Source organism: Periplaneta americana, chromosome 4 (assembly GCF_040183065.1).
Source record: "Periplaneta americana isolate PAMFEO1 chromosome 4, P.americana_PAMFEO1_priV1, whole genome shotgun sequence".
NCBI classification, from domain to species: Eukaryota; Metazoa; Arthropoda; class Insecta; order Blattodea; family Blattidae; genus Periplaneta; species Periplaneta americana.
The window spans coordinates 188,535,627-189,458,126 of NC_091120.1; the positions used below are offsets into that span (position 1 = coordinate 188,535,627).

Sequence of the window (922,500 nt, forward strand, 5' to 3'; positions counted from 1 at the left end):
TGAAATTGAATTCCTTATATTGCCAGGGAAGCATGTAGCCAAAAGGGAAAGTATCGGCTAGGTGGGAATATCTTAAGATAACCAGATAAAAAACCTGAATTAATCTAACCAACCAATTTAACTGAAATTTTCAATTAACACATCTAAAATAACCAGTCCGCAAAAAATAGTAACCACCAAACCAAATTAAATTGAACGAACAAAATTCAATGAAAGCAACACAAACAAACCGAAAAACCGAACCAAACTAAAGAGAACACTTAAAAAACTGTGCGAAACGAGCGAGGGCAATCAAAGCAACCGAGTCAAACGAGCTAGTGCAATCAAAGCAACAGAGTCAAACGAGCGAGAGCAATCATAGCAACCGTGCCAAACGAGCGAGGGCAATCAAAGCAACAGAGCCAGACGAGCGAGAGCAGTCGAAGCAACCGAGCCAAACGAGCGAGGGTAATCAAAACAACAGAGCCAAACGAGCGAGAGCAATCATAGCAACCGTGCCAAACGAGCGAGGGCAATCAAAGCAACAGAGCCAGACGAGCGAGAGCAGTCGAAGCAACCGAGCCAAACGAGCGAGGGTAATCAAAACAACAGAGCCAAACGAGCGAGAGCAATCATAGCAACCGTGCCAAACGAGCGAGGGCAATCAAAGCAACAGAGTCAAACGAGCGAGTGCAATCAAAGCAAGAGCCAAACGAGCGAGAGCAATCAAAGCAACCGTGCCAAACGAGCGAGGGTAACCAAAGCAACCGAGTCAAACGAGCGAGGGTAACCAAAGCAACCGAGTCAAACGAGCGAGGGCAATCAAAGCAACAGAGCCAGACGAGCGAGAGCAGTCGAAGCAACCGAGCCAAACGAGCGAGGGTAATCAAAGCAACAGAGCCAAACGAGCGAGAGCAATCATAGCAACCGTGCCAAACGAGCGAGGGCAATCAAAGCAACAGAGTCAAACGAGCGAGTGCAATCAAAGCAAGAGCCAAACGAGCGAGAGCAATCAAAGCAACCGTGCCAAACGAGCGAGTGCAATCAAAGCAACAGAGCCAAACGAGCGAGGGCAATCAAAGCAACAGAGCCAAACGAGCGAGAGCAATCATAGCAACCGTGCCAAACGAGCGAGGGTAACCAAAGCAACCGAGTCAAACGAGCGAGGGCAATCAAAGCAACAGAGCCAGACGAGCGAGAGCAGTCGAAGCAACCGAGCCAAACGAGCGAGGGTAACCAAAGCAACCGAGTCAAACGAGCGAGGGCAATCAAAGCAACAGAGCCAGACGAGCGAGAGCAGTCGAAGCAACCGAGCCAAACGAGCGAGGGTAACCAAAGCAACCGAGTCAAACGAGCGAGGGCAATCAAAGCAACAGAGCCAGACGAGCGAGAGCAGTCGAAGCAACCGAGCCAAACGAGCGAGGGTAATCAAAGCAACAGAGCCAAACGAGCGAGAGCAATCATAGCAACCGTGCCAAACGAGCGAGGGCAATCAAAGCAACAGAGTCAAACGAGCGAGTGCAATCAAAGCAAGAGCCAAACGAGCGAGAGCAATCAAAGCAACCGTGCCAAACGAGCGAGTGCAATCAAAGCAACAGAGCCAAACGAGCGAGGGCAATCAAAGCAACAGAGCCAAACGAGCGAGAGCAATCATAGCAACCGTGCCAAACGAGCGAGGGTAACCAAAGCAACCGAGTCAAACGAGCGAGGGCAATCAAAGCAACAGAGCCAGACGAGCGAGAGCAGTCGAAGCAACCGAGCCAAACGAGCGAGGGTAATCAAAGCAACAGAGCCAAACGAGCGAGAGCAATCATAGCAACCGTGCCAAACGAGTGAGTGCAATCAAAGCAACAGAGCCAAACGAGCGAGTGCAATCAAAGCAACAGAGCCAAACGAACGAGGGCAATCATAGCAACCGTGCCAAACGAGTGAAAAGAGTCGAAGCAAACGAACCGAAAGAGTGCAAGCAACCGATCCAAACGAGCGAAAGCAGTCACAGTAATCGTGCCAAACGAGCGAGAGTAATGAAAAAAGCAATCCAAAAAAGCAACAGCAATCACAGCAACTAAGCCAAAAGAGAGAGTACGATGGCAGCAATCGAACAAAACCAAATCTAACCTGTTATTATATTACAGAAAACACGCTACAATGAAAGTTTGTTCCAGATAAACTGTGCTTTGAAATGGGATGCGGTCACGTTGAGGTATGCTGGAAATACGATTAGCAATCGTGACAGATAACATAGGGGCTATATGCCAGCCATTTAATTATTCTGTCAGCAGAATGAGTTAGGTTTGGAGTTCTCTGTGCGTATAGTTGAACAATGATACAAATATTTCATGAAACTCAGTTGTAGAGGCAAGCATTTTATTGACCGCCTGTCCGTCATTTCGGCCTTTAAAATGGGTCACGCGACTAAGCTGGGTTATGGTAATCTGATACATGTTTATACTCGGAGAACCTTGAGAAAAATATTACGGTCATCTGATACTTGTTTTCTTTCTAGGCTAGTTAGGCCTACATTATATGGCCTCTAATGACGATAAATTGATGTGATTTACAAATTACGTTTCTAATGAACATGCCAGAATATTCTGCAAGTGGGAAAGACGATGAGCGGATGTTTCGAGCGGTGGAACATATGCTACGCTTCTCTTTGTTCGAATGAAAGCTTGAAAGAAAGAAGTGGTCACGGTATATAGCTACAACGTTGCGTGAAAGCTGCGGTCTTGTGTTCGAATTCCGCTTGGAACATGAATGTTGCTTGTTGTCATTGTGATATACCATGGTTTCTTAGGCGAAACCCGGGCGTTGTGTTGACTCCAATCTTTTTTGGAGTCTTAACATGCCTAATATTTGGGCGGGAATATTTCAAACATTGTTTTATAAGCTACTACAATCTGGTATGAAATAAACTATAACGTTATGAATTAAAAGCAATATAAACCGGGTGCTTGCCCACTTGCAATGTAAATAAATACATACATGATGTTGCTGCTTCCTTTTACATATAAAATGTGACAATTTCACAGTTTGGGACTCTAATAAATACATAGGCAGTCAAAAATATATTAAATACAACGAATGGTGAAAGAAAATGTGAAAAAAATTTCTTTATTCAGTAGAATTGTGTCTTGTTAGCAAACAGTTAAAACCATAAAAATCACTTAATCAGATGAAAGAAAATTTTGTATGGCTACCTACTTACTTTTCGTGTAATATATCTGCAGACGTTGAAATCTGCTTGCTCCTTGCACACACAAACTGAAATCGTTGCGATAGCGTGTGTAGAATTAAGCTTGGGAAAGACCTCAACTATTTTAAGCCCATTTACAATCGGCTGTCACATCGGAAGATTTATAGTACAATCCAAGAAACGGACGTGACGTAACCGAGTAAGGGATTGATTTTCATTACGAATACAATAGTATAAGTGTGGGTTGAGGGTAATAATTTCCAACCCTATAGTAAACAACGAAAGCGCATGCGTGAAGATATACAGACTTTTGCAAAAGTTTCTATCAAAACTTCTACTTCTGTTAACATTATCACAAATTGAGTACTGACATAAATTGTCGTACTGTAAGAATATACATAGATTTGAGAGATAAACTAAATACATTTAGAATAATGTATGAAAGAATAAGACGAACCCTAAGACGTGAAACCCCAAATGAAACTCGACTAAAATTTTAATAAAGTTATTTCTGTTCCTATGCTCATCTGTAGATGCAAAAATAGGTCTAGGCTGTAAATGGAGCCTATAAAAAATAAAATCAGCAGGGATGAGATTTCTACGTTGTATAGTTGGATTCACACTTTTAGACGAACATATAAATAATATGCAGGGAGAACGGTAAGTAATGTCATTAATTTCAGAGGGTTATTATTTGGGATATTTCAAACAAGAGTTTAATAAAATTTTCGTCATTTTTGTTTTCTTTTCGATTTATTTTTTTTATTTTAGTAGGTTATTTTACGACGCTTTATCAACATCTTAGGTTATTTAGCGTGATAATGCCGGTGAAATGAGTCCGGGGATCAACACCGAAAGTTACCCAGCATTTGCTCATATTGGGTTGAGGGAAAACCCCGGAAAAAACCTCAATCAGGTAACTTGCCCCGACCGGGAATCGAACCCGGACCACCTGGTTTCGCGGCTAGACGCCCTAACCGTTACTCCACAGGTATGGAGTTTTTTTTTTTTTCGAGATAAAAGTTGTTTTATATGAAACATTTCATAGCGTGTTTTGGAAAACATATTGATTTAATTCCCAATATGCTCAGTCAATTTAAGTGAGCAGTGTATTATGATAATAAATGTTTGAAATAATTTTAGTTTTATCCCTTAAATGTGTAAAAATTTGATCCGAACAAATGTTACTTTACGTTCTGGAAAAGGATTTTACAAAAAAAAAGTCATTCTCTCTACATTTTCAAACCGGATATGCTGCTAATGGGATGCAAGTATATCTTTTGCAGAAATGAGTTATTTGGAGTGATGTTTATTAACTTTTTACATGAATCCAGGATAATTAATAATGTTATTGCCGCCATGACGCATAATCGTCTCACGGAACCCTGTACTAAATCAGTATTTTGTTTATGCAGTTAAAATACAATTTGTATCGAAAACTAAAACAGTACTAAGAGTTTTATTGTGGAACAACAAACAAGCGACCGAATGACTTCACTCGGGTAGCAATTTCCACGAAGGGAGTGCTTATTGTTGTTTTGTATTTTCTTACAACCGTGGAGACGTGCAATTTGCATCAATATTTTTTGTTTCCGTCAGCAGTAAGAAACTTTGAGAAATGTACCATAACTTTTACGAAAATAAGAAACGGCAATGAAGAAGTTTTCTTTATTTAGTACAGACTGATTTAGTCCTGACAGCTCAGCGATGCGAAAGAGGGAAAGTAATAGAAGCAGAGATAAGGGCGAGCGGTCGGTAAAGGAACGCAGAACAGCTGAATTATACTAGAAACATACTGCTCTACCGCACGCATGACATCCGATCGCTCCGAATGCAAGCGAGAGACTAACCCAAACACCCCTTGGCGTAACTAAATGGATTCGCCTGACTCAGGCGCACATCTCCGGCGACTGTCAGGACTAAATAATCGTACTGTACTCGGTATTGTCACGTAACTCAACCCTTGCATATGTTTTTTGATTTGAAAGGATGTCATAGACACTCAAATTGTTATATAAATCAAAATGTCATTTCTCCACTTCAGATACTTTTTGTCTCAAAACCAAAAACAGAACTACGAATCTTGAAACATTAAACAAGCGACTGAGCGTCTTCACTCTGGCACTAACTTCCACGAAGAGACTGATTAATTATCATTGTTCCTCTATGTTTTTGTGATCTTACTGCGGAAACATGTCATTTATATCAACCTTGTGTGTTTTTATTAATAGTAAGGAACATTGAAAAATACACTGCAGCTTTTAGGAAACAAGGAACATCAATGAAAAAGTTTAGTTCTTTTTGTTGATACGTACACACCCAGAAACAAAATTTGGGACACCTGAATTTTCAAAGTTCCAGTGCATAGAGCGCCTGCTACCAATACAGGATGATTTTAAACTGTTTGTAGTGTTAAATTTCCTGAACGAACTCAATATCTTGTTCTTTGAAGGAATTCTACCATGTCTATCAATGTTAAACTCATGGCGATATCGATGCTGTGTTTTAACAATAGCCTTAGTTTGAATATATGCAGTTATCACAAACATGTGCACATTAACAGGCCAGATACTCATGTTTAAACGTTTTTGTGCTGAAAGACGAATTGCCTAAAAAAAGTTCTATAATCAGTATTTCAATTTAGTCTTAGGTCGGACTCAAACGGAGCCACTAGCCACCGTCACCGGTGGCTACCAGAAGCTACGGTCTGTATTTTGTGTGGAGTTTCAGTATTTTAGACCAGGCCTGCACAAACGGCGCTCATTGAGCGCGGCCGCTCCTTCGGAGTGGGAGAGCCGTCTAACAGCTCGCCGAAAAGGTACGTCGGAATGACGTACGCCTGCTATAGATAGAGGATAGTCCACGCAGCTATCTGGTGTAGTGTGTATTATTCTATTTCACTTTGGCAATCTACGGCTACATAATGGAGGAATCTAAAAGATGGAAAAGTGATCATCAGGTAAATTCTTTCAATATTGCATGGGAAAATGCTAATTCTTTTCACAGCTGCTAGAGTCAATACTTATCTGCCACAAAAGTTTGAAAGAAAGAGGAAAACATAATATTGTAAATTTTATACAAAACAAGAATGTAACTTTTATTGTTACGACAATAATCACGTTCTACAATTTAATTCCACTCCCGTCAACAATGGGATTTGCTCTCCACACAGTAACAGAATATTCGTTAGTGCACTCCACAGACGACAATGACAATTTACTTGGACTATTACGAACAACAATGAGCTGTTAATCTTAACTAGTATTCACAAAGCACTATTTACAACACAGAACTGTCAGTTCTCAATTCACAGCTCGTTTGTCTTGGCTAGTTCTTCTAGCTCAGTCACTCGCGTTCACAGAATCTCGAACCCCAGACCTTCAGAGACGATCCGCTGAACTTCGAACTCAGGTCCCCCAACTGCGGTCCACTGCACTCGAACTCCGGGCTTCAGGCTCCACAGTTACGGACACAACTCAAGTCGCGCTCTGGTCTCGAAGCTGGCTTCACTGCTAACTCGCTTACTGTCCAAATCTGCCTGTAACAACACTGGCTTACTAACTGACTGACTGTCGTTCACTTGCGTCTTCTCCTTTATAACCAAACCATAGTTTCTGGAGAGTTCGCGATCTCGAATAATCGACAGGTGCCTAGAAGATTTCCACGGATGTCAGGATGGCATTCTCGAATAATCTCGCACGCTGCTGCTCCCCTCCTTCACCGCGCGTAGCACATGCCCCAGGAAGCAGATGCGCGCGCAACCCGCCCAAAACACGGCCGACTTAGCTCTTCCTCCGTTGGTTTTTTTTTTAGTATGTTATTTTACGACGCTTTATCAACAGCTTCGGTTATTTAGCGTCTGAATGAGATGAAGGTGATAATGCCGGTGAAATGAGTCCGGGGTCCAACACCGTAAATTACCCAGCATTTGCTTATATTGGGTTGAGGGAAAACCCCGGAAAAAAACTCAACCAGGTAACTTGTCCCGACCGGGAACCGAACCCGGGCCACCTGGTTTCGCGGCTAGACGTGCTAACCGTCCTCCGTTGGTCGTGAGATCGAACCTCACGTGGCCGTCACAATATAATGAGTCATTACTAGTCCACACATAGAGATATGATGGTTTTGTTGATGAAGGGCGCAGTAAAAAGGTTCAGGAGTTGAAAGTTGCGTTATTACATGAGGTGGGGTACGTTAGAATTTATTATTCTTCAACAATTTAAATATCGCTGTGGATTTGGATTGGGTGGGCCCAGGTTAAATAAAAGTGATACGGCATTCCTGAATGTTGACGGGATAACTACAAGCACCGCAGTGTGATACCTGTTTTGCTAATTTGAAAACATCGTAGCATTCGTGTGAACGAAAATGTACTGAAATCTTTGCATGCAATTTACCGTAAAGCAATATTTCTGATATTTTAAATTCTGGAAAATTCAAATTACTTTTGAAAGAATAAACATATTTCATGTTTTAAATTAATGGTAATATATGTATACATGTTCTCTAGCATTAAAGAAAGAATATCAATAAAAATGTAATTTTAATAATCTGTTACACAATTTTGCTCGTCTGGAAATTAAAAGAAATACAGAAGTAATTACATTTTTGAGCTCTTTACTCTTCATAACTTAAACATTTTTTTGTAGGCTACTGAACTATAAAAAAAATTAACTTTACTGTAAACTTGTAGCCATATGAAGGAAGAAATGTGTAGTGTGTATGACCACCTTAAGTCAAAATAATGCTAAATCTGCTGTGATTCTTTTATCTTGTGTTGGAGTGGAGTCCATCCGTCATGCTAATATCAGCTGCAGAGGTTAATGTTGGGGATAATTCAGTTATTCAAGAAACAGTGACGCAAATGCGTTCAGTCTTGCGTGAACAGTTACCATGCAAATGAGACTAAAAATATATCTCACATATGTGATAGTGGGCAGAAACGTGAAGTTACTACTTGCTTCGTATAACCTCAAGATACCGTCCCCAGGGGTTCCATCGGCGTTATCTATACGTAGCCAATAGTGACCCTGAAGAGCTTGCCTATTGCCCATATCACCTGTCATTTTCACACCAAAGAACTTATATTTTTGAGTCTGGACATATATTTTCTTACATTTCTGGTACAGAAAAGGTGCGGCTCAGATTTTCTCGAAGTCCTTCGACTACCTCGCCTAACTCTTATCCATTTAGCTGATGGGCTCTGAACAGGCAGTTTTAGTCAATTAATATTTGAGGAGAAAAATTCGCTTCGGCGCTGAGGATCGAACCCGGGTCCTTGGTTCTTTCAAGGGAAACATTGAAGGAGGAAGGTTCGGTCAGGTGCTGTGGATTGAATTCGGCGTATCTCAGTGGTCAGAGCGCTTGGTACGTAGAACCAAGGACCCGGGTTCGATCCCCGGCGCCGGAGCGAATTTTTCTCCTCAAATATTAATTGTCAATATTACAGGTATTATTCTGCAGGACAAATTAATAAATCTATAATAGGCAGTTCTAGGTTCAGTTCCATTCAGATTAATAATAATAATAATAATAATAATAATAATAAAAATAATAGGCCCTAATAATAATCCGTGACGCCACAGCCCTTGAAAGGTCCAGACCGACCAGCCGGGTGCTAGCCTCATGTTCACATGCCGAAGCAGAGGTGGACGATCATCCAACCAGAATGGAAGTATCGTGTGTAGAACTCCGTTTATAGCAACAAAACACGTTTATTATGGTATACAATGAACTGTGTAATCGATAAAATTATTTGTTTTTGTATAGTTTAATTATTTTAATACAAACTTGATGAATTTTCTTTATTTTTAATATAGTACTATACGTATAATATTGTAATTATATAGTTCTAATGTATAATAGTACTCATAAATGTTAAAACAAGGTTCTTTAATTTTTCCAAACTCAATTTTTTTGCCTGTCCGGATTAAGCGAAGTCCGCCTTATCGGGGTCCGGATTAACGAGGTTTTACTGTATTAAAGTGATAATAAACACGTGGGATATGCTTTTGAATAAACCATAGTGAAGTATTCGTTATGAACTAGGAATAATTCTGAAATATCGCTTCATACGAAAAGAAAATTCATGTCCTTCCTTAATTACTTCTCTTATCATAGACTCATATTCTCAAATTGTAAATCGAAACAAAAATAAAACATTCAAACCAACACAACTGTAGTTTAAGTCCCGAAACTGGGTGACATATTCTACATGCCGATGTAACTTTGGTATAGCGCAGAATTTTTATAATATTAAAGTAAAAAGGGCAAGTATTCATTACACCATTGCTCCACTATCACGTTATCGTGAGCTTATTGTCCCTGAACAGTCTCTGCAGTTGGATTAAATAAAGAATCAACATTACAAAGCTGAAGTCCATGTGTTCTCCCTTGTTAAATTTTAACAAGCGCTGAAAACGTGGTTTCCCTAGCAACGTGTTCAAATCCCACCCTCGTACACGCACGGGAAGGGACGGCAGCTATTTCTACAAGCCGAATAAAAGCCAGTGGCCTCCCAATAATAGGAAGTTCGCGTGCGAGGTCAGATCGAAACCTACGAGTCTCACGTGAAATATAAATCTGTAGTGTGCGTAATTCATATGTTCACAGCGTAACTTGCTTCCTTCAGTAAGAATAATACAGAAAATATAATTTGAAAGCGTGGGTGTTGGAATGGAAAGTCACACAATGGCTTGACAAATGGCATGTGTGTCCGTCAACGGGAAGTGTTATTTAGTTTCAGATATTTATTTCTATTTTTGACAAACCAGCTGCGGAAGTAATAAACACTAATAATAACAGTCAAACTAATTTAGAGAAATAGAAAATGTAACATTACTACGTTTATTGACACCTTTCCATCTTTTTGACATCGGGTTCTGACTTCAGAGCGGTGTGGATTCCGAGCCACGTTGGGATTCTTGGTAATGAGGCAGCTGATACTGCATCCAGTGATGCTGTTCTGAATATCAAACTAATACATTTACACGGGAGATCGTAAGGCATAGCAAACTATTTTCTTTTCTGACAGTACGCTAAAGAATGGTCTGCACTAGAGGAAAATAAAGTAGTAGCAGAAATATCAACAAATGGGATTCCTATGTCAAATCGCCACAATGCGAAAAGGTGGCACTACTAGATTCAAGATCTACCTTCGGCTATTTAGCTATCTCCGTTCTTTCACTATTTACCTCCATTCTTTCACTGTTTATCACTGTTCCTTTACTTTTTATCTCCATTTTTCCCTGTTTCCCCTGTTTATCCCCTCGCTTAGCTTAAGTTAAATTATGTTTTGGAATAAGGGATTTTTACTGGAATCTAGAGAGGAAATACGATACATTTTAGGGATTTTTAGTCTAAACAGGTTGGCAACGCTGCTTCTGGCTGAGCAAACATAAGGGTATATAATATATCGATTACCATTTCGACTTTCGTGTTGATGTGTGGAGTGTGGGCGTAAAAGGCGAAGTCGTCGCTGTTCCTCGACAACGCGAATGTATAGAATTTTATTGATATTGAACTGGAAGGTCAGCAAACAAGCCGGAAATACATAGACTTCACGCGAATGTTGCCAAGAGATTTTTATTTTACTTATTGATCAGCAATAATCAATATGCTGAAGATAGCTACGATTTCAGTTCAGTAAAGACTGATTATTAATATTCGGGGTTTTAGCTGTGTTATTCACTGCAAAAAAATAAATACCTACGTAGCAATAAATCAAGCGATTAAAAATTACTTGGGAACATTTACTTCTAAAGCTTCAATAATTGCCAAATATAATTTTGTACTAATCATGGAAGCAGATTGTTTTGATATTCTGAAAGACAGATCACTCGCAGAAAGATGTGCAGCTCAATGCTTAAACGATCCCAACGTAGGATGTCAGGACGACTGTATAGCCATCTGTAAGCGTTTTCAAATCAGAATTGACTATCTTAACACCCACCTTTCTTGCTGTGTCGGTAACAATAATCACTACTATACCAGACCATTTTATTCACTATTGTAATGTATGGTACTTACTTATGGCTTATAAGGAATTCGGAGGTTCATTGCCGCCCTCACATAAGCCCGCCATCGGTCCCTATCCTGAGCAAGATTAATCCAGTCTCTACCATCATATCCTACCTCCCTCAAATCCATTTTAATATTATCTTCCCATCTACGTCTCGGCCTCCCCAAAAGTCTTTTTCCCTCCGGCCTCTCAACTGACACACTATATGCATTTCTGGATTCGCTCATATGTGCTACATGCCCTGCCCATCTCAAACGTCTGGATTGAATGTCCCTAATTATGTCAAGTGAAGAATACAATGCGTGTAGTTCTGCGTTGTGTAAATTTCTCCATTCTCCTGCAACTTCATCCCTCTTAGCTCCAAATATTTTCCTAAGAACCTTATTCTCAAACACCCTTAATCTCTGTTCTTCTCTCAACGTGAGAGTCCAAGTTTCACAACCATAAAGAACAACCGGTAATATAAGTGTTTTATAAATTTTAATTTTCGGCTTTTTTAACAGCAGACTAAATGACAAAAGCTTCTAAACCGAATAATAATAAGCATTTTCCATGTATATTCTGCGTTTAATTTCCTCCATAATGTCATTTATATTTGTTACTATTGCCCTAAGATTTTTTTAATTTTTCCACCTCTTTGAAGGATAAATTTCCAATTTTTATAATTCCATTTCGTACAATATTCTGGTCGCGAGACACCACTTTACCGTGGATGATGTTGTATGTATGTATGTATGTATGTATGTATGTATGTATGTATGTATGTATGTATGTATGTATGTATGTATTTACACTGCAAGTGGGTAAGCATCCGGTGCCAGTGGTATATACAATATAAACAATACACAATAAAATTTAGAATACACAATACAATTTTACAATACATATACAATTTTATACACAATACAATAAGAATACACAATACAATTTAACACAGTAATAATAAAACATAAATAAAATACTTAATTTTACATTACAACCTACATAATTATTTATAGGCCCTACATAAGTTTCAATAGTCTTTCACTTTACTCTCATCTCATTCCCTGTAGTGGCACTATGACGTATTTCACTGATACTTTAGCACACATTTCACTGACACTGTAGAACACATTTCATTGACGCTATAAATTATCACTGATCGGAACTGTTCACTGTACTGTAAAACCATAACTTCACTGACTCACCTCGCTTCACTGATACAACAGTTCAAATAAGTCAAATAATTACTCCCTTATGCATATTTATAAACAGAACTACATTTAAACTAAACATTTCTAGTCTAAGGCCCTCTTACACGCTATTTTTAAATAATTTACAATTCAAACCAAGGAAGTAACTCGTCAGGCTAGATAAATACATGTCACCTTAAAAAATTAAATGTTGAATGTCACCTTAATTTTAATTTGCACTTTATACACAACTTTTTAAATTATTCTTGAATCTCCTTAAGGAAGGACAGCCCTCAAAGACCGCTGCAGGTAGGTCATTCCAATCATTTATAGTTCTATTTAAAAATGAGAATTTAACGATTTGCAAATGAATCATGTCCTTGTAGCCTACGTTTTGACTTTATGTTGACAAGAGGAGATAGAGAGAGAGAGAGAGAGAGAGAGAGCGAGAGCGAGAGCGAGAGCGAGAGCGAGAGCGAGAGCGAGAGAATAGATGAGAAGTCGCAGTCTGTAGTAACAGTCTGTAAAATCCTGAACTATGAAGTCATTGATAAGGATTCTGTTCTAGATGTGTAATTTTCCATCAGATTTCCCCAACGTATCCGGCTGTGACCGCTTCCTTGAACGCATCTTCCTATTTGTCATAAAAATAAGTCTCTGAATTGTAAACAATTTCAGAGTATGAATCATCGTCTATTATTTTCAGGCTTATGTTATACCCGTATTGGATTTCAAACGTCTGTGTTGGATTTCTTACTCCGTCAGTCCAGAGGGGCAAAGTTCATTAGATCAATTGATTTCGTTATCAATATATTCTTTACTGTCGTTCTCCTTCTGTCTTAGCCATCAGCACAGCGTTTGCCTGCTGATTCGAAACTGCGGGATCGATTCCCGTTTAGAATGATTCCTGTTATGTTCCTTCCTAGATTTTCCCCTGCTGTAAGGCGAATACCAGTTAATTCACAGCGAATCCTCGACTTCATCTCGTTAAGTATCATCTCACTACCACTCCGTCGATATAGGAGAAAGTCGATGTTCATCTACTTAGATGTAACCCTAGATTATATATGTAACAGATAACTCATCGCTATGTTAAAATCGGCAGCACTTTGAAGAGAACAACCGCCAGGATCGCCACCCGTCCGCCGTAAACGAACACGAGAAGACAGTACAGTCGCTAATGTAATTCAAATGGGAATTATGACGTGACTCCTTATGTAACAACTAGATGGCAGCGTAGTAAACCTGACAAAAATTGTTAACGTCAAAGCCTATAAGCCGACCTATCTGTTATATATATGATCTAGGATATAACACGCTGAGCAAGTCCCCTGCATTCGGCAAGCAGTAGAGCATGAAAGTCAAGGAATATTATGGACAGGAAAGTATCGACCATATGGAAATGGGTATTTAAGAGTTGTTTATTCATTATAAAACGTGAATCTGATACAACGTTAATACAAAGTAATTTTATTTCCTATAATATATATGTCTGTAAAATACAATAATGAGTGAGTGAGTGAAAAAATATTACCTTAAACTCTCCATCAATATCCTTAATATTTGCTCCGTTTTGTAGTCGTTCACTAATATTTACGTTGTCAAAAATACTTAGGTATGAACTTTTTGTGACATGATGGGGGGGGGGCTTAGATTCTAGTCATAACATCAGACCATGTTTTACTGTTGTTTCTGCTTTCTTTAGACTCAAACGCATTCTACTAAATGGGTGGAGCAGTGTATTGCAAATACTGTTCGTTGATGCTAAATAACGTAGTGATTGAAACAGCGCCACTAAATAAAATAGTAAAAGAATCTTCTGCTTTATTTCACGTTTTACTGCCTTAATTCTATTTTCTTCAACATTCTTATCTTGTCATTCCTCTTCTATACTATTTCCTTTGCATGTTTCATCTGCTATTTTCTTTTCCTTTTCTGCTCTTTCCTATCGTACTACTGTTTTATCAACATTTGCTTCACATTTCTCCTTTTGATTTCCTCAGAATATTTCTCTCTCTTTTCTGCATCTTCTCTCCCTTCTCTGTCTCAAGCTCCTTTTATATTCACACTCTGATTTTTGCCGTTTATCTCCGTCCTTTTGCTGTTCCCCCCATTTTTCCTGTTTATTCCAGCCATTTTTTCTTTATTCCCGTTCTTTTGGTGTTTATCTTTTTTTGCCCTACTTTATCGCTGTTCTTACCTTCTTTCATCATTTATTACCTTCTTTTCCTGAGGTTGCGGGTTCGATTCCTCAGGTCGATGGCCATTTAAGTGTGCTTAAATGCGACAGACTCATGTCAGTAGATTTACTGGCATGTAAAAGAACTCCTGCGGACAAAATTCCGGCACACGGTGGACGCTGATATAACCTCGGCAGTTGCGAGCGTCGTTAAATAAAACATTTAATTTAATTTAATTCTCTTCTTTCGTCCCTTATTTCCTTCTTTCGTCCCTTATCACCTTCTTTCGCCCCTTACCCCCTTATTTCGCCCCTTTTCCCCTTCTTTCGCTGTTTATATTCGTCCTTTAGCTGTTTATATTCGTCCTTTAGTTTTATATTCGTCTTTTCGCTGTTTATATTAGTCTTTTTGCTGTTTATATTCGCCCTTTCACTGTTTACATTCGTCCTTTCGCTGTTTATATTCGTCATTTAGTTTTATATTTGTCTTTTCGCTGTTTATATTCGTCTTTTCGCTGTTTATATTCGTCTTTTCGCTGTTTATATTCGTCTTTTCGCTGTTTATATTCGTCCTTTCACTGTTTACATTTCTCCTTTAGCTGTTGATATTCGTCATTTAGTTTTATATTTGTCTTTTCGCTGTTTATATTCGTCTTTTCGCTGTTTATATTCGTCTCTTTGCTGTTTATATTCGTCCTTTCACTGTTTACATTTGTCCTTTAGCTGTTTATATTCGTCATTTAGTTTCATATTTGTCTTTTCGCTGTTTATATTCGTCTTTTCGCTGTTTATATTCGTCTTTTCGCTGTTTATATTCGTCCTTTCACTGTTTACATTTGTCCTTTAGCTGTTTATATTCGTCATTTAGTTTTATATTCGTCTTTTCGCTGTTTATATTCGTCTCTTTGCTATTTATATTCGTCCTTTCACTGTTTACATTTGTCCTTTAGCTGTTTATATTCGTCATTTAGTTTCATATTTGTCTTTTCGCTGTTTATATTTGTCTTTTCGCTGTTTATATTCGTCTTTTCGCTGTTTATATTTGTCCTTTCACTGTTTACATTTGTCCTTTAGCTGTTTATATTCGTCATTTAGTTTTATATTTGTCTTTTCGCTGTTTACATTTGTCCTTTAGCTGTTTATATTCGTCATTTAGTTTTATATTTGTCTTTTCGCTGTTTATATTCGTCTTTTCGCTGTTTATATTCGTCCTTTCACTGTTTACATTTGTCCTTTCACTGTTTATATTCGTCATTTAATTTTATATTTGTCTTTTCGCTGTTTATATTCGTCTTTTCGCTGTTTATATTCGTCTTTTCGCTGTTTATATTCGTCTTTTCGCTGTTTATATTCGTCCTTTCACTGTTTACATTTGTCCTCTAGCTGTTTATATTCGTCATTTAGTTTTATATTTGTCTTTTCGCTGTTTATATTCGTCTTTTCGCTGTTTATATTTGTCCTTTCACTGTTTACATTTGTCCTTTAGCTGTTTATATTCGTCATTTAGTTTTATATTTGTCTTTTCGCTGTTTATATTCGTCTTTTCGCGGTTTATATTCGTCCTTTCACTGTTTACATTTGTCCTTTAGCTGTTTATATTCGTCATTTAGTTTTATATTTGTCTTTTCGCTGTTTATATTCGTCTTTTCGCTGTTTATATTCGTCCTTTCACTGTTTACATTTGTCCTTTAGCTGTTTATATTCGTCCTTTGGTTTTTAAATTTTCTTTTCGCTGTTTATATTCGTCTTTTCGCTGTTTATATTCATCCTTCCCCTGTTTACATTCGTCCTTTCGCTGTTTATATTTGTCCTTTCGCTGTTATTCTCCGTCCTTCGTCTATTTAGCTATCTCCGTTATTTCACTATTTACCTCCATTCTTTCACGGTTTATCATTGTTCCTTATATTTTTATCTCCATTTTCCCTGTTTATCTCCTCCCTTTCGCTGTTTCTCCCCGTCCTTTGCTTTACGTTTCTTCTTTCCCTTTGATTCAACTGACTTTCTTCCTTGTGTGAGTAGGTCGGATTTCCGTTGTTTACGATATTATTTAGCGGTTCATCCAGGAATCCCATGTCGATGTAGGTGGTGTTCTTAGAGTAAAACACTGTGCAGAAGTTCCTTGTACCTTCCTGTGCCGAGAACATTGTGGAGGAATGGTGATGGTGGGAAACGGATGCGGTCGGGGGAAATTTGTACCGTGATCGTAATAATTGCCATATAGGGATAGCTAGGAACTGAAATATTTCTGACATGGAAATCCATTCGGCTAAAAGCACACAACAAAATAATACTGAAATGTGTCACACCGCTGACTTTTCACGGAAACACACTAAATAATAATAATAATAATAATAATAATAATAATAATAATAATAATAATGATAGTGATGATGATAGTGATGATGATGATGATGATGTTAATGATGATGATGATGATGTAATCGCATAGTTACAAGTAGGCTATTACCACCACATCTGTCCTTTAAAGCTTCCTTAGTAACTTAATAGGTATGCAGGCAGACAGACTTGAACTGCTTCTGCGGTATACGTTGTCACATAATCTTGTAAATGATTCAGCTTAATTCAGTTTTTGAGTGCGAAAGTAGCTGCATCAGTTTTATGCTGATTATGTACAAGGTCCGGCAGAATGATCTCCCCGGTTTGTATTGGCCGTCGCACAGGTTCTTTGATAGTTGCGCTTGAGTGGTATATGTCTTTGAGTAGCACAAGCCATGCCATTTAACTTACCATGATAGCGAGGATGAACGTTGTGCATTTTGTTTTGAAGTATATTTAAAAAAAATGGAGATTCTGTGATTGCAAAGCAGCGGCAATTTCGTACCCATTTTAGAGAAGATCGACACGAAAGAATTCCTGATACGAAAACCATACTGTTATGGATGAGAAATTTCAGACGAAAAGTTCAACTTTCAAACATAAGTAGTCCGGTAGATGTTATAACGTTCGGAATATCGAAAATATCGCAGCAGTGAGGCATGTTGTTACCACATCACTACGCGAAGTTCAGCCATTAAACATGCTCTGGTATTGGAAATATCTGATCGGAGTGTCAGACGAATCTTACACCTAGACCTCAAGTTCCATCCCTACTAAGTTACGGTGGTTCAGGAACTTTCAGTTTTTGCCATACATAAACGGTTTAAAATGGATGTAGAGGTAACAGAAGTATTAGCAGATTATTATATCAATGTACATTTCACTGTTAAAGACATTGTCTATTCACAGAAACCCAGGAACATTGATGATCTGAGAGTAAAAATTACTCAAGCTTTTCAACAAACCACCCCTCTTATGTTACAACGGACATAGGCTGAATTGCATTACCGTTATGAGTTGTGCAGGGTACGCAATGGGGGTCATGTTGAGCTCTGAGGAATCTCCCATCTTTCAGTGTTGTATGCACAAAGTTTCAACAAATAAAGTTCAGTACTAAATGTTTTACGGTGTTTTTATTTTATCCATACCCAAACGGATCACTCTGTATATTTATTAAAAGTGTTATGGTTGTGACATGAACTGAACACTTCATTTCCACATTCCTTCTTTTATCAAGAAGGATGTTGGCATTCCTTCATAATATGTTGAAGCATAAGAGGACATATCAACGTAGGCCTACATATTTTACAATTGAGCCGAACAGAATATTAGCTTATTTATAAAAAATAACACCTGCTGAACTTGACTACACTTTTGAAATATTCACAACACGAAACAATTTTTAATCGTAATAATATGAAAAAAAAAACAAGCTCATAAACACGCCGGAAAAAGAGATGAACTATGGGTAATTTGACGGCCATACTAGTACAACTTTTTGGTTTCACCGTTCTAGCTTATGGCCCACGGTTGGGGTCAACCGCCAAAATACGCAAGACCATATTGAAAAAAATGTTCTAGTAGTGCTCAGTGGTGATTATGCTCATTCCCATTTGTGGGGCTGCGTCAACAAACAAAATCTTCGGTATTGGACCCCAGAAAATCCTCGAGAAATGCATCAGCGACCTCTCCACAGCAAGCGTGTTACTGTATTGGTGTGCTGTTGCACAATTTGGAATAACAGAGCCATGCTTTTTTGAGGAAGAAGGACGCACAGTCACTGTTTGAGGAGTGTATAGCTCATGAGGGCAAGCATTTGGATGATATTTCCTTTAAAACAAAGTGATGTCAAAATGGCAAGCATTCTTCTGTAAGATGGGAAAATAAACTTTTCAGTTGTTCTTTTTATTTATTTTTAAAATCGGGGAACCCATTCTACTGGACCCTTTATTTATTTATTTATTTATTTATTTATTTATTTATTTATTTATTTATTTATTTATTTATTTATTTATTTATTTTATTTCTTATTTATTTATTTATTATTTATTTATTTTACTTTTAAATATATTTATTTTTGAACTTATTAATTGCATCAACCATTTTAAAATCTTCACTGAACATCATCAATCACCATCTCTGTTCATCTTTATAATATTCAATGTGTATTATTAATTTTCAATAAATTTTTATCATTTTGATAGCCACCACATCTTGTCGCAGAATATTCTTTTTTAAAATTTCATTATGTATTTTTTTAACATTAATTTACATTTTCTTTTTTTGTTCATTGAATTGATTAGGATGCCGATATTTCAAATCCAAGATTTGGGCGGCTATCATTTCGATGATATTCTCTCTTTATTTCTAAATTTATTTATTTATTTTTAAATTTATTTACTTATTTATTCATTTATTTTTAAATTTATTCATTTATTTTTAAATTTATTCATTTATTTTTTAATTTATTTGTTTATTTATTTATTTTTAAATTTATTGTATATTTATTTTTAAGTTTATTTATTTATTTATTTATTTATTTATTTGTCTTGTGTTGTCTTGGATTGAATCGGATTCGATTCGGTTGGGTTGGTTTCGGTATTGGATTTGATTGGGACGTCGAATGTAGTACTTCAAACAACTGCACAGTACATATAACGGTCTTTAAACTTTAAAGTATACCCTACAGCAGATACAGTAAAGGAAAATGAGATGCTTTGGCACTTGTTGCTCTGATTAAAGCGTATCTTATTCAAGAGATTGAAAACAAATGGGCACTGTGGATAAAAAGTGGTTGATGAAACTTATCGTAAATTTTCACCAGCGTCTTACGAATAAGTTGTTCCTTTAGTATCTATCAGAGCGCAGAAATTGCGGATGGGTAGAAGGCCTTCGAATTCCAACCCCATGTGGAGTTATGGTAAATTTTGTCGGCTTGTAGTTGAATCCGCGGCGAGAATCTCCGCTATGTAGCTGTCAGGAAGCTAGAATACTTACGGTGAAGAGAAAAGTTTCTTTCTCAACCCGGAATCGAATTCATGTCCTTCAGTCCGTATCCAATCTCCAAGTCGGCTTCTCACAGAAATTCTAGGAATTAGTGGAGGTGTGGTGTTTAGTCACGGAGCAAGTTCACTCAGCTGCTATTATGCAAAGTGATTGAATCACGTCTGAAAGCCGATAGCTTGTCCCACCGCATTACGTAGTGATGTCATAGCTCGACTCACTGCTGTAGACAAACACGAACGTTGTAACTCGAGTGATTCAGAGCAATTTCAAAGCAAATCATGTGTAGCCGCAATTAGAGCATGTTAAGTTTACTTTAGAGGACATGTAAACATTTCGTGACACACACTCTTCTCTCTCATTGCCGGATTGACTGATTGACAAGCTAGATTTGACTTGACCACACTGGACAACCGATTCATCTGCTGAACGATCTCGCAGATTTCGCAGATTAACGAACGATCTCGCAGACTGAACGATTGACTGACCGACAGACTCATCTAGCTGACTGGCATATCGACCGGCCCATCTAGCTGACGGGCATATCGACCAGCCCATCTAGCTGACTGGCATATCGACCAGCCCATCTAGCTGACTGGCATATCGACCGGCCCATCTAGCTGACTGGCATATCGACCAGCCCATCTAGCTGACTGGCATATCGACCAGCCCATCTAGCTGACGGGCATATCGACCGGCCCATCTAGCTGACTGGCATATCGACCAGCCCATCTAGCTGACTGGCATATCGACCAGCCCATCTAACTGACGGGCATATCGACCGGCCCATCTAGCTGACTGGCATATCGACCGGCCCATCTAGCTGACTGGCATATCGACCGGCCCATCTAGCTGACGGGCATATCGACCGGCCCATCTAGCTGACGGGCATATCGACCGGCCCATCTAGCTGACTGGCATATCGACCAGCCCATTTAGCTGACTGGCATATCGACCGGCCCATTTAGCTGACTGGCATATCGACCAGCCCATCTAGCTGACGGGCATATCGATCGGCCCATCTAGCTGACGGGCATATCGACCGGCCCATCTAGCTGACTGGCATATCGACCGGCCCATCTAGCTGACGGGCATATCGACCGGCCCATCTAGCTGATTGGCATATCGACCGGCCCATCTAGCTGACTGGCATATCGACCGGCCCATCTAGCTGACTGGCATATCGACCGACCTCTCTAGCTGACTGGCTCCAGGCAAAACTTGCTCGCCATTTCTCCATCACCATGAATTTGGACGCTGAATCATATCTGCAACTGAAAGCGTAATTAAAAATACTACTAGTAGAAAAGTTTTCCGGGCTATGAGGCCGTGGTCTGTTGGTTGTGAGAAATGAAGATTGAATTTACAGTACGTAAGGTCTCTTTTATAGAGTAGGTACAGAATTATTTCAACATGAGTTACTGATACGAAGTACGAACCTGGTAATTGGAATTACGTACAAGAGTCTATAGTGCGATAATATGCACATTAGAAATGAAGCCTATAACGAAATGAACGGCCACCATTTTCAGAAATGTGTTCCAATATCCATATTATGATTATTTTTCAATTTAACTTCATTCTCTATATTGTACGCTAATGTGCTGTAGACGGTATAATATACACTGCATAATGAATACGTCCGCATAGAAAGCTAAGTTCGTGAGTCAAAACACTCATTGTTAATACTGTACTGTATTTTGATTAAACAAAAACATAATGAAAATTATCAAACTCAAAATCGCGATATTTCCTAGTTTACCTAAATGGAGGAACTACTTTTCTTCCCTCCTATACCTAGTAAATTGATTTGTTTCTATATTATGCCAGTATCATCGAACTCCAGTCGTGGAAGGGGTAGCAGACGGTGTTTCCTGTTCTTAACCGTTAATCCAAAGGTATAGCCAGGTTAATATTAGAAATGTTAGTAAAAATAAAATGATGTCCCTGTATATACAGTCACGAAGCTCAATACGTAATAAATATGCATCCATAGATAGTTGCTGATCACTAGGATCGCTACTATCGCCTTATTACAGACAATGCGAAATAATACCTGCACAGTCTAATTTTCCTAGCATCCTCAAAACTCAAGCTTCGTGATTGTATATACTAGACTGTGGTAGTATATTATACACACTGTTTAAAGGGTGTAATTGATATTTTGTTATTTGAAGTGTTGTATCAATGAGGAAGTGTGTTATGTCAGTGAAGTGTGTAGTGTCAGTGAAGTCTATTGTGTAAGTGAAGTGTGTTTGTGTCAGTGAAGTTGTATAGTTCATAGTGGCTGTGCAAAGTATTTTAACAGTGAAATGGTTTTGAAGTGTTAGTGAAATCAGGATAGAATCAGTGCAGTGAGTGAGTTGACAGTGAAATAAGTGTAGTGCTGAAAGGTACTTGTGCAGGTATGAACCTGTCACACTCGTGGGTCTTAGTTCGAACTTAGGGTTAAGATACAAATTAGATTTACTTTAAATGTTATTTTAAGTGATCGTGCTTCATTTAATTTAGGATGCTCCTTGTTGTTATCATTGCTATTATTATTATTATTATTATTATTATTATTATTATTATTATTATTATTAACCATTATTAATTATTAATGTTTTTATTAGTTGTGTTTATCATTAATTGCCATTATTGAGTGTAATTAGTTACCACTGCCACCGGGTATATACCCATTTACAGTGTGAATGAATACATACATCTATTAGAGCGAAGTAGATAGATAATATTACCGTTATAACGTCAGTTTAAAAACATGCGCTCTCCTGCATATGTTATTTCCTGTATGGAGGGATTAAAAGACCAGGAGATTAACAGTGATCTAATTTTGTAACTAGGGTAGTATAAATATGTGTGTATCAGTGTTATCGTTTGTGCTTTGAGAGTTAGCCAATGGAGATGCGTGTAATCACGTATGTGACTTATGACATAACACTCATTCATAGCATTACTCCGCTGCGTCTCATTCCCCTGAGACTTTCTTCTGGCTGGAGTACAGTACTACAGTGGAGCCTTAATTTTAGGCAGTTCGATTCTAGGAGGGAGCACATCGACTCAGAGTTCAGCCACCTTATAGGGTCCGCAAGAACAAAGTTCACTATTTCAGGTCCTCATTGTATATCTAATTTTACCAACAGAAAATCGAGGCAATTTCGTAAATTAGATCGCAATAATGTAACAAATAGGTAGCTTATATTTTAATGAAAATGAGTTTATTGCGGTTGGATTTAAACATCCGATAAATAAATGGACGATTTTTTAAAACAAGGAAAAATTTGAAACTTTTGTGACATCTTTTTTATGAAAGAACTCTGCACTCTAGAGAATTAAAAAACACTCATAAATAAAATAAAGTTAATTATTTATTGTACCACCGCATAAAATATACTTCCTTTATATATATCACAGTACATACTGATCCTTTGAGAGAGCAAAGAAAGAGGATAATCTGTCCATTGTTCATAGTTGGTCTCTTTACTGTTTTTCTGTTTTCAAGAATTGAACTGGAAATAGTATCAAAATCACTGTTGCCAGTAGTACCACAGTCTAGTATATACAGTCACGAAGCCCAATCCGTAGTAAATATGCATCCATAGACAGTTGCTAACCACTAGGATCGCTACTATCGTCTCATTACAGACAATGCGAAATAGTACCGGCACAATCTATTGTTCCTAGCACCCTCACAACTCAAGCTTCGTGACTGTATATAAAGGATGCGTCAGAAAGAACGGATGAATTTCACAGGGCAAGAAAATTGTAAGGATTCATCAAATCAAAAATTTATTGTTATCAACAGATTCACCAATACATGCAGTTTATTTACGGTATACAACATCATCCATATGATGTCCTTGGCTTTCGATACAGGCATCGAGGCGTTTTCTGAAGTTCGCCGTAACTTTCACAGTCATAGCTGGTGGGATTGCCGCAATTTCTTCACGAATCGCCGTCTTCAGTTCGTCCAGTGTATGTGGTTACTTACGCCTTCAAGTGGTCCCACAGAAAGAGCTCGCAGGGTGCGAGATCTTATCGTAACCTCGACAATCTCAGTGCAATAGCATGTTTGCGGGCTGATGGTTGAGGTGGCCGGACAACCTACTATCTGTCTCCACATTTGCAGGAGTACACGCGCTCCGTGTTCGTCCAGGTGATTTCTTCTTTAATGTTGAACCTGTGGTACGAAATGAAGCCGACTGAGTTGGAATCCTAGCGTGACGTCCGATGTCGAAATGAGTCCTGAGTGACTATCACAGACTCTTCATTCTTCAAAAATGTCTCTGCGATGAAAGCACGTTGTACACCAGACCAACACCATGTTCTCAACTGAAACTGCATTCTCTGGCTGACCCGACAGTCGTGGTCCCCCTCACTCTATCCCTCCCCTCGCTGCGTATTGATAGTTTGAAATCCATCCGTTCTTTCTGACGCACCTTGTACTAGACTGTGGTACAGCTACGACTACTCTTAGTAATACTACTACTACTACTACTACTACTACTACTACTACTACTACTACTACTACTACTACTCGGACATCACTTTATTTTTACCAACATTTTTAACATTAACCTGGCTATACTCGGAAACACTGTTACCCCCTTCCATTACAGGAGTCTGGTGTTACTAGTGCAATATGTAAACAGATCATTTTACTAGCTATAGGAGGAGAGAAAAGTAGTATATCCACTTATGTTACAGAGAAATACGATATTAGGATTTTCAGTTTGATCATTACTTTTACGGTATTTTATAAAAAAATAGTGGAGTAGTAACAATTTTTTTTCACAAGCTCAACTCTTCAGGCGGTTATATTCATTAATTAATGTCTACTTTATTCAGCATATTACTAACCTAATTTATTCCTGAGAATTTTGTGAGCACTTCCATAAGAAACCCCAATTTCTACAGCTAGCTTCTTGACCGACTTATTAGGACTTCGCTGCACCCTTTCTCTAGCATCTTCTACAGCATCTTCTGTCACCTTTGTTGGCCATCTTACACTTTTCTTCCTTTCAGTACATCCTGTTGCTTTAAATTTATCTACCAGATTAATGACACTTCTACGAAAATATTCCGTAATTATATAATCAGGAAAGCGTAAAAAAACTGTTGTTCACATTCGGTTATATTGTAATTCCAGTTACCATCATTGTCCTTCATATCTACAAACAATAAAACAGAACTCTTGTTTAAATAATGCTGTTAAGTACCGTACCATATTGTAGGGTACCGTACTTTCGGTAACTCTAATATTCACTTCTGTTCAGTCCACACAGATAAATTCAGTTATGCTGCACACCATACCTGTGTGAAAATAAACTTTAATAATACTGGGTGTTCAGTTCAAAGTGTCATGGCTCGCTGTATGCCGTCATGTGGCTAGTCGATGAGCCTAGAGAATTCAAGGTTCCTACACTTCAGCAGAGGTGTATTACCTACGAGGCAGATAAGTTGCCTAGCAAATACGGCGTTCATTCTGAAGATTACGTACCGATACGTACGGTAACGCCGGTAGTGGCAGGAATGTGAACTGTTTGGAAATACGTACTGTCGGGATATGGGGAGAGGGTTAAGACGATTACTTACGTATTTGTTGACATTAACTTCGACGGTCAACATGGACACGGAGCATTTGATTTGTGTTGTGGAATGTTACCGTACGCAACCGATGATAACAAATACCCTGGGTACGACTTGCCGGCGTAAAACACAGTTCGAAAGAGGTTATGGTAGCACACAGACCGTACAGACCGCCATCTGTTGCTACGACGTTCAAGTTATACCGTACACGTTCTCAGGTTCAGATTGAAGAACGCCTTGAATAATAGGCAAATTCTCTGACATATAAGCTGAAACTCTCTTCGAATCGGTGACTCAACAACAGTGACGTCATGACACACTTTGGAATGAACACCCAGTATAAGCTCTTTCTTCTATAGGAAATGCAACATAGCCTATTTCTGAAACACACTGTACTCTGTACTGTTTACTTCACTGCTAGCAACAGCGGCCGTAAGTTTGTGTGGCGACGGTAGCAAGGACATTAGTGAAAGGGGTGGGAGGCATGTACATTCAGAAACGCAGGTACAATAAAAATGCAAGGAAAAATAAAGTGATGTCCCGGTACTACTACTACTACTACTACTACTACTACTACTACTACTACTACTACTACTACTACTACTACTACTACTACTACTACTACTACTACTACTACTACTACTGCTACTGCTATGAATATTGCTATCACTACCACTATTGATCAACAAGCTCGTTGACTTCAAAAACATGTCTATAGTTGAAATAAATTAATGTATCACTGACGAAGTCATCCTCAACCAGTCTGTTCCTTCCGTATGATGTGCTGAAAGTCTTCAGGAGATGAGACAACGCTTCAGTTAGTAATCTGTTCCTACTGTGCTCCTGGCATTTGTACTAAAAATATTTTGAAAATACGGTTCTTCCGATGAGAGTGCGACCGTAGGGGAATCCTTATAGATGCTCCTTCATCTATTATAGTCTTGTCCGCACCTCTGACCCGATACCGGGAGCGGAGATGTCCTCCAGACTTTCTCGGGTTACCAGCTCACTTACTGTGATTGGATTGACATCCGATGGAGTGCAGAATAGCCTACTACTTTCTGCGATCTCCTTCCTGCCATGATCGCACACTTTGGTTGATTGCTTCCAGATGGAGCGCGAAGGAGAGCACGTCCCTTCCATCACATCCCCTCGGAGGGATTGGGTGGGATCCAATTCTCACCTCTTAACGTGTTTCAGCGATGGAAGTAATTGCACTGAGATGCAAATTGCCTTAACGTTTTTGCTCAATTTATCTTCACAAAAATTTACTGGCGAGGGAAGACAGTAAAGGGGGGACTATGAACAGTTTCCTCAGCTTTTCTTAGGAAGTAATTTATAACAAAGTTCACATCCTGCGAAATACGGGTCGTTTAGGCCAGCGTTTTCAAACTGTCAGCGCACAGAAAGAAAATTCATAGATTAAATTACCTTAGTACTGATTAGTTTTCTTTGATTTTGAAGAAACCGAAAAGTGAAATAAAAGGTTCTGTTTTATGTCGAATGAGTTTACAATCAGGAATAAAGTGAGAAAAAGTTACCTCTTCGGAAACTGCGCTTACAGAAAAAAGACTTGGAAAATTTTCCCTCTTTCACGAATATCTGTTGCTGACATCAAGCAAAAAGTCGTTTTAACCATTACATGTCAACATCTCGGCGCGTTGATTGAAAGTTTTAATCAGTCTTATCCCCGGGAGGAATATCCACGGCGAGGGAATCTTCAGATAATTGATTCTTTCACAGACGACGTCAACTGTCACAGGTTCTTTCTTCAGGAGAAGAGAAGTTTGGCTGAACTTTCATCTGTTATAATTCTCACTTCCAGATCCAAAATCCAGTCACCGACTCGTTTCTGGATATTTGTGAATAAGGAATATTCAGACCTGAGAAAAAAGTTAAAGAATTATTGGTAACTTTTTCAAACGTAGGATAATAATAATAATAATAATAATTATTATTATTATTATTATTGTTATTATTATTATTGTTATTATTATTTATTTATTTATACTGGCAGAGTTAAGGCCATAGGGCCTTCTCTTACACTCTACCAGGTCACAAAGTATACAAGCAGTTAAAATTTAACAAAAAGTTAAAGAACAGAATACTAACATATTACAAAAAAAAATAATAATAGTAATAGCATAATAAAATCGACACTAAACAACATGAATATAATACCATAATAAAAAAGAAAGTAAAATACATTGGAATATAGTGAAAGCAACTCGTTTAGTACAAATGGTTAATATGGAAAAACGTAAGGAAGAATATATCAAAATGGAATGTAATAAAATAATAATAAAAAAGAAAATAAATACGAAAATTAAATAAAATTCACGATAAGGAGGCTATGATAATAAATTCATCGGCTGATAAAGAGAACAAAAAGGGGAAAAGGAAAAAGAAATATATAGCCTATATATTTACAAAACTATGGCAGAGAAAAGGGCTTATAACTGAAAGGAATCTAATTTAAATAGTGCAATTTTAATTTATTTTTGAAACTAGACAATGTCCGACAGTCTCTGACATGTTGTGGTAGAGAGTTCCAGAGATGAGCTGCAGAGACCGTGAAAGATGAAGAGTAGAAGGATGTTCTGTGTTTAGGAATGGAGAGTGTGATATGGTGTTATGAGCGAGTATCTATTTCGTGATATGAGGACAAATGTTGAAAACGAGAAGCTAGGTAGCTAGGGTTAGAGGTTTGAAGAATATTGAAAAGTAAAGTGAGAGAGTGAATAGTTCTTCGCTCTTTGAGACGGACCCAGGACAGCATATTTAGTGAAGGTATGATACGGTCAGATCTACGGACGTTGCAAATAAATGGAACGCATGCATTATGAACACGCTGTAGTCTGTCTGTCAGTCTCATGTTAAGGTCAGTGTAGAGAGTGTCACAGTAATCATAATGAGGCATCAAGAGCGACTGTACTAAATTCTTTTTGAGAAGCAACGGAAGGAAAGGATACACATGCGAATAAGCTTTTTCGGCCGGCTCTCCAATTAATACAAAATGTATAGGAATCGAATGGACGTTAGTGCCACACTACGTCTCGCAGTGTAACAGTCCCCTCTAATAACACTGAACAACAAGAACTTTGCTCCGACTTAAAACAATGTGTCCCTTATGGTTTGATGTGCGCTGAATCCGAAAATGCATCTCTTTTCTTCGTATCACGTAAGGCTTTTAAGATATACTATGATTTTACTTTTCGATAAGCGCTCCCCCAGGAAACATCTGGCGCGGGTTGGGGATATAAACCAAAACAAAAGCTACTCCATTTTATGAGTTTATGGTTTATTATGGTTGTTGGCATGTTATTTAGTACTTCTAATAAATATTTCTTATATAATATAAATAAAATAGTCCTTTCTATTAAGTAAATTTCAGAACAGTTCAAAGTGAGGTCTATGCAATGAACAAACAAGAGTGTGGTTTTCAGTATTTAAACGAAACGCTTACCAGTTTGAGTGAAGGAAAATTAAGAGGGCATTTTCTTCGGTCCAAAAATTCACAAATTTATAGTTGACCCTTTGTTTGAGGAAAAACTTTCCGTTACAGAAAGAATGGCATGGCGCGGTTTCAAAAACGTTTGCTCAAATTTCCTTGGAAATTCTAGGGCAGAGAACTACATAGAACTTGTTGTGGAAACCATGTTAAGTGCATATGACAAAATGGAGTGTAATATGTCTCTCAAAATACACTTTTTACATTCTCATTTGAATTTCTTTCCTCCTAACTTTGGAGCGGTAAACGACGAGTATGGGGAAAGATTTCATCAAGAAATATCTGAAATGGAAAGGCGATATAAAGGAAGATCATCCAGCATGCTTGCAGACTATTGTTGGTTCCTTGTAAAATACAGTCCCGGGTCTAGTTATAAACAGACGTCATCCAGAAAAATATTTTAAATGTAAGTTCAAATTCAGAGATTTTTCTCATTATATGCATGAAGTATTATTATTGTTGTTGTGTTTTAAACTATGTTACATCATTTTTGTAACCAGTACACATTTTTTTCAAGTATTCTGAGGAATTTTGAATCCCTAGCGTGTTGTAATTTTATCAGTAGCAGCGAAAAATTAAAAACAAATAAGTTTTGTCATAGAAATTCAATTCATTTTCCCCGGAAAATGGTACGTGATGGGGTAATTTGGATTTTAAATTCAGATTTAGGACACACATATTAGTAATATTCACCTATTTTTATTTCGGAGCAGGACAAAAAGTAAAAATTTGTTGTTCAATGTAATACAATGCTGTTTAATGGTTAACTCACCCGACTCAAACGAGAGTCTCTTTCGACATAGAACTCCATCTTTCTCATCACCAGGTATGGAGGAGCGGTAACTTGAGAATTTGCCGGCACGTGAATATGAAACCCCTCCCATGTTATTCTTGTGTTCGCCTTGTTTTACTCTCCTTGTTGTGAGACAAAATGCTCCATTTGGTGTGTACCCCGTCTAAAGCTTTACAAAGACTCACTGTCCACTTGATCCTCCCATCGAAGTTGTGGCTACCAAGCTGCCTTATTTGGAGGAGACATGTACAGTCTTAGAAAAAAAGTTTTGTCGCATAGATACTTCACTTAAAGTCCCAGAAAGGAGAGCAGTGCGCATGATCAGAGGAGCGACCGGTTCACAAGAGAACGGCTACATGGATGAATATATAATAGGATGCGTAACTTACTGAGTTTCCCGTAACACATACTAGAGGCTCTGTTGTAGAAATTGATCTTGCTGCCACCTGTTGGGGGGAGGGGCGTTATTACATCTAGCAGCGTACCAAGTAGCGAAAAGAGTAATTACTCCATGCATTTAGCAGCGCACCTGGTGACGAAAATGTTAAACTGTGCAGAAAGTAATCCCTCTCACCCTCACCGATATTCAAAACTAACCCAATTTAAAATAAAACATTTACATTTTTATTCCTCACAGAATCTTCTACTGAAAATTCTTACCGGAGCCAACAGGAATATAAAAGAACGATCTATTTTACACTACCCAATTAAAATATAACCAGACAGAGACAAAAAATAAAGCAAAAGGTTAGATAATTGGGATTGTATTCTTTGGGTATTTATTGTACAGCGCAATGGAAAAGTCTGCAAGAACTACTTAGTTCAATTTATTATATTACTATTACTTTACAATACATTCAACAACACTATTTTTACAACATCCATAAACATCACTGTTTAACATACACTGCTTATGCACACGTAGTATCACTTTATGTTCACTTATTAGCAAGTTTCTGTCTGCCATCTTGTCTCTTCGAGCAATATCTCGAACTGATAAATAGAGAACTCTGGGTAATGTACCCAACACGTGGTTCTAATGTTCACTGCCTCTTTTCTGAGACTTATAAAGTATCTGTTCGACAAAACCTTTTTCTAAGACTGTGCGGTCTCGGCTTACCACATAACATGAACAAGCTACTGTAGTCTCCGGCTTTTCATTAGCGCCAGTATGTGAATCTTTTTAGAGAGTTTTTAATTCCCTATCTGTTTTAGAGTTCTCCATAAATAATTTTATAGAAGGGGGTCAAAAATCCTTATCAAAATCTTATTTTCGAAAGTGAAAATTAATTTTTCGAATTATTTAGTTAGAATTCAACTTTTTGTTAAAAAAAAGCTATGAATAATAATAATAATAATAATAATAATAATAATAATAATAATAATATTTATTTTAGGTGGCAGAGTTGAGGCTGTAGGGCCTTCTCTTCCACTCAACCAGCAAAAAGTATACATACATATGTGTGAACTTACATGCTACAAAGAATACAACAATTTGATTTTGATCAAAGTTACGTGTGTAAATATGTAGCCTATATATAAAATTGTTTTGTGCGAGATCGTGCGTATTTGCTTGTTTTCCGCACAGAACCAATATGCGGTAAGTGTGAAATACCACATTCAGTATTCCCAACGTAACACACATAACAATTTCCCTCTTCTTACCGCTTAAGCGCGACATTCATTTTACTGCTTTAGGCTTTTAACATATTATTTTTAGAGACGTTTAACATAGTAATAATTATAAATTGGAAACTTACCACTGCAATTTCACCTAAATTGCACTGTTAATAATTATTGTTTTTAAATATTTGCAAAAATTAAGTAAAGTCTACTACTCCACGAAAACTATTGTATTCCTGATACAAGTAACATTAAGGAAGCCGTGAAAAAATCAACAAGATTCCTGATGCCGATGTTATTACTGCAATATGTTATATAAATAATATTGTTAACATATTAAAATGAAAAATAAATCATTACATAACCTTACCGTTTGTTTTAAGTTCGCATTTATAGACTGGGGGGGGGGGGAAGTCAGACGTATATCACGGCCTGCTGGAGTATAGATATTTTTGTTTTCTAAAGTTGCCGTCATTAAACAGAAACCAAGATGGAGATTTCATTGCAACTAATTAGAAATTCGTCTTTCAGGTATGTAATAAACGATCTTCGCACAAAATAATGTACGATACACGAGCGGTATGTTTGTTTTCATGTTCGAGGAAAAGATTGAAAAAGCGAAACGTAGTTGAGCTTTTTCCGTCAACATACCGCTCTTGTAACGTATCTTACTATTGTGTTTAATGATGGCGGGTCGGAGTAATTTGAGTATGTTATTATTTATTGAATAAAACTTTACGTATTATTCAAACACATAACAATTTAATATATATTATCTATTTCACAATTGCCTATCATGGGATGTATGAAAAATTTGTGTTGATCACACTGATACTGCCTGGTAAATAAAAGCTGTTTCTTGTTTACCAGTCTCTGAAATGGCCCATCACATTCAAAGCAATATTGTTGGAAAACCAGCTAAGATACAGTAACCAAGTTCATGTATGTGTACATTAAAAAATTTGTTTAGATTTAATGTTCAGAATATGTTTGTAATGTTACTAACTAGTTTTCGTTCCAGATCATGTCACGTACATAAATTTTGGATTGGTGAAAGAGAAATAAATATTCAAGTGTTTTCTGTCCCTGATTTTAATGGGAGATATTTTAAATTTATAGAATAAACCTTGTCAAGAACTTAAGTATTGGCTGATTTTTTTTTATATCTTGTTAGATATAATTACAATAAATGCCTATCCAACCTCTACATTCTGTTCTAGGATACATACACTAACCTATGGTTGGAATAAGTTGACTTTATAAGGACTTTAAAGCATGTTTTACTTCAGTAATACACATTATTCCAAATTTCTCTATCCATGAGGTAAATTGAGTATAGTTAAACTTATAGTCATTATTATAATAAGAGGCCAACATACTTGAAAATGCAATATAAATATTCTAGAAAGTCACAGTGCTAACATATTTGTATTTGTATTTATTTTGCTAATAATTGTAACATAAAATATAATATAAAGTGATAAAACTTTAGCTCACCCTTGAAAGAGTCGAACTCATGCTCAGGGGCGAATTTCTGAATTTAAATTTGTCCTATGTCTACTACATAAAAAGAATATATAAATCCAAATTTACAATTTCTCATTATTTATAAAATCCATACATAGCTTCTTAAATTTGATACTAGAACTATTAGAATTGACAAGATTAGAATATTTAAATATAAATTTGTTATATATTTTTGGGCCTAAATTACTACTATGACTAAATACTGTAGCAGTGTTGCATTTTGGTTCAAACAATCTTAAAGAATTCATACCCTTTGTTTCATAACTATGAGAATACAATTCAAAATTATTTCGATTTTTATGTATGACTCCATGTATTGTGGGTCCCTATCACCACGGCATGGCGCGTCCTCAGGTTGCGGATAGAGGAGACGGCCTCCTGATATGGAGGGTAGCTGCGAATGTATTGAATAAGCAGTCGCGGACAGCCGATGAGGGGTGGTCCTCCAGCTTGGGGGTTGGGCGAAGGGCTAACAACCCATCACCGTAAAAAACAGCTTGTTACGAAATCCTTCAAATAAGTCTCGGAATAGGACTGATTCTCTAAAAAGGTTTTGAGATTTGGTACATGGAACGTGACTAGTCTATATAGAACAGCAGGGGTAACATTATTAGCAAAAGAACTAGCTAGATATAGAATAGACTTCGTGGGAGTACAAGAGGTTAGGTTAGATGGGAACGGCATATCACAAATAGGCGATTACTTGTTGTATTATGGGGAAGGAAACGATAATCACCAATTAGAAACAGGATTCTTTGTATATAAAAAAATAAAATCAGCAGTAAAAAAGGTCGAATTCATCAGTGACAGGTTTCGTATTTAGTACTTAAGGGTAGATGGTGCGATATCGTAGTTATAAATTCTCACGCCCCTACAGAAGAGAAAGACGACCATATAAAGGATAGCTTCTATTAGGAATTGGAACACACTTTTGATCAGTTACCTAGATATCACATGAAAGTTTTATTGGGGATTTCAACGCTAAAGTAGGACGGGAGGATATTTTTAAACCAACAATTGGCAAAGAGAAGCTACACATAAGTAGTAATGACAATGGAGTTAGGTTAGTCAACTTTGCCACATCAAAAAATTTAGTTAGTTGGGAGGCCGGAGGGAAAAAGACCTTTGGGGAGGCCGAGACGTAGGTGGGAAGATAATATTAAAATGGATTTGAGGGAGGTGGGATATGATGGTAGGGACTGGATTAATCTTGCTCAGGATAGGGACCAATGGAGGGCTCATGTGAGGGCGACAATGAACCTCCGGGTTCCTTAAAAGCCAGTAAGTAAGTAAGTAAGTATGTATGACTTTTATATAAAAAACTTGACTGGAAAATTTTATCATGGGAACAGACTATGGATCTCTTAGGCTGTTAGAGAAGGCTGTTTTGTACCCAAATTACCCCCAACCCCACCCTATTTGATAGAAAATAAATTTATTTATAGGAGAATGACTTTGAAAATTATAGGCGTCATTCTGACTCACAGACTTAAAGAACAAAGTTCTATGAAAGCTATAGCCAACTCTTGCAAGTCCTCGCAGTATTCATCATTTTTAATTATGCAAGCAATTATTTTTCTGTTAAGAAGAGCACAAGTAGATAGTTCAGTTAAATTTGCCAAGATACATTACGCAAGTTTAATATTTAAGATAACAAACATGTGGAGTTAAGATATCGGCAACAGACAGAGAAGTTAAATCAGCCAGTAGCCTTGCATAATTCATCATGGAACTTCATACGGCTCAGATCGCATGTCTGTACGGAGGCAGGGCTTGAAAACACGCTACCATTACAATGCTTCAGTTCTGCTGATAGAAAGTAACCTTATGTAACAGTAGAAACCTGATGTCTGCCCGGAATATCGACTTACCGGGAATTGAATAGTCGAGCTGAAATTCCAAGCGTTATAAAAAGAAATATCACGTGACCTCCATGAACTGACCCAATGTTCCTTTCTGACAAACTGGTTGCATCAGGTACCTTCAAGCGAGAAAAGCATCCAAAGTATTGGACACGTTATATGACGGTTCTTAGGAAGAGGGAGCTAGGTGTTCGTTCCGGAAATTGTTGTTCACATTAAATTATATTATTCATCTCATCTTTAACAAAAAAGTCCAGAATCAGTTCATCTCTGCTAAGGATTTCTCACTATAATCATACGAGAGCTTAGTCCTGAATGGATCCTGTGTCACGAACAAAGTGTTTTTTTTTTTTTTTCAGAATATTATCTGTCGATGTTCACATTTCACCAACCTAACAAGTTAAAAAGAGACGTTAAATTTAAATGAATATAACATTTTTACGTAGGAATTTAATAACGTGATTTTATATGATGTTTTGTTATCTTGAATTTGACCACACGCAAGGCCATGCATTATTTTTTTCTACACTAGTGGCAAAAAAAACCGGACCGACCCTTGTAGCTGATTTCAGAGCCTTGTTCACTCCAGAGCACGAAAGACTGGTAACTAAGACTTTCGTGGTTCGAATCCTGCCTGGGAAGGAAACTTTTTTTTTTTTGTTCCTTATTCAAATTTATTCCCAATACTTTTCGATTGCAGCGATATTTTACTATTTAATTAACTTATTATTACCATAACATGAATTTTACCAGCAATCGAAAAGTATTGGGAATAAATTTGAATAAGGAACAAAAAAAAGTTTCCTTCCCAGGTAGGATTCAAACCACGAAAGTTTTAGTTACCAGTCTATCGTGCTCTGGAGTGAACAAAGCTCTGAAATCAGCTACAAGGGTCGGTCCGGTTTTTTTTTTTTTTTGCCACTACTGTACATGCTCTCTAAAATAATTGCTTTTCGGAATAATGATGTTGTTTAGTCAACTGTCAGAAGACAGGTTTGAACCTCATAGGTAACACCAATAAGGCATCACTCATGAGGCAACTAGGCCAGGAGATAACGGGATAGGGTGACCAGTTCCTTTCCCTCTCTAATGCATACATCGCCGATTAGTTACATATTCCACTAATCAGACTTTAGATGCATACAAACGTTCTTCCTCTGACACATATCGTCAAGTGAGATGTACTGCCTGATAATAGATATACATATCAGCCAGAACCTCAATCAGAGGTAGTTCGGAATGTTATCAGTCCGAAAAATTGAACTTTAACTATCTAGGCCGCTAAAGTCGTCATGGCAACATTTAGCAGGATTTTATTATGCCAACATTGCTTCAGTATGTTTATCGGAGGGCGGTGAGAATATGACAGTTGACTATGCCTTTTATACTTACATATTTATTTACTTGTACGTTATTTTATTTCACATAATTTAGAGAGCTTTTACTAAAAACTATTACATGCACCACGCACGCAAAACCTTTAGCTAACTTATCCGGTATTTTGGATTCGGCTTACGCCTCTTCCAAAAACACTGAATTAGTCTTCTAAAGCCTTATTTTGCGTACTTGATACATAAATAGCTGCTATTGTTTTTATATTCTTATAAAAGAATACTTTATTTCTTTGGGATTTAGCTTAGTTACAAATTATTAATCTTTATTGGACGAAAATAAAACTTCGCTTTCGAGTTGATCTTAAACAAAATTTATAGCGAGTCGATTTTAATGGAAGCTTTGCAATCGAGCCAATTCCAACTAAAATTTTGTAGTTCCATTTCACAGAAAGCTTTGCAGTCCGAGACAGTCCCAGCGTAAACTTTGCAGTGCGAGTCGATCGCAAAGAAAGTTTTGCAGTCCGAGTCGATCACGGCGAAAGCTTTTCAATGAGTGTCCATTACAACCAGCGAAAGTTTTGCAGTCCGAATCGATCGCAACAAAACCTTAACAGTCAGAGTCGTACGCCACGAAAGCTCTGCGGCCAAGAGTCGATCGCCACGAAAACTCTGCGGTCTAGAGTCGATTGTCACAAAGGTTCTGCGGTCAAGAGTTGATCGTCACAAAGGCTCTGCAAACAGAGCCGATCGTCACGAAGACTCTGCGGTCAAGAGTTGATTGTCACAAAGGCTCTGCTGTCAAGAGTCTATCGCCACAAAAGTTCTGCGGTCAAGAGTCGATCGCCACGAAGGCTCCGCGGCCAAGAGTCGATCGTCACAAAGGCTCTGCGATCAAGAGTCGATCGTCACAAAAGCTCTGCGGTTAAGAGTCGATCGCCACGAAGGCTCCGCGGCCAAGTCGATCGTCACAAAGGCTCTGCGGTCAAGAGTCGATCGTCACAAAGGCTCTGCGGTCAAGAGTCGATCGTCACAAAGGCTCTGCGATCAAGAGTCGATCGTCACAAAGGCTCTGCGGTCAAGAGTCGATCGTCACAAAGGCTCTGCGGTCAAGAGTCGATCGTCACAAAGGCTCTGCGGTCAAGAGTCGATCGCCACGAAGGCTCTGCGATCAAGAGTCGATCGTCACAAAGGCTCTGCGATCACGAGTCGATCGTCACAAAGGCTCTGCGGTCAAGAGTCGATCGTCACAAAGGCTCTGCGGTTAAGAGTCGATCGCCACGAAGGCTCCGCGGCCAAGTCGATCGTCACAAAGGCTCTGCGGTCAAGAGTCGATCACCACGAAGGCTCTGCGATCAAGAGTCGATCGTCACAAAGGCTCTGCGATCAAGAGTCGATCGTCACAAAGGCTCTGCGGTCAAGAGTCGATCGCCACGAAGGCTCTGCGATCAAGAGTCGATCGTCACAAAGGCTCTGCGATCAAGAGTCGATCGTCACAAAGGCTCTGCGGTTAAGAGTCGATCGTCACAAAGGCTCTGCGATCAAGAGTCGATCGTCACAAAGGCTCTGCGATCAAGAGTCGATCGTCACAAAGGCTCTGCGATCAAGAGTCGATCGTCACAAAGGCTCTGCGATCAAGAGTCGATCGTCACAAAGGCTCTGCGGTCAAGAGTCGATCGTCACAAAGGCTCTGCGATCAAGAGTCGATCGTCACAAAGGCTCTGCGATCAAGAGTCGATCGTCACAAAAGCTCTGCGGTTAAGAGTCGATCGCCACGAAGGCTCCGCGGCCAAGTCGATCGCCACGAAGGCTCCGCGGCCAAGTCGATCGTCACAAAGGCTCTGCGGTCAAGAGTCGATCGTCACAAAGGCTCTGCGATCAAGAGTCGATCGTCACAAAGGCTCTGCGATCAAGAGTCGATCGTCACAAAGGCTCTGCGATCAAGAGTCGATCGTCACAAAGGCTCTGCGATCAATAGTCGATCGTCACAAAAGCTCTGCGGTTAAGAGTCGATCGCCACGAAGGCTCCGCGGCCAAGTCGATCGTCACAAAGGCTCTGCGGTCAAGAGTCGATCGTCACAAACGCTCTGCGGTCAAGAGTCGATCGCCACGAAGGCTCTGCGATCAAGAGTCGATCGTCACAAAGGCTCTGCGATCAAGAGTCGATCGTCACAAAGGCTCTGCGGTTAAGAATCGATCGCCACGAAGGCTCTGCGGTCAAGAGTCGATCGTCACAAAGGCTCTGCGGTCAAGAGTCGATTGTCACGAAGGCTCTGCGGTCAAGAGTCGATCGCCACGAAGACTCTGCGGTCAAGAGTTGATTGTCACAAAGGCTCTGCTGTCAAGAGTCTATCGCCACAAAAGTTCTGCGGTCAAGAGTCGATCGCCACGAAGGCTCCGCGGCCAAGAGTCGATCGTCACAAAGGCTCTGCGATCAAGAGTCGATCGTCACAAAAGCTCTGCGGTTAAGAGTCGATCGCCACGAAGGCTCCGCGGCCAAGTCGATCGTCACAAAGGCTCTGCGGTCAAGAGTCGATCGTCACAAAGGCTCTGCGGTCGAGTCGATCGTCACAAAGGCTCTGCGATCAAGAGTCGATCGTCACAAAGGCTCTGCGGTCAAGAGTCGATCGTCACAAAGGCTCTGCGGTCAAGAGTCGATCGTCACAAAGGCTCTGCGGTCAAGAGTCGATCGCCACGAAGGCTCTGCGATCAAGAGTCGATCGTCACAAAGGCTCTGCGATCAAGAGTCGATCGTCACAAAGGCTCTGCGGTCAAGAGTCGATCGTCACAAAGGCTCTGCGGTCAAGAGTCGATCGTCACAAAGGCTCTGCGGTTAAGAGTCGATCGCCACGAAGGCTCCGCGGCCAAGTCGATCGTCACAAAGGCTCTGCGGTCAAGAGTCGATCACCACGAAGGCTCTGCGATCAAGAGTCGATCGTCACAAAGGCTCTGCGATCAAGAGTCGATCGTCACAAAGGCTCTGCGGTCAAGAGTCGATCGCCACGAAGGCTCTGCGATCAAGAGTCGATCGTCACAAAGGCTCTGCGATCAAGAGTCGATCGTCACAAAGGCTCTGCGGTTAAGAGTCGATCGTCACAAAGGCTCTGCGATCAAGAGTCGATCGTCACAAAGGCTCTGCGATCAAGAGTCGATCGTCACAAAGGCTCTGCGATCAAGAGTCGATCGTCACAAAGGCTCTGCGATCAAGAGTCGATCGGCACAAAGGCTCTGCGGTCAAGAGTCTATCGTCACAAAGGCTCTGCGATCAAGAGTCGATCGTCACAAAGGCTCTGCGATCAAGAGTCGATCGTCACAAAAGCTCTGCGGTTAAGAGTCGATCGCCACGAAGGCTCCGCGGCCAAGTCGATCGTCACAAAGGCTCTGCGGTCAAGAGTCGATCGTCACAAAGGCTCTGCGATCAAGAGTCGATCGTCACAAAGGCTCTGCGATCAAGAGTCGATCGTCACAAAGGCTCTGCGATCAAGAGTCGATCGTCACAAAAGCTCTGCGGTTAAGAGTCGATCGCCACGAAGGCTCCGCGGCCAAGTCGATCGTCACAAAGGCTCTGCGGTCAAGAGTCGATCGTCACAAACGCTCTGCGGTCAAGAGTCGATCGTCACGAAGGCTCTGCGATTAAGAGTCGATCGTCACAAAGGCTCTGCGATCAAGAGTCGATCGTCACAAAGGCTCTGCGGTTAAGAATCGATCGCCACGAAGGCTCTGCGGTCAAGAGTCGATCGTCACAAAGGCTCTGCGGTCAAGAGTCGATTGTCACGAAGGCTCTGCGGTCAAGAGTCGATCGCCACGAAGGCTCTGCGGTCAAGAGTCGATCGTCACAAAGGTTCTGCGATCAAGAGTCGATCGTCACAAAAGCTCTGCGGTTAAGAGTCGATCGCCACGAAGGCTCCGCGGTCAAGAGTCGATCGTCACAAAGGCTCTGCGGTAAAGAGTCGATCGCCACGAAGGCTCTGCGATCAAGAGTCGATCGTCACAAAGGCTCTGCGGTCAAGAGTCGATAGTCACAAAGGCTCTGCAAACAGAGCCGATCGTCACGAAGGCTTGCGGTCAAGAGTTGATTGTCACAAAGGCTCTGCTGTCTAGAGTCTATCGCCACAAAGGCTCTGCGGTCAAGAATCGATCGCGACGAAGGCTCTGCGGCCAAGAGTCGATCGCCACGAAGGCTCTGCGGCCAAGAGTCGATCGTCACAAAGGCTCTGCGGTTAAGATTTGATCGCCACGAAGACTCTACGGTCAAGAGTCGTTCGCCACGAATGCTTTGCAGTAAAGAGTCGATCGTTAAGAAGGCTCTGTGATCTAGAGACGATCGCCATGAAGACGATGCGGTCAAGAAACGATCGTCACGAAAGCTTTGCAGTACAATTTGACCGCAGCCAATAGTTGGCAATAGTCGTTGCCATTAACCTACACAGCTTAAGGCAAGTTGATCGCAACCGAAATTTTTGCGACCATAGCCGAAATTCTGTGGTGTAAACTTGACCGTAATCCAAATTTGCTGTGCGAGTTGTTATTAACAAACAATTTGCAGTGCGCTTTCATGGCAAGCGTGTTAGTCGAAACGGAAACTTTGTTGTTCTGTGAAGGGAAACATATTTGTTTGTTGGCTAATCTATCAAATTCCGTTCGGAAGTTAAAATGCTTTTGCTGTGTCTTTCCTCACTATATCCTGGAAAACTGTTGGTTATGTCTCAGAACAAGGAAGGCCTATTTCCTCATACATCACTTTCCTTTTTACCACCTTATAATCGAGTTATGAAAATCCTTTGATCCTATGTAACAGTTGGGAATCGCTTTTCACATTCTTGTATGGCTTCCACGTATTTAAGTACACAGAGTGCGTGATTCTTTGCACCCTCGTTACATCAGGTAAATTGCCTGGCATACAATATCAGCGTGGTGTCGCGCCTCGTGAATGGCGGGCAGACACGTCACCTCCCAGGCTGATGATTCAGGCTGGTCACGAAGGCACACCGCGTGAAACGTGAACCTGCGAGATGAAACCTCAAATCTGTCTCTTCCATCCGATTTCTTGCGCTGAATCTAGCTAATGGCAACGGCTTGTGCATAACAAATACGAACGTCAGTGGCGGCATGCATTCCGGATCTGTTTACACTCCCGGCGTATAATTGCCGTCTTCTTACAGTCGCTAAATAATGAAACGTAAATTCTTCGCTCGCTAATTATCTTTCATAACAAGCAGTAATATCATGCTTTTCGTCTATACGTATGCATGTTGTGTGTAGTTTTCAAATAGGGCAAACTTTGATAATTATGATCAATAGTTTCATTAAACATACCAAGATCTTTCAGAATACCAAAAGAATTTTGTTTGGGTTGTGGATATGAATCTGACTGAGGAATTTAAAATTAGACTAAATATGCCTAAATACAATGTATTGTGGGGTCCCTATCACCAGGGCATGGCGCGTCCTCAGGTTGCGGATCGAGGAGACGGCCTCCAGATATGGAGGGTAGTCAGCGAATAGGGATTATAAAGAATGGACACTTCGTGTCGGTACCTTTGATGTAGCCGGACCGATTTCAATGACCTTCAAGCCAGCTAGAGCGTCAGATTCTGCTTTCTCCCTAGAGTTGGCGCTGACATCACACCAGCTAGCAGTCGACACAGCGGAAATATAATACATATAATTAATACATCTAGGTACATTATGTACTCAAAATAAATTGGATCCATAAAATAATAAATCCTTCATTAACTGTAATGTCTAGACTCTTAGAGTTCCTTTATAATGAGAGTTCAGACGTTGACCCCTACAACAATTAAAATATGTAATGATTTGATAGCGCTGAAAATGAAAAAAACAAAACTCTTACGAGAAGTAAAACCATATACCTATATTATATTATATACAAATATTAAACGAATTCGATACTTAATTTTATAATATATTGTATTATTTTATAATATAATTTATGATATCTGAAATATAAAATATTATTATTACGACTAGTTTGTTACTGAGAAATAAGGAAAAGCTGTTAACTTGAATTTATTTGAAGCAAAGCGTTACTGGATTATGCAATAAGGTGGGCGATGTTTAGATCCTGTGCCTTAATTCTATTCTCAATTATTATCTTAGCGTATACTCGATTATACTACCTCTAGCGCTTGAAAGTGGAACTAGCCGCTGGCGCACAGAGAAACAAAACACAGGAAAATTCGCTCAGTGTCCATTCTTTATAATCCCTATTCGCTGGGGTAGCTGTGAATATATTGAATAAGCAGTCGCGGACAGCCGATGAGGGGTAGGCCTCCAGCTTGGGGGGTTGGGCGAAGGGCTAACAACCCATAACCTGTAAAAAACAGCTTGTTACGAAACCTTCAAATAAGCCTCGGAATAGGACTGATTCTCTGGCACGACCACACAAAAGTTAGTTTGGAGGCCGGAGGGAAAAAGACCTTTGGGGAGGCCGAGACGTAGATGGGAAGATAATATTAAAATGGATTTGAAGGAGGTGGTCTACGGTGATAGAGACTGGATTGATCTTGCTCAGGATAGGGACCTTTGGCGGGCTTATGTGAGGGCGGCAATGAACCTCCGAGTTCCTTAAAAGCCAGTAAGTAAGTATATGCCTAAATATTTTGAATTTAAGGACTATCACGAAAATACCCTTGCACTATCACGAAATTATACCGATTCTTCTGGAGTACTAAATTTGTTGTTTTTATGTATTGCTTGTTTGTAAATACTGTATTGTATAAATTTGAGGTAAAAATGCTGACATGTAACTTCCTGAAATCTAAAAATGTACGTACATTAAAAAATACTATTTTTTTTAATTTGAACCTTATTTCTGCACCAAAACTTTAGTACCACGAAATTAGCCAAGTCTGCCCTACTTCGCGTTGATATAGTTTTAAAATTATTCCAATCATATTTTAGTAATAGAAGACAAATGACTAAAATTGAAGATCAAATCAGTGAATATAAAAATATTGATATAGGTGTACCGCAAGGAACAATTTTGGGACCTATTTTGTTTTTATTATATGTTAAAATGATTTGTTAAATATAAGTTTAGAAGAAGTGAGTGGATCTGTATAGGCCTATTCATATGCAGATGATGAGGTAGTTATTTTCAGTGGTTTGTCTTGGCAAGAAGGATATAGAAATGCTGATATATGTATTAATGTTGTTTAAAAATGACTTGATTCCAACTTCCTTTCATTAAATACATCCAAATCAACCTTAGTTACTTTTTCATCAATAACTATCGGCATTAAAAGTTTAAAATTCGTGAAGAAGATAGGCTAAGAATACATATAGCTTTATGCGGATTCTTTTGGAATCCAGTGTACATAGAGAGCAGTAATCAATTCGGTTTAACCGTTCGAAGACAACGCGGGAATCAATTCGGATACTATTTAATCTGCAAGAGACTCAACCAGTGTTACCACGACCTGCACACGAAAATCAGAAGAAAATCATCGAAAAAAAAAAACAGATTACAGTAGATTAATTAAACATGAATTTTCTCTTTGTATTATAATATTAATTACAAAACAGTGTACTGTAAGAAAGATGATACTGTTGTATTACAATATAGCATATCCCTAACCAATGAAATTGAACAATTTTGCTAAATATAATTACTGTCATCTCTACTCAGCATATGTAACTAAGTCATGCAATTTTGTTTTTACACAGTAATGTCTCATGGACAATGTTTCTCATTAATTTATTAAACGGGAATTTTTCGTGTATTCACAAAATGTTTTCGATACAACAAGATTTATTTTAAAGGTATTTGAATACAGTGTTGCACTAGCTGCGACTATAACAGACGAAACATTATCCTCTTTCTTGCTTTTACATAATTATCCTTCAAACTGTTCATCATTTTCCCACTCTGATTTATGAAATTCTAGGAGTATTTACTTTTCTTTCTTGCTGGGACACTTTCACTCATTTTAAAAGATCGCTGTGCAAGATATGGAACACAAAAATACCGTTACCTACACTTCACTCTATCACTGTTTCACGTGCACACAATCAGAAACAAACTTCACTATGAATAAGTTTCGTTCTTCCTCTGTTCCCCGGGTCCCCAAAAAAATAATGAAATAACTTCATTCTGTCGTCGATTTGCAAAAGGTGACATGTCCAAAATAACAAAGTGTTGGAAAATCGCAAAAAAAAAATCATAACAGACTTAAAATATTAAAATGTTCATGGATTCTGAATGTTTGTATGTATCCATAGTGATCTAATTAGAAAAAATATATACGAACATTTTAATTTAACTTACAGTTTTTGCGATTTTCCAACACTTCATTTTCGACTTGTTCCCTTTTGCAAATTGACGACTGTTATCACATGCTTACGTTGCATGAAGATTATATACTTAGTGTGCGTGCGGGTGCGCTTTCGTGGTAAGGTTTCAAACATTCGTTCTCTATCATTCTGTAATTATGTTTAGACTATCGAGTGGATTGGATAGACCCATAACTCTGAGCCATGTGTATAAAACACGGTCTTCATCTGCAGTGTGCTGATATCATAATCCGCCGCTGGACCCCAGGCGAGAGGCGACGCTTTGCTTCTTGTAAGCATCATTTTGGTGACGCATTATGAGCAGGGAGACAAATGAAAACATTGTTTGACGTGTGTATAAGATGCAAAAAGAAGACATGGTGACATAATATATGTGTACTAAAGTAATGAGTTGAAAATCCGGGCATAAAACTAGGTGACAGCTGCATGCCAAAAAGGCAGGAGATATTCAGACTTTTGACAAAAAAATCAGTAGAGCAGTAGAGTCAATGGAAAAACAGGAAATCTCCTGCTAAATCAGTAGGTATGGCAACACTGGACTCAACTCGAACGCACCGCTACCACCACCACCACCTTCACTAATCTGTACACATTCAAGGTCACGTTTCTACCTTAAGGAGGGAAGAAATGTGACATTGGGACCTTCAACCAATCAACAATCATAGTTTTGTTATATATCCAGAGTAACTGTGTTGTTCAACAACTCCCCCTATTTGATTTGGCGTCGTCATAAAACTGAAAATGGGTGTATCATCATCATCTTCATTTTAGGAGCGCGCTCGTCTGCGTCAGTAGCCTATGCTTAATGGAAGGATAGAGGTAGCAAGTATAACATTATTATAACTTTGAACACTAATGAAGGAAAAATTCTAATGGGCGATATACGTAACATACATTTTTTTAAATGGGTGCTAATATGCTCCCACTCCTAAAATAGGCTCTTATCTCTAAAATAGGCACTTACAGGCACCACGAAACTTGGAGAGGCGCTTATAAATTCCTAACATCCATTCTGTATTAAGTTCCTTAATTTATGTATAGTGAAAATTTGATTTTTTTTTTTCGATAATCGGATAATATTGAAATAGTATCTAGGTGCGATTTTTGGGTGTTTGCACTGTGTTGAAGATATAGAGACATCCAAAGTTTCGGAGCTAAATATTGGCTCGACTGCCTCCGTGGTCTGTTGGTCAGCATGCTGGCTTTCAGATCAAGAGGTCCCGTGTTCGATTGCCGGGCTCGGCTCTCGGTGTATTTTTCTTGAAGAAGAAGAATTCCCTGGTGTCTAGAGTCTGGAAATTTGTATGAATGTGATTGTGAGTGTGCCGAGTTAATATTAATTAACCAATCATCAAATATATAAAATACATCAGGACTGTCGCTGGGCAGTAACCTGAACACACGTTATTTTATTTATTTATTCATTTATTCATTGATTGATTGATTGATTCATTGATTGATTGATTCATTCATTCATTGATTCATTCATTCATTGATTGATTCATTGATTCATTCATTCATTGATTCATTCAGTCATTGATTCATTCATTCATTGATTCATTCATTCATTGATTGATTGATTGATTGATTGATTCATTCATTCATTCATTCATTCAATCATTCATTCAATCATTCATTCATTCAATCATTCATTCATTCATTCATTCAATCATTGATTGATTCATTCATTCATTCATTCAATCATTGATTGATTGATTCATTCATTCATTCATTGATTCATTCATTCATTCATTGATTCATTCATTCATTGATTCATTCATTGATTCATTGATTGATTGATTGATTCATTCATTGATTGATTCATTCAATCATTCATTGATTCATTCAATCATTCATTGATTCATTCATTCAATCATTCATTGATTCATTCATTGATTGATTCATTGATTGATTGATTCATTCATTCATACATTCATTTGGTGGTGTCAATAAAGACACATGCCATCACAAGTTCCAGGTCACGTGGACCCTTGCCTTAACAAGAATATTGCTTAGTATAACATGAGTACGTAAATGAAGTGTGACCATCTTCTCCATCAGAAACGAAGACTGGTAAGGTGGATATGTAGGTAAACTTTCAGAGTCAATGATTTTTGCAGAAAAGTTAACACTACTTGATTGTTCACTGAATGCTATGTATAATTATGTTGTAATAAGTGGGTTAGGATGTATTTGTAGTTTCTGAAGATAATTTTTACGTAAGTGCTGCACGTAGTCACAGAATAAAATGATTTCCAGGTCACTGTACAGTTGTGCGTTAGTAATGTAAAAATCAGCACCTGTGATGGTTCTACACAGCTCTTTGGATGGCATCGAGTTTCTTGATGTGGCGGGGATGGGTGTGAGCCCAAATTTCTGACGCGTAGGACATGTATGATCGTATAAGTGATGTGTACGGCAATAGTTTGGTTTTGAGGGGAATCAGCGTCACATTGTTGACAAGTAACTCCATCTGTTACCACAACCATAAAGCATCTAATAGATGCTGCAGAGTTACCAACAACGAAAAAAAAATAAATATTGGCTCGATCTTCAGTGCGGAAAGGGGATTTCAGATCTGGTGCATAGCTCTTGGTAACGAATTTATACAGCTTCCCTTTCCTCCTAGTGACAACTTAGGTCAGAACAATGCAATGAAGTCATCGCTATGGCAAACCATGAAGGCCGCAAGGCAGTGGGAGGTTAAATCGTCCACCTTTGCATACAATCGAAATTAGTAGAAGTAGGGATTCAGCCGAAGTGCTTTCCACCCCCCCCCCTCAGAAAAGTATCTAGTATTCATTCCCATTAGAGGCTGATAAATTCCAGAGCTCGGTCGTGTAGCCTGAAGAATTAGTTCAGATGCAAAAACCCAGGATCCCATTAGGAATCGAACCCACGATCTTCAGCTTTGTAGTGTACAACCTTAAACACTATTTCACTGCGTGCCTCCAGGATCACCTTGGTAACGGAATCTGGCTTCGTAAATCCCTTTTCCTCTCTGTTTTTTAGAACAACTTCTGCTTCGGAACAGTGTTTTCCAACAATTTGTTCTTCCCCGAAACTGCTTCATTTGCTGTAATGTTACGATATTTACGGTACAGTCGGTGTCGTTCACGTGTTGGGTGAGGACTGGCATATACACAATTTCAGAGATCTGTGCGATTACTTAAAAAAAAGCCAGTTGGCATAAGTGATATGAAGAGAGTTAGGCTCAGGAAAATAATGAAAGCAAGCAAACATTACATCAATGTGAAATTGGAGTATACTTACACAATGGATGACCTAAGTAAATGCCCAGTGTCACTACTTAAGAGAGGTCATGCCATTGAAAATATTGAGAGGTTTGACCCACCCTTAGTACCATTAAGGAATAAAATAAAAGCAGAAAAGTTGTTGGCTGTAAAAAAGTTGTTGCAATAAAGATTTGGTGAAAATTGGAAAAACAACGATCAGCTGCAGTTGTATGTCAATGTTATTGACCATGAAGAAGGACCTTCTGATCAGTATGAGGAGGATGAAATAGTGGAGTGTGAGTGTATGGAAGAAGAACCTCGCTTATCAATGATCTGAGACTGAACTGAATTGAACAATGACAGTTAAATTTAATAAATTAAATTTTCATTCTATGTTGCTTTCTAAAACAGGTAAACATAATTTAATAATTTAACAAAACAATTGTCTTCAAAGTTAACTTTGTATTTCTATAAGAGTCTTTGGAAAGGAATGTGGTCACAATTTAAAAAAATCCACTTAAATGAGTGTTTTGAATATATGTTTGTAACAAAACCATTTCAGTCCGTAATTTCGGAACAAAACGCATTAAGTCCATGATTTTCAAAACTTCGTATATAAATATTACGCTTGGATAATTTTGTTTGATTTTGCGCAATAGTGCCACCTAATTTTGCGTACAATTCTAATTATACTAGTGGCTTGTGCAGCAAATACTGCTGCAAACTAAGTTCGTTAGACGTTCAAATAAAAATTTTTCAGATTTATTTTCAATGAAGAATACTTGTCTTTTTGATAGTTATTTTCTTCCATAATAATGAAACATACTCCCTCTGAATGGATTTTTTTAGGTCAAATACTTTTCCTTGAACCTATCCAACTTCAGTTTTTGAGTTTCAACGCGAAAACGCAAGTATCAATGTCAGGACGATAGCAGTAGCTATTTCAGGTCATTGTGGATTGTAGGCAAAAGTTAACAAAATGTCAGGTTTGCTAAGCTTTCGAACAATAGCATTTTCATATAGCTGCTGCATGTAGAACTTGAAATGTAGAGCGTAAAATCATTTTATCCTACTAAGAGATGTTGCTGAAATGATCTGGAGACTACAAAATTTTCTAGGCCTCTTATTTTATCAGTAAGTAATACCTTTTGATCTTTCCTTAGGAACTGTAATTTTTGCGCTCTCTCGAGCCAGTACTGAAGACAATGACACATATCAATATCTACACTACACCGCCATTAAGTATATGAAAAAGACCTAACCCCACTGGGTTAATAAGTATAAAAATATTTGAGTTTTAATAACAATATTATTATCTTAAGTTTTGTAGTTATATATAGCAGCCACTCAGTATATTATAGAAATGAAGATCTAAATTAAGATATTCTCTACATTTACTTACATAACCACAAAACGTTTCACTTTCATGTCATCAATATAGCATCAATATTATGTACAATTAATGAAAAATAGATGCGTCATGATATTAACTATAATAATATTTAATTTCTAATGCTAATAATGTCATCAAACCTCCTCAAGTTTCGTAGATTTGAATATCCAATACACAGCTGCACTCAGAAAATTATACACTGCAGAATCAGTTTTTAATAACAAATTGAATTGAGCTCTAAATATGTCGGCAATCTGCAGGTCATGGCCTTCGTGTAATAGCCTATTGTTTATTGTAGTGTGTGTTTTGTTCTGAAATTCAATCAAGTCGGCCGTGATTGAATAAAATTAGTTCTCAAAACTGACAACAGATGGATTTTGGAAAATAGGAAAATTATGTAGGAAAATTGACATTTCACTGAAAACTACTACTTTTCCGAAAAACTTTAGGTTCCAAGCTTCAAAATGAGGGGCCATTTATTAAAATCCGTTCAGCCGTTTTCCCGTAATTTCCATTACCAGTTCAAATTATATATATAGATAATTGTTTTCAAAACTTTAAATTTTTCAGAAGTTTAGGAGCTTTTAGTTTTTCGACTCTCCTGAAAAGTTTTGATTTGTGGACATAACGCGTTTTGATTCCGAGCTCCTCAACTGTTCAGTTACTTTCCATTTTTAATGTTACGTATGTATTGCATGTGTATATACTTTCATGTAATGCATGTAGCTTTGAGAGTAATTAATTTGGTGGAAAACTAAATATTATTGTGTGATGACCTTGTCATGTCGTGCAGTGGTGCTTGCTGTTCTCCCTATGGAAATAATACAAAATACATAATAAAGAGTCCTCCAAACAAGAGTGTCCTACTTTTAACATTTAACAGCTGCCGTGTTTATGAATCTATAGCAGTTATATTTTTTCCCATGGTTACAGTTGTTGTTGACAAATAATCATGGAACGTTACATCATTCCACAACGCGTAGAAATCGTTAAAATTTATTATCGAAATGGGTCATCCGTTCGCCAAGCATTCCGTGCATTACGTGAAGGGTACGGTTTGCGTGATCGTCCCTGCGAGAGGACAATTCGACGTTTGATCGAAAAATTTGAGGCATCTGGTTCTGTCGAAAATCAAACAATGCCTGTCCGTGAACGACGCAAACGCTTCAATGAAAACATAGTCGCCGTTCGCGAGAATTCACGGAAATAAACTTTTCGGTGAGCACAAAAATTGAGTCTTTCATCGACCACAACTTGGCGGATCACTTCAACCCCAAAAGTTTACCGTCTGATATGGATTTTGATACGACGGAATCAGAATCATTGGTCCATATTTTTTCAAGATGAACGAGAAGAGACTTTGACCGTCGATGGAGAAAGATACCAGGCTGTGATAAAGGATTATTTTCAGCCTCAATTGGAAAGTATGGATCTCAAAAATATCTCGTTTCAGCAGGATGGCGCCACATGTCATACTGCTCACGAAATAGCGGATATTTTGAGGGAAAAATTCAGAGGCTTCATCATTTCGCGTGGTGGTGATGTTAACTGGCAAATTAGATCATGTGATTTACGCTGCTGGATTACTTCTTATGGGGTTATGTTAAGTCACGGGTTTATACCGACAAGCTAAAAACAATTAACGACCTAAGGAACAATATTACATGCCTTTATTCGTGAACTTTAGCCTGGTTTATGTTTAAATACAATAAATAATGTTAAAATGTTCAATCTTATGACTTATTAATTTAATATATGTTAAATATAAATAATGTATAAACGTTTTCGCCTTTTACGGCACCGTCAGATACGACTTGCTTCTACGATATATAAATTACATAGTGGAATTTTTGTTTTCTCCTATAGTAAACCATCAAATTGGTGTTATAATAATAAGTAATAATATTTAGCCTACTGTAATAATGACTCGTTGGTTTATCTATTTTACTTGTTGGAAATTTTTTTTAGATTACAAATAAGTCTACTGACGCACCATTATCACTTTTCTTTCTCTTATTAGCTTTCATCGCTTCTTTACTTGCAGCTTTTTTTTATTCTGTATACTGCCATTGTTTGTTTGTTTGTGTACTTGTTCACTTTTTTTCTTACTCTGTTATCTTACATCATCTATTTGTTCTTGTATTGTTTTGTATGCTTCGTCTAATGGCAGCCTCTAATTTGAGGAAGCTCTAGTAAATAAATAAAAATAAATAAATATATTTAACATGTATTAACAAATGTTAATATGAAATTGATAAGTTATAAGATTGAACATTTTAACATTATTTATTATATTCAATAGCTGACTTATCTGAAAATAAAAACATGAATTGTAAATGGTTTTTCACTGAAAATTCGAAGACTTGTATACGCGCAACCCATCGAAGCCGTGGCTGCCATTTAGAAACTGGCATTCTTTTCCATACGTAATAACCAAAGCTCGGAACTTGGGGACTTGTGTCTTTGAACGTGGCTAAGCGATCGGACTTCAATGTCAACAAACTCCCGCTTCCAGCACAGAGGTACTGTAAGGTCTGCTATAAAAGTGGTTCCTGGCTGGAACAACATAATGATAATATTATGGTAGGTTGATACAAGTAATTTTATAGCATATATATATATATATATATATATATATATATATAAACATGCAAAATACATCAAATTTACAGTTCTGCTCTGTACATTTTATTACAGTGTATGACTACATGCATTAGTAGATTTTCGAACCCATAACTTCTTCGTCTGTTAGTTAAACATGATTTAAAACGAAAGAAACTTATTTCCACGTCACATGAAGTGAAGGGAGCAAAATTAATTTTTTTATTTTATTTATTTTAACTAGCTACCTACTGAATACAAATTACATTTATAAAACAAAAATGTTTCTAGCCACTACCGTAAGAGCCAGGCTCGTGTACGGTGTGGTCTTAGTCAATAATATAACATAAAATTTACAAGGACACTTTACTAAATACAGTAAGTAACTTAATTCAAACCAATAAATACAACACAAGAGCAAGAATAAAGAAGAAAGAGAAAAAGAGAAAAAAATACACATTTAATATAAATTGACAATTCGACAGAAGCCAGTGATATTCAATAAAAACAAGAATATAGTAGACAGAAATAAAAGGTAAAAAAATACATTTGTTAATATTATATTATATCGTGGATAATTTTACAAATTTATTTTTTAAAAGCTTCAATTTTAAAAAATTTCAAATTTGGAAAATGGTATGTAATTGTATTATAAAGTCTTAGGCCGAAATAAAGTATTAAATGTTTTCACTGTCACTGTTTCCTGTTCGATTTTCAGTAGTTACTAGCTGATCTCGTATCTGAGAAAGATAAGTATCCTAAATTTGTCTCGAAAATAGTTTTCAATTTCTATATCACTACTAGGGAAGGTTCCACTACGACTTGATCCATGGCTATAGACAAATTTTCCACCGATTTAAGGGACTGCAATGTATTTCAATGAATGCCCGTTTCCAATCTCTAGTTTGTGAAGTTACAAAATATAAACTCTCCATTCGAAGAAAATAATGTATCTCCTCAGAATTCCTCCACGAAATTCTGTACCTAAATTTTAAGAAATATATTTTCAAAAGTATACAATACCCACTCGAATAATACGTATTTTCTTATTTTCAAACAGACCGTTTACCTCTAATTAATTATCTGAATGTCATTGGCTTCGACACGATACAGTTTCCTCGTCCGTCTTCCTGTCATTCGATGTGACCACTTTCTTAGTACACACGACTGTCCCTGAGCATTTGCAGGGTGAGCTTTGTGTACGCTGTACCTGTAACCTTACTCATGCACACGACACACAAGTCCCCAAGTTCCGAGCTTTGGTAATGACATGAAGTGTGCTTCAAAATAAAAATAATTAAATAAATAATCCTCTTTCGTTTATATAATTTGTTTCGTTTCAAAAGTATGACTATTGGAAGGTCCTTCATAATAAAATATTTATTTTATTTTCTCTTGCTTGTTTCTATTAAAATAATTGAGGTAGGCTCATGTTCTCACCACGAATGCTTCGCTGTTATAAAATTTCAGTATTTTTTATGAGGATGATGATATGGAAATCCCAAATTGACCAAGAAGAGCGACAGTTGCGTCTTTCCGTCTTACAACAGGCCACGATTATCTAGCAAAACATCTGCACCGGGTACAAATCCAGACTAATCCAGTCTGTATGCCCTGAGATTCACAAGAGGAGATGGACAGGAAACATATTGCACGCTGCATAGCTACAGGGACATCATTTTATTTTTACTTCAATTTTTATTGTACCTGAGTTTTGGAATGTACTTCACTCCCACCCCTTCTACTAGTAAACTTCCAACCGTTCACGACACAAGAGCCGAGGGCGCGTAAGCAGTACTGAGTTAGTGAGTATAGTACGTTAAGAAATATGTTCGCGTTTTCCAGTGACGAAAGAGCTTTCAATATTGAATCATATTTTCGTACGCGTACTGTCGTCCGTTTCCCTATGTCGCATCCCGGTTTCCCCCCACCTGCTTCTGTTCGCCCCTCTGTAAAGTCTAGTAGCTGGGCTATCTTAGCTCTTTTCTGAAAACATTAATTTATGTTAGGAATTTGACGTCTACGTAATATTATTCAAGTGTTTAAAATAACTTAAATAAAAGGGTCTCCTTAAGTAATTAACTGTCACGTGATTCCCCCCCCCTTTCTACAACCCTGCGACAAAACCACTTGGACGGACAGTAGATAGCATTTCTGAGTGATTTTATCTTTTCGGATCGGGCAGAAGTGAAGACTGAATTTACAGTACGTAAGGTACTATTTTATAGAGTAGGTACAGAATTATTTCAACATGAGTTACTCGTACGAAGGACGAAACTGGTAATTGGATTTAGGTACAATAGTCTATAGTGCGATAATATGCACAAAAGAACTGAAGCCTGTATCGAAATGAACGGCCACCATTTTCTAAAAAGTGTTTAAATATCCATATTATAATTATTTTTCAATTTAACTTCATTCTCTATATAGTACGCTAATGTGCTGTAACAGTACAATATACACTGCATAATTAATACTTCCGAATGGATAGCTCAATTCGTGTGTAAAACACTAAGTGTTAATACAGTACTGTATTTTGATTAAACAAAAACCTAATGAAAATTATCAAACTCAAAATTGCGATATTTCCTAGTTTACATAAATGGATGAACCACTTTTCTTCCCTCCTATACCTAGTAAAGTGATTTGTATTTTACGCCAGTATCATCGAACTCCGTCGTGGAAAGGGCTAGCAAACGGTGTTTCCTGTTTCAATCGTTAATAGAAAGGTATAGCCAGGTTAATATTAAAAATGTTAGTAAAAATAAAATGATGTCCCTGTATAAGATCATCCAGTGAATGCGACCGATACTGGGAAGCAAGAAGTCGTATGGAGTAATGGCGACTATGCCAAAATCCTGTCATTGGAGAAAAAAGAAATATAACTCACAACAGCTTCTCAAAGATTAACTTTTAGCAACCGGCGTTGGACCTCGGACTTATTTCGCCATCATTAATTCACATATCATCATCCATATAATAGCCCGGGTTAAGTCCACAGTGCGGCGTGCAAAGGTCTGCATCGGACGTTTTCGCTCGAGCGCCAAGTAGTTCATAGCATAATCCGATAGGTAGCGCACATGTATGATGGGTAAAATTGTCACGAGCGATAAATCCTCGAACGGTATAAGCCGAGCGTTAGACATTCGTTCCTGTTACAGTGATGAATTGTGTAGTAACATCATAGATGTTTATCATTTCAAAACTTTGCAGTGTTTAACTAACCTCTCCATAGTACAACTACAAAACTTGCTTTAAAATGTAATATAAATGTTGTAGGTAAATGTTTTTTTTTTTTTTTTTTTTTTTTCTTCCCACACAGGAGTGATTTTGTTTTTGTCACATCTGATAGATGTTATTGGATGTAAATGTAATTATTATAAACTGAGAACACAATCACGATAATGCAAGAACTGTATCAAGTTTTCTAGTAATAATAATAATAATAATAATAATAATATAATAATGATAATAATAATATAATAATGATAATAATAATCTCTAATAATTAGTGTATCAATCTTTGCGTCTGTAACAGTTGTGCAGCATGATTATTCGTTTTATTATACAGGGACATCACTTTATTTTTACCAACATTTTTAACATTAACCTGGCTATACTCGGAAACACTGTTGCCCCCTTCCATTACAGGAGTTTGATGTTACTAGTGCAATATCTAAACAAATCATTTTACTAGGTATAGGAGGAGAGAAAAGTAGTGTATCCATTTATGTTTTAGGGAAATACGATATTACGATTTTCAGTTTCATCATCACTCTTACGGAATTTATCAAAAATACAGTAGAGTAGTAACATTTTTTTTTTTCAAAAACTCAACTTTTCAGGCGGCTATGTTCGTTATGTAATGTCTACTTTATTTAGCATATTAATTATTGATGTTATCATACAATATAGAGAGTGCATTTAAATTGAGGGGGTCATAAGTAAAGGGCTGTAAGTGCACTTAAGTTACTTTTGAGAAAATGGGGTTTAAATATTTAAGCTTTCGTAAAATCGGTGAAATTTTTTATTTAAATTTTAATGTGTGATGCGATTAAAATATCCCTTTGCCACTAAAATTTTAGATACTTTTGCTTACACTGGATGCACTTAACTCATGTTATTACAAATGTCACTAGCATTCCTTTGCTTCTAGCCACCTCAATTAAAAAAAAAAAGCTAATCTGAATTTTTAAACAAATTGCTGAAAATGGTTGCCGTTCATTACAATTCAGGCTTCAATTCAGTACGCATATTATTAAAAACATTTTGAAGCATATTCTCTGAAATTGAATTTATCGTTTCTTGAATATAATTTTTTAGTACGATATTATTAATATAGGTTCTTTCTTCTATAGAAAACGCAATCATATTTATGAAACACACTATACACTGCAATGTTTACTTCACTGCTTGAAGACTTCGAATGCAACAGCGGCCGTAAGTTTGTGTGTCTGACGGGAGCAAGGACATTAGTGAAGGGGTGAGAGTGAAGTACATTCAGAAATGGAGGTACAATAAAAATGCAAGTAAAAATAACATGATGTCCCTGTATTTTCTGTGACGTTATCTCTGTACTAATATTGTTATTAATCTACTGCTAGCAATAATAACTGTATATCGAAGTTTTTCATACTATTTTATTTATAACTTCATGTTCCTGTTTTGGTACGTTCCATTGACTGTTCCATTAAACGTTTGTCATAAACGCAGAAAATAAAGCCTTATTTTTACCATGTGAGCAAAACATATGTGTATCTTATCTGTCTCCTTCCGTACAAGATAAGACATGTCGGTGAGATGACCTTGTACTGTGCTTCTATTTATTACGAGCGTATCACGACCAATCGTATCTCACTCGAGGGTGCGATACTCGACCGAGTTCAAGCGAGCGATTTAACTCCAATGGAGCACTCTGGCGACGTGCTGTACTTGTACGTACAAGAGCGGCTACCCAATCGTTCACAGAATAGGAGTGGTAAGCACAATAAACCTCAGACTGCAGTGCAAGCCTTCGGCTCCCTCCTCCGTACAAGGCAAAAAAAAAAAAATACTTTTAGCAACGGCCACTTCAATTCCACCATATGTGCTCATATTCTTCAAAATAGCAAAAGTATCTGTGTATATGCCATTGGGAACACATTAGACAGGAGTTTTAATATTTTCTTGGATTTTATTTGGTTATTTAACGATGCCATATCATCTACTAAATTATTGAACATCAGTGGAATTAATGATAGCGAGATGATGCCGAGGATTCGTCATGAATTACCTAACATTCCCCTTACAGTTAGAGAAATCCTCGGAAAAATCCAAGAGGGAATCGAACACACGCCTGAGCGCAACTCCGGAGCAGCAGATAAACGCGCTACCGCCTGAGTTAATATTTCCTTGAACTCGACGCTGCTATGAGGCGATGTGGCCAGGAATACGAAAGAATTGCTTTAACCAGGTCTGCATAACTCGTATATAGGGGAAATATGACGTCAGCTTCACTCCGCTTCTATTTGGGATGATTGACTTCTGCGTAGAGTTGTGACATTCTTTGCGTGTGGGAAATACTATCAGTTGCGGCACTGTAATTTTCAAAAAGGATTGTAATAATTCATTGTATTTTTAATGCGTTATGTCGTTTCAAGGTTTACGATTATGCTAGACTTTCTGTCGGTAGTTTCTTTGAGATGAATATGTTAGGAGAAAATCCGGGACTTTTACTTGAAGCATTTAAAGAGATAGGTTTGGAAGTAAATCCCGAAAAGACGAAGTATATGATTATGTCTCGTGACGAGAATATTGTAGCCTACGAAATGGAAATATAAAAATTGGAAATTTATCCTTCGAAGAGGTGAAAAAATTCAAATACCTGGGAGCAACAGTAACAAATATAAATGATACTCGGGAGGAAATTAAACACAGAATAAATATGGGAAATGCCTGTTATTATTCGGTTGAGAAGCTTTTATCATCCAGTCTGTTGTCAAATCTAAAAGTTAGAATTTATATAAAACAATTATATTACCGGTTGTTCTTTATGGTTGTGAAACTTGGACTCCCACTTTGAGAGAGGAACATAGGTTAAGGGTGTTGAGAATAAGGTGCTTAGGAAAATATTTGGGGCTAAGCGGGATGAAGTTACAGGAGAATGGAGAAAGTTACACAACACAGAACTGCACGCATTGTATTCTTCACCTGACATAATTAGGAACGTTAAATCCAGACGTTTGAGGTGGACAGAGCATGTAGCACGTATGGGCGAATCCAGAAATACGTATAGAGTGTTAGTTGGGAGGCCGGAGGGAAAAAGACCTTTGGGGAGGCCGAGACGTAGATGGGAAGATAATATAAAAATGGATTTGAGGGAGGTGGGATATGATGGAGACTGGATTAATCTTGCTCAGGATAGGGACCAATGGCGGGCTTATGTGTGGGCGGCAATGAACCTCCGGGTTCCTTAAAAGCCAGTAAGTAAATAAGTAAGTAAGCTACAGTTCTGCAGTCTGGCTTTAACCCACTCCCCTCCCAAAGAAAACCACCTGGCACTCAATATAGAAAGTTGAATGGGTCCCTTCTCCATTTCTGGGAGTTAAACAGGACATGAAAATCTCCACCTTTCTCTGGACTTGAACCCGATCCATTATTGTGGCGTCTCTCAGGCAACTCGATTCTGCTACGCGAGAAGTAGGCTATGTCTGTCATAAATTTCACAACTGTAGTTGTAACGCTGTGATTATAAAGAGTATTCTAAACTCAATGATTTCGATAAAATATCGGGTTGAATTGTTTTGGACACGTGTAATAAATACGTGTCTATGGATGAAGACTAGGGCATTGATCTTCCATCCAGATTGCCCTGATTCGATTCCCTGTCAGGTCGTGATGGAATCTCTAGTAAACAAAGCAAATTTTGCAGCAGGATTCTCTAAATTTTCTTCTGCCCTTTATTCCCTTATTACATCCAACTCCTGAGTTGCACAACGACATGAGTTCCACAATGGAATATATCATATTTTATAATAATAGCTTTCTTCTCTGTTTGTGTCTTACGTTGAACTACTGATAAGCTTTGATAAACAAGATATCAAAGACACTGTTATCTCATTGTTTGATAAGAGATTGTTACGTAGTTGTACGAAAGAATTATGGAATATTTCCTTATAGAAATGAAACTTATTTTCTTTATTTTTAAGTTGTTTGTTTGAATGTCACGTTGTCCTCGGGTGTTCAGCGGTCATCATGCTATGCACGGGGGCGTTATATTTTAAAGGACGATGAAATATTTGATATATCTTCTCCCGGGAGGGAAGTAAAGCTGTGGGGCCCTTATCGTGGGTTTAAAGCACGTGAAAGAATCCTATCCCTAGCGAAGGGGTCTATGAAAAATTAGTAGGTAATTTTTCGTCTACGTTGAATTACGACACTAGATAATTTACACTGTTGATAATTCGAGGCATGACAGTACATGAAGGACCATAACCGACCACCCGGCTGCTGGCCTCACGTCCACACGTCGAAGCAGAGGTGGATGATCATCTTGTGGTTAGCACGATGATCCCCTCCAGCCGTTATAGCTGGCTTTCATAACCGGATTTCACTACCTATCATAGCTCCCCAAGTGCATCACGACGCTGGGTGACCACCGGTCTCATACACTGGTCGAAATTTCATGAGAAAATTTCTTCCTCCATGAGGACTCGAACCAGCGCGCATTCCGTAACGCGAGTCCTAGGCAGGATGCTTTAGATCACGACGCCGGATTCTATACTGCTGATAATCATTAAAAATACTTCCACTAGTACTGCTACTGCTATTACTACAACTACTACTACATACTGTACTACTACCACTGCTACTATTGCTGTTACTGAACTTCTAATATTACTACTATTACTACTGCTGCTGCTACTTCCACTACCACTACTGCTGCTACTACTGTTACTACTACCACCACCACTGTTGCTACTAAAATGCTACTATTCCTGCTACTACTGTTAAAACTGCTACTACTACTACTACTACTACTACTACTATTACTACTGCTACTACTACTACTACTACTACTACTACTACTACTACTACATCCTGTACTACTACCACTGCTACTGTTACTGAACTTCTACTGCTACTGCTAAACTACTACTACTACTACTACTACTACTACTACTACTACTGCTACTACTACTACTGCTGCTACTGTTACTGAACTTCTGCTACTGCTAAACTACACTACTACTACTACTACTACTACTACTACTACTACTACTACTACTACTACTGCTACTACTACTACTGCTGCTACTGTTACTGAACTTCTGCTACTGCTAAACTACACTACTACTACTACTACTACTACTACTACTACTACTACTACTACTACTACTGCTCTATTTATCGAATTTTTGTAATTACGTTTATGTGACATCCCACTTTTGATCTACATTTAGCGTGATTTATTTTTATTTATTTATGGTATTTATTTTTTTGCTCGTTGAAAAGAAGCGTCTGGTTTTGATAAGTGTGGGCCTACGGTCTCATGTCTCATTCATTAAGAAAACATAAGCTTTAACTTAAGATAGCCTACAAACGTTACCGTCAAATTAAGAGATCGGAACCACTATTCACAATGGGAACATTAAACATAACAGCAAAGATACTTGGTAACTATGGAAACATAACGTCACGTTCTGTTGTATTTCTTTTATGATTGTGTGTTGTTTGTTTTAAAATCACGTAAGCATAAATATGAAAGCTTGGAGTTTGCAAAATTACATGTTATACAGGATGAATCAAAAGTCTGGAATCATATAAAAATCTTCCATATGCTTGATTTTCGATTACTATAGGTGTTACCAGTATTTGTAAGACCAAATGCTCTACCAGTGACACATTAGATTCTAGCCCTCAGCTATTTTGGATGCAACTTTGACATTCTAAATGGAAAGAGGGTGTAGGTACTCAAAATCACGTGTAATTTTCTGAAAAAAAAAACAATGGTGCAATCTGTTTTGAGATATCTCTAATCGTTTTCAAGTTATTTAAAGATAGCTGTCTTAATGACACAATAGTAATATGCGTTACAAGAGCGGTATGTTGAAGTTTTCATGTTCGAGGAAAAGTTTGAAAAAGCGAAACGTAGTTGAGCTTTTTTAATTTCCGAGAATTGAAAGAAAACATACCGCTCGTGTATCGTACATTATTTTGTGCGAAGATCGTTTATTACATACCTGAAAGAGGAATTTCTAATTAGTTGCAATGAAATCTCTATCTTGGTTTCTGTTCAATGACGGCAAATTTGCAAAACAAAAATATCTATCTTCAACATTGTTGCTATAAAATGTTTTCTGTGTTTACTATACCCCAGCTGGCAGTGATATAAGTCTGTCATTTTTTCCGCCCAGTCTATGATGCGTCTGGAATCTTGTTGATTTTTTCACGGCTTCCTTAATGTTACTTGCATCACGAATGCAGTAACTTAAGTGGAGTTGTAGAGTTTACTTAATTTCTGCAAATATTTAAAAACAATAATTAAGAGTGCAATTTAGGTGAAATTGCAATGGTAAGTTTCCAATTTATAATTATTACTATACTGAACGTCTCTAAAAATAATATGTTAAAAGCCTAAAGCAGTAAAATCAATATGTCACTTAAGCGGTAAGAAGAGGGGAAATTGTTGTGTGTTAGGTTGGGAATACTGAATGTGGAATTTTAGACTTTCCGCGGATTGGTTTTGTGCGGAAACCAAGCAAAAACGCACGATCTCGCACAAATATTAGTTACTGCATCTACAGATATTTTGTAACATGGTACAGTACTAAGGAGGCTTTGGGAAAGGTATTTTTATGCAATTCTGGTAATTAACTTTTTCTAGAGTAGTTCATATTCTGTGAACACCTGTGAACTTCAACTCTTTTCACCTGCAGTCTCCGTAAGTTTTGTGTGCAGTAACTTTCCAGAGACAAACAAGATACAATTTTATTGCAATTTATTTTTTTTTCTCGTGGGACTGGGAAAACTACACAAAGGCTTTTTCATTCCTTTATTATGTCACGTTGTAATTTTCCTACCAGCCGACGCCTGTAAGCCCTCAGACTCCGTTGAATGCGTGAGGCAACACTTGTGGCTTATGAAACATATTCGATAGACAAATATTGCTATGTCTGTGACGTCAGAATCGAATGGTGAAAGAGACTGCCAAGTGTCAAGGTGAGTGCCTTGAAGGTAGCAATCGATCGAAGAACTGTAGTTAATTCTCTTAACTTTCTTGTTGTAGGAGCAATAGGTTAGAACATTGTTTCCCAAACTGTGGTTCGCGAACCCCCTGGGAGTTCATGAAATTTTGCAAGGGATACGCCAGATTTTTCCCTAATGCTGAATGTTGAGTTTATTGTTTTTTATTTATTTCATATTAATATTTCAAGTTACACCTGAAATATCGAACTATAGCAACTATGACTCCAAGTGGATTAGACTTTTTTTTCAGTTCTTTGGAATGAAACGTGTGTTTAGATATTTAGTGACAGGGAATATCTTTCTCAGTCTGTTATAACTAGACAGTGGATGCCGGATGACTTATCGTTGAATGTAGGTGCACATTTATTATATGTTACATTTTTTTCATTCAAACCATTGGCTGAACAGGTTTTAAACGTAAACAGACGACGTCAATATGCTACTGTATCTCCGTACAGTCGGAAGGAAAAGAAAAATAACGTACTGTAGTACATACCTTGCAAGGTTCAGTCCTCGTCATCATTGATGCAATTACCAGCGTTGCAGTAAACGACGATATATTCTCGTAAGTTGTCGAAGCTGAATCGTCTTCGCCTATCGCTTAAACAGTTTTTGTATCGAGAGAATTTCTGAAGAAAACCTCTAAAATGGGAATCACTCAATTTCTTTAGAGAAATATTTGCACTGAGCATCATGTTGCACGTGTCGTTAGACCCGCATAACTAAATGATGATGATGATGATGATGATGATGATGATGATGATGAAGAAGAATATGGTTCCTCAGATTTTATTTCAACGCATTTCCTGTGCGATGTACTATTGCAATGTTTCTCTATAGCCTGAGTTGTTCTGGTTTTTATTTCAATTTTACATACATCACACACGATATTGTCTTCGTTAATAAATAAAATGTCACTCTCATACTTCTTAATTGCATTTCGTATCTCTGAGCGAATTTAACGTTTTGCCATTATGAATGGATCGGCACAACACTAATAATAACAATAATAATAATAATAATAATAATAATAATAATAATAATAATAATAATAATAATAATAATAATAATAATAATTGTTTATTTAACCTGGCAGAGTTAAGGCCATACGGCCTTCTCTAACACTCAACCAGGAGTAAAACTGGGTTACAAAAACCACTACAAATTTACAAAGTACACTACAATTTTACACACAAAACTGAATAAAATAATAATAATGTAATATAAAGAACAAGTAAGTAGAAATCAGATATAATATATAACGTACAGAAAGAAAGGAAAAATCATAATAAAATGTGAACAGTAGGTCAAAATAAATGAGACAAAGTATAAAAAATAAGACAATTATTGATAATAATAATGATAATAGTAATTATAATAATTATTATATTATATTATATTATATTATATTATATTATATTATATTATATTATATTATATTATATTATATTATATTATATTATATTACCGGTTCTTCTGTATGGTTGTGAAACTTGGACTCTCACTCTGAGAGAGGAACATAGGTTCAGGGTGTTTGAGAATAAGGTGCTTAGGAAAATATTTGGGGCTAAGCGGGATGAAGTTACAGGAGAATGGAGGAAGTTACACAACACAGAACTGCACGCATTGTATTCTTCACCTGACATAATTAGGAATATTAAATCCAGACGTTTGAGATGGGCAGGGCATGTAGCACGTATGGGCGAATCCAGAAATGCATATAGAGTGTTAGTTGGGAGACCGGAGGTAAAAAGACCTTTAGGGAGGCCGAGACGTAGATGGGAGGATTATATTAAAATGGATTTGAGGGAGGTGGGGTATGATGATAGAGACTGGATTAATCTTGCACAGGATAGGGACCACTGGCGGGCTTATGTGAGGGCGGCAATGAACCTTCGGGTTCCTTAAAAGCCATTTGTAAGTAAGTAAGTATTATATTATATTAAATCTGTGCCTCAGTGGCTGACCATGATGATATCTTTGAAAAATATTGGAGTGCAAGAGGTCAAATGACTTTATTGTTAACCACCTGGCATTAGGAAACAACAACAACATATATTATATTATATTATATTATATTATATTATATTATATTATATTATATTATATTATATTATATTATATTATATTATATTATATTATATTATATTATTACTATTAAACACGTACTAAATACTTGAGCAGGATAACACAACTGCACACATTGCGTTGCAATGTTACTATGAACGGACCGGAGTTCCTTCGTTTTGTGCGGTGCTGTACTCGCCAGGTACACAAAAGACGGACGGCGCGGCACGTGCCATATACTCTGATACGAAACAACTTCACTTTTCCTTAAGTCATCCCGCATCCACTGTCTAGTTTTAACTAAGCAGAAGACTTTAATTGTGGACATGGAGATGCATGCCAGGCGGCGGAAGGAAGGAACAGACGGGCGGGTACAAAGACACAAGCCGCTATGCTAGGGCTTTATGCGATTGAATAGTGATAGAGGACAGAATCCGCAGTCTCATAAACAATGAATGAATGAATGAATGAGAGGGGAAGTGGGAAGAGAAACTTTAAAGGTACGTGAAAACACGTCCTTGCAAAGGGGGAGTTGGGGCTGTGAAAAACTGAATATGTAAGCTCCAAGCCTCTTGGCCACTTGTCTCACTTCGGGTTTCGCCGCCCCAGTGAAGGAGCGCTAGAAATTTCGAGGGGGGAAGCCGAAAATGGACGTAACTGATTAGCTACAACATACGGGAGAGAGGGGGAGAAGTACAGCCACCTGATCCGAAGGAGTTAGAAACGCGATGGTACCAACTAGGAGGAGAAGTGATAGAAGTCTAGGCACGAAACGGTAATAGCCAATTTGGCTGTTTGAAGATTCGAACTCGTAGGGATTAATCATCTTAACGGTAATAGCCAATTGCCTCTTTGATGATTTTTCTTAGATCAGCAGACCAGGCAATTGGCTCTTTGACGACTCAATTGATCTGTACAAGAGGACGATTGAATTCTGTTAGGGCCCGAGTTCGATGTGAATAATCATTAATTTTGAGCCGTCACCAATGTCTGGGGAAGTGAATGCAGGTCCGTGGCCCATTTCTTTTAGGGCTCATCCCGACATTTGTCTTAACGGAAAAACCTTAGGTAGGATGACTGTCATAAAGAGCAGACTTACGAGTATTTATTAACTTACCTATGTAATTTCGGTTTTGATGTTTTAAATGTAAAATAAATATAATAATTTGAATGTATGTAGTTTCAATATTTTAAGCGTGTTGCGTCATTTATTTGGGGCTAAGAGGGATGAAATTACAGGAGAATGGAGACAGTTACACAACGCAGAACTGCACGCATTGTATTCTTCACCTGACATAATTAGGAACATTAAATCCAGACGTTCGAGATGGGCAGGGCATGTAGCACGCTATAGGCGAATACAGAAATGCATATAGATTGTTAGTTGGGAGGCCGGAGGGGAAAAATCTTTGGGAGGCGGAGACGTAGATGGGAGGATAATATTAAAATGGATTTCAGGGAGGTAAGATATGATGCTAGGGACTGAAATAATCTTGCTCAGGATAGGGACCGATGGCGGGTTTTGTGAGGGCGGCCATGAACCTCCGGGTTCTCTAAAAACTGTATGTATGTTATGTTATGTTATGTTATGTTATGTTATGTTATGTTATGTTATGTTATGTTATATTATGTGTGTATGTATGTATCCTAATGTAGGCTAGCGCTGTTTACCGTAACTACAGCAACTTGAAGTTAATTTAAGGTTGTTAAATAATTTTTTATTAATAATATAAATGACACTCGGGAGGAAATTAAACGCAGAATAAATATGGGAAATGCCTGTTATTATTCGGTTGAGAAGCTTTTGTCATCTAGTCTGCTGTCAAAAAATCTGAAAGTTAGAATTTATAAAACAGTTATATTACCGGTTGTTCTGTATGGTTGTAAAACTTGGACTCTCACTTTGAGTAACAGAGATTAAGGGTGTTTGAGAATAATGTTCTTAGGAAAATATTTGGGGCTAAGAGGGATGAAGTTACAGGAGAATGGAGAAAGTTACACAACACAGAACTGCACGCATTGTATTCTTCGCCTGACATAATTAGGAACATAAAAATCCAGACGTTTGAGATGGGCAGGGCATATAGCACGTATGGGCGGTTCCAAAAATGCATATAGAGTGTTAGTTGGGAGGCCGGAGGGAAAAAGACCTTTGGGGGGGGGCCGAGATGTAGATGGGAGGATAATATAAAAATAGATTTGAGGGAGGTGGAATGTGATGTTTGGGACTGGATTAATCTTGCCCAGGATAGGAACCGATGGCGGGCTTATGTGAGGGTGGCAATGAACCTCCGGGTTCTCTAAAACCCATTAATTTTGTATGTGTGTGTGTCTCTCGTCATTTTTGGAGGGGAATCCTAAGATAGATCTATTTACCGTAACTACAGCAACTTTAAGTTATATATTGTGTATTATTTCAATGTACCGAAGTACATATGATATTTCCATGCAGATATTCTGCGTCATCATACGATGGAAGAGTAATGGAACGGAGAAAAATTCTCTCCGGCGCCGGGATTTGAACCCGGGTTTTCAGCTCTACGTGCATGGAAATATCATATGTACTTCGGTACATTGAAATAATACATGATATGCGTAAATCACGAAGTGATTTAAGACGGCGCTTATTCCGTCGGATCCCGGCCAACTAGTCACTCATAACGAGTGCACCTGAGCACATGTGTGGACTTCGGTCCTATGTTCATAGACATCTATGACGTAGTGCAAAGGGCGGCCACTAGAGGGAACCCAAGAGTTGGAACTCAATCAGAGACGATTCTGTTCGGCGTCGGGGTTGTATCCGGTGTGGCTTAGTGGATAAAGCATCAGCACGTAGAGCTGAAAACCCGGGTTCAAATCCCGGCGCCGGAGAGAATTTTTCTCCGTTCCATTACTCTTCCATCGTATAACTTTAAGTTAATTTAAATTTGTTAAATAAAATTGTTATTAAGAAGAGGTTCGCTCAATTCAGATCTTTGTGAAAGAGGTTCGCGAGTCGAAAAGTTAGGGAACCACTGGTTAGAGCTCACAAGAAAATATGCCTATGGGATTAGTTTTGATGAAGGTTGTGTAAAACGAAGTCAACTATGCCAGGTGATGCAAACGTTGTAGAGTTATTGAAAGCGAAAGTCACGGCCTGTATCCATTTTAGCGAATTTCAATCATCACCAGTGACAGGCAAAATATGAAATTTAATATACTAAACCGTTCCATAATTCACGATGTGTACAATGCAATTAACGCCGAAAGTGTTCGTATTTCATGAATGTTTGGTAAAATTTTCGTAGTTCTTGAAAAAAACTTCATATTTTTTATATTTCGCACGATTTTTTCTTCTTCGTTAATATTAAAACTACCACTGAATCGGGCTTTCCAAACATTAAAAGATGTTTTACAGGAAACACTTGAAAAACACAAGCCATCCATTCGGCCATTCCACAGTCATTCTCCCAAAGGCAAGTGAAATCTCCAAATCCGCCTTTGAAGTCATTGAACTCGTAGCGTCAAGGAGTTCGAGGAGCCAAAACAAAATAAATGGTTCCTATTTCACCTTTGTTCATTCTTTAGAATACAGCGTTGCCATGTCTATCATGAGTGTAAATTAATATTTTAAATGCATTTCCCAGTCTACTTGATTTTTCTTCTTTTTGTAACTTCATGGATTTTTCATCGTACAAGACGGTTGAAGAATAAGGCGTAATACGAGGGGGATCCAGGAAATAACGACCGTTCGCGCATACCCGCCGCGCAGCTGACTCCCCTTCCTTGTTTGAAGGTCAGCTGCCTTCCTTAACATGTGTTCTCATAATGTTGTGAGTACTGGTTGCAACAAGTCGCCATTGTGCATTTTGTGTTACTTCAAAATGAACGACGTGATTGATAATCCCGCCGACTGTGAGGTGAGGAGTGTGATTCGGTTTTTGAATGCCCGACATTTGAAACCTGCAGAAATTTACCGGCAATTGAAAGAAGTGTATGGTGATACTGTAATGAACGAAAGAAATGTGAGAAAATGGTGCGAAATGTTCAACAATGGGCGAACAAATGTCTACGATGAAACTCGACCCGGACGCCCATCACTCATCACAGAAGACCTGAAGACTAAAGTGAACGACAGAATCTTGCAAGACAGGCGCACATCACTCGACGAATTGCAGATTGGCTTTCCTGACATTTCTCGTTCTTTGCTTGGTGAAATTGTGTCGCAACATCTTGGCTACCACAAAATCTGTGCACGATGGGTTCCACGGCAACTGAGTGACCAACACAAAACTCAGAGAATGGCCTCAGCATTGACATTCTTGATGCGATATCACACAGATGGAGACGCCTTTCTTGATCAAATTGTGACTGGTGATGAGACCTGGGTGTCTCACAACACCCCAGAGACAAAGCGCCAATCACGTCAGTGGCATCATCCCTCATCACCCAAGAAACCGAGAAAATTCAAACAGACTCTCTCAACACAAAAAGTCATGGCTACTGTCTTTTAGGATCGTTTTGGAAGTGATGAAGAGTTGAAGAAGACAGTGAACACCTGGCTTAATGAACTGGCGGCAGAACACGAGAATTCTAAAGCTAGTGAACAGATACGACAAATGTTTAAATGTAGGTGGTGATTATGTAGAGAAGTAAAGGAAGCTTCAGTTATGTATGTATTTATTTACACAGCAAGTGGGCAAGCACCCGGTGGCAGTGGTATATACAATATTAACAATACACAGTTAAAATGATAAGCAATACACAATAAAATTTACAATAGCCTACATAATAAAATTTACAACACATATACAATTTTATACACAATACAATAAGAATACACAATACAATTTAACACAATAATAATTAAACATAAAATAAAACACCTAATTTTACAACACAACCTACATAATTATGTATAGGTCCTACATAATTTTCAATAGTCTTTCACTTTACTCTCATCTCATTCCCTGTAGTGGCACTATGACGCATTTCACTGACACTTTAGCACACATTTCACTGACACTATAGAACACATTTCATTGACGCTATAAATTATCACTGATCGGAACTGTTCACTGCACTGTAAAACCATAACTTCACTGACTCACCTCGCTTCACTGATACAATAGTTCAAATAAGTCAAATAATTGCATTCTTATGCATACTTATAAACAGAACTACATTTAAACTAAACATTTCTAGTCTAAGGCCCTCTTACACGCTATTTTTAAATAATTTACAATTCAAACCAAGGAAGTAAACTCGTCAGGCTAGATAAATACATGACACCTTAAAAAATTAAATGTTGAATGTCACCTTAATTTTAATTTTCACTTTATACACAACTCTTTAAATTATTCTTGAATCTCCTTAAGGAAGGACAGCCCTCAAAGACCGCTGCAGGTAGGTCATTCCAATCATTTATAGTTCTATTTAAAAATGAGAATTTACCTACATCCGTTTTCTGTTTCCTACATTTGATTTTAAAATCATGATCGTTCCTACCATAGTACGTTGGCTTTCCTAACCGAGCCGTTATGTCTACCCATGCTTTCTGACCTAGATGTGCTCTATACAATGATGTTATTCTAGTTTTCCTACGTCTGTTTTCCAAAGTTTCCCATTTAAGTTCTTTTATCGTATCGTTCCCATCTTCTCTTTTACCTTTAACAAATTTAGCTGCCCTATACTGGATTCTTTCTAAGGAATTTATCTGATATATTCTATAGGGATCCCAACACGTAGTTCCGTATTCCATTAACGGTCGCACTAATGTTAGATATGCTATTTCCTTCGATTTGGGGCTAGCCTTTCTAAAGATTCTCATAATAAAGTGAAGTGCCCTCCATGCTTTGCCTGTAACATTATCAACATGCTCTCACCAAGAAAGTTTGGAGTTTAAATACACTCCTAGGTATTTACAACATTGTTCTACTCTACAACTCTACAACTTATGTAACAGACTTTGTTTTTTCAAATATATTTTTTTAATTATTACAACAAAACGGTCGTTATTTCCTGGATCCCCCTCGTATAACGCGATGAAGTAACGTGGACATTCAGAACGTTACACAATAACGACCTTCAGGAATTGCGCTGCTCAGTTACAAGATCGAAATTGATGTTATTAAACGAAGGCGGATGTATGTAGAATTATATCACAACTCTTCAGAAGAAAAACAATTGTAGATGTACCAATCGGACATCTCAAGGAAATCAAACCAAACAAAAATAACAATAGCATCTTACAAAAATAAATTTAAAATTACTTACGAAATAATAATTCTCACATTACTTTTGAATCTGTAATGTAAGTTTAGACCAGGGATGTCAAGGTCAGAGCACGCGAAAGAAGCTACGTGCTCCCAAGCGCGCACGAGTTCCAATGAATCTGTTCTACAAGCAGTAGGGGTGAACAAGAAGGGGTGAGCAAAATGAACTATATTGGCCTATCACTGCAAGACGAATTAAACTGCTCTTAAATAATAGATAATGTGTTACGCTCATACAAGAAAACAAGAAATAAAAGCATATTTTGCAACATGTACTGTACCTCTCTAATAAATGCAATTAATTATAAAATAGTAGCATGTAACAAATAATAAACATAGCTTCTCTTTAACTTAAGCAGTTTTACATAATGAGGCCTATAATTAGCCTAGGCCTACTTATTGTTATTAACTGTTACATAATCATGTTATTGAAGTGTTGTATCAGTGAAGAATTATGTTGTGTCAGTGAAGTGTGTTGTATCAGTGAAGAAGTATGTCGTGTCAGTGAAGTGTGCTGTGTAAGTGAAACGTGTTCCTGTCAGTGAAGCTGTATAGGTTATAGTGGCAGTGCAAAGTATTTGAACAGTGAAATGTTTTTGAAGTGTTAGTGAAATCAGGATAGAATCAGTGAAATGTGTCGTAGTTCCAGTGCAGTGAGTGAGTTGACAGCGAAATGAGTGTAATGTTGAAAGGTACTTGTGCAGATATGAACATATACTCGTGGGTTTTAGTTCGATCTTAGTTTTAAGATACAAATTAGAATATTTCAAATGTTATTTTAAGTGATCGTTTCATTTAATTTAGTATATTCCCTGTTGTTGTTATTATTATTATTATTATTATTATTATTATTATTATTAGTATTAATTATTAGTATTATCATTAATTGTATATTTAATTAATAAGTTTATTATTGTCATTATTGAGTGTAATTAGTTACCACTGCCACCGGGTATATACCCATTGCAGTGTGAATAAATACATACATACATACATACATACATACATACATACATACATACATACATACATACATACATACATACATACATACATACATACATACATACATACATACATACTTATATGAGCATCATCACACTTCTAGAAACAAATTTAAATTCCTGACTTCTCGCGTAATTCAGAGGTGTATTTTTCTGATTTTTGCCGACACAAATCCAACTTGAGCTGGAGTAGGTCAATATCTTTAAATCGTCTATGATAAACTCTTCCCGGAGATTTTTTAAAACATTACAGTATTTTACACTGTTGAACAGGAGGTCAATGACTGAAGGCGTTGAAATTATAAAAATTGTGCTGTGAGATCTGCGACACCCACAATGAAATCTTCATCTGAAAGCTTTTAATAATATCTGTCGACACAAATTAATTGATTCTTTCCTTGCGATCTCAAATTCAAAACGTTCAGATGCTCTAATATAATTATTCTTGAGACAGTTACGTTCCTCGATCCATGTAGAGCCAACTAGTTCTGGACTGTCTCTGTTTTTCTATTATGAATTCTGATAAATATTTACGTAATTCAAATATCTGGACAGAACAATATCGTAATAGTAAGAAACATCGTTAAACTGAGAATTTATGTACGAAAATCTGGACAGTTTATAGACAGAACTCCTAACTAATATTTAACGAATTTAGGCCATTAGCAGCACACGCTTTTGTTTGTATTTTATTCTGTAAACATAAATACAATGCTGTGAGGAAGAAGCTCTACAATATATCTTTACATTTACTACTATTTAATATCAATAAAACAAACTAATTTGAATATTATATCATTCTGTAGATGAAGTAATAATTTCAAGCGTTCGACACTGCTTGTCTTTATAAATAAATAATTTCCACAAACCAACCTCATCTCTCACTTATACAAGACGTTAAGAGTCTAGTCAGCCTGAAACTTACTGAACGACTTCTTCATTAATGTGTAATATATAGGGTGCGTCACAAAGAACGGATGGATTTCACAGGGCAAGAAAATTGTAAGGATTCATCAAATCGAAAATTTATTGTTATCAACAAATTCACCAATATATGCAGTTTACTTATGGTATACAACATCATCCATATAATGTCCTTGGCTTTCGATACAGGCATCGAGGCGTTTTCTGATGTTCGCCATCACTTTCACAGTCATAGTTGGTGGGATTGCCTCGATTTCTTCACGAATCGCCGTCTTCAGTTCATCCAGTGTATGTGGTTACTTACGCCTTCAAATGGTCCCAAAGAAAGAACTCGCAGGGCGCGAGATCTTACCGTAACCTCGGACAATCTCAGTGCAATAGCATGTTTGCGGGCTGATCGTTGAGGTGGCCGGACAACCTACTGTCTGTCTCCACATTTGCAGGTGTACACGCGCTCCGTGTTCGTCCAGGTGATTTCTTCTTCAATGTTGAACCTGTGGTACGAAATGAAGCCACCCACAGAAAAATTGTATTCCGAGTTGGAATTCTATCCTAGCGTGACGTCCGATGTCGAAATGAGTCCTGAGTAGCGATCACAGACTCTTCATTTTTCAAAAATGTCTCTGCGATGAAAGCACGTTGTACACCAGACCAACACCATGTTCTCAACTGAAACTGCATTCTCTCGCTGACCCAACAGTCGTGGTCCCCCTCACTATATCCCTCCCCTCGCTGCGTATCGATAGTTTGAAATCCATCCGTTCTTTCTGACGCACCTGTACAACCCTTGTGTTCACCAGTGACTTGTACCTGCGTGCCTTACGTGCTCTGATGAGCACATGCGGGCTATGAGCACGTATGCGCTGTCGTTGACGTCACTGGTTTAGACTAATGCATGGTGGTTCCGCAAAGTGTTAAGTCAGTTATGAAGTGGGAAAGACGTCTGAAAGAACATGCTGTGTCGCTACCAAAAATAACTAAAAATACCAGAAACATCTGACCAAAATGTTGAGTGCTTTAGACCCACTTAAATCAATTGGAACGGCCTCCATAAAACTGCAGCTTCCTCATCCCATCGTTCGTAATATGGTTCGCGAACGTTTGTGTATGCGTGCGTATAAACTCAAATTTATTGTTACATCACATTAAACCAAACGATCGTGTGCTTAGAAGATTGTATGGTGATGAAATGTTTCTGAAAATGGATGAAGATGGAAATTTCCACAATTCTGTATGCTCTACCGACGAAGCAACATTCCATCTGAATGGTTATTGTGAACAGATACAACTAGTGTTGCCAACTTTTTTTTAAGAAAATACGGGAGACTAAGGAATCGACAAAATTTCACATATGAAGTAGACAAATAAATTAAGAGTATTTTGAGACAGATTTTGTCTCGCGTAATAGTTGAAGTCGACTGAATTTGTACAGAAGTATCGAGTGTGGGTACTTTTTAAAAAGCTCTTAATGAACACTATTCAAAAATAAGAAAAATATATTGGGTGTTCCATTTAAAATAAGAGAGTTGGAGTTACTTCCGGTTAAACCGGAAGTAGAAAAAACTCGGTAATACCATTATTGAGTTCTTAGTATATGGTTATTCTCACATACCAAGTTTCACATCACTGAACTGTATGCTTCAAAAGTTATTTAGGTGGTGCGTTTATTATTTTAATATTCGATACACTTTTCTGTTACCTTGACTTAGTAATGCTGAATTTGTACAGAAGTATCAAGTGTGGGTACTTTTTAAAAAGCTGTTAATGAACACTATTCAAAAATAAGAAAAATATATTGGGTGTTCCATTTAAAATAAGAGAGTTGGAGTTACTTCCGGTTAAACCGGAAGTAGAAAAAGCTCGGTAATACCATTATTGAGTTCTTAGTATATGGTTATTCTCACATACCAAGTTTCACATCACTGAACCGTATGCTTCAAAAGTTATTTAGGTGGTGCTTTTATTATTTTAATATTCGATACACTTTTCTGTTTTCTTGACTTAGTAACACTGAATTTGTACAGAAGTATCAAGTGTGGGTAATTTTTTAAAAGCTCTTAATGAGTACTATTCAAAAATAAAATAATATATTGGGTGTTCCATTTAAAATAAGACAGTTGGAGTTACTTCCGGTTAAACCGGAAGTAGAAAAAACTCTGTAATGCCATTATTGAGTTCTTAGTATAAAGTTATCCTCACATACCAAGTTTCATGTCACTGAACCACATGCTTCAAAAGTTATTTAGGTGGTGCGGGATTTTTAACTAACCCTGTGTAATACTGTTTCGATGTGTGTCGTGCAATTAATGGAGTGCACACAGAAATTTACCAAGTACAGAAACATTATTTTCTTGTGTTACTACAAGTCAAATTTCTCACTGCAATAAATATTTTGATAGTTTTTTTTTTCTTTTATTGAACACAATTCTCGGACACAATATACAGTATAAAATACATTTCGTAGGATTTGCTGCGACCGGATTATAGTGGGATAATTGCAGTAGCTTGCATGCAAGGTGACTTCTGCAGTGTTCGAACAAGGAGTCGCCGAAGCACAAAGCCCAGTCCAGTCAGACACTGCAACGTAGAAGCACTTGATCGCAGTAATTGCAACTACGAGTATTAAGTACATTTCATTAAGTAATAGCACCCTTCATAAACATCTTGAGCAATACTTCTTGCTGGCAATAAAAGCGACTCTTAACAGACCACAAAACGACTTCTTTACATCGCCTTAACTGTTACGATGACAGTGGAGTTCAAGGAAAATCTACAGCCTACCGAGAAACATCTTTAACGAGTGTACCAGCTGTGGGTTGGTTAGTCATAGTGTGTCTTGTTATACTCGGAAGCACCGAATTCTGTTCCTGGCAGAAGTCGTTGCTCTTTAGCTACTGTGAAAGAAAGTGTAAGAGACGAATACATTTCGTGCTTTTTAAACACTGAACAATCGATAACTGACAACCACGAATATACTCGGGATTTTATGTTTTCGTAAAAATAAAAATCCCGAATATATTCGGTATTTTATGTTAAGAGGTTAAAAGCTGGTGCCAAAAATGTAAAAAATAACACATTTTGTGCTAGATCGTGCGTATTTGCTTGGTTTCCGCACAAAACCAATCCGCGGAAAGTCTAAAATTCCACATTCAGTATTCCCAACCTAACACACATAACAATTTCCCTTTTCTTACCGCTTAAGTGACATATTGATTTTACTGCTTTAGGCTTTTAACATATTACTTTTAGAGACGTTCAATATAGCAATAATTATAAATTGGAATCTTACCACTGCAATTTCACCTAAATTGCACTGTTAATTATTGTTTTTAAATATTTGCAAAAATTAAGTAAACTCTACAACTCCACTAAAGTTACTGCATTCGTGATGCAAGTAACATTAAGGAAGCCGTGAAAAAATCAACAAGATCCCATAAAAAAAAAGACAGACGTATATCACGGCCTGCTGGAGTATAGTAAACACAGAAAACATTTTAAAGCAACAATGTTGAAGATAGATATTTTTGTTTTGCAAATTTGCCGTCATTGAACAGAAACCAAGATGGAGATTTCATTGCATCTAATTAGAAATTCCTCTTTCAGGTATGCAATAAACGATCTTCGCACAAAATAATGTACGATACACGAGCGGTATGTTTTCTTTCAATTCTCGGAAATTAAAAAAGCTCAACTACGTTTCGCTTTTTCAAACTTTTCCTCGAACATGAAAACTTCAACATACCGCTCTTGTAACGCATATTACTATTCCATATCCCGATCAACTATGCTATTCGCACAAAAGCAATTGAATCATTGCAATATTATAATTAGTCTTGTATAAAAAAAACCTGTGTGTGACCATAGCCTTAATTGCTGGTCAAATTAGCTTAGCGTCATTACATTGCATAACATCATTAAGCTACTGGAATTACAAGCTGTGTTGCCAGTAGTTACCAAGAATAATGACAGATGAGAAGAGAAATGCTTAACGCATGGGGTTATCTGTAAAGCATTTATCAAACACAGGATGCTTTCTGCTGAGTATTGTTGCCGATAATAAGACTTGGTGTTGCCATGACGAACCGGAGGTGAAGAAAACCAGTCTTCAATGGAAACTTCTATCAGCGGCCAAAACATTACGTTATTTCTTACAGTGAAGGCCTGTTACTTCTTGACTTCAAAGAGCCCAATGTTGACGCATAGAATTATAGTGCCCTTCTTGATTATTGAGCATTAAAAATTAAACTCCTGAACAGTTATTATTTTTCATGATAATGCCAAAGTAATGAAATTCATTGTCGTATACAGAAATAGAAGAACAGAAGAGAACATATAATACAGAATAATACATCAGACTACAGAATATAATTACAACAGTAGAAATAGAAATAAAATAATACATCAATATAAAAAAGAAGATCCAGTAATATTAACAAAATTTGAGGACCGAATGAGCAGCGCTCGTGTTCGGTCGCAGTTCAGATATATTATTAATAGACTGTAAGAGGAATACTGTATATAAATAAAATAAAATAGGAACTAAAAGTACAATTACATCTACAGTGAAATTGCATAATATAATATTAACATAGAGAAGAATAATAATAGAACAATTTATGAAAAAATATATTCCGAAATTATAGAATACAAATATATTATACACATAGGTTATAAATTTATTCACCAAATTGAAGACATTAACACGTTTCTAATTTTCTTGTTAGGCCTATATGTTAGTGGATTACAGGTTAGAAGTTCTGGGTGTATTTTAGCTACAGAATTATACAACAGACGACCAAAATTAATGCTATGCTTTAGACCAACAGATGTGAAACATTTAGGTTCTTAATGTTGAATTATTATTTCGTCTTTTGCCATGATTATGTGCCTGTAATATAAACTTATTACGATTTTTGTGATAAAATTTTAACAGTAATTATAATTATTATTTATAAATTTTAATTATTGGTTTTTGTAGTAAATTTAATGGACTAAGATTAATGTTGTACTTGCACCATAAACAATAATGTCATATTGAATAATAGGCTGAAAAATGGCGAAATAAATATTTCGTAGAACTCTAACGGATAAGTAGCAACGAAGATTAACGAATTTATAAATTGTTTTACGAAGCCTCTTACAAAGATAAGTAATGTGATGAGGCCATTTTAAATTTTGATCATATGTGACTTCTTTTAATGGTGGACATTTACAACTTTTAGTATCTAATCAATTTTCACTGTGTATTATTAGTCTATATTCATCGCTTATTTTGTAAAATTTGAACACTGGCAGTTGTTAACGAAAAAGGAACTAAGTTTGATTTAGGTAGGTTTAAAGAAATGAACTTGAAATCAAGCCTTTTTTAACAATATTAGCACCTATATTGGCATTTCTATATGCTTCTTTCCAAGAAAAAACCACTGAAAATAACAACCGTATCTGCACATGAATATAATGTACTCGTTCCTGTACTCATGTTGCGAATATAATCCCGGGGAAACTACAAAACATAAGATGACAGGCATTGGAACAAACGTCTTACAGTCCAGATCTACTGCTTTGTACTACTTTATCTTTATTCCACTTGAAAGTGCTCTTGAAGGTCTATATTCTGTTCAGGACGCTTAAGCGATAAAAGCTATAAACCATCTCCAACAATATCCGCTGACACATCACTTAAAATTAAATGATAAATTTGTCGGAAAACTAAACCGAATGTAGACGAATATATCGGACACAGTTTTGGACAATAAATGATTGACTATCCTGTATATAATCCTAATGATATCATAATTCAGATTTAGCGTTTATTCGCTTAGATGAACTTCTTGTCTCTGTTCCCTCAACTGAAGTGCATTCTGATCGTAGCGACCTGCTCCATCCTAAATAAACGATGAACAGAGCGTTGCCAATTCGTTCGTGCAGGACAAGGACTAGACACACGAACGTCCTTGATCCTGACCTTTCACGTCCCTGGCTGCACCTCCGTTGCGGAGACTGCAATGCTGTGCATTTCACAACCGGTTGCTAAGGAAGTGGAACAGAAACCAGTCTTCGACGTGAAATATTCAAGGTTTCTTCATTTAAACACACTCTCAACTGTAAAGGATATAGGCTAATATTGTCGACGATTTAATGTATGATGACCAACTTAACGAATACAAAGGATTTGGAAGGAGGTGATTGTAGCAGACATTGAAATGCTATGTCAACGTTTGTCTGTTTTAAGTAGGAAATGAGAAAAGTTTAGAAGTTTCTCAGAACCCTTCAACAGGAACATGGACACTGTCCAAAAAGACACGGAGGTCTGATTTTATTGTTAATACGCAAGTTCAAGTTTTCAAGTTCGTAAAATAAAGGTAAAAACCTTCTCAGGTACCTGTTTCAAACATCGTACACTGGGATCACTCATCAATCCGTTCGTCCATCTACACCAGTCAGTTAAATCCACCCACCTACCCAAAGCCACTCACATTAGTTCATCCATTTACTCATCCACCCAGCTACCCATCCACATTCGTTCATCTATCCATCCACATTTGTTCATCTATCCATCCACATTTGTTCATCTATCCATCCACATTTGTTCATCCATCCATTCAACTATCCATCCACATTTGTTCATCCATCCATCAATCTATCCATCCACATTTGTTCATCCATCAATCTATCCATCCACATTTGTTCATCCATCAATCTATCCATCCACATTTGTTCATCCATCCATTCATCTATCCATCTACATTTGTTCATTCATCCATTCAACTATCCATCCACATTTGTTCATCTATCCATCCACATTTGTTCATCCATCCATTCAACTATCCATCCACATTTGTTCATCCATCCATTCAACTATCCATCCACATTTGTTCATCCATCCATTCATCTATCCATCCACATTTGTTCATCCATCCATTCATCTATCCATCCACATTTGTTCATCCATCCATTCATCTATCCATCCACATTTGTTCATCCATCCATTCATCTATCCATCCACATTTGTTCATCTATCCATTCATCTATCCATCCACATTTGTTCATCCATCCATTCATCTATCCATCCACATTTGTTCATCCATCCATTCAACTATCCATCCACATTTGTTCATCCATCCATTCATCTATCCATCCACATTTGTTCATCCATCCATTCAACTATCCATCCACATTTGTTCATCCATCCATTCAACTATACATCCACATTTGCTCATCCATCCATCCATCTATCCATCCACATTTGCTCATCCATCCATCCATCCATCTATCCATCCACATTTGCTCATCCATCCATCCATCTATCCATCCACATTTGTTCATCCATCCATCCATCTATCCATCCACATTTGTTCATCCATCCATCTATCCATCCACATTTGTTCATCCATCCATCAATCTATCCATCCACATTTGTTCACCCATCCATCCATTCTTCTATCCATCCATATTAGTCCATCCGTCCACCCACTTTCATTCATTCATTCATCCATCAATCTATCAACATTCATTCAGTCCACACCTGTGGAGTAACGGTTAGCGCGTCTGGCCGTGAAACCAGGTGGCCCGGGTTCGAATCCCGGTCGGAGCTAATTACCTGGTTGAGTTTTTTCCGGGGTTTTCCCTCAACCTAATATGAGCAAATGCTGGATAACTATCGGTGCTGGACCCCGGACTCATTTCACCGGCATTATTACCATCTCATTCAGACGCTAAATAACATAAGATGTTGATACAGCGTCGTAAAATAACGTACTAAAAAAATTCATTCATTCATTCATCCATCCATCCATCCAATTAACCACTAATCCACTTATTTATTCGTTGGTGTAGTCGATGATTCGTTTCCTCGTTTAATTTGTACAATGTATTCCATTTATCTGTCCATGAATTATTCTAATTCGTTAGTTCATCCATTCTTACTTGTTTTGTAGAAACTAATTGTTACGATATTTAATAGTAACACTATCAAACGTATCAATAGTGGAATTTTTTTGATGCGAATTCTAAGGGGAATTTGAAAGTCTAAATAATTCAAAATTCTAATTAACAGACGATAATTTTTTTAGAAAATTCAAGCAAATGGAAAGGTAGCCTGACTATTGCAAGTTCCTGTTCAGAGTTTTATGTGAACATGGTAGAAACCTACTGATTTCATTGAAGGATATCCAAGAAAAGTTTTTTATTATTATTATTATTATTATTATTATTATTATTATTATTATTATTATTATAAAATATGCTTATTACCTAGCCAGTATTGCCTATCGTAAGATTGATACAATATTGCTACATAGTCTGAGTAAGTAAGGAAAAAATGTAAGATAATTAACGATAATGAAAATTAACTAGAAACAGTACTTTGACCCTGCTGTAATATTAACAGCAACACCCTCCTGTGGAAGTGATAAGTTTGCTTGAGTTCAGAATGATATCAGTCTTCTAATATTACGGGGTCACATCTTTATCTCACATTAGTGGGGTTTCAGATAGCGGAATGGGCAAACTTCATATTTCTGGCAGATTTATGCAGTATGACGGAGTGTGGAGCATTTCAGCAACATTTGAATGCGATAGAAAAAGCAATCGGGTCTGAATCACTAGACCTACCAGTGTAGTCAGTTGGCTTGAAAGATGGCACTAAGCCACTTTCTGAACTGATGACGCAAAGGAAAGAATGTCCTGTTCCAATACAATTATGATGAATGACGGAGGTCGTCTAATAATGAGAAATTCCATTATAGTTGGTGGACTTATTTGGAGATGAGGGTGGAAAATGTGGAAAAGTTTTCAGTTGAATCATTTCTTCATGGATACGTTTCATTGTCGAGAGAATAGATAACGCAGGCCAGAAAAATACAATAGAAGAATGGATATTAAAACATGCCGAAAAAATTCACTGGCAGAATGAACGGACAGTTGACCATTGAATCTGAGGCTAGAGGGTCCAAATCCGCCCTAGGACAGTGATTTTAAAGGGCGATAAAATCTTCAGCATGAATTTCTTCGGGAGGGAAGTGAAGTTGTGAGTTCCATATTACAGACTTACGACACATTAAAGATCTCTTAGTTGGTAAAAGTTCGAGGAAAAATTTGTCTCATTTCTCTCTCACATTGAATTGCGATGTCGAATAACTTCTGGTTGAAAGCATTGTTAAATAAAATTTGCTGCTGCTGGTGGTGGAGCTGCTGCGGTTACTACTACTATTACTACTACTACTACTACTACTATTACTACTACTACTATTACTACTACTACTACTATTACTACTACTACTACTATTACTACTACTACTACTACTACTACTACTACTACTACTATTACTACTACTACTACTACTACTACTACTATTACTACTACTACTACTACTACGCATTTCGAACTAGCGGCGCAATGGACTGCATTTGCGACGTGTGCTTACCTCAATTCTGGACCATTCTCCTCAACTAAAGTCAACTTGGACAGCCGGAATTACCAGTGCTTCAGTTCACAGTTTTCAGTTCAGTGACTCGTGCGTGGTTTGTACTTTTGTACGTGACCTTGATCTGTCAGTTCAAAATGCACAGATACAGACGTGGACAAATTATTAGACTAAATTAATTATAAATGCAACAAAGCTGTATTTATTGACAGAAATAATGAACAAAAATGTATTTTGCACAGAAATAATGAACAGAAAATTGAGTCTGGAGGTTACTAATATTTTGTGAACATTCCCTTATTCTTTATTAACACGTTTTGTCAGGGGTGCTGGAAACCAAAGTTTGTTCATGTCCGGTCTTCTTGCAGGCCATGGGAGAACAGACTGTTGAATATCTTCTGCAGTATATAATTAAAACACCAGTAATACCAACACAGCGAGACAAAATATACTTAGCCATTGGAAAAATATACCAGACAATCATATTTATAACAATAGAGACTCTGTGAATTATACTGATAGTTGATATGACGAATTATATTATGTTTCCAAGAAAACGTTTTAGTCTAAAAATTTGTCCACGTCTGTACTACTACTACTACTACTACTACTACTACTACTACTACTGCTGCTGCTGCTGATGATGATGATGATGATGATGATGATGATGATGATGATGATGATGATAATAATAATGATGATCTGCAGATAGGCCCTGTATAACTTTTTCAGAATTCTTCCTAAACTTGCTACCTACACTATAATCATCAGTGATTTTAATAACTACATAGTCTACATATTAAAAGTTTGCTATTGAACTCTAGTGTGATGTGACAACCTTGGTGACAACAGTATCAGTTTTAATGTCACGATTTCCATAAATAGATTTATTCTGTGGATATTTCTGGTAGTAGTTGTGACAATAATCTGATCATCTCTGTGGAGTAGTTTGATTGACAAGTTTGTTTTTTTTCATGTGAAAGATACTGTGACTGTTCGGACGCTACATAATGATCTTAATTACAAAACTTCACAGTTTTAATCTGAGCCTAATTGATTGCTTTTATCTTCCATAGGTACCGGCTTGGCCAAACATGTGGTGCAACATTTTCCTAGAGAAAACAACGGTAAATATTACAATATAACTCTTATAACCATCATTATATAAACATGTGTGTGTATGTATGTATGTATGTATGTATGTATGTATGTATGTATGTATGTATGTATGTATGTATGTATGTATGTATCAGGGGCGAATGCTAGTCACGAAAGTTAGGCTTGCTCTTTTATTCATAGAGGAAGATCGGAGGATATAATAATTCATAATTAATAAAAATAATCAGACCCACATAAATAATTTATTTTATAATTATGAAATCATTATGAGTAATGGATCATATTCGCTTATCAGATGTAGAAGTTCGATATGTTATAACAAACATGGCCAACAAAATAGTTTATTTAGTTTTTTTTCGACCCTGCCAATCAATGCATATTGTTGTATTGAGCTGAACTGAACAGTACACATATTCGCTATAATGTCTGTCTTCTCTTGAATAGTCCTTCGGGAAAATGGATTTAATAATAAGGTTTCAATAACACACAATTCCGAACTCATTGCAATACTTCAAATTAATGTTTAAGAATTAATAATACATGCAGCAGCTAACAAATGCATTCCGCTCATACAATTACATTGCACTCGCAAATCACAGCACATTCCCGCTGTCAATACTGCTCTGTGTAACGTTAAATAGTCGTTGATGTAGCTCTCGGACCGGAGCTTCAAACAACACATAACAGAAGCATGTGCGCCTAGGACGGACTAAGAAGGAAGGCACTTGCGCGCGCATCATATTCTCGCTGTTTCTACGTCTTTTTCTGTAGCTCCGAGAAACGAGCAAGCGTTGCGATATTTGCGGTGTGCAACCTGCGGATGGTATTACGCCTATACAATATTCCAAAAATCAAAATACATTTTAATGTACGTAATCCCATTTTGAGAAATACACATTCTACGAAAATATTGGGCTTGCGCAGCAAGCATAGCATGCCCTGAGAAATCGCCCCTGGTATATAGCCTATGTATGTAATTGTCTCAGGTTATTAAAAAAAAAAACAAATTGAAAAGCTTGTCACAGAATCAGTGTTATCATGCAAACTTTGTAGCGGTGCAAAGTAATCCTGAAATCAAACCAAAACAGAATTTCAGATTAATTTTATAATATATAAGACATAGGGTTATGTAAGTCACGAGGTTATTATTGTATTTTAAAGAAGAGAGGATAAGCATTAACATTTATAGCAATTGTAATGCCAAGATAAAATTATGTACTACTTACAATATAAAGTTTAAAACCGTTCATAAACCATCTACTGTAATCAGAATGCAATATTTAACCACGTGGACCCTTAAATATTCTTCAGGGACCGGACATAATACAGACGTGGAGAAATTATTAGACCAAAATGTTTTCTTGGAAACATAATATAATTCGTCATATCAACTATCAGTATAATTCACAGTCTCTATTGTTGTAAATATGATTGTTTACATCTTCTGGTATATTTTTCCAATGGTTAAATATATTTTTTCTGACTATGTTGGTACTACTGGTGTTTTAATTATATACTGCAGAAGATATTCTCCCATGGCCTGCAAGAAAACCAGACATGAACGAAATTGAAAATCTGTGATCTATACTGAAGAAGAAAGTGAACAAAAAGAGGCTTACAACAAAACATGGACTCATTTAAGCACTGTCTGATGTCTGGCTAAATGATGCTGATATTCAAAGAAAGTGTTAAACTTTGGTTTCCAGCATCCCTGACAAAATAAACGTGTTAATAGGCTAAAGAATAAGGGAATGTTCACAAAATATTAGTAACCTCAAGACTCAATTTTCTGTTCATTATATCTGTGCAAAATAAATTTTTATTCATTATTTCTACCGATAAATACAGCTTCGTTGCACATATAAATAATTTAGTCTAATAATTTGTCCAAGTCCGTAGATAGAGAGCAAAGCATAGAGATCGTAGGTTATGGAGATGGCCTCAGTCCAAAGATATCACCACAGTCTAGTATATACAGTCGCGAAGCTCAATACGTAGTAAATATGCAAACATTAGATAGTTGCTCACCACTAGGATCGCTAATATCGCCTCATTACAGGCAATGCAAAATAGTACCGTCACAGTCTATTGTTTGTAGCACCCTCAAAACTCAAGCTTCGTGACTGTATATAGTAGACTGTGATATCACACTTAGGAAATGCGAAATTAAATCTTCAAATAAAATTGGGAACCGGTACAAAGTTACACTGACCAATACAAAGTTACCCCAAATGACTGTAGTGAAAATAAATGTAGGTTGACATTGAAGTTTATATTTCTAATATGATACTTCTTTCTCTCCCAACAGGCAATATCTCAGCATCAACAGATAGTTCAGTACAGACTCAACTGAGCAAAGATGACAGACAATTACCGCCATTAATTTTTCCTGGAGACGACATAGATAGTTCTTCTACAGAAGTACTACCAACCAGTTCAGCATTGAGCAAGGAAGACAAAAATTTGCCTCCGCTCGTTTTTCCTGGTGGCAGTTCTTCTGAAGGACATCTACCACCAGAAGTATTCCCAAAAACACCTGATTTACCTCCAAGTGTGTCTTCACGTGAAGGTATCAGCTCTGTAGCTTCAAAAAGTGAGGAAAAGGTTCTTACAGCTGAAAGGAATGAAAGCAAGCAGATTTCTGGTAAAAACACAGACAATACAACGACTGGGGCAAATAAAGAAACGTTAACAAATAAGTATGCGTCGGAAGTTCCAGATTTACTGAACGCTGATAAATACAACAGAACTGTGTATGAAGATGGAACTGAACCTCCTGTTGAGAAGGACACAGTAACAGTGCAAGGACCAAATGTTGTTAACCTCAATAAAACTCATGAAGAAGATATTACAACATCCACTGTAGAAAAGAACTCAAATGAAACTAAGATTGAAACTGTTACAGAGAATAAACAAAATGTGGTTACAAGCACTCTACCACCATTGAACAACGAAACAGCAACTGAAGACCACCAGAATGTTAATAGAACTCTCGCAGAACACACCGAAAACAATGTAACTAGCGCTAAAGACACCACGAAGAATGGTACTGGAGAGGAAGTGGTGCCAAAGGACGAGGAAAGTACCTCATCAACCACCCCAAAAACAGACGTTCCTATTCCTGATATACAGTCAAACAAAACTATGAAAAATCCTAAGGTGAAAAATGATACTCTCCCTGAAGGCAGTAAGGAAAAGAAGAAGTCTGATAACAAGACAGTTAAGGATGATGTGACGTCAGAGTCCTCAACTTCAGCTAACAAAGAATCAACTGAAGTGCCCACACCATCCAAACCTGTCACAGAAGCATCTTCTGCTGTGGTGCAAACAACTCTTAAAGCAGAGTCTACAACTTCTGTAGATATTTCGGAGAACTTAATTGACCACAAGGCTGAAGCTATGATAGGTTCGCAGGACCATGCAGACCATCAGCACGCGTCTATGGGGAAGACGTCGGCATTTCTGCAGCCCACAGAGTCAGCAGCTATACTTGCTGGTGTGTTTGTCGGCATCGCACTTATAGGATATGTGGGCCTTCTTATTTGGAGAAGAGTATTGGAGTAAGTAAAAATTTTGTTGACTGTATTTGTAAAACTAAGTCATTTCATTTTGAATCTTGCGTACACTACTTTTAACAGTTGAATATAAGTAATTGATTAACTAGCGGACTTACTCGTGTTAATTATGTAAGTCTGTGCGGCTCACAGCTGTTTCGGTGCTTTATCACACCATCCTCAGAGCCTACTAGATCTAAGTAAAAATTTTGTTGACTGTAATTTGTAAAACTAAGTCATTTCATTTTGAATCTTGCGTACACTACTTTTAACACTTGAATATAAGTAATTGATTAACTAGCGGACTTACTCGTGTTAATTATGTAAGTCTGTACGGCTTACAGCTGTTTCGGTGCTTCATCACACCATCCTCGGAGCCTACTAGATCTAAGTAAAAATTTTGTTGACTGTATTTGTAAAACTAAGTCATTCCATTTTGAATCTTGCGTACACTACTTTTAACACTTGAATATAAGTAATTGATTAACTAGCGGACTTACTCGTGTTAATTATGTAAGTCTGTGTGACTTACAGCTGTTTCGGTGCTTCATCACACCATCCTCAGAGCCTACTAGATCTAAGTAAAAATTTTGTTGACTGTATTTGTAAAACTAAGTCATTTCAGTTTGAATCTTGCGTACACTACTTTTAACACTTGAATATAAGTAATTGATTAACTAGCGGACTTACTCGTGTTAATTATGTAAGTCTGTGCGGCTTACAGCTGTTTCGGTGCTTCATCACACCATCCTCAGAGCCTACTAGATCTCGGCCTAAACTTCAGTACACACTGGAACTTGAAAACAACAACTGCATAAATTTCCTAGACATTACCATAACAAAAATTGACAACAAACACACCTTCAAAATATACAGAAAACCAACAACCACCACACGCATACACAACACATCTAACCACCCCATACAACACAAACATGCTGCATTCAGGACAATGGTACACAGATTACTTAACATACCCATGAGCCAACAACACTACAATGAAGAAGTGAACACAATCAAATACATGGCACAAGAAAACGGTTACAATCCAAACATAATAGACAACATCATAAGAAAGACAAAACAAAAACTTAAACACAAAAACACGCAAAACACAACACAAACACAAGAAATACATCACACTAACTTATGAAAACAAAAGCACACGGAAGATCGTATCTTCATTCAGAAAGCAGAAATACAACATAGCATACAGAACAGAAAACACACTACAAAGACATCTCAACACACAAAAAACACAAACAAATACGACCACATAGGTGTATACAAACTCACATGTAATAGTTGCGACAAGTTCTACATTGGACAGACAGGCAGATCATTCCAAACACGCTACAAAGAATACATTAAAGCAGTAACCAGAGGACACAATACATCTACATACGGCAATCACATAACCAATGCTAACCATACATACAATAACATAAATGCGGACATGGAAATCCTACACATACAACCCAAGAACCAAAAACTCAACACACTAGAACAATATGAAATATACCAACACACTAAAACACACCCCGATCAAATTCTCAACACACAGATCAATTTCAGTACACACACACTATTTGACTCCACTTTTCAACAATCAAACGCACCCACACAACAGGCAGAGAAGTTCGAGATGACGCCGAGATCTAGTAGGCTCTGACAAGGGAAGGTTTTCGGCTCGAACATTAATTTTTGGTTAAAAATTTGTACAGACGCTTACCTCACAATGGTGATGAAGACCGTAAAAGCATTCATTTGTGTAACTCTCAGTTTGGTTGGTATTGGTCAATACACTTCTTTAAAAAATGTACATGAGGATTCTCTATAAAATGCATGAAACAGCATGGAGCAGAGCAATAAGCACAACACGCAGAAGCAACACCTGAACAATCTTCTGAACCACACTCCAGTGCTGAAAACTCAAGTGCCACCTGAATTACATTTTTGAAGTCCGAGACTTGTTCAGGATTCACGTAACCAGCCGACTGCCAGGAATACTGAAGCATATGGCGGTATACTATAGCAGACCACTGGTTATGAATAACAGAGTGCATTTTCATTATAAACACTCGATTTCCCAAGTTAAGTTCTGGATTCTCAGCAAGAGTCCTTATGTAATCTGTTATCCTCCGAGCATATATTTTGTATTGTCTAAGGAAATAGATATTCAGAGGCTGGATATATTTAGTTTTTTTTTAGGGGAAATGATCATACATTCCATGTCCTAGCCTTGGAATGATTCATTTATTAAGGTTGCGTCCTTGTGCGCATTCAATGACTCACACAACAGTATATACTTTTGATTAGCTGCAATATTTTCAGACAGAACGTTGAAGAAAAATGTTCTTAAATGGGCTTTAGACATTTTACCACTCGCACTAGCTTCTAGGCTAGGCTAGGCTCACGGGTAAGGTGTCCCATCCCCTTAACTTGTGCAGTGCTCTCCCCACCCCTCAACTTGTACAGTGCTCTAACAGACAAACCACACATTACACAAACGAATGCTTTTGGGAGCTTTACAGAGATGTAAAGATGGGCCTGTATACAAATTTTGGATACGAAATTCCTGTTCGAGCCGAAACCCTTCCCTTGTGAGGATGGTGTGATGAAGCACCGAAGCAGCTGTAAGCCGCACAGACTTACATAATTAACACGAGTAAGTCCGCTAGTTAATCAATTACTTATAAGTCATTTGATCTAAATTTTAACACGCTTAATTATTTTCAGAAGTCTAAATATTGTATACTGTATATGCATTCAAAGAAGTCCTTTATAAATGTCAATGTGTCTCCCAACACTGCTTTCTCGTGCAAGTGAGCCGTCTGCCAGTAAATTGCAATCCACTTCTGCATTTAAAAGTGCAGTTGTACTTACATATACACGAGTACGGTGCTCCATATAGTACTAGGACTGTTGTGAACGTCTTTTGACACTGTAGCTTGTAAGATTGAAATGCTGGCAGAGGAAGTCACAATTCGAAACCACATTTTCTCAAATTCTGTAGTGTTTGTAAATAATTTCCCTGCACAATAGTTCTCAGGAAAGGACTACACAAATTTAACCATCTTATATTTTACGTACAGAATACTTGCTTACAAATGGCTTTTAAGGAACCCGCAAGTTCATTGCCACCCTCACATAAGCCCACCATCGAACCCTATCCTGTGCAAGATTAATCCAGTATCTATCATAATATCCCACCTCCCTCAAATCCATTTTAATATTATCCTCCCATCTACGACTTAGCCTCCCTAAAGATCTTTTTTCCTCCAGTCTCCCAACTAATACTCTATATGCATTTCTGGATTCGTACATACATGCTACATGCCCTGTCCATCTCAAACGTCTGGATTTAATGTTTCTAATTATGTCAGGCGAAGAATACAATGCGTGCAGCTCTGCATTGTGCAACTTTCTCCATTCTCCTGTAACTTCATCCCTCTTAGCCCCAAATATTTTCCTAAACACCTTATTCTCAAATATCCTTAATCTCTGGTCTTCTCTCAAAGTGAGAGTCCAAGTTTCATAACCATACAGACCAATCGGTAATATAACTGTTTTATAAATTCTAACTTTCAGATTTTTTGACAGCAGACTAGATGACAAAAGTTTCTCAACCGAATAATAGCAGCAATTTCCCTCATATTTATTCTGCGTTTAATTTACTCCCGAGTGTCGTTTATATTTGTTACTGTTGCTCCAAGATATTTGAATTTTTCCACCTCTTCAATGGATAAATCTCCAATTTTTATGTTTCCATTTCGTACAATATTCCGGTCACGAGACATAATCATATACTTTGTCTTTTCGGGATTTACTTCCAAAAACCAATCGCTTTACTTGCTTCAAGTAAAATTTCCGTGTTTTCCCTATTCGTTTGTGGATTTTCTCCTAACATATTCACGTCATCCACATAGACAGCAGCTGATGTAACCCGTTCAATTCCAAACCCTCTCTGTTATCTTGAACTTTCCTAATGGCCTATTCTAGAGCAAAATTAAAAAGTAATGGTGATAGTGCAGCTCCTTTTTTACGTACAGAATATGAATAGATATTCGTTAATTTGGAACATAAAACAATGATATAAACACTTGATAAAGATCTTGTTGAAGTATAATTGGTTCATAGAAGTTATATATTCTGTGTTATGCTGATGATATAATTATGAAACCATTAGCCATGATACCATTAATAATACCTATACAGAGTAAACAATAAGTATGAAATATTGGTAACTTCTTACATTTTAATTTTACAAAAAAAAAAGTTTTATACAAAAGCTGTTGGAGATAAACCGTACAATATGTTACCAGTGTTCAGAAAAGTTAGTTATTCAGGTTATATAGTGTGTGACGGTAAACTTTATTTTTTTTAAATGGCATCCTATATTAAAATTTACATATTCCGAATTTCCATTAAATTTTACGTATGAATGTGTATAAATATTACCTGTTCACTCGTTTCATGTCTTTTAACTATTTATTTAAATTGTTTTGTGAATTTCAAACAGTAAAGCACCAGTAGCCCACCTCTGTGGAGTAACAGTCAGCACGTCTGACTGTGAAATGAGCAGACCTGGGTTCAAATCCAGGTTGAGACGAGTTGTCTGCTTGTTGGGGGTTTTTCCGGGGTTTTCCTTCAACCAATTGAAGCAAAATTGTTGGGTAACTTTCAGAGTTGGACCTCAGACTCATTTCGCCATCATTTATTCACTTATCATCATCATCATCAACATCATCATCATCATCATCATCATAACATAGTCCACACCTGTGGAGTAATGGTCAGCGCGTCTGGCTGCGAAACCGGGTTCGAATCCCGGTCAGGGCTAGTTACCTGGTTGAGGTTTTTTCCGGGGTTTTCCCACAACCCAATACGAGCAAATGCTGGGTAACTTTCGGTGCTGGACCCCGGACTTATTTCACCGGCATTATCACTTTCATTTCATGTATGTATGTATGTATTGCGAGTAATTTTACGGCTGTCGCCATCTCCTGCTTCTCAACTTCCAGATACTCTGGTTTTGCCAATCGTCCACTTGTAGACCCCTGCAGACCATATCCTCCTAAACCTCCTTGCTCCATTTTTTCATTGACCTTCCTCTTCTCATTTTTTCCGGGGGAGTCCACCTTCATTTCATTCAGACGCTAAATAACCTAGATGTTGATAAAGCATCGTAAAATAACCCAATAAAAAAAAATACCATAGCCCGGGTTAAGTTCACAATGTGGTTTGCTGTACCTGCACAAGAGCGCTGCTGTTTGGCTACCCAATCATTCTCAGAATAGCAGTGATAAGCACAATAAGCCTCAGGCTGCAGTGTAAGCCTTTGGGTCCCTCTTCCGTACAAGAGAAAAAAAAATACCAGGACATATGGAAGAATTTTTATTTGTAATAATTAGTAGACATGTTACATAGTAACAGTCAGCATTATTTTGTTTCTAAATAGATAGAATAAGCCAATAAGTCCACACCTGTGGAGTAACGGTCAGCTCGTCTGGCCGCGAAACCGGGTGACCCGGGTTCGAATCCCAGTCGGGGCAAGTTACCTGGTTGAGGTTTTTTCCGAGGTTTTCCCCTCAACCTAATACGAGCAAATGCTAGGTAACTTTCAGTGGCATTATCACCTTCATCTCATTCAGATGCTAAATAACCTGAGCTGTTGATACAGCATCGTAAAATAACCTATCTCCCCCCACAATAAGCCAATAAGAGTACCTTCTTGTCCCAGAATATTGTTGTCATCATTTTGTGGACGATGTTTTCCCCCCCAGAACTTTGATTGAATCTCAAAAGGAAAAATTTAAATGATGGGATGTGTTACAAGCAGACTATAAAGATATTTAATACCAGGAGAGTATTTTTCAAGGATTTTAACAGTACAAGGAAGATCTGCTGTCTGAATAACATGTATTTATTTGCTTGGAAGATGAATGTGGAATATTATGTCACTTATATTTTCTGCTTTATTTTAGGAAGCGATATGGAAATCGAGAGATGCTTGTCAATGAAGATGATTTCTATGATACAAATGATCTGAGAAATTTTGAGGTACGTATAGAATACAAAATATTTAAGTATTTTGACTTCAGTTGAAACAGTTTCCTTTTAATTCATTCTGTTTTCTCAAAGAGCTCATATATTTGTTGACTTAAAGTGTGCTGCTGTATCTTGGTTTATGTGGATCATACGCAGAGACTAAGAGGAGGCGGAAAATAGGAAGGATTGGAAAATGTTGGGTTTGTAGTGAAAGACCTGCCCTTGTGCAAGAAAACTGTGGATGAGTGTACAGTTGTACAGTTTTCTCTTATCAGGAAAGAAAACTGATACTGATACTGCTAATACAAGAGTATCTTTAAACAATGTTACTAGTATTATTATGATGTACCGAAATACATATAATATTTCCGTGCAGATATTCTGCGTCGTCATATGATGAAAGATGAGTGGAACGGAGAAAAATTCTCTCTGGCACCGGGATTTGAACCCGGGTTTTCAGCTCTACGTGCTGATGCTCTATCCACTAAGCCACACTGGATTCCCATCCCGATGTCGGATCGAATCTCCTCAGTTTAAGTTCCACCTCTTGGGTTCCCTCTAGTAGTCTACCCTCATGCACTGCGTCATAGATGTATGACAGTGGCACAATGTCCACACATGTGCAGAGGTGCACTCGTTATGAGTGACTAAGTGGCCGGGATTCGAGGGAATAAGCGCTGTCTTAAATCACTAAGTGATTATTTGCATATTATATATTATTATCATCACAGTCTACTATATACAGTCGCGAAGCTTAAGGTGATTTTTTGCAAATCTCGTGATAAAGCGCTCCAAGCGGTTAGCAACTAGAAACAATAGACTGTCCACGGTCGACTTTGGACTGTGTCGTATTTCCATCGAGTGCTAACTCGTTGCGTATTTCACATTGATACTTGTGAAATGTTCGTTATTGGTTGTAATGAAAATGTTAAGGGCTAAAATACAATAATTGGAATAATAATATTTTATTAGAGACGTAGAAAAATTAAGTTTGTTTTAATGAAATTGATTGATCACGTTTTATTTTCAATTCTGGTAGGATTATTATTGCTTAGGCCTACTTTTTTTTTTCAAAGGATATGTTTTTAATTATAGCTGTTAATTTTGTTGTTATTTTTATTTGTTACTTTACTAGAGACATAGAAAAAGTCTGTTACAATAAAATTTATTGATCACGTTTTATTTCCAATTCTGGTGTGATTATTATTGCTTAACCTCATCCCACTTTGTTAACTACGTAAGCCTACACTACAAGTACCGGTGCACGTTAAGTTACTCCATTAATTCATATTTCCATTATTATTGTTGTAAAGGCATATGCAAATTAATATTTATTGGTTTCATAGTTAATTATCGCTATAATCTTGAATGAGTGAAGCGATTATAGTAAATTTCAGTTCGTTTTGCACAAACAAAAATAATATTAACCTATTTCTTGCAGGTATCTTCGAGTTTATGGTGGAATTTAATATACTTCATTAAAATAATAAATTAACTTTATGCATTTAATATTTAAATAATGGAAGGAAGGTGTTAATTTTTCCAAAAGAACACAACGAAAGTGTAACATATTTTGTCGTCTACTAGGAGAGAGATCTGCGATGATGAGGCGATAGTAGCGATCCTAGTGGTGGGCAACTACCCATGTTTGCATTTTTACTACATATTGAGCTTTGCGACTGTATATAGTAGACTGTGATATTATGATGTACTGAAGTACATATGATATTTCCGTGCAGATATTCTGCGTCATCATATGATGAAAGATGAGTGGAATGGAAAAAATTCTCTCCGGCACCAGGATTTGAACCTGGTGGACAGAGCATCAGCACGTAGAGCTGAAAAAATGGGTGCCGGAGAGAATTTTCTCTGTTCCACTCATCTTTCATCAAATGTTAATAGTGTTATATTAATGCAATATATGTACCGGTATTGAAAGTGTAGAAAACTATGAACACGATCTTCTCATCTTGTAGTGGAGAAATATTATAAACTACAAGTATTAACAATTTTGACTTGTCAGCAATCCTTTATAATTCGCGTTTTAAAATAGGAATAATTTGAGAAGTTTATTAAAAACTGGGGACATTCCGGGGGTATATTTTAGCTGAGAACAAAAGTATGAATTCGGGGACTGTCCCCGAGAAATGGGGACTTCTGGTAACCTTATCATAATAGGAAACTCCTATAAGTCTGTGATTCGTTCCTATTTCTAAACCTAATGTTCTGTTTTTTTAAGTTATTTTTGTTTGTTTTGCAGCTCTGACCCTGCAACAGTATTAACAGTTTTGACTTGTCAATTATCCTTTATAATTTTTAAAATAGGAATAATTTGAGAAGTTTATTAAAAACCGGGGACATTCTGGGGGGTACATTTTAGCTGGGAACAAAAGTATGAATTCGGGGGCTATCCCCGAGAAATGGGGACTTCTGGTAATCTTATCATAATAGGAAACTCTTATAAGTCTGTGATTCGTTCCTATTTCTAAACCTAATGTTCTGTTTTTTAAGTTATTTTTGTTTGTTTTGCAGCTCTGACCCTGCAACAGTATTAACAGTTTTGACTTGTCAATAATCCTTTATAATTTTTAAAATTGGAATAATTTGAGAAGTTTATTAAAAACCGGGGACATTCCGGGGGTATATTTTAGCTGGGAACAAAAGTATGAATTCGGGACTGTCCCCGAGAAATGGGGACTTCTGGTAACCTTATCATAATAGGAAACCCGTGTAAATCTGTGATTCGTCCCTATTTCTAACCTAATGTTCTGTTTTTTAAGTTATTTTTGTTTGTTTTGCAGCTCTGACCGTGCAACAGTGGGTTCCAGCAGCAATACTACTACCAGGCTACACTAGGAGAGGAGTACTAACTGGATGACGAAGAAGCTGCAACATTGTAATTGTGTTCTGTATGTAGCACTAGTAGAAGAGCATCGAAGCCTTGTTCTTTTTTATTGTTTATTTTTATCTGTGATACAAAAGAAACTGGAAGTGAAAGTGGAGATGATATTGCCAGATTAGTTAGGTTTGCTCACTTAGAAGGACATTGTGCTAAGGATGCTTCAACATTGAACATCTTACAAACTGCAACCTCAGTAATACTCTATATACATGTACATCAGGTGGCAGGTAGGAATTAGTAGAACACTATCTTTTGTTTGGACGAAACAAACAATTTTTGCCATAGAACTCAGTTTTGTGTTACAAAGTCGAGAAAGAACATTGTTATTTGAGTATTTAATAAACGTGGAAGAGTTTTATATAACGTATGAAAATACTTCAAATACATAGGTTGGATAAAAAGTAATGGCAACACTGCTGTCACGTGACGATGGTGCGTTCGAGAGTTGCCAGCTGTATGGACATGAACAAGGACTGTTAGATGAGTTAGTGTAGCCAGCGGCGACAGTACTCTGTCAATCTACTGCAATGTGTAGAACGTTGACTTTCATGGGGATAGTGCATGCGCCCTAAGATCATGTTTACAAAACTAGAGCAACGTTCCTGGATCAAAATTGAAGTGGCACGAGGTCGTAGTGCACGAGAATGTTTTCAGGGACTGCGTGAAGCATGTGGCCATGCAGCGTTGCCATACCGCAGAATGGCATGATGAGTTAAAGCGTTTCGGGAAGGCCTTGTTGGACCAGTACCAAAGGGAAGGTGACTACTTTCTTGGACGAATCGTCGCTATGGACGTTTCGGGAAGGCCTTGTTGGAAGTGCTGTGAAGGTGATGTTCATTGTGGCGTATGACATTGATGGGGTAATACTGCACCGCGCTGTACCTCCAAGGCAGATGGTAAACATGGACTACTACTGCAGGTTCCTGCAGCACCACCTTCGTTCTACCCTCAGGAGAAAACGACGACACTTGGTTGTACAGAACCCCATCATTCTTCATGATAATGCAAGGAGTCACACCGCTGCTGCTGTCAAGGACCTCTTGCGCCGCTGGCAATGGGAGATTCTGGAACATCCTCCGTACTCACCCGATATGATCCATGTGATTACGATCTTTTCACCAAAGTGAAAGAACCACTGCGAGGGACCCGGTACAATACCAGAGATGAACTTATCCGTGCTTTAGGGCGGTCAATACGGAACATCAACAAAGATGGACGCGGTGATGGTGTAAGACGCCTTCCAAACATTTGGCAAAAGGTAATAAATAAGGGGGGCGACTATATAGAAGGTACGTAAATGTTGTACCCCTGTGAATAAAGCCATGTCAGAAATATCGAACTGTTGCCATCACTTTTTATCCAACCCAAGTATCTACAATAGGTCAGGTTGTTAAAGAGACTGACAACTGAGATTTCAACTATTCACCAGGACCAATGAGAACTTTTATACTTACCAACGTTGAAAAGCTGTGGAGCTCATCCAGCCTTCAGATCCATTGGTACAAGCACTACTTTGCTTTGAGGTGAAGTTAGCCGTAAATCGAGGAAACTATGTTTTACGTCTGCCATAAGGTTTGCTATCGCTTTTAAGGTGGTTTATTCTGTAACCTAGATGCAATAATAGTCGAAGCAGTAACTCTACCATTGTATTTGTTAGCCTACAACTATAATGGTGGTTGGATTTACAGACATTCGGCGTTGCTCAGTTACAAGATATTCACTCAGATGTGTTCAGTGTGCATGGACACATGGATCACATTATTCTCTATTTCTTATGCTTGATAAATAAGAAACAGGGATGGAAAAACTATAGCACTGGAGTAGACAAGATTCTGTAGATATTTAACTTGCCAAACACCAGTAAATATTTTCTATGTTATTAAGAAATGTGCGTGATTCGAAGTACAGGGACCAGCAGTTGGTTCAGACGAATTTCATCACACTGTTCAGAAATGACTGTAAGGTTTAGAAATATCATAATAACACAGTATATGGCTTGAACAATACAATTTATTGACATGTTATTTTTTTAAAATGACTACATCTTTTAGTAGGTTATTTTACGACGCTTTATCAACATCTTAAGTTATTTAGCATCTGAATGAGATGAAGGTGATAATGCCGGTGAAATTTTTCTCATATTGGGTTGAGGGAAAACACCGGAAAAAACCTCAACCAGGTAACTTGCCCCGACCGGGAATCGAACCCGGGCCATGACACATTTCAAGTGATTCCCTCTGTATCCTGTGGTTTTATTGCAATCTTAGCCAGAAATTGTTCATGATACATTGCAATAAACCTGAAACTTCTGCCTGTATCCCGTTCTTCAGATCTTGGAGGCAGTGTGGTGTGATTTGTAATACCATTCATTCATTTATTTTATTCCATAGATCTTACATGAGCAATGAAGCTTTAAGATGTGGAACAAGTCAAAATTTTACAATATTACAATTACAATTTTTACAAATTTTTACAGTTTTACAATTTAGTAATTTTCTACAATTTTTACAATTTTGTGCCATTTTTTACAATATTTTGGCGAGATGTAGTGAGATGAGGTGAGGTCCGAGGATTCGCCAAAATATTACCGGGCATTTGCCTTTTGGTTGGGGAAAACCTCGGAAAAACCCAACCAGGTAATCAAATCAAAGGAGGGTAATCAAATCAAAGGGGTTCATACCGAGGATTCGCCATAGACCCTCCGGTTTCAGTCCCACAGCTGTGGAAAACCTATGAAGAAACCATTCAATGAGACCAAAGGGGGATCCAACCCAAGCACGAACACAGCTCTGTATCAGCAGCCCAGCGAGTCTGCCGACTGAGCTACATTTATGGCTCTACTAAAAGTGTACAATACATAGCCAATCAGATTATTTCTTTGAGGTATCTTCACAAAAAAAAAAAAAAAAAAAAAAATCGGCAGCTGAAAGGTCTGGGGATTGAGCTGGCCAGTTGATATTGCCAAATCAAGAAATTAAGCATCCAGGGAAAAGATTTCTCAACAACCTCAGTATGTCTATGGCAGTATAGGGTGTTGCTCAGTCTTGATGAAACAAAATGCCAATCCCTGTTCAGTGTGTCTCTGAATGATGTAATTTAACTTACTGATATCTTTCAGCATTTATTATAAGAACTCTCTTGTAAAAAGTAGGGACCAATAATGACTAGTAGAAACAGCATACCGTACGGTTACCTTTTCACTGTGTATTGGCCTTTCATGCAATGCCTAGACAACGTTTAGTTGCTGCTCTCATTTCATTTTACAGTTCTGCCAAATTCATCAGAACTATTTTCGGGTAAAATTGTAACAAACCACGAAATGTTTTATTTTTAAATTGCATTGTTCAAGTCATATTCTATATTATTTTGATATTTCTAAATCTTATAGTTACTTCAGAACAGCAAACTGAAATTCGTCAGAATCAACTGCCAGACCTTGTGTGATTATAGAAATTATAGGTTTCTTTGGTTAATTGATCTTCAACATAATATCACACTTTCTCATCCCTGTATTATTACACTCATTATTTCTTTTGAGGAGAAACATAATTATTATAATAATGTTATTAGAGATTGTAGTCATCTTTTAATCTACATCGTTTGACTAAATTTTGTTACGTGAACGTTGATAATTTTTAAGAATTGTAATATGACGAATAAACTTGAAATAAATGAAATTTTAAAATAATATAAAAATATATTGAAATAACACATTCACACAGAACAGTATATTCAAAGCAACACTACCACTTACATATTGAACACTGAAACCAGAAATTAACTCTTATTCACTTTTAGCAAATTCAAAGTTCTAGGATAGTGCTGGTATTTTGATGTATGTTATTCATAATTTTTGTTGTGAGAGTATTTTGTGATGTTGCACTGTGTTGAGTCTAAAGAAACTGCTAGTGGTCCACAGGATTTAATGTTACAAATGGAGTCACGTAATTATTTGAATGACATCAACTGACGTAACATACTGTCGAATTTTAAACAGACTTTCTGTGCTTTGATGTAATGAACATCTTAAAAATATTAACGTATGCTAGCAGATCTATAATGTCTTCACATAAGTGACAATATTGACGCCAAGCATGGAAAAGTATTTGTTTTTAAAATTCAGTTCTTCAACATTTTGCATGTGTTACAAATTTAATTTGCCTCTGTTTTCGTATTTAACTTCAGAAGAGACGATGTTGAACTTCCACCTTGTCTATTCTTGCAGTAAGATCCACGTTTTTACAACATTGTCTGTTTTATTTCATGATCATATTAGTATATTCAATAAAAAGTTTTTATTTTGTTTATTTTTCTTCATCTTCATCGCCATCAAGAGTCATCAATGATAATAACTGACATTTTTAATGAGAACATTTTTAAAATGGCCTATTATAACCTCACTCTCTTGTTTCTTTGGTTATGCTAATGTAAAATTACTAGATTTTTGGGGACAGATAACGAATGATGTATGAAAAAAATATATTTTTAACATTTCTGTTAATTTGTCATTCACTTGTAATATTGTTTTTACACATCTTAAAGAATTAAAATACCGGTACTCATTCTATTTACACAGTAAAATATTAATTCTACTCTATTTTTTAGAAGAGTGAATTTTTAAGCAGGTCTTCTCTAGATCCCCAGTTTTTGCAGCAAATTTTGATAGATCATGTTCAAATTAGTTAAGATAGTAAGCATGGCTCGAACAGTTTCCAAACTCATTCTGGAGTCCATTTAAGAAAACATTCTTTTCGCTGAAGAATTACTTTCAGGAAGACACGGATATAATCTCAGTCAACTTCTGGATTTGTGTATAGAAAATAATTTTCTCAGAGACAGTTCTAAAAATTTCACTCCATTTTGAGCAAGATCAGTATATTCTTCATTCCATTTTGTTGTTTTCTCAGAAGTCACATATTTATTCAAGCAAGAAATTTCATAAAATCATTTCATTCAGGTCAAATCATCTACATTGGAAGAAAAAATAATTGAACTGTCCCTTCAAATTTTTCTCTTTCTGGAGGACATCTCAGCAATATACATCCCACAGATTGCTTATCTTGTGAATCAATACCCCAGGCACTGATATATTTGAGAGCATTTTCATAAAATTATAATAAGCAACATTGAAAATCTGGGAATATCCGGGGACAAATTATTAATTTCGGGGACATACTGGGGACGAATCTTTTTCCGGGACAAAATGAAAAATTCGAGGACATCTGGTAACCTTGAGCTAATGTAAGAACATCTACAATTCCTATTACATTTGTAGTTTGTAGTTTGTAAAGAATCTCAAAATTCTTTCTTTTTTCGAAGTTGACGTCTGTTTTTTACTTTTTTTTCTGCTTTAATTTTGTTTCTAGCACAGAGAACTCTATTTAATTTCTTTTTCTTATTTTTTGTGTGCTGAATTAAATTTCTTACACTTGGCTATCATTAGCAAAAGAAAGAGACAGACTTTTGTTACCTACAGATTTAGAACATCTTTGGTACCGGTAATATTACCCTAATGAGTAGATTGCTAAGCATTGACTTAATCTACCCTAACCTAAAACAACACAGCTTAACCTAACCTGATCTAAGAGACTACCAATATTTGACAGCATGCAATAAAATGCAATATATGGACCTATGAACTATTACTATCAGCATTATTAGTACAACCGATAAACATATTTTTTTATTTCAGACATAGGCCTGTGCATTTCTATAGCATTTTTTTCTGTACTGGTAGTGATGGAACAGTTATATTAGGTTCGTTCCAACAACAGTCAGGAACTGTCCATAACTATTGTGAGCATGCGCAGTACAGAAAAAGCATTCCAACACAATCCGAACCAGTTCTGAACCGGAATCATGTACTGGTACTGCAGTCAGGCATTCCAACAAACTTTTGACACGGGTCCAGAATGGTCAGAAGTAGTCCGCGGATTGAAGCATGTACTGATGAGTATGTGAGACGCGCATGCGCATAAGCTCACCAACGTCTCCTGGATACTGAAGAAATACATGATCGTTTGTTCACATCAATGAGGTTAAGATGAAAAGTGACAGTGTAGAGATAATGTTCTTTGTCTGATATATGGAAAGCATTTAGTTACAAGGAGAAGAAATATGAAACGCCTGAAATTATTATTAATTGATGTACATAATGATGTATTGAAATTTTGTTCTCTTATTGACATTAAATAGTAATAAATATATGTTTCGATATATTCCTCACTGCTTTGCGTTTAAGTTTACAGAATAAGGTACAAAAAGAGTATGATGCTAATAGCGTAGGTTCATTACGAATTCTGTCTAAAAAATTGTCAAGATATGTCGTCCATAGATTTTCAGTTTGACTATGTTCCTTACCATTGTCATGTCCTTTGGTTAAGTCGAGGAAAAGTTCTCTCCAGGTTCTTTGAATTGAGTTAGCAGAGCCAAGTTGGAAGTTCGTATACAAAAATTAATTATACTCTGTCGTATCTGAAACTATGTAATTTAAGGAGAAGCTATGTTTATTATTTACTGTAGCCTACTATTTTATAATTCATTGCATTTATAGGAGAGATACACTCTACGAAACATGTTCTAATTTCTTGTTGCCTTGTATGAATGTAACACGTTATCTATTATTTAATAACAGCTTAATTCATCTTGCAGTGATAGGCCAAAAGAGTTCATTTTGCTCACCCCTTCGTATTCACTGCTGCTGCCTGCAGAATAGATTCATTACAACCAGTGAGCGCTTGATCGCACGCAGAACCGTCTACGTGCTCTTGACCTTGACATCGCTGGCCTGTATAAATGAATAATAAAAAAAAAAACAACTACTTTTAGATGAGAGTCCCCCAGTACACGACATCGAATTAGCGAAATTCTTGCCTTCCATATTTTTTGTTATCTTTTTATAGAAAATTATCGAAATTCTATTTTATGCAATTTGAATTAGCTCCAAAACGATAATAATTTTGCAGCCCATTCTCAGACAAAGATGATCACAGTTATAGCATCTCTGGATTTAGTACATAACCATCTGTGAAAGCATTCCAACAGCGTCCAGTCCAGTTTCAATCCCATAGTAGATGCTCAACTAGCGCATGCACATAAGATGGTACAGAAACCGTACAAGAACTGATCCATGATCCGCTTGTTGGAACGAACCTATACATTATCTCTACTGTTCTCCAACCAGGAGATTAACCGTGAAAGGAATATGCTTACTATTGCGTCATCTATTGGAGCAAAGTAGATAGGTAATATTACCGTTATAACGTCAGTTTAAAAACGTGCGCTTTCCTGCATATGTTATTTCCTGTATGGAGGGATTAAAAGACCAGGAGATTAACCGTGATCTAATTTTCTAACTAGGGTAGTATAAATATGTGTGTATCAGTGTTATCGTTTGTGCTTTGAGAGTTAGCCAATGGAGATGCGTGTACCCACGTGTGTGACTTTATGACATCAACATTCATTCACAGCATTACCCCCCTGCGTCTCATTCCCCTGAGGCTTTCTCCTGGTTGGAGTACAGTATGACTTGATTTTTATTGCTTCGTTAATAAAACCAGGAACCTGAGGTTAGGAATTAGATAGGTACCGTAAAGTGGGTATATTTCGGACGCAGGGGTAACATCAGACGGTAATTCAATTTATCATATTTTATGTTGGTAACACCAGTTCTTGTCATCTTTTCCGCGCTTTTTACTATGTTCGTATGTTTATGCACCTTTTTAAAGACCCATTGGTGAACTGGTGTTACCAACATGAAATATGATAAATTGAATTACCGTCTGATGTTACCCCAGCGTCCGAAATATCCCCACTTTACGGTACCGGTAGAAGAAACTTTCGAGACACATCACTATACTGGCAGGATACGGTACCAAACAGCTCCTATGGTACTGGTACCAGCTGAAAGGAAAGAGAAGTTTGAGTCTATCATTTGACTGAGACTTTAACAGGCCACAAGGCCTAAAACTGGAAAGAGGAGAATGAGTACCTATGTATGAACTGTACATAACGAATTATGTGATTAGTGAAAAAAGAAATGTATGTAGCTGCCAAGTAAATTAAGGACAGCATAAAATGTTACAGGTTATTGTATTTGATTTTAAAATACACCCAAATTATCCTCTGTTGTGTGTGTTGTTACAGTTATAAAGTTTCTTCTTGCTGTAATTGATCACTTCTCCTCAAAATAAATGGTGAAAATGTACACTTAATCACAACAATAATGCCAAAGCACGTAATATCTACCATGTGGGTTTCCTTTTGGTTTCCGAACAGGAAGATTGTAACTGAATCATAGGATTAGTGCATCTAAAAGGGACCAATTTCTATAAAAAGATAAGCAGGAGACTTTATCAGTCTTCGGACACAACCACATCGCCACTAGCCAAGTGGGTTCGAGCTTATGTTATCACAGTAGCAGTTTGTACGCAAGGACTATGAACTGCATTAAACACTAACGGCAATAATATTTATCTGCAAATTTCGGTAAATTTTCATATCATTTTCTTTTTATATTAAGGTTTTAATTGTGATCTCTTGCTTGCCCTTTATGATAAAACTGCTGCTGTGTAACCCGAACCCAGTTATCTATGATTCATGACAGCAAGTAACATAATGGCCCATTTGTACGACGTGAGAGGGAAATGTTAATAACCCTTTTATTGCTAGTGAAGTAGCAGCAAACAGAAATACAGCCTTCAATATAATTTCACTATGTAGGGTGTTGACTAATATGTGGGGAAACTTTTGGGTACGGATAGAAGACCTAAAAATAAGCAAAAAAATTGTTGTAAATGTAGTTAATTTCGCTTTGTTTCTTAATTATTATTTTCTACACCTTTTCCAGATGTATTTCAGAAAGTATCATTTGTATTTCAGATTCATCAATTGTGTTTCAGAAAGCATCATTTGTATTTCAGATTCATCAATTCTGTTTCAGAAAGCATCATTTGTATTTCAGATTCATCAGTTGTGTTTCAGAAAGCATCATTTGTTTTCAGATTCATCAATTGTGTTTCAGAAAGCATCATTTGTTTTCAGATTCATCAATTGTATTTCAGAAAGCATCATTTGTATTTCAGATTAATCAATCGCATTTCAGAAAGGATCATTTGTATTTCAGATTCATCAATTGTGTTTCAGAAAGTATCATTTGTATTTCAGATTCATCAATTGTGTTTCAGAAAGCATCATTTGTATTTCAGATTAATCAATTGTGTTTCAGAAAGCATCTTGTATTTCAGATTCATCAATTGTGTTTCAGAAAGTATCATTTGTATTTCAGATTCATCAATTGTGTTTCAGAAAGCATCATTTGTATTTCAGATTCATCAATTGTATTTCAGAAAGCATCATTTGTATTTCAGATTAATCAATTGTGTTTCAGAAAGCATCTTGTATTTCAGATTCATCAATTGTGTTTCAGAAAGTATCATTTGTATTTCAGATTCATCAGTTGTGTTTCAGAAAGCATCTTGTATTTCAGATTCATCAATTGTGTTTCAGAAAGCATCATTTGTATTTCAGATTAATCAATCGTATTTCAGAAAGGATCATTTGTATTTCAGATTCGTCAATTGTATTGCAGAACCCATCAATTGTATTTCAGATAATTGAACTCAGGTCCACAGGATTATGAGCCCAACGCTCTAGCCTCTGGACCGCCATGGTGGCACTAATGTAAGAACTAAATCACATAAAATAAAAAGTTACTTGCAATTAAAAAACAAGTAAACCTGACCATTATTTATATAAATTTCTTTCATTTGTTTTTAGGTCCTCTATCCATTCCCGAAATGTTTTCCATATTATATTAGTTAACACCTTGTATAACGAGGTATAACTGAAATTTTCCTTGATTGTTGTTATGATGATTCAGGTTCTGAATTTTTTTTTTTTTTTTTTTTTTTTTTTGTAATATAAATATGCAGCTTCTTACCAAACTAATAGCAGTACCAGGTATTTTTCTTTTTAGTTTGGGGTGCATTCGCATGGGCAGAACTTAGGTACTCGAGGTTGAAAAACCTCCTTTCTTGTGCCCCACGTCATTGAAATTCTTATTGCTATTAGATCATCTAGACGCGAAACGTAGCCATGGACGTGAAACAAAAATAAAAACAAGCGAAGCTATAAATTCAAAGAATTAACAAATTACAACGTAAACATTGCTAGTTTATGTACAACATAATAGAAGCTGGAAACTATAAGTGTTAAGGTACAGCGTATTACATACAATAGTAATAGTAAATTAATATTGATACTTCTTTCCCCTGAAGGGCCTCATGTACTACTTTTGCCTAAGTCCTCACGAGCCTTTGAACCGTCTGAGTACATGGTTTATTGTCTCGGAGGTTATCTTCATTTCTAACTTATATTATTTTATATTTTACGTTTATACACCTGAATATTATTTATAATGAAAAGAGGATTAGAATGTTAAACATTTGAATCGAAATAATGTTTACAGTTTTGTTATTGCTAACAGTAAAAGGGTTGAAGCAAGACCATGCATATTGTCTGAATCAATGGTTAGAAAGTATACAGAAACCAATGAGGGTCATACATTTACACTTACTTCCGAAACTGTGAACTTTCTGTGAAGAATGGTGTAAGTGCAATGAAATAAATAATTCGAGAAGGACAAAAAATACTTTTTGAAGCACATTTGAGGAACAATACCGCACACATACTGTTGGACTTGACAGAAAGTAACAGATCATTGATAATGAAATAAATTATTGATCACTACAAGAGCATTATGAAAGAAATAAAAACTAAATTTTTGACACATCATTTTTTTTTTTACAATTGAATCGGTCGGAGCTAAAAGGAATTAAGTCACTTTTGACAACTTTTCAGGAGAAGCAAAAAATATTCCACTAATAGCACAAATATTATATTTTTATGTTATAGAAGACAAAAGAATATTTAAAAGTCTTAGTTCCTTCTTCCACCGTTCGATGCGCATGACATCCGTTGTTGAAATTGTTGCATAACCCAAAACTTCATATTTTGACTTAATTCCTTTTAGCTCCGACCGACTCAATTATAAAGTCTTGTAAACTGTGAACTTGCCATCTTCTGGTACCCGAATTGTCGTATAGTGTATTTGGGTCTTGATTTGTTTGTAAATCAAATAACATATAGGCCTACTGTATTTTCTTTCATTTTTGATTCATATGATAGTTATTGTAATTTTTACGAACACTGTAAGAAAATTTCACAGTACCTCAATAACACTTTATTAAATAACATACGATATTGAGACATGACAATGCTCTTCGGTACAGGTAGTAAGTATTCCGTATTAAAAAAGAAGCAAATAAAATCTAATAAAAGCTAATAACTTCGAAACATTATTATATACCGGTAGTTGTTTAATTATTTCTGTATTAGGTACTATGTTTACTTAATTTTGATCTCTGTGTCAGAGGCGTCATTTAAAATTGTCGAGGAAGGGAGCAGTTGTGATGTACCTTCTAAGGTCTTTCCTAAAAAAAAAAAAAGTCTTGCCCCCACAAGCAAAATTTGAAATGGCGCCCTCTGTTTTGTGTTAAAAATTGAAGTAGAAATTATTTTACGTAATGAGTACCGTAGTGAAGAAAGAGAAGAGGATAAAAGGATTAGAGGGAAGAGAATAGAAGAAAAGAAGAGGTGTGGAGAAAAATTTAAAAAGTGAGGAAGAAAAGTGATTCCATCTTTCTACTACATTATGTTTGTGATTGATTGAAATTGCAGTTATTTTCCTAATAAAATGCTGAATCTGTTCACTTAACCTAACCTCAACCGAAGTTAGTGCTGAAGAAATCAAGTGAAGAAAAGAACAAGATTTCATTATGTTGATGCCTTTGCAATAATTTAAAACTTATGACCCTCATTGGCAGCTATTTCGAGACCTGTGCATAGTCTTTTTTTTTGTAATATTGCAACCTTGTTTATATTTATTCATATGTTGTTTGATATTTTAAATTAAGAGACACTGTAAAATTAATATTGCTTAATTGAAGGGAGTAAAATACAATCTGAAATCTGCATGGAGAAGATTTGTAAATGTATTAGTATAGTTACTATGTTAGGATACTTAGGTTATTTAAGATAAATCAACAAGCAGCAGACAAATGATAAACATTAAAACTCTGTAAAGCTATCAATATAATTACTGAAAACGTTATAGCATTAAGTATTTGTTTTAAGGTTTATGATACTGTATAAGATATTTGGTAGAACTGGTTCAATTTGAATTGGAGAAGTTCGTAATTCAATAAAATTATAACATGTAAGAAATTTATAACGAATGTTACTGGTACATACTGGATCTTACAAAAGCTATATAGTATGGTATTAAAAGTAAAAATACAGTATGTAACTGAAATTTAATAAAGATGGTTGGATGGTTTTCAATACTTCTAGAGATGCAACCAACAAAAACGTTCATGAATCTTGCCAAGATATATTTATAATATAGGTGCACCTAAATTAACTCCCGAATTATTATTATTATTATTATTATTATGATGTACCGAAGTACATATGATATTTCCGTGCAGGAATTCTGTGTTATCATATGATAAAGGATGGATAGAACAGAGACTGGGACCCGAAGCTGGGTTTTCAGCTCTCCGTGCTGATGCTTTATCCACTAGAGATAAAATACCCGGGCAGTACCTAAGAAGTGTTTATTTTGCTTTTTTTCATAGCATATTGAAGTATGGAATCCTGGTGTGGGGAAACAGCAATAAACTTATTGAAGTCCTACTCATTCAGAAGAAAGCAATAAGAATTATCACACAAGAACCAAGCAAAGCACATTGTAAACCACTGTTCATACAGGAGTCCATCTTAACAGTTGTTAATGAATATATTCTGGAACTCCTTCTTTACATCAAGAAAAATCTTTATGGCTTCACCAGTAGGATGGATAAACATGAGTATAATACTCGGAATAAAGAAAAACTGGACATACCATTTTGCAGACTATCCAAAGTTAAAAGTAGTCCTAACATGTTGGGCTGTAGAATGTTCAACATGTTACCACAGGAAGCACAGGAAGTGTCACTTGACATATTCAAAGTCAAAGTGAAAACGTGGCTTCTTAGAAACCCATTCTATTCTGTACAAGAATATTTTGAATCAGAAAATCAAGCTGTTGATATTTTTTAGGTTTCTTTCTCTGAATTGTATTATTATTCTGTAATATATTAGGAAATTCTCATAAATTGTTAATCAAATCAATATTTGTGATCAGTGTGTTACAATTTTCATCTAGATATTAGCCTAATTTTGATAATCTTGACTCTCAAATGTAAACTCTAAGGAGTACTTGTGATCATTTTGTTTTATGTTTAGTGTTGTAATAGAATAATTTTCATTTTTGCACGATAATTTCACACTTGTAATTTGACAATGTCATTAGCTTTTGCTATAACGACAGCTAATAAATACTATACTATACTATGCCACACCGGATTCCAGTTCCGATGCCAGCTCGAATCCCCTCAGTTTAAATTATATCTCCCAGTTTTCCCTTTGGTGGCCTACCCTCATGTACTGTGTTACAGAATATGTGACAGTGGCACAATATTTAATGCACTATGTAGAGAGGCAGGGCTGGGCAAAATACTGACATCCAAGTATTTCAAATACAAATTACTTCAAAAAATTGTATTTGAAATACAAATACAAAATACTTTTAAAAAATTAACCAAAATACATTTGTATTTCAAATACTCAAAATACATTTGTATTTCAAATACTCGATACAATGTATAGGCCTAAAGAAATAAAAATATTACTGAAAATCTAAAATATTATATTAACATTAAAAGTATTTTATCTCGAAGTTTTATATAAACACTATAACTAAACATTCTTCCTTTACCCAGTCAGCAATGAAATTATGCAACATGTGAATAATTACTGCTTCCTTAAAAAAAAAAAAAAACAGTTTCTCAAGAAGTTTATCAGATAAGGATCCCCTTGCTTGTAAATGAATAAATCCTGGAAAACAGAACAGTCTTTCTGCAGGTGCAGAAGAACACAAACTTGTATTATACTTTATAAAACCTTGTTTCACTGTTGGATAATTCTCTAGAGTGCACAGGGTTGTCCCTTTGCCATTAAAGAATTGTATGAGCTCATACTCCGCAGTAGACGAGCTCTTTTCTTTCTGCTTTTCAAAGTCTGTTGTACTTGAGTTGAAAACATAAGAATTGTTTTCATCATCTTCATCGTCTGAACTGACCAAAGGTGTAGCAGAGAACTGCTGCGCTGATTTCACACACATATTCTATATCCTCTTATCATTTGGTGAGGCAGTGTCAGGTAGCCATCCATCTTAAATGATTGGTGGAAGCAGCTGCCAAAATAGCTCAATTTACTTCTGGGGTCAGATCAAACATCGCTTTAATTCTTGATGAAAGCGAACTTATTAGGATTAGAGTTACTTGGAATAGATTCTGTAGATTGCTAGATAACAGAATATGTAATCTGTTTTTGAGGGAAATTAATGTGGACAAAAGTTGGCCGTCATAGCACGTCTTCTCATTTTGCATTAAATCAAGAGCTACGGCAATGGGTTTCACAACTGTACAATATTCTTCAAGGTACTGAAACTGAACATCTTTGAAGGTTGGCAATCCCAGTTTTTCACATAATTATACTGTTTATATCATGTTTGAATTGCAATATTTGAGAGATTGAGTCATAAAGAGGAATTCCATCGAGTTGGGCAAGGAAACTTTAATGAATATTTCAAGACATCTGATATAATTTCTGAGGATTTGGGTCTCCTAAACGCATTGCATAATGCTGAACATTCAAGTGTTGGGTGATGAATCCTTGATGCTGTTGGAGATTTCTTTATGACATTAAGGAAATCAGTTGTGGCAAGAAAACAAGTGTATGGCTAGCATATCTGAAATGGATAGGTAAATAAGACAAAAGTTCACTCTTCAAATCCAAATCCAAAACTTGAAGGACAAGAAGAAGAAGAAAATAGTATTTTAGTATTTGAAATACAAAATACATCAATGTTATGTATTTAAATACAAAATACAAAATACTTTCGAAAATCCTTACAAATTATAAAATACAAAATACAAATGTATTTCAAATACTGCCCAGCCCTGGTGCATTCATTACGGGTAACTAAGTGGCCGAGATCCGACGTTAGGATGACGAGGACAAGGAGAGAGATTTTCACACAGTTTTCACTTTATGAAAGGGTGCACAATCAGACTTATTCTGCATCTAAAAGAATTAAATGTACACAGACGATGCAAAATCCATTTTGAGAATTTTGTTTATTTTTGGTCGAATATCGTAATGGTCTTACACATGCCAGAAACTTTGCTTGATACAGGATCCTCAGCAATAATGGGGGACTCCTAAAAAATATTAAATATTTATATTTCTTATATTTTTGATAAAGACTTCCTTCAAATGAACACACAAGCCTGGAAACTTTCAGTTGATCTACTTTAATAATGTTAATATGGTGACTTCATATTTTTTTAACAGAAAACCTAGTTGAAAGTACAAGACTGTTTAAGCTAGAGTTTCATCCATCCACAATATTATGTCTAGAACTACCATTGGATTTCTTCTGTTGTAGGGAAAGCCATTCATTGTCTGGCTAGGTTTAAATCCGTGACATTTGTGTTCATCAGTACCGATCATGCTATCCGTTTTTCACGTTTCATATCCAAACTCAAAATGAACCAGTTTCTATTCATTTTAATTCATAACTTGAGGGATATATGTATGTAATAAACTGCATACAGCAGAGCTTTTTCTGCCACAAAAGTCCTAGTGTTTTTTCTCACTATAAAAATTTGATACCAGTACTAAATAGGTCAATTTATTGAAAATATAACCTGTTAAAATATCAGTTTTGATTTATTTTATTAGGCGTACATAGCACAAAAAATATATGAAAGTTTAGACTGAATATTCAAAACATAACCAGGACTTATACCACCTTCAGGAAAGGGCTCTGAAGTGCAGTGTAATTATATAAGCATATGCTTTATGCAAGAACTGTATTAGAATTTATATGAGTGGCATGAGACGATTTTCTGTGCCTGGGATTCTACCAAAGTATTCAATAAACATCTTACAATAAATTGTTTATCACCTATTTTTGCTGATCCAGCTGTGTAACAGACTGTCACACAGAGTTAGTGTGCACTCAATGTTGGTCGCTTGACGGTTGTCAGCCCGCTTTGAGGTCTGTGGATATAGAGGGAAAAATTGGGTCGGTGTCTGGTAGAGTTCCCGGGTAGCTCAGTTGGAAGAGCGTTGGTACATTTAACCAAAGGTCCCGGGTTCGATACCCGGCCCCAGAACAATTTTTCCCTCTGAAATTATTCAGACTAAGACATCATTTCTCTGTGTCATCTAAGGTGACACACAACAAAATGTTCGCTATTGAGAGATTCTAAATCACAAGGACAGTGTGCCTATGAACGAAATGCTTATAGTCATGTGACTGGATGCTCGAAATTATGCGAATGTTGATCATCCAGCAAAAATGTACTGGTACATCATCCAGCGAAAAAGTTAATTTTGAATTTCATTGATGCAGATGCATGTGAAATTCTCAGAGAGGAAATTTTTGAGTTTTGGAAAAAAAATTCCTTTCCTATTCTATGGGGGTAACCTTCTGAGTTTATCGCTGTTGGAATGGTCCAAACATAATTTTTTTCAATCATTAATTAAATAAGTAAATTTAATTGTAGCAGATTTCAGTCTGGACTTGTCTTCAGCTCTAATAATTCAACTTTCACTGGACATATAATCTAATAACACAGAACGGGCTAGAGTGTTTTATGCTTGTACTCTTTTGTATTCCATATATTTGAATGTAAATGCTAGATTTGCATTAATACACGTCACTGTTAGTTAACAGTCACACAATTTGTGAGCACTCAATGTTAGTTGCTTGACAGTTGTCAGCCCACTTTGAGGTCTGTGGATATAAAGGGAAAAATTGAGTCGGGGTCTGGTAGAGTTACTGGGTAGCTCAGTTAGTAGAGCCTTGGTGCATTTAGTCAAAGGTCCTGGGTTCGATACCTAGCCCCGGAACAATTTTTTCCTTGAAATTATTCACTACTGCAAATTGTTTTATTTTTTCTTGCATGTTTGAAAAACGCTGTAGTAATAGACAGATATACATCAACAGCATATTCTGAGTCCTCCAGAATATATGTTAAGCTCCATTTAATACCTCTCTTCTTATAAGATGTAACTTTTGTCATGATGTCATCCATGATTAATGTAAATATCAGGATTGGGTATATACATTACTGTCAGTGGCATTCGGCAGTGGCAATTTTATGTGAGAGAAACTAATACCAATTTTTGTATATATAGTACAAAAATAATAGCAGCCAACTCACCTAAATATATTTGAAGACCAAAGCAATTCTCCTCTCTTTAGCACCAAAATCATCGAATGGAAATAAACGAATCTGTATCAGCCAGAACAGGCGCCCAGAGAAAGAATTTTGTGACATTTTAAGATTAGGGAATTCATAGTTCTCACGATTAAAATATAATTTCTGCAATAAATTTCTTCTTTTTCGCTTTATATTGCTTCCTTTGCCTTCCATGTACAGCATGCTACTGATTCTTGTAGAACTCCACTGGTAACTTGCAATGGTGCCGATCTGGAGTTGCTCTCAGGTGCGGGTTCGATTCCTGCTAGGGCTGATTACCTGGTTGGGTTTTTTCCGAGGTTTTCACCAACCGTAAAACAAATGTCAGATAACCTATGGCGAATTCTCGGACTCATCGCCAAATACCATCTCGCTATCACAAATCACATCGACGCTAAATAACCTCGTAGTTGATAGGCATCGTTAAATAAACCAAGCAAAACAAAAACTTGCAATGGATTCAGGCTAGAGCTCTTCATAATTTTGTTCGTCCAGCTTCTTTTCACAACAGTTTCTTCAATCCATATCTGCCTGCAACTTCTTTCTTAAAGTTTCTTTATAAATTTCACATACTTTCATCATAAGAATCTAAGAAGTGACGAGAAACAAGAATTTTAATTACATTTCAAGCACAAGTGGCCTTTTGAGGATGGATCATTAACGACCCATTGGACAGATATGATATCTCTAATGCTAAATAATGTTATCTACTGAAGTGGGAAATTATTACAAATGAAACCGATTTATGGAGTTTCAACTGTTTAATTGAGAAATGATTTATTTAACAGACATAAAATAATTATTATTCACGTAAGCAGTGATAATTAACTAGTTGTATTTGTCTATAAAAACTAGCAATCATGCCAGTCATAAGCTGTTCTGCAAAGTACTGGTAGCAAAACATTTGTCGTAAAGAGCAACTTCACATTTCCTGCAGGTTTTTCCAGTCTTGCTTTTGCACACTTTACAACTTTTCCTTACTTGATTCAATCCTGTGACCTGTTTGGTGTCGACGAAGAGAAATCTACCAGTGGTTTAAGGGACTGATGCTAGAATTGTATGATCTTGCTAAGAGACAAGAATGTTCACAAACACACCGAACTTCTAAAATATAAAATGGGGATATATTGAATGTTGAATGTATATATTGAATGTATATATTTGTCTTTAAGCAATATACCTTTCGGTGAGGCGGCACTTCACATTATTAGTCTCACCATTTTACACGCCTCTCGTACAAGTCAATTAGGACATTACTGCAATTCTTCCACTAGTCTTTTTTTATCTGTCATCAATTCTTCCACTATTTCACTCCTAACTCATCATTATACCAAAAATACTATAACCCCCTCCTGTATGACACATTTCCCTTCACTCTACATCTCTAATTATTTGCACTTTTCACTACTCACTTTTCCACATTGCTACTTTTTAGATCTTAGTTTTATTTTCAAATGGGGATATACCATTTCTTACTTCATATTGATATCCTGTAAGCAACGATATTAGAGACTCCATCATCATCATCGACGCTACAGCCCAATTTGAACCTCGGCCTCCCTTAGAACTCTCTTCCATGCATCTCTGTGCCTGGCAACCAACCACCATCCTTTAATTCCCACTTTCTTTAGATCCTCCAACACTCCATCCATCCATCCATCCATCCATCGCAGTCTTGGTCGTCCTACAGTCCTTTTTCCTTCAGATTTATTCCCCATAACTTTCTTGGGTACCTATCTCATGATCTGCCATCCTTTGCACATGTCCTGCCCATCTTAATCTTGATATTTTAATGACTGTAATCACATAAGAGGACTTATATAGTTGGTAAAGATCAAAGTTGTATCTTATTCGCCATTCTCCATTATCACATATTGGGCCATATATCTTCCTTAGAATTTTGGTTTCAAAGGATCTCAATCTTGACATATGAGTCTTTGAGAGGGTCCACGTTTCACTGCCATATGTTAATACAGGTTTTACCAGAACATTATAAATATTGCATTTTGTTTCCCTTGTAAGGAGTCTTGACTTAAAGTGCCTCAATGATCCAAAGTATGCTTTAGTGTCATTGATTAAGGAGCCCAGATATACAAAACTAGAGACCCTCTGAAATTTATATTGATTAATTTTTAGATGGGTTGTTGTTGTCAAGTCCCTTTTTTGTTTTTTACATCCAACAATCGTGTACTTAGTCTTCTGTTCGTTAATTTTCAGCCCCATTTTTTGGGCTGCTGTTTCTAAAGCAGTATTAGAGACTAGTTTATCTATTTCTCCCATGAAAGAGTTATATCTACATACTGTATCAGGTTGAGGGATTTCTACTCTGTTGTTACACTTATGTCCAAAGAGTATGGTGTTGAACTTCCCCATAAAGTGAAACGGTACTCTGTTGCAGCCAAAGCAAGAGCCTGCAGTTACTTTGTTCAGTTCAAGTACTGGTATTTCATATATTGTCAATCCTGACCTAGCATTGTAAAATATGGAATACTGTAGGCTACATAATAAAAGAAAAATCATATGAGTGTGAAGAATGTGTTTCAGTCCAATAAATATGAGAAGAGAACAGCTGGAAATCTGACACAGAAATAATTATTTTCACGTTATAACTGAGGCAGAGCATTGCAAAACCAACTGATGATATAACTAAACTAGTAAAGAAGTGTACCCAGGTTTGCAGACAGCAGAATATTTGTATAACAACAGACTGCTGATAGCTTCATTAAATTAGTAGTGTAATATTTTGAATGTTTATATAATGTAGTGCTATGATATCTGCCCAGTGGGTAGTTAGTGACCCATCAAAATGTATGCCGTTTTGAGCTAAATCTATGAGTTTCTAATATTGGACAATTATGCATAACTGTCCATTATTCTTTCGTGATCATATTAACACTAACGTCCACACCTGTGGAGTAACGGTCAGCGCGTCTGGCTGCGAAACCAGGTGGCCCGGGTTCGAATCCCGGTCGGGGCAAGTTACCTGGTTGAGGTTTTTTTCCGGGGTTTTCCCTCAACCCAATACGAGCAAATGCTGGGTAACTTTCGGTGCTGGACCCGGACTCATTTCACCTGCATTATCACCTTCATATCATTCAGACGCTAAATAACCTAGATGTTGATACAGCGTCGTAAAATAACCCAATAAAAAAAAAAATTAACACTAACATATATATTATTACGATGTACCGAAGTACATATGATATTTCCTTGCAGAAATTCTGCGTCATCATATGATGAAAGATGATTGGAATAGAGAAAAATTCTCTCCGGCACCGGGATTTGAACCCGGGTTTTCAGCTCTGTGTGCTGACGCTTTATCCACACTGGATTCCCATACCGATGTCAGATTGAATCCTCTCAGTTTAAGTTCCACCCCTTGGGGTTCCCTCTAGTGGCCTACCCTCATGCATTGCATTCTCTGTTCCACTCGTGTTTCATCATATGATAACGCAGAATTTCTGCACGGAAATATCATATGTATTTCGGTACATCATAATAATATATGATGCGAAAAATAATAACCTTGTGATTTAAGACGGCGCTTACTCCGTCGGATCCCGGCCACTTAGTCACTCATAACGAGTGCACCTCTGCACATGTGTGGACATTGTGCCACTGTCATACATCTATGACGCAGTGCATGAGGGTAGACCACTAGAGGGAACCCAAGAGGTGGAACTTAAACTGAGAGGATTCAATCTGACATCGGGATGGGAATCCAGTGTGGTTTAGTGGATAAAGCTTTAGCATGTAGAGCTGAAAACCCGGGTTCAAATCCCGGTGCCGGAGAGAATTTTTCTGTGTTCCACTCATCTTTCATCACTAAGATATATAGTCAGTAAATAAAATTGAAAATAAAACTTTCATTTCTTCCTTACACTGCTATACTCCGTAGTACACAAAGGTACAGCAACCATTCAAACAACAATTTTGACCAAGATTGGACAACATGTCATTCAGAAGAGAATTTGTGCACAATATGTAGATGTTGTTACCAACCTTAAGAATGCATTAATTTTGTAATTTGTAACAATTTTTTTAAATTCCTTTGAGTAGGGTCGTTAATGACCCCATGGTCTGATATGGGTCAAATTTGATTTAAGGGATTGGGCCATATTCCTCAAGTACTACGTAAGCAGAGATTCTGCCTAAAAGATTTATAAGGAAGACATTAAAAAGGTATGAGAAGGAATCGCGCTTTCTGATAACCATTGTAGTTAATGGTTATGACTGAATCCTTTTTCACTGCCTTGAGACCCAGACAGCATGACGAAATACAACCTAAACCTCGTGGATTATAGTATTACTGAAAAGATTATAGAAGGCTTCTACAAGGTCAGAACTGGGTTGGTTTCCAAGGAAGCAGACAAAGCTAGAAGATTTAAGGATGAAGAAGCTTACCACCCCAAATGTACTGGTAATCTACATTTAAAATATTAACTTAATCTAAGTACTTGAAGGAAACTTACTAAGTTCAGCACAAATCTCGCAAGATCTACCTAGGATTAAAATCAGGGTTTCAGCTAGAAAATAAATAACTGTCGCAAAAATGCACAAATGAAAAATTATATTTGTGCAAATTGCGAAATGCTTGTGCAATATTATAAATAATTGTGCAGAAAGATAAAATTAATGAAGTATGAAGAAACAAAAAGTTATGTAATTTGTTTCTTGGAGTTTTATTACTTTCGATCCATCTTATCACACACTAGATATACTTATGTAAGTAAATCATTAAACGTTGGCTGAATTTACATCACACTAAAGTACAGTACGTTATTTTATGGGCACTCTAAACACTGAAATTAAACTGTAGTTCCGTCGCTCTAATTTCCGGCAGCCAATCGCGTTGCAGGTCGGCTACATTTAAACGTGTGCATCTTGTGATTCGCTGATGAAGACGTCATTCATTTCTTAAGGCTCGATAAATGCTTAATATAATCGCTCGCCATTTTGGCTCTTTCGTTGGCGTTTGCAGAAAGCACACGACGTTATTTGCCGCTCAATTATTTGCTGAATTACAGTGCGTTTGATTTATTATCATAGGAGCTATGACATGATAATGTTTAACGGTGTGGCAAATAGATTCCTCGTATGGTAGCTCGGCAACGAAAGAACAAAAATGGCGAACGATACTATCTACCTAGACTTTATAGAGCCTTCACTTTCTAAGATGTAAGCAAAGAGGAGGAGTCATGCCGGGAATAACAGCATCGCGACTATAGTAGTCCCTTCAAGATACATTGTTAGCAGAGTGCTAACTCTTTTTACTGAAAGGAGGTTTCTAATTCCAGTTTTTACAAGATTCATGCAACTAAATCCTCGCTCACAATTTACAGTATGCGATGGAATTGTATAAATCAATTAGAATAAATTGTTCACTTAACTTACATGAATTGCACCAACTCTTTGAAATAAATTCCTGGACATCTATTATTCAGTACCTTTTTGAAAATGCTCATGCCATTAACATTTCATTTAAATTCGGATTAATAACATATCTCTGATTTCATTTTCTCCATTACTACCGGTATCTTCGTTTCTGAAGTCTAATGTGGTTGTCGCATTTTTGCACATTTACATTCAAATTTTGTTGCATTTTTAGAAGTTGAGTAGCAAAATGCGACTGTATCTTAAATCCCGATTAAAACCCAGTATTCTCTGGTAAGAATATTTAAGCTAACCGAGCTACACTTGGGTCTAAATTGTATTAATTGTGAATTGTATTAGTGATGGACTGAGTATAGGAATAATGTAACAACTTCATTAAACTAGATACGAATTTTTCTAATTTCATTATAAGCTTAATGTGAATTACAGAATTGATTTCGCTCCATTTGTTTAGACTGAAAAACCAAAATGATTCTCACAGGTTGTTATGGACCCTTTCCTAGTTACAGAAGCATATGTTAAGATGATTCTGAAATGATAAAAACGCACTGATAAGTCTGTGTGGCCTTGAGTTGTATGTAACATTCTAATAATATAACTTGATACGCATGCAGTTATCTTGTTAAGAAAAGGCAAATTGTACTTCACTGATAAAATGATTAAAATTTGAAATATTAGTTTGTTTAGTATTAGGAAAAATACTTGAAACTTTTGTAATTTATTTCTAAAAGTTGTACCTTTTAGCTAAGCAATTTCTTTCAAACATGAGCACTTTTATTTTCGTATTACGATACATGAAGAATTTTAAACAAAATATACCTTCAAATATGGGATATTATTAACATCTGAAAGCCAATGATATAGTCAGAAATCGTGATGCATGCATGGGTTCAAATCCCACTGACTGTCTAATTGGATTTATTTCGAGGTTTCCCTCATTTACAAGGCATGTGCCAGGTAATCTGAAGAAATCTTGGGCTATTCTTGTCAAATTGAATAACATCTTGCTCTCACAAATTATGTTGACACTAGATAAGATCGCAGTTGATACATCACTTTAAATAACATAAAAAACAATGCCTTAAAATATCTAGGAAGGTCCTGAATTTCCCATGTCTTTTACATACAATCGAACCTTGATACAGCAATTTTTGGGTAATAGAACAATATTGTTTATTGTTACCGGTATATCAAGGTTATTGTTGTATTGAAGGGGTTATGAAATTTTGCAGAAATTTATGTTCTGAAAGATATAATAGAAATAAATATAAAACAACATTACATATTATGAAATAACATTTACTCACCTTTGATTACCCTATTTGATTATTTCTTCTATTTTAATAAAAGTAATCTCATGGTCTTTAAAACATTGTAGCCAACCATTGTTTCCTTTGAAGTTCGAAACACCAAGTATACTGGCAAAACTAAGTGCTTTTTGATGCGCACTAGGACCTGGTATAGGAATGTTGTTGTTGTTTTCTAATGCCAGGCGTTTGACAATAAAGTCATTTGACCTCTTGCACTCCAATATTTTTCAAAGATATTATCAAGGCCAGCCACTGAAGCACAGATTTTGAGGTGTTCCGAATCCATTTCTTGGTTTCAGTTGCACAATGGGCAGTTAGGGGACTGATATATTCCAATTCTATGCAGGTGTTTGGCCAAACAATCATGGCCTGTTGCCAATCTAAATGCAGCTACAGACGATTTTCGTGGTAAATCGGGAATTAACTGTGGATTATGATGCAGAGAGTTCCATTTTTTCCCTTGAGATTGTGTTATCAAATTTTGTTTGTTGAAGTCTAAGTATGTAGATTTAATAAATCTTTTCACAGAGTAATACGTAGATTTAGTAACAGGTCTGTAAGTAGCAGTGCTGCCCTTCTTTGCTAAAGCATCCGCATTCTCGTTTCCCAGGATTCCACAGTGGGATGGTATCCATTGGCTGCAAAAGGTTATCTGTCGGATACAGGGGGGAGAGCCATTAATCCTTCCCATTGAAGGCCTTAAGGAACCAACCTGGACAAATACCCAATGTCCCATCCCTACCTTCCCGTGGTGTAGCTGTTAGTAAGCATAATTTTACGAGCTGAACTAAAGGGAGGGGCTACTCATCAATTAGCACTGGTCAGTTTGATGAGTTAATGACTGAATTTGGTATAATTTTCCTCTATTCAATACCTAATTCCCTCTTTACCCTTTCCTATCCAGTCCTCTGACTGAACTCTTACTTTCTTCGACCCTGACGGCATTAGAGCATTTGAGGCCTAGGGGTTCATTTCCCTTTCCTTCCTCCTCTTTCTACTTTTCTGTTCCTAGTGCTGACCTGCTATGGCACTAAAATCGTCCTTCAGTGGCTTACGGACGGAAAGCTGGTGATCAACAAGATCTCCCAGCTAGGTCCAATGGACCCGTCGACCAACAGCAGGAGTGGTCCTCCAGACATTCTGGGGGTTGTGTGTGAATGAAGTAGCCACCAAAACGTTAAAATATGGTGTTCACTTAAATCGACTACAACTTGCTAATTTCACTCCAATATGAAATGAGTACCATTAAGGTAAAATTATCCTGGTATAGGAATGTTAAAGTGCTCTTACTTACTTCATTAAGACACTTTAAGGCAGCAATATCAATGTTTTCTGATGCCACAGTTTTGAAACGCTTACATTCAGGATTAATTTTACCACTTGTGACATTGTCCTCTATTTCCTTATGTTTCTTTATGAATATTGAGTGCGTTGATTGCACAAACCCATACCTTTTAGCCACTTCGACCTGCTTCAATCCCCTATTAAGCGTTTCTCAAACTATGGTCTGCGGACCACCTGTGGTCCTCGAGGTCTGCCCTTGTGATGTTTCTCGCCATCTTTTCCTGCACATCTGGCGCCGTGCCTGTAACCCAGCCAGGGATCACCCGAATTCATAACAGAGGACCAAAGTACCGAATATTTTCATGTATTTATGACTTTCTTAATAGTTTTGGCAACACCCAGTCTGCACATTGAAATGCTCATATACTGTACGTCGTACACCAATAATAATAGAACGTGCCAAATTGCATATTTACTTGTTTAAAATCGGGCATGTTTCTGCATTAATTTTTTTATTTCTGTTTTTCCAGATGACGATATAAGAAATTTTAGACTCCGCCTATTTTAAAATCTTGGCGAATCAGATCCAGAAATTCAAATTACAATACTTTTCTAATTATATTTATTGTAGCCAATCACAAGTAACTTATAACAGATTCTGTGCATTGTTGATTCGTAGCTTGCCTGTTAGCAGTTAGTTGAAATCTTTCTTATGTGGTACATGCTAGTAGTTGTCCATGTCTCTGTTAAATAGTGCCCATTATAAATAATGGAAAACTGTTTCGATCCAGATCTTTGAAAAGAATGGAACGTGATGATACGCTTCATTTAGGCAGTGTTAATAGTTCAGAAACTATGTATGAAGATAATATCAGTGATTCTAGTGTCATTAAATATCTAGATGTCCAAATATAGAACTGTGCAAGAATCAGCAAGCTCATCCATCTCATTAATGTGAGTACCAACATTTATTGATTTTTTTTTTATTTTGAATCTTGCATACACTACTTTTAACACTTGAATATAAGTAATTGATTAACTAGTGGACTTACTCGTGTTAATTATGTAAGTTTGTGCGGCTTACAGCTGTTTCGGTGCTTCACGCACCATCCTCAGAGCCTACTAGATCTCGGCGTCATCTCGAACTTCTCTGTCTGTTATGTGGGTGTGTTTGATTTTTTTTTTTAGTTAATACGTTAAAGATTATCCAAACTCTAATAGCTCTGAGTGAACAAGGCTCTGAAATCAGCTACAAGGGTCGGTCCAGTTTTTTTTACCACTACTATACATATGCCATCCGACAGTAATCCCTCAGGCTGTCTCATTTCTGTTAAACTTTGTCTCAAAAGTCTCTGATTAAAAAAAAAAAGAAGAATTAAGCTTAATAAAAATACCATTTGAAATCACTTCCGGTTCCACACACCCCCAGGAATCCAGAGACCAGCTTGGGAATGGCTGTCTTAATGAAAGGAGTAGAAAAGAAAATGCAGAAATATTGTGAGATTTTTATTGCATTTTTTAAACAACATAAATTCATGCATTCCAATGATTCTTTGTACCTGTTGTTCCCCACTTAACCAAACGCAAAAGTGAAAGTGGATTAACGAAAATTGTCACCATTCAGATATTTTTAAAGCTGTATCTAAATATAAACATGCAGAGACCTCGAGATCTCCAATCTAGTGTAACACAATACTGTATTACATCGTACAAAATTTAATATTCATACTTTTATTTATATAAACACTTTTTTTTTGTTATTTTTTCTTTCAACAACCCATTACCTACAAAGATAGCATCTCCCATTCCAGATGGCATGATCTGAAATATAAATTCTGTCCTACAGGAAGTGGAAAAACAATGGGAAGCAAATCCAATCTACAAATGCTGAAGTCAGAGGAAGATCTAGCTTTATTGGCAAGTGGGGCAACTATCACAAACTGTAGCACCTTTTTAATACTAATGACAAGTATAATAACAATATCTACGTTGCATGGTACTTGTCTTGGAATAGATTTCAGAATCGAGACCACTTTTCTTGGTTAAGTAGAATTGTAGACCCTGTCTCACATCTGCCCCAGTTCTAGATCCACCTCTGGCGGAAGATGATCTTCAACACACATTTTGGGAAGTAACACATTTAGTTTCGTGGCTCCTAGCTTAAGGAGTTTTCCATTACCTGAATATTAAGCAAAAACTAATGGGCGTACAATCACCTTGTTAATCTATGACATATGGGACTAATAACTGCGAACTGCAATGGCAGTCTTTTATAGTAGTTTGGCAGTGCTGTTGCTATTTTTTCCCTTATTTCTGACTGCGCTTGACGCACAGCGGTCCTACATTGTCACCAGTTTCTTCATTGTGGGCGTTGTGAGTACCATCGCAGTATGGGAACTGAAAAGAAGTTGGACAAAACATTTATTTATGATCTACGCTCTTCAGTCCTAGTGCATGACAGGTTAAATGATATGCTTGCGAGAAGAATACAGCAATTATTATTACTGTTACAGAGCGTTCCAGCGATAAGTAGCGGTTTATTCGTTGGCCGCTAGGCAGCGGAGACGGTTGAGCAACTGTCATATGGCTAGCTTCCCTTCCCTTGGCATTCAATACCTCACATAACATTTCAATAACTAGCCAGTCTGAGATTGGAATAGACAGAGAGAAGTTGTGTTGTGTCACTCATTTAGTTACCATGTGGAGATTGCACAATGTGAGATATTCTGTGCTTGAACGTACACAATTTGTGAAAACTTGGTATTTTGATAGAAGACGGGCACTTGGTTGGATGTAGTTAGCAATACCAACTTTGTAAATTTAGAGTTAGGAGAAAATACACAAACGATTAGGGAAAACACGGAAATTTTACTTGAAGCAAGTAGAGCGATCGGTTTGGAAGTAAATCCCGAAAAGACAAAGTATATGATTATGTCTCGTGACCAGAATATTGTACGAAATGGAAATATAAAAATTGGAGATTTATCCTTCGAAGAGGTGGAAAAATTCAAATATCTTGGTGCAACAGTAAGAAATATAAATGACACTCGGGAGGAAATTAAACGCAGAATAAATATGGGAAATGCGTGTTATTATTCGGTTGAGAAGCTCTTATCATCCAGTCTGCTGTCCAAAAATCTGAAAGTTAGAATTTATAAAACAGTTATATTACCGGTTCTTCTGTATGGTTGTGAAACTTGGACTCTCACTCTGAGAGAGGAACATAGGTTCAGGGTGTTTGAGAATAAGGTGCTTAGGAAAATATTTGGGGCTAAGCGGGATGAAGTTACAGGAGAATGGAGAAAGTTACACAACACAGAACTGCACGCATTGTATTCTTCACCCGACATAATTAGGAACATTAAATCCAGACGTTTGAGATGGGCAGGGCATGTAGCACGTATGGGCGAATCCAGAAATGCATATAGAGTGTTAGTTGGGAGACCGGAGGTAAAAAGACCTTTAGGGAGGCCGAGACGTAGATGGGAGGATAATATTAAAATGGATTTGAGGGAGGTGGGGTATGATGATAGAGACTGGATTAATCTTGCACAGGATAGGGACCATTGGCGGGCTTATGTGAGGGCGGCAATGAACCTTCGGGTTCCTTAAAAGCCATTTGTAAGTAAGTAAGTAAGTTGTAGGTTTTTATACTAGGTGTCGCCGTGATTTTTTTTTTTTTTTTTTATTGGTTGTAGTAGTTGTGAGTTGTAGTTGGTTTGATGGGGTTTGACATTAGAGGTTGTACGTTGTGGGGTTTGATGTTAGAGGTTGTACATTGTAAGTTGTGTCTGATGGCCGAAGGATTTGAAACTCTGTCTTTTTATGATATTTTTGAGAGATGTGTTAATATAGAAAAGAGTGTAAAGTTTTGTATTGATTTCGGTTTAATTCCGTCGTTCGAGAATAAGGATTGTGTGGATTGTGGTGAAGAAAACTCTGTTTGTGTGGTTTCGAGGAATGATCTGGTGAATTTCCCTTATAGACTAAGATGTCATAAGTATTCTAAAAGAACTTCATTTTGTGTGAATACGTGGTTCAGTTTTGCGAAATTGAATGTACGTCAAAGTATTGGTATTAAATGAGAAGGTAGACCTGGGTGCAAGAACGAAATGTACATTTTTCAATTTATTTATGTGAATTCTCTGAAGGCTCGTGGATATACCACTCCTAATGCTATTTTGCCAGTGTTTTTATGGGACATTGGAAAAGTTTATCCTGGATATGGGAAGACTGGTTTGAAGCCTGTATCGTATACTGGGAGTGAAATGAGTGTTGTTGAAGACGTCAGTGACGATTGAATTTTCTTTGGTTAGGTAAGTAATGACTGTGTTTATAACTTTTATCTTCGATTTTAGATTGTTTGGTGTGATTTAAAGGTTCATTTTGGTAGAATTTCTTTTGGTAGTTTTCGTTCGCCAGCTTGGATTTTGTCTGTCTTGATTTTAAATTGTTTGGTGTAATTTAAAGGTTCATAGTTGGCAATATGCTTTGGTAGTTTTCGTCCGCCATCTTGGATTTTGCCCGTCTTCTATCAAATTACCGAAAACTTCTTAAAGAAAAAAAAAATCGTGTGGCACAAAAGTCGTCTATCTTGTTGATTGGTTAGAGTTTCAGTTGATATCAACCCTTCCTCTTCAATTATGTAGCATATTATAATCTTTGGTTTCCGCATGATATCTAAATTCCGTCGACACGAATGCGTCCAACGGAGTATAAATTTGTTTCAACTATGGTAGGTGGCTCTGAATGAGTATAGTATAAATCTTGTGGATGTCATTTCGATGGATTGAGTTTATGCGAGTAGTTGTTTGGGTCGGCGATGTTTGTATTTCCTGTTTATATCATATCTGCCAAGAGAATTTATTAGTTTGTTGTTGTTGAGTGCTGCCTTGTGATAGAGTTTATTTGTGATTTTTTGTATATATTCGGAGAGATATTCTATTCGGAGGTCATCATGAAGTTGTCGTGTACTTGTTCCCCATCCAATGCCGTGAATGGTTCTCAATATTTTGTTTTGGATAACTTGTATCTTGTTCATGACGGATTTGCTAGCATATGCCCAAGCTGGTGCTGCGTATGTTATCATACTTCGAATTAAGGCTTTATAGACATGTAATTTAGTTTTATGTTTTAATGCTGGAGTTTTAAATAGTGGATATAATTGAAGAAATCTACCCATGGCTTTTCCTGTTAACTGAGTGACATGTTGGTTCCAAATTAGTGTTTTATCCATAGTTATTCCCAGATATCTGATTTTTGGGGTCCAGTTGATGTATGTATTGAATAATTTGAGTCGGGTCCTGGGTTGGGCTTGTCGTTTTTGAAAAATGATTGCAGAGCTTTTAAGGGGATTGATTTTAATTTTCCATCTGTAGGTCCATGTTTCATAATTATTTAAGAAGTTTTGTGGTCTATTGATTGCAAATGGTAGGTTTTCTGCGGTTGATAAAAATGCGGTGTCGTTGGCATATTGAAACGTGTGAATATATGGTTGTGTAGGGATATCTGCTGAGTAGAAGTTATAAAGTATAGGTGATAGCTTGGATCCTTGTGGCAAACCTGCGTATATGTTATACTTTGTTGATGAGGCACCTTGATGTAAAACTTGAAATTTTCTGTTGGAAAGCAGTCTTCTATCAAATTACTGAAAACTTCTTAAAGAAAAAAAAAATCGTGTGGCAAAACAAGGCGAAAATTAAGAAATTGTTTTCCAAGCCACTCAGTTCCGACCAGGAGGGCAATGAAACAATTAGTGAAAAAGTTTATTGAAACAGGTTGTGTAACTGACAGAAAAAAAAACAACCACAATCTCGTGTGCTTACAGAAGAAAAAATTGAAGCTGGAGCAAAATGGTCAACATTTCCAGCAGCTACTGTCATGAAGGTGAGTACAAAATTATGTAATTAATATTACATATTAAATACAACATATCATGGTTAGTAAGTATGCATGTGAGTTTTATTCCATGAAATGCTATGATTTTAACGGCCAGGTTGCCAGGAGTTGCTCAAGCACTGTGTCGCTCAGCAGCTGAAGAATAAACTGGTACTTATTGTTAGTCTGTACTACTTGCTCTTTCTCAAGATTCCTAGAAATGCAACTTCAGTTTTCGAAGTATTTGTTTACAAAAAACATAATTTCAGATATTCCTACACACATGTTGTTGTTTAGTCAGCTGTCCGAAGACAGGTCTCAACCTCGCAAATGACACAACAAGACATCAGAAAGTGTTTTAATTTCTTCATTCCATAACTTATAATACCATTATAACAAACGTGAGGTCCAGGCCAAAACACTAGGGAAAAGGACCATGTCCCAAATAATACGTCCTGAACTTTTCGTATTTAATTTAATAATTAGCAGAGGCGAAGGGAAATGTGCCTCCATTAGTGAAGTTCTTCTGGAGAATTACCTTTTTCATGGCCTATTTCAGTCTCCTAGACATACATTTTTAGTGCTTAAAAAACCCAGGCTTACTTATTACATTTCAAGCACTTGAATTACCGGTATTATCATCTACATGTGCTTTTTTTTAAGGATTATTTCAGTGAAATTTCTCACGTAATCGCTGCATTTCAATTGGGCTAACCTCGAGAAAAAAAAACTGTATAGTAATGAGGTTCTACTTACATCATATTTGTTTCTCAGTATTTAGGCAACATTTATCATGTGAATCTAATTCCATTTCTTTTCTAATTAACTAACATTCATATAGCGCAAAAGCTACCCATTTGGGTAATTTGCTAGGAGACGTCGTTGCATATAGACCACTTTTACACTAAACCTAATTTGTTTTTGCAAGATATACTAAAACCCTAAACTAACCTAACCTTACCTTTTCTTTAATCTGTGACAGGTTACGTTAGGTTAGGTTAGTGGTTTAGTATACGTTGTATACACTAACGTTAAGTTTAGTGTAAAAGTGGTCTATATGCAACGACGTCTCCTAGCAAATTACCCCCATATTTGTTCTGATCTTATTTTGGTTTTTACTTTGGTTACATTTAATCATCACATTTTCATGTTTTAAGATTCTTATCTGTAACAGAAGGATTGTTTTCCTTTACCTTTTTGCTTCTCCAACAGCGACAAAAGGAAGCCTTTTCTCCAATATCCTCAACATCAAAAACATCAACTACTTTTGCGACATCCTTTTGAATACCAGGATTCACTGTTGGCTTCGATTTCTGAAAAAAGAAAGGTCTGCTTAGCTCCCATTGTTATAATTTAGCTACATAGGCCTAATACAGTATTACAAAGAGCATGATTAGGCCTAATAAAAACTACTGATGCGTTGTCACTACAATAGCCACTTATAAAATCATATTACCAATCTAATATTTTCAGTTTCCTTATATAAAATAGAACTACAAAGAATTGTATATGAATTAATTAAAGAAGAATGTGTCTTCACATTGGCACTGCTACATCCTATCTTCTACAGCCCTATTACATAAAACTCGGAATCTTGAAAGGATGACTGACAAAAAAATTCACTTGCTGTAGTAGATAAAAAAAATCTGCATTTCATACCTTGGCACAGTGTCCTCTTGCCACGGGACAAAAAGCTTTATAGGACATATACGTCAATCCCGCTACCGCTGCCCCGAAAGGAATTAGTGACGCCCAATCACGAACTGAAAACAAGATAAGCATATTAAGGTCGTATTTAAAATTATTTGCATAAATTTCGGCATTTTATGTAACTTCACACATGCATCGTTTGGACGAAGCCGCTCAAAATAAAACAAAAGATCTCAATTACATATTCCAAACCAATGAATGCAGGAAATAAAGCTATAAATACCTCCTAGTTTAAACCAACCACCAATTGAATCGGGAATAGGTAAACCTGATAAATAATTAGGAATAGAAACTTTAACTAGATGTGAAATAGGCTCCATCTTGGTCTTGTACTATGTACGTCAATACACTTGAACTGTTAATATAACTGAGCTTACAGTATCTTTTGAGGAAATACTTTATTTAAAAATTAGATTAGCAATTTTAAATTACTTATAGTTACTGATAGGTTTCAGTTTAAAAATTAGTTTTAATTTAGCTCTATATTCTTTATTTCCGCTATAAACCTGGTACTGTAACACAGCGCTGCCAACAGTAATCGGTGAAGTGAGGCTGAGAGGGAACAAACAGGAGCACAGGTTAACAGGAGTTTTGCATTGGCTCCATTGGCTGATCTGAAGATTTCCATTGATTAGGAAGTGCAGCCAATTATACTCACAGTTGCAATTTCCTCTAGCCAGTTCATAGCGCTACCTAACGTCCAGGTTAAACATATATTACTGACATCTATTGAAAATCTGTTACATTATCAGTGGAAAGGTTATGCCTTCAAAACAGTTGAATATTGAATCTGTGTATCATCAAAGCAATGCGCCAGTAAGTTCAACATGGTGGAAGAAGTGAAGGTAGTTTTACGGCGAAGTGAATCTTGTGGTTTAGGATTTTCACTGCTTGGAACAGCTGGATTACCACCAATCATTTATGACATCATAGAAAATTCTCCGGCAGCCGAGAGTGGAGAGGTAACATTTTGTAATTCCAATTATTATATGAGAGACCGCTTAGCATAAGCTGGCGTTCGCATGTCTGCCGTTAAGAATGACGTTTGGTCATACCTTTTCGAAGCGGTGGAGAGCGGTGCCGATAGACTTTAATAAGGATCACTGATTTTGCCAGTGAACTGTGACACTTCTAAGCTACAGAATATTTTGTGAAAATTATTTACTTTACATTGACTGTAATGAACTTGTGTTACATTATGGCTAGGTTGAAGTGTGGAATAACCGTCACATTCGATGGATTGAATTATAGATAACAGAGGTTAGGTGTATGACACCTAATGACTTGAATGCAATGCTAATTTAATATTATTACAGTGTTAACTTTGAGATGTTCGTAATGTTTCATCATCCCAGAATTAGAAGTACAAGTAGTGTTGTCTTACAGATACTTATCCAAGCGTGCTGCCAGGTGTCAAATGCCCTTTGCGTTGACCCAGTTCTGATGTGCATTTATGTAGAGTTATCGTGATATTATACAAGATGAGCGCTTCAGATACATTTTATGAAACTGTAAGATCATTTCAGTGCATATAATTTGTTTGGAGAATTAGGTAGACGAATGTCACATAGGGTATAATATTTTCGTTAGTATTTTTCAGAGGATGTTCTATTATGTTGATGTACAAGCGGATGTAAAACCTTAAAATTACAATCACTGCACAGTAAATAATAATTGTCACTTCATAATATACATCTAGGCTATGTTTGATTTAAAAATACCAAAACCCTGACTTCATGCGTGTAATAAGTAATGATTTATGAATGTTGACTTCATTAAAAGTGATGTCATGTCACTAACAAAATCACACCGGTTTAGTACTATGGGCGTGCTTAACCTCACTGTAAGTATTTTGCCATGCTTGGGGTGGTGATGTCCCTTGAGTTGTGATTTCTACCCGACACAGGCCTAGGTATTAAAGATAGGCTATCTTCCGTACAAGCATGGTGACAGAAAGTTAAGAGTTCCCCGCTTTTATAACTTTAAAAAGAGGTAAGTGGTGGGAATTACTCTCTAGTTGCTTTGGCTCCTGAAAAGAAGTGTCGGAGGCTCGATTTAAAACTGTAGAGTTCTTAGGTCATAATGTTGAGTGGAATTTTGGCGCAAAAACATAGGCTAGATCTAGATTAGTAATGGAATTGATACTGATGCAGTAGACCCCAATGCATAGGCCTGTAATTATACCTATTTACATTTATTATTTCATTCAGGCAGTTTCGAAAGTTAGAAAGTAATATTAGTTCTGTGAAGTGTTAAACTTGTTTACTTGTGAACATTTTGAATTCCAGTTTAAACGTACCAGTAAGTTGTTGGGTTTTTTTTTGTTTTTTTGTTTTCTTCATTTTATCTACATATTGTCTGTAGGCTAGGTATAATGTCTTGAAACCTAGACATGACTTAATCAGATAAAAAAAAAACTGTTACCGGTACCAGCAAGATTTATAAGGTATAACTTAACAGTATAGTTAAAAAACTTCAGCAGTTCCAACTTTTAATATAGGTCTATAAATATTTGTTTAAGAATAATTCTATTGATTGTTATAATGGTTTTCTGATACATTATTCTAAAGATAAGTTTTTATAGACTGAAAAAAAAATTGTCAAGTAAATATTTATTGTATTAGATCGTAACTTATCTGAAAATAATTATGACATTAAAAAAGTTCTAAGTTTGTTGTACCTAGCAAAATTTGAACACTTTTAAATCAAGATTTAACAAGATTACGCCTAAATACTGCAGCAGATAGGCCTATGCTTTTTTTTTTATAAGAAAACAGCCGGTTAGGCCTACATTTATTAAATAATTCAAGAAATGAAGACATTTCACATGAATTATAAATTATATCTAGGCTAGCCTAATTGAGGAAGAGTAAGAAATTACAAGCAACATTTCATACCAATACAACATATACCTAATGAGAATGGATCAAAATAGGGTAATTAGTAAGGGACTTCCGGTCTTTTACAAGGTAAGCCTATGTGACAAGATTAGTGGGTTAGTTGAGAGTGACCTGAGCCGAGAAATAGGCCTATGTGAAAAGAGTTCAATGATTTAAGATCCTCGGCTTCACGTCACTTATATATACCCTCAAGTAACCCACTAATCCTGTCTCATATCTTGTAAAAGACTGGTGGTCCTTTGCTAATTACCCATAACGGAATCTAACATGTTACCGTAAAAATCTTTAGGCTAAAATTTGTATCTTTTATAACATTATAGCCTTTTAACTTAAGAATTAGTTACAATAGCAACTTTCTAATGTTAAAATGAAAAGTAAGTAGGCCTAGTAACCGTAAATTACTTACCTGATTGACTAGTTTCGACTTCGTGTTAGTCATTCTCAGAAGTGGGTAATGAAGTCCTTTTATTTTCTTGTCATTTCATTTCATTTATTGTATTCCATAGATTTTACACCATCATTGTAGCTTTGAGATGTGGAAAAAGAAGATAGGCTAAATAATAGTACGTACAAAAATAGCTTACAGTACAGTACATAGTAACTTACCGGTGACCATATTAATTCAATTTATAAGCATGAACAATTTAATCAGTTGAGTAGAAAGTATGAGCACAGTCTAGTATATACAGTCACGAAGCTTGAGTTTTGAGGGTACTAGGAACAATAGACTATGCAGGTACTATTTCGCATTGTCTGTAATGAGGCGATAGTAGTAATCCTAGTGGTTAGCAACTATCTATGGATGCATATTTACTACGTATTGAGCTTCGTGACTGTATATAGCTTACTAGACTGTGGTATGAGTATAGAGCAATTTTGTTAGTTTTCTATTCTAAACTTTTTCTCTTGACCTTTCAAAGCTTTAATTAATTATGCAGTGCATTGGGGACGATTGTAATAAGTGAATAGTGAACTTTTTGTACAGGACAGCTCAGACTAACAGAGGGTAGATGGAAATCTGATTTGTATTTTGTTTTAAAATGCTCCGGTTAGTACTGGAAGGCTCTCAGTTTCTAACATAAAACATCATCAGGGAAACAATGTATCTACTTAACTTGATCTCCAGAGAACAAGGTGCCGGTGCAGGTGTTACGTGCTGTCTCTTCTCACTTTATAGATTTCTTGGGTATGGAACAACAATTTTTTGATGGAGAAATCATTGCAATAAGTGAAAGTCTCAGGAATCTTCTATGCCACATCAATAAATTTAAGAATGCAGTTATATTGTCAGACTCCAAAGCAGCTATTCTATCAATAGTCTCTCAACACACACTTTCATCTCAAACAGCAGAAATAACTAAAATGCTCTCTCAATTTTTTTTTTATTTTATTGGGTTATTTTACGACGCTATATCAACATCTAGGTTATTTAGCGTCTGAATGATATGAAGGTGATAATGCCGGTGAAATGAGTCCGGGGTCCAGCACCGAAAGTTACCCAGCATTTGCTCGTATTGGGTTGAGGGAAAACCCCGGAAAAAACCTCAACCGGGTAACTTGCCCCGACCAGGATTCGAACCCGGGCCACCTGGTTTCGCGGCCAGACGCGCTGACCATTACTCCACAGGTGTGGACGCTCTCAATTAATATCACCCAATAAAAGAATTGTATTCCAATGGATGCCATCCCACTGTGGAATCCTGGAAAACGAGAATGCGGATGCTTTAGCAAAGAAGGGCAGCACTGATATTTACAGACCTGTTACTAAATCTACGTATTACTCTGTGAAGAGATTTATTAAATCTACATGCTTAGACTTCAACAAACAAAATTTGATAATATAACCTCAAGGGAAAAAAATGGAACTCTCTGCATCATAATCCACAGTTAATTCCCAATTTACCACGAAAATCGTCTGTAGCTGCATTTAGATTGGCAACAGGCCATGATTGTTTGGCCAAACATCTGCATAGAATAGGAATATATCAGTCCCCTAACCGCCCATTATGCAACTCAAACCAAGAAATGGATTCGGAACACCTCAAAATCTGTGCTTCAGTGGCTGGCCATGATAATATCTTTGAAAAATATTGGTGTGCAAGAGGTCAAATGACTTTATTGTCAAACGCCTGGCATTAGAAAACAACAACAACAACTTAATAAGGAAAGATCAATACCTGTTTTTCAAATTTTGGATTTTTTTTTTTTTTTTTTTTTTTACAAGCTGCCCTTTTATGCACATCTGTTGGTAAAATTAAGTTTCAGATTCGAGTTCAGCCATTTCAGTTGTCACAGATGTTACATTTTTACTATTTTCAAACTCTATAACCTATATTTAAAATGAAATGACTTTTGCAAACTTTTATTATTAGAATCAATTAGAAGATCAGTATCATTTTACAGAAAAAAAAAGCTGTTTGAATAAAATTTATTATTGCAGAAAATAAAGATAGGCTCTGTCACAGATGTTACAAATGACTTTATTGTCAAACGCCTGGCATTAGAAAACAACAACAACTTAACAAGGAAAGATCAATACCTGTTTTTCAAATTTTGGAAATTTTTTTTTTTTTTTTACAAGCTGCCCTTTTATGCACATCTGTTGGTAACATTAAGTTTCAGATTCGAGTTCAGCTATTTCAGTTGTCACAGATGTTACATTTTTACTATTTTCAAACTCTATAACCTATATTTAAAATGAAATGACTTTTGCAAACTTTTATTATTAGAATCAATTAGAAGATCAGTATCATTTTACAGAAAAAAAGCTGTTTGAATAAAATTTATTATTGCAGAAAATAAAGATAGCCTCTGTCACAGATGTTACAAGATTTGTGACCTCACTTCACACCTTGTTAACAAAAAGTGTAAAACACAGGTCTCTGTCTCAAGCAAAAAGAGATTCATTCTCATAGTGTCCATGTGAAAGCTATGCAAATCTCATGGCATCCAATTAGTTCACAAAAACATAATCGGTAAATATTTTATAGCGTTTATTCCATGTCACGGATGTTACAGATGAGTTAATGTCCTTCATTTTTCTAGTTTAAAAACAATTGTGATATTTCTAAGTCGAAATATTCACTTGAACTGTATGATTGCTAATTGTTATTAACCCAAACTACTTAAAATAAATGGCAGAAAGAATATAGTACAGAGTAGAAAGTTCCTTGATTCTGGAGCCCTGGAATTAACAGTGCAGGCTCTCAAAATATTTCTTCAACAATAACTCCTTGAAAAACATACATTAACACCTGATCTCTCTATGAGTAAGTGCTGTAAACTTTAGGGAAACAAAAAGTACCCATTACCTAGCCAAGACCACTTAGATTTAATTTCCATGAAACATGTAAAATATTTTCCTTTTGAAAATAAAACATTAGAATATTTAAATTTATAGCCTTATCTCTGTCTTACACCAATAATAAACAAATAGGCTATTTCTGAAAAAGATTTTTTTCATTGGAATTCCCAGTTTATCTAGAACGGCTGAGTTGCCATAGTCCAGAATATTAATCCATATTTCATTATAGGCCTAGAATGAAAGTATACAAGAATACTGCTGTTGTTTAGTCAACTCCTTCGAAGACAGGTTGGAACCTTATAAGTGACATCAATAAGGCATCACACATGACTTCATGAGGCAACTAAACCAGGAACTAATAGGATAGTGTGGCTGGTTCCTCCATTGTATTGTATTGTATTTATTAACATTCCGTGGTATTCATACATGCTTACAGCTAGAATATGGAACAAGTAAAAAAACTTAATACTATTATAAAGTCTTGATTTATAGTCACAGTCTAGATGAAATATATACAGACGAGATTTACAGTCTTACTAATAAACAGTGTATAGTTTTTATGCAGAGTTGAGACAGAAAACGTTACTAATAAACAGTGAATAAGCTATGGATGTATAAACAGTCTTTAACTATACAATGGGAATTGCTTTGCAGTAGTTACTCGTATATACACTAAACCCCTTGTTTAAGCGTTGTATACAGCGAAAAAATGGCCGCCCCTCTAACAGCTGTTCGTATCGACTGTCATTTTATGATTATGGTTACCTTGTAATCACAGAAGAACAAACCAAAGATCATAGAATTATTAGAATAATATTGCTGTAGCTTGTACTCTTTGACCAAAATGTAGTGTGGTAATCGATTAGAGCCAGTTGTACTATCGATACTTAACACGCCACACTAGAGCGCTCTACCGGATGCAATTGAGAACCTCAGATATTCTATTACCTTTCGTAACGAAGTAATGTCGAAACTATGACGTAGCTGTGTAACAGTTATACTGTTATATACGACGTATGTAGTGATTATTAGTAAGGAATTCACACACGACTTATAAACGAGCTACTCATTATATAAGTATAAGACAGTTACACGTCTGTATATAGGGTTTTTATTAGTAAGACAGTTACAATATAATCTACTAGTACAACACAAAGTTTTAGTATCAATTTCATGAAGCATGAATTCACCTACAGAATAGAAGGCGTGAGAAATTAGGTACTTCTTTAATTTGGCCCTAAATAATCTTATGTTTTGAGTTTCATTTTTTATATCGATAGGGAGGCTATTAAAATGTTTTACTGCCATATAACGCACTCCTTTTTGATAGCACGATAGACTTGCCGAAGGAGTATGAAAGTCATTTCTTTTATGTGTATTTATGCTATGAACTGTTGAATTAGCTACAAAGTTTTCACGATTACATAAGAGGAAGATTATTAATGAAAAGATATACTGACAAGCCATGGATATTATTTGTAGTTTTTTGAAAATAGTCCTACACGATTGCCTAGATTTGGCACCTACTATTATTCTAATTACTCTTTTTTGTAATATAAATATATTGTTACTATCTGTGGAATTTCCCCAGAATATTATTCCAAAACTCATTACCGAGTGGAAGTATGCAAAGTATATTGTTTTTAAGGTATTGATATTTACTATCCTTTGCATAGATCTAATAGCAAAACAAGCTGAATTTAGTTTGGGGGTAATTTCTTTAATATGATTTTTCCAATTTAACACATTATCGATTTTTAAGCCAAGAAATTTGGTTGTTTTTGTTTCTAATAGGGATCTATTATTAATTATTGCGCTAGAAATTTGCGACGTTGAATTTGGACAGGATTTAAATTGAATTATGTTAGATTTGTTACAATTTAATACTAATTTATTGACTGAGAACCAGTCACACATTTTGAAGAGAATTTCTTCTGTTGAAGATTGGAATGTGTTGGAGTTATTGGCTGTAATTACTATACTTGTGTCATCTGCAAATAATATGGGATGACCTACATCTTTTATTAGGGGGGCAAGATCATTTATAAACACTAGAAAAAGTAGGGGACCATTGCATACATCGCTGACAAAAATATATGTAACTGGGTTTTTATATTGCTAATAGGAAATAAGGATCTTAATACATAACGGTCAGAAGTCAATTTAGGAATCATAAGCCTAGGTATAGGCCTATTATATGTTTGTTTTTCCAGTTCAAGTGATTATCCAATTTCAAGCGAAGAAAGTTTATAGGCCTAGCTACTTATAGATTCTTTGAGATCAGTTCCGTTTAATTTACTAGTAGGAATACCGAGCTATTATTATCATACGTCCCAGAAAAGTGCGACCTGCTGGCCGGCCTTGCCCTACGTGATTTCCGCCGAGCGCATAACCATGTTTCCGGCGCTTCTACAATACTGGGTGTTCAGTTCAAAATGTGTCATGGCTCGCTGTATGCCGTCATGTGGCTAGCCGATGAGCCTAGAGAATTCAATCTTCCTACACTTCCGCAGAGGTGTATAACCTAAGAGGCAGAGAAGTTGCCTAGCAAGTACGGCGTTCATTCTGAAGAGTACGTACCGATACGTACGGTAACGCCGGTAGTGGCAGGAATGTGAACTGTTTGGAAATACGTACTGTCGGGATATGGGGAGAGGATTAAGACGATTACTTACGTATTTGTTGACATTAACTTCGACGGTCAACATGGACACGGAGCATTTGATTTGTGTTGTGGAATGTTACCGTACGCAACCGATGATAACAAATACCCTGCGTACGACTTGGCGGTGCAAAACACAGTTCGAAAGAGGTTATGGTAGCACACAGACCGTACAGACCGCCATCTGTTGCTACGACGTTCAAGTTATACCGAATACGTTCTCAAGTTCAGATTGAAGAACGCCTTAAATAATAGGCAACTTCTCTAACATATAAACTGAAACTCGCTTCAAATCGGTGACCCAACAACAGTGACGTCATGACACACTTTGAAATGAACACCCAGTATATAACAGTACTAACAATAAATGTTCAATAATTTGGACTTACCATGTTCATAGTCGTTGCTGAAAATGGCTCCCGTTTGCCGCTACACACAACTGACATCTTCTGATAAACGAATGAACAACACTCTGAAGTTCCACATCATTGATAGCTTGGGTTTCTTCTCGTATATAGTCTTTTAGTTCATTCATTTATTTTATTCCATAGATCTTACATGAGCAATGAAGCTTTAAGATGTGGAACAAGTAAAAATTTTACAATATTACAATTACAATTTTTACAAATTTTTATAGTTTTACAATTTAGTAATTTTCTACAATTTTTACAATTTTTTACAATATTTTGGCGAGATGTAGTGAGATGAGGTGAGGTCCGAGGATTCGCCAAAATATTACCCGGCATTTGCCTTTTGGTTTGGGGAAAACCTCGGAAAAACCCAATCAGGTAATCAAATCAAAGGGGGGTAATCTAATCAAAGGGGTTGATGCCAAGGACTCGCCATAGACCATCCGGCTTCAGTCCCACGGCTGTGGAAAACCTCGGAAGAAACCAAAGAATGAGGATTTTTCCTATAAACCCTACCTTTTAGTGTTCCCCATAAATAAAAGTCACAGGATGTTATATCTGGGCTTCGTGGAGGCCTCAAATTATTACTGATTACTCTCGTACCGAAAATACGCCTCAATTCTCACATTGACACGGCAGCTGTATGAGCAGTGGCGGAATCTTGTTGGAAATAAAATGACAATCATTCCGCATAAGAACACTTTTCTGCTTGATTTTCGATTCTTCATTGAACATGATTCTTTAAATCTTTTAGCGAGTTGTCTAATTGTTTTGGCAGAAAACACAGGTCTGTTTGGAAACTTTTCAAAATTTTCGTCATGTTTTCACACACGACCTTCCGCCTTTTATGTGCGTTTTGTACATATACACACGTTCACACAGTGAGAATTTGTTGCTAGGCATTACCTAAATACACAATAATCACTAAACTTTATGCACTAGCGTTGTACACTTGAAGAATCGAGAGTTTCATTACACGACTTTTAAGCACACTGAATGCCATATGGCTACTGGAGCTCGATTGCGCGGGAAAAACGGTTAGCGCGCGGCGGAAACCACACAGGACGCGGCTGGTCGGCCGACCGCTCTTTTCTGGGACGTATTATAATAATACCTATATATATATGTATATATATATATATATAGTTGTTTGTGTGGTTTTATTAACATTAGTTGTGTTAGTTTATTTGCACTAAACTATACATTCATCTGATTTAATAAGCGGTATTATACTAAAATTGTTTATAAAGTGATCATATTGTTTATTTGAGATAACTACACATGTATCCTCTGTAAATAAGATTACCTGGGAAGTGTCATAGAAGCATGGTATAATTAGAACAAAATAAGAGCATAATCAGATTTTATTTTCCTTGAGTAGTTCAGCCACGATTGGTTCATTCTTTCATCTTTATAATATCGGTATCAAAAGAGTGGAATATCTTAAGTAGCCCTGAAACCCCAATCCACTAAAGAAGCTGGCCCACTGTTTTTTTTTTTTTTTGCCTGTGGATTTCTGATTCTAAACTTATTTATTTTGGGAATTAATCGTATTTATAGATTATCTATCAGAGTCTTCTAGGTCACATAAGCTATATATAATTTATATTTATTTTAGGATTTCTTTTGTACACAGGGTTGTCGGATTATTCCTCACGAACTTTTTTGTATTTAAGAGAAATGTCTGATATTGCTTGTAGTTCATTGAAGGGACACCGTTTTTTTTTATCATGTAGATATAATTGTTATTGGTAATGATAAGGCAATTTCCACGTCAAAGATTAGGAAGATTACTGCAATCAAAAAGAATCGTAGTGAGAAAGGTAGTCGTGCTCTTGATTTAGGGTCAAATCCACATTCAAAGGGTGAACTTTTACTATAAAGAAAATTATCATGAAAGCATGAGCAGTAACAATTACGTACTTATTGTTCAATGATTCAACTGGTGATAAACTGAACAATGGCTATTTCCAAATTATAACACACGTATTTCAACCATCTGTAAATGCATTTGTAGAAATGATATTTTCCCAAATGACTTTAAAGTGAAACAGTAGCTAAAATAAAAAAAAAATATATTTATCGTATCCGATTTAATTAAAGCGTAATTATCAATTTAAATACATTTTTATACTCCAACGCGTAAAAATGATCTAAAATAAGGTTAAAAAGTTAAATACAGCAGTAGGCGTACCCAAATTAGGTATTGATAGCATCTGGAAGTGACAAATGTTAAATTAGATTTTGCAAATAAATATGTAAATTGAACGTTATTAATAATGAAAATTCGTTTATTAGAAACTTAGGCCTACTGTAGGCTTATACAATATTAATTTATTTTTCAATTAATGATTTAGGTTATTGGAGATTCTGTACGAGTTGGACACATGGTGATCTTGGATGAAAAATTGCTTGAAAGGCATGTTTTTTAGCGGTATGGCGTAGTTGCGCCCCGCGGTCAATTCGGAGGCCTAGGCATGGCATAGTTGCGCCCCGAAGAAATCAGGTAGCAGAATGGACATGGCATAGTTGCGCCCCGATGGGCATAGTACACACGAAAGTGATTTCCATAAAATAAATAAATTACCTAAAAATATTATAGTGGTTACTGCATTTTTTAAGAACATCCGTCTATTTTACCGCTTCTGAATTCCTCGATCACGTGGTTTAAAAAACGGAGCCTATCGATATCGATAGGCTATCGATAATCACTGCATAAACAGTAGAAAAAGAGTTAATAAAGTACTGTCAACTTCATGGTGTTCATTTTAATGGTAGGCTATCGATAATCACTGCATAAACAGTAGAAGAACAGTCAGTAAAGTACTGCCAACTTCATGGTATTCATTTTAACGGTATCGATAATGAATATTAAATCGAATAAAAAATCAATAAGGTTGGTTGATTACGAGGCTCGAGTTTCCGTAATGTTTTTTTTCTCTACTACCTATTTCATCGGGGCGCAACTATGCCATGCCCCATTTCTCTACTTGATGGGAACGGGGCGCAACTATGCCCACAAAACAGGGACCCTTCTTTATCTGCTGCATTTTACCTGACTGTGGGGCGCAACTATGCCCTGCCCGTTTTTTAGTACCTGTAGCACGATGTTTGAAATATGTGGATTAATATAGTATAAAGATATTTTTGCTTTTCTTTCTAGAATAGGTCGCAAAATAGGAAAAAGTAAAGTTGCAATATAATGTCTGTATCTCACTCAGCTATCCCCTCATCTAACCCACTTGTTACAATCCTCGGCCCCCTGCCATTTAGCTGTACCCTCATCTAACTCAGTTTAACCTCGTCACAGTCCTCGCATCCTGTTACTTTTTTGTTTTAGTTGGTTATTTTACGACGCTTTATTAATTGCTGTGGTTATCTAGCATTTAAATGAAATGAAGGTGATAATGCCGGTGAAATGAGTCCAGGGTCCAGCGCCGAAAGTTACCCAGCGTTTGCTTTTAATGGGTTGAGGGAAAAGTCAGAAAAAAACTGCAACCAGATAACTTGTCTCAACCAGGTTTTGAACCCGTGCCCGGTCGTTTCAAGGTCAGGCAGGAAAACCATTACTCGACAGTGGTGGACTCCTGTTATTTAGCTATTATCTTATGTAACCCACTCTAACCTTGTCATAGTCCTCAACCTCCTGTCACTTATAGAGCATTCCACATTAAGAAAAAAGCATTAGTTTTATGGGCCTTGTCTAGTACATTGTAGAAAATTTGTGGTATACAGAGGTGTTTCTATGGCAACTGGTCATTTGATGGAATAGCCCCTTATGTTTAATGCTTTTTTCTTAGCGTGGAATCCTCTATAGCAGGCCTGCACAAGGTTTGCGCTCTCCGAGCCGGCTCACAGCTCATGAGCGGAATGCAGATATTAGCTGCGCTTTGTATAGGGTGGACTGGAAGAAGGGGTGGATCTCGTACAAAATAAACACAAAAGGAAGTACTATCACGAGTGCTTATGAAATGAATTCCCGTTCAGTTTTTGCAAAACTATCTTGGACTATTATTAATTAATAAAGAAATATTTATTTTACAGAAGTAATAGAAATTCTATAGCTACTTAAATGTACAATATCATTTTGTTAAGTTTTTTATTTATCAGTACATCAAAACGAGGTTTTATGCTGTTGGCAGCTGAAAGGAACAGTAGCCTACTGATAGTAATGAAACATCAGTTACAGATGTTCGATGTCTGCCTTTATTAAAGTTGATTATAGAAAACAGTTGCTCACAAATATAAATGTTGAGCCAAACATAGCAGTCATTTTCACAGCCAGCCTGTGTAGTCGTGGATATTATTGCTAATGTTTAGCCTTGTAAAACTCAACCAGGCTAATAGTATTATTCAAACGATCTTTAGCCCTTAGGTCACATTGAGATCAATAAGTTTGAGCTGTAAATCGTTAAATGTTATGTTCCGTCTTTTAGATTCCTCCATACTGTACTGTAGCAGTAGGTAAGCAACGTGAAACAGTTACTGAGAATAGGCCTACACACTGCACTCCACTAGATAACAGAGTGGTAGTTTCCCTCTCCTCTACCTATAGCAAGTCTGTGTCATTCTGACGTATCTTCCTCTCCTTTTCGGCGAGCGGTAAACACCGCTCTCCCGCTCCGAAAGAGCGCGCGCGCTCGTTGAGCGCTGTTTGTGCAAGCCTGCTCTATAGATATTCCCCTCATGTAACCCACTCTAGCCTTGTTATAGTCCTCGACTTCCTGTCACTGAAGTATTTCCTCATCTAACCCATTCCAGTCTTGTCATAGTGAAATTTTCTAAAATTTAAAAATAATTACTACTTTGTGAGTAAAACTTATAAGACATAAATCAGATCTCCATCAACCCTTTCTTAGTCTCAGCTTACAAAAAAGGACTTCACTATTCATGTGTTACCTTTTTCAATGCACTGCCTAATAAATTATCTTAAAGCTTTGAAGAACCAAGAGGAAAGATTCAGAACGGAATTAGCAAAATTTCAACATACTCATATCTTCTAGTCAACCGAAGCAATGTTAGTAGCCTAAATTGAATTAATCTGTCTGCTATGTATTTATGTTTCTGTACTGTCCGTTACTCAGGAGAAGACGAGCGGAAAGAATGTGACCTTCTTGACTATCGCTGCTGATTATTATAAACATCGCTCAGATAAGCATCCCAGTAGCCAGGTTATTACTCGTGCAGGAAACATGAGTACAATGCGTATGGAAATTAAAGCTAAGTTGAACAGAAGGAGACCTAATGTTTCCACTTACTGCAGTACAAATATTGCACGTGTTGTCTTACGTTATCTGTTCACATCCCTTCCTCCTCAGTCCGCTCTCGTCTTCTCCTGAGTCACCGACAGTATTTCCTCATCTAACCCATTCCAATCTTGTCATAGTGAAATTATCTAAAATTTAAAAATAACGACCTTACCTTGTGAGTAAATTCTTTCCCTAATTGGCCTATGTTTTTTTATATTAAAAAGCAAAATAGCCACTACATTTATAGGTCTCGCAAGTACGGATTACCGACGGAAGGAATGCGAATCAAACACTGCGATAAGGAAGAGCGGGCGAGAGGAAAGGTTACGAGAAAACTTGAATGATATTCAAGAGTACATCGGAAGAGAAATGACATCGATAGAATCAGTCTTGCGTTGTGATAGTTACATTACGACTGTAATGTGAATACATGTCTTGTATCGCATGGTATTATTATTTCATTCGTAAACATATGTTGCGCGTTTAATTAACTTCGAATTTTTATCTTTGCTATGTTCTTTATTTCCACAGCGATGTCCTCATTTGTTCATGTTCTTGGAAGAGACAGTACTTCCATCGGCTCGCATCTCTCCCCCCTCGGCGTGCCTACAGACATACGTCAAAACAGACAGCAACGCCATCATTGCTTTTCGGAAATCGTTTCTTGCGCGAGCTATAGCAGCACTAATCAGAACATCCACAATTTTAATATAAGACATAAATCAGATCTCCATCAATCCTTTCTTAGTCTCAGCTTACAAAAAAAGGAGTTCACTATTCATGTGTTAACGTTTTCAGTGCACTGCCTAATAAATTATCTTAAAGCTTTGAAGAACCAACAGGAATGATTCAGAACGGAATTAACAAAATTTCAAGAACAGAGTTATGATGCAGTGCTTGAAGAAAGTAACATCACTTTCAAGTACTGGAAAACGAGACTACTAATGACTTCATTGTCACAAGCACCTCATTAAAAACCAACCAACCATTCTTGAGTGATGAATGTGGGAGAAAATTCACGACGTTTCGAAGATTGACTATACCTTCATCTTACTTCTTGGAGTCGATTGTTGTTCAAAAAATTTGCTGACTAATACAGTTCGATTTTTGTTCAAAACATTGGCTGACTAATAGATACAATTCGATTGTTGTTACTACATTGGGTTACTAATACCATTGGATTGTTTAAATCGTTGGGTGACTAATACAATTCGATTGTTGTACAAAACATTGGATGACTAATACAGCTCTATTATTCAAAACATTGGTTGACTAATACAGTTCGATTGTTGTTCAAAAATTGAGCGACTAATGCAATATGATTGTTCAAAACATTGGATGACTAATACAGTTCGATTGCCATTCAAAACATTGGCTGACTCATGCATTTGGATTGTTGTGACTACATGGGTTATTAATACCATTCGATTGTTTAAATCGTTGGATGACTAATACAATTCGATTGTTGTTCAAAACATTGGATGACTAATACAGTTCTATTGTTGTTCAAAACATTGGTTGACTAGTACAGTTCGATTGTTAAAAAATTGAGCGACTAATGCAGTGTGATTGTTCAAAACATTGGCTGACTCATGCAGTTCGATTGTTGTTACTACATTGGGTTACTAATACCATTCGATTGTTTAAATCGTTGCATGACTAATAAAATTCGATTGTTGTTCAAAACATTGGATGACCAATACAGTTATATTGTTGTTCAAAACATTGGTTGACTAATACAGTTCGATTGTTGTTAAAAATTGAGCGACTAATGCAATATGATTGTTCAAAACATTGGATGACTAATACAGTTAGATTGTCATTCAAAACATTGGTTGACTCATGCAGTTCGATTGTTGTTACTACATTGGGTTACTAATACCATTCGATTGTTTAAATCGTTGGATGACTAATACAATTAGATTGTTGTTCAAAACATTGGATGACTAATACAGTTAGATTGTCAATCAAAACATTGGCTGACTCATGCAGTTCGATAGTTGTTACTACATTGGGTTACTAATACCATTCGATTGTTTAAATCGTTGGATGACTAATACAATTAGATTGTTGTTCAAAACATTGGATGACTAATACAGTTAGATTGTCAATCGAAACATTGGCTGACTCATGCAGTTCGATTGTTGTTACTACATTGGGTTACTAATACCATTGGATTGTTTAAATCGTTGGATGACTAATACAATTCGATTGTTGTTCAAAAATTGGATGACTAATACAGTTATATTGTTGTTCAAAACATTGGTTGACTAATACAGTTCGATTGTTGTTAAAAATTGTGCGACTAATGCAATATGATTGTTCAAAACATTGGATGACTAATACAGTTAGATTGTCATTCAAAGCATTGACTGACTAATACAGTTCGATTGTTGTTACTACATTGGGTTATTAATACCATTCGATTGTTTAAATCGTTGGATGACTAATACAGTTCGATTGCCAATCAAAACGTTGGCTGACTCATGCATTTCGATTGTTGTTACTACATTGGGTTACTAATACATTCGATTGTTTAAATCGTTGGATGACTAATACAGTTCGATTGTTGTTCAAAACATTGGATGACTAATACAGTTCTATTGTTGTTCAAAACATTGAATGACTAATACAGTTCGATTGCCATTCAAAACGTTGGCTGACTCATGCATTTCGATTGTTGTTACTACATTGGGTTACTAATACGATTCGATTGTTTAAATCGTTGGATGACTAATACAGTTCGATTGTTGTTCAAAACATTAGATGACTAATACAGTTCTATTGTTGTTCAAAACATTGGTTGACTAATACAGTTCGATTGTTTTTAAAAAATTGAGCGATTAATGCAATATGATTGTTGAAAACATTGGATGACTAATACAGTTCGATTGCCATTCAAAACATTGGCTGACTCATGCATTTCGATTGTTGTTACTACATTGGGTTACTAATACCATTCGAGTGTTTAAATCGTTGGATGACTAATACAATTCGATTGTTGTTCAAAATATTGGATGACTAATACAGTTCTATTGTTGTTCAAAACATTGGTTGACTAATACAGTTCGATTGCTGTTAAAATTGAGTGACTAATGCAGTGTGATTGTTGAAATCATTGGATGACTAATACAGTCTGATTATCATTCAAAACATTGGCTTACTCATACAGTTCGATTGTTCTTCAAAACATTGAGTGAATAATAATACAATTCGATTGTTGTTCAAAACATTGGGTGACTAATAATAAAATTCGATTGTTGTTCAAAACATTGGGTGACTAATAATACAATTGGATTGTCGTTCAAAACATTGGGTGACTAATAATACAATTCGATTGTTGTTCAAAACACTGGGTGACTAATAATACCATTCGATTGTTGTTCAAAACATTGGGTGACTAATAATACAATTAGATTGTCGTTCAAAACATTGGGTGACTAATAATACAATTCGATTGTTGTTCAAAACATTGGGTGACTAATAATACCATTCGATTGTTGTTTAAAACATTGGGTGACTAATAATACCATTCGATTGTTGTTCAAAACATTGGATAACTAATAATACCATTCGATTGATGTTCAAATCGTTGGGTGACTAATGCAATTCGATTGTTGTTCAAAACATTGAATGACTAATAATACCATTCGATTGTTGTACAAAACATTGGGTGACTAATAATTCCATTCGATTGGTTTCAAATCGTTGGGTGACTAATGCAATTCGATTGTTGTTCAAAACATTGGGTGACTAATAATACCATTCGATTGTTGTACAAAACGTTGGGTGACTAATAATATCATTCGATTGTTGTTCAAAACATTGGGTGACTAATAATACCATTCGATTGTTGTTCAAAACATTGAATGACTAATAATACCATTCGATTGTTGTTCAAAACATTGGGTGACTAATAATACCATTCGATTGGTGTTCAAATCGTTGGGTGACTAATGCAATTCGATTGTTGTTCAAAACATTGAATGACTAATAATACCATTCGATTGTTGTTAAAATCATTGGGCGACTAATAGAATTCGATTGTTGTTCAAAACATTGAATGACTAATAATACCATTCGATTTTTGTTCAAAACATTGAATAACTAATAATACCATTCGATTGTTGTTCAAATCATTGGGTGACTAATACAATTCGATTGTTGTTCAAAACATTGAATGGCTAATAATACCATTCGATTGTTCAAATCATTGGGTGACTAATACAATTCGATTGTTGTTCAAAACATTAGGTGACTAATACAATTCGATTTTTGTTCAAAACATTGAATGACTAATAATACCATTCGATTGTTGTTCGAAACATTAGGTGACTAATACAATTCGATTGTTGTTCAAAACATTGAATGACTAATAATATCATGCGATTGTTGTTCAAATCATTGAGTGACTAATACAGTTCGATTGTTGCTCAAAACATTGAATTATTAATAATACCATTCGATTGTTGTTCAAATCATTGGATGAGTAATACAATTCAATTGTTGTTCAAAACATTGAATGACTAATACGAGTTTGTTGTTCAAAGCATTGGATAACTAATACAATCCGATTGTTGTTCGAAACATTGGATGATTAATACAACAACACAGTTATAGTATTCAGAACATGTAGTGACTTACAGTTCCATTGTTGTTGAAATCGTTGGTTGACTAATTCAATTCGATTGTCGTTGAAAACAGTGGATGGCTAATATAATTCGATTGTCTTTCAAAGCATTGGGCCACTAAATGCTGAGAAAAGTCTCTTGCAATCCAGCTTGATAGCAATTTATCAGCAGACAGCTGGGTTTTCATATATTTTGTGGCCAGTTATTTCAGAACTACTTAGCCTATATGTTTTATTTTGTGTATACTACGTTATTGAAATGTTTTAGGACCGCGTGTTGTTAACATTTCTTTTAGTTGGTTTGGAACTGGACCATCGCAGTATCATTTGGATGTATTAACCCTTGTCCCAAATATCATGTTAGCTATTTTATTGGGGGAACTAAAACACTCACGTCGCAACTGTCCTCATTATGATGTTTTTACTGTTAATTATTATTGACATGAATTAATAATTTAGACATGATATCTTGTGTGCTTTGACCTGTGGGATGAAATAACTAGGCTACTGTGTTAACCTACTTGTGAGTTGGGGATTAAATGGACGTTGTACCTTCGAGATGTCATTTGTGTTAGAACTTTTTTTTATACCAATAGCGAGTACTTGACTTACGTCATTCACCCATGTGAAGCCAGTTATGTAGACCAATTTACCGACAGAGTCGTTGCCCAGGGGGCGCCATAGGAGGCTGGTCTACACTACACCCGCGATGATGAGATGATGATGGAGATTTGTTGGGATGTCACAGGGGAACCGGAGCTTCCCGAAGAAAACCCCTGTGTTACCTGGACAAACACTACGAATTTAAGAATCAGCCTAATGTAGATACTACCAATAATTTCTGTATACTGTAGCGGTTACAGATGTCGTATGTCAAAATTTTCCTTTTTTTTTTTTTTTTATTGGGTTGTGATCATGGGTGTTTTGAAAATTTTTAGATCTATAATGATGCTTCTGATTTTCTTCTGAAATCTCCTACTTGCAAGAATTTGTTTTAGTCCCTTTTGTCTTCTGCAGTATGGTCTTCGTGCCGTCCAGGAGATATTAATCTAATTAGGGCGTATTTTGAAATCTAACGACTTTTCTTAGCAAAGATATTTTGATTCTATATTTAGCTAGCTCCTTCATTTATTACACAAAATGTAACGCGAATTATAACAACTATTTCGCCAATAAATCACAAATAATTATTTATATTCCCGATTATGTGTTACTGCCATAAGAATGTTCCTATACCTATGCAATAAATAAGCAAAAAAAAAACTTTATTTTTTGTTTTAGTACAGTAAAATCCCTCCTATCCGGCACCCAAATAACCGGCAATACCAAATTAACGGCACTTTTGGCTAGGCAAAAAAAAAAAAAAAGTTATGCGAAAGGGAAGAATGGGACGAAGATGTGAGTGGTTTTCCTGGATCGCACATGCCGCATATTGTGTTTACTCTTTACATTGTTCACGCGTGAAAACATAGAGAGAAAACCCCGTAATGTTCCTGGAGTAGATCGGGTAGCATCGGTAAGCTGTCACTTGGGCTTGTGAACAATGCGCAGAGACGATATGTTTAAATTTACCACTTGAACTCGCCCGTTTCGAAGGGGTGTCGGACGAATCTAAATAGGAAAGTATGAAATTCTCTGTTACGCTGTAGCGCGTAAAAGTTTCATTAGAGTTATATATAGATAGTATATATAAACAAGCAGACATTAGAGATATTTTAAAGAGGTTCAAATCATCGAGCGCTACTTCATCTTCATAGCTGCGACGTTGGCTACACTGCTTACATGGCCGCCTAAGGTTACGAAAACGTTTAGTATTTTTACTCTATTATAGGCTATGTTACTGTATTACAATAATTATGAACTGATGAATGTAGATTACCGTATTCAGTACTAAAAATAAAACTTTATTTTTAAATATCTCTACGAAAATTATTAAATTTCAACATGGAAAAAAATGTTTGTGCAATACAATATATCTTTTCATAACCTATAAACGTATTTTCCAATTATCCGACAAAATCAGTTAACCAGCACTGGCTTTGTCCCACAATTGCCGGATACGAGAAATTCTACTGCATATATAATGAGTTCATAAATGTGTCTGAATGTAACGTAAGTTACTGTGAAAGGATCTTACATTCATTTCTTCAAGGAAATAGATTACTGTACGTATTGCATAAATTTATAAATGATTTCTGAAAATACTTTCTAAGATGATTTAATTTTACTACTCGTTTTGTGTGTGTCTAAACATTGTACGTATTTCAAAACTTTATATTTAAATATCTCTACGAAAATTACTAAATTTCAATATGGAAAAAAATGTTTGTGCAATACAGTATATCTTTTCATAACCTATAAACATATTTTCCTATTATCCGACAAAATCAGTTATCCAGCACTGGCTTTGTCCCACAGTTGCCGGATACGAGGAATCCTACTGTATATCTAATGAGTTGATAAATGTGTCTGAATGTAACGTGAGTTACTGTGAAATGATCTTTTTACATTAATTTCTTCAAGGAAATAGATTACTGTACGTATTGCATAAATTCATAAATGATTCTGAAAATAGTTCCTAATATGATTTCATTTTACTACTCCTTTTGTGTGTGTCTAATTTATACTCCTCCCTACCGTAATAATGGTTTGAAATCATTGTTCTGGATTGTGTTGCTCATATCCTCATGACAGTTACAGTCGTATTTACTTGAAATACATCTCTCTCAGTCCCTCTTATGGAGATGACACATCTAGATTTCCACTATGCTGTTGCAGTCTTATGCATGCAACACATTTCTTAGTCACTCTGTCATCTGAATTATACGCCCAGTACATGATACAGTAGCACAGACGCGTTCGAATTTTTGCCACTAACTATAATAAGGATCACGTAAGTGTAGTTTCTAAAAGTTCTTTTTTTTGGCCGTCTCTTCAGTGTTGCCAACTAATACCAGTTATCACCAAAGAGGGAAAAATCACAATTCTACGTACTGAAATAATAATAATAATAATAATAATAATAATAATAATAATAATAATAATAATAATAATAATAATAATAATAATAATAATAATATAGTAATTAACAATAAGAATGTCTTACTTATTTCCACAGCTCATCTTCATATTGCGAGGTGTTTTCTAAATGGTTCAATAAATTATGAAAATAGTAGGCCTATATTTTCTTCCTGGACTTCTCGCATATTAGGTTGGTAATTCGGATTAGTATGATGTAATATTAAAATTTATTTTGTCTGGAAACATGAAATTCATTGCTTTAACTGAACAGTTTACGATTCACGAAACCTAACCTAAAAATGTAGTTTGATCACGTGAAAAGATTAGTACGAATTCCGAAAACAGAACACCGCTTTCAATGTATAGCTTACTTAAAAACGTATAAGCACTTTCTTTCTTGAAGAAGTCGCTACTGTGCTATTTTCCCTCTCGGACATTTAATAAAAATCTTAACACGAAAGAATTTAATTAAAATGCCAAATATATTTACGTGTATGTTTCATACGAAGTAGGTCTATAAGCTATTTCTAATTTAATTACACTTACCTGAATATAGAGTTGAATTGGAATCACAATTCTCCGTACTGAAATAATAATAATAATAATAATAATAATAATAATAATAATAATAATAATAATGTGTTACTTATTTACCACATCTCATCTTTATATTGCGAGGTGTTTTCTAAATGGTTCAATAAATTATGAAAATAGTAGGCCTATATTTTCTTCCTGGACTTCTCGCATATTATGTTGGTAATTAGGATTAGTAAGATCTAAAATTAAAATTTACTAGTGGCTTGTGCAGCAAATACTGCTGCAAACTAAGTTCGTTAGACGTTCAAATAAAAATGTTTCAGAATATGTCTTTTTGATAGTTATTTTCTTCCATAATAATGAAACATACTCCCTCTGAATGGATTTTTTTAGGCCAAATACTTTTTCTTGAACCTATCCAACTTCAATTTTTGAGTTTCAACGCTAAAACGCAAGTATCAATGTCAGGACGCTAGCAGTAGCTATTTCAGGTCATTGTGGATTGTAGGCAAAAGTTAAAAAAATGTTAGGTTTGCTAAGCTTTCGAACAATAGCATTTTCGTATAGCTGCTGCATGTAGAACTTGAAATGTAGAGCGTAAAATCATTTTATCCTACTAAGAGATGTTGCTGAAATGATCTGGAGACTACAAAATTTTCTAGGCCTCTTATTTTATCAGTAAGTAATACCTTTTGATCTTTCCTTAGGAACTGTAATTTTTGCGCTCTCTCGAGCCAATACTGAAGACAGTGACACATATCAATATCTACACCACACCGCCATTAAGTATATGAAAAAGACCCAACCCCACTGGGTTAATAAGTATAAAAAATATTTCATTTTTAATAACAATATTATTATCTTACTTAAGTTATGTAGTTATATATAGCAGCCACTCCGTAAATTATAGAAATGAAGATCTAAATTAAGATATTCTCTACATTTACTTACATAACCACAAAACGTTTCACTTTCATGTCATCAATATAGCATCAGTATTATGTACAATTAATGAAAAATAGATGCATCATGTTATTAACTACAATAATATTTAATTTCTAATGGTAATAATGTCATCAAACGACCTCAAGTTTCGTAGATTTGAATATCCAATACACAGCTGTACTGAGAAAATTATACACTGCAGAATCAGTTTTTAAGAACAAATTGAATTGAGCTCTAAATATTTCGGCAATCCTGCAGGTCATGGCCTTCGTGTAATAGCCTATTGTTTGTTGTAGTGTGTGTTTTGTTCTGAAATTCAATCAAGTCGGCCGTGATTCAATAAAATTAGTTCTCAAAACTGACAACAGATGGATTTTGGAAAATAGGAAAATTATGTAGGAAAATTGACATTTCACTGAAAACTACTACTTTTCCGAAAAACTTTGGATGCCAGGCATGAAAATGAGGGGTCACTCATTAAAATCCGTTCAGCCGTTTTCCCGTAATTTCCATTACCATTTCAAATTATATATATATATATATATATATATATATATATATATATATATATATATATATATATTTTGTCTGGAAACATGAAATTCATTGCTTTAAACAGTTTGCGATTGACGAGACCTAACCTAAAAATGTAGTTTGATCACGTGAAATGTTTAGTACGAATTCCGAAAACAGAACAACACTTCAAAATGTATAGCTTACTTAAAAACCTACAAACACTTTCTTTCTTGAAGTCGCTACCGTACTATTTTCTCTCTTGGACATTTTAATAAAAATCTAAACACGAAAGAATTTCATTAAAATGTCAAATATATTTACATGCATGTTTCATACGAAGTAGGTCTGTAAGCTATTTCTTATTTAATTAAAGTTAGGCTACCTGAATATAGAGTTAAATTAGAATTACAACGCAACAGAACTGAATTGTGTATTGATATTAATATTAATACCGGTATTACTAATTAATTATTAATTCACAAGTCTAGGTACTTGCATTTTCATCAGTTTACTTTACTGCAAAGCGAAGTTATTGCTGCCAACATAACAGTTAGAAAATAACTGCCAGTTGTAGTATTAGTCAGTCCCCGAAATTCGAAACGAAGTTGGTAAAAGAAAATTGAACCTGAGAGCTAGAAAATCACTATAATCCACTAGCATATGTAGTAATAGAGGAAAATGGTTAGGTTTTAAGTAAGCTGACCCGGACTATGCCTACTATCACATGCAGTGAAGTACACAGGACTTTGTCAAGGGGAGGGGTCATTATTAAAATGTTTACAATTTACTTTATCGGTATTTTAAATTTTGTGTATTATTATTATTATTATTATTATTATTATTATTATTATTATCATTATTATGTTACGGTATATTTATTGATATTATTCTAAGTTCTACCAGAACATATTCATGAATATCCTTATAAAATCTTTGAAACGTAATTTTTCTCACAGACATCCAATTTTCCTTAAACAAGTTAAATTTCATATTGTGTCGGCGTCAATTTATTACAAGGTACATTGTTATAGTTCGAATATGCCGCAGAACTAAGCACAGGCATTATATTGGAGAGGTAGGAGGACTATACCTTATGTCGATGTAGATTTTGTTACTCTGACAGTGAATAATTAGAGAAGGGAAGACGATTATGGGTAAAAATACTCAAATCTATAAAAAATAAATACATATGTAATTTTTAGTTCAAGGGATGGGGATTCAAACCCAGTCGCCCTCCCCCCCCCCCTTGCGTACGCCCCTGATCACATTCATAGTTTTTAGTTTCTAATTATACAGTGATATAATTAACCGTCGTCATCATCATCATCATCATCATCATCATCATCATTATCTGGTGCTGTTGCTTCAGAGTTCGCCCCATTTCATCAAAACTCTAAGGCCCGTTTTCAAGATAAAATTTAGAAATATACAAAAATTGTTCGTTTAATTTAACCCACTAGAGTTTTCTCATAAATCGCTTTCTCGCACCTGAAAAGGATAGATTCACCTCATTTCATAAAAATTCAGAGGTCCGTTTTTTAAGATTAAATTCAGAAATATACAAGAATTTATCATTTAATTTAATCCCATAAATAATTTTTCCCAAAACCGAGACGTAGCTAAATCGCTTTCTCACGCCAAAAACGATAGATTCACCCCACTGTATCAAATTCTTAGGCCCGTTTTCAGTATAAAATTTAGAAATGTACAAGAATTTATCCATCTTGATTACACAACTTTTAACACTATATCACTTTGGAAAACGTATTATGTATATTTCTCGTGTTAAATTTCATGTTATCTTGTTAACAAGTTTCGGCCTGTTATTGGCCATCATCAGAACTGGTCGTTGCTGGTCTTGTCGCCTTTTGTTTTGTTTCCTGTGGGGGTGTGTTTGTGTAGTGTAATGTGGAGTCAAAGAGTGTGTGTTCTGAAATTGAGTTGTGTTTTGAGAATCCATTTGGATGTGTTTTTGTGTGTCCGTATATTTTGTATTGTTCTAGCGTGTTTAGTTTCTGGCTTTTTGGTTGGTTATGTAGAATTTCCATGTCTGTGTTGATGTCTCTATATGTGTGGTTAGCATTTGAAGAGTCCACTGCAAGAATGATGGATGTCACTTTCTTGTCGAAAATGAACTAAGACCGTCAATGCATAGCTTAAGACATATAGAATGAACATACAGAGTTATATGGCATTAACACTGATATTCATTGTCCAGTAATGATCGGAAAATCACAGTTAAGCTTTGAGCGCTAAGCATTTCAAACTTTCAGTTGCTTCTCCTGCAAAATGTATTCCAAACGACATCCATCATTCTTGCAGTGGACTCTTCATTTGTGATGTGTTTTGCATATGTGGAAGTGTTTTGTAATTTTGTTATGGCTATGATGTGTTCTTTGTAACACATCACAAATGCTATCCACACTTACAGAGACGTCAACACAGACATGGAAATTCTACATATCCAACCAAAAAACCAGAAACTAAACACATTAGAATAGTACGAATTATACAGACACACAAAAACACATCCAAATGAAATCCTCAACACACAACTCAATTTCAGAACACACACACTCATTGACTCCACATTACACTACACAAACACACCCCCACAAGAAAAAAAAACAAAAGGCGCCAAGACCAACAACAGCCAGTTCTGAAGAAGGTCAATAACAGACCGAAACATGCTTACCAGGTACGATAGAATTTAACACGAGAAATACATATAATACATATTCCGAAGAATTTATCATTTAATTTAATTTCATAAATGGTTCCCCCTCCCCCCCCCCCCCAAATCTAGACGTAGCCAGATCGCTTTCTCACACCTAAAACGGTAGATTCGTCCCATTTCACCAAAATCCTTAGGTCAGATAAAATTTACAAATACAGAAGAATTGCTCGTTTAATAGTGTTGGATGAACTGCTGAATATGCTAGTGTTCAGATCTTTGGTCAACACGAGACACGCAAGTGGGACTCATTGGTTTTGTTGTTAACAGGACGCAGACAACGCAGATTGAGACACGACACAGTACATGTACAGGGACATCATTTTATTTTTACTAACATTTTTAATATTAACCTGTCTATACCTTTAGAGAACAGGAAACACCGCTTGCTAACCTCCAAGACTGGAGTTCGATGATACTGGCGTAAAACACAAACCACTCTACTCGGTATAGGAAGGAAGAAAAGTAGTTCATCCATTTACGTGAACTAGGAAATATCGCGATTTTGAGTTTGATAATTTTCATTAGTATTTTCTTTAATCAAAGTACAGTACTGTATTAAGAATAAGTGTTTTTACTCACGAAGTGAGTTATCCATGCGAACGTATTCATTATGCAGTGTATATTATACTGTCTACAGCACATTAGCGTACAATATAGAGAAAGAAGTTAAATTGAAACATAATCATAATATGAATATTTAAACACAATTTTGAAAATGGTGGCCGTTCATTTCGATACAGGCTTCAGTTCTTTTGTGCATATTATCGCACTATAGACTATTGCATCTAATTCCAATTGCCAGTTTCGTCCTTCGTACTAGTAACTCATGTTGAAATAATTCTGTACCTACTCTACGTACTGTAAATTCAATCTTCACTTCTACCCGACCCGAAAATATAAAATTACTCAGACATGCTATCTACTGTCCGTCCAAGTGGTTATGCTGCAGGATTGTAGAAAGGGAGGAAATCACGTGACAGTTAATTACTTAACAAGGCCCTTTTATTTAAGTTAAATTAAACAGCTGTATAATATTACGTAAACTTCCAATTCCTAAGAGAAATTAATGTTTTCAGAAAAGAGCTAAGACAGCCCAGCTATTACAGAGGGGCGAGGAGAAGCAGGTGGGGGAAATCGGGATGCGACGTAGGCAAACGGACAGTACCTGTGCGAAAATATGATTCAATATTGAAAGCTCTTTCGTCACTGGAAGGTGTGGGAGTGAAGTACATTCAAAAACTCAGGTACAATAAAAATTGAAGTAAAAATAAAATGATGTCCCTGTAGAAGGGCTTTGAATCTGCATTGCTATACCGGAGAACAGAAGAGATTGACGGACTATTTGTGTATGTGGACGCAGCTCTTCTTGCATCTCTGGTCATTGTTTAGTATACAACGCTGTCTTTTTGTGCGCATGAATGGGGCCGGCCAGTTAGTGAAGTGACTGAATGGCTAGCTTCTGTTCTATTGGTCATTTCTCTGTAAATTGATTGTGACCCTGAGCTCCTTTTAAGCTCCTTTACAGCGGGGTTGGTGTACTCAACAGGGATGGAAGGCTGTGAAGTCGAATGGTTACTACTGCCTACTGTTACACAGGGTGATTCACGACTGCAGACACGCGCTTTAGGAATCAGTTCTATAGGCCATCTTGAGCATAAAATGTCATATGAACATGGGTCTGATATTATCAATCATTAAGGAGTTACAGCTGATTGAATTATACGAAAGTAGCAGTGGTTTTGAGCAGAACTGAGAGTTGATCACTTAAAATACACTTACTTACAAATGGCTTTTAAGGAACCCGAAGGTTCATTGCCGCCCTCACATAAGCCCCCATCGGTCCCTATCCTGTGCAAGATTAATCCACTCTCTATCATTATATCCCACATCCCTCAAATCCATTTTAATATTATCCTCCCATCTACGTCTCGGCCTCCCCAAAGGTCTATTTCCCTCAGGTCTCCCAACTAACACTCTATATGAATTTCTGGATTCGCCCATACGTGCTACATGCCCTGCCCATCTCAAACGTCTGGATTTAATTATGTCAGGTGAAGAATACAATGAGAGCAGTTCTGCGTTGTGTAACTTTCTCCATTCTCCTGTAACTTCATCCCTCTTAGCCCCAAATATTTTCCTAAGCACCTTATTTTCAAACACCCTTAATCTCTGTTCCTCTCTCAAAGTGAGAGTCCAAGTTTCACAACCATAAAGAACAACCAGTTTATATAACTATTTCATAAATTCTAACTTTCAGATTTTTTGACAACAGACTAGATGACAAAAGCTTCTCAACCGAATAACAACAGGCATTTCCCATATTTATTCTGCGTTTAATTTCTTCCCGAGTTTCATTTATATCTGTTACTCTTGCTCCAAGATATTTGAATTTTTTCACCTCTTCGAAGGATAAATTTCCAATTTTTATATTTCCATTTCGTACAATATTCTGAGCATAATCATATACTTTGTCTTTTCGGAATTTATTTCCAAACCTGTCACTTTACTTGCTTCAAGTAAAATTTCCGTGTTTTCCCTAATTGTTTGTGGATTTTCTCCTAACATATTCACGTCATCCGCATAGACAAGCAGCTGATGTAACCCGTTCAATTCCAAATCCTGTCTGTTATCCTGAACTTTCCTAATGGCATACTCTAGAGCAAAGTTGAAAAGTAAAGGTGATGATGCATTTTCTTGCTTAGTCCGCGGTGAATTGGAAAAGTGTCGAATAGAAACTAACCTATACGGACTCTGCTGTACGTTTCACTGAGACATTTTAATTAATCGAACTAGTTTCTTGGGAATACCAAATTCAATAAGAATATTATATAATACTTCTCTCTTAACCGAGTCATAAGCCTTTTTTAAATCTATGAATAACTGATGTACTGTACCCTTATACTCCCATTTTTTTCTCCAATATCTGTCGAATACAAACAAATCTGATCAATAGTCGATCTGTTACGCTAAAACCGCACTGATGATCCTCAATAATTTCATCTACGTACGGAGTTAATCTTCTCAAAATAATATTCGACAAAATTTTGTACGACGTCAATAAAAGTGATATTCCTCAGAAGTTACCACAGTTAGTCTTGTCCCCTTCTTAAACATAGGTACAATTATGGACTCCTTCCATTGTTCTGGTACAATTTCCTTTCCCCAAATAGCAAATACAAGTTTATAAATTTCGCTAGATAATGCGCGTCCACCCTCTTGTATTAATTCTACAGGAATTACTTAAAATACACAGAATTATTAATTCGAAATATTGTATTAGTCATAAAATAAACATACCTCAGTTTGGAAGCGGATTAGCGTTCCGTATCTAGGCACGACTATCCCTGATGAGTGCAGCTGATAATCACCAGACCTGTCTTCCCCTTTACCCCCGTACTTCAACAGCGCAACCCTCCGTTTAGTTTACGTTCCAATGTATGTACAGTAGTGGCAAAAAAAAAAAAAAAACCCGGACCGACCCTTGTAGCTGATTTCAGAATCTTGTTCACTCCAGAGCACGATAGACTGGTAACTAAGACTTTCATGGTTCGAATCCTGCCTGGGAAGGAAACTTTTTTTGTTCCTTATTCAAATTTATTCCCAGTACTTTTCGATTGCAGCGATATTTTACTATCTCATTAACTTATTATTCCCAGAACATGAATTTTACCATCTATCGAAAAGTATTGGGAATAAATTTGAATAAGGAACAAAAAAGTTTCCTTCCCAGGCAGGATTCGAACCACGAAAGTCTTACTTACCAGTTTGTCGTGCTCTTGAGTGAACAAGGCTCTGAAATCAGGTACAAGGGTCTGTCCGGTTTTTTTTGCCACTACTGTACAGTAAAACCTGTTCAAGACGAAAGTGACATGGTCTTAAGTTTTTTTTTCGTTGTGGACAGGTTTCCGTGTTATTCAGGAAAAAAAATACACATACATACGAATTTCGCCGGGACCAATAAATTGTTCGGAAATAGATAGAATTCCGTATTATTCAGGTTCCGATTTGAACAGGTTTCACTGTATTACAATGCAAGCAACTCCAAAGCATGACGTTTGGATTTTTACTTATTCTGCAAAGCAAGTCCTTGAAGTGACAAATTAAATGAGCCAGAATTCAAGGCTTCTAATGGATGGCTCTTAGTCCAGTTTTACAGATTTTTCGTGATAAAAAAAAGTTGCAAAAATATGAAAAATGAGAAACGAGGCGTATGGGAAATAATGTTGAAATTCAGCTGTGGGAAACTCATGACACTTAAGTTATTGTCTCTTCCTCATTTTTCTTCTTCTTAGAATTATAAACTAATCGGTCTCGAACGTGCGACCTCCTCAGTAGCAGTCTTTCGAGCTATAGTGAGGATCACGTAAGTGTAGTTCCTAAAAGTTCCTTTTTGTCTGTCTCTTCAGTGTTGCCAACTAATACAAGTTATCACCAAAGAGGGAAAAATCGCAATGCTACGCACTGAAATAATAATAATAATAATAATAATAATAATAATAATAATAATAATAATAATAATAAATAATAATAATATAGTAATTAACAATAACAATGTCATCTTATTTACCACGTCTCATCTTTATGTTGCGTGGTGTTTTTTGAATAGTTCAATAGGTTATGAAATAATAGGCCTATATTTTTCCCCTGGACTTTTCGCATATTATGTTGGTAATCAGGATTAGTATGATCTAATATTAAAGTTTATTTTGTCTGGCAACATGAAATTCATTGGTTTAACTAAACAGTTTACGATTCACGAGACCTAACCTAAAAATGTAGTTTGATCACGTGAAATGATTAGTACGAATTCCGAAAACAGAACACCACTTTAAAATGTATAGCTTATATAAAATATGTACGAGCACTTTCTTTCTTGAAGAAGTTGTTACCATGCTATTTCCTCTCTTGGACATTTAAATAAAAGTCTGATCATGAAAAAATTTAATTAAAATGTTAAATATATTTGTGCGAGATCGTGCGTATTTGCTTGCTTTCCGCACAGAACCAATACGCGGTAAGTGTGAAATACCACATTCAGTATTCCCAACGTAATACACATAACAATTTCCCTATTCTTACCGCTTAAGCGCCATATTCATTTTACTGCTTTAGGCTTTTAACATATTATTTTTAAAGACATTCAATATAGTAATAATTATAAATTGGAAACTTACCACTGCAATTTCACCTAAATTGCACTGTTAATTATTGTTTTTAAATATTTGCAAAAATTAAGTAAATTCTACAACACCACAAAAGTTACTGCATTTGTAATGCAAGTAACATTAAGGAAGCCGTGAAAAAATCAACAATATTCCAGACTCATCATAGACTGGGGGAAAAAAAAGACAGACGTATATCACGGCCTGCTGGAGTATAGTAAACACAGAAAACATTTTATAGGAACAATGTTGAAGATAGATATATTTGTTTTCCAAAGTTGCCGTCATTGAACAGAAACCAAGATGGAGATTTCATTGCAACTAATTATAAATTCCTCTTTCAGGTATGTAATAAACGATCTTCGCACAAAATAATGTACGATACACGAGCGGTATGTTTGTTTTCATGTTCTCGGAAATTAAAAAAGCTCAACTACGTTTCCCTTTTTCAATCTTTTCCTCGAACATGAAAACGTCAACATACCGCTATTGTAACGCATATTACTATTACGTGCTTGTTTCATACGAAGTAGGTCTATAAGCTATTTCTTATTTAATTACGTTTGCCTGAATATAGAGTTGAATTGGAATTACAACGCAGCAGAACTGAATTGTGTATTGATATTAATATTAATACCGGTATTACTAATTAATTATTAATTCACAAGCCTAGGTACTTGCATTTTCATCAGTTTACTTTACTGCAAAGCGGAGTTATTGCTGCCAACATAACAGTTAGAAAATAACTGCTAGTTGCCGAAATTCGAAATGAAGTTGGTAAAAGAAAATTGAACCTGAGAGCTAGAAAATCACTATAATCCACTAGCATATGTAGTAATAGGGGAAAAATGGTTAGGTTTATATTAAGTAAGCTGACCCGGACTATACCTATACAATATTACGAAAAGTTGAGGAAGATAAGTGCATTAATTACGAAGGCAACAAACCGCAGATTTCGCAGTTCGGAGTTACGTAATTTAGCTGTGCTCTACATCGTTGTACATCATTGACTTTAATCTAAAACAGTACCATCAAAGCCGATGATCCCAAAAGCGTGCGTTCTCCATACAGCCATATCTTTGCCGAGTGCCATGTCGTAATTAATGTAATTGTTATTTATCTTCTTTGCAGTGTCTCTCCGGGACAGGGGAGCGAACGGGTGGTCTTCATGTTTGCGTAGTGTCACTTTGACTTACGACAACATATCTGCCACTGATAACTTTGTTAATTGTGGTATTGAATTTTCCCCTCGGTGCTCAGTTTGTGGGTCTATTGAATGAGGCTTGATTGAGCCATTTGGAAATTGAAGGAGGGGTAGCATAATGCACTTGATGATCTGATAGTGATAAGCATTACTCACAGCAGTTCAAGCTAATTAGTTTTAATTAGTAATGCTATGGAGCTTATTCAGTCATAAGCGAGAACAACACTTGATGTTTCAGGTTGATTTGCATGAAAGAAAGAATCGATAAGGAAATAGGCTAACGTTGTAATTATTTACAGACGTGGACAAATTATTAACAAAATTGACGATTTTTATGATAATTCCATTTACAAAATTTGATTTTTCAATTTAGAGTACAGTTGACAATTTTGCATATTTCTATCATTACAGTAGATATAATTATGCAAAAATGTAGGCTATTCTAAACTGAAGAGTCAAATTTTGTAAAAGATATATAATAAAATCTTCAATTTTGCTAATAATTTGTAAATATGCAAAAATGTCAACTGCAGTTTAAAGTGGAGAGTCAAATGTTGTAAAAATATATAATAAAATATTCAGTTTTGCTAATAATTTGGAAATTTCCAAAATGTCACCTGTAGTCCCAATTGAAGAGTCGAATTTTGTAAAAATATACAAAAACATCTTCACTTTTGCTAATAATTTGTAAATATGCAAAAATGTGAACTTCAGTTTAAAGTGGAGAGTCAAATGTTGTAAAAATATATAATAAAATATTCAGTTTTGCTAATAATTTGGAAATTTCCAAAATGTCACCTGTAGTCCCAATTGAAGAGTCGAATTTTGTAAAAATATACAAAAACATCTTCACTTTTGCTAATAATTTGTAAATATGCAATAATATCAATTGTAGTCTAAATTGAAGAGTAAAATTTTGTAAAAATATACAATACAAATCTTCAATTTTTCTAATAATTTGTAAATACGCAAAGATATCAACTGTAGTCTAAATTGAAGAATCATATTTTGTAAAAATATATAATAAAAATCTCCAATTTTGCTAATAATTTGTCCACGTCTGTATAATTAGATGGATGATTTGCATGAAAATTCATGTTTTTATTGATACGTAGCCTACTCATATACAGGGTGGCCGTGAAATAACCCTGCAGATTTTCAGAGCGAATACCTCATGTTATATATAACAAAGTGCAATACCATATGGGTGGAAAGTTCATAGTTAAATATTTAACACCTTATTCGGTAACTATTGTGATAGTGACTTTTGTCCATATCGAGAAAATCTAATATAGAATCATTTGTCCCTGTGGTGTATTTCAATAGAGTGGACGGTTTTCGTGTAAATTTAATTTAAAAAGTTCAAGGCACTGAACGTTGCGAACAGATTGCAACGTCGCATCGTAGCGAGAGAGGGAGTCTCGCGTACAGAGACAGACCTGAGATCGTTCACATCTTACAGCTTTATTACTAGAAGAAAGATCACTGTGTTATCGGTGATGTTGCTGGACTGCTGAAACTTCCAACTTAATTTTCTAATTAACAGTGCATTTAATTACAAAACGTAATATAGGGTTTCTGTTCCTTTAAGGCCCGATTGTATAAACCATTTAATCTTAGATCAGAGGTTAAATTGATCCTTGTTTCAGCTGAACTTCGAGTTTTGTGTCGTATAAAGTCTAATCTAAGATTAATTTGTCTCAAATTAAAGTCAACTTTGACTGAAGAAATTTCTCCGATTAAGTTAGATGATCCAAGTTCAGTTATTTCTTTTCTGTTTGAAATATACGAGTGACAGATTGTGCAAATAAAATATCCATTATTATTAATATCAATAAATATGATAGGTACATTTATATATATTTCTTTCAATTTCTTGCCTTAATACACAAACATTCTTATATTTTATAAGGCTCCATCGTGTTCAGCAGTATCAAATAACATAACCTATAATTATATTATATTTACAACAACCAGTAATTATTAATGGATATGATAGGTACATTAATAAATTTTCAATTTACTGTATTACTAAACGAAAATTGTCGTCGTATAAAGCTTTATTATGTTTAGCAGTATCAAACACCATAACATGATAACAACTCGGAGAACAGTCAACCTTCTTCTTATTGTCCGCAATTATTTACATTGCACAAAAAACCAGTGTCTCCAACAGAGTATACGGAAAGTCGCCAAAAAGTACTTGTAAAGTCGCTAGATTTCTCATTATCAACAAAGAAAGATAAAATTTTGTCACTATTGTGGTACTAAAAAGGTCACTAAATCCCTATTTAAGCAATATAAAAGTTAAAAGAATTTGTTGTTGAAAAAGAGTTAAAGTCGCTAGATTGGTAACACTGAACAAACCTGTATAACATGGTCCGCGCATCACGTATTTCACCTGTTTATGCGATGTTGCCAGATCCTTTTCACGTGAACTTAGATTGCATTTAAACCAAGGTAATTTGATCGCAGAAAAGTTTTATACAATAGAAGAAGTGTCTGAACTCGGTTCACTTTTCGATCTACGATCAAAGTTGATCTTTAGTCAGGGAGTTTTATACAATTGGGCCTAAGTATACTCTATCGCCTCTTTCAATCTGCAGGGTTAATCACTTCCAACCTGTATAACAAATTATGGTTTATTTAACGATATTCGCAACTGCCGAGGTTATATCAGGATCGCCGGTGTGCCGGAATTTTATCCCGCATGAGTTCTTGTATATGCCACTAAATCTAATGAAATAAGCCTGTCGTATTTAAGCATACTTAAATGCTATCGACTGGGCCGGGACCGAACCCGCAACCTCGGGCACAGAAGGCCAGCGCTATACCAACTGCGACACTCAGGGCGACTCCATCCTGTATATTTGCGTTTCAAACGAATGAAAACAATTTTATTTTGAATATAGTGCATATTTCAACAGTTTTGGTGACAAATGTATATTTTAATTTAATGTTGCGTGAAATTGTATATTTTTCCATTTTTCACGTTTTCCACACATTGCAATGATAAATCCTTAAGAAGTTCCTTGAAGTGAGATGAATGATTGTCACAATCACAAGCAAGGAATTCGTGCCTTGCTGTGGATGGCCAAACATTCCATTACATTTGGTTGTTTATGCTCTTGGTTTAAGTCAGCCCCCAAGAAAAAGAAATCAAACACCTTATTCACTGTTCGGAAATGGACGACTACGGATAGCTGGCTCTTCAGTTTCAGCGATTACTTATAGAGGGCAGGGTGCTGATCTACAGGAGAGCCTGGAATTCTAGTACCTTACTACTCGTTCCTACCTAAGGTTATTGAAAAGTGTAGACTCGGGATCTATCTCTCCGACATTGACTAAGATTTGACTCACCTGCTCAGTTGAGACACGCATAACCTCGCTAATTTCCGGCACTTTCAGTCGACACTCATTCAAAACCATATCGTGGATTTTTTCTACGACTTCTTCACTCGTTGCTGTTACTAGACATGCACTACGGATCGGGAGCGTAGTCGGTATAGCTCTGGCCTTCTGTGCTCGAGGTTGAGGGTTCGATCCGGGCCCAGGTCGATGGCATTTAAGTGTGCTTCAATGTGACAGGCTCATGTCAGTAGATTTACTGGCATGTAAAAGAACTCCTGCGGGACAAAATTACGGCACACCAGCGACGCTGATATAACCTCTGCAGTTGCGAGCGACGTTAAATAAACAATAATTTTTTTCCACTACGGAGGTCGTCTTCCACACTGTCTCGACCATGTTTAAATATTGCCGCCCATTTTTTTTTTCAGTCGAAAACGCTGGAGCGGATTCCCTCAGTGTAGCAAGTATGTCTGCCTTAATTCCTGTTGGACTTATTCCTTTTTTCACGAAACATTTAATGACAGCACGAAGTTCGATATTTTCTATTTTTGCCAATATGTTCGGCGCACTAAAATCAAAATTAAACTACAGAAAATATAGTCAACACAAAATTACGATTTTTCGTACTTAAATTAATGTAAAATGGCAGTTAACAGTGAAAGCTTTGTTTACACCTTTTCAATGTGGTAGGCGACGAACTTCTCACACGCACGTCGTAGACAATGCTTAGTGAACTTAAAAATATTATAATACGACGTTGTGCAATCCTTGAACTTTCGGGACCTGCAGGTGGCCATAAATCTGGACACAAATGAAACAGGAGAAGAAAAGAAAGAGACGGGTAACAGGAACAGAGAAAAATGAGGAAAGAAAGAAGCAAAAGAATGAGTAGGATTCGAAGGGAAAAGGGAGAGATATATATGGGTAAGGAGGACGAAGGAAATTGATGAGGAGAAAATGATAAATAAAGACAACATGAGAAAAGTAAAGATACGAAGATGTATGTATGTATGTATTTACGAAGAATATAAGAGAAAAAAGAAACGACGAGGGAAAAGAAAGAGAAAAATAAAAAGGAAGAGAAAATGAAAGAAAGTTGACAATAAGGAAAAAAAAGGAAAGAGGGGTAAAGAGTGAAAAGGCAAAGACGAAGAAAACGAGAGAAGGAAGTGAAGAATACGAAATAGAAACGAAAGTGGAAGAGGAGATGAGAAAGAAGAAGGCAGAAAGGAATAGAACGACATAACGAAAAGGAGAGAAATGAAAGAGTGAAAGAATAGGAGGGAAAAAGAAAATATGAAAGGAAGAATGTCAGATGAAAAGGAGAGGCTAAAATAAAAAGAAAGAATAAACTGAAAGGGAAGAAAAAACGAAAAATAGGGGAAAGAGCTAAAAGGAAAGGGAAGAACGTAAAGGAAAGGGGAAAATGAAGTGAGTTTTTTTATTTTAGTAGGTTATTTTACGACGCTTTATCAACATCTCTGGGTATTTAGCGTCTGAATGAGATGAAGGTGATAATGCCTGTGAAATGAATCCGGGGTCCAACACCGAAAGTACCCAGCATTTGCTCATATTGGGTTGAGGGAAAACCCCGGAAAAAACCTCAACCAGGTAACTTACCCCGACCGGGAACCGAACCTGGGCCACCTGGTTTCGCGGCCACACGCGCTAACCGTTACTCCCCAGGTGTGGACTAAAGAAAGTGAGAAATATGTAGAAATGAAAATGGAAGAGAAGATGAGAAGGAAAAAGGCAGAAAGGAAGAGTGGAATATAAGGATGCTAGAGGGAAAATTGGAAGGGAAGATGAGAAAAAAACGAGAAAAGAAGGGAAAAGAGAAGCAGCTGAAGAGAGGGGAAAAGTGAAAGGTGAAAGAAAGAATGAAGAGCGAAAGGGAAAGGGAAGAAGATGAAGTGGGGGGAAAAGGAACTAGAACCGAAAATGAAAGAGGAGATGAGAAAGGAAAAGGGAAGAAGAGGTCATGAAGAGAAGCGGAAAGGAAGGAAAAGTTGAAAAATAGAGGATAAATGGGAAAAGGAGTGAACAGTTAAGTGAAGAAAAGGGGAAAGGAAGTGAAGGAAAAAACGAAAGTGGAAAAGAAATGGGGAGGAGGAGAAGAAAATGATGAAAGGAATGGGGAAAGGAAGGTAAGACGAGGAAGAAGTAAGGGGAAAAAGAAAATTATGACTGTAAAGGAAGAAAATAAAATGAGGGGAGAGGAAATGTTATTGTAAGTGTCCAGACTTTGTGGCCACCTTGTGATATATTTTAACCTTACCCTCCAGGTTGGAGAATTGTGCTAGGAGTTGATGCCCTCTCCAGGATAGACTTGTTTACTCAAAAGTCTCGGAATGAATATACTTCGGAAGCATCATCTGGATCAAGGCTGCTTGTGAATCTAAAATACATATATTCCGCGAAGACATTCTTCACTGGTGGAAGGAGGCCATGTGCAGAAGCTGAGAGTGCTGGTTTCATTCTAAATTTAACTTGGTGCTCCTTACTGCAGATTCCAGCTAATTTCAGATGAGCTTGCATTTTCGTTGTTTGCACCTCGCGTTTGATACATAATTTAATGCTTCATGCAATATCGCAGTTGTGCACGCCATATTGTCCCAGGTGACGAAGCAATACGACATCAAGGTTACAAGAGACAAATTGTGTGTATTGTTTAAAAGATATGCTAGACGGACAGGCGCACGGTCAGTTACAAAGCTTCCAGGCTTCTGTCTGCTCTTCTTCCTGAATTCTTTCTCCAGGATATACCGGGGTTCGATTCTGGACACACTCTGCGAGATTTGTGGCGAAGTCGGCTTCGGTAGCGTAGTTGGTATAGCGCTGGCCTTCTATGCTCGAAGTTGCGGCTTCGATCCCGGCCCAGGTCGATGGCAGTTAAGTGTGTTTAATTACGACAGGCTTATGTCAGTACACAATAATCGTGTACAAAACACGGAACGTGCTTGCTTAGGCGTGTGTCAAATTCGCTTCCGCTGCCTGTACTTGAAACACGTCGACTACATTCTGTCCGGCGTCGTATGTTCACCTCAAACTAATACAAATATACCGATATCACGGCCCTATTTATTATGTGTACATGTGAGTAACGTTTTTCTACATTACTGGGTCCGACCTTTGTCCCTTTAGATCAGACGTCTCCAAAAGCGTACTCGCGAGTAAGCCCCTGAACGGAACCGAAGCCAGTACGTAATGAGCGCGCTCCGCCTGACCCATCCCCACCTGTACTGTACTCAATGTTCATGCGCAAACGAAGAGCAGTGGTGGACTGCCATTATCATTGTGTTGGTCGGAGTGTTCCACCGTTTCACAATGTCTTCTAATCATGGACGTAGTACATTCAAGGATGAAAAGGAAGAGAAATATTTTTTCGTGTTAGTGGGGAGAATACGAAATGTTTAATTTGTTCGAAAAATGTTAAGGCTGTGTTAAAATTCAACATGCGACGACACTACTCGACTCTTCACAAAAATATCATACAATTTCATATATGCTGGACATGCGAAAATAATTTATTTTGGGACGTCTGTATAATTGTTGGTTATACATAATAATCTGTATATTACGATACGTTTACACTCAGCTTCGCATGATATAGTTTTTCGTTTCATTTTAGGTGAAATACATAGAAATATTTTGATAAATTTGAAAGAAGAAAATACAAACACAAATCACACAAGTATCCTCGGTCTTAAACAAAAAAAAAAACTTCTTGCTAGCTATGTTCTAACTTGGAATATTGGAAAATCAATGAAGCCCTTTACAGAATGAGCATTTGTAAAATCGTGCATACAGAATGTCTTCTAGATGTAATGCGAAATGAATTATTACGTTATTGAATATTCCCCAATCAAAAGTAGAAGCTTCATAGTATGTCAAAATAATATACAAACGTATGATATTTCTTATCATTTTGATGTTATTATTTGTAAGCATTAGGATATCGTTGCCGCAATCCCTCACTGACCGCTCCCATCTGTTGAGGTACGAGTCTCTCCCCCTTCTCTAGCCTTAAGGCCTCCCCAAACAGACGCGATACGGAATGCGGTACGATAGCGTTACGATTTCGCGATAACGCAATATCGCACTATCGCGAAGAGGTGCCCAAACTGGCGCGTCCGCGATATACGATATTCTAACGTCCCCAGCCAATCAGATTATCGTAATGGGTAACTACATATGCGGATTTTAGTTTTCCAGCCACAGCGCAAAGACCAGTTACCTTCAGCAGGTGTATATCACTTGTGCTCACAGATTGCGATTTCGGATTACTTGTAAACGAACGTGGAATTTTTTATTGAGTTCGTAAAGGAAAATCCGTGGCAGGGAAAAGGAGAAGAAATGGAAGGAGATAGCTACAAAGTTAGATGTAAACAATAAGTGCAATTATTCATACTGGCTTGTAGACTTACGCGGGGTTCAAGCTAGAAAATAAATAACTGTCGCAAAAATGCACAAATGAAAAAAATATATTTGTGCAAATTACAAAATGCTTGTACAATATTATAAATAATTGTGCAGAAATATAAAATTAATAAAGTATGTGGAAACAAAAAGTTATGTAATTTGTTTGTCGGAGTTTTATTACTTTCAATATCTTACCACACTCTAGATATACTTATGTAAGTAAATCATTAGACGTAGTTATGTTTAGAATAAATTATTACTGAATTTACTTCACATTAAAATTCGTTATTTTATGGGTACTCTAAACATTGAAATTCTTTACTAGTAGGCTCTTCAAGGTTAGCAGAGTGCTAAGGCTAGTTGTTGAACTAAGGTATAAAATTAATCTTTTTCTTCCCTTGTGGCATTTAACTCGTGAATCCACAACCTCCTGCAACAAAAAGAGCAAATTAAAAAAAATAAAGTTTATAATCGGGTAGGCGTACTTGTTATTTATTTCACGTTCTTGGCAAAGAAAAGCTAAATCATCACTTTATACCTTTTTATATTGTTCATCTTAACCATACATGACTACCATGGACTTACCTGCGCCTGCTTTGCCTGCGACGATTCTCATCCAAGACAGAGAAGTTCCTCTTCCTTTGAAGATGAATCCATAAATGACACACTTCAACCCAGCATCAAAATAAACGCGTGGCGTTCTCGCGATCTACATCTCCGGGAGAATAGATCGCAAAATCGTCGCGTTCTACTTGCTGCGGTAATAACGCATATTGCGATAATCGCGTGTGTGTGAACACAATCATTGAACGCAATGAAAACATTTATCGCAAAATCGTAACGCTATCGTAACGCATTCCGTATCGCGTCTGTTTGGGGGAGCCTATACACTGTGTTCGGCGGGCAGCATCGGGATCACGAATGACTACGCTTTTTGGAGATCTCTGCTTTAGATGATTACAGAATCAAAAACACATAGCACACACACAAACACACACACTCCCTCCCTCTCTCTCTCTCTCTCTCTCTCTCTCTCTCTCTCCGTATTATTAGGATTTTTTCTTATCCGGATTAATTTGGCCCGTATAGTCCGGATAATCGGGACTATTCTATTTACTTTTTGCAAATAGATACTTGCGTTCGATACATTCATATATAATAATAATAATAATAATAATAATAATAATAATAATAATAATAATAATGATTTATTTTAGCTGGCAGAGTTAAGGCCGTAAGGCCTTCTCTTCCACTCAACCAGCAAAAAGTGTATATACATATGCATGAACTTACAAAGAATCCAACAATTTGATTTAGATGAGAGTTACATGTATACAAAAGTTATTTACAAATTAAACAACAAAATACTATGAACTATTAATTAAACACTGAAATAAACTGTGTAGCAGAATTAAACTAAAATACATAGAATGTTAATATATTTCAAATAATATTAGGTAATAGAAAGAGATTATTACGAGACAATTAAAATACAGCACAATCAGGATGATGTCTAAAGAAAAAAGTAACAATGTAGTCAGTGATAGTTTAAATCAGTATGATTGGAGTGAAATGCTAATAAGGTTATCTTTTAAGCTGTTCTTAAAGGTGTTTATTGTCTTGCAGCCCCTAATACTTTGTGACAAGGAATTCCATTGACGCGAGGTGGATATTGTAAAAGATGATGAATAACAAGATGTTCTATGAAGAGGTATACTTAGCGTGCCACAGATAAGTGATCTGGTATTTACGTCGTGGTTAGAGTATAGATAAGAGAAACGAGACGAAAGGTAATTTGGTGTTGAAGTGTGCAGAATTCGAAAGAGTAAAGACAAAGAGTGTAAAGTTCTACGTTCTTTAAGTCGGAGCCACGAGAGACTTGCGAAGGATGGTGATATGTGATCATACCGTCGGATGTTGCACACGTATCTGACGCACATATTCTGAGCTCGCTGTAACTTGACTGACAATTCAGAACTTAGGTCACTTAACAAAACGTCACAATAATCGAAGTGCGGCGTTACTAGGGTTTGCACTAGGGTAAGTTTTAGTTGCTGGGGCAAGAAGTTTCTCAAGCGACTCAAACAGTGAATGGAGGAACAGATTTTTTTTATCGTTTCTTTAACTTGAAAATTCCAACTTAGATTATTATAAAAAAAGAAGCCAAGATTTTTTACGACGCGACAGATGAATAAGGGATTAGCGTGTTGTTAAGGGTAACAACTGAAAGATTACTGTTATTAAGGGAGTTAACTAAACGCTTATGTCCAATAATTATGGCTTGAGTCTTACTTGGGTTAAGTGCGAGTCCGAAATTGGCCGCCCAAGTGGAGACAGTGGCTAGGTCACAATTTAACTTGTCAATCGATTCATTGATCGTATTGGGTCTGGAATGTATGTAAAGTTGTAGGTCGTCGGCATAGAGGTGATATCGGCAATACTGTAAGTTCTTTGATACGTCATTAATGTAGATAGAGAAAAGTAGTGGTCCTAATACGGAGCCCTGCGGCACTCCCGCCTTTGTGCATCTCCATTGGGAGAATTGATTATAGGCCTGTGTTAGCTTGGCGGGCTAACATATGAAATTTGATCGAAATACGTCCGCTATTGGAGGCACTAAATCTCGTAGACAAGATGGACACGCCCTCCGTTCCGCAAACTCTGTGCAAAGAACGCGTAATAACAGGGCTATTACATTTTGCATGATTGAGAGCCGGCCCCGTGATTCGGCCGATGAATTACGAGCGGCTTCATGTTTTGTGTCTAAATATAGCCGTCGGCACTTCCCGCCCAATAAATATGTAGTATGTGTTTACTACGGTATTAGGTCCACACTGCACTCTTGATTACAGCCCTCCGAGATAACAATGACAGTAATCTGCTGTGCGAGGTTCGATTCCTGATGCAGGTCTTTTCCAAACTTCCTCTTTTACAACTGCTGCTAGAATATCAGCATAGTGAAGTAATGATGGTTAGTAAATAATTGCAAAAATAGATAAATAAATACGTAAGTAAAATAAATATGTAATTAGCCCTACATAGGCTATACAGGGTTAGCCGTAAGTAATGTCATTAATTTCAGGGGTATTTCAAACAAAAAAGTTTAATACAATTTTTCTCGTGTCTGCTTCCTTTCCGATATAAAAATTGTTTATACGAAATATTTCATAGCGTGTTTTGGGAGAGCCATTGATTTAATTCCCAATATGCTCAGCCAGTTTAAGAGAGCAGTAGGCCTATATAATAATAATAATAATAATAATAATAATAATAATAATAATAATAATAATAATAATAATAAATAATTAAAAAAAATAGTTTTCTCCTTTAAATGTGCAGAATTTTGATCCGAACAAATGTAACTTTTCTTCCTGAAAAGGAATTGAGAGAGACGTTGGAGAGACCAGTTTGACGGATAAAATTCTGGAGGCGGAACAGGCCATCGGCCTAAACCTTGAAGTTATTGATGATGATGATGATGATGATGATGATGATGATGATGATGATGATGAATTGTAAGATGCTGCATTTGTTTAGATCAAATTTCTGCATATTTTAAGGACAAAACTAAAATTATTTCAATAATTTATTATCATTCAGTGATCTCTTAAATTGACTGAGCATATTGGGAATTAAATCAATGATTTTCCGTAATCATGCTATGAAATATTTCATATAAAACTATTTTTATCTCGGAAAGGAAATAAAAACGGACAAAATTTGTATGGAACTTTTTTGTTTGAAATATCTCAAAGAATAACCTCTTACGGTTCACCTTGTGTGTGTGTGTGTGTGTGTGTGTGTATAGACCTATATATATATATATATATATATATATATATATATATATATATATATTCATTCATAAAATTATCTACCCTCCAATGAGGATGACTTCTAGGATCCAGAAGATTTACACCGACAAATAATAATAATAATAATAATAATAATAATAATAATAATAATAATAATAATAATAAGCCACCGGCGTGGCTCAGTCGGTTAAGGCGCTTGCCTGCCGGTCTGAAGTTGCGCTCGGGCGCGGGTTCGATCCCAGCTTGGGCTGATTATCTGGTTGGGTTTTGTCCAAGGTTTTCCCCAACCGTAATGTGAATGCCAGGTAATCTATGGCGAATCCTCGGCCTCATCTCGCCAAATACCATCTCGCTATCACCAATCCCATCGACGCTAGATAACCTAGTAATTGATACAGCATCGTTAAATAATAATAATAATAATAATAATAATAATAATAATAATAATAATAATAATTTGGCCAACACTGTTTCTTTGACAGCTCTAAAATATTCAATCTATCTTCTGAGAAAACACATACATAACGTAAATTAATAGCACAACAATAATTATTATATTTCTCACGAAAATTGTACGTATTTACTAATATTTGTATATTTGGTATACTTTGTCCTTCAGGACAACCCCTATTTTAGGGGAAGTTTGTTTAAATAAATAAATATAAGTTACCTGAATTTCTCATTAAAAGAACATTAAAGCGTTACATAGGAATGTCATTTTTTAATTTGTACGGCATATTTAAGTGCATATTCGGTTCTATTCTTTTATGCTGTATTTTGTAAATTTGTAGTGTTCTTTCTATCGCAGTTTTACTCCTGGTTGAATGTTAGAGATGGTCGTATGGCCTTAACTCTGCCAGGATAAATAAATTATTATTATTATTATTATTATTATTATTATTATTATTATTATTATTATTATTATTATTATTGAGAAGCTTTTGTCATCTAGTCTGCTGTCAAAAAATATAAAAGTTAGAATTTATAAAACAGTTATATTACCAGTTGTTCTGTAGTCTATGGTTGTGAAACTTGGACTCTCAATTTGAGAGAGGAACAGAGATTAAGGGTGTTTGAGAATAAGGTTCTTAGGAAAATATTTTGGGCCAAGAGGGATGAAGTTACAGGAGAATGGAGAAAGTTACACAACGCAGAGCTGCACGCATTGTATACTTCACCTGACATAATTAGAAACATAAAATCCAGACGTTTGAGATGGGCAGGGCATGTAGCACGTATGGGCGAATCCAGAAATGCATATAGAGTGTTAATTTGGAGGCCGGAAGGAAAAAGACCTTTAGGGAGGCCGAGACGTAGATGGGAAGATATTATTAAAATGGATTTGAGGGAGGTGAGATATGATGATAGAGACTGGATTACTCTTGCTCAGGATAGGACCAATGGCGGGCTTATGAGAGGGCGGCAATGAACCTCCGGGTTCCTTAAAAGCCAGTAAGTAAGTAAGTAAGTAAGTAAGTATTATCATCATCATCATCATCATCATCATACAAATCCTCGATCTATTTATATGTTGCTCGAATACATTTTTTCTATCCAGGATATCGGTTCGTGTGTAGAGGAGTGGATGTTTATAGGCTAAGTGCGGGTAAACTGTCTCTCCATGTAATGCGGGCACCATTGTTTTTATTTCCCCGGCAGTGTCATTGGCACACGTTAGCGCAATGATGTGTTTAGTTGGGGGTTATTTTCATACGACCTGCGAGCTGTATACGTGTGGTCACGATCGAGCGTCTCCATGACATGTTTGTTCCTCTGGCAATGTAGCGCCGGCAGTATTCTGGCGCCTGCTTCGTCGTCGAGGAGAAAATCGAACAGTTTTCAAGTCGACAGATCCATTTTCGGACGCTCGTTACTCCGTGGATTACATCATCACGAATACGATCATGATTGGAGTGTTATTTTGTGTTCAGCGGTAACTGCTTTGAACCTCGGTCATACAGATTTTCATCCGGAATCTCTAGTCTTGTAGTAAGCTTCCTTACAGAAGTATAGTCTACTTTAAACATGTAAATGCGATTCTAGTAGACTATGCAGTGTTACTAGAAAGTTTAGGAATATCACTAGATTTCAGATTTTGGTGTATTTCTATACTTTTGAACATCTTCTTTCTCCTTGAATTCCTAAGTGGACCTTTCTTTCTTATTGTCTTCCCGTTATTCTTGTACACTCTTACCCGTTTCATTTCTCGAACCATTAACTCGTAGTTCTATGTTAAGGAGAGAGGACGATATTTTTCGTAAAATAAGAATAAATTTTCAAAAAACATTTCTTCTTTAAAATACTCTGAGATATTGAGTCTTAAAGTTCCTGGCTCACGCTTAGCAACCTTCACCTTCCATAGGAAATGCTGCCCTCTGTGGAGTAACAAATGAGTTTGGACTTTGTTTGTTATGGCAATGAATAAATCTAAGCTTTCTTCATCCGAGATTGTATTAATCTATAAACTGATCACTGGTGGACTTGATCCACTCTGGTTGTGAGCCCCTCTTATATGGAATACATTGCATAATGTTTTGTGGGTATTTGTGCTCTTATCGGATGTTGAGAAGCCATTTTTACAGTTGCTGATTTTTAAATCACACGCCCCCTTTGATTGTTGTTTCTGGTAACTTAATTTTTTTTCTACATTGCCAGACAAAAATGGATATAATTTCCGAACTATTAAAGGTACATGCATGAAATTTAGAACACACATTCTATAGACTATTAGGAAACTTTTCTCTGTAACGGAATTTTTCTAATTGATTTTTTAAAATATATCTGTCTCTTTGCAAGAAAGGGAATAAAAGAAGTGTTATTAGAAGACGGGCAAAATCCAACATGGCTGACGAAAACTACCAAAAACGTTCTGCCAACTATGTAGTTCAAATGCCACTAAACATCACAAAATCAAAGATGGAAAATCAAACATATATTCATATTTTAAAGAAGAACAAGCCCTTCAAAAAAAAAAAAAAAAAAAAAAAAAAATTGAAAATATCTTTAACTTTCCATCTTCGATTTTTTTGGAGTTTGGTTGCATTCGAACTTCATAGTTAGCAATACTTTTCTTGGTAGTTTTAGTCCGTACTTTACCCCAAATACTAAGGATATCAAAATTCTGTTACAGATAGTTTGTAGAGCATGCTTTTACAAGTAAAATAATGAAAAAAAAAACTGTTTGAATTTATGTTTAAAAATGGCTTAGATATATTGATTTTAGTAAAATCCTGTATTGGGTATATTTTTATTCAAATCTGGGCCCCAATTTTTTTTTCAAAATATTTATATTTGGTTAAGTCGCTACAGCCATGAGCTCTCGACATACAAAAAAAACTAATATTTTGCACCAAATAGGAAAAAAGTTAAAAGCCCTTCTCTCTCTTTAAGATCGTAGGATTGTAAAGCTACGCACCTGTCGATTGGTGATCGCTCCCATACGTAATTATACGTAAAGTTCTGCGGCGTAATAAAGCTATGCAGCTGTGCATCTCTGGATTTTTAATAAAAGAGAAGATTGACTAACTTGATGCCCTGGAGTTCTCTAATAGCTATTTATGTATCAAGTACGCAAAATAAGGCTTTAGCGGACGAATTCAGTGTTTTTGGACGAGGCGTAAGCCGAGTTCAAAATACGGGATGAATCCGCGAAAGGTTTTGCGTACTTGGTGCATACTATAGTTTTTAGTAAAAGCTCTGTAAATTACGAGGATCATACTGAAAGTCATGAGCAAGCCATTTTTATAAATCTTAATTTTTATTCATTTTTAGACAAACCAGGTACATTATCTCAATCTACAGACTTTTCAACATAGTCTTCATTTCTTTGCACACATTTTTCCCGCCGTTTTGTATGTTTGAAATTGCCTTGCTGTAGAAGTTCGTTTCATCTTCCCGAAGACACTGACGCACTGCTTTCCGGATGACCTCCAGCGTCTCGTAGCGTTGGCCTCGCAGCTGCTGCTTTACAGAACCGAAAGAATGTAGTCGGATGGTGCCAAGTCGGGACTGTAGGGAGATTGCGGAAGAGTTTCCCACCCAAATGTTCTCATTTTCTCCACGGTGACACGATCAGTGTTAGGCCACGCGTTATCGTGTTGCAGGGCGTTTCTTACGCAATGCACGACGGAACTTCAAAACTATCTGAATATAGCGGACAGCAGGTTCAATAAATTCAACCAAAATGTATCTCAGACCTCATAAATTCTTTCCTTGTTGCGTTCCGTGGAGGCAGTTCGAGGGCGACCGCTACGAGGCTCATCTTGGATGCTCGTATTCCATCTTCGAAATGTTTCACCCATCTCCTAACACTGCTGACGTCCATGCACACATCTCCGTATGCACTCTGAAGTCTGAGGTGAATTTCAGCAGCAGATTTTTGTTCTCTAACAAGGAATTTAATGACAGCATGCTGTCGAAACGAACCATCGTTGTCGACCATTTTGCAAACATTGCCTGTGGTCACATGATAGAAATTAATGACGTCACAATATGTCAATACATAGTGCAGCGTTTCTCAAACTATGGTCCGCGGACCACCTGTGGTCCTCGATGTCTGCCCTTGTTGTCCTTCAAAAAAGACAGAAGAAAAAATAAAATTCAAACGAATTGCGTATCACACTATAGCTGAAAATCTCAGAGTTTGTAAATGTTACATGGCAATCGCCTTTCACTTTTCTCCCAGTACTGACATTTTATGAAATTTGTTTAACCTACGCGTCTATCGCCTTCCCTCTCTTCTCTCAGGAACAAAAGAGGGATTTAAAGCACTATGAACGTAGTATTTCTCGCCATCTTTTCCCAGCACATCTGGCGCTGTGCCTGTTACCCAGCTAGGGACCACCCGAATTCATAACAGGACCAAAGTACCGAACCTTTTCATGTATTTATGACTTTATGAATAGTTTTGCTGACACCCAGTCTGCACATTCAAATGATCACGTACTGTACGTCGTACACCAATAATAGTACATGCAAAATTGCATCTTTACTTGTTGAAAATCGGTCATGTTTCTGCATTAATTTTTTGTTATTTCTGTTTTTGCAAATGACGATATAAGAAATTTTCTTCTATTAACATTAACTTAATCAGTTAATACAATATGAAATTAATTGAATTAAATTAATTTTAATTAATTATTTCTACATTAAAATACAAGTATACTGGTATCAAAATATGCTACATAAATGATAAATTTGCTTTCGAAGGGAACAAGAGTAAGGTGGTCCGCGGAATTGTTCTGACTTAAAAAAGTGGTCCCCACTTCAGAAAAGTTTGAGAAGCGCTGACATAGTGTAAAGTCTGTAGATTATGATCATACAGGGTCATCATTTTATTTTTACTTAAATTTTTATTGTACCTGAGTTTTTGAATGTACTTCACTCCCACCCCTTCTACTAATGAAGTTCAACGGTCCTCAACACAGAACCAAGGCCGCATATACAGTCATAGTAGCCTTACGGTCATAGTAAACAGTACGTTTCAAAAATATGTTCGCGTTTTCCAGTGATTAATGAAGTTCAACCGTCCTCCACACAGAACCAAGGCCGCATATACAGTCATAGTAGCCTTACGGTCATAGTAAACAGTACGTTCCAAAAATATGTTCACGTTTTCCAGTAACGAAAGAGCTTTCATTATTGAATCATTTTCGCACAGGTACTGTCGTCCATTTGCCTACGTCGTATCCCGGTTTCCCCCACCAGCTTTTATTCGCCAGTTAGTGGCTGGGCTGTCTTAGCTCTTTTCTGAGGACATTAATTTCTGTTAGGAATTGGACTTCTACGTAATATTATACAATTGTATAAAATAACTTAAATAAAAGGGCCTCGTTCAATACTTAACTGTCACGTGATTTCCTCCCTTTCTACGACCCTACTTGGACGGACAGTAGATAGTATGTCTGAGTAATTTTATCTTTTCGGATCTGGCAGAAGTGAAGATTGAATTTACAGTATGTAAATACTGTACTCTTTTAAAGAGTAGGTACAGAATTATTTCAACATGAGTTACTAGTACGAAGGACGAAACTGGTAATTGGGATTAGGTACAATAGTCTATAGTGCGATAATATGCACATTAGAACTGAAGCCTGTATCGAAATGAACGGCCACCATTTTCAAAAATGTGTTTAAATATCCATATTATGATTATTTTTCAATTTAACTTCATTCTCTATATTGTACGCTAATGTACTGTAGACAGTATAATATACACTGCATAATGAATACATCCGCATGGACAGCTCAGTTCGTGAGTAAAACACTCATTGTTAATACAGTACTGTATTTTGATTAAACAAAAACCTAATGAAAATGGTCAAACTCAAAAGCGCAATATTTCCTAGTTTACGTAAATGGTTAAACTACTTTTCTTCCCTCCTATACCTAGTAAAGTAATTTGTTTGTATATTACGCCAGTATCATCGAACTCCTGTTGTGGAAGGGGGTAGCAAACGGCGTTGATCGAGAGGTATAGGCAAATTAATATTAAAAATGTTAGTAAAAATAAAATGATGTCCCTGTATAATCGTTTTTGTTACAATGTTGAAATTGGAATTGTAGCAATGGGTTGCACATGACTTTCAGTACGACCCTCTGTATAGAAAATAAAATAAATTAAAAGTAAATATAAATATAAGTATAAAAGACATACTCAACTGTCATATTCTCACCGTAGTCTGATAAACGTAATGAAACAACGTTGACATAGTAAATCCCTGTTATAGTTGTATGCCGATTGTGACTGCTGTCTGGCTCCGAATCTCGTATAGGCTACATAGGAATACGGACATGGGCAGCAGTGCATATTCTGAGCGCTCATTTCTAAACAACAGTACATATGAACTAGTTTATTTATGAAAGGCTTTGTTTGGTTTCGTGAAATTATGAATGATAATAACTAGGAAATTTCTATTCGAGCTGGATACATTTAACGTTTGGTTATATTTGTTATATGATGAACTGTTTTGTTTAAAGCATTGGTAAAGTTTCTGACAAACATAATGAAACAATGTTGGCTTTTATTTGTTGTTATACAGAGTGATTTATATAGAACTGACACATTTCTTTCATTAATTGTTTCAAAACGAATTGTGCTAGCGACAACTTATTATACCTAAAATGTAGAGGAATTTTGGGAGATTATTTAGCTCTATAGCAAATGTTGAAAATGTCCTCCACCCTGTATAAGGCACAACTCAACACGTCGTTCCATGTTACTGGCCACTCGTTGGAGGACTCTGTTGTCAATAGCTTGAATCTCCTGTGTGATGTTGTGCTTCAGATCGTCCAATGTCTGGGGACGTGTGACGTAAACCCTGTCTTTTAAGTAACCCCATAGAAAGAAGTCCGGCGTTGTCAAATCCGGAGATCTCGGTGGCCACAGGTTCCTGGAAATTATTCGGTCGTCAAAGAAACTTGCTCTTACGCCAACAACAACCGTGGGAAGCTTAGATGAACGATGCTTGCCCTTTTCACTCACCAGAGATCCAGTTGTTTCCAATTTGTTTACCAGTCCCAGTATTGTGTTTCTTTTGGGAGGATTGCGAACTCCAAATTCTCTCTGGTATGCCCTTTGAGTAGCTGTAATTGAATTCGTAATCCAGTATTGCTTCACAAGGAAGAGTCGTTGATTTAATGTGTACTGCATTTTCATGTTGACATAAAATGTCGAAAACAGCTGCCAACAATAGGAATAAAACATAAACATCTGCGCATCTAGTGCTGCCAACAATAGGAATCAAACATGAACATCTGCGCATCTAGTGACAAGGAATCGAAACTCCAGAACATTCTGCTTAATTTGGTGCTAAAATTGGGTCAGTGCTGCCAACAATAGGAATAAAACATAAACATCTGCGCATCTAGTGACAAGGAATCGAAACTCCAGAACATTCTGCTTAATTTGGTGCTAAAATTGGGTCAGTGCTGCCAACAATAGGAATAAAACATAAACATCTGCGCATCTAGTGACAAGGAATCGAAACTCCAGAACATTCTGCTTAATTTGGTGCTAAAATTGGGTCAGTGCTGCCAACAATAGGAATAAAACATAAACATCTGCGCATCTAGTGACAAGGAATCGAAACTCCAGAACATTCTGCTTAATTTGGTGCTAAAATTGGGTCAGTGCTGCCAACAATAGGAATAAAACATAAACATCTGCGCATCTAGTGACAAGGAATCGAAACTCCAGAACATTCTGCTTAATTTGGTGCTAAAATTGGGTCAGTGAATGAATTTCCAACGGAATAATTAAAGAAAGAAATGTGTCAGTTCTATATAAATCACTCTGTATGATGAAGTATTTTGTTTAAAACTCTGTTAAAGTTGGTAAGACGATTGTCACTGCCGTTTGGATCCGAATCTCGTATAGGCTATGTACGAATACGAATTTAGACGGTTCTGCGTTCATTTTGTTTAAAAGCCTCTAAAGGTTGCCATGACAATAAGTTAATTTTTCAGTCTATGCCGCTAAAGTTCAAGCCGGCGAATAGGGATTATAAAGAATGGACACTTCTCGTCGGTACCTTTGATGTAGCCGGACTGATTTCAATGACCATCAAGCCAGCTAGAGCGTGAGATTCTGCTTTCTCCCTAGAGTTGGCGCTGACATCACACTAGCTAGCAGTCGACACAGTGGAAATATAACACATATTATAATTAATACATCTAGGTACCTTATGTACTCAAATAAAATAAATTGGATCCATAAAATAATAAATCCGTCATTAACTGTAATGTCTAGACTCTAGAGTTCCTTTATAATGAGAGTTGAGACGTTGACCCCAACAAAAATTAAAATATTTAATGATTTGATAGCGCTGAAAATGGAAAAACAAAACTCTTATGAGAAGTAAAACCATATACCTATATTATATTATATACAAATATTAAACGAATTTGATACATAATTTTATATTGTATTATATTATTTTATAATATAATTTATTATATCTGAAATATAAAAAAAAATATTATTACAACTAGTTCGTCACTGAGAAATAAGGAAAAGCTGTTAACTTGAATTTATTTGAAGCAAAGCGTTACTGGATTATGCAATAAGGTAGGCGATGTTTGAATCCTGTGTCTCAACTCTATTCTCAATTATTATCTTAGCCTATGCTCGATTACACTAACCTCTAGCGCTTGAAAGTAGAACTAAACGCTGGCGTACAGAGAAACAAAACACAGGAAAATTCGCTCAGTGTCCATTCTTTATAATCCCTATTCGCTGTTCAAGCTTTCGAACTGATAACAGTCCGAAAAGCAACTATTGTATTTTAGAGAGCATATACTAAAAAGTAATTTTCCCTGTAATAATAATAATAATAATAATAATAATAATAATAATAATAATAATAATTTATTTATACTAGCAGAGTTAAGGTCATAGGGCCTTCTCTTACACTCTACCAGGTCACAAAGTATACAAGCAGTGAAAATTTAACAAAAGTTAAAGAACAGAATACTAACATATTACAAGAAAAATAATAGCATAACAAAATCGACACTAAACAACATGAAAATAATACCATAATAGAAAAAAGAAAGTAAAATACAGATCTAAAGATTGGAATATTATAAAAGCAACTCAGTTAGTAGAAATAGACGAGTTAATAGGGAAAACGTAAACCAGAACACAACAAATGGAATGTAATAAAATAATAAAAAAGAAGAAAAATGCGAAAATTAAATAAAATCCACAATAAAAAGTGTTTCTAATAAATTCATCTGGTGATCAAGAGAACAAAAAAGATGGGGAGGGGGAAGGAAGGAAAATATATTTCTTACAAAACTATCGCAGATAAAAGGGCTTATAATTGAGAGGAATCAGAATTGAAAAAATGTAATTTATATTTGTCTTATATTTGATGCTTGATATAAGTTGCTCTAATTTCTAAGGATGTGAGTGCTCGATAATTCAGAACTTACAGCAAATACAGAAAGGATATTAAATGAAGAATTGCAAGGTATATGGGCTTGACCTCATTAGGACTCCTGTGCAAAGGAGAAAAAAATACTAGAAATAGACATTAATAGCATGTAGGCAATTGTCATTGAATACTGAGATATGAAGAGACTGCAGATTTTATGTCTGGTAATAAATTTAATGTTTATGTACTCGGAGAGAGTTGATGGTTGGTGAAGCCGTTACAGATGAAGCCGTTGTTTTGGCCATTTTGTTGCGTCCTTGGAAAGTTTAAATTAAGCAGCAGACATTTATTAAACTCCTGATATTCTGAAGTCAAGTCTTGTTTGACTGACACACAGAGTAAAACCACAGGTGGGTAAAGTCGGTTTTAAATGCAGTAGGTTTCCATTTATTTTATTATTTTTTCGTAAAGGAGAGAGTGACTAAAACTGTTTTTTGAATGACCGAGAAAACGCATAGATTATTGAAAGACTTGTGGTATACTCAATTTCTAATGACGTGTGAGAAGTCATAGTGTTTCGAAGGTTAATCATTGTCCTCAAGTAGAGGGGAGTTCGTTGTTTATTATTATTATTATTATTATTATTATTATTATTATTATCTTTACATGCGAAAGTTTTTCGCTACAAAACAATATTATGCCAGATTACTCCATCCAAACAAACATTTCTTCGATAAATTATATTATTTCTGTTGTTTACATTTTTTTTTCTGTATAGTCTATTCTAAATATCTCATTCTTCCCGGAAGTTTTTCTTCTATTACTTCTTTTCCTTTTTGGTTACGCTTTCATCACATGACCTGTCTATTAATTGCGTTGCTTTTATTTTTGAAGGTAGACGAGACCACAGAAATAACCCAAGCAGAAAGAGAATATATAGAAAATCAGATACAGGAATTGCAACCATTTACATAGGTAATATCACAGTTCAGTTTTCACCACTTTTAACTATGATACTTACTGGCTTTAAGGAACCCAGAGGTTCATTGCCGCCCTCACATAAGCCCGCCATTGGTCCCTATCCTGAGCAAGATTAATCCAGTCTGTACCATCATATCCCACCTCCCTCAAATCCATTTTAATATCTTCCCATCTACGTCTCGGCCTCCCCAAAGGTCTTTTTCCCTCCGGCCTCCCAACTAACACTCTATATGCATTTCTGGATTCACCCATACGTGCTACATGCCCTGCCCATCTCAAACGTCTGGATTTTATGTTCCTAATTATGTCAGGTGAAGTATACAATGCGTGCAGCTCTGCGTTGTTTAACTTTCTCCATTCTCCTGTAACTTCATCCCTCTTAGCCCCAAATATTTTTCTAAGAACCTTATTCTCAAACACCCTTAATCTCTGTTCCTCTCTCAAAGTATAGATGGGAAAATATGCAATGCATTAGCCAAGTCATCCAATATGAAGTGCTACATTTGTGGTGCAAAAATTTCACAAATTAATAATCTTGAATTTTTACAACAGTCAGAAGATACCTCCAATTTTGTCTTTGGATTATTAATTCTACATGCACATATAAGGTTTTTGAATGCATACTACATGTATCTTACCGACTTTTCGGACCAAGCGACAAACCTTTCACAGCGACAAAATGGAAAGTCTTGAAATTCACTGTGCGTACCATATACCGTTCAACTGTGTTTAGGTTCCTTCTAACTATGTTGCGAACGGAATTTACTGTGTGATGCAGCATGATTGACATAACTAGTTAGGCTTGAAATGGACTATTAGGACTCCGTTACTCAGAATGTATGGAAGTCTGTACAGTGTTTGTAAGATTAATCTCTGGCTTCACTGGAATGTACATTCATATAACATTAACAGTCTCTAAGTATAGACTATTGGCAGAGTCTATATTTGAAGACTGTAAATAAATAGAAAACCCCGATGTAATGATGTTATGTAAGTTATGAAAGACAGAATAGTGTGTTCATTCCGAAGGTTATAGCAGAGAAGAGGCTCTTACTAGTTGGTAGATGCGCAATTTCTCATCATTCCAGCGCGTTATAATCGTTGCGGAATTTCTCGTTTGGTTACTTTGTGATCGCCACCTATCAACCATGTCAAATGTCAACAACGATATTCGCAGGGGGAACTTCTGCACCTTTCCAAACGCGGCGGGCCAGCGGTGTGCATTGCTCTTACTGGCTTTTAAGGAACCCGCAGGTTCATTGCCGCCCTCACATAAGCCCGCCATTGGTCCCTATCCTGAGCAAGATTAATTCAGTCTTTATCATCATATCCCACCTCCCTCAAATCCATTTTAATGTTATCTTCCCACCTACGACTCGGCCTCCCCAAAGGTCTTTTTCCCTCCGGGCTCCCAACTAACACACTATATGCATTTCTGGATTCGCCTATACGTGCTACATGTCCTGCCCATCTCAAACGTCTGGATTTAATCTTCCTAATTATGTCAGGTGAAGAATACAATGCGTGCAGCTCTGCGTTATGTAAATTTCTCCATTCTCCTGTAACTTCATCCCTCTTAGCCCCAATATTTTCCTAAGAACCTTATTCTCAAAAACCCTCAATCTCTGTTCCTCTCTCAAAGTGAGAGTCCAAGTTTCACAACCATACAGAACAACCGGTAATATAACTGTTTTATAAATTCTAACTTTCAGATTTTTTTGACAGAAGACAAGATGGTAAAAGCTTCTCAACCGAATAATAATACGCATTTCCCATATTTATTCTGCGTTTAATTTCCTCCCGAGTGTCATTTATATTTGTTACTGTTGCTCCAAGATATTTGAATTTTTCCACCTCTTCAAAAGATAAATCTCCAATTTTTATAGTTCCATTTCGTACAATATTCTGGTCACGAGACATAATCATATACTTAGTCTTTTCGGGATTTACTCCCAACCCTATCGCTTTACTTGCTTCAACTAGAATTTCCGCGTTTTCCCTAATCGTTTGTGGATTTTCCCCTAGCATATCCGCATAGACAAGAAGCTGATGTAACCCATTCAACTCCAAACCCTGTCTATTATCCTGAACGTTCCTAATGGTTCCGAGGCTTACTGTTAGGTTTCGTAACAAGCTGTTTTTTACGGTGATGGGTTGTTAGCCCTTCGCCCAACCCCCAAGCTGGAGGACCACCCCTTATCGGCTGTCCTCGACTGCTTATTCAATATATTCGCAGCTACCCTCCATATCTGGAGGCTGTCTCCTCTACCCGCGACCTGAGGACGCGCCATGCCGTGGTGATAGGGACCCACAATACATGGGTGCATTGCTCTTAGCATTTTAAAACGAAGACGGTCCAATTAAAATGTAGAGTTCGCCTATTTTTAATTAAGAAATTACCTGTCCTGGAGATACAGAATTTCACACCTAATCTTGCGTTGAAATCTCCCAGAAACAGGTGCCGCAATTTGGTGAGCATGCTGTAAAGTTAAGGGTTGCATAATGATATGAGGTAGGTGACACATTCTTTCTCAAATAAATGTAATTTCTAATTCTTGGAAACAGTGATCTAACAAAGTGTATGCATTTGTTTACATAAAATATTCATCTATGCAGTTTGTAATCTTATTAATTCTTGTTTTCGAAGTATGTATGTATGTATGTATGTATGTGTGTGTGTGTATTAACACTACAATTGGGTATACACCCGGTGGCAGTGATATATAATATACAATAATTACAATTACATGAAATAAAATAAAATAAACGTAAATGAAATAAAATAAAATGAACCTAAATCTATAAATAGTAGATGCAATAAACCTAGAACCTTAAATAAAAACTATTCTATAATAACGACGATAAGCAAAAGTAAATCTAACTTATAAGTACTTCTATTTCACCCAACTATTACCAATTTAAATAATTACATATCACCTTAATTAATTACATACCAACTTAATTACATATCATCTTAATTAATTACATATCAACTTAATTAATTACATATCAACTCAATTAGTTACATGACACAACTTAAATAATTACACTGCACTTACAATTAAATTTTCAGTCTAATCTTCTCAACCTTTCCTTAAATGTATTGATTTTAAGAGGACCACCCTGAAAGATTGCCGCAGGTAAGCTGTTCCAGTCTACTATTGTGCGGTTAACAAAGGAAAATTTTGCCACGTCCGTTCTTTGTTTTCTACATTTAAATTTCCTAATATGATCAGCCCAAATTTCTTTACTATACAGCACAGGTGGAACTGCTAAGGTGTTGTTTGTTCCTTGTTTAACGTGGTTATATTTGATAATTTTTTCCAACATGTCCAATATATGTTGGTATTTAATTAGTTAAGTTTGGATATCTTCTTCATCTACGTAAGATAATTAACACCTTAGTCCTAGTCACAAAACCGGATGAAATCACTATTAAAAAAAAACTTTTAAAATTAGTGTTTACTACTATAACCCAGCCACCGGCGTAGCTCAATCGGCTGAGGCGCTTGTATGCCGATCCGGAATTGCGTTCGGGCGTGGGTTCGATTCTCACTTGGGCTGATTACGTGCTTGGGGTTTTTCGGAGGTTTTCTCTAACTGTAGGACAAATGTCAGGTAGTCACTGGCGAATCCTCGGCCTCAACTCGCCAAATACCATCTCGCTATCACCAATCCCATCGACGTTAAATAACAGCGTAGTTGATACGGCGTCTTTAAATAACCAACTAAAAAAACGCGCTTCAGTCAATTACGCAAACCCTGCAGTTTGGTATGTACTCACATTTCATTAAATTAATACGTTGTCGCATTGCTACGTCCACTCGTAAGATATCTACCACAGTAGCTCAGTGTGTAAATAGCTTTTCATAAAACGGACCTGAATTCGTCCAGTTGTAGTTTTTGTCTGGTTTGTATTGAAGTTATGGACTGGAGCATTAAAAGTCAAAAATGAATACCGATATCTGTTGTCGAACATCTAGAAATTATGGTATCGATCTGTCCATAGTTAAAACATTAATAAATGTACGGAAATTAATCTGATAAGGGGATTCTTCCACATTGTTAGATCAAAATTCCGTTTGGAAGCTTATACAAGATGGGACATTTTAAGCGAAACTGTTTAAAATGAAATAAGGCCTTATGAAGTGAATAATAGTACATTATGCAACGAGCCAATAATGGTAGTAATTAAGACGCGAGTACGTTTATGAAACGAGCGCAAGCGAGTTTCATAATTTTCATACGAGCGTCTTAATTACCGTTATAGGCAAGTTTCATACGACTTTTTATGCTCGACCATATATCTAACAAAAAATTATTCGTAAGTATTCATGTTATTCTTATCTGACTGGGGAGCGGAACTGAGCTTGTGCAATATCTCGTAAATTGTGAGATGTGCGCAGACGCGAAAGTATTGATTTTTTCCGAGAAAGAAATGTCATTGACCTTGATATAATCTAGAGAGTAAAATGAACATTAATCTTGATATAACCTTGAAATTGATTTAGACTTGAAAAACGAGGTGACAAATTGAATTTATTTGAATATTATTTACAATTAACGCTAATTATTATAGTAACAGAACATAACCTTCTGCGACAGTATTGGATTTCCAGCCTCCGTGACGTTTCGCTAGTTGTCTTTCGATTACATATCCGAGAATAATCGATACTTGCGCTTTCATATTGCTACAATGGTATTTTCTGATTGGTGGAACACCTGAACTTTAATGAATAGGTGTACTTTAATGAGGTCCATTAAAGGGCTGCTATCAGGTGTATTACTACATTTCGGTATGGTCGAGCATAAAAGTTGTATTAAAACGACTCATCGGTTTATTTAAGTTTTAGAATTTCACTTGTTTACACAATGAAAGTTACTTTTTAAAAATTACATCCGAAGTCTCTCCAGACGAATGCTGGGATAGTGCCAGATCAGATGGCCATGATCCCTTTCCAATTGTAATTGAACTTCTACCATCACTTCTCCTCATATACACTTATCGTCACTTACTGCCTACGCCTGCTATCCCCGAGGAATTATCACTCTTTTGTGGCAGGCATGACGGAGAACGATATTCTGAACAAATCAGGGAAAGATTTTTTCTCTCAGAAAAGATGTATATTAGTTTGTATTTTCATGAATTAAATGCAAATATATACACTACATCAAAATGGAAGTTCGTGGATGTTCGCCAGTTTATGGAGTTCGAATACATTTAGGCCTACTTGGATTATTATGAGCGTGAACGGTTAGCCCTTTCCCACTCCTCCCGAAGAAAGAGACTTTGCGTCACTTCGTTTCTTGACTACGCATCATTTTGATGCTCGCACTCCACAAGCCGGGCAAGTCAAGTGGATTACGTCATAGATTATTAGGGGAAGTGGGGAAGAATGACGCAACCTTAATGAAAAATTAAATTTCTTTGCGTAAAGATGATTTTTAAATTCTGAATACTGAATCTTCTACAGTAATTATTTAGGAAGTAGTTGGGAGTGGATTAATACATTTCTGATCCTAAAAGCAGTTTTTTGAATAAAAAATTGAAAAAGGCGCAGTTGAGGCAATTACCAAAAGGGTTGGAGTAATTGCATGATTATAATATATAATATAAGGTTCCAGGAAATAAATTCGCTATCATTTTATAACTTCTTCTAGAAACTATTTTAATAAACTACAGAAATTGTACGAATAACTGTCGGGAGAGTTCAATTTACAGCATTGTTACAGTTCGACAAGTAATTCTCATCAGTCACGTGAATTTAACAGTGTTACAGCTGGCGCCAGCGTTTTTGGCGTGTGTCCTAGATATATAGTGCCCAGTTTGTGAGCATGTTGCTAGTGCAGCTGAGAATGGTATCACTTCCTATACACGTCACATCTGCCATTTGCCAAACACAGTTGTCAGACTGACTGCGGCAAATGTAAAACACTCGAAATCAACGTTTCAATTACTTTTTCACACGCCAAAAACGGTGACGCGGACTGTACATTGGGAGTGTGAGAGACAATCGAATTCAATTAGCTGTTGTCTTGTAAGATATGTCTCATAAAGGCAGTGCTATATGTTGTAATAATAAATAGAAAAAATTATTTGCTTGTGTAAATCGACTCTCCATCCTTTAAATTTGCTCCAAAAAATAATTATCAAGGTTTGTCTATATAAACCTTTTGCTTACCCAACAAAATTAATTTTTCAGGAATTTGGTGTATCAAATATAGAACAAATTTGTAAACAAACATTGCTGATTTACGTCCATAAAAACCACAATAAATTTAAATTTTATCCTCACGAATACCATACGAGACAAAATTACGGTTTCTTTCTAAATACTCCGAAATGCCACACAACTGCTGGATTAAAACACAGCAGAAATTTTGGACCCAAAATATATAATGCATTAATTAGAGCTTACCCTGAGCTAAGTATACTTAACACACATAGATTTAAGAAACAAATCAGATTAATTATTTAATTGTTTAAGGTAATTGAGTTAAAAATTGATATTCTAATATTTATGTACTTCTGTATTTTCTATTTGTATATAGGCCCTATTGTTACATGCTATATTATTTTACCATTTATTAATGTTATTGTGCTTAATGAACTCTCTTAATTTTGTGATATATTTTTTATAACTGATCTGAACTGCGCCCGAGCACGAGCTTCTGCTCTTTCGGGCAGCAATGCCTAATGTAGCTCAAGTGTAAAGTATTAAATAAATAAATAAATAAAATAAATAAATTAATTAAAATTTAAAATTACTTCTGACAAACCAAAGGACTGTATCATATTTTTTTTGACATGAATACATCTAAATTCAGTCCAGGACTAAGGTGTCATTCCTGAAAGTCGACCGACACATTTTCAGGCCAGTTTTGTCGCGCCTATAATTTCTAAACTACACGACATATTCCAATGAAATAATCGGCGATCGACAGACAAAGGATCAGTGTATCCAACGTGACAACGTTCGCAGTGGTGTCAAACTGTTCGTATCGAACCAGGCTGCAATCTCAGTTGAGCAACAATCAACAATTAACAAGTTAAATTGAAAAAATTCGTGATAGAAGCTGAGTAAAGAGAGAAAATTCACAATGTCGAGGCATATGCAACATATATGCATATGCATAAGCAACGGGTAGTAAACGATAGATTACTATAGCAACCGATACTGTTAGTGCATACAAGATGACTACTCCCAGGAGTTCTAGCACAGCGAAGATGTACCGAGTTTTCAGGGTATGTGGAAAGAAATGTTGATTGCCACTGCTGACGTTTGCCTTAATAACGAAGTAAATGGTGATGGACAGAAGAAGGATAAATATATCCAACGTGACGTTGAATTGAAACGAATTATGTCATCTAGCGATAATAATAATAATCATAATAATAATAATAATAATAATAATAATAATAATAATAATAATAATAATAAAAATAATAATAATAATAAAAATAATGTTTTATTTTCGCTGGCAGAGTTAAGGCCATAAGGCCTTCTTTTCCACTCAACCAGCCTTAATCAGTACAATGCATATTTAAATTACGAATATTTACACTACACTTAAAAGGTTCTCCAGCAATATTCTTCAGTTAAGTTTTAACGACTAGTAGACTACATATTTATTTAAATTTAGATAAACCTATAAGGTAAAGTAGTAACTTAATTTATAAGTTAATTTAATTCAATCAATTATAATTAATTTAAGATTTGAGATAGCTAGTAAAATGATGCAAATTAATTTAATATAAGCTTACTAGAACTATGTTACAGAGAGAAAAAAAAAATATATATAAATCTAAAATATATTTCTATAATGAGAATATTAATGTAATTGCCATTAGAGGTTTTGTGAATCTATTTATAGAAATTAATGATAATAATAAGAATGGACAGATGTTAGTTTCATTATATGTAATAAATATTAATCAGCAATTAATTTGTTAAGTAAAAATTTATGTAATTTTGACCTAAATGAAGTTATTGTTCAACAACCCCTTACATCACTTGGTAGGAGTTCCAATTTCTAGCAACTTAAATTGTATACGATGAAGAATATAAAGATGTCTTGTGGTAGGGTATAATGAGTAAATTGTTATGATGAGATCTTGTACGTAGCTGATGATATGCGGATAAATTTTGAAAACAAGAAGCCAAATAGATTGGGATAGCGGTGCGCAGAATTTGAAATAATTGAACAAGAGAATGCAGGACTCGTCGATCTCTTAGCCTTAGCCAAGACAGAGTTTGGAAAGACGGGGAAACATGGTCATACTTACGAATATTACAAATATAACGGACGCACGCATTATGCACACGTTGTAGCCTGCTGCTCAAATTTGCATTTAGGTTACTTGATATAACATCGCAGTAGTCGAAGTGTGGCATCACGAGTGTTTGTACAAGGGTTAATTTTAATTTATCAGGAAGAAAGTGCTTCAGTCGCTTTAATGAGTGAATAATAGAAAAAATTTTTTGGAAGGGAGGAATTTTCACGAATTGGCGGTCGCGCGGCAGCCTAGACAATGTAAGGCTAGACACACAATGACGAAATGCGAGAAATTCAGACTGAAGCAACAATCGGAATGTTTATGGATGTCGAAATGAAATGAAACAATGTCGACAACCGACAAACAAAAAATACCAAGCGGTTCAAATCCGGCGCTTTTTGAACGACCCCTTATAAGAGGTAAAAAGAGTGTATTTAGGCCTGTGTCCTTTAAATACACCATAATAAACGTGTTTTGTTGTTATAAACGGAGTTTAATTACACTTTGTACTGTTATTTTAGGTTATTTAATTTAATCTGGAATTTCCTTAAACCGGTCAACTTATCCTCCCAATTAGTCCGGATTAACGAAGTTTTAGTGTACTGTATTTCCTTTTTGTATAAGCTTCAACTGGTGCGTTGGCACGAAACCTAAGGACGGCGATATTATTATTATTTTTTTTTTTTGAGAAATAACTGCCTACGTCTGTAGCCCAGATGTTTTAATATTAGAGGAGAAAAATTCGCTTCGGCGCCGGGGATCGAACCCGGGTCCTTGGTTCTACGCACGAAGTGCTCTGACCACTGAGCTACGCCGAATTCAATCCACAGCACCGGATCGAATTCTTCACCTTCAATGTTTCCCTTTGTGGCCTTACTCCAAGTTAGGCATATATGTTGACGTTTATGTCCAATGTCAACTGCCATTATACTAGGGGCGCACTCAGCTGAGTGACTTTTTTGGCCGGGATTCCGCAGTTATATGCACTGCTGGCTGTGAGAAGCACTGCTCCTTTAATATTGTCAATATTACAGATATTATTCTGTAGGACAAATTAATAAATCCATAATTCTAGATGTTTTAGTTTCCTCTTCAAACCCTAGGCCTACACATTTATACGAGTTTCATTAAAATGTCATCTCCTTTGCTATGTCTCTGCATATCACAAACAAGGAACGAAGCTACACAGACATCCTTGACCTGAGGTACTTACAGTTGAAAATCTCACACTGCTAATTAAAATGTAGCCTTTGGTACGTGGCTGTCTTGTTATGGGAGATAAAAACAATAATTTGATTTGCATTAATGCTGATTCAGAGAAACTCAAAGGAGGCGGTATGTTAATGTGGACTGTCTCATCCATTGTCTGATCGCACGTGAGCTTATTGAAAATAACTTCTTGCGATAAACGGCGAATAAAGGCCCTGATATCAAGCAGCCAAGGCTAAACTTGTCTCCTCTCGTCTGAGATATCGCTGAATGCAATTTCCAAGCATCCTTCTTCTCATCTTTGAGTAGTTGATTAGTATTCAACTGTTCAGAATGTAATTCTTTCTTTTTTGCCATGGAAACCGAAGTTTCATCACCATCGTATCGATCCCACCCACTACTCTGCTCAAGTTGACAAGTTGACAACTTGAGGGCAGACACTCTAATGCAGGAAGGAGATCTTTTTCTCTCTTACGGTCACTTTTTTTTTCGCTATACTTAGATATTTTGAAATAACACGCAGCGTTTTCACGATTGTCAAAGTAACAGAGTTTCTGTCTAAATCGAGCAGGTCCCGGGTTCGATTCCAAGCATGGAAGTAAGATTTACCTCACTGTCGTAATGTCTGAGTTAGTGATCCCTTTTCTTGTATGACACGACTAGAGACTATAACAACTTGTGAATATCTAGCATTGGTTCAGAAATATATACAGGATGTCCCGTTATAGTGTACGTCAAACATGTGCATCGTGTTATACATTTAAGAACAAACAAAAATGTTGTTTGAACTAATTGTCTGTACGGCTTAGTTACAGAGATATTACAGAGAGAAGATGCCATTCATAACCACGTAAATGTTTATTGCCGCAGTTTGTTGTATAATTGCAGGTTTTCAAAATGTCCACCATTATGAATTGATTTTGGAAGAAGAGAAGAAAGTTCCGAACCCCACATTTGATTGCCACGAAATATGATCTCGAGCAGGATGTTTTCCAGCTTACGCCATACTCTTTAGATGAGCGAATAACAAAAAAATCATAAGATGTGAGATCGTGTGCTCTTGCCGGTCACGTAACTGGTCCATTCCTCTGAATCCATCGTCCTGGAAATTTAATGTACAGTAGTGGCAAAAGAAAAACCGGACCGACCCTTGTAGCTGATTTCAGAGCCTTGTTCATTCCAGAGCACGATAGACTGGTAACTAAGACTTTCGTGGTTCGAATCCTGCCTGGGAAGGAAACTTTTTTTCTGTTCCTTTTTCAAATTTATTCCCAATGCTTTTCGATTGCAGCGATATTTTACTACTTAATTAAGTTATTATTCCCAGAACATAAATTTTACCAGCAATCGAAAAGTATTGGGAATAAATTTGAATCAGGAACAAAAAAAAAGTTCCCTTCCCAGGCAGGATTCGAACCACGAAAGTCTTAGTTACCCGTCTATCGTGCTCTGGAGTGAACAAGGCTCAGAAATCGGCTACAAGGGTCGGTCCGGTTTTTTTTTGCCACTACTGTACATTACGCACACCATACTCACGTCGAAATTCCCTTTGAACTCTTTTAACACTTTCACATTGAGCATACCAAAGAACACATTGTGCCCGCTGTTGACTTGTAGTAGCCATTTTAATCATCTACGATTTTTATTTCTACTTTCAGAGTATGTATTTTTGATTATCATATATGGAAGCTCCCATCTTTTAATCATAATATAACCAGCAAGAAATTTTTCCTGCTATCAGAATAGCTTTATAATAATAAATTATTATTATCCTTACCCAAACGGATTAGACCAGGCCTGCACAAGATTTGCGCTCTCCGAGCCGCCTCACAGCCCATGAGCGGAATGCAGATATTAGCTGCGCTCTGTATAAGGGTGGATTGGAAGAAGGGGTAATCTCGTACAAAATATACACAAAAGGAAGTACTATTACGAGTGCTTATGAAATGAATTCCCGTTCAGTGTTTGCAAAACTATCTTGGACTATTATTAATTAATAAAGAAATATTTATTTTACAGAAATAATATACATTCTATAGCTACTTAAATGTACAATATCATTTTGTTATATTTTTATTTATCAGTTCATCAAAACGAGGTTTTATGCTGTTGGCAGCTGAAAGGAACAGTAGCCTACTGATAGTAATGAAACATCAGTTACAGATGTTCGATGTCTGCCTTTATTAAAGTTGATTATAGAAAACAGTTGCTCACAAATATTAATGTTGAGCCAAACATAGCAATCATTTTCACAGCCAGCCTGTGTAGTCGTGGATATTATTGCTAAAACCTTCCGCCAAGAGCAATGATTTATATCATTTCAGGTTATGATACTGCTCTAAGTCCTCTATCACCGAATTCTTATGATGAAATGAAGAAATTGCACCGTCTTGGAGTAACAAACCTCGCTGGAAGGTGGATCAATACCGTAGAATCTAATGGCCTTTACTTTGAAAATTAGATTAATTTCTTGTGACAACGCACTCTAACTAAAATTTTGTTCCAAAACCGCCATTAGTTATAATTAGGGCTAGGATATTGATGAAATTGCATCTTTTTTCTAGTAAGCCAGAAACATAGCCGCTTTTAAGGGCATCTTTTGTGTTATTCGGACATTTTTGAGGCATTTTCTTTAATTTTGGCCACAAATCCCCTTTATTAATATAAAATAATGTTTGTTTCCTTTGATATTTTGTCTACATATTTTGTCCATTAATATCCTTTATTTTTTACTTAGTTATTTAACGACACTGTACCAACTACGAGGTTATTTAGCGTCGATGTTATTGTTTTATTTAACGACGCTCGCAACTGCCGAGGTTATACCAGCGTCGCCGGATGTGCCGAAATTTTGTCCCGCAGCAGTTCTTTTTTTACATGCCAGTAAATCTACAGACATTAGCCTGTCGCATTTAAGCACACTTAAATGCCATCGGCCTCGCCCGGGATCGAACCCGCAACCCTGGGCATAGAAGGCCAGCGCTATACCAACTCGCCAACCAGGTCGACTTTTAGCGTCGATGGAGTTGGTGATAGTGATATGATATTTGGCAAGATGAGGTCGAGGATTCGCCATAGTTTACCTGACATTTGCCTTACGGTTGGAAAAAACCTCGCAAAAAACCAGATAATCAGCCCAAACGGGAATCGAACACGCCCGAGCGCCGAGGTGCGGCAGGAAAGCACCTTAACCGACGGTGGCTAATATCCATTATTTTGTATAATATTTTAATCGTTTTTGTACACAAATATTGCCCTTTTAACGTAGTACACCCCATGTAATGGATCAGTCCAACCATCCCTTCAATATAGACTCCTCTATACTTGCTAATTCCGGATAAGAGTGGCCTTGTGATGGACTATATGGAAACTACATCAGGTAAAATAATTAAAGTGTACCACTTAGAAAAAATTATATAAAATTAAATAAATTTAAATGTTGGCACTAGAATTTAATTTAATTACTAGTGTAAATATTAAGGGGAGAGGATGGTATTTTTTTTGGTGAAAAATGAGTGAATTTTCAAAAAAAAATCTTTAAAATACTCTGTGATATGTGTGGAATGCATAGCATAACATTTTGTGGGTATTTATGCCCTTATCGGATGTTGAGTCGCCATTTTTAAACTCCCTGCGTTATGGATTTTTAAATCACTCGCCCACTTGTATTGTTGTTTCCGGTAAATTAAATGTTCAGAATAAAAAAAAAAAATTCTTTAAAATACCCTTTGATATGTGTGGAATGCATTGCATAACATTTTGTGAGTATTTGTGCCCTTATCGGATGTTGAGACCTCATTTTTAAACTTCCTGCGCTATGGATTTTTAAATCACATGCCCGCCTTTATCGGTTTCCAGTAACTTAATTTTTTTTGCTACATTGCCAGACAAAAATGGATATAATTTCTGAACTATTAAAGATACATGCATGAAATTTAGAACACACATTCTTTAGACTATTAGGAAACATTTCTCTATAACAGAATTTTGTTAACCGATTTCATTTAAAAAATACGACCGTTTGTTTGCAAGAAAGGAAATCAGAAATTTGTTATTAAATTTTAATTGTTTAATTTATAAACGTAGGGACTAATATCAAAATTGTGTTACAGACAATTTGTAGAACATGTTTCTGCAAATACATTGGAAAAAATTGTTTAAAACGGTTTAGATATATCGGTTTCAGTACAATCCTGCATTGGGTATATTTTTCTCAAATTTGGGCCCAGAACAAAATCTTTTTTTCAGAATATTTTTATTTGGTTGAGTTGTCGCAGCTATGAACTCTCTACATACAAAAAAATTAATATTTTACACAAATAGGAAAAAAGTTAAAAAAAATACCATCCTCTCCCCTTAAGTAGCACAAAACTCCTTTTCCTACTAAGCCAATTTTAGAATGTAAGATCAATTTTTAGGGCATTTTTAAGGGCATTTTTGATAGATGTTTAGGTCATAAATGCATTGTTTTTAGGACTTTTTTATGATTTATAGATCATCAAAATCCCAGCCCTAGTTATAATTTACAGTAGAACCTCGATTATCCGTGGTAATGAAGAGGGTGGGCTGAACGGTTAATCGAAAAAATCGGATAACCCGTGCCATAGAAGACTTTAATAAATTAAGTTTTGCATAATGCAGTTTCGTAATTTTCTCCGTGGGCATGTGTTTTAACACATTAGATAGTGGATAAGATATTTTAAATATAATAGCTCTATGGGAAAGAGTGGGTAAAGAAGGAATAATGCTGAAACTGATCAGGAAGAGAAAAAAGGCATTGGCTGGGTCTCTGACTGAGAAGAAACTGCCTACTGAAGGATTCACTGAAAAGAATGGTGAACGAGAGAAGATTTCGGGGCAGAAGATATCAAATAACATTAAGATATATGGATTTATTTATTTTACTAGCCGTACCCGTGCGCTCCGCTGCACCCGTTAGAAATAAATATAAAGTAATTACATAATTAAAATAGGACATTTGATCCAGGGAACATTCGTGTTTGATAGAAGGATAAATCGTTTAATGTGTTACTTAATTTAAACTGTATTAAAAAAATTAAAATGCGAACATTTTGATTCAGAGACCACTCATTTGGTCATAAAAATTATTTTAGGAAATACAGGAAACGAATGTACAGAATAGCCTATCAAGTTTTCTGTGCATAAGAAGCTATTTTAATCTTACCTCTCCTCGATTCACTCAGAAGTTACTGTAATAACATTATAGCATTATGTCCATCTAGAGAAACTACACTTTCCAATGGTGAATTAATAATTAATTATACAAATCGGTTAATTTAGCTTCTGATATTACTTCATACAAACACAGAAACATTATCTGTAGGCTATCTTTCATAGCTTTCGATTGTTGCTATCCAAGGCCCCTTATAGACGAAGTCATTTGTTTTTTAATTCTTTACACGGCCTTAGATGGCAGTTATTTTAATTTTAAAACTCATTTATCTCATTAAATATCAGTCCTATCAAAATTGTTCAAGGAATAAAACTTATCGGAAATTATTTTTAAAGAAACTTTTGTTATGTAACATTTTTCGCAAAAATCAATAATAAGCGAGATATTTCGATTTATTTAATTAAGGCCCCCTTATAACCCCCCTTTTAAATAATGTACTTTGAATGTCCTATAGCCTAAAATCTAAGTTACAACGAACTTAATTTATATTCCAATTTTCATCGAAATCCGTTCAGCCATTATCGCGTGAAAAGGTAACAAACATACAGACAGACAAACATACAAACAAAAATTTCAAAAAAGCGTTTTTCGGTTTCAGGGTGGTTAATTGTATATGTTAGGACCAATTATTTTTGGAAAATCGAAAATTACCAGAAAAATTTCGGCTACAGATTTATTATTAGTATAGATTGGTTATTTTACGACGCTGTATCAAGATTAAGATATATGTATCATATGCGTAGACTAAGAGGAAGGCAGAAAATAGGAAAAACTGGAGAATGCTGGGTTTGCAGTGACAGAACACAATGAATGAATGTCAATGACGGGTTTCTAAGAGTCAAGGAAACTTTCTATGATGGATTTTTATGGAAAGATAGGAAAAGTATAGGTCTCATGTTATAGATTTAAGTAATTTATACACTTTGCCCTTGTTTTTTATTAAATCTCGCACAGTTGTAATTCCAACCTCGTATTCCGATGTGAGATGAACCACAGTTCCTCTTTTCCTAAACCACTCAATTATATGCACATCTCTTCGATACTTAGCACAACATGTATTCTTTTGGTACTTCTGGGAAACGTTTTGCAGAGAAATTAAACAGGTCACTCGAACAGTAGATCATAATGTGTAAGGACAAAGCAGAGAATGACAGACGGATAATCCAGCAATCGGTTAATTGGGTGACGGATAATCGGGGTTCTACTGTATGAGAGAGAATCTGTAAAAGAAATAAAATAGGCTAAAACCAAAGAATGCGTGCGGGCCTTAATGATAAATGTTCATAATGCTGGTGGGGTTGGTGGTAGTGACTGCAAAAATTGGTGTCCTGATGCTGGATCGCAGTGACACTGGACCGTGTTAGATACGAAATTGCAATTACAGGAGCTCATAAAGCTGGAAACAGGACCGCTTCGGACTTCCTGTACATGTTGCACGTAGCCCACATCTGAATGAGCGAATGCATCTGCTGCTATTTCTGTAGCGAGGCTGCTCTTATACGAGCTCACGGCGGCACCCACTATCTCCCCCGGTTTGATTATGTCATCGCAAAACGGGTTACGTTGTGCATATTTATGTATGACATACGGATTTCAAGCTTAACGGGGAACAAAGAGAAACCATATAATACGATTATTTGCGGGCTGCAGTGTACACAAGGGTTAATGCGGGGGTTTAACGCCACGATAGCGGGTTCGAATCCAGATTAATAAAAGGTATGACATCCAGTATTGTAAGTGGACTCCTATGTCGTGCTAACCTTACGATGCGGGAGTCCACACCTGTGGAGTAACGGTTAGCGCGTCTGGCCGTGAAATCACGTGGCCCGGGTTCGATTCCTGCTCAGGGCAAGTTACCTGGTTGAGGTTTTTTCCGGAGTTTTCCCTCAACCCATTATATGAGAAAGTGCTGGGTAACTTTCGGTGCTGGACCCCGGACTCATTTCACCGGCATTATCACCTTCATCTCATTCAGACGCTAAATAATCTAAGCTGTTGATAAAGCGTCGTAAAATAACCTACTTAAAAAAAAGAAACTATGCGGGAGTCCTACCGTAGTGTGTCACAGGACAAGAAAAAATGGAAATGCTCAAATAATAAATCACATTATAAACATGGCCAGGATTTTAATGGCGTGTGTATTTTTATTTATTTATTTATTTATTTATTCATTTATTTATTTATTTAACCTGGTAGAGATAAGGCCATCAGGCCTTCTCTTCCCCTCTAACAGGGGATTACAACTACAATATTAAGAATACAATTACAATTATAATAACAATTAATATTGAATTTACTCATACAATAAAAATCAAAGTACTAAAAGATTAACAGACTAATAAAAGCTAGACACTTCATTGTAAAAATTAAGAAGAGAGAATTTTTTTTTAATTAACTAAGTAAAAATTAAACCTACTCTACGCAGTAAGAAAATGCTTAATAAGTTTGCTTTTGAACGCTATTAAATTCCGACAGTCTCTGATGTCACTGGGTAGGGTATTCCACAAGCGCGAGAGCGAGATTGTGTATGATGATGAATACGATGATGTCTTATGTGTTGGTATGGCTAGTATGCGGCTATTTTGCGTGCGTGTGAAGAGATTGTGATATGATGACAGGTAACTGAAACGGGAGGCAAGGTAGGTAGGTGTAGAAGTGTGAAGGACTTGGAAAAGGAGAACAAGAGAATGAAAATTTCTACGTTCGTTAATCCGTAGCCAGTTTAGAGTTTGGAAGGATGGGGTAATGTGGTCAGCGCGACGGACATCGCAGACGAAGCAAACACAAGAATTATGAACACGTAATTTTTGCGACTGGTTGACATTGAGGTCAGTCAGTAGAAAATCACAATAATCGAAGTGGGGCATTACTAGTGTTTCCACTAGTATTTTCTTGAGTGATAGCGGAAGGAATTTTCGAATGCTGTTTAAGGAATGTATGAACAAATGTTGGGTAACTTTCGGTGCTGGACCCCGGATTCATTTCACCGGCATTATCACCTTCAACTCATTCAGACGCTAATAACCTAAGCTGTTGATAAAGCGTCGTAAAATAACCTACTTAAAAAAACGATGCGGGAGTCCTACCATAGTGTGTCACAGGACAAGAAAAAATAGAAATGCTCAAATCATTAATCACATTATAAACATGGCCAGGATTTTAATGGCGTGTGTACTTTAATGTGCTTATATTTGCTTCACAATGTATAAAAGTTAAAGCCATACAGGCCAAATCGGCCCAGAAGGTTATGGCTTCCACCTTTATAGAAAGCCGGCATTAATGGCATTGTCCGCCGCTTTTATCCCCAAAGAAATGGCCCTAATACTTATTTCTGTTCGAGATCGAATAAACCTCAATGTCGTAGTGCTGCCAGAAGGATTATATCAATGGAGAAAATCCAATCGGAAATCGAATCCACGATCTTCCGTCATTGAAGCGTTACGCTTTTAGACAGGGATTCTCAGCCTTTGAAGATTGTGAGCACAGCTCAAGTGTAATATTAATTGCACGAGCTCCATGAAATGGAATATGTTTAATAGGCCTATATGAATACATAAATATAATGAATAAGCAAATAAATAAATTTTGAAACATTCACCAGGACAATGATATCCTTGAACTTAAATATTACTCAGAATTTCAGTGATATCCAAGGAGAAGTCGCTTGTAGCTACACATAATCAGTACTGCAGATGTGAATTAGTTAATCGTGATCGTGCTTTGTTCTTGAGGTATTTCATAAATGAGAAAGTTTTTTTTTACGCATAGGTAGGTTGTCTCGAACATAGCCAGACATTTTAGAGAAACACTGCGAAGTATTTGGAGCCTTTTTGTATCTTTCTCTTCCCAAGGACTATGATTTCTCCTTTTAAAACAAATATTTCAGAGCTGAGAAGAACTGGAGATCTATCAATTCACGTAGAGCCGTGTTATTCTCTTGAATAATCTCGATTTCTCTTTTAAACTAACACTGAATTGAAACCATGAAATACGAGAAGCCCTATCAGGTCTGTAAGATATGATAATGGATGGTAGGAATAGGCCTACTATTTTTCCGGCTCATACATGAAGGGTAAGTTAAAGACAGAACTATCAAGATTTTGGAAAAGGACTTCAGGAGCGTTTGTGCTCACGAGCACTTTTTTACTCTCATGACGAGAGCACTAAATGTCATTAAAAGAGCACTATGGTGCTCGCGAACACCAGGTTGAGAACGTCTGCTTTAGGGGGTTAGATACGACTTACAGCAGTAAAATTTTGGAAATACTCAACATTTTTTTCCCTCCATTACTGTAACTTGTACAATAATGAAAATTAGTAGATGTAAAACACCGTCCTTCTGCTATATGAAAAAAAAATACAATATAAAAAAATTATTTATACAGGGTGATTGACGAGGAAAGGAAAAAAATTTAGGATGTGAATTATGAAGTCATTCTGACTCAAAAAGTTCATATGAATATGGGTCGGTTTTCGAACGGTTATAGAGATATTGCTCTTTGATTTCACAAAAACTTCTGGGATTCCATTGTACTAACTCGCATTTAGAGACAGATAACGGACAAATATTTTAAAGTTTATATTCGCGTATGCATACATACCTAATATTCTAGACGTCGGGGTCGATGTTTTCGCACATTTTCAAAGGTACCTCCTTCTGCTTCAATGCACTTTTGCGCTCGGGCGTAAATCGCTCATCGCTCGGGAGAGTTGCTCGTGGCTGTTCTTTATGCGGCGTGCAGCATCCAAAATACGGTCGATTAGCGCCTCTCTCGTTTCCATCTTCCTTTGATATACCCAGTCTTTTATCCAACCCCATAGACAGTAAATACTCTTCGATATGGTACCCTTCTGTTCGGGAAGCGTCGTTCATATTCAGCGACGGTACTCAAGGAACTTCCATCGCACAAACCATAAACATACACTTATCGGTGTATTCTGCAGTCGAAAATGTATAAGGCATCTTGAAAAGAACAACTTAACACTTCCGATAATGTAATGCCCCACCACCCTGTTTGTGAGGTGAATGAACTTATCTTATCCACATCGCTCACAATGCAGATTCCAACGTTACGTCATTCATTGCGATCCGCGACCTTGTCTCACATCTTACGTCAGCAGCATGTGGTAACGTGTGATTCACATTAGGACGTGACATTTTACCAAAAAAAAAAAAATGCATCTAGCTCCACCATCGTTCGAAAACGGACCTATGTTCAAATGAACTTTTTTACTCAAAATGGCCTAAGATATCGTATCCTAATTTTTTTTTTTGCCTTTTCTCATGAATCACTCTGTATGTTTTTCATAATCCAAAATGTGGTAGTTCACTGTGCAGTGATGAAGCGTTTCCCTCATAACTCATACACCTTTCAACTTTGTCATGTTTTCTCTCTTTTCTTTTATTTGCTGAAACTGAACTACATTCCTTGATGAATAAAGGAATATAGGCCTACTGATATTTGACCATTTCTTAAATTAATTTATTTTTTATAAAAAAATCTATCCAATATAGAGAAGTGATTTTGCATCATTTAATAGATATGACATACATAAATACAAACAAAAAATTTCATCACAGAATGTTGGATAGTGTTTAGTTATCAGGAAACCGTTCTTGAAAATGTAATTTACGGGAAATGAGCGTTAAACCATTTTTAACATGCTATAACATATTGCAGCCTTCACTGCTCGTAGGAATGTCATCTCGGCCGCTGTATATGGCTTTGTTGTTTTCTAGTCAATGCCCATGACTCATCCATAAAGCAGAACAGGGACCGCCATGACCCTACACCGCTCCGCCGATATAGTAGAATGCAAAACAGAAAACATTACAACGTGGTCTGTTGTGAGGAGAAACCAAGCCCCCGCATACCGGTAAGGCTTCGTGTCGAAAAACGTTCACGCCTAAGTATTTTTGACAACGTACTGTCAATATTATTCCACGACTAGTAAACGGCATTAAGGATATTGCTGGAGAGTTTAAGGTAATATTTATTTTTTTCTTTTATCTGTTTATTATATTTACATAGTTCCGTTTTATGCGTTTGTTTATTTACATATACAGGATGTTAAAAAAAAGTATCCAATATTTTAGGAGGTGATAGTATGCATCAAAACAAGAAAATAATGTCTAATAAACATGGATCCTGCAACACATACTTTCTGAGATCTGAATACTTCTTCATAGGAGGTGCATTTATGGCAATGCATTTTTCTGTCCTACAATACAGCAACTACCAAATAATCATACCGTAGTTGACACCTCTGGCATGGAATACTGATATATAGGGACCTGATTTTTATGTAATATCAAGGTGTAAAATATGTACATATTTATGTAAGAAAAATGAGCTGAATATGTAAAAAATATGTAAGATTATAAAAATATTTAATATCAATATCTGCCATGTATAGGATAGGTAAGACTCTCCAGTTGTGATTTCATAGAGAACCCGACTTTTTTACCGCACACTTGAAACATTACTATTTTTCCATCTGTAGTGAAAGCTTCGTCCATCGTAATCCGTGATTTTATTTTTATCGTTATGGTTGAAGATACAGGAGCCATTTTAGTTAGTTAAAAGCAGTAGATAAACTCACTTGCACTTTATACTGTAAGTACTAAAACTAGAGAACTGAGTGAAATGAATGACACAGCAGTACTGCAAGCACTGTTTCGCTTTACTGGATTAGGATAAAATAAGAGATGTGGGGCATATGCATTTTAGCTGCTCCTTGTAAGAAAAAAGTACAGTACCTACTAAAACCTCAAACTCTTGTTTGAAAAGTGACATTCCTGTCTCATTCAGAAGGGTAGGATTATTCGAGCCGAGGACCATATTTTCTAATTGCTCGAAAAATGCCATTTCCTTATAGGTCTACTAAATTTGAAGTAAAGAGGTCAAGAAATAACCTGAAGAGCTATTTATTTTAATCTTTCAACATCTTTTCAGTTTGTTCCTTTATTCCAGCTTCTTTTCAAAAGTCGGCTACTTTATTGCGGCTCATGTCAGACTTGATACGGGTTTTCCCTGGAAAGATTAGGAAGAGGGTGAGTAAGGTTATAAATTGCATGGGAACGGCTTGTTCTCATGCAGAACAATATTATATCCTTTTTTTGGGTAGGTAAAAAGGTTTTTTAAATCTCTGTATTTCAAATTGTAAACTTCCCCAGCAAAAATTTCTTTTTTTTTTTTTTCCTTTTAGAGAAGTAAAAATGAATAAAACCCCTAAATATGTAGATTTATGTAATACCAATCCATAATATCTAATCTGAGATAAATATGTAAAAATATGTAGTATCACATTCTAATACATAAATGGTAATTACAAGATTCGCAAAGATTTGCTATTTATATATAGTTAGGTTGAAAGGGATATAATATGTAACTACATAAAAATCCGGTCCCTACTGATATATTGCAAGGAATACTGAAAACGAAAGTTCCAGATATGAGCGGGGGTTAAGCAGAGATGGTGTTGTGAATTTTCGTAATCAGCATGTGTGGGCTGATGAAAATTGCAATTCAATTGAAGAAACAAAGCATCAGCACCGATTCTCAATCAACTTATGGGCAGGCGTTCTTGGTGATAGATTAATAAGGCCATACGTGCTACCACAGAGATTAACTGGGACTCGTTATCGGGACTATCTTCTTAACGTATTAACAAAACATTTTAAAGAGTGTGTGATTCCTTACGCCAAAGGGCAGAGGAATGCATTGCCATGAATGGGCGTGACATTGAGCATCTCTTATGAACAAGTGTACAGATCTCAGAAAGTATGTGTTGTAGAACTCATGTTTATTAGACATTATTTTCTTGTTTTGATGCATACTAGCACCTCTTAAAATATTGGATACTTTTTTCTTAACACCCTGTATATATTTATTCATTTATTCACTCATCACCTATTTACTTATTTATATATTCATTTATTTACTTATTTACTTATGTATTTACTGATTTATTTATTTATTTATTTATATTTTTATAATGAATTAACAACTCTGAAATACTCATTCCCATATGATCGATATTTTTTTTGTCCATAATATTTCTCAACTTTCATGCTCTACCGCTTGCCGATTGCAGGGGACTTGCTCCGCGTGTTATATCTAAGTAGGTGAACATTGACTCTCTGCTATATCGACGGAACTGTGTAGGGGTGTAGTGGGTACAGTGAGACACAAAATATTAAGACATATGTATGTAAGTGAAATTTCAAGTATTTTTAAAATCAAGTGCAATAGAAATATACATTAAAACATGGAGTACAATAATACATAAACAGAAATGTTAATAGATAAAGGACATAATATACAATGCGTGTTTAAAAAAAAATGCAAATGTCTCACTGTCCCATTCAGGAGGGTACAGTGAGACACCACAGTCTATTAACGGGCATTGAAATGATTTACATTTATTTAAAAAGAAATGAACGTTTGCTGTCTCTTTATCTTGACATGTTCTGTAGGCTTATTTAGAATCATTTTGATGTCTGACTTCGAAACCATTGAAACATCTGGAACATTTCGAAAAATGAATTTCCATGACTTTTCAAACTTTTGCGAAGAAATAAAATTAATTTTTGGTGACAACAAAACTTATAGTTATAAGAATTTAATTTAATTCTTTATTATTTTTAATATTTTCTTAAATTTTGTGAATAAGTTTTAATTAATAAACCATTAAAATGTAATGTATGCATTATTTTAAGCTATAGTTCCTAAATTGGTTACTAGTATGTTCATTTTTAATGTTAGTTACCGGTAAATGTAATATTGTTACAGTTTGTTTTTGCAAATCATTGGTACATGGGAACAGTGGGACGTCTCAGTGTACCCTTCAATGGCATGTCTCACTGTTCCCTTTACGCATAGTTCGTTAAAAAATGGCACCATCACTTCAAAATCAAAACAAGAAATACTAAACTTTGCCAAACATAACGTCAAATACCATAGTATTAGGTAACAAAACATTCATATTTCTATTTCATTTGTATATCCAATATAGCCTTCATTAAACACAAACCAAAATTTTACTTCTAGAGTGAAAAATTACGAATTATTTTTTCATCACTCACCTTTATAAGTAGAATCAAATCGAGTATGAAAATACTGTTACTTTACTCATGCAACATACAACTCCACTGTTACCAACATTTCAACATCAAAATTTACCATCTAATAAAATATGTCTTACTGTTCTCCCTGTCTCACTGTACTCACTTCTCCCCTACATCTTTATTTGAATATCTCTGTTTGTCCTCTTGCCTAGGATTCGTCTGATCGTGATAAAATGATAAATGCTAAACCATATTAATAATCTAGAACTCAATGACTGGCCCATATTCGCACTGTATCGCCAAGACATAGGAACAGCTATTCAAATACAGACTGTAAATACTGCATACTTATAAATCATCTCAGTGAAAGAGCTCGGAAAGCTGCAGGGTTATGAAACGAAATGCTCGTATTAATTCAGGCCCGTCATAAGGAATTCCGGCCCCACCTTCCCGCAGACGCAGCCTAGTCACCAAGCATTGCCAAGACACGCAATATGGTCCTCAGACTTCGCTAGTTTTTCCTAATGCAGGGGATTGCGCTCAAGTACGGCCAAGATTGGGGTTTAGCGCCGGTAATGCCGGATGATTAAGCGGGACAGGAAGGCGAGCGAAGACGGACGCTGTGATTGGTAATTGTGTGCCTGTGATTGATTTGTGGACGGCAAAGATATATTCTACTCTGCACCAGGGAGAAGCAATAAAGAAGCGACACTTGGAGGGATAAAAAGCTGTTATGGAATCTCCGAGTTTGATAATTAAATTGAATGATTTTAAAAGTGCATCAATCAACAATTTAGTTATTTTTAGTTTTCTGTTTCAGAATATACATATGCAGGTTGTTAAAAAAAAAGTATTCCATATTTTGAGAAGAGGTAATATCCACCAAAACAAGAAAAAAAGTCTAACAAACATGGATCCTAGAACTCATACCTTAAGCGCTATGGACATATGTTCAACATCGCTATAGACGGTGCATAGTAATACATTCTGCTCAACGTATTAGGGAATCACGCAATCTTTGAAATACTTCTGGTTGGTCTCGGATGCGCTGGCAGTCATGATAACGCGCTCCTGTAGTGCTTGTACAGCTGTCAAAAGAAAAAGTAGCCGCTCTCTAGGAACTAAGTTCCCTTCGAGTATCTCCGCAACAATTCGGAGACAGGCGATGTTACATGTTGTTGGACCACGTTGCCTGATATCTGCAGTTATAATTAAGTGTTCTCCGTGTTACTGTGATAGTGTAATGGTAGCGTTTCCGGTTGGTATTCGTGAGGCCGTGCGTTCAAACATAACTTAGAGATTTTTATATTATTATTATTATTATTATTATTATTATTATTATCATTATTATTGTTATTTTGTTTTTAGGAGAGAGTAAATATAATTGCTCCTGTCTCTTATATGACTCTTTTAGTAATTAATGTGTTATGGCATGATTTCATCATTATTTATTATGATATTAAGGCTGCAAATAGAAAGAAAGGAAGAAAGAAAGAAATATACTCTCAACAAAAATATATTTCGTGGCATAAACGAAACAAACTTACTGGCGTCTGCTTTAGAAAATTCAAACAGTTAAAAGTTAAAAAACAAAAAGCCACGATTCAATATTTAGTCGATCTTCCTCTCATCTCGATTACATCTTGCAGTCGAGTGGGCATGAAATCAACTAGTCTTTTCAAATAGCAACTGTTCTCAATCACTGCATCCCAGGCTCCTGAACGAGTTTCACAAATCATCAGGACGTTTTGGAGGGGGACTGGGCCAATTTTTCCGCATATGCTTCTTTACTTGTGCCCCGTACCTCAGTCGGAAAAACGTTCGAATTTAGATCTCAACTTCTCAGGTTCAAATCCTGATTACTCCTTTTCATTTTATTGTGTAACAGGACAGTATAATGTAATAATATAAGAGAAAGAACGAACACTAGTATTATGTAACTGTATTGTTTCATATCGCTGAAGAACGATAACAGAATATAAATGATAACTTGAATATTATTTATATCGCAAAATAACGACAACAGAATACAAATGATAACTTGAATATTATTTATATCGCTAAAGAAAGATAACAGAATACAAATGATAACTTGAAAGAAAGATAACAATATAAATGATAACTTGAATACTATTTGTAACGCTAAAGGAAGATAACAAATATAAATAGTAACTTGAATATTATATATATCGCTAAAGGATGGTAACAATACAAATGATAACTTGAACATTATTTATAACGTTAAAGAAAGGTAACAGAATATAAATGATAACTTGAATATTATTTATAATGCTAAAAAAAAGGTAACAATATAAATGGTAACTTGAATATCATTTATATCGCTAAAGAACGGTAACAAAATAAAATGATAATTTGAACAAGGCTCGAACTCACAACTTTCGAATCATTTAGCGAACACACTACCGCTCCTCTAGGGACACAGATGTGTATGGTCCCTGCTTAAACACCTTAGTTCCGAAACTGCTTCTTTAAGCGTATGCATCATGTAACATCACTGTTATCCTAAGTGGACTTAGAAAATATTCGCTATTCAATAATAATAATAATAATAATAATAATAATAATAATAATAATAATAATAATAATAATAATAATAATAATAATTTATTTAATCTGACAGGATTAAGGCCATAAGGCCTTCTCTTCCATCCTACCAGATAGCACATATAAATACAAAAAATAAATACAAACACTGATGAAAATGATACAACTTAAGTTAAAGCCCTATAGAGGGTCAACAGAGTCAAAAGTACATTATAGTGCTCTCATCGAGCTAATACAACGAAAAGAAAGAAAACAGAGATAGCAATGATGTTATTGATAACTGACAATAATAATAATAATAATAATAATAATAATAATAATAATAATGGTAGTAGTAGTAGCAATAGTAATAATAATAATAATAATAATAATAATAATAATAATAATAATAATAGTAATAATAAATACATTACATATTAATTTTCAATTTTACAACAGCATAGTTACAATATTTACTATATGTCATGGGTTAAGGTGAAGTTGCGCAACCTGACATGTGTTCAACAAACAATTCCACGAACTAGAATGTGATTTTTTAATTTAAATTTGAATTTTGATATTGTCCGACAGTCTCTGACGTGGTCAGGGAGAGAATTCCAGAGGCGTGGAATAGATATGCTGAAAGATGATGAGTAGAAGGATGTTCTGTGCAGAGGAATAGAGAGAAGGTACATGTTCCGGGTTCGAGGTAGTGAAAGGTAAACAAAACGAGATGCTAGGTAAGAGGGTGTGGAGGTGTGGATGATTTTAAATAGTAATAAGAGAGAGTTGAAGAACCTTCTTTCTTTAAGTGGACTCCAAGACAACAATTCTAGTGACGGTGTTACATGATCGAATTTTCTAATGTTACAAACGAAACGAACGCAGATATTGTGAACACGCTGTAGTCTATGGGCAAGATCAGTATTTAGATTCGTGAATAAAGAATCGCAATAATCGAAGTGGGGCATCACTAAAGTTTGGATCAGGTTCTTTTTAAGGCTGAGAGGTAAAACATTGGTTAAGTGTTTGAGGGAGTGAATTATGGAAAAAATTTTCTTACATATGTAGGTCACTTGACTTTGAAAATTTAAATTTGAATCTAAATATACCCCTAAATTTTTTACTGTCTTACTATATGTAATTGTAGTATTATTTATTTTTGTATTTGATACAGTGGCTAGATCTATTTTGTTTAATGCTCGTTGGTGGCCCATTATTATAGCTTGTGATTTGTCTGGGTTTAGTCTAAGTCCAAATTTTTGCGCCCATTGAGCTACAGATGCTAGATCTTCATTAATTCTGGTCACAGAGTCATTGATTGTACAAGTTCGGGAATGAATGTAAAGTTGTAAGTCGTCAGCGTATAGGTGGTGTTTTGAATATTTTAAGATCTTCACGAGTGCGGCCACTTTTTTTTTTTTTTTTTGACAGCTGTACAAACGTTTTTAATAGCATTTTTTGACAGCTGTACAAACGTTTTTAATAGCAATGTTAAATCCTTATATAGTATATATTTGAGATCCAGAATTCTCAGATCAAAAGCCGTAGATTAATTTATTAATTACTTCATGAGAGCATAAAATTAATCCTAATTTCACGTTAGATACAACGTTTGTGTGCTGGTTGTCAGATTGTATTGCTGAATTCAAAAGATGGTTTGCTATTCTCTCTACACAATCTTAATTATTTTACTCTGTTACTTAACGTTGTAACATTAGCTAGTATGTTTCTATTTATCGTGAATGGAATTTGTGATAAGGAGGTGTTATTTGGATGGAAATTTCAGTTCAAAAAATGCTTGCAATTAATGGCAAAGACTATCTCTAGTGACACATGTCTTAATAACAAAATATTGTAAATTTATTTATTTATTTATTATTTTGCTAATAGTTATAACATAACATATAATATATACAGAAAAAACTGTAGCTCTCCCCTGAAAGAGGAGAACTCGTGCTCAGGGGCGGATTCCTGAATTGAAATTAATAAGTATACAATACAATTTGTCTTATGTCTACTATGCAATTATAGTATATAAATTTAAATTTACAATTTTTCAATTTTTATAAAATCCATACATAACTTTATAAATTTAATACTAGAACTATTAGAATCGACAAGATTAGGATACCTATTTAAATATAAATTTGTTGTATATTCTTGGGCCTAAATTACTACTATAATTAAATACTGTAACAGTGTTGCATTTTGGTTCAAACAATCTTAAAGAATTCATACTTTTTGTTTCATAACTATGAGAATACAATTCAAAATTATTTCGATTTTTATGTATGAATTTTATTAATAGAATATAATAAATTTGTCTTACGTTAAGTACATTAAAGTCTAAAAACAAATTTTGAGTTGGAAAATCAATAGGTTTATGAAGACATATTTTAATTATTTTCTTCTGTAATAAATAAAGTGGAATAAAATTGGATTTAAATGAGCTACCCCATCCTATAATTCCATGCATAATTACCGATTGAAATAAAGTTAAATATATTGTACGTAATAAACTTATTGACAAGTAATTCCTCAATAAAACAAAATAGTATACTATTTTACGTAATTTATTACAAAGGTAATTAATGTGTTGGTTCCATTTTAAATGATTATCGAAATAAATAATCAACTGTTTTAATTATCTTTGCTATTCCTTGTCATTTTGAATGAACCTTACCCGAATAAGAAAATTACTAAATTTGGAGAACTTCATGGAGTCTAAATTCAGTAATGAAATCCTCTGACGTTCAAAAACAGACAAGATTGAAGTTACACAGAACTCTCTCTAGGCTAATATTTTCTCTTACGGACGTGAAGCCTGGACAGTTAAGAAAAAGATGAAACACGCCTAACAGTAGCGGAAATGAGATTTCTGAGGCGTGCTGCAGGTTATACCATATGGGACCACAAGAGAAGAGACGCTGTAGTCTAATGAAAAAACTAAACATGGAACCTGTCTTCAACTACATGCGAACACAAAGAATTGAATAAACCATGGTAACAGAATGGACTGTGAGAGACGTCAAAGAGGCTCCTGCGTTACCCTCAAAGATGTAGATCATTGTTTGATGAACCGGCAAAGAGATGGATCGGGATCAAAACGGACCGTATGACCTGCGGCATGTCTGGATGAAGTTGGTGATGTGAATCATGACGTTTTTTACGATGAAAGTTAATTTTGTAAAAGTATAGTTTTTTCTTCAAAGTTAAGAGGTAATTTTATTTGATTATATTTTAATTTTCTACATACTCTTAAAAATGTTGGCTCATTACTAAAAACCGTTTTCCTAGTCCATAACATTGGAATGAGTATAAGTGTGCACGGGTTATACAGTACGACAAGTTTCCTTCAGTAACCATCCTGCTCATAAACACAAGTAACACACACTACAGGATCACTCCACAACAGGTTCCTTACTCCTAAACAAGTACAATATACTTCAGTTTAGCAATGTTTATGATACAGGGACATCATTTTATTTTTACTAACATTTTTAATATCAACCTGGCTATACCTTTGGATTAACCCTCGAGAACCGGAAACACCGTTTGCTACCCCCTTCTACGACTGCAGTTCGATGATACTGACGTAAAATACAAACAAATCACTTTACTAGGTAAGGGAAGAAAAGTAGTTCATCCATTTACGTGAACTAGGAAATATCGCAATTTTGAGATTGATAATTCCCATTATGTTTTTGTTTAATCAAAATACAGTACAGTATTAACAATAAGTGTTTTTACTCATGAACTGAGTTATCCATGCGAACGTATTCATTATGCAGAATTGAAAAATAATCATAATATGGATATTTAAACACATTTTTGAAAATGGTGGCCGTTCATTTCGATACAGACTTTTTTTCTTGCATATTATCGCACTATAGACTATTGCGTCTAATTCCAATTACCAGTTTCGTCCTTTGTACTAGTAACTCATGTTGAAATAATTCTGTACCTACTCTATAAAAGAGTACCTTACGTACTATAAATTCAATCTTCACTTCTGCCCGACCGCACAGATAAAATTACCGATATATGTTATCTGCTGTCCGTCCAAGTGGTTTTGTTACAGGATCGTAGAAAGTGAAGAAATCACGTGGCAGTTAATTACTTAACGAGGCCCTTTTATTGAATTTATTTTAAACAGTTGTATAATATTACGTAGACGTCTAATTACTAACAGAAATTAATGTTCTCAGAAAAGAGCTAAGACAGCCTAGCCACTAGCTGGCGAATAAAAGCTGGTGGGGAAAACCGGGATACGACGTAGGCAAATGGACGACAGTACCTGTGCAAAAATGATTCAATATTGAAAGCTCTTTCGTCGCTGGAAAACGCGAACGTATTTTTGGAACGTACTGTTTACTATGACCGTAAGGCTACTATGACTGTATATGCGGTCTTGGATTTGTGTGGAGGACGGTTGAACTTCATTAGTAGAAGGGTTGGGAGTGAAGTACATTAAAAAACTCAGGTACAATAAAAATTGAAGTAAACATAAAATGATGTCCCTGTATTTTAATTTTCTACATAATCTTAAAAATGTTGGCCCATTACTAAAAACCTTTTTCCTAGTCCATAACATTGGAATGAATATAAGTGTGCACGGGGTATACAGTACGGCATGTGTCCTTCAGTAGACACCTTGCTCATAAACACAAGTAACGCGCACTACAGGATCACTCTACAACAGGTTCCTTACTCCTAAACAAGTACAGTACACTTCAGTTTAGCAATGTTTATGATATTATGCAGTAGTAGGGTTGGATAGGGTAGCCATCAAACATCCATAAACGACACGGCATCATGCTACTTGAAAGGGCAGGGTATGTGTAGGCTATTTTATTTAGTGAACTGTCCGAAGACTGTAGTAGAATGAATCTAGTTTTGCTACTGTCTTAGGACATTGTGAAACATGCTGCTGCTAATGATAATGATGCTGATGATGATGATAATAATAATAATAATAATAATAATAATAATAATAATAATAATAATCATCAAAATAATAACAAATATTTCACTTTAAAGATTTTTAATCCTGAGATGTGCGGAAGAGGGGAAAATGGAGAGATGAGTGGTAAGAAGAATGTGAGTAAAGAAAATAGTGATGAGGAAAGAAGGAAAACAGAAGGGAGAAAGAGAATAAATAAAAGAAAGAGGAAAATAAAGGGAGAGAAGATTATGACAACGAAAAGAGAGAGAAAAGAAAAAATGAAGGGGTAAAAAAATGATGAAATGCAGAAAATATGAAGAAAAGAGGAAAATAAGGGTAACGGCAGAGATTGTCTTTATAAAACGAGACTTTACGTTAAAGACGTGCGAAGACCTTGGAAGTAGTAAGGGATTTATTCAGCGGCCACTTCTCTCCCGGGAAAAGTGTCTGTACCAATTAATTTATCGGACGGTGACGTGTCCGGCACATGCCTACCCAGACAATCTCTCCCCCTCACTGGGACAGACGCTGCAGTCAGTCTGTAAAGCTAACCAAACAAGCCAGCATTGTGCTAACCTTTTTTTCTTGAGATTATAGGAAAGTCTCGAATTCGATGTCCGAGTCTGCTTGCTAAAGAGGAAATTTTGTTATTAAATTAATCAGATATTGGTTAGAAAAAAAAAAGACTTTTGCTTCGTAATAGATATTATAACATCTAACGTTTCAAAACTATTCATATGTTTGTTCTATCACCAGAGAAAGAAAAAAAAACTGTATATCAGTGATGTCAAAGCAAGCGCATTTTTCTCTCCTTGACGTCGTGCGCGGGCAGCAAGCGCTAAGTATGGAAAGAGGAAGGGTTGTGTATATGAATAAGCAACCTGTTGGATTAAGAAAACAGTGGTGCACAAACTTCAAACGGAACGTGAAATTTTATGTCGTTATTTTTATATGGCTTCTTTCTGTTTAATATTATCTATATTGTCTGTAAAACAAAAGTACTAACACTAATTTCTTAATATTGCACTTGTGTTTTAAATCTTAATAACATAATAGAGAATTAAGAAGGAATATTCACTTAAATTCCATAGTAGTATAATGTTATACTGTATTAAGTGGATCAAACACATCATTCATAAAGAAAGTGATATTCCAAAGAAAGAGATTGAGTATGACATGATAAGTTGGAATTATATTTAGCCTTACAAAAGTAATCAATAAACTAATCAAAACAATATTACAGTACAAAGCAAAGTTACCTAGGTACTGTATCTGTTTTAAGTGTAACTAATATTACATAACAAAACTCTTATCGCATTATGCTTTTAAGGTGATATTTGTGAGCAACTTCCTATCATCAGAATATTAAATTATTTTCTTGAAATGTGCTGAAGCTGTAGAGCTGACATTTTTACAACACATGGGCACATATCTTTTGCTTATGATGTAACAATAGTTGCTTTGTTAATTCATTTCCTTACAAACAATTTCCATGCGAATATTTTCAAAATTTTCAATACACTATCTTCAATAATACGTAGACTATATACGGTATATTAGATTTACGAAAAAATTCTGTAAGGCTACTAAATAAATAGGCCTATACCTGAAAATTTCACTTTTCTATACGAAAAGTTGAGAAAATATTTTTTTAATAAAAAAATCAGACTTGTGAAAAATGAGCATTAAAATTAAAACTTACATTCTTGTAATGCACTTATACTTCTCAGGGAAATCTAAAAATTACCATGGATACAGTTTTAATAAGTTCTCTTCCCTTTATCTATTGAATCAGTGCTGTCCATCCCTGAATATAGCTCGACCAAGCGGCATATACCACCTCTTTAGTCTGTCTCTTTCCTTTCCGCTGTAAAGCGCTCATGCTCTCCTGGGCTCTAAAGCGTGCGCTTGCTCCTGTGAGCATCAATTGACATGCCTGGTGTATATAATGTGTATCCACTTCACGTACGTGATTGGGGTTCCGCATATTGCAGATAGATGACAGGACTGTGACCCATTTTCTAGTTGCACACCACTTCGCCGGGCCTTGCTGTACATGATGTTTATATGTGTATATTTTATAGTAGAGTGAGTGTATGTGTAAGTGTTCGTGTAGGGCAGGCATGTCAATTGATGTCCATAGGCACAAGCGCACGCTTTAAAGCTCAGTGTACCCGCAGCTCTCGTCGAGAGATTAGACAAGAACATACTAAACGAACGGGCTAGTCTAGTAATAGGGGCTAGTGAAAGCCGTAGGCCAGGGGTATGTGCAAGAGAACATACAGTAAATTTAATTCAGAATGGAGACTTATTTTTGAGTAAAAAAATGTGGGGAGACATAGTGCATAATATGCAAAAAAAAAAAAAAATCACCAAAAAATCTAACGTAGAAAGACATTACGATAGATATCACGAAAAAAAATTATAAAAAATATTCGAGGTGACCACAAACTGTTACTTAACGAATTGTATTTTCACATTATTAAGGAATGGAGATTGAAACCACATGGAAGTATACCGATAAGTCGTTTGTCCCAAATAGATACCTTATTATTTGCTGATTATATTGTGTTAAGGCAACTTCAGAAGATAATTTACAACGTTTGGTTTACAACTTTAATCAAATGGCAGAAAGTTTCAATATGGAAATTTCAACTGACAAATCTAAAGTGATGCCTTTTTTCAGGAAAGGAACCAGTCCGTAGCAAAATTTGCATCATCGAACAAGTCAAAAATGTTATCTCGGTTACCAAATTTCATATGAAGAAGAAAAGGATTTGAATGAGAAAATTATTAAATGGGGATAATTAATCAGATATTCAAACCAACCTTAGTACAAAAACACACGCGCACCAGCATTTATAAAACATTGGCCAGATCTATGCTCTGTTTTGGTAGTGAAGCTTGGATGATTCGTAATATTGATTCACAAAGATTAACGGCGGCAGAAATGAGATTTATGCGTCATACAGCGGGATACACGAGAATGGATCACATTAGAAATTTTGACATTATGAAAGAACTGCAGATTGAACCGATTACGGAATACCTACAGAAATACAGACAAAACTGGAGATCACATGTCATCAGAATGCCTCGTTCTAGAATTCCACGCCAAATTTTAAGTTACCATCCTGTGGGCAAGAGATCCTTGGGCAGACCGTTCAAGCGTTGGCAAGAGACCGTAACGGGCCACTAGGCCCAATACATGCAAGGATGATGGTGATGAATTTTTAAATATTAATCATCTCATAACAGTTTATATGCACTTTCCTTAGTTTGCAGACTACAATATCTGATGAAATCTATATGGCATTATCAGTTATCCAGAAACGATTAGGGAAAACACGGAATTTTACTGGAAGCAAGTAAAGAGATAGGTTTGGAAGTAAATCCCGAAAAGACAAAGTATATGATTATGTCTCGTGACGAGAATATTGTACGAAATGGAACTATAAAAATTGGAGATTTATCTTTTGAAGAGGTGGAGAAGTTCAAATATCTGGGAGCAACAGTAACAAATGATACTCGGGAAGAAATTAAACACAGAATAAATATGGGAAATGCCTGTTATTATTCGGTTGAGAAACTTTTATCATCCGGTCTGCTGTCAAAAAATCTGAAAGATAGAATTTATAAAACAGTTATATTACCGGTTGTTCTATATGGTTGTGAAACTTGGACTCTCACTTTGAGAGAGGAACATAGGTTAAGGGTATTTGAGAGTAAGGTGCTTAGGAAAATATTTGGGGCTAAGAGGGATGAAGTTACAAGAGAATGGAGAAAGTTACACAACACAGAACTGCACGCATTGTATTCTTCACCTGACATAATTAGGAACATTAAATCCAGACGTTTGAGATGGGCAGGGCATGTAGCACGTATGGGCGAATCCAGAAATGCATATAGAGTGTTAGTTGGGAGGCCGGAGGAAAAAGACCTTTAGGGAGGCCGAGACGTAGATGGGAAGATAATATTAAAATGGATTTGAGGGAGATGAGATATGATGATAGAGACTGGATTAATCTTGCTCAGGATGGGGACCAATGTCGGGCTTATGTGAGGGCGGCAATGAACCTCCGGGTTCCTTAAAAGCCAGTAAGTAAGTATTATCAGTTAGCTATGATATGTCCCTCAAAATTTCAAAGATGTGGCATTCTTTCTCTGATGGACCCATTTATTAAGAGTTGTATTCTAGACGCTGTAGCCAAAATATCTCCCAACAATGTTTCCGGCATCACTAAACACGAAATATTTTTTCTGTCAAGAACTTCTCAATTTAAATCCAATTTAAATCCAAACGTTTCACGAGTTTACTTCTCAAATTCTCATAGGCCAATGACATAATGGAGTTTTCACTTTTTTCACAGACCATAGAAATCTGATGTTTTTCTTTAGCAAACTAAATACACAGGCTTCATCTAGAAACTCAGTAAAGAAAGTGCAACAGAACAGCAGACTGGCCCCTATTATAATCGGGTTACAAAATTTTAGAAAGAGAAAAAGATAGTTACTGTCTCACTTGCACACAGTGTAGCCATGGCTAAGGGATGAGGAGGGCGAATTCTAGGAAAGTATATATTTCATATGCGAGGAAGACGAGCTGACAAACTTAATAAGGATTTCGCATTGTGTTTCAACTTTTAATAGGAATAGACCAGGTCATTGTCCTTATATCTTAATCTCTTTCTGAAGTGTTTGTGCAAAGATTTGTTATATTACCTGCTATGCACTTTGTAGTTACAAGATAACGATATTATCGTGTTTGAAGTAAGCAATTTTCTGAGGGATGAATATTGTCGGAATTTTTACTCTGAGCTTACATTAACAAAAATAATAATTAATATCTAGTAGAACCGATTAATTGAAGACCTCCCTCGAAAAAGGGTGTAACATCAAATTAATGAAAAATTTGACTTCGGTGGAAAAAGTAATTTTGAAGCATTAATTTATACACACAAATTCCACAATTTGGGACATCTGGCCGAAATCTACGGCTGACCACTAGGATCCAGAATACAAAGCAGAGGTTAAATTAAAAATACAATATGATTGCGGAGAGAATACGGAACAATGATAAATTTAAAAATAAAGTACAATTTGATTTCGGAGAAACATGAGATGAAAGTACATTGAAGAGTAATGAAATGAAATAAAAACAAAATTACATAATATTATACAAGTGATTGTGTAAAATGGATAATGAATCTCTCAATACCATTAGACAAATTTTGTTAATGTCCTCATTAGAAAATTCAAGAGAAAGGAGAATGGTTTTGGTTAACTTAAATGAAGTTCCCCTAGCGCCAATAAGAAGTCCTTTCACTTCCCATAATATAACCAATACCTGAATAAACTTGTATTCTTGATTAATCAAATAGTTTTGCTAATAAATATAGCCTAAAGAAATATACCCCTGAAGTTATTTTCTTTTCTCCTGAAACGTGTGTTATAGATTTGTTGGTTACACCCTTATTCGAGGGAGGTCTTCAATTTCAATCGACTCGATTAAATATTTTTGATCGATTAATCTTACAATAGAAACTAGAAATAAAGCATCAGGGATTCGGCTATTCAAGAAAGGTTTCATTTTTCATTTTATTGGGTTATTTTACGACGCTGTATCAACATCTAGGTTATTTAGCGTCTGAATGAAATGAAGGTGATAATGCCGGTGAAATGAGTCTGGGGTCCAACACCGAAAGTTACCGAGCATTTGCTCATATTGGGTTGAGGGAAAACTCCGGAAAAAACCTCAACCAGGTAACTTGCCCCGACCGGGATTCGAACCCGGGCCACCTGGTTTCGCGGCCAGACGTGCTGACCGTTACTCCACAGGTGTGGACAAGAAAGGTTTCGACATTACGGTTTTGGAGATTGGCTTATCTCATCACATTTCTTAAATATATACTAGGGATTGAACTAGGGACCTTTGGTGAGTAACTGTTAACTAACAACCACGGCTGAAGCCGTATTCACTTACAAACGATAACTTTACATTATACTGCAACTACTTCTGAAGTTAAAGGGCTGCCTTTCCTTTTCTCCTGGAAACGTCGTAGAGTATCGACTAGCCAATACGTAGGCTACATATCCGTCACATCATTAGCATGTACGCCGGCACCAGCTTTGTTCCGCCTCATAGACAGAGATATGTGTCTCTTCACTCTCCACAAGATGATGTTCCTATACTTGTTTTACGTTCCATTTCCGGTCATTCTTCCCAGTATGTAGCTGGGGTCAGCTGTATGTTAAAGTACGAATTGCCTTGGCAACTCCTTTAAAGAAACCACATGTTTTGAAATTAAAAAAAAAAAACCATGAATCGGGATTCCGGCTAGTGTATTGTGTATTGAAGAAAAATCCAGGTTTTTCAATGCTGAGACTTGTGAATCAAGTCATGGATGGAGAAATGAAGATCTCCCGATGAAATTGAAATGAAAAATGAAAGTAAAGGGTGCGTCAGAAAGAACGGATGGATTTCAAACTATCGATACGCAACGAGGAGAGAGATATAGTGAGGGGGACCACGACTGTTGGGTCAGCCAGAGAATGCAGTTTCAGTTGAGAACATGGTGTTGGTCTGGTGTACAACGTGCTTTCATCGTAGAGACATTTTTGAAAAATGAAGAGTCTGTGATCGCCACTCAGGACTCATTTCGATATCGGATGTCACGCTAGGATTCCAACTCGGAATACAATTTTGCGGTGGGAGGCTTCATTTCATATCACAGGTTCAACATTAAAGAAGAAATCACCTGGACGAAATTCTATTGCACTGAGATTGTCCGAGGCTACGGTAAGATCTCGCGCCCTGCGACTTCTTTCTTTGAGACCATTTGAAGGCGTAAGTTTGTAAACATCGATCACATACACTGGACGAACTGAAGACAGCGATTCGTGAAGAAATCGTGGCAATTGCACCAGCTATGACTGTGAAAGTGATGGCGAACATCAGAAAACGCCTCGATGCCTGTATTGAAAGCCAAGGACATCATATGGATAATGTTGTTTTACATAAATAAACTGCATGTATTGGTGAATATGTTGATAACAATAAATTTTTGATTTCATGAATCTTTACAATTTTCTTGCCATGTGAAATCCATCCGTTCTTTCTGACGCACCCTGTATATATAAGTTTAGTAATGCAAGTAAATATAAGTTTAGTGACGTGGGACCATATTGCATATATACCGGCTAGACATGGTCCCACATCACTTCATTCCCTGAAGAAGATGGCAGAACTAGCCATCGAAAGCTTGGAAGTAAATCTCTAACTCACCTGGCTGAGAACCCGAGAAGAGTTATTCTAGGTCCTACTATATTTAACAACTCTTACCTAAACCGTTCATTATATTTAAACAATGCTCCCATAAAGGAATAAATTGTTCTTTCTCGATATAGTTTTTAGCTCTTCTCACAACTTCATCACTTGAATCGTAAACACTAAACCACATATAAAAAAATAACTAGTCTGTGAACTGGTAACTACTACTTTACCCTTGTAGTTTCTAGAAACACAGACTTGTAAAATAAACTAATTTTATTACTGTGCAGACTAGTATTACTAGTCCATGAGGTTTGAGAAACAGCCCCTGGAATGATAAAAGAATTGTTGGTGTAGTTGACAAACTTGCGAGGAATATCAATCTTAAGAGCTGAACAGAACATTGGGTCTAATACTTGAACCTAGAAGAAGAATAGTTTGGATGTATGTCTAATATAATATAACGAAAAAACAGTTGAAAATGTCCCTAGGATACCAAAATTACATGGGCCATGGAATTCGCTGGCGAGTTGAAAACCCCTACATGCTAGCCGAATATTCTCGCTACATTTTATCACGTTTTCTGATTATTCCCAGGAGAACCACCTCCATCGAACTCGACATGGCAGATTGTACACCGAAAAAAAAAAGAGAAGCAAAAAAGCGCTAGTCGTTAATTTATAAGCACTTAAATCACGCACAAGAATATGACGTGGCACGAGTACAACTTTCCCCCATAATAAAGCGTAGCTGCCACCATGCAAGGAACATGGATTCGCTTCCTATTTCATGGCGAACTTTCTTAGCTTCTTGCTGTGCAAGCAGAGGGCAAAACTTAATTTAAATACAGATTCACTCCGTATCGACCTACACGCTGGAATCTACTTCTTTGTAAAACAAATTTATACGCACTGGCGCCCATGTTCGTACCCACTAAACACTATATAGGGCTACAGTGTGTTACCAAGAGCGTCTACTGCCAGGTTATGTAAACATCACTAACTGGAGTTCGTTTTTGTTCGAAGATCAGGAAATGAACTGAGTGCTATATCATTTATGTTAGCTATGTAACATTGATCTTAGATTGTGTGAACTTGTCTTACATGAAATACGAGGGACAATCTTGTATATAACAGGTTGGTTTGGAATACATTGTTTGATATTTCTCATTGATAACAAGAGTAAAAAAATAATAATAGTAATAATAATAGACCTAATAATAATAATAATAATAATAATAATAATAATAATGATAATAATGGTAATAATAATAATGATAATAATAATAATAATGATAATAATAATAATAATGATGATGCTGATAATGATGATAATGATAATGATAATAATAATAATGATAATGATAGTGATAATGATAATAATAATAAAGAGAGACTATTATGCAGCAAATGATAGAAATGAAACGAGATGTTAATTGCAATTACTCTCAAACGTAAATTAGTTAGTACCACACACTGCTAACATCGTAGAAATACATGTGAAAACACAAGAAATACTAGAGAAAAAGAGAAGGTGGTGAAGAATAAGAAGACGAATAAGATGAAGATGATGAAAAGAGGGGTAATCTGATGAAAGGAAGAATAAAGTGATCAGAAATAAGACGAGGAAGATGAGGTTGATGAAACAGAGAGTACTTACTTACTTACTTACTTACTTACTTACTTACTTACTTACTGGCTTTTAAGGAACCCGGAGGTTCACTGCCGCCCTCACATAAGCCCGCCATTGGTCCCTATCCTGAGCAAGATCAATCCAGTCTCTATCGTCGTATCCCACCTCCCTCAAATCCATCTTAATATTATCCTCCCATCTACGTCTCGGCCTCCCAACTAACACTCTATATGCATTTCTGGATTCGCCCATACGTGCTACATGCCCTGCTCATCTCAAACGTCTGGATTTCATGTTCCTAATTATGTCAGGTGAAGAATACAATGCGTGCAGTTCTGTGTTGTGTAACGTTCTCCATTCTCCTGTAACTTCATCCCTCTTAGCCCCAAATATTTTCCTAAGCACCTTATTCTCAAACACCCTTAACCTATGTTCCTCTCTCAAAGTGAGTGTCCAAGTTTCACAACCATACAGAACAACCGGTAATATAACTGTTTTATAAATTCTAACTTTCAGAATTTTTGACAGCAGACTGGATGATAAAAGGATGAAACAGAGAGTAAGTTGATGAAAGGGGAAATGGAACGATGAAGAATAAGAAGATGAAAGTAATTACGAAAATAAGTGAAACATGAAAGCACAGATGAAAAGGTCTACCAGAAGATGATCATGAAAATAAGGGAAAGATGAAAGGACGGAGATTGTGTTGAAAAATTTGATGATAATTGTGTAAAGAAGAGAAATATGAAGGGATACAGAGTGAAGAAGAAAAGGAAGACGAAGATTATGAAAAGAGAAAGTTGAAGGGACATAGAAGATGATGGTGATGATTATGGAGAGAAGAGAAAGATGAAAGAACAAAGAGGGTGATGAAAAAGAAGACGAAGATGATTATGAAAAGAAGAGAAAGATGAAAAGACAAAGAGGGCGATGAAGAAAAAGAAGACGAAGATGATTATGTAAAGAAGAGAAAGATGAAAGTATAAATAAGATGAAGAAAAATATGATGATTATGAAAAGAAGAGGAAGATGGAAGGACAAAGAGGGTGATGAGAAAGAGGATTATGTAAAGAAGAGAAAGATAAAAATTCAAAGAGGATGATGAAAAAAATGAAGGGAAGAAGATTTTTATGGAAAGAAGATAGAGATGAAAGGGCAAAGAGAGCGCTGAAAATAAAAGATTATTATAACAAGAAGATAAATATGAATGAACATAGGTCATTAAGAAAAGGAAAACGAAAAAGATGTTGAAATGAAAGAGAGAAAGATGTCCATGTAGAAAAGTAAGATGACGAAAATTAACTTAGCGAGAAGAAAAAGAAGAAGAGGACATTTTGAATTTAAATGTTATTATTGATAAGAGAGAGATGAAGATGATAATGTAGAGAAACTATGAGAGTAACGAATATGGAAGAGGATGTTAAACAGGAACAGTGTGAGCAGAAATTGAACAAGGACGACAATTACAAAGAGGAATTGAGCAGTGGAAGTCTGCCAGAATTTAAAACATGTTGTTGAATGTGTGAACTGTGACTGTTCAAATCAGTGTGACAATTAGTGCTAAATGGTGCAGTCCTAATTATTGGATTTGTTTGAAGTAAATTTATATGGAGTTTCGATTAAAAAATTAAACTTTCTTGTGTACTTTCTTTCCCTACCCTACAAATCAGTTTTTGTGTCATTTTTCTCAATCTTAATTTTAATGTATTAACTGACAAGATAGGAATGACAGCTTAACTGCAATTGACGTTGTTCAATAAGCTACTGAATTCGTTCCCCTTTTGGTGGTAATTTCCTACTGCTATCAGTACACTTTCTGATGCCCCAGAGCTTCCCGGCCATAAAGCAAATATTGCTTAAATCCAGCAGACCGCAGAAGCCCAATTTCCGTCGTTTCTATCACCCTTAGGACGTACGGTCTATGGCCACATAGAGTAATCATATTTCAACTTGTTATAGTGCACAGTGGTGTGAACGGAATTGCACCAATTTTCGTCGTATCCATTACACCAACTTCTCATTATAATCTACTTTCAAGGGTTAAGCACATTAGGGCCTTTCGACACATACTTAAGATCTGATCTATCATTATACTCGTACATTCAGAAATAGCGGAACTTCGTGTTCTTGGGGTGAGTAATGGAGTGTTTTCGAACCCTCGCCGTACGCTAAACGTTAACGCTATGTTGACGTCATTGATAAAAGAGCCAATCAGAGTCAGTCACCTGACATTACTTGAGTAGCGGAACCCGCTATCCCTAGCCGGATGACGTGGACGTGAATGAAGTTTGGCGTAGGCCTAATTCGGTGTTAAAACATATCTCGTTAGAGATTTACCACTGTGGGTGATATTCATCTACTTAGAACAGCTCAAGATGGATAATTTATTCAGGCCGGTGTACAAGAAGGCTCAGGATATAAATTTTGTATGAGATTTCAACAGATAAAGGATTGTATTGTATTGTATTTATTAACATTCCATGGTATTCGTACATTGCGTAGAATATGGAAGAAGTCAAAAAACTTAATACTATTATAAAGTCTTAATTTATAGTTACAGTCTAGATGAAATATATACAGATGAGGTTTACAATGTAGTCTACTAGTACAACACAAAGTTTTTAGTATCAATTTTATGAAGCGTTATTGAATGTCATGAATTCACCTATAGAATAGAAGGCGTGGGAAATTAGGTACTTCTTTAATTTGGCCCTAAATAATCTTATGTTTTGAGTTTCATTTTTTATATCGATAGGCAGGCTATTAAAGATTTTTACTGCCATATAATGCACTCCTTTTTGATAGCACGATAGACTTGCCGATGGAGTATGAAAATAATTTTTTGGCGTGTATTTATGCTACGAACTGTTGAATTAGTTACTAAGTTTTCACGATTAGGCCTACATACGAGGAAGATTATTAATGAAAAAAATATACTGACAAGCCATGGGCATTATTTATAGTTTTTTGAAAATAATCCTACACGATTCTCTAGATTTGGCACCTACTATTATTATAATTACTCTTTTTTTGTAGTAGGAATATACTGTTACTATCTGTGGAATTTCCCCAAAATATTATTTCAAAACTCATTACGGAGTATGCAAAGTATATTGTTTTTAACTATCTTTTTTATAGATCAAATAGCAATACATGCTGAATTTAGTTTGGGGGTAATTTTTTAATATGATTTTTCCAATTTAACACATTATCGATTTTTAAGCCAAGAAATTTGGTTGTTGTTGTTTCTAATAGGGATCTATTGTTAATTATTGCCTTGAAATTTGCGAGATTGAATTTGGACAGTATTTAAATTGAATTATGTTTTGTTACAATTTAATACCAATTTATTGACTGAGAACCATTCACATATTTTGAAGAGAATTTCCTCTGTTGAAGATTGGAATGTGTTGGAGTTATTGGCTGTTGTTACTATACTTGTGTCATCTGCAAATAATATGGGATGACCTACATCTTTTATTAGGGGGGCAAGATCATTTATGAACATTAGAAAAAGTAGGGGACCTAATATTGATCCTTGAGGAATTCCATTATTAATAGTTCCCCATGTCGAGGTAGATTTCATAGTTGTATTGATTTCGACTTTCTGTTTCCTATCTATGAAATATGAGTGAAATCATTCGTGTGCAACACCTTTAATTCCATAATAATCTAATTTGTATAGCAACATTGATTAGTGAGTACTGCGCCAAGCGAAAACACTTGTTTAACTCGCCGTAATTCGGAAACAGTAAAGATTTTTAGTAGCGACGTTATATTTTCCATTCTTTCTCAACATTTCTTCGCTTTGACCCCCGCCCCCTCAACTAACACGAAAAACAAAAGTTTACCGCTTACCAATTTTTGAAGGAGTAAATGTCTATTTTGAACAGATCACATCGAAGTTAGTGTTTTTAGGAGCTACGATATGATAAATGTTAAAGGAGTGGGAAATGTATAATAATCCTTTCCGAAGTTTTACGGACGTTAACATACGTCACCAAATACGTCATTACTGTTGTCAACATAGCGATAAAGTTTAGCGTACAACGAGGGTGCAAAAATTCTCTCATGTAAAACGTCCACAGGTAATGTGCGAAATAAAAGATATACTCAGTTATCTATACCTTATTTTATTTCAAGGAGTGCAGTTCGGTGGCTTATTTGAACACCGAACTGCACTCCTTGAAATAAAATAATCTATAGTAAAGATACAAGATAAATACAATTGAGTGGTTCAGAAGCAAAGGGATATAAGTGCACTTAAGTTATTTTTTAGAAAATGTGGTTGGAAGTACTTAAGGTTTTGTAAATTCCGTAAAGTTTTTTATTTAAATTTTAGTGTGTGATATGGTTAAAAGATATATCCCTTTACCACTAAAATTTGAGATGTTTAGGATGCCCTGGATACACTTAATTCGCGTTCTTAGAAATGTCACTTGTACCCCTTTGCTTCTGACCCCCTCAATTGTATGTTGGAAATCGAACTCGTGCATTTTAAATTTGTTGATTCACACGTTATTTGAGACACTCGATATGCTTTTTCTTATCTTCTGCACTTAACAGCACTCCATTTTTTGTTTATGTGCATTTGAAGTAGTGGCAATGTTCATGTTCATATGATTTTATCAGAAGACAGGCAACACTTGAAATTTTTTTAAATAAAAATTTATTTTATATTTCTGAATATTATCCTAGTCTTTTATGGTGAAATATTAACTGAAGCTTTTCTTTGTTTTCATAGAAATGATTTGAAGTACATGTTTTGTGCTGTGTTACTTTATTATTTTTAAATAGTATATGTTGAAGTCATAGATATGGCTATAGGATTAACATCCAATAACATAGACCCTTCCAAAAGGCTAATAATTGAGTTTTCTCATACCAGGTTTATCTATAGTAATGTCACATTTATTAGGACTATTTCGTGAATAAAATAAAAACGTAAATAATATACCCCTAAAATTCGCTCACAAAATGTTAACAATTGTATATTTATTAATACTTAACCTATTCAGACATTGTGAAGTCGAAATATATGAGTAACGATTACTTCAATAAAGAAATTGAATGTTATTCAGTAATGCCAATTGAGAAAACGAAATACAGGTTTAAAAATGTTAATTACATGTACTGTGCTTTTCTCTTGTTATGTATAACAAATATGTTTTCATTTTCTGCTGAAATCATAATTTAATTTAAACATTTCATAGTATAATTACAAATAACATTATTAATCCATTAATTAAATGAACAATATGAAGGAGTGTCATTTTCTTTAGATACAGTGGACATGGAATTAGAAGATGAAGATGTAGATATGGAAGTAGGATTTCGCATTTTATTTAGTACAAAGGATTCAGCGTTACAGTACAGTGTTCATAATATTTCGTATGACGAGAAAATAAATGACACAAACCTTAGTAATGGAATGTCTAGAAACTGTGTTACTTGTACCTTAATAATGCATTGGAAGTAGACATATATAATGGTATAAATCAAATTTTTTTGGTCATGTCGGATAAGCTGTGCTTTTTGTCTGATCCGGCTTGTACGTGTTTTGGACATTGGCCTAGTTGTACTTAAGATTCTAGGAGTGCTAACATTACATGGCAAAAAAAAAAAAAAAAAGAACAAGAAAACGCGTCACCCGAGAATTGAAGTCCGGCGTGTTGCGCTCGTATCGACATTCTTCCCCCCTCCCCTTTCCTCTCTTCAGCGGCATGGAGGTAAGTCTCGTGCATTCGACAGATGTGAGTGATCGGCTTACGGCAGGGTTGTCCAGTGATTTACGTGTCCGACTAAGGAAACAAACAACCGTGATTTTAAAATGCTCTTAGAACTATTTTTTGCGATAAATAATTAAAAAGTCAGACAAGACAGCAGTGTTTATCGCTGGAAAGAGATTAACTCCGCATAACACCCGGGATATACACAGTGTTGCCAACTCAACCTCAAATGATAGATGAGTTAAAAAAAAAAGAGCTTTTTCGTGTAAAAAATAGCTAGATTAAAAATTGGATCGAAATGAAAATGCGCCACACAAATGCGAGAATATGCCAAAATTGCATATGCAAAAATAGGCTAGATTAGTACTGAAATAAGCCAGAATTTGCAAAATTAACTTCTTAAAATACTGTGATATCACGATAAACTCACCGATTGTGCTGACTTATCACTAACCAACAAGATCGGTATTCACTCTCGCGATGGCGGTGAAGTTAAGCTTTCCTATTGGGCAGTTTAAAATATTTGTTAAATATCTGACCACACAATTTTCGAAAGTTATCTGCACACTATTAAACTATTAGCATTAGTAATATCAGATAATTAGTTTTTATTTTCAGTCAATCACTTATCATGTTAAGATGGCAGAAGTAAATTCTGTTACATCAAGTTACAAATATTAATATACATCACGAATATTTTCGACTTACTTTTCAAGTCATCTTCAGGTAATAGTTTACTAACAAACAAGTACATTTGAAAACCAGGTGGCCCGGGTTCGATTCCCGGTCGGGGCAAGTTATTGGTTGAGGTTTTTTCCGCGGTTTTCCCTCAACCCAATATGAGCAAATGCTGGGTAACTTTCGGTGTTGGACCCCGGACTCATTTCACCGGCATTATCATATTCATCTCATTCAGACGCTAAATAACCTAAGATGTTGATAAAGCGTCGTAAAATAACCTACTAAAAAAAGTACATTTGAACGTAGGTGAAAAATAAAAAGATAAAACACACTTATAAAACATAAGTAAAAAGTTTAACCTTGCTTATTTTGCTTAAAGTGTTTAAATGGCGTACATGGTATTAAAATAACATTCAGATAGAAACCTTCCAGTACATGTAGTTATAATTTATACAATATATTAAAATGGCAAGCAATGTGCCAGAGTTGTAAAATTAAAATAGTTTAAAAATTATTATTATGTAAAACTGAAGGCTAAGGCTTGTTCATTATAAAGTTCAATATATTGGAAGACTGTTTTTCTCATGAGAAGTAATTGCTAAATTACTATAAATTGGTTTAAGAGACCATTTTTTTTTTTTTTGCTTTCAGTCTTATGATTCGTTTATTTTAATGTAAAAATTTTAGACTTTTTTTTATTATTAAATTTTGTTTCTTCTTTCTCAATAGATGCGAATTTTCAACTTCCGACAAAATGAACAACGAAGTAAACATAAGAAAAGCTCAAGTTTTCAAGAACTCTTAACACTAAACTTGATTTGAAAATTCACAACAAAATTCGGCGTTACAGTCATCAGCAATACCACCAGCTTATGAAACAAACCTTGAGGTACGAAATGCGCCAAACTACAATCTTTTATACCGATTAGTTTCAGAGATATTTATATGCAATAGTGGGGGATGACACATGCTACGTATCATGTAATTAAGAGCACTTGCAATTAGGATATTTTAAGTATTTGTACAACAAATTACGCAGAAAAGTCCAAATCATTTGCGGTATGGCATAGTTGCGCCCCGGGGTCAATTGGGAGGCCTAGGCATGGCATAATTGCGCCCCGAAGAAATCAGGTAGCAGAAGGGACATGGCATAGTTGCGCCCCGAAGAAATCAGGTAGCAGAATGGATATGGCATAGTTGCGCCCCGATGGGCATAGTAGGTACACACGAAAGTGATTGTCATAAAATAAATAAATTACTTAAAAATATTACAGTGGTAGCTGCGTTGAAATCAGGTAGGCCTAGCATATGATCAATTTTGCTATTTAAAATAACACTTTTTTATCGATCACACACAATAAATGAACTGCATTTTTTGTTTGTACATCGATATCTTAACCTACGGTACAGGGTTTCGAAAATTGAAACTTAGAACCATTGTGAATTATTAACTCTTTATCCTTTTCACTAAACTTAACATTAATTTTAAATTAACCTCACTATACGCCACAGACGGTGTGAAAATCACTAATAAAATGTCAAGACTGCTAACGCCCCATATTCCACTCACTCATTTGAATATATTAATTAATAAAGTACTGCCAACTTCATGGTGTTCTTTTTAACGATAGACTATTGATAATCACTGCATAAACATTAGAAATATTAGTTAATAAAGTACTGCGAACTTCATGGTGTTCATTTTAACGATAGACTATTGATAATCACTGCATAAATATTAGAAATATTAGTTAATAAAGTACTGCCAACTTTATGATGTTCATTTTCGGTATTGATAATGAATATTAAATCGAATAAAAAATCAATAAGTTTAGTTGATTACGAGGCTCGAGTTTCCGTAATGTCTTTTTCTCTACCTATTTCATCGGGGCGCAACTATGCCATGCTCCTTCTCTCTACCTGATGGGAACGGGGCGCAACTATGCCCACAAGACAGGGACCCTTTTTTATCTGGTGCATCTTACCTGACCGTGGGGCGCAACTGTGCCCTGCCCGTCATTTTTTGGGACAAAAAAAGATTTTTGCAAAATTTGACCTGTGATCTCACCTTAAGAGCTGTTCCTTCATTTCATTGTATGACAGGTTTTTGCCATCCTCGCTACAGGTATTTATTTTTTTCACCGTCCTTTTTTAATCACTTTGTAGCTTTAAGATTGCATTGCAGTGCTGAACTTTTACCCACCACCTGTGAGGAATACAAAAACAAAATTATTGTCGTAGTCCTATACTTTGTAGAGTATAAAGGTAGGGGAAATGACGGAAATACTTCAGGTCTGTATGCAGAATCGTGAGTCAAGGTAAACTGGTGGCGTGGGTTCATATCTCGAACATACCGGCACGTTCCTCCGTCTGCTTTTTATAGGAGACGTGCCGTAAATTCAAGTCGAGATGTATTTTTTTTAGCACATTGCTTTTCAGGTGCGTTGCGCCGTACGTGCGTAGCACATTTATCTTATATCGAACGACGCGACGCTTTGTAGATTTATGGAAGTATTTCGTGCTCGAAAGGTCATCGGTTCGCTTCAGGCTAATAAACGTTCGGAAAGGGATTTTCTTTGGTATGTTTCCATTGGTATAAATACAACGTGTCATGTTTATAGGGAACATAGCAAACGAGTTCTGAGAGATTCTGTGCCGTTGTCATTCAAACATATTTAGTCCCATTTGCAACTATAAAGGAGAGATCGTCAATTGGAAACACGATAAGTTGAAAGATTTTATTTGCCCATATTCCTCATGTTGAAAGAAAAAAAGTAAATGCACAATGTGTGAACATTCCCTATTATTATTTAACAACTTTACTAACAAATCATTATTATTTATTTATTAGTAAAATTGTTAAATAATAATAAATCATGCACCACCAAGAGTCGACGGTATTTCGGAAGGCGGTCGTCTGCTAGAGTTAGCGCCGAGAGAGACAGATAGAGTGAGCGAGGGAGCGTACATTGCCATATCATAGTACACGCGCCATACAGTTACAAATAGGGCTGAAGAAAATTTAATTTCTCAAAAGATAATAATAGCATTTGATGTTGATTACTGTAAGCATGACACCAAACAAATCCTGTTTCCTTCACTAACAATTCTTTGCACGGTTCGCAAATCCATACGATATGCTTCTGCAGTCGTTTCTTGCGCGTTGCCAACGTTGCAGCCAACACCATGATGGCCGGTAGCGTTCTGCTCGTCAACGTTTATAAAATAATTACACACTTTAAACACTATTTCCCGCGTCTACCTGTGCAGTACCCGTCTTTTTACTCTCTCTCATTCCATTTATTTACTTTACACGCATAGTATTATGTTAGTTTTACTTATTCAATATATTGAAACACTCACAAGTGAACAAACGAACTCGGTAAGCGCTTGTTACTTACTGATTCCGATTGGTTCTACAATACAAGCTTGTGACGTCATATGCCAGGAATGTTATGGCGCATATAGCAGCCGACCGCCTTCCGAACTGCCGTCGACTCTAGATAGGATGGAGGAAGAGCGTTTCCCAAAGATAGCTTTCCAATATTGTCCAGAAGGCAGGAGAGATGTAGGTCGTCCGAGACTTCGATGGAGGCAACAGTTCTAATTGGGGACGGAACGGGTCGATAGGCCCATGCCGTGTTGATGATGATGATGATGATGACTAATAAATCATTAATAGTTTGTTAGTAATTTAGTTATAAGTTACGATTTGGTGAATAAAACTTTATCTAATCTTCAAATATATGTCAAATTAATATATGAATTGTTTACTTCTAAAACCCCACTAGTGACAGAAACAAAACTTTTGGGAAACCAATAAAAACTGTTTAGTTTCATTAATTTTATTTTAATTGTCAAATTGTATTTAACAAGTGATATTAGTTACTAAACATGAGGTTTATTCACCATTAGTTGTGTTTTATAATACATATAAAGTCCCAAAAAAATTAAATCAATTAGGATGTTGTGGAATTTTTCCAACAAACAAACTGAAATTGAGCAAATCATTGCCCCTTTCCAAGTATTAGAGTGAATGAAATTAAGTATGAACAAACTCTATAATCTATGAAAGAACTACATATAAAATAAAAAAAATTGAAGTTTTTTTCTAATATCAGGACTTGTTATTTTTTTAGTCATCGCTTCCACTGTCATTACTATCTTTGTTGGTGGTAGGCCATGTGTACAGTTTGTGTAGAATCCTTTCACTGCAATGTAGAATGTACTGCAGATTTTTTTTAAGGTCCTCCATTTTTTTAACAATGATTGGTAGCGTCGAGCTGTTATAAGCTAGGTCTGTTGGCAGTTCAAACGGTAAATTTTCACCACAAACACTTTCTTCAGGAATTCGAATGGTGTATATTTCTGCCGGTACAATGATGTTAATGAACTCTTTATAAAGAACTTTACCTTTTCAATCATTGCAGTGAAAAAACTCATTCACCTTCTACTAGTTTATTTGAAAAACACCATATGTGATGCTAGTTGTGGGATTTTTACAATAAATGACTATTTCTTATGTTACAGTCATGGTAGACATAGGGCTTTTATATCAAAATATGTATATTCATGCTGGCAATCAAAATCCACAAAAAACGCATTTTGTAAATGTCGGTTGTGGTAGTTTTACAGTAAACGATTCATATATTATCTATTTCAGAATTGACTATCATGGAGTCCACACCTGTGGAGTAACGGTCAGCGCGTCTGGCCGCGAAACCAGGTGGCCCGGGTTCGAATCCCGGTTGGGGCAAGTTACCTGGTTGAGGTTTTTTCCGGGGTTTTCCCTCAACCCAATACGAGCAAATGCTGGGTAACTTTCGGTGCTGGACCCCCGCACTCATTTCACCGGCATTATCACCTTCATATCATTCAGACGCTAAATAACCTAGATGTTGATACAGCGTCGTAAAATAACCCAATAAAAAAAACTGTCATGGAGTGTTAAAAATTTGTGCTGATCACACTGATACCGCCTAGTAGAAAAAAAAAACTTTTTTATTTACCAATGAAATGACACATCATCAGCTGCGATACAGTAACCAAATTCATGCTTGTGTACAAATATGGAAATAAAGTTTGGAGCTCCCTTATTGTAAAAGTTTCGCTTACATCACACTGCGCATGTGCAGTAAACAAGTGCCTGTGTATATGCTACTTGTGACATTCGTGCGAAATTGTTGCCTACATATAGATAGACTCCCATCAAGACTCGCTCCAAATTTTAATTCAGTATCTATAAGAAGGGTCCACTGCAAGAATGATGGATGTCATTTGGAATACATTTTGCAGGAGAAGCAATTGAAAGTTTGAAATGCTTAGCGCTCAAAGCTTAACTGTGATTTTCCGATCATTACTGGACAATGACTATCAGTGTTAATGCCATATAACTCTCTATGTACATTCTATATGTCTTAAGCTATGCATTGACAGTCTTGGTTCATTTTCGACAAGAAAATGACATCCATCATTCTTGCAGTGGACTCTTCATATATTACCCTAGATCATATATACCCAGATAGGCCGGCCTTATAGGCTTTGACGTTAACAACTTTTGTCAGGTTTACTACGCTGCCATCTAGTTGTTACATAAGGAGTCACGTCATAATTCCCATTTGAATTGCATTAGCGACTGTACTGCCATCTCGTGTTCGTTTACGGCGGACGGGTAGCGATCCTGGCGGTTGTTCTCTTCAAAGTGCTGCCGATTTTAACATAGGGATGAGTTATCTGTTACATATATGAGGGGCTCACAACCAGAGTGATCAAGTCCACCAGTGATCAGTTTGTGGATTAATACAATCTCGGATGAAGAAAACTTAGATTTATTCATTGCCATAACAAACAAAGTCCATAACTCTTTTGTTACTGCACAGAGCGCAGGATTTCCTATGGAAGGTGAAGGTTGCTAAGCGTGAGCCAGGAACTTCAAGACTCAATATCTCAGAACTATTCCAGATGGACTTGGTCCACTCTGGTTGTGAACCCCTCATATGACCTAGGATATTACACATGTTTAGACCATGTTTTAATAAATTTAACAATAACTTATATCATTAATAGTTTGTTAGTGAATTATAATTTACAAAAATAGGTAATTCTGGTGTAATTCTAGGTTAAAATTGGTAACTAAGTTTTCGTTCCAGATTACGCCATTTACACAAATTATGGATTGGTGAATGACAAATATCCGAACTGTTTTCTGTCCTTGATTTTAGTGAGAAATATTTTAAATTTGCAAAATAAGCCTTATCAACAACTTAAGTATTGACTGAAATTTTTTTTAACTTGTTAAGTCTAATTAAAAATTTTAAATGCCTACCTAACCTCTACATTCTGTTCTAGGATACATACACTAACCTATGGTTAGGACAATTTGATTTTATAAGGACTTTAAAAGCATGTTTTACTTCAGTAATACACACTTTACCCAAATTTCCCTATCCTTGGTGTAATTTGAGTGTTGTTAAATTTAGGGTTATTATTGTGATTAGAAGCCAACATACTTGAAAATGCAATAGATACATTCTAGAAGGTCACAGTGATAAGATATAAAAAACTGACAGGAAAATTTTATCTGTAGTAATGTCACGAGAGGTCTGAGATCTGCCATATCCCTAAAATTCGATCACAAAATGTTAATAATTGTATATTAACGAATACTTAACCTATTCAGACATTGTGAAGTTGAAATACTCGTAGATGAATATCGATTATTGCAATAAAGAAATTCGATGTTATTATTCAGTAATGCCAATTGCGAAAAGCGAAATACAGGTTTAACATTGTTAATTACATGTACTGCACTTTTCTCTTATTATTATAACAAATACATTTTCATTATCTGTTGAAATCATAATTTAATTTAACAGTAACAGTGGGGACAGCTATATACCAATGCATATGTATTCACAGTGAGACATGTTGCTACACAGTGAAGCCATCTCTGTATAGATAGGCCTAATTAAAACACGAATTTTATTACGCCATACGAAAGGCAGTTTGATCAAAGACATTATTACTATGTAATGTCTTTGAGTTTGTTATGCGATGATGTTACATAAATTTGGACGTCTATTAATTGTTTAATTTCAATACATATGTCATAGGCTACAATTTTATAGGTTACGTTAGGCCTACCTGTGGAAGCAGGACCAATGTCAGCTGTGCCTTGTTTCGACCGTTAGTTACAATGAGTGCTACACGAAAACATTTTTTATAGCTCGACAAACGCATTCTCGCTGTAGTTTGTAACGGAACTAAAGCTGCATCTACACAGTTCAATATTCCAATCGCGTATGCGTGCAATCTGGAAAGAATAGAATCAAGTTTAATAGGTACGTTCAATTAAGATGCATAAATATTTTGTGTCTACATGGTGCGCCGTTTTGAACGTGGTCTTCACTGCGTAAATGTATTAATTAATATTAAATATCAATCTTGCATTCATTGCTTTAAAGTTGAAAGAAAAGTTTAACCGTGTAGTTGTATCTTAATGTATTCATGATCATCAATATACGGGGAAACAGTTGGCGACAACGACTAAACAAAAGAACGACCATGCGATAAATTGATAGCGATAAATCTAGCTGCAGAAATTATCGCAAAGTGTGACTGTGATTGGTTAGAATTCAAAATTTCATTAGACTTCATTGGTCGAAAATGGAATGACGTCATAAAAACGAAATAGTCATGGTAACAGGCTATGGGTCTCTAAACTTAAAGAAGGCTGTTTTCGTACTCAAATTACCCCAACCCACCCTACCGAGGAAATGATTTGACAACGCCGTCTTGCTGTATATGGCGATTTCAATTCTAGCCATTGGATTGGGATCGAACCGCGGACCTCACGAATGAAAGATTGAAATGATATCAATCACAGTACAGCGCTTGGTCATTTCCCGAATTACTGTACTAAATAACGTAGTATTCGATACGGCGTCGTTAAATAACTGGCTAAAAAACTTTTAAGCGAGTGTTTATTTCACTCATCACAATACTTTATCTTTCTTTTACCGGTGATGAAAAAGTAAGAACTTGGTAAAAGAAAGTTACTTCTCGACTGTTTGCCCTAATATTAAGAAATCTTGAGGTATTTCCCTGTTTTTCTTTTTAAGTCGCGTCTTCGACGGAATCCTGTAGTTCCAGGAATGCGTGTAATATCTTTCATTTCGAGATATTCTCTTCCATCCGAGGGATTTAAATGTGTAATGCCAACCGTGAAGGAAACGGGAAGCGTGACGCAAGCAGATATCTGCTACGTGTACGACAATAATTTTCCTTGTGCTACGAATTGATATAAAATTGCTGTAAACTTAACTGAACCGTAGGCGTCAAGAGAAAAATGATGCGTGAGTTTTGTGTCCATGGCAACCTGCCGCCTACGTCTGCAGATGATGGGGATGAAAGGAGCGATGGTGTGGGAGCTTCTTCTGTGCGTACCGAATAACAAGTTAATTTTATATGAAATTGTGCACCGACGTTTCCCCTTGGTTTCACTCCCCTGCTCATATTACAAAATAGCTGGCGCTTCATTATTAAAATGTCAAATGCAACTCGCCTGTATTTTAAATGCTCTCAAAATAGATTTATTATTAGCATCGTTTCGTATTGAACAGATGTGCGAGTTTATACGTAGAAAAACATGTTAGCAAAAAGAAACGCTGCATGCAGGTACTATTGTACAATGGAATATACGTATTGTAGGAAGGTCGCCATGTACGTAACCGCTAAAATGCGTAGTTTTAAACGTATCAGCATCTTGCGCGGGTTATATACAGAGTGAGACAAAAATCTCCATACAAACGGTGTTACAGCCGCTCTGCAGCAGATACTGTGCTACAACCACGAGAAAGTCTTTGCGGAATGAAACGGAGCGGGGTAATGCCACAGTCTACTATATACAGTCGCAAAGCTTGAGGTGTTTTTTTTGCAAATCTCGCTATAAAGCGCTCCAAGCGGTTAGCAACTAGAAACAATAGACTGTCCACGGTCGACTTTGGATTTAGAGTGGACTGAGTCGCATTTCCATCGAGTGCTAGGTCGTTGCGTTTTTCACATTGATGCTCGTGAAGAAAAATCCTAACATCTATTTCTTATTTCACTTATACTGGGTGTTCAGTTCAAAGTATGTCATGGCTCGCTGTATGCCGTCGTGTGTCTAGCCGATGAGCCTAGAGAATTCAATCTTCCTACACTTCCGCAGAGGTGTATAACCTATGAGGTAGAGAAGTTGCCTACCAAGTACGGCGTTCATTCTGAAGAGTACGTACCGATACGTATGGTAACGCCGGTAGTGGCAGGAATGTGAACTGTTTGGAAATACGTACTGTCGGGATATGGGGAGAGGGTTAAGACGATTACTTACACATTTGTTGACATTAACTTCGACGGTCAACATGGACACGGAGCATTTGATTTGTGTTGTGGAATGTTACCGTACGCAACCGATGATAACAAATACCCTGCGTACGACTTGCCGGCGCAAAACACAGTTCGAAAGAGGTTATGGTAGCACACAGACCGTACAGACCGCCATCTGTTGCTACGACGTTCAAGTTATACCGTACACGTTCTCAAGTTCAGATTGAAGAACGCCTTAAATAATAGGCAACTTCTCTAACATATAAGCTGAAACTCGCTTCAAATCGGTGACCCAACAACAGTGACGTCATGACACATTTTGAAATGAACACCCAGTAGATGCAAAAAGTGGTTAATAAACAGCAGGAGGGAAGATCTAATGACAAAGAATGAAGCATATCTTTATAATAATATAAAGTTTTGCTCTCTTCATTTCGAAAACACACAATTTATGAATGAAAACAAAAATAAATTAATCTGGAATGCAGTTCCAACTTTATTTGATGTTTTAAATAAACCTGTTCTGTTATTACCTGCAGCTGAGAAACAAAAGCTTTGCACTAATTCTACGTCTGTATCAGCTGATTCCTTGAATAATTGTACATTTTCAGACAACTTAGGCAATTTTTTTTCAAAGGATATGTTTTTAATTATAGGTGTTAATTTTGTTGTTATTTTTATTTGTTACTTTACTAGAGACGTAGGAAAAGTAAGTCTGTTACAATAAAATTTATTGATCACGTTTTATTTCCAATTCTGGTGTGATTATTATTGCTTAACCTCATCCCACTTTGGTAACTACTACAAGTACCGGTACACGTAAGTTACTCCCATTAATTCATATTTCCATTATTATTGTTATTATGTTATTGTTGTAAAAGGAAATGCAAATTAATATTTATTGGTTTCATAGTTCATTATCGTTATAATCTTGAATGAGTGAAGCGATTATAGTAAATTTCAGTTCGTTTTGCACAAACAAAAATAATATTAACCTATTTCTTGCAGGTGTCTTCGAGTTTATGGTGGAATTTAATATACTTCATTAAAATAATAAATGAACTTTATCCATTTAAAATTTCAATAATGGAAGGAAGGTGCTAATTTTTCCAAAAGAACACGACAACGAAAGTGTAACATATTTTGTCATCTGCTAGGAGAGATCTGTGATGATGAGGCGATAGTAGCGATCCTAGTGGTGGGCAACTACCCATGTTTGCATTTTTACTACATATTGAGCTTCGCGACTGTATATAGTAGACTGTGGTAATGCTGTGAATGAATGTTGATGTCATAAGATGTCATAAGGTCACACACGTGGGTATAGCTCGCGCAAGAAACGATTACCGAAAAGCAATGGTGGCGTTGCTGTCTGTGTTGACGTGTGTATGTAGGCACGCCGAGGGAGGAGAGGTGCGAGCCGATGGAAGTACGTCTCTTGCAAGAAGATGAACAGATGAGAACATCGCTGTGGAAATAAAGAACGTAGCAAGAGAAAAATTCGAAGCTAATTAAACGCGCAACATATGTTTACGAATGAAATAATAATACCGTGCGATACAAGACACGTATTCACATGCAACGGAACAAACTAAAGTCGTAATGTAACTATCACAACGCAAGACTGAGTCTATCGGTGTCATTTCTCTTCCGACTGTACTCTTGAATATCATTCAAGTTATCTCGTCACCTTTCCTGTCGCCCGCTCTTCCTTATCGCAGTGTTTGATTCGCATTCCTTCCGTCGGTAATCCGTACTTGCGAGACCTATACTCGTATCTCTATTGGCTCCCTCTCACAGCACAAACAATAACATTGTTACACACATGTTTATACTACCCTAGTTACAAAATTAGATCACTGTTAATCTCCTGGCCTTTTAATCCCTCCATATAGGAAATAACATATGCAGGAGAGCGCATGGTTTTTAAATTGACGTTGTAACGATAATATTATCTATCTACTTCGCTCCAATAGATGAACGCAATAGTAAGCACATTCCTTTCACGGTTGATCTCCTGGTTGGAGAACAGTACATTACACTATATGTTGAATATGTACCCTTGCAAGTCATAACTAGAGAGCGAAATTTTAGGCGCCTAAAATAGGCTCTTAAACTCCTTTGTTTATAATCCGTGGCGCTACAACCCATGAAGGGCCAAGACCTACCAGCCGGCTGCTGGTCTCACGGCCACATGCCGAAGCAGAGGTGGACGATCATCCAACCAGAATAGAGGTATCGTGTGGTTAGCACGATGAGCCCCCCCAGCCGTTAAAGCTGGTTTGCGTAACCGGATTTCGCTACCTATCGTAGCTCTCCAAGTGCATCACGATGCTGGGTGGGCACCAGTCCCATACACTGGCCGAAATTTCATGAGAAAATTTCTTTCCCCATGAGGACTCGATTACACCACGACGCCACGGCGCGGGACAAACTCCTTTGTTTAGGATCTATAAAATAAAAATAGGCTTTTTTTGTTAAAGTATGTCACTAATATAAGATTCAACATTTATTTAATGCAAAATTCTAGGATTAAAAGAAATTTCCGCACATTTCCCTTTTACAAGGGTACACAAGTAAAGCGATCGGTTTGGAAGTAAATCCCGAAAAGACAAAGTATATGATTATGTCTCGTGACCAGAATATTGTACGAAATGGAAATATAAAAATTGGAGATTTATCCTTCGAAGAGGTGGAAAAATTCAAATATCTTGAAGCAACAGTAACAAATATAAATGACACTCGGGAGGAAATTAAACGCAGAATAAATATGGGAAATGCGTGTTATTATTCGGTTGAGAAGCTCTTATCATCCAATCTGCTGTCCAAAAATCTGAAAGTTAGAATTTATAAAACAGTTATATTACCGGTTCTTCTGTATGGTTGTGAAACTTGGACTCTCACTCTGAGAGAGGAACATAGGTTAAGGGTGTTTGAGAATAAGGTGCTTAAGAAAATATTTGGGGCTAAGCGGGATGAAGTTACAGGAGAATGAAGAAAGTTACACAACGCAGAACTGCACGCATTGTATTCTTCACCTGACATAATTAGGAACATTAAATCCAGACGTTTGAGATGGGCAGGGCATGTAGCACGTATGGGCGAATCCAGAAATGCATATAGAGTGTTAGTTGGGAGACCGGAGGGAAAAAGACCTTTAGGGAGGCCGAGACGTAGATGGGAGGATAATATTAAAATGGATTTGAGGGAGGTGGGATATGATGATAGAGACTAGATTAATCTTGCACAGGATAGGAACCGATGGGCTTATGTGAGGGTGGCAATGAACCTTCGGGTTCCTTAAAAGCCATTTGTAAGTAAGTAAGTACGCATGCATACACAAAATGAAGATATTCTGTCTTTAAGTTAGTGTTTTTCATTCACCAATCACATTTCCATAGTTTGCTTCACAGTAGATGATCAGCACTATTGTGTCTATTGTGTCTCTCACTGTTGTACTTACAAATGGTGAGAAAAAAGGAAGGGGGGGGGGTTACCTGTCTTGGAATGTAAGAGAATGCTTATTCGGGTACAACCCAGCGAGTTTGTGTTAAATTGCTGACAGACAGAGGAAGATATAATAATAATAATAATAATAATAATAATAATAATAATAATAATAATAATAATAATTTGTCCCTCAGGAGTTCCTTTACATGCCAGTAAATCTACTGACATGAGCCTGTCGCATTTAAGAACACTTAACTGCCATTGACATGTGCCGGGATCGAACCCGCAACCTCGTACAGAAGGCCAGCGCTATACCGACTACGATACCTAGGCCGACTGAAAGTTGGAATTTTAGGATTGAAAGATTGTAAGAATGAGAAAGTGTGGCCTGGAGGTACTTCTCTATTATGTTCACTGCTAGGAAGGAGTTGTTGTTATCCGTTTTGGAATGTAAACGGTACAGGATGTTAAGAAAAACAGTGAACAGTTACGAAAAATGATGCGAAAATTAAAAAAAAATACAAATTAAAAATAGGCACTAACGTCGAAATAGGCATTTTAGGCACTATAAAACCCCTTTATTTATATTTATATTTCCATGAAAAATGTAAATATGTATCAAGGGAAAAAATAGGTTTTTGCCTAAATTCCGCTCTCTAGTCTTAACAAAGTAACATGCTCTCCTGACACTCACGGCGAACATTTGATGCATTTTCTGATCTCCATTTGCGAACTTGTGAGATTCCTTTCTTCAGATGATCGACATCACGAATCTTCTTCTGATACATAAGAGTTTTCAGGTACCCTCAGAGTGAAAAATTCATGGGAGTGAGATCTGGCCACGGTGTCGTGGGTATTTTGCGTTTCGTGCGTCTCATTAAAAGTCTACGCTGAATGGCGGGTGGTACCACTCCCTGGCTAAAGGATGCCAATCCAATCTTTGTTTGTTAGGGTATTTCTCTAGTCTGGCTTAGCTACGTGAAATGCAAACAGAAAACATATATCACTGTATTACCGTTTGTATGGAGACTTTTGTCTCATCATGTATGTTTATACTGTAAATGTAATGTTTCAAGTTAGTTCCGGTGCTGGAGTGGACCCTTCAAAAATACAGAAGCAGGTAGATATATGAATTAGTGAGTACACGAATAGGTGAATACATGTTTGTTGTTCGTTTTATTTGTATTAAAGTAAAGGCTGGCATTCAAAATACTTTATTTAAAAGGGGGGGGGTTAAGGGGACCTGAATTAAATAAATCGAAATATCTCGCTTATTGTCAATATTCATGAAAAATGTTACATAACAAAAGTTTCTTTAAAATGATTTTCGATAAGTTTTATCCTCTGCAAAATTTTGATAGGACTGATATTTAACGAGACACACGAGTTTTAAAATAACAGTACTTTTATTGAATTTTTGCTAAAATACCATTTTTTAGTTTTAAGGGTAAAAGAATATTGCAGATAAGGATTTAACTATTCAGGAGTATAATTTCTTTAATTAGTTATTATTCTGAAGCTAAAAATGTGTTGTTAATTCCATAGGTGCTTCGTAAAGATTTTTGTTTCGATTTTTAACTACAAAATTACATTTTTCTTACGCATTTATCAGAAGAATTGTTACAAATCATACCACTCTTGTAAATTATTGAAGACTGTACATTAGGATGCATAATTAAACTGTAAAGAATCAAGTTCCGAAAGTCGTATGATTTGTAACAATCGTTGTGATAATTGCGTAAGAATGATGTAATGTTTAGTTAAAAATTGAAAAACAAAATCTGTACAAAGCAATTAATAGCACATTTTTAGCTTCAGAACACTAGCCAATTAAATAAATGATACTTCTGAATAGTTCATTCTGTTTGTAATATTCTTTTACCCTTAAAACTAAAGAAAAAAGGTCCACACCTGTGGAGTAACGGTTAGCGCGTCTGACCGCGAAAGCAGGTGACCTGGGTTTGATTCCCGATCGGGGCAAGTTACCTGGTTGAGTTTTTTTCCGGAGTTTTCCCTCAACCCAATATGAGGAAATTCTGGGTAACTTTCGGTGCTGGACCCCGGACTCATTTCACCGGCATTATCACCATCTCATTAAGACGCTAAATAACCTAAGATGTGGATAAAGCATCGTAAAATAACCTAAACTACTGAAGAAAAGAAGATATTTTACAAAAAACTTCAAATTAGTGTAACTCTGAAAATATTGAGATTAGACATGTTTATTTATATGACGTCTTTTGCTCAGAATATCTTCGGAAATAAGCTCCGGAAGTGACGGTATATCCTCGTGAATCACCCTGTATATCCAGCCTTAATTTAAGAATATGGTAGATCGTGCTTGCTAATGAAATATATTACTAAGTTAAAAATTATTTTACTTAACCATTGACGAAATTGTACAAATAAATACAAAACGAGGTTTTGATTTTCCTGAGATAAATATACTTACAACTCCCGTGGCATTACCTTTAAAAATGTTGAGTATTTGGCTATTCCATCTGGCAGGCTCTCAGTGGTTCAAACGTGAGGTGAAACAAACGGGTTTCAGAGCAGATGTTTTCGTACATTGAGTACAGGCTTCAAACAGTTTCACGTTTGCCGCTATGAGTGCAGAGACGGGCGTAAAAATGTAATAAAACGCTCTGTGACATAGAAAAGCCAATAACTGGGGTACTCTTTATAAACATAGAGATGAAGACTACGACTACACTTGAGCGCTATAAATTCAGATAGAATTCTTGCAGATTATTTTTAATTATCTTGATCCAACTTCATCTTTCTAGTGATATCGTTTTAATACTTCGTAAAAATTGTGATTGTTTTCATTCCTTTATAGTTTACAATAAACTTACTGTATACTGCAGTAGAGGAGAACAGTACCAAGAGGAGAAATAAAGACCTGGTCTTTCACATAACCTCAGAGAAAAAATTGACAGTGTGTTAAATCGGGACTTCATATTTTTTTTATTATTTATTTAACTAACTAGATACCGAGTGAGTACAAATTAAAATTATGAAACTAAAATGTTTCTAGCCACTACCGTAAGAGCCAGGCTCGAGTACAGTGTGGTCTTAGACAATAATATAACATAAAATTTACAAGGACAGTTTACTAAATACAGTAAGTAACTTAATTCGAACCAATAAATAACACACAAAAGGTCGAATTTATCAGTGACAGGTTATCGTATTTAGTATTTAAGGGTAGATGGTGCGGTATCGTAGTTATAAATGCTCACGCCCCTACAGAAGAGAATGACGACCATATAAAGGATAGCTTCTATGAGGAATTGGAACACACTTTTGATCAGTCCGAATCCAGAAATGCATATAGAGTGTTAGTTGGGAGGCCGGAGGGAAAACGACCTTTGGGGAGGCCGAGACGTAGATGGGAAGATATATTAAAATGGATTTGAGGGAGGTAGGATATGATGGTAGAGACTGGATTAATCTTGCTCAGGATAGGAACCAATGGCGGACTTATGTGAGGGCGGCAATGAACCTCCGAGTTCCTTAAAAGCCAGTAAGTAAGTAAATAACACACAAGACAAAAAAAAAAAAGGAGAAGGAGAAAGGGAACAAGAGAGAAAAAACACATTCAGTATAAATTGACAATCATTGATATTCAATAAAACATGAATATAGTCGGGAGAAAAAAAAATACAGACATTTGTTAATATTATGTATCATTAATAGTTTTATAAATTTCTTTTCTAAAAGTTTCAATTTTAAAATATTTCAAATTTGGAAAATGGTTTGTAATTTTATTATAAAGTCTTGGGTCGAAACTAACACCATGTTTAAGAGCTGCACTTGTATGACATTTAGGCTCAATTAATGGGAAAGTAGACTTTTGTCTTCGAGTACGATATTCATGTCGATTATATTTATGTTTTATTTGATTCTGTGGTAGGAAGTTAGTACACTATATTTATAAATTTCTTCAATGTTTAATAACTTACTTTAAAATCTGTATAAATTAAATCCCTAATCCATATTTTTGGTTAGTCAAATTTTTGTTAATCTTCTGTGTAATAAAATTAATGGATAAAGTACAGATGATGCTACTCTACCCCAATTTATTATACCATATTGTATTAATGATTGTACTAAATCTAAAAATATTATTCTCAATGCCTCCTTAATGATAAAATTTCGAAGTATTATGAATTTATAAATTGTCTTTCTTATATTTGTAACGTGAATGCTGATCTATAATAATTCCTAAATATTTCACTTGAGTGGAAGGTGTTAGATGTGGGCAATTACAATAATTATTTGTTAATTCATTACATGAAATATTATGTATTACTAAGTTATAATTATTTATATGTGTAGGTAAATCTTTCGTTGTTAAAGAAAATTGAATATAGGTAGTTTTATTAGTATTTAAGGACAGGAGATTAGAGTCAAGCCAATTTTTCACTATGTTAATTCCATTGCTAGCATTTAAATAAAGTATTATCCCAATTTTCCCCATTAAATATTAGTGCAGTATCATTTGCAAAAGAAAATATATTACCACCATATTCTTTAGATCAATTTTCAACAAATGGGTAGCTCAGTTGGTAGAGCAGCTGGCTACGAAGGTCCGGGGTTCGATCCCAGGTGGTGACAGGATTTTTTCTCGTTGCCAAACTTTCAGAACGACCCCGAGGTTCACTCAGCCTTCTATAAAATTGAGTACCGGGTCTTTCCCGGCGGGTAAAAGGCGGTCAGAGCGTGCTGCCGACCACACCACCTCATTCTAGTGCCGAGGTCATGGAAAACATGGGAATCCACCTCCATGCCCCCCAAGTGCTTTCATGGCATATTACGGAGATACCTTTACTGTTTACCTTTTATTAATATATATTATAAATAAGATTGGTCCTAATACTGTACCTTGTGGAATTCCAATATCGATCAATTTATAATTACTATTATAATTGTCATTTTTGACTTTTTGATATCTATTTTCTAAATATGAACGAAAAAGTTTGATATCATATTTTCTAAATATGAACGAAAAAGTTTGAGTAAAACTCCTCTAATACCAATGTTTTCTAATTTTGAAAAAAAAAAAAAAAAAAAAAAAGGATATCGTGATTAACTGTATCAAACGCTTTTTTCAAATCAAGAAATACACCTAAACATTTATTTCCTATATCTAATTTTCTCATAATATTCCATGTAACAGCTGGAATAGTATTACTTGTCCCTTTAGATGTACTAAATTCAAACTGAAATTCGCTCTTGGTATTTATTCTGCATTTAATTTCCTTCCGAGTAATAATAATAATAATAATAATAATAATTATTATTATTATTATTATTATTATTATTATTATTATTAATTGTTATTTGTTGGTGCATTTCAGTATATAATATTGATTGAGAATAAAACGATTACATAAACTGAACGATGTGATGTCAAAATTGAATCAATCCCCACCTTCCTCGTTTGATAACATAATATCTATGTCTACATTTCGGTTATAACGACACTCATTTACATAACAGCACATTTCTCAGGCTCATCGAAAGCTCTAACCAAGTTAATAATAAAGTTGTCTTGGTGAGAGAGTTAAGGCGGTCATTTTGATTCCAAGCTTGAATTCATAAAAAAAAAGAATCTCATTCACTGAATATTTTCCTTCCAAGGCCCATATAACGGAGTTGCTCTTCTGCCGGTTGAATAGCAGAGATCTGTTTACGCGCTTGTTTGCTGGGCTGAAAAAATTGGGTAACGGGTCAATGAGTAGGTTAGCGTGTCTGAGCTATGACGCTAGTTAATTGCGCCCATCAAGGGGCCGCTGTTGTATACGTGGCAATTTCTGTCTATCCGAAGGCGTTGTGCATCGTCATTCACGCGTAACGTTTTTGGCTTGTTCCTCAGTTGAGAGAAGACGTCAGAGATGTAGTGGTTTGCGTGTTCCATGTCCAATAAGGAACAACAGTGTCTTTTTGTTGCGAAATTTTTGGGTATGTGTACTGTGTTGAGGTAATTGGCCTTAACATTTTGTTAACATGAACTTGCTACATCTACCGGGATTTGAAGGAAAGAGCCATATGTTTTATTAAGTGATAAAGGCAAAATTATACTTACAAATGTGAGTCATGAGTGCCCTATGAATTAATTAATTTTATTAACTATGAGTAGTTTTTCACCCCCCAACCAGCGAATAGGGGTTATAAAGAATGGACACTGAGCGAATTTTCCTGTGTTTTGTTTCTCTGTGCGCCAGCGTATAGTTCCACTTTCAAGCGCTAGAGGTTAGTGTAATCGAGCATACGCTAAGATAATAATTGAGAATAGAGTTGAGACCTGAGAGGATAAAAAGAAGTTGAGACACAGGATCCAAACATCGCCTACCTTATTGCATAATCCAGTAGCGCTTTGCTTCAAATAAACTCAAGTTAACGGCTTTTCCTTATTTCTCAGTGACAAACTAGTTGTAATAATAATATTTTATATTTCAGATATCATAAATTATATTATAAAATAATATAATACATTATAAAATTAAGTATCGAATTCGTTTAATATTTGTATATAATATAATATAGGTATAGGGTTTTACTTCTCGTAAGAGTTTTGTTTTTCCATTTTCAGCGCTATCAAATCATTACATATTTTAATTGTTGTTGGGTTCAACGTCTCAACTCTAATTATAAAGAAACTCCATAGTCTAGACATTACAGTTAATGACAGATTTATTATTTTATGGATCCAATTTATTTTGAGTACATAATGTGCCTAGATATATTAATTATATGTGTTATATTTCCGCTGTGTCGATGTCAGCGCCAACTCTAGGGAGAAAGCAGAATCTCACGCTTTAGCTGGCTTGAAGGTCATTGAAATCAGTCCGGCTACATCAAAGGTACCGACGCGAAGTGTCCATTCTTTATAATCCCTATTCGCTGCCCCAACCTCTTCAAGGCACTCTGTCTCAAAGACTATCGTGCTCTGTAGTGTTACTCACGCGTTGATACTATAACACTTTTCACTTTCACTGCCACTATAACACTTTAATTTCACTGTCACAATAGTAAAAATCACTATCCGTATTTGTCATTTCTTAATTTATGAAGAACTCGGCAACAGTCTGAGCCTATTTTTAAATATTACTACATAATAAGGTAGGTGTCCCTGAAATGGCCATGCTAAGGTTTGAGAATTTTTCTAGCCGCCATTTTGAAAAAAAATGTAAACCACTTTTTTCTTACTCGTTCTCAGTCTAATGGACTTTCTTAAAACAATTTTCTTTCCCCATAAAAATAGCTTTAATTGTCCAAAAAGTCCCAAATTCCAAAAGTCTACCTAGTGGCCATATCAGGAACATGTGCACATGATATGGCCACCCTTGTTCCATGTTCTACAAATCGTGATTGTTTTCAGTTTGATAGCGCAGTTGTGTTAAAATTAAATAATTTTGGTGTAAAATGAATAAAATGACACTTAATAATCTTTTTTATAATTCAAAAGTGTAGTCAAAACAGGGTTTTCCATAAAAAAATTAAGTTGTTTTTCTTAAAATACAAAATTTTTGCGTAATCCCAGCTATAAGGCATGTAAATTTGTCAGGTGAAAAAATAAAAGTGAAATGAACTTGATATGGCCATGGTGCATTTGATATGGCCATATCGGGAGCAGGTAAGCTTTCACGAAAATCGTTTGATTATGAACAAGTCGTAAAAGATACGCAATCAACTACAACACCAATCAACAGAACATTAAAAACAGAATGGAGTACGATGGGTTTCATGAAGGAAGTCTTTGAAAAACATGCATAAAACAAAGGAGACTTACCAGAGAAAAATAAGAAGAGGTCACATGAAAACCGCAAAACAGGCAATTGACGCCATATTGCTCAACCTGACTGGATGGAAAACGATCAAGTGACATACCAGGATGCCCTTTCACTGAATGCTGCTGCAATTTAGCGGATTTTTTGGTTAACTGACTCACAATAGGAGGGTGGCCATATCAGGAACATGGCCATAACAGGAGCACCCACCTTACTACTACTACTACTACTACTACTACTACTACTACTACTACTACTACTACTACTACTACTACTACTACTACTATTACTACTACTACTACTACTACTACTACTACTACTACTGTTGAAAAGGTAAAGTTGCCTAATTTCGTGATACGTTTTTTTTTTTCGCTGAATGTCACGGGGTTGGCTATCTTGCTAGGAAGTTCACCAATGTCTCAAAAGTAGGCGAAAGATGCACTCTTTCGAGAAAGATGTCTGTGATATGGTCAAACGGCAAAGCTTTGACTGACATTCAATTTTTAAAAAGTGTCACGGGATTAGAGATATCACGGAAATAGGCAACTTTACCCTATTTATGTAATTTTCGTCATCACTGTCATTGAACATAGTTGATCTTAGAGATTTTTCCTGATTAACGTAGGCTAAGTAGGATTTTTGCCCATTCATTAAACTGTCCTGCATATCCGTCAGTCTTATGAAGCAGATGCAGGATTTAACGTCACTTGCAAACTAAATTTACTCTGCCTGGTTTTGGAGATAATTTCGCTGACTGCATGTTTGCCGTTGTGTAGTGGTATTGAGGTTTACTGATAGCTCCAAAATAGGAGAAACTTTCACAGTTTACACTTAATAGTCGCAAAGCAATCTTCTTTAACATCAGGTCGAAACTTCGCTTGCAAGTTCGTACATGGATAAATAAGTACAAAGAAAAGTCAACCTACAAAATGTAGCTACGAATACAACCTGAAAGACGCGAAGAATTGTGTTTGAAATTTATGAATGAATTTATTGCGTCTCTGACGAACCAAGTGGTCTACGCTTCAAGACACTCGTAGAGTCGAAGCGAATCATGGGAAGTTAAAGGCATTGACTTTGCATATGTGCAACTGTCAAAAGAAAAAGTGGCCACTCTCTAGAAGCTAAGTTATCTTCGGGCATCCTCGCTACATTTCGGAGACAGGCTATGTTACATATTGTTGGACTACGTGGCCTGATATCTACAGGCACATCATTTTATTTTTACTTCAATTTTTATTGTACCTGGGTTTCTGAATGTACTTGACTCCCACCCCTTTCACAAATGTCCTTGCTAACGTCAGTCACACAAACTTACGGCCGCTGTTGCTAGCAGTGAAATAAACAGTAGAGAGTACAGTGTGTTTCAGAAATATGTTGCATTTTCTATAGAAAAAAAGAGCTTACATTATTGAAGTTTATTTTCACACAGGTATCGTGTGTAGCATAACTGAATTTATCTGTGTGGACTGAGCACAAGTGAAGATTAGAGTTACCCAAAGTACGGTATCCTATAATATGGTGCAGTACTTAACAGCATTATTTAAACAAGAGTTTTGTTTTACTGTTTGTAGGTATGGAGGACGATGATGGAAACTGGAATTACAATATAACCGAATGTGAACAACAGTTTTTTCCACAATTTCCTGATTATATCATTAGGGAATATTTTCGTAGAAATGTCATTAATCTGGTAGATAAATTTAGAGCAACAGAGTGTACAGAAAGGAAGAAAAGTGTAAGATGGCCAGCAAAGGTGACAGAAGATGCTGTAGAAGATGCTAGAGAAAGGATGCAGCGAGGTCCTAATACGTCGGTCAAGAAGTTAGCTGTAGAAATTGTGGTTTCTTACGGAAGTGCTCACAAAATTCTCAGGAATAAATTAGGTTAGTAATATGCTGAATAAAGTAGACATTACATAATGAATATAACCGCCTGAAGAGTTGAGTTTGTGAAAAAAAAATTGTTACTATTCTACTGTTTTTTGATAAAATACTGTAAAAGTAATGATCAAACTGAAAATCGTAATACTGTATTTCTCTGTAACATAAATGGATACACTACGTTTCTCTCTTCCTATAGCTAGTAAAATGATTTGTTTACATATTGCACTAGTAACACCAAACTCCTGTAATGGAAGGGGGGTAACAGTGTTTCCGAGTATAGCCAGGTTAATGTTAAAAATGTTGGTAAAAATAAAGTGATGTCCCTGTACATTTATAATTTAAAGGTTCTGTGTGTCACTGTTGTAGAGTAGTGGTAACGTTCCGGGCTGGTATTCATGAGGACGTGCGTTCGAACTCAACCTAGTGTTTCTTGTATGTTTTTTTAAGAGAGAGAGAGAAAATATAATTGTTCCTGTCTCTTTTATGACTATTTTAGTAATTAAACAGCAGGTTTATGAATGCATTATGCCATGATTTTATCATTATTTATTATTATGTTATGGCTGCAAATGGAACGAAAGAAAGATTTTATTCTTAACAAAAATGTTTTATGGCATAAATAAAACAAACTTACTGGCGTCTGCCTTAGAAAATTCAAACAATTAAAAGTTAAGAAAATTAAACAAGAAGCCACGATTCAATATTTAGTCCATCTTCCTCACATCTCGATCACATCTTTCTGAATGGAGACAGTTATAATTATGAGGTTTGCACAGCTGTGTCCACCCTACCACTGTAATCCGAAGGAACGCAGCTTCCTTCAACAGTTACAGTTGAACTGACCAATAACAAACTTTCTCCATTTTTTTTTAACTTTAAACCTTAGAAACTGCTAGGACATTCACAAAGATTTTGTTTTTACAAATATTTGATCTTTAATGTTTAGGTTATGGGTTTGGACTTTTTCCATTGCTGGTTGTCACAATCAAAAAATTAAGGCACAACGTTTCGAAGGGTGGTTCTCCCTTCGTCTTCAGGTGGAAGGAAGGAGAGAAGAGAAAAAAACCTACGTACAGCTATTCTGTATGACTGATCAGTCAGGAGAGAAGAGAAAAAACCTATTGTTGGGATCTTTAGGTACAGCTATTCTGTATGGCTGATCAGTCAGGAGAGAAGAGAAAAAAACCTATTGTTGGGATCTTTACGTACAGCTATTCTGTATGACTGATCAGTCAGGAGAGAAGAGAAAAAAACCTATTGTTGGGATCTTTACGTACAGCTATTCTGTATGACTGATCAGTCAGGAGAGAAGAGAAAAAAAAACCTATTGTTGGGATCTTTACGTACAGCTATTCTGTATGACTGATCAGTCAGGAGAGAAGAGAAAAAAACCTATTGTTGGGATCTTTACGTACAGCTATTCTGTATGACTGATCAGTCAGGAGAGAAGAGAAAAACCTATTGTTGGGATCTTTACGTACAGCTATTCTGTATGACTGATCAGTCAGGAGAGAAGAGAAAAACCTATTGTTGGGATCTTTACGTACAGCTATTCTGTATGACTGATCAGTCAGGAGAGAAGAGAAAAAAACCTATTGTTGGGATCTTTACGTACAGCTATTCTGTATGACTGATCAGTCAGGAGAGAAAAGAGAAAAACCTATTGTTGGGATCTTTACGTACAGCTATTCTGTATGACTGATCAGTCAGGAGAGAAGAGAAAAAAACCTATTGTTGGGATCTTTACGTACAGCTATTCTGTATGACTGATCAGTCAGGAGAGAAGAGAAAAAAACCTATTGTTGGGATCTTTACGTACAGCTATTCTGTATGACTGATCAGTCAGGAGAGAAGAGAAAAAACCTATTGTTGGGATCGTTACGTACAGCTATTCTGTATGACTGATCAGTCAGGAGAGAAGAGAAAAAACCTATTGTTGGGATCGTTACGTACAGCTATTCTGTATGACTGATCAGTCAGGAGAGAAGAGAAAAAACCTATTGTTGGGATCGTTACGTACAGCTATTCTGTATGACTGATCAGTCAGGAGAGAAGAGAAAAAAACCTATTGTTGGGATCTTTACGTACAGCTATTCTGTATGACTGATCAGTCAGGAGAGAAGAGAAAAAAACCTATTGTTGGGATCGTTACGTACAGCTATTCTGTATGACTGATCAGTCAGGAGAGAAGAGAAAAAACCTATTGTTGGGATCGTTACGTACAGCTATTCTGTATGACTGATCAGTCAGGAGAGAAGAGAAAAAACCTATTGTTGGGATCTTTACGTACAGCTATTCTGTATGACTGATCAGTCAGGAGAGAAGAGAAAAAACCTATTGTTGTGATCGTTACGTACAGCTATTCTGTATGACTGATCAGTCAGGAGAGAAGAGAAAAAACCTATTGTTGGGATCGTTACGTACAGCTATTCTGTATGACTGATCAGTCAGGAGAGAGGAGAAAAAACCTATTGTTGGGATCTTTACGTACAGCTATTCTGTATGACTGATCAGTCATACAGAATAGCTGTACGTAACGATCCCAACAATAGGTTTTTTCTCTTCTCTCCTTCCTTCCACCTGAAGACGAAGGGAGAACCACCCTTCGAAACGTTGTCTTAATTTTTTTGATTGTGACAACCAGCAATGGAAAAAGTCCAAACCCCTCACCTAAACATTAACAATCCACCATTGCTTTCCAACCCCTCATTTAGATCAATATTTGATATTTACTAATTTAAAGAGTAATATCATATATATTATCCTACATCATCAACAACAGTTGAGAATCGTGCACTCTTAGTTACTCATTCATTTTCAACTTTAATACTGAAAATGTAAGATTTTTATTTTGTTTGAAAAACTTATAAATCCTCTATAAGGAGTAACAGTCATCGTATGAATACCGAAATTACACAGAAATTAGTCTTTCCTATTTTTAATCAACAGATAAAAACATTATTAGTTTCTCTAATAATTTAAGGCCAGGGCAGCATTTTATAAGAATTATAAGGTGTTCCTAAACTTTCTAGCAACACTGTATATAACGGGTCTTCGTAAGTAACGAGTCTATTGAAAAATCAACTATTTTCGATAATTTTTTGAAATTATGTTTATCCTTACGAGAAAGAACCCTTCCCGGTGCCGTACAGTCGATTTGGAGACAAACACCCCCTCCCCTCGTCGCCAGAGCTATTACACGAAAGAATGGTTAGTGTTTTAAGTCCTTATTAAACACACAAATGAAAAAAAAAGTTTTAATTGTTGACTAATTATGGCGTACAATTTTCAAAATGTCTTCCAATCTGTTGAATGCACAAATGTGAGCGACGTATGAACTCTTCATGGACTCTGGTGAGCATCTCAGGCGTAACCATTATTTGCATCATGTGTTCAGTTCACTAATTCAGGAATGGTGCGTGGCTTAGTTGCATAGACACAATCCTTGATGAATCCCCAGAAAAATAAGTCCAGGGGAGTCAAATCAGGTGATCGCAGAGGCCAACGGATTGGGCCTGTGCGACCGATCCATCTGCCTGGAAACAACACTTCGTCAACGGAATAAACGATTAATTTGAGCGACACTGTTTCCAAGTTCAAACCTGGCAGCAATTTTTCTCTTCTACAATAACGTTAAGCGGCTGCGTGGCATTTTATCATTCCAGTCTAACACAACAATGTGTATAGGCATGGCCGTGTGCAATTATCCTTGGCGTATAGAAGGCCATTCTCCAGGTCATTTTAAGTCCTTGGCATATAGAAGGCCATGCTCCAGTTCATTTTAAGTTGGCATCAAATGCACATTACACATGGATAAGTAGCTTCTTCTGGCAGCGGGGGGAGGGGGTCTTTTTTTCCAAATCGACTGTACGCTACCGGGAAGGGTTCTTTCTCTTGAGGCTGAATATCATTTCAAAAAATTATCCAAAATAGTTGATTTCTCGATAGACCCGTTACACTTATGAAAGACTCTGTAGTTAGTTACTTTATTAATCTTATAAATTATATTCGGGAGAAAATTGAACACAGAATAAGTATGGGAAATGCCTGTTATTATTCGGTTAAAAAGCTTTTATCATCCAGTCTGCTGTCAAAAAATCTGAAAGTTAGAATTTATAAAACAGTTATATTACCGGTTGTTCTTTATGGTTGTGAAACTTTGAGAGAGGAACATAGGTTAAGCATGTTTGAGAATAAGGTGCTTAGGAAAGTATTTGGGGCTAAGAGGGAGGAAGTTACAGGAGAATGGAGAAAGTTACACAACACAGAACTGCACGCATTGTATTCTTCACCTGGCGTAATTAGGAACATCAAATCCAGACGTTTGAGATGTGCAGGTCATGTAGTAAGTACGTATGGGCGAATTCAGAAATGCATATAGAGTGTTAGTTGGGAGGCCGGAGGGAAAAAGACCTTTGGATAGGCCGAGACGTAGATGGGGAGATAATATTAAAATGGAATTGAGGGAGGTGGGTTATGATGATATAGACTAGATTAATCTTGCTCAGGATAGGGACCAATGGCGGGCTTATGTGAGGGCGGCAATGAACCTCTGGGTTCCTTGAAAGCCAGTAAGTGTTAATATGTATCGGAACAATAATGGTCGACTTTTCAGTAATAAATTATAATTCAGTAAACATTACATATGTGAATAATAATAATAATAATAATAATAATAATAATAATAATAATAATAATAATAATAATAATAATCTAAATAAATAGGAAGGTAATACCGATTTATCATAACTCTGCTGAGAACATATTGTCCTTTGTTTGCTTGTTTATGAGAGGGAATTTTAATTAATATTTAGACCAATTCTCTGATCCTTTTCAACTGAGAGATTATCAGAGATCGGTTACGTGTTCATATTGTGGTATGGAATTTGAAACAACGATACTCGCTTTCAAGTGCTGCGAAGACTCCATCTTATCGGCGTTAGCCTTTCTCCATACTAGTTGCAGCTTCGTTAATTTTAATTGTAGTTTTTTCACCGAAGAGACCTGAGAGGTCTCCCCAGGGTACGTTCGTTCCAGTTTGCCAACGACTTGAATAAGACTGGAGGATTCCTCTTATCACCTTCACGTTTTCAACGACTCTCCAGCCTCCTATGAAACGGCCACTGCGAGTAAATGGGCTCGACAAAGAGTTTCTTCTTTGTTCTTACTTGAATATAGGTCTGCAGTCCGTCCGATCGCTAAAAATCTCCTGGGAAGGACAGTTTACTGTGTTCTCATCAAACCTCATCTTACTTCCGGATTAAGGATGCTGGAAGCAAAAGTCTTTCATGTGAAATTCGTTCTCTTTGTCAAGTGCGAAGATTATTCATTTTCTTATACCAGATGTTAGTTGTTCACGGTGACTACTTAGAAGGCATTTTTGACATAGCATTAGGTAAAGAAGATAAAATATAGGCAAAACTGTAATATTCAATAGGCTAAACTGTAATTTTCAGCAGTCCTGCTCAAGGGCAGGTCTTTCACTGCAAACCCAGATTTCTCCAGTCTTTCCTATTTTCTGCCTTCCTCTTTGTTTCCTCATATGACCCATATATCTTAATGTCTATCATCTGATATCTTCTTCTACCCCGAACTCTTCTCTCGTTCACCATTCCTTCCATTGCATCCTTTAGTAGGTAGTTTCTTCTCAGCCAGTGACCCAACCAATTTTTTTTCCTCTTCTTGATAGTTTCAGAATCATTATTTCTTTACCCACTTTTTCCAACACAACTTCATTTCTTATTCTGTCTGTCCACTTCACACATTCCATTCTTCTCGATATCCACATTTCAAATGCTTCTATTCGCTTCTCTTCACTTCGTCGTAATGTCCATGTTTCTCCCCCATACAATGCCACACTCGATACAAAGCACTTCATTAGTCTCTTCCTCAGTTATTTTTCCAGAGGTTCGCAGGAGATTGTTTTTTTTTCTATTAAAAGCTTTCTTGGCCATTGCTATCCTCCTTTTGACTTCCTGGCAGCAGCTCATATTACTGCTAACAGTACACCTCAAGTATTTGGAGTTGACCACTTACTCTACTGTCTAATTTAGAATTCGCAAGTTTATCTTTTTTATTTTTCTTCCTATGACCATGCTTTTGTCTTATTTGCATTTATCTTCATTCCATATTGCTCACAGCTGTCGTTTAGCCCCAGTAGCATATCCTTTAGTATCATTTCCTCTTCTGCTAACAACGCCATATCATCAGCAAATCTTATGCACTTTATTCTTCTTCCTCCTACTGTCACTCCTCCCATGTTCTGAAAACAGTTCTTCACTAAATCCTCCAAGTAGATGTTGAACAGGGTAGGTGGTAAAGGACATCCTTGACGTACTCCTCTCCCAATTTCACTTCCTTCTGACATTTCTCCTCCTATTCTGACTTTGACTTGTTTCATATGAAGATCACTGAACAGTCTCCTCTCTTTCCAATCCACGCTAATTTTTTTTAGGATTCCTATCAGTTTATTCCAATCTATTCTGTCAAAAGCCTTTTATAAAAACATAAATTCGGTGGCGTCACTTCACACTTTAAAAATACTCTAGTTCTGCAATAGTAATATGCGTTACAAGAGCGGTATGTTGAAGTTTTCATGTTCGAAGAAAAGTTTGAAAAAGCGAAACGTAGTTGAGCTTTTTTAATTTCCGAGAATTGAAAGAAAACATACAGCTCATGTATCGTACATTATTTTGTGCGAAGATCGTTTATTACATACCTGAAAGAGGAATTTATAATTAGTTGCAATGAAATCTCCATCTTGGTTTCTGTTCAATGATGTCAAATTAGTAAAACAAAAATATCTATCTTCAACATTGTTGCTTTAAAATGTTTTCTGTGTTTACTATACTCCAGCAGGCCGTGATATACGTCTGTCTTTTTTTTCCCCCAGTCTGTGATGAGTCTGGAATCTGTTGGTTTTTTCACGGCTTCCTTAATGTTTCTTGCATCACGAATGCAGTAACTTTAGTAGAGTTGTAGAATTTTCTTAATTTTTGCAAATATTTAAAAACAATAATTAACAGTGCAATTTAGGTGAAATTGCAGTGGTAAGTTTCCAATTTATAATTATTACTATATTAAACGTCTCTAAAAATAATATGTTAAAAGCCTAAAGCAGTAAAATCAATATGTCACTTACGCGGTAAGAAGAGGGAAATTGTTATGTGTGTTAGGTTGGGAATACTGAATGTGAAATTTTAGACTTTCCGCGGATTGGTTTTGTGCGGAAACCAAGCAAATACGCACGATCTCGTACTTTTTTTTTTCGTGATTAACTGTCTTTTCACAAACCTTACATAACAAAACTGTTCCATCGGTTGAAAACACATGGGCACCAAATTCACTAACGTAAGCATGAAGTTTACTTTTCAATGGTTTACAGAATTTAGGCATTTCACCAATCCGTAGTTTGCGATAAATATATATCTCTAGTAATATTATTTGAATCGTGAAAAAAAAAAAAAAAAAAAAAAAAAAAAAAAGAAAAAAAAAACAGTTATTGTTGGGGTTAGAGTTTTCCGAGCTTGACGCCGGCCATGAAAGCCTACATTCGAAGAATAATGTGGCTTAGTACATAATAATGATAAAGAAGGTATTTGTCAGCTTCATGACAAATTTTTAGAGCTGTTTTTTCATAAATGCGTGTTTCACTGGTAAACCAGTTCTTTTTTTCTTTTTATGAAACGAAAACTAACAAATTGAAGACGGACTCGCGTGACAAAGACACATCTAGATTTTCTACATAGCTTTATAGAATTCGTCTCCAGTATAAACCCACTAAGGGCAGCAATATAGCTTAATGTCTCGTGAACAACGGACTTAAGACACTTTTGTCCTCAGACGTCATTATTCACAAAAGTCGATAGCGTAATTACTTCCTTTTGTTATGCTGCTAATAGCTGAATCGCACCTTTTGCCTTTTGAGGTTATTGTTTTTAAGCTGTACCTACCTACATCACGCTATTTAAGTAAATTCTGCTAGGAGACGTTTTGCTTGCAGTAATCCGATAGTAATATCTGTAGGATTTCTGCCCGTTCCACGAGGCAACGTGCATAATTGTATTTCCAACCTCAAATTCATTCAATAGCAGATGTGGCTTGCGTTTTGAAATACCAACCAGTGTCAACGCTTTTGGATGCAGATTCAGAGCACTCTGGTTAGATTCTGGGCAGGCTTATGATCTAACAGTAAGCCTTTAACTAGACTCAACGTGTTCCTCATCTCGTATTGTGTTGTCGCAAAGGTCGATTTTATAGTTGAACGAGCATGTTAGACTATAAAGCCTCATTACCTATAATAATAATAATAATAATAATAATAATAATAATAATAATAATAATAATAAGTTTTTCTGTTTTTTTATATCTTATGTTACAATTTAGCAACATAAATAAATAAATAATACAGAGTGATTTATAAAGAACTGACACATTTCTTTCATTAGTCTAATTGTTTCAAAACGAATTGTGCTAGCGACAACTTATTATACCTAAAATGTAGAGGAATTTTGGGTGATTATTTACCTCTATAGCAAATGTTGAAAATGTCCTCCATCCTGCATAAGGCACAACTCAACACGTCGTTCCATGTTACTGGCGACTCGTTGGAGGACTCTGTTGTCAGTAGCTTGAATCTCCTGTGTGATGTTGTGCTTCAGATCGTCCAATGTCTGGGGACGTGTGGCGTAAACCCTGTCTTTTAAGTAACCCCATAGAAAGAAGTCCGGCGTTGTCAAATCCGGAGATCTCGGTGGCCACAGGTTGCTGGAAATTATTCGGTCGTCAAAGAAACTTGCAATTAGTTCCATGGATTCATTTGATGTATGGCATGTAGCGCCATCTTGCTGAAAATATCCTTGACTCAGCTCTACATCGTCCAGTTGCTCAACAAACTCAAAGACAAACGTCTTAATGATTTTTTGGGTGACTGCTCCAGTCGTGCTCTTACGTCAACAACAACCGTGGGAAGCCTAGATGAACGATGCTTGCCCTTTTCACTCACCAGAGATCCAGTTGTTTCCAATTTGTTTACCAGTCCCAGTATTGTGTTTCTTTTGGGAGGATTGTGAACACCAAATTCTCTCTGGTATGCCCTTTGAGTAGCTGTAATTGAATTCGTAATCCAGTATTGCTTCACAAGGAAGAGTCGTTGATTTAATGTGTACTGCATTTTCACGTTGACACAAAATGTCGAAAACAGCTGCCAACAATAGGAATAAAACATAAACATCTGCGCATCTAGTGACAAGGAATCGAAACTCCAGAACATTCTGCTTAATTTGGTGCTAAAATTGGGTCATTGAATGAATTTCCAACGGAATAATTAAAGAAAGAAATGTGTCAGTTATATATAAATCACTCTGTAGTAATAATAATAATAATAATAATAATAATAATAAAGATTATGATAATGATAACAATAATAAGAATAAGAATAGTAATAACTAGGGCTAGGATTTTGTTGAAATTGCATCTTTTTTTCTAGTAAGCCAGAAACATAGCTGCTTTAGTATTTATGTGTTATGTGATAAACTAAGTGTTTTAAGATATATTTGTTAGGGCATTTTTTTTTGCATTTTTTGCGTGTTTCAACTCATAAGAGCATTTTTTGTTTTATTCGGTCTTTTTTTTTTAGGCATTTTCATTTAATTTTGGCCATAAATCCCCATTATTAATGTAAAATAATGTTTATTTCCGTTGATATTTTCTCGACGTATTTTGTCCATTAATACCCATTATTTTGTATAATATTTTAATCGTTTTCCTACACAAATATTGTCATTTTAACGTAGTACACCCCATGTAACGGATCAGTCCAACCACCCCTTCAATATAGACTCCTCTATGCCTGCTAGTTCCGGATAAGAGTGGCCTTGTGGTGTACTACATGGAAACAACATCGGGTAAAATGTTTAATTAAATTGTATTACATAGAAAAAATATGTAAATTAAATAAACTTAAATGTTGGTACCAGAATTTAATTTAATTACTAAATATTAAATAGCACAGAACCTCTTTTTCTACTAAGCCAATTATGTAAGATCAATTTTTCGGGAATTTTTAAGGGCATTTTAAAAACAATTTATGTCATAAATGCATTGTTTTTAAGACATTTTTTCATGATTTATAGATCATCAAAATCCTAGCCCTAGTAATAATAAAATAATAGTGATAATAATAACAGTGATGATAGTGACAACAATAACAATAATAATAATAATAATAATAATAATACTTATGATAATGATAAGAATAATAACAGTAATAATAATAATAATAATAATAATAATAATAATAATAATAATAATAATAAAATAATAGAATTTACTAAAGATTATTATTTTATTGGTCCTACAGAATATATCTGATATGGTAACAATTAATATTAGAGGAGAAAAATTCGCTTCGGCGCCGGGGATCGAGCCCGGGTCCTTGGTTCTACGTACCAAGCGCTCTCACCAATTGACTTAATAAAATGTCAACACACATGCCCAATTTGAAGTCAGGCCAAAAAGGGAAAAAACACTGGAAGAAGGGAGTTCGATCCGGTGATGTGGATTGGACTTCGGCGTAGCTCAGTGGTGAGAGCGCTTGGTACGTAGAACCAAGGACCCGGGTTCGATCCCCGGCACCGGAGCTAATTTTTCTCCTCTAATATTATTCTCCTTTAATATGAAATATTAATAAAATTATGAGAATAATAATGATGATAATAATAATAATAATAATAGTAATAACAATAAATTTATTCATTCATTAATATTTGTGTGCCGGACAACAGCCAGAGGCCAATTATAGTTTAGCACGTAATAATAATAATGATAATAATAATCTTCCGTTCTGCGAGGTCATTCCATTGTAACTGTTTCATTGTAGCGTAGTCCAAAATTTGTACTATCTATATTCATTTCTTGTCTGATGATAATGATGATAATAATAATAATAATAATAATAATAATAATAATAATAATAATAATAATAATCGTCCGTTCTACGAGGTCATTCCATTGTAACTGTTTCATTGTAGTGTAGTCCAAAATTTGTACTATCTGTATTCATTTCTTGTGTGATGATGATGATGATAATAATAATAATCATCATCATCATCTTCCGTTCTACGAGGTCATTCCATTGTAACTGTTTCATTGTAGTGTAGTCCAAAATGCGTACTATCTATATTCATTTCTTGTCTGATGATGATTGATTATGATGATGATGATAATAATAATAATAATAATAATAATAATAATAATAATAATAATAAAGCAAATGATCGTGGTTTATGTAACTATTATAGCTGGGTTTGTGGTTAGTGCATTGCGAGATACAGAAGGATCGTTTTCCGTTGTAATGGATGATGTATACATTCACATGGATTTACATTCAAAATTATGCTCTCTCTGCACATTGAGGGCAGTTCTGGGAGTTACCCAACTCCCTCCTCATTATAAATATTAATTCTGGAACCATATTGACCATCTGAACGCCGGTAGCCGAGGTTAGTGACTTGTGACGAACCATCTGCTTGCAGTTCGTCTCTCGTTAATATTCAGTATTGCTGAGGTACTGCGTCTTGGTCAGCACAAACTCAGACTTGTCACTGTGTTATGTACAACACTCCGATGAATGTATGGTACCACGAGTAATCTAATTTTATAATTTCTTCCTCTCTGCTCTTGTTCAGTTTGTAGCATTTTCGTCTTCAGATGTAGGGAATCTGGGTTCCTTTTTCATAGATAAAATGGACTTCGTCGATCCGGATTTTCGTATTTTGGGAATGCTTTATACTTCTAAAAGTAAAATTGAAGGTGAATATGGCAGAGATAACAAGATAAATGTTTATAATTAATAAATTATTAATAAAAAATGCTCCATTTATCAAAACGAGCAGTTAAAGAAATGAAGTTGACACCTGGCAAAATTGTAGCTGGTGTATAACAACCCACAGATGCATAACTTTTTTATGCTGCATATCTTTACGTAGAATTACGTACAGTATCTATAAGGTGCGAGGAGAACAAGATGGAGACAAGAACAAAGGGGATACAAGGAGTACAATGGGAATACAAGGATAACAATGGGAATACAAGGATAACAATGGGAATGCAAGGATAACAATGGAAATATAAGGATAACAATGGGAATACAAGGGTAATAATGGGAATGCAGGGACAATAATGGAAATACAAGATAACAATGGAAATATAAGGATAACAATGTGAATGCAAGGATTATAATGGAAATGCAAGGATAACAATGGAAATACAAGGATAACAATGGAAATATATGGATAACAATGGGAATGCAAGGATAATAATGGAAATACAAGGATAACAATGGAAATATAAGGATAACAATGGAAATATAAGGATAACAATGGGAATGCAAGGATAACAATGGAAATATAAGGATAACAATGGGAATACAAGAGTAATAATGGAAATATAAGGATAACAATGGGAATGCAAGGATAACAATGGAAATATAAGGATAACAATGGGAATGCAAGGATAACAATGGAAATATAAGGATAACAATGGGAATACAAGGGTAATAATGGAAATGCAAGGATAACAATGGAAATATAAGGATAACAATAGGAATGCAAGAATAATAATGGAAATGTAAGGATAAAAATGGGAATACAAGGAGAATAATGGGAACAAAAAGACAAAAATGTAAAAGGAGAACAATGAAAAAGACAAGGTTAATACAAGGAGAACAAGGTGAATACAATTAGAACAAGGAGAAAAGAAGGATAACAAGGGGAATACAGGGAGAACAATGGGAATACGACGGAACAAGGAGATCAAATTGAATACAAGGATAAAAATGGGAACAGAGAGAGAAAAATATAAACACAAGGAGAACAAGGTTAATACACGTAGAACAAGGAGAAAACAAGGAGAACAAGGGGAATACAGGGATAACAAAGGGAATACGACGAAACAAGGAGAGCAAAGGAAATACAAGGAGAACAAGGGGAATATGAGGAAAACATGAGGAATACAAGAACAAAGGGAATGCAGCGAGAAAAAGAAGGGGGATAGAAGGAGAACACGAGGAATACAAGGGAAACATGAAGAATACAAGGGAAATAAAGGGACGAGAGGCAGAAAAACAAGGGGGACACAAAGAGTAGATCAAGTGGGATACAAAGAGAAAAAGGTAGAAACAAGGGAAATACAAGACGAAGAAGGGGCATATAAGGAGAAGAAGGATATAAGGATAAGAATGGGAAAACAAGGAGAGAAAAAAGGAAATACGAAGAGAACAAGGGAAATACAAGGAGAACAAGGCGAATACAAGGAGAATAAGAGGAATACAAAGAGAATAAGGTGAATACAATGAGAGCATGGGGAATAAGATTAGAGTAGAAAACACGAGGGATGTAAGGAGAACAAGGAGAATAGAAACAAAAAACAAGGGGAATACAAAGAACACAAAGGGAATACAAGAAGAACAAAGAGAAGACAAGGTGAACAAGGGGAAGACAAGATGGATAAGGAGAAAACAGAAGAGTAAGGGAAAGGCAAGGAGGACAAAGGGCATAAATGAGAACAAAAGGAACACCTGGAGGGGTTGCATTTTTATTTGACACTTAATTCCAAAGTTATTCCTTCCGTACCTAATGAGCAGAAAGAAGTAGTTCTATCCACAAAATGGAGATATCCCTTTTAGACACCATAAAGAAGCATGATGCATGTACGTATGTTTAGAGCAGTGGTCGACATTTCGTGACTCATGAGTTAACCCCTTAATACACAAGCAGGACGAAAGGGTTAAGGCATGACCTCCCTCCTCCCTGAGCAGTAACTTGTTCATTCAATTTTAAGCAATTTGGGTATCCTCCCCTCCTACTTTACCCTTTGCGAAAATCGAAAAATCGAAGGAGAATTGGGAGGAAAATTTAAAAGGTACGCAAAACGCGTCCTTGCAAGGGGTTGGGGGCTGTACAAAACTAAATATGTGAGCTCCAAGCCTGTTGGCCACTAGTCTCACTCCGGGTTACGCTGCTCCCCTGAAGGAGCTCTAGAAAATTTTGAAGGGGAAGCCGAAATTGGACGTAACCTCTTAGGTACCACATACGCGAGGGGGGCTGAGATTGATCAATTGATCACGGAACGGGGCGAGGAGGAGTTGGCTGGTGTTTGCCGTTAGGATGGCAAGACGCCGTCATCTGTTGTTCGATGACAAAGCAGGTGAAGGCCGTCGGAAGAAGCGCCGTGAAATCTAAGATGCAATTTGAGATATCCCTGTTCTTTCAATTTGCGACTTATTGAGTGACCTCATATGTTTAATAGACTATTAATATTATCTGAACTAGGGCATACATAATTTATAATAAAGGTGGAATATATATGGGGAAGGGCATATAGGTCCGTGGCCCATTTCTTATAGGGCTCATCCCAACATTTGTCTTACGCCTGAGGAAAACCACGGAATACCTTAGGCAGGATGAGTTGTCTCATATAAGAGACTAGCCAATTTGGCTATTATGTAGGAGGTCATGAGCCTTGTTGATTTGTCTCAATTTCGAGACCAGCCATTTGGCTATATGATGGCTCAATTGCGAAGAGGGGGGAGAGATGTAATTGTTAATTAGGGAGATTCATGGGGATATGAGTGCAGGTCCGTGGCCCATTTCTTTTAGGGCTCATCCCGACATTTGTCTTAGCGCCTTAGGAAAACCACGGAAAAACCTTAGGCAGGACCCTTTGCTGTGCATTGCTGCATTTTATATGACGTAATCTTTGCCGACACTGGTCTTAGAGTTTCGTGCTTTTATGACTTCAACACTAGATTAAGGTGGTGTGGTTAGCACCACGCTCTGATCCCTTTTTATTCTTGGAAATACCCGGTATTCAATTTGTCAAAAGCCTGAGTAGATCCCTTGAGATTATTGAAAGGAAGAAATTGTCTTAAACAGAAGAAGATGAAAGGAAATCGGAGAAAGAATGAATAAAAGATAACGATAAGAAGAAAACGAAAGAGCGTTTAAAGAAGAGAGAGGAGAGGAAGAAGGCGAAAGAAGAAAAATAACGCAAAGGAAAAGAAAATTCATGAGATGAAACATAACGTGATTGCAACTGAAGACAGTGTTATGTATGTAATTTGCATCTCTGTTAATTGGGAAAAGTTAATAATTCGGAGTTTTGTTAGCTTATTCCCTTGACGAGCCATGAATGTAGCTCTCGCTCTCAATGGAGAGGTGAGCTGATGCAGCGAAGAAGCTGTGCACGCTCGGTTTTGTTTCGCTGCCACCTAATGTACCCTGTAATAGCCGAGCCCACCACATGTAGGTAAGAACACAATTGCCCGCAACCGCAGCTAACGAGCAGGGTTGATTAAAGCCAGGGGGACGCGGTACATAAATACATTACACCACTTTTAAAATGCCAGCACAAGACTTAGATTTATTGGTACTAAACACCTAATGCTGCAATATTATGCTTCTCGGAAACGAACTCTCTGTAGCATACTAACAAAGTTTTTTTTTGTTCTTATTTGGGAACGTCGTCGTACTCTATTAAATATTGTGTATTCCATGAGTTTATGTAGTCATCATGTAAGCACAGTCTAGTATATACAGTCGCGTAGCTCAATACGTAGTAAATATGCAAACATTAGCTAGTTGCTCACCACTAGGATCGCTAATATCGCCTCATTACAGGCAATGCAAAATAGTACCGTCACAGTCTATTGTTTCTAGCACCCTCAAAACTCAAGCTTCGTGACTGTATATAGTAGACTGTGATGTAAGTATTATTAATGGAGTAAAAAATTCGTTCCGGCACTGACAATCGAACCTAACACTCCTCGGCTTGGCGTACTGAATGCTCTTACCAACTGAGCTATGTCGGGATCCATTCCACAGCGCCGGCCGAACTCTTCTCCTTCGTATGATCCCGGCATAGCTCAGTGGTAAGAGCACTCTGCGCACCAAGCTGAAGGATCCTGGCTTTGATTCCCAGTGCCGGAATGAATTTTTCTACATTAATAGTAAGTTTTTTTTTTTTTTGTATTAAAGATCTATAAAATGTGTTATTTAGGTTTTAATATTGTTAATTTTGAATCGCCAGCTTGCTCTCCAAATGTTAAATGTTATGTTTTATTTAACGACGCTGCAGAGGTTATATCAGCGTCGCCGAATGTGCCGGAATTTTGTCCCGCAGGAGTTCTTTTACATGCCAGTAAATCTACCGACATCTGGACATGGCAAGTTTGGTAGCTATTTCGAAAGGTTGGAGATAGAAACAGAAGATGGAAATATTTGTGCATGTGATGACTCCCTGCAAACAGTCCAACATTTGTTATTTGAGTGTCACAAATTTGAACTGCAACGTCTTGAATTAGTTTGTCGATTAGACAGGTGCGATACCAAGTACTCCCCACCAATACAAGTGTTCCGAAATAAATGCTGTTATCAAGATTTTATGAGATATGTAAATTACGTTCACAAAAGTTGTAATCTGAACACATGATAAAATTTGTATATATCCCCTGAATTATTATTATTATTTTTTCTATAGTTTTTTATATATTTTGCTATAAATATTTAAATTAACAGTTGATAGAAATAAATTAGGATAATAATTTAAAATAGATTCACGATAAATGTGTTGTATAAAATTTAGAAACTGCTTGTAACAACATTGTTTAACGGAAAACTGTGTAACGTCTTCAGAGATTTCAAACCACAGAAATTTAAACTACATTCTAGTGAATATTAGAATTAGTTATTTGCTTAGGTTATAATATAGTATACATTTCATGAAACTTGTGAATTGAAATATAAGATTGTATTTTAGTAGTAGTATTTATTTATTTAACCTGGTAGAGATAAGGCCGTCAGGCCTTCTCTGCCCCTCTACCAGGAGATTCCAACTACAATATCAACAATAAAATTACAATTAGTATTAAATTTACAATTACAATTACAAATAATATTGCAATTAGTATTAAATTTACAATTACAATAAAATCAAAGTACGAAAAGATTACCTGAATAATTAAAGCTAGATAATTTATCATAGAGAAACAAAGAATATTTTATATTTACTGAATTACAAATTAAATCTAGAATAACAAAATTGTATAGTGATGAAATTACTGAATATTTAAATATTTTGTAATAGATTAAAGAAACTATTTACAAGTAATCAATTACTGGCCAAGTGCCTAGTAAGTTTTCGTTTGAATTCAATTTTATTTCGACAGTCCCTGATGCTAGCAGGTAGCGAATTCCAGAGTCTTGGCAGGGCTATTTAGTATTTAATGTCATCTCATTGCATTTCATTCATTCATGTGTATAAATTATAAAACTTTGTAGAGATTTGCTGAATTTATAGATTTGTAAAATTGTATTAATTTCATAATTGAAACGTAAGATTAATTCAGTAAGAGACTTCATTAATCAATATAATAATAATAATAATAATAATAATAATAATAATATTATTATTATTATTATTATTATTATTATTATTACTATTATATATTTATAACCCTAACATACTTATCTCAGGTAAAATAGGGTTCTCTGTAAAATTGGAGTATAATGAATAAATCTACTGACATGAGCCTGTCGCATTTAAGCACACTTAAGTACCATCGACCTGGCCCGGGATCGAGCCCGCAATCTTGAGCATATAAGTCCAGCGTTATACCAACTCGCCAACGAGGTCGACAGCTTGCTCTCCAATTATACTGCTTTGTATTTTATTATTTATTTGTTTACAAAAACTTCCCTCATTAGAGGGCTCCCACATGGACGATTTGAAATAGGCAACTGCAAAATGTATAATTACTTTTATTTTTTTTTCAGCACATTTTCTCAGGTTCGAAGTGTAAAGGCTCTTACATTTTGATGCTAGAACAATGAAATTTCTACTGCATTTTCTATACACCGTGGTTAACGAAATAGCGCATGGGTTTTGTGATTAAATGGATACTTTTTTAAATAAAAAATTAAATATTTATAGTGACAATGAAAAATTCTATTTTTAGGTATACAGTGGTTATAAAATTCCCTTTCTCCCCCCCCCCTTTTGTAGTAAAGATATAGGAAAACTGATGCGTGATGTTTTTCTAAATATTCCACTGGTCTTGTAAAAAAATTTCAAACGCTTTACTCAAAAATTGAGCGACGGATTTAATTTTGAAATACGTATGCAAATTTTTCCGAATATTTTTATTAATAACTCAGACATTAATTCACTCACAGAAATGAAACTTCACCACATCATTATCTACCACACCGTGATTATGTGTATAAGAATCAAGGACGTAGCTTGAAAAATGTAGAAAATAGAAATTTCACCCATCACCTCCCTTAAAACTGAACTAGGTTAATTAGCCCAAGCGGGAAACGAACCCACGTCTTAGCGATCTCCGGATCAGTAGGAAAACGCGATTGCAGACTAAAGTAAGCAATGCCGGTGGAAATAATAATAATACTTACTTACAAATGGCTTTTAAGGAACCCGCAGGTTCATTGCCGCCCTCACATAAGCCCACTATCGGACCCTATCCTGTGTGAGATTAATCCAATCTCTATCATCATATCCTATCTCCCTCAAATCCATTTTAATATTATCCTCCCACCCTGCATCTCGGCCTCCCCAAAGGTCTTTTTCCCTTCGGTCTCCCAACTACACTGTACACTTATACGTGCTACATGCCCTGCCCATCTCAGACGTCTGGATTTAATGTTCCTAATTATGTCAGGTGAAGAATACAATGCGTGCAGTTCCGTGTTGTGTAACTTTCTCCATTCTCCTGTAATTTCACCCATCTTAGCCTCAAATATTTTTCTAAGAACCTTATTCTCAAACACCCTTAATCTCTGTTCCTCTCTCAAAGTGAGAGTCCTAGTCTCACAACCATACAGAACAACCAGTAACATACCGGTGACTTGACAGTAGACTATATGACAAAAGCTTCTGAACCGAATAATAACAGGCATTTCCCATATTTATTCTCCGTTTAATTTCTTCCCGAGTGTCATTTATATTAGTTACTGTTGCTCCAAGATATTTGAATTTTTCCATCTCTTCGAAGGATAAATCTCCAATTTTTATGTTTCCATTTCGTACAATATTCTGGTCACGAGACATAATCATATAGTTTGTCTTTTCGGAATGTACTTCAAAACTTATTGCTTTACTTGCTTCAAGTAACATTTCCGTGTTTTCCCTAATCGTTTGTGGATTTTCTCCTAACATATTCACGTCATCCGCATAGACAAGAAACTGATGATGATAATAATAATAATAATAATAATAATAATAATAATAATAATAATAATAATAATAATAATAATACTTACTGGCTTTTAAGGAACCCGGAGGTTCATTGCCGCCCTCACATAAGCCTGCCATTGGTCCCTATCCTGAGCAAGATTAATCCAGTCTCTATCAGTCTCCCTCAAATCCATTTTAATGTTATCTTCCCATCTACGTCTCGTCCTCCCTAAAGGTCTTTTTCCTTCCGGCCTCCCAACTAACATTCTATATGCATATCTGGATTCGCCCATACGTGCTACATGTCCTGCCCATCTCAAACGTCTGGATTTAATGTTCCTAATTATGTCAGGTGAAGAATACAATGCGTGCAGTTCTGTGTTGTATAACTTTCTCCATTCTCCTGTAACTTCATCCCTCTTAGCCCCAAATATTTTCCTAAGAACCTTATTCTCAGACATCCTTAACCTATGTTCCTCTCTCAAAGTGAGAGTCCAAGTTTCACAACCATACAGACCAACCGGTAATATAACTGTTTTATAAATTCTAACTTTCAGATTTTTCGACAGCAGACTGGATGATTAAAGTTTCTCAACCGAATAATAACAGGCATTTCCCACATTTATTCTGTATTTAATTTCCTCCCGAGTGTCATTTATATTTGTTACTGTTGATCCCAGATATTTGAACTTCTCCACCTCTTCAAAAGATAAATTTCCAATTTTTATATTTCCATTTCGTACAATATTCTTGTCACGAGACATAATCATATGCTTAGTCTTTTCGGGATTTACTTCCAACCCTATCGCTTTACTTGCTTCCAGTAAAATTTCCGTGTTTTCCCTAATCGTTTGTGGATTTTCTCCTAATATATTCACGTCATCCGCATAGACAAGAAGCTGATAATAATAATAATAATAATAATAATAATAATATTATTATTATTATTATTATTATTATTATTATTATTATTAACAGATGCCGCGAGGGAAATGTCTTAAATGTAACGTAATTAGGAACATTTTAGTGGCTTGTTGGCTTGGTGTGAGAAGAGTCAAGCAAGACGATTTGGAAGCGTCGAATGGTGGAACAGCAGGGAGGTCTTTATTTGATTAGCACTTGAGCCGTCACGATGAAAAGGGTGCTGTTAAAGTCGATGTAAAGTATGTGAGAAAGTCGACAGTATTTACTTTGGTCTGGGCGGGGTTCTTTGGCGAGTTGAAAGAGGTGATGCAGTAATGACCTATCTGCCGAGCCGAATGATTTCACCCTCTGAATGATGGCCTGGCCTACAATTCTTTAGTGTCAAAGTGTTATGTAAGCCCTGCCGTTTTACAAGATGCGCTTCAAGTTTGAATGCAGATTGTCGACGTCTAGTAGGAATCGTGAAGTGACGGCGGATCTGTGTTTACGCTCTCTTTGATAGTTTTCAAAAGGAGGAAATAAAATTTGTTGTAAAATAGCAAAATAAACATTGTCAGCATCGCCGTTAACCGAAATTGCTTTTTGACATTTTTGGTGTCTGTACATTCATATATAGGATTATTCTAGCGAAGAAGCATGTGGACAATATTCTCCCCCTCACCAAAATTTCGAGCATAAATAAAAATATAATTTTATTACATACACGAACTTAGGTTACTCAATCCTTTATCTCATTGACTATTTCAGAATTGGATTTACCTTGCGATATTTTTCTCATATACTTATTTACTTACAAATGGCGTGTAGAGAACTCGGAGATTCATTCAATTCAGTTTATTTGGCCATTAGACATAAAGTTTTAGGCTTCGTCAGAATACATTGAAAAAACATATAAATACATTTTAAGAACACTAATAACAGAAACAGTAAAATTTAAGTAATACAATGAAAACATGAAATAATTTGAAACTTTTAAATAGAAGAAAACTAACTAAATTGCAATTAAACTTATTTATTAAAATACAATTTCATTCAAATTTGTGTTGAAAACTCAGCAACAAAATAAAAAAGATTATTTAATAACCAATTGTAAAATCTAGTTTTGAAGATATTGATTGGTAATTTATAATATTGACTTGGGAGCTTATTATATAATTTCATCCCCATAATTAAAAAGTTTGTGTTGCTCTTGTGTAATCTACAATATGGAATATTAATTTGTTCATTATTTCTAATTTCATGATCATGTGTATTGGCCACTAATGAGTAATTGTCGATATTTTGTCGAGTGTAAAGTACTAGATCATATATATACACACAAATTTATGATTGTTAAAATCCGTAATTGTCTGAAAAGTGGCCGACAGTGTTCCAGATAGTTTGATTTACATAAAATTCTAATGGCCTTCTTTTGTAAAATCAAGACGCTTCCAATTTTGGTTCCATTTCCCAGAAAATTAGGGCATATCGAATTATCGACTGAAAGAAAGAAAAGTAGACACATCTTAAATAATTTTGAGAAACGCAAGTAGTTAATTTCTTTAGCAAATATAAAACTCTTGATAGCTTTGTGCATATGTACTCGATGTGCTTGTCCCATGTTAAACTGGAGTCTATAAAAAGTCCCAGAAATGTTGTGTAGTTGAGTTTGTTGTCCTTATTTATTAGATAGTTTAGGCTGAAAGTTAAATTGATAGTTTTTTCTTGATTAAGCAAGAAACCATTAGATTCAAACCATAAAGCCATCTGTGATAGAGTGTCGTTGTTGAGAGCATGTAATTGATTTAGAGCAGAGGAAGAACATAGGAAAGTAGTGTCATCTGCATACATAACTGTTATTGCTTTAATGAATTCTAGAAGGTCATTTATTGCTATTAAAAATAATAGAGGACCAATTGCCTCCTCACATCAGCCCGCCACCGGTCCTTATCCTGAGCAACATTAATCCAGTCCTTCCCATCTACGTCTCGGCCTTCCCAAAGGTCATTTTCCTTCAGTCTCCCAACTAACACTCTATACGCATGTCTGGATTCACCCATTCGTGGTACATGCCCTGCCCATCTCAAGACGTCTGGATTTAATGTTCGTAATTATAATAATAATAATAATAATAATAATAATAATAATAATAATGTTTTATTTTCGCTGGCAGAGTTAAGGCCATAAGGCCTTCTCTTCCACTCAACCAGCCTTAATCAATACAATACATAAATTTAAATTACAAATATTTTCACTACACTTAAAAGGTTCTCCAGCAATAATCTTCACTACACATTTATTTAAATTTAGATAAATCTATAAGGTAAAGTAGTAACTTAATTTATGAGCTAATTTAATTCAATGAATTATAATTAATTTAATATTTGAGATAGCTAGTAAAATGATGAAAATTAATTTAATATAAGCTTACTAGGACTATGTTACAGGGAGAATATATATATATATTTCTATTTCTATAATGAGAATATTAATGTAATTGTCATTAGAGGTTTTGTAAATCTATTTAGAGAAATTAAAGATAATAATGATAAGAATGGACAGATGTTAGTTTCATTATAAGTAACAAATATTAATCAGCAATTTATCTGTTAAGTAAGAATTTATGTAATTTTGACCTAAATGAAGCTATTGTCCAACAACCCCTTATATCACTCGGAAGCGAGTTCCAATTTCTAGCAACTGAAACTGTATAGGATGAAGAATATAAAGATGTCTTGTGGTAGGGTATAATGAGTAAATTGTTATAATGAGATCTTGTACTTAGCTGATGATATGCGGATAAATTTTGAAAACGAGAAGCCAAATATATTGGGGTAGCGGTGCGCAGAATTTGAAACAAGAGAACAAGGGAATGCAGAGCTCGTCGATCGCTTAGTCGATTTTTTTGTGTGAGGACAGTTAAAGAGTTTAGTGTATGAAACGCCAATTGTGTCAGAGGAGGACCTCGTTGCTCGGATTCCTGTAGCTGCCGATCACTTACAACAGCCCTGGCGAAAATGCCATCGTGCGCCGAGCCACGTGTAACCTGCAACGTGCATAGCACCTATGGAGGGGGACGGACACTCGAAGGGGAAGAGAAGCAACTGTCTGATTTATTAACGGATTTTCATTTTCCTTATGTCAAGCACTTAAATATAATTTTATACAGTACAAGGCTACAAACTAAAGTTTAATACGTGTACCGAAGAAAGAAATGAACAATAAAACATAGGACAAAATTATCACAACCTAAAATTAACTGTCTTCAGAATGTCTCTGCGACAAAGTTTCAAAATCAGGAATTATGTCACTTACTGCCAGTCGTGATCTAATTTTGGTTTTTACTATTTTCATTCTTGAAAATAATTTTTCACAAACGTAAGTAGTAGCGAACATGGCTTCAAAAGAGCAAGCGAAAGAACGAAGCAAAGATTTGAAAAGTTCAACATCTGTCAAGTCGTTACATTTAGCTTTCACTTAACATCACATTCTAAATATGTGAGTTTAAATTGAAGATCTAACCGCATTATTCGTACATCAGCTGAAAAAGGATCGACGTACAGAAATGATGATGATGATGATGATGATGATGATGATGATGATGATGATGATGATAATAATATTTAACCTTTTAATGTTTCATCAGTAACATGTAGTATAATGCCGTTTTATGTTATACAACCGTTTTCCTCGTAATACTTGTGAACAAATCATACATTTAATATTCTCCTCATATTGGCAGCAAAAAAATGCGTCCTCCCATCCTACTTAAAACTTTCGTTTTTGTAGCGGTTCATGGTTTCGAGAAAGACATTGCGACGATACGCCTCTCGCAGGTCAGAGACAAATACAAATGGAAAGCAGTTTGACACCAGTGAGTGAGAGGGTGGGGGTTGGGGGAAGTAGGAAGCAAGAGAAATGCACAGCTATCATTGCGAGCCACAATCTGCTCGTGAGTCACATTTTCGACACGGCTGACTTACAACATCAACATGGAGTATTTCAACGTATGAGAGACCCATTATCACGTCTTTGTACATCACGTATTGAAGCAGGAGGCCACACGTTTGAACAATACCTGTAAACAAAATGTCACCAAAACAATTTTAAATGGTTACCACACTCTCAATGTCTGTCAGCAATGTCTGCGTTCGAAGGTGATGACTGACGTAACTATTGCTTGCCGACCTTTGGTTATATAACAAAAGAAAATCTTTGTTTTGGGGCTCCTCTATCATCCCTAGAAGTTTGAGTATGGAGTTTGCAACACCCTGTACAGTAAAACAGCGGAAATAAAAGACCTAAGCAAGAGTGTGAAAGCTGTATATGCGAATAATGTGTTAATTTTTCTGTTCTTTGTAGAAAAATATGCCCATGTTCATGTGTGTTACAAGTTCAATCCTGATTGATTTATTGGAAGTTTTGTGGTTTCCAAACATTTCATAAACTGTAATAACCAGGAAATTATTTTGTGTCAGAACGAAAAAAAAAAAAAATAATTTGTTTATTAAAGGTTTAAAAAATGTTGCGGTGGATTTTTTAAAAATAAAAGTATTTTTTAAAAAGGTAAACTGGCGTTATATGTAACCCCTACAATGGAGGATACATTGAATTACAACGAAAACAAAGGTCATGTTAAAATAGACCCCACACATGAGCAAAATAGTCTTCACGATCTATGATTTTTTTTTTTTACTTGGGGATTAATTGAAGTGAATTTTTATGGCAGGCAGAGTAATTATCTCATGCCCCCATGTTTTATATTGCTACCAGTGCACTTCATTAGAACCAGATACCCAGCTTCGAAGCCGTTAGCCCTGTGAACTTACAGTATAATTATTTTCCCCTATTATCATAATACAGGTTTGTTATCTAAGAAATTAACAAGTTCTTTGTGATAGTAGAAGAGAAAGAGTGGGGGAAAGGAAGTGGTCCGTGGCCCGTTTCTTTTAGGGCTCATCCCGACATTTGTCTTATTACTCAAGGGAAACCACGGAAAAACCTTGAGCAGGATGAGGTGTCATGCTGACGACAAGCCAATTGGCTACAATGGGGTCATGAATATGTTGTTGTGGGAGGTTGTCATTTAATCATCATTTGAAGTACTCAAACATTAAAATACATATTAATTAGTTACAAAGAATACAAAGCATCTATGCAGCCAATAACGTGATGACCCTGGAACAGAGAAATAACATTATTAGTGCATTAATTGACATGTATGTCTGAGGAGTCAAATGGTTGTTCAGTGTTGAAGTTGGTATTCGTCTTGTACGTTGTCGTTCCAAACTAGAGGGTGGAGTACGCTCTTAGGTCTTTTATGTTTATCTAGTGCAGGATTGTAATTTCCTAGTGAAGAAATTAGTGGGTTTGTGCTGCTGTACGACTTGGTGTACGTGCAGAAGGCTTGATTTGAAATAAATTCTTGAATTGTCGAAATTTCTAGTTCTTCATGAATCAATCTAACAGGAGTTACTCTAGGTAGTCCTGTAATATCGTATTAAGGGTTTATATCAGGGATTCGTAACTAATGGGGTTTGTAACGTACGGATCATTTGGTGTTATTTGGTGTTACACGCCATAATTTTGACATACATCGTAGAAGTTATGCTTAAAAATCTTCACAAATACGCCGAAGTAACCATGGTTTACGGTATAATATTATTTCTTCTCTCACTCAGCGAAGATTCTTCTGGGAAAACTGAATCGGCGCGGCGTTTATATTTTAAGGTGGAAGGAGAGTTGGAAGAAGAGCAATGTAACTTCAGGAAGAGTACGAGGCATGTAATTGGACAGCTGCGAGCAATCGGCGAAAGATACCTCCAGAAGAATAAAGAAGTGTGCTCGTATATAGTATTTGTGGACCTAGGAAAGGCTTTTGACGAAGTGGATTGGAATAAACTGATTGGGAGCCTATAGACGATTTGTGTGGATTTTATGAAACGAGTCAAAGACAGGATAGGAGAAGAAATATCATAAGGAAGTGAAAAAAAGAGAGAAGTACGACAAGGATGAACTTTATCACCTGCGCTGTTCAACATCTACTTGGAGGATTTAGTAAAGAACTGTTTTCAGAACATGGGAAGAGTTGCAGTAGAACGATGAAAAATAAAGTGCATAAGATTTGCTGATGATATGGCGTTGTTAGCAGAAGAAAAGACGAAACTAAGGTTATGCTAGTGGAGCTAAATGAGCAGTGTGGGATGAAGATAAATGTAAACAAGACGAAGACCATGGTTATCGGAAGAAAAATAAAGAAGGTAAAAGTGCGAATTCGAAACGAGGCAGTAGAGCAAATGGACAGCTTCAAATACTTGGGATGTACTATAAGCAAGGAGATGCACTATCACCTTTACTTTATAACTGTCCCAGAATATGCCATTAGGAAAGTTTAGGATAAGTGACAGGGTTTGGAATTGAACGGGTTACATCAGCTTCTTGTCTGTGCGGATGACGTGAATATGTTAAGAGAAAATTCACAAATGATTAGGGAAAACACGGAAATCTTACTTGAAGCTTTGGAAGTAAATCACGAAAAGACAAAGTATATGGTTATGTCTCGTGACCAGAATATCTTACGAAATGGAAACATAAAAATCCTTCGAAGAGGTGAAAAATTCAAATATCTTGGAGCAACAGTAACAAATATAAATGACACTCGGGAGGAAATTAAACACAGAAAAATATGGGAAATACCTGTTATTATTCGGTTGAGAAGCTTTTATCATCCAGTCAGCTGTCAAAAAATATGATAGTTAGAATTTATAAAACAGTTATATTACCGGTTGTTCTTTATGGTTGTGAAACTTGGACTCTCACTTTGAGAGAGGAACAGAGATTAAGGGTGTTTGAAAATAAGGTTCTTAGAAAAATATTTGGGGCTAAGAGGGATGAAGTTACAGGAGAATGGAGAAAGTTACACAACGCAGAACTGCACGCATTGTATTCTTCACCTGACATGATTAGGAGCATTAAATCCAGATGTTTGAGATGAGCAGGGCATGTAGCACGTATGGGCGAATCCAGAAATGCATATAGAGTGTTAGTTGGGAGACCGGAGGGAAAAAGACCTTTGGGGAGGCCGAGACGTAGATGGGAGTATAATATTAAGATGGATTTTGGAGAGGTGGGATGTGGTGATAGAGACTGAATTAATCTTCCACAGGATAGGGACCGATGGCGGGCTTATGTGAGGGCGGCAATGAACCTGCGTGTTCCTTAAAAGGCATTTTGTAAGTAAGTACTATAAGCAGAAACATGAGCTACTGCCAGGATGTGAAAAGGAGGATAGCAATGGCAAAGGAAGCTTGTGGAGTGTGGCATTGTATGTTGCACAATCACGGATATTACGACGAAGTGAAGAGCAGCGACGAGAAGCGATTGAAATATGGATATGGAGAAGAATGGAGCGTGTGAAATGGACAGAAGGAAAAATGTATCTATGTTGGAAAGAGTAGGTGAAGAAAGAATGACGTTGAAACTGATCAGGAAGATAAAAAGGAATTCGTTGGGTCACTGGCTGAGAAGAAACTGCCTGCTGAAGGATACACTGGAAGGAATGGTGAACGGAAGACGAGTTCGGGGCAGAAGAAGGTATGAGATGTTAAGACATTAAGATTATGTGTCACTAGTGGCTTGTGCAGCAAATGCTGCAAACTAAGTTCATTAGATGTTCAAATAAAAATGTTTCAGATTTATTTTCAATGAAGAATACCAGACATTTTGAAAGTTATTTGCTTCCGTGATAATGAAATATTCTCCCTCTGAATGGTTCTTTTATGCCAAATACTTTTTCTTGAACCTATCCATCCACCTTCAGTTTTTTAGTTTGAACGCGAAAACGCAAGTAACAATGTCAGGACGGTCAATCGGTTTTTCATGTGAGAGTAAAGCAGTAACTATTTCAGGTCATTGCGGATTATACGTGAAAATTAAAAAAAAAAAAAAAAAATCAGGTTTGCTATGCTTTCGAACAATAGACATAGCATCTTGGTATAGCTGCATGTTTCGTAAACTACCTTGAAATGTAGAGGGTAAAATCATTTTATCCTGGTAAGAGATCTTGCTGAAATGATCGGAAAACTACAAAATCTTGTAGGCCTCTTATTTTATCAATAAGTAATACCTTTTGGCCTTTCCTTAGGAACTGTAATTTTTGCGCTCTCTCGAGCCAATACTGAAGAGAATCACGCATGTAAATATCTACACCACACCGCCATTAAGTATATGAAAAAACCCAACCCCGCTTGATTAATAACAATAAAAATATTTGATTTTTAATAACAATATTGTTATCTTACGTAAGTTTTATAGTTTTCAGTAACATATACTGTATACTATATAGCTGCCACTCAGTAAAATTATAGAAATCAAGACCTAATTTAAGATATTCTCAATATATACTTATATAACCCCAAAACGTTTCACTTTCATATTATCAATATAGCATTAATATGTATAATTAATGAAAAATAGTCACATCATGGCATTAACTATAATATTTTATTTCTAATGGAATGTTATCAAACCACCTCAAGTTTTGTAGTTTTTAATATCCAATACACAGCTGTACTCAGAAAATTATACACAACAGAATCAGACCTGTCAATTATTTTTTAGTGAGTTGAAGTTCTTAATAACCAATTTAATTTGTGCTCTAAATAATATGTCAGAATTCTTGCAGATCATGGCCTTCGTGTAATATTGTTTACTGTAGTGTGTGTTTTGTTTTATTCTGAAATGCAATTAGTTAGTGACGACAGATTGATTTTAGAAAATAGGAAAATTATGTTGAAAAATTGACATTTCACTGAAAACTACTATTTTTCTGAAAAACTTTGGGTTCCAAGCTTCAAAATGAGGGGTCATTCATTAAAATCCCTTTAGCCGTTTTCCCGTAATTTCCATTACCAGTTCAAATTATATATATATATATATATATATATATATATATATATATATAATATTTGCGGAGAAAGGCGAAAAATTAAAAAAAAAATTGGACAATACTAGGCTTGCAGTGAACGACCTGCCCTCGGGAAGAAAACTATGAATGAAATGAAGAAATTATTCCTTCCATAATTCCCTCGTGAGACACAGGATCTCTGATCGAGTTGTGCATAAACTTGTAAGTAGGATCTTCCTATTATGGTCACCAATTTATTCTCATATGACACCAGCCCACACTGACGAGTCAATAAAGCTCAAATTGTTGAAACAGAAGACACCGGCTGTTTCGTAAGAGCTGCTTGTTATTCAAGGCGGTATCCATTTCTTGAGCGCAAGCAGCGGTTTTACTGCTAATTTCTATGTAAATCCTTGCTGAAGAAAGTGACGTGTATGCTGCAACGCCAGATGTCTGCTTTCGCTGTATTGAATTAATAAAGATGTGCTTGTTTTGACCCACAATTGGAAATCTTGAAACGAAACTGGGGCAAGGAATTAATGGCAATTTCGGACCAGTCCTGCCTATAGGGGTTCCTTATATAGCAATCCTCTTGAGGCTGTTGAAACACGAGGAGCAGCCGTTCTCACTTGAAGCATTCGTAGCGACTGCTGGGTTAAAAATAAGACAGTATTTGGAAGACCGACCATTAGTCGGTAAAGAGCGACTGATGGCATTATAATTAATATATATTTTCCACTCGTGCTACGGTAGGCCTAAGTATACTACAGTAGAATCCCTCTTGTCCGGTACCAAAGGGACCAGGCTAGTTCCGGATATACGAAAAAAAAGTCCTTATTTCATGGTGCCAAATGTTGAAACTGCAGTCATGTGAAACTTATTTCTCTATCGCTTGCTCATAACTGAATAAACATGAAAACTGTGTGAATTTTTTCAATTAAAACACATCACAAAAAACAAATAATACATGAATAATATTGTAGGTTCCAATATTCACTGAAAATTAAAATTCGTGCGAACTTCCTAATGTAGCAACACTGACGGCGCGAACATAATTAAATAAGCATAAAATCTGTGTGGATTTTCTTTATTAAAACACATCATACAACACAAGTAATGCACTAATTTTAGGTTCGAATATTTACTGAAAACGAAACCTTGTGCGAACTTCTTAATGTGGCAACACTGACGGTCTGAACATAATTAAATAAACATAAAAGCTGTGTGGATTTTCTTTATTAAAACACATCATACAACACAAGTAATACACTAATTTTATGTTCGAATATTTACTGAAAACGAAACCTCGTGCAAACTTCTTAATGTGGCAACACTGACGGCGCGAACATAATTAAATAAGCATAAAATCTGTGTGGATTTTCTTTATTAAAACACATTATGCAACACAAGTAATACACTAATTTTAGGTTCGAATATTTACTGAAAATGAAACCTCGTGCGAACTTCTTAATGTGGCAACACTGACGGTCTGAACATAATTAAATAAACATAAAAGCTGTGTGGATTTTCGTCATTAAACATTACACAACACAAATTATACACTAATTTTATGTTCGAATATTTACTGAGAATGAAAGTTCGTGCGAACTTCCTAATGTGGCAACACTGACGACCCGAACATAATTAAATAAACATAAAAACTGTGTGGATTTTCTTTATTAAAACACATCACACAACACAAATAATACACTAATTTTAGGTGCGAATATTTACTGAAAACGAAAGTTCGTGCGAACTTCCTAGTGTGGCAACACTGACGGTCCGAACATAAATAAACATAAAAACTGTGTGGATTTTCGTCATTAAAATATCACACAACACAAATTATACACTCATTTTAGGTTCGAATATTTACTGAAAATGAAAGTTCGTGCGAACTTCTTAATGTGGCAACAGTGACGGTCCAAACATAATTAAATAAACATAAAAGCTGTGTGGGTCCCGCGCCGTGGCGTCGCGGTCTAAGGCATCCTGCCTAGGACTCGCGTTACGGAATGCGCGCTGGTTCAAGTCCTCATGGGGGAAGAAATTTTCTCATTAAATTTCGGCTAGTGTATGGGACCGGTGCCCACCCAGCATCGTGATGCACTTGGGGAGCTACGATAGGTAGCGAAATCCGGTTGCGAATGCCAGCTATAACGGCTGGGGGGATCATCGTGCTAACCACACGATACCTCCATTCTGGTTGGATGATCGTCCACCTCTACTTCGACATGTGGGCGTGAGGCCAGCAGCCGGCTGGTCGGTCTAGGCCCTTCACGGGCTGTAGCGCCAGGGATTGAAAAAAAAAGCTGTGTGGATTTTCTTTATTAAAACACATCACACAACACAATAATACACTAATTTTATGTTCGAATATTTACTGAAAACAAAAGGTCGTGCAAACTTCCTAATGTGGCAACACTGACGATCCGAACATAATTAAATAAACATAAAAACAGTGTGAATTTTCTTTATTAAAACGTATCACACAATACAAATAATACACAAATTTTAGGTTCGAATATTCACTGAAAATAAAAGTTCGTGCGAACTTCGTATTGTGGCAACACTGACGGCCCGATCACAATTAAATAAACATAAACGCTGTGTGGATTTTCTTTATTAAAACACATCACACAACAAATAATACATTAATTTTAGGTTCGAATATTCACTGAAAATTAAAGTTCGTGCGAACTTCCTACTGTGGCAACACTGACGGTCCGAACATAAATAAACATAAAAACTGTGTGGATATTCGTCATTAAAACATCACACAACACAAATAATACACTAATTTTAGGTTCGAATATTCACTGAAAATAAAAGTTCGTGCGAACTTCGTATTGTGGCAACACTGACGGCCCGAACACAATTAAATAAACATAAAAACTGTGTGGATTTTCTTTATTAAAACACATCGCACAACACAAATAATACATTAATTTTAGGTTCGAATATTCACTGAAAATTAAAGTTCGTGCGAACTTCCTAAAGTGGCAACACTGATGGCCCGAACATAACTAAATAAACATAAAAACTACGTGGATTTTATTTATTAAAACACATCACACAACACAAATAATACACTAATTTTAGGTTCGAATATTTACTGAAAATGAAAGTTCGTGCGAACTTCCTAATGTGACATCACTGACGGCCCGAACATAATGAAATAAACGTAAAAGCTGTGTGAATTTTCTTTATTAAATCACATCACACAACACAAATAATGCACTAATTTTAGGTTCGAATATTTACTGAAAACGAAAGTGTTGAGGTAACAACGTTGCTATTTAGAATGGAGACGGTAGAAGGGGGAACACACCCATATGTACATTCTGAAAGTAAATATATATTACACAATGACAATGTCAAAAGAATGTGAAAAGTATTTATTCTCCTGTCTTTTATAAGTATTTTTGTTTAATTATATGCAGTGTTAATGGTGGAAATAAACATGTAGAAATTTTAATTTCTTCATTTATCCTATTGGTCGTCTTTAGGAAGTGCAGTTACAGTACCGATTTGCAATGTACTACAAGATACATTTTCAGTGTCTCAAATGTAAATACTTTTCGCTTATCTGCCAAACACAGTTCGTACTGTAAAAAACTGCATTCTACGTCGCATGACGTGAAAGGAGCAAAGCGAAGAAACCTAACATCATTGCAGTCTCTAAGAGACAGTCCTTTATTCTCGGGTGACTCTATGTCCACTAATTTGCTGTTTATGTTACACAACCTTCCATATCCGTTATTTTTACATAAAATTGATTTCCACTTCTGTTTTACACGTTCAGTAACCGGTGTACTTGGTGTCTCATTAAATCTCTGTGTCATTTTCTCAACTAATTTGAGGGCTTTCGGCATCTCTTGCTCTGACTTTTCTAACCGTGTAATAGTTTCAGACTTACTTACTTACAAATGGCTTTTAAGGAACCCGAAGGTTCATTGCCGCCCTCACATAAGCCCGCCATCGGTCCCTATCCTGTGCAAGATTAATCCAGTCTCTATCATCATATCGCACCTCCCTCAAATCCATTTTTATATTATCCTCCCATCTACGTCTCGGTCTCCCCAAAGGTCTTTTTCCCTCCGGTCTCCCAACTAACACACTATATGCATTTCTTGATTCGCCCATACGTGCTACATGCCCTGCCCATCTCAAACGTCTGGATTTAATGTTCCTAATTATGTCAGGTGAAGAATACAATGCGTGCAGTTCTGTGTTGTGTAACTTTCTCCATTCTCCTGCAACTTCATCCCGCTTAGCCCCAAATATTTTCCTAAGCACAATAGTTTCAGACACAGTTTGAAAATAGGTTTGTATGAAAACCAAATTATTCATCAGAACCAGAACGTTTTCCTTTGCGTATTTGTTGGCATTCATTCTACAGTACCTCTCCCCACTGTACGCTTTACCACTATACTCAGTACGCCGTTATGCGCATTTCCCACTGAACTGCTCTATTGGGTCCGAAGTCTCGAAACCTGTAATCATCCCAAACCGACGTTGATGGTCGTGGCTATGAGTCCAGAACTGGACTTTACTGTTCTTTCAGAGTTGTGTGTTGTCTCGAAGTAGGCTAATTTAATATGCAAATGCCGTTGCTGCGTGGTATTTTTGTAACTGATGTTAATTGTTGTGTGTTGCAGGTAAGTGGCCAGGCTGGACCAGCCTCCAGAGCGTGCTTCCCACTAGTAAGTCAAGCCGGTGTCTCCCGGATCTAATTTTGGAAGCTCAGCAGAGCTTTGTCTCGCACACGCACAAGGCACTCTGATTGTCGGCCGGCCGGTCGACTGGCCGACCCCATTAAAAGAGCTTTAATCCGAACACCGGCTGCTATTTTTCGCCATATTATTGATTTTCGTACTCCGCCATAACTTGGATAGAAAATAGCACGGTTTCAAGGACACAGGTACTTCTTCTTGCAATTAAGTATCGCTGGAAAGCAAAATATTTCTTCAGACGACGTCTACAGGCGGATTACTAGGCCCCGGATTTTTGTGTAATATCAAAGTGCGAAATATGTGTTATTTTGAATAAATTTTATTCAGCTTCCTCCAAGTGAAGGCTGCCGAGAAGACAAAGCTTACCACAAAATGTTGATTTTTAGTAAATGATAGGTAACCAATTATAATGAAAAAAAAAAAAAGAAAACAATGGAGAAGGAAAAGAAAAAGAAATAACACAATTATAAGAGAGAATATCATTGAAATGATAGCCGTCCAAATCTTGGATTTAAAATATCGGCATCCTAATCAATTAAGATGAACAAAAAAGAAAATGTAAATTGAGGAGCGTTTTTGCAAAAGTCGATAGATGCAGAAATCAAGATTTTACAGAAATTACACTAAGTGACAGGATCTATCGAGTTTTGAAAAAATCTGGAAGGTTTGGTAGTCTCTACATACGGTATGAATCAAGTTTTGGTAAATCTGATTTCATAGATCGATTCCGGAGATAGAAAACATACGATATCCATATGTAACTCACTATCGAAAATTTCTGCATCTATCGACTTTTGCAAAAACGCTCCTCAATTAATGTTAAAAAAATACATAATGGAATTTTAAAAAAGAATATTCTGCGACAAGATTTGGTAGCTATCAAAACGATAAAAATGTATTGAAAATAAATAATATACATTGAATATTATAAATATGAATAGAGATGATGATTGATGATGTTCAATGAAGATTTTAAAATGGTTGATGCAATTATATGAAGAGTCTTATCAGGAACCTTTAATTTTCTGAGGATCTCCGATGTAAATTTTGGAATTGTTCCTCGCGCACCAAACATAGTCCAATGACATTCCAATCTTAAATATTACATTTATGACTGAGATCATCACAGCATGGAAGGTATATAGCGCGTTTCTCTTCATGTGCCTGGTTTGGTTGATCTTTATTAATTTCGAACCTTACAGTGGGGTCAAGAATGAGACCAGTTTTTTTTTATCTCGGTTAATTATATGTCAGCACGCCGTGTAGATCCTTCCATTGAACTTCCTCATATACTTCGTATTCACCATGTTCCCTTAATCTGTTAGCAGTTATTGAGCGGACTGTGTTATGTCTGTCAATTCGCAGTAATTCGCCCTGAGGGCAGAAACCTAGTTCGACTAAACAAAACATAATTAATTCCAGAAGAAACATAAAATTTCCTAGTAGGTTATCTATTTGCTATCGGGTGATCACAGTCGTAAATATCCGGGAAATATGTAATGAAATATGTAATATAATAAAATATGTGATATATAATTTAAAATCACTTTATTAATGCACTAAATTCACAAAAATGTCACAATTTAACTGGTCAATTGAAGTGGGAGATGCAGTTTGGAAAGCTTGCAAATACAATTTGTCTCTGCTACAATTTGTGCATTTTCTTGCGCATTAAGATATCCTAGAAAAATATTTTTGTCGCACAGGTAACAACATTTTGACTTATCTGACACCCGACCCAAACCCCCTCGCTAATAGCCTACTTTCAATTTGTAACATAGTTAAATGACCGGCGCACCTGACCATCCCAGATTCTGAGAAAGCATTAGTGCAAATGTATAGAGTTGAGGCACTCGGAAGTACTTTGTTTTACAGGCAAAGGTCGGAATCTCCAGTTTTACGTTTAGTTTTATGTTTAAAAGAACTATTCTCTTAAGCCAACTTTAGAAATTGAAGTATTTTCTATAGTTGTGAACAGAACATAGCGACGTCAGTTCCGGCCCCCCCCCCCTCTTTACCGCATCGTGTACTATAGTGAGAACAAAAGGTGGCCCTCCATGTTGTGTTATGGGACAGGGATGTTAAGATTTATCTCCAAGTATAATATGAAAGAAAATTGAATACTTTAATCTGAAAAATGGAACGAACTTAATAAAAAAATTAAAAACTCTATAATTGTCTGGATATGTACAAAAATGTTACATTGTTTACATAATATGTAATATTACTAAGAATATGTAAAAGTATGTAAAATGAAGCTCAACTATAACCACATCAGAACTACAAATCGCCGACATTTGTCATTTTAAGTGGTCTACAAAATAGGAATGCAATATGTAATTAATACGAATCAGGGCCCTACTGGTTACGAATTTTGATTGGCGTGTAAAGAACTTATTCCTAAGGCAAATGTTCCCCCTAATATACCCATATTACCGATTTGTATTTGTAATTTCGTTTAAAGCAGGCTTCTGTACCTACACCTAACACACCAAAATACAGTCTCATTACGATGTGTAAATACGTAGCTGTCAGTAATTTATGTTAGCAGCGATACGAGTCTTCGGTTATCTTCATTTAAAGAGGAAAGTTTCCGAAAATCAGGTCGAAAAACCGACAGCTGCATAGTTTTAATATGCTCCTTGTATTTACGTAGAACGAAGTGTATGTGTGTATTAAGCAAGGAGAGTACATGGATAACGGAAAGACAAGGAGAACAAGGGGATTACAAGAATAAAAAGGGCATTCAAAGAAAATGAGGGGAATACAAGAAGGTGAAATGGAATTTTATCAATATTTCTGTTTAATCCTACAGGATTATTTGATCCTGTTTGGTACTATTAAGGCTGCTATTAAAAAGAGTAAGGCAAGGAGAATATAAGGAGAACGAAAGAAATATAAAGAGAGCAATGGAAATGCAAGAATAACGGGAAGCCAAGGAGAACAAAAGGAATACAAGGATACGGAAATTCAAGGGGAACAAACGAAAAATAAGGGCAATGCAAGAACGAAGGGAACATCGGGAGAAAAAGGCGAATATAAGAAGAAGAAGAAGAAGAAAGCGGATTCAAGAACAACAGAAGGGGAACACAAGGACAAGGAGTATTTATAACAGCAATGGAATCAGAAGCAGAACAAGGGGCAGACATAGAGAACAAGGGGAATATAATGAGAGATAAGAGAATAAGGGGAAGCCAAGGAGAACAAGAGGAATACAAGAACAACAAGGAGAATTTATAAGAGCAATCTGATCAGAAGCAGAACAAGGGGAAGACATGGAGAACAAGGGGAATACATTGAGAGCTAAGAGAATAAGGGGAAGTAAAGGAGAACAAGGGGGATACAAGAACAACATGGAGAATTTATAAGAGCAATCTGATCAGAAGCAGAACAAGGGGAAGACATGGAGAACAAGGGGAAGACATGGAGAACAAGGGGAATACAATGAGAGCTAAGAGAATAAGGGGAAGTAAAGGAGAACAAGGGGAATACAAGAACAACAAGGAGAATTTATAAGAGCAATCTGATCAGAAGCAGAACAAGCGGAAGACATGGAGAACAAGGGGAATACAATGAGAGCTAAGAGAATAAGGGGAAGCCAAGGAGAACAAGGGGAATACAAGAACAACAAGGAGAATTTATAAGAGCAATCTGATCAGAAGCAGAACAAGGGGAAGATATGGAGAACAAGGGGAATACAATGAGAGCTAAGAGAATAAGGGGAAGCCAAGGAGAACAAGAGGAATACAAGAAGAAAAAGGGAGTAGGCCTGCAAAGAAAACAACGGGAGTACAATAAGAAAACCACCGGCGTGGCTCAGTTGGTTAAGGCGCTTGCCTGCCGGTCTGAAGTTGCGCTCGGGCCCGGGTTGGATCCCCGCTTGGGCTGATTACCTGGTTGGGTTTTTCCGAGGTTTTTCCCAATCGTAAGTTGAATGCCAGGTAAATCTGTGGCAAATCCTCGGCCTCATCTCGCCAAATACCATCTCACTATCACCAGTCTCATCGACGCTAAATAACCTAGTAGTTTTACAGCGTCGTTAAATAACCAACTAAAAAATATGAGATCAATAGGAATACAGGGAGTATTATGGTAAGATAGAGAAAAATGGGAATATAGACAGGAAAGGAGAATTCAAGGAGAACAAGAGGAATATGAGGAGAATAAAGTGATGTCAAGGAGAACAAGGGGAATACAAGGAGAAGAAGGGAAATACAAGCAGAGCAAGGGGAGGACAAGAACAGTGGCGGATACAAGGAGAATAATTTAGAAAAAAAAGTTTTTTTTGCGATGGTAAATTCGCAAGTTATCACCACCATACCGAGGTGAGGAGAAATATGTAGTTCTACGTCTAATCCCCTTAAAAATCTTTTATGATGAAGTAATATATCGTAAAAGGAATGCTTAAATACAAGCAACTAGATGAGAAAATCTTAATTTGAGAAGCCTTGTGGGTCTCATAGAACGCATGTGCCTGACATGGTTTTTTACACGTCTTATCACCTAGATCTGCAGACCTAGTATTGACATTTTGTCTTCTGCCTTGTGAATCATACTGGATTTCAGTTGTCTGGGAGGGTAGGGAATTCGTATGCGTTTCAGCAGGAGCACTACCGTGCAAGAAGGCTATGAAGTCTTGCCACATAGGCAAAAGCTTCCATTTCTTCCCTTTTCTTCTTGTACTCTTCTTTTTTACTCCATTTTTTCTATTTATCTTTCCATTCTTTCTTCTTCATATCATTCCCTTTCTTGTCCCTTGTCCTGATTTTTTTTCTTCGTTACTTCCTCATCTCACTCCCTTTTCTCCCAACTTTTCCTGACCTTCTATTTTTCTACCTTCCTGTATCACCTCATTTTTTTTTCTTCCCCTGTTCCTAACTTCTTCAACCGAGTTTATGTAACCTGGGAAATGCGTTTGTCTGCCACCAGTTTGCGATCATGGCGTGTGTATTTTTCGTTCTAAACGAGTATGGCGACAGATTTAGTACTTGTTTCGTTTGTAGTTATGTTGGTGTTTTTTTGGTCGGAATTCCCGGCCACCGCGTTTTCTGGTTCGCACGCGAAATACTACGGCAGCCGCGGAATCAAATAAAGCGGTATCAGGTTGTTGTGCCTTTGTTACACGTGTGACTAACGCACGGAAGTTTCGGGTTTCCCGCACCGTGTTACTGTGAATCATAAGCCCGTGCAAAAAGTAACATCCGCCCCGTCAGGAATGTTGTAGTGATCACGATCTGCCCTTGTCAGGGAGTACTAATAACGTCGTAGAGGGTGCGAATTATTTGAATACACACGCAGTGCGAGAAGCTCCAACAAATACTGTTACTAGTCTATATTTAAGAAAGAACTCCGTCCTCTATATGCATACCGCATTGCATGTTTTATTTTTTTAACGTTCGAGTGGATAAATTGAACATTCCTTTTTCCAGTCCCTTCAGATGTTTGTTGTCTTCTTTTATAGTCCTTACGTTTTCTCTCGCTTTCAATTCTTTTTTCTTTACTTCCGTCTCTCTCTCCCCCTCTCCCTCTCTCTGTCTCTCTCTCGTCTCCCTCCCTCTTTTCTTATGTTTTTTTTCTCGCTTTCTATTACTCTTCTTTCCTTTCCTTTCCTTTCCTTTCCTTTCCTTTCCTTTCCTCTCCTCTCCTCTCCTCTCCTCTCCTCTCCTTTCCTTTCCTTTCCTTTCCTCTCCTCTCCCCTCCTCTCCTCTCCTCTCCTCTCCTCTCCTCTCCTCTCCTCTCCTTACCTTTCCTCTCCTTTCCTTTCCTTTCTTTCCTTTCCTTTCCTTTCCTTTCCTTTCCTTTCCTTTCCTTTCCTTTCCTCTCCTCTCCTCTCCTCTCTCCTCTCCTTTCCTTTCCTTTCCTCTCCTTTCCTTTCCTTTTCTTTCCTTTCCTCTCCTCTCTTCTCTTTTCCTTTCCCCTCCTTTCCTCTCCTCTCCTTTCCTTTCCTTTCCTTTTCTTCCCTTTTCTCTCCTTTCCTTTCCTCTCCTTTTCCTTTTCTTCCCTTTCCTCTCATTTCCTTTCCTTTCTTTTCCTTTCCTTTCCTTTCCTCTCCTTTCCTTTCCTTTCCTTTCCTTTCCTTTTCCTTTTCTTCCCTTTCCTCTCCTTTCCTTTCCTTTACTTTTCTTCCCTTTCCTCTCCTTTCCTTTCCTCTCCTCTCCTTTCTTTTCCTTTCCTTTCTTTTCCTTTCCTTTCCTTTCCTTTCCTTCCCTTTCCTTTCCTCTCCTTTTCCTTTTCTTCCCATTCCTCTCCTTCCCTTTCCTCTCCTTTTCCTTTTCTTCCCTTTCCTCTCCTTTCCTCTCCTTTCCTTTCCTTTCTTCTCCTTTCCTTTCCTTTCCTTTCCTTTCCTTTTCTTCTCTTTCCTTTCCTTTCCTTTTCTTCCCTTTCCTCTCCTCTCCTTTCCTTTCCTCTCCTTTTCCTTTTCTTCCCTTTCCTCTCCTTTCCTCTCCTTTCCTTTCCTTTCCTTTCCTTTCCTTTCCTTTCCTTTCCTTTCCTTTCCTTTCCTTTCCTCTCCTCTCCTTTTCCTTTTCCTTTTCTTCCCTTTCCTCTCCTTTCCTCTCCTCTCCTTTCCTTTCCTTTCCTTTCCTTATCTTCCTTTCCTCTCCTTTCCTTTCCTTTCCTTTCCTTTCCTTTCCTTTCCTTTCCTTTCCTTTCCTTTCCCTCTCTCTCTCTAGTCTTCTTCCCTCTTTTCTTTCTTATGTTCTCACGCTTTCTATTCTCTCTTCTTTGGCTTTTCGTTCCTTTCCTTCCTCTTTCTCTAGTTTCCGTCCCTCTTTTATTCTCCTTATCTTTTTCTTTCACTTTCTATTCTCTCCACTTTTGTCTTTTCTTTCCTTTCCTTCCGTTTCCCTCCCTCTCTTCTTTATGTTTTTCTCTCGCTTTCTATTATCTCTTTTTTGTCTTTTTTCCTTTCGTTTCTCTCTACTCTTCTTCTCTCTTTTCTTTCTTATATTTTCTCGCTTTCTATTCTCTCTTATTTTGTCTCTCTTTTTCTAGTTTCCATCCCTCTTTTATACTTCTTAGTTTTTGTCGCTTTCAGCTCTCTCCACTTTTGTCTCTTCTTCCCTTTCCTTCCCTTCCGTTTCTCTCTCTCTCTCTCCCCCTCTTTTCTTTCTTATGTTTTTCTCGCTTTCTATTCTCTCTTCTTTTGTCTCTTCTTTCCTTCCCTTCCGTTTCTCTATCTCTCTCTTTAGTCTCCCTCCCTCTCTTCTTTCTTATTTTTTCGCTCGCTTTTTGTTGTCTCTTGTTTTTTCTTATTTACTTTCCTTTTGTTTATTCCTCCCTCTCTTTCTTTCCTCTGTCTCTTTTTTCTGCCCCTTCTTTCTTCTCCCTCCCTTCTTTCCCTTCTCTTCTTTCTTCCTTCCTTCTCTTTCCCTCCCTTTCATTCTTTTCTTCCTCTCGTCTCCTCCCTCTCTTTCTTTCCTTCCTCTCTTTCTTTCTTCCCTAAATCTCGCCATTCTTTCTTTCATTTCTTTTTCTCCTTCCTCTCCTGCTTTCTTGTCTCTCTCTCACTCTTTGTTACATCTCCCTCCTATTTATTTACCTCTTTCTTTTACACAATACTGGTATTTGAAGAACGTCAAAATAGAAAATCGTTTCATCAACGAGTATCAGTGGTTGAGGTTCTCGTGCTGTTGGTGGTGAAGTTGTTGATAGCAGTTTGGCAATTTAACAACGCTTTTAGCTACTGATGTTATTCTGTAGCGAAATTGAACGTGGGCTAGAAATGGGATACGAATTTCGTCTGGAGCCGATCAGAAACAGGGTTCTTTTAGATGTAAATCTACGACATGTCCACCGCTATGCAGTAACGGTTAGCACGTCTGACCGTGAAACGAGCAGACCCGGGTTCAAATCCTGGTTGAGACAAGTTACCTAGTTGACTTTTTTCCGAGGTTTTCCCTCAACAGATTGAAACAGAATTGCTGGGTAGCTTTGGCCGTTGGACCTCGGACTCATTTCGCCATTATTAATTCAGATATCATCAAACCCATACCAGAGCCCGGGTTAAGTTCACGGTGCGGAGTGCTGTACTTGTACAACAGCGCGGCCGTTCAGCTACCCAATCATTCACAGAATAGGAGTGTTAAGGACAATAAGCCTCAGGCTGCATTGTGAGCCTTGGGTCTCTTCACCGTACAAGAGAGAAAATAATTACATCATCGGCCTCCCAGCTTTACTTTGTTTCGAAGAAAGCTCTGCTTAGTATTTTATGGCCCTAGACCGGAATTGAGGCTTAAACCCCGAAAAGACAAAGTACATGATTATGTCTCGTGACGAGAATATTGTACGAAATGGAAATATAAGAACTGGAAATTTATCCTTTGAAGAGGTGGAAAAATTCAAATACCTGGGAGCAACAGTAACAAATATAAATGAAAATCGGGAGGAAATTAAACACAGAATAAATATGGGAAATGCCTGTTATTATTCGGTTGAGAAGCTTTTATCATCCAGTCTGCTGTCAAAAAATCTAAAAGTTAGAATTTATTAAACAGCCATATTACCTGTTGTTCTGTATGGTTGTGAAACTTGGACTCTCGCGTTGAGAGAGGAACATAGGTTAAGGGTGTTTGAGAATAAGGTGCTTAGGAAAATATTTGGGGCTAAGAGGGATGAAGTTACAGGAGAATGGAGAAAGTTACACAACACAGAACTGCACGCATTGTTTTCCTTACCTGACATAATTAGGAACATTAAATCCAGACGTTTGAGATAGGCAGGGCATGTAGCACGTATGGGCGAATCCAGAAATGCATATAGAATGTTAGTTGGGAGGCCGGAGAGAAAAAGGCCTTTGGGGAGGCCGAGACGTAGATGGGAAGATAATATTAAAATGGATTTGAGGGAGATGGGATATGATGATAGAGACTGGATTAATCTTGCTCAGGATAGGGACGAATGGCGGGCTTATGTGAGGGCGGCAATGAGCCTGCGGTTCCTTAAAAGCCAGTAAGTAAGTAAGACCGGATTTGAACTCGCGAACCTACGGTATGTTGCAACAGCCGGCTTGGTAACCGCTACATCACGGAGTACGACGGCAATGAAGAGTATGCGGAGACATTTCATAGTATAATATGGTATAGCCAGCGATAATGCACTTGAGACTGCACGCCATGTACCAAGACGCGTTCTTCCTCCTAAGGCAGCCCGTGGGACCAAAATTCACAAGGGAACACCAACGTCTAAACAAGGGAACATGGAGTACGAAGCGGATTGTAACAGAAAACTGCACTCTCTGAATCTGAATGAATGGGGAAGGGAGGAAAAGTAACTAAAATGTACAAGATAAATTTATCGCGTCCTTGGAAGAGCTCTTGGGACATAGTAACTTATATGAGGACTCCTAGCCTAAAGACCATTTGTCTCACTTGGTTTGCACCTTCCCACTAAAGGGACTTGAATTAATTTAGCATGGGAAAAGCTCTCAAACGCCTCATTTATGGACCCATCTTCACCGAGACTTTTTTTAATATTGATCAGTGTGAAATTGTCTATAGTAATGTCACAAAAAGTTCTGAGAGTTGCCGATGATTTATTTGGGAAATCTCAGATCTCGAGTGACATTTATTAGGACTATTTCGTGAATAAAATAAAAATGTAAATATATCCCTAAAATTCGCTCACAAAATGTTAATGTTAATGCGAAGAATCTTACTTACTTATTTACTGGCTTTTAAGGAACCCGGAGGTTCATTGCCGCCCTCACATAAGCCCGCCATTGGCCCCTATCCTGAGCAAGATTAATCCAGTCTCTATCATCATATCTCACCTCCCTCAAATCCATTTTAATATTATCTTCCCATCTACGTCTCGGCCTCCCTAAAGGTATTTTCCCTCCGGCCTCCCAACTACCACTCTATATGCATTTCTGGATTCGCCCATACGTGCTACATGCCCTGCCCATCTCAAACGTCTGGATTTAATGTTCCTAATTATGTCAGGTGAAGAATACAATGCGTGCAGTTCTGCTTTGTGTAACTTTCTCCATTCTCCTGTAACTTCATCCCTCTTAGCCCCAGATATTTTCCTAAGAAGCTTATTCTCAAATACTCTTAATCTCTGTTCCTCTCTCAGAGTGAGAGTCCAAGTTTCACAACCATACAGAACAACCGGTAATATAACTGTTTGATAAATTCTAACTTTCAGATTTCTTGACAGCAGACTGGATGACAAAAGCTTCTCAACCGAATAATAACAGGCATTTTCCATATTTATTCTGTGTTTAATTTCCTCCCGAGTGTCATTTATATTCGTTATTGTTGCTCCTAGATTTTTTAATTTTTCCATCTCTTCGAAAGATAAAATAATCTCCAATTTTTATAGTATTTCCATTCCGTACAATATTTTGGTCACGAGATATAATCATATACTTTAAAAGAAAACATTCTTACAAAATGGCTTTTAAAGAACCCGCAGGTTCATTGCCGCCCTCATATAAGCCCGCCATCGGTCCCTATCCTATGCAAGATTAATCCAGTCTCTATCATCATATCCCAACTTCCTCAAATCCATTGTATTACTATCCTCCCATCTAGGTCTCGGCCTCCCGAAAAGTCTTTTTCCCTCCGGCCTCCCAACTAACACTCTATATGCATTTCTGGATTCGCCCATACGTGCTACATGCCCTGCCCATCTCAAACGTCTGGATTTAACGTTCCTAATTATGTCAGGTGAAGAATACAATACGTGCAGTTCTGCGTTGTGTAACTTTCTCCATTCTCCTGTAACTTCATCCCTCTTAGCCCCAAATATTTTCCTAAGCACCTTATTCTCAAACACCCTTAACCTATGTTCAGAGTGAAAGTCCAAGTTTCACAACCATGCAGAACAACCGGTAATATAACTGTTTTATAAATTCTAACTCTCAGATTTTTTGACAGCAGACTATATGACAAAAGTTTCTCAACCGAATAATAACAGGCATTTACCTTATTTATTCTGTGTTTAATTTCTTCCCGAGTGTCATTTATATTTGTTACTGTTGCTCTATTCCGAGGCTTATTTGAAGGATTCGTAACAAGCTGTTTTTTACTGTGATGGGTTTGCGAAGAATCTACGTACGTAAATATTAACTTAATGTTTGGTCCTACAGAATATATCTGTAGATTTTTCGCCCAACAGTGCATATTTCTGTGGAATCTCGGCCACCAAGTCACTCAAGTGAGTGCAGTTGACTTAATATATATCAACATAGGCTATATGTCGAACTTGGAGTCAGTCTACAAAGGGAAAAAACACTAGAGGACAGAGATTCGTTCCGGTGCTGTGGATTGAAGTTCGGCGTAGCTCAGTGGTTAGAGAGAACACTTGGTACGTAGAACCAAGGACCCGGTTCGATCCCCGGCGCGAATTTTTTTCGTCTAATAATCATTGATTCCTTCAGCATGAAAATAAAATGGGCTGATTACCTGGTTGGGTTTTATCCGAGGTTTTCCCCAACCGTAATGTGAATGCCAGGTAATCTATGGCGAATCCTCGGCCTCATCTCGAAAATACCATCTCGCTATCACCAAACTCATCGACGCTAAATAACCTCGTAGTTGATACAGCACCGTTAAATAACCAAATAAAAAAACTGAAAAAGAAAGCAAAACAAAACTGGAATTTTAGTAGTTAATATGGATACTTGGGGTTGTTAAAAATCAGAACTCTCTGAGATAGCTAACACTGTAAAAAATATGAGTTACATAATAAAAGAATCATGAACGGTTACTTAATACAAATTGGAAATAATATAAAATTGAAATAGAAACGCCATCTTTGCTTTTCAGTCTTTAGTACTAGCCTCGAGGCTCTGTATACCATTGAGATAATACTCTACGAAATGTAGAAGCTTCTCAAGGGGTTATTGGTAAATGATCTACTTTCAGTATGTTGTTTTAGGTGTCATAAACCAGTTGTTACATTTTAAATTCTGAAGAGTTTTGAACTACTGAGTATGAAAGTATTAAATGTAACTATAATTATAGCCTCTCATCTTAAATTGTTAATAATTTTATAAATAACTTCCTCGACTATTCCAGACTAATTTGGTATTAACATAATTATAATGCACCTACTTTTTTTCATAGTGATGTAGGCTGAATTTCCTTTTCCAATTCAGCTTGTCACTTTGTGATATGATTTGGCCTTCGTTGGCATTATCCTCGGTTCCTTTCAAGATTGATTTTAGCACCACTTTCAGGCCTCCATAATTAGGAATATTGAGCCTGTTAACGTAGGTGAGGTTTTACCAACTGTAAAGCTAGGATTTATGTAAAGTTGTATCGGGAGATACATGGACTGCTTTTGAAATAGAGATGTATAATAGAGCTGCTTTGAACCAAATAGCTCGTTACATGAATCTGAAGCTTCATTGTCAGAATCGCCCACATCTGAAATGCCGCTGTTCTGCGAAACAAGAGTGGATCAATATCTGGATCGTAAGGAAATGTAGATAAATATAATTTTCTTCTAGCTCCTTGCTGTCTTCATCTTCATCCACCCACATTCTTAAGTTTTTCCTTCAGAATCAGTGTCCTATACACCTACGTAATCGTTTTCGTTCCTCTTTATGAGATATTTGGTCATTTTTTCATCTCGTTAGCATGGGAAGATTCGGAGTAAAAGCGAAAACACATTTATATAGTTATTTATTAAAAAAAACGGTGACCTATGCCGTAGCCTTGTGGCCAAAGGCGTCATATTTTGGACTGGTGATACGGAATGTGTGCTGGTTCGATTCATCATATGGAATTGTGTGTATTTGGACTACTGCAGTGATTTCACTCGTGAGGATTGGCCTGAAGATTGCATAACCTCCAGGCGCTCTTGACTTTCTTGTCTCGCAAGTCAGTGATCAACAAACATCGATTGAGTACACGCAAATCAAGCTTTCAGGTATAACTCCCTGTAAAGTTGATTTGAATAATTTCGAGGGAAAAATTGTTCCGGAGTCGGGCATCGAACCCGGGACCTTTGGTTAAACGTACCAACGCTCTACCAACTGAGCTACCCGGGAACTCTGCTAGACACCGATCCAATTTTTCCCTCTATATCCACAGACCTCAAAGTGGACTGACAACCGTCAAGCAACCAACATTGAGTGCACACTAACTCTGTGTGACTTAAATTGTGGTTTTCTGTTAACGAACAGTGACGTATTATGCAAATCAAGCTTTCAGGTATAACTCCCTGTAAAGTTGATTTGAATAATTTCAAGGGGAAAATTGTTCCGGGGCCGGGCATTGAACCCGGAACCTGAGTACTTAAAAAGCTAACTAAAGTGCATATTATGCAGTCATACTCTATATAACCCTTAAATTGGCAAAACTTCATTTCTCACACTAGTTTATTAAACCTTGTCGGACTGTAAAGAAAACAACTATCGCAATGTCCATATTTTATATGTTGTACAATATTAGCCTATAGTATTGTGAAATTTTAATAATTTTCCTACCAATTTTTTTTTATTCTGTTAAAATTTAAGCTTATAGCCTATTAACGTGTTGTATCCTATAGGACACTTTGTCAATTTAAGGGCTAAACAGAGCTTTTGTGAGTCAATTACAGTACAGTTACTGCAAGTAGTATTAAACGAGATTATTTTGGAGGTAGAAAGTGTTCAAAATTAGTCAAGAGTTTCTACGCTTTAATCGAGAAGCATTGCATAAAATACCGTCCAGCTCCGGATAGACCGATAAATCATAAACAATAGGAAAATATAATCTCTGCGAAATGTAATCAGTTTATGGAGTAGTAATTTAAAAATCACAGTATTTAACCGTGATGTCTAATAACCTTGTACCGTATTTTATTACCGGTGTCGTAAAATCTACCTTTTGCAGTAAATTGATATCGTGAATAGCTGTGTTCATATTAAGGTAGGTATAGCCTCCCGTTGCCATGGTTACAGTAATTCCTGCGGCAGAGCTAGGCCTATGTATTACGATCATTACATTCATTACAGTTAACTGTAAACAGCGTTTCTTATCTAATTATATATATATATATATATATATATATATATATATATATATATATATAATTTGAACTGGTAATGGAAATTATGGGAAAACGGCTGAACGGATTTTAATGAATGACTCTTCATTTTGAAGCTTGGAACCCAAATATTTTCAGAAAAATAGTAGTTTTCACAGAAATGTCAATTTTCCTACATAATTTTCCTATTTTCCAAAATCCATCTGTCATCAGTTTTGAGAACTACTAGATTTTCAGCATAAGGCAGATACTAAAATAAACAATATCATGGAGACCATGACTCCAGAATTGCCAACAGATTCTCTGACATAATGCCAATAGGTCGATCTTCATTTGTCTCTATATTGGTTACTAAAAACTGCAAAGGTTATTACGAAGGGTATGATTATTATCATGAATAAAATTTACACATCTGATTCTTTTTTGTGTAATTTTATTAGTACAGCTATGTAGTGGATATAGGTCATTAAAAACCATAAAACTCAAGAAGGTTTGTTGAAATTATTTCCATTAAAAATGAAATATTACAGGTGTAATATGGTGTATTTTGTCACTGATATACATTGATAACTTACTATTATTGATGATATGAAAATGAAACCTTTTGGGGTTATTTATGTAAGAAAACGTAGAGAATAACTTATATTAGACCGTCATTTCTATAATTTTCTGAGTAACGGCTATACATATATATGTTACTAAAAGCTACAAATCTTACGTAAGACATAAATATTGTTATTAAAAATGGAATACTTATCTAATACACTCCAAAATGTCATATTCTTGCCAACAATCTGCAATGACCTGAAATAGCTACTAGTTTACTCCCACATGAAAAAACCGCTGATTGTCTTCATATTGATAGTCTATTTGCGCTTCCGCATTGAAACTGAAAGAAATGAAGATGGATATGTCCAAGAAAGCATTTGGCATAAAATCCATTCTGAGGGAAGTTTATAAAAAAAAAGGTACATTTGGCAAGGTTAAACTTCATTGAGTGATTGTGTTACTTTCAATGTAACATATTTCGCGGGGCATGTTTAATTATTATGGAAGCAAGTAACTTTCAAAATATCTGATATTCTGTCTGGAAAATAAATCTGAAAAATCTGTATTTAAACTTCTAATGAACTTATGCTGGGTTGCAAGAAACCTGTTCCATAAATTGCTATTCTCTCGTTAAGTAACGGATCTTTAAACTATTCCAATCTTTAAAGTATAGGTCGTTGCAAATGCGATATTTAACGATCTGTTAGCTATTCCATCTTTAAACGGAAAAGATTCAAAACGACAGAGCCATCGTAGCCGGCGCAAATAATTCGCTTATTATACGTGCGTGTCGCTATGGTAATATTGTGTTTTTGGATAGTCATTGTTTTCAAACTTTGCACGTAGAAGACAGGCATCAAATTCTGACTTGTCAACATACAACGAGTCTTGGTACAGATTGATAGAGAAGTAACCCCTCCTGTTTCGGTGATACATCTCATTCAAGTGTCCACTAGGGCTTTGAATTTTCATATGGCTACAGTCTATGCACCAATAACGTTGCGAAAATTGCAAATTGAGAAGAAATCCTGTTTTACTGTTTGCACAGAATTTCCTCGAGGCATAGTAATGTATTGTTCTCTTATTCTTGCAATGCAGTCACACGTCTTATTATTCTACAAACTATAGATTTATAAAAGTGAATATGATCCACTATTACATTCTGAAACGCTCCTATTGCGTAATAGCGCAAGACAGTCAACAGCTGTTACTTCTTGGTACTGTCTTAATGCGTGCGATTTGTTTTCCAATATGATGTCCTATTTCATGCAAGAGAGCCATGAATGTGTCTTTCGATAATCTAAATCTAACCTTAAAATCAATATTATCGTATTCTTCTTGAGGATTCGATCTGTCTTTCAGTATTTTTGGTCTTGGTAGATGTCGTACTATACCAAACATAACCTCTACGTCAGACGATTCTATAATAGTAATAAATTTGTTTTATTCACAAAACTTTTCCTATACACACATGAATCTCGAGCTCATTGTGATATGTATATTACATTTTACTTACCTGTTTCTGATGATGACATAGCTACGAAATTACTTAATACTATCAAATACAAAAACATGCAATATACGTGCAATATGGCGGCTAACGATTCGTTAACAGTTTATAGCTCCGATTTTCGACCTATAGTTTACAGAGTGCTTTAAGAGAACCAGGTAGTGATTAGGGGTAAAGAAATCTTATCTTTTATTTTGTGTTTTAAAAAGGTCAAAACTTGCTCTTTAAAACAATATAAATATTGTTGGGGTATTTCTGCAGATAAGCCTTTTAAATGGCCTCTTTAAATTTGGCGGTGTATGTAATTTATATATTCCTCTTTATTTAATCCATAAGTTGATATTTTTCAAACTTAAATGCAGTTTTCTCTGAAACATCTTAATCAATTTACATGAAACTGTTACAGTGTTTTCTGCAGCCTGTGTTCTACATAGTAGACCTAAGGGTTTAAGAATATTACACACATAACACGAGGGAAAAAAATATATATATATATATATATATATATGCCTTGAAAAAATTGCAAATAATGTTAAACAAATTTCAATATTTTTTCTGTTTCACTAGGAGTGAAATATTTAACTAAATTTTGCTTTAGAATTTACAATATACATTACTAGATAACTTGAAAAAATACAAGGTATATGAGTGAAGGTGGTAGAAAGTAATGTGCACCTGAAGGATGAGGTACGCTTAGCGAAGAGGGAAATCAGGTTATCAGTTAGGGCCTTTCTTTTGCACTTGGATAAGGAAGTAATTAGTTGTCTTTTATACCACTGAATTCAGAATGATTGATTGTATAAGCATAGAAATTTTTATTCCATTCTGAGCACTGAGAGCCTAGAAATATTGAACTAAGCTTGTGTACTCAAATTTGTTAATTGCACAGGCATCACTACCCACTCCCCTTAACGAACCAATAGCTTTAAAGGTCGTTCTTGCAACGCTTACTGACGCTAAATGAACAGTTATAGGACCAATAGCGTTTAACGAACCTATAAATGCTTTCTTGCAACCCAGCATTAGTCTGCTGCAATTGCTGCACAAGCCACTAGTATACTCTAATTGTAAGGATATAAAAGCTGAATTGTGATTTTTTTGCCAACTTGAAAAATAGGGAAATCTTAAATCGATGTTTTCTTAGGGGTCGGAACTGGTAAGAATTTATGTACAGTTCACAGTTTACTGCTAATGCATCTCGTCTGTATTTTCAGTATTATGTTCCTTTTACGACGTCTTTGCAGTATCTTCTGGATGTTTATTGTAAATGTGTGAATCGATATCTTATAATTTGGTTACGTTTATGAAAACATAAAAAGTGAAGCGTTTTCTGGGTTGCTAGCGAGGTGTAGGATTCGTGTTTGTTGAAAAGGTTGTTAGACAAAATTGACTTGACACAAATTTAGGAATTTTAACTGTATGAATTATCTATCCATCATGTTGTGCTTATGTTTTCCATATACCGAATGAACAAAAGTTTGATTTGTCACGCGAGCCATTTTATGCTAACCTATTAAACATGAATACATCCAGGACAAACTATAACATATGTTGTACTGCATATTTCTGCCGTGGTTTGTCTTTTACGAGAACACCAATCGATAGCGTCTATACCGCGTGGCGACATAGCGAAACTTTGTCGACGGTGTATCTTGAATTGTGATCTGAAAAATGAAATATTCAGTTTAGGTAACAAATTTTAGTAACATGGATAAAAGTGGATAAGGCAAATCAGAGAAACGCTGAGTTGTTTTCAAATAAATAAATCTCGTTGCCTAAATAAAAAAAAAAAATTGCAATCAGAAGGGCGTAGGCTACAGACAAACCTTGTTGTAAAAATAAGTTTATTTCCAAGGACAGGAAATGCCAAAGTTTTAGGGAAACAGGTGCAATGATTTTGAGAGGTGGTAGATAAATTGGCTGCCTCCTTTGAGCAGGTAGTGACTAGTTTGTAGGGATATAAACCACGTCCATTCTTGGCTAAACTCAACACATTTTTCAGGGTATAAGGTTGAACGAAGTGTATAGAGCCTCATGATTGAAATAATCTGCAAGCCACTATAAGTGGTGAACTCCGGTTAGAGAAGAGCCGATTAACGGCACTTATGGGGACGTACAATATTATATTTTTGATCTTATTTTTAAATTGTACGGTTTAATTACGTATATGAAGGGTTCAGAGCCATAGTGGGCTAAGCGCCATTGATTAAAAACGGAGAAAGCTAGGGTTAAAGTTAGAGTGGATCGGGGGAAGATGCCTGACTTTTTCTTTGATTGAAAATTTAAGATAGGCCTACTGTTCATTTAGTTTTGAATTTCATATTCAAATATCAAAGTCTGGAAGGTATTTTGAAACTATATTTTTGGTACAAAACAGAAAACATTAATTACCGTGTTTATAGATACAGGTTTTCTTTTTGCCTGCAGTCCACACCTGTGGAGTAACGGTCAGTGCTTCTGGCCGTGAAACCAGGTGGCCCGGGTTCGAATCCCGGTCGGGGCAAGTTACCTGGTTGAGGTTTTTTCCGGGGTTTTCCCTCAACCCAATACGAGCAAATGCTGAGTAACTTTCGGTGCTGGACCCCGGACTCATTTCACTGGCATTATCACCTTCATTTCATTCAGACGCTAAATAACCTAGATGTTGATACAGCGTCGTAAAATAACCCAATAATAATTCTGGCTTGCACTGTAGGCGTCTTTCCTTGATAGTCGGGTAAGATGGCAAATGCAATTAACACATTTACTGATATATGAAGAGTCCACTGCAAGAATGATGGATGTCACTTTTTTTTTTGTCAAAAATGAACCAAGACTGTCAATGCATAGGTTAAGACATATAGAATGTACATAGAGAGTTATATGGCATTAACACTGATAGTCATTGTCCAGTAATGATCGGAAAATCACAGTTAAGCTTTGAGCGCTAAACATTTCAAACTTTCAATTGCTTCTCTTCCAAATGACATCCATCATTCTTGCAGTGGACTCTTCATATGTATTTTACCTGAACTTGGTTTGATACATGTTATATAACAAAATAGACTTAATCTAAAGTTCATGGACACTTTCTCACTCGTTTATCACTACTTAGGAACACAGTCATTGCACATATTTTATTGTCGTATGCAAGACTCGTGAAATCACTTCTTGCACACAATGAATTCAATCCAATAGATTTTTGTCATTATTCTTTTTTAGGAAGCGTTTAAGGGTACGGTAAGGAACCCCGTATGCTTGCGATGCTCTAAAACAGTTCATACCCTCTGTTACAACATGTTCCATCGCAAGTTGAAGACTGTCCTCAATCCACTGACTTCTATCGGAGGATCTTACGTAATGTTTACACATTCCTTGCAATAAAAGAATAAAATAAAATTCTTGCAACAACTTGCCATTTTACCCCGAAAAAGGTGATCATCTTCCTTAAGTATCGGGGTACGTCCTCTCGATTCAGCATATTCCTACTGTCTTCTCAAGTGCTCTAAAAACCAGAAACCTTCCAGGAATTTCTTTATTCCTATAACCAAACTATTAGGCCTACAGGATATTTGGACTTAAGCCACCCCATGACATTTAAGACTTTATGTTTCACTGCTACACGAAAATTAAAAAATATATACGTAAAAAGTATAAGTAGGCAATTTTAGGATCTAAAGCCTTAAAAATAGGTATCAAAGGGCAAAATAGGCATTTTAGGAATCATAAAACCGCTTTCAAACGTTCGTATTTTATATAATACTAGCCGTAACCGTGCGCTCCGCTACACCCGTTAGAAATAAATATAAAGGACTTACATAATTAAAATAGGACATTTGATCCAGGAAACATTCGTGTTTGATAGAAGGACAAATCGTTTAATATGTTACTTAATTTAAATTGCATCCAAATAATTAAAATGCGATCATTTTGGTCCAGAGACCACTCATTGGTGCAATGACAATTCCTTTAACATGTTTCTAATTTTTATTACATGCAACCATAGTTTAATGAAGATTGACATCATTTAGATTTAATGTGTATACTTTATTTTACTTGTTATAGGTTTCCATTGAATTATGGTAATAACTTAATTTTAACCCTTGTTTTCTACGTATTCAGTAAATGGCGTTTGGCCCACTATGGTTCTGAACCCTTCAAATAACTTATATAATATTTCATTACATATATTATATTATATTATATTATATTATATTATATTATATTATATTATATCATATCAGAAGTTACTGTAATAACATTATAGCATTATGTCCATCTAGAGAAACTACACTTTCCAATGGTGAAATAATAATAAATTAGCTTCCGATATTACTTCATACCAACACAGAAACATTCTCTGTAGGCTATCTTTCATAGCTTTCGACTGTTGCTGTCCAAGGCCCCTTATAGACGAAGTCATTTGTTTTTTATTTCATTATACGGCCTTAGATGGCAGTTATTTTAATTTTAAAACTCATTTATCTCATTAAATATCAGTCCTATCAAAAATTTTCAAGGAATAAAACTTATCGCAAATTAGTTTTAAAGAAACTTTTGTTATGTAACATTTTTCACAAAAATCTATAATAAGCGAGATATTTCGATTTATTTAATTCAGGCCCCCTTATAACCCCCCTTTAAATAATGTATTTTGAATGCCATATAGCCTAAAATCTAAGTTACAACGAACATAATTTATATTCCAATTTTCATCGAAATCCGTTCATCCATTATCGCGTGAAAAGGTAACAAACATACAGACAGACAGACAGACATACAAACAAAAATTTAAAAAAAGCGATTTTCGGTTTCAGGGTGGCTAATTACATATGTTAGGACCAATTATTTTTTGAAAATCGAAAATTACCAGAAAAAATTTCGGCTACAGATTTATTATTAGTATAGATGTGAAGATGTTTAACTAGTTTTAGTTTATCCCTACAAAAAAAAAAAAAAAAAAAAAAAAAAAATAGGCATTTAAACTAAAATCCGAGGTCTAGTAATAATACTGTTTAATATTACGATGTTCTACGATTAGAAACGAAATATACGAGAATCATTGCTTCCTTTTCAGAAGTGACGAAAAAAAAAAAATAGTCCAAGCCACACACATCACGATTCGCTCTCGGACATTGGAGTTGCAGCCAGTGTTGTCAACAGTTGTTCGTATAATCCCACTAGATGGCTTTCGAAAACTCGTGATTTTCTAACAAATATCTCTAGATTTTAATGTATACTTATTATTCAATAATAATAATAATAATAATAATAATAGTAATAATAATAATCATCATCATCATCTTCAAACAAGTATTAGGCCTCTCGAATGGCCTGTTACGTCTCCTCACAATTGATCTCGCCATCTCTTTCTAGGTCTTCCCAGCGATCTTCTTCCTCTAGGCATATACTGTAGAGCAGCTTTTGTTATGCGTGTTTCAGGCATAATAATAATAATAATAATAATAATAATAATAATAATAATAATGATAATAATAAGAATAATAATAATAATAATAATAATAATAATAATAATAATAATAATAATAATGGTCAAGACAGAGCATCCACCTGTCAGTGTAACGAATATTGCACACTTTTTTTCATTCCCAATGTGGCGCTGTAAACCAATTTTGAACACTTTTATCACAGACACAACATATTTAAATTCTTATTGCACGATATATGTTACCGTTAAAACCCAAAATTCGACAAAACCAGTTTCAACTAATAAAAACTAGTTTTAAAATATAGATAGGTAGAAAGCGAATTTTCGTAAGATCTAGAATCAATGACAGGTCAGGTTTGGTTTGTTTAGTTTTTTTTTCTTTTTAGGCTTTTACCAAACAAAAACCTAAACAAACCAAACCTAACCTGACACTGATTCTAGATCATACGAAAACTCACTTTCTATCTTTATTTGCTTATACTAGTTTTTACTAGCTGAAACTGAATTTGACGGATTTCGGTTTTTAACGGTAACATAAATAATATGGAATTATCACTACATTAACACATCCATTATTTCACAGAACACACACTGAACGAATTAAATGTAATTATGAAAGCTGCTTATGATGATAATATGAATTTCATTTCAGAAACTTTAAATATTAAAAACCGCTAGTATTCCCGCTAAGCGGGGTAATATAATTTTACCCGCGAGACGGTTATCCAAAAAAGCTAGATTTAGCGGGAAAACCGCTGAATTGGCAACACTGGTTGCAGCGAGCAGACCGAGTGAAATGAGACCGTGCAGAGTTTGATCCTCTCCGTCCAATCTGCGAAGGTTTTGTTTGTATAGAGATATGACGCAGTTCTAATTTCTTTGTGATGCTATTAATTGACCTTGTAATTGCTGCGACCCGTTCATCTTTTAATTGTTCAAGTGCGGAGCGAGAGGCTAACCAGGCGTCTGTTGAGAAGAGTTCCCAGCCCCGCTGTGGCTGTGGCCTTCGTTGGCTTTCACACAGATGCCATTACTGCGGAATTCAAATACCCCTATAACACTAATGCTAACAGCACTCGTCTGCACTGACCCTATTAACTCGGTCGGGGTTTTGACGTAATATACAGGGTGACTCAAAGATGTCGGTACGCTGGAAATTGAGAAGGATGATGATTTGTAACAAGAAATGCCAATTTTGTTCCTTCACTATCCTGTGATCTAAACAAACTGTAGTTTCATTACTAAATGTGTACTAATAATGGAACTGCAACCTAAGTTCTTCTGGTACCTTTTGATGTTACAAAAATAATTGGTGTTAATAAGTGTAATGACCTGTCCTGAGATCGAAAATCGTATATCTGAAAATTTTGTTTGTATGTTTATCTTTTCACGTGATAAAGATTTCAAGCGCAATAATTAATAATAGGTCCCTATTAGAAACAACAACAACAACAACCAAATTTCATGGCTTAAAAATCGATAATGTGATAAATTGGAAAAATCATATTAAAGAAATTACCCCCAAACTAAATTCAGCTTGTTTTGCTATTAGATCTATGCAAAAGATAGTAAATATCTATACTTTAAAAACAATATACTGTGCATACTTCCACTCGGTAGGCCTAATGAGATTTGGAGTAATATTCTGGAGAAAGTCTACAGTATATTCCGACTAAAAAAAAGAGTAATTAGATTAATAGTAGGTGCAAAATCTAGGGAATCGTGTAGGACTATTTTCAAAAAACTACAAATAATGCCCATGGCTTGTCAGTTAATAATCTTCCTCGTATGTAATCGTGAAAACTGTGTAACTAATTCAACAATTCATAGCATAAATACACGTCAAAAATGACTAATATACTTCATTGGCAAGTCTATCGTGCTATCAAAAAGGAGTGCGTTATATGGTAGTAAACATTTTAATAGCCTCCCTATCGATATAAAAAATGAAACTCAAAACATAAGATTATTTAGGGCCAAATTAAAGAAGTACCTATTTTCTCACGTCTTCTATTCTGTAAGTGAATTCATGACATTCAACAACGCTTCACGAAATTGATACTAAAACTTCGTGTTGTTCTAGTAGACTACAGTATATTATAAACCTCTTCTGTATATATTTGAACTAGACTGTGACTATACATTAAGACTTTATAGTAGTATTAAGTTTTTTGACTCGTTCCATATTCTAGCTGTGAAGCAATGTACGAATACCATGGAATGTTAATAAATATAATACAATACAATCGATTTAAAAAATATGGTATGTAAAATAAGTTAGATCCCACTTAGATTTTAGGCTATATTGCATCAAGAGCAAATGGACAGCTTAAAATACTTACGTGTACTATTGTATAAGCAGTAACATGAGGTGCTGCCAAGAATTCGAAAGGAGAATAATAATGGCCAAAAAGCTTTTAATAGGAAAAGGAGCATCTTTTGTGGACCTCTGGAAAAAAACTAAGGAAGAGACTAGTGAAGTTTTTTTGTGTGGAGTGTGGTATTGTATGGGGCAGAAACATAGGCATTAGGATAGAGTGAAGAGAAGCGATTAGAAGCATTTGAAATGTGGATATGGAGAACAATGAAACGTATGAAGTGGACAGACAATAAATGAAGCTGTGTTGGAAAGAGTGGGTGAAGAAAGAATGATGCTGAAACTGGTCAGAAAGAGGAAAAAGAATTGATTGGGTCGCTGGCTGAGAATAAACTGCCTATTGGAAGATATGGTGAACGGGAGAAGAGTTCGGGGCAGAAGAAGATATCAGGTAGACGACATTAAGATATATGGATCATATGAGGAGATAAAGAGGAAGCAGAAAATAGGAAAGATTGGAGAATGCTGGGTTTGCAGTGAAAGACCTGCTTTGGGCAGATCACTGAATAAACTGAATGAATGAGCGTAATCTCGAATTGTCAATATTTTAATCACCCGAGATGACATACAAAATGGTGCTATAGGCTATTCCTAAATTGTGTTTTGAGAAAGAATTGAAATTTTATATTATAAAATTTGATTCGTGCTAACTGATTTAACTGAAAATTCAGTTCTCTTTAAGAGACCATTTTTGAAACTATATTTTAATATACAAATTCTTACAGCCTTTTTTTATTTCTCAGATTTCATGTAAATGAGAAATGTATTATAGGGCCTTCTTTTGAAAAAAAATAAATAAATTCCTGTTTAAATGGTCTTCAGAAGTAATTCTTAAAAGTTTTAAGGCACAGGCTATTATATTTATTATTTAAATCTCTTCATAAAACTCATAATGTAGCCTGTACTATTTTGCTTTGAAGTTGATTTTCTGATCCGTCATACTTAACCTCACTTTCATGTTCCTCTGCAGACACCACCATTTTTATAACTCAAGATAATGAGATGAATATTTGTAGAGTTATAGATTATTAACTATGGAGAATTCATTTCTGCATTCTCCAGAAGAAGGGCCCGTAGTTCTACATGCCACCGGCTCTATTGCATTTTGTTTGTCAGCATTGTTTAAATGGATAGAAAAGTTCCAAAAAGCAACAGCAATTTTATTATATGTGGTCTGTAAGAGTCAATGGTGACAGTTATGAGCTAAAGTAATCGAGTGAGGAGGAAATGGTTGGCAAATTTTACTTGGAACCTTCTGATAATTCAGGAATAATTATTGTACTTAGCATAAATCAATGGATCGTGTATCATTAACTCCTTTCTGAAGGAGACAATGCAGATTTTTTTATCGCCTTTGAAAATCCATTGTCCTTAGCCGGTTTTGAACCCCAGTCATCCGATCCAGTGACAAGCATGCTAACCAGTTCATCAGCGAAGAAGACAGAAAAATGGTTCCCCATACTCAAAGTGGATGGAGATAAAATAAGCAGAAAAGTGTTTTGAAAAAACAAGTATAAAAATAACGGAAGAAAGAACTTACGTTAACATTACACGTAGAAGGAATGAATGACAAAAAATTGTTACTAGATGTTAGCAGAATATCAAACGGTACGGTTTGGAGCAGCAGAAAGGCCCGATGGAAGAAGGAGAGATCTGCTTTAACTGGAGATGAAACAGATTTCTGGCCTGCTTTACTTTCGTTCCAGCCGTTAACTTTTATCACTTGAAGTGAGATAATACTACAGCTGTTTGACATTTCTGTCGCGGAAACGTAATTGATTTGCCTGGATTTTCGTTGGTTAAAGAGTCAACTGTGTGCAAGCTTTCGCTCTTTAGAGATGCAGAAGGACAAATTGTTAAATTGTGTTAACTCTTGATTACGCACTTGAGAATATAGAAATTTGAGGACAGCCGTGGTTTTATATTGCGATAGTGGGTTCTTTGTAGGTTTTCTGCGATTTCTATGGTAGAAAGTTCAAGTCGTAATAGAGCATATACAGTTTCATGTACTGGTCCGTTACATTCTCGGGTTCAGAACCTGCTGAAGGCATTAAAATCCGTTATGTAGCTTCTTCCGGGAGGGAAATAAAGCTGTGGATGCCTTGTCATGTTGGTGAACCTGTCGCATATTTATTGATTTCGTTGCTAGGAGACGATATAACAGAAAAATGGCTGCAAACGAAGACAGGAGGGCATTTTGTGTGCTAGATTTTCACATCCTAGTCTGTTGTCACTGTAAAGCGCAATTTTAGAGGAATATGAGTGAGAAAGTCGACAGTCACAGGCATTTCGTACCTAGGCATGTTACAGTTAAGGCTTCTTCCACAATTTGGAACAGAACATCGAAGGTTTCATTTTTCAGCAGGATGAGGCACCACCCCATTACCACTTAGATGTCAAAAACGAACTGAATACACGACTTCCAAGGAGATGGATTGGACGTGCTGGCCGTAAAGATTTAGAATGTTTGCATTGGCCTCCACGTTCCTCCGACCTCACTCCTTGTGATTTTTTTCTGTGGGGTTTTATAAAACAACAAGTGTATCAGCCACCATTACCACCTACCATTGAGGATCTTCGTGTCCGCATCACAGAGGTCATTGCACTGGTGGATGGTCCAATGCTACAACGTGTATGGCAGGAAATTGACTATAGAGTTGATGTGTATCGTGTGACACAAGGAGCTCACATTGAGCACATGTGACTTACTTACGGTTGTGAACCAAATGTTTCTCTTTCTGTTCCATGTTTTCCAGTGAAAAAATTTAAAAATTGTTGGAGTTTCTGTTTCTGTTGATACCAATTTCATGTTTTCTAATTTTTGCTGATTTAAGAGTAGTACATGTGATTTAACCGAATGGATAACAAAAAAATATCATGTTTCTAGATAGTTATTCAAGTTTGTAATAGGAAAGATGATTTATAGTAACACTGTATTATTGTCCGCATAAGTTACCTTTGTAGTTGGGTTTCCTACTGCCCTCTGACTTCACTACAGATACCTCTTGTACCTGACTGTTACAAAACATCGCACATTTATCGCGAGAAATATTAACCTTTTAAGTGCCAATCACTATTACTTCATGATATAATTTTCGTAGAAGTGCCGCTCACGATCTAATCGTGATATACGTGGTTTCCTTTTTGCTGTTATTCTCCAGACGGCAAAAACCACTGTTTTGTTGTGCTAAGAACACAGAGGAAGGTTCAGTGGAGTCTCTTTTAACATTGGTTCTCGTTTTATAATCAATTGATGCATTTTTGTGTAAATTTACTTGGTATACTTACTTACTCACTTACTGGTTTTTAAGTAACCCGGAGGTTCATTGCCGCCCTCACATAAACCCGCCATCGGTCCCTATCCTGAGCAAGATTAATCCAGTCTTTATCATCATATCCCACCTCCCTCAAATCCATTTTAATATTGTCCTCCCATCTGCGTCTCTGCCTCCTCAAAGGTCTTTTTCCCTCCGGCCTCCCAAATGACACTCTATATGCATTTCTGGATTCGCCCACACGTGCTACTTGCCCTGCCCATCTCAACCATCTCGATTTAATGTTCCTAATTATGTCAGGTGAAGAATACAATGCGTGCAGTTCTGCGTTGTGTAACTTTCTTCATTCTCATGTGACTTCATCCCTTTTAGCCCTAAATATTTTCCTAAGAGCCTTAAAAATGTTTATCTTGGTTTGCAAACCAGTCTTCCACAGTACTACTTAGGCCTATTACTGCATCGTTAATTCGAATAAAATTTATTTAGCATGAGCATTTTTGTTTTTAGTTTAGGAAATGTTCATCGCAATCAGGGACTTGTGAGCGGGGCATTGTCATGCAAGAACAACACAGTTTACCATAAACTTCCTCCACTGTTCTTCCCAGAATCTTAGTTAATAATAAAGAATAAGAACACTTGTTACAGTTTCACGCCATTCGTTTTTGTTCCAAGAAAGCTGATGCGATAACCTTTCCTACCTGTTTTTGAGGAGTTTGTAGATTCCGGAATAAAATTAGATCGGTCATTAATGTCCTGTGTAAATTGCGGAGCAAACTGATGACGAGTGCACGTAAATTGCGGAGTAGGGGAAAGAAGCTGTCAAAATGATGGCATATTTCATCGAAGAACTGGTGTGGTTAAACTTGCTTTACTATTATTTAGCTATGATTACAGACTTAGGTTACTATTTTATTTTATTTCGTTATTTAACGACGCTTTATCAACTACTTTGTTATTTATATTCGATTAAGTTCTTGATAGCGAGATGGTATTTGGCGAGATGAGGTGAGGATTCGTCTTACGGTTGGGAAAACTCGGAAAAATCCGATCAGTAATCAACCCAAGAGGGGGAATTGAAACCACGCCCGACCGCAACACCGGATCAGAAGACAAATGTGCTACCGCCTGAGCTTCGCCGTTGGCTGGTAAGGTTATGTTACGGTAACGAAAATTTCATGGTTGTGATTTGTGTCACTTGGAGTTAATGGAGTTGTACTCCCCGTGCTGTCCCATTAAACATATGTATACAGAGTGAGCCTAGGTAAGTCCAACGAGGAATGAACGGTTCAACTCTTATAAACAGCTGATGAGCGAACGTCTGTAGGCTCTTCATTTGTTTACCCTCACTCCTTTCCCCTCGTAACTTCACCCGGTCTATTAATTCCGGAATTTACGCGTACCTTTCGCTAGCCTATGACGAGGGCAAAGATAAGAAACGTGTTTTTGTCCGGAATTTGCATACACTCAATTTTTTCAATTTTCGTATGCGAAGTTTCTTTGGGCAGGGAGAACTAGAATGTTTGCATTCTTTTGATGTGGTTCTGGATCGTAATGATGATCCATGTTTCGTCCGTAGTTGCATTACGACTTAAGAAGTTTCAAGAATCCCCTTCGAAACTGCAGCAAAGCGACTTGGAAATTGTCACTAGGAGTTGTTCGTGATCAGCGTTCAGGCATTTTATTTTATTTATTTTTTATTTTATTTATTTATTATTGCCAGTAAGTTTTAAATGAATACAAATTAATAAATACAGTGAAAGATAAACTAGCCCACTCCTGAATGAGTAGGACTCGTGCTCAGGAGGGGATTCCAATACAGACAAAAATAAAATTAAAATTGAGAGTGAATACAGATTAAATAGTGTTTAATATGTTTAAACCCAAACCTTTAAATCCAATACATTTTTTTTTATTTTTATATTAATTTGGAGAGGATTCGTGGTTGAAATATTATTGGAATAAAATTTGTTTAATAATCTGGGACCTTGACTCATGCTATGATAAAAAGCTGCATTGGTTTTACATTTTGGTTCAGACAAACGCGGATAATTCATATTTTTAGTTCTATATTTATGTATATACCTTTCAAAGTTATTAAAATTTCTATGAAAATGTTTTAATAAAATAAAATAATACATTTGTTTAATGTTGAAAACTTTGAAATGTTTAAACAACAATTCAGTTGGGTAATCTTTCTGCTTTTTAAAACAAATTTGTAATACTTTTTTCTGTAGTAAAATTAACGGATATAGGTTGGATTTATAAGTTCCACCCCAACTCCATTTAACAGATATTGTCCTCAAACCCAAATCATGATTTGCGATGTAGAAGTTACGTTCACAGGAAATTTTCGAGGACCCTGAAGCACGCTTGAACCAAATTTGTCGATCCTCCCAAATAAGTAATGCACAGCATCGATATTTTCTGGAGTGGTCACAGAAATATGTCTTCCAACACGATCTCCATCTTTGATCTTAATTTTTCCTCTCTCAAATTCCGCAACCTACTTGTTTATGATGCCGTACTAAAGGCAATGATCAATCAGTTTGTTAACCATATTCGCATAAATTGGTTTTGCGGGTAATTAGAAAATAGGTAGGCCTACTTTATCGTTCACTGATATGCAAATTCATCGAAATCGAGTTTTTTGTTTGAGATACAATCGGCTAAACTCACCAGACAAGGAGTAACTATTTATAAGCAACATATTGTTTTCCATGGTAACCGCTTTCGCTTTTATTTGTGAAAGAGGCCTGACTACATAAATACCTCTTGGTGAACTGTTCCAGCTACAATAAATCATACTGATATGTAGCAGTAGTTAACGAGTTTACAACTTTAACCTCCTTACTTGTTACTCTTAAAGACGTGATATGGTGAGTTTTGAATTTTATTACAGAATTTACTACCAGCATTGTGTCACTAATACGTGTTATTACGACATCTTGCATTCAGGACTGCTCCGCACCTTCTTGCTATTTACAACGTAACATGTGAGATTTCATTTTGGTCGATATTTTTCTGATATTGTTGGAGATGTAGAGCAGCTGATCTAGTGTTCTCAATTAAAATTCTCTATAACTGTACCCTATACGAAATCCGGGTTTCCAGTGACATTTAGATTTTGGGACTGGACAGGTCGTGCCAACACTTGAATATTGTGAGTTTTCTTTACTGCAAAGCAAAATTATTGCTTCCAACATAACAATTAGAAAATAACTGCCAGTTGTATTTGTTAGTAGGGGAGACTGTTGTACCTTTAAACACTTTTCACATTTCATTTTTTTTAATTTTGGGAAATGAAATTTTTAAAATGAAAAAAATGCTTGAAATAATTATTGAAGATTCCTTTACAACTTCCTGTATGTATTTTCCTGTTTTACAGATCTATTAAGGATGGAAAAAATAAAATGAAGGGATATGTAATGTGTTCAAAGGTACAACAGGATCATGTACCTTGGAACATACCCTCTTGTAAGTTGGAACACATGGAATATAGGTGGGAATATAGCTGTAAAAACTGACAATCATATTTAAAATGTATTTTCAATCATAAACCAGAGCAGGCTTCTCTGATTTAGATTTTATTTGCTGCAGAAGCAATAACTGCTTCAACAGCTTTCTTCAAGGCATCCGGATCAATTGGGGACCTCTTTAACTCCAGACTTACTTCGTGACATGACCTTAAAATAAAATAAAAACAAAAACCGATAGTATCGTGTAATTTGGAACATGTTCCATGGTACAAGATGTTTTGTGTTCAAAGGTACAAGAGGGTGCACGTTTAAACAAATATGGCTCTTAAAACTAGAGAATCAAATAAATCATGAAAATTAAAATATGTTATTACTCACCAGATGATAGGGAACACACCGTACTTAAAAGATATTAACAAATACAATCTGGTTTTGTGTTAGAAAACATACATCAATGAACGAAATGTTTACTTTTGGTACTAAAAAACTTTTATTGTCCACGGAACTCACACTTTGCAATAAATCAAACTGAAACTACGACCAGAGCTACTTAGCGGCTTTCTCTACAATCTACTTCATTTTGTGTCCTCTAGGTAGTAGCAAAAATTAAAAAACAAAAAATGTTCAAAGGTACACTATGCTAAAGGTACAACAGTCTCCCCTACTCGAAATTCTAAATAAATTTGGTAAAAGAAAATGCAACCTGACAACTAGAAAACCACTATAACCAACTAGCATATGTAGTAATAGGGGAAAATGGTTAGATTTCACCCTTGGACCCGGTTTCTTCAACCTTTGTTAAATTATAACAGTGTGTTATTCCATTTTAACTGTAAACTTAACAGCTGAAGCATTTCTTCAACTACTGTTAGTACTAACAGGCTGTTAAAATCTATGTTAATTTAACTGCCCAATTTCATGCAGTTAAATCATTTAACTCTCTGTTAGCATAGAAGTATCCAATAAGGCTAGTGCGTTAGATGCTGAATTTATATATCTGGATTATTTACAAAATGATATCCATGAATACTTAAACATGGGGGTTGATTCCTGTGATTTGACAGATCAGAAGTTCATACAAAGGTATAGGCTATTTTCTGCCAATCCTCACTTTTCGCTTTCAACTTAGATCCGTTTGTTTGTTTATTCCCATTAATTGGTTTATACTGCGAAATAATTTCCAGCAGAAGGTTTCTTTCGAACGAAGAGAAATTAGTCCCACGATTTCTTTTTGTTCCAGTGTTTTCCATTTCATAACAGCAATACCAATACGCCGCTCCACGCTATTGTGATACAGACGAGGAAAGAAGCAGAAATCAAACCTGAGAGAATAGAAAGACTTCTATCCTCTCTGAATCAAACAACGGAAACAAGCGAGAATCGAAATTGTCAGAGTTCAGAAAACAGAAGTGAGCCTATACTTGGTTATAGGTTATGGTTAAACTCTAGAATCTCTGATCCTAACAGAGAGTTAACAAACAGAATGTTAAAATGTGAAATGTAAAGTTGAAGAAACGCAATATTTTTAACAGCAGTTGATACTTTTAACTTACAGTTAATTAACGCTATGTTAGGTGCATTTTAACAAAGGTTGAAAAAACCGGGCCTTAGGGTATTAAGTAAGCTGATCCGGACTATATCCGTGACACTTTGGGGACGGCGTTGGACTAACCTGTTTTCAAGCGTACACTCATTATATACATGTTGAAAAGACTAGACGACGGGCTACTTTCTTGTCTGACTTCCTAACCTAACTTAGTTTCTTTAACCTTCCGTCGGTCGCTACATTATAATGGTAAGAATTGGTCGCAATGTTTCATAGTGATACATTTCGCTTTACCTAAAATAAGGGCTATAGAATTTGTGGTATATATTGAAATTTATTTTCATTATACCGGTACACTTCAATATGTTTATTTTCCCTTGGTAATAAATATATTTATTAATTTATGTATTATCATTTATTTCATATCTGAAAAGTTCACGTCAAAGCACATGAAATTGAGTAACAGAATCGGTCGCAATGTATCAAAATGATACATGGACTCTGAGAAAGTCTTATAATAGTAATATGCGTTACAAGAACGGTATGTTGATGTTTTCATGTTCGAGGAAAAGATTGAAAAAGCGAAACGTAGTTGAGCTTTTTTAATTTCCGAGAACATGAAAACAAACATACCGCTCGTGTATCGTACATTATTTTGTGCGAAGATCGTTTATTACATACCTGAAAGAGGAATTTCTAATTAGTTGCAATGAAATCACCATCTTGGTTTCTGTTCAATGACGGCAACTTTTAAAAACAAAAATATCTATCTTCAAATTGTTGCTATAAAATGTTTGCTGTGTTTACTATATTCCAGCAGGCTGTGATATACGTCTGTCTTCCCCCCCCCCCCCAGTCTATAAATGCGAACTTAAAACAAACGGTAAGGTTATGTAATGATTTATTTTTCATTTTAATATTTTAAGAATATTATTTATATAACACATTGCAGTAATAACATCGGCATCTGGAATCTTGTTGATTTTTTCACGGCTTCTTTAATGTTACTTGCATTACAAATGCAGTAACTTTTGTGGTGTTGTAGAGTTTACTTAATTTTTGCAAATATTTAAAAACAATAATTAACAGTGCAATTTAGGTGAAATTGCAGTGGTAAGTTTCCAATTTATAATTATTAAGTACTATGTTAAACGTCTCTAAAAATAATATGTTAAAAGCCTAAAGCAGTAAAATGAATATGGCGCTTAAGCGGTAAGAAGAGGGAAATTGTTTTGTGTGTTACGTTGGGAATACTGAATGTGGTATTTCACACTTACCGCGTATTGATTTTGTGCGGAAAACAAGCAAATACGCACGATGTCGCACAAATAGATTTTACAATAAGATATTCACCAAAACTTACATTACTGGTACCAATTTTATTCTAAAATTTGAGACGAATATTCAGAAATAACAAAAAGAATACAAACTACTAAATAAAGAATAAACTCAAAAGTAAACTCTAGCATACTCAGAGAAACATGAAATATGTCAGTTTTATGCTGTTCATTAAATTATCAGTCATCACAGAAGCAAGCTTATTTTTCTTGAAGTCGAGGATAACATTCTGTACAGACTGCGGCCATGTGATTGCCACAGATACATCGTTTACAATAATTCTTGCAAGTGATCTTAGTTAGCCTTGTTTTCCGAGACCTGTAACACAAGACTGTATGTCGTGATGTATCAGTATGATACAAGACGCTTGCAATCTCACACAGCCGAACGGCTAAAGCAGTTGAGCGTCACTGACTTGTAGTAAGTATGAAGATTGTAACGGTAAAGCTGCAACAATGGAAATTTAAAAATTGGCGGTAGAAAAACGTACTCTTGTATCAATCTCGTACACATGCGACCGACGGAAGGTTAAAGTTAATTGAGTCTCACTGTTTATTTATTGCGGTTGTTATTTTAAATATTTATATACTCTGGAAAGTGTTACAAATTCATGAGTGCTTCATTATTGACTATTACACTTTTACTATGTCACACTACTTTTGATCAATAAAACGGTACGAAAGGACGTATTTCAACCAATCATGGCTGCTTATCTCACAATTTTATCACGTCCCTAGCATTTGTTTAATTTTATCGCGTCCCTAGCATTTGTTTATTTTTATCACTACCCTAGCATTTGTTTCTTTGTTTGCCAACATTTAAAACTGCACTGATTTGGACGTCAAAAAACAGAAAATTGCAAGCCACTCTAGTCGATGCACAGCACTTTCAAATATGACTCGCATTGGCATTCAAGAACAAGAATTAATTAAGATCACTGGTCATAGCTATGCATCTTCCCTGAATCCCTATTTACAAATAAATGAAGAGCACCATTCGGAAATCCTGAATAATTTGAGGAATACACCATGTACATCGAGTTCCATTTCTTTTACGCACACGTCCAATATAACATCAACTGAACCACCAACCACTAAAACATTCAAATTTGAAAATCATACATTCAATAATTATTCCTTTTAAAATTATTCATGTTTATTTTTTATGTCATCGTCGTTAATTAAAACTTTTCTAACACTTGTATATATTATTTAGGTTATGTTATAGCATCTGCTATATGATATTATGTATAGTCACGTATCAGAGATTGTTTAATATTAAGATTTATTGAAAATCATCTGTCAAGTGACGTTGATTACTGGGATCCGGATAATTGAAGTGGAATGCAACTGTTTTAATAAAAATGAAACTGAATCAACAAAGCCTTCTTGACTAGTAACACTGCCATCGTGATCTAGATGGAGAAGACATTGCTAGTAATCGTCTACAGAGTTCAATGAAGATTCTATAGTTGGCACAACTGATAGCAAGATAACAGCTAATCATAACACACTACTGCCATCTAGAATGCATCTGGCGTAATATTTGTAATGTTGAGATGGTACAATAATACATTTGAAGACAGTTATATTTTCGTAAGTCAATTAATATTTTATTATATTGGAGTACGTCGTTACTTCTAATCTTTATATACTTTCTTCTAATCGTGTAATAGTCAATTAAATCCCACTCGAGTTTTGATTTTCTCTAGATAAATCTGCGCGATAAAATCAAAACCTCTAGTGAGATTACTGTTGACTATTACACTCTTACTACGTCATACTACTTTTGACCAATAAAACTGTACAGAAGGACGTATTTCAACCAATCATGGCTGCTTATCGCACAATTTTATCGCGTCCCTAGCATTTGTTTAATTTTATCGCGTCCCTAGCATTTGTTTAATTTTATCGCGTCCCTAGCATTTGTTTCTTTGTTTGCGAACATTTGAAACTGCGCTGGTCTGGACGTCAAAAAAAAATATATATATATATATATATATGTATACTGTATATAAAATTACAAACCACTCCAGTCGATGCACAGCAGTTTCAAATATGACTCGCATTGGCATTCAAGAACAAGAATTAATAAAAATCACTGATCATACCTATGCATCTTCTGAAATCCGATTTACAAATAAATGAAGAGCACCATTCGGAAATCCTGAATAAGTTGAATACACCATGTAGGCCTAAATCGACGAGTTCCACTTCTATTACGCACACGTCCAATATAACATCAATTGAACCACCAACCACATTCAAATTTGAAAATTGTACATTCAATAATTATTCCTTTTAAAATTATTCATTCGGAAATTCTGAATAAGTTGAATACACCATGTAGGCCTAAATCAACGAGTTCCACTTCTATTACGCACACGTCCAATATAACATCAATTGAACCACCAACCACATTCAAATTTGAAAATTGTACATTCAATAATTATTCCTTTTAAAATTATTCATGTTTATTTTTTATGTCATCGTCGTTAATTAAAACCTTTCTAACACTTGTGTATATTAGTTAGGTTATGTTATAGCTTCTGCTATATGATATTATGGATAGTCACGTATCAGAGATTGTTTAATATTAAGATTTATTGAAAATCATCTGTCAAGTGACGTTGATTACTGGGATTCGGATAATTGAAGTGGAATGTTGCATTTTAATAAAAATGAAACTGAATCAACAAAGCCTTCTTGACTAGTAACATTGCCATCGTGTACAATAGATCGAGAACTCGACGAGAAGGCATTGCTCACTACTGCCATCTAGCATGCATCTAGCGTAATATTTGTAATGTTGAGATGGTACAATAATACATTTGAAGACAGTTGTATTTTCGTAAGTCAATTAATATTTTATTGTATTGGAGTACTTCGTTACTTCTAATCTTTATATATTTTCTTGTAATCGTTTGATAGTCAATTAAATCCCACTCGAGTTTTGATTTTCTCTAGATAAATTGCTCGTGTTCCACTCGCAGATTTATCGATAAAATCAAAACGTCTAGTGAGATTACTGTTGATAAAATATTTTAAATTAATAAAAAAAATCAACCTCATTATTAATTGTAAACCACATGAAGAGTTCGCGGGGAAAACAATGAATGTTAGGCCTACATTTCTGTTAAGGATTACATAATGATCTAATTGAATCTATAATTGCAAGATATTGTGCTGTTTCTATAGAAAATAAAGGAAAGGATTACTGTATTCGTGGTGATAATTCTCCTTTTTACTATTTTTCATAAGAACAACATTAAATTTCGCAATGATCCATTGAATTAGATAATGACATCAACCTTAAGAAAACTGTGACATTCATCGTTTTTCCCGCGAACTCTTCACATGTCTTTATAATTGCGGGCACTTGAATGATAATGTTAAATATAGGCTACAAAGATATTTAGTTGACGCCATCTCGCCGGTGGAGCACAGATGGTCTAGTAAGAGAACCAGTCTCTGCCATCGTGGCTTGGCTAACCTACATTGGAAAGGGATTTTTACGGTACAGCTCTTGCCTCGGTTTGACAGGGAAGCATTTTGAAGGCGAATGGAACGGCAGCATTTTGCCTCTTAGTGCAACGTTCTCCGGTATAGGAAAGAAGGGGTAAAGAAAAAAAAAAAAAAAAAGAAGAAATAGAATGGGAAGGGGAGAGCGTGGTTCTTTGCATGAAATATGCATGACGTCTTTGTGCACTTGCTAGATGTTCTCAGTACATTCCCATCAAAATAACGTTAACGCTTCCCTTGTCCATCTGTCGGTCCTCATTCGCGAACTGCGTAACAGGTCGTCTTATCAATTGTGCCAGCGACTTGGTTAACATTTCTGAAACGATGAAAGTTCTTCGGATTCTTGTAAAGTTTAACAAACGATGAAGTCACAACATAATAATAATAGTGTTATTTTTTTAAATAATGTTTTTATTTTCCCTGGCAGAGCTAAGGCCATCAGGCCTTCTCTTCCACTCGACCAGGATCAAATCACATCCAGAAGAATACATACCGATATACAAATATTAACTTAAAAATAATAATAAATATAATTAAGTAAAAAAGAGAGATTGAATACATATACACAATCAGTATTAACTTTAAAATAACAATAATAAAAAATATATACAATAAAAAAAAAGAGACTGAATACATAATCACAAACAGGAAAATACATTCTAGTATACAAGTATTAACTTAAAAAAAAAGAATTGATACATATGAATATAATCTCATAACCAGGCTTCGAGACTTTGGACCTGATACAACAAGTTTACTGTGCATGCACTATAGGTTGCTGACTCGCTGCAGGTAGATAGAGATGTGTTGAGGTAACAACGTTGCTATTTAGAGTAGAGTACGGTAGTATGGGGAAACACACATATGTACATTCTGAAAGTAAATACAGGGTGCGTCAGAAAGAACGGATGGATTTCACATGGCAAGAAAATTGTAAAGATTCATCAAATCAAAAATTTATTGTTATCAACATATTCACCAATACATGCAGTTTATTTATGGAAAACAACATTATCCATATGATGTCCTTGGCTTTCAATACAGGCATCGAGGCGTTTTCTGATGTTCGCCATCACTTTCACAGTCATAGCTGGTGCAATTGCCACGATTTCTTCACGAATCGCTGTCTTCAGTTCGTCCAGTGTATGTGATCGATGTTTACAAACTTACGCCTTCAAATGGTCCCAAAGAAAGAAGTCGCAGGGCGCGAGATCTTACCGTAGCCTCGGACAATCTCAGTGCAATAGAATTTCGTCCAGGTGATTTCTTCTTTAATGTTGAACCTGTGATACGAAATGAAGCCACCCACCGCAAAATTGTATTCCGAGTTGGAATCCTAGCGTGACATCCGATGTCGAAATGAGTCCTGAGTGGCGATCACAGACTCTTCATTTTTCAAAAATGTCTCTACGATGAAAGCACGTTGTACACCAGACCAACACCATATTCTCAACTGAAACTGCATTCCCTGGCTGACCCAACAGTCGTGGTCCCCCTCACTATATCTCTCTTCTTGTTGCGTATCGATAGTTTGAAATCCATCCGTTCTTTCTGACGCATCCTTTATACATTACACAATGACAATGTCAAAGGAATGTGAAAAGCATTTATTGTCCTGTCTTTTATAAGCATTTGTGTTTAATTATACACAGTGTTAATGGTGGAAATAAGCATCAAGCAATCTTATTTTTTTCATTTATCCTATTGGTCGCCTTTAAGAAGTGCAGTTACAGTACCGATTTGCAGTGTACCTACTACAAGATACATTCTCAGTGTCTCAAACGTAAATATTTTTCGGTTATCTGCCAAAGTTTGTACTATAGAAAGCTGCGCTCTACGTCGCATGACGTGATAGGAGCAAAACGAAAAAACCTGATATCATTGCATAAGAGACAGTCTTTCGTTTTTGGGTGACTGTAGTCCACTAATTTGCTGTTTATGTTACACAATGTTCCATATCCGTTATTTTTACATGGAATTGATTTCCACTTCTGTTTTACACGTACAGTACCGGTGTACTTGATGTCTCATTAATTCTCTGAATCATTTTCTAAATTAATTTGAGGGCTTCCGGCATCTCTTGCTCTGACTTTTCTAACCGTGTAATTGTGTCAGACACAGTTTGTATGAAAACCAAATTATTCGTCAGAACCTTTAAACCCAGAGCGTTTTCCTTCGCGTATTTGTTGGCATTCATTCTACAGTACCCCCACCCACTGTACGCTTTACCACTATACTCAGTACGCCGTTATGCGGATTTCCCACTGAACTGCTCTATTGGGTCCGAAGTCTCGAAGCCTGTTCATAACTAAAGGAATAGTACAATTTTATCAGTATGATCAGCACAGCACCTGTTGCATTGAGACAATGACAATTACCTAGATATTAGTGTTAATGGAAAAATAAAGCAGTGACTGTGTAAAATAATAATAATAAGGAACAACTGGATAATACGCACGGCAGACCAATATCGATAGTCGACTCTACTCGCTGGCCACTAGTCACCGGGCCGTACCGAGCCGTATCAAACAAAATATAATCGAAATGGTGGTAGTCAAATTCGCGACTATATTCTTAAATAATTCACTCCATTAGTCAAGTTCAAGGTTTTATGTAGTACAGCGGCGGTTTTTTGAATGCATTAAATGAAAATGAAGATGTAATAAGATAATAAACTAGGTTATCACAAGGAAATTAACAGGAAAAAAGGTGTGTTTCACGGAATACAATTAAAATGACGGAAAGTAAATTTCCGGTTAATGTTCGCCAAAGCGTAAAGTACGTAATTATGACGGCGTTGCTGTTTTATTTCTGGCCTATAGAAAAATACCTAGCCTTTTACGAAAAAAAAATTTAAGGACCATGAAATTATTCACCGCTTTCATTATAGGCCTATTATTTTTTAACAATATTACGAATCAAAAACTGTCATATTATATAATTTTAACTACTACATGGACGAACCAAATCAAGCTAACCTAACCTAACCTAACCAAAGCTAACCTAACCTAACCAAAGCTAACCTAACCTAACCAAAGCTAACCTAACCTAACCTAACCAAAGCTAAGCTAACCTAACCAAAACTAATCTAACCTAACCAAAGCTAATTTAACCTAACCTAAGCTAACCTAACCTAAGCTAACCTAACCAAAGCTAACCTAACCTAACCAAAGCTAAGCTAACCTAACCAAAACTAATCTAACCTAACCAAAGCTAATTTAAGCTAACCTAACCTAATCTAAGCTAAGCTAACCTAACATAACATAACATAACCTAACCTTCGTAAATGCAAGGCCTGTAACCGGAGCAAGAAGGGATCTCAATCATTTAATCTGCAAGTACACGCAAAAATAAATTCAAGTAAGGATCACGCTCCCACTGCATGAGAGGTCCGCGCATGCGCTACAGCAAAACTGTTTCTGTCCCGAGCCTCTCATCTAAGGCACTCGTCATAATTTACTCGCAATATTTACGCAAATACACATTGTCGCTAACAGTGGTGCTATCTCTCAATAATGTTCAGAACGAAGGAGGTAGACAGAGAGAGAAAAAATTTCTCCCGCCAACTACGCCACACACCAACGTCATGTTCTTATGTTGGTGACATTGTGTATTTACTTAAATTTGGTGCTAAACGTAACGGCACGGTTCAAAGTGACCGTGCTAATTCTCCAGTATAGCGAATAATAATAATAATAATAATAATAATAATAATAATAATAATAATAATAATAATAGTAAATAAAAATTATTCCTAAAAACTAATTCTGTGCATTTAAAATATTTCTAAACAACCTAATTTTAAACAACTGAGGACTAAGACTACCCCTGATTTCCAGCGGCAGCGAATTCCATGAGCGGCCGTGGCTATTGAGAAAGAACTTGAGTACAGGGATGTCTGATGACGTGGTATTAATAACAACAGATTGTGCTGTGAACGCGTATTACGATTATGATGTGAAGCTAGGAGAGTAAACCGAGAGGCAAGGTAGTTGGGTGTGGAATCATGTATAATTCGATATAGCAGGCAAAGAGAATGTACTAAACGTCGATCTTGCACTAAACGTCGATGGTGGCAATGACGTCACAACATTTCCTACGCATAATAATATAACAAGTAGGCTAAATACAACTATCTAAAAACGAATAATTACACACAATTTCACGATAATCCAGTATAAAAAAGAACCCATCCGTTCTTAGTGACAATAGGATATCAACACAATTTCTTCAGGGATAAAAGTTCCAAGTAGTTGGAAGCGGCATTGGACTCTCAAAGTGGACTCGTCAATCATGCAAAAAGCAGACGTCAGCCAGTGCTGTCATTATGTCATTGGTACTAACTTGGTCTTCAAGCGGTCTTACATTGAGCTGTTGACATGGTATGACATTTGATCATTTGTGTCTGTTCTTACGTAGCCTAAACCTAACATTGTCTTTAGTATAGGAGAAACTACATCTTTGAGGAGAGAGGTGCTCGTTTACTTCCTCTTACTTGTGTTGCCCCTCTATTCTTTGGTCGTTCTCGGTGAAGGAGTGGTTATAACTAGGGGCCGGATTTTTATGTAATATCAAGGTGTGAAATATGTACATATTTATGTAAGAAAAATAAGCTGAATATGTACCAAAATATATAAAATCATGAAAATATTTAATATCAATATCTGGCAGGTATAGGATAGGTAAGACTCTCCAGTTGTGATTTCATAGAGCACCCGACTTTTTTACCGCACACTTGACACATTACTATTTTTCCCTCTGTAGTGAAAGCTTCGTCCATCGCAATCCATTATTTTATTTTTGTCGTTAGGGCTGAAGATCCATGTATTGTGGGTCCCCATCACCACGGCATGGCGCGTCCTCAGGCTGCGGATCGAGGAGACGGCCTCCAGATATGGAGGGTAGCTGTGAATATATTGAATAAGCAGTCGCGGACAGCCGATTAGGGGTGGTCCTCCAGCTTGGGGGTTGGGCGAAGGGCTAACAACCCATCACCGTAAAAAACAGCTTCTTACGAATCCTTCAAATAAGCCTCGGAATGGGACTGATTCTCTGGCACGACCACTGCAAAGGAATAAGGTTTTGAGACCTTTGGAAAGGCCAAAACGTAGGTGGGAGGATAATATTAAAATGGATTTGAGGGAGGTGGGATATGATGATAGAGAATGGATTAATCTTGCTCAGGATAGGGACCAATGGCGGGCTTATGTGAGGGCGGCAATGAACCTCAGGGTTCCTTAAAAGCCAGTAATTAAGTAAGTAAGTAAGGGTTGAAGATACAGGGGCCATTTTAGTTAGTTAAAAGCAGTAGATAAACTCACTTGCACTTTATATTGTAATTACTAAAACTAGAGAACTCAGTGAAATCAGTGACATAACAGTGCTGGACGTACTGTTTCGCTTTACTGGATTAGGAGAAAATAAGAGGAGATGTGGGAGATATGCATTTTAGCTGCTCCGTGTAAGAAACAAAGTACCTACTAAACTCTCAAACTATAGGCATATACAAAGTATTGTTTGAAAAGTGACACTCCTGTCTCATTCAGAAGGGTAGGACTATTCCAGCCGAGAACCATACTTAATAATTACTCGGAAAATCCCATTTCCGTATAGGTCTACTAAATTTAAAGTAAAGAGGTCAAGCAATAACCTGAAAAGCTATTTATTTTATTCGTTCAACGTCTTTGTTCCTTTACTTCAGCTTCTTTTCAAAAGTCGCCTACTTTATTGCGGCTCATACCAGACTTGACACGGGTTTTCCCTGGAAGGATTAGGAAGAGGGTAGGTAAGATTGCAAATAGCTAGGAACGGCTTGCTAAGATGTGTGCAGAACAATTATTGTTGAAGACAAATCATGTCGTCCTCGTCCCACTTCACCGCATGAAGGCAACGCTACTTTCTGAGGGTTTTTTACAATACAAGGTAGTTGTATGAGAAAGGTTGCCTTTTGTTCACTCATATTTATAGTGGGCGGTATGGGATGAGTACCTCTTTTACTTCCTGGAACTAAGAATGTTATGTTTCGTCCCGAAATATGTCCTTTCTTGCGTAGGTAAAAAGGCTTTTTAAATCTGTGTATTTCAAATTGTAAACTTTCCCAGCAGATGTTTTTTTTTTTTTGAGAAGTAAAAATGAATAAAATCCATAAATACGTATGTAGATTTATGTAATACCAAGCCATAATATGTAATGTGGGGTAAATATGTAAAAATATGTAGTATCAAATTTTAATATATTAACGGTAATTACAAGCTTGGCAAATACTTGTTATTTATGTACGGTGAGGTGGAAAGGAATATAATATGTAATTACATAAAAATCCCGTCCCTAGTTATAACCCTAGTCTTTGGCTGTGAAACATGATCAATTAAATATGTATTTCCGTCTAATGAGTTATTATCTAACAAGCAAACGTTCTCATGGGGGCGGATAAAAAAGTTATTTTTTCTTCCACCATCGGGTAGCTCAGTTGGTAGAGCAGCTGGCTACGGACTGGAAGGCCCGGGGTTCGATCCCAGGAGGTGACAGGATTTTTTCTCGTTGCCAAACTTTCAGAACGGCCCCGAGGTTCACTCAGCCTCCTATAAAATTGAGTACCGGGTCTTTCCCGGGGGTAAAAGGCGGTCAGAGAGTGGTGCGGACCACATCACCTCATTCTAGTGCCGAGGTCATGGAAAGCATGGGGCTCTACCTCCATGCCCCCAAGTGCCTTCATGGCATGTTACAGGGATACCTTTACCTTTTTTACCTTTACCATGTTAATAATGTCAAAACAAGTGCATATACAAGTTTTAGCCACTCTATCGCAATTACGAGGCCGTCCAGAAAGTAATTTTCCTTGGGGTCATTTACAGAAAGAAAACATGATTTCATGGAATGATTTATTGGAACAGATAGAGCAATTGTTGAGCTATTTTTCAATATATTCCCCACCAGAATTGAGACATTTGTCATACCACGGGATAAACAGAGAGGTGCACAACACGACACAAGGATACAAAAATTGATCTCATTGTAAGACAAATGTCTCAATTCCAGTGGGAAATATGTTCAAAAATAGCGCAACCATTGTTGTATATGTTTCAATAAATCTTTCCATGAAATTGTGTTTTCTTTCTGTAAATGGCGCCAGTTAAAATTACTTTCTGGACGGGCTCGTAATTGCGGTCGAGTGACCAAAATTTGTATAAGAACTTGTTTTGACATTATTAACATGGTGGAAGAAAAAAAAAATACTTTTTTGTATGCCCCCATAAGAATGTTTGCTTGTAAGTTTTACAAAACAAATATAACATAATAATTTTGTTGTTGTTTTCCATAATAAGTGCGAACGTTTTCGCCATTTGGCATCTTCAGGCATATACAGGGCTTTCATTTCAAAACTTCCCAGTCTAAATAACTAATTATTTAAACTTAATTCAATTTAAACAAAAAACACGTCAATGTAGATGCTGAGGGGTAAGTCTGAAACCAGGCTTAATTGCATTTTAGATTTCATTCCCACCCCCAGCCACTCCCACTTTGAAATTTCAAGTGACAGCCCTATATTTTTATACTTAAGTATGAAAGAGCATTCAGTTGTTTATAAACCTCATTCATTTGTTTTCGCATCTTTTGTTTTCTATCGTCTTCTGGCAACCTGCATTTTTATTTAGTTATTTATTTTATGTCGCTTTAACTTAGGAAGTCATATCGCGACAATACATAAACAATTTTTACAGTTTAAATAGAGTTTACTGTATTACAATAATCATTTTAGATACATTTGTAAATGTTGATAGCTCCTGTATTTTTGTTATTATTTGTAGGGTGAAAACACAGGTTATTTTGTGTAATTTCCTGAATTTAATCAATAAGGATGATTTATGTTCTCTCTTGAAGGGTGTACACCATTTTGAAATAATTTAATACACAAACACAAATATTACATTAAATTTTCAATAAGTTGTTGTAGCTTTATTCTCTTCAGCACTAATCAACAATGACAACAATCCAGGTTGCTAGGCGACGATAGAAAACAAAAGATTCGAAAACAAATGATTGAGGTGTATAAACAATTGAATGCTCTTTCATATTTAAGTATAAAAATATAGGGGTGCCATTTGAAATTTCAAAGTGGGGGTGAAATCTAAGATACAATTGAGCCTGGTTCAGACTTTCCCCTCAATATGTAAATTGAATTCAATTTAAATAATTAGTTATTTATACTGAGAAGTTTTGAAATGAAAGCCCTGTATAATAATTTGTTATTGTATTCTATATCATATATGCGAGCATGTTTTCGCATCCAATAATTATTCGGCAGGGGGTACCATTTTCGCCATTTAAGTGCGTTCGTTACTTTAGTCTATGGCGGGAAATGATGGATGATATGTTGATGCGTGGTAATGAAGAATTAAGGATTTGTGAGGAAATGGGTCGTGACCCTTATCAAATTGGTATTATCCTTTGCAGAGACCTGAGAAACTACGAAAGACCTAAGTCAGTATGGCATATTATTAATTCATCGCATGACACCCCCTTGTTCACAATTTTAGTTCTTAGATAACTGTTAGGAATAGTGTAAGTTAATAAAAATTAACGTTAAAATGTGATCGTACATCACTTCAGAATTCATAATAAACAAGTACATACTTCTAACCTCTTTCATGAATAGCTTTTTGTGCCCTCGTTAACAACGTACTCCGTTATGTCTTGTTTCATGTCATTCCACATAGAACGTGCAATGCAGGCTCAGTTATAGACGAGTTGATATTGATGGTTTAATTATTAATGGAAGAGATCACGACGTGAAGTAACAACGCGGAACGATGCGGACTCCCACGCGTTTTCTGCTTCCTGAACCATCTCCAGCTACCAGCAGTGTAGGAGACCTCTGGGTGTAGACTGTAGAAAATTTCGACGTTACGTCGAAGAATTTGTGGCTTTTGCTTCTTCCTATTTCTTGTTTTGTTTTCTTTTTTTTTTTTCTACTTCCCTAATTTGCATCTTATTACATTTTCCTCTTGTTTCCGCTTCTTTCCTAAATTATTCGCCGTCTTTTTCCTTTTTAATTTTCTTCTATGTTTTTCTTCCTACTCCTGGTTGAGTGGAAAATAAAACAGCCAGGGAAAATAGAACTATTATTATTAAAACTATTATTACTTTAATCTTTTTTCTCGTCTCATCTCCTCCAATCCTATCCTCTTCCCTTCCCCTCCGTTCTTCTCTTTTCTCTCCCCTCCCCCCTAACCACCATCTCGTTTCTCATTTTCCCTTCCCTCTTTTACACTCTCCTCTATTTTCTTCTCTTTCTTCTCATTCACTTTTCTCCTCTTCTAATATTCTCTTCTCGTCTCCTCTCTCCCCTCTCATCACCCATCCAGCACCTCTCATCGCTAACCCCACACCTCCCCTCGATCCCTTTTCATCCTCAGCCTTTTCTCATTTTCCATTCCTTACCCCTTCTCTCCTTTCCTCTGCATTGGTCTACTCTACTTCCCTTTTCTCTTACTTTTCTGTTTCCTTATTTATTTGCTTTTCTTTTCCTTCCCAGTGTTATTCCTTTTTTCTTCGTACCTCTCGACTTCGTTCTCTGCATTTACATTTTATCTTCTTTCTTCTTTACTTTCTACAAATAATTTACGTCATCTTTCTTTTTTAACCTCTACTGTGTGTTTCCAATTTTCCTTCTTGACTTATTTCCTTCTTTGAATTTGTTTGTTACTTTTCTTCTTAATTTCTGCTTGATTTTTGTGTTTTTCTTTTATTTAATTTACGTCTTTTTCCTCTGCGTTAATGAATAGGCGATTAATTACCTTTTATTCCTTCTTCATTTTTCCGTTCCGAAGATCCCCTCCACCTTCTTTCGAGAATGAATGTTTCCTCTTTATTTTCCTTTTATGTCTCGCTTCTTCTTATTTCGTGTTATCTTTTATTTTTTTGTCTTTGTACATCCCTAATCCGTCTTTTTCTTTTTGACTTGTTTTCTTCTTTCAATTTATTTGTTATTTTTCTTCTCAATTTCTGTTTGATTATTCTGTTTTTCTTTTCCTATTTGCTTTACATTTTTTCGTGCAACTTCCTTTTTAATCTTCCGTCTTTTTATTATTTCTCTTCGGCATTTCTTTATTTTTTTCTACTTTTGTCTTCCCAGCGAACTTTGTTACGCTTTCCTGTTCGGATTTACATTGCTAACTTTCTAATTTTTGATTGCAGATTTACGAAGTCCGTCAAAGTAACCGGTAGAGACGAGAAGAAAAATTATTATTATTATTATTATTATTATTATTATTATTATTATTATTACTGACCAATAAGTATGTGTTTCTATATAATTATTCTGTACTTGTCTGAATATTGATATTTTTAGATCTTCTCCCTAGAAGGATAAAATTATTAGCTTTTATCTAAATTTTAATCTTCTTAATCTTTAGATGAGGGTAACTATTTATTAGTTATTCATTTAATAATAATATTGTAGAAAAACTGATTCAATGTTATATGCCAACGAACTTGTTAAACGCCAGGAATTGACATGTCTTAAGTCCTGGTCAGGAAGAGAAAGATGAGATATATAAATGTAAGGAAGTCAGCTACCTAATGGGGTTTGAAATATCTCGTGCTGTAAAGTCTTTTAATAGAACAGAATTTCTCAAAAGAGTAATGATTAAAATAGCTTAAATAACTTGTCCATAAGAAGTTTTTAATTTTGAAAAACTACGTATTTCTCGACTAAGTATCAAGAGAAGAATTTAGAAAATTCCTGATTATATTCAAGAGGAAGGTTAAAAAAAGAAGCAAGAAAAATCGTATATTATTCACTGGCTCTTGATGACAGCAGTGACATTACTGATACAGCAAAGCTTGATATTTTTATCCGCGGGATTGATCAGGATGTTAGTACAGGAACCACCACTGGTTGTAGTTTTCATGCCAAATACCTTTCCTCCGTCTCATTACTTCATAAACTGTCTGTCGCATGTAATCACTGCAGCTCGAGTTTTGGTCACCGCTGATGTAAACGGATCTCGAAGGGCGTGAACTGAGACAAGGGATACTTGAAGTCCGTTGTCCCCCGCGAGTGGTTCGCCTTCGCGCCTATCTGATAAACCTGCTCTTCTCTCAGGGCTCGACGCTAAAAATATATTTGTGTAGCGAAGGCGTCTGGACGCTGAATTCGTCATACAGACGCTGAGGTTCAGGTCATCACACTCCAGCTCGGCGCGGGAGAAATCGGAAACTGGTGACGATTCTTTCGGAGACCTGAGTAGAACACGCTTTGCGTCCGGAAACATACTGGTAAACCTAACAGGGATGCTGTTAATGAGTTCGTGTCGAAGCCTCCCCTTAAACTGCGCACACAAATCTCTGCAATACGTAGGCAAATAAAAAATGGGAAGGTGTTAATTTTATTATGCTATTTTACTTGTAGTCACGACTTATTATCCTTAATAAATGCGGTGTGCCTTAATCCATTCTGTATACGGAAAATTCAAGTAAGGTATCGTTTAGGTGTAGGCCTACTACTGTGCATCATTGTTACTATTAGTTGTCTGTGTGTCGTTGTTCCAAAAACTATGTATGGGCTGTCACGTGCTGTCACTATGTCATTGTCGTTCCAGAAACAACGTGCTCTTTGTCACTGTCACCTTCTCTCCAATCACAATCGTCTGTTTATGTTTCAGTGTCTGAGTCTAAGTCAGCCATTTTCAACCGGTGTGCCGCGAATGATCCCCTGGTGTGCCGAGAGATAATGAATGCAGTAAAGATGTGGTAGAAAAAATTGGAAAAATAGCAGTGAAAATAGTAGTAGAGAAAGTGAGTCCACAAGAGTCAACTGTCAACGAATGCGGCACAGAAAAAAATGACGCCCAGCTAGGGTTGCCAGATCAGTAAAGTTAGAATATCATACCAAATTTTACTTGACCTTATGAAAGAATATATACAGAGTGTAACAGAAAACTCCAGTGATAGAAAACATGAAAATAAACAATTTTTCTTAAGTAAGTAGTGTCCAGAAATGTTTCGTATAAAAGACAGAGCTCATCACTCACATTATGGCAGCATTTATGTTTCAGTTGTTCTTGTTACTATGGAAATAATAATTGAAGTTAGCTTGTTGTACAGGGGCATCATTTTATTTTTACTAACATTTCTAATATTAACCTGGCTATACCTTTGGATCAACGATTAAGAACCGGAAACACCGTTTGCTACCCCCTTCCACGACTGGAGTTCGATGATACTGGCGTAATATACAAACAAATCACTTTACTAGGTATAGGAGGGAAGAAAAGTAGTTCATCCATTTACGTAAACTAGGAAATATCGCGATTTTGAGTTTGATAATTTTCATTAGGTTTTTCTTTAAACAAAATATAGTGGACGTATTCATTATGCAGTGTATATTATACTGTCTACAGCACATTAGCGTACACTATAGAGAATGAAGTTAAATTGAAAAATAATCATGATATGGATATTTAAACACGTTTTTGAAAATGGTGGCCGTTCATTTCGATACAGGCTTCAGTTCTAATGTGCATATTATGGCACTATAGACTATTGTATGTAATTCCAAATACCAGGTTCATACTTCGTATCAGTAACTCATGTTGAAATAATTCTGTACCTACTCTATAAAAGAGACCTTACGTACTGTAAATTCAATCTTGACTTTTCCCCGATCCGAAAAGATAAAATTACTCAGACATGCTTCTACTGTCCGTCCAAGTGGTTACGTCGCAGCGTCGTAGAAAGGGAGGAAATCACGTGACAGTTATTTACTTAACGAGGCCCTTTTATTTAAGTTATTTTAAACAATTTTATGGGTATAATATTACGTAGTCGTCCAATTCTTAACAGAAATTAATGTTCTCAGAAAAGAGATAAGACAGCCCAGCCACTAGAATTTACAGAGAGGTGAATTGAAGTAGGTGGGGGAAACCGGGATGCGACGTAGGCAAATGGAAAATGATGCAATATTGAAAGCTCTTTCGCCACTGGAAAACGCGAACATATTTTTGGAACGCACTGTTCACTATGACCGTAAGGCTACTATGACTGTATATGCGGTCTTGGATCTGTGTGGAGGACGGTTGAACTTCATTAGTAGAAGGGATGGGAGTGAAGTACATTCAAAAACTCAGGTACAATAAAAATTGAAGTAAAAATAAAATGATGTCCCTGTATGTCACAACAGTTACATTTGGAGTGACATGAATCCTAAAGCTGTGGAGAACCTCCGCAATCACTCTTTCGTGCGCATTGTACGAGTAGTGCAAGCTACAGGGTTTTTCTAATTGCTTAAGAACACTGAAGAGATTACTCATTCGTGTATTTGGCCGCCAACGACGAACATTTTGAACATCTAAACTAACCATGTGCTAAATTGAAGACAGTCTACATTTGTGATCAATATTTAAGTGTAAAACAAACACATAGTAAATAGTTTTCGTTCCTTAAATAGTGTATACATTTTTTTTGGCGGACTCTGTTATCGACCTTTAAATTTTACTTGCGTGTGAGACTGACCACCGTTTGGACACCCCTGACCGGGCACTGTCTTGCTGGAAAGAAAAATGCCTCAAGTGTATTCCTCGTCGTAGTGTAAGATTTATGCAATCGATTTGCGATTGTTCTTGTAGAGACATCAGCTGCCGGAGAATGTAAATTATGCCGTGCAGTTTATAATGCAGATGTGGGATTTCTGGCCTAGATATTGGTCCATGCCGTAATTGCGGATTTCGTGCGTGCCGCCGAGCTGCGTCGTGGTTTATGTCCTCGCGGGTACAGCTCGTTCATTTTCTAAGCGTCATTGGCGACACAAATTACGTCTTGTGTCTACTGACTGAACGTAAGTAATAGATCTATATTTTGATGTACCGAAGTACATATGATATTTCCATGCAGATATTCTGCGTCATCATATGATGAAAGAGTGATGGAACGGAGAAAAATTCTCTCCGGCGCCGGGATTTGAACCCGGGTTTTCAGCTCTACGTGCTGATGCTTTATCCACTAAGCCACGCCGGATACAACCCCGACGCCGGTTAGAATCGTCTCAGATTAAGCTCCATCTCTTGGGTTCCCTCTAGTGGCTGCCCTCTGCACTACGTCATAGATGTCTATGAACGCAGGACCGAAGTCCATACATGTGTTGAGGTGCACTCGAATGAGTGACTGGATGGCCGGGATCCGACGGTATAGGCGCCGTCTTAAATCACAAAGTGATTTAATTACGCATATCATCTATATTTTGATGTACCGAAGTACATATGATATTTCCATGCAGATATTCTGCGTCATCATATGATGAAAGAGTGATGGAGAATTTTTCTCCGTTCCATCACTCTTTCATCGTAAGTAATAGAGTCTTCCTTTTCTACTCTTCAGTCGCACGCTGCAAGCTTAAAGGCTTCCGCACACAGACGCGATAATAATTCGGGACGATACAGTCGGTATAGAACTCGGGACTGTACAGGGTGATTCACGAGGAAAGGTAAAAAATTCGGAAGTCATTATGAGTAAAAAAGTTCATATGAATATAGGTCCGTTTTCGAACGGTTACGGAGATATGGCTCTTTGATTTCACAAAAACTTCTAAGATTCCATTTTACTAATTCGCATTTAGAGACAGATAAGGGACAAATTTGAAGTTTATATTCATGTATGAATACATACCTAATATTCTAGAAGTCGGGGTCGATGTTTTCGCACATTTTCAAAGGTGCCTCCTTCTGCTTGTTGCGCTCGGGCGTGAATCGCGCGGGAGAGTTGCACGTAACTGTTCTCTATGCCGCATCCAAAATAGGTCGATTAGCGCCTCTCTCCCCCTTCCTTTGCTACACCAAGTCTTTCATCCAACCCCACAGACAGTAAATAGTCTTCGATATGGTACCCTTCTGTTCGGTAAGCGTCGTTCATATTCAGCGACAGCACGCAAGGAACTTCCATTGCACAAACCATAAACATACATAATATCGGCGTATTCTGCAGTCGAAAATTTATAAGGCATCTTGAAAAACATAACTTAACACTTCCGATAACTGTACCTGTATAACTACTGTACTGTAGGTAGCTGACTGAACTGCTGTGAACCGATAAGTGATAGCGTATTTGTTGTGACATTTGTAATGCCCCACCACCCGGTTTGTTTCTCTTCTCTTATCTACATCGCTCACAATGCAGATTCCAATGTTACGTCATTCATCGGTGATCTTGTCTCACGTCAGCAGGATGGTAACGTCTGATTCACATTGGGACGAGACTTTTACCAAAAAAAAAATGCATCTAGCTCCGCCATCGTTCGAAAACGGAGACCTATGTTCATATGAACTTTTTCACTCAAAATGCCCTAAGATATCGTATCCTAAATTTTTTACCTTTCCTCGTGAATCACCCTGTATATCGAAGTTTACCGAGTGGACTGCTCACACTAGCGCGATACTCGGTATTCGGGAAAACCAGCTGATAGTGACTTAGTTATTGTATCTATACTTATTAATAGGGCTTAGATTTTTAGATGCTAAAAATCGGGAAAATATAACAAAAATGAGGAAAAATATTTAATTATGTTTGAATTATTTTATATGATTATAAACAACTAGTGGCTTGTGCAGCAAATGCTGCAAACTAAGTTCATTAGACGTTCAAATAAAAATTTTTCAGATTTATGTTCAATGAAGAATACCAGACATTTGCTTCCATAATAATGAAACATACTCTCTCTGAATCGTTTTTTTAATGTCAAATACGTTTTCTTGAACCTCTCCACCTTCAGCTTTTGAGTTCAACGCGAAAACGCAAGTAACAATTTTCATGTGGGAGTAAAGAAATAGCTATTTCAGGTCATTGTGGATTGTAGGTGAAAGTTAAGAAAAAGTCAGGTTTGCTATGCTTTCGAACAATAGACATAGCATCTTGTTATAGCTGCTGCATGTAGAGCTTGAAATGTAGAGGGTAAAATCATTTTATCCTGCTAAGAGATCTTGCTGAAATGATCGAGAGACTACAAAATTTTGTAGGTTTCTTATTTTATCAGTAAGTAATACTGACATATATTAAGTCAACTGCCAAGGACCCGAGTTCGATCCCGATACCATAACAGATAAATAATTTACGACCAAAAATTAATCTTTACGTAGATTCTTCGCCCAACAGTGCATATTACTGTGGAATCCCTGCCACTAAGTCACTCAATTGAGTGCGCTCCTTGTATAATGGCAGTTGACCTAGGCCTAATATTATGTTAACATATATGTCGAACATGGAGTAAGGCCACAAAGGGAAAAATACTACAGGAGGGAGATTCGATCCGGTGCTGTGGATTGAACTAAAACACACACAAAAAAAAACAGCAAACACGTCTTGGAAATTTGAATACTGTCTGAGAGGACACACGACAGCAACAGAGAGGCAGATCAATAAAATAACTCTACACCATGAAAGTCTACATAACCATTCAGACGCTTCTGCCACAGGAAGAGGAAACTTAAAAATCACACAAAAAAAAAAATATATATGTACGTACGTACATATGTATGTATGTTTGTATGGATGTATGTATGCACAGTGTTCTGCCCAAGAACAGGTCTTTAACTGCAAACCCAGCATTTCTCATTCTTCCCAATTTCTTATTATTATTATTATTATTATTATTATTATTATTATTATTATTATTATTATTATTATTATCAGAATATTGTACGAAATGGAACCATAAAAGTTGGAGATTTATACTTCGAAGAGGTGGAAAAATTCAAATATCTTGGAGCAACAGTAACAAATATAAATGACACTCGGGAGGAAATTAAAGGCAGAATAAATATGGGAAATGCCTGTTATTATTCGGTTGAGAAGCTTTTGTCATCTAGTCTGCTGTCAAAAAATCTGAAAGTTAGAATTTATAAAACAACTATATTACCGGTTGTTCTGTATGGCTGTGAAACTTGGACTCTCACTTTGAGAGAGGAACAGAGATTGAGGGTTTGTGAGAATAAGGTTCTTAGGAAAATATTTGGGGCTAAAAGGGATGACGTTACAGGAGAATGGAGAAAGTTACACAACGCAGAGCTGCACGCATTGTATCCTTCACCTGACATAATTAGGAACATTAAATCCAGACGTTTGAGAAGGGCAGGGCATGTAGCACGTATGGGCGAATCCAGAAATGCATATAGAGTGTTAGTTGGAAGGCCAGAGGGGAAAAGACCTTTGGGGAGGCCGAGACGTAGATGGGAAGATAATATTAAAATGGATTTGAGGGAGATGGGATATGATGATAGAGACTGGATTCATCTTGCTCAGGATAGGGACCAATGGCGGGCTTATGTGAGGGCGGCAATGAACCTCCGGGTTCCTTTAAAGCCGGTAAGTAAGTAGGCCGAAGTATTATTATTATTATTTATGTACAATGGCTGGAGAGAGCATTCTGCGTGTATAAGACCCTAAAACGTCCTCTGGCTCAAAGCCAGAAATGTCAATAAATAACAACTTCGGCGTAGCTCAGTGGTTAGAGCGCTTGGTACCTAGAGCCAAGGACCCGGGTTCGATCCCCGGTGCGGGAGCGAATTTTTCTCCTCTAATAACAATTCTCCTTAGAGTTTACCTGGTTTATTTGATTGATTTTCCTATGAGCTCAGGCAGGATTCGAAATCCTGTCCGTGTACGATCCCTGGCCGTTACTCCTGAATCACTCATTTGGGTAACTCCACTGATAATATCTTATATTATGATGATGATGTGAATTGTAGCATATTTTGTGCGAGATTGTGCGTATTTGCTTGGTTTCCGCACAAAACCAATCCGCGGAAAGTCTAAAATTCCACATTCAGTATTCCCAACCTAACACACAACAATTTCCCTCTTCTTACCGCTTAAGTGACATATTGATTTTACTGCTTTAGGCTTTTAACATATTATTTTTAGAGACGTTCAATATAGTAATAATTATAAATTGGAAACTTACCACTGCAATTTCACCTAAATTGCACTGTTAATTATTGTTTTTAAATATTTACAGAAATTAAGTAAACTCTAAATCATTACATAACCTTACCGTTTGTTTTAAGTTCGCATTTATAGACTGAGTATAGTAAACACAGAAAACATTTTAAAGCAACAATGTTGAAAATAGATATTTTTGTTTTGCAAATTTGCCATCATTGAACAGAAACCAAGATGGAGATTTCATTGCAACTAATTAGAAATTCCTCTTTCATGTGTGTAATAAACGATCTTCACGCAAAATAATGTACGATACGCGAGCGGTATGTTTTCTTTCAGATCTCAGAAATTAAAAAAGCTCAACTACGTTTCGCTTTTTCAAACTTTTCCTCGAACATGAAAACGTCAACATATCGCTCTTGTAACGCATATTGCTATTAAAGCAACAATGTTGAAGATAGATATTTTTGTTTTGCAAATTTGCCGTCATTGAACAGAAACGAAGATGGAGATTTCATTGCAACTAATTAGAAATTCCTCTTTCAGGTATGTAATAAACGATCTTCGCACAAAATAATGTACGATACACGAGCGGTATGTTTTCTTTCAATTCTCGGAAATTAAAAAAGCTCAACTACGTTTCGCTTTTTCAAACTTTTCCTCGAACATGAAAACTTCAACATACCGCTCTTGTAACGCATATTACTATTGCGTCTGCACTGCGGCAGAAGTGTTGTATTGTATATGTAATTCACGAAATGCAGTGGTTTTAGAAGTGTCGGAGGGGTTTTGGGGGGGAGGGGAAAGGCTGCGTTTGCCCCATAGCCGCAACTTGAGTTTTATTTCTTGGTTATTTGCGTAGGAGCCCCCGTGTCCGGATACGAAGTAATTACAAAATATTAGTTAAACTTTACCACAGAGTTTGGGAACCGCTGACGTAATGGCCGTGTCACGCACTGATTCAGGGTAGGCAGCTTCCCTCTCCACGCATAGCGACTGCATGACTACCCTCCAACCTCTCTCACTTAGCAGAGTCCACTTCCATTCACACGACCTGTGCGCCTCCTCATCTCCATGACAACGGATGTGTTCTGAATGATTCTAGGGTCACCGTGACACCAGATATTTGTATTGGAGAAGCTGTACAAATAAAGAGAAAATTGCTATATACTTTACATAGCAACGGTACCAAACTATTACTTCTTATTCCGTAGTGATCCAAGATTCCCGGGTTCAAACCCGACTGAAAGGGATGGACTTCAAAAAGCGATAAAATCCTTAGCTTGACTTTCTGCGGGAGGGAGATAAACCGTTGAGCCCTTGATATACCTCAGTTGGCAGAGTACTCGCATACGATGACTGCGGACCCGAGTTAGAATCCCAGTGATGGCGGAGTCGTATTTGTTCTGAGGATTTCCTCGGGTTCTCTCGTTTCCCACCACCATTCTCCCGTCACTCTCCGTTCCAATATTCTTTATCATGAGTGCCAGTGTTTTTGTGAAAACTTTTAAAAAATTTCGTGAAAAAAAAAATGAAAATTGTACTTACGGTTTGAAATGTGACAATAATGTGAAAATTCCGTGATTTTTTTTCACCGTATAATGTCATAAGAGTAAGGTAGACTAATAATGCCAGAGAATTGAGTCTAGTGTCCAGCGCCGAAAGTTTCCCAGCATTTCCTTTTAAAGACTTGAGGGAAAACCCTGGATTTGAATCCGTGCCCACTCGTTTCACTGTCAGGCAGACTAACCATTACTTCACAGCGTTGGACTATTATATATTAAGTGTCGTTAGGTAAGTGTAGTGTACTACTACTACTACTACTACTACTACTACTACTATTGCTACTGCTACTGCTGCTGCTACTGCTACTGCTGCTGCTGCTACTTACTACTCTGGTGTACTTACGTATGATTATATAATTTATTTATTTGTTTATTTATTTGCTTACTTATTTATTTAGCTAGTGGGTACAAATTAAATTATAAAACAAAAATATTTCTAGCCACTACCGTAAGAGCCAGGCTCGTGTACGGCGTGGTCTTAGCCAATAATATAACATAAAATTTACAAGGACAGTTTACTAAATACAAGAATTAACATTATTATTATTATTATTATTATTATTATTACTACTACTACTACTACTATTGTTATTAATGTTAATATTATTATTTTTATTATTATTTCTAATATTATTTTTATTATTGTTGCTTACAACTATATCTTGAAGAAATAATAGTAGAAAGGGCAAAACTGCTCTACATTTGTGTACCAACTGTAAGAGTGACAGAGTGACACCTCTTATTGCTTGGCCTTGAGGGTTACTCATATATTATTATTATTATTATTATTATTATTATTATTATTATTATTAATCTAAACACAGAATAAATATGGGAAATGCCTGTTATTTTTCGGTTGAAAAGCTTTTATCATCCAGTCTGCTGTCAAAAAATCTGAAAGTTAGAATTTATAAAACAGTTATATTACCGGTTGTTCTTTATGGTTGTGAAACTTGGACTCTCATTTTGAGAGAGGAACAGAGGTTAAGGGTGTTTGAGAATAAGTTGCTTGGGAAAATATTTGAGACTAAGAGGGATGAAATTACAGGAGAATGGAGAAAGTTACATAACACAGAACTGCATGCATTGTATTCTTCACCTGACATAATTAGGAACATTAAATCCAGACGTTTGAAATGGGCAGGGCATGTAGCACGTAGGGGCGAATCCAGAAATGCATATAAAGTGTTAGTTGGGAGACCGGAAGGAAAAAGACCTGTAGGGAGGCCGAGAAGTAGATGGGAAGATAATATTAAAATGGATTTGAGGGAGGTGGGATATGATGATAGAGACTGGATTAATCTTGCTCAGGATAGGGACCGATGGCGGGCTTATGCGAGGGCGGCAATGAACCTCCGAGTTCCTTAAAAGCCATAAGTATTATTGTCAATCACCCAACTATATATTGAGGAAATAAGACGTCCTTAAGGTTTCGCTTAGGGAGTTGGCCAGTTATGTTTCAATATTTGTTTATGTGCTACGAAGATCTGCATGCGTATTTTGATGGGACTGGATAGTCTGAGCATATGGCTGGTGTGTATAAGTGTTGGCTGTTTTGTATAAGTGAAGGAATTTTTCGTATTACTCCTCAACTTTTGAATCTATCAATTTACAATTTTTACAGCATACACGCAATTTTCAAGTATATTTGGTATTTAGATTATCTTTCTACCTCTTATGTTTGTTTTTATAAGAAATTTTAAACCTAAAAATGTCAAAATTTAATTTAGGAACATGAATATTCTAGGAATATTTTTCTGAGAGACTACTGGGGCTAGAGAGCAGAACTTTTTCTTACTGCTATTTCATGTGGTAGTGAGGACGGATGGCCACTTTCACATGATTATCAAAAGTATTATGGAATTTACAGCCAGAAAAATATCATAAATATGAAAATTTAAATATAATTTTATTTAGAATGGTAAGAATTTTTGTTTATATTGAACGAATAGGCGTACTCATAATGTGATGAAAATGGCTGCAAATATAGTCAACTGCATGGGAAAATGTGCTTGAATTTTTAGGAACCTGTAGTGCAAAGAATTTCTGATAAAAATATTCCCAAAATACCTATGTTTTAAATTTAAATTTAATTATTATTTTTCACATTCAGTTATTTTTATAAAATCAAGTATATGAGTTACAGATATATTCTAAAAACAGAAATGTATCTGCTGATATAGTGTGTATGCTGTAAAAATTGTAAATTGATAGATTCAAAAGTTGAAGAGCAATATCAAAATTTCTTCACTCATACACAACAGCCACTACCCAGTCCCCTTAAAGGGAGGTTCCGACATGAACCTTATCATTAGAGCCCAAATGTTAGACAAAATGCCTTTTTTAAATTGAGTGTATGTATGAAAGACCTATTAGAGATAAACACGTTACCACACATTTGGGGATTATAGACCAAATTTTTATTTTGACTATTTTAGCTCCCGTTGCCTATCTTAAGGTTAAATGCCCTTTTTTTAGCCTTTTTACGTCGTTATTGTATATTTTATATATTTTAATGCATTTAAAATAAACCGCACATAAAGTATCAGTTATCAAAAAACAAAAAAGAACGGTTGTACAAATTAAAAATATACCTCACGCAAATATTTGGTGAGAATCTTATTCTACAGCATATATTTCCAAGAAGACGTAAACGTTTCTCCCCTACCGATTCCATCTTTTATGTCCCTTAATAAAGATGTTTGAACAGTTTAATTCTCAGTGCTCAGGTCATTTCGGGGTTTACCAGCGAATGAAAGGGGATGAGAGGAGTATTAAAAGCAAGTCTCCAGATCCCGTTACTGTTGTCGCTTGTACGCACAAGTCTCGCGTACTTTGAAGTCTCTAATCCCTTCTCGCACCCCTCTTTTTGAGACAATACACAGTCGGTTTTTCCCGATCTCTGAAAGAAAGTAGAGACAGTCCTTCTGAAGTAAGTTGTTTTAAGTTTGCTCCAATCACTTTAGTAGAAGTAGAAAAAACTTTTTCCACCATGAAAAACGTTCACTCTGACAGGCGACTCACTATGACAGTTGACAACTTATGACTTGTGACGTGTAACCAAGGAAAGTGAGGAAATCAGGAGCAGTCGGAGTCTAAAATCTTTTAAGCACACTCTACTTAGAAATGTTTTTAATGAACAGAACTAGACTCTTGCGGAAGTTCCTAAATAGTCTTAAATGACCAAGTTGTTATTTTTTTCTCCTCTCTCTTCTTATTTTTTTTTCTTTTCTTTTTTTTTTATTATCTTGAATATTAATAATCATTTGTGTTTGTATGCCATTTAGTACGACTTTGCTAATCAACATTTTATGTCTTGTAACCCACATGTATTCTCCTATTAGTATATTAACTGTATAATATATCTCAAATGAATTAATCGTCGAATTTATCTCTGGCATTTTAGGTCTTATAAATTGTGTGTTTGTGTGTGTGAGTGTGCATATTCCCCTTATGTTATGTTACTGGTTTTAATTATGTGTAATTTTCTACTTTATTTTATATATTATGTAACCGATCTTGACTATTTGTAATTTTATATTATGTAACTGATCTTGACTATTGTAATTTTCTACTATATTTTATGTAATTTCTAAGATATTTTCTTTTGTGTTGTTTTGTAATTTAATTTTCTATTTCATGTATATTATTGAAACCTGGTTGAGTGGAAGAGAAGGCCTCATGGCCTTAACTCTGCCAGGCAAAATAAAGCTACTACTACTTCTACTACTACTACTACTACTACTACTACTACTACTACTACTACTACTACTACTACTACTACTACTACCGTATGGAATAGTTTGTCTACCTTTTGTCTGTTTCCATGATTAATAAATGCCTATTTTACTGCCTATTTTTACTATATTTAGTGCCTATATGCCTGCCTATTTTAACCAAAGTAAATGCCTAAACATCCGGGCTCTACTTATCATAAAATGGGCAGGACTTCCTTCTTTCATATGCTTTGATATTTTCTGATTACATAACCTTTGCTTTACTATTACATTTGACAAACGATTTAAAACTAAGAAAGGAACTTGATGAGTGATGTTCATAAGCATAGTGCTGGCGTTTGTACGTTTTTAATTCATTTGATGACGGCATGAAGAAATTGCGACAAGTGCAAGCTTTATGAGCTATATATTGCCCTGGTGCAATTTATGTACACGCGAGGAAAGCGATTGTTTCATTCATTTTATACACACATCAACATCATGATCGCCGTTTGTGTTCACAGAGGACCTGTAACTGTTTTCCACAAACATTGTTTGACAAGTAATTACATGGCGGCCCTCTGTTGTGGCTGCTGTGAATTCACTGTTTCATTAGCGGCATTTGCTTCTTCATGAACATCATAAAGGGAGTGGGGTCTGTGCAAAATACGTGAAATTCTAAATTACGCATGGTTGAGTACTTACAGCCAGGTATGAGCAATATAAAAATCGAGTGGAGATGAATATCATGTGTCATTCCGAAATTTCGCCATCATCCATATCGTAACTAGCCATTTCACTCTTTTTCTTCTCAGGCGCGCTGGCTGTTCCTTTCCTTCTTGAGAGTTGAAGGAGAGGAAACTTATAAAAATCGTGAATTTTTAAGTTGCGCGACGGTTTATCTTTATAAATAGACGTGAAGTACTTAGTTAAAAAGAATGTGTCAATATTTTTTCTAAAATAATAATAAATAATTACTTACTTACAAATGGCTTTTAAGGAACCCGAAGGTTCATTGCCGCCCTCACATAAGCCCGCCAGCGGTCCCTATCCTGTGCAAGATTAATCCAGTCTCTATCATCATACCCCACCTCCCTCAAATCCATTTTAATATTATCCTCCCATCTACGTCTCGGCCTCCCTAAAGGTCTTTTTCCCTCCGGTCTCCCAACTAACACTTATTATAGGGATACGTAACAAGCTGTTTTTTACGGTGATGGGTTATTAGCCCTTCGCCCAGCCCCCAAGCTGGAGGACCACCCCTTATCGGCTGTCCACGACTGCTTATTCAATATATTCGCAGCTACCCTCCATATCTGGAGGCCGTCTCCTCTATCCGCAACCTGAGGACGCGCCATGCCGTGGTGATAGGGACCCACAATAATAAATAATAATAATAAACAATAATAAATAATAATAATAAACAATAATAAATAATAATATTTATTTAATACTATACACTTGAGCTACATTAGGCATTGCAGCCCGAAAGAGCAGAAGCTCGTGCTCGGGCGCAGTTCAGATCAGTTATACAAAATATATCACAAAATTAAGAGAGTTCATTGAGCACAATCACATTAATAAATGGTAAAATACATACAGCATGTAATAACAGGGTCTATATACAAATAGAAAATACAAAAGTACATGAATATTAGAGTATCAATTTTTAACTCAATTAGCTTAAACAGTTAAATAATTAATCTGATTTGGTTCTTAAATCTCTGTGTATTAAGTGTAACTTAGCTCAGGGTAAGCTCTAATTAATGTATTATATATTTTGGGTCCAAAATTTCTGCTGTGTTTTAATCCAGCAGTTGTGTGGCATTTGGGAGTATTTAGAAAGAAACTGTAGTTTTGTCTCGTATGGTATTCATGAGGATCAAATTTAAATTTATGAAAGAAATGCGTTTTGAACTTCTGGAAAGTACTTTCAACTAGCTACATTTTGATTTGTTTGCTTGGTTAATAATATATGTATATGTACAGTAAAGAAGGAAGAAATGCCGTTACTCGGTACTAACATAGTATACCCTTAAGACCATAATGAAGATTAGACTAAATGTGTAACGAAACAAATAAGTCGGCTCGAGAAAGAGAAAATTCATATGGAAGGTGTTCACCAACAGGGAAGAGTCTGAATATTCTTCACATCTTTCACCATCACTTCTTCCACCATCATCACCTCCTACAACATTACCACTTCTACCATCATCTTCATCAATTCCTTCCTGCACCATTAATTTCATCATGGTTTTCATCAACTTTATCATTACGTTTCTTTCCCATCATCTTTACTCCCTTACACCCTTACCTCTTCTAGCATCACCATCTCCTTCCTGCACACATACCTCCATCGTAATGTTCATCATCTCCACCACTACCTCCTCTGCCATTATCTTCATCATTACCTCAGTAATCTTCGTCATTACAACATCAACCATCATCATCATCTGAATCTTTACCTTCTCAACCATCATCATCTGAATCATTACCTTCTACACCATCATCTTCACCACCACCATAACCTTTACCTCTTCCATAATAATCACCTGGACTATAACCTTCATCATCATCACTTAAACTATTACCTCCATCATCACCTGAACCATTACTTTCTGTAATATCGTCACCTAAACCATTACCTCCTCTAATATCATCACCTAAACCATTACCTCTCGAATATCATCACCTGAACCATTATCTCCTACAATATCATCACCTGAACTATTACCTCTTCTAATATCGTCACCTAAACCATTACCTCCAATATCATCACTTGAACCATTACCTCCTCTAATATCGTCACCTAAACCATTACCTCCAATATCATCACTTGAACCATTACCTCCTCTAATATCGTCACCTAAACCATTACCACCTCGAATATCATCACCTGAACCATTATCTCATACAATGTCATCGCCTGAACCTTTACCTCTAATATCGTCATGTAAACCATTACCTCCTCAAATATCATCACCTGAACCATTACCTCCTCCTTCATCACTTCAATCACCATCTCTTTATCATTATCAACTGTAGCATTACTTCCTCTTCACCGACCATCACTTCCACTAACCCCACAATATCCACTTCGTGCTCTTTCATGCCCATCCCATCACCGTATCTTACTCTACAATAACTTCCTCTACAATCACATCGACCTGGTTGGCGAGTTGGTATAGCGCTGGCCTTCTATGCCCAAGGTTGCGGGTTCGATCCCGGGCCAGGTCGATGGCATTTAGGTGTGCTTAAATGGGACAGACTTATGTCAAAAGAACTCCTGCGGGACTAAATTTCGCCACATCCGACGACGCTGATATAACCCCTGTAGTTGCGAGCGTCGTTAAATACAACATAACATTTTAACATTTCTACAATCACTTCCACTACCCTCACTCTTTTTCACAATTACCTCCTCTTCCCCGATCATTACCCCTTTTTTGACTTTGATCTCTTTAAATTAGGTTTAACATAGTCCCCGTTTAAGACGAAGAGCTTCTTGTAATATGACAGGTCTGTGAAATTACAAAATTAATTCGTAATTAAATATGTACAGTTGCTTTGTTATCATTCGAATTAATATGGAAAGGAGAAACAATATTCATCCCTCCGAATGTCTGATATTTTATGGAAGTAATTTAATAAAAAATACCAGGGAAAACCGAAAACCGTTACTTTTCTCATGAGATTTTCCCAGAATCGAATAAACCAACCCGCGCTGATCAAGAACCAGCAATTGAGAGTTTGTGTACTAGAGGCAGCTGTAATTCTGTACACCCCTTCTGTCTTTCTCCATGTGTGTGGGAGAATTAAGATATCTTGCGTTAGATGGCTCCTCTGTAGCCACATTCGGTTTCTCTTGTAACATCGATCGTGACTTATGACCTCTCTGTTGGGTAGATTGGATTTTATGACTCCTTTCTTGAAACTCTTTTACCTTTTTTACGCGCCCCATGCAGTGGTCTATGTCGTCATTGGTGTCCACTGCACTGCCCCCTTCTTCCACCTCCTCCTCCTCCTCCTCCTCCTCCTCCTCCTCCTCCTCCTCCTCAGACGCTACTCTGAGTTCAGCAAACGTTTCAGTTACACGGTGAGGTCACTTCTTGATACTGGGGTGCTACAAAAATTGGTTCTTGGCATTTGATAAACGCTTTACAATCTCGCGATTCGACAATTGGATGTTGCCTGTCTCTAGTGATGATCAGAGCACGGACTTTTATGATTACACAGATAGGTAGCGAGAGTATTAGAAGCATATTACTAATAAGAGATTGTTAATGTACTTATGTCGAAATGTCCCCTCAAACTGAGCATATAATATATCTCAATAGGAGATAGACAAATACCGGAGGAATCGTAAATCATGTCATTAATTTTGGAGGATGTTTTCTTTAGTAAATAGTAACAAAAATGTCAAATACCACTTTGCTGTGTTTTCACAAACAACAGAAAACTATTCTTTTTTCTTTATCAAACTAAACACACAACCTTCATATACAAACTCAGTACAGAAACAGCAAAAGTACAGCGGTCGAAACAGAAGACTGGCCCCTACTGTAATCGAATTACCAGATTTTAGAAAGAGAAGGTAGTTACGCTCTCACTTGCACACAGTGTAGACCTGACTATTTTATAAGAAATGAGGGGGATGAATCCTAGAAAAGTATGTATTTCATATGCTAGGAAGATGAGCTGAGAACAAGGTGGAAGTTTTCTTGGAAAATCATAAAACTTAAGAGTTTCGCATTGTGTTTCAACTTTCAATAGAGGTAGACTAGGTGACTGTCCACATATTCTCTCTAAAGTGTTTGTGCAAAGATTTTCCCTACGCTACCTGGTTTACAGCTAGAAAATAATAGTACCATTGTGCTTTTAAGGAATCATTTTCCGAGAGAGAAATATTGTCGGAATTTTTAGTATGAGTTTGTATTAACAAAATAATAATATCAACTACAACCGATTCATTTTAATCGATTCGATTATTCGATTAAATATTTTTGATCGATTAATCTTACAACAGAAATTGATCGATTAATCGGTTAGATTAATCTAATCGATTAAATCCCACAACACTAGTTAAAAGGAACGAATCTTAATAATGTAAATTTAGGGAATAAAATAATATTTCAGTTTTTCATAATTTCGTAGTTCCATTCCAGTTTAGTATATCCCTTTATAGACAGCTAGGAAAACACACTGTTGTTGATGGTAATTTATAAGGAACAAAATTTTTATAAGACACTCAGTACTCGAAAAATAACAGTAGGTAGCGCTATAAGAGATATTTATTAACTTTGAGTAAGTTGTGATGAAAGGTAATTTTATGTATGGTTTTAAAGCTTATTTTTAATTTTTAGAGTCTTTTTCATAGTTATTGAGCTTATTTCAGTTATCAGAAGTCTAATACATTTTTAGAGTCTACAAATCCGAAGTCTAAGACTCCAGACCTATAGCAAAGCATCGACGCTTCCTTCAGAAGAAGACTAGAGTATTTCCGGTTTACTGTAATTCAAACTCTTATGTCAGTAGATGTCTTTGTCTTCATTACTTGATAATTAAACTGAGTTTATTCGTTACGTTTGGTAAATGGTGACATCTAGGAAGGCGGGAAGTCAAATATAATCCTTTTGTGGCTCTCAGAATTATGTGTTTGGTTTTACGTGAACTTTTAAACAAATTTCGCTGATTTCTAGATGCCCTTTCTTTTGAATAACCCTGAATTTGTACCCTAATGTGAATGGAGTGTGTCATAGGTTTGTGTCTACAGTAACTGTGGGCTAGAAAAGTTCCTTCTCTTGCTCTGTAGTCGTGATGAATGTTTGAACAGATTTTATTCGTATTTGGCAGTCCCTCCTCTTTTTGACCTGCTGCGTTTACGATAATCGCGTCGTAAAACGAAGAGTTTTATGGCAGAAATATATATTCTCCCGGCCATAACTTGAGAAATTAAGGGTATCGTTGCCGCTAAATTCTTGGACAGTATTCGAAAAAGACAAAGGATATAGACTTTTGTAGATACTAACTTCTCTGCAGCGTTCTTTAAGAACTGAATTCCAAAGTCTTCATTTTGCTGTTATTTACATTATACAAGTCAAGTCTGCCAGTTTTATATTTGCTGTTGTTCTAATACTGGTTGACTGGAAGAGAAGGCTTTATGGCCTTAACTCTGCCAGTAGAAATAAATCTACAAAATAAATATAATAATAATATGATAAACAACTACAGTCTTACTAATAAACCGTGTATAGTTTTTATATTAGACTTAAGCAGAGTTGAGACAGAAAACTTTACTAATAAACCATACATAAGCGATGGACGTATAAACAGCCTGTAACTATACAATGGGAATTGCTTTGCAGTAGTAATATACACGAAACCCCTTGTTTAAGCGTTGTATATAGAGAAAAAATGGCCGCTCCTCTAACAGCTGTTCCTATCGACTGTCATTTTGTGATGATGGTTGCCTAGTAACCAAAGAAGAACAAACCAAAGAGCACAGAATAATTAGAATAATATTACTGTAGCTTGTACTCTTTGACCAAAATATAGTATGGTAATCGATTAGAGCCAGTTGTACTATCGATACTTGACACGCTACACTAGAGCGCTCTACCGGATGCAATAGAGGACCTCAGTTATTCTATTATCTTTCGTAACGAAGTAATGACGAAACTATGACGTAGCTGTGTAACAGTTTTACTGTTATACGCGACGTATGTAGTGATTATTAGTAAGGAATTTACACACGACTTATAAACGAGCTACTCATTGTATAAGTATAAGACAGTTAAACGTCTGTATATAGAGTTTTTATTAGTAAGACCGCTAATGAGTAGCCTACTATTGTTAATGATATTATTAAAATATAACTAAACCTGTAGTTTCCAAACAAATGACATTCTAAGAGATGTCGCCACATAAAAATAGCATTGCAATGCATATATGATGGCAAATTTGTAATTAAAAAAAGAAGAGTGTGGGAGATTCGAACCTTGAGCTACTACTATTAAGTCGTTCAATAAACCAATGACGTAACGGCTCACGCTACTGAGACTGTTAAGGGGAGAGGATGGTATTTTTTACAACTTTTTTCCTACTTGGTGTAAAATATTAATTTTTTGTGTGTAGAGAGCTCATAGCCGTGGCAACTCAACCAAATAAAAAAATTATTGGGGGTCCAAATTTGAAAAAAATATACCCAACGCAGAATTGTACTAAAACCGATATATCTAAACTGTTTTTAAAGATAGATTCAAACAATTTTTTGCAATGTATTTGCAAAAGCATGTTCTACAAACTGTCTGTAACAGAATTTTGTTATTAGTCCCTACGTTTGTAAAATAAACAATTAAAATTTAATAACAATTTTCTGATTTCCTTTCTTGCAAACAAATGGACGTATTTTTAAAATGAAATCAATTAACAAAATTCTGTTACAGAGAAAAGTTTCCTAATAGTCTAAAGAATGTGTATTCTAAATTTCATGCATGTATCTTTAATAGTTCAGAAATAATGTCCATTTTTGTCTGGCAATGTAGAAAAAAAAAATGAAGTTACTGGAAACCGATAAAAGCGGGCGTGTGATTTAAAAATCCATTGCGCAGGAAGTTTAAAAATGGCGTCTCATCATCCGATAAGGGCACAAATACCCACAAAATGTTATGCAATGCATTCCACACATATCAAAGGGTATTTAATTTTTTTATTATGTAATTTACCGGGAACAACGATAAAAGTGGGCGAGTGATTTAAAAATCCATAACGCAGGAAGTTTAAAAATGGCGACTCAACATCCGATAAGGGCCCAAATACCCACAAAATGTTATGCTATGCATTCCACACATATCACAGGGTATTTTAAACATATTTTCTTTGAAAATTTACTCATTTTTTTCACCAAAAAATATCATCCTCTCCCCTTAATATCGTTTCGGCATAATACGTGCCTTCCCTGTTCATATTCTCTTCGGTTGATTTTGTATTTATAAGTTTTATTATTTCACTCTTCAGAGGCCCTACTTCACAGGGAGCTACTACCTGAAAGCCAGATTTGCATAATATATTCGTAACTATAGGTACTTTAACAGAAAGCCACAATTTAAGTCACACAGAATTGTGTGCACTCACAAGTTGGGTTTCTGGCGCCTTGTCAACCCATTTGAGTTGTGTGGATATAAAGGGAAGAATTGTGACGGTGTCGCGTGTAGTTCCTGGGGTAGCTCAATCGTTAGAGCATTCGTGCGCTAAGCGAAGGGTCCCGGGATCGATACCCGGCCCCGGAATATTTTTCCCTTGAAATTATTCAATCAGTTAATAAGTTTGTAACACATTTGGCTAATATTAAAAGATCTACTTTCAGGAATAGCTGTCTGGAAAAGCTATTACAGTACCTCTGCTTGCAGACACAAATTATAATAACTCTGTATTTGATTGTACAAGGTGCAATCAGTATGTTTCCGAATCGCACTTAGTACTTTTTAAATATGCCTGCACGAATCACTGAAGATCATTGCTTCCATACCTGTTGAGTCTCTATCAAACACCGCCAGATTTTCTTTAAGAACTGCGCTTCTATGCGTGATTTTGTGCAGACATGTCAATAACCTATTGCGATTTTTCCTTAATATCTCCATTTACGCCTTATGGCTAGTCTTTTCTGCCTTTCAAGTGATGCATTATTAATATAGATTCCAGGTGTTTCCCTGGTTCTAGATAACTTCTCCGTTTCATATGTCCTGTGTGTTGCCTACAGTTTAGGATAGTCCGGAAACTTATTGATTGCCCTTTGTAAAATTCGAATTTACAAAGACTATTTCGTTTATATGACGTAATTCCATTTTCGACCAATGAAGTGTAATGCAATTTTGAATTCCAACCAATCACAGTCACACTTTGCGATAATTTTTGCAGCTAGATTTATCGCTATCAATTTATCGCATGGTCGTTCTTTTGTTTAGTCGTTGTCGCCAACTGTTTCCCCGTAAATTGATGATCATGAATACATTAAGATGCAGCTACGCGATTAAACTGTTCTTTCAACTTTAAAGCAATGAATGCAAGATTGATATTTAATATTAATTAATATATTTACGCAGTGAAGACGACGTTCAAAACGGCGCACCATGTAGACACAAAATCTTTATGCATCTTAATTGAACGTACCTTTTAAACTTGATTCCTTCAATATTTTTCCCAGATTGCACGCATACGCGATTGGAATATTGAACTGTGTAGATGCAGCTTTAGTTCCGTTACACACTACAGCGAGAATGCGTTTGTCGAGCTATAAAAATGCTTTCGTGTAGCACTGATTGTAACGGTCGAAATAAGACACAGCTGACATTGGTCCTGCTCCCACAGGTAACATAACCTATAAGTAGCCTATAAAATTTGTATTTTGTGAATGAAATGAAACAATTAATAGAAAGTCAGACGTTCAAATTTATGTAACATATCAAACCCAATGACCTTGCATAGTAATAATAAGGTATTTTCATTAAACTGCCTTCCGTATGGCGTAATAAAATTCGTGTTTTAATTAGGTCTATCAATACAGAGATGGCTTCACTGTGTAGCAACATGTCTCGCTGTGAATACATAAGCATTGGTATATAGCTGTCCCCAATGTTACTGTTAAATTAAATTATGATTTCAGCAGATAATGAAAATGTATTTATGTTATAATAATAAGAGAAAAGTGCAGTACATGTAATTAACATTGTTAAACCTGTATTTCGCAATTGGCATTACTGAATAATAACATCGAATTTCTTTATTGCAGTAATCGATATTCATGTACGACTATTTCAACTTCACAATCTCTGAATAGGTTAAATATTCGTTAATAAACAATTATTAACATTTTGTGATCGAATTTTAGGAATATATTTTTTACATTTTTATTTTATTCACGAAATAGTCCTAATAAATGCCACTCGAGGTCTGAGATTTCCCAGATAAATCTCAGACCTCTCGTGACATTATTACAGACAGTCCTGTATAAAAAAACATAAGTCACTATAATGTCCATTTAAAAAGAAAGTTCATATCTCAGGCCATCGAAAGAAAGTTTGTCCACTATGTAATGATCCTATTTGAGGAAAGGTTAAATGCGGTAGTGATTTCTGAGCGCAATGTTCAATCAGAGTACTGTGATCAATAGGTTAATGGTCTGCGTAAACGTCACAGTATTGATGGTCCATATATGTCCAGATGCCTAAATAATGACATTATGTACGCGGTATTACCAATATCCGGTGTTTAATCAACACCTACGTTCTAAAGGATCAACAGAGTGAAAATCAAGGGCAATTTACTGCTTAGTACCGTGATGTGAAGCTCTTAAATAGAAGATATAAAATCGATGAGTCAAACTGCGCCAGATTTTCTTTAAGAACTGAGCTTCTACACGTGATTTTGTGCAGACATGTCAAGAACCTATTGCGATTTTTCCTTAATCTCTCCATTTATGCCTTATGGATACTGTGCTCCAACCACGAGAAAGTCTCCAGGGAATGAGATGGAGGGGGTGATGCTGTGAATGAATGTTGTCATAAGATGTCATAAGGTCACACACGTGGGTACTCGTATCTGTATTGGCTAAGTCTCACAGCACAAACAATAATAATAATAATAATAATAATAATAATAATAATAATAATAATAATAATAATGTTTTATTTTCGCTGGCAGAGTTAAGGCCATAAGGCCTTCTCTTCCACTCAACCAGCCTTAATCAATACAATACATATTTAAATTACAAATATTTACACTACACTTAAAAGGTTCTCGAGCAATATTCTTCAGTTTTAACGACTAGTAGACTACATATTTATTTAAATTTAGATAAGCCTATAAGGTAAAGTAGTAACTTAATTTATAAGCTAATTTAATTCAATCAATTATAATTAATTTTATATTTGAGATAGCTAGTAAAATGATGAAAATTAATTTAATGTAAGCTTACTAGGACTATGTTACAGGGAGAATATATATATATATATATATATATATATATATATATATAAATCTAAAATATATTTCTATAATGAGAATATTAATGTAATTGCCATTAGAGGTTTTGTAAATCTATTTAGAGAAATTAATGATAATAATAAGAATGGACAGATGTTAGTTTCATTATAAGTAACAAACATTAATCAGCAATTAATCTGTTAAGTAAGAATTTATGTAATTTTGACCTAAATGAAGTTATTGTCCAACAACCCCTTACATCACTCAGAAGCGAGTTCCAATTTCTAGCAACTGAAACTATATAAGGTGAAGAATATAAAGATGTCTTGTGGTAGGGTATAATGAGTAAATAATAACACTGATATACTCATTTTTATATTACCCTAGTTACAAAATTAGATCACGGTTAATCTCCTGGTCTTTTAATCCCTCCATACAGAAAATAACATATGTAGGAGAGGGCATGATTTTTAAACTGACGTTATAACTCTGATATTATCTATCTACTTCGCTCCAATAGATGACGCAATAGTAAGCACATTCCTTTCACGGTTTATCTTCTGGTTGGAGAACAGTAGTCTTCTTCTCTGCCTTTCAAGTGATGCATTTAGTATAGATTGCAGGCGTTTCCCTCAGTTTCCTATGTCCTGTGTGTTGCCTACATTTAGGGTAATCCAGAAACTTATTGATTGCCCTTTGTAAAATTCTGAATCTCAAAACTTGTAGCACACGTAAGCTTATAAGGACAATATTTACACCCGAAGATATTTAAAACTAATTTTACACCCCTGTAAACCGTATAGTAACTCGAAAGCAGTCTGCCATGAGAAAGAGACGTGGAAGAAAATTGTTGTCCTGACATGAATGTTTCCGTTTGGGTATTATTTGGATATTATATGACATTGAGATGTACCTTGTGTGTACAAAGTTTCTCAGCAGTTTTAGACGGGAAAGGCTCGTGAACGGCTCTAGCTAGGTATATGTGCTTTGCTGTGTCTTCTAGTAAACTCTTGAAGTTCTGTTATCAACCACCATAATTTATGGAATTAGTTTAGGCGTAGCGCAGTCGGCTAAGGCGCTTGCCTGTCGTTCCGGAGTTGGGCTCAGGTTCGATTTCCTCTTGGACTGAGTACCTGATTGGAATTTTTCCGAGGTTTTCCCCAAACATAAGCAAATATCAGCCAATCTGTGTCGAATCTTTGGCCTCATTTTCCCAAATATCTCGCTATCACCAATCCCATCGACGCTAAATAATCTCGTAGTTGATACAGCGTCGTTAAATAATAATCAGATAAAAAAATTACATGGAATAATTTCAAGGGAAAAATTGATCCGGGACCGGGTATCGATCCCTGGACCTCTATTTGAACGTATCAGTGCTCTACCGACTGAGCTACTCTGGAACTTTACCTGAAAACTACATAAAAATGCATCCAAATGAAATTCTCAATTTCAGAATACACACTCTCTTTGACTCCACATTACATTACACACGAAACACAAACAAGAGGCGCGAAAACCAGCACCAACCAGTTTTAAAGATGGCCCATAACAGGCTGAAACATGTTAATCAGGAACGGTAAAATTTAACATGAGAAAGACATATAATACATATTCCGTAAAAATATGATATGCGTCAGCTAGATCAAATTGTTTTGCGTATTGCTTTCCCGCTTCATGTGTGACACCACTTTGTAGACATGATATTGGTATGACTTACAGCGTTCAGTTAATGCATCACACCTTCCTTATTTCCTGCGCGCACGCTTTGTCCATGACAGAACGCTTTATCTTCTGCTGTTGGTGAGGAATAGCTGAGGAAGGTTGTTCAAATATTTTAACTATATTTTTATATGCTTAAAAAGGTCTTGCAGTTTTGGTCACAAGCTAATGTCTTGTTACAAGCCTTTCTTTCCTTTACATGACCTTTGCGTGTACGAAATTTAAAAGACAATTTCGACATGACACTGGTGACGGCTCCCTTGTTTAACTGAAATCATTTTATCACTCTGTTATAAGTTAACTGCATTTTATTTTATTTTTTTTTCACGTGTAACGTCTATTTTCGACTACATTAATAGAAAAAAAATTAAGGGATTTGATGGAACTATTAGGCTACTTACACTGATGTTATTCGAGTTTGGTCGCCTTGGAAACGCTTACGTCATATGTGATAAACTACTACTACTACTACTACTACTACTACTACTACTACTACTACTACTACTACTACTACTACTACTACTACTACTACTACTACTACTACTACTACAGAGCGTTCGCCTACGGGTGAGGCAAGGAAAGCGGCATGTACTGATACGCCGCTTTGTGCGCGCAGTTATTGAGACACACTCGACAATCAAGGACATCAAGGTCGACAAGTTATCAGTTGTAAGCTACTGTAGATGTTGCAGTATTTAACACGTACAGTACAGTTTCTTGACACAGTTGCTTAAATATTCAGCGTGTGTGTAAAATTTGTTAACAATGCAAAACGCAAAATTCACACTTGAACAGAGAGTTTTTATGTATGATGCATATGTGAAAACAGAGTCATGTAGAGAGGTGCGTAGGCAATTTGAAGTGAAATATTTGGGTGCTCTAATTCAGGGTAGAGAAACTGTTAGACGTCTTGTTAACAAATAAGGACAACAGGGTCGATAAATGCTAAATTCCTAAGCGAAAACGAAGAGTATTGACGGGAAAAACATTGATGAAATCAGTGCATAATTTACACGCTCTCCTAATAAATCTGTAAGACGTGTTTCACAGGAAGTTAGTGTTTCAAAAACATCAGTCATTACTGCTGCTAAACTTTTAAAATTAAAACCGTACAGAGTATAGTATAGAAAGCGGAAGCTTACGGATAGACGATTCCCGCAAGCGACACCGCAGGCAGGCCGCTTTCCTGGCCCCACCCGTAGGCGAACGCTGTGTACTACTACTACTACTACTACCACCATCACTGATGCTGCTTCTATTGCTATTACTACTACTATTACTACTACTACTACTACTACTACTACTATCACTACCACTGCTGCTACACCTACTGCCACTACTACTATTTCAACTGCTCCTACTACAGTACTACACAAAGAAATGAAACCATTCTAAAATAATTTAATATTTGTCAAATCATAATTGTTGAGAGACGTAAACAGGTGATCGTATTGCTTCAACCGTAGAAAATTTTGTGGGAAAACTGCTTCTGAAACAGCCAGTGTAAGTAATAATTGGTGTGGCATCCAACTTATCCTTTGCAATATTGGAGATGTGCAAAATTATTAATATCTTAGGAATTTAATACCCTTATCCCGTTATTAAGCTAACATGTGCGACCATTCTGCCGAATTTCCGGTTTTTATGAACTGGAAAAATTATATTACGTCGCAATCTCTTTTTCCGAGAATTTCGAGTACAGTGCGTAACAAAAGTGAAATACAATATACTAAAATACCTTTTCGTTGTTGAACGATATCTTAATTTTTTTTGCGCCAATTACGTAAGACCCCCCCCCCCCGGAGGAAATAGATTAGGAGACTCAGCTGATGATTTCTCACGGCAGAGATACCACAGATTCCTCAGTAAAGGCTGATTCACAATAAACCGAGAACGGAAACGAGAAGGAGAACGGAAATAATGTTAAAATAAATGTATTTAAATGTGAGCATTCACAATAGTTAATTGTAAACGCTCACATTTAAATACATTTATTTCAACATTTCGGCCACCAAGTCACTCAACTGAGTGCACTCCTTGTAGGCTATAGTGGCAGTTGACTTAGTATAAAAATGTCAACATACATGCCCAACTTGGAGTCAGGCCACAAAGGGAAAACACTGGAGGAGAGGGGTTCGATCCGGTGCTGTGGATTGAACTTCGGCGTAGCTCAATGGTGACAACTCTTGGTACGCAGAACTAAGGATCCGGGTTCCATCCCCGACGCCGGAGCGAATTTTTCTCCTCTAATATTAAAAATGTGTTGCTAATTCCATAGTTACTTCGTACAGATTTTTTTTTTTTTTTTTTTCAGTTTTTAACTACTAAATTACATTTTTCTTACGCACTTATCACGACAATTGCTACAAATCATGCCAATCTTGTAAATTCTTTAAGACTGTACATTAGAATGCAATATTGAACTGTAAGGAATCAAGTTGCTAGAAGTCGTATCCTTTTCCAAAGTATTATTTGAAATAACTGTAACTTTTAGGAGAATATTGATGGAACATCTGGAAACAAATTTATTTCATTGTAATTTTACACCAGAACAAGGTTTCTTTCATTTAATATTAAAATTTCTCGTGTTACAAGATTTTCATGTTCAGTAGAAAATCATCTATGATGGATAAGAACAGTTTTGCAAATCACCTCTCAGTTGCAGTTAAGTACATTTCGTACTGCGATAATTTTGACATAAATACTTACAACTCAAGTTTTCTCCGAACTGTTAAACGTCTTTTATTTTCGTCACGCCTCCTAGAGCAGAGTGCAGCGATGTATATTTCGTTATTTACTATTCAAATCTCAGCACATCTCACACGGGATTTATTGACTTAAGAGAGAAAGTTTACTTATGGAGATGGCTGTACTTTTCTGCAAGACGTACTGCAAGAGATTTAGCGCCGTAGTAAAGGGTTGAAGTTGCAGGGAAGGGAGTGAGAGGGTTTGGGGTGGAGCAGGAGCAAATGTAAGGAAGGGCGATATCGGATTGAACACGGAACTAACTCCCTGGGGGAAATATTTCAAAACTCTTTAAAGCCGGAACACCCCTTAAATTCAAATTGTCCTCAGCGTTATTTTTTTTTCTTTTTTATTAAACCGTTCGGAATTATATTTGGGAGGTATTATATATCACTCTCAACTGCGTAGGTCTATATAAGAGAGTCAGACCTGTTTTCTTTTGACTTAGGATGCATTTCTATGATTGGAGATGATGTGGCGTACTCGCGTTCAGAAAAGAGCATTGGTGTGTGGAGCCACTCTTGCCATGGAGACAAGACACTAAGACTCTATCCTCCTGAGTCCTGAGACATTTGTTTTATTTTTAAAGTTCAACATATATATATATATATATATATATATATATATATATATATATATATATAATTTGAACTGGTAATAGAAATTACGGGAAAACGGCTGAACGGATTTTAATGAGTGACCACTCATTTTCATGCCTGGCATCCAAAGTTTTTCGGAAAAGTAGTAGTTTTCAGTGAAATGTCAATTTTCCTACATAATTTTCCTATTTTCCAAAATCCATCTGTTGTCAGTTTTGAGAATTATCTTATTCAATCACGGCCGACTTGATTGAATTTCAGAACAAAACACACACCACAATAAACAATAGGCTATTTATTATACGAAGGCCATGACCTACAGGATTGCCGACATATTTAGAGCTCAATTCAATTTGTTATTAAAAACTGATTCTGCAGTGTATAATTTTCTGAGTACAGCTGTGTATTGGATATTCAAATCTACGAAACCTGAGGTGGTTTGATGACATTATTACCATTAGAAATTAAATATTATTATAGTTAATATCATGATGCATCTATTTTTTCATTAATTGTACATAATATTGATGCTATATTGATGACATGAAAGTGAAACGTTTTATGGTTATGTAAGTAAATGTAGAGAATATCTTAATTTAGATCTTCATTTCTATTACTGAGTGGCTGCTATATATAATTACAAAACTTAAGTAAGATAATAATATTGTTATTAAAAATCAAATATATTTATACTTATTAACCCAGTGGGGTTGGGTCATTTTCATATACTTAATGGCGGTGTAGTGTAGATATTGATATGTGTCATTGTCTTCAGTATTGGCTCGAGAGAGCGCAAAAATTACAGTTCCTAAGGAAAGATCAAAAGGTATTACTTACTGATAAAATAAGAGGCCTAGAAAATTTTGTATTCTCCAGATAATTTCAGCAGGATCTCTTAGTAGGATAAAATGATTTTACGCTCTACATTTCAAGTTCTACATGCAGCAGCTGTACGAAAATGCTATGGTTTCCAAAGCTTAGCAAATCTGACATTTTTTTAACTTTTGCCTACAATCCACAATGACCTGAAATAGCTACTGCTATCATCCTGACATTGATACTTGCGTTTTCACGTTGAAACTCAAAAACTGAAGTTGGATAGGTTCAAGAAAAAGTATTTGGCCTAAAAAAGTCCATTCAGAGGGAGTATGTTTCATTATTATGGAAGCAAATAACTATAAAAAAGACAAGTATTCCTCATTGAAAATAAATCTGAAAAATTTTTATTTGAACGTCTAACGAACTTAGTTTGCAGCAGTATTTGCTGCACAAGCCACTAGTATAATTGTAAACTTCAAAAAGAAAAAAAAAAGTCACTGACATGATAAAAATACTGACAAAATTCTACATGTTACAGTTAGGGCACAAATGCAGGTATAGAGTGCGCCACCGATTTTGGCATGTGAAATAAGTTAGGTGCGAGTGTCTAACTTTTGTAGCAATTTATAGGCGATAAAGCTGGCACTTGTGATTGGCAGATTGTTGATGTGACGTGTATTTAGGAGGAGGTACCGTTCTCAGCTGCAGTGGCAACAGAAACTCACTGACTGGAGACTTTACTCAAGGACCACCGCAGGAAAGTTAAGTGCGAGTACATGGATAAATATATAATAGGATGCGAAACTGCGGTCAGCGCCATCTGGCCACGGGAGGCTGAAATAAGATGATCAGGGCCCAACGTCGTAGGTGGTGAACATTAGAACTACGTGTTGGGTACATTACCCAGAGTTCTCTATTTATCCGTTCGAGATATTGCTCGAGAGTAAAGGAGACGAGATGGCAGATAGAAACTTGCTAATAAGTGAACATGAAGTAATACGTGTGTGTATAAGCAGTGTATGTTAAACAGTGATGTTTATGGACGTTGTAAAAATAGTATCGTTGAATGTATTGTAAAGTAATAGTAATATAATAAATTGAACTATCTAAATAGTTCTTGCAGACGTTTCCATTGCGCTGTACAATAAATACTCGAAGAATACAATCCCAATAATCTAACCTTTTGCTTTATTTTTTGTCTCTGTCTGGTTATATTTTAATCGGGTAGTGTAAAACATCGTCTCTTTTATCTTCCTGTTGGCTCCGGTAAGAATTTTCAGTAGAAGATGCTGTGAGGAAAAAAACTGTAAATGTTTTATTTTAAATTGGGTTAGTTTTGAATATCGATGGGGGTGGGAGGGAATACTTTCTGCACAGTTTAACATTTTCGTCACCAGGTACGCTGCTAAATGTATGGAGTAATTACTCTTTTCGCTACTTGGTGCGCTGCTAGATGTAATAACGCCCCTTCCCCCAACAGGTGGCAGCAAGGTCAATTTCTACAACAGAGCCTCTAGTATGTGTTACGGGAAACTCAGTAAGTTTGGAATCCTATTATATATTCATCCATGGCGAGTATCTTACTTTTGCCGCACTCTGGGCAGCAAGACTGACAACTGTGGTTGGTAGATTGCTGAAGTGACGTGTATAGGAGGTGGTACCATTTTCAGCTACACTATCAATAGATGCTCGCAGACTGTGCATTGTATTCAAGGACACACGCCAAAAACCCTTGCGTCAGCAATACATTATACAGGATGAATTAAAAGTCTTGAATCATATAAATATCTCCCATATGCTTGATTTTCGAGTACTATAGGTGATACCAGTCTTTGTAAGACCAAATGCTCTACCAGTGACATATTAGATTCTAGCCCTCAGCCATTTTTTTTCATTCCATTTATTATATTCCATAGATCTTACATTAGCAATGAAGCTTAAAGATGTGGGACAAGTCAAAATGTTACAATATTACAATTACAATTATAATTTTTACAATATTTTACAATTTTTACAATTTCTACAATTTTTTACAATATTTTGGCGAGATGTAGTGAGATGAGGTGAGGCCCGAGTATTCGCCAAAAGATTACCTGGCATTTGCCTTATGGTTGGGGAAAACCTCGGAAAAAACCCAACCAGGTAATCAAATCAAAGGGGTGAAATGAAGTGAGGCCGAGGACTCGCCATAGACCACCCGACATCAGTCCCACGGCTGGGGAAAACCTCGGAAGAAACCAATGGGAACAAACGGGGGATCCAACCCAAGTCCGAGCGCAGCTCCCGATCAGCAGGCCAGCGAGTCTGCCGACTGAGCTACATCGATGGCTCTACTAAAATATACAGTACATAGCCAATCAGATTATTAAATTTACAACACAAACGATATTCATCAGTTGAGCTATAATAGTACATTATGCAACGAGCCTATAATGAAGGTAATTAAGAAGTGAGTATGGATATTTATGAAACGAGCGCAAGCGAGTTTCATAATTTTCATACGAGCTTCTTAATTACCATTATAGGCGAGTTTCATACGACTTTTTATGCTCGACCATATTTCTAACTTGATATTATTAATTTTATTGTATCTGACCTGGAGCAATGTCCCGTATGTTGTGAGATGTGCGCAGACGCGAAAGTATTGATTTTTTCCGAGGAACAGATGTCCAAATTGACCTTGCTAGGCCATAAGAACCTACAGAGATAACATTGAAATAAAATTAGACATTGAAAAACGAGGTGACAAATTGAATTTATTTTAATATTATTTACAATTAACGCTAATTATTATAGTAACAGAACATAACCTTCTGCGACAGTATTGGATTTCCAGCCTCCGTGACTTTCCGCTAATTCTCTTTCGATTGCATATCCGAGAATAATCGATACTTGCGGTTTTATAACGGTAGAAAGCTGACCTGTCATTGGCTGAACAGTTGTAACCTGAGTCGTCATTGGCTGAAAGACCTGACCTTTAATGAGTAGGTGTACTTTAATGACATGCATTAAAAGTGTGCTACCAGGTGTATAATTACTACATTTCGGCATGGTCGAGCATAAAATATAATACATAACAAGTTAATTCAATTTAAAGGCATAAACAATTCAACCAGTTGAGATATACAGAAATTAATAATACATATCATGCAAATTACTTCAAATTACAAACATGAACAATTCATCAATAGAGCTATACAGATTACTATTCAATTTAAAGCATATGCAATTCATCAGCCAAACTATACAAACCTATACAACATAAAGTAAACAGATTGATTCAATTTACAAGCATACTTTCGTTCAACTATACAAATTTGTTCAATTCATATCAAGTAGATTAATTCAATTTATATTCATAAACAATTCATCAGTTGAACTAGCCTACTGCTACACAATTTACAGCATATACATGTTCAATTTACAGCATATACAATTTATCAGTAGAGCTCTACAGACTACTATTAATTTTAAAAGCATGTACAATTCATCAGCCAAACTACACAAACATATACAATACATAATAGACAAATTAATTCGATTTACAAATATACACTCAGGGACAAAAAAAACGGACACTTCTATATTTGCTTGTATTTTGTTGCCAATTATTTCAAAATGAAACAAAACCCATTTAAACAAAATAATGTTTCATTTAGCACCTTATACGACAACATTTGAAAAAAAAAAATCTCTGATGAGAAAATTTACAAAAAATTACAAAGGGCGTATAACTATGGCATCGTTTGGTCTAACTGTTTTTTTTTCATTTTATGGTGTCTTAAACATTAAAAACTCTTTTTAGTAACGGGTATTACCCCCTCTGGCTTGAATAACTGCATCCATACGTCTTGGCATGCTATCAATTTGGTTAGCAATGCCTTCTTGAGGAATAAGTTCCCATTCTTCGCCAAGTGCTCGCCTCAACTCTTGTAACGATTCTCGTCTCGATCGTTTATTCTTAACACGCCGTCCCAGCATGTCCCACACGTGTTCAATTGGGTTCATGTCTGGACTCCTTGCTGGCCATGGAAGAACATGGATTCCCACTTCTTGGAAATAATTTCCGACCGCATGGGCAATATGTGGCCGTGCATTATCATGCATTAAAACAAAATTATCGCCTACAAATTGGCCAAATGGCACAACATGATCAGCCAAACATTCATTTATATACCTATCAGCTGTTAGTCTTCCATTTTCAACAAAAACCAACTCTGTACGAGCATCCGTACACACTCCTGCCCAAACCATCACTCCACCACCTCCATACGGCACATTTTCGGAAATGCAACACTGTGAAAATCGTTCTCCCCTCCTTCTCCAAACTCTTTCACGTCCATCAGGTGAGCACAGATTGAAACGGGACTCATCGGTGAACAGAACATATCTCCACTGTCCATTTCTCCAATCCCTGTGATCATTTGCAAAACGCAGTCGTTCAGCTCGATGCATCCTGAGAAGTCTGGGACCAGTTGCAGGTCTACTTGATATCAGTCCACTTGCTTTCAACCTCCTTCTAACTGTTTTGGCCGAAATTGGGCGTTCATGCATGTTAACAAATTGCTGGGCTACACTAGTAGCTGGCAGGTTGCGCTCCCTAAGAACTCTCAACACCATATACCTGTCTTCATTTGGATTTGTGAACCTGGTCTTCTGGTATATTCTAGGGTCTCTCTATACTGTTTTATGGCATCATGGGTTGTGCTTCTAGCCATATTCATAACATTTGCAATGTAACGTACACTGCGTCCATCATCGTAAAGAGCTACAGCTCGAGCCACATCTTCAGGTCGCATCTTGTTTTAAGACAAATGTTACAACCCCACTTAAACTCAGAAAATGTAAAAATAAAGAAATAACGAATGATAACGATAATGAAGCACAAAATGGTTGAGACAAAATTGTTATAGCTGAGACTCCGAAAGCAAAATTGGAATATTTGGTTGTAATGGCTTGTTTATAAAACAAAAAACAATCAACAATGTATACACGTCTCCATAACAACAGATGGCTACCATAATATTGTATGAGAAGATAATGTTTTGCAAAATACCAGCAAATATTAAAGTGTCCGGTTTTTTTTGTCCCTGAGTGTATTTTCATTAAGCTACTTTGCAACTTTGAAATTTTAAATGGAAAGGGGGTCATGTTCCTAAGGCCTACTAGCTATTGTGTGTCTAAAACAAACTAGGAAGGGGGCATAACGGCTAGCCGCAATGTGTTTTCTGCAACACTTATCAGCGATATAATCTGCATAGAGGTACGAAAAAGCACGGGTCGGGGACCCCCTCCCCACCTCCATCGCATTTGATTTAGGCACGAAGTCACGCAATGCGTGGCCCAGTACAGTCCGTGGTGGGGCACGAGTTCCCTTCTTTTATGAGCGCATCAGCAGTTATAGATCCGTTTTATATAGATCCACCCTCCTCCCCCCCCCCTCCTCTTCCACTGCCTACCGCTGCGAGCTGAATTTCTATTTTTGTCGCAAAGTATTTTGTGAAACTTGTATGTCAAGTTTTATATTGTAATTCATGTGCATCAATGTTGTGAATCAAATACTAACCCGTTTTACAGCATAATATCTGCTTTCTTCAGATTTTAACCACACAATAAATCCTACAAGTTTTTTTGTGACTTAGGAGAAAGTATTTCTTGTTATAAATCCAGCGCATTTGGGTACGATGAATCCTCGATGATGTAGGCTAGTGGAAATTGTGGTTGGAACCTATTCTGATATGAACATAATAATAATAATAATAATAATAATAATAATAATAATAATAATAATGAAATGATTAGCCTAAAAATGTCCCGTTAAGGGCAAAGGCCTCCTCCTATAGAGGGAGAGCTCTATTTGTCTCACGCGGTGAGCTACTCCGCGTAAGAGTGGAATTGTTCACTTGGTTCACATTCTGCATAGTTTGGCATTGTTCGCTTGTTTCTGTCGCACTGGTTTTAGTTGCTGTTCACTTGTCTTCTTATGTTTTTCCAGTCTTCCCTCTGCTTGACCAATGGCTTCCTACTCGTTCACTGAAGAGGCCGGCCCATCTTCGTCTTGGTCTTCCGGGTGATATATAATAATAATACAAGCAGTGAAAATTAACAAAAAGTTAAACAACAGAATACTAACATATTACAAAAAAAAATAACATAACAAAATCGACACTAAACAACATGAAAATAATACCAGAATAGAAAAAAAGAAAGTAAAATACAGATCTAAAGATTGGAATATAATAAAAGCAACTCAGTTAGTACAAATAGTTAATAGGGAAACCGTAAGGAAGAACACAACAAATGGAATGAAATAAAATAATAATAAAAAAGAAGAAAAAAATACGAAAATTAAATAAAATTGACAATAAAAAGGGTATGATGATAAATTCATCTTGTGATCAAGAGAACAAAAAAGGGGAAAGAAAGGAAAGGAAATCTGTATATTTTTACAGAACTATGGCAGAGAAAAGGGCTTATAATTGAAAGGAATCTGAATTGAAAAAGTGCAATTTTAATTTATTTTTGAAACTAGACAATGTCCGACAGTCTCTGACGTGTGGTGGTAGAGAGTTCCAGAGATGAGCTGCAGAGACGGTGAAAGATGAAGAGTAGGAGGATGTTCTGTGTTTAGGAATGGAGAGAGTGATATGGTGTTGTGAGCGAGTATCTATTTCGTGACATGAGGACAAATGTTGAAAACGAGAAGCTAAGTAGCTAGGTTTAGAGTTCTGAAGAATACTGAAGAGTAACGTGAGAGAGTGAATAGTTCTTCGCTATTTAAGACGGATCCAGGACAGCATATTTAGTGAAGTTGAGATGCGAGCAGATCTACAGTTAACCAAACAAAGTTAATTACCAGAAAAAGTTAATTACCAGAATTGCATAAAAATACCATTTTCAAAGCCTCCTTAGTACTGTACCATGTTATAAAATATCTGTAGATGCAGTAACTAATGTTTGTGTCATTATGACAGTTATCTTTAAATAACGTGAAAACGATTAGAAATATCTCAAAACATTGCATGTTTCCCCCCCCCCCCAGAAAATTTCACATGATTTTGAATACCTACGTTGTCTGCTTCAGGGCTGCGAATTTACTTCGGATGAACTGAGCACCCACGATGAGAGAATATGCTTTTGTGCGAGATCGTGCGTATTTGCTTGGTTTCCGCACAAAACCAATCCGCGGAAAGTCTAAAATTCCACATTCAGTATTCCCAACCTAACGCACATAACAATTTCCCTCTTCTTACCGCTTAAGTGACATATTGATTTTACTGCTTTAGGCCTTTAACATTATTTTTAGAGACGTTCAATAGGCCTATAGTAATAATTATAAATTGGAAACTTACCACTGCAATTTCACCTAAATTGCACTGTTAATTATTGTTTTTAAATACTTACAAAAATTAAGTAAACTCTACAACTCCACTAAAGTTACTGCTTTCGTGATGCAGTAACATTAAGGAAGCCGTGAAAAAATCAACAAGATTCCAGATGCCGATGTTATTAATGCAATATGTTATATAAATAATATTGTTAAAATATTAAAATGAAAAATAAATCATTACATAACCTTACCGTTTGTTTAAGTTCGCATTTATGGACTGGGGGGGGGGGGAAACAGACGTATATCACGGCCTGCTGGAGTATAGTAAACACAGAAAACATTTTAAAGCAACAATGTTTAAGATAGATATTTTTGTTTTGCAAATTTGCCGTCATTGAACAGAAACCAAGATGGAGATTTCATTGCAAGTAATTAGAAATTCCAATTTCAGGTATGTAATAAACGATCTTCGCACAAAATAATGTACGATACACGAGCGGTATGTTTTCTTTCAATTCTCGGAAATTAAAAAAGCTCAACTACGTTTCGCTTTTTCAAACTTTTCCTCGAACATGAAAACTTCAACATACCGCTCTTGTAACGCATATTTTTTATTGGGATCTGTAGTAATTGCACGAGTGCTGTTTCATCTTATTGGTAATTTCACGAGCTCTTTGGGCTCGTGAAATTTTATTATACTAATAAGATTAAACCACGAGTGGAGTGGAATATAATAAAGTAATTCAACGAATAAAATTAAACAACTTGCAAAATCGAATTACTTATGTAAATGATAATTATAATAAATGATTATTATGAAACACAGCAATAAGACATTATGTTTCCTTGTAATCGTAATGAAGTTCAAAAACAAACTGCTTCTATATCACGACATACTAAATACTATTGTCAACTAAAAAGAGCGGAAACAACAATACTTAACCGCAAAAGTAAGATAAGCTGAAATGTTACATTAACAGAATTAAAAAAGTCCACATCTGTGGAGTAACGGTCAGCGCGTCTCGCCGCGAAACCAGGTGGCCCGGGTTCGATTCCCGGTCGGGGCAAGTTACCTGGTTGAGGTTTTTTCCGGGATTTTCCCTCAACCCAATATGAGCAAATGCTGGGTAACTTTCGGTGCTGGACCCCGGACTCATTTCACCTGCATTATCACCTTCATCTCATTCAGACGCTAAATAACGTAAGATGTTGATAAAGCGTCGTAAAATGCTGGGTAACTTTCGGTGCTGGACCCCGGACTCATTTCACCGGCATTATCACCTTCATCTCATTCAGACGCTAAATAACATAAGATGTTGATAAAGCTTTGTAAAATAACCTACTAAAAAATAAAAATAAAAAAAAGCACGATTGGCATATACTTTGAAGCATATTTTCACATATTCACATAAAATACATAAAAATTAACTTTTCATCAAATAATTTTCAACAAAAGCCCCATTTCAGATTAATCATCACTCGAATGTGCAGTTGCTCAGACGTGACAGCTGGCAACTGTTTCTCGGAATTGCCTATCTGTGGAACTGCAGTCTCCTCTCTTACCACAAGCGATAAGAACTGTCACTACTAAAAAATTGTACTGTAACTAACACACATAAACACTGATGCGTCATTTAGGAGTGCCTTGTAAGTTATCATAAAGCTGATTCAGGAAGCAATTATAATTGCATAAACATCACTTGCCTCTGTTTTCGTTTACAATCATAAACATGTCTCTAGGGAGTGCACGTTGCTTCTTAATGGTCAGGGCGCTCTTTTTCTCAGTACAGGGCAGTGTTTCGCGATAATCGTCAGTCATTTGTGATAGACAACTTGAGGATGAATCTCATTGTGTACTGTAATTCTTCAGCAGTCGGGAAGATAGCATAATTTATACTGATGAGTACTGCGTATTGTTTATATTCATGAGGACCTTGAATCTATATCTGCATGGGCCAGAAAGTTTGGTTTGACTCTCAATGCAAGAAAATCACAAGCAATCCTAGTGGGACATCAACGTCTATTATGCAATATTACTCCTGCTCTTCCAGTCAAGTTAAACGGCACAATAATCCCTTTTGCTTCCTGTGTTAAAAACCTTGGAGTTTACTTTGATACGTATTTAAACTGGAATAACCAAGTAACCCATATTAACAAAAAAGTGCTTTCCATATTTCATTCCTTAAACAGCATTCAAAAATTCCTTCCGCTATCACTCAAGAAAATACTAGTGGAAACACTAGTAATGCCCCACTTCGATTATTGTGATTTTCTACTGACTGACCTCAATGTCAACCAGTCGCAAAAATTACAACGTGTTCATAATTCTTGTGTTCGCTTCGTCTGCGATGTCTGTCGCGCTGACCACATTACCCCATCCTTCCAAACTCTAAACTGGCTACGGCTTAACGAACGTAGAAATTTTCATTCTCTTGTTCTCCTTTTCCAAGTCCTTCACACTTCTACACCTATCTACCTTGCCTCCCGTTTCAGTTACCTGTCATAATATTATAATCTCTTCACACACACGCAAAATAGCCGCATACTAGCCATACCAACACATAAGACATCATCGTATTCATCATCATACACAATCTCGTTCTCGCGCTTGTGGAATACCCTACCCAGTGACATCAGAGACTGTCGGAATTTAGTAGCGTTCAAAAGCAAGCTTATTAAGCATTTTCTTACTGCGTAGAGTAGGTTTAATTTGTACTTAATAAAAGAAATGTTTCTCTCTTCTTAACTTTTACAATAAACTGTCTAGCTTTTATTAATCAGTTAATCTTTCAGTACTTTGATTTTTATTGTGTCTGTAAATTTAATATTAATTTTAATTATAATTGTAATTGTATTCTTAATATTGTAGTTTTAATCCCCTGGTAGAGGGGAAGAGAAGGCCTGATGGCCTTATCTCTACCAGGTTAAATAAAAAATAAATAAAATATTGAAATTAAATATTTTTACTTTTTTGCTGCACATTTTCCCGATTTTTAGCACATAAAAAATAAACATTTTCCCCATTTTAGCACATAAAAATCCAAACCCAAGATATGTATCAAATAGACCTCTATGTATTATCCATTACAAGTATTATCCTAGTCAACGTCTGGAATCGAATCTGGAGATCCGGAATAGCAAGTTTTCATTGCACTAAACATCTTGAACTTTTGTTACTATTTTATTCACAGACTGAGAAACGCTGCCTTAAGTAATTGAGTTACAGCCCTTTTCTTATTCGACTATTTGAAAACACTGCTCCTCAATTTTGCTGAAGACACTGGGAGAAATCACAATCGACCGCAAGGGCTGTAGCCGTCATCTCCAGAATATTAAGCTGCGATCTTACCGTTGGCTTCAATATATAACAAGTTTTGAAAAAACGTAGCTTGACCGTAGAACTCTGGGAAAATCTTAAGTAGCGCGTGTTCCGTCTTGAGTTGTGGGCTGTCCGAGCCAAAAGGTCTTAGGTTAAAAGACTGCCTGAATTCAGAGCATGCTTTCCCTCACCTAAAACAAAGTGAAGACTTTCAGAATGCGTGGAATGCCCAGCCAGCATCCGCCTTGTTGTAGTCATCTTGTCACGGCGACCAATGGAATGTTACCTCGCTGCGTACAACATAATTGGACAGATTCAGTTGCAACTAATCTGGAGGATTTTCGCAGAGAGGACCTGACTTCTATTCCCGACACTGAGGGATTTGTGAGAGACGAATGTTGTCTAGGAAATCTTTGTGGAAGGTATTTAGTTTCCCGTGCATTTCCTCATCACGGTTGCATCGTAAACTAATTTGTATTGTTTTCCTACTTTATACTGGAATTATTTGAACTGATGCCATAACATTGTCATGCTATGTCAACTAAGTCCAACTAATAAAGTGTGAAAAGTAGAGTTCTGTTTTTAGCATAATGTACACTTGGCCACAATTAAAGTGGCCGGCGTCTGAGAGTGTAAGTTCGAATCGGGTATTTCCGTGAGCGCTCGGGACAGCAGGCTTTGTTCAAAAGATTGCGTATATTCTTCTAGTAGTTATAATGGGGAACACAACGATTAATCAGTAAAATCTTCCGAGAAAATAATTCATATACGAGATTTAAAACAGACAGATCGTTCAGAGTGGTTAAACAATTAATATTGTAGCACAAACACTATATATTGCATAACAGGTTCTCAAGTGGAGTACTACCATTGCTCGTTACAATGCCATTCTGACTGCAGTAGAACTCTTAGCGTAGTTTGTAGAGCGATAGGTAACAGTTGGTGAGGCTGCAAGTTCAAATCTTCGTCAAGTTACTAAACTTTTTTTTTCTGTTGCCTTTTAAATACATCAGTGAAAATGTGACAGGTTTCCATCATTTTTTTTCTTCTTAGAATACTTTTCTCTTTATTATTTTCTTCGTGTTAATAGAAACTTTTGACGCTAGATGGAAGTAATACTAAAGACAACAATTAGGGGCTTTTATATTAAAATGCTGTGTTAATTATTTCATTAATCCCTGCTGCTTTACACTGTATTGCCTAAGGAACATTCAGTAAATCATATGTTGACGGTTAAATAATTGGCAATAATTAATTTTCAAACTGTGCTACAGGGAATATGATTACTATACTAATATAAATCCGTAATCGTCAGGACCTAAACGTAGTAATTGTAAACAAGTACAAAAACATAATTCTGATGACAAAATATATTTTGATTTCCTGGAACTATAACCACAAATTTTCACCAATTTTGTAATTATCTGTAAGTAATATGAATTAACATAAGCAAAATTATTTCATTATATTACACTAAAAGGAGTTGTAAAAATAAAAGAAAGGACAAAACAAAAAATTCACTATGAAGATTCGAAGCTTTCTGTGGAGGTAGCCCAAATCAGCGCCTTGTATTATGGAGTTAACAAAAGCGCTCACTGCTCAAGAGACCGGCCACTTTCATTTTGACCAAGTGTACCTGAAAGACCCATCCTAAGTCCGTAAAAGGGGAACGAAGTCATAAAAAATTATATTTTGCTATGTATTGTAATTGACACGCTGGGTGCAATAACAGCTTATCTCTGCTTAAGTCGTTATTCCGGCGATGGCTTTTTCATAATCTTCCATATCTTATCGATCGACTCTAAAAGTCTTATTTAATTTCGTTGACCCTAAATGGCAGGAGTGTTCATTATGTGAAGTGCTGTGCTAAGTCGAAAGCTTCAAAATACGCAACAGAAAATTTGTTGCACTCATGTTTTGCACATCAGGGTCTTTGGCAGAATCATGTACTTAAAATACCGTTTTCCAGCCATTCATTTTTTCATAATATACTACCAAAAGAAGAGCTTAATCTAAGAAATCCCCCTCGGCCTGGCTTAAAGATATTAAAGAGAAATTTTATTATTTCATTATTGAAATTCTTGACACCAGTAAATGCATGTTCTCTTCAAAATATTTGGATTCTGAACCAGTGCTGGATGCATATCTTCCTGAAAGTGAAATCAGTGAACATCAATAAGAATATTTGACACTATAGTAGAGGAGTTTTCATCTGTAGCAAAGTTTCAGAACTGATTTTATTAGTATATATTTTGTTTTTCTTATTAGAAATGTAAAATAAATGTTGTTTTGTTCCTACAGAGTATTTCCATGGTTTCGTAACAAGCTGTTTTTTTACGGTGATGGTTTGTTAGCCCTTCGCCCAATCCCCAAGCTGGAGGACCACCCCTTATCGGCTGTCCACGACTTCACTATATTCGCGGCTACCCTCAATATCTGAAGGCCGTCTCCTCTATCCGCAACCTGAGGACGCGCCATGCCGTGGTGATAGGGACCCACAATACATAGAGAGGTGGGATATGATGATAGAGACTGGATTAATCTTGTACAGGGTAGTGATCGATGGCGGGCTTGTGAGGTCAGCAATGAACCTCTGGGTTCCTTAAAAGTCATTTGTAAGTAAGTATATTTCCAGAAAAAATTAAAGGGCATACGGCTAAAAATTCTTATTGTGTATTATTTTGATAAGTTATAGCCTTAATGTACTATTACCGGTATTATTGATTCAATGAAGTTCGTTTATGTTAGTGAAATAACACTTTTCTACTGGTTTTAATGCGTATATACTCTAATTTAAGAGGTCTCAGATTTTCTATGCAATAATGACTTATGTTTTCCATACTTTATTGATCACAGCAAAAGAATAAGGTTATGAGAACAAATATAAATGACACTCAGTAGGAAATTAAACGCAGAATAAATATGGGAAATGCCTGTTATTATTCGGTTGAGAGGCTTTTGTCATCTAGCTGCTGTCAAAAAAATCTTGAAGTTAGAATTTATAAAACAGTTACATTACCGGTTGTTCTTTATGGTTGTGAAACTTGGACTCCCACTTTGAAAGAGGAACAGAGATTAAGAGTGTTTGAGAATAAGGTTCTTAGGAAAATATTTGGGGATAAGAGGTATGAAGTTACAGGAGAATGGAGAAAGTTACACAACACAGAACTGTACGCATTGTATTCTTCACGTGACATAATTAGGACTATTATATCCAGACGTTTGAGATGGGCAGGGCATGTAGCACGTATGGGCGAATCCAGAAATGCATATGGAGTGTTAGTTGGGAGGCCGAAAGGAAAAAGACCTTTGGGGAGGCCGAGACGTAGATGGGAAGATAATATTAAAATGGATTTGAGGGAGGTGGGATATGATGATAGAGACTGGATTAATCTTGCTCAGCATAGGGACCAATGGCGAGCTTATGTGAAGGCGGCAATGAACCTCCGGGTTCCTTAAAAGTCAGTGAGTAAGTATTCTATGTGTCACTGCCAATTTTCTAATTCAAAGGATAATCTATACCTAGTTATTATTGTTATTACCAATATTATTATTATTATTATTATTATCATCATTAGTATTAGTATAATTATTACTATTATTGCTAGTATAATTATTATTCCTATTGCTATAATGCAAATGCTATTATTATTATTATTATTATTATTATTATTATTATTATTATTATTATTATTACTAGTATTATTTACAGTTAATTTATTTTTGTGTTCTTCGATTGCTCGTTAGAAAATAACAGTATTTCTATAATGAACAGAGAGGTATCATAGCGGGCCATATATTGGATGGAAGAATCTGCATTCCGGGTTTTACTTTTTTTTCATACTGTACAAGAAGGCACGTGCAGTAAATTCTGTAGTATTTATATGATTAATTCATAATTAGTGTTACGGTGTGGAGGTTGGCGTACAAATGCTTGCTCTGTTTTACTTGCCTTGCATATTTTTGACTCGTTCCGGTATCCCTTGAGTGCAATACAGGAACAGTTGCAGCAATAATATAATTACAGGATTAATTTACCTGTGCATACCTCATGTAGACTTGCGTTTCAGGGCTGTCCAGCTTGCAGTCCATGTTATTCACTGCACTTTCTAGATACCGGCGTAAGTCAGGTGTTTTGCCTGCTGATACACAGTTTGTTGCTCTCTTTTTTAGGTTTTACCCATCGTAAGGCAAATGTCACGTAGGTCTGATTACATGCCATGATAATTTCTAGACTTTGTCAAATACCATCTCGTTATACAAATTCTGTGAACTGTAAATAACGTAGTATTAAGTATAGCATCGTTAAGTAAGGTATATAAAACGAGAAAATAAGGAGAACATGTAAAACAAGGGTGGCCAAGGAGAATTTAAGGGATACAAGTGGAATAAAATGAGAACGAGGGGTATGCAAGGAGAACGAAGGACATATTATGTAAATAAGAGGAAGAGGAGAAACACAGAGGAAGACGAGGAAAATAAGAGAAAGAGAAGAAGAACAAAGGAAAGACAAGATAAACAGGGGAAGAGGAAACAAGAGGAGAGGAGAACAATGGAAAGAGAAGGAGAACAAAATAAAGACAAGGAGAACAAGGGGAAGAGAAGAACAAAGGAAAGATAAGGTAAACAGAGGAAGAAGAAAACAATGGGAAGATAAGGAGAACAAAACAAAGACAAGAAGAAAAAGAAGGGAAGGACAAGATAAACAGAGGAAGAGAAGGAAAACGAAGCAAAAACAAGGAGAACAAGAGGAAGAGAACAAAGAAAAGACAAGGTAAACAGAGGAAGAGGAGAGAAGGAGAACAAGGAGAAGAGAACAAAATTAAGACAAGGAGAACAAGAGGAAGAGAACAACAAAGGAAAGATAAGGTAAACAGAGGAAGAGAATAACAGAACAAAGACAAGGAGAACAAGGGGAAGAAAAGAACGAAGGAAAGACAAGTTAAACAGGGGAAGAGGAAACAAGAGGAGAGGAGAACAATGGAAAGAGAAGGAGAACAAAATAAAGACAAGGAGAACAAGGGGAAGAAAAGAACAAAGGAAAGATAAGTTAAACAGAGGAAGAGGAGAACAGAGCAAAGACAAGGAGAACAAGGGGAAGAAAAGAACAAAGGAAAGATAAGTTAAACAGAGGAAGAGGAGAACAGAGCAAAGACAAGGAGAACAAGGGGAAGAAAAGAACAAAGGAAAGATAAGTTAAACAGAGGAAGAGGAGAACAGAGCAAAGACAAGGAGAACAAGGGGAAGAAAAGAACAAAGGAAAGATAAGTTAAACAGAGGAAGAGGAGAACTAGAGGAGAGAATGAGAACAATGGAAACACAATGAGAACAAGGGAAAGAAAAGGTAAATAAGAGAAATACAAGGAGAACAAGGGGAAGAGACGAACAAAGGGAATATCAGGTAAACAGAGGAAGAGAAGGAAAACAGGGAATACAAGGAGAATAAAGGAAAGACAAGGATAAGAAAGGGAAGATACGGGGAATAAGTCAGAGAACAGAGGGAAGACATTTAGTACAATGGAAAGACAAAGTGGACGAGAAGGGAAGGAGAACAAGGGAAATACAAGAAGTAAAAAGGGAAGATAAGGGGAATAAGTCGGTGAACAGGGGGAAGACAAGGTGAACTAGAAGGGAAGGAGAACAAGGGAAATACAAGAAGTAAAAAGGGAAGATGAGAATAAGTCGGTGAACAGTGGGAAGACAAGGTGGACTAGAAGGGAAGGAAAACAAGGGAAATACAAGAAGTAAAAAGGGAAGATGAGGAGAATAAGTCAGTGAACAGGGGGAAGACAAGGTGGACTAGAAGGGAAGGAGAACAAGGGAAATACAAGAAGTAAAAAGGGAAGATGAGAATAAGTCGGTGAACAGGGGGAAGACAAGGTGGACTAGAAGGGAAGGAGAACAAGGGAAATACAAGAAGTAAAAAGGGAAGATGAGAATAAGTCGGTGAACAGGGGGAAGACAAGGTGGACTAGAAGGGAAGGAGAACAAGGGAAATACAAGAAGTAAAAAGGGAAGATGAGAATAAGTCGGTGAACAGGGGGAAGACAAGGTGGACTAGAAGGGAAGGAGAACAAGGGAAATACAAGAAGTAAAAAGGGAAGATGAGGAGAATAAGTCAGTGAACAGGGGGAAGACAAGGTGGACTAGAAGGGAAGGAGAACAAGGGAAATACAAGAAGTAAAAAGGGAAGATGAGGAGAATAAGTCAGTGAACAGGGGGAAGACAAGGTGGACTAGAAGGGAAGGAGGACAAGGGAAATACAAGAAGTAAAAAGGGAAGATGAGAATAAGTCGGTGAACAGGGGGAAATAAAGGTGGACTAGAAGGGAAGGAGAACAAGGGAAATACAAGAAGTAAAAAGGGAAGATGAGGAGAATAAGTCAATGAAGAGGGGGAAGACAAGGTGGACTAGAAGGGAAGGAGAACAAGGGAAATACAAGAAGTAAAAAGGGAAGATGAGGAGAATAAGTCAGTGAACAGGGGGAAGACAAGGTGGACTAGAAGGGAAGGAGGACAAGGGAAGAGAAGAGGAAGAGAAAAAGACGAGGGGAATACATGGAGAACAGGAGGAAGACAAAGAGAACAGTGTGAAGATAAGACGAAGAAAGTGAGAAGAAGGTGAAGAGGAGAAAAGGTAGAAAGAGGGGAGGTTGCGTTTTTATGTGACGGTCAATTTCTAAGTTACCCTTCCCCCGTACTAATTGTTAATGAGGAGAAGGGCATAGTTATACGTCAAAAATAGACTAGTTAATTCAAGTACGTACTGGTTTTTCGCATCAGAGAAGCTCCTCCTGTTTGGCTTCCGATGTACGACAGCGATTATTACCTATACTAGGATGGCCTGCAGGAGATCCCAGTCTGAAGTACTCGAAATGAAAACCTGTCCCTAAGCTGCTTTCTCTACCGGAAAGATCAGTGTGTGTTCGGTTTGGGACTTGAAGAGAAGCCTCTAGCAGTTCACAGGACATTTTCCTTTTTATTTCCCTTAATAAATGGGACTTCTGGCTTGAAGTAGTTACATGATGTCGTCAACAGATAATTAACAGTTGCTGATTAACATCGGTACGTAAATAAACAGAAGTTGACGGAGGTAATGTATCATCCACAGGTGTCGGTTGAAGGCCAACACGGTGACAAGTGTTGCTTGTGGTGTGAATGCAGTTGGGTGCGATGTTACAAAGGCAGTCGGAACTCATTACTGCGATTGGTTTTAAACGACATGGCTTTGTTTTTAGACTGGTGTCTTAGGCTCATAATTAGACCCCAAAGTGTAAGCAAAAACAAGGACAGTATTGTATAGGGTTATCACAAAGTTAGGTTACTGTGTTTTGATTTAAATAATTTACGTATCACTAACAACAACAGTAACAAATATAAATGATACTCGGGAGAAAATTAAACACAGAATAAATATGGGAAATGCCTGTTATTATTCGGTTGAGAAGCTTTTATCATCCACTCTGCTGTCAAAAAATCTGAAAGTTAGAATTTATAAAACAGTTATATTACCGGTTGTTCTTTATGGTTGTGAAACTTGGGCTGTCACTTTGAGAGAGGAACATAGATTAAGAGTGTTTGAGAATAAGGTGCTTAGGAAAATATTTGGGGCTAAGAGGGATGAAGTTACAGGAGAATGGAGAAAGTTACACAACACAGAACTGCACGCATTGTATTCTTCACCTGACATAATTAGGAACATTAAATCCAGACGTTTGAGATGGACAGGGAATGTAACACGTATTGGCGAATCCAGAAATGCATATAGAGTGTTAGTTGGGAGGCCGAAGGGAAAAAGACCTTTGGGGAGGCCGAGGCGTAGATGGGAATATAATATTAAAATGGATTTGAGGGAGGTGGGATACGATGATAGAGAATGAATTAATCTTTGCTCAGGATAGGGACCAATGGCGGGCTTATGTGAGGGCGGCAATGAACCTCCGGGTTCCTTGAAAGCCAGTAAGTAAGTAAGTTAAAGATACACTACGAGCCTTGTATTTATTTATCCTGTTTCCAGTATAGACATTACGCGCAATCAGGGATTTTCTCAAATTACCACTCACGTTTTTCCTCGTTTAAATGGAGGTGTTCTTATTTGAATAGTCATGTATACCTTGAATATTATACAGGGACATCACTTTATTTTTACCAACATTTTTAACATTAACCTGTCTATACTCGGAAACACTGTTACCCTCTTCCATTACAGGAGTTTGGTGTTACTAGTGCAATATGTAAACAAATCATTTTACTAGCTATTGGAGGAGAGAAAAGTAGTGTATCCACTTATGTTACAGGGAAATACGATACTACGATTTTCAGTTTGTTTATTACTTTTACGGTATTTTATCAAAATACAGTAGAGTAGTAACAATTTTTTTTTTTCACAAACTCAACTCTTAAGGCAGTTGAATTTATTATATAATGGCTACTTTATTCAGCATATTACCGTACTTTCGGTAACTCTAATATTCACTTCTGCTCAGTCCACACAGGTAAAGTTATTCAGTCATGCTACACACCGTACTGTGCGAAATAAGCAGGGCCAGGTGTTTATGGAGATCGCGAAAATCACGACATAATAGATATACAATAGATTTTTACTAATCTTTACGAATTAAGTGATTCTGATTAATAGTATGTGGATAAAATAATCACGACAAATCGCGAAATAGAGTTCTAATAGCGAAATAAGAACACATTCGCGAATTATTATTGTGTCGTTTTATAGCGAATTTGATATTCTGAGTTCTTTTTTCGGACTATTTTTTCTTTTGAATTTGTTATAATATCGAAGTAGGCTACATTGCATGGTATTCCAGGTGTTCTCATTACATTAGTGAACAAAAAAGACGGAAAATTCAACATTTCACTAATAATTTGAAAGTGTTAATTTGAGGGCTGCAAGTTTCTTTCGTGTTTAATGCATGTGTGTTAAATAGTCTCAATCCAACAAATATTGTCTATGGGTCATACCGCACCTTTACCAGAATCCAACGAACCTTTAATGTTAATTATTTGGAAAGTAATATTCATACTGAGTTAATACTCCAATTCCAAAATAATTGTATTTTCCAAAATTTCCATTAATACCCGCCAAGAGTAGAAATCAATCTCCAACAATCTCCGCCGACATCAAATTTAAAAAACACAAATGATAAAGTTAATCTCCATAAATACCTGCACCTGGAAATAAGCTTCAATAATATATAGCTCTTCCTTCTATGGAAAACGCAACCATATTTCTGAAACACACTATACTCTGTACTGTTTACTTCACTGCTAGCAGACTTCGAATGCAACAGCGGCCGTAAGTTTGTGTGGCTGACGGGAGCAAGAACATTAGTGAAAGGGGTGGGAGTCAAGTACATTCAGAAACGCTGGTATGTACAATAAAAATGCAAGTAAAAATAAAGTGATGTCCCTGTATTTGGAACAATAAATAGTCTATCAGTTGACAAAAATGTTATTTTACGTGAAAATATGTTGATTTGTTGTTTAACAGCAGTTATTTGATCAGTAACTATACACTGAATATTGCCAGAAGTCACTGCCTGTGAGGAGCGTTATCTGTGTACGCTGAATTTGCAGCTAAAAAGCTATCTCTGGAGTGATAAGGCCTGCCATTACGAACTATTCTGTGAATCCTACTCCTTTGTTGTTGGGAGATGGATGAGGTTAGTAACACGAGTTGGAAACACCCTATGTTTGCTGAAGGTGTTTCCGGCAGAAGTCTTGTAGAGCCGCGAGTGTTGGGAGCTAATGGGAGTGTCTTGGTGCATTCTAATTTTACGTCAACCAAGTGATAGAATTCGAGGCGGCTGAGGCCAAGAAAATCCGTACCCTAGGTTCAAGATTGTTGTAATATGATAATGACTGTCGTGGGGCTAAATATAGCGCCCCTAATGCATTACAAAATCCTCGCTATCTATTTGTAAAGGTTTAGAGAGATAGTAATCGTTATTTGGTTACCAGAATAGCGCCAAATTAGCACAATTGATGTATGGTGGTTCCTTTTTAACTTTCCTTTCCAAACTAAGAGGTTATTCAGAGACGGATAGGAAGGAATTAAAACTCGGAAGAAAACCGAAGTGTACTCTTCCCCAAAGAACGGATTGGTCGACTCTTTTTGGGGGAAAGTCACCGTTCTGTAGCACAATTCACAGACTTTTTTTTGTAACATAAGAATCTTATGAATATGAGTGCAATTACCGCATAAAAGTAGCCTACTCCGAAAGAAAGTGTGCTATGAAAATAGGCAACTCTAATATACTTCTTCGGAACATACATTTTTAAATTTCGCAGAAGAAATATTTTTGACAATTTTTTTTGCAAAGAAAATCAATATGATCTCCCCAGGTAAGTGTAGTGTCAACAGTAATATCGAAGAGTGTAAAGTTATCATTAGGGCTCGGATTTTTACGTGCTAATAATACTGAACAACAAATTTTTACTTTTTGTCTCGCTCCGAAATAAAAATGGGTGAATATTACTAATATGTGTGCCCTAAATCTGAATTTAAAATCCAAATTGCCCCATTACGTTCTCCGGGGAAAATGAATTGAATTTTTTATGGCTAAACTTATTTGTTTTTTATTTTTCACTGCTACTGATAAAATTACAACACACTAGGGATTCAAAATTCCTCATAATACTTTAAAAATGTGTATTGGATACAAAAATGATGTTACATAGTTTAAAACAGAATAACAATAAAAATATTTCATGCGTATAATGATAAACATCCCGGAATTTGAAATTACATTTAAAATAATTTTCTGGATGACTTCTGTTTATAACTAGACCCGGGACTGTCTTTTACAAGGAACCAACAATAGTCTGAAGGCTTCCTGGATGATGATCTTCCTTTATATTGTCTTTCCATTTCAGATATTTCTTGATGAAATCTTTCCCCATACTCGTCGCTTACCGCTCCAAAGTTAGGAGGAAAGAAATCCAAATGAGAATGTAAAAAGTTTATTTTGAGAGACATTATTACACTCCATGTTGTCATATGCACTTAACATGGTTTCTACAACAAATTCTATGTAAATATATCTTTAGAAGTTCCAAGGAAATTTGAGCAAACGTCTTTCAAAGCGCGCCATGCCATTCTTTCTGTAACAGAAAGGTTTTCCTCAAACAAAGGGTCAGCCATAACTTTGTGAATTTGTGGACTGATGAAAATGCCTTCTTTTAATTTGCCTTCACTCAAACTGGTAAATTGTTCCTTTAAATACTGAAAACCACACCCTTGTTTGTTCATTGCTTAGACCTGACTTTGAACTGTTATGAAATGTATTTAATAGAAGGGAACAATATCTGTTTATTTATTAGAAGTACAAAAGAACATGCCAACAACCATAAGAAACCGTAAAATAAGACAAACTCATAAAATGCATTAGCTTTTGTTTTGGTTTATACCCCTAACACGCGCCAGATGTTTCCTGGGGAAGCGCTTATTGAAAAGTGAAATCATAGTATATCTTAAAAACCTTACGTAATACGAAGAATTAGAGATGTATTTTCGGATTCAGCGCACACCAAACCATAAGGGACACATTGTTTTAAGTCGGAGCAAAAACTCTTGTTGTTCAGTGTAATTGGGAAAATTTTATTTTTATGTGCTAAAAATCGGGGAAAATATGTGACCAAAAAACGGAAAAATATTTAATTACGTTTCAATATTATATGTGAATGTAAACAATATGCAGTACTCACCAGTATAAATTAATGCTGTATCGCAAACTGCAGAAGAATTACAGTACACAATGGCAGTCATCCTCAAGTTGTCTATCACAAATGACTGACGATTATCGCGGAACACTGCCTTGTACTGGGGAAAAGAGCGCTCTGGTCACTGAGAAACAACATGCAAACGAAAACAGAGACAACTGATAATTATGAAATTATAATTTCTTTCTGAATCATCCTTATGATAACTTGCAAGGCACTCCTAAATGACACATGAATGTTTGTCTTTAATATCTATCTGTTGTTTAGAACAAATTTACAGTTTTTTTTTTTTTGCAGTGAGTTTCGGCATGAATTCCAACAACAAACCAAACAGAGTGAATTTAAATAACTAAATTACGCGTTATCTTGTGTATCTGTGCTCTGAGTCTTTGATTAAGCTCAGTGTCTTCTATTTTGGGCTTTGAATATTACAGCGGCTTCAAATCATAGCGGGAAGATCCTTTTTGTCTTATAGGGAAACAAATAAACGTGTTGCCGTACCTAAGTAGGTTCCTATTCTGAAGATAATACGACACAGTGTTTTTGTGAAACTTGTGTTTACATATTTTCTCTTTCTTTCTAGGTAAGTGTGGCCTTCCTGTCCACTGATTCACGGAATATGTCGCTGGTGATGTGAGTAATAGACACATAACTTGTAGGCCTATACCATTTGCTATTTGAATAATGTATATAATTTCGTTATAAACAGAGGCATGTGTTTATGGAGATTCATTTTATCTTTTCTGTTTTGTAATATTGGTGTCAACGAAGATTGTTGGAGATTTATTTTGTATCCATGGCGGGGATTGATTGAAGTTGTAGACAATATAATAATTTAACTGCAGTGCTAATTCAATATGAACTTCAGCAGACTGTTGCCCCTGTTCCTCGAACCTGACTGTCGGGTCGATAATGTAGGCGGACGTATGTGTGTGTGTGTGTGTATGTATGTATGTATGTATGTATGTATGTATGTATGTATGTATGTTAATAATTTAAAGATAATGGATATTAATTAACTTAATTATTTCCGCAAATTACAATTCTCAATAAAATAATACTTATAAGGTGTATCAATGTATTAATTTCTCTTCGTTAGCTACATTGCCTCTGATTGAGGGTCTGGCTGATACGTACAGTAGTGGCAAAAAAACCGTACCGACCCTTGTAGCTGGTTTCAGAGCCTTGTTTACTCCAGAGCACGATAAACTGGTAACTAAGACTTTCGTGGTTCGAATCCTGCCTGGGAAGGAAACTTTTTTTTTTTTTTTTGTTTCTTATTCAAATTTATTCCCAATAATATTCGAACGCATTCTCGATGTCGCAGAGACAATAAGGAACGAACATGTGAAGTTACGAAATGCTACACGCGCGGTTCACACGTGCGAATCTTTGCTTTCAGAAGCAGGAAGAAATTTTGAACATTTGCTTTAAATCCACTCTACATGCAAGAGACTGGTACAAAATGAAACACTTGTTTGTATTCTAACTATGATTTCCATTTTTGTCAGTGATATCCTCAAATAAAAAGTTTTTCTGTTTTTTTTTTTTTTTTCAAATTGTCGTAACTCCTTAATTATGAATGTCAGCCCATTACTGTATTTACATTTTTTGTTCCACATAACACCAGGAATCACCTCAATAAACCGGGGGAAAACCTCATGATACACCCGGCCCCTCTGGATGATGATGATGATGATGATGATGACGATGACGACGACGATGATGATGATGATGAAAAGAAGACGATGATGATGATGAGGATGATGATGATGATGAAGAAGAAAAGAAGAAGATGATGATGATGATGAAGGAAAGAAGAAGGTGATGATGATGAAAAAAAGATGATGATGATAATGAAGAAAAGATGATGATGATGATGAAGGAAAGAAGATGATGATGATGGTGATGATGATGATGAAGATGAAGAAAAGAAGAAGATGATGATGAAGAAGAAGAAAAGATGATGATGAAAAGAAGATGCTGATGATGATGATGATGAAGAAAAGAAGATAATGATGAAGAAAAGACGATGATGATGATGAAAAGATGATGATGAATAAAAGAAGAAGAAGAAGAAGATGATGATGATGACGATGAAGGAAAGAAGAAGGTGATGATGATGAAGAAAAGAAGATGATGATGATGATGAAGAAGAAAAGATGATGATGAAAAGAAAAAGATGATGATGATGATGATGATGATGATGAAGGAAAGAAGAAGAAGATGATGATGAAGAAAAGAAGAAGATGATGAAGAAGAAGAAAAGAAGATGATGATGATGAAAAGAAGATGATGATGAAGAAAAGAAGATGATGATGATGATGATGAAAAGAAGATGATGATAAAGAAAATAAGATGATGATGATGATGATGATGATGATGATGATGATGATGATGATGATGAAGTTGACATCTGACGGGCTGATGTACTGTAGAATGCCTAACATTTGTAATTCTGGCTGCGAATTTGTCCGCCACAAGTTCCAGTATACATTTTACGATGAAAAATTCGAGGCCTGACTGGGATTCGAATCCGGACTGCCTGTATGGGAGGTCATTGGTTTAGTCCACTCAGCTACTACAAGGACTTTAAATCTCATATAATGAGGTACATTCTCGTCAGTCAACTGCGAAGTTTTGTATATAAAATAATTAATGAAAGCTTTAACTAAGTTTTGTTTTATAAAACATTTGGAGCGCTACCCGAGTAAACAAAGCACAGTGTGGGTGACACGAGCCGCCCTCGTTTTCCCCATATTATTGCCTCACACCCCTTCTCCCCGCCTACTCCGTGTTGTAGTGATCCAAGATTATACTATAATTAATCAAGCGGTAGACTTGAAGTACCAGTTTAATCTAAGGGGTGGGTTGTTGTTAGCCCTCTATTCTCTTGGGGGGTGTTACCTGTTCACCTCAGGTGCGTCATAATCCAGCACGGGGGTAGAATTGCCTCGCTCGGTCTTGGGTATTACGGCCTGAATGTGCATCATTTTACGCCACCCAGGATGAGTTGCAGACCTGTAAGCACGTCACGAGTACGCGTGTTTCTCCACGTGTTTGCTGCATTAAATTTGCCGTTTGTGATCTCAAAAACAAGGGAGAGTGCTCGGGCAGGGATTCTTGACCTCCAGTCGAGTGAGGCCTCCCGGAAAATTAAATATTGTAGCAGACACCGCGGGGCTAACCGTGTGTAAGCTGCAACTTATTGTTCTCTGCGTATACAGTCTACAATAAAGGGAAAAATGTAGAGGAGGATATTCGTTCAAGCAGTATTTTTCTCACTGTTATTTTTAATTTCGCTTTGTCAATCGTTACGCAAAGAAAAAAGAGAAAGTGTTGTGTTGTTAGAATAAGTGAAGACCTCGGGGGTAAATATAATGATAACCCTCACATTTTATACTGGATGTTCATTTCAAAGAGTGTCATGACATCACTGTTGATGAGTCAGCGATTTGAAGCGAGTTTCAGCTTTAATGTCAGAGAAGTTGCCTATTAATCAAGGCGTTCAATCTGAACTTGAGAACGTGCACGGTATAACTTGAACGTCGTAGCAACAGATGGCGGTCTGTACGGTCTGTGTGCTACCATAACCTCTTTCGAACTGTGTTTTGCACGGCCAAGTCGTACGCAGGGTATTTGTTATCATCGGTTGCGTACCACAACATTCCACGACACAAATCAAATGCTCCGTGTCCATGTTGAACGTCGAAATTAATGTCAACAAATACGTAAGTAATCGTTTTAACCCTCTCCCCATATCTCGACAGTAAGAAAACTCACCTTAGTACATGTTTCGAAACAGTTCACATTCCTGCCACTACCGGCGTTACCGTACTATCGGTAAGTACTCTTCAGAATGACCGCCGTACTTGCCAGGCAACTTCTCTGGCACATAGGTAATACGCCTCTGCGGAAGTGTAGGAAGATTGAATTCTCTAGGCTCGTCGACTAGCCACATGACGGCATACAGCAAGCCACGACACACTTTGAACAGAACACCCAGTATTTTCAATGCTTTTGGTGCAAACAGTTATATCCAGAGACCGGAACTTTGGCAGAATGCCTTTTTAAATGTATTAAATCTATCTTCATTTTGAAAGTAAATCTATACGAATTATAACTTTGTGATTGAAACGTCACAGTTTTATGTTGCCCTTTTTTTAATATATATGCCTGATTTACAAAATAAATGCTTTTTTCCTTTATTTGATTATTTATCTGTTATTTATTAATTTATTATTAAAAACTGCCTACAGGTATATTTTAATTTATTTCTATAACTTCACCGAATGTATATTATTGTCTTTCAGTCAGTTCATATTCTCTTTGCAACAATGAGTGCTGCCGTGCAAAAATGTATAACAGTAAGCGTTTTAATGATCGCTTGTGTTTATTTGACGAGGCAACAATGAGTGCGAATCTAACGTTATTTTTAACGTTATTTTTCTTTCAGTTTTCATTGCAACGTTGTTGTAGCTAGCTAAATATTTCATATCGCAACATATCAGTACAATCAAACACAAAAATGGACTTTCCAAGGCTACTGGGAAGAAGATTTGGTTGCTTCCAACAGTAATTGCAACATCGAGTCGAAAATCTGAATTTGCATTCGCTTTTCTTGCTGCCGAAATCCCTTTGTGGAAGGTGCAAGGTTGTGGGTCTAGTGCAAAGTTTTTGTAATTGCCTTTTGTTGCGTATTTTAGCTATTTATAATGCCTTCTTGCCTGCCTATTTTAATGATTCATAATGCCTAACTTACGGTCTCTAAACAAGAACTTTCATTTTCTTTAAGTAGTACATGAATCTACTGGGAAATGGCAGAACAATGTAGGCTATATTTTATAACAATCCACATGCTTCTGCAGTAAATAACCACAACTCTCATTTTCAAGATGGAGAACAGTGTAGTGAAACATAAGCGTTCAGCTAAAGGTAATCATGTTTATCAGGAGCAAAACAGTGAAAACGGTGATGATTTTGATAGGGATGACAGCCTAAAAGATCATGATTACAGGAAAATTTTAGTTGGTATAAATAATTCATCAGAAGAAAGTTACAGGTTAATCACCCAGATGGTGTAGACTATAGCTATATGTACCCCGTGTTTCTGATATGTATTGTAATTATTTACATGCCAAAATATTCAATGATTATAAAAATTGTTATTTGAAAAAAGACGTGAGTTTAATTTAGAAATGCATTTAGCCTTTATTGATTATATCAAAGCTTTTGATATGATCAAAATACCTAAATTAATGGAAATTTTGCAAAAAAGAAATATAACAAACATCCTGCTTCAAAACATTTGCAATATTTACACTAAGAATAAAATAAATATAAAATTTAATAAATCCATAAATCAAAGAGTACGACAAGGTTGCCCATTGTCACTAAGTCTTTTCAATATATACATGGATGAAATAATACGCCTTTGGTGTGAGGAGTACAAATTAGGAATTGAAATTTCAAGTTCCATAAGAGTAAAATCAGTTCTTTTCGCAGACGGCAAGTATTAGTTACAAACTCCGAAGACAATTTACAAATGGGTATATTTTAACTAAATAAATTAGGCCATTGTTGGCCTGTTTCGGTCCCAGCTATACAGGATCCAATAGACGTTTCTGTGGACGTCCAGGTCGTCGTCGTTGTCCTTGAGGGTGGTATTTTAGCACATCTTGGGGTGTCCGGCCAGCTTCCATACGAGAAATGTGTTCAAGCCATCTATTTCTGTATTCTGTAAATTTTTCTTCCAGTGGTTGCATGTTGAGTTCCTGCAGTATATCCTCGTTCCTCTTGTGGTCCAGAAGAGTGTATCCTGCAGGTCGTCGCAGATATTTCATTTCAGGTGCTCTTAATCTGCTGATATCTCTTCGTTTCAGAACCCAAATTTCGCTTCCATAGAGGAGAGTTGGTAGAGCAAGGGTTTTATATAGTTTTATTCTGGAATGTTTCTGTACTAAACTTGGTTTTAGGGTATGGTTTATCAGTCCTAATATTTGTAAAAATTTGTTAATTTTTCTGCTTACATCATTCGCTCCTTCGTATGATATATTACACCGTAAGTATGAAAAGGAATTTATCTAATATTTGGCTTTACAGGGAGTTATTCCTGAAAGCTTAATTTGCATAATACACGTCACTGTACGTAACAGAAAACCACAATTTAAAGTCACACAGTGTGCACTCAAATGTTGGTTGCTTGACTGTTATCAGCCCACTTTGAGGTCTGTGGATATAGAGGGAAAAATTGGATCGGTGTCGGGTAGAGTTCCCGGGTAGCTCAGTGGGAGAGCGTTGGTACGTTTAACCATAGGTCCCGGGTTCGATACCCGGCCCCGGAACAATATTTCCTCCAAATTATTAGGAATTTATCTGTTCTAAAATCACATTTTCAACAACAATTTTGCTTCGGATTGGGTTTGTACCTTCAAATGCCATTATTTTGGTTTTTTCTGGTGAAATCAATATAATGGCATTTGAACTTTCAAAGACTTCGTTGTAAATAAAAAGAAATATGTTGTAAAGAGACTTTCTGGATAGCATAACATTTTTATTTTTCAATTCCAAAATTTTGCGACGCACTCCATGAAGCTGCGGGACACAGTTGGGAACCACTGTCTTTGAGTGTGATAAGATGGATTGAAAGTAATAAAACTCCAAGAAACAAGTCACATAACTTACTCATCCTGCCTAAGGTTTTTCCGTGGTTTTCCTAAGGCGCTAAGACAAATGTCAGGATGAGCCCTAAAAGAAATGGGCCACGGACCTGCATTCATATCCCCATGACCCCTTCGCTTACTCTAAATTGATAATTAGATCTATCATCTATACTAATAATAAATATGTAGCCGAAATTTTTATGGTAATTTTCGATTTTCCAAAAATAATTGGTCCTAACATATATAATTAACCACCCTGAAACCGAAAATCGCTTTTTTGAAATTTTTGTTTGTATCTCTTTCTGTCTGTATGTTTGTTACCTTTTCACGCGATAATGGCTGAACCGATTTCGATGAAAATTGGAATATAAATTAAGTTCATTGTAACTTAGATTTTAGGCTATATGGCATTCAAAATACATTACTTAAAAGGGGGGTTATAAGGGGGGTCTGAATTAAATAAATCGAAATATCTCGCTTATTATTGATTTTTGTGAAAAATGTTACATAACAAAAATTTCTTTAAAAATCACTTCCGATAAGTTTTATCCTCTGAAAAATTTTGATAGGACTGATATTTAATGAGATAAATGAGTTTCAAAATTAAAATAACTGCCATCTAAGGCGGTGTAATGAAATAAACAAATGAATTCGTCTATAAGGGGCCTTGGTCAACAACACTCGAAAGCTATGAATCATAGCCTACAGAGAATGTTTCTGTGTTTGTATGAAGTAATATCGGAAGCTAAATTAACCGATTTGTGTAATTAATTATTATTTCACCATTGGAAAGTGTAGTTTCTCTAGATGGACATAATGCTATAATGTTATTACAGTAACTTCGGAGTGAATTGAGGACAGGTAAGATTAAAATAGCTTCTTATGCACAAACAATTTGATAGGCTATTCTGTGTATTCGTTTCCTGTATTTCTTAAAATAATGTTTATCTCACAGAATTCACGAACCACAAGAGTGTATTGATTTAGTATGCAGTAATAATATGTTAGCTAAGCATTCCATTATTTTATAATCCAAATTTTAACTATGCTCAATTGAATCGCGTTAAAATACATAAAATACATATGCATTAAATGCAATGCAAAACAATTGGGGTAATGAGGCAAGCGGATTATGTTGCGCTGTTGTAAAATAAAATTTGTTCTTCCTGAGATTCAAGAGCCCCCATAACAAATTAAAAACTTACTTATCGGTGTACATCCGTTATCAACACATTTTTGTATAATATAATATAATATAATATAATATAATATAATATAATATAATATAATATAATTTAAGTTATTTAAGTTATTTGAAGGGTTCAGAACCATAGTGGCCCAAGCGCCATTTACTGAATACGTAGAAAACAAGGGTTAAAATTAAGTTATCATAATTCAATGGAAACATATAGCAGGTAAAATAAAGTATACACATTAAATCAAAATGATATGTGAGTCTTCATTAAAGTATGGATGCATGTAATAAAAATTAAGAAACATGTTAAAGGAATTGTCATTGCACCAAATGAGTGATCTCTGGACCAAAATGATCGCATTTTAATTATTTAAATACAATTTAAATTAAGTAATACATTAAACGATTTATCCTTCTATCAAACACGAATCTTCCCTGGATCAAATGTCCTATTTTAATTATGTAATTACTTTATATTTATTTGTAACTGGTGCAGCGGAGCGCACGGGTACGGCTAGTAATATAATATAATATAAACATAATAATAAAGCTGTAGCCAAAATTTTTCTGTTAATTTTCGCTTTTCCAAAAATAATTGGTAATAAAAATTAAGAAACATGTTAAAGGAATTGTCATTGCACCAAATGAGTGGTCTCTGGATCAAAATGATCGCATTTTAATATTTTAAATACAATTTAAATTAAGTAACATATTAAACGATTTATCCTTGTGTCAAACACGAATGTTCCCTGGATCAAATGTCCTATTTTAATTATGTAATTACTTTATATTTATTTCTAACGGGTACAGCGGAGCGCACGGGTACGGCTAGTAAATTCATAAATCAATCGACCTATTACCTAAAAGCCAAATTGGCTAGTCTCTTATATTGAGACAACTCATCCTACCTAAGGTAATTCCGTGGTTTTCCTAAGGCGTTAAGACAAATGTCGGGATGAGCCCTAAGAAAATGGCCCACGGACCTATATGCCCTTTCCCATAAGTTCTCCTTTTTTCTAACAAACAACTTAATGCCCTAGTTCAGAGTCTATAAAATTATGAAATACATGTGCAACGTCACTCATGTAGTCTCAATGCGAAAGGACCTTTCAATTTGCAGATTCAGAATTCACGGCGTCTCTCCTGGCGGTCTTCACCTGCCTTGTCATCGAACAACAGATGACAGAGTCTTCTCGACTCCTCCTGCACTGCGAAATGATACAGTTCATTTCAATGTGCAGATTTACACCAGCCATCTCCTCCTCGTCCCGTCCCATGATCATTTTGATGACATTTCCGTCCCCCTCGCATATGTGGTACCCTAGATCATATATGTAACAGATATGTCGGGGTTATAGGCTTTGATGTTAACAACTTTTGTCAGGTTTACTACTCTGCCATCTAGTTGTTACATAAGGAGTCACGTCATAATAGGGGATCATGGGGTAGAACCGGGACCTTAAGGGATATTTTTTTTAATAAATAATGCGTTTATGCTATTCAAACCAAATTTTTTATGTCACTAATTTAAAGAATCCTTTACACTGTGGTAATTTTTTTAACAGTCACTCTTACACTGTCGCATTTAAAAAAATAGAAATGAAAAAAATTGCAGCATACGGTTTTACCCCGTATACTGGGGTAGAACCGGGTTCTTCCTGGGGTAAAACCGGGTATTTTCGTTTACGAAGGCATGGAACACAAACGAATACGTCCAGTTCGTCTTCTTCCCAACCAGTGCAGCCCTCGTGGACCCATTTTCCACAATTTCGACACTTTACCCAACCATCAGACTTGCTGGTAGCTGAGTAGGGCTCCTTGCAGAGAAGACATGGAGTTGTGTCAGAATCACAGTTGATGTCTACTTCGGACGAAACAGATGCCAACTGTAGCTTTCGTTTAACTCCTTTGGACGACGAATTGAAGTTCTCCAGTTCGTTCTTATAGGGAGAGTCTGTTATTATAGCACTCTTTCCTTTGCGCCTTGTGGATGTTGGCCTCTGGTAATGGGGAACAGGGATTACATCAACTGGAGAAACGGTGAAGGAACTGCATGTAGGCCCCTGATGCTGTGGGGTGTTTGTCGTCTCGGCACGACGTTCCTGCTCAAGCTCCTGTTCCTCAGCACGGTTCGACGTTTCGGCTGCTGCAAATTCATTGTCTCCAAATGCATTTGCATTGAAGGGGCAAATGCCCGTCTTTCTGAATCCAGAAATGGCATTCTGAATTGTGGCAGACCGGGCATAAGCCAAACCAAACAATTTGGCCACTTGAAATTGGGTAACAACCCGCCCTGGATGATTAAGTAGCCACATCTTCACTTCCTGGCTATAGAAGGTGCTGAGTGGTCCCATGAAGCTCACATCCAGTGGCTGTAACCTGTGAGTGCAGTGGGGAGGAAAAGAAAGAATAATTACTCCACGTTGCCGAGCCAGATCAATCACTTCAAGGTTCTTCACATGCGTAGCATGACCATCAAGGAGAAGCAACACTGGCTCCTCTTTGGATGGCTTCGTGAACTGGATGAAGTGCTTCAGCCACTGAACAAAGATTTCTGATTGCATCCAGCCACTGGGATGGCATATGGCAATAGTTCCTGGTGGTGCACCATCCAGGAGTTCCTCCTTCATCCTGATCCTAGGGAAAATCAGAAGAGGAGGGATGTATTGGCCAGCCGCCGAGAAACAAATTTCTGCCGTCACCAGCTGTCCTCTTTCAGCAGAAGCCAACGTCCCCACTTGCCTTCTACCCTTCTGGGCCAAGACCTTTGGCTGAGTCTTCGGAACAGTAGTGAGCCCTGTTTCATCCAAATTAAAAATTCTTGTGGGTGGAAATTGATGTTTCTCCATGCACATAGGTTCTCGAAGAATTTTGAGACTGCAGCTTTATTAAAACCCATGGCTCGAGCTGCAGAAGTGGCTTCAGGTTTCCTGAGGGAGAGATCAGGATGGCGTTGCATAAAGCCACTTAGCCAGTCCTCACCTGCACATCTCTCTTTATCATTAAACTTATGTGGAAGGTTATTCTTCTGGGCCAGATCATATGCCAGTCGCCTCACGTCAAATCTAGTGAGGCCAAACAAGCGGCTCTCCATCAATTTAATGTGTTCCACTAGTTCGTTTTCTTGAGCAGCACTGAAGACGCACTTGAAATTTCCCATTCCTAAAATCAAATTAATAATAATAATAATAATAATAATAATAATAATAATAATAATAATAATAACAATAATAATAATACGCTTATCTAATTAAGTGGCGGTAACGCGCTTCTAGCCTATATAAAATCGGTAAATAAATAAATAAATAAATACCTTTCTTAGCGGCATCTTCACGAGAACACCCATTCTTTATTTTTCTCACACGGTCTTCCAGAGTCGACTGAGGCACATTGTGTGAAGAAGCTGCCATTTTATATCCCATTGTTTTATTTAAAACAGCGTCAATGGCTAGACCCATATTTTCCTCTGACCAAGCCTGCCTACTTGTTACACGAATGTATTTTCGTGGCATTCTTGCACTTTTTCTAGAAATAATAATAATAATAATAATAATAATAATAATAATAATAATAATAACAATAACAACAACAACAATCTGTTCTCAAATTTAATTTCTTGGAGTGTTATAAAAAATATTTTGTAAACCTCAGTCTCGTAATATTTCAGTCAGAAATGAAAGCTATACCTAGTTCAAATGAATAATTGTTATAAAATATCAAGCATTATTGCAATCAGAATTCTCATTAAGTTCTATGTCATAATGTTCAAATAAATTGTAACATGAATATGGTTAGCAACTCAGCCTCATTACAAACAGTGGATAGGGGTATAACCGGGTACCCGATCTCACCCCGCCCGGTTTTACCCCAGACCACACTGTTTCACATTTAAGTCCTTTTTACAAAAACAGAACTTCCAATTGTCAATTGCTTGACATATTCTTAAAGCTAATGAAACCCTCTTTCATTGTACTTACTTGGAAATAATAACAAACTTCGGCTTCACTCTTCCTAGAAGAAACGGAATCCTTGAAAAATAACTTTAAACACAACCAAAACACAATACGGGTTGAAACTAGAGAAAACGTTGACCTGCTCGCACGAGGGTTGCACTGACAATGGTTCACTGTGTCCTCGAAATGTTATGTTGCCAAACGGTAAATTTCAGGGGTGTCCAACGAAGATAAGCATGTACCCGGTTTCACCCCGGAACCCGGTTCTACCCCATGTTCCTCTACCCATTTGAATTGCATTAGCGACTATGCTGCCATCTCGTGTTCGTTTACGGCGGACGGGTGGCGATCCTAGCGGCTGTTCGGCTGTTCTCTTCAAAGTGCTGCCGATTTTAACGTAGCGAGGAGTTATCTGTTATATATATGATCTAGGGTGGTACCTAAGAGGTTACGTCCATTTTCGGTTTTCCCCTTCAAAATTTTCTAGAGCCCCTTCAGTGGAGCAGCATAACCCGGAGTGAGACTAGTGGCCAACAGGCTTGGAGCTCACATATTTAGTTTCTTACAGCCCCGAACCCCTTGCAAGGACGCGTTTGCGTACCTTTTAAATTTGTCCTCCCAATTCATCTCTTTCAATCCAATTCAATGACATAACTTTTTGTTTTTGCATACTTTATTAGTTTTAGCTTCTTACACAATGTACAAGCATTTCGCAATTTGCACTAATATAATTTTTCATTTGTGGATTAATTATTTATTTTCTAGCTTAAACTCTGGTTTGTAAATGAAACCACTTTACAATAATAATGTATATATTTGTTAACTGAGTTGTGGATCACCCTGTATATTGTCAGGAAACTCGTAAACGTGTAATGAGAGTATCAGGCATCTAGATTGTATTGATTCTTGTATTTACTTTCTTTGTGACATCGAAGTTGTGAAATGGCTGGGTGAGCACAGAAGGGGAGGAAATTGCGTGCCCAGGCTCAAGTGTGCAAATGCAATAGCCGGGAATGCGGTGTAAATAAGTTGAATGGAATTCTTAAACAGGCCGAACCACACGACGCTTGTCAGTCATAACACTGAGTTATAAACCGGGACGTTTGATGACCGCGTGTGCGACACGAGATGTTGGCAGGGGTGTCCACTACCAAGGTGATTGTACGAGTATACCTTAAAACTTTAATGCCCACGTGCATCAACGTCGGTTAGTGTAACCATCGGTTAAAATTGTCACCTAATCCCTGATTAAGCATTTTTACGGTGGATCGACCTCGGTTACGACTTAAATAGGAGGTTAACCACAGTAATCTCTAACCGGCCAAATATGAGCGGTTAAAGGAGATAACCAGCGATTAGTAAAGCAAGTAAAGCAAAATGGCGGCGAAAACCACTGGTGATTATTTCGAAGACGATTATTATTGTACAGTACTTGAATTGCTTGGATAGAGCTTGAGCGTGAAGGTTCTTTAGTGGAAAGAGAGAATTCTTGCGAGCAATTAGGTGACAGAAAATTTCAGGAGGGATTTCGTTTATCAAAATCTACAAATGGATTCCTTGAACAATCATATTTCTCCTACGGATCGGCTGCTTATATTACGATTCTATGTAACTATTATTTTCTGTATTTTAAGAGGGAATACTCGAATACCAGTATCTCTTTCTCTATGTCACTGGCTGAACAAAGAGAGGTTATGGATGGATCTTAGGATAATGCACAATTCCCTGGTGTAGTCCACGATCGTACACACATTCCTACCAATTTTCTGCATCCTTTTCCTTTATGGATATTCCATCTTTTTTATATAATAGGCCTACATTTAAATCTAGTAATTAAGTCTATCGATACTTCAACCTAACATGGGGATATAATCATTTTTGGATTCAATTTTCCATTTTGTACGATTTTAACCTTAAAGTACTGAAAAACAAAGAAATGGAACTCACAAATATAACAGCGCCCAAAGGCAAACAAAGGCAACGCGAAAATGTAGGATACGTTCATTTCGATGTAGAACATAGTGAGCGCAGTCGTTTTTAGACGTTGACTATTATCTTTGCAGCGGTATGGATGCCTTCCTTTAGTCATTTTGTAGAAACAATGTACCATCATAGACTTTACTCTGGTTAAATGAGGTGTCAGCTAGCCAAGTTTTAGTAATCGGTGATTATGAATGGTGCACATAAATTACATTTTAACCACGGCTACTGTTTAACCATCGTTTCGTAAACTATGATTACTGCGTTTTTAATCAATATTGATGCACTTCGCCATAAACTTTCTGATAAAATTATTTACTTACTTACGGCTTTTAAGGAACCCGGAGGTTCATTGCCGCCTTCACATACGCCCGCCATAGGTCCCTATCCTGAGCAAGATTAATCCAGTCCCTACCATCATATCCTACCTCCCTCAAATCCATTTTCATATTATCCTCATATTATCTCGGCCTCCCCAAAGGTCTTATTCCCTCCGACCTTCCAACTAACACTCTATATGCATTTCTGGATTCGCCCATACGTGCTACATCCCCTGTCCATCTCAAACGTCTGGATTTAATGTTCCTAATTATGTCAGGTGAAGAATACAATGCGTGCAGTTCTGCGTTGTGTAGCTTTCTCCATTCTCTTGTAACTTCATCCTTCTTACCCCCAAATATTTTCCTAAGAACCTTATTCTCAAACACCCTTAATCTCTGTTCCTCTCTCAAAGTGAGAGTCCAAGTTTCACAATCATATAGAACAATCGGTAATATAACTGTTTTATAAATTCTAACTTTCAGATTTTTTTACAGCAGACTAGAAGACAAAAACTTCTCAATCGAATAATATCACGCATTTTCCATATTTATTCTGTGTTTAATTTCCTCCCGAGTGTCATTTATATTTGTTACTGTTGCTCCAAGATATTTGAATTTTTCAACCACTTCGAAGGATAAATCTCCAGTTTTTATAGTTCCATTTCGTACAATATTCTGGTCACGAGACATAATCATATACTTAGTCTTTTCGGAATTTACTTCCAAACCTATTGCTTTACTTGCTTTAAGTAGAATTTCCGTGTTTTCCCTAATCGTTTATGTATTTTCTCCTAACATTTTCACGTCATCCGCATAGACAAGAAGCTGATGTAACCCGTTCAATTCCAAACCCTCTGTGTTATCCTTACGCTTTCTAATGGTATATTGTAGAGCGAAGTTAAAAAGTAAAGGTGATAGTGCATCTCCTTGCTTCAGCCCGCAGTAAATTGGAAAAGCATGAGAAATTGGGCTATACGGACTCTACTGTAAGCTTCACTAAGACACATTTTAATTAATCGAATTAGTTTCTTCGGAATACCAAATTCAATAAGAATATTATGTAAAACTTCTCTCTTAACAGAGTCATATGCCTTTTTGAAATCTATAAATAACTGATGTACTGTACCCCTATACTCCCATTTTTTCTCCAATATCTGTCGAATACAAAAAATCTGATCAATAGTCGATCTATTACGCCTAAAACCACACTGATGATCCCCAATAAATTCATCTACGTATTTATTTATACATCTTCTAGACATAGCTTGGACCTGTAATATGTAGCCGTGTGTTCTGAAAAGCTATATTTCTGCAGAAATTTCAAAATCGATTATTTAGAGCATTACAATACCTTGTCTTCGTTCTACGTATAGTGCTTTATAACGGATATTGAATCTGAGTGTTATAGTATGCTGTACGTTACGGGATTTTTAAAGGGAACTGAAAATGACATTACTCAGAGTGTTATGTCGGCTGAACGTGTTCTTTTTGGGAGAAATTCGATGAAATTATCTGTGAGTTGGGGATGCTTTATGGGTATGTAGCGGAGCTTCTCCGCTTTCTAGTCGGTGTAATCTGCACGTCAGATTAGATTAGATAAAGACGATAAAATCGCATATGGATCTAATTTCAAGCCATAACCACGTTTACAGCATAGCGCACATAGCAGCCAGGTGTGACGTGGTGATAGCATTCACAGACGGCTGTGGCGAGTTCGAGGAACGGACGGTTTACGACCGAGGCGAGGGAGTACATTGATAGTGACGTCACTTTCACAAGTGCTCTTCAATAATTTTCAGCGGAATGAAGAATAAAAACATGTGGAGAGTAATGTGTTTCAAGGCTTTATGTAAGAGACAGTGATGTGATGTGTTGTCTTAAGTAGAGGCACAACGTTACGATGACGCCATGCTACGGGAGTCGGACTGAAAGGTGCCTTGTACCGAGGAAAACGTGAACTTTGACCAAGAGGTATGAGGCTGAAAGCACCATTGACAGACGAAAGAAAGAAAGAAGGAAAGGAAAAAAGAAATAAAAAAGACAAAGGAAGAAAGGAATAAAAAAAGTAAGAAAGGAATAAATATAGCAGGAAAGGAAGAAAAATAAACAGAAAGAAAAGAGGAAAGGAAGACATAAATAAAAAAGAAAGGAAAGAAGTAAGTAATAAAGAAATAAATGAAGCAGGAAGGGAAGAAAAAATGAAAAGAAAGGAAGAAATAAAGCGGGAAAAAAGAAAGGAAGAAGGAAATAAAAGGAAAGGAAGGAAGAAAGAAATAAAAGGAAAGGAAGTAAGAAAGAAAGAAGTAAAGGAGGAAAGGAAGAAGAATTAAGAAAAGAAGAGAGAAATAAAAAGAAAGGAAGGAAGAAAGAAAGAAAGGAGAAAAGGAAGAAAGCAGGAAAGGAAGAAAAATAAAAATAAAGGAACGAAGAAAGAAAAGAGGAAAGGAGAAAATAAATAAAATATAAAGGAAAGAAGTAAATAATAAAGAAATAAATGAAGCAGGAAGGGAAGAAAAACTGAAAAGAAAGAAAGAAATAAAGCGATAAAAAAGAAAGGAAGAAAAATAAAAATAAAGGAACGAAGAAAGAAAAGAGGAAAGGAGAAAATAAATAAAAAATAAAGGAAAGAAGTAAATAATAAAGAAATAAATGAAGCAGGAAGGGAAGAAAAACTGAAAAGAAAGAAAGAAATAAAGCGATAAAAAAGAAAGGAAGAAAAATAAAAGGAAAGGAAGTAAGAAAGAAAGAAGTAAAGGAGGAAAGGAAGAAGAATTAAGAAAAGAAGAGAGAAATAAAAAGAAACGAAGTAAGAAATAAATAAATAAAACAGGAAAGGAAGGAAAAATAGAAAGACATGAAGAAAGAAAGAAAGAAAGAAAGAAGGAAAGGAAGAAAGTAAGAAAGGAGTAAATAAAGTAGGAAAGGAAGGAAAATAAAAATAAAGGAACGAAGAAAGAATAGAGGAAAGGAGGAAATAAAAAATAAAGGAAAGAAGTAAGTAATAAAGAAATAAATGAAGCGGGAAGGGAAAAAAAAATGAAAAGAAAGGAAGAAATAAAGCGGGAAAAGAGAAAGGAAGAAAGAAATAAAAGGAAAGGAAGTAAAAAAGAAAGAAGTAAAGGAGGAAAGGAAGAAGAATTAAGAAAAGAAGAGAGAAATAAAAAGAAAGGATGTAAGAAATAAATAAATAAAACAGGAAAGGAAGGAAAAATAGAAAGACATGAAGAAAGAAAGAAAGAAAGAAAGAAGGAAAGGAAGAAAGTAAGAAAGGAGTAAATAAAGCAGGAAAGGAAGGAAAATAAAAATAAAGGAACGAAGAAAGAATAGAGGAAAGGAGGAAATAAAAAAATAAAGGAAAGAAGTAATAAAGAAATAAATGAAGCGGGAAGGGAAGAAAAAATGAAAAGAAAGGAAGAAATAAAGCAGGAAAAAAAGAAAGGAAGAAAGAAATAAAGGGAAAGGAAGTAAGAAAGAAAGAAGTAAAGGAGGAAAGGAAGAAGAATTAAGAAAAGAAGAGGAAAATAAAAAGAAAGGAAGTAAGAAATAAATAAATAAAACAGGAAAGGAAGGAAAAATAGAAAGATATGAAGAAAGAAAGAAAGGAGAAAAGGAAGAAAGCAAGAAAGGAGTAAATAAAGCAGGAAAGGAAGAAAAATAAAAATAAAGGAACGAAGAAAGAAAAGAGGAAAGGAGGAATTAAATAAAAAATAATGGAAAGAAGTAATAAAGAAATAAATGATGCGGGAAGGGAAGAAAAATGAAAAGAAAGGAAGAAATTAAGCGGGAAAGAAAGATAAATGAAAGGAAAGGAAGTAGGAAATAAAGAAGGAAAGGAAGGAGAGAAAATGAAAGAAATAAATAAATAAAAAACGAAGGCAGAAAGTAAGGAGGAAAGGTAGAAAGAAAAATAAAAAGAAAGGAAGTAAGAAATAAATAAAACAGGAAAGAAAGAAAAATAAAAAGTCAGGAAGAAAGAAAGGAAAAAAGACATAAAAAGAAATGGAAGTAAGAAAGGAAATAAAGAAGGAAAGGAAGAAGTAAAAAGGAAAGAAAGACGTAAATAACAAAGGAAGAAAGAATGAAATAAAGCAGGAAAGGAAGAAAATAAAAAGAAAGATGGGAAGGCGGAAAGAACCAAAGAAATAAAAAAGAAAGGAAGAAGAAATAGGAAGAAAGAAATAAAAAAGGAGAGAAGTAAGAAATAAATGAAGCAGTAAAGAAAGAAAGGAAAAGGGAGATAAATAGAAAGAAGGAAGGAAAGTGAGGGCACAAGAGCGAAACAATGAAAGAAGTTTCTTCCTCATGTAGGGGCCGGGTATCGATCCCGAAATTATACATACGTACGGTTCTGAAGTTCTAGACGTTTGTATGAAGTTATTCGTATTTTCCATGTGGCCCTCAAAAAAGTATTTGGACATATTATGTAGGTCTGTTGTCCCAGTAATTTGTTTCAACAGGAGTAACTTTGCATTATAAAATTAATGTACAACTGGAAATGATAAAGTTTACATAATGTCTACATATAGACCGGTATTCGATAGTTGTATGTCTTAGAATAGATTAGACTTTCTGTTACAGGGACATCGAGCATATTTTAATAAATTGTCGCCTTAAAGAACCCGACCTTTCGTCTTCATTTGACCCTGGACTGAATAGAGACAAGTCCTGATTTCTAGTTACAACTTGTACTGAAATAATTTCAAGCTTACCGTTAGTTGAAGAATTACATCATTGTGTTCTATGGCGGAAAGTCAGGTTGCAGTCCTGTCGAAAAGATTTGAGATTGGCTGTGATCAAAGACAGTTTTGTATTAGATTTTATCAGAATCGTCACATTTTTGGTTTGCCATTCCACCAATCAATGTTGTTTTATCTTTACCTTAGTTTTAGATCCCGGAGTTGTTGTTCCTAGGTAACGTTTCGATTCCTGCCTTTCACTACGTGCTGCTAATTGTAAACAATATCAGGAGATACATTTTCCCGTTCGTTCACAAATTTAATTTATCATACAGATGTGATCAGCGAAATTTTGACCTACAACGTCTTTGTGCGTCGCTTACTGCCAATAATTAACGCCGGAAACGTGGGGAACAATCTCGAAGAAACTTCTTGACGATAAGTAGAGGTGGTAGATTTTCGTATTGACGATAAATGCGAAATATGCCCAAATGCTGCGTAAATTAGTTACTGTATATATGTTTAAAAGCATGTTAAGTATATTACTGTAGTTTTTTAATCCGCGATAAAATGCGAAATTGAGTACAAAATACGAAATGTGTGTTTCTGCGAAATAAGAGCGAAATTGCATTTCATTAACATTTTTTTTTGTAAAGAAAAATGAGTTTCTGTGTAAAGTCCTCGTCGCATATACAGGGTGATTCACGAAGATTGTGCAATACTCTAGGATGTGATTTCTGACATCATTCTGATGAAAAAAGTTCATATATACATGTCTCCGATTTTGAATAGTTTCGGATAAAATTACGTTTCTTTCTTCCGTTACACGCATTCTTGTGAACCTCTCTTTCTCTGGACGTCTGGAGCTGTATGTGTTACAGTACAGGTGATAGCAGCGACCAAAATCTCGTGATATCAGGGTCACGGTTAGAGGTTAGGGAATGCGGCGCGCGCAGTACACACTCGGGAGACTACGTGTATTGCTGCAGAAGATGGGTCTTTGAACACCGGCTTTAATACAGATTTTTGAGGTGAGTAGTAACGTGAATTTTCTTTAATGCATTTATAATACACCCAGTACCATTGTTGTAAATAATTTAAATGCTTAAACCTTCATAATATCTACGTTTATATTTAACATTCTGGAGGGCGTAAGTCACTCAATTTTAAAAGTATGATATGTGTTTATATGAACTTTTTTCATCAGAATGATGCCATAAATCATATCCTACAGTATTGTACAGGGACATTATTTTATTTTTACTTCAATTTTTATTGTACCTGAGTTTTTGAATGTACTTCACTCCCACCCCTTCTACTAATGAAGTTCAACCGTCCTCCACACAGATCCAAGACCGCATGTACAGTCATAGCAGCCTTACGGTCATAGTAAACAGTACGTTCCAAAAATATGTTCGCGTTTTCCAGTGACGAAAGAGCTTTCAATATTGCATCATTTTCCATTTGCCTACGTCGCATCCCCTGCTTCTATTCGCCTCTCTGTAAATGCTAGTGGCTAGGCTGTCTTAGCTCTTTTCTGAGAACATTAATTTCTGTTAGAAATTGGATCTCTACGTAATATTATAACCATACAATTGTTTAAAATAACTTAAATAAAAGAGCCTAGTTAAGTAATTAACTGTCACGTGATTTCCTCCCTTTCTACGACGCTGCGACGTAACCACTTGGACGGACAGTAGATAGCATGTCTGAGTAATTTTATCTTTTCGGATCGGGCAGAAGTGAAAATTGAATTTACAGTACGTAAGGTCTCTTTTATAGAGTAGGTACAGAATTATTTCAACATGAGTTACTGCTACGAAGTACGAACCTGGTAATTGGAATTACGTACAATAGTCTATAGTGCGATAATATGCACATTAGAACTAAAGCCTGTATCGAAATGAACGGCCACCATTTTCAAAAATGTGTTTAAATATCCATATTATGATTATTTTTCAATTTAACTTCAAGTGTACGCTAATGTGCTGTCGACAGTATAATATACACTCATAATGAATAAGCCCGCATGGAAAGCTCAGTTCGTGAGTAAAAACACCCATTGTTAATACTATACTGTATTTTGATTAAACAAAAACCTAATGAAAATTAACAAACTCAAAATCGCGATATTTCCTAGTTTACGTAAATGGATGAACTACTTTTCTTCCCTCCTATACCTAGTAAAGTGATTTGTTTGTATATTACGCCAGTATCATCGAACTCCAGTCGTGGAAGGGGTAGCAAACGGTGTTTCCGGTTCTTAATCGCTGATCCAAAGGTATAGCCAGGTTAATATTAGAAATGTTAGTAAAAATAAAACGATGTCCCTGTACAATCTTTGTTTATCACTCTGTATACAGTAGGTTATTACATTTTTTTCAAATAGTTCGGTCATCCCTTCATGTTAGCTTTTACAGTATTATTAGCACAGAAATATGACCTACGTGATACTGTCTTTGTTGTTATCTGTAGGCTAGTGTTGCCAAGCTGTAACCAAAAATCCCTACTGCCCTTATAAAATATCCCTCCTTCACGCAAAAAAGCCTACAACAATTATTTTTATGTAACATAAGTAAATTATAAATAAACTGTGTATCAATTAATAAATAATAACAAAATACGGATCTCGGTCAGATCCAACTATATCTCAGACTTTTTAAGTGTTGGATTTTTCACAATTTTGCTATGTTGAAAAACGTTCTGATTGATTTGTACAAAGTGATCCATTAAATTAAAACTACGATTATGTTCAACTAAGGTAGGTGTATCAAACAAGGCCCACCTAAAGTTTGGGTCTTTGTTTTTAATGGTTAAATATGGGAAATCGTTATTTTCTGTGTTCACAGTTGAGTTAGTACTCTCTTCGAAAAAAAAAAATGTTGTAAATATATGTTTTTTATATTTTGATCGTGGTAATTACTTCAAAATTAATTGACTTGCTGGCCTTATTGAAAGCATAGGTTCTAAATAAGGCCCAGGACTGTCTACATCGTTGTTGATCACAGAGATGTTTGGATATTCTTCACTGTTAATAACTACTGATGTTAGATCAGTGATATCATCAGGATTATCAACTTTGCCTCTTCGTTGGATGACAGGTCTGGTACATCTGCATTTGAACCTGAGTTTCTTTCAATAGATCGCAGATTCAGGAATAGCTAAGGAAAAATTCCTGTTCCTCGAAACCTAGCAATCAAATTACCTGAAGTCATTGCTCTGAGCAAGCAGATGAAAACAGTTCACCAAATCGTGTTCACATTTCTTCCACCAAACAAGGTCCACCTGAGCCTTAGTAGAGACCTGCAGTTTTTCTACAGTCTGTTGCTAGCTGCTCCCTCGCCACCAGCTATATATTAAATCTAATTATATTAGCTTTAAAAGGAATAAAACAGCTTTCGAAAAATGTATAGTCTAATACAGGGGGCGTCAAGTGACTACACTCTCGGGCGTGCGTACAAACCCTCAAGCCCTGACGTACTGCTGCGGGCAAGGGAAGCTGCTTCCACAGTGGCGGAGCTAAGAACTTGTACTGTATGTGAAGCAAATTTGTGATAAGAATATAAATTAACTTCAGTTTTTAATTGAAGTACATTTTCACTGTTAATTGCACTATACTCAAAACACTACTCTACATAATTTGGTACAGTTAACTATATACGAAATAAATTCTTGCATGTTTGCACAATAATGAAACAAAACAAAATATACACTTTTATACAGATTAACATACTACGAAATAAAACTGTACACTGTTTGTCTCCTTCTCATTGCTATACAATTCAATTAACAAAATAAAACAACAGTAAAAACGTTATTATTCAAATACAATTCTGTAATATTAGTACTTTTTCTTATATATCAGAGATCCGCGGCGATTTTTGCAGTTTTTTGTTAGTAAGCAGCTTTTCAATTCGTAGAGCTTTTGTTTTAGTACCAGCCAATCGCAAACATGCTTTCAGTGTTCATCACTTAGTTGGCTTCTGTGACGTGACTTTGTAAACTTCATTAAAGAAAACAGTGTTTCGCATACGTAGGTTGTACCGAACATGCACAACGTTCTTGCAGCAAGATTTTGCAGTTTAGGAAACCTTTCTCGTGGAAAACAAGTATAGAAATGGTTAATACTTTTCTGTTTTGATACTTATCCTTTAGCTCAATATCGCTTTCTAAATCAAGTATTTCTAATTGTGGTTCAGCAGGAATATCCAGGACACTCACTGAAAAAGGTGTTGTAAATATCTGAAACTGTTGTTCAAGATCTCTAATATCCTCAAATCTACGTTCGAAACTTCGCACAATTGTTGCATTATTCTTAATATATTCTTTCAAGGCTTCTAACAAGTTTCCCATGTACATCCATAAATAACGCAATTTCATTCCTAAGTGGGAGAAAACGTTCCAGAACTTTTTCTCGACTTAACCACCTTACCTCGGTGTGGAAGAGTAAATCCCCATACTCATTGTTAATATCATCAAGTAGTGCCCTGAACTCCATGTGATTAAGTCCTTTAGACCTTATGAAATTAATTGTTCGCACAACAACATCCATTACATTGCTAAGGTTCATGTTTTTAGCACAAATATTCCTGGTGCAAAATGCAGTGCACCGGTGCCCCCAAGCGACCTCGATAGGTTCCACCACTGACAGACTGCAGTGTACAAGTGTACTGCCCGCAGTGGAAGCCGTAAGCAGACCTGTATGCCCTCTCGCGATCTTGACTCGACCTGGCGGAGCCTGGTCTAATACCTGAAATATTACTTATAATTGACTGCAGAAATACATAAAAACTGCACTTTCCATAATTAGCCAAACAACTCAACATACAGCAACATACAATGGCGGCAAACCAGTTACAACTGACATGTGATATTAGCACTGTAAAATGCTGAGTAGTAGAGTAGACGCAAGAAGAGCTTGCCATGGTAAGCCGCGCGAACTTTCGGAAACGTTCGGGTGCACTCGACCTCGCTTTGATTCGATTGGCAAACTGTCGACAGTTCTCAGTCGTCTGCTGGCTTGATGTTTCGAGTGAGATTTATCACAGCACATTGTAACGTAACCTCACAGTCTACTATATACAGTCGCGAAGTTCAATATGTACTAAAAATGCAAACATTGGTAGTTGCCCACCACTAGGATCGCTACTATCGCCTCATCATCGCAGATCTCTCTCCTAGTAGACGACAAAATATGTTACACTTTCGTTGTGTTCTTTTGGAAAAATTAACACCTTCCTTCCATTGTTGAAATATTAAATGCATAAAGTTAATTTATTATTTTAATGAAGTATATTAAATTCCACCATAAACTCGAAGATACCTGCAAGAAATAGGTTAATATTATTTTTGTTTGTGCAAAACGAACTGAAATTTACTATAATCGCTTCACTCATTCAAGATTATAGCGATAATTAACTATGAAACCAATAAATATTAATTTGCATTCCCCTTTACAACAATAATAATGGAAATATGAATTAATGACGTAACTTACGTGTACCGGTACTTGTAGTGTAGGCTTACGTAGTTAACAAAGTGGGATGAGGTTAAGCAATAATAATCACACCAGAATTGGAAATGAAACGTGATCAATAAATTTTATTGTAACAGACTTTTTCTACGGCTCTAGTAAAGTAACAAATAAAAATAACAACAAAATTAACAGCTATAATTAAAAACATATCCTTTGAAAAAAAAAAGTAGGCCTAAGCAATAATAATCCCACCAGAATTGAAAATAAAACGTGATCAATAAATTTCATTAAAACAAACTTAATTTTTCTACGTCTATAGTAAAATATTATTATTCCAATTATTGTATTTTAGCCATTAACATTTTTATTACAACCAATAACGAACATTTCACAAGCATCAATGTGAAATACGCAACGAGCTAGCACTCGATGGAAATACGACACAGTCCAAAGTCGACCGTGGACAGTCTATTGTTTCTAGTTGCTAACCGCTTGGAGCGCTTTATCACGAGATTTGCAAAAAATCACCTCAAGCTTCGCGACTGTAGGCCTATATAGTAGACTGTGGTAACCTACTGTTGTCACGCCAGGAGAAGTCGCCAAAAGTACTTAGACGGGGCGGAGAGGAAACAGTCGCGCATGCGCACCGCGCTGTTCACTGCAATATTCCTGTTTCACAAACATCTACTGCACGTGTCTATGAGTCTTTGCGACTTTGTGAAAATAATAGTGGGGTTTTTATTGTAGTGTTTTATTAGTTTCAACAAGACAATTGTTTCAGTATACCGCAAATCTTTGTATTGCTTTAGTTAACCTTTGCTTTTCGTGTTAATAGTGTTGATAATAATATAGTTAATAGAATTTATGTTATTGTATACTGTTATTTAAGTTTATAGCAGTTTTTTGTTTATTGTAAATATGTCGACAAAGAGGAAACAAGGATTGACAATCTATAGCGAAGAAAGGAATATTATTAGAAGTGCAAATAATTCTGTGATGAACAAAAAGAACAACAGTGCCTTTGCATTCCTCTTACGAAACTTACAGCAAAGGTAGAAAAGTACTCTAATCTATCCAGAAAAAGAATACAGCGTATAAGGAATGAAATGAAAGACTGCACAGAAGAAAGTGCGTTGTCGACACCTGAGGGAGAAAAAAAAACGGAAACGTCCAGACTACCGAAACGCAAATGTAGAGGACTTCGACGGGAGATTGGCAAAAAAGGTATAATTGAGAATTTTTATTTGAAAAAGAAGGAGGGGCACCGGCGTAGCTCAGGACGTTGCGCGTTTGCCTGCTGATCTGCAGTTGCGCTCGGGAGTGAGTTCGATTCCCGCTTGCGCTGACTACCTGGTTGGGTTTTTTCCGAGGATCCAATGACTATTGTCATCTAGCAAATATATATACTTTAGCACAAAAATGGGTGGGCTTTGTTTGATACACCTACCTTACATTAAAAAATGCCGAAATTCTGACTTTCTTAACTTGTTCATCGTGGTTAGGTACATTTGGAGTTATTATCTGTGCATTTCGAACTGATCAAGGCCATGTACAAAAGTACAAACCACGCACGAGTCACTGAACTGAAAACTGTGAACTGAAGCACTGGTACTTCTGGCCGTCCCATCAGACTTTAGTTAAAGAGAATGGTCCAGGATTGGGGTAAACAGACGTGGCAAATGCAGTCCATTGCTTGACCTTGATCCGCCTGTTCGAAATTGCACAATTAATAGTGTACCGGTACTATTATTTTTATGCTTAAAACATATTTAATTAGTGCTGCATTCTCAGTGTGAGCTTTTGATAAACCGTGTTTTAAGAGTTCACTTCTTCCGGCCACAAGTTCATTTTCACATGCTTTACATTGAGCACAGGATCTTCTGATGTCATCACTTCATCCAGTATTCTTCAGGAATATTTCAGTTGTTCGCAGTATAGAAGGAGTAACGTCCGCTAATAGGGATATCCTGAAGTAGCACAAACAGATAGCGCGCGTGTACTTTGAGGGATGCGCTTTGCGTGTGCATTTGTTTTTCGGTATACGAACATTGAGGATTACGTTGTGTTTTAGTATATTAAATACTCTCAAAAACAACTCAAAATGCCAAATTTTTGTTGTGTTCCTATATGTAAAAACCAGGAAAAGCTTTTTGCCTTCAATCAGGTCCCGAAATATTCTATATATATATATGGGAAATGCGTGTTATTATTCGGTTGAGAAGCTTTTATCATCCAGTCTGCTGTCCAAAAATCTGAAAGTTAGAATTTATAAAACAGTTATATTACCGGTTCTTCTTTATGGTTGTGAAACTTGGACTCTCACTTTGAGAGAGGAAAAGAGATTAAGGGTGTTTGAGAATAAGGTTCTTAGGAAAATATATGGGGCTAAGAGGGATGAAGTTGCAGGAGAATGGAGAAAGTTACACAACGCCGAACTGCACGCATTGTATTCTTCACCTGACATAATTAGGAACATTAAATCCAGACGTTTGAGATGGGCAGGGCATGTAGCACATATGGGCGAATCCAGAAATGCATATAGAGTGTTAGTTTGGAGACCGGAGGGAAAAAGACCTTTGGGGAGGCCGAGACGTAGATGGGAGGATAATATTAAAGTGGATTTGAGAGAGGTGGGATATGATGATAGAGACTGGATTAATCTTGCACAGGATAGGGACCGATGGCGGGCTTATGTGAGGGCGGCAATGAACCTTCGGGTATTTTACAATGGAATGATACTACAGTAAACTCTCGATGAACGGAAATGTTTATTATCTAGGAAGATCCTAGTTGGAATCTCCTGGTAGAGGAGCAGAGAAGGCCTGACAGCCTTATCTCTACCAGGTTAAATAAATAAATACTAAATACTAATCCTTCCCTATTGGAGCTGCATATCCTGTTTATCGCGTACGGTATCTACTTACAATACTTATGGTTAAAGAGGCAATGTTCATCTTCAACAAAGATCCTTTTTTATTTTTATTCATGTACCTCGTTCTCAAAGTTCTGGTTTAGGTTCATGAACTTTCAGTTTACTCGTATCTATATTCTGCATACTGCAGATTTCTCCATCTATCTCATAAGGGCAATAGCTCAGTATTATACAAGTTTACGCTATTATTTATTGTAAATTAAATTAGGTTATGTCATAAGAAAATACTGAATTATATTAAATTATACTATGTTATACAGGGACATCATTTTATTTTTACTAACATTTTTAATATTAACCTTTAGAGAACCGGAAACACCGCTTGCTCCCCCCCTCCAAGACTGGAGTTCGATGATACTGGCGTAAAACACAAATCACTCTACTAGATATAGGAAGGAAGAAAAGTATTTCATCCATTTACGTAAACTAGGAAATATCGCGATTTTGAGTTTGATAATTTTCATTAGGTTTTTCTTTAATCAAAGTACAGTACTGTATTAAGAATAACTGTTTTTACTCACGAAGTGAGTTATCCATGCGAACGTATTCATTATACAGTGTATATTATACTGTCTACGGCACATTAGCATACAATATAGAGAAAGAAGTTAAATTGAAAAATAATGATAATATGAATATTTAAACACAATTTTGAAAATGGTGGCCGTTCATTTCGATACAGGCTTCAGTTCTTTTGTGCATATTATCGCACTATAGACTATTGCATCTAATTCCAATTGCCAGTTTCGTCCTTCGTACTAGTAACTCATGTTGAAATAATTCTGTACCTACTCTACGTACTGTGAATTCAATCTTCACTTCTGCCCGACCCGAAAATATAAAATTACTCAGACATGCTATCTACTGTCCGTCGAAGTGGTTATGCCGCAGGATTGTAGAAAGGGAGGAAATCACGTTACAGTTAATTACTTAACGAGGCCCTTTTATTTAAGTTAAATTAAACAGCTGTGTAATATTACGTAAACTTCCAATTCCTAAGAGAAATTAATGTTTTCAGAAAAGAGCTAAGACAGCCCAGCTATTACAGAGGGGCGAGCAGAAGCAGGTGGGGGAAATCGGGATGCGACGTAGGCAAACGGACAGTACCTGTGCGAAAATATGATTCAATATTGAAAGCTCCTTCGTCACTGGAAAACGCGAACATATTTCTGGAACGTACTATACTCAGCAACTCAGTACTGCTTACTATCTGCGGTCTTGGTTCTGTGTGGAGTTGGAACTTCCTTAGTAGAAGGGGTGGGAGTGAAGTACATTCATAAACTCAGGTACAATAAAAATTGAAGTAAAAATAAATTGATGTCCCTGTACAGAATAATTATAAATACAATTTTCACACCCACAGAAAACCAACAAGCTGGAGAACGTACTCAACTGTAGCATAAGACAAAATATAGCCCTGTGCCGCATGGAACGCTCCTGCCATCTAACGGTAAACCTTCGCATAAGATATCCCTATTGTGAGTAAGACGTCATCTTTGTAATCATCGGTATCAACCATCATTACCACGGAAACAGAGGAAGCACAATTTTATATTGCTTAGAAAGAACAGGACATTACATACACATGAATGAAAGATATCTGTACAGTGGAGTTGCGACTATCTGACACGATTTTGCGTTTGTTGTGGGGAGAACTCGTGTTTTGTATACATTTAAAATAAAAACCGAGAGTTGTGTGCTAATTATAATTAAGTGACGGAAATAAATTCGGGATTGCATACACTGAAATGTAGGTAGACCTATAAATTGATGTATTTACTCATTGTTGATGTGCATTTTATATGTTTGGAACTGTATTTTCGTTTTAATTTGCTTTTAGCGTTTGGTCGTTGATCAAAAACTTCTCGTATGTTTTGTTCCATTACCACTAATTATATAAACAATCCCATTTACGAAAACATAGTTTCAAATATGGTTCTCTATTGTATGATATTTTCCGTTATTTCGCTTCACTTCCGGTATCGTTTAGGCTTGAAAATAGTCTACTGTACATTTGTGTATATACAGGGTGGAAAGAAAAAGAGTTAGAGTACTTTACACAAGTTGAGGAGCTCCAAAACAAAGTCCGTTAAGTTCACTTCTAATCTTAACTGAGTTTCAAAGGGATTCACATTCTCGGAAAAGTCCCACATCGGGTTTGGGACTCGATTCGAATGGAAATATTTGAGTTAGAAGGGAATGGAATTTGTGCGTGATGTAGGATCCTTCCATTCAAATACCTGGGAGCAACAGTAACAAATATAAATGATACTCGGGAGGAAATTAAAAAGATTATAAATGTGGGAAATGTCTGTTATTATTCGGTTGAGAAGCTTTTATCATCCAGTCTGCTGTCAAAAAATCTGGAAGTTAGAATTTATAAAACAGTTATATTACCGGTTGTTCTTCATGGTAATGAAACTTTGACTCTCACTTTGAGAGAGGAACATAGGTTAAGGGTGTTTGAGAATAAGGTGCTTAGAAAAATATTTGGGGCTAAGAGGGGTGAAGTTACAGAAGAATGGAGAAAGTTACACAACACAGAACTGCACGCATTGTATTCTTCACCTGACACAATTAGGAACATTAAATCCAGACGTTTGAGATGTAGCACGTACGGGCGAATCCAGAAATGCATATAGAGTGTTAGTTGGGAGGCCTGAGGGAAAAAGACCTTTAGGGAGGCCGAGACGTAGATGGGAAGATAATATTAAAATGGATTTGAGGGAGGTGGGATATGATGATAGAGACTGGATTAATCTTGCTCAGGATAGGGACCAATGGCGGGCTTATGTGAGGGCGGCAATGAACCTCCGGGTTCCTTAAACGCCAGTAAGTAAGTAGGATCCTTCCTAGATTATGAATCAGTTTCAAACTCTGTTACGTATGGAGATGGACTTAATTGGTTTTGTTTCAGACCTCCTGAGCTATAGATAAGGTCATTGGGAACAAATTTTGTCATATCCCGTTTTTGGTACGACTAATAATCTACTGAGAATTTTGAGTTTTTGAGAAAATGAAGTGAAACAGGTAACAACGTTTCAGAAGAGAAATAGCTGTACTCACTTCTTCACATAGGAACTGCCACGATGAATGAATGCAAGCGCGTTGAGCTTATAAGGCAAGGAGCCTGCGTTCGAATTCCGTCGATCCACCATGAATTTATAATTTGTGTTGGGCAGGCTCGTAATCCAGACACTACACGTCCATTGTTTCACCTATAGATGTTGTACTCTATAATATCCTCGGCTTGGAATGTACTATAGGCCTAAGCAGTAACGTGAGCCAGGAAGTTGAAAGGAGGATAGCAATGGCCAAGGAAGGTTTTAATAGAAGAGCATCTTCTGCGGACCTCTGGAAAAAAGAACAAAGGAAGAAACTAGTGAAGTGCTTTGTGTGGAGAATGGCATTGTATGCAGGAGAAACGTGGGTATTACGACGAAGTGAAGAGAAGCGAATAGAAACATTTGAAACGTGAATATGGAGAAGAATGGATTGTGTGAAGTGGACAGACAGAATAAGAAATGAAGCTGTGTTGGAAAGAGTGGTGAAGAAAGAATGATGCTGAAACTGATCAGAAAGAGAAAAAGGAATTGGTTAGGTCTCTGGCTGAGAAGAAACTGTCAACTGAAGGATGCACTGTAAGAAATGGTGAACGGGAGAAGAGTTCGTGACAGAAGAAGATATCAGATGATAGACGACATTAAGATATATGGATCATATGAGGAGACAAAGAGGAAGGCGGAAAATAGGAAAGATTGGAGAATGCTGGATTTGCAGTGAAAGACCTGCCCATGGGTAGAACACTTATGTATGTACCCAATGTATGTATGTATGCATGCATGTATGTATGTAGTCGACCTGGTTGGCGAGTTGGTATTGCACTGGCGTTCTATGCCCAAGGTTGCGAGTTCGATCCCGGGCCAGATCGATGGCATTTAAGTGTGCTTAAATACGACAGGGTCATGTCAGTAGATTTACTGGCATGTAAAAGAACTCCTGCGGGACAAAATTTAGGCACATCCGGCGACGCTGATATAACCTCTGCAGTTGCGAGCGTCGTTAAATAAAAACATAACATGTATGTATGTATGTATGTATGTATGTATGCATATCCTCAGTATACAGAGTGGAAGAGGACATTATTTCATATGATTCCTAGAACAACGATGAAACAAAAAAGGATAACACTATCTTGTTCATTTGCAGATAGTTTTCAAAAAATAAAAACTTTTTTTTTTTTTAAAGGGAAGTATAGAGCTGTAGAATAAGCTATTTAAGATTGTGTTGCAGTTTTTGTAGCCTAATTTAGTCATAGTGATAGTCGAAACGATTCACACATCAATATAATCCCAATCAGTTCTTTGAAATTTATTGAATAAAATGTCATTACAGAGACTTCCATTCATTTGGAAATTAATACCACAGTTAAGTAATTACTTTAGAATTACAATTAGGTAGTTAAATTTACTATTTCGTCTTTATACTCCTCGCATTTATTAATAACCCCTATTTGTTTACGAGTACCTATGTAGTAATGAATTCAATATTATGTTACGTTCGTTCCGCTTAATGTTTCATCACTGCTGGCTGGATACGAAACTACTTTGTTTTAAACATATTGTAATATCAGTTATCCATTGTCTACTGTAATTAATGACGTCGAATGTGAAACGCATAAACGTTTCACATTAAAAAGGAATACGGAAAATGTAAAATGTTTAACTTGCTTTACGTCATAAATGCTTGCGATAGAATTTTGCATGGTTTATAGGTATGTGTTGTACTTCTATAATGCATCGAGCAACTTGACCTTTAGTGAGTGGAGTTGAGGGTTCGTTTCCTGGTAGAAATGGAGCAGTTTCTCCCTCGCCATCATTTCTGGGGGCTAACCCAGCCTCCTGTTCAACGTATACATTGACGCTTTCCCGGCGAGAGGTAGTGAAAAGGAGGGGAGAACGAGCTAGGAGTTCAACTGGACCACACCTCTGTCTAGGAATGCAATACCGTGTACCTCCATGCCCCCTATACACCTACGTAGTGCATCATACATGCGAAAGAATTTTATCTCAATGTTTAGCCTGTTTTGTAAATTTGGCAGTATAATAAATGATAGAATAGCGGATTTCATAAAGCAGATATGGAAATAAAATTTAGTAAATATTGTCTGTTCTTGTAAGGTTTAAAATTTAACTTTACATTTTACATTAACTGCGAAGTATCTTCTTAGTTGTATGAACTATCATTTAACGTTTAAAAAATATCCATTTTCGTTTAGTTTTTAATGTATCATTCTGGTATTACGTTACGAAATGCGATGTGAAATATTTTCATATTTGTTTGTGCGATCTGTTAGCAGATTATAAATATATAAACTAAAATTCATTTTATTTCATCATGTAGGTATAATTTTCGTATGCATCCTTTTATTGTTTATGGACTGTGCTGCGAAATATATTCATATTTTAAGCGATGAATTGACAGATTTTAAGATGCAAATGCACATTTAATTTTAATTCTTAAGTTTAGAAGCTTTCAAAATGTTTTGGAGGTTACGTTACGTCATGAAATGTGAAGTGAAGTATCTTCCTCGTATGAACGATCGATAAAGACATGTTTTATTTCTGTCTTAACGCTGTAAAATGCAAAACTGAAAAGCCTGCACTTCTGTTTGATTGACGAACTAATATACATTAAGAAAGATAAACTATTTTAATATCATTTGTTGTATTCTCGTAAGAATTTGAATATGGCTAATATTGCATTGTGAAATAAAAATTGAAATACTTAAAAATAATTTTAATTACTATTCCATATTTTCTTAAGATTTCGAGTGAGTCTTTCCACTGTTAGGTTATGATTCACGAAGTGAAATATTTTCATATACCGACGTATATAAAAAAAAAGAGAGAGATTGGTTTTATTTCATGTTGGATTTATTTCTAATCTTCCGTTACGAAATGTAATGTGAAATATGTCCATATTTCTGTGAACGATGAATTAAAATGATTATTTTAATAGATAACATGCTTAATTTTGTGAAGTTTTTGGTATTATGTTTGTACTCGTACGTTTTGATATCTCTTGTGGGCGGGCAAAAAGGCTTAAGTCACTCTATGCAAAATTCACAGGTGGAATTAGCCTAACAAATATTTAAAGAACTGCTATAAATCCGAAAAGTGACATGTTTCGGCTATTTCATGATTTTCTTTATTTTTTGACGTCACTTGTTTTAAAATCTCTTTTAGGAAATGGGTTTAATAAAGGAAATCTTATATCACAAGAGTCCACACCTATGGAGTAACGGTCAGCGCGTCTGGCCGCGAAACCAGGTGGCCCGGGTTCGAATCCCGGTCGGGACAAGTTACCTGGTTGGGGTTTTTTCCGGGGTTTTCCCTCAACCCAATACGAGCAAATGCTGAGTAACTTTCGGTGCTGGACCCCTGACTCATTTCATCGGCATTATCACCTTCATTTCATTCAGACGCTAAATAACCTGGATGTTGATACAGCGTCGTAAAATAACCCAATAAAATAAAAATTATATCACAAGAATAATGACTTAAGTCCTCTTGCCCGCCCACCGGAGATATATTAACTGAAATATCAGTAGATTAACGATCAATTAACGGATTTAACGATTTCAGAATATACTTAAATTTTAGTTCTTCATATGTAACTTTTTCGTAAGATTTTCTTCATATATTTCTGCTCTAACGTTGTGAAAAGTAAAGACAATTATCTCGATATATGTATGGACGATCAATTAACGGATTTAACGATTTCAGAATATACCTAAATTTTAGTTCTTCATATGTAACTTTTTCGTAAGATTTTCTTCATATATTTCTGCTCTAACGTTGTGAAATGTAAAGACAATTATCTCCATATATGTATGAACGATCAATTAACGGAATTAACGATTTGAAAATGTATATTTTAGTTCTTCATATGCAATTTTTTCGTAAGATTTTCTTAATATTTTTCTGATCTTACGTTATGAAATGTAAAGAGAATTTTCTCCATATATGTATGAACGATCAATTACTTACTTACTGGCTTTTAAGGAACCCGGAGGTTCATTGCCGCCCTCACATAAGCCCGCCATTGGTCGCTATCCTGAGCAAAATTAATCCAGTCTCTACCATCATATCTCAACTGCCTCAAATCCATTTTAATATTATCCTCCCATCTACGTCTCGGCCTTCCCAAAGGTCTTTTCCCCTCCGGCCTCCCAACTGACACTCTATATGCATTTCTGGATTCGCCCATAGTGCTACATGCCCTGCCCATCTCAAACGTATGGATTTTAGGTTCCTAATTATGCCAGGTGAAGAATACAATGCGTGCAGTTCTGCGTTGTGTAACTTTCTCCATTCTCCTGTAACTTCATCCCTCTTAGCCCCAAATATTTTCCTAAGAACCTTATTCTCAAACACCCTTAATCTCTGTACCTCCCTCAAAGTGAGAGTCCAAGTTTCAGAACCATAAAGAACAACCGGTAATATAACTGTTTTATAAATTCTAACTTTCAGATTTTTTGAACAATTAACGGAATAAAAATATTTTTTTGTTCTTGATTCTAATTTTGTTTTAAGATTTTCAGCATATCTTGTCAGTCTTATGAAATTTTAAGTGAAATATCTACATATTTATATAAAGGATCAGTTAATGGGTTCAAAAGTATTTATTTTAATACGTTAGGCCTATAGCCTATGCCACATTTTTTTATAACAGTCTCATATGTTTCTATTTCTACTTCTTCATGCTTGTATTAATAGTTAATTAAAGGATTAAAACTAATTTTAAAGAACAATGTCCTGTATTTTTGCGAGGTTTTGAATGTACATCTTTCCACCGATATGTTATGGTGTGTGAAGTGAAATATCTTCATATTTGTATGCTCTTTGGAGATTGTGCGCATACTCGCCTGGCGGGTTTGCCGAAGGTAGCAAAATCTAGGGGCAAGCGGGGCCGTCCGGCAGCTGCTTCGGTGACGTTGACGCCGGCATTGATAGGTTATATCGCCGTGCCTAGTATATATAGGTCGATGAGGCGGGACGGGTGTGACCTAGTTTTCGGGAGGGGGTTGTCCCTCAGTCTTCAAACATTTCTGGTGGTGTAAGAATGACAACCGGCCTGTCCCGGGAAGTTAAAATGTGAATCCTGCCCTCGGCAGTAGTGTGTCGGCTGGTACATGATGGATTAGACCGCATCTGGTCCTGAATCATTAGCTGCTTGTGTGTGATGTGATTGGTGGTGTGGAGGCTACAAACTACAGCTCGTGTCGGGATTTCACATGCAATTTGTGGAGCAATAGCTTTCATGCAGACTGTGTGACGTAAGTAATATTAAAAATGCTGCTGCTAGTGGTGTACATTATCATGTCGATACCGTCAGAGTGTTTCATGTACTACGTATAAGCGATCCCAAGCTGAAACTGTTGGAAGTTGGAATCAGGTTGCTACTCAGGGGCAAAGGCCTTCAGAACGAAACAAATATGGAAGTTTTTGTTGTTATTTTACTTTCCCATTATATGAGACATAAAGGAAAAATGTTGTGATATTTTAGAAAAAAACTGCCAATATATTCACGTAAATGCTTGTATTTAGCTGTTTTTGTTGTTTCACTATGTGAGATATAAAGAAAAAATATTGTGTTATTGTAGGAGGGGGGAAAGTACCAACATATTCACGTAAATGCTTGTATATTTAGTTAATTTTGCTTTTTCATTATGTTAAATATAAAGAAAAACTATTGTGAAATTATAGACAAAAATCAGTCCCAATATTTTCACGGAATTGCTTGTTTTTAATTATTGTTTTTGCTTTTTCATTATAAGAAATATATAGAAACTGTTGTGTTATCTATTGTGGAAAAAGTTTAGTCCCAAGAGTTTCACGGAAGTACTCGTTTTTAGTTGTTATTTTTGTTATTTCATTACATGAGATACAGAGAAGGTTATTATGACATTGCAGAAAAGAATCAGTCCCAAGATTTTCATTATTCATTATGTGAGAGATAAAAAAAAACATTGTGATATTGTAAAAAAACAGTCCTAAGATTTTCACGGAAATGCTTCTTTTTTAATTGTTATCTTTGCTTTTCCATTATGTGACATAGCAAGAAAAACTATTGTGATATTGTAGAAAAAAAGTTCAATATTTTCATGAAGTGCTCGTTTTTTGCCTTTTTTTTTTTTCGTTTTTTTTTATTATGTGAGATATAAAGAAAAATCATTCTGGTATTGTAGAAGATCAGTTGCAATATTTTTGCATCAATGCTTGTGTTTGGTTAATAATTTTGCTTTTTCATTGTGTGAGATATAAAGGAAAACTCTTGTGATATTGTAGAAAAGACGAGTATCCCAATACTTTCAATGAAATGCTAGTTTTTAGCACAATTTTTGCTTTTCATTATGGGAAGTGTAAAACAAGAACTATTGTGATGTTGGAGGAAAAATTGTCCCAATATTTTCACGGAAATGCTCGTTTTTAGTTATTATTTTAGCATTTTCATTAAGTGAGATTTAAAGAAAAACTATTTGTTATCTTAGAAAAGATTCTGTCCCAAAATTTTCGTTTTTAGTTATTATTTTCGTTTTTTTTTTCATTATATGAGCTACAAGGAAAAACTATTGTACTATTGTAGAAAAAATAATATTCAAGATTTTCACGAAAATGCTCGTTTTTATTTTTCATTATGTGAGATATAAAGAGAAACTATTGTGAATATTGTAGGAAAAGAATCAGTCACAAGTTTTTCACAAAAATGCTCGTTTTCAGTTATAATTTGTGCTTTTTCGTTATGTGACAAGCATGGCCATGTTTTGATTTCACCACATTTGTAATATCAGGGACAGTTTCTGAGAATTTTAATCTCTGTCATGTCCAATTTTTATACTTATTTTTTAATAAACACTGAAGAAGAAAAACAGCTTTCAACAGTACAATCTCGAGTGCTAATAGCCTTTCTGTAAATTAATTGAATTTAAGGAATTATTTTGCCATGAAAATTATTTGGAAACCGCAGGTTTTTACATGTTGTAATTAAAAATCGGGATAAAACTTAATGTTATAAAACATGTGGACAAATTTTTATGCCCGAAAAACGGGACGATTCTGATTAATCGGGACATATAGTCAGTGTAGACACAACCCAAGAAAATTAAACTCGTCTGCTGATTCTATTTTCTAATGCCAAAAAAAGTATACTTGTTGTTAATTTACTCCCACCTCTTTTGTTTTCTGCACATTATTTTTAAAGTAATAATGTATTCGGTATCTGCTTTAAGGTCATTTAATTTCATTTCTGTTTCATTAAAACTCTTCAGTCGTTATGCAGAAATCTGCAGAATCTAGGTCTTCCAATGCGTTTTGCAATAACGCATTCTCTGTTTTTCACAACCTATTGTGAATACCACATTACATTTGTTGGTCGTCCGGGGCGGTCCCGCGGTTACCACGCTGGCCGTTGGGGTTTCGGGGTTCGCGGGTTCATACCCGGCCGGGGGAGATCGATTTTAAAGGGCGGTAAAATGCCTAGGATGGCTTTCTCCGGGAATGAGTTAAACCTTTGAGGTAGATGTCACAAATAGGGACCGGATTTTTATGTAATATCAAGGTGTGAAATTTGTACATATTTATGTAAGAAAAATAAGCTGAATATGTACCAAAATATGTAAAATCATGAAAATATTTAATATCAATATCTGCGCTGGTTTGTATTGTTAAGCCTAGATATTTGTAGTCTGGTACAATTTTTAACTTTCTGTTCTTCATGACGATTTCTACTGTTTCTGGTGCTCCTCCGCCGTTACTGAGTATCATCATTTCTGTCTTGTTCACATTTATATCAAATTTGTTTTTAGTGCACCATTTTACCGTGATGATTATTGTTTCTTGTAACTTTGTAAGGTCTTTAGACCCTACTACTATGTCGTCCGTTTATACGTATGAGATTCTTCCCTTCTTGATTTTTACAATACAAAGTAATTGTATGAGAAGGGTTACCTTTTGTTCATTCATATTTACAGTGGGCGGTAAGGGGTGAGTGCCTCTTTTATTTCCTAGAACTAAGATGTTATGTTTCGTCCCGAAATATATCCTTTCTCGAGTAGATAAAAAGACTTTTTAAATCTGTGTATTTCAAATTGTAAACTTCCCCAGCAGAAGTTTTCTTTTTCCTTTTAAAGAAGTAAAAATGAATAAAACCCCTAAATATGTAGATTTATGTAATCCCAAGCCATAATATGTAATGTGAGGTAAATATGTAAACATATGTAGTATCAAATTTTAATATATTAATGGTAATTACAAGATTCGCAAAGATTTGTTATTTATATACTGTTAGGTTGAAAGGAATATAATATGTAATTGCGTAAAAATCCGGGGCCTAGTCATAAATTAAGGTATGTAAGAAAATCGGGAAAATGTAAATTCGTCCGATGGAAATAATTACCTATAATCTGACATATAGACTCGTCCGCATTCCTATTAAATATCGGTATCATGGAAGTGTAAACTCGTCCGCGTACCTACTTAATGTCAGTATCATGGAAATGTAAACTCGTCCGAATGTTAAAGAGAACATTTTCCTTCCCATTTTATCAGGCTTAGGACTGGCGAGTGGTATGGTTAAAAATTGTTTCTCATGAAAAGAAGTAATTTTAATAAAATCTACCATGAACAAATTTCCTGCTTTATAATTTTCTAGGGCTTTGCATAGGCTATACGCAGTTGCTTATTCCTGGTAGCTCGTTTCATTATTGTCTGTGTATTTATACAGGGACATCATTTTATTTTTACTTCAATTTTTATTGTACCTGAGTTTTTGAATGTACTTCACTCCCACCCCCTTCTACTAATGAAGTTCAACTGTCCTCCACACAGATCCAAGACCGCATATACAGTCATAGTAGTCTTACGGTCATAGTAAACAGTACGTTCCAAAAATATGTTCGCGGTTTCCAGTGACGAAAGAGCTTTCAATATTGAATCATTTTCGCACAGGTACTGTCGTCCATTTGCCTACGTCGTATCCCGGTTTCTCCCACCAGCTTTTATTCGCCAGCTAGTGGCTGGGCTCTCTTAGCTCTTTTCTGAGAACATTAATTTCTGTTAGGAATTGTACGTATACGACTGTTAAAAAAACTCAATTAAAAGGGCCTCGTTAAGTAATTAACTGTCACGTGATTTCATCCCTTTCTACGACCCTAAGACATAACCACTTGGACAGACAATAGATAGTATGTCTGAGTAATTTTATCTTTTCGGGTCGGGCAGAAGTGAAGATTGAATTTACAGTACGTAAGGTACTCTTTTATAGAGTAGGTACAGAATTATTTCAGCATGAGTTACTAGTACGAAGAACGAAACTGATAATTGGGATTAGGTACAATAGACTGTAATATGCACATTAGAACTAAAGCCTCTATCGAAATGAACGGCCACCATTTTAAAAAATGTGTTTAAATATCCATATTATGATTATTTTTGTCCACACCTGTGGAGTAACGGTCAGAGCTTCTGGCCGCGAAACCAGGTGGCCGGGTTCGAATCCCGGTCGGGGCAAGTTACCTGGTTGAGGTTTTTTCCGAGGTTTTCCCCCAACCCAATACGAGCAAATGCTGGGTAACTTTCGGTGCTGGACCCCGGACTCATTTCACCGGCATTATCACCTTCATTTCATTGAGACGCTAAATAACCTAGATGTTGATACAGCGTCGTAAAATAACCCAATAAAATTAAAATGATTATTTTTCAATTTAACTTCATTCTCTATATTGTACGCGTATGTGCTGTAGACAGTATAATATACACTGCATAAAGAATACGTCCACATGGACAGCTCAGTTCGTGAGTAAAAACACTTATTGTTAATACTGTACTGTATTTTGATTAAAAAAAAATAATGAAAATGATCAAACTCAAAAGCGCAATATTTCCTAGTTTACGTAAATGGATGAACTACTTTTCTTCCCTCCTATACCTAGTAAAGTGATTTGTTTGTATAGGCCTATTACGCCAGTATCATCGAACTCCAGTCGTGGAAGGGGGTAGCAAACGGCGTTGATCCAGAGGTATAGGCAAGTTAATATTAAAAATGTTAGTAAAAATAAAATGATGTCGCTGTACTTTGTAGCTTGATGTACGTTTCTGTCTGAAATTCTTTCAAAACGTTGATAAAACCGTAAAGGTTTGGATGAGCAGTATTAAAATTCTTGTTGAAATTTGCATGAAAAGATTCACATTCGTTGGTTGTGTGGGAAACGCTATTGGAGTTACCCCGTATGTAAGTAGGCAATGTAGCATTTTCTGATATGTAATTATCAACCAAATAGTCAGGAAACTTTACTAGCCGTTCATCTTCTCGCCGTATTGATGACAGCTCAATCCCAAAACCTTCGCCAGCATCCTCAGGTTCCAAGTACACGAGGCCAAAGCAATATCCTAACCATTTTCCTATATCAGTCTTATTATTGTATTCCACAGCTAATCGAAGATGTTGAATATTTCGCTATCAGGCTTGTGAAATGTGAAATCGACAACCTGTGAGTTCGGTATGTGGCCATACGAACTTAATTGCAGAGTGTATTGCTATTTCAAAATCTGCTATTTCAAATTTCTGAAATGGCTGGTGGGTCATTTGCAAAAATTGTAAACAAACGGACGATTGATTCCTTCAAAAAAAAAAAAAAAGGTTTGAAAGCAGTGATCATTGCTTTTGCACGAAGCCAAAAAGTATACTTCGTTGCTTGTTGGTCATTCTGTACAACTTAAAGAAGAGAATCTTGAACTGGTTCTTACAAAGACTATTACACTTTTACTACGTCATACTTCTTTCGACCAATAAAATGGTACGAAAGGACGTCCTTCAACCAATAATGGCTGCGTATCGCACAATTTTATCGCGTCCCTAGCATTTGTTTAATTTTATCGCGTCCCTAGCATTTGTTTATTTTTATCACTACCCTAGCATTTGTTTCTTTGTTTGCCAACATTTCAAACTGCAGTGGTCTGGACGTCAAAAAAACAGTAAATTACAAACCACTCCAGTCGATGCACAGCACTTTCAAATATCAAATTAATTTTATTGTTGTCCACATGCCTTTACTAATTATTACAAGCATCAGATTACTATCAATTTTATCTTTGCAGTTGTCAGCAATGCGTATATAAAGCATTATTGTAAATTCATTCCTAATATCAGATTGATTTTGTCTCGGTAAACCAAAGAAAAAATATGTAACAATTAATTACGGAAACTAATATGAAGTATGCAATATTTCTCATAATATGCAGGTTTGATATAAGATAATAATTTTACATTAAATATTATTCAACATTTCTTAAGTGTTTCATATATAATTCCACATTAGTAACTCACGTTTTAAACAATAGTCCGAATCTCGCTATGTTAATATTTGTATATGTGGACGTAATTCCATCCCTCTCAGCTAGATGTCAGGTCCGCAATATTTCGCACTCACGCCAATGCTTCTAGTATACAGCTGTCCGGTATTATCATAGTAAGGTATTTGGTGGTAGTAGTAGTAGTAATACTTTCTTGGATGTGTGATCTGAAATTTCCCGTAAAACGACGAGAAATTTGGTTCATTCACTGCCGAGACGTCTGGAAGCTGTCATCCCTGCTAATGGCTTGCATACATATGATACTGAAAATACATTACAGAGACCTATTATATACATTAGTATAATGTGCCAATACTTTTTTTGAAGTCAGAAAGTATATTTTCTTTTGGAAATAATTATTTCGTGTTATTGTTGTGATTTCTGTGAAAGATTTTTAGTTTTACATTAGCCTATATTAAGGAATAAACATTTTATTTTCTTAAACTTGCCTTTATACAGATCTTATGGGGAAATCATTGAGTGTGCCAATACTTTTTGGTGCCAGTGTATATTTCTGATCGCACATTCTTTCCCCTCTGCCAAAAAATTACAAATTAACAATTTACAAATAAAAAGTAAAAGATTACAAATGCTTGTAAACTGTGTTTCACAATTCTATCTTATTAATTTGTAAAGTTTGACAAACTTCAACTAAAGAAATTTACAATAAGCATTATTTGTTGCACAATATCGCCAACGACAGTTTACAAAAATCGTTAAGGAGCAGAACTAAAGTCGCTGTATTTTACCACAATCGATAGACAAGTTTATATTTTGTACTAAAATAGATTATTCTAAGCTTGCTGATCCATATTTCACCAACAGAAAATATAAGTATTGTTAAAAAATTAAAAGTATTTAGATTTTTATATATTGGCGACAATGGAGTTTCGTGTGATGTGATTGGTCGAGTATAACAGTATGTTGATTGGTTGGTCTATTACTTAAATGACCAAAGTTAGCGCCAAATTCAGTCAAGTAAGTAACAGATTTGGCCCACGTACAAATATGTAATTTATTGATAAACTGCTGTGATATCGTATGGAAAAATGTAGGTACCAACATACTTACTTACTTACTTATTTACTGGGTTTTAAGGAACCCGGAGGTTCATTGCCGCCCTCACATAAGCCCGCCATTGGTCCCTATTCTGAGCAAGATTAATCCAGTCTCTATCATCATATCCCACCTCCCTCAAATCCATTTTAATATTATCTTCCCATCTATGTTTCGGCCTCCCCAAAGGTCTCTTTCCCTCCGGCCTCCCAACTAACACTCTATATAAATTTCTGGATTCGCCCATACGTGCTACATGCCCTGCCCATCTCAAACGTCTAGATAGGTACAAACATATTTACGTAATTGCTTGTATTTAGTTAATTTTGCTTTTCATTATGTTAAATAAAAAGATAAACTATTGTGAAATTTTAGACAAAAATCAGTCACAATATTTTTACAAGTAAAGTTTACACGTTTGTAAAATTACACTTCATTGTGAAACAAAATACTTGTAAAGTGTGCAAAATTTAATTTGTACAATACCACATCACACATTGGACAGTTTTTGGGCTCATGTTCGGTGCCCGTGGCACGATCCCACGTGAAACTTTAAATCAACTTAAACAATATAAAATTTCTGATGCAACGATTGATGCCATAGGATCTCACGTGTTAAAATCATCCTTAGCTATAATTAGTAATCATTTGTACCCAAGTAACTTTTATTTTAAATGATTTCCTATGTTTTCTTATCATTTATCTTACTGTTATCCACACCTGTGGAGTAACGGTCAGCGCGTCTGGCCGCGAAACCAGGTGCCCCGGGTTCGAATCCCGGTCGGGGCAAGTTATCTGGTTGAGGTTTTTTCCGGGGTTTTCCCTCAACCCAATACGAGCAAATGCTGGGTAACTTTCGGTGCTGGACCCCGGACTCATTTCACCGGCATTATCACCTTCATATCATTCAGACGCTAAATAACCTAGATGTTGATATAGCGTCGTAAAATAACCCAAAAAATATAAAAAAAATCTTACTGTTTTTTTTTCTTTGAAATTATCACATAATTGTTTTTATGCTCGACCATGCCGAAATGTAGTAATTATACACCTGGTAGCAGTCCTTTAATGCATGTCATTAAAGTACACCTATTCATTAAAGTTCAGGTTTTCGATTATTCTCGGATATGCAATCGAAAGACAACGAGGGAAACGTCACGGAGGCTGGAAATCCAATACTGTCGCAGAAGGTTATGTTCTGTTACTATAATAATTAGCGTTAATTATTAATAATATTCAAATAAATTCAATTTGTCATCTCGTTTTTCAATTCTAAATCAATTTCCAGGTTATATCAAAATTTGTTGATGTTACATTACATCAAGGTCAGTAACATTATTGTTCCTCGGAAAAAATCAATACTTTCGCGTCTGCGCACATCTCACAATTTACGAGGTATTGCACAAGGTCACTTCCGATCTTCTGTCAGATACAAATAAAATGAATACTTCTGAATAATTTCAAGTTAGAAATATGGTCGAGCATAAAAAGTCGTATGAAACTTGCCTATAATGGAAATTAAGACGTTCGTATGAAAATTATGAAACTCGCTTGCGCTCGTTTCATAAACAAACATCCTCGCGTCTTAATTACTATCATTATAGGCTCGTTGCATAATGTACTATTAATCATTGTTCATTGTGAATTGATTAGTAGGCCGATCTATCGAACCCTTATTTAGGGCGGCTTTTTTGAAAAAAAAAATTGTTGTTAAAGTTCGACATTACAAACAAAGATTGTGAAACAGAAGTTTACAATAATTTACAAACAAAGTTTACAATTTACAGATATTGTAAACATTGTGAAACAGGCCCCAGGTCTCGCCTCATCTACAACTTCGTCCATGTTATACTAAGGACTTGTCAATACTGCCTTGTACTTGTACTTGAAACGTTACAGCTCACTCTTTTATCATCAATTCTTGCGCAATCACAGTATTGTTGGCCATACACACGCTGCCTGTATTTCATATTTAGACACATCTGGTGTTGACGGTATCGCAGGTGTGTTTACCAGATATGTATGACGTAATTTGCATTCCGTTTCATCTTGTATGTTAATCAACTTCCGAGTTACGAGAATAGTTACTATTGCAGCAAACCGTCTGTGATGTACACGGCGGTGAAGGTACAGCCTTTACTCTGTATGGTGATCTCTGCGTGGGTTTGAATTTTGACAAATATTGTTTGGATGTTTTTTTTCATAATCGGTGTGTTGTCTGCCTTAGAGTCCCGACATCCTGTCTGTCCTATGTCACTGTACTTTTACTATGTTCCTTATTTTGAGGGCATTCGATACATTAAATTGACTATTACACTTTTACTGCGTCATACTACTTTTGACCAACAAAACGGTACGAAAGGACGTATTTCAACCATTCATGTCTGCTTATCGCACAATTTTATCGCGTCCCTACCATTTGTTTAATTTTATCGCTTCCGTAGCATTTATTTATTTTTATCACTACCCTAGCATTTGTTTCTTTGTTTGCCAACATTTCAAACTGCTCTGTTCTAGACGTTAAAAAAAAAAAAAAAAAAAAAAAAAAAACAGAAAATTACAAACCACTCCAGTCGATGCACAGCAGTTTCAAATATGACTCGCATTAGCATTCAAGAAGAAGAATTGATAAAGATCACTGGTCATAGCTATGCATCTTCCCTGAAATCCTATTTACAAATAAATGAAGAGCACCATTCGGAAATCCTGAATAAGTTGAGGAATAAACCATGTACATCAACGAGTTCCACTTCTTTTAAGCACACGTCTAATATAAAACACTAACACCAACCACTAAAACAATCAAATTTGAAAATTATACTTTCAATAATTGTTTCTTTTAAAATAAAATTATTCATGTTTATTTTTTATGTCATCATCGTTAATTAAAACTTTTCTTGTTTATTTCATCATCCCTAATTAAAACTTTTCTAACACTATATTATTTAGGTTATGTTATAGCTTCTGCTATATGATATTATGAATAGTCACGTATCAGAGATTGTTTAATACTAAGATTTATTGAAAATCATCTGTAAAGTGACGTTGATTCCTGGGATCCGGATAATTGAAGTGGAATACAACTGTTTTAATAAAAATGAAACTGAATCAACAAAGCCTTCTTGACTAGTATAACCGTCTACAGAGTTCAATGAAGATTCCATAGTTGGCACACATTATTACATCACATAATCATAACACACCACTGCCATCTAGCATGCATCTAGCATAATATTTGTAATGTTGAGATGGTATTTTATTGTATTGGAGTACTTCGTTACTTCTAATCTTTATATACTTTTTTTCTAATCGTGTAATAGTCAATTAAATCCCACTCGAGTTTTGATTTTCTCTAGATAAATCAAAACCTCTAGTGAGATTACTGTTGATAAAATAATTATTCAAATAAGGTGATCAAAAATAACAATCCCTTTTCCTTCATGTGTTAAAATCGAAGTTTACTATGATACGTACTTAAAATTGGAACACCCAAGTAGGTCTCACTGTGGAAAAAATTGTTTTCTGTAACTTATTCCTTAAATTTCTTCCGCTAACGGTTGAAAAAATATATTAGTGCCAATACCCGTAAGCCTCCATTCTCATTTATGTGCTTTCTACTGTCCGAGCTCAGTGTCAACGAGTCTCAGAGATTACATGGTGTTCATAATTCCTGTGTTCGATATCCGTCGCGCTGACCACATTACCCTATCTTTCCAAACAGTATCCTAGCTTCAGCTGAACGAACGAAGAAGTTTTTCTTTCCCTACTTCATAGTCACCACAAAACATTCAGGCTATTTCTACTTTATTCATAAAAAAAAGTCACTCGAAATGTGGTTTAGATATTAGATTGAAAATTCTGTAGCGTATTGAAATGAGGTCTTATTTTTTTAGTTGGTTATTTAACGACGCTGTATCAACTACCTACTAAGTTATTTAGCGTCGATGGGATTGACGATAGCGAGATGAGGCAGACGATAACATTAATAATAATAATAATAATAATAATAATAATACTTACTTACAAATGGCTTTTAAGGAACCCGAAGGTTCATTGCCGCCCTCACATAAGCCCGCCAGCTGTCCCTATCCTGTGCAAGATTAATCCATTCTCTATCATCATACCCCACCTCCCTCAAATCCATTTTAATATTATCCTCCCATCTACGTCTCGGCCTCCCTAAAGGTCTTTTTCCCTCCGGTCTCCCAACTAACACTCTATATGCATTTCTGGATTCGCCCATACGTGCTACATGCCCTGCCCATCTCAAACGTCTGGATTTAATGTTCCTAATTATGTCAGGTGAAGAATACAATGCGTGCAGTTCTGTGTTGTGTAACTTTCTCCATTCTCCTGTAACTTCATCCCGCTTAGCCCCAAATATTTTCCTAAGCACCTTATTCTCAAACTCCCTTAACCTATGTTCCTCTCTCAGAGTGAGAGTCCAAGTTTCACAACCATACAGAAGAACCGGTAATATAACTGTTTTATAAATTCTAACTTTCAGATTTTTGGACAGCAGACTGGATGATAAGAGCTTCTCAACCGAATAATAACACGCATTTCCCATATTTATTCTGCGTTTAATTTCCTCCCGAGTGTCATTTATATTTGTTACTGTTGCCCCAAGATATTTGAATTTTTCCACCTCTTCAAAGGATAAATCTCCAATTTTTATATTTCCATTTCGTATAATATTCTGGTCACGAGACATAATCATATACTTCGTCTTTTCGGGATTTACTTCCAAACCGATCGCTTTACTAGCTTCAAGTAAAATGTCCGTGTTTTCCCTAATCGTTTGTGTATTTTCTCCTAAGATATTCACGTCATCCGCATAGACAAGAAGGTGATGTAACCCGTTCAATTCCAAACCCTGCCTGTTAGCCTGAACTTTCCTAATGGCATATTCTAGAGCGAAGTTAAAAAGTAAAGGTGATAGTGCATCTCCCTGCTTTGGCCCGCAGTGAATTGGAAACGCATCAGATAGAAACTGACCTATACGGACTCTGCTGTATGAATAATAATAATAATAATATCCGTCAGCTGCGACCGATTTAATTAGACACGTCTTTTAAGAAATTAATCGGATAAAAATCCAATAATTTTAATATAGAAAAGGTGGAGTTTGATTGGATTATTGTCAGAGTTTGAGTATACAGTGTTTATTTTCCACAAGTTTCATTATCTTTATTTGCATTCCATGTATTTTTCTCATTTTATTACTTTTCCGCTGTTTTTTTTTATCGTTTCGTCTACAATTCCAAACAAACATTTTTATTAATTTTGTGATTGCTACATTGTTTCTTGTCGCTATTTTCTATGTAGAAACAGAAACGCCCAATATTGTATCTGAAGTTGCAGACGGATGTTGGAAGAACTACGTCCGGTCACAAAGTTTATTTGCTAGGAAATTAACAGAAATCCGTGAAGGAGAATGCTGGTTTGAAAAACAAATGTGCAAAGAGAGGAATCGAAACACATTGTCGATGTACACAAATGAATTCTTCCAACGTGATTCAGGGATACAGTCTCTCTCTCTCTGGTGGACGGGCAAAAGGGCTTAAGCCACTCAATGCAAAATTTACAGGATAAATTTCAGGAAAATTTTAACAACTGCTGTAAATCCTAAAAGTGACATGTTTAGGATATTTCATGATTTTATTTATTGTTGACGTCTCTGGTTTTAGGTTCTCTCTTAGGAAACGTATTTAATGAAGGAAATCTTATATCAGAAAAATGACTTAAGCCCTTTTGCCCGCCCACCAGAGATAAATTACAGCGAGAAAAGTGGAAATTATTCTTTGTCCTAGCTGCAGCTTTGTTTGCTGTCTCTTATTTGTGCTGTATGGAATTTTGTGAGGCTAGCAATAACCATGTGAAAATAATACTAAACATTCTGATACGTAATACATACACAAGTGGTTTAATTGTAGTAGTAGTTTTTATTCGGTTATTTAACGACACTGTATCAACTGTTATACTGCGTTCCATAATAGGTTCGTTCCAACAAGCGGTTCATGGATCAGTTCTTGTACGGTTCCTGTACCATCTTATGCGCATGCGCTAGTTGAGCATCTGCTATGGGATTGAAACTGGACTGGACGCTGTTGGAACGCTTTCGCGGATCGTTATGTACTAAATCCAGAGATGCTATAACTGTGATCATCTTTGCTAAGAACGGGATGCTTAATTATTATCGTTTCGCAGCTAATTCTAATTGCAGAAAATAGAATTTCGATCATTTTCAATAAAAAGATGACAAAAAATATGGAAGGCAAGAATTCCTATAATTCAACGTCGTGTACTGAGGGACTCTCATCTAAAAATAGCTATTTTTTTTTTAATTATTAATGTATGTACGTTATTTATTATACTTTTAATCAAAGCTGCATGTTGAAATTGTAATTAACTGTTTCAATACCCAAATAATTCCCATTCCCTTTCTTTTTGTCGAAAATTTAAATTAAATCTCTAGTTTTATTATTCGTCTGTACTGTCACTTTTCATCTTTAACCTCATTGATGTGAACAGTCGATCATGTCTTTCTTCAGTATCCAGGAGACGTTGGTGAGCTTATGCGCATGCGCGTCTTGCGTACTCTTCCGTACATGCCTCAATCCACGGACTATTTTTGACCGTTCCGAACCCGTGTCAAAAGCTTGTTGGAACGCCCGACTGCAGTACATGTTTCCGGTTCAGGACTGGTTCGGATTGTGTTGGAACGCTTTTTCTGTACTGCGCATGCTCACGATGGTTACGGACGGTTCCTGACTGCTGTTGGAACGAACCAAATGTTTGACAAAGTAAACATTACCGGCAGAGGAAGGGAGAAAGACAATTGCTACTCAACCAACGGCAGATGACACATTCGAGACTTATCTTGAAGTTGGGCAGAGATAGAACGCTTCAGATCGCTCAACTTGAAGATGTGACCTCTTGTCGTTGGTTGAGTAGCAATTATCTTTCTTCTTTCCTCTGCCAGCAATGTTTACTTTGCCTGTCAGCCATCATGTAACGCAGTATAGGTTATTTAGCGGCGATGCAATTATTGAGGAGTGATCCTAAAACTCGCTCAGTCCATTTCGCCATTTTCATGATTTAAATACTTGGGATGTTTAATAAGCAGTAGGGGATAGTTGGGTAGTATCGGACATCTTTCATCTACCACCAGATGACAGTACCTGAATGACATGGTTACGTTTCTGTGATGTCGCATACAGAAACGTAACCATGTTATTCAGGTACTACCATCTGGTGGTAGATGAAAGAAACGCACTGTCCGATATTACCCAATGTCCGATACTACCCAACTCTCCCCTAACATGAGCTACTGCCAAGAAGTCTAAAGGAGGATAGCAATGGCAAAGGAATGTTTTAATAGAAAAAGGAGCATCTTCTGCGGGCCTCTGAAGAAAGAACTAAGGAAGAGACTAGTGAAGTGCTTTGTGTGAAGTGTAGCATTGTATGGGGCAGAAACATGGACATTATGACGAAGTGAAGAGAAGCGAATAGAAGCATTTGAAATGTGGATATGGAGAAGAGTGTAACGTGTGAAATAGAAAGACAATAAGAAACGAAGCTGTGTTGGAAAGAGTGGGTGAAGAAAGAATGATGCTGAAACTGATCAGGAAGAGGAAAAGGAATTGGCTGGGTTAATGGTTGGGGAGAAACTGCCTTCTAAAAGATTAGTGAACGGGAGAAGAGTTCGTGGCAGAAAGGTACTAGATGATAGACGACATTGAGATAGATGGAGATAAATAGGAAGGCAGAAAATAGGAAAGACTGGAGAGTGCTGGGTTTGCAGTGAAAGCTCTGTCCTTGGGCAGAACACTATGAATGAATGAATGAATACATATATGTGACTTTTTGAGACCTCTGTCATTATATGAAGAATCCACTGCAAGAATGATGGATGTCGTTTGGAATACATTTTGCAGGAGAAGCAATTGAAAGTTTGAAATGCTTAGCGCTCAAAGCTTAACTGTGATTTTCCGATCATTACTGGACAATGACTATCAGTGTTAATGCCATATAACTCTCTATGCACATTCTATATGTCTTAAGCTATGCATTGACAGTCTTGGTTCATTTTCGACAAGAAAGTGACATCCATCATTCTTGCAGTGGACTCTTCATATTTTAAGCTTCTTTTCTTCATAAACAACGCCAATCCTTGCCTAAATGTTTGTGTTATTGTATAGGTCACTTGAAAATTCGCTCGGTCAGTGGATAGAAAACTAGCCCAGTCCTTTCTTAAATCCGATATCAACTGCATCGATGAAATTGATGATAGCGAGATGAATCCATGGATTCGCCATGACATTACTTGACATTCGCCTTAAATTTGTGGAAAATATTGGAAAATCCCCTGCAGGTAGGCTTATCATTACGAGCGGGATTCGAACCCACACCAAGCGCTGCCTCTGATCATCCGATGGTGCTGGTCGTAATGGTTGACATGGGAAAGCCCCAGAAACTTTCTGGTAAGGCTTCTACGGAAAGTACTGCCGCAACTGCAGATGGTAAAAGCAGTACTCTTTGTAAGACGAGTGGCTTTTGCTGACGTGTTTTGTAACCGACGGTGCATGTAAATCGGCGATGTAAAACTAAAAGGCTTCCATTACTAATATTAATCTTGGTAGAAGATGTAATCTCCCTGATTGTCTCGGCGGAGCGCGTGCGTTGAAGTAAATTATTCAGTTAAACCATGTTATGATGTTGAAAGACATGTCTTGTATCTGGCTTGTTTCTTTCTGATATGTGTGAACGTCATTTTCTGTGTGGGCCCATAAGCGCCGTGTCTCGCTCCCATCTTTAAAAATAAACCTGGTCAGATTATGGCCGTACTGGAATAGCACATAATTGTTTCAGTGGCACCTCAACAGAATAGTTCCGAGTTCACTGTTGTGTAAAAATTAGGTACTAATGGGAGAAATATTGCAACATATTGATATTTGTTTCTTTTCAAGTACCGATATCTACGAGGAGATCAGAAAATTTGAATTAGCATTCTTAGACAAAGTCTAGAACACAGTCTAGTATATACAGTCACGAAGCTTGGGGTGATTTTTTGCCAACGAGTTGCATTTCTGGCGATAGTTGCTAGCCGCTTGGAGCGCTGTGAGTACTAGGAACAATAGACTGTGTCACCGCCATCGTGACTCGCTTAACCCGATCACGAAGGGCGGCGTTTCAACCATATAAATTAATTGGAATGCATAAAGAGTAACATATATTTCTCTAAAATGTAGTGTAATTGCATTAACAAAATTTAAAACAATGATTAGGAGATACTTCAGACATAATTCCTTGCGAGTTAAGGTGTAATATTATTTTTGGTGTGAAAATTACGTTGTTCGTATGTGTAATACCTGCCTTTATTTCGAATAAATATTGTGAAATTCTTGTACATTCATTTATGCACGATTCTATAATTTTCAGTTGCACCGCACGAATATTTAGATATATTGAAATTATAGTTATGTTTACTATACCAGTTGCCCATTTCTGTCTAATTTTAGTGGTCTTCAATGCCCTGCCACTACATATGTATGTTATGTCATATGGAAATTATAGGTTATGTTTAACTTATATTCTTATATTCGCAATTATACATTATAATTAAACATAATGTCATGTATGACACCCCTCACATTCTATGTGTCTGTATTCTAATACTACAATTGAGTACTGAATTATTGTATTTATATACTACCTAAGAGACGAAGTAACACAATCGTACGTACACTAATTTCATAGGAGTGGTATGGTAAATTTTCTGTCTACAGTTAAGGAAGGTAGATATGCTAAATTAAAATCACAATATAAATTCTCTTTTATTAAACCTCAAAATAGCTTCCATTCTAAACTTGGGCCTAAAATGTTGATGCGAACGGATTATGTTAACACGTAAAATTTTGTTCACATTAAAATAACACAGTTTTGTAATGATTTCTGCTACATATTATGCAACAAGAAGTAAACGGAACTCATGGACACATTACACTAAATAAAGCTTAGCAATGATACGCAATAAAGTTATAATGTAATATTTCACTGAGCTCCATACACTGAAATAGAAAACCCGATTACGGCCTGGTGTAGATCGAAAAGGCATTGACTGTGCCGTATTTCGCTTTGTTGTGAAAAGTTGTGTAAACTGTGAAATGTTACAATGTTAATTATCGGTTGTAGCCTAATAATTGTAAATGGCTAAAATACAATAATTTCAATAATGATATGGGACAAGGAGATGTTTGTGGTTCTATAAATATTGTAAGAAAAAGAGGTCAGAGTTATCCTTCTTCCGAAAGATCCAGGGAGGTGAGTTTATAGAATATAATATATATACTTTATGAAAATAATATATAAACCTTATGTATTTCATATTTCAATAGTGGAAGGAAGGTGTTAATTTTTTCAAAAGAATGCGATATCGAAAGTACAATACATTTTATCGTCTGCTGGGGAAAGGGTCTGTGATGAGGCGATAGTAGCGATCCTGGTGGTTAGCAACTATCTATGGATGCGTATTTCAATTGTCTATGTTTGCATAGTATGTAAGTATTGAGCTTCGTGACTGTATATAGTAGACTGTGGTCTAGAACTAGATGTTGCTCCTCATTCAACCCATCTTACTTCTGACGGATAGTCAGTAGGTAGGAAATTTAATTTAGTTTCATTGAAATGCAAGCATGTGTTATAGCATTTAGTGCAATCCAGGTCACTTTGTGCCATTTGAGATAATGCAGTGGGTGATCTGCATCCCTGTCTGGTTTGCCTGGCAGACATTGTATCTACTCAACAGACAGATTATAGACTACAGATAGACGTACAACACATAGATGAATCGATAGATAGGTAGATGGTAGAGATCAACAACGATCGAGAAAACGAGACTAACAGCGCCCGCAAAGCCGAAAACCCGCACGACAATGTTGTATTACGTCGCGTTCGAAGGGGAAATAACTAAAAATTTAGGGCCGTATTCATAGACATTTTTAGCGCGGGTTTCCGGTGGATGATCAGCGTTTTTCGTATTCATAAACCAGTGTTAGCGATAGGATATGATTTGAATTCTGTACTAGTAACCAGTGGATAGCCGGGGCTAGCTTAGTACGCTCGTAGCGCGTGCTGCGAAATGTCTATGAATAGCGCCCTTATAGTTTTGTGAAGCCTGCGTTTTAAATCATTATGTTGCTCTGAAAAATCAAAGGATCGTTGAAATTACTCCAAATTCTTTTAATGATCTTTTATATGTACTATAACTTTCAAATTAAAATGTGTTAATTGGATTTTTCACAGCAACATGAATCTTTAAAATTCAGGTTTCTCAAAACTTTACATTTTGAGTTTTTCCGTTTTGAACTGGGACGTCGATATTGGTATATTGATAGGAATGTTATGTTTTATTTAACGACGCTCGCAACTGCAGAGGTTATATCAGCGTCGCCGGATATGCCGGAATTTTGTCCCGCAGGAGTTCTTTTACATGCCAGTAAATCTACTGACATGAGCCTGTCGCATTTAAGCACACTTAAATGCCATCGACCTGGCCCGGGATCGAACCCGCAACCTTGGGCATAGAAGGCCAGCGCTATACCAACTCGCCAACCAGGTCGACATATATTGATAGATGGATAGACAGATGGATATATTAGTCGATGGATTAATGAATACATGAATATGTTGACAGATATGAACAAGTGGATGAATGAATATACAGGGTGTTCCAGAAATATTTTGACAAACCTTGGGGGCATGTTCCTCAGACCAAAACAAGAAAAAAATTCACATAAACATATGTCCGAAAATCTTCAGTTTTTTATTTATTAATGAAAGAACGTAGTGAAACATCTGTTAGATATTGTCAGCTTTGTAACAAGTGTTGCAACTTTAATCAGTTCAGAAACTCATAACAAATGCTCAAATGACAAATGACTGTAGTAAACAAGTATCCTTGGCAAACATAGCCATCTAGGATACAGTGGGTGCATCAGCAGATGTGTATCGATAACATCATTCGATTATCTAACAAAATGAATTATTTTGGTTACAAACTTAAGTTAAGTTGTTGGATTGTACCTCGAAACGTGTTGAACGTAAACTTTCATTGTTATGATTTTCTGAAAGTTGCAACACTTGCTACCAAGCTGACAATATCTAACAGATGTTTGATTATGTTCTTTCTTTAGTAACTAAAGAACTAACGATTTTCGGACATATGTTTATATGAACTTTTTTTCTTGTTTTGGTGTGAGGAACATGCCTCCAAGGTTTGTCGAAGTATTTCTGAAACACCCCTCTATATAATATATATATATATATATATATATATATATATATATATATATATATATATATATATATTTGAACTGGTAATGGAAATTACGGGAAAACGGCTGAACGAATTTTAATGAGTGACCCCTCATTTTCATGCCTGGCATGCAAAGTTTTCGAAAAAATAGTAGTTTTCAGTGAAATGTCAATTTTCCTACATAATTTTCCTGTTTTCCAAAATCCATCTGTTGTCAGTTTTGAGAACTAATTTTATTGAATCACGGCCGACTTGATTGAATTTCAGAACAAAACACACACTACAATAAACAATAGACTATTACACGAAGGCCATGACCTGCAGGATTGCCTACATATTTAGAGCTCAATTCAATTTGTTATTAAAAACTGATTCTGCAGTGTATAATTTTCTGAGTACAGCTGTGTATTGGATATTCAAATCTACGAAATCTGAGGTGGTTTGATGACATTATTACCATTAGAAATTAAATATTATTATAGTTAATATGATGCGTCTATTTTTTATTAATTGTACATAATATTGATGCTATATTGATGGCATGAAAGTGAAACGTTTTCAGGTTATGTAAGTAAATGTAGAGAATATCTTAATTTAGATCTTCATTTCTATAATTTACTGAGTGGCTGCTATGTATAACTACAAAACTTAAGTAAGATAATATTGTTATTAAAAATCAAATATTTTTATACTTATTAACCCAGTGGGATTGGGTCTTTTTCATATACTTAATGGCAGTGTAATGTAGATATTGATATGTGTCATTGTCTTCAGTATTGGATCGAGAGAGCGCAAAAATTACAGTTCCTAAAGAAAGATAAAAAGGTATTACTTACTGATAAAATAAGAGGCCTAGAAAATTTTGTAGTCTCCAGATCATTTCAGCAAGATCTCTTTGTAGGATAAAATGATTTTACGCTGTACATTTCAAGTTCTACATGCAGCAGCTATACGAAAATGCTATTGTTCGAAAGCTTAGCAAACCTGACTTTTTTTTAACTTTTGCCTACAATCCACAATGGCCTGAAATAGCTACTGCTATCGTCCTGACATTGATACTTGCGTTTTCGCGTTGAAACTCAAAAACTGAAGTTGGATAGGTTCAAGAAAAAGTATTTGGCCTAAAAAAAAATCCATTCAGAGGGAGTATGTTTCATTATTATGGAAGCAAATAACTATCAAAAAGACAAGTATTCTTCATTGAAAATAAATCTGAAAATTTTTTATTTGAACGTCTAACGAACTTAGTTTGCAGCAGCATTTGCTGCACAAGCCACTAGTATATATATATATATATATATATATATATATATATATATATATATATATATATTTTTGTAATTTGTGCTTTGGTGAAATAGACTCCAGCTCAGTTGTCTATCCACATCAAGAGTAGAGTAAGAATTTGTTACAAAATTTGTACTACATACATACATACATACAAATTGCATATATATTTGTACTTTCGTAAAATAGACTCCAGTTCAGTCGTCTACCAGTAGGGTAAGAATTTGTTACAAAATTTGTAGCCTACTATATATTTGTAATTTGTACTTTGTGAAATAGACTCCACTTCAGTTGTCTACCCACATCAGGAGAGTAGGGTAAGAATTTGTTAAAAAATTTGTATTATATAAACTTGTAACATACAATTTGTAAAATTATAAATAAGTGACAATGAATTTGTAGCATCATGGGCTGAAACCTGCCATTTTCTACTTCACTTACAAATTTAAAAGGCTACTTTTGTGAAACACACAAAAAAGAAAAACAAAAAATTCGTTTAATAGGCCCTTGAAGACCTCGAAAAAAAGAATGAAAATTTACTGGTTTTTATGATGTACACCAGTATAGACTATGTAGATACAATGAGTGATTGATTCGTTCATTCATTGACTTGGCGTAAGTGACTAATGATGATTGAGTCCCACTGATCACAGTAACAATGTCTCAAGTGCACCGTCTGAAGTGAAAAATGGTAATAAAATGTGATGTAAGGTATCTTGTGGCTAGTGACTGCGGTTTTCATTTTGACGCGAGTTCGTTAATCTAGGATTGAGAAGTTGTAACTTCATGCTGATGGATGGACAGGTGGAATGCATTTGGAAACGAGCCTGAATTGGACATTAATTGCGCTGCCTTCATAAACTGGTGCTCATTAAACTAATCGATCGCAGGTGGCGGTAGTGAGGCAGGGGATGGGTGCTTGCGAACGGCAAACTTCACAGCAACTACACATAAGTTTGGATTACACAGAAATTTCTGTTGGAAATCGATTTCAGCTCGGTTAATGTATTGTTGAGGATGACCTGCATGTGCCTACGTGCCTGCGATAAAATGGGATCGTCACTGGCTGCATGGTGGGGAATTTGATCTTGCGATCAATTAAGTGGAAAGGTGTGCCGTTTACTTTACTTCTTCTTGAAAGTACGACCTCAGGTGGAAGTAATGCATTTGAGGTTGGCTGTGAGTGGACAGTGTGACTTCGCTTCCCATCCTCAAGACCCGAGTTTAGAACTCTTTGAATTCTTGTGATATTTCTATGAATCCAAGACAAAAATAGGGTAACCAAGGGTAAATGGGGTCAAAAAGTAACATCCTTAATTTTATTGTTAATTTCATAATATATGACACTCATAACATATCATTAGTTACAGCCACATGTAAGTACTACTTCCCCGAAAATGTTTCTTTTTTACTCTAAACTAACTGTCTGTATATAAACTGAAATATTTCATTGCAGTGACCCTTTTTACCATTGGCGGCTGATTGACCGAGGCAAGTGAGGCCGGGCCTCAGTCACTTGGCTTAACAGAAATAAAATGTTGTGTTTTTATATAATGTATTAGTTATTTGAATGAAGCATCGCTGTAGAAGCATTTTAAAACTTTGTGATGTATATAGACCTGTTTTGCAGTAAAATTTACTCCTGAGGTCAGAATCGCTCGTGCCGGGTCTGGTTGTGATGTATATAGACGTGTTTTGCAGTAAAATTTGTTTCTGAGGCCAGAATCGTTCGTGCCGGGTTTGTCTTCTGAATTTCCTGTATTTTCGCTGGGTTTGAGCTTGCGCTTAAACCGTTGTAGCTGAGGCACAATTCGTCTGGCCTCGTGGCCTGGTCAGGTTTCCCTCCCCCCATCCATGGGCCGGCCTCAAGGGTAGAGTGGGGTGGGAATAGCAGAAGTGACTTCTCTTCCTAAATAGGCCATAAATAACACAAATTCAAGCTCTTTGGCAGGCAGAGACCCACACTATTCCCTCCCCTTACGTCTCAGTTTATGACTTAAGCGAGGGTGTTGTACTATTGTAATTCGTAGTACAGTAGTGAATCTAGGCCAATGTTGTTATGTGTTTCGGGGAAAATATAAACACAAATAAATGCGAGAAATAATGTTGGTGTAGTTCATTCATTGTTAAAGTGTCCTTTTTTCAAGAAGAAATAATATTGAAAGAAAGGAAGTTTTAAATAAAGAGAGAGTCTACCGAGATACCTACGACATCGGTGACAATTTTTCTGACAGATAATCTTAAAACGCGAGTTTCTATGACAGAAAGGAGGGGATTTTCAACACATAATGTGGGTTGCTTCATCACACTGAAACAATCACTGAAACTCACAGCAGAACAGCTTATTTGGTGAGTGACATTATTTTTCATCAATAGTAGGCTAATAATAATAGACTAATAATAATATAATAATAATACAGTAATCATGATATTAATAATATAACAATAATTAATATCATAAATAAACATTTCCTATCGGAGGCATTTAAACTAGTTGCATCTGGCCTCACCGAGGATTTCGATCACCGGCCGCTACTGCTTTTTACCCTTCTGTATAAGGATAAATGGGGTCAATGTTTAGGGCAAATCGGGTCACAATTTTTCCCTCTATATATCTGCATGGAACGTTAAAATCAATATTGAATTGATTTAATTTAACACTTTACACCTTCCACAAACAAACACTGTTTTCGTTTCTTCACCAACGAACTGTGTTGCAGTGTAGTCCAAAACCACATGCATACAGTTTCAAAATTCTAGACACAAGTTCATTTTCTTGTTTTGGAGTAAACGTAATTTGACGGCCTTTACTTTTCAAGTGGTTGTCCTGGCCACTTTGAAGACGTCGTCGCAGACATGAATGAGAAACTCCTAACAACTCAGCAGCATGACGTTGGCTTCTTCCCTCGCGAAATGCTTTAATAGTCTTCTGCATGTCGTTCTCAGTCCACGAATTTGACGTTTTCCTCTTACATTTAACCATCTGTCATAAAGAACTGAAAATAAATACTTAATTTGAGTGGACTGATTTGAAACATGTTGACCCTATTTGTCCGATATTACTGACCCTATTTAACCCAAATTTAGAACTTTTTCGCGCTGAGGTTGGTAGTACTGAATACTGCTTCGACGAAGGCGTTAATAGCCATAATCTCTTCTAAAAAGCTTAAACTTAATATTGAAAGTTAATCGCACAAATTCTCTGCAATAGTTGTAAAATAATAAAGGAACCGTGAAGTATTATTTAAAATGTATAAAATATTCTTAACTCACCTTCATATTCTCTCTATTCTTTTATTGTCAACACAAAGAATACACACACCAGCTAGCATCAATGACACTCAACGTGTACAGGAAGTTCTCTTCCTCACCAGTATATGGTAGCACTTGCTTGAACTAGTTTACGCTTGAATATGGAGACAGGGTTTTGAAATTGACCCGATTTAACCTGTGACCCGATTTAGACCGAGTTACCCTATCTATTATGTCATTTCTTGCAGTTTTTCAGGACCGAGCATTGAAGTTTGAACGATCGTATAAAATCGTAGGAATAATGTTTCATAACAAGATGTTAGAGAGAAAAATAATAGACACATATACATGCCATATTTTGCCACATTAAAGATATCATCAGAATGCACTACATATTCGTAAAATCTCATTTTCGACAAAAATGGACTTAATCATCTTTTTGCCTTGGGCTTGGAAGCTTTTATAGTGATAGTCTTAGGCCCAGTTTCTTCAACCTTTGTTAAAATGCACCTAACATAGCGTTAATTAACTGTAAGTTAAAAGTATGAATTGTTGTTAAAAATATTGCGTTTCTTCGACTTTACATTTCACATTTTAACATTCTGTTTGTTAACACACTATTAGGACCAGGGATTCTAGAGTTTAACCATAACCTATAACCAAGTATAGGCTCACTTCTGTTTTCTGAACTCTGACAATTTCGATTCTCGTTTGTTTCCGTTGTTTGATTCAGAGAGGATAGAAGTCTTTCTATTCTCTCAGGTTTGATTTCTCCTTCTTTCCTCGTCTGTATCACAATAGCGTGGAGCGGCGTATTGGTATTGCTGTTGTGAAATGGAAAACACTGGAACAAAAAGAAATCGTGAGACTAATTTCTCTTCGTTCGAAAGAAACCTTCTGCTGGAAATTATTTCGCTGTATAAACCAATTAATGAGAATAAACAAACAAACGGATCTATTTTGAAAGCGAAAAGTGAGGTTTGGCAGAAAGTAGCCTATACTTTTGTATGAATTTCTGGTCTGTCAAATCACAGAAATCATCCCCTCTGTTTATGTATTCATGGATATCATTTTCTAAATAATCCAGATATATAAGTTCAGCATCTAATGCACCAGACATATTGGATACTTCTATGCTAACAGGGAGTTAAATGATTTAACTGCATGAAATTGGGCATTTAAATTAACATAGGTTTTAGCAGCCTGTTAGTACTAACAGTAGTTGAAGAAGTGCTTCAACTGTTAAGTTTATAGTTAAAATGGAATAACACACTGTTGTTTTAATTTAACAAAGTTTGAAGAAACCGGGCCTTAATTGGCTAAGATGTCATTCGTCTAGGGCAGGGGTCGTCAGCACAGAGCACGCTGGAGCTAGCATCACTTACCCGCTGAAATCGCAGCTCACCATAGCGCACTGCGTAGCTGGTAGCGGATATGCTCTCTATCTCTCCCTGCTGCACGACGGTGTACATGGGACGGCATGCGTACCCGTTGCACATTTCAGCGAGTGCTGACGACCACTGGTCTAGGGACTTCCCAATATTTTTCTCTCTTATACCGAATTTTGCACACCTCTACTCGCTCTTGCTTATCTGTCCGATTCCACAGTCTTTCTCGGTATCATAACTTAAATACTCGGTCACAATATGATAACACGCTAGAAATACCACTCCACACATCATCTCTTTATTCTTCATCTTTCACTGTTCCTACTTCTCGTCACTGGAATTCTCTGCCGCCTGAAGTCAAGGAGTGCCGAACTTTAATTTCCTTTAAATATAAATTAGAAAAAAATCTTATGATGAGTTGCCAGACCTAACGCGTTGCAAATATTTAATGGAATGTGTTCCACTGTATTTATTTATTTTTTTTATTCTTATTTTTATTGTGTAATCATGTAAATCGTGTTTATTTATCACTTAACGCCAATATGTATCCCACTGTGTTGTTTTTTTATTATTAATCTATTTTTTTGTGTACATGTTATTCAAATATCGGTTTCTGGTTTAATTATGTGAATCCTACTTACTTACTTGTAATCTAATACTAATGTGTTTATTTTTATTTTTACTGTGTACATTTTTATTGAATTATCGGCTTCTGTTTTTATGTGATTCGTATTTGAGTCTAACAACATTAATATGTATTCCATTATGTTTATTTTTATTTTATGAGGTAAATTTTTATGTAACTACCTCTTTTGATCTCATTATGCACCGTACCTAAATTGTATCAATATGTAATTACTTAATTGCGATTAAGTTGTATGTTCAACTATGTAAGCAAGTTTTAATCCTGGTTGAGTGTAAAGCCCGGTTCAGCCGTTGCGTGTTTCTGTGATGGATTCCAAGGTGCTGCGCTGATGGGTAGCCTGCGTGTTCACTAGCCGGAAGTAATGCGCTCTGGTGGCTCCTTGGATGGCTACCTTGCTGGATTTCGAGGGTAGGTTCCTTGCTATTTTTCGTGATGGGTTGCAAGCTGGAAACCAAAGATCATGTAATATCACCACTGAAACCATGTCGCCATGTTCGTTGTTTTCCAACTAAACCTGTTTTTTCTATATTCTTTAGTTTCTAAGAAACAACAATTAAATATCGGACTTTAGCTGTTTTGCACTTATGGCTTAATTACTTTATTGCGACATTTACTACTGTTAATGTAGGACTTTGGTTGTTTCCCACTCACGGTTTAGTTTCTTTTTGAGCATGAGTGTTGGCAACAGATGAAACAGCAGATGATTTTCCAATTTGAACTGTGAAAAGAGCCAGCTCCGTGTGAACAACTACCATCACCATACCCAACACGGGAGCCAGCAAGTGAGCACGCAGGGCAGCCATCAGCGCAGCCACCTTGGAATCCATCACAGAAACACGCACTGTCTGAACCAGGCTTATGAGAAGGCCTTACGGCCTTAACTCTGCCAGGTTAAATAAAATTATTATATATCTGATCTGGGCAGATTTGAGAATGGCCTAACATCAGTAATTTCCAACTGGACAACCTTGACGTCGGAGATCATTTCTCCTCTCGGAGCAGAGCTAGTAGAGCACGTGAGAGAGGATAATGTGCCTCCGCTATTTAAACATTCCCATCCCTTCCAATGTCACTTCCCCTACTTTGAACTCCTGCGTTGGCTGAGTGGTCAGAAGATCAAATATGTCCCATCAAATAGGCATCAAATGTCTATTATGGGCATAGTGAAGGAAGCTAATTATACGAAATGAAGATAATGAGAACGAATTTAGAGACGATCTTTAAATAATCAGGTCGTAAAATACTTCGAAATCATTTTGAAGATGTTTCTTTACAAGAACCTGGTTTATGAGCAGGTTACCCAGGTAACCAGCTAATCCAATCTACCATAAACATCCAATGTATCATAAACAACGTTTGGTTTACGGACGAGACACAATTTTACCTCAGTGGAATTGTCAAGAGACAGAACCAACAAATACGTGAAACAGAAATACAAACAATCACTCGTAGTTCAACACATCAAAGAAAGTGCATGTGACCTTTCGCTTGTTGATATTGGTTCAAATCAGAGAAAACTGTAAACGCAGTTCGTTATGAAAAGACTTCAAACATTCCTGGTGGCCATATTATGAATCACCTACATTACTGAAGTGGTTATGAATTTATTTTCTGTATTATTTTTAATTACATTAATTTTTAATTTTCGATGATAAAGTCGAGATCTGTCATATAGATGAAGCTCTTAACGAGGGTAGGCCAACAAAGGAAAAAACAGTTGGTAGAACTTGAAATGAGAGGGATTCAGTCCGGCATCCTAACTTGAATTTGGTGTGTCTTAGTGGATAAAGCGCCAGCACGCAAAGCTGGAAACCTGGGTTCGAGTCCCGGTGCCGGAGAGAATTTTTCTCCGTTCTACCGATTCTTCACAATTCAGAATACTAGCCAATTAAAGAAATGATGCTTCTGAATAGTTTATTCTCTGTTTGTAATATTCTTTTACCCTTAAAACTAAAAAGGTCCAGTTGTAGGCGTACCCAATATGGAAATCTTATATTATATCTAGATCTACAAAAATTAAAATCTTTAACAGTAACGTGAAATCAGTCTTATTATATGGCTGTGTGACATGGAAAACAAATAAAATTATACAAAATAAACTGCAAACATTTGTTAATAGATGTTTACGAAGAATCTTAAAAATTAAATAGCCAGATATAATCACAAACTCTGAACTATGGAAGATAACGAATCAGAAAGAAATCACAACAGAAATCAAAAGACGAAAGTGGAATTGGATAGGGCACACAATCAAGAAAGAAGATGGAACAGTAGAAAGAATGGCTTTGGATTGGAACCACAGGGTAGTAGAACAAGAGGAAGGCCAAAAATTACATGAAAGAGAACAGTTTTGGAGGAAATTGCTAGGGAGCGGAAAACATGGAGCGAAGTGAAGAAATTGGCTACAAATAGGGTCCGATGGAGGCACTTTGTAAATGTCCTATGCTCCTCATGAGGAGATACAGGAGTTTGATTAATTTTGATTGAAAACTAAAAAGAGATATTGTATTAACAACTTCAAATTAGTGCAACTTGAAAATACGTGGGGTGTAACTTTAATAGTGGCAACACTGCTTTAAAAGCGAAACGAGACGGAGTTAATTGTTGTCACTTCTACCACATGTTAGTCTATTTCTGCCCTCCTCCCCTCCTAAAAGGGCTCCTCCGTCCGACTCTCAGCGCATGCGCTGTGGAGAGTTGATGTTAGTCTCCTACAGCTCTAAGCGGTTGTTTCGTCATGTTTACAAAGGAGGAACAGCGATCTTGGCTGAATGTTAATGCACAGTATTTCCGTCATTTTTTTTTTTTAGCATAATCTGAGACCAGCGTTGCGAAGAAAGCGCCCACACGTTTTGCAGAACCCTCCCATCATTTTGCAGGTTAACGCAAGGGCGCACACGGCATAGCCTGTAGCTGATTTGTACTGTCGCTGGGGGTGGGAAGTGCTTTTCCATCCACCACATTCACCGGACTTAAGCCCCTATGATTATGAATTAATCCCGAAGATGAAGAAACCATTTCGTGACGTTCGATTCCGGACTGTTCCCGATATTCTGCAGGCAGTAGGATTGTCCATCACAAACATCAACAGAACAGGAGCTGCTACAGGGATACTACAACTTCCACATCGCTGGCAACGAGTTGTTGACAATGCTGGTTACTATTAAAGGACTGTAGAAGTTTCACACATGTATCACTTGTATATGGGCTATTCCATCTCAAATCGACGGAAATATAGAGAAAATTGACCTTGCAATTTTTAAATACAATGAAACTTTTTCTGTCCGTTGACAACAGTGATACAATGCTTTGTGCAAAGTTTGAGGCATCAGAAGTTCATAGTGTTTAAATTAAAAAGATTTAAATTTATCGTCTTTTCATAAAATTAGCAACTTTAAACTATTGTGGCTCCGAAACCCTTTCACCCAATGATCAAAATCATGGTTTATTTTGATGCTGAGAAATTAAACTTTATATTGACATGTAAACAGTTTTTCTTACTTTTTATGGAAATGGAGAAATTTAGATTTTTCTTTATTAAGACGCCTTTGCCCACGAAAAAATATTTTAAAAATATGTGGTTAGATTCCGCATTGAAAGTACAAATAAGCACATATTTTTTACTGATGCACCGTTGATAAGAAACTATTGAAAATATAAAATAAAGAAAATAAATAGTACTCGCGTGAACCAACCAGCTGACTGTGAGGCGGGAGCTAGCCTAGGCAAGCAAGGCCAGAAGACATAAACACGTGATGTTTCGTCTAGTAGCTCATAGCTGGACTAGCTTTATCACAAATTTTCATAAACACAGGAGTAAAATGACGCCCAACGCTCGCTTACTTTCATCTCTTGGCCAGTTCGTGATGTACTGCGCCGGTCAAGTCTAGGCGCGTGAATATAATTTATTTAATACCCTCGAAACTTATTGCCGAGCCACTAAGCAAACAATGGCAAATCCCTCTTAATAATGCAAGGTTTTTTCTCAATATTTTTTACATTTTTACAAATGGGCAAAAAGCCTAAAAGTAAGTAATACCAGATTATCTGTCTTTCTGTATACAATAAAAATAAGGATTACTTCTTAACATAACCTACCAAATGTCAGCTTCAAAATGAGCTCCCGTTCAATGTTCTGCAGTAAACGGTTCCAGAGTTCTAAGCGCTGAAAGAGGCTTGTTTTTATAAAATACGCTAAATTTGTCGCTCAATAGTACGAAAACCGTATGACTTTCGATAGTATATTTTTGAAAATGCACTCTCCTCAGCACCTTGTATAAATAGGTAAAAACTTGGAGTATTAAAAAAATGCGAGGTTTTTTATTGATCGATTTCATATGGAATAGCCCATATCTATACTAATAATAAATCTGTAGCCGAGATTTTTCTGGTAATTTTCGATTTTCCAAAAATAATTGGTCCTAACATATATAATTAACCACCCTGAAACCGAAAATCGCTTTTTTGAAATTTTTGTTTGTATGTCTGTCTGTCTGTCTGTCTGTCTGTCTGTATGTATGTTACCTTTTCACGCGATAATGGCTGAACCGATTTCGATGAAAATTGGAATATAAATTAAGTTCATTGTAACTTAGATTTTAGGCTATATGGCATTCAAAATACGTTATTTAAAAGGGGGGATTATAAGGGGGCCTGAATTAAATAAATCGAAATATCCCGCTTATTATTGATTTTTCTGAAATATGTTACATAACAAAATTTCTTTAAAAATAATTTTCGATAAGTTTTATTCCTTTAAAAATTTTGATAGGACTGATATTTAATGAAATAAATGAGTTTTAAAATTAAAATAACTGCCATCTAAGGCGGTGTATTGAAATAAAAAACAAATGACTTCGTCTATAAGGGGCCTTGGACACAGCAATCGAAAGCTATGAAACATAGCCTACAGACAATGTTTCTGTGTTTGTATGAAGTAATATCGAAAGCTAAATTAACAGATTTGTATAATTAATTATTATTTCATCCTTGGAAAGTGTAGTTTCTCTAGATGGACATAATGCTATAATGTTATTACAGTAACTTGTGAGTGAATTGAGGACAGGTAAGATTAAAATAGCTTCTTATGCACAGAACACTTGATAGGTTATTCTGTATATTCATTTCCTGTATTTCTTATAATAATGTTTATGAACATATTCATTTTTATCTCAGAGAATTAACGAACAACGAGAGTGTATTGATTTAGTATGCAGTAATAGTACGTTAGCTTAGCAGTCCATTATTTTATAATTCAAATTTTAACTATGCTCAATTGAATCGTGTTAAAATACATAAAATACATATGCAATAAATGCAATGCAAAAAAATTGGGTAATGAGCCAAGCAGATTATGTTGCGCTGTTGTAAAAATTGTTCCTCCTGAGATTCAAGAGCTCCCACAACAAATTAAAAACTTTCTAATTCGAGTACATCCGTTATCAACACACTTTTTCATTATATAATATAATATAATATAATATAAACATAATAATAAATCTGTAGCCAAAATTTTTCTGTTAATTTTCGCTTTTCCAAAAATAATTGGTAATAACAATTAAGAAACATGTTAAAGGAATTGTCATTGCACCAAATGAGTGGTCTCTGGATCAAAATGATCGCATTTTAATATTTAAATACAATTTAAATTAAGTAACATATTAAACGATTTATCCTTCTGTCAAACACGAATGTTCCCTGGATCAAATGTCCTATTTTAATTATGTAATTACTTTATATTTATTTCTAACGGGTGCAGCGGAGCGCACGGGTACGGCTAGTTCGTAATAAGTAAATAGTTGCCATTATTTAAGTTACAACCTGTGTATTGAGAATAGGACCTCTGTTTATATGACTTTTTGCTCAGAATGTTTTCGGAAATAATCTCCGTAAGTGGTGACAAATTTGCCATGACCGGATGCAAATTGTGTTTGTATGAAATAGGATGAAAATAATGTATAGTAACATTGAAAAACAATAACTGATTCTGTTATTGTTGTTACACTAACGGCCTTCATAGTTGTTTTATCATCATGCGATGTTAATATGTTGATATTCAAACTGTCAACAGATATCGTTGGTACATATTCGTGCTAGATATACAATACAAACTCGCCTGGGTACCACGGTGATAGGAGAAACATTAGCATAGCGCCCCTTGCTACGGAATGCGTTTTACATTTTCGCCTGTATTGGTTGTCTCTGTACAGCGCTCTCTAACTGTTTATTTTACTTTCTGAAACGTTTGGTTTGAGCCCTATAATTTGACGTTAAATTGACACTGCAAGTGCGATGTGACCATGGATTGAATAGCCTTGCTACGGCGTTACATTCGTCGCCCAGTATACGTTTCGAACTTATTGACCGATTTCCATTAGACACTCTACAAAGGTCATGTAGTTGGGTGTTGTTACGAAACCCAACATTGTTTAGATCCCTAATCATGAAGTGTTGTTTTCCTGCATAATAGATTTCGATATTTTGACCTTACGGTATAGTCAAACGTTTATCTACTACGGCTATCACGTATTTTACACAATACGTGAATATAACGTGAACAAAACCTAAATCAGTTCTGATAACTAAAGACTCCATTAGACGCAAATTAAAAATTAACTTACTTACTGGCTTTTAAGGAACCCGGAGGTCATTGCCGCCCTCACATAAGCCCGCCATTGGTCGCTATCCTGAGCAAGATTAATCCATTCTCTATCATCATATCCCACCTCCCTCAAATCCATTTTAATATCATCCTCCCATCTACGTCTCGGCCTCCCTAAAGGTCTTTTTCCTTCCGGCCTCCCAACTAACACTCTATATGCATTTCTGTATTCGCCCATACGTGCTACATGCCCTGCCCATCTCAAACGTCTGGATTTAATGTTCCTAATTATGTCAGGTGAAGAATACAATGCGTGCAGTTCTGTGTTGTATAACTTTCTTCATTCTCCTGTAACTTCATCCCTCTTAGCCCCAAATAATTTCCTAAGCACCTTATTCTCAAACACCCTTAACCTATGTTCCTCTCTCAAAGTGAGAGTCCAAGTTTCACAACCATACAGATCAACCAGTAATATAACTGTTTTATAAATTCTAACTTTCAGATTTTTTGACAGCGGACTGGATGATAAAAGCTTCTCAACAGAATAATAACAGACATTTCCCATATTTATTCTTTGTTTAATTTCCTCCCGAGTATTATTTATATTTGTTATTGTTGCTCCAAGATATTTGAACTTCTCCACCTCTTCAAAAGATAAATTTCCAATTTTTATATTTCCATTTCGTACAATATTCCCGTTACGAGACATAATAATATACTTTGTCTTTTCGGGATTTACTTCCAAAAATTAAACGTGTCGTTAAAGGGACGAGTTTTCATCCACAGTATAACTATGTGTGAATTAATATTACAACCCACATTATCACCAGAGATGTTTTCAAACAGCCTATAAAAGTATGCAAAACATCAGAAACCACCAGCGTAGCTCAGTCAGCTAAGGCGCTTGCTTGCTGATCCAGAGTTGCACTCTGGCGCGGGTTATATTCCCGGTTGGACTGACTACCTGTTGAGTTTTTTTCCGAGGTTTTCCCCAACTGTAAGGGAATGTCAGGTAATCTATGGCGAATCCTTGGCCTCATCTCGCCAAATACCATCTCGCTATCACCAATCCCATCGACGCTAACTAACCGAGTTGTTGATACAGCGTCATTAAATAGTCAACTCTAAAAACACCAGCTGGTTTAAATTACGTTATTTGGCACAATAAAATCTAAATTATAAAACTGAAACCCGGATCTAATCTTCATTCTATACAAGAAGACCCCGCGTGTCAAGAAATGCACGTGTCCGAAGCTCTTTCCATTGACTGCAGGCGTCTATAATGCGACGTTAATGACTGTAGTTTCTTGTCTGGAAGCACAGCCTCTTATATATTTTCGAAGTGTTCTATGGGAAATTTGTTGTTTTTTGTAAACTCGAGAAGGAAACACGATACAAGAAGCAGTTAGAAAATTAATATAAAATGTATTAAGAAATAGTGTGATTTATAGGCGTGATCGAGTACGACTGTTGACAATGAGGTGTGATAACATAACAAGGAGGTTGTGTATTTTTATCTTGTCGGTCAATCAGTTTCTGTTGCTGTTTATTCCTCGTACTGTATTAGAATACGTGTCGGTGGAGTGCTGTGTTAAATTGTGTATTGTTAACGTCCTGCGATATACAGGGACATAACTTTATTTTTACTTCAATTTTTATTGAACCTGAGTTTTTGAATGCACTTAACTCCCACCTCCTCTACTAGTAAACTTCCAATCGTTCTCCACATAGGTCCAAGGCCGCGTAAGCAGTCAAAGTCGCCTTACGGTCATAGTAAACAGTACTGAGTTAATGAGTATAGTATGTTCCAGAAGTATGTTCGCGTTTTCCAGTGACGAAATAGCTTTCAATATTGAATCATATTTTCGCACAGGTACTGTCGTCCGTTTGCCTACGTCGTATCCTGATTTCTCCCACCCGCTTCTGCTCGCTCCTCTGTAAAGGCTGGGCCGTCTTAGCTCTTTTCTGAAAACATTAATTTTTGTTGGGAATTGGTTGTCTACGTAATATTATACAACTGTTTATAATAACTTAAATAAGAGGGCCTCGTTAAGTAATTAACTGTCACGTGATTTCCCCCTTTCTGCGACCCTGCGAAAAAATCACTTCGACGGACAGTAGATAGCATGTCTGGGTAATTTTATCTTTTCGGATCGGGTAGAAGTGAAGATTGAATTTACAGTACATAAGATACTCTTTTATAGAGTAGGTACAGAATTATTTCAACATGAGTTACTAATACGAATGCCGAAACTGGTAATTGGAATTAAGTACAATAGTCTATAGTGCGATAATATGCACAAATGAACTGAAGCCTGTATCGAAATGAATGGCCACCATTTAAAAAATTGTGTTGACTATCCATATTATGATTATATTTCAATTTAACTTCATTCTCTATATTTACGCTAATGTGCTGTAGACAGTATAATATACACTGCATAATGAATACGTCCGAACGGATAGCTCAATTCGTGAGTAAAAACACTAAGTGTTAATACAGTACTGTATTTTGATTAAACAAAAAGCCAGTGAAAATTATGAAACTCAAAATTGAGATATTTCCTACTTTACGCAAATGAATGAACTACTTTTCTTCCCTCCTATACCTAGTAAAGTGATTTGTTTGTATTTTACGCAAGTATCATCGAACTCCAGTCGTGGAAGGGGGTAGCAAACGGTGTTTCCTGTTTTCAACTGTTAATCCAAAGGTATAGCCAGGTTAATATTAGAAATGTTAGTAAAAATAAAATGATGTCCCTGTATATGCAGTAATAGTGTAGGGCAATAGCTCAGTCATATGCTGGTAATTCATGACTTAAATATCATAAGGGGCATACCCTTTGGAAACAGTCCGTTACCTGACGTAAATAGGCTTAAATTCTTGTAAAAACCCGCATGCATTCAATTCTTTGTTAGGCCGTTTGTTTAAAACAATTATCTGTTGTGTCACGTCATCTGTCATTGCTCCAAACGTATCGATGGAAGACTCATTTTCTGTTGCGAACCTAGAACCAATGAGCGCAGCGGTTGGGGCTCGGAAGGATTATGTTTGTTAAATGCAGAGTCTTCTTGTATGGAATGAAGATTACAAAAGTGTTGCACGACCAATATTGTCTTATGACTGTCAAACCCAAACTGACTGAAGAAGCAGTAATCAAATACGGTTACCCGAAACTTTCAATATGAAGACTCTTGGAATAAAGGGAAACCAGATTAGATGAAGGTAGGCCACCAAAGGCAATCCGGAATCGGAACTACAATTTTTCTCCGCTCCACCCATCCATCATATGATAATGCAGAATTTCCTCACGGGGGGAAATATATATATATATATATATATATATATATATATTTCGGTACATCTCAATAATATGATATGCGTAACTAATCAATGACGCTTATTCCGTCGGATCCCGGCCACTTATTTACTCGTAATGAGTCCACCTCTGCACATAGTTTGTTGGACATTGTGCCACTGTCACACAGTGCATGAGGATTGGCCACTAAAGGGAAAGAGGTGGAACTTAAATTGAGAGGATTCAATCCGGCATCGGAACTGGAATCCGGTGTGGCTTAGTGGATAAAGCGTCAGCACTAGAGTTGAAAACCCGGATTCGAGTCCCGGTGCCAGAGAGAATTTTTCTCCTCACCATCCATCCTTCACCATATGTAGCCATTACATATTTCAGTCATTTTATGTCACAAAATAGAAATTTTATTTGAACTAGAAATAAATCGGGGCTCTAGCACCGGGGGGATCAACCCTCATACGTCTATGAATTAGGCGAAATGTCTTTTTTTTTAGTAGGTTATTTTACGAGAGTAAGAATAAAGAAGGCAAGATATGCCTTCGGGCTGCTAAAGCCTATATGGAAGAGTGCTGCCTATACTATAAATACTAAACTGAGAATTTTTAACACAAATGTCAAATCCGTGCTTTTACATGGCTGTGAAATCTGGAAAATAACCAAAACTATTATCAAGCAACTACAAGTTTTTATTAATAGATGTTTGAGAAACATATTAAAAATATTCTGGCCGGTCCAGATATCCAACGAAAACCTATGGTTAAAAACTAAACAAAAACCAGTTGAACATAGGAAGTGGGGATGGCTGAGACATACACTTCGCCGACCTCCAGATGACCCCGCTAGGAAGGCATTGGATTGGAATCCGCAGGGCAGCAGAGGAATTGGCAGACCCAAGATAACTTGGAAACGAACTGTTCTCACAGAAGCAAAAACGATGGGGAAGACATGGAGTGAGATCAAGGAGTAGGCCGGAAATAGTCAGATGCAGAAGCTTTCTGAGAGCCCTATGTTTCACCTAGGAATGATGGGAATATTGATTGATGATTGATTGATTTTACGACGCTTTATCAACATCTTAGGTTATTTAGCGTCTGAATGACATGAAGGTGCTAATGTCGGTGAAATGAGTCCGGGGTCCAGTACCGAAAGTTACCCAGAATTTGCTCATGCAAAATGTCCTCAAAGATGACTAGTAAAATCGGATTTAGCGAACTATTTTTGTAATAACAGCTGACGACACGTCCGTCTCGGGTTCCTGCATAATCATGAAACTTATGTGAATTTATGCGCACGAGGGGAAGAGGAGGCGGTGAAGCTGGGGCACGGCATTAAGCTCGCACATATGACTTTCTCATGCAACTTTGTGTATTAATTCCATCGCAAGTGCCCCTCACCTACACAGGATCGTAAAATAACTTCCCTCGACACGCCACATCCCATGTAGCATACTCTCAATATTATCTAGACGCAAAATCCTCCCCTCACACAAGGAAAGGAAATGAATGAGTCCTGCAAGGGGCATGACGTGCGACTCAGATCGCTCAGGGCTGTAAGTAAGGTATTAATTATTAACAGTCGAGGGCTGTGAACAAAGTTGCAAGACTCTAGGGGTGTTTAGGTAGGAGTAGGAAAGCTGTTACAAGGTACAGGCTGTTCGATATCGGTACCGAGAGGTCAAGTTCATCATGAAAACTATGGCTTCAGTTTGCGCCTTGTTTCAGAAGCAGCGTCGTTATCAAGGGATAACGTAATCAAAGTTAGAAGACAGATTCAGGCTTCCATAATGCAAGTACTCCCTCAACAAGGCTCTCCTGAAATAAGTTTGTTGCCTCCTGCCGATGGGGATGTCGAGGAGTATTTTTTTATCTCTTAACTCATCCTTATCTTGGAGCAACAGTAACAAATGAGGGGCTTAGAACAAAAAGCAGGTAAGTGACGGAAACCTTGTTTTGAGGAAATTACAGTTAAAGTTCTACATGCAATGGAATATTATACACTAGCTTGGTGAAATGATGCTCATATAGCAGCACTGCACAGTGTGATCACTTACCTGATTTTATCCCAAAGAAACATCCTTTTGGGCTATCACAAGACGCACTTACCTCATTTTTTTAATAATGTCACTTACCTGCCTTTTGTTCTAAGCCTCTCAAATGTAAATGACACTTGGAAGGAAATTCAACTCAGAACAAATATGGGAAATGCCTGTTATTATTCCGTTGAGAAGCTTTTGTCTTCTAGTCTGCTGTCAAAAAATCTGAAAGTTAGAATTTATAAAACAGTTATATTACCGGTTGTTCTGTATATTTGTGAAACTTGGACTATCACTTTGAGAGAGGAACAGAGATTAAGGATGTTTGAGAATAAGGTTCTTAGGAAAATATTTGGGGCTAAGAGATATGAAGTTACAGGAGAATGGAAAAAGTTACACAACTCAGAACTGCACGCATTGTATTCTTCACCTGGCATGATTAGGAACATTAAATCCAGACGTTTGGAATGGGCAGGGCATGTAGCACGTATGGGCGAATCCAGAAATTCAAATAGAGTGTTAGTTGGGAGGCCGGAGGGAAAAAGACCTTTGGGGAGGCCGAGATGTAGATGGGAGGACAATATTAAAATGGATTTGAGGAGGTGGATATGTTGATAGAGATTGGATTAATCTTGCACAGGATAGGGACCGATGGCGGGGTTATGTGAGGGCCAGTTTAATCTCATTTGGTCAAGATTTGTATGGATTAAAATTTTTTTAAATATAAATTGTTGTTTGAAAAACCACTCCTACAAATTTCAAAATTGTTACCTGAAACTTGCTCCACTTAACTTTCAAATTTCTTGAAACATAACTTACTATTTACATTCTTCAGATTATTCTTGAAGAGCTAAGGAAAATTATTTTGCAAGGAAGGGTGAACGAGAAAAGAGTTCGGGGCGGAAGAAGATATCAGAGGACATGATACTCCACAATAGTTCATTCTTTATCTGTAAAATTCTTTTACCCTTAAAAACAATAGAATAATTGTATTTTACAAACAATTTCAAATTAGTGTAGCTCTGAAAATATTGAGATTAGGACAAATGTTTATATGACTTTTTTGCTCAGAATGTCTTCGGAAATAAGCTCCGTAAGGGACAGTAAATCCTCGTGAATCATCTTGGATAGCCTAATATTACATTGTAAACCTAAATTATTCCGGTGTCCATAGAACGTCTTTATACTGATCTACCTATACTGTAGAAATACCTCGCTTCTGGAATTTGTTACCTAATGACGTCAGGGACTGCCGGACTTTATCACAATTCAAAATTAAATTGGAAAATTTTGTCTTAGTTAATGTTTTTAGGTACTGCTAGAAGTATTCATTTGTTTTTTTTTTCTATTCCTTTTTTAATCTAGATTAAAATTGCAAGTTTCTTGTTTATGTTAGTTCATTTTTTTGTTAGTTAATTAGTTAGGATACTCGTACAATTAATTAATTATTTAAAGTTTGTGTGACTGCAACCTGTGTATATTTTTGTGTGGCTTTACTTTGTTTATAGTGTTCTTCCTCTCTCTCTCTCTTTATTTCTTGTGTAGCTTTACTTCGTATATAGTGTATTTTTTTCTGTTTATTTCTATTATTGTATTTGTATTCCTGGTGTTGTGGAAGAGAAGGCCTGATGGTCTTAACTACACCAGAATAAATAAATAAATAATAAATAAATAAATCTCTGATTAATGTATGGCGTAATATGAAGAATATATGTGTAAGCGGAAAAGAAGACTTTACCACCTTAACTGTGCCTGAATAAAGCATTATTATTATTATTATTATTATTATTATTATTATTATTATTATTACTGTGTTATGAAATGATGGCCTGATGCAGAAATTTGCACTACATACAGAGTAACACATGCGTCCCTGCGTCATAAAATGAATAGGAAATTAATTTAGGTTGTCAGGGCTAGCTTACATGTAAACAGTACGTGCTTTCAAGACATGCAAGTTGTGACGCTGTTTCCTTCACTTACTTTCACTAGGTTATAAAATAATATCAGTATTTATGGCTCCTGAGATCTAATGTTTTGCAAGACTTATGTTTTTGTATACATACATCACACCATATCACATTACTTCCATCACTTGTGGAACTATCGGTCTCGCGTGAGGTCGGAGTTGAGTTTCCCTCAGTTGATGTATAAAGGAGTAAAACTCACCAAAGAAGTTAATTTAAAGATACTGCATACCGAGCTGTAGAGTAGTACATGATTCTAATCTAATTCTCCAGTCCACGCCTGTGGAGTAACGATCAGCGCGTCTGGCCGCGAAACCAGGTGGCCCGGATTCGATTTCCGGTCGGGGCAAGTTACCTGGTTGAGGTTTTTTCCGGGGTTTTCCCTCAACCTAATATGAGCAAATGCTGGGTAACTTTCGGTGTTGGACCCCGGACTCATTTCACCGGCATTATCACCTTCATCTCATTCAGACGCTAAATAACCTCAGATGTTGATAAAGCGTCGTAAAATAACCTACTAAAAAATCGAATTCTCCATTGAATCGGTTTGGTGCAGGTGGGGATGCCTACTTTCTGTTGGCTGATTTCTGGACAGAATTCATATTTTACGTTTAGGCCTACAAGGAAATACTGATACAAAATAACCCTATAATAGTGTATTTACATGTACAGAATGTTCCAATGCAAATTCCTGAGTGTCCTCAGAAACCAACTTAGCAACTCCTTAATATGCCGACGCTTTTAAAATGTCCTGAAATTTATCTGCAGTGAAATCTGTACTGGGAAGTTCCTACGACACAACCCGTTGTCGCTTTAGTGTGTACAACGGAACTGAAACTTTAGGGCAGCCACGGGAAAATTTGTACACACGATGACAATACATATTAGGTACAATAGAGCGTCTCGTTTAGACACAGTGAAAACGTAAACAAAATATGAGTAACGTGTGGGTGAATAAACACGAAGAGTACACAAGGTTTTAGTTACAAAATTTAGGTTATGGCGCAGCATTAATTGAAATTATATTTTCCAAAAACACACAAAACAAACGAACACAAATTGCATAACTTTATCATACACACATTTTAACAAACAAGCAATTGTAACGTTGAAATAATTCCATGTAACAAATCAAATTTTTCTACTTCTATGATGTTGCTTTCAAGCAGCATTTTTTACGGTCATGAATGTTATTCTCTGTATGACTAACATAATATCACCGTCTTCTGTGGCCGAATTAACAAAACTAGAGTATATTGATCTGAAGTGACAACACTATTTCCTAAACAAAATAATTCCTTCTCAAAGTTCAATTTATTTAGGTACTGTACAGAAGACGGTGATATTATGTTAGTCATACGGAGAATGAAATTCATAACGGTAAAAAATCCTGTTTGAAAGCAACATCATATAAGTAGAAAAATTTTATTTGTTATATTGAATTATTTCAACGTTATGCAATTTGTGATCTTTTGTTTTGTGTGTTTTTGGAAAATATAATTTCAAATAGTGCTCCGCCATAAATGTTGTAAGTAAAACCTTGTGTATCCCTCGTGTTGATCCTACGGCTTGTCCTCCTCCCACACATTACCTACATTTTGTTTACGTTTTCACTGTGCCTAAACGAGACGCTCTATTGCAGTCATGTCAATTGATGCCCATAGGAGCAAACGCACGCTTTAGAGCTCAGGAGAGCCTGAGCGCTTTACAGCGGAAAGGAAAGAGACAGACGAAAGAGGTAGTATATGCTGCTTGGTCGAGCTATATTCAGGGATGGCCAGCACTGATTCAATAGATAAGGGGAAGAGAACTTATTAAAACTGTATCCATGTTAATTTTTAGATTTGCCTGAGAAGTATAAGTGCATTATAAGAATGTAAGTTTTAATTTTAATGCTCATTTTTCACAAGTTTGTTTTTTTTTATTCAAAAGAAATATTTTCTCAACTTTTCTTATAGAAAAGTTAAATTTTCAGATATAGGCCTATTTATTTAGTAGCCTTACAGGATGTTTTCGTAAATCTAATATACCGTATATACTTATTACTGAAGATAGTGTATTGAAAATTTTGAAAATATTCGCATGGAAATCGTTTGTAAGGAAATAAATTATCAAAGCAACTACTGTTACATCATAAGCAAAATATACGTGCCCATGTGTTGTAAAAATGTCAACTCTATAGCTTCAACAGATTTCGAGAAAATAATTTAATATTCTGATGATAGGAAGTTGCTCGCAAATATCACCTTAAAAGCATAATGCGATAAGAGTTCTGTTATGTAATATTAGTTACACTTGAAGCAGTAATTAGGAGAGGGAGAGACCGATTTATTAGCGAAGTGATATCTCCATATTTTTATTACATGTATTCGCGGGGATGTTCTGGCGACTTCGTTAGAATTAGCTTCCTCACACAGGTGTTTCGTCACTTGTCAGCATCGGACAGATTTAGGGCCACCTTGAGCGGGGTTTCATAGAGACTCGATGATGCATAAAACCCTAAAGTTAGACTGGACCCGTGGGAAAGATACTGCCAAGCTTGGGTTTTCCAAAGAACGGGTATTCTTGTGAGATATACAAACTAATTAGATGTTATGGGAAATCCATAGTTTAAATTTAGAGATGACATATTTCGCGCCCAATAAGAAGAGATCTTGGTCCAGCTTATGAGGTCACTTTGGACCAATAGGGAATAGATCTTAGGCCAGTTAGTGACGTAGTTTTTAACCAATAGAATAGTTAGTTTTAGCGTAGGATAGGTTTTTATAAATAAGGGTGACGGGGAGCGGAGATAACGACTACTATTCCGCTTCGGAGCGGAGATCATCAAAAACTACTTTACATCGTGTCGGCAGCCCTACATACAGGGCAGAATAACTATTTCGTTTGGTGTCGACAGGACTACTATTTCGCTTCGTGTCATAGTGTACTGGACAGAGTATTGAATTTGTAGTATCGGATAGAGCTTATTCAGAGCCGCCATAGAGTCGATACAAAAGGCGACCAACGATTGAATTATATGTCAGCCGGAAATACATATTCTAGGGTTTACCAAGTGGATACTACAATAAACTTATAGTTTTGAAGTTTACGCTGCCTTTTATTTAAGTAGCCGGCTTGGTATTATTCCCGACATCACCCTATACCACAACAGTACCTCGGCTACCCTGAGTGAATCTCACGCAACATCGAGACGCACCCACCCTCAAATGGCGCCCAACGTGTGGTCACAATAACCACTCACCCTCAAATGGCGTCCAACGTGGGAACTCAATAACGACATCCACCCACAAATGTCGTCCAACGTGGGACCTCAACAACGATTACGCCCACAAATGGCGCCCAACGTGGGGCCACAATAACGACATACGCCCACAAATGGCGCTTTCCAACGTGGGGCTCGAAGGAAGACAGCTGTTCCAGTGACCGGCCCCGGGTGCGAACACAGCACCAAACAACGCGGAGGACCGGACGGAGCATTTCAGCCCTGCATAGCCGAGGAACGACGCTGGAAGGCGGGAACAGAACCAAGCCATCGCGACATCACGACAACACTAGAGAAGACAACACGGGGACCACCAGAGAAGGCGACTCGGAGAGGCGGTGGTAAGTATGAATAGAAGACGTACGAATGTGTATATATGTATATGATATTTTGGGGGAATAACTATAAAGTGTATATGTTTCAATTTCTGGTGTGATATTTCGGGTGTATATATATATGTATTTTTTTTGTGTGTGATATTTTGGGGGAAAGAGTGAAATAAGTGTATTGCGTAATTTGTTGGAAGTGAGTCGAGTGCAAATACAGGCCTAGTTAGATTATTATTGGGAAAGCAAGCGTCGGATAGATGACAGAGTAGCATATAGATGATACTACGTAGCCATAGGAGTAAGGTAGTTAGGAAAATACGAGAAAGACGAGGAAATAGAAACAAGGGAACCATGGAGCAAAGGAAGGACGAGGAAATTATGGAAATTAGGGAGGAGGTCGAGAATAACGCAGGACAAGAAATAGAGGGAGAGCGAACGGTGGAAAAGCAACAGAGTAGAGACAGTGGCAAAGGGGAAATGACGCTAGAACAGTTATGGGAGCAGATGAGACAATTCATGGAAAATAAATTAGACAACAATTCAAGGGAAAGTAGAGAACAAATAAAACAAATGGAAACTAAATTAGAGAATAACTCAAGGGAAAGTAGAGAGCAGATTCTGAGGGAAGGTAGAGAACAAATAAAACAAATGGAAACTAAATTAGAAAATAACTCGAGGGAAAGTAGAGAACAAATAAAGCAAATGGAAAATAAGTTAGACAACAATTCAAGGGAAAGTAGAGAACAAATAAAACAAATGGAAAATAGATTGGGGGAAAGTTCGAGAGAGATTAGAGATCATATTGCAAAATTAGCGGAGAGAGGAAACAAGATGGAGGACAAAATAGAGAAGCTAGAGGGGAAATTAGCCGAGAATGGGATCGGAATGGAGAACCAATTGAAGATAGCTATGGATAGGATGTCAGAAAGTATGAAGGATTTAGAAGTTAGAGTTAGAGATAGCGCTACTAGAGAGAATAGCGACCTAAAATCAGCTGTTGAGGAAACGATAGTGGAGAAGGTTCGAGAAATTCAGAATTCGGTGGAAGAGAAAATAGGTGAGATGGATCAGGAAGTGGACGGTCTCAAGCGAGCCATAAAGAATAAGGAAAGGGCGGATAACGAATGTTTGGAAGAATTAAGAAGTAAACTAAACTCAATAAACGACGTACTAAATGGGGGTAGTCCCGCAAATTTAAGCGGACATAGCAGCTCGGACCGTGCAGTTTCTAGACAAGAGGGCACAAGTGAGAGCCCGGCATCAGGTAGCAACATAAATGTAAGACATGTTAACAATAGTGTTGGTGAGGAATGTCAGACCTCACGGGATGATGTGCGTAGTGAGTTGATGAATGTAAACGACAAGGCATATTTAGGCCGTCCCCAGTACCCCACTCACATTTTGAATGAGATTGGTTACCCTATTTTTGATGAGGTTGAATTTTCAAACCCACATAACTACATAAGTGAGCTAGAAACGTACTTTAGAGTAAGAGGGGTGCCGGATGACTTAAAAATGACTGTCGTACGAAAGAGCCTAAAGAGCCGACCACTCAACTGGGCGCTAGTGGCCCTAGGGGATAATGTCACTTATGAGGAATTCCGAGAAAAATTTTCGGAGAGATACTGGGGACAAAGACAACAACAAAGAATTAGGAAGGAAATTAATCAGAGCAGGTTTGACGCGGGAAGAGGCGTCTCTATGATAGACTATTTTCTTGAAATTGTTAAGAAAGGGAAAAGCCTCAATCCGCCAATACCGGATTCAGAGCTGATCCAAACTGTGATCTCGCAGTATCCCGAGAACATAAGATATAATCTGATCGTAGCAGGGCCCCGAGACTTCGGGGAAACAATAGATTTATTGACTGCGCTGGATGGTTCGGACGCCACGCACTATGAATGTAGTGGACAGGCAGATTATGAACAGGGCAAAGGAAAGGGTTCAAGCCTCACCGACCAGAAAGCGGGGAAGGGGGCAAGTACGGCCTTTTCATCCCCAAGGACAGGAGCCCAAAATCAGAGTAACTGGGGTGGTGACAGGAGCCCCAACAATGCATATAGTCGGTACCATAATGGCCATAACGGAGGGAAAAGTCCCAACAGGGAGAGAAGGAGTGACCCGCCCTTTGGGGGTCCTTACAATAATAGTAGGAATAACCAGAGTAGTCATAACAGGATGAGGAACGATCGAGGAGGTGTTGGTCCCGTGCGTAGGGTTAACCACATACGATGGTACACGGGAAGACAAGAAAATGGAAATAATAGGCTTAGAACCCAACCACACTGGCTTAGGAACAGAAATTACAGACAGGGATTCTGGCAGCCTAATTTTAGCAGGGGACCGCAAAATCGAGGTGATTGGAGGAGACAGGAGCAGGAGAGAGATAGGCGAGACGTCCTACAAGAAATGGCCTCACGAGGGTGCAATAGGCCCCCTACACAGTGTAATGTGGGACAAAGTAGGAATAGAGACATGAACGGACGTCAGCAAAGTCCGGTCAGAATGAATATGGGCCGGGAGCCTATAAATAGTAGAAATAGAGACGAGGTAGCAGTGGAACCGACTGCATCACACTCGGGAAACTGCTAGACAGAAGTCTCAAGGGTTCGGAGATTTCTGTAGCTAAGTGCAATAAGTCACTATCAAAAGAACCCACCAACGCGGTAAGCGTAAAGAGACAGAGCGATATTACTAACCCAGAGTTAGAAAGTAATGGGACTTATGTATTGCCTTATATAGATGCCAAAATATTTGGGACAAAGTGTTGTGTGTTGTTGGACTCGGGCTCCACAAATAATGTATGCAGCTTGGAATTTTTTCAAAAGGTTAGGGATTCAGGAATAAAACTGCAAACGTTACCCATATGTTCACTGTACTGTGCGGGCGCCCTAAGCAAGAAGAAGGAAAAGGTAAAATATCAAGTGTGGTTCGAGTTAGAGTGCGGAGACGTGAAATTAAATGCTATTTTTCTTGTGATACAAAGGTTGACTACCGAAATCATTATTGGAGTAGAAAGCTTTTATGAATGGCACGCGCTATTAGATTTCAGGGAAAACAGACTAGGGGTTACGGCAGGTAACGGCAGTGTAGGCCATGTCCCATTCAGTAGCAATAACGCTCGAGCTGAGTTAGATGAGAGAACCGCGGGAGAGATAGAATTACAGGAAGAGTTATTTTTTGTAGAGCACCTCAAAATTTGTAAGAATGTAATTATAGAGGTTAATCCGTGGGAAGGTAACGAGGTAACTAGGGGAGTGTGTCAAGTAGGCTGCGGAGAATGCGAGTTATGTATCGGCGAATTAGTCCAGGCGAGACAAATAGGACGCAATCTCATTAGCGGTAGGGCCAGCTATTGTAATGAGATTTCGCCGGGCGATCTTAGGCAGGTAGTCGCGTCTAACAATAGGAAGACAGATACTTTCGAAATAGTAAGAGATAAAGTTAACCAGGCACACGGCCTGAGTGAGAGTGAAAGAAAACGCTTAATGGATGTTGTAGGTAGCCATTTAAATGTCTTTTCAGACGCGCCGGGTCTGTGTAGAGTGTATACACACAAAATTAAGGTGGTAGGAATGGAGGAATTTCGGCATAAATGTAGACCCATCCCCCTATCTTTAAGGGATCAGGCAGACGAAGTCATAAATGATATGTTAAAAGACGGAGTTATAGAAGTATCGGACTCGCCTTACGTAAATGCATTGTGCTGGGTTAGGAAGCCCAATGGAAGCTTAAGAGTGACGATCGATGCCCGACACGTTAACTCGTTTTCAGTTAAAGATAATTTCAGGACGGAGTCAGTGGACACTTTGTTAGGCCGTATCAGTGACTGTTCTATATTCACTAGTTTGGACTTGACCAGTTCGTATTGGCAGATTCCGCTGGACGAGGACTCGAGAAAATTCACAGCGTTCCTACATAACGGGAAAGTTTATCAGTATACCCGATGCCCATTCGGCATCGCGAGTTCTGGATCTGCGCTACTAAGGGCACTTGACATAATTTTTGGTGATTCGACGAAAGGTTTTCTGGCACAGTACATTGACGATTTTCTTATATATGGCAATAATGTGGATAGGCATATTAGGGATATTGATTTTGTACTTACTAAATTGAGAGAGGCTGGTATGACAGTCAAGCTGGGGAAAACAGCATTTTTTAAAGTTGACACAGTTTTCCTGGGTTACGTAATTTCGTCTGACGGAATTAGACCGGACCAAGAGAGAATTCAGAGCATTTCGAGGATCCCGCCGCCGCGGAACCGGAAACAGGTTCGTAGGTATCTAGGTATCCTACAATACCAGAATCGGTTTCTCGTCAATTATGCTAAGCATGTAGCCCCACTCAGAGCATTGTCGAAGAAGGATACACCCTTCAGGTGGGGGTCGGCAGAGCAGGAAGCATTCGATCGAACGAAACTGCTTTTTGCCGACTCAATTCTGTTGGAAAGGCCTAACGACAGCCTACCTTTTCAGATTTATACGGATGCGTCTTCATATGGATATGGAGCAATTCTATGTCAGACAGATGAAGATAATAAGCGACATGTGATTGCCACAGCTTCTAGGGGACTGTCGCGTACCGAAAGCAACGCATCAATCACGGAACTAGAGATTTCTGCTGTGTACTTCGCACTACAGAAGTTCCGTCAGTATATCTTTAATAGGCAGATAATCATATTTACTGACCATGTAAGCCTAGCGTTTCTGAGTAGATGCAAATTGACGAACTCTAGAATATCTAGATATGTGCACGAAATTTTGGCTCATGATGTGACGATTAGACATATTCCGGGGGCAGACAATATCTTTGGTGATTGTCTCTCTCGTTTGAATTCCAAATCGGGGCTACCGGAAACTATCACCGCCCCCGCGTATGAAATTGCCGTGATGAAAATTGATTCCACGAGGAATGGAGCTCTGACGGGAAAATTTCGGAAAATTGCAGATTTGCAGCAGGAGGATTCCACGATAAGGGCCTTAATGGACAAAGCTAGAGAAATCTCACAGGTGAAAGATGAAGTTTATGGATTGCGCTCTGGTATCTTGTATAAATTGCATGGTAGGGATATCCAGAAGTGGAAGATATACATACCTGCGCGTATGGAGAATGAACTTATAAACAACTTTCACCTATCTATGTGTCACTCTGGGAGTGATAGGATCATTTTAACTATGTCAGAATCATTTTATATTAAGCAACTGTCAAAGAAGGTTAGAAGGGTAATATCTCGTTGCGAGGTCTGCCAGAGGGCGAAACCTCTAAATGTAAGGTATGACAATGTACCACAGGTCATTATCAGGGGTAAAAAGAATGAACTTGTAGCAGTGGACGAACACGGTCCAATGCCCACATCGTCCTTCGGACACAGGTACATATTTGTTACGTACGATGTGTTCACAAAATTTGTAAAGATTTACCCTTTAAGAAATATCTCTAGTAAGTTGTGTGCTGATAAGCTGGTTAGAGACTACATACCGACTTACGGCCCGGTAACAGCGGTGCTCAGTGACAATGTGTCGGTACATAAATCGAAAGTGTTTTGCAAAAGGCTGGAAGATGCGGGCGTGAAACTATACAATTGCTCCGCATACTTTCCCAGCGGTAATCCCTGCGAAAGAGCGCTTAGGGATATATCATTGTACCTCCGTATTCTGTGTCACCGAAACCATAAGGACTGGTTTAGGCAATGTGAGGTGATTGAGAGAGTCATGAACCACTCTATCAATCCAACGACCGGAATAGCTCCGATCAAACTTATGTTAGGGATCGATCCCGATCCCATGATAAAGAGTTTGCCGCAGGCAATACAGGAGGGTGAGCCTCCTAGTGATGAACTACTGTGTAAACTAGCTTTCGACCGAATCAGGAAAAAGGCTGAGTATAGACTCGGTAAAGTTAAAAGATATCGCCACAAATGGGAGCCCTCACCCGGCGATTTGGTATTGCTAAGGGACGTGAAGTTATCTTCCGCCCTTAGAGGACGTTACTCACGCATGGAGCTACTGTACAAAGGGCCCTACGAAATTAAAAGTAGATATGGAGACCATACTTTCGAATTGGTAGAAAGGGGAAAAAGTAAACCTGTTGGAAGGTACCACAAGCAACTCTTGCGGCCTTTCAAACAGGAGAGGCTAGGAGGCAGGAATGAGAAAGAGTAGGATGGTTAGTCTCACGCGTACAGCTAGGTGAACCTGTACAGGGCGGCTGGTACAACCAAGCACGCAGAGTGTGTAACTGATCAATTAATAAATAAATGTAAATATGTGAATGAATGGTATTGTACATATGTAAATGTGGATATAAATTGTACATTGTTGTGCTTATTGTGTGAGAGTTGTGTACATAGAAAGGCTTGTGAAGATATATGTAATATTTATTGTAATTGTTTGTAGTGACATTGTAATCTCACTGTATTGTAAATAATGTGTTACCGGCTGATATCGCGTGGGGGAACTATGAGGCTAGTTATAGGCAGAAAGCGGGGACATCTCATAACATTGGAAACTCTTTCGGGAATTTCCAATGGTTATGTAGATGGGCATTTGAAGCAGTAATTAGGAGAGGGAGAGACCGATTTATTAGCGAAGTGATATCTCCATATTTTTATTACATGTATTCGCGGGGATGTTCTGGCGACTTCGTTAGAATTAGCTTCCTCACACAGGTGTTTCGTCACTTGTCAGCATCGGACAGATTTAGGGCCACCTTGAGCGGGGTTTCATAGAGACTCGATGATGCATAAAACCCTAAAGTTAGACTGGACCCGTGGGAAAGATACTGCCAAGCTTGGGTTTTCCAAAGAACGGGTATTCTTGTGAGATATACAAACTAATTAGATGTTATGGGAAATCCATAGTTTAAATTTAGAGATGACATATTTCGCGCCCAATAAGAAGAGATCTTGGTCCAGCTTATGAGGTCACTTTGGACCAATAGGGAATAGATCTTAGGCCAGTTAGTGACGTAGTTTTTAACCAATAGAATAGTTAGTTTTAGCGTAGGATAGGTTTTTATAAATAAGGGTGACGGGGAGCGGAGATAACGACTACTATTCCGCTTCGGAGCGGAGATCATCAAAAACTACTTTACATCGTGTCGGCAGCCCTACATACAGGGCAGAATAACTATTTCGTTTGGTGTCGACAGGACTACTATTTCGCTTCGTGTCATAGTGTACTGGACAGAGTATTGAATTTGTAGTATCGGATAGAGCTTATTCAGAGCCGCCATAGAGTCGATACAAAAGGCGACCAACGATTGAATTATATGTCAGCCGGAAATACATATTCTAGGGTTTACCAAGTGGATACTACAATAAACTTATAGTTTTGAAGTTTACGCTGCCTTTTATTTAAGTAGCCGGCTTGGTATTATTCCCGACATCACCCTATACCACAACAGTACCTCGGCTACCCTGAGTGAATCTCACGCAACATCGAGACGCACCCACCCTCAAATGGCGCCCAACGTGTGGTCACAATAACCACTCACCCTCAAATGGCGTCCAACGTGGGAACTCAATAACGACATCCACCCACAAATGTCGTCCAACGTGGGACCTCAACAACGATTACGCCCACAAATGGCGCCCAACGTGGGGCCACAATAACGACATACGCCCACACACTTAAAACAGATACAGTACCTAGGTAACTTTGCTTTGTACTGTAATATTGTTTTGATTAGTTTATTGATTACTTCTGTAAGGCTAAAGATACCATCAATATAAATTCCAACTTATCATGTCATACTCAATCTCTTTCTTTGGAATATCACTTTCTTTATGAATGATGTGTTTCATTCACTTAATACAGTATAATTATACTACTATGGAATTTGAGTGAATATTCCTTCTTAACTCTCTATGATGTTATTAAGATTTTAAACACAATTGCAATATTAAGAAATCAGTGTTAGTACTTTTGTTTTACAGACAATATAGATAATATCAAACAGAAAGCAGCCATAAAAAATAACGACATAAAATTTCACGTTCCGTTTGAAGTTTGTGCACCACTGTTTTCTTAATCCAACAGGCTGCTTATTCATATACACAACCCTTCTTCTTTCCATACTTTGCGCTTGCTGTCCGCGCACGACGGCAAGGTCAGAAAAATGCGCTTGCTTTGACATCACTGCTCTACTGTAATATCAATCGAGGAGTATAGAGTACTCTGTTCGGATCCCAGTCGTGTATTCTCAACACAAGCATCTGACATAGACTACACGTTAATGATTTATAAATGGACAAATTATATCTTGTTTCACCTTAATTTTTACTGTTCCACAACAACAAGGATCAAAGTTTCAAAAACCAGTCCTAGTGTTCCTTTTAAGATAAAGAGTTCATCGTACAGCAGGCCTACATCTTCATCCAGCTTTCTCAGACAGCAGGAAATCTCAATTCCTGGAAATTTCGGCGTCCAAGGTAGGATCAAAATGTTGGCTGGACCAAAAGTCCTTTTCCGGACGGTTGGCAATCCTAGATGCTGAACTTATTTTGCTCTCGGTACTTCCCAGTTGTAGTAACATACTTTACGTGTAGCGGGTGGGAATCGGGTTATATCTCACGAACGAACGGGTGTGCTGAAGACAATAGCTACTACGCAATTTGTCTTGGGGAGTGAAAGTTCTTGCGTAAAAGAAAGCAGATCTGTGGAATCAATGAAGTAAAAGATTGGCCGTCAGCCAGTCCCGTAGTAGCGGCCGGCGTATAGCAGAATCGTTGTCGGACGACTTGCGAAGTATGAATGAGCCGATTCCCAGGATTGCTTACGCTCTACTGAAGTTACAACTGGTTATCGCGAATGTTTGCCTTCGCCAGAACTTGCTCTTATTTCGGAATTTGTCCCACTTGCAACCGAGTTAGCAGTTGTCTCTCAATCTTTAGCCTATGTCAGCCGTGGCGAAAATGTAATCGTGCGTCGAGCCACTGTGTAACCTGCAACGTGCATAGCACCTATGGAGGGAGGCGGACACCCGAAGGGGAAGTGAAGCAACAGTCTGACTTATTAACGGATTTTCATTTTCCTTACGTCAAGCACTTAAATATAATTTTATACAGTATAAGCTTACAAACTAATGTTTGATACGTGTAACGAAGATAGAAATGAATAAGAAAACATAGGACACATTATCACAACCTGAAATTAACTGTCTTCAGAATGTCTCTGCGACAGGATTTCAAAATCAGGAATTATGTCACTTACTGCCAGTCGTAGTTGATCACGAAGGTATTTGTCTGTCAGTCGTGATCTAAATTTGGTTTTTACTATTTTAATCGTTGAAAATAATTTTTTTCAAACGTAAGTTGTGGCGAACATGGCTTCAACAGAGCAAGAGAAAGAACGAAGCTTGGAATATTTATTTTTTTTGGCAAAGATTTGAAAAGTTCAACATTTGTCAAGTCCCTACATCTAGCTTTCATTTAACATCACATTGTAAATCAGTGAGTTCAAATTGAAGATCTGATCGCATTATTGGTACATCTGCTGAAAAAGGATCAACGTACAGAGATAATAATAATAATAATAATAATAATAATAATAATAATAATAATAATATTAGTATTATTATTAATAATAATAATAATAATAATATTAACACTTAACCTTTTAATTTTTCATGAGTAACATGTAGTATAATGCCGTTTTATGTTATACAACCGTTTTCCTCGTAATATTTATGAACAAATCATACATTTAATATTCTCATCATATTGGCAGAAAAAAAAATGCGTCTTCAGATTCTACTTGCAACTTTTGTTTTTGTTCAGGTACATGGTTTCGAGAGAGACATTGCGACGATACGCCACTCGCAGGTCAGAGACAAATATACGAATGGAACGGAGTTTGACTCCAGTGAGTGAGAGGGTGGGAGTTGGAGGGGGTAGGAAGGAAGAGAAATGCACAGCTACCATTGCTAGCCACAATGTGCGTGTGAGTTACATTTTCGCCACGGCTGGCCTATGTCGACGTCGTTTTTAACAATCGAGCGTTCTGTAGGTGACAAAGTTATCTTTTTATAGATAAGTTTTTTTTATTTCAGGAGATTATTCTACATTTAACACACTTGCAATTTATAGTAATATGTATGGATGTGTGGATGTATTTACACTGCAAATGAGCAAACATCCGGTGGCAATAACTTAATTACACACAATATTTACAATTAATAATGATAGTTAAAATAACCTAATTAATAAGTGAACCTGATATTCCATTACAACCTACATTATATTGTCTTATATTTTTATACTTTGTATGTCTCATTTATTTTGATCTGCTGTTCACATTGTATGCTCTTTCCTTTCTTTCTTTATTTTTACTTCAATTTTTATTGTACCTGAATTGTTTAATGTACTTCACTCCCACCCCCTCTACTAGTAAACTTCCAACCGTTCTCCACACAGAACCAAGGTCAGGTATGCGGTCATAGTAAGCAGTAATGAGTTAGTGAGTATAGTACGTTTCAGAAATATGTTCGCGTTTTCCAGTGGCGAAAGAGCTTTCAATATTGAATCACATTTCGCACAGATACTGTCGTCTGTTTGCTTACGTTGCATCCCGGTTTCCCCCACTCGCTTCTGTTCGCCCCTCTGTAAAACTAGTGGCTGGACTGTCTTAGCTCTTTTCTGAAAAAATATTAATTTCTGTTAAGAATTGGACGTCTACGTAATATTATACAACTGTTTAAAGTAAATTACATAAAAGGGCCTCGTTAAGTAATTAACTGTCACGTGATTTCCCTCCTTTCTACGACCCTGCTACATAACCACTTGGACGGACAGTAGATAGGATGTCTGAGTAATTTTATCTTTTTGGATTGGGCAGAAGTGAAGATTGAATTTACAGTACGTAGAGTAGGTACAGAATTATTTCAACATGAGTTACTAGTACGAAGCCGAAACTGATAATTGGAATTAGGTACAGTAGTCTATAGTGCGATAATATGCACAAAAGAACTGAAGCCTATATTGAAATAAACGGCAGCATTTTAAAAAATGTGTTTAAATATCCATATTATGATTATTTTCAATTCAACTTCATTCTCTATATTGTAGGCCTACGCTAATGTGCTGCAGATAGAATAATACACACTGCATAATGAATACGTCCGAATAGATAGCTCAGTTCGTGAGTAAAAAACACTTATTGTTAATACAGTACTGTATTTTGATTAAACAAAAACCTAATAAAAATTATCAAACTGAAAATCCTTATATTTCCTAGTTTACGTAAATGGATTAACTACTTTTCTTCCCTCCTATACCTAGTAAAATGATTTGTTTGTATTTTACGCCAGTGTCATCGAACTCCAGTCGTGGAAGGGGGTAGCAAACGTCGTTTCCGGTGCTCAATCTTTAATCCAAAGGTATAGCCAAGTTAATATTAGAAATGTTAGTAAAAATAAAATGATGTCCCTGTATATGTTATACATATATTATGACTGATTTCTACTTACTTGTTGTTTACGTTATATTATTATTATTATTATTATTATTATTATTATTATTATTATTATTATTATTATTATTATACAGGCTGAACCTTAAGCAATGTCATTAATTTTAAGGTGTTATTCTTTGAAATATTTTAAACAAAAACGTTTAATACAATTTTGCTCGTTTACGAACAATCGGCGAAAGATCTTAGAGAAGGATAAAGAAGTGTATGTGGTATTTGTGGACCTAGAAAAGGTGTTTGACAGAGTATATTGGAATAAACTCATGGGGTTCCTGAAGAAAATTGACATGGATTGGAAAGAGAGGAGGCTGCTCAGTAACCTTTATATGAAACAACGAGTCAAATTCAGAATAGAAGAAGAAATGTCAGAAGGAAGTGAAATAGGGAGAGAAGTACGATAATGGTGCCCTTTGGTATCACGTACCCTGTTCAACATCTACTTGAAGTATTTAATGAAGAACTGTCTTCAGAACATGGAAGGAGTGATAGTAGGAGGAAGAAGAATAAAGTGTATAAGATTTGCTGATGATATGGCGTTGTTAGCAGAAGAGGAGAGCTACTAGAGCTAAATGACAGCTGTGAGCAGTAGATAAATGCCAACAAGTCAAAGACCATGGTCATAGGAAGAAAAGTAAAGAAGGTAAATTTGCGAATACTAATTGAGGCAGTAGAGCAAGTGGACAGCTTCATATACTTGGGGTGTACTATAAGCAGTAACATGAGCTGCTGCCAAGAAGTCAAAAGGAGGATATCAATGGCAAATGAAGCTTTTAATAGAAAAAAGAGCATCTGGGGATCTCTGGGAAAAGAACTAAGGAAGATACTAGCGAAGTGCTTTGTATGGAGTGTAGCATTGTGTGGGCAGAAACATGGACATTACGACGAAGTGAAGAGAAGCACTAGAAGCATTTGAAATGTGCATATGGAGAAGAATGGAGTTGTAATGAAGTAGGGGTTGTAATTTTTCGTAAGAGCGATAAAATGCGAAATGACCGTAACGGCGTCTGCATTTGTGTTTCCATTTTTGACGACCTGTAGGCCTATATTTCTTTTTATTAAATTTTGAATATGTGGTAAGATTCGAAACCGTCGATTTTTAAATAAAATTGATCTTACATAAAGTTAAATTACTATTGATATAAAATATGTAGGCAGAACCGTATGTAATGTAATTAATGTCAGGGGAGTTATTCTTTGAGATATTTCAAACAAAAAAGTTTAGTACAGTTTTGCTCGTTTTTACTTCCTTTTCGAGATAAAAGTTGTTTTATACATTTTGTAGCGTATTTTGGGGAAGCCATTGATTGAATTCACAATATACTCAGTCCATTTAAGAGAGCAGTGTATTACAATAATAAATGATTGACATAATTTTAGTTTTGTACTGTAAGTGTGCAGAAATTTTTCGTTCTGCAAAGATTTTTTTTTTCAATTTTTTACAAGAAGGCCGTTCATTTTATTGAAAAATTGCAAAAGGATATATTATAATTACTTGTCATGCAAGTCTGGCTTTCAGGTATAGCTCAGATAGTGGCTCGAGTTCGGAACAGTTTTTCCCTTGAAATTATTCAATTACTTATTAGTTTCTCTACCAATAAGAGTAAAAATCATAATCGTACGGAGAGTACTTATCGAGCAAAACAGTGTTAACATATAAGGGACAATTATTTTCCTTTCTGAGGCAAATGTTCATTTCGGAATAATAGAATATTAATATATTTTGTTCTCTATCCAAGGAATTACAAATTCTTAAATTCTACAGCAGGGGTCGTCAGCACAGAGCACGCTGGGGCTAGCCTCGCTTACCCGCGGTAAACGCAGTGCACCATAGTGCTCCCGTAGCTGCTAGCGTGTATGGTCTCTATCTCTCCCTGTTGCACGACGGAGCGCACGGGACGGCACCGCGTACCAATTGCACATTTCAGCGAGTGCTGACGACCACTGTTCTACAGAATTGTATTCTTTTACTCTGTCTATAGGTACAGTCTGCGTCACCGTTTTTGGCGTGTGAAATAAGTAACGGGAACGTTAACTGCGAGTGTTTTACATTTGTCGCAGTCATACAACTGTGTTTGGCATATGGCTGATGTGACGTGTATAGGAAGTGGTACCTTCTCAGCTGCACTATCAACATGCTCACAAAGAGGGCACTATATATTTAGGATACACGCCAAAAACACTGGCGCCAGCCATACGTTTTCGTTAGAAGATTAGATACAAAAGTAAGTAGGATTGTCAGATTAAATATAATTATAAGATAGATGGTACAAATTTTATAATTGGCTTTTCGATAAATGAGATTTAGTATCCGTGAAAGAAAACATTGGTATGTTAAGAATGCGAACTGAAGATTTTATTTTTCGTAAGTAAAAATCCTTCTCCCATCGGATCCTGATAGAAGTCTCCTCGGTCTGGTGCTTCACATGTAATTATTGGGCTAGGACAGTGAACATGCAGTTCTACTCTCGATATTGGATTTCTTAATTTTCCAGAAAGCAAGGGCTGCAGCACACCGTGTTATGTAAACGCGGTAATCGTTTATATGGCTCAATTGAAGTGTTTGCGTTGTGCCCTCATTTTGAAAAGAGAAGTTTTATGTTTTATTTATCGGTTCGGCTTGTGTCCTCATCAGCGGAATTGTTTCCGTGGTCTGATACACTTGTCGCCACAAGTCTAACCCCCACTTACCCCCCTTCATTCACCCCTCTATTACCACTTATCTAGCCTCGATTGACAGCAACATGAAACGTTGAAAGTGGCGTCGAAAGTACTGTGTGCGGTGTTTCTAAAGAGGAGCTGAGAACGTTATATCATTACAAAGTGTTTTAAAATACCTAGTTGTGTTTTATTTAACGACGGTTTCAACTACAGAGTTTGTTCAGCGTCAAAGTTCATCGTGGGTGGGCAGTTGCCAACAGATATAGCCTGAAACCTCTTACGGTGAAGGTTATTATTATTATTATTATTATTATTATTATTATTATTATTATTATTATTATTATTATTATTATCATCATCATCATCCAAATATTGTAACCCTGTTTTACCCTTCGGTATATTAGGGTTATAGCTTTTACACGTTAAATACATTATATAGAGATAATATACAAGTAGGAATGAGTCTTAGTTACAATATAAATACATTAATTAATAGACAGTAAACAATACCAAATACATTATACAAAAATTACGTTCAGTTAAAAATTGAATACATAAATTAGAAATTACAAAAGAAAGTGTAGAGAGAGATATTGCAAGAATCTATACTAATAATAAATCTATAGCCGAAATTTTTCTGGTAATTTTCGATTTTCAAAAAATAATTGGTCCTAACATATATAATTAACCACCCTGAAACCGAAAATCGCATTTTTGAAATTTTTGTTTGTATGTCTGTCTGTATGTTTGTTACCTTTTCACGCGATAATGGCTGAACCGATTTATATGAAAATAGGAATATAAATTAAGTTCGTTGTAACTTAGATTTTAGCCTATATGACATTCAAAATACTTTATTTAAAAGAGGGTTATAAAGAGGCCTGAATTAAATAAATCGAAATATCTCGCTTATTATTGATTTTTGTGAAAAATGTTACACGACAAAAGTTTTTTCAAAAATGATTTCTGATAAGTATTATTCTTTACAAAATTTTGATAGGACTGATATTTAAGGAGATAATGAGTTTTAAAATTAAAATAACGCCATCTAAGACGGTGCAATGAATTAAGAACAAATGACTTCGTCTATAAGGGGCCTTGGACAACAGCAATCGAAACAGGGACCTTGGACATCAACAATCGAAAGCTATTAAACATAGCCTACAGAAATGTTTCTGTGTATGTATGAAGTAATATCAGAAGCTAAATTAACCGATTTGTATAATTAATTATTATTTCACCATTGGAAAGTGTAGTTTCTCTAGATGGACATAATGCTATAATGTTATTACAGTAACGTCTGAGTAAATCGAGGACAGGTAAGATTAAAATAGCTTCTTATGCACAGAAAATTTGATAGGCTATTTTGTACATTCGTTTTCTGTATTTCTTAAAATAATATTTATGTACACTCATTTTAATCTCAGAGAATTAACGAACAACGAGAGTGTATTGATTTAGTATGCAGTAATAGTACGTTAGCTTAGCAATCCATTATTTTATAATTCAAATTTTAACTATGCTCAACTGAATCGTGTTAAAATACATAAAATATATATGCAATAAATGCAATGCAAAAAAAATTGGGTAATGAGCGAAGCATATTATCTTGCGCTGTTGTAAAAGTTGTTCCCTGGATCAAACATCCTATTTTAATTATGTAATTACTTTATATTTATTTCTAACAGGTGCAGCGGAGCGCACGGGTACGGCTAGTATGACATAAGTTTGCAAATTCATACATAATTTTAAACAGTAATAAAAAGATAATACACAAAATTAACTTAGTTACAAATAAACACCTAGGGCCATATTCATAGACATTCTTAGCGCGGGCTTCCGGTGGATGATCAGCGAACTAACGTTTTTCGTATTCATAAACCAGTGTTAGCGACATGATATGATATGAATCCTGTATAAGTAACCAGTCGATAGCCGGGGCTAGTTTAGCACGCTCGTAACGCGGGCTAGCGAAATGTCTATGAATAGCACCCCTACGGTCTTACTAATAGACCGTGTATAGTTTTTATACGAGGCTTACCCAGAGTTGAGACAAAAAACGTTACTAATAAACCATGCATAAGCGATGAATGTATAAACAGTTTGTAGCTATACAGTGGGAATTGCTTTGCTGTAGTTATATACACGAAGCGTTGTATATAGAGAAAAAATGGCCGCCCCTCTAACAGCTGTTCGTATCGACTGTCATTTTATGATTATGGCTGCCTTGTAACCACAGAAGAACAAACCAAAGAGCATACAATAATTAGAGAATATTGCTGTAGCTTGTACTCTTTGACCAAAATATAGTGTGGTAGTCGATTAGAGCCAGTTGTACTATCGATATTTAACACGCCACACTAGAACGCTCTACCGGATGCACTAGAGAACCTCAGATATTCTATTACCTTTCGTAATGAAGTAATGACGAAACTATGACGTAGCTGTGTAACAGTTGTACTGTTATACACCACGTATGTAGTGATTATTAGTAAGGAATTTACACACGACGTATAAACGAGCTACTCATTGTATAAGTATATGACAGTTAAACGTCTCTATATAGAGTTTTTATTAGTAAGACCGCTAATATATAGGTAATAACAAAACACAATAGGAAAAAATACAGAAGTGGCATTCATTTACTTTTGATGATATACAGAGTGATTTATATAGAACTGACACATTTCTTTCATTAATTGTTTCAAAACGAATTGTGCTAGCGACAACTTATTATACCTAAAATGTAGAGGAATTTTGGGAGATTATTTACCTCTATAGCAAATGTTGAAAATGTCCTCCATCCTGCATAAGGCACAACTCAACACGTCGTTCCATGTTACTGGCCACTCGTTGGAGGACTCTGTTATCAATAGCTTGAATCTCCTGTGTGATGTTGGGCTTCAGATCGTCCAATGTCTGGGGACGTGTGGCGTAAACCCTGTCTTTTAAGTAACCCCATAGAAAGAAGTCCGGCGTTGTCAAATCCGGAGATCTCGGTGGCCACAGGTTCCTGGAAATTATTCGGTCGTCACATAACCGGATAAATGGAACCATGCTTCATCTGTGAACCATGTGATGGACAATATGGCAGGATTTTGCACAATGAACGTCTGAAACCAACGACAATACAATCTTTTATCCTTATCTGGTTCCTGTAGCTGATGAACAACCGTAACCCTATATGGCTTTAGGCTCTCTGACACATTGAGTACGTGTACCCTGTCTCCTGCGACAAACGTCTTAATGATTTTTTGGGTGACTGCTCCAGTCGTGCTCTTACGTCAACAACAACCGTGGGAAGCCTAGATGAACGATGCTTGCCCTTTTCACTCACCAGAGATCCAGTTGTTTCCAATTTGTTTACCAGTCCCAGTATTGTGTTTCTTTTGGGAGGATTGCGAACACCAAATTCTCTCTGGTATGCCCTTTGAGTCGCTGTAATTGAATTCGTAATCCAGTATTGCTTCACAAGGAAGAGTCGTTGATTTAAAGTGTACTGCATTTTCACGTTAACACAAAATGTCGAAAACAGCTGCCAATAATAGGAATAAAACATAAACATCTGCGCATCTAGTGACAAGGAATGGAAACTCCAGAACATTCTGCTTAATTTGGTGCTAAAATTGGGTCAGTGCTGCCAACAATAGGAATAAAACATAAACATCTGCACATCTAGTGAGAAGGAATCGAAACTGCAGAACATTCTGCTTAATTTGGTGCTAAAATTGGGTCATTGAATGAATTTCCAACGGAATAATTAAAGAAAGAAATGTGTCAGTTCTGTATAAATCACTCTGTATAAATATATTAATTAGGAACATTGAAGCAATAAACAATAGCAACAACAGAGACGAAGTTTGGAATTCGAACCCACCCGCTTTAAGACGGCATACACATTGGCCGCCATGTACATTTGATAACGAAAGGTTTTCGTTCCTCATTTCCCGTGATTGTTGTTCGTTGTGTGCTGTTAAGTGGAAGTCTGGGGGCATAATACGCGACTGAAATTGGTGGCTTCAGAGTCACGCAGCTGTGAGTACCATCGTCTCTTGTCACATTACACTCTTAAGCACGTGTTGTGAATTCCGAGAAGTCTACTCTGTACAAGCTTCCTGCTGTAGTAGCGCTCTACTACAAACAACCAATTATCATAATATGTTGAAACATGTAACACCTCTTAAGAAGTAAACATCATGGACTTCTTGGCTAGAGTCGGGCAGACTGCCTCATATTATCGCCCGTTCTCGGTTGCGTAATCACCGCAGTCTCGCCCAGTGCGCGAGTACCTAACGTAGCCAAATGACTCATTGATAGAGAACACGAGATTCTCTTGCTCCCGAGATTACCGATACTAGATCACTCCCGACAGTCTCGGACGTCTATGCGGGACTGTTGTACTGATAAGCAAGCAATATCGCTCGGGCCGTGCTCCTATAGGAAGCATTGGCTTATGCATTTCCCGGTTCTTTAAATATATATCATGTCGTAGCTCCTATAATACTTAATCAATCGCGCTGTAATTTTTTGGATTGATAGCTCAATGTCTAAGGAAAACATAGGAAAAAAATCGAACTGAAAATATTTTTTGGAAAGTGAGAAAAAAAATATTAACTTCGATGGAGATTGATGTGTTCAGAATAGACATTTGCAACTTCACCTTTCACCTTTGAAAACTTTTTTGTTTTTCACGTTAGATGGGGGGTCAAAGCGAGAGAAATGTTGAGAAAGGATGGAAATTACTTTTAAAAGTGATGGCCACTCAAAATTTTTACTGGTTCTCGAATAACTGCGAGTTAACCTGTTAGCGCAGGACTCATGACTCAAACGTTTGTTCCGTAAAATTTGTACGGAACCTTTCAACGCATGAAAACTCGTTATTGGACGGATAGTATTAATTGATATTTTAATAAAGATAGTTGAAAATGAGGCTATATAGTCCAAGATGGTTTACACTTTATAGTAATTAGGCTATCTTTTATAGCAACTAAATAAAAAAATTGTTTGTAACACAATGATATGAAACATGAAAATATTAAAAGCTGGTTCACAATAAACCGAGAACGGAAACGGCAACGAGAACTAGAACGGAAATATTTTTAAAATAAATGTATTTAAAGGTAAGCATTCACAATTAACTATTCTGAATGCTCACATTTAATACTGTACATTTATTTTAACATTATTTCCGTTCTCGTTTCCGTTCCCGGTTTATTCTGAACCAGCCTATACTATAGAAAACTACACTTTCTATTGGTGTGCACGTTATAAATTATTGTTACAGAACAATCATTATCGTATTCTAGCCATGTTACAATATAAAATTATATAGGCCTATATGATTTACAATAATTATCCTATGTTATAGGAACGAGAATAACAAATTAAGAATTAATCAGATTTCTAATACTTGTACCTAATGATAACTTACAAGACAGTAATAAATAATAACCATCATAATAATCCTGATAATCATAATCTTAATCATCCTAATGATTACGATAATGATGATAACGGTAATACTACTAATAATAATGATATAATGATAATAATAATAATAATAATAATAATAATAATAATAATAATCGCTGTAGAGTAAACGGTTAGCACACCTGACTGTGAAACGATCGGCTTCCGGTTCGAATCTTGGTTGGGACAAGTTAAGACTGGTTCACAATAAACCGAGAACGGAAACGACAACGATAACGGAAATACTGTTAAAATAAATACATTTGAATGTGAGCATTCACAATTAACTTTCACGTTCCCGTTAATCTTCTCGTTAATTGTGAATGTTCACATTTAAATACATTTATTTTAACACTAGCTGTACCCGTGCGCTCCGCTGCACTTATTAGAAATAAATATAAAGTAATTACATAATTAAAATAGAACATTGGGTCCAGGGAACATTCGTGTTTGATAGAAGAATAAATCGTTTAATATGTTACTTAATTTAAATTGTATTTAAATAATTAAAATGCTATCATTTTGATCCAGAGACCACTCATTTGGTGCAAATATAACTCGTTTAACATTTTTCTAAATTAGTCTTGAATGCATCCTTTAATAAATCATTCCAAATTAATAGAGTTGATTGTGTAAAAATGTAAAAATTCACGATCTTCTATGCACTACTGCCATAGAACGAATAAATTTGTTTTTCTTCCTACTAAAAAATTTAATAGTTTGCACATAGCAGTTACGGAACAACGACGCTACAAACTGAGGCGGCGGTGGAAATGTATTGTTATTTTAAAACTCTTTTATATCCTTAAATATCAGAGCTATCAAAATTTTGCCTGGAATAAAACTTATCGAAAATCATTTTTGAAGAACCTTCTGTTATGTAACATTTTTCACAAAAATCAATAATAAGCGAGATATTTTGGTTTATTTAATTCAGGCCCCCTTACAACCGCCCTTTTAAATAAAGTATTTTGAATGCTACATAGCCTAAAATCTAAGTTACAACGAACTTAATTTATATTCAAATTTTCACTGAAATCCGTTCAGCCATTATCGCCTGAAAAGGTAACTAACATCCAGACAGACAGACAGACAGACAGACTTAAATATCAGTCCTATCAAAATTTTGCCTGGAATAAAACTTATCGGAAATCATTTTTAAAGAAATTTTTGTTATGTAACATTTTTCACAAAAATCAATAATAAGCGAGATATTTCGGTTTATTTACTTCAGGCCCCCTTATAACCCCCCCTTTTAAATAAAGTATTTTGAATGCCATATAGCCTAAAATCTAAGTTACAACGAACTTAATTTATGTTCCAATTTTCATCGAAATCCGTTCAGCCATTATCGCGTGAAAAGGTAACAAACATCCAGACAGACAGACAGACAGACAGACATACAAACAAAAATTTCAAAAAAGCGATTTTCGGTTTCAGGATAATTAATTAATTATATATGTTAGGACCAATTATTTTTGGAAAAGCGAAAATTACCAGAAAAATTTCGCTTACAGATTTATTATTAGTATAGATTATTTCTCGTTGTCGTTTCCGTTCCCGGTTTATTGTGAACCAGCCTTTACCTGGCTGAGGTTCCTCGCCTCAACCCATTGAGAGCAAATTCTGGGTAACTTTCGGCACTGGACCCTGGACTCATTTCGCTGGCATTATCATCTCATTCAGACGCTAGATAGCTATAGCAGTTGATAAAGCGTCGTAAAGTAACTAATTTAATAATAATAATAATAATAATAATAATAATAATAATAATAATAATAATAACCCTCATTTATTCTGTTGTTATGATAAAGCAAATATAAATTACACTCAGGAGGAAACGCAGAATAAATATGGGGGGGAAATGCCTGTTATTATTCGGTTGAGAAGCTTTTGTCACCCAGCCTGCTCTCAAAAAACTTGAAAGTTAGAATTTATAAAACAGTTACATTACCGGTTGTTCTGTATGGTGGTGAAATTTGGACTCTCACTTTGAGGAACAGAGGTTAAGGGTGTTCGAGAATAAGATTCTTAGGAAGATATTTGGGGCTAAGAGGGATGGAGAATGGAGGAAGTTGCACAACGTAGAACTGCACGCATTGTACTACACCTGACATAATTAGGAATATTAAATTCAGAGGTTTGAAATGGGCAGAACATCTAGCATGTATGGGCGAATCCAGAAATGGATATAGAGTGTTAGTTGGATGGCCGGAGGGAAAGGACGTTTGGAGAGGCAGAGACGTAGATGGGAAGATAATATAAAAATGGATATGATGGTAGAGACTGAATTAATCTTGCTCAGGTTAGAGACCGATGGGGGGCTTATGTGAGAGCGGCAATGAACCTCCGGGTTCCTTAAAATGCATTTGTAAGTAATTATGATCAATTTGTGAAAGGATCTACTCTATTTCGTAATTCTGTCCTTCCTCTTGCAAAAGTGTTTCCATTTCACATGCAGCATTTTATCAGTTGGGAAACAAAAATATCTTTTGTCAGAGTCTTTGGTCCTTTATAATATAAATAAGTATTAATTATTTTATTTCGTCCTTACACAGCACAATAATTACCCATGCTGATGAAGATGCCGTTGCATAACAACGAAACATCCAGATGTGAACGCGCAATATAATAATACAGTCGTGTGTTATCCATTACTATAGCGTATACAAAACACTATCGAATGATTAAATATGCAATGTCAACGAAATGCTGATAGCGAGAAAGTATATCATAGCTCCAACCATAACGTGTTATTGTTTTAGACTAGCTTAGGATTAGGTAACGACTGAAAGTGCTGCATTATTTTGCTTCTCCAGAAAGGCAATAAGTAGTTCATTAAAATAGTGTGACTTCTGTAAGAATGTCGACAATCATAATGTGCTGTATTATTGCATACCACACTGCTGTGCCTTCTTAAATTACTTTATGAACATTAATATTTCAGAAAGAGTCACGAATTTCAGTGATGAGCGGCAATTAAGCCGGCAGTCAGTGTACGCATTTCGTAACGATAAGTCGGCCGTGCGATAACAGGCCGGGACCCGGTATTCCTCGTTCCCGAGAGTGCCAATCTCGAGATTACGATTCTCGGAACTGGCGTTATCGGCCAGCCAGTCTCGCCTACGAGACGAGCGGGAGTAAGAGGCTGTTTGCCCGACTCTATTCTTGGCTGTATTCCGAACTGTGATAAACTTATAACCCCATATAATTGAATCGATCAGCGCATGGGATCTAAATAAACTGTGTTTTACAAAAATTAAGTAGATAACGCCACGCTACGGTATTCTGTCCTGTGGTCTGCTACCGTTTCCTGTCCCTTGCTACACTGTCCTGTCCTACATACAGTAGGAATACGATATCCGAAGCCGTCTTTGTCATAAGCCATACTATATTATCTCTTGTTACATTGCTATCTGTCTTGTATCGTGTTCTTTGTTACAGTATAATACATTGTTATGCTAAAGCTATCCTGTTCAGTAATTCTGTTACAGTATACCATGACCAATCCTTTGCTATATTAATCCAATTCAATCCTGTGTTATAGAATGTCATGCTGTTCTATCCAATTCTGCCCTGTTATCTTATCTTGTTCAATCCTGTTCAATGTTATCCCATCTCGTTCAGTTCTGTGCTATTTCATCCTATCCTGTTCAGTATTTCGCTAATCTGTCATCATATTCTGTACATACCTTATCATTCTATTCTAATTTGTATAGTCATATAGCATTCTATCCTAGCTCAGTAAAATGGTATTCTCACCTATCTTGCTCAATCATAGGCATTCTAACCTATCTTGCTCAATAATATGACATTCTATCCTATATTGCTCAATCATATGACATTCTATCCTATATTGCTCAATCATATGACATTCTACCTTATCTTGCTCAATAATATGGCATTCTACTGCATCTTGCTCAGTCATGACATGCTTTCCTATCTTGCTCAGTCATGACATGCTCTCCTATCTTGCTCAGTCATGACATTCTTTCCTATCTTGCTCAATCATATGACATGCTTTCCTATCTTGCTCAATCGTATAACATGCTTTCCTATCTTGCTCAGTCATGACATGCTTTCCTATCTTGCTCAATCGTATGACATGCTTTCCTATCTTGCTCAATCGTATGACATGCTTTCCTATCTTGCTCAATCGTATGACATGCTTTCCTATCTTGCTCAATCGTATAACATGCTTTCCTATCTTGCTCAGTCATGACATGCTTTCCTATCTTGCTCAATCGTATGACATGCTTTCCTATCTTGCTCAATCGTATGACATGCTTTCCTATCTTGCTCAGTCATGACATGCTTTCCTATCTTGCTCAGTCATGACATGCTTTCCTATCTTGCTCAATCATATGACATTCTATCCTATCTTGATCAGTCATATGACATGCTTTCCTGTCTTGCTCAATCATGGCATTCTATCCTACCTTGCTCAATCATATGACATTCTATCCTATCTTACTCAGTCATAATCTTATGACATGCTTTCCTATCTTAATCATATAGCATTCTATCCTATCTAGCTCAATCGTATAGCATTCTATCCTATCTAGCTCAATCCTATTGCATTCTGTCCTATCTTGCTCAATCATATGGCATTCTATCCTATTTTGCTCACTGCTATTGCATTCTATCCTATCTTGCTAACTCCTATTGCATTCTATCCTACCTTGCTCAATCATATGGCATTCTATCCTATCTTGCTCAATAATATGGAATTCTATCCTATCTTGCTCAATGATATGACATTCTATCCTATCTTGCTCAATGATATGGCATTCTAATCTATCTTGCTCAATGATATGGGATTCTATCCTATCTTGCTCTATCATATGGCATTCTATCCTATCTTGCTCAATACGGCATTCTATCCTATCTTGCTCAGTCATAGGACATTCTATCCTATCTTGCTCAATAATATGGCATTCTATCCTACCTTGCTCAATAATATGGCATTCTATCCTATTTTGCCCAATGATATGGCATTCTATCCTATTTTGCTTAATAATATGGCATTCTATCCTATCTTGCTCAATAATATGGTATTCTATCCTATCTTGCTCATTAATACGGCATTCTATCCTATTTTGCTCAATAATACGGCATTCTATCCTATCTTGCTCAATAATATGGCATTCTATCCTATCTTGCTCAATCATACGACATTCTATCCTATTTTGCTCAATAATATGGCATTCTATCTTATTTTGCTCAATAATATGGCATTCTATCCTATTTTTCTCAATAATATGGCATTCTATCCTATCTTGCTCAATCTCCTACGGCATTCTATCCTATCTTGCTCAATCATACGGCATTCTATCCTATCTTGCTCAATCTCCTACGGCATTCTATCCTATCTTGCTCAATCACACGGCATTCTATCCTCTCTTGCTCAATAATATAGCATTCTATCCTATCTTGCTCAATGACATGGCATTCTATCCTATCTTGCTCAGTTCTATGGCATTGTGGCCTATTTTGCTCAGTCCTGTGCCACTCTATCTTATCCTATTCAGTCCTTTTATGTAATACACTGTTCATTTCTATGTCCTCATCAGTGTCATGATATTCTATCTTATCCTGTTTAGTCCTGTGCTGTTCTATTCTATCCTGTTTAGTCTAAGGCTATTTTGTCCTATACTGTTCAGTCAGTGCTATGCTAGTCTTACACGAAAAAAAAAAAAACTTTTTCATTCTTCTGGTGTATGATTTTTCCATTATGAGTTGGCGACATCGGCTGCAAATTAATTAATTCCAGCATCTTGTCTCCAGTAGGAACCTGCGCTGCTAGGACGGGTAAAGGAAACGAGACTCGAAGTATGAGCTGCCTGCATACAAGGCGGCCTCATTACCGCAGAAGCTCCATCAATAACCTGAATGGGCAGGCAGGTCTGCAGGTCAGAGCGGCCAGCTCGCGCGCCCCCATGTTTACACTGCGAAATATTTTATGCCGCCACTTGATCTCCCGGCACAGATTCAATAAAGCTGTAACAAGCGCTGACAGAGATCGGCTGACTCGCCCTGCCACGCCGCGCCGAGTGCGGCGCAGTAACTGGGCTCCATGGCGCTGGCAACGCATCCGAGGAGCTCCTAGAAAACGTGTCACACAATTACTTAACCACAAATTTCAATGTGACTCGTTTCGATTCCCGAATAGGATTGGTCAGGATGCGATAGTACTTATAGTTTGGGATAGAACAGGATATAAATGACACTCGGGAGGAAATTAAACGTTGAATAAATATAATAATAATAATAATAATAATAATAATAATAATAATAATAATGATTTATTTTAGCTGGCAGAGTTAAGGCCGTAAGGCCTTCTCTGCCACTCAACCAGCAAAAAGTGTATATACATATGCATGAACTTACAAAGAATTCAACAATTTGATTTAGATGAGAGTTACATGTATACAAGAGTTATATACGAATTAAACAACAAAATACTATGAGCTATTAATTAAACACTGAAATAAACTGTGTAGCAGAATTAAGCTAAAATACGTAGAATGTTAATATACTTCAAATAATATTAGATAATAGAAAGAGATTATTATGAGACAATTTTGAAAATACAGCACTATCAGGATGATGTCTAAAGAAAGAAGTAACAATGTAGTCAGTGATAGTTTAAATCAGTAAGATTGGAGTGAAATGCTAATAAGGTTATTTTTTAAGCTGTTTTTAAAGGTGTTTATTGTCTTGCAGCCCCTAATACTTTGTGACAAGGAATTCCATTGACGCGAGGTGGATACTGTAAAAGATGATGAATAACAAGATGTTCTATGAAGAGGTATACTTAGCGTGCTACAGATAAGTGATCTGGTATTTACGTCGTGGTTAGAGTATAGATAAGAGAAACGAGACGAAAGGTAATTTGGTGTTGAGGTGTGCAGAATTCGAAAGAGTAAAGACAAAGAGTGTAAAGTTCTGCGTTCTTTAAGTCGGAGCCACGAAAGACTTGCGAAGGACGGTGATATGTGATCATATCGTCGGATGTTGCACACGTATCTGACGCACATATTGAGCTCGCTGTAACTTGACTGACAATTCAGAACTTAGGTCACTTAACAAAACGTCACAATAATCGAAGTGCGGAATTACTAGGGTTTGTACTAGGGTTAGTTACTGGGGCAAGAAATTTCTCAAGCGACTGTTATGCTTGTTATTATTCGGTTGAGAAACTTTTGTCATCTAGACTACTGTAAAAAAAATCTGATAGAATTTATAAAAACAGTTATATTACCGGTTGTTCTGTATGGTTGTGAAACTTGGACTCTCACTTTGAGAGGGGAACCGCGATTAAGGGGAGGCAGAGGTGAAATTTTCGAACGATACTGAAGAAAAAATGAAAATTTAGTTTTTTTCCATTTTTATTATCATCATTTTGATATTCCGATGTTAGTTTTTGATTTTGTGCCCTTAAAAGTATGAAATTAAAACCAAGATAAATGTATTACTATATTATTCCCATAATAAACTAATACTTATCATTATTTATATACCTTCTCTGAACATATAAATAAAAAGAAATATTGAAAATTTCTTAAAATATGGTGCATGGAGCATTTTATATCAAACGATATAAAGTTTTATGAAATTATTAATATCTACAGAACTATTGTACTTAGAAAGTTGAAACTTGGTATGTCCATTACTAATAACATACTTAGTATCCATGATCAATTTCAAACAAATCGGATAAATTTTGTGCATTTTGAAATATTCACCTCTGCCTCCCCTTAAGGGTGTTTGAGAATAAGGTTCTTAGGAAAATGTTTGGGGCTAAGAGGGATGAAGTTACAGAAGAATGGAGAAAGTTACACAACGCAGAACTGCACGGATTGTATAATAATAATAATAATAATAATAATAATAATAATAATAATAATAATGTTGTATTTTCGCTGGCAGAGTTAAGGCCATAAGTCCTTCTCTTCCACTCAACCAGCCTTAATCAATACAATACATATTTAAATTACGAATATTTACACTACACTTAAAAGGTTCTCCAGCAATATTCTTCAGTTAAGTTTTAACGCCTAGTAGACTACATATTTATTTAAATTATATAAACCTATAAGGTAAAGTAGTAACTTAATGTATGAACTAATTTAATTCAATCAATTATAATTAATTTAAGATTTGAGATAGCTAGTAAAATGATGAAAATTAATTTAATATAAGCTTACTAGAACTATGTTACAGGGAGATATATATTTATATATATATAAATTAAAATATATTTCTATAATGAGAATATTAATGTAATTGCCATTAGAGGTTTTGTAAATCTATTTAGAGAAATTAATGATGATAATAAGAATGGACAGATGTTAGTTTCATTATATGTAATAAACAGGGAAAGGATTTATATGTAAATACATATTTACTTATAAAGCTAATATAATTTATATTTTGCATTATCTTTATGTTTCACAATGTGTAGGGTTGAAAAATCCTACTTTTATTTTCCATATTTTTCCATATTTTAGAGTTTAGTACATATTTTCGTTAATTTCCATATATTTTCCATATTTCATATAAAACAGTCCATATTATATTAGGTTTAACAATAAAACAAAACAAAATTCCATTAACTTTTAAAAATACATTTCAACAATAGAGATTTAAACACATGTTCAGTAATCCCTTTAACATCAGAGTTATTTGAAAATTAGCAGTCCTATCAACAATGGGAAAGTAAGTTACAAAACTGTATTAATTTAATTTAAAATTTTTAACAGACTTCAGTTGTGCAGCTCAACAGTTAAATGCCAGTCAGAGTACACATAGGTTCAGTTTTGTAAATCATACTATAAAGACGGTAAATATGCCAAAAGTACGTCATTCAGTCAATTTAAAATCAAAACTAACAAGTTACATTTCAGAATTTAAAGAAGATGGTTTATCAACTGACAATAAAATATTATTTTGTAATTTGTGTCAGTGTGCAGTATCATCTACACAAAAGTTCCTGGTGCAACAACACATTACAACTAGTAAACATCAGGCCAACAAACAACTAAATTCCAAGCAGAGACAATTGTTTTTAACACAACCAACAACATCGAATGTAAGATCTGAGTTTAACATCGACCTGTGCCGTTCTCTCATCTCTGCTGATATTCCTCTCTACAAACTAAAGAATAAGGTCTTCAGGGAATTCCTTGAAAAATATACTCAACATACAATCCCGGATGAGTCAACACTTAGGAAGACGTATGCTCCATCCATCTACGATGAGACAATACAGAAGATAAGAGATGAAATTAAAGATAGTTCAATTTGGGTTTCCATTGATGAGACTCCCGACAAAGAAGGTAGACTTGTTGGTAATGTAGTTATCGGTTTGTTAAGTGAACAATATTCTGAACGAATTCTTTTACATTGTGATGTTCTAGAAAAGTGCAATAACAAAACTATAGTTAAACTGTTCAACGAAGCTATGGGTATCCTGTGGCCAAAGGGTATTATGTACGATAATGTGTTATTCTTTATTAGCGATGCTGCCCCTTATATGGTCAAAGCTGGACAAGCATTATCTGTTGTATATCCTAAATTGACTCATTTTACTTGTGTGGCGCATGCATTTCATCGTGTGGCAGAAGTGGTCAGAGACAATTTCCCTAAAGTAGATTTGTTGATTTCATCAGTGAAAAAAGTATTTCTCAAAGCTCCCAGTAGAGTTAACGTGTTGAAAGAAATGTACCCTGAAATTCCATTGCCACCAAAGCCAATTTTAACTAGATGGGGTACATGGCTAGAAGCAGTTGAATATTATGCCGAACATATAGACTCTATTAACAATGTTCTCCTTGCATTGGACTCTGAAGATGCAGTCTCAATTGATACTGCGAAAACAGTTACCTGTGACATAAGTGTGAAGAATGACTTAGCTCACATTCAGCATACATTTTCATGCATCATAAAAACGCTCAAAAGTCTCCAAAATAGGCACCTTTCACTATCTGAAAGTTTTGAAATTATAAAGAGTACTGTGGAACAACTGAATCGTGGTAGAGGTAAAGTTGCAGATGCAGTAAGAGCTAAGGTGGACACTGTACTTTCAAAAAACCCTGGATATGAAGAACTACAAAAGGTTGTTGCTGTGATGAGTGGTGAATCAACAGTGAAGATTAACTTGGACTTATCCCCAGCAGACATTGTGAAATTGAATTATGTACCAGTTACTTCTTGTGACGTCGAACGCTCTTTTAGTCAGTATAAATCTATCCTCAGAGACAATAGAAGAAGATTCACTTTTCAGCACTTGAAAGAAATGTTTGTAACCTATTGTTATGGTAACAGACAATAAAAATTGTGTTTTGTTGAAACTACATTGGAAGATAAGGTACGTCCATTATATTTTTTGTTTAGTTTGATTAAAATGTACCAATATTTAACGTACATAGTCATTTTTTTATAATTTTAAGTCCATATTTAATTCCATATTTTGGTAAAAATCCATATTTAATTCCATATTTTGGTAAAAATAACTACATATATATTTACATATTTCATATATTTTTAGTCCATATAAATCCGTTCCCTGGTAATAAATATTAATCAGCAATTGTTTTCTTCACCTGACATAATTAGAACCTTAAATCCAGACGTTTGATATGAGAAAGGCATATAATGCATATAGAGTGTTAGTTGGGAGGTCGGAGGGAAAAAGACATTTGGGGAGGCATAAAACAATTCAATCAGTTGAGATATATAGAAATTGATAATATAAATCATGGAGATTACTACAAATTACAAACATAAACAATTCATCAGTAGAGCTATACAAAATACTATTCAATTTGAAGCGAATACAATTCGTCAGCCAACTATACAAACATGTACAGTACAAGGTAAACAGATTAATTCAATTTACAAGCATACTTTCGTTAAGCTATACAAAATTGTACAATTCATATCAAGTAGATTCATTCAATTTATAATCATAGCAAGTAAAGAGATAGGTTTGGAAGTAAATCCCGAAAAGACAAAGTATATGATTATGTTTCCTGACGAGAATATTGTACGAATTGGAAATATAAAAATTGGAAATTTATCCTTTGAAGAGGTGGAAAAATTCAAATACCAGGGAGCAACAGTAACAAATATAAATGATACTCGGGAGGAATAAATATGGGAAATGCTTGTTATTATTCGGTTGAGAAGCTTTTATCATCCAGTCTGCTGTCAAAAAATATGAAAGTTAGAATTTATAAAACAGTTATATTACTGGTTGTTCTGTATGGTTGTGAAACTTGGACTCTCACTTTGAGAGGGGAACAGAGATTAAGGGTGTTTGAGAATAAGGTGCTTAGGAAAATATTTGGGGCTAAGAGGGATGAAGTTACAGGAGAATGGAGAAAGTTACACAACGCAGAACTGACGCATTGTATTGTTCACCTGACATAATTAGGAACATTAAATCCAAACGTTTGAGATGGGCAGGGCATGTAACACGTATGGGCGAATCCAGAAATGCATATAGAGTGTTAGTTGGGAGACCGGAGGGGAAAAGACCTTTGGGGAGGCCGAGACGTAGATGGGAAGATAATATTAAAATGGATTTGGGGGAGGTGGAATATGATGATAGAGACTGGATTAATCTTGTTCAGGATAGGGGCCAATGACGGTCTTATGTGAGGGCGTCAATGAACCTCCGGGTTCCTTAAAAGCCAGTAAGTAAGTAAACAATTCAAGAGTTGGGCTATACTGACTACTATTCAATTTACAGCATACACAATTCATCGATTAAGCTATACAGACTACTATTCATTTTAAAAGCATATGCAGTTCATCAGCCAAACTATACAAACCTATACAATACACAATAAACAAATTAATTCAGTTTACAAGCGTATTTACGTTAAACTTAGTTATTTTACGACGCTTTATCAACTGCTGTGGTTATGTAGCGTCTGAATGATATGAAGGTGATAATGCCAGCGAAATGAGTTCAGAATTCAGTGCCGAAAGCTACTTGGCATTTGCTCTTAATTGGTCAGGGGTAAAGCCCGGAAAAAACCTAAACCAGGTAACTTGTCCCAATCAGGATTTGAACCCGGGCCCACTCGTTTCACTGTTAGGAATGCTGACCGTTATTCCACCGCGGTGGACGATATATATTTATACTAAATTAATTATACAAAGCATAAAAAATCAGGAATACCCGTATGAGCAAAGCTCTGTTCGGGTGTAGTTCCATTAAAATACAGAAATACAAAAATTAATGCACATAAATAATAGGCCTATTAGGCCCACACTTGTATAATATAGGGAAAAGGATGGTAAATTGTGATACTAATAATATTATGATAGTTCTTTTTTTTTTTTTTTGCGGATTTTTTTACAATTTTACTGAGCGAAAAGAAGATAGGTGTTTTGCGTTAACGTATTAAGGAAATGTTCGTGGACAAGTTGCTGCACAAAACCGGTCCTTCTCTCACTCAGTAAAATTGTAAAAAAAATTCTCAAAAAGAAGTCATAGGTAATATTATTAGTATTACAATTTACCAACCTTTACCCTCTATGAAAAAAAAAGAACACGAAAAAAAAGCTTCATACATAATAGTCTATCAATTTAATTATCATTGATAAGTAGATGTTTAATTTTCTTTATTGAAATTAAGAACTGAAAGTGTTGAAAATTCAGGGCACATTTTAATTATGCAATTATATAATTTTGGATTTAGACTTATACTGTGTTTTAAACCTGCCGTTGTGAAAAAATGTTTGCTTTCTTAAGGATAAATTAACAGTCAGTCTAGTACTATAAGTGAGTGTTCTATCAGTGAGGAAGTGTGTTGTGTCCGTGAAGTGTGTAGTGTCAGTGAAGTCTATTGTGTAAGTGAAGTGTGTTGGTGTCAGTGAAGTGGCTGTGCAAAGTATTTGAACAGTGAAATAGTTTTGAAGTGTTAGTGAAATCAGGTAGAATCAGTGCAATGAGTGAGTTGACAGCTAAATAAGTGTAGTGCCGAAAGGTACTTGTGCAGGTATGAACCTGTCACACTCGTGGGTCTTAGTTCGAACTTAAAGTTAAGATACAAATTAGATTTACCTTAAATGTTATTTTAAGTGTCCATGCTTCATTTAATTTAGGATTCTCCTTATTATTATTATTAGTATTATTATTATTATTATTATTATTTGTATTATTATTATTATTTGTATTATTATTATTTGTATTATTATTATTATTATTATTATTATTTGTATTATTATTTTTATTATTATTAATTGTTTTATTAGTTGTGTTTATTATTAATTGTCATTATTGAGTGTAATTATTTATCACTGCCACCGTGTATATACCCATTTGGAGTGTGAATAAATACATCCATCCATACATATAGGAAATTTGTATATAATAATCTTTACGATTTTTGCGGACTGGGAAAACCAAAATATATCGATAAACTCTCCTCCATAGCATTCGGTAACTACAGTTCTCAAAAGATTCGCCCAGAATCGAACCACAGTCAATTTAGTAAGAAAACATGGGCTGAAAGAAATAAAACGTGATGGATGCGTACGATCGCAGGATTGCCTCGTGGTTTGAGAGCACTTGTGTTCAAAAGACTTCATTTTGCGCATCTGTGCTACACAGGCTGTGACGTCATTGTCTTTGTATCCAGAATCAAAGGGACCAGCAGGCGGTATCTTGTCCATCCCTGTCCCAGTTGTTTTGTCGAGGGAAAGTACATTCACTTCACTAAATGGGGTGGGATGCTACAATTTTCTCGAAATTAAAAGAGTCTGCGAATTGCGAAGTTGCAATCAATGCGCAGTATAGTCCGCCAGAGTTTTTGTCATGAAGAAACAATAATTACGTAACCTAATTCCGCACGCAAAACCGCTGTTATGCTTGGCGCCCTATTGAAATATTGTGTTGGAATGAACGGCGGAATGGGAGCCCGCCCGTAGCTAAATGTTATCGATCGTCCGCCAGAATGTGGGTCTCTCGCTCCATCCCGTGTTCTGCTACTGCTGCCGCCGCTGCTCACAGAGAAAGAAGACAAGACGGGGAGGGTTGTCAACCCCTATCTGTCTCTGCCTCCGTGCTTCTCTACAGTAAGAAGTGTGATTGCTGTTGCCCCATCTTGATGACGTCATCGTCAAGAGAGTGTCTGCCGTTGTCTCCCATTCACGTGTGATATTCTGAACAAGTTTGCATTTTTGGTACCGTCGACCCGTATTTCAGATGTGACGTTGAGGCCCTCAAAAGTAGCCTGCTTGCATTATACTGGGCGTTCAGTTCAAAATGTGTCTTGGCTCGCTGTATGCCGTCATGTGGCTAGCCGATGAGCCTAGAGAATTCAGTCTTCCTACACTTCCGCAGAGGTGTATAACCTGTGAGGCAGAGAAGTTGCCTAGCAAGTACGGCGTTCATACCGATACGTACGGTAACGCCGGTAGTGGCAGGAATGTGAACTGTTTGGAAATACGTACTGTCGGGATATGGGGACAGGGTTAAGACGATTACTTACGTACCCATATTTGTTGACATTAACTTCGACGGTCAACATGGACACGGAGCATTTGATTTGTGTTGTGGAATGTTACCGTACGCAACCGATGATAACAAATACCCTGCGTACGACTTGCCGGCGCAAAACAGTTCGAAAGAGGTTATGGTAGCACACAGACCGTACAGACCGCCATCTGTTGCTACGACGTTCAAGTTATACCGTACACGTTCTCAAGTTCAGATTGAAGAACGCCTTAAATAATAGGCAACTTCTCTGACATATAAGCTGAAACTCGCTTCAAATCGGTGACCCAACAACAGTGACGCCATGACACACTTTGAAATGAACACCCAGTATGGTAACCTTTCAACCTTTGCTAACAGCATCAAATTTTCCAAAATAGGAATGTAAGAGGAATCGTGGCCTACATTTCTACGGATATATGTTTCGTAAAATTCACAACTACTGGGTGTTCATTTCAAAGTGTGTCATGACGTCACTGTTGTGAGTCAGCGATTTGAAGCGAGTTTCAGATTTTATGTCAGAGAAGTTGCCTATTAATCAAGGCGTTCAATCTGAACTTGAGAACGTGTACGGTATAACTTGAACGTCGTAGCAACAGATGGCGGTCTGTACGGTCTGTGTGCTACCATAACCTCTTTCGAACTGTGTTTTGCGCGGGCAAGTCGTACGCAGGGTATTTGCTATCAACGGTTGCGTACGGCAACTTTCCACAACACAAATCAAATGCTCCGTGTCCATGTTGACCGTCGAAGTTAATGTCAACAAATACGTAAGTAATCGTCTTAACCCTCTCCCCATATACCGACAGTAAGAACAAAATTCACCTCAGTACGTGCTTCCAGACAGTTCACATTCCTGCCACTACCGGCGTTACCGTACGTATCGGTAAGTACTCTTTAGAATGAACGCCGTACTTGCTAGGCAACTTCTCTGGCACATAGGTAATACGCCTCTGCGGAAGTGTAGGAAGATTGAATTCTCTAGGCTCATCGACTAGCCACATGACGGCATACAGCGAGCCATGACACTCTTTGAATTGAACAGGCAGTATAAACTCGAGAAAGTTATGTTGAGACAGAAGTTTATATGCCCATAAGCCATAATTCCAAACTCAGATATCGTTGTCAGGAAGATGTCATATTTACTTATTATGAACTAGCTGAAAGCAACCGGCGTTTGTCTAGGTTTTCCTTTTTGCTTCCATTTTGAATTAAACTAGTTTTTAGACTTTTCGGAAATCTCGGAAACTCAACTGTAGTCAATCAAAACGAATTGTCTTTACTAAACTTTCCTCGTCTATGAAAATGAATTTTTACATAGCGTCACTTACATGAATTAATTAACTTCCAGGATTAACTTAATTTTAATGAACTGTACATCAGGCACCGAAAAGAAAACATTTCCTCATGTGCCTTACGTTCAGCTGTTTTTTTTAATTTATTCATAATTATACTTATTTTATTTTTCTTTATTTATTCTGGTGTAGTTAAGACCATCAAGGCTTCTCTTCCACACCACCAAAATACAAATAAAGTAATAGAAAAATCTAACTGTGATCAAAATAAAACCAGACGAAAATAGGCCTATATACAGGCTACAGTGAAAAAAAAAATTCAAATGACTTAGCATTGTCTTGGTATTCACCAAAACAAAAACATACCCCTCGGTCCCTATATGTCCACTTAGCGTTGACTCAATTCTGAATCTGTGCTGACATATATTTCATATAATTTCATGTATATTAGATTTTACATGCTTCGCAACAGTTCAATTCTTAGACCATATTATGTTTCGAATGGTATACAGAACTGTTAGTTTTTAAAATACCTAATCTTATTTCTATTTGATAGAAGCTACGAAGATGCACTTTCTTTCTGAATGTAAAGTATCTCTGGGAGAATTGCTTACCTTCACAGTAGATGTTGAAAATGATTTTCTCCTTCCTGTACAGACAACCGTGCCAGTCGCTCCATGTTTCTCGCAGTTCGCTGCAACATTTCCTCGTTGATCCCATTGTTTTCCGTGACTATATTTTTCTTCAAATCGTCGATTCTTCGTGTTAGATTCTTATAAATTCCGTTTCTAAGATAACCCTACAATGAATAATCAGGTTACATTAGGTCTGGTGATCTGGGTGGCCACAAATTCTTACGAATAACTATCATCAAAGTAACGTGTCAGTCTGCAGCAATCTCCTCAGAAATTATTACGTCCTTTGTCTTAAGAGGAGAGGTACTCTTACTCCGCATCTGATCATACGCTATTCAGATGATTTTACCCTTTCTTCTGGCTATTAGCCTATATCCTCCGGAAATTGTGTTTCATAATTTAAAAAATTTGCTATTAATACACAATATTGTACAAAACCACAGACTATGTAGTTTTTATATGAATTCGTGAGAAATGCGTAAAATGATTTAAATATACAGGGTGTTTCCGAGGTGGTGTTACAAACTTTCAAGGATGATGGCGAAGGGCACATGTATCAATTTGAGATTAGAAACCATGGTCCGGAAATGACTGAGTCGAAAGTTATAAGCAAAAATAGTTGTGTGGAAGTGGAATTATAATTTGGCACCACGTGCCCTCCTTCCTTTAACCTTTGGAACATTCGTGGAAAGATGGTATGGGCCGGATGTCTCCTAATTGGGTACCTGTGTCGATACAATCTGTGAGCTTGTCTATTGTTCCCATTGGCTCATCTGTATTCGAAAATCAGGTCTGCTTATTCCGCTCTCGTGTACTCCTCCATTTCACTAGGACTGATCGACTGGACACTGCAACTTGTACACATACACTGCTGTCTACAGACGTGCAAATCAGGACCGACCATGTCCGTTACACATTACGCTATCTGCATTGCTTTAGTGTAGTTTCCTGTCCCCATCCCTCAGACAGCGCATTGAATGGAATACTGTAAGTAAACAACGTCAGATGAATACAGTATGTGTAAGATGTACAGATAAATACACATAAATAAGGTGTACAGAGGAATAAAATTATTTCATTTCCACACAACTATTTTTTTTTTTTTGTAACTTTCAACTCTGTCATTTCTGGATCAGGGTTCCTTATCTCAAATAGATACATGAGCCCTTCGCCATCATCCCTCAAAGTTTATAACACAACCTCGGAAACACCCTGTATAAAAGTATGTAAAATGAAAAATCAAATACAAAAAATCCGAATATCATGATTCGTTGACATACATACAGTTTTCTGTCCAAGGACAGGTCTTTTAATGCAAACCCAGAATTCTCAAGTCTTTCCTATTTTATGCCTTCCTCTCCGCATATGATCCATATGTCTTAATGTCGTCTATCATGTGATTCTTCTTCTGCACCGAACTCTCCTCCCGTTCACCATTCCTTTCAGTGAATCCTTCAGTAGGCAGTTTCTTCTCAGCCAGTGACTCGACCAATTATTTTTCTCCTCTTGATTAGTTTCAGCATTATTATTTCTTCACCGAACTCTTCCCAACACAGCTTCATTTATATAGGCATATACTAAATAATTATGTGTACAACAAAAGAAAATAATTAAAAATGCCGCTAACAAAAAATTAATACGATTACAATACATACCCTTTATACTGTATGTACTGTATGCAGAAAAAAAAGTGCATTTTACCAAATGTTACGTTCAATTAGAAAAACTGCCATATTTCTGCTGACAGATGACTGAAAAAAATTCTGAAGCCTTCTATATACTCGGAAGAATAGTTTTGTATGTTTACAGTTTTAGTCATGTTGATTTTCAGATGGAAGAGAAATTGAAATTGTGGCTTGTATCAACTCTGGCACTGAAAGGGCTAATCAAGTGCCATGGTGTCAAAAGTTTCTAACCCACAGTTTGATAATTACTGTTGTTTTGCCTCGAAAAGTTCAGTCACAGTCTAGTATATACAGTCGCGAAGTTCAATACGTAGTAAATATGCAAACATTAGGTAGTTGCTCACCACTAGGATCGCTAATATCGCCTCATTACAGGCAATGCAAAATAGTACCGTCACAGTCTATTGTTTCTAGCACCCTCAAAACTCAAGCTTCGTGACTGTATATAGTAGACTGTGGTTCAGTGAAGAATTACTTTTAAATTGGTGACTTGTTGAAGTGCTTGAAATTTTCAATATATTTGGTTCTTTACAAATTATATTTAAAAATGTAGGGAAGATCTTAAAAAAAGGGGGGGGGGGGAATGCCCTGCTTAATACGGATGTCTGGTAACCCTATTGTGTTCTGTAAACTTATGTAGTTGGAGAATGAGATATAGTGGATTCAGTTCATAAGATTACTTTCACAGAATTTGGTTGGTCATTAATCTTGTGTAACAACCACTGCCGGTATGAACGACAAGGTCCAAGATCTTGTGGCTTTAATTCTTGCTTAGGGTTCAGATGGTGTGGATGAAGACCTTACCGATGATCAGTTGACTTAACTTAAGCGCAGACAATAACATTGAATACTGTACTTAGCGAAACAAAACGTTAAAATGGCCAACAAAGTGTGACGTTCAAAAAAGTTTTTCATCGTATAACTTGGAAACGGGGACGAATCCGGAAAAATTGTATTAACAATTTTTTTTATAGCAAATTGATCCTCAATCACCTCCTCAAGGACTGACCTGACCTTTTGATACACCCTGTGTGTTACGTGTGTGTCAACGACCTTTCCTTAGAATAGAATCTACCTGCCTTAGGACGCACAGTACTGTGAGTTGGGTCAACAGTGAACAAAGGACGCCTTATCTTTCATTCTGACAGCTGACAGCCGGAAGCTAAGGAATATTCCAGAATCAGATTTCTACAGCTTTTGTTTCTGAAATTATATTTTAAGCTTAAACAAACATTCAGTCCTCATTTTACAATATTCCTGTACTAATTAGTTTTCTCGGAGGGGCATGTTTGATCTGCCGTTTGAAATATGATTAATTGCCTCGGGCGTAGCTCATGCTGTAGCGCGTTTACCTGCTGTTCCCAAGTTCTCTGGCGGGGTTCGATTCCCGTTTGGACTGATTACTTTTTTTTTAGTAGGTTATTTTACGACGCTTTATCAACAGCTTAGGTCATTTAGCGTCTGAATGAGATGAAGGTGATAATGCCGGTGAAATGAGTCCGGGGTCCAGCACCGAAAGTTACCCAGCACTTGCTCACACTGGGTTGAGGGAAAACCCCGGATAAAACCTCAACCAGGTAACTTGCCCCGACCGGGAATCGAACCCGGGCCACCTGGTTTCGCGGCCAGATGCGCCAGCCGTTACTCCATAGATGTGGACACTGATTACTTAGTTGGTATTTTTTTTTCTGAGGGTTTTACCAACTGTAAGACGGATTTAAGGTATTTCGTGGCGAATCCTCGGCCTTATATCGCCAAATACCATCTCGCTATTACCAATTGCATCAACGCTAAATAATGTAGTTGATACAGCGTCATCAAATATGTAACTGAAATAAAAAAGGCGATTATTAAAATAGTTGTTATAACTAGGCAGAGGTGCACGGAAATATCATATGTACTTCGTTACAACGTAATAATATATGATATGCGGAAATAATCACCTAGTGGCTTAAGACGGCGCTCATTCCGTCGGATCCCGGCCACTCAGTCACTCGTAATGAGTGCACCTCTGCACATTAATGTGTTGGACATTGTGTCCCTGTCACATCTGTGACGCAGTGCATGAGGGTTGGCCACTAGAGGGAACCTAAGAGGTGATGGAGCTTAAACTGAGAGGATTCAATCCGACATTGGAATGGGAATCCGGTGTGACCCAGTGGATAGAGCGTCAGCACGTAGAGCTGAAGACCCGTGTTCAAATCCCGGTGCCGGAGAGAAATTTTCTTCGCTCCACTCATCCTTCATCATAACTGAGATTAGTTTCTGCATGAATAAAATTCGTGAACCGCAGACAAAATAATCTCGATTAACAAATGAGATTAATCATTTACTGACATTAAGTTAATCGCGACAATAGAATAATTAATCCTGTTTGGTGAAACCGGCCCTAATTCATAATTGCACAAAAGTTGATCCCGATTAGTTGATCTTGTATCTATGTCTGTCTCGATGAGATTGGAACCGAGTCTCAGGCTCGTAAAAACAGCTGAGTTGTGGTGAAGAAGATACCGTTTCATAAAGCATATATTTCTTGAGAGTTTAAGTGGACGAAGTCAGCGACGTACTTGTGGTGATCTTATAAACCCACTTCTCCAGAAAGAATGTAGGCTAACAGAAGCACTGGCAATGTTTGTTTTTCTTGTAACTTATCTACAATATTGCGAACGCAATAAAATAACAGTGAAGAAAGGCTGTAGAATCATCTATTGAATGTAACATAAGGCGATGAAAGTTCTTGGATTAAGGGCGACTAAATAATTGACAGTAAAGTGAAGTTGTAACACGCTGCCATAAATTATAAATGAAATGTCGTGTACTTTTCTAGACGAAAGAATTGGAATTTTTGAAAGGAATGTCTTGGAAACTATCTATAGTCCCATTGACACAATTATTGAAAAATGATTGAGACACAAGATAATGATTTTTATAGAGAGCGGTATTGGATATCGTTTGAATTACTACCAATAAAAATCATATATCTCGTAAACCATTTATGATAGAATAAAGATTTATTTAACTGTACATATATGTTCCAAATTTCATTAGACCTCCATATGTTATCTGCGATACAACGAACTTTTCTGTTGATTTTCGAGTTCGTCATTTTTTCCGGTTAATGCTTATTTAAGTTGTGTTAACTCTCGCTAGTGGTTTTATATTTTATTTTATCCGTCTTAGTATTTATTTTATTATTGTAAATATTTTTGTTTTATCACTGTTATTATTATTATTATTATTATTATTATTATTATTATTATTATTATTATTAATGAATTATTTTGTATTACAATCTTTGTATCATTTCTGTCACGATTATTCTATTATTATTATTATTATTATTATTATTATTATTATTATTATTATTATTATTATTATTATTACTATTATTTATATTATCAGCATTATTATTTTAACCCTGTAAAATTTATGTAGACTACTGGACTGTACCCGAGCACGAGCATATGCTCATTTCTGGTATCTATTCATATGTATTCAATTCAAATGTAAATTGTAAATAAATTTGAATATGAATTTGAAAAAAAATATATGTATGTGGCAAATTAGTGACCCGGCATACTGCAGTACATGTTTACATGGCATTCTAATTCCCTGCAGTCGGAGTCACGTGTTTTGTAACATTTACAGTATCCACAGATTCATAAACATAATGAATTTTTGCGGAAAATCAGCAGCAAAGGAAATATGTCTGGTGGTGTAGGAGGCCATGGAATGGGACCTGCATTTCCAATCCATCTCCCTGGAAACTATTGGTCCATGTAGTCCTTGATTTTTTTCTGGCTTAATTTCCCATTAATTTATTTACGTGTTTTGTTCCAAATAACCTCGGGAATCATCTCCATAAACCGGGGAGAACTTCATGAACCAACCTGTATATAGTATCACGAGTGTTGTTTTATATTTCCGGCGCTGCCAACGGTAGCAGTGGGACTTGGATATTGTCACTCTGAGTCGTTCTTAATCAGCGTTCAGGTATTGACTCATAGGGATTCATTTAGTAGATAATTTTCTCATACCCAAATGACGATGTACGATGTGAAAGACACTTTTACAGGGAGTTTTCAAAGTATTAGGTTTGCACTCAATTCGTCGAATCCCTGAAATTATGTCACACACGGCGTCGAAATCTCCTGGAGCGGTTGATCACAGTTCTCTCTGAAATTCCTCCACCAGTTTTTACAGTGGCGTACGATGGACTGTGATCCTTCAGTGTATCCAATAGACCCAATTAAATTTCCTTGCGGGACAACTCTTTTAAAAATGGGTAATTTATCACCGACCTGTACTTAATTTTATAATAATTGAGTTTCTTTATCTGACATTTCTTTAAAAATTCCCAATATAGCCTCTGCTAAGCTATAGTCCGGGTCAGCTTCCTTAATACCCTAAGGGTGAAACCTAACCATTTTCCCCCATTACTACATATGCTAGTGGATTATGGTGATTTTCTAGTTTGCAGGTTGAATTTTCATTTGCCAACTTCGTTTCGAATTTCGATACTGACAAATACTACAAATGGTAGTGATTTTGTAACTGGTATGTTGGCAGCTGAGACAAATATCGACAATATTTGAGTAGCTTAATATCAAAGACGGACATCTGACCTCAATCGAAATTTAGATAACTGTGGTTTCGTGTACAATTTTTCATGCTCTTTCCAGTTATAGTGAAACCATATGCAAACTCTAACACTACATTTATAAAATAAATTGTGTTGAATATTATAAAGAACACTGTGAATTAAAAAATTGCCTCTAGATCAAAACAGATGTCCGTCTTTGATATTAAACTACTCATTTGTCGGTACTGGAGTTCACGAAACTAAAATTGTACTAGATTTCTGACCCGGTTACTGAAAGATAGTGAAATTTGAACATACTAATAATTATTTAATACCAGTAGTAATATTAATACATATTAGTTAGTTTATGTGTTGCATTGCAGTCAGGTAAGTTTTCGGAGTTAGTGCTAAAAATTTCATGTCGTCGAACAAAATACATTTTTAGGTTAGGTCTCGTGAATCAGTTGTTTAGTTAAACCAATGAATTTCGTATTGCCAGATAAAATACTTGACATGTTGATCCCTTTCCCGTATAGTTTGCCTATGAAAATACGTTACAAATTATTGAATTATTTAGAATAACCTTCCAGCATAGAGTACGGTAAGTCCACACCTGTGGAGTAACGGTCAGCGCGTCTGGCTGCGAAACCAGGTGGCCCAGGTTCGAATCCCAGTCGGGACATGTTACCTGGTTGAGGTTTTTTCGGGGGTTTTCCCTCAACCCAATGCGAGCAAATGCTGGGTAACTTTCGGTGCTGGACCCCGGACTCATTTCACCGGCATTATCACCTTCATATCATTCAGACGCTAAATAACCTAGATGTTGATACAGCGTCGTAAAATAACCCAATAAAATAAAATAAAGTACGGTAAGTAAATAAGTCATTTAGTACGTAGGATCGTGTGATATCTGGTAACAATTGGCAACACTGACAAGACTGCAATATTTGCTGTTTAGGATTGTTCTTACGTGATCCTCACTATAATCACCGAATATGGAGTAACTGTGTATGAAACAACATAGTAGTCTTTTCCATGGTAACCGAAGGTCGAAGGCAAAACTATACCTATATCAATACTACGTTAAATTTACTGGAATCCAAAGGAGATTCTCTGACGTTGTGAATATAAACTGTACTTGGAAGTGGAAGCATCATACTTAAAGCTTATGTCGATTAATATTTTATGTAATCTATTTAAGGAAACATGTAGGCCTACTTCCAGCTGAAATTTGTTTCACAGAATGGAAATATGAATTTTTTATCCCGATGTTATGTAATTTTAAAGGCTTCCATTAACTCTGACGTTGTTTTTGATATCCCAGTGCCACTTTAACGGTATAACACTTCTATTTCATGTCTTTTAAGTTGTTAGAATTCCTGTGGTGCGGTCCACGTAGCACGTTTGTGTTTTATCCCGCAATATCGGCTTGTTCCGCTTCTTTTTTTTTACCTGTTTCACCCATTTTCTTATATCGCCGTCTTTGTTTCTTTCGTGTTACTCTGTACATATTATGAAATTATTTTAGAGTTTATTAATGGAATACAAAACACAAGTACATCAGAAATTAGAGAACGATATATATTATTCATGTCCTTCGAACTGTTGCTGCTGTCAAATTAGCGTAAAAATTTACCCAACTCAATTAAATGGAATCGAGACGAGGTAACAGCCACATAGACAGTTGTTCTTCCAACATCTCTTAACTACATGGGAATTCATTCATTCATTCATTTATTTTATTCCATAGATCTTACATGAGCAATGAAGCTTTAAGATGTGGAACAAGTCAAAATTTTACAATATTACAATTACAATTTTTACAAATTTTTATAGTTTTACAATTTAGTAATTTTCTACAATTTTTACAATTTTGTGCAATTTTTTTACAATATTTTGGCGAGATGTAGTGAGATGAGGTGAGGTCCGAGGATTCGCCAAAATATTACCCGGCATTTGCCTTTTGGTTGGGGAAAACCTCGGAAAACCACAACCAGGTAATCAAATCAAAGGGGGGTAATCAAATCAAAGGGGTTGATGCCAAGGACTCGCCATAGACCATCCGGCTTCAGTCCCACGGCTGTGGAAAACCTCGGAAGAAACCAAAGACCAAAGGGGGATCCAACCCAAGCCCGAACGCAGCTCCGGATCAGCAGCCCAGCGAGTCTGCCGACTGAGCTACATCGATAGCTCTACTAAAAGTATTCAATACATAGCCAATCAGATTATTAAATTTACAAACGCAAACGATCATTCATCAGTTGAGCTATATGTATAATACAAAACAAGTAAGTTAATTAAATTTAAGGTATAAATAATTCAACCAGTTGTGAATTGTTTATGCCTTACATTTAATTAATGGTGTCTAAATTTAATTTTAATGTTGCGCCGAAGCCATTTTTATGGGTTTGGATCTTAGGGCATAATTGTTTTCCTCCTCTAACTAGGGTGTCCATGAGACTTTTTCTTTAAATTAGTCCAAACCTGTGGAGTAACGGTCAGCGCATCTAGCTGCGAAACCAGGTGGCCCGGGTTCGAATCCCGGTCGGGGCAAGTTACCTGGTTGAGGTTTTTTCCGGGGTTTTCCTTCAACCCAATTTGAGCAAATGCTGGGTAACTTTCGGTGCTGGACCCCGGATTCATTTCACTGGCATTATCACCTTCGTTTCATTCAGACGCTAAATAAACTGAGATTTTGATACAACATCGTAAAATAACCCAATAAATAAATAAAAAAATAAATTCTTTAAATTATGTTTATTTAACTATGCTCGCAACTGCCGAGGTTATATAAAAGTCGCCGATGTGCCGGAATTTGATACCACAGGAGTTCTTTTACATACCAGTTCTATAGGCATGAGCCTGTCGTATTGAAGCACATTTAAATGCCATCGACCTGGGCCGGGATCGAACCCGCAACTTCGGGCACAGTAGGTGAGCACTCTACCGACTGCGCCACCCAGGCAGACTCCATGAGACTCCCATCTTGAAAGGTACATACAGTTTGAAAATAGGTACACAACGATTACTAAACATGAAAATGGTAAACTTACATGATTGGTATAATATATAGATGTCCCAAAATTCGCGCACACAGCTACGTAGTGTGATTCCTGGATGAAATTGTTGTTTAGCCAACTGTTCGAAGACAGGTCTGAACCTCACAAGTGATACCAAGATGCCACCACTTATGACGCAACTAAGCCAGGAGATAATGTGTAGGGTGGCCAGTTCCTTTCCCCCTCCATTGCATACATCGCCGAATAGTTACATATTACGGTAGTCAGACTTCAAATGCATATTGTTCTTCCCCTCATATATAGTCAAGTGAGATATATTGTCTGATAATAGCTGTACAGTAGTGGCAAAAGAAAAACCGGACCGACCCTTGTAGCTGATTTCAGAGCCTTGTTCACTCTGACTGATAACTAAGACTTTCGTGGTTCGAATCCTGTCTGGCAAGAAAACTTTTTTTGTTCCTTATTCAAATTTATTCCCAATACTTTTCGATTGCAGCGATATTTTACTACTTAATTAACTTATTATTCCCAGAACATGAATTTTACTAGCAATCGATACAAGAAAAAAAGAGAATAATGGTTACAATAACAAGAACTATGGCTACAAGAATAGGAATAAGAACAATGGAAACAAGGACAAGAACAATGGATACAAAAAAGTAAGCACATTGGATATAACCAGGAAAACAATTGGGTACAAGAACAAGGAGAACACTATCACATCGGTGACTTACGTTTCCCTCGTTAAAAACCCTAGCAGTTCTGCAGCACAAAAATATTCAGCTCCATAAATAAATATGATTTATCTTCTCTCTTAATAGTAATATGCGTTACAAGAGCGGTATGTTGACGTTTTCATGGTCGAGGAAAAGATTGAAAAAGCGAAACGTAGTTGAGCTTTTTTAATTTCCGAGAACATGAAAACAAACATACCGCTCGTGTATCGTACATTATTTTGTGCGAAGATCGTTTATTACATACCTGAAAGACGAATTTCTAATTAGTTGCAATGAAATCTCCATGTTGGTTTCTGTTTAATGACGGCAACTTCGGAAAACCAAAATATCTTTCTTCAACATTGTTGCTATAAAATGTTTTCATTGTTTACTATACTCCAGCAGGCCGTGATATACGTCTGTCTTTTTTTTCCTCCCGTCTATAAATGCGAACTTAAAACAAAAGGTAAGGTTATGTAATGATTTATTTTTCATTTTAATATTTTAACAATATTATTTATATAACATATTGCAGTAATAACATCGGCATCTGGAATCTTGTTGATTTTTTTCACGGCTTCCTTAATGTTACCTGTATCAGGAATGCAATAAGTTTCGTGGAGTAGTAGACTTTACTTAATTTTTGCAAATATTTAAAAACAATAATTAACATTGCAGTTTAGGTGAAATTGCAGTGGTAAGTTTCCAATTTATAATTATTACTATGTTAAACGTCTCTAAAAATAATATGTTAAAAGCCTAAAGCAGTAAAATGAATGTCGCGCTTAAGCGGTAAGAAGAGGGAAATTGTTATGTGTGTTAGGTTGGGAATACTGAATGTGGTATTTCACACTTACCGCGTATTGGCTGTGTGCGGAAAACAAGCAAATAGCACGATCTCGCCCAAAATAATTTATACACAAACACCACTATTACATGAAATGCCCAATAGTCTTTGTAGTTTCATTCTTTCAGTTTAATGAACTATAACAATCCAGGTTGCCAGGCGACGGTAGAAAACAAAATATGCTAAAACAAATCAATGATATATATAAAGAATTGATTACTCTTTCACATTTAAGTATCACAATATTGGCAATGTTGCAATCTGTTCAGTGGTTTATAATTTTTTTTAATTAAGTTTATACGAAAACCGTCCACGCTATGGAAATACATCGGGGGAATAAATGATTCTTTATTATATCTTCTATCGATATGAACAAAAATTACAATCCTACTCGCAGTAATCACCGAATAAGAGAGTGCCATGCAAGTATCCCAAGGTTACAGTTCGTAGTAGATCATTTTTTATGCTCGACCATGCCGATATGTAGTAATTATACACCTGGTTGCAGTCCTTTAATGCATGTCATTAAAGTACACCTATTCATTAAAGTTCAGGTTTTCGATTATTCTCTGATATGCAATCGAAAGACAACGAGGGAAACGTCACGGAGGCTGGAAATCCAATACTATCGCAGAAGGTAATGTTCTGTTACTATAATAATTAGCGTTAATTGTAAATAATATTCAAATAAATTCAATTTGTCATCTCGTTTTTCAATGTCTAAATCAATTTCAAGGTTATATCAAGATTAATGTTTATTTTACTCTCTAGATTATATCAAGGTCAATGACATTCGTTTCTCGGAAAAAATCAATACTTTCGCGTCTGCGCACATCTCACAATTCACGAGCTATGCACAAGGTCACTTCCGATCTTCAGTCAGATACAAATAAAATGAATACTTCTGAATAATTTCAAGTTAGAAATATGGCCGAGCATAAAAAGTCGTATGAAACTTGCCTATAATGGTAATTAAGACGCTCGTATGAAAATTACTATCATTATAGGCTCGTTGCATAATGTAGGCTACTATTATAGGAGACAGTTGCTACGATTGCCACAACCCTCTCGTAGTGGCGAGTGACCTTGACGAGACTGCCCTAAGTTAACTTCACCCTCTTTGGCAATGTTGCAATCTGTTCGCATAGTTCAGTGGCTTAAAATTAGTGGTTTTTAAATTACATTTACATGAAAACAGTCCACGCTATGGAAATACACCAGAGGAATAAATGATTCATTATATTTTCTATCAATATGGACAAAAATTACGAATAAGAGGTTGTTAAACATTTGGGAAAACATGTTTTTTTTTTCTGAGAAAACTATGAACTTTCTAGCAATATGATATTACCCCCTTTTTTTTACATACAACTTGAGCTATTCCCTCTGAAAATCTGCAGAGTTATTTCACTTCAAACCTCTATGTAAACGAAAAGTTGTGCACAGAAAAAGTGCATACAATTTAAGTTATATCTTGGACGAGTACCGGTGATGACAATGAAGAAACCTGACTTTAACCTGAGCGTAAGCGTTGTGGCAATGTAAATTAGAGTGAAGGTCTGCATAGTGCGAGAGGGCTCAACACAGCTGAGTTGGTTCAGGGCCTCGGCTCTTTCATCAGGTGACAGAAACAAGGACATCAAAACGGCTCTGTTCTTACAGATGCCAAGGAGAGCGTGAAAATTAATTCACGTACGGTTCACCGGCATTTTGTTTGGACATAGTGGTAACCTGATTACGTGATGACCAGCGCACGTAACTCCACGGCGTCCCGGCGCGTGCGTCAGCTTGCTAGTTCTGGAAATCTCCTGACGTACACGATTCCGTCGAATGACATTATCAGCTTTATGAATTAATTGTCTAGTAATGTCACAGACCACAAATAGAGCCAGGCCCATTAACAACTACCTACCATAGAAGAGGGTAAAGTCGATCAAAATATTGCAAGTTTTTAATGATATTGAGGTTATGCAATGGAGCGAAGTTCCTCAGAAAATAGCATTTTGTCGTCATATCCGTCACTTATGAAGACACGTTACAAGAATTGAATTACAATCTATAAAAAACTGTTTTTTTTATTTGACTTGTGATCGAAGTTACCTGCTTAAATAGGGTAAAGTCGATCACCACTGAATTTTTAGTTTAAGATCGATTTTAAAATATTGCGGAGTAAATTCGATCACTGTTTATGTTTTTAAAAAACAAATTAAGTCTATTACATATATTTTATTTGTTATAAGGGGTGTTGTTCTTAACTTCTATGATAAAATGTCTAGCTTTCATTAATCAGGTATTCTTGTCGTACTTTAATTTTTATTGTAATTGTAATTGTAAATTTGATATTAATTGTAATCTTATTGTTCATGTTATAGTTGTAATCCCCTGATAGAGGGGCAGAGAAGGCCTGACGGCCTTATCTCTACCAGGTTAAATAAATAAATCTAAATCTAATCTAATCTAATCTAAAAACAATAATAATCTTCATTATATGCCTATAGCATTATATAGTGTATCTTTTGTTACTGTGATCATACTATTCAATACAATTAGGCGTATAGGTCTCCACTGTACAATCGTGACTATTATTGCCAACTTATAAAACATAAAAACACATTTTAATATTTCACATACCAACAAACATTTAAGAATTCAAAATTTACATTGAAATACCACCCTTCAATTATAATCTAAAATGAAATTCAACATTGCTTAGGTTTATATTAGATATTATTTGAAATGTTCCCCTCCTCATGTCACTTTAGAAACTACGTTGTTCCCATAGTCAGGTGCAGAGAGGTGTACAAACTTATTCCTTTGGCAGTGCTTCTCCTACGCAAGAAATTCACCATAATTTCGTCTTCCTCTTTCCCCACTATTCCATCAATATAAGCTGTACTATGACACTTTTCTGTTTATAAGTGCTAGTTGGAGATATTTCGGTGAACAATTTATTCTTCCTACTGGTCCAATCTGTTTCGAGTAGGTCGATGGTATGATCGACTTAACCCTACAAAGGTACAAGTTTTCTTAAAATAATAAGTTTCAATACTAACATTTACGAACTGCAAAACTATTATTTCAGAATACAATCTCAACGAAAAGTACTTACGTATACTTCCTGTCTCCTTTCACTGCTGACTATAATTTAGAGTTTTTAAGACTTTGCTTTCATTTAAGAGAAAAAGTTGAAAATAGACATTTTCACTTCAACGGTAATTACACAGTGTTCCCATTGTTGGCATTCGCAGGCTTTTTGTTGTCCCTCTCGCTTACATTTGCAATGTCAGGCAATGAAGCCAGCATAACAAAAGTTTAACAAGTAACTCAGAAAATATATAATTTTCAATAAAAATCGCAAATGATCGATTTTACTCCCACTGATTGACTTTACCCACTTTTACGGTAATCAAAGTTATTTAGCGCTCATATTTACACATTCTTTGCTGGCTTCAGAGAAACATTATAAACAATTCCAAACAATATTCCTGACGTATGAAAATTCTCCAAATACCCTAACAATTACACAGTAAAACCACCAACACGCTCTAAAAATATGCCTGCATATTTCTACTGGAAAGAATTCCCGCTCATGTTCTGATATTTGCTTACATATAACTTTATAGATCATAAAACAAAAATACATGAACACACAAACTCGTGAAACAGAATGACATTTAAATAACCTCGACAGCCATTCCTGAAAGTAGAACAATTAGCGTAGGCAAGGGCGTTAAAAACAGGCTATTATTGTGGTACCGTGCGAAAAGTATTTTTAACACTAGTGCAAAAAGTATGGGAGTATAACGGTACAGTACATCAGTTATTCATAGATTTCAAAAAGGCATATGACTCGGTTAAGAGAGAAGTTTTATATAACATTCTTATTGAATTTGGTATTCCCAAGAAACTTACTTACTTACAAATGGCTTTTAAGGAACCCGAAGGTTCATTGCCGCCCTCACATAAGCCCGCCAGCGGTCCCTATCCTGTGCAAGATTAATCCAGTCTCTATCATCATACCCTACCTCCCTCAAATCCATTTTAATATTATCCTCCCATCTACGTCTCGACCTCCCTAAAGGTCTTATTGTAGGGATTCGTAACAAGCTGTTTTTTTACGGTGATGGGTTGTTAGCCCTTCGCCCAACCCCCAAGCTGGAGGACCACCCCTTATCGGCTGTCCACGACTGCTTATTCAATATATTCGCAGCTACCCTCCATATCTGGAGGCCGTCTCCTCTATCCGCAACCTGAGGACGCGCCATGCCGTGGTGATAATTCCCAAGAAACTAGTTCGATTAATTAAAATGTGTCTCAATGAAACTTACAGCAGAGTCCGTATAGGCCAGCTTCTATCTGATGCTTTTCCAATTCACTGTGGCCTAAAGCAAGGAGATGCACTATCACCTTTACTTTTTAACTTTGATCTAGAGTATGCCATTAGGAAAGTCCAGGATAACAGACAGGGTTTGGAATTGAACGGGTTACATCAGCTGCTTGTCTATGCGGATGACGTGAATATGTTAGGAGAAAATCCACGAACCATTAGGGAAAATACGGGAATTTTAGTTGAAGCAAGTAAAGAAATAGGTTTGGAAGTAAATCCCGAAGAGATAAAATATATGATTATGTCTCGTGACGAAAATATTGTACGAAATGGAAATATAAAAATTGGAGATTTATCCTTTGAAGAAGTGGAAAAATGCAAATACCTGGGAGCAACAGTAACAAATATAATTGATACTCGGGAGGAAATTAAACACAGGATAAATATGGGAAATGCCTGTTATTATCCGGTTGAGAAGCTTTTATCATCCAGTCTGTTGTCAAAAAATCTTAAAGTTAGAATTTATAAAACAGTTATATTACCGGTTGTTCTATATTGTTGTGAAACTTGGACTCTCGCTTTGAGAGAGGAACATAGGTTAAGGGTTTTTGAGAATAAGGTGCTTAGGAAAATATTTGGGGCTAAGAGGGATGAAGTTACAGGAGGATGGAGAAAGGTACACAACACAGAACTGCACGCATTGTATTCTTCAGCTGACATAATTAGGAACATTAAATCCAGACGTTTGAGATGGGCAGGGCATGTAGCACGTATGGGCGAATCCAGAAATGCATATAGAGTGTTAGTTGGGAGGCCGGAGGGAAAAAGACCTTTAGGGAGGCAGAGACGTAGATGGGAAGATAATATTAAAATGGATTTGAGGGAAGTGGGACATGATGGTAGGGACTGGATTAATCTTTCTCAGAATAGGGACCAATGGCGGGCTTATGTGAGGGTGGCAATGAACCTCCGGGTTCCTTGAAAGCCAGTAAGTAAGTAGACTAGACTAGACTTAAATGTGTCGATCATGTATTTTACATTCGCCACCTCCCAGAACGGCACCGCACATACTCGTATATCGTTAACCCTGAAGCACATCGTTAACAAAGCAATAAGGCTCGATGGGAAGCGAGTTGTGAATCGAAGTGTAATTGAGTAATGCTATCGTAAGCTAAAGACCGATATAAACTGTTGTGCGTGTAATGAAATACATCTCAGCAATGCATCGTGAAATTCTTAACGGTCTCTATTATATAGGTAGCGTATCTTGGGTCAAATGTCAGTCCACTCAACAAGTTATCCTTGTGGCGACCACCTCGTCGGTATGCAGACAGGCTTCGTGGTATCTCGGGTGTCTTAGTGACACTCTTCAGTTGAAGCAAATTCACAGACTGCTGCATTTTTATTTTTATTTTGTACCTTTATTTCCATTCTGTTATTGTTATTTTATCCATTCGTTTTGCTTCCATTGGTTTCCATGTTCTTGTATCTGTTGTTTGTCTTAGGCGTGTATTCATTCTTATAGTTATTGTAGCCATTGTTCTCCTTGTTCTTGTGTCCATTGTTCTCTTTGTTCTTGTGCTCCATGATTTCGCTTTTTTGTACTCATTCTTTTTTCTCTTGAATACATTGTCGTTCTTGTTTTTATATGCATTTTCCTCCTCGATTTTGTAGCCATTGTTTTCCTTGTTTTTGTATCCATTGCTCTCCTTATTCTTGTGTCTCATCTTTTTCCTTTTTGTACTACTTATTCGTTTTATTCTTGAATTCATCGTTCTCCTCGTATACATTCACTTTGTTCTTGTACACATTTTCTCCTTGTTATCCTATTTATTGCTCCTTGTTGTGCCCATTGTTCTTGTTCTTATATCCATTGTTTCCCTTGTTATATCCAATGTGCTTATTTTTGTATCCATAATTCTTTTTGTCTTCGTATCCATTGTTCTTGTTCCTGTTCTTGTAGCCATAGTTCTTGTTATTGTAAACATTTTTCTCTTTTTTCTTGTATCTGTTTTCCTTCTTGTAGTCATTGTTCTTGTTTTTGTATCGACTGTTCTCCTTGTTCTTATATCCATTGTTGTTCTTGTATGCATTGCTCTCATTGTTCTTGTATCCATTCTCCTTCTTGTACCTTCTTGGTCTTGTATCTATTGCTCTCCTTGTTCTTATATTCATTGTTGTCCTTGTTTTTGTATCCCTGTTCTTTTGCCCGTTGTTCTTGCTATTATAACTATCGTTCTCTTTGTTCTTGTATCCATTCTCCTTCTTGTACCTTCTTGGTCCTGTATCTATTGCTCTCCTTGTTCTTATATTCATTGTTGTCCTTGTTTTTGTATCCCTGTTCTTTTGCCCGTTCTTGCTATTATAACTATCGTTCTCTTTGTTCTTGTATCCATTCTCCTTCTTGTACCTTCTTGGTCTTGTATCTATTGCTCTCCTTGTTCTTATATTCATTGTTGTTCCTGTTTTTGTATCCCTGTTCTTTTGCCAGTTGTTCTTGCTATTATAACTATCGTTCTGTTTGTTCTTGTATCCATTCTCCTTCTTGTACCTTCTTGGTCTTGTATCTATTGCTCTCCTTGTTCTTATATTTATTGTTGTCCTTGTTTTTTATCCCTGTTCTTTTGCCCGTTGTTCTTGCTATTATAACTACCGTTCTCTTTGTTGTTGTATATTCTTGTACCGTTCTTGTTTTTGGATCCATTTTTCTTCTTGTTCTTGTATCCATTGTTCTCATTCTTGTACCTATTGTTCCCCATGCTGTTGTATCTTTATTGCTACTTCTTTTTGTTTTTGTACTCTTTTTATTACATCCTTGTTGTCTTTGTTGTACCACTTGTTATTGTTCTTGTATTATTTATTCTCCTATTTTTTGTTTCTCTACCCATTGTTCTTATACTCTTTCTTCGTTTGCTCTTGTAGATCATTTTCTTCTTGCTTTTAATCCATTTTCCCGTTGTTTCTGTACTCGTGTTCTCCATGTTATTGTATCTTTTGTTCTCCACTCCATGATGTTGCATTTCTACTTCTTCTTATTCTTGTGCTCATTGTTCTCGTGTTTTTCCCCTCGTTCTCCTTTTCCTTGTTCCTGTTCCTTCTTTTACTTGATCTTTTATCTGTTCTTTCTTGTTCTTGTGTCCATTTGTTCTTGTATTGTTCCCAGCGTCTTTATTTTTGTGTCTGCTCTTCTTTGTTTCCTTTTTCACTCTTGTTCTAATTCTTTCCCTTTGTCTGCCTTTATCCTGTTTCTTTTTGTTTTTATTACCTTCCCATTCTTGTTTTACTCTTCCAGCTCCTCGCGCACGACCTACTCTTTTGAGCAATAAAGAAGCCACATATATTTTCCTTTACAAGGATGTGCCATTAGTTTGAACGTTGTCGAAGTAAATGGAAGCAGCCTGGAAGTGGGAATAACACTAACGAAGCTGAAGTTTATAGAGGGAGGACGACTTGAATTTTCCAAGAATCTGCAGCAATTAGAAGTTTCCCATCAACTTATTGCGTGATTAACGCTTGAAGGACGGTTTTATCCAGTCATTAGCGGCCAAGTGAATGATGGAATGCACGGAGGTATCTATCGATCCTGGGGTGGCGTAGTGGCTGCGGGCCTCGTCATCTCATCCAGGTTCGGCAACATCGTCGGAGGAAAGGTCAGCGGGGGAGAAGGGAATTATAGGTCAAAGGTCACTGTATATGGCCATTACATACAAATAAGTTCGTTACATAAGCAAACGCATTTGCTTGGAAATCTGTCAATCACTGGGAACAATTAAATCTAGTGCGACGCCTGCACAAGAGAACGGAAGGACTTGATCTGTGCCGTCTTACTGCCACGACCCTCACGTTGGAAGGTGACCCGTTTGAGAACGATTCTGCACATCGTTTGAGAACGATTTCCTTTGAGCCAATCGGCTTCAGTGACATCCCAGGTCGTTGCTGTTTACTTCGCTGATTACATTGTGTTCTGAATACCGTTCATATACTAATTCAATACATTACATCTATTGTAATAGCAGTTATACCTATATTATTAAATTTCTCAACTGAAAATGAACATAGCAGGTATCAGTTTCTGCATAAGCTCGATAGACAAATACATTAGAAGACTTCCAACTCAATGATATGATCGAGAGACTATTGAAATTATAAGTGAATATAATATCTGTATGGGAGTATAAGGGTACGGTACATCAGTTATTCATAGATTTCAAAAAGGCGTATGACTCGGTTAAGAGGAAAGTATTATATAACATTTTTATTGAACTTGGTATACCCAAGGAACTAGTTCGATTAATTAAAATGTGTCTTAGTGAAACTTACAGCAGAGTCCGTATAGGCCAGTTTCTATCTGATGTTTTTTCAATTCACTGTCGGCTAAAGCAGGGAGATGCACTAGCATCTTTAATTTTTAACTTCGCTCTAGAATTTGCCATTAGGAAAGTTCAGGATAACACAGAGGGTTTGGAATTGAACGGGTTACATCAGCTTCTTGTCTATGCGGATGACGTGAATATGTTAGGAGAAAATCCACAAACTATTAGGGGAAACGCGGAAATTCTAGTTGAAGCAAGTAAAGCGATAGGGTTGGAAGTAAATCCCGAAAAGACTAAGTATATGATTATGTCTCGTGACCAGAATATTGTACGAAATGGAAATATAAAAATTGGAGATTTATCCTTCGAAGAGGTGGAAAAATTCAAATATCTTGGAGCAACAGTAACAAACATAAATGCCACTCGGGAGGAAATTAAACGCAGAATAAATATGGGAAATGCCTGTTATTTTTCGGTTGAGAAGCTTTTATCATCTAGTCTTCTGTCAAAAAATCTGAAAGTTAGAATTTATAAAACAGTTACCGGTTGTTCTGTATGGTTGTGAAACTTGGACTCTCACTTTGAGAGAGGAACAGAGATTAAGGGTGTTTGAGAATAAGGTTCTTAGGAAAATATTTGGGGCTAAGAGGGATGAATTTACAGGAGAATGGAGAAAGTTACACAACACAGAGCTGCACGCATTGTATACTTCACCTGACATAATTAGGACCATAAAATCCAGACGTTTGAGATGGGCAGGACATGTAGCACGTATGGGCGAATCCAGAAATGCATATAGGCCCTAGAGTGTTAGTTGGGAGGCCGGAGGGCAAAAGACCTTTAGGGAGGCCGAGACGTAGATGGGAAGATAATATCAAAGTGGATTTGAGGGAGGTAGGATATGATGGTAAAGACTGGATTAATCTTGCTCAGGATAGGGACCAATGGCGGGCTTATGTGAGGGCGGCAATGAATCTCCGGTTTCCTTAAAAGCCAGTAAGTATATAATATCTGTACTGTCTACTGTAATTGGGGCTTTGCCCTGTTATAGACATAAATAAATAAATAAAGAAATATTTTTGTCATTGGTGGGAAAAATCGAAACTACGACTGCCTTTCATTGGAAAATAACAAGATTTTATACACATCATCTTTTAAAGTTCGTTTTCCGTTAGATGGCTGTGTTGTAGTTTATTTTTAAAATGGCAACTGCACGTGAAACACGTACACAGCAGAGACCTGTGATTGAATTTCTCTTACCTTTATAATAACCAGGGAAAGGATTTATATGTAAATACATATTTACTTATAAAGCTAATATAATTTATATTTTGCATTATCTTTATGTTTCACAATGTGTAGGGTTGAAAAATCCTACTTTTATTTTCCATATTTTTCCATATTTTAGAGTTTAGTACATATTTTCGTTAATTTCCATATATTTTCCATATTTCATATAAAACAGTCCATATTATATTAGGTTTAACAATAAAACAAAACAAAATTCCATTAACTTTTAAAAATACATTTCAACAATAGAGATTTAAACACATGTTCAGTAATCCCTTTAACATCAGAGTTATTTGAAAATTAGCAGTCCTATCAACAATGGGAAAGTAAGTTACAAAACTGTATTAATTTAATTTAAAATTTTTAACAGACTTCAGTTGTGCAGCTCAACAGTTAAATGCCAGTCAGAGTACACATAGGTTCAGTTTTGTAAATCATACTATAAAGACGGTAAATATGCCAAAAGTACGTCATTCAGTCAATTTAAAATCAAAACTAACAAGTTACATTTCAGAATTTAAAGAAGATGGTTTATCAACTGACAATAAAATATTATTTTGTAATTTGTGTCAGTGTGCAGTATCATCTACACAAAAGTTCCTGGTGCAACAACACATTACAACTAGTAAACATCAGGCCAACAAACAACTAAATTCCAAGCAGAGACAATTGTTTTTAACACAACCAACAACATCGAATGTAAGATCTGAGTTTAACATCGACCTGTGCCGTTCTCTCATCTCTGCTGATATTCCTCTCTACAAACTAAAGAATAAGGTCTTCAGGGAATTCCTTGAAAAATATACTCAACATACAATCCCGGATGAGTCAACACTTAGGAAGACGTATGCTCCATCCATCTACGATGAGACAATACAGAAGATAAGAGATGAAATTAAAGATAGTTCAATTTGGGTTTCCATTGATGAGACTCCCGATAAAGAAGGTAGACTTGTTGGTAATGTAGTTATCGGTTTGTTAAGTGAACAATATTCTGAACGAATTCTTTTACATTGTGATGTTCTAGAAAAGTGCAATAACAAAACTATAGTTAAACTGTTCAACGAAGCTATGGGTATCCTGTGGCCAAAGGGTATTATGTACGATAATGTGTTATTCTTTATTAGCGATGCTGCCCCTTATATGGTCAAAGCTGGACAAGCATTATCTGTTGTATATCCTAAATTGACTCATTTTACTTGTGTGGCGCATGCATTTCATCGTGTGGCAGAAGTGGTCAGAGACAATTTCCCTAAAGTAGATTTGTTGATTTCATCAGTGAAAAAAGTATTTCTCAAAGCTCCCAGTAGAGTTAACGTGTTGAAAGAAATGTACCCTGAAATTCCATTGCCACCAAAGCCAATTTTAACTAGATGGGGTACATGGCTAGAAGCAGTTGAATATTATGCCGAACATATAGACTCTATTAACAATGTTCTCCTTGCATTGGACTCTGAAGATGCAGTCTCAATTGATACTGCGAAAACAGTTACCTGTGACATAAGTGTGAAGAATGACTTAGCTCACATTCAGCATACATTTTCATGCATCATAAAAACGCTCAAAAGTCTCCAAAATAGGCACCTTTCACTATCTGAAAGTTTTGAAATTATAAATAGTACTGTGGAACAACTGAATCGTGGTAGAGGTAAAGTTGCAGATGCAGTAAGAGCTAAGGTGGACACTGTACTTTCAAAAAACCCTGGATATGAAGAACTACAAAAGGTTGTTGCTGTGATGAGTGGTGAATCAACAGTGAAGATTAACTTGGACTTATCCCCAGCAGACATTGTGAAATTGAATTATGTACCAGTTACTTCTTGTGACGTCGAACGCTCTTTTAGTCAGTATAAATCTATCCTCAGAGACAATAGAAGAAGATTCACTTTTCAGCACTTGAAAGAAATGTTTGTAACCTATTGTTATGGTAACAGACAATAAAAATTGTGTTTTGTTGAAACTACATTGGAAGATAAGGTACGTCCATTATATTTTTTGTTTAGTTTGATTAAAATGTACCAATATTTAACGTACATAGTCATTTTTTTATAATTTTAAGTCCATATTTAATTCCATATTTTGGTAAAAATCCATATTTAATTCCATATTTTGGTAAAAATAACTACATATATATTTACATATTTCATATATTTTTAGTCCATATAAATCCGTTCCCTGATAATAACAATACTTTCTGAACTGAACTGCAAATACAGGAGTAGGAGATATTGTAATCTTGGCTTATATTGACGCGGCGAAATAAGACACTCGGTGAGCGGTGTAAAGTTGAGGATCAAAAGGTTTCCGGCATTAACAGTTTGATTGGGACTACTGTATCTGTCCATCTCGTTGCCCCTAGCTCACGTCAGTAGTCCTTCATAAATGTAAATATCTTCTTCTTCTTCTTCTTCTTCTTCTTCATTACTTTACGATACTGCCTTTTTCTTTCCAATTATATGAAATCCCTCCATCGTTTGGCAGGTCTTTCCTCACTTATTTTCCGGCGAGGTAATATACAGGGCTTTCATTTCACAACTTCCCAGTCTAAATAACTATAAAATTTCAGTTTAATTTTTATCGACCTTGGTGACGTAGTCGGTAGAGTGCTGGCCTTCTGTGCCCGAGTTATTATTATTGTTATTATTATTATTAAATTTAATTAAATAAAACACCACAATTTAGATATTGAGGGGGGGGAAACCAGTCTTAATTGCATTATGTTCCATTCCCTTCCCAGCCACCCCACTTTGAAATTTCAGATGGCATCCCTATCTTGTGATACTTATTTTATTGGGTTATTTTACGACGCTGTATCAACATCTAGGTTATTTAGTGTCTGAATGATATGAAGGTGATAATGCCGGTGAAATGAGTCCGGGGTCCAGCACCGAAAGTTACCCAGCATTTGCTCGTATTGGGTTGAGGGAAAACCCCGGAAAAAACCTCAACCAGGTAACTTGCCCCAACCGGGATTCGAACCCGGGCCACCTGGTTTCGCAGCCAGACGCGCTGACCGTTACTCCACAGGTGTGGACATCTTGTGATACTTAAATTTGAAAGAGTGTTTGTACATCTCATTAATTTGTTTTCGCATCTTTTGTTTTCTATCGTCGCCTGGCAACCTGGATTGTTGTTATTGTTGATTAGAGCTGAAGAGAATAAAGCTAATGAAATGGCCTAAGATTTCAATCTGCGAAGTTTCATCGAGTTTTCTGGGTTGCTTATTTGTTTTGTTACACACAACCGGTTTCTTTAATAAATTTCCGTACTAGATCTGTAGCATATCGGTGACTTACGTTTCTGTCGTTAAAAATCCAACCAGTTCTGCTGGCACAACGATATTCAGCTCCATAAATTTGATTTCTGTTCTCTCTTAAAATAATTTAATACACAAACACCACTATTATATGAAATGCTCAATAGTCTTTGTAACTTCATTCTTTCAGTTTAATCAACTACTGTATAACAAGCCAGGTTGCCAGGAGACGATAGAAAACAAAAGATGTTGAAACAAATTAATGAAATGTATAAATAATTTAGTACTCTTTCAAATTTAAGAATCACAAGATTGGGATGATGTGTGAAATTTCAAAGTGGGGTGGGTGGGGGTGAGAGGGTGAAACCTAATATGCAATTAGGATTCGTTTTAAACTTCCCCCTCAATATCTAAATTGACGTGTTTTGTGTTTCATTAGACCTACATTAAATTTAAATTATATAATTATTTAGATTGGGAAGTTTTGAAATGGAAGCCCTATGTACATTGTTATGGGCCATTCATTAGATCTCTTGAAACCTACATGCGCGTATTTCAGTTTGAAAATTGGTACTTACGAATATTTACTCATCACAAATAGAAAGAATAATAGGGATTTGCAATACGGAAGGGGAAGTAAAACGTGGATTGAGAAGCTTCCTTCCCTCGCTACGCTTCGACTTGCAAGCTAGCTAGCTCGCTTTCCCCCACCATAAGCTTCTTACTATGAGCTATGGTGCACAAATTCATTTGGTTTCACGAAATAACGAATGACCTTAACAGTGAGTGTACTGCTCAAGCATGAGAAAATAAGCTAGAGTTTTCCTTTCCTCCTCCTATCACCTGAAATGGCAACAACACATCTCCTTTCTCCACCCTTCCTTATGCGCGAACAGCCTTGAAACATAGCGCGTACTATGAAGTAGATGTGTTGCAGTCCCCACCTGGTGGTATCTTCATCAAAGATACCACAAAACCGCATTCACAGCGGAGCCTCGCGTTGGGTGCCAATAGCGGTCATTATGTCATCTTTACGTGGGACTGTGTCTCTCCGCACTCTGACCTTTGGTAGGTCTATTGTGGTATTACTCTAAACTGGAATGTGGGAGGTGAACTCTGCAATATGATGTAAAATGTTAGTTGTTTTATATGTCTCCATACAGAGTGGAAGAGAGAATGGTACAGCGGTTCATACTCAAGATAGATCTTATTACGTGGAAATGTTGAATAACTGTTTTCCTTCACCCAGCCATCATCATCATCATCGTCATCATCAGGCTCCGTATTCCAGCTACCTAAAGACTGAAGTTAAAGACACATTGGGTAGGCCTATATAGTACGCCGAACACAGGTATAGCTCGCGCAAGAAACGATTACCGAAAACCAATGGTGGCGTTGCTGTTTATTTTGACGTGTGTATGTAGGCACGCCGAGGGGGGAGAGGTGCGAGCCGGTGGAAGTACTGTCTCTTCCAAGAAGATGAACAAATGAGGACATCGCTGTGGAAATAAAGAACGTAGGAAGAGAAAAATTCGAAGTTAATTAAACGCACAACATATGTTTACGAATGAAATAATAATACCGTGCGATACAAGACACGTATTCACATGCAATGGAACAAAATAAAGTCGTAATGTAACTATCACAACGCTAGACTGATTCTATCGATGTCATTTCTCTTCCGAGTGTACTCTTGAATATCATTCAAGTTATCTCGTGACATTTCCTCTCGCCCGCTTTTCCTTATCACAGTGTTTGATTCGCATTTCTTCCGTTGGTAATCCGTACTTCCGAGACCTACAATGCAACGGATAAGGATGTAAACAAACATGTCGTCGCTGCGTGTTCGTGGAGTACAGTCAACTCCCGACATTCTGAAGCTATACTAGTAAACACATGCTTGAGCCGTGATGTTTATTTTCGTCGTGATCTTTGCAGTGAATAATAACGTGCATTCGTAAGTTACGGAACTTGAACATATACGGATGTCACTTGAAATTATTTTATATAGCAAGAAATTCTTTCAATAGCACATGACGTTATTGGTGCATGATGTAATACGAGATATTCCTATTGTCTGATATTTTTCGTGTTTCATTAGGATCTCTGAAAACTCACTAATTTTGTATGTGCTTTTCCAGAAATTCCCTAAAATGTACATTATTTAATTTATTAATTGGGATGTTGGCACTGAACATCATGGTAAGCTGTACAAATCCATGCTAAACGTAGAGTTAATATATTCATCATTTTCAGATTATGATAGTACTGGTTCTTTTGGATTACGTCCATCACACTTTCTGTGCCTTTTGGTATTGCATTCTCTTTCAGTGCACTGTTTTTGTCACTTTTACGTTTATTTTACACAGTTTATATGTAATGTTGAAAATATTCGTTAAATATCCTCAATTATGCCCAGCAATATTACACGCTTGAGCGTCTTACCTAAAGCATTTTACCTCTGCAATGAACCTTCAATCAGCCACAAAGATGTAGTTATTTAAATAATACGACTAGTAAGAGCAGTGATCGATAAGACTACTCACTATGACTGCGTCCCGATTTTGACTTCCTAGGGGAAGAGGGCAGAGGATGCGTAACTATTTTGTATACGAACGTACTTGTACCTGTGCTGTGACGTCACATGTACTTCGAATCAGGCAACTTCATTCCAGTTTATAGGTATTGTCGGACCATCGGATCTGTGCCCCCGTAAAATATGCGAACTGAACCCTAATTCCTTCTCAGCCTCGGTAATTAATTTCTCTTCCTGCATTCCTATCTCTCTTCCTTTCTCTCCCCCACTATTCACAATTTTGAGCCTTCTTGCGGGACAGTTTATTTGCAGTTGCAGTCCAGTGTTGTCAACTCAACACGAATATTGTAGAACGGAGTGGCGAAAGAAATATTAATAAGTACGTACGTAATAGCATTTTGCGATGAAGAGGAACAAACAGGTCAGTATCTGTTAACTATAAATCATGCAACGAAAAGAGCAGCTGCGATCACAGGTGAGGCTTATTTTATTTAAATTAATTACGTATTAAAATTACTTACTTAACTAACACAAATAATACAACATTTTATGTAATTTATATAGGCAGGTCAGAGCGCCTAATAAAGAAAATCAGGAGAGAGAGAGAGAGAGAGAGAGAGAGAGAGAGAGAGAGAGAGAGAGAGAGAGAGAGTCTGTGCAGGAGATTTTTTTTTTTTTATTTTATTGGGTTATTTTACGACGCTGTATCAACATCTAGGTTATCTAGCGTCTGAATAATATGAAGGTGATAATGCCGGTGAAATGAGTCCGGGGTCCAGCACCGAAAGTTACCCAGCATGTGCTCGTATTGGGTTGAGGGAAAACCCCGGAAAAAACCTCAACAAGGTAACTTGCCCCGACCGGGATTCGAACCCGGGCCATCTGGTTTCGCAGCCAGACGCGCTGACCGTTACACCACTCGCGTGGACTGCAGGAGATGAAAAGCTGGAATCACCAGGGAAGAACAGACCAAGGGAACCTAATTCTTGTAGATGAAAGAAGTTCCAAGATTGAAGAAATTACTGAAGGTTGCGAGAGAAGCAATAATTTCCAAGGTTGGACAGAAAAACTGCGGAAAGTGATTCGAGACATGGGATTTAGCTTTAAAAATTGTAGAAATACAAGATGTATTTTGATTGAAAAAATGATATTGTAACATGGAGGATCAGTTACTTATGATTTGGCAACATACCTATTCGGCAAGGTTCGTGGCTTGCTGTTTAACGTGGTAGGAGGAAAGCGGGTGGAATGGAGTGAGTACAGGCGTTAACTTTTCCAAGAACGACGACAGCGCTGAAGGGGCACAGATCCGATGGTCCGACAATAGCTGAAATACGGAACCTAATCATCATTCATTCATTCATTCATTCATTCATTCATTCGTTTTCTACCATTCTCGTAGTCTCTGCAAACGATCCCATGTTTGCAGTTTTTCTTGGTAAGGGTAAATGGGCATTGTGTACACTTTGTAAGCTTTTGATCGTGCGTTGCAATTTTATAAGGTTTAATTAAAAATGTGCGAATTGAAAGACTTTGTTGCATTATCCATTTGGCTCGTAAGTTGTAAGACAGGATGGAGGAGAAATACATGTTATGGTCTTGCCCTTGTTTGAGTCCAGTGAAAGTATAACAACACATGAAGGTTTTGTTATCGTTTTGTGCAAGACAGTTCAGAGAAACGCAAGTCTGGGAAACGCAGCAGTGTGACCGGTTTTCTAATGCACTTGACATACGGTGCCCTTCGACGACTTCTTGGCCGGTTTTGTATTCTGAACTTCCCGCGTCGTAACCAGGGCGACAGACGTTACTCCACTTAGCCTACGTCACGATTTCCTTCCTCAGACTTTCAGTGCAGGCGGATGATTCATTGGATTTTAATGAGCTTCGCCTAGAAAATAAAATAGCAGCAGTCCCAAGGAATATGTTTAGCCGAAAAAAAAAAAAAGAAAAAATCTAAAAAAATAGTTATCATCATTATCTTGCCATTAAAGTTTTAGTCATGTTGGCTGTCTTGAATTCAAATCCTACTTTTTTTTTCCAGATGTTGTGTGTTTATTTTGGCTGTCGCATTGTATTTGATTACCAGGTATTGGAAATCTGGCCTATCGATTCTTAAAGAATGCCTTCATCACACTTTCGTAACGATCCATATTCTCAGCAATGGAAGTATAGGGTTGCTACAAAAGAAGTAGAGACAAAAACTTTGATATCGATATGCATTTTGAGCTGCTTTGTTGAACTGTAGAAGTTTCGATAAGATACACTGTTGGTACCGTAATTTCCCATAACTATGGTCCAGGCACCCAACTATGGTCCAAAACGCATTATGTACTACTTAGTCCCCCAAGAGTTCGGTGTTTGCCATTTAAGGCGCCACTGTGATGGAATTATGTTCTCCATAGATGCTTCTACCTACCATTACACGTGGCAATGTTATGGATGCTTAACAAGGTCAGTGTGCATCGTTCTATTGTATGTGTGAAGACACGAAATCATTCAATTCGTGTTTTTCTGTTTTATTAAGCTCTCCTCTGTAGAACTGGTAAATTATAGATATATGATTGTTTGTTCAATTAAATCTGGCTATATAGTGTTAACTTTCACGTAATAATTAGATTGGCAGAGGTTAAAGACTCCGCGTGAAAAATGTTTAACCTCAAGACTAGAAGTCAGTCCTCAACTATGTACCACCATTTTTCGTGGACCATAGTTGTATTTCATTTTGAAATATTTGTTTTAATGAAATGTGAACAATTGAATATTTACTTCTGCAAATACGGTATCTCAGTATATTCTAAAACACAATTTAATATTATAGTCCAGTAAATAAAGAAACAGGCTGTTCCAGCATCAATGGTACTAGCACGAATAATGGTCCGGTAAAACGAAAACTTCAGGGTAGAAGGATCACAACCGTCCCTGTGAGTGACTATGAGAGCGATGAAATTGAATTGGATACAGATTATGATGTTTCCGGTATACTCTCCATATTTACAGACAGTGAGTTAGATGTGGAAAAGAAGACGAAATCTGTTAAAATAATGCTAAAGGCACATAGTTATATGGCAGTTACTTACGAGGAGGAATTGTGGCCAGGGAAAGTTTTGGAAGTGAAGAACAATGGAGCTGTTGTTTCATGTATAGTAAGAAGCGGCAATTACTGAGGTGGCGAGAAATGGAAGACATTTTATTCTATAGAAAGGAAAACATAATAAAACAAATTGAAGACCCCATATGCGTCTCGAAAAAAAGAGATCTATTTTCAATTTCAGAATTACAAGAGAAGTGGAGATTCAAAGGATAGAAATAAGCCTACTGCATATAGTTCTCAGTATGATAAATAAACATTATCATTGAATTTATTTGCATAATATTTTGCTAAGAATGTGTTAGTTTATTTTGATACCGTACTTTTGTTCTTTAATATACACTCACCGGCAAAAAAAAAAAAAAAAAAAACCGGGTCAACTACTCGTACATTTTATTTAAAATTTTTGAAAATTGTAGGATTTTTTAAATAATTGTAGGTGTGCTGAGGTTAATTTAGTTATTCGTTTATTTTGTGATACGTAACAATGTAATACTGAACACGTAATAGCCAACAATGATCTGAAAAGGAGATTCGTTCTTCTTGCAATATTGTGTCTAAACTTCTCGGACTCATTTCAACCTATGTTGAAAAAGTCTACAGACTGGTAAGCTCTCTTGAGGCAGGATTGGAGTACTTCATTGTATACAAATGTCACCAAGTCCTACCGATTCAGCAAAATGGTTGCATTGATAGAAGATGGAATAGTCAGCCTTATGTGGCTGCAGTTCTTGGGACCAGAAGAGCCTTCCAGAAAATAAGACAAGTTAACGTGAGAGAACTGTAAGCAGACGTCTGGATGAATGTGGGCTGAATTCCAGAAGTTCAGCTAAAGGCCCAGAATTGCTCCAGCAACATCGTGTTGAACGATTACGTTTTGCTCACAGTCATGCTAAATGGAACCTGGGGCAGTGGGGACGAGTGCTCTTCACAGATGAATCGAGATTTAGTTTACAGATGGACGTGAAAGAGTGTGGAGAAGAGAAGGTGAACGTCTTTCTTCATGTACCTTCAGTTCACGTGTGAGTTTCCAAGGTGGATCAGTAATGGTATGGGATGGCATTTCGTATGAAGCTCACACACAACTTGTTTTCATTAATGGAGGTGCTTTGACAGCTCCAAGATACATCGAACAAGGTCTAATTTAACATGTACCATATGCCCCACTTATTGGTGAAAAGTTCCTGTTAATGAATGACAATGCTCGCCCTCATGCTACAAGAATCGTGGATGAGTTCCTTCACGACGTTGGATTGAATAGGATGGCATTGCCAGCAAGAAGTCCTGACATAAACCCTATAGAACATCTGTGGGACATGCTAGGGAAGCGAGTTAGAAGTCGTCTAACTCCTCACAGCAACTTACAGCAGCTCCGAAATGTTCTAAGTAAAGTATGGAATAGTATCGACCAGACTGACATCCAGAATCTGATCGAAAGGTTGATATCGACATGCATTTTGCGTTGTAAGGTTGGGGAACTGTAGAAATTTCGATAAGAAACACTGTTGGTAACTACTGCTCTCATTGTTACGTTGGCGCAAGCGTAATACCTAAGATAGCTGTCTGTGATATCGACTTTTTTTGCGTTGTAAGGTTGGGGAACTGTAGAAATTTCGATAAGACACACTGTTGGTAACTTCTGCTCCTATAGAAATTTCGATAAGACACACTGTTGGTAACTTCTGCTCCTATTGTTACGTTGGCACAAGCATAGTACCTAAGATGGCTATCTCTGATATTGACCTTTTTTTGCGTTGTAAGGTTGAGAAACTGTAGAAATTTCGATAAGAAACACTATTGGTAACTAGTGCTCCCATTATTACGTTGGCGCAAGCATAATATCTAAGATGGCTATGTGTGATATCGATAGTTTTTTGCGCTGTAAAGTTGGGGAACTGTATAAATTTCGATAAGAAACTCTGTTGGTAACTACTGCTCGCATTGTTACGTTGGCGCAAGCATAATACGGAAGATGGCTATCTGTGATATCGACATTTTTTTGCGTCGTAAGGTTGAGGAACTATAGAAATTTCGATAAGACACACTGCTGATATTACTGAGCTGATGGTTGCGCTGACGTAAGCGTAACTGCTAAGATGTCTGTCTATGATATAAACGCAATTTTAACTGTTAGGTTGAACTGCTTCATCTGCATGAGGACGAATGGAACTTTATCTTCCAATAGGATGATAGGCACCGGGGTGTTATAAATTATCTGGACGAAACACTTCCACGCTGCTGGATTGACCGTGCAACGGACGATAGCCGCGCTCTCGCACGGTGGCCATCAAGGAGCCCCGATCCCACTCCGTGCAACTTTTCTTTCGGGATTTGTGAAAGACAAGGTTTACGTCCTTCACTTCCTAATGATTTAGATGAACTAATTTTTAGAGTGGAGTGAACTTGAGACTAGGCTATCGCCTTGAAGTGTGCCGTGACACACAAGGAGCACATATTGAACATTTGAGAGTTCCAAAAGTAAACTTGAAGAATTCCTTTATAAAACAATGCAAACTGATTCATGATAACGTTAATAGTTTTGGATGTATAAAATTTAAAAGCGTTTATTTATTTTGTAGTAACCTTGTATTTTCGGGATTTTTTTCTCAATTTTTCGGAATTTATTTTAGTTTGAGTTACACTGTTAGGTCAGCTTTCAAAATCTCGGCACATCCACCGTCCCTACACTCTTTTAAAATAAACTGTGGTCTCGGTTGTACAATTATGCTCAGACATTGTACTAATTAAATTTAATGCTTGGTACTTATTTTCTAATCCAATTGTATTGCGAGGCCAGTTTTTGAAATCTTCACACATCGATTCCCAAAAGATACCTGATCTCAGCTCTGGAGTATTATCGATATTGCACTGCAATGCCAATTCTGGAAATCTTCATACATTGATCCCTAAAGTATGCTCTTCTTACACATTTTAGTAATAATTTGTGGTCTCAGCTATGCAAATATTTTCAGATCTTGCTTACATTTCAAGAACTTGTTATGTTTCAGTTTTCTTTCAAGGCCAGGCTTTGAAATTTTGACACATTGATTTCGAAAGGAAGCCTTCCAAAAATTTACTGTAATGGTATGCAAGAATTGTCAGGTCTTTTCCGAATTTCTTTTGTTTTTCAGTTACTATCAGAGAATCTAGACAGCATAGCTCAGTCGGCTAAGGCGTTTGCCTGCTGATTCGGACTTGCGCTCGAGTGCGAGTTCGATTCCCGCTTCGACTGATTACCTGGTTTGGTTTTTTCCGATGTTTTCTCCAATCGTAAGGTGAATGTCAGGTAATCTTTATCGAATCCGCGGCCTCGTCTCGCCAAATACCATCGACGCTAAATAACCTAGTAGTTGATACGGCGTCGTAAAAGAATGTGGACACATCGATTCTTAAAGGATGCTTTCCCCACATTTTTCTGTCTCTATCGTAGGACTATACACGTATAATATCTTAAATCTTACGTATTTCTTATCTGTGCAGCAGGTTACGTAATGCATTTTATAAATTTGTAATTTTTCGACGTAATTTATCCATCAATATTTATGTACAGTTTATTTAACTCTTTTTTAGTTCACCATCCAATGTGACATTATAGCATGGAGTGCAACTTCACAATTTATTTTAGATTCTCTAAATTATTTACAAAAAAAATAAAATCTGTTTAAATACTTCTTGATTACCATTCTAAACTAATTTTTCCGAGTTTAAATCCTGTCATATTGAAGAATTGTATTGCAAGGGCAGTTCTGGAAATCTTGGTACATCATTCCTAAAAGATGCTCTTCTCAAATTTTTTGTAGTAATTTTATTTTTTTTATTTTTATTTTTATCTATTTATTTAACAATAACATATACATAAAAACGTTACATTAAAATACCCCGAAAGAGCAAAGCTCGTGTTCGGGGACAGTTCCGTTACATAGATATACATACAGGGACATCATTTTATTTTTACTTGCATTTTTATTGTACCTGCATTTCTGAATGTACTTCACTCTCACCCCTTCACTAATGTCCTTGCTCCCGTCAGACACACAAACTTACGGCCGCTGTTACATTCGAAGTCTTCAAGCAGTGAAGTAAACACTGCAGTGTATAGTGTGTTTCATAAATATGATTGCATTTTCTATAGAAGAAAGAACCTATATTAATAATATCGTACTAAAAAAATTATATTCAAGAAACGATAAATTCAATTTCAGAGAATATGCTTCAAAATGTTTTTAATAATATGCGTACTGAATTGAAGCCTGCATTGTAATGAACGGCAACCATTTTCAGCAACTTGTTTAAAAATTCAGATTAGCTTTTTTTGAATTGAGGTGGCTAGAAGCAAAGGAATGCTAGTGACATTTGTAATAAATAACACGAGTTAAGTGCATCCAGTGTAAGCAAAAGTATCTAAAATTTTAGTAGCAAAGGGATATTTTAATCGCATCACACATTAAAATTAAAATAAAAAATTTCACCGATTTTACGAAAGCTTAAATATTTAAACCCCATTTTCTCAAAAGTAACTTAAGTGCACTTACAGCCCTTTACTTATGACCCCCTCAATTTAAATGCACTCTCTATATTGTATGATAACATCAATAATTAATATGCTAAATAAAGTAGACATTACATAACGAACATAGCCGCCTGAAAAGTTGAGTTTTTGAAAAAAAAATGTTACTACTCTACTGTATTTTGATAAATTCCGTAAAAGTGATGATCAAACTGAAAATCGTAATATCGTATTTCCCTACAACATAAATGGATACACTACTTTTCTCTCCTCCTATAACTAGTAAAATGATTTGTTTACATATTGCACTAGTAACATCAAACTCCTGTAATGGAAGGGGGAAACAGTGTTTCCGAGTATAGCCAGGTTAATGTTAAAAATGTTGGTAAAATAAAGTGATGTCCCTGTACTTTGTAGACAAAATACTTAAGAAAAAAGGTCACATAAAGATGATAATAAATTTAATAAGTAATAATACTAGTAATAACTGAGTGAAAAAAGAGACGATGTTGAGATTGGTTAATTAATATAAAATTATTAATATAATTAGTACAGGTCATGTTGATATAGTAACAAAGATAAGATAGAAAAAATATACTTAGGATAGAAATAAACCTGTTTTACATGGTACATAATATAAATACAGGGAAGTCTGTGTTCTCATCGTGTGTACCGCGCTCTTCCGCTTTCAGCCATTAGCAAAACAACGGTTATCTCCAATCAGCTGGAATTTGTTTTTATTCCTCCTAAACATTCGTCTTATGGCGTATAGTTACGTGTTTCATTACCATTTTATTTATCTGCTTGTAGATTTCCTTTATAATGTAAAAGAATTTAATAAAAATTGAAGTGGGTATCAGTTTTCTTTAACTGTTTTAAAAGACATCGAACACAGATACTTGTGTATTGCCAGAAGCAAGTTCAAAGGACAAGAAAGCAACAGTCTTCCCTCCCCCCCTCTGTCTCTGCTCGATAGTTTGTGTACTGTAAAAGATACACAACTGCTACACAATGACAAGCCAATTAGATGTCCAATTGTGTCGTTTGAAGTAGAAAATTACTGGTCAGATAACTCGGCGCCTGAAAGTGTAGGCAACTGTTCGTGACGTGCAGTACGATGAGTCCCCTATAACGGAGGCGTAAGGTCTCGCGTGATAGATGGATTCAAGAATACACTACCAGGTGCAAGAATAGAATTATGTAATACTGGGTCTCCAGAAGGGTTGCCACTAACCGCGGATCGTTAGTGGGAATATTTAGGCATTGTGCTATTTATAATGAAGCTTTTTGTGTCCTGATGTGCATCGCTTGCATAACGTAATGCTATTTTCAGTAGGCCTACTGTTTCTCTACCATATGTTCGCTTATTAGCACAGGGGTGTACAAAATTAATCTGAAATTAATTATGAATAATTATAAACGTTTTACTTAGGGAGCATAATTTAAAATATTGGTTGTGGTGAAGATAATGCTAAATATATTTGTGATGGTACTGATGATGTTAATTATGTTGATTATATATTTATAAATCTTCTCACCATTCGTGAGCTGCCACAAGGGACAGAAATTTTTTACAAGTTCATTGAACCATTGATTTTGTTTTAACATTGAAATTCCTACAAGTACATAGCTGCAAATAATTTTTTTGAGATTAGTAGAAATATATTTATTTTTAGAGAGGTAAGTGTTACAAAAAAGTAAAGAATGCTACTGAACTTAGTTTGATTTCGAATATAGGTGATTCTTCAGGAGAGCAATTGATCCTTTCAATGCAGCTAAAGTTACAATCGGAATAATAGATGTAGGTATTCCAAGCCTCTTAAACACATCTTTCATGAAGAGAGCAGCGGTACCTCTTGCTCCAACCAGAAGTCCGATTACTTCAAGCTCTTTTAACTGGTATTTTTGGAGGTAATAGAGAATGGTAGGATTGTAGATATTCTTTTTTTCATTATCCACTTCTGCTGGCTGTTCCTCATCCGTTTCGAAACGCACAGTGGGATCAATTATGAATCCAGATCTTGTAGATTCCTTGAAAGCTATTATATCTATGCGCCGTGTACTGCCAGTGACGGAGAGACCATGTACTTCTTCAAAGGTGTTGTAATCGGCATCTTTAAGGGCAGTGGCTATAATTGATCGTACTTTCGCAGAGCTTCGCCGTGAGGACGGAGGTAGTGATGCTAATGCTAAAAGCATGGTGATGATAAAGAATATACTTAAAATGTCTATCTTGAAGTTGATTTGACAATAATGAACAGTGATCAACTATCGTAATTTGTCCTGGATTATAGAAGTATATGATGGATTAAATAATATCGAATTTTATGTTGTTGGACATGGTATGATGATAACTGACGGCGAATATGATAGTCAAAGCGCTGATAGTAATGAAATGATGAAGGTGTTGAAAATGACAATAAAAATGATAGTTGTGTAGATAATAAAGATGATTGTAAATATAGTGAGGATGACATTTGTTATGATATTAAGGTGATAGTAATTTATAATAATATTAAGATGATAGTAGTTGTGAAGATAGTGAAGATGATGATTATTTTAATGGTGCTAAAATGATCATTGTAAAGATAGTAAACATGGTTATAATTATGATATTAAATATGATGATGGTTTTCATTATAGCAAAGATAATGGTTGTGAGAATAATGAAAATGATTGTGGTTTTAATGTTAGTAAAATGGCGGTTCTCAAGATAATGAAGATTATAGTGATTTTAATTATAATAAAGATAATGGTTGTAAAAATAATGAATTTTAATGATAATAAATATGATTATTGTAAAGAAAATGTAGATTATAGTGATTTTAATGATAGAGATGGTTGAAAAATGACATGGAATTTTAATGTTAGTAAAGATAATGGAGATTATATTGATTTTTTAGTGATAATAGAGATTATGGTTTTAAAAATAATTATTGTGGAATTTTAATGACAGTAGAGATGATTTAAAGATAATGATTATAGTGATTTTAATGATAATAAATGTGATGGCTGTAAAATAATGAATATGCAATTTTAATTATACTAAAGATGATATAAAGATAATGAAGATTTTAATGATAATAAAGGTGATGGTTGTAAAGATAATGAGGATTATAGTGATTTTAATGATAATGAAAGTGATAGTTGTAAAACTAATGAATATATTATGACATTTTAATGATACTAAATATGACTGTGAAGATAATGAAGATTATAGTGATTTTAATGAAAGGTGATGGTTCTAACAATAAGTAAGATTATGTAATTTTAATGATAGTAAAGATGTTCTTTGTAAAAGCAATGAAGATTATAGTGATTTTAATGATAATGATTATGGTTGTAAAAATGATGAAGATTGTGGAATTTTAATGATAGCAAAGATGATGGTTGTAAATATAATTAATATTATAGTGATTTTGTTAATAATCAAGGTGATGGTTTTAAAAATAATTAAGGTTATGTAATTTTAATGGTAGTAAAAGTGTTCTTTGTTAAGATAAAGAAGATTATAGTGATTTTATTGATAAGAAAAGTGATGGCTGTAAAGATAGTGAAGTTTATAGTGATTTTAGTAATAGTAAAGATATTTATAAAAACAGTAAAGATTATCGGTATAGTAATTTTAATTTTGTGAGCATAATAATTATAATAATAATAATGTAGTTGATTTAAGTAATAATGTGGTTAAAATAAATGACCATTTTTGTAGCAATATGTTACAGTAGTTTTAATGGTATAAAGGTGATGTTTGTGAAGATAGTGAAGATGATTATGATTTTAATGATTGTGGAGATTGTGGAGATGGTGGTTGTGAAGATAGTGAAGATGATAGTGGTTTTAATGATAATTGTCGCGAACATCTCGCAGCCTGTGAACAATCTTATTGGTGGTCAACTGACCAATGAGACTCGTACTACACTGAAGTCAAAAACATGGTGCTAGAAGCTAATACTTGAGAGTATTTTATCCTACGGTCATTTCTTTCATTGTAAGAAGTTTTCTATTTCTCTCATATCTGCCGCCTATTGGATCATTGCTCTTGAAGTTATTAGCGATTGGCAGAAAACTCTAAGCGAACATGGAAAGATTTGGATGTGAAAATATATTTAAAAAATTAAACTATAGAGGATTTAACACCAACGAACACTAAAAGTTAGTGAAAGCTTATTAGTATATGGATTGCTGCGAAAGTCAGTTTAAAGCGAACGCGGGATATCTCACGAGAGTGGGTAGAGGTGGGAGAAGAAAAGCTGGTTGCCGCTTGAGGTAGGAGAAAGGAAAAAGTAAGTGGTGATGGTACAGGAGAAGCGAGCAATCCGTACACCAAGTTTTTTTTACCGAAAATGAATTGACATTAAAATTAATATTCTGAAATAAAACATGTTTCCCAATAAAGTTTTGTATTATAACTGAAATGTTTAGTCGCAAATCTCATATTCGTAGGAAACTGTTATATGTTGATAATCTCTGCTTTCACAGGAAACATATTTGAATGCACTCATGCAGTATAATACAGTTATTCGCATATACAGCTGAATTAAACACGTGCAAAACAATTTTCGCCTGTAATTTAATTTCGCTTTTAAACTCATGTTTCTTGTCATGAGATAATTATTTCGAGACCGCAGATATCGAAGTAATTACCATGACAACAAACATTTGTTAAGCTCGATTAAATTACCGGAAAACTATCAGCTTTTATATTACTGATTATTACAATGATTGATTACAATCTTTACGTAGATGTGTACTACCATGGGTGGGCAACTCGTGCTCTCAAAGTGTCAACACAATCTCAGTGCAGGTAGAACGGACTCTGTACTAGCTGTACTGTCTGTGTGCGGTTCTTTCAAGACACAAGTTCGATCGCGTCTGCAGTAAGTGGCGGCTCGTTTTAAGTGAAAAACAATATAATTCGCAGATCATTTCCCTTTAGTTACGAGTAAAAAGATATTTTTTTATTAAGAAGAGAGGTAAAGCTTGTATTTTATTACACTTTCTTACGCATGACATTTTATGTTACAAATAAACAGTGAAGGTTTTAGTAAAGAAATACTGTCTGTATCTGCTTTAGAACAGCTAAAGGTAAAAATGGGATATCAACATGGTGAGACTGATATCAAATATCGTTAGCACGTTGTGCGTGCGAGTTACAGAATTCCACGACATATAATCGACTAGCTAAGAACATTTATGGATCAATTTGAAATGTGTCAGTATCATGTAGAACATAGACAATTTCACTTTCTTTGATTATAAACTATCTTGAAGAGTGATAAGAAAATCTTCTTATCAAATATAAGATCCTACTTCAAGACCTACAGCAGAATTCACTGCTAAGTTTGGAGAAACAGTGACAATTGACAAGGAATCGAAATTTTTCTGAAATCTTTTTGGCTTACGCCGATAGAAAATCCTGAAAATTTATGGCTTGAATTAATAAATCTACAGAACAGCACGCCACTCAGATTCCAGCAAAATCAGGAATCGAACTGTTCGTAATGTTACCCAAATATACTCTTTGCTTCCATATATACTGTATGTGCTTGAGGCAGAGTTTAATACAAGAAAGAAGTGTAAAAGCTCTCAAAGTAAAGAAAGAGCTCAGAAGTAAGCTTATTTCATCTGCCGTGACCTGTAAAAAATACTTCCTTGAATTTGTTATTGTTTGCGAATACAGACTATTAACTTTCTGAGAATAGAGGAATACTCTTTAATGTATAAAGACTTGTAAATTCTAGCGTTCTACGTTTCAAATAAGACATATAATAAGAAATATTAACAAATAGTGTAATAATAAATATGTTGCAGCTATATTTGTTGTATCTTGAAAAGGTTGTATTCAGTTTGTGTTTCCAGTACTAAACTAATTTACAAAGCTAGAAAATAATATAATTTTGTTATGTGTTCAGGTATAGTCTGTCTAAAATTGCTATAATTATTGTACCATGCGTCATTCTGAAATTCAAATCATGGAATAGATATCACGATCACCTGCATGAGCCGCCAGAGCGCACCGTGGCTTTAGCAGCGAAACTACAGGGACATAATTTTATTTTTACTTGCATTTTTATTGTACCTGCATTTCTGAATGTACTTCACTCTCACCCCTTCACTAATGTCCTTGCTCCCGTCAGACACACAAACTTACGGCCGCTGTTGCATTCGAAGTCTTCAAGCAGTGAAGTAAACACTGCAGTGTATAGTGTGTTTCAGAAATATGGTTGCGTTTTCTATAGAAGAAAGAACCTATATTAATAATATCGTACTAAAAATTATATTCAAGAAATGATAAATTCAATTTCAGAGAATATGCTTCAAAAAGTTTTTAATAATATGCGTAAAGAATTGAAGCCTGCATTGTAATGAACGGCAACCATTTTCAGCAACTTGTTTAAAAATTCAGATCAGCTTATTTTGAATTGAGGTGGCTAGAAGCAAAGGAATGCTAGTGACATTTGTAATAACATGAGTTAAGTGCATCCAGTGTAAGCTAAAGTATATAAAATTTTAGTGGCAAAGGGATATTTTAATCTCATCACACATTAAAATTTAAATACAAATTTCACCGATTTTACGAAAGCTTAAATATTTAAACCCCATTTTCTCAAAAGTATTTAAGTGTACTTACAGCCCTTTGCCTATGACCCCCTCAATTTAAATGCACTCTCTATATTGTATGCTAACACCAATAATTAATATGCTAAATAAAGTAGACATTACATAACGAACATAGCCGCCTGAAAAGTTGAGTTTTTGAAAAAAAAATGTTACTACTCTACTGTATTTTGATAAATTCCATAAAAGTGATGATCAAACTGAAAATCGTAATATTGTATTTCCCTACAACATAAATGGATACACTACTTTTCTCTCCTCCTATAGCTAGTAAAATGATTTGTTTACATATTGCACTAGTAACATTAAACTCCTGTAATGGAAGGGGGTAACAGTGTTTCCGAGTATAGCCAGGTTAATGTTAAAAATGTTGGTAAAAATAAAGTGATGTCCCTGTACAAACAGCTTGTAACTGCTGTGGCTGGCTCCGTCTGCCTTTCTCTCTTTCAAGGTTTTTTTAGCACTTTGGGAGTACGAGTTGCCCATCCATGTGTATTACTGTTGACATTCTGTTTGTAAGGTGAAAATGATGATGTAGCAAGTTGTGTAGGTGAATGTCATAATCGATTATAGGGATCCTTTTCATCTTGATGTTTTTCTAGTAGCTGCATTTCCAAAATGTCTTCCAGTACAAGATTCTTGATTACTAGCTCAAACACAGATCATTTTTAACCTCCGGGGAAGTACAGATGAATCCCGAAATGGAACCAAGACTGAAATGTGATTGAATAAAGATGACTGTGGTAATGCAAGAAGCGCTGCTTCTTATGGGGGCTTTATGAATAACACAGCAGGTTTCGACATCTGACAACTTGACTCATGGGCACGTCTTAATCATCCCTTTGCTTTGTGGCACATTTCCGGAGTTCGTGGTCGACTGAGATCATCTTTTTATACATTCCCAGGCAAGTGGCTGCGAATATAAATTCCCTCCCCTCAAGGCCGCCAAGAAGTTTCTCCATTGTGTGCATTCAGTTGGCTTCTCATACAAGTCCGGTACCAGAAAGGTCCTCTGAGGTATTTGGTGAATGAAGCTACTTTGGAACAAGCTTTCTTCGAATAGTTCTATTTTCTTCCTGTCGTTCTCATCTAATTTCCTCTATATTTATCTTACATCGCATTTTCTGAACGATCCATGTAGTTGTAAATTACCGTCATTTTCCATAATAACTGTGGTCCTGGAACACAACTATGGTCCACGATACAACCGTTCAAATTTTGTACTCCATAACGTAGTACCTCGTTTATCTATATTTCTGCTGTACTGTAGTTTGAAGTCAAGTCACTGCAGCTATCTACGAACGGTCTATGTTACTTCTACAATGTTCTTTGAATGGTTGTATCGTTTACCATATTTGTGTTCCAGTGCCATAGTTATGGGAACGTTAAATGATAAAGTACAATGAGTGCATGAAAAAATCTTTAAAAAAATCTTTGTGAAGGGTTGTTGAAGAGTCTGAAATATGTTTGATCCTTGAGTCCTCGTTAAAAATGAAGGTTTAAATAGCAATAAAAATAATGTAGTTCACTAGAGAATGGTGTTTATTTATATAAAATGTATTAATATAGAATTCATGTAAAGCCTCCACTTTGTTCTCTAATTCTTAATAGCTTCTCTTTCACACTCTGTTTAACACCAAGAAGAAAATCATGCGAAATATTATGGATTTCTTGAGCAATTGATCCTCTAAAACATTACTTATCTATAGTTCCTTAAACGGAATATGGATACATTTTCATTAGATTTGGATGGATGGATGGATGGATTGGTTGGTTGATTGATTGATTGATTGATTGATTGATTGATTGATTGATTGATGGGTGAGTGGATGGGTGGGTGGCTGGGTATGTTGATGGATGGATGGGCGGTCGGACGGACGGATGAATGAATTAATCGATGGATAGATGGACCGATTGGCAGGCCGGATGAGGTAGGTGGGCTAAATCAGACAAACAGAAGAATCGATCGATGGATTGATCAGTGGATAGATAGAGGGCCTATGTACATTACATGGATAGATCGATGGATGAGATGGATTGGATAGATTAGGTGGATCGATTGGGTAGATTGGATGGGTGAATGATGGATTCTGTAAAGTAGATGCAGTGGATGGTTGGATGGCTGGATTGATGAATGGATAGATTGGATAGTTTAGGTGAATGAATTGATTGGATAAGTCAATTGGATGAATAGGTTGGGTAGATTGAATGAGTATATTGGATAAATTGTATGGATAGGTTAGAGAGGATAGATGGATAGCTTGGATAGGATAGATGGATTGGATTGTATAGATCTGATAGATTAGATTGTATATATCGGATGGATTGGATTGTATAGATCAGATGGATTGGATTATATATGTTAGATTAAATCAGTGATAATCATTACGTGGCCCGCGGGCCGCAATGCGATTCCCAAGGAAAATTATCGGTGCTCTTCAACTGATATTACTAATAGACCTACTGTATTATTGCTTTTCTGAGATTTTTTTTTTTTTGTAATAATGTGCCACTGGAGAAAACTTTGGTTACCCCGCATCATTACCGTACTGCCAGTGAAGGTTTTCAACAACGCGTATTTTTTTTAAGGTAGTCTCATGTGCTTATTATGTTTTAATATAATAATGAGTTATAAACGTTTTTATCTTAATAAATATTACAGTAGCGTGCAGTCAAATTTTGGAAACAAGTATTCAAAACATTCTCAAACAATGATAGAAATCTGAAAATGTTAAAAATGTCCGTAATATCTCAACAGCTGTACATAAAAACGAATTGACAACTTAGTAAACTGTCTGTAAATTTTATGTTATATTAATGCCTAAGACCACACAAGCCTGGCCCTTACTGTAGTGGCTAGAAACATTTTTGTTGTATACTTTTGAATTTGTACTCACTTTGCTTACTAGCTAAATAAATAAATAAAATAAAAAAACATCGTATCAGCAGAAATTAAGTCATTTATAGATATGTGGATTGTTAAGGAGTGGTTTCTAGCTTTATGTGATAGTTTATTTTTCTAAATTTCCAAATTCAAAACAGATTGATTACAAATGAAATAAAAGAACAAGTCAACCTGCTCAAGTCATATTTATATGATTTGATTTTGCAAAAGATTAGCAGAGTCCGCCCATCAACTTCAAAATAATAGTAATATGTGTTGGTGTTGTTACTTTATATTATTATTATTATTATTATTATTAGGCCAAATATTCAAGAATTAAAAATCCACGCATTTTGTTCAGCTTCAATACTATGATATGCATTGTGGTTCTCGGCAAATTACTATTTCTAACTTTGGCTCTCCTGTAATTTCTAGTGAGTACCACTGGATTAAATAGATTGAATTGGATAAGGATGTATTAATAAATAGACGGATGATTGGATGGTTGGATGGATGACGATAGGTTATTAGTAAGGTGGATGGGCAGACGAACAGGCAGACATACAAATAGAAGTTTCATGTTTATTTTGTGTGTATGATTGAGGTTTGATGTTTCCAACAATTCGTAATTATCTGATTTCTTTCAATTCTCCGTTAAGTAACATAGTCTATTATGTTTTGGTTAGTCTTTCTTTACGAAGGCTATTGCTATTTTCACTGCATTTCTCTGCATCTATGTTTTGTCGATTGAGTATCAAAGATTCTCTGCTGTTAGCCAGAATTCTCAGGAGTAAATAATGTATAGCGTGAGACAGACCCGTACTTAAAGGAGAAAGGGATTTATAGGAAAGTGACAGAAAGACACGTTTGTCTCTTTATTGAGTGACGTGGTGTTTTCATCTAAACTTTAATTGTAACAAAGTTTCAGGGATGGAAAAAATGTTTGACTTGTCAATAACACATTTAGCCCTTTACTTATATCGTCATTTCTCTTTGGTTCAGTAATGGGCATCCAATTACTATATCAAAAATCTCACCTCGAATGTTTAAAGTTTCTTCCATCTTCTATAGCGGCCAGTTTCTATTAATATGAATACTAAAAATTTACTTAAATGCATATGATTGAAATGAATCTTCTTTTTTTCGCAGGTAGAGGCTGGTGACGTAATATTAAAAGTGAATGAGACTGACGTCAACAGATTCAGCACGAAAGAAGGTAAACTAATTGATCTGTTTCATAATAATAACAAAATAGTGCAACCGTAAAGGATTAGAAGGATAATGGGGCAATATAATGTGCTGGGGAACTTAGCTTTGATCTTGGTGGTTATAGGGTTTGAACACTAATTTAATTATAATGAAGCACAACTTCAATAATAAGACGTAAAGAATAATGCTTAAAGTTTTATTTCGGACACACACATGTAGGGGAGAAGTGGGTGCAGTAAGACAGGGGGAACAGTGAGACATTTTTATTAGGTAAATTTTGATGCTGAGATGTAGGTAACAGTGGAGTCGTATGTTGCATGAGTAAAGTAACAGTATTTTCATACTCGATATGATTCTAATTATAAAGGTGAGTGATGAAAAAATAATTCGTAATTTTTCACTCTAGAAGTAAAATTTTGGCTTGTGTTTAATGAAGGTTGTATTGGAGATACCAATGAGATATAAATATGAATGTTTTGATATTTAGTAAAGTGAGTGATTGTTTCAGATATTTAAATTTCATACACATTACATTGCAATTAATTAGGAAATTGCAAATAAACAAGAAACTATATTGCTTTAAAATGACAAAAAAAAAAGACTAGTGGCCAGTTTGTCCAAGTAATGTTTAATTTTGCTTAAAGAATGTTAAATTAACATTCTGTTTATTTTTAACGCTTTGTTAATGTATTTCTCATTTGTTCAACATAATTTTGTTTAAGATAACCAACACTTAACTATAACGTCTGTTAGCACTATTTTAACTACTCAACAGCAGTTGGTAATGATTCTACACATATAAGACAATTTTTTATTGGCTAAAATTAATCTTTAAATTCTATATTATAGAGTGTGTCATGAAACTTGCATAAAATGATGACCTGTTATAGTAGTAGGCCACGCTCCATAAACAAACAGTTGACAAATGAAAGTTGTAGGTGACGTGCTGAATAATAATTACAAAGTAAGGTTATATTTCCTCATTGCTATTATGGATACGAAATACGAAAGAAATAAAATAACACTGATGTATTTAAACAGCCGAAAGTATTTTTTAAATATTATATTACCAGTCATATGCTAAACATTCCCTACAGAGAGACACAAAATATTAATTTTGCAACTTCTGTTAGAACAACTGTGGAGACATCGGCCATATTTAACTAACCGTTAAAGGAGTTAACTGCTCGAAATCCTACATTTAAAATTAACATACTGTTAACAATCTGTTAAACCAAACTGGTGTTGAAAACATACAATTTTATCAATTAACACACTGTTTAGAGTTTAACAGTCGTTAAATTTTCTAACAATACTTGGAAAAAACCGGCCATAGGATTAGTAAGAAACGACTTAAAAAGGCAAAATAGGCAAAGTAAAAATTGGCCTTATCACTTTGATCTATCCCAAATAACATATATATATATATATATATATATATATATATGTATGAAAATATACTTCCTACTTCCGGTTTGTTACGGGAAATGGTACTACCACCAGTCGATTTTTTACATAGGTTTTGGCTATCAAAAAAATTCCTTTGCAGAACGAAAAGTTACATATGTTCGGATCAAATTTCTGCACATTTAAAAGAACAAAACTAAAATCCTTTCGATCATTTATTATCATAATACAATGCTCTCTTAAACTGACTTAAACATATTGGGAATTTAATGAATGGCGTTCCCAAAACACACTGTGAAATGTTTCATATAAAACAATTTGTATCTCGAAAAGGAAGCAAAAACGAGTACAATTGTATTAAACTCTTGTGTTTGAAATATCTCAAAGAATAATTCCCTGAAATTAACGATACCGGTATTACTTAAGGTTCACTATGTATATCTATTAGGGTAGAGTAGCATAAATCGCACAGCTTCCTAAATGGCACCGCTGCTAGTTTAAAACAAGTTACTGTAGTAGTGTAGCATCTAGTGGTATTGTTACAATCTACCATATGAACTTCCACCATGTCACTTGATTTCTGCCACTTCTTTGTGTCAGCAGCGTGGTGATAGTGTATATAATATAATCGCTCAGGTGGATGCATAATTAGCTAACATTTTGTAACTAAATAACGGATTTGTATGCAAAGGAATCCATAATCATAAGATGTTATTCGTTTAAAGAGATATTAAAGAACATTTAACTTAGTAGGATTTTCGAACATGTGGTGATTATAGGCTAGAATGAAGGAAATAATAACTTATGGCGTAGTTTCTCAATTCGCACCACTTTGTAGGTGCCTAATTCGCACCGGTGCGATATGAGCAACTGTAGCAATTCTAACCGTACAAAAGAAAGTCCCAAAAATTTTAACTGAACTAGGAATGCATCAGGTGGGTGCAATATCAAGTGGAGAGAAGGGCGTTAATACAAGTGTGTGTTGTACAAGCGAACCAGGTATTTTGTTCCACCTATGATAATTTTTAAACGTCGAACAGTGCATCCTTCATTATCAGCTGGTGCTCCTCCAGGATCGTTATTTATTTGCTCTGAGTCAGGTTACATCAACGTTGAACTATTTGTCGAATAGCTCAAACATTTTATTTGCCACTCAAACCTGCCATGGAAAAAAGTGCTGCTTCTGTATGTCCACCTATACGACCCATTCCAAAAATTTAGAAGCTAGATTATCTCGGGAAAATGGTGTGCTCCTGTTTCAGCTTCTTCGTCATAATACTCATAGGCCCAGCGTTTAGATGTTTCTATCTTCAAATTATTTCAGACAGCTATATCATGAAGCAGTTCTTAGGTGGCTTCGAGATAATCGTGGAGAAAAGGTGACGCAGTTTACAGTCTGAACTGCCTGGTGAAGCACATGGCAAATGTATAACAATAAAAAACGCATTCAGGCAGTTTAAATGTTACGTAATTTACGCTCTATTTTTTCAATTTGATTTGAAGATGCGTTACTGTCTTTCATTAATTTCAATAAACTTGTAATTTGCATTTATTACATTATTCATTCAAATACTCTTCAGTATGTTCAATATTAAAAGCTTTCCTTCATCCTGTTCCCTGCAGATAAAGAGGTGCGATTTAAGAAACCGCAGGTGCTATTTAGAAACTAGTTGCCTAAATGGCACCACTGACATGTGTTTCGAAAATGTAATTTTAATTAAAAAATATTAAATCAAATTCTAGTATTTTTTTCCATGAAAGGTAAATGTTCTGGGAATGTATCTCTGTAAAGGAATGCAGAAAATAAAATCTGTATTGTTCAATAAAAATTATAAATGCTAAAGTGGTGCGATATAGGCAACTTTACCCCAATGTAACAAGATAATCTATTAACATTTACTAACTTCTGGATGCAGCTTGTTTTGTGGTAATGCTAATGTTTGATGTATGATAGCTGAAGTACGTAATGTAGTTTGCACATTTTAACGAATCTACATTGCATGCAAATCCCATGTCATTGCGTGACTGCGATCTTCCAGTGCTCGCTGCTTACATTGTCTACATATTCTTGTCTCTTCCGCTTTCTGTATTCTCTAATGTTAACGAACTGACCTTGTTTGGAATATTGTCAGACATAACTATGTATGGGCTATTCCATATGAAATCGATCAGTAAAAAACGTCGCATTTTTTATACTCTAATTTTTTCCCTATTTATACAAGGTGCTGAGGAGAGTGCATTTGAAAAAATATACTATCGAAATTCAAACGGTTTTCGTGTTGTTGAGCGACAAATTTAGCGTATTTTATAAAAACAAGCCTCTTTCAGCGCTCAGAACTCTGGAACCATTTACTGCAGAACATAGAACGAGAGCTCATTTTGAAGCTTTTATGATAAGAAGTAATCCTTATTTTTATTGTATACAGAGAGAGAGATAATCTGATTTTACTTACTTTTAGGCTTTTTGCCCATTTGTAAAAAATGTAAAAAAATATTGAGAAAAAAACTTGCGTTATTATGAGGGATTCGGCATTGTTTGCTTAGTGTCACGGCATAAGTTTCGGGGGTATTAAATAAATAATTTTCACACGCCTAGACTTGAAAGGCGCAACACAGCACACACTGGCCGAGAGATGAAGATAAGCGAGCATTGGGCGTCATTTTACTCCTGTGTTTATGAAAACCTGTGATAAAGCTAGCCCAGCTATGCGCTACTAGACGAAACATCACGTGTTTATGTCTCCTGGCCTTGCTTGCCTAGGCTAGCTCCCGCCTCACAGTCAGCTGGTTAGCTCACGCGCGTACTATTTATTTTCTTTATTTGATTTTTCAATACTTTCTTATTAACGTTGCACCAGTAAAAAATACGTGTTTATTTGTACTTTCAATGCGGAATCTAACCATATATTTTAAAAATATTTTTTTCGTGGGCAAAGGTGTCTTAATTAAGAAAAATATAAATTTCTCCATTTCCATAAAAAGTAAGAAAAACTGTTTACATGTCAATATAAACTTTAACTTTTCAGCTTTAACTTTTCAGCATCAAAATAAAGGGTGAAAGGGTTTCGGAGCCACAACAGTTTAAAGTTGCTAATTTTATGAAAATACGATAAATTAAAATATTTTTAATTTAAACACTATGAAGTTCTGATGCCTCAAACTTTGCACAAAGCATTGTATCATAGTTGTCTACGGACAGAAAAAGTTTCATTGTATTTAAAAATTGCAAGGTCAATTTTCTGTATATTTCGGTCGATTTGAGATGGAATAGCCCATATACACACATGTATATCTTTATGTGTATATATTGTATACCTGCAGGCAGAAAGGTTCTAACAAGTATTTTTCCGATGAGAGAGTAGTGGAACGGAGAAAAATTCTCTCCGGCACCGGGTTTTGAACCCGGGTTTTCAGCTCTACGTGCTGATGCTTTACTTGGCTTCCCTCTAGTGGCCTACCCTCTGCACTACGTCATAGATGGTTATGGACGTAGGACTAATGTCCACACATGTGCGGAGGTGCACTCGTTATGAGTGACTGATTGGCCGGGATCCGACGGAATAAGCGCCGAGTGCTTTACGCATATGATATATTATTTTAATGTACCAATCCCATCGGCACTAAATACCTAGTAGTTGATAAAGCGTCGCTAAATAACCAGGTAAAACAAATATATTAAGTGACAAGTATATTTCTTCTCTTCAATGTAAAAAAAAATCGCGTTTTATACTTCTTGTATTTAAATTATTTAAGGTTTTGAAAATGCTGACAAATTGTTTAATTATGGAGATTTATTGTATTTTATTTCTTAGCATGTTAGATACAGACAATGCTAATGATATCTAAGGGCCGTATTCATAGACATTCTTAGCTCGGGCTTTCGGTGGATGATCAGCGAACTAACATTTTTCGTATTCATAAACCAGTGTCAGCGATGTGATATGATATGATATGAATCCTCTTCAGCACGCTCGTAGCCCGGGCTAGCGAAATGTCTATGAATAGCACCCTTAAGGTGTATTTTAATAAAGATGTAAACTGGCCCCAGTGGTTTAGGAACGAGGATATTTTGACATTACTTACTTAATTAAGCCCACTTATTTACTTACTTACTGACTTTTAAGGAACTCGGAGGTTCATTGCCGCCCTCACATAAGCCCGCCATTGGTCCCTATCCTGAGCAAGATTAATCCAATCTCTGTCATCATATCCCACCTCCCTCAAATCCATTTTAATAGTATCTTCCCATCTACGTCTCGGTCTCATTAAAGGTCTTTTTCCCTCCGGCCTCCCAACTAACACTCTATATGCATTTCTGGATTCGCCCATACGTGCTACATGCCCTGCCCATCTCAAACGTCTGGATTTAATGTTCCCAATTATGTCAGCTGAAGAATACAATGCGTGCAGTTCTGTGTTGTGTAACTTTCTCCATTCTCCTATAACTTCATCCCTCTTAGCCCCAAATATTTTCCTAAGCACCTTATTCTCAAACACCCTTAACCTATGTTCCTCTGTCAAAGTGAGAGTTCAAGTTTCACAACCATAAAGAACAACCGGTAATATAACTATTTTATAAATTCTAACTTTCAGATTTTTTGACAACAGACTGAATGATAAAAACTTCTCAACCGAATAATAACAGGCATTTCCCATATTTATTCTGTGTTTAATTTCCTCCCGAGTATCATTTATATTTGTTACTGTTGCTCCCAGGTATTTGAATTTTTCCACCTCTTCAAAAGATAAGTTTCCAATTTTTATATTTCCATTTCGTACAATATTCTGGTCACGAGACATAATCATATGCTTTGTCTTTTCGGGATTTACTTCCAAACCTATCTCTTTACTTGCTTCAAGTAAAATTCCCGTATTTTCTCCTAACATATTCACGTCATCCGCATAGACAAGCAGCTGATGTAACCCGTTCAATTCCAAACCCTCTCTGTTATCCTGGACTTTCCTAATGGCATACTCTAGAGCAAAGTTAAAAAGTAAAGGTGATAGTGCATCTCCTTGCTTTAGTCCACAGTGAATTGGAAACGCATCTGACAGAAATATTTTGACATTGAAATATTTATTTCATATTTTTATATTGTGCGAAAATAAATTTCATATTTTGGCAAAAGTTTCTTGATATTATGACTGCCTCTAGGTGCGTTCGAGTCGACTCTGCAAACCCTAGTTTGCAGAGGATTTCGTTCAAATATCTCATTTCTCCATGGCGACTTCCTCTTATCTGTTACTTCCCGGTTACTCTATGAGGCTTGCAGTCTTCGTTTGGCCCAGAGGTGCTGCATTAACCACCCCGCAGATTCCTGATACACAATTCCCTTAGGACCTCAAATGGAGGAACATTTCCGTAGGATGATCTAGATGATGACGTGTGTTCATAAAACTTGCTCTCTCAGGTGGCGTAAATTGTTAACCCCGCGTGCATCGCGTGGTATAAATTAGGCGCGTTCTTCCGAGGGAAGCCTTGGAGCAGTGCCAGGACAGTCCCCTTGTTGTGCCCTGCCCCCTACCCCCCCCCCACATGTGGTTTCTGTTAACCATGTCTTGTAATTCACAAAATTATACTCGTTTCTTTTTTGGGCCGTCTTTGATGTACGACTTGGCCTTAGAGACACTGCCATGCGAACACCCTTGGGGCCACGCCTTGCTGCTTGTATTATTGTGCGTGTTCTTCTCACAAAGGAATGCGTAAATGGAGATCGTTCTTCCCGTCGTAATCAGACTACATATTTTAAAGGCGTCTGGAATTGTCTACATGCAGTACAGAACATAATCTTCGCGACTCCTGTCCTGTCTTAATTGACGTAATTTTTTTGGTCATTTGTTTACCTCTAAACTCATCCTAGTGTTTTTATATGCCCACTGTCTTTGTTGAGAATATGATAGGTCTTCAGGTTTCTGTAGATTATTATGGGACGGGACAATAGTTCTTTGTAATGCAAAATCTCAATTTGAATTACAGTCGTGCACAACCGGTTACGAAAAATATAAATTATATATTGCTGTTGAACGCCTGGCGCTGTAGTCAGTGTGCAAAGCTCTTCCGTCTCGCGGAGTGTCTCAGTGTTCGGTTTAACGAATATTCGAGTTCTCACTTTTTGTTGGGGACGGCAAAGGCAGACCGCACTGAGCCATACAGGAGTTCCAAGAGCCTTTGCAAGGAAGCGATTATCATCGTGTAGGCCTACCATTTAATTGATAATTTTTCTTCTCTCAGACATTCAACCAACCAATCATCCGTCCATCCATCCATCCATCCATCCATCTATCGATTCATTGAATCATTCATCCATGGATTCATTGATTCATTCATTCATCCAGGTATTACAGTTGGATATCATCGAGAGCAAGAACATGCATCGTGAAAGTACAAGCATTAGAGCTTCAGAGTACTTTTCTTTTTGTTAATAACACTCTAACTTCTTAAAAAATGATTAATGAAATAATAATGCAGCTGATTAGAGTACCGGTATTTAAAAGGCTTGGGATAAGATCGCTAGTTCTGGATCAGGCACTAGTTCAGGATCAAACTGGACTGTACTGTCAGTTTCTCAAGTTAGCGGCAGGTGTCTCTTGTTGTGCGTTTGGTAGCCATGGCAACGCGGTTTTTGGAAGTTTGGAATGAGAGAAGCCATAAGTTATGACGCAGTAGTGTTTTAGCAGAAATTTGAAGAGAAAATAAGATAAACAGATTTGAAAATCTGTAATTATTTACGTATGTAATTCAGAGCCTCCAAATTTTCTCCAAAGATGGTCATAGGTATATATTTTGCAGAGAAAAAATAAGGACTTCACTTGAAGCTTTCAGTCTTATCTTGCGGGTAAGTTTTTTTATACCCTTGCAACGAGATAATTAGCAGACTGGGGTGCGCTTCAAATTTAAATGCACTTCTAGTTTATATTCGTTTCGAAGTAAAATATTGGGATTTTAAGTGTTCATAAATATCTTAATTCGTTTTTAATATCATGCATCTCGTTTGTCTGGAGAAACTTTAGTTTTAGCAAGAGAAAGTGATATATACTTTCTAATGTTTCTTCATGACACAACGCACATATTCCAGCACTTGAATGTTGGTGTTTTTGGGTCGCTCAAATAGTCTTTATCGGAAGAAAGAATCCACCAAACTGATGCGTGAACATAATAAAAAATATATCTAAATATATACGATTTCTACAGTGTACTAACTCAAGGATGGCAAAAAGCAATTAATCAATTCCTGACAATATTTTGAGTGGGCTTCGAGGAAGTGGTGTCTGGCCTTTGGATCCTTCTGCAGTCAACGCTCATCGTTTGAAAAGCAGTAATGACTCCACTCTTGTTCATGCTAGACAGAACGATGAGACGCAACCCGGATGCTCATCTGATGTAAGAGAAAAAGAAAACTCTCCTGTCTCGCCAGTGGTTCAGGTGATAAAAGAACTTTTTGCAACAGACGAAGACAGTGCCAAACACTAAAAAAAATCACTATCACTAGATGTGTAACTTCACTTGAGTTTTTGAGAGAAATAGAGGAAAAATCAGGAAAAAGAACAAGTTGAATGCAATGTAAAAGGTGAAATTTGTGGTACCATCAAACATGCCAAAATTTGTTATATAGGCTTGACCAAAAAAGTTGGTCAAATATACACTGGTGGCCATAATTCTGGAAACTTTTTGTTTTTGTACTGAATTATTATAACATCTGCATTGATTCAGAGATTTATACAATTGAAAATGTTTCTCGTGACTGATTCGTTAATTATGGGGTTATAACAAAGATATTATATTAAATCCTGAATATTTTAACAATAAATAATCATTACTATGTGGGAAATTATGTTCTTGTCGTTTAAGATCTCAATATTAATTTCACTTTTTCATTATAAGTTTCCCTTCGATCTTTCAATGCTAATCGACAAATCTGCTTCACTTCTCTCGGACTTACTTTAGGTTTTCTACCAGTCCTAAGTGTTGTTTTACAAGATTCTATGCATTTGTACCTCTCACATATCTTCTGGACGCCAGGCAATGTAGCACCATTACCAAGTTTTCTTGCAATTTCCTTGATTGTGTAGCCTTCTTCTCGAAGTATGGCTGCCCTAGAAAGTGTTCAGTCCTTTCGTGGAGCCATTGTGATAAAATGATCAATAAAGTTTGTTGTAAAGCAATTAGGTGTTCACCTAACGAAATCTTAAGTCAGACTAATGATAGAAACAAATTAATAATGTCCATATTTTATGCTACCAGTGCTCAACAATACTTCTACTGATCAACAATAATCTTAATCTCAACAATGGACTAGTTTTATAACAGTAAATAATGGGAAATTATAATGAAATCTGAAATTAATATTTAGATCTTAAACGACAAGAACATAATTTCCCACTTAGTAATGATAATTTATTATTAAAATAGTCAGGATTTAATATAATACCTTTATTATAACCCCATCAGTAACGGGTCAGTCACGAATAACATTTTCTATTGTATAAATCTGTGAATTAATACAAATGTTATAATAATTCAGTACAGAAACAAAAAGTTTCCAGAATTATGGCCACCAGTGTATGTATATATGTCAAATGTAAACAGTAGTGAACAATGAACTGCATAGTAATTACGCCTAAATTGTTTCAGGCATGTACGTAATATTTCTCTGTACAAAGCAAAATGTATTTTCCTTCTGTTTTCATTAATAATTTGAAGATGTACCATCATGGAAATAATATCCAGAATTTTGATCCTCAGTTAGTTCGGGTCACTAGTTGCGGATCACATTGCTTATCTCATCTGTGGAGTGTTATAATATCATGAGTCTTACATTTATATGATCATTGTGCTATTCTGTATTAAAATATAAAAGGAAAATGTTTTTCGTTAACCGATCTTCAAGTAGTGCCGAGGGTTTAGTTGTGGATCAAATGCTACTTTTTATTTTTTTCAATAAAATATGTACTGAATTGAAGTTGTAAATGTAAACGACCTTAAAATATTGTAGAGAGGTCAATTAATAAGTTGTGCATAAAACTCGTTACTCTCTATCATTCCTTTCTCCGCAATCGGCCTGTATGCTTAGGTAGATCCAGAACTAGTGATCTAGTGAAGTTGTTGTAAATGTAAACGACCTTAAAATATTGTAGAGAGGTCAATTAATAAGTTGTGCATAAAACTCGTTACTCTCTATCATTCCTTTCTCCGCAATCGGCCTGTATGCTTAGGTAGATCCAGAACTAGTGATCTAGTGAAGTTGTTGTAAATGTAAACGACCTTAAAATATTGTAGAGAGGTCAATTAATAAGTTGTGCATAAAACTCGTTACTCTCTATCATTCCTTTCTCTGCAATCGGCCTGTATGCTTAGGTAGATCCAGAACTAGTGATCTAGTGAAGTTGTTGTAATGTAAACGACCTTAAAATATTGTAGAGAGGTCAATTAATAAGTTGTACATAAAACTCGTTACTCCCTATCATTCCTTTCTCCGCAATCGGCCTGTATGCTTAGGTAGATCCAGAACTAGTGATCTAGTGAAGTTGTTGTAATGTAAACGACCTTAAAATATTGTAGAGAGGTCAATTAATAAGTTGTGCATAAAACTCGTTACTCTCTATCATTCCTTTCTCCGCAATCGGCCTGTATGCTTAGGTAGATCCAGAACTAGTGATCTAGTGAAGTTGTTGTAATGTAAACGACCTTAAAATATTGTAGAGAGGTCAATTAATAAGTTGTGCATAAAACTCGTTACTCCCTATCATTCCTTTCTCCGCAATCGGCCTGTATGCTTAGGTAGATCCAGAACTAGTGATCTAGTGAAGTTGTTGTAATGTAAACGACCTTAAAATATTGTAGAGAGGTCAATTAATAAGTTGTGCATAAAACTCGTTACTCTCTATCATTCCTTTCTCCGCAATCGGCCTGTATGCTTAGGTAGATCCAGAACTAGTGATCTAGTGAAGTTGTTGTAATGTAAACGACCTTAAAATATTGTAGAGAGGTCAATTAATAAGTTGTACATAAAATTCGTTACTCTCTATCATTCCTTTCTCCGCAATCGGCCTGTATGCTTAGGTAGATCCAGAACTAGTGATCTAGTGAAGTTGTTGTAAATGTAAACGACCTTAAAATATTGTAGAGAGGTCAATTAATAAGTTGTACATAAAACTCGTTACTCTCTATCATTCCTTTCTCCGCAATCGGCCTGTATGCTTAGGTAGATCCAGAACTAGTGATCTAGTGAAGTTGTTGTAATGTAAACGACCTTAAAATATTGTAGAGAGGTCAATTAATAAGTTGTGCATAAAACTCGTTACTCTCTATCTTTCCTTTCTCCGCAATCGGCCTGTATGCTTAGGTAGATCCAGAACTAGTGATCTTACCCTATATATGAACAACTAGGCCTACTGCTTTAGAGGTATGCATTTTGAGTTTAAAGTGTAAATATTACACTAGAATTATGCACTTATTTTCTTTCCTATTTAATAAGTAATTGTAATTTATTCTATCCTTGCATTTCTTTACAAACCAGATTTCATATTATGCATACACTTATTTCCTTTGTTGTTACCTGTGTCCATTTGTTCATTTATATAACTTATTAATTATGGAGATAAGTGTATTAAATTTTCCAATCAATTGTTCGCCTATATCTAACAAATACATTTTTTATAAGACATAGTAAATTTCCTTCAATTGTTACTACTTTTGTGTACTCAGAAAATATGTTTCATATCTGATGTATGCGCCTGGTGTTCTGTCTAGCCTGCAAAACATTAGGGGTAACCGGTTGAAATTTAAACATTCGGTCGGATGTTAAACCTTGACTGATGTTCTTTCACCCGTCGAATCTAAACCGGTTGTAAGCCCTATTTTTCAGCTCTCTAGTGTCTACCCATCTGAAAAACAAGAAAGTATCAGAGTATTTGGTAAATGACGGGGAAAACTGGAAATGTCAGGGAATTCTGAAAAAATCCTCTGTGTTTATTCCTTATTCCATTAGATAATAATAATAATAATAATAATAATAATAATAATAATAATAATAAGACTCTTCCTTATTGTATGGAGAAATTGAAAATACCAATGAAAAGTGCTAATTCAGTAACACAGTTATCAGCAGAGAAAAACTGTATAATTTTTAGCACAATTTGAGTATTCAATTTTAGTAGAGAATTTCATGGAAGATGATGAGGATTATTTTGCGATACAACAAAGTTTCCAGAAACGCTTGGTCAGCGCAGCATTGTATGAAATAGCTGCTGATAGATTCGTGACATTAACGACTGACATGCAACGATCAGGCTGGCGACAAGTTAGCGTGCGAGATTAGTCTCCATGAAGCCCGACATTCGATTCCCGACGCCAGCTATCTCTGTCTAGGAAAATTCCAGTACTTCAAGATAGAACACGATCGCTTTCTTAGCGAATCTATTCCCAGACAGTATGACATCAATTCAAAGCAGTCTATGAAGATGGTCTTAAATTATATATATATATATATATATATATATATATATATATTTGTCTTTATTCGTCTTACAGCTCTATTGGCAGATTAGACATTGGACTGAAGGACATGTAGAACACTGGAACACAAGACAGTGAAGTTCATTATAATTGCTGTACCGTAACGAGTTGGATCCACATTGGCGATGATAGTATGATGATATTAGTGATAATTGATTTTCGGAATGATAATCACGACGAATGTTGCAGTTTTGTGGTGGTGATAATGATATTGATGACGGTTTTGAGATGACCATGATAGCGCTGGCCTTCTATTCCCAAGGTTGCGGGTTCGATCCCGGGCCAGGTCGATGGCATTTAAGTGTGCTTAAATGCGACAGGCTCATGTCAGTAGATTTACTGGCATGTAAAAGAACTCCTGCGGGACAAAATTCCGGCACATCCGGCGACGCTGATATAACCTCTGCAGTTGCGAGCGTCGTTAAATAAAACATAACATTAACATGAGATGGCCATATTAATGATGATGTAACCATTTGCATACTACGCTGGGAAGTTCCGATGAAAATTGTAGCAGTGTGCTTAACATGTAATCCGTGGCACAACAGCCGACGAAGGACCAAAGTCGACCAGCAGATTGCTGGCCTCATGTCTCTCAGTAGAAGTGAAAGGTCATCCAACCAGAACGGAGATACCATGTGGTTAGCACGATGATCCCTGAGCCATTATGGTTTGTTTCCGAAAAGGATTTCGCCACCTATAAAATTCATCATGATGCTAGGTGTATACCGGTTCCATACACTGGCTGAAATTTCTTGAGAAAATTATTTCTTTCTCACGAGGACTCGAACCAGCGCACATTCTGTGACGCGAGCCTAGGCATGATGCTTCAGACTACGACGAGACTGTGCTGGACGTGTATTTAACATCTGTTTACATAAATATGTGCAGTGGTGAACAAAAAGATCGCCTGCGTTTAAATTTTTAGCTCCATGGTAGTCCGTGGCTCTGTCAAATGGTACAGTTTATATGTTAAGGTCCGAATCTCACAGCATTGTACAGGGACATCATTTTACTTTTACTTGCACTTTAATTGTACCTGCATTTCTGAATGTACTTCACTCCCACCCCTTCACTAATGTCCTTGCTCCCGTCAGACACACAAACTTACGGCTGCTGTTGCATTCGAAGTCTTCAAGCAGTGAAGTAAACACTGCAGTGTATAGTGTGTTTCAGAAATATGGTTGTGTTTTCTATAGAAGAAAGAACCTATATTAATAATATCGTACTAAAAAATTATATTCAAGAAACGAAAAATTCAATTTCGGAGAATATGCTTCAAAATGTTTTTAATAATATGCGTAAAGAATTGAAGCCTGCATTGTAATGAACGGCAACCATTTTCAGCAACTTGTTTAAAAATTCAGATTAGCTTATTTTGAATTGAGGTGGCTAGAAGCAAAGGAATGCTAGTGACATTTGTAATAACATGAGTTAAGTGCATCCAGTGTAAGCTAAAGTATGTAAAATTTTAGTGGCAAAGGGATATTTTAATCGCATCACACATTAAAACTTAAATAAAAATTTCACCGATTTTACGAAAGCTTAAATATTTAAACCCCATTTTTTCAAAAGAAACTTAAGTGCACTTACAGCCCTTTACTTATGACCCCCTCAATTTAAGTGCACTCTCTATATTGTATGATAACATCAATAATTAATATGCTAAATAAAATAGACATTACATAACGAACATAGCCGCCTGAAAAGTTGAGTTTTTGAAAAAAAAAAATGTTACTACTCTGTTGTACTTTGATAAATTCCGTAAAAGTGGTGATCAAACTGAAAATTGTAATATCGTATTTCCCTACAACATAAATGGATACACTACTTTTCTCTCCTCCTATAGCTAGTAAAATGATTTGTTTACATATTGCACTAGTAACATCAAACTCCTGTAATGGAAGGGGGCAACAGTGTTTCCGAGTATAGCCAGGTTAATGTTAAAAATGTTGGTAAAAATAAAGTGATGTCCCTGTAGAAGTAACACAGACCGTTCGTAGATAGCTGCAGTGACTTGACTTCAAACTACAGTACAGCAAAAATATAGATAAACGAGGTTCTGCGTTATGGAGTACAAAATTTGAATGGACCATAGTTGTGTTTCAGGACCATAGTTATGAGAAATGATTACAAACATAACTTCTCAGTTCTGCAGAAGGTATTAATATGTAGAAATTAGATTAATTCTGTTCTAAACCTTTTCTTATGGTCCTTCAAAGCTTTAAGATAACTGGGCAGTGCATTGAAGACTAATACATGAATTGCGAACTCCTTTTTATAACAACTTAGACTAAAAGAGAATAGATGGAGATCTGATTTTTGTCCTATATTAAACTTATAAATGTCTCGCTAAGTACTAAATGTACCTATTTTGGTTTTTAATATAAAACATCATTACGGAAAGAAAGTACTCGCATGGTAAGGTCAATATTTCTAATTTTTTTTTTTTAATTTTATCACATGATATCCTGTTATGCACACTAGCCACTTTTTTTTTTCTCTCTCTCTCTCTCTCTCTCTCTCTTTGTGAGGCCGGGAGGGAAACATCCCTTTGCACTGCGACCTGAGATCTATTGTGCGCCCCTGGGATGAGTTGCAAGCCCACTGATCGCACCCACCTCGAACCGACCTAACCGCTAACACCCTGACAACCAGTCCCGCCATCCCTCCAAGTCCGTATACCATTCCGCCTCCAACGGCCCCCCCCACATTCCTTCCTCAAACTGTCTGAGGTGTAAACACCCTTCCCGTCTCAACGGTCTGAGGTGTAGACTTCCTTTCCCGTCGGGAGGGGAGTGGGTTTCGCTGCTGGGTCACCAGCTACCACGCTTGACATATCCATGGAAGTCGGCCGAGAGTGTCAGCAGCTTCGGAGGGCCTCCATAGGCGCGATTTGAAAACCAAGGCAGACAACCGGAATGATAAGGAAAGGATGTTGAGGGAGAATAGCAAGTGGCGAGAATGAGTGGGGTTCCAATCGCCACATAAAGTTACCTGATATTCATCCATAGAAGTGAGGGAAAACCCAGAAAAAACCTCACCCAGGCAACTCGTCCCAAGCGGGGAATCGAATCCTGCCCGCTAGGTTCGGGAGGAAGACGCTATAGTGAGGGTCACATAAGAGCAGTTCCTAAACACCAAATATTGCCGTCTTGTCAGTGTTGCCAACTGTTACCAGATATCACACGATTCTTTTACGAAATGACTTATTTAGTTACCGTACTTTATGCTGGAATGTTATTCTAAATAATTCAATAGTTTGTAACATATTCTCGTAGGCAAACTATACGAGAAAGCAATCAACATGTCATATATTTTGTCTGGCAATAAGAAATTCATTGTTAAGGGTGTTTGAGAATAAGGTGCTTAGGAAAATATTTGGGGCTAAGCGGGATGAAGTTACAGGAGAATGTAGAAAGTTACACAACGCAGAACTGCACGCATTGTATTCTTCACCTGACATAATTAGGAACATTAAATCCAGACGTTTGAGATGGGCAGGGCATGTAGCACGTATGGGCGAATCCAGAAATGCATATAGAGTGTTAGTTGGGAGACCGGAGGGAAAAAGACCTTTGGGGAGACCGAGACGTAGATGGGAGGATAATATTAAAATGGATTTGAGGGAGGTGGGATATGATGATAGAGACTGGATTAATCTTGCACAGGATAGAGACCGATAGCGGGCTTATGTGAGGGCGGCAATGAACCTCCGGGTTCCTTAAAAGCCATTTGTAAGTAAGTAAGTAAGTTTGGAGTGTTTACCTTGCAGCCTTACAGTGTGGTGTATGTTGTATGGGTACAATGATCCGACCGTAAACCGACTCAGAAGAGAGTCGCTTTCAGGACCACAACATAGTGACATAAAATCTGTCACTATCAACATGCCTAAGGGCTATTACATATGAAATCGATCAGTAAAAAACCTCGCATTTTTTTAATACTCTAATTTTTTCCCTATTTATACAAGGTGCTCAGAGAGTCCATTTTTAAAAATATACTATCGAAAGTCAAACGGTTTTCGTACTACTGAGCGACAAATTTAGCGTATCTTATAAAAACAAGCCTCTTTCAGCGCCCAGAACTCTGGAACCATTTACTGCAGAACATTGAACGAGAGCTCATTTTGAAGCTAACATTTGGTAGGTTATGATAAGAAGTAATCCTTATTTTTATTGTATACAGGGAGACAGATAATCTGATTTTACTTACTTTTAGGCTTTTGCCAATTTGTAAAAATGTAAGAAATATTGAGAAAAAACCTTGCATTATTAAGAGGGATTCGGCATTGTTTGCTTAATGGCTCGGCAATAAGTTTCGAGGATATTAAATAAATTATTTTCACACGCCTAGACTTGAACGGCGCAGTACCGCACGAACTGGCCGAGGGCTGAAGATAAGCGAGCGTTGGGCGTCATTTTACTCCTGTGTTTATGAAAACGTTTGATAAAGCTAGCCCAGCTATGCGCTACTAGACGAAACATCACGTGTTTTTCTCCTGGCCTTGCTTGTCTCGGCTAGCTCCCGCCTCACAGTCAGCTGGTTACTTCACGCGCGTACTATTTAGTTTCTTTATTTAATTTTTCAATACTTTCTTGACAACGGTGCACCAGTAAAAAATATGTGTTTATTTGTACTTTCAATGCGGAATCTAACCATATATTTTAAAAATATTTTTTCGTTGGCAAAGGCGTCTTAATGAAGAAAAATCTAAATTTCTGCATTTCCGTAAAAAAAACTGTTTACATGTCAATATAAACTTTAATTTCACAGCATCAAAATAAACCATGATTTTGATCATTGGGTGAAAGGGTTTCGGAGCCACAACAGTTTAAAGTTGCTAATTTTATGAAAATACGATAAATTTAAATATTTTTAATTTAAACACTATGAAGTTCTGATGCCTCAAACTTTGCGCAAAGCATTGTATCACACTTGTCAACGGACAGAAAAAGTTTCATTGTATTTAGAAATTGTAAGGTCAATTTTCTCTATATTCCGGTCGATTTGAGATGGAATAGCCCCTACGTATGCAAACCGAGGACTTGTGTCCTTGGAGTAAGAGACACGGTGGCATTTAAAAGATAAACGTTGATTGTTAATTTTATGACTGCAATTGCTTCGCCGCGCCGCACCGATTTGATCTCGCATAAGAGCAGCTCCATTGTAAGCAAATACCACTAATTGGCCGCTATAGCAGCACACATTTGTGGACAGCGAGCGCTACTGAAGTCTTCACGTTTCAGTGATCGTGTGAATGCGCTAGCGGTTATGATGTTTCTGCCTCGCTTAACAGCTTCCCCCACCCTTTCACTTTTACTTGCGATTACAATTGATAAAAACGAAAGCAGGGCTGAGTGTCAGAATCAAACAACTTTCACAATCAAACTCGCTTCCACATCTCACTCTGTAGCACTTATTTCTTCTCGTCAATAAATTTTAATTGTTCCCAAAGAGAACAATCGCACAACATGTCTGCCTTCCCACCAAATCTACCAAACCAATCGATATAATATATCAGCTTTATCTGCCTGCCTGTCTCTGTCTGTCCGTCCGATCGTCTATCTATCTATCTATCTATCTATCTATCTATCTATCTATCTATCTATCTATGTCTGTCTGTCTGTCTGTCTGTCTATCTATCTATCTATCTATCTATCTATCTATCTATCTATCTATCTATCTATCTATCTATCTATCTATCTATCTATCTATATGTCTCTGTCAGTCTGTTTGTCTGTCTGTCTGTCTGTTTGTCTGTCTATCTGTCTGTCTTTCTGCCAGCCTGCCTGCCTACTTATTACCTGCCTGTATGTTAGTCTGCTAGCCATCTGCCTCTCTGTCTGGCTGTCTGAGTGTCTTATATTGTAACAACTTATGGTAAAAATCTGTGCTTCCATCTGTGTACTAATAGGTCTTTTACCAATCTTCAAAGGCAACATAGTAATTTCTAATAATTTACATTTCCAGGCGCCTAAAAAGTTTACCTTTTCCTTTCTGAAGCTACATCATTCGCCGCAATTTGATCAACGCAATTTAATCTCAATGATGATCACAGGTATAATTTTTCTATGCGGTTACATATCTTTGAGACACTAGTCGATGAAATGTAACTGCGACAAAATTAGAAGAACTGTTAAAGCAACAAGTAAATTACGTAATCTTCTTATGTGAGGTAGCTGCATGGAAACCTCCCGTCATAAGGGAAAAATGTTAAAAGCATCTTACTTACCGCAGTGAATAATAAATAAGGACATTTTCTTTTGTCTTTCAAGATGAATGTCTGTTGTTTATAGAGTATGTTACAGTGTATGACCAAATGTAAAAATCTATATATACAGGATTTTAACAGCTTATTCCTTGTATAGAGTACAACAACAAAAAATTCTAGTACTTAGTTCCAAATGAATACTTTTCTCAGAAGAACATAATTTTCATCTAAATTTTAATGATGTTTTACTCATTGAGCACTATCCGTACGAGTTTGATTTTTACTCTTAGCATTATACAGGGACATCATTTTATTTTTACTAACATTTTTAATATTAACTTGCCTGTACCTCTGGATCAACGCCGTTTGCTACCCCGCTTCCACGACTGGAGTTCGATAATACTGGCGTAATATTCAAACAAATCACTTTACTAGTTATAGGAGAGAAGAAAAATAGTTCATCCATTTACGTAAACTAGGAAATATTGCGCTTTTGAGTTTGATCATTTTCATTAGGTTTTTGTTTAATCAAAATACAGTATAGTATTAACAATGAGTGTTTTTACTCACGAACTGAGCTGTCCATGTGGATGTATTCATTATGCAGTGTATATTATAATGTCTACAGCACATTAGCGTACAATATAGAGAATGAAGTTAAATTGAAAAATAATCATAATATGGATATTTAAACACATTTTTGAAAATGGTGGCCGTTCATTTCGATACAGGCTTTAGTTCTAATGTGCATATTATCGCACTATGGACTATTGCACCTAATTCCAATTACCAGTTTCGTCTTTCGTAGTAGAAACTGATGTTGAAATAATTCTGTACCTACTCTATAAAAGAGTACCTTACGTACTGTAAATTCAGTCTTCATTTCTGCTCGATCCGAAAAGATAAAATTACTCAGACATGCTATCTACTATCCGTCCAAGTGGTTATGTCGTATGGTCGTAGAAAGGGAGGAAATCACGTGACTGTTAATTACTTAACGAGGCCCTTTTATTTAAGTTATTTTATACAGTTGTATAATATTACGTAGACGTCCAATTCCTAACAGAAATTAATGTTCTCAGAAAAGAGCTAAGACAGCCCAGCCACTAGCTGGTGGGGGAAACTGGGATGCGACGTAGGCAAATGGACGACAGCACCTGTGCGAAGATGATTCAATATTGAAAGCTCTTTCGTCACTGGAAAACGCGAACATATTTTTGGAACGTACTGTTTACTATGACCGTAAGGCTACTATGACTGTATATGCGGCCTTGGATCTGTGTGGAGAACAGTTGAACTTCATTAGTAGAAGGGGTGATAGTGAAGTACATTAAAAACCTCAGGTACAATAAAAATTGAAGTAAAAATAAAATGATGTCCCTGTACATTTATCCATTTACAGTTTTTAAGTAAAAGGACGGTTTTCTTGCAAATTAAACAAAGAGATTAACGTGTATCGTTGTTTCCTGTCATTAGTTATTCTAGCAACATTACTGCGGGTACTAAGGGACGGAATGCTGTTTCAAGCTATTTTTGTGCCTTAAGCCTATAGTATTGGCAGCGAATTCCCCTGACGACTCTTCGAGGGGGAGGGATCATTTTGGAAAGACTCATTGTGCGAGTGTTAAGTCTTGTGTACACTAAGCGAGAAAGATTTTGTGCTTCGCTGACTTCACACGATATGTTGTTCTTGGAGGACACGCTGTTTTCCTTGCGATTAAGAAGCTTACCCATTCGTTGTGATTGTTTACGAAATTTTTATAGGAGTTTACACAACTTTTTTCTAAAAGTTTCTCACTTTTCTAGAAGTTTGCCTTGTCCGCTACCCACATAATGACAGAATAAATTACATACTTGGCGTAGCGTCTGAAAGGGACTGCAGAATAATACAGTCTGATCCGTTTGGGTGTGGATAATATTAATTTATTATTATAAAGCTATTACGATAGTAGGAAAAATTTCTTGCTGGTTACATTATGATTAAAAGATGGGAGTTCCCATATATGACAATCAACAGTGCATAATTTGAAAGGACAAGTGAAAATCGTAGATGATTAAAATGGCTACTACAAATAAACAGCGGGCACAATGTGTTCTTTGGTATGCTAAATTTGAGACTGTTAAAAGAGTTCAAAGGGAATTTCGAAGTGAGTATGGTGTGCGTAATGTACCTAAATACGATTCCATAATGTTGTGGTATCGAACATTTCGATCGTCCAGTTCAAAGGTGCGACAACTCAAAAATTGCCATTTTTTAGTTATTTATACTACTGAAAGCCCCTTTCCGAGCTCTTTCCGATTCAGTATTGAAATAAATCGGATTTACAACCAAAAGGGGAAAAAAAAACTAAATAAACTGTTTTAGAAATAATTATAACTATGGACTTTACTAATTCATTATTAGTACTTTTCGAAATGTATTAATAATGAACTGGAAGATTGTTATAAACTCGTCCTGAATACTGACTCATTTCTAATTGTCGTGGTTATGAACCAGAACTCTGTTGCTTTCTAAGTGATTTATTTCAAATTTTCAACTGAAAATATCTCAAAACTTGTTTTTTTGATTTGTCGCACTTTTGAGCTAGACGATCGATTTGTAGAAACAGGTTCTGTGTTAAAAAAAAAAAAAAAAAAAAAAAAAAAACATGCAGAAGGTCGCAGGCGAAACCCAGTACGAGAAGCAGCTACTGTATTACTCCAACTACGAGAAAGTCTTTGGGAATGAGACGAAGCGGGGTGTAATGCTGTGAATGAATGTTGATGTCATAAAATGTCTTAAGGTCACACACGTGGGTACTCGTATCTGTATTGGCTAGCTCTCACAGCACAAGTAATAACATTGATACACACATATTGATACTATCCTAGTTACAAAATTAGATCACTGTTAATCTCCTGGTCTTTTAATCTCTCCATACAGGAAATAACATATGCAGGAGAGCGCATGTTTTTTAAACTAACGTTATAACGGTAATATTATCTATCTACTTCGTTCCAATAGATGACGCAATAGTAAGCACATTCCTTTCACGGTTGATCTCCTGGTTGGAGAACAGTATCTCTTGGCTTGGCCCTCAAACTCCCCAGACCTAACCCCTCCTGCCTTCTTCGTGTGGGGTTTTGTTTAAGAAACTACATCTTTGTGGCTGATTGAAGATTCATTGCAGAGGTAAAATACCTTAGGTAAGACGCTCAAGCGTGTGATATTGCAGGACATGTCGAGGATATTTGAACTAATATTTTCACTGTCAGTGTAGAGAACATTACATATAAATTGTGTAAAATAAACGTAAAAGTAACAGAAAGTGTGTTGAACGTAATCCAAAAGTACCAGTACCATCAAAATCTGAAAATTATGTTTTTATTCGTAGGGTTTTCACTCGGTTCATTAGATAACACTTAAATATAACAACAGATTTTATTTATCCTAATGTCTGTTCATGCCGTCTGCTCTAAAAAAAAACAAAGTTAGAATTTGTAAAATAGTTATACTCGTATTACGGGTTGTTTTGTATGGCTATGAAACTGGGCCTCTCACTTTGAGAGAGGAACAGAGGCTAAGTGTGTTTGAGAATAAGGTGTTTAGAAAAATATTTGGGGATAAGGGTACGGCCACACGAGTTACATTTGTAGCAAGGTTTCTTCGACAGATGTAGCTGGAATTATAGACTGCATTGAGTTAAATGGAAGCGGCCACACGGAGCAGTAAATGTAGCAAGTTTGGCGCATCCCAAGGTCGTGTCGCAACTCGAACGGGTCCGGGTCCATTTTTTTTCTGCGACATTTACTGCTGTTGGGTGGCCACACGTAGCGACATGGGTGGCTACACGTGCAGCTACAAATGTCGCTGCGATGTGCGGTGTGTCAGTATGTTTGTCATTTCGTTTACATATTGTAGCCAGGTCATCATTTCTTGTAACCTGGAAGTATTTGACTTCTCTGCCTTCGGTTTTCTTTGCATAATTGTTGCATCCTAACACGGCTCAATCTGGCATTTTGTAGTTTTTAAATCATACGTAGAAAAACCTGTATAAACTTTTTATATACATTTCTTAATTTTACAACAACAACAACAACAACAATAATAATATAATAATAATAATAGCAAGCAATGATCAGCGATAAAGTCATTAATAAAGTTATATTCGTGTGTCTCTTTATTCAATGAAAAACAAGCGTGATGAAGTTATAGTCGGAGGCACCGATTTTGGCAGATGACCTCGATGACATTTCCAGTAGGCGAGCCAATATTATTTGTGTAAGGTGCGAGAATGAGATGCGATAACTTTCTGAGTCGTTCATATTTTCATAACAGCAGCTCATATCAATTATCCTTATTATGAAACACACCACGGTACAGTCCTACTCAAAGAATACCTTTAATAAATGTAAATGACTTCCGTTCGCAATGATTTAACAATACGTCTCCTACATTTTCTAAATTAAATTAATTCTTAATTAAAAGGAAAAAGCATTGCATTGCGCATATATATATATATATATATATATATATATATATATATATATATATATATATAATCTTACCCTTACCAGATCAATATACAACATTTGTCCAGTAATAATCTAGGGATCGTCTACTGGTGGTGCGACAATTCAAGTTAATAAAATTACGATTCTTCTTAATAATCAAAATATAATTTCGTTAATTGGGTAAAATTGCATGCTGCGGAAGTTAGATTTATATAAGAGTATAATAAATAGGATTGTAATGGATAGTACAAGGACAATAATTTCTTCTTTATGAGTGAATCTTTGTTTTAAATTTAAAGGCTGCATGTCTGCTAGTTAAAAAAAAAAATAAATCGGTATAATTATTTTGATCATTACTGCCTCCCATTTTCCATCCCTTAATGTTCGTATTTCGTAAAACTCAGTCTTATCTATTGACTAAGGATTAACATATTTCCATATATAAAAGATTATATTTCCATTTCGTACAATATTCTGGTCATGAGACATAATCATATACTTTGTCTTTTCGGGATTTACTACCAAACCTATCGCTTTATTTGCTTCAAGTAAAATTTCCCTAATCGTTTGTGGAGTTTTTCCTAACATATTCACGTCATCCGCATAGACAAAAAGCTGATGTAACCCATTCAATTCCAAACCCACTCTGTTATTCTGAACTTTCCTAATGCATATTCTAGAGCGAAGTTAAAAAGTAAAGGTGATAGTGCATCTCCTTGCTTTAGCCCGCAGTGAATTGGAAAAGCATCAGATAGAAACTGGCCTATACGGACTCTGCTGTAAGTTTCATTGAGACACATTTTAATTAATCGAACAAGTTTCTTGGGAATACCAAAGACACATATATACTACTGTAATAATTGTTTAGTTTTTGGAGGTGACTGTCCAGAGTGCACAAATACTCGGGCGTGCATGTTTACTCTTATGTCCTACCCATTCCACTGCGACAGAGATAACAGCCGATCTTGCAGCGGTGAGGACTCGCTCTCCAGTTCACATTAAGAAAATCCATCTGCCAAAATCCCTGGCGCGACCTATACAGGGGAATGGAAAAAGTTGCACAACGCAGAACTGCACGCATTATGATTATATTCTTCATCTGAGATAATTAGGAACATTAAATCCAGACGTTTGAGATGGGCAGGGCATGTAGCGCTTATAAGGGACTGGATTAATCTTGCTCAGGATAGAGGCCGATGGCGGGCTTATGTGAGGGCGGCAATGAACCTCCGGGTTCACTAAAAGCCATTTGTAAGTAAGTAATTCCTATACAGATATTACACGCATTCATAGGGGTTTCCGAAAATCCCCAGTCGCTTTTTAATAATTCCAAGTGAAGATGAAATGAGAATGTGAAGAGAGTGGGTGGAATAATGGTGATAAATGGGAGTACCCCGAGAAAAACCTGCTTTATCCACCACAAATTACATTGCCGGGGATATTAGCTAGTCCGCTTGCATGGAAAATAAGCGTGCTGGCGCTTGAAACAGAGACTCTGAGGTCTGAACCTCACAAGTGATACCAAAAAGGCACTACTTATGAGGCAACTAGGCCAGGAGATAATGGAGTAGGGTTGCCAGTACCTTTCTTCTCCATTGCATACATCGCCGACTAGCTACATATTACACTAATCAGACTTCAGATGCATACAAACAATTGTTCTTCCTCTGACACATATCGTCAAGTGAGATGTATACTGCCTGATAATAGATGTGCTTTTCAGCCAGAACCTCAATCAGAGAATTTTTTGCTAATATTAGTGCATTTGACTACCTCCGTGTGTGTTGCATGCTGGCTTCCAAATCTGGAGATTCCGGGTTCGATTCCCGGGCTCGGCTCTCGGCGAATTTTTCTTGAAGAAACATTACTTTGGTATCTAGAGTCTGGAAATTTGTATGATTGTGAGTGTGATGGGTTAATATTAATTAGCCAGTCTTCAAAAATATAAAGAACAATATCAGGACTGTCACTGGGCAGTGACCTGAACACACGTTTCAGCGTTACACAAGCCAATAGGGATTATAAAGAATGGACACTTCGCGTCGGTACCTTTGATGTAGCCGGACTGATTTCAATGACCTTCAAGCCAGCTAGAGCGTGAGATTCTGCTTTCTCCCTAGAGTTAGCGCTGACATCACACCAGCTAGCAGTCGACACAGCGGAAATATAACACATATAATTAATAATCTAGGTACATTATGTACTAAAATAAAATAAATTAGATCCATGAAATAATTAATCCGTCATTAACTGTAATGTCTAGACTCTAGATTTCCTTTATAATGAGAGTTGAGATGTTGACCCCAACAACAATTAAAATATGTAATGATTTGATAGCACTGAAAATGGAAAAAACAAAACTCTTATGAGAAGTAAAACCATATACCTATATTATATTATGTACAAATATTAAACTAATTTGATATATAATTTTATAATGTATTATATTATTTTATAATATAATTTATTATATCTGAAATATAAAAAAAAATATTATTACAACTAGTTCGTCACTGAGAAATAAGGAAAAGCTGTTAACTTGAATTTATTTGAAGCAAAGCGTTACTGGATTTTGCAATAAGGTAGGCGAAGTTTGAATCCTGTGTCTCAACTCTATTCTCAGTTATTATCTTAGCCTATGCTCGATTACACTAACCTCTAGCGCTTGAAAGTAGAACTAAACGCTGGCGCACAGAGAAACAAAACACAGGAAAATTCGTTCAGTGTCCATTCTTTATAATCCCTATTCACTGGTTACATTGTTGACAAGTAACTCCATGTGTTAGCACAACCATAAAGCACTAATAGATGCTATAGAGTTACGCTATAGTGCGTAATTTTTATAGCTACATTTTTTTACCTTCATTTTTCGAAAACTATATCTTTTTCCCTATCGGGAATCAAACCGGTGTTGATTGAATTCGTAGTCAGAAACATTGAGGTACAGCTGATATTCACATAATCTGAAAAAAAAAATCTGTTGTATGATTCGTGTTATTGTGAACGTTGTCTCTATACGTGTGGTGTACAATTGGTATGATTTAATATTTCTTTCCATGCTGATTGCTAAATGTGATTTTATTGCTGAATTGAATTTTGACTCCGGTTATAACCAACCATTCAGCACTGCACTGGTTTTAAATAACCTGATTATAGATGACAAAACAGACAGTAATTAAATATGTACCTACACCTTGAAATTAGCCTCCACAAATTGTTTTCAACGGATTTGCTGTATCCGCTCCAGCATTGTCCCATAGCCATCTGCTGTCATTGAATCGTATTGCATATTGTTTAATTAGGTATACCACCCAGAGGCGTGCTGTACTGTACAATCCCAGCCAGTACAACACGGAATACCTAGTTTGATTGATTGGTTTACATGTAAGAGAGTCGTGACTAGAGATCGGCACAGAATGAAGAAAATTCTGCCAAAATTTGAAATGTATTTCAGCAAAACATAAAATATTTCTATGCTCGAACATGCCGAAATGTAGTAATTATACACCTGGTCGCAGTCCTTTAATGCATGTCATTAAAATACACCTACTCATTAAAGTACAGGTGTTCAGCCAATTACAACTCAGCTTACAGGTGTCAGCCAATGACTAGTCAGCTTTGTACCGTTATAAAACCGCAAGTATCGATTATTCTCGGATATGCAATCGAAAGAGAATTAGCGAAAAGTCACGGAGGCTGAAAATCCAATACTGTCGCAGAAGGTTATGTTCTGTTACTATAATAATTAGCGTTAATTGTAAATAATATTCAAATAAATTCAATTTGTCATCTCGTTTTTCAATGTCGAATTCAAAAATCAAGGTTATATCAAGTTTAACGGGATTACATCAAGGTCAATGACATTATTGTTCCTCGAAAAAAAATCAATACTTTCGCGTCTGCGCACATCTCATAATTCACGCCCTAGAACAAGGTCACTTCCGATCTTGTCAGATACAAATAAAATGTATACATCTGAATAATTTCAAGTTAGAAATATGGTCGAGCATAAAAAGTCGTATGAAACTTGCCTATAATAGTAATTAAGAAGCTCGTATGAAAATTATGAAACTCGCGCCCAATCTTGTCAGATACAAATAAAATGTATACATCTCAATAATTTCAAGTTAGAAATATGGCCGAGCATAAAAAGTCGTATGAAACTTGCCTATAATAGTAATTAAGAAGCTCGTATGAAAATTATGAAACTCGCTTGCGCTCGTTTCATAAACATCCATACTCGCTTCTTAATTACTATCAGTATAGGCTCATTGCATAATGTACTATTGTTTTCTAAACTATTTGCAGCACGTTTGTATCTATATTTATAATAGTAGTGACTGAATTGAATTGAAAGAGAGGTAAATGGGAGGAGAAACTTTGAAAGGTACAATACGTTCTCCTTTTTCTTCATTATTTCTTTTGTATTCTGTGCTCTTTCTCATTTTGTCTTTTCCACATGTTTCTCTGCTTTCCATTTTTCTCATTTTCTTTTCCTCGCTTTTTTCTCTCTCTGATCATACCTTCTTCCTTCCCTGCTTCTATTCCTCATTTCTATGTGTCTAGTCTTTATGAACACCCTGTACTTTTTCTCTATATTTAGTACAATGAAAAGGTGAAAGTAAAAATTCATTATACAGAGTGAATCAAAAATCTGGAACCATATAAATATCTCCCATATGCTTGATTTTCGATTACTATAGGTGTTACCAGTATTTGTGAGACCAAATGCTCTACCAGTGACACATTCGATTCTAGCCCTCAGCTATCCCAAAGGCCGCCATTTTGAATGCAACTTTGAAATTTTAAGTGGAAAGGGGGTCATGTGAAAGTTTCTGAGAAAAACAATGGTGCAATCCGTTTTAAGATATCTCTAATCGTTTTCAAGTTATTTAAAGGTAACTGTCATAATGACACAAACATTAGTTACTGCATCTACAGATTTTTTGTAACATGGTACAGTACTAAGAAGGCTTTGGAAAAGGTATTTTATGCAATTCTGGTAATGAACTTTTCCTGCTTTACTGTTTGGTTAACCTGTGGCAGTTTCAATGCATTGTTGTGATTATTTGAAGCTTTCCTGTAACAAATGTCTTGATTTTCGTGATGGCATTATCGAAAAAGGAAAGAATTGATATTCTTCATTCTGGTAGGCTAAGCCATAGAAATGTTGCAGCAGACTGAACGAACAGTTCTCTGGACATTGGATTGGTCTGCATGGACCAGTAGAATGGCCGGCCAGGTCTCCTTTTGGGATTACATAAAGAGCTTGATATATGAAGAGAAAATTGAGGATGTGGATAGAACATTTTATAGCATTTCCGGGGTGACTTTAGCACAGGCTTCAATGATACGATTCTTTAAATGTTCCACATTCTCAATTTTCTCTTCATCCTATCAAGGGTTGTTAAATCTGGAGACCTGTAGTATTAAGTTACAATAGGTGAGGATTGCTATGCAGTTTATTTTATAATTTGGCTTGCATTGAATTCCCCTCTCAAGTGGCTGTAATTTTACTGTGAATTGTATTAATGAAGAAAGTGAATGAATTCTGATGCATTGTTTTTGTCTTTTCTTGCAGTTTTGAAATGTCTACGGTTATCAGCCGACCCTGTCACGTTAAAATTGAAACGAGGTAAGGTATAGCATATGACTTGAAGCTTGTGCGGATTACGATGTCCTAAGAAAGAAACTTCAATGTTGGTGATGTGTCTTTACAAAATAGGCTATACATCACTGATTGCCAGTGTTGCCAAGTAGGAGAAATTTTAATTCGTGTGACGATAGAGAAGTATAAAGGCCCGCTCTCACTTAGCGGAATCGAATCGAAACGAAAAGCAAATTAAGCCGTCAAGAATGGATGTGGTTCATTTGTTTTTTCACGAAGGTTTCACGAGAACTTACGATCATACCCGAAACAAGAAATTCTATTCCGGCAGTGGAACAAATATTCTAGCTCATGAATTCTATTCTGTTCGATTCGATTCGACGCGACGCTTTCTGATATCTTTCATTTAAATACATTCTGAAGAGAAATTATGTTCGATTCGATTCCGCCAAGTGGGAGCGGGCCTTTACACGTCAACGGAAATGGAAAGGTCACGAGGATTTTACTAGAGGAAAGTAATGTTCAACAAGTTTTCATTATTGTGTGTTCTTGCTGCTCTGTGAAGCTATGAAACCAAATACAGGACCTAACATCGAAACCATTCCAAATACACAATGGAGTTCGTCAAGGAGATGCATTAGCATGCCTCCTATTCAATATTGCATTGGAAAGTGTCGTCAGGAAGTCTGAAGTGCAAACACGGAGCAACATTTTTTTATAAATCCACACAAATATTGGCATTTGCGGATGACATTGTCATTATTGGCAGATCCGTGAAATATGTAAAGCAAGTGTTCCTTTCCTTGGAACAGGCTGGAAAAGAAATAGGCCTCATTATCAACGAGAGGAAAACAAAATATATGTTGGCAGATAATGGAAAGATAGTTGACAAAATAGACAGCCTGCAGATATCAGATTATAATTTTGAGAAAGTTGACAACTTTACATATTTAGGATCAGTGGTCACTAGCGATAATAACATGTCCAAAGAAATCTCTAATCGATTAATGAAAGCAAACAGAGCATATTTCGGCTTGAAATATCACTTTAGTTCGCATGCTCTATCCAGGAAAGTAAAAGTTATTCTTTACAAAACATTAGTGAGACCAGTTTTGACATATGCGGCAGAAACGTGGTCAATCTCCAAAAATGATGAAAAAAGACTGGAGATTTTCGAAAGAAAGATTCTGCGAAGGATCTATGGCCCAACATTGAGGAAGGTCTCTGGAGAAGGAGATGCAACTATGAATTATATAGACTTCTAGGAGAGCCAAATATAATCAATACAGTTAAAACTAGCAGATTGAGGTGGGCAGGACATGTAATACGCATGGACCCAAGTGAACCTTGCAAAAAAATTGTAATAACAAATCCGGGAGGTCAGAGAAGACGAGGTCGACCGCACTTGCGATGGATTGATGGAGTGGAAGAGGATGCCAGAAAGTTGGGGTGCAAGAATTGGAAGGCTGCTACACAAGATAGAGACGGATGGCGACAATTACTAAGGGAGGCCCAGGCCCACCAAGGGCTGTAGCGCCAATGATGATAATGATGAAGAGAAATTATGTTCGATTCGATTCCGCCAAGTGGGAGCGGGCCTTTACACGTCAACGGAAATGGAAAGGTCACGAGGATTTTACTAGAGGAAAGTAATGTTCAACAAGTTTTCATTATTGTGTGTTCTCGCTGCTCGGTGAAGCTATGAAACCAAACGCGATGCATAATTTTACGAAATCTCAATGTGTAGCATTTTACACTCCAGAAGTGCTTTTGACATTTAATTGGGCCTATATCAGAAAACTATGCCCCTAAATGATCAGTCTTTGGAGTTAGTGGGACATTTTATATTTCTAGAGTGACTTTCGGAAATATACTCGTACATTAGACGGATCTGGCAAAACTTACAGGCCGCTTCTGTTTAGTAATGAACTAACGACATATAGATGTAAATTTTCCTCCTAAATATAATTTTTAAGTCCCAAAGTGGCAAAGAGAGAGAAAAATACATTCAGAGAGACTATTTTTAAACATTGAAAGTAGTGTGTTATTTTTTTGGCCTTTGTAGCATAACTTAAATGTAATCTTTTCTGATAAAATTCGAGTTATTATTGCTCAAACGTCGATTTTGACATTTAATTATACAGTACGTTCGGAAAGTCACTGTGCACGTCTAGAACATCATAATACTTAGTACGTTAAAATGTATGTGAGATAAGAATGTATTTTATGCAAAGAAGCGTATAAAATTAAAATTATGTTTACAAAAATTAACTGCGCACTGATTTTCCACACACACTGTATCATAAAGCTGTGCCCTTGATTAGTCTTGAGAGAAAGTGGGAAATGTTATTTTTTGAAAATATTCATCGAACGAATATGGGAAGGTTAGAGTGGGGTAGATGATGAGACAGCTAAGTGACAGGAGGCCGAGAACTGTAATCTTTGAAGTAAAATTCGAATTCATTTTTGGTAAAACGTAAATTTTCGCATTTTATACTGCGCGTTCGGAAAATTAGTGTGCACTTCTGTAACATTATTATACCTACTTTAAAACTATATGTAAGATGAGAATGTGTTTTTATATAAACTAGTGTGTAAAATTAAAACTAGATTTACAAAAATGTAAGTGCATTGGGGCTCTGAAACGCCCTGCATGATGAAATTGCGCCTGTTATTGGTCGTAAGAGTAAATGGAAAATTTTACGTGTATTGGATAATTTTTTTTGGAATATTGATCGAACAGTGCTAAACTTAGAAGGTGCTGCTGTCCAGCGATGACACGTAAAGAGAGATTTTTCTTCGAGGAGAGAATTCTTAAAGCCCTAGTGGAAGAGAGAAAGAAAATATAATCAGAGAACTGTATTTAAACGCTTAATAGCGTGTTTTCCTCCTATCAAAATAAGGTAATCTTTTCAAGTAAAATTTGAATTAATTTTTGGCAAAACGTCGATATTAGTGCTTAATTTCTCGTATAACAGAAAGCTGCATCTTTAAATAATTCATTTTTGTAGTTAGTGCAAAGTTTTATGTCTGTACAATAGAGTAACATTCCGGGAGTATCCATTAGAGTCGGGCAAACAGCCTCTTACTCCCGCTCGTTCTCGTAGGCGAGACTAGCTGGCCGATAATGCCAGTTCCGAGAATCGTATTCTCGAGATTGGCACTCTCGGGAACGAGGAATACCGGGTCCCGGCCTGTTATCGCACGGCCGACTTATCGTTACGAAATGCGTACACTGACTGCCGGCTTAATTGCCGCTCATCACTGCAATTCGTGACTCTTTCTGAAATATTAATGTTCATAAAGTAATTTAAGAAGGCACAGCAGTGTGGTATGCAATAACACAGCACATTATGATTGTCGACATTCTTACAGAAGTCACACTATTTTAATGAACTATTTATTTCCTTTCTGGAGAAGCAAAATAATGCAGCACTTTCAGTCGTTACCTAATCCTAAGCTAATCTAAAACAACAACAAGTTATGGTTGGAGCTATGATATATTTTCTCGCTATCAGCATTTCGTTGACATTCCATATTTAATCATTCGATAGTGTTTTGTATACGCTAAAGTAATGGATATCACACGACTGTATTATTATATTGCGCGTTCACATCTGGACGTTTCGTTGTTATTGCGCTGTGTAAGGACGAAATAAATTAATTAATACTTATTTATATTATTATAAGGGACCAAAGACTCTGACAAAAGATATTTTTGTTTTCCAACTGATAAAATGCTGAATGTGAAATGGAAACACTTTTGCAAGGGGAAGGACAGAATTACGAAATAGAGTAGATCCTTTCACAAATTGATCATAATTACTTACAAACGCGTTTTAAGGAACTCGGAGGTTCATTGCCGCTCTCACATAAGCCTTCCATCGGTCTCTACCCTGAGCAAGATTAATCCAATCTCTACCATCATATCCATTTTTATATTATCTTTCCATCTACGTCTCTGCCTCTCCAAACGTCTTTTCCCTCCGACCATCCAACTAACACTCTATATGCATTTATGGATTCGCCCATACCTGCTAGATGTTCTGCCCATCTCATACCTCTGAATTTCATATTCCTAATAATGTCAAGTGAGGAGTACAATGCGTGTAGTTCTACGTTGTGCAACTTCATCCATTCTCTATCCCTCTTAGCCCCAAATATCTTCCTAAGGATCTTATTCTCGAACAGCCTTAAGCTCTGTTCCTCTCTCAAAGTGAGAGTCCAAATTTCACAACCATACAGAACAATCGGTAATATAACTGTTTTATAAATTCTAACTTTCAAGTTTTTTGAGAGCAGGGTGGATGACAAAAGCTTCTCGACCGAATAATAACAGGCATTTCTCCCCATATTTATTCTGTGTTTCCTCCCGAGTGTCATTTATATTTGCTATATCATAACAGAGAATAAAAGAGGGAACGGTTATTATTATTATTATTATTATTATTATTATTATTATTATTAAATTAGTTACTTTACGACGCTTTATCAACTGCTATCGCTATCTAGCATCTGAATGAGATGATGGTAATGCCAGTGAAATGAGTCCAGGGTCCAGCGCCGAAAGTTACCCAGCATTTGCTCTTAATGGTTGAGGCGAGAAGACTCAGCCAGGTAAAGGCTGGTTCACAATAAACGGGGAACGGAAACGACAACTAGAAATAATGTTAAAATAAATGCATTTAAATGTGAGCATTCACAATTAACGAGAAGATTGCCGGAGCCCGGGAACGGGAACGTGAAAGTTAATTGTGAATGCTCACATTTAAATGCATTTATTTTAAGAATATTTCCGTTATCGTTGTCGTCTCCGTTCCCGGTTTATTGTGAACCAGTGTTAACTTGTCCCAACCAAGATTCGAACCGGAACCCGATCGTTTCACAGTCAGGTGTGCTAACCGTTACTCTACAGCGATGGATTATTATTATTCTTATTGTTATTAATTGTTATTAATTATTATTATATTATTATTATATTATTATCATTATTAGTATCACTGTTATCATCATTATCATTATCGTAATCATTAGGATGACCAAGATTATGATTATCAGGATTATTATGATGGTTATTATTTATTATTGTCTTGTAAGTTACCATTAGGTACAACGAATTAGAAATCTTATTAATTCTTAATTTGTTATTCTCGTTCCTATAACATATAGGATAATTATTGTAAACCATATAGGCCTATGTCATTTTATATTGCAACATGGCTGCAATACAATAAGGATTGTTCTGTAACAATACTTTATAACGTGCACACCAGTAGAAAGTGTAGTTTTCTATAGTATAGGCTGGTTCACAATAAACCGGGAACAGAAAGGAGAACGGAAATAACGTTAAAATAAATGTAGCCTACAGTATTTAAATGTGAGCATTCAGAATAGTTAATTGTGAATGCTTACATTTAAATACATTTATTTTAACAATATTTCCGTTCTAGTTCTCGTTGCCGTTTCCGTTCCCGGTTTATTGTGAACCAGCTTTTAATATTTTCATGTTTCACATCATTGTGTTACAAACTATTTTTTTATTTAGTTGCTATAAAAGATAGCCTAATTACTGTAAAGTGTAAACCATCTTGGGCTATATAGCCTCATTTTCAACTACCTGTATTAAAATATCATTTAATACTATCCGTACAATAACGGGTTTTCATGCGTTGAAGGGTTCCGTACAAATTTTACGGAACAAACGTTTGAGTCATGAGTCTTTCGCAAACAGCTCTTTGGTTAACTCACCGTTATTCGAGAACCAGTAAAGATTTTGAGTGGCCATCACTTTTAAAATTAATTCCCATCCTTTCTCAACATTTCTCTCGCTTTGACCCCCCATCTGACGTGAAAAACAAAAAAGTTTTCAGCCTACAAAGGTGAAGTTGCAAATGTCTATTCTGAACACATCAATCTCCATCGAAGTTAATATTTTTTTCTCGCTTTCCAAAAAATATTTTCAGTTCGATTTTTTTCCTATGTTTTCCTTAGACATTGAGCTATCAATCCAAAAAATTACAGCGCGATTGATTAAGTATTATAGGAGCTACGACATGATATATATTTAAAGAACCGGGAAGTGTATAAGCTAATGCTTCCTATAGGAGCACGGCCCGAGCGATATCGCTTGCTTATCAGTACTACAGTCCCGCCTAGACTCCGAGACTGTCGGGAATGACCTATCGGTAATCCCGGGACCAAGAGAATCTAGTGTTCTCTATCAATGAGTCATTTGGCTACGTTAGGTACTCGCGCACCGAGCGAGACTACGATGATTGCGCAACCGAGAACGGGCGATAATATGAGGCAGTCTGCCCGACTCTAGTATCCATCAAATGAATGTGGAAAAAATTTGCAGTTTGTTCCTCTGTATTGATGTCACGTAGAGAGGGAATTTTGTACTCATAATATATTCGGAGGATATACAGAGTGGGCACAAAGTCACATTACCTCCTATAAATACCTCAAATGTACACACTATGTATTTTCGTTCATAATGCAGACATACATCCAATTTGCACTAACTGTGTGTCCTAAGTGTCCAAAGGATCAATATGTCCCCCGTCATTGTATGATTGTTATTAATTTTTACTGTTTTGGCAGATAAGTGCAATGGATTTAGAATCTTTGAATAAAGATTTATTCTATAAATAGTATTTATGTTTAAGGAGGTTTTTGGTTTATTTATTATTTTTATTTTGTTAATTATTTTTGTTATAGTTGGTGTTGCCTTTTTAACCTTATTAGAGCGTAAAGTTCTCGGTTCCTCACACAAAATAATGCGTCGCCAAGTTCAGTACCTATGTCATTTGCGTCAGCATTGCTGGTGTAATCTGTTGGAAAGCGCGTCGCACGGAGTCCTTCAATTTATCAGTGGTGTCGGGCCGTTCCTGTGCAACAGTGCTCTCGATGAAACCCCACAACACGTCACAGATTTCCAGTACGCTGGATTGGTCCTGGGTCACCCATCTTACCAGCTCCTCTCGACTGGCCACCTCGCAGTCCTGACCTCACAATCTGTGATGAACTGGAGGACACCGTGCGACGCGCTTTCCTACAGATTACAGCAGCAATGCTGAGGCGAATGTCACACCGAACCTGGCGACGCATTATTTTGTGTAAGAAGAATGGTGGGGGAAATACTGAACCTTTGGACACTTAGGACACACAGTTAGTGTAAAGTGGATGTATGTCTGCTTCATGACAGGAATTACGTAAATAGTGTGTATATTTGAGTTATTTATAAGGGGTAACGGGACTTTGTGCCCACTCTGTACATTTGAATTAGGATGCTATTTGTATGTGACACTATTTTATGTCATTAGCACTTTATTCTACAGTATTCAGAACCCCTAGACTTTTTTATAGTTAAAAGTATTTAGACCAAGCACTTGTATTTAACCGAAAAAAGACATACATTATTGCCATTATACGTCTAATGCAATTCTGTATCTTTCAGGTAATTAAGGAATTTTAGGAGCCTTTAAACCTCCACATTCACCCTTCTGTTTGTTCATGAATATTTAATGTTACATAAATAAACGTTAAAGGATTGGTGTAGATTTTGTACAAAGAGGGGAATGCCAGCACTTACAATGGGAGTCCATTGGAAAAAAAAAAAAAAAAAAGTACTTCCAAGGGTGTATATGCCCCTTTAAACTGACTGAAGATATTGGGAATTTAGTTAATACTTATCCTAAAATACACTACTTAGGCCCAATTGTATAAAACTCCCTGATCGATGATTGGAAAGTGAACCGAATTCAGACACTTCTTCTATTGTATAAAACTTTTCTGCGATCAAATTACCTTGGTTCAAATGCAATCTGAGTTCACGTGAAAAGGATTTGGCAACATCGCATAAACAGGTGAAGTATGTGAGCGCGGACTATGTTGTACAGGTTTGTTCAGTGTTGCCAGTCTAGCGACTTTAACTCTTTTCCAACGACAATTTCTTTTAACTTTTATATGGCTTAAATAGGGATTTAGCGACCTTTTTAGCACCCCTTAGTGACAAAATTTAATCTTTCTTTGTTAATAATGAGAAATCTAGCGACTTTCCAACTACTTTTTGGCGTCTTTCCGTACACCCTGTTGGAGACACTGGTTTGTTTTGTGCATTGTAAATAATGGCAGACAATAACAAGAAGGTTGATCGTTCTCCAAATTGTTATCATGTTATGGTGTTTGATACTGCTAAACATAATAAAGCTTTATAAAACGACAATTTTCGTTTAGTAATACAGTTAATTGAATTTTATGAATGTACCTATCATATCCATTAATAATTAATGGTTGTTATATAAACATAATATAATTATAGGTTATGTTAGTTGATACTGCTGAACACGATAGAGCCTTATAAAATATAAGAATGTTTGTGTATTTAGGCAAGAAATTGAAAAAAAAAAATGTAAATGTACCTACCATCTATTAATATTATTAATAATAATGGATATTTTATTTGCACAATCTGTCACTCTTATATTTCAAACAAAAAAGAAATAACTGAACTTGGATCATCTAACTTAATCGGAGAAATTTCTTCAGTCAAAGTTGACTTTAGTTTGAGACAAATTAATAACAGATTAGACTTTATACAAAAAATTCCAAGTTCAGCTAGAACGAGGGTCAATTTAACCTCTGATCTAAGATTAAATGGTTTATACAATCGGCCCTTAGTGTTTTATTTAAAGCATTTTGTTTCTCCAAACATAAGCAAATGCGAGTAAAATCATATTAACATTTCTGTCTGAAATATCTCACAGATTAATTCTCTGAAATTAATGACATGATTTACTGTTCATCTGTAAGTATTTTTGAACATAGTCTATAATTGAAGCGTTGGGCCGAATAACGGTCTATGTTACAATCTGCTAACTGTGCAAGAGGACCAAAAATGTTACATCGTAATTCCGCTCATAAATTTACTATCGGACGGGCAACATAGACCGTTATTCCATCAACATGTTTTGTACACTAAACGAAGTATACGATTGTATGTTATTGAAAGTCATATTACACATCATAGACGTTTGTAACATTTTTAACTCCACAGAAATGCTACTGGGGAATGCAGACAATAAACAGTTTTATATGATCAGAATATTATGAAATATACAAAATCAATAAAAAGGTTAAATTATGAACAAAATGATTATGACATTTATTTTTAAATGCTATATATTAATATGAATTAACACCAGGTAATTTATTAAAGTTATACTCATTGTCATATTATGAATAAACCTACAATATTGATCAAATAATAATACTATTATTAGAAAATAACTGCAGTATTGAGATGTAGGGACACCATTAAATTAATTAATGAAAGTTGTAACAATAACAAACGAATAAAAAAAATTAAATATTACAGTTGAGAAATTGTTAGGGGATGGAATTTGAACCCCTCTCCCGAATTTTCAGTATCCATACCAACAGGTGGCTTATTTATTTAGTATAAATTTAATAATAATGAAGACAATAACAATCACAGTTTTTAAATGCTGACTGTAAGAGAGTAATACATTTTAAACAGCTCCTGCCTGACATCAAGAGCAAGCTGTAAGCACATCTCCTTACAAGAATTTCCACAAATCTGTTCCTGAAAGGAAATAATTTGATAAAATTCTAAGATAAACTATATTGGTAAAAAACAACATAGACGAACTAACACTAGGTAAAGTGTAAATTAAAATACAACTAATAAAATACTGCAAAAATAAGAGGTAGGAACTTACATTACTTGGGGGATCTTTCGCACTAACTTGCGACTTCGTCTTCCTTATTCTATACTCAAGACCACTATCTCTCAGCGACCTCCGTGACACATCTTTCCAAATATTAATATTAATATTAATTTGTCTGGATCTTTTTGTTTAATGTATTTAGCCGGTCATTATCTACCGTAGAAATCTTCACTGTCTTGCAGTAATAGATAGATTAACCGAAATCTAATACACAGAGTTCAAGTATCCAATCTATTCGTAAAGAAAACAAACTCCCGTGCAATAACTTCCGATATGATGTAAACAACTGGATACACTAGAAGTGACTAGTGACATAGACCGTTGTTCCAACCATACAATTCATGGTTGTAACTCGTGTAGAAGCGCCTCTGATGCAGATATTGAAATAAAAAAATGTGACAGCTCTGTAAGACTATACAGAGCATTATTCAGTTAAAAATTCGATTTTGAAAAATTGTAACATAAACCGTTATTCGGCCCAACTCTTCAAATTGAAGACCTCCTCGAAATAAGGTTGTAACCAACAAAACTATAATTCATGTTTCAAGGCGAAGGAACATAATTTCAGGGGCATATTTCGTTAGGCCTATATTTACTGGCAAAACAGTTTGACTAATCAACTGCACAAGTTTATTCAGCTATTGAATGTAATAATAAATTTATTGTTATAAATGAATGCTTCAAAACTGCTTTTCCCACCTATGTCACATCTATACTAATAATAAATCTGTAGCCGAAATTTTTCTGGTAATTTTCGATTTTCCAAAAATAATTGGTTCTAACATATATAATTAACCACCCTGAAACCGAAAATCGCTTTTTTGACATTTTTGTTTGTATGTCTGTCTGTCTGTCTGTATGTTTGTTACCTTTTCACGCGATAATGGCTGAACGGATTTCAATGAAAATTGGAATATAAATTAAGTTCGTTGTAACGTAGATTTTAGGCTATATGGCATTCAAAATACATTATTTTAGAAGGGGGATTATAATGGGGCCTGAATTAAATAAATCGAAATATCTCTCTATTATCGATTTTTGTGAAAAATGTTACATAACAGAAGTTTCTTTAAAAATAATTTCCGATAAGTTTTATTCTTTGGAAAATTTTGATACGACTGATATTTAATGATATAAATGAGTTTTAAAATTAAAATAACTGCCATATAAGGCGGTGTAATAAAATAAAAAAACAAATGACTTCGTCTATAAGGGGCCTTGGACAACAACAATCGAAAGCTATAAAACATAGCCTACAGAGAATGTTCCTGTGTTTGTATGAAGTAATATCGGAAGATAAATTAACCAATTTGTGTAATTAATTATTATTTCACCATTTGAAAGTGTAGTTTTTCTAGATGGACATAATGCTATAATGTTATTACAGTAACTTCTGAGTGAATTGAGGGCAGGTAAGATTAAAATAGCTTCTTATGCACAGAAAACTTGATAGGCTATATTCGTTTCCTGTATTTCTTAAAATAATGTTTATGTAAGTTACATCCGTTGTCAACACACTTTTTATATAATATAATATATAATATAATATATAATATAATATAATATAAGTTATTTGAAGGGTTCAGAATCATAATGGGGCAAGCGCTATTTACTGAATACGTAGAAAACAAGGGTTAAAATTAAGTTATTACCATAATTCAATGGAAACAAATAGCAAGTAAAATAAAGTATACACATTAAATCTAAATGATGTCAATCTGCATTAAACTATGGTTGCATGTAATAAAAATTAAGAAACATGTTAAAGGAATTGTCATTGCACCAAATGAGTTGTCTCTGGACCAAAATGATCGCATTTTAATTACTTGAATACAATTTAAATTAAGTAACTTTTTAAACGATTTATCCTTCTATCAAACATGAATGTTCCCTGGATCAAATGTCCTATTTTAATAAATTATGTAATTACTTCATATTTATTTCTAACGGGTGCAGTGGAGCGCACGGGTACTGCTAGTTACAAATAAAATTGATGTTACATCCTTTTTCCGGTGAGATCTTCAATTTCAGATGCTACTTCGATTTCAATTTCTTCATTACATGTCAAGACTTTTTATGTGTGATAGTAACGCTGAACACTTTGTATTTGACGATTATGGGGGACCTACATTGTGTGGAATCAGCTTCGTTTGCGCACAATAGTGACTGTGTAGGCCATAGTGTTCGTATGAATAGGAATGAGATAAAATCGTCCCGAAAATAAAGTGGGAAGAGAAGTTTTTGTTTCCTACTAGGCTATTTCCATACGCGCCCCTGTTTCATCGCTCAGCACACATCAAAGCGATATCAAATTTCGTGTCACACTTCGGTTAATGTACAGCCATCAAGTCTTTTCAACAGCTGCGGGCGGGCATGACACCCACCCGCCATTTAAAGTTCATTCTTTCGAGGTATAAAAGTCCAAGTTTACATCCGAAGTATAAACGATGTAGAGCAAGGAAGCCGTACAGTATTGTGGAAATATCTTGTTAGACAATGATACAGCTTGTACGACCAAGAGGCAAGTAGGTGTAAGGGAAAAATGCATGTAATACGTAACATTATTGTAACTGAAAGTTATTTCTGCCGTATTGCATTAATTAAAAGTGATATTATTTCATTTTGAATCTTGCGTAGCCTACACTACTTTTAACACTTGAATATAAGTAATTGATTAACTAGCGGACTTACTCGTGTTAATTATGTCTGTGCGGCTTACAGCTGTTTCGGTGCTTCATCACACCATCCTTAGAGCCTACTAGATCTCAGCGTCATCTCGAACTTCTCTGCCTGTTGTGTGGGTGCGTTTGATTGTTGAAAAGTGGAGTCAAATAGTGTGTGTGTACTGAAATTGATGTGTGTGTTGAGAATTTGATCGGGGTGTGTTTTAGTTGTTTGTATATTTCATATTGTTCTAGTGTGTTGAGTTTTTGGTTCTTGGGTTGTATGTGTAGGATTTCCATGTCCGCATTTGAGGCGTTCAGAAGTCAACATGATTAACTCCTTTTCCAAAGATTTTGAGATATTCAAGTTTAAAGTTGAATACACGCAGTTGATTCTGTGTTGTAGTCAAGAATAATATTGCATTCTGTGGGCTTTTTACTGAACTATGGAGTTAATCACTTTGACCACTGAAAATGTGGTCAATTTAATACATTGCTAACTTAGAAGCTCTGAAATAACCAAAAGTGGAGTTAATCATGTTGACTTCTGAACGCCACATTTATGTTATTATATGTATGGTTAGCATTGGTTATGTGATCGGCGTATTAAAGCAATAACCAGAGGACACAATACATCTACATACGCCGATCACATAACCAATGTTAACCATACATACAATAACATAAATGCGGACATGGAAATCCTACACATACAACCCAAGAACCAAAAACTCAACACACTAGAACAATACGAAATATACAAACACACTAAAACACACCCTGATCAAATTCTCAACACACACATCAATTTCAGTACACACACACTATTTGACTCCACTTTTCAACAATCAAACGCACCCACACAACAGGCAGAGAAGTTCGAGATGACGCCGAGATCTAGTAGGCTCTGAGGATGGTGTGAAGAAGCACCGAAACAGCTGTAAGCCGCACAGACTTACATAATTAACACGAGTAAGTCCGCTAGTTAATCAGTTACTGATATTATTTGTCTATTTCTTCATTTAAAGAAAAAAATACATACAAGTTTCGATAGAAGTAATTTTAGGACGTCGGGAAAATAATAAAACTCTCATTGTGGGTTGCAAGAACGCATTTATTCCTTCATTAGCTGCTAACGAACAATAAGTTCGAATGACGCGTTGTAAGAGGCTTGTTTTATATAACTTGCTTATCATTTCTTTATTGTGTATTGTTTATAATGTATATACCGCTGCCACCGGGTGCATGCCCACTTGCAGTGTAAATAAATACATACATATAAGAAACATCTTTAGTGTTATTGATCCGTTAAAGGATTCACTAACTGATTTCCCTCCTCTAATAACATTTATTCCTCCGTTAGATAGCCATCTTACGTACATTTTGTATATTGAACCAATCAATCAATTTAGGGCATTTCAAAACCTAGGAGGTTTTTAGCCTCATTCACGATATATCGCCATTCGTCTCTGCTCTCTGCATCTTCTTGTCGTCCTCCCACTGTACAAAGATTATCATATACTTGGTCCTGCCAACGGAGACGAGGTCTACCAAGAGGTCTCGTACATCTCGGAGATTAGTCGAAAGCTTTCCGTAGAAGAGAGTCTTCATCACGCCGTAGAACGTGTCCAAGCCAACGTAGTCTTCCACTTTTTATTAAGGCTATTATGTCCGGATCTTTATAAATATTCCTTAGTTCCCTGTAGTTCAAAATTCTCCATGTGTTATTTTCTTGAATGGGACCAAAAATCTTCTTCAAGATTTTGTTCTCAAAAGTGAAAAGGGATTTTGTTGTTTTTTGTTTTGTTAATATCCAAGTTTCACAGCAATATAGGAGAGTTGGTAGGGTTAGAGTTATATAGCATCTTAATTTTGACGAGTAGTTTACATATTTTGATTCGTCATAATGTTATCTGTATGAGATTAAGGCATGTGATATTTTGTACAATAGGCCCACATACACGAAATTAAAATAATATTGCATATCGATGGCTCATATCTGTAGGCTACATTTGCAGGTAAATAAAACAACTGTTTTAGAAATTATTTTCTCAAAATACACAAACTTACTCATATATATGTTTCTGCTCTGCGGTTTCTATTCGAGAACAAAATATTAGTACACTGTCCAATTTTGTGAACATAATAATAATAATAATAATAATAATAATAATAATAATAATAATAATAATGTTTGTGTCTCAGTGAAACGTATAGCAGAGTTCGTATAGGTCAGTTTCTGTCAGATTTCCAATTCACTGTGGGCTAAAGCAAGGTGATGCACTATCACCTTTACTTTTTAACTTTGCTCTAGAGTATGCCATTAGGAAAGTCCAGGATAACAGAGAGGGTTTGGAATTGAACGGGTTACATCAGCTGCTTGTCTATGCGGATGATGTGAATATATTAGGAGAAAATCCACAAACAATTAGGGAAAACACGGGAATTTTACTGGAAGCAAGTAAAGAGATAGGTTTGGAAGTGAATCCCGAAAACACAAAGTATATGATTATGTCTCGTGACGAGAATATTGTACGAAATGGAAATATAAAAATTGGAAATTTATCTTTTGAAGAGGTGGAGAAGTTCAAATATCTTGGAGCAACAGTAACAAATATAAATGCTACTCGGGAGGAAATTAAACACAGAATAAATATGGGAATGCCTGTTATTATTCGGTTGAGAAGCTTTTATCATCCAGTCTGCTGTCAAAAAATCTGAAAGTTAGAATTTATAAAACAGTTATATTACCGGTTGTTCTTTGTGGTTGTGAAACTTGGATTCTCACTTTGAGAGAGGAACATAGGTTAAGAGTGTTTGAGAATAAGGTGCCTAGGAAAATATTTGGGGTTAAGAGGGATGAAGTTACAGGAGAATGGAGACAGTTACACAACGCAGAACTGCACGCATTGTATTCTTCACCTGACATAATTAGGAACATTAAATCCAGACGTTTGAGATGGGCAGGGCATGTAGCACGTATGGGCGAATCCAAAAATGCATATAGAGTGTTAGTTGGGAGGCCGGAGGGAAAAGGACCTTTAGGGAGGTCGAGACGTAGATGGGAAGATAATACTAAAATGGATTTGAGGGAGGTGGGATATGATGATAGAGACTGGATTAATCTTGCTCAGGATAGGGACCAATGGCGGGCTTATGTGAGGGCGGCAATGAACTTCCGGGTTCCTTAAAAGCCAGTAAGTAATAATAATAATAATAATAATAATAATAATAATGTAGTTAATATAAACAATAATAATGCAGTTAAACTAAATTACCTATTTGGTAGATACGAGGTATCTCTTCTTTTATTTTTATTTTTTTTTTTTATTTTATTGGGTTGTTTTACGACGCTGTATCAACATCTCTGGATCTCTTCTTAGATATCGATATACGGTAATTTGACTACTTATTTATTTATTTATTTACTTATTTATTAATTAATTCTTCGAATAGCGAAGTTATTTTCTTTATTACTGACTCTAGTTCATCGTCTGAGGACGAGGTTATGTGCTCTGTAGTCAGTATTTTTATTTTATATAAAATTAATGCACTCGTGCGCTATTTATAATAACAAATTGGCATATTTATCTTTCTCACTGAAACTTCTGTTCCTGATTTCTTTAATTCATTGCAAATATTGACAACAAAACTAATTTCTCACATCATTCAAGCAGCCGATGTTCACTTTTTATTCATTCATGTCCTATTGCGTCACTTGTGAAATCCAAAGATGTTTGGTTAACGATCCAATAACTAGTGACCCGTTAAATGTCTCTTCTGCAATCCGACAATCCACTAACTTTAACGGTTCACTAACTAATGGAGGAATGCATTATTTATAAGTCTGTTTTCTTGCAACCCAGCATCAGTGTAGTTACGCTTCTTTTTTTTTTTTTTTTTTTTTTCATCAAACTTTTCAATCGATGACTGTTCGTGACGTCACAGATTGTTGCGACGAGTACTATATTAGTTTAGGAATTACTTGATAAACTAAATGCGCGGGAGATTCGTATATTCTACCCCAGTGGTTCTCAGAGTTTTTCAAGGCGTTCTGGTACGTACTTAACCCCATTCGAAAAATACAAATCCTTGTAAAAATCTAAAACAGCGATAGTTTTACTCAAGACCAATGGATACCACCGAACTTACAATGTACCAGTATCTGCAAGACGAGAAATCGGATTATGTAAAGCTATTTTCCAATTCTGTTTAGCTTCTTAGATAGCCTACATCTTGCGGAATTACGATGTGCGCCAAAACAAACAGTACTGAAATTCCCGCACTGATACTGCGCATGTATGTATCGTATCCATGGTGAAGTTTGTTTATCTGAACTCGTATTGTTGATACATAGGCTTGCCAACTTTCGTAAGTAAGAATTACGGACAAATGTTACTGGCAATTTTATTGTACTAATTATTTCCACATATCAATCCACATATTCAAAGTAGTACTCTTATAACAGAATATGTATATTTTAAGAACCACATCATTTTCATATGTAAAAAAAAAATACAAAAACTTGCCAAAATCACCACAAAAGAAATTGGAAAACAGTATAAATCCCTTATAAAGAAATGGAAACCAGGAACCATGTTATTGAAGTAATTAGTCCAGAGACCGGAAGTTTAGGCATTATGAATAATTAAAATAGGCAGGCAAAAAGGCATCATAAATAGCTAAAATAGGCAGGCAAAAAGGCATTGTAAATAGCGAAAATAGGCAGGCAAAAAGGCATCATAAATAGCTAAAATAGGCAGGCAAAAAGGCATTGTAAATAGCGAAAATAGGCAGGCAAAAAGGCATCATAAATAGCGAAAATAGGCAGGCAAAAAGGCATCATAAATAGCTAAAATAGGCAGGCAAAAAGGCATTATAAATAGCTAAAATAGGAAGCAAAATAGGCAGGCAAAAAGGCATCATAAATAGCTAAAATAGGCAGGCAAAAAGGCATTATAAATAGCGAAAATAGGCAGGCAAAAAGGCATCATAAATAGCTAAAATAGGCAGGCAAAAAGGCATTGTAAATAGCGAAAATAGGCAGGCAAAAAGGCATCATAAATAGCTAAAATAGGCAGGCAAAAAGGCATTATAAATAGCTAAAATAGGAAGCAAAATAGGCAGGCAAAAAGGCATCATAAATAGCTAAAATAGGCAGACAAAAAGGCATCATAAATAGCTAAAATAGGCAGGCAAAAAGGCATTATAAATAGCTAAAATAGGCAGACAAAAAGGCATCATAAATAGCTAAAATAGGCAGGGAAAAAGGCATCATAAATAGCTAAAATAGGCAGACAAAAAGGCATCATAAATAGCTAAAATAGGCAGGGAAAAAGGCATCATAAATAGCTAAAATAGGCAGGCAAAAAGGCATTATAAATAGCTAAAATAGGAAGCAAAATAGGCAGGCAAAAAGGCATCATAAATAGCTAAAATAGGCAGGCAAAAAGGCATCATAAATAACTAAAATAGGCAGACAAAAAGGCATCATAAATAGCTAAAATAGGCAGGGAAAAAGGCATCATAAATAGCTAAAATAGGCAGGGAAAAAGGCATCATAAATAGCTAAAATAGGCAGGGAAAAAGGCATCATAAATAGCTAAAATAGGCAGGGAAAAAGGCATCATAAATAGCTAAAATAGGCAGACAAAAAGGCATCATAAATAGCTAAAATAGGCAGGGAAAAAGGCATCATAAATAGCTAAAATAGGCAGGGAAAAAGGCATCATAAATAGCTAAAATAGGCAGGGAAAAAGGCATCATAAATAGCTAAAATAGGCAGACAAAAAGGCATCATAAATAGCTAAAATAGGCAGGGAAAAAGGCATCATAAATAGCTAAAATAGGCAGGCAAAAAGGCATTATAAATAGCTAAAATAGGAAGCAAAATAGGCAGGCAAAAAGGCATCATAAATAGCTAAAATAGGCAGGCAAAAAGGCATCATAAATAACTAAAATAGGCAGACAAAAAGGCATCATAAATAGCTAAAATAGGCAGGGAAAAAGGCATCATAAATAGCTAAAATAGGCAGGGAAAAAGGCATCATAAATAGCTAAAATAGGCAGGGAAAAAGGCATCATAAATAGCTAAAATAGGCAGGCAAAAAGGCATCGTAAATAGCTAAAATAGGCAGGCAAAAAGGCATTATAAATAGCTAAAATAGGAAGCAAAATAGGCAGGCAAAAAGGCATCATAAATAACTAAAATAGGCAGACAAAAAGGCATCATAAATAGCTAAAATAGGCAGGGAAAAAGGCATCATAAATAGATAAAATAGGCAGGCAAAAAAGGCATTATAAATAGCTAAAATAGGCAGGCAAAAAGGCATCGTAAATAGCTAAAGTACGCAATAAAAGGCAATTACAAAAACCTTGCACTATACCCACAGCCTTGCATTTTCCACAAAGAGATTTCGGCAGCAAGAAAAGCTTTACATAAGTCGAATGCAAATTGAAATTTTCGACTGTATGCTTCAATTACTGTTGGAAGCAAAGAAATCTTCTTCCCAGTAGCCTTGGAAAGTGAACTTTTGTGTTCGGTTGTACTGATATGTTGCGATATGAAATATTTAGCTAGCTGTAACAACGTCGCAATGAGAACTGAAAGAAAAATAACCGTTAAAAATAACGTTAGACCCACACTCATTGTTGCCTTGTCAAATATTCACAAGCGATAATTAAAACGCTTACTGTTATACATTTTTGCACGGCAGCACTCACTGTTGCAAAGAGAATATGAACTGACTGAAAGACAATAATATACATTCGGTGAAGTCACTTTCATTGCAGCGGTTATAGAAATAAATTAAAATATACCTGTAGGCAATTTTAATAATGAAGTAAATAATAGATAAATAATCAAATAAAGGCAAAAAAAGCATTTATTTTGTAAATTAGGCATTTATATTAAAAAGGGCAGAAAAGGGCAACGTAAAACTGTGACGTTTCAATCACAAAGGTGTAATTCGTACAGATATACTTTCAAAATGAAGATAGATTTAACACATTTAAAAAGGCATTCTGCCAAAGTTCCGGTCTCTGGTTTTGAGTATTGTTTGGAACATAATGGAAAGCATTTTGAACACGTTTTTATAGAAAACGTTAGAGAAAAGTACACATCTTCATTTCTTCATGTTTATATATAAATTTTCAGTTCTATAAACATTTTCAGTACTGTTTGTTTTGGCGCACACTGTATTTTTCGAACACCTAAACACTTATAGTATGAGTAGCTTGCAAGGCCAAAGCGTTATCATAATAACAGCCAGAGATAAAATGGATAGATAGATGCGTAATGGAACTTGATTTCTTGTCGACATCACCTGACAAAAATAAATTTGATTCATTTCAGTGTATTAAAAAATCATGGAAAATTTAGCTGTGTACCATATAATATGACAAATACTAAGTTTCTTGTTGTGGACATGCAATGAAGTTTGCATAGGAAACGTAAGAAATTATAATATAATTATTTAAAAAATTAGTAAAAGTCAGACATGTTTCGGAGATGCTTCTCCATCCTCAGTGACTTTACCACGACGGCTGGTTCAGGTGATCGAACCGCGTTGTTGCTTGGCTTGAAGGAGACTCAGTTTTTGTTTATTTTTATTTTTTATTTATTTTTTTTGTAAATCATCTCACGACTCCCTCAGCTCTTTACACGACTCCCACTTTGGGAACCACTACTCTACCCATTCCTACACATAAGGATTTCTTGTACTAGGCGATTATGTACAATTTGAGCCCAGTTATGGTCATTTAAGATTTTATATTTTTATTATTATTATTATTATTATTATTATTTGAGATGGGCAGGGCATGTAGCACGTATGGGCGAATCCAGAAATGCATATAGAGTGTTAGTTGGGAGACCGGAGGGAAAAAGACCTTTAGGGAGGCCGAGACGTAGATGGGAGGATAATATTAAAATGGATTTGAGGGAGGTGGGGTATGATGATAGAGACTGGATTAATCTTGCTCAGGATAGGGACCGCTGGCGGGCTTATGTGAGGGCGGCAATGAACCTTCGGGTTCCTTAAAAGCCATTTGTAAGTAAGTAAGTATTATTATTATTATTATTATTATTATTATTATTATTATTATTACTGCCTTGATTGTCCAGTATGGGAAAGCTATTATTAACCACTAACACTTCTGTCGTCGATTTGCAAAAGGGGACAAAGTGTTTGAAAATCGCAAAAAAAAAAAATATATACCAGAATTTAAAAATTGAAATCTTCGTGGATCCTGAATGTATGTATCCATAGTGATCGAATTAGAAAAAACAATATATTAACATTTCGCTATACTGGAGAATTAGCACGGTCACTTTGAACCCTGCCGTTACGTTTACCACCAAATTTAAGTAAATACACAATGTCACCAACATAAGAACATGACGTTGGTGTGTGGCGTAGTTGGCGGGAGAAATTTTTTCTCTCTCTGTCTACCGCCTTCGTTCTGAACATTATTGAGAGATAGCACCACTGTTAGCGACAATGTGTATTTGCGTAAATATTGCGAGTAAATTAAGACGAGTGCCTTGGATGAGAGACTCGGGACAGAAACAGTTTTGCTGTAGCGCATGCGCGGACCTCTCATGCAGTGGGAGCGTGATCCTTACTTGAATTTATTTTTGCGTGTACTTGCAGATTAAATGATTGAGATCCCTTCTTGCTCCGGTTACAGGCCTTGCATTTACGAAGTTATGTTATGTTAGGTTAGCTTAGATTAGCTTAGCTTAGCTTAGATTAGCTTTGGTTAGGTTAGATTAGCTTTGGTTAGGTTAGATTAGTTTTGGTTAGGTTAGCTTAGCTTTGGTTAGGTTAGGTTAGCTTTGGTTAGGTTAGGTTAGGTTAGCTTTGGTTAGGTTAGCTTGATTTGATTCGTCCATGTAGTAGTTAAAATTATATAATATGACAGTTTTTGATTCGTAATATTGTTAAAAAATAATAGGCCTATAATGAAAGCGGTGAATAATTTCATGGTCCTTAATTTTTTTTCGTAAAAGGCTAGGTATTTTTCTATAGGCCAGAAATAAAACAGCAACGCCGTCATAATTACGTACTTTACGCTTTGGCGAACATTAACCGGAAATTTACTTTCCGTCATTTTAATTGTATTCCGTGAAACACACTTTTTTTCCTGTTAATTTCCTTGTGATAACCTAGTTTATTATCTTATTACATCTTCATTTTCTTTTAATGCATTCAAAAAACCGCCGTTGTACTACATAAAACCTTGAACTTGACTAATGGAGTGAATTATTTAAGAATATAGTTTCGAATTTGACTACCACCATTTCGATTATATTTTGTTTGATACGGCTCGGTGCGGCCCGGTGACTAGTGGCCAGCGAGTAGAGTCGACTATCGATATTGGTCTGCCGTGCGTATTATCCAGTTGTTCCTAACATTTTAATTTTTTAACTTACAGTTTTTGCGATTTTTCATCACTTTGTTATTTTGGACAAGTTTCCTTTTGCAAATCGACGACGTACTTCATATAACCATTAACCACCTCCTCTACAGCACACGAATGACTATAATGATCTGTAGGGATGGAACAATTCCTTTGTAAACAAGATATCAGCAACATGACTTCGGGGGGGGGGGTGAATGTACAGTTTCGTTTCAGTATCAATGCTGAAGTTACGTATCTTAACGTATAGTGGATTTTTATTAAGATGGAACAAGCAACATCACGTATTATCGAAAGAATGTGCTTATAGAGGAATGTAGAAGTCAGCGTTTCACAGTAAAAAGAGAAAAAAAATATGCTATGTGAGTTCTGTAGGATAGAATTTAAGAGATTAAAACGTCAATAACTAAAACGCCATTGTAATAAAATTCTATAAAACACATGAAAAATGTTCATTTGTCAGCAAACAAAGAGAATGAAGAATCGTTTTCAGCTACACAATCTGAATTTTTTCAGAAAATGTGAAATGATGGTATCTGCTAATATTCCTTTGTCTAAAGCTTAAAATTCTCATTTCATGAACTTTATTATCGAACAGCTCTTAACAAATAATATTTCGGAATATGTATTATAAGACTTTCTTGTGTTAAATTCTATCGTACCTGATTTACATGTTTCAACCTATTATGGATCATCCTCAGAACTGGTCGTTGTTGGTCTTGGTAGACAACAAACACACATTCAAAGTATACAGAAAACCCACAACAACACACATACACAACACATCCAACCACCCAACACAACACAAACAAGCTGCATTCCGAACAATGGTACACAGACTACTCAACATACCAATGAACCAACAGGATTACAACGAAGAGCTAAACACAATCAAATACATAGCACAAGAAAACGGATACAACCCTAACATAATAGACAACATAATACGTAAGACAAAATATAATCACAAAAAACATAAGAATACAACACAAGCACAAGAACACAAAAAATACATCACACTAATATACGAAAACAAAAACACACACAAGATTGCAACTTCATTCAAGAAATTAAATTACGACATCGCATACAGAACAAATAACACTCTACAAAAACATCTCAACAAACAAACAAATACAATCACACAGGCATATACAAACTCAAAATATGTAACACCTGCAACAACTTGTACATAGGACAGACAGGCAGATCATTTCAAACACGTTACAAAGAACACATTACAGCCATAACAAAATTACAAAACACCTCCACATATGCAGAACACATCACAAATGCTAACCACACCTACAGAGACATCAAGACAGACATGGAAATACTACACGTCCAACCAAAAAGCCAGAAACTAAACACACTAGAACAATATAAAATATACAGACACACAAAAACACATCCAAATAAAATTCTCAACACACAACTCAATTCCAGAATACACACACTCTTTGACTCTAAATTACACAACACAAACAAACCGTCACAGGAAAAAAAAAACAAGAGGCGCCAAGACCAACAGCTACCAGTTCTGAGGATGACCCATAAAAGGTCGAAACATGTAAACAAGGTACGTTAAAATTTAACACAAGAAAGTCTTATAATACATATTCCGAAGTGATACGGTGTTAAAAGTTTATAAATAATATTTACCTAAATGTTATGAAGTCATCTGGAATCAACAAATATTCCAATGCCAGATACCCTGAAACGCGTAGCGGAGATATCTGAAAATATTAACAGAACGTCTTCAGAACCAATTTCATGAAAAGTGCTGGTTATCTAATAAAACATTTTCAGTGATTTTGCTTGTTCTGTTGCTTCATTTTAGCATTTACTTAATAGCAGGAGTTGAAAAGGCTTAGGCTCAGTTGCAGAAATGCAAATAGAATCAGTCCCGTATCACCAATCAGTTGATGTCTGATTTATTTGATTGTCCATTGCATTGCACGAAAGTGAATTTCCAATCAACTTGCCTCGATCTACTAACTGCTGATTTAAGAAAGAAATGCATTTGGCATCAGCGCTGTTTAGCAAGCACGGCCAAATTTTATGCTCTTAGGGGAGAAACGAATGCATGGAGTGGGCGCTGATCATGAAAACAAATTAATACTTTGCCTTTTTTGCTGTTTTTTTTTTGTAGAAGTAAAACAGGCGGATTACATCTGAATAGACTACAGAATGAACTGATATAAATAAAACGAACCAAAAACGAAAGGGATCAATTTTTTTCTGATAAAATAGACCCCTCTTATTAAACATATTAGAGGGAGTAAAGATTAATATTTTTAATATTTTTTTTTTGGTCCTATAGAATATACCTGTTATGGTAATATTAGAGCAGAAAAAAATACTTAGATTCTTCGCCAAACAGTGCATAATACTGTGGAATCCCGGCCATCAAGTCACTCAATTGAGTGCGCTCCTTGTATAATGGTATTTGACTTAATACATGTCAACATATATGTCGAATATGGGGTAAGGCCACAAAGAGAAAAGGACTAAAAAGGTGCTGTCGCTTGAACTTCAGCGTAGCTCAGTGGTTAGAGCGCTTGGTACTTAGAACCAAGGACCCGGATTCGATCATATAGCAGAAGGACAGTGTTTTACACATAGTAAATTTCATTATTGTACAAGATACAGTAATGGAGGAAAAAAATGTTGAATATTTCCTAAATTTTACTGCTGTAAGCTGTACCTAACTCCTTAAAATGATAGTAGACTTATAAGGGACAAATACATGGAATTTCAAAAATAAATGTGAAAAAAAAATGAAAATAATATTGAAAAATAATCAATGGGTTAATCCTATTACCTCCCTTGGTAGAAGAAGGTTTGAAGTTCTGGATTAATTTATATATATTCCTATATTTCGTAATTTCTGTTAATATGGCCATCCGTAAATTATTTAAAATGCATCGCAGTAATAATTTTTAATATTACCGTACCGTCTTTTGTGCAGACGTTTGTATTTCCCTATTTTGACTATGCTGACATTTTACTGACTGACCTCTCCAGCGACAACAAAACGAAACTTCAACGTGCTCATAATTTGTGTGTACGTTTTGTAAGCAATGTTCGTAAATATGATCATATTACTCCATCCCTGGAAGCAATAGGTTGGCTTAAACTAGATAAGAAAAGAAATTTACATTCACTTCTCCTTCTCTTCGAAATTTTGAACTCTTCTATTCCTTCGTACCTGTCGTCTCGCTTCACTTGCCTTTCTTCCCACCACAATCTGAACACACGCTCTCGCCATGAAACAGTACTAACAATACCATCCCATCGCACCTCCTCATACTCATCTTCTTTCACAATAGCCCTGCCAAGACTCTGGAATTCGTTACCTGCTAGCATCAGGGACTGTCGAAATAAAATTGAATTCAAACACAAACTTACTAGGCACTTGGTCAGTAATTGAGACTCGTTCAGACATGGTTTCTTGTAAAATAATTCTCTTAATCTGTCACAAAATATCTCAGTATATGGTAATTTCATCACTGTAGAATTTTGTTATTCTAGGTTTAATTTGTAATTCAGTAAATACAAAAATATTCTTTGTTCTTAACTTTTATGATAAATTGTCTAGCTTTCATTAATCAGGGAATCTTGCCGTACTTTAATTCTTATTGTAATTGCAATTGTAAATGTAATATTAATTGTAATTTTATTCTTCATATTATAGTTTTAATCCCCTGGTAGAGGGGCAGAGAAGGCCTGATGGCCTTATCTCTACCAGGTTAAATAAATAAATAATAATACTAATACTGTAACAATCAGCCTTGAGGTCCTGAAGAAGCTTTGAGTCTCGCACCGCTGACAGTGACAACGCGTAGCTTGCAGTCATTTGTTCCAAATACTGGAGAGAAGTATACTGGTAACGTGGTTACAGTCGACAGCCCAAGCTTTTCTGGCGACGTTTTGACGTGACATGATATGCAGTCATAAATGTCATTGTGGTTCATGTTTTTTAAGAGTAACTCAATATAAGCTGTTGTTACAAAGCTGTAAATTCCGATACACTCAACTGACAGTACTAAGAGTATACCACTGGCGGCACACGAGTCTTTAACATATTCTGACAGTGACATACTTTAAAATGCTTCACCTCTCCATGTCTTCAAGGATTGTAAACGTTCTTCAAAATGTGTGCTTATTTTTAAACCATCTTTTCATTTTATAGGTAATTCCTTAACCGAAGAAATTTACTAGAATTTGTTGCTCATTACTGGAGCCCGGATGTTTAGGTTTTTTATACACCTTTATTACACAACTTTTAACACTGTATCACTTCGGAATATGTATGGTAAGACTTTCATTTGTTAAATTTCAACGTACACTTAGCGGCAAAAAGAATGGGCCGACTTTTGGTCGATAGAAATGCTAAGTTCTATCGCGCGGTTCACTCGTGTAAACGTAACCCACTGCAAGGCATTGCTGTGGTGTCTCTTCATTGAAAGTCGTCCGTCTATAACGTAGTTAACCTTATGAGCAGTGTATGGCCCAGTAGTAAGAAGTCTGACATCCGTACTAGAGGTTGAGAGTTCGCTTCCCGGTACGATAGAATTATTACTTTTTTATTTTAACTTTTACTTAATTTATTAGTTTAAATGTGAAATGGCATTTGTTAACAAACTTCGTTATGTCTGCCTTGTAAAAATATTATTGCTCATCACCTGTGGGCTATTAATAGGTGAGACCTGGCCTGTATAAACAAAAATACTTGTTTCACATTCTAAAAAACCGGACGCATATAAAACACAAATAAATAATTAAATTAACAAAAACAAACAATTTTTAATATATTAACAAAACAAGGCCTGTGGTGGGGACTAGTATCTCGTCCACAAACCATCTGCGTCAACAACTGCCCTCATTCTGCGCGGCATGGAGTCCACAAGATTATGGAACAGGTCTGAATTCTTGGCCATCTCCTCCCACGCATCTAGAACTCTGTTCCACAATTCCTCAGGTGTCCGAACGAGTGGTTGTTCTGCCCAATTAGAGCGTAGGATCCTTTTGACTGCAGCCCACAAATTTTGAATCGGATTCATATCTGGTGAATTTGGAGGCCAGTCGACTGGGTCGACATCACGCCTCCTCGTAAACCATCTTTGAATCCGGTTGGCGGTGTGTATCGGATAATTATCCTGTTGTATTAACAGATAGCAGTGTTGCTTGAAAGAGAGAGGGAGGTTTATTATTTATTAGAGTTTGGGCATATTCTAAGAGATATCGCCACATAATTATAGTTTTGCGAGACACATATGATGGCAAATTTGTAATTAAAAAAAGAAGATTGGGGGACATTCGAACCTTGAGTTACTACTATCAACTTGTTCAACAGACCAATGCCGTAACGATTTACGCTACTGTGAACATTAATATCACTTCGGCATAATACGTGGTTTTCCTGTTCATATTCGCTCCGGTTCATTTTGTATTTATGAATTTTATTATTATTTCACTCTTCAAGGGCCCTGATGTATCTAGAATCAACCCTCCATTCGATTTTATAACATGTTTTAGACTCTTAAACAAAATACAGCAAATTTAAAAGGTTTAATCAAGTATTGCCGGGTGAACTATGGCTTTGACGAGACGAGCATGCGCAATGTTATGTCTCTGAAACTTAGAAATTGTCGGCCGGCCCATTCTTTTTGCCGCTAAGTGTATCTCGTTTACATGTTTCGACCTATTTATGGGTCATCCTCAGAACTGGTTGTTGTTGGTCTTGGCGCCACCTGTTCTGTTTCCTGTGAGGGTGTGTTCCTGTGGTATAGTGTAGAGTCAAAGAGTGTGTGTGTTTTGAAGTTGAGTTGTGTATTGAGAATTTCGTTGGGGTGTGTTTTCGTGTGTCTGTATATTTCATATTGTTCTAGTGTGTTTAGTTTCTGGCTTTTTAGTTGGATGTGTAGTATTTCCATGTCTGTGTTGATGTCTCTGTGGGTGTGGTTAGCATTTGTGATGTGTTCTGCATATGTGGAGGTGTTTTGTAATTTTGTTATGGCTGTGGTGTGTTCTTTGTAACGTGTTTGAAATGATCTGCCTGTCTGTCCTATGTAGAAGTTGTTGCATGTGTTACATTTGAGTTTGTGTACGCCTGTGTGGTTGTATTTGTTTGTTTGTGTTGAGATGTTTTTGTAGAGTGTTATTTGTTCTGTATGCGATGTTGTAATTTAATTTAAATTCTCAACACACAACTCAACTTCAAAACAGACACTCTTTGACTCTACACTATTCGAATTGTTTAAAGCATTATTATTTATATGTGCTGGTGTAGTAATTCATGTTATAAAGGATTCTCAGGAAATTCGCTTTATAGGTGATTTGTCCTTTCAAATACCTTTAACTTCAACGTGTTTATGCATTTCTAATTTTGCTTTATGTGGAATACCATTTCTGGCTAGAACACACCCTCACAGGAAACAGAATAAGTGGCGCCAAGACCAACAACGACCAGTTCTGAAGATGACCCATAAATAGGTCGAACCATGTTAACGAGGTACGTTGAAATTTAACACAGGAAAGTCTTACCATACATATTTAGGCATTTATTTTGGTTAAAATAGGCAGGCGTATAGACACTAAAAATAGTAAAAATAGACAGCGAAATAGGCATTTTTTATTCATGGAAACAGACAAAAAATAGACAAACACTTAATAAACTATCCCATACGGTACTCACTTTCCTTGGTTACATGTCACAACAAGATGCTTTTTAAGTTGTGAACTGTCATAGTGAGCCGCCTGTCAGAGAGAACGTTTTTCATGGTGGAAAAAGATCTTTCTACTTCTACTGAAGTGATTGGAGCAAACTTAAAACAACTTATTTCAGAAGGACTGTCCCTACTTTCTTTCAGAGATCGGGAAAAACAGACTGTGTATTGTCTCAAAAAGAGGGGTGTGAGAAGGGATTAGAGACTTCAAAGTACGCGCGACTTGTGCGTGCAAGCGACAACAGTAACGGGACCTGGAGACTTGCTTTTAATACTTCCCTCATTCCCTTTCGCTGGTGAACCCCGAAGTGACCTGAGCACTGAGGGTTATACTGTTCGAACATCTTTGTTAAGTGACATAAAAGATGGAATCGGTAGGGGAGAAAAGTTTACGACTTCTTGGAAACATATGTATTGCTACAGAATAAGATTCTCAGCAAATATTTGTGTGAAGTGAATATATATTTTTAATTTGTACAACCGTTCTTTTTTTGTTTTTTTTTATATACTTTATGTGCGGTTTATTTTAAATGCATTAAAAATATAGAAAATGTACAATACTATGTCACCCGCACCCCTACAATACGCTCACCACATGATTAAATATGAAATTTGCATTTTTTGGATTGTGGTCCTTTTTAAAAAAATCCTTTATATACAAATAGTTATTCTTCATTGTTCTATAGTTATTGTTCAAATTTTCGTTTCTTGAACACCTCTAATAGTTTTTTTGCTTGTACTGTAAAATTTTCCAACGTGGAGATTGCTGACTTTGCTTCTACTACTACTTACTGGCTTTTAAGGAACCCGGAGGTTCATTGCCGCCCTCAAATAAGCCCGCCATTGGTCCCTATCCTGAGCAAGATTAATCCAGTCTCTATCATCACACCCCACCTCCCTCAAATCCATTTTAATATTATCCTCCCATCTACGTCTCGGCCTCCCTAAAGGTCTTTTTCCCTCTGGTCTCCCAACTAACACACTATAGGCCCTATGCATTTCTGGATTCGCCCATACATGCTACATGCCCTGTCCATCTCAAACGTCTGGATTTAATGTTCCTAATTATGTCAGGTGAAGAATACAATGCGTGCAGTTCTGTGTTGTGTAACTTTCTCCATTCTCCTGTAACTTCATCCCACTTAGCCCCAAATATTTTCCTAAGCACCTTATTCTCAAACACCCTTAACCTATGTTCCTCTCTCAAAGTGAGAGTCCAAGTCTCACAACCATAAAGAACAACCGGTAATATAACTGTTTTATAAATTCTAACTTCCACATTTTTTGTCAGAAGACTGGATGATAAAAGCTTCTCAACCGAATAATAACACGCATTTCCCATATTTATATTGTGTTTAATTTCCTCCCGAGTGTCATTTATATTTGTTACTGTTGCTCCCAGGTATTTGAATTTTTCCACTTCTTCAAAAGATAAATTTCTAATTTTTTTATTTCCATTTCGTACAATATTCTGGTCACGAGACATAATCATATACTGTCTTTTCGGGGACTTCGCTTCTAAACACCTAAATTATTCAGCAACTGATGCAAATCATTGTTTTCGGATTTACGTACGTTTTAAAATAGCATCAGTCGTTAAAGTCTTTCATACTTCAATATCCTAAGCAAGTTTCGAACATACAACCATGACTTGTATGCAACTTTAAACCTGTGCCGTATTACAGTTTTCTGTATCAAAAAGAGAGGGTTACATAAACCAAGCCCAGTAATGAGTCATTTTCGAGTTACACAGTTCCCTGACATTTCAGCTCAATGTCTGTTCTGCGCGATGCGGATGAGCAGGGGCTCCCCCTGCACCCACTTAACCTAAATGTGATTTCTGTCTGTGAATATAGTATGCGAGTCCTACTACCCTGCTGACTGATATGTGGCAATGCAGAGGCTGTGAACTATAAACTACTGCTGGAAGGATTTTGTTCATATTCAGTATCTACGTGTCAGTTTATCAAGAGTCGACATGAAAGATAATTAATTATTAGTATCGAATTAATTTTCTTTATATGAAATCAAACACACATTGATGATTTACACGAAATAGGCACCAGAGTTGGTTCTGTCTAGAATTTAACCCTTAAATTTACAAAGTATCCTGTAGCATACAATAGGTTAATAGGCTATCTATATATATAATTCGAAACGGTAATGGAAGTTACGGGAAAACGGCTGAATGGATTTTAATAAATGACCCTTCATTTTGAAGCTTGGAACCCAAAGTTTTTCAGAGAAATAGTAATTTTCAGTGAAATGTGAATTTTCCTACATCATTTTCCTATTTTCCAAAATCCATCTGTCGTCAGTTATGAGACTTTTCAGAATAAAACAAAACACACAGTACAGTAAACAATATCACACGAAGGCCATGATCTGTAAGATTTCTGACATATTTAGAGCTCAAATTTAATTGGTTATTAAAAACTTCAAGTGTTATTAAAATGATTTACAGATCTGATTCTGTGGTGTGTGATATTCTGAGTACAGCTGCGTATTGGATATTAAAAACTACAAAACTTGAGGTGGTTTGATTACATTATTACCATTAGAAATGAAATATTATTATAGTTAATCCCATGATGTAAGTATTTTTCATTAATTATACATATTAATGCTATAGGTCTATTGATGATATGAAGGTGAAAAGTTTTGGAATATGTAAGTAGATGTAGAGAATATCTTAAATTAAAATCTTCATTTCTATAGTTCACTGAGTGGCGGCTATATTAAGGGTGCGTTAGAAAGAACGGATGGATTTCAAACTATCGATACGCAACGAGGAGAGAGACATAGTGAGGGGGACCACGACTGTTGGGTCAGCCAGAGAATGCAGTTTCAGTTGAGAACATGGTGTTGGTCTGGTGTACAACGTGCTTTCATCGTAGAGACATTTTTGAAAAATGAAGAGTCTGTGATCGCCACTCAGGACTCATTTCGACATCGGATGTCACGCTAGGATTCCAACTCGGAATACAATTTTGCGGTGGGAGGCTTCATTTCGTATCACAGGTTCAACATTAAAGAAGAAATCACCTGGACGAAATTCTATTGCACTGAGATTGTCCGAGGCTACGGTAAGATCTCGCGCCCTGCGACTTCTTTCTTTGGGACCATTTGAAGGCGTAAGTTTGTAAACATTCATCACATACACTGGACGAACTGAAGACAGCGATTCGTGAAGAAATCGTGGCAATTGCACCAGCTATGACTGTGAAAGTGATGGCGAACATCAGAAAAGGCCTCGATGCCTGTATTGAAAGCCAAGGACATCATATGGATAATGTTGTTTTACATAAATAAACTGCATGTATTGGTGAATATGTTGATAACAATAAATTTTTGATTTGATGAATCTTTACAATTTTCTTGCCATGTGAAATCCATCCGTTCTTTCTGACGCACTCTGTAGTATACATAGTATATGTTACTGAAAACTGTAAAACTTACCTAAGATAATAATATTATTAAAAATCAAATATTTTTATAGTTATTAATCAAATGGGATTGGGTCTTTTTCATATATTTAAGGGCGGTGTGGTGGAGATATTTCTGTGCGTGATTTTCTTCGGTATTGGCTCGAGAGAGCGCAAAAATTAGTTTCTATGGAAAGACCAAAAGGTATTACTTACTGATAAAATAAGAGGCCTACAAGATTTTGTAGTCTCCCGATCATTTCAGCAAGATCTCTCAGCAGGATAAAATTATTTTACCCTCTACAAATTTCAAGGTAGTTCACGAAACATGCAGCAGCTATACCAAGATGCTATGTCTATTGTTCGAAAGCATAACAAACCTGACTTTTTTAAACTTTCACATACAATCCTCAATGACCTGAAATAGCTATTGCTTTACACCCACATAAAAAACCCACTGATCGTCCTGACATTGTTACTTGCGTTTTCGCGTTCAAACTCAAAAACTGAAGATGTATAGGTTCAAGAAAAAGTATTTGGCATAAAGAAAAGCCAATCAGAGGGAGTATGTTTCATTATTATGGAAGCAAATAACTCTCAAGATGTCTGTGTATTCTTCATTGAAAATAAATCTGCAAAATGTTTATTTGAACGTCTAATGAACTTAGTTTGCAGCATTTGCTGCACAAGCCACTAGTATGCTATAATTTTAATGGAACAATAAAAAATTGGTAGGAAAATTAAATTTAACCAAAATTTCACAATACTATAATATTGTACAACATATAGAATATGGACATTGCGATAGTTGTTTTCTTTACAGTCCGACACGCTTTAATAAACTAGTGTGAGAAATGAAGTTTTGCCAATTTAAGGGTTAACAGTCTAGCATTTATATGAACATAAGTTATTCATAGATTTAAAAGTAATTCCGTGGATATAACATCTCATTTACTTTATATCATAATTATTTCGGATCAGAATAAATATTGGTTAATTCGAGATAGGATAATTCAAGTTATTGTCTAAATCGAATGAATATTTATTCCCTTGAAATTTATATTTAAATCAACATTAAAAATTTACATTTCCAAGCTTAAATTTGGATAATTCGAAGCCACAGTTTTACGAATTTCAACGAAAATAGTGTCCATTAAGAGAGAAGTTTTATATAATATCACAGTCTAGTATATACCGTCACGAAGCTTGAGTTTATGAGGGTACTAGGAACAATAGACTGTGCAGGTACTATTTCGTATTGTTTGTGATGAGGCGATAGTAGCGACCCTAGTGGTTAGCAATTATCTATGGATGCATATTTACTACGTATTGAGCTTCGTGACTGTATATACTAGACTGTGGTAATATTCTTATTGAATTTGACATTCCCAAGAAACTAGTGCTCTTAATTAAAATGTGTCTCAGTGAAACATAAAGCAGAGCCCGTATAGGCCAGACTCTGTCGAATGCTTTTCCGATTCACTGCGGGCTAAGACAAGGAGATGCACTATCACCTTTACTTTTTAACTATGTTCTAGAATATTCTTGTTTATACGGATGACGTGGATATGTTAGGAGAAAATACACAAACTATTAAGGAAAACACGGGAATTTTACTTGAAGTAAGTAGAGTGATAAGTTTGAAACTAAATCCCGAAAAGACAAAGTATATTATTATGTCTCATGAAAAGAACAGTACGAAATGGAAGTATAAAAATTGGAAATTTATTCTTTGAAGAGGTGGAAAAGTTCAAGTATCTTGGAACAACAGTACTTACTTACAAATGGCTTTTAAGGAACCCAAAGTTTCATTGCCGCCCTCATATAAGCCCGTCATCGGTCCCTATCTTGAGCAAGAGTAATCCAGTCTCTATAATCATATCCCACGTCCCACAAATCCATGCTTTACGCTGCATTAGCCCTTCTTGTTGAGAAAATGTAACTTCTGGGTTTCATTGCTCTTTCTAGACATAGTGAAATGTGGACTTGTTACTCCAGACGGGTGGTGTCAGGGTTAGGCCTGCACGCTCTTCACCCCGCTCTTAATGAAGATGAGTCGCGAACATCACGCATTTCCTCTTAAAGGAGACAGTTTTTCTCAGCTTGGTTTTCGCGCCAAAGGGTTTCACTAGATTTGGACAGTGATTGAAAATAAAAGTCATGTTATTCCAGCTCGTAACGGTTTATACAGGGTGCGTCAGAAAGAACGGATGGATTTCACATGGCAAGAAAATTGTAAAGATTCATCAAATCAAAAATTTATTGTTATCAACATATTCACCAATACATGCAGTTTATTTATGTAAAACAACATTATCCATATGATGTCCTTGGCTTTCAATACAGGCATCGAGGCGTTTTCTGATGTTCGCCATCACTTTCACAGTCATAGCTGGTGCAATTGCCACGATTTCTTCACGAATCGCTGTCTTCAGTTCGTCCAGTGTATGTGATCGATGTTTACAAACTTATGCCTTCAAATGGTCCCAAAGAAAGAAGTCGCAGGGCGCGAGATCTTACCGTAGCCTCGGACAATCTCAGTGCAATAGAATTTCGTCCGGGTGATTTCTTCTTTAATGTTGAACCTGTGATACGAAATGAAGCCTCCCACCGCAAAATTGTATTCCGAGTTGGAATCCTAGCGTGACATTCGATGTCGAAATGAGTCCTGAGTGGCGATCATAGACTCTTCATTTTTCAAAAATGTCTCTACGATGAAAGCACGTTGTACACCAGACCAACACCATGTTCTCAACTGAAACTGCATTCTCTGGCTGACCCAACAGTCGTGGTCCCCCTCACTATATCTCTCTCCTCGTTGCGTATGGATAGTTTGAAATCCATCAGTTCTTTCTGACGCACACTTTATTAGTCCTTGTACATTAGAACTCATAAAATCCCCTACATCAGTGAGTGATCACCAGAAATATCCTACTTAGTCTTAACGATTAACAGTTCCTCAAACATACAACCTACACATTCGTAGCTCAGATATGCAGTCGCTCATCAAAAATACCCAGTTAGAGCTCAATCGGATAACAGTTGAATAAACATACATTCGTAGCCCGATCGAACATTAGCCGAGCAAACATACCCAGCCACAGCGCAGTCATGTGATAACCTATCAAGAAGATCCAGTTCTGTCTCATCAAAAATATTAGCTCAGTCAGCGAGGTATACCTAATCACAAACACCCCTAATAGCTCACTGCTCATAAACAAATAATTAAATATAACTATGTACTGGTAGCAAATTCAGTAATAGTTCTTTAAATATACCCTCTTATAACACAGACTTTAGTTCATGAGAGATATCCAACTGTAGCTCAATTAGATGATAATTCATCAAAGATTCCCAGCTATAGCTTAATTAGATGATAGTTCATCGAAGATACCCAACTGTAGCTCAGTTAGATGATAGTTCGTCAAAGATACCCAGCTGTAGATCAGTTAAATTGCAGTTCATCAAAGATACCCAGCTGTAGATAAGTTAAATTACAGTTCATCAAAGATACCTAGCTGTAGCTCATTTCATTGTTCGTCAAAGATATCCAGCTGTAGCTCAGTTGATAGTTCGTCAAAGATACCTATCTGTAGCTCAGTTGATAGTTCGTCAAAGATACCCAGCTGTAGATAAGTTAAATTACAGTTCATCAAAGATACCTAGCCGTAGCTCATTTCATTGTTCGTCAAAGATATCCAGTTGTAGCTCAGTTGATAGTTCGTCAAAGATACCTAGCTGTAGCTCAGTTGATAGTTCATCAAAGATACCCAGCTGTAGATAAGTTAAAATACAGTTCATCAAAGATACCTAGCTGTAGCTCATTTCATTGTTCGTCAAAGATATCCAGTTGTAGCTCAGTTGATAGTTCGTCAAAGATACCTAGCTGTAGCTCAGTTGATAGTTCGTCAAAGATACCCAGCTGTAGATAAGTTCAAATACAGTTCATCAAAGATACCCAGCTGTAGCTCTGTTGATAGTTTGTCGAAGATACCCAGCTGTAGCTCAGTTGATAGTTCGGCAAATATACCCAGCTGTAGATCAGTTAAATTGCAGTTCATCGAAGATACCCAGCTGTAGCTCAATTAGATGATAGTTCGTTAAAGATACCCAGCTGTAACTCAGTTGATAGTTGGTCAAAGATACCCAGCTGTAGATCAGTTAAATTGCAGTTCATCAAAGATACCCAGCTGTAGCTCAATTAGATGATAGTTCGTCAAAGATACCTAGCTGTAGCTCAGTTGATAGTTCATCAAAGATACACAGCTGTAGATCAGTTAGATTACAGTTCATCAAAGTTACCCAGCTTTAGATCAGTTGATAGTTCGTCAGAGATACCTAGCTGTAGCTCAGTTGATAGTTCGTGAAAGATACCCAGCTGTAGCTCAGTTGATGGTTCGTCAAAGATACCCAGCTGTAGATCAATTAGATGATAACGATTTACGGATTGACTTATCAACCGAACGATTGGCTGATCTATTGACGGGTTGACTTATCAACCAATCGAATGACCGACGTACAGATTGAGTGACCTTCAATCTGACTGATCGACCAAACGATTGGGGCGGACTCACCAATGCCTTCTCTGTTGATTCTGGCGTCGACACCAACTGAAGATGAAGAATGCTTTATGGTTATTTGAGATGTCTCGCTGTAGGACCTTCATGAAGTTGATTTCATGGGACTGGCGTGACGCACCAGATCTCTGATGATTTGTGTGCTGGCGACAGGAATGATAGTGATTCGTAGTAAAAATGTAGCAGAAGAAACAAAAAGTGGCACCGCACCCCTGACTCCAGTCCTGTCCTTGCTAACTAGTCCTCAGACGACTGAGCAGCAGACATCTCTATGAATAATAACCTGTTTCCCTTCCGGAAATCGAACCGAGAACTTGTAGCATAGCTGATTCAGGATATGGCGGTCAGGTCAGGAGAAAAGCCTCCTGTCCCCGCCTATAATCGAACTCTGGCCGTTCATTTCCTATTCCACTGCCCTGACAATTGAGCTATCTGTAACCATCCCATTCAGTGACGTGGCAGGGCAAGACCCGCCCCCTGCGCGCCTGCACTGCGTATCAGCCCTCCTGAAAACATTGCCCGCCGTCAGTAAACTGGAAAAGGGAGTGCTTGCCTTGATTCGTTATTCATTACCCTAATATACGTGTAGTGTGGGGGGAACTGTTTGATGTATTTTGTGAATGGGATTAACAAGGGAACAGTAATACAGTATTAAAAACGCTTCGATATCAACTACAGTGACTCTTTAAAAGGCAATGCACAGTACACAGTAGTATCAAAGTCTAGTATATACAGTCGCGAAGCTTGGGGTGATTTTTTGCATTTCTCGCTATAGTTGCTAGCCGCTTGGAGCGCTGTGTGTACTGGGAACAATAGCCCCTGTCACTGCCATCGTGATCTAATACAGGCCGTAAGGCAGACCATGCGACTCGCTTAACCCGATCACGAAGGGCGGCGTTTCAACCATATAAATTAATTGGAATGCATAAAAAGTAACATATATTTATCTAAAATGTAGTGTAATTGCATTAATAAAATTTAAAACAATGATTAGGAGACACTTCAGACATAATTCCTTGCGAGTTAAGGTGTAATATTATTTTTGGTGTGAAAATTACGTTGTTCGTATGTGTAATAGAACTACCTGCCTTTATTTCGATTAAATATTGCGAAATTATTGTACATTCATTTATGCACGATTCAGTAATTTTCAATTGCACCGCACGAATATTTAGATATGTTGAAATTATAGGTTATGTTTACTGTCCCAGTTGCCCCTTTCTGTCTAATTTTAGTGGTCTCCAATGCCCTGCCATTCATATGGAAATATTATAGGTTATGTTTACTATATCTTATATTCCTAAATTCGCAATTATACATTATAATTAAGCATAATGTCATGTATGATACTCCGCACATTCAAATTGTCTGTATTTTAATATTACAATTGACTATTGAATTATTAGTATTTATCTACTACCTAAGAGACGAAGTAACAATCGTACGTACACTAATTTCATAAGAGTGGTATGATAAATTTTCTGTCTTTATCAAGGAAGGTAGATGTGCTATATTAAAATCACAATATAAATTCTTTTTTATTAAACCTCAAAATAGCTTCCATTCTAAACTTAAAATGTTGATGCGAAAAGATTATGTTAATATGTAAAATTCTCTTCACATTAAAATAACACAGTTTTGTAATTATTTCTGCAACATATTATGAAACAAGAAGTAAAGGGAACTTATGGACACATTACACTAAATAAAACTTAGCTATGATACGCAATTAAGTTATAATATAATAATTCACTGAGCTACATACACTGAAATAGAAAACCCGAACATATATTACGGCCTGGTGTAGATCGAAAAGGCATTGACTGTGCCGTATTTCGCATTGTTGTGAAAAGTTGTGTAAACTGTGAAATGATCGTTATCGGTTGTAATAACTGTAAATGGCTAAAATACAATAATTTGAGTAATAATATGGGACAAGGAGACGTTTGTTGCACTATAAATTCTAAGAAAAAGAGGTCAGAGTTATCCTTCCGAAAGATCCAGGAAGGTGAGTTTATAAAATATAATATATACTTTATGAAAAACAATATATAAACCTTTTGTAGTTCGTATTTCAAAAGTGAAGGAAGGTGTTAATTTTTCAAAAGAACACGATATCGAAAGTACAATACATTTTATCGTCTGCTAGGGAAAGAGTCTCTGATGAAGCGATAGTAGCGATCCTGGTGGCTAGCAACTATCTATGGATGCATATTTCAACTGTCTATGTTTGCATATTTAGTAAGTATTGAGCTTCGCAACTGTATATACTAGACTGTGGTAGTAGAGTAATTCTTACTCGTCAAAACCATTACGTTAGGCCAGTGATGTCAAAGCAAGCGCATTTTTCTGACCTTGACGTAGTGCGTGGGCAGCAAGCGCTAAGTATGGAAAGAGGAAGGGTTGTGTATATGAATAAGCAACCTGTTGGATTAAGAAAACAGTAGTGCACAAACTTCAAACGGAACGTAAAATTTTATGTCGTTATTTTTATATGGCTTCTTTCTATTTAATATTATCTATATTGTCTTTAAAACATAAGTACCAACACTGATTTCTTAATATTGCACTTGTGTTTTAAATCTTTAATAACATAATAGAGAGTTAAGAAGGAATATTCACTTAAATTCCATAGTAGTATATTACACTGTATTAAGTGGATGAAACACATCATTCATAAAGAAAGTGACATTCCAAAGAAAGAGATTGAATATGACATGATAAGTTGGAATTTATATTGATGGTATCTTTAGACTTACAAAAGTAATCAATAAACTAATCAAAACAATATTACAGTACGAAGCAAAGTTACCTAGGTACTGTATCTGTTTTAAGTGTAACTAATATTACATAACAAAACTCTTATCGCATTATGCTTTTAAGGTGATATTTGTGAGCAACTTCCTATCATCAGAATGTTAAATTATTTTCTCGAAATCTGCCGAAGCTATAGAGCTGACATTTTTACAACACTTGGGCGCGTACCTTTTGCTTATGATGTAACAGTAGTTGCTTTGTTAATTCATTTCCTTACAAACAATTTCCATGCGAATATTTTCAAAATTTTCAATATACTACCTTCAGCAATACGTATATACGGTATATTAAATTTACGAAAACATTCTGTAAGGCTACTAAATAAATAGGCCTATACCTGAAAATTTCACTTTTCTATACGAAAAGTTGAGAAAATATTTCTTTTGAATAAAAAAATCAAACTTGTGAAAAATGAGCGTTAAAATTAAAACTTGCATCCTTATAATGCACTTATACTTCTCAGGCAAATCTAAAAATTAATATGGATACGGTTTTAATAAGCTCTCTTCCCTTTATATATTGAATCAGTGCTGGCCATCCCTGAATATAGCTCGACCAAGCGGCATATACCACCTCTTTCGTCTGTCTCTTTCCTTTCCGCTGTAATGCGCTCAGGCTCTCCTGGGCTCTAAAGCGCGCGCTTGCTCCTGTGTGCAACAATTGACATGCTTGCGTTAGGCATACACATTCAAAGACCGTTTTTCTTCACGAAGACGTAGTTCAGAAAGAGTCTTATCATCATTAGGACCGTATTCTTTCCTAGGGCGTACTGAGCTAAGGTTAGTTGTTCATAGACTATATTGATGTGATGTCATATTTCGCGCGTGACACAGGTAATATTAGAGAACACTTGCATCTTATTTGTGATTGTAGTTGACATTCTATTCATGATTCAAAACTAGACCCCGCGGGCTGTTTACAATACATTCTATAGTCATAATAGCTATTTATGCAACAGTGGATAATCTTGATGATTATGGCATGAGTGAATGCAACAATTTTCACAGGTGTCATAATAAGATTATCCAGATTATGATTAAATGAATACTTTTTAAATTATAAATGAAACATTTACAGTGACAATGGTAAATTTCTATTTTTTGGTATGCAGTCCTTATAAAACTTTTTTCTCCTTTTTGTGGTAAATATAAGGTATACGAAAACTGATGCGTGATGTTTTTCTAAATATTCCACTGGTCTAGAAAAAAAATTCAAACATTTTACTCAAAAATTGAGCGACACATTTCATTTTGAAAAATGCAAATATTTCAGAATATTTTTGTTAATAACTCAGAAACTAATTGACTCACAGAAATGAAACTTCACCACATCATTATCTATCACACCGTGATATATGTACAAAAAATCGAGGACATAGCTTGAAAAATGTAGAAAATAGAAATTTTACTAATCTCCTCCCTTAATTTTGTTTTATTTTAGTAGGTTACTTTACAACGCTTTATCAACATCTTATGTTATTTAGCGTCTGAATGAGATGAAGATGATAATGCTAGTGAAATGAGTCCGGGGTCCAGCACCGAAAGTTACCCAGCATTTGCTCATATTGGGTTGAGGGAAAACCATCCTCCCTTAATAAACTTCAATGTGTGCGCTCCTGGTAGCACGCAAAATATCCAACCGATTCGGTTTCACGCCACAAATTCTGCAGCATTTGTGATCTGACATGTTCAATTGCACCTCTGATGCGCTGTCATCCATGACTTAATTAATTAACTTCACATCAGCTGTGTTCTTTCCATAACGTGTTCTGAACATTCGCTGCACACGAATCGGTGATTCTGTTTCTGCAAGCCACACAACACATTGAGTCTTTTCCTTCACTGAAGCCATTTTGTAGCTAAAGCAGCGACAGCGCTCCTAGTGGTGAAAGTGGTGTACAGAACACACCTGTACAAAATCTTTGAGTGCCCAAGTTTACCTGCAACAAAAAAATCTTCAGTTACTATCATGGTAAAATATTATAAAGACCTATATCACGTCCGCAACATTTTGGATAATGCTATTGCAGTGGCAGTCAAATTGAAATGTAGAGTGACGACGGAATAATGGAGATACAAGAAAAACTCTGGCTTTGCCCACCACAAATACAACTCCACTACCACCGAGTCTCGAACTCGAGTTCACAATTATAGTAAGTAAATGGTCAGTCAACTACCAATTAAAATTAAGTGTTACGCTCAGCGTTTCTCAAACTATGGTCCGCGGACGACCTGTGGTCCTCGAGGTCTGCCCTTTGGTCCTTCAAGAAAGACAGAAGAAAAAATAAAATTCAAACGAACTGCGTATCACACTATAGCTAAAAATCTCAGAGTTTGAAAATGACACATGACAATCGAATTTCACTTTTTCTCCCAGTGCTGACATTTTATGAAATGTATTACTCTACCCGTCTATCGACTTCCCACTCTACTCTCAGCAACAAAAGAGGGATTTAAAGCACTATATACGTGGTGTTTCTCGCCATATTTTCCCTGCACATCTGGCGCCGCGCCTGTAACCCAGCCAGGGACCACCCGAATTCATAACAGAGGACCAAAGTACCGAACCTTAATTCGATTTTAAAATATTAGGTATACTGGTATTAAAATATGCTACGAAAATGATAAATTTGCTTTCGAAGGGGACAAGAGTAAGGTGGTCCGTGGAACTGTTCTGACTTTAAAAAGTGGTCCCCACTTCAAACAAGTTTGGAGAAACGCTGCACTAGATGATTCCGAAGATCCGCCATGGTTTTTTCCTGGCATTTTGTCTTGTAGATGACAAAAACCTTGAAAAAGCCAGCCTGCTAGTTATCACGAACGGGATTCGAACCTGCAAATGTCGCTCACTAACCCCTAGATCACGTCAATGGTTAAGTAGATCTGAAGATTTGAAATTTTGTTACAGTAGAACCTCGATTATCCGTCACCCTATTAACCGACTGATGGATTATCCGACTGACTTTCTCTCTCTCTCGCTCTTTTTTTTTTTTTTTTTGATGTAGAAAAAATATGAAGTACTGTATGCACATTGTATTAGTACGAATTTTTTCTACAGTGTTTTCTTTACAAACCTTTACCCTTATACAGTATGGTCAACTCTTAAAGGGGCGTAATGTCTAACTTCTATGCAAAATGTTTTCTACAGGTGTCAAAAGAAAACGTGTTGTGCTACGAAAAAAGTACAAGTAATTGAAAGGTTTGGAAAAAGAGAAACTGTGGTTCATCTCGCATCATAATACGAAATAGGAATTACAACTGTGCACGATTTAATGGAAAAAAAAAATAAATAAATAAAGTGTATAAAGTATGTAAATCTACAACATGAGACCTGTAGGCCTACTCTTCCTATCTTTTCACAGACAGCCGTCATAAGGGTTTTGTCGTTGAAAATCAGACTTAAATTAGTGAACGTCTGATCTGTTATCTAGAATGTTAAAACAGAAGACCACGGAGGAAATTACGAAACTGTATTAATCTATGCACTTAATTTATGAAAACCTTATATGGTACGGATTATCCGATTTTTTCGATTAACCGTTCACCCCACCCTCTTCATTACCACGGATAATAGAGCTTCTACTGTAGGATATTTTTAAAATGGATGATATTAGAAACTTGATTTTGGACCTTCGTTATTTGCAATTTTCCTTGGAAACGGGTTGGAATCGGGAAACCGGCTGTTGGTGTGATCGAATTGCGTACTGCAGCGTGAAGTGGCGAAGATGAGAATTGGTGTCACAACCACAATGGAGCCTTGATTTGAGTGCTTCAAACAGTTCCCCACTCATTCACTTCAATAACCAGTCAGATCCATTAACAGTTCGCAAAGTAGCTGCTCTGTTGTAAAGGCTGTCTATTATCAACAGTTTTCTCTCTCCACAACGGTAGGTATTTTATTCTTTACCTGGTGTATCCTTTTTATATTGTAATCAAGACGTAAGGCCTCCCAATTGCAGTCACAGCACTTATACAGGGTGATTCATCTGATTCTACAGTTTGTGAATGCATGTAATTCCGCCGAAAAAATACACACTTCCGCAGACATTACATCGGAAGTCACAAGTTAACTAATTTGTTACATAGTATCAATGATATATCATTTTGATATCTCCTATAACCCCTTAAAGTGTGTCCAAGTCATCTTCCTGATGTATTTGTAGCAATATAAATATAACCTTAAAAACAAATTGAGAAAGAATCCCCATCTTTGGCATCGTCCTTCATGGTCTAGCGGTTATCATGATCGAGATTCGCTGGTTCAATCGCATTTGTGGGCGATGAATTTGGAAAGAGAACAAAATACTTAGCATGGCATATTTAAAATTATCTCAATTGGTTTAACTGAAGTTACTTACTTACTTGCTTTTAAGGAACCCGGAAGTTCATTGCCACCCTCACATAGGCCTGCCATTGGTCCCTATCCTGAGCAAGATTAATCCATCTCTATCATATCCCACCTCCCTCAAATCCATTTTAATATTATCTTCCCGTCTACGTCTCGGTCTCCCCAAAGGTATTTTTTGCCCTCCGGCCTCCCAACTAACACTCTATATGCATTTCTGGATTCGCCCACACGTTCTACATTCCCTGCCCATCTCAAACGTCTGGATTTAATGTTCCTAATTATGTCAGGTGAAGAATACAATACGATCAGTTCTGTGTTGTGTAACTGTCTCCATTCTCCTGTAACTTCATCCCTCTTAGCCCCAAATATTTTCTTAAGCACAGACTCAAACACCCTTAATGGGAGGCAGAGGTGAATATTTCAAATTCCACAAAAATTATCCGATTTGTTTGAAATTGGTCATGGATACTAAGTATGTTATTAGTAATGGACATACCAAGTTTCAACTTTCTAAGTACAGTAGTTCTGTAAATATTAATAATTTTATAAAACTTTATATCCTTTGGTATAAAATGCTCCATGCACCATATTGTAAGAAATTTTCAATATTTCCTTTTTATTTATATGTTCAGAGAAGGTATATAAATAATAAGTGTTAGTTTATTATGGGAATAATATAGTAATACAGTTATCTTGGTTTTAATTTCATACTTTTAAGGGTACAAAATAAAAAACTAACATCGGAATATGAAAATAAAGATGATAAAAATTGAAGAAAAAAAAAAAATCATTTTTTCTTCAGTTTTGTTCGAAAATTTCATCTCTGCCTACCTTTAACCTATGTTCTCTCAAAATGAGAGTCCAAGTCTCACAACCTTAAAGAACAACCGGTAATATAACTGTTTTATAAATTTTAACTTTCAGATTTTTTGACAGCAGACTGGATGACAAAAGCTTCTCAACCGAATAATAACACGCATTTCCCATATTTATTCTGTGTTTAATTTCCTCCCGAGTATCATTTATATTTGTTACTGTTGCTCCCAGGTATTTGAATTTTTCCACCTCTTCAAAAGATAAATTTCCAATTTTTATATTTCCATTTCGTACAATATTCTCGTCACGAGACATAACCATATACTTTGTGTTTTCGGGATTTACTTCCAAACCTATCTCTTTACTTGCTTCAAGTAAAATTCCCGTGTTTTCCCTAATCGTTTGTGGAACAGTTACAAATAGAAAAAAAAAATGGAAATTCACAAATCGAAACAGACTTGCAGAGTTAAAGGGATTTTAAAATAACTCTATTCTGTTATCAGTATTTTGACGTATAAATATGCATAATATGAATGTATAAAATATTTTTTCTTCAAACATAGAGTAATATCCTTTGCACCGTGTGATAAACAAATGTTGGTAAGACGTGACATGGCCACAGAAACAAATTATCTGTCATAGTTTTAACGTAGGCATGGTAGAAAGAAAAGTATACTGAAAAAAAAAAAACCGATTGTCAGTTAGGAACACCTATTACAAAAAGTTTTAATCTCACACTTTTAAAACTTTCCCCCATGTCAAAAACATATTATTTGAGAAAATGAGTGGAATAAAATTACACAAGCACAATGTGACAAATTCCCATACATTTATTTTGTCCCATAAAAATATGACATGTCTCTCCACATTTTCATACTTGAATTAAATATTTAAAAAACTGAACAGTTACAAATAGAAAACAAACATGGAAATTCACAAAGCGAAACAGACCTGGAAAGTTAAAGTGATTTTAAAATAACTCTATTCTGTCTTAAGGATACTGGGTAGCGATGTTACCAGTATTTTGACATATAAATATGATTATATAAAGTATTTTTTCTCCAAACACAGACTAATTTCCTTTGCACCGTGTGATAAACAAATTTTGTTGAGTTGTGAGCTGGCGACAGAAACAAATTATCTGTCATAGTTTTAACATAGGCATGATAGAAAGAAAAGTATACTGAAAAAAAAACCGATTGTCAGTTAGGAACACCTATTACAAAAAGTTTTAATCTCACACTTTTAAAACTTTCCCCCATGTCAAAAACATATTATTTGAGAAAATGAGTGGAATAAAATTAATACTTTTTCAATTACACAAGAACAACGTGACAAATTCCCATACATTTATTTTGTCCCATAGTCGAAATTGCGATAGAAAATCTGAAAAAGTACAAGTCTCCAGGTATCGATCAAATTCCAGCAGAATTAATACAAGAGGGTGGAAGTGCATTATATAGCGAAATTTATAAACTTGTACTTGCTATTTGGGAAAAGGAAATTGTACCAGAACAATGGAAGGAGTCCATAATTGTACCTATTTTTAAAAAGGGGGACAAAACCAACTGTGGTAACTTTCGAGGAATATCACTTTTGTTGACGTCGTACAAAATTTTGTCCAATATTCTTTTGAGGAGATTAACTCCGTACGTAGATGAAATTATTGGGGATCATCAGTGCGGTTTTCGGCGTAATAGATCGACTATTGATCAGATTTTTTTGTATTCGGCAGATAATGGAGAATAAATGGGAGTATAAGGGTACAGTACATCAGTTATTCATAGATTTCAAAAAGGCATATGACTCGGTTAAGAGGGAAGTATTATACTGTATGATATTCTTATTGAATTTGGTATTCCCAAGAAACTAGTTCGATTAATTAAAATGTGTCTCAGTGAAACATACAGCAGAGTCCATATAGGTCAGTTTCTATCTGATCCTTTTCCAATTCACTGCGGGCTAAAGCAGGGAGATGCACTATCACCTTTACTTTTTAACTTCGCTTTAGAATATGCCATTAGGAAAGTTCAGGATAACAGGCAGGGTTTGGAATTGAACGGGCTACATCAGCTTCTTGTCTATGCAGATGACGTGAATATGTTAGAAGAAAATACACAAACGGTTAGGGAAAACACGGAAATTTTACTTGAAGCAAGTAAAGCGATCGGTTTGGAAGTAAATCCCGAAAAAACAAAGTATATGATTATGTCTCGTGACGGGAATATTGTACGAAATGGAAATATAAATATTGGAGATTTATCCTTCGAAGGGGTGGAAAAATTCAAATATCTTGGAGCAACAGTAACAAATATAAGTGACACTCGGGAGGAAATTAAACGCAGAATAAATATGGGAAATGCGTGTTATTATTCGGTTGAGAAGCTCTTATCATCCAGTCTGCTGTCCAAAAATCTGAAAGTTAGAATTTATAAAACAGTTATATTACCGGTTCTTCTATATGGCTGTGAAACTTGGACTCTCACTCTGAGAGAGGAACATAGGTTAAGGGTGTTTGAGAATAAGGTGCTAAGGAAAATATTTGGGGCTAAGCGGGATGAAGTTACAGGAGAATGGAGAAAGTTACACAACACAGAACTGCACGCATTGTATTCTTCACCTGACATAATTAGGAACTTGAAATGCAGACGTTTGAGATGGGCAGGGCATGTAGCACGTATGGGCGAATCCAGAAATGCATATAGAGTGTTAGTTGGGAGACCGGAGGGAAAAAGACCTTTAGGGAGGCCGAGACGTAGATGGGAGGATAATATTAAAATGGATTTGAGGGAGGTGGGGTATGATGATAGAGACTGGCTTAATCTTGCACAGGATAGGGACCGATGGCGGGCTTATGTGAGGGCGGCAATGAACCTTCGGGTTCCTTAAAAGCCATTTGTAAGTAGTCCATTCATTTTTAAGAACTATTATAGTTTACATTAACATATACAATTTCAGCCCTTTATCTTAAGTAGTTTCTGAGTAAATAGTTCCTGAATTGAGATAATAAAAAATATTTTTTCAATAGTCTTTTTTTTTTCTGTCATTCCTGCATTAAAAGAATGAAAGATAAGGGGAATAGAGAAGTCGAGCAAATTGGATTCCCCTACTCCGTGATAAGAACTTACTTCAAGGTAGGGAAATAGCGTCAGAAAAAAATAATTTGGCTCCCTACATTCCAGACTGCACGCGTTGTGTGCGATACAGGTGAGCGGGAGCGTAGTGCGGGGGAGGCGGTAATCGACAGCTGGTCGTATTGGACCCCTCAAATGACATGCTGAGAAGCTAAATTAGACCTCATCCATACCTCAGCTGACGTAGGTTTTACCCCTTTATTAATATTTAGACGCCATAAAGCGTGAAGTTTGAGTAGAGATGCATTATCCTGCCACTTCCACTTGTAAAACTGAACCTAGTGCTGGAATGTATAAAATGTTACGAGTTATACAGGGTGCCCCACGCTTGATGCATTACGTACATCTCTGGCGCCTACTCTCATGACCGCGTGTATCAATCTGGGTTAATGTCGATGTCGGTTAAAATTCTCATTTAACCCGTGGATGAGCTGTGATTAAGGTTCCGACTGATATGTACATCTGTTATCAGGCAGCACATCTCACTTAACGATATGTGTCAGAGAAAGAACAATTATTATTGAAGTATGTAATCCCAAAACGCGTTAAGTTCATTTTTATGAAACGACTGGGATAGTTTTTTTTTTTTTCCAACGGTCTACGAACTGAGCGAGTTTTCATATGGCATGCAAAATTACGGAAAATTTTAGACAAGGATTGGCGTTGGTTAAAGAAAAAAATATCTTGAAATATAGTGATAGAAGTCTCAAACATAATAATGTACATGTATAGCCTAAATCATAAAAATGGCAAGTGGACTGAGCGAGTATACATCTGAAATCTGATTAGTTTACAGCGATGTATGCAATGGAGGGACGAAGAAACTGGCGTTCCTACCCCATTATCTTCTGGCTTATTTGCGTCATGAGTGATGCCTTATTGACGTCACTTAGACCCAAACCTGTCTTCGAACATTCCACTGAGCATCGTGATAAATTGGGGTTATTTGTAGCGAAATCTGGTTTTGAAAGCCAGCTATAACGGCTGGAGGAATCATTGGACTAACCACATATTAACCCAGTACTTGTTGGATGATCGTTCACCTCTGCTCTGGCATGTGAGCGTAATGCTAACTGTCGGCTGGTGGACCTTGGCCTTCAGTGGACTGTCACGCAATGGATTTATTATTATTTTATTTATGTAATAATAATAATAATAATAATAATAATAATAATAATAATAATGTGCAATAAGTAGATACGTCATCGATGAAAGAGCCAATCAGAGCTGTTTCCTTCACGTTATTTCAATAGCGGAACCCCTATCTCTATGCGGATAACGTTGGCGTAAACGAAGTTTACCGTAGGCCTAATTCGGTGTTAAACATGGCATCTCGTTTTTTATTTACTTAGAACAGCTCAGGATGGATAAATATTCAGGCCCAAGTACAAGAAGGCTCAGGAAAGAATGAACGCCTGCACCGATCTCTTACGATTTTTTCAGAAGTTTTACGAACGTGAATATGCGTTACCAAAAACATCACTACTGAAGTCAACATAGACTTTAGCTAATGACAAAGGTGCGAAAACTCTGTACACAACCAGATGTCTTCCTTTTTTCTCTCTCTCCCCCTTGAAAATTTTACAAAACTTATTTTGGAATGAAGCTTTTCACTTTGTAATCAGCGTGAAAAGTATTTTGCAATAGTAATATGCTTTACAAGAGCGGTATGTTGAAGTTTTCATTTTCGAGGAAAAGTTTGAAAAAGCGAAACGTAATTGCATACCTTAAAGAGGAATTTCTAATTAGTTGCAATGAAATCTCCATCTTGGTTTCTGTTCAATGACGGCAAATTTGTAAAACAAAAATATCTATCTTCAACATTGTTGCTTTAAAATGTTTTCTGTGTTTACTATACTCCAGCAGGCCGTGATATAGCCTACGTCTGTCTTTTTTTCCCCCAGTCTATGATGAGTCTGGAATCTTGTTGATTTTTTCACGGCTTCCTTAATGTTACTTGCATCACGAATGCAGTAACTTTAGTGGAGTTGTAGAGTTTACTTAATTTTTGAAAATATTTAAAAACAATAATTAACAGTGCAATTTAGGTGAAATTGCAGTGGTAAGTTTCCAATTTATAATTATTACTATATTGAAAAATAATATGTTAAAAGCCTAAAGCAGTAAAATCAATATGTCACTTAAGCGGTAAGAAGAGGGAAATTTTATGTGTGTTAGGTTGGGAATACTGAATGTGGAATTTTAGACTTTCCGCGGATTGGTTTTGTGCGGAAACCAAGCAAATACGCACGATCTCGCACAAATGTAATAACAGTTCTAGAAATGTCGTGTTGTGCGTTCCACTTTCTACCGCCTGAGGAGTGCGGCAACTTCTCAGACTTCTGTGCTGGGCTAGGTAGTCTATATGCCGGATGACTGGATTGGATGTTCATGAACATGGGTAGGAATTATGAAAAGTAAATAAATAGTGCAAACTCCACACAAATATTATGAACAATAAGCAAAAATGTAGAACCTGAGTTGGAAGTTATTTTAAAATATAAGTAAACAATACATTAGTGTCTACATTAGAACTAATGAAACTGTAAAGTGCTCGGGGAACTCAAATTTTATTATTATTATTATTATTATTATTATTATTATTATTATTATTATTATTATTATTATTATTATTATTATTATTCATGTTTAATGTCCCTTTTAATTGCTGTGACACCAGAAACGGTGTTATGTACCATGACAACTCAATTAACTAGTAGGTACGTCACAAATCAATTACATAAATGTATCAGTCCAGAATGAGCAAAGGCATGCAGAACTTAGTGGGAGGGACTCCAGAAGGGGGAGAAGTCCCCAGCTTCTCTCCCTTTAATTCGAACAATGCACAAGCTTTTTCCAATCTGCTGTATCTCAGTGAAGTTTATGCTGTCCAACACAATCATAAAAAATTGGAAGTTCCTCTTTCTTCCTGAATTTTCTGAACGTGTTTAATATGACTATTAGGCTACTTTTACTACGTCATAATACCTTTTTCCAATAAAATGGTACGGAACGACGTGTTTCAACAAATCATGGCTGCTTATCCTACAATTTTACTACCTCCCTAGCATGTGTTTGTTTTTATCACCTCCCTAGTATTTCTTTGTTTGCCAACATTTTGCTATCAATAATTGCACCTTTTAGAATGATTCATGTATATTTCATCATCCTTGATTAAAACTTTACTATCATGTATCTTATTTATATTATTTAGTTTATGTTATAGCTTCTGCTATATGACATTATGGATAGCCACGTATCAGAGATTGTTTAATATTTATACTGATAATTGAAGTGGAATGCAACTGTTTTAATAAAAATGAAACTGAATCAACAAAGCCTTCTTGACTAGTAATCATCCATAGAGTTCAATTAAGATTGTATAGTTAGCATAAGTAGGTGGAAAAATTCAAATATCTGGGAGCAACAGTAACAAATATAAATGACACTCGGGAGGAAATTAAACGCAGAATAAATATTGGAAATGTGTGTTGTTATTCGGTTGAGAAGCTTTTGTCATCTAGTCTGCTGTCAAAAAATCTGAAAGTTAGAATTTATAAAACAGTTATATTACCGATGTTCTTTATGGTTGTGAAACTTGGACTCTTACTTTGAGAGAGGAACAGAGATTAAGGGTGTTTGAGGATAAAATCTTTGGGGTTAAGAGGGATGAAGTTACAGGAGAATGGAGAAAGTTACACAATGCAGAACTGCACGCATTGTATTCTTCACCTGGCATAATTAGGAACATTAAATCCAGACGTTTGAGATGGGCAGGGCCAGTAGCACGTATGGGCGAATCCAGAAATGCATATAGAGTGTTAGTTGGGAGGCCGGAGGTAAAAAGTCCTTTGGGGAGCCCAAGACGTAGATGGGAGGATAATATTAAAATGGATTTGAGGGAGCTGGGATATGATGATAGAGAGTGGATTAATCTTGCACAGGATAGGCACCGATGGCGGGCTTATGTGAGGGCGGCAATGAACCTCCGGGTTCCTTAAAAGCCAGTAAGTAAGTAAGTTAACATAACTGGTAACAAATGAACAGCTGATCATAACACATTACTGCTGTGTAGCGGAATATTTGTAATGTTGGGTTGGTACAATAATACATTTTCATGATAGTTTAGTATTTTAATAAGTCAATTAATATTTTATTTTATAGTGCTTTATTTCTTCTAATCTTTATATACTTTCTTCTAATCGTGTAATAGTCAATTAAATCCCACTCGAGTTTTGATTTCCTCTAGATAAATCAAAACCTCTAGTGAGATTACTATAGATACAAATGCATTCATTTAAAATCAAGTGTCTTAGTTCATTTAACGAAATCATCTATTCATTTTAATACTTACATTAAAAACCTCGAGATTTCGAAATATGGAAGACTTACATCCAGTTTTATTAATAATATGAATCTAAATATACCGTGTGTTTTTCTGGCCGTAGGACGTAGGTTTCTTATGGAGACAATGAAGAAATAATCAGTGGGTCATGTTTAGAAATTATCAAGCTTTGAAAGTATGTAAAACAAGAGAACATGACGTGGTTATTAAGTCAACGGCTAATGTTCTTTTGTTTTGCAAATTATGAAAGACTGCTAATTTCTAAACATGCCACTGATTGTTATTTCTTCATTGTTCATTGTAATACGCGCTTCTTGGGAAGCTTTTCTTCAACATTGTAACATCTGTCTATCATTAATCAGAGCAGATAATCCGCATATTAACATGATGAGACAGATCACAGTCTAGTATATACAGTCGCGAAGCTCAATACGTAGTAAATATGCAAACATTAGACAGTTGCTCACCACTAGGATCGCTAATATCGCCTCATTACAGGCAATGCAAAATAGAACCGTCACAGTCTATTGTTTCTAGCACCCTCAAAACTCAAGCTTCGTGACTATATATAGTAGACTGTGGTTAGATGTCGAACTCAAATCGTCGTATGATTCCCTCTTCTTTTCCCGAAGACTTTACTAAAGTATAATTCGAAATTTTCGAGAAGAATTGCGAGGTCGTGAATATGAATCATGGAAGACTCTTTCAGGACGGAGAAAAGGTGTTGAGATGTACTTTGTTAGTAACAGCCGCCAACAGTTGAATTACTAACAAGAAAGGACTTTCGACTAGTCAATGGATATCTAGCCTGAAAATGACAGCAAATTTAGCAGCTGTTCGTTCCGTTCCCGGCAGATCTCTCGACGGTACCCGGTGCAGACATGGCTGCCCGGAGATTGAAACTTTAGTAGCACATGTCTTGGGATTCTGTGAACAGGGATTGCTCTTGAGGAACTCTAGACATCATCAGATCCAAAATTGCTGCCGCATTAAGAAATAAGGCTGGATAGTAGAAGAAGAAATCTGTCTAGCTGAAAATGGGTCAACGAGACGAGTAGATATTTTGCCGTATAATGCTGATACTAAACAGGGCATCATTGTGGACCCCACGATACGTTTTGAAGTAGGATGTCATCAGTAAGCCGAGGTCCACCATGAGAAGAAGTCGATCTATGAGCGTACAGTCAATTATTTCAAGCTGAAATATGCCTTAATTCACGTTCAAGTATTCGGCTTTTTCATAGATGCTCCAGGGACTATACCAGCTTTTTTCGAAGAATTTCGACTGCAGTTTGCTCTGCCAACATCCGTGAGGGAAGACATTGTGATAATTGTGTTAAAAAAATCTGCCAAATCCTAATTAATCACATTGTGCCACATTAATAGCAATTGTAATTTTTCACGCCCTTTTCTTTGTTTCCCTTCTTTAAAATTTAATATCTATGTTTGCATATATTTTTTGAGGATATACTGAGTCCGTAAGGGCTACCCTCAGTGGGTAGTTTTTGTAATAATAAATATAGCTTTCTTATGGCAATATTAAATCCCCATTTTGTATATCCCGGTATACGACTAGGTTCAAAAAGTTCCCGGAATTTTACTACCATTTTTCGTATTAATATATAACAAGGGATATCATACATTTGTTTTGTTGGTAACATTCATGATGTCATTTCCTTAAAGTTTGTTGATAATGGCAATTATTGGTTTTGAGTTGTAGGCAATTGTTTATCATAGTGTTTTGTTTGTTCGTCGCATTTTGTAATTATGTCCACAGAGCAAAGTACAAACATCAAGTTCTGTGTTTTGCTGGGGACATGATCAGTATGGCTGATGAAGATGGTGATTTCTTAAACAAAATGAAACTGGTGCTACTTGTACGACCCAGTCCCTAAACGACAGTCATCTGAGTGGAAATCGAAAACATCTCCTCGGAAGCAAAAATTTCCTAGGGACACTTCCAAAGGCAAAGTTATTTTAAATGTTATGTTTTATTTAACGACGCTCGCAACTGCAGAGGTTATATCAGCATCGCCGGATGTGCCGGAATTTTGTCCCGCAGGAGTTCTTTCACATGCCAGTAAATCTACTGACATGAGCCTGTCGCATTTAAGCTCACTTAAAGCAAAGTTATTTTGGAAGTTTTTTTCGACTCTCAGGGTCTCATGCACCATGAGTTCATTCCAGAAGGTCGTACTGTAACGAAAGAATTGTACGTAGAAACCCTCCGTCGCCTCTGGGACGCAGTGAGAAGGAAACGTCCAGAAAAGTGGGTAGAAAACAACTGGTTCCTTATGCATGACAATGCACCTGCTCATCGCGCAATTATTGTAAAGAATTTTCTTGCCAGGCACAACATAACTGCTTTGGATCACCCACCATACTCTCCTGATCTCTCACCACCTGATTACTTTCTGTTTCCCCGTCTGAAAAGTCTTCTGAAAGGACGGAGATTCAATGCTGAAGAGGTTATCGCAAACGCGACGAGAGCACTAAGACGGGTTTCACAAAATGGCTTCCAGGCCTGCTTCCAGGAACTCTACACGCGTTGGCAAAAGTGTGTTGTTGCGGAAGGCAACTATTTTGAAGGGAATGCTGTAGAATAGTGTTTAAGGTACGTTGTTTCTATGATGCTAGCAAATTCCGGGAACTTTTTGAACCTAGTATGTATGTATATGTTTCATACCAATAAAATAACATTGGTATGACCATGCTTTTATAAAATTTGTATTTATTTTCTTGTTTCTTTTAGATGTATTATCAACATCAATTCTACTTGATCTGCTTTGAATTAGAGTTCTTGATTTTTATACCAGTGCGTTTAATGTCCTGTTAGTTCCAGAATGCAGGTTTCTGTCACTATAAAAGTCTCAAATCTCAAAGAACATTGTTCGAGTATCCCCTATTCAGTACTGGCCTTTTAGTGCTAATTGAAGTCTAAATGAGTCTATTCTGATAATGTAATGGATACCCATTAAAGAGAACAGTTTTGTCCAATGAATGGGCTAGTAAACATTGGCTCCTTTGTAAGCGAGAGGGCCTGGCTTTAGTTTCATTTAGATAACAGAGTTTGCAGGCCACCGAGTATCCACTTAAGAAATAACAGTCTAATTTTATTCTTCAGTTTATGTGGATGAACTGACATACATTAAACCTTTTCAACCTCATTTTTTAAAGCGTATTTCAGAAACAGTAATTTCATTTTCTCATAGGGCAAGTTTATATTCCGAAAATATCAATTGAATTTCGGAAATAGTCGAGTGAAATTCGAAAAACGTAAAATCTGTGAGATGTAATTTCATTTTGAGAAAGGTTAAGTTTATGTTCCGAAAAGTCAATTGGATTTCGGTAATAATAAAGTGAAATTCGGAAAAATATAATATCAAATTGATAAAAAGTAATTTTTGTTTCGGAAAATATAAGTTTATGTTTCAAAAGATCAATTGTATTTCGGAAATAGTGAGATTCGCAAAAAGTAATGTCAAATATGTAAAAATAAATTTCAAAAATTTGGAAACGATTTGTATAGATAATTTTAATTCATGTTTGTGAACTTGTAGGCCTAAGTATTTGAACTATGCATAAAAGGAAATAAAATAGGCCATGCTTATGTACTCGTAAATTATGAAATTAATATTGATAAATTTTCTAATTATTAATGAACTTACTAGCTTGTCGTTACAAAGCACATTATTGTTCGTAATGTTTTACAGCCAATGTACAATAAAAAGTCTGTGTGTAGTTCGAATCACAGTAGGTAAGAAGGATTTTTTTTGGAAGTTCTCAGGAGTCCGTTTGTGATTCTTATCTGTAAACACCAGTTCATAGGCAGAAAACGTGTGCATGTTGTCACTGGTGCATATTTGAAGTTAAACAGGTTTCACAGTACCAGGGGTAGTTGTTCCTTTTACTTGAAGTACGTCACTTGATGCAAAAATACTAAGATCATAATTTTTCTAGATCACATCATCCACCTTCTCTTTAACACATTCCGATTGGGCTCAGGAACTTTCTGGAGTGCTTCATAGTCTCTTGGACAGTGTTGCTGGCGTTGCTAGTGGAAGACTCGTGTTCGGAGCTTTGTCAAGGCCTCAGAGACATCTTGAAGTGAACCTCTATACAGAGTGAAAGGAGTATAACTGCATTAATTTTAAGAACAGAATCTTTAATTAAATGTAACCAAAAGGTTAAATGTTATTTTGATATTTGAATAACAGTTTAGCCGTAAAAATAATAATTTGTGTCTGAAGTTTGAATTCCTTTCATGGTAAAACTATTGGGTATCGAGACGTATGAGTGGTAAGATATCAGCGCGAAGAACAAGCCGAAAAAAATATTCCTTTTGTAATTTCTTCGAAAACCACTTCATTTGTGTAATAACGTACAAGATTAACTGATTAAAAACACATTTACAGTGTGAAAAAACCTTCAGGAAAATTTGGCATCGCTGTACTTAAGGGTTGCTCGACAAGTGTACACTGTCTATCTGCGTTCTTACGTTGTACCTCAGCAGTAGCAAGTCTTATGCCAGTCTGTTCGTAGATCACTAAAGCTGAAGTCGATTAAGGACAATGCCAAAATTTACTAATCGTGAGTACCTAGATATGCTTTTAATTTATGGGGAATCAAGCGAAGTATCACTTCCAATCTTTCAGTAGGAACTCGATTTTTTCTGTAATCATTATAGATAGAGAAACGGTTATTCGAACTTATCTACTAGTTTTATTGATATTTAATACTAGTTCAAATTAATATAGTTATACTCCTTTCACGCTGTATATGATAAGCTAAAATTAATCCCTGTACAAACACTCGCGATGCCACACTTCGACTACTGCGGTGTTATATTAAGTAACCTAAATGCAAATTTGAGCAGCAGGCTACAACGTGTGCATAATGCGTGCGTCCGTCATATTTGTAATATTCGTAAGTATGATGATGTTTCCCCGTCTTTCCAAACTCTGTCTTGGTTAAGGCTAAGCGATCGACGAGCCTTGCATTCTCTTATTTCAAATTCTGCGCACCGCTACCCCAATCTATTTGGCTTCTCGTTTTCAAAATTTATCCGCATATCATCAGCTAAGTACCAGGTCTCATCATAACAATTTACTCATTACACCTTACTACAGTACATTTTTATATTCTTCATCCTATATAGTTTCAGTTGCTAGAAATTGGAACTCGCTTCCGAGTGATGTAAGGGGTTGTTGGACAATAACTTCATTTACTGTAGGTCAAAATTACGAGTAGGCCTACATAAATTCTTATTTAAAAGATTAATTACTAACTAATATTTGTTACTTATAATGAAATTAACATCTGTTCATTCTATTATTACCATTAATTTCTCTAAATAGAATACAGAACTGGTAATGGCAAAATCTCATCACATTACTATTCTCATTATATCAGTATATTTTAGATTTATATTTTGCTCCCTATAACATAGTTCTAGTAAACTTTTATTAAATGAATTCTCATCATTTTAAGGAACTAGCTATCTCAACTTAATTATAATTCTTTACATATTGCATATATACTGAATTGAATTACATTAGCTCATAAATTAAGTTATTACTTTTTCTTATAGGTTTTATCTCAATTTAAATAAACATGTACTAGTCGTTAAAACTTAACTGAAGAATATTGCTGGAGAATCTTTTAAGTGTATTGTAAATATTCATAATTTAAATAATGTGTGTAACTATTGTTTTAATTAAGGCTGGTTGAGTGGAAGAGCAGGCCTTATGGCCTTAACTCTGCCAGCGAAAATAAAACATCATCATCATGATCATCATCACCATACAAGGATTACGCCATAGGCTCGTTCCGGTCTCATGAAAGCTAGAATTGACAAAATTGTTCATATCATCTTCTGTGTGGACGTCCAATATTTATCTTTCCATGAGGTCTATAATTTAACATCAATTTTGTAAATCTTTCTAGTGGCATTCTATCAATATGTTTCCAGGCGTTCCTATATTTAACTATTCGATCAGTGAGTTTGAAAATATTTAATTCTTTTCTTATATCTTCATTTCGTTTTTTATCTAGTAGAGTATATCCTGCTATATTTCTTAGAAATCTCATCTCTATTGCTTCCAATCTTTGTTCTTGTCTCTTGGTGATCGTCCAACATTCCGATCCATACATTAATATAGGAATAGCCATTACTTTATAAAATTTCATTTGTGTTTCTTTCCTCTTATTTTTAAGGGTTCTTTTAATAGTGCCACACATCAGTTTAAATTTATTTATTTTGTCATTAATATCTTCACTTTTAATATAGGATAAGTTAAAACCTAAATATTTTATTCTATTCTATTCTACTTACTCTGGAGTTGAAGATTATGTACGGCTTCTTTAGCAAAAGCAATATATGCATCTGCCTCCAGTTGATCAAGGACATGAAACACTTATCTTCTGTTCCTTGAATTCATCATCATCATCAATGGCACGACAGCCCTTCATGGGCCCTGGCCTTCTTCAGAAGTTTTCGCCATTCCTCCCTATCCAATGTCAAACTTCTCCAATTTCTAACACCCAAAGTCTTGATGTCATCCATCACACAGTCTTCCCATCTCAATCTCGGTCTCCTAACCTTCATTCTTTCCATCGGAATAAATTTAAAAACTCTCTTCGCAACTCTATCATCTTGCATTCTCACAACATCCCCGGTCCAATCTAATCTTATTTTTATAAATTTAACAATGTCCGGCTCATTATATAATCTGTACAGTTCGAAGTTATATCTTCTTCATGTTCCGTTTTCTCTAACTGGTCCAAAGATTTGCCTAAGAATCTTTCTTTCAAATGTACATGTCCCTTGAATTCACTTCTTCAAATAGAATACCTACTCTTAGACATCTCAACACTCGCAAAAGTTAACATTCTCGGTGGACGAAACAAAACTGAATGGGAAGTGCATTAATTATTTTTGTCTCAAGAAGTTGTAAGGCAAATATAACCTTCCGATAAAAAAAAATGCATTTTCGTAAACTTTCCATGTAGCCCAATAACACTGATTTGCGCGATAATTGAATCGGATTTTATTAGCCTATGTTCTTTTGTCTAAGGGTACAGAGTTAATTCAACAAGTCCATCATATTCAAATTGTTCATTTTGAGAGGACGTTGATTTGACTAATTGCTTTTTTCTCTTCTGCTGCAGATCCTGTGATAAAAGCACGCGTACGTCACTACCTGTCATCGCCTCAACACCTTGAGGAAGACTTGACTGACTTCATCTCAAGAGAACAACAAGACTTATGCAACAACAGTATCTCCTCATCGGCACCAGCCGCTTCTAGCAACAATCAGCAGCAGTCGCAGTCGGACCAGCAGCAGCCTTTGTCGAGTTCCTCACCTCTGTCGGACACCAGCAATGGCCAGACAGGAGACGAACAGTTCCAGTCCCCCTCGTCCCCTCCGCAGCAGACGACGAGCAACGGAACCTGCAGCTACGCGACGTGTTCAGAACTCGAGGCACTTCTTCCTACCGGAACGCAAGGCGGCAGCAGTTCCATCGACAGTTTCGAAGAGGGTGAAAGACTTCAGTGGGAACCCCTCTTGGGTAGTGATAAGTTTTCGAGGCCGCGTCCTCCTCGGTTCGAAGCGTTCATGATGACAGGGGACTTAATACTCAACCTATCCCGAACTCAACAGAGTTCTGGGTTACTCCCCAAGCACCAAAAGAAAGTGGACAGTTTAAGGTATCATCACCATCACCACCATCACTACAATCATCACCATCACCACAATTCGGTACCGACAAGTCCCAACGAGATGGAGATGGGGCATAGGAATCATCACCATTTCAAATCTGCGTCGGCACCGCCAGGAGGGACAACTTCCGCAGGCACCTCGCCTGTGGGCCTCAACAAACGAGACAATAGCATCTGCAACCAGCCGAGTTGCACTGCATCTTCCTCGAACCAAGACACTAAAAGTTCGTCGCCGGCGTCTGCTTCAGCGTTTCCATATCATCATACAGTCGGTGGCTTTGTGAGGACCTCTAGGTCCGAAGACCACCTCCAGTTTCAGAAAGATTCTTCCATGAGTGCTGTTGACATAGACATTGACGAAGATGTGACATCGTCACTTAATACGCTTCTGGATACCAGGCAAGACAGTGGGGGGAGCAGCAATAATGTGGCCCAACCCTTGCCCGGGGCTGCCGATGCGACAGGCGCGACCACCAACAATGATCGGATAGTCTGGACGTACAACGCCCCCATCGTATCGTCACCTTCAAACTCCGGCTCGGAAAACTCGTGCTGTGGGGGGCTGTCCTCAGCAGCCTCCAGATCCGGGTCATCTGCTGCTTCCAGATCTGCTTCCTGCACTTCCTCAGAGGGCGTCAGCCCTCAGAGGTCGTTGTCCCCAGCCTCCCCAACTTCGGTGTCATCTTCAGTGATGTCAAGCAATTCCAGCTCTCGAAGAATCCCGATGATGATGACAGGCGCCATTACAGGACCTGCAGGGGATTCGACGTCGTATCTCCAGCAACCCAACGGAGATCTGAGCCAGTCGGAAGCAATCTCCAATATATCGAGTCCAGACTTCCAGGAAGAAGAGACGCTAGATATCCTCAGCACGAGAGATCTGATGGAAGTGAGTGACCCCAGTGACAGTGACTCCACGTTACTAGTGAGTGATCGGACTCCAGCAGCAACCACGATGAACAATAACAATCCCCAGCAGTTGCATCACCTTAACAATAATAAGAATCAGAATTCCTCCGCGGATGGAGTGCACCTTCATAGTAATGTGGTTGGTGGTCAAGGTTCTGCCGAACACAGAATCGTTATTCAGGTGAAGGGACCTGATAAGGACGGAAATGTCTTGAGGGCGCCAAGTAGTCCGAGGGGGACTAGGAGAACGCGAGGGGGACAGGTACCCCCTACAGCAGGTAGAGAGTTGGATTTGATGTACAGTGGACTCAATGCTCAACAACCCTCGAGGTCACCTTCAAGTGTGAGCTCGGGAAATGTGACTCCGGAACTCGCCGGATATCAGGTAAGACAGGAGAACTGCTCCTGGAGGAGTCGATTGCATTCAAAATGGATTGTCTCCTTGAAACATCGAAGTCCTATTTCAAAACACTTTAATTGTAGGTTATGTGTAATATAAACAGATTTATTGAAGTGTCTTTAAAACCTGCTAAATAACTGGATGAAGGAATGGTTTTTAAACATTTTGATTAGCTACAGAGTACCATACAGGGAAAACCTTCAATGTGAGGGACAGAATTCGTCTCTATGTGTGCGTGACATTGAGTACCATCACAGTTAAATGACAAAGTATCTGCTTAATCATTAGGGGCCGTATTCATAGACATTTTTAGCGCGGGCTTCCGGTGGATGATCAGCGTTTTTCGTATTCATAAGCCAGTGTTAGCGATAGGATATGATTCGAATTCTGTACTAGTAACCAGTGGATAGCCGGTGCTAGCTTAGTACGCTCGTAGCGCGTGCTGCGAAATGTCTATGAATAGCACCCTAGAAGTTTATGCACTATAAAGTAGTACAGTAGAACCCCGATTATCCGTCACCCTATTAACGGAACGGTGGATTATCCGATTGTCTTTCTTTTGCTCTTTTTTATGCTACAGAAAAAATGTCCAGTACGTTACATTAAAGCCCGTTACACACTTGAAGAGATCTCGCTAGCGAGAAATGTGTTGCGAGAAACTTCAAAGATTGATGTCATGGATTCAAATGGACGTCCACTCACTGGAAGAGTTTCGTTCGAGGCGAAAACCTCGAGCGAGTTTCTCGCTGAAATCGGTAGCTCAGCGAATTTTCTTGACATATTTATCAAAGATTTTTGACATTTATTCTCTTTATGATTTGGTATTCCCAAGAAACTAGTTCGATTAATTAAAATTTGTCTCAGTGAAACGTACAGCAGAGTTCGTATAGGTCAGTTTCTGTCAGATGCGTTTCCAATTCACTGTGGGCTAAAGCAAGGAGATGCACTATCACCTTTACTTTTTAACTTTGCTCTAGAATATGCCATTAGGAAAGTCCAGGATAACAGAGAGGGTTTGGAATTGAACTGGTTACATAAGCTGCTTGTCTATGCGGATGACGTGAATATGTTAGGAGAAAATCCACAAACGATTACGGAAAACACGGGAATTTTACTGGAAGCAAGTAAAGAGATAGGTTTGGAAGTAAATCCCTAAAAGACAAAGTATATGATTATGTCTCGTGACGAGAATATTGTACGAAATGGAAATATAAAAATTGGAAATTTCTCTTTTGAAGAGGTGGAGAAGTTCAAATATCTGGGAGCAACAGTAACAAATATAAATGATACTCGGGAGGAAATTAAACACAGAATAAATATGGGAAATGCGTGTTATTATTCGGTTGAGAAACTTTTATCATCCAGTCTGCTGTCAAAAAATTTGAAAGTTAGAATTTATAAAACAGTTATATTACCGGTTGTTCTTTATGGTTGTGAAACTTGGAGTCTCACTTTGAGAGAAAAACATAGGTTAAGGGTGTTTGAGAATAAGGTGCTTAGGAAAATATTTGGGGCTAAGAGGGATGAAGTTACAGGAGAATGGAGAAAGTTACACAACACAGAACTGCACGCATTGTATTCTTCACCTGACATAATTAGGAACATTAAATCCAGACGTTTGAGATGGGCAGGGCATGTAGCACGTATGGGCGAATCCAGAAATGCATATAGAGTGTTAGTTGGGAAGCCGGAGGGAAAAAGACCTTTAGGGAGACCGAGACTTAGGTGGGAGGATAATATTAAAATGGATTTGAGGGAGGTGGGATATGATGATAGAGAATGGATTAATCTTGCTCAGGATAGAGACCAATGGCGGGCTTATGTGAGGGCGGCAATGAACCTCCGGTTTCCTTAAAAGCCAGTAAGTAAATAAGTATACTCTTTATGACGATTGAATGTAGAAAAAGATATCACAGGTGGCGATGAATTGTATTGTTTTTAACTTTTTATTGACAATGAGGAAAGATGGCTGATAATATAATTGCAGTCAGAAACTTATCGAACTTGTAGGATGTCACCCGTAGGCCTATTATATGATACACGAGATGAAAACTATAAAAAAAAAAAAAGAAAAAAAAATTAAGAAGAAATCTGGAGACAAATATTAGATGATCTGAATATAAATACTTAGGTCTATATTTTATTTTGTTGAGATTTAATATTAATTATAATTTATAACACTTGAAATAATGTACAGAGTCCACACCTGTGTAGTAACAGTCAGCGCATCTGGCCGCGAAACCAGGTGGCCCGGGTTCGAATCCCGGTTGGGGCAAGTTACCTGGTTGAGGTTTTTTCCGGGGTTTTCCCTCAACCCAATACGAGCAAATGCTGGGTAACTTTCGGTGCTGGACCCCGGACTCATTTCAACGGCATTATCACCTTCATTTCATTCAGATGCTAAATAACCTAGATGTTGATACAGCGTCGTAAAATAGCCCAATAAAAAAATAATGTACAGTATTTGTACCTACTGTATGTCTTAACAGTTTACATAATTTTAATCAGAACATAGCAAAGAATCCTCTATCGTATCACTAATGGCAAATAACTGATGTCTCTTCGACCTGAAATCACGCCTAAACGTATCATCATTCAAATCGAAACCAGTGTCCAAAACTCGCCCTTATTTTCGTACGATACAATGTAATTTTCAGATATTTCTGGCTTTAATTTTAGGCCTACTTTTTCTTTTCATTAACAAAATATGTTCATGTAACTCCATTTCTTCATCATATGAATACTCAGATTCAACAAAGCGTTCGTACGTAATTTGTAAAGTACGACAATATACTCACAGGTTATATATTTAAGTACGACAATATACGTAAATACATAACCTATAATATTTCCCCCAACGAGCCATTACTATAATCAGATAAATGCTTTCTGCATGAAGGCAGTGCATAGAAGATCATAACGAGATGTGATCTGTGATAGCGAGAACTCGCTAAGCGTATGGAGGAAGGCTTTTTTTTTCGCCTCTTTCTCGCAACACATTTCTCGCTAGCGAGATCTCTTCAAGTGTGTAACGGGCCTAATATGTATTTCTCTAGAGTGTGTTATTACAAGCCTTTATCCTTGCACAGTATTGCTCCCGCTGCTGCCAAGTTTCTCATAGATGTTTTTCCCAACTTGTAAAATAGTCACCACCTACTTTCAAAGAAAACACCCCAAGAACATCCACACAGTCTATAGCAAACCTGTACACCATCGAGTCCTTGTTGTACTATTCCAGTGGCCGTACTATATTTCTATGCAAAATCTCTTTCATGAGTTGGTATGTTAAGTTTATTGCCGTCTTTTTTACTTTATCTTAATACACTGAGAATTATTCTCAATTTTAATACATTAAAACAATGTTTATTTCATTGGTGACTCTTTTGATTTTGAATTGTTGTAGTTTTCTGGGTGGCATAGATTGTGCCTTTATATTTTAATTCTGAATATTTAGGTATGACATTATTAACCAAACGTTGTTTTAATATATTAAAATTGAGAATAATTCGCTAAATCCCGAAAAGAGAAAGTGTAAGATTATGTCTCGTGACCAGAATATTGTACGAAATGGAAACATAAAAATTGGAGATTTATCCTTCGAAGAGTGGAAAAATTCAAATATCTTGAAGCAACAGTAACAAATATAAATGACATTCAGGAGGAAATTAAACACAGAATAAATATGGGAAATGCGTGTTATTATTCGGTTGAGAAGCTTTTGTCATCTAGTCTGCTGTCAAAAATCTGAAAGTTAGAATTTATAAAACAGTTATATTACCAGTTGTTCTGTATGGTTGTGAAACTTGGACTCTTACTTTGAGAGAGAAACAGAGATTAAGAGTGTTTGAGAATAAGGTTCTTAGGAAAATATTTGGAGCTAAGAGGGATGAAGTTATAGGAGAATGGAGAAAGTTACACAATGCAGAACTGCACGCATTGTATTCTTCACCTGACATAATTAGGAACATTAAATCCAGACGTTTGAGATGGGCAGGGCATGTAGCACATATGGGCCAATCCAGAAATGCATATAGAGTGTTAGTTAGGAGGCCGGAGGGAAAAAGACCTTTTGGGAGGCCGGGAAGATAATATGTTGTTGTTGTTTTCTAATGCCAGGCATTTGACAATAATTTTAATGGCATATTGGTTCCGTTAAGTGCAATGTTAATTGATAAAGTCATTTGACCTCTTGCACTCCAATATTTTTCAAAGATATTGTCATGGTTAGCCACTGACGCACAGATTTTGAGATGTTCTGAATCCATTTCTTGATTTGAGTTGCACAATGGACAGTTAGGAGACTGATATATTCCAATTCTATGCAGATGCTTGGCCAAACAGTCATGGCCTGTTGCCAATCTAAATGCAGCTACAGACGATTTGGGTGGTAATCGGGAATTAACTGTGGATTATGAGGGAAGATAATATTAAAATGGATTTGAGGGAGATGGGATATATGATAGAGACTAGATTGATCTTGCTCAGGATAGGGACCTATGGCGGGCTTATGTGAAGGCGGCAATGAACCTTCGGGTTCCTTAAAAGCCAGTAAGTAAGTAAGTAAGACTTTTACTTATGGGGACATAATCGCTTGTGAGAAATGCGTAGTTCTGCGTCCAATGATAATAAACTATTTATAGCAAATATTTCTTGCTAATACATTTAATATGATCATTGTGCAGTCATTCACATTAATTGTCTGTCATGTTCGCCATTTGCTGTGAGAGTTGTTCGAATTCGACAAAGAGCAATGAATTTTCAGAGGAATAAAATTCGTCTTGCTGCTTTCAAGTGAACAAAAGTAAAATGAGAAAACAGTTACTTTCTTCCCAGTATTCCTAATCAAAATATGTAATCAACTAATCATGTATTTATGTATGATACCTCCCACTTCATAAATGCAATTTATCTCATTAGCAGATAAATGGGGGAACGGTGAAGTGTGAGCTACTACACCCAAAGGCTTTGTAAAAATTCCATTATTCGTAATCTTTCCTCGTTTGAAGGGTTTCCCTGTATACACTCATAGGTGTAAGGTTTGTGTGTGTGTGTGTGTGTTTGTAGGATTGGTACTTTTGCAAATACTCTTTTCATGTTTATCTTCTTATCTCTTGAATTGTTTGTATTCTTGAAATGATAAAGTTTCAGACGAGCCACAGTTGGTTAGTTGCATGTACATTGGAGATTAAATTGCTTACTCTCTTTCTCTCTGAGTCAGTAGAAGTGTTCGTAATGGACAAGACATGTTTCACAGCACAATCCATTTCTGCAGCCCCATAACTGTGTCTTCTTAACATCCTTCAACGTGGTTAACTTTTCAGACAAAACCAGAATTATGTGGAAATTGTATAAGTCATTGCTAGTTACGAAACTGTGCTGTGGAGTGAATTGATTCAGTTTTATGTGAAAATATTTGTCACGTGCTTCATACTTCGATGAAAAAAATGGAAGAGTTGGCTATTAATAATTCACTGTTGATTAAAGTTTTTTATTGTCAGAATGAAAGGAAATTGTGTCCATTTTGTGAGTGACAAAATCTTTGAATGATAGTGACTCATCTTTTAAGATTTTATAATGCTAAAATATGCAGTCTTCAAGAAACTTAATAGTGATGTACTCGACAACAGTGGGATACTGTGTTTGCCAGAAATAAGGTATGTGTTTAGAACTTAAGGGGAAGGACCTACAGGAATTACCAAATATATGTCAAAATTAACTTTTTTTTTTACATCTAGATTAAAAATACTTCATAGTATTGACTTCATTTGAGCGAAATTTCAAAGTCGTTAGGAATAAAATAATTGCTTTTACGCCATTTTTAAATGGCCGCTGCGCTCCAGTCCCGTTTAATATCCGGAGTTTGTTTATTTTACTTTTTTAAACATTTAATGTGTAATATCTCAGACAGTAATAGAGATAATTGAATAATATTTTCAGGGCATATTCTCACATTATACATGAATAATTCTGTGAGAGGAAACTGTCAAATTTCAAATTAAAGAATAAGTGAAAAATAGACGTGCAATTGAGGACCAGTTTTGCGAAACTTGCTAACTGCAAAATTTTCAAAATTGAGATTTTGATGGATTCGTTAACATAATGCAGGCCTCTACATGATGTTAAAGGCGTCTTAGTAAAATTTGATTATTTCTCTTCATTGTAGTGTGTCATACCATATAATCAATAAGTCGTACGATATCATCAAAAATTGATACAGTGATATGTAATGCAGAATTTGATTTCTAATATATTAATTTCAAATTGTTTGGTCCCTTCTGGTCAAATTACAACATACTGACATACAGTGCAGAATTTGATTAAAACTGCTTTAGATTTAATCTTTCTTTTATGCCATCTTATCTCAGAATAACATGAGAGTATAGGACTTGTTTTCATTGCTTTATTTGGTACAATCTTATCATAAATTGGCACTCAGTGATATATAATGTAGGATTGGGTTTTAATATAATTATTTTCAATCTATCTAGTCCACTCTCATCAAAAGATTGGCACATGGTGATATATTACAATATAGGTTGTGGTTTAATAGAATAAAATTAACTTCAGTCCATTTGTTTGTAACACAGCAAATATTGGCACACAGTTACATTCATTCATTCATAGCGTTCTGCCTAAGGGCAGGTCTTTAACTGCAAACCCAGCATTCTCCTGTCTTTCCTATTTTCTGCCCTCCTCTTTATCTCCTCATATGATCCATATATCTTAATGTCGTCTGTCATCTGATACCTTCTTCAACTAGTGACCAGCCAATTCATTTTCCTCTTCCTGATCAGTTTCAGCATCCAACACAACTGCGTTTCTTATTCTGTCTGTCACCTTCACATGCTCCATCCTTCTCCATATCCACTTTTCAAATGCTACACAGTTTTATGTAATGAAGAATTGGGTTCCTATTGAGTTAGTTTTGAATGGTTGTGCACATTGCATTAAAAATTGACACATTTGGTGCAGACTTAAGATACTTGAATTTGAATTAAATTGATTCTACACTTCTAGCCAAATTGACAAAATTTTCACAGCAGTGATATAAAACTTGACACCCATGGAGGCATGATAAGGAAGCACAGTTAGTCCCCTGTAGTTAGTTACCTGGTGAGAACCAAGAGTAACGCCCTCGAATGTAGTTGCCTTATAAACACCAGGAGCTCCGTGAGTCAGAGGATGAGTTGACGACAATGGGGGACGATGCAGTTGTGTTTGCAACCATGTCTGGCGGAGGAAAGGCTACATCTCCGCCCTTGTCGTCCGAGGACGAGAGTGACATCGAGAGCCTGCACAGTTTTCACTACAGCCCCAAAGCAGTAGACATCCCCTCGGCGATTCGGCTTGCCAAGAGGCTCTACATGCTTGATGGCTTCAAGAAGTCCGATGTGTCCAGGCACCTCAGCAAAAAGTGAGTTCTTCTCATCTCCATAAAATATTTTAGGCCTAATAATAATAATAATAATAATAATAATAATAACTATAATAATGATACTGATGTTAATAATAATAGTAATGATGATAGTAATAGTAATGATGATAATAATAGTAATAATAATAATGATGGTAATAATAATAGTAATGATGATTATAATAATATAATATTATAAAAATAACAATAATAGTAATGATAATAATAATAATAATAGTAATGATGATAATAATAGTAATAATAATAATGATGGTAATAATAATAGTAATGATGATTATAATAATATAATATTATAAAAATAACAATAGTAGTAATGATAATAATAATAATAATAGTAATGATGATAATATAATAATAATAATAATAGTAATGATGATAATAATAATAATGATGATGATGATAATAATAATAATAATAATAGTAATGATGATTATAATAATATAATATTATAAAAATAACAATAATAGTAATGATAATAATAATAATAATAATAATAATAATAATAGTAATGATAATAATATACTAATAATAATAATAGTAATGATGATTATAATAATATAATATTATAAAAATAACAATAATAGTAATGATAATGATAATAATAATAATAATAGTAATGATGATAATAATAGTAATAATAATAATTATGATAATAATAATAATAATAGTAATGATGATTATAATAATATAATATTATAAAAATAACAATAATAGTAATGATAATAATAATAATAATAATAATAATAATAGTAATGATAATAATATACTAATAATAATAATAGTAATGATGATTATAATAATATAATATTATAAAAATAACAATAATAGTAATGATAATGATAATAATAATAATAATAGTAATGATGATAATAATAGTAATAATAATAATTATGATAATAATAATAATAATAGTAATGATGATTATAATAATATAATATTATAAAAATAACAATAATAGTAATGATAATAATAATAATAATAGTAATGATAATAATATACTGATAATAATAATAATGATGATAATAATTATAATAGTAATGATAATAATAATAGTAATGATGATGATGATAATAATAATAATGATAATAATAGTAATGATAATAATGATAATAATAATAATAGTAGTAGTAATGATGATAATAATAGTAATGATAATAATAATAATGATGATAATAATAATAGTAATGATGATGATGATAATAATAATAATAATAATAATAATAATGATAATAATAATAGTAATGATAATAATGATGATAATAGTAATAATAATAATAATAATAATAAACATTCATTAACTTACCACTTCTTTACTGTGTTAACTTTTAGGTAATTAGTACCTGGCTGACTAGTTTCGAAATGTTATTCTTCAATGTTCAAAGCCTAGTGAATGTCCTGCGCTATCTTCTGGTTTTCTGTTGTGGTGGAGTGTGTTCATGATTGTGTCGAAAAAGTGTGTTTTGAAATTGAGTTGACTGTTCAGGATGTGCTGGGGTGTTTTTGTATGTTTGTCAATTTCGTATATAGAGCAGTGGTCGTCAGCACTCGCTGAAATGGGTAAAGGGTAAGTGGAGCCATTCCATGTGCCCCGTCGTGTAGCAGGAAGAGGTAGAGAGCATACGCACTAACAGCTATGAATGCACCATAGCGCAATGTGTTCTCCACGGGTAAGAGATGCTACCCCCAGGATGCTCTGTGCTGATGACCTCTGCCCTAGAGTATCGAGTTTCTGGTTTTTTTGGCTGAATATGTAGTATTTTCATGTCGGTGTCTATGTTGCTGTAGTTGTGATTGGAGTTTGTGATATGTTCCTTGAAACCTTGTAGCCATAACCAAACTACACAACAATTCAACCTAACAAACTCCAATCATAACTACAGCAATATAGTCACCGACACGAAAATACTACACATTCAGCCAAAAAGCCACAAACTTAACACTCTAGAACAATACAAATTTAAAAACATACAAAAACACACCCCAGTACTTCCTGAACACTCAACTGAATTTCGACACAATCATGAACACACCCAATCACAACAGGAAACCAGAAGATATTACGGAATCTTCACCAGACTTCGAACAATGAAGAATAACACTTCGAAACTAATCAACCAGGCAATTATCTAAAATTAACACAGTAAAGCAGTTGCAAGTTAATCAGTAATTATCTTATCTAAGTGTTAAAACTATATATAGAACCATGAATAATAGGGCCTAATTATAATAATAATTGCTAAAGAAAAAAAGTTGTAAAATTGAACTTTGCGGTCACTTAGACATATCAAAGAACCAGAACGATAATGTGAAGTTTATATTAAAAATATGAACTGTCAAATGCACGAAACGTTAAGCGAACGTTTCACAATAAAGTCAGTGATTCTCGCGAGGTTAGTGAAAATTTCACATTGGCAAATGTTTCTTCACAGCCGCAGGGTGACGATGTTGTCGCGAACGTTCTTCCTGGAACTAGTTTCACAAGCCCCGTGAAAACTCAGCTAATAACAATAATAATAATAATAATAATAATAATACACAACATTTAAAATATCTATAATGTAAATTGTAAACAATTTTAATAATGACATCCTCCACATTGACAAAATTCTGCATATGTCATTGCCTAGGTGTATTTTAAATTATTTTTTGTCTACTAGTAAAGTGAAATTTAAGTGCCCTAAACAGAGAAAAGTTTTCATAGACAATGAGAGAAGAAAATTAAATGAGTAATTTTTTGATTAGTAATTTATATTTTCTAGCAACGACTTCAGCCGCGTTGTGGCAGAAGAGTACCTCAAGTACTTCAGCTTCGAAGGAGACACTCTGGACGTAGCCCTACGAAAATTCTTGAAGCAGTTCAGTCTCACAGGAGAGACCCAGGAACGGGAGCGAGTGTTGGTGCACTTCTCGAAACGATTTTTAGACTGCAATCCTGGAACTTTCAATTCTCAAGGTAATTTAACATCCATTATGCATATGTATACAGTGAGGTTATTTCCGTACTGTCCTGTGGAGAGTTCCTGCATAAGTAGTAGATACAGCAACATTTTCAAAGGTGGTAACTACCCAAAGTCTGGTTAATAGAAGAGATGCCATGCAAGGTCGACACGTATTTTTCGTGATAATGCCTATCACTTTTGTCAGTACCATTACCATGTTGCCAGTACCACCGTAACTACTGGCAATACCATTACCACGTTGCCAGCACCACTGTTACTACTGCAATTACCACGTTGTCAGTACCATTGTAATGTTATCTAAAATCATTACCAGTACCACTACAATCACTACCAGATGTTAGAACCACTACCAAAACCACTACCATCACTACTATAATCCTCTTAATACTGCTACAACCACGATAAGTGAATTTCATTATTTTAGTACAACACTGTATAATATTGTCAGGGCATCGACATTACAAATCAATTACAAGTTCTTTCAGCATTTACAAAAGTTCATATCAGTGGATTCTATCTCATGTTGGAGTTCAGTGAATGTGTTAGTGAAGGACAGTTACAAATTAGATTAATGATTATTCCACCCATAATAGAAAACAGTGTTATACGGTTACAATAAGACTTTATAATAGATTGATTACCTTCTTATATAAAGGAATCTCCTTTTCGAAGGTAAATCCTCTTTATGGCCTTGAGGAATATTTTAATATTAATTGGTAGTATATTTTATTTTGACGTTACTATACATTTTTTTAATGTTTCCAGCATGAAATATATATATATATATATATATATATATATATATATATATATGTCTGTCTATTTGTCTACCAACCTACCCATCTACCTACCTACCCACCCACCTACCTATCTACCTACCTTAATTAAAAAATCCTTAACAGTACTTTGAGATGTATTATAAATTTAAACAAAAAATGGTGACAACATTTATCATAAAAATGGTACACAGGTCATCACCTAAGTAACACCATCCATATTAACGAAAATAGAGAAAACCAAACATGTATATAAAAATTGAAAAGTGGACACCTCATGAAAATCAAACAAATGGCTACAGGTAAATGCTTTCCACTCTGCACCAAGTGACATCACTAGAACACCTTATCCTGCATTAGCTATGCACTCAATGTAACACAATTTACTATACATATGAATTTGACATGGAAAATTAATTATTTGTAAATACTATACTATTTTCCCTGTATTATTCACAGGAAGATGTTGTAAGGAAAGTGTTGAGGGACTAAGAATACATCAAAATGCAGAAAAGGACAGGCATGGGAAATATGTTCCCACGTGGGCACTGTATACACTACCCTTTCATTTCTCCACCCTCAAATATTTGGGTCTAGGGCATTTCATAACCGGAAATTTCATCACCGTTATAGACCTAGTTTGTCACCTGTTTTTCGTCATCAGTGTTTTGGTCATCAAATACATTTTGTCATGTTTTTGTCACCAAACATATTTTGTCATCATATACATTTTGTCACCATTTTCTTTTTTTTACTGAGGGAATTTCGTCACCAAAATAGTACAGAAAATTACATGTAGGCTGTTTTTATTATGAGTCCAAAACTATCACTGTATAATTATTTTAATGCCCTGTATTAACATAGGTTTTGAATTACATACATTCATCTTGTTTTTATGGAGTTTCAACCAAAATTCCCACTGAAGTTGTGCTCTGTAGGTTCTTTTATAATGGTTTTCTTTCTGAGGAAATAGTCATCAGTGAATTACAAATGTCGTGCTGATCACATCTCCATACAATCCCAGTCTTAGTAACTTTGTGCTTTGTATACATATGCCCATTGTATATCGATTAACTTATCTCTTGCTCTATTACTTTTTACAAATCGAAATAATTCTGCCATACCTTAACTTGAAGATTTTAAAACCAATGAATCCTCTAACTGGAATATTTCGAATCCAAAAAATCAATATGAACACATTGAGTGCTGTAACTTGAAGATTTTGAAACCAAAGATGAATGTATCCTTGGAAACGAAATGAACAATGAAGTAGGAGATTTTATATTACGTATCATTTTATATAGGTATCAAGGGAAGCGATATGAAGGGGGGAAAAAATTGTGGTGGCGAATTGTGATGAAATTAAATTGGTGACAAAATATGGTAGTGATAAAAGTGACTTGGTGACAAAATATGGTGGTGACAATAGTGAATCGGTGACAAAATGTAATATGTGACGAAATCACCGGGTGACGAAAAATCAGTGACGAAAATTTCGATCCCCAAATATTCTATTTGCATGTACAGTACGTATAGTAAGCAAAGGTTGAACTCGGTACCATAACGTTCTAATAAGATGTTTGTGAAGTGGTGGAATATGACGAATAAATTATAGGTTTCATTTTAATTTTTAAGAAGCATAGGAACAAGAGTATTTTGTTATTATGAATAATTGATTTCCCACGTTAAATCCTTAGGCCTATGTATAAAACTGTTTTGCACAGTGTATACAACAAACCACATTGTAATTCAGGGGTCTAGGGCATTTTGTAACTGGAAATTTCGTCACCGTTACAGTTTGTCACGTATTTCTCGTCATTAGTAGTCACCAAATACATTTTGTCATCATGTTTTTTGTCACTGAGGAGATTTTGTCACCAAAGATATTTCGTCATCATATACATTTTGCCATCTCTTTTTGTACTGAGGGGATTTCGACATCAAAATAATAATAGTAGGTACTGTATGTCGTCGTAAAATAGATGATGTAGCTTCTGCTGAAGTTCCAACTTCAGCGTTCATTGCTTCTACACATTCCGCAACTCCAATTCTACCTCAATTTGTTTAGTGATTCGAATGCTCCATAGGTTCTTTTATAATGGTTTTCTTATCTGAGGAAATAATCATCAGTGAATTACAAATGTCACGCTGATCACACCCTCATACAATCCCGATCTTTGTAACTTTGTGCTTTGTACTATACATATATCTATTATAGATTAACTTATCTCTTGCTCTATTACTTTATTCAAAATAATTCCGTCATACCTTAACTTGAAGATTTTGAAACCAATGAATCCTGTAACTTGAAGATTTCGAATCCAAAAAATCGATGTATCCTTGGAAACGAAATTAACAATATGAACACAAGAAAGTAGGAGTTCTATAATACGTATCATTTTATGTAGATATCATCAAGGGAAGCAACACGAATGGGAGAAAAATTGTGGTGGCGAATAGTGATGAAGAAATTAAATTGGTGACAAAATATGGTGGTGACAAAAGTGAATCGATGACAAAATGTTGCAGTGGCAAAATGCAGTATGTGACGAAATCACTGGGTGATGAAAAATCGGTGACGAAAATTCCAGATCCCGTAATTCAGAACATTAGAAGTACAACTTCGTTGATTTGGTGTAAAAACCTCGGGATGTAAGGAATAACCATTGCTATCTGTACCACTATCACCATAAAAAGCACCACTATGATCAGCATCACCAATCGCCACAACAGTGACACTTTACCACCACCACCATTGCTGCTATCATCAGAAATCACATTTGAATTGCTTGCAGTTTACTTAAATATCTTGCTGATATAATCCGTATTTCTGCTTCATATGTTAAATCGGTGACATAATAACCTTTGTAAATAAACACTTTTCCTTCCTGTGCAATTTTTCACTGCCTGCTTTATATGTTGTTGTTTTCTAATGCCAGGTGTTTGACAATAAAGTCATTTGACCTCTTGCACTCCGATATTTTTCAAAGATATCATAGTCAGTCACTGAAGCACAGATTTTGAGGTGTTCCGAATCCATTTCTTGGTTTGAGTTGCACAATGGTCAGCCTGCTTTACCAATATCGTGGGTTTTTTTTCACGTAAGCATGAATTTGATTTTCATATCAGCTTGCAGATTGCTTACTAGTTTGAACTGTAAGATGCTCTTGACGTTCACAGATGCTGTCCACACGCTCACATGTGCCATCATGCTGCTCAACACAGATCTGCATGGACAAAATATCGGACGCAAGATGACGTGCTCCGAGTTCATTGAAAACCTGTCCGAGTTGAATGATGGGGACAACTTTCCCCGCGAGGTGCTCAAACATCTCTATCAGGCTATCAAGTCCTACCCCCTCGAATGGGCCCTGTAAGTTCACAGTTGTCACTTGTACTATATATGCTGCATGTAACTTTTTGTACATTACTCGCAAAAGGTATTTCTTGATAATTGTTCCATATCCATCGATTTTATAAGGATTTGATTCTGTAAAGAGGGTTTAAGGGGTATAAGTGCCATTATTTTAACTGATGATTATTCATGTCGTAAGGAAGAAAAAATGTCCTCACAATTTTTTTATAATTGCAGTATTTAATTAATTATTAAAGTTTACAATATTAGACGTTTGGCAACGTTGCTGGATGGGGAGGAAGGGGTTTACAAGTACACAGTACAGCTCAAGCGGGTACAGACATACCGGTACAAAACGGATGCTCTGTTCTAATGCAGGGGCGGACCATGACAGTACTGTTGTTTACATAAAACGAGCAGCAAATACAAACTTTCAATCTCATTAATAGAACTTTATGATAAATTTGCATTTTATTTAACACTATTGCTCCATTTTTTATTGTACGTCTAAAAAATAGACAATAATGATTTACTGCACAAAATCACACGAATTTTTTTTCTAATGCAACATTTTAATCCTTCCTGCTTCCATAAAGCAGCACCATTTTTTAAACTAATTTCTGATTGTGTGATTTTCGAAACGGGGTAAGAGACTCCCAGTTTCTAATAATTGTTGAGAAACTGCTACAAAAGTTCGCCGATTAGGTAACCTTCTTTGCGGAAAACGTTGATGATACATTCTTCTTGCCTCACTTGAATTAGGTCGACTTTCTCCATAAATTAATAACATATGATATTCCTAAACTGTGAATGACATTGTAAGTTGTTTATCAAATACCCTGTACTGAACTGCCATCCGCTCGGCAGTAGAGCTATGGACAGGGAGCTTGAACTCAGCTTGTACAACCATTGGCTGAAGTGTGTTGGGACGTCATGTTGGAATCACATATCCCCACACATCGTGAAGGGTACAGGACACTTGCAACTTTCCACAAGGGTACTTGAATAATCTCTTCTTCTTGATGTAGGCCTAAAGACCAGTTAGTTCCAGGGAGTCGCTCCATCTTCTTTTAGGACGACCGGGACTCCTCTTGCAGACTGGTATGCTGCCTCTTACTATTCGAGTCATGCGATCTTCAGGCATCCTTGATATGTGTGCTGCCCATTGTGATCTTCGTGTTTCTACCCATTCACCTATTTCTTGTATTTGGCATTGGTTCCTTATGTCCGCATTTTTTATTTTATCCAGTCTTGTTTTTCCCACAATTTTCCTTAGGCCCAATTGTATAAAACTCCCTGACTAAAGATCAACTTCGATCGAAGATCGAAAAGTGAACCGAGTTCAGACACTTTTTCTATTGTATAAAACTTTTCTGCGATCAAATCACCTTGGTTCAAATGCAATCTAAGTTCACGTGAAAAGGATTTGGCAACATCGCATAAACAGGTGAAATACGTGATGCGCGGACCATGTTATACAGGTTTGTTCAGTGTTGCCAATTTAGAGACTTCAACTCTTTTTCAACAACAATTTCTTTTAACTTTTATATTGCTTAAATAGGGATTTAGTGACCTTTTTAGCACCCCATAGTGACAAAATTTAATCTTTCTTTGTTGATAATGAGAAATCTAGCGACTTTACAACTACTTTTTCGCGACTTCCCGTATTACACTCTGATGGAGACACTGTTTTTTTTTTGCAATGTAAATAATGGCGGACAATAAGAAGAAGGTTGACTGTTCTCCAAGTTGTTATCATGTTATGGTGTTTTATACTGCTAAACATAATAAAGCTTTATAAAACGACAATTTTCGTTTAGTAATACAGTTAATTGAACATTTATGAATGTACCTATCATATCCATTAATAATTAATGGTTGTTATAAACATAATATAATTATAGGTTATGTTATTTGATACTGCTGAACACGATAGAGCCTTATAAAATATAAGAATGTTTGTGTATTAAGGCAAGAAATTGAAAGAAATATATATAAATGTACCTAACATATCTATTAATATTAATAATAATGGATATTTTATTTGCACAATCTGTCACTCGTATATTTCAAACAGAAAAGAAATAACTGAACTTGGATCATCTAACTTAATCGGAGAAATTTCTTCAGTCAAAGTTGACTTTAGTTTGAGACAAATTAATCTCAGATTAGACTTTATACAACACAAAATTCCAAGTTCAGATGAAACAAGGATTAATTTAACCTCTGATCTAAGATTAAATGGTTTATACAATCGGGCCATAATGTTTTCATTTCTACAGTATTTATCAATTGTTTTGATCTAGTGGTTTCGGCTCTTGTTTCAGCACCATATGTTAAAATTGGCCGTACTACTATTTTATATATACTGGTTTTCGTCTGTAATTGTAGATATTTATTATTCCAGATGGTATCATTCAGGGATCCTGAGATTCGTGATGCTTTCACTATCTGTTGATTAACTTCAGCTATTAGGCCTTTATGGCTTGTTATCATAACACCAAGATATTGGAAGTGATTCACTTGTCCTACTACCTTATCATATAATTGCAATTTACATCTGATTGGTTCTTTAGAAACAGTTAATACTTTAGTTTTCTTTGTAGATATTTTCAAGTTGCATTTGTCGCATGTCTGAGCAAATTTATAGAGAAGTCGTTGAAGCGAATCCTCTGAATCAGCTATTAACACTGTATCATCACCATAACATAATACATTTACGTTCTTATTTCCTATTTTAAAACCACGAAGTCCTTTCAATTCTAAAATTATATGAATAATTAATTTCATAATTAATTGTAAATGTCACTAAAACCTGTAATTTTTTTTGTGCGAGATCGTGCGTATTTGCTTGTTTTCCGCACAGAACCAATACACGGTAAGTGTGAAATACCACATTCAGTATTCCCAACGTAACACACATAACAATTTCCCTCTTCTTACCGCTTAAGCGCGACATTCATTTTACTGCTTTAGGCTTTTAACATATTATTTTTAGAGACGTTTAACATAGTAATAATTATAAATTGGAAACTTACCACTGCAATTTCACCTAAATTGCAATGTTAATTATTGTTTTTAAATATTTGCAAAAATTAAGTAACGTCTACTACTCCACAAAACTTATTGCATTCCTGATACAAGTAACATTAAGGAAGCCGTGAAAAAATCAACAAGATTCCAGATGCGGGTGTTATTACTGCAATATGTTATATAAATAATATTGTTAAAATATTAAAATGAAAAATAAATCATTACATAACCTTACCGTTTGTTTTAAGTTCGCATTTATAGACTGGGGGGGGGGGGGAAGACAGACGTATATCACGGCCTGCTGGAGTATAGTAAACACAGAAAACATTTTATAGCAACAATGTTGAAGAAAGATATTTTGGTTTTATCTTTTCCTCGACCATGAAAACGTCAACATACCGCTCTTGTAACGTATATTATTATTATGTTCCATAGCTTTTAAACGAGGCATCGGAGAATATAGGTTGTTTCGAAAAATGATTCTCATTGCGAGATCTATCGCAAGAGTTTGTCGCGGAGGTCGTGAATCACTCTGTATATGGTGACTGGAATCAAGGGATTTATTAATTTTGTAATTGAGTTTTTGAAGTTCATCTTCTAAATAGCTTAACATTCAAGTACCGGTACTCGTAATGCAGATATGCGTGAAATTCACAGGGCAGGGAGGATTATGAGCTCTGTGGGGGATTTATCCCTTCCCTACGCTACCTCCTGAATACGTCACTGCTTGTCAACCACTTCACAGCTTTATATATGTTTTATTGTTTTATTGTTTGATATGTTTTAAGAGGAAAATGAAATGTATGTTCTGTAGGGACGAGGAAGGGGACGAGTGCAGTTCTGTTCTGCAGCAGCAGGCCAAGCAGGCAGCAGAGAACCAGCAGAACTTGGCAACCAGCAGCAATCCTTTCCTGGATGTGCCCAATGCTGCAACGGCAATCGAATACAAGAAGGGCTATGTCATGAGGAAAAGCTGCATCGACCCCAATGGCAAGAAGAGTAAGTATCCCTACAAAAATTGCAATTACAATATTAATAAAGTGCATTTATTAACTTTAGCTTCCTACTGTGACTTAATATTTAAGGAGAAAAACTCGCTCCGGCACCGGAGATCGAACCCGGGTCCTTGGTTCTAACGCTCTGACCACTGAGCTATGCCGAATTCAATTCACAGCACTGGATCGAATTCTCCTCCTTCGATTTTTTCCTTTGTGGCCTATATTGACGTATATATCCAATGTCAACTGCCATTATACTAGGAGCGCACCCAGCTGAGTGACTTGTTGGCCGGGAATTCGCAGTTTTTATGCACTGCTAGCTGAGAGAATATTATAGATTATATTAATTTGTTTTGATGGTGAAATCATTGCAATAAGTGAATGTCTCAGGAATCTTCTATGCCACATCAATAAATTTAGGAATGCAGTTATATTGTCAGACTCCAAAGCAGCTATTCTATCAATCGTCTCTAAACACACACCTTCATCTCAAACAGCAGAAATAACTAAAATGCTCTCTCAATTAATAGCACTCAATAAAAGAATTGTATTCCAATGGATACCATCCCATTGTGGAATCCTGGGAAACGAGAATGCAGATGCTTTAGCAAAGAAGGGCAGCACTGCTACTTACAGATCTGTTACTAAATCTATGTATTACTCTGTGAAGAGATTTATTAAATCTACAAACTTAGACTTCAACAAACAAAATTTGAAAACACAATCCCAAGGGAAAAAATGGAACTCTCTGCATCAAAATCCACAGTTAATTCCCGATTTTACCACGAAAATCGTCTGTAGCTGCATTTAGATTGGCAACAGGCCATGATTGTTTGGCCAAATACCTGCATAGAATTGGAATATATCACTCCCCTAACTGCCCATTGTGCAAGTGAAACCAAGAAATGGATTCGGAACACCTCAAAATCTGTGCTTCATTGGCTGGTCATGATAATATCTTTGAAAAATATTGGAGTGCAAGAGGTCAAATGACTTTATTGTCAAACGCCTGGTATTAGAAAACAACAACAACAACATATTAATTTGTGCTACAGAATTTATCTGTAATATTGACACTTAATATTTAAGAAGAAAAATTTGCTCCGGCACCGGAGATCGAACCTGGTCCTATATTCTCTTAGCTAGCAGTGCATAATTACTGCGGATTCCCGGCCAACAAGTCACTCAGCTGAGTGCGCTCCTAGTATAATGGCAGTTGACATTGGATATATACGTCAACATATATGCCTAACTTGGAGACAGGCCACAAAGGGAAACATTGAAGGAGGAGAATTCGATCCTGTGCTGTGGATTGAATTCGGCGTAGCTCAGTGGTCAGAGCGCTTGGTATGTAGAACCAAGGACCCAGGTTCGATCCCCGGCACCAGAACGAATTTTTCTCCTTAAATATTAAGTGTCAATATTACAGATAAATTCTGTAGGACAAATTAATATAATCTATAATATTCCTGCTGTGAGATTAGTGACTATTTTTACTTTTTTTCAATATAATAATCATAGAGAAAAAATATTTTTATTTATTTAATTTAATGTCCAGATGCTTGATACTTGATCATTCGTCTAAGAGAGAATATTCTGACGCTGCAAAAAAAAAAAACTGATTTCTAGATTGTTGCGGAAATTCTGTAGGACAAATTAATATTTTTTTTATCCAATGCCACCAGGTTGTCTTTTCGACATTTCTGGTCTTCTCTCCTGTCCGTGGCTTAATTGTAACCCACTTCTGAGGTTGGGGCGCCTGGAAGGCGGAGTTACATTACCCCGATGATGTGATAGGATGATTATGATAATGTAGGCCAGGAGAGGTCTTAAATCTAAACTTAACCTAAATTCCAGACCATGGACGAACACAGGAATAATCCCCTTTAAGGAAAAATTCCTGTGCTCTAACCGGGAATCGAAACCGGGACCTCACGAACTATAGCCAGAAGCTCTGACCACTAGACCATGAGGCTGGTCGCAAGGCTGTATATGTGGATGTTTACATTCAACAGCTCTTGCAATACAATCAACAGATGTGCTAAGCCTATCAACAACTTACAAATTAATATAATCTATAATATTCCTACTGTGAGATTAGTGACATTGTTTACTTTTTTTCAGTATAATAATCATAGAGAAAAAATATTTTTATTTATTTAATTTAATGTTCAAATGCTTGATACTTGATCATTCGTCTAAGAGAGAATATTCTGATGCTGCAAAAAAAAACTGATTTGTAGATTGTTGCGGAAATATGCATTGGTTTTAAGCACGCAATCTGCCTGTCTGTCTGTACCTTACCAGAACCACTGCTAACACTCCCGGTGGGTCCAAGTGGAATTTGTGGTGGACAAAGACAATACTAGGTAGTACTTTTTCATGGGGTGCCGCTGGCATTCCTCTATTGCTCCATTAATCGTCATGATCATATTTTTACTATTCATATCATCTTCCATAGACCCCATAGTGCACCAAAAAGAATACTGTGGCAACAAAGCATCTTCAGTTACAGAGCATCAATCCTAGAGGGGAACACTTGAAGTATATGGAGCGTATGTTACTGATGTCACGCCACGAGAAATATTCTATAGTCTGGGTCAGCTTACTTCGTACCCTAAGGGTGAAACCTAACCATTTTTTCCCCATTACTGCATATGCTAGTGGATTGTGGTGATTTTCTAGCTTGCAGGTTGAATTTTCTTTTGCCAACTTCGTTTCGAATTTCGATACTGACAAATACTACAAATGGTAGTGATTTTGTAACTGGTATGTTGGCAGCTGAGACAAATATCGACAATATTTGTCGGGTACTGAGTTCCATGAAATTGAAATTGTACTAAATTTCTGAGCCGCTTACTGAAAGCTAGTGAAATTTGAACATACTAATAATTAAATAATATCAGTATTAATATTAATATATAATAGTTATTTTATGTGTTGCGTTGTGGTTATAATTCGAGACTATAGTCAGGTAAGTTTTCGGAGTTAGTACTAATAATTTCATGTGGTCAAACAAAATACATTTTTAGGTTAAGTTTCATGAGTCAGTTGTTTAGCCAAACCAATGAATTTCGTAATGCCAGACAAAATACTTGACATGTTGATCCCTTTCTCGTATAGTTTGCCTACGAAAACATGTTACAAATTATTGAATTATTTAGAATAACCTTTCAACATAAAGTACGATAAGTAAATAAGTCATTTAGTACGAAGGATCGTGTGATATCTGGTAACAGTTGGCAACACTGACAAGACGGCAATATTTTGCTGTTTGGGAACTGTTCTTATGTGATCCTCACTATAGGCAGGGCAGAGAGAAGTCCTGAAATACTATGATAAAGAATATTATGCACATGCACCGTGGCTTCTCCATTTCTCCGCCTAGAATGTTTCTCTGACATGTCATGGCACAACAACAGTACATCAAGTATGCATAATTTTTGGGGAAAACATTTACTTCATATGATGAGAAAGTAAACAAACAGAACTTGATGTTTATGGTTTGATTTATTATTACCAAAATTGAATCGTCTTTTTCTTGTACACGTAACACTTTTTTTTTTGTTCACAGCTCCATTTGGAAAACGAGGATGGAAGATGTTCTACTGTACACTGCGTGACATGGTGCTATACCTTCATAAAGATGAGCATGGATTTCGGAAAAGCGCGTTAAGTGATAATCTACACAATGCAATTCGGATACACCATGCTCTGGCCACTAAAGCATCTGACTACACCAAGAAACAACACGTCTTCCGGCTGCAGACAGCAGATCAGGCGGAATATCTCTTCCAGACGAGGTGACACTAGCTTTAAATTAGCGGATATTCCCTTCTCTGGTCTTTTGGTTGCCAGTGCATGCCATTCGGTCTGAGGTTTTAGGGTTCAAACTCACCCTGAGAGCAATGGATTTTTAACAGTGTTAGCATGACTTTCATTCCAAGTGAAGAAAAGCAGTTGGTCCCTTACTGTAATAATACCTGTATAAAAAGAATCTGATCCTCAATGAAACAGTACCAGATAAAATTTACGAGCTATTTCCTACCCACAGAAAAATTGCATGGTTGATAGTTTTAAACTCTCCAACTCTCTCCTCATGATTGAAGTCCCACTCTATTGGTAGATTAATGCAGTCACCACTGCCATTTTACGAGTATGTTCACTTAACCTATCGCAATTAAGGCATCTTATGGAAGTTGAAGAGAAAAGACAATAGGTAGGCCATAGCGGGTATTTTTGAAAAGATTAAAATTGTTTTTATGTAATTTATTTGTTTATGCTCGACCATGCCGAAATGTAGTAATTATACACCTGGTAGCAGCCCTTTAATGGACCTCATTAAAGTACACCTATTCATTAAAGTTCAGGTGTTCCACCAATCAGAAAACACTATTGTAGCAATATGAAAGCGCAAGTATCGATTATTCTCGGATATGCAATCGAAAGACAACTAGTGAAACATCACGGAGGCTGGAAATCCAATACTGTCGCAGAAGGTTATGTTCTGTTACTATAATAATTAGCGTTAATTGTAAATAATATTCAAATAAATTCAATTTGTCATCTCGTTTTTCAATGTCTAAATCAATTTCAAGGTTATATCAAGATTAATGTTTATTTTACTCTCTAGATTATATCAAGGTCAATGACATTTGTTGCTCGGAAAAAATCAATATTTTCGCGTCTGCGCACATCTCACAATTTACGAGATATTTCACAAGGTCAGTTCCGCTCCCCAGTTAGGTAAGAATAACATGAATATTTATGAATAATTTCAAGTTAGAAATATGGTCGAGCATAAAAAGTCGTATGAAACTTGCCTATAATGGTAATTAAGTCGCTCGTATGAAAATTATGAAACTCGCTTGCACTCGTTTCATAAACATACTCGCGTCTTAATTACTACCATTATAGGCACGTTGTATAATGTACTATATTAAACAATATTACAACAACCATTTATACTATGCATGTACAGTATTATTGAGACTATTACACTTTTATTACCATCACACTACTTTTGACCAATAAAACAGTATGGACGGACATGTTTCAACTAATCATGCTGCTTAGCCTACAATTTTTTATCACCTCCCTAGCAAGTGTTTCCTTGTTTGCCAACATTGTACTTTTAATAATTTTACCTTTTAAAATAATTCATGTTTATTTCACCGTCCTTAATTAAAACTTTTCTATCATTTATCTTGTTTATATTATTTAGGTTATGTTATAGCTTCTGCTGTAGGAGATTATGGATAGTCACATATCAGAGATTGTTTAATATATTATATTGATAATTGTTTTAATAAAAATGAAACTGAATCAACAAAGCCTTCTTAACTAGTAATCGTCCATAGAGTTCAATGAAGATTGTATAGTTTGCATAACTGGTAACAAGAAAACAGCTGATCATAACACACTACTGTCATCTAGCGGAATATTTGTAATGATGAGATGGTACAATAATACATATTCAAGACAGTTCAGTATTTTCGTAAATCAATTAATGTTTTATTGTATTAGAGTACTTTATTCCTTCTAATCTTTATAAACTTTCTTCTAATCGTGTAATAGTCAATTAAATCCCCTCGACTTTTGATTTTGTCTAGATAAATCAAAACGTCTATTGAGATTACTGTTGAAAAACCACACATTACAAATTACCGCTCATTGTATTATTAATATAATTCCTACCTACTTCTTGCTTAATTCATTGGACAAAGCACTGCTTACAGTGGCTGCAGTTTCGAATCCTGGAACAATGGCAGAGTTATATGTGTGGTTGATAAAGCCAAGTTTCTGAGAGTTTTCTCGTAGTTGTCCCATTTTTCTATATTATTTCATAGTCACTCTCTATTTCAATATCGCGACAGTTCAGACTTTAGAAGGCATTCTACCTACAGTATAACAGCAGTAAGATATGATGAACCCACTCACAAGGAGAGGACACCCTCTGTATATCACCGAATTAAATCAGATTTTGTGACATGAAAGTACAAGACACACTATTTAAAGTCATACCTGGTATGGGTGGCCAATGACCCCTCGTTTTGGAAATATTGGCTATTGTTTATGACATACTTCTGTTAGGTGCCTAATAGGGAAGCATTAGCCTATGTAACGGCGTAGCTCATGTGGTTGGATGCTGAGTTGTCATCTAGGCAACCCGAGTTCGAAACCTAATGCCTTCTCATTTTTTAAAGCTTGATATTATTATTATTATTATTATTATTATTATTATTATTATTATTATTATTATTATTACTACTATTATTGTTATTATTATCATTACTATTATTATTATTATTATTATTATTATTATTATTATTATTATTATTATTTTAATTCAATTTCAGTTGTCAGTTCCTATATTCAAAGCCATGTTGAAATATGCGTGGTATGCAACGAAATTGATAAATGAACGAGAAGTGTTTGTGAATGTGAAGGATATCTGTTTCGCAGCAGAAAAATGTGTGTGACTGTGGACAACCTTCTTTCATTTGCTATGCATGGTGCAGGAAATTTGTATGTTTTGTGTGTTTTTATGACATCATAATGAATCAGGTACAAAATGAAATGGAATAGCTGCTACAGAAATAGAACAAACACCAGTGACACATCTTACCTTCCTACATGAGCAGTATTTCATTGTTTATCCTTTACAGTACAATGTTAGTTAATTAATAATTTGTTTAAAACGTGATGAAGCATTCAATAGATTGAGAAATATGATATAGGTATGTAAATAGATAACTGTGATCACAATATTAATCATTATTAAAAGAACAAAATATAGGACCAGTAAAGATTCGAACTCAGGTTGCCTGGATAACAACTCAGCATCCAACCATATGGGCTATGCTGTTACACAGCCTAATGCTTCCCTATTGAGCACCAAACGGAAGTATGTCACAAACAATAGCCAATATTTCCAAAACGAGGGGTCATTGGCCACCCATACCAGGTATGACTTTAAACAGTACTTCTTATACTTTCATCTCACACAATCTTATTTAATTCGGTAATATACAGAGCGTGTCCTCTCCTTGTAAGACTTCAGTCCTAGCCTTGTGGCCCCTCCTCCAAATAAAGGAAGAAAAATACAAAATAATAATAATAAATTTAGGAATAAAATATATATATTACTTTCACGTGTTAATTTGAACTAAGTTTAAAATAGCTAGTTGACTAGTTTCGGCTTGGGAGCCATCTTCAGAACGGCTGTGGTCCTTGCGTCTTCTGGTGTCTTTGCCCCGGTGGAGGTGCATTTGTGTTGTGTAGTGTGGAGTCAAATAGTGTGTGTGTTCTAAAGTTCAGTTGTGTGTTGAGGATTTGTTGTGGGTGTGTTTTTGTGTATCTGTATATTTCGTATTGTTCTAGTACGTTTAGTTTCTGGTTTTTCTGTTGGATATGTAGAATTTCCATGTCTGTATTTATGTTGCTGTAGATGTGGCTGGAGTTTGTGAAGTGTTCTGTATATGTCGAAGTGTTATGTGATTTGGTTATGGCTGTGATGCGTTCTTTGTTACATGTTTGAAATTATCTGCCTGTCTGTCCGATGTAGGACTTTTGCAGCTATTGCATGTGGTTTTTTTTATTTTTTTAAATACTGTATGCTCTGTTACATCGTAACACTACCTACAATTCTTTAACTACTTTAAACTCTTTGAATTACAATTAGGATTAGGATTACGAATGAACCATTTCGATTACAATTATCATTACAATTCCTCTAGTTATAATAAAAACCAATAATGTCATTTTGCCTTAAAGTTTGTCAAAGTCGATTCTGGTAACAAATGTTAGAAATTCTTTCAAGTAGACCTTGACAAGATCGCAGTTACTTATCGGCCACTGACCTCCTTTTAGTCTAATGCGTAGTTTTAATGCATCCCTTTCACTGTTGAGTAAAGAACACTCATATATCAAATGATCCACTGTTTGTTCTTGTTGATCGCACTTGCACTTTGTACTTTCAGCAATTTTGAATCTGTAATAGTAATCCCTAGTCTTACCGTGACCGGATAGGATGGCTGTGATTTGGCCATTAAGTGGGATCCTCAGTTTTAGTCGTTCCTGCACTACCGGGAAAAACCCTTTGCTGGAATTTCCTTTGGTTGTCTTCTCCCATTGGTCCTGCCACCTGCGCAGTCCTTTCTCCTCTGCTTCCCGAATGATGTGAGTTCTAGGGATTTTGTTGTATATTACCTCCCCACTGTCTCCCTGTGCAGCTTCCTTCGCCAACTGGCCTGCTATTTCGTTTCTGTACAGCCCCACGTGTGCCTTCACCCAGTTTATGTGAATAGTCCAACCATTGTCCTGCAGACGTTTGATCTTTGCCTTTATTTGTTCTATCGTTGTGTTGCGGATTTGACTGTTCGTGGGGTTTTTTTTTTTTTTTTTTTTTTTTTTTTTGTATATCAGCATGCTCCATTACATTGGAGTAATACTACATGCTTTACATAAAATATTACAATAATTAGTTACATAATTTATGAGAACAAGATATTTACAATTTTGATTGCGATGTTGAAATTCTTATAGATACAAGTGTTGCCTAATTGTACTTCTATATATTTTAGGTTACCATCATTGTTAATATTACTTCTAATTTCAATTCTGTTACATTTTGCCAAATTCTATGGATTTTATAAATTTTCTGAAGCTTTTGAGGTATGCTGTTGTGAACTGATCAAAAGGTGGAGGCCAGGTTTGACCTGTGCGTATTATACTAGCTCGTAGGATTCTTCTTTCTTTTATCAGTGTGGCACATCTTAGTAGTATATGGTTGACTGTCTGTTCTTCTTTTAGTCTGCAAGGGCACGTTGGAGTTGGAATAATCTTGAATCTGTGAAGGTACGATCTTGTGAAGCCGTGACCTGTCACAATAGAAGTAAATTCTGCCCCGACAGGTAAATTTATCTTCAATCTATCTTTAATTGATGGGAAGAATGATTTCGTTATTGCGACCTTAGTTGAGATAGTCCACTGCTCTTGCCATTTTCTTAAGGTCTTTTCTCTCTCTTCTGTTACTATGGTATCTCTCGGTATTTTGTTATAAGCTATTTCCCCTTCATCTTCTATGGCGGCTTGTTTGGCAAGACGGTCAGCTATCTCATTCCCTACTATTCCGACATGGGCCTTCACCCACCTAAAGAGAACTGTCCATTGCTGTCTCTCCAATTTTTTCAATTCTCTCTTTATATTTTCAATTATTGGATTATGTTTATTCTTGTTCTGTAAAGTGTCCAGTGTCACTTTGCTGTCTGTGTTAACTACTGCAATATTCTCTGTTTCTTCTGTTATTTCTACATTCTCAATGTGTTGTAGTACCTTCAAGATTGCTATTTGTTCTGCCTGATTGTTAGAACATTTTTCATGCAGTTTGTATTTGGATCGGTGGATGACCATGTCGTTTTGGATTATGACCGCAGCAGCTCCAACTTTTCCTCCGATTTTACTTCCATCCGTGTATATATCTATTTTGTTTGCCGTATCCTCCATAGCCGCTCTTATGAGTGGTTCTTCAGCTGGGTGTGGCCAGTGAATCACTTCCAGAGGTGCATCGTACTCCATGTTTTTGTGGGTGGCTCTATAAATTCTGACCTTTTCTTCTATGACTAGACGAATTGGAAGAACTCCTGCTATTACACATGAGGCGTCATATGAAAGTGTTCTAAATGCCTTCGCTATTTTTATGTTCATTAGTCTTTGAACACGTTGATATTTCCTTAAGTTGTTTTGTTTTGTTAAGGCCTTCTCCCATATCGGTGCGCCATATGTTAGTACTGGTTCAATTGCACCCATGTATATGGTTTTTAGTGCCCGATGTTCTAGACCCCATTTGAGTTTAGCTACTCTTGCTAGCATGTTTATTATCGGAGTGCATTTCTCTGTAATGTAATCTACATGTTTGTCAAAATTAAATCTGTTATCGAGATAGGTATATACCTGTGAGATTGTATTTGTTTGTTTGTGTGTTGAGATGCTTTTGTAGAATGTTTTGTGTTCTGTATGCGATGTTGTAGTTTAATTTCTTGAGTGAAGATGCGATTTTGTGTGTGTTTTTGTTTTCGTATGCTAGTGTGATGTATTTTTTGTGTTCTTGTGTTTTTGTTGTGTTCCTATTTTCTTGTAATTATTTTTTTTTTTTATTATATTAGGGTTGTATCCATTTTCTTGTGTTATATATTTGTCTTCTTCTTCTGCTGCTAAGCGTCGGGTTCGCCTCTCTCTGTCCATTTCATCCATTTTTCCCGGTCTCTACACATTCTCTTCATCTCTACCATTGTTTTTCCTTTCTGTTGGCCTATTCTTTCTATTGTATCCTCCCATTTAATCCTTGGTCTTCCTCTTCTCTTTCTTCCTTCCACTCTCATTTCCATCACCTGTTTAACCTTCCTTTCCTCTCCCATACGATATACATGCCCAAACCATTTCAACTGCCTTTCATTAATCACCTCTGTTAATGCTTTTCTCAGTTTAACTTCTTCTCTTATCCTGTCATTCCTTATCCTATCTCTTCTGGTCTTTCCTACAGTTCTTCTAAGATATTTCATTTCCACTGCTGTTAATTTACTTCGATGTTGCTATATATTTGATGGTATTTATTTCTTTTTAGTCTTGCTGGCTCATTGGTATGTTGAGTAGTCTGTGTACCATGGCCCGAAATGCAGCATGTTTGTGTTATGTTGAGTGATTGAATGTGTTGTGTATGTATGTGATGGTTGTTGTGGGTTTTCTATAGATTTTGAAGGTGTGTTTGTTATCTACTTTTGTTATTGTGATGTCCAGGAAGTTTATGGATTTGTTGTTTTCGATTTCTAATGTGTAGTGTAGCTTTGGACGTATTTTGTTTATGTGTTGATGTAGGTTTTGAATCTGTCTTTTGTTTCCTTTGTGTAGTGTTAGTATATCGTCTACGTATCTCTGCCAATATATCGTAACCTGAATGCAAGAACTAGGTAACTCAACTTTTCTTATTTTGAGATATTTCTTATTTACTTATTTATTGCACTAAGGAATATGTCTCGTTTTCTTTTACCTATTTGTTACATTGGAAAATAGATGTCGCTGGTATCGTTTGATCAGTTACCTAATCCCCATTTCAGTTTGGTTGATAGGCCTTCCCCTCTACTCACACTCTCAACCATCAGTGAAGGGGAAGATGCTACTGTCCATCTTACTAACATTCGACTAATTGACTTTTAACATAGTGAAAAATTATATTATTGAAAATGTTTACTGATAATCTATATTTCGAAAGTCTATACTAAGCGTTTGTATTTCATTTTATTGCTGTTTATACCAACTGGCACATTAAAAAGCTACTCAGAGCAGAAGATAAATGTTTTCTTCACCACTAGTTGCTACTCTATAGCATACACAATGGGGCAATCTGCACTGTGTCACTCCACCCTGACCTTGTAATATAAACTAACATTCATTATTATAATTATTAGTTGAAAATATTGTAAGAACGACACTAAATATGAATAATTTCAAGGGAAAAATTGTTCCGGGGCCGGGTATCGATCCCGGGACCTCTGGTTGAACGTACCAGCGCTCTCCCAACTGAGCTACCCGGGAAATCCACCCGACACCTTCTCAACCTTTCCCTTTATATCCACACAATATCGATGTGGGGTCTCTGGTGTTGCATCAGCCCACTCGAGTTGTGTGGATATAAAGGGAAAGGTTGAGACGGTGTCGGGTGGATTTCCCGGGTAGCTCAGTTGGGAGAGCGCTGGTACGTTCAACTGGAGGTCCCGGGATCGATACCCGGCCCCGGAACAATTTTTCCCTTGAAATTATTCAAATCTGCTTTACAGGAAGCTTCACCTGAAAGACTAGATTTGCATGACACTGAAAATAGTCAACCATGTAATTGTCGAACATCTGTCACTGTATTTTATAATCACTTATGTACTTTATTTAATATTTTATTCTCTTGTGTGTACAACTTGGGTGGTGCAGGTATAAGAAATAACAGCTACCACCCTGTTACGGACGAACTCAGGGCAAATAGAAGGGGAAAGAAATGCTTTCGCATCCTCTCAACTTATATGAAATGTCGTTTAGTTCTTGCATTACATTCTGTGCGATTTTTGCTATGATATAACAGAGATAACTAAAAAAACGCAAATTTCGAGTTACCTAGTTCTTGCATTCAGGTGACGATGTGATGTTGTCTGCGTATGTTGTTGTTTTTGTTTAGTATGTATGTCTGTTCTATATTGTGTATGAAGACACTGGAAGACGCAAGGACCACGCAGTTCTGAAGATGGCTCCCAAGCCGAAACTAGTCAACTAAGGTATTTTAAACTTAGTTAAAATTAACACGTGAAAGTAATATATATGTTTTTTCCTAAGTGATGTAGTGTTAAAAGTTGTGTATTCAAGATTAATAATAAATTGAAATATCTGCATTATTTCTGTAATGGAATTTTTGTAGTGAACAAAATGAATATGAATGTGCAACATTTTATGCTCCTGCTGGATTTTAAATCAGATATAGAGGCATTTAATCCGCGGGTATTTCATTTCTTCAATGTAAAATACGTTCTGGTTTTAAGGAATGTCTTTATTGCTTCAAGTGGTGTGCCTCAGGGATCTGTTTTAGGACCTTTCTTACTCTTAATAATAGTAAATGACTTGCCTGATAATATAAGTACTAATTCAGTGTTATTTGCGGATGATACAACTCTTTAGTCATCAAATAATAACCTAAATGTTCTAATTGGAACAATAAAAAATGCACATAGTGAAGCAGCAAAGTAGTTTCAGGCTAACAATTTTCGTCTAAATTTAAAGAAATCACAGAATATATTGTTTTCATTAAGGGATACTACTGAGAACACTCAAACATAACTAAAATTATTAGGGATTACATTGGACACCAAATTGACATGGAAACACCATATAAATTTGTTATGTATTAAACTTTCAAGAGTCAATAATTGAATAGGTATGTCCGTCAAATTGCTTAGCAAAATCACAATTCTATAATAATCGCAACATTGCATTGAAACTGTTACAGGTTAACCAAACAGTAAAGCAGGAAAAGTTAATTACCAGAATTGGATAAAAATATCTTTTTCAAAGCCTCCTTAGTACTGTACCATGTTACAAAATGTCTGTAGATGCAGTAACTAATGTTTGTGTCATTATGACAGTTATCTTTAAATAACTTGAAAACGATTAGAGATATCTCAAAACAGATTGCACCATTTTTTTTCACATGATTTTGAGTACCTACATGACCCCCTTTTCATTTAAAATTTCAAAGTTGCATCCAAAATAGCGGCTTTTGAGAAAGCTGAGGGCTAGAATCGAATGTGTCACTAGTAGAGCATTTTGTCTTACAAATACTGGTAACACCTATAGTAATCGAAAATCAAGCATATGGGAGATATTTATATGGTTCCAGACTTTTGATTCACCTGTATATAAAAAGAAATAAGTACCACCTAGCAGTGGCTCACGTACCATAGATTGAGAACCGCTGAATAAGCAATAAACTTGGTGTAATATCTTATGGCAACTTGGTACATTCAACATAGAGTTTAACATTACAACACTTGATATCATTTAATTTGATTTAATATCTCAGTAATTTGACTTGATATCTTCTAAAGAACACTTCCACTATACAGAAAAACTGATATGCTTTCAATGATAGCAATACTGAATTGCCAGTTTAACCATACTGTTCCAGTTCTTTTAGTATGCTGATATGCTTAACGGATATATCATTGTAATCTCTGACCAGCTGTGACAAACATGCACTATCAATCACATCCAGTGACATAATGCAATGATGCAAATCAAGCTTTCAGGTATAACTCTCTGTAAAGTTGATTTGAATAATTTCGAGGGAAAAATTGTTCCGGGGCCAGGTATCGAACCCGGGACCTTTGGTTTAACGTATCAACGCTCTACCAACTGAGCTACCCGGGAACTCTACCAGACAACGATCCAATTTTTCCCTCTATATCCACAGACCTCAAAGTGGGCTGACAGGCGTCAAGCAACCAACGTTGAGTGCACACTTAACTCTGTGTGACTTTAACTTGCTTGACGGTTGTCAGCTCACTTTGAGGTCTGTGGATATAGAGGGAAAAATTGGATCGGTGTCTGGTAGAGTTCCCGGGTAGCTCAGTTGGTAGAGCATTGGTACGTTAAACCAAAGGTCCCGGGTTCGATACCTGGCCCCAGAACAATTTTTCCCTCGAAATTATTCAAATCAACTTTACAGGGAGTTATACTTGAAAGCTTGATTTGCATAATACACGTCACTGTTCGTTAACAGAAAGCCACAATTTAAGTCACACAGAGTTAAATGTGTACTCAACGTTGGTTGCTTGATGGTTGTCAGCCCACTTTGAGGTCTGTGGATATAGAGGGAAAAATTGGATCGGTGTCTGGCAGAGTTCCGGGTAGCTCAGTTGGTAGAGCGTTGGTACATTAAACCAAAGGTCCCGGGTTCGATACCTGGCCCTGGAACAATTTTTCCCTCGAAATTAATGCAATGATGGTTGCTCATCATTGGTCAGTATCATATGTGGTTAAATCAAGGGACAAATCAAGATCATTTAGTTCAACATCATGTTCACAACTATCTGTGGCAGTTTCATTGTTAAAATATCTTTATTAGGCATGGTACTTACTAACTACATAACTGCCATGTTTAGGTTTGATCTCATTGCGAGAATCTTATTGAACGTAGTGGCACCTTGAACTCAAGAGGTCCTGGAACAGGATTCCTTAATCTGGAAGAAATGGTGAATGGGAGAAAATTTTAGGCAGAAAAAGCTATTAGATGATAGACAAAATGTGTCTCAGTGAAATGTACAGCAGAGTCCGTATAGGCCAGTTTCTGTCTGATGCTTTTCAATTCACTGTGGGCTAAAGCAAGGAAATGTATTATTACTTTTGCTTTTTAACTTTGCTGTAGAATATGCCACTAGGAAGTTCAGGATAACAGAGAGGGTTTAAAATTGAATGGATTGCATCAGTTGATTGTTTATGAGGATGATGTGTATATGTTAGAAGAAAATCCACAAATGATTAGGGAAAACACGGGAATTTTATTTGAGGTAACTAGACTAGACGGCATTTCGGAAGGCGGTTAGCTTCTATATGCGCTGTAGCATTTCTGGTATGTGACGTCGCAAGCTTGTACAGTAGAACCAATCGGAATCAGTCTATAACAAACACTTCCCAAGTTCGTTTATTCACGTGCGAGTGTTTCAATACAGTGAATAAGTAAAACTAACATTTACTGTGTACGTGTAAGATAAATAAATGGAAGAAGAGACTGTGAAAAGACAAGTATTGAACAGGCAGGCGCGGAAAATAGTGTTTAAGGTATATCATTATTTTAAAAACGTTAACGAGCAGAACGCTGCCGGCCATCTTGATGCTGACTGCAACGTTGCCAACATGCAACACACGACTACAGAAGTGTGTGGTGTGGGATTGAGAACCATGCAAAGAATATTGTTATTGAAGGAAAGAGGGTTTGTTTGGTGTCATGCTTACAGTAATCAACGGCTTAGGTCATTATTGTCTTTTGATAATTTAAATTCTCTCCTGTGCTATTTGTATTGCACGTGCTCATGAAGTACGATGTGGCAATGTTGTACACTGCCTTGCTCTCTCTATCTGTCTCTCTCGATGCAAACGCTAGCAGACAACCGCCCTCTGAATTGCCGTTGACTCTAAGAAGATAGATTTGGAAGTAAAACCCAAAACAACAAAGTATATGATAACGTCTCGTGACCAGAATATAATCCAAAATGGAAATTTATCCTTTGAAGAGGTAGAAAAATTCAAATACCTTGGAACAACAGTAACAAATAGAAATGACACTCAAGAGAAAATTAAACGCAGAATAAATATGGGAAATGCGTGTTATTATTCGGCTGAGAAGCTTTTGTCATTCAGTCTGCTCTCAAAAAAGCTGAAAGTTAGAAATTATAAAACAGTTATATTACCGGTTGTTCTGTATATTTGTGAAACATGGACTCTCACTTTGAGAGAGGAAGGAACAGAGGTTAAGAGTGTTCGAGAATAAGATGCTTAGGAAAATATTTGGGGCTAAGAGGGGTGAAGTTACACGTGAATGGAGAAAGTTACACAATACAGAACTGCACGCAATGTATTCTTCACCTGACATAATTAGGAACATTAAATCTAGACTTTTGAGATAGGCAGGGCATGTAGCACATATGGGAGAGTCCAGAAATGCATATAGAGTGTAGTTGGAAGACCTTTGGGGAGGCCGAGACGTAGGTGGGAGGATAATATTAAAATGGATTTGAGGGAGATGGGGTATGATTGTAGAGAGTGGATTAATCTTGCTCAGGATAGGGACCGATGGCGGGCTTATGTGAGGGCAGCTATGAACCTCCGGTTCCTTAAAGCCACAAGTAAGTAAGTAAGACAACATTAAGATATGTTAATCGTATGCAGAGACTAAGAGGAAGGCAGAAAAGAGGGAAGTCCGGAGAATTCTGAGTTTGCAGTGGTAGACTTGCCATGAACTATGAATGAATGAATGAATCTAACAACTGAAAACAAGTTCTCTAAAGCTTCATGACTAAGATATTCTAGTGATACATACCTAAAATTGTCATTTGTATAGAAGTTTTGAAAATCAGTAGCTGTCTGAGTGGTTTAAAAGAATCTACACTGAAAAGGCTTCCAAGCACTTTTCTTCCTACTGTAATGTTTCTAAGAATATGGAGTCATTTAAGAATTAAATATTTTCGTCATGGGAGAAAGAGCTAGTTTCTGGTTCCTAGCAATCATTAATGTAAACCATTTGAAGATTTTGTTTTTAAACCGAGCAGTTGTATAATACTTCTCATCAATTTTCTGTTTCAATATACAGTATTTCTTTCTGCAACCACATCATTATCGAAGGCTGTCAATGCAGAGGGGACATTCATTTTTTTCAAAATGAGGAGGATTGAGGAAGCTTTCTGTCAAGTAAGGAGCAATTTTGGAGTCTACACCTAACACCACTGTGAACAACAAGCTTGACAGCACATACATTTATCATAATAAAAGGCAAGGATGCCTATAGTAGTTAATTATTTCCCACTGTTGTACAACTGCAATGTTACACAAGCTGATTACACTGCGATTTTGTGACGCCATGTCAGACACAGTAGCTTGAACAGTGATATCGATGTCATTGCTCTTTGTGACTAAAGCAGATATTTTGTCTTCCATTTCTCCAGCATCTACTGTCTTTTTCCAGTGAGTTGTTACATCAGCCAACATAAACACAAGAGCATGAGTTGCAAGCACTTCACTTCTGCTTTTAACCCTGATGTGATATAGATTTATCAATGATATCAAAATTATTGTAATACTCTAAATTTGGGGATATAACCATTTCATCAACTAACAGAGAAGCATGCTTTTCTTCTCCTTTAAGTGTTGCACGTAAGAAAGAGAGAATTTGTTAAACTGGAAGTGAAATTAAAATAAAATATGATATTTGAGCAAATTGAATCTGTATACCGTATTTCATCGCATAAACTTCGTTTTTTTTTTTTTGCGTCAAAATATACGGTGCGACCATTATGTGAAGAATAAATTAAAACTAGTGGCTTGTGCAGCAGATACTGCAAACTAAGTTCATTAGACGTTCAAATAAACATTTTTCAGATTTATTTTCAATGAAGAATACCTGACATTCTGAAAGTTATTTGCTTCCATAATAATGAAAGATACCGTAAACTGGGGTAAAGAGGATCACATGTGGTAAAGTGGATCATATGTGTATTGCTTAGATAAGTCAGCGCCACATGGATCACACATGCGAAGAAAACCTTTCTTCTATAAATGCCACTAAAAATACTTTTCTTTGCATGTGTGATCCATGTGGCACTGACTTATCTAACAATACACATATGATCCAATTTACCACATGTGATCCTCTTTACCCCAGTTTACGGTACTCTCTCTCAAGCCAATACTGAAGAGAACCACGCATATAAATATCTACACTACACCACCATTAAATATATGAAAAAGACCCAACCCCACTTGATTAATAACTATAAAAATATTTGATTTTTAATAATATTATTATCTTACGTAAGTTTTATAGCTTTCATCTATATAGCCGCCACTCAGTAAAATATAGAAATCAAAATCTAATTTAAGTTATTCTCTACATCTACTTATATAACCCCAAAACGTTTCACTTTCATATCATAAATATAGTATTAATATGTACAGTGAAACCTCTCATTTACGGACATCGAAGGGACGTAACAATCTGTCCACATCTGGGAGGTGTCCTTTATTGGGAGGGAGGCTCCCCAATCTGAAAGTAAATTTATAACATGCATTATGTATCCCTTCACGCTTTAAATGAAATGTATTACTGTAGTTTAATTCTAAATACAGTCTACTGTACTACAGTAAATTCTTTGCAACTTTTAACTACAGTAGATAAGACCGAAGAAGAAAAAAACAGTACTGTGTCATACAATTTTATTCTAGATCTACAGATATGCTGTACTGTAATTTATAGTTTTCAACTTAACCTTTACGTTCAGGTGCCATGTCTCTCGAAACAGAACAACTGATTGAAGTGAAGAGAATAATCCTACTAACCCTATCATGTGTCGAATACAATTTCACAATCGCAGAAATCTTGGACCCATCAGACAGGTTAAATTTTATGATTTTATTTATCCACCCTCTTCCAGTTAACAATGGGTAGCCGGTTGGGCTAGTGGTAGCCTACGGGACCCTTATTGTTTTCTTTCATATTAAGGAATGTCTGTACAGTTCTCAAAACTAAATTTTCCATTTTTGTAACACATTAGGTCTTGAAATCCAAGTTCTGTCCGCAGTCAGGAGGTAAAGCAAGCTTGAGGACTGTGAAACAGCTGTCCGTGTCCGTGTCTGAGAGTGTCCGTAAACGAGAGTTAAATTTATCATTATTTCTACATTATTTCAGTTGGGACATAAAAATCTGTCCGTATATGAGGAGTGTCCGTATCTTGGGGGTGTCCGTAAGGAGAGGTTTCACTGTATAAATTAATGAAAAATAGTCACATCATGGCATTAACTACAATAATATTTCATTTCTAACGGTAATAATGTCATCAAACCACCTCAAGTTTTGTAGTTTTTAATATCCAATACACAGCTGTACCCAGAAAATTACACACCACAGAATCGAACCTGTAAATTATTTTTAGTAAGTTAAGTTTTTAATAACAAATTTAATTTGAGCTCTAAATATGTCAGCATTCTTGCAGATCATGGCCTTCGTGTAATATTGTTTACTGTAGTGTGTGTTTTGTTTTATTCTGAAATGCAATTAGCTAGTTCTCAAAACTGACGACAGATGGATTTTGGAAAATAGGAAAATTATGTTGAAAAATTGACATTTCACTGAAAAGTACTATTTTTCTGAAAAACTTTGAGTTCCAAACTTCAAAATGAGGGGTCATTTATTAAAATCTGTTCAGCCGTTTTCCCGTAATTTCCATTACCAGTTCGATTTATATATATATATATATATATATAGATGGTAACAACTGTTCGCTTTAACTTTCAATGATCAGCTAACATGGAGGGTGATTCACGAGGATTTACCGTTACTTACTGAGCTTATTTCTGAAGACATTCTGAACAAAATATGCCATATAAACATTTGTCCTAATCTCAGTATTTTCAAAGTTACACTAATTTGTAGGTTGTTTGTAAAATACCTTTCTTCTTTAGTTTTAAGAGTAAAAGAATATTGTAAATAGAGAATGAACTATTCAGAAGTATCATTTCTTTAACTGGCTAGAATCGACGACAATTCAGAAGGCGGTAATCTGCTAGCGTTTGCATTGATAGAGACAGATAGAGAGAGCAAGGCAGCGTACAATATTGCCACATCGTACTTCACGCGCACGTGCAATACAAATATCGCAGGAGAGAATTCAAATTATCAAAAGACAATAATGATCTTAGCCGTTCATTACAGTAACATGACACTCTCTTTCCTTCACTAACAATATTCTTTGCACAATTCTCAATCCCACACCACATATTTCTGCAGTCATTTCTTGCGCATTGGCTTTGACTTAGAAAATACTCGAGTCGCTCAACTATTATGTTCCTTGTTGTACATAGCTCCAATGAAGCAATTTCTTACCATATTTTCGATTTTGCTCGAACTGGTCACTAGTGAAGTGCCTCTAAATCATAAACCAAGAGAAAAATATTACATAGATATGATTCCTACAAAAATAATTGTAACATATAATGCATTGCCACAAGAATTAAATGCTAATAGCACAAATAAAAATAAAAAAAAAACGTAACTATTTGACATATAGCACTTACCTTGCTAACGAAGATGTGTTTTGGAAAGTCTAAGATCTTTTCTATCAAAATTTCTGTCAGAGTTTTATTCTCTCAACATTTCTTTCAACTTGCGGTAATGAGAAAAATCTGTGCCTATTTTCAGACTTAAGATATTTTAGCAGTTAACAGCATAGTAACATGTTATTTAGTGAAATGCAATGAGGAATTCAGTACTCCATAGTGTTTACTTCTCAGCTGAAAGGATATAAAATGGTAGGATTATTGGCAACTGACAGTACAAAAGAATGTAGTTTCTACCAATAGAGAGATGCTAGCAGAAACACGATCATAGTCTTATCTTCCATTCTTTTGATTAGTAACATTGGCATAGTGATATTGTCAACATAAAGGTACGGTCACTCGTCGCTACTTTTGCAGCGCTGCAGTACAAAAAACTGCGCAACTCTTGTACTGCGACGTGTGAACAACGGTGCAACTCGAAAAGTAGCGGCTGCCAAACCTGCTGCCCGGTACCTTTTCATACTGCGCGCAGCTTAGAAGTAGCGATATGTGAACAGGATTCTCAGGGTTGCAGCCGCAGCATTTTTAATATCGGTTTTGTTGAAACTTTTGCTGCGGTTGCGACCAGTGTTATCACCCAAATGTGCCAAGATACTTTTATTGTTTGGATATATTTTAGTGTTAGATGTGATGAAAATAAATTATTTGTAACAGTTATTAAATACACAACACAGTCTGAGCATATTTGCTGACGATATAATTCAAACAGGAGGGTTGCCAACATTGATTACGTGAATATTATGCTGTTGGTTATCATTTAAGTATATAGGCGTTTTTAAAAGCTTTATAGTAAAAATAATGCCAATTTCTGAATACTAGTTAGGAGAGAAAAGCAAATAATAGATAAGTAAGCTTTCGCATGAGCTTCTTAATAATGCGAACATAACCACAAAATGTATATTGAGAAGTTAACACGGAGATGGAAACCTGCAGCATGACTGCGGCTACAAAAGTAGCGCCTTGTGTGTGAACAGACTCGCAACCTCCAGTTGCAACTTTTGCTGCACTCGGGTTGCGCAGCACGAAAAGTAGCGTGCGGCGCGCTACTCTTGGCTTACATGTGAACGCGACACGCAACTTTTGCAGCTGCAGTACAAAACTTGTGCAGAAAAACTAGCGATGTGTGACCGTACCTTAAGACTTCGTCAATTAAAGAATGAAGATGTGGAGTTGTGTCATTCGCTACAATTGGCTACCACTTTCAAAACCAGTGGTATTATTTATGTCAGACGGGGTATTACTGGCTAGTTTATAACTATAGCTAGTTGAAATATTAGCTTTTAGTATGTAAAAATCCGTTCTTTGATCATATTGTAGTAATGGTGGTGATTGGGGCAAGGGCGACGCATTTTATTTAACTTATTTTCAGTTGTAAAGATTATTCAGCATAAAAATTCAATGTGGGGGGAGAAATGACGACGAATTTGGCAGAAGCCTTCTATCTGAGTTATTTTAAATCCCGTAAATCTACCACACTGATCTCCCTGCTTTATTTCTCTCCCAATAGAAGCCATGCTAAAGATTTTATCACCTTATAAAATCCATTGCTCTCGGTCAGGTTTGAACCAATGATCATGGATCCAACAGTCACCATGGTAACCAAAGAACCACCAAGAATGACTTAGTTGAATCTATAATTAATATTAGAGGAGAAAAATTCGCTCTGGCGCCGGGGATCGAACCCGGGTCCTTGATTCTATGTACCAAGTGCTCTAACCACTGAGCTACACCGAAGTTCAATCCACAGCACCGGATCGAATCCCTCTCCTCCAGTGTTTTTCCCTTTATGGCCTGACTCCAAGTTAGACGTATGTTTACATTTTTATATTAAGTCAACTGCCATTATACAAGGAGCGCACTCAATTGAGTGACTTGGTGGCCGGGATTCCACAGTAATATGTACTGTTGCTCGAAGAATCTACGTAAAGATTAATCTTTTGGTTCTACAGAATACATCTGTTATGCTAACAATTAATAGGGAAAAACACAGGAGGAAAGGGATTCGATCTGGTGTTGTGGATTGAACTTTGGCGTAGCTTAATGGTTAGAGCGCTTGGTACGTAGAACCAAGGACCTGGGTTCGAACCCCGGCGCCGGAGCAAATTTTTCTCCTCTAATATTAATTGTTACCGTAACAGACGTATTCTGTAGGACGAAAAAATTAATCATTTCAAGGGAAAAATTGTTCCAGGGCCGGGTATCGAACCCGGGGCCTCTGGTTGAATGTACCAGCACTCTACCAACTGAGCTACCCGGGAACTCCATCCGACACCATCTCAACTTTTCCCTTTATATCCACAAAACTCGCGCGGGCTGACGAAATGCCAGAGACCCACATCGAGTGCACACAATCTCTGTGTGACTTGGAATTGTGGTTTTCTGTTAACGTACACAGTGACGTATATATTATGCAAATCTAGTCTTTCAGGTAAAGCTCCCTGTAAAGCAGATTTGAATAATAATACCCGGCCCCGGAACAATTTTTCCTTTGAAATTATTCAAATCTGCTTTACAGGGAGCTTTACCTGAAAGACTAGATTTGCATATATATACATCACTGTGTACGTTAACAGAAAACCACAATTCCAAGTCACACAGAGATTGTGTGCACTCGATGTGGGTCTCTGGCGTTTCGTCAGCCCACGCGAGTTGTGTGGATATAAAGGGAAAAGTTGAGACAGTGCCGGATGGAGTTCCCGGGTAGCTCAGTTGGTAGAGCGCTGGTACGTTCAACCAGAGGCCCCGGGATCGATACCCGGCCTCGGAACAATTTTTCCCTTGAAATTATTCAAATCTGCTTTACAGGGAGCCTTACCTGAAAGACTAGATTTGCGAAAAAATTAATCTTTACGTAGATGGATCTATAATGCCTAGAACCACAAGAAATTCTAACTTTTCTTGCACAGTTATCTTTGTCACTATTCAACTTTGAAAATAAATGTACAGGGTGTTTCAAAAATAAGTACAGAATTTTTAAGGGATGATAGGTTGGATCTGGACGATCATTTTAAGTAAGACACATGGTGTCCCTGATGGATAATTTAGGTGGTACATAATGCTAAGTTCGATATTGCGTAACCTGGAGGAATTTAAAAAATACTGTAGTGGTTTGGGCTCTTAAACACAGGCTGTCTAAAGAAGAGAAGACAGTATAATTGAACAATCAGTTTTATTCAAATATACTGGAAGGTATCTCACAATAAGTGTTCAAAGTGTCCGCCATTGCCTTGATTACACAGCTCAGATTGTCGCACCACAGACCATTGGACACTGAAGAACACTTTGTATGCTTGATTTCGGACATCACCTGTAGCAGTGGCAATTAGTGCTACTAGTTGTTTTGTAGTATTTACGGGCTTCTGATGCACAAGAACCATCATGTGTCCCCGACAAATAAAAATCAAGTAGCAGAAGATCAAATTGAGGAAGAGAGGAAAGAATGAGAAGTTAATAAGGGTTATAGAATCATCCTAAAAGTCAGTAAAGGGACTAGTGAGGATTGATGAGTTACTATCACAGGAATTTGAAAGGACAATTGTTGATTGTCATATATGGAAACTCCCATCTTTTAATCATAATATAAACATCAAGAAATTTTTCCTACTTCATAATAGCTTTATAATAATAAATTAATATTATCCATACCCAAACGGATTGGACTGTATTTTAACGGTTGTATATCATAATCCATTCTATTAAGTACGTATTTTTTATTGTATTTTAAGCATTTAACAAAACATTTATATGACACACCTACAGTGCATAATATTGTAATATTATATATAATTCTTTGCTGCAGTTATGATGGTATCAGTAATTTCTGTAGTTCTGGTATCAATAGTTTTTTGAGACAATGCTATTTCATCATTAAAATTGTTAAATCTTGTAGTTTCATTATTGAACACACCAGTTTGATATTCCAAAATATCAAGAAAGTTATTTCATACCATGCTCATCCTCCTCCAGTCTTGACACTGAATTGCTAGCTATTGATGCTGCTCTTCAGTGTGTTACTCAAATTTCTGACAAATCTATTTGCATACTTCCCGACTCCAAGGGGGCTATATTTAATATAATTAAGTATGTACCAAACGTATACGCACAACTAAGTAAACTAGTCATTATGGTATACCTGGAAACGAGAAAGTCGATAATATTGCAAAACAGGCAACATATTTGCAACCAAGACCTCTTCAAATGATATCTCTATCCAATGCTTTTGCTTCAGTAAAGTCTCATTTTACAAACCTATGGATCAACAATTGACTCTTTTCTGTCAAAGGAAAAATTTTACAGTCTGTACAAAAGAAACCAAATGACCTGAAAATGTACAAAAACTTGCCCAGACATGTTCAAACATTTTTAACAAGAGCCAGAACAGGTCACATTGTCACTCAATTGTACCTACACCGATAATCCTACTTGTCTGTGGTGTAATAAACATGATGAAGATCTGGAACACATTCCTCTATACTGTCCATCCATAAACCACAAAAGAAGTAAATTAAAATCATCAGTACCAGTTGCAGAAGACACAGCCCTGCAGTATATATTGACTACACCCCAACTCTGGCTACTAGCAACAGGCATCTATAATGAACACCGATCAAAATACCCCTCATTTCTCGTGAAAAACAAAAACTGAATAGACTATAGTGGACTTTATGTTGTCAGCAAACAGCTGGATACATTAAGAAGATTGATTGATATATAATTGTTTCTACTTTCTATGCAAAATCAGTGAAGAGCACAATGTCTCACGAAATTGCTGATGTATACTAACACACTTCAGAAAGTTTTTTAAATTTGCCTAGAACTCTAATATTTGTTGCAATGTTGACCTTATGCATGTTCCATATTATTACGAGATACGTTACAATCTGTTCTAAGTTATGTCAATAAGAGATCTGATGGTGCCATAAGGCGAAAGCACTCATCTTAAAATATGTTATTTAATCAATGATGTAATTCATTGTTTGTGATGTGATAAGCATAGAATGAACAATATATACCTGATAAATATCTAATCTAATAATAACTTATCTGAAAATAACAATGTCTATCAAACCCTGCATTGGGTTTAATCACTGTTCAAGTATCCAGGAAATACATCCTTGGCACAGTTGTCATAATGCACATTTCATCTGATTTCTTCCGTAACATTTTTTGTTCCTCCAAGTACACTGATAGCTCTTGTTATAATTTTTTTTTATTCTAATTAAACTGCTGGAAAATAAATGTATGATTTCTAATAAAGAAAGGGCCTAGCTCTCAATATTGTAAGATGAGCAGTTTTTCTGACTTTGTGGTGAGAGAGTTATTATTGTTTGCAGTGACTCGAAGGAACTGCAGTCGTGGATTGATACCATCAACTTCGTTTGTGCGAGCTTCTCAGCCCAACCTCTTGCTGGAGCAGTTGGTTCACAGCGAAAGTTCCAGAGACCTTTGTTGCCTTGCAGCCACACTAAGCTAAACTTGGTAAATAACTGACACAGTGTTACCACAGCCTAGTATATACAGTCACGAAGCTCAGTACGTAGTAAATATGCATTCATAGGTAGTTGCTAACCACTAGGATCGCTACTATCGCCTCATTACAGACAATGCGAAATAGTACCTGCACAGTCTATTGTTTATAGTACCCTCATAAACTCAAGCTTTGTGACTGTATATACTAGACTGTTGTGTTACTAGATCAAGGCATTTCAAAACAGGGACTAGATTTCTATTGCAATCATACTCTTGCAAGCAACTATTTAAGTGTAATTACAGTACTGAAATATACTGTAAGTATGGGAATATCGACGTCCATATACACATAGAGAAAAAATCCCATAAAAACCTAGCTGCCCTTCATTGGGTAACCAAAAAGATTCAGCTTACTAATAAAATCTTGGAAGATGTTGACATGAGAATTATTATTCTTTTGAATGAAATTAGCCATCCTGAAAAAAAAAGAAAGGATAATAAAGTTTATTAACAAAATGTATTATTTTACACAGCTAGTTTTATGAAAACAGCCTCTTATCGAAAAATGTGTATCCCGCTTTATATATATATATATATATATATATATATATACCATATATTGTGGGTCCCTATCACCACGGCATGGCGCGTCCTCAGGTTGCGGATAGAGGAGACGGCCTCCAGACGGTTGAGATGGGCAGGGCATGTAGCACGTATGGGTGAATCCAGAAATGCATATAGAGCGTTAATTGGGAGACCGGAGGGAAAAAGACCTTTAGGGAGGCCGAGACGTAGATGGGAGGATAATATTAAAATGGATTTGAGGGAGGTGGGATATGATGATAGAGACTGGATTGCACAGGATAGGGACCGATGGCGGGCTTATGTAAGGGCGGCAATGAACCTTCGGGTTCCTTAAAAGCCATTTGTAAATAAGTAAGTATATATATATATATATATATATATATGTGAATTCACTGCGGGGTGAAGCAGGGAGATGCACTATCACCTTTACTTTTTAACTTCGCTCTAGAATATGCCATTAGGAACGTTCAGGATAATAGACAGGGTTTGGAGTTGACTGGGTTACTTCAGCTTCTTGTCTATGCGGATGACGTGAATATGCTAGGAGAAAATCCACAAACGATTAGGGAAAACGCGGAAATTCTACTTAAAGCAAGTAAAGCGATAGGGTTGGAAGTAAATCCCGAAAAGACTAAGTATATGATTATGTCTCGTGACCAGAGTATTGTACGAAATGGAACTATAAAAATTTGAGATTTATCTTTCGAAGAGGTGGAAAAATTCAAATATCTTGGAGCAACAGTAACAAATATAAATGACACTCTGGAGGAAATTAAACGCAGAATAAATATGGGAAATGCGTATTATTATTCGGCTGAGAAGCTTTTGTCATCTAGTGTTCTGTATGGTTGTGAAACTTGGACTCTCACTTTGAGAGAGGAACAGAGATTAATGGTGTTTGACAATAAGGTTCTTAGGAAAATATTTGGGGCTAAGAGAGATGAAGTTACAGGAGAATGAAGAAAGTTACACAACGCAGACCTGTACGCATTGCATTCTTCACCTGACATAATTAGGAACATTAAATCCAGACGTTTGAGATGGGCAGGACATGTAGCACGTATGGGCGAATCCAGAAATGCATATAGAGTGTTAGTTGGGAGGCCGGAGGGAAAAAGACCTTTGGGGAGGCGAGACGTAGGTGGGAAGATAATATTAAAATGGATTTGAGGGAGGTGGAATATGATGGTAGAGACTGGATTAATCTTGCTCAAGATAGGGACCAATGGCGGGCTTATGTGAGGGCGGCAATGAACCTCCGGGTTCCTTAAAAGCCAGTAAGTAAGTAAGTATATATATATATATATATATATATATATATATATATATATATATAGATGATCAAATTTCCCAGTAGGTATGTGGGCCTTAGTAGATAAATAATTGTTTACAAAGACCATTCCAAATGTGCAGAATGATCTATTGGAATAAATTTTGCTACATTGTAATAAGGCGTGATTAGTAAAACTGTTGAGCTAGTATAGTTACTAACTGATTGTCGTGATTTATTAGAGAGAGCAGCTACGTGACCATGAGGAGCGAGTTCAAAGGTTGGAAGCAGAACTGGAAGACCATCGACGACACCCACCTGAACGTAGTGCTAAGTCGCTCAATATACAGAATTACAAAGAGAAGGATGTCTACCTGCACTATGAGGTATGTAGTATACCAGTATTCAGTATAGTAGAATGATGACTATGTTCCCATATTCCTCTCCTCTCCTCTCCTCTCCTCTCCTCTCCTCTCCTCTCCTCTCCTCTCCTCTCCTCTCCTCTCCTCTCCTCTCCTCTCCTCTCCTCTCCTCTCCTCTCGTCTCCTCTCCTCTCCTCTCTCCTCTCGTCTCGTCTCGTCTCCTCTCCTCTCCTCTCTCCTCTCGTCTCCTCTCCTCTCCTCTCCTCTCGTCTCCTCCCCTCCCCTTCCCTTCCCTTCCCTTCCCTTCCCTTCCCTTCCCTTCCCTTCCCTTCCCTTCCCTTCCCTTCCCTTTCCTTGCCTTTTGCTTTGTACATCTTTTCTTTCTCCTGTATCCTTTTTCTCCACTTCTTCCTCTTCTCCTCTTCCATATTGCTCTTATAAAAGAAAGCCAAGAAAAGCTACACTTTTTATTCCCAGCAGAGTTGATAAGTGCATTGAAGTCAGTGGTGAGATTTTTAAACAATTACTTTGAACTGTTACAAATTATTTTGTATAATTTAAATAATCAGTGAATGCAAACAATAAGTAATTTGTCTTTCCTTCATACCTTTTGTGAAGCTTTAAATCAATCAGTAAGTGATTTGTCTCTCCTCCATACCTTTTGTAAGGCTTTCAATTAATCAATGCCATTTGTCTCTCCTTCATAACTTACGTAAGACCTTCAATCAATCAATAAATGATTTGTGTCTCCTTCATAACTTTTGTAAGGCTTTCAATCAATAAGTGATTTGTGTCTCCTCCATACCTTCTGTAAGGCTTTCAATCAATCAATGCCATTTGTCTCTCCTTCATAACTTTTGTAAGGCTTTCAATCAATAAATGATTTGTGTCTCCTCAATACCTTTTGTAAGGCTTTCAATCAATAAGTGATTTGTGTCTCCTCCATACCTTTTGTAAGGCTTTCAATCAATCAGTGCCATTTGTCTCTCCTTCATAATTTTTGTAAGGCTTTCAATCAGTAAGTGATTTGTGTCCTCCATACCTTTTGTAAGGCTTTCAATCAATTAATGCCATTTTTCTCTCCTTCATAACTTTTGTAAGGCTTTCAATCAATCAATGCCATTTGTCTGTCCTTCATAACTTTTTTAAGGCTCTCAATCAATGTGCCATTTGTCCCTCCTTCATAATTTTTGTAAGGCTTTATATCTGTCAATAAATCATTTGTCTCTCTTCATAACTTTTGTAAGGCTTTCAATCAATCAATAAGTAATTTGTCTCTCCCTCATAACTTTTGTAAGGCTTTCAATCAATCAATAAATCGTTTGTCTCTCTCCATAACTTTTGTAAGGCTTTAAATCAATCAATAAATCATTTGTCTCTTTTCATAACTTGTAAGGTTTTAAAGTAATCAATAAGTAATTTGTCTCTCCTTCATAACTTTTGTAAGGCTTTAAATTAATCAATAAATCATTTGTCTCTTTTCATAACTTGTAAGGTTTTAAAGTAATCAATAAGTAATTTGTCTCTCCTTCATAACTTTTGTAAGGCTTTAAATCAATCAATAAATCATTTGTCTCTTTTTATAACTTGTAAGGTTTTAAAGTAATCAATAAGTAATTTGTCTCTCCTTCATAACTTTTGTAAGGCTTTAAATTAATCAATAAATCATTTGTCTCTCTTCATAACTTTTGTAAGACTTTCAATCAATCAATAAGTCATTTGTCTCTCCCTCATAACTTTTGTAAGTCTTTCAATCAATCAATAAATCAATTGTCTCTCTCCATAACTTTTGTAAGGCTTTAAATCAATCAATAAATCATTTGTCTCTTTTCATAACTTGTAAGGTTTTAAAGCAATCAATAAGTAATTTGTCTCTCCTTCATAACTTTTGCAAAGCTTTAAATTAATCAATAAGTAATTTGTCTCTCTTCATAACTTTTGTAAGACTTTCAGTCAATCAATAAGTCATTTGTTTCTCCCTGATAACTTTTGTAAGGCTTTCAATCAATCAGTAAATCACATGTCTCTCCTTCATAACTTTTATAAGGCTTTGAATCAATCTATAAATCGTTTGTCTCTCTTCATAACTTGTAAGGCTTTAAATCAATCAATAAGTGATTTGTCTCTCTTTCATAACTTTTGTAAGACTTTCAGTCAATCAATAAGTCATTTGTTTCTCCCTGATAACTTTTGTAAGCCTTTCAATCAATCAATCAATAAGTAACATGTCTCTCCTTCATAACTTCTGGGGAGGCCGAGACGTAGATGAGAGGATAATGTCAAAATGGATTTGAGGGAGGTAGAATATGATGGCAGAGACTGGATTAATCTTGATAGGGACCGATGGCTGGCCTATGTTAGGGCGGCAGTGAACCTTCGGATTCCTTAAAAACCATAACTAAGTAAGTAAGGTATTTTACTGTATCAGTATTCATAGATGTTGTAGGTCAGTGGTATTCAATCTATGGTGCGTATACCCTCAGGGGTACGTGGGGCTGTCTCAAGAGGTACGCTGACATATTTTATTATATTTGTTGGTAATAAGTTATTGCAGTTAACATATTTTCTTTGTTTGTTATTTCTTATATAATTACAATGCAATTTGAGTGTGCGAAGCTAAAAAAAATGTATTTTGAGAGTTTGGTAGCAAAAAAGATTGAATACCACTGCTGTAGGCAAATAAATTATTGTCTACCACGTACACTTCCAGTCACTCTTTGCTGTATTGAGAGTTATAAACAGGCTGGTGATATTTTCTGTACAGTTGAAACGGTACAAGACCTACGCCTACCTGCTCCGGTCCCGCATCTCCCAGTACCCAGAACTGGAGCCATCGTTAGTTGAGACCTGCATCGGCGAGGTGGACGAGGGTGGTACAGTGACACTGATGGAGGCGGCCGCAGCAGCAGCAGTGGTAGGGGGTGACGGGGGTGGGATCATTCCTCCCCCAGTACCGGATCGACGTGCGAGTCCCACCACCAATAGGTACAGTTACAGAGCTGCCATTTACAGTGGTACGGCAGGTGGTGCAGGCATGAACCGTGACAACGGAGGGGATATAGGCTGACGGATGATGGGAGTATTTTCAGCATGTGTACTGTGATGACAAAGAATAACGTGGAATACTTGGTTATTTCTTTAACAGCCAGAGCTGTTTTGCATTCCTAAATGGTGTCACACTTACGGATGAAACTGTAGGTGCTATTCTATGCAACGCTTATGTTTTTATGAGCTTAGTATGTTGTCTCATACCAATTCGGGACCGAAATCCACTATATTGAATGCAATACAGTAACATCTGTTGTATGTAACTCTGAAGTTTCAGTGCTTCTTAATTATGTAGCTTGACAAATTGAAGTGAAATCTTGACCTTATTATCTCGAGTGCTAGTTGCTAGGAGAGAGAGAGAGAGTGTTACTATAGTCCGCGCCACCGTTTTTGGCGTGTGAAATAAGTAATGGGAACGTTAAGTGCGAGTGTTTCACCTTTGCCGCATTCAGTCTGACAACTGTATTTGGAAAATGGCTGATGTGACGTGTATAGGAAGTGGTACCATTCTCAGCTGCACTACCAACATGCTCACAAACTGGGCACTATACTGTAGGACACACGCCAAAAACGCTGGCGCCAGCTGTACATCTGCTGCAACCCTGAGAGTAAATAAATACACGGTTCAGAATCGATTCTGAACTGTCTGCTCATGAGCAGTAGCTGAATGTGCGTTCCAACAGGACTAGAACTGATTCAGAACCGATTCCTCCTAGTTCCCTGTTCCAACGTGCTTTAGAACTCTTTCGGAACTAGTGGAATTGGTTCTCGATTAAGGGGCAGGAACTGGAAATTCTGAATTGTTGATGCATGCATAGATGATTTAATCTTAAGTTACGGTTAAAATACTTCAAGATTAGGCAGGTTAAAATAAAAAAATAGACCATTATGAGTGATTTGGAAAGTGATAGTAATTTATTTTATGATGTAATAAGTTTGGAAGATGAATATAATCTTAATATGAGAAGGAACTCCGAAGTCCATGAAAGAACAGTTCAAGAAACGTTCCAACAACGTAAAATCCCGAACTAGTTCTGAGAACTTACACAACTGGTGCATGCGTTGAAAGAAGTTCGGTATTAGTTCGTAACACGTTCTGAACTGCTTGTTGGAACAAACTAATAATACATAAAGCTGCTTGCACACGATCACATTTTCGTCGAAATCAACACTTCACAACACTTTTCATGGCTTGTCAATACTTCACAAGTTTTATTGTCAAATCACTTACAATACTTTAAAAATATTTGATGTTTTGAAAGTAAATAAGAACATGTTTTAATTGATCAAAGACTTAACAACTCTTTGAAGGATTTGACAGCGAATAGGGATTATAAAGAATGGACACTGAGCGAATTTCCCTGTGTTTTGTTTCTCTGTGCGCCAGCGTTTAGTTCTACTTTCAAGCGCTAGAGGTTAGTGTAATCGAGCATAGGCTAAGATAATAATTGAGAATAGAGTTAAGACACAGGATTCAAACATCGCCTACCTTATTGCATAATCCAGTAACGCTTTGCTTCAAATAAATGCAAGTTAACAGCTTTTCCTTATTTCTCAGTGACGAACTAGTTGTAATAATAATTTTTTATATTTCAGATATAATAAATTATATTATAAAATAATATAATACGTTATAAAATTACGTATCAAATTAGTTTAATATTTGTATACAATATAATAAAGGTATATGGTTTTACTTCCCATAAGAGTTTTGTTTTTCCATTTTCATTGCTATCAAATCATTACATATTTTAATTGTTGTTGGGGTCAACGTCTCAGCTCTCATTATAAAGGAACTCTAAGAGTCTAGACATTACAGTTAATGACGGATTTATTATTTTATGGATCCAATTTATTTTATTTGCGTACATAATGTACCTAGATGTATTAATTATATGTGTTATATTTCCGCTGTGTCGACTGCTAGCTGGTGTGATGTCAGCGCCAACTCTAGGGAGAAAGCAGAATCTCACGCTCTAGCTGGCTTGAAGGTCATTGAAGTCAGTCCGGCTACATCAAAGGTACCGACGCGAAGTGTCCATTCTTTATAATCCCTATTCGCTGGAATTGACCAATGGGATTCGAAAATGTTATGGAACCAAGAATCACAAAAAAAAAAAAAAAAACATGGCGTCATGGTCACGAAAAGCTGTTTGCGAATTAATTCAGTTATATGAATTAAACCCATGCCTCTATGCCATGGGTTCTGTGGAATATCACAGTAAAATGAAGGAAAAATAATGCTAAGAGGAAATTGCAAGCCAGGTATCTCGATTAAGTACGAAAAGTTGTATTTTTTTTTTTTTAATAAAGAAGATTCTAACCTATAATCTAGACAAATACTAATCATAAATACTTTCTTTTGAAACAATGTGTAATCGTAATATTTGTTTTAGGATACCATACGGTTAAATAATACAAGTATTGTATTGTATAGTTTAGTTACTCTGTGAAGGATTTAAATATTTACATTGTAATAATTGCTGGATAGCCCTACATAACTTAGAATGAACTTGAAGCACATGTTTTAAAATTCTCTCAAATCTTTAGCAATATGGAACAGTTTTTGACAAATCTTTTTCAATATTGATCGATCTTGAACAATCTTTGGCAAGTTTTTTTTATAAAGTATTGAATTGTAAGAAAAATTTGATCATGTACAAGAAGCTTTATAGACATATTCGGTGTGAAGTAAATAATTGATAATATCTGGAAACTTCTATTAAGATATAATGTGCAGACATACAACACAACTCTGCTAGAATAAAATTGTCATCGGCAATGTTGAGGTTACTGGCAGATCCTCTTACAGTTTGTCATACCTGCAATGGAATACGCAGAATTTTGTCAAGAAGGGGGGGGGGGGGTCATTATTAAAATTGTTTACAACTTACATTATCGGTATTTTAAATTTTGTGTATTATCATCATCATCATGTTACGGTGTATTTATTAATATTATACTACCATGTTCTAATAGAACATATTCATGAATAGCCTTATGAAAACTTTGAAACGCAATTTTTTCACAGCCATCCAATTTTTAACAAACAAGTTAAATTTCATATTGTGTCAGCTTCATTTTTTTACAAGGTCGGCACTAGGCGGTAGGTCTCTCTATAATAAAGATAGCATTGTTATAATTCGAACATGCCACAGCACCAAGCACAGGGATTATATTGAAGAAAAGGTAGGAGGACTATGCCTTATATCGATGTAGATTTTGTTACTCTGACAATGAAAAATTAGAGAAGGGAAAATGATTATGGATAAAAAAAAAACAAGAAGAAAAATCCTAATGTAAACACAAGCACGTGGCTGTCATATCCGTGATTGGCTCACAGTCGAAACACTCACATGACGCAGGAAAATATAGTCCGTATTTGGAAACTATCATCTTGTATTATTTGAAAATAAAAAATTGAATTCTAGTTGTTAAATACAATGAAACATATAACTTCACTCATATGTAAAACGATATGTAAAAGAAAAGCTGCTTTTATATTTTGTTATGTACTATGAACGCGGATGAATACAAACAGTAATACCGAAGTAGTCTGTTCTTGTAACAAGCTGGCGTCACTTGAGCTGGTAGTTGTTCACGTAAGCACGTGGTACTGAAGAATGGCTTCTGCATCCTCGGTGTGTGTGGTTATTAAACATAAGAATGGAAACCCTCTCAAAAGCAGAGAAAAACAAATAGTCTTAAATGTACTGTATATAATAAGTTATATGAGTTTTAATTAGACAAATTATAAAGTAATTGTTTCCTAAGCAAATGAATGCATAGTAGTGAGGTTAGGCCTACTTGATGAGTAACGGGGAATGTTTAACATGAAACAGAATATACAACAGTAGGCGGGAACACGTACTGAGAATCTATGGCGCCAAACAGTGGCCAATGAAGCCTCACTTCAATCATGTGCTATTGTTTACATTAGGATTTTTCTTACAGCGAAAAGATTATACATATGTCTTTTTTTTTTTTAAGTTCGAGCGGGGAGGTTCAAACCCGGTAAACCCTCCTCTTATGTATGCCCCTTCATATCTGCTGTGAGAAAATATTAGGTTGTGTCTAGTCTGCAATTTTAGTGTTATGGAAACTTCCTAGCCAGCAGTCAAGTAAGAAATGTGGCAGTATTGTAGGATGGTATCTTCTATTGGCTGTGATGTCTACACATACCTTCTCAGAATATTGGTGTCTGAAGAATGCTGGGAGAGAGAACGAAAAAAGAGACGAGAAGTTGGTATATTTTACTTCAATTTGTCAGGTTACACAACAGATGGAAATGTATTACATTCATTAAAGTAAAGTAAGATGTAGAATCATTCACTACAACTATATATGCAGTCAACGAGATAAACAGCTTGCAGCATTAAAAAATCACACGACCATCTAATCTGCCTGGTCAGGAAATGGCTAACAAGATATATTGGAATATGACGTCAGTACCCTTTCTGTCTCATTGGCTACACACTGATCAGACCAGATCAGTAAAGTCATGTGGTGTTGTACATGTCTCAGTCTGTCCATATCTTTGACAGTAATATATGTAGTCGAATAAATATAAATACTACATATCGGGATTAATGAATACTTTTGTATTTATCTTAATGTTTTCTATGAGCTTAGCTTATTCTCAAGTGCTTCAGGAGCAAAACCTGCTTCAGTGTATGCAATGCACAGCTATCTATTATATATAGTTTTGAAGCTTTTATGCCTCATAATTGAATAAATGGCCGTGTTTTTCATCCACTACAGTTGCCATAGATACGGAATCAATTAATTTAAATGTATAATGTATGTATACTTTCCGTTTTTATCTTTTCCTTACTTTTTTGTAAGCACCATTTTGATCTAACACGAGTCTCAGTTATTTATATTATGTCGTTAAAAATCCAGTGGTTTGGAGGAAACTAGTTTATCTGTTAACAGAAATACAAGACAAAAAATATGTGAAAATATCTGAAATGATGCCTTCTAACACTTTCATCACCTGATGTATATATTGCCCAAGATACTCGTGTTACATTGATCATTGTGTAAGCTTCTATTCCAACTTTATAACCTCTATTTAATATTGGAAAAAGAAAATTGAAATAATTTATTTCAAAATGTCCAAATTGATACAACAGTTTGCAACAGTGGGCAATTTTTATAAACTGTAGTTATACCTTAACCTACATTCTGTACATAAGAGTAGTTTTCCTCGCATTTTAATGGTAATGCTCAACTTAATAACCTCTGAATTTTTTGTTACAATAAGATAAGTTTATTTTAGTTCTAGTAACATCGAATACATGTAGATCACATTTTGTGAAGAGGAGGTAATGAAATCATTGATGGGATTTGGGAGGAAAAGGGGTGGGGGAAGAAAAAAGACAAGACAAAGCAATAATCATTTATGACCTCTTTCGGTATGTTTCGATATAAAGGTATAAATAATTTTGAAAATATTTCATAAATATTTTCAGTGGAATTAAGCGAATTATTGGTCATTTGTCTGAGTTTTGTATTACTACACGACCAAGGCGGGACCCGTCGTGGCAGAATGAGGAACTCCATGCTCGCTGCGTATGTTTACTGTTGGAGTGTCGTCACATCCAATACCTACTGTTTCAATCTGGTCACAATGCCGCATGTAGGGAGACATGTGTTTCGTAACCAAGCGCGGAGCGTTGTAATGCCATGAAGTTTAGTGATGAAGAAAAGACAACTGGTTTATTCCTACTTCTATCGGAGACAACAGAGCGTGCTGCAGCTATTGTGAAGTTAAATAAGGAAACAATTAGTAGGATTAGAGAGGAAGGTAAAGAATATGAGGACAAGGGTGTAGAAATATCGACACCAAACAAAGTTAGACGACCTCCTGCAAATAGGTTGAATTAGACGATATGGACAAATTTATCATAAGATGAGAAGTTCATAAATATTATAGTCTCTACAAAGAGCTTCCAACATTAGGAAAGTTGCATAAATTTTGTAAGAGAGAGATAGGTTTTAAAGGATGCAAGGAAACTTTACGAAAACTCATGCTGTCCATGGGGTTTGCATTCAAAAAATGTAAAGATAAAAGAAAATATCTAATAGAACCCTCTGATATAGTAGCCTGTTATTTACCTGGACGAAACATGGTTCCATACCCATTACACTGTCCACAAATGTTGGCAAGACGTAAACGTGTCAGGAGTTTATACAAATAGCAGTGCAGGTCAACGACTCATAGTAGCCCATGTTGGTGGTAGTGATGGTTTTATACCAGGTGCTTTCCTCATATATGATGTCCGGAGTCCGGGCACTTTAAAATGCTAAGGTAAGAAATGTATATCAAATGCAATATTGTATAAAATACGGTACCTACTTTAGTTTACGTTACTTTCGATTCGTGTTCCCTCCTTTACGAACACCGATGTTGTGGTGTGTTTTCTGAATAGATTCCTATGTGTGTAAGCTTATAATAAAATAAAACTAAACAATAAAGTTAACTATATATACGAACATACGAGGCCTGTCTAAAAAGTATCCGACCTTTAGCCAGAAAAAATATTTCAAATACCTGACGGGGTTGGGACCCTAATCCCCTTCAAAGTAGGCCCCTTGTGCTTGCACACACTTAGCCCACCGATCCTTACACTGCCGGAAACACCTCTGGAAGTCTTCTTTTGGAATGGTGTTCAGCTCCCTCATCGCGTTCCGCATTATCTCTTCTCTACTCTCAAAACGGGATCCTTTCAGTGGTGTCTTCAATTTTGGAAACAACCAGAAGTCGCAAGGAGCCAGGTCTGGAGAGTAGGGAGGCTGGCGAACAGTTGTAATTCCATGTTTGGCCAAGAAAGTGTGGATCAATTGGGATGAATGTGCGGGGGCGTTGTCGTGATGCAAGTGCCAGTTGTTCGCCATCCACATGTCTGGTCTTTCGCGCCGAACTGCATCACGGAGTCACCGGAGAACATCGTGATAGTACTCCTTTGTCACCGTTTGTCCTTCTGGTGCGTATTCGTGATGCACAATTCCGCGGACATCAAAGAAAACAGTCAGCATCACCTTGATTTTACTTCGCACCTGCCACGCTTTCTTCGGCCTTGGAGACTCGGGATGCTTCCATTGCAACGACTGTCTTTTTGTTTCTGGGTCATACCCGTACACCCATGACTCATCTTCAGTTATCACGGTGTTCAGAAACCCAGGATCAGTGTTGGCGGTGTCCAGAAGGTCCTGTGCAACGTCACGATGGAGGTCTTTTTGTTCCGGGGACAACAACTTGGGCACGAATTTCGCAGCCACTCGGTTCATGTTCAAATCATCACGCAAAATTGCATGTGCAGAATCTTTACTCACTCCAACCTCTTCGGCAATCTCCCGCACAGTCAAACGACGATCTGCCATCACCAAATTTCGCACCCTCTCAACAACAGCTGCACTCCGAGCAGTTTGGGGCCTGCCACAACGCTGCTCACTCTCCGCTGATGTGCGGCCATCTTTGAATCGGTTGAACCACTCCTTAATTTGTGTTACACCCATCGTATCTTCCCCAAACACCTGCTGAATCTTACGAATTGTTTGACTTTGAGAATCACCAAGCTTTTGACAAAATTTGATGCAGTATCTTTGCTCAATTCGTTCAGTCATCTTTCGAGAAAACTAAATCCGACAAACACTTAGAACAGCACCTTACTTGGCGACCACCAGCCAGTGACTGGCACAAGCGAATGCGGTGAAAAAATTCAAGCATGTGCATTACGGTTCCTCCTTCCACCGTGCACAGTGGCGCCGCCTTAGAATCACTACTTTGCGCGGGAAAATTTAAGGTCGGATACTTTTTAGACAGGCCTCGTATAACAGATAAAGCGTGTTAATAATAATGAAACAAGAGTGCAGTTCAGCATGTGCTTCATTTTGCATCTGATGCGGACTTTACAACACGGCCTGTGTTGTGAAGCGAATCGCAGCGCCACCAAACAAAACGGTTCCCGCCTTGGTCGCGTAGTACAATGAGTTGCATTTAATGTGTTTGTGTTGTGTAAACGTTACATGAAGAATCAGCACATAAAAATTCTTCCAGGATTAGGTTCATATGGTACGGCTTAGAAACTGTATTTACTCGAATATAACATGCACACCAGTTCATTTATCCTAAAATCTATAAAAATTTACTGTGCTAAAACCACTCAAGATTAAAATTATAACTATCTCGGGCTTCCAGCCATGTAAAAAATTGGAAGTTTCGAATCATCACGTCACCAGGAAAGCTTCAGCAGTTATTTTATTATAAATTAATTTCATAATATGTTAGTTTAGTGCAATTAAAATTGTCACTGACATCAAGTAAAAAGTTAGGTTATCATGTTTCTTACTGGCAACAAAAAATATATCATTTCGTTTCTCCTCTTTTTCTAGTCTTCTACTTATTATTCTATCTCTATTCCGTGATTATTTTCTTCTCCAGTCTTTGTCTCTTCATAATGAAAACTCGTTAGAAAAGTGGCATTATGATTTTATTTTTAATCTTTTCGTTTTTATTATACAGTTAATATTTATTTTAGAGCAATATACAGTTTGGAGCTTTAAAAGTTGTTATGGGGTCTCATGGTTTGTATAGTAAGTTTGTAGGAAACACACACATACTACCTCTATGTTATGTTATTTAATAGTATAGAATTTTCACTTTCTCATATTCCAAGACTGCTGTATAATACGTAAGTAATTAAAACATGTCACATTATTGAACCGGTATTGCATTGTTCTAGTTCGTCTAGTGGTACTTGCCATTAAATTCAAGGTATATGGATTAAGACCCAGCAGAAGATAGATTTTTCACGACAATAAAAATAATCTTTTACCAGGACGGCCAGGACTCTGTCTTGAAGAGAAGTCAACCCAGAGTTACATCCATTTAAAGGCACTTTTACTTCTGTGCCATATTCCTGCATCTCAGAATTAGAGTGGAGATTTTCATCTAATCACTGATTGCTCAGAGTATGAGCCAGAGAACTGATAAAGGTTTGTGTAGGGTCTGTCAGAAAGAACGGATGGATTTCACAGGGCAAGAAAATTGTAAGGATTCATCAAATCAAAAATTTATTGTTATCAACAGATTCACCAATACATGCAGTTTATTTATGATATACAACATCATCCATATGATGTCCTTGGCTTTCGATACAGGCATCGAGGCGTTTTCTGAAGTTCGCCGTCACTTTCACAGTCATAGCTGGTGGGATTGCCGCAATTTCTTCACGAATCGCCGTCTTCAGTTCGTCCAGTGTATGTGGTTACTTACGCCTTCAAATGGTCCCAAAGAAAGAAGTCGCAGGGCGCGAGGTCTTACCGTAACCTCAGACAATTTCAGTGCAATAGCATATTTGCGGGCTGATGGTTGAGATGACCGGACAATCTACTGTCTGTCTCCACATTTGCAAGTGTACACGCGCTCCGTGTTCGTCCAGGTGATTTCTTCTTTAACGTTGAACCTGTGGTACGAAATGAAGCCACTCACTGCAAAATTGTATTCCGAGTTGGAATCCTAGTATGACGTCCGATGTCGAAATGAGTCCTGAGTGGCGATCATTTTACAAAAATGTCTCTGCGATGAAAGCACGTTGTACACCAGACCAACACCATGTTCTCAACTGAAACTGCATTCTATGGCTGACTCAACAGTCGTGGTCCCCCTCACTCTATCCTTCCCCTTGCTGAGTATCGATAGTTTGAAATCCATCCGTTCTTTCTGACGCACCCTGTAGGTTAAATACGTTCAATTGTTGTGTTCATTTTTCTTCCTTAGTTTTGTTGTAAATGGAAATTAGTTAAGATAATGATACATCCGATATTAAACAAATACAAAGATTACAGAATCTAGCCTGGTGTAAAAATTAACTTTTTGTTGAAGATGACACTTCATCACAAGACAGTGAAAGTTTAATTTTGAGTCTGCTGTTTTTTTGTATATAATTTTTTATTGTTCTCTCTCATAAGTAACACTGTTGATTCACCATAGCTCATTGCTGAGTGACATGTGAAGATAATAATAATATTATTATCATCGTATATACGCGAATACTCCGCGCCATCGAATATTCCGCGCACTATAACTTTAGGAGAGAAAAAAAATTAGCTGTGATTTGTGTTTTATTTACAGGAAATTAATCTTACATAGTGATGTGTACTCCAAAATTAAATAAAATAACAATTTATTTTAAGAAACACTTCGTAATCTTCACATGCTGTTATAGAAGCATCCTGGACTCTACCTATAATAGCAAAATAGGAAACATTATCTTGGATAATTTTGTAGACTAATAAAGGTCAGGATGAATGGTTCCAGACAGTCAGAAAGAGACCATGCCATCTATGCAAGAGATGTAGAACGTTTTTGTTCTACCCGTGGTTTCCAGAGGGAAGTTTCATGTGAGTCGTTCATTGACGTTTCAAAAGAATAGTTGGAATCACAGACTGGGAAGAATTGTGAACGAATCATTAGAATCAATTCGTAATTTATTATTGAATCGTTGGAATCGATTTCTGAAAAATAATCATGTTGCCCAACTCTATGCCACACAGACCGAGACAATGCTATAGTATAATGGGATCCAGTGTTTGAGGTGAAGCGGTACAAACCTTATTTCAAATAATGTGTGGACCCCAGTTTTTCTTCGCGAAATTCCGGAAAAAATATGCGCGGAGTATTTGCGTATATACGGCATCATCATCATTATTATTATTATTATTATTATTATTATTATTATTATTATTGTTTAGTCAACTGCCCGAAGACAGATTGGAACCTCATAAGTGAAACCAATAAGGCATCACTCATGAGGCAATTAGGCCAGGAGATAATGGGGTAAGGTGGCTAGTTCCTTTCCCCTCCATTGCTAACTAGTAATTTATACTAATCAGACTTCAGATGTATATAAACAATATCGTCAAGTGAGATGTTCTGCCTGTTTTTATTTTTGTTTCTGTTGGTATTGAGGTCTCGAGTTTTAAGACAGTCCTGTCCTGCTGTATATACTCGGACCATGCTGTCATCTGTATATACTCATCTACATGAAGAATTAGACCCGTAAGGTCTATTTTACTGTCATTGGAATTGGAAGATTATTAGCTTTCCAAATGAATCTGAAGTATCCCCAAATTTCCCTGTCGTCTGTTTTGTAGTCTAGCACTTGTTTGGCGACAATTCTGTGGTCTTCTCTTTTAATTACCTCTAATTATGAGGTTGCTGAGTTTGTTATGTTGCTTATACATATCTCATATATTGTCTTTAAAACTTAATTACGCAGTCTTCAATTTTTATTTATTTTTTATTATTGATTTTCTTTAAAACACAAATTCGTTAACAATGGAGAAATATTGGTGTGGCCATAATTTTATAGAATTTAATTTTTATATATTTTTTATACAAAGGCTAATTTATTGCAGTATAGTGAGGGAATAGAAAATTGTGAATTATTATTATTATTATTATTATTATTATTTTCATTCACACATAAAAGGTAGTTTTATTTCCTAGAACAGCGGTCATCAGCACAATGCACCCTCGGGCTAGCGTCTCTTACTTGTGGATGCTTTCTGCCTCTCACTTCTGCACGTTGGTGCATATTGCGATACACTGCTTACCCATTACCCATTTGAGCAGATGCTGACGACCTCTGTCCTAGAGTATCTTCCTTTTTAAGGTTTCTGGGCATAAAGCTTTAGAGTTAATCCCTATTTATATATATATACACAAATAATATTTACAGACAGTTCTGCCTAACTAACATAAAGGTCCACACCTGGTTTTTTCCGGGGTTTTCCCTCAACCAATTGAAGCAGAATTGCTGGGTAACTTTCGGCATTGGACCTCGCACTCATTTCGCCATCATTAATTCACATATCATCATCCATATAACAGTCCGGGTTAAGTTCATGGTGCGATGTGCTGTACTTGTACAAGAGCGCAGCCGTTCAGCTACTGAATCATTCACAGAATAGGAGTGGTAAGCACAATAAGCCTCAGACTCGAGTCCCTCCTCCGTACAAGAAAAAAAAAAATACCCCTACACTGAAACTTAGAGTGTTTAAAAAGGAAAATTAAACATGGAACCCACCACGGTTATATGTGACTACATATTGAAACACTGTGTAAATATTATAGAAAGAGAAATTAAGTGAACAGTATCGCCATGATTGAAAGAAGGAAGCATGTCAGTTATTTGATAAATTATAAATACAACAGAAAACCACATGAACGTTGAGTTGCAGATTACATTTATTTTGTTTTTGTGTCACTTTGTACGAGCAGCTTTTCTTCTCCAGACTTCATTCCACAAGCTGTTAATGTCTTTTTTATTTCACTTAATGTTCTAACTTCCAGTTGTGCTAAGGTCTTATACAACGCAATTGTATCATATCTTAATCTAATTTGAATTTTTTTTAATTTGATGTTGAAATTATTTCAGAAATACATATCACTTATTAATGTAAATAAACTATATGGGTTGTACATTTATTAAGAAGCAAATAACTATTTTATTATACATTTTTACAATTAAATAATTAAAAGTTGGTCGTATCTGTTGCACACTGTTATTTTAAAACCCACTTATCCAGAAATCTGCAGACAAATTGGTACTAGAATTCTTTTAAATCAAGGATATATATATATATTTTCGAACTATTTGGCTTATAACTTATTACTGTTTGCTTTTAAGTCAATGCACTGGTAGAGCAGTTAGAATTGTGAGAAGGAATAGTGTGACATCATTTGTCTTGCATATCCAAGTCACGGAATGATTGAAGAAAAGCAAGAGAAATGTTGAAATATTAATTTCGAGTATGCGCGTGTTACATTACGTTGATTAAACAATTAGTTTTAATTTGCATAAATCAAGAATCTGTTTGCACCATCATTTAAATATATTGTAGTGCACAAATGACCTACATTTTACAGTAATCATTTTGTACAATATTCTTTTTTCGTAATAATAAAAGAGAAAGAAAAAGCTTTTTCTTTCAGCCTTCAGTACGAATATTCCTCATTTTACAGACGAATTTTTTTCTTTGATAACATTTTAAGATCGTTGTCCCTCTTAGAAGGGCACAAATGATGAAGACGAGACTATCTTCGTAATCTTCAAAATGATTCTGCGCTTCATTTAGTCTGCGATTAAAATGAGCACTGGATCATTCCTGAGACTAAAACAACTAAAGCATGGTGCTAACCATATACTCTTCCTGTGTCGAAGTACAGAAAACAGGGAATCTCTATCTCCCTGTTTTCTGTACACTTCAATGCCGTGAACACTGGCACTTTCTCTCTTAACAGTTTCTATCAAGCCCTCTTAATATTAAGGTACGGTCACACGTCGCTACTTTTGCTGTGCAACTTTTGTACTGCAGCTGCAAAAGTTGCGTGTCGTGTTCACACGTAAGCCAAAAGTAGTGCGCTGTACACTACTTTCCGTGCTGTGCAGATCGAGTGCAGCAAAAGTTGCAACTGGAGGTTGCGAGTCTGTTCATACACAAGGCGCTACTTTTGCAGCCGCAGTCATGCTGCAGGTTTCCATCTCCGTGTTGACTTCTCAATATACATTTTGTGGTTATGTTCGCATTATTAATAAACTCATGCGAAAGCTTACTTATCTATTATTCGCTTTTCTGTCCTAACTAGTATTCAGAAATTGGCATTATTTTTACTATAAAACTTTCAAAAAACGCCTATATACTTAAATGATAACCAACAGCATATTCACGTAATCAGTGTTGGCAACCCTCTTGTTTGAAACTACGCTACAGAAAATTTAAAAAAATTAATTATATCTTCAGAAAATATGCTCAGACTGTGTTGTGCATTTAATAACTGTTAAAAATCATTTATTTTCATCACATCTAACATTAAAATACATCCAAACAATAGAAGTATCATTGGCACATATGGGTGGCAACACTGGTCGCAATCGCAGCAATCAACAAAACCGATATCAAAAATGCTGCGGCTGCAACCCTGAGAACCCTGTTCACATGTCGCTACTTTTAAGCTGCGTGCAGCATGAAAAAGTAGCGGGCAGCAGGTTCGGCAGCCGCTGCTTTTTGGGTTGCACCGTTGTTCACACGTCGCAATACGAGAGTTGCGCAGTTTTTTTTACTGCATCGCTGCAAAAGTAGCGACGTGTGACCATACCTTTATCATGTACAGTGGTCCCATCAAGTGAAAGTTATTCTTGTTTATTTCCGTATCCTAATTATTGTGGAAGCAGTTATGGGTGAACGAAAGGTGACAACTGATTCCGCGTGCATTCATTTGAGTGATGGTGTAGGTGTAAAGCAGTTGTTAGTACACTACCAAAAATAGTAGCCATGGATTTTCTGAAGGAAGAAAAAAAAAAAACATATTTTTTCCAAAGTGGCTCCACTATCTTCAGTTTGGATAAACGAGGTTTTACTGTACTTCATTTCACGTCACTAAATTTCATTCAAAACAATGTAATCAGATGCAAATCGGGCTTTCAGGTAAAGCTCCCTGTGAAGCAGACTTGAATAATTTCAAGAGAAAAATTGTTCCAGGGCCAGGTATCGATCCTAGGACCCTCCGCTTAACGCACAAATGCTCTTCTGACTGAGCTACCCAGGAACTATATCCGAAACCGTCCTAATTTTTCCCTTTATATCCACACAACTCAACTGGGCTGACAAGGCACCAGTCACGTCACTGTAGGTGCGTTAACAGAAAACCACAATTTCAAGTCACACAGAGTTTGTGTGCACTCAGAGTTGGGTTTCTGGCACCTTGTCAGCCCACTTGAGTTGTGTGGATATAAAGGGAAAAATTGGGATGGTGTCGGGTGTAGTTCCTGAGTAGCTCACAAGCAAACATTCTGATGGGGGCAGATAAAAAAGTTAAATTTTTTTCTTCCACCATTTTAATAATGTCAAAAGAAATCCTTATACAAATTTTGGCACTCGACCGCAATTACGAGGCCGTCCAGAAAGTGATTTTCTCTGGGACCATTTATAGAAGAAAACACAATTGCATAGAAATATTTATTGAAACGGATACAGCAATTGTTGTGTTATTTTTCAACATATTCCCCGTTGGAATTGAAACATTTTCCATACAATGGAATCAATTTTTGTATCCTTGTATCGTAAAAATCTGCCGCCTGGGATCTGAACCGGTGGGGAATATGTTGAAAAAATAATGTAACAATTGCTGTATCTGTTCCAATAAATCTTTCCATGAAATTGTGCTCTTTTTTTTTCTGTAAACGACCCCAGGGAAAATCACTTTCTGGACGGCCTCGTAATTGTGGTTGAGTGGCCAAAATTTGTATAAGGACTTGTTTTGACATTATCAACATGGTGGAAGAAAAATATATAACTTTTTTATCTGCCCCCATCAGAATGTTTGCTTGTCGGTTGATAGAACATCCGTGAGTTAAGCAAAGGGTCCCGGGATCGATACCCGGCTCCGGAACAATTTTTCGCTTGAAATTATTCAATGTAATCAGAATTGATTCAGCAAAAGGATATTTTTTCCTTGTTTGTTTTCAAGAAATCATTCAACTTCCTACACTGAAATGCTGTAAAATGAGGCATATGTCTAGGCGTTATTGTTATTAAATGGCATATGTTGTAATGGTATTTAATTAAATTTAATCAAGTGTAGCGTGATGGTGCAAATCAGTGAAGACGTGTTCTGGAATGATAATGATTTATCACTGTGCTTTTCTTCTACGCTATATGGGAAATAACTCTTCATGGAGCTTTATTCAGAGAAAAAAGGCTTTGTCAAGAATATTTATACTTATATAAATGGATGTCTTATTATGTAACTTCTGGAAACAAAGGGTTATTTACTCTGGATAATGCTGCATTTCATGGTCTGCAGTAACTTGCTGATTATCCTCCCTGTTACTATATCCTCTTGATGTGTACTGACTATGTGCAGTTGAATTACTTCTTAATGTCTCAACAAAGGTGAGAAAGAGAGAGAAAGCAATGCCTTTAAAAAAAGAATAGGTTTAAATGAAACATACAGTATCATCTGCTTTCAAAAAGGAAAATAAAGATTCACCCCTGTGTGAATGGAACGTGGGTGCTGAGGTCAGGTGCCATGATACTACACGGTTTTGTGAAACGTCTATGTGTGCGTGTGTGTGTGTGAGTGAGTGTTTCTATGCTTCCCGTTACTAAGATGAAAGGACACACTGGTGGCTGTACATATGCAATTATTGTATGTATCAGAATTTTAAGAATAATAATAATAAAAATGGGGATACAATAAAAGAAAAAACAGATTATATATCATATAAATATTTGTACAGTATTAAGGTTTACTTCCGAACTTGATAAAAAAATGAGATTGATCAGGGAAAAAAAAAAAGTGTAATAGTGGATCTTCAGACATGTAAACTATAATACCACATAAATGCTTTCCATGGTAGAAGGAGACAGTTTGGTAGTAGAAAGCTTAATTTTTTAACAGCCTGTCTGTTGGATCTAGTGTGGAAGAGCTGCCAACGTATGAATACTGTAAAAAAAAAAATGCTCTACTTTTGTCCCTCTTGAGGAATTAAAAACGGCAGGGAAAAAAACAAAAACCGATCATAATTCATCACATGTTATTGTGTTGAAAACAAGACGATAATTAGGTCGAAGCATTTTACCCTGTCTCCTTCAATCTTCATATGGCTTTATTTAAACCTTAAAAGGCTGAGATGATCGAGCCTTTTCTGATAGAAGAAGTGATGTGATAGCTTTTTCTGATGCAGCTATACTCAATAAAAAAAAAAATGTTGAAAAGCCGATCACATTCGGTGCTCGTTACACAGTTTTATTAATAATAGAAACTAATAATAAGATTAATAAAACATATATTCGAAAGAAAAAAAATAGCAGCAGTTGTTGCTGTGAAATAAAACAATTTTTGTAAAGTATTTCCAAATAGCAAAGGTTTAATTATTGTAGTATTGGCTAAAACTTTCACGTGCAGTTGAAAGATTCGCCAAAACCTCTTAATACTAGAATTGGAAGAGAGAGAGAGAAAGAAAAAAATGAGATAATTTAGTTGTTGTATTCCAGCATTTATTGCCGTTTCTGTTTGTCTTTGCTGATATGATTCAGATGACTTTTAAGTGATTGTTAATTATGAATTAATGAGTCATGTACATATTGTATACATAGGATTGTGGTAGCTACTAACAGCATGATGTCCCATATAATATCTATCTTTATTACAGGTATTGTGTTATTTATTGATAGCTCATTGTTGATAAGTTTGTAGTGTAATATATGCAGTCTGTAAATCACAAGGTATGGCATGTTTTATGCTTATTGAAAATGGGAATTACTAATGTAAAACTATTCACACAATAGAATGTTTCTTGATTGTTGACATTCACGAGGTAGATGGTGCCTTCTTAATGATGAGCTCGTGATATTTCATCGGAGTCCTGAAGTTTTTCATGATTTTCATCTCCATAATGTAAGATTCATCTCTCAAATAAGTCATATACTAACCTTTTTTTTTATTTTATCATTATATTAGTTCCTCCCCTTCCCCTTTTGCTTTCCGCACTTATCTTAATACAGAGTGTTTTTATGCAGCATTCCTTTATGGCCAGATCTAGTAGGAAACATTGCAACATTGTTGGACAGAAGCCTGAAGGAACTCATAATGTGTTTAGTTGATCCTTCATTACGACTTCAAATTCCGTGGTTGTAAGGTTTCGTTCATTGTCATAAACATAATGCTGACATGTTAAGGGGATGCGCTACTGAATTTTCTAATTTCTACATTTTAAGAGATAATGTATTGAAATTTTAACAGCATATTATGATCATGATTATGAATTAATCAAGAAAATTTCAATGATCTAAGTCAAGAAATAACTCTTTTAAAAATAAAATTTTAAAATAACACGTTTATTTTGGAAACCGTTTTTTTGGAATCTAAAACAAGAGTTTTCTATGTTTTTTATAGTGCATATTATAGCTGAAACACAGGTTGTGGTAATGGAGCATTGGAATTTAGCATATGAAGAGTAAAATAAAAAAAAAAAACATGACATTTCTTCAAAAACGGTCATTTTTCAGTAGCGCATCCCCTTAAATGCTATCTTTGGAGTTAAAGTTTATACATCTTGATTACACAACTTTTAACACTGTATCACTTCGGAATATGTATGATAAAACTTTCCTGTGTTAAACTTCAACTTATCTCGTTTACATGTTTCGACCTATTTATAGATCATCTTCAGAACTGGTCGTTGTTGGTCTTGGCACCTCTTGTTCTGTTTTTGTGAGGGTGCGTTTGTGTGGTATAGTATAGAGTCAAAGAGTGTATGTGTTCTGAAATTGAGTTGTGTGTTGAGAATTTCGTTGGGGTGTGTTTTCGTGTGTCTGTATATTTCATATTGTTCTAGTGTGTTTAGTTTCTGGCTTTTTGGTTGGATGTGTAGTATTTCCATGTCTGTGTTGATGTCTCTGTGGGTGTGGTTAGCATTTGTGATGTGTTCTGCATATATGGAGGTGTTTTGTAATTTTGTTATGGCTGTGATGTGTTCTTTGTAACGTGTTTGAAACGATCTGCCTGTCTGTCCTATGTAGAAGTTGTTGCAACATCGCATACAGAACAAATAACACTCTACAAAAACATCTCAACACACAAACAAACAAATACAACCACACAGGCGTATACAAACTCAAATGTAACACCTGCAACAACTTCTACATAGGACAGACAGGCAGATCGTTTCAAACACGTTACAAAGAACACATCACAGCCATAACAAAATTACAAAACACTTCCACATATGCAGAACACATCACAAATGCTAACCACACCCACAGAGACATCAACACAGACATGGAAATACTACACATCCAACCAAAAAGCCAGAAACTAAACACACTAGAACAATATGAAATATACAGACACACAAAAACACACTCCAACGAAATTCTCAACACACAACTCAACTTCAAAACACACACACTCTTTGATTGTACACTATACCACAGGAACACACCCTCACAGGAAACAGAACAAGTGGTGCCAAGACCAACAACGACCAGTTCTGAAGATGACCCATAAATAGGTCGAAACATGTAAACGAGGTACGTTGAAATTTAACACAGGAAAGTCTTACCATACATATTCCGAAGTGATTAGAAATGTTAAAAATATCGTTCAAAATTAAACATTTTTCAACTTACGATGTTTGGTAACGTATACACGTCCGTTGATGTGACATATTAATGAATTTAAATACTATTATAGTCACAATCATGCCATGGTATGAAAGAAAAATTTCACAACCTCGAGTGGGAATCGAACCTGCGACTTCCTGTTCTCCGGTCAGGTGCTCTACCACTGAGCTATCGAGTTCGTCTCACGCCAAAGGCTTGGAATCATCCTTTCATACTGGCGACTCAACGTCACCAAACATCGTAAGTTGAAGATTACATTTGTAAAGTTTCTTTCAACCAATAAGCAGTGCTGACTAGATCAGACGCTATGGACAGTACTCTATAACAGAGTCGCCAGTATGAAAGGATGATTCCAAGCCTTTGGCATGAGACGAACTCGATAGCTCGGTGGTAGAGTGCCTGACCGGAGAACAGGAAGTCGCAGGTTCAATTCCCGCTCGAGGTTGTGAAATTTTTCTTTCATACCAGGCATGATTGTGACTATAATAGTATTTAAATTCATAAACATTTTTGTAGTGGTCACAAAATCCCCCCTTTCCCCGGGGTACTGGTAACTAAATTCCGTAAAACTGGATGTAAACAAGATCTATTCCTCCCCACTGTCAGTTCCTTCAACCAAATATTAATATTAATTTTATCAAGGACAAGTGAAATTGATTATTCCTTACATACTATATTATGTTTGTCTTACGAATGCCTAACTTCTGTGTACTCTGTTTCCGTATGACATTTCAACAATTCTCCATTACCATAATCATTCATTACAAATATAATGTGGGCCCTCGTAGTGAATGAGCAACTAAAATATACACTGATTATCATTCAATCCCATTCATAGCAGTGATACGTCATTACCTTTTGGCTCTTCTGACAGTGATGGAAAAGCACATAAAATGCAGTCTGTATTTTTAGCTTCTGCAAGAAACATCTTTGATCTCAATAAAGATGTTGATCCACAAAGATACCTCTCAGCAAAGCAGGAAACTTTGTAAGGCAAGGAACATTTGACTAGTACTTTTATCTGGAGGCATATGGCTTCACAATATGGAATCCTCAATTTTACTACCTCTTAAAGAAAACAATTTAAATAATTTTTATCCTTTCTTTAATAATTCAGATTCGAATCAAATAGTACTCACATACATACCATGACTCAGTTCTTTAAAATAATCTTTACCTGTACAAAGAAACTGAGGTAATTTATTTATGTATATAGTTTTTTTCTTTTCTACATTTTATAAGTAAGTTTAGTCATATTGTATAATAAAAGCTCGCAACTGTCCTTTTGCTAAAGTTATTGTAAAATGATGTATTCAGATATGTAAGGTTAAACACAATCAAAATTTAGTCATGAATTTGTATAACTGCGACTGCAATGGACAAATTTATTTGATCAGCTATTTGAAGTCATTAGTGAAAAATAAAAATTACCGAATGTCATTGTACCGTTTTACTTTCTGATTATTGGAAGTACAGAGAAATTATTGTGATGCATCTAAAAATTGATTTAAAACTTCAGGTACCGGTAATAAACGTTTCCAACATCCTTCAACTCTGAAGAAAATTTCTAACATCCTTCAACCTAAAAAAATGGTTTTCGGGCATGATGTCTGGCTGCCCATTTCTTAACTACTTGGATGGATCTTCTTAAACCAAACTAAAAAATATGTTCATGAACTACAGTAAGTTTCACTTCGAAAATAATACGAGATTATTTGAAAGTGGCATGTCAGAATTGTGGTTTACTCAAAATTGGATTAAATGATTTTGTTCTTGAATTTTATACACAAGGTATTGTGTCATATGAATCTTCATAGAACATTTCCCCAAAAATTCTTGGTTAGGAATAATAGTTGTTGCATGCGATAGCTACATGCTAGCGAGTTCACTAGATTATAGTGTGAGGTTGTTGAAATCAACACTCTTAGCTGTTGAATAATTTCAAGGGAAAAATTGTTCCCTTCAAATTATTCAAGTCAGCTTCATACCTGAAAGCCAGATTTATATACTTTTAGCGAGGAAGTATGTAGCATTAAATCATATCTATGTTTACTTCTATTTATGATGTTTATTTGCTTTATCATCGTATGTAGTTGTACAGAACTGAAAAATATGCTTCACAAATATGAAATGTCCACAAAATTACATACCGGTATGTGGTAACCAATCTTGAGGGCAAAATGCATATAGATATAAATATGAAACCATTAACCAGTCTTTTCGTTCATTTGAAATATTTGGCTAATATTCATTGGTAGTTGGTTTGCTTTACACGTAATTTCTTGGCTCTCATGAAGACAAAATACAGTGTGTCTAGGATGAACATTACCGATAAAAAAGTTTTATAACTTAGCAACCAACAAATTTTCCAAATGTTGTTCGTTGCAAAAGACAGAGGAACGCGTCAATTTTTTAATTGTGATCAATAAATCTCCACAAGTTCACATCGTGTGGCTCAGCAGACTTCATGAATCCATTCCAGGAGCAACAATTGTAACTCTTCTCTTTCTGAACTTACAAATTTTTTCTGGCCTCTGAAAAGTCCTACATACTACTAGTGTACTGCCCCCTACTCCTCTTTGTTTCATTGTACATTTAAAAGATATAGCTGTATGTTTCAGTACGATTTGTGACTTTCATTAAATATAGTTCCCTTCTCTCTTTTAATTCTTATTTTATAATTTCAGGGCATTTTGGATTGTTTAAGACTGTGAAAGTCTCGTATGATATTGAAAGTTATTCAGTTTGCTCACCTTATACTGAAATTTATTCAGTTTGAATTGTTGAACATCAGAAAATTTCAGATTATATTAATTTATTCAGTTTGGATTGTTGAACATCGTGAAAGTCTAATCAGACTGAAACTTACTCAGTTTAGATTGTTAAACTTCTTGAAAGTTTCAAATCATACTAAAACTTATTCACTTTCAATTGCTGAACTGCGTGACAGTCTGAAATCATATTGAAACTTACTCAAATTGGATTGTTGTACACCACAAAACTCTCGTATTGAGTGTTGAACATCATGAGAGTCTCAAATCATACTGAAACTCGTTTAGTTTTTATGTTGAACATCGTGAAAGTCTCAAATCATACTTAAACTTACTCATTTTGGATTGTACATCGTAAAAATCTCGTATTGCTTATTGAACATCATGAAAGTATCAAATCATACTGAAACTTATTCACTTTCAATTGCTGAACTCCGTGACAGTATGAAATCATATTCAAACTTACTCAAATTGGATTGTTGTACACCACAGAAGTCTTGTATTGAGTGTTGAACATCATAAAAGTCTCAAATCATACTGAAACTTGTTGAGTTTTTATGTTGAACACCGTGAAAGTCTCAAATCATACTTAAACTTATTCATTTTGGATTGTACATCGTAAAAATCTCTCATTGCTTATTGAACATCATGAAAGTCTCAAATCACACTGAAACTTATTCAGTTTTCATGTTGAACACCGTGAACATCTCGAATCATACTGAAACGTATTGTTTGGATTGTTGAACACTATAAAAGTCTCAGGTTGATTGTTCAACATAGTGATAGTCTCAGATCATACTGAGACATGTTCAGATTTAATTGTTGAACATCTTGGAAGTCTCAAATTGATTGTTGAACATTGTGAAAGATATCATGTTTGAATTGTTTTTTCCTTATTCAGAATATAAGTTCGAAGTATTACGCTTGCTCTTCTGCATGAAGAACCAATCAGTAATAATTGACTCATGTGGAGAACATTATTGCAGTACCGGTAATAGTCTGGAATGCTGCGTGTATCCTGGCAATAAATTTAGTCAAGATCATTTTAAAGTTCTTAATAACATTATTTGTATTACAACCTCACATGAACTCTTGCCAATGTAATGACACTCATTTTATAGGGATGAATCAGGGAAATGTAAGGGAGGAAGATGTGAAGATTGTTTATGTATGTCATTTTTGATAATTAAAGTTTGCTTTCGACACGTTATTTTGTCAGCAAATCACCTATCAGTTTAAAAAACCCGAACTTACTGAGCTATGTGTGTAAATACTTCACTCTGTATAAGGAAACATAATTATTGTGTTTTCTGTAGTTACCTCTGATAAATTTATTACCATTGTATATCTGTTTGAAAGTTATAGATTTCTGTATTACTTTGATCTGGTACCAGAAATTAAAACCCTCCAAGTTGTACCTTAAAATTGCATGGTTTTACATGTGTGAAGGAATTTTAGTATTGTAAAACAAAATATCAGCCAGACGAAAATTTAAATAATATATCCTTCTTTCCCCCCCAACCCCCACCCCACCAAAAAAAATTAGAATGAAATCTCGAAGAAGCTTGCTTCAATTTTGTGTTTTGTTGTTATTGTTTTTAATTTTAGAGAATTACACCATTTAGATTTTTGCTTACTTCATGTACAATCAAGATGCATTGTATTGTGCAGTAGTACCACACCACATTTCATAGTACCCTGTCTTATGCTTGTATATTTGTAATTTATGCTGTTTATAACTTCTGTGCAATTTATGATTTTTTAAGGTCTTTCTCGGTGATGGTAACACGAAACTGTGTTTCTCGGGGTTTACCGAGGAGAACGAACAGTGATATGGTCATTTGCATGTTCCTTCCAGTCTCTAACCGCTGCATGCCCACAACTCTTCTCGTAACACAATAGCCAGGTTAATGCTTCCTGTAACACAACTTTTCTCTGTACATGATTTGTATACTAGTTTGTAATTATTGTTAAACTCCTTTAAATCACGAGGTCTGACAATTAAGTTCACGAACTCATCCTAGAAAAATTACTACCTACCTCATTCCCGAATATCACTACAGTCGGCTTTAAGGCACTGCCCTTGGGAAGCTGTGTACTAATGCCAGCACCTAGTCCATCCTGCAAAGCAGTTTTGAAACTGTTTCTGAAGTAGCCAACATCATATTACCCATGATATCATGAATGTTATTAAAATGTCTTTCAATATTTCCTTTATCTTCAGATAAAAAAGTCATTGGGGACCAGATCAGGTGAGTAGGGAAGATGTTGTAATACAGTTATTTCTTTACTGGCTAAAAGCTCTCTCACAAACAGTGCAGGTCACTGGTGTATTGTCGTGATTTGCACATATTTTTCTCATGCCAAGACTTTCAGTTGAAATTTTTTTTATGCTCGACCATGCCGAAATGTAGTAATTATACACCTGGTAGCAGCCCTTTAATGGACCTCATTAAAGTACAGCTATTCATTAAAGTTCAGGTTTTCCACCAATCAAAAAACACCATTGTAGCAATATGAAAGCACAAGTATCGATTATTCTCGGATATGCAATCGAAAGACAAATAGCGAAACATCACGGAGGCTGGAAATCCAATACTGTCACAGAAGGTTATGTTCTGTTACTATAATAATTAGCGTTAATTGTAAATAATATTCAAATAAATTCAGTTTGTCTAAATCAATTTCAAGGTTATATCAAGATTAATATTCATTTTACTCTTTAGATTATATCAAGGTCAATGACATTTGTTCATCGGAAAAAATCAGTACTTTTGCATCTACGCACATTTTACAATTTACGAGATATTGCGTCCACACCTGTGGAGTAACGGTGAGCGCGTCTGGCTGCGAAACCAGGTGGCCCGGGTGCGATTCCCAGTCAGGGCAAGTTACCTGGTTAAGGTTTTTTCCGGGGTTTTCCCTCAACCCAATATGAGCAAATGCTGGGTAACTTTCTGTGCTGGACCCCGGACTCATTTCACCGGCATTATCACCTTCATCTCATTCAGACGCTAAATAACCTAATAAAGCGTCGTAAAATAACCTACTAAAAAAAACGAGATATTGCGCAAGGCCAATTCTGCTCTCCAGTCAGATATGAATACTTATGAATAATTTCAAGTTAGAAATATGGTCGAGCATAAAAAGTCGTATGAAACTTGCCTATAATGGTAATTAAGACGCTCGTATGAAAATTATGAAACTCGCTTGCGCTCGTTTCATAAACATACTCGCGTCTTAATTACTACCATTATAGCGTTTTTGCATAATGTACTATTAACTGTTTATCTATCAATGTTTACTTGGTCACTGTGCTTTTCACAGTCAGTCAGTCTTGACGCACAATTCGACGAATTGTTGCAATGTTTTCTTTAGTTCTGTGAATGCCACTCAACGAGTCATCACCACATGTTTACGCAAACAGCTGTGAGACACTGATATACGAAGGCTATGAAACCGTACCAAGTTCTTTGTGCAGATCCAGAAACAGAGTTTGGGCCACCTGAATTTTCCAAGTTCCACTTGTAACTGCGCATGTCCTTTGTTTACTGAGCATGCTCAGTATGTTATAACTGGAACTTGGAAAATTCAGGTAGCCAAATTTTGTTTCTTAGTCTGTACAGTGCTGCCAATGGAAGCACACTGCATCAAGTTAGCGGGCTTAATTGTCAGACATCGTAAATATGTGAGGTTAGAAGACTATTGGAATCTCATCTCATAATTATATTTCCTTGCATAAGTCAATCACAATTTTACTCGAAATTAATTTTGTAATGATTAATTTCATTATTTTTATAATATCCTCCTCTCTGGAGGAAAGGAGAAATGACATTTATTATTTAAGTAAGGTTTGCGTACTTAAATTTAGAGATACATTTTTATGTAATTTTAAAAAATCAAAATTTTCATGTGCAATGAGCATTGCCATTGATGAACTCATTACTTTTTGATGAAATTACACTTTCTTCAAGTTTTCCTTAAGGGGACTCTCCACTAAAAATGATTTCCTAATCTTTTTTTTTTTTCCAACCCGATATTGAGAGCATGTTTACTATGTAAAGGACTAACAAAGTTCAAAATTTTAACTCCCAAATGTTTTTGGCTTTTGAGTTTTTATTTCTTTTTCTATTCTTTTCAGAAACATTTTCAAACCCAAGACATGGAAGAAACATTTCTATGCATTCATTTTATGAAATATCTCATTTATTCACTTTGAAAAATGTTTTTTGAATTTTTTAAAGTACTATTTTTCCTATAATTCGTGAAAAAAATATATATATTAATAAAATAAACTAGCTGCACTTCTCACAAAATAAATGCATAAATACATGCAACTACCTCATAAATACTTGCAGTAAAAATCTAATTCAGACTGATTAATATTTGGCACAAAAAAAAATAATAAACTTGCGAAAAAATGGATTTGAAAGTAAAATGAACATTTATTTAAATTAAAATTCTCCTCCAATACATTAATTTAGTAACTTTAGGGAGCCAACTTTAGAATAAAAAGTTACTAGATTTGTAATAAAAAATTTGTAAAGAAGATTTCTTTGTTGAAAAAATAATTTTGACAGCTCTTTAAATGCCACGCCCCTTTATAACCTTAATTAAAAAAAAAAAAATTAGTCATATTTGTAATCAAAATTGAACTAAATCCATTTGGGGTATGAAAATATACATTCTAAAGAAGTGAAATAGCCAATAAATTGTTTTGGAAAATTTTCGTGATTTTCAGTGAAGTCTCCCCTTAAAGTAATAAGGAAATTTATTGCAGTTAATTGAAACTAATCTTAAGACCATTGATAAAATTATCATTATGAATCTGACGGATTGTAGGTGCGAAGTTTGTGATTGGATTTCCCATGTAGATGACAGGGTAGTTAATAAAATCATATTAAAATACCTGAAAAAACCGACCATCTGTTGCTAAATGGAAGCTGAGGGCATAAAAAATGTTAAATTTTGCTATGTCATTTCAAAAGATTGTAATACTAAATCAAAATTATCAAGAATCACATCCAAACAAATTAATGATCAGTTTTTTCTTTCTTTTGTTTGCATTATAGTAAAAACTGTTTAAATAAAATTGTATTCTTTTCTGAATATAAAACACAAAGCATAATAAAGATAAATTATACAGTACATATCTGGAAGACCAACTATCCCTCGGTAAAAAGGGGTTGAGGGCATAAAAATTTGTATATTTTGCTATGTTATTTCCAAACATTGTCAAAATTATCAAGATAAAGACGAATCAGAGAACCTTATGCTCTGTAGCTGTTCTGTTGCGGTGTTGAAGTCCTCCATGTTGTCATGGTAACTGTCATTGCTTTGTTTCTTCATAGTCGAGTTCCATAGACAAAAATTTTGATGCAGAGGCATGGTCAAGGGGTTAAACATAGATTCATTCATATATTACTGCTCCGTAAATCGCATTTTTGTTCGAGTTCTAATGTGCCCCATAGCTTTATGTATAGTAGATTAGTAGTTTGTAGAAATTAATTTGGTTATATAATACCATAAATGAGTTTTCTCAAAGTCAATGCCCAGCTAAATTCCTTTCTCGCACCCGAAAACAGTAGGCTTATTTCATTTCATCAAAATCCTCAGGCCCTTTTTGAGATTAAATTTACAAGTATATAATGGGTGGTGGGAATGTAGCACTGACCACGTTTCCTCCATATTGGCTGGATGATCGTTCACCTCTGCTGAGGCATGTATGTGGACTTGAGTGCAATAGTCGTCCTTGACCCTTCGGGGGCTCTTACGCCTCGAATTTAAATTCCTTTTAATCTGTGATGTCATGGGCATTCATTGATGATGAATTAGTGCTCAATTAAAAAAACTTGCCCAGGCTAATGATTCAGATGGATTATTATGAATGTGATATTTGTAATGGGCTCACCATATCTGCTTAGCAGATGAATGCAGATATCTGTGCAAGATGTTATTGATAACAGAACTGAAAATGTTAACAAACTTTATCAGAAAGAAACTTCTCCCATAATAAGAAGAAACATACTTTATTAAACTCATGAACATAAGAAAAATAGAAACCAAATTATATTTAGGTCAAGATATATTGATTTGAGTTGAGTATCATTTCAGACAAACAAAAGTTGCATTTGAAGTTAGTATAGTAAGAATGAAATGTAAGACATAAAATTATCATAGTACATGTAATTATAGTCAGTGTTCACTATATAGATTTGCACAGGGTGACCAGATGTGAAAATATCTTTGGAGGACAAAATGATAAAAAAAAAAAGGAGGACATTTTATTCAAAAGGAGGACAGTGGGTATACCGGTACCTGGTAAGGTTTATCTTGTCTCAGTAGCAATAAAACCAAGTCCCTTCAAATGAGAGTGGAGATTATGGGAGGGTTGTAAATTTTCAGGATTCCTTTCAAAACCTTGTTATTGTACAGGCTACCGGAACACAGTTTCTTGAAAGACAAGCTCAGTGATGGAACTACACAGTGTGAAGAGAGATATTTTGTAATTTCATTTTGCGCTACAGACTGTATCAACTAGTCCCTTCCGCCACTGGATGGATGGACGGCATCGCTCCACTCCCCCATCGCCATAACAATACAGACGAAGTAAGACATATCTCCTTTCTCTCTGTTTTCACAGTGAGACAAGATACATCACACAGACTTTAGTTACACAGTGTTCTCATGTAACAACACTATTTTGTAAACTTAATGTGTTACTTCTGTGTCCATCACTGCTTCCATAGGCCCACTGTTCTCCTAATAATACTGTTATGATATATTAATTCTCAATGTAAAGAATATTAAATATTGTCCTAATGCCTATGAGCATTACATGACTTATGTATCAAATATGAATGAGGTCTCGCCCACCTCATTATATTTTGCTCGACTAGTATGACTAGTCAGTTTGTTTTTTTATTATAATGAGGTGGGCGAGACCTCATTCTTATTTGATACATATATGATGTTAACAGTTTAAAGAAACTGTTGTTGAATATGGCCATAAAGTCATGTAATATGCGCTCCTGTACATATATGACGTGTATCGTCTCAAGTGCAGGTAGTAAGGCCGTAACACGATACTACGAGAGGAGTTCGGCCGGCGTCGTAAATCGGGTCCCGGCATAGCTCAGTTGGTTAGAGAGCACTCAGCGCGCACAGCTGAGAGGTCCTGGGTTCGATTCCCGGTGCCGGTACGAATTTTTCTCGTACTTAATGGTATAAAAAAAAAATTACATGACTTGATAAATTTAATTCAGGAACAAAATTACTAACAAATAAAAAACGTATTTTTTAAGTTGCTAATCCAAGTAGATAAAAAAAAATACAAGAAATAACGCGTGTTGTGAAGAGTTAAATTTTCAGTAGTCATAGATTTTTAAAATGTCGGACATTTTATTACATTTTTAAATGCGTGGAGGACAGACGGAGGACATATCCTTCAAAAAGCCGGATGCCTGGTCACCCTTGATTTGCATGAGATTTCTCTGACATGTAGGCTATAAATGAGGTTATGTTCCTGACATTAGGTTTCTTTAGTTTTGTATACATTCTGCCATTTCATTTTTAATAGTTCCACTGAAACTCAGATTAGTCTCCTGCATGTCCATAATATTCCCAGTGTTCAGACTTACCCATTATCAATGAATGGCAGTAAAATAATGTTCTATGTTTATATAGAAATCACGTCCAATTAATGCCCAGCAGGTGCCAAAGATAACGCTTTCTTTTGAAGAGATAAAATTAGAGTTTGTTTATTGGTTAGGTCTTCTCAGTTGCCCCTCCAGTGACAAGGTAGTGATAACATAACCCTAATCAATGATGTGTTAGCATTTTTAATTGACATGCCGATATCAACTCCACCTGGAGTATAAAACAACATTGTCATATCTCGAGTTAATGGATGACAAAAAAGGTTAGTAATCTTAATTTCAGTTTTAATTAAAGGTCATTCTGTAGCTTAAAATGTATTCACTGGTGGTGGTAGAAATCAATGTATTGATGTCGGTGTAAAGATGTAATAATAATTATTATAACTAGGGATAATCTTTACAAAACGAAAATATGACAACACCATTTGATATTACAAGTATTGATGCATACAAAAAAAAGATACCCAATACAGAGCCCACCTCTAGGGTATTAATTGAATGATTGAATACATATTTCCCACCTATTTTACTCCATATAATAGGTAGATAGATAGATTTATTCGTTCCATAATATTCTTACATTTGCTTTATAGCATAGAATAAAGAACATGTCCAATTCTTACGTTTAACAATAAAATGCAAATATGAAATGTGTACAGAATTAATACCTTAATAACAATAATATTTTATACAATGTAATACGTTTACCATTTAATAGTATTATAATATTTACATAGTACTGTGAAATGTCATGAATTCATCTACAGAATAGAAAGTGTGAGATATTAAGTAATTTTTTAGTTTTAACTTAAATAATGCAGGGTTTTGGCTATGATTCTTAATGTCTTCAGGAAGACTATTGAACGTTCTTATCGCCATGTAACGTACTCCCCTTTGAAAGCATGATAAATTTGATGATGGCGTATGAAAATCATTCCTTCTGCGGGTATTTATACTATGTATGGCTGAGTTAGTTGGAAAATTTTCTTTATTACATAAGAGGAAATTTATTGTAGAGTATATGTATTGATTTGTTAAGGTTAGAATCCCTGATTTTTTTTAAAATAATCTACATGATTCTCTAGCCTTTGCTCCAACTATTATTCTAATGGCTCTTTTTTGTAATAAGAATATATTTTTACTATCTGCAGAATTGGACATAATGGAATGAAAAAATGCAAAATATATTGTCTTTAAGATACTGCTGTTTAGAAATTGTTGTAAGGACCTAATTGCGAAGCATGCTGAGCTAAGTTTGAGGGTTTCTAAACTCGGCAGTCAGTGAAACAATCTGTGATGTCATGAGCACTCATTGATGAAAAATTCCACTGGATTTAGCAAGAAATTAAAAACGAATCGATTGCGTGGATGCTTCTTATCTTTGAGTTGAGGGAGGATTAGTGAGTCTTAAAAATAATTCTGGAGATAGTAATGAAGAGAAAAAATTCTTGGTTAGGATCAAGTCCATTATTGCCCAGTCAATATCTTGTTAAACTATTAACAAAACTAAATGGCTGTTGTTCACGTCTAAAGTAGATAAAAAATAAGACATGTGGACCATGTTATTGTCATCTACAAAAGGACGAAACCAAAGATGGATACTTCAATTGTACTGTATTAAATTAAGGTATGTTTGTTGTTGGCTTTGTGGTCAGCATATAGATTACATGCTTTTTGCTACTGTCGTGTAAAGTTGCTTCATACCCTTGGCATGTTTTCAACACTGTTTCATACATAAAATATTAACATAATAGCTGTTTTGAGAAATGTTAGTCGTATTTATGTTCAAACCTTGAAATATGATTATAATTGCTAATGGAAACATATAAAATATTAAAATGAAATTTTTAATCACAAACTTTCAAGTATAAATTTTTAGCTTTAAATTGCACGTATTTTTGCAGTTCATTTCAAGGCCCATAATTGGATATAATTTGGATTAAAATTTAATGAAGAGAATATCAGTATTTGTAAAGTTTCAAAACCCATTTCTCCTTACACCCAAGTAGATTACTACTCCTGCCTAGTGCATGATATTTATTTATGCACATGCACTTTTTATTAGTCAATTTAATTACTGAAATAGAAGTGTGAATTATGCAACGAAATACATAATTTAAATCTATAGTTGGGAGTTGAGACGCAAATTTTGTCTTCATTCAGTGTATTGGGTTCAGTATCAAAGTAGTGAAGGAAAAATAACCCACTGTTTTAGTAAAACTTAATTTTTATTACCTCAGAATGTTGGATTATTCTTTCTTCAATGCATATTTTAATTACCTGATACGATTTTGTTTTATTGTTAAGCAATAGGGCACACATAACTCTTAAACTGTAGAGCCTTGTTTATTCATACTCATTATCCGGCCATTTCAGACCTGCGTTAATTTTAATTATCCTTTCTGTCTTGGACTACGTAAGATTTTAAATAATTTAAGGTATGAGATGGTCAGAGAATGGCTGAAGAAAAGTGCCATAAAAGTGGTTTAACAGAGGTAGTGAGTTTGAAATAATTAGTCTCCCTTTACCGGTATATATAAATGTTATAATTCTCAGAAGATTTTTCATTCGATTATACATAGTCTCGTAAAATAGTTTCAGGCCATTCTTTACATCTCTTTTCAGAAAAAAAAAAATCTGGAAAGAGCTTCTTTGCTTGATTCATTACGTCGTATAATTGTCTGTTTATTAGTTTTGTATATTAACGACTAGTTTCACCAAGCAAAACTGAAATGTAATTAATATTTTACAAAATTGTCTTATTTGTAAAATATTTATACTATTATATAAAGGAATATAAAGAATATCCCAACAAGAATGCCAGATTTAATAATGTGAATAAATGCAAGAAAAACACATAACAAAGCAGATAGCAGTGCCGCCAACTCAACAATAACAAGATATTGTTGAGACATTGTCTTGTTGTTGGTTTGGCTGCGCTATTATCTGTTTAGCTGCATTTATTCACATTATTAAATCGGCGTTCTTATTGGACATTTTAGAGACACTAATAATGTGTATGCAATATTTTTACCGTGTTTTCAAAATTGTTCAGGTTCACGTTCTATAATAATTAAGATAAGAAACGTTTTGATTATGCTTTCGTCTGTTATGAGCCATTATTATCCATTATTATTATTATTATTATTATTATTATTATTATTATTATTATTATTATTATTTTTATTATTATTATAGGTCACCCTAACAAACGAAAATAAAGCCAGAAGTGTCGATAGTAATCAATGATTGTGATATTTAAGTTGGTGAAACTGTCGTAAGCCTGAAAAATAAGAATTCAACTGTTTAAACTGCATTATTTATTACTTATTTTTGTTATATTCAGGAAGAAGAGTGAAGAATAAAATATGATGATCACAACTTGGAACCAGAATGGAAGTCATCACGAAGATAAATTGTGCAGCATGTTACATCGAAATTTTGAAATACGAACTTATTGAAGAATTTTAACTAACAGCTGTTAGCTCTCATAGTTTGTCTTTTGATAGTGTTTTCACGTCATATATGATTTAGATTTTTTTAAAGATAAATCTGTAATATATATTTACTATGTTGAATGCCAAAGATTCTTTGCATTTGTAATTGTTGATATTTGTATTTTGTTTCCTCTTATATGTCAATTCTCCTTTTACAAAAAAAAAAAAAAAAGTCGTGAATTGAGTTAAAATTTCGCCTGATTAACAATAGTGCACAGCTTATATTCTGTTTGTTTAATTATATTAGTGTTTTTTTTAATGCCAGACTGAATACTCATGTTTTTTTTATTTTTTTATATGTGTATTTTTTTCATAAATCCAGTATTCCTTGTGTCATTCACTTGCCTTTTTTTTATACATTCTTATTTGTTGATCTAATGTGTATGTAGTTGTGTGTTTGTATACATATATTATAGTAAGCAAAATGTAATGCAATTGCGACAGAAAAAAGGAATCGATATCTTGCAAGATACATCACATATATTTACTCCATTACCTGAGTATGGTTGTTTCTTCCATAGCCCTTCGGTTAAGTATTACATGCAAATTGCTTTTGTACAGTGTATATCTTATAGATGCATATACATTTAAAAAAGCAACAACTGAAATTCGTATGTCATAAATCTTAGGTTATTGTTGTCAAGATCTTAAACCACAAGCAGCATTTTTGCAGAACAATACTAAATAGCTTGTACATGTAAAGGAAAAGCCGCTCAAATTATTACTGCTTAACTTTCATTTACTTTAGATTGTGCTTACTGTAATTAAATCTTTAAAACATGTATCGATTTCAGTTTAGAGAATGGAAAGTTGAAATACTCTTCTGTTCGCATTTTTTAAATCATTCCAATGTAAAACTTAAAATAAATTTATAGTTTCTAAAATAAATTTGTTTTGAATATTTCAGGTTTCTTATTAAATCGGGATGTATTATTTGCTCTTTATGATAGCCTTTTAATTGAGTATTGCATCTGAATCCATGAATGCCTTAATGTTTGTTTTTCATTAAGTTTTAAAATGTAAGTGCTACGTAATGGAAACCCCATCATGCATGCAGTCTTAGTGTAGGCAGTGAATGAAATGAAGAAATTACATTCCTCCTGTTTTTTCGCATGGAAAAGGGCTAAAATGGGTTTCAGAATGGATGGCGAAGTAATATTCTGCATTTGCGACTCTTTGTCATCATTGCATGGTGAATACTTATTTTAGAGATCTCTATTTGACAGTGTGCAAATTTGATTGTCATCTCTACCAAACAGAGAGCTGACAAAAGGGAGCAAAACTTATTGAAGAGAAATTTCTAGTACAGTAAAAACCAGTGTAACGAATTGTGGAGGTAACAAGATTTATTCTGTTGATATATTGCTGTATCGAAATGTCTTTTTCTCTATTGAATCGCAGTTCAACTCAACTTGCTCATCACATACATATTCCTATTTTGTATTAGATGATGATGATGATGAAAAAGAAGAAGAAAGAGACTATAACTGATGCATCAGTGACATTACAAACTGAAGTACTCTCAGAAAATGTTTCTAACCAACTCTGTGTTTTAAATTCATATCAGTTTTGCCTGGATGTCAACTTAGTCCTCTGCCTTGAAAATGTGACGTTTTAGACACTTGTAGCATAAGGAAACTTAATATTTCGTCACTTCCCAGTTCGTTGAAATGACATTTGACTAGTCCAACAGTATTGTAATTATTTTCTTATGTTGTCAACCCAAGACTGAACATTCCTGTACACCAGAGGTCTCCAAAAAGCATATAGTCATTCATGCTCCCGATGCCGACCGCACAACACAGTGTGCTGTAAGGCTAGGGAAGGGGGAGAGACTCGTACCTCAACAGATGGGAGCGATCAGTGAGGGATTGCAGCAATGGTCTGCTTATGTTCACAAATAATAACATCAAAAGAATGAGAAATATCATATATTTGTACTTATTTTGACATACTATGAAGGTTCCTTTGTAAATAAATATTTACGTTACCAAATTCTCAAGATTAGGAGTGGTTTCATAAGCAGCCAATATTAACTGCGCATGAAGGCTTTCATCTATCGTACGAGATCTTTTACATGATTTTATGTTGGTTACTTTCGACAAAAAAAAAAACTGTTCACAAATACATGTGGAACCAAACACAGCTGAGATTCTGAAAGCAAAGGACCTTAAACTTGGGTATTTACATAGTTATACAGATGTCCTCAAAATAATTGAAGTACAGAGTCGAATCACTGCAGCCAATAAGGCCTATTTTGCATTAAGCGCAATATTGAAATCTAACTGTGTGCACAAGGAAACAAAACTTAAAATATACAAAACAATTATTAGAAGTATTCTCTGTTATGCAAGCGAAACTTGGACATTATCTAAGGAGACAGAAGCTAAACTAGGTATATTTGAACGCAAAATACTCAGAAGAATTTTTGGACCAGTGGAAGAAAATATGCAATGGAGAATACGTTATAACAACGAGCTATATAAATTATATAGAAGTTTCGATGTTGTTACTTTCATCAAATTAAGGAGGCTTGAATGGGCTGGACATGTCTATCACATGGAAGGGAACAGAATACCAAAGAAGATCTTAGAAGGGAAAATAGATGGATAGATGCGGTAATGATCGATTCTCAGGACTATCTTGGAACAACTGCCTGGAGAAGATTATCACAGGACAGGGAGAGTTGGAGGAAGAAAATTGAGGAGGCTAAGGCTCGACTTTGGGCTGTGATGCCATCGTAGTGGTAGTAGTCCTCAAAATAAATTATTTTCACATATCTAATAAACCTGTAATTGTGTGATATTCTTTGTGAAGAGTCAAGTAGTGTCGTCGTATATTGAATTTTAACACACCCTTAAGAATTTTCGAACAAATTAAACATTTCACATTCTCCCTACTAAGACAAAAGAAATATTTCTCTTCCCTTTCATCCTTCAATGCACTACATTCATGATTAGAAGACATTGTGAAACAGTCGAACACGTCAACAAACACAATGATAATGGCAGTCCACCACTGCTCTTTATTTGTGCTTAAACATTAAGTACAGTACAGGTGGGGATGGGTGAGACGGAGCGCGTTCACTACATACTGGCTTCGGTTCCATTCAGGGGTTTACTCACAAGTAGGCTTTTGGAGACGTCTGCTGTATACTTTACCAAAGTACTTAAAAAAACTATATCCAATATTGAAAATAAATCAAAATTGAGTTGTTGCTTTTGTGCACCAGCAACTGGTGAAGATATCCCTATTCTTGCTTAATAATTTGTAAGAAGTGTTGAGTGAATTGAAAGGGATATCAGTCAAATAAAAATTTCAATAAAATCCTGTCACAGTACTTTCTTCTGTAACTAGGACTATGATGATATCGTAGTTTGTGTTATATCCGGGTTATATTATATTTCCCAGAATCACCCTGATAAAAATAAACATATGCTGTAGCAATGGAGTCATCATGACTTATGTACTTATTCAGCATTGTGTCTATGAAAATTTTAAAAAATTGCCGCACACTGGTGTGTATTTCTTAATCAAAAAATAATTTTGCTCAAAACTGTAGAATGAAGTCGTTGCACAAAGGAGCTATCAAATCATAATAATAACAATTATGGGTTCTAAGACAACATGTAACATTGTTTCTTGCGTGCTTGTACAGTGTGGTCACATTACGCTTGATCCAAAGAATGTAGGTGGGAGCAAGACTGTAGAGTGCAAGGTACAGAGCGTTCGCCTAGGGGTGGGCCAGGAAAGCGACCTGCCTGCAGGAATCGTTTATCTGTAAGCTTCTGCTTTCTATACTAATAACATGCACACGAGAATTTTTCTACGTAGTACCATCTGAATCCACACATTTCTGGCATCTTTTAATAAAATTATCATTCACACGAATAAGTTTGCCGTCGGTAATTTTCCTAATCTCTCTTGTTATATTCGCCTTCAATTCATCTATGCTGTGAGGATTATTCCTATAGACATTATTTTTTAGAGTTCCCACAAATAAAAATTGCACACTAATGTCGGGGGAACGTGGCGGCCATAAGTCCTGAGAAATAATACTTTCTTCAAAAACGTCATTTATATCATTCATGGGCAGTATGGGCTGTTGCTGAATCTTGTTGGAAATACCCATTGAGTTTCTCATCATCTGATAACATTTGGAAAAATGGCGTGAGTATTATATCTTTGTGCATTTACTGTATCCTGAAAGAGAATGGGCCAAATAATTCGCTTTGCTGTAACAGCACACCAAACGCCAATATTATCGTCATGCAATGGAACCTCCTGAATTAAATGGGGATTCTCTGTACTCCAATACCTATTGCTCTGTGAGGCAACATCACTTCGTAAATGAAACCATGCCTCATCAGAAAAAAGTATTAAATGAGGATCCACAATATCGTCCACAATACTTTGTAAAATCCAATTACAAAACTAAACTCGTTTTTCATCGTCTCTAGGCCGTAATTCATGCACGATACTCACTGTGTAAGGTTTTAATTTTAAATTTTAGTAGCAGTAAAGACTGATGTTTTTGAAACACTAACTTCCTGTGAAACACGTCTTAGAGATTTATTAAGAGAGCGTGTAAATGATGCATGATTTCACCAGTTTTTTCTTCCGTCAATACTCTTCGTTTTCGCTTAGGAATTATAGCATTTAGCGATCCTGTTGTCCTTAATTTGTTAACAAGACGTCTAACAGTTTCTCTACCTGGAATTGGAAAACCCGAATATTTCACTTCAAATTGCCTACGCACCTCTCTACATGAGTCTGTTTTCATATAAGCATTGCACATAAAAACTCTCTGTTCAAGCGTGAATTTTGCGTTTTGCATTGTTCACAATTTTACACACACGCTGAATATTTAAGCAACTGCGTCAAGAAACTGCACTGTACGTAAAAACGCTGCAACAGCTGGCTCACAACTGATAACTTGTCGAGCGTGTCTCAACAACTGCACGCACAGAGCGGCGTATCAGCACATGCCGCTTTCCTGGCCCCACCCGTAGGCGAACACTCTGTACAATGTGGCATTTTATGTCCATAATCTCTAGCGTATTGCACTCATATAATTTTCATAAATTAATGGCATGCACACAATCGTCATTTTATTTCACTAACCTGTGTTAGTTGCTGAAAGTGGTGTCCATTAGCATTCAGACATTCCCGACATCTTTTGATGAAATTTGATTTCACATGCAAAAGTTCTTCTTTCGTTATCCTTCTAATTTCTGTTCTTGTATTGTTTTTCAGTTCATTGATGGTGTGTGGGTTATTTCTATAGACTCTTTCGTTGTCATGTGGCCGTAATTCTTGGACTAACTCAGTAAGGTTTCAATTTTAAAAGTATAGTAGCCGTATGGGCTGAAGTTCTTGTTACGGCTACTTCTTGTGCAACATGACGTAAAGATTTATTAGGAGAACGTTAAGTGATGCACCAATATCATCAAGTTTTGCTTCTGATAGAACCCTTCGTTTTGGCCTACGAATTTTTTTAGAGTTCAGTGATCCGTTTCTCTTAAGGGGAGAGGATGGTATTTTTTGGTGAAAAATGAGTAAATTAAAAAAAAAAATCTTAAAAATACTCTGTGATATGTGTGGGATGCATAGCATAACATTTTGTGGGTATTTGTTCCCTTATCGGATGTTGAGTCGCCATTTTTAAACTTCCTGCGTTATGGATTTTTAAATCACTCGCCCACTTTTATTGTTGTTTCCGGTAAATTAAATTTTCAAAAAAAAAAAAAAATTTTTTTTTTTTCTTTAAAATACCCTTTGATATGTGTGGAATGCATTGCATAACATTTTGTGGGTATTTGTGCCCTTATCGGATGTTGAGACATCATTTTTAAACTTCCTGCGCTATGGATTTTTTAATCACACGCCTGCTTTTATCGGTTTCCAGTAACTTCATTTTTTTTTGCTACATTGCCAGACAAAAATGGATATAATTTCTGAACTATTAAAGATACATGCATGAAATTTAGAACACATATTCTTTAGACTATTAGAAAACTTTTTTCTGAAACAGAATTTTCTTAATTGATTTCATTTTAAAAATAAGTCCGTTTGTTTGCAAGAAAGGAAATCAGAAAATTGTTATTAAATTGTAATTGTTTATTTTACAAACGTAGGGACTAATATCAAAATTCTGTTACAGACAGTTTGTAGAACATGATTTTGCAAACATATTGCAAAAAACTGTTTGAATCTATCTTTAAAAACGGTTTAGATATATCGGTTTTAGTACAATATTTTTTTCAAATTTGGGCCTCCAAATAATTTTTTTTTTCCAAAATATTTTTATTTGGTTGAGTTGCCACAGCTATGAGCTCTCTACATACAAAAAATTAATGTTTTACACCAAATAGGAAAAAAGTTTTAAAAAATACCATTCTATCCCCTTAACCCATTAATGCCCAGAGAAAAAAAAGAAATTCATAATCATATAATTTTATAATATATGATTTATTACACCTCACTGAGTACAAATGAACAAAAATTACAATTTTATTTCCTCTGGTATAGCAGACATGACCTGTATGATAAAACATATGCTGGGCATTTACAGTATCAGTTTCATGCAAATTCTTAATAGGTCCCTACAAAGTAAGACAAAAATGTTGAACCAATATTTGAACAATATGTCCATTTCTAATCACTTTAATTAGTATTTTAGGTACTTAAACAACACTCTTTTACTCGGTTTTCTTCATTTTGTATGATATTTTATAAAACAAGTATCAGGATGAAGACCAACATTACATTTGACGCAACAAAATTTACCACATTTCCCACAGTAAGCACATCAGTGCTGAGTGCTTTGCCCGGCAACTAGGTAATCGAGTCTATCATAACGTATTTCATTGAGAACTTGGTTTTTCCCTTTAGGTGTGTTGTTGTTGTTATCTAATGCCGGGCTCTGGCAACGAAGCCATTAGCGTTCTTGCTCTCCAATATTTCTCTGTGATGGATCCATCAGGTAGAACTTCACAGGTTTGTAGATGATCTTCAGTTAATTACCATAAGTGTAACCGGTTTTTAAGTGGGCACCAATTTTTTGTTTGTAATGCTGGTTACATCACCCACTCAAGTAAACCCCCAGTCTGACTGGAGGGCCACACCTGTTGCTGGTTAATGGGTCCGTCGGACCTGGCCGGGAGGAGTTTTAGAGTCCACCGACCTTTCTCACAAGCACCACTTGTGGAACATTTCTACGCCATGGCAGGCCAGCATAAGAGATGAAATAGCATTTCCTCAATTTCTGATGGTGTGGTTATACCGCCATTACATTCCCTTTAGGTGTTTCAGCCTTAGAAATGCCCATTTGTGGTGTTGAAAGCAATGACGTTACAATTTGTCTTGTGAAGTCCAGCAAAGAAATTGCTTGATGTTGTCTATACAGCATCCACAAGTTGACTACTGATCCATTGATACAGAATCTGATAAGTGGCCAGTATCATTTCTTGGACCGTATTCGAAGTTAACTAGTTTCAGTTTAACAAGGGATGCAGCAGGATGTAATACCAATGCCTTGCAGAGCTCTCAGGGACATGTATGGGTGTTAAAACACGGACTTCATCAGAACTGAGGGTTTTGTAAGCTGAATTGATAGATGACACCAAATTGTCAATAACAATGCTTACAGAAATACGATTCTACGGACTTTGACTAACAGAAGTGGCAAACAGAATAAGTTTTGGACTACTGTATAAGCCTTTGGGCTCCTCTTTAGAAAAAAAAAAGTCATGCAATGAAGAAGAGGTGAAAAAACTGTGTAATTTTTCTAAACTCATTTGTATCATTCAATATACGGGAAAACAATTTAATACAATAGCGAACGTCTTTTGTTATTAAAAGATTTTCAAGATGCGTAAATAATTGTGCCATGTAAAATTAATAATAACATAAATAAGGGAGTGTTAATTAATAAAAAAATAAGAAAATAAATACATGCATAATTATTTTTCAGCAGTACTTCATGTAAAATGTTGTAAAATGAAGAGACATAACGTTCATTTTATAGTTTGCATTTTATCATGAAATGAGTAGCTTAATATCAAAGACGGACATCTGACCTCAATCGAAATTTAGTTAGCTGTGGTTTTTTATACAATTTTTCATGCTCTTTCCAGTTATAGTGAAACCATATGCAAACTCTAACACTATATTTATAAAATAAATTGTGTTAAATATTACAAATAACACTGTGAATTAAAAAATTGCATCTAGATCAAAACTATGGAGACGACAGATGTCCGTCTTTGATATTAAGCTACTCAAATAAAAACAGTTTTGACTTTGTTTTATTTGAAAAGTGAGAAGTTAAGTTAAGTAGCATAATAGGATCCTGCTCTTAAATAAATCATGTTTATTTGTAGAATTATATTAATTTACCGTGTATGACTGAAAATATTTTTCTCAAGTAGATGTCGGGTTATTGCCAATTTAATAATTGACAACCTCTTAATAATTCCCATTTTTCAACTGTTTGTGCGGTTAGTGGAACAACATTAGAATTAAAATGGCAGAGAAAACCAAAATATTTGCAGAAAACTTGTCTGACAGCCTTTCATCCATCATAAATCGTGAGAAACTTTCTCCAAAGTGACAGACCTTCATTTGAAATGTACCGATTTTTATGCAGTGGAACTATGCTAAAATTATTGTTTGTTGTATCTGCATTTAACATTGTTTTCCTAAATACAATAGTATTAGATCAGTCTGTTTACATGTACTAGGTTCAGCTAATGTTTTCCTTAGTATTTATTTTATTGTATGCATTTATTATTCCTTGGATGACAGCATAGATATTATATACTTTAGCATATACAAACAATCTACTGTTATTTGTAGGTGAATTTGACAATACTTTAATGTCTATAAATATTAGTTATGCTTGTGGTTGTAAAAGAGACAGTAATATCAGGACTGGACAAACTATTTATTGTGTTCTGTATTAATATTTGTGTTGAAAGTTCCTGACATATACTTTAAAGAGCAATAGAAATTTTCTTTTCCAGGATCAGTTTTCTAAGCTCTGATTACAGATTACATTTTCAGTTTTTCTGGCATTTTTACGAGTTTTACTATGATAAATATGCCAACAGCTTCCTTTACATTAATCTCTCTTATTTAGTAGTTGTTTTCTTTGTGTGTGTTAACACATTCACTGCCAATGCATTTGTGTAAAGATTTTTTCCTTGCACTGCATTTCACATTTTGAAATAAAAATGTGCAATATAAAATTGCAAGACTGTATTGTATCAGGCTATGTTAGTATTTTAAAATGTTTCTACTGCTAATTTGTTATATATATAAAAGTGAATATTGAACAAGATTCCCCCTTCCCTTTTTATTGAGGATATGTTCCTTGGTAAGTTCTGAATACACTACATCCTATTAGCTTAGTGTGTTCACCCTCATTTTTCTACATGTGTTCCTGCTTTCTCCATCAGAGGCCTCTGCATTGTCAGAAATCTTAGAGTCCTTGTATGTAGTGTAAAATATATAATATAAAACAGAGTCTGAACACGTGGATCCATAAACCTTTAACCTCCATAGTAGTGCCATTGTACCTCAGATTATTGGACAACTGTAACCATGGAAACTTTACCAGGTTATGACACGTTAATAACCCATGGAAGCTGTTAAAAATTAATAAATGACCGGAAATAATGTGAGTAGGCATATATTGAAGTTCCGAAACAGTTTCTCTGTAATTATAAACAGTTTAAATATATTGCTACTTACATTGCTTAAAAGAAACAAAATGGGTGTACAATTAATATAGGTAATTTATTGTTGGATCCAAACAATGAGAATATTATGTTTAATAATGGTTATGAGTGCTCTGGGACATTTAACTGTAGAAATTTCTTTTCTCATTTCTGCAGAAAATTACTTTCTACATTTTTCTATCTTCAAACTGCAATGACTCTGACAACAGATATTCCCTTGCAATTGGTATAACTTAACTTAATGAACAATTTCATTGCAAGTGAGGAATTTTTTATATCTTCATTTTTATATGAAATATATTTTTTTTTTAAATCTCTCAATGAAGTGTTCAAAATATCCTCATTTGGATTTGTTATACTGTTCATAAGCTTTCATTTGAGTTCTATAACTTGCATTAGTGTCAAAGGATGATGACATTAACTCGTTTTGTATCAATACCAGTCCTTTTTTGGTATCCCTGGCTGTCCAAAAATTCAAACTAACATTTTAATCTTATTTTCTAAGATCTCTTATCATTTCTAGCCATTTAAATCATTTTACAGGTACAAAAAAAAGTGTTTTCCTAGGTCCTACCCCTTAATGCAGTAAGTTTTTATTACAGTGAATCGGTATTCAGGGATTCAAGAGTGTTAAGAAGAATGATGGTTTTATTTAGTCTCTCACTGACTCGTCCTACACTTTTTGTCTTTCCATTTCATACCACAACTTCCAAGTGTATGAATACACATCCTATCACTCTTATCTTGCTCTGAGAAGTGAAAAGCTCAGCTTCCAAAGATTTTCTTCTGTTTTAATTCAGATGGTATCCGGAACTATGCTGAATCTAAACGAAAATCTTAATTATATGAAAGTGTAATGCACGTAATGAAGTGTTGCTCATTTCAAGAAATGTAGTGACAGTGGATGTGTACTTAAGTTCATCAGGAGTTGAAAGTGTTCGCTCATAAGACAAAGCATACTTTCAAAATGTTGAATGTTAGCAAATATAATTATAAGAAGCTGATGTCAGTTCTGTAAATTGCCTGCATTCTCCATAAGAGTGTTAGTTGCTACCACAATCGTAACATGTAGATATTTATGAAAACTTTTGATTGTGCCAACTTGAAATCAAGATGTAAAAATAACATTGTCTGATTTTGAAAAAAAAATAATAATAATTTGAATTGTGAAGACAGTATAAATGACTTCTGGACAAAATGTACTACGGATTTGTAAATAACAGCAGTAAGGTATAGTTATGTGTTTATTGTATTTCCTTTAATTTCCTATGGCTACTTCATGGAAGTAAAAGTCGGAAAATATTCCTGTAGCCATAAAAAAGAAAAGATTTAAAAGTGATAATTTTATGATAAAATCAGCTATTTGTTATATGTATATACATATATATAAAATCTGTTGCAACCTGATAGCTGTTTGATCATTAAGTCATTGATTAGTTAAGTACCGTACAATGATCATATAGGTATTTGTTTGTTCTTTCGTTTTTATTTATAAAGAAGCTCTCTTTTTACTACATTTTAGGAAGTGATGCTTATTTTTGGTCCTTGTTTATCCAGAGTATGTGTATTACATTATTACAACAGCGAGTAAAATTCTGTATTTAAAATTCTTCAATATTTTGATTTTCACAATCTGTATGTAAACATAATTGCATCCAGGCTACATTTTGACTGATAACTATGTAAATATTTATTGATTAGTATGTTATCTTTGTGACTACAGGAAACAGTAAACAAACTTCAAAGTTAGGTTATTTAAGAATTTTCGAAATTATTGTTGCTGTATTTTTGGTTTATATGAGCCTATTGTGTAGGTGCTACAATATGCTACAATTATTTATTCTTAATAAACATGTTAATGAGAATGGAGTAGTGTAGTTCTTGTGAAGTTCCTTTTGATTTTGTTAATACAGTACCAATATCTTAAGTACTTCTTTACTTTTACCTCACCTTGTGATCAGCAATCACTTGTATCATATCTTTCACTGTTACAGACTGATGACATTCATCTGTTTTCACGGAATGGAACAATATGAACATTTTCTTGGTTATATCACTGTCTAATATATACAGTCACGAAGCTTGAGTTGTGAGGGTGCTAGGAACAATAGACTGTGCAGGTACTATTTCGCATTGTCTGTAATGAGGCGATAGTAGCGATCCTAGTGGTTAGCAACTATCTATGGATGCATATTCCCTATGTATTGAGCTTTGTGACTATATATACTAGACATGGTTATATTATACAAAGACTGCTCTATGGCCGAATGACTGTATAGTGTAGCTAGGGTTGCCAACCCTCCCGTATTTCCTGGGATCTCCCATATTTGCCCCAAATTTTTAATAGACTCCCTGCTCCCATATTATTCTTCTTTGCGAGTATTTTCCTCCCTTATTTTTGGATAATATAACAATTTTTATTCTGAACATTTGATTTTGCCATGAATGGTGATCATTTGTATGATGAATTTTGTTGTTCAAGACGAGCATTAAAATGTGCATCCTTTTTTAGAAAGTAATGCTTGCCAGAAATGGGTTTTAGTGCTCACACGTTTAAAATAAAACCATGTTAATGTTATAAATTTGGAAAAACTGGTGAGTATTGTTTTAAGTAGTAATGCTTATACAAAGAGGATGATTCATCTCATGAACAGTAATTAAACAGCTGTTTGAAACAGGAGCACGACACATCTAATAAAGTCAGAGCTTTAAACTGTAGTCTAATTCAACTATTACGCGAGACAAAATCTGTCTCAAAATACTCTTAATTTAAGCCTAGCTGCCGAAGTGTAGATAAAGTTGTATTTTAGTAACTGAACCGACTAATTTGGCAATTTTCTATCTGAAATTTTGTCGATTCCTTAGTCTCCCGTATTTTCTTCAAAAAAAAGTTGGCAACCCTAGGTGTAGCTCATTATTGACCCGAAAATTTCGCAAGTCGCGAAATCTCCAAAAAATTAATAACTTGAAAAACTAAGCGATTAACATGATTTAACTTATTTTAACCACGCCTTCGACCATTTTTACTCCAGAATCACACGCGAATTTTTTCAAAATATGGCTTCATTCACGATGTTTTACTTCTCCTCGTGAAATTACATGAAATTGTTGTAACGTCAATTAAAATTGTATGTTTCATTTAGTATATTGAAACAGTTATCATTAAATGAAATTTTTGGTTAATATGAGTCCTTGAAAAATATAATTTACATTTTTTTATTTTTTTACGTTTGACAGAAATTTCAGATTGAAATGGTTTTAAATTTTGTCACTATATTACATAAGCCTGCAAAATTAAGGGTTGTGAAACTTGGACTCTCAATTTGAGAGAGGAACATAGGTTAAGGGTGTTTGAGAATAAGGTGCTTAGAAAAATATTTGGGGCTAAGAGGGATGAAGTTACAGGAGAATGGAGAAAGTTACACAACACAGAACTGCACGCATTGTATTTTTCACCTGACATAATTAGGAACATTAAATCCAGACGTTTGAGATGGGCAGGGCATGTAGCACGTATGGGACAGTCCAGAAATGCATATTTATTTATTTATATATTTATTATTTTGCTAATAATTGTAACATAAAATATAATATATATAGAGAAAAAATTTAGCTCGCCCCTGAAAGAGTAGAACTCGTGCTCAGGGGCGGATTCCTGAATTGAAATTAATAATTATACAATACAATTTGTCTTATGTCTACTGTGCAATTATAGTATACAAATTTAAATTTACAATTTTTCAATTTTTAGAGTGTTAGTTGGGAGGGCGGAGGGAAAAAGACCTTTAGGGAGGTCGAGACGTAGATGGGAAGATAATATTAAAATGGATTTGAGGGAGGTGGGATATGATGATAGAGAATGGATTAATCTTGCTCTGGATATGCACCAATGGCGGGCTTATGTGAGGGTGGCAATGAACCTGCGGGTTCCTTAAAAATCAGTAAGTAAGTAACGTATATAGTTTCTTGTGGTTCTGAATTCAAAACTGAGCTCAGATTTTCTCTATCAAGTACTATTTTTCCGCAACTTGCATTGGCACTTTTAGCAATGTGAATGTAGCATTATTGAATTTAATATGGAAAAGTGTTGAAGTGAAACATGTTCTGTGCCAAATATTTAAGATATATTTTACAAAAACTATTAGATTGTCATAATGAAGAACTCACTTTTAGTCAAATACTTTATACTGCCTTTTTATCTTCATGGTGAAGTTGCGTTTGTTGCTTTTTTCTCTTGTGTGAGGTTCAAGAGATGTTCTTTGTGGCAAGCATATTCCCAATAACTGTTTCTTCCTCTGCTGTTCCATTGGAAACTTAGTATACCCAGCCTGCTGACCATGAAGCTTGCACATCTCTCTGAGAACTCCACAGATCATCCAGTTATGATCTTCATATTTTGTCTTTGTTCAAGATTCTCATAAGTTTCTTTAAGGTGACCAACAGGTAAGGAAGGATACTTGTTGTCATTGTGCAAAAGACTGATCATTGCCTTCAGACTTCTTTTGGAAGAAACGATAAAAGTCTCCATTCTTCCGCTTTATACTGGACATTAAACTTTTGTATCAAACCAGGAATATCACTGCAGTATACCAAGGCATCCTTTTGTGAAAAGTAAGGAGCAAATTTCTCTTCACTACTCCTTTACCAATGAAGAAATGTTCCTGGTGCCAGCAAATTCATTTAATCCATGTTGAATCTTTCGTACACTACTTTTAACACTTGAATATAAATAATTGAATAAATGGCGATCTTACTCGTGTTAATTATGTAAGCATGTGCGACTTACAGCTGTTTCGGTGCTATTTGACACCATCCTCAGAGCCTACTAGATCTCAACGCTATCTCAACTTCGCTGCCTGTTGTGTGGGTGCGTTCGTGTGATGAAGAGTTGTGTCAAATAGTGTGTGTGTTCTGAAATTGATCTGTGTGTTGAGAATTTGATCAGGGTGTGTTTTAGTGTGTCTGTATATTTCATATTGTTCTAGTGTGTTGAGTTTTTGGTTTTTGGGTTGTATGTGTAGGATTTCCATGTCTGTATTTATGTTATTGTATGTGTGGTTAGCATTAGTTATGTGTTCGGCATATGTAGATGTATCGTGTCCTCTGTATCGAGTTTGGAATGATCTGCCTGTCTGTCCAATCGATACAAAGAACACATTAAAGCAATAACCAGAGGACACAATACATCTACATATGCCGAACACATAACTAATGCTAACCACACATGCAGTAACATAAATACAGACATGGAAATCCTACACATACAACCCAAAAACTCAACACACTAGACACACTAAAACACACCCCAGTCAAATTTTCAACACACAGATCAATTTCAGAACACACACACACTATTTGACACAACTCTTCATCACACGAACACACCCACACAACAGGCAGCGAAGTTGAGATAGCGCTGAGATCTAGTAGGCTCTGAGAATGGTGTCGAATAGCACCGAAACAACTATAAGCCGCACATGCTTACATAATTAACACGAGTAAGATCGCCATTTATTCAATTATTTAAATTCATTAATTTTAATCTGGAGTGTAAGAGCTCAACTTTTCCCTTGGGCAAACCTAAATCTCTTATTAAATAATTGAGTTCAAATTGGTAAACTCTTCACTTGTTCATTGAACATTAAAATGTTTGGGTAGCCTCTGCCTCCTGCTTTCCCATTTGCTATGTATTGCAGGCTGCATTTTATATGATGTAATCTTTGCTGTCCACTGGTCCCGTTACTAGAGAGCTGAATTCATCCAGTGGATCCAGGTTTGATCCCCGGCCTACCCCCGATTTATGACTTGTGCTGGCAAGCCCATGGTCCAAGTAGCACAGGGATTTTCTCCAGGAGCTCCAGTTCCCCTGTGGCATCCCAACAAATCTCCATCATCATCTCATCTCATCGTGGATGTAGCTTAGACACCACTAAGGCACCCTCTGGGCAACGAATCTGCCGATAAATTGGTCTACACAACTGGCTTCATATGGATGAATGACGAACAATCAATTACCCACCATTAGTTAAAAAAAAAAGTATAGAAATATTTGGTGTCTAAAATCAAATCAGCATTTTTACTCATATTATACACATTAAATGGCCCTTAGTAAAACAAAAACTGTTACATTTTAAGAGCACCACTCAGAAGTAAAATCTGCATTAATAATACTGTGGCAACACAGCTAGAAACTTCTCGTTGCTTCGGGATTCGATCTCGCGACCGGCAGAAGGAGGGCGAGGTCGGCGGTGGCTGGGTGCGGCAAATGAAGTTGCGCACGCATCTACTTCCTAGGGCATGTGCTGTGCGGTGCGAGGAAAAGGGGGGAGCTGGAAGCCAGGCGAACTGATTGTTGTAACGAGAATGATCTCGAAATCGTAGTTTCTAGAAAGTATGGCTTAACTTATAAAAAGCGAGCAGCCTTCGAAGAAAGCTAGTTGTAGTCGTTGCTAGTTTTTGGACAGCAAGCCAGTCAGTCTTGTGTAGCAGTGAAGCCAGCTTCGAGACCTGAGTTCGACTTGAGTGTGTCCACAGTTGTGGGAGCGTCCTGGCCAGTGGACTGTCGCCGGAAGTCCTGAGTTCGACTGCAGTGGACCGCAGTTGGGGGACCTGAGTTCGAAGTTCAGTGGACTGTCTCTGAAGGTCTTGGGTTCGAGATACTGTGAACTTGAGTGACTGAGCTAGGAGAACTAGCCAAGGCAACAAACTGTGAACTGAGAACTGACAGTTTTGTTTTGTAAATAGTGCTTTGTGAACATTAGTTAAGATTAGCAGTAGGCCTACGTTGTTGTTCTCAATAATCCAAGTGAATTGTCATTGTCGTCTGTGGAATGCAATAACGAATACTGTGTTGCTGTGTGGAGTGGAAATCCCATTGTTGACGGGAGTGTTTAAATTCAGTATAGAAAGTGATTATTATTGTTGGCAATAAAAGTTACATTATTGTTTTGAATAAAAAGTTACAATACCATAATTGAGCAAGTCAATACATTCAATTATTTAGGCTATACAATGTCATATCTAGAAGAGAAAGAATGTCACTAAAGATTTCAAAATTTATTAAAATGACTGGCGTAATAAATCAAGTATTCAAACCATTACAAGTTCAATGACATACCAGGCTTAATATCTACAAAATTTTAGCTCGTCCAGTTTTAGTTTATGGTAGTGAAGCATGGATACAAAAAAATATATGAAGAATGATTAACATCTGTTGAAATCGTGATGGGGGTGGGGGTGTGTTGCTCTTATGGTGGGGGATATAAATATATAAATTATACACTTCTGGTGGTTTCAGTTTTGACGTAATTATCAATGATAAACCTCGTGAAACAGGGATCATATCCATGGTTGCAATGCTTGTATATCGATGTGCAGTCTTATGCTTTCTAAGTATGGATCCAGAAACAAAATTTGGGCCAACTGAATTTTCCGAGTTCAGGTATAACATACTGGGCATACAGAATTAAAGGTGGAAAATTCAGGTGGCCCAAATTTTGTTTCTGGGTCTGTACATCTGCAATTTTATTGGAGTCCCCCCCCCCCCAGTTCTCTGAACCGAACACATTCTTTATTTATGCTCTAAACACTCATGTAATATTGTTCAAATTTGCCATGCCATTATAGTTTCACATGCCCTTTTTGACGCTGGTTAGTAAACACAACCAACAATAAAGCTTTTAGAAATAACTATTGCCACACAGCCTTTTATGCACGTCACACCAACGAGGTTTAAATTTTCTAGTAAAAAAAAAAATTGATCCTTTGAAGAGGTGTAAAAATTCAAATATCTTGGAGAAACAGTAACAAATATAAATGACACTCAGGAGGAAATTAAACACAGAATAAATACGGGAAATGCCTGTTATTATTTGGTTCAGAAGCTTTTGTCATCCACTCTGCTCTCAAAAAAATCTGAAAGTTAGAATTTATAAAACAGTTATATTACCGATTCTTTTGTATGGTTGTGAAACTTGAACTCTCCCTTTGAGAGAGGAACAGAGGTTAAGGATGTGCTTAGAAAAATGTTTTGGGCTAAGAGGAATGAAGTTACAGGAGAATGGAGAAAGTTACAAATACAGAACTGCACGCATTGTATTCCTCATGTGACATAATTAGGAACATTAAATCCAGACGTTTGAGATGGGCAGGGCATGTAGCACATATGGGCGAATCCAGAAATGCATATAGAGTGTCAGTTGGGAGGCCGGAGGGAAAAAGACCTTTGGGGAGGCTGAGACGTAGATGAGAGGATAATATTAAAATGGATTTGAGGGAGGTGGGATATGATGGTAGGGACTGGATTAATCTTGCTCAGGATAGAGACCGATGACGGTCTTATGTGAGAGCGGCAATGAACCTCCGGGTTCTCTAAAAGCCATTTGTAAGCAAGTAAATTTTAGGACTTGCACTCTGATTACCACAACATTCTCCAAACAAAGCATCGGTGTTAGGTGTTAATCTTCCAGTGTTTATTATATCACATCTGTCATCTTTCCGAAAAAGAAAAAGGAGTCTGGAGTAAGGAATACACTAAATCATGTGTTGGATTCCTTATAATTCATGAAATACCTACAATTTTACAAACAGTCGCACACACCACACAATAATAATTTTATTATAATCACAAAAATATCTCGTGCTAACATTGAAGACCAAGCTACAACTGGTGAATTGACTCCAAAAATTGAAACAGCATTCACGTTAATACATCACACTTCAAACAAATGAAGAAAACCAAAGAAATCACAGAGTTATGTTGGGAACACTACCTGAGACGAAAAAGATGGCCAATACCTAACGAAAATTTTAGTTGGGTTGCCATGGCACTCTTGGATACACTAGGTCTCACCCTCTGAAAACGTATGATAGCCTACAAGTGCCGGTAAATGTGTAAGTTTCTTCAATGATCGAGTGCAAGCACAAGAAGATAGGTTTTGAATAGGGTTAATGGCAGTGGCGGCTGATTGACTGAGGCAAGTGAGGCCGGGCCTCAGTCACTTGGCTTAACAGAAATCAAATTTTGTGTTTTTATATAATGTATTAGTTATTTGAATGAAGCATCGCTGTAGAAGCATTTTAAAACTTTGTGATGTATATAGACCTGTTTTGCAGTAAAATTTACTCCTGAGGCCAGAATCGCTCGTGCCGGGTCTGGTTGTGGTGTATATAGACCTGTTTTGCAGTAAAATTTGTTCCTGAGGCCAGAATCGTTCGTGCCGGGTCTGTCTTCTGAATTTCCTGTATTTTCGCGGGGTTTGAGCTTGCGCTTAAAACGTTGTAGCCGAGGCACAATTCGTCTGGCCTCGTGGCCTGGTCAGGTTTCACTCCTCACATCCATGGGCCGGCCTCAAGGGTAGAGTGGGGTGGGAATAGCAATGGTGACTTGTCTTCCTAAATAGGCCATAAATAACACAAATTCCAGCTCTTTGGCAGGCAGAGACCCACACTATTCCCTCCCCTTATGTCTCAGTTTATGACTTAAGCGAGGGTGTTGTACTATTGTACTTCGTAGTACAGTAGTGAATCTGGGCCAATGTTGTTATGTATTTCGAGAAAATATAAACAGAAATAAATGTGAGAAATAATGCTGGTGTAGTTAATTCATTGTTAGAGTGTTCTTTTTTCAAGAAGAAATAATGTTGAAAGAAAGGAAGTTTTAAATAAAGAAAGAGTCTACCGAGATACCTACGACATCACTGACAATTTTTCTGACAGATAATCTTAAAACGCGAGTTTCTATTGAAACCTGGTATGGGCAACATAAATGGTTAAGTGGTAATGTGGTGTAAAATAAACTTCTGTGTTGGCCTTGTTCGTTGCTGTCAAGGGAAACAAATAAAAAGAACAGAAAGGAGGGGATTTTCAACACATAATGTGGGTTGCTTCATCACACTGAAACAATCACTGAAACTCACAGCATAACAGCTTATTTGGTGAGTGACATTATTTTTCATCAATAGTAGGCTAATAATAATAGACTAATAATAATAATAATAATAATACTACTACTACTAATAATAATAATAATAATAATAATAATAATAATAATAATACAGTAATCATGATATTAATAATATAACAATAATAATTAATATCATAAATAAACATTTCCTATCGGAGGCACTTGAACTAGTTGCATCTGGCCTCACCGAGGATTTTGATCACCGGCCGCTACTGGTTAATGGTCACAGATAATACACAATTATACAAATTATAGAAAAGTTCGGGGCAGAAGAAGATATTTGATGATATTAAGATATATGGATCATATGTGGAGACCAAGAGGAAGACAGAAAATGAGAAAGATTGGATAATGCTGGGTTTGCAGTGAAAGACATGCCCTTGGGCAGAACACTATGAATGGATGAATGTCCACTTCCTCTGGTGACTGGTGGCATTCGTGAATCCGACACTGTCAGGTGGGTCATCATGCCCCAGCCATGACAGAATCAAGTCTTATCTTCGACGAATACCTGATGAGCCCGAAACCCTTCTATATCAGTCAGAAACCCTCACTACCTTCAAGACTTCACCTCAGCCAATGACAGGAGAAATGAGAGGGAGATTAAGAATGTTAGTGGAAAGACAGAGGGAAACGAGAGGATCCTGAGAAAAACCCTCTACAACGTTTGCTTTGATCACAGAGTCGCGTGGATGGGAGATCAATGCTTGAGCAAGAGGACAGACCTCTTGCGCTTGAGCTAAATATTAAGCGTTAAAGTTTTATGAAACGTGGTTGGGTACTAGTGTTGTTTGTTACACTATTTTTTTTGCAACATAAGTACAGTATTGTTCCCTTGTTACATTGTATTTAATCGTTCAGCTGAGTTACTATGTCTGTCTCTCAATTTTTATCAATATAAATGCACTTTAAGGTTAAATATCAGGGGAGAAGGCATGAATGTGTTGCATTAAGCCATTATACTATACTATGGTCATTATACTATATAGAAAAAAGAAACTCGACTTCTTTATCCAATTCTAAGAAAATACAATATAACTGCGGTAATTACAGTTACGATGTATTCAAATCAATATGATCTTTTAATCATTTTTATGTTACATTTCATGGCTTGGCGGCATTGAAAAATAAACATTATTACCAACCATATTTATTTTGCCCGCGTATACAAATGGTTGGTTCGGCGTCATTTGTTTTTTCATGTACTGCGCATATAGAGAGCGTTCGTGTCGATAATCTCTGCTGAGCTTGCTAATGGCGATTGTCGTTGTTTTGTTCATGAATATTTGGCTGCAACATATAAAAAGCATTAGTGCATTTTTTACATCGTGTGATAGGTTTGTATCATCGTTTAGTTTTGTTTTATAATATTATTGCATGTCATTCCTATCAGTTACTGAAAGTATATATTAAATGTTTATTTATTTATGGCTTCCGAGACCGAGGTGGCGACGTTTTGGTGGGAACTGGACGTTTGAGACATTTAGTAGCAGCTAAAGTGTATTTCATGCAGTAATTTTATAACTTGGAAACATAATTATGTATATTGAAAGCAGAAAAATATGGTCTAGGTCTGCAATAAGCTTGGCTGCATCACTGTTGGTCTCTCCATCTTGGAGCGATAACGTGTAGAATGGTGGCTAATAGCTGCCTTGTAACCAATTGTTTTTAGTGACTAATAAACATATTATTTTCCGTTAGGTGGTGAAGTGTACCAAAACGATGGGGGGCACAAGATTTATGGTGCAGTGGGAAGAACATCCTTCGCATCTTGCCACTCGCCTGGGCCAGCTTCTGGAGCATCAAACTTTGGTAGACGTTACACTTATGTGTAATACGCATACATTACGAGTCCATCGTGCGGTTCTAGCAGCATGTAGTCCATATTTTGAGGTATGTATTTAAATAAATCGTGGATTTGAATAGACTGTTTCAGATTTAGATGGTAGATTTAATTTCAAGTTAGAATAATCATATACCTACGTTTTTTTTTTTCATTCTGCGCATAACGTGAAGTTTGTTCAGAGTGTCAGAACTTTGCGTAAAAATGAAAGTGAATAAATATGATATATGAGATGCTTGTTATGTATTAATGTGTCGCACTGTCAGTGATTGGTGTCCCATTTTGAACAAAACTGTCACATTTTATAATGTCCCAGCCATTCGTGCCATTTTAACTCAAACGTCCCGTTCCGTCTCGACTTCATTTGAAATATATCTTTAGGAGAAGTAAGTCAATCAAATTGAAATAGTCACTAGACGTTCTTAACGATAGTGTTTGCTAAAATGAGGTTCTGTAAGTTCATTAAACGATGTTCTTACCGAATGGGCAAGAATAAGTATGCTATGCTGAGCTTTACATAAATACAGAGTGTTAAAAACATTCAATATTTTGAGGGATGGTAATATCCGTCAAAACAAGAAAACAAAGTCTAATAAGCATGGGTCTAAAATTAATATCTTCGGACACATAAGTACTTGTTTATCAGCATCATAGGAGTTACTGTATGAGATTTCAAATTTAAAAAAAAACATCCAGTATTGTTAGAGGTGGTAATATTCATCAAAATAAGGAAACAAAGTCTAATGAACATGGGTCCTAAAATTAATACCGTATATTCCCAGCCTACTGGTCCATCAACGTCATAGATGATGTTCAGTGTGATTTCCGTTAAAAAATCATGATTTTGAGAGGTGAATAGTAGTCATCGAAACAAGGAAGAAAAGTTTTATAAACAAGGGCCCTAAAATTAAATTTTGTACGAAACAACGGCTTTGAAATTGGTATTGTAAGAACAGCATATCTTCTGATGTGAGCTCTTGGCTTGTTTCTTCAAAAGAAAATTGATATAGGTCTACATATTATTTAACTGGGCTAGAATCAAATAATGAAAACCTAATAGATTTCTTAAAGCTCTATTTTGAATATTTTGGAAGGGGCCAAAGCAGTTTTCGTGTTAGGCCTATGTCCTCAAATAAATAACATAGGCTATATACATTAAATGAGAATTGATAAAAGCATAATATACATTCAAGAGACAAGATATAGGCAAGATCTTTTAAGCCTTTTCAAAATACCAGAAATTGGAGCAGTTTTGTTACAAACAGCCAAAATATGCTTATCCCATGTTTAAATGTTCATCAACAATCAAACCTAAAAATTTAACTGATGCAACTTTTTGTATTACAGAATCATTAAACTTTAATTCTTTCAGAATAAATATAGGCCTAATAAAAGTAAGGTTTAGTGAAAATAATAAGATACTGATTTTAGGATCCAAGTTTATTACACTTTTTTCCTTTGTTTTTATGAATACTGTCACCTCTCAAAATACTGAATGTTTTTTTTTTTTTTTTTATGGAAATCACGTTAAGCATCTCCTATGAATGATGAACCGTATCTCGGAAGATATTAATTTTAGGATGTTTATTGACTTTGTTTTCTTACTTTAATGAACGCTACTTCCTCTCAAAATATTGAATGATCCTTTTTTGAGACACAATAGTAGGCCTACATAGAGAATTAACATTTGAAGTGAAATTTCATTTATTGTGTTGTATTGTATTTATTAACATTCCATGGTATTCATACATGCTTACAGCTAGAATATGGAACAAGTCAAAAAACTTAATACTATTATAAAATCTTAATTTATAGTCACAGTCTAGATGAAATATATACAGATGAGATTTACAATATAGTCTACTAGTACAACACAAAGTTTTAGTATCATTTTCATGAAGTGTTATTGAATGTCATGAATTCACCTACAGAATAGAAGGCGTGAGAAATTAGGTACTTCTTCAATTTGGCTCTAAATAATTTTATGTTTTGAATTTCAATTTTTATATCGATAGGGAGGCTATTAAACATTTTTACTGCCATATAACGCACTCCTTTTTGATAGCACGATAGACTTGCTGATGAAGTATGAAAGTCATTTTTTTGTTGTGTATTTATGCTATGAACTGTTGAATTAGTTACAAAGTTTTCACGATTACATACGAGGAAGATTATTAATGAAAAGATATACTGACAAGCCATGGGCATTATTTGTAGTTTTTTGAAAATAGTCCTACACGATTCCCTAGGTTTGGCACCTACTATTATTCTAATTACTCTTTTTTGTAATAGAAATATATTGTTACTACTTATCTGTGGAATTTCCCCAGAATATTATTCCAAAACTCATTACCGAGTGGAAGTATGCAAAGTATATTGTTTTTAAGGTATTGATATTTACTATCTTTTGCATAGATCTAATAGCAAAACAAGCTGAATTTAGTTTGGAGATAATTTCTTTAATATGATTTTTCCAATTTAACACATTATCGATTTTTAAGCCAAGAAATTTGGTTGTTGTTGTTGTTTCTAATAGGGATCTATTATTAATTATTGCGCTAGAAATTTGCGAGGTTGAATTTGGACAGGATTTAAATTGAATTATGTTAGTTTTGTTACAATTTAATACCAATTTATTGACTGAGAACCAGTCACATATTTTGAAGAGAATTTCCCCTGTTGAAGATTGGAATGTGTTGGAGTTATTGGCTGTAACTACTATACTTGTGTCATCTGCAAATAATATGGGATGACCTACATCTTTTATTAGGGGGGCAAGATCATTTATAGACACTAGAAAAAATAGGGGACCTAATATTGATCCTTGAGGCGATATGTAATAAATTAGTAGGCCCTGTAGAAAAGAAGACTATCTACTGATTATTGTGAACTTACCACACATGATCCTTTGACAAAATATTATCAGTTTTAGGCTAGGTGATTCGCGATAATTATATCATGGTGTTACCACAGTCTAGTAGAGGCATTCTCAACTTGGTGCTCTTTTAATGACATTTAGTGCTCTCGTCACGCGAGTAAAAATGTGCTCGCGACCACGGACGCAACTGAGGTTCTTTTTTCAATTCAAACTTTGTTGTAAGAACAAAATCTAAATACAGTAAAACTCCAATAAGACGCTGTTCAAGGGACCGGATGTAAAACGCATATTAGGCTGGTATACTAATTTTGACTTATATACAGCATCTATTAGCATTTTTTTTTATTGAAATACATGATTCATGAAAGGTAATACAGTATTACTCCATTATGTAATTACTGTACTGCACGTCAAAGACATTTACAATATGTACTGTACTTAATTCTTTCAAAAAAAAAAATTTATAGTTGTTTGGTTGTTTGCCATGTGCGTGTTCTCCAAGTCCTCATGTTTACCACACTTCAGTTTCTGCGATTACATCCTCCCGACATCGCAGCTGTAGTGATTGAGTCGCGATTTTTTTATTATTGTTCTGAATGTCGATGATGGGATTCCTAATGAATCAGAGAGTTGTTTCTGAGTAAGAGTACTGTTCTCATCGTACTTTCGAAAGATTTCCAATTTTTCCGACACAGAAAGCGTAATCACTCATTGTAATCACACTCACAGACACTTCAATACACTAAAGGACAACAAACTGCCCAGCAAAAATTTCCAGGATTTTATTATGGCCGAGTGAGGAATGTTGTTTGAGAGAGAGAGGGTTAGCAAGAGGGTGAGGTGTTGTAACTGTATGTAGGTTTTAAGCGCGCAGGTAAAGAGTCGAATAAGAGAGTGTAACAAGAGGGTGGGGTATACTAAGGTATGAAGTATGAAGGTTTAAATGCCCAGGTAAAGGGTCGAATACCAATACTTTTTAGGTTAATGGCAGCAGTGAGTTCAATGACCAAGATGTTTCATTGCTGTTACAGTACATTGCTGAAAATTACATCGAAAATATTCTACAAAAACAGCGTATTATGCGGGACTTGAGTGCTACAAACGGGGTATTTTATAAAAGCGTTATATATGAAATGTGCAGGGACCGGACAAAAAAGCGTATTACACGGGATAGCGTAATAGGCGGGCGTGTCTTATCGAGGTTTTACTGTAATATAATAAATTGTTCTGTCTTTATGAGCCAGAACATACAGTGTTCATATCCATCCATTATCATATGTTACAGACCTGACAGGGCTTCTCGTATTTCATGGTGTAGGCCTATATGTATATCTATTATCAGGCAGTACATCTCACTTGGCAATGTGTGCCACAGGAAGGACAATTGTTTGTATGCATCATAAGTCTGACTAGTGTAATATGTATAATCTTTTCACTGTAAGAAAAATCCTAATGTAAACAATAGCACGTGACTGAAGTGAGGCTTCATTGGCCACTGTTTGGCGCCATAGATTCTCAGTACATGTTCCCGCCTACTGTTGTACATTCTGTTTCATGTTAAACATTTCCTGTTACTCGTCATGCAGCCCTAACCTCACTACTATGCATTCATTTGCTTAGGAATCATTTACTTTATAATTACTCTAATTAAAATTCACATAACTTATTATATACATTTAAGACTATTTGTTTTTCTCCGCTTTTGAGAGGGTTTCCACTGTTATGTTTAATAACCACACACACCGAGGATGCAGAAGCCATACTTCAGTACCACGTGCTTACGTGAACAACTATGAGCTCAAGTGACGCCAGCTTGTCACAAGAACAGTCTACTTCGGTATTACTGTTTGTATTCATCCGCGTTCATGGTACATAACAAAATATAAAAGTAGCTTTTCTTTTACATAGCGTTTTACATATGAGTGAAGTTATATGTTTCATTGTATTTAACAACTAGAATTCAATTTTTTATTTTCAAATAATACAAGATGAAAGTTTCCAAATACGAACTATATTTTCCTGTGTCGTGTGAGTGTTTCGACTGTGAGCCAATCACGGGTATAACAGCCACGTGCTTGTGTTTACATGAAGAGTTTTTTTACAGCGAAAACAGTATAGCTAGTCGGCGATGTATGCAATGGAGGGGGAAAGGAACTGGCCACCCTACCCATAATCTCCTGACCTAATTGCCTCATAAGTGGTGCCTTCTTGGTACCACTTGTGAGGTTCAGACCTGTCTTTGGACAGTTGACTAAAAAAATCCCTTTCAATTCAGGGTGGACTTTAACAGAGAAATCAAGGGTATTCAAGAGAATAATATGGCTGCACATGAGGAACTCTGATAGATCTCTAGTCCTTTTCAGCACTGAAACACATAAGTACTCGAAAATCTTTAAAATGAAATACACAACTGAAATTATAATAGTAACACCACAGCCTAGTATCTAGTCACGAAACTCAATACGAAGGGAATATGCATCCGTTGTCAGTTGAACTTGCTAGTAGCTAGCCACTAGGATCAACAGGATTTTCTCCTTTCTACGATTCTGTTATATATTATACCCTGCACTTTTTTACATCTGCATGGTTTGTTCATACTTCCAGTATTTCTGAAGAGATTAATAATCACAAATCTGATCGAACTCTTCTACTAGGAAAGAGTCCAACAAATAGGCCTTTTACCTTTCTCAAAGAATTGTTTCCATACAGTTCAATAAATAAAATCTTTTCCGCTATACTGGAGAATTAGCACGGCCACTTTGAACCGTGCCGTTACGTTTACCACCAAATTTAAGTAAATACACAATGTCACCAACATAAGAACATGATGTTGGTGTGTGGCGTAGTTGGCGGGAGGAATTTTTTCTTTCTCTGTCTACCTCCTTCGTTCTGAACATTATTGAGAGATAGCACCACTGTTAGCGACAATGTGTATTTGCGTAAATATTGCGAGTAAATTATGACGAGTGCCTTAGATGAGAGGCTCGGGACAGAAACAGTTTTGCTGTAGCGCATGCGCGGACCTCTCATGCAGTGGGAGCGTGATCCTTACTTGAATTTATTTTTGCGTGTACTTGCAGATTAAATGATTGAGATCCCTTCTTGCTCCGGTTACAGGCCTTGCATTTACGAAGGTTATGTTATGTTAGCTTAGATTAGGTTAGGTTAGCTTAGGTTAGGTTAGATTAGATTAGATTAGCTTTGGTTAGGTTAGATTAGCTTTGGTTAGGTTAGATTAGTTTTGGTTAGGTTAGCTTAGCTTTGGTTAGGTTATGTTAGCTTTGGTTAGGTTAGGTTAGCTTTGGTTAGGTTAGGTTAGCTTTGGTTAGGTTAGCTTGATTTGATTCGTCCATGTAGTAGTTAAAATTATATAATATGACAGTTTTTGATTCGTAATATTGTTAAAAAATAATAGGCCTATAATGAAAGCGGTGAATAATTTCATGGTCCTTAAATTTTTTTTCGTAAAAGGCTAGGTATTTTTCGATAGGCCAGACATAAAACAGCAACGCCGTCATAATTACGTACTTTACGCTTTGGCGAACATTAACCGGAAATTTACTTTCCGTCATTTTAATTGTATTCCGTGAAACACACTTTTTTTCCTGTTAATTTCCTTGTGATAACCTAGTTTATTATCTTATTACATCTTCATTTTCTTTTAATGCATTCAAAAAACCGCCGTTGTACTACATAAAACCTTGAACTAGACTAATGGAGTGAATTATTTAAGAATATAGTCGCGAATTTGACTACCACCATTTCGATTATATTTTGTTTGATACGGCTCGGTACGGCCCGGTGACTAGTGGCCAGCGAGTAGAGTCGACTATCGATATTGGTCTGCCGTGCGTATTATCCAGTTGTTCCATCTTTTCTTCTGTAGTATAGTAATCCATTGTTTCAAAATTAATGCCATCAAACAGAATTTTAGTTGACAATAATCAGTAGATAGTCTTCTTCTCTACAAGACCTACTAATTTATTACACAAGAAATTACACTTTCAATTTTTTACACGTGGATTTCTTATGGCAGTGTTAATTCCCTGTGTTTTATATAGGGTGCAGCATAAGTCAGTTAACTGAAATGTAAGCTTCTCACATTAATAATGAATGCACAAATGGAGCCGGAAGCTGGAAGCCAGAAACCAGCTTGTCATTTGTTACTAACAAGTCAGTTCTGCCACTATTCTAAATAAATTTCACTGTGCACAGATTGTACCATTACTTAATTAGCTTAAATGCAATCATTGCCAATAATGTGCAGCGATTAACTTATACCACCCCCCTAGTAGTTTTAAATAACATACTCTATGTGTGTGTGTGTGTGTGTGTGTGTGTATACATACATACATACATACATATTGTTGTTTTCTAATGCCAGGCGTTTGACAATAAAGTCATTTGACCTCTTGCACTCCAATATTTTTCAAAGATATTGTAATGATCAGCCACTGAAGCACAGATTTTGAGGTGTTCCGAATCCATTTCTTGATTTGAATTGCACAATGGGCAGTTATGGGATTGATATATTCCAATTCTATGCAGGTGCTTGGCCAAACAGTCATGGCCTGTTGCCAATCTAAATGCAGCTACAGAAGATTTTCGTGGTAAATCGGGAATTAACTGTAGATTATGATGCAGAGAGTTCCATTTTTTCCCTTGAGATTGTGTTATCAAATTTTGTTTGTTGAAGTCTAAGTATGTAGATTTAATAAATCTTTTCACAGAGAAATACGTAGATTTAGTAACAGGTCTGTAAGTAGCAGTGCTGCCCTTCTTTGCTAAAGCATCCGCATTCTCGTTTCCCAGGATTTCACAATGGAATGGTATCCATTGGAATACAATTCTTTTATTGAGTGTTATTAATTGAGAGAGCATTTTAGTTATTTCTGCTGTTTGATATGAAGGTGTGTGTTTAGAGACTATTGATAGAATAGCTGCTTTGGAGTCTCACAATATAACTGCATTTTTAAATTTATTGATGTGGCATAGAAGGTTCCTGAGACTTTCACGTATTGCAATGATTTCTCCTCAAAACTTGTTTTTTCCATATCCAAGAGATCTATAAAGTGAGAAGAGACAGCACGTAACACCTGCACCGACACCTTGTTCCCTGGAAATCAAGAATCCGTTGGTGTATAAATGAAGCCAGTTTTGTAGAGGGTACCTAATATTAATTGTCTCTAAAGACAATTGTTTCATTATTTCATTAGTTTTTATATTCACGACTTTTTTACAGAAGATCGTTTTGAATTCTGGACTTAGGCTTTTTAAAACAATGTGTTCACAATGGAGAAAGAGAGTGACTGTATTTACGAGTTTTTTAACGATGATGCGTCACTTGAAAACCACTGTAATATTTACGTCATCATGTTATTCTAAATTTTATGAGTTTATTTTCAGAAGAGAAGGGGACGAACTGACCTGTGGCACCTGTCTAATTCTTAACCCCAAAAAACCGTGGTCATGTTGAGTTTTCGGTTCTAAACATTGTTACCAATGTAATTAGTAAGTTCTGGATTTTAAATTATGTCCTTTGAGATATATTATACCATTTAAATATGTAATTTAAATTTTTCCATTTGATATGTTTAAAAATGCTAGTTTGTCACCACTTTGTAAATTTATACACTTTTAAAATGAAATTATGATATTAATGAAGCCTATTGCACTATTTTAAAATTATCTTGCTGAAGTGATATTGTTCCAGAAATAATTTTGAGAAGTAATTAAATGTTAGCCACACACAGTATATGTTTTATTATACAGAGTTCATGTTTGTTTTAATGCAATTTTATATCGTCCATGGTTCATCTTAAATTGTGGGCAATTTTTAATTGTGCAACAAAAGTTGGGATTTGATCCAAAAACCTCTTGATTAGTACTCCAAGATCTAGATCACTGAGCTAACTATTGCTACGAAATGAAGTATTTAACGTAAAATATATACAGAGACATTGTTATGACATGAGGTGGGAAAACAGCGGGTTACTGGTGACCCGCTCCCTGCGTGGTCTGTTAGAGGTGCAGCGTAGTAGATACTGAGTCACCATATGGCATTCGCTGTAGTCACAAGTCATGTTACAAAAGTCTTGATTATTCAAGTGTACAAAGTTAGTGTATATAGTTTAGTGATTGTGTACAATGCTGTCATGGAGGCCATACGGAGCCATACGTCGTATGGGAACCTACAATTTTTTTTAATTAATCACATTAGAAAAAAAAAATTTCTCTATATGCAGCCATAGGGCATATGGGTGCCTAAGATTTGTAAGCAGAGATCTGTACAGTTCTTAGATCAACTCTTGCTATTCCTAATGCATTTTGTTTGATGTTCATAAACAAAAATTGTCCACCTCTGCAGCACTAGAATCCAGAATTATATAAAATAATGGTTGAAAAACAAGAAGTGCTGCAGATACTCCAAGATTCATCGAGACAAGTGTGCATCTACGGTGGTGCTACATGGTGTATTCTTTAAATCAAACTTGTTATAGGCCTACAATTAAAATGTAAAGCAAAATAATTTCTTTATTTCTTCTTTAATGTTATAGGATTTATTAAATGTCAGTCGGAGAGATAGAGAGAGGAGAGTAAAATATATTTCAAAGGAGAAACAAGGGGTGGGGCGTATGGCCAAGAAAATAATTACCTTGACAGCACTAATTACTGTGTATTTTTGGTTCGAGACTAATAAATAATAATTTATGGGCTCCACAAAGTCCAGATGTAACACTCTGTGATTTTTATTTATTGGGAACATTAAAAGGTAGAGTCTATAGGGAAAATCATCATTCTATAGATGAACTAAAAGACTATGTACGAGAAGAAATCGAGGTTATCTATGATGTGGAACTTCAGAGTGTTGTTCATTCTTTTATCAGAAGATGTCAGTTGTGTGTAGCAGCAAATGGGGGCCATTTTCAGCAACAGCTGTGAGCATGGTAAGTCCAAATTATTGTACATATGGTAGAAGTGTCGCAGAACTGGTTACACGCTCACTGGAAACCACACTGGCAGTGAGCCACAAGTCACCCACCATTTTCTATCTCATGTCATAATAATGTCTGTATTATATACTTTCAAATAATTCGATGATAAAAATAAATAGTGCTTTTACCATATGTAATATGATGCTATATTCGTAAACTGTAATTCATTTGATTTCAACATTTAGTAGAATACAGTGGAATGTCATGTATAACAAATATCAATAGTGCTTCAAAATTGATGGACTGAGTATGTCAATGAGTTCTTCAGTGTCAGTGAAATTTATAGACGTAATACATAAAAATGTGAAACTGTAGAAAAAAGCATAGAATTTGCAATTTAACAAAAATTATTGCCAGGTATGTCATGTATATTTGAGCCGTTTAGAGCAGAAGTGGTGTAAGTTAAAAATGGGTAATGAGGGTTAAAGTAAACATTCTGTAATTTTTCTTTTTAGTTATTTAACGACGCTGTATCAACTACTAGGTTATTTAGCGTCGATGAGATTGGTGATAGCGAGATGATATTTGGCGAGATGAGGCCGAGGATTCGCCAGAGATTACCTTGTATTCACATTACGGTTGGGGAAAACCTCGGAAAAAACCCAACCAGGTAATCAGCCCAAGCGGGGATCGAACCCGCACCCGAACGCAACTTCAGACCGGCAGGCAAGCGCCTTAACCGACTGAGCCACGCCGGTGGCTTAACATTCTGTAAAATACAGCGCAAAGTAGCAATTAATATTCAATTTATTTAAACTATTAGTAGTCAGTGGATAGCACGAAGGACATATTAATTGCTACTTTGTGCTGTATTTTACAGAATCTTTACTTTAAAACTCATTACTCAATTTTGACTTACACCACTTTTGCTCTGAACGGCTCATTTATTACAATATTACCAAAATGCAACATTTCACTAAATTCTTATTTAAAGTACATCGTATAACACAGACATAATTTCTAAATCTAGATATGGAAATTAAAAGCAAAAATCATACAGCACAGAAGCAGAACAATGACATTGGCAGCTAATAGTGAAGCATAGCAAGGTAAGTGATAATGTGATGTTATCACTTGTTCATGAAGAAATGGCATATGTGAGGGGTACAGCTTCTGGTATATCGAAAATGTATAGGACTGTCAGGGAACAATTTCGATTATCTTACGGAAAACTAACATCATTAATGCAAAAGAAAAGCACATAAATGAGAAAGTTCAGGTCACAAACAGAAAATCTTGCAGTAACATGGAAATTTTTAACAACTGTTAAGCCTAAATCATTATGTAACAGTAAAATTGACCCAACAGAGAATATATATTTCAATTTTTATACATTTCCCACAAAAATGTGGTACCTATATCTTAGTAGTTTCAACTGTACTGTGTAAATGACAGCATCAGCCAGTAAAACAGTTAAACCAAATACTTTCATAACTTACCTCTAGGCAGCAGCGGTATAATCTTTTCGCTGTAAGAAAAATCCTAATGTAAACAATAGCACATGACTGAAGTGAGGCTTCATTGGCCGCTGTTTGGCGCCATAGATTTTCAGTACGTGTTCCCACCTACTGTTGTACATTCTGTTTCATGACCAGCCTCATGGTCTAGTGGCCAGAGCTTCTGGCTATAGTTCATGAGGTCCCGGGTTCCATTCTCGGTTAGAGCACAGGAATTTTTCCTTAAAGGGGATTATTCCTGTGTTCGTCCATGGTCTGGAATTTAGGTTAAGTTTAGATTTAAGACTTCTCCTGGCACCACATTATCACAATCATCCTATCACATCATCGGGGTAATGTAACTCCGCCTTCCAGGCGCCCCAACCTCAGAAGTGGGTTACAATTAAGCCACGGCCAGGAGAGAAGACCAGAAATGTCGAAAAGACAACCTGGTGGCATTGGATTAAAAAAAAAAATTCTGTTTCATGTTAAACTCCGTTACTCATCAAGTAGGCCTAACCTCACTACTATGCATTCGTTTGCTTAGGAAACATTTACTTTATAATTACTGTAATTAAATTATTTTAAACTTAGGTGTAAGGTTAAACCCTGCCAGACAAAGGAGTTATTCCTTCTAATCGGAGTCGTCAGAATTTATGGCGATATGGTCCACAACAGCTTCAGTTATCCCTTCCAGCTGGAACATGTGGTCTGATTGACTTGCTCTGAATAGATAACGTTGGATTCAACTCACTTAACTTATTAAGATTATATACATCTTCTTCTTCTTCTTCTTCTTCTTCACTTCAAGGATTAGGTTCATGTTGAACCTGTTCCGGCGCCCATTTCGCTCTTGGTCTTCCTACATCTCGTCTTCCTTTCGGTTTATATCCCATTGCTAAAGCTGGCAGTCTGTAGTTCGGCATCCTTTGTAGATGTTCACACCACCTTCTGTTATTTCTCTTTAACTTCTCCAGCAATGGTTCCACCTCTAATTTCTTCCGTATATCTATGTTCTTCTTTTTATCTTGTATTGTACATCCTAGTGTACTTCTCATAAATTTCATTTCTGCTACCTGGACTTTTGATTTATCTTTTTCTGTCATTATTCTGGCTTCACTTCCATAAGTTAGCATAGGTACTGCGATTGTATTGAAAAATTTTATCCGTGTATCTTTTCTTGTTTTGTTTTTTAAAGATCTATGGATTGTTCCACAGACATTTCGAAAGTTATTAAGTTTTTTATCCAGGTCTATATCTCTTTCATATGAAATGTAGCATCCTAGGTACTTAAAATATTTAACCTGTTCTATAATTATTTCATCGATTACTATTTTTGTCCTTATTGGGTATTTTCCTTTAAATGCCATTGTTTTGGTTTTTTGAGCTGCAATTTTAAAATTATATTCTTTTGTTATTTTATTTAAAACAAATTGATTTCTGTAATTTATCCTCACTGTCTTGGATAATTACTTTATCATCAGCATATAAAAGGGAGTTCAAGAAAGTGTTGTTCTTTAAATATATTCCTGGAGTAACATAAGATTTCCATGTTCTAAACATGTCGTCAATGTAAATATTAAAAAGTGTCGGCGAGATACTACAGCCCTGTCTTACTCCTTTATTAGTGGGAATCGCTTCTGTCAAGTTTCCTCCTATCACTAAGCATATGCTGGTTTCTTTATAGAGAGATTTAATTGCTTCCACAAGGTGTTTCGGGTATCCCCTTCTTATAAGTATATTCCATAGTAGTTCTCTATCTATATTATCGAAGGCCTTTTCCAGATCTATGAAGGCTAAATGTGTTTCACAATTAAACTCTCTTCTCTCTTCTATTATTCTTTTAAGTGTGAAAACTGCATCCATGCAAGATCTTCCTTTCCTGAATCCTACTTGTTCTTCTGATATCAAGTGGTCGGCTATTTTCTTTAGTCTTTCATTTAGCATTCTTGCATATATCTTGTAAGTGGTATCTAGCAGGCTTATCCCTCTGTAATTATTCGGATTTGTTCTGTCGCCTTTCTTGTAAAGTGAGATGACTTTCGCCTGGTACCATTCTTTTGGGATTTGTCCGAGTTTCCAACACATGTTGTACAGATGAAGAAGGCGGAGATGAAATAATATTCCTGCATATTTTAGTAATTCTGTATTTATACCATTAAGACCAGTTGCTTTCCGATTTTTTGATCGTTTTAAAGCTTCCAATAATTCTTCTATGGTGAGACTGTCCACTTCTTTGCAAGCGTAGTTATCTGTTGCTCCTGATTCTTCCTCGTTATACCACAATTTTTTGTAGTGTTCTATCCAAGATTGTTTATCAATAGCATTTATTTGTATATTTTCTCTTTCATTCTTATTGAGTGTTTTTATTACTTTGTAGGCTAATGACTGCCTACCATGCAAATCATGTTCAATGCATCCAATAAACCTTTCCCAAGACTCTGTGTATGCTTTCTTTATAATTGTCTTTGCTACATTCCTGGCTTTTTTATATTCTTCCCGATTGTCTTCTGTGGGACTGTTTAAATATGTTTCATACTTTTTCTGTTTATCTTTTATACAACTTTCTATTTCTTCTGTCCAAATCTTTAATCCTTTTCTCTTTCTATACTTTTTCCTGTGTCCCAAAGATTCACTTGCTGCCTTTGTTATTATTTTCTTTATGTTTTGCCACTCTTCTTCTATGTTATCACTTGTGGTACGATCTTGGAGATATGTGTTAATTCTATTTTGATATAGATTTCTTATGCTTTCAGTTTCTAAAAGATATACTTTATATACTTCTTCGTTCTTATTCCTTGCTTGTGTTATTCTTTCTTTCTTCCATCTTGTTAGAAGTTTTATGCGGGAAATAACCAGGGAGTGATCTGATCCTATATCGCTACCTCTTTTAACCGTTGTATCTTCTATATGTTTTGCTATTTTTTTGTTTCCAATCACATAATCAATTACAGATCTACAGCCTCTGGCTGCCCAAGTAAATTTATGTATATCTTTCTTTTTCTTGAATGTGTTGGAAATACTTAATTCATTAAAAGCTGCAAACTCTATCAGCTTTTCTCCATTAGAGTTTTTTACTCCTTCTCCACATGTTCCCATTACATTCGGTATACCTATATTTCCTACTCTTGCATTCATGTCTCCCATTAGCAAAACTTCATATCTTGAATTATATTTATCGAATATTATTTGAAGAGTTTTATAAAATTCATCTGTTTCCTCCTTTTTTCCTTCTTCTGGAGCATAAGCACCTATTACTACAAGGTAGCCTCTATCATGTTTTAATTTTATTGTAATAATTCTTTCATTGATGTATTGACATTCTTTTATTCTCGATTCCCATTTTTTATCCACCAATATTGAAACTCCCTTTGCTGCTCTACAGTCTTGATTCACACCACTATAAAACATGGCATAATTTCCTATATATTTTGATCCTTTTAATTTCTTCTTCGTTTCTGTCAGCACAGCTACATTTATATGTTTATCTTCTAAGATTTTGGTTAGTTCAGATTCTTTATTTGCTATTCCTCTTACATTCCAGGTAGCAACTTTGAGATAATCCAATATCCATTTACATTTTCCAGGTTTCTTTGCTATGGTCGTCATATTTTGATTCAATCCATTTCCGAGGCTAATATGGGCACTACAAGTAGCTTCATTTTTACGTGGGTGGGTTACTGGCCCTCTCCGCACAACCTCCATCCGGAGGGGGGGATATTATTTTGGACTTTCCTTGTCCTAGGGAGATTGCCTTCTCTACGGCTTTGAAGTCCCCCTCTCCATATCCCTCTTATATACATTTAAGACTATTTGTTTTTCTCCGCTTTTGAGAGGGTTTCCACTCTTATGCTTAACAACCACACACACTGAGGATGCAGATGTCATACTTCAGTACCACTGGCTTACGTAAACAACTACGAGCTCAAGTGATGTTACAAGAACAGACTACTTCGGTATTACTGTTTGTATTCATCCGCGTTCATAGTACATAACAAAATATAAAAGTAGCTTTTCTTTTACATAGCGTTTTACATATAATTGAAGTTATATGTTTCATTGTATTTAACAACTAGAAAGCCACCGGCGTGGCTCAGTCGGTTAAGGCGCTTGCCTGCCGGTCTGAAGTTGCGCTCTGGCGCGGGTTCGATCCCCACTTGGGCTGATTACCTGGTTGGGTTTTTTCCGAGGTTTTCCCCAAACTTAAGGTAAATGCCAGGTAATCTATGGCGAATCCTCGGCCTCATCTCGCCAAATACCATCTCACTATCACCAATCTCATCGTCGCTAAATAACCTCGTAGTTGATACAACGTCGTTAAATAACCAACTAAAAAAAAACAACTATAATTCAATTTTTTATTTTCAAATAATACAAGATTGTGGTTTCCAAATACGAACTAAATTTCCCTGTGTCATGTGAGTGTTTCGACTGGGAGCCAATCACGGGTGTGACAGCCCCGTGCTTATGTTTACATTAGGATTTTTCTTACAGCGAAAACAGTATAGTTTAAGTGAATCAACTGTTCGGTAGTGTGAAAAATATTCTGGAAACTTCTATATAATAATAATAATTCGTGGTGCTACAGCCCATGAAGGGCCTAGACCGACCAGCCGGCTGCTGGCCTCACGCCCACATGCCAAAGCAGAGGTGAACAATCATCCAACCAGAATGGAGGTATCGTGTGGTTAGCATGATGATCCCCCCAGCCCTTATAGCTGGCAACCAGATTTTGCTACTTATCGTAGCTTGCCAAGTGCATCAGTCCCATACACTGGCCGAAATTTCATGAGAAAATTTCTTCCCCCATGAGGACTCGAACAAGCGCGCATTCCGTAACGCGAGTCCTAGGCAGGATGCCTTAGACCATGACGCGGGACAGGAAACTTTTATATGGTGAAACTGTATTTTCAGCAGTAAGAATTTAGCATGTACCAAGAAAGTTGGTAAATATGATTGGCAAAGTAATTGGAGTTTGAAATTTAATAAAATATTTGCCTTATTGATTATATTTTGAAAAATATAGATGTGCCAGGAATGAGGCCGTATGTGCAAGTTATTCAGAGGAGAAATTAAATCAGTGCTTAGATGAGATGAGGAATGGTGTGAAAACATAGAGGGCAGCAGCTGTATATTGTTGTATTCCACGTAGCACCATAAAAAATAAACTCAAAGGCAATCTTAATGCAAAACCAGGTCAGCCAACAATATTCACAAATGAAGAAGATAATGTATTTGCAAAACATCTCGAAAAAAATGGCAGAATTTGGATTTCCAATGGGTGAACAAGATCTACAAATGACAATAAAGAGCTATCTTGATAAAACAGGACGCACAATAACTAATTTCAAGAATAATATGTCTAGTTACAAGTGGGCAAAACTTTTTATAAATCGTCGTCCTAACTTGGGTCAGATTATGGAACAATATTAAAAAGAATCGTGCAATGGTTTGACAACCAGATTATGATAGAATATAATAATATAATATAAAGTCAGTGGCTGTTCCTCGGGGGAGGGAAGGGAGGAACGTCCTCCTCACATTTTTCTTCTTTTGAAAGTAAATACCAAATAAAATATGTGCCTTGAAATTCAAGGAAGATTCGATAATTTTTAAATTCACAGTTATAAGAAAACCTCAGTTGATCGAATTTTAAACGATGCGCGCTCATGTGCTGCTAAAAAACTGTGAGAAAGATGTGAGAGTGTTTGTGTGAAGGAAAGTCAATCCATTCCTCATTTACTGCAGTTAACAAACATAGACAACAGCGCACTAGCGGCCAGAGAAAGAAGCAGAGTTTTAAAGCAAGTAAATGAACGGAAAGGGAGGAGATCCTCCTCTGAATCAGCGCATGGGCGGGAAATAGAAACTAACTGGTTATGCAGCAAGCTTGCTACCGCTGCCATCTAACGATCTTACATTCAACCAGACTATAACACATCTAGGAGGAGGCACAATAAAAACAGTTTTAACGCAACGCTATGAAAGACACCATATAAACTTTTTTTTTAAATTATAAATCAAAAATATTATTCATTGCACTTTATATAAGCTACTATTCATGGTTTGAAACTTTCAAGGATATTTGAAAGTTAAAGTCAGGTTTATATAAAACAAAGAGGAAGTAGTTCTACGTTAGTACCGCAGATCTTTTTGACCCCTGAAATTCACTTCCATTCATAGTGTACTAGACAGGGCAACAGCCAAGTTGTCAGTTTTGTACAAATATATTTGAAATTGAAAGTAGTACTCCAGACTACATTATTTTTAACATAAAAAATTAATTGGCCACTGGGAACTTTGAACAATAATGGTAGTATGACTTTACAAGAACTGATATTCTTCAAAAGCATGTGATACTGAACTTTAAAAATGTACATGTGGCAACACAGACCACGTGGGTGAGTGCAGTGTTCTCGCTTTCCTCAGATTATTTCCCATTCCCATTTCCTTGGTTCTGATTATGTGTTAGTAGCTATAATCTCTTCCAACATATGTGTGATGCTGTAGTGTGCTCGAAAAATGCTGCGAAGTGAATTTCCTTGTAATTGTTAATTTGTGCAATTATTCAACAATGAATGGAAGTGAAAACATTATATATTTTGGAAAATTTAGGAAACTCAGTTTACAAGAACAGATTATTGCTATACAGAAGGGAAGGCCAACCCCAACACTACCTGGTCTTACATGTATGCATGTTGGCTAATTTGTAGCATGTTTCATTCAAGGAGGTGTCATTTCGTCCTGTTACCTTCTTTCCTCCTCTTAAGATATACACAGGAGCCGCCACTGTATAAATACATAATTTCCATAATGACGTCCAATTTGCGTGTTTTCGTAACAAAATATGCACTGTCTTTAATTGAATTATCCTTTATCATTTCAGTACATTTTATAATACCAGTTGGGTAAGCAAGCACTCATTTTGAGGTTACAGTGGCTCAAAATAATTCTAAATACAGTGTACTATGGAAGTTGGGGCAAAGTTACCCCATGTCAAGGTGACATTGGCCCAATATTTTAAAAATTATTAACTCAGATAAACATAAGGAAACTTGTTTGCAATGCTTTAGGAGCCATTATTGCTTCATACTGAACTTCTTCTAAAATGTTTCATTAAAATAAATTAAGAAGTTACAAAAGTTTACTTTTAGAATGGTAAAAAAAAAAGAAAAATTGGGCCAATGTTATCCCAGTTGACATATTTTTCATTGATGTAACGAAATTGAATTGTTCTTTATACAACATTCACTGATACATCTGTTTTCTGTACTAAAGTACACTATTTCACATACAATACCTAAGGAGTGTGAGCTATTTGTGAAGTTTTGAAAACAGACAGTTTAAAGGCAATGTACTGTTACTTGTGACTTGTACATTTTAGACATGAAATAACTTCCATATAGTTTTATATTTGTCTTTGGTGCAGCTTCCTGATTATTATTATTTATTTTTTTTAATACTCGGGATTTATTAATTTCAAGTACTTTTTGTTAAACTTTCAGTCCTCGCGCTATAATTTGACACCAACACTCACAATGATTACATTTGTAAGCCATCTCTTTTTTTTTTTCTTCTTCAATAAACCAGGGGCCTTTGTTCTGCTTTTATACATATTGTATACCGTATCGTACTTACATTTTGTAGTTATTTTACTTTTATTTTACCACGTTTTGAACCATAATTGTTTTAAATTTATTTTCTCTCTTATGTTATTTAATATAAAATAAAAAATATATATATATGTATATAAATTTGTTACAAAAGTAATTTATTTTTCTTCAATAATTACAATTCTTTAACGTCACAGCAGCACTAGAATAGGTAACTGGACTTTTAAATAAATTTGAGTTAAATAGATTACCTTAAACAGAATGTGCCATAATAATGGGAAAGAAAATATAATCAAATTTAAAATAGGCTCTTATTCAACATGAGTTTCCGCCAAAGTCAGATCAATAATGGTACTTATTTTTATTGTTTCACACTCTAAGAAAAGTAGGGGAGAGGTACTGAAGACTGCATACTTATGGCTTTTAAGGAACCTGAAGGTTCATTGCTGTCCTCACATAAGCCCGCCATCAGTCCCTATCCTGAGCAAGATTAATCCAGTCTCTACCATCATATCCCATCTCCCTCAAATCCATTTTAATATTATCCTCCCATCTATATGTCAGCCTCACCAATAAAATTTATACTGCCCAGTCAAAAAAAATTGTGCACAACCCCTGCGGGTTAATGAGGGACATAGGTCCTTGTTACATTGGATCGTTAGCAATTCCTTCAGTAGAACGAAATTTGAACCTGGAAGGATTTTTGATAGAAATATCTAAGAGGTAATGGTTAATTAAATGAAAATCTTAATTCAAAGTGAGATTTGGAAAGCAGAATTATTGTATTTTCAAGATCTCCTTGAACCGTGTGACTTAACAGTGCATTAGATAATAAAATTCTAACAATTTGGTGAAGACTGCCTCTGTGATGGTGTGGTCAGTATGCTGGTTTCCAGATCTGGAGGTCCCAGGTTCGACTCAGGAATTGTTCGTGAATAAAAGTTTCCTGGGTGCCTGAAGTCTGGAAATTTGTATGAAAGTGAGTGTGATTGCAAGTGTGGCGGGTTATTAATTAACCAGTCTTTAAAAAATATATAATAATAAAATATATCAGATCTCTTGCTAGCCAGAAACCAGAACACGCATTTCAATTTCACATTGTTGACAATGTAATTCCATCCATGAACCCAACCAGAAAGCATTATGAGATGCTAAAGAGTTAATGATTTAGGTGAAACGTATTAATGACATGTTAAATTAGCTGTTAATTAACATGTTAGCACCCTATTTAACAGACATTGCCTAGATATAAGTAAGAAGCTTTCATAAATACATTACAAAGCACTGTAAACATACTGTATCTCTTGTCCACACCTGTGGAGTAACAGTTAGCACATCTAGCCACGAAATCAGGTGGCCTGGGTTCGATTCCCGGTCGGGGCAGTTACCTGTTTGAGGTTTTTTCTGGGGTTTTCCCTCAACCCAATATGAGCAAATGCTGGGTAACCTTTGGTGCTGGACCCCGGACTCATTTCACTGGCATTATCAGCTTCATCTCATTCAGACGCTAAATAACCTGAGCTATTGATAAAGCGTCGTAAAATAACCTACAAAAATAAAATAAAATAAATTCTGCAACTCAGTGCTGTGTGGGTGTCACAGATGTATAAAGTAGAAGTTAATTCTACCACTTACAGTGCTAGTCATTGACACAATGAGTTGTTTGATGCAGCTAATATACTATAATTTTGATTAAATCTGGGTGAACTATGCACTATTTCATTTGGATGCTTGGCATCGAAGATTTTAATGTCCAGAGTATATTTTTAAAGGTGCAAGGAACAACTTTCTCTAGAATGCTTGTAACAGGTATCAGAAGAGAAATACAGTATTCATCAGGGATGGTATATTGTTATGGACAACTGAATGTTTGACTTGACCACTGTAGAAGCATGGAATTACTTCAGAAAGGCGTTGAAGAATCTGTGTCACTGAGGAAACAAGAAAACTGGGGGTGCAAATTTCATCCCTACAAGACTATCATACATCCACCTCAAGAAAGAAAATCTCACAGTCCTACAAAATGCAGTTTGTATCACTCCACACTCAAGGAGCGTGATTGGTTCATGGTAATTGTGTGTTTATAGTGACTTCGCCACATGGGATTCCAACCCATTGACGACAAATTCTTTTAGGATACAGATTTTCTCTTAGCTTTATATAGGTCAAGAATGATAACCAAAACAGTCAAAATTGGTAAGAATGAATCGGGGTTTTCTCTGGCTATCTAGTGATGAAACAAATATGTATCCCTAAACATTGGATGTTTTCCCATCCATAACAAGGCTGAGCAACTGGAAATTTTCATACCTCCGTTTTATAAGCATTTTCGTATGTGTTTTGGCCGAAACTTAGTAGATAGGCCTAATGCCTTTCTCAATATCATTGATTGCACTTGTGTAACAATTCTTGGCACTCAAATTTCAAGCACATGCAGTTGAAAGTAATTGTTGGTGACATTTAAAAGTCATAGTTTCTTACGCAATTTGATTAAATAACACTTTTATACGATTGTTGGCAATTCTCCGGAAAAGCTACACAAAAAAGAAGGCAGAATTTTCTTTTGCTTTACTGGTGTATGTAAGGTAGTGATAAACACATTCTTTTAGATTGCAGTTGCAAATACTTTCAACATAAAAATCGTTTGATACTTATACCTGTATATCATCATTATTTTATGAAACCTCCTCTGTGACAGTACAGCAATAATTTTTCAGGAGAAAGAAAAAATTAATTAAATATCAATAGGCCTGCACTGATTCTCGATTATGTCATTTATGTTCACCATTTTCACCAACGTTTTCTACCGAATTACTTTATATTCTTATGTAGGCCTATTGAAAATAATGTGTACTGTCACATAGCAGGTTTAATAAAATCGACAACGATATTCTAATGCACTGTTATAGCCTCTAACCCCATACTTTTTTTTTTTTACTATATAACACTCTTGAGGTCCAGAATGAAATACTAGGGAAACTATTTTCCTAGTAATTCGTCCTGGACCTTTCGTATGTTAAGTTGGTAGCTAGTAACAGTGGGGTCCTGGTAGGGACAAGTTACTTGGTTGAGGTTTTTACGGGCTTTACCCTCAACCCAATAAGAGCAAATGCTGGGTAACTTTCAGTTCGACCCTGCACTCATTTCGCTGGCATTATCACCTTCATTTCACTCAGATGCTAGATAACTGGAGCAGTTGATAAAGCGTTGTAAAATAACTATAAAAAACAAAAGGAGAGGTAGCCCAGCGAATAGGGATTATAAAGAATGGACACTGAGCGAATTTTCCTGTGTTTTGTTTTTCTGTGCTCCAGCGGATAGTTCCACTTTCAAGCGCTAAAGGTAGTGTAATCGAGCATACGCTAACATAATAATTGAGAATAGAGTTGAGACACAGGATTCAAACATCGCCTACCTCATTGCATAATCCAGTAACGCTTTGCTTCAAATAAATTCAAGTTAACAGCTTTTCCTTATTTCTCAGTGACAAACTAGTTATAATAATATTTTATATTTCAGATATCATAAATTATATTATAAAATAGTATAATACATTATAAAATTAAGCATCAAATTCGTTTAATATTTTTATAATATAATATAATATAGGTATATGGTTTTACTTCTCGTGAGAGTTTTGTTTTTTCATTTTCAGCGCTATCAAATCATTACATATTTTAATTGTTGTTGGGGTCAACGTCTGAACTCTCATTATAAAGGAACTCTAGAGTCTAGACATTACAGTTAATGAAGGATTTATTATTTTATGGATCCAATTTATTTTATTTGAGTACACAATGTACCTAGATGTATTAATTATATGTGTTATATTTCCGCTGTGTCGACTGCTAGCTGGTGTGATGTCAGCGCCAACTCTAGGGAGAAAGCAGAATCTGACGCTCTAGCTGGCTTGAAGGCCATTGAAATCAGTCCGGCTACATCAAAGGTACCGACGCGAAGTGTCCATTCTTTATAATCTCTATTCGCTGGGTAGCCTACACCAGTGTGTTAGAATATACAGGTATCAGACTATTTTTATGTCAAATGTATTAATTTGTGACTGTGAACTAAAACCATGTGTTCATTAAAATAGACATGTCCCAGAAGCCAGTAAGGCAAGAAAAAAAATTGTGCCTCCTTTGGTGTAGCTTTTCTGGAAAAATACCTTGCTTTCTTCTAAACTTGTAAATTTCTCTAAATTACAGGCAAATGAAAACCATTTTTCGCTTTTAAAATTTATAACTTAATTTTCCTTCAAAAAGGGAAGTTTCCCTCTATCATCACTGCTTCACGCTCTTTTACTGGTAGCTTAATAATGCACATGTTCTTTCTGAGTATTTCAGGGTTTTATTCGAAGTTTCTCATTTTAGTTAACTCACGAGCTAGTGTGAGGATAACATTCCAAGAAAAGCATTCAGAATAGTTTTCTCTTCACTCTTTGTAGCTTTCGCTATGTTTGACTGTAACATTTCGATCTACTTAACATTCTACTCAACTTGTAACTTAAACCGTTTTTGCATTCATAATCTAAGGGCTGCAGTTATTTATTGGTTTAATGTAAACATTTCAACAAATCACTAAAGAGAAGGATGATATTTAATGCAGAATCCCTTAAATCTGCAAAAGTCCAATTAAATTGCATATGTATTTTATGTATCAGCAGTATTCGGTAAACTATGGTATTATCGCGTAACGTAATGATACAGATTGCAAAAATGGAATGAATAGTATAATTATGTACCGTTGGCGACACTGTTCCGAACAGTGGGATGGGCTAGTATCAGTGTCGCCAACAACCAAACACTAGTTTAAAAATCGCTACATTCCTTATTGTGAATAGAAAAAGCTTTGTTTTTGTCTCTATAGGATGCTGATGAAGTCGCCAAATTCCTATTTAAGCAATAGATTTGTTAAAATAAGTTTTAGCCAAAAAACTGTTAAAAGTCGCCGGGTTCAGCGTTTGTAACACTGGCTGGGTTACCTTTCGAATGACGTCATCGGAGATGCAGTGGAATGTATTGGCTACAGAGTTGCCAACTTGAGTGGCAAATCGCTAGATCGAGAGGTTTTGAGGTGTCTAACGACAGAAATTACGAAATAGCGGCCAACGACTTTTCTGGAGTTTTTATTAATTATTTGGCGACAAAGTTGATTTTTATGTTTTGTCATTCATTCATAGTGTTCTGCCCAGGGCAGGTCTTTCACTGTAAACCCAGCATTCTCCAGTTTTTCCTATTTTCTGCCTTCTATATTGTTTTTAATATGTATTTCGAAACATCAATTTTGTATTTTGACATTTTTAATATTATTACAGAGAAAATATTTTCTTCATTATTCATTTTTCTATATACACTTTTAATACTTAATATGTTCAGTCAACTGTCCGAAGACAGGTTTGAACCTCATAAGTAACACCAATAAGGCATCCATCACTCATGAGGCAACTAGGCCAGGATATAATGGGGTAGGGTGGCCAGTTCCTTTCCCCCTCCAATCCATACATCGCCGATCAGCTACATATTCCACTAATCAGACTTCAGACGCATACAAACAATAATTTTTTTTTTTTTAATGAATTTAAATACTATTATAGTCACAATCATGCCATGGTATGAAAGAAAAATTCCACAACCTCGAGCGGGATTCGAACCTGCGACGTTTATACGTCACCAACATCGTAAGATGAAGATTACAATTGTTTTTTTCTCTAACACATACCGTCAAGTGAGGTGTACTGGCTGATAGTAGATATACATATCAGCCAGAACCTTAATCAGAGGTAGAGACTTATATATTACTGATTAAATTTCCTAGCCTAGGCTTTGGACAATGAAGCACAAGACTTTGAAACTAGTCAAGCGAGGTAAATCCTAAATATTAACACAGTAATGAAGTTGGAAATTTAATCAGTAAAATATTTTCAAAACTATATGAGAACAACCCTCTACAACATATCATGACATCTTGAGTAATCCTCTACATTATCTTTCCTTGTCTTCCAAGTCAGCAGGTACAGTAGAAGTTTAAGATGATGATGTTAATCAACTGTCTAAAGACAGGTTTGAACCTCACAAGTGATACCAACAAGGCACCACTTATGAGGCAACTAGGCCAGGAGATAATGGGGTAGGGTGGCTGTGCGTCCTATGTAATAGATTTACAGCACATGAAAGGACCCTATCCCTGATACAAGGAGGCAGGCAAAAGTTGTTGGTCATTTCCCTTCCATGTTTAGTTCAAACACTGAATAAATTCTACAATTGAAAATGTCATTAAATAAAAATACTACTAGTACTTCTTAGAGGAGTAATGGCTTATGAGAGTGTAACAGTGAAGGAATCAATAAATAGATCAGACCTACTTTGTTAATAGGGGATAAATTATTAATTTTGATACTTGACATCAGGGGCGGCCCGTCCTTATGTGCTACAGTACAGTGATAATTTTTGCTCAAATAAAGTATTTGCAATACCATAGTATTTAATCTGGCATTTGACAATTTCCCGTGGTTATGCTCATGACGCATTATAGAGTGTTTAGTCTTCGCTCTTTGGTGCCTCAGGTGCTACTCAAAACTCCACATGAGAATGTAGACAGTTACTGCGCATGTGCAAAGCTGAAATAACTGCTCTGATTGGCTATTTTTACGCGGGGAAGTGCTGTAGTCAGCTTCAGCACAACACAGCTTGGAGATTGCAAAAGTAAAGCGTAACGAAAGAATGCTTGTTTGTGGAAGAACTCGAAACTATGTACAATGTATTTGGTAATTCAAATGTTCGACTGCTGCTGCCATCTACCAGTTTTTTTAGGTTCCTCCTGAATCGGTCAGCAAGCGACGGAAAATGGAATTCGAAAATTGAAGCCAAGGAAGTATGTGACCGTATAATTCAGAAAACTACTCGTTTCCAATCTTTAAGCTACCTAGACGCAACAAAATTGTTAAATAGCGAATTTTTTAACAGTTTTTTGCATAATTTTCCTGAACGCGAACTTGAAGTTGCTGTCAACAGCTATACTGTACTGAACAAAAGAATGTTAAAGACACAACTTGGAGTTCTATACGGAAGACTCGACTTCCGAAATATAGATGGAGCTGTTCAATTGTTACAATACATAACCTTCAACAATTTACAGGATCCATTCTGTGAAGTATCGAAGTTGTGAAATATTTTGGTTACAGCACCAATGACCACTGCTGAGCCGGAAAGATGTTTTTCTTGCTTGAAACGCATAGAAACGTTTTTAAGGAACACTATGTCCCAGGATCGCCTCACTGCTCTTGCAATACTGTCAATAGAAAAGGATATAATGTCCAGGATGGAAGGGTTCAACGTTTAACACCAGGGTAATTGACAAGTTCTGCAGTAGGAAGGAACTTTATATTTCATCACTAGGCGAGTCTCAAATTAAGATAAATACATATAAGTGTATACAGTAGGCCGATATAGAGATTGTAGCACACTCATTATTTTGACCACCAGCCGCTACTGCTTGACATGTATTTTAATAGATGCAATAAATGTTTTATGCTACATTGTTAGTCCTATGTCAAATTTCCTAGAATTCTGAATTCCTATAAGCCATTTTTGCCCAAACAAGACATTTGAAATACAGTTTGTTGGTAATATAATAATAATAATCCGTGGCGCTACAGCCCGTGAAGGGGCTAGACCGACCAGCTGGCTGCTGGCCTCACGCCCACATGCCGAAGCAGAGGTGGACGATCATCCAACCAGAATGAAGGTATCGTGTGGTTAGCACGATGATCCCCCCCAGCCTTTATACCTGGTATTCGCTACCTATTGCAGATCCCCAAGTGCATCACGATGCTGGGTGGGCACTGGTCCCATACACTTGCCGAAATTTCATGAGAAAATTTCTTCCCCCATGAGGACTCGAACCAGTGCGCATTCCGTAATGCGAGTTCTAGGCAGGATGCCTTAGACCGCGACGCCACGGCGCGGGACTGGTTATATAATAATAATATTTATTTCATTCCAAAGACTATACAGTGCAGCATAGCAAAATGTCATGTTAAAAAAAGACATTTAAATACCAGAAAAAGGTTTACAAGTAAGCAATATGTTCATAAGTTACATACAAGGAAATAATCACATTTTATAATATCATATAGACAATTCTCCTTAAAAGGTATACATCTATTTAGAGTTAAAATACTCACCAATATTATATAGTGACAAGTCTATTAATTTATTTTTAATTTCTTTCTTAAAAAGCCTCAAGCTTAAATGCCTAATATTGTCGGGTAAAACAAATATAAAACTCTTGATAGCTTTGTGCATATGTATTCGATGTGCTTATCCCATGTTAAACTGGAGTCTAAGTCCCCAGAAATTTTGTGTAGTTGAGTCTGTTGTCCTTATTTATTAGATAGTTTAGGCTGAAAGTTAAGTTGATAGTTTTTTCTTGATTAAGCAAGAAACCATTAGATTCAAACCATAAAGCCATCTGTGATAGTGTCTCGTTGTTGAGAACATGTAATTGATTTAGAGCAGAGGAAGAACATAATATGGATGCAGCACAAATTCAAGAAATAACTCATCTTCATTGCATTCAAATAAACTGCCCTTGCACTTCAAATATGCCATTTGATGAGTCATTTTTTGTATCGAATTTTGTGGTAACAATGCATTGAGCAATTGTTTTGATGAATACCTACCATTTTTAATATATTTTTATCCTTAATTCGACATAAAATATATTTAACTATTTGTGTCTAATTTGAATTGAAACAAGGTAACTATATTGATATTCATGCATAATTTATCTCACATGCCATTGTAACTACACTGTGTCCCAAAAGTCATGGTGGGTTTTCAGAGGATTACATATTATTATATTTATTGAATGAATAGAGGTAGAAATGTAATATTGGTGCCAGATGAAAATAAAACTGTCGACATTTTTCGTCTGTAAGTTTGAGGCACTGAAGAAAACAAAAGACAGTAACAATCGAACAAATGCAATAATTTTTATTGTTACAAGTAATAATTATACAGGATTGATGCTCAAAGAAAAGTGCAATGTGTTGTGGCTGGCAAAATTTGAATCTGTGACTCATTAAGTATATCCATGTGGCTAACGGGAAAGACAGGCTATGGCGCGATGTCACATTCTTAGTCATAACATGGCCAACATTGAACAAGTTTATGTAAATGATATGTTGTTATTGAAGTGTTGTATCAGTGAAGAATTATGTTGTGTCAGTGAAGTGTGTTGTATCAGTGAAGAAGTATGTCGTGTCAGTGAAGTGTGCTGTGTAAGTGAAACGTGTTCCTGTCAGTGAAGCTTTATAGTTTATAGTGGCAGTGCATAGTATTTGAACAGTGAAATGTTTTGAAGTGTTAGTGAAATCAGGATAGAATCAGTGAAATGTGTCGTAGTTCCATTGCAATGAGTGAGTTGACAGCGAAATGAGTGTAATGTTGAAAGGTACTTGTGCAGATATGAACATATCATACTCGTGGGTTTTAGTTCGATCTTAGTTTTAAGATACAAATTAGATTTATTTCAAATGTTATTTTAAGTGATCGTTTCATTTAATTTAGTATATTCCCTGTTGTTGTTGTTGTTATTATTATTATTATTATTATTATTATTATTATTATTGTTAGTATTAATTATTAGTATTATTATTAATTGTATTTTTAATTAATAAGTTTATTATTGCCATTATTGAGTGTAATTAGTTACCACTGCCACCGGGTATATACCCACTGCAGTGTGAATAAATACATACATAAATGCACGTTTAACAGGAGTTTAATATAGCAATTCCTTTGTTTTTTTTAGAACTTTGAACATTTATTTATTTTAGGCGATTGTCAAGATGGCCATGACTAGACCATGATAACAACGTGACTCCTGATTCATGCCGAAGCATGTCTTTCTTGTTAGCCACGGCATATCCACAACAAACCCATACCTTTTGTGATAATCATCTGGATGAAGTGCATGTAACAATTGAAATTTATAAGGAGTCAGATGACGTTTCTTTAAAGCTCTATGAACTGTTGTTTTCAGAAGTTCTAATTGTCGGGCACATTTACAAACTGATTTCTTTGGACTCTGAACAAATGAGGGGTGTGGGGGAAAATCCAGGCAGCTCCAATTTTTTTTCATTTTTGAGTTATTTATGCACAGAGGACAAAAAAAATAAGCTATATTGTTTGGTCGAAGAACCAGGTAGTTCCAGGAATTACATTCACAGTTATAATGCATTTTGGACCCGCCTCTTTTCTACATGCTTATTGTATGGTGGTAAGTTTTTCCTCATTATCTCTAAAAGTACTGAATTGGAACTGCCTGGTTTTACCCTCAAACCCCTCAAATGCTCTTCAGATGTCTTCTAGCATTTCATAATTTGTGAATGATCTTCCAATATGCTTTTTGTCCAGTAGACTTCCATTCTCTTTCAACTGTCTATTCCAAAGATGAATTTTATTCAGAACTAGCTGAAAGCACCCGGCGTTGCCCGGGTTTTCCTTTCTGCTTCTGTTTTCAAATGAACTGGTTGTTAAATTTTCGGAAACCCAACTATAGACAACCAAAACGAATTGTTTTTACTAAGCTTTCCTCGCACATAAAGATGAATCTGTACTTAACTTCACTTACATGAATTAATACTCCTTAGCCAAATGCCTGCCAGGTTTAACTAAATTTAAAACAATTGTAGATCAGGCACCAAAAAGAAAATATTTCATCATGTGCCTGATGTTCAACTTTGTTTTAAATTTATATATTATCTGTTTTGTTTATTTATCTCTGGCGGTCAGTTACCGCGTATTAAACAGCATTAATTTTTCCTTTCCTCCCCGCCACAAATGTGACGTTGTACAGAGGCAGAGAAAAAATAATTATAAGATCTGTACATTTAGCTCAAGCTGTGCTGACATACATTTCACGTAATTTCATGTCTATGTGTGCTTTCACTTGAACTTCAGAGACAGCTGACGGTAATTAGAGAATTCTCTTGTTCCCAGTCTGAATCGTTGGGGTGTCATCGTGAGTCTAAATTTATCTATCAGTCGTACCAAACAATCAATATATACGTATGTAATTCAATTTATATTGGAATATTTTTTACCCCTTGACAGCTGTACGCCCGCTTATATCATACCCGGCCTTTTTTTAAATATTACTTGAGATATTAGCCTATATCTAACAAATTCAGAACATATTAAATATATTACTTTTTATTTTATATACAGAATGCAGATAGAGTATAATTTTGCAAGAAGTCATTGTTCAGCATAAGTAATAATATTCTGAAAGACATCCTATGTTATAGAAAATGAAGTGACCGTTCTTTCCACAACGCTTGTCATACTACACTGGCAACCTGATTACACAGATAAAATTTCGCAATAACACATTTTTAGACATGGGCAATAATATTTTGAAATATATATATATATATATATATATATATTTTAGAATTAAGTAGTATATCGAAATGATAGCTGTCCAAATCTTGGATTTAAAATATTGGCATCCCAATCAATTCAAATGAACAAAAATAAAAAAAATGTAAATTAATGTCTCATTTTCAGCGGGCTTAAGTATTTTCACATACTACAATTGAACATGACAAAAGTCTCATTGATATGCATACAATTCGTTTTCCCGTCTTTTGTATAAATGTGTATATATGTTTAGGTGTGCTCACTTGAAAGCAAGTTACGCAATTATTGACAATGTGAAAAACACGGAGATTTAAGTGAATCTCAGCAACTCTGAGCGACTATCCTTGAGCTTTATTTTACTACGGTCATTACGAATGCTAGTTGCACTGAAATGGCAGTTGCTTAAAATCGAATGGCATGTTACTGGCTGTCATAAGAATATGTGGGATAAAAACATCTTTTTCTTTCGTTTTGCCAGTTAATACTGTCACTTCTATTACATTTGTCATGAGTTTTTTTCACACCAATTCCTGTTCCATTGCATAATTCTTGTGGATCAATATTTCGCAATAGTACTATTGGTGATTCAGTATTAAGTATTAAATTATGTGTTGGAAATCCTTGTGATTTCAAAGAATTTAAGAATTCAGTTTGATGAAACACAGTCTGCTCACTATCTACAACTGTCTCGAGAAACATAATACGGTTCTGGACTGCATAAGGATGCTTATTGCATGAATTGTCTAGATTTTGGCCTTCATGATGTATCTACAATGTTATTTTATATCATTTTGCTTTTTCCATGGCCACATGAAAGTCGATGTTGAATGCAACAGACAATAATAAAGAACAATTGAAGAAGATTGCATTTTAGTATTATACATGAATGTTTGATCGTATTTATTTTTATTTTTTACTTTTTTAATTGATTTAACGTCCATTTTAACAATTTTAATATAGCCTATGTTCTTCTCCTTGTTATGAAGGTTAAATGTGCAAACTTTGGTACATACTGGTCAAAGCGTGTAGATTTGTATAGGGAACATACATACATACATACATGCATACATACCCACATTCACTTTTATATATTAGATGCAGAAACAGTAAATACTGAGAATGTCAAATTGCAATGTGAAAGAGTCATTAGTTGCTGAGAAACAAAAAAATATTTAATTTCCCAAATTTTTTAGTGCCCAAACCTGTATATCCCCTCTAAAGCCCTTGGCTTATAACACTGGTAATATAACCAATGTTACAATAGCAACAAGTGTCCTGTGCTATACAATTTCAGTTGTTATTTCTGACTGCAAAGCTATACCCCTTTTCATATGACAGTTAATAGAGGTCGCTATTTTTTAGCCCCCAGAACAACACAAGCCATTCGTGCTTAAGCAACATTGCCTAGTTGTATTTTTAAGACTCAGTCACTGTTAGTTATGGTAAGTTAAATATTACATGCTCTCAGACAAAATATTGTGACCACGAAGAACATGAGACATATGAAGTCGTGTGAAAAGCATTATAATTATTATATCCCCAACTCCGAAAATGGAGCAATAGTAAGAACAGCTAATTTTATATATTTGCCTATCTGTGTCCACAGTTTGAGGGGAAGTTTCGATATGAGCTTATTAACAATTGTTGTTAGAATAGGATAGACATTTTCGATTGCTGATGATGAAATGATTCATAATGTTTTGATGATTGATCGACCTTCGTCTTTAGGTGGAAGGAGAGGAAGGGGCAAGCAGCAAACCCATCTCCCCTTCTCTTTTGTAGAATCAACCTTTGAAACATTATGGAATGACCAGCATACCATACTCTTGCGTTCTCTCTCACTTTGAACAGTAATTAACAATAACGCTGATTTACCTTAGAGATATCTCGAGACGTGTTTTTATCACCAGAATGTATGCCACATACTTCCGGTTTCCGGGTAGAAAGGGGGCCTCTTCTGCTACAAGACTGTTTACTAACTGATGCATAACTTAAAAATGATACTGCATGACAAGTGTCTGATTTTTTGGTGAAATGAAATTTCTAATTTCGATGTTATACATACTTCTATTTCGATGGGTATTTCACGAAATAAACAACCAATTTTGACATATATTTCTCATTATTAAATGTTATTTATGATGCCTTACTTACTAACTGGCTTTTAAGGAACCCGGAAGTTCATTCCTGCCCTCACATAAGCCCGCCATTGGTCCCTGTCCTGAGCAAGATTAATCCATTCTCTATCATATCCCACATCTCTCAAATCCATTTTAATATTATCTTCCCATCTACGTCTCGGCCTCCCTAAAGGTCTTTTTCCCTCTATATGCATTTCTGGATTCGCCCATACATGCTACATGCCCTGCCCATCTGAAACGTCTGGATTTAATGTTCCTAATTATGTCAGGTGAAGAATACAATGCGTGCAGTTCTGTGTTGTGTAACTTTCTCCATTCTCCTGTAACTTCATTCCTCTTAGCCCCAAATATTTTCCTAAACACCTTATTCTCAAACACCCTTAACCTCTGTTCCTCTCAGAAAGTGAAAGTCCAAGTTTCACAACCATAAAGAACAACCGGTAATATAACTGTTTTATAAATTCTAACTTTCAGATTTTTTGACAGCAGACTGGATGATAAAAGCTTCTCAACCAAATAATAACAGGCATTTCCCATATTTATTCTGTGTTTGATTTCCTCCTGAGTATCATTTATATTTGTTAGTGTTGCTCGGAGATATTTGAACTTCTCCACCTCTTCAAAAGATAAATTTCCAATTTTTATATTTCCATTTCGTACAATATTCTCGTCACGAGACATAATCATATACTTGTCTTTTCAGGATTTACTTCCAAACCTATCTCTTTACTTGCTTTCAGTAAAATTCCTATTTTTTCCCCAATTGTTTGTGGATTTTGTCCTAACATAGTCACGTCATCCATATAGACAAGCAGCTGATGTAACCCGTTCAATTCCAAACCCTCTCTGTTATCCTGCACTTTATGCCTATTTGCTTAAAACTTTACATAAATAAGAAACATTATATAACGTCGTTCTCATCCCGAAAACACACACCCAGCTTAGTTTCAACACATAGGCGGAATTATGGGGGAGAATGGGGAACCACTGCCCCTGTAAAATTGGCCAAACTCGTTTTTCTATTAAAATTAGAAAATATTGAATTCAAAAGATTTTTCTTATTTTTTTTATGATTAAGTTTCTGTGCTTAAATTGATGAATTAATGTCTTCAGACCATGTCTCTGGACTATAATATTTATTTTAAATTTCTGAATGTGTAAGAATTTCTATACCTCATTTGAAGAATGAAAGCACTGTAATGTTTTTGTAACAGTCTGTAGTGATGTGTTAGAACTCTGCAAGTGTTCATGCAGCCACTGCCTGTGTAAAACACTGTCCTTCTGGTATACGATAAAAATATGATACTTTTTGTGTGTATTTATGCATGTTATACAGTATCTATAATATGATGCAAAATCACTTCTATACTATTGATAAATTGTCTGATAAAAAATAAATTCATTTAAAAAATGGTCAAGTATCGCTATTTTCTTCTAACACAAAATAAAAAAAATATTATTTATTAAGGAATGTACTTGAAAGAGCATGATATTGTAAACATGAGTTTCAGCAATAAAATAAAAGAGAGAGAACATGAAAAAGTTAACAAGTTTATGAGTTATGAGGGAAACGCTTCATCACTGCTCAGTGAACTGCCACCGTTTTGAATTTCGAAAAAAAAAAAAAATATATATATATATATATATATATATATGAATAATTTTTTTTAAATCGTAAAAATATATATATATTTTTTTTCATATAGCAGAAGGACAGTGTTTTACACATACCAATTGAAGAAGAAAGTCAATAAATATGCTCATCTTTTAGACAATTATATCTTTGTCCCATTTGCTGTGAAGACCTTCGGCCCTTGGAGTCATGACGCTAAAGTTTTGGTATCTCAAATCAGCCATATTTTGATCTCCATTACTGGTGATCGCCGTTGCACTACTTATTTGCGTCAATGCTTAAGTATTGCTATTCAACGCGGAAATGCAATGAGCGTTTTGGGTACTCTTCCAGAGTCCAGCCCTTTGGACGAACTTTTTCTCCTGTAAAATTTATTATCTCTATGTAAATGTTTATATTTAGTTTTTATATATGTGTAATTGTAACGGTGAAAAATTGTTAATCAAATAATTTGTTTTTTTCATAAGTGTATATTATTTTTGGGAGTGTTTTTGTATACGCAAACACATTATTAATTTGGTTATTACTTTTATATCACCTTTATAGAGATAAACACGCTTTGAAATATTTAAGTGGGAAAATTGTCGTATCTCTGTTATTTTGACAAATTTTATGTACATTTTCACTTTATATGAGGCATTGTTGTGTATTATTTGTTAGTTTGTACTGATATTTAAAATATTTTCTAACTGGACAGTCGCATATAATAGAAGCACATGATTTTCTTCCGAAGTATCTTACTCCTCATAAATAAATTTGAGCTATTTTCATTATTGTACAAGATAGAGTATGGTAATGGAGGAAAAAGAATGTTGAATATTTCCAAAAATTATACTGGTTAAGCTGTACCTAACCCCTTAAATCATTGTATTGCCGTTTGCAGTGGTCATTTTGAAAATATTATTCATCATGCATGAATCTCCCATGTTCTGTCATATTATTAGTTATTAATATCGTTCACAAGTAAAAATTATAAAAAATAAACTGCAAACATTTGTTAATAGATGTTTACGAAGAATTTTAAAAATTAGATGGCCAGATATAATCACAAACTCAGAACTATGGAAGATAACAAATTAGAGAGAAATCACAATAGAAATCAAAAGACGAAAGTGGAATTGGATAGGGCACACAATCAGGAAAGGAGATGGAGCAGTAGAAAGAATGGCTTTGCATTGGAACCCCCTGGGTAGTAGAACAAGAGGAAGGCCAAAAAATACATGGAAGAGAACAGTTTTGGAGGAAATTGCTAGGGAGGGGAAAACATGGAGCGAAGTGAAGAAGTTGGCTACAAATAGGGTCCGATGGAGGCACTTTGTGAATGCCCTATGCTCCTCATGAGGAGATACAGGAGTTTGATTGATTGAGTGATTGATTGAATATCGTTCATATTTTATTGGCATGCTCAGTAAGTGTCCAAAAGGCGAACTACCACTAAAAATGACATTTGGAATGTTTTAACATCTATTATTACCAAATAACTCCCTATGCATAACCCATGTTTCGAGGAGTGACAGATTGGTTATATGTTGTGTTCTGATTGCCACATTATTTTGTGTGTGTTGCAGACGATCCTACAGCGTCAGCTGGGTATGTACCCACTGATTGTACTGAAAGACATGCAGTTCTCAGTACTCAAGTCCTTGATAGAGTTCATGTACTGTGGAGAGACCAGTGTGACAGAAGATAATTTGTCTGCATTGTTGCAGGCAGCAAAGTTCTTCCAGGTGAGTTATGGAATGAAATGACGGTTGAAGAAAGATCTTCAGTTGGTGGTACCAATAAACAAATAACATAGAAAGACCTCCAACTCAGTGCATACTTTCGACAGACTATTGAAATTTATAAGCAAATATGGTAGCCAGTAGTGGCAAAAATTGAAACTACAGCTAATGTTACACAGCCCGACCGGTATTGCAGGTATTCATTATACCAACAATATTAGTAGCATAGAGCGATCAGAGTTTAGAAACTATTATTGAATATATAGGGTGAACCGTAAGTAATGTCATTAATTTGAGGTGGTTACTCTTTGAGATATTTCAAAGAAAAAAAGTTTAATGCAGTTTTGCTCGTTTTTGCTTCCTTCTCGAGATAAAAAATTGTTTCATATGAAACATTTCATAGCATATTTTGAAAAAAAAAAAAACCATTGATTTAATTCCCAGTATGCCCAGTCAATTTAAGAGAGCAGTGTATTATGCTATAGAAGATTGAAAGAATTTTAGCTTGTCCGTTAAATGTGCAGAAATTTGCTCCAACAAATGTAACATTGAAAAATTCATTTGCAGAACGAAAAATTACATTTGTTACCAGTTATTTTTTTTTAATGTGTACTAAACCAGATACATTTTAAACATTTTAAGTGTATATCAAATGTCAGTCGAATATCATTTCATTTTATTTGTACTCTATTGAATCAGTCCTTTAAAGCAATTGTCTCATGGGCCATTCCTACAATACAGTAGATGGGATCTGGGTTACTGCTTTACTTACTTTATCTATCCATAGATGGCAGCTGTCAAGAATTGATGCCTGTCTTAATCACTGACTTTCTCTGATTGGCGTGTATAAATGTGCAGGTATTGGAGCATTTCAAACAGCGAGAAATTTTGACTTCAATATTTTTTGGTTGTAGAAAAGTAGATTGCCTGTCGGGCTTGGGTTGGATCCCCCTTTGATCTCATTGAATGGTTTCTTCCAAGATTTTCCCCAGCTGTGGGACTGAAGGTGGATGGTCTATGGCGAGTCTGAGGTTTTCCCCAACCAAAAGGCAAATGCTGGGTAATCTTTTGGCGAATCCTCAGACCTCACCTCATCTCACTATATCTCGCCAAAATATTGTAAAAATTTGTAAAAATTGTAATTGTAATATTGTAAAATTTTTACTTGTTCCACATCTTAAAGCTTCATTGCTCATGTAAGATCTATGGAATAAAATAAATCAATCAATCAATCAATCTTCTTAATGTATCCAGCTGTTTGCTGACAACATAAAGTCTACTATAGTCCACTGTAGTCTATTCAGTTGTTTTTCACGAGAAATGAGGGGTATTTTGATCGGTATTCATTATAGATACCTGTTGCTAGTAGCCAGAGGAGGGGTGTAGTCAATATATACTGCAGGGCTGTGTCTTCTGCAACTGGTATTGATGATTTTAATTTACTTCTTTTGTGGTTTATGGATGGACAGTATAGAAGAATGTGTTCCAGATCTTCATCATGATTATTACACCACAGACAAGTAGGATTATCAGAAAGGTGAAATCGGTGTAGGTACAATTGAGTGACAATGTGACCTGTTCTGGCTCTTGTTAAAAATGTTTGAACATGTCTGGGCAAGTTTTTGTACATTTCCAGGTCATTTGGTTTCTTTTGAACGGACTAAAATTTTTCCTTTGTCAGAAGAGAGCCAATTGTTGATACATAGGTTTATAAAATGAGACTTTACTGAAGCAAAAGCACTGGATAGAGATATCACTTGAAGAGGTCTTGATGTAGTTGATGGCAGTACTTTTTTTTCTGGAAAAAAGTTTACCGGAACTCTATCACTCGATCACATTATACAACAAAAACGTAGGTTTAAAAATATTAGGCCTACATACCTTATATTACAATAAGTTCCAAATGGAGCTGATCGATTTTAAGCATAACAGAAATTTTGCGATTTCAAGCTATAGTTTCGGGATCAATAACGGAAGACGGCAGCATTAGATTGCACGAGTTACTTTTGCACCAATGATAATAATGAGAAAATGTAAATTCTTGGACTCGGCAGTGGCGGAAATTTTAATTTTCAATTTCGTTTATAAAATATATCTCGGAATTTGTAATGGCAAAAAGTTTATCGGAACGCGTTCCTGACCGTTCGAGCTGAAAAAAAAACGCTGGTTGATGGTATAGTTCATATGAAATAAGCTTATTTGCCTGTTAAAAATTTTGTTTTGAATAAATCATCGATTGTAGTTACACATTAAGCCCTGGAAATATGTTGCCAATCTCTAAATTACTGGACAGTTTTCATAGCAACGCCATATTATATTTTTGCCCCAGAGAAAATACAATGCGAGGAATGGGAAAATTATAGTAATTTCTTTATTTTCATAGCATTTACAAGTTATCGAATTTTGATTACTAAAAACACAAATGACAATTAGGAACATTAAATCCAGACGTTTGAGGTGGGCAGGACATGTAGCACATATGGACAAATCCAGAAATGCATATAGAGTGTTAGTTGGGAGGCCGGAGGGAAAAAAGACCTTTAGGGAGGCCGAGACGTAGATGGGAAGATAACATTAAAATGGATTTGAGGGAGGTGGGATATGATGATAGAGAATGGATTAATCTTGCTCAGGATAGGGACCAATGGCGGACTTATGTGAGGGCGGCAATGAACCTCCGGGTTCCTTAAAAGCCAGTAAGTAAGTAAAAACACAAATGAAAAGTTACTTCTGCTGACTGTCTTGCGCTCTATAGTGATAGGTAACTCCTGTAGTGTATCTCTTCCTTAATTTTGGATGTTTTTATGTAAATAGAATTAAGGTTTTGTGTATATTACTTTTAATGTAGTTCTGATACAGTAATTCACTGTTGACAGGTGAAGGGCTTGTCAGCTATGACGAAGGAGGCACTAGGATTAACATCTACAACACCAAAGCCTACTACAGTCAATGGTAACGTATTCTTTCCTCCTGTCATTGCATACCATTAATCTGGTACATGAAACATAACATTTCATGTAGAAATTAGCTTTACATACGGGCTATTCCATATGAAATCGATCAGTTAAAAACCTCGGATTTTTTTTTATACTCTAATTTTTTCCCTACTTATACAAGGTGCTGAGGAGAGTGCATTTTCAAAAATATACTATCGAAAGTCAAACGGTTTTCGTATTATTGAGCGACAAATTTAGCGTATTTTATAAAAACAAGCCTCTTTCAGCGCTCAGAACTCTGGAACCATTTACTGCAGAACATTGAACGAGAGCTTGTTTTGAAGCTGACATTTGATAGGTTATGTTAAGAAGTAATCCTTATTTTTATTGTACACAGAGAGACAGATACTGATTTTACTTGCTTTTAGGCTTTTTGGCCATTTGTAAAAATGTAAAAAAATATTGAGAAAACACCTTGCATTATTAAGAGGGATTCGGCATTGTTTGCATAGTGGTACGGCAATAAGTTTCAAGGGTATTAAATAAATTATTTCCACACGCCTAGTTTTGAACGGCGCAGTACTGCATGCACTGGCCGAGAGCTGAAGATAAGCGAGCGTTGGGCGTCATTTTACTCCTGTGTTTATGAAAACCTCTGATAAAGCTAGCACAGCCATGACTGCTAGACGACACAACACGTGTTTGTCTCCTGGCCTTGCTTGTCTTGGCTACCTCCCGTCTCACAGTCAGCTGGTTAGTTCACGCGCGTACTATTTATTTTCTTTATTTGATATTTTCAATACTTTCTTATCAACATACCATCAGTAAAAAATATGTGTTTATTTGTACTTTCAATGCGGAATCTAACTATATATTTTTTTCCTAGGCAAAGGCGTCGTAATGAGGGAAAATCTAAATTTCTCCATTTCCATAAAAAGTAAGAAATTCTGTTTATATGTCAATATAAACTTTAATTTCTCAGCATCGAAATAAACCATGATTTTGATCATTGGGTGAAAGGGTTTCGGAGCTACAGCAGTTTAAAGTTGCTAATTTTATGAAAATACGATAAATTTAAATATTTTTAATTTAAACATTATGAAGTTCTGATGCCTCAAACTTTGCACAAAGCATTGTATCACAGTTTTCTACGTACAAAAAATGTTTCATTGTATTTAGAAATTGTAAGATCAATTTTCTCTATATTTCGGTCGATTTGAGATGGAATAGCTCATACACAGGATTACCTTGCATTCTATGCAGATGTCTGGTGGCAACTGATAATGCTACAACACTCCTTGAAACAGCTGGTCGATGTGTTTTGTTAAACTCACTAGTTCAGATGATTTAAAGCACGTGGCCCTGGTCTATAACCTGGACTTTCCAGCTGACTTCACTATATAGATAGTGTGTGAAGTAGATCAGTTATCTGTGAGGTCAGAGCAACAGTAATGTCTTAAATTCACATTCGTGCAGTTGTGTTAGTTTAAGCTTGTTCAAATGGCAACAAAACACTGGGCCTACACTTTAGGTTAAAGGGTTTTTATACTAGGGACTTAATTTCAAGAGCATGATTGTGGAAGAGTGCAAAGACAATTTGCAACTAAATTTCCTGACCTTGAGTTTAACGATATACGTGAAATGTGTTAAAATCTTATTTTTATGCATGGAAAATGCAAATTCCTTAATGAAAGTACAAAATTAAGTGAAATATATCCGCGAAATTTATAGAAATCCACGAAATTACTTCATAAACACAATATTTTTTACCAAAAAATAGCTTTTATGAAGAACTTACACGGAAAATGACTCTTTTTTTTTCCCAAATAAAAAGTGAACATTTTCTTAGTTATAAAATATACAGGGTGATTCACGAGAAAAGGTAAAAAATTTAGGATGTGAATTCGGAAGTCATTCTGAGTCAAAAAGTTCCTATGAATATAGGTCCATTTTCGAATGGTTACAGAGATATGGCTCTTTGATTTCACAAAAACTTCTGAGATTTCATTGTGCTAACTCGCATTTAGAGACAGATAACGGACAAATTTAAAGTTTATATTCACGTATGCATACATACCTAATATTCTAGATGTCGGGGGTCGATGTTTTCGCACATTTTCAAAGGTACCTCCTTCTGCTTCAACGCACTGTTGTGCTCATGCATGAATCGCGCTCATCGGTTGGGAGAGTTGCACGTGGCTGTTCTTTATGCCACATCAAAAATATGGTCGATTAGCACCTCTCTCGTTTCCCCCTTCCTTTGCTATACCAAGTCTTTCATCCAACCCCATAGACAGTAAGTACTCTTCGATATGGTACCCTTCTGTTCAGAAAGCGTCGTTCATATTCAACGACAGCATGCAAGGAACTTCCATCGCACAAACCATAAACATACACAATATCGGCGTATTCTGTAGTCGAAAATTTATAAGGCAATTTGAAAAACACAACTTAACACTTCCGATAACTGTACCTGTATAACTACTGTACTGTAGGTAGCTGACTGAACTGCTGTGAATTGACGATAGTGTAGGCTTTTTGTGTTATCTGCGGGTTCTGTGTCATTACATCAGACAAGGGCAGGCGATTGGACATTTGTAATGTCCCACTACCCAGTTTGTTTCTCTTATCTACATCGCTCACAATGCAGATTCCAATGTTACGTCATTCATTGCAAACTTGACCTTGTCTCACATCTCAAGTCAGCAGCATATGGTAACGTCTGATTCACATTAGGGCGAGACGTTTACCAAAAAAATGCATCTGCTCTGCCATCATTCGTAAACGGACCAATGTTCATATGAACTTTTTCACTCAAAATTGCCTAAGATATCGTATCCTAAATTGTTTACCTTTCCTCGTGAATCATCCTGTATATGAACATTTCTACTCAGCATTACATGCGTGTGGCATCTATACTAAATGCCAGGTTATGAACCGACTAAACAGGAAGTAGTTGGCAGGGCGAGAGGAAAGTGCGGGTTAGAGGGGTAGCCTGTGCAGCGATGACACGTTTTGTGTGGGGGAGTTGGAGGGGAAAAGGAGTACGGAGCTTTCCATTGGACCTCACGTGAAAATGTCGTCTGCTAACGAAAATCTGGCAACGGAATCATGGAGACAGTGTAGCCAAACTGCCCAGTTCATTTGCACTACCACGTGTATCATGAGTCTCATTTCGTACCAGCGTCATTAGCTCGTGCTTTCTTAAAAACAGTAATTTTAATTACTAATATTGTTGATAGTGTTATCGACAACTATATACAGTAATTATTTTAAACATATCGGTGACAAACGCTGAATATGCTTTGAATCTCGCGCCACTATGTGGCAACAGAGCTTATAAGGAGAGAAACAGAACGTTGCTTCCGGTTTAGTCGGTTCATAACTTGGCTTTTAGTATAGCAACGATGTACACATAGTTTCAGGAACTACTTCCAGGGAGCAGCGCAAGCAGAGGCAAGGGTTAGGGTGACTGGGTGGATTTTTTTATGCTGAGTCTCTTAAAGTGGAAGTGTGGTGCAATAAACCCTTCAGATAGTGGTGTGCGTTTTAAGTTTGGCTCTTACTTTCTGTTGCAGGAGATTCAGCAAGAAAGGCTTTTGTTGGTCGGTCAAAACGTGTTGGTGTGCAGCAGACGTTTGTGGCGAGTGGTTTAAAAACATTGACCTCCACATCCCATGCAGCGGGTTCCCACGTCCACGGTGCTGCGGGAGACGTGTACACTCCAACAACTGGTAAAACCATTTTCCAAACCACACCAAAATCTGTGCCAGTCCGTCAAGATACTCACCACCACCAACAGCAGCAACAACAGCAGCAGCAGCAGCAACAACAGCAAACTGACACGGCACAACTACTGTTATCACTCTCTGGCAGTGAATTTCCCAAACAGACGTTCCACACTGTCAGCAAGAATGTGAGATTCCATCACGGTGCGGCTCAAGGCAGTGCTGTTACCGTAGAGCCGTCGAGATCCTGTCCTCTAGACTCGTCTGTTGTGAAGAACAAGGATACTGCTGTCAGGTCAGAAGTTATCGATAGAGTGCCTGTTGTAACTCCAAACGGGGGGGTGAAACCATCTTCAGTTATGTTACCTACACAGTTGGCTGATAAAGGAACGGAGCAAGCAGCTGTCCCTGAGAAAGTGGTCGAAGCAACAAAGGATGATCTAACAACATCGCAGATGTTTTTTGTGGAAGATGGCCCTTGCAAAAGAGGAAGACCGTTGAAAAGGCAGATGAATCTAGTGTTCCAAGAAAAGGTACTGACAGATGCAGAGATGGCTCTCCAGAAAGAGGCAGAAGCAAGTCGCAAAGCATTAGAGATGTTGCAACAGGAAATGAATACAGGAGACGAAGCTACTGCTGCCGCAAGTACAACACAGACAACTGAATGTGTACAGCAGAAAGCCTTGCCGGTCAAACAACAGTTATCAAAGGTACAGACATCACAGCCTCTCAATAACATCCTCACCACCACTCCCAGATTAATGCCTAAAGATCCATTACCTAATACTAAATTGGCTTCAGCTAAAACAAATATTGCCCCACAAGTGACAACTGTAAGTACACCTGAAACAAATAGTCAAAATGTTATTTACCAAGTAGCTGGGAATGCAATTCCTGCCATCGATTCGGGAAATAATGAAACAAATATTGTATACCAGCTGCCAGAAGGTGTAATTCCGAGCCAGGATTCTGGCAGTGCAACAAATATCGTATACCAGGTTGCAGACAATACTGTAGTATCTGGGCAAGACTCAAATAGCCAGAATATTATCTACCAAGTTGCTGACAATGCCAGTACTTCTGCAGAGGGCGCTAATAACACGAATATCATCTACCAAGTAACTGATAACAGTAATGCAGGATCAGGTTCAGTAATGAGCCAGTACATGGAAGTGCTGAAAGAGGCAGGACTTCCATCTGATGTACCAATTCTGCTTGAAAGTGCCGATGGCTCATATGTTACTGTGAACGAAGAAGTTCTTATGAATATCATGAATGGTGGCATGATTCAAGTGGGAGATGGGAGTATTGTCGGTGGCGAAGGTGTTCAGTTCATAGTTCAGGAGGTTCAGGAAGTGAACGAAGCTCAGGTTGAAGCTGCTGTCACATCAGCAGAACAAACTGAAATGCCTGTTTCTACTGATACCGTTGAAAATGTCGCAGATCAGACTCCTGTGCAAGCTGACGACCAGATGCAAGTAACCGAAGAGAACAGCACTGTTGAGGAATCAAAACTAGCTGAACCAGCTGACGAGACAATGAGGGAAGAATTGCCCGAATCTGAAACCAAAATGAAGGCCGAAGGTTTACCGTCACTTGAAGACAATGACACAGAAGGTGTGGGCATGGATTTGGAAGCGTCTCAAGAGCCAGCTATTGCAGAAACCACATATCAGGCACCAGAAGCCCAGTCCGAGGTAACAAATGAAAGCAAACCTATAGACGAATGCACTCCAATGGAAACTGACGTCAGCGATGTCATGCCCCAGCCTTCTATTGAGGCTCCAACACACTCTGATGAAATCATTACTGGAGACAGTTATGGAGAAGAGGCAATGCAAGGGTTTGCTGTGATGGAGACACCGACAGCCGAGCAAGACCAGAGAGAGGAGTACAACCAGCCCAGCGGGGATGACTTTGTCTTTCCTGGAAAAACCACTAGCAGTGAAACGGAAACTACTAGCACTCTAGTGGATGTGAAGGCAAAAGAACACAAGATCGAAGAGATACCTGCAAATGGCGGCATGTCCGTAGAACAAGCCTTGCAGGCAATGATGGGTGAAGGAAGTGATACAGAGATGGAAGTGTGTGCCAATACTGATACAGACGGCACGACCAAAGTAAAACCTATAATCTCTCATCGCGACACTAAAGGTCGCAGCACTCCAAACGAAGGCTCAATTGATGAGGAAACTGAAGACTTACGCCTCGTTCTTAGCCCCGAGGATGAGTCTATAAAAGTTGAAGACGAAAGTCAGTCAGCAGGAGAAGGCTCTCTAAATGATTCCTTTACTCTAGCACTGAGCAGTCCAGACAGCACTGGAAACGAAAAGGCTCAGATGGACGCAGAGCATATGCCAGAAGTTGTGGAAGGTGTCCAGAAACCTGTTACAGAAACCGAAGCAGTTGGCATGCAAGAAGAACCAAAATATGATAACTCTGCAGATTTCTCTTCTTCTGCTCCAAGATCTACTAATACACTCGCAGGAGAGGTATTCCCCAGTGAATCTGTTAGTATGGGAACTTCAGAGAATTCTAGCTCTGTAGGAATTAGTGAATCTGAAGCAAGCGAACCTTCAAAACAGATATTGACTAATGAAGCAGATACATTGGATATGGAGATGGATAGTTCTATACCTTTGACATCTGATTCTGGTACAGTTCCAGAAACAGAATCACTCTCTGCGGCATCAGATGCTGCAGTACTTGACAAAACTGAAGTTTCAGAAACAGAAAACATATCAGAGAAAGTTGATATTGCTAAAGGACTTCCTTCCCTTCTTGATTCGCCGTACTCTACTGCACAGACAGACGAACAAGGCAGTGAAGTACTTCCAGAAACTAATGAAGACACTTCTACATCTATTGAAGCTTCAGTAGTAGCATCGGATACCAACATTTCTAGATCTTCAGTCCTAGATTCAGACTATAGTAGTACTCAACCTGCTTCAAGCAACGAAATTGGCAAGTCTCTTCCCATAATATCTCTATATGATTCAAATGCTTCTAAGGAAATTGAAGATAAGACTGATACACTTGCTGAATTGGAAATGCCTGATAGACAAACTACGCCTAGTGAAGCTGTTGTATTGGAGACTGAACGTGGTGTCACAGATAATGAATTACCTGTGTTGCAGACTGAACATAAAATCAACTCAGATAATGAATTACCTGTTACACTGGAGAACACAGATGCAAATTCTTCAAGTACACCAACTTCACAACCTGTTGATGCAACAGAAGCAACCGTGGAGTCTTTAGATTCAAAATTACATACAGAATCAACACTACATATGGAAGACTCAAAATTACGTGCAGAATCACCATTAAAATCACCAGACACAGAACTGCATATGGAAGAGTCAAAATTACGTACAGAATCACCATTAAAATCACCAGACACACAACTGCATGTGGAAGAGTCAAAATTACGTACAGAATCACCAATAAAATCACCTGAGACAGAACTCCATATGGAAGATTCAAAATTACGTACAGAATCACCATTAAAATCGGAAGACATAGAAATGCGTGTTGAAGATTCAAAATTACATACAGAATCACCACCAAAATCACCAGAAACAGGACTGCATATGGAAGTTTCAAAATTGCATACAGAATCATCATTAAAATCAACAGATACAAAACTTCACATGGAAACAACAGAAGAATCCAACAGCAAATTACCTGTTGCAGAATCAATAGAGTCAGAAATTGCAGCCATTGTGGAAGGCAGGACATCAGAAGGGACAGCAACAGATGAAGGAAATACGGAAGCACAGACAAAAATGTCTGTTCCAGGAACAGTGGAAATGGATTTAAATTCAGAGAATGTAAATGAAAAGGGTAAAGATATCGAAAGTCGTGAAGAGAGTGAAGAAAATGGTGTGAAGGGTGTTGATTTTGGTGAAAGGAAAGATGGAATGTTAGGAGAAACTGAAGATAATTTAGAATTGATGGAAAATAAGGTGAATGCAGATGAAAATGGTCTGGAAGCCAGTACTGATGGAGGGCAAGGAGCGGTTACCTCTCCAAGCAAAGACATACCTTACGCAGTAGGATTATTACCATTGAAAACCGCTCTGGAGAAACTTCAAGCCATGCCTGAGTATCACCCTAGGAAAACCAGGTCTGCCTCTTCTGGGAAGGAAGGCAGCAACGACGTACCGGCCGGTCGTCTGAAGAGGAAGGCATCGTCAACAGCTGACTGCTCGGAAAAGAAGATGAAACCGTCCGAAGTGGAGGATGGTGAGGCGAGTTTTGAGAGTGAAGGTGCGATGGCTTTGGAAGACTTTGACGAGGGTCATACAGAGGGCAGTTCGATAGACGAGAGTAGCAAACATAGGTTACGATCACCACCACCAGGGGAGCCAGTGGATACTGTGCCAGTTGATAAGGTCGAAACTCTACCATCGATGATGGAACTGGTGTCTGATTCAGGTGACACAGTATGAGAATTTGTTTAATAAGAACAGATCACACCAGTGTGTGCTTTAATTGAAATCTTTTGTTTATGTTGTTGCCATATGTTGTGGGTGGTTTCCAAAGCATTTTAGTTTGTAGGTTTCTCTCTCTCTTTCAGTCCATCATGCTTTGAAAGCTGCCCACAATATCATTTTTGAACTTTGGCTGGTGGTTTGGAATTGAAGTGATTTCAGAGTAAAAATGTTTTTTTTTTAACACTTCTTTTATATATATAGGCTGCTATGACCATTTCTTTGTGTAAAAAATAGTGTATTACGTATTGTGGTAGGTTTTGGTATATAAGTTGACCCATCTCAGCGAGCTTTTCATTGAAGAGTATGCCAAAATGGGAAATTAGTAGCTTGCATTATTTGTTTTTGATTTGAGTGATGTCCATAGTGTTAAATATAGTATATTATTACCCTTGATCCTATATAGCAGTACAAGTGAACTGACTGCCAATTTCTTGTACCCTTACTGGTAGGTCTTTAACAAATTTTTATATATTAAGAATAATAATAATAATAATAATAATAATAATAATAATTGCCTGGGTACTGTGTGTTGGTGGATATTTTCTCCATTTCTATTTAACTGGAAATTGAATGCTGTTCCATAAGACACGTTGTACTTGTATTTTTCCACTTTTTCAGGTACTAATACTTCATTAAAAAGAAAAAAAAAAAACATATATGCCATAAATGTGAAGCAGTTTAGGAAATTGCACATAAAATGTAGTTATTCAATTTATCTTCTTATATTAAATATATTTAGTACTCGGTCTGCAAGTATGTAATGTAGTGTCACAGAATTACAGTGTATGTTTATGGTGACATATAGTTGCAGATTTGTTCTTCAACAGTTTTGAAGAGAAAAACCATCCGTATTATATCTGTTTTTTTGTATATACTCTCATCTTATTTTAACAGACATAGCTATTCTGCAGAATGAAACTGTGTTGAGGTAGGATGTTTTATAGCAGTTAGTGAAATGTCGCATTTTAAGGAAACCGATAATTAATTTTTACTAACATACTTATTCAAATATAGTAAAACCTCCAAAAGGAAGTTATTCTGTAAAAGAACTTCACACAGAAGCTCTTACGAAGTTTTTACAGTTTCATACTGAAATCTTTCGCCTGTCTTGAAATAGAAAGGGATCATTGCACTCCCATATAGTGGATGAATAGACTTCGCTGTCTTCTAAAATGAAATGAAATTAAGATCTGAGATAAGGAGAGAATGTACAGAGATTTTACTATATTTCTTTGAACACTTTTTGATTTAAGTTAGTAAGTATTCTTTTCACTGGTGTGGCATTGCACAAATACATGGTGTGCTGCACAAAAGAGAGACATGTATTTTAACCGGGAAATGCAATGAACACATGATTCAATTTGTAAAGTGATGTTGGAGTAGACGAGATTAGTTAGAGAGAATAATATGTAACACGTGGATATTTATCTAAGATGAAGAAACCATTACTGTTGATTGCAAGGTTAGATTGTTCCTGGAGCAATTAAAAATCTGATTCATCATAAATTCCAGACTATTAGTGGTTTCCTCTTTATATATACAGTATATATATTTTTTTTGTATAGTAGCTAGAGGAATAGTAGTCAAGAATCTTGTAAATGTGTAAACAGCATATTTGAATTGTTAATACTGGCAATTTTCTAAAAGATGTTAGAAAATTTATATGTTTACTAGCCATACAAAACATTATAAAACAAATGGTTATAGTATATTAATACAGTAGTAGCATATCACGTTTTGTATTTGGGGTAGGTAACATTTCAATTATTAAATTTGGCGATTGCTTATTTGTCCAGAAAACCAGAAGTGGTCACGTGACAGGAAACAGGTCTGCTGGCGCTGTGCTGTTTGTTTTTATAACGTGCTTCAAAGCAGTTGGTCACTATTTCAATTTATTTTATGCTGTGTTATGGCATAAGGGCATAAGTGGTCATTGGCATTCGCTTTCCATCTGAAAAGTAAATGTTATGACATTCTTGTGTATATACATATTTTATATTTCATTATTTGTGTACAAAGTTACAGCTGTAGCCCAATATTAATAAACTGTACTTGGAGAGATATGCCACATTATTAATGGCTCTGTTCTTTTATTTCAGCATGGAAAAAGTTGTCATCCGTGGTGTGATTACTTCTTATGTTCTGTATGACTTGAGGTTTTCCCGGCGTTTGATGTAGAATAAAGGCTGGTTCACAATAAACCGGGAACGAGAACCAGAATGAAAACGAGAAGCAGAGGACGTGAATGTGAAAATTTTTGATTCACAATAAACCGAGAACGTAGATGACTATGCATATCGATATGCAAGTCAATAACGATATGTAAAGTCGATATTACGCATTCTGATTTTATAGGTGTATAATTGACCAACAACGTTCTCTTATGAGTACAAGGCAGCCAACATAAACACAGGTTAACCAGCGAATAGGGATTATAAAGAATGGACATTGAGCGAATTTTCCTGTGTTTTGTTTCTCTGTGCGCAGCGTTTAGTTCCACTTTCAAGCGCTAGAGGTTAGTGTAATCGAGCATACGCTAAGATAATAATTGAGAATAGAATTGAGACACAGGATCCAAACATCGCCTACCTTGTTGCATAATCCAGTAACGCTTTGCTTCAAATAAATTCAAGTTAACAGCTTTTCCTTATTTCTGAGTGACAAACTAGTTGTAATAATAATATTTTATATTTCAGATATAATAAATTATATTATAAAATAATATAATACATTATAAAATTAAGTATCGAATTCGTTTAATATTTGTATATAATACAATATAGGTATATGGTTTTAATTCTCGTAAGAGTTTTGTTTTTCCATTTTCAGCGCTATCAAATCAATACATATTTTAATTGTTGTTGGGATCAACGTCTCAAACTCTCATTATAAAGGAACTCTAGAGTCTAGACATTACAGTTAATGACGGATTTATTATTTTATGGATCCAATTTATTTTATTTGAGTACATAATGTACCTAGATGTATTAATTATATGTGTTATATTTCCGCTGTGTCGACTGCTAGCTGGTGTGATGTCAGCGCCAACTCTAGGGAGAAAGCAGAATCTCACGCTTTAGCTGGCTTGAAGGTCATTGAAATCAGTCCTGCTACATCAAAGGAACCGACGCGAAGTGTCCATTCTTTATAATCTCTATTTGCTGGGTTAACCAACTTCGAAATTTCAACTGAAACATTTCATTAGGTACTACGGGACTATAAATATGCCCATGCATCTTTATTATCACAACCTATTTTAAGTCTACCATAACGTAAAATAATTAGAGAAGAAACATTTGTAATAGAACAAAAATGAACACAACAGTAGTTACTGAATTGAAGCATGAATATATAGTGTGTAATACAACCAATACGGTAATAAAATATGATTCACTTACGATCGGTGTTCAAAGATGCAGCTATTGAAAGCCATGTATTCTCCTTCATTTTCTCATCTTTATATGAGGCACGTCGCTTATCGTAAATGTGAGGATTTTCCTCAACACTCAATATTAGAATCTCATCAAATAAAACTTGCTCCATGATGCACAGCACAGAACAAAATAATGCATAGGTTATGTCACGGTCTTCTTGCTACAAAATATACGATGACAAAATAGCTTTTAGATGGCAATAGAATGAATCTTATTGGGCTGTGATCGGAAACGTGAACGCCAAAGTTGAAACTTGGCCAACTCTCCGTTCCCGATCCTGGGCTCCGGCAAGCTTTTCGTTAATTGTGAATGCTCACATTTAAATGTACACATTTTAACAATTTTACCATTTTCGTTTTCGTTCCGATTCTCGTTTCCAGTTTATTGTGAACCAGCCTTAACTCTTCTCAGGTTCTCAGCCAGGTGAGTTGGAGATTTGCTTTCAAGCTTTTGACGGCTAGCTCTGCCACCTTCTTCAGGGAAAGAAGATGGCAGAGCTAGTCCGTCGAAAGCTTGGAAGCAAATCTCCAACTCACCTGAGAACCCGAGAAGAGTTATTCTTTATTATGTTCTGTCTGGATGCCATTTATGAAAATTACATTGTGCAAACCCAGAAATAAAATTTTGGCCACCTGAATTTTCCAAGTATGTTATAACTGGAACTTATCAGGTGGCCCAAATTTTGTTTCGGGGTCTGTACGTGGAGTCATGAGCTCAGACTTCATCAGGAATGATAGCAGTTGTCAGTGTGAAGATTATTCTAATGGTGAACACTTCTTTTTCTTTCATTATTATTAGGAAGCGGATTTTAGCATATTTGAATGTTTTATTCCTTAATAACATACAAAACATATGCTACCATTAAACAGAGTGATTCATATAAAACTCATGATTTTAATTATGTATTTATTTTAACAAGAAGGATGCTTGTAACGTTGCATCTTAAATGTACAGAAGATTACTTTACTTTTACATTAAGTGCTGAAAATGCCCTCCGTCTGCCTCAAGGCACAACTGAACACGTTTCATGTTTCTGGCCGTTCGCTGGAGCATTGCATTGTCAATACCATTGATTTTGCGTGTGATGTTCTCTTTCAAAGTCCGAGGATATGTAGCGTTTTTCCCTTCAGATAACCCCACAGGAAAAAGTTTGGTGAGGTGAAGTCCGGTGATCTTGGTGGCCACAAGTTCCTGGAGATGCGGTCATCAAAGAAACTTAGGATCAGCGCCATGGACTCATGTGATATGTGACAAGTGGTACCATCCTGTTGAAAGTACTACTGACGCAGCTCAATATCATCCAGGTGCTCAACGAATTCCTTCAAAATGCGTCGGTACTGTGCAGTGTTCAGTGTTACGTTGAAAAAATTGGAGCCGTTATTCTGTCTGCTGATAGTGTGCACCAAACTCCGACTGTCAATGGGTGCATAAGCGTTTCATGAATGTCATATGGATGTTGTGCAGCCCAAATGCGTGTATTCTGTGATGTTCACCTAAGTGAAACTATGCCTCGTCTGTGAACTATGTAATGAACAGTATGCTAGGATTTTGAACAGTGGTCATCTGGAACCAACGACAATATTCCACTCTTTTAGCCTTATCTGGCTGACGCACCTCCTGAACAGACATCAACCTATACAACTCCAAGAGCTCCCGCATTGTGAAACAGCTTTGCTGCGCTATCTCTTGATAAACCCCTAAAGCTCCCACGTGACATGAATTAAACTCCAAGAACTCCCACGTAATTTGAAAGGTAAATGAAACATTTCGATGTATTCCTGTTCAAATGAATGAATAAAGAAAATCATGAGTTTTATATGAATCACTCTGTATAAATGCATTTCATGTGATTTGTAACCAAAGGTCAAGATTTTATAACGTATATTTAAGGGATTAATGCATATTTCAGCTTTTAGTGCATATAATAGTTATTTATGGTACTTGTGAGGTAAGTGCATCTTTATTGCGCGAGTGGAAAGATTTAAGCACGAGGCGTCAGCCGAGTGCTTAAATTACATGAGCGCAGTAAAGATCATGCTCACAAGTACCATACGTAATTTTATCCATGACCATAACGAAAAATTCTGTTTTATAAAAGAAAATATGTTGAAAGTAAGTCCTCATATAATCACATATCATGGCATGGATTTTAGAATCGATACGTGTACTAGGTAGGTCATGATGTAGGAGGCCATGATTAGTGAAGAATGGTATCCAAGGCTTGGATAAATAAATTATAATTAATTATATAATTTTAAGATATTTTTTTTTTCATTTTAAACGTGTATTTTCGTCTTTTTGAAGTTTCAGGGATTATTTAGAAGTGTTCACGGGATTAAAATAATTTCATATTTTACTTCTGTAAACTTAAGAGGAATATTAAAACGTAATTTATCATCGTGTCTGTTGAGCTCAGTTGACTAATGCGTGTTGTTTTCACAAATTACGACGTAGTAAATAGAGAAAAGAGGAGGAGATTGAGTGTATGTATATTTAAGAAATGGTAATAAAGAAGTAGAGGTAGTGACATCTAGTAACTAATATATTAACTTCTTGAGTAATAGTTCAATGGAAAAGTAAACGTGTGTGCCTGGGTACGAGGAAAATACTAATGAACTGTGAGGTAAAGTCTTTATCTCACTAGTGGAATAAAGTAATGTTGAATAAAAGCCTACTTTACAAACACAAATGCATTTAGTAAAGGCATGTTTTTCGTTATGGTCATGGATAAAAGCATATTTCGTTATTTTTTTTAGCAATGTGGTGCTTAAACCAAGATTAGGTTAGGCAAAATAAAAAAAAAATGGAATACAGGAGAAACTCAGATATTGAAACACATTACAGGAGTTATATTTTATTTATTGCAATCTCACAACATACAGACAGTGCACTGTTCCCGTTGAATCATTTTGTACAAATCCTTGGCAATCAACAAAGCACTCGTTTAAGTACATTGCCGACTCTGTAAAATTTACAATATTGGGATGTTATGATGGATGAAAGTTGTGATTAATAGAACAGTTATTCAAAACAAGAAGCCACCTTATTGTCTACTCCGCACGTACATAAGATTTTGTCACTAGAATGCTGCAGTATGATCGGAGCAGAAGTTACAGAAAGTGTTCATAGGCTTCTTTGCACTCGATAAACTTGAATTTCACCACCTGTCAACAATAATATAGGCACAATAATACAATTTTCTGTTTTTTACTTAACCAACGTGGCAAATCAGAATATTTCATTTTATTATACTGACAGGTCTTAGAAACTTCGACAGTGTGTAGAGTGAATTGTATTTTAGAACAGCTTAGCTGCAAGAAAATTTTTAATTTTGAATTAGTTTTATCAGCGATGTGTTAGGAGTGTAGGCCTACTGCTCAAGCAGAGAGTTGAAGGACTTATGCAACTGACAGTGTCTCAATATTCTTATGCATAACAGAAAAACCATCAATAATAGTAAATTGCTTTTTTGGGTTTGATATTATACAGTACATATTGTGTTATCTTTAGTGCATATGTCTTGGTTTTTAAGTGCATACGTATTTTGCCGTTTTTGTATAAGGATACAGTGCATCAGTTATTCATAGATTTCAAAAAAGCATATGACTCGGTTAAGAGAGAAGTTTTATATGATATTCTTATTGAATTTGGTATTCCCAAGAAAATAGTTAGATTAATTAAAATGTGTCTCAGTGAAACTTATAGCAGACTTCGTATAGGTCAGTTTCTGTCAGATGCGTTTCCAATTCACTGTGGGCTAAAGCAAGGAGATGCACTATCACCTTTACTTTTTAACTTTGCTCTAGAGTATGCCATTAGGAAAGTCCAGGATAACAGAGAGGGTTTGAAATTGAACGGGTTACATCAGCTGCTTGTCTATGCAGATGACATGAATGTGTTAGGAGAAAATCCACAAACAATTAGAGAAAACACGGGAATTTTACTTGAAGCAAGTAAAGAGATAGGTTTGGAAGTAAATCCCGAAAAGACAAAGTATATGATTATGTCTCGTGACGAGAATATTGTACGAAATGGAAATATAAAAATTGGAAATTTATCTTTTGAAGAGGTGGAGAAGTTCAAATATCTTGGGGCAACAGTAACAAATATAAATGATACTCGGAAGGAAATTAAACACAGAATAAATATGGGAAATGCCTTTTATTATTCGGTTGAGAAGCTTTTATCATCCAGTCTGCTGTCAAAAAATCTGAAAGTTAGAATTTATAAAACAGTTATATTACCGGTTGTTCTTTATGGTTGTGAAACTTGGACTCTCACTTTGAGATAGGAACATAGGTTAAGAGTGTTTGAAAATAAGGTGCTTAGGAAAATATTTGGGGCTAAGAGGGATGAAGTTACAAGAGAATGGAGAAAGTTACACAACACAGAACTGCACGCATTGTATTCTTCACCTGACATAATTAGGAACATTAAATCGAGACGTTTGAGATGGGCAGGGCATGTATCACGTATGGGTGAATCCAGAAATGCATATAGAGTGTTAGTTGGGAGGCCAGAGGGAAAAAGACCTTTAGGGAGGCCGAGACGTAGATGGAAAGATAACATTAAAATGGATTTGAAGGAGGTGGGATATGATGATAGAGACTGGATTAATCTTGCTCAGGATAGGGACCGATGGCGGGCTTATGTGAGGGCGGCAATGAACCTCCGGGTTCCTTAAAAGCAAGTAAGTAAATGCATATGAATCTGCCCCCTAATTATTATTGTAGGCTTGAATTGAATGAGGGGGGCACTGCGACCTTATTAGATCTGTTGTGCTAAGCTCAAGCTAGGCGCATTCCCACATCCATCGGCTGACTAACACAAAGTTAGCTGCATATTCAGGTTCCTGGTAGGCAACCCCACATGTCCCTAGGCCAACCATCTCCATGTCCATGTGTTCCCAGCCAGCATTCGGTAAATGTTCTGGAATGATAACAGAATGGAGAGAAGCCTAATATGGACCTTGTCTGCTATAAGTGTCATTATGCATTTTTCATTAGGCCCGGGTTCGATTCCCGGTTGGGGCAAGTTACCTGGTTGAGGTTTTTTCCGGGGTTTTCCCTCAACCCATTACAAGCAAATGCAGGATAACTATCGATGCTGGACTCAGATTCATTTTTACCGGCATTATCACCATCTCATTCAGATGCTAAATAACCTAAGATGTTGATAGAGCATCGTAAAACAACCTTACTTACTTACAAATGGCTTTCAAGGAACCCTAGGTTCATTGCCGCCCTCACATAAGCCCGCCAGCGGTCCCTATCCTGTGCAAGATTAATCCAGTCTCTATCATCATGTCCCACCTCCCTCAAATCCATTTTAATATTATCTTCCCATCTCCGTCTCGGCCTCCCTAAAGGTCTTTTTCCCTCTGGCCTCCCAACTAACACACTATATGCATTTCTGGATTCGCCCATACATGCTACATGCCCTGCCCATCTCAAACGTCTGGATTTAATGTTCCTAATTATGTCAGGTGAAGAATACAATGCGTGCAGTTCTGTGTTGTGTAACTTTCTCCATTCTCCTGTAACTTCATCCCGCTTAGCTCCAAATATTTTCCTCAGCACCTTATTCTCAAACACCCTTAACCTATGTTCCTCTCTCAGAGTGAGAGTCCAAGTTTCACAACCATACAGAACAACCGGTAATATAACTGTTTTATAAATTCTAACTTTCAGATTTTTGCGTAAATAACCTACTAAAATTTAAAAAAAATTCATTAGACCTGATGGAGAATTGAATGCAGACCACCCATGTGACAGCTGAAGGTCTCCACTCAGCCACTGCAGAGGTCTTAGTATAGGCTTACAGACTGTTTTAAAATTAAGAGTTGTGTCATTTTTCCTCCAGGTCTTCCATCTCATACAGCACACTTCCTGCTAATGTATTCATCCTATTTTCTTCTCCTGGATAACCATTCTCTTACCCCTTGGATGTTACTTGCTTTCTGACATCTAAATTCCTTATATGATCGAGTCATGTTTTCCCAGCAGTTTTTCTCAGAATGTTCACCTCTGTTTGTAGTAATTGTTGGGACTTTACAGTAGGTTTGTTTCAGCAAGCAATTCTGAATGTGTTCCAGACTAATACTGAACTTCTTTCAATGCATGCGCCAGTTTGTACAGTGTCAGAATTAGTTCAGAATTTTACATTGTTGGAACATTTCTTGAACTCTTCTTCCACAGTCTTCAGAGTTCCCTGATAATTGGAAAAGAAAAAGCTTCACATCCACGTGATGATTATGACAGTTTTGAATCTATCATTTTGGTTACCAGTGCCTTCAGATGTAGTTATTTAGACCTTACAGGACTCTTGCTAGTTTATTGATGTCAAATTCCGTTTTAAAGGTAAGTGCGACTTTTAAGTATAAATTTAATTCGGAAAAGTAGAATTTCCAGGCATAGAATTTTGGATCGCTAAAAGTCATTCTGGTCATACATTTGAAGTGAGAAATGGTCAACATATTTTTTTAAGAGCTCTCTCATCTTGTACATTGTTTGTATGTAATAAATCTGACACAAGAAGTCACACTAGGTTATTTTTATTACCCTTCGGGGTTGGGTTTGAAAACCCCCACATTTTGAGAGCTTAACATGGTAGTCATTTGTTAAATATCAAAGTAATTCTCAAAATCAAGTCAGATTTATTTCTCTTGTATGGAGGAAGGACGCGAAGGCTTGCCCTGCAGCCTGAGACTTATTGTGCTTGCCACTCTTATTCTGTAAATGATTGGGTAGCTGAACGGCCATGTTCTTGTACAAGTATAGCATTCTACACTGTGAACTGAAGCCGGGCTATTGTGTGGGTGATTATGTGAATTAATGATGACGAAATGAGTCTGAGGTCAACTAATGCCGAAAGTTACCCAGCAATTCTGCTTCTCTAGGTTGAGAGATAACTCCGGATTTTTTTTTGTGGGGGGGGGGTGTATGGAGGTGGGACCCGAAGGCTTATACTGCAGCCTGAGGCTTATTGTGCTTACCACTCCTATTCTGTGAATGGTTGGGTAGCCGAATGACCGCGCTCTTGTACAAGTATGTAGCAAGCCGCAACATGAACTTAACCCAGGCTATTTTATGGGTGATACTTGAATTAATGATGGCGAAATGAGTCCGAGATCCAATGCCGAAAATTATCCAGCAACACTGCTTCAATTGATTGAGGGAAAACCCCAGCCAGGATTTGAACGCTCGTTTCATACCCAGACGTGCTGACCATTACTCCACAGATGTGTGTGAAACATAACGTGATGGCCCATTTGCGCAAAAATTCATCATGATAATCTCTAGAAAACGCCAATTTAATAGATGGTATGAAAAATGTTAACTAATAAGTTCGAACACGTCTTAGGACTTTTTAGCCAAAATAAAATCGTCATGGGTTTCGAAACTGCAGTGCCAGTAAACTCCCCACCACAAAAAAATAAAAATGAATAAAGGTTAAGTCACATAATTGCTTTTTTTTCTGTTTCGGTATGCAATTTTAAATGTCATTGCAGATCTATATGCAGAGTTTAACAATTATTCACAATTGGAATGTAGGCAGAGACGAAAAACGAAGAATCCATTTTAAAAACGATTTTGCAATAAACAGTTTCGTCAATTACTGCAATGTTTAATAACCCTCAAATTCTTCTTGTGTGAGAGTTAAGTTTCTTGCCTGAATAACATTAGTGACATTTTTTTATGAAGTGGGTGTAATTATGGTTCTTTTTGTCCAAACTTTATTTTCCTACAATTTTGCATAATTCCGTTGATGTACGGTATATCAAGAGACAATCATCTGTTCTTGGTCGGCCATGATTATGTATTACCTGTATTACTTTGAAAACCTGAAGACAGCTGAATGTGACAAAAGCGAAGGGTTCATCTTGTAGCTTATTTTCGTCGAGTGGCGTTGCAGTTCATTGGTTTCATCTGACCTTCGATAGCCTTCTAGTCTATATTTCGTGGAAATATTTCAGTGCATTTTACAGTTGTAAATCTTCCTGAATTTCGCGTGATATTTACTTTATGTTATTGGATGCATAATAGCTGTGACGAGAAATGGAATCATGCTAGACAGGTAAGTTTGAATTATTTTAGTTGTAAATTAATTGATGTTAACGTGACGCCAATTGTACAGTATGTCAGCCATCTGTATTTGCCTACTAAACGTAAAAGTTTATTAAGTTCAGGAAAGCTTCAGATTTCAAATACAGACAACAAATAAACGATATTCACAAGATAAGGGGGGGAAACTTGGCTTAACTGTAATGATTTCAGGTAAGGTTAATGACGAAAATACATCTGCAATTAAATTATAACTTATTTTATTAATGTATACTGTATGCCACGAAAAGTTAGTTACTGTATATAAGATTTGGGGGAGGTGGTGAGATTCAAGTCTTAGTTTAGTTTTAATAGTCTAAAACCCAGTATCAAGAAGGTAAACTTATTAAAAAGATTCAATTAAATCAAATAGAGTAAAATCTAGAATAGTCCACTGGAGTAATGGTTTGCACGTCTGACCGTGAAACGAGCGGACCCGGGTTCAAATCCTGGTTGGAACAAGTTATCTAGTTGGGGGTTTTTTCGGGGTTTTCCCTCAACCAATTGAAGCAGAATTGCTGTGTAACTTTCAGCGTTGGACCTCACATATCATCCATACAGTATCTCGGGTTAAGTTTACGGTACGGTGTGCTGTACTTGTACAAGAGCGTGGCTGTTCGGCTACCCAATCATACACAGAACAGGAGTGGTAAGCACAATAAGCCTCAGGCTGCAGTGTAAGCCTTTAGGTCCCTCGGGTATATCTACACGGTTCAATTTTCCATGAGCGTGCGCATAGAATCTGGGGAGAATACTGAAAGCATCAAGTTGAGGACGCACGCAATTGAGATACATGTAATTTTTTTTAAGGTAAGAGCGATGAAATGTGAGCGCATTAACCGGGAAAGTGTTTTAAACGGGAATTTTTTACACAAGCTCAAATGGGGCCGGAGAAAATGAGCATATTACGCGGAAGCGTCTTAAAGAAATTTTACTGTACTTATTTTATTTCTCTTATCATAGCGTCCATCTTACCTTCTCATCCTCATTATAGGCCTAATCATCATCATCTTTCTCTTTATTATCCTTGTCATATTTTTCCTCTTCTCTCTGTTCTACGAACATCATTGTTAGTAATGTTAAGGCTCATTCACGATGAAAATTAAACATAATGTAAGCGTTAACTTAAAAATGTAAACTTTACGGTAAAATCATTCACGATGGGAACATAAACAACCGTAAAGATACTTGGTAACCATGGAAACATAACGACGTCATTTCCTCATATCACAGTCTAGTATATACAGTCACGAAGCTTGAGTTGTGAGGGTGCTAGGAACAATAGACTGTGCCGGTACTATTTCGCATTGTCTATAACGAGACGATAGTAGCGATCCTAGTGGTTAGCAACTATCTATGGATGCATATTTACTACGTACTGAGCTTCGTGACTATACTAGACTGTGCTTTCATGTTAACGTCTAACGGCAATGTTTATGTGAATCATTGTTAATGATCCCATTTGGTAACCTAGGCGCAAACTTCTGTGTTTATGTTATGGTTATGTTTAATTTTCATTGTGGATGGGCCTTTAGTCGCCGGTATAGCGTGGTTGCCTGATGTTTTGTAGTTGCGCTCGGGCGTGGGTTCGATTCCCTCTTGGGCTGCTTATCTGGTTGTTTTTTTTTTCCGAGATTTCCCCCAATTGTAAAGCGAATGTGTGGTATTTTATGGTGAATTCACGGCCTCATCCCGCTATCACAAATTTCATCGACGTTAAGTAACCTAGTAGTTGATAGAACGTCGTTCAATGGCCGATGAAAACAACACTGTCGCTACTTCTTTCTGTTCTCAACCTCTCCCTCTGACCTCTTCCTCCACCTGTCGTCATCATCAACGGGCTAGATTAGGCCTATTTACTGGAATGTGGATTTTTCATGATACAAACTTTTTAGCACATGCTTATAGGCTACATTTTTTCCAGAATAAATGTGAAGCATGTTTTCGGACTAGGCTGGAGAGACCGATATAGTCGTTTGCTGCAATATGACAACTGTACCGGAATCGTACAAAATGGCCGCCTTCTGTTGGTGCAGGTTCTGCAGTCCATGGTGTCCGACGATGTAAGTGTTGAGAATTTTATTATTGATAAAAAATTACAGTGTTAAATGTATGCAGTGGTATTTAATAATAGTCTATGCCGAAAGGAAATGTTTGTTAGTTTTTAAATTCTGACTGAAATGTAATTTATTCTGATTCCAATGGTCGTAATTAGGCTTCGAGACTTCGGACCCAATAGAGCTGTTCAATGGGAAATCCGCATAACGGCGCACTAAATATAGTGGTGAAGCGTACAGTGGGTGGGGGTACTGTAGAATGAATGCCAACAAATACGCAAAGGAAAACGCTCTGGATTTGAAGGTTCTGACAAATAATTTGGCTTTCATACAAACCTCTTTCCAAACTGTATCTGAAATTATTACACGGTTAGAAAAGTCAGAGCAAGAGATGCCGGAAGTCCTCAAATTAGTTGAGGAAATGACACAGAGAATTAATGAGACATCATGTACACCGGGTATTGAACATGTAAAACAGAAGTGGAAATCAATTTTATGTAAAAATAACGGATATGGAACATTGTGTAATATAAACAGCAAATTAGTGGACATAGAGTCACCCGAGAATGAAGAACTGTCTCTTAGAGACTGCAATGATGTTAGGTTTTTTCGTTTTGCTCCTATCACGTCATGCGACGTAGAGCGCAGCTTTTCACAGTACAAACTGTGTTTGGCAGATAACCGAAAAAGATTTACGTTTGAGACACTGAAAATGTATCATGTTGTAGCCTACATTGCAATTCGGTACTGTAACCCCACTTACTAAATACGACAATAGGATAAATGAAGAAATTAAAATTGCTGCATGTTTATTTCCACCATTAACACTGTGTATAATTAAACACAAATGCTTATAAAAGACAGGAGAATAAAAGCTTTTTATATTCTCTTGGCATTGTCATTTATAATGTATATTTACTGTCAGAATGTACATGTGTGTGTGTTTCCTCATACTACCGTACTCTACTCTAAATAGCAACGTTGTTACCTCAGCACATCTCTATCTTTCACTACCTGCAGCGAGTCAACAACCTATAGTACATGCACAGTATAAACTTTTTGCATCGGGTCTAAAGTTTCGAAGCCTGGTCGAAATACATGATGTTAGACATCTGGCCATGCAGGAGGAATAGGTCTACTCTTGGAATTTTCTGCTTCCTATCAGTTTCGTATTATTCCAATAGCCCCTTTTTCTCCATTCATTGGCTTTAGGTTCCCAGACCCTTAATTTTGATCTCGTTACTTTTTTTTATTACGGAGTGACCCGTAAGTAATGTCATTAATTTCAGGGGGTTATTCTTTGAGATATTTCAAACAAGAAGGTTTAATACAATTTTGCTCGTTTTTGCTTCCTTTTCGAGAAAAAAAAAACAGCTAGATCGGAAAAAAATCTATGAATAGGTTTCGATAGTGACCATGGTGGAAGACTTTGGAATTGCTTAATTTTTGTTGTGAGAAAGACAATGTTTAATTCTCTACAATATTTAGAGACTCTCAATGGTGGTACTTGATTAATTCTGCTTTTCTGATATTTATCATGGTTCCTATTACTGTGTAAGCACGTGAACAAACAGTGGAAGCTACTTTCATTGCGTATCCAAGAGTTACCGGTAACAGCTTTAATCGTCTATCTTTGACGCGCAGTTTGGCATAATTTGTCTTTATTTCCGAAGATACGATTAATAGTGCACCACTCTTTTCTTCATAATGCTTTGTTCCGTTACACACAGATTGCACTGTGTGAACAGTTACACGCCGTGCTAAACCTGGAATTTCAACCTAAAGAGCATATACAGGGCATATCAAAAGTCCGGTAACATTTCAATATTTTATTACAAAAAAACTACTAATGATAGCACTTTCAAACACACGTCAGTTTAAAGTCAAACTCTCAAAGTTCTGTTTACACCTTACAGAGATTCAATGTATGAACCACGAGTGACTCGGAAAATTAACAAGCACAACTGTCGTGTTTGGGGTACACAGAAACCTCACAGAATCATTGAACATGAGCGTGATTCACCAAAGGTGAATGTTTTCTGCGCGTTGTCACAACGAAGACTGTACGGACCTTTCTTCTTCATTGAGGCTACTGTGACTGGACATTCATATCTGGACATGTTGGAGCAATGGTTGGTGCCTCAACTTAGACAAGATCTCGATGACGATTTCATCTTTCAGCAAGATGGGGCTCCGCCACATTTCCACAATGCAGTTCGTGCTTACCTGAATACGGAGATGTCTGATCATTGGATAGGACGTGCTGGAGTAAGGGACAGAAAATGTTTCATGACATGGCCACCAAGGTCACCCGATATGACTGCATGTGACTTTTTTCTATGGGAGTACCGTGTGTTTGTACCGCCTTTGCCACGTGATTTAGAGGAACTAAAAACCAGAATTCGAGAAGCTGCCGCCACGGTCACAGAGGATATGTTGAAAAGGGTATGGGAAGAGTGTGATTATCGTTTGGACATCTGCCGAGGCACTCGTGGTTCACACATTGAATCTCTGTAAGGTGTAAACAGAACTTTGAGAGTTTGACTTTAAACTGACGTGTGTTTGAAAGTGCTATCATTTGTAGTTCTTGTGTAATAAAATATTGAAAGTGTTACCGCACTTTTGATATGCCTTATATATCTATAATACACAAAAACATCACGTGTTACAAAATTTTACTCACATTTTCGTCTTCAGTACGTGAGCATTAGGTAAACTCAGCCTACTTAATTATCGCTATGAAAAAGAAAAAGTCTAAATTTGTTGACTAGTTGAGGCAAGCACCATTCATCAGCAGTTCGAGTGGAGATAAGGAGGTAATAAAACACTGCAGCTCAAAGAATAATGAAAATGGGGTCAACGGATGCTAGAATTCTAATTTAAGAAGGGAAAGAATAGGATCTCTTGCCCTGACAAAAACGGTTCATTATTTATACTGAAATTCAATGCCGTGAATTATTTTGGAAAATATGCGTAAACCTGGTCCATCATGGCCTACTATCCAAGTGGCACACTAACATCTGCGAAGCCCGAGGTGGTGGAGGCGGCGATGATGTCACGTAAAATAATCTAGTATGACGCAACGACATAATATTTTCTTGCTATGAAATCGAAAGTTAGATTCTATGTCAGGGTAAACGAACATAGTATGTTTTCAGCAGATAACGAAAAGCGAGAGAGCGAATCATTTTGCTTATGTTTTAATATAATGATAATAATAATAATAATAATAATAATAATAATAATAATAATAATAATATAGCGTTGCTAGCAGAAGAGAAGATAATACTAAGGGATATAGCCTACTAATGGCGCTTAATGACAGCTGTGAGCAGATGGGATGAAGATAAATGCAAACAAGACGAAGACCAAGGTCATAAGAAAAGAAATAAAGAAGGTAAACGTGCGATTCTAAATGAGGCAGTAGAGCAAGTGGACAGCTTCAAATAGCTACTTGGAGTGTACTAAAAGCAGTAACATGAGCTGCTGCCAGGAAGTCAAAAGGAGGATAGCAATGGCCAAGAAAGCTTTTAATAGAGAAAGGAGCATTTTTTGCGGACCTTTGGATAAAGAACTAAGGAAGAGACTAGTGAAGTACTTTATGTGGAGTGTGGCTTTGGCCGGATGAGAAGAGAAACTGTACAGTAGTGGCAAAAAAACCGATCCGACCCTTGTAGCTGATTTCAGAGTCACAGATTCAAATTTTGCTAGTCACAAAACACATTCATCTTGTATAATTAATTGTAACAATGAAATTTATTGCATTTGTTCCATTCTTACCGTCTTTTGTTTCCTTCAGTGTCTCAAACTTACAGACGAAAAAACTTTCAGAGTTTTATTTTCATCTGGCATCAATATTACATTTCTACTTCTATTCGGTAATGACAACTGCGTATTTTTACATTAAATAGCAGTACATACCTCTGGCTTCACTATCCATATTGAAATTACCACAGTTTGACACAATACACATCACAGGATCCTCTAGTATAAGCTACAGGGATCGGTCCGGTTTTCTTTGCCACTACTGTACAAATTACGACAAAGTGAAGAGAAGGGACTAGAAGTATTTGAAATGCAGATATGGAGAAGAATGGAGCGTATGAAATGGACAGACAGAAGAAGAAATGAAGCTGTGTTGAAAGAGTGGATGAAGAAAGAATGATGCTGAAACTGATCAGGAAGCTAAAAAGAAACTGACTGGGCCATTGGGTACCTACTGTAGGATGTACTGGCAGGAATGGTGAACGGGAGAAAAGTTCGGAGCAGAATAAGATATCAAATAATTGACGAAATTAAGATATATGGATCATATGCGGAGACTAAGAGTAAGGCAGGAAATAGAAAACACTGGAGAATGCTTGATTAAAAACGTGGTGAGAAAAATGTTCATGTAGATTTAGTACGTATAAATTATTCTCATAATTCACAGTATCACCGGGAAATTAAATTTTGAATTCTATAAAGCTGATATATTTATGTGCTATTAACCAACCAACATCTTGTTTCACTGAAAGTTTATATGACCGGAGATCAAGCTGACTTGCTTTTGACTCCTCCTTTAATTTATAACACTTTGAAATTGTTCAGTCTAGTTCTTCAGTCCTTGATGTTAAACCATGATGAATTTGTAAAAGATATGGCTGGTATAACTTGGGTTTTATTATTTATGTTTAATGATTAAACTTCTGTAGCACAGGATTTGGATGATTTTTCAATGTTTGTATAAATTTGAATTTTAAATTTTCCGAAAACGACACTGACTATTATCTTCGCCATCTATTCGTAGAAGTGATAACTAAAGACGCTACACTTAGCCACATTTACAGGACAAATTATCGATCACAATCGATTACTAGGAGTCGGATATCTTTGATCGACAGTGTGTCTATTCATTCATTTAATGACGAATTTGTCCTTTTTTTGTTATCTAATCAGGATTAAGCTCAGTGAATGGTATTGCTGGTGAAATGTGGGCACTTTTATCACGATTGGAACGGGCTTAAATTTATATGCAATTTATCATCTGCAGTTAAACCGAAGCGAGGAGAAACCGGTCCCATCAAGTTAAGGTTACCCCCGATTACACATTTGCCTTCATAGCCTGCTGTCGTGCAGGAAAAGGGTTAATTGAAGCAGCACGATGGACTGTCGTCACCTCGAGCTCATCAGCTCTTCCTGAATCAATGTTACCAGAGCAGCCTTGCAACACCCCTGACAGGCCGTGCCATGACATTTCCAGTGTCGTGAGGTCGATGGAGAACTTGTTTTTGTGTGGGAGGCACAATCCACACGAGGTCTTCTGCTCTTTCGCTGTAATTTGAAGAACAGCACCGGTAGGCTATCCTTCCTGCAGTTATTATCTTTTGTACCTGGAGACCGACCATCGGTTCGTGAAGGAGGAGGTTGAGTGCATAAAAATATATATTTTTTCAAGTTAATGCTTAAATTTACATTTTATCCACTGTTATCAGTATGTAAAGTGAGTCTTTAAAACACTAGTGCGTAAAAGAATAAGTAATCACTTTACTTACTTACTTACTGGCTTTTAAGGAACCCGGAAGTTCATTGCCGCCCTCACATAAGCCCGCCATTGGTCCCTATCCTGAGCAAGATTAATCCATTCTCTATCATCGTATCCCACCTCCCTCAAATCCATGTTAATATTATCTTCCCATCTACGTCTCGGCCTCCCTAAAGGTTTTTTCCCTCCGGTCTCCCAACTAACACTCTATATGCATTTCTGGATTCGCCCATACGTACTACATGCCCTGCCCATCTCAAAACTCTAGATTTAGTGGTCCTAATTATGTCAGGTGAAGAATGCAATGCGTGCAGTTCTGCGTTGTGTAACTTTCTCCATTCTCCTGTAACTTCATCCCTTTTAGCCCCAAATATTTTCCTAAGCACCTTATTCTCAAACACACTTAATCTATTTTCCTCTCTCAAAGTGAGAGTCCAAGTTTCACAACCATAAAGAACAACCGGTAATATAACTGTTTTATAAATTCTAACTTTCAGATTTTTTGACAGCAGACTGGATGATGAAAGCTTCTTAACCGAATAATAACAGGTATTTCCCATATTTATTCTGTGTTTAATTTCCTCCCGAGTATCATTTATATTTGTTACTGTTGCCCCAAGATATTTGAACTTCTCCACCTCTTCAAAAGATAAATTTCCAATTTTTATATTTCCATTTCGTACAATATTCTCGTCACGAGACATAATCATACATTTTGTCTTTTCGGGATTTACTTCCAAACCTATCTCTTTACTAACTTCCAGTAAAATTCCCGTGTTTTCCTTAATCGTTTGTGGATTTTCTCCTAACATATTCACGTCATCCTCATAGACAAGCAGCTGATGTAACCCGTTCAATTCCAAACCCTGTCTGTTATCCTGGACTTTCCTAATGGGATACTCTAGAGCAAAGTTAAAAAGTAAAGGTGATAGTGCATCTCCTTGCTTTAGCCCACAGTGAATTGGAAACGTATCTGACAGAAACTGACCTATACGAACTCTGCTGTACGTTTCACTGAGACAAATTTTAATTAATCGAACTAGTTTCTTGGGAATACCAAATTCAATAAGAATATCATATAAAACTTCTCTCTTAACCGAGTCCTAAATCACTTTACGCATTGCCAAAGAAAATATAATATTCAGTGTACAAACTTTATTCAATAAGAAATTAATGGATTACTTCGATATTTCATGACGTAAATATTATACATCTTGGTTACACAACTTCTAACTCTATATCACTTCGGAATAAGATGGCTCCCAAGCCAAAACTAGTCAACTAAGATATTTTTAAACTTAGTTCGTTAACACGTGAAAGTCATATAATATTTTTATTCCTAAATATTATATGTAACATAAGTAAAAAATTGAACATTCATATTTACATTTTAGCCCGTATTATTCCGAAGTTACATCTGTAGTACCCATAGCAACAATATATAGCATTCAACTTTTCCTGTTCGCTTTGTTGATCTAGTTCACTTCAGCTGTAAATGTAGCTTTGGGACAAGGCCTTACTATACCGCAAACAAAAAAGAAACTGATCACTCATTTGTTTCGATGTTGTTGATATTCTTTGCGTGTGGAAGATCCATCAGTGGCGGCACTGTAATTTTCAAAAAGGATTGTAATAAATTAATTTTATTTATAATGCGATATGTCATTTGAAGGTTTACGTTTATGCTAGATTTCCTGTCGGTAGTTTCTTTGAGGTTTCTTTGCACCTAGCATGCTTTAGATTTTCGAAAACTTTCCTCCTGTCATCACCTACGGAAACATAAATTTGTAGCATTTAAGTAATGGAGCTTGAAAGTTAATTTAAATGTCACTATCCATTTCAATACAAAATGAACACAGTGAGTGATGTCCTTAATTTAACAGCATATAAATAAATAATCAATATACAGTTCGTAATAATGAACTTACCCAAAAGTTTGTCTATTCCATAATTCTGAATATGGGCTTTGTTGAAATGCCATTTAATATTGAAATGACAAGTAGAAATAAATTGGATGGGACACAGTAAACAAGCAATTCTTTCGATTTCCTCATCAACAAAATAATGATATTCCCATTTCCTTTGGAAGTAATATTTCTTCACGGGTTTAGATTTTGCCATGTTCCAGTGCTCTTCAAACTGCAGTACGCGTATTGTATACCTGCCGCCGCGTGGATGAATGTTGATATAGGCCAGGGACCGTCAAGTGACTACACTCTCGTGCGTACGTACAAACCCTCAAGCCCTGACGTACGGCTGCGGGCAAGGGTAGCTGCTTCCACAGTGGCGGAGCTAAGAACTTGTATGTGAACCAAATTTGTGATAAGAATGTAAATTAATTTCAGCTTTTAATTGAAGCACGCTTTCACTGTTAATTGCACTATACTGAAAAACAGTACTCTATACAATTTTGTACAGTTAACTATATACGAAACACATTTTTGCATGTTTGCACAATAATGAAACAAAACAAAATATACACTTTTATACAGATTAATATACTGTTTGTCTTCTTTTCATTGCTATACAATTCAATTAACAAAATAAAACAACAGTACAAACGTTGTCATTCAAATACAATTATCTAATAATAGTACTTTTTCTTAAACATCAGAGATCCGCTGCGATTTTTGCAGTTTTCTGTTAGTAAGCAGCTATTTAATTCTCGGAGCTATTGTTTTAGTACCAGCCAATCGCAAACATGCTTTCAATTGTTCATCACTTAGTTGTTTCTGTGACGTGACTTTGTAAACTTCATTAAACAAAACAGTGTTTCGCATACGTAGGTTGTCCCGAACATTTACAACGTTCTTGCAGCAAGATTGTACTGTTTAGGAAACCTTTCTCGTGGAAAACAAGTATAGAAATGGTTAATACTTTTTGTTTTGATACTTATCCTTTAGCTCAATATCGCTTTGTAAATCAAGTATTTCTAATTGTAGTTCAGCAGGAATATCCAGGACACTCACTGAAAAAGATATTGCAAATATCTTAAATTGTTGTTCAAGATCTCTAATATCCTCAAATCTACGTTCGAAACTTCGCACAATTGTTGCATTATTCTTATATATTCTTTCATGTCCAAGGCTTCTAACAGGTTTCCCATGTACATCCATAAATAAGGCAGTTTCATTTCTAAGTGCGAGAAAACGTTCCAGGATTTTTCGACTTCACCACCTTACCTCGGTATGGTAGAGTAAATCCCCATACTGTTAATACCATCAAGCAGTGCCCTGAAGTCCCTGTGATTGAGTCCTTTAGACCTTATGAAATTAATTGTTCGCATAACAACATCCATTACATTGCTAAGATTCATGTTTTAGCACATAAATATTCCTGGTGCAAAATGCAGTGCACCGGTGCCCCCAAGCGACCTCGATAGGTTCCATCACTGATAGACTGCAGTGTACAAGTGTACTGCCCGCAGTGGAAGCCGTAAGCAGGCCTGTACGCCCTCTCGCGATCTTGACTCGACTTGGCGGAGCCTGATATAGGCGATCGCAACTAGAACGCTATGACCACACTGGTAGGAAAGGTGGGTGGGGTAGGAAGGGTACGAAGGCAGTCGCTCTGAGGAGCTACAGTTCTGCAGGTCTGGTATAGACTTAGTGCGCACAATGGACCGATTTGAGCCGAAGTCCATGGATCGGTTCCGGGTAAGACAAATAATCAATGATAGACTTGCTGATTCAATTAGTGTAAAGACTCCTGAATATTATGTCCGGTGCTAATGAAAGGAAACATGTCTGTTTAATAATAATAATAATAATAATAATAATAATAATAATAATAATAATAATAGCATAATAAAATCGACACTAAACAACATGAAAATAATACAATAATAGAAAAAAGGAAGTAAAATACATTGGATTATAGTAAAAGCAACTCATTTAGTAGTCTACAAATGGTTAATATGGAAAACGTAAGGTAGAATATAACAAAATGGAATGTAATAAAATAATAATAAAAAAGAAAATGAATACGAATATTAAATAAAATTCACAATAAAAAGGCTATGATAACAAATTCATCGGCTGATAAAGAGAACAAAAAGGGGAAAGGAAGGAAAGAAATATATAGCCTATATTTTTACAAAACTATCTTAGAGAAAAGGGCTTATAACTGAAAGGAATCTGAATTGAAAAAGTGCAATTTTAATTTATTTTTGAAACTAGACAATGTCCGACAGTGTCTGACATGTTGTGGTAGAGAGTTCCAGAGATGAGCTGCAGAGACCGTGAAAGATGAAGAGTAGAAGGATGTTCTGTGTTTAGGAATGGAAAGTGTGATATGGTGTTGTGAGCGAGTATCTATTTCGTGATATGAGGACAAATGTTGAAAACGAGAAGCTAAGTAGCTAGGGTTAGAGGTTTGAAGAAAATTGAAGAGTAACGTGAGAGAGTGAATAGTTCTTCGCTCTTTGAGACGGGCCCAGGACAGCATATTTAGTGAAGTACAAAAATTGTCCGCCTGTCTTGGATATGTAGTCGTTTATACTTTCCATTTTGTAATCTCTACAACAACAGGGAATTCCTGGAACATGTTAATGAAGTCACGTAAGATTGCAAGATTCGTTTAACATGGGATGTCATTAGTCGTTGATTGCTGAAAGGTTAGTCCAAGCAACTCAGCGTGGGGCGGTACACACTTTCCTTGCTCTGCACTATGAAAGCTTTCCTTATAAGATAACAGTGAGTAACCCACATTACCTATATAAATTAAGAATTATCTGTATAGATTAAGACAAACTACTGTATGTAATAAAGTTGCAATGACTTCCTCAATTTAAAATTTAGAGATAACCGTTTAGAAATTAGCTTTTAATTTTCATAAGGAAATAATAGTATATTCAACTTCTACGGTTAATTGTGTTCAGTGGAACAATGTTGTACGTTTCCAACCGTGTTGAGACTTTATATTGATCAATTGCTCTTCTGAAGCATCACCTATATTCGAAATCAAACTAAGTTCATTAGCATTCTTTACTTTTTTGTGTCCACACCTGTGGAGTAACGGTTAGAGCGTCTAGCCGCGAAACCAGGTGGCCCGGGTTCGATTCCCGGTCGGGGCAAGTTACCTGGTTGAGGTTTTTTCCGGGGTTTTCCCTCAATCCAATATGAGCAAATGCATTATCACCTTCATCTCATTCAGACGCTAAATAACCTGAGCTGTTGATAAAGCGTCGTAAAAATAACCTACTACTTTTTTGTAACACTTACCTCTCTAAAACTAGGTATATTTCCAATAATCTCAAAATGTATTTGCAGCTATGTACGAGGCGCATCCAGAAAGTAAGTTTCCCGATTTTTTCCCCTTGAAAATAAACGTAATTAGCCGTGTCAATTGCGCATGCGTAACAGATCTATGACGTATCAATCATATGCCAGCCGGGCAGGTCCCGCCTGGTGCCAGTAGCGTGGCAGCAGTGGTCCGAAATGGAAGCTCTTATTCCTTCTCCCGCCGCCTGCGAGGTTCGATCGGTGATAAAGTTCTTTAATGCACAAAGCATTTCGCCAATTGAAATTCATCGGCAGCTCTGTGAAGTCTATGGGCCGAACATCATGACTAAGCAGATGGTGCGTCGCTGGTGTAGGCAGTTTTCCGAAGGTCGTCAAAGTGTCCATGATGAAGAGCGCAGTGGGTGACCGTCCCTCATCAATGATGATCGTGTTGAGCTGGTGCGGCAGTGCATCATGGAGAACCGTCGCTTCACGATTACGGAGCTGAGCAGCCATTTTCCGCAGATATCGCGAGCGATCCTTGTTGCATGAGGTTGTCACTAAGCACCTGCTGTTCAAAAAAGTGTGTGCCAGGTGGGTGCCGAAAAACCTGACAAAATGCAACGTTTAGGATTAGCACTGACATTTCTGCAACGGTATCACGATGACGGCGACGAGTTCCTAGACAGGATCGTCACGGGCGATGAGACTTGGATTTCGCACTTCACCCCGGAAACCAAGCAGCAGTCAATGCATTGGCGGCATAGTGGATCTCCGGTCAGGACGAAATTCAAACAGACGCTGTCGGTACGGAAAGTGATGTGCACTGTGTTCTGGGACAGGAAGGGCATTCTGCTCATTGACTTCCTTCCAAGAGGTAAAACAGTGAACGCTGACCGTTATTGTGAAACACTGCGAAAATTGCGACGTGTCATTCAAAACAAGAGGCGTGGAATGCTTACTGCAGGTGTTGTGCTCCTCCATGACAATGCTCGTCCACATACGGCTCGGCGCACAGCAGCTGTTTTGACGGAATTTGGCTGGGAGTTGTTTGATCACCCACCCTACAGTCCTGATCTTGCTCCCAGCGATTTTCACGTTTTCTTGCACCTCAAGAAATTCCTGTCCTCCGGTGAGCGTTTTGGCAACGACGAAGAGCTGAAGACGTCTGTCACACGCTGGTTCCATTCACAGGCGGCAGAGTTCTACGACAGAGGGATACAAAAGTTGATCCCACGATACGACAAGTGTCTCAATTCTGATGGTGGCTATGTTGAAAAATAGCTGAAACATTGCTGTACCTGTTGCCAATAAATGTTTTCCTGAAAGTTTGTGTTATTAAAAAAAAACGGAAACTTACTTTCTGGATACGCCTCGTACTTGTAGGAGTTTCATTGTTAAAACAAAATCAATGGTTCAATGAACTTGTAAACATTTATATGATTAAGTACTCTTTGTCCCTTGTGGCAGTTCACAAATGGTGAGAAGATTTATAAAATTTTATAAAAAAAATTATAAAAAATCTTATAATCAGTAATTTTGAGGTTAGTAAAATCCTGTATTGAAAGTTGTAGACGACATGCCGTACGCAGAAATACCTTCGCATAGCAAATGACGGACTTGGTTTTATCCCTACAAATTTTGAAAATAAAATATGTAACTTATTAATTTACTTCCGTGAAAATAATTTATTACGCCGTCTAGAAAATCGTGTAAAATATTATTTTTTCAATTACGGTATGTAATTTACACTAACCCAACATTTTAACAGTTCAATGATCTTTTCCGCTATGTTGATAACAATAATTTATTTTTGGTCTTCTGAGGGCAGCACTAATCATAAAGCGAGCGGAACGACCAATTCATCCCTTGTGTTTACTTTGTTTTTATACACTTCGCCTTTCGTTCACCCCAACGACAAAAATCAACAGAAGTGAAGTCTGGGGACCTTGGTGGCCAATGAAGTGACCACTGCGGCCGATTCTTCGTACGGGGAGTAAGAGGTTTAGATTATGTGTCACCTGATAGATAAAATGTATAGGGGCTTCATCATGCTGGAAGAACATGCCCATCCTTGTAGCCAAGAGAACTACAAATATATATTTCTCTACACCCAGTATTAACAGTGCTATCATCGGATGATCTCAGAGACGCGATACGTAACATTATTTTCTAAGCAGTCCATAGTACGTATTTATTTGTCGTTATTTCATGTCATTTCGAAGACTTGTTACACGCAACATTCAAACGAGCTGTTTCTCCACACTCATTGACAATTTGACTAATTATTATTCAACTATTTTTTTTTTACTTAGAATAGCCCATACTAACACTCTGTAATATATTTATTACTCCTCGTGAATCACCCGGCATGTTCCTGCCATCTTTCTCTGTAGACTATCCCTTGATTGTAGTGACGACACTTTTAACTGCGAAATTATCCTCGTCGAAATTCAACGTGAGAAAAATTTGACCGGAGCCCTCTATTATAGACAGTGCCTTTGACAAGTCGATAATCTATAATCGTTTCGCTGTAAGAAAAATCCTAATATAAACAATAGCACGTGACTGAAGTGAGGCTTCATTGGCCGTTGTTTGGCGCCATAGATTCTCAGTACGTGTTCCCGCCTACTGTTGTACATTCTGTTTCAGGTTAAACATTTCCCGTTACTCGTCAAGTAGGCCTAACCTCACTACTATGCACTCGTTTGCTTAGGAAACATTTACTTTATAATTACTGTAATTAAAACTCATTTAACTTATTACATACATTTAACCCTGAACTGGTATCTATGGGTCAATATAGACCCATATGGATAGATATCCTTACGTACATTTAAAAAGCAATACCAGTTGAGGGTTAAGACTATTTGTTTTTCTCCATTTTTTTTAGAGGATTTCCACTCTTATGTTTAATAACCAAACACACCGAGGATGCAAAAGCCATAATTCAGTACCACGTGCTTACGTGAACAACTACGAGCTCAAGTGACGCCAGCTTGTTACAAGAACAGACTACTTCGGTATTACTGTTTGTATTCATCCGCGTTCATAATACATAACAAAATATAAAAGTAGCTTTTCTTTTACATAGCGTTTTACATATGAGTGAAGTTATATGTTTCATTGTATTTAACAACTAGAATTCAATTTTTTATTTTCAAGCAATACAAGATTGTGGTTTCCAAATACGAACTATATTTTCTTGCATCATGTGAGTGTTTCGACTGGGAGCCAATCACGGGTATGAGAGCAACGTGCTTATGTTTACATTAGGATTTTACTTACAGCGAAAACAGTATAGACAAGGTAGCTACCGCAGGGTCAGGTTTTTCTTAAAAATCTGAGCATCGCCACTCGCAGTCTGTGGAAGTACAGGGACGTCATTTTATTTTTACTAACATTTTTAATATTAACCTGTCTATACCTTTAGAGAACCGGAAACACCGCTTGCTCCCCCTTCCAAGACTGGAGTTCGATGATACTGGCGTAAAACACAAATCACTCTACTAGGTATAGGAAGGAAGAAAAGTAGTTCATCCATTTACGTAAACTAGGAAATATCGCGATTTCGAGTTTGATAATTTTCATTAGGTTTTTCTTTAATGAAAGTACAGTACTGTATTAAGAATAAGTGTTTTTACTCACGAAGTGAGCTATCCATGCGAACGTATTCATTATGCAGTGTATATTATACTGTCTACAGCACATTAGCGTACAATATAGAGAAAGAAGTTAAATTGAAAAATAATCATAATATGAATATTTAAACACAATTTTGAAAATGGTGGCCGTTCATTTCGATACAGGCTTCAGTTCTTATGTGCATATTATCGCACTATAGACTATTGCATCTAATTCCAATTGCCAGTTTCGTCCTTCGTACTAGTAACTCATGTTGAAATAATTCTATACCTACTCTACGTACTGTAAATTCAATCTTCACTTCTGCCCGACCCGAAAATATAAAATTATTCAGACATGCTATCTACTGTCTGTCCAAGTGGTTATGCCGCAGGATTGTAGAAAGGGAGGAAACCACGTGACAGTTAATTACTTAACGAGGCCCTTTTATTTAAGTTAAATTAAACAGCTGTATAATATTACGTAAACTTCCAATTCCTAAGAGAAATGAATGTTTTCAGAAAAGAGCTAAGACGGCCCAGCTATTACAGAGGGGCGAGCAGAAGCAGGTGGGGGAAATCGGGATGCGACGTAGGCAAACGGACAGTACCTGTGCGAAAATATGATTCAATATTGAAAGCTCTTTCGTCACTGGAAAACGCGAACATATTTCTGGAACGTACTATACTCAGTAACTCAGTACTGCTTACTATCTGCGGTCTTGGTTCTGTGTGGAGTTGGAACTTCCTTAGTAGAAGGGGTGGGAGTGAAGTACATTCAAAAACTCAGATACAATAAAAATTGAAGTAAAAATAAATTGATGTCCCTGTACAAAAGATGAAGTGCACATTTAAACTAAGGTACAGGCCTATACAAATGTCAAGAAATGCGATACGCCTGGCACAAAACGTAAGCATTTAAATAATGTTGTAGCGGCTTTTGCCAAGGTTTCCTCGCCTCACGTAGCAGCTTCTAATGCAGAGAGCGTCGACAAGCAACAGGCGGCATTTTGTTCTGTGTTCACATTGAGATATGTTTCCCAGTTGACACAATATTTTTCTTCTTTCTGTGTGACAGTTTAAATATTTTCAGGTATAGAATTTACGACGTTTCCCAACATGTGATGTAGAATTCCAAGCTATACTGTTTTCCCTGCATACTAAATAGAAGATGAAGACTTCAAACCCCTGCTCAGATTCAGAAAGAAATCCGTGTCATGAATGTGACAGTTTTGGCGTATAATTACGTCTTTTTTCCTCACTAGGTATGGGGGCAGGGAAACTTTGAAATTAACCACCACGAGAAAATGCAACCCCCTCTCCTTGTTCTCCTTGTCTTTCTATCGTTCTCATTGTATTCTCTTGTTTTCCCTTTGATCTTCTTGTACTTGTTTTCTTTCCTTCTTTACTTTTCTTCTTATGTAGGGTGACCAGATTCACATCGATAGAAAAGAGGATACAAAGCTTCAAAGAGGAGGACATTGTTCGACAAAAGAGGACAGAAAATATGTACTTAGATTTAGGCTTAGGCCTATATTATATTATAAATTACGTCAATATCTATTTTCTTACAAAATATTTCCAGTACAGATTACGCTTAAATCATACTTAAAAGTATGTTAATATCACAAAAATAATTATGGTAAAACTTAATAATAATGCTTTTACAGTTAGCTACATATGAAAGTCAAGGGAACTATAATTATTAGGGACCGGATTTTTATGTAATTTCATATTATATTCCTTTCAACCTAACCCTATAAATAACAAATCTTTGCGAATCTTGTAATTACCATAAATATATTAAAATTTGATACTACACATTTTTACATATTTACCCCACATTATATATTATGGCTTGGTATTACATAAATATACATATTTAGGGATTTTATTCATTTCTACTTCTCTAAAAGGAAAAAAAAGAAGAAGAAGAAGAAACTTCTGCTGGGGAAGTTTACAATTTAAAATACACAGATTAAAAAAAAAAAAAAACCTTTTCACCTACCCAAGAAGGGATATATTTCGGGACGCAACATAACGTCCTTAGTTCCAGGAAGTAGTAGAGGCACTCACCCCATACCGCCCACTGTAAATATGACTGAAAAAACGCAACCTTTCTCATACAACTACCTTGTATTGTAAAAATCACTCAGAAAGCAGCGTTGACTTCATGCGTTGGAGTGGGACGAGGACGACATAATTTGTCTCGAACTATAATTGTTCTGCACACGTCTTAACAAGTTCTTCCCATGCAATTTGCAACTTTACCCACCCTCTTCCTAATTCTTCCAGGGAAAATCCATGTCAAGTGTGGCATGAGCCACAATAAAGTAGCCGAATTTTGAAAAGAAGCTGGAGTAAGGGAACAAACTGGAAAGTTGTTGAAAGATTAAAATAAATAGCTTTTCAGGTTATTGCTTCACCTCTTTACTTTAAATTTAGTAGACCTATACGGAAATGGGATTTTCCGAGGAATTAGAAAGTATGGTTCTCGGCTAGAATAATCCTACCCTTCTGAATGAGATAGGAATGTCACTTTTCAAACAACAGTTTGTAAATGCCTATAGTTTGAGGTTTTATTAGGTATTTTGTTTCTTACAGGGAGCAGCTAAAATGGATGTGTCCCACATCTCCTCTTATTTTCTCCTAATCCAGTAAACCTCACTCTGGAAAATGGCATTAGTGAAACCTTTACCTAAATCTAACACACCTTCTACAGTAAACCAATACAGACCGATATCAATTCTTCCCGCTCTTTCAAAAGCATTAGAACATATTGTACACAGACAACTTACGAACTATCTCGACGAACACAAACTCCTCGATGACTATCAATCGGGTTTTAGGCATGGACACAGCACTACTACAGCCCTACTTAAAGTGACCGAGGACATCCGTGAAGCTATGGATAGGGGTGAAGTAACGGCACTAACTCTTCTCGATTTCAGCAATGCCTTTGGTTCTGTTGATATCGACTTGCTTCTTGCAAAGATGAAAACTTTGCACCTATCAGACAATACCTTGAGCTGGATGGACTCCTACCTACGGGACCGCCAACAGTGTGTTTCACTTGATAATCAATTCTCCCAATGGCGATACACAAAGGCGGGAGTGCCGCAGGGCTCCGTATTAGGACCACTACTTTTCTCTATCTACATTAATGACGTATCAAAGAACTTACAGTATTGCCGATATCACCTCTATGCCGACGACCTACAACTTTACATACATTCCAGACCCAATACGATCAATGAATCGATTGACAAGTTAAATTGTGACCTAGCCACTGTCTCCACTTGGGCGGCCAATTTCGGACTCGCACTTAACCCAAGTAAGACTCAAGCCATAATTATTGGACATAAGCGTGTAGTTAACTCCCTTAATAACAGTAATCTTTCAGTTGTTACCCTTAACAACACGCTAATCCCTTATTCATCTGTCGTAAAAAATCTTGGCTTCTTTTTTGATAATAATCTAAGTTGGAATTTTCAAGTTAAAGAAACGATAAAGAAAATCTGTTCCTCCTTTCACTCTTTGAGTCGCTTGAGAAACTTCTTGCCCCAGCAACTAAAACTTACCCTAGTACAAACCCTAGTAATGCCGCACTTCGATTATTGTGACGTTTTGTTAAGTGATCTAAGTTCTGAACTGTCAGTCAAGTTACAGCGAGCTCAGAATATGTGCATCAGATACGTGTGCAACATCCGACGATATGATCACATATCACCGTCCTTCGCAAGTCTCTCGTGGCTCCGACTTAAAGAACGCAGAACTTTACACTCTTTGTCTTTACTCTTTCGAATTCTGCACACCTCAACACCAAATTACCTTTCGTCTCGTTTCTCTTATCTATACTCTAACCACGACGTAAATACCAGATCACTTATCTGTGGCACGCTAAATATACCTCTTCATAGAACATCTTGTTATTCCTCATCTTTTACAATATCCACCTCGCGTCAATGGAATTCCTTGTCACAAAGTATTAGGGGCTGCAAGACAACAAACACCTTTAAGAACAGCTTAAAAGATAACCTTATTAGCATTTCACTCCAATCATATTGATTTAAAATATTACTGACTACACTGTTGCTTTTTTTCTTTAGACATCATCCTGATTGTGCTGCATTTTCAAAATTGTCTCATAATAATCTCTTTCTATTATCTAATATAATTTGAAATATATTAACATTCTACGTATTTTAGCTTAATTCTGCTACACAGTTTATTTCAGTGTTTAATTAATAGTTCATAGTATTTTGTTGTTTAATTCGTAAATAACTCTTGTATACATGTAACTCTCATCTAAATCAATTTGTTGAATTCTTTGTAAGTTCATGCATATGTATATACACTTTTTGCTGGTTGTGTGGAAGAGAAGGCCTTACGGCCTTAACTCTGCCAGCTAAAATAAATCATTATTATTATTATTATTATTATTATTATTATTATTATTAAAGCGAAACAGTGCTTGCAGTACTGTTGTGTCATTCATTTCACTCAGTTCTATAGTTTTAGCACTCACAGTATAAAGTGCAAGTGAGTTTATCTACTGCTTTTAACTAACTCAAATGGTCCCTGTATCTTCAATCCTAACGACAAAAATAAAATCATGGATTGCGATGGACGAAGCTTTCACTACAGATGGAAAAATAGTAATGTGTCAAGTGTGCAGTAAAAAAATTGGGTGCTGTATGAAATCACAACTGAAGAGTCTTACCTATCCTATACCTGCCAGATATTGATATTAAATATTTTCATGACTTTACATATTTTGGTACATATTCAGCTTATTTTTCTTACATAAATATGTACATATTTCACACCTTGATATTACATAATAATTATTAAAGAGGACATAAAATATATACTCTATTTATATTTAGGCTTAGGCCTATATTATACTTAAAATTATGCCAATATCTATTTTATTACAGCATACTTATGATAAAACTTATTAATATAAAATTATTTTACAGTTAACTACATATGAAAGCCAAGGAAACTATAATCATTATCAAAATACATAAAAAGACCGCACAAAATGTGAATTTAATATTACTTTGTATGCGAAGAGAGTTATGATCGTTGGCAAAGAGTATATTCTGTCGATGCTGCTGCCACCTACACGAAAATTACTTGAAAAAGGCGTCAAATCAGATAATTAAAAAATATCAGGCATACGAGTTAAGAAAAGGAGGATATTTCTTGATTTTTTTTTAAATCCGCCCGGACTCCGAACAAAGGCCTAAAAAGGACATGTCCGGACAAAAGAGGACGTCTGGTCACCCTGTTCCTATGACCATGGTCTTCGTCTTGTTGGCATTTATCTTCATCCCATACTGCTTACAGCTGTCATTTAGCTCCAGTAGCATATCTCTTAGTATCACCTCCTCTTCTGCTAATAACGCCATATCATCAGCAAATCTTACCTAACGTGTTGAATTTTCAACGTAGAATGCACCGTACACTGGTACGAGAACGGAAAATTCCCTGTTGTCACATGTTTCGTCCTTAAATCGGGCATTTACGTTGTCGTAATCATCATAGTGAACTGGGTAAATTACGAAATGATGACGATAATTAACAGTGTTGCCAATATAAGTACAGGGAAAACCGCCAGGCAAGAATGAATTTCCCCTGAATCCTTTTGCTGTCATTGTAAAGAAACGTTTCTTTGTACTGCGAGAAATTAGGTAATCGGTAATCTTTGTATGACGACTGTTTTTCTCCGTTAAATAATAAGTAGATTTCGTTGAATTGCCACACGGAGCGTGCAATCAGGTTGCCGATGTACGGTAGTATAGAAGAGGTGAGCGACCGCCCGGTCTCGTAGTATAAGCGGTTCATGTTAAGAGTTATGACCGGTCCAAATAGATAGAGCAGCTACAACTAATGTATACCTATGTAAGCACTTGTTTTTGCATTACTGTGGTTGGAATAGTCAAAGCTTAACATTTGTTTAGTGCAGACAAGAATTCAACCAAACATACTACAATGAGAGTGTTGCTGTTCCAAACAATTGCCCCTGGAATATCCTTACCCCCGCAACCAGTCTTGACCCGTTGGAAAACGCGGTTGGATGCTGTTAATTATTATTATGCAAAATATTACGGCAAAATAATGGAGGTAATTGATGAATTGGATAGCACAGGCAGTTCCGCTGTTGCAGCTGTAAAATCATTGCCTTCTGAACAGCTATTGGAAGATATTCTGTTCATTGATTCTAATTTTAAAATCGTGTCCAAAAGCATCACCCTGTTAGAATCGTCTAATCTACAACCCTCAGAAGCCCTTAATATAGTGGATAAAGTATCACAAACCGTTATCGAAAATAACAATTCACTAATTTAAGAAAAAGTGAAATGTAAGTTGAGAAACATTATTGCTAAAAATTCTGCATATTCACAACTTCGTATTATAAATTATGTGCTATCAGGTCACGACAAGACGTCTGAAGTTGGTGTACTAAAAAGTAGTGACTTTCCGTTCTTCAAATATGCACCTATTACATCGTGTGATGTTGAACGTACATTTTCCCAATATAAAAACTGTTTAAGCGACCATCGGAGGAGGTTACTTTGCAGTCGCTCAAAATGTACGTAACTCTTCACTGCAATGCACATATTCAAGGATGATGTGAGTATATTACATTAAATTTTAAGAGTTAATATATCTCACTACAAAATAATTGTGTATTTACATGTTCAGACGTTTCCTACTTCAATGATCATTCATTATATTTCTTGAATACAGGATACAGGTTTTATTGTAACCGTAGTACACTGCTCAGTGTTTACATCAGAGGCATACTCCATTCGTTGCACGTCCCCTTCTCATGCAGTCTATACTGCGTGCGCAGTAAACCTTACGATTCTCGTGGCAATTCCACGAAGTCTAATAATAAGTAGGTATTTAAAATCCACTAGAACTAGCGTAAACCCACTAATTTGGCAGCATTAGGGTTTGCGGGTGTATCGTATCAGTTTATAGCCTCAACAGTATATTCTACGTTGAAAATCCGAACACATTAGATGAAAACTACATACAGTCAACTTCGGATGTAGTGAATCTCTACGGACTTGAATATTTCGCTCATTATATCCGAAGTGTCTGTCCCCTAACCTTAAATGACAGGAATGAATGAAATTTGAACAAGAAAATAAAATACTGTACGGTAATTAAAATATTTAATTTTTGTGGAATGGATTACACTGTATACTGTTACTCACAGTTGATTTACTTAAACTATGCTGTCGACCCATGTCCGCTTACAAAGACCACGTTCAATGTCACTTATAATATTCGCTTTATGTTCCAAGGAAAACACTTTACGCTTCGACATTTTTATACAGTAGGCCTACCGGTACATTCACTGTTCGAACACTAGAAACAGACTGATCAGGTAGAAATGACAAACGCTGTTATGATGTGTCTGCGTACTCAGCCTTGGAATTTCCCAGGTCACTTAATTCAAACTGGGAGGGGGTTGATGGAGTTTGAAATCCATCGAAATCTTACCTTCATTTATGCTCTGGACATAATGTCCGTCCCCTTTTAATAAAAGAAGGCAATTTCATTTTCCGTTGTTTCGATGCTATCCGCCATAATGGAACTGTTTCTGAACACAAAAGGCAATCCTTTGACGGTAGAGGATTAGAATAACAGTAGAGTAGTGTGCCTGAGAACAGAATGGCAACCCTTCGACGGTGGAGTGAGGCAAGGTCGTCACGCGTTGCCTGGATTTACAGTATAGCTCATTGTCTAGGAATCACTAATCCTACCATTGTCCTTTGACTAAAGAGGTAAGAAACTTAGAATGTTGTTCTCAACACATTATTTAAATTTTATACAAGAATATCTGACTCCGAATAAGAATCTGTCAGAATACAACTCTTGTAACTTCAACTTTTAAGGTTCACTATAACCGAAGTGAGGGTTCACTATAAACGGAAATATTAATGTACTTTTTAATGTATGCGGGCCGGATCCAACGATTTAGGTTCACTATAGCCGAATGTTCACTATAACCGAGTTCACTATATCCAGAGTTGAATGTATTTTCAACAACATTCCCTTCTTTCCATTCTTTGTTATCTGAACTAATAACGGACTTTGCCTATGTCGCCGGACTTTTGAATCACCCTGTATAGTTAGTTGTAAAAATGTAGTTAAGGTGGGTTCCTGGAAATCAGCAATGTCACAGGACCATCATTAACGAATGATACACAAAATGTATAAAATTTGAATGAAACATACATACATACATACATACATACATACATACATACATACATACATACATACATACATACATACATACATACATACATACATACATACATACATACATACATACGGCCTATTCCATGTGAAATCGATCAGTAAAAATCTCGCATTTTTTATATTCTAATTTTTTCCCTATTTATACAAGGTGCTGAGGAGACTGGATTTTCAAAAATATACTGTCGAAAGTCAAACAGTTTTCGTATTATTGAGCGACAAATTTAGCGTATTTTATAAAACAAGCCTCTTTCAGCTCTCAGAACTCTGGAACCATTTACTGCAGAACATTGAACGAGAGCTCATTTTGAAGCTGACATTTGGTAGGTTACGTTAAGAAGTAATCATTATTTTTATTGTATACAGAGAGACAGATAATCTGATTTTACTTAGCCTACTTTTAGGCTTTTTGCCAATTTGTAAAAATTAAAAAAAAATATATATATATATTGAGAGAAAACCTTGCATTATTAAGAGGAATTCGGCATTGTTTAGTTAGTGGTACGGCAATAAGTTTCGAGGGTATTAAATATATTATTTTGACACGCCTAGACTTGAACGGCGCAGTACCGCACGCACTGGCCGAGAGCTGAAGATAAGCGAGCGTTGGGCGTCATTTTACTCCCGTGTTTATGAAAACAAGTGATAAAGCTAGGACAGCCATGACTGCTAGACAACACATCACGTGTTTGTCTCCTGGCCTTGCTTGCCTCGGCTAGCTTCCGCCTCACAGTCAGCTGGTTAGTTCACGCTCGTAATATTTATTTTATTTATTTGATATTTTCAGTACTTTCTTATCAACGGTGCACCAGTAAAAAATATGTGTTTATTTGTACTTTCAATGCGGAATCTAACTATATATTTTTAAAATATTTTTTCCTTGGGAAAGGCGTCTTAATGAGGAAAAATCTAAATTTCTCCATTTCCATAAAAAGTAAGAAAATCTGTTTATATGTCAATATAAACTTCAATTTCTCAGCATCAAAATAAACCATGATTTTGATCATGGGGTGAAAGGGTTTCGGAGCTACAACAGTTTAAAGTTGCAATTTTATCAAAATACGATAAATTTAAATATTTTTAATTAAAACATTATGAAGTTCTGATGCCTCAAACTTTGCACAAAGCATTGTATCACAGTTCTCTACGTACAAAAAAAGTTTTATTGTATTTAGAAATTGTAAGGTCAATTTTCTTTATATATTATTTCGGTCGATTTGAGATGGAATAACTCATACATACATACATACATACATACATACATACATACATACATACATACATACATACATACATACATACATACATACATACATACATACATACATACATACATACATACATACATACATACATCGACAGCAGAGATCAGTTTTAATAGAAGATATACGAAAAATTGGAGGAACTTGGCCAGTTACCAACCGACAGCTCATAACATTTCATTTGAGATCATTTTGTAAATATATATACTCAATTAACTTGTAGATACACAATAATGGAATCAATTATAAAATAACAATAAGATAAACAAACTTTAAATACAGAATATAAGAAAACATATGGTTAAGCAGATATAAAATTCAGGTAGTCGGTCTTACAAACAAATATAATCTAAGGGTAAAAGAATAATAAAATTGTGCATATGGCTCACTTTAGGTATAATGTAGATATTTCAAGTTTTTTTAGGTAGGCTATAAATGATAAAAATTGGCAAAGATAAGATGTACTTCATTTTCATATTATGGAAACATGCAAGATAATTATCAGGAATAGTTATTATAAGCAAAGTATGCCACAATATTGTAATTTTAAATGTAAATTACCCAAGACATATATATATATATATATATATATATATATATATATATATATATATATATAAATTTCAAGCTTATAAGTAGAGGATTAAAATTAGTTAAGGTGATGGGTAAATTCAACTCTCGTATTATGAAAAAAGGAAATTGTAGCATAATATTGTAATACCACGTGTAAATTGTTCAGTATAATGCATGTAATATTACTATGTAATGGGGCATGCAGTTGATGTTCTTAAAAAATACATACATACATACATACATACATACATACATACATACATACATACATACCAGTGGCGGTTTCTCGGGGGAGGGAAGGGAGGAGCGTCCTCCTCACATTTTTTTTCTTTTGAAAGTAAATACCAAATAAAATATGTGCCTTGAAATTCAAAGAAGATTCTATAATTTGTAAGTTCACAGCTATAAGAAAATCTCGGTTGATCGAGTTTTAAACGACGCGTGCTCATGTGATGCTAGAAAACTATGAGAAGGATGCGAAATGGTTTGTGTGGAGGAAAGTCAATCCATTCCTCCTTTACTGCAGTTAGCACACATAGACAACAGCGCACTAGCGGCCAGAGAAAGAAGCAGAGTTTTAAAGCGAGTAAATGAACGGAGAGGGAGGAGATCCTCCTCTGAATCAGCGCATGGGCGGAAAATAGAAACCGACTGGTCGTGCAGCAAGCTCGCTACCGCTGCCATCTAAACGATCTTACATTCAACCAGACTAACACATCTAGGAGGAGGCACAATAAGAACAGTTTTAACGCAACGCTATGAAAGACACCATATAAACTTTTTTTAAAATTATAAATCAAAAATATTATTCATTGCACTTTATATAGGCTACTATTCATGGTTTGAAACTTTCAAGGATATTTGAAAGTTAAAGTCGGGTTTATATAAAACAAAGAGGAAGTAGTTCTACGTTAGTATCACAGATCTTTTTGGCCCCTGAAATTCACATCCATTCATTGTGTACTAGACAGGGCAACAGCCAAGTTGTCAGTTTTGTGCAAATATATTTGAAATTGAAAGTAGGTACTCCAAACTACATTATTTTTAACATAAAAAATTGATCGGCCACCAGCAACTTTGAACAATAATGGTAGTATGACTTTACAAGAACTGATATTCTTCAAAAGCATGTGATACTGAACTTGTAAAATGTACATAGGCAACAGAGACCACGTGGGTGGGTGCAGACCAACCCCAATACTACCTTGTCTCACATGTATGCATGTAGGCTAATGTGTAGCATGTTTCATTCAAGAAGGTGTCATTTCGTCCTGTTACCGTCTTTCCTCCTCTTAAGAAATACGCAGGAGCCGCCACTGATACGTACGTACGTACATACATACATACATACATACATACATACATACATACATACGTTACATAAAAAGTGGGATTACCAGCCCTACGTTGGACATTTCTGTGGAGGGGCTGCCACAGTAGAAAACTTGCGTCAATATAGTCAACTCTCCTTATAGAGGCGCTGTAGGTTTCAAAGAGAGCCGCCGCCTATCTCACCACCTCCGGCACTGCCCATGAAGAACCAAGGAAAGAAATGGGAACACTTCAGCGCTCATTGCAGAACTGTACTTAAAATATCTTTTCTCGGCTTAATTACCACTCCGGGCTGGCACAGAACCCCCTAACAGTTTTCGCACGCGCGTGATCTGATCTGTTACGTCTAAACGTCGACATCCGGGTGTTTCGCGTTCCAAACCGCGCAAAAAAGGGGCCGAGATGTGAGTACATTGAGTGCTCCACTTTCGAGCCACTCGTGCTCATTACGCTTCTGATTTATCTAGTTATTATAAACATTTGTTTCAACGTTAGACATGCAATTGACTCTGCAATGCATCTGTTAAGGCTAATCGAAACTGTTACGCAAGCTTCAGAGCAATGACATCATCGTAAATACGCTTTAGGAATAGAGATTTGCTGCTGATACCGAAGCTGTAATGATCGACCCTAAAATTGTAATAAAAGAATCCGACGGGGCGCCTACATTATGCGAGCAAATCCGGCATTAGGTAAAGCAAAAAATACCTTTGAGCAAAATCTTGATTACGTAACAATTTTACTTTCACCTGCCTGTTATAAGTGTCACATTTCAGAGTTCCTCCCAAAGCACCCTTGGAATAAGTAGGTAATGAGGTCCCAGTGGTAGCTGTCTTCTTGCTGCGAATTCTTATCCAAAAATACTGAAGTTTGATTCTTGGTAGATATTATGAGTAAGGAGCGGATTCCTATGTAATTAAATATTATTTTTGCGTGTGATAATAGTACATTATGCAACGAGCCTATAATGAAGGCAATTAAGAAGTGAGTATGGATATTTATGAAACGAGCGCAAGCGAGTTTCATAATTTTCATACGAGCTTCTTAATTACCATTATAGGCGAGTTTCATACGACTTTTTATGCTCGACCATATTTCTAACTTGATATTATTAATTTTATTGTATCTGACCTGGAGCAATGTCCCGTATGTTGTGAGATGTGCGCAGACGCGAAAGTATTGATTTTTTCCGAGGAACAGATGTCCACATTGACCTTGCTAGGCCATAAGAACCTACAGAGATAACATTGAAATAAAATTAGACATTGAAAAACGAGATGACAAATTGCATTTATTTGAATATTATTTACAATTAACGCTAATTATTATAGTAACAGAACATAACCTTCTGCGACAGTATTGGATTTCCAGCCTCCGTGACTTTTCGCTAATTCTCTTTCGATTGCATATCCGAGAATAATCGATACTTGCGGTTTTATAACGGTAGAAAGCTGATCTGTCATTGGCTGAACAGTTGTAATCTGAGTCGTCATTGGCTGAAAGAGCTGACCTTTAATGAGTAGGTGTACTTTAATGACATGTATTAAAGGTCTGCTACCAGGTGTATAATTACTACATTTCGGCATGGTCGAGCATAAAACACAATTAACAAAGTTAAAAATTCCGAACATGAAGTTTCAAGTTTAAAATCTGAATTTCATTTCACATAAAAACACATATTTTCACAAAACATTATGTGAATACATATTTTCAGGAAATCTATTATAAACACATAAATCTTGGAGTTTTTTTTACTTAAATAATTTTTTTACAAGAACTTTTAAATATTTTAAAACTAAATCAATTATGTAACTCAGAAGTAGGCCTACGTTATCTTTTAAGAATTCTTGGTTGCTTCGTGTTTCTAAGCGCTGTGTGATGTATCCGTGATCCATTTTTGTAATAGTATCGCCTCAAGTTCTGAGAACTGCTAGGCAGCATATCAGTGTTATTATTAGATAATAAATTAACATGGACAAGGAGGAGAGATCTTGCAATACATAATTAGGAATGTTTATTGTTGCTGAAGATGATTTCATTCCACGCTTTGTTTGTGAAACACAACAGATAAGAGCTCGGGTATAAACATTATTTAATTTAAACAAATCTCTCGCCTCTCGCTCATGTCCATCAAATAAGGCAATACGTCTTGTTGTGATTCCCTGTTATCGGGCTTCGTCAATCGATATCCTTCAAGATATACTGAAAGATGGTTGTTTAAAAAAGATTTGGCTTTCCTATTAGCAAATCTAAGCTTTTTGTGTGACACCATAAAAAAACTCGAAACATCCAAAAACCTGTTGTCTGAAACAGGGAGGTGCGTGCCGTGGAAATTAAACTAGACTCGCTACCAGGTTCAGAAGTACAAGTACTAAGGGACAAATTCCAGAATGTGTTTGGGAAAAACAGTGGATATAAAAAAATGTGTAAAGTTGCTCAAGTATTGGAGGGAGTGCCTGTAGGTGAAATTGACGGTGTTTGTGTTTGTGACATTCCTCTCTTTAAATATGCACGTCTGATGTGGACTGTATAAGTCGTTGTTCAGAGATAATCGGCATGCATTTGTGGTGGAGAATTTGGAGATGACCTTTGTTGTTCACTGCAATTCTCGGCCAACTACTAGCACTCAAGTGTGGTTGGTGAGTACCTAGTAACTTTTTTTTCCAAGCTAAGTAAGGTATTTTTGTCATATTAAAAAAAATATATTTGTTTTATTTTTAGCAAATATTTTCGTACTTTTTAGCACATAAAAATAAATATATTTAATTTTTTTAGCACATAAAAATCCGCTCCCTAATTATGAAACAGGCTTGTAGTAAAATGCCCATCCAAATGTTGCAAAGATGTAGGATAAACTATTCATTCATTCATTCATTCATTGTGTCTGCCCAAGGGCAGGTCTTTCACTGCAAATCCAGCTTTTTCCAATCTTTCCTATTTTCTGCCTTCCTCTTTGTCTCCGCGTATGATCTATACAGGGTGATTCACGAGGATTTACCGTCCCTTACGGAGCTTATTTCCGAAGACATTCTGAGCAAAAAATGTCATATAAATATCTGTCCTAAGCCACCGGCGTGGCTCAGTTGGTTAAGGCGCTTGCCTGCCGGTCTGAAGTTGCGCTCGGGGCGGTGTTTTTTTAAATAGGATGATTATCTTATATGTTTACATTTTTTGTAAGTCTCTAATCAATAATACACAAAATGTTTATATTCCAAATGCATAACTAATATTGGGGTAATTATATTACCCCCTCTTGGCAGTAGTAAATTGTGAAAAACCTTGGTAGCAGGAGTGTTAGTTGGTATAAAGTAGAGAAGAGGTAATAATTTGAATGGAAGATGTAAAGACAGAAGTAAATGATAATATCTCCTAAGGAATGTACAGAATTCAAAAGAAAAACCCGATAATCAGGCGAGAAAAAGGCAGAGAGAAAGTATAAAATTAAGAGTGAAATAAAAAGGTGAAAAATAAGAATAATAATTTTGAAGCCGAGGAGAATAATTCGGATAGAAATATATATATATATATATATATATATATATATATATATATATAATTTGAACTGGTAATGAAAATTACGGGAAAACGGCTGAACGGATTTTAATAAATTACTCTCATTTTGAAGCTTGGAACTCAAAGTTTTTCAGAAAAATAGTAGTTTTCAGTGAAATGTCAATTTTCCTACATCATTTCCCTATTTTACAAAATCAATCTGTCGTCAGTTTTGAGAAATAATGCCTTTTAGAATAAAACAAAACACACATTACAATAAACAATATTACACGAAGGCCATGACGTGCAGGATTGCTGACATATTTAGAGTTCAGATGGCGTATAAAAATAATTTGTGCGAGATCGTGCGTATTTGCTTGTTTTCCGCACAGAACCAATACGCGGTAAGTGTGAAATACCACATTCAGTATTCCCAACGTAACACACATAACAATTTCCCTCTTCTTACCGCTTAAGCGTGACATTCATTTTACTGCTTTAGGCTTTTAACATATTATTTTTAGAGACGTTTAACATAGTAATAATTATAAATTGGAAACTTACCACTGTAATTTCACCTAAATTGCGATGTTAATTATTGTTTTTAAATATTTGCAGAAATTAAGTAAAGTCTACTACTCCACGAAATTTATTGCATTCCTGATACAAGTAACATTAAGGAAGCCGTGAAAAAATCAACAAGATTCCAGATGCGGATGTTATTACTGCAATATGTTATATAAATAATATTGTTAAAATATTAAAATAAAAAATAAATCATTACATAACCTTACCGTTCGTTTTAAGTTCGCATTTATAAACTGGGGGGGGGAAGACAGACGTATATCACGGCCTGCTGGAGTATAGTAAACACAGAAAACATTTTATAGGAACAATGTTGAAGAAAGATATTTTGGCTTTCCGAAGTTGCCGTCATTAAACAGAAACCAAGATGGAGATTTCATTGCAACTAATTAGAAATTCGTCTTTCAGGTATGTAATAAACGATCTTCGCACAAAATAATGTACGATACACGAGCGGTATGTTTGTTTTCATGTTCTCGGAAATTAAAAAAGCTCAACTACGTTTCGCTTTTTCAATCTTTTCCTCGAACATGAAAACGTCAACATACCGCTCTTGTAACGTAGCCTATATTACTATTACAGGTCTGATTCTCTGGTCTGTAGTTTTCCGAATACAGCTGTGTATTGGAACTACAAAACTTAAGAATATTTGATGAGATTATTACCATTAAAAATGAAATATTATTATAGTTAATACAATTATGTGAGTATACCTATTTGCCACTAATTACACACATTAATACTATATTGATGATATGAAAGTGAAACCTTTTGAGGTTTTATGTAGGCCTAAGTAGACGCAGAGAAAGAATATTTTAAATTAGATCTTCATTTCTATAATTTACTGAGTAACAGCTATAGTGTATATAATGTTACTGAAAACTATAAAACTTACGTAAGGTAACAGTATTGTTATTAAAAAGGAAATATTTTTATAGTTATTAGTCAAGTGATGTGGGTCTTTTTCATATATTTAATGGCAGTGTGATGTACATATATGTGTGATTCTCTAATTTTCCTAGGTAGTAATGATTCATGTTTCCTATTTTAGCTGCGTCTTAAAACTAAATCAAAATTAATTTCATATTTCTTTGGTTTAATCGAACCTGAAATTTTCTTAACTCTCACCTATAATCCGCAATGACTTGAAATACTGCATTACTCCCATATGAAAAATTCCCTGATCGTCCTGACATTGTTACTTGCGTTTTCGCATTGAAACTTAAGAACTGAAGATGGATAGGTTCAAGGAAAAGTATTTGTCATAAAAATCATTCAGAGGGAGTACGTTTCACTATTATGGAAGCAAATAACTTCCAAAATGTCTGGTATTCTTCATTGGAAATAAATTTGAAAAATTTCAATTTAAACTTCTAATGAACTTAGTTTGCAGCATTTGCTGCACAAGACACTACTAAGAATATAGATAGGAAAGAGCGGAAGAAGAAACGAGAGGAGAGAGGAGAAGTAAGGAGATCTTAAAGGGGGAAAAAGGTCAAGACGGGGTAATACATTGGAGATGATATAGGGAAAGGGAGAAGTGAAATGTAGTAAGGCGAAATGATGGAAGAGAAAGAGGGAAAAGATAAAAATGAGACAAAATAGTCTAGACCAGGCATGTCAATTGATGCACACAGGAGCAAGCGCGCGCTTTAGAGTCCAGGAGAGCCTCAGCGCTTTACAACGGAAAGGAAAGAGACAGACGAAAGAGGTGGTATATGCCGCTTGTCGAGCTATATTCAGGGATAGCCAGCACTGATTCAAGAGATAAAGGGAAGAGAACCTATTAAAACTGTATCCATATTAATTTTTAGATTTGCCTGAGAAGTATAAGTGCATTATAAGAATGTCATTTTTAATTTTAATGCTCATTTTTCACAAGTTTGATTTTTTTATTCAAAAGAAATATTTTTTCGCCTATTTATTTAGTATCCTTACAGAATGTTTTCGTAAATCTAATATGCCTTATATACGTATTACTGAAGATAGTGTATTGAAAATTTTGAAAATATTCGCATGGAAATTGTTTGTAAGGAAATGAATTAACAAAACAACTACTGTTACATAATAAGCAAAAGATACGTGTCCATGTGTGTTGTAATAGCTTCAGGAGATTTCCAGAAAATAATTTAATATTCTGATGATAGGAAGTTGCTCACAAATATCACCTTAAAAGCATAATGCGATAAGAGTTTTGTTATGTAATATTAGTTACATTTAAAACAGATACAGTACCTAGGTAACTTTGCTTTGTACTGTAATATTGTTTTGTGCGAGATTGTGCGTATTTGCTTGGTTTCCGCACAAAACCAATCCGCGGAAAGTCTAAAATTCCCAACCTAGCACACATAACAATTTCCCTCTTCTTACCGCTTAAGTGACATATTGATTTTACTGCTTTAGGCGTTTAACATATTATTTTTAGAGACGTTCAATATAGTAATAATTATAAATTGGAAACTTACCACTGCAATTTCACCTAAATTGCACTGCTAATTATTGTTTTTAAATATTTGCAAAAATTAAGTAAACTCTACAACTCCACTAAAGTTACTGCATTCGTGATGCAAGTAACATTAAGGAAGCCGTGAAAAAATCAACAAGATTCCAGACTCATCATAGACTGGGGGAAAAAAAGACGGACGTATATCACGGCCTGCTGGAATATAGTAAACACAGAAAACATTTTAAAGCAACAATGTTGAAGATAGATATTTATGTTTTGCAAATTTGCCGTCATTTAACAGAAACCAAGATGGAGATTTCATTGCAACTAATTAGAAATTCCTCTTTCAGGTATGTAGTAAACGAACTTTGCACAAAATAATGTACGATACACGAGCGGTATGTTTTCTTTCAATTCTCGGAAATTAAAAAGCTCAACTACGTTTCGCTTTTTCAAACTTTTCCTCGAACATGCAAACTTCAACATACCGCTCTTGTAACGCATATTACTATTGATTAGTTTATTTATTACTTTTGTAAGGCTAAAGATACCATCAATATAAATTCCAACTTATCATGTCATACTCAATCTCTTTCTTTGGAATATCACTTTCTTTATGAATAATGTGTTTCATCCACTTAATACAGTATAATATTATACTACTATGGAATTTAAGTGAATATTCCTTCTTAACTCTCTATTATGTTATTAAGATTTAAAACACAAGTGCAATATTAAAAAATCAGTGTTAGTACTTTTGTTTTACAGACAATATAGATAATATTAAACAGAAAGAAGCCATATAAAAATAACGACATAAAATTTCACGTTCCGTTTGAAGTTTGTGCACCACTGTTTTCTTAATCAAATAGGTTGCTTATTCATATACACAATCCTTCCTCTTTCCATACTTAGCGCTTGCTGCCTGCACACGACGTCAAGGTCAGAAAAATGCGCTTGCTTTGACATCACTAGTCTAGACTCTAGACATAAGTGACTTCAGATTTGCATTTGATGTTGGTCTCTCACGACTGCACTGAATTACCGTTACCTCCGTCGGGTATTACAGAGCGTGATGGACTTCGCGAAGTGGCGTGACTATTCAGAGAGGAATCCTCGCCACGCCCCTTCACTTTAGGGGTTGAGAGGGCAGGGATCTGTATCATTATTTAAATTTCGTTTCCTTCTTCAAAAGGAAATCGGCTCAATTGACATTTTCGTAGTGGCATTTAACGATTTGAAGGAGAAAGGATCGGAATCATCTCGTAAAGATCGGCTCGATGTTATCCATCACCGGTCGTGACTCCTCGGATCTTGTCCCAGTTCGGAGGCTTCCCCCGTGGCTGTAGGCAGCACGTCAAGGAGACTGATGTATCGAGTGGCCTGCAGGCAGAATTAAACGTATTCCATCAACTGCGGACTGCACTGCCTGTCTCTTAATTGCATAATGTTTTATTTAACTACTATCAGAACTGCAGAGTCACACGTTAGAAAGATGGATGGATGGTAGAAGGAAAGAATGATGAATGCATGAGGGGATAGAAACATGCACACAGATCGATACATAAGTGGGTCGATAAAACAAGCAGAAACAGACTGATAGGCAGATACCTAGATACATAGTTACACATACAGATAGGGATAGATAATGAAAGCGAGACGGAGGATTAAGGGGAGAGGATGGTATTTTTTTAAACTTTTTTCCTATTTGGTGAAAAATATTAATTTTTTGTATGTAGAGAGCTCATACCTGTAGCAACTCAACCAAAAATAAATATTTTGAAAAAAAAAATTATTTGGTGCCCCAAATTTGAAAAAAAAAATATACCCAGTGCAGGATTGTACAGGGACATCATTTTATTTTTACTAACATTTCTGATATTAACCTGTCTATACCTTTGAATCAACGGTTGCTATCCCCTTCCACGACTGGAGTTCGATGGCGTAATATACAAACAAATCACTTTACTAGGTATAGGAGGGAACAAAAGTAATTCATCCATTTACGTAAACTACGAAATATCACGCTTTTGAGTTTGATAATTTTCATTAGGTTTTTGTTTAATCAGAATACAGTACAGTATTAACAATGAGTGTTTTTACTCACGAACTGAGCTGTCCATACGGACGTATTCATTATGCAGTGTATATTATACTGTCTACAGCACATTAGCGTACAATATAGAGAATGAAGTTAAATTGAAAAATAATCATAATATGGATATTTAAACACATTTTTCAAAATGGTGGCGGTTCATTTCGATACAGGCTTCAGTTCGAATGTGTGTAATTCCAATTACCAGTTTCGTCCTTCGCACTAGTAACTCATGTTGAAATAATTCTATACCTACTCCCACAGTACCTTACGTACTGCAAATTCAATCTTCACTTCTGCTCGATCCGAAAAGATAAAATTACTCAGACATCCTATCTACTGTCCGTCCAAGTGGTTATGTCGCAGGGTCGTAGAAAGGAGGGAAATCACGTGAAGTTAATTACTTAACGAGGCCCTTTTATTTAAGTTATTTTAAACAGTTGTATAATATTACGTAGATGTCCAATTCCTAACAGAAATTAATGTTCTCAGAAAAGAGCTAAGACAGCCCAGCCACTAGCCTTTACAGAGAGGGAAAACCGGAATGCGACGTAGGCAAATGGACGACAGTACCTGTGCGAAAATGATGCAATATTGAAAGCTCTTTCGTCATTGGAAAACGCGAACATATTTTTGGAACGTACTGTGACGGTAAGGCTAGTATGACTGTATATGCGGTCTTGGATCTGTGTGGAGGACGGTTGAACTTCATTAGTAGAAGGGGTGGGAGTGAAGTACATTAAAAAACTCAGGTACAATAAAAATTGAAGTAAAAATAAAATGATGTCCCTGTACTAAAACCGATTTATCCAAACCGTTTTTAAAGATAGATTCAAACAGTTTTTTGCAATGTGTTTGCAAAAGCATGTTCTACAAACTGTCTGTAATAGAATTTTGATATTAGTCCCTACGTTTGTAAAATAAACAATTAAAATTTAATAACAATTTTCTGATTTCCTTTCTTGCAAACAAACGGACGTATTTTTAAAATGAAATCAATTAACAAAATTCTGTTACAGAGAAAAGTTTCCTAATAGTCTAAAGAATGTGTGTTCTAAATTTCATGCATGTAACTTTGATAGTTCAGAAATTATATCCATTTTTGTCTGGCAATGTAGCAAAAAATATGAAGTTACTGGAAACAGATAAAAGCGGGCGTGTGATTTGAAAATCCATAGCGCAGGAAGTTTAAAAATGACGTCTCAACATCCGATAAGGGCACAAATACCCACAAATGGTTATGCAATGCATTCCACACATATCAAAGGGTATTTTAAAGACAACATTTTTTTTTCTGAAAATTTAATTTACCGGAAACAACGGTAAAAGTGGGCGAATGATATAAAAATCTATAACGTAGGAAGTTTAAAAACGGCGACTCAACATCCGATAAGGGCACAGATACCCACAAAATGTTATGCTATGTATTCCACACATATCACAGAGTATTTTAAAGAATTTTTTTTTTTGAAAATTTACTCATTTTTCACCAAAAAAATACTATCCTCTCCTCTTAAAATTTGACATAGCAGTTGATTAGAGCTTGAGAAAATGGTGAATTAGGCCTATTGTTTGGAAAGATAGTGATTTACAACGTGGCGTGATGTCGGACTGTAACTTCGACAAATTGGTGGATTATAACTTTGACGAGATGGTGGATAACTTTGACAAGATGGTGGATAACTTTGACAAGATGGTGGATTATAACTTTGACAAGATGGTGGATTATAACTTTGACAAAATGGTGGATTGTAACTTTGTCAAGATGGTGGATTATAACTTTGTCAAGATAATGGATTAGAGCCCAGTTTCACCAATCTTTGTTAATATTTAACATGTCGTTAAGGCAGTTTTGACAGTAAACTTAACGGAAGAGATGTTTCATCAACTGTTGTTACTGCTAAAATCCTGTTACAGCGTGAATCATGGCTGCCGAGGAACATACATTACAAACTGCATTATTATATCTAAATATATTTGCAGTGAAAACAATTAGCTGCAATCACTACTTCAGCATTTTTAATTATTCAGAATAGATATGTTCATAAATACTAAAATGATTCATATTAATATTAGCACTGCATCCACAATAAAGAGAAGATATTTGCTTATTAACGTAAGCATTTATGTGATTATTATTCCGTATTAATACACAGATATAATTGCAGATTTTCAAAACGATATTTTTTTACTGTGTGAAGATATGTTAGGTATATGAGATATGAAAATAATAACGCTTATTTATTTTATTGGGTTATTTTACGACGCTGTAGGCTATCAACATCTAGGTTATTTAGCGTCTGAATGAAATGAAGGTGATAATGCCGGTGAAATGAGGCCGGGGTCCAGCACCGAAAGTTACCCAGCATTTGCTCGTATTTGGTTGAGGGAAAACCCCGGAAAAACTCAACGAGGTAACTTTCCCCGATCGGGATTCGAACCTGGGCCACCTGGTTTCGCGGCCAGACGCGCTGACCGTTACTCCATAGGTGTGGACAATAACGCTTACCATTGTAATATTCAGCACCACAATTATCTTCATTTTCTATTGGTTCTATTTGATCCTGGATAATTGAAAGAATCTTCGCACAAATTTCAACTTTGAGAGTGAAAGTACCACCGTCAGTTTTCAAACGTTCCACTGTATCTTGTGCATGATCCATCTTAACATTTCTTTTAATATTTTCATAACATTGAGTTTAATTACATTCCTATAATTAATTGCTACATCTACTAAAATAATTATATTTCTCATATGAGGTAAAATTGCTGCTCCTTACACGTTCCTTTTTCTGGATTTCCTTTGTAATTATGTTAGTCTCCAATACTTCCATAATGTAAAATATACAATTTTCCGCTAAAACAAATGACTACACCGATTAAAGGCACATTCAGTAAACTTTCACACAATCACTGCTTCCTTGATTCCTGTTACATTACTCTTAACATCATATTACTTAATCAAAGTATCTCAAATGGTTGGTGAAACACTATTACACTAACAGGATGTTTCATTTTTAACAACACGTTAACATACTGTTAGCGTTATTTTAACGAAGCTTGGTGAAACTGGGCCTAGGCCTGTTACTTTAGCAAGACGTTGGGTTATAGCTTTGACAAGATGGTGGATTAGAATTTCGACTTGACGTGGATTACAACTTTGACAAGATGGTGAATTGCAGCTTCAACAAAATGGTTGATTATTGTTCAAAATAGTAGACTATAGTTTTACCGAGTGGCAGATTCTGACTTTATAATGCTAATTAAAACTTTATCAAATCTTATATTACAACTTTACAACGTGTTGCATTAATATTTAGTGAAATTCATTCATTATAACATTAGACATACTATATTTTAATTTTATAGAAAGGTAAACTGTTCTCAGCTGTATTTTTTTACATGAATATAAGGAAATGTAAGGACATGCACGGCGTACAACAAAGGAATTCATATTTATTTAAATTATTTCCATAACCTTAGCTAATTTACTTACTATAAGGTCAAGACACGAAACTTTCTCTAGTGGTCGGCTTCGATATTCGCAGTTCGGGTGAACTGTGACCTCTCTCCAGCACTTTAGGGCAATGGTAGATCATGGTCATTACTTCCATATCCTCCTCCGTCGATACTGTTAATCATCCTGTCAGTTCACATCCTAGACCATATCAGCTATTACTATTGAGTAGTTAATATTAACGTATTTTTATACAATATTAGAAAAGTTACCTAGTTTTATAGAGATCACGTGCTTCTTCTTACACAAAAAATATGGTTTTCGTAATCCGAATAAACTGGTAATTTCAATGATTTAAGAGATATATAATATAATATAATATAAATATAATATATAATATAATATAAATATAATATAATATATAATATAATATAATATAATATAATATAATATAATATAATATAATATAATATAATATAATATAATGTAATATAATATAATAACGTAACGTAACATAGGAATAAACTTAGGAATAAAAAGAGAGGTTACTTGAAGGAAAAACTGAATGAGGTAGAAACAAATAGTAAGAATAAAAACATTCGAGATTTATATAAGGGTATAAAGGAATTTAAGAACGGATATCAGCCAAGGGTAAACGTGATCAAGGATGAGAATGGTGACTTGCTTGCAGACTCTCCATCAATCCTAAACAGATGGAAAAACTATTTTGCGCAACTACTAAATGTACATAGGCCAAATAGAAATGATCGGGACGAAATTGAAATACAAACTGCTGAGCCATTTATACCCGAACCCACGCTTTCAGAAGTCGAAATTGCGATAGAAAATCTGAAAAAGTACAAGTCTCCAGGTATCGATCAAATTCCAGCAGAATTAATACAAGAGGGTGGGAGTGCATTATATAACGAAATTTATAAACTTGTACTTGCTATTTGGGAAAAGGAAATTGTACCAGAACAATGGAAGGAGTCCATAATTGTACCTATTTTTAAAAAGGGGGACAAAACCAACTGTGGTAACTTTCGAGGAATATCACTTTTGTTGACGTCGTACAAAATTTTGTCCAATATTCTTTTGAGAAGATTAACTCCGTACGTAGATGAAATTATTGGGGATCATCAGTGCGGTTTTCGGCGTAATAGTTCGACTATTGATCAGATTTTTTGTATTCGACAGATAATGGAGAAAAAATGGGAGTATAAGGGTACAGTACATCAGTTATTCATAGATTTCAAAAAGGCTTATGACTCTGTTAAGAGGGAAGCATTATATGATATTCTTATTGAATTTGGTATTCCCAAGAAACTAGTTCGATTAATTAAAATGTGTCTCAGTGAAACATACAGCAGAGTCCGTATAGGTCATTTTCTATCTGATGCTTTTCCAATTCACTGCGGGCTAAAGCAGGGAGATGCACTATCACCTTTACTTTTTAACTTCGCTCTAGAATATGCCATTAGGAAAGTTCAGGATAATAGGCAGGGTTTGGAATTGAACGGGTTACATCAGCTTCTTGTCTATGCGGATGACGTGAATATGTTAGGAGAAAATACACAAACGATTAGGGAAAACACGGAAATTTTACTTGAAGCAAGTAGAGCGATCGGTTTGGAAGTAAATCCCGAAAAGACAAAGTATATGATTATGTCTCGTGACCAGAATATTGTACGAAATGGAAATATAAAAATTGGAGATTTATCCTTCGAAGAGGTGGAAAAATTCAAATATCTTGGAGCAACAGTAACAAATATAAATGACACTCGGGAGAAAATTAAACGCAGAATAAATATGGGAAATGCGTGTTATTATTCGGTTGAGAAGCTCTTATCATCCAGTCTGCTGTCGAAAAACCTGAAAGTTAGAATTTATAAAACAGTTATATTACCGGTTGTTCTTTATGGTTGTGAAACTTGGACTCTCACTCTGAGAGAGGAACATAGGTTCAGGGTGTTTGAGAATAAGGTGCTAAGGAAAATATTTGGGGCTAAGCGGGATGAAGTTACATGAGAATGGAGAAATTTACACAACACAGAACTGCACGCATTGTATTCTTCACCTGACATAATTAGGAACATTAAATCCAGACGTTTGAGATGGGCAGGGCATGTAGCACGTATGGGCGAATCCAGAAATGCATATAGAGTGTTAGTTGGGAGACCGGAGGGAAAAAGACCTTTAGGGAGGCCGAGACGTAGATGGGAGGGTAATATTAAAATGGATTTGAGGGAGGTGGGGTGTGATGATAGAGACTGGATTGATCTTGCACAGGATAGGGACCGCTGGCGGGCTTATGTGAGGGCGGCAATGAACCTTCGGGTTCCTTAAAAGCCATTTGTAAGTAAGTAAGTAACGTAACATAACATAACATAACATAACATAACATAACATAACATAACATATAACATAAAACATAACATAACATAAAACATAACATAACATAAAACATAACATAACATAAAACATAACAACATAAAACATAACATAACATAACATAAAATAAAACATAACATAACATAAAACATAACATAACATAAAACATAACATGTGATGTGATCTAACTTCATCTCTCTTAGCCCCAAATATTTTCCTAAGCATCTTATTTTCAGACACCTTTAATCTCTGTTCTTGTCTCAAAATGAGAGTCCAAGCTTACAACCATGCTGCACAACCGGTAATATAGCTGTTTCATAAATTCCAACTTTCAGTTTTTTTTTTTTTTTTAAACAGACTGGATGACAAAAGCTTTTCAACCGAAAAATAGAAGCCATTTCCGTATTTATTCTACGTTTAATATCCTCGCGAGTGTCATTTATGAGTAAATAAATAAATAAATAAATACATAATACATAAATAAATAAATAAATAAATAAATACATAAATAAATAAATAAATAAATAAATAAATAAATAAATAAATACATAAATAAATAAATACATAAATAAATAAATACATAAATAAATAAATACATAAATAAATAAATAAATAAATAAATAAATAAATAATTGTTGAAATTACAATAATACAATTAATCAGAATAAAAACAAAATATTTGAACTGACTGCTTGCTATAGTTTTATTCCGGTCTGTTGACTGCCTTACTCATTGAACAGCATTGAACTGTGTCTCTGGGTTTCAGTACCACCGTTCTATACCACATACGCAACTACACTGATGCGGGTAGGACTACGCAGGACTGTAGTTATTACTGTATGAAGAGTGTTCTGCGTCATATATTCTTTCAACCCCTAGGCTAGATAGTTCTGATGCGTTACCTTCAAGTGGACAGGATTCCCATGCTTTCACTCTCGATCACGACGTACGCGCACGAAGATCCCTGCAGAAGGTGATGATGGTCCAGAAGTCACACACACATGCCGGGGTCACCGATAAAACAAAGACTGTTATCTCAGATCTGAGATCGTGAGCTCGCAACAAGGTTTGCGCGAAGGACTAGGCTCTTGAATTATGGTTCCAGCTCTCCAAAATGAGGACAATTAAACCTACACAACACGTTGAAACTAGAAGACCATGCAAACGTTCTCCATTTACTGATGGTAGTTCATCAGTAAGTGTGCGCAGCCATTAAGAATGTATCTATACATCTGTCGTAAAAAAATCTTAGCTTCTTTTTCGATAATAATCTAAATTGGAATTTCCAAGTTAAAGAAACGATAAAAAAAAATCTGTTCCTCCATTCACTGTTTGAGTCGCTTAAGAAACTTCTTGCCCCAGAAACTAAAACTTACCCTAGTACAAACCCTAGTAATGCCGCACTTCGATTATTGTGACGTTCTGTTAAGTGTTATAAGTTCTGAAATGTCAGTCAAGTTACAGCGAATTCAGAAAATGTGCGTCAGATACGTGTGCAACATCCGACGATATGATCACATATCACCGTCCTTCGCAAGTCTCTCGTGGCTCCGACTTAAAGAACGCAGAACTTTACACTCTTTGTCTTTACTCTTTCGAATTCTGCACACTTCAACACCAAATTACCTTTCGTCTCGTTTCTCTTATCTATATTCTAACCACGACGTAAATACCAGATCACTTATCTGTGGCACGTTAAGTATACCTCTTCATAGAACATCTTGTTATTCACCATCTTTTACAGTATCCACCTCGCGACAATGGAATTCTCTGTCACAAAATATTAGGGGCTGCAAGACAATAAACACCTTTAAGAACAGCTTAAAAGATAACCTTCTTAGCATTTCACTCCAATCATACTGACTTAAACTATCATTGACTACATTGTTACTCCTTCCTTTAGACATGCATCCTGATAGTGCTGTATTTTCAAAATTGTCTCATAATAATCTCTTTCTATTATCTAACATTATTTGAAATATATTAACATTCTATGTATTTTAACTTAATTCTGCTACACACTTTATTTCAGTGTTTAATTAATAGTTCATAGTATTTTGTTGTTTAATTCGTAAATTACTCATACATGTAGCTCTTGTCTAAATCAAATTGTTGAATTCTTTGTAAGTTGATACATATGTATGTATACTTTTTGCTGGTTGAGTGGAAGAGAAGGCCTTACGGCCTTAACTCTGCCGGCTAAAATAAATTATTATTATTATTATTATTATTATTATTGTTGTTATACAGGGTGTTTCAGAAATACTTTGACAAATCTTGGGGGCATGTTCCTCACATAGAAAAAAGTTCATATAAGCATATGTCCGAAAATCCTTAGTTTTTTAGTTATTAATGAAAGAACATAATAAAACATCTGTTAGATATTGTCAGCTTGGTAGCAAGTGTTGCAACTTTCAGAAAATCATAACAATGAAAGTTTACGTTCAACATGTTTCGAAGTACAATCCAACAACTTAACGTAAATTTGTAACCGATAATAATATTCATTTTGTTAGATAATCGAATGATGTTATCGATACAAGTCTGCTGATGCACCCATTGTATCCTATAGTCGCGGCGCTGTTATTTCCGGCGTGACTCCTCCTCTTTGCTTACGTCTTAGGAAGTTAAGGCTCTATAAAGTCTAGGTACTGTTCTCCAACCAGGAGATCAACCGTGAAAGGAATGTGCTTACTATTGCGTAATGTATTGGAGCGAAGTAGATAGATAATATTACCATTATAACGTCAGTTTAAAAATCATGCGCTCTCCTGCATATGTTATTTCCTGTATGTAGAGATTAAAAGATCAGGGGCCGTATTGATAGACATTTTTAGCGCGGGCTTTCGTATTCATAAACCAGTGTTAGCGATAGGATATGATTTGAATTCTGTACAAGTAACCAGTGGATAGCAGAGGCTATCTTAGTACGCTCGTAGCGTGTGCTGCGAAATGTCTATGAATAGCACCCCAGGAGATTAACAGTGATCTAATTTTTGTGAGAGCTAGCCAATACAGATACGAGTACCCACATGTATGACCTTATGACATCTTAAGACTTCAACATTCATTCACAACATTACCCCGCTTCGTCTCAATCCCCAAAGACTTTCTCGTGGTTGGAGTACAGTAGGTAGTATCGTTCGCCATTATTGTTCTTTCGTTGCCGAGCTACCAGACGAGAAATCTATTTGCCACACGGTTAAACATTATCATATCGTAACTCCTATGATAATAAATCAAACGCATTGTAATTCAGCAAATAATTGAGCGGCAAATAACGTCCTCGTGTGCTTTCTGCGAACGCCAACGAAAGAGCTATAATGGCGGGAGATTATATTAAGTATTTATCGAGCCTTAGGAAATGTATAACGTCATCATCAGCGAATCACAAGACGTACACGTTTGAATGAAGCCGACCTGCAACGTGATTGGTTGCCGGAAATAAGAACTACGGGACTATAGATGGCTATGTGTTGCCAAGGAGTCCATGATCCGACGAGTGCATGCGTGTGTGAAAGCAAGAGGAGAACATTCTGAACATTTGTTATGAGTTTCTGAATTGATTAAAGTTGCAACACTTGCTACGAAGTTCACAATATCTAACAGATGTTTCGTTATGTTCTTTCATTAATAACTAAAAAACTTAGGATTTTCGGACATACGTTTATATGAACTTTATTTCTTGCTTTGGTGTGAAAAATATGCCCCCAAGGTTTGTCAAAGTATTTCTGAAACACCCTGTGTATCACCATCTTTTACTTTCTTAAAGTCTAAACGAGCCATTTTTTTACTTCCGGTGCAATGCTATAAGTCGATGAAACACGAAAACATGCAAGCCAAATTATAGAGAAAGCCTGTAACCCTACAAAATAACAGCCACTCATCTTCAAAACCTGTAATTGTAGTAATGTACCGGTATATATGTATTTTATATGTTCCTCGATGAATGACAATACAATACCAACCCGATCTCTGCTACAATGCCTTCAACCAAAATCTATTACACCTGTGCTATAAACAAAATAAGACAGCATGTACTACAGATGTTGTTCCTTGCATTGCTAATTTAAGGAAGACGTGATACTACACTCTGATCCATTTGGGTATGGATAATATTAATTTATTATTATAAAGCTATTATGATAGTAGGAAAAATTTCTTGCTGGTTATATTATGATTAAAACATGGGAGTTTCCATGTATGACAATCAACAATGCATAATCTGAAAGGACAAATGAAAATCGTAGATGATTATAGTGCCTACTACAAATCAACAGCGGGCACAATGTGTTCTTTGGTATGCTAAATTTGAGAGTGTTAAGAGTTCAAAGGGAATTTCGACGTGAGTATGGTGTGTGTAATGTACCTAAATATGATTCCATGATGTGATATCGAACATTTGTAGAAACAGGTTGTATTAAAAAAAACATGCAGGAGGTCGCAGGCGAAACCCAGTACGAGAAGCAGCTATCTCTTGGCTTGGCCCCGAAACTCCCCAGATCTAACCTCTCCTGACTTCTTCGTGTGGGGTTTTATTAAAGACATTGTCTAGTCACAGAAAACCAGGAAAAGTGATGGTCTGAGAGTAAAAAATTACTCAAGCTTTTCAACAAATCACCCCTCTTATGTTACAACGGACATGGGCTGAATTGCATCACCGTTATGAGTTGTGCAGGGTGCGCAATGGGGGTCATGTTGAGCTCTGAGGAATCTCCCATCTTTCAGTGTTGTATACACAAAGTTTCAACAAATAAAGTTCAGTAGTAAATGTTTTACGGTGTTTTTATTTTATCCATACCCAAACGGATCACTCTGTATATTTATTACATTTCAAGCACCGAAAAGGGGAATTCGAAAGATTTCGAAGCATAACAAATTTCACAGTTGCATAACTTTACTGTGCTGCACATCTTTTAGGTAGAACTACGTCTGTGTGTGATCACCTGTCGACAGGTGCATAGCATTACTATGCTGCTGCGTATTTTTACTTACTGTTAGAAGGTTTGATGAACAGAGCCCGGAACAGAGAACAAGGGGAATACAAGAAGAAAAGAGGACTTCCATAAAGTATAAGGGGAATGCAAAGAGTACAAAAGAAACACAAGGAGAACAGGAATATAAGGGACATAAGGGGAATAAAAGGAGGAAAAGGGGAATTCAATGAAAGCAAGGGGAATACAAGGATAAAATGGGGAATTCAATGACAACAAGCAGGTACAACGTGAAAATGGGGAAGACATGGAAAACAAAAGGAAATCAAGGAGAACAATGGGGATGTAAGGGAAACGAGCGGAATGAAAAGAGAACAATGTGGGGAATGCAAAGAGGATAATAAAGAATGAAATGAGAACAAGGGAAGGGCAAGGAGAACAAGAGAAAACCCAGGAGAACAAAGGAAATAAAGAAAACAAGTGCAAAGCATGGAGAAAAGAGGAATGTGCAAGGATAAGACAGGGAATGCAAGTAGAACAATGGGAAATACAATTGGAACAAGGGGAATACAAGGATAAAAAAGGAAATAGGGGAATACAAGGAGACAAAAGGAAATAAAAGGGGAATACAAGGAGAAAAATGAAAAGACAAGGGATACAAAAGGAAACGAGGACAAGGAAAAATTAAAGAAAACAAATGGAATGCAAAGAGAACAAGGAAAATATTAGAGAAACAATTGGAATTGTATTGTATTTATTAACATTCCATGGTATTCGTATATTGCTTTACAGCTAGAATATGGAACAAGTAAAAAAACTTAATACTACTATAAAGTCTTAATTTATAGTCACAGTCTAGATGAAATATATATAGACGAGATTTACAATATAGTCTACTAGTACAACACAAAGTTTTAGTATCAATTTCATGAAGTGTTATTGAATGTCATGAATTCACCTACAGAATAGAAGGCGTGAGAAATTAGGTACTTCTTTAATTTGGCCCTAAATAATTTTATGTTTTGAGTTTCATTTTTTATATCGATAGGGAGACTATTAAAAATTTTTACTGCCATATAAGGCACTCCTTTTTGATAGCACGATAGACTTGCCGATGGAGTATGAAAGTCATTTTTGACGCGTATTTATGCTATGAACTGTTGAATTAGTTACAAAGTTTTCACGATTACATACGAGGAAGATTATTAATGAAAAGATATACTGACAAGCCATGGGCATTATTTATAGTTTTTTGAAAATAGTCCTACACGATTCCCTAGGTTTGGCACCTACTATTATTCTAATTACTCTTTTTTGTAATAGAAATATATTGTTACTACTTATCTGTGAAATTTCCCCAGAATATTATTCCAAAACTCATTACCGAGTGGAAGTATGCAAAGTATATTGTTTTTAAGGTATTGATATTTACTATCTTTTGCATAGAGCTAATAGCAAAACAAGCTGAATTTAGTTTGGGGGTAATTTCTTTAATATGATTTTTCCAATTTAACACATTATCGATTTTTAAGCCAAGAAATTTGGTTGTTGTTGTTTCTAATAGGGACCTATTGTTAATTATTGCGCTTGACATTCTGATGTTGAATTTGTATAGGATTTAAATTGAATTATGTTAATGTGCAAGGAGAACGGCGTGAATAAAGCAGAACAAGAGAAAATGAAAGAGAACAAGGGAGATACAAAGAGGATAATGAGGAATACAAAAACAAGCGAAGGGCAAGGAGAACAAGACGAAATTAAAGAGGACAAAGGAAATGAGGAAAAAGTGGAATGCATGGAGAAAAGAAGAATGTGCAAAAATAACACGGGGAATACAAGGAGAACAATGGTAAGTACAATTGGAACAAGGAGATTAAAGGATAACAAATAAAATACAAGGAAAAGGAAACAAGAGGAAATAAGGGCAATGGAAATTTAAGGAAAACAGATGGAATGCATGGAGAACAAGAGAAAATCAAGGAGAACAAAGGAAATGTTAGAGAAACAAATGGAATGCAAGGAGAACATCAGGGAATGCAATTCGAACAGGAGGAATACAAAGAGGACAATGGGGAATACAATGAGAACATGAGAGAAGAAAAGGAGAATACTAGGACAATAATGAGAAAGCAAGCAAAACAAGAGGGGCTTACATTTTTATGTAATAGTCAGTTAAGTTATCCTCCATATCTAATAATGAGAAAGACACAGTTCTGCGTCTAAAATATACAGTTGTTGAAATTATTTTATCTGCTAGATGAGCAACATCAAAGTAACTATGAGTAATATCAAAGTAACTTAAAACACAGCTGTTCAAAGTTAACCCTTTCTTTCTCAAACGCAAAAAAAGTCATTAATATGTAACACTATGTATAGTCGGTCATGTCACAAATAAGGGTTACCAATCCAGTCATTATGCACGTATGCATTATCACATTAATAGTAGGACGTAGGTACAACCTGCTTCAGACATGATTCACGTCTCGCCTTGACATTTAACTTCTCTGTAAGCAGTTGGTGTGGAGATCACTAACCTGTTTGTGGTGAATCCGGGTGGGAATCTGCAGAGAACAGAATTCTGTCTGTTGCGAATCAAGTTTGTGCTGTACAGAATGTTTTACGAGCAAACATTAGCTAGGAGCTGACATTTTTATGGACAAAACGATTGTGGGAGCAGGTTTTCTTGGACTAAATTCCTTTTGAAAAGGTCTTCGGTCTCTGTCTTTCATTTCATTCAGCCTTAAATTTCTTTCCCATTAGTAAATAATCTCATCCATTTTAGGTACTGTATGTTTTTGTTCCTTTATACAATTTATTGGGCTCTTGGAACTTCTTTAGTTCATAATTTCTTTAATCACTAATACGTTAGGCCAGGCATGTCAATTGATGCCTATAGAAGCAAGCCGCGCTTTAGAGCCCAGGAGAACCTGAGCGCTTTACAGCGGAAAGGAAAGAGACAGACGAAAGAGGTAGTATATGCCGCTTGGTCGAGATATATTCAGGGATGACCAGCACTGATTCAATAGATAAAGGGAAGAGAACTTATTAAAACTGTATACATGGTAATTTTTTAGATTTGTCTGAGAAGTATAAGTGCATTATAAGAATGTAAGTTTTAATTTTAATGCTCATTTTTCACAAGTTTGATTTTTTTATTCAAAAGAAATATTTTCTCAACTTTTTTAATAGAAAAGTGAAATTTTCAGATATAGGCCTATTTATTTAGTAGCCTTACAGAATATTTTCGTAAATCTAATATATCGTAAATACGTATTACTGAAGATAATGTATTGAGAATTTTGAAAATATTCGCATGAAAATTGTTTGTAAGGAAATGAATTAACAAAGTAACTACTGTTACATCATAAGCAAAAGATACGTGCCTATGTGTTGTAAAAATGTCAGCTCTATAGCTTTAGCAGATTTCGAGAAAATAATTTAATATTCTGATGATAGGAAGTTGCTCACAAATATCACCTTAAAAGCATAATGCGATAAGAGATTTGTTATGTAATATCAGTTACACTTAAAACAGATACTGTAGTACCTAGGTAACTTTGCATTGTACAGTAATATTGTTTTGATTAGTTTATTGATTACTTTTATAAGACTAAAGGTACCATCAATATCAATTCCAACTTATCATGTCATACTCAGTCTCTTTTTTTTTTTGGGATATCACTTTCTTTATGAATGATGTGTTTCATCCAATTAATACAGTATAATATTATACCACTATGGAATTTAAGTGAATATTCCTTCTTAACTCTCTATTATGTTATTAAGATTTAAAACATAAGTGCAATATTAAGAAATCAGTGTTAGTACTTTTGTGTTACAGACAATATAGATAATATTAAACAGAAAGAAGCCATATAAAAGAAACAACATACAATTTCACGTTCCGTTTGAAGTTTGTGCAACACTGTTTTCTTAATCCAACAGGCTGCTTATTCATATACTCAACCCTTCCTCTTTCCATACTTAGCGCTTGATGCCCGCGCACGACTTCAAGGTCAGAAAAATGCGCTTGCTTTGACATCACTGTGTTAGGCAGTCAATATATTGCATTACTACTTTTAGTGTCCGTTGTGATCTTATCTTTCTTACTTGTATTTTTTTGGTTACCCTCTTTTTGCATTTTACATTTGTGTTTTTTTTTTGTATTTGTATTTGTAACTTTATTTCTATTTCTTATTTACTTCTTCTCTCTGCATTTGTTTTTTTATATGGAAGGGTGAGAATGATATAAACCTAAGCCACACAGAAAAAAATTTACAGGAGTGTGTGTTAAGGCTTAGTGTCCAATGCTATTAGGTGCGGTGTCATAATTTCTTAGGCCACAATCTACTATACAGTGTGTCTCAGAATTGGTGTTACAAACTTTCACGGATGATGGCGAAGGGTACATGTATCAATTTGAGATAAGGAACCATGGTCCAGAAATGACTGAGTCGAAAGTTATAAGCAAAAATATTTGTGTGGAAATGGAATTGTAATTTGGCACCACGTGCCCTCCTTCCCTTAACTTTTGGAACAGTCGTGGAGAAATGGTATGGGCCGGATGTCTCCTACGTGGGTACTTGTACCGATACAATCTGTGAACTTGTCTACTGTTCCCACTGGCTCATCCGTATTCGAAAATCAGGTCTGCTTATTCCGCTCTCGTGTAGGAGAGAAGTGGGTACAGTAAGACAGGGAGAACAGTGAGACATTTTTTTATTAGATGATAAATTTTGATGTTGAGATGTTGGTAACAGTGGAGTTGTATGTTGTATGAGTAAAGTAACAGTATTTTCATACTAGATTTGATTCTAGTTATAAAGGTGAGTGATGAAAAAATAATTCGTAATTTTTCACTCTAGAAGTAAAATTTTGGCTTGTGTTTAATGAAGGTTATATTGGATATATAAATAAATGAGATATAAATATGAATGTTTTGTTACCTAATACTATGGTATTTAAGATTATGTATGGCAAGGTTTCGTCTTTCTTGTTTTAATTTTGAAGTGATGGCGTCATTTTTAAATGAACTATGCGTAAAGGGAACAGTGAGACATGCCATTGAAGGGTACACTGAGACGTCTCACTGTTCCCATGTACCAATGATTTGCAAAAACAAACTAATTATATTACATTTACCAGTAACTAACATTAAAAATGAACATACTAGTAACCAATTTATGAACTGTAGCTTAAAATAATGGATACATTACATTTTAATGGTTTCATAAATAAATTATTCATAAAATTTAAGAAAATGTTAAAATATAATAATTCTTATAATTATAAGCTTTGTTGTCACCAAAAATTCATTTTATTTTTTTGCAAAAGTTTGAAATGCCATGGAAAATTCACTTTTCCAGATGTTCCAGATGTTTCAATGGTTTCGAAGTCAGACATTAAAATGATTCTAAATAAGCCTGCAGAACATGTCAAGATAAAGAGATAGCAAGTTTTTCTTTTCTTTTGAAATAAATGTAAATCATTTCAATGTCCGTTAATAGACACTGTGGCGTCTTACTGTACCCTCCTGAATGGGAACAATGAGACATTTGCATTTTTTTGACAAACACGTATTGTATATTATGACGTTTATCTATTAACATTTTTGATTATGTATTATTATACTCCATGTTTTAATGTCTATTTCTATTGCACTTGATTTTAAAAATACTTGAATTATCACTTGCATACATATGTCTTAATATTTTGTGTCTCACTGTACCCACTACTCCCCTACTCCTCCATTTCACTAGGACTGATCGACTGGATACTGCAACTTGTACATCATTGATCATCTGCAAGAACTCTATTTTATAAGCCGAGATTATTTCAAAGGGATACATACAAAGGATTTTTAAAAGAAATAATGAGTCACCTGGATACAATACCCACGTGTGATTTGTGTTGACGATGACTTGTCCAGCTTGTTGCCAAGGTGAAGCTACTCCACTGGCACAAGGTTCTTCCAGCTGTCATATAATTCCTCTAGTACAGAAGGTTCCGACCGTCCATTTCACATCCACAATTTTCGCTGCTTGTTGTTAGTTTTTACATCATCTCTGCATTAGCTTACTAGTGGTTACATATTGTAAATTTTGGTTTCTGGTTCAAGCAATGAAATTTTTGGGGATCATCAGTGCGGTTTTAGGCGTTATAGGTAGACTATTCATAAGATTTTTTGTATTCGACAGATATTGGAGAAAAAATGAGAATATAAAGTACAGTACATCAGTTATTCATAGATTTTAAAAAGGCATATGACTCGGTTAAGAGAGAAGTTTTATAAAACATTCTTATTGAATTTGGTATTCCCAAGAAACTAGTTGGATTAATTAAAATGTGTCTCAATGAAACTTACAGCAGAGTACGTATAGGCGAGCTTCTGTCTGATGCTTTTCCAGTTCACTGCAGGCTACATCAAGGAGATGCACTATCACCTTTACATTATAAGTTTTCTCTAGAATATGCCATTAGGAAAGTTCAGGATAACAGAGAGGGTTTGGAATTGAACGGGTTACATAAGCTTCTTGTCTATGCGGATGACGTGAATATGTTAGGAGAAAATCCACAAACGATTAGGGAAAACACGGAAATTTTACTTGAAGCAAGTAACGAGATAGGGTTGGAAGTAAATCCCGAAAAGACAAGGTATATGATTATGTCTCGTGACGAAAATATTGTACGAAATGGAAATATAAAAATTGCAAATTTATCCTTTGAAGAGGTGGAAAAATTCAAATACCTGGGAGCAACAGTAACAAATATAAATGATACTCGGGAGGAAATTAAACAGAATAAATATGGGAAATGCGTGTTATTATTCGGTTGAGAAGCTTTTGCCATCTACTCAGCTGTAAAAAAATCTGAAAGTTAGAATTTATATTACCGGTTGTCCTTTATGGTTGTGAAACTTGGACTCTCACCTTGAGAGAGGAACAGAGAATAAGGATGTTTGAGAATAAGGTTCTTAGGAAAATATTTGGGGCTAAGAGGGATGAAGTTACAGGAGAATGGAGAAAGTTACACAACATAGAACTGTACGCATTGTATTCTTCACCTGACATAATTAGGAACATTAAATCCAGACGTTTGAGATGGGCAGGGCATGTAGCACGTTTGGACGAATTCAGAAATACATATAGTGTGTTAGTTGGGAGATCGGAGGGAAAAAGACCTTTGGGGTGGCCGATACGTAGATGGGAGGATAATATTAAAATGTATTTGAGGGAGGTAGGATATGATGATAGAGACTGGATTAATCTTGCTCAGGATAGGGACCGATGGCGGGCTTATATGAGGGCGGCAATGAACTTGCGGGTTCCTTAAAAGCCATTGTAAATAATAATAATAATAATAATAATAATAATAATAATAATAATATTATAATAATAAATAATAATAATAATAATATTATTATTATTATTATTATTATTATTATTATTATTATTATTATTATTATTATCCTTATTCGATACGGCTCAACGCTTGGTCGCACTGAGTTGCTTGTCTTGCATCTTAATCATAATAATACTTATATTCCTGAGCAGGCTTAAGATAAGATGTGTAATTCCTAAGTTACTGATTGTTGTCAGCTTGTCGGTGATCATAATACATCAATATTATTTTCTTTGCTTGCTTTATACTTCAAGAGTATACTCGTATTAAAATAATGAAATTATATTTTGTGAGAGGGATAGAAGTTATCCCGGCAGGGATGTTAATATGAATTTATGAGAGGGGGATAGCTTTCCAACAGGGGGGAAATCCCCCCATGAGCCCCGTTAATTCGCACCCAGGATATGTGTAAAAGTGGGTGTTTCGCAGTAAGTGAAAGTAATATTGTTTTCATTAACAATGAAAGGCCTATGCAAATCTACGTTTTTGAATTAGTATTATTGATATTTTGTAGGTATAAGTTTCACGTATTATTCGTCAAAATCTCGTTACTAAATTTGTTATTTTGATACATTAATTGTGGCAAGTATACCGAGGTATGTGTACATATACTTTAATATAGTTATCTTCATAACTAATACATAAATGAACAAATGGACACCGATGACAACAAAGGAAATAAGTCTAATGCTTAATATGAAATCTGGTGCGTAAAGAAATGCAAGAATAAAATAAATTACAATTCCTTACTAAAGAGAAGAGCAAATAAGTACGTACATTCTAGTGCAGTGATGCCAAAGCAAGCGCATTTTTCTGACCTTGACATCGTGCGCGGGCAGCAAGCGCTAAGTATGGAAAGAGAAAGGGTTGTGTATATGAATAAGCAGCCTGTTGGATTAAGAAAACAGTGGTGCACAATCTTCAAACGGAATGTGAAATTTTATGTCGTTATTTTTATATGGCTTCTTTCTGTTCAATATTATCTATATTGTCTGTAAAACAAAAGTATTAACACTGATTTCTTAATATTGCACTTGTGTTTTAAATCTTAATAACATAATAGAGAGTTAAGAAGGAATATTCACTTAAATTCTATAGTAGTATAATATTATATTGTATTAAGTGGATGAAACACATCATTCATAAAGAAAGTGATATTCCAAAGGAAGAGATTGAGTATGACATGATAAGTTGGAATTTATATTGATGGTATCTTTAGCCTTATAAAAGTAATCAATAAACTAATCAAAACAATATTACAGTACAAAGCAAAGTTACCTAGGTACTGCAGTATCTGTTTTAAGTGTAACTAATATTACATAACAAATCTCTTATCGCATTACGCTTTTAAGGTGATATTTGTGAGCAACTTCCTATCATCAGAATATTAAATTATTTTCTGGAAATGTGCTGAAGCTATAGAGCTGACATTTTTACAACACATGGGCACGTATCTTTTGCTTATGATGTAACAGTAATTGCTTTGTTAATTCATTTCCTTACAAAAAATTTCCATGCGAATATTTTCAATACACTATCTTCAGTAATACCTATATACGGTATACGATTCTTTAAGGCTACTAAATAAATAGGCCTATACCTGAAAATTGCACTTTTCTATACGAAAAGTTGAGAAAATATTTCTTTTGAATAAAAAAATCAAACTTGTGAAAAATGAGCATTAAAATTAAAACTTACATTCTTATAATGCACTTATACTTCTCAGACAGATTCTAAAAATTAACATGGATACAGTTTTAATAAGTTCTCTTCCCTTTATCTATTGAATCAGTGCTGGCCATCCCTGAACATAGCTCGACCAAGCGGCATATACCATCTCTTTCGTCTGTCTCTTTCCTTTCTGCTGTAACGCGCTCGGGCTCTCCTGGGCTCTAAAGCGCGCTCTTGCTCCTGTGGGCATCAATTGACATGCCTGTGTCTAGTGTAACATTTACACTTTAAATACAAAATGCATAGGATCTCTAAGACAATAGTTGTTAATATATCTCTTCAGAGTGAACAATAAGTATGGAATATTGTTAATAACATCTGAAATTTTAATTTTACAAAGAAAAGTTTTATACAAAAACTGTTGGAAATAAACCATACAATACGCCAGTGTTCGAAAACAGTTGGTTATTGAGACATACAGAATGTGACAATAAACAATTTTTTTTAATGGCACCCTATATTAAAATTTAATATTCGAAATCTCTGTTAAATTTTACGTTTGAATGTGTAGAAACTTTACCCATTGTCCCGTTTCTTGTCTCTATTTATTAAACTAGTTTCGTGGACTTCAAATTTGAGACAAATAAGTATGTAAAAATCATGTTGAATAGGCTATAAAACTAAACAAAACACTATCACTAACCAAACTTTATCACAGATGCTCAAAATGAGATCCATTTACAGCCAAACAGTATCCCAGGCTATCACGAAAACAGTCAATTGTAGATATCAGATGGAATAGAACAATCATTTATAACTGTGAAGAAGGCGTGGGTAGTGCAGTCAGTATAGTGCTGGCCTTCTGTGCTCGAGGTTGCGGGTTCGATCCCGGCAAGGTCGATGGCATTCAGGTGTGCTTAAATGCGACTGGCTCATGTCAGTAGATTTACTGACATGTAAAAGAACTCTGCGGGACAAAATTCCGGCACACTGGCGATGCTGATATAACCTCGGCAGTTGCGAGCGTCGTTAAATAAATCATAATTTAATTTAACACCAATAACAAATGCAATTTATTCCCGTTTTGATGCACAACTCATTTTGAAATTCAGTTCATAGCCTCCATACATTCTCAACTGGAGATATTCTAAGACATCAGCTGCGTTTCTCGAAGTTTCTAGGACACAGTACGCGCAACGCATTAAGTAATGCGTTTTACGTTGTCGTTTTAGATGTTGCTAGAAGAATTGCCTACATGGGTTATGGACACATTTCAATGTTTAATTTATGCACGTCATATCCGATGGAGCTTATGTGTTGAATGTAGTAACACTAATAAAATAATGTGAATAGACGGAGAAAATTGGGTAAAACATTAATAAAAGGGCAAGAATAGCAAAAAGATTCCAATCGGAGGTCATTAAAACTTTTAACTGTTAAATCTCGCTGGCAACTTTTGGGAAATTTCTTTATAAAGCCTCAGCTGAAAAAAGAAGAGTACGGTGAAGTGTGTTTGGGCTATGACAGGAAAAGACAATAGCAATGCTAATGCATTTCTAATGATATCTTTTCAACATAATTTTACTGGTTTATTTAAATATTAATAGTACTGGAGCACTGAAGAAAGAATTGGCAGTGTACAGTACATAGATAATAATGTATGTTGCTTACAGTCTTTTCCTTAATAGGACTACTGAAGCCCGCTTGCTTTCCATGATGAAATATTGTAATGATGCAGAATTTAAGATCCTAAAAATATTCTGCGTTTAATTTCCTACCGAGTGTCATTTCGTCACTGTTGCTCCAAGATATTTTAATTTTTCCACCTCTTCGAAGGATAAATCTCCAATTTTTATATTTCCATTTCGTACAATATTTTGGTCACGTCAGCGAATAGGGATTATAAAGAATGGACACTGAGCGAATTTGCCTGTGTTTTGTTTCTCTGTGCGCCAGCGTTTAGTTCTACTTTCAAGCGCTAGAGGTTAGTGTAATCGAGCATAGGCTAAGATAATAATTGAGAATAGAGTTGAGACACAGGATTCAAACATCGCCTACCTTATTGCATAATCCAGTAACGCTTTGCTTCAAATAAATTCAAGTTAACAGACTTCCTTATTTCTCAGTGACGAACTAGGCGTAATAATAATTTTTTATATTTCAGATATAATACATTATATTATAAAATAATATAATACATTATAAAATTAAGTATCAAATTCGTTTAATATTTGTATATAATATAATATAGGTATATGGTTTTACTTCTCGTAAGAGTTTTGTTTTTCCATTTTAAGTGCTATCAAATCATTACATATTTTAATTGTTGTTGGGGTCAACGTCTCAACATTCATTATAAAGGAACTCTAGAGTCTAGACATTACAGTTAATGACGGATTTATTATTTTATGGATCAAATTTATTTTATTTGAGTACATAATGTACCTAGATGTATTAATTATATGTGTTATATTTCTGCTGCTAGCTGGTGTGATGTCAGCGCCAACTCTAGGGAGAAAGCAGAATCTCACGCTCTAGCTGGCTTGAAGGTAATTGAAATCAGTCCGGCTACATCAAAGGTACCGATGCGAAGTGTCCATTCTTTATAATCCGTATTCGCTGGTCACGTGACATCATATACTTTGTCTTTTCGGGGGTTACTTCCAAAGCTATCGCTTTACTTACTTTAAGTAAAATTTCCGTGTTTTCTCTAATCGTTTCTGGATTTTCTCCTAACATATTCACGTCATCCGCATAGACAAGAAGCTGAGGTAATCCGTTCAATTCCAAACCCTCTCTGCTATCCTGGACTTTCCTAATGGCATATTCTAGAGCGCTGTTAAACAGTAAAGGTGATAGTGCATCCCCTTGCTCCTTTCTTCTCTAACATTGTAATTAATTCAATTAACATCTGTAGGATACTTTGTAAGGCATTTCTTACAATATAAAATGCATATAATTAGCTCCGAAACTATTTCTCTTTCTCACCTAAACGTCAGTTACAACAGAAAAAAAATGATGACATATGTGGAAGGAGAGGAATATTTTCGTTCTCCGAGATCGGATCTCGCGGCCCGGCCGTCTGGCTGGGCGCTGTACTGTGATCCACATACACTTGTTTCCATCAGAAAAGGCCAAACCCACAAAGCATAATGACGTGTTGCGTTTCCTCACTGTATTGTCTCTGCGGTAATGGATTAGCTGTCAACCCAAGGCCGACAGGTGGCGAACCCTTGCCCGTTCGTTCCATCTCGCCGCAACTCGATCACAACATTGCGTAAACCCTCCTGCCGCTGTCCTACAATCTGCAGGATCCGTTATCGAGCGCCTCCCCAAATAAGGCCGGCCCGTATCGCGTAGCACGGCAAACAAAAGGTGAACATCGCCGACAGATGAATGGGTTTGATAGCAGGCACAAGCTGTATTCAGTGCCAGTGTGGAGGTTATTACGAGGCAACTATGAAATGCGAATGACAGGGGAGGCAAAAGTATTTAAAAAATATGCCCCACAATCACTTGGTGCACCAAACATAATAGGGTTGAATTCCAGTCATTTGTTGGTGAGGAAGAAACGATCCGTTGGTTTAATTGTAGCGCGGTGGATAAGGAAAAATGGGAAGGGAGATGAATAAAAAAGGAAAGAAGAAAGTGAAAGGGGAAGAGGAATAGGGCAGTAAGACGAAAATGAAGAAGAAAAGACTAAAAAAAAAAGAGAACGAAAAGGATGGAGAAGAGAAGAATAGTAGGAACACGAAGAAGCGAAGATGGGAACAGGAACGAAAAGGAGTAACAGGACGATGAAGATGACGATAAAGAAGAAAATGGCGAAGAATGAGATCAGGATGAGAACAGGCAGGAATAGGATAAAGGAGAGGACGGTGAAGAGCAGGAAGTTGAAACAGTGAGGAGGTTGAGGAGGAGAACGGCGAAGAGGTTGAGGAGGAGAACGGCGAAGAGGTTGAGGAGGAGAACGGCGAAGAGGTTGAGGAGAACGGCGAAGAGGTAAGAGGTGGAGGAGAAGAACGGCGAAGACGTTGGGGAGGAGAACGGCTAAGAGGTTGAGGAGGAGAATGGCGAAGACATTGGGGAGGAGAACGGCGAAAAGGTTGAAGAGGAGAACGGCGAAAGGTTGAGGAGGAGAATGGCGAAGACATTGGGGAGGAGAACGGCGAAGAGGTTGAAGAGGAGAACAGCGAAGAAGTAAGACATTGAGGAGAGAATGGCGAAGACGTTGGGAAGGAGAACGGCTAAGAGGTTGAGGAGGAGAATGGCGAAGACATTGGGGAGGAGAACGGCGAAAAGGTTGAAGAGGAGAACGGCGAAAGGTTGAGGAGGAGAATGGCGAAGACATTGGGGAGGAGAACGGCGAAGAGGTTGAAGAGGAGAACTGCAAAAGGTTGAGGAGGAGAACGGCGAAAGGTTGAGGAGGAGAACGGCGAAAGTTTGAAGAGGTTGAAGAGGAGAACTGCAAAAGGTTGAGGAGGAGAACGGCGAAAGTTTGAAGAGGTTGAAGAGGAGAACTGCAAAAGGTTGAGGAGGAGAACGGCGAAAGGTTGAGGAGGAGAACGGCGAAAGTTTGAAGAGGTTGAAGAGGAGAACGGCGAAAGGTTGAGGAGGAGAACGGCGAAAGTTTGAAGAGGTTGAAGAGGAGAACTGCAAAAGGTTGAGGAGGAGAACGGCGAAAGGTTGAGGAGGAGAACGGCGAAAGTTTGAGGAGAACGGCAAAAGGTTGAGGAGGAGAACGGCGAAAGGTTGAGGAGAACGGCGAAAGGTTGAGGAGGAGAACGGCGAAAGGTTGAGGAGAACGGCGAAGAGATTGGGAAGGAGGCGAAGACGTTGAGAAGAACGGCGAAGAGATTGAGGAGGAGAACGGCGAAGAGATTGAGGAGGAGAATGGCGAAAATGTTGAGGAGAAGAATGGCGAAGAGAGAAGAGGTTGAGAAGAGAACGGCGAAGAGATTGAGGAGAACGGCGAAGAGGTAAGAGGTTGAGAAGGAGAACTGTTAAGAGGTAAGAGGTTGAGGAGGAGCATGACTAAGAGGTTGAGGTTGAGGAGAACGACAAAGAGGATGAGAAGGAGGTTACGGGATGTGTGGAGATGAACGTGTAATATGATGTCGAGATAATATTGGGAGAGAACGGGTATTATGAGGGAGGAAATGAAATATGAGTAGGACGGGTAATAAGGTAGATACGGTAGATAATATGGGGAAGACGGGTAATGTGGGGAGGAGGACGGGTAATAAGAGGAGGAGGACGGGTAATATGAGGACGACCAAAATGAGAAGCAAGAGGAAGAAGATAGTAAGAATGAAAACGAAGGGAATGAGGAAAACAAGGGAGAAAATGATTATAATGATGTGAAGGACGACGAAGAGGACAAAGAGGTAGATATTGAGGACGACAATGTAGAGATTAAGACGACGAAGAGGACGAGGACAAGGACGAAGATGGAAGAGCAAGCAGTAATTCTAAATGAACTTGACTTTATAGGACTAAAAATCTGTTCGGGATATGAAATGCTACCTTTACAAGCACATGTGGCGTTCCAACTGTTACTGATATCTTTTGCCCTAAGCCTACAGGGACTGTTCAGGGAACCAATTTGAAGATTTCAACTTGTAGAGCGTCGCGTACAATGATTGGTGTCGAGGTCAAGGCTAGTAAACATCGGTGTCCTTCTGCACACCCGCAGACTATGTTGTGTAGTCTATTTCATTATCCTAGCTGTAGGTGAAATACTGAGACGTTGCACAATGCACCCTGCCCCCTCCAGCGCGGTACAAATCCTGGAATTTATACCAAATATGACTCATGCCCCTCCTTCAATCAGTTTTGCCTGGGCCCCCTCGCTTCCCCCCACAAGAATGTTAATCTCATAAGGTACGTTCCTGGACTTAGTTGTGATTTGCCCAGTGACCGAATTAGACGTTCAGGTATTCAGTGACAAGACTGTGTTGAGTTCTGTTGATACTAGACAGAACAGAATTCACGTGTCTCTGGTATGAAGTGCACCGATTCTGTGATTTGTCGTGTCATCTGTGTGTTTTGATAACAGTCAGTGTTTGGAAGTGAGGTGAAGTTACTCTGTGCCGTAGGATTCTCAAACCCTGGTTCGCGAGCTCTCTGATGTTCGCGACCATCTTTCAAGAAGCCTGGAATTACACGTATGTAACTTCTGTGTCGCTCAAATATTGTAATGTACCGCGCTGTTAGTGGGAAAGTGAGTCTTATTTAAGGGAAGAGGATGGTATTTTTTGGTAAAAAATGAGTAAATTTTCAAAAAATAAAATATTTTCCTTAAAATACTCTGTGATATGTGTAGAATGCATTGTATAATATTTTGTGGGTATTTGTGCCCTTATCGGATGTTGAGACGCCATTTTTAAACTTCCTGCGCTCTGGATTTTTAAATCACACCGCCCTTTGTTTGTTGTTTCCGGAACTTCATTTTTTTAAACCAAATTTTTCTTTAAAATACTCTGTGATGTGTGTGGAATACATTGTATAACATTTTGTGGGTATCTGTGCCGTTATTGGATGTTGAGACGCCATTTTTAAAGTTACTGCGCTCTGGATTATAAAATCACACCCCCTTTGATTGCTGTTTCTGGAACTTTATTTTTTTGCTACGTTGCCAGACAAAAATCGATACAATTTTTGAACTATTAAAGATAGGCCTATATGCATGAAATTTAGAATACACATTCTTTAGACTACTAGAAAACTTTTCCCTGTAACAGAATTCTCCTAATTGATTTCATTTTAAAAATAAGTCTCTCTGTTTGCAAAAAAAGAAAATAAAAAAAATGCTATTAAATTTTAATTGTTTATTTTACAAATGTAGGAACCAATATCAAAATTCTGTTACAGACAGTTTGTAGAGCGTGCTTTTACAAATAAATTGTAGCAAACTGTTTGAATTTATCTTCAAAAATGGCTTAGATATATCGAGTTTAGTAAAATCCTACATTGGGTACATTCTTGTTTTTCAAATCTGGCTCCCAAATAATTTTTTCAAAATATTTATATTTGGTTGAGTTGCTATAGCCATGAGCTCTCTACATACAAAAAATTAATATTTTACACCAAATAGGAAAAGAGTTTTAAAAAGTACCGTCCTTTCCCCTTAAAATCGTCGCTCACAACAGAACTGTTAAAGAGTTAAAGTCAAAACTCCACCTCAAACAACAGCGTACTTCGTTACTTCTTCACAACAGATGGATATGAAAAGTGACACGAAATTCAACGAATCCCTACAACTGCGTGATACATATACACAGTGGCCAAAAAAAGGCACAAAATTAGAAATAGTCTATTTTCGGAAATACTTAACATTAATTTGTAATGAACACACTGTTGGAAAGAGTAGACTTTAAAGATGAGCAGGATTTTTTCAGTTGGTTATTTAACGTCGCTGTATCAACTACTAGGTTATTTAGCGTCGATGAGACTGGTGATAGCGAGATGGTATTTGGCGAGATGAGGCCGAAGATTCGCCACAGATTACCTGGCATTCACCTTACGGTTGGGGAAAACCTCGGAAAAAACCCAACCAGGTAATCAGCCCAAGCGGGGATCGAACCCGCAACTTCAGACCGGCAGGCAAGCGCCTTAACCGACTGAGCCACGCCGGTAGCTGAGCAGGATTTTTTATTATGTTTTTTTAGGCTCAATTAAAATCTTATGGAGGTCAATACACAATGATGCGAAAAATGTGGGTTTTGAAGACAATTTATTACTTAAAAATCCAGAAACTGAATGTTGGTAAAATTAATAATAATCAGGGAAAGGATTTATATGTAAATACATATTTACTTATAAAGCTAATATAATTTATATTTTGCATTATCTTTATGTTTCACAATGTGTAGGGTTGAAAAATCCTACTTTTATTTTCCATATTTTTCCATATTTTAGAGTTTAGTACATATTTTCGTTAATTTCCATATATTTTCCATATTTCATATAAAACAGTCCATATTATATTAGGTTTAACAATAAAACAAAACAAAATTCCATTAACTTTTAAAAATACATTTCAACAATAGAGATTTAAACACATGTTCAGCAATCCCTTTAACATCAGAGTTATTTGAAAATTAGCAGTCCTATCAACAATGGGAAAGTAAGTTACAAAACTGTATTAATTTAATTTAAAATTTTTAACAGACTTCAGTTGTGCAGCTCAACAGTTAAATGCCAGTCAGAGTACACATAGGTTCAGTTTTGTAAACCATACTATAAAGACGGTAAATATGCCAAAAGTACGTCATTCAGTCAATTTAAAATCAAAACTAACAAGTTACATTTCAGAATTTAAAGAAGATGGTTTATCAACTGACAATAAAATATTATTTTGTAATTTGTGTCAGTGTGCAGTATCATCTACACAAAAGTTCCTGGTGCAACAACACATTACAACTAGTAAACATCAGGCCAACAAACAACTAAATTCCAAGCAGAGACAATTGTTTTTAACACAACCAACAACATCGAATGTAAGATCTGAGTTTAACATCGACCTGTGCCGTTCTCTCATCTCTGCTGATATTCCTCTCTACAAACTAAAGAATAAGGTCTTCAGGGAATTCCTTGAAAAATATACTCAACATACAATCCCGGATGAGTCAACACTTAGGAAGACGTATGCTCCATCCATCTACGATGAGACAATACAGAAGATAAGAGATGAAATTAAAGATAGTTCAATTTGGGTTTCCATTGATGAGACTCCCGACAAAGAAGGTAGACTTGTTGGTAATGTAGTTATCGGTTTGTTAAGTGAACAATATTCTGAACGAATTCTTTTACATTGTGATGTTCTAGAAAAGTGCAATAACAAAACTATAGTTAAACTGTTCAACGAAGCTATGGGTATCCTGTGGCCAAAGGGTATTATGTACGGTAATGTGTTATTCTTTATTAGCGATGCTGCCCCTTATATGGTCAAAGCTGGACAAGCATTATCTGTTGTATATCCTAAATTGACTCATTTTACTTGTGTGGCGCATGCATTTCATCGTGTGGCAGAAGTGGTCAGAGACAATTTCCCTAAAGTAGATTTGTTGATTTCATCAGTGAAAAAAGTATTTCTCAAAGCTCCCAGTAGAGTTAACGTGTTGAAAGAAATGTACCCTGAAATTCCATTGCCACCAAAGCCAATTTTAACTAGATGGGGTACATGGCTAGAAGCAGTTGAATATTATGCCGAACATATAGACTCTATTAACAATGTTCTCCTTGCATTGGACTCTGAAGATGCAGTCTCAATTGATACTGCGAAAACAGTTACCTGTGACATAAGTGTGAAGAATGACTTAGCTCACATTCAGCATACATTTTCATGCATCATAAAAACGCTCAAAAGTCTCCAAAATAGGCACCTTTCACTATCTGAAAGTTTTGAAATTATAAATAGTACTGTGGAACAACTGAATCGTGGTAGAGGTAAAGTTGCAGATGCAGTAAGAGCTAAGGTGGACACTGTACTTTCAAAAAACCCTGGATATGAAGAACTACAAAAGGTTGTTGCTGTGATGAGTGGTGAATCAACAGTGAAGATTAACTTGGACTTATCCCCAGCAGACATTGTGAAATTGAATTATGTACCAGTTACTTCTTGTGACGTCGAACGCTCTTTTAGTCAGTATAAATCTATCCTCAGAGACAATAGAAGAAGATTCACTTTTCAGCACTTGAAAGAAATGTTTGTAACCTATTGTTATGGTAACAGACAATAAAAATTGTGTTTTGTTGAAACTACATTGGAAGATAAGGTACGTCCATTATATTTTTTGTTTAGTTTGATTAAAATGTACCAATATTTAACGTACATAGTCATTTTTTTATAATTTTAAGTCCATATTTAATTCCATATTTTGGTAAAAATCCATATTTAATTCCATATTTTGGTAAAAATAACTACATATATATTTACATATTTCATATATTTTTAGTCCATATAAATCCGTTCCCTGATAATAATTAATGATCTTTCAAATAATCAAAATTAAAAATGATTCTCTATGTGACCGCCATTTGCCCGCACAATCATTTGTAGGCGTCTTCTCCATTGTCCAATAGCACTGGATATCTGTCTTTGATCAAGCCGGTCCCAACATTCAAGAAGGCGTTGTCTTAAATGTTCAATAGTACGAATTCTTGTTTTGTAGTAAACTGTTTTTTTGTAATTGACTCCATACAAAATAGTCCATAGGATTAAGATCTCGTTTGAAACTCCAGCGGAAACCATCAGAGATCTGAGAAACGTGATCTTTCACGCAATAATCTCTCAGGAGGGATAACGTGTCCGTATCTTGCTAATCAATCGTTGTACACTTGAAACAGACCATTCTCGCTGAGCGCAGTTCCTTACAATTTGACGGGCAGATAAATTATCATATTGGTGCAAATGTTCCATGAAAATCTTGTCTTCGTTCGTTAAACGACCCATTATTCACAAAATGAGAACTCAAAACCGAAGAAAACAAATGATGATAGCACAACAAACGGCTTGGCTTGCTGAACTCGTAAGACCGTAATGCTTAGTTCGGCATAAACGATCGATTTTGCATTGCCTTACAAAAAATGAAAAATAATGTTTAATAAATGGTAAAAAATTAAATATTACACTACTTTCCCGGTCTATAAGGACTGTGAAATAAACTTTCAAGTGAAATCATTAGCTATTGGAATATCACCATTTAAATTTTGTATCGTTTTTTTTTGGCCCACTGTATATTGCCCGTGATTTTAATGTGAACTTGGTTGAGATTATAAGGATGTTTAGTATTTTAAATAAATTTTGATATTTCTTTTCATTTTTGTCTTCATAGTTCCCGCATTTAAATTTAATAAGGCGTGGCCTTCACGTGAATTTGTAATGGCTGTCTCATTCCATGAGGTCTAGTCTCGAGACAACAATGGAATTGATAGTCGAAACAATAGACACATGAATATCACACCAGTGAGTTGTTTAAAATTGTAATAAATAATTTGTCATTACAGAGAATTGGAATCATTTGGAAATTAATACCACGGTTGAGTATTTCAGAGTTAGACTATGTTAAAGAAGCTATTTCTGCCTTTATATTTTCCGCACTTTTACTCCATTTGTGTACGAATAATGTCTGATTAAATTATAATTAAGTTTGAGGTTTCGTTAAGCTATTACACATTAAAAGATGTTTCGTAATTTATTAACACTACAATTGGGTATTGGGTATAACATCGTTTTCCTTATGGATCCCAGATCATTTAAAGTTTCCGTGGCTTTACTCCTCTGTTGCAAAATCTGTCACATTCATAAATGTATCTGTGGCAATATTGTAGATTCTTACGGCCACCATGCCTTAAGTTGAGTCATGAGTAGGGGCGTCTCTCTCGTCATTCATCGCTCAATGACATCATTAAAAGAGCATTAACATACTCAGGGGTTCCATCCATCTTAGAACCTTCCGGGATTAGCCGTTCAGACGGCAAGAGACCCGATGGTCTGACTCTAGTCCCGTGGCGTGTAGGCAAATCCTTAATTTGGGATTCCACATGTGTGGATACTCTGGCCCCTTCAACCTCTAAGACACCAGGATCTGCCGCTGTCAGTAAACACCATAAATATAAACATCTTGCAGATAATTATATTTTTATCCCTTTTGCGGTTGAAACGTTTGGATCATGGTGTAATGAAGCCAAAGCTCTCATCTCCACCATAGGCAGAAGTTTAGTGCAGCTTTCTGGGGACCCTCGAATATCTACCCTACATCAGCGCATTGGTATCGCCATTCAACGCGGTAATGCTACAAGTATTCTTGCATCCTTCCCCGAGTCCTCTTATTTAGATGAAATTTTCTTCCTTTAATTATTAAATTTATTTGTATTTTATTATAAAACAATTTATATATTGTTAAAGGAGTCCGATCTATTGTAATCAATTTATTCTTTAACAGACTCCATGCACCTTCTACCCTCAAAATTGTATAATATGTTTTGTACAGTTTATTATATATATATATATATATATATATATATATATATATATATACATATACATACAATAATACCATTACAATTATACAATAATTACAGCAATAAAAGAAAAATAAAAAAATAAAATAAAATAAACCTAAATTTACTTCTAACTATAAATAGATGCAATAAACCTAGGACTATAAATAAAAACTATTCTATAATAACGCCTACAATAATCGTAACAATAAACGTAACTTATAAGTACTTCTATTTCACTCAACTATTACCATTTTGTCGACCTGGTTGGCGGGTTGGTATAGCGCTGGCCTTCTATGCCCAAGGTTGCGGGTTCGATCCCGGGCCAGGTCGATGGCATTTAAGTGTGCTTAAATGCGACAGTAGATTTACTGGCATGTAAAAGAACTCCTGCGGGACAAAATTCCGGCACATCCGGCGACGCTGATATAACCTCTGCAGTTGCGAGCGTCGTTAAATAAAACATAACATAACATTACCATTTAAGTAATTACATATCACCTTAATTTATTTACACATCAACTAAATTACATATCATCTTAATTAATTACATATCAACTTAATTAATTACATGACACAACTTAGATAATTACACTGCACCTACAATTACATTTTTAGTCTAATCTTCTCAACCTTTCCTTTCGCGTGGTTTATTTCATACATATTTGTCCGTATAATTAAATGAGAATTCGCCGATTCCATAAAAACGCAGACAGATAAGATAAGTGGAAATGATAGGCCTACGTATTAAAAGTGGTTAATATTATAGGTTTCACTGTAGGTGTTTACGAAACTGCTTTTGTGACTGCAACCTGTATATATTTTTCTGTGGCTTTACTTTGTTTATAGTGTTTTTTTCTCTCTCTATTTATTTTTTGTGTAGCTTTACTTTGTATATAGTGTATTTTTTCTGTTTATTTCTATTATTGTATTTGTATTCCTGGTGTTGTGGAAGAGAAGGCCTGATGGCCTTTACTACACTAGAATAAATAAATAAATAAATAAATAAATAAATAAACGAATAAACAAATAAACAAATAAATAAATAAATAAATAAATTGTCGCCGGCATCGAATTTGGATGTCTAATGTCCTCTGTAGTTGTAGGCGTCGTGAAATAAAATGTCACTACAGCTATCGGAACAGATAAAAAAAATAAACTTAGGACTGTTGGAGTTGATTCGTACAGCCTTAAAAGCTCTTCTGTCGTGTCGATAAGAACTTGCTGGTCGTAGTCCTCAGATGTCATTAAACTACATCAACCGTTATGACATAAATCTAACTCACAATATGACTTAACGTTTAATTGTTTCCTCACCAATTACGTTGGGATTTTTATTTTTTTTCGGACGCTTAATGATGAAATCTGTGTTTTGTTTATGGTACGTACAGGAAAGCAATTACCTCGAGACGTTTATCAACCAAATTGCACGTATGGAGGAACTCCGCCCAACATTCATTCTCTTAATTTATCTTTATACGGGGATAACAGATAAATAATTAGATTTTTCTTTTCCCTTTCTTCTACAACAGCGCTGCAATTATGGCTTTCTTTCCACTGCTCTTAGAATCTATGTACCCAATTAAAGATCGGCACATTGAAAGCTTGCCAATATATTAGTCGAGAGCTACAAGCTTTCCATAATTGTCTGCTGTGACCATCTGTGCTACGAGTCTAAATTTTATGAGCTCGAGGACCCCTTTCATTTGGTGTGCATTTTGCCGAATTTCTAGCACATTGTTGATGTAAATAGCCGGACTTGTCGATCTGCATTTAACAAAAATGTTCTTTATGGAGTCATGGAACTTACGACCTGGCATGTGATGTTAGAGTGTTGGTATTTCATTATGGTGATTGACAGTTATTCTGTGTCCCACGCAACTCCTTACTTTTAGCGTTTACAAGGAAAAAAGTCTTGTAAATCTTATAAATATGCGGTCTTGGTCTTAAAGTATTGAACATATTATGTATTTATGAAAATGACAAAAGAATGAACTTACTTACATGCAACATAAGAGCATAGTTGAACCAGGGATTGCAGAAACAGCATATGTCACTATTTGTGGCGAAATTATTCGAGTTTCATGGACTGTTGATATAGGGCTCTCATTCCATTCAGAGACCACATATGAAGAGTCCACTGCAAGAACGATGGATGTCACTTTCTTGTCGAAAATGAACCAAGACTGTCAATGCATAGCTTAAGACATATAGAATGTACATAGAGAGTTATATGGCATTAACACTGATAGTCATTGTCCAGTAATGACCGGAAAATCACAGTTAAGCTTTGAGCGCTAAGCATTTCAAACTTTCAATTGTTTCTCCTGCAAAATGTATTCCAAATGACATTCATCATTCTTGCAGTGGACTCTTCATATATCAGTATACCCGTCGCACATTTGGAGACCTGTGAAATCCTGGAAGCGCGCAGAAACAACTCAAGTCCAAGACATGTGCCGACACATTGGTTCCGATTCCAGACGGCAGACATCTACGACACAAGGATACAAAAATTGATTCCACTGAATGATAAATGTCTCAATTCTGATGGTGAATACGTTCAAAAATAACTCAACAATTGCTATATGTTCCAATAAAACTTTCCATGAAATTTTGTTCTCTTTCTGTAAACGGCCCCAGGGAAACTTATTTTTTAAGCCCTCGTAATTGCGCTCGAATGGCCAAAATTTGTGTAAGCACTTCTTTTGACATTAATAAAATCATGCAAGAAAAAAGATTATTTTTTTTTATCTGACCCCATGAGAATGTTTGCTTGTAAGTACAAAGGAGAATGCCATATTTACCTTCTTCATTGGCATATCCAGATAATATCGTCCACATTCAAAGATAGAAGCTTGACGATATACACAAACTAATGCGTTACATATCACATGGATATCAATAATTTTACAATAATATTCTTCAGTGGCCTATTGTGGAAAAATAAGTTCATTTATATGCTGAACTTACGTATTAAGTATACAGTAGGCCTATGCATATATTATATCCCTAATTTGACAAATGAACTTTAGTTGAACTGAAATTATTATAAGACAATTTTGATTCCTTGCAGAAACAGCACATGTCAATTTCAAGGGAAAAATTGTTCCGGGGCCGGATATCGATCCCGGGACCTCTGGTTGAACGTACCAGCGCTCTACCACTGAGCTACCCGGGAACTCCACCCGACACCGTCTCAACTTTTCCCTTTATATCCACACAACTCGCGTGGGCTGACAAAACGCCAGAGACCCACAACGAGTGCACACAATCTCTGTGTGACTTGGAACAATTTTTCCCTTGAAATTATTCAAATCTGCTTTACAGGGAGCTTCACCTGAAAGACTAGATTTGCATAATATATACGTTACTGTGTACGTTAACAGAAAACCACAATTCCAAGTCACACAGAGATTGTGTGCACTCGTTGTGGGTCTCTGGCGTTTCGTCAGCCCACGCGAGTTGTGTGGATATAAAGGGAAAAGTTGAGACGGTGTCGAGTGGAGTTCCCGGGTAGCTCAGTGGTAGAGCGCTGGTACGTTCAACCAGAGGTCCCGGGATCGATACCTGGCCCCGGAACAATTTTTCCCTTGAAATTATTCAAATCTGCTTTACAGGGAGCTTCACCTGAAAGACTAGATTTGCATAATATATACGTTACTGTGTACGTTAACAGAAAACCACAATTCCAAGTCACACAGAGATTGTGTGCACTCGTTGTGGGTCTCTGGCGTTTCGTCAGCCCACGCGAGTTGTGTGGATATAAAGGGAAAAGTTGAGACGGTGTCGAGTGGAGTTCCCGGGTAGCTCAGTGGTAGAGCGCTGGTACGTTCAACCAGAGGTCCCGGGATCGATACCCGGCCCGGAACAATTTTTCCCTTGAAATTATTCAAATCTGCTTTACAGGGAGCTTCACCTGAAAGACTAGATTTGCAGCACATGTCAAGCTAATATTTATTTATTTCGTTAACAATTCATTAGATTCCAATAAATTTGGTATAAATCGACACATCTTCTGTCTGAAGAAGCCAGTACTATAACCAATGATGTGGTCTACCACCAGTAATACAATTTTTTGTCTCTACTGAAAAATTTAGTTTTCATGACATGTGTTGTTTCTGCAATCCCCGATTCAGTTATACCCTCCAGGAAAAAGATTTGCAGATTTGCAAATACATGAACTTACGGACCCTAGTCATTGCTGTTCCTGTTAGTAAAATTGTGAGTGAAATTGATTTTAACTGTATGTAGAGAACTGTCTGTGTTAATATTCAATGTATAATTATGTGCATAATGCTATTATGCAGTGTTGTATATATTGGGTTGTATGTAGGTTATTTCCAGATTTCACGTCTCTTTTGAAGCGGTCGGTCGTCGTTGGGGTCGCCATATCTGCGGCGGTAGCACCGCGTTGGGGCGACAGAATATGAAGTGGTTCGTCTGTCGTCGTTGTTGCCCACGACGCCTTTCCTTGCCCTCGGCTGCCAGCTCAGTCGTATATGGAAAGTATCTCAAGGATGGCACGTCGATGTCAATAATTAACTATATACACTGATTAATTTGGGCGCCAGCCTCCTCGAGATTACTCCGGTAGAGGATGAGATTCCCAGGTCAGCTGCAAAAACGGTCGGGACATGGGGTTTGGGAGACGTGCTCGTAGATTGAAATGACGTAGGCGCACACCAGAAGTTGTTGGTAAGAACTATGAAAACGTTTATTATTATTAAGTGTTCGTTTCAGATTAGCAGAAATGCGCGTCCAAGTGTATAATATCTCGCTCTCACTTCCCGCAAGTTGGTAGACTAATTTCTGAGCTCAGGTAATTATATATTTTGTACTATAAAACACCAGTAATATAACGGACAGTTGATAACGTGATGACAGGAAAGAATTCAGACTTATAATAATAATGCAACACACGACTTCTTACTACACCCACTAAAAAAATTCTAAGTCCGTAAATTGTTATACTTCCGAGTTAGGTTTGCCGAGAATATGTGGAGTGCGACCTCTCCGTACGCGTTGTATACTATGCCTTCTGTCTATCTGCCAAATCTATCCTCTACTTTCAACCACCAAACATACAATTTCGCCCTCCTATCTATATATCACGTGTCTCTATCAAGAATCCTGATTGGCCATGATTACACTTACGTCACTTAAGACGCGTCCTTCAAAAATTGTTCGTTAACTAGAACATCCCCTTACTTCCGGCGTCCTGACAATTCTCTGACATATACCAGATCATCTCTTTTGGAACCTGGCTTGGCGTCATCTTACTGACCACCCGCAGGCAAAGTCCATACATTCCCTCATCAGTCAACTCCACGCCTGGACACATGTTTCCTGTCCGCATAGCTTGGCTTCGGTCTTCCTGCCCACCTGTTACTTCCGCCTCACATTCTGGAACTTCTTACACGTCCCACACTTACTATCCATATAAGAATATTAACACGAAATACTAATCTAATGAAAAATCTCGTTATCCTATACGAGGAACCGTCTCACTTTGTATTGTCATAACACAACTTCAGACACTTCCAGTTTCTTGGAATTATAGAGTCCTCCTTATATGACACCAGGGTACGAACAGAATCGTTTCATCCCACTCGTACTCGCCGAAATTCAAGGAAGTTCGTCGGGCGTTGCACACGTGCAGTTCGCCTCAGTCTATTGTGGACTACTAAAGGAATTACTCTGCGTAGTGTAGTGCAATCTATTGTGTTTTTTATAATTGTTTGAGGATACTGAAGGGTTTACTCATTCGTGCGTAGTGTAGTAAGCAAGTGTAGTGTAGTGTTGTAAATGTAAACAGACACTTTAGCGCACTCAGACCTATGTAACTAGGCAGTAACATCGCTGGCGGTTTGTAACATAGATAGGCCAAAGATATTTAGAATAGAATATTGTAAATGCCGTGGATAGGTAACGATACGGTAGAAAACAGAACAATTATTTATTACCGGCACTACATTTAATGTAACTGAAGATTCGGAATGGAAGAAAGTTTATTTTTGTTCAAACTGGCGAACGTGTCAAATGCTTAGTATGCGAACGCACTGTTAGAGCAAAAAAAAAAAAAAAAAAAAAAAATAGAATTTTGAGAGACATTACAACGCCAGGTGTACTCAAACATTATAGACCCCCTAATAATATTGTTAGAGATGAACGAATGCAAGTAATACAAAACTTAAAATAATCCTTAATATTTTAGGAGAAAAATTCGCTCCGGCGCTGGGGATCGAACCCGGGTCCTTGGTTCTACGTACCAAGCGCTCTGACCACTGAGCTACGCCGAATTCAATCCACAGCACCAGACCGAACCACCCTCCTTCAATGTTTCCTTTTGTGGCCTGACTCCAAGTTAGGCACATATAGGGTAAACATTGGTAATTTCGTGGCAGTGGTTATTTCGTGATACTTTTTCTTTGCTCTTTTGTGAACTAACCAATGGTGTTACGAGATCCAAATTTCCGCCAAGGGATTGCATATGTTGTCCAGTTTCCAGAAACATACAGCTAAGCGTTGTGTGACTATTTTAGTTGCTTCAGTGAGCTTTTATGTTTGGAGAGAGCAAGTTTGCGTCGACTTCTCAGGCATACAAATTTTGTGAATATTTGTAATTACATTACAGGCTTATTACTAAAGGTAAGCATATGATATTTGGTACAAAGATTTAATGTATCTTCATGAAATTTTAGGAAATGTTTTTGGAATTTTAGATACATCTGTAGTCGCCATATAGGCTTAGCTTTACTGATAGAAATCTTAGCTGTTTGAGGCGAAATTTTGTTGAGCATTAAGTGTTACAATTTTTAAAATAGTATAAAATGTATTACAATAGGAATTTTAGAAATCTGAAGACAAGATGTGATAACAAAAAAGAAAACTGAGACGCAATGAGTTCAGTGTCGCTTCTGTTTGATTTGTTATCATGCTAAGTGTCAATGATAAGTGCTACATGACTTACTTGCAAGAATTGTGACAGAAGATGGAACATGGCTCCACCATTTTGGACCGGAGACAGAGGCAGACAATGGAGTTGCATCATGTAAATTCACCAAAGAAATAGAAATTCAAAAGTACACCTTCGGCAGGAAACGTTATGGCTACTGTGTTTTTCGATTCAGAAGGACTCTTGCTTGTGGACATCATGCCACACGGAACCACCATTAATTCTGACGGGCATGTTGCAACTCTCAAGAAACTTCTAGTTCGACTGAGTCGTGTTCGACGACATCGGGAGAAGCAGGATGTTCTGCTGTTGCACGACAACGCACAGCCATATGTCAGTCACAAGACCACAGACCAGATCAGAAAATTCGGATAGACAACACTGAAACATCCGCCTTACAGTCCTGAACTGGCACCGTGCGATTTCCATCTCTTTGGTAAACTGAAGGATCCCTTCGCGGAACGAGGTTAGAAGATGACTCCCTTGTGCACGCTGCTAAAGAGTGGCTCAGACGTGTTCGTCCAGACTTTTACCGTGCTGGTCTACAGGCCCTCGTTCCTAGGTTACGTAAGGCAGTTGAAAGGGACAGGGATTATGTGGAAAAGTGACATTTTATTCCTTAAGGATGCATCTACATTCTGTGAAAATAGCAAAGCTGTAGGAAAAAAATATAATTTTTAAACAAACGTTATGCATTACTTTTGGAGTTACCCTAGTGATATAGGCTATAGTAAAGTCCGTAATAAAAGTGTTCACCCTTTCAGGACAAAGAAGATGCCTTTTCAATTTCAATTTTTACTTTGATTTCATTCTTATTATGTGTTGATATGTATTTCTATGTTTTCTTGCTATGAATGTTAGACGGAATTACTATGTTTGAAGTCTTGTAACAATAAATGAGAATTTCATTTGACTTTAATGAATTTTTCTACAATTCTTCTACCTCTCACGAAATTATCAATGTAATATCACGAAATTACCAAGGTTATCACGAAATAACCAACCTTTTAGTTTAAGTTGTAAAAGTGGTTTTTGGCACATATTCAACAACGTATCCAATCTTTTATGTCTCCAGATTTGTACAGCAAGTTATCGTCTTTTAGATGAAAAAATCGGAATAAGGATATATTTATACATTTGCATTTTAAATTAGTTTTCATGAAATTATCACGAAATTACCAATGTTTACCCTATGTTGACGAATATCCAATGTCAACTGCCATTATACTAGGAGCGCACTCAGCTGAGTGGCTTGTTTGCCGGGAATCCGCAGTTATTATGCACTAGTAGCTGAGAGAATATTATAGATATATTAATTTGTCCTACAGAATTATCTGTAATATTGACACTTAATATTTTAGGAGAAAATATATACCTAACTTGAAGTCAGGCCACAAAGGGAAGCATCGAAGGAGAGGAGTTCGGTCCGGTGCTGTGGATCGAATTCGGCGTAGCTCAGTGGTCAGAGCGCTTGGTACGTAGAACCAAGGACCCGGGTTCGATCGCCGGCGCCGGAGCGAATTTTTCTTCTAAAATATTAAGTGTCAATATTACAGATAAATTCTATAGGACAAATTCATATATCTATAATATTAAAATAATCCGTTGTCAGTGAGGTAAGGAAAGTAAACTATTGTTCCATACTTCTCCCTACTTATTGCAAAAAACAGAAAACAAAACATAAGACCCTTCAAGAAAATACACAAAGCAAAATCATAATGTGTACATAACGTAAGTAGGCTATATTGTAAAATCAGCTCTCTAATTTGAAAAGACAAATTGAAATAAATTAAATATTATTGTCCAAAAACATAAAAAGAAATGCATAAAGCAAAAATTTTGTTTTGTAGGTAATGTAAACATTCGTACATTATAAATAATAATAATAATAATAATAATAATAATAATAATAATAATAATAATAATCCGAGGCACGACAGCCCATGAAGGATCATGACTGACCAGTCGGCTCTCGGCCTTAGGTCCACATACCGAAGCAGAGGTGGACGATCATCCAACCAAAATGGAAATATCGTGTGGTTAGCACGACGATCCCCCCAGCCGTTATAGCTGGCTTTCGCAACCGGATTTCGCTATCTATCGTAGCTCCCTAAGTGCATCATGATGCTGGGTGGGCACCGGTCCCATACACTGGCCGAAATTTCACGAAAAAAATTCATGAGGACTCGAACTAGCGCGCATTCCTTAACGCGAGTCCTAGGCAGATTTCCGCGGCGCAGGAAATACAACTCTCTAAATTGAAAAAAACATATTGAAATAAAGTGACAAATTCTTGTCAATCCCACTAGGACAGTGGTTCTTAAACTTTTTTGTTTCAGGGCCCCTTTGAAAATCTGCTGAAAGCTATTGTGTAATTATTGCGTTACACATCCAAACCTTGAAGAATAAGGAGAAAAATGTTACGTTACATCATGGCCATAAATTTGATTGTAGTCGTCGTCGTCATCATCATCACCTTTAACAGAAACGGCAATAATGTTAAGACTCAGTAGAATTGTCCTTCTCTTGTGAAGGCGTGACCACACAGAATGAGGTTCCACACTAAATTATATAGTGGCGGGGAGGTGGATATAATGAATGACAAAATGTGCATTGTTCTTAAATTACAGCATGGCCAGATGCTTACATAACATTGATCCGGCATTTTCTATATGTAGCCTAGGTCAGCAATACCGCAATCAGATTTGTAAACAACTGGTCACGACGCTCTGTTGACTGATCAAAAAAGTACAGGCTGTACCAGAAACAGTGCAGATATTTTAAAATAGTTTATTTCAAACTAAAAAAAAAAAGCTACAAGAAAGCGATTTATTTCACTTTATTGGACTACATTTTTGTTAATTTTTATGTGTAACGTCTAAATTCGACGTACAAGAGAGGAAAAATGTAGTGTTTTGACATGCAAGGTTTAAGGCCCATTCACAATGAAAATTAAACATAACCGTAACATAAACACAGAAGTTTGCGGCCAGGTTACCAAATGGGATCATTCACAATGATTCATATAAACACTGACATTAAAATTGCCGTTAGACGTTAACATGAAAGTTTGCAAACTCCAAACTTTCATGGTTATGCTTTACGTGATTTGCAAACAGTACACAATCGTGGAGCGCTGATGTATACGACAGAATATGAGGAAATGACGTCGTTGTTATGTTTCCATGGTTACCAAGTATCTTTGCGGTTATGTTTATGTCCCCATCGTGAATGTTCTTGATTTTACCGCAACGTTTACATTTTTAAGTTAACGTTTACGTTATGTTTAATTTTCTTTGTGAATGAGCCTTTACTCTGACGTCACCATGGAAATAGGAGTGTAAGATTAACTTGGTTCCTTGTGGTTTTCTACGCGGTCCATCTCGTTCCATTCTCCATTTAATGTGCCTCCCCCCGTCTCGCTGCATTATCTAATAATATTGGATAGGGTGTACTTATCCTGCCTGTGATAGTATTTATCTAATCTACATATCCATCCATAACTAAGAAAAAAATGACAGACCAAGAATGAGATATTTTATAGAATATCATAATGAGAGACTTTACCGCATTAGTGATGTAGAGTGAAGCACATGTTGAAATAAATGAAAAGTAATTTATTTATTGTAGGCTACTGTGCACACTATCCCAGGTGGTGTCAGGATTTTTTCTCGTTGCCAAACTTTCAGAACCGGCCCCGAGGTTCACTCAGCCTCCTATAAAATTGAGTACCGGGTCTTTCCCGGGGGTAAAAGGCGGTCAGAGCGTGGTGTCGACCACACCACCTCATTCTAGTGCCGAGGTCATGGAAAGCATGGGGTTCTACCTCCATGTCTCCCAAGTGTCTTCATGGCATGTGACGGGGATACCTTTACCTATTTTACCTTTGCTATACACACTAACTACATTTTTTTTTACAATGGTCTCGATGTAGAAGCTATACAGTTAATACTCTTCTTGATATTTAACATACTTTTATTGAGAACTAGCCGTACCCGTGCGCTCCGCTGCACCCGTTAGAAATAAATATAAAGTAATTACATAATTAAAATAGGACGTTTGATCCAGGCGACATTCGTGTTTGATAGAAGGATAAATCGTTTAATATGTTACTTGATTTAAATTTATTTAAATAATTAAAATGCGGTCTTTTTAGTCCAGAGAACAATCATTTGGTGCAATGACAATTCCTTTAACATGTTTCTTAATTGTTATTACATGCAACCATAGTTTAATGAAGATTGACATACCATTTAGTTTTAATGTGTATACTTTATATTACTTGCTATATGTTTCAGAAGTTACTGTAATAACATTGTAGAATTATGTCCATCTAGAGAAACTACACTTTCCAATAGTGAAATAATAATTAAACAATTAATTAGCTTCCGATATTACTTCATACAAACACAGAATCATTCTCTTAGGCTATGTTTAATAGCTTTCGATTGTTGTTGTCCAAGGCCCCTTATAGACGAAGTCATTTGTTTTTATTTCAGTACAGCGCCTTAGATGGCGTTGTTATTGTAATTTTAAAACTCATTTATCTCATTAAATATCAGTCCTATCAACATTTTGTATAGAATAAAAAGCATCGGAAATTATTTTTAAAGAAACTTTTATTATGTAATATTTTTCATGAAAATCAATAATAAGCGAGATATTTCGATTTATTTAATTCAGGCCCCCTTATAACCCCCCTTTTAAATAAAGTATTCTGAATGCCATATAGCCTAAAATCTAAGTTACAACGAACTTAATTTATATTCCAATTTTCATATAAATCGGTTCAGCCATTATTGCGTGAAAAGGTAACAAACATCCAGACAGACAGACAGACAGACATACAAACAAAAATTTCAAAAAAGCGATCTTCCGTTTCAGGATGGTTAATTATACATGTTAACACCAATTATTTTTTAGAAAATCGAAAATTACCAGAAAAATTTCGGCTACAGATTTATTATTAACTAGCCGTACCCGTGCGCTCCGCTGCACCCGTTAGAAATAAATATAAAGTAATTACATAATTAAAATAGGACGTTTGATCCAGGGAACATTCGTGTTTGATAGAAGGACAAATCGTTTAATATGTTAACTTAATTTAAATTGCATCCAAATAATTAAAATGCGATCATTTTCGTCCAGAGACACTCATTTGGTGCAATGACAATTCCTTTAACCTGTTTCTTAATTTTTATTACATGCAACCATAGTTTAATGAAGATTGACATCATTTAGATTTAATGTGTATATTTTATTTTACTTGTTACAGGTTTCCATTGAATTATGGCAATAACTTAATTTTAACCCTTGTTTTCTACGTATTCAGTAAATGGCGCTTGGCCCACTATGGTTGTGAACCTTTCAAATAACTTAAATTATATTATATTATATTATATTATATTATATTATATTATATTATATTATATTATATTATATTATATTATATTATATACGTATTATATCAGAAGCTACTGTAATAACATTATAGCATTATGTCCATCTAGAGAAACTACACTTTCCAATGGTGAAATAATAATTAATTATACAAATCGGTTAATTTAGCTTCCGATATTACTTCATACAAACACAGAAACATTCTCTGTAGGCTATCTTTCATAGCTTTCGATTGTTGCTGTCCAAGACCCCTTATAGATGAAGTCATTTGTTTTTTATTTCATTATACGGCCTTAGATGGCAGTTATTTTAATTTTAAAACTCATTTATCTCATTAAATATCAGTCCTATCAAAATTTTTCAAGGAATAAAACTTATCGCAAATTATTTTTAAAGAAACTTTTACTATGTAACATTTTTCACAAAAATCAATAATAAGCGAGATATTTCGATTTATTTAATTCAGGCCCCCTTATAACCCCCCTTTTAAATAATGTATTTTGAATGCCATATAGCCTAAAATCTAAGTTACAACGAACTTAATTTATATTCCAATTTTAATCGAAATCGGTTCAGCCATTATCGCGTGAAAAGGTAACAAACATACAGACAGACAGACACACAAGCAAAAATTTCAAAAAAAGCGATTTTCGGTTTCAGGGTGGTTAATTATATATGTTAGGACCAATTATTTTTGGAAAATCGAAAATTACCAGAAAAATTTCGGCTACAGATTTATTATTAGTATAGATGATGAAAAAATTATGGCAGACAATGACACCAGACGTGAAGTCCAGGATTATAATGTCCATACGTCAAAATGTCCATGGAATAATGTCCACGTTGAAAATGTCCATGTTAAATCGTCCAGAGTCAAAATGTCCATAGTTCTATAATGTCCACTTCACTCTGATGTCCAGAGCTATAATGTCCATAGCTCTATAATGTACACTATATCCATTGTTCAAAGAAGTTAAAGTAATCTATGTAAAAATTTTCACGTACAGAACTAACCAGAACTGAAATGTTTGAAGATGGAACGAAATCCTCAGTTAGTGCCATCACAGAAGGATAAGCCACTTCTTTCTTTTCGTGGATACCTGTACCAACATCATGACTTTAATAGAGATAGGACAAAAATATATTGGCGATGCAGGGAAAGAAAATTTGTAATGCTGCAATGATAACTAACAGCAACCTGGATTACATTCGGGTTTTGCGGGATGGCACAGATAAGCATTTACATAGTGCCGATTTATACAGTGTATAAAGCGCGAAGGAAATTAAATTTGGAGACAGATATTGCAAGAAAGAGGGGGGCATACACAAATTAAAGAGCCGGTGAATAAAACGTATATGACGAATCAAAGACAAATTCTCCAGATTGTGAGAAACTACAACAGGTACAAAGAAAATGGAGAAATTCTCATATAGCTACCTTAAAAGTAATAATAATAGTTTTATATTCCCTGGCAGAGTTAAGGCCATCAGGCCTTTTCTTCCACTCAACCAGGATCAAATCACATACAGAAAAAATACATACCGGTATACAAATATGAACTTAAAAATAATAATAAACATAATTAAGTAGAAAAGAGAGATTGAATACATATACACAATCAGTATTAACTTTGAAATAACAATAATAAAAAAATATATATGTAATAAAAAAAAGAGAGACTGAATACATAATCACAAACAGAAAAATACATTCTAGTATACAAGTATTAAGTTAAAAGAAAAACAAAAGAATTAGTACATATGAATATAATGTCACAACTAAAGGAATAGTACAATTAGTATGATCAGCACAGCACGGGTTACATTGAGACAATGACAATTACCTAGATATTAGTGTTAATGGAAAAATAAAGTAATGACTGTGTAAAATAATAATAATAATAATAAATAAAAAAAATATACCTAAAAACTAGTTCTGTGCATTTAAAATATTTCTAAACAACCTAATTTTAAACAACTGGGGACTAAGACTACCCCTGATTTCCAGCGGCAGCGAATTCCATGAGCGGGCCATGGCTATTGAGAAAGAACTTGAGTACAGAGATGTCTGATGACGTGGTATTGATAGCAACAGATTGTGCTGTGAACGTGTATTTCGATTATGATGTGAAGTATTGGTTACCATCTTAAAATTGGGGCTCCGGTTCCCGATGATTAATAATACTTATTTTTACGTGTTATGGAATAAAATTTATTCTGTTCTATTCAAGCAGAATTTTTCTTTGAACTTGGACATTATGGACGTTTGACATTATGGACAATTTCACCTTACGAACGTTTTATCACATGGGCTTTCTGTCGTATGGACATTTTCACCGTATGGACATTTTGACCTTATGGTGGTTTTATCATATGGACGTTCTGTAGTATGGACTATATACGGTGGAAGCCTCCTATTAATTTGTTTCTAATGATTTAGTTAACATTACTAATGTAAATTCGACATATTTTATTGCGATATGGCCGATTCTTTCAGTGACGGTGCGTGAGTTTTCGATAAAGCAATTCTCTTTGATGCAGTAAATATATTTTTGGTGATACATGATCTGAAAGTGTGTGTGAAGGAACTGTATTGAAGGTACGTAGGAAACTTGTTAAAATAAAATGGAATATTGATAACAGAATAACGTGGATTCGTGCCTCAGACATAACTACTATCGGTGACTCAGGAGAAGACGAGAGCGGAGTGAGGAGGAAGGGATGTGAACAGATAACGTAAGACAATACATGCAATATTTGTACTGCAGTAAGCGGAAACATTAGGTCTCCTTCTGTTCAACTTAGCTTTAATTTCCATACGCATTGTTACTCATGTTTCCTGCACAGTAGCCTAATAACCTGGCTACTGGGATGCTTATCTGAGCGATGTTTATAATAATCAACAGCGATAGTCAAGAAGGTCACATTCTTTCCGCTCGTCTTCTCCTGAGTAACGGACAGTAACATAGCCAACAATGGCACTTCTTCTAACTCCAATAATTCTTCAAAGTCTGACAAGAAACAATAAGAATCCAGAGGAAATGTATTGTTTGCACCAGAATCAGGAAGATACAACAAAAAGCTAGTTACTTTTGTGTTGCTTGTGGCCCAAGAGCAGTTATGTGTAGCCTCAAACTAAACGTGACTGTTTTGCATTTCACATTCAGAATGGAATTCCTGCATATTTCATGAAAGTTAGTATTTATTGGATTTAGTCAAATAATATAAATGATATTTTAAAATTATTTGCTTTCAAATTTCTTTAAATAATCTCGAGTAATATCTGGCCTTGTATTCTATGTTAAAGAAATAAAATAAGAAAATGTTATGATTCACAGGTGTATGTACATTATTTATTTTCCTGATATGTATTGAATAAAATTTTATTTGTTTAGTTATCATCCTAATGTTACAAATAAAACTAATATAAGCTGTGTGGAAAAGCTTCAGGGCTTCTACCGCGTTGTCTTGGTGTTGGTGGCTGACGTTTCGACCGCTGTGTTGTGGCCATCTTCAGAGCAGTTGTTGGATAAGGAAATAGTCTGCGAGCTGGTATATACAGTGGCTCCCTTTAATATTCGGTTCGTGATTAATTTTACAGTATTTTGCTATTGATGTTTTGTTCTGCGTTGAAGTGAACCTGCATTTCGTTGCAGATAGAACATTTAAACACTTTGTACATAATGTTAAAAAAATTTACATCGAAAGTTTAATATTTACGATGTAATAACAAATAATCGCTAAGTAACATCAAAGTTCACCCTCTTTAATATTCGGTTTTGATTTATTTTCTTCGAATTTAAGGCACGTTTTCTGCTGACACTATTGTAGGGTTCAGTAGCGAACGTGCAATCATTGTCTACACGTTGTGCACAGCTCAGGCGAGGTGGAGTACAAGTCGTAAAATGGGTCGCAAAGGAAACAACACAACTTTTGACCAGCGACAACTTGTGATCTATCATCACGAAAAAGGGCTAAAATACACAGAAATAGCCAAAATATTACGTGTGAGTAAGGGTACAGTTGGGGATATAGTAAGAAGATACAAAAACGAAGACAGAATCGAGTCCATACCACAAAAAGGGCAGCCAAAAAATTTAACTGAACGTGAAGAACGCTCCATCCTGAAGAAAATAAAAGAAAATCCTCGACTAAGTGCAACGAAACTTGCAGCATGTGTTCGTGAGGAGTTTGGCAAGCAGGTAGGTGCCGAAACAATTCGAAGAGTTTTGAGGAAAAAGGGGTTTAATGGGAGAGTATGTAGGAAAAAACCTTACATAAATGAAATAAATAAAAGGAGGCGGCTTCAGTTCGCAAGGGAACATGTCCATAAAGAGGAAAACTGGTGGGACGATGTGATATTTGCTGATGAAAGTAAATTTAACGTCTTTGGGTCGGATGGACAACAGTACGTGTGGCGTAAGAAAAATGAAGAACTCGAAAAAAAGAATCTGTTGCCAACAGTGAAACATGGTGGGGGCAACGTCATGGTATGGGGTTGTATGTCTGCAGGTGGGGTTGGTGAACTTGTTTTTATAGAAAAAAGGATGGATCAGCATGTGTATTTGGACATTATGAGAAACAATTTAAAACGAAGTGCAGAGAGTCTAGGGATTAAAGATAGTTTCAAGTATTATCAGGACAATGATCCTAAACACACAGCTGAAAAAGTGCGTTTATGGCTTCTATACAACTGTCCAAAGGTAATCCGAACCCCAGCACAATCACCGGATTTAAATCCGATTGAGAATTTATGGGAGGAACTTAATCGCAAGATCAGACAAACTCCTATCACTTCAAAGACAGAACTGAAACGGAGATTAACGGAAGAATGGAGGAAAATTAGTCCCCAATTTACTACGAAGTTATCCAGGAGCATGCCAAGGCGTTTGAGGGCTGTTTTGAGGCAAAAGGGGTATTCAACAAAATATTGAATTGAACAAACCGAATATTAATGAGGCACTATGTTCTATCAGAATAATGTAATAATGTTTATAATTTTTATTTATTTAACAGAGGAGATTTTTTTTCATTTTGTTGTAAATCTATGTGATTTAACAGAGAGTATACTTTTGCTTTCATTATAGTGCACATTTTTATTTTCATTAAATTTTTTGAAAATTATTAGTGTATTTATTTTAATCTTACATGCCAGTCAAACCGAATATTAATGGGAGCCACTATACATAGTAGTCTCGATGGGGGGAGTACTTGCGGTGACTGGTCGTAGGTTCTCCTTCTGGCATCTGATTGTCGAAACATCAGCCACCAACACCAAGACAACGCGGTAGAAGCCCTGAAGCTTTTCCACACAGCATGTTCACCAGCCGCGGAAGCCTACGCGAACACAAAACTAATATAAATTTTATTGAAAATAGTAAATAGAATTATTAATTTACTACTTTTCTCTTTCTATTTACAAAGTCAATAAAACTAATGTAAACTGCATTGAAAAGAATAAATAAATAAATAAATAAATAAATAAATAAATAAATAAATAAATAAATAAATAAAAGAAAATAGGAAATAAATAATATGTCATTCTGGCAGGACAACAGGGTACTACCGGCAGGACCCATAACTTGCGTACTGCCGGTAGGACGTCACAGAAATAGGTCCTGCTGTAAGGACAGCATATGGAAAGTATTGTTTAAGAATCTGTCCTACCGAAAGGACAATTTGCTATGTACAAAAGTTCTTCTGGAAGCGCTCTGGGAAGACATGACTCTGTACGATTTAAGGCTGGTTCACAATAAACCGGGAATGAGAACCAGAGTGAAAACGAGAAGCAGAGAACGTGAATATGAAAATTTTTGATTCACAATAAACCGAGAACATAGACGACTATGCATATCGATATGCACGTCAATAACGATATGTAAAGTCGATATTACGCATTCTGATGTTATTTGTGTATAATTGACCAATGGCGTTCTCTCATGAGTACAAGGCAGCCAACATAAACACAGGTTAACCAACTTCAAAATTTCAACGGTACTATAAATATGCCCATGCATCTTTATTATCACGACCTATTTTAAGTCTACCATAACGTAAAATAATTAGAGAAGAAACATTTGTAATAGAACAAAAATGAACATAACAGTAGTTATTGAATTGAAGCATGAATATGTAGTGTGTAATACAACCAATACAGTAATAAAATATGATTCACTTATGATCGGTGTTCAAAGATGCAGCTATTGAAAGCCACGTATTCTCCTTCATTTTCTCATCTTTATACGAGGCGCGCCGCTTATAGTAAACATGAGGATTTTCCTCAACACACAATATTAGAATCTCATCAAACAAAACTTGCTCCATGATGCACAGCACAGAACAAAATAATGCATAGGTTATGTCACGGTCTTCTTGCTACAAAACATATGACGACAAAATAGCTTTTAGATGGCAATAGAATGAATCTTAGTGGGCTGTGATCGGAAACGTGAACGCCAAAGTTGAAACTTGGCCAACTCTTCGTTCTCGATCCCGGGCTCCGGCAAGCTTTGCGTTAATTGTGAATGCTCACATTTAAATGTACACATTTTAACAATTTTACCGTTTTCGTTTTCGTTCCGATTCTCGTTTCCGGTTTATTGTGAACCAGCCTTAACCATTATCATCTTTATTTTCCCAAATTCTCTCTCTCTTTCTTCACGTGTTATGTATCACCATATGAAATGCTGAAATGTGTGTTACATATCTCGAAGAATTTTTGCCTATAGTGTACAGGAAGAATCTAATGATATTTCTTTCAGCTGAAAGTATTGTAAAGAAAATTACTAGGAAGTCAGTAAAGAGACATGTTAGTCGGTTGTATTATTTATGTGACCTGCCGGCGAACACGTCTTGTAAGACCCCTGATGCAAAACTATAACTTGTGTTAGCGAAGCCATGAAACACGGCTTGGGTCAACTGGCACCCGAGAGGTGTCTTTCACCTTCTGGATCCGTTGCGGAGCCCCCCTGCGGCGACACTCGTTAACCCACTTCAACAATGATGCGAAAAAGTCACGCATTTTTTTTATTACAAAATAAAGAAAACCATCACATGCCGCGTAACATTACGGTCATTAGTGGCATGCAAATTAGTAGTTTTGGGGACATATGACCTAGTGCACTCTTGTTTTCATTTTAATGGATCCGAGTATTTGGTAAGTCGCTACGTCAGAATAAAGGCATTTCATTTACATACTCCTGTCACTACCACCACTATTGAAACCACCTACCACCACCAGTATCACTTTCAATACCACCATCACAATCATAACAATATGCACCACCCAAACAACTTCTTAAGCCAAAACCAACCATCATTCAATTCTATTTTATGACCTAGGGGCGAAAATCTGTGGTCTTTACCTATCCCTGTCCACCGTTGACCATGACTCTACTCACGCGCAAGTAAACAAACTCGTATCTATTCATTCATTCATTCACTCACTCACTCACTCACTCACTCACTCACTCACTTATTTATTTAACTAGCTAGCTAGTGAGTACAAAATAAAATTATAAAACAAAAATGTCTCTAGCCACTACCGTAAGAGCCAGGCTCGTGTACGGTGTGGTCTTAGCCAGTAATATAACATAAAATTTACAAGGACAGTTTACTAAATATAGTATGTAACTTAATTCAAGCCAATAAATAACACACAAGAGCAAAAGAAAACAAAAGAGAAAAAAACACATTTAATATAAATTGACAATCAGACAGAAGCCAGTGATATTCAATAAAACATGAATATAGTCGACAGAAATAAAAGATAAAAAAAAATACATTTGTTAATATTATACAGGGTGTTTCCGAGGTGGAGTTACAAACTTTCAGGGATGATGGCGAAGGGCACATGTATCAATTTGTGATAAGGAACCCTGGTCCGGAAATGACTGAGTCGAAAGTTATAAGCAAAAATAGTTGTGTGGAAATGAAATTGTAATTGGGCACTACGTGCCCTCCTTTCCTTAACCTTTGGAACAGTCGTGGGAAAATGGTATGGGCCGGATGTCTCCTACGTGGGTACTTGTACCCGATACAATCTGTCAGCTTGTCTACTGTTCCCATTGGCTCATACACATTCGAAAATCAATTCTGCTTTTTCCGCTCTCGTGTACTCCTCCATTTCACTAGGACTGATCGACTGAACACTGCAACTTGTACACATACACTGCTGTCTACAGACGTGCATATCAGGACCGACCATGTCCGTTACACATTACGCTATCTGCATTGCTTTAGTGTAGTTTCCTGTCCCCATACCTCAGACAGCGCACTGAATGGAATACTGTAAGTGGACAATGTAAACAATATCAGATGAATACAGTATGAGTAAGATGTACAGATAAATACACATAAACAAGGTGTACAAAGGAATAAAATTGTTTCATTCATTCATTCATTCATTCATTCATTCAACTAGCTAGCTAGCACAAATTAAAATTATGAAACAAAGATGTTTCTATCCACTACCGTAAGAACCAGGCTCGTGTACGGTGTGGTCTTAGCCAATAATATAACATAAAATTTACAAGGACGGTTCACTAAATATAGTATGTAACTTAATTCAAGCCAATAAATAACAGCAAAACAAGAGCAAAAAAAAAAAAAAGAAGAAAGAGAGAAAAACACATTTAATATGAATTGACGATCGGACAGAAGCCAGTGATGTTCAATAAAACATGAATATAGTCGACAGAAATCGTCGTTGTCGTCTTCCTAACAAATATTAGGCTGAGTGGCCTGTTACGGTCTCAAACTAGAATTTTCAGTCCATCTCTTCTTCGGACGACCTAGAGATCTTTTGCCATGCGGATGGTAATGAAACAGTGCTTTTGGAATTCTGCATCGATCCATTCGTTCGAGATGACCCTTCCACTGAAGTTGATATTTGCTGATGAACTGCATAATGGGTTCTATTTGAAGTTCTTGCATTATGTCCTCATTTTTTTATGATCCCAGTCGACAGAAATAAAAGGCAAAAAAAAATACATTTGTTAATATTATAGCATACTAGTGGCTTGTGCAGCAAATGCTGCTGCAAACTAAGTTCGTTAGACGTTCAAATAAACATTTTTCAGATTTATTTTCAATGAAAAATACTTGTCTTTTTAATAGTTATTTGCTTCCATAATAATGAAACATATTCCCTCTGAATGGATTTTTTTTTAGGCCAAATACTTTCTCTTGAACCTACCCAACTTCAGTTTTTGAGTTTCAACGCGAAAACGCAAGTATCAATGTCAGGACGATAGCAGTAGCTATTTCAGGTCATTGTGGAATGTAGGCGAAAGTTAAAAAAATGTCAGGTTTGCTAAGCTTTCGAAAAATAGCATTTTCGTATAGCTGCTGCATATAGAACTTGAAATGTAGAGCGTAAAATCATTTTATCCTACTAAGAGATCTTGCTGAAATGACCTGGAGACTACAAAATTTTCTAGGCCTCTTATTTTATCAGTAAGTAATACCTTTTGATCTTTCCTTAGGAACTGTAATTTTTGCGCTCTCTCGAGCCAATACTGAAGACAATGACACATATCAATATCTACACTACACCGCCATTAAGTATATGAAAAAGACCCAACCCCACTGGGTTAATAAGTATAAAAATATTTGATTTTTAATAACAATATTATTATCTTACTTAAGTTTTGTAGTTATATATAGCAGCCACTCAGTAAATTATAAAATGAAGATCTAAATTAAGATATTCTCTACATTTACTTACATAACCTCAAAACGTTTCACTTTCATGTCATCAATATAGCATCAATATTATGCACAATTAATGAAAAATAGATGCATCATGATATTAACTATAATAATATTTAATTTCTAATGCTAATAATGTCATCAAACCACCTCAAGTTTCGAAGATTTGAATATCCAATACACAGCTGTACTAAAAAAATTGATATACACTGCAGAATCAGTTTTTAATAACAAATTGAATTGAGCTCTAAATATGTCTGCAATCCTGCAGGTCATGGCCTTCGTGTAATAGCCTGTTGTTTATTGTAGTGTGTGTTTTGTTCTGAAATTCAATCAAGTCGGCCGTGATTGAATAAAATTAGTTCTGAAAACTGGCAACAGATGGATTTTGGAAAATAGGAAAATTATGTAGGAAAATTGACATTTCACTGAAAACTACTACTTTTCCGAAAAACTTTGGGTTCCAAGCTTCAAAATGAGGGGCCATTTATTAAAATCCATTCAGCCGTTTTCCCGTAATTTCCATTACCAGTTCAAATTATATATATAGATAAGTTAATTTTATAAATTTCTTTTTTAAAAGCTTCAATTTTAAAATATTTCAAATTTGGAAAATGGTTTATAATAAAATTACAAAGTCTAACTTTTGGTACTACAGAATATGTCTGTTATGGTAACCATGGTTATTAAAGGAGAAAACTATTAACCATTATGTTATGATTATACTTTTTCCCTAATGCTGCTAGGTATTTATTGTTATTGTACTGATGATAAAGATGATTGGTGCTTTAAAAGTAATGGTAAAGTAAACAGTATACTTCATCACAAGAAAGTCTAATCCAGAATTTGAACTCAAGACCTTCAACGTGAAAAGCAGTCCGCCTAACGGTGTTCTGACAGTTCTTTAATCGATGAAGTGAAATATATAACACGTGACAATAACAGCCTGACACTGAATATGTTATTACTGATAGGCGTGGGTTTCCTGCTGCGAGACCTTTCACCATGTAATCCGTCTAAATTTACCGAACGTGTGTCAATAATAGGCCTTGAATACAGTCCCCATCGGTCACTGCACACCCTCTGACAGCAGGGATTCGGATACGGAACCGTGCCCGATCAAGGTGATCACCTCTGCAGCCAGCCCGTCTGTAATTTCAGTCGCCTGTTGCTATGGACGGAAATATAAAACAGTCGAATGCAGTTTATTGCACATGCGATCTAATTACCATGTCCGTAAAGTTTGCCTAAATCATTTCTACAGTAGCGATTCCGTGTAATATAACTTTTGATGCTACTACAGTAGAACCCCGATTATCCGTGACCCTATTAACAGATTGGCGGATTATCCGACTGTCTATATCTCGCGCTTTTTTTTTTTTTTTTTCAGAAATAAGTAACTTATATAAAGTGCTGTTTTGTACATAATATTAGTAGCACAGTCTAGTATATACAGTCACGAAGCTCAATACGTAGGGAATATGCATCCATAGATAGTTGCTAATCACTAAGATCGCTACTATCGCTACTACCGACTCATTACAGACAATACGAAATAGTACCGACACAGTCTATTGTTCCTAGCACCCTCACAACTCAAGCTTCGTGACTGTATATACTCCACTGCGTTAGTAGGTTCTACATATGTTTTTGCTGTAGTGTTATTAGAAGCCTTTATCGTTACACAGCATTGTTTACTGTTCTAATTGCCGTTCTACAGTATAATATAACTTGTATATAAAATGTCTTCCACGGGTGTTAACAGAAAATGTATTGTGCCAAGTATCGAAAAAATGGAGATAATTGAATGGTTTGAGAAAGAAAAACTGTGGCTCATCTCGCATCAGAATACGAGATTGGAGTTACAACTGCGCGATTTAATAAAAAAAAAGGATAAAGTGTAAAAATGTATGTAAATCTACAACATGAGACCTCCTTTCCTGAGACAGTCATTACAAAGGGCTTCCCTGTCCTTTAAAACCCGTCGTTTACAACCAGATTTAAATTAGTAAACTTCTAATCCACTACATAGCGAGTTAAATACAAGACAATGGAGGAAATTACAAAATCTTTCATGGTACGGATTATCTGATTTTTTCGGTCAACTGTTCGGTCCATCCCCTTCATTACCTCGGATAATAGAGGTTCTACTGTAATATAATGCTACTATGGTAATTCTGCTTTTATTATTGATACTACTACTATTAATACTATTGTTACTGTTACTATTACTACTACTACTACTAGGTCTATTGTTACTACTACTGTTAATGGCACTACTACTTTTACTATTATCATTACTGTTGCTAGAGCCCGGACGAGAAGTCATGGCACCGGCGCGAGGGACGTATTTTAGCTCGTTTGCTTGGACTCGCCCTCACACTCAACTGGAGGGGTGTTGGGTTAGTTGGTTACTAGCATTCCGAGTGTTCAGATCGTTCTGCTACTACCGCTATTGCTAATACTGAAAACATTGTCCTTCTGAGCGCCCTCATTATGGCATTGTCTAAGGTGTGAAATCATAGAGTAGTTCATAGTCAAGGACATGAAATAGCATGCAATGTATGGAAATTCATGTCAGAAGAGGTTGTAAATGAAATACCAATTCCATTGAAAAGCGTGTGTGCAAGAGTACTGGCTGCCACTGGTATTTCAAAGCAAACCTTGGCAAGAATCAGGAAAGAAGGGGAAAATATTGAGGCAGGAACAGCAGATTCTTTCTCCAGTCCGGAAAAATCACAGCCGAAGAAGAAGATTGTTGCAGCTGTAGACAGTTTTGATGAGGAAGTCATAAGAAGACTCATCTATATTTTCTACGCTATGCATAAGCAGAGGCCGACTCTGCAATCGCTTCTTCCAAAAATGGATATCAGTGTATGATTATGTGAAGAAAGTAGAGAACAATTACATTGAAATTGAGCACGTGATGGACGTATTTTGGAGAGCATTTCCATAGACTTAGGGACATCTGATTCCAGCACAGATCAGTCGTCTGTTTCGGACAGAGAATAAGAATATAAAGATGGAATAGCGGGCGTAATTCCATTAGGTACCTTCGGACTCTTGAGTAGGAAAGTAGTGCTACTAAGGTAAGACGAATGTTTTTGGAAGGAGATGAAACGGATATGCCTGCCGCTCTGAGCTTGAGAACAGTAACCCAAACAACCCCCACTCCTCTACCCTGCTGGCCGGCAAATTTAAAACTTCTCGCATGTTGGTGCCATAACATCTCGTCTCAGCTCTACTTCTGTTGTTACTGCTACTACTGTACTATCCTTACTGCTAGTACATCTACTACTACTTCTGTTGCTGTTACTATTGCTACTACTGTTACTGCTGCTACTACTATTAATAATCCTTGGCGCTACAGCCCGTGAAGGGCATAGACCGACCAGCCGGCTGCTGGCCTCACGCCCACATGCCGAAGCAGAGGTGGACGATTCATCCAAACAGAATGGAAGTATCGTGTGGTTAGCACGATGATCCCCCCAGCCGTTATAGCTGACTTTCGCAACCGAATTTCGCTACCTACCGCAGCTCCCCAAAGAGCATCACGATTCTGGGTGGGCACCAGTCCCATACACTGGCCGAAATTTCATGAGAAAATTTCTTCCCTCCTCAGGATTCGAACCAGCGCGCATTCCGTAACGCGAGTCCTAGGCATGATGCCTTAGACCTCAACGCCACGGCGCGGGACTCCTACTAATATTATTGGTTCTATTTCTATTACTGTTCTGCTGATACTACTATATTATTACCACTACTGTTGCTACTTCTGTTGTTACTACTACTACTACTACTACTACTACTACTACTACTACTACTACTACTACTACTACTACTTCTGTTGTTACTATTCCTAGTACTGTTACTGCTATTAATGTTTCTATTACTACTACTGTTTTACTGATAATACTATACTACTACCACTACTTCTGCTACTTCTGTTACTACTACTACTACTTCTTCTGTTACTATTCCTAGTACTGTTACTGCTATTAATGTTTCTATTACTACTACTGTTTTACTGATAATACTATACTACTACCGCTACTTCTGCTACTTTTTGTTACTACTATTACTACTTCTTCTGTTACTATTCCTAGTACTGTTACTGCTATTAATGTTTCTATTACTACTACTGTTTTACTGATAATACTATACTACTACCACTACTTTTGCTACTTCTGTTACTACTATTACTACTTCTTCTGTTGTTACTATTCCTAGTACTGTTACTGCTATTAATGTTTCTATTACTACTACTGTTTTACTGATAATACTATACTACTACCACTACTTCTGCTACTTCTGTTACTACTATTATTACTTCTTCTGTTGTTACTATTCCTAGTACTGTTACTGCTATTAATGTTTCAATTACTACTACTGTTTTATTGATAATAGTACTATAATACTACCACTACTCCTTCTACTTCTGTTACTACTACTACTACTACTACTACTACTACTACTACTACTACTACTACTACTACTACTACTACTACTACTACTACTACTACTATGCCCGGTTTCTGGTACACTTCAATTAACTGTCAGTTACTTAACTGCACTTATAAATTTAACTGCACTGATAACTTTCATGAGTTTCCGGAAAGTTAATTGTACATTTATCAGATCTTGTACCTAACAGTTGAGATAACTTCAAGTTCAGTATCTCTTGTTGTCGTTAGATGTCTCCACTAGTATTTTTTTAGTGATTTTTTTTAGTTATAGTTATTTTTATTTGCAGAAATTTTCAGTAGTAATATGGCAGTGAGCTCTGTACTAGTAGGAGCAAGGCTTTTTAATTAAGTAACCGTGTGATAAACGATAATGTACATGTACACTTCCATCTCAATCGTAATATGATTAAAAATGCAATAATTGTTGGTATTTGGCATGATCATCGAGTTATATAATACTAATGGAGTGAGGGCTAGATGTAATTTCTGCTACAAAACTGCAACCGAAATCAGCTGGGGCGGTTATGGCAGCCATATTGGTAATGTATAAATATGTTACATATGTCCATATGAATGCTTTCATATGTTAAAATGGACTTCGGAGACCGAAATACGATTGGCATTGGTAGAGCACCCAAGGATAAAATATTCCTTGACTGACGACATAGAATCTGAAGTTTATGACGAAAATTAAGCTTAAGATATTCGAAATTGTCTTTACAAACACACATTTTTATCATAATATATCTTAAAAAGTAGAACATTTACCATAAGTTATGTAAATAAAACGCCAAATTTTTTAAACTATACCGATAATATAGTAAATTAATTTATTACGGTTTATATTATTATTTAATGTCAGTTATTATAGCTTACGAAACAGTAATGCAGTAGCGCCGCATGTCGGTATTTGTTCGAATCAGTACTAACAGCCAGATAACTACAGCCCGAGGCACAGTTACCAGTTGAAGCACAGATAACTGTAAAGATGACGATAACTGTTGTTTCGGAAACTTGTTTCAAACATATCAGCGCGTTAAATCTTAGATAACTCTGTATGCACAGGTAACGGTCTTTCCAGAAACCGGGCATTAATGTTGTTGTTTACTCAACTGTCCGAAAACAGGTCTGAACCTCACAAGTGATACCAACATGTCACCAATTATGAGGCAACTGGGCCAGGAGATAAATGGGGTAGGATGGCTTTCCCCCCTCCATTGCATACATCGCCGATTAGCTACATATTCCATTAATCACACTTCAGATGCATACAAACAATTGTTCTTGCGCTGACATATCGTCAAGTGAGATGTACTATCGACCAGGACCTCAATCAGAGGTAACTACCACTACTACCACTACTACTACTACCACTACTACCACTACTACTACTACTACCACTACTACTACTACTACCACTACCACTACTACCACTACCACTACTACCACTACTACTACCACTACTACTACTACCACAACTACTACTACTACTACTACCACAACTACTACTACTACCACTACCACTACTACTACTACTACTACTGCTACTGCTGCTGCTGCTGCTTCTGCTGCTGCTGCTGCTACTACTACTGCTACTACTACTACTACTACTACTACTACTCGTTATTCCACTTGGCGTACCACGAAGACTGGCGTACCACAAGGCTCTGTCCTAGTACCTTTACTATTTTCTATTTATATTAATGATATTTCTTCTAATCTAACATCCTGCCGACACCATATTTATGCTGACGACATACAAATCTATCTGCATACTCGACCTAACTACATAAATGACGCCATAACTAAAGTTAATGATGACTTGAATTCTATATCCATATGGTCGAAAACGCACGGACTTAATTTAAATGCAAGTAAATCGCAGGCAATCTTAATAGAACATCAAAGATCGAAGTGTGACAAACAAAATTTGCCACCGATAATTGTAAATAATACTACTATTCCATACAGTACGACTGTGAAGAACCTTGGTATTTATATGGATTGTCACCTGGAATGGAATGAACAAGTGAATCACACTTCCAAAAAAATATTTTCCATTATTCACTCATTAAAGCGACTGAAGCACTTTCTTCCTGATAAATTAAAATTAATCCTTGTACAAACACTCGTATGCCACACTTTGACTACTGCGATATTATATTAAGTAACCTAAATGCAAATTTGAGCAGCAGGCTACAACGTGTGCATAATGCGTGCGTCCGTTATATTTGCAATATTCGTAAGTATGATCATGTTTCCCCGTCTTTCCAAACTCTGTCTTGGCTAAGGCTAAGCGATCGACGAGCCCTGCATTCTCTTGTTCTCTTATTTCAAATTCTGCGCACCGCTACCCCAATATATTTGGCTTCTCGTTTTCAAAATTTATCCGCATATCGTCAGCTAAGTACAAGATCTCATCATAACAATTTACTCATTATACCCTACCACAAGACATCTTTATATTCTTCATCCTATACAGTTTCAGTTGCTAGAAATTGGAACTCGCTTCCGAGTGATATAAGGGGCTGTTGGACAATAACTTCATTTAGGTCAAAATTACATAAATTCTTACTTAACAGATGAATTGCTGATTAATATTTGTTACTTATAATGGAACTAACAGCTGTCCATTCTTATTATTATTATCTTTAATTTCTCTAAATTGATTTACAAAACCTCTAATGGCAATTACATTAATATTCTCATTATAGAAATAGAAATATATATATTCTCCCTGTAACATAGTCCTAGTAAGCTCATATTAAATTAATTTTCATCATTTTACTAGCTATCTCAAATATTAAATTAATTATAATTCATTGAATTAAATTAGCTCATAAATTAAGTTACTACTTTACCTTATAGATTTATCTAAATTTAAATAAATGTGTAGTGAAGATTATTGCTGGAGAACCTTTTAAGTGTAGTGAAAATATTTGTAATTTAAATTTATGTATTGTATTGATTAAGGCTGGTTGAGTGGAAGAGAAGGCCTTATGGCCTTAACTCTGCCAGCGAAAATAAAACATTATTATTATTATTATTATTATTATTATTACTACTACTACTACTACTACTACTACTACTGCTACTGCTGCTGCTGCTGCTACTACTACTACTACTACTACTACACCGGTATGACATTTTAGACTTTTATAGTTATGTATGCGGAGAAACACATTGCATTCTTCACCTGGCTTAATTAGGAACATTAAATCCAGACGCTTGAGATGGGCTGGGCATGTAGCACGTATGGGCGAATCCAGAAATGCATATAGAGTGTTAGTTGGGAGGCCGGAAGGAAAAAGACCTTTAGGGAGGCCGAGACGTAGATGGGAAGATGATATTAAAATGGATTTGAGGGAGGTTGGATATGATGATAGAGACTGGATTAATCTTGCTCAGGATAGGGACCAATGGCGGGCTTATGTGAAGGCGGCAATGAACCTCCGGGTTCCGTAAAAGCCAATAAGTAATAATAATAATAATAATAATAATAATAATAATAATAATAATAATAATATACCAAAATTATGAAAGTGAGGAATTAAACGTTTTGAATTAATATAATAATAAGCTAATATTATGTAAGGAAATAAATGAATGTGAATAAACAGATATATTAATTAAATAATAAAAATGAACATTTCGGTGGCATTTCAAACTGTATCGACGTTCATTACGTAACCAAGTTTGTGTCTGCCTGTAGCAATGCTTGCTTTGTGTCAGGCCAATTTGCGTGTTACAGTTTTACAACAGTGCTGTCGACACTAATGTGTACCTCTATAATATGTTCTTTGTCTGAATACAACCTGCAATCACTTCGCTTGATGATGTCAGTAACGGAATTTCTCCTTGCCGTTACTGGAAATTATCAGCTGGCCGTTTATTTCACTGCTAATGTATAACCGCTTGCGGCCTGCATAGAAAATTAGAGCCCGTCGTTTGTTTATTTCTGTTTGTGTTTCCATGGAAATGTGAGAGATCTGTCAAACAAAAGACTACTAAATTTTATCGTTCGTTTAAGCACGGCCGACTTGATGTGCTCGCTTCGCTTCTCCTTTACCGGCCTTGACAATTCATTTTGATCCCTGTGTTAAAACTGTAATCGAGAAAATATGAAATTCCCGCCAGATGGCACTAACTCCCAAGGTTCACTGAGGAATGTGTGTATGGTTTCTTGTACGATTATAATTAGTAATATTGCGCTTTTTCTACTGGTATGTGAGTTTATTGTGATATGATTCAAAATGACGCATTGTTATTTACTATTGTGTACTTCGGATAGAAAAAAAGGGTGAAGGAGCAATATCATTCCACGAATTTCCGAGTGACAGAGAAAGATGATTATATTTCGTGACCATAATATTGTACAAAATGGAAATATAAAAATTGGAGTTGTATCCTTCGAAGAGGTGGAAAAATTCAAATATTTTATTTTACTTTAGTAAGTTATTTTACTAAGCTTTATCAACATAATTAATTGTGTACAAACATTATTTTAATTTATGACTTGTAATATTACATTTTAATTATGGAGATGTTTTGTACACCATTAATCTTAAACAGTTTATCTACCACCAATGTAATGGCTACATAGTTTGATATTGAGATATTGTATAATTGTGCCTGAAGATGCCTGAATGGGCGAAAAAGTTTGCAATTTGTAGCTCATGTATATAAAACTTAATGACCATATAATATGTCATTATTTTACATTGATTTGTCATTTGACTGAGTAACAAATATTATATTGTGTTTAACATTAATGTAGTTAATAATTATCTATGGATTTTTACATGGTATATGCAACATAAAATATTAGTATAAGTTACATATATGGTAATATTTAATTAATGTAAATGAAAATAAAAAATAACTCTATGTCAGGCACTAAAGAATAGTTTTAGCTATAAAACAGTGAAAAAAATGTGGCTCTATCTTAAAAATTGCATGAGCTATCATGTTTCAAGTTGTATGTCAAAATTATAAACGAAATAATTTTTATAAACAATTTAGACATAATTTCAAGGGATCTGTTCACTTCGTTCTCTTTCTGGTACCATTCTCAATTGTATAAAAATTTTACAGAGCAAAATTATACAAAACAAAATTTTTTATATGTAAAGGTGTACTTATACCTTAACGGTTGTACTAACGTTAGACATACTATTTCCCTTGACTTAGGGCTGATGATAATGATGAGGAGATACAGGAAAAGCTGTTAAAAAACCCTCAGCAATCGCTTTTTCCGCTATAAATTTCACCTTGATCCAAAAGGAGATCGAATCCGAGTCGCCATGGTGAAAGGCAGAGCGCAACGGTTATATTACGTCACAGAAGATTACGAAGAAAATCCAATCTGTTGTTCAAAACAGACGTTATGCCAAAAATCACTTTTTCGATACCGGTATTAGAGTTGCTTATTGTTAGGTTTCGTAACAAGCCATTTTTTACGGTGATGGGTTGTTAGCCCTTCGCCCAACCCCCAAGCTGGAGGACCCGAAATGGAACTATAAAAGTTGGAGATTTATCCTTCGAAGAGGTGGAAAAATTCAAATATCTTGGAGCAACAGTAATAAATGTAAATGACACTTGGGAGGAAATTAAACACAGAATAAATATGGGAAATGCCTGTTATTATTCGGTTGAGAAGCTTTTGTCATCTAGTCTGCTGTCAAAAAATCTGAAAGTTAGAATTTATAAAACAGTTATATTACCGGTTGTTCTGTATGGCTGTGAAACTTGGACTCTCACTTTGAGAGAGAAACAGAGACTGAGGGTTTTTGAGAATAAGTTTCTTAGGAAAATATTTGGGGCTAAGAGGGATGAAGCTACAGGAGAATGGAGAAAGTTACATAAGCAGAGCTGTACGCATTGTATCCTCCACCTGACATAATTAGGAACATTAAATCCAGACGTTTGAGATGGGCAGGGCATGTAGCACGTACGGGCGAATCCAGAAATGCATATGGAGTGTTAGTTGGGAGGCCAGACGGGAAAAGACTTTTGGGGAGGTCGAGACGTAGATGAGAAGATAATATTAAAATGGATTTGAGGGAGGTGGGATATGATGGTAGAGACTGGATTAATCTTGCTCAGGATAGGGACCAATGGCGGGCTTATGTGAGGGCGGCAATGAACCTGCGGGTTCCTTAAGAGCCAGTAAGTAAGTAAGGTATTAGAGTTGCTGTAAAAGAGTATTTTCGCCAAAAATCTCAAAATATATGTCAACATTTACACAACTCGTTGGTGACATTTTCCCCTAAAATTACTGCTTTCGTAGCCATTGCATGACACCGTTTATTGCTAACGTGTTAGTGGTAGATCCGGCCACTAATTGCTCGTAAGTGTAAATGTGTCAGTGGAATGTTGTGCCTCCCAGAGCAACAAGGCCGTCGAGTAGTGACTACGATATTATCCATTATCTGCATCAAGCGACGTCTTTTGTTGTGCTTTTGACGTAGGTGATGAAACCGCCGACAATTGGCAACAATGGCCGTGGCCTACTTAAAATTATCATCGTCCCATTCGCCTGGAGCAGCGATAGAGATCTCAACATGTTCGGAGTTCAGAGTATGTAATTATCTTTGGTGACACTCCATGTAGCAGATTCGGATTCACCTCAGGACACTCACAAATTTTTTCAAGCTTCTCATTATTTCTACCGCAGTTTTATTCTAACAGGGAACGTCCCAAAATCACCAATTCACATGAGAGAGGGATTAAATTAAAAAAAAAATAGCTGTCACTACAAACTGCGCAAGAAACAATAATTCCTAAAAGTAACGAAACGTGCATTTGAGTAGCCTTTCTTTCATATAGGCCTATTCATCGACTCTTAGGGAAAAAATTCATGTTTTTCCCTTCATGTCTGTCAAATTTTGGTGATATAATTCTTGGGTGTAAACTAAGCAACTTATACAGGGTGTTAAAAAAAAGGAGGTGCTAAAGCCTGTGTGATGTATCTTGTCTCACTGTGAAAAGAGAGAGAAAGGAGATATGTCTTACTTCGTCTGTGTTGTTATGGCGATGGGCGAGTGGAGCGGTGCCATCCATCCATCCAGTGGCGGAAGGGATTAGTTGATACATTCTGTAGCGCAAAATAAAATAACAAAATATCTCTCTTCGTACTGTGTAGTTCCGTCACTGAACTTGTCTTTCAAGAAACTGAGTTCCGGTAGCCTGTACAATAACAAGATTTTGAAAGGAATCCTGAAAATTTACAACACTCTTATAATCTCTACCCTCATTTGAAGGGACTTGGTTTTATTGCCACTGAGACAAGATAAACCTTACCAGGTATAGTATGCATCAAAACAAGAAAATAATGTCTAATAAACATGAGTCCTACAACACATACTTGTTCATGGGAAATGCTCACTGTGACGTCCATTCATGGCAATGCATTTCTCTGCCTTTTGGCATAAGTAATCACACACTCTTTGAAATTTGTTTTAATACGTCAATAAGAAAGTCCCGATAACGCTCCCCAGTTAATCTCTGTGGTAGCACGTTTGGCCCTATTAATCTATCACCAAGAACGCCTGCCCATAAGTTGATTGAGAATCGGTGCTGATACATTGTTTCTTCAACTTCATGGGGATTTTCATCAGCCCACACATGCTGATTACGAAAATTCACAACACCATCTCTGCTGAACTCCGCTGATATCCGCAACCAGACTTTTGTTTTCAGTATTCCTTGCGACGTATCAGTATTCCATGCCAGGGGTGTCAACTACGGTATGACTATCTGGTAGTCTACTGTATTGTAGGGCAGAAAAATTGAGGACCTCCTATTACATAATTCACTTACTCGCATTAGACCATACCTGCACAAAGAGCGCTCAACAAGCGCGCGCGCTCCTTCGGAGCGGGAGAGCTGTGTTTACCTCTCGCCGAAACGGAGAGGAAGATACGTCAGAATGACATAGACTTGCTATAGGTAGAGGAGAGAGAACCGACCACTCAGTTATCTAGTGGAGTGCAGTGTGTAGGCCTATTCTCAGTAACTGTTTCACGTTGCTTACCTACTGCTATAATACAGTATGGAGGAATCTAAAAGACGGAACGTAACATTTAACATTTAACGATTTACAGCTCGAACTTATTGATCTTCAATGTGACCTAAGGCCTAAAGATCATTTGGATAATACTAGTAGTCTGTTTGAGTTTTACAAGACTAAACATTAGCAATAATATCCACGACTACACAGGCTGGCTGTGAAAATGATTGCTATGTTTGGCTCAACATTTATATTTGTGAGCAACTGTTTTCTATAATCAACCTTAATAAAGGCAGACATCGAACATCTGTAACTGATGTTTCATTGGGATCAGTAGGCTACTGTTCCTTTCAGCTGCCAACAGCATAAAACCTCGTTTTGATATACTGATAAATAAAAATATAACAAAATGATATTGTACATTTAAGTAGCTATAGAATTTCTATTATTTCTGTAAAATAAATATTTCTTTATTAATTAATAACAGTCCAAGATAGTTTTGCAAACACTGAACGGGAATTCATTTCATAAGCACTCGTAATAGTACTTCCTTTTGTGTAAATTTTTTACGAGATCACCCCTTCTTCCAGCCCACCCTTATACAGAGCGCAGCTAATATCTGCATTCCGCTCATGAGCTGTGAGCCGGCTCGGAGAGCGCAAACCTTGTGCAGGCCTGCATTAGATTATTCACCGCCTCTTGCTGCGGACCAAATAACATGAACGTCGTAAACTTGACCTCTGTTGCATCATAACACGATACGTTGACAGAATTCCATATTATTGGCATTCATATCTCTGGACTGTCCTTAAGGAGTTCAATATAAGATAAAAATTAACACCCTCCTTCGTATTACGCAACTTCTAATAGTTTCTTTGCTCCGCATGGATGGGTGGAACGACAAGTACCATGATGTTGAGGAAGCTGTGATTCCCGATACTCCTAATGAGTCTTGAGTTACATACTGGGTGTTCATTTCAAAGTGTGTCATGACGTCACTGTTGTTGGATCACCGATTTGAAGCGAGTTTCAGCTTATATGTTAGAGAAGTTGCCTATTATTTAAGGCGTTCTTCAATCTGAACTTGAGAACGTATACTGTATAACTTGAACGTCGTAGCAACAGATGGCGGTCTGTACGGTCTGTGTGCTGCCATAACCCCTTTCGAACTGTGTTTTGCGCCGGCAAGTCGTACGCAGGGTATTTGTTATCATCGGTTGCGTACGGTAACATTCCACAACACAAATCAAATGCTCCGTGTTCATGTTGACCGTCGAAGTTAATGTCAACAAATACGTAAGTAATCGTCTTAACCCTCTCCCCATATCCCGACAGTACGTATTTCCAAACAGTTCACATTCCTGCCACTACCGGCGTTACCGTACGTATCGGCACGTACTCTTCAGAATGAACGCCGTACTTGCTAGCCAACTTCTCTGCCTCTTAGGTTATACACCTGAGCTGCGGAAGTGTAGGAAGATTGAATTATCTAGGCTCATCAGCTAGCCACATGACGGCATACAGCGAGCCAAGATACATTTTGAACTGAACACCCAGTAGACTGTATTACTTTGAGTCTTTCGCCACAACGAGCAAAGTATACATTAGTCTAGGCCCTGCTGTTGGTACGGTTTTATTTTGGAGTATCTTATCGTACATGGTACCTCCAAAACTGATAAAATCAGTCCTTTTGATGTGAAACGTTCTGTATTTCCCACGATGCCTTGACCATTTGGGGACTTTCATTCTCCAACAATTAAATGACGTCAAGATAACGGGTTTCGTCGGTATTATACTTTTAGTACTGTTAATTACAGTAGTAGTTACTTACAAATGGCTTTTAGAGAACCCGTAGGTTCATTACCGCCCTCGCATAAGCCCGTCGTCGGTCCCTATCCTGTGCAAGATTAATCCAGTCCCTAGCGTCATATCCCATCTCCCTCAAATCCATTTTATATTATCCTCCCATCTACGTCTCGGCCTCCCCAAAGGTATTTTCCTTCAGGTCTTCTAACTAACTCTCTATATCCATTTCTGGATCCACGTCTACGTGCTACATGCCCTACCCATCTCAAACATCTGGACTTAATGTTCCTAATTATGTCAGGTGAAGAATACAATGCGTGCAGTTCTGTGTTGTGTAACTTTCTCCATTATCCTGTAACTTCATCCCTCTTAGCCCCAAATATTTTCCTGAGCACCTTATTCTCGAACACTCATTACATCTGTTCCTTTCTCAAAATGAAAGTCCAAGTATCACAACCATACAGAGCAACCGGTAATATAACTGTTTTAATAAATCCTAACTTTCAGTTTCTTTAAAGCAAACTGGATGATAAAAGCTTTTCAACCGAATAATAACAGGCATTTTCCACATTTATTCTACATTTAAATTCCTCTCGAGTGTCTTTTATATTTGTTACTGTTACTCCAAAGTATTTTAATTTTCCCATCTTTTCAAAAGATAAATTTGAAATTTTTATATTTCCATTTCGAACTATGTTCTGGTCAGGAAACATAATCACAATTTTGTATTTTTCGAAATTTACTTCCAAATCTATCTCATTACTTGGTTCAAATAAAATTCCCGTGTTTTTCCTAGTAGTTTGTGTATTTCCTCCTAACATATTCACGTCATCCTCATAGGCAAGCAGCTGATGTAATCCATTCAATTCCAAATCCTGTCTGTTATCCTGAACTTTTATAATGGCATATTCTAGAGCAAAGTTAAAAGTAAAGCTGATAGTGCAGGGAAAGGGAACTCGTATTGTAAACAGAGCAATCATTATGAGTACATACAACAACAACTGTAGCGGGAGAAACTAAGGTCTCTGACAGAGGCTGTTCCCCGACCTTACATCGCCTTGCTTTAGCTCGCAGTGAATTGGAAAAGCGTCAGACAGAAACTGATCTATGCGAACTCTGCTGTATGTTTCACTGAAACACGTTTTAATTAACCGAACTAGTTGCTTGGGAATACCAAATTCAATAAAAAATTATACAAAACCTCTCTTAATCGAGTCATATGCCTTTTTGAAATCAATGAGGAAGTGATGTACTGTGCCTACATACTCCCATTTTTTAATCCAATATCTGTCAAATACAAAAAAATCTCATCAGTATTCGATGTATTATTCTTATTATTATTATTATTATTATTATTATTATTATTATTATTATTATTATTATTATTATTAAACTAGCCGTACCCGTGCGCTCCGCTGCACCCGTTAGAAATAAATATAAAGTAATTACATAATTAAAATAGGATATTTGATCCAGGGAACATTCGTGTTTGATAGAAGGATAAATCGTTTATTATGTTACTTAATTTAAATTGTATTTGCATAATTAAAATGCCATCATTTTGATCCAGAGAGCACTCATTTGGTCATAAAAATTATTTTAAGAAATACAGGAAACGAATGTACAGAATAGCCTATCAAGTTTTCTGCGCATAAGAAGCTATTTTAATCTTACCTGTCCTCCATTCACTCACAAGTTACTGTAATAACATTATAGCATTATGTCCATCTAGAGAAACTACACTTTCCAATGGTGAATTAATAATTAATTATACAAATCGGTTATTTTAGCTTCCGATATTACTTCATACAAACACGGAAACATTATCTGTAGGCTATCTTTCATAGCTTTCGATTGTTGCTGTCCAAGGCCCCTTATAGACGAAGTCATTTGTTTTTTATTTCATTACACCGTCTCAGATGGCGTTGTTATTGTAAATTTGAAACTCATTTATCTCATTAAATATCGGTCCTATCAAAATTTTGCACAGAATAAAACTTATCGGAAATTATTTTTAAAGAAACTTTTGTTGTGTAATATTTTTCATGAAAATTAATAATAAGGGAGATATTTCGATTTATTTAATTCAAGCCCCCTTATAAGCCCCCTTTTAAATAAAATATTTTGAATGCTATAGGCCTATAGCCTAAATTCTAAGTTACAACGAACTTAATTTATATTCCAATTTTCATATAAATCGGTTCAGCCATTATCGCGTGAAAAGGTAACAAACATCCAGACAGACAGACAGACATACAAACAAAAATTTCAAAAAAGCGATTTTCGGTTTCAGGGAGGTTAATAGGACCAATTATTTTTGGAAAATCGAAAATTACCAGAAAAATTTCGGCTACAGATTTGTTATTAGTATAGATTCTCATGCTCAAGAACTCTTCCAAATCTTTAAGCGACGATACCGATCACGAATTCCCCAACTGTAACAAAATTTTTACTGCATCAGTCGCTAGGCAACCAAGCGCTACAGATGAAGGACTGTGAGCAATTTATTGCATTATAGTTGCATGGTCGACCGACGCGCGGCGCTACGTTCAAATGCAAGCTGCAGCCGATCGTTTTGTTGTGCGGAACTTTATCTAGCATTTAGCATTCCCTGACACAATTCACAGACATTCGCACGCAACGTGACAGAGGCGTGGTAGAAATAATTTTTATCTTTCTGCAGAATAGAAATAACTTATTACTCATCTCCAAAACATTCACGAAAAGTCTACGTGAATAATAAGTTGAATTTGTGGCATTCGTCTGAAATGATTTCAAAAGACTCGTAAGTTCTATGCGATGGATGGCTCAAATAAGAAGGTATAAATTGATCTGTAGTAATGTCACGAGAGGTCTGAGATTTATCTGGGAAATCTCAGACCTCGAGTGACATTTATTAGGACTATTTCGTGAATAAAATAAAAATAAAAATAATATATCCCCAAAATTCGATCACAAAATGTTAATAATTGTATATTAACGAATACTTAATCTATTCAGACATTGTGAAGTTGAAATACTGGTAGATGAATATCGATTACTGCAATTAAGAAATTCGATGTTATTATTCAGTAATGCCAATTGCGAAAAGCGAAATGCAAGTTTAACAGTGCTAATTACATGTACTACACTTTTCTCTTATTATTACAACATAAATACATTTTCATTATCTGCTGAAATCTTAATTTAATTTAACAGTAACAGTGGGGACAGCTATATACCAATGCTTACGTATTCACAGCGAGACATGTTGCTACACAGTGAAGCCATCTCCGAATAGATAGGCCTAATTAATTCACGAATTTTATTACGCCATACGGAAGGCAGTTTGATCAAAGACCTTATTATTACTATGCAAGGTCTTTGGGTTTGATATGCGATGATGTTGCATAAATTTGAACATCTGACTTTCTATTAATTGTTTCGTTTCATTTCATTCACAAAATACAAATTTTATAGGCTTTATAGGTTAAGTTACCTGTGGCAGCAGGACCAATGTGAGCTGTGTCTTATTTCGACCGTTACAATCAGTGCTACACGAAAGCATTTTTTGTAGCTCGAAAAACGCATTCTCGCTGTAGTGTGTAACGGAACTAAAGCTGCATCTACACAGTTCAATATTCCAATCGCGTATGCGTGCAATCTGGGGAAGAATATTGAAAGAATCAAGTTTAAAAGGTACGTTCAATTAAGATGCATAAAGATTTTGTGTCTTCATGGTGCGCCGTTTTGAACATCGTCTTCACTGTGTAAATATATTAATTAATATTAAATATCATTCTTGCATTCATTGCTTTAAAGTTGAAAGAAAATTTTAATCGTGTAGTTGCATGTTAATGTATTCATGATCATCAATTTACGGGGAAACAATTGGCGACAACGACTAAACAAAAGAACGAACATGCGATAAATTGATAGCGATAAGTCTAGCTGCAAAAATTATCGCAAAGTGTGACTGTGATTGGTTGGAATTCAAAATTTCATTACACTTCATTGGTCAAAAATGGAATGACGTCATATAAACGAAATAGTCTTCATAAAATTTTATGAAATTAACTCAACTGGTATGTAGACCTATGTATAGTTTTCAAATTATATTTCAGATTCTTTTAAGAATGTAAGATTTTTTTGTAGGAAATCTTAGATGCCCAGAGCCAAATTCAGCTGAAAGGCCTATATTACATTTCAGACTCCAGTCCAGAAGTTTTTACAAAATTCACTTACGTTGTCCTTACCGTCTGATCTTCATTTAATAACATGTGATTATTTTACAATATACAATATATATATCAGTTGCTCCTAAAGAATAAAACATGCCCTCAAATTGTGATATGTTCCATGAGGAAGCTTTTAGTAGAAAAAGGAACATCTTCTGCGGACCTCTTCAAAAATAATGAAGAGACTAATGAAGTGCTTCGTGTGGAGTGTGGCATTATATGGGGCAGAAACATGGACGTTACGACGAATTGACCAGTATTTACTTACTTACTGGCTTTTAAGGAACCCGCAGGTTCATTGCCGCCCTCACATAAGCCCGCCATTGGTCCCTATCCTGAGCAAGATTAATCCAGTCTCTATCATCATATCCCACCTCCCTCAAATCCATTTTAATATCTTCCCATCTACGTCTCGGCCTCCCCAAAGGTCTTTTTCCCGCCGGCCTCCCAACTAACACTCTATATGCATTTCTGGATTCGACCATACGCGCTACATGCCGTGCCCATCTCAAACGTTTGGATTTAATGTTCCTAATTATGTCAGGTGAAGTATACAATGCGTGCAGCTCTGCGTTGTGTAACTTTCTCCATTCTCCTGTAACTTCATCCCTCTTAGCCCCAAATATTTGTCTAAGAACCGTATTCTCAAACACCCTTAATCTCTGTTCCTCTCTCAGAGTGAGAGTCCAAGTTTCACAATCATACAGAACAACCGGTAATATAAGTGTTTTTTAAATTCTAACTTTCAGACTTTTTGACAGAAGACTAGATGACAAAAGCTTCTCAACCGAATAATAACAGGCATTTCCCATATTTAGTCTGCGTTTAATTTCCTCCCGAGTGTCATTTATATTTGTTACTGTTGCTCCAAGATATTTGAATTTTTCCACCTCTTCGAAGGATAAATCTCCAATTTTTATATTTCCATTTCGTACAATATTCTCGTCACGAGACATAATCATATACTTAGTCTTTTCGGGATTTACTTCCAACCCTATCTCTTTACTTGCTTCAACTAGAATTTCCTCGTTTTCCCTAATCGTTTGTGGATTTTCTCCTAACATATTCACGTCATCCGCATAGACAAGAAGCTGATGTAACCGTTCAATTCCAAACCCTGTCTGTTATCCTGAACTTTCCTAATGGCATATTCTAGAGCGAAGTTAAAAAGTAAAGGTGATATCGCATCTCCCTGCTTTAGTCCGCAGTGAATTGGAAAAGCATCAGATAGAAACTGGCCTATATGGACTCTGCTGTAAGTTTCACTAAGACACATTCTAATCAATCGAACTAGTTTCTTGGAAATACTAAATTCAATAAGAATATTATATAAAAATTCTCTCTTAACCGAGCCATACGCCTTTTTGAAATCTATGAATAACTGATTTACTGTACCCTTATACTCCCATTTTTTCTCCAATATCTGTCGAATACAAAAAAATCTGATCAATAGTCGATCTATTACGCCTAAAACCACACTGATGATCCCCAATAATTTCATCTACATATGGAGTTAATCTGAATTGACCAGTAATGAAGGAAAAAAAGGAGGACTATGTCCATATGCCTAACGGTATTTGATGCATCAGTATAGCATAATATGACTGGTATGAAATGCAGGTATCTCAAATCAAATCCTGTGCATGCTAAGCGGCCTTCGCATATTTTCTTCTTGTCGTAACATAGCTCCTCGCTGGCTGGAGTGTAAAGCAGGCCACTAGTTATCGGTTATTGCTCTGCAGTATCTCTGAGACGAGATATCAGATATGAGAATCAGCGTTCACGTGAGATAAACATGCTACGGGATCGTTCTGCGGAATGTTCTCGAATCTCTAACCTCAAGGAAACATTATCCGACTAGCCAACCACCTGGAATATTCTAATCTGAAAGTTAAAAGTTTTATATCCCGACATGTTCTGTGAGATTTGATGTAGAAAAAACTGATACCGAACTGATTTTCTTAATGATTACCCCATCATTGCAGTGGCGAAAATGTCGAGCAAAGTGGTTGCCATTGCAACAGCTGCTGCTATTTTAATTATTCAGAATGGCTAGAAACGTAGGAGAAAAAGAAAGCATTATTTCTGGGTAAACAGATACCTACAAAGGCGGACAGTCAGTTTGGACCCAAGAAGCTCTGTTCAGAAACTTTATTTGAATGTCATCGACAGACCTTGAATTGTTATTATACATGGTTGGTCCTAAAATTAGTAAAAAGAATACTTTTTCATGAAGCTTTTTATTTTATTATTCATCTTGTGCATTTCTTTTAATTCCATCCATATAATATTGATGAGATGGTCTCCATGATGTGGGAAGCCTGTGTAGTTTAAAATATATTAAATTTTTGATTCAGCATAGATTATCTGACATTTGCCTTGCGGTTGGGGAAAATCTCTGAAAAAACCCCAACCAGGTAACCTGCCCAAGCGGGACTCGAACCCGCGCCCGAGCGCAATTCCGGATCGGCAAGCAAGCGCCTTAGGGTACGTACACGTTGGAGCAACGATAAACGATAAGAGAAATGATCTAGCGACGCTTTGGTATTATCAAAGAATCAAGTGTTCATATCGGAGCAACGAGGACGCGGGAAGAGAACATTTTGATTTATCAGTAGAAGATATTCTATAATAATAATCCGTGGCGCTACAGCCCGTGAAGGGCCTAGACCGACCAGCCGGCTGCTGGCCTCACGCCCACATGCCGAAGCAGAGGTGGACGATCATCCAACCAGAATGGAGGTATCGTGTGGTTAGCACGATGATCTCCCCCAGCCGTTATAGCTGGAGAAGATATTCTATACATCCACATAATGAAAGAAGATATACAGGAAATATCAGCTGCTAGGTTCAAGTTTAATATAACTTAAATATGTACAAAAGTAAACCCGTTTCTCATGCCAAAGGTAGTATAAATTCGTTGTGCTGTGATTGGTTCTTGTGATCACATAATGTATCACGAATAAATACACAACTGATCAATTTGCCAATATCTACAACAATTAATTTAATATGCCGAAATAATAATAAATCGATTAATATTCGGATATATTGATAACCACCGGTAATTATACAGATTAATATTATCTTAATCAGAGATCATATGAACGACAAGAGCGAAGAAAATGGAACTTTTCTTTTTCGTCGCTTTTATCGTGTATCTTCGCTTTTATCGTTACTCCAATATGCACATCTCAATAACAATGCATGCTTCAATTCTCTCTGATATAGCATCGCTGCTTCTTTTATCGTTTATCGTCGCTCCAATGTATACGTACCCTTAGTCGACTGAGCTACGGTGTTGGCCGGAGATATACTGGAACATCTTGATCTCACAACTCTTTAAGTAATTTCTAAAAAAAAATCCGCTCATGACATTGCAAGAGTGCAGTGAACAAATATATGTTATAGTACATCGTCTGCCATTTATACCAGACGTCTCAATAGGGCCTCCTCGGAGCACTTCCTCCTCTCTCTATTTTTTTTATGTAAGAGTGGAACAAGATGCGGGAGCAGTTCGTGTATCTCCGGATGACGTCATTGACCGCGACGTTTGAATAGACATCTGCAACCGCTACGATGTTGTGTCCATCTCCGAGGAATGGATGTCCTTATTACCGCAAATGCATGAAGAAATAAAGCTTTTATAGGGAAAGTGAAATTGTAGGAGTCGCAAGTTTCAGTGAGTAATTGTTACTACTTTATTAATCTGAAATTGTTACCTAATTTGAATCAAGGCCAGTGTAACAAATATAATGAAATACTGAAGGACTTGAGAAAAGAATCTGAGACCAGATTTAAGATTGTTTGTGAATTTATAATAAGTTTTGGTTACTTTTAATTATTGAAAACATCACGAACTATATAATGTAACTATTATTATAATTAATATATTACTATTGACGTATCATAAAATACGTACTTTAACAACCAACAAGTTTAATTGTAATTTTATTATTATTTAATTGAATTTTGTTTCATTAAATATAGTATAAACTTAAAAAAAGAGAGATACAAAAAACCGTTTACTAGAAATGAAATATTGTTGTTTAGTCAACTGTCCGAAGACAGGTCTGAACCTCACAAGTGATACCAACAAGGCACCATTTATGAGGCAGCTAGGCTAGGAGATAATGGGGTAAGGTGGCCAGTTCCTTGTGCTTAAATAATTACGTAACATGTACGGTTCTTCGTGCTTCAGATGTCTTATTTTTACTCATTGATATATCATTAGAAAGTAAATTTATTATTATTATTATTATTATTATTATTATTATTATTATTATTACTGAAAACTACTTAAGAAATTTTATTTAATTCATTTTGAGGGTTTCTCCACTATTTAGCGGTTACCCTGTATTCCCATTCGCCAATCTTCCCGGTCAAGCCATTCATCTCCTTCCAGGGACCTGTCACTCATCAATCTATGGATCTGTCCTCTCCAGGTTGTTCTTGGCCTACCCCGCTTCCTTCTACCATGAGGTGACCATTCCAAAAGAGTTTTAGGCCACCTACTTTCCTCCATTCTTCTGACATGTCCATACCATTGAAGAGTTCGTCTCTCAATTCTGTCCATCACTGTCTCCTCCATATCCATCATCCGTCTCACTTCTTCATTTCTCCTTCTTTCTAATCTGGAAACTCTGGCACCACGTCGTATTCCATCCATTTCCACTGCCAAAATCTTAGATTTTTTACTTTCTACCAATGTCCACCCCTCTGCGCCATATGTCATTATACTTTCCACAACCGCCGTCAAAATCCTCTTCTTGGTGTCATTCAATATCGTCCTGCTCCACAGTACTCCATTCAGCATCCTTACGGCTTTTCTTGCTTGCACCAATCTACTATCTATTTCGGAGTTACAACTCCCTAAATCATCAATATATGACCCCAAATATTTAAATTTTTGAACAGCTCTAATAGTTCCTTAGTGTAAGGAGATGTCTCTTCCGTTTCCACCTACTACAAGATATTCAGTTTTTTTTCATATTTACTTGCAATCCACCTGCTTCAAATGAATCCAGGAGTTTTCTCATCATATATTTCACATCCTCACGAGATTGAGCCATTATCACTTGATCATCTGCAAATATTAATGAATGTAAGAAATTTTATTCCTTCCGAAAATAACCGTCTATTGTACCAGTACAACTCAAAAGTGCAGCTTTGTGGCATTTCTCCCGCGACAGTTACAACTTAGCTCGCTCATGCTTGTAACATGAATCAGCGATCGGCTATCTTCGGGTATTGCACTTATTTCTTCTGCTGATTACGCTATCTACATTTTCTCTCTGTAACAACTTTCATGCGTTGGCCTTGAGACGCCTGATTTATACTATACCATCAAAGTTACATTTGTCGCTGGTATAGTTTCCTGGTGAATTTAAAAAGAAATATCACGAAATTAGCCAAGTCTGCCCAATGCCAAGAAATTTTACCCTACATCTGGCAACACTGAATTGCCTCTACTAACACCAACCAAAACAACCGACGCAAGTAGTGTTCTGCATGCGTAGTTCCGCAAGTCCGGACGTTTGAGATAGGCAGTACATGTAGGATGCATGGCTGAATTAAAAAATGCATATAGAGTTTTAGTCGGAAGACCGGAGGGGAAAAAGAGGCTGAGACGGTTCCTTTTCTATAGTGAGGGTCACGTAAGAACAGTTCCTGAGCAGCAAATATTACCGTCTTGTCAGTGTTGTCAACTGTTACCAGATATCACACGATCCTACGTACTAAATGACTTATTTACTTACAGTACTTTACCTTTATGTTGAAAGATTATTCTAAATAATTCAATCATATGTAACATATTTTCGTAGGCAAACTATACGAGAAAGGGATCAACAAGTTAGGTATTTTGTCTGGCAATATGAAATTCATTGGTTTGACTAAACATTGATTCACGAGACCTAACCTAAAAATGTACTTTGTTTGACCACATGAAATTATTAATACTAACTCCGAAAATTTACCTGATTATAGTCTTAAATTATAACCACAACGCAACTCATAAAATAACTATTATGTATTAATATTAATACTGATATTAATTAATTATTAGTGTGTTCACATTTTAGTAGCTTCCAGTAACCGGCTCAGAAATCTAGTACAATTATAATTCCAGGGAACTCCAGTATCGACGTCTGCCTCAGCTGCCAACGGCTGGACTGGAATTGGTTCCCAAATCTGTGAATTAGTTCCCAGTGAGTCCCAGAGCTATACTCGAGTTGGTTCCAGGTTGATTTCTCCTTTGGTTCCCGCGCTAGATCAAGACAGAAAACATTTCCCTTCCCATTTTATACACAAGTATATCTTTCCGCACCACCAGATAATGTTTTCTGAAAACCGAACTTGTAATCACTGATCACTGAGAGTTTTTTCCCCTTTTCACTGAGCATAGTAGTAAAATCCATAATCACAGCCATGGATATTTGAACATGGGGAACCAACTCACGTTGATGATATTTGAACATGGGGAACCAACTCACGTTGATGATATTTGAACATGGGGAACCAACTCACGTTGATGATATTTGAACATGGGGAACCAACTCACGTTGATATTTGAACATGGGGAACCAACTCACGTTGATGATATTTGAACATGGGGAACCAACTCACGTTGATGATATTTGAACATGGGGAATCAACTCACGTTGATGATATTTGAACATGGGGAACCAACTCACGTTGTTGATATTTTGTTTGGGAACCAACTGCAGAACAGCGCTGCCAACATACCAGTTACAAAATCACTACCATTTGTAGTGTCTGTCAGTATCGAAATTCGAAACGAAGTTGGTAAAAGAAAATTCAACCTGCAAACTAGAAAATCACCAAAATCTACTAGCAATGGGGGGAAAATGGTTAGATTTCACCCTTAGCGTATGAAGTAAGCTGACCCGGACTATACTCTTCACCACCACATGCTTCCGCTCTTGTGTAGTAAGGGTTTGTTTAGTTTTCTTTTCCTTCGAGAGCTCTGGGACATATTTTAAGAGACCTCTGGCACCATCGTTAAACTCTCTCTATCTCTCCGCTGTTCACACTTGCTAATGAACAGGAGTAAAAGGACCCCCCGTCGGCGTCATTATTCCACTGGCAGCGCCCAATTTGTTCTTGAACACCTGCAACTTATCTGCCGGTCTGTCTTGCATGCAATTCATCGTATCCGTCATTTCATACACTCTGTTCTTTTTTTTGTCAGACATGGGTACAGAATGTACGAGTATATTTTCAAGATGAATTCCAATCAGTTATGTCACTTCTTGTGTAAATTATACAAGATGAAAGTTTTATAACCTATTATGCGTTTTGTAATTAAATGCATGGCTAATTAGAAAATAAGGCTGACAGTCTGTGTAGTTTGGCAACAGTGCATCGTCGGCTCACCTACGAAAACACACACTCACTCGGTCTGAATAGTAACGTTCCATTCCTTAGTCCTTAGGGTTGCCAGATTTCCTAATGGTAGGAAATAACGATATGTGTTAATCTGTTATCTAATTTGCACGAAAACTTGACTTAAAAACTGTAAACGGAGAAATCATTCCTTACCATTTTCTTTAATGATAATAGTAAAAATCAGAATCGTACGAACAGTATTTATCGAGTAAATCAGTGTTTGCATTCATGAAATTTCTTTTTATGAGAAATGTATTCATTAAGGATTGGTATGACATTAGAATGTTTTGTTGTACTCTATCCAGAGTATAAAGGCTCATTCACAATGAAAATTAAACATAAACATAACGTAAGCATAAAACCTTGTGTCCATGTTATTTAATGAAAGCATTCACAATGAATTACATAAGCATAAACTTAATCTTAATCATAAGACGTTAACATGAATGTTTGCAAACTCCAAACTTTCATGCTTATGTTTATGCGATTTGGAAACAGTACACAAGCGGAAAGCGTGTTTTCACTTTTTGTTTAACATCTCATGGGCTTTGCCTACAAGCAATATTTTGATCTATTGGCCGTGATGATAGCTAGGCGCGCAACATGGAATCATATGACGAAAAGTTGATTATTTTATACCAAGAAAACCCTAGTCTATACGATAAGAAACATAAAACATACAAAGATATTACATTAAAAGAGAATGTATGGAAAAAAATAGCACAGAAAATTAATTCTGAAGGTAGATATTAGTTAAATCATTTTATAGCTAACTTTATTTTATAGTTCAAAGTATTGGTGTTTCAAAATATATTAGTATAAAAGTCCCCCTGTTGTATTCTTCTCTGATTCAATGGATGAATCCACCATCGTTTTTTACATCTCCGTTTCTTTGATTTCAAGTACTGAAAGCCATATACTGATGCCATTGTAGTTATTAGAAACATAAATTGAATAGCTACATCGTCAGTCATTGTGCAATTCTCCATTTTTATGTAATAGATTCTGTAGTTTTGTTGATTCGGTATGTTTGTTTCCACACACGTGTTATGTTTACGTTATGTTTAATTTTCATTGTGAATGGGCCTTAAGTTGTTAACATCTGGAGAGTTACATGACTTCCACTCTGTATTATTGCATTGTAATGTATATAAAGAGTGTGTGCGTGCATGCGCGCGCGCATAAGTATCGTTGCCACTAAGGGTACGTACACGTTGGAGCAACGATAAACGATAAAAGAAACGATCTAGAGACGCTTTGGAATTATCAAAGAATCAAGTGTTCATATCGGAGCAACGAGGACGCGGGAAGCGAACGTTTTGATTTATCAACATTAATCTCACTAGAGGTTTTGATTTTATCGATAAATCTGCGAGTGGAACACGAGCAGATTTATCTAGAGAAAATCAAAACTCGAGTGGGATTTAATTGACTATTACACGATTAGAAGAAAGTATATAAAGATTAGAAGTAACGAAGTACTCCAATACAATAAAATATTAATTGGCTTATGAAAATACAACTGTCTTCAAATGTATAAACTATCGAACCTGATGATGTCATATCCAGGCCTTGTACATTGGTTTCTGACAAATAAGTATTATTATTATTATTATTATTATTATTATTATTATTATTATTGTACCATCTCAACATTACGCTAGATGGCAGTAGTGTTTTATGATTATGTTTTCTTGTTACCGGTATCAGTTGTGCCAACTATGGAATCATCATTGAACTCTGTGGACTGTTACTAGTCAAGAAGGCATTGTTGATTCAGTTTCATTTTTATTAAAGTGCAACATTCCACTTCAATTATCCGAATCCCAGTAATAAACGTCACTTGACAGATGATTTTCAATAAATCTTAATATTAAACAATCTCTGGTACGTGACTATCCATAATATCATATAGCAGAAGCTATAACATAACCTAACTGATATACTGTACACAAGTGTTAGAAAAGTTTTAATTAACGACGATGACATAAAAAATAAACATGAATAATTTTAAAAGGAATAATTATTGAATGTACAATTTTCAAATTTGAATGTGGTTGGTAGTTCAATTGATGTTATATTGGACGTGTGCGTAATAGAAGTGAACTCGTTGATTTAGGCCTACATGGTGTATTCAACTTATTCAGGATTTCCGAATGAATAATTTTAAAAGGAATAATTATTGAATGTACAATTTTCAAATTTGAATGTGGTTGGTGGTTCAATTGATGTTATATTGAAGGTGTGCGTAATAGAAGTGGAACTCGTTGATTTAGGCCTACATAGTGTATTCAACTTATTCAGGATTTCCGAATGGTGCTCTTCATTTATTTGTAAATCGGATTTCAGAAGATGCATAGGTATGATCAGTGATTTTTATTAATTCTTGTTCTTGAATGCCAATGCGAGTCATATTTGAAACTGCTGTGCATCGACTGGAGTGATTTGTAATTTTATATATATATATTTTTTTTGACGTCCAGACCAGCGCAGTTTCAAATGTTGGCAAACAAAGAAACAAATGCTAGGGACGCGATAAAATTAAACAAATGCTAGGGACGCGATAAAATTAAACAAATGCTAGGGACGCGATAAAATTGTGCGATAAGCAGCCATGATTGGTTGAAATACGTCCTTTCGTACCGTTTTACTGGTCGAAAGTAGTATGACGTAGTAAGAGTGTAATAATCAGTAGAAAATATTCTATGCATCCACTTAATGAAAGAAGATATATATATATATATATATATATAGGAAATATCAGCTGCTAAGTTCAAGGTTAATATAACTTAAATACGTACAAAATTAAACCCGTTTCTCATCCCAAAGATAGTATAGCCTAAATTCGTTGTGTTGTAATTGGTTCTTGTGATCACATAACAGATGACGAATAAATACACAACTGATCAATTTGTCAATATCCACAATAATTAATTTAATAAGCCGAAATAATAATAAATCGGTTAATATTCGGATATATTGATAACCACCGGTATTTATACAGATTAATATTATCTTAATCAGAGATCATATGAACGACAAGAGCGAAGAAAATGGAACTTATCTTTTTCGTCGCTTTTATCGTGCATCTTCGCTCTTATCGTTACTCCAATATGCACACCTCAATAACAATGCATGCTTCAATTCTCTCTGATATAGCATCGCTGCTTCTTTTATCGTTTATCGTCGCTCCAACGTGTACGTACCCTTAGTCACAAATTTCTCCTTCTTTCATAGAATTCTATTCTGATACCTTCCCTTTTGATTCTTAATGGAAAGCGAATTTAAGATTTTCTCATATATTCGTGGGAATTTTCCTGCTCCTACTAACAAGAGAACCTTCAAGTTAAGTGTTACCCCCACCACTGAAAATTCGCACACTATTAATTACGGTAGAAGAGGAATTGTTACGAAAATAACTGTTAATTAGGAAGTACTTTATTATAACATACCAAAAGCATCTTCTAAAATAGATTGAAATATAAATTTGGGTATAATTGAAGGGTTCAGAACCATATTGGGCCAAGCGCCATTTACTGAAAACGTAGAAAAAAGGGTAAAAATTAAGTTATTATCATAATTCAATGGAAACATATAGTAAGTAATATAGGTCCGTATTCATATACATTTTTAGCGCGGGTTTCCGGTGGATGATCAGCGTTTTACGTATTCATAAACCAGTGTTAGCGATAGGATATGATTTGAATTCTGCACAAGTAACCAGTGGATAGCCGGGGCTAGCTTAGTACGCTCGTAGAGCGTGCTGCGAAATATCTATGAATAGCACCCAAAAAGTATACACATTAAAACTAAATTTTATTTCAATCGTCATTAAACTATGGTATTCACTTTAACCCTTGCTTTCTCCGTTTTTAATAAGTGGCGCTTGGCCCACTATGGTTCCGAACCCTTGAATTTTTGTGAAGTTGTTTTAATATGTGCTTACTTCAGCTATAGCCTACCTGTAGACCTAATACAATCATTTTGTCTTTGGTTCTCTGTATCCTGCTTGATTTAGTTGGCAGATAGGGTAGTGAATTCCGTACAAATACTTAAGGAGATTACAAATTACACAGTACATAATGCACAGAGATTTATTTAAATTAACTTTATCTTGTACATTTTTCATCGACGGTAAAGTAAGGTTGACTTAGAGAAATATAGAGCGATTATTGTAGAATATCTAGAAAAATGTGAAAGTTTCACAACTTTGGTGAACAGTTTAATTTCGCGATTACAAATTATTATTTGTCAAGTAATAAATATACTTAATAAAAACCACTAGTGTTCTTTAATATTTCTTCGAACCGAAAGGACGAAACCAGGAAAGACCGAGTGACATTTTCCTCAAGTGATGTGATGATTATGATGATGATAAAGTAACCAATGATCCAGTACAGAGCTATGTTTCTGGAATTCGCTACCTGCTAGCATCAGGGACTGTCGAAATAAAATTGAATTCAAACGCAAACTTACTAGGCACTTGGTCAGTAATTGATTTCTTGTAAATAGTTTCCATAATCTATCACAAAATATTTCAATATCTGGTAATTTCATCACTATACAATTTTGTTATTCTAGGTTTAATTTGTAATTCAGTAAATATAAAATATTCTTTGTTTTTCCATGACTATTACACTCTTACTACGTCATACTACTTTTGACCAATAAAACGGTACGAAAGGACGTCTTTCAACCAATCATGGCTGCTTATCGCACAATTTTATCGCGTCCCTAGCATTTGTTTAATTTTATCGCGTCCCTAGCATTTGTTTCTTTCTTTGCCAAGATTTGAAACTGCGCTGGTCTGGACGTCAAAAATATATATAAAATTACAAACCACTCCAGTCGATGCACATCAGTTTCAAATATGACTCGCATTGGCATTCAAGAACAAGAATTAATAAAAATCACTGATCATACCTATGCATCTTCTGAAATCCGATTTACAAATAAATGAAGAGCACCATTCGGAAATCCTGAATAAGTTGAATACACCATGTAGGCCTAAATCAACGAGTTCCACTTCTATTATGCACACGTCCAATATAACATCAATTGAACCACCAACCACATTCAAATTTGAAAATTGTACATTCAATAATTATTCCTTTTAAAATTATTCATTCGGAAATTCTGAATAAGTTCAATACACCATGTAGGCCTAAATCAACGAGTTCCACTTCTATTACGCACACGTCCAATATAACATCAATTGAACCACCAACCACATTCAAATTTGAAAATTGTACATTCAATAATTATTCCTTTTAAAATTATTCATGTTTATTTTTTATATCATAGTCGTTAATTAAAACTTTTCTAACACTTGTGTATATTAGTTAGGTTATGTTATAGCTTCTGCTCTGAGAGGATAAAAAGAACTTCTGCTATATGATATTATGGAAAGTCACGTATCAGAGATTGTTTAATATTAAGATTTATTGAATAGTAATCATTACAGTGTCTGTATAAAGACACTACTGCCATCTAGCATGCATCTAGCGTAATATTTGTAATGTTGAGATGGTACAATAATACATTTGAAGACAGTTATATTTTCGTAAGTCAATTAATATTTTATTGTATTGGAGTACTTCGTTAGTTCTAATCTTTATATACTTTCTTCTAATCGTGTAATAGTCAATTAAATCCCACTCGAGTTTTGATTTTCTCTAGATAAATCAAAACGTCTAGTGAGATTACTGTTGACTATTACACTTTTACTACGTCACACTACTTTTGAACAATAAAACGGTACGAAAAGACGTCTTTCAACCAATCATGGCTGCTTATCGCACAATTTTATCGCGTCTCTAGCATTTGTTTAATTTCATCGCGTCCCTAGCATTTGTTTATTTTTATCACTACCCTAGCATTTGTTTCTTTGTTTGCCAACATTTCAATCTGCACTGGTCTGGACGTCAAAAAACAGAAAATTACAAACCACTCCAGTCGATGCACAGCACTTTCAAATATGACTCACATTGGCATTCAAGAACAACAATTAATAAAGATCACTGGTCATAGCTATGCATCTTCCCTGAAACCCTATTTACAAATAAATGAAGAGCACCATTCGGAAATCCTGAATAAGTTGAGGGATACACCAAGTAGCCTACATAAACGAGTTCATTTCTTTTACGCACACGTCCAATATAACATCAACTGAACCACCAACCACTAAAACATTCAAATTTGAAAATTGTACTTTCAATAATTTTTTTTTTTTAAATTATCCATGTTTATTTTTTATTTCATCATCGTTAATTAAAACGTTTCTTGTTTATTTCATCATCCCTAATTAAAACTTTTCTAACACTTGTTTACATTATTTAGGTTATGTTTGTTATAGCTTCTGCTATATGATATTATGAATAGTCACGTATCAGAGATTGTTTAATACTAAGATTTATTGAAAATCATCTGCTAAGTGACGTTGATTACTGGGATTCGGATGATTGAAGTGGAATGCGAATGTTTTAATAAAAATGAAACTGAATCAACAAAGCCTTCTTGACTAGTAACAGTCCACAGAGTTCAATGATGATTCCATAGTTGGCACAATTGATACCGGTAACAAGAAAACATAATCATAAAACACTGCCATGGTGAGATGGTACAATAATACATTTGAAGACAGTTGTATTTTCGTAAGCCAATTAATATTTTATTGTATTGGGGTACTTTGTTACTTCTAATCTTTATATACTTTCT

The 922,500-nt window shown here is 36.1% G+C and overlaps 4 protein-coding genes and 2 non-coding genes across 10 annotated transcripts in view; 4 read left to right on the forward strand and 2 right to left on the reverse strand.

The window, feature by feature from the left end:
- The window catches only part of LOC138698534 (uncharacterized), a 137,044-nt gene extending 38,153 nt beyond the window's left edge, over positions 1–98,891 (forward strand). The window contains exons 3-6 of one of the 2 annotated variants that reach the window (XM_069824533.1): positions 82,646–82,696; positions 84,997–86,248; positions 92,230–92,305; positions 94,554–94,572. In XM_069824533.1, the coding sequence (XP_069680634.1) occupies positions 82,646–82,696; positions 84,997–86,248; positions 92,230–92,305; positions 94,554–94,559 (1,385 nt within the window). In that variant the 3' untranslated portion in view covers positions 94,560–94,572. Of the gene's footprint in view, positions 1–82,645; positions 82,697–84,996; positions 86,249–92,229; positions 92,306–94,553; positions 94,573–95,094 lie in introns of those variants that run through there. The other variant, XM_069824532.1, reaches the window with a different exon arrangement.
- A 23,223-nt stretch (positions 98,892–122,114) lies between these two features.
- On the reverse strand, positions 122,115–128,627 carry Cisd2 (CDGSH iron sulfur domain 2). Its single transcript, XM_069824539.1, has 4 exons — positions 128,432–128,627; positions 128,158–128,261; positions 127,692–127,811; positions 122,115–123,018 (listed from the first exon to the last, which is right to left on the reverse strand). Exons 1-4 carry the CDS (start codon positions 128,526–128,528, stop codon positions 122,929–122,931), a joined length of 411 nt encoding a protein of 136 aa, XP_069680640.1. The 5' UTR covers positions 128,529–128,627; the 3' UTR covers positions 122,115–122,928.
- A 121-nt stretch (positions 128,628–128,748) lies between these two features.
- Efa6 (Exchange factor for Arf 6) lies at positions 128,749–721,955 on the forward strand. Of its 4 annotated transcripts, none has more exons than XM_069824534.1 (15): positions 128,749–129,170; positions 546,161–546,227; positions 575,432–575,485; positions 634,659–636,505; positions 643,666–643,934; positions 646,715–646,908; positions 650,872–651,064; positions 654,894–655,078; positions 658,652–658,880; positions 667,329–667,394; positions 680,829–680,973; positions 683,062–683,205; positions 685,946–686,166; positions 709,964–710,103; positions 719,202–721,955. In XM_069824534.1, the coding sequence occupies exons 1-14, from the start codon at positions 129,036–129,038 to the stop codon at positions 710,097–710,099; spliced, it is 3,885 nt and encodes a 1,294-aa protein (XP_069680635.1). In that variant the 5' UTR covers positions 128,749–129,035; the 3' UTR covers positions 710,100–710,103; positions 719,202–721,955. The 4 variants fall into 4 exon arrangements, with proteins under 4 accessions (XP_069680635.1, XP_069680636.1, XP_069680638.1 ...); XM_069824535.1 differs by having other exon boundaries at positions 643,684–643,934; XM_069824537.1 differs by lacking the exon at positions 709,964–710,103 and having other exon boundaries at positions 128,750–129,170.
- Positions 669,513–669,585, forward strand: TRNAN-AUU (transfer RNA asparagine (anticodon AUU)). Its single transcript has one exon. It is a non-coding gene; the product is annotated as a tRNA-Asn (tRNA).
- On the reverse strand, positions 677,681–677,753 carry TRNAN-AUU (transfer RNA asparagine (anticodon AUU)). The gene has a single exon. It is a non-coding gene; the product is annotated as a tRNA-Asn (tRNA).
- An 18,300-nt stretch (positions 721,956–740,255) lies between the features above and the next one.
- Positions 740,256–789,984, forward strand: LOC138698537 (serine-rich adhesin for platelets-like). Its single transcript, XM_069824540.1, has 5 exons — positions 740,256–740,396; positions 740,761–740,952; positions 776,593–776,751; positions 779,625–779,700; positions 783,263–789,984. Exons 2-5 carry the CDS (start codon positions 740,782–740,784, stop codon positions 787,864–787,866), a joined length of 5,010 nt encoding a protein of 1,669 aa, XP_069680641.1. The 5' UTR covers positions 740,256–740,396; positions 740,761–740,781; the 3' UTR covers positions 787,867–789,984.
- The last annotated feature ends 132,516 nt before the right edge of the window (positions 789,985–922,500 follow it).

Bases quoted from the DNA above. Each gene is read 5' to 3' on its own strand.
- Cisd2 (XM_069824539.1), bottom strand. From the start codon at position 128,528: ATGGAGCCTATTTCACATCTAGTTAAAGTTTCTATTCCTAATTATTTA. The intron at 128,262-128,431 runs GTATTTATAGCT...TCTTGTTTTCAG, and splicing joins TGGTTGGTTTAAACTAGGAG to TTCGTGATTGGGCGTCACTA. The intron at 127,812-128,157 runs GTATGAAATGCA...TTCTTTTTTCAG, and splicing joins CAAGAGGACACTGTGCCAAG to AAATCGAAGCCAACAGTGAA.
- Efa6 (XM_069824534.1), top strand. From the start codon at position 129,036: ATGGTGGAAGAAGTGAAGGTAGTTTTACGGCGAAGTGAATCTTGTGGT. The intron at 667,395-680,828 runs GTATTTTAAACT...TATTGTTTGCAG, and splicing joins GCCGAAACTAGTCAACTAAG to TGACTCGAAGGAACTGCAGT. The intron at 686,167-709,963 runs GTACAGTTACAG...TGATTTTTTAAG, and splicing joins GCGAGTCCCACCACCAATAG to GTCTTTCTCGGTGATGGTAA.
- LOC138698537 (XM_069824540.1), top strand. From the start codon at position 740,782: ATGGGGGGCACAAGATTTATGGTGCAGTGGGAAGAACATCCTTCGCAT. The intron at 740,953-776,592 runs GTATGTATTTAA...TGTGTGTTGCAG, and splicing joins CATGTAGTCCATATTTTGAG to ACGATCCTACAGCGTCAGCT. The intron at 779,701-783,262 runs GTAACGTATTCT...TTTCTGTTGCAG, and splicing joins AAAGCCTACTACAGTCAATG to GAGATTCAGCAAGAAAGGCT.